At 41.1% G+C, this 1,125,621-nt stretch overlaps 2 protein-coding genes across 15 annotated transcripts; both read left to right on the forward strand.

Moving 5' to 3' along the window:
- Positions 1-6,427: 6,427 nt before the first annotated feature.
- On the forward strand, positions 6,428-87,148 carry WAPL (WAPL cohesin release factor). Of its 2 annotated transcripts, XM_064145115.1 has the most exons (19): positions 6,428-6,733; positions 10,112-10,635; positions 29,587-30,636; positions 37,260-37,375; positions 53,873-53,968; positions 56,382-56,534; positions 56,777-56,913; positions 59,350-59,461; positions 66,402-66,629; positions 72,479-72,590; positions 75,086-75,183; positions 78,436-78,512; positions 79,703-79,878; positions 80,124-80,239; positions 80,942-81,103; positions 82,210-82,417; positions 83,593-83,681; positions 84,251-84,346; positions 84,716-87,148. In XM_064145115.1, the coding sequence occupies exons 2-19, from the start codon at positions 10,134-10,136 to the stop codon at positions 84,779-84,781; spliced, it is 3,594 nt and encodes a 1,197-aa protein (XP_064001185.1). In that variant the 5' UTR covers positions 6,428-6,733; positions 10,112-10,133; the 3' UTR covers positions 84,782-87,148. The 2 variants fall into 2 exon arrangements, with proteins under 2 accessions (XP_064001185.1, XP_064001184.1); XM_064145114.1 differs by lacking the exon at positions 56,382-56,534 and having other exon boundaries at positions 6,649-6,733.
- Positions 87,149-173,181: 86,033 nt separating this feature from the next.
- On the forward strand, positions 173,182-945,953 carry GRID1 (glutamate ionotropic receptor delta type subunit 1). 13 transcript variants are annotated; one of them, XM_064145119.1, is made up of 24 exons: positions 173,189-173,601; positions 175,761-175,916; positions 440,481-440,765; positions 552,192-552,397; positions 696,809-696,862; positions 712,615-712,788; positions 727,484-727,645; positions 728,971-729,090; positions 773,165-773,266; positions 774,804-775,001; positions 776,633-776,677; positions 776,979-777,303; positions 777,552-777,690; positions 802,267-802,462; positions 811,953-812,119; positions 813,419-813,659; positions 813,926-814,012; positions 833,651-839,006; positions 839,277-839,530; positions 876,589-876,663; positions 877,780-877,871; positions 883,845-883,936; positions 940,981-941,088; positions 944,941-945,953. In XM_064145119.1, the coding sequence occupies exons 1-18, from the start codon at positions 173,523-173,525 to the stop codon at positions 834,077-834,079; spliced, it is 3,165 nt and encodes a 1,054-aa protein (XP_064001189.1). In that variant the 5' UTR covers positions 173,189-173,522; the 3' UTR covers positions 834,080-839,006; positions 839,277-839,530; positions 876,589-876,663; positions 877,780-877,871; positions 883,845-883,936; positions 940,981-941,088; positions 944,941-945,953. The 13 variants fall into 13 exon arrangements, with proteins under 13 accessions (XP_064001198.1, XP_064001189.1, XP_064001188.1 ...); XM_064145118.1 differs by lacking the exon at positions 876,589-876,663; XM_064145116.1 differs by lacking the exons at positions 876,589-876,663; positions 877,780-877,871.
- The last annotated feature ends 179,668 nt before the right edge of the window (positions 945,954-1,125,621 follow it).

Consider the following 1,125,621-nt stretch of genomic DNA (forward strand, 5'->3'; position numbering starts at 1 on the left):
TGTTCTGTTGCTGCTACACGTGGCTAGATCCAGTAATGAGTCATTTGTTTCATGTGTCTAAGGAGACAGTCAAAATACAGGCTTCTAGCTTTTTGTTATCTCGTTCAAACACATTTCTGCAGTACCCTGCTACCACTCCTTAACAAGCTCTCTACTGCATGCTGAAGGATGCCTCTTGGCCCATTTCATGAAACATGGTCACAATGCACACAGGCAGCCTTGAAAAATGAAGGCAGGACTGCAGAACTGGCACAATATATGGTCCTGGATATACTGGGGTCTTGTGCAACAGACAGAAGACATTGCAGCTTTCTTTCATGGTGCTGCACTGCAATTTGAATAAAGATGAAAGCAATTTTTTCAGAGCTGTATTCTGGCATGAAACTCATGAAGGCACTAACTGATATTTTGTTGACTCCTACTTTCCCATGAAGAAATCTTAATTTAGTAATTTTTTGTAACTTTCATTTTATTTGTTAGAGAGTACATTAATTTTGCCATGACATTTAGAAGCATGCCCATGCAGTCCTCCTTAGTCTCACAAGTTTTAATCCTCTGGATTTTCTTTTCCAGTTGTGGTTTATGTTGCTGTTGTTAGTATCATTGCACACAACCCTCAAAGGCCACACATACTGGTCTTGGTGCAGCAGCTTAGTAGTTTGACCTGATATTGCTATGGTTTAATGTTTTGTTAATTGTTGTAGAAGTGCTTAGTTACTGGCCAATTTCTACTCTTTCTAAAAGGTAGAAAAATTTACTTGGGAAATACAAAGGTGAAAACAAATCTTGTAAATAAGAACTCAAAAGGGAGCTCAGGGATTGTAACATCTGCCGATATGAACCACACATAAACCTAATAATCAGAAATAAGGAGACAAAGGAACATAATCTGTGATGGTCATAGATATGCCCTTTTTAACTGGCAAAAGAAGCAAACTGAGATAATAAGTAACAGAAATGGCTGCTACCCTTTTGCTGGAGGAGGAATTTCTATTCCAATGATAGTTCCCCTGCAGTCGACTCTTTGTAAGAACAATTTAAAACACTGGTTGCTTGTTGTGTTTCAACGTATTTCTTTTCCTGACAAGCACTATGTTGGTGCATTTCAGTAGCTTTCCTTAAGGGCTGCTGCCATGAACACAGACAAACTCAACAATAATGTGAAACAATAAATTCTTAGAAGAATTAAACAGAATAACCTTCAGGGAGAGGATAAGCTTCCACAAGGCTGCAACAGATCTCAGGCATCTGAGATAGTCAGTCCCCTTTTATTCCATAACAAAACTATGGAAACTATACCTGACCAAAGAACCTTGCTGCTTGTGAAGTTAGACTGCATCCTTACTGCAAATGATGTGGGTTTTTTTTTCTCCATATTGTAAAATCTTCATAGGAAACAGCACAGGTGGTTACCTTCTCAGTAGAGCTTGCTGAAGTAAACTGTATGACAGAATAAAGTTCTGACCTTCACAGTTTATAACACATGAAAGTTACTACGTGCTTTTCCCACTGGTATTTCACCACAGGTTTTTCCAGTAGACTTGCAGGCTGATCATCTAGAGAAAAAAAACTGCACAGAATAACCATGGAGAATTTAGCCGTAGGTGAGTGACTACTGTTGGTTCATCAAGTAAAACTTGTCTTTCCAGAGACTTTTACATTGCAGATGATGCTGCCTCTCACATGATTGCAACAGATGGGAGTGCAGGCACGGAGAAGGTGGAGTAGTGCAAGATTTTCTGCTAGCTGCCTGTGTTTTGTTCGTTAGTGCCATGATCCAGGGAACTCCTTTATTTTTTATACCAGAGAGCTGTCCTTTCGCTGCACTCCTATAAGCATTCCTTTGTTCTGTCCTGTAGTGCCTTTTATTAACCTTTGAGTTGTTAAATTTAATGCCTTAATTAGACCACCTTGTATGAGGAACAGCTATAATACAATGCAAATACTGAAAAATACAGTTCAAAACTGTGTTATAATCTCCTATTTGAATGCCTTTCAGTCTTTCTTCTCAGGATCCAGTGTCAGAAATAAGCAGAATGCTATTCTTTGGAAATACCTCACTAAGAAAAGCCATATTCATGACAGAAATCATACTTCCTTGTATGCTGTGTTGCATATCTCCCCTCCCACCCCTTTACATTCTGCTTTATGATCTGCTCTGATCCAGTGCTGAAGCTCTTATTGCAACCCAGCCATTCTCACCCACTCCTGTGCTGCCACTGGTGGTGTTAATGAACCTCCTCCAGCACACATTAATAGTGATACTAATCTATAAATTACTATTTTCAGAACTCTTTCAGAGAGGTTGACTAAAGCATGGTAATTAGTTACTTAATGTGTCTCTTCACCCTTGCTTCATCTTTGCTATGCAAATAGCAAGGAGGAAATTCTAGCCCAAGTGAAGTAAAATGACAAAGCCCTGAGTGCGCTCACACATGTGACACTTGAAGGAACAGGATGAGACTGACATTTTGCAAAGAAAAAGTGAAACATGCTGAAATGGTTAGCATTTTAAGTGGCACTAACTGGGACATGAAAGCACTGCAGAACATCCTTCTGCCCCTATTCCATCCCACCTGGACAAGAGGCAAGGAAGGAAATACTTATTATAGGAAGCTGTAGAGAACTTGGGAGGCAAATAGCAACTAGTCTGGGACATAGGAAAACAAGGAAGAGGCAAAGGAGAAGACAATGAGTAGACTGAAAGGTTGCTGGCTTTCATGGTTCTGAGGTGAGCAATCTGGACATGAGGAGTAGTAGGGAAAACCTTTCTGTGAGATCTGTTTGCTGCCTCAGTAGTGCTTTGCAGGGCACAGGGCAACACGTTATTTGGCTTATGCTCCTTCTGTGGGAGCAAGAGTGGAGCAAGGATATTAAATCCTGTACTTGGTATGAAGTATACCTACTGCTATGGTCCTTTTAGAGTCTGTTTGTAGCCTCAAACATATATGATTTAATTTTCCCCTGTCTTGGTACTTGCATATTTGAGGTAAGCCAGATGAAAATGGAAATAGCGATGTCTAACATGTTAATTTCCAAGCTGATTAAGTTACAAGGTGTGAAATCTTTGACAGTATCTACACTAAATGTGGAAAAATTGGCCCATCTCTACTGTTTTTGAACGTAACAATGTTTGTTTTCCATCATCATCTAAATGAAAGGTTTTATTAGGCCTACAGGATTCCACTGATACCTAAGATTGGATAGGCAGCATGTAAAATAGTTTGATTTACCTTCTGTTAGTCATGTGAAATTCCATCATAACCATGAATCTGCAGTGTTTTGGATTGCTCTGTATGGAGATCCTACAAAGACTGAAAGTACTGTTTGAAATACAAAGCTAAGCAAGGGGGTATAAGGTGTCTGATAGCTTTCTGATGACATCCAGTTACTATCACCATACTGCTCTGTATGACTGTTTAAGTGATTTATGTAGATCAGGCTTTACGTTAGAAACATGTTCAATTTAATTTTAAATCTTAACTTTATATCCAAATAGAGGCTATTTCACAGTGATTTCTTGGTATCACTTCCTTGCTCTTGCCATATTTTTTACTTCTGGTTCTCTGAGCAGCCTTATTTTTTTATGTTGTAAAGAACTCTACAGAGCCTTGAAGTACTAGAGCTCTTGCAGTAGCTTTTTCCTCTTTGTATTTAGTCACCAAATAAGCCCTTTAGACTTGCACAATGGTATGCAAAACTCAAACTGGTTTAGCTATCCATTTTACTCACGAAGTTTAAACAGGCCAATTAGTAGCTCTGATATGAGAATCATAGAATGTCGGGGGCTAGAAGGGACCTTGAAAGATCATCTAGTCCTTGGCAGAGCAGGATCACCTACACCAGAACACACAGGAATGTTTCCAGGCGGGTTCTGAATATCTCCAGAGAAGGAGACTCCACAACCCCTCAGGGCAGCCTGTTCCAGTGTTCTGTCAAAATTCCTCCTCGTGTTTAAGTGAAACTTCCTATGCTTCAGCTTCCACCTATTGCCCCTTGTCCTGTCATTGGCTATCACCGAGAAGAGCCTGGGGCCAGCCTCCTGGCACTCACCCTTTACATTTTTATATACATTGGTGAAGTCATTCCTCAGTCGCCTCCTCTCCAAGCTAAAGAGCCCCAGCTCACTCAGTCTCTCCTTGTAAGAGAGATGTTGCATTCCCTTAATCACCTTTGTGGCTCCGTGCTGGACTCTCTCAAGCAGTTCTATGTCCCTGTTGAACTGGGGGGCCCAGAACTGGACACAGTCCTCCAGATGCGGCTTCACCAGGGCAGAGTATAGGGGCAGGAGAACCTCTCTCAACCTATTAGCCACAACCCTTCTAATCCACTCCAGAATGGCACTGGCCCTCCTGGCCACAAGTACACATTGCTGGCTCTTGGTCAATCTCCCATGAACTAGGACCCCCAAATCCTTTCCCCTTCTCTGCCTTTGAACAGGTCAGTCCCAACCCATACTGATACCTGAGGCTGTTCTTTCACAGGTGCAAGACTCTACACCTCCCCTTGTTGAATTTCATTAAATTTCCTCCTGCCTAGTCTTCCAGCCTTTCCAAGAAAAGCCATGAGATAATTATATTCAAATAATGTATTTTTAAATTCATAACCTTAGAGTGTTTCCAGTCACTCTTCAGCAACTAAGCCAGGTGGTTAGACATAGATAAATTTGTAAGCTTTCTCTGAAATGCTGCACTAACCTCAACTGTATTGCAAATTGTAGATTCATAGAATGGCTTGACTCAGAAAGGACCTCAAAAATCATACAGTTCCAAACTCCCTCCCACTAAACAAGGTTGCTCAAAGTCTTATCCAGCCTGGTCTTAAAACATCTCCAGGGATACAGTGTCCACAACTTCTCTGGGCAAAAAAACCTGTACATCTCATCACTAGGCCCAGTCTATTTTATCTTTGCTTTCTCTAGAACCACCCACGTGGCTTTAAGGGAGCACGTTCAGACTCTGATTGTTCTTCAGAAGTAATACCTGAAAGCTACCAACAGATTAACAAGTAAAGGCCAAAAACTGATTTGCTTACAGGATCACTAAACAAAACCATAATCTTGCAGCTCTTTCTTGAAAGCTAATAATTTTGTATTGGGTAAAGGTAAAATTAAGAAAAAAAATAATGTTTCTTACTTGAGATGACTCCAACCTCTTCTGTGCAATGAAATCAGCCTTTACCATACTTTTAAAACTTCATTTTACATTTGGAACCTGTATATTAAAACCTTTCCTCAAATGACAGATGGCTAGTATGACCACATTATGAAACCATTTTAGTTTCCAAAGTTGTAAAGCATTTTTGTCTGGTTTTATCCTTGAGCTCCTTACTTCTCTGAAAAAGGACTAAATTAGTTGTGTTCTTAGTTTTCTATTCCACAAGCACTTTACATACTACTGCTTAAAGAGCGTTAAGTAGTGGATCTGACGTTTGTTAGATGCATGTATGTGTTTGCTGTATGACACAATCAAGGAGTTATTTTTTCACTCTATGCAGAGCGTATCATTAATTAAAGCCTCAAAGGTGTGCATAGATACGTATGTGGGTGGAAGTAACTGGTTTGTATACGTTAGTGCTTGTGGAAATAGGAGCCACTATTTCAGAGTCTGCACCGTGTTCATTTCACAGGACTTCTCCACAGAGCATGATTCCCTCCCAGAGCAGATATAAAGGCTGGGGAGCACTCAACTACTGTGAGTACCAACAAACTGCTGCCACAAGCACAAGCAGCTTGTTTCCCTTGGTTGAAGCTGCTCGCTGCAGCTTGGCAGAACTAACTTTAACGGATGCATCGTGGGGCTGGTTCAGTGCCTGCCGCCTTCCCAAACGCCTGAGCGCAGGTTTTGATTACAGCTCAGACCTTCCCGGCAGCTTCTTGCCGCCGGGCCTTGTCGGAGCTCCGCCGAGCGGCCCTGCATTGCCGGGTCAGGGCTTCCCCGAGGGACCTAGGGGCTTTCGCGACCAGCTTCTCGAGTAGCGGCCTGGTCGGCCCGCAGTGCCGAGCGCAAGCGGGTCGGGCCGGAGCGAGCAGAGCTGTTTGCAGCGGGCCCCGCCGGGCGGCCTCAGCACAGCAGTGCGGCCGCACATCTGCTCCCGGGGCCGCGGGCCGAGAGGAGTGGGTCCCGCCTCAGGCTGGCTACGGGCAGCTGAGCCAGCGCAGACCCGACGCGACACGAACCCGGTGTCCAGCTCCCTCAGGCTGCACCAGCACCATCGCGGGGCCCCGTGACGGGAAGGCGGCCGCCGCTCGCCCCCCCGGCAGCTCTGCTGGAGCTGCGCTGCGAACTACACTTCCCAGCCGGCGGCGCGCGGCGCGAGCTGGCGTCAGCGGGCCGGGCGCATGCGCGGCGGGGCCACGGTCGGTTGAGTAAGGCGGAGCGCGATTGGCTGCGGGCGGCGGCCGGGCGTGGGACGCGCAGTGACGGAAGGAGCGGGGCAAATGGCGGAGAGATGGTCCCGGGCCCCGTCCCGAGAGCGGCGATAATCCCGGTGCGGAGGAAGCGGCGCCGGAGGAGGCGGCGCCGGGGTCCCTAACGCCCGCGCCACCCCGGGAGGGTGCCACTGCCGCCGGGAGAGGGGCGGAGGAGTCCCGTCGGCGAGCGCCTTTCGCAGGCGGCAGATCGGCGGCCAGGAACCGCGGCGAGAGCCACATCCGCGGCGCCACCCGGAACGCGCCGGGCCTGCGCCTGGCACCCGTCGCCCGGCCGCTCCTGCCGCCACGACCGACGCCGAGGTAGGTGTCGGGCGTAGGAGACAGCCAGGCACAGCCACCTGGCGCCCGAGGCCTGTGCGGGCCGCGGAGCAGGCCCCAGCACCCGAAATTCAGGAGCTGCTGACCGCTGCCCCCGGCGCTGTCCTGCTTCCGGGGCGGAGGCCGGCCGGCCGCGCTTGGGGGGACAGTTGCAGCCGCCCCTGGCCCGCCGGGAAGTTTTCGAGGCGGGAGTCGCGGGACTTTGCTCGGGGGTGAAGTACGGGCTGGGGGCAGGAGGGCGGGGTGTGTGCGTGGTGCGCGGCCTTCCATGCCGGTGGTTGCAGACGGGCTCTGTCGTTCGCCCCGGCCCGCGGGCTGACCCGCGGCCCGCGGACTTGTGTAATGGGGGTTTGGTTTTCCTGCGGGGCGGGTGGGGGGGGAGGGGGCTGGTAAGGAAGGGAAATGACATCAGAAGTGGCCAGGCGTGCATGGTGGGGTGACCCGGTTCCGCTAGCACCCCCTCCCCCATCTCGAGGGGAGGGAGGAAAAAAGAAACTGTCACCGTGGGATTTCATCAGCTCCTTCTGCCTCCGTGCATTTAACCTATTTTCCTTTCCTTTGATTATGTAAGAGGAGCAGTGTAGAGAGGAGCAACGAGGAAAGCTATTTCTTGGGCTTTCTGGGGAATTATCGGGGGTTTTATGTCTAACTGGTCTGTCGAGTTAGCTCTGGGAAGTGAGGGAGAATTACATTTTGGTTTTTTCCCTGTATTTGCATTTCTTACGTTGCCACAAATACTGCAACTCTGTGCAGGAGAGGGAGGCAGGGAGTGGAAAGAGAATGAAATTGACCACGTTTTTTATTTTACACAGAGAAAAGCGAGGGAGGATTTTAAGTAAAAAGCTGAAATCTTGCTCTGTGGATGTTTTAATGTAAGGAGGGTACCTATTTATTTTCCTGGTTTTTATTCGAAGATAGGAGGTTTTAGTGTAGTCTATCTGTATTTTCATGAAACTCATCTTTCAACCTGCTTGCATCATACTGATTGAGTTTTGACATTTTGGTTCAAATCTTGCAAGGCATTCTTGATTTTTAAGCTGACAAGTGAAAAAAGTGTAGGTTGGAGAGCTTTAAGTTCTGAAAATGAGGTCTTGTTGACTATTCTTTAAAACTACAAGCCACAAATCATAATTTAAATCCACTGTTATTTTTGCAGACGCTGGAATTGTAGTGTTGGAAATAATTCCCTGAGTCAGGGTTTAGGGGAGCAAAATGTGCTGGTGGTGAGTGATGTGACTTTGTTTTTTTTTTTCTATAAAAGTTACTTAGAAATTGAGATCTTTGTATTTCACTTCAGTGACATATTTAGGGTTTCACTTCAGCTCTAAAAACTGGCCTTTATGGTCCGAAATATTTTGGTTATGGTTACAAGTGTTTTCAGGAACCAGAAAAAGATAAAACTAGTGGCTTGGATTTGTTTTGCTCTTTGTTTTAATATGTGGGCAAGTTTTAGTTTTGCTTTGGGAGGGAAAATAGGAAATTTGAGCTACTTAAGAAAAAAAAAACAAAAGCCAGGCAGATATCTGTTTGGACCAGCACAGAGTAGGCTGATCACACTTTGGAGAAAAAAGAGGGTGGAGATGGGGATAAAGCATATCATTTACTAAGCAGAAGCAGTCTGTAGAATGGCGTTTCATGACAGAATTCTGGTCAGCAGATAAGCATATTCCTTTACCATCCATCTGCTAATTTGCTGGACAGAGGAGTGTTTCCCAAAGTGGTTGTTCCTGTATCTCTTTTATATTGCAACACCATCTGTCTGGTAAACTTAGGAAGTTCAAATTTGATACTTTGAATTCACTTAAAGTTTGCTCAAACATGGATGACCCAATGAGTTGCTCAATTCATATCATAAGTGAAGGCTGAGCTAGGCTGATAAACAGAGACTATTGGTGAGGCAGTCTCACTAAAGAGAAAGGATAGAATGACTTTTCTGGCAACCAGTCTAGCAGTTTTAGCAGAAGCTAGTCAGTATTTCAGGTTGAGAAGCTGAATGTCCAGATGAAAACTAAAACGTGGAAGACAGGCCGTATGCCACATATACAGGGGCATAATAATAAAGCATTTGTCTTGAATAAACAGATTATGTGATAAGTTTATTAGCAGTGGTTTAAAGTGCTGTTTTTCATGTACTTCACTATTTATGAATGCAGCTGACACTTTGAAAGTTGGATTTCTTTGATTCTGTAGCTTAAATAAATGTCCTTCTTGTTTAATAGACCTGTCTCCAGTATGAAAAGTAATGTCAGAGAGAAAATCAGACAATTAGATTCAGTCTGTCTAAAAAGAATTCACTTTCCGCTTCATGGTTGGACTAAACAAAAAAAACCCAAACAAGCAAAAAAAAACAACCATCAAACAAAAAACCCACCAAAAAAAAGAAGGAAGAAATGCTACTTGACAAAACAGATAATATGGTTTTATTTTTATGTTGGTATTTGTCAGTTCAAGTATTTGTTTTGAGAAAAAGAAATGAAGTAGTCTGTCTTGTTGAGTTAAAAGTGGGAACAGAACATACATAATGTGTTCCCATTTAATCTGTTTGTATTTAGAATATATTCTACTGAGAAAGCAAATTGTGAATGGGCTACAGTTGTAACACTCACTAAACAGTCATGGTTTATGCTGCTCTGCATAAGGTGTCTTCCAGATTCTTAGAAATGGATTGAGAAGTGTCTGTCTCTCTGTTCCTGTTCCTTGGTCAATCATATTTACTTGTGAGGAATTGCTGTGTTCCAGTGTTGACCATGACCGTGCATATGGCATAAACCACATTGTATTGCCAAATAATAGAGTTGCTAAGTGAGTCTGTGTGTGAGAAGAGCATAGGGTGAAGTTGTCGTCATCGTTTGCAATTAATTAGTATTTAACATTCTATAGCAACTTGAAATAGTCAGGCAGGTTTTTTTATTTAACTACAGTGAATCTTTTTAAAAGCTACTCTGTCTTGCTGGACTCTAGCAGAGAACTGTATGTTCCAGTGTGGTGAAAACAGTGTTTAGCTTTCTGCTGATGCTTCATGAAAGCAGAGCCCTCTGTACTTGAAAATGCAAAATTAGGTCAGAGCAATGCCAAAAATAATATGTTCATAGCAGATTTTTCTTAGGGATCCATTGTGCCATTGCATTACAAATGTGCATGTAACTTAATTTTGAGTTAAGCTGGTAGATATGTTACTTGTTGCAGAAACTTTTGCCATAATGACATTCACATGTAAATGAGTTAGACTCTAGAAATAAGAGGATGATATATCTTTTACATGGGTAATGTACATGTCTAGTGCTTGTAGACCCTTTAAAGGATGAAAATGCAGTAGTTTGTAACAAAATATAAGTGAACTTGTGTATCTTTCTATTTCAGAGAATATGAAACAGGAGCCAAAATGACATCCCGATTTGGAAAGACCTATAGCCGCAAAGGGGGAAATGGCAGTTCCAAGTTTGATGAAGTATTTTCCAACAAACGGACCACCCTTAGTACAAAATGGGGAGAAACCACCTTCATGGCCAAATTAGGACAGAAGAGGCCCAGTGTCAAACCAGATATTTCCGAAGTTCCTAAAAAACCAAGGGTTGAAGATGAGGTAACAGAGGATCCATTTGGTTTTGACAGTGACGAAGAATCTCTTCCTGTGTCTTCAAAGAATGTGTCGCAGCCTAAAAGCTCCTCTCAGCTGGAACCTGGTGAAGTTGCTCAGTCTGAAGACTTCACTCCTCTACTTGAAGCTAACAGCAGAATTAATCATCCAGACAGTGGAGAAAACATTGCATCCGGCAAGGGCATATCTTTTGACAGTACTGTTCCTCTCTTAAAAGAAAAGAGCACAAGCAAAAATGCGGAAGATGGAGAATTCAAAGGCAGCAGTGCTAAACCTGTAACTACAGGTATGTTTACTCAGTTGTCCAGACAGTTCTATTATCCTCTGACTTTTACTCATCTGGTTTTAGACTTTGTGTTTTCAGATGTTAGTTAAATATTCTGATAAAACGGTGGGGCAATTAATTCTTGATTGTGAAGGATAGGAGCATTACATCTCCAGTGTTCTGAGATCTGTGCCACTCTAATCGTTACGGCTGCAGATTGGGATACAGTGCTTTAGATTGAGAATAACATGTTAGCCCACCTTGAATAGAATGGAATAATAATCTTCCTTTTATAACAGTTGTTCTGAGCTCATTGTGCTTGTGGTTTTGTTTTTTTTTTAATATGTAGTATTTTGAAGAATACCGAGTTGTTAATAGAGTGCTTTATTCTTATGTGGCTGGCTTTCATTTAGTGCATGTAACAGTTACTACTGTGCAGGTACAGATGTAGCTTACAACCTGCTTTATCAAATTGTTTAGATGTGAAAAGTAGTTTTCTGAACTTCAGTTGCACAAAAGTATATAGTTTTAGAAAATATCTTCAGACCTGTGAAATAGAATCCTGCTGTACTTCTTGTAGAGGCTGTTTTCTGGCTCTGAAGTGTTGTAAGATAGAATTTGTGAATTCCCTCTCAAAAGTATGAAGCTGTGGAGCTGAACGTCACTGCAATTTTGTACCTGTCATTTGTAGGCAAGATCAGAAGTTATTACATCTCATTAGAAGTTTTCAGATAATAGGCTGATTAAACCAGAGCTTCTAAAATTGGGTGGAATATTACATTAGATAAACCTTGATGAAGATGATACCTACTTACTTGCTCTGGGTTATGATAATCAACTTTAATAAGAAGAATTTATGCAATTTGAAATTCTCTGGTATGGTTAACCAGCGGATTAGAAATGTAACTGGACTTGCTCAGTTGTAATGTAGTGGAGAAGAAGATACGGACTAGTGTAATATATGTGTAGCTCAGTTACTTGCAAGATAATTTTATTAGTGATATATAGAAAAAATATGTTGAACTGTACGTTGAGCTTCCTTGGTTTTAATGAGAGATTAGCAGAGCAGGTTTTACAGTGAAATGATTTTCATGTAGAAGAGCTTCTTTAGGATAGAGTTATTCAAGTTACAAAAGAAAGTGGTAGAGCTGTGGGGAGAAAATGTGATAGAGCCAGCAACAAACCAAGGGGACACAGGTTCAAGTTGTGCTGGGGGAGACATAGGCTGGATGTTAGGAGGAAGTTGTTGGCAGAGAGAGTGATTGGCATTGGAATGTGCTGCCCAGGGAGATGGTGGAGTTGCTGTCTGTGGAGGTGTTCAAGAAAAGCCTGGATGAGGCACCTAGTGCCCTGATCTAGTTGGTTGAACAGGGCTGGGTGCTAGGTTGGACTGGATGATCTTGGAGGTGTCCTCCAACCTGTAGGATTCTATGATTCTATGAACTCTGAAAATCCGTGGTCCATGAAAGGCCAAGAGGAACAGACTTCTGAAGTTTCAGTGCTGCTTCATGATTCTAGTATTATGGAAATATAATATAGAATACTTATCACAGAAAATTTTTATTTGGTACTTATTTAAATTCTAGAACTTGCTTGTTAGACATTACTCTATATACCATATACACAGCTTTGAATGGAAGGAAGCTTATGAATCTTGGTGGGGAAGTCCATTGGTGGCTGTTGAGTGTGGAGGTGATCTGGATGCAGAGTGCCAGGTTATTTTAACAGTTTTCTGGGGGAATTCTGTTCTTCCATACTTTTCCTGAAGTTTTTGTTACTGACTGCAATTCATTCAGTAGTAGTGAAGGACAAGGTGGATCTTGATCTGATGGTGGTGTTCTTTCAGAATCTAGTACATTGTGTTTACACATAGTTGTAGATGAAAACATGGTTTGTAGTGTTCTTCACATATTGAATTCAAGTGAGAATGAATCTTTGCAACGTATCCTAGGAGAGCCTTTAAATAAGGGTAGGGAAACCAAGACTAGTTTTTGTTGATAGTGTTTATTTTAGAGGGTTAATGTAAGTGAAACTTGGATGGTTTAAGCAGCTATTAAGTTTGTGTGTAAACCTGTCCAAAGTAAATAAAAATTGTCTCAGTGTGTGTCAGAACATTGAGCAACTGTAGATGGTGGTGTAGTTAGCCCTTGGAAATGTAAGTGCTTCAAAGGCTTCTTTGTTATATTGACTACTAAGTAAAGTTTGATGGTATGAGGCTGTCTTTCAGAACTGGAGAGGTTTAATTTTATTGATTTGGGTGGGAGGGTGTGGGGAAAGAGGGAATTTGTGGAAGCAAAACTAAGTAACAGTAAAAAGATGTTTTCTTATTGTGTGGTCTCCCAGGGTACTCCCTCCTAGGAATCATTTAGCCCTTCCTGGTGACTCTTGAACTCCACTGGGTTCAGCATGGTTTGTTGAAAGGATTATAGATCCCTGAGAGAGCAAACTCTAGTACTCCTGAAGAGGAAAGAAGAGGGAGGGGGAAAAAAAGAAGGAAAAAAAAAAAAAAAAGGGGGCAAGCAGATGGAACAATATTCCCAGTGTGAGAGACACTGCAATGTGAGCTCAGCCTTAGCCCACATACAGCAGTGAATTCCTGGGTACAGGAAATGAGGCAATGTGGGTACTGGTGTTCCTGAAAGTGCTGGGTAACTTTTTTCAAGTACAATTTGCTAGTTCTTGTCCTGCTGCTGACTAGGCAGTGCGTAAATTATGGTCTCAAATCTTCACAGAATGTTAGGGATAGAAAGGGATCTCGAAAGATCATCTAGTCCAACGTTCCTGCCAGAGCTGGATCACCTAAAGTAGTTCACAGGAACCCATCCAGACAGGTTTTGAATATCTCCAGAGAAGGAGGTGTTTGTGATAGCACGTGCCATCATTTTATTTTAGCAAAAGTGCAACAACGTAGTAGTTAATCAGCTTTTCATGAGGGAGTGTTCAGTAGGAAAAGGGGAACCCTGCCGAGCAGTTCTTACTTGGATTTCTGAAACTCCTTGGTGAGTATTTTGGTGTTGTTTTTGAACTAAACTAAGGCATAAACTCAAATAGTGTTTCATACAGAATTCACCTGCACACAAGCTGTAATACAAAAACACCAGTGGCCTTGCAGAGCAAATTGTGAGGTGATAGTTTAAAAAAAGCCAACAACTTTGTTCTTTGAATATTTATGTTAGCTTGCATGTTGAGGGAAACACTACTGTTTTTAGATGGAAAGGAAAAGTCAAAGCTTGATTAAATTTTAAAAGATAGTATGACATTTCTTAATCATATTGGTGTATGAATACATTTCACATTGTATAACTACTTCCCTGTTCTGGGTATTTCAGGAGATTTCTGGGGTTTTTTGAGAAATACTACTTGTGTGCAGATCTACATTTTGATTCTGAATGTTGTGGTCACCTGCTGTCACTTTCGTGCCACGATGCCGAGCTCTGTGGCATGAGCCTTCGGAAGGTGTAGTCCTGGATACTCATCATCTGTTCACCACAAAAGGCACCCGAGTCAAAAAATGTCTTGAGTGGTTGGATGATGTCTCTCATCTTTATACACTTTGCATTCCTGTTTCTGGACTATGAAATAATATTACCGATGTATGTTAATTCTAAGTTAAAATACTGGTTATTTAGTGATGCTTTAGTAATATTTAGATGCATTTAGAAACATTTTTATTTGGTATAGACTAAATCTGATTATTTAAGAGTTTACTTTTTGAAACTATGTTTTACTTGCTGTGGAGAAATAGAAAACAGAATGGCTTAAAATGTCTTTTCAGAATGCACAGCAGTGTAGGAAGAGTACTCCTTTCGGCTGTGTTGTGATGCTAAGTACAGGTTTTGTGGTTATTGTCTTGGTAGCACTGTTTGAGGCTTCTCAAGATTAAAAGAACAGATTATCACATGCAAAATATTGTTAATACTTACATTGCTCCCCCCAGACATTTACAGTAATCATGAAAATTGCTATTCTGCATCTTGTCATTTGTTGCAATGTGCTGGTGACATTTGAACAAGTCATTGCTCTTGATGCTGTATGGCCACGTTTGCCTGTTGTCTGCTGTTTAGTTCTTCTGTGTTTCTAGGTAGTTCTTTATGTCTTCATTTTTCTCTAGGGGCTTATGCACATATTGGTAGCAATTCAATAGGGCAAGTCGAGTCCTCCTTAATTACTCGTCTTTGCATAATGCAGGAGGATAGGGATATGACTGTGCTTAACTACTTTATGCAGAATCTAGTTCTGTTTAGATGCTTGAAAAACATATTGCATGAATAAAGAAACTTGAGAAAATGGTTGCCCTGGAGAGAAGATGGTTTGAATCATCAGCTCTGTTCCACGCAAACTATCCTGCTAGTGCTTCAGTCAATGTGTCTGCTAAGTCTCTGCTTCCTGATTATGTGTGTGGCGAAGTCCTATCTTTAGGGTTCAGTTGCAACTGCCCAGTTGCAAGTTTGTAATATAATTACATTTGACAAGAAGATCTGTCAGGGTATTCCTTTCAGATTGTTTTAGAGCTTCTATTTTGTGCTTAAGAGTGACTTGGACACTTAAAATAATAGTTGGGTCTGACTAATCTTACCTTTCTTCCTCTGCAGAGTTGTTGAATATGATTTATTTACTTCTTGAGGAAGAATTGCAGTTTAGTCATTTTTCTGTCCAAAAACGGAGCAAAAAATTGGGGGAAACTGAATGAGAAACATTTTAGGAGATGGCTGACAGCAACTATGATTAAAAAGAACAGCAGCTGTGCACTGGCTGGCTCAAAGCATTAAGAAACTGATAGCAGAGAAAGGAAAAGGTCTGCCAAAAAATAGGTATGCCTGTAGAATTGAAGTGTTTTGAGGCTTGTGTAGATGACAGTATTTATGCTGTGTATATAGATAGCTGGGATTTTTGCACAACTCCTCTCTTCAGTTATTTTTGCTACAGTTACCCCTTTTAAGATATCTCTTCTTGCCTTACATGTAGAATGTTCTTGTTTTGTCAGTAGCCTAAGTTCAGACTAGTGGGAAAATGGTTCGTTTTTCCCCTCTTTGTACTGTGTTGCTTTGAAGATTTGGTGGTGTGGTTTTTTATATTTTCTTGGATGTTTTTAAGAAATCTGAAACCACAGAAATTCTATTTAAATTTCAGTGCTTCTATTGGTTTGTTAAAATAATGATGCAGGAAAAATACCTCCATATTTAGGAAGGAATCATCTGCTTTCTGCAACATGTTTTCTCCGATCAGCAAATGAAACTTCCTTTTTCACTGCTCTTTAACTCCTCTTTCTCAAACATCAGTGAGATTCTCAATAGCTTCTTTTTAGTCCATACTTTAAAAATAATTCTTTATGGACTTACACAGTTAACAGTTTTTAAAGGGTCAAATTTGTGTCTGTCTCTGGGTTTCTTTCAGTATTTAAAAAGTTGAAACAACTTCTCAGTCAAAATGGTTGGCCAGCGCTTCTCACAAGTAATAACAGGAGGAAACGTCTGCAAGTTGTTCCAGGGGAGGTTTAGGTTGGATAATTTTGTTAGAAAATCTCTTCACCAAAAAGGCAGTCAAGCATTGGAATGGGCTACCAGGGGAAGTGGTTGAGTCTCTATCCCTTGGAGGTATTTAAAACATGTTTAGATGTGGTGCTTGAGGAACAGCTGTAGTGGTGGCTTTGGCAGCACTGGGTTAATGGTTGGACTTGATGACCTTAAAGATGTTTTCCAACCTAAATGTTACTGTGATTCTAAGAAAAAAATGGTTAACAAGCTTACCTTTTAAGCAGACCAAAGCATTCAATAAAGCAGAAAACAGCTGGTTAGGAATCCATTTTATATTCAGACTGCTGAGATCTTAATAACTGTGTGGAAAATGTTTCCAAGTTCAGAGTTAGCCCTTATTTTCTAAGAAACTGCTACTGTATTCAGTAAAGGGTTTCAACATATTTATGAGTAATGTCTGAATTCAGACAGACTTAGCCTAAGGATACATTTGTTTTGACAGTTGTTGGTGCTGCTATGTTCTAATATGCCTTAATATTTTTTTCATAAGGACTCAGAGTACAAAAAAATACGGAAATAAGCTTTTTTTTGGCATGTGCCAACTCCTTGTGTTGCCCATGACACTTTGTCTTGTTTCCCTTGCAAGGGAGGAATAGTTAGCTTCCTGGTCCAGCTTATTCCTGTTGCTCTGAGAGAAAGATGCCCTTCTGAGCTATCAGGAAAAACATCTATGTAATTGGACTTTCAGGCAGAGGTAGACACGATACTGCCAGAGGTAGACACGATACTGCTAATTCAGGTGCTGACAACTCTGTTACAGAGTGTAGCAGCTCTTCTGACTTACTGTTGGATTTGATGTTGCACAATTTCTCATCTCTTCATGACCATTTTATGTTTAGGTTCCTGACCGGTAGTCATGCTTGTACTATCACAGAGTTCTTCAAAGCTGAATTCTTTGCTGAAAGACAACAAATGAGTTTTCTATCTGTAAGAGAGGTTTTAGGGTTGTTCCTAGAACTGCAATTGTCCTTTATTTGAGCAGGGTATGGATTTTGCATGCAAATCAGGTGTGGGCATTGATAACATGCAGCATGCTATATTGGGTTTCTATGTGATGTCAGTGTCTGTAGAGTCACATTATAATTTATATCGTAGGAATGTGAATGGATACAGATGCGAGGCAATATTTAAAAAAAGAAAAAAGTCACATTTGTTTTGCAAATCTATATTCACCACAAGAAAACAGGCTTTAAATGAGGTTTTAAGAATGTTGTAGTAGAGTTCTAAGCAACATTAGAAAGAAAAGTTACAGAAGGGTGATGGTCATTCCAGCTGTGAAATACAAACCGTAAGACTGGTAGATGCAGCATGGACAAAAATACTTAGCTGGGAAAACAAAAAGGGTTGACAGGCAAAGGAAATTATAGGGCTTTAATTTTATAAAAATGGAGAGGCTGGATATAGCTGATGGCAAGCAACCTAGGTTAATTTGTAGCTGTATTTTAATTGTAGGAATAAATGCTATTAGTAATTAAGCAATGTCCTAATTTTGAGAATTGGTGGGTTGTCCCCAAATGCTTGCTGGGAAAGCAGTTGTGCTGAACGTGACACTCTGTATGATTAGGCCAGGTATGAAGCTGGCATTGAGATTTGCAGCTACTTAAGATAGAGTGAAGGGTTGGTGTTTAGGCAGAATGTCTAATGGCTGCTAGCTGAAGAAATAGAACAAGAGAGGATAAGCTTCTAGATCTTTACTTCAAAACCAGTGACTTCCTATACCTTTGAAAACTGGGCAAGTGATGAACTCTGGATATTTTCTGCAGAAGATGGAGGGTGGTCATGTCAGCCTGCATACCTATGGAAAGCCTGCATTTGCACTGAAATCCAGGGATTTAAAAACAAGCTGTACACTCACTGACAGGATGTATCATTTTTGCACCAGTGTAAGAGAACTTTTGTGAATGCCTGCTGATAGCATGTTTTCCGAGTGGAAAAATGTCTACGAGGAATTACCTTTTAGAGCTTGCACAGGGGCTCCAGCAGAGAAGCAGAATTATGGTGGTTAGAGTTCAGCCTTTCACAGAGTGGAGCCACAGCATGGTGAGGTGTTGTGTGAGCAGCAGCAGCATGGCAGTTGCTGTACTAAAAATGTGGAAATAGGTTTGTTAGAACGAACATAATGGTTTATTAGAGAAGCTGAACACTGTGTTACCAAACTGAAAGACTGCATTCAGATGATTTGAGAGAGGGAAGTGGTTTCTTTCTCACAAGCTAATGTTTAGAAGAATAGCTACTCTTAACTAAAATGATTTCATGTGATCCTGTGAACATGTTTTGTACATCACCTTAAATAATAAATTCAAATTTTCATATAAATTACCTTATAATTGTGATGTTTAGCATGCTGGAAAGTAAAGAAGATACAAAACTGTTCTTAATGAAAATAGCTCCATGATGGCAGTAAATTAAATCTCATCACTTTAAGGTGTTCTGTGGAACTCTTCTGCAAAAAATGACAACACTTAAAACATCTACAGAGAGACAAAGTATCTATCCAACCTCATGAAAACTTACTAGAAACTCATTTGGATTACAAGAGAGTAAATAACCAAAATTATGTAAGAATTCATAATCATACCGATAAATGTGGTGATTCTATAATTTTAGCTATTTTTACTGATTGTCAACTATGACAGTGGTCTTGAGAACCTGATTTTCTGAGCCTCTTACACTTGTGTTTATACTTGCTAGTAAGCACTGATGTTCTGGATCTTTTGGGCATCAGTGGATAATGACAGATCTAAGTAAATTTTGCCCATTTCTTGGAATTTTGTGGTTTATATGATTCTGTTAAACTAGATGTTAGGAAGGAGTTCTTTACGGTGAGGGTGGTGAAACACTGAAACACGTTGCCCAAGGAGGTTGTGGATGCTCCCTCCCTGGAGGTGTTCAAGACTAGGTTGGATGAGGCTTTGAGCAACCTGTTCTAGTGGGAGGAGTCTCTGCCTGTGGCCAGAGGTTTGAACTAGATGATCTTTGAGATCACTTCCAACCTAAACCATTCTATGATTCTATATCCATAAGCTTTTTTTCTCTCTTTCCCAGGAGAAAGTGAGTCAAAGGAGTTCAGTCTGTAGCTTATCAACCAAAACACTTCATTTCCACTGCAGAATAGAAGAGAGAAGCTGTAAATGAAATGAATTTTCTTACTTGGACAAATGCACGGCTTCTCTGCAGTTGCTGGCTTTCTGTCCGAGCCAGCAAAGACACTCTGTGTATGTCTATTTGGGCTGTCATTCCAGAAGTGAGGAATGTGATACAAGCACCTAGTGAGGATTTTTTTTCTTTAGCTTGATCAGTGTCATGTTATAAAATGATGTAGCCTTATCCTTGGCAACATTGGTAATGGTGTAATAGAGCTATAGTATACGATTCTGAGTATTTGGGAACACCAGGCAAAATTGCAGCTCATAATAAGCTTAATGAACTGTTTTCTGCAGCCTGTGCCAGTGGTCTGTTCATGAGCTGTAGCCTGCTGTTGTGCATGCTCTCACTAACTGGAGGGCTCTGAAGTTCATGGATACATTCTTGAATTTGATTTTGTTTGTTTTTTTTCCTTTTAATTTTAAGTATCTTACTGGCTTCTTCCTTTAGTGTTTTGTTTTCTTGCTTTTCCATTTGTCTTAATAATCAGGTGTCTGTTTCAAGAGAAACAAAAGCAAGTATAAAACTGGCCACTTGCATGCCCTTAAGGATTTTATTGCTTCTGACTATCTTTAGTATTATCTATACATTTGCAATGAACTCCATGACTTTGTATGGCTAATATTATATGCAGTGTAGTGTCAGTTTGTGGATTAGATTCCTATGTATAAAAATTCAGTTATGCTCGTTTTGGTAATGAAATGCATCGTTCTACAGCTAGTTACGCACCAATGAAGGAGCATACAGTCTTAGACTACAGAAGCTATAGAAAGCAGTATGTCTTTTTGTAGCTTGGAGATTAGCATTTGCCAAGAACTGCTAGAAATGAGAGAAAACTAACATGGAGCACAAATTGGTAGGGCTAACGTTTAATACTGGCAGTTTTCCCATGAGTAAATAGAACAAGTAAGTTCTTTTGTGTGTGTGTTAACATTTTGACATCTTAGCATGTTTTCCTACCATACAAAGGCTAATATTTACTATCCTTTTGTTCTCTTCAGTTTCTTAAAATCATTTGTGCTTTTTGAGCAAACTTTGGGTGATGAGGGGTTTCAAAGATACAATGCTGCTTCAAATGTGAAGTACAGTGGAGTGAAAAACTGCACTGAATTGATTGTTCTGTTCTCTGATTTCCCTCCGCTTGCTGGTAAGGAAAATGTGATTCTAACTTAATCCCTAATCCATTTGAAAAAAACAACAGCAAGCTGGCTAGTCAGCACATGTTGCCATGTGTGGTCTGCAGCATGTGTTGTCTCCTGCCCAGTCAAACAGGTTGGTGCTGAGGGGGCTGCAGAGTGTGCTGGTTGAATTGAGAGGATGGGCTTTGTTCAGAGCTGCAAAGCTGTTCAGGAGAAAAATTTACATTAAAAGATGTCATTCTTACAGTCTGGGAGACTGGTTTATATTCCAAGTAACCTGAAAGTATCAGCTCTATCACTGTTTTTTTAATAAAACCATATAGTGTTTGACTTTAGATGATGAGTATCAGACTTTTAATGATGATTTGATAGTTCTGGAGCTGAAAATTGTGTTTTCAGACTTAGTCAGGCAACCCTGGTCTTGTAGGTTAAGTGGAAAAGAAATTAAAATAGAGACTAAGATGGAGGATACATTTCTTGGTTGTTGGTTTAGGTCATGCTTTGGATTTTTTTTTGGCAGGAAGAGCATTTGGTTTCCTAAAGCAGTTTTTCCTTTCGCCTTGTTTTGCATTCAGTCTTGGTATATGTGGTAGCCTAAGGATCAGAGTATAGAAGTGTTAACTCTTGCAGCTTTGATAGTTGGTGGAGAAGGTGTTACCTTCTCTTGAAACCTTCAGTGTTTCCTCTTCAGGTAAGAAGGCTCTTTCAAACTTGTAATCTCCTATAAGAAGTGATAAGAATAGGGTTTTTTTATGGCTTCTCTTTTGTACATTAACCTGTTCCCTGCTTTTTAGGCCTTATCTGGAGTAGGTTTTGACCAAGTTTGAGTTTATCAGTAAATACCCTTATGCTGAATCTTGAATAGGAATGGAGGTGGTTCTTGTAATGTGTACCCAAATGCTGAAAGTGTAATGCTAGGTGATCAATCAAGCATATCAGTATAGGTTCATTACAGTAAATATTTTAGTATGTCATCAGTGATGATGTGAGAAAATACCAGTTCTTAAAATAGCAGCTGTCTTAAACTTTCTGAGGGAGCTCTGAAGCTGTCCAGGCAAAAAGTTTAGCTCTAAACAGAGAGACTCTGGAAAGTTGTGGTAAAAAATTCTGGGAAAACATTTCAGGCTCCTGTCATGACTTCTGCTACCTCTTAAGGTCCTGCACCACCTCTAACATTTACTTTTCTACCCAGATACTTTAAGGTAGTTTCTTGTGTTCTCTACCTCCTTTTAAAATCACTTGTAAGACAACTTTGCATTAATCATGTTTGACGTACTAGGTATCTTTTCCTGGCTACTGTGCTCTGCTGCCCTGTTTCAGCTATAGGTAAATCACCTGGCTTTCATCTGTTCCTTTTTAGTCTCTTTATGATTATTTCTGAATCTTGGGATCATATTTTTTTTTTTTTTTCTTAGACATTTGCCTAGTACTTACAGATTGTGTCTGTGAGTTGCCGTGACCAGGAGTGGGAATGAAGAATATTAATGTGTTTAGGGAAAGGCAACGGTCAAGTTTAGAGTTACTCATATTTTTTTCTTTTTTTAAAACCTCTTTGCTTTTGTCTTTGTTTGTCTATCACTTAGTACATAATGTAGAGTGACTGGAGTAATTTAGCCAGTTGTGGAGATAAATTGCCATATAGTCTCTTTATTAGTTCTTCTAGCAATTTCCTTTTTTTGTATTTCATGAGCAATCCAGAAGTGATTTTTTTTTTTTTTAATTAAATGAATAAAGATTGCATAGTCTCCTTTTTGTTTGCTATCTGCTCCAGAAATCAAGTTGAATTAGTAGCAGAGGTCATACTCAGTTGACTCATTTTGCTCTGGAAAAAACTACTGACCTTGACTTTCTTCTTTAAGATAATCTGTAACTAAAGGTTTAAGATAAGCATATTGCAAGTTGTCTATCTTCAACTAGTAAGCTTACCTTGTTTTCTTTGCAACATTGTTTAAAACACTTTATGGGTGGCATGCAATTGAAAAAAAAAAACAAACCCAAACAACACAACAAACCCGAAAACCCCAGTAACACAAAACCAAAACCTCCCAAACAAAATCCAAAAGACAACCAAACCCCACAAAAATTTAAAAAAAAAAAACCCAACAGTCTTTTTGCTCTGTCAATTTTTTAAGGCTTTGCAATTTTTTCATCATGTCAACGAGCTTGGAATTAAATGTAGCAATAATATATAACTATATGATCCACCAGAGAGGTGCCTTTGTTGTTGTCCAGGTGTTAACATAATATTCCTAAGAAGCATAACAATCTTCTGTAGTAGTCACTGGTTTTCTGCTTAAATGTCTGGAAATTAACTATCAGAGTATAAGGGAAACAAACTAAATTACCAGGTTTAACTTAGGTGTAAACTGATAAAGAAATGCACCCATATGGGCTGGAGCACCTCTGCTATGAGAACAGGCTGAGGGAGCTGGGGTTGTTCAGCCTAGAGAAGACTCTGGCGAGACCTTAGAGCTGCCTTCCAATACCTGAAGGGATCATACAGGAAGGCTAGAGGAGGGACCTTTTCATAAGGGTATCTATCAATAGGAGAAGGGTTGAGGGAGAGTATGTTTCAGTTGGATTCTAGGAAGAAGCTCTTCAGTATGAGAGTGGTGAGACTGGATTAGGTTGCCTGGGGAGGTTGTGGGTATTTCCTTCCTGGAGACGTTCAAGGCCAGGTTGGATGAAGCCTTGAGGAGCTGAGTCTGATTAAGAGGCATCCCTGCCCACAGCAGGTTGCTTGGAGTAGATCATCTCTAAGGTCCCTTCCAATCTAAGCCATTCTGTGACTTTTTTTATCATCAAAATATCTTGGTAGTTGAAAATTAGTATATTTTCTCATATTTTTCTCTGTCTTTTATATCTGTAAATAAAAATGTTCATTATGGCTTCCTGCAGTCATGCTCTTCTGCTGTGGTAGTTTCTACAGATAACTTTGACTTTAGAAATGACAGTAGTGCTCAGAATTGCTGATATTGTGCACCTTTGGGCAATCAGCAGACAATTTGCTCTAATTTCTGGAACAGAACCTTCAGTGTGACAGCTATCGACCCACCAATTTGATGAAAACAGTAGTTTGACAAAACTTTCTTTGAGGAGGTATCCTCTAAACATAGCTACCGAGTTTTTCACCAGTGCATTATGATGATCCAATTTTAAAGCCAGACTTTATACCTGGTGCACAGTTTACTGGTTAGATTTTCCATCAGCCATGCTTATTATTGGAGATGGAAAACCTCCCTACTGCAGTTACTACAACTTAGTGAAGTGGTTTAAAAATGTTGGCATCTGACAAGTACTAAATGAAAGGAGGGGGTTAGCTGCCACTTATTTACTGTTTCAAGAGGAATTTAGTATCCTGTATTAAGTTACTGTCTGAAAGTGAAAAATCGTGTGTAATATTTTGTTGACACTTGTGGAGCCTTTTCAGAGACAATTCAAAATTCTAAGTTGCTTGTACACATACTTCAAGTGATGCATGTTTATAACTGCAGTTCTTCTGGGATACAGAAAGAACTGTTGATAGTGAGTGGCTTTTAAGATAAGTTCTTTAATGATGCTTGTTTTGCTGAACTTTCAAGTTGCTTGGCATAGAGTGGATTTGTTATTTATTAGTTAGCTGAGCTGACTGAAGAAAGTGATTCTACTCACACTTAGAGATGAAGAGAAGCAAGGGATTCAAGGCTTGAAGAATTAGATGTATGGTGTTACTGCCTTAACCCAGTCTGAACAGACTTACCTAATATGCAGGTGCGCTAATGCTTTGAAGTACCTGTGTGGTTTGGTAGTTCTTTTAGAGGTGGTGGAGATTGACGTAGAGGAATTACTAGCTATCTTGGTTTCCTCAGTTTTGTTTTTTAGAACTGTTGAGAGCAAGTGTGACAAGAGCAGGCAGGTTGGCTAAGTGTGAAATTGGAGATGAGGAGCCTCTTTTGGAAGAAAAAAAAACGTAACCACCTCAATGCAGCAAGTACAGAAAAATTGAAATGGAGAAAATAGATATGAAGGATTGTTCTTGTCATGATGCATTTCTCAGCTGATGCTTCAGTTTGTCCAAACAAGGCTGCTGCAATAAGATAGCAAGATTGTTACCTTAATAGGTCACAGATTACTTTGTCGCTTGCATAGAGTCCTACAAATATTAGGCTAATTTTAGCACATTCTAAAATCTAGAAGAATTTATTGGATAGTTTTTCAGTGTATGTAGCAGTATCATGAAAATCAACTGAACCTCAATCTGCTTGGGTTTGTTATTGCTTGGTGAAATAGCTTCTGTATGTTAGAAAAGAACTTTTTAAAGGAATAGAGCACTGTAGTTAATATAATTACAGAATCACAGAAATTTAGAGGTTGGAAGAGACCTCCAGAGATGAAGTGTCATAAGGGTCATCTTTCTTACAAAGATGTCATTAATGATGGCTTTAGCTTTTGGTTACTGACAGAGGGGCTTGCTGGGAAGTAAAGTGATTTTTAACTACCAAACACTGTATCAGAACTGCTGAATGGACAGAGGAATTCAGGGTTTATGTTTTAGGTAAGGTGATCTTTAGTGACAGACATAAGTATGCACTCCCTGAATGTCTCTGGGTTTTGTACCTTAAAATCTGGACTTGGACAAGAATATATGAAAATATATGTTACGCAGTAGGCATGATTTTTGTGGTGGGCTAGTAGCAGAGTTTAAAACAAACACCAAACAAAAAATCCCAAAACAAAACCCCTAAGCCAAACCCTTTTCATAACAGTTTCTTTGGAGACAGATTCCTTCATAATTTCAATTTTTTTGTTTCTTTTTTTTTTCCCCCCTTTTTGTACATGCTACTGCTGTGCATCACCAAAATGTATTTTTTGGCCTCTTCAGTCTGTTCTCCAGGCTCAATGTGTTGATCATCTTTACTTCAGGATACAGTATGTAAACTTGTATGGCAGACCTCAGCTGGGCTTTCAGAAGTCTTAGATACAGTTTGTGATCTTACTTGTTCTGCCTCCCTGAGGAATTTCAGCTAGAATTAAACACCTTTCCTGCAACACTTTCCATGGTAGTGATTCCTCTTACTAGAATGTTTCTGCTTACACCTTAAAAGTTCATATATGTGCAAGGATAGCATTTGGATGATGCTGTTTTAATTTGAAAATTGTAGAATGGTTTAGGTGGGAAAAGACCTCCAGAAGTCAAAGGGATCTGGGTCAGCAGTTGGCAGGGTTCATTGGTAGGACTTTAAACTAGATTTGAAGGGGGAAAGGGTTAAAAATCTCATGCCTGTCTGTGACACACAGTGGGGCAGCAGGGCTGGGGCAGAGGGATGGAGTAAGGACTCTCAACTTGTTACACTGAGGCAAGCCAGGGACAACACATCAAGACACCCCAAGGAAATCACGGGGGATTTGCCTGAGATGGACAGCCCAGCTGTAGTGCTCCTAAGTAAGTGCATGCAGCTTGGGTGTTGAATGAAGGGGCACTTTGCTGCTGGAAAGCCATGATGTAGTGGCTATTACTGAAACTTGATGGTATGATTCCCATTACTGGAATGTAGGGATAGATGGATACAAGCTCTTTAGGAAGGACAGGCGGGGAAGAAGGTGTTACCTTCTACATCAGTGACCATCTGGAATGGGTGGAGCTCCATGTGGTGAAGGATGATAAGCTGGTGGAGAACATATAGGTTAATACTAAAGAGAAGACAGGGAAAGGTGATGTTGCAGTAGGGGTTTTGTTATAGACCACCTGATCAGAAGAATGGAGCTGATGAGAGGTCCTACGTAAGCAGCTAGAAGTGACTTTGCGTTCACAGCCTGTGGTGCTCATGGGAGATTTCAGTCACTCTGACATCTGCTAGAGGGACAACACAATAAGGCACCAGCAATCCGGGAAGTTCCTGGAATGCGTAGATGATGACTTCCTCTTCCATACAGTGAAGGAACCAACAAGAAAAGGTGCTATGCTGCACCTTGTTTTCAGTAAGAAGGAAGGGCTGGTGTCCAGTATGGGAGTAAGGAACAGCTTTTTTTCCAGGCTGAACAATCCCAGCAACCTCAGCCTGTCCTCATAGCAGACATTCCATCCCCCATGATCACCGTGATCCTTCTCTGGACCCAGTCCATCAGATCCACGTCCTTCCTGTGTTGTGGGTTCAGAGCTGGTTGCAGTACTCAAGGTGAGGTCTTAACCAGAGCAGAGTAAGTGGCAGAATTGCCTCTATCTGCTGCCCAAAAGCCCTGGACTGTAGCACTGCCACTCACTTTACCCATCAAGAAGGTTGAAACCTCTTAGTGCTATTAAACTTCTCTGCCATTTAGGTAAGTGGTATTTGATGAAGTTTAATGCAGTGAGGACTAGTGCTAAAGGATGCTAAACACCTTCCTTTTTCTGATGAGTTTATTAAGCATTTCTGCTTAATAAACTTGGACCTCAGGAGTTGCCTTCTGCCAGTGGAACCTCTGCTTCAATATTCTGTACCCATACCTTGTGACAATCTCTTCTAGCATCTTTTTTTTCTACTTGTCCCTGTCTGGGTTGCTCCTGTGTTTCCAGTTTTGTCTCATCATGTGCTACTCTTGTGTGCATTAGAGTCTTCTACATTCTGGACTTCATATCTTAACTTGCCCTGCCCCGTGCAGCAAGTGTTAATTGTAATGGTAGCTACCTCAGTTCATGTGTTTGGTTTCGCTGTCTGGGAAAATTCAAAGAAATTTCTGCTCTTTTTTTTTCCAGGAAATAGCACATTTGTGTTTCTGGGTATCTTCGTGTATGAGATGCAGCAACAGAGTAAGGCAGGTGCAGATGAAATCTTCATGAAACTGCTACCAAATCTACTGAGGAGTGTTGATATTTAGGTAGACCAAAGGGCATGGTTTCTTTATGAGTTTAGAAGACAGCAGGTGGAATATTTCATGCTGTTTTTTCTGGCATTATTATAATGTGTTTGCTGGTCAGCTGGAAACAAATCTTACAAAAACTGATATCTTACAGTGGAATTTATCTTTTTAACTGCATAAGACACAGGTTTGGCTATGGATTGGAGAAGTGTAAGAGTAACTTCTGGGAGCTGTTCTTCAGATCTGTAGAAGTTATTTGTGAAAAATATACATTTTGGGAATTATTTAACTTAAAATTGTAACAAGAATTGAGTTTTCTGTATTCTGGAAATCCAAAGATTTTAATTTGGAGCAGCAAGATAAAATAACAGTTGCTGAAGTTCTATGCCATTCTGTTCAGGATAGATTGATCAAAACTTAGGATAACATTCATAACAGAGACTGTAACGTTTTTAGTACAAATCTGTTACTGGATTACTTTTGCTGGGTTTAGTAGCTGTACCCTTACTGTGTGTCTTGGTCTAGAGGAGAGAGACTAAAAATGTCTCAGTCCAGAGGAGAGAGATTTTTCTTACATATTTTCATCTTGTGGAATTAAGGTACAAGCAAGACCAAATATAAAAAGTGAGACTATTTAATGAAAGGATAAAATGAATGAAACAAAGAAAGAGAAAGGGAGGGAGAATGAGAAGAGAGAAGAGCAGGAAAGGGATTATATTACTGTCCAGAGGTGGGGAAGAGAAGGAATTTCCAGAGTCCAAGTCCTTTTCAGTTTGTGTTACCCAGGGATGTTTCCAGCGAGTGATGTCTTCAGTGGAGTTTTTTGTGGGAGTTCTTTTAGTGAGTTGTTCTGTCAAGCAGGCATTGCTCAGGTCTTTTTCTACAGATTTTAGTCATAGTCTTAGGTATCTGTCCAGATGTAGCCTCCTGAGAAATCTTCCTGTGTTTGCAGGAGGGCAGTGCAGAGGAGGACGTCTGCCCCATCTTGTGCCATTTACCTGTCCATACACCAAATACACATCTGGGCAAATCTGTTGCATGGTCCAGAAGCCTTTTACACCATCCTCCTTTTCCAGGGTAGATGATGTGTAGACATCTTTGTTGCACATTCTGGGAGTCCTTGTGCCTTGCGGAGGTCTGGCGCCAGCAGCAGTGGGCTTTTGCCCCTCTGCCTCTCACTTCAGTACACATCCATGGGCATTCAGGAAAACCACCTGAGCAAAGATGATTTTTATCTTCATTGATTTACATGTACAAGGGAGACAAGATTTAGTCTCTCCCACTGTGTTAAGCAGTCAATTATGGGATACTTTTCAGCACATTTGCTTAACTTCGTCAGTAGGTTCTGTGGGCCATGCTGATTTAAATTTTGAGTAAAGAGGTCCAGAGGGGAACCTTCTAGAAGACCAAAAAGAGCAGCTGTAACCTACCCATGCATCTCCTTTCCTGGCTACAGGAGGCTATTACAATGTATATTACAGTATTAAAAATACATGCAGACCTAGCTAGTTCACTGATTTTATGCATGTTTTGAGACTTTCAAGGCCTGTCTGGGTGCATTCCTCTGTGACCTGAGCTAGATGGTATGGTCCTGCTCTGGCAAGGGGGGTGGACTCGGTCTCTTTGGGTCTCTTCCAACCCCTGATGTCCTGTGATCCTGTGATGTTTTGTATTTCTGATTTTATTACCTCTTCTTGCTCTGTGCAAAAGCAAAAATTACTTCAGATAATTTGAAGCAAATCAGACAATAAAATTTGAGTTATAAAATGTAAATTTGAACCAGTAAAAAAAATATAGCTGCAGTAGTCTTGATGTAAACAGGAGTTTTTGAGGGGTATGTTTACAGAAGAAAAAAAAATTGCCAGACTTACTACTTGCATACAGAAAGTATGTCTTGTCTTTTTTGTCTGTAGCTAGAAAATGCTTTATAATCATTCATATCTCTAATTATTCCCTTAAGGTTGCTGGTGTGTGAAACATTCATGTGATTGAAAATTTTTCAGACTTTCCTTTTTTACTGTAGATAAGTGGTTTTATCTGAGATTTACTATGCTTGTTTTGGTGATGCATGTGTTTTGCAAGTGCCACTTATTTCAAATTAGTTTATATTTTTGCTAGAAATAGAAGATTTTATTTTATCTAAAATGTTAAGCTAAAAGGCTGAAGAAGTGTAAATGAGGAGGATAAGCACTTCTCTAATGTGTTAGGGTTTTTTTGGTCATTTGGATATCGAATATTTGCTGTTGTCTTGTGACTCGTCAAAATTTTCTCCAAGAGTGGTTTTATTTTACTTTAATAATGCTGTTTAGTAATAAATCTGTTTCGTTTTTTTTTTCCAGATAAAATACAGAATTTGAATGATGGTAATGAGAAGAACAGTCATTTTGTTTATGAGAATGCTGAAGACAGTAACAAAACCAATGCTGAAACCACAGACACTTCTGGATACAGCATTGAAGCCAAGGACTTGTCTGATTCTTGGGACTCCCACATCGGAAAACCAGCAGACTCTCCATCAGAAATCTCTCAGATGAAGGGGCCATTAAGAACTCACTTGTATGAATGGGAGGATGAAAGTGAAGACACCAGAACTGGAGAATATATATTAGATTTTGACAATGAGCATCTCTCAGAGATGAAGAGCAAGGATGAGGAGTGTGAAAAAGAAGATACTGAAAATCCAAAGGAAGCCATTAGTGAAGAACTTGTGCAAACTATTCCTAGGCCCAGCAACTGTAGGACATATTGTAGATCCAACAAAGCAAAACCACAGGGGGCAACAAATTTCGACAAGCTAGTGGATGGCACTAGCCAGACTTTATCCAAAGCAAACAGTGAATCAAATAATGATGGTCTGAACCCAGCAAGAAAAGTTTCTTTAAGTAGTGGGACCAGTTTTAGAGGGACGGTTGGACGGACTAGAGACTACACTGTTCTACATCCATCTTGCTTGTCAGTTTGTAATGTTACCATACAGGATACCATGGAAAGAATCGATGAATTTACCACAGCAGCCCCCACAGACTTGGGAGAAGCTGGACGCTTAAGAAAAAAAGCAGACATTGCTACAACAAAAACTACAACCAGGTTTAGACCAAGCAATACCAAATCCAAAAAGGATGTCAAATTAGAGTTTTTTGGGTTTGATGATCAAGATGAGGGAGGGGGAGATGAAGGCGCCTCTAGAAGTTCTGGGAGTTCCAATTACAAAATCAAGTACTTTGGGTTTGATGACTTGAGTGAAAGTGAGGATGAAGATGAAGAGTGGCAGATAGCAGAAAGGAAAGCTAACAAAAAACGAAGTAGAACTACACCATCGTCTTCGCTACAGTCGACCTCTGACAGCAATGAAAACTGTGCCCAGGATAGCCAGCTCACTACTAATGCAGGTAAGCAGAACTCTTCTGTAATATGTGTTTAAAGGTCAACTAAATGGTAGTGTTTGTTCTTCTTTGTGGTATACCTACAAGTTTGTGCAATACTGATTTGGAAATCTGAAAGTTAAATTTGCATATTTCTGCTGTGGTCCTGACTGTGCTTCATAGCTGTCTTGAAGTATGCTTTATACATCATGATCTCATGCCAGAGGTAGAAGGGTTTTTTTTTGTTTGGAACAAAGGATTCTACCTTTTGGTGAAATGAGCATATACAATACCTATGCCTGGAAGGCAGATATCTTTCTGCTGAAGCTCCATATCAACCCAGGATTACAAAGGAGAGTGCAAAAGTTGAGGCAGCTCTTACATATATGAAATACCTTTGTAAATTTTTTTTCAGTTGGGCTTCTGGTTTGTTGGTTTGGTGGTTTGGTTTTTTTTTTTTTTTTTCATTTTTGACTGCGGTTGTGAACAGTTTGGACTTTTCTTAAGTTCTATCTTAGGCAAGGATGCATGGCTCAAGGGAGAGACTCTGGTGACCCATGAAGTGCCAGTCAAATGAGTGGCTTTGGGTTTGCCTCTGCATGTCAGTCTATTTCTGGTTTTGTTTTCATTTTTCAGATATGCCCATCTTCTGCATGGGTGGTACATTTGTGTGTACACAGACAAGGACAGGAGTAGAACTCTTCATTTGCTGAGCAAGTCTTGGTGTTTGAGTGCCTTTGAAAAATTAAGAGTTGCTTGGTGATCATTTTGGTCCTGTGTAATGACTTCGATTAAGTTTGAGGTGTTTTGGTGAAGAAGAAAAGGAATGACTTTTCTTGCTGAAAAAAGTCTAATGCTCAAGAATCTTGCATGTTGGAAATAAGTGTTTTGAAATGCTGCCACTCTTCTAGGGAACTTTTTTCATCCTCTGTTTTGGAGCATGAAACTTGGGAAGTTTTTATCCATTAACTGAAGCTGTTACATTTTTAAGATGTGTGTTGATCTTCTTGAGGGAAGGAAAGCACTGCAGAGAGATCAAATCAAGAGGTTAAATCAGTGGGCTGAGGTCAGTGGAATGAGGTTTAACTAGACTAAATGCTGTGTCCTACACTTTCGTCATCACAATCCCAAGCAACACTACAGGATTGGGGAAGAGTGACTGGAAAGCAGCCCAGCAGAAAAGTATCTGTGGATGCTGGTGGGTGGATGGCTGAGCATGAGCCATCAAATGTGCCCAGGTGGCCAAGAAGGCCAGTGGCTTCCTGCCCTGTATCAATACCATTGAGTCCAGCAGGAGTAGGGAAGTGATTATATGCCTGTACTCAGCCCTGGTGAAGCCACATCTTGAGTGCTGTGTTCAGTTCTGGGGACTACAGGAAAGGAAAGACATTGAGATCCTGGAAGGTGTCCAGAGAAGAGCCATGAGGCTGTTGAGGGATTTGGAGAGCATGTCACATGAGGAGTGGGAAAGGCAGCTCTGATTGTTTAGTCTCAAGAGAAGTCTGAGGGAACATCTTGGCTGCTCTCTACAACTACATGAAAGGATATTGTAGTGAGGCTGGTGTTGGTCTCCTCTCCCAAATAACTTGCAGTAGGACAAGAGGAAAAGGGCTTGATTTGTGCCAGGAGAAGTTTAGATTTGACAGAAGGAAAAATTCTTTACTAAGTGATGCGGCATTGGAACAGACTTTCCAATGAGGCGATGGAGTCACTGTCCCCAGAGGTGTTCCTTAAGTGTGTAGATGTGCTGCTTCAGGATACAGTTTAGTGATCATGGTAGTTGGGTTATGCTTGTACTTAAAGCTATATTTGGATCTTAAAGGTCTTTTACAACCTTAATGATTCTGTGATTTTGTCATGATGGGGAGAAGGAAGTACTTGAGTCTAGCCGTACAGTGTTGGAGAAACTGGTTTTTTTCATGCAAATTGCTGCTGATATAATCCAGAAATAAAATTTAATATGAAAAAGTGTTCTAGTTTATAATAATCCCTAAACCCAGAGTTGTCAGTAAGCCTTTTATTCAAAGGTGGATATAACTGCAAGGTTTTATTATAGATGCTAAAAGGGCCACATTGATACTGATCTTACATGAGAAGACAGTATTTTCAAACAACAATACCCTAACTCTTTGATTTGTTTTCACAAAACTTTATTATAGTGGAGTATTTGCATTCCACCTTGTTAGGAAATGAATTTAACTTACAGGGCCTGCTTATGAAATACTTCATTGAGTCCCTTTCTCTGATCAGTCTTTGTTAAGCCATTTAAGCTAAAGAAAAAAAGTTGCTTAGACAGTTAATGCAGCTGAGATGCTGACCCATCATATAATCCTTTCAGCTCCTGTCCTCTGGAATCTCAAAACATCTACAGTTTGTATGCAGCACTGCATTTAGCAAGGAGGCCATTATACCCTGAGGTATCACAGATTATTTATCTGAAGTATTTTCCTAAGAGATTTGCATATCACAGATAGATGTAAATTTGTATTTTGTTGGTTTCTTAATACACTTCTCAGATAAGCGTTAACCCTCCTACTGAGAGGTGCTTCCCCTTGATTTTGCATCCCCTTTGTGAAATTGATTCTTATTATGTGCTACTGTAGTCTGGTAACTTGAATTCTTTCCTCTGAAAATTGGAAAGGTAACATGAAGTTATTTCCCTAAGTTGCAGCACATTGTTTAGGGAGTCTGATGTCCTCAAATCTGTAGGATTCCCTGATATATTTCATGCTGTCTTCTCTCAGAGAACTCTGAGCATCATGATTACACAAACGAAACACATTAAGGACCTTAAATACAGTTATGCTGAGTCCAAGAATTTATCCACTACTTTGAGATTTCTGCCTGAGATTACATTAAAAATGTAATGTTGTTGTAAGGTGCTGAAAAAAAAATACTTCTGCACCCATGGAAAATAACCAGTTATGAATTCAAGCCTCAGAAGAATCTTTTGGAAGATCTTGCACGGTAAAACTTTTCTTGTAAGTTAGAAACAGTACTGGGAGGTACTCATGGTACCCGAGTTGTGTATGTGCTGTTCTTTCTTGTGCTGATGAATCAATCCACAGATAAAAATCCAGCATTCCATCTTCAGGTTGACAGATTGCCTCTCTGAATTCCAGTCCAGGAAACTGCAAAGACAGAACACTTAAGAAATAACTAGCGATAATACAACAAACATTAAACTACTAGAACTGGAAAGAGGTCCTTGTGGTCGATTGTACCGCTTGCCCACTAGACTTGAGAAGCTTCTTTCTGCTTAAATTAGAAGGCACTTGGATTCAGCTAGAGAGAGGCTCTAAGTATTTACTCACAAAATATTATCTCCAGATTCCTGGAGATAGTTTCCAGACAGTACCCAAACACTTGAACAGAGTTCTGTCAGCATCTTGTCAGCTGTTGAGTCTTCTAGATTTTCCCAGGCTCTAACAGGGTGCTGGGAGAGAGGCAGACAATCTCTGATTTGATCCTGGCTCTTCTTTGACTCCAGACTTGGCATGGTCTGCAAGTAGCAGGTACAGCATGGCAGGATGGAAGGACAGACAGCAGTGAAGCAGAAGCACAGTAAGGCAGAGCACATTGTGTTTGCCTGCTCATCTCTTTTTATTAATGTATCCTGAGACTAATGGCTCCTTGGCCACAGATGAGCCAATCAGAATGGCAGTTAGCCAAACTTAACCACATTAGGTGAAGTCAAGGCTTACTTTTACCCTTTCAGGGCAGAACACAAGTGTATAAACATGTGCAGGTGCCTTGTTTACAAGTTTGGAAGGCACATGGTGGTGCAGGCGTTTGTCACGGTTGCTTCTCCCAGCAGCAGAAGGAGGGAGAGCATAAAGCATGTCTGGACAAGACAGGGCATGTTTAGGCCTCTATTTGCCTTACACAACAGTCAATGACAATAAAATTACTGTAAAAAGGGATAGAAATTAAAGAAGAAAAAAATGAAGTGTTGACTGAAACTAAACATTACCATATTGCTATGTAGATTGACATAACAGGATACAGCAGTTGCCCTGAACGCTATTGCTAAAGAAAGGTACGAAATTCTGTCCTCTCTAATATACTCACTTTTGTTTGATTAATCTTCTTTCAGAAGCATTATAGCAACAGTAAACTGTAGTGTTCTTGATTTAAATTATAGTATCAGTTATTTTGTTATTGCAATGTAAGTATTACAGCTTAGCCTTTTGCTTTGTAAATCAATTCTGACAAACAACTTAAACTTCTCGTCATACATTAATTTTCATTTCAGTGACCAAAACGAGATTGCTGTACTCTTTTTTTTTGACAATAACATAGCTTTTGTGTCTTAGCATCTGGCATTCAGTTAATTTCTGGTAAGCAAACTTGGCTTTTTTTTTTTTTTTTTCCTTTTCATCTTCTTAAAAATTAGATCACCTTAGTTGGGTAAATACTGTAAGCCATTTAATAGCACATCAAAGTCTTCAGAGGCAGAGCCCTGTTTGGACTTAAGAATCTTTTGCAGAAATAGCCTTGGGGGCTAAACCAAAACTGAGTTGATTCCCCCCCAGGTAAATTTACTGTGGAGTTGCTTTCCAGTTGGTCTTTGAACATCTTTCCAATTTTAGTTGAGACATGCAAATTACCTCAAGGATGATAAATGCCTTTAAAATGGTTGGAAAGAGAAGAAGAGTACTGAATATGGCAGCATGTCAGAAAAAGGTCAATTTACTTATCTTTTCTGTGAGAAGGGGGTACGTATCCATACAAGAGAGATGGTGGAAAACAAGCTTCATTAGTGTCACTGCTTAGCAAACTACTTGTTTATTTTGCCTGGCTCAGGTAATATTAACACAAAGCTTCTCCCCCACACTATTTAGCTTAGATTTAAAAATCTGGTAAGAGTTTTTCAACAGAGTGCTTTTAGGATTCCTGGAAGTCCCCAGAGAGCATTGCTCAAATATGGATGTTCCAGACCATCTTACAAAACTTATCATAAAAGTGTTATAAGTAGAAGTTTAAACATTTTTGTCAAGAAGTTTCTTTGAATTTAAAATTGTTTAAATGAAATGAAGTAGTTCAGGATCATATAGTATGGGTGGAATTCAAATGTTGATATGAGTTACTTTTGGCTTTTAAGCTACAACAAGAGGATCCAATTCTGTTGGTTTGACTCCAGTTGAGAATTGCATTTGGGGTCTGGCTACTTCAGAACTAATTTTGGATCTGTAGGGATGCATATCAAAGCAATTTAATTTGATTCCTTTAATTGGCAAGCTCCAGCACAGGACTAAGTTGACTTTTATATAGATTTGGAAGTAGTTTTGCTTTTTTTAAGTTAATGAGAACTAGTCTGTAATATTTTTTCACCATTAAACTAACTTTATCAAAATATCTGTTGAAGTTAGTTATTTTCAGAGAGATTGGTTATGTTGTGTTCTTAAGCTTTATGCTGACATTGTAGAACTGAACTGAAAACTGGTTTTGGTAGGCATCTTGCAGTGGGCATCCTGCCTGTTTTGGTGCTGCCAAGCCTGTTGAGATGTACTGCAACATAAGAAATGTGAGAGCCTTGTTTTAATAATACTTCTTCAGACTAGTTAAATGTTGTGTTCTGCCAAGTGCTGTTAGAAATTTACTTGCCTGATTTGCTTTCAGTTGCCTCCTTACCTAGGTGCTTGGCTTACTCTGTTTACTGGATGTGAATGCACTTTGGGATTAGAGTAACTAATCCAACCTGCCTGTGGTTTTGAAGCGTACTTTTCAAATAGCAGCAGCTTCTCTGGAGTAGTTCAGTGTTCGAGAAAAGCCTGGATGAGGCACTTAGTGCCATGGTCTAGTTGACCGGATAGGGCTGGAAGATAAGTTGGACTGGATGATCTTGGAGGTCTCTTCCAACCTGGTTGATTCTATGATTCTAAACAGTGCTTCTCTGTCCCTGTCTTCATTTCTGTCTAAAGGTGTATGGTGACTTTTGACTCGTGCCAAGTAGAACAACATAAGCTGGTCTCCAGTGCTTGAAATAAGATAAAATAGGGGTTTGGGCTTATTTTGTTTTCCTAAAGAGCAACAAGAACTTAACAAGATCAGTGAATTGCAGATTTAAGGACGAAAACTGAGTACATTGAAAGACAGTTTCTGAAGCTCCTTCTAACTGGCTTCTTTCTGAGTTCATTACCATGTTTATATCTTTTTACATCCTGTTTATCAGAATAAGCAACTATAAACAGTCTGCCCTCATGAGAAGTGAAGAAGGATCAATTCTTGATTTCTGTAATTGTAGTGGGCAATATTTTTCTGTAATTGTAGTGGGAAGTATTTTTCTCAATCTGTTAACCTCATGGTTTTGAAGAACCCCATATACCATTCTTCTGAGCTCAGAACTGTAACAGTAAGCTGTAAGTAAGCACATAGAAAAAGTAATGTAGGATTCACAGGGGTATAAAGTGGGCAAAAGGTGCTATCATGATTGACAGTGTACCTTGTACCTTCTTTATATTGTGACAGTCCAGTCAGTAAGCCTAAACCCCACCTAGGACTGCAATTTTGAAGTCTTCTGGTTAATGTTAGTTGTTTATTCTGTAATTTCAGAATCTATACATGTGAAAATGTTAGATGCAAGAAATGCTCTAGCAGTTCAGCAGCTTTCAATATAGCTGTTCCATGTTTATATTTACCTTTTACAGATCTGGAATTTTCAGAGGATGCATCTGTTGTGCCTGAAGGCAATAAGAAATCCACAAATAAACAAGGTGATAAAACTAAGGAAAACACCAGGAAGATTTTTAGTGGGCCAAAACGGGTGAGTAATACTGAGACCAAGACAAAGTTCTGATTTTAATTAACTCTTCAGTACTAATATTGTTTTCTGTAGTGAGTAATAGGACTTTTGTTCGAATCTGTATCTGCACTTGAGATAATTTGTTGGCTTCTAAGATTGTTTAGAAAAGCAAAACTTTAAAGTGCAGAACTTTTTTATTGATTATTGGGAGTTTCCCTTTTCAGATGTGGATGTGGTATTTCACAGTGGGAACACACAGCACAGATGGATTCTCTTCTAGATGATTGCTAAAGCAAAGCACCATTAAGTGCTGTGTGTAGTGTTTTGGGGTGGTGGGGTTGCTGTTTGGTGGTTAGGGGTTTATTTCCCAAGTAATATCTCTTACATTACAAGACTGAACCTTTGTGTAAGCTTCAAAGGTTGGCATTGGTATACCAATGCCCTTTAAAAAGGACAAGTGCCTTTATATCATGTGGAAAAGTAAGGTTTTGTTGTAGTTAAAAGTAACCCCTGTCCCACCTCCATATACCCAAATGATTGATTTAGCATTCAGTATGGATTTGCCCTTTTATGCTGTGAATGGAGCTTATTAATTTTGTTGGTGTTAGATATGGTTTATCTTACTTGTCATTAAAGCTACTCAGTATTTTGTGGCTTTGATTTATGTGTGTGCAGGAGAATTTGTGTTTAGCTACTAGGTGAAAGTTTACAACCACGAGATCCATGTAATCTTCATTATATGGAGTTTTTATGGCTTGATTGCTCAGGATACCCATCTCTAATGCTTAAGGAGTTTTTGCATAACATGTTCCTGTTGTCTTGTGAAGAGAGTAGCTGCCTCTCCCAGACAACCAGCAACAGAACAAGGGGACAGAGTCTCAAGTTGTGCCGGGGGAAGTATAGGCTGGATGATAGGAGGAAGTTCTTCACAGAGAGAGTGATTGGCATTGGAATGGGCTGCCCAGGGAGGTGGTGGAGTCACCGTCCCTGGAGGTGTTCCAGAAAAGCCTGGCTGAGGCACTTAGTGCCATGGTCTAGTTGAGTGGGTAGGGCTGGGTGCTAGGTTGGACTGGATGATCTTGGAGGTCTCTTCCAACCTGGTTGATTCTACGATTCTATGTTACATGATAGTTTCACTCAAAATTTTATTAAGGTTTTTTTTTCTGTCTACTGGAACCAGGAGATTTATGAGATCTTCAGCTGTATTGATCTTTAATCATTTGCTCTTCAAAAATGTGGATTGTAGTTGGAATAGGGAAGGCAAATTTGTTTCATTTCTCAAAACATGGAAGGAATATTTTTGTTTGGGAGGACAAGTGCCATTTGAAAAGAGGCTCCTTGTTGAGTTGTGACTTTGTGGACAGAATGGGTAGTTCTTGTCTCCAGAGTTTGAAGACAAGCTACTGGTAAATGTGCTTATTAATAGAATTATTAGATTAATAGAGTGGCTTATGTTGGAAGGGACCTTGAAGATCATCTAGTTCCAGGCCCCCTGCCACAGGCAGGGACATCTTCTGCTAGATCAGGCTGCTCAAGGCCTCATCCATCCTGGCTTTGAACTTCTCCAGGGCATGAACATTCAGGAACTCCCAGGGCAGCCTGTTCCAGTATTCCACCATGTTCATGGTAGAGAATTTGTTTCTAACATCCAGTCTAAATATACTCTTCTGTAATGTCAAACCATTTCACTGTAAGCCCTTTAAAAAAGTCCCCCTCTGGCTTTCTAGTAGGCCACTTCAAGTACTGAAAAGCCCCTGTAAGGTCCCCCCAGAGTCTTCATTGCTCCAAGCTGAACAGCCCCAACTCTCTCAGCCTGTCCCCATAAGGGAGGTTCTCCAGACCACTGGCCTTCTTTGTGTCCCTCCTCTGCACCTGTTTCAGCAGTTCTGTGTCCTCCTTATGGTGAGGGCACCTGAACTGGATGCTGTGCGCCAAGTGGGGTCTCATGAGAGCAGAGCAGAGGAGGAACATCATCTCCCGTGTCCTGCTGATCTCACTTGTTGCAGCTCAGTCCAGAAGGCAGCTGTGTGCTGCAAGTGCACGTTGCTGGCTCATGTTGAGTTTATTATCAACTGATATCCCCAGATCCTCTTCAAGAGTGCTCTCAAGCCACTCCGTGCCAAGCCTATATTTGTGTTTTCAGAACTTAGATAGCATTTCTTGAAGGTGAGAGTTTCCTCAGCTTCTGCTGATAATACTGTTTGAGAAATCATCTTCCTGTCAGTGAATATGTTACAAGAGGATGAGAATCAGAAGTACAGGAATGTAAATTGAACTGTACTTTTTTCGCTGTTCCTTTTTTAGCAGCATCAAACAGCTGTGGGTGTTGTAACTATTAATTTTTTTAAACATTTAAATATTTCTGTGTTTAAAACTCTATTCTGTAATGGCATTTTGTGTGTTTCTTGTTTATACTTGAAATACAAGAAAACTGCTCTAATTGATTTTGAATGTATATCATGAAAGTACTTGGGGAAAAAACTTTACAGCACTATTATTCTGAATGAGAGAAAACAGCTTTAACTCTGGAAAATTCTCATTTGGGAATAAACTTAATGCATTTGGGGAAAGGTGAGAGCTAAACAGCCTTTTTGACCCTGTAGTGAGATAATGGACCTAAAAGGAAAAATTGCTTTGATTACAATTCAGAGTTTAAACTTTAATGTTCTCTAATCATACAGCTGTTACATGGAGCTACTTAAAAAACTTGTAAAACTTGTTCTGATGGTAATTAGAGACACTTTAATTATCTACTTTAACTGTAGATATAGACTCTAAATCTTAGTTGTATCCTAAAGGAATTTCCATTGTGGGAATTAAAAAAATGGAACTAAAACCTAACCATAGTGACATAATCTAAAAGAAAAATGTTGAGTTTTTTAAAATCAAAATCTCTGGAGTTCTTCACTATTTTATCACTTCTGGTTTTGTTTGTTTGGGTTTTTTTTTCCCCTTGTAGTAGCAAATCTGTTAATTATTGTCTGCTGGGTGGTGTTAGAGGTATGGCACTTTGCATTGCTGTGGTCTAAAAGGGTAACAGCTCTCTTACTCAGGAAGCAACAGGTGGTATTGTTAAGCTTCAGTAGGTCGAGGAAGCTGAAGTTATTTCCAGTTTGTAGTCAGCAGGGCTCTTGCCTATTTTTATGGTTTTTGAAACCTGACCATTGTACTGTAATGTTGAAGTCCAGCTCTTGAAATTTTGAGCGTGTGTGTAATAAATATTACAGACATTACTGACTTACTGAATGACAGTGTTTCTGAAAACTGCCTTTCACCTAAAGAGTCTTACTGAAATCACATAATAGTGAACATGAAAGTTGCTGCAGCTTGTACATTATGATAGGTATGTAAAGTCTCAGCCAGAACTCTGCTTTTAAGTGAATTAAATCTCTTTATCCCAACCATGAGTTAAAGGGGAATATTATGTTCCATAGCAACATCATTATGTGCTTGTGGTGCATAAATATTGGCATTACTTGACTTGCAAATGATGGGTGTGATGCATACATGAGTAACATCTGCAAAAGTTTGTCTGCAGCTGTTTAATTCAACTGGTTCAGTAACTCCTGCTCTGGCATGTAGATTTGGGAACTCTGTCGGGCTGAGTTATGTCTACCTGCTGGTCCTTTCTGAGTTAGCTCCCTTTCTAAGGATGAAAATAATTCTCAATTATCAGGCAAAAAAACAGCAAGGTATGCAGGAATATTTTTGTTGCTATGGTCCAAATCTGTACAGACTTGAAAGTAGGGACCATTAAAATTCTTTCCTGAAATTTCTTTCTCTTGCCCCTCACACTACAGCTTTGGGGTAGAGTTCAGTGAATAAGGAGAATCATTATTTGAAGGAATGCTCTGGAACAGTTCCCAGTGGTCTTATGTTAACTGTGTATGTCTCTAAATAGGAACCTGGGAGGAACACCCAACAACTTAGGAATGTAAAATGGTGGGTCTGTCCCCCAGTGTAAACTTTTGATTGGTCAGTTGTAGAAGTTATTAACTGCCTGATGTTTTATGCCAGAGCTATACTGTCAGTTCAATTTCTGTTGTCCACCATGTGATTAAGGACCACCAGATCCTCTGAACTGAAAATTTTCCAGGATGTCACTTGCCTCTTAAACTCAAAATGTGTGATACAGACTGATCCTGGTTCTCTCTGCTGATCCACAGGAAACCAACCTAGACAAGATGATTACTCTTTACTGTGGCCAATTTGAATTTGTGTATTTCACTTAACTGCTCACTTTTGCAATGAGGCATGAATGTTTATAAACGAATTTTAACTGGCTTAAAATGTCGTTTTTGTATTCTCTTGTCTTAGGTCTAACATTCTAGACATGCTTGTTGAGGTCTTAGCTCTAGCAAGCCTGATGTGCTACTCTGTATACATTTCCCCAGAGAGAAAGAGTATTAGATTGATGTGCCTTTTTCCCCCCCTCTTGTACTGCACACATTTGGTGGTACAGAACAAGGTACAGAGAAGACCTCCTTGCCACTAACTTAATGATCATAGTATTTCCTTTGGGCCAGCCACAGAGTTTCCTGTGCAAAGCAGTTTCCATGTTTTCGCAGTAGCATTGCTTGAAAGCTTTTCCACTAGTGTGGAATGCATTTGTCAGGAAAAGCTGAAATCTTCTTGAGTTGTACTTTTTGTTAATTTCTTTTAATGTACCAAACCCTAACCTACATAACCTAGCATACTGCAAGGACTGGATTTGCCTGAGAAAGACAAAAACCACAACTGACAAAAGTATTTGATGAAGCTGCCTTTGCTGCTCTTTTGCTCTACCTGCTCACTCCTGTTTCCCTTGCTCTTTCAGTTTCCCAAATTTCTACCTTGAACTAAAATGAGGAACAGATCCATTGTTTTATTAAAAACAAAACCCACTAAATGGAAACATTTAAGGTAAATCTCAGTCTGATTCACTGGGAGACAGTAAACAGTTGTATCCACTCAGTTGAGGAAACTGAAGAAGGAGATTAAGTTGTCTTAACCTGGTTAAGTCAACATTGCAACCGAGAAATACACACTAAACACAGGCGGTGTTAGCAGGATTACATACATTACTTTGATCAAGTGACATTAATAGAGGTAGTCCTGACAGTAGTATTGAATATGTGAATGAAATCACTGCTGAATTCAGACATGACAGAGTGCTTCTGAACTCCAAGAGAAACTTGATCCAGTGGTAACCCTGCAATTACTTACTGCTTTTCAAGTTTTGCAAGTAACTGCTGTCATGTGCTCAACAAGATACATAAATGCATGCAGTATTACAAAGTGTGGGGGTTTTTGACAGATCAATGGGATTGATTTGTTAAATTACTGCTGTGTGAAGAGCAATAATTTCTGTTATCAAGTGCTTGCTGACCCAGGGGAAAAAAAAGTGTGGTGTGGTTTGGTTTGTTCTTTTCTGTATGACTTCAGTTTTATCTGTAACTAGTCAGCAGTTAACTATTTAGTTGCATCTTTCTTGTGCTGCAGGTAGATTTTTTTCATGGATAGGTTGTTATCATTAAGTTGCCACATTCCTATTACAAATTTTAAGCATGGTAAGAAACTGTCAGTTCTTGATAATAAAGCTTACATGTGATCATGTTATTCCTAATAGGATTTGCTGTAACACAAGTTTAAGGGTATAACCTATGAGATCTTTTACAGGTCACTGAGCTTTTTGATTTAGTGCTGCATGTTCACTGGAAGAAGCTATAAATACCAGCTTGACACAAATGCTGTGTCTAAGTTTACGTGAAGTCCAAGATGAAGTACTTGTACCTGATACTTGAAAATGTTTTGAAATTGAAGAAGTGGGAAACTGTGCATGGCTCCTGGTTTGACTCAGTAATCTTAGGACTAATATGACAATGACGTGTGCGTGGGAGGGGAAAGAAATGCATCTGTGCCGTGGTCTGTAGTTTTCCACTTAGCTTGTATTGTACTTCACAGTAGATGTTTATCAAAGACATCCTGCAAGTAACATTTATTTTTGCTTGCCTGCAAATTATTCTGCTTTTCTTCAAATACATAATTTCTTTTTTGAGATTTAATGTATGCACAGATTATCTCAGGTGCATGTCCTTCGGTTAATTATTTTTCCATAGCATATTTTAAGTAAATAATCCTGGAAAGGCAGCAGTGAGAAGCATAACATTGAAGTTTTGCTGTATCAGTCATGGTCCTTTTCATATATTTAATGGTAGAATCGGAGTAGGCTGGTCAGAACTAACTTCAGAAAGAACTCCTTGTCTTTATCTTGCATAACTTGTAGGAAGAGAGCTCAATGTACTAAATGGAAGAACAGTTACTTCAAAGCATATCACAGGATATTAGGGGTTGGAAGGGACCCAAGGAGATGGAGTCCAACCCCCCTGCCAGAGCAGGACCACACAATCTAGCACAGATCACAGAGGAACACATCCAGACAGTCCTTGAAAGTCTCCAGGGAAGGAGACTCCACAAGCTCTCTGGGAAGCCTGTTCCAGTGCTCTGTGACCCTTACAGTGAAGAAGTTCCTCCTCATGTGGAGATGGAACCTCTTGTGCTGCAACTTGCATCCATTGCCTCTTGTCCTGTCCCAGGGAGCAAGTGAGCAGAGCCTGTCCCCACCTTCCAGACCAGCCCTCGGATGTTTATAAACATTTATTAAATCCCCTCTCAGTCTTCTGTTCTCCAGACTAAAAAGTCCCAGGTCTCTTAGTCTCTCCTCATAAGGCATGCCTTCCAGTCCCCAAATCATCCTTGTAGCTCTCTACTGGACCCTTTCCAGCAGATCCCTGTCCCTCTTAAACTAGGGAGCCCAAATCTGAATGCAGTATTTCTTCGGTGATACTGAATCGCTGATGCTATGGACAAGCTGCCATATACACTGAGCTACCATTCGCAGCCTAATTTAAGATGTCAAAATTGTGTGGTTTTTTAATAGCAAAAATGGTTAGTAGACATTTGCTATTTTGACACTGGTGAGGACTTGAGCTGAATTTTGACAATCAAAATATTCTGTCCAGTCTCCAGCTTGGATGAGTTTAGCACTAAGCCAGCAGTCTGTTTCATCAGCAGTTTGGCAGACAATGGTGGTCAGATCTGACAACCTGTGATAGCATGTTGCTGCTCCTGCTGTACATTACTTTCATTTACTGGTTGGATTGGTGCTTCTAATAGATGATCTGCCCAGTCCTGAACTGAAGTGGTGTTTTGTGGGTTTTTTTTGTCCAAAAATTGGAACAATGCACATGAGAGGAGTTGTTCCAAGTGCTAACCAATTATAAACAATGTATGTATTTTATATTGCCAGAATACAATTCCGGTAGAAAATATGTTAAAATGTAAGGAAAAAAAAATCTATTTTTTAATGGTTGATTTGTTGAAAACTGTTTGTTAAAAGATTATGATTGTTTCACTTAACTTTTGCAAAAATAGATTATTTGGTAAACATATTTATTTAATACTGCCTTCCTAGTGCTTACCACTTAGAGAGGGCATCTTCTGTCTCTTGGTAGTGTAAGTAGATCAAAACCAATTCTTTAAGTTAGTAAACAGGATACTGGTCAGAATAGGCAGAATTTTAGATTAGTCACCTAATTTGAAGAGTGAATTAGCCACTGTAATTTTACTGAATTGAGTTGGGGTATAACACCTTGAAGCCCTTTTTGGAGCAAAAGCAAACGCCAAGAGTTGGTTTGTTAACTTCAAGATAATTGTTTATTGCTGATTAAAATGATTTTATTCTCCTTACTATTAAGCCATGATGAAGAAGGATGTGTTCTGGTAGATACCAAGCTAAGATCTTTCTGCCTAGCAAAATGGCTTCCTCCTCTGTCCTCTGTATGCAGCTGCACGTTCAAAGTGTGGTAGCAATATGATTGGAAGTTGTGATGGTTTGGGAGTTACCCGCCCGCCACACTTAAGAAAATCACCCAGACTAGACTCAGATGGCTGGAAATTAAGGACTGAAGCTGTATTAACAGCTTAGCACCATAAACAGGCATATATACACAAATATATACAGTTAAAATATAGAAATTAAAACTAACACAGAAACACATTATCCCTCCCAGAAATAGAGTCCCCAGGAGGACTGCTGACCCAAAACACCCTTCCCCCTCCCTCTTTCCCTCCCTTCAGAAATAACCAGATCAACCCACATGTATCTCACGTGATAAATCGAGATCTGAGGAGAGATGTCAGAAAAAGAAGGCCAAGAGGTTAGAGGAAAAAGGGGTTAGGTGGATTAGAGAGTTAAAGCCAGAGACCAGACTGTCAGAAAGAAGGCACAGCCTGAAGTGAGGAGCTGAGTAGTGTGTGTGTGAAGTGCCCGTCTTAGCTATCTTTTGACTCGTAGCATTTCTCAGCAGAAGAATGAGTGATATAGGGCACATGTTGTTCTCTTTCTTTCTTTCTTTTCATGGCTAAGGATTTAATTTCTTTCAGTAAAATATTTCACTTAGTCTCAAACCAGCATGGAAGTGCATTGCTTTTCTTGTGCAGTGTCAGGAAAGATGTTACCAGTTGAGACACAGCATTGCTCTGAGAAAGGCAGGAATGCAAAACACCCCATGAAGGTAGCAGGCTAGGGCCTCGTGGAGGCACGTGGAACAAATGAAAAATAATGGAATTTTTTCTCCCTTATGCTTACTTAGTGCTTTTCAGGAAGCAGAGAAGCGAAGTTGGATGTAAAAATGTTTAGTGTCACAGTGGAAAATTTGTGGTTTATACTTCCAGCTCCTACTGCTATTAACTCCTAGGCAAGACACAAAGATGAATTAAAAACATTCTTGAAAGCAGATTCTTTCTTCCATCTTTGTATTTTCCCCCTCCTCATTACCTTTGCGTAGTTCCCAGTAATGAACTCAGTGTTTGAGTAGTCAGGCAACAGAAGGTAATTGCAGGACAAATGTTATGCTGCACAAGACTTCAGTCCTGTTGAAAGTTTTAAAATGGGAAGAAAACCAACAATGAACTGAAACAGATGAAAATATACCAGCTGCATTTGCCAGTGAATTTATGCAGATGAATATGCAAATGCTTCATTAACAGCACTCAAGTTCTTTGTGAACATGGTTGGTTCACTCAGCTCTGTCTGTGACTTTATGGACTTTTAGATAATAGTGCAAGGAAGCATGAGCACACCTTGAGAGTGTGTGGTGGTTTGGGTGTAACCCTCCCCCCACACACACTTTGGAAGTCACCCAGACTAGATTCAGCTGGCTCTGGAAATTTGAATGAAGCTTATAGTTACAGTTTAGCACAATATACAAACAGATATTTACAGTATATACAGTTATATACAGAAATATACAAGGTAAAAGGTAATACAGAAACACAGCAGCCCTCCCAGAAACCTGAGTCCCCAGGAGGGGCTCCCAACTGCCCTTCCACCTTCTCCCACTCCCCTGCCTTACCCCAGACATTGCTTTGTGCCCCAAGGAAGAATGGAGGGTCAGCCAGGGGAGTTAGGAAGCAAGTGGATTAATCAGAGAGATGGCAGCTGAGATTAGCGAGAGAAATGCCCAGAGCTCAGGCAGTGCCCCAAGTGTGAATACCTTACCTGTGTTTATAGTCTTGTTCTTCTACATCTCAGCAAGCCTATGAGTGAAGTAGACATCACCATTTGTTTCTCTTTCACAGCCTGTGATCTAATCCTGCTCACTAACACATTCTAGCTAGCTTCAAATTAGCACAGGATGAAACAATCAATGTTGAGGGCCCAGTATCCCCATGATAGACATAGATGTTTACTTTGAATTAGTTTTTTTCTGATCTGCATTAGGGAATCCCCATTATAATGGTTGGCATGATTTCCCATTGGAATGGGCTGCCCAGGGAGGTGGTGGAGGCACCGTCCCTGGGGGTCTTCAAGAAAAGCCTGGATGAGGCACTTAGTGCCATGGTCTGGTTGATTGGTTAGGGCTGGATGCTAGGTTGGACTGGATGATCTTGGAGGTCTCTTCCAACCTGGTTGATTCTATGATTCTATGATAAAGCATCTTCAGGTTTGGTTTCATCAAAGAGAAATCAGGTGTATATTTCCAGAGGCTCAGTGATGCACAACTGAGGACATCTGAGAGATTTATTTGAAAAATATTTAAGTGATCCACATGGACACAGACACACACATGTAATCCAGCCATGTGATCTCTGGAATTTCATTGCTGTTGCAGTTTGGTAACTTTTTCCTGTCAGGATATTAGTATACTTTGAGTAAATTAGGATTCATGTGGAGGGGAGGGAGCGTGTGATGGGATGTATATATGTCTGACTTCAGCAACAAAGAGGACAGGAACTTTGTCTTAATTTTTACAAAGATGTGTTTGTGCATGTACAGTTACTTGCAAGCAGATGCAGTGTTTTCTGTTCTCTTGATTGAAGCGATGTTTCCAGTTTTATGTCAGTATGTCTAAACTGTGGTACCCTATCTCTTGACATAGGTTTGGGACCAAATTAGTAACCATAACTCTACGGCTTCTACTCTGAGCTTTCCAGTTTTGAGTTCACTCAGTGTAGGCAGCATGCAGAACACCATTAACTATTTCTGTTAAAGAATCAATGTTTATCAAAGTGTCCTTCAAGTTAAGGTTTCATATTTCACCATTTCATCATTATGTGCTGCCCTGTAGACCTCTTTTCAAGCTCAAGCAAGGAAAACCATCTTGTACTTCTTCGGAAGTCTGATGCAAGAAAAACTTAAGTGATACTTTCCCCCCTGCTTGTGGTGTCATGTAGTCTCAGTACTGGCAGCTTTGTCTGACTAACAACTTGTAATTGTTTTAGTGAGGTGCATGCATAGTATTTTTTAATGTACTGTATTAAATGGTACAGCAGCACCCAGAGGTGATTTTTTGAAGCTAACCTGCTGCTGTAATCCAAATAATGGATATTTGGTTAAACACTAAATAAATTACTTGGTCCTGGTTTGCTTAGGTCTTTTTAGTCGGTTTTGGAAACTACTGTTTTGTCTGGAGTCCAGATTAACTTGTTGTTGTTAGGTATATATGGCTTAGCCTGTGCTGAGTTGCTACTCCATCTTGCTGTCTTGAAGTGTAATTTCTTTTTCTCTCCAAAAGGAACAGTCCATTATGAGTAGTTCTGTGCTGCATATAACATACTTGTTAGCTTTTTCCTGTTCAAAAGGAGACATGCAGGAGAGAGTAGTACTCTGCGTGCTGAGTAGTAAATAATTGTGTATTTTGGTTTATTGAGTTGTTTTGGAACTTGTAGTTTTAGTGGGTATCTGGCATACAACTATTCTGAGAGCCCCTTGGATATAAATAATGCATTTATCAGTCTAGGTGTTAAAAATACTTTTTTTATTTTCTTTTGCCACTGTCTTTTACCTTGGAAAGCATTCTTGCCTGCAAACAGCCGCTGTCTGTCTTGTTTCGCTGGTGATTTCAGTGTGACTCCTGTCCCTGGCTCTTACGTCTCCCAATGCCAGGCAGTGCTGCACTGATATATGCAGAGTGCCAACTGCTGTGGAAGGCTAATTAGACCTATTAGATGTCCTGGCTTGCCCCACCCTTCTGCTGATGGGGGAAGTGAGGGTGAGAGGAAAACAGAGACTTGGGCCTTTATGACTCTCAAAGCGATAAACAGGTACCTACAAGTGTTTAGGTAGTTGTTAGTATCTTGCCCACATAAGGGTGAGTAAGCCCTGGCTTCACTTGGCATGGTCAGTTTTGCAAATACTGTTCTGATTGACGAATCTGTGGCCAAAAGAGCCATTACACTCGGGCAAATAATAGAAATTGAGTGACACTGCAAGCAGTTGTGCTGCTTCTGCCTCATGGAGCTGCCTCAGTGTGTGGTGCTCTGCTCTACGTTCTGCTCTGCCTCACTGCTCTCTACTTGGAGGTGTTCTGCTCTGCTGCATGCTTCAGACCAGTGTAGCTTTGATGTTTTGGGCCTGAACTACCTGGAGACTTAAGTGCCTCAAGTTTACCAGGAGAAGGCCTCATGATGTGGTGAGAAGTGCCACTGACGTCGTGCTCTCTGCACATCTGCAAGAGATCCTGCCTGTACCTCTGTAAACCGCCATACAAGAGGAACGAGGGTCAGGTCAGGGATAATCTACCTCTTTCCCAGCACCCTGCTAGAGCTTGGGAAGATCTAAGCCCCTCAACAGCTATCAAGATTCCAAGCAGTTCCAGCACTGCCACAAAAGAGGACTGTCTTGAAATTCCTACTCCACTGCCATGAGTAGCACAGACATTCTCTGGGCTGCCTTTTATTTGTAAGTGGGGCAAAGCCATTTTGTGGCTGAACTTTTCCGATTCTCCTAAATTAATGAATTGGCCATGAGCATCCTTGTGAAGATCTTCCTAACCGAATTAGAACCCAAATTTAACTAGTTTGTATATAGTTTGTGGGTGGTGCTTTTTGGAAATAAAATAACTACATATTTTATAATTCCTGCCTTGTTAATTGCCTCAGCTAAGTCACCAGTGCACAAAAAATTCAGCTTTGAGGCTTTCCAAGTGGGAGGCTAAATATAACCCATAGTTTGTGCAATTTAGAGATGATCTTACAAATCTGACATCCCTGTGCATTGTGTAAAATCCCTAACATTAGTTCTGGTTTGGCATCACCACCACCCCAGGACCCCAGAACCACATGCAGAATCTCCCAGTACAGTATGTTTTATGGCTTCACTTGAATATTTACACTTTTCCAGACCTCTCTCTGTGTGTAAGCAACTGTCAGTTCTATACATACCCAAAAAGGAAACTTCTGCTATTCAGCAGAAGCTCTTACAGCTGATTAATATTGCCCAAGTTATTTGCCTGAAGAACATAGAATTGAGAGGAGCGATGTACTTGCGCTTGTATCTTGAGAGGAAGAATTCTTACAGAAAAGTCTGCATTGTTTGAATAATGGCAAGGTGGTTTTGTCTTTAAGAGAAAGTCAGTTTCTTCAATTACTGCTGCTTAAATATCAGCGTTGTTTCTTCGGGGAAGCTTGTCAGCACAAATATTTGAGTTACCTTAAAAAAAAAAACAATCCACACCAAAACAAACCAACCAAACCCCTCTGCTTTCGTAATCAAGCCCTTTTGAAAAGCCTTTGTTCACTGGCATTCGCTTGATCTTTGATACCTTTCCTGGCTTCAGTTCTGTCACACAGCAATCTAGATGGTGCTTTCTTATTGATCTGTATTGGCACAGTTGCTTTGCAGTTCCTTGGGAAATATATCTTTGTTTTGTGCTATGAAGGATGCTTTAAGATGTGGTTCTAATGGAAGGATGTATTTGCTTTGCCCCGAGAGACTCAGTCTCTGCAGAATGTGTTAGAACTGATTAAAACATATTTCTTTGGAAAACAGTGTTGGACTTTTGTTGGTGTATTTGGTGGTTGAGATTGATGTAGTCAGAATACTGCACCAGACAGCAGGGATGCTGGGAACCAGTGTTTGCCATCTAATGAAGTAGCGCTGGGAAGGCATAGAATCACCAGTGAGATGATTTTGACCTGAAAGTGCCAAGTGTTACGAGGGGTAGTGGTTAAAACTTAGCTTTCGTAGGTATTTGAGCTTTTAGCTAATGATCATTTGCAGTCACAGTTTAGGCACTGTTACAAGAGCTATTAATGAAGATGCCCTCATTTCTGAGAAAACATCTGTTGGTGGCATTGCTGATATTCTTACATAAAATGTGGCTTTCTTCTATATTGTGTTGGTTAATGCCTAAGCAAGCTGTAAAATGCTGTGCCACAAAACATTTTGGGATGCCCTAGCTTTTAGTAAGAGATTAAGGAAAATCAGGGAAGAAAACCCCACTTTTGACATAAACTGAGAAAGATGCCATCTTGACTCAAGAAGCCTCTGAGCCCTGAGTGTTTAGAAGGAATTGTCTTAATCTCTTTGCCCTGTTGAACCCTTGCCTACACATCAGCTGTTGCTCTCTGCTGGAGAAAATGCACTTAGGCTGTGTGGAACTTTTTGATTATGCTGGCACAGCTGTTTGGACACTTTGTTCTTGTTCCATATCGAAGCACTGAACTTGATCTCTGTCATCTGTGCTTCCTTACTGTGTGAGTGTGTGTGCCCCAGAGGCAATATATTTTGAAAATGCAAGACTGCAGTGTCATGGTCAGCAAGAGCCAGTTCCAGAGTAAGATAAATTTGAATGGCAGCATTGCTTTGCTCCCCCTGTGCTGGTTTGTCATGGAGTACAAGGCCTGAAGAAGAATGAATATGCAGACGGGACAGGGGCTTTAGCTGCCAGAGCAGCTGGTATGGTATTGCTCTTCTCATGAACTTCATAAAAACGGGAGTTCTGCGTTAAGGTAACAAAACAGCATCAGTTTAGGATCCTGATGTGTGAGTTCTATTTCTGTGCAGCATCTTCCTTCTAGGTGAGCTGAGCCCAACAGTCCTGTTGCTGTGACCTGAAAATCTTATGTGCAGCATGTAGCTCCCAGACAGGAAATAGAGGAATATTAATATATTAGTATCCTTTAAGCAGAGGTAGACAAGAGTATAAGTGAGATTTGGGACTATGAGTAGAGAATATCCTATGTTCTAATACAGAATATCCTACATTAGTAGGACTTGATGCAGCTGAATCCAGTACACCACTGTCAGAACTGGAGTTAAGCATCCTTGCAAGGTTAAGAAAAAACATGCATCAGCTGAAACCGATACTAAATATATGCTATACTTTAATGCTGGTTGCTTGAGAGAGTGCATTATCTCCTTGAATTATCCCATATGGCATCTTGAAACTTAAACCCTCACTTACCAGTCTTAAGTGTGCACTGAAATAATTGGTGGAACACTTGCGAGTAAATCAATATAAAGTGAGTAAATGGAAGATATTCAGTGGTTAATTTCCATTACAGATATCTATAAAACATTCTCTCTTTCATGATTAAAAAGCATGTCTTTATTACTAAATTGCCCTTCATTCATCTCAAACCCTGGGTCATATTCTGGGTAGGATTTTGCTCCAACTAAATGTATAGGAGAAAAGAATTAACTCCTTTGTCAGCAGTTACTTTTCTCAAATAAGAATCTAGAGAACACCAACTTTTTAATTTTGGACAGAGATGTCCTCCATGACTTTAGCATCATGGAATGAAAAGTGATTTCTCAGTTTAATTTTTTGAGCTTGGTGAGGTTGTCAGGAAATTGGGCAAGTTAGTGCTTCTATTAACTTGGCAAAGTTAAAAATTGAAGTGATAACAAACTTCATTTGGTGTTCCTGCGTGTGGCCGTGGTAGCAGTGTGTGGCTGCTGAAGTAGTTTGTATATCCATCACCTGAAAATGTGTCATTTAAAAAGAACTTCCTTGGAAAATAGGTGAAACTTTTAAAAATGACCACTGTGTACTTGTTAAGTGTTACATGAGCAGTGCTTAAAGAAAGTTCAATCCAGCTAAGTTCCTTATGACCACATCAAAGCTCACTGTAGGAGGGAAAGAGGCTTTTTTCTCTTGTCTGGAAACTGAAGTGATTTAGTGCTTGACAAGTCTTTTGGGCTCTGAAAACTCATAGCTGAGATTTTCGTTCTAATAATATTCTTTGAAGGTTTTTTAGTCAGGGCTTTCTTTTCTTAAAAAGAATGAAAGGGTGCAGCAGAGTTTTAAAAGCAGTACAGAAATTCTTGACTGACAAATCTACTTTTTGGCTTTTGACATGGCACAAGTATCCATAGCTGGTACTGCTAGTTTTGCTTCATGTAGCCCTTCTGTGGGCTGTACTTTAGCCAGTATGTGCTTTAGACAGTTGCTAGGTTGTATTTTGACAGAAACATGTTTTTAATGCCAGTTTAAAAATTATTATTATTTTAAACTTTAGTTCTTCTGCATTTAAATGTCATGTAAACATGTAAGGAGGTGTGTTATACAGTTAATGCATGGCATGTTTGGAAATAGTGACAATTGTAATGGTGTATGAATCTGAAATATTACATTGTAATTAGATTGGTAAACTCAGGTGCTAGAAATAAAATTCTGTCTTTTCCTCTGAGAATGATAGTGTATTTCCCAGATATTTAATGACAGTAAACTTTGCACTTTAATTTGCCTTGGCACTTTTTTGAGTAGCAAGGGGGGAAAAAAAGGCTTCTTAATTTATTAATATGGATTATGGCATTTCATTGGAGTATTACTTATTCTTCCAAGCTTCAAAGTCATATCGGTTCTACATTTTGATTTGAAACTAGACATTTTTTTCTTGACATGACGTTTGCTAACTTTTTTTTCCTCCATAGCTGTCTATTTTTAGGAAAGTTACAGAACTTTTGTCTTAAAAAAAAAAATTGAAGTGGAAAGTCAAAAAAATGTTTAAATAGGTACATATTATGCCTACCACTGTTTGGGTCTCTTTGTCTTCAAGATCATCATCAGATGCTTCAAAGCCTTTCAGGTTTTCTGATACATAAAGTATTGAGAACTCATGTTGCTGGAATACAGAAGGGGGGAAAATGAAGCTTATTTTACTTGTTCAACTGCTTTATTGCTGCAGTAATTTTTGAAGTCTATAGAGGTGAATTTGCTTAAAAGAATAACTTTTCTTCTTATATTTTAGTCTCCCACAAAAGCTGTATATAACGCTAGACACTGGAACCAGCCAGAATCAGAGGCTTTGCCAGCACCACCGGTTTTGAAAACTGCCAGTGTCCCAGTAAGTAGATGGTTTTCTCTCAAGCACAGTAAATCTCCTTTTAAGAGTCACTGATGCTACTTCTGAAACACAAGCTCTTGATATCTGGTAGTGTCACAGTAATTCAGAATGAAGGCCACTTTGTGATGTGAACTATTGGATAGCTAATAGGAGAAAAATCATCAGCGGAAATACTCTGAAACAGTATTTTCTGTGTCATTTCAATATGCAAATAAAATATATTCCTTAATCTTTTGAACAGTAGACTGCTGTTTCATCTGTGAGAACTAGAATTAACTTGTCTTTTCCCACAGAAATCAGCAAGTTGCAGGTCAAAAAAGAAAAACTTTAAAATAAAGATGTAATTTATTTTTCCTTTTTAATAAAGTATTGTGAATTGCTGACTTAAGTCCTTAGACACCATGAGAAAACCCAAAACTTTCTATGTGTAGCTAGAAATGCTAAGATGAATGTATCAGATGTAAGCACACCTACAGACTTAAGGTAATTGTTTTTAACTCTTTTGAGACACTGAGAATCCAGGGACTTGGGCTTTTATGTGCATACTCTTCAGGCTAAGAGAACATCTGGATTGCTCATAATCAGACAGGCCATTTTGACTTGTCAGACTTCCACTTTGTAATTGGAACCATGAAAATAATAATTGTGGAATGTGGTAGAGGTTTGGCTGAACAAACCAGTTAAAGGAATTTGCTTGTATCTACTTCTCATGATGTGCACCTGAAGTTACTTCAATCACTTTTTTAGACTTGAATTTACATGTCTGATTAAGATCTGAAAGCTACAGGATAAATGAGTTCAGTGGTAACCCCTGTGCAGATGATTCTGCCTCTTTAATTTCTGTAGGAATTTGCTACCTGAAGATCTGCATAAATTTGTCCTAGATTTATAGTGAGAAACCCATAGTATGCAAACTGCTTATGCCAAGTACTCTTTCTTAGTGGCCTCTCTGCTTTGAAGGGGAAGCCACTAACTGAGACTTGGATGAGATGCTTCAGTGGATCTCCTGTGTTCACAGACTGATAAGATCAGAGTCTTCCAGTACGTGCTCTAAACCAGTTTTCCAGTGTTGTTTATTAGCATTTATCCACTGGAGTCTAAGCAAGGAAGTACTGAAATGCTGCACAGTGATAAAGGCAGCATATAAAGAATACTTTGTTAATACAGCAGATTCTTTTGACTTATGCTTTAATTTTGACTGTGAATGTACAATACACAGGAGGGCTTTCTTTCAAAATATCTCCTGGAGTGAGTAGCACAATGCATCCTCTAGGCCTGCATATTAATTCTATGGTGTTTTTTTCAGTCATACTTGTGAAAAAAATTCTCATGTTATTTAGAGACTGAGGATGATTTAAATGTCCACTGGCACTTGTACACCTATAATTTGTCATTTGAAAGTCTCTTTCCTGCATGCCTTGTTTTCTATAGTTGGTCTTCACATCTGAATTAGTGCCAGGGAAATAATCTGAAGAAAAACTGATGCTGAAGCTTACAGTAGCCTCAGACTAGTACAGAGCAGTAGGTTGAGGAGAAACCTTTAATACTTCCTAAGATGACTGGAAACTTGTCAGTAGTTATTTTAGACTTAACATGAAGTTCACTGCTACCTGCTCTAAGTTCAGAGTAGGTTTTGCTGTATTTTCATGGTATAATATGCTGTTCCTAAAATAGCAGCAACAAAACTGTGAACAAAGCCAGTGTATGGAGAATACCATGAAATGACAACAGCATGCACCGTTCCTCTGATTTATCTATGTGGCAATTTTTTTATGGTGCTGCAAAATGTATGCTGGTAGTCTTCTATCTACAGCAAAGTACAGTTTGGATTATCAAGTTAGTGGGGTTGTTTTTTCAATAGCTACACCCTGAGTACATTGCTGCAGTACCCTCCAGTAATTAGAACTGAGAAGAGTAGGCAGTTCAGGCTACCGAGATCGTCACTGCTCAGTGCTGTGCTCGTATCCAGGCCAGCATACTTAATGATGGTTCAGTACAGCAACCAACCTCAGTCATTTCTGGAAGCTCCAATGTAAGAGGGTAAGATACTTTTAAGTTTCAAGAAATAATTGTTTCTGAACACTGAACATAGTTGGTTTACTTTCACTAAACCTTAATGAGCAAATGTAAAGGACTTGTTTCTTCTTTTATTAGTTTCAGAATTCAACTGGAGCTTCCCTGAGTACTTACAACTGTTTTTTGTATTTGAAAAAGCATGCAATTTCTGACTTCTTTTTTTTAAGAGTAGGTACATTATCACACAGCTTAGGTACATCGTGGTAGTGTAAGGCAAGGACTAAATAGTCCCAAAATGTGAGTTTGACATTTGCACATCTGTACTGTTTCCTGATGTATTTAGTGTATGTTTACGTGCTGAAAACATCTGCCCATTTTAGCACTTTCTTATTAATAGGTAAGGCTATCTTCAAAGGAGGCAATTCATAAAGATGATGGAGTTTTTAAGGCTCCTGCACCACCTCCCAAAGTGATAAAAACTGTGACAATACCTACTCAGCCCTATCAAGAGATAGTAACTGCATTGAAATGTAGGAAAGAAGACAAAGAAGTAAGTATTCTTAACGAATTTTTAAGATAAAGAATTATTGGTAATCCTAAGTACTGGAGGAACAGTGTCAAAATGAAATTTGGCTTTCTTGTTAAAGATAATATTTGTGTCTAAGTAGTTGAATGGCCTTCATTAACTTCTTAATGTTTCCATGTACTCAAAATTGAATAGATTTTAAACTGTACTTGTTGTAATCAATGCCAAGAGCAACTTACCTAGGTCCAAATATTTGTCTCTTCCAGTTATACACTGTTGTTCAGCATGTAAAGCACTTCAATGATGTAGTGGAATTTGGTGAAAATCAAGAGTTCACAGATGATATTGAGTACTTGCTAAGTGGATTGAAGAGCAATCAGCCCCTAAACACACGTTGCCTTAGGTAAGATATCTTAACATAAATCACTGATTTATATTTAAAAGAGATACTGAATTAAATATTCATCAAGGAAGTGACCCTGCTTTAAAGTATTACCTGTCACTTCTGCTATAAAGAATAAAACCTGAAAATAATCATCAGGATGTTATATTGTGAGTAATCAAAAGCAATATGACTAGGAAGATGAAACAGAAACTTGTGCAGTAAGAGACATCTTCAACACACTTGTTTTCCTTGTTGCTATAAGTCATTTTTTTTGGCAATAACTTTTCTTTGTTTAGTGCAAGCTTATGTGCAGCATCTGGTCTCTTTTTTAATGCAACATTCAGTTCTAGATTGGCTACCTGTTCTTCATCTTCTGTCGACAAATGACATAGCTGGTATCCACTGGAAGTATTGTGGCCTGAATATTAATTGGAAGCTTCCCTAAATTTCCTTGAAATGCTCACTGCACTCATAATATTCAAATTAAATACTGTTCTTAAATGGTATTAAAAATAGGAGTCTTTCCTTGAGAAAGTTTGACTTAATGTCAGTGTCCATTCCCTGGACTTAAAAGTAATTAGAATTATGTTCTGTAACTGTAATAATCCCTTTATTTTTTTCTTACAGATATTTTTGATACTTGTAAATTTTCCTCTCTGTTTAACAAAGCTACAGTGTTAGAGAAGGAAAAACTTAATTCAACAGGGATATATGATGAAGGAACTTTACTTGAGATTAAATTGTGAAGGAGAAGAAAACCTCTATCATTTTAAAAGAACTAAGTTGAAATTCTTCTTCATGTTCCTCAAAAGCTATCACTAAACATTGTCACTGAACACGAGAACTCTGTTATCCAGCTTTTGAGTGCATTATGATAAGAATAAATGAATAACATAATGCTAGGTAAGAGTGTTTTTTGTATTGAGTGCAGTTAATTTGCTCATACAGCAAGCTTCCTAAGATCTTAAACTGGCTTTTACTTTCCAAATTTATATCATGACATGTAACTTGTATAAACACCATAAAATTTTTTTCTTTCAGTTAAGAAATAAAAAGAAAAATATTTTTCGAAAGGAAATCAATGTGTAAGGATAGAAATAGACCTAAAAGAATCAGAAACTGGTAGGTAAGCTCTAAAGAGTGCTGTTGTGGTCAGAAACAGAAAGACACTTCTTTAAACGCCATACTGTGTGAATCTTGTATGTTGAGATTCCCCAGTAGTCATGGAAGACTTGATTTCAGAATCATTCTCACATTACTGCACATTTAAAAGCAATCCATTTTTAACAGTGTGATATGTTTCACTGTGCTAGAAATGGCAGACAGTTTGCTAATAAAACTAAGGAAAGACTTAAGTTTAAAATGGAGCTGTTGTGCTGATCAGCAATAAGACAAGTACAGTAGTCAGATTCTTCCTGGCATCTGTTGTATTTCCAGCAATCTAAGTGTAGCAATAAACATGAAAAATTGTGGGGTTTTGTCTGTAAAATTAGTCAGGCACAAGAGGGACTAATTAGTGAGTGTAATGGTTTGGATGTTACCTGCCCCTCCCCACCTTTAGAAATCACCCAGACTAGACTCAGCCGTCTCTAGAAATTGAATGAAGCTTATTATTTACAGCTCAGCTCAATATACAAGCAGATATTTACAATATATACAGTTATATACTGAAATATACGAGGTAAAAGGTAATACAGAAACACAACTCCCCTCCCAGAAACCTAAGTCCCCAGGAGGGGCTTCCAACCTCCCTTCCACCTTCCCCCTACCCCTCTCAACCTCACCCCAGGCCCAAGGAAGAATGGAGGTTTGGCTAGGGGGTTAGGAAGCAAAGTGGATTAGTCAAAGAAATGGCAGAGAGGGGTGAGGTTAGAGATGCAGCTCAGCCAGTTCCCCAGCAGGAGTGGTTATCTATGGTTTTATTTCTTGCTATTTCATAGCAAGCCTGTGATTGAGGTAGACATCACCATTGTTTTCCTTTCACAGCCTGTAATCTAGTTCTTCCCACCAAAATATTCTAGCTAGCTTCAAACTAGCACAGTCAATTAGATGACAGTGATGGAAGCTCACATTGATAATGCCTTGATCCTTAATAAGCTCTCTCATATCTCTAAATCAGAACTTCCTGCTTAATCCATGAATATTTTAGTTTCAATTTAACTATTTGAAATTATTTCAACTTCTCTTTGAAAGAAGCAAGGTCAGGGTACCTGTTTTATCCAGTCTTAAAATAAAGCAGACCTATGACGGTGCTGATAAGCCACTGTTGAATAAAATGCTGCTCTGTTCATCAATTACAAACTTGCCTTGCAGAAATTTTAGAATAAGCATCCCACCAGAGTTTGTCAGGGGCTGAGGTTTAGATGGCTACTCATGTTTTGTAGGTTTGTTTACTTGCCATTTTCGTAAGTGCTTTCATTTTAGTTGTTCTAATCTGGAATGAATTTTCTCCAGTGTAATCAGCTTGGCCACAAAGTGTGCCATGCCCAGCTTCCGAATGCATCTGAGAGCACATGGGATGGTAGCCATGGTTTTCAAAACACTGGATGATTCCCAGCACCACCAGGTATGGACACAGTGGATATTACATTAAAGTTTGATGACTCCTGTATACTTCAGATTAATTCTATGTACACACAGGTGAAGGTCAAGCATCTAGCATAGTGTGAATCTAAGATCAGTGACTCCATTTAAGAAGTCTGCATGCAAATGAAAAATAAGAGCACCTTTGTTCCAATGATGAATTTCTCTTCCACTCTTTATGTATTTCGAGATTTGGAAATTCTTTTTAAAAGTCATTTGACCTTTTGATATAAGAAAAAAAGACTGTACTTTGGGTTGCTATTTTATATATATTTTTAACCTTTTAAAAACCTTAATCGTATCTATAATTTCTTTCAAAGAAAATGCACTTAAAAATAACCCTTTATGATAAAGATGGCTCCAAGTGCTCATCTCCAGACTTCACGGGATCACAGGATATTAGGGGTTGGAAGGGACCCAAGGAGATCATCGAGTCCAAACCCTCTGCAGAGCAAAACCACAAAATCCAGCACAGATCACAGAGGAACGCATCCAAACAGGCCGTGGATGTCTCCATGGAAGGAAACTCCACAACCTCTCTGAGGAGCCAGTGCTTTGTGGCCCTTACAGTAAAGAAGTTCCCCCTTGTGTTGAGGCGGAACCTCTTTTGCTGCAACTTACACCCATTGCTCCTTGTCCTATCCCAGGGAGCAAGTGAGCAGAGCCTGTCCCCCTGACTCCTGGCCAGCCCTCAGATACTTATGAACATTTAGTAAATCCCCTCTCAGTCTTCTCTTCTCCAGACTAAACAGCCCCACGTCCCTCAGCCTCTCCTCATAAGCCATGCCCTCTGGTCCCCTAATCATCCTTGCTGGACCCTCTCCAGCAGATCCTTTTACCTCTTAAACTGGGGAGCCCAAAACTGATCACAGTGTTCAAGATGAGGTCTCACCAGGACAAAGTAGAGAGGAAGGAGAACCTCCCTTGATGTGCTGGACACACTCTTCCTAATACACCCCAAGGTCTCATTGGCCTTTTTGGCCACCAGGGCACTTTGCTGTTAACTTGTTATCCACCAGGACTCCCAGGTCCCTCTCCACAGAGCTGCTCTCTAGCAGATCACCTTCCAGCCTGTACTGGTGCAGTTCCTTCCCAGATGCAGGACTCTGCACTTGTCCTTGTTGAACCTCATTTGATTCCCCTGTGCCCAGCTCTCAGTCTGTCCAGGTCTCGCTGGATGGCCACACAGCCTTCAGCTGTATCAGCCAAGCCTCCCAGTTTGGTGTCATCAGCAGACTTGCTGAGCAGACACTCTGTGCCCTCGCACCTTTTCTGCAGCTGTTGTGGGGCATTTTTCAGGTCCTCTGCTTGTCTCTTTAAGCAGTGCTGTGATAGCAGTTCTAGGATGCCTCAAGTGTGTGCAGTATTCTATAATAAATCTAGGAAGGGTAAATTTTAAGTGTTTGTTGTAACACTGCCTGAGAGCTACAAACTGAAACTATTTGGGTTTTCCTTCTTAGTAACTTTCAAGTTCAAGTCAACTGTAACAGGAAACACTTCTTGTGGGTGATACTGGTTTTTGAGTCGTTGTTAAAAAAGGTGAACATGGGAAATGGTATTAGATATCCTGAATCTAATTAGATGTACTGCCACAGTATTTCCAAAAGAATGACATAAACTGCAGACAAAAACTTTGCACCCACAGAAACAGACATTTAAGGGATTATATTTGACATCTTACTGATTAATATCTAATCTTAAGATATTAGAGATCTAATATAAGCTAATCACCAGGAACAGTGCGGCTAGCAGGACAAGGGAGGTTATTCTGCCCCTGTACTCAGCACTGGTCAGGACACACCTTGAGTGCTGTGTCCAGTTCCGGGCTCCTCAATTCAAGAGAGATGTTGAGATACTGGAACATATCCAGAGGAGGGCAACAAAGCTGGTGAGGGGCCTGGTGCACAGCCCTGTGAGGAGAGGCTGAGGGAGCTCAGGGTGTGCAGCCTGTAGAAGAGGAGGCTCAGGGCTGACCTCATTGCTGTCCACAACTACCTGAAGGGAGGCTGTAGCCAGGTGGGGGTTAGTCTCCCAGATAACCAGCAATAGAACAAGGGGACACAGTCTCAAGTAGTGGCAGGGGAGGTCTAGGCTGGATGTTAGGAGGAAGTTCTCCACAGAGAGAATGATTGGCATTGGAATGGGCTGCCCAGGGAGGCGGTGGAGTCGCCGTCCCTGGAGGTGTTCAAGCAAAGCCTCGATGGGGCACTTAGTGCCATGGTCTATTTGACTGGATAGGGCTGGGTGCTAGGTTGGACTGGATGATCTTGGAGGTCTCTTCCAACCTGGTTGATTCTATGGCTGTATGAATGGGGAAAATAGCCATAGAGCTTCAAGTAACTAATTTAGAACAACAGCTTCTTTTGCATTCCTCAAAAACGATCTGTGGCTGTTTGTAAAACATAGTAAACAGGTTCAGTGCATTTGGTATTTTATGAGCCATCAAAATAATGCCCAGTGATACAAGAAATGAAATAAGTATAGTTGTGTTAGGTAGGACAGTTGCCACCACACTGAGCTGCAGGAGATATGCAGGGAGCAGCTACAGTTCCATGAAGACTGCCAAGTTTGCTTGGTCTTTTACCAGTTCCTGTTATGCTTTTTGAAAGAACTTGCATATACAGTTCAGAAGGAAATTGCATGATATGATTTGTCTGTAGTGACAAAAAACGTTGATTATATTCACAACTTCCAATATATTTGATGAAAAACTTTGTTTTGTTAGGAGAGAAAAAAATATGTTAGTCAATGTTTTAACATATAGTTGCAGGGCATTCTCACTATGAGTAGCATAGTATTTTAACTACTGAATTATCAAACTACTACTAATAAATGCTAAAATGATGTTCTAAGTACTGACAGTGTGTGTTTCAGTGATGACCTGCTCTGTATAACCTTGCTGTGTTTATATACAACCTTTTCATCCACTCATCACTTCACAAAATTTGTTTGTTCAAAATCAATAGAAATATCTCCACTAAATTTCAGTGCTGAGTAGCACAACAGAAAGAAATCACAATAGGCTTTACTTATAGCTCAAATATGTTATAAGATTAATGAGGACTGAGGAGGGAACCCCGCAGTTGTTTCATCAATACTTTCTTTCAAGTATTTTGGAGATAGGAAATCTGCTACGAGGATGCTCAGAGGGCTGGAGCACCTCTCCGGTAAGGACAGGCTGAAAGAGTTGGGGCTGTTCAGTCTGACGAAGAGGAGGCTCCCAGGTGACCTTCTTGCAGCCTTCCAGTATCTGCAGGGAGCCTACAAAAAAGCTGGGGAAGGACTTTTTGCGCTCTCGGGGGGAATGGAGCACAGCTGGAGGTGGGGAGGTTCAGCCTGGCCATGAGGAGGAAGTTGTTGAGCACGAAAGTGGTGAGAGCCTGGAATGGGCTGCCCAGGGAGGTGGTTGAGGCCCCATGGCTGGAGGTGTTTAAGGCCAGGCTGGATGAGACTCTGGCCAGGCTGCTCTAGGGTAGGGTGTCCCTGCCCATGGCAGGGGAGTTGAAACTAGATGATCCTTGTGGTTCCTTCCAACCCTGACTGATTCTATGATTCTGTATTGCTGATTGAAATTAATATGAGCAGGTACTGCGTTCATTGTACTGGTACAGTGGAATAGACTGAGAAAGTAGGGGACTTCTGCATTTCTGTAGGAGAGCAGTTCCTGAGGGATTTTTTTTCTTAGTGTAACTAGCAAGGAAAGCAAAGTGACTGATTATTTTACTGAGATATGCCTGAAAATATTTACAGGAAAGTTAGTTGTTTTGCCTTTTTTTTTTTCCTCATAGGTTTATCTTTAAGCTACAGTTTCTGGTTTTGATTGACTTTGTCTCTTCAGCTGTGCTCTGAAAGTTTTGGAGTATTACTGATTTTTGTACTGCAAATACAGGTTTATTTTAGCTGTTAGCAGTTAAGCACAGAAATGTCTTCAACATGTGAATAATTTTCTTTAAAAGCATTAAATGTGTTGCTGAACCCTAGAAAATAACCATCTGTTCCCACAAGCTGCCATATAAATAGAACAAGCAAGGGAAGAGAAGGATGAAAGTGGGTGTAAATGGTCTGCTGTTTCTGGAGTATACTTCAGCTAGGATGTCTTCCTGAATTCTGTGAAGTCTGTATAAGTATGGAGTGCAGCTCCATAGTTAGATACAGCATCAAATTTCTGTCTAGAGTAAATTCTACTTATTTATTTTTATCTCCACATCTGTTTGGAAGCAAAATGTGTTTTAAGCATCTTATGGAACAGAACAAGGGAAATAAAAAAATGACAACAAAACCATCCAAAAAGAAAAGCTGCAGTCTCTAACAGTAGGATTTTCAGGTGTCAGTTTGGTTCTTTGATGAATCATTCGGTGGTTGGTCCTTTTCTTGTTTTGCTTGTATTTTATTTCTTAGGATGTTGACTGGAAATGAGTTGTACTTAGTAAGATGTCAGCCTGGAATTCTATGTATGATAGGGCATGAGATAGCTTTCAGACACAGTAGTTTTTTAACGTTCATAGAAAATCAGAGCAAAGTGTAGAGCTGTTATATTCAAGATGAAACCAACTTGCCTACAGGGAGTAAGAAAAATGAGTTTTAGAAAATTCATGTCACTGGCATGTAGCTGAAGCACGTTCGTTCCACTTTATCAGCATCATTCACTTTTGAGCTCCTTGTTTATGTAACACGTTTTCCTGTTGCACTTCAGCATTTAGAGGCTTACTGGCCTGATTACCTACTGCATGTATGCTGGTTTTGCTTTCATGGCAGTCGTCCTCCTGCTTGAAAACTGCTGTATAATGTCTTAATCCCCTGTTTGGCTCTCCTGCTCAGATTCAAGTACCTTAAAACTTGGGTGGAATGTCTAAAGTTCATGTGAGAGAAGAGCCGCTACTCTCTGCGTAATAGGAAGTCAGTTGGATTGCAAAGAAGGAAGCCTGAGACAGGCAAAGTCTTGCTACAGAAGCTTACAAAATGAGTATGATTGCCCTCATCAGAATACAGAGTATCTGTGAAGCATTTCTAAGCAGTGATCTAAGAACACTGACATTTTCAAAAGACTAAATATTGACAACCTAGATTATGAATTTAGCAGCTTCCCTCTGTTAACTGCTGCCTACTTTCTAGAAGACAGAACCTCCTTTGGGAGCTTAAGCATTATTTTAACCAGGAAGCTCACTTAGATAATGCTGGTCACTAGAAATTAGTTCTTCATAGATGTTACTTTATTGGGTTCCATACTGGCTTTGGTTTCTCTGGAATGCATTTGGTTCTGTGTCCTGTTTTAGTAACTGCTGTTCTGAAGAAAGAAAAGTCTTTTTTTTCCAGAAACCTGAAATTTCAATTGCAAGTAAATCCAGAGTAAAGAGTTTCTGTAGTTAAAATGATAAAATTGCAAGGCTTATTGGAGAAAGCTAATAGAAATTAAGGGGAAACAATGTATGGCCTGCCTACACAGACAGGGCAAATAAAAGCCACCCTGTGTTTCAAGGTTGTAGTTGTGAAAGGAAATGTAGATTTGGAAACCCTTCCTTCTGTATTCTAAATGCATCTTCAGTAGTCAGATTAAAGGCTTTATTCACCTGAGGGTTTCCTAAAGTCAGACAGGAAGGAGTTTTAATATAGCTTTTGATAGACTTGTCAGCTGCCTAATCCTGTTTTGGAAATGCTGATACTGCTTAGCATGACCAGATATGATGAGTACTTGCTTCTAAAATAAACAGAAGCAGCTAATGATTACTTTGGTAGTTGACTAAAATCTAAACAAGGTGTCAGTCTGCTATGACACACTGTGCTCTTTCCTGTTGAGCTGTGCAGTATTCACATCCCAGCATTAGTTTATATCTATTTTAAAATGAAGAAATTATCATAGGTGTGTGCAGCATGGTGACCCTTGAGAGTTGAGCTTGGTAAGACACACATACCCCAATCCCCCATCCCCCAGCTGTTTTTACACACCCAGATATTGTGAAAGGTTTCTGAAAGTCTTGTGTCTAGCACAGCTCAATTTCACATGGTCATTTCTCCTCTTGACCATAACTTGGAGCTCACCTAGAAAGATGAGTGACTTGGTGCAAGTGCTGTCCTTAGCCCTAGGGATAGACAGCTTTGCTTTGATCTCTTCACTATCATGTGTCCCCTCCTGACAGTCACACTTTTCCTTTGCTTTTCTGTATTCTCATGAAGATGGAATTGAATCCCTTCATGGAGAGGGATTAAGTATTCTTTAGCCAGTAAGAGGTCCCTGTATGCCAGTTCTGTGTAGCATAGGGATGGTTAAGGTAATGACATTTATTGTGAAAAGCTAATGGGAATGAGGCAGGAAGGAAGCTGGTTTGTACTCTAGCTACTTCCAAAAACCAGAATTCCTCTGGAAATTACGTGTGTTTCTGCTGGAAAGGTTTGGGTAAGCTATTGAGTGACAGACCTGCTTGGCAGAATCAGAATATATGTCAGCAGACACTCCTGGGTTTTTTCCTTCACATGCAGACCCTGTCCCCATGATCTCTCTATTTTCTGATGCTGCCACCAGCTTATACCATCAAACTAGAACATTCACCTGCCTTGCCGTGTGCCCCTTGCTTTTTTTTACATTGCTCCCCTGCCATCTGTCTTTTCTGTGATAACTGTGTTACTGATTCTTAGTCTGTCTGCTTCACTGAGTCTTTCAAAAGTAGAAAACTCTGCTTTTCTGCAAGCGTTTTGTAAACGTGTTGTGTCTTGTGTCTCAGTTATATTGATTAGGAGAATGCATGAGTAACTTGCTAGAAGGTATCTATGTACAGCTCTAAGTATTCATGCAGGTGCTAGCACTTATTGGGACTTCTCAGGCTGCTGCTTTTTTTAATTTTCAGCTTGTTTACTAAAAATTGTGAAAGATGTGCCTAATGTGAAGACAAAAAACTAACTGCTTTATTTCTTTCCTCTCCAAACCCAAGAATTTGTCCCTTTGTACAGCAGCTCTCATGTACATTCTGAGTAGAGATCGTTTGAACATGGATTTAGACAGAGCTAGTCTAGACCTGATGATACGGCTGTTAGAATTGGAACAAGATGCTTCTTCTGCCAAGCTGCTGAATGAAAAAGACATGAATAAAATCAAGGAGAAAATTCGTCGACTGTGTGAAACTGTTCACAACAAACATCTTGATCTCGAAAACATCACGGTGGGTATCATGTATTTGTTTGAAAGCCTTGAAAACAGTGAAATGCTTAACAAAATGGAACTTGTGGGCATCATCCTTAATTTCACATCTCCCAGCTAAGGAGCTGTGGCACTTTGCCTACCTTCTGTGTATATATGACTATGCTGCAAGTATTTTCTTCTTTAAATTCAAAGTTTCCTTTCTAAAAGGCTTGTGGTGGGATAAAGCTTTGATGTTCTTTAGCCGTCCAATACGCTGTTCTTTCCTGCTAAGGGAAGCTTATTAAAGGTAGCAATTAAAAATAAGGACCATTTTAAACAGCCATGTGTTCAAAGATCACATTTAGATTATTTGACTCTCTTTCTTTGCCTAAATGTTATATATACATTTGCAAACAATGTGGTATCCTCTTAGGTCAGCTCTGATGTGAGGGCAAGAATGGTGTTAAAAATTGAAAACGTGATGTAGGTTTTTCCACTGAGAATAAAAATCTGTTCTACAGAAACTGATTTCTCCCTGATTTCACCCCAAGTGTGGTGACAGATCTGTTGGTTTCCATAAGCATGGATGAACTTTTTTCTTTCCTTTCTCAAACATACTTGATTTTTCAGCTGCAAGAAATGGAATTGTTTTTATTTAAAAATAAATATGGCCATGGTTTGATGCTAGCATTAAGCTAGCTTGAAAAATAAAGGGTAAACCGCAAGTCTTTTTTAAAGAGAGTATCCAAAGAATTGATGACAGGTTGAGTAGATGAGTGGTTGTAGATGGTAAAAATTGGTAATGTGCTTTTGCCATATTGAGATATAACAGATGTTAGCATGAGCTGAATTATTTTAACTTCTTGGAATACATTCCCTTAATGTTTTAAAGAGTTGTATTAGGCTTTTGCCATTTTTCATGTAATGCTTACACTCAAAAGGAGAACTTCTGATTTTGTTTATGAAGTGAGCTTTTTAGAGCTCTATCTCCACAGTATTGCAGTTCCTGCCAGTAATCTGCAGTTACAATTGTATTCCATCTTAGGCTAGATTAAAAGATTATATGCCTTGTTGATCTAATGTTTTCTTTTGTATTTTTTGTGACTTATTTTGTCTGTTTAGGACCAGTTTGGTTTGGAGTTTTTCCCCAGTTCTGGCTCTTGAACAGGTAGCTGAACTGGTGTGAAAAGTCAGTATTATGTAGCAGTAGAGAGATGAATTTTGAGGGATGAAGATAATACTGATGATATAATTATTTATCTTAGTAATCAGTTTGTGGTGATAGAATTATTTCAGAGTTTATTTCTGTTTTGTTTCCTACAAACTTTTCAACTGTGCAGGTAGGAGATGCATATTAGTTTTGTGGCCTTCAAAATCTGCAAAAGAGGAATCAATTTGAGACTATTTTCTCCACTTTAGTTTAATTTCTGAATTCACCTGTCACAATCTGAAGATACCAACCCCATATGAAATTTGTTCTCTAGGTGTAATTGGCTGGTATAATCAGTGTCTTGTTTCAGTGCTGTCTTGGTACTGAATACAGCTCATGTAACTAACTGTCACTGCCAGGATATCTTTTGCATGATAAAATGTAAGACAACTTCCTTTATTAAGCACAGAACAGCTGGTACAGGTTCCTCATTGCTGAAGCATCCAGCTGCACATACCATTGTCTCTTATTTCAGTCCTTCTCGTATTCATAATCTGACTTAGCCTGATTTTTTTTTTTAATGAATTGTAGTTCTGTTCCTGTGTTTTCTTAAGCATGAGTCTTAAAAGGAGAGGCTATATCAAGAAAGGACTCTGTCTTGAAAGTTGGCCATGGTTAAAGAGTAATATCACAGACCATCAGTTGCAGCTGTAGTTTTTGTTGGTGATTAGTTTTTTTTCTGGAGTATCTTTATTTCTGAAAATTATATTGTAATGTGTTGCAAATGTGTTGTAGTACCACACAGATGGAAACTAGTTCCCTCCCAGATGCACCATCTAGAAATAGATTATATTATGTTTAAGAGAATATATGCAAGCCAAATGAGATGATTAGATTCTCTTCCAGTTTATGGTAGTAGCAATTGTAAGTTGTGACAATAATACATTTCGTATGTAGAAGATAAAGTTGGTTTTACACAGATCTCTGTCACGAGATGTAATGAGGAATCTCTGTTTTGTACCATATGACAGGCAGAAAACGCTAACAAAAATACAAATCTTGTGAGGGTAAAGAAAAAAGATCTGTGTTTTTTCAGACACTTAGAAGGATTGCAGCCAGTATTTTCATAGCTCCTGTTTGTGCCTTAACCCGTGACACCATTGTTTTTGGATCTTGCACTGATCAGATGAAGATGGTGAATACTGCCTGTCTCTTTCCACAAATAATGTTGTTTGTATGGCTGGCTGTAAGCTAGATCAGGCTAATTTTTGAGTACTGAAACAGGCATTCAGAGAGTTCTATTTCCTACACTGCTACAAACGTCAAAAGAGTACATCCAGAGACTGAAAAGGAGTCCTCTATGTTTAATTAGTTCAGGATTTTATGCTGGCTTAGAAGATAAAACCTGAAGAATTTAGCCTTCATATTAGGAAATGGCACTTGCCTGTAAGGGAGTGTAGCCCTCTGCACTGATGCTTACACTTAGCTCCTCCCTGTTGCATCGTAAAGAAAACATTCAGAAGTGACTTCTCTTTTTTAGCTGATGAAGGAGAGTGTTCTGTTTTGTGCTCTCAGCGTAACACTGAAAGGTTAAGGGAGCTGTGTCTTGAACTTTTGAAGTTGAAATTCCCTACTAATTGACATAAAAATGGGATAGAATGGATTTATTAAACAAAACAAAAAGCGGATTGATGCCTGTGCTGGTAGTGATGGGGAATTATGGATGTGATTAATATTGTTTAGTATTTTTAATAATAATTAGTTCTTTGCACTGTCATGAAAAACATTACATAGATGGAAACAACAGGAACTAGAACACTTAAGAAATAACTAGCAATAATGCAACAAACTTTAAACCATTAGAGCTGGAAGAGAAGTTCTTGCAGTCAGTTGTACCGCTTGCCTGCTAGAGGGACTTGAGAAGCCTCTTTCTGCTTAAGGCAGAAGGCTCAGATTCAATTAGAGAAGTTACAGAGTTTTGGTAAAGAGGCTTTTGAGTATTTACTCACAAAACTGTATCTCCAGATTTCTAGGCTAACTACAGTTTCAGACAGTACCCAATCACTTGCAGGGAGTTCCATTGGTGTCTTGATAGTCACTAAAACTCCTGATCTTTCCAGGCTCTTAACAAGGGTCCTGGGAGAGAAACAGATCTCTGACCTGATCCTGGTTCCCCTTGGATGATCTGTGTCCCTTCCAGGACTCTGTGTCAGAGGATGACTTGCAGGCAGAATGTCTTGCCGATGCGCAGATGGGCACAGTGTCACGCTCGTTAGGCAAGCCTACTGCATGAAGGCTTAATGTCTGTTCCCTGGCAAACGGAGACAAGGCAGTTTCCAGGTAGACAAACCCAAAGCATCAGGGTTTGTTATGCAGCATGCAGAATGTCACAGAGCATGGCAGGATGCAACAGCAGTGCGGCAATGATGCAGAGCACTGCCAGGAGCACATTAAAGCAGAGGCACGTTGTCTTCACCTGCTCATCTCTTTTTATCAGTGTGTCCTGAGTCTCATGGTTCTTTGGCCACAAATCAGCCAATCAGAATGGCACTTGGCCAAGCTCAACCATATTAGGTAAAGTCAGGGCTTACTTTTACCCTTTAGGTCAGAACACAAACAAGTGTATAAACATGTGCGGGTACCCTGTAAAATAGTTCAGAAGGAGAGAAGTGGGCTAGAAGGCACCAGGGCCTTTTGTGTTCCTTTCCTGTGATTGCTTCCCCCATCAGCAGAAGGAGGGAGAGTAGAAAATATGTCTGGGCAAGCCAGGACATGTTTAGGCCTATTTTGGCCTTCCACAATGATGCCCAGTAGTATAAATACTAAAACACTCCAAGAGACTATAACTTAAAGTCTTAAGACACTTTGCGAGACAGTTCAGCACTGTATTTTAAGTACTGTATGGCCTTGGAGCTTTCATGGTGAAGGCATTTAAGAAGTTAACTATATCTTCTGCAGCCATTAAGATCTCTAAGAAGAGTTTTTAATCAGCTTCCATTAATCTACTTTAGATTATGCATTATTTCAGATGTCCATGTTAGCAATATTTTCAGCCTCAGTCTACAAAAACTAAAGGAGTATCTGAAGAGGATGGGAAAGCTTCAGAGAGATCCAGGGAACTGTCAAACTGCTGTCTTCAGGTTCTCTCCACTCAAAAAGCATTTTTGTTTAGTTGGATTCAGAGGGAAAGTTCTTCATTCATTGTTTGAAATATCCTCATCTCCTTTAGCACCGTGCTTTTAACATACAGTTTTTAAGAGTGTGAGGTTTTGAGTCTTCTATCTCCTAGTCATGAGATGAGAATACTGTAACCAAGTATGGTTAGTTTCCCTCCTGCAGGAAGACTTGATGAAGGGCTGTTGGCATTTAAAGGTAGTTAGCAATTTACTCAGTTGCAGGAATAACTGCAGCTTTGCCATCATGTTTGGGAATTGAGATGCTGCTGAGTCTAGGTGTGACTTATTGTAGCCTTGCTGCTCTGTGATCTTGTCCCCCATGCTTTCATGACCGAAGGACACTTCCACTTACATTGTAAGAGCTGTGTTACTGTATGCCTCTCGGTGACAGTGTGTTTCTGAGCTTGCTCCAAAGAAATGGAAATTGCTAACTTTGTGTGAAAATTCTTCTTCCTGAAGACTAAATTTCAGCTTTCTTTTCCTTCTTGGAAATAGGTATTTGGAAAACAAGGAGAGCAGCTGAAGTTGTTGAGAGGGACTCATACAATTTATAACTTGACTTGCCAAATGAGTGGGGTGTTTACCAAAGCCTGGTGAATACTGATATTCCCAGGAATGCTGAAGTTTAAACTGATATCCTGGAACATGCTGCTGCACAGCTCAAAATAAGCACACAGCCATCCTTGAAGAGTGCTAGGGAGGAAAAGTAACTTGAGAGTGGTTCAATTCACTTAGCTTTAATGAGATTCTAGGGCTTTTTCTTTTGACCTTTTCATCAATATATTCATGTACCATACATGAAATTATTCATCTTACAGTAGTCCAGATTTACCTGTGTGTTTTCCAGGTGTTAAAGAAGTCAGTTTTGTGCTGGTGTAAATTTATATAAAAGCTTTCTTATTAACATTCACCTCTCATTAGAGGCTGTTGGGAAAAACAAGGCATGGTCTTGACATTATATATTTTGGTTAAAAATACTGCAGGGGTTTAACTAAGATAACCACCTGAAATCCTTACAGCTTCCTTTTGCAGGATGTAAAGTTAACCCTTGTTGTTGTTGAATGTATACATGTATTCTTCTTGAAAAAAAATAATATGAATAATATGGTAAGATTTTCTACAGTGATCAATTGCCACCTTAAAATTAAAAACACACTAACTATGTTAGATTCAAACATAGTCTACAATGAGCAGAGCAAATGTATCTTAAGACAAGGAAGCAGTGTTCACTGTGACTTTTTTTTTCTCCTGGGTGTTTGACTTGTCCATTTCCTCCTCCTACTTGTTTCTTTTGATAACAGGAGAAACAAAATAAATTAGGTTTACTGTTCTATTAATAAAATAAAGAAGAAGTTGAAAATGCAAAGTACCTTTTTATCAGTACCAAGGCATTTTTTAAGATACACATATTTTTCAATCTCTTCTTGCTCCCCCTGGTGGCTCCTCTATTCAGAACCTCTAGGTTTGTTTTATGGTTTTCCATCATGCATATTCATGTGATTTGATATATTTCCTACAGTTGCATATGATGATTTCTCTAATTATGGAACCTAACTCTTTCAGACTGGACATTTGGCAATGGAGACATTACTGTCTCTCACCTCAAAACGAGCTGGGGACTGGTTCAAAGAAGAACTGCGACTTCTAGGTGGTCTTGATCATATTGTAGATAAAGGTATACTGGATGTGCTGCTTTGGCAGTGTGAAAAATTAGTAAATGTTTAAAAATGTTTGCTTTATTGATGTTTATTGTGGTTAAAAATAGAAACATGTATTTTTCTCAGCAATGTTGAAGTACCCAATTTGATATCATAGAATGGTTTGGGTTGGAAAGGACCTCCAAAGAGCATATAGTACAATGCCCCTACAATGAGCAGGGATGTCCTCCACTAGATCAGGTAGCTCAGAGCCTTGTCAAGCCTGACCTTGTGTGTCTCCAGGGATGGGGCCTCAAGTACATGTTCAGTGGGGCAACATGTTCAGTGTTCTGCCACCTTCATCATAAACAACTTGTTCCCAATATCCAGCCTAAACCTACTCTAATTTCAATCTATTGCCCCTTGTCCTGTCATTTCAGGACTTTGTAAGCAGTCTCTCTCCAGCCATCTTGTAGGTCCCTTTCAGATATTAGAAGGCTGCTACTAGGTCTCCCTGAAGCCTTCTCTTCTTCAGGCTGAACAACACCAGCTCCCTTGGCCTGTGCTCATGGGAGAGGTGCTCCAGCCCCCTGACCATTGGATGTGGAACTGAAAACAGTTTTCAGGTTAAACAGAATGTGTATAACTTTGCCTATGATGTGCAGGATTAAAAATAGCTTAAGTGTAGACAGAATACAAGCTACTGTGCTACATATCTCTGTACAGGATACAAGTACAGCACATTTATTCTAGAGTCAAATGTATTTTTGCAGTCTTCCAGAATTATTTTCAGGACTAATACTTTTAAGACGAATATTCCAGAGGAAGTCAGACCCCAAGGAGAAATGATTGGAGTTTTGTTTACTTTTTTGTTTGTTTGACACTGTCTGCCACAAGCAGCTCCTGGCAAAGCTGGCAACTTGTGGCTTGGACAGATTCACTCTGATATGAGTCAAGAACTGCCTCGAGAGCCGGGCCCAGAGAGTGGTGCTAAATGCTGCCACGTCCAGTTGGCAACTGTCACTAGTGCTGTGCCCCAAGGATCAGTGCAGGGCCCAGTCCTGTTCAATATCTTTACTGATGATCTGGATGAGGGGATTGAGTCCAGCATCAGTAAGTTTGCAGATGACACCAAGCTAGGAGCAGGTGTGGATCTGTTGGAGGGTAGGAGAGCCCTGCAGAGAGACTTAGGCTGGACGGGTGGGCAGAGGCCAATGGGATGAGATTTAACAAGGCCAAGCTCAGGGTTCTACACTTAGGCCACAACAACCCCAAGCAGTGCTACAGGCTGGGGACAGGGTGGCTGGAGAGCAGCCAGGAAGAAAGGGACCTAAGAGTACTGGTAGATAGTAGCTGAAGATGAGGCAGCAGTGTGCCCAGGTGGCCAAGACAGCCAATGGCATCCTGGCCTGGATCAGGAACAGTGTGGCCAGTAGGACAAGGGAGACTATTTTTCCCCTGTACTCAACACTGGTCAGGACACACCTTGAGTGCTGTGTCCAGTTCTGGGCTCCTCAATTCAAGAGAGATGTTGAGATACTGGAATGTGTCTAGAGAGAGGGGTGATAAAGCTGGTGAGGGGCCTGGAGCACAGCCCTGTGAGGAGAGGCTGGGGGTGTGCAGCCTGTAGAAGAGGAGGCTCAGGAGTGACCTCATTGGTGTCCACAGCTCCCTGAAGGAAGGTTGTAGCCAGGTGGGGGTTGGTCTCTTCTCCCAGGCAAGCAGCAACAGAACAAGGGGACCCAGTCTCAAGTTGTGCTGGGGGAGGTCTAGGCTGGATGTTAGGAGGAAGTTGTTGGCAGAGAGAGTGATTGGCATTGGAATGGGCTGCCCAGGGAGGTGGTGGAGTCACTGTCCCAGGAGGTGTTCAGGAAAAGCCTGGATGAGGCACTTAGTGCCATGGTCTATTTGACTGGCTAGGGCTGGGTGCTAGGTTGGACTGGATGATCCTGGAGGTCTCTTCCAACCTGGTTGATTCTATGATGATACTTTTTGGGTCAGCATCTCACAGATAGGAAAAGGGACATTTCTAAAATTACTTTTTCAGCTCAAGAATTCCTGGCTTTAACTTAAGCAGGGAGGTGGATAAAAGTATTCAACTTGCACACAGTTTTGTATTTCAAAGTGTGGGGACAGTGCACGCTGTACTATTTTTTCACTTCTAAAAAACAATGCAATAAAGAACAAAGTCTTGTGCCGTACAGTCTGCTGTTAGCAGGAAATAAAATACATAATTAGTGGCAACAAATGTATAAAGCCAAAATTGTAAGGGCATTGTTGGTTTTTTTTTGGGTTGGTTGGTTTGGGGGGGGAGGGTTAAGTTTTTTTTTTTGGTTGGTTTTTCTTTGAAATTTACCTAGAGAGTGGAAAAAATTGGAATACTGCTTATGGATTTGTGATTATTTCTTAGTATTGAGAGTTTAGTGAAGTGTTAACCAAGGTTGATAGTGACTCTTTGAGTAGCTAGTTTGTTTGTACACTTGGCATTTGAAGACCTCTTACTGGGAAATACAACTTCTTTTTTGTTGTTTAGTTAAAGAATGTGTGGATCACCTAAGCAGTGATGAAAATGAAGAGAAATTGGTTGCTTCGTTATGGGGTGCAGAAAGATGTTTACGGGTCCTAGAAAGCGTGAGTATGAGGAGATGCATTTCTGAAACCTGCTTTTGTCTCAACCACACATCTTCAGTGTCAGATTGTGTCATTATGCAGTTAGATGATAACACTGCTTGTGTTTTAATAGAAAATTGTAACTTTCTGGTGTTTTATCAGTGTTCCTGGGGAGTTGGGATTTTTGTAATTCCTGTGTATCCATTCTCTATACTGTCTTGGGTTCAAATGCAGGTTCCCAGAGACTCTAATAAATGTAATAGACCCAATGACAATTTATAGAATTTATAGAGTGCCCTCCCCTCTTTCCCCCTCCCTTCCCAGAGATAGGGAACTAGATGTAGAGAGGGAGAGGTGAGCACACCCAAATAAATCAATCTCACTCGATTTGGAAGTTAAAAAGGAAAAGTTTAACAATAACTTAGAAAAGGTATTGGAGGTAGGGGAGTTTACAAAGGATAAGGAAGGGAAAACAGCAAAATACAAAAAAGGGATGGATACAACTCGAGCAATGTGATGGTGTCTCTGCCTCATGGCTGCCACGTGGTGTGCTGATATGCAGTATGAGTGTGTGTGGTCAAGAGGGAGCGCAGGAAAAAAGAGGATGAGGAGCAGGAAGTGCTCCTCTTTTATACCACAGGAAGTGGGGGGAGTGGGCTAACCATCACCTGGAGTGTGGCCCACCCCTGGGGAGGGGCCAAGACCCCTAGGGTCAGGTTCAGGGTTACTCCCCCAGGAGTGTTAACCCTATACATATACATAGAGCATTGCAAGTTTATTTTTGGTAAAAACAACTGAATGTAACATGATGCTTTTTTCTTAAGCTGCTACAAAAAGCTGCTGTTATGGATGTTGGTTTTGAGGTGTAAGTTTGACTCTCTAGTGCATTTCTGGTGATGAACCAGAGAAAATAAAAGTAGCATTTACTTAGAAGTAATAAATTGATGTCTATTTTAAGACTTGCTGCTTTCAAACATTAGCTGGCTAAGCACTTGTGATGGTTTGGGTGTTCCCTGCCCCCCACACTTTGGAAGTCACCCAGATTAGACTCAGCTGGCTCTGGAAATACAAATGAAGCTTTTATTTACAGCTAGCACAATATACAAGCAGATATTTACAGCATATACAGTTATATACAGAAATATACAAGATAAAAGGTAATAGAGAAACACAACTCCCCTCCCAGAAACCTGAGTCCCCAGGAGGGGCTCTCAACCACCCCTTCACCTTCCCCCTACCCCTCTCAACCTTACTCCAGTCCCAAGGAAGAATAGAGGTTCAGCCAGGGGGTTAGGATTAGTCCAAAATGGAGGGTGAGGTTAGAGAGTAAGATGCAGCTCAGCTAGCAGCCCAGCAGCAGCCCAAATGAGAGAGATTATCTATGTTTGTATTTCTTGTTCCTATACTTCTCAGCAAGCCTATGAGTGAAGTAGACATCACCACTGTTTTCCTTTCACAGGCTGTAATCTAGTTCTCCTCACCAAAACATTCTAGCTAGGCTCAAACTAGCACAGCACTGAAAGAGAGAAGTGCCCTGTAAGTCAAGCTAGGCAAATATATTGAGATGGTAAATATTTTTTTAATGAAAATAGTACAGGACTGTGAACAGAATTAAAAGTTTCTCCTAGTTTTGTAACTGACAGGAGCCAAAACAAGCCACTGCCTTGTTTTGCTGAGTTCCGTATTTGTTGCCAGTGTTACTCTTTTTGTATTGTGGTACAGTAAGCAAGCAGAAGAGTGCTGCTGTTTTTGAGCAGTGCATCTCCATGCCTCAGGAAGTGACAGTGGAGTTTACAGGATCATAGGATATTAGGGTTTGGAAGGGACCCAAGGAGATCACTGAGTCCAACCCCGCTGCCAGAGCAGGACCGCACAGTCTAGCACCAAGTTCAGAATACATGAATGTCAATGAACACTTTAAACCCAAGGCAGAGGGCAGATAGCTACAGTGGCAACTTGTTTTCGTCATGCAAGTAGGACAGAGTCAAAGAGAGTGTGAAAAAAGTGGTTTGGGTGTTACCCACCCCCCACACACTTAAGAAAATCACCCAGACTAGGTTCAGTGGCTGGAAATTGAATTGAAGCTTTGTGCTTACAGCTTAGCACAGTATACAAGCAGATATTTACAATATATATACAGCTATAGACAGAAATATACAAGTTGGAAGAGTAATACAGAAACACAACAGCCCTTCCAGAGCCCATGGAGGGGCTCTCAACCACCCCTTCCAGCTTCTTCCCACCCCTCTACCTTACCCCAGACTCAAGTTCAGGGTGAGTCTGGAGGGTCAGCCTGGGGGTTTAGGAAGCAGATGTATTAGTCAGACAGCAAGTTAGGTTAGAGAGAGAAGTTCATGCAGCCCCAGAGCCCAGAGAGAGACTCTGTTATGTATATTTAATGTTCTTGGTTTTATACATCTCAGCAAGCCTATGAGTGAAGTAGACATCACCATTGTTTCCTTTTCACAGCCTGTAATCTAATTCTTCTCACCAAAATATCGCAGCTAGGCTCAAACTAGCACAAAAAGGAAGTTAAAAACGGAGAAAGATGTACAATAACTGATTCAGGGCTGCAGACTTAAAAATTAATGGTACCTATCTCTTTACCTGCCTTCTGAATAGTAAGAAAAAATTCAGATGCAATTCCTGCTGTTGTAACAGCAGAAGAACCTTGTTTAGTGGTAGAATATTCAAATTTGAACATAAGGGTGGTTTGGGATGTAGTAAGATCCTTAGGAACATGGAAGAAATTAACAAGAATCAAATCATGCAAATTTGAGTGAATTTTTTTTCTGTTTCTGAAAATTGATTTTGAATTTCAGTCAAGGGAATTAAGGGAAAACTTGATTCCCCCCTTTCCCTTGCCCCATGATTAGTTGCATAATAAGCTCTTAGAAGTGGAGGTGAGGACAAGTCCTGAAAACAACAGTATGTGTGTCATTGTATCCTGGGTTAAATTTACACACTTGCATACACATACACATCTGGGACATCATAATGAATATAGGGTTCTGCTGTGCAGAACATTTTGCCACATGGTTTCTGTACTTATTGTACTAGGGAAGGTGGTTTTATCTTCAATACCAAAATTTTATGTGATTGATTACAAGTTGAAAACCTGAAGAAAATACTGGCCAATGATAAGTCGAAGTTTACACTGCATAATAACCAAGGAAAGTGGAACGGAATAAAGTAGGGTGGTAGTGGAAGGGAATGTTTCTCTTTCACGGGAAAAAAAGTCCCACTTTTAATACTGTTTTCTCCTCTTTTTAGGTAACTGTGCATAATCCAGAAAATCAGAGCTATCTGATAGCATACAAAGACTCACAACTCATAGTCTCCTCAGCTAAGTAAGTTGTAACAAGAAGATGTTTTTGAAGGGTGCTGCACATGACAGAGCAAAAAAAACCTGAATAATTGTGACATCAGAAGATTCTAGAGGGAAATATCCCACAATTTCCACTGTTGCTTTTCATTAAAGTAATGCTGAAGTTAATTGAGATGACAGTATGAGTAATTACCTGAGCACTACCAATATGCAGTGTTTTGAGTTGTTGGTTCTGTAAAGGCTGAAAACTGAATTCAGCTTCTTCTGTACCAAGGAAATATGAACACAGAAGAGGGCAGCTGGGAAGCTACCTTTATTATGATTTTATTAAGCTTTACTGTTCACTAAAATGGAGCATAATGGAATTGACAGTGTAAGTAAAATTAAACTAGTGAAATTTTATTCTTAGATGTTCTCTCTGGCAAAGATGCTCATACAGATACCTCTATGACATTTATCAATATGGGTGAGGTTTCGCTTGACTGACAGAGGTTGCATCCTTCTTCTGCTGCTCTTGATGAGAGATTAAATAAAGCTGAAAATGTAACTGCAGGCCTCATTGGAAACATAACATCCAACCCCAAAATACAACACACACATGCCACTCACTCCCATTTACTATGCTATTTTCAAGAACATATATATATATATATATTTGTATATATTTACATTGAAATCAGTGTTGTCAGTTTAACATCAAACTGATGTCAGACAGTAAAATCATGCCTGTGGTAAAGTAGTATGAGGTTAAGATTTTACTGCTAGGAAGTCACATGTACTTTATTTTTTGCAGGATGGAAATATTTCTGAGGATAGAACAAGGGAACATTTAGATAACACTTTCAGAGTAATATTGTGTCTTGATGATGGGAGGATATGAGAGCCGGAGTTTGTAGAGAGAGGGGGAGATATCTTTTGTAAGACATTGTGATGAGGTTGGAAGGAAAAATTAACTTTGCTTTTGAAATCTCAAGCTGATAAGGCTCTAAGCCACAAAGCTTTTTGAATTTTTCTTTTCACAATTTCAGTTGAGCTTATAAAAGTTTTTATGTGTGATGAGTTTATTATCTCTCTCTCTCCAAACTGAGCATCTGGGTATCAACAAAACACTGCATAAGCCCTGTTTGAGTGGTTTTCCTGGTAAAAAGAACATTAAGGTGGAATGTCCTCTATGTGGTGGAGGTAATTCTGTTCTGTATCTTCATCCTGCAGAGCACTGCAGCATTGTGAGGAATTAATCCAGCGATATAATCGTGCCGAAGACAGTATCTGTTTACCGGACAATAAGCCTCTGCATCACCAGAATGTAACTAACCATGTGGGTAAAGCAGTGGAAGACTGTATGAGGGCCATCATTGGTGTCTTGCTCAACCTGACAAACGATAATGGTAAAACAAAACCCAAAAAAGCATCACATAAAGCATTCATGTAAACTGTTTTCTTGTATCAAAGTGCAGTGCAATAGAGCAGTTATGTATGGTAGATGCTTGCTTCACAGTAACTGGCAATTACTGTAAAGCCATTTGCTTTGGCTGAGAGTCTTGTTTGTCTTTAGGGCCAAAAAGTTCTTGTCAGTTTGCTTATGAGAAGGAATATTTTCCAAACTGAGTCTCTACACTCCTTTTGTTTACAGAATGGGGTAGTACAAAAACAGGTGAACAAGATGGTCTGATAGGCACAGCCATGAATTGTGTGCTTCAGGTTCCGAAGTTCCTACCTCAAGAACAGAGATTTGATATTCGGGTGCTGGTAAGCTGTTGCAGCTGTTATATTAACAGATCATGAACTGCCTTATTCTCATGCATCTGACTACACTGGTTCCAATTAAGGAGCAGCCTCTGCAGTTTTTATTCACCTCATATATACTTAATGATGTACTTAAGACTTCTGTAAGAATTTTATGCTTTTGACTTCTAACCGTTTTCCTGGGGTTTAGTGGGGAAAAAGTCACTGCTAGATGAACAAAGAGATTTACCTAAATTCATCTGTGAATTATCTAATTTTCAAATGTCTTCCACTTTAGAAGTACAGGGCATGTTACTGTTTGAGATACTTTGTCAGATTCACCTCAGCTTACGTGAAATGGGTCAGTGTAGCTTTCACAGCATCAGTGAAACTGTCTCTGAGAAGAGTCTTAAGAATATATGAAGATTTGGCACCTGAATGGTTAATCTATAAATGCAGTCTCATCTTTAAAAATGCCTTTTAAGTTAAGAATTGCAAAAGCAGATTCCTGCATACAAGTTGTAGTGTGACAGGGACTTCCTTTTTGCCTCATGTTGCTTTAAATCCTGATCTTTCTATCATACTGTTTCCTAAAGGTGTGTTAGTAAGTTCTGTATCCTTAAATAAGATAAAGCCTAAAGACATTATTTATCTGGATAAATGTGTTTTGGCAATTTATCCCTTCTTTAATGTGTGCAATCCTCTTTGACTCTCCAATTCTTGCAGGGATTGGGTCTGTTGATCAATCTAGTAGAATACAGTGCTCGGAATAGGCACTGTCTTGTCAATATGGAAACATCATGTTCCTTTGACTCATTCTGTACGGGAGAAGGAGACGATAGCTTAAAGATAACTGGACAGATTGATGCTGTTCAGGCCTTAGTGCAGGTAAGAAATGCAGTTTTCCTCTAATAGTCAATATTTCTCATTACCAGACTGTTAGGGGGGAAGGGACAACTCACCAAGGAAGATTTGTAAGCATTTGTTTCTGTTTAGTATTTTGAGTGATACATCAGAATGGGGAAAGAGGAGTACTGCCCACAATTCTGAGATTACAAACAGCTTTCCATGTAAAAGACACTGTTGTCATTATCACAGACATCCAAAGGCTGCTGTCATGCTTAATAAAGCTTTCTTATTCCTATACAGTTCATTTCTAGTTTTTGTCTTCCTAATTGGCTTAATTCTAGTTTCATTTTAAACTAGCTGTAGAAATCACAAGCTACTCTTTTCTTACATGCTTTGCTGCCATAGGTTTTAGGGTTTTAAAGTACTGTCTTTTGGAGAGTTTGAAACTTTCTTTTAAGAAAGTATAAGAAAGCATAATGGTTTATAAGAATATACAGATGTAATAATTATGGATGTGAAACAGCAGTCTTAAATGTTATAGATTAACTTGCTTTAAAAAAAAGACAACAGTTTTGGTGAATTAGTTCTATTATGAAAACTAAAAAGAACTGGAAGAAAACTGCAGCCTTTTTATTTAAGTGGAGATGATTTTATGAATGCTTTTAGCAATTCAATTCTTCCATTTAATTGGATGAAAGACTATAGCAGACTAAGAAGAATTTCAGCAATAAAAAATATTAAATATTGTAATGTGTACAGCTTAGCAAGGCACTATTTAAAACTGGTGATTGCCTGGCTTGGGAAATAATTCACAGAAGTGCACAATATGAGACTGTTGATTCAGGCACACCCTTGATAAGGTGCTTTCAGTTACCCTATCAAATCTTGGGAATGCGTATCTCAAGGGAAAAGCTAAGATATCAAAGAGGGGACAGCTAGCATGAAAAGAAAAGGAGGACTGGTAGAGAACAAAAACTGCCTGGAAAATACAACAACTTTTAGTCTTTAAGCTGTCTCAAAGAAAATTACTGAAACACTGAAGAGGAGCCTGCACACTGGCTCAGCACTAGGGAGGGAAAGGTATTAATTCAATGTGTTTAGGGTTTAATTTATAATAGAAGCTCTCCTGAAATTTCCCCCATTAGCTGTTTCTTGAGCGCGAGCGAGCAGCACAGCTGGCTGAGAGCCAGACAGACGAATTGATTAAAGAAGCTCCTACTGCTCAGCATGATAAGAGTGGGGAATGGCAAGAGACAAGTGGGGAGATACAGTGGGTCTCCACAGAAAAAACAGATAGTACTGAAGAGAAAGATAAGAAGGAAGAAGATGATGAAGAACTCGATCTTAATAAAGGTATGTTGTCTGGCTGTGATGAGCTCAGAAAAGGCAAAGAACTCTATGATTGCATAGATTCCCACCTTGTCCACTGCTTCCTATAGACATGCGGTCTCTTGGCCTGAGATTTTCCTCAGTGTATCCCCCAAGAGAAACTGGTACAGATGTTTTCAAGCAGTTCAGAGCTGAAGCACGAGTAGTGGAAGAAGTGATGGTACTTCTTATTTCCTTAATAGTACCTTCTGTCAGTTCCTTTTCAAAAACAAAACCAAAGGCCCAAACCAAGCCTTTTTAGAGACATGTAAGAAATATTCTGGAAGAAATGGCTTTTAGACCTTAATCTTGTTCTTCTGAAATAGTCCTGAAAGTGACCTGCTTTCATTTTTTTGTTTGTTTGTTTCTTTTGGGCTTGGAGGTTTGTGTGTGTTTGTTCTTGTTTCATGCTACTTCTGAGGGTGTTAACTCCCTTCATTGTTTACATGTATACTGCTTCAGTTCTCATCTTTGTATCTGAGTTCTTTCCACTCCATCAGTGATGTCCCGGGTACCTGTATAATGCCTTGATGTGCTGTACTACTGGTAGTTTCTTGCAGGTATTTGCTTCTCTCTAAGGTGACTTACATAGTTTGCCTCTGGAAAATGTGTCATGTTTGAAATATCAGTCTTCTAATCGTAGGTGCAGTGTACTACTTCTAATAATGTTTTCTATTAGGCATGTGTGGAGAACTACTTTCTCCAACCTTGCTTTATATACTGCCTTCTTTTTGTAGCTTCCTCAGCTGGTGTCTTTAGCTATTTGTGGTTTGCTCAAAAATGCTGAGTCATCAGCAAAAAGTGCCATATCCATTATCCTTAACACAACAAACTTCTTTTAGCGGAAGCATTACTGGCTTAAGGTATTGCATGAAACACATTTGTGATTCGATGTGTTAAGCATACAGTTTGCACATGAAAATGACAATAAAATTTCAGTATAATGAGTTGAAAGCGAACGAGCACTGTTCTGTTCGGGAATGTGCTGTTAAGTACAAAGTTTGTCTGGGTTTTGTTTGCCTCTGAAGTCTCAGTCCAAAGGCTCATTTTGTTTTGACAAGAAAGAATTCTGAAAAGCAATAATGAAAGATTGTATTCGAAGCAGTAAAAGATAGCAGCTGCGTAGAGAATATAATACCCTCTGTTGTCTCTCTTTACAGCTCTTCAGCATGCTGGGAAGCACATGGAAGACTGCATTGTGGCCTCATACACAGCATTGCTTCTAGGCTGTCTCTGCCAAGAGAGTCCAGTAAGGGAATCAGTCAATAGCTTTCTCTTAAGTCCAATACCTTTTTTAGTGCAGTAATAATGTGAAGTATTGAAGTGGGTTTGTTACATTAGGACTCAGTGTGAGCTGGTACGCTGATGAAGCTGCACCACTGTATATAGCTTTGTGAACAGTTGCCAGTTCTAGAATTTGGAGTGATATTGGCAATCAGTTGAATTCTCAACCTTTAAAATTATAAAGGGAGATTCTCTGCATGTCAGGAGAGTAATCTGGTGAGATATTTAAAAGTTCCTGATCCTGTAGGTCCTGGGGAGGTCTGAGGGTGAGGAGGACCTTTATTAAAACAAAAAGTGAACAGAATCACAACAGCTTCAACAGATTTTTAGCAGCTGTTGTTTCCTAAAAGCATAAACATATTAAACACAGGAGTATTGCTCAAGAGAGATTTAAATCATAGAGATGACAGCAAAAGTCATCTTTATAATGCTAGGAATATATTTGTTTTACTGCATTTCACTTCTAGACTAACACATTTTTTTAATCAGAAATGTATTTTCCAAATTAAAATAGATTTTTGTTTTATTTCTTAGATCAATGTGACTACTGTGAGGGAGTACTTGCCTGAAGGGGACTTCTCAATAATGACTGAAATGCTCAAAAAATTTCTCAGTTTTATGAATCTTACTGTAAGTAATATGTATTTTAAATTGCTGCATGTGGACATTTGTGTAGGTGTGCTTTCCATTAACAGTCTCTACTTTTTTTTAGAAGGATTTAATGGTTTTCAGTTTGTTTCTTCAGATGAGCACAAGGTGATTTTGGTTTTAATCACTGAACACTTTAATTATTTGGTAGTAAATGGAATGAAGCTACTTTGATTCCATTTGATTATAACTGGGCAGGAAATACATTTTTAATCCTCCCAACCTAGCTGCTTTTACTGATGTGTAATTCTAAATACTACTACTGTTCTGAATTAATCTAGCTCTCAAATATTTTAAAGAGGTGTGTTGCAAATGCTTGTTTGTTACTTTTGTTTTCTATTAATTTTCCAGTGTGCTGTTGGAACAACAGGCCAGAAATCTATCTCTAGGGTGATTGAATACTTGGAACACTGCTAGATACTTTACTTCCGCTGCAGGCACTCTAATGCTGGAGCTACCCTTAGACAAAAGAAGAAGTCATGAAAGAAGTCCTTGAAGGATATACCAAGAGCATTCATCTGTGTCATTCGTGTTCAGATTTTTAAGGCTACCTGGTCCCTTAACCATGCACTCAGCATTTTCTAAAGACAGTTACTACATCAATCTGCAACTATCAAAAATGAGGGGGAAAAGGTTCTGAGGAAAGAAAATAAATAAACCATGCTGTTTATGATGCAGTGCAGTATTTAAATATTTTTGGCAGGGTTTACCCTCTCTATCTTTTTTTCTTGCTTTGTTCGTGACAAGTTTCAAGGGGAAAACTTGCTGCTGATAGTGCAACTGCTGTTTACTGTTGAGCCACTGTTTCATGCCAGCCAGGTGCAAAGGCAGCTTAGCTACTGAGGTATCAAACAAATGTTCTAATAAAGAAGTTCTGGACAGCAGCACTGCTCCTATTTGAGTTTAATTTGCTCTTGCTTTTTTATTACTAGATTACTCCAAAATCTTAAGATATAAATTTCTAAATACTTTTGTGATCTTAACTACTGTCTATATTTAAAATTTGTTGGAATCCAAAGAGGCAAGGATTGGATAGTTTATTTTTTATACTGTTTTGATTGAAATTAGGTTGTTGAGCTGTTTCTCAGTTCTAAAACTACCACGGCCCATGCACTGTAAACTGATAGACCATAACACTTTGTAGTTCCAAGAAGCATTCATTACCTATAAACATACAAAGCCATTTGAGGGTATGTTATCCACAAAAGAAATCCTAACTGTTAAAAGTTGTGCCCTGTTTTAAAAAAAGAGAGAGGGAAAACAAAAAAACCAAACAACTTAATCCCAGGGTAGTTTACACATTTAAGAAGCAAAAACTTTGAAATGCTGTTAGAATTTGTTTGGAGGAAGCACTCGAGATGTATTTTATAATGCTCAGTACAAAGAATTTGGATGTTTTAGGGGGAAGAATTTTCAAGAAGCTAAAACACCAATGGGGATTAATGTTTCCAGCTGACATAATCTTTCTATTTCATTCTTCTGTAGTATGACAAAGTTTAAATGCATACAACGCAAAGCCTTAAATTGCTGATATAGCTAAGATTTTGTTCAGTCTGAGGTCTAGTTCACAGCAAAGCATTGTGTTTGAAGACTCAAATGGAACAAAGAATCCCAGAAAATACATGAATTTTTTTTTTTCTTGCACTCATTATTCAGACCAACAGAATTGGTAATTATTTTTATTGAGATGGTCTTGAATATTTGCAGACTGTTCTGAGTTCTGCTTCATTGACCTTTTTTTAATACCTGTAAAGGTAGTGACATCATGAATTTGTAAAACTTGAAGCCATAAAAATATTAGTTCTGTGTATAATGAGGAGGAAATAACAGGAAATCTAACCTGCTTTTAGATCTTGTGTTATCTCCGTGTATAAAGTTAAGAACTTGTGCTTTTGTATCAGTGCCAGCTGTAAATTTTTACATACAGTGGCTGCCTTCTATGTCTTCCTATTTTTGATAATGCAGATTGTTGGGAATTCTGTAAGGAAGTAACTGATTAGCAGCAAAAATCCTGTGTTGGTCATACTTTTTTGCGTTTTCTCTCATCACCTTCTAAAACTTAGGGTATCAGTGTAACTTAGAAAAGTTTTTGAGGTTGTATTCCCCTTAGCTAAATAATCAATATTGGGAGAGAAAGACAAGCTGTATGAAATGATGGACAGCAGGAGGAAACTACCGAATATTTTACTACCCATCTAGTTTTCTGATTTTAAGGATTTTTTGCTTCTCCTAGAATTTCAAATCGATTATTCTGTAGTTTTCTGCGGAGAGAGATGGCGAGAGAAACTAAAAGAGAGATGCGATGACGGGGGAAAGCAGGGACAACTACCTTTCTTTGTTACACTGGTAACTGGTTGGGAATTGATTTACCTCAGTGTTTAACAGTTTTTTAAATGTAATTAATTGTCAAGCACTGACAGATGCAGATTCTTTTTTTTTTGAGGGTGGGGGGAGAAATCACCCTATGAACTGCAGTGCATTTTTGTGTGTTAGACCCTCAAATAACTCTGCATTAAAGGGTACTTGAGGCCAACTTGCAAATTAAAGTTTTAAAGTAACTTTTTTCCATTGTAAATATTTGTGTAAATACTCTCAATTGGAAATTAGAACAGTAGAGTACTTTTCTGAATCCAATCCTATTTTTATTTTATACAGTATTTCTCAGCTGTGATCTTTGGAGCAAAAGCCAACGGCAGGAAAAATAGTTTGTACCAGTTTCATGAAGTATGTCTTTGGGTTTTTGTAAATAATTTTAACTCAAATAAAATTGCTACTTTCAATACATATCTTGTCTTTTAACATGCAATAAAACACTCCTCTGAGTGATTGCAGAATGAAGGCAGTGTCAGGTAAATTGTTAAAAGGGAGAGAAGGAAAAATGAGAAAAATTAGTAGAGGAGCATCCTGAAGGTAGTGCTCAGTTTTTCACTGGTGAGCTGGGACAACAAAATGTAGTGCCTGGACCTGGGGCTGTGGTCAGTCGCACCAGCTAAGCCTTGGACTTTTGTGGAGATGATGTTCTCAGTCTTGTGATGCATTTTGGAGTTCACGTAACTTGCTCTTGATCTTTCATCTGAAGGGGGGTGTAACAACTCTGAACTGAAGTTAGAATAACAAAAACATGGGAAAGCATAGGGGGAAATAAGGCAAATCTTATTATGGTGATACTTTTCACGTCGGGGGGTGATGCTAATGGTTTCCTTTGGTGAAAAATGAGCAAATTACCACAAGCATTGCTGTGTTTCTCTGTTAATCTGAACAATGCTTTAATGTCAGGATGGATTTTTTTCCTCCTTACTTGATACAACTAGGTACAGATCCAATATGCAATAATTCTTGAGCTGTAAAGTGAGTTCAATATCATGTGTCATCTTGGTGCCACTTGAACAAGCATCAGCATAATGTAACTTCAGTTCTGTGCTGTAAAGGGATGTTGCTGGAGGTTGAAATATGGAGCAGTATGTTATTAGTATGTGGCCCAGTAGGAAGCAAATACAGTGTTATGTAAGCAAATGTTTCTGAACCAAAAGGAACCCCATCTAGTAAAAGTATTTCCTCTTGGGTATTTTGTCAGTAGATACGTAGTGGAAACATTGTGTAAAGGCTCTGAGATGTCCTGTAAATCTGAAAATGCTGATGTCAATTGTGAAGCTTCTCTGGAAGATCTGGGAGTTGTAGCCCTTCACATAAATTATTCTCCCTTCAGACGCTTTTGAAAGATACAATTTGCATAAAAACAGTGATTCAATGTGATATGGCTCCTATTTATCAGAAGCTAAATGTGAAAGCAAGTAGCATTGCTGGGGATGATTTCTCAAGCTGGCCTCCTGGAGATTTCTTGTGCTGTCAGCAGATTGAGTCTCTCACAGCAGATGATTTGATACGGGTCACAAAAGTATAAAAGCTTCATTCTTTCCCCTGAGCCAAGCGTGCAGCCAGAATAGTGCAGTTCTGCTAGAGAACTGAAAAATCACTGCATTGCCACTTCTGGGTGGAGAAGAAGATAGTGGGAATTCTCAGAACAATTTTAGGGTGTTTTTATAAGTTTTTCTGTAACAATGTTCTAACCAAAGTTCTTGGGTTTAGCCATGTTTTCAGGCTCAGGTACTTTCTTGAACTGATAAAGAGGTTTTTGATGTCAGATGCACTGGCAGATATTCTGTCTTCTCTCACTTTTCCTTTCTGGACATCAGTAATTCTTCCCTTGAATAAGCAGAAGTGAAAGCATACTTGGTTTGCTGGGCCTGTTATTACCAGGCAAACCTAGGTGGCTTACAGTAAAGTTTTGCTGTGCATTTTTTCTCATTAATGTGGTAGTTACATTTAAAGGGCAAGGAAAACAAGTGCTCAAAACAGAGAGAGGCTGCTGTTGTTCTGCATCAAGCCCTTCGTTGTAGGATGGCTTGTTAATTGAGTGAAGATAATGAGATGGGAATTTGCCCCAAATGCTGCTAACCGAACTGTTTTCAAAACCAGACCAATGTAATTCTCGATCCTGCTTCTTTTCTTCCTTTGTGTGGTATGTTCTTTTGTCTTAGGGTGAAGGATTATTTTAGTTTCCCAGAACAGAAGACGTTCATACATATTCTTTTTTACCTGCCCTATATAAAGTTCCCCTATCTAACAGACTTTAATTTCTTAAGATGTTTGCAACATCAGTAGGTGCAGATAGTCTTACCGTAAATTAAAGTGAAACCATTATGAATAATGCAGGTGCTTGAAGTCCTTATCCAAGAGTAGATTGATTTACTAATGCCACAAGGATCTTTATTCCAACTGTGAAAATTGAACTTCATTTACAGCTGCAGGTTAAGCCTTGTGTTGCCATGCTCTCTCTGTGACAACAAGCACTCTGTGCTGATGCAAAGAGTAAGAAGCCCTGGAAAAAGCAGTCCTCATTGGAAAGATAGGGAACTACACTGGAGTCCTCATGTCTTCCAAATTGTCTCCCAACCCTCAGCATTTGGTACTGCCTGGTGAACTTCCACAGCATCAGCTTAAAGGAGTAAAGGCCAGTCTTAAGGTGTGTGAAAAGCTAGATTGATAAATAGTAGTTGTTCAGACAGTAGTACCTATGGCGTAGACTCAACATTCTAATCTGTCTTAGATGGCCCAAAGATATTTAGAGGAAGGTTCATTGTTGGGTAAATGTTATTGGGAAAAAAATAGTGAACTTTGCAGAGTGAAATTAGGTGTTGTGCAAATGAGGACTCTTCAGAGTAAAGGAAAGAGTAACAGGAATATTACCCCACTTGTAAAGCTGACCTTGTGACTGTGTCTTGGAACAGCAGTTCAGTGTTGGTCGTTTGAGTGAGCAGCAGTAGTTTGTTGCTCTTTTCCCTGAACTCTCTAGCTGTGTCACTTTACCCTCTTAAGAGGATTAAAAGCATAATAAGGAATAAAGACATTGAAAAGAGGATCTTCAAAGGTGCCCCAAAGACTTTATGTTTAATTGTGGAAATGAGTATTTACCACCTGGACTCAAACTAGACTTCTGCAGCATGTTCTTAACTCGCATTGTTTTCTCTTCCAAATTCACTCAGCCAAAACCTGAGAAAAGCTGCAAGGGCCACAACTGGAAGAAAAATTTAAAACCCTGCAAATGCTACAGATAATTTTACTTTTTTTTTTTTTTCTATCCAGAAAAGAACAATTATTTAACTGGCCCATTTGATGGGACAAGGACTTGTGAATGTGGCTGTGACAGTATGTCCTGGTGACAACTGCTGCTCTTTGGTTTTCTTCTGCAGTAGTGTTCTACTTAGTGGAAAGCAAACTCTTATCAAAACAGTGTGGATATGTCTCTGTATGGGCACACACATGCATGTATCTGCACACATAGGGTTGGATTTTTCTGTTGTTACCAGCACCTAATGCATGAAAATCAAGATGAAAGGCATTACTGCACAAGTTTGAATGAGAAAAGAGAATAAGGAGTTGCTTTTGCATCAGATGAGATCGTTCAGAAGCTATGCACGCACCTTAGTGCCTCTGAGAATGATGCCAAAGTTGTGGACCTTCTGGCTTTTCTTATGGATGTGCTGTTTGCCTCTTAAGCATTTCTGGGGCAAAAAGATTTAAAATACCCAGTCTGTGTTGTTTTCTGGTCTGCTGTTTGAATGGAATTTAAGTGCAGCCATATGCAAAACTTGCAGTACAATCATCTTGCTTTACAGAAAGAGTCCGGCATAGAGCCACAAAGATGATGAAGTGAGTGGAACATCTCCTTTATTAGGAGGGAGCTGGGTCTCTTTAGCTTGGAGAAAAGGAGACTCCAGGGGGGACCTCATTCATGTTTATAAATACATGAAGGGTGAGTGTCAGGAGGATAGTGCCAGGCTCTGCTTAGTGGTGTCCAATGGCAGAAGAAGGGGCAGTGGGTGCAAGCTGGAGTGTGGGACGTTCCACAAGAACCTAAGGGAAAACTTCACTGTGAGGATGACAGAGCACTGGAATAGGCTGCCTGGAGAGGTTGTGGAGTCTCCTTCCCTGTAGATGTTTGAAACCTTCCTGTTCCCATGTGACCTGCTGTAGGTGCTCTAGTATCTGGCAGGGAGCTTAGATTAGATGGTCTTTCAAGGTCCCTTCCAACCCCCTAACATTCTGCCATTCTGTGATAACAGCTATTCTCTGAGGCATGAGTCTAGGTTCAAAAGGTTGATATTGAAGTTACTGAGCCTCAAAAAGTAGTTTAGTAATGTTTTATATAAACTGCTATGTAACATCTGGTGTCATTTTGCTGGCTCATATTATGAACTTTTGCCTTCATTCAGCAAGAAACTTTCAAGGCACAGGTAGCTTATTCGAATGAAAAATGCCAACATGTTTGTCTAGGTTCAAGTGCTATAATGAAATTATACTTTAGCAGCAGAAATGGAGCACTGTAAATTAAAGTGATGCAATTATTGTTTGTACTCGTCTTTGCCCTCACTATTTTTAAAACCTGGCAATAAATTTTTAAGAAGAAAAATGTAATCTTCCTAATGGAAAAATCTGATTGGAATTTGTGTGCTGAGTACCTTTATATGTAATGTGGTGTTTTAAAATGGAGTTTTCATCTTGAAAACCCACTTTTTAATTTGTGATACCTAAGATTACAATGAGAGTCTTAATGAGGATTTTGCAAGAACACATTTGTAGCTGTTTTGTTCCAGGTAACTGTAAAAATTCCTCCTTCCTTATTTGGTGTAGGTTGTAGAAGTATCATTTTCCATTTGAGGCAAAACCAAGCATCATGTAGGACTTCAAATGTCATTCTGTAGAACATCAGCTAAAATTTCTGGGACAAAACAGTACTCTAGAGTGATGGGAAGATCATGGAATAGATCCTCTTGGAAGCTATACTGAAATATGAGGAAAGGGAGGTGTTTTGAGACAGCCAGCATGGGTTCACCACAGGCAAGTCTTGCCTGACCAACCCAGAGGCTTTCTACGGTGGTGTAACCACATCAGTGGACAAAGGGAAAACAAGAGATGTCATCTGTCTGGACTTTTGTAAAGCCTTGGATGCAGTCCCCCCTCAACATCCTTCTCTCTAAGCTGGATACAGATTTGATGAGCAGACTGTCCATTGGATAAGGAAGTGGTTGGATGATCACATCCAAAAGGTAGTGGCCAATGGCTTGATGTCCAGATGGGGACAGGTGACAAGTGGTGTCCCTCAACAGTCTGTACTGGGACCAGTGCCTTTCAGTATCTTCATCAATATTGGCAGCAAGATTGAGAGCATCCTCAGCAAGTTTGCAGATGATACCAAGCTGAGTGGTGTGGGTTCTGAGTCTGAAGGCTGGGATGCCATCCAGAGGGACCTGGACAGGCTGATGAGAATCTAATGAGGTTAAATAAGGCACAGTGTCCTGCACCTAGATCAGAGCAATCCTCTGTATCAGTACAGGCTCAGAGATGATGAAATGGAGAGCAGCCCTGCAGAAAAGGACTTGGGGCTGCTGGTGGATGACAAGCTGGCTGTGACCCAACAATGTGTGCTTGCAGCCCAGAAGGCAAATCGCATCCTAGGCTGCATCGAAAGAAACATAGGCAGTAGACAGAGAGGATTCTGCCACTCTGCTCTGGTGAGACCTCAACTGAAGTACTGCTGTGCTGAGGATTTCAGAGCTGGATGCAAGGACATGGACCTGATGGAGCAGGTCTGGAGGAGGACTACAAAAATGATCTCGGAGGTGGAACACCTTTCCTTTGAGGACAGACTGAGGGAGGTGGGGTTGTTCAGCCTGGAGAAGAACCCAAGGAAATCTAATAGTAGCCTTCCAGTACCTGAAGGGGGCCTCCAAGGCTGCAGAGGGGTTATTTCCAAAGGCCTATAGGGATTCTATTCTCTTCTCCTAGCAGGGGCTGAAATGTCATCCTGATGGACTGAAAAGACCTAAAAAATGGCTACTGTTTCAGGATGCTAAGATTGTGCCCTGAAGTCTAAGGTCCAGGATACTTCATGGCATTTGGTTCATGGCCCTTCTTTCATGGAATCATAGAATGGTATGTGTTGGAAAATCAGTTAGTCTAAGCTCCTTGCCAGAGACTTGAGCACCTCGAGTGGCTCACACATATAAATATCCAGGAAGGTTTCGAGCATCTGCAGGGAAGGAGACTCTACAGTCTGCACCCTTCAAGTGCTCTGTCACTTACAGGGAAGAAGATGTTCCTTCTGTTCACGTGGAACCTCCTATGCTCCAGCTTGCACCCACTGCTCCTCCTTTTGTCACTGGACGTCGCTGAGAAGAGCCTGGTGCCGTCCTCCTGCCACTTGCCCTCACGTAGTTAAAAACTGAAGGAGGTCAGCCTGCAGTCTCCCCCAGGCTCCAAGCCCCAGCTCCCTCACCTTGCCTCAGAGAGGGGAAGTTCCAGTCCATCATCTTGGTGGATTCTTTCAACGAGTTCCCTCAACTCCAGGGGCCCTGAACTCCTGCCTCACGACCTGGTTATCCTGTAGCAGTCCCGGTCAGCAGGGGTGGGGCTCAGGCCAGGATTCAATTAAGTGACTTGGCACGAAGGAGAGACGAGGCCGAGCAGCTGATGAAATGTGTCTGTTCGATTGGGCTTGAGCAGAGTGACATGGGAAGCAAAAGGAGAGGGAAAGGCAGAGAGGAAGGGAGAGAGGGCGAGGACGCTGCGGGGCAGGGGGCAGCGGTGCCCTGTGGCGGAACGGCGGCGAGGGCCGGAGGAGCAGCGCGCGCAGGTGGCCGTGCGGGCGGCGCGGAGCGGAGCGGCGGCCGGAGCGGGGAGTGCTCGGCACAGAGCAGTGAGGAGCGGTGTAGCGGGGAGCGCTCGGCCCAGAGCAGTGAGGAGCGGTGTAGCGGGGAGTGCTCGGCGCAGGGCAATGAGGAGCGGTGTAGCGGGGAGTGCTCGGCACAGAGCAATGAGGAGCGGCGCAGAGCACACAGAAGGGCGCAGTGCCCTCGGCGCGTCGCTAGCACGCGGTCGTCCGCACCTTGCCGTTCCCCGTGACCGCCCGCGCTGCCTCTGGCGCGGCGCAGGGTGCGGTGCGCACAGCGGCCCCTGGGTGGCGCTGTCGCGGTGCGCCCAGGAGGCGGACGCGCGCGCTCCCGCCCTCACAGACAGGACGGCCGCTAGGGCGGGCGGCAGGCCGCGACGCAGCCCGCTGGAGGCAGCAGGGCCAGCTCCGTGCCGCACGGTGCCAGCTGCACCGAAATACTGAGCAGACGTGAAGTTAGCCCGGAATTGTCACACCATAGCAAGGACCAGCAGCAAATGGTTTGCAGAGTAGCACGTAGTAGTGGTAGAAAACAGGAGGTGGTTTCCTCAGAGGTGAACTTGCCAGCTGTGCCGCCCAGTTGTAAGAGTGGCCACTGGAGTACAACTCCAGTTGTTTGAGGCGCCGTGAAAAGTGTGAAACTCATCATCTCGTACTGTCAGTGCTTCAGAGTAAGCATCACTATAAGGACCAAACTGCAAAGGAACAAAAGGAAGATTACAGCTCTTCTGCTCTTTGTACCCATAAGCAGAAAACCAGGAGGCCCAGCTCTGAATACAGCTTACCAAACCAAGCTCCTCAGGGTCCTGAGCGTCATGCTGACAAGTATCCCTCTTGCAGGCTTCACGGTGACTCCTTTATCCTTGTGGAAAAACAGTAAGTAATTGTTTGAGTCCTGTGGTGACACTGCCTCCTCTGATCTGCCCTGCAGCCAGCAGCAGCCCGGTGAAGTTCTCTTGCTGAGTTTCTGTGGCTCTCTGAAGCACCTGATGGGTTGTTGAAATGTATCTGAAGTTGCTCTGCCCCATGGCAGTGGGGGTAGATCTGCCCTGCTATGCACATATAAGCAAAGGAGGTAAGTGTGTAGGTGCACCTGTCTCCAGAGTCCCTTGTTTCTGAAAGGAGTTTTGCATGAGGGAAGCAGCACAGAGAGCAGATGAATCCATTGCTACTCAGAAGCTGTCGTACTGGTTTGTGTTGTCCTAGCCATACTGGCTAGGAGATGCTCATGTTGTTTCATAACAGGTCCTGTGCTCTGCTTAGACTGCAGAAGTGTTCAAAAGAGATCCCCTCAGCATATATTGTTGATAATAATATGAGATCTGGAGTGGAGTATGAGGCTTTATGAAAGACCACTTCTAACCTGCATAACGTTAGATGGATTATGAAAAATGAGAATAGTCACCACACCTGCCACAGGTCACAGATGACTTAAGAAAGAGATGTGTGAATGTCATAGGATGTCTTTAGTTAGCTTCCTTGTAGCACTTATAAACACAAGATTAGTATTAGCAAAGAAATCTCCACTAGTGTTCTGGTAGACAATGCTTTAGTCTCTGTTTTGTCACTGAAGAGAGAGAACATATTGATTAAAATTAAGAGTTCTTGGAAACTTGGTGGAGGAAAAATTACCAAGGAAGTTCAACACATGAACTGTATAGGTATGAAAAGAGCTGATTATCAACGACTTGGGCCCAACTAGTGTGGCCCAAGAGAGTCTTAAAGCAACTTGACAAATGGCTATGGTTTCTAACGTCACAATGGCAAGTAGAGGAAAGATTGTGACCACAAGTTCCAAAAAAAAGCTTCAGAAATAGTCCTACTAACCACAGGGTAGCAAGTTTAGCTTTATTCCAGAAGAAATTTCTAGAATTTGTAGACTGTGATAGAACACAGGCAGCTGATGAGGTACTTGGGTAAATGCTGGAAGGAACCAGCTGCTGTAGTATTAGGAGGAACCGTAAGTAATGATTACTCTTAAAACTCCAAAGAAGCTTAAAAATAAGCTGATAGGTGTGACACAGAAAATATAACCATGCAAGCGTTGGTTGAAAGGAACTTAGATCATGTCGCCCAGCCTTCTGCTCAAAGTGAGGTGGGTGACCAAGCTATTTCAGGTCAGTCCTTGTCTAGCCTAAAGTCTTGAAACTCTCTAAAAATGGAGATTTCACAGCCTCTGTAAGTAAACCACACCAATCCTGTACTAATGTCTTGGTGGGAAAAAATGTGTCAAACCCATTTTTTTACAAAACAGAAATTTCACTAAAGCCTCCTAGAGACCCTAAGCTATGCACAGAGAGAAAGGTCCTCTATAGGACTGATAACCTTCAGTCCAAGGGCTTAAAAGAGCTGAGCAGAACTAACAATCTCATCTGGGCAGGAAAGGAGGACACTGCAGAGTTACCAAGAGATGGGGGCTGAGTGCTGCACTGTTGCATGGGATCATGCTTGACTTGACAAGGGGCGAGTGGTGGGTGGGAAGGGTGACAGACTGCAGGTATTTTGACAGTTTGTATTTCTTTATTCATGATAGTCAAATACAAAACTGAATGCCAAGAGGTGTAGAACAGTACTGAATTTGGCATAATGAAAAATCAATGAAACTCAACACTGGTAAATGTAAAGTAATGCACATGAAGAAAAATAACTCTGTACTTAAACAAAGTTAGACTCCAAATAAACTGTTGCCACTAGAAAGGAAATCAAAACAAATAAACCCCCCAAACAAACAAACACCATAAAAAGCCTAAACAAAAACCCAAGTCTGACTTGAATTTCGGCAAAGGGCAGAAAGACAACTGTAACATTAGGTGCTATTAACAAAACAAAAAGAAAACAGGAACTATCTTCGTATCACAGGATGCATCCATGCTGCTGCCCTGTTTAGAATGTGGCACGGATTTTAGGAGATGGCTAGGCAGAGGCAGATATAAAACCCATCCTCTTTAACTTCTGCTTTACACTGACTGAATAACCATGAATATGCAGTATCTGGAAGAGGTCAAATAGCCCAGAATTATCCAGCTTGAAGAAGAAATAATGAGGTATATGACTAGGGAAAAAAAAAAAGACAAACACTCAAATATGCTGTGGAAAATGTAAATAAGAAATAACTGTTTCTCCCAGATTGCTCCTTCATTCTTGTAGGAGAGAACCCAGTGTATTAGCAGGTAATAGAATTCAAAATAAGCAAGAGTATATTGTACCACAGCAGGGATTTGAGCATGTATTTTAGCATTGCCCTGCAATACTGGGAACTGTTATTCTGACCATTTTGCTACTAAGCATTAGCCCTTGCATACCAGGCAGCTAAAATTTCAGCAATGCTCCCCCACTCCTTACTGTGCTGTTCATTTATGCCAGCACATATGCTCCTCAGGGCATACATGGAGCAGGAACAGCTTTACTTGGACCCTAATTCCTCTGTTACCCAGCAGTGCCCCAGACACTGCTATGCTTCAGGATTAGCTGGGCTTAAAAAGTCATGTCCCTGGCTGCCAATCCTACAGTGGCAGACTGGCCAGCCCCTGGCTCCCTTGTTGGACAGGGAGAGGGTTTCCACTCCCATCACCAAGCACTTTCCTTCCTATTGCAAGCATTTCCTAGGATCTGCTTGCATCGTAGCAAAATTCTGGGGAGGCCTTAGAGCAGCATTTCAGTGTCCAAGGGGACCTACAGGAAGGCTGGGGTAAAACTGTTTAGAAGGGCTTGTAATAATAGGACATGGGGCAATGGTCTTTGAAACTGGAGCAGAGTAGATTAGGTTGGACATACAGAGTTTCTTCAAAACGAGGGTAGTGAAATACTAGGAGAGGTTGCTCAGAGACGTGTTGAAGCCCCATTCCTGGAGACAGTCAAACTTGATGTGACCTTCAAAAACCTACTCTAGTCAGAGATGCTCCTGCTCACTGTAGCAGGACTGGATGACTTTTGAGAGTCCCTATCAGTGCATTCTGCAATTCTATGGCTCTATTTCTGCTTATTCCCTGCTTTCAGTATGTATTTCCCAGAGCTGGCTGTGTAGCCATTCATCTCTTTTCTTCTAGCTCTGTTTTCCCTTCATCTCCTTTTCTCCCAGCCTCTAGCTGCCTAACAACCCCTGTACAAATAATCTGTATTCTTTTCAAAAGCAGTTCCTTCTGCTATACTCAGACTGCATTTCCAAAAGCGCTAAGAAAATGCCACAGACAGGACACAGCAGCAGGGTCACATTTTGACCCTAGGTTGAGTTCCATCTTCTGATAGCTGGAGATGGCTTCATTTCAGTTGTCATACTTATCCCTTTGAGCTGTTCAGGTCACATGAAACCAGGCCGTCGAGAAACCTCCTTAGCTAGCCTTTCTGCTGCTCACTGCTTGGCACATCATACACACCTTTCAGGACAGCTCAGCTCTTCCTCTAATGCTGAATTCTGTGTGGCTTCCTCAGAATGACAGGGAGGGAGCTATGAAATGGATGCCCAGCCACTGAGATCAGTAAGAGAACAGCCAGAGCCGTGGGCACACTTTCATGCACCCTACAAAATGCTGGCCTCCAGGCATTTTGTATGTTGAGAACAGCAGTTCATATGCCCAGAAAGTGGCAACCCTGAGTTCAACCCCCTGCACATTGCTTGTTAGGAGACATTTAGAATGGGTGAGGGCTTTAACATAGGGAAGTCAACTTTTAAACAGGACTCCCTACACTTAATTGCATATGGAAGTGACTTGGGTTCAGAGAGCAGCCTGCAGAAATGTATACTGCTCTGGTTTTAGTCCAGCTCTGTGTTAATTATTAAGGAGCAGTATTTTTAGTCAGCATTTGCAATGGATTCCACATGTCTGAAACCTTGTTCGCATCAAAGTTCATCACAATGTCAAGTATTTAATTAATTTTAATCTTTATTTTAACGGTATTACTGCAATTAATAGATATTTTTGTAGAAACCTCTTTGATTCCTTTTCTGCATCCTCCTGTTGTGGAGAGAAGGAATTAATGTGGCCAAGTCAGGAATTATAAAAATAGAATTATTTTATTTTCCTGAAAACCCCTCCCCCAAACTATATACAGAACTAGTTTAGGTTTACTTACAGGCTCAATTTGATTGGGAAAAATCTTCACAGGATGCTGTGGGCAAATGTAGAGAGTTAGGAAGTTAGAAAATGGAAAAAGCTAAGCTGCAAACACAGCTTTACCCCACTAAAAAGTAGGCTGAGCAGAGAATTAAGGGAACAGCAGGCTTTACTCACAGAGGTGAGAGAGTAAATTTGAGATGATCTCTTGCTGAATTTCTCTGCAGCTTGGCTGCCTTGTGATGCTGCAAGCAATATCCAGTCGTGGATCCAAATGGCCACAGATCAAGGCAGGTGGAAAAGCCGCAAAACTCAGAAGTGTCTCACTCACTTCCATATGGAATGATTGTGGAATGATGCTGCCTCAGCAGCAGCAGGGGAGAGCTAAACTATTAGCATCTTCTCAGCTGTGATAGCAACCAGGAAGTTGGCTGTGGCATGATATGAGAATATCTGGGTTTGGGTGCCACCAGCAGCTCTTTCAAAGGGACGCCAGGACTTGCCAAGCTTGCAACTTTGCACAGAATGGTGCAAAAGTGGGGAGAACCATCCAAAAGCAAGGACGGTCTAAAATGGGAACTCTGTCAAGTCAGGAACTCTTTCAAAGCAGGGAACTCTTTCAAGGCAAGAACATCGCACCTTTTGCCTTGCTCTATTTATGCCTTTCTAGACAAAGTGTCCATTTGCCATTTTGTACTGGGCACAAAAGAACCCAGCCAACCACCATCCCGATTCATAGAATCATAGGATCAACCAGTCCAGTCCAACCTGTCACCCAGCCCTTCCAATCAACTAGACTATGGCACTAAGTGCCTCATCCAGTCTTTTCTTGAACACCTCCAGGGACAGCAACTCCACCACCTCCCTGGGCAGCCTATTCCAATAGCAAATCACTCTCTCGATTCTCAGAGTGGGCTTTCACACGGGTCAGTACATGTGTGGAGAAAGGCACCCTTTGCTGTTCCCCTTTCAAACCCACAGGGAGGATGGAGGCAGTTTTCACACCTTCTCCTCCTCATTGAAACCCTTGGAGATGGAGGAGGGGGAGAAAGAAGGAATTTGGAATGCTCTACACCACCTCCCCAGTGGGAAGGCCAAACAATTGTGTGTTTTAGCCTGTGATGTTTTCTGACATCACAAAGTGGCAAGTTTGCCCAGGCTTTAAATATAAATGCATAAAAAGCAAGACGTGAGAATTGGTTTTACATGGAGGGTGGTGACACTGGAACAGGTTGCCCAAAGAGGTTGTGATTGCCCCCTCCCTGCCAAGTTGGATGAGGCCTTAAGAAACCTGGTCTAGGAAGGTATCCCTGCCTAAGGCAACAAGGTTGAAACTAGGTAATCTTTAAGGTCCCTTCAGATGCATATAAATATCTTAAATCCAAAAATAATTGCTATTCTGTCAATAATAAGTGTCTACTTTTTGAAGTAAGCAATTTGTTTTAAAAGTAAAGTGCCACATAGAAGTCTTCCCACTAAATAAAAAAAATCCTTAAAACAGTTGGCAGCTCTTAGTATAATTTGCTTAAATGAGCAGACTAATTTATACTGAATACGTTACCATGACAACTTTTAAATCTCTTGAAAGTATCTTCTTATTACTTTGATTTTTTTCCCCTGCATTTTCTGCAAGAAAAGTGATCTGTAGTCTAGAACCTCCTCCACACACAAGAATCTTCATTCTGCTTCTCTAACTCTGAAAGTGCATTGAGTACAACTGACAATGTAAAGTAGGCTTAAAGCATGTTACCCTCAAAATCTTATTTATGAAGATGAAACAAATCATATCTAAAAAAAAAATATTGGTAGTATAACTGAACTCTTAAGGATAACCTAAGAATAATTATTACTCCAGATCTAATTATTACAGAAAAAGGAAAAACTTCTATACAAAAAGATTTGCAGCAACAACCACCACCACCATTAACACTGTTACACTCACATTTCTTAGCTTCTTCCCCCTTTCCCAGTTTTGTGTTCACTCAGGCACTGTTTCTTGGGGTCCCCAGACTGGTGGCTTCAGCCCAGTGGTAGGGGTGCTCATGTAATCTTTGGCTGGGAACAACACAATGTTGATGGCTGCATCTTTCTCACTACAGGATCCAGTTAGGGTCCTTTTCATGTTTGCCAACAGACTTTTGCATAGAGCTGTTTCATCACTGGATTGCAATTCCACATGATACCCAAATTTACCATATATGATGTATCTTGCTATGCTAGAAACTTATCTCTTTTATCTGTAAAAGGGTGGTTTTGTTTAGGTCCATATTTCTTTTTAATGGAAAACAGTTGTTGATTTGCTTATAGCTGTGGGGTCTCCAGCAGCAAGTATGTGCCTCCTCTTTTGTCATCTTATGTCTGTACTTTTCCCGGCTACACCCTGTGTCTCCATTTCTCAGGGCCTCTGCTGTCATCCCAGGTCTGTAGTTCCCTCAATACATCACTACATCGTTTTTAAGTATCATGTTCTGCACAGAACAACTACTTGTTATTCTTGTCTGTACTCAAATACAGTGGTATTGTACGAGCATAAGCAGAAGTAAAAACAAATCATCAGCTAGTGGTCAGAATGATGTAAATAATGTTACAATAAAATGCTCTCAGGCCAAGTTAAAAAATAACTTGCAGACAGGTCAGCAAATGTTCAGCTGGAACAAGCCTGGCATGACTCAGTGCTGAGGCCTTGCAAACTCAGTAGAAAACACGTGGCCTGTTACTAGCAGTGGCAGTATCTGATATGGGGCTACAGATTACATGCATGCAACCATTATCAGAAAGCAGCAAGCAATGCAGCAAGCAATGTTGCTGCCTTACATTCCAGCTGCAATTACAGCAGTGCCTGCCCTGCCGACAACAATATGGCTGTACAGGTGCAGAGCAGCAACATCTGGGATCTTAATTACTGCTCATACAACAAAAGAACCCAGCCTGGCATTATGTTCTTGCTCTAAGTTGGCTGGGCAGATGACTGAAAGGAAAAATAGCTTACTGGTGAGATCAGCTTGTTCAATCCAGGGAAGTCAGATGAGCAACTTGTTATCAAAATAGAAGGCAAAATGAGGCAATTCCTTCGCCTGTCAAATAACTGGGTAAATCTTCTCAGAGCCTTTGCTCCACGTGCTGTGTTAGATTTGGTTGTCTCTGTCCCATGAGAGTAAAGGATTCCTGGCAGAGGAAATACTGCTGTCACGAGTACCAAGTGCCAAGTTTTGAAAAATTAAAACTATGTGGAAAACACACTTTGGTTTTATGAAAAGGTTGTTGAAACAGCCCAAGTTTCAGACAGCTTTTAAATAATGCTTTGCATATTTGCAGTGACAGTGGCTGGGTTTTAACTGGAAGCACAGCGAGGCCAGGTATCTCTCAGTAGCTGCAGATGAGCTTTCTCTCTAAACGGGGAAGGGAAAGCAGTAGCCTCTGGTGTGCATCTAGCCAGGAGGGTTTAAGGTGGGAGATGATTGGTTGTGCTCGGCCAGAGGCCTCTCAAGTGACTTCAACCCAGGTACCTTTTGAAGTCCATCACCTTGGGACACTCCACAAAGTTCATCTAAGTTAATGAAAGGCAGACTGCATCGATTAAAACTTCACTGAACCTGCAGAATGGATGCTAAGCCAATGCTTTAATTCACAAATGGGATTCAGTAAAGCATTTACCAGCTCTCCCTGACCCAAATCCCCCCCAGGCTCACTGCATTTGCACACGAGTTGGAGCTTAAACGTCTGTGCAAGCCTGCTTCTGGGCCAGGCTGGCAAATGAGGACGCCTGTGTTTCCTTGTGGCAGGGACGGGGCCTGCTCCTGCGGCGAAGGGTGTTCCGGCGGCAGCCTGCCTTCCATCGCTGGCAGCCGGACAGCCTGCCGGACAGCCTGCCGGACAGCCGCCCACCGCGGCAGGCGCTGACCTAAAGCTCCGCACAGCCGCGAGGTCAGCGGCTTCTCGCCTTGCAGCAGCGAGGCGGAGCCCAGTGGCGAAGCTGCGGCCGGCAGCCGGGGCCCCGCCCGGCACCACGTCCCTCGGCGCGGTGGCCATCTGCCCGCTCTGCTGGGGCTGTGCCCTGCCCTGATTTTCATGGCGTGTGTGCAAGGCTGGTGGTGGGCTACCCAAAACCCCAGTTAGTAAATAGCTTTGACTAGCGATCAGCATGCTTATACCATTAAAAATCTTTGCATAAAGCAGAAAATGGTCTAATTAACGCTACAGGAACTAAGCAAGTGATGGCTGGATTAATAAACAGATGAACATACTTCTTGAGAAGAAAATAGAAGTGGCTGTTGAAGTGCATATCAAGCGAAGATGTGGCTTCAATACTTTGTGTTGAGCAGCATTTTGTCAAAATACTGCTGTGTTGAACGTTTACGACTGTAGTGGAACAGATTAATGGAAAGGGAGTACTCTTGTGACTGTACTCCTTACCTTACTCACTTTTGGAAGATTAGGAGGTTTTTGACTTCTTAAGGAATTTCACTGACAAATCACTTTCGAATTTCTATGGTTAGATAACTTGGATGGAACGCATACCTTGGTTTGTGGGCTTTTTTTCCTGATTCTGTGCTTTATACAGGGAGTTAAAAGGGTTGTAAGCAGTTCCTTGCTAAAAACCAATCACATAGTTTCTATTTTAAAACTCAAGTTTTAATGATTTCATTCTGCAGTCAAGAACATTGACTTTGCTCTAGCTATACATAGTTTTTTTACCCTCTGTCCAAGACATTTTTAACTCCATTGTTCAGTTTTAAAAACAAACTGAATTGGAGAAGAAACATCCTTCCAATTCAGTCTTTTCTTAAGAGCAACTTCAATTTCCATCTCCATTGAGGTTCAGAGAAAAGTAGTAGTTGGACCATGATTACTTAATATCAGATATGCTGCTCGTATCTTACCAAGCAGCATGTCTTGGTAAGATATGCTGCTCATATCTTACCAAGAAATGCAAATTATTCTGTTCTTGCAATATCAGTGTTGGGGAGGGGAGTGTGGTGTTTCTCCATTTAAAATGGATGTTCAGTCTCATAATTTTGGAAAAAATACCTTAATGTCTTCATTGCCTTCACAGTACAAAATATTCAAGAATAACTAGACTTCTTTAAGGCCCATGAGGTAAACATTAGCTCAGTAGTGATAGTTAAAAGCAGAGATTGGGGCAGGGTTTGGTGGTGTTGGTTTTGTTTGAGTTTTCTGTTTGTTTTTCCTGCTGGTTCATTTTTCTTATTCTTTATGCTTCACAGTAAAAAAAAAAAAGTTTGTCATTAACTTCTTATGTGTACTTATAAATATGGGAAGGTCACATTTGCATTTCAATTGAGCCAAGTTCATAAAGTTTGTATTTCATTGTTGTGATCATGGGCACATCCCAGTTGCTGTGAATTTCAAATAGACCCTACCCGGTGGCAGACCTTCCATTGCTCAGTGATGTTAGTAGGAGTTTATCTTCTAGTGAAAATTACAAAAGTGAAAATTAACAAAAGTGAAAATAAGAGGAGATTGTGCTCTTGTGGATCCATGTGTGCCAATTTTACTGTTTCAAATTGTTCATCATTGGTCCCTGGTTGTACTTTCTTGCCTTCACAGGTTGTTACTATTGACAGCCAGCTGAGCTGTCCCTGTACAACTCTAGTTCTGCTTCAGACAAAAATATCAGTTTCACTGTGACCTTAACAAGGAAACGGCTGATTTAATCAATCCTGCCTATCATAGATAAGATGCTGGAGCTGCACTCTATTCCCTGCTTTTAGCTAACATAATTATGCTGGCAAAATGTTGTTGTTGTTGTTGTGTAAACCAAGGTGCAGTTTATTTGCAACATTAGTGCTGTAATGGTTGGTCTAACACCTTCTAATTGCAATTTGTGTATCGGAATTCTTTAAGCTGAAGAGAATTGGTAAGGTAAGCAGATTTGCTCCTGATCTTATAGCTCCACCTTCTACCCAGCTTCAGAGCTGTCTCAGAGACTTTATTCATGGTAGAGGAACATATGAGAGGATAATGGTTGCTAGTCTGGATGGATGTGTATGTTGGTGGGAGGAGAGTGGTGGCAGTGGAGTCTGTGGTTGGCAGCCCTGACACTATGTGAACCTCTGTGATAGAAGTAGTGTGGTTTCTTACCTACTTTCTTATGTAGCTGTAATGATCCACCCCAAAACTAAAAAGTTCTCTAGAGTAAATTGTATTATTGACTGTGTTCTGAGATCTGTACTTCATCACTTCCTGAAAATTTGATGCAGTACAATATACAAGGCAAATATTTTATTATGCTTTTTATGGTCATCAGAGAGATTCCTTGGGACTGGTAAGGAAGGAAATAGGGAAATACTGCCCAAACAAGCTTTACCATTTTTTTTGTGATGTGTTGTTTAGCATCTTTGGCAGTGATATGCCCCGTGGGATTGAGGTACTCTCAGCAAGTTTGTGGATGACACCAAGCTCTGTGGGTCTGACTGACACATTGGAGATAAGGGATGCCATCCAGAAGGACTTGGACAGCCTTGAGAAGTGGCCCTATGCCAGCCTCATGAAGTTCAACAAGGCCAAGTGCAAGGTCCTGCACATGGCCAGGGCATTCCCAAGCACAGATATGGGCTGGGTGAGGAGTGGCTTGAGAGTGGTCTTGAGGAGAAGGATTTGGATATGTCATTTGATGAAAACTCGGCATGAGTCAGGAATGTGTGCTTGCAGCCCAGAAGGCAACTGTGTGCTGGGCTGCATCAAAAGAAGTGTGACTAGCAGGACAAGGGAGGTGATTCTCCCCCTCTACTGTGCTCTTGTGAGACCTCAGCTGAGTTCTGCATTCAGTTCTGATGCCCTTAGCGTAAGAAGGATATCGAATTGCTGGAATGGTGCCAGAGGATGGCCACGAAGATGACCAGAGGGCTGGAGAACCTTTCCTATGGGGACAGGCTGTGGGAGTTGGGGTTGTTTAACCTGGAGAAGAGAAGGCTTCAGAGCGATCTTAGAGCAGCCTTCCAGTAGCTGAAAGAGGCCTACAAGAAAGCTGGTGAGGGACTTTTTACAAGGCCTTGTAGTGATAGGATGAGAGGGAATGGACTGAGGCTTGAGGAGGGCAGATTTAAACTAGATACTAGGAAGAAACTCTTTACAGCAAGGGTGGTGAGATATTGGAACAGGTTGCTGTGGTAGTTTGAAGGGTTTCAGGTTCCCTTAAAACTACAGAGACCAAGACCTGTCCCAGGGTACAGACCTGGTTTTCCCAAGATATTGTAGCATTGTTATTCTATTCCGCTTTTGGGTATTGCAGTTTATAAACCAGTGCCTGGCTGATGTCAGTCCCTTCCCTCCCTGCCTTTCCTACTCTCAGGCCTGCTGAGGGTGGAAAGGGTGGAAGATTCTAGATGGTTTTAGTCTAATAGACCTAGCTTAGCTTGTGGATGTATTCATTCTGCCTGATTGCTTTCAAAGGGAGTATGAGTCATGTCTTCCAGTCCTGGGTAGCTCGTGGCCTCAAACTGGCACAATTGCCCAGGGAGTTTGTGAGTGCACCCTCCCTGGAATGTTGAAATCCAGGTTGGATGAGGCCTTGAGCAGCCTGGTCTAGTGGAAGGTGTCCCTAGCCATGGTAGGGCGGTTGGAAATAGATGATCTTTAAGGTCCCTTCCAACCCAAACCATTCTATGATTCTATGTAACGCACAGCAGAAAGAGGCACCAGACATTTTTCTGTCATAGCCATGGATTCCAAAACCTGAAAGACTCAGCAGGAAAATGGAGCCAATAAAGGACAGTACTATCTAACCGCTGTGGTGAGCTCTTGAGCCTATCAGTGCTCTGTCTTTGTAACTGAAATGTTACTATGCACAGGTGTTGTTTAGGAGAGATGTAACTCAAATAATTTTTCACTTTGTTGACCCAGACTCATGTTCCTTCTGACAATGATGATGTTCTTCCTTGATGGAAAAGTTCTTCAGAGAAAAGTTACTGAGAAGTATCTGCCAGCACACATCTCATTTAGCATAAATACAGTGTGGCTTCAAGTTCACAGAGCAGTAGTAACAGCACGTGCATATGTTGTTAAGGGTTGGACAGCTCCTTGCTAGCTTCGTTTGCTTCTCATCTTCACTTTACAGACCTGCTCTTGGAGAACTTAGGCAGATGTTCTGTAATTAGGTCTACTGGAACAAGGATAAAAGTGGTGCAGATGTATTTATTTGTATCTCTCTCTCTCCTACCTTTCACATTTTGTCTCCCAATTGCCAGGTCCACAGCATAAAAATAAAGTGCTTTTATTTTCTAGGCAAAACATGATATAGAAATGATACTAAATGAACAGGCACATTGGTAATCTGTTTATTTGGAGCAGACATTGCAAGACTAATTTGAAAAAGAAGTGTGGGGCAGAACTGGCTGGCAGGGAGCCCCATAACGTCCTGTACCATGACCCTTTCTGTCTTCTTTGGAAGAAAAGATGGTAGCTCACATTCAGAGCCTTTAAGTTAATCCTATTAGACACTCCTCTTAAAAAAATCCCAGAGGCCTACATAGAGCTTTCCACTTTGATTAATCTGATGCAAATCTATTGTAAAGAAACACCCTCCCTTTTGTGTCTCACATTTCCACATGCTCTTAAATAGAAACAAGCTAAAAACTCTTGGAAGTTTCAACTGCTTTAGAAATCTAGGAAGAGGCCACACTTAATGAAGAGACTGTCTAAGGAATGAAGAGTTATAAGAGTTCAAAAAGGAACTGTCACTGCCCCAGTGAGTTTCAGATTTTCAGAAGGACAAACTGTCCACTCCCGGGATGAGGGCAAGGTCTTTTTCCATAATGGCAACATTCCAGCTACTGTTTGTCCAGGCCTGTCCTCTTCTTCCTCAGATCTATCCTAAGGCATCTGGATATTCATGGGGATCTTTTCTCACGCACATATGCATTATTACCACCCTTCAGGATGGGCATGCCTTGCAGTGATTTAGCTTTCTTTTCTGCATTAAAACAGAAAACCAAAGTGAAAAATCTTGGTGCTGCTCAATGGACTGGGAAGGAATGGAGTTTTTCATAATGAATTTCCTGGTATTAATGGTTTTAGCTTGAGGAAATTATGTGCATGCTATTGCACTGCTCAATTTTTTTCTAATGCTGCATGAACCCATTAATTGCACTGACCTGAATTGTCTCAAAGACAGAGATTCTGCAAATGCCATGTGTGCTAGTTTGAAGCCAGCTAGAATGTTTTGGTGAGAAGAACTAGATTACAGGCTGTGAAAGGAAAACAGTGGTGATGTCTGCTTCACTCACTGTCTCTCTGAGATGTATGGGAACAAGAAATGAAAACATTAGATAACACTCTCGCCATTTTTCTCTCACTCTGGCTTAGGCTGCTGACTGAGCTGCATCTCTCTAACACACCCTCCACTCACCTTTGCTTCTTAACCTCTTGGCCGAACCTCTGTTCTTCCTTGGGACTGGGGGCAAGGTTGAGAGGGACAGGGGGCAGGTGAAGGGGTGGCTGAAAGCCCCTCCTGGGGACTCAGGTTTCTGGGAGGGAAGTTGTGTTTCTGTATTACCTTTTACCTTGTATATTTCTGTCTATAACTGTATATACTGTAAATATCTGCTTATATTGTGCTAGCTGTAAGTAAATAGCTTCATTCATATTCCCAGAGCCGGCTGAGTCATCTGGGTGATTTCTAAAAGTGGAAGGTGGGGCGGAGAACTCCCAAACCATCACACTGTGGAAGATGGTGGTTGAATAAAAGAGGAATACCTCAGTGGGTGCTATCTCAGAGGACAATACTGACAGATTTCAAGTTGTCTGTGTTCCCTGTGCAGGCAGCACAGGCCTGGTTCTGCACTGGCTGTCCCCCTCTGTGGAGTAATTACCAAAAAAGGATGGAGCTGCTGCTGCTGCTAGGAATGAGGATAGTGGTGGTGGTCCCAAGCCCATTGAAAATGACATATTGTTAATTTCACTGTTTTTGTTGTTTCTAAGAGGGCAATAACCCATTCTGAGCTGCTTGATTTGAGAACTGAGAGTACCTTTAAATCAACTGTGCTATTCACCATATGTTTTCACAGTCTAACTCTCCAGCACTCTCCTTTGGAAATTGTATTTTGTGGCTTTTGTTGTTTGTTTGTTTTGGTGTTTGGATTTTTGCTTCTTCCCTTCGCGGCAATTGATTGTTTTGTCTGTTGCCTAAGGCTCTTGTGTAAATAAATCTTCAGCTTTTCAATTTTTTAAAAAATATAAAAAATCCATGAGGGAAACAAGCTCCTTTGAAACATACTCTTAAGTCAGAGAAACCCCTACAACAGGAGAAAATACTAAAGGAAAATAATTAGATTAAAATAGGAATCGTTGCTTCAGTATTACTGTGCTGAATATTAGCAGTGGGAATTGCAGAACCTCTGTGTAATTTGAAAATTAGTGCTTGTTTTTATTTTAAAGACAGAATTATGGCAGTGTCAAAGACAAACTCCACATTTGCATCAAAGTGAGAAGCAATTACTTCCGCTGAAGGAAAAGGATCACAAACCCTGTTATATCTGGGAGGTTTACTGGAAGCAGAAAAATGGAGATTCTCTTACTCTGCGTGTTCAGCAGACGTGATAAGAAGTGGGTGTGTCTGCTGTATTTCAATCCATCCTCATTAGCTTTGCTCCCATTACAGTCCCAGAAACGGAGGGCATGGAAGGAGGTGGTGTTTGTGTTTTCTATTGTTCTCTACAGAGTCTCAGAAGTAAAACACCAGCTTAAAAATATGTTGCATTAAACATTAACAGCAATTTGCATGCTGTAAGGAAGAAAGCTAAAAGATGTTAACAAACATTTACCTCTGAACTATACACTATTGCCTTTCTAGGCTAAGCTGGAAAATTGCATATGTAAGTAACTTACTGCTTAAACCACTTTTTAAATAACCACTTTTTAAATAACCACAATACTCCACAGTGCTGCTACCTTCTGTTATCACTTGTTGTGTTGCAAACCCAGTGGTAGTCTGTGTTGTGATTCTGGAACGGCCTCAGATTGCTTCTCTCTCCTGGCCTGGTGATAGAGGTCTCATTTTTCCAACATTGGCAACATCGAATTTACACTTTTTTTTTTTTTTTTTTTTTTTTGGGTGGGGGTGGTGTCTGTGTAATCAGCATATTCCTGTCTGTCCAATGGTACTTTTTGGTATGAATTTGATTCTAGTCAAATTCATACTAAGACTCTAGTAATTCACGTTTAGAAGTTTGGTCAGGCTGGAAATCTGCAGAATAGACTTGAGTTACATGAAAACAAACATTGCAGCCCTGAAGAGAACAGGAGTCCCTTGAAATCGAGAGGAGGTTTTTTGTATTCACTCTCATGGATCCTGAGTCTGTTGTTTGCCCTCTTTGGACAAGAGATGTAAGGCAGCTATGTGCACATTCACATTTGTGTAATGTTCGGTATGTCTCTGCTGGGCAGTTACAAAGATGGGACATGACTCAGCTCTGCATCATCATTCTTATAGGCTGGATCTTCTTATTATTATAAAGTAGGAATTCTGCTTTATATTAGGGAAAACTCTTTAACTGTACCCAGCTTTGAATGAGTTTTGAATTATCTGAACACTGGAGTTTATACATGTTTCAGCAAAGACTGGCTAGAGCTTAACAGCAAAGGTTTCTACACACATCAAGTCTTAGTTTATGTGCCTCATAAGAAAGTAACAATAAATTCACACTCTCTAGTAGTGTCCTGTGTAGTCAAGGCCTCAATCTGCAGTAAATCATGTTGCTTATGAAAAGAGAGATCAGAAAATAAAAGTGTGTTAGAAAGATAAAAATGAGAAGCTCTAAGTGGTATGATGAAATGTATGTCTGTTGGCACAGGATATTTTATTGCTGGATATTGCTGTAGCACCAGAAGACTGTTGAAAACCAAGAATGAACTCAGAACTGTTTCTTAGTTATATGTTCTTTTATCTTTTGGATTTGAATAGTATCTGTCAGTTTTCAAAAGGGAAATTACTTGGTTGGTGGTTTTCTGAAGGCATCATTTTCCTTTCTCACACAGATGAATAATTACATTTGTATGTGCTTATTTTTTAAATCTTTCCCAGCAACTTTGTAGTAACTTTTTGTGTTTTGACAAAAGTTGCTCTTGGCATAGGGGCAAAATAACTATCTATCATGTTGTGTCATTAAGAGAACAGGCGAGTAAAAAGTGTCAGTCTTAGACCTGGCAGTTATGTAGATAAGTTGCTGATGACTTTGTCTCAGGATATGTGCAGGTGCAGTATCTCTTTCAAGAAAGATCTGTTGTTGCATAGATGAGGGACAGGTAAAATGTGGACCAGTCTATTGCTATTTATTCCCTGGCCAGTTTCAATCCTTAGGCCATTCTATGTTGGCTTCCTTATACCTGTTACTGCCAGATATTGATCATAGGATTCCTTTTTCCATTGCAGCTCTCCTTACACTGTGAAAAAGATAATTTTACTACTTTAATGCCTTCAGAATATCCAAGTTTAGAACTTATGAGTGTGTAATTCAGGATGACTTCAGAAGAGCGATTCAATTTGCAATTGTATTTTGGAAGACACTGTATGTCTTCTTGTAGCGCAATAAGTAAATCTGTGACACAAGTCTTCATTTCCATGTCATGACTGTATTGAAAGTGATGTTGGAGACACCATTTAAATGACAGAGAAATTCGAACCAGAGATATCAGCTATGATGTCAGGCTCCTAGCATTACTTTGAGTATACTGTGATAAATTAACCTCTGGGGTGAAATCCTGAATCAACCCCAATATTATCCTTTTTTTTTGTTTGTTTTGTTTCTTTTTCCCTTTTTTTTCATTTTCCTTTTTTTTTTTTTTTTCAAATACTCCTAATAATGAAGCTGTCTATAGCTGCTAAAACATTATTCCTGTGGAATAAATGACTCTGCAAATTCTGTTACATTTTGTTCCTTTTATTGACAGAAAAGTTACTGAACCTAGCAGATAGTGAGAGCCACTCTTCTGCTCTTATTTGTAATCAAGAAGATAATAAGGTACCTTTAAACTCTTTCCTTACTGCTCTTACAAAATGAAAGTGAATCAATAGAGAATTCTCTAGCAAGTCAAGCTTGTTTTGTAGTCATAATAATTCACTCCAATTGCTTGTCTATTGTGCTTTTAAGAATTCTGTTTCAAAAAACGTCTCTCCACGTGAATATGTTTTAAAGGAGATATAATAAAGCATTTTGCAGCATAAAATGGGTTTCTTTGGCATGTGGGTGACAGCTGAGTGCTGTAATGAAACATTCAATAATCACACACAAAAGGGGAAACCCTGGTGGTCCCTTTGAAATCAGTTACAAAGTTTGGGTCATTTGCAGATGAGTGGCTGGCTAAATGGCTGGCTAATAATGGGAGACCTCTGTCTCTTGTAGGAGACTGTGGGCATGTAATGGGCCTTTTCCCACTTGAATTGTTCTTAGCAATCAGGCTTCTTTAAGCTTGCTTTCTTTCATATCAGTATCTGTTGTGTTACCCTGTGTCTTACAATTGACCTATTCTCTCTTTGATCATGGGTAGTTGTCCAGGGGCAGGGTATGTGTGTCAGTGTTCCATTGCAGTCTCCTACTTGTTGGGTTGTTTTGCTGATAATTCCCTTAGATTCATTGTGTCATAAATAACAGGCACAAACTGGCGTTCATGCAAGTTAAGGCTTTAATAAAGTTGCAGGAATCAAGCAATGTACAGGCCTGGGGGCGAGGAGAGATTCTGCTCTACCCCAACGCACACCCTTTGCCTTCAGCTTTCTCTTTTTATACCCTATTCTATTACATATTTACTAAGTTCTAAGAAAAGGTTGGGTTTTCTTTATCAGTTCTTAGGAATGTGAGATGTCTCTTCCACACAGGCCTCCTTTTATCCGGTGGTCCCTCTGGTAATGTTTGATGAAGTAAGGGGTCTTGCTTAAGTGTCTTCCTCATGAACTTCAAAGTCCTGGTTCTTCTATTTGCTTATACAGGAAAGGTGGCACCAGGAGGAATGCATTTCCATTTAAATATGCAAAAGACTATCTCTTCCACATGCCTCCCTCCTTCGCCAATCTAATTACTCTTATCTTATTGAGATGGTGGTGCAAGCAGGAATGCAGTTCCATTCAAACCCCCCTTCCTCCTTGTCTGTGACCTCTTGCCACGAATTGATCGGATCAAACATATGATTCTATATATTTATCACAATTGTTACTCATTTCCATAGGTTAATTATAAATTAGGAGATCAGAAACAGAGCTGAATGTCAAATATTTGCTGGTATTTAGGAGGAAAAGGGAAAAAGAAAAAAAAAAAAGAGATGAGTGTAAGATAGAAACTGTAACCCTAAAGTAAGAACTTTATTTTTTAAAAGCTTACCAACACAAGTTGCCATTTCATTTTGAGGTTGACAGATTAATTTGCTTCCCGCACTACTCAGAGATGCTGAACTAGTTCTGTTTAGCCTACAAAAAATTTAGACTTTAAGAGAAAGTTACTAGTCTTATCATCCAGTTATGCACTCCAAAGAGTAGGTGGTGATGTAGGTATTTCAGTGTGTATTCATGGTGATTCATTTCGTAATTATAGCCTCTTTAAGCCAAAGTAATGGAATATTTTTTACCTTTTGTCATTGTTGCTTCTTTCACCTGCTTTACACACAATTGTAACTGACATAAGACATAATTCTTGAATTAAAAAAAGGGTAAAACCTTTCTCTTGAAAACAAACTTGTTTTAAGTTTCTGTTTTGTTATACTGCCTAAAATACTATGGGGAAGGAGTCACTGGGGGTTGTCTGCAATAGCTGAATACCTTACGGAGTCATGATTTTCTAGGGTTGAATGACTGTTACTTCAGTGGGTATATTTCTGTAATGCATTTTTTGTTTTAAACCTACTGAATTGAATTAATACTTTGGAATGTTCATTCATTTTCTAATATGTGACTTTCAAACATCCACAAATGTACAGATTGTGCTAGAGGATGTGAGTTTGTTGCAGCAAAACACAGCTATGTCTCAAGGAGAAAAATGTTCATTCCTAGTCATGCTCCTGGATGTGCTGGTCTATGTTCAGTGAGTGTAGGCTTAACTCTGTCAATCGATTTAATTTTAAACTTGAAACACAAAGGAACAAAAGGCTGCTTCATGTTCCACTCTGGGGATGCTGTGTGAATGATCCCATTTGAGGTCTTACAGGTTTTCAACCTCACCACACCTGGTCGGTGTTTAGCCTTGTGCACTGATGCCGCAGTCATATTTGGTGAGCACTGGAAGGCAAGTAGAAGGGTTTGGCCATTTCTGATCTTTTACGATTCACCTCACCTGCTTTCCTCTGTATTACTGTTGTGAAATGCTCAGGAATCTGTTGTCTTCAGTTAGGGTAAATCTTATCCAAAATGCTGCCCCACTGTGTATCAGGGAATAAATTCAGGGTGGTTAATACTTTGCTCCAAACAGTTCACAGTTTCCTGTCATTTATGAGTGGAGATTTAAAACTGTCCAATAAAACACTTCTCCCTCTCACTCTTGGCTTTTGCTGATCCTTCAGAGTCAGTTTTCTGAATTTTAACTCACCTGCCTGTGAGCTGGAGCTGCATGAGATGCATAAACATTCTGTTGTCAGTGCTTATGTTTACAGATAGGAATTTAATGCATATTCTTCAGGCTTCCTTATAATGTGCTGATCAGCAAATATGCTTGCCTGCAAGCCAGTTCAGTAAAACAATTGTGGAATAAGACCACAATAGAACAGAAAAAAAAATGGGCTTATTGTAAGAGTGGAGTTTTGAAAAGCATCTAGAGAATTTTGGAAAACAAATCTCATTGTGAGAGTCAAAGAGGTTTATATGGTTCAATTCTTCATCAATTTTGGAAAAAAAAAAAACAACCCAAACTTCTGAATGAATAAATATAGGAAACCTGTACCACAATGTATTGGCTCTGAAAGGAAGAAAGCAAATTCAGGAAATACCCAGATTTCACATGACAGCAGGCAAAGTAACCTGAAAAATTACAGGTGATAGAATTAAAAACAGACTCTTGAGTCCTTTTTTAATTTTTAAGATTAGATAAATTTGTTGGGTTTTGTTTGTTTTCTTTAAAGAAACCTAACCGAAGGCTAAAGGCTGGATTGAACTTAACTGTAACTCACTTCAGAGGTTCAAATTTCACACTTGGTGTTTAAGGGAAGTAGATTTGGGGGTGGCTGGAGTATATACAAGGTCTTCTATTGGCTTGATGAGGACTAATGGGTTTAAACTGGAAGAGGGGAGATTTAAACTAGATGTTAGGAAGAAGTTCTTTACAGTGAGGGTGATGAAACACTGAAATAGGTTGCCCAGGGACACTGTGGATGCTGCCTTCTTGGAGGTGTTCAAGCCTAGGCTGGATGAGGCCTTGAGTGACCTGTTCTAGTGGGAGGTGTCCCTGCCTATGGTGTGGGATTGGAACTAGATTATCCTTGAGGTCCCTTCCAACCTAAAGCATTCTATGATAAATCTCTGTTATACTGCAGTTGTAGTTTTCTTCACTGCTGCCTTTCATTGGAGTAGAGATGATCTCTGAAGCCCCTTCTAACCTAGACCATTCTATGACTCTATGATTTAAAGACTAACACCGTTATATCCAGCACAATCCTGTCTTCCTGACACCCCCCTTTGAGTATTTATAAGCACTGATGAGGTCCCCTCTCAGTCTGCTCTTTTCCAGACAAAAAAAGACCCAATTCTCTCAGTCTTCACTCACAAGAGAGATGTTCCAGTCCCTTCATCATCTTTGTAGGTATAATTTAATTCTATCAGTGTAGCTGTGGATATCCCTCCTTTTTAAATTGTTACCAGAGTGCTGGTAGTTCTTCCCAGTTCAGATGTGTAAACTGGTGGAAGTACATTGTACACATTCTTGGATTTTTTTTAAAACAGAGCAGCCATTTATTTTGTTTGTATTCAAAGAAATGTCTTAAGGAAAAATGAGATTTCAATATCTTTCTGTGCTTTCTGAACCTGTACAATGCAATTGCTTCATATGTTCAAATTTTGTCTTAAGTTTAAGGGGTTTAATTTATTTTAAAATAAAGAGCAAGATTGCTGATGGTTAAGGATGAAAGAGAAAGAAAAAACAGCAAGATGAGAAATTAAGAGAAATGCCTGTGTAGAGAATTCTGGAGAAAGGAAATATTTGGACTTACTTTTTAACTTCTGCGCAGATATTGCCCTCATATCTGGCTCTTCTGATCAGGCACCCTACAATCAATGTAAGTGAAACACTTTATTTTCACAGTAGTACTTCTCAATGTATTCTCATTCATGCAGCAGGGAAAAAACTCTGTCAGCTATGCTAAGAGAAAAGATGCAAGGAGTTAATTATATAAAATTAAAAGGGAAGATGGTCTTAATTACCATCAGATGACAGAGTCAGACGGAATTAAAGGCAAAGGTACATGCCTGTGTACATCAGACCTTTGACTTTCTAATCCTGCCCATTTGCTGCAGTCAGGATCACAGAGATTATTTTTGTGAGCTATTGCTCAGCAAAAGCAAAACAGATCAACCATAGTTTGTGGAATTAGATCAGCCCTGTCCTGAGGCATCAAACACGAAATACAAAGCTTCTGGCAAAAACAGAAATATAACCAACTTGTCCTCCTTATATCTAAGTGAGGAAAGTGCATCTGGTGTAGCTGTAAAATAAGAAGTGACTTGTTTTAAAGGGAAGAAAAGCATCAATTTGTCATTCTGGAGCTATGTTTTGTGCAGGACAAAATTGCTGCAGGGATCACAGCAGTCAGGGATAGAGAAAGACTGTAATTGAACCCATTCTCCTGCACTCATAGTCATAATCCCCTGATGCAGATACATGGTTTATTAAGGTTGCAGTGCACTAGCTGTGGGAATCAGACCTCTAATATCATCCCTGATGCCCTGGAGGAATAATGCTTCTTCCCTTTAGAAGTATGTTTTAGAAGTGGATGGATGGAGGGATGGTTATGCACTGATGCTATATACTGGGAAAAGTGAGCACAGAGCAGTAAGAAAGACCATATGATATAAGTCTTGAATGTTCATGTTGTCAGAAAGCATTAAATGCTTTTCAGATAGTTATTTGCTTAAAAAAAACCACTGAGATAAGTTAACTTGAGACACATGCAAATTCTCCCAAGATATCTTGAATTTCAGTTCCTTTCCAAGTACACTTCAGCATAAAGGGGAAAACTCTGTTGTATGCCACAGAAAGACTGAAGGACAAATGGAGAAGATAAACATTTCTGGTGCTATTTAAATCTCCATCAAGTAGTTAAATAGGAGACTGAAAGAATAGTTCTAGCAGCCCAAATTGAATGCAGGGTGGAGACTTACGGAGCTGGGTAGCTTTATTATATGTATTATAGAACACAATTCAGTACAGACTTCTGCCAAGTTTTCTGTCCTCCTCTCTTCTCCGTGGGATGTGGCTTGTGGTCTACAGCTTAGATGCTAACAGCAGAATTGGAAACACAGCCACGTCATTCAGACGTGTGCCGTGTCTGGCCCAGAATTTCCTCCTCCCCCTTTTCCAGTCTTCTGCAGCTGCTGTGGCTGCCTCATCTGTACTAGTAGTCACAATGATAGGAACACATAAAGTGAGGGGTTTAAGCTAGTATGTTCTTATATTGCAGTGCATGTTGAGGGGCTAAGCCCTGAAATCTGGGGATAACAGTTGCATGAATATCTGACTAGCATTACAGGAGCAAGCTTGTGATACATGCTTCTTTTTGAACTGAGCTGATGCTTTTCATCACAAGAGATTCAGTTAATTACAATAAAACCCTTGAATTGCCTGCCATATCCTCAGGGCTGCTTCACCTTTTTCTCCTGTTGTGGGAGAAGATGTCTTCACAAAGGCATATGTAATGCAGCTGAGAAGAATATTTTTATTTACTACTTGTTGTTTTACAAGCCTGGTGTAGCATAGGACAGTACAAAAAGAGAAGCCCAGAGATCAGGACTATTTGGTTTCCTAGGCTTTTGGTTAAGGTGTCTGAAAGTTGTAACTCCCTCTGGGTTTCAGTTTTACTTACTACCAAGGTCCATAATTCAAGAAAGAAAACCCTGACCCTCAGAAAGGAGCTCCTGGTGAGGACGTTACATTGGCCATTCAAAAATCAAGATGCTTAATCACTAATGATATTTTGAAATCCCAGTCTTTGCTTTAAAGCCTGCTGCTAATTGCTCATCCATTCATGTACACACAGCGTTGGAAATTTTGGATCACTTTAAAGCTTTGAAGTTCACCTACTGAAAAGTTAGTTACAGTAATTTTCCCCCTTCCTAAAATAAATGTGGGAGGAAATATCAAATTAATCATAGATACAAAGGCTGCCTGTAGTGAGGTAGCTCATTAAGCTTTTTTCCAAGCTCTGTATTTCTTTCAGAATTTTAATCTCTGCAGTAGTTTCTAGTTTTGTTTTTGTTTTTAGTTGGAGTGTGTGTATTCTGCAACAATGAAATGCTTTGCTGGGTCATTTATCATTCTTTGCCCTGGAGAAAGTCTATACAATTATCTTTGTGCTTGTGTTACACTCTAAAGTTTTATAATCCAGGTGTCTGCAGGCTTCTGAAACTTGTGCAGTGTAAGATGCACATTAGAGAAAATACATCATTGCTTCTGAAAGCTCATCCTTAGAAGTTGCATAGCTATATTCCCTTAGACACAGTAAACACCTTATTTTCCCTTTGCTGTTCTCTGGCTTATAGCACCACCTACAAGTTACTTTCAAATTGCAGATGCAGGCCGATAATCTTTGCATGTTAGTGTACTCGCTTCCATAGAATCATAGAATGGTTTGGGATGGAAAGGACCTCCAAAAGTCAGCTAGTCCAACTCCCCTGCAGTAAGTAGGGACATCATCCATTAGATCAGGTTGCCCAGAGCCTTGTTGAGCTTGAGCTTGAATATCTCCAATATCTCAGCTGTCCCCCAGAGCAACATGTTGCATTGTTCCACCAACCTCACGATAAAGAACTTCCTAATATCCAGCATAAATCTACTCTTTAGTTTCAAACCATTGCCCCTCATCCTATTATTACAGGCCTTTATGAACATAATGTAACTGCATCTGCCCACTCTTCCACACCTTGGTGAGGGTAGCAATGACTTCAGCCATAGCAATTTACTTCTAAGGATATTGTGGCTCAATGATTTTGTTTATGTCTCAGGAATTACTGAACTTCATCCCATTCTGAAGGTCAGTACAAATGAGGGAGTCTTTGTTGACATTAGGGGTGGTCCAAATGCCAAAATGTGATAAACTAGTGTAAAAAGCTTGATCTTCCACTGGATGGAAGACTAAGTCCAAAGACAGTCACCATAGGCAACCACATGCAATCTTATTGTTCTTTATTGTTCTTCAGGTGGAGCTTCGTGCTAAACCATTGGGGTATTTTTTAGTAAAAGTGAAAGGCATGCACCAATATGAAAGCACTCTACAGCTGTCAGAACAATCATGCACCACTGTTGCCACTGCAGTTTGAAACCTGAGCTCATAGCGCTCTTGCTGTTAAGTAAAAGAGGGAGAAGATTATTTGATTCTATTTGAGGAAAATATTGTTAAACTAAATGCCTTCTCCCTGGAGGCAGGGGGGGGAGGTTCAATGCCAGATTGGATGAGGCCTTGAGCAGCTGAGTCTAGTTGAGAGGCATCCCTGCCTGTGGCAGGGAGGTTGGAGTAAATGACCTCTAGGGTCCCTTCCAGCCTAGGTTGTTCTATGTTTTTATGATAACCTTTCAATGCAACAGAAATGATTAATTTCCTAAGTGTGTTACTCTAAGCAATGGGTAGCTTATCAAATGACTTTTCTGCCTGGGTGCCTACTTCATCATATGACATGAACTTTGTGACAGAGTTACTGAATCCTGATGGTAAAATTTGAAAAGTTTATTGTGGCGCTGCAAGTCTGCAGACACTTTTATTTTATTTCTCCTTCCCTCATTTCATGTTTTTTTAATTGCCAGATGAGGACTTTTGAATGAGGACATGATTAGTATTTGAGAATTCATAGGCTCTTGCTGCTTCTTCCTTGAGTCAAATTATAATCAGCTTGTGAAATCAGAGATGGGTATTGTAGAGGTGATTATGTCATAAAAATGTGGTTTCAGGTATGGAGACTAAGCAATAGGAGCATAACAAACAGAAAGTAATTACATACATTTCATATTATCTACCATATTAATACAATGAGAAAATAACACCTTGTCTCAGTAAAGAGGCAGATTGTTTCTAGACAGAGAATAACTCAAAAGTTTTGATTATCATGTCAGGTGCTCTTTTGGATTCTGTTAATCTGACAACCAAATTAACAACTGGCAGACAAAAACAGTATTTGTTTGTGATGGTTTGGGTATTACCTGCCCCCCCCACCTTAAGTAAAATCACCCAGACTAGACTCAGCCAAGCTGGAAATTGGAATGAAGCTTTATATTTACAGCTTAGCACAATATACAAGCATAATATACAATACATTACAATATATACAGCTATGACAGAAATATACAAGTTAAAAAGTAATGCAGAAACACAACAGTCCTCCCAGAAACCAGAGTCCTCAGGAGGGGCTCTCAACCACCCTTCCACCTTCCTCCCACCCCTCTACCTTACCCCAGACTTTGCCTTACATTCAAGGTGATTTTGGAGGATCAGCCAGGGAGATTAGGAAGCAGGTGGATTAGTCACACAGATGGCAGATTAGAGAGAGAGAAGTGCACCCCAAAGCCAGAGAACAAACTATGTTGTCTGTATTTAATGTTCTTGTTTCTATACATCTCAGCAAGCCTCTAAGTGCAGTAAACATCACCATTGTCTCCTTTTCACATCTTATAATCTAATTCTTCTCACCAAAATATCCCAGCTAGGCTCAAACTAGCACATTGTTTTAGCAGTGTTTATTGGGGATTTTATTGTCTTTTTATTATATGTTACATGTAGGAGAGAGATAGATTTTTGCAACATAGTAAGAGTTGACAACTCTAATACAATAATTTTAACAATATATGTTACTCGATAACAGTACTTTAGATGTCTGTGGGAACAGCTGTAGTAATTATTTAGTTCTTTCTTTTAGCAGGATACCTTGGTGTCATGTAGAAAAGAAGGAGGACCAAATGATAGCAGAGGACCAAATGATAGCAGAATACCAGATGTGGAAGCTTTAATTACAAGGAAATTAAACCAAGGTTTTAATTTGCGAGTTTAAGATGATGGCAAAGATTTCTGCAGAGCCTCTGCTGGGTCAGTCACTTCAGGAGAAAGTCTCATGCTGTCCCTGCACAGAAGACAGTTTCCTTGAACAGAATGTGGGTTTCTGCCAAGATCCTTTCTTTCTTTTCTTCTTATTGCTTTAAAGAAGGCCAGCAGAAGTAGCGCTCTGAAGCATCAGCATCTTGTTCAATTTGCAAATATACTACATTACCATTTTTAAGAATGAATGTGACTATCACAGTCATCAAACTAGTTACAACTTACTGTTTCCATCTTGAACAGTATTAATTTCCAGTTACCAGGGGGTAAATTATGGAAATGCTAATGAGAAACATTTGCTTGCATTCTTCTCCAGCTGCTCTTTAAATGAGGGCTCAGTGCTGCAGTTACTTTCCCACCTGATCCCATTATATTGCTAGCATTGATCTACTCATATTGCTTAAACTGAATTACTGCTTGTGCACCTCGCACAGACATTGTGTCACACTGAAGTTCCTGAGTTCCTTAGCCTGAATTTGGGTACAAAGACCTGATCATAGCACCTGGGATCCTTTTAATTTTCCAATTAACCTGGATCGTAACTCAGCCACTTAGCACACTAGTCCTCTTGAGAAACGAGATGTGCTCTGCTTTGTGTCTCCATTTTCCCTCTTTAAAATGAGAGGACAAAGGTGGCAGACAGGAATACCATCCTCTGAATCCTCCCTCCTTTATTCTCTGGGAAGAGTTGAGCTTGGAAGGAAGGTGGACTTCTGAATCTTGTAATTGACCTCATCTCTCTGCCAATCCACTGGCCCTTACACTACTTCCTATGATTCTTCTGATAAATCCTTCCATCCTTCAGCTGGCTTTCTGTCTGCTTTTTGACAGAAACTCTACCAAATATTCCTTTTTAAAAAAAAATTTTAAAGTGTTAACCTCGTGAAGTTTTAACCCATTGGGAACTGCACCTTTACCACCTAATACAATAGTTGGGATCACACCATTGATCCTAATTCAGCAGTCCCCTTAAGTCTATTATGAGGAGCAGCTCGTAACTTTGGTGTTGAGTCCTTCACAGAATGTCATGTTCATCTGCTGTCAATGTAGTGATCCCACCTGCAGTACAAGATTATATTGCTTTTATTTTTACCATTTCTTCTCTTCAGATACAATCATTAAAAACTAGATTGTCTTCTCTGCTTAACCACAGAAATAGTAATCTCATAAACTTCTTGATGTTAAGATTTGTTGTCCTGCTAGAACAGATAAAATTTCTTGGGTATTATGAGCAAGGAAAGTTGTACCATAACTTTGTTTTATTCCTTAATAAGTACACAGGGAAATAGAATGATCTCAGATGGGCTGAGCCCTCTCCAAGCTTATTAAACTACTGTGTTTGAATGGCAAAATTAAAAAATAAAAGTTCATTCTTGCTCTCCAACTTAATCCAGGCATTTGAAAAACTAGAGGGGTTAAAAAAAATATTCAATATCTTCATGTTCTATTTTAGGAAACAGTATTTCTTGTTTATGCAAGCCATGTAAAAGATGTGAATAAAGTATCCATTTCAGAATCACACAGAATCACAGAAAACATACAGTTAGAAGAGACCTCAAAGGTCATCCAGTCCAACCTTGGACCCAGCACTGAAGAGTCAATGCTAAACCATGTCCCTAAGTGCTGTATATATCTTTTACTTCCCTAAAATTATAGGCTTTTCCAGTTATTTTTGTCACCCTTTTTCTCTATAGTCACAGTTGCTATAATTTCTGAACATTGCTTGATAGTCGTACCTTTGTTTAACAGATTGTGTTACCCCTTTGATGGTGATTTCCCATTAAGCTGACTTCACAGAAAAAAAGATAAATAAGGTACAGATAAAAAAATCCTGGTTACAAATATGCTATAACAAAAAACAAACAGCAACAACAAAAAAACAGCCAAATAAAAACACCCAAAGTACCCCCCACATCTCTAATGTTTTGGATTGCTTGCTTTCCTGCAGAGAGCAATGTGGCTTGAAAAATAATGCAGACTTCACTATTTCCACTCTGCAGACCGTGTGTGGGATGCAGGCAAAATCTGAGAATCACTGAACATATTCATAGCTCTCTGTGCATGCAAAATGTGCAATGAAATTGGTGATCATCATGCCATCAGGTTCTGTTCCGTGGCCATGGCTGACTCAAATGAATAGTAAATGCTAGCTTTGCAGCTGACTTCTCAATCACCAAAATACTGCTGTCCTTGCATCTAGCTGTTCTCACATCATACAGGCTCCTTTCTCCCAGAACTCAATTTCACTGTCACTGAACCAGTGATAAAACCCGAGCACTGACAGCATGAACAATTGGCATTCTTAAAGGTAAACATGAAGCCTTATCACTTGGTGGCTGTTGCTGCAGATTGCAGCAGGTGAGTGCTGGGTAGTGACACTTCAAGATGAGAGATTGCCACAAAGGGAGAAAGAAAAGTCTCTGTACTGATAATGAAACTACTTAATAGTTCTGACTTATATATAACTTTGAGCAAGTTACCCTCCAGTCAAATGGTCACAATTAAATACATTTCCAAACTGTCCAAACAATAAAGATCTAACAGCATTTTTCATTTTCACCTTGGCTATTTTTTCATAATGGTGTAAATGCTGTGAATATTTTCAATAATGTATTGGGAGAGGATTCTGAATGATAGTGTAATAAGGGGTTGTGAAACAGCTGAACTCTTCCAGCTGTTTCCTTTGCTTAGCAGGCCACAGGTGCTAAAACTTGAGCACCTGAGTGCAAGGTACCTTGCTTTATAATGAGGCTGACCTATCCTCTGGCCCTTGATTTTTGTTCATAATTTCTCTAGCCTTAGAGAATATATAATACCAGTCATCAGATCTGAGTGATACTGCTAGTGCTAGCTATGCTATTAGGGGTTGGGATTTTTTTGGTTTGCCAGTGTACCATGTTTCAGTCTGCACAGGCACTTTGTGCTCTCCATAGAGCTAATTATCTCAAGTGCAAATTCACTCCTGGTGCAATTCTGTTTCTGCTTTCACATTTGGGCAGTAGGACTCCTTATCTCTCTCCACCACAAAATCTGTGCTCAGGTGCTGCTTAATCCTCTTCCTGCTTACATTTCAGAGACATTTGCATCTCTGAGCTGTGAACTCATTAGAACATGTGAATTGCATTAGAACTTAAAACAGGATTCACTGCTTCTGCTACCTGAGCTCTGCTGGGGCTTTCCCTCTATCCAGTTCACTTGAGATGTTCAGAGCTGTGGTATGAGTCAAAATGAAGGTGAGGAGCATGGACATTCCCTTATTTTGGTAGGTGAGTGGTGTTTTAGCCAACTGAGATGACAGAGTCATTCCCACTCTGGCCTACTGAATGTTTGAGGACTTTATGGCATGGAACAGCTTTTATAGTCTATGCTTAGTATTTAACTTGTGAGGCAGAAGTTAAAAAACGTAGGTGGAAGTACAAAGCAACACAAAGAACTAAATAACCCCTCCCTAATACACTGGGAGATCATAGTATAATTGGATGACTAGGTCCCCTCAGATTCTTACTTGGTAGAGTCTTAAATATTTTGCCTGGTGACAGAGGAAGAGGATCACAGCTGCCTTCTGACAGGTATGCCACTCCCTATGAGACCTGCAGTGGGTAAATCTGTCAAAGAGGGTGATTCAGACTTCCACTGTGTTTTCTGAGAATCTCTCTATCATGAAGACCTTTTATCTCTGAGCCCAGCAAGGGTCACGTGGATAAATGATTTGACAGATGCTGCATATCCCGATCTTAGTAAAAAAACATTTCTGTGAAATGTGAAAAAGGCAGAGGGAAGGGAGAGTGCTAATTGCATTTACATTCATCACATCAGGAGCCTGAGATGCTGATAAGGTGTTGATAGCCAAAATAAGCTGCAATCCCATGTGCACCTCGTTTCTACTTACTGCCTTGCTTCCTAAAGCATTTGTACAATGGGTCCATGGATCAAGGTTTCTTTCTTGACCTGCTGCTTGTTTGTGTGAAAAAGGTAAGAGCTTAAAGCTGCTTCCTCCAGTTGAGGAAATTTCTGCAAAGTTCCATGATTCATGGCTATTTCTGGAGAAGACAGCACTTGCATGTATACTGAATTATGCCATAAACATATGATGATTAGTCCAATTAATTCTTTGAACTTAAGGAAGTCAGTTTCAAACTTTTGAAAATCCTCAAGGGATGTTTTCTTTTTGCACTTCATGTAGAACTTGGTTTGTTTTCATACAGCTACAGAGCTCACATGAAGTTTTCTGCAAGGCAGGTTCCAATCAAAGTAAGGTTAACAAACTTTGATATTAGCTTGGGGTTTTCTTGGTTCTGTTTTTAGTATAACTACACAGTCTAGTTTTGGTAGTGATGAGATTGTATTTTATAGACTATAGGCAAACAGACTTCTTCTGATAGTTCAGGGCCATAAGATGTCACCACTAGTCCAGTAAGGATGTTGCAAGTCCTCTTGTGGATCAAGGCTCCTCCCCAGGACTGAGCACTTTGTTTTCTTGGAGGTATTTACTCTTTCCTATCTGATCTTGCCTCATGTGAGTCTGAGAGTGGCCTCAGGTCTATAGCCCCTACTTGGTTTACTTAGTATTTGATTTTATAGTCAGGGTAACTTGCAAATTAATTAAATTCATAAGTATTTTAAAATTATGGTCATCCTCTTTTATTGCATTTGTAATATGAGTAATTTGCTTACTATTGTCATATTGCACACCTTGATTTTATGGCTTGTTTTATTGCCTGTGGATATGAACTAAATGCTAAAGTTATGTTACATGCACATGTAGAGGTGATTTCTGGGTGCCGCCTGCACACAAATATAGCTGGACCCCACAGCAGTAGTAACAAGCCTAATAGGAATCTGATACATTTCATATTCCTATCTGGCTAAATCTTGTTTTAAACTGATGTCCTTTAGTATGCAATTTACACAATCCAAGACCTCCTGCTTGCTAGCATCCTTCTAGGAAGGTGGTTTTATGGTTCTTTCCACTTTTCTTTGAGAGGCTTGTTGCTCCAGGTCTGAGTCTCTTGCTTGAGTGTCTAAGATTGCTGGTAAAGCTAAAATGACAAACCTATGCAAAGATGAGAGCATGTTTTCCAAACGGGCTGTTAAGGTAGACAGGTAAATTTAATCATGCAGAACCTATAAAACAAAATTCTGTACCAGCTAGTTACTTTTGTAAATAGCATTTAGTGTCAGAGACACTCCCACTTTTCTTGCCCAGGCCTCATGATCAGAACTGTATCTGTTCCCTGGCTATCACATCAGCCAGTTCAGGAGGGGTTTTGGGTTGTTTGGCCTATATTTTTGCCCCACTGTTGAGGCTGATATTGATCTGTGTACTGTAAGGCAGGAGAAATTTGGGCTGAGGGCATGGAATTTGATTTTTTTTTTTCTGTTAATCAAACCCGAGACCATGTAGCTGCCAGTTCCAACACTGACCACAAGGGCTGCCATCAACAGTCACAATCAACTTTGTATTGTTGTTGTGGGCATCACAAAACAAACCAAAAACCCAAAACAAAAAAAGCCCAACCAAACCAAAACCCACAGCCCAAGTAATGGAGCTAATTTATCAGATGGTAATGGCTTATGTTGGAGCACTGACTGTGTTAATTCTGCCTGTGATTCTTTTTGTAACAGCTGTTTGTTACTCTTGTAGTTTTAATTGTAGTTCGCTCTGTAATCAGTCCCCTTCTTCTGCACAAGTGCAGGCTGGGTGCAGAGTGGGTTAAGAGTAGCTCTGGAGAAAGACTTGGGTGTAATGTTTGATGTGCTGGCAGTGCACTCATGCAATCCAGAAGGCAAGTTGTAACTTAGGTTGCATCAAGAAAAGTGTGGCCAGAAGGTCAAGAGAGGTGATTCTTCCCCTTTACTCTGCTTTTGTGAGACCTTACCTCAAATACTGCATCCAGTTCTGGTGTCCCCATCATAAGAAGAACACAGAGTCCAGAGGAGGACCACAAAGATGATCCAAGGGCTGGAATACCTCTACTATGAGGATAGACTGAGGGAGCTGGGATTGTTCAGCTTAGAGAAGACTCTTGAGGAACCTTACAACTGCCTTCCAATACCCAAAGGGAACCTACAGAAAGGTCGGAGAGAGACTTTTCATAAAGGTGTCTAACAATAGCACAAGGGGGAATTGTTTTAAGCTGAGGGAGAATAGATTTAGATTCAGCTTTAGGAAAAAGTTCTTCAGTGCAAGAATGGTGAGACTCTGGAATAGGCTGCCCAGAGTAGTTGTGGATGTCTCCTCCTTAGGGGTGTTCAAGGCCAGATTGGATGAAGTCTTGAGCAGCCACGTCTAGTTGAGAGGTGTCTCTGCCCATGACTGGGGGGTGGGAGGTTGGAGTAAATAATCTCTAAGGTCTCTTCCAACCTAAGCCATTCTGTGATTCTGATCCCCCAGCTTCTGCTTCTCCTTGTCCCCCAGAGTCATAATAGTTTATCGATTAGCTGTTGAGATGGTCGTTACTAGTTCAAGAAGGTTGTTGCAGTTATGCTAGTTAGATGTTGTTAATAGTTGAGAACAATTGTATTAGTTGTTATGATTATCTTAGTTAGCCATCGGTAATAGTTTCAAATGATTGTTGTGTTTGTCCAGTTCTCGTTAACCTCTTGTTAAAAACCTTCCACTCTATCTCTTTGTTGTTAGTGTCGCCATCGTGGGGAAAGATGATGAACGATGTTTGACATCAGAGGCAGGGGAGTGTATGATTCTGAGGCCAGGCAGCTGGTGAAGATCAGTCTAGTCTGGGGATCACAGTCCTTACCAGGAATCGTTGGTGCTATCTGATCTTGTTACCCCAGGATCCATTGAGTTTCAAACGTGTTGTCCCATCTGGATGCCAAAATTGTTACTGAATACATCAAAGACACTCACTAAGGCTGATACTGCTGTTAGAAAGCCACGTTCCTTTTAATTTGGCATTGGGCACACAGGGGGATTGTTCCACTCAAGTGTGTGTTGAATAAGCATTGTACAGAGAATATATGCCAACATTCTATGTGTATTCACTACTTTTCCAAGAACTAAGTAATACATTCATACATTTTCCTGGATCTCGTTCATATATGTAACTGACACCTTCCTCACGTTCCTTAGTTTGCTTGGCAGGATTCTCATACCTCGTCAGCCCCAAGGCCAGCCTCGACTAACTTACTTCTCCATATCTTCCTGTCCTTATGCTTTTGGTAGCACAGGCTCCCTCTGGGGCTCCTCTTACTTTCTTTCTCTACGTACGTGATTACACAAGTTTCTTTCCTCTTTTCAAGCTCAGCAGTCCTTATCTATTCAGCCTAGCAAGCATCCTTAGTTACCTATTTCTTTCAGAATTCTTTGTGCTTTTCTACACAGTATCACCAAGGGCAGTAGTACCATTAGCACATCCTGTATTCTAGACTTGTTTTGCCATTGCTTGGGATGTCTGCTGCCAGGATGTGCTCCAAGTGGGATCTGTTAGAGCAGTTGCTGTGTTTGAGCCACTAATGAAAGATACCCAAGGACTTCAGTCTTCCTTTGAAACATCTCAGTATTTTCTTTATTATGAGTGGCTCCTGCTGCTGCTAATTGACATGGACTAAGCCTCGTTGTTGTCAAGCAGAGACAGCAGTGTGAAGAAGCCTTGCTGCAAGAATTACTAGGTAATCCACTTCTGTGGGTTGCTGCTGTTTGAGGGGAAAGGGAGTTGCCTGTTTCCCTAAGAAAAGAAATAGCATGCTAAGCTTGAAATTGCAGAGCTTTATTTAGTGTTCACCTTTAACCTATGTCACCCTCTGGCATAGAGGGCCCTGTTTTCTCCTTTGAAAAATGTTTTACCTCACAAAGAATGTCCAACATTGACCCAAACTTCAAGTGGATTTCAATTATAGTCTTGTCCTATTCTCCTAGATTGAGTACAATTAAAAGTTGGGATGGCTGCCCAGGGTTGAAAATCTAAAGGTCAGTTTCTTAAACTGTTCTGGGAAAAGTCTGTAATGGTTCCTTGTCTTCAAATAGGACCCAGTACTTGTAGGAACTCATGGCTGCCTCAGTTTATGAAAATACTTGTTTGCATTGATAAAGATATTTTTTTTAGGTGGTAGCTGGCCAACTAATATCTGGGACATCTGTTCTCTCATTCTCTTTTTTATGTCTTCTGTATTAAAAAAAACATTATGTTATACCAATGCGACATCAGCTTTTTGCTGCATGAATTACAAGGTGCCGTAGAATGAATGCATTGTCCTGTTCTGCCCTTTTGAATGTTCTTTATGGTAGTCTTCAGATTTGTGATTAAGTTATATTAACTAATTTTTTTTGCTTGTTTAAAAGAACTATGCTTTCATCTACAGACCGTGGCAGCAGAAAAGACAATGAAAATAATGGTCTTTTGCTCATGATCATCTCTCTTTCATGGTGTATTTGTGTGCAAGCTTAATAATGCTTTAACCTACTTTTTTGCATTCACTACAAAATAAGGTTCATAGAGGCTCATGACAACAACGTCTGCTTTGCATCACAGAGGAAAGGGAAAACACACCTTGAAATTACTGCTTTAGACAATCAAATGGTAGATTCTCTGGAGTTATACAGTCAAACCCTTTTCAGTTCAGCAAATGGCACAATCCAGAGGTCCATTATCAGACACCCTATTTCTAAAGGATTGCTTGGAGTACAGTAATGAACTTCAGGAAGCCAAATCTGTAGATTATCAGTTGTAATGAAGGAGTATAGCTTTATTTTTGAGTCCTTGAGTTGGATCTGCAGGACTACACCTCTAGGTGTTCAGATGCAGTAGTCAACGTTTTTGTTCAGTTCTAGGCTCTCCAGTTCAAGAGAGATGAGTCTGGTGGAGGTCTATGAAGGTGGTGAGAGGACTGAGGCATCTGTCTTATGAGAAAAGGCTAAGAGACCTGGGGCTTTTTAGCCTGTAGGAGAGAAGACTGAGAAGGGATATCATCAATGCTTATTTATATACCTTTAGATATTTAAATCTAAGGAGCAAGTGTCAAGAGGATGGGAGCAGACTCTTTCCTGTTGACTCTTTTCAAGGGCCAACAGGCACAAACTGTAACACAGGAAGTCTCATTTGAAAAGGAGGAAAAATCATTTTTTCTTTGAGGGTGACAGAGCACTGGAACAGACTGTCCAGAGAGGCTGTGGAGTCTCCTTCTTTAGAGATAACTAAAAACCTGCCTGGACATGATTTTGGGAAACCTGCTTTAGATAAGCATGCTTTGCCAGGAAGTTGGAGTAGATAATCACTAGAGGTCCCTTCTAATTCCTACCATTCTGTGATTCTACTTAAGTAGTGTATGGTTTTGTCACAGACAAGTTTTGTCAGAGTGTTAGACACTTGGGCTTTTCAAAAACTTTTGCCAACAGAAAGCAATTCATTTTGAGCCTCATTTGGCTCATTGTTGAATTTATATCCTAGGTGAATAATAACATACGCAAACCTCTGAGACTAATAAAATGTCTCCTATGAGTATAATTATTCTCCTTCAGTCTCTGTGCATATCATTAGGATATAATTAGCAGCTGCTCTTCAGGTGGACAGCGATATCCATATAACTTTTTTACCTTTACTCCTGAATGGAGATGATGATTGCAATGAAACCCCTTTCTGAACAGCACACAGGCATGGGAAACATGCTGCTGAGTTAAGTCTTCACATGAGACCCAAATATGCCATGAATGTCTAAGTCGTTCTGTTGATTTCATGATTCTTCTTGCCAAAGTCCTACTAAAGAAGTGCATCTCTGTAGTACAACATTTAGAACATCTTAGTAAAATATAGTTCTATAGTAGTTGGTGGCTCCTTCCTTGCTCCCATCATTAAAAAGAGCTGATGCTTAGAAAAAAGTAATTTTATACTGAATATTAATGAACATGAAATAGAGAGCTGTTTGCCAGGCACTAAACTTAAAATGGTTGAGAGACAGCCAGAAGGCTATTCTGAGTGCTTGTACAGACCTAGTTTCTCAGGAGGTTAATTTAATTAATGCTTAAAAATGCATCTTTCTAATAAGGTTGAGATAATTGCTAATCAGGCTTTACAATATACAGCAGTGAAAAAGTTAGATAGATATTCTTTCCTTTCTCCTTCTTTTTACTTGCAGGAGGCAAGAAATCTTCCTTATTTCAAAAGCTGCTAAAAACAGCAAGCCAGGATTTTTACCTGTGCACTCTGGGAAGTACATGTGAATTGTTAAATTTTCATCCTCTTAAAGGTTGATTGAGAGTAATTTTCTCAGCTTCTGAGCATAGGCTGAAAGAGAAAACAGATTGGGCAGATGTTATACAGTATTGTGTAGATATTTTCAATTCCGAGGCCCAAAGCACTGATGAAAATGGCTTGAAGAGATGTACTGTCCTGAAACAAGTGTTGTACACAGGCCAAATGCCATCCCAATTAAGATGACTATTGTAGTCACAGAGTTACCTGGATTTGAGGTTTTCCTTGGACTGAGAATATGAATCAGTCTTGATTATTTGTGTGATTTTCTGTTTCAGTTATGAGGGATTGGGGTATGGTACAAGATCTGAAGAAAGAACAGTGGCATTTTTACCTGTAATATGAAGATTAACTATTTAATCTCCTGGCTCTGGAGAAGAGTCTGATGGAATAACTAGTAGTGCCACAAAAGCTGTCATTGTTATGAGAGGACCCATAGGCATTTTTGGCTGTTATACTTGAAGTCCACTGTTACAATTTCCCACCTTTCAGCTGGAACAATTATTGTTTTGCTGGATCTCAATTTTAACTGAGACATGAAGTTCCTGGTTTTGGTTGTTTGGTTTGTGTTTTTTCTTAATGAAAACCAGAAGATTTTATCCTTATGAATTACAATCAGGAAAATGGTTTTGGTTGTTTAAATAAAATGGAATTTTCTCTATGATTTCTGTCCAAGTTTGGAAGTTTTTGCTTTGAGAGTTGTTTTTCCTCTTTTTTTTTATCTTTCTTTTGTTTGATTTTTTTTTTACTCTCCTTCCTCTACAATCTTTAATATTTCCTGCACTTAATTACAATTTATCTCCTTGCTGAGATTATGAGCAACACTGATTGTGAAACTGACTAGAAAGCATGTGAGTATGGTGTTAGTGAGAATGTTTCTCTGCCCTTCTGCTGAGAACAGAAACTTCTAGGGATTGGAGATCACAGTAGTGCTTCTGTCTTTGGCTTAGGTTGGTGTTCATCACTGTACCACCATTTTCTTAGGGAAGTGAGCCCTGTGTTACTGAAGTGCTGACTATGGGTAGTGAGAAATGTTCAAGTAAGGCTAACTATCCAGTGTGCAGATGGAAACCAGATTTCAAAGTCTTCTCTGCTAGGCTGGTATTTCCTCTTTCTTCTTTCATTTAAGATGTCTTCTGGGATGTTTCTGTACAAGAAATAAAATGCACCTCTGAGAACTGAGGTGTATAAGTGGGCCCATGATGACTGACTAGTCATCATGGTGCATATTGCCAGATAATAGACAAGCAATGGTGTGCTAGGTAGCATAGAACAGTTCTACTTCTCCTGACTACTTCTAAACCATCTTCTTCAGCTTCATTTTCCGCTTTCGATTTTACAGAGAATGAGAGTGATCAGGATTTCCCTTGTTTGTATTAATTTGGGGGTTTTGGAGAGGTGTTATTTTGCATTTTGGGGGTGTTTTGGGATTTTTTTTTTAATTTATCTGTTGGCTTTCCTCACTGTGATGGTTTGGGTATTACCTGCCTCTCCCACACTTAAGTAAAATCACCCAGACTAGACTCAGCTGATCTGGAAATTGAATGAAGCTTTACATGTACAGCTTAGCACAGTATGCAAGCAGATATTTACAATATGTACAGCTATAGACAGAAATATACAAGTTAAAAAGTAATACAGAAACACAACAGCCCTCCTAGAAACCTGAGGCCCCAGGAGGGGCTCTCAACCACCCTTCCACCTTCTTCCCACCCCTCTACCTTACCCCAGACTTTGCCTTACATTCAAGGTGATTTTGGAGGATCAGCCAGGGAGATTAGGAAGCAGGTGGATTAGTCACACAGGTGGCAGGTTAGAGAGAGAGAAGTGCACCCCAAAGCCAGAGAACAAACTATGTTGTCTATGTTCTTGTTTTTAACACATCTCAGCAAGCCTGTAAATGAAGTAGACATCACCATTGTTTCCTTTTCACAGCCTATAACTGAATTATTCTCACCAAAATATCCCAGCTAGGCTCAAACTAGTACACCCCTCTTCTCGCCCCTCCCCATCCCCCAAGTATCCTTCTGCATCTATACCTTGAATAACAGTGAAAATTAAGTCAAAACAGCCACTTGATCTGCTCATATGAACAGAAGTATTTGAAATAATTTCCTGTGTATACATAAGACTTGTACTCCACTTAAATTTCTTTTTGCCCCAAACAAGGATAAAGTTAAAATTTGAAATGAATCTTTTTGCTTTTGCTAAATGGCAATTCAGCTTTTGCAGTAACTGTCTAGTTAGGTAAGACCTTAGGAAATGATGCCATTTTCACTAATGGATTGTTTGTTTTGAATAATTCTGCAAGGCACTCCAGCATCATTGGGTGGAAATGCTATGCGTGATGGTACATTTTTGTGTGAAATACTTGACATTTTAAAATTTGCTTGGAAAGGTAAATGGATTAAAATGTTAATTTGTTACAATGAGTTTCCATGATGAAAAATTCAAAAGGTCTCCTGCTCACATTTTCAGGTCAGGAGAGAGCTTGACTTTTATCAGTCAAAATAAATGAGATTTCTACATAACATTTGAGTGATGTGTCTTTAGAGGGAACTTTCTTGGAATGGAATTTCAGTCTGTCCTTGCCTAATTTCTCTATTGAGGTGGACAGGAGATAAGGAATTAGGTGCACTGAGTTGTTTGAAGGATTAGAAAATGAGTATAGTTCCCCAGTAGAGATCACTTTGGACCAGCAGATGGATCATCACTACTCAGCAGCTGTTCAGGAGTCTTTTGGTGATTCCTAACCTTCTTTGCAATCATCCTCCTCTTGCTAGAACTAACACAGAATCACAGAATGTATCGGCTTGGAAGAGACCTCAAAGGTCATCCAGTCCAACCTTCAACCCAGCATTGAAGAGTCAACACTAAACTGTGTCCCTGAGTGCCAAGTCCACAGGGTACTTGAACACCTCCATCACTGCCTTGGGCAGACCATTCCAATATTTGATAAACATTTCAGTGAAGAAATATTTCCTGATCTCCGACCTAAACCTCTTCTGGCACAGCTTGTAACTAATTGCTCTAGTCACAGGATCCCAGGATATTAGGGATTGGAAGGGACCTCCACAGATCATTGAGTCCAACCCCCTGCCAGAGGAAGACCATAAAATCTAGCTCAGGTCACACAGGAATGCATCCAGACAGGTCTTGAAAGTCCCCAGTGAAGGAGTCCTGTCACTCGTCATCAAGGAGAAGAAGCTGGCTCCCTCCTCGCTCCAGCCTTTGTTCAGTAGAGAGCTGCACTGAACATCAGATTGAGATTGAGACTCCATTTTAAAATGAGTTAGGCTGGTACTTTGCCCTCTTTGTTCCTGTTGGAAAGCTACCATAGGTTTCTGTAATGACCTTCTCCATTCCAGTCTGCTCTGAGCTGACTTTCCAGCTCCAGACCTAGAAGCATCATTTGCCTACAGGGCAGACCTGGGATCGATACACAACAGTTTTCTATGGTATGTTTGAGTAGAGAAGTCCAGCAGCAGCAGATGTTGTGGTCACTGAAATACATCAGATGGACTTTTGACCTTGTGTGCATAAAAATAGTTTGTACGTGGTTCCAGTACCTGAGGTCTTTTCTGCTTTAGGAAAGTGAGGGGGGAAATGCATTCTTGCTTGTTTTTAAAAGTGATGCCTCTGTAATAGGTATGAGCAAGTAATTAGTTTTTAAGTGTTTGACCTCTGTTTAAATGTAAAACTGGAATCTAGACAGGTCTCAAAAAAACAAACCCAACAAAGAAAATCTTTAAGAAACCAGGGACCATTTAAAAAATCATTTGATGAATCTTAAATTTTATCTTTCTGCTTTGGCAGCTGTTGTGTCAATGGTCATTCCAATTCTGTTTAAAAGAAATTTGATTGTAAAGAATAGTTGTAAGATAGCTTCATGTTTCCCAGGGACTGGGCATCATGCATGTAATTTTTCAGATTAATGACCAGACTTGGATGGAGTGTGTAATTCTCAGAACAAAAATGTGGTGTTAGAAAGCTCTGTGTTTAGACAGCTTGCAGCAACAGGAGATTAAATTGCTGGATTGGCCTATTGTATAGCTAGATTGATGAGAAAACTATGCTGCAGTATTCATTGTTTATCAAATGCCACTTGACCACTAGAAAAAAACAAATATTTATTGGATGCAAGATTAAAAAAAACCTCAAACATACTGCAGCAATGTATGACCAGTTTCAGTAAAGATCTCTGTATCTCTGTGGGGGCAAAAAGTTAAGATGTGCTGAAAGAGTAATGAGAGGCACTGTGCAGTGTAACCACGGAAACACCAGACACTGCTGCCTTCTTAGAAAAGAGCTTTTTGTTTGTGATCTCTTATCAAGAGGCATTGTAGGAATAACCTGCATGTGTTTATAAAAACAAATGCTTTCTCCAATTGCCTTCTTTCTGCTCTCTACTCCTTTCTAAAATAAACAACCTCAAACCTCGATGTATGTCCTTTTATTGTCACTCTTCAGATACAGCTTTCTCTGGGATGGGTTAGACCTATACAGTTTATACCCATTTATCCAAAAGCGGGAATGGGAGTTTATCCACTGCTGTCTACAGCTACCTGAAGGGAGGTTGTAGCCAGGTGGGGGTTGGTCTCTTCTCCCAGACAACCAGCAATAGAACAAGAGGACACAGTCTCAAGTTGTGCCGGGGTAGGTATAGGCTGGATGGTAGGAGAAAGTTCTTCACAGAGAGAGTGATTGGCATTGGAATGGGCTGCCCAGGGAGGTGGTGGAGGCACCGTACCTTGAGATCTTCAAGAAAAGACTGGATGAGGCACTTGGTGCCATGGTCTAGTTGACTGGATAGGTCTGGGTGATAGGTTGGACTGGATGACCTTGGAGGTCTCTTCCAACCTGGTTGATTCTATGATAGATTATCTGGCTTTGTTATCATACATGTTATCTTGCTTAGAGTGAGAACCGGAAAGGTAGATGTCACCATAGGACAACTGTTTTTTTGCTAAATGGTTAACATTGTGACAAGTACCTTGTGGACATACTTGCTAAACTGTATTTTCTCCTAGTCTGTAGAACTGAATTTAGGAAATGTTGAATTCTCAGGATTTCTGTGTGCACTAAGAATAGATTTGGGATCCCATTTCCTCTGTAGTTGTACACCATAAATACAACCCAGGTATTACCTGCTCATTGGCAGGGGCTCCTCTGTGTCTTTGTTTTCTGGTTTTGGTTTCTTTTGGGTTTTTTGTTTTATTTTAAAAATCATGCTTATTTAAATAGTGTGTTAGTAGAAATGAGTCTCATATTAGCTGTAGGTTAATGTAATGTGAAAGACACACTTGGCAAACATTCTCCAGGCAGTCTGCCTGTGAACGGTTATGATCTGTGAAATGTTATCTTGGCTACTTTGCATCATTCCTGGGTGAGTCAGTTAGGACTCTCTTCTTTTATTTGGTTATTATTTTTGGAGGGTAATTCTTAATACATTTGTATTGATGAGGCAATGGACAGTAGATAATTTAACACCTCCTATCTATAACACCTGCGTGTCATCAAATGGCCTTCTCCTAGTGGAATTTGTACTTAATTCATGTTTCAAAGGTGTAAAATTGAAATCTTGTTTAGTTTGCTATGCTGTGCACAGAGTTGTGGTATGTGCCTCCTTTCCCACCATCTCTTTAGTCTGGTTTTAAACTAATGCTGCTTCTTTTATTCTAAAATGGAGAAAAGCTAAAACTCAGAGGGGTTTAGCAATTGTTTCATCCCATCAAGGTCTTTCACCTCTCTAAAACAGAAAAAGGTGGGGGTATGGGGAAGAAAACTTAAGTAAAAAATAACTCTGGTTCCACCTTACAGTGAATATTTTGTAGGCTTCTTGTCTTAGTGTCTTTATTGGGTTCTCTGATTTTTTTGAGGATGAAGTGTCTACATAGGTGTGAGGCAAAACTGAGATCTAAAGCTGTAATTGACAGAGGTAAGGTCTGTGCATTTGTGTCTGCACAGTTCCCATTGGAATGTCTGACTTAAGGTCCTTTGCATATTACTTCAGCCCTGTTACAACTTCCAGTTCTGGATTCATTCAAAGAGTATAAAATGGGAGAGAAAAACTAGATTTTAAGAGATACTCGTATATCTCTTAGACCTCTCATCTGAAGTAAGGGAATGCAGCTTTTGTGACTGATTTTTTTGTTTTGTATTTAGTACTTAGCCTGTAGGAAAAAAAGCATAAGCTACATCCATTCTGCTGCAGAAGTCCTGTGTTATAACCTGTCATTTCAGCAGTGGTTGCTCTAATGTTAATCAATAGGAGTAAGCAATACTCTATTACATTATTTCAAAATGACAGAACTGCCTTTTGAGTAAGAAAGGTATCAGCATCATCTGTTAGACAATAGATTATTGTCTTCTCACAGTAAAATTCTGCCTAGAAATGTTCGCTCCACCTGGCTGATTATTTTCTGATGTTTGGCCCACATGGTTAACAACCTACTGTTGATTTCAACTTTTTGCTTAATAGGTTAAGAGTACTCCACATTAAAATGAATTTTAACTCTTCAGAGACAGGAAAAATGTTTAGGGAGGGAGAGGGATAACAGCTATCCTTCCCCTCACTAGGAGACTGTGTTTATTTACAATACTTATCAGCTTTTCAAAGCTGTGTAGATGGAATACTATAAGAGCAAACCTCCCCTCTTCTGCTGGAGAGAGGAAACTCTCTTTATGCTCCTTTAAGCATTTAGAGTAAATCCAGCATTTACAATCTTACTCTAGGTTTCCATCCATCTGTCCAGTCTGTGACTGGGCTGAGCTGAAGAAAGGGAAGGCACTGTGTGGTCCCACTTCAAGGGACATGTTTTAGACGCAAGTGGCAGAGTATGCAAAATAAAAACTTGGATGTAGCAGAAAGACTTGGGAAAGGCAGAGAAAGGATGCCTCTTTGGATCAGGCTTTGTACTTGGAAAGTACCGGAGAGAGTGGGAGTTTACAAAAGAGCATGCTCAGTGAGAGGATTAATAGCTGCCTAATGAGGAGCAGTCATGAGGTGTTTCACACAGAAGCTGTAGATAAACTTGGAGACTGGGGAGAGCAGCTCCTTTGTCAGGAGAAAGTCTACAGCATCACAGAAGCAGGAGGACAGAGCATCTGAGGAGGTTGGACTGAGCTGTGGATCCAGGTCATGCATCATTGACATGTCTAGTGGAAAAGAAGTGTTGAAAAGATGGCACAGACCTCTGTCTCACACAGATTATGCAGCCAGCCCAGGAATACACCAGAAAAAAAGAATTTTGCCTGGTGGAGTACCCCATCCTTTTGAGCTGTGCTGCTTTGGTAACATGCCCATAGCAGGAAGCTAGTGTTAGTTCTGTCCAGATGAAGGCTGTTCCATAAACAGAAAGGACATAGCTTTAGGGCCATGTCACCTCTGCAGTGCACTAAAACACACTTCTAAAAGGTGAAACCAAACCAACTCCCAAGCAAGCAGGTTCTGTAAAATAGAGCTCCAGCTCTGCTTTACCTTTACAGACCCAAATACAGTTTATGGCTGGTTAAATAGGGGCTTTCTAGTACCATCTGTTGAATCTTGCAATTTCTCTTCCCTCTTGCTCTAGCATCTGTGAGTCTCAATAGCAGAGTTGTTGCTTGGAAACTCAATTGTCTTTTTGCATTTGCTGGTAGAAAGGAGTGCTCACTTTCAGTAACTTGATAATCACGACTTCTGCATAGATCTGAAAGTCCTTAGCAAAGGCAATTTTTTAAGTGACAGGATAAATGCTGCAGATATACAAGAAGTGTTGAACAGTGTTTTCAGCAGGGGTGGAGTTGTTCCAAAGTGAACATTTGTTGGTATCATAACTGAGGCATAAAATAAGTTGCATGGAAACGAACCTATTGTGTATGTGTCAGTCTGTACTAATGTGCTTTTTTTTCCCCCTATGGAGTAGAAAACCACCTATAAGTATTCAGTTTGCCATCATCTGACTGTGGGTAAATTTGAATTTGTTTGTTTTTTCTTGAATTAAACCTTAGTTCTGTGGTGTGCCCTGACAACTTATTTTGTGTCCTCTGGAGAAGTCAAGCTTCTAATATCTATCAACTTGTTGTAGAGATTCAGTCACAACATGTTTCTCTGGTATTAGAAGACAACAAAACAGTGTATGGAATCTTTTAGGAATTAAGTTTGAAAGAAAACAGCAAGTGTGCTTTGTGACTCATTGTATCTAATCTCTTGATTCACATGGCTTAAACAGACACTTCCTCTATTCCATGAGACTTTTATTCCTAAATAAAAAGCTTGATGTCAGAAGGTTCACTCTGTGACAGATTCACAAATAGTACATTTGATTTTGACAGCTGCTTTTGCTCTCCATGTTCATTTACATAGGTGTGTGCCACGTCGAGTGTTTGTTTTAAAGGACTCCTATGGCACAAGAAGGATTTTGAGTTCAGGAGAGTCATAATACCATGAAGGCTGACATGCACCACCTCTTTCTAATTTTCAAATTTATCAATCTGACTTTATCTCTTATATTTTGGGGAGCAGGTAAGGAGGAGAGATTCTGAATTCCTTCATAACACTGTCAGTCAAATGGATATTCTGTCTTCTTTTTGAATCTATTCTTTCTCCAAGGTCCTTTTTGCTTTATTTCCCCTTGCCTTTCAGGAGCTTATTTGAGGAAAGTATTTTGGACAGATATTCACAGCTTGACAAGAAGATTTTTGTGAGGATTTTTGGTTTGACAGAATGCTTCTTAGCTTGGTTTCTTTGGGAGGGTTTGGTTTGAAAGGAGGGAGAAGGAAACAATGAAGATTACTTTGTATTCTGGATTGTTTGATTTTTTTTCCTCCTCCATGTTGCCTGTAGTTACATGATTTTAACAAACCTTGCAGAATCAATACTTACTGAATACTACTATGGTTTGGAAAACTACAGAGAAGATAGGTAGATGGAGAACATGACATGACTGTTCGTAGTGTGGTTTAAGAGAAAAATAAGAGACCTGTAGTTATGCTCAGGATATTAGCATCTTGAAGGTGTCTCTACCAACACAAAGCTTAAAGAGGGCTTCTGTTTTTACTGCTATGTAATTTTAAATATCAGAGCCTATGTTGTGTGCTCATAAATCATAGCAGAATTATCATTCACTCAGTTTCCAGGAGATATCTAGGACTTAATACTGAGCTAGATGCCAGAGTAGGCTGTATGAAGTGTTACATCAATACTTCAAATTGGCACATGTAATAACAGCTTTGAAACTGATGCACGTGTGAGCGTGATTGATAATTGCATTGAGAGCCTCTTAAGAGAAGGTTGGGGATTCATTTTGTTTAAAATGGAAGGAAAATAGTATCTGTACAACACTATTTACTGCATTTTAAGGTAAGTGTTAAAAACGAAGGCTTCGATGAACATTTAAGTGCTTTATGCTGTTCATTATCCTCAAGAGTAGCATTAAAACCAGCAGTCTAGGTTACAGAGCCTGTGGGGTGTGTTTTCTCTTAGGATGAAGCCTTTGTGTTTGGCTAGTGCCTGGATTCTTCTTTTTTTTTTTTTTTTAATGTCCATAGGTGGGGGGATCTTAATTAGCAGTTATTAAGTTGGACTTAAGATATATCTATTCAACATGACCTGAACATAGGAATTCATAGATTTGTGGTGTGTACTTCATGTAAGGGATGGATACACACCAGCAAGCATCACCACTTCTTCAGTATTTCCACATCTCACCTCTTGTAAAGTTCAGTGCTTTTGACTTCATTCTGTGGACCCATACAGGTGTCTGAAAGTATGAGATGGTACCAAGATACCTTTTATTCCAGTGTAATCAAAATCCTAGACTGCAATCCTGAGAAAGTGATTTGGCAGTGAACTGGGATTGTGAAGAGTAAAAGGAGAACTGTGTGCTGCTTGGATTACTTTGTCATCATGGGCTACTCTTCCCACAGAATACAATCACTGAAACACACTTACAGCTCTGCAGGTAGGGACAGCCTCTAGTTGAGGTCTAGGTTGTTGTGTTCCATTTGCAGCTTGAGTGTTTTCAGCCAAGAGGAGAACAACCTCTTTTCTTTTTTTTTTTTTTTTCACTATTTGGGAATCTTCAGCATTAGGCCCTTAGGCTCTTTCACTGTTGTTTTTAGGTTATTTAATGTCAGGTAGTAGGTAGAACAACATTTGTTCCTGAAGAAAGCTCTTCTTGGACTTTGCTCTCAAAACTGACTTACTACAAAAGATCTTTTTTAAAGGACATGTTCCCAGGAACTTTTCTCTGTGGAAGTTATTGTTCTAATTTCCCACTGATGACTTGAAATTAATTTTTATGATTTAGTGTTGTGTTTGTTGTCTATAGGTCTTTTGTTCTTAAAAAAAAATCACTGAAGTAGTAGGCTGAGTATTTGCCTTGGTGTAACATAAAAATGAAGATAATTACCATTTCCTGAAGCAGTTATTGCTGGAGGTATTAATTCAAGGTGTGATAGGAATCATAGAATGGCTTAGGTTGGAAGGAACCTTAGAGACCATCCATCCCCACCATGGGCAGGGACATCTCTCAACTAGACTTGGCTCTTCAAGGCCTCATCCAACCCGGCCTTGAACACCCCCAAGGAGTAGGCATCTGCAACCACTCTGGGCAGCCTATTGCAGAGTCTCACCATCCTTGCACTGAAGAACTTCTTCCTAAGATCCAGTCTAAACCTATTCTCCCTCAACTTCAAACCATTCCCCCTTATGCTATTGCTATACCCTTATAAAAAGTCCCTCTCCAGCCTTCCTGTAGAATTGCTTCAGATACTGGAAGGCTCTAAGGTCTCCTTAGAGTCTTACTTTGAGCTGAACAACTCCGGCTCCCTCAGCCTATCCTTATAGCCTTAGATCATCGTTGTGGCACTCCTCTGGACTTAGTCCAATAGCAATGTGTCCTTAGAATGGAGACACCAGTACTGGACGCAGTATTTAACTGCACCTGTTGTTTGGATGTACTTAGAAGTCTCACTTTATGCCTGAGTATGCAGCTGTGTTGAAATCAGTCTACAAGAGGTTAACTGGAAAGAAGAGAGCTGTTGTTGGCAGGAAACAGAGGCTGTGAAGAGGTGAGTGAGCAGAGGTTTAAAGCAAAACCATGACTTGCTGAGAAGTGCAAGCAGCAAACTGTGAAGTACTGTAATTAAATGCTAGTAGTGAGCAAGTAGAGAGAGGTTGCATGTAACAAAAGAGGGAATTCTGTAGGGTTTAAAAACAAATCTTAGGAAATAAATCAGTTTTTTTCTCTTTGTTCCCTTTTCTAATTGTAATAATTATTACAATTTCTAATTGTAATAATTGTCAGAGAGCTTCTAGCAGCTTCCTAAATCTAAAGCAGCCCCAGACTTCTGTTGACATAAGATGGGAATGAGAGTGCCACTGGCCAAGGTAGAAAGGTCATGCTTGGAAACCTGGCTGAGACAGTGTAAGCACCAGTATAATTCTGTGCCAGTATTTTTGGTGATACAAAACAGAGTTTCTTGCAAACATGACATTTTTCAAGATCTGTAAATAATTCCTACTGAGGCAAACAGATGCCAGACTTGAAATGTTGTGGTGTTCTGGGTTAACAAAACATTTCGTATTCTGGGTGGGGACGACTGCATTTCTTGCCCTTCCCCTCCTAAATTTTTATACTGCATATACCTATCTAGGGATTGTGCAGTGAAATACTCACCCTTTCATGTAAAGCCTTGAGAGATCCTGTGACACTTTATGTAGAAGTAATGCAACCACAGTAAGGGAGTGGGAGATTTGCTAAATGAATTGGTTTATCACAGTATCACAGTATCACCAAGGTTGGAAGAGACCTCACAGATCATCAAGTCCAACCCTTTACCACAGTGCCCAAGGCTAGACCATGGCACCAAGTGCCACATCCAACCTTGCCTTGAACTGCCCCAGGGACGACGACTCCACCACCTCCCCAGGCAGCCCATTCCAGTGCCCAATGACTCTCTCAGTGAAGAACTTTCTCCTCACCTCGAGGCGAAATTTCCCCTGGCGCAGCCTGAGGCTGTGTCCTCTCGTTCTGGAGCTGGCCACCTGAGAGAAGAGAGCAACCTCCTCCTGGCCACAACCACCCTTCAGGTAGTTGTAGACAGCAATAAGGTCACCCCTGAGCCTCCTCTTCTCCAGGCTAAACAACCCCAGCTCCCTAAGCCTCTCCTCGTAGGGCTTGTGCTCGAGGCCTCTCACCAGCCTCGTCGCCCTTCTCTGGACACGCTCAAGCATCTCAGTGTCCTTCCTAAACTGGGGGGCCCAGAACTGAACGCAGTACTCGAGGTGTGGTCTGACCAGTGCAGAGTACAGGGGCAGAATGACCTCCCTGCTCCTGCTGACCACACCATTCCTGATGCAGGCCAGGATGCCACTGGCTCTCTTGGCCACCTGGGCACACTGCTGGCTCATGTTCTGTGATATACTTCTAAAACTTCTTTTACAAACTTCTTGGTATCAGAGAACAGTCATCTTCTTCTTTTAATGCTGCTGGTAGGATCTGGGGTAAAAACTCTTTCTGTTTTCTGGAATAGAATCTGTGGCTGCTAGCATGATATAAGTATTTTAAAGACAGACTATAGAGACACACATGCTACACTCATGATATTTTACTCTTCCTTCTTTCTGGCTTTATCTTGACACCTTTTGAAGGTGAAGTTCTCTGCCAGCAAGATTGTTTTAACTTTCAAGGAAATCATACAATATGAGAACTGTATTAAAGCATACCTTGTTCTACCCAATCAGAAACAACAGCATTCTACCCATAATCAACTAAGTGTGGAAATGAATTGCCCATATAAAATTCATATGAATGTTTCTTTAGGATATACTTTTCTTCATTTTTCAAATAGCAGCAATGAATATATAAGAAGGGATCTGCTGGAAGAGGTTCTACGTTTTCCATTTCTCTGCTGAAGCATTTCTCCCGTTTGCAAAGGTGGTGGAAATCTTTAGATGTTTGGGTTGCTTTCCTGTAGTGGCATCATGTACATTAACCATGGAATATTCAAAGAATTTCCATGATCCTGGATCCAAATGTCACTTTCATGTCACTCCCAGTTTTTTGAGGTTTTCTTTCTAGGGAGTAGAAAGAAAATTGGTTGCTTTGGAAAAAGTTATTTTCCAAGTACCCTAATTGGACAGAGATAAAGGCCTTCCATGCCTTTGCCAATTTCTAAGATAATATTTTTCAGGCACGCCAGCATCCACAAGACTTAGCTAAGAAAACTGTAGTTCATGTAGATCTCAGCTTTGTATTTCTTCCAGTGAAGATAATGATTAGGCTGCTTGTGGTCAGAATTGAATATGTAAAGGCTTATCCCGTATCTCAAGAAGTGGTTTCTCTTCTGTGTAGTAACCACCAAATATATATATCCTATAAAGGAACACCATAAGAAGAAGAAAGCCACAAAACTAACCATGTAGTTCTGTTAACCTGGTGGAAAGAGTTTGCTGTTTCTTAGGTCCACAACACAGCTCGGGCTCCATCACGTTCCTTGGCTTCACCCTGTAGCTAGGGCTGCCTAAGTAAATTTTTCTGTATGTTTGAGGCAAAACCCATGTATTTTTGAAGTCTAAAATACACAAGGCTTCCCACAAATTCAGTATAGGAGTAGGATTGCTCCTGTGTGGCATGAGGAATTATTTCTCAGGAAATTTGGTAGAAGTACTAAGACTCCTTCTTGTAGCATGATCATGATCCAAAATTAAATCCAAAATAGAGAGGGAGTTTAACAAGACAGTATGTCTCCAAAAAGTGGATGTAGTTTCTAGAGTAAAATGAGCATTTTTCACAGTACCACCTGATGACACTCATAGAAGTATGTCCTTATTAAATTGTAATTGATGAATGTGCCTGTTTTGTATAAGTGGAATAGCTATTAGTTGTATCAATTTGTCTGTAGTTTTCTTGCTCATGTGTGACTGGTCATTGTTTATTTGAAATTCTTTTTAGTTTGAGACTTCCCACAAAGCCACTTGCTACTGTGAGCATTTCCAGCAATTAAAATTAGTTGTTAGCTAAAGATATTTAACTCAAGGTAATTGCAAAATGTTTGAGGAGGAAGAGATTGTATTGGCTTTCAGAAAAGGCAGAGATGAGCAGTTATCTCTGAAATGAGCTACTATGTGCTAACTGGTAATTCATTTGCACTAGAGGTTAAATTTTGTTTTGTCCTGGCCATTTGTCTCGTTCTCATCCTCAATCCCTTCCCCTGGACTCCTGTAGAATTGCTCTAGCTGCTAGTTTTTGTTATAATAACCTATTAACAACAAAGTGGAAGCTGACTTGTTTAGTGCAAGCTCCAATATTAGATGGCTGTCAAATGTTTCTGATATAGATAGGATTACAATAAAATGTTTGAGGCTTATGAAAATAAGAAAGAAAATACATTGGGCAAAGTATTTATTTTTTTTATTGTGTTGTCACTTTATGAGCTTTGAGCTAACATCAGATGCAGACTGAAACTGGACCATTAATAGCAAGTGGAGCCTGGCATGATGTCTGGTTATTTAGAAGATCATTTTACTACAGGGGCCCATAATCACAAAGAAAGCTGAGGTTTCTTGGGAGTATTCGAAGGACAGCAGTGAATGAAGAGTGTTTGGATTTTTTCTGCTTTTTCTAGTATGTTTTTTTTCTTTTGCTCTGAATAAGTATGAAAATGACATGCACATCCTGCTTTGGCAGGTATGATTAAGCCCCAAAGAAGTCCCACCAGTGATACCCACAAGGAGGGGCAGTGTGAGTGTAGATAAACCAAGGCAGAAGCAGGTCACTAACATTTTATTTATTCTTAATGAAGCAAGTGGAGTACAGGGCAGCTGCATAAGAACTGCAAAATCTGCAGTTATGTTGCAGCAACTTCCCAGGAGACTAATTGAAAGAGGCAAAACTTAGAACTGCAGTGATTTAGGAGGCTGTAGTTCCCTGTACTTATTCAGTGGAGGTGACCATAATAAAGGTGTTACGAACAACAAAATGATCTTGCAGCTGCTTTAAAAATGTCTTTGAACTCTGGTGATTGAAGCAGGATAATCAGGGGAAGCAGCCTCTGAGACCTAATATTCACTTAACATAGTTCTCTGATAGCTGGTTTTAGAGGATAGTGTGTGAGTGATAAAAGACCTCCCCCTATTACAATGGTAGGGCTGCTTTTGGTTTGTAGGACTGATTTAGTATTATACTGGAAGAAGAGAAGTTTGAAGGAAGTTATGCAAGTGGCTCTGGCTTTACTTGTGCTTAATTGAGATATGTTTAGAAAAACGAGTGCTAATAGTGCAATGTACAGGTTGTGTGGCATGGCTGTTACCAGGGAGATTTTTTTTTCCCTTCTTGCAGACATGGGTATCAGCATAGACCTTTATTTATTTATTTAATCATTAGAGAAAGAGCCTCTTGCAAATGGCAATTGAGAGGATCTTACCATCAGCAAATAATGATCAGCTCAAATTTGTACTGCAAACTGCAGGGAGTAACTGTACATGAGTAATTTCATGGTCAGTGTGTTGCTTAATTTCTCTTTCCTTCTTGTTCTTGCTCTTTTACCATGGAAAGGAGTAAATATGTCCTGCCTGTGCCCTTAACCTGTGGAAGCCCTTCTGAGAGTCCTGTAAATGGAAAAAACCTAATTAGATTTGCAACAGCACCTAAAATTCTGGGGAGAATTACCTTTGGCTAGACCTTTGACTACTTACTCATAGGTGTTTGGGTTTTTTTTAACTCCTAGTTTGTGTTGCAATACTGCATTCTAATTCATTTCTTAAACTGTGTATGCTGAGTGGTGGGATGTTATAGCTGGTACACTGCTTGTGTGTGCTGAGTGATGGAGTATTATAGCTGGTACACTGCTTTGGCAGACATTTAGTAAGTGTTCCTTGCTTACAATAGAAACAAGAGTGGACATGCAAAGCAATAGCATAGATGAACAGGTTTTCTTCAGGGATGTCTACAAGTGTGTGGGGATTTCTTCTTTTTTGCTTCCTACAGAAAGATGCAAACTGCTTTCCTTACCCTGGACAGCATGCAGGGTAATATCCTGAAAACTGAGTCTAAATGTAAAATTTGTGTAATCTCTTGCAGTTTATTTTGGCACAAAGTTGATGATGCTAGGTAGAAAGAAACTTCAGAACTCAACTAGTACAGTGCAGCTTTACCACAATGGCATTACTATCCTCTGGTAGCCTTCCATCTATATACAGCAGGCACTGGCGGAGCATTAGTCCTTGGCTTTTCTGAAAGTGAAACAATGACTTCTGCAAACATGGGATGGCACTATTGCACTGTAGCTCCTCAGCCTTCCATCCAAAATGTCTCTATTTATAAAAAAAAAGGCTTGGTATTTACCAGGAAGGGAGTAGATGAACCAAACACATTACTGATTTCTTTTTTTCTTGAAACAGTTCTGCATAAAATATAAAATTTAGTTTACCAGGAATTTTATATGTTCATAAAAAAAGCCAAAACCCAGAATGATGTGCTAGTATGCATGTAAATTGGATGTTAGCAGTAGGCATAGTTTAAAGCACTGGCATTTATTTTAAATTTAAAATGAAACACCTGTGTGAATGCTGAGAAATCATTAATAATACAATAAACTCTCAGCACCATGGCAGTAATCATTCCAGCAAGAATTCATCCAGGGATTGCTTAAAGAAGCTCCTTTTTGTTTCTTTTATTCTGGAAAACGGAAACTTCCTTGCTCTGAAGCCTTAATATGTTGTTGTCTTCTGCAGTTTATTCATAGGGCAAGAGGCCAGCCCTTTAGGATGCCCAGTCCACGTAAGTGGGTACATGTGGGGTGGATGTGGAAGCAGCATTCAATTTGCTTGTTTTGGCACATTGTGGTCATAGAAACATGGCAGAGCAGGTTTTGGTTTGTTTTGTCTAAAGAATGACCTTTTGCTGTATAAGGCAGTATAGAGCTTGATCAGCACCTTCAGTTTTAGCAGCTAGTTGAGTGTAGTCAGAGCCCTTATTAGAGCACTGACATCAGCACATGGCAGTGAGGTATCTTAACTCTGATGCAGTCTTTCAATGATTTTCAGATGGAGTCCCATCTGGGATGTTATGCTAACAACTTCTTGGGGTTGGTCTCTTCTCCCAGGTAACTACCAACAGAACAAGGGGCCACGGTCTCAAGTTGTGCAGAGGAGGTCTAGGCTGGATGTTAGGAGGAAGTTCTTCACAGAGAGAGTGATTTGCCATCGGAATGGGCTGCCCAGGGAGGTGGTGGAATTGCTGTGCCTGGAGGTGCTCAAGAAAAGCCTGGATGAGACACTTAGTGCCATGGTCTAGTTAATTGCACAGGTCTAGTTGATTAGATAGGCCTAGGTGATAGATTGGACTAGATGATCTTGGAGGTCTCTTCCAACCTGGTTGATTCTATGTGAGGAAAATATAGGTAATGATGAAAAAGTCTGCATTCAAACTACAGATGGTAGGAAAATCTGATTATGCTGTTGATGAAATGTTGTGGAAGAAATTAACTCACTGATTCAGTTCAGCTGCCTCTGGCTGTCTTCCACCAGTCCACTGTGACTCTCTTAATTTTACCTGAAAAGTTGCTGCCCCATTTTCACCTGCATCTTTATTTCAGCAAGTTGTAGATGCTAGTCTTGAGCCAAACAATACAAGTTGGGTGAAATAAAGCTGACATGAGTCAATACACAGAACACACTGAGGTTGGTATTTCCTGACAGGTCACTTGTCACTGATCAGCCACTTCAAACTGGTGGTGTAAAACTTCTAGTGCAGATAAAAAAGCTTATGACTATGAGCAGAGACAGCTGAAGTGTGTCCCAGGTTGAGACTATAAGGTTAAAAAATCTGGAGATTAGAAGATTGTTATTCAACCCCATAATTTTGCTATCTCTTTATAAACTCACAACAAGGTCAGCTCATTCTCCTTTCGTCCTCCTCCTGCTCTGTGTCTGGCAGAAGCCACTTTACTGGGAAGAAGATGTAAGCAGTCGGCCTGTTTTGGGGACTCCAGAGGCTTGTTTAGGCCTCTTGGACAGCAGAGGCATTGGGCAGGGGAGGATTGGAGCACTGGGGAGTATTAGATTTAGTTTTTGGGTAGGGGAAAAATTCAAGGGGGGTTGTGAGGGATGTGGGAATTGCTTTGTAATGTCTATCTCTGTATTTCTCTCTAAATATAATTCTGTATTTTTCCCTCCAATTTCATTTGAGAGCTTAATTTCTGCTGGCTGTCTTTAAAAACCACAACAAAGTGCAAAGAATGAAACTGCTCAAAATATAGTCAAACTACACAAAAGTCTTTACCAAGTCTTTACCTCTCTCGGTTTGACCCCCACATTTTCCCCTCCCCTGCAGATGTAGCACTGAGTCAACTGAAAAAATGTATGTGATGATTTAATGTTTTTCGTGGAAGGGTGAGGCAGGAAAAGACATAGCAAGTTTTGGTCAGACTTTTAATTTGTCTCTGTACTTTAAAAGTTTCAACACAACATACTTAGTTTCAAAAATAAACACAAAATGTCCACCATACTTAGTTGAAGGCACCTCTCTCTATCTCCATCCATCCTGCCAGCTGTGGGAAGAACTGAGAGTCAACAGCTTTACTGGAGCTTGATTTCTCACTTGAAGGGCAAGTCCCTTGAAGATCTGCCTGGCTGAGGTGTGTAGGTGGCTCAACTCTGGGGCCTTCCTACACTGAGGAAGTCAGTTTAATTTTTGGCCAAGATAAATTAGAGAACCTGTATGCTTCTGTGACAATATTGAAGGCAGCCAATCAAGCTAATAATAGCAGCACTATTACAAAGTGTCTGATTTCCATCCATCACTAGTAAGAGATAATTGTCTAAGAAGTCCTTTTGACTTACTCTTAACTCCATACCTAGATTACAAGGGTCAAGTGAAAGGAAGCCCTGTATATGCTAAGAGCATTCTCACTGTCTGCCTTAGAAACAGTTGAAATGTTGGTTTCTTAGTTTGTGATGCTCTAGCTAAAAAAGTGTTAGTTTTTAAATGTTTTAATTTATTTTCCTCTGTCAATCCTTGCATTTTAGGGAGCCAGCAACCAGCTGAAACAGTCTAAGAGCTAGCAGAGTAGCCAGGAAGCTGTCTCAGAAAATTCTTTGTCTACCTACAGGGACATACATGTGGTAGCCTGGAAATAGCTTGAATAGCAATACACTAGAAAAATGTCCCAGCTTTATTTCATTGATGGGTTTGCATAGTAAAGGTAGTATTTTTTCAGCTGCTGATTTGGATAGAGTTCTTTTCATTCTGCATATTGTTTTGCTTTGGTTTTTCAACTTAGAAGAATGTTCCTCAAAAAATAAGTTGGAGCAAAGGAAATTTGTCACCTTTATCTTCATCTGATTGTGCTATGTGTGCTTGTCTGTGTAGCTAGGTGGTAACTCCTTCTTGGAAGTTAGGAATGGAAAATATGAACCTTTAAAGATAGATGCACTAATGGAAAGTTATATAACTTGAAGTAAATGGTTGTTCACCAGTGATGATGATTTAACTTGAAATAGCTACAGATAGACTGAAAAAAAAAAAGGTGTGTATATATATATGAATTATATATATATTTAGTCTAGTTACAGCTAGACTGAAAAAAATCATATATATAAAAATTATATATATATATAGAAAACCTCACAACACTACAGTAATATAAGAATAAAATGGAAGGATTTAGAGGATGAGGTAATTTTCTATATTTGTAAAGCCAAGCACTTTTTGGTTATTATTGACATGATTAAAGATATCTGTATCATTATTCCCATTTCAGAAAGGGGAAATCATAGATTCATAGAATCAACAACATTGGAAGAGACCTCCAAGATCACCCAGTCCAACCTATCACCCACCCCTGTCCAATCAACTAGACCATGGTACTAAGTGCCTCATCCAGTCTTTTTTTGAACACCTCCGGGGATGGCAACTCCACCACCTCCCTGGGCAGCCCATTCCAATGCCAATCACTCTCTCTGTGAAGAACTTCCTCCTAACATCCAGCCTAGATCTCCCCCAGCACAACTTGAGCCTGTGTCCCCTAGTTCTGTTGCTGGTTTCCTAAGAGAAGAGCCCATGACTTGTTTAAGTTTATTCACTGCATTCCTGTCAAGACCAGGCCTCCTAATAATAATATTAGAACATAACAGTAGCTCAGGGAGTTAAAGAAGAGCTAAACTTTCTTGCTTATCTTAACCGGGAAATACAAACTGACCATCCATATTAGAAAGCATTCAGTGGAATCTTATGCAAAACTCCAAGTGTTCTGCATTAAGAGCAAATCAAGGTACATATGCTTTCTTTTTGTGACAGCAGTGAAATGTTCCTGCAACAGCCTATTTGAACCTCAGATGTCTTCAGTGAAATTCTGTCTGTCATTCATGGTAAAGAGTGTCCGTGTAAAATTGATAGAGGATATGTGGCATTTAAGAATTTAGTGCTGCTGAAACTGGGCTGTGAGTCAAAGTCTTGATGACCCTCCACGCACTAAAATGAGGCTGATGATGCACTGTTTGCTTTAAGGCTATTGAACTGTGTAGTTGTAATAAGGTTTTGAAAGGCAGTTAGGAAATATTCTGATAGTTTGTCTGCCACAGCTAAAGATGAATCTGAACTCTGGAGGCAAACGCTGATAGATTTCAGTTGTTCACTATCTGCACTTGGTTCTGAATTGTTACAGCTTAGACACAGATGTCATTATATACTTGGTTCTGAATTGTTACAGCTTAGACATATATGTCATTATATACAGGCATGTATCTAATTACACGGAATATTCCATTACAAAACATTGTGGTTTGGATTTCAAGATTTAAACTTTTTCAAAGCTCTGATTGGATTAGGATTTTGGACCTAAACCTCATAAAGGTGCTGTTGGATGGCTAGCTCTGACTTGCTTGCTCCTTTGCAGATGAGTATGCACACCAACAAGATTAGGTTGTGGGTTTATGGATAAGTATTTAGAATTTTCCCTTTCCCACATCGGTGTTCTTGTGTTGCCTCATGCATTTAAATTACAGTCCTGAAATGTTATTTTTTTTCCCTCTGGAGGTAAATTACTTTAAATTCCATAACTTTTCTAATCAGGATAACAAACACAATGTTCGGTTTTTAAGCTCTAGGTCTGTGACTGTGTTACCTTATTGCTGTCTACAACTACCTGAGAGGTGGTTGTAGCCAGGAGGAGGTTGCTCTCTTCTCCCAGGTGGCCAGCACCAGAACAAGAGGACACAGCCTCAAGCTATGTCAGGGGAATTTAGGTTTGAGGTGAGGAGAAAGTTCTTCACTGAGAGAGTCACTGGACACTGGAATGGGCTGCCTGGGGAGGTGGTGGAATCGCTGTCCCTGGGGCTGTTCAAGGCAGGATTGGACATGGCACTTGGTGCCATGGTCTAGCATTGAGCTCTGTGGTAAAGGGTTGGACTTGATGATCTATGAGGTCTCTTCCAACCTTGGTGATACTGTGTTATCTACCTTTTCATGGTTTCTCTAGGGTGTTAGAGATCCATTGCTGGAAAATGGCTGAAGGATAGGGGACATGAGTCCCTAGAAGCTTTGTACAATCAAGTCTTTGACGTGAGGTCTGAGTGTACTGAAATGCAGTAGCCTGCAGTGGTCTATGTGATGAAGCTCAAAGGCATTTGTGCTTGAGCCTTCTGATAAGCAACTTCCATGGGACTGTGTCCAGATAGAAAGGGAAGTTAGCTTCAGCAGGAGACCACAAGTAGGTGGACCATGCAAATTCCAACCTTTAGATGCTCCAATTGCTAAATAGCAGTACTGAAAGGCATTCTGGGTTCACACTAACATGTTCGCTTGTGCTCTGAGTATAAAAGCCTGATGCTCACAATAAACTTTGGACTGGCTTGTAGCTAACTCATATTGAGTCATCTCTCGACTTTCCCAAATCCTGCATCCACAGTCCTTTAGTAGAAAATGGATATTTCCCTAGGGAATGCAAGACTTCCCTGTTGAAGTCAATTCTAGCTTTCTGCCTGGTAAGAAGTCTAGGACATGGGCTGGGTGAAGTCAGAATTCTGAGAGGAATAAAAAATTATATTCATTGAATAACAGAGTTTAAACTGTACTTGCTAAGGAGTTTTCAAAAAAGGCAGATGAAAATCTATTGGCACAGAGGGTGTAAGGAACAGAGATGGTTTTAGATATGCTTTATGAGTATGAATAGTTGTTTGAGAAAATAGTATGCTTTTACTACTAGGAAACAATTTGTCAGTTGCCCACCTCTTCTTTTTTTTTTTTTTTTCCCTTCTTTTCTAATTGGGAAAGCTTTTGCATTGTATTCCACAGATTTGTTTGAGATCTGTGTAATAAACTGGAGTGGGAATTTAGAAATTTTCTGATGTGCTTTGTGAACTCAGAATCATAGAATCAACCACTATGGAAGAGACCTCCAAGATCATCCAGTCCAACCTAGCACCCAGCCCTAGCCAGTCAATTAGACCATGGCATGAAGTGCCTCATCCAGTCTTTTCTTGAACACCTCCAGGGACAGTGACTCCACCACCTCCCTGGGCAGCCCATTCGAATGGCAAATCACTCTCTCTGTGAGGAACTTCCTCCTAACATCCAGCCTATACTTCCCCGGCATAACTTGAGACTGTGTCCCCTTGTCCTGTTGCTGGTTGTCTGGGAGAAGTTTCACAGTAGAGCCTAGTGTGGCCAAACACTGATGGACCATAAGCCCACTACTGCATCTAGATCCAAGCACCATCTAAGATTCTGTTTCCTAGGATCTGTTTCACCACACCACTGTTAAGGAGATTGTGCTTCATAACCTGTTAAAGAATTTGTGTTGGTGCCTGAACTACCTAACAACATAAGATATTTTACTTGTAAATGAGAGATCTATGTCAAGAAACTGGTTGAGTGATCTCATTTCCTTCTCCTTTTTGATGACTTGGTATGTCACATTGTCTGAAGGTATGAACAGAAACAAATGTTTTCCTATGCAACTGTGATTTCAACTTGTGAAAATGTGAGTGATGGCCAAATTAGTACTGGTTTTCAGGAACACTGTTACAACTTGCAAGTGAATAAGGGCTTTCTTTAAGCTGCTTTTGAAAATAAGATGCATTTTTCACTTCTTACTATTGGAAGTGCTTTAATTATGTTTTTGTTCACCTCACAGTGTTTGTTCCACAGTTAATACTGCTTACAATAAAACAAGAGGAGAATTTGACTTGTGTATCAAAGAGTGTTGAGTTATAGAGGCCCATAATGAAACTGTCTTTGGGGATGATTAAAGATGCCAGGCAACAGTGGCTGTCAGCACTTCTTGGACTGCTAGATCCTGCATCTTTTCTGTTTAGAGCAACTCATCAAAGGGAAAATTTAAAGCAAAGTCACGTTTTTCAAACTGAGAGGTCTAAGGGATGTCAGGTTCCAAAGTGTAACGTGCAGGGGCTGAGAGAAAAGCATGTGTGGGAAGGAAGTGTGTTAACCAGATGGCTCTGCTTTACTGTTTTTGGGAGCCCTTGAAAAGAGTGAGGGAGAGATCAAGGCAGCAAGTTTCTGCCATAGCAGAGCTTCAGCCAAAGGGAGCTTTGTGTGCCCTCCTCCTCACTGTTGAACTCAACAGGCTCAAGGTATACCCTGTAAATAAACTCCCTTGTAGTTTCCTTTTTATCTTTCTAAGCATGCTACTGTTGAGTTGGACACTCTGTACAGTACTAATGGAGGTCCTCTTTTTTTCTGGAAGTGTGCAAGTCCCTGTTTGATTTTCCATTCAAATTAATTGAAAAAAAAATATATATCCAGTTTTCATAACTGTTTGACTGCAGGACACCTGTTCCTTAGAAGTTGCAATTTTAGGCTCATTGATGTTTGTGTGCCCTTGATGACCATTAGAACTATTTAATTAAAATGACCCAAAATACCTCTAGAGACCTGTCTGTCCAAGCTGAGTATGGATAGTAGATTCCTCTAGGGCTCGTTTTAGGAACTCTGTGTCCTTTTAAAAATAAAGAATATGGGGACTCTAGGCTACTGCAAAAGTACAAAGCGAAATAGAGGAATGGAAAAATGTTGCATAACCTGTAACATTGCTTTAACATACCCCTAGTTATTACTGAAATACTCTGTATGAGAGCAGCCTTTAACAAAGAAGAGGAGAGGGGAAAAAAAAGAAAGATATTATTAGTAAGCATAAGCTGAATCATAACATTCTCCAAAGAGGTGAAAACAACATCTACTTGTGTTTTCACTTAAGGCAGATTTCAACATGAGTGTGCATTGATTATTTGTTTGCTGCATCTAGAGCTAATAACCATTCATTTAAATGAGTTTGAACAAACTTTAAAGAGCACCTTTTAAGTAAATTACAGGCAATATTTTTAAATTTTCATTTTAGAATTTTATGCCATCTGAATGCATTTTGTTTCCTCATCTCGGCTCTTCTTGGTATTATTCACTGTTCATTAGCTTGTTACTGCATCCCATTTCACAAACTGAGGTCGCTGTGACTTGTCTCAATTTGGTTTACTAAATTGCTCTGATCTCCTGCTGAATTTGTCTTCCTTTAGCTTAAGAGTTTCTGAGGTTTGTAAGAATACCTCAGTGACAGTGGATTGCCTAGACAAACAATATGGCTTCCTTCATAAGGCATCTGTAGGACACAAATAGGAATGTCTCTGTATCCATTTAAAAAATCCATTTCCACTTAGTCTTGATCTTCTGGCCAAATTCCAGTGTTTCCTGTAAACTCTGAGAGAAAGGAGAACACCAGTTTGCTTTTTAGGTATATCACTCAAATGATCGCTATTGGAAGTTGTTTGGGTGCCCTTTCATGAAACAGTTATTTTATTCATTTATATATTTCTTGTTGATGACCTTTCTTTGACTGAGTCCAGGCTATAAGCAGCAGATGCTGCTCTTTGTGCATCAAAACTGAAAATGCAAACTTACTGTCAGAAATGTTCAGATTCCCTCAAATATTTCTGTCAACCTCTCAACAGTGAGAGATGTATTAAGCTTAACGCAGCAACCTCATTTTTGACAGAAAGGCAGTGATTTCTACCATTTATCTAATATCCAAGAGGGAAGTGAATCCTGTATTCAGTGATGGAAGGCATTATAATCCTTTTGGTTCAAACATGAGGCTGCTTTGTTGTAGTGCTGTAAAGAAATAGCAAAAGACGACAGCTCCTGTCCTGGGCAGCTGACACCTCCAGTTATCTGACAGACTCTGATAGGGGAATAAAATGAAGAACTGTAGCAAGGCAGGGGTGGAAGACTGAGGCAACTGCAGAGACTGCAGTCAAGGTGAAAGCAATTGAAAGAGGTAACAGAAATTGTATGTTGATATCCCAAAGAAACTGACAAAGTATAAATTGTCCCTGACAGTGCTTAGCTATTTCTTCCTGTGTTTCCTTACCCTGTGAGCTGCTTGGTGTTTTATGTTTCTTGTTGGAATCTATTGGGTTCTAGTTAGACTTCTAGCCAGTGATAGAATTCTCTCCAACTTTAGGCTAATATGAATACACAGTGACTCATTAAAAAAAAATCAATCACAGTTTCATTAAATGCATTGAAACCAGCTGCTTATGCTCAAAGGGAAACTAAGCTCTGGCTATTGGGACATGTGATGACTTAATTAGATATAAAGTCAGTGACAGTCAAACTTAGTACAGCAGATACACTCCAATATTAAGCTTCATTATGACTGCTCTATGTTCATAGTTAATATGTATGAAAAATGCATGCTTTAGCTACTGACAAATTTAATGCAGCTATATCCAATTTTATCTTTTTGGGCTTTAAGGTAGTTTATTTAATGCCTGTGGGTTTATCTTTTGCAGAAAAAGAGTAGTTGTCATTTTGCCCATAATAGTGTTAAACCTCTGTGAACTTCTCTCATGGGTCACCTTCTCTTGTGGAGATCAAAGAAGAAAATCACTTATTTCACATTTGTGGATCATTGCAATATATAATTTTGTGTCTGTTATGCTATTTGAATGACTGATCAAAATCAATTACCTGAAAGTTGTAGGTTGCTTTTTTAATAGATTAGAATAAGAAAAGAGGCGATACACTGTTCATGATGCATATCCAACCTGCTTCTTGATATTTAATTGCTCAAGTTCTCATAACTATTGGCTCTAGTGTTACAACATGTAACACTCTCAATGCTGCTGAATTCTTGGAGTCAGAAATCCTATACGTTTTAAAAGAAACCAACAGATGGCATTTTTTAAACTCCGTGTTTCATTGTCCTATAAATAGAGCTTATCAAATGCATAATAAGCACCTGGCAAGCATAATATTCCTTTTCTTTCACTACTTTATTAATCTTAAGCAAGCAGCTAATTCCTTTTTTGCCTCTTGCTGGTAATTCTGTTTGTAATATACATGGTATCAATTACCATAAAGCTATGTTCATCTGTAAGCTAACATTTCAAGTTAGACACTGGGAGCACAAGTGTCACCCTCTTTTTTTTCTCCCCTTTTCTTTGTCTTCTACTAATCATATCCCTCTAATGTGCATATACTGGCATAATGATTATATTGTGGTTTACAATAAGGATGGATTTCAAATGGTTGGAAATCAGATTTTCTTTTTGTAGAAGGAAGAGTGCTAACTGGCAATTAACTTTAACATAAGTCTTTGTTGAAAAGAGGTGAAAGAAATTGCAGTAATAATAATACCAGGTAGACAGAGATTTCTTATGGATGGTGTAACCAGCTGTGCAGAAGAAATGTCAAAAGATGGTTATGTGAGCATTTGGAATGTAGAAAAATCAATCTAAAAAGGTATTACATAAACCACATACATTTTGTTACGATGTTGCCATAAGACTATTATCCTGTATCCTGTCGTCATGAGATGCTTTCTGTTGCAAAATTACTGTACCCTCTCTCATGTAACTTGTTTGTTATTTATTGTCTTTTATAGAAATAAAGCAATGTGCTCCTTTTAGTCATGTAAGAAGTAATGAACTAAACCACCTTGTTAAAAAAACAAAAGGTCAGAAAATCAAAAGTGTGCTTTGGAATGGAGAAGGTATAAACCAGAAAAGAATCCTTATTATTTGGTACAACTCCTTTCTTTGTACATTCAAAGTCCTGTCAGCTTACTTGTTAATGCTTCATCCATGTAAAAGTTTTGGTTTGCTACAGCAGTTCCTGGTGATTCCTTGTCAAGGATCCATCTCTCTCTAGATAAGGGCTCATCTGAGGTTTCTTCAGTTCTCAAGAAGAAAGGTGGTTTCTACTAGCAGTTATTTTGGTTTGCTGTATTCTGGGATTGATTTTTAGACATAGAGAGTGGTATTTGTGTTGGATGTTGAGGTATTTTTATTTGAGAAAATATTTTTTTCCTAAGGAAAATTTATTGCAAACATACAAAGGGAAGCTTTGTTCTTCTGTGCATTGTTTTGCAGCTTTTGTCAGCAAGGAGGAGTACAACCCGTAGCCAGTAGTTTCATTAATAGCTATTTGTCTATTAGTAAAAATGCATAAAGAATTATTACAGAACTGGGATTTGGAACTGTGTCCATGAATGGCTACTTGTGGGTGGGACTTGAGCTTCCACTATGGTTTTTGTGGTGCAGCCACTCTGCTGCAATAGGTTGGCCGTTTGATCTGCATTGGCTTGTTTGGATCCTTCCTTGGAGCCAGAGGTTATGCTCACCAGCATAAGTATATGAACTACATACAAGCTAGTGCTGGATGTGGTGGAGGTCTGTGTTCATTCAACCATGATCATTGTAGGAGTAAAAAGAATCCAAAGCCTGGGCTTGAAGATATGCCTGAGGTGAGCTCACAGACACAGTATCTGTGCAGTCACAGGATCACAGGATATAAGGAGTTAGAACGGACCCAAAGAGATCATTGAGTCCAAACCCCTCACCAGCGCAGGACCACACAATCTAGCACAGATCACAGACGAATACATCCAGACAGCCCTTGAAAGTCTCCATAGAAGGAGACTCCACAACCTCTCTGGGGAGCCTATTCCAGTGCTCTGTGATCCTTAAAGAAGCTCCCCCTTGTGTTGAGGTGGAACCTCTTCGAGCACTTTCTTGCGCTTGTCTATGAAGGTGACCATTCCATCCTAAACAAGGGATTGGTTTTTGAAGCAATGAGGAGATATAGAAGACTGGATTCTGTTCTAACATAGACATCATTATCAAAGTACTAAAGGCAGACACACTTCTTTCAAGAATATTCTTGAAAAACTTTTCAATGGTGGGGAAATGAAAAGAAAAGGAGAGGTAAAAATCTGAGTGACTGCTAAGAAGTTAGTCTGGGGAAATGTCATGCATTTAAAACTAGCCAAGATTTTCTGTCTGCTGTGTGAGATAGACACCATGAAATAAGGCGCTAAAAGGGTGAGCTGGTAATTTTTATCTCTTTGAGTTTTTTAATATTTTACTTTTTACAAAATCAGGCAGGAAAATGGAAAGATCTGGAGTGATTGCAGTGTATTTGGGCACTTTCCTACATCTTCAAGAATTTGAGATATTAAAACCAAAACTAAAACCACCACCCAAAACCTAAATTCCATTACAGTGGAGATGTAGGTTGAGAAGAGGCCACAATGAATAATCCTACTGAGAAAAGACTACACTGTAAATTTATAAATCACTCTTGCAATGTTCTGTTGTGTACAAAACCATGTTGCATTAGTGGGTGTATAGACAGACCACCTTAAAAATTAGTAAGAGCAAATGTAAGTGCTTCAGTGAATTTAGTAGATTGTTCAAGGCCAAGCAGTAAAGCTGAAGAGCTACCATTAAAACTCATCTTTTGTTATTGTAAAAGAAGAATTAACACTGTGTGGTTATATATAACAACAGTGAAGCGTAATTGGGAAGTGACACTACTGTGAAGTCCAGCCTCATTGTCAAAAGACATGGGAATACCACCCCAGTGTCAGGAAACTTCTCTTGGCTTCAATTTGAAGTCAGACCTTCTACTGGCTCTTTTGCTTTGCTTCCTCACCTGTATTTTATTGTCTCCTGCTACCTTAAGCTGTTGCCTGTGCTCCTCACCAGCATGGTATATGAATTACATACAAGTTAGTGCTGGCTGTGGCCTTGTGTTGAAAGGGAGCTGGCTCTTCCTTTAAATCCTCTCTGTACAGCATTAATCCAGAGCAATTAATTCTTTTGCCTGTGAGGTAGAAAGCTTGTTCTTCTCATGAGCTGATTTGGTTATCTATTGCTCTATTAATTTAGTGATCTGATCCTTTGAACCTATTGATTTAATTGTAACTGCTCACTCAGTTTTGTTCACTGCATTATCCCATCTTTAATTGCTTTAGTAAAACTGTATAGTGACTCAGCTTAATACAACTCTGGTTGTTCAAATATTGGGGGCTTGCTTGTGTTTTGTGGTTGTTTGTTGGTTGGTTTTGCCATTGGTTGTTGCTGTTGGTTTTTCTGCCTTGAAATGAAATCCATAAATACACAGAACAGATTTATTTAACTACATTGCATTAAGATAAGCTCGAGGTTACAGAAACCAACAGATGAGAAATTTGCTTGCTCTTGGTATTGTTTCCTCACCTGTGTTCGAGCGTCACTTTTAGCCACTGACAGTATCCTGCATCTGTTTCCCCTCTATAAGCAATATGAAGTTTTGTTGTGTGTTAATGGGAAATCATTTGAACCAGTGTGTTGCAACAGTCATGAACAGAAGGGTGTCTTCATGTTGTGCACAGAATAGCACAAGATTCACTCCTAACTGAAAGTAGTGAGAACTTCCACTCTGGCATTTTAGAAGTCTAAATACATTAAATCGTTCATTGTGGTTTTTAAACACATCTTCAGAGCTAGGCCACAATGATTAAAGCACAATCAAATGCAGCCACTGGAGGAATTGAGACAAGAGGCCACTGCCGCAGGCACAAATCCACAGCTTCTCTCACTTCCAGCCTACCTGATGAAGGAACCACTCACATAGCTTAACCTCTGTAGAGAGCAGAGCAGCTTTCACTTACTTTCTCTTTAATGCTGTTGGGCAAATTTTTAGGGTTGTTCTCCACGGAGAAGTAGTTGGCCCTGTGGTTAGCCTACACATCAGTGTATTTATCCAGATAATGGAAGTTCCTGATCTTATGATTTTTCTAGTTATGAAAACATAACTAGTAAAAATTCGGTAAATGTAATATGAGTCTGTGACTTTGAAGTACTTAATAGATTTTATTTCTGCTCATGTGGTTTTGTAGTCAGGCATTGATGTGGGTAGAAAAAAAAGAAAAAGAAATGTTGTCACTAATAGAGGGCTTCAGCTTCTGGGGCTACAAATGCAGCTGATGTAAACAATACTGAGCACAGATTATTGCACAAAATCCATGCATCCATATTCACTTGCACTTTGTTCAAAGAAGACACACATTTTTGATACTAAACATATATCAAGTATTGCCAACAATTTTCTCAACTAGGCATCTTGGGCACACTGGAGTAAAAAGAAAAACTCTTGCAGGAAAAGATGTCTGTCTATTAAAACAGGTGCTGCACCATATATACTTGTCTTGTTTCAGGAAAACAATTACTAGATTTATTTTCTTAAATGGATGTGAGGATATAACTGTGGATTGATCAAATGTACCAAAAGCATGATTTTGCAGGAGTATGTACCAGACCGTAACAGCATTTCTCTTCAATGTGAAATTAAAAGGAGGTAGAAATTCACTCAAAGGTGTCCCCAGTGTATTTATTGAGAGGCTTCTTTTCTGTGTACCATGCAAAGGTGGTCAATAGCTGGTTTGCAGTGAATGCAACTTCTGAGCTTTTAAAACAAATTCAAGTAAATGGCAACAGTGTAGTAGGATGAGTTCTGGTGATGGAAGCAATACTGTCCAGGAGCTTTTCTCAGTGTAATAGTACTGAGAGGACTGCATTCCTCTGTCTGGGATAAGGCTCTGAACCTGTGGAGAAGTGACAATTTAACTGGAGTGTTCCTAGGTCAATCTGTTTTTATTCTCTTATCGTATGGAAATTTTAGGTTCTCCCCATGCTGAGGGGAGGGCAGGTAATTTTGTTGTGTGGACTGTTCATAAATCAAACGTACAAAGTTTTCAGGAGGACAATGGCACTTGCTGCTAGTCCTCTTGAGCCACTTCCCTGTAAGGCACGTTAATTCAGTCAATGTAGATGAAGGTGGCAGAGCAAATGTGGATTTGATTTATTTCTTAGGACTGATTTGCCCTTAATGAAGGGGAAAGTCATGAAGGTAGGTTGGAAAGAGAGGCTTGGTGACAGTAGCGTTTAGGAGTGGTAAATGCTGCTTTATCACCTGTCTCTCCTAAATGCATTTTATTTGGTGAATTAGAGGAACTATATGGAGTGATGAAACAGTGGATGTATCTTCAGTTAGTGTTCCTACTGGATTTCTGACCATAAATCTGTCCCTTGAGAGGGGATCTGTCTAACTTTCTAAGCCTGAGTCAGGTGATGCAGTCAAATCTCTCTGAACAAACCACTTGAAGAAAGTAAAATATAATTTATCCAAATGACTAATAAGAATTTAGAGATAATTCTCCAAACAAGTCTTAGAAACTGAATTTTGCTTTATTGTGATGGGTGGCATACAGGTTATAATGTACTTCAGGCTTTTATATTCCTAATGATTGTAAATCCTGAGATTGAAACAAGGAATTTGTGGTAAAGATGAAGACTGACTGTTGGGTTTTCTCTACCTACTGTGTGAAGAAAAGAGTGTTTATCTATTTGGGTAATGCACTTTGTGGATCTGCAGCTAGACCAGTCCAGGTGAAGGTGCTTAATGGCCTTCCTGGCAGGAAGAAGCCCGAAGTGGGGAAGTGTGATCCTTGTGTCTAGTTTCAAGGAATACACTTTGTAAACCAGTATTAAGCTGGTAAAGCAGTAAGATTTTTACTGACTTGGAAAACATTGAGGATATGAAAACAAAAACACAATTTGCATAAAAATCTTGGAGAGGTGATAAAAAGATTTTTTTTGAATGGAATAAGCAGCACTCCATTGAAGCTGGTCAAATTATGATATGGTTGTGATAAATCTGGGGGACTAGTTGGGGGTGTGAAGTCTCTGAAATTACTTTATACCCTCAAGTATGTAACTTAACGTGCAGGTGCAAGGATATGCTTTGGGTTTGAGGTGGACTTGTGTTTGGTTTTTCCCCTTTCCTATTTCCTGTGTATACTTTAAGGTAAAGTGTTCTTCCAAGAGTGGTTTGGTTTGCTTATTTGCTTGTACACTCTTGCATGACTCAGAACAATATGCAAACAATGTGCTTGTGTTTCCAGGGAGCAAAAATCCCTACCTAAGTATGCTCTGAAAGGTCAAATTCAATTTAATAAATTTGTGTCTCGGGAAAACAGACATCTTTCTTAGCTGAGAAGGGTAGGATGGGAGTAGGGGAGAGGGAGGATTTTTGCTTAAAAAAAAAAACCCTAAAGCATGTTAAAGTTGTGTAAATGTGAAGTGCTAAAAGCTCATATTACTGAAACCTTGCTAGTGTAAATCTTCAATACGTGCTGAAGTCAGTGGTGTTACTTGTAATTCTATTATGTAGTCTCTGTAAAGAAAGGAGAGCTGCTGGGAAATGCAATTCAAATTTGGTCTTAAAGTACTTATCTAAGAGCTGTATCCTGCCAGCATTTCTAAAGCAGGAGTTGTAATCAATGCCATTGCTTAAAAATCAATGTTGCTTGGTATAGTCATATGTGATAATACATCACTGCAGCAAACAAAGCTATTTGAGCTGCAGACCTGCTTTTAGCTGGCTAGTATATAGCTGTAGCATAATCTGCTGCTCTGTAATGCAGCACAGTTTGGATTGGAAGCATGACAGAGTATATTTAATGATATTCTGAAGTTATTGGAGACTGTGGGAGCTTTAAAATCGTTGATCACTGAAGTTTCACAAGGATGCTCTGACAGGGACTGTGCCTCATGGAGTACTGGATGCTTAAAGTGGTGCCCATATTTTCTTCTCCTGGCCCTTTGCATAAACCAGAAAAAATATTTGGGCCTCTTTATATAATCTTTGTCTCAGAATTCATGAGTCAGATGTGTAAAGTAATAAATTTGTTTCTAATAGTAATCAATAAAAAGAGGTCATTATTTCTAGTGCTTTCAGGTGTCATGTAGCAGGAACTGAAAGGTTTTGGAGCTCCTAAACTAATTGGTACTTTTTTTGTGGCTTACAAATCTATACTGTGGCAAAAACACCTGAATGCTACAAACCCATGTGGTCCTGCATTGCCTGTTCCTCTGGCCACGTTATAAGGACTGTTGAAAAGATATCTATGCTGTACACTGACCTTTCCAGCTGAGGCTGTGTAAATGGCAATGGATAGGTGGTGAAGGGATGATCATCACGAAGTTGTAACTTAAACTATTGTGAACTGGGTGTGTTCATAGGCAGGAATACTCATGCAAATAACTGCTTTTCAGCAAACAGTATAAAATAGCCCACAAAAAATCATCCTGACATGAATAAGCTTCTTGACACAGGGGAACCCGAGCTAGAAAGCTACTACTCTGTTCATAAGCACAAACATCCTCTTCTGCCTAGAACTGAGAAGGAAGCAATCTGCCTTTTCTTTTCTCTCCCTCTTTCTCACCAGGCCATATGGAAATATTTCAAGGTGGTGTTTGTTTTTTTTTTTTTCTCCCTTTCTCAAAGGAGGTGTATGTTCTTCCCATGCTCCTTCCCCAACACCTAGTCATCAGGACTCTCCTTTCTCAGGTGGGAGACCTATTTCAGATGCATGAACAATTCAGCAGAATTGAAGTGACTTGGTTGTAACTAAGAGTTGATTATAATCAGCTTATAGTTTTGGATGGACCTGTTTGTAGAGCTTTTCCTATCCATCTCAGTAATTATTAGACATCTGAAGACCTTACACTTAGGTCAGCAATGGAGCTTGCATATGTAACATTTGCATCCAGACTCAACTATGTAGAATGGACTGGTCCCAAGGACCACACAAAACATTTTCTGCTTAAAATAATTTCAAATATGAAAAAAAAACTTTCTCTAGTCTCTGTATGGTTTACAAACTTGGAATCACTTAAAATTTCATGTTTGACTATCCAAAAATGAACCTACCAGGTTTTTCCTACACCTCCTAGAGAAGTAGGACAGTTGACTGAGTGCAGTAACTGAGGAAAGGAACTTGATGTTCTTGTTCACCCTTAAATTGAGAACTGAATACAATGTTCATGCAACAGTCCACTCAATTAGTCATGAAATGAATCGTTGACTATGGTGGGAATGGAGCCCAGGAATCATGGCCCCTGTGCTCCAGTGGCTGGATTTCACTGCCTTTAAAAAAATGATCCCCTTTTCTGAGTAGTAAATTTAAGAAATACCATGAGATATTATTATAGTGGTGAGCTTGATGATTTTTTTTCCCCTTCCAAGAGACAAAATTGCAATAAGCAAACACTTTGCTAACACACATTCTGAAGTCAGGCATACCGTGAGTGTCAAGCAGACTTCTCTCTTATAAAGTCTTCACTTCATCTCTTCCTCTAAACATGACTATGAATTATGAACTCCATGACTGGCAACCTTTCTTAAAGAGAACATGGATTCCTGGGAGGATATATTTTCTCCTGCTCTGTGTGTGTGACTGCCATTAATGCTAATGGAGTCCCTGAAAAGGCAAATATGCCCTTGTTTGTACAAATGGCTGCAAAGTAGACATTTCAAAAACATGCTGTAAAAAGGCCTGAAACTCCAAGACACAGCACTGCAAGTCAAAAGAGAGACCTTATCAGCTGAAAGAAGTGACCCATTATGAGACAGTCATTAAATATAATATTTTAAAAAACAGATTGGTGATAGAGATCAGGTTTTCTTAAAGGTGAATTTACTTTTCACTTAAAGTAATTTCCGTTGTGAGGCTTTTAAAGGACTCTGCTCACACAAACTGTATCAGTATTTAGAGATGGCAAAGGACTGAGTTAATGCAATTGAAAAGGTCCTTATTCTTTCCCTGGGGTACAGCAAAGGGCAGTGCTCAAGTGCCTGGCTTGTAGCAAAATCCTTCTGCTTACATCACTTCTCTTTGGAGTTTGCAGTGAAATAGGAACAAACACAAGATCCGTTGCTGTGTCTTGGCTAGAGGGAAGAACTTTTGAAGTGACTTTTCTGGCATCTGCTTCACCATGCAGCAGCATCTACTTCACTGGTTTTGTTACTGAGTTTTGGGTAAAGTGAGGAGTAGCAAGAATATGACTTTCCTGGAGTCTTCAGCCATCTGAAGCAAACTGCAGGATAACTTCTGGTTAATTACTTTTTCCTCTGACTGTCATACCTACCCTGCAGTTTCAATCAGTTCTAACAAAGCAGCAGTATTATCTTACAGTCAAGTGGTGATAAGTTTTATGGTAGTGGGAGTACTTGGAAATGTATTCACAACGAAGTATCTATACAATATAGATGTCATTCTTGGCCTAGTATTACCTGAGAAAGTGTGAAATCAATCAGCATGTGTGTGTGGTGGCTACACAAGTAATGGCAGCTGGAGTCTGTTATTTTTAATCTTTTCCTTTTTTGGATTTGCTTGTCTCTTGGTATTGCCATGATGGCAGAGGACAGCTGTCCTGGCAAAGTCTCATCTGTAGTAGGCATCTCATTGAACAGCTCATGAGACTGAACAGTGTGTACAATGTGGATCAATCAATAAGAGGCATGCAAGATGTTTTTAGTAACTTGTAACTAGTTGGACAAGGGATGCAGTATCACTTCCCGGGGAGCAGGAGTTCCCCTGCAGAGGATTTAATCTGTTTGGTGGGGAATCTTGTAAATTTCTTTTCCCTCTCAAATGAGTTCCAGGGGAGTTAGTCTGGGATTATCTTGAGATGGCTACTAATAAATTATTAATTAACAATCAATTTTACTTAGAGAGCTCACTTTTCTTTTTTTTTTAAAATTTCTTCCTGCTCAAGAGAACAAATGACAGAGTTTAGCCTTCTTCAATCAGTGTCCAGATGATACAGAGACAAAGAGCTTGCTTATCAGTGAAGGAGAAAAGGTTTTTTTTTCCTATAACTGAGTTACACTTGCATCCCAAATAGTAATGATTCACTGGCCACCTGTATGTTAGAGCTCTCAATAAGATGCATATTGGTAGTATTAAAATGCTGTGAGTAAACAGACTACTTTTGAATTTCTTTTTTATCAAAGTGTTTATTAAATACAGATGCCAAAGCTGATGCAGTTTGCCTTGGACTACATTAAGAGTGCATTTGTACAACTAAAAAGCATAGGAGGACAGAAAAGCCTATATAGGCCCTCACCTATTGTAAAGTAAAACATCCATTAAAGAAAAACAGGGCATAAAAAAGCACAGTGGGAAGACGAGGGTAGGGAAGTAAATATGAATCTTATCAAGATGCAACAGATATTTAACTGATGGAATTAAGCAAACATAAGTATGAATTAAATTAAGTCTAAGCTGTGTGTACTCTGCTGAATGAAATCACGTAAAAATCTGAGTAATAGTGCTTTGCCTTCTTTATGACATCTTAAGGGGCATATCACTCCAAATAAAGTGTTGACTGTAGCAAAGTTTCTGATTGTTAGTAGGCATGCAACAAATTAATCAAGAATGTCAACTGTCCTGCAAAGAACTCTATAATTTAGCAGTTGTTCTTGCAGAATGACTCTAGTCCATTTATTCCTGGAAAATTATCATGCTGTACTATCACCTATAAAAAGAAAAGAAGTTTCAATAAGCCAAAGGAAGCTTTGTAAAGGTACTTAAACCTTGGGCTGTCACCAAAGAAGAATGACAATATAATGATGTTCTAAGCATAAACACTCCCAGAGTTAGGAATGTGTAGTAGGTTTGAGGTTTGGCATTACTATTTCCAGTTACTGTTTCCGAAGAGAATCACAGAATCACCATGATTGGAAAAGACCTTTAAGATCTCAATTCCAACCATTATCTAACTCTACTATCTAACTGCTCCACTATTACATCATATCTTGAGCACCATAGCTACAAGGCTTTTGAATACTTCCAGGCATGGTGATTCAACCACTTAACCTGGATAGCCTGTTCCAGTCTTTGGTATTCCTTTCAGTATAGAAGTTTCCCCTAATGTCTAACCTAAACCTTCCCTGGAATAACTTGACATCATTTTTGTTGTCCCATCAGTAGTGACCTAAGAGAAGAGACCAACACTTAGGTCTTGTGCTGGTTTGAAGCTAGCTAGAATGTTTTGGTGAGAAGGACTAGATTACAGGCTGTGAAAGGGAAACAATGGTGATGTCTGCTTCACTCATAGGCTTGCTGAGATGTATAGGAACAAGAAATAAAACCATAGATAACCATTCTTACTTGGGCTGCTGCTGGGGAACTGGCTGAGCTGCATCTTACTCTCTAACTTCACCCTCCATTTTGGACTAATCCACTTTGGTTCCTAACCCCCTGGCCGAACCTCCATTCTTCCTTGGGACTGGGGTAAGGTTGAGAGGGGTAGGGGGAAGGTAAAGGGGTGGTTGGGAGTCCCTCCTGGAGACTCAGGTTTCTGGGAGGGGAGTTGTGTTTCTGTATTACCTTTTACCTTGTATGTTTCTGTATATACTGTAAATATCTGCTTGTATATTGTGCTAGCTGTAAATACAAGCTTCATTCATATTTCCAGAGCCAGCTGAGTCTAGTCTGGGTGATTTCTAAAGTGTAGGGGGGCAGGGAACACCCAAACCATCACACCTCTATACAGCCTCCTTTCAGATAGTTGTAGAGTGATAAGGTTTCTTCTCAGCCTCCTCTTCTTCAGTCTAAACAATCCCAGCTCCCTCAGATGCTCCTCATGAGACATATTCTCCAGACCCTTCATCAGCTTGGTTGCCCTTCTCTGGACCTACACCTTGATGTCTCCTATTACAGTGCCCAAAACTGAATACAGTACTCCAGATAATGGCCTTACCAGTGCTGACTACAAGAAACACAGCTGTTAAATTTCTCATGCAATGAAATGAGGCACTTTTTTTTTAAAATATGTCTATGTTAAACTGTAGATGTCTTTGCTGTTGGGAGAGGGGGGAGGGTTATTAATGTGTTGTGTATTAGAAATTTTGTTTGTTTATGGAATTGGAAGAATGCAAACAAACTGAGCAGCTAGCAACTGGAGATATTTGCTGCATTTTCCTACTTGTCTAACTAACAGAGAACAGTTCATTTCACTTCCAAAGGGAATAGTCATCATTGCCACATGTATCTTGTGGGCCGACTCTTACCTTAGCTAGATGCAAATGGATGGACCATTACGGATTTGTGCTGTTAGGGGAACTAGAGAATTGCCACCCTTCCCCCTGCCCTGTCCTGCTAGAAATAAAGACTCTTGAGAAAATCTTAGAGTTAGCTTTGGTGAAGATTATTTTCCCTGTCTATGCTACCCAGACTGAGTCTTTTTTAATCTTCTTTCCCTTCCCAAACAAGAACCATAATTTACTTCCAATGCTTCTCACACAGTTAGTGTTGCCCTAATCTTTATGTAGGGATGCCTTAGCTCAGCTGTAGCAAATGGGTGGAAGTTAGGAGAGACAGGAGAAATGCTGAATCTTAAAGTATTCCATTTATTTTCAGCATAGGTTATGATATCATAAAAGTCTCAATGTTTTGGGCTTGCAGAGCTCCTGCTAATGAAGCAGCTTTGTAAATGCTCAGTAAACATGAGAGGCTTTCCAGACACAGGCATATCCTGCAGCCATATTTCTAGAGTTGTCTTTCAAAATGTACCTCGTTCTTCTTGGGGCAGTACAGTGGGACAGAGTCCTCAGCACAAGGCACTAAGTGTGTCACTGCACAAGCCTTTAACTTCACCCTTCTAGGATACTTTGTTTCTAATTGCAATGCAGTATTTGGAGCCTTACTGAAGCCATTCTCTTGTGATAGCAAAACCCATTCCACACAGATTTCATACTACATTTGTTCTGACAGCAGAAACAAGTACAGCAATATCTCATGATAGGTTAGCTTAAAGTCACCACAGTAGTTTGTAAAGGTAATAGGGCTGTTAGAGATGTACATAGAATTGCATCTTTCCTAGGGGAGTGGAACTTTGAACAGTAGCTGCCACCTGCAAGGTTTGGTATTTACCTTGCATATGTCTAATGAGATGTCATTCTTCTATTGATGCTATAAATCCAGTGGTACCTTGTATAATAGTCTGTTAGGGGTTGTCCCCTACACAGAGATAACAGTATATCATGGTGACTTACAGTGTTCTTAATACATAAAATGTTTGCAAATGGATTAGCATTTTAGTGACTAAACATGCACCCACCACAAAATGTCAGCCTGCTTCTGATTGTAAACAGTGAATGGCAGAACTGAAATGAGCTCTCATTTGTATTTGACTTAGAAATGAAACATCAATAGCTTCTTTGGAAGGAGGAAAATATTAGGGGAAGCAGTTAAGTATTATGAAAAACATATTCAAACTCAAAATTTGGGAAAAAAAAAAAGGCAGAATGAGAAGAGAAAGAAGAAAATAGGAAAAGTAATGAGGTAATGTAGCCTGACTTAAATCAAGATGAAAAACAGACACAAGTTTAGATGTTGCACCTCTCCATTTTGTAGCTGATGCTGAAGTTGCAGTTCTCCTCTTTGATATGGTGGATCTATTTAGGTGTTGTACCTTGCATGTTACAAAGCAGGTTTTAATGGCATTTGAGATTTCTTCTAGGCATTTTTCTGGTTTGTCATTGTCCTCTGGCTGTGAACTAATAGCCTTTTGCAGGGTGGGGTGTGTGTGTGTCTGTTTCAATTGGCCTGTTACAGTATTGTGAGCTCTTGTGTCCTTGCTCCCCCACTCCACCCTGACCAGGACAGGACTCTTTTCTATGTGCAGAGTATTTGCTCATGGATTTCACAGGGAATTTTGTAATTTCTCCAATTCACAGGGATTAGATATTTAATATTCTGCATTACTCTTTCACTGTTTATTAAAATAGCTGTCAGAGGCATCCTAGCTGAGGTCAAGACCTCACTGTACAAACTGGAGCAAGAGGCAAGCCTGCTTCTGAGTGCTTGGAGCGTAACTGACCAGCATTCACATGTCTGCATGGATTGTGGGGTTAATAGCTGCATATTTCTACAGGTTTCACACCCGGATGTCACAGCACTTTGGAGAGGCAAGTAAATTTAACCTCCTTTCCTCTGTGGGAGTGCGATTTGTTTTGTGGCAGCACATCCCCCTTCTCTGATTCTCACACATGTTCTTGTTACTGACATATATATGACTATGGTCAATATAGGTGCTTAACTTTTTAAAGAGCCTGTGTAAGTCACTAAGTGCATATTGATTTGAAGTAAATGTAAATTAGAATTAATTTTGACTTGCTAACGTAGTCAAATAAGGAACATTTCTATTGATCTTTGTCCCAGAAGCCAATTATGTGGATTAAGTGTTTTTATTACATGAAATACAGAGTGTAGTATACATTCATTCTGCATTGATCAGTGTGAAATTGTGTATTTGAGACAAGAGCTGTAAGTAAGAGTAGTTAATGAGTGATTTATCTTTAAAAAGTATATCTTCTTCTATTTACTCCCCTGCTTTTCCCTGCTTGAAAGCTATGCTTGTAACTAGCACTGAATAGGAGGCTGCTGAAGCATGGGGATCAACAGGGATTCTTGTTCATATAATTTCCATGTCAGTTTCCTTCCCTTTCATTCTGTTCCATCTATTCTGTGTTCCCTCCTCCTTCTGCCTCTCCAGCCCCTCTAGAGGTTGTCTATAATTCCTGTGCCTTGGCATCAAGAAATTTTGGCCATACTGTTCTCCACATGAACAAATATTTTCTGGATTAAACAAATACATAGCACTGCTTGCTTGCCTGAGAGATTGCTTCAAATGACCTGGAGAATTCAGTAGGCCATGTACAGGTGATAGGGTAAAAAGCGAGCTGAATTTGCATGACCGTGCTGGTGTAAGGATGGGGGAAAGGGAATGTTCGCACCTCTGTGGCCCGACTCCCGCGCTTATGCGGGCGGGGGCCTGCTCCTTCCCCTGCTGAGTCTCCGAGCTCCAGTCTTGCCTCCCCGGGAGCAGGATGCGGCCACACCGCCTTCTTACTCGACTTGCGATTGCAAGACGGCAACCTCCAGGAATCGCTTCTACCTCCTGTTGTCCGTCCGCTGACATTATCTGTATGTATCGCTGTAGCGCTCCGTGCCTCAGCCCCACAGCGCCTTCATAATCTTGGTAACATCCTGCTCCCAACTCATTTTCTTGGCAGTAGTTTTAATTACGTTTGGAGTTCCTGAATGAATTTGTTTTCTCTGGATCCTTGGCATATTGAGACGCTTGTCACGTTTGGGTGCCTGCAATCACTGATGCGTTTGTTTTAGGGAATGAATTAGTCTTCTGAGTCCGAGCATGTCCAATTTATGAATTAGATTTCATTGAAAGCTAGAACAAAACAAAACAAAACCCGATTCTGCTGTACTACTTTTCTCGCCCCTCTTCTCTCTCACCCTCCCCCCCCCCCCCCCCCCCCCCCCCCCGCCCTCAAGGCGGGGGTGAAAAAAATCTCACATTTCTCTTTTGCTCTCCAAACGCGGATCATGTCCCGGGGCCGGGGGGGTGGAATCGCGAAGGGGCAGCCTTCCGCTCCCACCTGAGGGCCGTGCCCCCGCGCCGCTCCTGGTCGCGGAGCTGGGTGAGCAGCAGCGGGCGCAGCCTCACGCCCTTACCTCCGGGGGCGTCCCGCCAAGCCGAGCCAGGCCGGACCGGACCGGGTGGGGGCTGCGAGAGGCCACGCAATGCAGGGCGCCGGTCGCCCTTCGGACGGGAACTGCGGTCCCACGGAAGAGCCTGCTCCCGTCCACGGCTTCGCTTCGCCCCCTGGTCCGCTCCCTGCGTTCGGAGCATCGATCCCTGGCCGCTTTTCCCCGGGCGACATACGTACATTGTGTGTCTATCTATATAACGGAGATATATGTACATCCTGGGTGTATCAAATCTATGTAATTGCAATTAATTTCCCCGTTCTCGCACAGCACTCCGGCTTCCTGGCGGAGCCGCAAACTCCCCTCCACGCCGGGCCACCGCCGCCCGCGCCCCGCCGCCGCGCCGTGCCCCGGCGGCACCGAGCGCCGAGGCTCCGCAGTCACGTGGCGCGGGGGGCGGGCGGCGGCGGCGGGGGGGGGCCGCTCCGCAGTTCGCGGTCTGCCGGCGCCCCGGCACACACCGAGCGCTGGAGGCTCCGCCGCGCCGCCTGCCAACCCGGGATCTACCTCCGTGTGTTTTTAGCTCCGGCTTCTTTTTCTTTTTTAAATTTTTTTTCCTTTCCTCTGCCCGCTGTCTATTTTCCTCAATTTTGGAAAATTCTTGGGGTGCTGGGGGATTTTGGGATTTTTTTCTAAGGGAGGGGGGTGTTTGGGCATCTCCCCCGCGCCTGCTGCCTTGCTCCACCTGCCCTTGCTCCTTTTTTCTTCTTTTCCCGTGTCTGTCTCTCCACCAAACCCGGGCTGATGTGCTGTGTGAGAGGCTGGAAATGGAAGTGTTGATGCTCTGGCTTTTCCCCTGGATATTTCAGTGCGTTTCGGTGCGGGCGGACTCCATCATCCACATTGGTAAGAGAGGGAGCGGGGAGGTTGGGAAGGGACGCGGTAGATAAATGAAGAGAGCGTCTCGTTTAACCGCGGTGATGACACAGGCAGCGGGTGAAGCCAACTCCGCGGAGAGACAGGAGGAGGGAAGAGAAAGGCAGCTGAATCCTCCCCGGTTCTAAAGTTAGGGGCGAAATGCCGGTTGTGCGCCGGGCCGGGCTGCGGGGCCGGGAGTGGGCGCGGGGCAGATGATCGGCCGGGGCCGCAGCTGCGGTCTCCCATGTGGCTGGGGAGCCTGTGCTCGGACTTGTTTGCGTGGAAAGGCTTTCTTCCCCACCGATGCCCCCCCCCCTCCCCCCCCCCCCCCCCCCTTCCTCGCCATCGACAACAAACAACTGCCCCCAACACCCGGGCAGGAGAGAAGCATAATCCAAACGTACTCGTAGGGAAAAGTTTCGGGGCGATAATCCCCTGGTTTCCATGTCTGTCGTAGCAGGTGTCAGCCGAACCGGAATGCGGGAGGGAAACTTGGCTGGGAAAGGGTTAGAGAATCGAGATTTGCAGCGGCTCTGTGTGTGGCTATGCGCGCAACTGTTGTGGTTTGAATAAGATCTCATTAAAACCCCTGGGCAGCAAGAAGGCTGGGTCAGCTGCGGGAGGAAGGGAGGGATGAATAGGAGGCAAAGGAAAGGCTGATGTGAACTTTTATGGCTTCTGGGAGCAAGGCATGTTGGTGTCCGCGGGAAGCCTGGCAAGCAAAAGCGAGGCTCTGCAGTCACCTTTTGGCTGGTGTTGAAAGGTACCAGCAGGAAGGGAAATGAGGATGTTTAGGGGCGGAGAGGGGGGAGAGAATCACTTGTGGAGGAGGAGACGGGAGTACGGCCGGGAAATCAAAACCCCTAATTCCCACCAGCCTTTTGGGGAGAATAAGAGGGATGGGGGGAAAAAAAAAAAAAAAAAAAAGGAGCGAGCTGAGACGGCAGCGATCGTGGCGAGAGAACACTCCACGGAAGCGGGAGGGAAGTCCCGTGTGGACCCGGGGCGGGTAAGGGGAGAGGTGGACTGGCCACGTAACAAGTTTCCCGGCAGGAACGGGTCCAGGTCCGGTTGAAGAAGCTCGGCAGCCCAGGGGCGCAGCCAAGGCAGACAGCAATGCGGAGCCATTAAGGAGACAGGGTCAGCCCTGACCGCAGCTGGGACTCCAGTCCGGGGGCGCTCCCAGGTCAGGGCAGACCTCGGCATCACTTGGGCCAGGCAGCAGGGCTGCCGGGCTGTCTGCGGGAAGCGCCTTGGCTGCGGGGAGATTATGGGGTGAGGTAGCCTCATCGGCTCATCCTGTCGGCCCCGCTTCTTCTGCGGGTGGATGGTGTCACTTCGGTTTCTCCTCGAACGGGCTTTATCCCGAGTAGTGTTTGCGAACAAACTCCTCGCAGAAAATGTGGTCCAGTAGCAGGAGAGGAGGGCTGCTGCATGCAGAGTTGTGATTTCACACGGGCAGTGCGCGGAGGCTCCAGCCACAGGCACGCACAGGGTGAATCAGCAGGACTTTTCCAGGCTGGGCGATAATGGTTTTTCGCTTGTTTTGTTGCCAGCGCTGAAGATCTCCCACCGCTGCGTAGAGCAGGGCAGTAAGCCTGGCGTGGGCACACACACGCTCGGTAGAGACGGGATCTTATGTAACTCACATCGCCAGATGTTTTCACGTTAACTGCATAAACAGGACAGTGAAATTAAAGCTCCCAGGTTATTGGGCACAAATCCGAGCTTCATGTTCGTGTGTGCGTGTGAGGCTTAATAACCACTGCCCGACAGGCAGCATTCTAGGGAGCGACGAGGCAGTGAGCAAAAAGTTGGTCCAATTCCCAAGCTTGCTCCCTTTGCTGTCACTGATGGAGCGGGCCCCTCACCGCAGCGTTGTTCTGGCTCAGGGCTCCGTAAGAGCCTGTGGAGCCGACGTGGCCGGAGGAAGTTTGTGCTTCCCCGTGTCCGGGACGAGGCCGCCCAGGTGTGGGTCCGGGCCCCACTGGTGACCGCGGAGCTGCCCCACCTAGCACCGTGCAAGCCGGGTCGAGCTCTGCACGGCCTGAGGAGGAGGCAGATTCCTGGGACAGTGACCGAGCGGGCCTAGTCGGTGAGAAGGGGAGCTGACCCCTCTTCACCTCCTGCTGCTTTCCTTCTCTCAGGTGCCATTTTCGAAGGCAATGCTGCCAAGGACGACGAAGTGTTCAAGCAGGCGGTGTCGGATCTGAACCTCAATGACGATATCCTCCAGAGCGAGAAAATCACTTATTCCATCAAGCTTATAGAGGCCAACAACCCCTTCCATGCGGTGCAGGAAGGTGAGCGCCCCGGGACGGAACCCACGGCGCGGGCGGGCTGGGCGCCGGGCCGGGGTTGAAAGGATCGCCCCGGCCCGGCCTGTTGGCGAGCGGGCGGTTTCCGTGCCGGTGACGGCTTGGACCTGTCCTGGCGCTCGGCTAGAAACTTTTCTTCGGTCGGGGGTTGGCGCTGTCTTACAAGGAAAAGGGGAGGGACGGCGCGGTGCGATGGCTGCGGCGCCGTGCCCATCCCCGCCGTGCCAATCCATGCCAGGGGCGGCAGCCGCGGGAGAGGAGAGCCGGCAGGGTCAGGGGACTCCGGGCCGCTCTTGAATTCTCGAAGCCCCCTCTCTGTGCCGCTGCGAGTGCAAGGCTGAGCCCCGGGCGCCACCGCCGTCCTCACCCCTCCCACGCGGGGATATGGTGGGGCACGGCAGGGCAAACGAGGGTTGTCCAGCCTGGAGGAGAGGGTTCGTGTGGCGCCGAGGGGCCGAAAGGGAGGACTTCACGCTTGCGGAAAGAGCTGCAGAGGGTAGCGGGTCATCTCTCCCCATGCATCTGCCACCGCACCCCCACGGGGAAGCAGAGCTGGAGTAGCCGGCGATGACTGTGAGCTCCTTCCCGGGTGGCCGGGGACAGGGTGAGATTGTCCAGTCACCAGCTGAAAACATTCCCAGAATTATACAAGGTCTGAGAAGTAGCTACATAGGTAAATAATTTCAGTTAGATTTTTGCAAAGGGAAACACTGAAATTAATCAGCTTGCCTTTACAAATGGACTTTAAAAAGATATTATTTATGATTTAATGAAGCCAAGGTTAATTAGGGCCTAGATTATTTCAGAAGCTGTATTTTCCACTGGTAATTATTCTGGAAACAGAGAGCTATTTATATTCCCAGACTAGAATATTTAAAAAAATGATTCATCACCAGCCTTACTCTTATTTTTACAGAGCAGAGTGAAGCTTCCCCTGTATGAGAATTTGCATTAATCCATATGCATTTATGTCTGAGTTGTGTACATGCAAATTGTGGCTATAAGATTGCACCAAACATTCGTTTTCATGAACTCAGAACAATCTCTTCTATCTTTTCCTCAGAATATGTGCTAATGTCATGCACCTTTAGGAGAAACAGCAGTATATACCTTTTCAAGGGCCTGGTACCATTAACAATAGGACTCCTCCTACTGCTCTGAAAGCTTAGCAAAGTGGTGTGAAAAAAATCTTTATAAAAATAGGAAGAAGGAGACTTTAAAACAAAACTTCACCCACATAATCAGATACCAGTGGAAAATGAAAGTCTCTAAATAATGGTGGGTTGATTTATTGGCAAAGCTTAACTCTGAACAATTGTATCTTCTTACATTTGCAAAAGCTCAGTGTCCTATATTGGAGCTTATTCATATTCGTGGAAGTGACAGTAGTTGGCTGGCTGAACAATTGCTTCCAACAATGTCTCTTCTCAGAAGTAAAACTTTATGAAAATATTCTGAATGCCCTGGGATCTGAGCTGACAGTCTTGTGGACAGAGTTCCTTTCCTCAGTCTTGCTGAAAGCAGAAAAGCATGAGCAACTAGATATTTCTCCTTGATCTTGCAGATTGTTATTTTAAATGGATTTATTTGCTAACCTTGAAGATTAGCATTGCATTTCTGAAGACTACTAAGAAAATGGAATATCTCTGTTGAAAGTCTTTGCTGAAACCACAGCAAAGACTGGTCAGATGTTGAACTTACTGATACAGTATCTCTGTGCTACCTGAATATATATCTGTGAAGATGTTTCTTCCTGCCTCTTCCAAGGCACTCTTTCAGGGCTCATGCAGTTAAAATTGCTCTTTGATGAACTGATCTCATGCTGGAATTAAGGAAGTGGCTGGTAAATGTTCATAATGACAAAGAGAACTTTGTCATTGCTTCATTAAGGTACATGAGTGTGCCTACTTTTGGGAGGACTATAAAATAATCCTATTTGAGAGTTGAATCTTGCCAGAGTAAGAGAGCTAAAAGGAAAGTATCAGGCTTTGCTCAGTTTCCTGGCTTGCTTTGTTGATCCAGGTCAGATCTGAATTTTTGTTGTTGTTGTTGTTTGTTTGTTTGGTTTGAGTTTTTTTAAGGTTAATTTCCTACTTTAGAAGTTGTTACACAACACTAACAGGATGATCCACAGGATGTACAAGTTGCTGGGCTGTTCTTGCTGAACAGCTTCTCTCTGCCCAGTGTTGCTTAGTGTCGTTCTGACTACTCAGAAACTCACTCTATCTCAGCGTATGGATGCCCTGCTCGTTTTTGGTAGAATATTGCCTATAGTAGTCAGAATAACCTGAAGCAAATTTGCTGTCCAGATTCCTTGCAGAATCTTGCCGCTGCTACATAAAATGCCCTGACATGCACATTATTCTTCTGCAGTGTCTTTCTAAGCAGTGCCATGGAAATCAATGTTGCAAGCATTCGTTTCACAGCCATGGAACTTTTTGTGGTAAAAACCTACCTGGAGGACAAATAGACCATTTTGATACTACTGCCAGAATAGTTCACACAGTCAAACCAATCAGAAATACCATTTTGATTTTAAGTATTTTTTGTACAGTCTTGTGAGATGACATTATAAATTATTTCTTCAGTCCTTTTAAAAGTGCTGCAAGCAAGGACCTTCATTTCAATGATACTGTCCTGGTAAAACTATAGAAAGTTATCCCTCTGTGTAGTAAGGTCTATTAGACTTTGGAAGAAGATGTTAATTACCAGTGGAGATAGTTTGTAACATGCTTTGGCTTAACATTATTGTGCAATAGGAGAAGTTTTGCATGGGTAAGAAAATAGAGAACAGCAACTGTAGGCTTTTGTCAGAAGGAGCAGTACTGAAGGCCAAATGGAAGATACCTTGCCTGTTTTCAGTACTTGAAGGTGCAGGGAAGTGTCATAAGATTTTGAAAAGAAAGCTTTATGCACTTTACTTTAGAGAGAATGACATTATTGTAATAGTTCCTAATGACTGAAGTGGATAAGTAAAATTCAGAGATCATGATGAAGATGCTTGTGGACACTCATATTAATAGTTGGGTTTTGTGCCAGAGAACATCAATTAACAAAACGTGTAAATTGTGTTTTATTTTTCTTTTTAGTATCTGTTGCCAAAACAGGATCATGTTGTGCTGATAAGTAAAGAGATTGTTTTGGCCCCGTGAAGCTCATATTCTATAACAGAGTGTGGCAAGTGGGTAGAAGGAACTCCAGTGGCAAGGGATATAACAGTAAAGAATAAACAGACCCTGGTGTATGCATAAAATAGGACTTTGTTATCTGTGTTTGCAAGCAGCCGTCACATTTTGACTAACATAAATTTTGTAGCAGTTACTTGAGGGAAACATTGTTTTTTTCACTAACTGTCATGGGACAATATATATATATATATATATACACACACACACAAATATATATACGTATATGGTGTGTATTTATGCTACTACCATGGTCACCTTTTTGTGATTCAGAGATCCAAATGAGCTCAAAAGTATGAGAAACATTTTAAAATTTCAGTTCAAATTATTTTATTTTTTAACCTGACAGTGGTGTTAAAAAAGGACTGTGTATAAGACACAGGAATGAAAAAAAATCATGTGGTCTTGAAAACATGGTGACATGTTTAAACTAAACCCCAAACAACACAACACAGGTTGTGTATACTCTCTCCCTGGAGGTGTTCAAGGCTAGATTGGACGAGGCCTTGAGCAACCTGTTCTAGTGGGAGGTGTCCCTACTTATGGTGGGGGTTTGGAATTAGATGATCTTTGAGGTCCTTTCCAACCTAAACCATGTAAGGTTTTAAAATGCTGATTAGGAGGGGGAATAGTCAGCTGTAAGTTAACACTGGGGTGCAGGAAAGCTAATACTTAACTTTGTGGTGCTCTTTGGAGAAGTGACCCAGAGAAGACACTCAAACTGTGGAACTTTAAAACCCTATTTCTCAACAGGTGACACTTTCACATCTATGAAGCTGAAGCTTGCTGTTCTCTCTGCATAACATTTTCAAGTGTATTGTTTCTAATTTGAGCAGCCTTGTATGTGTGCTTGTTGATGTTAAAATGCTGTCAGCTTCAGAAACCAGAACAAATTTGGAAAACCAGGATGTGATTTGAGAGCAATAATGCTGTTCCATAAATGGGTTTATTGTTGGTCCTATGTATGCTGCTGTGATTTCAGGGCAACTCAGGGCTTCTGGTTTCTTGGATGTCTATGTTGTATACCATTGAATGAATTTGATGTCTTATAGTCTGTAGGAATTGGTAAGGGTGTGCCCCTGGCATGGGATAGGAGAAACAGAATAGATTATTTCAGTTGCGTGTGACCTGCATTGGTCATCTAGTCCAATTGCCCGACCAATTCAGAGCTGTCTGCATGCTTCTAAAATGCTGACAGGCTTGGAGCATCGACCACCTTTCTAGGAAGCCTGTTCCAGTGTTTGACCACCCTCTTGGTAAATAAATGCTTCCTGATGTCCAGTTTAAACCTCCCTTAGTGCAGCTTTTGTAGAATGGTTTGTATTGAGAGGGATGTTAGAGATCTAATTCCAATCCCCTACCATAGGCAAGGACACTTTCTACTAGATAAGTTTGCTAAAAACCCCATCCAACCTGTCCTTGAAGGGATGGAGCATCCACAACCTCTCTGGGCAGTCTATTCCAGTGCCTCATGAGCCACCTTCATGGTGAAGCACTTCCTCTAAATCACCTGCCCTAGAAGCAAAGGTCATTATGTTTAGAGTTAGGATATTTTAACATCAGAGTGGAGGAGTAGAGAGAAAGGAAAATGACATATGGAAATAAAAATAAGGTGAAAGTTCATAAAACATTACACCTGTAAATTATTTGATTTCTAAAAAACCAAAACACTCCCCACCCAAACCAACCAACCAACCAAAACCCCCAAGCAACAAAACAATCAAACCACCCTGCCACAAAAGCCCTGGACAAAGCTTTACTGATTTGACTGCTAGAAATCAGAGGCTGTAGCTAGAGTTTTGTGATGGTTTGGGTGTTATCCACCCCCCAACTCTTGTGAAAGTCACTCAGACTAGACTCATCTGAATCTGGACATTGAATGAAGCTTTATATTTACAGCTTAGCACAATATGCAAGCAGATATTTACAATATATACAGAAATATACAAGTTGAAAAAATAGTACTGAAACACAACAGCCCTCCCAGAAACCAGAGTCCCCAGGAGGGGCTGTCAACCACCCTTCCACCTTCTTCCCATCCCTCTATCTTACCTCAGATTTTGCCTTATGCTCAAGGTAGTTTGAAGGGTCAGCCAGGGATGTCAGGAAGCAGATGGATTAGTCAGGCAGGTTAGAGAGACAAGTGCAACCCAAAAAGCCCAGAGAGAAACTCACTTATCTATATTTATGTTCTTACACATCTCAGCAAGCCTATGAGTGAAGTAGACATCACCATTGTTTCCTTTTCATAGCCTATAATCTAATTCTCCTTACCTAGCTGGCTTCAAAACTAGCACAAGGTTTAACATAAAAATAACAAAATCTTCTAGCATTGCAAAAGATTGGTTAGTATCAGTATACTGTGGATTGTCTTCTCTCAAACTTTTCTTCTGAGTTTTTCATTGTCACATTTGGAAGTTTTTGACAGGTGAACTATGAGCTCTCCAGAAAGAGCGCAGTCAGACACATTTTTTCTCTTAGGTTTAATCTGAGCTTTCAACACTTTTTAAAAAGCAGCCAGATTCCCTCCCATGGTCAGAGAGACCTCACGGTGCAGCTGCACATTTTTACTACTAGTTTGCTGCAGTTAAAAGTGGTTGCTCAGTGGGGTGAATGCATTTAACAGTTCTACTTCCTTGTGCCCTTTGAGACTAGACCACAACTTGTTAAGGACTGCTACAGTGAAGACATCTGTGACACTGTCATGTCATTGCACTTGTGTTTTTATGCTCTATACTTCCATGGCTCAGTGTATTTTAAATGGGAGAATTTTTGCAGAGCTATAGAAAACAGCAAATTAAAATGTTGGGCTCTTCCTGTTCTTGTGGTTGTGTTATGCTCAGAGCAAGGACATGCAGATATCTTCACCAGGAGAAAAGGAGTCAATAGCACACAAAGTCTGTTTGGTGCTGAGGATAAAGGGAAGCTGCAGAGTGTGGGCAAACACCTTTATTTTATTGTTTCATTCTGGTTGCAATTTGTACTATTCAGGCTCTGGTCACAGTTTAAATGCAAGGGCAAAATATTTCTTACTTTTGGGAGGCCATTCCCCTCAAACAAATCTCTACTATAGTCTGGCTTTTTTTCTTTCTCACAGGATGCACTGAAGTTAGTTTCTTTGATTTTGCAGTGGCTCTCATTATTTCAGGCTGGGGTTGATCTTTCTGGGGAGCAGCTCCAGCCAGTGCTGGACACTGGGGTGAAGCAGGCAGTGAGGAGTCACGGAAAGGAGGAGAAGGTGCTACTGTGAGCTCACAGCTTAGCATCTTGAGATGATAAGGACTTTGTTTTGTGGGAACATAACAGTGTGGATGAGATCTGTTCAGAGCATGTAGTCCTGCCCCAGTTCAGTGGAGGCTGGTGATAGAGTGGTATCATGCCCAGGAATCCGTTGTTGTTTTTAAACTTTGCAGTTATGTTTTTAACTTTGTTTGAAAGATTTTCATATTTTTAACTCACTCTACCTTCTTAACAGGTTAATTTCTTCTGTCTCAATATGCTGACTGGTTAATATCTTTATTTCCCTCTTTTAAAAGTTTCATACACAAGATCAGGTGCAGGTTAGGCTACAATTCTTTTGAGGCACCTTATGGTCTTTCCCACTGATTCTGCTGCTGATGCCGCTCATTCCTCAAGGAGCTGCAGTGGGGTTTCTTGTTCTAGGATTTCATTACAGAAAATCTGCTACATCATTAGCTAGCATGCTAGAAATTACCCCCAAAGAAGTAGCAGAAATAAGCAGCAACCAGCAACAGAACAAGGGGACACAGTCTCAAGTTGTGCCAGTGGAGGGGAGGTATAGGCTGGACGTTGAGAGGAAGTTCTTCACACAGAGAGTGATTTGCCATTGGAATGGGCTGCCCAGGCAGGTGGTGGAGTCACCGTCCCTGGAGGTGTTCGAGAAAAGACTGGATGAGGCATTTAGTGCCATGGTGTAGTTGATTGGACAGGGCTGGGTGATAGGTTGGACTGGATGGTCTTGGAGGTCTCTTCCAACCTGGTTGATTCTATGATTCTATGATCCTAAGGATGTGAATGGGTTTCACAGTTAAAGGTTTTCTTTCTGTCTCTCTTTCTTTATTTTTTTCTTTCTTGAAGAAAATAATTTTCTGAGTGCATTGTTTCTGTGTGACAGCTTTTGTTTCAGTCATTATTGTGGAGGAGGATCTGTAGATGTGAATTGAGTACACAAAACCACCTCAGCCTCATCTAGTTAAAACAATGGCTAAAGAAAATCCTATATTGTATATATGCATATATAGATGTACACACATGTCTGTGTACCCCATACAAATAATTTAATTGCTAGGCTTACTGTAATGTGTTCAGCAGGCAATATGTCATGATCTTTTCAGTGTTCAGAGTCTCCCAGCTACAGATGATTAGAGGATTGACTATCTAAGTATTACATTTTAAATTACATCTTTATACTCACAGAATGAGATGAATTTAATATTTTGATGTGATTTATCATGTTATAGTTGAGCCATACAGTGAAAGGAGTTGAAGCTACACAATCTTTCAACAGAGGGGATATCATCATATTTATTAAAGCTGTTCATGGCATATTTACTGGAAGGAAAACAAAACAAAGCCTCAAAGCCTAGTTATACAACTATTATAGTCCCTGACCGTAATAGTACAGCACACTAAGACTGTGACTGAAATAGTTACTTTGGATTTCAGTTTTATGTCATTTTAGAGGAACTATATTCAAACTCTTCTTAATCTTTTACATAAAAATCAATTTTTTTTAATAGTTTTATTAATAATAAATTCCCTCTTAGGGGGATTCCTGCTGTGTCTTTATCTTTGTAATCTTATGCTTAGAGGTATTTTTTTCAATTTATCCCTCAGGAAAAAAAAAAGAATGACTTAGAATGTATTGTTGGAATCATACTTCTTTCTGAGTCTTATAATTCTATGAAATTGAACTTTTTTTTTTTTTTCTTAAGCAGCTGTCTGTATCTGAAAGTGTCCTGCTGGGATAAAAATGGCCCAGACAGCTATTGCTTTTCTGGCAAGATTTTTTTTTCTCTGTACTTTACAGATATTTCAGTTGATGATTTTGAAAAATGGCTTATGTGGTCAGTTTTGTATTTTGACAAACTTAAGTAGATTGCCTTACACAAAAAAGTCTTAGCTCCAAAGTAGAAATGTAGGTGTCATTCCAAGGATCCTTTCCATAGGACTTTCCACTGAGGAAAAGGATCAGCTAATGCTAATCCTCATGTAGCTCTTTGGTTATTAGGATTCTTGCACAGGAGAAAAATGAAGTCAGATTGTTAAGCAACATGCAGCGTTTTGAGAACCTCTTTTTTTTATATAATATGCAGATCTTTAATAATTTCAAAGGCAGATAATAATGATATGCTAATATGCCAAGATTTCTTTAATTTACATAACTTTAAGGCAATAAATATCTGAAATGAGGAGTATGTTGAAAGAGTTTCTGTCTTTCCTAATAGCTTGCATTTAGTCATAATTTGGAGACCTGATTGCTGTGCTTGATACTGTGTTCAAGTTTGGGGATTTGGAGTGCTTTTAACAGCCTGGAATGTTTGTCTTCAGAAAGAGGCTGTCTATATTAAGTCTATACTGGCCCCACTTTTGTGAAGTTCCATTCCTTCGACCCTGCTGTGGCATCTTAGTGACTGTCTTCTTTTTTTTTTGGTTTTTATTTTCTTCCTTTTGCCTGTTATATCTTATATTCAGATATGCAGTAAGAATTAATGTTGGAATGCACTAACAGCCAGTGCTTAAAGGTAAAAAGAACCAAAAAGCATTAATTTCAAGTGATGTTTGGCTTCATTAAAACACACAGCAGGGTTTCTACTGCTTGACCTTAATGAGAACCATTCCCTTAGCAACCTTTCATTGAGGGAGTAAAAGGATAGTAAGAAAAGAGTTCCCCCCCCCTATTTTCAGTAGAATAATATCTAAGAAATTACTTTCTCTCTTAAAAAATAAACCAAGCTCAAACAAAAAACAAAACAAAACAACAAAACAACAAAAAAAAACCAACCACAAAACCTTCCAGTGGATCCAAGGTCTCATTATATATCCTGTTTCTCATTCTAGTCATTTAATCCTTTGCTTTTTAATTTACTTATCTGAGTCTTTGAGATTTCAGCTAGTAGCACTGCTGATGGAATGCTCTAAGTATCCTCACAATCTGGTTTGTTTAGAAAGTAAATAAAAGGATTTTCCATAGAAGTGAATGTTTATGAAGTTAATGAGAACTGTCTGTCAGCAGGTAAATGATTCTACTTATAGCATTAGTTGACATTTAGGAAATACCAGTTATTTGCTGCTTGTTAATACTTGCAGTGGTGAAAATGTGCAGTGATCTAGATCAACATTTCCGTAGCCCTTTGTTTTCTTAACCTTTCTGCTTCTGGATACAAGTAAAACTGGATGGTAGGAGATGTTGGTTTAGGGCAGATAGAGCCTCTCACTGTCTTTTCTGTGTGTTTGCAAACCCTCAATTTGATTTTACATGTGTTTAAAAAAATGCTTCAGAGTTCCAAGGAGAAATTTGGTATAAAGTCAGCATTGTCTTCTGTGGAATACTAGCTGCATTTTAATCTAAAGGGCTGAAGCTTTGACCATTTTCTATCCTACTTGGGAATTTTTTTTCTGGTGCAAGAACAGTTACCTGAGAGGCTCAGAGAAAAGGAACTTAGGATGTGATTCCTGCAAGGGTCAAAACACAGAGGGCTAGGATGTTGAAGTGCACAAAGAATGAAAGGTAACAACCCAATTATCTGCTTGAAGTTTATTTTTACTGAAACTTTATTTTCCCTTTCTTTCAGCTTACTTTTGTCCTGAAGTACTTTAGCTATTGTGGAAGTAAAAGCGGTTTTGATGTAGGTAGAACTTAGTGACCCAAAGAGAAACAGAAAAAGCTTGTGATTCCACTGGTCTGAGTGAGATGCTTGTACAGTATGGGTCTGGATTTTTAAAGAAGTTGGAGAAGGGCAGGGGTGCCACAGTAAGTAATCAGTCTACAAATAATCAGCCCATGACAGACATATCCTTTCCTGAGAGAAGAAAAAGGCATTTCCACACTGCTCACAGGACAAGATGGGAAAAGATACTGTCTAGCAGAGGATGAGGTTGACTGAAGCTCTGCTTGTAGAAAGTCGCTTGTTCAGGACAACTTGAAATAAGAGTGCCTGTATCTGAATTAAAGCACTGTACAGTCTACATGAAAAAATAATTTTATATTTCAGCACTATCAAGCTTATGCTTTTTTTCTTTAAAACAACCCAACAATTTGTAAGGGAGCTGATGAACTGTGTGTGGTAACTCTTAGCCAAGGTCTTGCAATAAGGCTTCTAGACAGACAGTGTCCTCAGCCATGAGTTCTAACAGTGCCTCGGCTTGCAGTGGAGTCTTGCTTTGCCTCTGGATGGGTACTCACAAAGCCAGCTGCACAGGCAAGCAGCAGTGCTGTTGTCAAGTGTGATTAGGGACAACCTTCTTAAAGCAGGTGGCTGGAGTAATCTTTTGCTCTCTTCTCTGCCTGTGGCAGCAGCACTGGTGTGGCAAGACTGGTTAACAAATGGGTTTTTAAAGGCTTAATGCCTTGTCATGTGTTGGGAGCAGTTTATGTTTTTGTGATCTTGGTGTGTCCTTTTTGCTTTTACATCGTTGCTTAAAAATAAAACATGTCAGCTAAAACTCAGAGTCATATGAGCAATACAGTCACTAGGTATGTCTGCTCATTTTGGAATCAAATTTGTGATCCTAGTCGTCAAAAGATATTTTGCTGTGTTTCATTACATATTTTGTGTGTGTGTGTGTGTGGCTTTTTTCTTCTTCTTTTTTTCTTCTTCTTTCCCTCCCACTAACCTAGTATTTATCTCAGGAAGGACTTTCTTCTGTTACTCATGTGGTTTGTTCTTACTGTCTTATTGCCGAGTTAGGGACTGTACAGTTGTAGCTGATATCTTTATGCCAAGGGTTCTTTGCCAGAACTCCAGTTTTTCAAAGGCATCCAGCTTGGGAGACACCTACCTTCCTGCCTGTGGTTTTCTTTTTCAGAGCCTCCTCCTCACTTCCAGCCATGCCTCATTTAATATGGATGGCAAATGCATCATATTCCTTATTAGTGAAGTTTGTAAATATGAACTATTTCTTTGATTTTTTTTCCTTTTTTTACCTGCCTTCTTTTGTTTGGTAGCATAGTGCTTTTCCTCTACTTTCCTCTTCCCTGCCACTGCTCAATGCAATAGGTTTTATGAGCATGCTTTTTGTGATTTGCTGGATTATTCTTATTTCCACTGCATTTTAATCATCATGATGACAGCATCTGTTGGCAGCAGGACACAGATGTTATCTCAGAGTATATTCTAAGGTTTGTAAATGGTTACTCTATCTACATGAGAAAACAAAGGTTTTATCTTTTCTATTTACATTAAAAGAAGTGGAGCTGCATAATGGAAATGAAATGTGTGTCTCTGGGAGACTCATCACCTTTCAACGATTTCCAGGGGTAGCCTTTAAGTTTCACACTGCTTCTTCTGTGTTACCTGCTGCAGTGATGCTGGAGTTTGTATTGTGGAATTAAGTCTCATCCTGCTTTCAGCGATATGGCAGGTATTCTTCTTCTCTTAAAAAAAAATGTTTTATTGGAGATTTTAACCTTTAAAGCTGTGTATCTCTGACATTATAAGGGAACGGAGAACACATACGAACAAGAAGCCAGAGGTGCTCCTTGAGAGCATCACAGTAGCTTTAAGGAATGGCAAAATACCAGGAATGTCAAAAAGAAATAGTGGTCAGTTATATTTGCTGTAGAGCATTCTAGCAATACTGACAGTTAAATGCATTCAGACTGAAATGATACTTTGGTAAAAAAAAGCTTCATAAAAATGTCCATTTTCATACTTTCAATGCCTTTTATTTTCTTATGGTAATTATCTTCAAAGAGAAGATGCAGAAAAGCACCTGTTGGGTATGAAAGAGGTAACATTTGCTGATCAAAGATGGGAGTTCATGTCTTGCACTCACAGTGGCAATGAGGCTCTAAACTGGATGGTGGCAATCCTGCTGACTGGTCTTTTATTGTTGGTATCCTGTAGAGAGAATGTAAACTTATCTCATGCCCTAGAGAAGTTATGGGTGGTTGTGTGAAGTCAGTGGAAGTGGCATTTCCCCTAAAAGATGCTGTAAAAGGAAGGGTTGGAGCAGGATATTATTGTGTTATGGGTAAGATCCCAATCTCTGTCTGCCTCAGATCCCCAGGACTTTTGCAGAAGCTTCTGTTTGCCAGAATTAACATTTCTGGTGCCCCAATAAAAACTTGCAGTGACAGGGGTTCAGAAAGTTAAAATAACTGATAGGTTTAATTAATTAAAACACCAGACACAACAAATTCAGGATAGCTGGTGATAAATGCACTAACTGCAAGTGATTGATCTTGAGTTAATAAATCCTGTGTAATATCCAACAAAGTTGGAGACACAAATCTTTGCAACGGCTCTAATGTATAATAAAAAGGGTCATGCTAGAAAAAGTGAAGTTGAACTATGATTGTGCAATTCTTAACAAGAAAGCTTCCTTGTGTTTGGGTGGGGGAAAAGGAACACAGCCTGTTGACTGTCCTTGTCTCTGTGTTCCTCTCATAGCGTTTTTATATCCTAACTCCAGCTGTCTCTGCATTCTGGGTGACATTTACCATGGTATAAGTGGTGAGTTGGGCAACATAATCATGCATGTTTAGCATGTAATTCATTTGACTCATTATCATACAGAGGGGTGTCAGCTTTAATATTAAAATGAATTAGGCAAAGGTCTTGTTTGGGCACTATAGCTTTCAAAATATGTGTGTTTTCATTTGGTTAGCCTTGATCCATTAATTTCAGCCAAAAGAGGGCCATCTTATCTTCAGATAGCTTCTTTCTTCAGCTGCTTGGCAGGCCAGCTTTATGGATCTTCATTCCCAGAGGCACTATAAACTTCTCTTGGTTGTAAGCATCTTGACTTTTCCTCCCTAGTGCACTGAATGAACTTGTATTCCTATCCCCTGGTAAGCTGGGCAGTTAATCCATGGATGTGTGTGATGCTTTGTTTCTGAAATCTATTTTCTCTGAAAAAAAGTAAACAAATAAGATATTAGGTGGGGTAATTAATAGGGAAATAAATTGGTTTGGATCATTTGTACTTTAAAATATATGCTTTTGGGCTTATCAGGGAGAAAAGCTTGGTGTTGTGATTGTGGCAGACTTATAATATATAAAATTTGTTGGGTTTTTTTTGTTTGTTTGTTGTTTTTATTTTTCTCCCCTCAGAAACAGCACTGCTGGTTGCCCAAGGGTGTAGTTTACCTCTGTACAAAACCTGTGCATGAAGTGTAAGTTAACTGTAAAATTCGTACACAGTAAGATGCAGTGCATGAGACCAGAGAGCTACTACTGTACAAGGCCCTAGAGAAAATTCTGTATCATACATACACATTTCACTCTACCTGGTTAAATTCAAGTTAAATTCAGTCACAAGATGATCAAGGGCAGGAAAACATGTGAGCCTGGATCACTCAGTTCACTTCCTAGGACAATTCAGTGAACCGGCATGGGAAGATTGTTCCCTCTGAGGCTGAAGAAGAAATAGAAGTTTCTTTGAATGTCGAACAGCAGTGACAGCTGGAAAAGCTCTGTTGGCTCCAGTGCCCCTGGAAAGTGCCTTAAGGCAAAATGAAGGCTTGTGTCAATTTGCCGTTTAAATCTGTTCCAAACTTTGTTGATGAGGTGTATTTGGCTTAGGAAATACAAATAAAGATATCAATTTAGAGACTTTTGTGTTTCAAAAATATATCTCCATCTCTTCAGGATTTCTTTGAATTATGATTTGCTAACAGCTTGTCAGAGTATTAGACTATCTTGGAAACAGTCATAGATCCTGAGTCTTTTCAAAGATGTACTTTGAAGCTGAGAATTTCAAGTAGGATGTTCAAGAGTTAGCATGCTACTGAAATGTTAATAAATAGCCTGAGAATTGATAGAAAAAAATCACAGAATCAACCAGGTTTGAAGAGACCTCCAAGATCATCCAGTCCAACCTATTGCCCAGCCCTGGCCAGTCAACTAGACCATAGCACTAAGTGCCTCATCCAGTCTTTTCTTGAACGCCTCCAGGGATGGTGGCTCCACCACCTCTCTGGGCAGCCCATTCAAATCATTCTCTTTGTGAAGAACTTCCTCCTAATATCCAGCCTAGACCTCCCCCAGCAAAACTTCAAACTGTGTCCCCTTGTTCAATTGCTGGTTGCCTGGCAGAAGAGACCAACCCCCACCTGGCTACAGCCTCCCTTCAAGTAGTTGTAGGCAACAATGAGGTCTGCCCTGAGCCTCCTCTTCTCCAGGCTGCACACCCCCAGCTCGCTCAGCCTCTCCTCACAGGGCTGTGCTCCAGGCCCCTCACCAGCTTTGTTGCCCTTCTCTGGGCATGTTCCAGTATCTCAACACCTCTCTCGAATTGAGAAGCCCAGAACTGGACACAGTACTCAAGGTGTGGACCAGTGTTGAGTACAAGAGAAAAATAACTTCCCTTGTCCTACTGGCCATACCATTTCCAATCCAGGCCAGGATGCCATTGGCTCTCTTGGCCACCTGGGCACACTGCTGGCTCACGTTCAGCTCCTATCTACCAGTATCCCCAGGTCCCTTTCTTCCTGGCTGCTCTCCAGCCACTCTGTCCCCCAACTTATGAAACCATTGTAAAATGGAAAACAGTAGAGGAAACTGGTCTAAACCTAAAATAAACCTGCAGGAAGGAAAAGGAAGTTACTCTTGAAATATATGTGAACTTTTCAATTATTTTTTGACAAATGTTTCTGGTGATGTTATTTTGATGCTGAAAAGAACACTGTCAAATAAACTTCAAATTAGTTTAATTTTTGTTTTGCCAGAAGGTTTTCTAACAGATATGACAAAATCATTATCTTCATTAAATCAGAGAGACCGATAAATGTGGATGTACTTTGGTCTTGGTCTCATCAATCTAATTAAAAAAAAGCCCTTTGAGTTTCTTAATGAGAGGTTGTTAGTATGAAGTGTGTCTGTGTCCTTTCCAAAAGATTACCAGTTACATTTTCTTCTTGGGTATCTGTATTTGCAAATAATGGCTCACATGGGAAAAGCCTTGGCCATCAATGTAATAGAGTGTGCACAGTCCTTTAAAAAATTGTGCCTGCAATGCATTCATCTGGAATAATATTGAGATTTAAGATGAAGATGGGGAATATTTGCTGACAGGACTGCCCTCTAGGCATTCTTTTTCTTTTCTAAATGCTGATAAAATGGCTTGAAATGTCCTAAAGTATATTGAAGGTTGTCTCAAGATTGGCTTAAAAAGGATTATTCCATTCTCTCCATAATTATATTATCTTTCATTTGATCAGATTCTGTAGGAAACTTATTTTATCTCTTTTTCTATTGAAAAATATGAAAAGAAGAAGTAAACTTGTTGAGAGTATTAGTTATCTTGATACAGAGAAAGGTCAATTGATTTTCTGGATCCTGATCCTAGATTAAGTTTTAAATTGTGGAAGTTTGACTCTAACTCTGGTTGCTGGTGAATAAGAATTAACCAAGTGAAGAGAAATTGGAGTCTTAGTGCAGTTTCTCATGTGCTTGCCAAGCTCTGATCTGTATAGTATGTTAAATAGGTGAAAACTTTGTGACTTCTGTATGCCCTTGGGACTGAAGTTCCTCTTCCCAGTGATCCTTTAATATTACCACATATTTCATGTCTCCTGACCTGTCTGTAGGGTCCAGGAAGGGATCTTCCTCTTAAAAATATAGCTTAAGGTGTACTGTATTTTTTTGCTTGATTCCCTATTTCCTTCCCTCCCTTCTCTTTGCTGTCATCATTTGATCACCCAGAGTACCTGGTAGACAGAAAGAAGCAATGAGTGGTTTGGAATATAAGGCTGGTACACATGATGATTAATTTTGTCATTGCTACACTGCATTTGCCTGAACTATGAATGGGTTAAGCTAGGTGTAGACTTGTGAAGGATATTTTTTCCCTTGTGATGTAAGTTGGAACCTGCTGCTTATTTAATTTTTACTCTCTGTACAGTATGGGTTGTGATCCATTTCTCAGGATTTTCTGAACATTGAGATGGTTGTAAGTCAGTTATTGTCAAACTATTTAAATTTATATACTTCTAGAAAAGTTGCTGAATCACACAGAATCACAGAATCAACCAGGTTGGAAGAGACCTCCAAGATCATCCAGTCCAACCTAGCACCCAGCCTTATCCAGTCAATTAGACCATGGCACTAAGTGCCTCATCTAGGCTTTTCTTGAACACCTCCAGGGACAGTGACTCCACTTCCTCCCTGGGCAGCCCATTCCAATGCCAATCACTCCCTCTGGGAAGAACTTCCTCCTAACATCCAGCCTATACTTCCCCTGGTACAACTTGAGACTGTCCCCTTGTTCTATTGCTGGTTGTCTGGGAGAAGAGACCAACCCCCACCTGGCTACAGTCTCCCTTCAGGTAGTTGTAGACAGCAATGAGGTCACCCCTGAGCCTCCTCTTCTCCAGGCTAAACACCCTTAGCTCCCCCAGCCTATCCTCTTAGGATTTGTGTTCCAGGCCTTTCACCAGCCTTGTCGCCCTTCTCTGGACACGTTCCAGCACCTCAACATCTCTCTTGAATTGGGGAGCCCAGAATTGGACACAGTACTCAAGGTGTGGCCTGATCAGTGTTGAGTACAGGGCTGATAATTTGAATCTACTGACAACAGACTTAAATTTATGTTTGTTGCTACCTGGATTGATCTATGAAACACAGGTTGAAACCTGTGGTAGAAGCTCTAGGAAGTAATCATTGACAGTTACAGGACTGAGATGCTTGTGACCCTCTGATTTAATTTTCCTGTGAGTGCAGGGACTTGGAGTCAGTGACCCAGCTGATCCCTCCCAGATGTAGAGCATAAGTATTGAGTCACAGAATCATTTAGATTGAAAAAAGATTCTTTAAGACCAAGTCCAACCACAAAGTGATAGTATGTTTGCTGTCATTAACCTTATGATTATGTTCATTTTCCTTAAAATGATCTGTTAAATCTTTATTTGAAGTACTGAGGGTTTGTCTTATCATTAGCCAACTACAAAGACTAGAAAAACTGACTGAATGACAAGCCATCATCTAATTGCTGACAAGCAGATGAACAACCTCCTTGAATTTTCTAGTCACAGTAATTTTCTGTAGGGAAATACTATGTGAAGATTGAAGAATCCTAGGTCTTTGGAGGTATAAGCATCAGAGATATAAAATGAACATGGGGATTCAGGGTGTCTTGACAGCTAGAAACTCAAATATTGTCCTGTTTGCCAAGCACGGCTGTGCCACTGTCATGATGCAGACTAGAAATCTTTAATAGCTGTACTTCAGGGCTTGTAAACTAGTGAGTGATTATTACATCTTCTGTTTATATGATTCATCAAAGCAGCCTGGGCTGACAAGGCCTGGAAAACTCTCAAGGGTTTTGCTGCTGCTAATGCAGTGTGCTACGAGCCCTCTTTTGTACAGCAATGTCACTGAGTGCTTCTAATATCCTGCTTTATATTGGCACTAACTCACAAACATAGGAATTGCATATTCCTACCCATTTGTCTCGCTTGAACTGATTGTGCAAATTCCTTGGAAGTTCTTCCTTCTGTATATTGCATGTGAACTTTTGAAGTCCCTTATGCTTGTTGCCAGTAATTACATACAGTAGCTATTGGAAGATTGTATAAAATCTCAGACTATATACTTAAAAAATAGAAAGGATTCTTTTGTGAGGATTTTGAAGAACTTAACTTTTTTTTTTTTTTCAGAAATACCAGTATATGTCTCCAAGAAATCACTGTATGTGGTAATGTTTTATTGCTCTAAGTTATTAAATATATTAAATGCTTCTGCAGCTTCCTGCAATTCATAGAGATGAAGAACCACAATCGGCTCGTTTCTACTCATAGAGATCTTAAAACATAGCCTCATAACCATCAACAACTTGTGGACTTTTGTCTGGCTTGACCTGCAGACTCATTACAGCTGAGGTTCTAGACCACATGTGATCCTTTGGCAACTCTGGTTTTAAACACTGCAAATCACAATGATATGTTACAAGCAGGTTGGTAATTTCTGCATATAAAAGCTTCACAGGCCCTAGGCATTTAGACTTGAGCTGTCACCAATACAGTGTAACTACTGTACAAAGCAACCCGATCCAGTACTAGGGATACCCATAGGTAATGGTACAAGCTTTATCTACCCTGCCATGTGTAGTAGGCTTGTCAGATACAGAAGAATCTGCTATAGGATGTATTTCTCTTCTTTCCTTTCAAGGAAGCTTAGCTCTTCAACTTCAGCAAGTGAGCATCTTGTACAACAAAGCAATTCAGTTGGTACATTGCTATTCTCATTGCAGTTCCTTGAAATCTTCTGCAGGTATTTCTCAAATATGATACTTGATACTTCCACAGGCAGATCTTGCAGAGGGAAGGAACTTCTCGCATGCCTGGGCTTAAAGGTGAAATTGGTCAAGGCACATGCAAAGCAGGCAGCTCTAGGGCAAGTGGCTGTAAGTGTAGCATCATCTTTAGATTAAGTGATGAACCTGACTGCTCTGTGAGGCTGGCCTAGGAGAAGCGTAGGGATTTGGAAAGGCAGCTCTTGCTGGCAAACTTTCCCAGCTGATATCAGGAATAACAGGATTGACTCACTGGGACTTCACTTGTGGTCTGCTCCTTCATACTTATTTCCTAGGGCAAACTTATCCTTGTGGCATCAAAATTCACACTCTGCCTAAACTGAGATGATGTGAGCTCTCTCTGCTTAGTAGTTCATGTGATACATTGTCTGCTTTGCCTGTGTTGGAACTGAATCTGTGCTTCTGAAAGATATAGCCAGTGCAAAAAATAATTAAAAAAAATAGAACTGCACCAGGAATAAAGTGAAAGGAATACTCAATGTTTTCAGAGTTACACCCCTTTAGCACAAACATAGGTGATGGTATGCCCAGCTGGCTAGATAAAGACTACCAGGACTGTGTCCCTGGAATGATTGCTTCCATTTGAATTGTGAGGCTCAGCAAACTTGAGAGATCTGTAAAGACTTGAAGTGGTTCATTTCTAAGAGAGAGAACTGCAGTCTGATATATGTTATTCAATACAGGGACAAAAATAAAGACTCTATAGGAGAAAGTTATTTGTTGAAAATTATTCAGTTGCCTCTAGAAGAAGTAGGCAATAAATCTGCTTGACTGTCTTCATTAAACTCAAAAGCATCTGTTATGACACTTGTTATGGTAACTGAAGTAGGTATTAAGCCTGACTGTAGAAGCTACAGAAAGAATAGCTTTAAAAATTCATTGTCTGTTTTACTGGTGATTGGCAAATGACTTCTAAAAACAGTCTGTGAAGTGTGTGGTCTGGAGTTCAGAGATCTTGAAGAGTTGACTCTCCTTTCAAGGAGAGTCTGTCTGCAGATTAGTATGGCATGTTTCTTCTAAATTCACAGCCAACTATTATGTAGAAGTGAGCAAAAGCTGGTCAAGTATGGACAAACTGAGAATGAAAACAGCATTCCCTACAAGGGTCTTCCAGCCATGCATATGGAGATTGGAGGTTTTTCCTTCTTATGATTATCCTTAAACTGTAATAAGAGAGATGGTCTACTTACTCCAAGATGCCACACTGCATTTACTAATTAACTATAACTTAAAAAAATGAATCTAGAAACAGATATGACACAATATATGGCAGAGCTTTAGCTGCTGTCACTGGATAGTACAAACTATATAGAAGATAACAGTCTTGAGCCTATAATCTTTTAATAGACAAAAGCAGCGCAGGATGTATTCTGTAGTGAATTAGAGATTCATCATGAGTTCTTAAGCACTCTCAGCAGCAAAATATGAGAATGGTCCTTTCAAAAGGCATGTTGGCATTTTAGTTTCTCTATCACTCTCCTAAGAATATGTCAATCAGAAATTGCAAAAAAAATTAAACTCTTATTTTTTTAAAAAAAATATAATTCCATTAGATTTGAATAAGCAGTTGGAAAAAAGTCTTTATTTTATTTTCTTCTGGAAAGCTGACTGGAATGCATTTTTTTCCTGGTACATAGTTCTTATTTAAATAAATATACCTGCCTGAGAATGTGCAATTTTTTTGTGGCAGTGATGTTTTGTGTTATCTTTACTCACTGTCTCAAATAAAATCCAAGGAAACCCTTGCTGTCCATGGAAAGGATTCTTTTTGTGGTTAGGAAATTTCTTTGTCTGAAAATTGATTAGCTAACCAAGCTTGGACAGTAGAGGTCCATAGACAGAAGCACAGCATTTTGTTACCCTCTGTCATTCCTTTTATTTCTTGTCTTGAAAATATTTGAGAGAAGCCCCTAATTATAATAATCTCTATGGAATATTTTTTAAGTATAGCTGGATGTTAGACAACAAAGCCTCCTCTTCTTTTAGAAGACTTAATAACAAGTGAAAAATATATTACTTTTGCCTAAAACCTTTAGTGGGTTTTGCCTTCCCTACAGGCTGTGGTTGCTGAGTCCCATGCTGGGTGAGGATATGTTCAGTGCTGTCCCACTGCTGCAGAACTGCCTTATACCTGGCTGGGGGCTCCTGAGGCTTGCCAGCAGGCAGTCTTCAGTCATCTCTGGTTTTGACTCCATGGACCACTCACAAAGAAACAAACACTGGCCTTTAGTGTCTAATGAAGGAGGAGGATATTTTGGCTTACTCACAACTGGTGATTGAGTCTCTTTCTTGGGAATTGTTACTGAAGTCTGTATATGTGGGCAAAAATTCCTTCTAACTTTAGCAAGTAATTGGACAGTAGTTTCTTCACCACTCTGGTATCTCTGCTGCAGGCCCAGCCTCTTCCAGGCTGGTCTTGTGCTCTAGATGACCCAGCCATCAGCTCCCAAGACACAAGCTCTCGGCAGCACTGCTGACCTGTAACCTTGTGTTTGAATTTGCACTGGAAGTTTTCAATCAGGTATTTCAATAACCACCTCAGTGTCCTTATTTCTCACAGGATATTGAACCTTCTATTTAGTATTTCCTGTCACAACGAAAGACTCTACACAGTCTTTAGCACTACTTGAATCCCATTAAAAATCGCTATGATGCCTAACAATGTGTGTCTTGTAACTTGCCATAAAGACAGTTCCTGATGATTTGGTGCAACATAAAGAAGGCATATTTCCCTTGCAAGTACATTTCTTCTCACCATTTCACCGCTCTGGTGCTTGGGTTTACCTTTTTAAGCTGGAGCTTTTTGATACTGAACATTTCTTGTTCAGAAATGACTAATTAGCTAGAGGCTCAGGATAAAATACAGAGGTGTCAAGTATGATAAGAGTATATAGAGAAGTTACTGTGTACCTGCACTGTGTGTTTGATTAGGGAACATTTTTTAAGCATGGGAAACAGAGAGACTGTCATTTCTACCTCTAATGGGGGGCCTTAGAAGTGGAGCTGCTAACTGCTATACAGATGGTGTTGTGGATTTCCGTTTTGAAACAGTCTTGAGAGGTAATCCCTCTTCCCCTGATGCCTGGCAACATGAAGGGCTCAAGAGTGTGTGTTTGACTTGCAGCCACTCAAAGCCTTCTTATCCAGGGGAAATCTTCCCAAGAGTCTTCATAAAGATACTTGAAAAGAACAGGAGATCACTGCTTGCGCAGGGCCATAAGATATAAAAAGGAAAAGCTTTGCAGAGTAGAGGATTTTTTCTTTCTGTTCATATACTCCCTAATGACAGAAATCCGTAACCACATCCCCTCCCAGACTATAGCTTGTCAGACAGCAAAGGAGGAGGACTTGGCTTACACAAAGTTTTTAGACTGATATAAACCTTTGTGTTTTGTATGATAGCTGTGTGTCACTGTGAAGGACTCTGAAATGGATTTTATCAAGAGGGATTTAGGTGAACACTTGAAAGGCAAGGTGATACAAGTACTGAGTCATTTCACATGTAGTCTTTGTTGTTTTAGCAATGTCAAAGTTTCTTAGAGGCAGACAGGTACGCAAAATGCATTGATTGCTCAGGATGCTTCTGAGTTTTAGGCTTATCAGGCAGACTTAAAAAATCTTGGTCTTTGTTCAAAGCAGGAAAAGAAGACAGTCTGGGAAAAAAGTCGCATAGACTCATAGAATCATAGAATCAACCAGGTTGGAAGAGACCTCCAAGATCATCCAGTCCAACCTATCACCCAGCCCTAGCCAGTCAACTAGACCATGGCACTAAGTGCCTCATCCAGTCTTTTCTTGAAGACCCCCAGGGACGGTGCCTCCACCACCTCCCTGGGCAGCCCATTCCAATGGGAAATCACTCTCTCTGTGAAGAACTTCTTCCTAACATCCAGCCTATACCTACCCTGGCACAACTTGAGACTGTGTCCCCTTGTTCTATTGCTGGTTGCCTGGGAGAAGAGGCCACCCCCCACCTGGCTACAATGCCCCTTCAGGTAGTTGTAGACAGTAATAAGATCACCCCTGAGCCTCCTCTTCTCCAGGCTAAACAGGCCCAGCTCCCTCAACCTCTCCTCATAGGATTTGTGTTCCAGGCCCCTCACCAGCTTCGTTGCCCTTCTCTGGACATGTTCCAGCACCTCAACATCTTTCTTGAATTGAGGGGCCCAGAACTGGACGCAGTACTCAAGGTGTGGCCTGACCAGTGCTAAGTACAGGGGAAGAATAACCTGCCTTGTCCTACTGGCCACACTGTTCCTGATGCAGGCCAGGATGCCATTGGCTCTCTTGGCCACCTGGGCACACTGCTGGCTCATCTTCAGCTTACTATCTATCAGTACCCCCAGGTCCCTTTCCTCCTGGCTGCTCTCCAGCCACTCAGTCCCCAGCCTATAGCGCTGCTTGGGGTTATTGTGGCTGAAGTGCAGAACCCTGCACTTGGCCTTGTTAAATCTCATCCCATTGGCCTCTGCCCACCCACCCATCCAGCCTGTCCAGGTCCCTCTGCAGGGCTCTCCTACCTTCCAACAGATCAACACGTGCTCCTAGCTTGGTGTCATCTGCAAACTTACTGATGCTGGACTCAATGCCCTCGTCCAGATCATCAATAAAGATATTGAACAGGACTGGGCCCAGCACTGATCCTTGGGGAACACCACTTGTGACTGGCTGCCAACTGGATGTGGCACCATTCACCACCACTCTCTGAGCTCTGCCATCCAGCCAGTTCTTGACCCAGCACAGAGTAACCAAATGAAATAGAAAACTAACAAGGTTTTGCTGAAGCTGCAACCACTTCTACTGCATAGTGGTACCTGTTTTGAGGAAGTTGAAGTTCTATGAAGAGCAATCAGTAAGACTTAATTAGTTGATTAATCACAAGGAATAGCAAGACTTCAGTACATGTGGATTTTTTTTACTTGAAATAAAACTCATCTTTCCTATTAACTATCCTTGCTCTTACCATTTTCCCCTCTTGCTTTTCTTTGTTTCTCTGTGATCAGCTACAATGTTTAGAAGGTCTTTCTTCATTAGACAATTTCTAGGACCCAAAGGAGGCAGGGTCTTGCACGGAAGGAATGTATGTGACACTGATAGAAGTCTGTTATTTTGTAAATCTTGAGAGTGACAGTATCCTATCATTTGATAAAACCACCCTAGGCAAGTCCATTAAGTCGTTCAGTTCTTTTCTGTCACCTTTCCCAGTCCTTCTGGTTGTCCCTTTGCTTTGCATTTTTGTGGAGAGAGATATGTAAAGGCATGGTTTAGCCCTTGGTATCAGTCTGTAGTTCTCTAAAGGAAAAGAAATGAAGAATGCACCATTTCTGTTTACCTCTTAGACTGATCTTCATTTGTTACGTATCTTTGATAGCTGCCAGAATGCATTTCCAGATGTTTATCTCCCTTCAGATCTCATTATATTCTGCAGCATTACTGCCCTAGGAACCAAATATGTGTGTGCAGACACACACACACATACACATGTGAAATTACAAACAAAATCTCTTCTATTTTCTCTCTTTTTGGAGTGTGTGGAAGACAGCAGTTTTGCAGAACACTTGCTTTCTATTCTATAAATCACTGCACCACAAGCAAGTTCCCTTTTTGAATGTATTGATGTCTCTTTGGCACCTCTTAGCCTTGTCATCACATGTTCCTGCATCATGATGTTCTTTCTTCAGTCTCATCTATTTCCTTCCCTACCAGTCCAGACTATTTTTTTTCCTTATCTGTCCCTTTCATTTTCCTTTGTCTGCCTTTGCTTTTGGACTTCCCTTCTATTTCTCTGTCAGTGCAGTGACAGTCATCAAATGTTTGTGGTGCAAGATGTCTGTTGTCTTAATACTTTTAGAAAGCTTATGTGAAAAGAAAAAGGAGGCAAGACTGCACATTGTTGAGAGGTGAGAGTCTGAAGTGCAAAGAGTCCTTGTACCAGAAGAAAACCCTTGTGCTCCTCACTCAGGAGAAATCTCAGGACTTCACCAGAATGGAAACTCTTCCCCCACACCTTTCTACCTTGCCCAAGTTCCTTTCAGACTCTATGTACATAAATGTTGCTGTGTGACAAGTCTAAGCATTAGCCATCTAAACGGTCTCAGGCTGTCCAGGTGTCAAAAGCATTGCATTTTCATCTGCAAGAATCATGCTTTCAGACTTTTTATATCCTGGAACATAGATTCTTTTCTCTTTCTATTTAGGTGGTATTTCCTATTTACAGTGAGAGAACTCATACATCTCATCTTTTAAGATTCTTTTTTTCCTCCTCTGTGCATCAGCACAGCTGGAGCTCTAAGAGATACTCTTAGAATGAGCACTGCTTTTTAAATTGTTTTCAGCAACAAACACTACTCCCACAAAATACTTCCATTATAATCTCTAGCTTGGCTCTTGCCTTCTACCAGCACCATGGATTGGCCTTTCATTTCTGCTATTCATCTTTAAACAGCATATGTTATTTGCAGATAAATGGAGAGACAAGCTCTGCAGAACTTTATGTTGTAATAAGCCATTCTGCGTGCCATTCAGCGTGAGGTGGTGAGTACTCTGGAATGTGTCCTTCTGTAGGAAAGTGGTGGTGTTTAAAATCAACTCTGTCTTGGAGAAGGAAGGTAGGGCAGTGTCCTCTTTCCCAAAAGAAGTTATTCTTGTTAACCAACTTTATGGGGTTTTATAAGTAAACATGGAATGTTTAGTTATTCTTATGGACTAAGATGACTTGAATCCAGTATGTTGTATCAGAAAGAATGATGACTGTTGGTTTTTCTCTGGGATATCCAGTGGTGAATATCAAACCATGATGTAGGGTCAAAATGTCAGTCTCCAGTTTACTTGCAAACCTGTCTCTCGAGCAAGATAGGGAGATATGGGATTTTGGTCTTCCTGAGATAAGTTCCTCTCTCATAGCACATGTGGGGTTTTCATACACTGTGGAAAGTACATTTAGGGCATGTGAAAGGAAACTTCTTTGAATGGGTAGGGAAAGAAGAAAAGCTTTAGTGCCAGTTTTTGTTTTCTCCATTTGTCTATGCATATTTTGATATATAGGATGAATTTCCTTAGTCAGGAGAGCAAAGTAAGTACAAAAGCTCCCTTCTTAACTGTCTTGATAGTTGCTTATTGGTGAATTAACTAATTCTGAGCAGTCACAGTAGCCTGTAGTTCAGCTTACCTAAGCTAAAGACTTCAGTTCTCCGTGTGAGACATGTTTCCAGCTTTATGTATCCCAGTAGCTTCAAGACAGCCAATTCAGAGTCTGTTAGTCAAAATGAATGCTTAAAGGAATTGTGCATCTGCAGACTAATGTTGTCAGTTTGACTGAGGCTCTGGAAGCCTGTGTTTACTGCCATTAAATAAGGGTGGTTTGCAAGGTCTGGAAAACAACAAGTCCAGGCCCATGTTGAGTTATGATATGTGAAATTTATTCTGTGGTTTCGTTTTCTGAGGATCTGTAATGTTTCTGCAGGGAACACTTTATAACATCCAGTAGATATAAAGGTCTGTGGGAAGTTGTCACTGAGGAAGATTTTGACAGCCCTACTTTGAGTCCCCTTTGTTTTCTGTCTGAGAAGGAAAAAAGTGTGTTATGGTATTTGATGAAGGCTGTGGTGGAGAGTCCTAAGGGTCACAAAATAGGCTTGAGCATGTCCTGTCTTGTCCAGACATCACAGTATCACCACGGTTGGAAGAGATCTAATAGATCATCAAGTCCAACCCTTTACCACAGAGCTCAAGGCTAGACCATGGCACCAAGTGCCACGTCCAATCCTGCCTTGAACAGCTCCAGGGACGGCGACTCCACCACCTCCCCAGGCAGCCCATTCCAGTGTCCAATGACTCTCTCAGTGAAGAACTTTCTCCTCACCTCCAGCCTAAATCTCCGCTGGTGCAGCCTGAGGCTGTGTCCTCTCGTTCTGGTGCTGGCCACCTGAGAGAAGAGGGCAACCTCCTCCTGGCCACAACCACCCCTCAGGTAGTTGTAGACAGCAATAAGGTCACCCCTGAGCCTCCTCTTCTGCAGGCTAACCAATCCCAGCTCCCTCAGCCTCTCCTCGTAGGGCTTGTGCTCAAGGCCTCTCACCTTGAGGTGAGAGGCATTTATCTGCCTGCCTGCACTGCAGCCGGAGGCGGGAAAACAGGACAGAGAAACCCAGGCAGCCTGGTCCGGTTTAATCCGGTTGCCTGAGAGGGGTTCCATGGGGCCCAGTCCCTGTGGCGTGCAAGGCGAATGCGCCCCCATGTTTGGAGGAGAACAGCCTGTGGGGTCTGCCATTTTTGGGTCTACTTGGGCGACTGCCAGAGGGGATTGGGTGATTGTGTGGCCGATGAGACCATTGGCCTCGGCCATTACCCTGTAAATGGGGGTGAAGAGGGCAATGAGGAGCTTGTGTGCTCCTTCCTTCCTCGCTCACCTGCCCCTCGCCTCAGCCATCGCCTCAGCTGCCTCAGGCCGCCTCAAGCCACCTCAGCTGCCTCAGGCCCCTCAGCCAGCAGCTGATTCCATCTTGCAGCCCACTTGGAATTTGCCTCAGGACTTCTGCTGAATACTTTCCTGTGAATGTTTTGGGCCACGGACATTAGGACTAGTGAGTATTCTTAGCTCTTTGTGCAAGTTGCTAAGGGAATTTAATTAACCTCAGAAGCGGTGAATGAAGCCTCCAGACTCTCTATCGAAGACACTTCTAAAACCTTTCAAAGTTCCATTGCACAGAGACATTCTGTAAAATAGTTCTGCTAACTGCATCCAAGAACTTGTGTAGAGAGTTGTAAATAAGTTTGGGGGAATTATCTTTGTGTATATTGATAATTATTTAATAACTTTTGAATCGGCCTCATTGCATTTCACCCCAAACTCAGATTTCAAGTAGCCCCCTTCATTACGAAGGCAGAGTCATTGGACACTGGAATGGGCTGCCCGGGGAGGTGGTGGAGTCGCCGTCCCTGGGACACTTTAAGGCAAGGTTGGATGTGGCACTTGGTGCCATGGTCTAGCCTTGAGCTCTGTGGTAAAGGGTTGGACTCGATGATCTGTGAGGTCTCTTCCAACCCTGATGATACTGTGATACTGTGATACTATGATGAAGGGGCATTGTAGCCAGGTGGGGGGTGGCCTCTTCTCCCAGGCAACCAGCAATAGAACAAGGGGACACAGTCTCAAGTTGTGCCAGGGTAGGTATAGGCTGGATATTAGGAAGAAGTTCTTCACAGAGAGAGTGATTTCCCATTGGAATGGGCTGCCCAGGGAGGTGGTGGAGGCACCGTCCCTGGGGGTCTTCAAGAAAAGCCTGGCTGAGGCACTTAGTGCCATGGTCTAGTTGACTGGCTAGGGCTGGGTGCTAGGTTGGACTGGATGATCTTGGAGGTCTCTTCCAACCTGGTTGATTCTATGATTCTATGAACATGATGAAAGTTTGTTTTAGAATATTTTTAATAAGCAGTGATCTCTACCCTTTTTTCTTTTCCCCAATTTAACTGAAATGTAAGGTTTCTGAATAATATATATAAAAAAAATCATGACACTGCATGTCAGAAGCAGTCAGAAGAATAATCAAACAGGCCTCTCCTTTAACCCATGCTGTATTACTTAATACCTCCTTTGAGTTTCCACCAAAGGTTCCAGACTACAAACTTGGGGTCAAAATAGAGTGAAAGCGTCTAAAGTAATGTCTTTTGGAAATATGTGCCTTAAGTAATTGTGCATTCGCTTGTTTTGGAGGTCATGCAAAAGATGCAATGTAGTGAACTTGTCACTTCAATCTGATAGCCTTCAGTGGTTAAAATTATAAACACAGAAATGTATTTTAAAAAAATCTATGTGCTGTCACAGTCTTTTAATGACATCCTGGTGTATTTTGAACTTGCCAAAGACTGGAGTTTGGGGAAAGGAAGGAGAATATAGACAAATTTAGGGTGAACTGTGAGAATTTTTTCCCAGAGAGAAATGGAATTTAAAAGGTATTGCAAGATTTCTTGCAGTGTCTTCACTTGAAGTATTTTAACTCACCACAGAGCTGTTGGAGTGAGTCCAGAGGAGGACCACAAAAATGGTCTAAGGGCTGGAACACCTCTGCAATGAGGATAGGCTGAGGGAGCTGGGACTGTTCAGTCTAGAGAAGAAAAGACTCCAGAGGAACCTTAGAGCTGCTTTCCAGTAACTGAAGAGATCCTACAAGACGGCTGGAAAGGGACTTTTCATAAGAGTGTCTAGCAATAGGAAAAGGGACAACGGTTTTAAGCTGAGAGAGGTTTAGACTGGATCGTGGGAAGAATTCTTTCATTACGAGGGTGGTGAGGTTTTGGAATAGGGTGTCCAGGGAGCTTGTGGATGCCTTCTTTGTGGTGGTGGATGTGGCCTTGAGATGAGCCTAGTTGAGAGGCAGGGAGGTTGGAGTAGATGATTTCTGAGGTCCTTTCCAACCTAAGTCATTCTATGATTCTATGACATCTTGCTTTTGGAATATGTAAAGATGTGGTTGGGAAGTTTCTATACTTTCTGCTAACTTTCTTTCATCTTCAGATATTGCCAAATACTCTGTTCCATATTTTTTCCTCTAAAATGTCCCTAAATGAAAAGGAAATATTTTTTTAAAGAAAACAGCAAATACAACTTGTGTTAACCATTAGGTTCTTAAGAATTAAAAAATCCTGCTTCAAAAAAGCATTATTTTTTTCCCAATGTTTTGGTCCTGTCGCAGATTTTTGTGCTTTGTTTTGTTAAACCTAGCTCCAGCTATAATTCTAAAAGCTGTAACTGGTAAATAATCGTGGGTAAATGAAATAGCATATTTCTGTACATGCAGGCAGCTTAGCATTCTAATATTCCCTTCAGGGATGGAATACATTGTGAGAAATCAAGTCTGCAAATTATCTGCCATAAAAATGCATTATTTCTGGCAAAGCTACAAATGGGATGCCTGTGTTGATGCATGCCCACAGTGTCATTATCCTTGTTCCTTAATAACTATTAATTAGTTTCACTGAAGTTCTGGTAGTCCAGATTAATTGCAATGGGAGGGCTAAGGGGAGGTAAACCACTCCTTTATTTCCCTGATGCTGAGAGCTGACTGCATGTAGTGATAAGAGGCTGCCTTTAGTCATTCTATAATTGTTGGAGTGATAGCTTCCTTGGATCTTTTTACTAATAGGTGAAACAACATCTATTAACAGTATACAAAATTAGGATTGGAGAGAAGAGTGCTTTCTTTTGACTTTGCAGCTTCCAGAACTGCACACAGATGGCATGCAGGTAGTGTTGTGAGGTATTTCCTTCATCCAACTACTTTTTCAAACAGTACCCTTTGTTGCAAACTTTGCCAACGAAATGAGGACAGAAAACCCACGGTGGTATTGGACAATGCCCTAATAAACACAAACCAGGAATTGCAACAGGACAAATGATAAGAATATCTTCATTTACTCTTTGCACAAGTTTATCTCACGTGAATTCTATGAGAGCCCCCATTAGACATCAGTCTGCTCAGGGACCACTGTTAAGGCACAGATTTGTATCTTTTGTGTTTAACAGTTTTAAGATCTAGAAACCTGTATGGTTGGTTTGTTCATTTATTTGTTTTAATATTTCTTCAATAACTGTATTATTTGGATCAGTTCTGCTGACTCAAAGACATACACTGGATGCATCAGCCATGGTTAGTGTGTTTTCTCAAAGTTTTTCTATTTTCAATTATTACTAAGCACTGTCTCCTTAGAGGAATCATCCATTCATCCATTTTAAAAGTTAAGACAGACTTTTTCTCCCCCTGAAGAGCAGTTCTTTTCCCCCCTTATCATTTCAGAGTATCTAGTTGTTTTTATCCATTTCTGAATAAGTATTTCTGGTTCTTTGTTCTCCAGATTTATTCAAGTGCTGTTAAAACTGGTACTGAAGGCTTACCTGTTGTTACACAGTCACTGGTGTCTCTGATGTAAATGTTGTGAGTGGTTTGAAGATATTATTACAGCATTTCAGCACTTGAGAAAGACTTGCCTATGACTCCTGTCTTGTCTACTGTATTTTCCAAATATGTTTTTCTGTTTTATATTGTAGATGAACTTTGGATAAAATACAGCTTAGGCTCTTCTACTTCCACTCCCTATGAACATCTCTTGTCCTTTCTCTGAACAAGCATCTGCATGCTCTTCATCAAAGACTCTATTGTTGATACACTGATATGCTTTAAATGAACACTTATTAATTACTGATTGTTTTTTTTAAATCTAGTTGGTTTTGGTGCAGCTGATATGCTGGACAGAATGTATGCCATCCAGAGGGACCTTGAGAGGCTGGAAAGGTGGGCCCATGCCAACCTCATGTAGTTCAACAAGGCTAAGGGTCCTGTACTGGGTTGGGGCAATCTCTATCACAGATACAGGCTGAGTAGTGACTGGCTTGAGAGGTGCCCTGAGGAAAAGGGTGTGGGGGTACCAGTGGATGAGAAGCTCAGTATGAGCCATCAGTGTACACTTGTAGCCCAGAGAGCCAATTGTATCCTGCGTTGCATCATAAGAAGTGTGGCCAGCAGGTCGAGAGAGATGATTCTTCACCTCTGCATCACTCATGTGAGACCCCACCTGGAGTACTGTGTCCGATTTTGGAGCCCCTATTACAAGAAATATATGGATTTGCTGAGGTGTGTCTAAAGAAGGGCAGGAGGATGATGAGAAGGCTGGAACTCTTCTTCTGTGAGGACAGGCTGAGAGAATTGGGGTTGTTCAGTTTGGAGAAGAGTAGCCTCTGAGGGGACCTTATTGTGGTCTTCCAGTATCTGAAGAGAGCCTACAAGAAAGCTGGTGAGAGACTTTTTAAGCTGAGTAGTGATATAATGAGGGAGAATGGATCCAAGGTAGAGGAGGGTAGATTTAGATTAAACATTAGGAAGAAATTCTTCACCATGAGGATGGTGAGACACTGGAGCAGGTTAACCAGGGAGGTGGCGGAAGCTCCATCCCTTGAAATTTTTGAGGCCAGGCTGGATGTGGCTCTGGGTAACCTGATCTAGTGGAAGGTGTCCTTGTCCATGGCAGGGGAGTTGGAATTAGATGATCCTTGAGGTCCCTTCCAACCCTGACAATTCTGTGATTCTCTGATAGAGTAGCATTAATTTGTCAAGACAACTGTTGCAGTTGTTACATTACTTCTCTTGAGAAAAGCAATTATATTTAGTAATTTTGCAATATTAAAGTACTTCTGTTAGATTTTATTCTAGCTTCCACATCACCATCAATGTGTTTGAAATGCATTGTAGTGTTTGATGGTTTATGTTGCTTATGAGGTTTTAGTGTTTGGGATTTTTAAAAGTAATTTTACTTTGGAGTGGATAGAGGAGAACTTGTTGACATGGTCGTCTTATAATGTATGCAGTAGTAAAGGAGCTGAGTTACAAATACAGCTCTAGAACTGGTACACTGATTTAGATAAAGACATTACCAGTTAATCTTAGACTACTTTAGAAAAGAAGAAAACACTGTTTCATTCAGGCTGCTTTCTAATTAGGAAGCAGGTTGGTTGGACTTACAGTGAGTTGCAGACTTCCAGCTATAGTAAAGTGCTCCGAAACTTTAAACCTGGTGATTTCTAATCAAGATTTTTATGCCACTTAGAATCCTTTCACTTGAAGAATTTTCAGAGCAAATAGTAACCTGAAAATTGCACCAAGTCTGTTTTTTGGTGGCCTTTGCTGGTTGCTTTTAGAAATTCTTGACGTTTTCTGTGATGTTTTGTTCTCTACAGATATTGTGTAGTGACTGATCTTTTCAGAGGCAACCTGCTGAGAAGTGGAAAACTGCCAACTCTTTTTTTATGTATTGACTGAGATCTTTGGAGGTGGTACAGAATGGCAGTGGAGGAGGGAAGAGAATGTGGAGTGTGTTTAATAAAATCAACTGCACTCATATTTGTTCAGAGTATGTCCTCCCTATACAAGAATCATAGAAGGGCGACGAGGCTGGTGAGAGGCCTTGAGCACAAGCCCTACGAGGTGAGGCTGAGGGAGCTGGGGTTGTTTAGCCTGGAGAAGAGGAGGCTCAGGGGTGACCTTATTGCGGTCTACAACTACCTGAGGGGTGGTTGTGGCCAGGAGGAGGTTGCTCTCTTCTCTCAGGTGGCCAGCACCAGAATGAGAGGACACAGCCTCAGGCTGCGCCAGGGGAAATTTAGGCTGGAGGTGAGGAGAAAATTCTTCACTGAGAGAGTCATTGGACACTGGAATGGGCTGCCTGGGGAGGTGGTGGATTGGTGATACTGTGATACTGTGATTGGTTTAGGCTAGAAGAGACCTCAAAGATCAGTTCCAACCCCCTGCCATAGGCAGAGACACCTCCCACTAGAACAGGTTGCTCAAGGCCTCATCCAAACCGACCTTAAACACCTCCAGGGAGGGAGCATCCACAACCTCCCTGAGCAACCTGTTCCAGTGTTTCACCACCCTCACTGTAAAGAACTTCCAAACATCTAGTTTAAATCTCCCCTCTTCCAGTTTAAACCCATTACTCCATGTCTTGTCATTACAAGACTTTGTAAATAATCCCTCCCTAGCCTTCCTGAAGGCCCCCTTCAGATACTGGAAGGCTACTACAAGCTCTCCTTGAAGTGTTTGTTTCTCCAGACTGAAGAGTTCCAACTCTCATAGCCTGTCCTCATAGCAGAGGTGTTCCAGCCCTCTGATCATCTTTGTGACCCTCCTCTGGACTTGCTCCAACAGTCTTTCTTGTGTTGGGGGCTCCCAAACTGCTCTGTACACAGAATTAAAGGATCCCAGTTGTCTGTGGCAGACTGATATGTTACTTAACAAAATCAGTGGGCTTGGGCTTATTCATTGTGTTTTGAGATACTGATACTACTGAGAGTTGAAGTAAATGTGAAGCCTTCTATATAGGTAGCTGGAAAATTATCATCTGTTGTTATTAGAAAGTTGATCATCCTCTGCAGCAGCACAGCAGCATTTGTAATGTTTCTGTATTTATTTTGGAGGATACTGAGCTTGTTTCATATTTGCATCTTTTACTTTTTCTTGTTATGTGTTCACTTTGTCTAATGCTTATGTTAAGTTAAATAAGCCAAAAATGAAAGCTCAGCATTTTCCATTATTTCTAAGGAAGAAATATCTCAGTGTCTTAATAGCAGATTCATGTAAGATTCAGAACTGCACCTTCCTGCGCTCCATTCTACTGCACCTTTTAACTCAGATAGGAGAAGACCTATTTTGTTCTTGATAGATTTATAATCCCAGATTTCCTTTCAGCACAGATTGCTTAATGGAATGAAATTATGCCTACATTAGATAATGTAGCAGATTTTTATAAAATTGAAGATGTATGGATGACCCATTCTAAATATATATCACTCAGAGCTTTTTAAGTCATCAATTAACTCTTGGGTTCAGTAATATAAAACGGATATTGCAGTGTAGTTTAGTGATTAATCCTTGAACTTTTCTCTGTTGTTATTAGATGAGATTTTTTTTGGGGGTAAAGTTGTAGTTCTAATTCGTGTTATAAAACCATTGTACATCTGTTGCTCAGAGTAGGCAGGACGTTGAAATTCCAAATAGATAATACTCTTCAGCCTTGTGATAAGCATTGAAGCTTGTATTTGTCATAAGGTGTAGATATTATGTGGTGTTAATATTTATGTATGAGATAATCACGCTATTGCAATTTTTATTTGAACACTGATAAACACTTGGAAACTGGAGGATGAACTGAACTTATTTGTGTCATACAAGAATGTTTTAGAGGGCAGCTTTCCACATGCAGAATTGTGGTTCTTCATTCATATCTGTGTTACGATGACACATTATGAGGACTAGGGAAAATCTCCATCCTTTATTGGATGCAGAGGGAAACTTAGCAAGTAAGGATGAGGAGAAGGCTGAAGTGCTCAGTGTCTACTTTGTGTTAGTCTTTAGCACTGGAACCAGCTGTTCCCTGGACACCCAGCCTCATGAACTAGGAGGCACAGAGGGGAACCAGAATGAGGTCACCACAGTAAATGAGGAGAGGTCAGTGATCTGCTATGCCACTTAGATGCATGCAAGTGTATGGGGCCAGATGGGCTACACCCAAGGATGCTGAAGGAACTTGCAGATGTGCTTGCCAAGCCACTCTCCATTATTTGTCTGAAGTCTTGGATAACTGGGGAAGTGCCAGCGGACTGGAGGGTAGCACATCTAACACCCATCTACAAGAATGGAAGAGCCGAGAAACTGTAGACTTGTCAGTTTGGGACAGCTCATTAGAAGAAGGATGTGGAGGTGCTGGAGCAAGTGCAGAGGAGAGAAACAAAGCTGGTGAAGGGCCTGGAGAATAAATCTTATGAAGAGCCATTGAGGGAGCTCTCAGAGGAGCTGAGGGTTGACATTATCACTGTCTACAGCTACCTGAAAGGACATTGTGGAGAGGCTGGTGCTGCTTTCTTCTTGTGGGTAATTAGTGATAGAACAAGAGGGAATGGCCTCAAGCTGCAACTGGGTAGCTTTAGACTGGATGTTAGGAAAAAGAAAATCATAGAAGAGGTGGTGGAGTCACCAACCCTGGATGTGTCTAAAGGCTGTTTGAATGTGGTACTTGGTGGTATGGTTTAGGGGTGAACCTTGTAGAGTAGGGTTGTTGTTTGGACTTGGTGATCACCATCCCTTGAGGTCTTCAAGAAAAGACTGGATGAGGCACTTGGCGCCATGGTCTAGTTGACTGGATAGGGATGGGTGATAGGTTGGACTGGATGATGTTGGAGGTCTCTCCCAACCTGGTTGATTCTATGATTCTATGATCCTGAGGGTCTTTTCCAACCTGAACGTTTCTGTGATTCTGTGATTATAGCATGCTACTGCGGAAGAGACCTACTGTTAGCTCCAATGGCATGTAATGTCTCTGGGATGTCATTTAGTCCTAGCTGTTCCCAATATGTAATTCTGTTGTAGTCATGATTGGTTGGAGAAAAGCTACTTGACGTACGATGGTCTTACTGGGCAGCAAATATATACAACCTATTGAGAGAACAGCTTGCAGCTTTATTCCTTCATGTAAGAAACAAACAAACCCAAACAAAATAAACCCCACAGAAATAATGAATGTCTGTTTGGGTTATGCTTCAGTGTGGTGCATGAAACTGCATTACTTTGTCACTTTGTGGCTGAGTCTCAGTGAGAGAACAAATGAAATTCAGTGTGTGTTGGCTTTTAACCATATTTTAAAATGAAATAAGAAATTGTAATTTTATTGGTTTGTTATACTTAATGTTGTAGGAAAACTTAGTCTTTGTGGTCTTACTAGTTCATTGATATGTGTTGTGTAGCTGACATTAACTTTATCTTGATGCATACCAGTGAAGTCTACAGAGGTCCTAATGAACATTTAACCTCTTTCTCAAAGCTATGTGTAGCCTAGTGCTTAAAACTCATGTTGAAGTAATATTTGGGTTGGTTTATTTTTTAGTTTTGGTGAGTTGGGTTTTTTGGGGTTTTTTTTGGTTGTTCTTTTTTTTTTTTTTTTAACTGATTGACATATACAGAATTTTTTATTCTAGGAAGTGAGTTTTTTATTTTATCTAGGATATTACTGGGAGATGCAATATGGGTTTGGTAGTGAAATTCACTGTTAACTTGTACTTAATTAAGAAGTGCTGTATCCTGCACATAGGTCTCAAGAAACCCTGTGATAGGACAAGGAGCAATGGGTGTCAAAGAGGTCCCACCTCAACACAAGGGGGAACTTCTTTACTGTAAGGGTCCCAGAGCACTGGAACAGGCTCCCCAGAGAGATTGTGAGGTCTCCTTCTCTGGAGACTTTCAAGGCCTGTCTGGATGTGTTCCTCTGTGATCTGTGTTAGATAGTATTGTCCTGCTCTGGCAGGGGGGTTGAACTTGATGATCTCCCTGGGTCCCTTCCAACCCCTAACATCCTGTGATCCTCTGACTGAAAGGTGCCTGGTTGACAGCGAGCTCAATGAGGCAGCAGTGTGCTTAGATGTCCAAGAAGACCAACAGCATCCTGACTTGTATCATTTTTGCAGTGTTCCCTCCACACTGGGGTCTTTGGTGTGGTGTTCAGACTTCAGATGTTCTTGTTGAAGGGAAGTGGTTTTCAAAGAAGAATTTGTCTTTTCTTCAAAACTGTATGAATGTAATTATTTTTAAAATGAGGAACTGTTCTGGTTTGAGTCAGAACAGAATTATTTCTGTTAAATGATTTTGCTTTTCATCTTTGTCTCTTCTAAGTAACTACACTTTATGAAATTAATGGCGTATTTTCACAGCTGGTGTCTGCTTCCAGCAGTGATAGTGCTTGATTTTTCTAGTTAGTACTGAGGATTGATGTGCAGACCACTGCTAAATCTTGTCTACTATGTTGAGGTTGCAGAGTAAAGGCTGCCACACCTGTGGGAAGAAGCAGACAGGACAGGTGACCTTAAATTGACCAACAAGGTGTTCCATTCCATATATATCATATTTGGCATAAAGCAGAGGGATCATGAGGGTCAGTTCTTCGGTGGTTGATATCTGAGGAGGTTTCTGTCTACTCTTCCTTTGATCCTGATCCATGACTTCCTCAATCTGATTTCCATCTGCTGCTGAGTTCAGTGTGGGACTTCTGCTGCAGCATCAGTGGTGACAGAGGCATAATTGTCACTGAGACGTTGGGTTTAAAGTTGTTTTTGTGTATATTTGCGGATGTTTCACTTTATTATTATTTTCATTAAAATAGTCTTATTTCTCCAGTTCATAAGGCTCTGTCATTCCCTTTCTTTTCCCTTTTGAGAAGGGAGAAGGGTTAATAGAGAGCATCTGGCAGTTGTTTGGAGGCTGGCCTAGCCCTAATCCTTGTCAGGAATAAAATCCTGGGATCCTTCCCATTGTTCAATACTTGTGTGAAGTGTTTTGTATCTTCCTTGAATTATTTGCACTGGTGAAAAAAACATGTCACAGTCAAAGGGATGCAGACATATAAGGAATGAGAGCTTTTGGCAATGTTCTGATTCTTGGAGGTCTGTGGTATCACCGTTTTTAGGTTTGTCTTAGGCCAAACTGTTTTCTCTGACACTGTTTAGATATGTCCAAATCACTTTTCAGAATGCAATATCTGGATAACATTTAACCTTTGTTCTTTTATACTATTTACTGGAGTAAGCATGCTGGAAGATCTCAGATGAATGCAAGGTAAAGCTTTATGACTATATCTCTGCTGTGATTACCTTTATAAAAGAGGAATTATAAGCTTCAGAGTTCTACTGAATTCTTGTGTTAACAACCACAGTATAGTGCAAAGCTTATTATACCTAAGGGAAAAGTAATACATATGGTACTGTAGTATGCCATTAACAGGAGGGTGGCAATTTTACTTGCACTGTTAGTTTCAGGTTAAGATCTTGTAGAGCAAAATATTTCATACACACTTGACTGTAATTAATCCCTTATATTTTTCCCCTGTAGTCATGTTATTTAACAAAGCTCCATTTGCAGTAGCTCAGTAACTCTACATGTACCTGTACATATTCAAAGACCACCTCAGTGATTCCCTTCCACTAGAGGCTGGTTATACCATAGTGCAACACCCAGGATTAGTTAGACACCGAGTTTCTTACTGCTGTGGCAAATTTTAAACACTAAGACAGTAGGAAATTGTGCATTCCCAGAGGCTGTTATGGCTTTTTGCTTTGAATTCTGTTCTTGTTATTCTTGTTCTGTTCTTCTTATTGCTGATTGCTTGATTTGTTCAGTATAAGGTGATCATGTATAGGACAGTAAATGCTGTTTTTTCAGGAGAAAGGAAAGAACTGGTAAAGCTAAATGAACTTGAACATTAGATATGTTGTAGTTGGCATAGTTTGTATGTTGTCTATAAATTATATGCACAACACTTAGTTGTAGCCTCAAGCTGTCCTGCACTGCTCTGGAGAAGAGGAGGCTCAGGGGTGACCTTATTGCTGTCTACAACTACCTGAGGGGTGGTTGTGGCCAGGAGGAGGTTGCTCTCTTCTCTCAGGTGGCCAGCGCCAGAACGAGAGGACACAGCCTCAAGCTACGCCAGGGAATATTTAGGCTGGAGGTGAGGAGAAAGTTCTTCACTGAGAGAGTCATTGGACACTGGAATGGGCTGCCCGGGGAGGTGGTGGAGTCGCCGTCCCTGGAGCTGTTCAAGGCAGGATTGGATGTGGCACTTGGTGCCATGGTCTAGCCTTGAGCTCTGTGGTAAAGGGTTGGACTTGATGACCTATGAGGTCTCTTCCAACCTTGGTGATACTGTGACATTGTGACATTGAGGAGGGTATGGCCCTTTGTCCTTTGGTATACTTGAGCCCTTCACCTCCACCTTGTACTGGTGATGGGCTACAGAAAGGTAGCCCTGCACAAGTGGTCTTGTTGACACTGGTGCCCAAAGGAGACATATGATTGGATATTTTGCTGAATTTCCTCCAGACTGTTGTTTTTTGGTGACACTGTAAAGCAACGTTTCTGTCACTCACTTGTCCTTAGCCAGGAGACTTGAAAATCTAGAATGGTCACTACTTTTACTGGGTAAGTAAAAGATACTGGATAAGCAAAAGAAGAATAAAGATTCATGACTCAGCACCTTGCAGATTATGATATTGGAAGTGAAATTGCTTGAGTAATCTTTTAACTGTGGATCAATTGCTGAGCTCAAATGCTGTTAACAAATGTGTTCTAAGTCTCAGTGCACTGAACATCAAAGTCATTTAAATTGAAAAGGGAAGCAAAGTAAAGTGAATTGGATAAGTAAGAAACAAGTTTTGATTTTTTTTCCCCCCACCTACATAGAAGAGTGAAATGCATGACCATATTATCATATTCAGTGGTAAGGTAGCTCCCAGAATGCTCCATTTGAATGCCATGTAGATTAGACATGTAAGTCACTCTCTTTAAGATTTGCATTTGCTATGAACTTGTGGACCCATATTTGCTGAATTAGGTAGTAGACACTAATTAATGGAACAGTAGACTGCAAGAACAAAACAAAAAAAAATCACAAAAATGCTTTGAGAAATTTCGTTCTAGATTGTTTTCCAGCATTGAACCGGAGAGTTTCCATTGTTTTCCATTTGAATTGGAAAGTCAAAATATTACTGCATGATTGGATTAACAATAAGTAAGGAAGGAGCAGGAAGATGAATTCAAATTATTTCTGTTTTTTTTTAATTTGTTTAATGTTTAAGAAACTGTATCTACCATGAAAACTAGTACCCTCTACGTTGTCTTTTGCTATTAATGTTAGTAATAGTTTGGAGCAAACTCTGGTCCGTTTTGAAACTAAAGTGGCCACCCCCACCCCCAATATTCCTAACCAGAGGTATCACTGAGGGAGCTAATAAAGTATTACACTGGAACCATATTTACTTTTTGGCTGTTCTGATTCTGGTCATCACATTCTAGACAAAACCTTGAACTATTTTGTGACTAGCCTGTCTAGACCAAGTAAGACACTAACCCTACCTTCTGCAACAGGAGTAGTAATATAAATACGTGTGGGGTATTCCAGGGCTTGTAATCTTTCTTCAGTCTAAAAGATTAAATCCTGTGTGGGGAATAGTGTACTTTGTTTAAAAAGCAATCACTACAGCCTTTGCCATCTACTTTAGTCAAAAGGAATAATTGATTCCTTTTCTCCTGGTGCAAATCTAGCTATTCAGAACGATACTTTTGGAATTTTCATAATACTAGTTCTTATGTGCTAAAGGATGCTAACTGCACCTCGGCTACCTAAGAAAGCTCACAGAAACTTGGATCATGAATTTATTTTCATTTCTCTTCCTCAGTCATTTTATAAAGCCATACCCTACCCAATAGAGCACTTATGAAGGCTACAGAAGGCATCTTCATCACAATGAGAGGCATGATCATGTCTTGAAATTCGGATTTTCAGTCCTCTCCATTCTAAATGGTGATTGCATCTCATGAACATTAAAGGCTTGTAAACACTATGTACTAAGTGTTTACACTCTCTTGTATGTGAAGAGCCTCTTATTTTCTTGCTTGTGCAGTATGTATCCATGAAAATACTTTTCTCTCTTTTAAAAACATTGCTGATGCCATGTGACCTCTGAATTAGAATGAACCTTTGAAAGTGTGTTAAAAAACTATCAGGGCAAACCAAACTTTTAAAGTAGATATTCTTTTTGTTTGCTATAAATGGCTGCATGGCTGTTGCTGTTGTAAGGAGGTAGTGATGTGAGATGGGAGTTCCCTGTTTGCTTATGATGTGTTTGTGTGCAGTGTATTTTCACTCTGTTTGTGTTTGTATTTCATTTTAAGAAATGTAATGGTCAGTTTTCTCAAGTTCTATGAAAAGACATGGAACTGTTGGAGTGAGCCCAGAGGAGGCCACGAAGATGCTCAGAGGGCTGCAGCAGCTCTGCTATGAGGACAGGCTATGAGAGTTGGGGCTCTGCAGCCTGGAGGAGAGAAGGCTTTGAGGAGACCTTGGGGTGGCCTTCCAGTATCTGAAGGGGGCTACAGGAAGGCTGGGGAGGGACTATTTACAAGGTCTTTTACTGACAGGACAAGAAGTAATGGGTTTAAACTGCCATAGGGGAGATTTAAACTAGATGTTAGGAAGAAGTTCTTCGCAGTGAGGGTGGTGAGACACTGGCACAGGTTGCCCAGGGAATCATAGAATCATAGAATCAACCAGGTTGGAAGAGACCTTCAAGATCATCCAGTCCCACCTAGCACCCAGCCCTAACCAGTCAACTAGACCATGGCACTAAGTGCCTCATCCAGGCTTTTCTTGAAGACCTCCAGGGATGGTTCCTCCACCACCTCCCTGGGCAGCCCAGAGAATTAAGGAAATGCTCTGCCAATAAATTGTAAAGATTGACAGTATGAAATTAAAATTAGAGTTAGTGTCTTGCAGGTTTTTACTGGAAAGGAGTGATGAATATGTTCTCTTTCTCTCTTGGTGGTTGCACAGAATCACAGAATGTTAGGGGTTGGAAGGAAACTGGAAAGATCATCTAGTTCAACCCCCCTGCCAGAGCATTATCACCTATAGTAGGTCACACAGGAATGCATCCAGGCAGGTTTTGAATTTCTCCAGACAAGGAGACTTCACAACCTCTCTGGGCAGCCTATTCCAATGTTCTGTCAACCCTCACAATGAAAACATTTTTCCTTATGTTCACGTGGAACCTCCTATGCTCCATCTTGCACCCATTGCCCCTTGTTCTGTCACTGGACGTCACTGAGAAGAGCCTGGCTCCATCCTCCCTACACTTGCTCTTCACATGTTTATAAGCATGAGTGAGGTCATCCTTCAGTCTCCTTTTCTCCAAGCTAAAGGGACCTAGCTCCTTCAGCCTTTCCTCATATGGGAGATGTTCCACTCCCTTCACCATCTTTGTGGCTTTGCACTGGACTTTTTGAAGCACATCCTTGAGGTCCTTCTTGATCTGAGGGGCCCAAAATTTGACACAATATTCCATATGTGGCTGCACCAGGGCAGAGTAGATGACAGCAAGAACCTCTCTTGACCTGCTAACCACACCCCTTCTAATACACCCCAGAGGTGCAGAAGAGTTTATAACAGAATCAAATTCCTGTTATGTTCAGATTAACATTTCTGCACAATTTCAGTTCCACAACTACTTTCTTTTCCCCCTACGCTATTTAACAAAATATTTATGTTTTCTTTATTTTTAATAAAGTTATAGTTAATGTGTAGTTGAATAAACAAACTTCTCCATCTGCTGACACTTTCATTTGCATATTATTTCTAATTATTCAGCAGACTTCCAATATACTCTGTATTTTTTCTAAAGAGCATCAGTTCTTAGTTTTCTTTTTGCAATTCCAGCACTAGCATCAGTGTCTGTAAAGCTCAACTATGAGTACCTTGAATTGTCTGTCATGAAAAAGATGATATCTTTAAAATTGGAAAATCAAAATGTGTTCACATGAATTACAGGCCTGGTGATGATTCTGGTGCTCCCTGGGTTTCTCAGAGCAAAGTGAGAAATGCTTCTACTGCATCCACTTACCTGATGCCGCAGTCTCTGTGTCTCTTTCTGTTGCCACAGTGGGAGGAATGTTTCAGGTAAAGCCTTGGCTAAGCAAACCTGTGTGAAGAGGTGAATGTTGTTGTGCAAGTGAGTTTCTCTTTGTGATGGTTTGGGTGTTCCCTGCTCCCCCCACTTTAGAAATCACCCAGACTAGACTCAGCCGGCTCTGGAAATTGAATGACGCTTGTTATTTACAGCTAGCACAATATACAAGCAGACACTTACAGTATATACATTTATATACAGAAATATACAAGGTAAAAGGTAATACAGAAACACAACTCCCCTCCCAGAAACCTGAGTCCCCAGGAGGGGCTCCCAACCGCCCCTTCACCTTCCCCCTGCCCCTCTCAACATTACCCCAGTTCCAAGGAAGAATGGAGGTTCGGCCAGGGGGTTAGGAAGCAAAGTGGATTAGTCGAAGAGGCTAGAGAGAGAGGTGCAGCTCAGAGTTCCCCAGCAGCAGAAGTACAACTCCCTTATCTATGTTTGGATTCTTATTTTTATATCTCTCAGCAAGCCTATGAGGGAAGTAGACATCACCATTGTTTTCCTTTCACAGCCTGTAATCTAGTTCTTCTCACCAAAACATTCTAGCTAGCTTCAAACTAACACACTCTTTTTGTTGTTTTCTGCAAAGTTATAGGAGATCACTTTACCCTCAAAAGTTCCCTAATGTGTATTGCCATGTTAGTAAAAATCCATAGATTTTACAACATAGTCAAAACTACTGACTTTGATGCAGTGTTTTGATCACTTTGAAAATGGTAAGCATTTCTTGCAAAGTAAAGGTTTCTTATCTTACTAGGTGAAGTTTTTTTTCCTAAATTTAGCTGGAAATCTAAAATGCCAGCTTCTGGATGCAATTTGACACAGCAGATTAGGAAGCTCCTAAATCCAGTTCATTTACAAACTTAAGTTGAAATGTTTTCATTCAGACTTGCAAGATTGTAACAGCAAAGTTTTCCATTTCTCATTAATGACATAAACCAGTACTTTGCATTATAAGATTTGCCACAATTTACTCAGATGTTGAAATTTTGGTCACAGTGCAAGAAATAAAGTATGCTGGAAGAATCTGAGTGGTGTGATATATTTGTGAAACATGTAAAAGGGTTTTGTACTCCTTTGGTTAACAGATGTGACAGGTGCAGGATGTTCTAATTGCTCAGAATTAGACTATTTGCTTTTCTCTTTTATCACAACCAGATGTAAAACCTTCATTGTAGGTTAAAGGAAAACTAGGAGTTAATTGGTATAACTGTAAAGGAAGTCCTCCAGACACTACGAAGTCTTAGGGAGGACTGTGCTAGTTTGAGCCTAGCTGGGATATTTTGGTGAGAAGAATTAGATTATAGGCTGTGAAAAGGAAACAATGGTGATGTCTACTTCACTCATAGGCTTGCTGAGATGTATAAGAACAAAAACACAGAGTTTGCTCTCTGGATTTGGGCTGCATGCACTTCCCTAACTTGCTGCCTAACTAATCCATCTGCTTCCTAACTCCTCTGGCCGATCCTCCAAACTCTAAGGCAAAGTAGAGGAGTGGGAAGAAGGTGGAAGGGTGGTTGGGACCCCCTCCTGTGGCTTCTGGTTTCTAAGCAGGGGTGTTGTGTTTCCGCATTACTTTTTAACGTGTGTATTTCTGTCTATAGCTGTATAGATTGTAAATATCTGCTTGTATATTGTGCTAGGTTGTAAATAGAGCTTCATTTCTCTAATTTCCAGATCAGCTGAGTTTAGTCTGGGTGATTTTCTCAAGTGTGGGGGAGTGGGTAACACCCAAACCATCACAGAGGACACAGGACATCGTAATTGTTCGTTCTGTTCTATTTTCTCTATCTCCCTATGTGTGGGAGTTCACAGCTGATTTCTTCTCTCTCTCTCCTGTCTTCTCTGAGCACATGATGCTATCCCTGGTTTGTGGGGGAGTTTGTGGCCTTGGTTGGCAAACTGCTTTTTGCTATGCCACTGGGCATTGAGGCCTGCTTGGCCTGGGCCTAGTGTGGGGGGTGCAGTTTGGCCTTGCTATAAACTACCTGATTTTGTTATTAATGAGCTGCCCACACCAGCATGCAACAAACCGTTTATTTACTGTTGTGAGATGATAGGCAAACAGCACTGGATGCGAGGGCAGTCTGTGCTCCACCAACTCGCATGCCCCCCAGCGCTTACACTTAACCTCTTATATGACTCAGTTATACAGAAACGATGAGTTCTATGAATATGCATTACAATTCTTGGAACTGTGTAAATCAGCTCTTGGAAGGGGTGCAGCATGGGTGCTCCTGCGTGGTGTGACTCTTAGGGTCTTCTTGTCTCTCTTTTGGTGGCCAACGGGATGAAGGCAGAAGTCTTACTCCCCTGTCCTTTAAGTGATAAAAAAGCTGGGGAGGGACTTTTTAGGACATGAGGTAGTAACAGGACTAGGGGGAATGGACCGAAGCTGGAGATGGGTAGGTTTAGACTGGACATGAGGAGGAAGTTGTTGAGCATGAGAGTGGTGAGAGCCTGGAATGGGTTGCCCAGGAGGTGGTTGAGGTCACATGGCTGGAGGTGTTTAAGGCCAGGCTGGCTGAGGCTGTGGGCAGCCTGATCTAGGGTAGGGTGTCCCTGCCCATGGCAGGGGGGTTGGAAGTGGATGATCCATGTGGTCTCTTCCAACCTTGACTGATTCTATGACCTGAAGAGGCATGCATGCTCCCGTTACTTCTCAGCATTCCCACGGTTAGCAAGAGAAATTGATTGGATGCAGCTGTCCTGCCATCTGCTCCCCCTTACGATACACTGTATCCATTTCAACACGAATCATGTCCTTCACTCTCACAGCCTAAAGAGGCCTACTGAGGCTGAGAGTGCAGGGAGAGGTTTTAGAAGGTTTTGGCTGGGTAGGCCCAGGTGGAGAACTGGGACTAATTTGTGTATATGTTCCTTTTCCCTGAATACCTTTTGTATTCTTGTGTACAGGAGAGAGGCCTTTCTGTAGGGCGATGAGGCTGGGGACAGGTCTGGCAAACATGACTTATGAAGAGCAGCTCAGAGAACTGGTTTGTTTAGTCTGGAGAAGAGGAGGCTGAGAGGGGACCTTATTGCCCTCTACAACTACCTAAAAGGAGGATGTAGTGAGGCTGGAGCTGGTCTCTTCTCCCCACTTACTCATGATAGGACAAGAGGAAGTGGCCTGAAGTTGTGTCAGAGGTGGTTTAGGCTGGATGTTCAGAGGAAGTTCTTTACTGAGTGGGTGATCAGGCACTGGAACAGGCTGCCCAGGGAGGTGATGGAGTCACCGTCTCCGGAGGTGTTTAAAAGGAGAGTGGATGTGGCACTTGGGGCTGTGGTCTAGTGATTAAGGATGCTGGGATGAAGTTTGGACTGGTTGATGCTGGTGGTCCTTTCCAACCATAGCGATTCATAGTGATTAGATGCTCTGCTGAGGGTTTGGGTTTAGTCAAGGACTTGTCAGTGTGAAACTGATTGGCCTCAATGATCTTGAAAATCTTTTCTAATCTAAGAAATTCTGTGATACATTTGTAAATGGCATTCATATTTTGACCTCTATTTCTGTGCAGATGTATTTATTTTACTTCTTTGGTGTAAAACACCTTTCTGTCCTTTTGCCCTGGGCAGCTTGTGGCTCTGAACTTGAACAGCCTCTAAAGGCATTCATGATTCCAGTGATAATAAAACAAGAAAATGTCTCTGATCATTTTTTACATATATGTGCAATCTATTGGCTTTGATTTAGTGAAACTGCAACATAGTCACATAGTATCTCTTTATTTGTGAACTGAATGCGTTGTGCAGTGTACCAGTTCTGGAAATAACCATTGCATGTATGCAAAACATGCTTCTTTTTTCTGACATGATATTACTGGAAAAGTTTCAAATGTTTATTCCTTTAATTCCACACCACCCCCCCCCCCCCCCCCCCCAACTTATTTTTTTGAAGGGGGAGGAATGATCTAAAAAGAAATAATTACAGGGTTTTTTTTAGCATTTTCAGATGTTGAGTCACTATTAGATGAATTTAAGTGACTGACACAGTTTTAATGTATGTTAAACTTCAAACAGGTTTTTTTGTTAGCACTTTGTTCAAAGCAGAGGAATATCTGGATTGCAAAAGAATTATCAAGCACTGTTACAAAAAGGGGGTGAGCTTGCCTGTGACAGTATTAGGTGCTGTAATGAGAAGCAGACAGTATTTTTTAAGAGGAAACATATTGAAAGTGTTGTTTTTTTATAGTCTAAATAACTCTCAGAAGCCATACACCATAACCCTGGCTTCCATTAAGTGAGATGTTCTGTTCATTCAAGACTACTTTCTTTCTGCTCTGGAGAGTCTGAAAACATTAAAAAAAAATCTGGTAGGATTTCTGATGTTTACTGACACTGGGGTGGAAGTACATCTAAGTGAACTCAAAGTTCTATACAACATCACATTGTTAGTGATCAAAACTATGTAAGATTAAGCCTGCAAAAGATTTGTTTTATGTAATAAAAAGGTGTCAAGCTGCTTAGCTGGAGCTAAGAGAATTAAATTAATTAAAGGCATTGAAATCAGGTCTCCAGTGAGTACAAGAATCCACCAATCAATATAGCATGTTAGAAAGTACTGGGGCAGGATCTGTTCAGAATGCTAATGGCATGCAACTGAAACAATTGCCAACTGGAGAGCTGCTTCATGCTTCCTCATGTGCCCAGTGCATTTCATGGCCACAGAGCCAAGAGGCTGAGCCTCTTTTGACTGCTACTAAATCGTGTGGAGGGAATAGCAAAATGGTAGCTATAATAATTAGGTTGTTAGTCCTGAGCTGATGTTTGCAGTAAGACTCTTTTCCAAGTGGGAAAGTGCTTTTGTTTAAACAAGACTTGGAGATTTTTTTCTGTATGGCCTCAGTAAATTTCCTTGAGCGGTCAACTCTTGCTGTCCACCCAAGGAACCAAAGCTTATACCAGATCTTCTATATTTTTGAATTTGATTTATAAAATCTTTCAGGAATAGTTTACTAAAAAAACCTTTCTTGACTACTTAGTCTAAGATTACCTGAAGCCTGATAGTCTGTGTGTGATGGGGAGGTATGTGTGACAGCTAAATTAGGCAGCCAGACATTTTCTGCTCTTTTCATGCAGTGCAGCAGAATCTGATTATTAAACTGATTATTCAAAATGCTGCTACTCCTGAGCAGCCCCTTGCAGTGACAATTGTGAAAGAAATACCCCAGTTTAGGAAATGAACCCTTGAAAGGGACATGGAATAGGCCAGGGGAATGATCTTTAGGAAGTTCTTGCCTGAAAAAGATCTGTCATAGCCACGAGCCTTGCATGAAGCCTGTCAGCCATAATCCAACTCTAAAATTGGAGAGAGCACTGTTTACAGTGAAAGTAAGAGACAACCAAGAGTTATGCAGGTTTTTTTATCCATATAGTGAAAGGGCACAGAGACTTCACTATTATTGGAAACCCTAATATACCAATTAACTGCTCAATTATAATGACTTTACTAAATTAACAAATAAGATAAAAATGGAAGTGAATATTCACCTGAACATTCTCACATAGGTTAGCAACAGAGGGATTTTTTATCTGACAGTTTAGCTTTGGAGTAACTGGCAAGTGGTTTGTTATTTTTGCCCGGTGTAGGTGGGAGAGGGAATGAGAGCATTTGTTCTTGGGTGATGACTGCTCTGGTTCCTAGAGAGCCTAAGGTTCACATTGCAGCATGCTGGTTCAATTGCTCTGAACAAATGTGAATTAAAGAATTATTGTCACTGTACTTTTATTGTTCTTGTAGCTAGAGGTGGATATAATAGTCTCTCTTAAATCAGTCAACTGCATAAAATTTACCTTGTTTTAAATTGCTGAGGTTCAGGGCCTGTTCAGACATGTAGGTACTTGCTCTCTAAATATTTCAGCATTTCTCAATGAGTACTTGCATGAGAAATGTTTTTTTTTAAGAACTTGCCAGGGACTTTCAGGGTGCAGTAAGAAAAATAATAGTGAAGAATTGCTAGAAATACTATTTAAATGCAGATCTGGAAAGCAGAAACTTGTGACATTTAATTCCAGTACTAAAACTAATCCTTCCTTAGCATTTACTTATCCTAGGATTCTCCTAATCTTATTACTACAAAATTATTTTCATTACTGACTGTCAGGCACCTATCTTCAGGCTTTAGCAGTTAATCTCCATGCCTCATTGGACCCATTGTACAGACAGAGGTGCTACCTTGCTACTACCATGAACATGCTGTGACTGTTATGGCTTGGATTCAGGCAAATCTCTAAAGTCTTTTTGACTTGAGCTATACCCATGCACACATTAACTGTATGCAATTTTTTGTCCAGGATAATGATTATGAGGAGAATGAAAGGGGCTCAATCCAACTCACTAGTGCCACTCATATCCTAGTTGTAATGTATCCTCACAATAATCAGCAAATGGTTACCCCACATTTATTCTTTTAAAACTATCTGTGAGGTTAAATGACCAATTGGTTCAAGAGACTGATTGTCTTTATCAGCCTGTTCCTTAGGAATGGAGTGTTGAGATAAATGCTGTTAATTAAATACAAATCCTTTTCTCAATTGTGCAGAAACAGCCTCGCTACTGGTCCCTCTCCTAATCTTGTTATAACACTCCCCTGATAGGTCTCATTAGATTGTCTTGTTAGCTGATACAGAGTCTATTTTGCAGCAGAACAGACAGAAGAGTTAATCTTAGTCAGTTGTAATGTGTTTCAACTGCTGAAGGGTTTTTACTTTTACTTTATTCACTTTTGCCTACTCTTATCATCTAGTTCCTTTTGTTCTGTTGCTCAAAACAATAGGCATGTGTGAAGTCAGTAATTTATTTACGTTGATTAGTTTTTATTTAATCTGTCAGGGTTTGTAGGATTTAATTACTTTTAAGTCATTAACTTAAACCGAACAATGTGAGGGGGGAGAGAAAAGCCCCAAGTGTCTTGTAGAGTGTGAACGGGATGTGTCATAAGCTAGTTCCTGTTTTGCTGCACTGAAGGGATTGCTTCAAACAGAGTTTTAATCAAAGATACTCTCTATTTTGCCAGGAGAATTTATGGAAATACTATATAATACTCTATAATTTCATGTGTGAGACCTTTCCAGTTTCTTCCTCTGTGACTTTCTCAGAAACTCAGCTACAGATCTGACTCTCAGTTACTTCAGAGATTAGAAGACCAAGACCTCTAGAAAAATGATTTTTGTCTATGGAGTAATTTCAGTATTGGGAGCTGTCCATGACTGTGCTGAGTGCCTGTCGTGGAGGGGTTTTCTCTGTTCCTCCTTGTCTTGGGTTCAAATGCAGGTTCCCAGAGACTCTTATAAATTTGGTAGACCCAATGACAATTTATAGGATTTATAGAGTTTATAGAGTGCCCTCCCCTCCTCCCCCTCCTTTCCCCAAAAGACAGGGAGAGAGATAAGAGGTAGGGACACCCCCAATAAATCAATCTCGACTCGATTTGGAAGTAAAAAAGGAAAAGTTTAACAATAACTTAGAAAAAAGGGATTGGAGGTAGGGGAGTTTACAAAGGATAAGGAAGGGAAAAACAGCAAAATACAAAACAGGGATGGATACAACCCGAGTGTGTGATGGTGTCTCTGCCTCGTGGCTGGTATGCAGTATCAGTGTGTGTGTGTATTCGTGAACGCAGGTAGGGAGAAAGAGGGCGAAAAGAGTGGAAGAGACAGGAGAACTCCTGTCTTTTATACCACAGGAAGTGGGGGGAGTGGGCTAACCATCACCTGGAGTGTGGCCCACCCCTGAGGAGGGGCCAAGACCCCTAGGGTCAGGTTCAGGGTCACTCCCCCAGGAGTGTTAACCCTATACATTCCACCCCTTGGTTAGACCACTTCCACCTTCCTAAGAACAGTCTTCTTCTCCAAAGATGGGAAACGTGTCCATGGGTTAAGAGTTCGTGAAGTCCTTCTTGGTCCCCGGCTGTATCCCAAGGCGATGTGTTCCTCTGGTCCGGTGCAGGTTGCTGAGATGTGAGCAGGGCAGGAACGGAAGAAAAGTCAGTGAATCAGGAACAGTTCTTGTTGGTACTCAGGAAAAGAGTCTTTTCCCTCTGCGAAGAAAACATCAGGAACAGTCTCTTCATGTCTGGCATCAGGGGAACAGGTGTAGATGAGATGGCTGTAGACATCCTCTGGAGGGAAATCAGGAACAGTCTCTCACTGCAGGGCATCAGTGACGAATCAGATGCAGGGTTCTGGTTGGACGCCGTGGTGTGATGTGATGCTGTAGGACTCTGGATAGCTGCTGCTGTGATGTAGGTTCTGTTGGACGCCGTGTAGTGGTGAGGGTATAACTACAAAAACAACTTGTAACCCCTTATGAAATATAATACAAGTATTGCACAACTATGATACAAGTATTGCACAACTATGATACAACTATTATACAACTATAATACAAGATAACCTGAAAGTATCTGGAACACATGGAATCAACTCTGAGATTTCAAAACCTTTTCAGCTAAAGAGAGATTTCTCTGAGGGACACACTCGATAACACCAGTTTCCATCATCACCCAGTATGTGTGACCAGGACCCTCTGCAGATACCACCCCTTTGATAGGTTTTCCCCCACCAGAGGCAGGAGCAACCCACACAGTCTTTCCCAGTAGATTCCTTTCACAGACTACAGGAACTCCATCTCCCTCAACTGTGGGCAGTAGGGCAGACTGAGCAGGACCAGCTCTGTTAACTGATCCCCTGCTGTTCACCAGCCAAGTGGCTTCTGCAAGGTGCTTCTCCCAGTTTCTGAGAGTTCCACCTCCCATAGCCTTCAGGGTGGTTTTCAGCAGGCCATTGTGTCGCTCAATCTTTCCTGCAGCCTGTGGGTAGTATGGGATGTGATAAACCCATTCTATCCCATGCTCTTTTGCCCAGTTGCTTACAAGGTGGTTCTTGAAATGGGTCCCATTGTCTGACTCTATTCTCTCTGGGGTACCGTGTCTCCACAGGATGTGGCTCTGCAGGCCCAGAATGGTGTTACGGGCAGTAGCATGAGGTACTGGGTAGGTTTCCAGCCACCCCGTGCTTCCCTCCACCATGGTTAACACATACTGCTTGCCACTACGAGACCGAGGCAGAGTGATGTAATCAATCTGCCAGGCCTCCCCATACCTGTACTTAGACCACCTTCCCCCGTACCACAAAGGCTTCATGCGCTTGGCTTGCTTTATGGTGGCACAGATGTCACATTCATGGATAACCTGAGTTATGGCCTCCATGGATATGTCCACGGACCTGTCTCGGGCCCATTGGTATGTGGCATCTCTTCCTTGGTGACCAGAAGAGTCATGTGCCCACCGAGCTAAGAACAGTTCACCTTTGTGCTTCCAGTCCAGGTCAATCTGGCAGATGTGGGCAGCCTGGTCAGCTTGGTGGTTATGCTGCTGCTCTTCAGTGGCTCTGCTCTTTGGGATGTGAGCACTGATGTGTCGGATTTTAACTGGCAGTTTGTCCAGGCGTGCAGAAATGTCTTGCCAGAGATCAGCAGCCCAAATAGGCTTCCCTTTTCTCTGCCAATCATTTCTCTTCCACTCCTTCAGCCACCCCCATAAGGCATTTGCTACCATCCACGAGTCGGTGTAGATGTATAGCATTGGCCACTGCTCTCGTTCTGCAATGTCCAGGGCCAGCTGGATGGCTTTCACCTCAGCATACTGGCTGGATTCGCCTTCTCCATCTCTTGCCTCTGCAACCCTGCGTGTGGGGTTCCAGACGGCAGCCTTCCATCTCCGCTTGCTGCCTACCAGGCGGCAGGATCCATCTGTGAAGAGAGCATATGCCTTTTCCTCCTCAGGAAGGTCACTGTATGGGGGGGCTTCCTCGGCACGGGTCACTGCCTTCTCTTCTGCTGGCTTTCCAAAGTCAGTGCCCTCTGGCCAGTTGGTGATGACCTCCACAATGCCTGGACGCTCGAGAGTCCCCATCCTAGCCCTCTGAGTTATCAGAGCCATCCACTTACTCCAAGTGGCATCTGTGGCATGGTGCGGAGTCGAACCCTTCCCTTTAAACATCCAAGTCAGGACCGGAAGCCTTGGAGCTAAAAGGAGTGGTGACTCCGTCCCAATCACCTCAGAGGCAGCTCTGACTCCCTCATAGGCAGCTAGGATTTCTTTCTCTGTGGGGGTATACTTGGTCTCTGAGCCTTTGTACGCCTTGCTCCAGAACCCGAGTGGGCGGCCTCTTGTCTCATCAGGAGCTTTCTGCCATAGGCTCCAGCTAGGACCATTCTCACCGGCTGCTGTGTAGAGAATGTTCTTAATCTCTGGGCCAGTTCGAACTGGTCCCAAGGCCATGGCATGGACCACCTCTCGTTTGATCTGGTCAAATGCCACTTGCTGCTCAGGTCCCCACTCAAAGTTATTTCTCTTTCTTGTAACGTCAAAGAGGGGTTTCACAATTTGACTGTACCCGGGAATGTGCATCTTCCAAAAGCCCACAAACCCCAGGAAGGATTGTGTCTCCTTCCGGTTAGTGGGTTCCACCATAGTGGCCACTTTATTCACCACATCCATAGGGATGTGGCGTCGGCCATCCTGCCATCGAACTCCCAGGAACTGGATCTCTCTGGCAGGCCCTTTCACTTTGCTTCTCTTAATGGCAAAACCAGCATCCAACAGGATATTAATGATCTTCTCACCCTTCTGGAAGACCTCCTCTGCTGTCTCACCCCATACAATGATGTCATCGATGTACTGTAGATGTTCCGGAGCTCCACCCTTCTCCAGTGCAGTCTGGATGATGCTGTGGCAGATTGTAGGGCTGTGCTTCCACCCTTGAGGCAGTCTGTTCCAGTGGTACTGGACTCCTCTCCAGGTGAAGGCAAACTGCGGCCTACATTCTTCTGCAATGGGGATGGAGAAGAAAGCATTAGCAATGTCAATTGTGGCATACCATTTGGCCTCCTTCGTTTCCAGTTCATACTGCAGCTCCAACATGTCAGGCACGGCTGCGCTGATTGGAGGAGTCACTTCGTTCAGGCCTTGGAAATCCACCGTGAGTCTCCACTCCCCTGTCTCCTTTCGCACTGGCCATATCGGGCTGTTGAAGGGCGAGTGGCTCTTGCTGATGACAAGCTGCTGCTCCAGGCGGCGAATCAGCTGCTGTATGGGTAGCAGGGAGTCTCTGTTGGTGCGGTATTGCCTGCGATGAACTACACGAGAAGCAATAGGTAACTTGACATCTTCCACCTTGTGGGTACCAACCACGGAAGGGTCATCTGACAAGCCAGGCATGATAGACAGCTGCTCTTTGTCTGCAGTCTCTACAGCTGCTATGCCAAATGCCCACTTGTTCCCCTTCGGATCTTTAAAGTACCCTTCCCGGAGAAAGTCAATCCCCAGGATGCAAGGTGCATCAGGGCCAGTTACTATGGAGTGCTTCTCCCACACATTCCCGGTGAGGCTTATCTCAGCCTGCAGCACAGTCAACTCCTGAGACCCCCCTGTGACTCCTGCAATTGTAACAGTATCTGTCCCCCTGTGGCTGGAGGGGATCAGAGTGCATTGGGCACCGGTGTCTACCAACGCTCTGTACTTCTCGGCTTCAGAAGTGCCAGGCCATTTCACAAACACGTCCCAATATACTCTGTTATCCCTGGCCTCCGCCTGGCTGGAGACAGGGCACCTCTAATTCTGAGCAGTGTGACTGCATGAGGCACATGGACCTGAGTTACTGGCTTCACCACCCCTTGAGCGAGAGCGCTGCCTGCGGGACACTGGGGCAACCCCTCTTCTGGAGGAGTTATTCCCTGTGTTTGTCCCCTGCAGTTCCCTTACCCTGGCCCATAGAGCTGAGGTGGGCTGGCCATGCCATCTATCCATGTTTTCCCCATGGTCACACAGTGTTCTCCAGAGTGACCCCCTGTGTGTACCCTGTCTGCTCTGGGCTGGTCTCCTGCGGGGAGGAGGAGGAGCACGGCGGCGTGTGTTCCTTACAGCTGAGACTTGCACCCATTCTGAAGGTGAAGAGCAGTCATCCTCTGCCTTCTGCATTTCAGAGAAAGAGGCTTTCAGCTCGTTCATTTCTTGGGTGAGGGTCTCTACAGTGGCAATTAAGGTTTTCCTCGACAAACTGTCTTCAAACTGTCTTAGGTCATTCACAAACTCCCTGATTGTGGGAAGGTTGTTGGGGTCTCTGCCCAGCAGCAGTGCTCCCAATGTGGGGGCATATGTGGAAGGGGCACACTGAGTCAGTTTCTTTAAGAGGGCTGGCTTCATGCGGACATCATCAGGGTCCGAGGGCCTCTGGTCGGCTCCATAAATTATCTCTTGAACCGCCATTTGCCTCAGGTATGAGATCCCCTGTTCCATATCTGTCCATCTAAGGGGATGGAAAATCATGTCATCCTTAGTCGGGTACCTGTACCTCACAGCTATCAGAAGCCTGGCCCAAAGTGAGTGGGTACCATCGAGCCTTCCCAGCTCCTTATCCACACCTCCATCCCTCGACAAGGATCCCAGCTGCTTCGCCTCCCTGTGATCTAGGTCCACTGTTTCTGCTCCTGCATCCCAGCATTTCAAAAGCCAGGCTAAAAGGGACTGTCCGTTTGCCCTTGCATACTCCTGCCTTATGTGCCTGATTTCCTTTCTGGGCGTGGAGCTGATAAGGATCACTCCATTATCAGGTCCATTTCCAGCTGGTTGCTGTTGCTGGGGGGTGCTGGTTCCCGAAGAGGTCCCTTGCCCTGGATCGGTATCTGCGGGAGGGTTTTGATTTGATCTTGCTGGCCGCGTCGTAATTGGCGCCAGGTGAAGGGGGCTGGGCTGAGGGGGCAGGGTCCGGGGGGCTGCCCTGGGCGGGACCGGAGGCGGAGTTCGGGGCGGAGCCGCGCTAGGGGCGGTCTGCCCGGTCTGCCCTGTCGCCCATCCCCCGCAGCTGCAGCTGGGGCAGTGAGGACTACCCCTCCCCCTAAGCACCCTAATGGCGGCGCCCACTCGATATTTCCACGTGTCCCAGTTCACCGCTATCTTATTAATTCCCAAACCCAAATTTACACACAGTGAAATAACAGCTATCCAGTACCATTTCTCCCCCAAAATATCTGGAGCTTCTGTGCTCCAATGCATATACTCAGATTGATTCCATGTTCCAGAAACATTTCTAAACACAGTGATATTACTAACAGAATTCAGGAAATAGGCATAGACTCGGGCAGGCAAATGCTTAGAATATTCCCAGAGCATATCAATGACAATCCAGAAGACATGGTAACTTATAAACTTTAACAGCCAGCCCCACAACAGCCATGCAAATGCGTTAATGATTAAGACTTTCAGAATATCCATTTTTTAACTTCCAAATCTTCTCTGAAAGAATTCTTTCTACCTAGCCCCACGTTGAGACGCCAAATAAATTGTCTTGGGTTCAAATGCAGGTTCCCAGAGACTCTTATAAATTTGGTAGACCCAATGACAATTTATAGGATTTATAGAGTTTATAGAGTGCCCTCCCCTCCTCCCCCTCCTTTCCCCAAAAGACAGGGAGAGAGATAAGAGGTAGGGACACCCCCAATAAATCAATCTCGACTCGATTTGGAAGTAAAAAAGGAAAAGTTTAACAATAACTTAGAAAAAAGGGATTGGAGGTAGGGGAGTTTACAAAGGATAAGGAAGGGAAAAACAGCAAAATACAAAACAGGGATGGATACAACCCGAGTGTGTGATGGTGTCTCTGCCTCGTGGCTGGTATGCAGTATCAGTGTGTGTGTGTATTCGTGAACGCAGGTAGGGAGAAAGAGGGCGAAAAGAGTGGAAGAGACAGGAGAACTCCTGTCTTTTATACCACAGGAAGTGGGGGGAGTGGGCTAACCATCACCTGGAGTGTGGCCCACCCCTGAGGAGGGGCCAAGACCCCTAGGGTCAGGTTCAGGGTCACTCCCCCAGGAGTGTTAACCCTATACACTCCTCTGTTAGGGGGAGGAGAGAAATTAATTTGAGGTGGTTTTGATTTTTTATAAAATTATTTATTAAAATTAATATTTACAGATTTATACCACCTCCAACCACTATGAAATCAAGTTCTTATGCAAAGTTATGAAAATAGCTATGGGATATACATTTACAGGGATTGATTATTAAATGGAAATATCAAATTATTAACAATTATTGATAGAGAGAAATATTTTCTTAGGCTTAATGCCTCTTAACAACTCTAGTGTTTGCCCAGCAAGGGATGAAACTGTGTGTGCTCTTTAGATAGAGACAACTTACATTACAAAGGAATTGAAGCTTGCTTATGTGTGCTGTTCTTAAGTATTAATCATTGATCACCCTCCCGGGAATCTGTCTCAGCATGTGCCCAGTACTGGGGTCTTGGTGAGCTGGAGTCTGTCCCAGCTTGCAAGGATGATAAAGGTTTTCCCAGTCTCTGGGGTAACAGTATTTCTGTAACCTTCTCTCCTGGGGTGAAGTGGGCTCTACCTTGGTGCTGCGGCTTCTGGATGCTGTGCGTGCCCAGGGATGATCAGCTGGCAGGAATTTCCCGATGCAGGAGAAGGATTTGTCCGTGCAGCTTCTGACACGGTCTCACAGCTAGCAGGCTGTGTTTGCAGGTTTGCAGACCATCTGGAAAGGGGTCTGCTGGCTCTGGGTCTTTCCAGAGTTACAGAATAGCTGGCAAGCAATATCTATGCTGGGCAAGCAGGGTCTATGCCGTGCTGCATGGAGACGAGCTCCGTAGATTAATCAAGATAGCTCTAGGCTTAGGCAGGGGGTTCTTGGCTCCTCATATATGTATGATGCAGGCATGAATGAGCTCTGCTTCTCAAAGGATTCGGAGATAGCTTGACTGCGCCTTGAGATCAATGCCTCTGTAATGCTTGCAAGTGAGTAAGGCCTGATCCTGTGTCTAGGCCATGCAAGCTGGGTCAGGGCAGCAGGATGCTGCTGTGGAGCAGAGCTGAGTCTAAATGCTCTAAGCTTCTGAATGGTTTGAACCTCTGGACAGTCTGAACAGTCTGACCACGTAGTGCTGCTATGAACCCCTCTTTATGGGCTCTGGGATGAGATTCGTGGCTCATTGGACGTCTAAAATGACCAATCAGTTTGGCAGTAAGCCAAACCTTGCCCCAATAGGCACTAGAGACATGCCTGGACCTCCCAATAGGGGATTACCTGGGCGTACCCCAGGCACACAGGGGCTGGGCGTGTGTGTGTTACACAATTTGTTTGCTGCCTTGTGGGTCCTGGCAGAAGAACATGTCTGGGCATGTAGAGGCATAGGTAAGCCTCAGTTTTGGGGCTGCTGCCCCTCCACCACAGTGCCCTGGATAGCTTGTGGAAGGTGAAGTTAAATAGAAGTAACGTGTTTTGCACAACAGTGTTATTAACAGAAGACTTATGAATTCGTAACCATAAAGAGCTCAAGATTAAGAGCAGTGGATGTACTTAACCTTGATTTCAGTAAAGCATTTGACCTGTCTATCACAGCATGATCATAGCTAAACTGAGGTGTGGTCTGGATGATTGAGTAGTGAAGTGGATTGGGAACTGGTTAAAAGAAAGAAGTCAGAGAGCTGTAGTCAAGTGGACAGAATTGGAGGCCTGTAACTAGTGGTGCCCCTCAGGGGTCAGTACTGGGACCAATGTGTTCATTAATGACCTGGGTGAAGGCATGGAGTGCACTGTCAGCAAGTTTGTTGAGGACACCAAGCTGGGTGGAATGGCTGACACAGCGGAGCGTTGTGCTGCCTTTCAGAGAGACTTAGACAGGCTGGAGAGTTGGGCAGGGAGAAATTTAATGAAGTTCAACAGGGGCAAGTGTAGAGTCATGCACCTAGGAAAGAACAATCCCATGTATTAGTATAGGCTGGGGACTGATCTGACAGAGAGCAGTGAAGGGGAGAAGGACTTCGGAGTCCTGGTGTATGGAAGGATGGACATGAGCTGGCAGTGTGCTCTTGTGGCCAGGAAGGCCAATGCCATTCTAGGGTGCATTAGAAGGGGTGTGGTTACTAGGTCGAGGGAGGTTCTCCTTCCCCTCTACTCTGCCCTGGTGAGGCATCATCTGGAGTACTGTGTCTAGTTCTGGGCCCCCCAGTTCAAGAAGTACAGGGAGCTGCTCGAGAGTCCAGCACACAGTCACAAAAATGATTAAGGAAGTTGAGCATCTTCCTTATGAGGAGATACTGAGGAGCTGGGACTTTTTAGCTTGGAGAGGAGGAGACTAAGGGGTGATCTCATCCATATTTATAAATGTGTAAGGGGTAAATGCCAGGAGGATGGAGCCAGCCTCCTCTCAGTGATGTCCAGTGACAGGACAAGGGGCAGTGGGTGGAAGTTGAGGCATAGGAGGTTCCATGTGAACCTGAAGAAGAATTTTTTCACTGTGAGGGTGACAGAGCACTGGAAGGGGCTGCCCAGGGAGGTTGTGGAGTCTTCCTCTCTGGAGATATTCAAGAACCATCTGGATGCATTCCAGTGTGATCTGCTCTAGGTGATTCTGCTCTGGCAGGGGGATTGGACCAGACGATCTTTTGAGGTCCCTTCCAGCCTCTGACATTCTATGATTCTATGATTAATTGCTCTGGCACCTATAAAACTCTTTAGGCTTGCTGCTGAACTGTTACTTATGTATCATATTTGTGTGTGATGTTTCTTTAAAGAGATGCAGCTGGCCACAGAGGCATTAAATTAATGGATGTGGCAAGGTGCAATATCAGAGAAAACTACTGGAAGAGCCACACTGTTGACTGAAGGCAGTTGTTCTGCTGGTTCTTACTTGGATCTGGCAGTCATCTTATTTGTTTTTCCTCGTGTTTCTCACTATACACTATGTGAACCTTCTTTGCACAGGCAAGGTTTTCCCTATACTTTATATTGTGATTTAAGTATGTAATTTTCTTTTGTTTCAGAATGAGCTCTATAGTAAAGGGAAAAACAAGCTTTCTGCTTTTCAAATAGTTTATATTTCATTATTGTGCTGGTTTGAGGCTAATTGGAATATTTTAATGAGAAAAAATAGATTATAGGCTGTGAAAAGAAAACAATTGTGATGTCTACTTCACTCAAAGGTTTGCTGAGATGTATAAAAACAAGGATGCAAACATAGATAAGACAGTTCTGTCTGTAGAAGTCTGTTGGTGTCTGTTTTTCTCCCTGGGCTTTTGCTACTTTGCTTGGATCTGCTTCTAACCCCCCTTGCTGATCCTCCCAACTCACCTTGCATGTAAGTCAGGCTCTGAGATAAGATAGAGGGGTGGAAAGAAGGTGGAAAGGTGGTTGGGAGCCTCTCCTGGGGACTCTGATTTCTGGGAGGGGTACTATGTTCTATATTACTTTTAACTTGTATATTTCTGTATATAGCTGTAAATATTTGTAATATATTGTAAATATCTGCTTGTGTATTGTGCTAAGGTGTGAATATAAATCTTCATTCCTTAACTTCCAGCCAGCTGAGTCTAGTCTGAGTGATTTCATAAGAATGTGTGTGGGTAACTCCCAAACTGTCACAATTATCCTTGTTACTTTGAGGGAAATGGTATACAGAAGAGTCTTATTAGAGATTAATTACAAGTTACACCTAGTAAATTGATTTTTTTTCTGTTTTTAGGCCACTTATTGTTGCAAATTCTGACCACTTTTTGTGAAGGGTATCTGATGTTCTGTCTGTTTATTGTCCCACTGAAGTCCCAAGAGTAGGGGTTTTAACTTCACAGAATAATTCCATCATCCTTTACATGGTAAGAACCTCACAATCTCCTGTTTCCAAAAAATCATGGTAGTGAAGGTATATTCCACTGCAAACTTTTTTCTCCCTGCTAGTCTCTGCTTTTCCTTTTTCCAATGTATCACTTTGCTTTTGAGCCTTAACCTGCACGAAAATTCTGAAGAGTCAGACTCTCGGGATTTTCCTTGTCCTCAGAACTCTTTTGATGAAATGAACATATCCTAAGAAACTGGTATGTCAAACGAAACTGATCTCCACAAAAGACAGATACCCATGTGCAGTGCAGCATCAGATGTACAACCCATCTGTTCTGGTTGTTATGGCTTCCAAATAGCCTTCGTTTTTCAAGTGTAATTTTACTCTCCTGTCTTTCATCCTCCGTGTTATATATGTGACAAATCCCCAGCTAGAACTATCTCTCTAAGGAAGAATATGGATGGAAAAAATGATGGTATTGTTTAGGGAACACTTCGTCTTCATATTTATTGTTCATTCTTGCATGGACACAGTTTTCTTGCATTTGGAACTCCTGCTGTAAGCTTTCTACTACAGCATTTGTAAATACACAAGTGATGCTGGCTCACTGCTCAAAGAGGGAGGAATGAGAGTATCCTTGGAGAACAGAGTTGGGAATCTTTGCCAAGTAGCTGTATGTTTTAAGGAGCAAAGAAGGCTTACTTGGCAGATGAAAAGTGGGTGGGCTGATTCAAGTGTGGGTGCTGGCATGAAAGAAGAAATAAAACTGAGAATAAGTACAGGAAACAAATGTGCAGGTAGGAGGCACAAGGGAACTGTTTACTCAGCAACCTAATAACCTTTTCAACTCCAGCATAACCAAATCACAGTGATCTTGGTGATTTTCTCTTAACTGGCCAACAGCCACAAGTTTACTGGACAAGTGTTTTTTTAACATTCAAAATGTGTATGGGTTTGATGAAACTTGTGGCCGTATCTCACCACACTGGAGCAGGTTGTGGCTTTTAGCATGAATTATTACGTATGATTTAGTTTGAATTAAGAGTATTCACACCAGTTTTTCATGGGTGTGACTAAGTGGTCAACTATTCTTAGCTCTGTTCACTCTGAGTTCAGACCAGGTCTAAATATCAGGTAGCATCTAGAACATGTGGTTAGGTTTTGGCCTTCTAACACTGTTATTTTTTTTTTTTTTCTATTTGATTTTTTTTTCTGGATAAAGCTTTTTTTTGTGTTTTGTTTTTGCTCAACCTTTGTGCATGGGTATAAGGAATGGTAAATTCTTCCTCAGGGCAAATAGATGGGCTCTTCTTAGTATATTCAGTTTTCAGAGACTGAAATTCAGCAATATATTGTTCAAAAAAGCACCTGAGGAGGTGTGCTTAAGCAATAAAGAGAGAGCTGCTAAAGATGCTTCTTGTGTGTGGCATAATAAGAACAAAATGCATGATAGACTACTTATTTTTTTGTCCTGTAAGATGAAGAGTCTAGGGGTCTTCAAAGATGTCAGGATATACTTAAACAACAGCCATTCCTTGTCCATGGTCTAGCCTTGAGCTCTGTGGTAAAGGGTTGGACTTGATGATCTGTGAGGTCTCTTCCAACCCTGATGATACTATGATACTATGATATGATAATGCAAGGGTGGTATGCACTTGTGGAATGAAAATGACCCCCATTTCCTTGCTGAGCAGAGCCCTGTGGATATTCTGGCTATGAGCATATGACAAATTATTCTATAGGAAATAACAAATGTTTTCCTCAAGCCCATACTGGGTTTTTAACATGCATCTGCTACTTTACCAACAGCTTCCCACATGCTGCCACGAAATTATAACTTGCACATTTTGGTCTTGAAAGCAAATGTTTCCTATAGGCCTTGACATCTACCTCAGAGTCCCCAAGGGTGGTTATAAAATATTTAGATAATTAATTTTTTTAATGGAATGCAACTTTTGTTTCTTTAAATGATACTGAATGTAGTAGTACCCAGATGTCTTGAACTCCTATGAATGGTAACAACAGAGAATTTGCAACAGCCAGAAAAGACTGTCACTTGCAGGAACAGAGTGAGCAGCCCCTGCTGCTGCTGAAACTGCTTACGTGAAGGCTGAACATCTGACCACCTGTGGTTTCTGAGAGCCTGAGAGTGTTCAGCATCTCTTGTAGGCACAGTCAAGATAAAATCCTTCATCTCACCTAGCAGAACTTCAGACATTAAATCAAATGGCACTTCTGCAGCTTGATAAGCCCCTGTAAAATGTGAGTAGCTATGCTTTTAAAAAACAGTTCTGTCAATGTTTAGAATCTGTAAGTTAGTAAAATGATAGAGCCATAAACTTAGGAACTGATAGGTACCCCATAATTTAAACAAGAGACGCTTGAAAATATATCCCCCTAATTATTTGCCTTATTAGTGCTGAGTTCTGCACCTCGGCCTGTCCTTATAAGTGAAAATATCATTAATTAAAAAAGAGATAAAAACTGTTTGTGCTTTCCAGTTGTAGCCAAAGAGATATAAAAATGCAACCCCAAATTTCTTTTGCAAATTATGATCACACTAGTAAAGTACTAAAAGATACAATAAAGAGATAGTGCCTTACAGTGATTTCTAGACTAGATGCTCATGCCTGAGCCTGACCCAACTATCTGAATACAGTGGAGAGACTCCCAATATCTAATCACCTGGGCTTTTTTGGTATGATATACCTTAGAAGTATTATTGCCAATTACAGGAGGAGAAGCTTTAAGTTCTCAGTGTCTTCTGTGAAGCCAGACAACTCCATTGACTTCCCTGATTATCCAGTAAAGCTAGGAGTCTGCCTGTACAATCTGCAGTGCAATAAAAGTGGTTGAAGTGTAATAGCAACAGGAGAAATGTGTTGGGTTTTCAACATATGAAATGCGAGGACTATTACTGCCTGATTAATAGAAGTGCTTCCACTTGGGGAAGGAGAAGGATTCTTATTCTAAGTGGTTTTAATCTAAGGACTGGTAGGTTGTCTGATCTGGTCCTATTGCAAATATTTTAAACAGTAAAATACAACCATATGGTAAATAACATGAAATTTCAGAGAGGCGTAGGAAGAGATATTTACATTAGTGGGCAGGAATTTTTACTTTGTTTATCAACTTGTGGCTTTGCTTTTTTAATTTTATTTATTACCCTGTGGATCTGTTTAGATTTTTGTGTGTGTCTGATTTTATTTTCTTTGTTGTTTTCCTGTACATTTGAATTTACATAATGAGTATAAATACATCTAATTGCATGTCATCTCCCCACTGAAACTTGTAATTACAGAATTATGATGCATAATGACATCCATGGTAAAGTTACTGGGGAAAATCATAGAATCATAGAATGGTTTAGGTTAGAAGGGGACCTCAAAGATCATCCTGTTCCAACCCCCTGCCATAGTCAGGGACACCTCCCACTAGAACAGGTCGCTCAAGGCCTCATCCAACTAGACCTTGAACACCTCCAGGGAGAGGGCATCCACAACCTCCCTGGACAACCTGTTTCAGTGTCTCACCACCCTCACTGTAAAAAACCCTTTCCAAACATCAAGTTTGAATCTCCCCTCTTCCAGTTTAAACCCATTACCCCTCATCCTGTCGTTACAAGACCTTGTAAATACTTCCTCCTCAGCCTTCCTGTAAGCTGCTTTCAGATACTGGAAGGCTATTGTAAGGTCTCCTCGAAGCCTTCTCTTCTCCAGGCTTAAGACCTCCAACTCTTGTAACCTGTCCTCATAGCAGAGGTGCTCCAGCCCTCTGATCATCTTTTTGGCCCTCCTCTGGACTTGCTCTAACAATTTGATGTCCTTCTTGTGTTGGGGGCTCCGGAACTGCACACAGTACTCCAGGTGGGGTCTGATGAGAGCAGAGTAAAGGGAGAGAATCCCCTTCCTTGCCCTGCTGGCCACACTTCTCTTGATACAGCCCAGGACATGGTTGCTGTCTGAGCTGCATGTGCACACTGTTGAGCTTTTCATCACCCTAGACCCCCAGGTCGTTTTCCTCAGGGCTGCTCTCAGCCATTCCCCACCCAGCCTGGAGTTGTGATTGGGATTGCGCCCACCCAGGTGCAGGATCTTATACTTTGCCTTGATGAATGTCATGAGGTTGGCCTGGGCCCACCTCTCCAGCCTGTCCCGGTCCCTCTGGATGGCATCCCTGCCCTCTAGCAAGTCAACTGTGCCACACAGCTTGGTGTCATCTGCACTCTGTCTATAGCACTGACAAAGATGTTAAACAGCACCGGTCCCATCACTGACCCCTGAGGGATGCCACTTGTCACTGGTCTCCAGGTGGACATTGTGCCATCAATCACAACTCTCTGTGTGCAACCATCCAGCCAATTCCTTATCTAATGAGGAAATGTCATAGCAAACTGATCAGTATTCACTCTATCTACCTATCTATCTATTTACTTATGTACTTATTTGCCTGGAAAAAATTGTTTAGTTTCTTTTTCAGATAGCATTTTACTTTCTCCAACTCAGAGGCTAAATTTGAGCATTTTTGCCAGGCTAATTGTTATGCATTATTTTGTCTAAGCATTTCATTTTTGATGTATACTTAGGTTAAACTAGAGAATTTCAAAGCTGTAAACTGTGTAGAAAATACATAAATAGATACAGAGTAAAGGAAAAGATCTTTTGTACCTTAAAAATCTTCTAGATCTTAAGGAAACACATTTCTTTAACCGTAGTAAATATTTAATCAACAAACACAAACTTCTCTTAAACCCCAGAAATTCCTGCCTTCGTCACCCATTTGGAAGGAAGCTGTAATCAAAGGCAAGACAGTTATTTTAGAAGTTGATTTTGATGTTGCGAATATGTCATTAATTTTATCACTGGGAATCCACTAAAGGATTAAAAAACAATCTAGTCCTCTTCTAAATGGAGTAGCAGCTAAATCTATAGACAGGTAGCAGCTGTGGTCCTTGACAGAGATGTTGAAACATACTTCTTTGTTTCTAGGCACTGTGTGGTCTTTATCTCAAGCAGGTGAAGAACAGAACTTAGTGTGATGGTTTAGGTGTTACCCACCTCTCCCCTCTCCCCCAACTTTGGAAATCACCCAGACTAGACTCAACCAGCTCTGGAAATTGAATGAAGCTTTATATTTACAACTTAGCACAATATACAAGCAGATATTTACAGTATATACAGTTATATACAGAAATATACAAGTTGAAAGGTGATACAGAAGCACAACAGCCCTTCCAGAAATCTGAGCCTCCAAGTGGGGCTCCCAACTGCCCTTCCACCTTCTCCCACTCCTCTCTACCTTACCCCAGACTTTGCCTTGTGCCCAAGGAAGAATGGAGGGTTGGCCAGGGGGTTAGGAACCAGATGGATTAATCAGGTTAGGTGAGAGAGAGAAATGCAGCGCAAAGCCCAGAGAGCGACTCCCTTGTCTATGTTTATACTCTTGTTCTTATAAATCTCAGCAAGCCTGTGAGTGAAGTAGACATCACCACTGTTTCTCTTTCATAGCCTGTAATCTAGTTCTTCTCACCAAAGCGTTCTAGCCAACTTCAAACTAGCACACTTAGTGACTCACTAAGTTACTTTGTGCTGAAGGCTGTATGTCTAGTTGCAATGAACATTGCTTTGTGGATTCATAGACTCTCAGGCATCCTGTGTGATTCTGAAGTACTTGTTTAACTGCGGAGGCCTTTGGGTGGGCCATCATACAAAACTTTTCACTTGTCCATTTGTGGCGAATCTAGAACATACATTGCTAGACCTCAAAGAAACTTAGTAAGGAACTAGATGGAAATTCTGGTTAGCAGTTTCCAGTTCTTCTTGGGCATGCTCTGAATACTTAATGGAAGATCTCTTAATACTTTTGGTGCCTCATGTTTATGTTGTTCTAGTTGATTTATGCTTGGTACGAATGAGAAGGGTAGAAAACATTCAGAGAAGGCTTTCCTGAGGTCTTGCGAACAAAGTGCAGTAGGCAAGAGTTGGGAAAATCCTGACTTTTGGCACATCAGGGTGAAAACCCCAAAAGGTTCTAACGGTCCTGTGTTGGGAGCTAATCCTTTTAGAAAGCAATGACAGTTACTTGCAGTCATCCAAAGGAAGCTGATCTGGCCCAATTCCACCTTCAAACAACTCCTCTTCTATTGCCTCCTGAGAGCCTCTTTTGCCTCATCAGTGTAAGGTCAACGTTTGACCTTGCAGCGAGTTATCTTGTGACAGATAATTTTGTTCACAGTGCATTCTTTCTGCGGCATGGCCTTGTCAATAGCCTCCTTTCTGAAAAAAAAAGCTTCCCGGGACTCATTTTGCAATCACCACACCATTTATAAATGGGCTTTTTCAGGCAGATGACAGCTGAGCTGAATTCCACCACAGTCAAACCACAGCGCTTCAAACATGAAAGAAACGTTCCTCGATAGGCTGGATTTCTGGACTTGTTTATTAAAACACAAGAATTAAATGTTGTACTCCTCTTCCCTTCAGAATTTCTTTTTGCCTTTCCCCCCTTCTCCAATTCCATCATTCACAGTAGCAGACTCTTTTACATAACTGCCAGCAACACACATTTTCCAACTGCACAAATGAAATGAAACCACTGAGCATAGCTGTACCAGAGGCATGATTAAATGTATTATAAACTACCAAGAGTAGGAGGAACATGCCATGAAGGCAGCATCTGTCACAATGTATGTGGGGGTAAGGAATCAGTCGACTTATTCTGTGTTAATGCTATGATAAATCAGTACTTACACATATGTATGTGTATAGCTGTTTAGTCTCAATTTCTTTGTAAATAGTTGGGAACAGCTAAATGCCTGTGAAGACATGTTAAGCTATTGCTCTGAAGGTAGCAAATTCTTGGCTCAGTGTAGCTTTCTTGCAAATGAATTCTGAAAGCTGTTTATGTTTGACTGAAATACCATAATGGAGAACAAATGAAAGACACATTTAATTACATCTGTGGAATTAAATAAAACACAGCGATAGAGCATATGCGTAAGGGTTGCAGCAGAGAGTTTTATTTTCTGAGAAATTAATTGGTTTATTTATTATTCATAAACTGAAATACACAAAATGATATTTGATGTGTCCAGGCTTTTTGTCTTGAGCATATTTGCATTTTCTCTGAAACACGATTTGTTGAAAGAGCTTTTGTCTGTTGGTGTTTTCAGGAGATGCTTTCTGAGCAGCCTGTGGATATTTAATAGTGGGTCTTAGTTCTCCACTTCTTAAGCTTTTTTAATAAATGAGTGCATGTGTCTGCTGCTTTGAAAAAAGTTACTTCATAAAGTGGGGCAAAATAATTGTGCAAGAAATGGAAAATTTGATCCTAGCTTGCTGTAACTGGTATGTGATCTAACTGAGTAGTACACAGGGTAGGTAGGGATCCACTACTGACCATGTGTGCAGTTAAAATGTCTGCTTTGGTGTGGCTCTGTTTGTGAGTATTGTGAACATATAGTGGACCCGATCCAGCCAGTCACATCACTGTCAGCTGAAATACAAACTGACAGACCAGTTTGCAAAGAGGTGACCACAGATTCAGGTGGGCCAAATGTCTTCCACTTGCTGAACAGATGGCTATTTATTGATAGGTTCATATATGTTTCATTTCACTTTCTCACTGCCTACCAAACCTTGACCCTACTGTTTTGTCTTATTCAAAGAGAGCATTTTTTCCCCCAACTGCTTTCCCATCTGCTTTGGTGATATAGCATTTCCATATCTCCACAGTCCCATCCTTTCCTATGTGGTTGTGAGGTACAACAAGATGTCCTATCACTTGTTACCCTCTGAGTTTCCACATAGATGAGATGGCTAGCTAAACATTCCATCTACTCTCTTGAGTTCCCACACTTTGGAGTATCTCTATGTTTGTCCATTGCAAGCATAGGATCTGGGATTGATTTCCTTAGTTCTGTCTCAAAGCATTGAGTGGGAGAGTGATAGGAAAGCTAAAGTAGCAAGACTAATTTATTGTTTATGGTGCTTTGTCTATGGAGTGACTTCTTCAGCAGCCCTGAGCCTGAAGAGTCAGAGCAGCTGAGTCTGCCCAGGTTCTCTCAGAAGCAAGTGGATGAGAGGTAGAGGAAGACATCCTTCTCCTAGGGGTGTTTAATATTTCCTCTTGCTAGCTATTACTTTCCATGCAGTACATTCTCCCCCAGAACTGACTATCTCTACTGTTTCAATGCAGATGACTTTTGTCTAGTCAGCCAGGTGTTAGGCAACAGGTAGAGCTACCTTGTTTATATATTCAGTGATGAGTACGTGGGCACTGGGCTATACAGTGGGTACATGTTACTTGAATCTAGGTCAGCTGTTAATTGAGAAACAATAAGTCAAACATGGTGAAGTTCTAGTCAGAAAAGAGCTAAATGTCATTCTGGGCAAAAAGCAGGCAGAAACACAAGCATCACTGCTTCTGTGAATGCATGGAAGGAAAGAAGCAAAGTCCCTGTGGAAGAAGAGAAAAAAGGTTGAGGTTGCACCCGGATGTGTTACTTTTCAAAGCTAGCTGCATGAAGAGATCAAGCTGTGGTTGAGAGTCACTGAGAGGCAAGCAGACCTGAAAAGAACTGAGAGATGTATCGAAGTAGAGGAAAAGCCTTAAGGCAATTGTAAAATACTGTGCTGTCATTCTCACTGATCCCTGATCTCTCTAAGATGATACAGTGTGGACCTTCTGCTTTCCTATTACATTTGCAGTGGGAACTGTGGTCTTGGAAAGTCACAAGGAAGGATCAGTGTTGACTGCAGGAATACAAATAACATTTTCTGCTTTTTTTTTTTTTTTTGTTCCAAAGCTGCATATCTGAGGAAGGAGGAAGCAGAGATGAAAAATACTGAGGCTGATTCCTACCTCCTGTCTTTTATTCCCCCCTTCCTGATCCACTGTATCCTAGCAGCCAGGCTGCAGGTGAAACAAGTAAAGGTATAGTTCCAGAGGGAGCAGTAAGATAAGGCCATTTAAATAGCAGGGATGTGTTCTGGGCTCGTAAAGTTTAGTTAGGTGGTAGAAACAGTATCAGTAGATAGGCTGTTAAGATTCAATGTTAGCCATCACTGACTGTAGCTGAACTGATCCATAATGCCTATTTTAGGACAACGTATCTCAGCCATAGCCTGAAAGTGCAAAAGCAAAGAATTATTTTGAATCAGTGTTACAATTTCCCTTATGAGTTCCCAAATAACATTAAAAAGTTCAGCCTTCTATACTTCTCATTATTCAAGCTGAAATTGCCATATTTTTTGACATATATTTAATTTTTTTTTTCCTGTGGGTGCTTGACATGATTTTTTCTCCTCAGCTAGCTACAAGAAATATTTGACATGTCAGGCTCATCATGGTGCTGATACAGTCTGGGAGAAAATCCAAAGTACACTGATGTTGATGGAGTTTTCAGTATGCTCACTGACAGCTAGAGCCCTGACAGATATATTTTCTTTGGCTGATTTTCAGAAATAGTTAATTAGTATAATTAATGCAATTTGATGTTACCTATGTTGCCTTCAAATGAAAGCTGATCTGAAATTTGACAGAAGTGAAGTACCATCAGTGAGTAACAGAAAGACCAGGAACCAGTAAAAACAGAATGTCCAGTACACAGTTCATGTGGCTGATCAAAAGGCAGACATGAAACTGAAAATGCAAGTTGAAATAGCAGAGATGGGCAGAAAAATCAGTGAGACTAGATGGAATTTTTTCACTCATCTCTGAATTTAAATTAGATACAAATGTATTTGGAATACATCTTGTTTCCTTAAAATTCTTGCAAAAAAAATGACAGTGGAAATGTTAGGTCTACAGCAAGGGAATGTTTTCTTATACCTATCCACTACATGACCTCAGTTGCCTATTTCATTTTTTATGTCAATTTTCTACAAAAAGGGTAGCTTACTCCTTTTTGGGTATTTTGTCAGAGAATAAGAGAATAATTATTTATATAGAAACAAATCAGTTCTTTTTTTAAAGTAAAAGTCACTAAGTACAGATGAGCCATTTTCAAAATCAGTTTTCTCTTATTCAAGGTTTCTTGTATTCTACACAATTGCTCTTTTTTTGTTGTGATGGCTCACAGTGTATTTAGGCTAACAAATCTTTCAAAGTGACAGGGTACACTTGGTGCTCTGAGGACATAAAATGGGTTCTGTCTATCAGGGTCTTCAGAGAATTATATATATGGTGGAAGCTGTGTCAGAATTTATCTTGACCAAAGCTAATATTAAAATCACTGTCAGTTTCCAGGCACCTCTACTACATTTGAAAGTGTTGCAATTGGTTAACATAGTCGTGTTTATTGATGTAGAACTTGATGGATTGTGTGAGTAAACTGAGGAAGAAAAATATTTAATATCTATTGTGCCAGATGTCTACATTACAGTGAACTATGAAAAAGTACCTGTGGGCAAGGTGTGTTATCTCTTCAAGTGTTGCTAGTCACTGCACTCTATATGAAATACAAATGTTCTTTTTTGCACTGTAATACTTGCAGTGAATTTCCCTGGAGGGAAAAATAAGTGTATAGCCATAAACCAGAAAAGAGTTCTGTATCAAGTTCTGTCTGGTAATGAAGACAGGAGTGGAGGTGAATAGCAAACTTTCCTGATCAGTGCATGTCCCACCATAAATTTGATACAGCCACAGTTGTCAGAGAAGTCACCTCATGCATCACTTTATTTAACCTGTGTGAGTGAGGGCCCTGAATTCACTTCCAGTACTGGCTTGTATACTGATGAAGGTAAGAATCAAAGAAAATAGGGAGAAACAAAGAAGGTAGAATGAGCACATGAGAATCTCATGTACATGCACAGGTATTGCTCTGGTAGTTCACACATCAGGGCAATTACTGGTGTAATACCTGGATTTACATTTCTTTGTGTGATTCTTGTATCAGCTGACTAAATCTGCTACATGCCTGCAAGGAAAAAAACTTATTTATTTTATCAGAGATACTATACTGTTTTGGAGAACTGCCTTTTTTTGGATATGCGTTAAAATGAAGTGAAAGATGCCAAAATTAGAATCCATATTCACAATGATTTCATTCTCAATGTCAGTTACTTCCATCAATCCTGTAGATTCAATCACAGAAGAAATGTGTTTTCAGTGGTACCTGAAGCCCATTTTAGACAATGTGTACAGGAGTAGGATATTGCTGTTTGATTTGAACACAGGAGATAACTAAAGGGGCATTAATGTAGTAAGAATGTGTTTTTACTGTGAAAAGTTTTCGCTGCATTCATCTGCACTGACTTTATAGAGGTGTCCATGTAGCATCTGTTGTGACTACTGGATGCTGGACTGTTACCATTTTCAACAAACAGGAGTCTCTGAAACTCTGTTCCTAACAGAGCTGGGAATGCCATGTGAATCTTCTGCATGTTTTAAAAACAGGGAATAGCCTTCATTATGATGAAGGGTGGAAAGCAGCTTATACCAATGAAGTACTCCAAAATCTGGTTGCAGTACAGGAGCACAGGTCCACATCTGAAAGATTTTGAGACAAAATAAACAACACAGATTTCTTCTACATTGACAGCAGCTTTGAACAAAATTGGCAGTGTTGCAGACACATGAACAGCAGCATTGCATGTTGTGGAAAGGATATGGGATATTTCTGATAATACTTTCTGTACTGAAGTTAAGTACTTGTGTAAGTGAAGGACATGAATTTAAGTACTGCATGAGCTGGTTTTGCTCTTTTTCCCTGGCACATCCCCAGCAGTCCAATCCGAGGTGCAGAAGCTGAATCTTTGTTCAAACAGAAACACAGGAAGGTTTATTCCCTTCTACCTTTATGGAGTTTTTTTCCTCCTTTCCCCCTCTCTTTCTTATTTGGAGAATGAGTAGGAGTCTCAGAAAGCTCACCAGAGATGATCCTAACCAAAGTTATGTGCAAGAGAGCCCTCTCTAGACATTTGTAATCCCACATAATTTCCTACAAGAAATCCTGTGCTCATGATAGTTTTCTTCAGTTTCAAGATGAGATTTGTTATTTTTTCTCATCTCTTTCTATCTTCTGTATTTGAAATATTACATGAGTTTATAGTTTTACAACTAATACCAGCTGGCAGAAGTAAGAGTGTAAGAGGAATAGGATTCCTAACTCCCAGATTGCTCTGTTTCCTCTGCAATATAGAACTGTTCTTGGCTTCGCATGTAAATTCCTGAGAGGCTCTTGTGGTCACGTTCCTGACCCTTCCTTTGCTAGGAGATAAACTGCATTTTTCATTGAAAAAAAAAAGAAATACAGAAGTGTTTATATATATATATTCAGAAATTTGGTTCTTTTAAAACTTTTAATATGGATTAGATTGCTGATTTGAGACCTTACTATCTACTTTTTAACAAGGGATTTTGTCATGTCAGAGAACGGAATTAGAACTTAAAATGTATTAATTTAAAACTAAAGATCATAGATTCATAGAATCAACCAGGTTGGAAGAGACCTTGGCTGTGAAGTCACTTAACCAAGTATTCTACAAGCTCATTTTTGTTTATTAAATTCACCAGAGCTTAATCATGCTAAACTGTGTGCAACTTCATAGTAAATAACTTACATGTAATTTTATAACTCTCCCTTGTCTGATATAAACACCACCAAAAACCATCTCATCGATGTAGAGTTGATAACATGTTCTTGGAAGATATTAGCATTTGTAAATTGAATGGAATCATAGAATCAACCACATTGGAAGAGACCTCCAAGATCATCCAGTCCAACCTATCACCCAGTCATATCCAATCAACTAGACCATGGCACTAAGTGCCTCATCCAGGCTTTTCTTGAACACTTCCAGGGATGGTGACTCCACCACCTCCCTGGGCAGCCCATTCCAATGCCAGTCACTCTCTCTGTGAAGAACTTCCGCCTAACATCCAGTCTATACATCCCCTAGCACAACTTGAGGCTGTCCCCCCTCATTCTGTTGCTGATTTCCTGGCAGAAACCACCTTTCAGGTAGTTGTAGACAGCAATGAAGTCCCTCCTGAGCCTCCTCTTCTCCAGGCTAAACACCCCCAGTTCCCTCAGCCTCTCCTCACAGGGCTGTGCTCCAGGCCTCACACCAGCTTCATCACCCTTCTCTGGGCACCTTCTAGTATCTCAACATGTCTCTTGAATTGAGGAGCCCAGAACTGGACACAGCACTCAAGGTGTGGCCTGACCAGTGTTGAGTACAGGGGAAGAATAACCTCCCTTGTCCTGCTGGCCACACTGTTCCTGATGCAGGCCAGGATGCCACTGGCTCTCTTGGCCATCTGGGCACACTGCTGTCCCTCTCTTTCATGGATGAAGTCTCCTCTGTTTTTGAGGGGAAGGTATGCCAACATGATCTGTCATGATGAGAGATACATTACAAAGGACTGTGTGCCTCTGGAGGAAGTTCTGTGGTTTTGCTGTTTTCTAAAGGCAAGTTCTCAAATGTTGAAATGTATATTGCCTTAGATTAGTGTGAAATTGATCTAATCGTAGAACAGGTCAGGGGAAAAAAATGAGCACAGAAATACATTATCAGGGAACTCAGCAGTCTTAATTGGTAAACAATCGAGCTGTAACTGTTTTATTTTGATTATATTCACTAACAGAGTAATTATTTTAATTGATATGTATGAACAGGTGCTTACACTGAAAGCAGTTTCAAACTGGGATGCGTTATACTTGAAAACTAGCCTGGTTGATTGTTCTCATTAGCCAAACAGATGGCTGGACTTTTGCTTGCCATTTTATGGAGAGAGAATTATAATCTGACAATATTTTACATAGTGTGAAGTATTTATAAATCAATAAAAGATGGGATTTATGCTCAGTATTCGTGTAGAGTAAATGCAACTCACATGCTGGGGAATGGCATCTCCATGATAAATATCAAGCTACTGTTATAATTAACTCTTTTGGAGAGTTTACTTTCAATTACACTGAGACTAGTGCATAGACTTGTTCAGGAGCATGTGGAAGGAGACCTTATGTTAAATGATGGATTTTAGCACCCTTCTCTGGACAGCATACATCTATCTGTTTAATTTCCATCTACTGCCTGATTTTTCAAACTTGAGGGCTTCTTAGGAGGAGCTTTTTTTTGCATCTCTGAATGTTAATTGGGCACACTCTAAATGTTGGCTTGCATATTTTAGTCTTGTTGAAAAGATGGTTGTGTGGGGATTCCAAAATTTGTATTATACATTTATTTTTAGATCTGAGAGTCCTCTTCCATTTTCCTCTGTATAGTGTAGGATAGCTCTTTGTAATCTGTGGAATAGCTGTGATGGCTGTATTGTGCTCCCTTGTCTGGATAGCAATGCGGTTTTGATAGTTTTTGCTCCAGTATAATTAGAACTTCCTCTCAATTTGTTACAATATTGGCCATGTGAAAATGCATGATCTTGAAGAATTTCATTTTATTTAAAAATGAGTGGGTTTGTACACCTTTTGCTCTAACATTGGAGAGAGGTATATGCTGTAAATTAGCAAAGACAAGTGCCTCTAATTTTGTGGTGCCAGAATAGATGTGTTTGTATTGTTTACCCGTGTTCACAGTATCACCAAGGTTGGAAGAGACCTCACAGATCATCGAGTCCAACCCTTTACCACAGAGCTCAAGGCTAGACCATGGCACCAAGTGCCACGTCCAATCCTGCCTTGAACAGCTCCAGGGATGGCGACTCCACCACCTCCCCGGGCAGCCCATTCCAGTGTCCAATGACTCTCTCAGTGAAGAACTTTCTCCTCACCTCAAGCCTAAATTTCCCCTGGCGCAGCCTGAGGCTGTGTCCTCTTGTTCTGGTGCTGGCCACCCGAGAGAAGAGAGCAACCTCCTCCTGGCTACAACCTCCCCTCAGGTAGTTGTAGACAGCAATAAAGTCTCCCCTGAGCCTCCTCTTCTCCAGGCTAAACAATCCCAGCTCCCTCCTCGTAGGGCTTGTGCTCAAGGCCTCTCCCCAGCCTCGTCGCCCTTCTCTGGACACACTCAAGCATCTCAATGTCCCTCTGAAACTGGAGTGCCCAGATCTGAACACAGTACTCAAGGTGTTCCCACGACTTAAAAGATACTGGGCTAATAAATATTCTTTGTGGTATACCTCTTCTAGTCTTGATTCTGGATCTTGATTCTTTTGCCAGTGATACTCTCTGAACTGTACAAAGTCTCCTGAGATGTCTGGCTTTCAACCAAACTAAATCAACACCTAAAATAATAGATCTCAGAAAACTGTATCTGAGATTCTTAACAGAGTTTATTTGGGACTTCTTATTTTTACAGTAGAAAAGGATTTTTGATGCAGCTGGTTTGGTGTTGGCCAAGCACCTGTTAAATCTTTTAGATATCATCCCCTGCTATGAAATTCTGTACCAGAATGAATCTTCTTTACTTGGCACTGTGATACTTTCCAGAATGTTGACTGCAATAGCTGAAAGAGGAACAGATGACCAGCTTGAGGGATCAGCAATAGATTTTCACACACTTAAGAGTTCTTAATGATTGCATTGCTTTAGTGTAGCGTTCCTACTAATAAACATCAAAGAAATGCAAATATGATACTGTAGCATGAATAGGAAACTTAGAAAAACTAATTCATATGACACAAAATATTCTAAAGTGCTAATAACAGTTGTTCTATTATGGTTTTCATTTTACATTCAAATGCCATAAAAGCTCTCATATTAAATTTCCAATTGTGACTTCAAACCTGGAAAAAAGATTTGGGGCACGTGGAAGGGCTTTTGCTTATGAATGGCACCAAAACAAAGCTGTAGTTCTCTGTCCTTTTTACATCTTTCTTCTTTTCATGCCTCCATAGCCACATGATGAGCCTTCTTATTTCAGCCTTTTTTTCAGCCTTGGGATCCAGGTGACCCTGCCAGCTACACAAAAAGCCGTGCTGGCACAAAGGCTTGGAGTGTCATGGACTAGGTGGAATGTTTGGGAGTAAAGTGGGTCTTCTCTTGGTAGCACTGATACCTCTTGCTGCCTTAAAGTGCTTTTGCTGCCTGGAAAATATTTGATCTCCTAATGTACCTAGAGACCTTTAAGCAACTCCTAATGTACTGCCTCAGCTGGGAACACCTTTTCTGCAGCACACACTACTTTGAGAGGAACTGCAGTGTGCTATCCCTGTTGCACCAGGTGTTGCTCTATTACCTAAGAAGCTGTGAATGTTAGATGGTATTGAGTTGAAGAAAAAATATTTTTAGCACGTCCTTGTTCTCCCTCCTGTATGGGTTAATGTTTCAAGTGTACAGGTTCCAGTGATTATCCATAGCTGTACTGGTAGAGCCTATATTTTGTCTGAGCATTTGAAGCTAAGATGCAGAATCTTTTGCTTCAGACAGACTGTAATGCTCAATGTGTCTATAATAAGTTGTCTACTTGTTGATCCTGTGGGGCCAAGTGATCAGACATTTCATGCTAGTCACTGAAGACATTTTTGGTGCTGAACAGCATTCTTCTTCTTTAGTTAGTGCCACGGGCTTCAGAATAGTAAATAACATCAACAGATTTTCTCATGTTTTATCCATATTGTTCTCCTGTCCAAAGACAAGGAAAAAGACAAAGCTAAAAAAGAGTTGTTTCAGTGAGAATATGATGAACAGCACACTTTTCTGAAAGTCAGTTACAAACCATTCTGTCAACAAACTAAAGTCACTTGGCCTTCCGAAGGGGTGGTCACCATGGTAACAAAATATACCAGATACTTCATTTCCCCCAAAACTTTATTTGTGTCATAAACGGAGCGGGAGCCCATCCTTCTTTCACTTGGGGAACAGAAGAAATATATTCATCAGTGCTTGTTATCCACAGAAAGATCTTCACAAACTTGCACATTGCTTGGAAATGTTTGCTAGGGCAGGTGTTCTTGCAGAATCTCTGTATTTGCAGAGAGACTCACTTGAGTGTGAGTTGAGACTCAGCTTGGGAAAGCATTGAAACAGTCCATAATGACTAATGAATTGCCAGGGGAGGTGAGAGAAGGAGAGAGGGAGAAGGGAATGTGTGGTACTACTCATATATGAGTGCTGGAAGATAAAAACAAACTTTCACCAAAGGTAGTTATCTTTATTTCCCATGGTGAATTTATCATATTTCAATGGCCCAGAGCTCATAAAAACACACCTGGCTCTCGAGTTGCAATTTGCCTATTGAATCCTCTTGTTGTGAGGCTGCTATTCTGGAATAGGCAAAGTCGTTCTACTCTTACTGTAGATGCAGTTAGGTTTTACTTTCTTTTCCTCTTTAGTTAGCTTTGTAAGCATCTCCACATATTTTGTCTGCAGCTCTGGTAAGCCGTCTGGAGCAGTCGTGTTTTTCTTTTTTTACCTTTATCAGCTCCACACAAACAGTAGTCCTTCACTTCGTATTTCAATTATCCTAGAGATATAAGGAGGCAGAATGAGTCAGTTCAAATTGAAAATGGATCTTGAGCAAAATTTCACATCCAAAAATATACCTGAGGAAAAACAAAAACAGGTTTGAGCATTGCTTTTGCTTGAAATACTTCAGCAAAATCTTTCACTGGAGTAAAGCACAAAACTGGAGTAAAAATTCTTAAAAGCTTCAATTTCCTCCTTTTCTTTCTTTTATTTTTTCCCTCCCTTCCTGTTCTTCTCTGTTTTTTTTTTTTTTTCCTTTTTTTTTTACTACTTTATGGAAAGACTTCTTTTCACAAAGCTATTTTGTACAGTTCACCTAGGGTAGAGTGTCCTGATCTAGGGTAGGGTGCCCCTGCCCATGGCAGGGGGGATTGGAACTACATGATCCTTGTGGTCCCTTCCAACTCTGATTGATTCTATGATTCTTTGCTTGGCCCCAAGCAAAAGCCAGAAGTAGTCCCAGATGAAGTTATTTATTTTATCATGCTATATCGATGTGTTTTGGGGAACCATTCTAATTCCTGAAGATTTTGATTGAGAGAATAACTTTTATAGAAGCACATCCAACTGACCTTTCCACTGACTTCACCTTCCACTAGCCTTTAGGGAGAAACTCTGTTGTTCAGGCTCAGAAATTTGTGTGGACAAATGTTTTAATTCCTAAATTCAACAATGGTTTTGAAAAACAGTGTTGCTGCAAAGTTAGCTTGGGAGGTGTGTGGTTTTTTCTTAAGTCCATCTGATGTGCAATATTTTGGACTGAAATCAATAGATACACTGCAAAAACAAACCTGAAGTCCTCTTCTGTAATGTAATCTTCATTATAGATCCTGGGTTTAGTTTTCAGAGTGAGATGCAGTGAGATTTTTTTTTTTTTGTTGTTGTTCTTTTTGGTTATTTTTCCTTTTTTGTTTTAATGTGATGAAACATGGATGTTGAGGTTTCTTGTTTGCAATCCTTAATTAGAATTTAGACTTTAAATTGAAAGTATGATATTTCTGGTTAAAAATAAAAGTAAGGGTGGATGTAGATACATCATCACCTATAAATTGGCTTCTGTTTTAAGAAGAGAAACAATGTTCTAGATTGGAGAAATTGTCATCAATCCTATGGATTGATGACAACCTGGTAACAGGTTGGACTTGATGATCTATGAGGTCTCTTCCAACCTTGGTGATACTGTGATACTGTGGTAAATGTTTGCATAGTAAACCTGATCACTTAAAAGGGAAGTTCAGATAATTCCATTTCAATATTCAGCTGAAACACATAATTAAATACTTTGGAATTTATTAGGAGAGAATATGTCCCAGCTCTTGTTTATCATTCCTATGCTTCGTCCATCCTAACAGCAAATTGCTGCTGTTAGTAAGTTGCTTATCTGAGATGCTGCTAAGGGTGTTTGGATGCTTTCAGCTGCGTCCTGTAGTCTGTTTTGCATGATCAACAAGTGGGCCTGGGTGGCAGTATTCAGTATTATAAAAAACTCCTCATTGCTGGCCCTATGGGTCACTGAGAATGATGACAATGTTCATATCCATCATCTTTAAATTTCAAGAGTGCTCTGAAATGATTCCTGCATGTCTGCAAGTATCCCAGTCTAGTGTCTAGCTGTTGGATTAATTTCACTTCTCTCTCTCTGTATCAATCCATGCACAGCATCCTCAGACTGATTCATTACTTGAGTAATCAAGTAAGGTTCCTGATGAATATTGTTGTTTTCTTCTTGTATTCTGGAATTGTGTTGCCATGATTGTTTTCATTTGAAAATGAGCTTTCATCTAATGAGATAATATTGTTTTAATACATGAGAAATTGCTGGTTTAATTTACTAAGATTCCAAATATTTGCTTTCATCTTCATACCATTCTAGTTAAATGTGGACTATATAAAATGTACTTGTAGAAAATGTACAGAGAAATTTGAATGTGTTATTTAAAGTCTAGGAAAATATTTTCCTGTCTCTGTCATTGCTAGAAGGTGATAGTATTTAGCATTTATGACAGTGAAACTGGAGTGTGGCACAATGTAGTGACATGCACACAACGCAAAGTACTATAGCAGAACTTGAAATGCTGTAGTGCAACTGTTATTATGTTACAGTTTGATAGAATCATAGAAGATCAGGGGCTGGAAGAGATCTTGAAAGATTGGTCCAGCCCTCCTGCCAGAGCAGGATCACTTAGAGCAGATCACACTGGAATGCATCCAGATGGTTCTTGAATGTCTCTAGGGAGATATCTTGAATACCTCCATAACCTCCCTGGGCAGCCCCTTCCAGTGCTCCATCACCCTCACAGTGAAAAAAATTCTCCTCAGGTTCACATGGAACCTCCTATGCCTCAACTTCCACCCACTGCCCCTTGTCCTGTCACCAGGAATCACCGAGGAGAGGCTGGCTCCATCTTCCTGGCAATCATCCCTTACACATTTATAAACATGAGTGTGATCACCCCTTGGTCTCCTCCTCTCCAAGCTAAAAAGTCCCAACTCCTTCAGTCTCTCCTCAAAAGGAAGATGCTCAACTTCCTTAATCATTTTTTGTGGCTCTGTGCAGGACTCTCTTAAGTAGCTCCCTGTCCTCCTTGAGCTGGTGGGCCCAGATTTAGACGCAATACTCCAGATGAGGCCTCACCAGGGCTCTTCCTTCCCCCTTCCTTCAAATGATAGATATGCATTAGGGTTTTTACTCAAGCTGGGAAAAGAATAGCTCCAATATCATGTCAGATGGTGATGTCTGGTCATGTATAATAAGTTTTTGAATGATGTAATTCCTGAAGGTTTGAAGTAATTGATGGAAACCTTAATTTCCATAAAAGAAATGTTTAATACCTGTAAAATTACTGGCCAAATAAACTGGTTAGTCTGTGGGTGTGAAAGAATAGCACATATGGTATCAATCACTTGATTATAGAGCTTCCAGTGGGGGATGCATATTACATGATTATAATATGTATCAGCAGGAAAATTTTATCTTTTTAAACACAGGTAACTTTAGCAACTGGGCAAGGGTGGTGTTGGATCTTTCCTGACTGGTTTAGGGACATAGCTTTAAGCAAAGATCAAAAAGAACATGAGCAAAATACCCGCTCTCAGGACAAGTGAATAAAGATCCAAAGCCATGATCTTATAGTGCAAGGAGAAAAGCTTTTAATTTTGATAATTTATAAAAGATGATGAAAGCAGACAGCGGGTGTGGTGGCTTTTAATTAATGATTTTGTAATGGTGCAGAGTACAAGATTTGTTAGACTTTAAATAAGGAGGTATTATGGAAAGTAAAAGATTAGTGGATACTCAGCAAAGTCTTGGACTTTATAAAGTTAGTTGCCTGACTGACAAAGATTTGCTTCTTAATTTATTGTTGATAAGAACAGTGCAAAAATTGAAGTTATTCAAAGAGCCTTCAATGTGATCGATGGAAATCGAGTGCTGAGGATGTTAGGTTGGTTAGGAACTGTTAGAGGGATAGAAATAAAGACGTTTTAAACTGTCAGACTTATAAACCTGTAAGATCTCCAGGGGGACAGTGTGAGGAAAACAGAAAGTAAGCTAGCCTCCATTCAAATGACATTAACAGTATAATGCAAAACTATCCACATGTGGAAGAAGGATAACAGGAAGATTAAAGACTAATTTGTCTAGCTTTTGGCGGTGGGGACACTGGCTTTACCTAGAAAATTAGTTTGTTTAACTAAGAACAACCATAAAAGGCTAACACTGATTTATAGAAGGGTACTTAGTAAATCAAGACTTGCATGTAGCAAGAGAAATTATGGATGACAAGAGATCCTTCTATTTACTACTTCTAATACTTTAGCAGCAAAAGGGAAAACTTTGGATCTCTTTATCAACAGAAGGGAGATTTCTCAGGAGAAATGTGTTAAGAAGGCCAGTGTTCTTAATGTCTTTTTAAAGACATAAAATATAAACAGGAGGATAGCAAAATTAATGCTAAGAATAAAAGGATGAGATATCTTTCAGTTTAGGAAAGAGTTTTGCATTTAGCACTTTTTCACATTCAGCCCAGTATTTAAAGATGAATGGCAGGCCTAAGTGATTCTCTGTGCTTGTGCACAAGGAAGACATTCCCATAGTAAATATGAATAATTTTAGACTCAATTATGCTTAAATCCAACTGAGGCTGTTAGTAACTGGTACATTATCTAGAGTTCATCCTCTAGAAGCTTCTGCCAGCTGATGCTGCGTTTCAGGCTATGCAAGCCTAGATCACAGGGGAAGTATAGGCTGGATAGGAAGTTCTTCACAGAGAGGGTGATTTGCCATTGGAATGGGCTGCCCAGGGAGGTGGTGGAGTCACCATCCCTGGAAGTCTTCAAGAGAAGACTGGTTGAGGCACTTAGTGCCATGGTCTAGTTGATTGGCTAGGGCTGGGTGCTACGTTGGACTGGATGATCTTGGAGGTCTCTTCCAAGCTGGTTGATTCTATGATTCTATATTGTATGGAATAAAACCTGCTGTCTTTCTTATATGTCATTTTCCATGGTAATTTCTATAAAATTCAGCAGTCAGAACTAAAACATTGCCAGCTTAATGCCTTGAAGATGTTTGTTTAGATGATTGTGCCAGACTAGTCAAACATAATTGCATCTTAAATTTTCTGTAGGACTTGTACTCCTTTCTATGCACAGTGAGATACTTTGAAGGTTGGTTGACAGCAGCAGTTGAACTTGGTTACTTCTACTTTAAGATACAGAAAAACAAAGTATGAGTAATTTAAGCACTAACTCTTAGCCAATGGTAACTTTTTAATAATGACAATTCATACAGTAGAGTTAGACATCATAAAATTAAACTGCATAAGTGTGTAGAACTGGGTATTTCATTTGGATTTTATAGTGATTACTTGCAAAATAAATAAGGAACATATATATTACAGGTACATTTTAACCATTGCATGGGAAGTAAATGGTTTATAGTTGATTGATGTGTTTCAATATTTATGTGTCATTAACATACTGCGATTAACATGCGATTACATCTTAAAAGTTAACAAATCTAATTAGTTACACTGTACTCCCTTTCTTCCCCTTCATCACTGCAGCTCTCCACTGTAACTGCTTAGCATTTGTTATTTATACAATAAATATTCAAGGGAGGTTCTCCTTCTCCTCTACTTTGCCCTGGTGAGACTTCATTTTGAATACTGTGATCACTTTTGGGCTCCCCAGTTTAAGAGGTACAGGGATCTGCTAGAGAGGGTACAGTGAGGGCTGCAAGGATGATTAGGGGACTGGAGGGCATGGCTTATGAGGAGAGGCTGAGGGCTCTGGAACTTTTTAGTCTGGAGCAGACTGAGAGGGGATTTAGTAAATGTTTATAAATACCTGAGGGCTGGTCAGGAAGGCAGGGACAGGCTCTGCTCACTTGTCCCTGTGATAGGACAAGGAGCAATGGGTGTAAGTTGCATCACAAGAGGTTCCACCTCAACACAAGGGGGAACTTCTTTACTGTAAGGGCCAGAGCACTGGAATAGGCTTCTCAGAGAGGTTGTGGAGTCTCCCTCTGTGGAGACTTTCAAGGCCTGTCTGGATGTGTTCCTCTGTGACTTGTGCTAGATTGTGTGGTGCTCCTCTGGCAGGGGGGTTGGACTCGATGATCTCCTTGGGTCTCTTCCAACCCCTAATATCCTGTGATCCTGTGAAATGTTGCTGGCCTTTTTCCTCATCTCTGTACTGTTTCCCTCCATGTGACCTTGCTTGTTATTCCTTGTACTGCAAAAAGCAGTTTTGCAAATGCCTGTTAAGTGTTATGGGCATGTGCAGACTGTTACTTGCTACATATTACTAAATGTATGCACTGCACATACAGTTTTATGTTGGACTTCCCAGGAAATTAGTGTTACTGACTTTGCAGTTTGGAGCAGGATTGCTAATTGGGATATATGCCCTTAGAGAGTGAGTAGTTGAAAGTACATTAGGGGATAATAAGGAGAAAGAAAGGTGGAGATGAGCCAGTAGGGCTGCATTTGTTTTATCAATAGAATCTCAGAGAATTTTTGCTCTCCAGGAGGTAAGAGCCTGCTGACAGAAGCAAACTGGCTTTATCTCATTTCAGTAAAAGGTAACATACCCTGTCCATACAGACTCAGGAGCTGAAGGAAGGCTGCGACCCCAAAGTGACTTTCTGGACTGGGTTTGTCAGGCTGAGGCACAGCTGTATGAGTGCTGTGACCCTGCTGAAGTGACAGGTACAGCAGGAGACATGCTTGTTGTGTCTTCTCTGACACCTCCAGGTCAGCATGGGAACTCAGCAAGCTCTGCTGTGCTTCTCCCTTCTGCTACCCACTCATACCCTGGAAGTGGCAGTGGTAGTTGATCAAGGCACCTTTGAGAGCAGTGATGGCAGTCGCAGTGGCCCTGAGGAGGAGGAGGCCATATGCTTTGCTGGTGGGAGGCTGTCCCTCCTGCCTGCAGGGTTCTGCCTGCCTTGCAGGGCTGTGAAAGTGCCTGGCTTACATTGTGATAATGTACATGAAAATATAGACCATCAGATAGTGTGGTGAGAGTCTATCCTCGTGCTGTGTGGCCACTTTACTCTGAGGACAGTGGCTTTTTTGTCAGACCCCAGGACAGAAAAAGATGTCGTTAGGAGGATGGGAAGACACTGATGACTGATGCCTGAACAAATTGCCTACTGCAGACGGCAATCTGGGAGCTGAGTAGAAGTGTATGAATGAAGCCTCCAGATACTGTAAAGAAGGAAACTATAGAGAATGAGGAGGAGATTAGGGAAGAGTGGGAGTTGTGGATAGTTGTTCCCAGGTGCCTGTGGCTGTTCTGGTTTTTGTCGTTGTTAAGGTGATGTTTCTAACCCAGTTTTGTTTTTTTTCCTTTTAGTTTAGTTTAGTTTAGTTTTTTTTCCTAATTGAAGGAATGGTGACATCACACTAACTAATATTTAAAAACTGATTAAACAAGACATGACCCTTTAGGGTGAAATGTAAACTTTGAGCTAGGGCTAAAGGAAAACCAAGTGTCTAATTTTCAGGTGTTATTTTACCAACAAGAAAGCTTTTATGTTCTTTTAAAACAGAGTACTCTGACATGGAAAACAACCTACACAAACAGGCTCCAAATAACTCAGCATAGGGTTGGCTTTGCTCTTGTTTCTGATATCTGTAATTGGCCAGTTTGTCTTATCCTAGGACATTTTTTCTGATTTATGGGAATGAATGTTCTCATTGTCTCTTACAATCAGAAACTTGTATATGCCAGTCTATTGCTGCCAACAGAATTAACGTGGTAAAGATGTGGAACTTAGTTTTCATTTCTTTGGAGAGAAAGGTAGAAGCTCAGCATGCTTTGTAGTATATTGCAAGTTTTACAGTAGCACAAAAACAGATGAACTGCAACCAGAACTGGCGTATGGCTTAATGAATAAAGTTGACTCAACTTACCTTCTATACAGAATCTTAGGTTATTCCTTTTAGTAGGCAACATTTGCAGAGGCAAAGGAATGACATTTGTTATGTAGAAGATGGAATAAATATGCCACAGAGGATTAAGACAGTCTTTGCCCAAGGTCATGAAATAATTTAGTCAAGCAAGTTGTGAGTAAATATGATATCTACTACTCATGTGTTGAAATGTGACAAACCCTTCCCTATTTTTTTACATTCCTTATTACTGGGCCTTTCTCCTGTCACTTCAAATACTTTTTATATCCTTATGCTTTTTTTCCCCCTTTAGGCTATTCCTCTTATGACAGTATTATGTCCACTTTATTCCATATACATTTAGACTGTGGTATCTAAATATCAAATACATAGATAAATAAAATTGGTCCAAAAAAAAAAACAAACCACAAAGAGAAAAACAATTCCCATACTTGTGAAATTCTTGGAGTATAATGAAGTTAATTAATTTTGAAAAGACAATAAATTATTAATCTTCTTTAAGAAAACAAAAATGTGTTCTCAGAACTTTTTGCTGACACAGTTTAAAGTGTAACTTAAAATATTAAAAACTGATCTTTCCATTTAGAAATTAGAAGCTGCTTCTCCACTAAAAAATCTTCCGATTTCAAGAGCTCAGCAGTCTCAGATGACAAACAAAAAAGCTGCAGTAGGTAAACTATTTTGCTTCTTCCTTCAAGCTGTGTTTCCCTGCTAATTTATAGCAATAGTGCCAAAGCATGGACAAGAGAAACCTGTCCTTCAGGAGGTTAGAGGGTTTTGAACCCTTGATATATAGCCAGTAGTGACAGGTTCCTGTAGTGGGCTGCTGCTCCTGCTGTACCACGTTCTTGAACAAATTATGATCTTTGACAGTCCAAGAGAAAGAATTTTCTCTTGTTATGTGCGCTGTTAGAAAGTGTTTTGTTCAATCAATTTCTCCTTTGTTATGCTGGCTGCACCGATGATCCAATTTTTGCTTTGCAACTTATTTCTACCTGCATTTTATTATTGTTGACTGGATATTTTTGAGAAGTCTGTTGAAGTCTCTGTATTTGTCCTTGTACTGGGGTAGTTTTCTGGGACAAGATCACTGCTTGCATATGACATACAATTTTTGCTCAGCAGCATCATCTGATGGCAGACACTGCGTTGACTTTTATGCTTCACTAAGACAGTACTTTCTATTTTTTTTTAAACTATTCTTTTTTGAAGTTAGATTTGCAATGTAGAAAATCAAAGTATTTGTTAACACAGAAGTTTGATAAGCAACTGTCTTCCTTTTCTGTAATGAAAAGTTGAAGATTTATTTTTCTAGTGTTAATACCGGATTTGTGCTATTTTATCCTGGGGTGGCTTAGGAACTTCTGTCCCCAGCCCTCCCCCCGCCCCCATTTGAAATATCAGACGGCTTGGAAGTAAGATAAAGCTGTATTTACAGCAAAGCAAAATCTTCTATAGGGAAGACAAACCCTATGAGGAGAGGCTGAGGGAGCTGGGGTTGTTTAGCCTAGAGAAGAGGAGGCTCAGGGGTGACCTCATTGCTGTCTACAACTACCTGAAAGGAGGTTGTAGCCAGGTGGGAGTTGGTCTCTTCTCCGAGACAACCAGCAACAGAACAAGGGGACACAGTCTCAGGTTGTGCTGGCGGAAGTATAGGCTGGATGTTAGGAGGAAGTTCTTCACAGAGAGAGTAATTTGTCATTGGAATGGGCTGCCCAGGGAGGTGGTGGAGTCACCATCCCTGGAGGTGTTCAAGAGAAGACTGGCTGAGGCACTTAGTGCCGTGGTCTAGTTGACTGGATAAGGCTGAGTGCTAGGTTGGACTGGATTATCTTGGAGGTCTCTTCCAACCGGCTGATTCTATGATTGATTCTACAAATATTTTACAAATATTTGCAATTATATACAAATTAGAAATAATACAGAAATCCAAACTCCCTTCCAGACAAAGAAACTGCCAGAAGGGTCTCAGAACCACTTTCTCTCCCTCTTCCTTCCCAGACAGACAAACAAAACAGCCAGCAGAGCTTGTGTTGCTTTCTGTTAGCCAAGGTTAGTGGAAGATATTAGAGTGAGGAGGAAGTGAATAGAAGCAGCCTCCCAGAACAAAGTGAGACAAATTGATTACATTTTGACCTTTTATCCCTTTCGGCAAACCAGTGACCGATATAGACTTCATCATCTCCAGCAAATGCCTGGAGAGCAGCCCTCAGGAAAAGGACCTGGGGACCTAGATTGATGAAAAGCTGGCAGTGTGCAGGTGCAACCCAGACAGCCAACTGTGTCCTGGGATGCATCAAGAGAAGTGTGGCCAGCAGGGCAAAGGAAGGGAATCTTCCTCTTTGCTCTCGTTAGATGCCACTTGGAGCACTGTGTGCAGTTCTGGAGCCCCCAGCACAAGAAGGACATCGAACTGTTGGAGTGAGTTCAGAGGGGGGCCAGCAAGATGATCAGAGGGCTGGAACACCTCTGCTATGAGGACAGGCTACAAGAGTTGGGGCTCTTAAGTCTGGAGAAGAGAAGGCTTTGAGGAGCCCTTATAGTAGCCTTCCTGTTTGAAGATGGCCTACAGGAAGGCTGGGGAAGAACTATTTACAAGGTCTTGTAATGACAGGAGGAGGGGTAATGGGTTAAAACTGGAAGAGGGGAGATTCAAACTAGATGTTGGGAAAGGATTCTCTACCAGATGTTAGGAAAGGGCTGGATGAGGCCTTGAGCGACCTGTTCTGGTGGGAGGTGTCCCTGCCTATGGCAGGGGTTTGGAACTAGTTGATCTTTGAGGTCCCTTTCAACCTAAACCATTCTATGATTTTTCTTTTCACAATCAATGATGTAATTTCTCTCATTAAAATATTCCAGTTAGCCTCAAACCAGCACATATACATGTGGGGGAAAAATGTTTCAAACTTGGCAATTTTTATTTAATGAATAAGGTACAAACCTGAGTAGAACAAGAGAGCTTAGTTCTCTCAAGAATAATCTCAAAATTTAAGTTCACATATTTCCATTTAAAGCAGTATATATGTTGAGTTTTCATAGTATCACAGAATGGCTTAGGTTGGAAGGGACCTTAGAGATACCTACTCCAACCTCCCCACCATGGGTAAGGATGCCTTTCAATTAGACTTGGCTGCTCAAGGCTTCATCCAACCTGGTCTTGAGCCAGGCATCCACAGCCTGTTCCAGAGTCTCAGCATCATTGTGCTGAAGAACTTCTTCCTAAGATCCAGTCTAAACCTACTCTACCTCAGCTTCAAACCATTTCCCCTTTGCTATTGCTAGACACACTTACAAAAAGTCCATGTCCAGCCTTTCTGTAGGTTCTCTTCAGGTTATTGGAGGTGGTTTTCAATTTGTACTGCATTTTTTCATGTCTTAAGTGTCTGTAACATCTTCCAAAAGCAATGATCCTTGTCACAACTCCAACACAGGGGAAAGTTTTGTTTTGTTCCTTATTTTTTTGTTGTTTTAATTTGATTTTTAATTGTTTCTACTTTCAGAAGCAGATGGTTTTGGGAAAGTATGCCAGTTGGGCCAGTGTCTTCACTTTCTTTATGATTTTCTGCAATTTATTCTGGGATGTATAATTCCAAATCAATGCAACAATTTGCTCTAGAAAAAAAAGTAACTACAATGCTTCCAGTGCAAGTAAACTCAAGGATGAGTTGCAGAAGGTGTGGTGTGTGTTCCTAAAGAGGTCAAAGGACTGCTGGTACACTGAGGAGCCCTCTGCTTTCCTTTGGAGATTTAGGAGCTAAAAATAAATTAATAGGAAGGAAGGGATGTTGCTGGAAGTCAGCGATTAGTAGTCAGTCCTTTAAGAAACTGCAACCTGATGGCTACATGGGTCTAATTTTCCCTTTTCTGCACACACAAAACTCCATTTCCATTAATGAGAATTACATGCCAAAGTGTCAAGGGAAGAACAAACCCTGTCTGTAAACCACTGGAATGAGCCTCCTTATTTCTATGCAGAAGTGAAGAGGGTAAGACAAACTGTGCTTTATTTGGGATAGTTTTACTGAACTAAAATTCATTCTTGGCAGTACTTAATTTTGTAGCAAAATGTCACAAGCTCTTATACATGTTTAGCCTTGTCCTTGCCATCCAATTCAGAGCCAAATGTCAGGGAACAAACTGTCTCCCAGATCTTGGAAAAGGAGGGCACTTTTCTTTCCAAGGCTTTCTTCTTCATAATTCTTCAGTGAGGGCAGTGACCACATACTGCAGCTATTACCTACTAGCTCATCCTGTGTGGGCAGTAAGCTGTAGGCCACATCTGTGCTGAAGTACCAAACATACTCATCAATTCTGTTGTACCATTAGAATAGCTGTGTGACAGTGACAAAAACATACAGTTAGTGCTGTACACCCATGCAATCAAAAGAGACCAAATACTCAGAGCCTTTCCCAGCCTAATGTCTCCACTGTGTGGAGAATTCTAGTGGTCTTATGGTGACAAAACACCTTTGAGCTTGTAACTGGGAGGAGGAATTCAGCCACGTTATGATGTTGCTTGTTGTACTGGTTTCTTGTGATACCAAACAGCTACTAAGTAACTACCAAGCAAAGAGAAGAGTCTGTTTAACACCACCCCTCATAAGGTGTTTCTGTTTCATTTGTTAGTTTTTAAGTAGATGAGAAGGTAAAAGATAATGGAGGAAAAATATTTTGGTTGTATTTGCTGATAGATCCAAATGATTAGCAGCCTAATGATGTCAATCTCTTATTTACAGTTCCTGTGGGTAGGAATAGAGTGTGGGAGGTGAGCTTATAGAAACAGAAATCAGCAAAAGTGCCTGTTTGCTGCTTTATTGATTAGAGGTAAGATTTAAAAGTACTGCTATGTTGCAGCTGAGTAAGGGGCATTTTAGTGTGCTGCTTTTGGTGAAGTTAAGGAATGTATGTATGCTCTAAAAAGTAATTTAATAACTATAATATATTCAGAGATTGGGTGGCAGCATATTTTATGGTTCTTCTTTTACTATGTTTTCAGAGAGAATTACTTATTCCATCTGCAGTTAAGCTTCCTAGTAGTTAGAAGCTCTCAAAGCTGTATATGTGTTTGCAGCCCAAAATACCAGAAGGCATAGTAGAGTCTTGAATAAATGTGTCTACAACTACTAATCTGAGAATTGTTTGTGTTGAAGCTACAATCTTTTTTCCTTTTATTCCCTTGTGCACCTGAAATCTTGCTTGGCAGTAATAGTCTCTAAAGAGAATAGCTACATTTTTCTATAAAATACCTGAAGAGCCAGATCACACCAAAGATAGTGCACCTCTTTCCCCATTCTCAGCTCTTTTTCTTTGGCTTAAATTACAGGGATTAGTTTAACATTGTACTTAAAATCATATTTGTACAGCAAACGGGAGTCTTGTAAACAAAAAGCCTGTGAAAAGCACTTCTTCCAGTTCTCTTTCTCCATGCCTTTCCTGCCACATCAAGTAGATTTAAGCTTTGAACTATGATGTCAGAAGAACGTTGTAACAGAGACATTTTACTCCATAATGTACTGCTTATCTTTGCAGTTAACATGACAACTCTCCATGGCATGACATGACATGAAAATTCTTGTGTTGGTGGTTTGCTTTTTGATGTACTGTACATTTACATAACTTAGAAAATAATGATGTGGGGATAACAGTTGCAGAGACTTACAGGACTGCAACTCTGAGATTCAGTCCTGAGGAATGGTTACTAAAAGTTGGTTTTGGTATAATAGTGTCGTATGATATCTGCCACATCTGCTTAATCACTAAGTTCTTCCAAAAACTGAGGTGTTTAGTTTTCAATATGTGATAGTTTTCCATTTACTAAATCAGTAAATACTCAGGCAAACATAACAATTGATATGCTTTGGACAAAATGTTGGTTACCAGATTATAGTTTCTAGCTCCTGCTGCTGCCCATGAAGCACAGTAATTTGTCCAGTGAACCTGCACAGTGCACGTTCTGTTCTGGGACAGGAGACATATAGGGACATATCTTTCTCCCAGGCAACCAGCAATAGAACAAGGGGATACAGTCTCAAGTTGTGCCAGGGTAGGTATAGGCTGGATATTAGGAAGAAGTTCTTCACAGAGAGAGTGATTTCCCATTGGAATGGGCTGCCCAGGGAGGTAGTGGAGTCACCGTCACTGGGGGTCTTCAAGAAAAGACTGTATGAGGCACTTAGTGCCATGGTCTAGTTGATTGGATAGGGCAGGGTGATAGGTTGGACTGGATGATCTTGGAGGTCTCTTCCAACCTGGTTGATTCTATGATTCTATGATTTGTGCTGGAGGGGAATCTAATGATTACACACCACTACTTGGACTTGTGTTGTTACATGCGTTTAACTTTTCTCTGGAGGTGCTCTTTTCTGGGAAGTAAAGAAAGTAGAGACTACAGCTAATTTTTGGCGTTGAAAAATCTCATCACTGGCAATTGCTACTTACTTTAAGTGCAGTTTCCTCATTCACAAGGTTATTTCATCATCTCTCAGTATTTTCATTATAAGGATTGTGCTAGAGTACAATTATCTGAGTTTTGTTTTAATGATTATGATAGGCCTTCTCATTTCCTGTCCTAAATTTGCTGTAATTATATAGCTTATCTGCATTTAAGGATTGGATGAAAATCAGAGACTAGTGATGTGATTGCCAATCTTTACATGTCAGTGGTGTGACAGCATTTTAAAGTGCTGGTGCCCATGTATTCTCCATGGTTAAGCAGAGATGCCATTTAATTTTTGTGCTACAGAGGAAAATGTTACATTCAGATAAGAGCAGAGAATTTGTTCTATTCTCTGCTCTTATAATTTTCCCACTGACCTGAGAGACAGGAGTTTTGAAGGTCACAAGCCTGTTCTTATGTATTTTGCAACACGGATTTATATGTGGCTGGTTGTATTTCAGCCACTTTGGACTAAAAATCCACAGAGGAAAGAAAATAATAGAATAAAGTAATTGTTTTGTCAAAGGTGATAATCTTAATTCAATTTTAATCTATTTAGTGGCTAGCTTTTAGATTTTTAAAAGACTGTTAGAAATCAGATTATCAATAGTGTGTTATACAGTTCTTTTATTAATGCTGTCAGTTCACCATTTCATAGAATCATAGAATAAACCAGGTCAGAAGAGACCTCCAAGATGATCCAGTCCAGCTTATCACTCAGGCCTATCCAATCAACTAGACCATGGCACTAAGTGCCTCATCCAGGCTTTTCTTGAACTCTTCCAGGGACGTTGGTGCCTCCACCACCTCCCTGGGCAGCTCATTCCAATGCCAATCACTCTCTCCATGAACAGCTTCCTCCTAACATCCAGCCTAGACCTCCTCTGGCGCAACTTGAGACTGTGTCCCCTTGTTCTGTTGCTGTTTGCCTGGGAGAAGAGACTGACACCCACCTGGCTACAGCCGGCTGTAGTTATAGACAGCAATGAGGTCAGCCCTCAGCCTCCTCTTCTCCAGGCTGCACACCCCCAGCTCCCTCAGCCTCTCCTCACAAGGCTGTGCTCCAGGCCTCTCACTTGCTTTGTTGCCCTGCTCTGGACATGTTCCAGTGTCTCAACATCTCTCTTGAATTGAGGAGCCCAGAACTGGACACAGGACTCAAGGTGTGGCCTGGCCAGTGCTATGTACAGGGACAGAATAACCTCCCTTGTCCTACTGGCTACACTGTTCCTGATCCATGCCAGGATGCCATTAGCTCTCTTGGCCACCTGGGCACACTGCTGCCTCATGGTCAGCTACTATCTACCAGTACCCCCAGGTCCTTTTTTTCCTAGCACTCTGGCTGTTTCTCCATCTTTTTACTGACTAGTACTATTTTTCAGTGGAGATAAAAAAAGTTTGGAGAAATTGCAGTTCCATCCATTGCCTTGAAATAAGTTCTTTTTTGGCTGATAAGAAATTACATTTCTTTATTTGGTCTGATTAATATGTGGTTTGGTGGTGAGAATTTTGAAATGCTTTGTTGCTCTAGTTTTGATTTATTTATTCTGAAAGAAGAAACTATGCAGTCAGCCTTGAGACAATATAATAGAAGAGGAAATCTGTATTATGTTCATCCCAACCAAACTACTCTTAGAAGCATTCATCTGATTCTTTGTCACCCTTGAACCTCCTTGATGTGGGTCATACATGGAAAGTCACAGACAGAAAATCTTAATAGAGCAATATAAGCAAATGAGTTTACAGTGTGAGAGGAACTATCATAATGTCAAATTCTAAGCAAATTCCTTTATGTCAAGAATAATGAAGAACACAGCTCACAGTAGTTGAACTGTAATTAGCTTTCCTGACTACAGTTTTTTCCCTAAGCCTCCTTGGGCAAGACTCAGATTGCCAGGGTATCAGGGAATTTCACTTGTAATTCCTCTTTTAGGTGCATGAGTATTTTGATTCCAGGTATTTTTCTTATCACCATCTCTTCATCAAACAAACAAACAAAAGCAAGCAGAAAATACATCACTTTACACAGAGACTTTCAGGGGAAGTTCCAGTTCAACTTTGTTGTTTCTGAAGTTGAAGATTGTGGTAGAAGTTGAAGATTGTGGTAGAAGTTGAAGAAAGTTTTGTTTTGGAGAAAGATAGAAATATGATTCAATAGATATTTTGTCTGAACATAAATTTTCTGCTTTAAATTCAAATAAAAATGGGATTTCAGTCTTTAAAAATGGTTTGGAACATCCAGTACTTTTCAACTTACTACTCTATTTTGTAAAGGTACAATTCAGAGAACATATTTTGGTGAAAGAGATGGGCATGCTGTGCAGAGATATCTTAAGAGAACGGCAGTGCAGTGGTATATAGGTGCTTGAACAACATTTAGCATCCTTTCTTCTGAGTGTCTTTTCCAGTAATTGGTTTATCACCATGTCTGCAGCTCTCTGTGTTTATCAAATTCTCCTCATATTCCTTCTCAGTTTCAATGTCTCCCTCCCCCATTCTGTTCCAGCTCTGGGTGCTTTCCTGATATACTCTTTCCCTTTCTCAATGTGCTGCTATTCAAAACACAGAGCTGTATCTATTTCCACTAGTGTGGAAACAGCTCTCACTGTCCAGGACAATGCTGTCTGATGTGTCTGTGTAATTGCATTCAGTGTAGCATCTTCCATCCAATGATATTCCCTACACCTGAAAAATATGATAAGTGAATGTTCAACCTTAGGTCCTTGTGCAGGAATCAGAAATGTTAAGATATATTCACTGGTTCTATGACTACCCATAAAAGATTTCTGTTCATTTGGATATAATTAATGTACTTTTGACCTATTAGGGCATCAAGAACTGCAGAGCTAATTACTGAGGATATTATTTTTGTCTGTATACAGGTGCACTCATTTACACATCACTGACTTAATTTAATAACACACTGTGAGTCTGTACACACTGCCAATTTGACAGTTGTTTGTTCTTTCATTTATTCTTTGTGAGAATCCTTTTTTTTTTTCTTTAGTCTCTGAAGAGTTTGTAAGAGTTCTCAATTTAAGAGAGATGTTGACATACTGGAATGTGTCCAGAGAAGGGCATCCAAACTGGTAAAAGGCCTGGAACACAGCCCTGTGAGGAGAGGCTGAGGGAGCTGAGGGTGTGCAGCCTGGAGAAGAGGAGGCTCAGGGGTGACCTCATTGCTGTCTACAACTACCTGAAGGGAGGCTGTAGTTGATTGGATAGGGCTGGGTGCTAGGTTGGACTGAATGATCTTGGAGGTCTCTTCCAACCCTGTTGATCCTATGATAAATAATTTTATTCTCTTCTGAAAAGAAAGTGGTTTATTTCTTTTTAAAGTTGATGATTAGTTTTCTACAAAATACTAACAGTTATTTAGTAAAAAGAAAAAACAAACCAATTTCAATATTTGGACAAGAAGAAGAGAAAAAGAAGTACATTTTTCTCAGGACCAGTGCTTTATAGAGAAAATATTTGCTTTTAAGTGTGCTTGAATAGGTATTGGTAGGTGTGTTAACATTTCTTGAAATTATCTATATAGTTACTCCTCTGTCTTTTAAAGGAAATAATTGTCTCCTATTTTTGTGAGGGAAGCCATTAATTGTGCTAATGAGAAAACAACATTTGTATTACATATCTAGGCAAGTCACCTAGAACCTGATCTTGAGGCAAAGTATTCCCAGCCGTTCATCCCCAGTCCTAGCATAGTTCCCCAGGCCAGGCTTAGTCTGAACAAATGCTGACAAACTATATAAAATAAGGATGTCTGCAATGAATCCTGTTGGGTGTGCCACAGGGCTCAAAGACCTGGAGGTTGTGTTTTATTCCTGTCCTGAAGAGATCAACCCTTACTCACTGTAAAAAAAGAAAAATTACTTCTTCCATGCACATAAGATTGACATTACAAAGTTTAAAACAGTTAAAATAGACAAAAATATATTTGGTATTCTTCATGTATGCATTGATACTGTTGGTAGCTTTCTTAGAAGTAAGTTCTGGCTGGTATGAGGATTAATACAATGCTCTTAACATCTGAACTAAACACAGTTCAGTTAGGCCATTAATTTGCACAGTAAGATAAGGTGCATCTCCTTCCAATGAAATTACATTGAGCTGAATTTCTACTTGTCTTTCTCAGCAGAGGATTTTATTGCCTATTCTCTTCACAGAGAGCACAAGCTCTGTTATGCCACAATCTTCACTGTCTTAAGTTTCAAAGCTTACATACTGTAAGAAGTGTCAGCCAGTGCAATGACACATTAATGTGAGGGAACAGTCCTTGACATTATCAGGGAAGAAAATCTGGGGTGTAGAGAGAAGAAAATCTTCACAAAGACCTTTCTTACATTAACAAAAACCCTGAACTTGTTCAAATAATATAACAATACTTTGCAAGAATCAAAGCACCATTTCCCCCTCCCTCCCCCACCATATTGAAAGGTATTTAAAGTGCAAATCAGGATAATAATAGATTCAGTTTCGTAGTTCAAATCTACTATCCTTAAAATGTCTTCCTGATAGAAAGTCCTTCAATTTCTTCAGAACATATCTGTGTTACCTACTGAAAACAGGTAGGGCCCATTCAATTAAGGCACAAATCCTGCCTCTTGTACAGAGCCAGGGTATCTGAGAGGTACTAATGTAACTACAATGAGCCTGGCAGGAGGCTGACACTGAAAGAATTCTGCCTTGCTCTGGATTGAAAAATATTACAGCTCTTCTCTCAATATTACCTTTGGATTCACAGCTTCAATTTCTTCGACAGCACCAATACTCATCCTTATAACCATCACGGATGAGTTACCTACCATCCTTAGGCTCTCTTAGCACAGCTATTTTTCTCAAGTTTCTCTTTTCCACTACTCAAGTTGGGAATTATTTGTTTTCCTATTTCAGAGATTTTTTTCCCAACTGTCTTCTCCTCCCCTCCTCCCCCATTTATTTCATGTTTCTGTGTTTTGTTTTCTTTAAAAAAATATTTTCCCACCCCCCTCTCCTGTTTATTGCCATTCACCAATGAACATTCTTAACATTTCTTTTCATCCAGTCTTATATTGGATGCTAAATGACAGGACCTAACCCAAGTTCTTATATTATCCCACATTCTTTTTTCCTTACAACTACTTCATTTTAAAATGTATTTTAAACTGTTTTTCATCAGTATTTCTTATGACTTTTGAATAGAAATGGCAAATCACACAATCTCTAAGATATCTATGTAAATGAGTAACTAAGACTACATTCTGGTCACAACAACCCCAAGCAGTGCTATAGGCTGGGTACAGAGTGGCTGGAGAGCAGCCAGGAAGAAAGGGACCTGAGGGTACTGGTAGATAGTAGCTGAAGATGAGCCAGCAGTGTGCCCAGGTGGCCAAGAGAGCCAATGGCATCCTGGCCTGGATCAGGAACAATGTGGCCAATAGGACAAGGGAGGTTATTCTGTCCCTGTACTCAATGCTGGTCAGGCCACACCTTGAGTGCTGTGTCCAGTTCTGGGCTCCTCAATTCAAGAGAGATGTTGAGATACTGGAACATGTCCAGAGCAGGACAGCAAAGCTGGTGAGAGGCCTGGAGCACAGCCCTGTGAGGAGAGGCTGAGGGAACCAGGAGTGTTTAGCCTGGAGAAGAGGAGGCTGAGGGCTGACCTCATTGCTGTCTATAACTACAGCTGGCTGTAGCCAGGTGGGGTTGGTCTCTTCTCCCAGGCAAGCAGCAACAGAACGAGGGGACACAGTCTCAAGTTGTGCCAGGGGAGGTCTAGGCTGGATGTTAGGAGGAAGTTCTTCCCAGAGAGAATGATTGGCATTGGAATGGGTTGCCCAGGGAGGTGGTGGTGTTGCTGTCCCTGGAGGAGTTCAAGAAAAGCCTGAATGAGGCACTTAGTGCCATGGTCTAGATGACTGGATAGGGCTGGGTGATAGGTTGGACAGAATGATCTTGGAGGTCTTTTCCTACCCGATTGATTCTATGATTCTATTCAATTTATAAGCGCTGATATTTTCCAAGAACATGTTATCAACTCTACATTGATAAGATGTTTTTTGGTGTTGTTTATATTTGACAAGGGAAAGTTATAAAATTATATGTAAGTTATTTGCTGTGAAGGTTCACACAGTTTAGCATGATTAAGCTCTGATGAAGTTAAGAAATGAAAAATGAGTTTGTAGAATACTTGGTTAAGTGACTTCATAGCCGAGGATTATTATAATTCAACATTCATGGTAAAAGAAAATAGCATCTGTGAAACTTTTGCTTTCTTACTCATTTACATTTTAAATTTGCATGCAGTGCTGTGTCATCTTTATTTTTTTCCCTTCCAAGAGTGACTTTGCAGTGTTGAAATAAGCAGGAATTTAAGCTGTGAAAACAGGTAGGACTATAATGGGCCCATCTGCTGTCTACCTAATGTTTTGACATAGTTTGTTTTGGTTTAGTCTTCATGTTGCTGTTAGGAGTCCAAAACCTCTTTGTCTACTTTGGTAATTTTTTTAGTATTGTCCAGGAGGCTATTAGGTTGAACTGTGAATTTTGTACTGAGGCATGCTTCTGTAATTCCAGATGAGGAAACAAATAAGATTGATTTGGTTAAGTACTCCTACTCTTTGAGATGTTTCAATTTTCCATCATCCTGCATTCTCATAGTAAATAGGAAGAATTTCTTCAAGGGTATGGAGAATTCTCAGATGACTGAGAATGATTTAAAAATGTTTAAGCATTGTGGAAAAAATCACTGTATGTAGTCTCAGAGCTTATTTCATGTTAGCATCTGAAAATATACATGACATTTGAAGGCAAAAACTAGCAATGGGAAATAAAGACCCCCAAAAAACGAGTGTGAGAATTTTGCTTAGTGGAATAATCTTCTAGTGGTGCTAACAGCCCCATTGCTTGTTTTAAAATTGGAGAGACCACAACTCTTAAGTTTGTTATAAGAACTGGCTGACATTGGCTTTGCAATACATTACCCATTCTGGAGCGTGTTTTTAGCCTCCTGCAATATTTAATGTCTTTTTATATAAGGATGTGGCTCATATAGAATGATAAGCACTTAATAAGTCTAATCTAATAAATGCGTCTGTGGTGGTCGGTGGTCAGATTTGATGCTTTATAGTTCTATTCTGTTAGACAGAGGGCAAAGTACTAATAAAAAATTTGGAGGTGAAATAAGTGATGTGTAGATCTTAAAAAATGAATCTCTTCTAAATTACTCATTAATTGAGTGTCTGCTTACTTTTGGAATATCTTGACTAAAGTAACAAATAAAAATCTGATGCTGAACACTGGGGAATGTAGGGTTATATTTTTGCCAGTATCTCTCATCTACTATTAAGGGTTTTAGAGCAGAGTCCATCAGTTCTTATTGATCAAAAGATTATTCCAGAAAAGCAAAATGAAAATTACTTTCATATGAATAATAAGTGAAAGCTCAAGAATTGTATCTTGGTAGACTTGCACTGCCCTATCACAAATATTTCCCTTCACTCTGAAATTTTTTGATAACTCTAAGGCAAATCTCTTCTGATGCTACCTGGAGTCCTCAGATTTCCTTTACCATTTTCAGGATGGCTTAGACATCCCTCTCTGTGTTAAATAAATGGTAGTTAAGTTCCCATGCTTTTCCTGATTTCTTCTGCTTGGTGGATTGATGCCAGGTGTCTATACTGATTACTTGAACTTTGTAGCAATCTGCAATATATTTGAGCATTCAGGAGCATTTGTATGTTTTTGTGGCCTTGTCTGGATATCTGGGTTCATGCTTAAGTAGGTCTGTTCTTTGTCAAGGAAGATTTCCTAAGTGTGGTATTAGGAGATTTAGTATGAGCAGGATGCTTTGTGGTCTCAGGTGCCACAGGCATAGGCCATTGCTATTCTCGCTCAGATGCATTTGTGTTTGAGGTCACTAGGAGCAACAATGGTATATTTTGGACTGCACTGCTGTAAGGAAGCATATTAATTATGTGCTTCTCCTCACTCTCTCCATGTCATGAGACTTGAAATAGACAGTTTGTCATCCAGTTTGTGCTACAGATTTTACCTAGGCATCTAGCCAGAGTTTTACAGTAAAGGAATAAATGCAATTGGTGCATTGCAGTTCAAGAACTTTGAAGAGTTTAAAGCTAAACTGTTTTCTCTAGTAATAGTTCTGTTGCATTTTGTGTAAGAACGTTTGTTCAGAAGTTAGCTGCATAAGTAGCTTTTTAAAATGACATTATTTCTAAACATTGTGTTGCTGACTTCAGTATTTGAAAGTAAAGGTCTGTCTACCAAGACCTGTGCTTTGCTGATGGTCATCCTTTCAAGTTACAATGGAACATTATTTTTTTCCTTTATGTAGCAGTTTTAGAGCTCTGTTTTGATTCTAAATTATAAACATGAAAGAGGAACATTCTGGACATTTTTAAATAGAAAGTAGATGAGCAGGACATTGTCTGTAAAAGGAAAAATAATGAAGTTCATATCATTCATTGGTTTGCTAATTGGTATAAAAAGCCAGTACATAAACAATTTCTCACTCTTTGTTCCATTTACATTCTGCCTTCCACCTTCTCCATTGCTCCTCTGTGCAAGACTGAATACTGACCTTGGCTGAACTGATAACACACGAGCCTTGCTGGTTTTCTATCTAGGGGGAAAAAAAAGGTGGTGTTGGCCCCTTCTGGGCTTTCTTTGTCCAATGGGGAGGATTGGATTTCTAAATTGTAAATAATTGTATATAAGTGTAAACAATACACATAAATATATTTTGTATGTATGCTTGCAAATGTACCTTGCTGTAAAATATAGCTTTATCTTACTTCCAAGCTGTCTAAGATGGTCTGGTAAATTTTATTTGGAAGGGTAAATTTCTCCAACCCACCACATTTTATTCAGTGGTAGGGTTGGAGTGGTAGGAATTCAGTACTGTAGGAAAGTAACTGAGTTGGTTTAGTCGAAGCTTGCTTTCTATAATGCGTCAGTGTCTGAATTCCCACCAATGGCCACTTGAGCCACTTGGCAGTTACTGAAAGAGCACTGGGGCTGTAAGTGCTTGTTCAGTGGTTTCTGAAAATCTCCAGGGTTGTGGTTAGATTTCTCCCCTGGTGTGCTTCTTATAACACACCTTCATAATGAGGCATCCCTAAAGGAAAGGTTATGACCCTGTAACCACTGGGCAGTCTGATAACTGCTTACTTTTCTTCAGAAATCCATCACTGAATTTGTTGCTTGGGTACCAGCAACACTGGCTAGATTCAGTTGCTGTATGCACAACTTTCAGGTGTTATTCTGTGCCAGCTTCCCCTCAAAATTCTTTGTCTCAGGCTTGCCTGCAATCCTGTCAGCTATTCTCCGTGAGACCAAGCATTCATCAGAAACTATGAATGGCCTCACATCAGGAAATGGTGTTGTGAAGTGCTGTCCCTTTATTCAAGCATTTCACAATGTGAATTTGTTCTCCAGTGAGTGAAAAGTTCTCTGCATCTCACTGCACCGACTGAGATAGTCAGTCAGTGTAGTTGTGCAGTGAAGTTCTAGTAGTCTGCTTTTCAGAAGAGATGTAGTTTCTTGAAAGCCTCACCTCTGGCTAGTCTCCTATTCTCTTTTGGAGCATTTAAAACAAATTAGAAATAACTTCAAATGGGTAAATGGTAATAATGAGTCACTTTAATGCAATAGTCTCTGCTGTCAGAAAATTACCAGAGTGGTTTAGATCTTTGCATAGGCAGGGTGCTTTCACTGTCAGTCATGAATTTGTGTCCAAAGGCAAGCTCTGTGAACTTCTACAGAAAGATTTCATAGGCATTTCATGCCTACCACAACTCATTTAAATTATCTTGTTTTAAAGAAATAGTTTAGCTTGCAATAAATGCCATGCTGTGTGTGCATACTAATGTTTTATAATTTAATTCTTACAATGTAGTACAGAATACAGATAAGACACAATGGAATGAGGGCATGAGGAGCACAATTTTTGTTCTAAAATAACATCTTCTTTTCTGTTCTCCGCTTTTCCTTATTCCCTTCTTCCGAAAACAAAACAAAACCCCAACTGCCAGTGGAGCACCTGGGTAAAATGACTCTTGGTTCACCAATATGGTTAGATGGTCATTCTCCAGTTTATTTCCATGTTACAAAGACTTCTATGCTTTCTTGCAAGAGGCGTGCACAACTAACTTTGTTTAGGATTGGCACATGTGAATAGCTCTGGTTGGTCCAGGGTTACAAGCATGGCATGGATAGGGTGATATGCAATAACATCCTACGGGGTCAGCCCCTAGGCTGGCTAACCCAGCCCCCTTGGGCTGGCTAACTCTGCCCACATGCAGCTGGCACTCCACCCCCTGCAGCTGCATGTGGGGGGTGCTACCCAGCGCCTGGCATCTTAGGTCCCAAGATGGACTCAAGGACACTTCCCAGCACGCGTTGCTCATGTTTATCATTTCATGTCCTGTTAGCAAAAATCTCTCCACACCAAACAACCAAACCAAACCAAAAGAACAACCAACCAAACAACCCCCTCCCCCCAGCCAAACTCAAGAGAAAACCAAACAAAACCAACAAAAGAAAAAAAGAAACCAGCATTTTTATTCCTTTATTTGCAAGAGGAGAAATGATTCAAGCTACATGGAATAGAAAAAGATTCTTTACAAAGTCTGGAAGAGATACTGGCCTGTGTTATTATTACCTTATTGTTGTACTATGAATAATACTAGTGTGATATTGCCAAAGCCACATACTAGTATGCAGCTAGGCTATTAGCATGCAGTAAACTGTGGAGCTGACCAGGTTCTCTGGTGTGTTTGCTTTATTGAAGAGGCATTTCATTACGTGGTGCATTTTTATTTTATTTATTTAAAAGAAATCCTAACCACTAATTATTATAAGCTGTTTAATATATACCATGTGTTTTACACAGGCTGTGACTCTCTTCTGGCTTCTGTGAGTTCTGTGTTAATGTAATGCTATTTCTAACTCCAGTTGACACGCAGTTCTATAAATGGAGATAATTTGTTTTGCCTATTGAGACACTAAGCTGTCTGAGCTAAGACCATCTCCTACTATAAACAGTACTTAAAATGAGGTGACTGTAACCTCAGCAAGTGTTTCTGGCTAGTGTTGCATACTAATGCATGTAATATACATCAGCTGCCAAAAATGAAGGATTTTCTCTTGCTTTAACATCCCTTGCTGTCTAGTTTTCTCTCCTCTGTCTTGGTATATTCCCAAGACATTTTTTATTTCACCTCCTTTCTTCACACAGTTTTGAAAGTTCAGACCTAATATATTCAGTAGTAAAAAGTCCAAGGCACCAGGGTTGCATAGGCAATCAAATATTCATGCTCATTTCAAATATTTATTTGTATAGAATGAATTAGAAGCCAGGAATGTGACCTTTTCCTCCCCGTGAATGTGGGCAGCTATCTGACATAGCAACACTTCGTATGTCTTAAAAGTGCAATTACATTGATCTAACACTTAATTGTCTGTTATTAATTTCTTTCTCAGTGACCATGCTAGTAGAAGCCTCTGAGATTATCAAACAAGGCTTTCATATTTCAGGGTTTGTCTTATGTGTAAGGACTTTGATAATTTGAGTTTTAGGTGAGCTTTTTTTTTTTTTTTTTTTTGACAATGAAGTATGAGTTTTAAAATGCAAGAATTATGTTTTTCTATTTCCATGTTATTTTCATCTCAGATCTTGTCAAAAGATACCTTTTCATGTTCAAATCTGTAGTGGTAACAGCTGTTGTTGCATACTTGATTTATGAAGTCAGAGATTGATAATTTAGGGTTACTTTTAGGGTTGTAAGAGGATATCACAAATCATAAAATCATAGAACCACAGAGTGGTTTAGGTTGGAAGAGACCTCAGAGATTGTATACTCCAACCTCTTTGCCAAGGGCAAGGATGCCTCTCAACTAGACTTAGCTGCTCAAGGCCTCATCCAACCTGTCCCTGAACACCCACAGGGAGGAGGCATCCATAACCTCCCTGGGCAGTCTGTTCCAGGGTCTTACCGCCCTTGTATTGAAAATGTCATCCTAAGATCTGGTCTAACTCTACTCTTCCTCAGCTTAAAACCATCCCCCCTTGTCCTATTGCTAGACATCCTTACGAAAAGTCCCTCTCCAGCCTTCCTGTAGGTACCTGCAGGTATTGGAAGGCAGCATTAAGGTCTTCTCAGAGTCTTCTTTTCTCTAGGCTGAACAATCCCAGCTCCCTCAGCCTATTCTCATAGCAGAGGTGTTCCAGCCCTTGGATCATCTTTGTGGCCTTGCTCTGGACTTGTGCCAACAGCTCTATGTCATTCTTCTGACGAGGGCACGAGAACTGAACATAGTATTCAAGATGGGGTCCCACAAGAGCAGAGTAAATGGGAAGAATTACCTGCTGGCCACACTCCTCTTGGTGCAGCAACTTGGGCAGTTGTGTAGTAGAGTTTGAACATGTATTATTTATCCTACTTCACAGAATAAGAGGAGAATTTTCTTTTTGAACCTGTAAAGTAACTATTGTCTGTTGGAGCTATTTAGGTCTGTGTCATCCTCAGGGACTTACATTGAAGACTAATTCATGTGGGAAAAGAAAAGAAGGATGCTGTGGTTGAAATCTAGCATGGTCAGAGGTATTTAATAAGTCTACGTTTCTTTGTACACAAGCTTTCCATGGAATGTTTGTATGACATCATAGTCCATACATGACTTGCAAACAGCTTGTTCTGAATGTGGTCAATTGAAGTAGGTGGAAAGACACTGTAGTTCAAGCTATTTTTTCCAAAGAGCCTCCATAAATTAAACATATATGTGGACAAACTCATAATAAGCTTGTTAGTGTACAGAAAAAAAGCAAACACTCCCATTCTCACCACAATCCCCCCCTGAATTTTCCTAGTTACTCAAAGAGTTTGTGCCTGTGGTGGTTTTGAGACCCAGGTGCCTTTCAGGAGACCACAAAGTACTCCAAAAAGAGCAGTTTTCAGTACTTCTAAGTTCAATGAAATGTGGTTGTAAAAGTTAGCTAAATTCTTGGATTGCTTATTTCTGAAGTTTGTTATGCTCAGCTCTCTCCTGTATATATGTTCCTCTTCCATATAAGAAAAGTGGAAATTTGAATTGGGTTCTCCTGGAACCTATGGCTGTGCACAAAACATCTCTTCCTTGGGTTACAGTATGGACCTTCATTTGTTTTCAAATTGTTGTTTTTTGTTTCATCAAGTGCTTAATTTTAATGGGACCTTATTGAGTATTCTGTAAAGTACAGAATTCTGAGAGAATGTAGAATGCATTCATTGATCTTTCAGGGTTTTTTCTAGACCTATTAAATGTAAACAACCATAAACAGTAACTGTTTTAACAATGTATTTGTTATTTAGATGCCAAGTCTAAAAGAGCTATGTTCATCCAATTAGTTGGGATATTTGAAGTTTTTAGCAGGACAAAATTGGAGCTATACATGTATTGAGCTCTGTTCTCTCTTCATTTTAAAATCAGTTTTCTCTGCAAAACTGAAGTAGAGACACACAAAGGGCAGAAAGTGGAATATACAGGCAGTATTTCCTTCCATCTTCCCCTTGTCTATTGATTTTGGGGAGAAATTTATAAGCTGTGAAGTTTTTGTATGTTCTGAAATTTTGCAGAGGTGCATTAGATATGCCAGCAGCCTGGCGTGCCAAGTGAGATAAGTGGAGACTGCTGACCATTCTTCCACTGAAAGTTGTGGTGGCATTGCTATTTTCTTGTAAAAGGTTCTGATTGTTTTCATTTAGCTTTTGCTTAGTGAAAAGTTTCCAGACTTGGTTAGTTCTCTCTTCTCATCTCTTCATCTGCCTGGTTTGTTTGCTGAGTACCAGTGTATTAGGCAAGTGTATTTTCAAAGCAGCTTTTCACAATTGACTTGCGCTTTTGTTTTTCGTTTGAATACCCCTTAGTACTGCTGAAACTTCAGGGTTATGTCAAGGCTTGTTCAGCAGCACAGCAGTGTTGGTGAACAAACCTTGGGGCAGCCCTGCCAAACATGATTTGTGCTGCTGTAGAGTCTCTGTGTTTACAAAGCATTATTATTTTGACAATGTCTTAGAGGATATGTTTTTGCTGTAAAGATGATGACCAGGTAGCCCCAATTTACCTCCAGATGGTCATATAGATCTAGCCCTTCGTATTAACTTCTTTATTGACAACATTGTCCTATGCATCTTCGGATAAAGGATAAATGTTGGTATGACAGAAGCAAAGTCTAACTTGTCAAAGGGACTATTTGTAGAGCAATATGCAACTCAGAGTCAGGTCATCAGAATGTTTTTGAAAAGATTTGAAATATTTGGAATATATTCATCATTATATCAAATCTGTGTCTCAGAAAGAATTTGCCTTGTGAGTGTCGTTAGTATATTCACTTTCTTTGAACACAAATAAAAATCTTTGGATAGTTTTCTCTCCAGGCATCTATGAAAAAAAATATCGTGTAGCTGGACAGGAAAAACATTCTTCATCATGTGGATTTTTTACCTATTTATTTGAATTTGGGTTTTTGATTGTGTGTATGTGTGTGGTTTGTTTTGCTTTAAACTGTATTTTATTGCTTCATAACAATACTATGGCTTTTCTCCCTTCAAGCGTGTCATTGGTAGCTTATGAAATGAAGCATTGTTTACACACTAAAAAAATGCAAATTTATGCAGAGTCACACTGCTTTAAAACCCAAGACTAACAGTAGCTTTTCCTGAGTAAAGAGAATTCCCCATTCCTTCCGGATTGCTCAGGAATGCTGCTTCTCCGTGTACATGGCAAAGAAAATCGGACTGGCTAACTGAATGGCAAAATCTTAGCAACAGAAGTAATTTTGACATTGCAGTGAAGATCTCCTTCCTGCATGTGATTTATTTACCATTTCACAGGTAGTTACTCCTCTTTTGGCTCTCATCCCATTCTGTGAACGTTGTTTTTTAAAAACCAAGTAAATGAAAGAAGAGATGAATGTTACACCTTCACAAAAGATGGACTTTCATGTGGTTGATGAATATTTATTCTCCCAATCAGGACAGGTGTGTGCCCTGTGTAAATGCTGTTTTCCTGGAAAAATAGGTAAGATTTTAGCACAACTGCAGTGGTAGTGCTGTTCTTCAATTTGGGCTTCAAACACCAGCCTCTTCCCCAGAGGCAAAGTGATCAGCGGTGCATGCCCAGAGAGAGCCCTGCTTTCGGACAGAGAGTACCTGCTGTCTGAACACAGCAGTGGATCTGTTGTCATTTTGCATACTTTTATACCTAAAGTAATAGCTGACCTACTTTTTGGCTTTGATTTAAATCTATTCCTTTTCCCAAGAACTCTTTAATTTATCAGCACTTGTTATAAATTCATCTAGCAAATTACTGTAATCCCGACTCTTTCTTTTTCTTTGGCTTGCATTGCATTGTATTGTACTGAGTCTGGTATAGAATCATAGAATCAACCAGGCTGGAAGAGACCTCCAAGCTCATCCAGTCCAACCTATCCCCCAGCCCTATTCAGTCAACTAGACCATGGCACTAAGTACCTCATCCAGCCTTTTGGTGCTGAAATCTGAGCTTTATTTCAGATATATTTCTTACTTTCCTTGCTCCTGCAAACAGGCAGAACTAAAATTAATAGAACGCGTCAGAAAACAGTACAGCTTTCAGAAAGAATAAATCTATTTAAAATTTATAGTGGTGATGCCTCATGCACATCCTTATTTTTGTCTACAATATGCTAAGATTATAACATAATTTTAGAGAAAATGTAAAGGTCTGCAGGAAAGTGCACATTCCAGTTTCAAGATGGTACTTGAAACAATTGAAACTTGAAACAAAATTTGAAACAAAAAGGAAACAATCCTATATTTGTTTCTTTCTCAATTATTTTTTTGACAGACAGGCCCACCTCTGAACATACTGGGCCTCAGTGATGAGACACGGACTTGGGAAATTGGATTTGGACGAGAAGATGTGTCTGATTTGTGTATGTGTGTGTGTGTGCATGTGTCCCAAGAAGGTGGAAGAGGATGTTGAGCTTCCTATGACTCAGAAAAAGTGCTGTAATCATTACATTGTGTTGGAGAAAAGGCATTTCTGTTTCTAGATGTCTCATAAATTTTCCAAACCACCAAAATATTTTTAAGCTGAAGGTACTGGATAAGTTGTCTGATTTTCTTTTCCCACCATGCTGCCCCCCACTCAAACTTACTCTAAAAAAACCCATGAAGACTGGCAAAATAATTCTTCCAACCTCTTTAATTTAATGCATGCCTATCACAGACATGTGCATATGTACATATAAAATTATGAGGATTATAAATTCTGGTGAGCAATTTGTAGCCACTAAATTGCAAAAGTATTAATTACTTCCTAATATTTCTGGGTTTGAATAGGGAAGACTCTGTCATTGCTCTATTTGTTACTAAATTTTATGGGCAAAATGTACAAACAACATGGTAGAAATGCTGTTCTGGCATAGAAAGAAAACACAGTCCCTCTTTGTATATCTACTTGATTCAAATACCAGATCTGAGGATCTTAAACTTGAGTTTTATGCAATATCACCGTAATTTTATTTTCCTCCATGATAATGTGCCTAAAAATTTGTTAGTTGTACTGGTAGCAGAAGCTTTGTTACACTCAGTCTGTGCTTCTCTGGAGACTTTTAATACCCACCTGGATGCATTCCTGTGCAGCCTGCCCTAGGTGATCGTGCTCTTGCAGAGGGTTTCGGCTCAATAATCCCTGAGGTCCCTTCCAATCTCTAACATTTTGTGGTTCTGTGATTCTGTGTTTCTGTGCTTATTTATTGTTGAAAAAAATATTGTATGATGATAGTAATAAGAAAAGAAATAGATGTAGGACTGACAAATTAGACTGGTTTTTGTTTCTACTCTTAGTTAAAGAATGGAGGGTTAACATGATGATAGTAATGAGAAAAGAAATAGATATAGTTCTGACAAATTAGATTGGTTTGTGTTTCTACTCTTAGTTAAAGAATGGAGGGTTAATATGATGATAGTAATGAGAAAAGAAATAGCTATAGGACTGACAAATTAGACTGGTTTGTGTTTCTACTCCTAGCTAAAGAACAGAGTTTACACTCCTAGTTTGCCAGGAGTGCAGTGCAGTGTGAGGAGTGATGTGCTTTCTTTTATGCATGGCTCCTTTAGACTAAGCACTGTGCCTTCCTATCAGCTGCATTGCAGTGATCTTGTCTAGCACCAGAGAATAAACTGTGTGAGGCTTAAATATCACATCTGTAGAAGTGGAAGAGACTACTGAAACGTTGCAAATTGCAGACACAGCGAAAAGACTTTGATTTATAGGCTTGTTCTTTCGACAGAGACATGAATGCTTCATTTGACTGAGTTCTATTTCAGATTTTGTGAATTGTGGGGCAGATGGGTGGCTTAAGAGGTGAGGCATTGAAGTTTTTAATCTCCAGGTCTCCATTTCACATTCAGCATGAATCAGTGATTGTGAAGCCTTGCTACCAGTTTGCTGTTTGGCCAGCAGTTTTGTGGTTTTATCCATGTTACTGACTTGTATGTAATAATTACTGCACTGATTAGCAATTTGAGCAATGACAAAAGCCAGTGTAAATACACAATCTACTTTTTCAAGCATGAAGATACCTTTCTATGTTAATAGCAGTGCAAATTTTGCGCTGCAGAAAGCTTGTGCTTCTGCACTCTTCTGAGGACACAGGCTGGAGCCCTCTATCAGTTTTTTTTTTTTTTTGTGATAAATAGTGACATTCTGACTGTGAAATTAGATGTATTTATGTTAAAGTTGTTGGTTTCTAACTTACTAAATTTGTCTTGACCCACTGTATTGCTCAAAGGGTGACATATCTGTATTCACATTCTTATAGCTGAAAAATATATGAAATGACTTACAGCAAAGCCTACATGAAAAACCTGTTTCATGATGAGAATGGGCTAACTCTGAATGCTCTCCTTCTGAAGTGACCATGTTTGGTTTTCTGTGTAGAAAAGATGAAAAGAAAGAGGTTTCAGAGAGTGAGATGCTTTCTTGCTAAAGATGTCACTTCAGAAGTTTCAGTCATGGTAATGTGAGGTGTGGAGACTCAGCAAGTCCAGGCTGTACCAGATGGAATGCTTTGCTAATTGGTTAATTTTGCTTTAGTGCCTGGCCACCACTTGGCACCGTGGCACAGAGAATTTTACATAGATCCAGCAGGGAAGCTTCAGCTTTTTGTTATTCTGAAGTAAGTAGAGAGCTTTGATGAAGCAAACCTTTTCAGTGAGATTTTCTTAAATTTAGCATGTTCTAAGATCCACCTCTTTAACCCTGCATACATACCACCTTTTTGAAGTTGAAATTAAAACTGAGCCTTTGCTTTTCTTTTGGGAGGATCTAGTAGTCTTAAATCATGGCTAGTGATTCTGAAAGTGTAAAATTGCATTTCAGTAAATGTACTAATAATAGGTTTTATTTATGGCCTGTCATAACTACAGACTAATGGATCTGTGGACAGGATGAGTGCACTCGGTTCTACTAATTCAATAAAGCAAGTACATTTCTGGATACTGGGACAAATTTATTCTTGGAATTACTCCATACACTTAAATGCACCGTACTGGTTTAACACAGTCTGCTCTCAGAAGCAAGTTCTCCACACAAAGACTGGGAGGAAAAGCAACACAAAACCCCCTGTGTTGAGATAAGGAGCATAATGGAAATGTACAATTACCTTAGCCTGTTTGTAGAACAGCATAGCAAAAGCAGAAGCAGCAGTGGAAGCCAGCGTCAAAACACCTCAAGCCTGCAGCCAGCTCAGTGGAAATGACCAACACTTCAAAAACAGAAACCAGAAGCAGCAACTGTGTTGTGGGTTGGATTTGGACCCCAGCAAATTGGAATTTACCAAATAAACTCAGAAGCAAAAATGAGGTTATATTTACAAAGGTAGACTAAATATAAGAAGTTTAAAAGGCAATGAACACATACAGGGTATATTTACATAAATTTACAATTTGGCAACAATATAAAGACCCCCTTGTACAATAATTCAGCTTTCCCCCCTACTCCAGGCAGTCTAGAAGCATTGCTAGCAGCCTCCCCCCTGCCTTTTCCTTTCGTGGTACCTTACAGACACAATATGTGAGCCAGCAGGAGGTCAGAAAGAAGAATAGGGAGCCATGCATGCGAGCAGAGCTGCAGAGAGAAAAGAAGCAAAGGACAAACTCAAGTCTGTACCACCAAATATTAAACTATCCAGCAAATGAATGAGATTATATAAACTCATCAGTTATTATTCTAGTTGATTTTAGTCTATTATTAGTCTAGTTGATTGGACAGGGCTGGGTGATAGGTTGGACTGGATGAACTTGGAGGTCTTCCAATCTGGTTGATTTTATGATTCTATGTCTTATCTCTAACTTTACCTTTTACTCAAGTCTCTGGAAAGCTTCTATTCTTGTTTGCAATTAGAAACTAGGCTAAAGTGTTAGTTCTAAACCACAACAAACCACAATGGGAAGCCTCTCGTGTTATAATCTGAACTTCAAGCCCCATGGTACTTTTGTTCAGCCAGCACCTTAATTTTGAAACTGGTATAAGGTCACCATGATATTGAATTCTCATCAGCAGATTCCAAGCTCTGCAAGTTCTACAGTGGGTACTAGTGAGAAAGAAGAGAGCATTCACTTTCTGCAGATGCAAACTTGCAGGACATGATTTAAAAGAAGGAGAGTTACTTAACTAGTTCTTTCCATAACTTGGCCATTCCTTCTGAGCTTTGGGAATTTATGTTTTTATTATTTAAAATGAAGATAGAGACTTCCCAAAGGTTTTCTTATGAATGCCTTTGGGGTGGGGATGAAAAATTGTACAGGGAAGATTTCCTGTGTGAGTAGTGTGCTTCTCAGCTACTCGGCATGCTGATGACAGGCTCATAATCCTGTCTGTTGTATTATGCTTGCCGTATTGCTAGAAAATAAAAATCACTAGAGACTTGAAAATGGAAGTGTGTAGGAGCAGAGGCCAGGTTATCTTTGTCCATAATGTGGAGCTTGCACTTTGGATTGGATGAATCCTTCTATTTCAGTGCCATTTCCCACACTTCATTCAACAATTATAGAATTTGTGTTGAGAGGGACATTTAAAGGTCGTCTATTCCAATCTTCCTGCAATGAGCAGGAACACCTTCAACTAGACTAGGTTGCTGAGGGCCCCATCTAGCCTGACCTGGAATGTTTTCAGGGATGAGGCATCTACCACCTCGCTAAGCAACCTCTTTCTGTGTTTCACTGCACTCATTGTAAAAAAATATTTTCCTTGTATCTAGTCTCAATCTCCTCTCATACAGGAGATTTAAAACTGTCTATAGTTTTAAAGATATATATATATGTATATAAATGTATGTGTTTTTATATATAAACCATACATATACAACTATAATTTAAACTGTATTTCCAAGACAGCACTTCTTGTTATGTTGAAACAGGCTCTGCTAAAAGTCTGTCTTCATTTTTCTTATACGCCCATTTTAAGTACTGAAGATCTGCAGTAAGGTCTCCTCCAGGCTGAACAACCCCAACTCTTTCAACATTTTTCATAGGGGACTTGCTCCAGCCCTCTAATAATTTTTGAGGCCCTCTCCAACAGATCTATGTCATTCCTGTGCTGAGGACTCCAGAGCTAGACACCTCACTGCAGATGAGTTGTCACCAGGGTAGAGCAGAGAGGTAGAATCACCTCCCCAGTGAGGAGAGGCTAAGGGAGCTGGGGGTGTTTAGCCTGGAGAAGAGGAGGCTCAGGGGTGATCTCATTACTGTCTACAACTACCTGAAGGGAGGTTGTAGCCAGGTGGGGTTGGTCTCTTCTGGCAGGCAAGCAGCAACAGAACGAGGGGACAGAGTCTCAAGTTGTGCTGGGGGAAGTATAGGCTGGATGTTAGGAGGAAGTTCATGACAGGGTGAGTGATTGGCATTGGAATGGGCTGTCCAGGGAGGTGGTGGAGTCTCCATCCCTGGAGGTGTTCAAGAAAAGACCAGATGAGGCATTTGGTGCTATGGTCTAGTTGACTGGACAGGGCTGGGTGCTAATTTGGACTGGATGATCTTGGAGGTCTCTTCCAACTTGGTTTATTCTATGATTCTATACTGGCCATCCTTCTTTTTCTGCAGCCAGGGATGTGGTTGGCATTCTGGGCTGTGAGCACATATTGCTGTCTAATTTCCAACTTGTCAAACACCAGTATCCCATAATAATTTTGTCATCTATATTTTAGTGATGACGGAAGAGATATTGCAGATCTGTCATTTCAGTGAGATTTCTGAGAAGAGCTAAAATAGGCTTAAAAAAAATGTCTGAGGAAATCTTTAGCATGCCCAAGTATGTGGTATGTATAGAATAATTTAAAAGGAATAGCATCAAACATCAAATATTGGCACACATTTTGTAGACAAGCACTCATTACAGTTCACATTAGGTGGTTTTTTTTCCCCTCTCGGGCATGTCAATTGCAACACTAGTAGATGATTCCACCTACAGTGTATTTACATTATCTAAAGGCATTTCCATTCTCAGTTTCTTGCAAATATTTTCCTGTTTTTGTGATAGTGGGAGTAAGCAAAGAACCTCTACTCTGCGGTGAAGTCAGTTTCAAGATTTAAATAGCAAATTAAATCAGAAGTGAGGCACTTTAAGGCAAGCTTTCAACAAGAATTACTTTCTGCAGGAAGATGCATCTGTGTTTGTGTAGGCATGTAAAGGCACACATTTATAGCTCATTTATATTAGGAAGCATAAAAAATTCCACCCATAAATCAAGTATTAAGAGTGAGCTTTGGCTTATGTGCCCAGAAATTTCGAAGTGCTCCATATCATCATATTAGCCTAATCAAACATTATCTCTGCATATCATCACCTCATCACTGTCTGACAGCCTTATTCATTCTTTGACATCTGTGAATCCTCTTTGGGATTCTTCTTGCCAAAGTAGGCAGTCGTGGCAGTAACTTTGTGGAGACCATAGAGCTAACTGGAAATAGGTCATCAAGTAATTATTAGGATAAGATTCCTGATGCTTTTGCCTAACACAAGCCAAGTTCTAAACTTTGTGGAGACCATAGAACTAACTGGAAATAGGTCATCAAGTATTTATTAGCATAAGATTCCTGACGCTTTTGCCTAACACAAGGCAAGTTCTAATCAGCTCTCTTGAAAGTAAACAAAGTTAATTTTCCCATCTCAGTCTGACAATTTATGTTTTTTTAAGGGACAGTTGTAGTTATGTTATCTAGAAACATGCTATTTTTAATTAGTGATGTTTTGTCAGGAGGTGAAATAGAATGGCATCTTGTTTTCTCTCTGTGACACTAGTGCATTGTGGTTCCATTTAAGTGAATTTAGAGAAGTCTTCTCAGTCTAGAGAAGAGATAACTGCAGCAGAATCTGATCTAAATCTACAAAATGACTGACATGGAGAGGGATTGAGGGATTGAGGGATCAGGTGCTCTAATGAAAGTGCTAGGGCTTACCAGGTGAAACTACTAGGTGGCAAGTTTGAAATACATGGAAGACAATGGCTGCTCTTGCTACAGATTGAGGGAGAGGGAAAATTTTTGCATTGGAACAGGGAAGTCTGTAAAAAATGATGAAAGAGGAATGCACTGAGAGTAATTAAATGCATCAAACTATATCCAGGTCACTAGCCTGGAAACTGTTGGCTTCCTGAGTCATGAGTTAGGCTGAAGTAAGGAAAAAGTTAACTCTGTTCTTTTCCTCTTCTGTAGGAATTCTTTCATATGACCCCTGATTTTGGAGAAGGTGCAGGTAGTGTAGAGAATGAGGGTATGGATAGCAGAAAACATATCCTTTCTACCTGGAAGAATGATCAGCCTTTTCATGGCCAAACTGGTGATGAAAATAACAGATTTTTTTGACCATTTGATTTGGAGAATATGTACGTATTTTAGCTAGTCTTTTTTTTTAATACTTAGGAGATAACAGTGAAATCAAAAGAAATAAGTTGATTATCTGTAACTTATCAGAAAACAGAGGGTATAAAACATGCTTTTGCCAATCAGTAATTAAAGGCTTTGGTGCCTATTCCTTCTTTATCTATTTCGGTTGGAAAAAGCAATACTGGATTGAATTAGCTGAAAAGTGCTACAAAGTGAATGATGCTCTAAACTGTTGAGGCCACACTATTGTCAGACTGGAGGAGGATTTTGGTTTAGTAGTGTTGATGAGATGGTGGACATTTGAGTGTTTCAGAAGAGAGCTTTAGAATAAATTGAGTGCTCAGAAATGAATTAGGATGAGTATTTGGTTAATCCTTTGGAATTATAATCAGATATCTCAATAGCTGAAATGCATAACAGTGCTCGGGAAAATGTAGTAGAGACTGTGTGGTTCTGCCTAGTTTCAGGTTATATCTTGATTTTAAGTATTGTTTCAATGCGAAGGAAAGAAAAAAATACAAACAAATTATTTATACTCATATTTCTTCCAATCCTAGTAAATAGAGCTGAGATTCTAGTTCAGCACTTAGCCTCTCTGAATGATATCTGGACTGTGGTGGGTTTATACCACTTAGAGTTTGGGATATACCCCCCCCAAAGGTAAATTACCACACTACTCAGAATTTTGGAAGTAAAATGAAATTTTTACTTACAAAGTTGGCTACACATAAAAGGTAATGAACATATACAAATACATCTGTGCATGTACAATTAGATGATAGCCCAGCTAATCCCCTTGGACAAAACGTCCAGGGGGCTCCCCTGTACAAACTCCAGCTCCCAGTCAGCATTCTTACCAGCTTAAACAATTCTTGAAGCAGTCAAGGAAAGAGGGACAGACAGAGGGAAGAAATAGACAAGCAAGGGAGAGCAAGCAGGAGAGAAAGACCACGCCAAACCTCAGATTATATAGAAAAACAACAACTCAATAATATGAGATAAATTTCTCTCTTATGTTCTGTTCAGCCTCCTTTTGGGATCTACTTCCAAATCCTCTCAAAAAAATTATTTACAATTTCGAGTTAAGACACAAGTCTTTGAAACTGTAACACCTGACAAAGCCTGCAGTATGTAGAGCTGATTCTACTTAGGTGACTACCTAATTTGCAGAAATGTGTTACTCAGAAAACCACAGACTCATAGGAGTTGGAAGGGACCTCTGGAGATCATCTAGTCCAACCTATTCATTTTTCAGCTTGTCCTTCCTTTTGTAACTTGAGTAGCCTTAAAAGACATCTAGAGGTCTTTTCCATGATCAATAAAGAACGAGGAATGACTCTACTGCAAGAAGTTAGATTTCTGGTGCAGAAAGTAACCAAACACCACAAGGTGCTGCCCAGAGCCTGACAAAGTAGTACAAAACAAACATGCCCTGAATAGGACCCTGTCAAAGTGCTTGTGAAAGAATTCAAATACCAGAGGGAAGGAAGCTTTAGAGTAGCTGTTTATCACACATGCTTCTCCTTGCTCCTATTTAGAGATGCTTGCAGCTATGTTCTGTTCAAGCCTTACAAGATGCATGAAGAGAAGCAGATTGCTTAAAGGCTGGTAACATAATGCTTTTTTTAGCACTGAGAGCATGGTATTAGCTCCCTTTTAATGCTGTGCATGTCAGTACCTTGGCCCAGCTAATACTGCCAACATGTTTTTCCCTGGGAAGCTTTAAGCAATGTGAAAAAGCACTTTGGGAAAGCTTGTAAAATTCAGTCAATTTCTCACAATGTTTTGTGGTTTTATCACCTTAGTCAGTGGAGACAGAGTGCCACATATCAAACCAAAAAGTAACAAGCTGGTACAACCTGGCTTTTACATGTTCTAAATAGTCCCAAACATGCAAACACCTTGTTTAAGGTCTGCCTAGAATTAACTGTGGAAGGAAATTGATCAAAGACTGCATGGCAGATGGGCCACATATCTTGACAGTGCAAAACCTCCAGGAGGTTGTTCTTGTTTTAACTTGGTTTGGATAGCTAAGATTCATCTTTCTAACTTATTTTAAAGGGAAGTAAAACAAATTAAGTAAAACAAAACAGGGATGGACTCCTTTAAATGCATACGCAAGGTGACATAATGTAGCACTAAGCAAATTACTCGTGACAGCTTTTAGAAGTAAAATAGATAACATGAAAATTTGGTAAATTGGTGGCTTTTGGACTAATATTGCTTGGTAGACAGGCTCCTGTAGCTAAGAAGGATGTGGAATATGGAATTGCTCATTATAAGGGTTTCTAGGATTTTTGAAGTTGTTTTGTTTAAACTGAATGGGGTTTCTGTGTATTTACGTTTCCTCTCAGTAATACTAATTTTAACATAATATATGACTTACAGAAAGAAAACCTCACAACACATTAAGTGTTATCAGGTAAGGTATGTTTAATCAGTGCTGGGTGACAAGGGTAGGTCATCTTCCAAAGCCCTTGCACACCTTCACCTTGTTCAGGTGAAATGTTTATACTACAAAATCATACATATTCAGAACAGGGGTAGGGTTATTACAATTAGTTCCTGGAACTCATTTCCATACTGTCCCACCTCTTTACACATGCTCATTGCCACCTGGTGGTCACCTTCTGGGGTCTTTGGGAGGAAGGCCAACGTCTTCCTCAGTCTGACCTCTCTATCTTTCATCCACCTGGCATCAGTTGTGGGTCACATCCTTGGCTGGAGTCTCCAATGTTCTCATCTTTGAATACAGTTTTCTTTTCCATAAGAATGTTTCAAGACCCTCTCAAGCTTAACCCACCTCCTTTGTGTTTATCTGATTGATGATGCTTTATATAAGTGCTCATACAGTTAATGACTTAACTAAGTTCCTACACTCTGTATCATATGTGGCATCAGGTGTTCACTGTTTGTTGTGCTCAAATTTTGCTGCCCTTGTGGAGCAGTTAGTCCCCTACAGCTATCTGCCTGCATTCTGACATCTGCTTGCTGTACTTGTCCTAGCAGATCTGAGTTTTCATTTCTGTCTTTCTTTATCTCTTTCTTTCTTTCTTTGCATACAAACAACTGTTCCAAGATATTCCACAGAAGTGGAATGTGCAGACCTGCCTTGGCCTTGGCACAATGCCATGACAGTTCTCACGTTCAGGCAGTGCTCTAGGTTGCTCTTGCTCTGCAGTTGGTATTCATAAGTTGGTATTAGAGCACTTGGTCTTCTCCACTGTTTTTTGTTTGTTTGGTTGGTTGTTTTGTTTTGTTTGTTTGTTGTTTCTTTTTTTTTTCCCAGTAAGAAAGGAACAGCTCTCTATTTTCACCATTCTTTAATTCTTTGCAGTTTCACTCAGAAACTGAAGTTCTATTTCAAGGTGTGCAATGTCTGCATACACAGTAAAGCAATGTACAGGGGTTCATGGCCACAGAGCAGTCTGTTCCTCACTCATCTGCTGTCTGAAGACATGTCACAGGAGCTGTATGAAACATGGTTGTCAATCAGTAACTGATTTACTGATCACTGTTTTTACAAGTGATAGTACATTACAGTTTTGTTGATAACATTAACTAGAAGTCAAAGTGACATCCATCACAGAAACAAGAAATCCCAAAGGTGGGGAAGGATGAAGCAACTAAAGAAATTTAAAATGCACAGCAGGAGTGGCAGGTCTGCTTCACTTCAAATATTGCTCATACTTTATTCTGAATTTATTGTCTGTGGAGTAGTTGTGGAGAGAAGAAAACAGAATGAAGTGATAATGGTTATCAGGGTTGGTTTGTTGTTTTTTTTTAATCTGAACATTGGTGGAATTTATAGCATAAAAATTAACAGTTGATAGGCACTATCCCTGTAATGTTATTGGTGAGATCTTGATGTAGAATAAGAATGACTTGAAATGTATCTGGAGTTGGAAAGGAGTATGTCAATGGCAAGAAAAAAAAGTGCAACTGAGTGTGATTTACTAAGGTAGATATTTGCTAGCATTATATTCCACATGCAGAACAACAATGTAAGAATACCAAATCTGAACACTTGCCACCTTTCAGCACATTTAAACTATAATGATTACTGTAGTTATTTAGCATAATGACTAAAATAGTTGCACAAAGTACTTTATTAATAGCAACATTTGTAATTAGATACTTGAACGTTTGTTATCTCAGACAGGAATATCCTGTAGAGCTAACCCATGTAGAATGAATTCTCCAATTAGTGAATTTACATATTGTGCTTGTTTCTATTAAAAGCAAAAAGAATTTTCTTTTTCCTGGCAATTTTCATGACTATTAATTTTGCTCTTAAGGAAACAGTTTATCTTATCTCTCCTTTGCCATGTTTAATTCCTAACTCAGTGACTGTATCCTCAGTGAAAAAATACCAGTTATTTTCCATCTGGGACTCTCCAAACATTGTTATTTCATGGAGATTATTTGGTGATGAAGATGTTATTGTAGCTCTTCTGTCCCTTCTCCTTCCTCCTTGCCAAAGAATAAAACCTCTGCAATATCTAGCATAAAAAAACTGGTTATAAAATATTCCTCAAAAGGAATTGTTTTAATTCTTTGCAAATTAAATATCATCAAGCCTCTCAGTAAGTTTTCTCTTTGTTTTAGCAATGTTAAATTAATGTCAATTAGCAAATTATAGATTATTTTACCTGATGCACAAGGAATAGTATGAAGAAGACTATTCAAGTGCAGCAGTCTAGAGGCTGGTAAAGGTGTTCAACTGTAAAGAAAACTTTGTGTGAAATCTTGATTAAAGGTTGAACAAAATTCCTTTACCACCATTTTGAGTACCAAACACTGGAAGCAAATTCAGTATTTAGGTAACATAAAGATTCTCATGTCATCTGCTGAAGTAGCTTCTACCTTTACTGAAGGGTTGAAGTTTTCTTATGCAGATTCCTCTCAGTTTAAATCTCTGCCACTGTTTATGCAGAAGATATTGTCTTGAAAGATGAGTAACACATGGTCAGATACTAGTTCCTCTACTGATCTCAGGTTTCATGCTTCCCAAGGGCTGTTGTGATCATTGATATATTTAGTTTCAAAGGATCAATTCTAGCCTCCTTCCTTTTGAAACTTGTGACCATCTGAGATACTCTATAGATTTGGTTTATACTTGTACTCTCTACAAGGCTGATAGACTTTGTGATTTGCATTTGTGGGTGCTCAAGCTCTTCCTTACTTGCACAGGTTGAGGAGCCTGGGTGTTGACCAAAGAGTTCTGGGTGTCTGTGACCTGTGGGGAAATATCTCCATTTTAATAGCAAGGCTTGGTACAATAAAATGACCAATTTGAAAACTGTACACTGTCCTGCTGTGCAAGATCTTGTTGATCTAAATATATTTTACTACTTTGTTCAGGTGAGAGTGACTGCCAAGGACGAACATCTTTATTTCAGACTTTCCTTTCAAGCTCCAAAACAGATGAAGACAAATAGAGGAGTTGTGAACCTTAGTGTGTGCCTAACCCAGGCAACCAGCAATAGAACAAGGGGACACAGTCTCAAGTTGTGCCGGGGTTAGGTACAGGCTGGATGTTAGGAGGAAGTTCTTCACAGAGAGAATGATTGGCATTGGAATGGGCTGCCCAGGGAGGTGGTGGAGGCACTTACTGTCATGGTCTAGTTGACTGGATAGGGCTGGGTGCTAGGTTGGACTGGATGATCTTGGAGGTCTCTTCCAACCTGGTTGATTCTATGATTCTATGAAGAGTGAAGGGATGGGAGACAAGAAGTAACTGTGATTTTGTGATCTGATCTTTTGGGCTGGCTACTGGTAGTGGTCTACTTTTTAATAGGTTTAATAGAATAGTAGATTTTAGTAATAATGATAACAATACATCAGTGTCCTTTATGGCAGTTTGTATGTGTTATTAAGGGGAAATTAATTAATGTGAGATGGTAACTTCCAAAATTAATATTGTTGATTAATTTTGATATTCAGAACTCTCACCACCCCCAACCACTAATTTTAATAATAATCAGTTCTTTGCATGGTCATGGAAACATTATACAGATAATAACTGTATCAAGAAATAACTTGCAAAAATATATAAACATTAACTGAACTGGAAGAGAAGATTCTTAGGGCCAAATGCCACTCACAGTCAATGAACTGCTTGCCCACTAGATGGACTCAAGGAGCATCTTTCTGCTTGTGGCAGAAGGCTATGGTGAACTACAAGAGGCTTTTAAGTATTTGCTCCAAAATATTATCTCTCAACTTGTGGGGCTAGCTACAGCTTCAGACACTATGTAAATGCTTTTGAGGAATACTGTCTTGTCAGCTGATGAGACTTGGTTCTTCCCAGGCTTCTGGGGAAAGGAGGCAGACTATCTCTGACCTTGTCTCCTGGCTCCTCTGGACGATCTGTGTATCTCCAGGACTTCTTGTCTTGGCAGGAGACTCAGGTGTAGGCAGAACGTCTTGTGACGTGCAATCTTAGCACAATGTCACACTGGTTATGCAGGCTGATCGTGTGGAGGCATTTAGAGCCTGTTCCTGGCAGTTTCCAGGCAATTCAGCAGAGCTAGCTATAGCTTTAGCATAATGCTGCAGAAAGCAATGGCAGAATCACTGCCAGAAACAGAGAGTAATAGCAGCAGGCACCAGCAGGCACAAATGCAATGGCAGAGCACACGCTGTGTTTACCTGCATATCTCTTTTTATCAATATAGCTGAGGCTAATGGGCCTTTGGCCACAGAAGAGCCAATCCGAATGGCAGGTAGCCAAGCTTGACTATATTAGGTGAAGACACAGACTTGCTTTACCTAAATTTGGGAAAAGCATAGGCCTTACACAAGGCAGGCACAAGCTAAGTGTGTGTACCTTGTTTACCTCAGGATGTAAGCAAGTCTGGGCAGGCCAGAGTCCTTTGTCCTCTTTCCCACATTTGCTTCTCCCCAAAACAGTAGAAGGGAGAGCAGAAAAGTGTGCCTGGGTAAGCCAGGACATGTATGAGCCTCTTTCGGCCTATTGGGCCTACCACAGCAGTGTGCCTTTATTCAAGGGTGGTAATGTGCCAGGCCAAATTAACAGGACCCCATCTTGAATACTGTGTCCAGTTCTGGTGTCGCCATTAGAAGAAGGACACAGAGCTATTGGAGTGAGTTCAGAGAATGGTCACAAAGATGATCCAAAAACTGGAACACCTCTGCTATGAGGATAGGCTGAAGGAGTTGGGATTGTTCAGCTTGGAAGAAGAGAAGACACCGGGGAGACCTTAGGAATCCAATACCTGAAGGGATCCTACGGGAAGGCTGGAGAGGGACTTTTCATGAGGGTGTCTAGGGACAGGACAAGAGAGAATGGTTTTAAGCTGAGAGAGAGTAGGTTTAGACTGGATGTTAGGAAGAAGTTTCTCAGTACAAGGGTGGTGAGTCCTTCGAATGGGCTGCCCAGAATTGTGGATACCTCCTCTATGGGGATGTTTAAGACCAGATTGAGTGAGGCTTTGAGCAACCAAGTCTAGTTTTGAGACGTCTTTGCCCATGGTGGGGAAGTTGGAGTGGATGATCTCTAAGATGCCTTCCAACCTAACCCATTCTATGATTCCATGACTATTTTTCTGATGAAGAAGAAGAGGTGGCTTTGTACAGTAGTTCACGCTTTGCTGCAAAACAGGGAAACAGAAGCTGTTCAACTCCTGTCTGTCTTAAGGTTAAGCAAATGAAGTGTTTCTATACCTCTTAAAAACACAAATTAAAAAAATGCTTTTAGCAGAAAATCATGATATGTTGAAATGATGCCATCAGGAATAGACACCCATGCCCATAACAGAATTTATTGAGAAGGAAATTAGTTCTGATTTCAGACACATTGTAGCATATTAGCTGTTCAACCTTCCAAGGAACCCAGGGCTTGCTTGTTTGCTATTTTACTGGACATGAAATTTGATGTCAGGCTGTTTCTTGTTTTCTATTTAACTATCTGGCATTGAGCAGTTACACAAAGGCTTGGCAGCCCTTGAGCAGGCACTTGCTGGAGTAGGAGACCCTAGTGTTGTAAGTTGCTCAAAATAAAGCTAACATGTGCTGTGTCCAGTTCTGGGCTCCTCAATTCAAGAGAGATGTTGAGGTGCTGAAACGTGTCAGGAGAAGGGCAGCAAAGCTGGTGAGGGGCCTGGAACACAAACCCTATGAGGAGAAGCTGAGGGAGCTGGGGGTGTTTAGCCTGGAGAAGAGGAGGCTCAGGGGTAACGTCATTGCTGTCTACAACTACCTGAAGGGGCATTGTAGCCAGGTGGGGTTGGTCTCTTCTCCCAGGCAGCCAGCAACAGAAGAAGGGGTCACAGTCTCAAAATGTGCCAGGGCAAGTATAGGCTGGATGTTAGGAGGAAGTTCTTCCCAGAGAGAGTGATTGGCATTGGAATGGGCTGCCCAGGGAGGTGGTGGAGTCACCATCCCTGGAGGTGTTCAAGCAAAGCCTGGCTGAGGCACTTAGCACCATGGTGTAGTTGACTGGATAGGACTGGGTGCTAGATTGAACTGGATGATCTTGGAGGTCTCTTCCAACCTGGTTGATTCTATGATTCTAAGAGATGCTATGATTCTATGTAGGTAATAGTTGAATGCTGTTGTTACCAGGTTACTGACCAACCTCTGTGTGCCTCTTTCTGTATTGTCATTGATGAAGAATTTCACTCCAAAGAGCATGATTCCAAAAATATTTTGAATATAAGACATAGGTTTCTTATCTTATCTTATCTTGTTAGTGTGTGAAAAACTAAAGGTCTAAGGATGCTTCTTCATGACAATCTTGCATCTTTCTCATTTGGACCTTTCAATGACACACAAAAAGCAGTGTCATGGTAAGGGAAACAAGAAAAATATTTTTTGCCTGGCCTATCAGTGCTCTTATTTGTTAAGTCCAGGATGTGGTTGTTAGCTCAGAAGACTTTAAAGCCCTCTATTTCCCCCTTTTTATTTATTTTTTTTGGCTTCATCTTGACAGTCTATTTTAAAGGCTGCGTTTTGGAGACCCCACACAATAACCATAATGTAATGTTTCAGTAGGCATTTAAAAAGCAAAGTGTGAACTCTGAGAAATATTCTTTCAGCTTGCAGAATGAACAAAAACACCACTCATGTTTCAAACCCATTCCCTTTTATTTCCCATGCTTTTCCTCTGAGTTTTCTAATGTGCCTGAGTGTTGATCTAGAACATTATGGTTTTGTTGTGGAGTTTCCAAGAAAAGGCATTGTATTAAAAATTATTTCACGTTTCTAAGCAGTGTTGTTTTCTTTTAGAGTTCAGTTTCTCTCACAGCATGATTGCTTTTGAAACGTTGTAGCACAACGCAAATGTGGTGCAAGGTAAGAGGACTAATGCGACTCGATCTGATGTGTAATTAATGTAGTACTTCACATTGTAAATGCTTTTTATAAGAAGTAAAAATGCAAGTGCAGATTGGAAGGTAATTAACAAGTAAAATAACCTGAGGTGGATGCATTTTTAACTGTTTTTCTGGAGCAAACTATGGCCATTCAAGACTTAATAATGTATATTTCACATACTTGCTAATTATGCAGGTGGTGCTATGCATCAGGTTAATGGAGGAATTGATGGAAAAACAGGGGGGAAATAAATTCCTTTAATTTGGAAAAGACAACTGAATATTTTTTGAAGATAGCAAAATGAAAGAAGATTTATTGGAATTTATTGTTAATAGCTAAGCATCTCCAGCATGCTGAGATTTATTTGGATTGTCAGGCAAATAGCATTTATGGTTTTTCCCAATTCTTAGGATTTGGAACCTAATTTTGAAACCTATCTCGTTTGAAGTGAAAAAAAACAACCAATGAAACTTGAAATCAGAGTTTCATACAAAGGGAACAAAAAAAGGAAGCTGGGTTCAGAATACAGTGTCTTGTTACCTATATCACAGAACCTTAGAGGCTGGAAGGGACCTCCAGAGGTCATTGAGTCCAACCTCCCTGCCAAGGCAGGATCACCTAATGTGGCTTGCGCAGGAATGCATCTAGGTAGGTTTTGAAAGTCTCCAGAGAAGGAGGCTCCACAACCTCTCTGGGCAGCCTGTTCTAGTGCTCTGTCACCCTTACTATAAAGAAATTTCTCTTGATGTTGAGGTGAAATCTTCTGTGTTCTGTTTGTAGTGGTTGCTCCTTGGTTTATTGCTGCTGACCACCAAAAAGAGATTGGCCCCATCCCCTTGACACCCACCCTTCAGATAGTTGTATATATTGATGAACTCTCCTCTAGGCTAAATAGCCCCAGGTTTCTCAGTCTCTTTTTGTAGTGAGGTGTCCCCGAATCTTACTTGTGGCTCTCTATTGGACTCTTTCTAGCAGGTCTCTGTCCCTCCTGAACTGAGGAGCCCAAAATTTGACACAGTATTCTAAGTGTGGTCTCACTAGAGCAGAGTAGAGGGGGAGAATGACCTCCCTTGACCTGCTGGACACATTTTTCTTGATGCACCCCAGGATGCATTGGCTTTCTTGGCCACAAGGGCACTTTGCTGTTCCATGCAGAACTTGCTTGTTAATTAAGCTCAGTTTTCTGGTAAAAGGTATTATGTAACTTCTCAACAATAGCAAATTTGATATTTCACTTAAAAAAGGCCCAAACCTAAAAAAAAAATCCTCTGAATTTCAACTTCCCCAAATCTGAAGGTCAAAGCACTCCCAGGAGAAGAGCTCTAAGTGGTGAGGACATGTTGGGGAAAGGCGTTATGTACAGTTTCTGGAAATGACAAATCCCCTGATAAGAGTGAATATTCTTTCATTCTACCTCCTATTCGTTATCCATGTAAAACATGGATGGGATTTGGAAAGGCCTCTGGAATGGAAAATGCCTGTGATCTTTCTCAGGCTCTGCAGGCTTTTCCTAGGGAAAGCTGACCAGGTCCTTGCAGCATTACTGATCTAATGAACACTGTGTCTGTGGGACTTCTGTGGGAAGTAAAGAATCTGGACTGGGCACTGTACTAATACAGTACACTTCACTTCAGGATTGAGAGATGGTTTTATCCTAAATCTTGACATGCAAATATTCCTCTCAGTCATTGTCTAGAAACCCTATGAGGAGAGGCTGAGGGATCTGGGGCTGTTTAGCATGGAGAAGAGGAGGCTCAGGGGTGACCTCATTGCTGTCTACAACTACCTGAAGGGAGTCTGTAGCCAGGTGGGGGTTGGTCTCTTCTCCCAGGCAACCAGCAACAGAAGAAGGGGACACAGTCTCAAATTGTGCCAGGGGAAGTATAGGCTGGATGTTAGGAGGAAGTTCTTCCCAGAGAGAGTGATTTGCCATTGGAACGGGCTGTCCAGGGAGGTGGTGGAGTCACCATCCCTGGAGGTGTTCAAGCAAAGCCTGGCTGAGGCATTTAGTGCCATGGTCTAGTAGATTGGCTAGGGCTGAGTGCTAGTTTGGATTGGATGATCTTGGAGGTCTCTTCCAACCTGGTTGATTCTATGATTCCATAAAAAAGACATTAATTCTCTTGAATTACTTAAAGAGTGCGTTTCTTCAAACACTGGTGAACATGAGTATCACATGGAGATTTGAATAGCTGACATAGATTATGTCACATTGCAGATCAAATGCTGTGTTTAGAAGCAGAATACCTTCCATGTCAAGGTAACAGCTATACCACTAGCAGCCTAAAATTACACTTAAATAAGACTTGTCTTCTAATAGCATGAGGAGACTTCTTTTAATTGCTCAAGAGAATTCACAGTAAAGGTTGTCTTCTCCATTTTAAAATCAAGCTGTTTCAGAAGAAGCATCCCAAGTGTGCAAGGACATTGGGTAATCCTTACAACTGCAGAAACTTTAGAAAATGTGAAAAATGAATTGCACCTATCATGCTAACATAGTAAAACAGGGGCTGTGATGGAAAGCTGGCTATGGCTGTCTCTAAGACTATGCCCAGCTGATTACTATTTAGCAGTTACTCATACAGATGTACCCCCAAATGCTATCTCTGGATAGCAGTACGATAGCCAGTGTAGGATTATGTCTCTGTAAGTTCATCAAGAGACAAGATGGTTGAGAAGAAAATGCTGGTTTGTCTCTGCATTTATTTGTTTATGTGTCCCTAAACACATGCTGGGAAGCAAAGATTCTTCTCTCTTTCCCAAGAACTTGTGTATTGTTTCTCTTTCACAGTAGAACACCTATGGACATTTGCAAACAAATTTCTCGTCTGCTACAGGGCTAAGGTCAGCAAAGATCCAAGTTCAGCTGAAATTATTAAGGCTTAGGGATACAACTAAGTGAACTGTTCCCCTGAGTGTTTTGTGCTTTGATCTTTTTCAGTGTCTGTATTCCACATGACTGGTTTATGTGTTGCACTCCCTGATATCTTCTGTTTCTTCCTCTGAGTGTACCTGTGTCACTGTAAGGGTCCTGGTGCAATGCCCTTACTCATATTTCCATACTGCATGGGAGAATGGGGATCAAAATGTGGTGGACTCTTCTTACAGGTGCCAAAGTGTGTTATTTCACTCTGCAGTTGGCTGAACACACAAGTGTTTGAAGAAGCCAGGAGTGCATGGCTATGTAATAATACTTGGCTGGGCAGCAACTATATAAATAGCAACATAAAAGAAGGATTTGTAGTCTGACGCCCTTAGAGACTATGTGGTCCTGCATCTCACTAAGGCTTCTCCTTGCCTTTAAGCCCTAGGAGATTTCCAGATGAAGAAATCCATATGATTGTAGTCTGCTTTTGTCCTGTGAATAAATTAACAATCAAATTATGTCCTTCTTCTGGCATCTTCTATGCATGAACATGCAGGGTGGGATTTTGTGTGTGTGTATGTAGCCAGAAGTAAAATAGCTCTGAAGTGAGAGAGATGTTATTTTGGTGAAACATCTCTCTTTCTGTATTAGAATTCATACTGAATAGCAAACCTTAGCAAATCAGTTAACTGCCTTTAACTCCATATTCTCATAGTTAGCGAAGGATGCAGTATCTGATTTTTGCTTTATGCCATTCATTCCTCCAGTCGCTCGTGCAGAATTTAAATGCACCTCGTTCTGTTCTCAGTTATTTTCTAGAATATTTTAATTTAATTCCCACCCATTCTCCCCTGTGGCCTCCAAAGGAAAAAAAAAAGGGAAAAAAAAGGTGGGGCAGACAAATTGGAAAGCAGGAAAACAGTTTGTGTCAGCTCTTCTGATTGTGTCAGGTGTACCGCAGAAAAAAATAATCTACTTCATTATCTTCTTCTTCAAGTGGAATACTAATCAATATCAAGGACTGGAAGAACAGCTTTTGACAAATAAAGGAAGCTACTGACAGTTCACCTTTAAAGTGATCATTTTTTAGTAGAAACTCATGGTTAACTACTGTTTCCAATGTCTTTTAAGTGATTAAGACTTTAGAAGCACCATGTTCCTATTTATGCCCTTGAAAAGGAGACATCACTGAGCTCTCTTTTCACCTTCTTATATTTCCCCTCAAAACCCCTAAACTGTAAAATATGTTTTCAGGACCAGACAGAGCAAGAAAAGTTTTTCTCATATAGTTGTTCATTTAGAGAGCAAACATGAGAAGTTCTCTTATTTTAACAGCTTTTTTTTTTTTGTTATGCTGTATTTTCTTTTCTGGACCGAGTTTGTAGTCATTTGTATATGGTATATAGAGAATGCAGAAGTATTAAAACAAGTTATATAGGATAGATTAGGCAACTGAAAAATAAATGGCAGTGCATATGTTATCAGGAATATTTATGTGGGGTTTTATAATCCTATGTAAGACATTTACAGTGGCCTCAAATCAGTAGGAATCTCCACCTCCAGAAAAAGCAACATATACCACTTTGCTCTTTTTTGACATGTTCTAAGCTAAATGTGAATTCAAATGCTCTCTTTCCCATTTATCTCATGTTTTCTTTATCAAGGATCCTTGTCTGAATCAGGGGATTTAGACAAGTGACAATGCACCTTCTTAGGCACATTCTAATTGAAAATTTGGCCTTGTGTTTTTAGTACTCAGGAGCACAGATTTTTGACAACTCACTTTCCCCTTTAGGGCACATTACTGAGAAGCAATGTTTTCAGAGAACTTAGTGCCCAGTGTCTGATGCTGTAACACCTGAAGTTAGATAATTAGCTTCTAGGCTTTTATTTTCTGAAAACCTACTTTCTTTATCTAGTTCTGGGAAAGAAGACTTGAATCCAGTTTTGAAAATGCCAATCACACTGTTTCTGTAACCTGGTGCCATGCAGCACTGAAATGAAACACCTGTGGCACCTAGGATAGTATTTTTTGTGTGATAGACAGTAGCCGTCTATAAATAATTCCTCTAGTCAATAAATAAAGGAAAAACTATTCAAAACCCCACTTAATATTAGACATCACTTTCATTTTCATAATTAAAGCATGTGCCTTTTTGGGTGAAGGTTTGCATTCCACCTGTGCTGGCACAACTAGGATAGCTGTCAAGAGGTGGTTGTAATGTTTGGTCACTTTGTCCTTGTATGGATTAATTGCTGGGTTGCAGAAAATCTATGTGATCCAGGACAACCTTAGCAAGGTAAAAAAGATACATGAGCTCTTGCTGAGTTTGTGTGGGTGTCTGTGCCTACTTTTCTCTTAGGAGTGGGCAAGCAGCTGTTGTTGCCCCAGCTCAAGACCCTTCATTAGGGACTCTCTGGGAACACACAGCCTTGTCTCCAGACCCTGTGTGCCCTCAATAGTGCCACTGGGATTGAGGTGAAGCTGCTGCTTCCTGTTTGTGGATTGGAGTTAAGACAGAGCCCCATGTTTCATTTGTGATGATGTCAGCTGGTTCAGGAAAGTGTGAAATACTGATTTTAGTCTAATTACTTATTTTTGGAGAGAGGAAGAGAGTTAGGAGAAAGAGAAGAGGTTGAAGCTCTTTTCCTGTTTTATTTTTTCAGTTACACTTCACACTGATTTGTGTTTTTCACTAGAAAATGGATTATCAAAAAGCAGCCAGCAGAGTGTCAATGTAGTCCATTTAACACATATATAATAGAAAGGTATATAAAATCCATATTTTAATCCAGTGTTTATTGCTGTAGATATGATGATGATGATAATTATGTTGTAAGTTACTTTACATAATGTCCATGTTTATGGACTGAGATCTCATTCTGTCCATTCTTTAAAATTTCCTTAAGACTTATATCCTTCTGCATTCTGTCTAGTACAAGTTGAAGCCATGAAGGTAAAAGTCTTCAATCTCTTCCTGAACTCTTGAAGATCTCTCTATATAAGATCATTATTCAAAAAAACAAATGTTTCTTTCTTAGGAAATATTCCTCCCAATATCTGCCCTAAAATAAAAGATGTCTACCTCCTCTTCTTGAAGTATACTTTGCCACAATAAGAAGGGTTTAGTTTTTCTACTTTAATACCAGCTGCACGTGGCTTAATCCTTACTAATGACTGCAGCTTGACTCTGTGCCACGAATCCACCTATGTCTGTTACCTAAAGAAGGAAAAAAAGAGAAAAGCCAAACAAACAAAAAGGAAGAATATTGGAAATCTAGCCAGAAAACCCCTCTTTGACTTCTTTGGCAGAGTGCCTGGAAAGGAAGAGAGAACACAGAATCAAAATAAATTACAAGATTCAGAAACGCATTAAATTTGCCCTAAGAAATTGCTTTCTCCTTGTGACTGGTGATAATCTGAAGCTTATTTTAAAGGAAATGGAAATAGAGATACAAGAACAAAAAACATGGGTAATAGGTCCAGTGGTTGCATTCTAAACTGGTAACAAATCAAAATGTTTTGGTTAAGTGAAGAGTTAATTTGAAAAGGAGTCAGGAGAATCATGGGCTAATTTGGTTTTGAAGGAATTTCTACAAGTCCTCTTGTCATTCCTTGGCCTCAGAGCTGGACAAATGGAGATAAGGTTGCTTTGAGTATTTCCAAAGTTGCAGATTCCACGACCCCTGTCTGTAGAAGATGAGGTGCACATTTCTCCACACAGATCAAGAGAAGAGGTTTGAACCATGGGTTGTGCACAGTCCTTGTAGGTTCTCACAGGTTTTTATGATGGGAGCACCCTTTGTTTTGATCTTGTTTCAGTTTATCCCCAGTTAATAAATAGTATATTCTGTCTCTATGATGACAGAGAAGTTTAAACTGCAGACGTTCTTTGTTTAAATCAATATTGTTTGGCCACTGTTCAAATGGTCTGCTGTAAGGATTAGGAGTCTCCCCAAAGACACTATGCAGGTTCAATATAAAGCAAGCACTAATAGGCTGTGTATATGAACTGACTCAGCCATGCAAATCTGATCAGGTTATTTGGCTGCTGTGCTCATCAACTTAGAAAAATAATTATAGCTAGCAGTTTGAAGCTTGCCTAGTACAAACATGCAGAGCTGTTACAGAGCTCTTCTAGCTGCAAAGATCTTTCCACTAGGTTAGACCACACTTTATACTTCACATTTTAGTTTTTTCTTCTTCCAAAAAGGTGACCATATCTATAGAACAGGAAAAATACTTCAGAAAGGGCAAAAACTGATGTAGTTTTCTCCATGACTCAGTGGGAAAAGATAGTATTAACAATAAAATATCATTTCTGGAGTATGCAGCACAAGGAAGATATCCTCATTTCCTGTAGGTGAAGATAATCTTTATCTATTGTGTAGATGTATAATCCCAGTGGTAAGGATTTGCTGGTGAAAGTAAAATAATCATCACAGAGCAATAACTGAAAGGATTGTCACTCCTTAGAGATTTTATACAATTATTAACCTTGGATTCATTTATAGTTACCAGAATCAACTTTCTGTTTTGCTTTGCTTGTCAGAAAATGCTTAAAGATAGAACATTTCTAAGAATGTGCCATAAAGACTTGATCAATGTAATATTAAAGCTTTCATCCCATTGGAACCTGGTGAAGTCTGAGAGTAACAGATTTGGAAAGGACATTCTTTGGTTCTTCTCTGCCATCCTTAGTATCTGAATCATTAGTTATTTATTGACTGTTTGTGGCCGTTTGAGCTGATCCTCTAGCTCAGACATAGGGGAGAGATGAACATTCCAGGGATAGGCCACATAAATGGCAACAATAGATAAATGAATATAATTTCATTGGAGCATCAAGAACTTAATGTCTAGAAGCACAGTTTGTTCTGCCCCTTCTCCCGCTGGCTTCTGCTGCTGCAGCTTCGCCTATCTTCCCCGGCTGCTGTTTTGGCTACTGCTGCTTCTGCTGCTTCGCCGCCGCTTGACCCCTTCCCCATCTCCCTTAAGGTTATTGTATTGTTTTTTTTTTTCCTTCCTTCCTTCTCTAGTTATTATTTCTCTTTACATTGTTGTACTTATATTATAAGAAAATACAATTTCATCTTTCCCTGACTTTCAAAAAAGGAGGGGGGTTTGTGTTGTGAATTTTCTTCCCCAGGGAGGGATCAGCCCAAACCCGGGACACTGATCAATCAGTTATACTCTATACATGTTTCACTGGCTGTGACTATCAGAGGTGTCCTTTAGGATTTGTTTTCCAGTATCTTCATTGGTGGTTTGATTGTCAGAGTAAGAAGACACAGTCTATCTTCCAGGAGTTCTCTGGATCAGCCTTCTATTAGAAGTTGGAGATGTATCACATAACAAATTCAATGACACAGTGGAAGAGACAGATGAGCAGAGTTCTTTTTGAGCAGGAAGGAACAGTGTAGACATACCTGTCAGTACTAGGAGAGAAAAGAATCTCCAGGGAGTAATTTCAGAGAAAGTCTTTGGAAAAGAAGGGCATCACATTAACCCCCTATAGTTCATGGGATGCAAAAAGAGCATAATCAGAGCATAACTCGGACATCGGAGAGGGCGAGTAAATGACAAGACCTTACTTCAAGAAAGTCACAGGCTGAGGGATTTCTGGTTGTTTATCAAAGAAATCACTTTGGTGCAACTATAAATTACAAGTTTTGTAGTTATTATGACAGTTGTTCTACCCCATAGTTTTTTTTTTTCCTCTAGTACATGCTGTAGTTTATGTTGTTTTGTTTTTTTTGTTGAGGGAGTTTGTTTTGTATTGAATGTTGCTGGCAATTCCTGCAGCTTGCAGCTTGTAACTAAGGGATATTAGCATATATCAGTGTAACCTACAAATAAGTAACTTGAGGGAAGAAAGGATTTAATTTTTTTATATGTGAAAAATAAATGAGAGATTATTTGCAAAGAGAGCTCCAACGTAAGTTTAATTGAATATATTTACATTTAGAATGAAAGAGACTAATAAATGTAAAGTTAAGATTTTAATGTGCAGTGGTAAGCTATTTTTTCAATGAGAATAATGTCCTCTAGAGATTTGTGGAAAAAGAAATTCTACAAGTATGTTTTGTACTATTTCTCTGGAATGACCACAATGAATCCCAAGTGTTTAGGATCTTTTGTTATAATTTGCCTCAGAAGAAACTTCTGAGGAAGAAAAGTGCTATCCTTAGAAGAAAAGTGCTATCTTTAAAGCGGTGAAACTGAATCACAAGGTGGTCTATGGCTTTCCTAAAGTGCAGGAAGATCTGTGATTTTAAAAGATGTCATGGTTTGGGTGTTCCCTTCCCCCCCCCCCCCCCCCCCCACACACACACTTTAGAAATCACCCAGACTAGACTCATCCGACTCTGGAAATATGAATTAAGCTTATATTTACAGCTAGCACAATATACAAGCAGATATTTACAGTATACACAGTTATAGACAGAAATATACAAGGTAAAAAGTAATACAGAAACACAACTCTCCTCCCAGAAACCTGAGTCCCCAGGAAGGGATCTCAACCACCCCTGCACCTTCCCCCTGCCCCTCTCAACCTTACCCCAGTCCCAAGGAAGAATAGAGGTTCGGCCAGAGGTTAGGAAGCAAAGTGAGCTTGTCCAAAATGGAGAGTTTGAGAGATGCAGCTCAGCCAGCAGCCCAAGCGAGAGTGGTGCCGAGAGTGGTTATCTAATGTTTTTATTTCCTGTTCCTATACTTCTCAGCAAGGCTGTGAGCGAAGAAGACATCACCATTGTTTTCTTTCCACAGCCTGTAACCTAGTTCTTCTCACCAAAACATTCTAGCCTGTTTCAAACTAGCACAGTGGTAGATTAGGAAGTGGCAACTCAGTTTTCCATGTCCCAGATTGGAATACTATTTCCCAAACACATCTGCGTTGAGATCGTAGTAGAATCCAGTAGAAGCTGGATATCTGTCTTAGACACTGTGTGGTGGAGAGTCCCAAAGATCACAAAATAGGCTTGAGCATAGAATCATAGAATCAACCAAGTTGGAAGAGACCTCCAAGATCATCCAGTCCAAACTAGCACCTAGCCCTACCCAGTCATCTAGACCATGACACCAAATGCCTCATCCAGACTTTTCTTGAAACACCTCGAGGGATGACGACTCCACCACCTCTATGGGCAGCCCATTCCAATGCCAATCACTCTCTCTGTGAAGAACTTCCTCCTGACATCCAGCCTATACTTCCCTTGGCACAACTTGAGACTGTGTCCCCTTGTTCTCTTGCTGGTTGCCTGGGAGAAGAGTCTTGTCCAGGCATGTTTACCCCCAACTGTGTGTTTGAACCTTATAAATACATTTTCTGGTGGGATTTTAAATTAATAAATATATTTCCATAGTTTATTAATTTTCACCTGGATATTCGTGTTAATATTGATTAATTAATTATTTTTCATTACAGCTAGCTAAAGTAAAGGCAGGTTTAGGGTCTGCCCACTACACTAAAGTGTGTTGTATAATTATACCTGATTGTATAAATGTATTGCATTCTGTGGAGTGAGATGGTGTGGTTTTGTAGTTTAAGTGCTACTGAGTGCGAGTCCAGGGACCTGATAGTCTCACCAGTCTCCCACTTTTGCCACAGTTACATGGATGTGGAATGTTAGTAAGGATACTCGTTTGCTGTGCTCTGCAGTTCTCCTCCTGCAGGCAAGTTTCCTTGCCTCTGGACAATGCCATGAGAACAAATCCTTGTCTGTCAAATGCCAAGACCCCAGGGGAGGACAATCACAAAATGCACATCTAAGTACTTAGACCATCAAGGATTTGTAGTCTGTAGCAGACCAGAATGCTTTAATATTAATATTGTACAACATCTACATCCTGTCAATGTCTAAAAATGCAGTTCTGGTAGGGAGTAGGGATGGATGGAAGTCTAATAGTTCCTTTATTTTGAAACAGTAATAGATTTGTTGTTACTGATCTGAAAGTAATCTCAGTTACTGAATTCTACCTGTTGCACGCCTGTATCTGATTTTTATAGGGCTCAGTATTATCAAATAAATGTGTTTTCCACCTTTCATGAAATCCTCATCATTATACTTTACTGCCTAAAATTCTTTGTTTCTTCTGCTGTCCTAAAAGGACTCACAAAAGATTTGCATGAGTGTAATGCCATGTTAGTGTAATATACTTTGAATGTGGCTTGGCCAGATAACTGCATGTGTGCATGAACACACATACGCACCAAGAGACAGGTATATCTAAGGAAGAGAGTTTTAATTTAGGACAGCTCTGCAGCCAGGTGTTAAGGTTATGTGACATTTAGTTTCTGTCTGACTTGGAATGACTTCTCCCTGCCTCAGTTAGCTCTAGGAAGCATGATTTGCAGACCACTTTGTTTTAAAACAAGAGTAAACAATCATTTAAAAAGGGTTAGAGAATGGACAGATTTTCTTCTCCTTAAGTGTTGTTATGAGTAATCTTTCTGCAGTCCAAAAAATTCCATAGAAGTGACAGACAAAACTGATCTGTGACTGGACAGCTATAGTGATTGATGACAACATAAGATATTTCTTATTTCTGTCATGTTTTAATCTAAAGCTGGCAAAAGGGTTGCTGAACAGCCTGCAAATTAAAGCACTGCATGTTTTACGAAGTCTAAACCATGTGAAAGTTTAGATAATGCATGATAATTACTTTGTAATACAAATATTTACTGTAACATCAATGGGTGAGGGGAATTCTTAAGGCCAGATTTTCAAAATGAAAAAATATTATTCTTAAATTAGAAAGGAGCCACTGGTATTCCATATGAAAAAAAAAAAAAAAAAAAAACAGACTTCCACAATTTCTAACAGCAGAGATTTAATGAAATAGGAACTAGCAGGAGAGTGAAACAGAAGACAGAAATTCTGTTGTTGTATGAGGAAATATTTACTTGCTCTCCCAGGAGACTGAGTTAGTTCATTCAGGAAGTTTTTCCGTGCTTCATCAACAGATCTGTGACACTCATTTCGCTACCAGTGCTGTGTTTTTCTAAACTCCACTGAGGAGCATGTTACATCTGAAACCTGATCAAATTACATGACTGTTTTTGTGCGTTATCCTGTGTGTAAGACATTCATTAAAAATAATAATGCAATGCAAATTAATCTAATAAGCTAGCCCATCCCAGAGCACAAAAATGATAGATCTCTGTCTTATATGCCTAGGGTGGCAGCATAAACACTCAGCTCAGACTTCTGTGCTAAGAGTTGTCATGAATTTCCAAGTAGTTGCATAATTAAGTAGAGTCAGCAGTAAAGTTTTGATTCTGATTCGTTTGCTTTATTTTTTTTCCTTAATCACTTAGGTCAGAGTCAAAACTGTGAGTAGGTGTGAGATGTTTTGCCCAAGAGGTTTTCTTTGAAAATGCCCTCTCTTTGCCTTTTCTCTGTTTCCTTTCTGACAAAGAGCACTAGGATGCTTCCTCAGAAATTCACCCTGCAGTGATTTGGGTTTTTCTTCCTCTCTGACTGGTATTGGGGAACTTTAAATATTGGATGCTTACTGACTGATGAAAGCGTAGTGTGCATTTCTACATCTCTTTTCTTGGTGTCAATGTTTGAAAGCAAGAAAGAACTCTATTAGTTTAATAGGTTTGAAAATGAAAAATGCCTGAAAACATATATCTGAATGGAAGTTGAAAGCCTTCTAATTACCCAGGCAAGAGCAGAAATTATGCTTCATGAATCATTCAGAACAAGTGTGCTTATAATCTGCTCCCTGATTATACTTTTCACTTGATATGCTGGAAACACCCTCTTTCCTCTGCTCATTTTGTTGGTGATGAGTCTCTTTCTGTTGCACCAGAGCTGACCTGCACCTTCCTTTGAATCTGAAAGATTCATCTTTATTGGTTTGATTCTTTAATTGTGGCAAATCTGCAGGTTTTTTTTAATGGAAAGGAAACATGTCGCCTTACATGTTAAAGTGATGCATGATTATGTCAGTATTGATTTTCAGTGAGCAAAAACTTTAATCTAATATAGTTACATGAAGAGAATTTGAATTTCTGCCACACTTAATTTGGTGGTGGCCTAATTACGCAGTTTAATACAGTCTAATGAAATCCAGGCTGAAATGCAGGACAGTAAAAGGTTTTTCTTTGTGATTTAACTGGCAGCAAACACTAGTCTTGAAAAAGACATCTCAATCTGTAGCAGATTCAGATTGTCTTTTCTGGAATTCAATTCCTGTTTCTCTGCGTGTCAGAATTTTGTTTATCATTTCTGGTTGTTCTGGGTTCCTAACACTCATCTTTGGTTCTGTGGCAGTTTTCCCTCCCCTCTGTGACTCACACCAATAACTTATTTTTCTCTCAGATTGGTAAACAACATAGTGATGTGTATTCTGAATCTGCTGTAGGACATTTCTGTTAGATCAGAAGCAGTGACTGAGCTTTCTTTAGCCAGCAACTGACCAGTTGCTAAGTCACTTTGCCAAATGTCTGTTTTATGGTGAACATTGATGAATCTGATACTATTTAAGGAACTCCTAAATAAAATTACTTCTCTGTATGCTTTAAAAGTAGATACAGGCACAACTGGAGGGGGGAAAAGTAAGTTTAGAGAGTAACCTTGAACATTTAAAAGAGTACATTCTATGATATAGAAGAAATTTATTTGTTACTCTATTGTGAGAAGATACCTAAAGTAATGAATTTATCCTTGGCATAGCTGTTGAATATGTAAATCAGTAATAAAATCATCTTGCTTTGCTTTATTACTCTATTTCATGTATTTATATAAAAAGTTAAGCAGAAATTCCTCACTTGTTTTGCACATGTGCATATTTTCTTGATTTGTGTTATGGAGTGCTGGTTTAGACTGCATATAAACATCCTTTCCTAATAAACCTGGACTGCTAATTACTGCGATATGATCTCCTCCTGCTCTTTCATTTCTCTTTCGTAAGTTACTGAAAAGTGATGAGTCTGAATCATCACTCATCACTAGGATAAACTTGTTATGGTATCATCTTATGTTTCGGTTGTGGTTTTGCTGATATGCCTTGTATGAAGGCTTTGATAACAACAGAAATTAAAACAAGGGAAATCACAGTGACTTCTAGAGACAGATGGTGTTAACTGATGTCATTTTTTCCCTTCACTTTCTTAAATAGGAAGACAATAATCCTTCCTTACCAGAACAGAATGTTTCTTGTCACTGATATTTAGAGAGGCTAGTATTAAAGGCATGTATATTTTAAGATTGTAAATAGGGTAATAGAATCATAGAATCAACCAGGTTGGAAGAGACCTCCAAGGTCATCCAGTCCAACCTAGCACCCAGCCCTATCCAGTCAACTAGACCATGGCACTAAGTGCCTCAGCCAGGCTTTTCTTGAATACCTCCAGGGACGGTGCCTCCACCACCTCCCTGGGCAGCCCATTCCAATGCCAATCACTCTCTCTGTGAAGAACTTCCTCCTAACATCCAGCCTATACCTACCCTGGCACAACTTGAGACTGTGTCCCCTTGTTCTATTGCTGATTGCCTGTAAGTGCACAACCTTAATGCATGAAAACTGGCATGACCAATCATGTAAGTAAGAATGTCCTTCCTATGCATTTGCAGTTTCAACTTGCTTTTATGTTTGCTTCTTTTTTAAAGTGATTTACTTATAGTTAGTGGGGGTTTGTGTAAAGGGTAACCTACTAGCAGGACCAACAAATGGAAACAGAAGGATTATTTTTCCATAATAAATTAGGGTTTATTTTTACACAAGAATCAGATGTGATGCCTGGATTCAGGACACAAGAACTAGTAGATGCAAATTAACTGAACTAAGGCAAAGCTGTGCTATGATCATGACTTTTTTTTTCTGATTGTTTTTTCTTTAGTAAACAAAGTAAGCATTTGCTAAAGGGGCAATGTAAATTTATACTTGGATATGTTTCTAAATCTGTGGCTAATTTCATTCCTCTCCTATACCATGTACTTAGAATCACAGAATCAAACAGGTTGGAAGAGACCTCGGAAGATTATCCAGCCTATACTTTCCCCGGCACACCTTGAGACTGTGTCCCCTTGTTCTGTTGCTGGTTGCCTGGGAGAAGAGGCCACCCCCCACCAGGCTACAGTCTCCCTTCAGGTAGTTGTAGACAGCAATGAGGTCACCCCTGAGCCTCCTCTTCTCCAGGCTAAACAACCCCAGCTCCCTCAGCCTCTCCTCATAGGGTTTGTGTTCCAGGCCCCTCACCAGCTTTGTTGCCCTTCTCTGGACACGTTCCAGCACCTCAACATCTCTCTTGAATTGAGGAGCCCAGAACTGGACACAGTACTCAAGGTGTGGCCTGACCAGTGTTGAGTACAGGGGAAGAATAATCTCCCTTGTCCTACTGGCCACTCTTTCCTTGCAAATGAGTGTTGTTGGAAAGGAAGTGTTATCTAATGTACATGATGTTGCATATACAGCAGTCTTTGCTCACATTTGTTACCTTTGGAAAAGCTTTTAGTTTAAAGGGGGGGGGGGGGGGGGGGGGGAAGGTATCTGATCTCATCCTTCAGTGAATGGGTTGAAAGCATTTAAGGAAAACTTTGGTACATCACACCATTTCTGAAGCCTTGTACTCTCTCTGAATTACTGTTCATTCCTCAAAGACATGCAGAACATTTCAGAGAGTTGTGTCATTTCCACTTCAAACATGTTTAACCTTCTGGCTAACTCAGCTGCTGTTTCCTTTGTTTTCATACCTCTACAATGACATCTGCACTGGACAGCAGAAAAGAAATAAAAAAGTGGCAAAAAAGTGAAAGTGGTTAAGCACACCTTTTGAGTAAGTGCAGCAAAGATCACCTAATAAACTACAAATCAGCTACAGAGCAGTGAAAGTGTCAAGGAGCATCTTTTGATGTCCTTTATATCCTTTTCTAAAGTATACATCTAAGGAATCCCAACAACAGCAAGCTGTTGTAGGGCATAAGAAGTAATCTGTTGCAGCGAGGTATGAAGAGGTAAATATAATAGTGGTCTGATGACTGCAGAAGTCTCCTCCACTAGATTTAGATTTTCAGAACTGCCTGTGACTTTTCTGGCTGCACATTGTACTTAATCTCATAAAGTGAATGTGTAATTAAAACAAACCAAACATTTCTTGACCCAGAGCTAGTGAATGCAGCTATTTTGCAGAAGTTAAAAAGCAGTGAGCAATTTTGTTTAGAACAGTTATTTGGATGGCCTACCACTTACTGATTTCTTTCCACCTTTCTGTTTGTTTGTCTCAAGGAGTTGTTTCATCTTGTCTTTCTTGCGTTTCACTGGCTGTTAAACCTTGCCAGGAGCTGACATTTATTTTCTATTTGGACAAGTCCTAGGACAAAAGGACCCAACCTTGTCAAATTTCTGGTTCCAAAGAGTAATGTTGATAATTAAAAATTACATGGGAGAATTGGATTGAGACTGGAGTTTTTGTGAAGCCTGATATTGAATATAAAGAGTCTTAAACATATACATGGGTATGAAAAGATAGAGAGTAATCAAGTTCAACTATATGGCTTTACTACTTTTAATGTCATGTCTCCCAAGGTGCTTTACAGCACAATAATCATGATTAACTTTGGATTTAATCAGTGAACTAGTGCAGTAATCTACAAAGTGGGACAGTGAGTTAGAAGAGCTTAATGTTGGTGTAGACCCTAGTGACCATGTTATAATTCATGAAGAGATGTCAGTGAAACCCATCAAGTCTGTGTGTGGCAGGGTACGTGGGTAATCCACTCCATATTTCGGAGAGACACTTGGAACAAAACTCCACAAACATTTCTTTGATAAGATAATAATCAAAGGATGGGAAGTCTGGGATGTGTGCTTTGTTTTAGGATGATACTGACAAATCATAAGAAGAATTTATGCCACATTTTCTTATTTACTTCAGTTTTGCTTTCATAAATGTTTCTAAGTGCAAATATCTCTCAAATGCAAACTCCGTAAATTGCAAGTGCCGGTTTCTTGGCAACCACATCAGGACTTTGCTATTTGCAGCTAGAAATGAGAGTGCATTTTCAAACAAACTGCAAATTTAGAGGTTATGATAGCGTTGATGGAATGGAGGTTTATGGCTTGTGTTTTAATTTTTTTTAAATCTTGCATTCTCAGTGCTCAGACACTTAAGTGCAATACACCATTAATGTGGCGACTACCAAAGTAATCTGAAATTACCTAGGTGGTGAAAAACTGGTGATTAGAAATCAATTTATGAAATACAAACTTTCTTTTAAAGGCTGTTTCATCACCAAGTGTATTAAATAAACCACTTGCACAGCGTGTTTCAGATGGGCAATGATAGGGACTCAGTCTCCATGTTACTGAGAGACTGTGACAATAGGAGCTGAGGAGACATTGTACATGCCTTGGGAGAAGGGGAAGAGGCTATTCAGATATGGAAGCCAAGAGCCTGAGTGGGGCAAAGGTTATTTCAGACTGTTATGACACAACAAATCTTGAGTGTAGTTTTCCTCCTTTTTCTACTTCCCTCCTTCACTTCACTGCCTCATATCTAGGGAAGGCATTTGTTATCTCTGTAGAGCATGGAGAAACATGGATTTCAGAGTAGGCAATATTCCAGTTGCTGGGGTCCAGATATCTGGTATGCAAGCAGTACAATTTCAAGTCTTAAATATATTTTTCTCTGTTGTTTTGTATGGTTTACATAAATTGGTATTAAAAAGTCATAGTGTGGATGGAGAATCCCTTTTAAGTCATTTATTACAGTGAGCAATTTGAATGATTTATATTTATTGTATTTCTTTCTGAGCAAAAGAAATCTATGGTTACAAAAATCAGTTCTGATTTTGTAAGATACTGTTCTGCTGTATTTCAGATGAAGAAAAGAAAGGTCAATGAAAGGAGAAAAATAAGATATTTTCATTCTTTTTTTAAATGGATATTGAGAGAATCTTTAGGTTGCAGGTTCTACATCTGTGTTTGATCATGACTAAACTGTGAGCTCATAAGCATACAGTTGGAGAGAGGTAGGGAGTTAGGGAGAGTTTTTAGATTATACAATGAGGGGTTTGTGCACTACTTTGGATTTGTGTTGTCTAGCATTAATAAAATAGCAAAATTGTCCTAACTGCATCCAAGCTTATTATAGAGCTTCTCATTTGGTGGCTTTGTCATCTAAATGCCCCAGCACATTTAACAAATGTAAATAAACAGACCTCTCCCATACCTTCAGTGAGCAGATAATTTTCCCATACATAAGGAGCTCACAATAGAAGTGCCTAAATTTGTTTCCTGGCTTATTGTGGAGTCACAGCTAGGAAACAGATTTCATTCTTCATTGCCCTGACCAACCTTTCTTCGACCTATCCACCTTTGCTCTCCCTTAGCCCTTTCTTTGGGATTAGGCCCCTTTGAAGCATGTCTATTGTTTTGATAACAGTGATTGGTTCTTTGTCTTTCCCCCCTTTTTTCCTAAAATATTAACACTTTTTTTCCCCTTCTTCCCTTCCTTTCTTTCATTTTTCCTTTTTTTCCTTGTGTAATCTTCAAGGGGTTTAGTAGTATTGGCTGGTTCAAAAATGTGGAACCTACTGAGATGGGGAACACAGGGACTTATCCACTCAAAGAAGAAATTCATACCTCTTTCATACCTGGCACTTCTAATGTCTCCATGGACTACTGGCAGATGCAGCCAATGCATCACATCTTTCTCAAGCTCACTCTGCATGAAGTCCACATTTACCCATATATTTACGAGTTATTAAATGAAATATTTATTCTTTTACTTGCTATTATTTTCACAGTCTCTTGACCCAATTCGTGAATGATGCATATGCTAAGTATGTTAGTTTGTGCACAGATAAAGACAGTATAGACTTCAGTTTAGAGTTAAGTAAAATATGAAGAACAGCATATCCAGATGAAGTATCTGTTATGCTAAAGCAAATGGTGTTACCTTTTAATACTTCCCCTGGGAAAAGACTCATGTTTTTGAGATGAAATCCAGAATCACAAATGAATTTTTTATGTTGCTTGCATGTAGCAAGATTCATTTTCTCCATTATCTAATGAAGCATGTTTATTGAATCTGACAAACCTGGGAAACTGAGCTTTCAGATGTGGAGGGCAAACAACTCCCTGCATTTGTTTGGCTTCATTGATTTATCAAGACTTTCATCTTGTGTGGACAATTTCAGGTTCACCTTCCATCCTTTCATGAAAAGTTCCTTTTTAAAATCTTTGAAAACTAGTTTAAAGGAAATAAATGTTTAGGAAAACTACCAGAAATACTTAATACCCATTTTATAATGATGACACAGAGTAAATGAGTTGTTATTGCCTTCTTGTTCACTATTTTGATTCAGTGAAGAAAGAGAATATAACTTCTTGAAGGAAAACAGTCTTGATCCTGTTTTTAGCAAGCCTTCTGCAGATTTTAGCAAGCCTTCTGCAGTTCTGCCTCTTAAAGATACAGAAGTCAGCTGTGTGGGCTAAAGAGAGGTTGGGTTTTTTTTGTCTGAGAAGATGGTTTTGCACCTGTGGCAGTTCTTCTGCTTGAACTGTGTGTCTGGCAGTGAAATGACTGATTGCTGCCATTACTGTGGGATAGAAGCCTGTTTTTTTCCTACTGATACTCTCCTTTATGAACACTCTGGAATATTGCAGCTCCTGGTAAGGAAAACTTGCTACCTTGAACACCCTGGTGTAGTGGAAGGTGTCCCTACCCATGGCAGCAGGGTTGGAGCTCGATGATCTTTAATGTCTCTTCCAATCCAAACCATTCTATGATTCTATGAAATCAATGAGGAGAGTTATCACTGATTTCAGCTGTAGCAGGATGAAACCCAGAGTTACACAGTGCTTTTCACAGATACCTTGAATTTACCACTGTTTTGGTACGTGGTTTCTGTTGGCTTTACATGTGTTCTGGGTAGGCAGGGCAGATATGAAGTGCATTTAGGAACCAGCAGTCTCTTGGTGAAGAGTAGAGTGGAGGGCAGGTGTGGGCTTGATGAGCAGCAGCAAAGAGAGGCACCTGTTGGGGGCTTTTGGAAGAGGATTTGTAACACCTGGGTGGAGGTGAAAAGCTGGCAGGAAAATGGAGGTGTTTCAGAGAACAGAGTGGTCGGCTGAAGGTCTGCCTTGGAACAACATCAACCAGGTAGGATTCCTGTGATTTAGCAGTCAAGGATATGGTTATTCTATCCAGGTAACAAATAAGCCTCACTTCCACCCCTGGAAAGGTGATAGAGCAGCTCATTCTGCAGGTCATTTCCAGGCATACAGAAGAAAATAAGGTTATCAGGAGCATAAAAGATGAGTTTGGAAAGAGGAAGTCATGCTTGACTAATGTGATAACCTTCTATGATGATGTGACTGAATGGGTGGATGCAAAAAGCAGTGGATGTTGTCTTCCTTGACTTTAGTAAGACTTTTGTCATTGTCTCCTCTAATGTCCTTGTGGAAAGGCTATTGCAGTACACTTCTCTTGCATTTTAACAGGCACTTCATTTTTATTTTTCCCTCTCTTGGATACCTTTTTCATACAAATTACAGGAGTTAGAAATGAAGCAAGGTGTACACTCGGGGGCCTTAATTTCTGACTGTTACCAAAGAGGTGTTTTTGCATTAACCTATTGCAAAGGCTGCTGAGTAACTGTTCTGTGGTGTAGTTTGCTCTTTTCTGATGGGACTGTTTCAGCTTTTGTGAATGCTAATGGCCCATTTTGAATTATAAGGATTTATTTCAGAGACTGCAAAAACTGTGAGACATTTTTCATCTGGGAAGGCGCTCAGTGTTCTTAAACTGCCAGTGTGTAAATGAACTCTAAATTGTGTTCTTTGAGCCCTGTGAAATGCTGTAGTGTGCACGTTTCCAGCTGTGAAGGATTACTGTTGATTCCACTAGCTCATCTAGAGAGAGGTTTTTATTTTAGCTCACACTTTGAATAACTGATTCGTGTCTTGATGGTGTACACACATTAATATAACCCACTGATTGCTTCCTACTGTTCATAGGCACTGCTTATATATTATTTTATCATCCATAAACTTCCATCACAGAAAGCTCTTATCTGGAGTGCTGTTAATAATGATAAAGATTAATTTGTTATTAACTGTCTTGGATGTGGTAGAATGGGTTACTTTACCTTTCAAAAACCCATCTTCCCTGAGGAGTGGAAGGAGCAATGTGTGCAATTGTCAGTAATGGCTACTCTAGTTGACTGCCACAAAGTTGTTGTTTTTTGCTATTAGACACACTTCTTGCCATTGAAATCCAGCACTAAGTAGCTCTGGGAGGGCAAATACAAAATAATGATATGAAGTAGTGAATTGTCTGCAGGCTGACCTTAAGAACTCCAGCCAAGCTTTCATCTCCTAATAAATTGAACTTCCACTTGAAAACCAGAACAGAAATTGAGGTAGCTCTTCTAGCCCAAAATAAGGAGAAACAGATCTGATTAGCTGAAAACTGGTCTTAAATCTGTGGTTTCTTCTTACTGCCTCAAGGATAAATGCGGAAAGGATGCATTTATTCAACTATTATAAAGTATGTTAAAGATTTCTGCTCTCACTCTTGAGTGCTGTGACTTGTGTCTTCACTGGCAGATATATGCAAAATTTTAGGGCTAAGCATCAGGTATTACTAAGGCATACCACAGTCCATCTAGGTCAATATGTGAGCAGTCAATTATTGGATATACTCCAGCACAAGAGGTTAAAGAGTCCAGAATTTGTCACAAGGCCTGATTAGATGCTTATTTTTTGTTGTTTGTTTTTTTTTTTTCCAACATGTTAGGTGTCAAATAAATTTAAATATGTTCTCAAAGTTAAAATTCAACATGAAATCATATTTTGATGTGAATTCATCAGGCTTTCTTCTGACTGCTAACAAGTCAGTCAAAAAATGGATTCAGTGATGAACTGTCTTATGAACTGACAGATGCATGAAAGAATGATTTATTTCAACCATGGAACTGTGAGTTCTCAAGATGTTCTTGGGACTACATTAGTTCTTGGAAAAACAAAAAAATAACCAACTAACAATATTTATGTAGAAATACATTCTGAAACATAGATATTATTTCATTTATAAGGTTTATATCGTACATATAAGACCTTGTTGGCTTTCTGTTGAAGATGTATCACTAACAGTCTTACTGCATTTATTTAGTAATATTTGTCCTAATGTGCTTACACCTTGCTTTAACCTTTTCTGAATTCCAGTTCAGATTGGTTGGTTACTTTTTTGTAGCAAACTTTAAAGCAGAAGTTTACACATGGAAGCTCATGTTTGCAAGGCAAAGATTGTTAGCAAGTTACCTCATAAGAAATTTAAGCTCTTGACTTAATAGCTTCTTGCAAGTTAATCTGGAAGTGATTTTATGCTTTAGAAAGTGAGAAATAATTCATGCAGTGAATATCCAGGCATAGTGTGTGTAGGGGTTGTAAAAGCAGCACCTGTGTTTTACCTGCCTTTGGACCATCAGGGACTAAGCCTCTCCTTTGTGTTTCTCAGTACAGGTGAGAGCTGTGAGGCTAATTTCATCAAAAAGATAGAAATCATAACTGGGACTTAAGTGTGTGCATGTGATCTTATATCACTAATTTTGAAACATGTTGATCCCTGCCCCAGCCACCACCTCTTGGTGTTAGGAAGCCATTTCAAACTGCACCAACCGGGCCTTTTCAGATTAAGCTGGAAGATGCTGTTTTTAGGAGAGCGCATGTAAAGCTGCTAAGGAGCAGTTACCCCACAGCACTGGGTCTATGCTAGTCCTAAGTAAAGCCCTGTAATCCTAGTATGTGAATTCTTGGTGATCAGAACTAGCTGGTTCACTGCTTACAGTTGATACCATCTCCTCACGTTGTTTTGAACTACTTACCAATATTGATAAAGCACGATAATGAATGTATTTTTTGTGCAGTTGAAAAGGACAGGGTCACTTGCGACTGAGGCTGAGGGCTGGAGAAGTGTAAAGTATCTATTGGTGTGGTCTGAAATAATTGGAGTAGTAGTGCTTCTTATTTGAGGTAACTGAAAATTGCACCCTTCTCACTGTTCACAAAGGCTGGGGGATGATTATGACAGCCCTGCTGCATCAGGCAGTAGTCAGTGAAACATGTTGTATGCTTTCCTGTTATATGGGAGAAGCATCTTTTAATTTCTCTTGATGAGACTTAGGCATCCCTCAACTCTTCCAGGCACATGGTAAATGTCAGCTTTGTAAGTGATTACAAGAAGGTTTATTTTGATTTCAGTACTTCCTATGGAGGAGTTCCACTTTGCATATGGTAGGTTTGCTACATCAAGAAAGTGAGAGAGAATGACTCAAGACCTCAATAACCAGTGCCTAGGTCCCAGACCAGTGTAGAATGGGGTAGCTTTAGCAATTTGTGTTACACACATCTTGCTCATAATAATGAAGATTAATCTAATGAGTACCAACTTCAGGACTGTGTTTATAAACAAATACGTAAAGAAAATGAAAATTTGAATTCCATGAGATTAAGCAAATGCAGATGGTGAGGCAAGGGCAGAGACAAACTCAATAATTAAGGCTGGGTAAATATATACTGCTTTCATCTTCCCTTCTAGTATCCTTATTTTACTGTTCATTGCATTTTACTGGTTCTTATTAATCTGCCTTGTGAGTGCCCTTTTTTTTCTGAGCTTGCTGTCTCATTGTGTCTGTGGAGGATAATGTATATGTGGGGTGTTATTGCCCTTTTTTTTTTTTGTTTTGGGAAGTGTTTTTTGTTTGGTTTAACCCCAGCACCTCCTCACTAAGCCTGTTTTCTCCTTAGATTATGGGGAAGTGTTTTTTGTTTGGTTTAACTCCAGCACCTCCTTACTAAGCCTATTTTCTCCTTAGATTATGGGGAAGTGGTTTTTGTTTGGTTTAACTCCAGCATCTCCTTACTAAGCCTAACTGTTTTCTCCTTAGGTTATGGTAGTGGCTTTAGTTTGTCTCGAGAAAGTGCTTTTGAGATGTATGTTCCAGTTGCTGCTATGCACTGTGTTTTAATTCATGTTGTTGGCTGGTTTGAACTCAGGACTGGATTTGTCTCACACAAGGTTAAACTTGAGGATGTGTTTCAACCAGTCAGCCCACAATTTGGTCTGAGGTAACACCCACAGCCTTATATGTACATAATGTGGTAAGTTCCATCTGAACATGAGGAGGAACTTCCTCAGTTTAAAGGTGATGGAACACTGGAACAGGCTGCCCAGAGAAGTAGAGGAGTCCCCATCTTTGGAGACTTTTAAAACCTGCCTGGGATGTGTTCCTGTGTGATTTTTCTTTAGGTGAACCTGTCTTGTCACAGAGTTTGAACTCTTCAGAGATCCTTTCCTATCCCTATCATTCTGATTTCTCCTTCCTTGCTGCAATCTATCCACAAAGATTAACTGTTTTATTTTTTGTGTGTTGTTTTGAGCTTGAGAGCATGCCAAACATCCTTATGGTTTAATGTATCTTGCATCCTTTCATTCTGGTGACTGGACTATACCTGTAGCAATGCTGAAAAGCTGTTTTCCCTAGGGAAAAATAAAGACTGGGAAAATCATATACATGCTATTTTTTTTCTTTTGTACAAGTTTTCACATCTTTAACATGAAAATAGTGAGGAGACTACTAGAGGAAAAGACTGTTGATCAGCATGTACAATTATGACATGCATTTTATTTTTACAGAACTCTTTATTTTGTGGTCTTGTAAGTTAGGATAGTACCAGTTATTATTGGAAGTAAAATATGTAGTAGTGATTCCTGGGCAAGGTAATTAAATTTCAGATCAATTCCATTCTCTAAAATGGTTTCTTTTTAGTATTTGTGAGATTGGTGTCTTCTCATGCAACCAGCAACAGAACAAGGGCACACAGTCTCAAGTTGTGACAAGAGAGGTAAAGAATTGGTATTAGGAGGAAGTTCTTCCCAGAGAGAGTGATTGGCATTGGAATGGGCTGCCCAGAGAGGTGGTGGAGTCACCATCCCTGGAGGTGTTCAAAAAAAGCCTGGATGAGGCACTTAGTGCCGTGGTCTAGTTGACTGGCTAGGGCTGGGTGCTAGGTTGGACTGGATGATCTTGGAGATTTCTTCCAACCTGGTTGATTCTATGATTTTTACTTGCATGAGACAACTGGATAAATGAAAGTGTTTTCAGTTTTATGATTTTTTCAGAGATGAAGCAATTCTGAACAGAAAAAAGGAGGAAGAGTACACTTCATTTTACCTTTTATATGTGAATGTGATCAGAGATATTTATGTTTAAATATAAAGGGATATTAATTTATATAAATGTGAAGGTTAGTACAATTTTAATGAGTACTTACAGCATATGCAGCACAGTATATATTTCTGTTTTATAATTACAATGTGCTCTATACTAATTACAAACCTGGCATATTGCATTTACTGTTTAATCTTGTTTTTTGAAGGAAATTTATTATATGTGTATTTCCTCTTCCCTTGTAGTTTCTAGTTGTACTTAATTTCAGCTGAAACTTGGCAGGAGGGCAAAATGTAAGAGGCTGGTTTGACAAGGTCCTATGGGCTTTCTTTGCTGGGAAGAAGCCCTTGAAATTCTAGGGAGATGGACGACTCTGTATGTTTCTTGGCCATAGCAGATGTTGTTTGCTGAAAAAAACCGTGTTTAAAACTCTGAACTCGTTTACTGTCTTGACACAAAGCCATGGAAAACAACACCTGACTAGTTCTGTGGCTTAAAGAACCACTTGTTATCCTTCCCCTTCCTGTCCTCCACAGAAGATGATCCCTGGGCCACGCACCCATCTCTCTCTCTCCCCTTCATCTGGGTAATATGATCACAGCCTTTTCCCCTTCCCTGCTCCTTCTTTTCTTCTCCATCGATCTTTCTCTTTCTCTCTCCCCCTTCTCCCCTCCCTCACTCTGTTCTGATCTTTCTCTCTCCCCCTTCTCTCCTCTCTCCCTCCGCTTTGCCCAACCTTATCCTTTAATAAACAGTTCCATGGTGATCTATGGTCTCGTTTGCACCTTAATTTCACAGCACGGAATCCATAAGAACTGGTCTTGCTCCTCTGGACAGAGATACTGTTCATCTCTGCTCCTCCGGACCTTGACACCTGTGAAGCTTCTGTAGAACAGCACACTTGCACTTGCTTTCAGAAAAGTAAATTAGAGGAGCTGTTTCCACTTAAAGCAGTAAGTGGACTTCCACATATGATTTTTACAGACATTATGTCTCTAAGCTTTTTGAGTGATTAAAAAAAAGTATTTTCAGAACAATTGAACTATGTTACTTGAAGCAATAAAGGCAAACGTGTTAAATCTTCCTCTTCAAAAGTCTTTTCTAGGATATTTCCAAGTCTTGCGTTGTTGAAATCAACTTCTTATTGTTATTCTGTATTTGAACTGTGTGATGTTGTCATGGAACCAGATGGAGTGTGGTAGTTGATATTGAATGATGTTAGTTAAACTATCAACAGGACAGCTCTGTTTTTTGGAAGGGAAATGTATCTGGAGAAATAGTCTGCATTTATAATATAGATGATATACTACTATTTTGTAGTGGTCAGGGTTGAAGAGAAGAAAATTTTTAATGTTCTGGAAGCCACCTAAGGAATAAGCAGTTGTGCGGTACTGATGGATTATTCAAGCCAGAGAAAGGCTAACCACCTCATAAAGCAGTAGGAGAGATACTGAGCTTCTTATCGCTTCATGGAACAATGTATGAGGCAGATTACAAATTTTTCAGAGTGCTAGAGAGACTTGGGTGCCAAACTGTTTGATAAAGTACTCCTGAGTTTAGCTGAGCCTTGAATGTAAAACATCCAGCTGTTGTATGCTGTGAACTGGTATGTTGTAAGTACCTGCAAGCTGTATTGAGAATCGGTGCTTTATGAAGAAAATATTAGGTCTGGGATTCAATGTTGTGAGGTGATTTGTAATGCTCTGGTTAACTTCTGCATTCATGGCAAGTGAATACTGAGAGGCATAATAGATCTCTGACAGTAATCATGGACAGAAGTCAGACAAAGACTAATATTTGCCATGTGCTCTGGTCTGACAGAGCTAAGGATTGTGTTGGTGTACAATCAGAATTGTGCATCTATGCTGTCCCTCAGCACGCTCCATGACAGATCCTGACTTTACAGAATTGAGCTTTTAGTCTACAATTCTGCAAACTGTTTTTTGTTCTTAGAGAGATGTGCTGGTATCTGACCTTGTATTTATTTATGGTGATGTTACTAGCTTTTGATAAGGCAGTGAATAACCTGTAATATGTGGTTGTCATTGCAATGGTTTGAATCGGGACAAAAGAAGTCAAACTGAACTAGCAGGCTAACTTGGCTATTTTCCCCATGCAGAAGTGAGGGAAAAGTAACTGCCCCCCACCAAAAAAAACCCAAACAAATAAAAAAAATAGACCAACAACCCCAAACCAATCAAACAAAAAAACCCTAAAAACACACACAAAAAAATCAAACAAAACTCCCTTGAGATTGAGAAAAAAAAAATGTTTACTTAACAAAATCAGATAAAAATAGCACAAAATACATAATTACCTCTGCCTATTTGCAGAAAAAGCAAGGCACAAAGCAGCAGCAAGCAGAAGCAAGTGAGCCAAAAAACTACCCCCCATCCATCCTTGTCTCCATGCTATCCCAGCAGAAAAGACCAACTTCCAAGAACTCAGAAGCAGCAATTGGAATAGAAAGCCTCCCATGTTGCAATTTGAACTGTAATGAATGTACAGGCTTATGTGCTTAAAGCTTATATCATTTAGTTTCACAAACAAAAGTAAGTTTGTGCACAATAGGATAGATGTTATTGCATTTGTCCAGGCGATGACCAGGCATGCAAATCTTAACCTTGTGTGAAGTCAAAAGGAACTTCACATTTGAGATGATTGTTGTTTAGCTATTCTTTTGAGGCTTTCTTGAGGAAAGGAGCCACAAGTAGAAAGAGGATGAAAACAGATGGGGAAATGAGCAAGTACTACTGAGGTTTTGCATACAATAATGCAGTTCTGAGCTTTGCTCAAAAAATGTTAGTCCTCTAGCTTGTCTGTCTTGATTCTGCTGGTCATATGAACTGAGGAGGGAAAAGCTACATCCTCTTTTTTTTGGAGCCAAAATGTATAGAAAGTGGCTTGAGGTGGCTTGGCTGTCTATGGATTCATGGAACCACAAAAGAAAAGACTCATTTGGGAAAAAATCTTTATTTTTTTAAATATAATTGTCACTGTTACCTATTCTGTATCTGCTGTTTACCATCTAGTTTATGTTTAAGTGGAGAGCAGTGATTGATTGTCTTGTAAATGTTTGAGCTTTGCTCATTATTCTTTTCAAGTTACTTATTGCATATCTGGGTATACAAGGACCTGTGTATGGTTGTTTCAGATATTTTTAGATTTGACTTTTGGGCTTTTGTTTTCCTTTAAAAACATATCTAAATTGCAAAGATTTTCTCCAGTAACTTGTGTTTATAGTAAGTGGCTGTTCTTCTAGCAATATGTTTGCTTGTATGAAAGTTGGTCCAGCTTCAATCTCTTGCAATTGTCTCAAAGCTCCATTTGCGTCAGTGGTATTGACCTGCATCTTTGGCATAAGGAATGCTTCAGAGAATTGTCTGTGACTTACTGAGAAATGTTTCTCAAGTTCTTTGTTTGAAAGATAAATATAAGCATAAAATACTATTTTTTTTCAGGTAATACATACAGAAATTGCTACTTCCCCTATTTAAAAGCAAACCACTGCTAGAGAGGTGAGGGGCCTGGAACACAAACCCTATGAGGAGAGGCTGAGGGAGCTGGGGCTGTTTAGCCTAGAGAAGAGGAGGCTCAGGGGTGACCTCATTGCTGTCTACAACTACCTGAAGGAAGGCTGTAGGCAGGTGGGGGTTGATCTCTTCTCCCAGACAACCAGCAACAGAACAAGAGGACACAGTCTCAAGTTGTGTTGGGGGAGGTCTAGGCTGGATGTTAGGAGGAAGTTGTTGGCAGAGAGAGTGATTGGCATTGGAATGGGCTGTCCAGGGAGGTGGTGGAGTCGCTGTCCCTGGAGGTGTTCAAGAAAAGCCTGACTGAGGCACTTGGTGCCATGGTATAGTTGACTTGCTAGGGCTGGGTGCTAGGTTGGACTGGATTATCTTGGAGGTCTCTTCCAACCTGGTTGATTCTATGATTCAATGTTTGACTACATCAGACAGGATTCTTCTTTATTGCCTTCCTCTTGGTTTGGTAGAAACTCCTGCTCTCACTTCAAACAACAGCATCAGATGTTGTCTTTGTAACTATTAGGCCCACTAGCTCCATTTAATTTTGCTTGTGAAGTTTACATGCTAATTTTTTTGCTTTATTTGTTTTTATTGCATTAATTTTGCCTTCTGAAAATAGGGCTTGATTAACTAAAGGGAAAATCACAGCTTATGAAATAAATATAGATTTAATCTCAGAGTTTTGTCCATAAGATGACTCAGTCCTTGGGGAATCCCTTCAGAAGAGATTAAGTCACTTGCTGGAGTCTTCAGCTTCTTTGTGGAGAGCTGAATATAACGGTGACAGATACAATGAGAGTACTTTTCTATAGGTTTGTGCTCAGAGCAGTTAAATGCAATCACCCATTTTTCCAAAATGCATCAGAGTAGCCTCCAGAGATTGAAGTTGGTATGATTTTGCTGTCAGAGGTTGAGATCATTTAGCAGCTCACAAGATCATGCATCAGATGATAGCAAACTTTGTGCCATGTTGACATGGACAAAATTCAAGTTAATGACTTATAATAAAAAACAAACAAACAAAAGTCAACCAAACAAAAAACATCCCCTTTTGAGTTGTTTTTTCTTTGTTAGAATTTGTACTGGTGAGGTTTTCTCTTTGAAGCTTGGCAGTCCTGCTGTTACTGTTTGTTTTTGCACTGCAGATGCAGCATCAATCTTCTCCTTGTGTGTGTGAAGCAGGAAAAGAGCAAGACGTGTAAGATTAGTGGCTGTGCTGTCCAGGACAACATCACTGTCTTCTTTTGGACAGGGAAACTAAAGCTCGAGATGACTGATTTGAGTTGCATATGATCTCTAGTCAAGGTTTTTATTAGCTTGAAGATATGTGCTTTTCAGAAGCCTTGTCTATGTAAATTTCTAGTGATTCTTGATTGTTAATCAGGTGAGATGATATGGTGAGAGAAAAAACTTCTATCTGAGAGGTGTTCATATGACAAATTGACAAAGATTGTCACTTTGGGAGGGTGGTGAGGGAAAATGAGTGAGTGTCAAAGAGGAAGGAGTCTGGTTGTGTGTGAAATCCTATGGTTCTCACCACTGGGTGCACTTACTGTGATGGTACACAACTGTTATTGTTGCCTAAGATAAAAAGGGTACTAAAGACAAAAGAACACTTCTGCCATTTTGTACTCTAAAAATACCCATAGGAAGTTCTTGTTTCCTCACAGTTTAGTAGGAATGAGCCTTAAAGTAATTTAGATAAGGGAGTTTCATAGATTCATAGAATTGTTTTGATTGGAAAAGAACTCGAAGATCATCAAGTCCAACCATTGACCCACCACCACGGCCATTAAACCGCATCCTGAAGTGCTATGTCTACATGTTCATTGAACACCTTCAGGCATGGTGATTCTACCACCTTCATGGGTAACCTATTGCAATGCCTGACCACTCTTTTCATAAAGATATTTTTGCTAAATATCCAATCTAAACCTGCCATGGCACAATTTCAGGCCATTTTCTCTCATTCTATCAGCTGGTACTAAAGAGAAGAGACAAACACCACCACACTACGTTCTCTTTTCAGGTAGCTGTTGAGAGTTGTAGAGGTCTTCCCTCAGCCTCCTCTTCTTCTGACTAAACAGTTCCCTCAGCTGTTCCTTGTGAGACTTGTTCTTTAGTTCCTTCACCATCTTTGTTGCCCTTCTCTGGGCATACTCCAGCAGCTCAGTGCCCATCTTGTAGTGAGGGGCGCAACACTGAACACGGTGTCCAAATTGCGGCATCACTGGTGCTGAGTAGGGCGACATGATAACTCCTGCTGGTTACACTACTATACAGGCTAGGATGCCATTTGCCTTCATGAACACTTGAACACACTGCTTACTCATGGCCAGGTGTCTGTCAATCAATACTCCGAGGTCCTTTTGAACTAGCAACTTTCAAGCCACTCTGCCCCAAGACTGTAGTGCTGCACAGGGTTGTTGTAACTCAAGTGTAGGACAAGGCACTTGGCTTTGTTAAACCTCATACAATGGGCCTTGGCCCATCAATCCAGCCTGTCCATATCTTTTTGTAGAGCCTTTCAGTTCACTTCTTTGAAGATTTTTGGAACTTGCCTGTCAGGAGACTGTAGGACTATGTGGAATTTGCATGTGTCTTAGACTTTCTTTTTTTTTCCAAGAAGGAGATGGTTTGTGTGCTAGAAGTTCTTGGATTTAACTCACAAATGCTCATTATCCCTATCAGGTCTCTTGTCCCTCTTCTTTGGCTGAATGTCTGAGGGATCACTCGCCCAGCTGTGAATAAACCTCTGCAGCACGTGTATTGAAGATGACACTGATTCCAACTGACTAGCTCAGAAATTCTTTCACTGTGTGTAGAGTTTTCTTCCACCTAGAACTGGGGATGCATGGAGGATTGTACTCTTGGCACATAGCTGTGACACAAGATGAGATTGTTGCTTTTCTTCTGTGCTTTTTTTTTTCTCCTTCTAGTTAGAGCGAATGTTGGATGTATATACATAGTCTCTATTGAATGGAGTCCTCTGACATCCTGAGAAAATGAAATGCAAGGCTGAAAATCTGAAGAGCTGTACAATTGAATGGTATCTTGATATTATGATCAGAAAAGAAGCAGATTTTGGAGTTTTACTCCTGTGGTTTAAACAAGAATATTCTCTCTTGGTTTTCTTTGCAAGCCTGTTCCTGAATAATAGTCTTCATCAGATTCCCACCCAAAAATCCTTTTGGCTTTTGATGATCTAATCTATTCCTGCAGTGAACCAGGCAGTAATGAATTATCTAGATTAAAAAGATTTTAAAATTCAGGGATCTGGTTGAATAAAACAGTGAGCTCCCCATTTCTAAATATATTGTTACCTTGCATAGAGAACATCTATTCAAAATAGGCTAAGAACAGTACTCTTATCACTGATACCTACTTGTAGTAGTTGCTGAAATGTGACCAAAAAAAACCTCTTCCTGCAATAACAGATTAATTTTTAAATTAGTTTTGCTTTTGGAAATACATTTATATTCTCACATCCATGCTGGTGATGGTTCAGGGCAGCAATATGCTTTATTGTCATCTCAGAGAGAACACTGAAGAATGCTGAGCTGATGAAAGTACCAGTACCTGTATCGGTTATTTTTTTCATTGATGTGACAAAGCTGCATGCCCAGTTGCAAGCACAGGGAGACAGGCAAGCCAAAAGGTTAATTACTTCTCATTTTGTTACTCTTATGTTTATTTCAAATGTTCGTTTCTTTCAGTGCCTAGATGTGGCCAATTAGTCACATGTACTTGTTTCTGCCAAAAGAATGGTTGTGGTGTGTCTTGCTGCTTCTCATAAAGGTGTGAAAAGTTCCTCACCGAGGAAGAATACCAAAATGAATAGAAAACCATTCTGCTTTCAGAAGCCTTTCTGAGGACCTGTTTAAAGCCAAAACCTGTAATGAACGTGGCATGAAAGTTTTTCCATTAGGAAGACTGAGGGTTTTGCTTGAAGAGAACCATGGCTTCTACCTTTCTTCAAAGCAGAGTAATTCAATCTGGCTGCATGGAACAGGCGATGGAGCTCTACATGCTACTGCATTATTTATTTTCATAGATCTTTAAACCCGGGATGTACTTATGAGAATTTCTCCTGTGGTGCCCCTGAATCTAAAGCAAACCACATGTTTGGGTTTCTTTTATGCTTATTGCCCTCTCCTATACGTTCTGTCATTTCCAAGTATTTTCTTTGGGAATCTATATGGTTGCACAAAATTGGCTAGCAGCAATACTTCAAGTCTTCTGCAGCCATTGTTAACTCATATTTAATATCTACTTCATGAAAACCAAAAGTAACTTGGTTAAAAGAAACACACAAAATATTTTCTTTTTAAAATTTCTCATCTACTTCCCAAAGAAATTTTGGGGAAATGGAAGTTTTATAAGGAACCGAGTGGTTCTAGTGTAGCCTCCCTGGGTTCCTAGACCTAGCCCTAAATCTGTCATTTTACATTGTGTGCTTTACTGGGAAGTGATGATTTCAGGTGAGGGAACGCTGAATTACTAACATGCAAGTACCCATCTTCTTTGAAGACACAGCCTTTCATTTTATCCATAGTTGAGAAACATACTGACTACTTGCCTCACAACATAGAGGATACTTTGTAGTTTATTCATGTTTGTGCTGGAGGAAGGATGTGGTGAGAGCACAACTATTTCACACAGGTGGTTTTCAGGAATTCTCAGATGAGCAGTGTGCTGATAGGTGAAGGACACTGGAAAGATTTTTGTGAAGTATGTATAGCCTAAATAGCTGTTTTTCATCAAGGTATGGCCTGGTTTGGGGGAAAAAACCCTATTCCCAAAGGCAGTTTTGCTAGGCTTTTGGAAAACATTTGTTCCTCTCCTGCTATGGTGCAGTATACCATTTAACAAGAAAGTTGGAAAAGAGGCTTACTCCATTCTTTTACAGCATTTAGTTGGATGTGTGTGTGTGTTACTGCATTCTGATAGTTGAATTTGTTAAAGCCTTCCACTAATAAATACCATTTATTGCACTTACAATATTATGGTAGTGAGAAGCATTTGGGGTAGTTTAGCAAGTAGAATACTAGACGTGTACTTGGATCTCTTCAGCTTTGTCTCTGCTTCTTTCACTATCCAGGGAATGTCCAGTCTGCTGCTCCATCACTCTCTTCCTCTTCAGAGCAGGATTCTTAATAGATGGAGTTGTTTAGCCTTGGGAACAGAAGACTTGGGGGGGAAGTGGAATCTTGCAACTTAGACAATGGTTATTATATTCAGTTTTAATTAAAAGGGAACTCATGCATATTGGAAGCACATTTTTGAAAGTGTAATGATTACAAAGTTGGTTTTTTTTTGAACACTTCAAAGTTTAATGTTTTGGCTTTTATGAGAAGTGATTCTAGTCAAGCTCTCTTGACCCATCACTGCTCTGTCTTGCCCACCATAAAGTAGGCTTTTAAATCTGAAAAAACAAGATGGATTTTTTTAAGTTCTCCTACTTTGAAATACTGCCAGCCTCTACTTGGTAATCCCAAAAGAATGAAGAAAAAAGAGGATAGACTGTGTCACATTTGTTCACATCATCTCAGCTTGTCTTTGGATCACAGGCTAGAGGCAACAATTGTATAACTGCTGAGGAAGAGGGACAATGCAAATCACCAAGATATTGGTCTCTTGAAGGTTTTAAATTGTGGAATCTGTGCACTCTGGAAGGAAAGTGTCATCATGGTGACTTCAAATTTTATTTTAATGGAGTCAGAAGGGAAATCCTTGAATACAGACATTGATGTGAAACTCTTCAACTGCAGCACTCTGTAAGTTGAAAGTATGCACTGAATTGAAGAAGCAATGCTGCTCCTTTTGGAAAACCTCTTATTATACCTCCTTTACTACATGAAACATGCCCCCAGCCCTGTGTGCTCTTACCTGCTCAGCTGCTGTACACCTCATATCCCAAGATGTGAGTCTGCATCCTCATCTAGAAAAACACAGCTTTGAAGGTAGGGAAAGTAAAAGAGGAGCTAGGTCTTGGACATTATGGGGTTTCAGGTACCTTCTGGCCATGATGATGTGCAGATGAGAAGCCATTTGATGCAATTTTAGAAGCTCTGTCCTCAAGATAAATCAGCTGTGGCCTTGTAATATAGCAGTGGAAAGGATGGACTGGGAGGTCAAGGAGCAAAGGTGCCCCACAAATCTCAGATTGTTTGTTGTCAGGGTCAGCCATGCTTGTTCCATTCATTCAGAAGCTTCCAGGTGTATAACGGAATTAGAAGCAGCAAAGCTGTGGAGACTTCTTGGGCAAAAGGGAAGGGATGCTTGTTGCATCTCTAATTATTTGCATCCATGCTACTGTGACCTTCCAGATGGCATGTTGCTCTGCTTTTTTTCCAGTGCAATGCACCCTCTGGGGAATTTTTCTGGGGGAGAAGAGAACATATTTGAATCTGCATTCCACTCTAGTACCTTGCAAATGACTTGTAAGCAAGACTCCCTTGTCTGGCAAAAAGCCTCTGTGAATTAGGAGCAACTTGGGTTAGGAGTCCACATGCCAAATTAACTTAGTTTTGTTCAGCAGCCCAAACAGATTTTATTTAGCAGGCAGTCTGTTCTGCATTTGGATGATCTGCTGACATCATGTGCTTCTTTCCTCTAAACCATCTAGGATGAAAACTGGGATTTTCTCGTGCACTGAACACATAGATACATTTACTCTTTTTAACCTACTAATGTAAGGTGGGCTCACCTAGTGTAAACCATCTCTTGACATGCATATGCATGATTGATTGTCATAAATACTTTGAGTCCAAGACATAGTCCATATCCCAGCACTCATATTTGCAAATCTCCAGACTCTTATTGCAAAATGTCTTGCATTATAGAATGAGTCTCCTGTTACTTAATTTGTTTTTTTCAGTAGTGATTTCCTTCTTTATTTGTTTCCACCACCTTTCTTTTTGCTTTATTTCTTTCTTTAGGCTTTCCAGATGCTTTTTGTGCTTGTTTCCTTGTATAAAGTGATAATCTGCTCTACGTGATATCATAACCTGTGATCTTAGAATTAGGGGATTTTGATTTTTTTTTTTTTTTAATGGAGAAGTACCAACTAGAACAAAATTTATAGTAATGAGTAGTTTGGTTTTCTGTCATATATTGAAATAAAATAGAAAAGTGTGGGGAAATGGTGGCAGCTTTTATCTGTAGGCATATTTCCGTTGGTAACTTTTTTGGTTTATGATTTGGAACCAGAGAGTTTCCTGAAGAATTTTTATCTAAAAGGAAATGCACACACCACATCTGCTCTATGCAGCCAAAACCATTAATCTATACGTATGTCTGGTTGCCATGACACTGTGCTAGAGTTAGGTCCCCAGCCATAAAACACTTAGAGAGGCAGTTAAGATTGGTATAGTTATGTTGTCTCTAACTTTCTCTGGTGTGCTCTCCTGCCTGCTTGGAACAGCAGCAGTGATGCTTGACTGAAAATTTGATAGAATAATTTACTTCATGTCAATGGAGCTTTTATTTTCCTTTATTACAGTTGGTTCCCTACTTAAAAAAAGCTCAGAGACCAATATGTTTGTTTCATAACAGTACGTGAGAAAGAGTTCACCTATTTCTGAGAGAGGATTTCCAACCCATGTAGTGCCTGGGCAATGGAATTACAAAATTGGAATTATTGTCTGACTATCAAAGGGATAAGTCCAATTTAAAATAGGGGATTTGTGCTTGTCCAGCTGTGCATCTACTTTAGGGCTACCAGTTACTCTGTCAAGTAGCAGGTGTCTTCATGATTTGAGAAAGATGCTTTCATAGTAGGAACTGCTCTCTAGCTGTTCTGTTCTTCCATCCATACAAACTTCTTACCATTTATATCTTTATTTCCACAATGAAGATAATGTCCATTTAAAACAAAGGAAAAAACCCATCACTTTTCAAGGTACATCTGTTGTGAAGGTCAAGTGTGAAGTTGCTTTGAATGATGCTGGAATAGACATGCAAGAATATAAGAGTTCTTACTTTTCCTCCCAATCCCCTGAGTTTTGACTGACGTACAATGGCCCTGAAGATCAGCCCAACCCCAGTAGTTTAGTACCCCCTCTTGAGTGGTTAAACTTATTAGAACAAAATCTAAAGCTCACATGTTGCTTGATTCATGTACACTATTATGCAGCCACTATAGGGGAGAGGTTGAGGTTCAGTTCTATTTTCACTTGGTATAAGATAAAAATTCCAGAGACCTTTCTTCTTTCCTATGCTGGGAAAGAGCAGAAAAAGTGTACTCTATGAGCAGCAGGTAAGATTGTGAAACTTCCTCATTACTATTGAGGTGGACATAGTCTCCCAGTGGGGTTGTATAATGAAATTCCTGTATATAGGGCGCAGCAGGCACAAAGATTCATTTTTTTCTTAAAGTATCTGCTGAGAATGATACATGGATGCAGGAAAGAAGACTAAATGCTGCTCTATCTTGCCTTCCAATGTTTTGTGCCAGAAGGCTGAACCTTTGAGAAAGAGGTAATGTTTCTGCAAATCAGCCTTTCAGCTACTGGGTCAGCTTGTTGTGCACTGAGGATGTAGCTTTATGTACTTGTCAGAACAGTATTTGTCCTGTAGTTCTGACCTCTGATAGGTAAGGGCTAAAAAAGTCCTTCTAGCTCAGGAAGCTGAAACAGTGATAGGTGTTGGTTTGTACATAGGAGTAGAGTAGAAGTGGACGGACAAATGCTTTGTACTTATTTCCAATATTTTGCTCTCCCTTTCTCTCTCTCCTGCCTTTTATTTATTTATTTTTCTCATACAGAAGCAGTTGAACTCTAGCCTTGTGCCAGTGGGTACTGGATAAAATGAAAAGCCTCAGATGTCTTTGCAAATGTATTAACTGATGCTTTGTTCTCTGTGTGACTTAAATTGGTGGCTGTGGGTTTGATCTGGCTAAGTGACTTAGTCTATTTTTAGTTTATACATTTTTGTCTGTGGGTTTTGTGATCAACTGCTGAACATTAAAGGAACTCTTACATCCAGCAATGTAATCCATGTACAGTTTTTCAAGTGTTAATTGAAACGGAGGATGAAGTATCTGCTACCAGATGGTGTTTTATTAGTTTTTTTATGCAATAAGCTATGGTAGAAGTGGAAGAAGTTGGAAGACTTCACCAGCCTCATTTGATCAACGGTGGTAAGATACATCATCATGCACTTCCAGGTGTGGTCAGCTATTTTCTTCAAACCTAGCTAGATGCAGCAGCAGTTCATATCCTCACTGGTGGAATGAGGAGCAATGAAGGTTTCTCAGTGGTTATAGCAATATAACTGTAAAAATGACTTTTTAAAACTACTTTTTTTTTTATTAAACCTTTGATTTTCTATGTGTAATGTTTGCACAAAATTGCGTGCCACTCTCTTGGGGATGAACATTTATGGGTTTGAGACGCTTTTTGAGGCCTTTTGTTGGAGTGAGTAGAACTTGCAGTTTGCATTTTATAGAGATCACAGAAACCAGACTTGCAGGTGTGTTTCCAGACTTCAGAAATAAGACAGCAGGTATGCTACAGTGTCTGCGCTCTATAGACTCTCTGCTCTGTCTGTGAAGCACCAAGGGCACCTGTGGTTTTGCATGCAAAACAAATTCAGCATAGAAAATGCTTTGTAAGTGGAATTATGTGTCTTTTTAATTTTCTTGTACTGAGGAAGAATAGAAGGTAGCTAACTAGGAAAGAAAAGTTGTTCCTAGTTTAATTTATATGCCATGCCAAGCAGGGTTCTCCACATGAACAAGCATTACTGCATAACTATGAGACAAAACACATGGAAACTTTGGAAGTATACAATGTGGTTCTTTTTTTGATCAAAGTACTAGAATTGTTTTTTGTTTTTTTAAATAAGCATGATTTTTTTTTTTTATCTTTCCCATAAAATGCTTCCATTTTGGTAAAATTTTGTGCATTGTCCATGGAAGAAATCTTCCTAAAACTTGCCTGCAATCCTGCAATTAATAATGCTTGTTCTTTTTTTTGGTCCTTTCTTTTTTTGGCTGTGGTGACTTGACATTTTTGCTTCCTTGTCTATACAGTGCTTAAGGAAAGGCCATAGTTCTTAATCAAGACTCTAAGTCTTATTTCAATATATGTAATTTGGTAATTATTAAAATGATTTCCTTCCTGCCTCATCTATTTGTTACTGTAATTCACACTTAACAATTTCAGAGGCTGAGAGCTCTTGGCAGAAAGTCAGTGTTTACATGTATTAATTTACTGGTTTATTGTTGGTGTTCTGTGAATCAGTGTAGTTAGTTCTGCCTCTTCTATCATGGATTTACAACCAAAATATAAAACCTAATACCTGGCTACAGACATCCCAGAAGTTGATGACATAATTCAGCATCAACTGTATTAATCAGTGTATCAACCATCTAACTTTAATCTGATTTAAAGAAAGCATCATGGGAGAGGCTGTTGCATTAGTAAGGCAAGTCTTTAGAAGTAGTTGTACTTTGTCTTTTCCTGTGCTTGTGTGGAAAGACTCTTGGCTTTCTGGAGCAGGCTGTTAAGTGCTGGGCCTGGCAACAGGTGTAAAGGTTTCCCAGTTTATCTCTTGGAAGATAGTATTTTCCACACAGTAAGGAGAAGAATAACTACTCTCTGTTTTAGCAAAGGGCTTAATGACACTTGCAGCCTTAGTTCTTGAAAGAATCTAAGTAAATGAAAGGCACAGTTCTGAACAACAGAAGCAGCTATTTGTTAAACTAATCACCAATTTGGGGGGGGTGAGGGTGGCGGGCAGCAGGTAGAAAGCAGAAATTACGAAGGCCATGGTTACACTGTAGGAATAGTTCAAATAAGAAAAGGAGGCTATGGCACAGTGAGTCATTTTGCCAAGTGTAGCAGTCTAACATCCAGTTTCCATAAGGTCATGTCATTTACAGAAGTGTATAGCTGCTGTGTGGAAATGATCTGCAAGAGGGCAATGTGATGACAAAGTTCTATGGATGAGTCAGTTCTTCAAACTATGAAACTTATGCATGTATTTGTTTATGATAATGGCAGCTTGGAAATGCTACCTGCCGCTATTAAAATTTGTCAGCTTTTCAGTTGTGTTCTCAAGTTAGCTAAAGGTTAGAGAGAGTAAACTAATATATGTCCCATTAATTAGCAGCACAAGAAAAATGACCAACATTTCTTTGAGATCTGAGGTGCAGATTTAGTCAAAACTCAGGAGAATATCCTCCCAGACATAGTATACCCCTAGGATTGCCTTACATATATGGCTTAAGGTTAGGCACTCAAACTATCATGACATCTGCTTGGGGGGGGATTGTTCTTGGAGAGTGGGTGATGACATAGTGTTGCCTATGCTGTAGAGTTTGTTTGTTTAAAAAATGCAAAATACAGCTCTTTGCTCTACTTTTTCAAAATAGGACTTCAAAACTCCATTTGGAGCATTTATATTCTAAAATTAATCTCTTTTTGGAAGGGAAAGAATAAGAGCAGTTTACTCACCATAGAGATCCAGTGTGTTGTTCTCCATCTGCTCTATACCCTGAGGTGCGTGGAGTTTAACTGGCTACTTCTGCAAAGCAGCAGGTTCCTGTTCCCATTGTATGTGTTGCCCTTGGATGCAGCAACAATCCAATTGTTCTGAGATGGAACATTCATCTCTCCCTTTCTCACTTATCCATCATGCCCTGGGACTGCTTCTTCCCCCATGAAAACTCCTTGCTCAAGTTAAAGAAATAAGGTGTACTCTTACTGTGGCAATATGTAAAGACACGAACATGCAGAAATGGGACCCAGTGTTGAAATGTAAGCCAATGCAGTATGGAGACTTGTTTGCTTTTTAAAAGCAAGACACAGAAAGGGGGGAAATCATAGAATCATAGAATTGTTTTGGCTGGAAAATACCTCTAAGATCAAGTATAATACAAGCAAAAGTATCATCATCAACTTGTGTTTTCTCCCTTTGTTCCCTGTTTAGCGACCGCTGCCTTAGCTAGTGGCAATTTTAAGATTAGCTCTGGGAAATGTGTTTGTCTGAAGAGGACCACGTGCATTTGTTTGCTGTGGAAAACAAAATTGCTTGCTGCTTTAGAGTTGTGTCTTGGTCAGAACATTATTGGATAGTTTGTAGGTATGAACTAAGAAGCTGGTTTCCATGAAATTTAATGCATGAGTCTAGTCTCTGAATTCTTATGTGCTAGAAGAGTTAATCTAAAACCCTATGAAGTAGATGTGAAGACCTTAATGGTTCCTCAAGATTTTGCATCATGTCGTTGAGCTGAAGAGCCTACATGCTTTTTTACTGACAGTCCTCCATGTGCCAGTGAGTGAGGACTTGGTTTCTGTCTTGATTTGACAATCTTTCCTTGCATTGCTTAGGAAACAAAGCTGATGATAAAAGCCACCTCACCAGGAAGACTTCAGGAAATGCTTTCTCTGGTTATGTCCATTTGTACACTAATCAGTGAGGTTTAATAATGCAAGAAAAACACAGTTTCATCCAGTTCTACTGTTGATGATAGATGCTGAAGAGTGCATTGAGAAAAGCCTGACAAAATTTGATGTGGTATAATTCTAATCTGGAAAGGTCTAAAATGCTTGTAGAGTGGTTTGTCTTGGATCGCTCTTGAACAGACCTGTTGCAAGCCCATCAGCATTTGTTAAACCCAAAAACTTTCAGAGGATTTAAAAAAAAAAATAGTTCTTTGATAGTTTGCTTTAATTGCCTTTCTGTAGTTCATTCTAATTTCAGGTTAATTGTGTTCAATTTTATGACAATGTGCTGTGTCTACCAAATGCAAATTCTCCAAAGTCTTCAAGCAGCATTTCATCTTAATGAAAATGACATTTGAAGGGAGAAATGTGGTTTAAAAACAGAGGTCAATTTTGGCAGCTAATGAGTTGTTGTAAATGAACAGAAATGTCTTGCTGAGGAACTTTTTGTTTTTAGGATAGGAAAACACTTTTTTTTTTTCTCAGCACTTGCTGTGACTTAAGGCAAGATCTTTTTCTTACAGCAGATTTTCAGCAAGTGTACTTTGGCAGTGCTTCATGAACGTGCCCCACTTCTGTTACACATAAAGAGTGCCCATTTTCCTTATAGCCAAGTATTTTCTTGGCCAGAGACATGAATATACAAGGGAGGAGGATGGAAGCAGCAGAGTAAGCAGAATGGAAGCTCATGTGAGTGCTCTGGGTAATCCAGGAGGACAATTATGTATGACTTTTAATGAAATGAAGATGTTGATGTAGCTAATTAGATTTTTCTGAAGCAAGATGAAAACTGATGCTCACCACACTAAGAAAGTGTAATGTGGAACTGTAGTTCACTGCTAGGCATTTTAGAAACCTGCAGTACTAAGTGAAAAAACATTGAAGACTTCTGCACATGTCAAGGAAAAATATTGCCAACTGAAAAGGCAGTGATTTCCACTTCATATGTGGAAATGACCACAGAATCACAGAATGTCAGGGGCTGGAAGGGACCTTGAAAAATCATCCAGTCCCCCGCCCTGCCACCCGAGCAGGATCACCTATACCAAGTCACCCAAGAACGCTGTGTGCTTTACTCTCCTAAAAGAGGGAAAAAAATATTCCCTTTTTTCTAGGTGGTCCTTCACCCTGTGCTGTTCATTTGACATTGGCCAGGAAGCAAATAAGATTTGAACACTGACTTAGCTGGGAGACAGGGACAGTTTTTTTTTTTCTGGATGTAGAGACAGTTGTTTATTGGTTACCTAAATGGAGGGGAGAAGTTTTTATCTAATTATCAACCTTCAAAGACTAACGCACCACAAAGTGTAATCACTTCACAGCTTGTGTCTATAGAATATTAAGCACATCTGAATGAATGCTAGTGAATGGATTATCAAATATAACCAATTAAAGTCTTGGGGCATATTTAAACAGTGTTTGTTTTAAATTTCAGAAACAAATACAAAATAAAAACCAATGAAAATGGATTTGTATGGTTAATCTGTTCTCTCAGATGGAACATAATTTCTTCTTTTGAAGGAGGTCTTATAGCAGAAGGAGCATATTCAGTCAATACCAATGATATTTAATAGGCAAACCTGTTCATGAAGAGATTGTCCTCTCCTCTGGGGGGGGAGTGGGGGGGTGGGGGTGAAAAATGTTTTGTGAGAACATTTAGTATTAATTTTTTTATGTTTTGGGTGTCTTTCTGCCTGAAACTGGGTGTGATGTAGGTGTTAACTAGCATCAGAATATGTTGTTTGTCTGTTTTTTTTTTCCGAACAGAGGTCCTCTGGCAAATGATTGAGCCAGGACGAGATTTTTCAAATGCTAAACGGGAATTAGGTGCCCATTTCTCACTGACTTTTAGCTGCAGTGAAACTGCCGTTTGTTCTTTTGTCAATGTCTCTTCTTGATCCAAAGTAAATGGCTTCTGCCTCAGTATCTTTGTCTCCTTCTGCGACGCAAGTGTAAGGAGGAATGTGTTGTAGGGAGGTTCAGGCTGTTCATGTAAAAGAGCATCATCTGTGTGCTGGCACTTAGCTGAACGTGGCAGCATGCTGAATGTCCATTGTAGACCTGCAGGGTGGGAGAATGTAAGACCAGAATTCGTCTTCTGCTGACTGTATTATGCCAGCAAAGTGAGTTGCTCGAATATGTAATAGACAGGTAGAGGCTGTGTTCAGTGGATTCAACTCAAGCTGCGTATCGAATGCCAAGGCATGGCTGCTCCAGCTGATAACCTAAGATGCTGTGCCCCTCCTGCTGTCTGCAAGCTACTTGACTTAGATCTGAGATAAGAAATACCAGTTTTGTTGCACTTCCAAAACTTAAAACAGCTCTTTGCTGCTTTGGACTGCAGGGTAGGGGCGGGGAACCAACAAATCCAAACCAGCAATCTTCCCCAAAAAATTCAGACCACAGAGATCTCTCGCACTTGGAGTTTGAATGGGGAATTGTCAGTGCAGTTACTTGCAATTAGACTCTTTTGTATTGAAGTTTCAAGTGTGTGAAAAGCCTTGTAAGTGCGTTTATTAAAAGACTCCAGTGTAATGCTAAGTAAATTCCCTAACTCAGGCATTCTACATGTTGCTAATTCTAACTAGTTTGTCATTATGTCTTAGTTGATTTTCAACTTACCTTTAGCGTTTGTCAGAAGTGTGACTGGAAGTTGAGCAGGGCTTTGTGATCGATAGTACTGAGGACCTGTGTCAGGGCTAATTTTACTGGGTCTGAAATGGATAGTCACTATTTTCTATGCACAGGATGGTGTATATAGAAAAGGTGCAGTGAGAATGCAATGTTTTTCTAGCATTCAGTGCTTAATGAAATTAACACTGTAGGAAAAACCTGGTAGGAAGTGAACGTTGGTTTGAAGTTAAAACTGAAAAACAAGAGCTAGGCGTAGACAATTTGTTGTTCAACCTGCTTACCGAGTTCCACTTTTTTTCAGTACCTTGGATGACATAGGAAGGATTATGGAGGGGAAGCAGGATCACATAATCAACAATTGTGTAACAATACAAACAAGGCTGAACCAGTTCTGGTTAGGCAATCTATGCTGTGTAACTTTTTATTGTAGGGGCGTGCAATTCTATTGCAAAGCAACTAGCAGTGGGTAGCTTACAAACACTGATTAAGCCATGTGGTGTTTTTATAAGTGAATATTGTTCAGTAGCTAAGAATCTACGTGTTGGCTTGTTGTGGTTTTTTTGTGTCTTTCTGTTTGGGTGGTTTTGATTTGTTGTTCTTTCGAGGGGTGTGTGTGTTTTATTTATTTGCTTAAAGAGCATTTAGTGACACAGGGCCTACAGAAAAGCTGGGGAGGGACTTTTTAGCATATCAGGTAGTGACAGGACTGGAGGAATGGAGTGAAACTGGAGATGGGTAGGTTCAGACTGGACGTGAGGAGGAAGCATGAGAGTGATGAGAGCCTGGAGTGGGTAGCCCAGGGAGGTGTTTAAGGTCAGCTTGGATGAGGGTGTGGGCAGCCTGCTTTAGGGTAGGATGTTCCTGGCCATGGCAGGGGGGGTTGGAACTAGATGATCCTTGTGGTCCCTTCCAACCCTGACTGATTCTGTGATTCTATGATTAAGAGAATGTGGTGCATGGGGAAATTCTCTCCATTTTTGACTCATAGCCATAACTTTAACACAATACTTCTAAATAGTAACTAAATATTCTTGGATTTTTAAAATATAAACATTGCCTCAAGTTTCTCTCTAATTCCTAGATAATATTTGAGTTGTACATAATACAACTATATAACCAATTTAATAAAATATATAGGAAGATACTTGAGTGCATACATTAAAATATGTGAGTTGTGCAATAATTTGTGTAGTTTTAAATTCTAGATATTTTAAAAGCATTTGTATAAGTTCAAAATACTTTGGTTTAAAATGGCAATTTCAACTTCTTGACATGACTGATGATATCAGTATGAGACATTTGTAGTTCTATAGGACTACCACAATAAGATAGATGAATTTATTCACTAACTGGCTGCTTCTGTCATGTGGGATTCTTACTTCTGCCAAGGACTGTGCTAGTTTGAAGCAAGATAGAATGTTTTGGTGAGAAGAACTAGATTACAGGCTGTGAAAGGAAAACACTTCACTCATAGACTTGCTGAGAGATACAAGAAGAAGAATCAAAACATAGATAAGGCACTTCTGCTGGGGAACTCTGAGCTGCATCTCTCTAACCTCACCCTCTCTTTCTCTGATTCATCCACTTTGCTTCCTAACCCCCTGGCCAAACCTCCATTCTTCCTTGGGACAGGGGTAAGGTTGAGAGGGGTGGGAGAAGGTGCAAGGGCAATGGGGAGTCCCTCCTGGGGACTCAGGTTTCTGGGAGGAGTGTTGTGTTTCTGTATTACCTTTTACTTTGTATATAACTGTGTATACTGTAAATATCTGCTTGTATATTGTGCTAAGCTGTCAATATAAGCTTCATTCAATTTCCAGAGCCGTCTGAGTGATTTCCAAAGTGAGGGGGAGCAAGGAACACCCAAGCCATCACAAGGACAATTAAAGACTATGAGAAGTATTTATGTGCTTTCAAAATAGCAACCAACCAAATACACCCAAACCAAACAAATCCCAACCAACAAAAAAAGAGTCACCCCAAATCCCACCACAAATCAAACAAAAAATCCCTCCCACAGCAAACCCAAGCAAATATTCCTCCCAGGCTCAACCACATAATGCTCTAGGTCTACACTGGGGTTTTAGAAATTTGAAAGTTCTGTGTAGACCTCTCTCCTTTACAAACATATTGGCTGACTTACTGTATAGTTGTAACACTGTTTTAAAAATATTATTATTAGCTGAATTTAGCAATTCTGAAAATAGAAGAAGAAATAATTTTGTATTAATGAGACGACAAAAATACTGGGTTAGGGTAGATTCCTCTCCTGGTAGAATAAACTCACCACAACATGGATTTATTTTTTTTGGAAAGTCAGGGGAAAATGAAACTGGATTTTCTTACAGGTTAAATATAGCAGTATAAGGGGAAATAAACTACTACAGAAACATAATGACCTTAACAAAGATGGGGAAGGGGTCAAGCAGCGGTGAAGCAGCAAAAGCAGTAGCAGCAGAAGCAGCAAGGGAGAGGTACAAGCTGTGCTTCTAGATATATAGCTCTTGATGTTCCAATGAAATGATATTAACTTATCCATTGTTGCCAATATATGGCCTATCCCTGGAATGTTCACCTCTCCCCTATGTCTGAGCTAGAAATCTGGCTCAAATGGCCACACTGAGTGATTTTAAATATCAGAGAGAGTATTTAGGGTTGAACAAAATATTTTGTGTTAGCCAAATAATAGTTTCATTATATTGATGTGTTAAATATGTCAGCAGATAAACTACACTGTAAATGTAGCCTTAAAATACGTAGCTAAAAGACAGTGTAAAGGGATAAAAATAAATGAAAAATGACAATGTTTGGCTAGGAGATATCAACAAAACTTTGTCTTAAAGATGTGTTGGCAATTTGATTTAATGGAAGCAAATATGTCAAAACCTTGCTCATTGTGTTATGAAGTCTTGGTGTTGATCATATGTTCTTTTGGTTTTCCCAGTTGAGGAAAGTTTGTACTGAAAGATGTCACTAGCTTCACCTTTGTAACCTCTTGAATCATAGCATCAAACAGGTTGGAAGAGACCTCCAAGATCATCCAGTCCAACCTAGCACCCAGCCCTGGCCAATCAACGAGACCATGGCACTAAGTGCCTCATCCAGTCTTTTCTTGAACACCTCCAGGGACGGTGACTCCACCACCTCTCTGGGCAGCTCATTCCAATGCCAATCACTCTCTCTGGGAAGAACTTCCTCCTAACATCCAGCCTAGACCTCTCCCTGGCGCAACTTGAGACTGTGTCCCCTTGTTCTGTTGCTGGTTGCCTGGGAGAAGAGACCAACCCCCACCTGGCTACAGCCTCCCTTCAGGTAGTTGTAGACAGCAATGAGGTCAGCCCTGAACCTCCTCTTCTGCAGGCTGCACACCCCCAGCTCTCTCAGCCTCTCTTCGCAGGGCTGTGCTCCAGGCCTCTCAAAAGCGTCATCACTTTTTTTCTGGACTCATTCCAGTACCTCAACATCTCTTGAATTGAGGAACCCAGAACTAGACACAGTAAGTGTCTCAAGATGTGGCCTGATCAGTGCTGAGTACAGGGGCAGAATAACCTCTCTTGTCCTAGTGGCCACCCTGTGAAATAATCATCTATTGTGGGAGAAACAAACAAACAAAAAAAGCTATTTGTAGACTCCCAAATTCTGGAGAATTTATTTTTGCCTTTGTTAAAATGGTCTCAGGGTTGATAGGCCCTCTGAAAGGCTGCTTGCCTGCCTTCACCATTTATCTGCTTGTATTTGATATTACTGTTGTGAAATGAATTCTGTTTTGAGATGGATTATACACTACTCCTCTCACTTGTTAGCCTTAGAGAGGCTGAGAGTGAGGTAGCAGAAGAATAAGCAGGTGAAGTCTGACCTGCAGCATGGGGAGGGCTCTGTGGGAAAGTGGCTCAGAACCAGCCATAAAATAGTCTGCTGTTTCCTCTGGTTTGGAATTGTCCCTTCACTCTCTCTTTATGAAAAGCAAAAGCTTCTGTAAAAGATACTCTGCACAAGTACTATGCCCAAGGAATAACTGGCTCATAAAGTATAGGCGTGTGTTTGGAGGCACCGAAGAACTGATGGAGTTTAAAGTGGCTGATACTGCCACTAGGAAAGCCATGATTTAGGGAAAAGGTAGAAATATACACCAGACCTGTAGTCTTGCTTGCATTGCACAAAAGATGCTTTCAAATCTTGTTTCAGGTGCCTTGTCTCAAGGCTTCATTTGGTATCTCATGTGCCGTAATGGCTGAATGTCAACTCCTTCAAAAGCGATGTAAATACTGTCAGAATAAAGCTCATTTTGCTAAGATCTGGGACAGGAAGATCCTGCTGTGCAAAACTCACATTAAGAAAGTTTATTGCTAGTGATGAGCAAGCTGAGCAAGAACTCACTTAACTCAGATTGAGGAATCCCTGCTCTGTTTTTATCTATAAAGTACTTGAAAGTTTTGTAGTTTCTAAAAGGCAATACCCCCTTGGTGTGGGCTTGGCTTTGGAAACAGAATATATTTCTCTGGGACTTGGAGATCACTTCTGTAGCATCAATGTAACCTGATGATTTTTGTTGTGATTTAATGCCATTTTTGCTCCACAGTTGTCTGTCACTCTCTCTAAGGACCTTCACCTCTCTAACAAACACAACAGACTTGTGAAGGGCTTTAAGTGTTAGGAAAGTTTATTGAGAAAAATACACAAGGACAAAAAACTGCTTTGAGGTTCTAATCCTTTGTAGATGATCTTCAGTTTCAAAGCTTAACTTCATCAGCATTTTGTAGGAGAAAAAAAGGAGTAAATTATCTTGGTTAGAGGAAACCATTTAGAACTGGGAGTAAATGGCTACTAAAGCTTAAGAACTGTTTGCAGTTCTTTGAGGCATTTGTAATTTGGGGCCCTGATCCTAAAACCACTTATGCCAGTGAGTAATATTTACTCTAAATTTGGAAAAGATAGACAAAGTTTACACAAGTAAAGGTTATTCAAGCCTGAATCCATACTGCTGGCGATGCTCTCTCAAAATTTTCCCTTTAAAACTGTCTGTGTGTTTTATTGGAACAAAAATTGGTGAAGCAGAAATCCTAAGTGGAAACTCAATCACTGTACTTTGGATTAATTTTCTCACTGTTACTTCCAGAAACAATTGGACCAGAGGACAGTGTGGTGAAACATCCCTGCATTTATCATTGCTATGACATTCTGGGACAGACCACAATAGTCTCTGAGTGCTCTAAAACTTGTCTTAGTTCTTCTCCTGGACTTCTGCTTCCAGTTCAGTCAGCTGAGCTTGGCACTGCTGATGAGTTATTTGCTTATGGCTAGCGGTTAGTATTCCAAGGTCCCTGCCCTAATCTGAGCCTTATAATATCATATCAACAGATAAATATTACTCCTGACCTATTTATTTTCAGAACCATTTGGGGAGCACTGTTGGTTGCGTGATGTACAAATCTAAGATTTAGAGGATTAGCAGAGAACATTAAATTTGTGGCTGGATCACATTCAGTCTAAGAATAAAGACTTTTTTTCTCTGGAAGTTGATACATCATTTAATTTTATTTAGAGCTATCATAGCCTTCCTGGCTTTCCTGGTTCATGATAGTTGTGGGTTTTGCTCAGTTTGGTTGGTTGTTGTGGTCTTTTGTTTTTTTTTTATGCTGGTTTCATTTATTTGTCTGTCATTTGGTGGGTTTTTTGTTGTTGTTTTTTATTATTTTTATTTAATTTGGATTCTTTGCAGAAGTCTGTAAACTCCTGATGAATTTAGTCAGCTTGACAATCACAAAGATACAAGATTTCATGAAAATTTAATTCCTACTAAAAGACAAAACCTTTTGTTCCTTATGTGGTGAGCGTTGTCAGATTCTGTGTCTCTGGAATCAAGAGATGCATGAGAATAGCTTCTTAATGTGGCACAGTTCCTTCCGCTATGCTTTCAGCAGGCCACTGGAGAAGTGGTATGTACCTGTTATGTTAATACAAGTAGCGGCTGGACGCCTAGTTATGCTGAGACTTTAACTCTGAGTCACTATTGAGCTTAATTATGTTGGCAAAGTAAACATTTCCCCAGCATAGATGGCATCTGTGCCTTTTAAAGCATGTAAGGTTTAATGCATAGTGGATAGCAAAGCTATCCAAGTAATGCCTGCCTTTCTAGGCCAGAGCTTTCCTTTTAAAGTGCACTTCTGCTGCAAGAGGTAATGGCTACAAAGGGTCTGCTGTGCTCTGTGCTAGGTTAGTGTCATGTTTTCATTTACATGCTGTAGCGTAACATGACATTCTATCTGCAAAGTGTGCTCTTCCCTCGGGAGATATCACTCTAATTTTACACATTGCAAAGCAGGATATAACAAAAGTAAATATGAGGAGAAAAGGTGGGAACTGGAGCTATTAGATTAGTAAATATTCTTAAGTTACTCAGTAAAAGTGGAACACGCAGAAAGAGAAGGCTATAAAAGGAGTTGTCGTCTTTGTTAGCTCTTGCTTAGTTGTCTACATGAAAGGGGATCTGGAGGAGAGGTTAATCAGAAGTGCAGAGCGGATGGGTATGTTGAGGGTATGCTGTACCTGAAGAATGCAAATGGGAACAAGAAGTGGATTTTTTTTTCTGCTGGAGAAATGAGTTCTTTGTGGAGCCAGATGTGTCAGATCTGAAGTCATTGAATACTAAATATTTGATTATGTTTAACTATGGATCCAGATGAAAGAGAGAAAATGTACTTAAATACATAGAGAAGCCAAGAAGGTTAAGGCTATAAACCAAACTTTATCTTGTGGGAAGAAAAGGGAATTAGAAGAGGGATTTACATTAGTGAAAGAATCAAGTTAAGGAAATGTGGCTCTTAGCAGCTCTATTTTATTTGGACCATGCCCTTCTCTTGAATGAGCAAAACGAGAAGGTTTTGCTAGGCAAATCTGTTTGATGAGGGCCTGGATTGGAGTTTTCACTGTCAGAGCTGACAGAAAAGGTCACTTCCTAGACACTGTGGTCTTTGTCCTTTTAGTTTTGCTCTTAGGGAAAGCTCTAAATAAGGTAGTACAAGATGAATATGTGGCCCATGAAGGGTTTACAGTGGAGAACAAACTGTATTAAATTGAAATATGCATAAAAACTAAATTAGACTAGCTTATAAAGTGAAGTTGAAGCCAATTATGGAAATTAAGCATGATGTAATAGTTAATGAAACCAGTGTAGCAAGCATAGTGAAGCTATGCTGATTGCCAAGAACATCTTGCTTTTACAGTACTTATGTAACCATCAGGAAAGGCCTTACAGTGTTTTAAATCATAATAAGCCTTTTTAATAACACTTCATTTCATTTTTTTCTTTTTTTCCCTGTGACATTTTGTGCTGCAGGTGGGGCAACAAATGTTTGTTTGTAATTTTCTCAAGCAGTATTCCAGGTCGTGTATGTAATGTGTATTGCCATTGTGAGCTTCTCTGACTTGCTGTGTGTACTTCATTAAGAAGAAAAATTCCAGCTCCTGAGGACACTTATTACCCTTACAGTTTGAATGGAAGATTGTTGTGGCTGTCTGCCTTGATTTGCTTCTGGTTTTAGCTGTCCAAATCTAATTTCATTAGAGGAAAGAAATACTCAACAAAAATACAAAGCAATGTAATATTGTGTGTGTTTTGTTCTCCAAACCTTTACATTAGAAAAAATAATGGGATAACATGAGCATTAGACAGGAGCTTGGCTTGTCACTTTTCAGAATTTCTCAGCCTTATTATCTCAATAGAATAAACTATTTCACTTTAAAAAGCATTGTCTGACTAATAATACACCCAATGGACAGAAGCCTCCATTTTAAAAGAGACTTGTTCTAGTATAGGCTGATACCAGAAGTTTGCCTGCTACAGAACACCTTTTATTCAGCATCAAGCATGGTTTAAATTTTAATGTAATTTATGGATATAGAGCAAAATCTAAACTAACATGTTGGACTGGAGTCTGGAAGATCATCTCTTTATGATCTTGGGTAATTTAGGTTACATATAACTCAGTTTTCTATGTACAAGATAGATGTTAAAACCCGAGAGGTTAGATGGTTTAAAAGGCATTTTGAATTGTCAAAGCCAACTCAGTGTAGAAATAGCAGCATTTGTCAACATTTTACATCAAGAGAACAATGGTAGAGTGGAACATGTACTTGAGTATGGAAAACTAAGGTGCTGAGCTTTGCTGTGCCTAAACCTTATTACTAGCATCAGAAGGGGACCTTGATATGGTTTTAAACCACAATTTGTGATAGAGCATGGGTGATTATTTTTCAGAATACCCAAAGCATTCATGTTTTTCCATATTTATCTTTTTAAAGCTTGTAACAATCATCCTCTGCTTGCTTTAGTCATCTGGAGATTGCTATTGTGGTTACCCCTTCTGCTTTCTTTCTGATTCCTTGATTTCAGAAAGTTAAAGGAGAACATATTCATTCTTTCTTGCATCATGTCATCTTCTGGCTTCTCCTCCCACATCCAGCTATCTGGATCTTCCTGTATGTTACTGAATTAGCCCAGTTTTGATGGCTGTTACTGGAGGGAAAACATCTTTGCAGCTCTAAACTACTGACTGAAGTAAGGGAATTTGTAAAGAGCAAAGAGAGTATATTTAAATAGTTCACCTATGATGATTGCTCGCTTTAACAAGGCACCACATACTCTACTGTTAGTCAGATGAGAGAATCTCTTTATATTATCTGTAAATCATAGACACAGTTAACCTTTACCTTGAGTGGTTTGAGTCAATGGTCCTCACTAAATTCCTGATAAATAGAGGTTGGATTAAGTGAGTAAATAAATGAACGTCTGGCTCATTCTAGTTTATTTGTGAAACAACATTTCTTAGTTTGGAAAGTGACCTGAAATGTTGAAAAATAATAGAAGGAAAACAGGGCCCTTGGAGTTGGCTGTCTTGATATCCATTCTCCTGGGTATCTCTACTTGCTCAATACTTCATGCTGTAGAGGAGAATGTTGTAGTATTTTGAATTGTTTAACAGGCTGTAATAAACTTGTGTTAATATTGTGCAATAAAGAGAAACTAGTACCAAGTACTTAAAAGTTAGCCTAAGTTATACACATGGTAGCTGGATGCACCAACTAACTAGTATTTTTATTATTCCAAGACAATTATAGAGGAATAGAATCAAACCTTGGTTTCAGATTACTCACGTTTAAGTGAAACACTGTAGGTACAAAACCAAAGTCAGAAAATTGCTGTATGAGACTATGCTCCAAAGAACTCCAAGCTTTTAAAACTGAAGTCTTACTGAATGAAAGCTTTCCTGTTGTTTTTGGGATGATACTGGTAGGTTTTTGATAATGGAACTGCTGTTTATGATCTCTGACTAACTTTCATTTGTTTAATGTTAAAAAAAAATAATTAGGTAGTTTTTTTCCCCCTCCTCTTTCTGCTTAGGAGTTGCCAAAGCATGTTTGAATTATTTCTGAGCTGGAGAGCACTGACTCTAATAGACCTGAAGTATTGGAAACAATGCAACAGCTCATTGCATTGTATGTGTATTTTTTCCTTGTCATCTCTTCTGCCTCACAAATCAAAAATCTCAAAGGATAAAATAAGGAAAAGCATAAAATCAAAGGAGAATAAACAGGAACAGGAAAGGAAGAAGAATATGGATTCATTCTTTTATTTCATAAAAATTGATTATAAATGAGACATAAACAGGTTTGTAAAACACTTTTGTTCCTATATGGACCAAACACAATAGCGTTTTGTATCTGCACAGAAGCACCTCATACAAAGAACTTGAGGTTACTCATTTCTGTGTTACAATAAATGTAATTACTGCAGAGTATCTTTCGCAGATTTCATTGTAACTTCAGGTAGCTAACAATATTTACTTTTATTTCTTTCAAACTGTCTAGGAGAAAATGCTCATGTTGAACTGAACACAAGTAATACCATTTTCCATCCTAGTTAAGTACTTGGCTATAAGGCTTAATCTCTGCAGAGCCTGGCGTTTGTCTGTAAGAATATTACAAATATTATTGCTACTGGTTTCAGGAAGGAAGGAGAAGTACTGTGCGTGTCCAGGGAAGTTTCTCTTTCATTTCTACTGTTTGCTACATACTGCTGCCAATTTAGTGTGAAATGACTGCAGAGATAATTTATACTATTCTCCAATATCTTACATTAAACTGGAGACCCCTTAGAGATGCTAACATTATCTCTGTGAATACAAACAATGTAAATATAGGCTTATGATGCTGGGTTATGTTAGACCATGTAATTATCTTAACAAACAAAAAGAAACCAAGTAAAAGATGGTTATTTTTCTTTTGTCTGTGGGAAGTAACTTCCTAATTATTGTATGGGAGGAAGGAGACTGTTTTCTTTGTTTAGGATAGGGTTTTGATGAAAAATGGTGAATTCAGTGAAGCACAATTCCAGCTAAACAAACTTAAATTGTAGGATAGGTGGCATTTAAAGGATATATGTGTCACAGAGGGGTGTTCTGCCACTACGCCGGATTTAGTGGAGGGGAGAAGTCAATTGGGGTGAGATAATTTTATATAAAATTATATATTGTTCACCTAGAGAAGAGGAGGCTCAGGGGTGACCTCACTGCTGTCTACAACTAACTGAAGGGACATTGTAGTCAGGTGGGGGGTGGCCTCTTCTCCCAGGCAACCACCAATAGAACAAGGGGACACAGTCTCAAGTTGTGCCTGGGGAAGTATGGGCCAGATGTTAGGAGGAAGTTCTTCCCAGAGAGGGTGAGTTGCCATTGGAATGGGCTGCCCAGGGAGGTGGTGGAGTCACCGTCCCTGGAGGTGTTCAAGAAAAGACTGGATGAGGCACTTAAAGCCATGGTCTAGTTGACTGGCTAGGGCTGGGTGCTAGGTTGGACTGGATGATCTTGGAGGTCTCTTCCAACCTGGTTGATTCTATATTTATTAAACTCAAAATTCTGGACTCTCACCACCCCAACCACTGTATATTAATGTTAATATTTGTTACACAGTTCTGAAAACAATCTAAGGTTAAGTTTGTGCAGGAACTTACTAATCAACTAGCAAACATTCAAACTATGAACAGAGAGAGGAGTTTTCCCCTGTGGCTTAATGCCGCTTGGGGTCTGTACACTATTTGCCCAGCCGAGAGGGCTGAAACTGATTCTGCTCTACATCAGAGGCAACATATATTTACAGAGGTGTTAAAGCTTTTACTCACAACTCTTATTAATCAATAATCACCCTCCGGGGCTATTTCACATCCTGTACCTAGTGTCCAATCTTCAGGGGATCTCTGTTGTGGACTTTGAGGCTGGAATCCTCCTGGCTTGAGGGGAAAGGATAAATCTTCCCAGTTTCTGGGGAAATGGTCTTTAACCTGATTCTCCTGGCAAGGATGCAGTCTCTGCCTTGGTGCTGCTGGCTCCTTCTGGATGCTGTGTCCAGGGACTTCCTAGTCAGGATCTCAGGTATAGGTGGAGAATATCATGCTGTCTCTGGCATGGTTCTTCATGCGGCTAGCAGGCCGTGGGTGCAGACAATCCAGAGTCTGCTTCCTGGTTATCTCAGCGGCAGCGGCACACTTACCAGGCAATGGTAGGCAGCGGGCATGCAAGATCTGCGTGGCTGCTGGGAGTCTGTGCTCCGTAGGTAAAGGCAATACAGGATCTGGTCCTGATAACACAGTAGCGTGCAGATATGCACAGCTGGCTGGAGACTATAGGCTCCTTATATATATATTTATATAGGCAGGCTTACATGAGCTCTGCAAGAAAGATACGCAGGCAGGTGAGCTGTGAATGAGGCTCTGAGTGTGAGCAATGGCGTCCGAGCCTGGGTCTGAGTGGCTGAGCTATGCAGGGTCTGTGCCTGAGGGTCTGAGCTGAGCACTTTGTTTACCTGTGCACCCCTATTTATTGAATGTGGGCCGAGATTAATGGCTCCTTTGGCCACTACAATGACCAATCAGGTTGGCAGTCAGCCAGACCTTACCACAATAGGCAGAAGCTCTTGCCTGGACTTTGCCAAATATGGGGATCACATGGGCTTACCCCAGGGAGACACGAGCTGGGTGTGTGTGGCTTACACAACCTGTTTACAACCAGAGGTCCTGGCAAAAAAACATGTCCAGGTAGGCAAGGCATAAATAAGCCTCCTTTCGGGCCTACAGGCCCTCCACAACAATATGTATATGAGAGGATTGTGTTCTGAACCCATGGTGGGCTTAGTAGCAGACAGTAGATATCTGAGATTAATATTGAATATGAAGATTACCCTGGAAAAATTGTATGATTCTACCTATTTACTCATAAGAAATAGTTTGCTCTTATAAGAATGTACTCTACTATTTTTTTACTATGCTGAAGTCAAGGCACTAACTTTGAATTTGTCTCTAGTCACAGGCTGTCATCAGACAGGCTCTGCTCACTTGCTCCTTGGGATAGGACAAGGAGCAATGGGTGTAAGTTGCAGCAAAAGAGGTTCTGCCTCAACACAAGGGGGAACTTCTTTACTGTGAGGGTCACAGAGCACTGGAACAGGCTCCCCAGGGAGGTTGTGGAGTCTCCTTCTCTGGAGACTTTCAAGGCCTGTCTGGATGTGGTTCTCTGTCCTGTGTTAGATAGCATTGTCCTGCTCTGGCAGGGAGATTGGACTCGATGATCTCTTTGGGTCCCTTCCAACCCCTGACATGCTGTGATCCTGTGATCAGGTCAGATTTTCTAGTTTATAAAACTGAAGGATGAGATGGAATCCAGAGGCACTTGGACAGACTGGAGAGGTGGGCTGAGGAGTATCTCATGAGGTTCAGTATAGCAAAATGCCAAGTCTGTCAGCACTAAAAAACACTGCTAATACATAGAGAGTTTTTTGGGATACCAAAAGTCTACATGTCCTGTCATTTTGTCTGTTCAGAAGAACCAGCTAACATAGGGACCCCCTTTCTTATGCATGAAATGCACCTCCAAGTGTTTGTGTGGTTTGCATGTGCATATATGAGTGCAGATCAATTAAACCCCAAACCAAACAACCTTTTATATGTAGCTATATGTCAATATACATTTGTAAGTGAGACACCAGATCAAATACTGTGTCCAGTTCTGGTGTCCACATCGTAAGATGAACACAGAGTTGTTGGAGTGTGTCCAGAGGAAGGCCACACAGGTGATCCAAGGGCTGCAACACTTCTGCTATGAGGATAGGCTGAGGGAGCTGAGCTCATTCATCCTAGAGAAGAGAAGACTCCAGGAGGGGAACACCTTAAGGGCTGCCTTCCAGTGCCTGGAAGGATCCTACAGGAAGACTGGAGAGGGACTTTCCATAAGTGTCTAGCAAAAGAACAAGGAGGGTGTTTTGAAGCTGACGTACAGTAGGTTTAGACTGGATCTTAGGAAGGAATTCTTCAGTATGAGGGTAGTGAGACTCTAGGATATGCTGTCCTGGGAGGTTGTGGATGCCTCCTCTGTGGGGGTTTCCAAGGCTGGATTGGATGAGGCCTTGAGGAGCTGAGTCTAGCTGAGAGGCATCCATGCCTATGACAGGGAGGCTAGAGTAGATGATCTCTAAGGTTCCTTCTAGCCTAAGCCATTTTATGATATATTTAATATTCATGCATTCAATTAAAAGAAAATGTATTCTAGTGGATTTATCCATTTTGACTATCTTGAATGGACTTACTGGTCTTGATTTTCAGTGAGTTGGCTAACAGAGTTTCTCTGATAAATTAAACAGCTTACTTGCAAACCTTAATTGTATTGGGTTACTAGTTGACATTTGGTTCCACTACCATCTTCATCTGTGGCAGGATTTATTCCTGTTAGTTGCTTGCTGATTTTATTCTGTTTGTCATTTGACTGGATTTTAGACTTCGTGTGTGAAATTAATGAGCCTAACTGGGCCAGTATGGAACATAGTCTGAACAATTTGGAATGGATAGACTAACAATGGCAATGAATTGCATGGCCAGACTATGGCCAGATTTCCTAGCTGTGTGCCAAACTGTATTGTGGAATGCATTCACAGGAGCTTGTAAAGCTGGAAGACAGGAATGTTCCAGGGGAATTTAAGGAGCTGAACATGATAGTGGCTTTTCCAGACATTCAAGATGGAGTTACTCATGAATGTTGCTTTGTAGTTCCCTTTTGGTTTGCTTTGAAAGTTGGCTAACAGGAAAGCAGCTATGCCAGAGAATTTCTGATGCGGATTCTGTGGTTTGCTCTGGCATAAATAGAGGCTCGTTCGTGACCATCTTTTGCATTGCATGGTGAAAAGAAAAACCAACAAGGAAACTACATGGCTGAAGCATTCAGCAGGCAGGGGCTACTTACATTTCCCATACAGGCCTTTTGGCATCAAAAGGCATAGAACCAAGCTGACAGATTGTTAATTCCTTTTCTTACGTGTAGCACCTATTATGAAAATAGACAAGGAAGCAGGGAAGTTTGGGCTTATTCCAGGCAGGATCCCTGTTCCCTCCATTTGGTAGAGGGGTAGTGATTCCTCTTCTGGCACTCAAGGATTATTGTTTACTCAGGTTTGCTTAGCGAGTGCACAGTTTAAAAACTGATTTGACAGGAAAATGATCTTGCCTGCATGTGGGCATATGCACATGAAAATGTATGTCTTCTGTATATGTGCTTGGCGTGGACTAGAAACTGTGTGTTCCTTTTGACAGCACAACAGTTGGGTATGATAGAAACATGGCATCTTGCCCCATGCTCAACCATTCTCCAGCACAATTTAGCATGTGTCCACTCTGCCAGCTTGTTTGCTGGGTTGAGCAATGAAGTGGATGTGGCCAACGCAGTGGCTGGGAGAGGGACTTGAGAGCTCAAAAAGAATGAAGTTACTCTTCAGGGCTGGTAAATTCTTATTTCTTCCAGTAGGTGCTTTGTGTTTGGGAGACTGAAAGCCCACTGAGGGCAAATAAAAGGAAGACCAAGGCGAATGGATAACTGTGTCTTGCCATGGCTTGCTCAGCTCTGTGTGTGCGTTCATTTTGCATGCTAGCAATAGTGACCTGTCTACACATAGCACCTATGTAGTTAGATGAAGCAGCTGTACAAGATGTGGTTTTGTTGCTTGCAATGTAGGTGGCCTAGAAGACACTTTGAAATGCAGAACAATGAACTAAAAAATATGGATGTTAATTGTATGCTTAGACAGCTCTTCCACTGAAGTTTATGAGGACGTTGCCCTTACGTGCTGGTGAAGATCTGTCTTCAGGCTTTATTGAGCACTTGAACTATTCAAGTCTTTTGTATTGTTTTAATGACAGTTCTTGTCAATGAAACATAACATGAAGAGGGAGATAAGCTGAATTTGTCTTGTATTCACATAGTTAATCTTATGATTGCATCCTTTGTGTTTATTACTTCACGACAAATCCCACAAGAGCAGACAGAGATCAAATTTTCAAGTGCAGTATTGAGGTGTAGAGCAGGGATAGAAGTGAGTACAAAATAGGAATTGTAGTTGAGACAAGTCTTTTTAAGGCCTGCAAAAAGTCTAATATTATGAACAGTCCCACTGTCCTGTGTAACAGGTTGTAAAATCTTTGAGTGTCACCTGTGCTGCCATTTTAAACCTAACTAATCATGTTGTAGTCATCCTGCTGTATTATATGAGTTGTAGACTGAGTGAAAGAAGGTGAATTATTACAATATTTTATGACAGCTGCTTCAATGACTTTAAATGAATCAGGTGAGCACTTCTACTTGCCTTTTCCTCAATTCACATTACTTTTTACCAAAACCCAAACAAACAGAAAGCAAAAACCAACTGTTGAAGAATGCAGAGGGTAAATTGACAGTTGAAGTGACAATCGTACAAAAACCTTTTTCTACATCCTTGGGCCAGTGAGAACTGGCACTGTGCCCTTAATTTTGCCTTAGAGTGTGGTAACCAGGTAGAGTAAAAGTAGTGGAGGTTTTATCAGCAACAGGGAAGAAAAGAATATAGTCTTTAACTTTTCAGGGTCCTCCTGTTTCCAGGGATGAACACACCACCTTTTGCAATTTGTATTCTGCTTCAACAAATCTGGACCAGATTTGCTCATTCTTGTATCAGCTGTTTTTCTTCCCATTTTAACTTTGCTGCCAGATGCGCATTTCCTGCCTGCTGTGTGCTTTCCATACTTCTCTTTTCCTGATTTCTTTCTATATCTTTGCCTTTCTGTCTTACTGACACTAAGTAGCAGTCTTCTGGAAGTTATATTGACAAAGATCCCTAAAACTAATCTCTGTTGATTGTGCAGCCAACAGGCAATGGCAAAGCCAGGGCTGTTCTCAAGCCTTGGTGTCAGCATTGTTTGGCAGTGCTGTGACAGCCATGAACTGTTGGGTGGAATAATTTTCTTTCCAGTTTTTCAGAAATTAAACATATTTGTGAGCAACCCAAAAAAGTCCAGATTTGATTTTTCTTGTATTGGTTGGATTTTTCTTTTGAGGGGAAGTGATTCATTGTTTTCTTTTGTTGTGTCTTTTAATAAAGTTGAGTCAGCAGAACTTTCTTAAGACTGATCAGAGCAATTATGGGTTTAACGTCTGGAAAAGAACCTTTCAAGTGACAAAGAACCCTTGAAATAATGTTTGTCTCCACCAAACAAGAGAATAAGGCTTGGAAAGAGTCATCATGGCAGAATCCTTTTAGATTTCTGAGATGGCTGAAAGACTGTTTCATAGAAAGGGCTTATTTCTGTGTTGTAGGGACAGCAAATGACAGCCAGGGATTAGGAAATGCTTTTTGAGAGCTATTAGAGATATTTAAGTAAGAAAAATAGTTGAGAAAATGCTGGTGTAAACTGAGTGTAGTTTTAGAAGGGATGCCAGCATTTATTTTTGCAGCTCATAACATGTCTAGTGTTGAGAATTCATTTGAAATGTGAAGTATGATATAGGTCAAATAAACTGGTCATAGTGTATCTGAAAAAAAAGTATGGCTTATCCCAAAATGTGAAATGGTAAAAGAAAAATTACATCTTGGTATCAGATTAGCTCATTTATTTCTCTGATTGGACTATTGGGCACTGTCTTGGAGGCAGTTTGGTCCAGCTGAGTAAAACTGGCTTCCAAATCATAGCCGTTTCCTGAGTTGGCTGCTCAATAATGCTCCCACCAAGCTGTGCTCCCTGTTATTGCTGGCCCTTCTCCTGGGAGCTGCTCTTCCTGTACTTAATTAGATGAAGAAAAAAGATGAGCTATTCCTCTCTTTCTCCCATCAGCCTCATGTCTGGAGGGTCTTGATTTCAGTGCTCGATAGCACTTCTCACTGATCTGGTTGTTAATCTGAGAGCTCACTTCTGTGAAAAGATCTGCTTTGTCTTCTTAACTTATGGAGTAAATTCCATCTAAAATCACTCATGTGTTAGTATCAAACCCAGCATGACTGTGGTCTGGGGGAAAGAGAAGTGAGATGTTCCCAATGTCATCTTCATTTTGGATATCTTCTGTTCCTACTCTGAGTTACATAAATAGAAAAAGATAACATCTCTAATGGTGAAGTAAGTCCTGGCACCATTGCTTATCCACTCACCATCAGGAGCCGGAAATGGTTCAGTTGTGATACCAAGCAACACCAAGCTTGTCTGGAAGAGCCAGTTCTAAAATGAGCAAAGCTGGGTCAGATGAGTTCCTGGCTTCTCTGATGTGCAAAGGGCAATAATTAGTATCATCTCAGCAGGCCTGCATTTGATAAACTTCAGTAAACCACCTCTGATGATACTTGTTGGTAACGTTTGCACCAGTTGTCAAGGTTCAAAGACGGAGTTTGTAAAAAAGGTTGATGTTAAATGGATCTGCTGATTTGCTGCCTTCCACCTCGTACAGCTGGAGATTAGAAGAGAAAGCAGAACTGTACACTTGCTGTGGTCACTGTTTTTCTTTAAGATGAGGCCTTTGCTTTATCTGCTTCAAGTGCTGGCTTTGCAATTGGACTTAAATACTATTGACTCCAATAGATTTCAGGGAGAGAAGGGATGGCTAAAGCCAAGTTGAAGGGAAGTAATGTACGTATGACATTTTTCCTGCTACTGTGAGTGACCTCATGTATTTCAAGAGCTATGAGCCACCTTCTTCCCTACATGGACCATACCATGGCAGCCCCAAGGTTGCATTCTTTCTACCCACTCCTGTCTTTCCTCCTACTATTCTATCTTCACCACTATCTCTGTGTAGTTCTGCCTTTTTAACATTTGTAATGGATAAACACAGCCTGGTCTCAGCAGATTCAGCTCAACCCATGACAATGTTGTAACAGAATAATCTCAAATGGAAAGGATATTAACATGCATACACTCAAGCAATTAGTAACAGCAGATAACTACTCGTCTTTGCTTGCAAAAATACATATTAAGAATTGTTTTCCTCTTAAAGGAGGATACATTGGATAGCTTATTGCAAACAGTGAAAACAGGACCATGTGGTTTTATAATAGGCTCTTGAATTTAGCGAAACACCGGGGGACAGTGGGAGGAGATCAACCTCATTTGTTACACTATTTGAAACTTCTAACTGTTCCCAGGTGGTTACAATCTGTCCTCTAAAAGGCTGTTGCAAGATTGAAACAAAGTTCTGTCATTCTGGTGTCAGAAAGGTCAGATGCTAGAATTCAGAAAAATAATTCACCTCAGATGCCAAATGCAGATGATCTGAAAATAGCCATATGTCAGTGTGTTATGGTGATGTGCACATGCTTGAGCTAGTGTGTTGATTTTGATGCCAAATGTCTCTCTCAATGAGATGAGTAGAAGCAGAGTGTCAATGCAGCGAAGTATAATCCATTCTAATATTAGAATGTGGGGCTGGATCCTGCAAGCCAGCCTGCCCTGACATCATGGCAGTTGAGACAGCAGCAGAGTGTGCTCAGGACATCCATGCTGCACACAAACAGCATTCATTGCTTCTATATTTCCCTTTTTCTAGGAAATATGAGTAAAGAACAACTAATCCCCTCACAAAATCTAGTAGGCATGGAAAATGTGGTCCAGTGGAAGAGGAAAAGTACTGTGAAGTGTCTTTATTTGTCTTAGTTAATGCAGTTCTAATGTGAGGGACAACACTGTAGTCATCCTGTCGAGAAACTGAGTTTGCAATTGACAGAAGTAATACCATAAAAAAGAAACAGACTCAATTCCTCCCCTTTTCGTCCCCAAGCTTTAACTTATGGCAATGAATGTAAAGGTCAAAGACTTCTGACAGTGATATTATATATGGAATTGGCATTGGCTAAGAGTTGGGAGATAATTGGGTAGGTAGGTGAGAAGTGTTACTTCTCACACTCTAGCTTGCTTTATTACTAGGAAGGGAGTTTTTCAGAATCATAAATGGGAGTTAGATATCTGTATCCTACCCCAGTTCCTTAGGAATGCCCTGTTCCAGAGCCTTGACTTGGAAATGGCAAACTGGGTGAGCTGGATAGGAAATTCACTGTTCAGAGAGGATTGCTGCCACCTGTGGGCCAACTGGAAATCATCTCTCATGGTGTTACCTATGTCCTCTAAACTACCGGTTGCAAGGTGATTCCTAATTCCTCTTTTCTTTAGAGATTTGGAGCACTCATCTAGTCCAAAACTCACCTACATTCCAGACCAATGTACTGATCTTGAACTAACCTTTAAAACGACATTGTGCCTGTGTTGCAGTAAGTATTTGTAGTAAAATTTACAGCATGCAATTGTAAGGGAAGAATGTGAGTGCTCGTTTTAGCTGATACTAAAATTCACTATCTCTTGCCTTTATTTCATTTGATGTTAACTTCCAGTAAACACATCACTGTTGATTAATTCAGTAGTGCATTTGCTTAATACTTGCATGCTAAAGCATAAGAAAAGTCATGGAGAATCTTCTTCTTAGCAACTCCTTTTGCTTAGCACTTTCCACTTGTCGGCTCTCTCCAGTTGAATGGTTTTGGTATTTTGGTATGGGGTTTTCTTTTTTAAGTATTAGAGAAAGGGAGTTCTGTAGCTCATTACAAGAGGGCAGTTCTGAATATAATTGAAAAATAAAAGTATGTTGCCAAAAAAAGGTTGTTGCTGTGTGTCTCACTATGGTACTTATAGGAAACCATCACCATGGTAACTAAGTCTCTGCTAGATAATTACCAATAGATTTCCCCTCCCCCCTCCCGTCCTCTCTTTTCCTAACTTGTACAAGTCTAGACTTAACTATTGCTTTAAATATAAGAATTGTGTGTAAATAATTTGCACAAGCCAAAGAATTCACTGTATATGATGTTAAGTGTTGCAGAAGTGGCTTCTGAATTCTAGGTGTCTGGCTGTTGTCACAATTGAAAGAGTACAGCAGAGTAGTTTTAACAAAGGCAGTTTGAGTGTTGCAGTAAGATGTAGTTACCATGGAAAGCCGGACAGCAGGAACAAAAAAAACCCAAACAACCTCACAATATTTTCTGCAAAGCCAAGGCAGTTTCTTGAAAGACATTAGGTTTCTCTTCAATAATCAGCTACTTTAAATAGTGGAGCAGAATTCTCTGCTTTGGCTGTTCCTCCCACTCCATCATCAGCACTTGGGCAGAGTTTTGCTCAGCGGCAGATCAGTGGTGCTGCATTTCATCGCTGTATTTTTGTTTCTTTTGCTGACTGTATAGTGCAAAAAACAAGTGACTGAACTTGGCTCAGAGGATTTACTGTCCTGTAGGCTAGAATGTGTGTGAGCAAAGAAGTCAGATTTAGGCCAGTGTGTTTCATTATCTTAATTCATTTTTTTCAGATGCTGTGCTCTTTCAAAGAGAGCTGTTGTTCACCTTAAACAGGCCATGAACTATTTAGGACCAGGCTTCTGAAGCTAGCAAATTTATTCTTATTCTTGTGAAATTCTGGCATGAGTAGGATTAGAGACCATTACTGTAGAGCTTGTGGTTTTGTGTTTTTATTAATGCTACTGTGCTATTGGAGCTAGTCCACAGCATGTTAAATACGAATCTGTTGGAGGTACAGGTGTGATGCCTCCAATGATTCTAGCTGTGCTATGTGGTCTGGAGCAGAGTGTGGGTTACCCTAGGAACAGTAACAGTGGCAAGACCAATAGCAGGGGGGACTCCATCATGTGCTATTTCAAAATTAAAAGTAACACAGGTAACCTTGGAGCTCTATTACAGACACTTTTCAATGCTCTGGCAGTCTGGGCGATTTCTCACTGGCCCCCCACCCCGAATACACCACTCTAACTCAGTCAGCTGGAAGCTAAGGAAGTATGTCACAATTTGCAAGCATATATATACAAAATGCATATAACTGAAAATATTTGTGTACAAGTTAAAGGTAATGCAGAAATATGAAACCCCTCTTGAACAGCAGAACAACCCAGGAGGGCTTTCAACCGATGCCCCACCTGCCTTATCTCAGAATCCCCCTTACGTGCAGGGTAAGATGCAAAAGGTCAGCAAGAGATTAGAAGGGGAAAGAGTAGATCGGGTTACACAGATCCAGGCAGAGGAGTTAATGCAGCTGTGAACAGAGACTCACTGATACCCTTTTGTTTTTATTTCTTGGTTTTATGTCCCTCAGCAAAGCCAATGCATAGAGACATCGATATTATTTTCTTTTCACAGTCAATGAGCTAATTTCTTTAATTAAAATATTCCAGTTAGCCTCAAACCAGCACTAATTATATAAAAGCCAATTATTGCAGTAAAACATATATTTAAAGCAGGATTTTTCTGAATATACCTCTTTATTATGTTTATGTCATTGTTTAAACATATGTATGAAATGAGTTAGAAGAAGGAAAAGTCACTTCAGAGCCGTGTACAGTCATACAGTTAAAAAATTGAACCAATTCAGTGAGATGGATTTAATTAAACCCATTGTTTTCCGAGGAATCAAATTTGCAATTGTCAGCAGTAGCACTCCTTTGAAACATATAAACTTAAATATGCTCCTGAACTGCATGTGGAACATCTTTGCAAATGAGAAAATAGATCCACTGACTGTCTTAGGAGTTTTGTTACATTTTGGTTCAGCAGAGTGTAAAAAGGTACATAGAATCATAGAATCAACCAGGTTGGAAGAGACTTCCAAGATCATCCAGTCCAACCTAGCACCCAGCCCTAGCCAGTCAACTAGACCATGGCACTAAGTGCCTCATCCAGGCTTTTCTTGAACACCTCCAGGGAAGGCGACTCCACCACCTCCCTGGGCAGCCCATTCCAATGGCAAATCACTCTCTCTACATATGTTCATTAGCTCAACCCACATAACTTATAGCTGTGGTAAGTACTCAGTTATCTAACAATGATGTTCTTAAAGGCATTATGTCCAAATTTCAAATATTGTTAGTAGTATAATAAGTGAAAAGAGCTTTTTCACTTCTGCAAATCATTAATTTTAGGAAATGCTCTTGAAAAAGTCTCCTTGCATCCTAGCTAAGGACATTCATATTAAGTCTAAAGTGCAGTTTTTAATTCTGATGGAGATGAATATTTGTGATCCAAGTTAGACTAAACCATGTCAATTTTGTCTTGGTTAGTACAACAGTCAAGTATCCAAGTGAATTTTAAACTACAGAAAGCACAATTTCTTGTTCACAATATCCCATTTAATTAATATTGGAAAAGCCCTGAGTACAATGTCTCAGTCATTACAGTTCTTAACGGACAATTACTCTTCTCCTCACTCATATTCTCTTATATATAGCATGTTGCTCTTCAGGCTACTTCCATGCTCTTAAATAGCCACAGCATCCCATTCAAAGTAAGTGTGTGGATTTTCAATTGTCACTTAGGAGTTTGACTTTTTGTGTCAGTGTCTCCCATTACTTATTTTGGATTGCATATCCTAGTTTTTTTCCGTTTACATCAGTCATTGACTCCTTAAAAACATGAATGGGTTTAGCTTTTTATATTTGTTATTGATCCAGTTTGATTTAGATTATATGATTATTACAATAAAACCATTTTCTATTGCATGCTGAGAAAATGCTGGACTGTATTTTAAAGAATTAGATCTTGCCCAACAATGGTTCTGAATGTTAGTTCTTGCTAAATAGCAGTAAGTAGTTTGAAAGATTTTTTCCAGTTTCATCTTAAATATTTTAATACATGTGCTTGGTCTTTGGATGTATGTAATAGCATTTAGATATGTGTGAACTTGCATTAAAAAATTGGCTATAATCCTGTCTATCATAGTTTTATGACTTGGATAGTTTTGTTTGTCTATCATAGTTTTATTGAAACCATCACAGTTTCAGAGGTCAACATCATTTCCATTTATCTTCCACCAAAAGAGAGAAAATACATGCAGAGTCTAGACTTCCTTCATCTTATTCTCTGACCTCTGTACAGTGTGAAACATTAGAGATAGATAAGCATTAACTAGATCTGGTTTGTTTCAAAAAGCAGATTTATGTCATGTATATTAATTGGCAGTATGTGTTGGGGAGCTCTACTGATTAGGAGAACCTGATCTATCTGGATTTTGAAAATAAACTATGTGACAATCAGTGCAAGTGATCAGGTGTTCAAGAAAAGCCTGGATGAGGCACTTAATGCCATGGTCTAGTTGACTGGATAGGGCTGGGTGCTAGGTTGGATTGGATGATCTTGGAGGTCTCTTCCAACCTGGTTGATTCTATGATTCTATTGAGAAGTGTGCTTTTAATAAAAAATATTTAGTGCTTATATTGCATAGTATCTAACAAGAGATGCCTAAGAAATTATTGGGGATGAAGGCAGCAACATAGTACAGAATTTTCTCTGAAGAATCTATAGAATTGAATCAATTTATGATTTCTTTTTCATAATTGGAGGCACTTTATCCTGAACTCGATAATTTCCTTGGCAACTGCTGAATTCTGTGAAAAAGTTGTTCTACTCTAATGGTCCTGAGTATTCTGGGCTCCTCAATTCAAGAGAGATGTTGAGATACTGGACCGTGTCCAAAGAAGGGTGATGAAGCTGGTGAGGGGCCTGGAGCACAGCCCTGTGAGGAGAGGCTGAGGGAACTGGGGTTGGTTAGCCTGGAGAAGAGAAGGCTCAGGGGCAACCTCATTGCTGTCTACAACTACCTGAAGGGAGGCTGTAGCCAGGTGGGAGTTGGTCTCTTTTCTCCCAGGCAATCAGCAAGAGAAAAAGGGGACAGTCTGAAGTTGTGACAGGGAAGGTATATGCTGGATGTTAGGATGAAGTTCTTCATGGAGAGAGTCATTTGCCATTGGAATGGGCTGCTCAGGGAGGTGGGAGAGTTGTTGTCCATGGAGGTGTTTGAGAAAAGACTGGCTGAGACACTTAGTGTCATGGTGTAATTGACTGGCTAGGACTGGGTGCTAGGTTGGACTGAATGATCTTGGAGGTTCTCTTCCAACCTGGTTGATTCTATGATTCTGTCTTTGTTGTTACTGACCCTTCTTGGTTTTTTTCCCTAATTATGAAGATCTTCACACATTAAAACCTGAAGTGGTTTTGTGATTGAACATTGAGTGCCATTGGAAACTTTTTATTTTTCAGATTGTTTAACAGTCCTTCATTGTGACAGTCTTTATTATTATAACAAATCAATCAACATTTAAAGAAAAATGGAGCCTTTGTGAGTTTATAGTCAATTTTAAAGTTTCCTCATATTCATATGAAAATAATAGAGTTCATTATCTATTACATTTTATTGCTTACTGCCTGACAAAAATATGTGTCTCTCTATCAGGGTGATCTATGTGCCCATTCTCTAGCAGCTCTTCACTGCAAAACCACTAAAATATGTCTTGGTTTAAATCGCAGGACAGGTAAATGTCATGACAAAACACAGCATGCTACATTTGTTGCTGACTGGAGCTGATCCCAAATCAAAGTTTCTGACTTCCTTGATATGCTTATTAAAACCATAAAATTCAGTCATTTACCTGAATCTCTTGTTCTGAGTGTTCAGTTATTCCTCCTCCTCTTTCTTGATCTCTGTGAACGCTCTATATATGGGACGAGCTTTCCTGTGTCTGTATTATTGTTAGTTTCAAGAGCTACAGGAAAAACATCATGTTTCCTCTTGTTGAAATAGATAACATGAAAAAGATTCATAAACTAGTGTCATGGGTATTTCCAAGGGCATAACAGTGCTAATGTAACAAAGAACAAATAATAAAATCCACCACAGAGGGATTTCAAGTCTATAAAACAAACAACTTGTATGAATATGATAATAGACCGATTGGGTACAAGAGTGATTTGCATTGGTACAGCTACAGGTCTTTTTTGGAAAATGCAGCTGAATATTGATTTGAATATTTTCATGATCTGAAAACATCACTGTCAACTTCTTTCTTTACATAAATTCTTAGACAGGAATTGCAAGAAAGCTGTGCTCATACAGATAGGTTAGAAATAAAGACTGTAAGAAAGACTGTTGAGATGAATATAAACCTCTGAAGAGTGAAAAGTAAATTACTGTTTTTCACTTCAAACAGTGAAAATTTTAGTAGGAGATCTCAAACTTGGCATAGGCATCTGCTAAAAGATAGGCCTTTCATTAAAAACTGTATTGAGGCTTGTACAATTTTTACTTCAGTAAAAGGCAGTTGGATGCCAAGCGTGAATGCTTCAAACTGTTAGCTTTTACTGTGCTTATTGCCTGAACTGGATGAAGAAGCAGCCTGCAGGGTGCTGGCAGTTCAGAGCTTTGGAATGGCTTCATGTGTGCTGGGGTGAACGACGTTGATCCTTGGCCCGTTCCTCAGCCATGATCTCCCTTTCCAGTAAGTGGCCATGCATGTAGGTAGGTAGCTTTTTGGTAGAGTGAAATGTCCTTGCTGCTGCAGCAAGGGTTACTGGTTATTTGGACCCCTGGTTTCCTGTGGGTTGGAGGCCAGAAGCATTGGTTGCCGCAGTCAGTGATGAAACACCAGGAGAGAAAGCTTCAAAAGTCTTGCATGAGTCTGTGTGTTTATTCTTATGCTTATATACAGGTTTTAAAGAAAGAGTGTCATTTTTGCCATAGAGATTTAAGCTGCTGTACATGAGAGCAGATTATAGCCTCCTTTCTGTTAGTGTGCCTGTGGCTAGATGAGATGATGTGCCCACCAAGTGTATCCGTAGAGCTGAGGCCTCTTTCTGCATGTGCAGTCACTTAATAAAGGCATGTGAAGAATGTGTACCTACAATTTGTAAAATGAGATTTCAACCTGTTTAAAGCAGGCACAAGATAATTAAACTTGTTTTTCAGGGACTAATTCAACCCATAATACAACAAACCAAACAAAAACAATTAAAAAAAAATAATAAGAATAATCTTCCAAAGGGAAAAAAAAAAACAGGACAATAAAAGCTTTGAAGTCAGCCTGAATCATGGTTGTTATAACACAAATAATTAAAGAAAACAATTATTAAGTTTTAATTCATTTTGCAGCTTGAAAACAAGCCTGTATCCTGAAGATAGGGGCTGCAAATTTTGGTTGCACTACTGCAGAGTCTTAAGCTACTTATTTGCTCTGTGTTTTACCACTTTTAATCAGTGAAATACTTTGACAGTATGCTTTTCTCTGAAGCACACTGTCTTACATTTATTGTGCTTGTCTACAGAAGTCTCACCACTGACTTGACCTTGTTTTGTTTTTTTAGATATAGCTGCTTTTCAATCTACTAATTCAGGCTAACTCAGTTCTTTCTTCCCAAGAATTAGAATGCTTTCATTGCAAAACTCAATTACTTCAACAAAAACATTTCTGTAATTCAGAACAACTCAACAATAGAGTTAGCACCTCATTCACAGCCAGAGAATTTAAATGCTGACTTGAGGAATTAAATATTGAATTTAAATGCAGTCTTACAGGATTATGTAAGCGAATGATGAATTTAATAGAATCATAGCTCTTGTCTTAAATCTGACAGAGTGTAGATACTGATCATAAGATTTGGTTGGTGTGATATACCTGTACAAACCCACACAGGACAAACACAGCCAGCAAAAAAGCACCTTTGAGGAACTAGATCAGCTGTATAATGCCCAATTATGAGCAAAATCAGATGCAGAAACTCACTGAGAAGGTCAAGTACTACACCATTACAGGAATAAATCATTGCAAATTACCTGGAAGTAACTTTTATGAGTGTTGTGCATGTGCCTTATTTGATTGATCTTTTCTGTGTGGATTCGTGGATCTTCTGGGCTAGGGGGGAAAAAAAGTCTAAAAACATACCTTTAAGTACTTCATTGATTTTTGTACTGCAGTGTCACTTTACTGACACAAGTGTATTTTTACAGTTCTTTAGCCTCTGATACTAAAACTGTATTTGATGTTCAAGGTTTTACAGGTCTTCTAGGAAAAAAACAGCATGGTGAACTTAAATCTCAGAATTTAGGAGACAGTGTTTTACAGAATTGGTAGTGACTAATACCGTACTTGTGGGATTGCAGGCAGAGGTTAGTCTACCTAACCCAATCTAAGCATGGGACAAATCTGCTGGTCATGTCATGGTGGTGGTTTCTTTGCATGAGGTGTTTGATATGGAATCTGTCTGCTGGTTGCAACTGCTGATATGTAGTGGCCCGTGAATTTAAAACCTTTTTGCCTTGTTGAGAGTCATAGTTGGCTGCAGAACAGTGATCAAATCCCTGAGCAGTCAAGGAATACAAGCTGCTAGTAAAGAAAGATGATGTTACCATCTGTGGCTGTGCAAGCCTAATGGAGTGACTAAAGAGAGCTTGGAAGTAGAGAACCTGGTTGGTGAATATAAAGTAAACCTGGGCAAGACTCCCCTAGGGCAGTCTTGCAGTGGGGCATAGGATAAGAATGATAAGTGGGGGAAAACCTCTCCCGTTTTTAAGAAAACTGGCTGAGGAATTGTGCCTTTATAAACCTTATTGTCAGCTTGGATATTTAGAGGGCTGAGGAAAATTTGATTTAGCTTCATTAAAAGTTCATAGCAGCAAGGAAAAAAACCTGAAACTGCTTGTTTTCCAAGCTATCAGAGAGAAAAATATCTGATGATTGCCTCCTGCAGTGTAATCATCCAATGAGGCCAGTGCAGAAAGAGTGAATGCCATAAATGTACCACTTGTTTTTGTGAGAATTATGTGTATTGAGATTCTTGTTTGGTGAATCAGCTGTTTAGCTCCAGCTCTAACACAGCAAATGACACAAGATAGTGTCTATCACGGATACTTCAGTTGTACCTTACCGCTGACAGTGGGTGAATTTGGTAATGTTCCCAGTCCTTACTCAGGTATGACAAAATGTCAGCTCCCACACAGTAAGTTTATTTCTCTCTAGGTGTAAGCAGCAAAGGTGCCAGTGTTAGTGTGTGCCGGGAAGTGCGGTAAAATGAGCTACCCCATCATTAAGGATGAGGAAGCTATAATGTACCGGCCTGGCTTACATGGCACTTGTTGCCATGCTCAGCATTTTCTCTTTCCAGTTTACAGGTGCTAACCTGGTAAGCACTACATGAGAGAGTGGTGGGATTGGTTTTGTATTATTTTTAGGTTCCCAAAGTGTACTAAAGATCTCCTCAAAATGAGTATCTGAGAAGTAGCAGTGTACTGGTCATAGCAAATTCCAGCAACTGCTAGATGGTTTGCAGTAACTAAAGCTATGTGCAGTGGTATGACTTTTAAAGAGGCTGTGTTGGTCAGTACGTGATGATTAATTCCCTCTACACATTTTGAAAAGAATCTTAGGGTCCATAATTGTTCTTTAAAAGCCACTAGAGATCAGCAAAAGAGACCTTGTTTTAAGTACTTACCTGGAAGCCAGCATTTCTGTCAGCACAGCAGAAGCTGTGCAACTTCTCCATGCTGTGTAGTGCACCAGCAGGAGTACTTTAAGTGGCTTTTTTTTTTTAACATAAGGATTTCCACATATGATTTCCTTCTAGTTTAGCCACACTGCTGATACCTCTGAGCTGATGTTGTTGATGAAGTGCTTAATATATACTGTATCTGCACTGATGGTGCTGCTGGATTCCTAATCCTGAAGAAGGGTGGGTAAAAGGGAACTGTCTTGAAAGATGCAATTTCTTTGACAAACTTCTTTGTAGTATTTTTGGAATATCAGTACTCACAGACTTCACTTACAGTTCATTCTGTCAGTTCAGTGGTGAGAATATGATACTGAAAGGAAGTTCACTCTGCATTAGCAACAGTAAAACTGCACAGATCCTTAAGTAAGAGAAATGCTGGGGTAGCTTGTAGTTTTAAACCCAGTTGGCTTTGTACAGAGAAATGACAGTGTAGTGTGGGGTGTTACACACTGTTGCTTTTGCATAAAGAAAACTGAAGACAGAGGTTGTTGTGTGTGTTCATAATATAAAGAGTTGGATACACTCAGACCAGATTGTGGTTTTGGAGAATGCTGTATCTGATGGGGGTGTGTCTGATGTGTGTGTGTGTGTGCACACCTGTGTGCGTATGCTTGTTAAGTTTTTGCTGAGGACTTTTTGAGAAGGCTGTGGAGGAGGTATGTGTTTTTATATTAAAACCACTTTGCTAGGAATGTGGCATGGCCCTGGTAATGGCTGAGTTATTCCTGAAAGCGAAGGCTGAAAACAGTTGGGCAGAGTGCTTCTGAATGGCATGGCATTAAGGAACTACCAATTCACCAGCTGTAGGTGATCTTCACTGGAGTTCCTGCTGGTCACTGATTTCATGTACCAGAGCATAACAAAGCTTAACACTTCCCAAGTAATTTCATTGCTTTTTGCTGCTTAGCACTGAATAGTTGCTGTAGGCCCTTGGTGCTATTTTTGATTGATGTTCCATATCAAGGGAGGGCATCGAGTCAGTCATCAGCAAGTTTGCAGATGACACCAAGCTGGGGGCAGATGTGGCTGGGTAGGAGGGCAGAAGGGCTCTGCAGCGGGACCTTGACCGCCTGGACAGATGGGCAGAGTCCAATGGGATGGGGTTCAATAGCTCCAAGTGCAGGGTGCTGCACTTTGGCCACAACAACCCCATGCAGAGATACAGGCTGGGGTCGGAGTGGCTGGAGAGCAGCCAGACAGAGAGGGATCTGGGGGTGCTGATTGATACCCACCTGAACATGAGCCAGCAGTGTGCCCAGGTGGCCAAGAGAGCCAGTGGCATCCTGGCCTGCATCAGGAATGGTGTGGTCAGCAGGAGCAGGGAGGTCATTCTGCCTCTGTACTCTGCACTGGTTTGACCACACCTTGAGTACTGTGTTCAGTTCTGGGCCCCCCAGTTTAGGAAGGACATTGAGATGCTTGAGCGTGTCCACAGAAGGGCAACGAGGCTGGTGAGAGGCCTTGAGCACAGCCCTACGAGGAGAGGCTTAGGGAGCTGGGATTGTTTAGCCTGGAGAAGAGGAGGCTCGGGGGTGACCTTATTGCTGTCTACAACTACCTGAGGGGTGGTTGTGGCCAGGAGGAGGTTGCTCTCTTCTCTCAGGTGGCCAGCACCAGAACAAGAGAACACAGCCTCAAGCTACGTCAGGGGAGATTTAGGCTTGAGGTGAGGAGAAAGTTCTTCACTGAGAGAGTCATTGGACACTGGAATGGGCTGCCCGGGGAGGTGGTGGAGTCGCCATCCCTGGAGCTGTTCAAGGCAAGATTGGACGTGGCACTTGGTGCCATGGTCTAGCCTTGAGCTCTGTGGTAAAGGGTTGGACTTGATGATCTGTGAGGTCTCTTCCAACCTTGGTGATACTGTGATCTTTTAGGAAGAAGTTCTTCACAGTAAGAGTGGTGAAACACTGGAACAGGTTGCCCAGGGAGGCTGTGGCTGCTCCCTTTCCTGGAGGTGTTTAAGGCCAGGCTGGATGAGGCCTTGAGCTACCTGTTTTAGTGGGAGGTGTCCCTGCTGATGTCAGAGGGTTGGATCTAGATGATTTTTGAGATCTAGATGATGATCTTCCAAGCTAAACCTTTCTGTGATTCTGTGATCTGAGGGCTGGAGAACCTCTGCTGTGGGAGCAGACTGAGAGAGGTGAGGCTGTTCAGCCCGGAGAGGAGAAGTCTCTGAGGAGGCCTTTTTGTGACCTTCCAGTATCTGAAGGGGACCTGCAAGAAAGCTGGGGAGAGACTTTTTGGGGTGTCAGGTAGTGATAGTACTAGGAGGAATGGAGCAAAAGTAGAAGTAGGTAGACTCAGATTGGATGTTAGGAAGGAAGAACTTCACCGTGATGGTGATAAGACACTGGAGCAGGTTGCCCAGGGAGGTTGTGGATGCTTCCTTCCTGGAGGTGTTCAAGGCCTGGTTGGATGAGGCCTTGAGTGACCTGCTCTAGTGGGAGATGTCCCTGCCTATGACAGGGGGATTTGAATTAGATGATCTTTGAGGGCCCTTCCAACCTAAACCATTCTATGATTCTACCTTGGTTTGGCACTATTAATGGTGACCACTATCTTCTTTGGCCACCCAACATGAAACAGTTTCACTGTTAACTGTTCCTAAAGGTTAAATAAGCAGGTTTTGAAGCAAATGGCTTGAGATTCAGTTATTACTGATTAGCAGGTTGCTTTGATAGTTGTGTGTGTATAAGCATGTTACTCAGAGTAGGTAATTTGCAGCTTAAAGAGACCCTGAAGCCGTGGGTCAGTGTTAATATTGAAAATGATTTTTTCTTAGACAGCAGAAAGTGTCAGGCTGTGATTTTAGGTGTAAATACTGGAAGGAAGATGCACTGGAAGGTGATTTTTGTGCAGGTTTATGTTCTGAAAGTGTGTGTTAGAATTCTGGGGGTCTGGTCTATTTAGGACCTGTGCTTTTCATCTGGATCAACGTATTCTGAGAAAGAGTGCCTAAGTGCTTTTTCATTTTACAAGAAAAAACCTTTAATGAAAATCCTCTTAGTAACAGCTATATAGCAAATAACAGCTGTTCACATTCACTGTTAAACTCTGTCTATGAAAGAGAACTTTCAATCCAGTGTTACTAACAACAGAGCTCCTTTACTTCAGTAAGAAAACAAAGCTTCCAACCTACTGATGCTCTTTGCTTCTGGCTCAGTGGGTACCTGTTATCTCAGTGGTGTCTGAAATATATGGTAAAGATAGCCTACTTCACTGTGAGCCACTCAGTTTGGGAGCTCCACTTGAGTGCTTTACTCTGCTTTCATGAGGCAGAACTCCAAGAATAAAGGACACCTCACTAGGGCACACTTGGCAGCTTGTAGTGGACTTGAGAGAGTCACTTAAAATACAGTCTAAACAGGAAACATTTCTGTCAATTGAGAAGTAGCCTTAATTGTCAACAGGATGTAGGGGACTGTGGTCTTTGTAGTAACCACAGGCGATGTCATATGCCATACCAGTGTGTTAACTTCATTTGGAAGAGGAATTAGAAAGTGAATTTGCAGGTAGTTTTCAGATGTTTTTCAGATTCTTTTGTTTTCAGATGAAAAATAAACCACCAAATTTCTGGCTTTTGAGAGAAGATGTGATAAAAGAGTGGGAGAGGTACATAATTGAGCTGGGTTTAAGCCTAGCGGTGGAGGCCAAACTATGAACTGACAATGACTATGAGTGACTTGCAAAGAGTAATTTCCACATGTTCAAATCATAGAATCATAGAATCAACCAGGTTGGAAGAGACCAGCAAGATCATCTAGTCCAAATGCACTTCTTAATGTGATATGAAGAAATCCACTTTCCTTTTACTTGTTGCTTTCATGCTGTTAGGCTAGTTGCTTTGTCATTGCTAATACATTTTTAGCAGCTAGAGATTTAAGTTTTCAGTTGAGGGAAAAGCAAATGGAGGATTTGTAAGGACATGCACCAACATAGGTTGTTGTGACTTTTAAGGCAAATTTTAGACTGTTACCCTTCTGCTTTTGCAAAAGGCAGAGCCCAGTTCCTTGCTTCATTTAACCTTACAGTGTATTTTCTAAAGAATTACTAAAAGCAAATGGTGAGATCTTACTCTAATGTAGTTACAGTGTGTCTGTGGATAGGATCTCTGAGACAAGTCCTTGAGGATGGCTTCTGAAACTAGGAGGATGGTTTTTACTTTCAAGATGAAGTAATATGAGCTTTCTGGAGCAAGGGGAGCTGTGCTGCAGTGTTCTGAACTTACATAGTTCCGAAAGCATATCAGTAAGATAATTTTTAAGGCAATCTTAGTAGAGGAGACAAGAAATTGAAGAGCAAATACAGCTGGTAGAAGGAGGGAATGAGATAGAGACTAATGCTGGCAACTTCTTCACTGCTGCTCTTTCAGTAGCAATAGTTATTTATGCTCAGCATCTCCTTGTGCTGGAAAATGGCAGTTGTTTGCTTCTATGTGTGGTGGCTATGACAGAGGTTTTCAACTGGCAGGGAAATACCTTTCTCCACTTTGAAGCTGAATATGGATGCTGCATAGGCTAGCCAAGGGAATAAGGGGCCTTCTCTCAAGCTTGCATTTCTTTTGCCTGGAACAGTGTGAAGGCTCTCCACACTGTTGCATACCACTAATTTACCAAGAGTGGTCTTGTAAAAACCTTTTTTGAAGTCTAATGAGTTAGTGTTGTACAGTGGGGGGATACAGGTAATAAAAGGTCATGTCCCTGGACCTTGGCTGTGCTTTTATCAAAAGATGCTTTAAAAGTTGTCATGAATCTGTCAGGCACCACGATGAGATGCAGAGTAAAGCAGAATCCCTTTGATTTCTTCACGGGTAATGTTATCTGTATGCATGCCTGTCTTGTTTTTCTGTTCTTAGCCTTGGGCTTTATACAGCTATTGATTTCTCTCCCTCCCCAGCCCCTACCACCCCTGTTTTTTTTCCTTTCTTCTCTGGTTGTTACAAGCTTAATGCTTATTCAGGTAAAAATATTTGTTGTTTTCCTAAAACAGCCTGACAGTTCATTGAGAGCATGATGGGTTCCTATGTGTTAATAATGGCTGCTTTAATGCCAGCAAACAGAATTCTTTACAAACAGCAGGTTCGATATTCACATCTAGTTCCCTGGTCCATTACAATAGTTCCTTTTCTTCTTCACTGCAGCTAACATTAGCATTCAAAAGCTGAAAGCATGCTGGTGGAAAGCTACCTAAATATTTATGGACTGTGGCTAGGGTCAGAGTAAGAAGGGCAGCCAATGAAATTAAAGATTTACACCATAAACCGAACTGGCTTATCAATCACTCTTTGCCAAGTTGCTTCTGCTGTTTAAAGAAGAGGTTTTTCTAAGAAGTTTTCTTATTTTTTTAAAGAGGAAAAAAAATTGTCATGAAATTTTGATCTGTCGTTTCGCTGCAATGTCTGCATTGTTTCTTCCAACAAGTTGAGTGGGTGGAGATGTTGCACAACAGACAAAGCTGGCTGCTACATAGCTTGATTTTGTAAGAACAGTACTCAATGTCTTTTATCTGAGTGTATCAAAGTCTTTACCAAAGTTTAGGGTCATAAATAACATTGCATGAGGAAAGTGATGTGAAGGGAGAAACTGAGATATAGGAATCTCAGTATCAAATCTGTATAAAACAAAGCCACATGACTTATCATGAATTATTGTTTTTTAGTTTTTTCTCAAGTTGTGCTAGTTTGAAGCAGGGTAGAATGTTTTGGTGAGAAGAACTAGATCATAGGCTGTGAAAGGAAAACAGTGATGATGTCTACTCCCCTCAGAGTCTCTCTGAAGAAGAAAGGAAAACATTAGATAACACTCTTGTCATTTTGTCTCATTCTCTGGCTGGACTTCTGAGTGAGCTGCAGCTCCCTAACCTCACCTTCCACTCACCTTTGCTTCTTAACCTCTTGGCTGAACCTCTATTCTTCTTTAGGACTGAGGTAAGTTTGAGAGGGGTAGGGGGAAGGTGAGGGGTGGTTGAGAGCCCCTCCTGGGGACTCGGGTTTCTGGGAGGGGAGTTGTGTTTCTGTGTTATCTTTTACCTTGTATATTTCTGTATATAAATGTATATACTGTAAATATCTGCTGCTGTAAATAAATAGCTTCATTTATATTCCCAGAGCCAGCTGAGACTAGTCTGGGTGACTTCTAAAGTGTGTGTGGGGGGGGAACATCCAAACCATCACACAAGGTATTTGCAGAGAATTTTATTTCAGTAGTATATTGACAAACATTTTCAAACAAACTTGTGTGAAAAGTGTATGGATGTATTCAGAATATCCTTTGATTTAGCTCGGAAAATTAAAAGGTAGATCTGAACCTGTAAGGACAAGTGCACAATGTTCCAATTCAATATTGAAATAGCAGTTCTTTACTCCTAGTAGTACACATGTGTACCAAAGTTATGTCAGTACATACAGTCATGTTATTTGGAGTAAGGATTTGCATTTTGCAAATCAATCTGATCTCTTTTGATGACTCACTAGAGCAGAGAGAGTTGTCTTAATAATCATCCAAAAGGGATTTTTGGATGCCTGTGGAGAAGATACATGCTCATTTCTACTAGTGGAGTGCCTAAGTGTCAGTATTTGCAAATACTTTGCTGGCAATGTGTAGTTCTCTTGCTCTCCAGGGAAATAAGACTTAAAGAAGGCAGGAAAAAAAAAAGGACAAACCTAAGAAAGGCAAAGATTGATTTTCGTTGTTATTATGTAAGGCCAAAATATTCACAGAGAGGATCTGAAATTTATTGTCTGTAGATGAAGTTGCTGCTGTTATATTCTGTCCCATAGTCTTCCCACCCCTTGCCCTGAGGAACAAAGTATCTGCAATTTACCTGAAATACACAGCAACTTTAGATTTAACATTGCTCAAAAATCCCATCAGTGATGAGGGTTTTAATTCAACCCCAGCAGAGGTGAGGGCTTCAATTCATAAAGTAGCACTGTGTATTTTTCAGTGTTAATTGCCCTGTGATTTAAACTGTAATATTTTGCTCAGCATCACAGCAGATCAGAGCCTGACTTTATCAGTTACAGTACATTAACTGGGCAGCAAAACAAATAAATTAGTATATGTAGAGATCTAATATTTGCTGACTCTTAGTTTGAAAATAATTTTGACCAGAAGAATAGTTCTACTGACTAGTCATTAAAGAAAACTGACATATAGGCCCTCCAGTCTCCTCCTTCTGGCTCAGTAACATTGGTCTGATGTTACGTAAGCTGTATGGCTGGTGTGGAAATTCCAAGAACTTCAGTAGCTTCAGAGCATCCCCCTGCTATTTAGCATTCACAGTCATGCCTGTCTGATAATAGAGTCTTTCTTCTGTATTTTCCTTAAACTGTATAATCTTTCCCTCAGCGAGGAGGAAGGCTCATACAGCCACAGATGCCTGAGTGAAATATCCATCTTCCTGCCTTGTGAAGAGATTCTGAAAAGTCCCTATCATTTCAGATTTTTGGGTGAAGATATTTACCACTGTGGATCATTAATAATAAATGTTCTTGGCTTTTCTATTAAAGATGGAGTTTGTAATATGTGGTTTCTCAACTTTTGAACTTTGTGTAGTATCTGATTGGAAATATCTTTTTCTCCTACCCGAGAAGAAGGACATGTAACATTTCACTGCTGTTTATTTTGGTTTAGAGGAATTAGTTTAATTTTCCAAGTGAAATAGACACTTCCTCCAGAGGTTATTTTCCCCTCACTCTCCATTTACCAGCTACAGTACTACACGTCTCTTTTAGTCAGGGAGATGCTGACAGCTTCAGTGAAATGTTTCAGTGCAAAGACCAAGTTACACAGCAGCTTTAACTAGGTCTGAAGAATGACTTCAGGGAGCCATATGCTCAATTACCTTGTGGCACTGCCCACCTTGAGTGATGTAAATGCATGTTGCAGAAAGATGTGGTTTTATGCATTCAGGTGCTTCATGCAGGACCATGAACACAGAATCTTGGTTTAAAAAGGAATTAGGTGAAAAAAAAGTAATTGCTGGTGATGACAGTGGAGTTAGGTATGTTGTAACTTCACAGCAGCAGTGTTTAGAAAGATGCATGTGCCTGTGGAATGGATTTTCATGCTTCATTTTTTAATACAAAGAGTAAATGCACCCCAGGATACAGTGCTTCAGATATTTTAAAATGCCTATATAACTTCTGTTTGCAATTTTCTGCAGTGCAGGCTGTAGTATGAGTTGGACCTTTCATATTTCTCTCTCTCTCTCATTTTTTTTTTTTTTTTTTTTGGTATGAAAATCTCCTGAGAATTTCTCTTGAGGACTTTTCTTACTGTTATTCCGTGGCCTCAGGTCTCAGGACTCGCTTAAGTTGAAGTGGACTTTTCAACAGTGGGTTCCTGGCACTACAGATAGTGTATTATATACATAAACTCTGATATTTGACATAGCTGTCGTGAGGTACTTTCCTAAGATGTACATAAATCTTGCCTACATGGAACTGTATCTATATGTAATGTTTTTTTAGGCAGACTTGGACAAATTCTAGCTATTTTCATGTATGATAAGCTAAATACAATTTTGGTTCCATTCCCATCCACAGGTTTCATTTATTGTGAAAACATATTTGACTTGTCTGAGCTGGTAGATTTGAGGGGGAGAGAAAATGAAGATCTATTGAATATCTTGATATGACATTTGGAAGTACACAATCTTTCTCTGCCAGCATGACTTTTGCTTCCATATTGTGTCTGTATTTTTGTTCACTTCTTGATAGCGAGGTAGTCAGCCATCAAACATCGTGGTTTTCCATCCAGTTGTGGTTCTAACATGGTGATGTCTAGTAAGTGCAGTTTTTAAACATTAGATGAACAAAGGGTTGTCTGTTGTTTGTGCTATATAGGATAGCTCTATTAGTTTCCCAAGGCTGATGGAGCTTTCTCTTGGAGAACTGCAGTGTGGACAAGAGTAAAATCAATTAAATGTGTGCAAGACATCCAGCTAAACAAGCCATCGTGTTTGTTAGCAAATGCAGCCTAACAGTCTGGAATACAACAGAAGAGAGGGATGGCTTCCTGTCTACCAACAGGGAGCCTTGCTGTAGGCAGTGTCTCCAGTAACTCTTCAGGAGTTGCCTCTCAGAATGGCATTTGGGAAGCTCAGCCCCATGAGGGGCTCAGTTGCCCTGGTCTCTGTGCTGCATTACTACTGTGGTTGATTTCCATCCTGGCTTACTGAAAGGGAAGCAGCTAGAGCCCTCATCTCCTGGGGATGTGATTTGCATTTTGTGTTTAATTAAAGCATGACAGTTTATGCTAAAGGAAGGTAAAATGTGAATTGGAATGCTCTTTGCCAAATATTGGGATTTTATAGAGACTTGGAAACTCATTAGTGAAGAACTTTATTTTGCCTATTTTGCAGGGCCCATTGAATTTGACCTCGTTTTCTTTTGGGTTTGACCCCCACTGTGTTGTTTTTTCAGCCTAACATAATGCTGATGGAAATAACCTGCTCAGTGACAAAGCTATCTGAGAAACAGGGCAAAAAGTTCCTCTGCTAAGGAGCTGCTCTAGGGAACAGTTAGGAAGATGGATAACATCTTCTACAGTAGGTTATAAGTTTGTTTGATCACATCAATCAAACTTTAACCACCTTATAAGATGTTAGGTGACCTGTAAGAAATCTGGTGGGTATTGTATACTGCTTGTTTTGGGTTTTTAGTTGTTTGGCTTTTTTTGCAGGACACCTATGCTAACCTCGTGACCCTGACAACTTGATTCGTACTCTCAGAAAAGAAGTCAAGTGTTAAGTAGGAGCAATCATATGAATAACTGTGCATAAATACTTTGTACAGTGAGTACAAAGTACTTATTTACAATACACAGATATCACCTCCTTTTATGAATTGAGACACAAACTTATCACTTTCATATCAGCTGTTAACAAATGAATGAGGGCTTTAAGCTTGAGAAGGGCAGATTTATACTGGATATTAGGAAGAAATTCTTTACAGTGAGGGGTAGTGAGACAGTGAAACAGGTTGCCTGGGGAAGTTGTGGATGCACCCTGGAGATGTTTAAGGCCAGGTTGAATGTAGCCTTGAGCAACCTGGTTTAGTGAAAGGCGTCCCTGCCCATGGCTTGGAGGTTGAAACTAGATGAGCTTTAAGGTCCCTTCCCAACCCAAACCATTCTGTGAATCTATGAATTCACTCAAAGGATCTTTCAGCTTTCATTAAGCATTTTTAGAAATGTTTAAATTGTCATGACACCTAACATTTAAATGATTTAAGCTTTTATACAGAGGTTCACCAGGAGTCTGATAGAATTTACTGTTCTCTTAATTATGAGGTGTGGTCACCATGATGAGTTTCCTGATTGTGGTTTAAGAAATTGATAGCCACAACACACTGTACTGCAGAGCTTCTCTTTGGAGACAAGCACAGTTGGTCCATTAACCCTGTCCATGAGTTATTAATATGTAGATTCAGATTTGTTAGAATTATTCAAAAGCCTATTTTTTTAATCAAAAAATGAGCTGTAAAACATGGCAGTAAGTGACACTTTCATGTGTATGAATTTAAAAGTCTTTTATATTGTCAGATAACTTGCACAAAGTCAGAGGAGATGGCTATAGAATTTGCTCATTGAGGATCAGATACTGTGAAGCTATTAGTGAAGTGTTTGTGTGATGGGCTTCTCTTGTGATCACTCACAGGCACCCAAAACATCAGTTGGTTTGCAAGGATTTGATTTTTTGCAAATAAGCCTGGGTTGTGTGTGTAGGTGTGTTAATACTGCTCTCTACTGCCTACCTAACGATGCTAAAGGGTTATTGCCTTGCAATAAGAGGGTGGGAACAAATACCCACTCTGCAGACTGTTTAGATTGGAGTAATTTATTTTAGAGCACATGCAATTGTAGGCAAGACATGAAATGCTGGAAGTTAGAGTAGCCTGGATCTGTTAAGGTTTCAGATAATTAGCAATGGATTCCGCTAAGAGATTGATCCTTAAGTCATTGAACCATGGAAGTATGAGTCAGTCTTTAGTATGTTGTGTGATTTTGCTTTGCTTTCTAAGTATTTACAGTTTCTAGTTTTCAGTCTTTTTCTATTTCATGTTAAATTGTACCTCTTTGATGATGCTTGTTTTGTTGCACAAGGGATAAGGTCCCCCTAAAGATGTCCCTCGAAGTGGTGTTTTCCTGGAGTGCTGAGAGAGGTTAAATTGAACATGAGCACAGAACAAAGGGGAAACCCACACAGAAAGGAAGCCTGATAATGTTTGTTTGTTCTCTTCCACTTTTCCCATAGCTATTAATATGGAAGAATTGTGTAGTAAATGATGCACTTGGAATGTTTTCAGTTGTGACATGTCTCCCTGGTATTTCAGTAACACATGCATTCAGATCTAAGTGTCAGCTGTGGTAGTCATCTTCTAGAAGAGGACAGCGATTTTGCACTTGGAGTGGTTACAACTCTGGGCTTCATTAATTTTCTTCTACATATGTAAATTCTACTTGGAAACTGTGATTTCAGAAGACCATGGGAAATTACCAATACAGCAAAGGGCTAGTTTCTTCTTTGTTATTACTCCTTGTAGTGAGGGCCTATCCTTTTCTTGACCTTTTAATTCATAGATAGTTTTCTCCTAAGCCACCGCAGAGCACAGACAAAGCCCGTGATTTGGTTCTTCTGGCTATGCTGCTGCCTGGCAGTTTCCCTTCATCAGTGAGAGCAGTTGTTGGGAGTTCTCTAAACTGAAGCAGGGCCTGCAAAACCCCTGATTCACAGAGAGGAGCCACAGTAGCATTTAGCAGATACTTCAGCATAAAACTGAGCTATGCCTTCATGGAGACATTTACGCCTAAATGCAGATGCTTTGTGCTAAGTTGGATTTTGAATTGTTTATTTTTTGATTTAAGGTATGAAATGGGGAGAGTTATGGTTTTACCTCTCCCAAGTAGTAAATATTCATGCATTTAGGTTAGTTTCATATTGCACCAAGGTAATTTCCTTTGCAATTAATAATGCTGCTACAGCTGATTACTTTTGTTCCTACAGTAGAATTGTCATGCAGCGAATCTCATACCCGACTGTGATTTTCTGTTGATGTTGAAATATTGTAATGTAATGGCCTATGATGCTTCTTCATGGATGTCCAGAAATAAATAAATCAAAGGAAACAGTCTGTTAAAATGCAGTTTCAGCATAATTACGAACACTTTATGTGAATTACTCTTTGTGCTATTTCTTGTAATCAAAGGATATGAAAGACGAGGATTTTAATCGGTTTCTGTGGGAGAGGCTTATTAAAAAAAGATCTTCAGGGATTAAAGAAGCAGAGCAGAAGAGATTAGGGCTGTGTTAGTGAAGCAGCTTTTAAAAAATGTCTTCATATTTTTATCAGCCATATAGTGTAATCTATGGGCACATAATGCCTGACTAACAGCATCCAGGGAATATCCTTTGAGTGCTGTTATACCTATAAGAGCTTTTTTTTTTGTGTGTGTTGCATCTGGCTACATCACATATTACTATGTTATATCACAGTCTATTACACAACCTAAAACCCCAACAATGAGCAAGGGGGTGGGGGATTGAGCGGAAGTATATGTAATCTAACAAAAGTATGACTGAAAACTCAGCAGCTCAAGTATTTTTTTGTGTGTATGTACAAATGGTTGAAAACTAGGCAGGTTTAGCAGCCTTTGCAGCTGCAGTGCTAGAAATTCTCAATGACGGAGCAGAATTGCAAATGAGATAGTGAGAAAATTGTTGTATGGGCTTTTTATAGACAATAGTCATAGCATGTATTCAACCAAATTAGAATATAGAAAATAAGATTAGATGCAGATTATAGTTAGTATTTTTTCCAAAATTACATTTTGAAATCATGGGCTCTGTACTATAAGATTTGTTGTTGTTTTTTTTTTTTTTCTGGCTGCTTGCTTGCTTGTTTGGTTTTCCTCTATCCTGTCCCTGGAGGTGTTCAAGAAAAGCCTGGCTGAGGCACTTAGTGCCATGGTCTAGTTGACTGGCTAGGGCTGGGTGCTAGGTTGGACTGGATGATCTTGGAGGTCTCTTCCAACCTGGTTGATTCTATGATTCTAGATATGGTGGAATTGCTTTAACAATGTCAGTTGTTCTAAATTGCCTTTTTAAACATTGAAGTCTTGTATTTCTGGTTCATAATTGATGATCTGGGTGCCTTTATACAGTTCAGTATGTGTCAAATAATTCTCACTAAAATAATTCTGGAGTCTGATCCTGTAGATGTGAACTGCCAGCATAGGTATTCTGTATCTTTGTTGAATAAGCATTACTGCTGGTGTAATCAGAGATTTGATCTGGGCAAGGAAAGATGGATATTCCAAAGACTGATGTATGTGGTTATAGGACATATGCTTGATACTTATTGTGCCATTTAGGTGACTGTAGTTCAGTGTTGATTAATACTAAACAGACAGCACTTTATATTAATTGCTGTATTAAAAAGTGGTGCCTCTGTACCTTCAAGTTTGCAAGAGATGTTTGATTCTATTAATAGGGCCTAAAACCATCTACCAACGTGCTCCAGAGACTGTGTGGCTTGAGGTCCAGAACAATCTAATTAAAATACCATGAGACAGAGAGGCTCAGAAAAAAATTCTTAGGCATCTTTGCCTGGAAATCCACATGGCTGTTTTTGTTGTTATGAGTGGATAGATAGAGTTTGGGTATTGTCTCTGTGGTCTCACATGCTTCAGTTTGAGGAAAACCAGAAAGCTTCCATGAGTCATGAAGGAACTTAGGTTACCTGATAGCTTGTTGTGATTCCGATTTCATAGAATCATAGAATCAACCAGGTTGGAAGAGACCTCCAGGATCATCCAGTCCAACCTAGCACCCAGCCCTATCCAGTCATCTAGACCATGGCACTAAGTGCCTCATCCAGGCTTTTCTTGAAGACCTCCAGGGACAGTGCCTCCACCACCTCCCTGGGCAGCCCGTTCCAATGGGAATTCTAGCTCAAAGGTTAGTTTTTACCCAAACTACAGATTTTCCTGTTTAAAGGAACATTATTGAAGTATGTGGAGAGAGTGCCTGCATGCCTGAGAGTGTTTGGGGAACTCATAGGAAGTCTTTACCTGACTTTTTTGGTTATTTGGAGTACTTCATTCTGATGGATCTCTGTCTCAAAAATATGGTGGAGATGGTCTTAAATGAATAAAATATCTGAAGAAAACTTAAAATGCAGGAAGGATACTGAGGTGCTGGAGTGTGTCCAGAGAAAGCCTTGTGAAGGGCCTGGAGTACATGACCTATGAAGAGCATCTGAGAAAGCTGTGATTGTTCAGTCTGGGGAAGAGGAAACCTTATCACTGACTACCTGAAGGGAGGTTGGAGTGATGAGGCAGTCGGGCTCTTCTGCTTGATTACAAGTGACAGAACGAGAGGTATGGATACAAGCTGCATGAGGGGAGGTTCAGGCTGGATATTAAGAAATGCTTCTTCACTGAAAAGGTTAGCAAACATTGGAATGGTCTGCTCAGGTCAGTGGTGGAATCCTCATTGCTGGGAGAGTTCAAGCACCTTATGGATATGGTGCTCAGTGACATGGTTTAGTACTGACCTTTCAGTGCTGAACTGAGGATCAGTGTGGTTGATCTGTAAGGTCTCTTCCAGATACATTCTGTGATTTACACTGAGGCTTTCCTGAAAAATGTTTATTTTGCTGTAGCCAGGAAGTTGTATAGAATTCAATTCTGCAATGAAGTGATAACATTAAGAGTTTCTTTTCACGTAAATGCACATCAAGAAGTATTTATTTTGTCTTCAGATGTGATGAAAGTTGTGGTCACAAACTTCCAGTGTACCTTATCTTTCAAATCAGCAGCCAGGAAATAGGAGATGCAGGTGGGAAGTTGTGAATTAAGACTTCTTGCTATGGAATAGACATAAATACCATGCACACTAAATGGGGAAGGTTAAATTGTAAGCATAGAAACAAAAAATGGTGCATGTGCAGAGCTCTGTGAGGTTAGGTGGTTAGGACGTGACAAAGCCAAATTGGACCAAGGTGCAGGATGCTTCTCTTCAGTGTGTGATGATGGTGTAATCTTCTGCCAGGCAGCCAGCAACAGAACAAGGGGACACAGTGTCAAGTTGTGCCGGGGGAGGTGTAGTTTGGATGTTAGGAGGAAGTTGTTGCCAGAGAGAGTGATTGGCATTGGAATGGGCTGCCCAGGGAGGTGGTGGAGTCACTGTCCCTGGAGGTGTTGAAGAAAAGCCTAGATGAGGCACTTAGTGCCATGATCTAGCTGATTGGACAGGGCTGGGTGCTAGATTGGACTGGGTCATCTTGGAGATTCTCTTCCAACCTGGTTGATTCTGTGATTCTATGGTAATGTTATGGGTGGATTGGAATACTCAAGTACTGGGTAGTACCTTGAAGTTTTCACAAACTGTACAGTGCCTTTCTGCCTGTGAGTCAGTGTTAGAAGATAAATGCAGCATTAATAAAAATCAATTCTGGAAATGTTTGTGTTTTTGATGAAAAGAATGTTTTCACTTCTGTTCAGATAATTCTTTTGGTTAATGTTATTGCTTTGTTTATTTTCATTACAGCATGTAGGTTCTTAGAAACTAATTTAGCTAATATTTCATGTTTGAGGTTTTGATTTACTATTTTACACTACCATTGTGTAATGCCATGAAAGGAATATGATTTAGCTGCCTGAGAGTTTCAGTCTTTTATTCTGATACAGAAAAAAAATGATCTGAAATGTCAAGACTTCCTATAGAATGAAAAATGTGTTTTCAGTCTTATTATTTGCTTATAATTGCAAAACAGAGGAGAATCTTTCAACATGATTTGGAGGAGGAACAGAATTCCAGTGGACAACAATCTGACTGGAGTTTCTCAAAGGTGTAATTTGAACTCTTATTGATGTCTTGGGTAATGGATAATTGTTTATGCTGTATTTCTGTGAGAAAAAGCAAAGTTTAGGATTGCTCCACGTGGATGTGGAACAGAATAACTTTGTGTGTGTGTCTAAGAAACAAATGAGTATCTGGCCAACCTGGACAGGAAAGGGAGTAAATATTAAAAAAAAATGGATTGAAAAATGGTTGAACTACAGGTTGCAGAGGCAAGGCAGAAAAGAATGTTGGGGAAGAGGAACAGAATGAAATGGGAAAGGAAGATGAGTGGGAAAGTTTTGGTGGGAAGATTTGCCCAGTGTGTGGTGGAAGGAGCCAGTGCTTGTTTTTTAACTTCTTTTTATGGTAGGGTGTCTGGCAGGACACCACATGCATCAAATCCCTTCAATTATTTCCCTCTTCAGCCAGATAGGTAGGAAAAATATAAGGAAAGACTTGTGGGTTGAGGTAAGGACAGGAACAGACCACAATTAACATAATGGGCACTCAACTTGAGGAAAAAATAGTTTAATTTATTACCAAACCAACCAGAGTAGGATAATGAGAAATAAAACCAAGTCTTAAATCTCACTTTCTCCCCACCCCTCCTTTCTTTGTAGACTTAACTTTACTCCCATTTTCTCTACCTAAGTAGGACAAGGGGGATGGGGAATGAAGGTTGTGGCTAGTTCATCACATATTTGTCTCTGCTGTTAATTCCTTCTCAGAGGGAAGGCTCCTCGCACTCTGCCTCCACTGTGGGGTTTCTCTCACAGGAGACAGTTCCCCACAGACATCTCTAATGTAAACCCTTCCGATGGGCTAAAGCTCTTCACTGAATGCTCCTGCATGCATCTGTTCCATGAGGTGTAGTCTTCTAGGAGCAGACTGCTTCAGCATATGTTCCCCATGGGACCACAAGTTCTGGCAGCAAACCTGCTCCAGTGCAGGGTTCTCTCTCTAGAAGTCCGCAGGATCTGCACCAGTACAGGTTTCCCATGAGGTAGCAGCCTCTGTTAGGCAGCCACCTGCTGCTCCAATATGAGGCCCTCCATGACCTCATTCATAATGGTGGATATCTGCTCCACCATTAACCTCCTCGGGCTGCAGGGGCACAGCCTGTCTCATCATGCTCTTCATCACAGTCTGCAGAGAAGTCTCTACTCCAGTGCCTGAACTACCTCCTTCCCTCCTTTTTTGCTGACATTGATTTCTGCAGAGTTGTTTCATATTCTTACTCCTCTCTCTGTTGGACATTGCTCCTGTGTAATGTGTGATAGCTTTCTGAACCATTATCACAGAGACATTAGCACTGATGGGTTAGCCTTGGCCAGTAGGGAGTTCATCTTGGAGCTGTCTGTCATTGCCTCCTTTGGACACAGAGGAAACTTCTAGGACTTTTTCACAGAAGCCATCACTGCAGCCCCCCCCACCAACTGAAATATTACCATGCAAACCCAGTGTGCCTTACCAAAGAATCATAGAATTGTTTTGGTTGGAAAATACCTTTAAGATCATTGACTTCAGCCGTTATCTAACTCTACCAAGTCTGGTGCTAAACCACATCTCTTAGCACTACATCTCTGTGCCTTGTAAACACCTCCAGGGATGAGATTTCAACCAACTCCCTTGGGAGCCTATTGCAGTGTTTGTGCAGGGTGCTGCACTTTGGCCACAACAACCCCATGCAGAGATACAGGCTGGGGTCAGAGTGGCTGGAGAGCAGCCAGACAGAGAGGGATCTGGGGGTGCTGATTGATACCCGCCTGAACATGAGCCAGCAGTGTGCCCAGGTGGCCAAGAGAGCCAGTGGCATCCTGGCCTGCCTCAGGAATGGTGTGGTCAGCAGGAGCAGGGAGGTCATTCTGCCTCTGTACTCTGCACTGGTTAGACCACACCTTGAGTACTGTGTTCAGTTCTGGGCCCCCCAGTTTAGGAGGGACATTGAGATGCTTGAGCATGTCCAGAGAAGGGCGACGAGGCTGGGGAGAGGCCTTGAGCACAGCCCTACGAGGAGAGGCTGAGGGAGCTGGGATTGTTTAGCCTGGAGAAGAGGAGGCTCAGGGGTGACCTTATTGCTGTCTACAACTACCTGAGGGGTGGTTGTGGCCAGGGGGAGGTTGCTCTCTTCTCTCAGGTGGCCAGCACCAGAACGAGAGGACACAGCCTCAGTCTGCACCAGGGGAAATCTAGGCTGGAGGTGAGGAGAAAGTTCTTCCCTGAGAGAGTCATTGGACACTGGAATGGGCTGCCCGGGGAGGTGGTGGAGTCGCCGTCCCTGGTGCTGTTCAAGGCAGGATTGGACGTGGCACTTGGTGCCATGGTCTAGCCTTGAGCTCTGTGGTAAAGGGTTGGACTTGATGATCTATGAGGTCTCTTCCAACCTTGATGATACTGTGTGATACTGTGAGAACCCTTTCAGTGATTTTTTTTTTTTTTTATATCCAACTAAGACCATCCTTGGTGCAAATTCAGGCTGACAGCAGCATGGTATTGAATACCAGCACCAGATTCAACTCAACCTGCGACGTCCCTCATCCTGTCACATGTTACTAGGGAGAAGAGACCAACACTTTCCTTGCTCCAACCACCTTTCAGGTAGTTACAGAGAGCGAAAGAGTCTCCCTTTACCCTCCTTTTCTACCAGGTACATTGTGTCAGTCTCTTCTGTGTATGCACAGACCTCAGCAAGACTTAACATGTGGACAAATCTCTCCATTAGCTGTAAACAGCCCTCTGCAAATGGAAGTACCCACATGCTCTCCCATGTAACTGAGCAGTGCCTTCCACTGAAGGGGGAGGACAGAAATGGCAATGCTGAGTTGTTGGGAGGGTGTTGGAAGCATGAGAGTCTGTGCCAGGTGTGGGAAGCTGCCCATGGCATGGGCAGGGTACTGTGAGGCTGCTCCTGTGTTGGAAAGGCCCAAGAGATGCTCTGCTGTGGGAAGCTGGATGTGATAATTGGGAAATCTGAACAAGGTCTGTACTGTTACAGTCAGTATGAAAGCTAGCATTAAGACACAAGTGATTATGTCATTTCTGTTTCTGGAATACAATATATTGCCAGCTTCATAATTTCTTACTGTTTATTGTCTCGTTAATTTTTGTCTCAAGGCTGTGTAGTATTTTATTACCTGCTTTTGCCAATACTTGTTATAAACACCTACTGAAGCTTCATATTAATGTAGTCTTGCTGTTGGCATTCCAGACTAGACTTATGAATTCAGATTTGCCATAAAATGCAGTTTGTGAGATAATTATATTAGAGACAACTGCACTCTGCAAAATGCTGCAGAAGCTGAAGTGTAATTAATTATAAAGTGACCTCTTAAAGAGAGTAGATTTATTTCTTTAGCATGAATTAATTTTTCTGATAGAGATTTTGGATTGCCATCAAAACAGAATTGATTCTGTCAGTGTCTGTGTCCCTGTTACCACATCTGGCAATATTTACCAACTTTGAAGTGATAGGAACACTTTCATAGGAGAAAGACCTGCCTGGAGGGCAGAACAACCCTTAATTTCCTTTCTGAGTGTCATAGTAATGCTGACATTGATGTGTCTACTACAATTTATCACAAACAGTAATGAGACCAAGAGGTCCATTGTGGTGGTTTGGGTATTCCCTGCTTCCCCCCTCCCCCCCCCACTTTGTAAATCACCCAGATGAGACTCAGCCAGCACTGGAAATTGAATGAAGCTTTTATTTACAGCTCAACAGACTATACAAGCAGATATTTGCAGTATATACAGTTTTACACAGAAATATACAAGGTAAAAGGTAATGCAGAAACACAACTCCACTCCCAGAAACCTGAGTCACTGAGGGGCCTCCCAGCCACCTTTTCACCTTCTCCCACTCCTCTCTACCCTACACCAGATGTTGCCTTGTGCCCAAGGAAGAATGGAGGTTCAGCCAGGTAGGAAGCAGGTGGGTTAATCAGGTTAGGTTAGAGAGAGAAATGCAGCTCAAAGCCCAGACAGAGAGTGACTACCTTATCTGTGTTTGCAGTCTTGCTCTTATACCTCTCAGCAAGCCTATGAGTGAAGTAGACATCATTCATGTTTCCCTTTCACAGCCTGGAATGTAGTTCTTCTCAGCAAAATGTTCTAGCTAGCTTCAAACTAGCACATCCATTCACACAAGTGGCCACGTGCCAGTGAGGAGGTGTCAGCTGGTTCAGTCCTATTTGTGCCAAACTTTAAGACTGACATGATGGTGGTTTATGTTTCCTTACTACTGTGTTGCTGGGGACCATGGGATTCATAGGTTCATAGAATGATTTGGGTTGGAAGGGGTCTTAAAGATCATCTTGTTCCAAGCCCCTGCCGTGGGTGGGATCACCTTTCACTAGACCAGGTTTCTCAAGGTCCCATCCAACCTGGTCTTGAGCATTTCCAGGGATGGGACATCCACAACCTCCCAAGGCAACTTGTTCCAGTGTCTCACTACCCTCACTGTAAAGAACGTCTTCCTAACATCCAGTCCAAATCTACCCTCGGCCTGTCACTACAGAGCCTTCATAGAATCATAGAATCAATCAGGTTGGAAGAGACCTCCAAGATCACCCAGTTCAACTGATCACCCATCCCTATCCAATCAACTAGACCATGGCACTAAGTGCCTCATCCAGTCTTGTCCCTCCCAAACTCTTCTATAGCCCCCTTCAGGTACTGTTCTAAGTTCTCCCTGGAGTCTTATCTTCTCCATCATTGCATTGTGGCTTTGACTGTCTGTGTTGTATCTGTGCATCCATGGGTAAGCCTTGCTTTTGTTTGGTTTGGTTTTTAAAAATACAGTTGCTGTACCTAAGCTAGCTGGACAATGGGTATCAATTCTTTTCTAGCTGCTTATGGCTCCATTTCAGCTATACTCAGGTTGTCCTCTCTTGAGTACTGAACTGTTCAAAAGTGCTTGGCAATAGCCAGCTGAGGTGGATTACCCTGTGCAGAGGCTGACAATAGTTTTATTGATGAGATTGACACTCTGATGTGAGGCTAAAACAGATCTCTTTCTGATTCGTGGGTGCAGCCAGAAGAGAAGATAATTGGGGAGTGGAGGGAAGAGGGGAAACATCTCACTGGGACTAAACCTCTTTTGAAATGCATAAAACAACTGCAGGGGATTTAACAGGCATTTCTTTTTCCAAAGCAACAGGTGAGCTTCACAACAAGATGGTGGAGGAATGGTTTTAACTAAAGAGTAGGAGCAGGTTTTGAAACTGTATTTTTAGTGGGTTTAGGTTAATGCAGCTATAAGTTAATGAGCAAAACCTGTTACAAAAATCTGGAAAGAAAGACATAAGAATTAAAAGTAACAGCTGGTGGGAAAAAAATGAATGTAGCGATACATCCTCAAGAAGAACCTGGGGTTGTGGTTCAAATAAACACCTTTATAGTGCTGGGTTTGTAGAAAACCCAGAATTAATGATTGATAATGTGTTAGAATTCAACCATCCAGAAGCAGCTGCCCAGTCTAGAATGAAGGATGAGCAGCATGCTGATCCCAGGGACAGAATAGAGGAAATGTAAACACCTGAAATACACTTGAAGCAGAAAGGTATTTAGAGCTCAAAGTCAGGTCAGATGTCAGCCTGGCATTTAGAGAAAGAACAGAAATTGCGAGTAACGTGAATTTGCAAGGACCAATAAATGTGTTCAAATGACAGGGTGGTGATCTTGAAAGTACTTCTTTTACAAGAAAAGGATTAAAGGATGTAATAGAAAGAGTAGGATATTTATGAAGTAAATGGGGCTTCTGCTGACTTCAGGGTAAATTTTAGTGCAGTACCAGGAAAAACAATATTATTTAAATAAAAAAGCACGGTGGTGAAAATGAGGTAGAAATAAAGACAGCACCTAGGTAAGAAATGGGAATAGTGATGTCATTTTGGTTGTACTGGAGGAGAAATATTCTTTACTGGAAGAGCAAAGAATCCATCCACTCATTAGACCACTCATAATTGGCTTGAATTCAATCCCCATTAACTTAATTTAACAGTATGGCAGAAAACAAGTATGGTGGGAAATAACAAGATGCATCCTAAGATGAATGAATTTAGAACTGATCATAGAGCTACAGTAATTAAACATCAGTGGTCACCCTCTGTTGACTTGTTCAGTGGCAGAAATAAAAATGAGAACATTTCTCACAGGGTGGAAACTAATGATAGAGACTCTGAACAATATAGACCTAAGGAAGCAGAGAAGAAAGGTAGAAACCACTTCAGTATTTAGAGTCTCAAGTACAGCTACAACTTAAGAAAGTGATTTGCATTTTTTACCCCAGTTTAGAAACAAGGTTTGGAAACTGTCAAATTGTCACAAACATAACTGTGTGGCCAAGTGTTAAGTATTGGGCAGCAATGTGAGGTTACACTATGTGGAACATTGCTTAAAACAAAATGAAACAAGCCACCAGTTGAAAGAGTTCCAAAACTTTTCATCTGTCTGGGTCCACCTTATACTATAGCTCCTCTCATTTCTTTTGTCATCTGTGGGGGAATTGTTTCTTAGGACATTTTTGGCTGTGCTTGTGATGATAACATGTGGCATTGCAGATAAGGCATGTTTGTAGGAAATATATATCACAGTATTATCAGGGTTGGAAAAGACCTCACAGATCATCAAGTCCAACCCTTTACCACAGAGCTCAAGGCTGTAGACCATGGCACCAAGTGCCACGTCCAATCCTGCCTTGAACAGCACCAGGGACGGCGACTCCACCACCTCCCCGGGCAGCCCATTCCAGTGTCCAATGACTCTCTCAGTGAAGAACTTTCTCCTCACCTCAAGCCTAAATTTCCCCTGGCCAGCCTGAGGCTGTGTCCTCTCGTTCTGGTGCTGGCCACCTGAGAGAAGAGAGCAACCTCCTCTTGGCCACAACCACCCTTCAGGTAGTTGTAGACAGCAATAAGGTCACCCCTGAGCCTCCTCTTCTCCAGGCTAAACAATCCCAGCTCCCTCAGCCTCTCCTCATAGGGCTTGTGCTCGAGGTCTCTCCCCAGCCTTGTCGCCCTTCTCTGGACACGCTCAAGCATACACTGAAAGAAAACAAATCCATCCTCTGAGGCTGGCACAGAGGTGCCCTAGTTCCCTTTTTGTGGTTTGGTCAGCACATGCTTCTGCTTTTTACCATCTATCAGCACTGCATGTATTTTGTTTGCTCTTTCTTTTCATGTTTACATCACTGTTTCAATTCCCATGTACTCAATTAGATGTTGTTGTGTGGTCTTTCTACACCTGGGGAATTGTTTTTACATTAGCAGAGTGAAGTGAATTTCAAAGTTATTTCTGTGGGTAGCACCTTTTTGTTAGCTTCATCACTCTTGATGCCATCTGCATAATACAAACATTGTACTGTGAAGTGATGTTAGGGAGTGAAACAGGAAAGCTAAGTGTTAAATTTAGAAGTGATGCTGTTGGTATAACTCCTGTGCTGACATCAAAGCTGAGCTGACAAAGAAAAAATATTCAAGTGACATTGTTTTCAGCATAATGCAGAGATACAGAGCTCCAAGAAAGGACTGGGGGAACAGTGCTGCTGACTTGATAGCTACCCAGATAGCCCTATTATAGCAGGGAACTGCCATCCCAGAGGGGAACAGCTTGCAGTCTTTTTACCAAGATTTTGCACCAATGAAATCAAGAATTAGGGTTGTGTGGATCAGTTTTTTTCCCCCCTCTTTCTCCTGCAAAATGTCAGTAATAATAGAATAGAATCAAGCAGGTTGGAAGAGACCTCCAAGCTCATCCAGTCCAACCTAGCACCCAGCCCTATCCAGTCAACTAGACCATGGCACTAAGTGTCTCAGCCAGGCCTTTCTATAACATCTCCAGGGATGGCAACTCCACCACCTCCCTGGGCAGCCCATTCCAATGCCAATCACTCTCTCTGTCAAGAACTTCCTCCTAACATCCAGCCTAGACCTTCCTCGTCACAACTTCAGACTGTGTCCCCTTGTTCTATTGCTGGTTGCCTGGGAGAAGAGGCCACCCCCACCTGGCTACAACCTCCCTTCAGGTAGTTGTAGAGAGCAATGAGGTCTGCCCTGAGCCTCCTCTTCTCCAGGCTAAACAATCCCAGCTCCCTCAGCCTCTCCTCATAGGGTTTGTGTGAGGCCCCTCACCAGCTTTGTTGCCCTTCTCCGGACACGTTCCAGCACCTCAACATCTCTCTTGAATTGAGGGGCCCAGAACTGGACACGGTACCAAAATGTCTTCATGTTGTAGTAGTAAGGGGCTGGGAAGCTGTCTGGAGTAAGATGATTCCAGGAATAAGGACTGGGTAGCAGAGGGCTTTTAAGGACATTGGTAGGTAAAACAAGAGTATTTACGGAGCACTGAACTAAATTATACCTGACTTTGTACAAATCTATCCTTCAGTTTCTGTACACATAAAATAAATGTCTAAACAGAGACTACCTCTGTTTACTGACTGGTCTGATTTTGGCAGGATGCCTTTATTTCTGTGCTAATCATGTTTGCTACAACTTGTGTATTTTGCTTGAACAAGAGACATAAACTAAATTCTTAACTAGTTTCCTGTACTTCATTTCCTAGTGATTTGAGGATTAAAGGAGGCATCTTTAAAACAAAAAAAATTAAAAAGGTTTTGTTTTTGGCAGTGGAGAGCTGAAGCCTTGAAAAATAATAGTTGTTTTGAATTTACATGTGATAGGTATTGTCACTGTGATTTCAACTGCATTCCTGTCCCCGAATTGCAATAGTAATCCTGCTGAATGCAGCCAGTGCATCATTAGTAAGTGAATTTTCTTAATCACCAGCAGTATGTTGTTCTCCTAGTTTTGCCTCTCTGTTCAATCCTAATATCAATGCCAAGTATACAGAATACACTTTGTTGGTTTATTTCTTGATCTTTAGTGCTTCAGCAACTTAAAGATGTTGGCTGTGAGTGTTTTTAAAGCTTAAGTAATGAAATTACATTCCTGCAACACTGGAGTGTTCCTAGTTGGACAACTGATTTTTGTGTGTTTCTTTTGAAGTGGCCAGTCAAAGCTCCTTTCAGGTGTCAAGAAGAAGGTACCTTGAGCTGCACCCAGGCATGCCAGCAGCACAGAGGGTAAAGTGTGTGGTGCCGGTGCTGCCAGAGAAATTACTAGCAGTGATGTCAAATTTAGGCTGTCGCTGTAAGGGCTAAGGAAGCCTGATAGCATCATTTGGAGCCCACCACCTGTGTTCAAGAGGACTAGTATCTGATTGCACAAATGCTTGCCCTGAGTGTGTAGTGTGCTGTAATCAGCATGAGAAGTTGCAGCAGAGTGGTGCTGTGCAGTCTGTCTGTCCCAGCCATGCAGCCCAGTGAAAAGTGATTCATCTCTTTCTGTGTCAGTATGGTAGTGACTCTTCAGAGAGGGCAAATGACTCCTGCCTACCCATGTGGCAGGAGAAATTGTCATTGAGGTAATCACAGCAGTAAATGCAAAAGAATGTAGCTGATGTGTGTTTGTTCATTAAAAGGCACATTTGTTGTGGAAAATTGTCAGGATGCAGAGCCAAGTGGATACTGAAGCTGATTGCACAGCCCTGTGATTTGGTTTTTTGATCCATGTACAATTGTGCAGATTGCCTCAGAGCAGCTTCATCACCCTAGGTTAACTTGTGTATATGCTGAGTGGTAATGGGAGGCCAGTTATGTGGGAGATGAGATTTAAATGAGTCCAGCATGTGTTCACACAGTGAATTTTGCTACACCTCTGGGACCACAAAACTTTCTTCTCAGCTTTGCTTGTACAGAGGTTCTACATTTTGCAAGTTCAGTGTGCTGAGTGTGTTTTGGCTAGAAAATGTGAAAGTTAAAAGTATGTCCTGTAGGGCATATAATACTTGATTACCTTACTGTTAGAAGTAGAAATCTGGTGAATGAAGCGAATGCAGTAAATGTAATGTGTCTGGATTCCAGTTAAATCATTTGATACTCTGTTTCATGTGAATTTTGCTTGAAACATTGATTCAAATTGACTGTGATGGAGACGCTGCCATATGGTCTAAGAGTTGGCAGGACAACTGTAAACAAAGAATAATGCTTAGTGGAGAAGGCTGGAGCTTTGGGAAAAGCCTAAGCAAGGGATAATGCTATATGTGTTGTAATGTTTAATATCTTAGTTAATAGCACGGATAATGAAGAATATAAACTAAATTCTGTGGAGGTACTGAACCATGATAGCTTCAATACAGAGGAAAACAGTTAAATGACAGGAAAGAGCATTGAGAGTTATTAGAAATGTGGGTGAAGAATAGGAAGAGAAGATGATTGTTGAAAGGCATAATCTGAATCATGGCTGAAGGGGAGAATAATGCATAACAGAAAATTCTGAACAAGCTTACAGTGAAACTCAGGAAATAGACATTTTAAAATTCCTCCTCCTGCATTTTTTAATTAAGTGAAATGAATTGAAATTTGAAAAGTCTTTTCTTTAAGTCTTCTCTCTGTTAAGCACAAAGACAATAAATTCTCTTAAAAAAAACAAATGAACAACCAACACCCCCACCAAAACAGAACTCCAACCAGAAAAAAAAATCCAAACCCACAAACAAAAACCTGAAGAAAAGAAACAAAAATATAACTCAAACTAAAATCTAAAAATCAAACCAGACCACAAACAACAACAAAACCCCAAAGAAGCAGCAGCAAACTCCCAAGTCCCACTAAACCCCAAAAGATAGATAATCCCACTCTCAGCACCCCAGTAGAAGACTAAACCAACTTTTTTTTTCTTCTCAGCTGACCAGTTGGTATAGAAATATACTCATTGCACATACTGAATTGGGAAATGCATAAAGTGATGGATGACTGAAAGCCCAAGTACATGTTCTTGTGGCTAGTTCCGGTTAGGAACTGGCTGGAGGGCCGGACCCAGAGAGTGGTGGTGAATGGTGCCACATCCAGCTGGCGACCAGTCACTAGTGGTGTCCCTCAGGGATCAGTGCTGGGCCCCATTCTCTTTAACATCTTCATAGATGATCTGGATGAGGGCATGGAGTCAGTCATCAGCAAGTTTGCAGATGACACCAAGCTGGGGGCAGATGTGATTGAGTTGGAAGGCAGAAGGGCTCTGCAGCGGACCTTGACCGCCTGGACAGATGGGCAGAGTCCAATGGGATGGGGTTCAATAGCTCCAAGTGCAGGGTGCTGCACTTTGGCTACAACAACCCCATGCAGAGATACAGGCTGGGGTTGGAGTGGCTGGAGAGTGGCCAAACAGAGAGGGATCTGGGGGTGCTGATTGATACCCACCTGAACATGAGCCAGCAGTGTGCCCAGGTGGCCAAGAGAGCCAGTGGCATCCTGGCCTGCATCGGGAATGGTGTGGTCAGCAGGAGCAGAGAGGTCATTCTGCCCCTGTACTCTGCACTGGTTAGACCACACCTTGAGTACTGTGTTCAGTTCTGGGCCCCCCAGTTTAAAAGGGACGTTGAGATGCTTGAGCGTGTCCAGAGGAGGGCAACGAGGCTGGTGAGAGGCCTCGAGCACAGCCCTATGAGGAGAGGCTGAGGGAGCTGGGATTGTTTAGCCTGGAGAAGAGGAGGCTCAGGGGTGACCTTATTGCTGTCTACAACTACCTGAAGGGTGGTTGTGGCCAGGAGGAGGTTGCTCTCTTCTCTCAGGTGGCCAGCACCAGAACGAGAGGACACAGCCTCAGGCTGCGCCAGGGGAGATTTAGGCTGGAGGTGAGGAGAAAGTTCTTCACTGAGAGAGTCATTGGGCACTGGAATGGGCTGCCCGGGGAGGTGGTGGAGTCGCCATCCCTGGAGCTGTTCAAGGCAGGATTGGACGTGGCACTTGGTGCCATGGTCTAGCCTTGAGAATTGTGGTAAAGGGTTGGACTTGATGATCTGTGAGGTCTCTTCCAACCCTGATGATACTGTGATACTGTGAAATGAGCCTTTTATCTAGGCTGTGAATCCTTGCTGAATGTTTGGCTTTTGCTGAATTCGTGGCCATTTTCACTGCAAGCCACATGCCATTCAGGTAGTCACATTCTTAAACCAACCATACTCCAAACCCTAAAACCCCAAAACCTTTAAAGAAAGCTTAAAACAAAGTCAATCCTAACCTCCTTAATGCTACGGTGTAACTGATTCTAGGGTAAAAATATCCAACTCCATCATGATTTTATTTTCTTGAAGAATATGAGAAGCATCTTGGCATTTTTCTTGAGCAAATAGAAAAGGAAGGTTTTTTTACAATCACCCTTTTAAAATTTGCTGTTATTAATGACCTCAGTAGCTGCTGATGAGAAAGGCTGCACTTGCATGTTATGCATTTCAGTACTACAACTTTTATGAGTGAACAGGAAAGTGCTCCCATTCCTAACTCTATTCCCATTTGAGAGCAAGTTGGCTGAAATACAATGCCTAGGACAGATGTAGGAGAGGCAAAGTCTTCAAAGGGTTTGTCTAAGATCTTTTAAGAGTTTTATCACCCAGCAGACCACCCTTTGGAAGACTCCTCCCCATGAAAGGATGGCTTCAAAGACTAAAATGCTATTTGAAAACTTATTTTTCAAACTCCCTATATTAGACTGTCACTGTGAAGCCTATAAGTGGAAAAAAATAAATATGGAAAGTGTTAATAAAACCAAACAAAAACATCCAAAACACCTCACCAATAAACAGAACTCCTCAACACTCCCAAAGGAAGAGAGAAATGGATTCAACATCCTGGTCTCATTATTAATATGTGTTTTAATGTTCCCATTGAATAAAGAGGACTTTCAGTGCAAGGACAGCAAGTCATCCACGGGACAGCAATGTGCCCTTGTGGCTAAGAGGGCTAACAGCATCCTGGAATTCATTAAAAAAAGTGTGTCCACCAAGTCTAAGGAGGTTTTTCGCCTCCTCTACCTTGCCTTGGTGAGATCACACCTGGAATACTGTGTCCAGTTTTGGGTTCCCCAATTCAAGAGAGACAGAGATTTACCAGAAAGAGTCCAATGGAGAGCTATGAGGATGATTGTGGGATTCAAACATCTCTCCTGTGAAGAAAGACTGAGAGAATGAGTCTGTTCATTCTGGAGAAGTGAAAACCGAGAGGGGATCCGATCAATGTCTGTAAATATATGAGGGTTGGGTGTCAAGGGGAAGGTGCCAGCCTCTGTTCAATGGTTCTGATAGGACAAGGAACAATGGATGCAGGCTACAACACAGGAGGTTCCACCTCAACACAAGGAGATACTTCTTTACAGTGAGGGAGCACTGGAGCAGGCTGTCCAGAGAGGCTGTGGAGTCACCTCTAAAGACTTTCAAAACCTGCCTGGATACATTCCTATGTGGCCTGCCCTAGGTGATCCTGCCAGGGGGGTGGACTCAATCCCTAGAGGTCCCTTCCAACCCTTAACATTCTGTAATTTTGCCACACCACTATGTTACTGTGAATAGTCTTAGAGTATGTCTTAGTTCTATAGGCTTTGTAAAGGATCTGGACAATGACTGTCTTCAGTAGAGGTCTCTAAGGCTGATTTTACATCTGCTTCTTTCTTCTATGAAATTAAAAAAAGTTTTTTCCTAGTTCAGAAAGGAAGTTTGACAGTTTTCTTTAATGACTTTGGGACAATGTTTTCAGTGATGAAGACTCCATAGTCTTGTAGGGAAAAAAAAAAAACCTTTATAAAATGAAAACTTGAAATGAGGAAAAACTGAGGCTGGAATAAAAGAGATTTCCAGAAATAGTATGAGTGATAAAAAGTTGTGTCAGTGAAGACTGCCGTGTGGTGAATTGTAGAAGCTCTAGGATTTGAAAACATTTCATAGCAATATGAAGCACCAGCTCCAAGTAGGTTGATATGATATTCCTCTGACCTTAAAAAACATCAGAAATTGTATATAGTTAGTGAAATGAAGACATCTGTTTTTTAAAGGGAGATGTATCATTACTATTGTTTTTATGTTATTATAGTATCTATTTGATTTTACTGAGTGATCAGTGCCATTGCATGTTGATGTAATGGTAAATTTCATGTTGCTTATTTAGGGGATATATAAATGTGACTGAGTTGAAGGTTCCTATTATGAGGCCTGGAAAGGAATGTCATGAGCATCATCTTGTACTGCCATCAAAATCTAGCTAACCATCTCCTTTGACCATCTATATATGATAGCCAGAGATTCATGCCCCCTAATTCAAGTATATTTTTTTGGTCATGTATTTGATATTGCAAAGACTGAGGACAATGGTATGTGTGCTTTCCTGGGGCAGAGGTGAGAATCTGCTCAAACATTTGCTATTATCACAGCTAAAAGTTGCATCTTGTGTTGGAAAGGTAAAGGGAGGAATGCCTAGAGACTCTGGAGACTGCAGGAAGCAAAGATGTGTGATTTGTACCACCTCTGCACAGAGAAATGGCCCTGACTTGCCACTGAGTTGCACGTGGTGGTTCATGGTAATTGCATCTGTCTAGAGAATTCCTCTGGGGACATTTATAAGCTGCAATGACCTGGGAATTTCTCCGGAGGCTGCCCTTAAACCTGTCACTTCCAGACTTTGTGTGGAAAAATCTTATTTTAAAAATGTGCAGATGACCTCCTGCCTGAATATCAGCAGCTTTTTATGGTGGCTGTAATTGCACTTCTAAAGCTCCGAGTTTCTGAAGGGGAAATGTTGCTCTAAATTTTGATTTGCACAGGTATGCATTTATGGATTTTGCTGTGTTGGCTTTGATAACTAGGTGATTTCTGCTCCGCTATAGGCAGCGGAGTGTTGCAGCTGAAATGCCTCAGAGTCAAGCAGCAATGATTCCATGACATTTTGTGCATCCTCAGTTTTCCTTTCCTTTTTTTCCCCCTTATCTTTTGTGTGTGGGTTTTTTGGTTATGTTGACCATAGAATCAATCAGGTTGGAAGAGAACTCCAAGATCATTCAGTCCAACCTAGCACCCAGCCCTATCTAATCAACGAGACCATGGCACTAAGTGCCTCAGCCAGGCTTTTCTTGAAGACCTCCAGGGACAGGCAACTCCATCACCTCCCTGGGCAGCCCATTCCAATGCCAATCACTCTCTCTGTCAAGAACTTCCTCCTAGCATCCCGCCTATACTTTCCCTGGCACAATTTGAGACTGTGTCCCCTTGTTCTGTTGCTGGTTGCCTGGGAGAAGAGGCCACCCCCCACCTGGCTACAGTCTCCCTTCAGGTAGTTGTAGACAGCAATGAGCTCAACCCCGAGCCTCCTCTTCTCTAGGCTAAACACCCCCAGCTCCCTCAGCCTCTCCTCATAGGGTTTGTGTTCCAGGCCCCTTACTAGCTTTGTTGCCCTTCTCTGGACATGTTCCAGCACCTCAACATCTCTCTTGAATTGAGGGGCCCAGAACTGGACACAGTACTCAAGGTGTGGCCTGACCAGTGCTGAGTACAGGGGAAGAATAACCTCCCTTGTCCTACTGGCCACACTGTTCCTCATCCAGGCCAGGATGCCATTGGCTCTCTTGGCCACCTGGGCACATTGTTGGCTCATCTTCAGCTACTCTCTACCAGTAACCTCAGGTCCCTTTCCTCCTGGCTGCTTTCCAGCCACTCAGTCCCCAGCCTTTAGTGCTGCTTGGGGCTGTTGTGGCCAAAGTGCAGAACCCTGCACTTGGCCTTGTTAAATCTCATCCCATTGGCCTCTCCCCACATATCCAGCCTGTCCAGGTCCCTCTGCAGGGCTCTCCTGCCTTCCAACAGATGTTGTTGTTTTTTAAAATACACTGGTGCGCCCAGGAGCAAAAGGATAATTCATTTTTGGAGTGTGAAAGAAATAAAACTACCAACCATTGAAAGCCCTTTCCCCTCCCCAGCTTTATCCTAAATATTTATTGTGGATGCAGGACATTAATGTGGCTGAGTTAGGAATTATAAAAATGGAATTATTTTGTTTTCCTGGAATCCCACCCCCAAACTATATTAAAAAAATAGTTTAGTTTATTTACAGGTTCAGTTTGATCAGGAATTTCTTTAAAAAAAAAAAAAAAAGTATTATAGACAAATTTAGATATTTAGGAAGCCAGGAAATGGAAAAGTCTAAACTATAAACACAGCTTTACCCCACTATCAGTCAGGCTGAGCAGAAGATCAAGGGAACAGTAGGTCTTACTTACGGAGGTGAGATAGGCTTTTGGCAGTGATCCCTTACTGGATTCCTCTGTGGAAGCAGCCTTCTGATGCTGCAGGCAGTATCCAATAGTGTATGTCCATGCAGCAGAATCCCAAGGCAAGCGGCAGAGCCACCAAACTCAGAAATATCTCGAGCACTTCTTGCACGAGTGGGATGATTGTGGAATGATGTTGCTTTCACAACAGCAGGGCAAGCCAAAACTGCTAGCATCTCCCATTCTGAGAGGCAGCCAAGAAGTCGGCTGCTGACATGGTCCGAGAGTGGCCTGTCCAGATGTCACCGTAAGCTCTCTCAAAGGACCCCAGGGCTTGCCAAGCCTTCAGGTTTGCACAGAACGGTGCAAAAGTGGGGAGAACTGTCCAAAAGCAGGGACAGGGTAAAACCGGGAGCTGTACAAAAAGATAGGAGCTGTCCAGTCACAGCAGGAACCTGTCCTGTTGGGGACTTTGTAAAGATGGGGAACTCTCAAGGCAGGGGAACATATTCACCTTCTCCCTTGCTCTATTTCTGCTTTTCCAGACAAAATGTCCATTTACCATTTACACTGGGCTCGAAAATGCAGCCAATTACCAGCTTGATTCTAGTGTGGGCTTCCACACAGGTCAGCCCACATGTAGAAAGGTGCCTTTTGCTGTTTCCCCTTCAAGTCTGCAGGGCAGGGTGGGGGGGAAAGCAGTTTTCCCTCCTCCTTCCATTCAAACCTGGGGGGGGGGAAGGGGAAAATAAAGGAATTTGGGGTACCCCGGACAATATTTTGAAAATATTACCATTACCAAAAATGTGTGTATGTGATTTAGAACTGCTTTTAAATATTGTTCATGATGCATAATCATAAAAGCCTATTTAAAATATTTTTCATGCGAGATTTATTCCAAATATTACAGATATTTGGATGCTCCAATGAGAGTTTTTTTCCAAGCAAAATTAGTTTAATCTGGTTTTCTTGTCGTCTTTTCTTTCTTTTTTAAATTTTAATTTAATTTTAATTTATTCTTTACTCCTCCTTCATGGAAAGCTGCTTAAGAGTGCATTCGCCTTACAAATGTTGCTGTCACTTCCATATCATTTCCCTGAACCATAACAAACTTACACCACTAATTTTTAGTCAGCTGTCCACAGACCCTTAGGGGGGCCCTGTGTGACTGGTGAGCCTTTTAGAAATGCACTGTTTGTGAAATTTCCAGTATCCCATCCCTCCACTGGAAAACCTTCTTGCAGTGTTGGAAAAACATTAGTTAAGATTAACATGATCAAGACTTAAAAATGAATAAACCTTCTAAATGTTGCTGACACTTATTGCTTTAAGTGTATGAACACACACATGCAAGTAGTTTAATATGACACTGTGTTAGTTTTATGGGAAGAGGCATCACGCAGCTGTGTATGACTGCAATTTACTGCATAGCACCTAGAGCCTATGTTGACTCCTGTGCCCTTTGAGCATCACTTAAAAAGTCTTCATCCCTCCCTCGATAGGAGCTGTCTCTGTCTAGCTTCTGATCCTTCAGGTAGTGCTCTTTCATATGGTGTTGCAATGGAGTTAGAAAACCTGGCGAGCTTTTCAGCCTGTAGTTGAAAAGATGTCTCTGGAAAGTGAAGCTCCTGCAAGACAAAGGCTTTTTACTCTCTGCTTACCATCTTTTCCTTTTTGAAATAGCACTGAAGTAATCACAGGCATAGTATCAGTTGTTTGTACTGTAAGTTGGGCTGACCCAACAGCACATGAGTTGAAGCAGGCACTCTTGAGGTGCCATTTTGATAAGTAAAATCATAGAATTATTAAGGTTGGAAAAGACCTTTAAGATCATTGAGTCCAACTGTAACTCAAGTATCTTGACTATTAAATTATATCATGAAGCACCACATCTACAGCTTCTTGAACGTTTCTAGAGATGGTGACTCCACCACCTCCTTGGGCAGCCAGTTCCAACACCTCTCTCAGTAAAGAAGTTTTCCCTGATGTCCAATCTAAACCTTCACTAAAATCAATCATACATACAGATCACGTTGCTCAGAGAATTTGGCTTTCCTGAGCTTTCACTGTGGAACAGTTCAGGTTTCTGAAACAAATGAAGATGCATTTCAGAAAACATTTTAAACTCCTTGAAACAAGGGCAATACATGATTAAGGATAAAAGGTTGGCTGGAGATAAAGAAATATTTGCCAGGCTTCTAGCTGTGTTTAAGTGTGAATTTTAGTGTTGCTTAGAAAAGCATAGAAGATGCACAAAACAGAAGTAGGGAAGTGTAATAAATTAATGTTGCAGAAAAAAAAACCTTGAAACTTTATGTTCTTCAATCTAAAACACCTTTCCCATTATCCATTTACAGCACAAGGTAGGCTTCTTATAGCATCTACTTTGAGGATTAAATGAATGTTTTAATTAGGGAACATATAAAGACCATTTAGTAGGAATGCTTCAACTGATGAGCAGAAATTGAAGACAAGAAGATTACATATAGCTTATTCTTTACATCCTGCTAGGATTGTGCATCTTTCTGATGTTAAGAACAAGTTCTAGTTGTTTGCTGCTGCGATGTAGTCTTTCACTTGCAACATCATGAAGTGTCCCACCATTCCTTTCTCTCCTTCAAATGAACTATGCATAATGAAGGATTTATGCTGAAGCTATAGATTGTAAAATAGATTCAGGAAATATTTTTTGGAAGGTGGTAAGGACTAAGATAAGCTTTCTTGGTTTCCTTTGCCTTACAAAGTGACTATTACCTTTGCCAGTGTGTAGTTCTCCTTGAGCACTCAGGTTCATTAGTTGCTGGTTGTGGTTTTGCCACTGTTTTCCACTGCTTACCCCAGCATTGCTGAGAGTGTTTCTGGAGCAAGTCTCGAGGAGAGCTAATATAAAGAGAAATCACTCTCCATTTGTGCAAATAATTTGCAGTGGCAAGTTTGTAAAATTGAATAAAGTAGCAAAGCAGGATGATAGACGCCAGGAGATGGAATCACCAACTGGAAAACGAAAAAGTTATTGCAGCAGATGAGCAGGTCAGCACAAAAGAACTTGTGATATAGCAGTGCTCAATTGGGTGCAAATGAAAAAACACCCAGACAATCAGAAAATACAAAGAGAAAACTTGGCAGGGAAATAACTTCTGGAGCCTTATAATGTGCTGTTTGAGTTCACTGAGATGGGTAAGGATGTTTACCATATTTTCTGAAAAAAACCAGGAATTTAAATGCAGCACAGAAAGGTTTTCTTTCTTTTTTTTTAAGGAATTCAGGTCATGTTGGTTTGCATTTAATAGCAATGGAAAGAATTTCATCATCCTGCATTTCTACAGAACATGTTTTATCCTAATAAATATGTTCATAAGTGCTCTCACTGGTGTATCTATCAAGGGTTTGTAAATAGAATTGTTCATCCCTGTAGTCCTGTGCACTGTCGTTATCTTCCTGGGTTTAGATGGGTGTGCTAAAGATACACATGAAGATAGTGAAAAACAGTTTTTCAGCCTTCAGGATGCAGAAGCCTTCAGTCAGATGTGAGCACAGCTACATGTTGATATGCAGTGTGCTGGCCAGGAGGTCTATAGGAGAGCCTTCACCTAGCTTTTTTTAATGCTCTGAAAGGGCCTGTAGCTCAAAATGTCATGCGACCCACAGTGACCTCCAGTGATCTCAGCGTGCTCTGGATCAGGCCATAAATGAGCCTGGCAGTGCCTACGCCATGTAGAATCAATGCTAGCTGACACAGCAACTTATTTACTACTTTGAGCTGAGGTGCTGTTGCTGTCTGAGCAGTTTGAGAGCAGTGACAAACTCCTGGCTGTGTGAACGGCTACCTGCGACTTGAGTTGTATGGTGGGAAAAGCATTGATGGTGACCTGCTTGTAAACTGGTGGGGAGATAGCTGTGTTTGATGTATTTTGTATGCTGGCCAGGTGCTAAATGTGCAACTGTGTTTCTTCCTGTTAATATTGACTGCCAAAACCAGGGGTGGAGTTTCCTCTGTGGCCTTCTATCATCGTTATCTGATGAATGGACATAGGAATGGGAAGATGCATGCAGTTTGGTTGTTATATTGATCTGGTGTGACAGATTGCTTGTTTGTTTTTTTCTTGGGCATTTCATTTTCTTAGTGTCGTGAGGTTGTCAAGAAATATTTCCTTCTGCAATATGCTTTGTGTGTGTTTCCACACAAAATATATAAGCTTTCCTGTATGCAGGAGTAAATGCTAAAACTGTTGTGGCCACTCAGCAAAGAGATCTTGCATCTATTGTGTGTATGTTTTGAAAAACACTAGTTGAGTGCTTGGTGGCAGTAAGAAGAGACAAATAAATCTTAGAGACTCTTAGCAAGGGAATGAGGAACAAAATAACCACATTTTTCAAGTGTGCTTCTGCATCTCCCGTTCTGTGTGCAAATCTGATGATCCTGCCTTGCAAAGGTCACGGTAAAGCTGATAAAATCTAGAAGGACAAGAAGAACGGTTAAAGGTGTGCATCTGCCTGCAAGGAAGGAGAAACACGAAAGATTGGGGTTGCAGCATGAAAATAAATGGTGGTAATAATATAAAAGTAGTATATAAAAGTACAGGTGCTACAGAATGAGGAGTAGGGAATAAGAATTATCTGCGGTTTGTGACATGAGAACTAAAGGGTGTCCAAGAAAAAAAAAGAGATCATTTGAAATGAATGAAAGGAAGTACTTTTTCCATGGAGAAAACAATTAAATTGCAGAGCTCATTACTACACAGTATTAAGAAAGTCAAATTATGAAGGACTTAAAATTTTATCAAAAATAGCTCTTTTGTAAGAGACTTTAATAGTGGATTGGAAGTCAGCTCTAACTCAAGGTAATTCTGTTAAGCTGCTGGGACCACTGTCAGTATACAGCCAGAAGGGTCACATACTACATGCTCTGCATCGCAGAGCCTTTCTGTCAGTATCAGCTTCTGAATGTTGTTTATATACAAGGTGCAGGGGAAGGGAAAAGGAAAATCAATTTGGGCTAGGTGGCTCTTTATTCCCTTTCAGTATAGTAATTTCTGTGTTCACTGAATGTGGCTCTTCTGTGGTGCGAGGCTTTTAGTCTTCAGTTGTCATAATTGGTGTTATTTTAATTTTGTACTTTAAAATGTAGTGTAAAAGTGATCCCACTTAGACATCATTTTCTCAGCTTTGCTGTTTCAGGTTTCCTATAGGATTGTTGACTTATTTTTTGTACCTTTGCTCAGAAACAGTTGCTTTTCTGGTCAATATGTATCCTGCCATTACTTTGAAAACTGTCACCACCAAAAAAAAGGAAACAACACTGGATTGTTTAAATTTCCTACTTAGTGATACCAACAGAGCAATGTAAGAGGCATATGTACTGCAAATGGCATGCTAGATCTGCTTCCCTACTTCTGCATTACAGGCAGATATTTTAAATGTCATATCTAAGGGTAGGTGTTTTTAGGTGTCGCTACTGTCGCTACTGTCTCAGGAAAGCATCTCAGGACAGTGATTTTTCCTGCTTTAACCAAAACTGAATGCAATCAATTGAATGTCAATATTTGCTTTAGGCTTAAGAAAAAATTGGGAAGTTGAGCAGAGGATGAATTTTATTATACAACTGAATGAGCTGAGCCTAAATGCTTTTCTGAACCATCATATAAATTTATAGAATATGTATTTTTATTTCAGTTCTTCTGTAATAATAATTTTAAAAAATTATATTCAAGTATTTAACATCATCTGAAGTGATCCAAATTGTTAAGCTATAAAGGAATGGGTGCTTTCTTTAAACTTTTTTTTTTGTTTGTTGTCGTTCCTTCTGGCCTTCTGTTTTAAAGTCTGGGACTTGACCATTTTGCTGAAGCCATGTTTTCAATTGTGACCAAGTATTTCAGTTATGGGATGCTGAGGGATGAAAGCAGGCAGCAAGGATTTGTATTTTTTTTTTCTTCCTTTCCTTTTAAAAATACATTTTCATCCACCATTTACCTGTGTAGAAATACAAGGTAAAATAAGATTTGAAGTGTGACAACTCTTTCCTACCTCAAACACCATCATTTTCCTAAATGATTGCAGCTACTTTTGAATTTCAGATTTAGCATTCTCCATTTTTGGAGTAGGGATTTCTATTGACCACAAGAAGCTAAAGCAACCAGCAATAGTGGTAATAAAAGGCTGTATTTACTGAAGAATATAGTGTCCAACTGTATTCTCTAAATTTGTCTTAAAATACACATGTGTCCTAAGCAAGGACTACCAAGCCTGTTGGCCCCATAGCTACTTGCTGTGTGTGCATTAAAGGACTAACTGATATTTCCTCCATGTCAAAAATGGGATTAGCAGGGTTCTTTGCAGTTAGTTCAATTTTTTTGTCTGTGTCTGTTCGACAGTGCCCCTTCTTGTGGATGTTCTAGCTTGATTGTGGCTGAGTGCACAGCCCACAAATAGCCAGCAAATCACTAAAGGTTACAAAAGAGCATTATGCAAGTCAGTTGATTTTAAAATGTACATGTACACATACATACATGTATATATATATATATATATATATATATATGTAATCTCTGTTAACTTAAAACCCCAGTTTTATTCCAATACTATGTCGTATTCCAGCTGTGACTGGTAACCTGTCTTAACTGCTGTAAAGTGAATTAGGTCTGAATTTCTGTTCTGTTCTCTCAACATTTCTGACATGGAGAGGGCATTATGACAGCCTAGCAAAGATAATGCAAACAGAAGAGTGTTTTGCCAGGAGCGATTGAATACTTGTGTGCAAGATACAGTTGGTAGATCAAACAAAGTAAAATCAGTAATGCAAACTCTGAGTTTCTCCTCTTCAGAGGCAGGAATTCTTGATGCTGTGGCAAGCCACTATTTCCATTAGTTACATGTTGCATTATCTAGTAGTGTACATAAGTCTAGTGTTTTCCATTGATGGTTATGGAGGCAGTACAATGAAAACTCTGACCTTGATTCTGCTCTTTGGTTCAGAAGAACTTTGAGGTTTTTCTCTTACTCTTCTCAAAGTTCTTTCTTAGAAGTGTGGATTGAGTAGTTAATGTTCTTCAGTAATATATTGGGGTAAAAAAAAAAAGTAAAGCATGTGATGTTTGTATCTTCTCGTGTTTAAATCAACTACAACAAATATTCTGAATAGAAAATTTGGTGCTGTTGTGATCCAAGTAAAATACAAAATGTCTTCTAAGACCTGGAAAAAAGCAGCACTGGAAAAGTTTGTGATGGTATGATATATCATTCACCATGTTAAAAAGACTGCATGTCCTGAAATTGCCTTTTCATTTAAAGTGCCTTACAAGGGTAAAAGAAGGATTCCGTTCCTCACAGTATGCAGTACATGGTAATTTCTTGCATCTTACCCATGAGGAGCCCTCATTTCCAGTTTGAGGTGAAGAATCCTATAGGTGACATGCTTAAAGAGAGATTTGTTCTGGAGGGAATATCATCCTCTTCCATCTCAGCTGAAAAATGGGATGAAAACCTTGTTGAAGTTAAGGAGAGAATTGTGAAATATTTCCAAGTCCATGCCTTCAGCCCATGAATTCCAGAGCAAGGGTAACAGCAAACTAGATCCACTTCAATACTGTATCATTCCTCTTTTGGTGGTATTTCCCCGTGGAATTATGCAGGCTTCTAGGGTGGATTCTAGGTCTCTGAGTCTTGTATTCCATCATGCTTTGCAAGGTTTGTTGGAGGGAATCAGTGCAGTACGACTACGGCACTGACTGCGTCAGAAATATGTGAGACTTAGCCGTAACATTAGACCTTCTGTCCTACTTTGTGTTTGAGAGATATGTGCCACTTAGGAGCTTGTATTCACTGCTCAGTGTAATGTATCACAGAAAACCCCAAGTGACTTCAGAATGACCTAGCTCACATAGCAGAAGCTGGTGCAGCAGTAAGCTGCATGTAAAAGCCCTTTAACAGGCATTGGTTCTGCTTTCCACGTAGTTCCGGAAATGACAGGATTAGGCATTACTAAATCTTTAAAACAGCAGAAGCAGCTTTATAAGCAGCTCTTCTAGTCTTTGGAGTTTATTTGTCACCTTTTCAAGGAACTGGAATGAGATGCTCTGCTGCAATGCCACAAATGCTGTTTCGTTACAATACATCTGCTGTGATGCCTTTCAGATCTTATGAGAGAGCTTTGCAGCTTTTGCTGAAGCCGCAACATGATTTCCCAAAGCAATACCCAATTAAACACAAGGTTGTAAAACAATGTGAACTTCACCAAAGGGAGAAGCATCAGCTCTAGGGTATAAATATCTTTTTCAGAATGCTCAAACAATCCTATTAGAGGTCAATGGGTTACTGTGTGGAAAACTCGGTCTGACAAATGTTCTAAGAAGCAGCTAATAGCAAATCTAAGCTGTTCTGCAGAAAGGGACAATGGAGGTCAGAAGCCATCAAACCTGGAGAGCTGTTTATGAAAGTGTGTGAAATGTGATTGATCAGCACCATAAAAACCTAATGCTAAGTTTCCCACAAGTTCTATACTATAAATAGAGTTTAATATTCTCATCTCTACTCTCTAACTGGCAGGAACTCTTCTGTATGGGTGACGTACTTCAGACTAGAGAAGGCAGTCATTTTAGTGACTCCTGACCAGAGTAGGGTATCATGATGGTGAGTGAAACTTAGTTCTGAGACTTGCTCAGTTGTGTTAATGAAAACAAACAAACTAACCAATTAATGGAACAGCTATATTGCAGTTTATGAGGGAAAAGAAGAAAGGATCTAAGCCTCACTGAAATCAGTATGAGCATGTTATAAATGCCATGTTTTTCCTCTTTCCTCTCTGGTGACTGTGCTTTGTGAAGATATGTGGCATAGCCTTAAATGTTTAGAAGGCAGCAAAAGTTCAATAAAGATAATAGAATCATAGAATCAGTCAGGGTTGGAAGGGATCATCTAGTTCCAACCTCCATGCCATGGACAGGGACACCCTACCTGGCCATTAGCCTGGCCAGAGCCTTATCCAGCCTGGCCTTACCTCCAGGGACAGGGGCTCAGCCACCTCCCTGGGCAACCCATTCCAGGCTCTCACCACTCTCATGTTGAACAACTTCCTCCTCACAGCCAGTCTGAACCTACCCACCTCCAGATTTGCTCCATTCCCCCAGTCCTGTCATTCCCTGATAACCTAAAAAGTCCCTCCCCAGCTTTTTTGTAAGCCCCCTTCAGATCCTGGAAGGCCCCAATATGGTCACCTCGGAGCCACAACTTTTTAAGTCTGTCCTCATAGAAGAGGTGCTCCAGCCCTCTGCTCATCCCAGTGGCCTTTCTCTGGACACACTCCAGCATCTCCACATCCCTCATGTAATGGGGTCCAGAGCTGGATGCAGTGCTCCAGTTGGGGTCTCGCCAGGGCAGAATAGAGGAGGAGAATCACCTCCCTTATCCTGCTGGCCACACTTTTCCTGATGCAGCCCAGGCTCTGGTTGGCCCTCTGGGCTGCAAGGGCACACTGCTGGCTCCTGTTGAGCTTCTCATCCACCAGCAAGATGTGCAAAGTGTCAGAGTAAATAAAAATTAAAAAAAAATCATAAGGAGGGGTAATGGTGATGGAAAGAGAGAGCAGGTGGTATTTTGTTAAGTCCATAGGAAGCAGAATTAAGGCTTAAAACCCACAAGGCCTTTCTGAACTCGTGAAGTTAACATAGTGAATGTTTAGGATATTAGTAGGATGCTATCTTTTTGAAATTTTAAAGGACTAAAGTCTATACAGATAATTAGAAAGCATGCAGCTATATTTAATAGGATTAAGAAATACTGAAGAATTCAAACCTTCATGCTTCAGCACAGTGACTATGGCAGTATTCTCTTTTGGGAGCTCAGTTTCACTTGTGTCTGCAGAAGATGTTACAAGCTTTAGTGAGTCTTGTAGTATTGATGACATTATGGAAAAGATACTTGTCTGCACAGACATAGGTAGCTTATATAGATGAAATATTTACCTTTAGTGAAGATGTTGCTTACATGAGGAGTGCAAAACAGACCTGACAGAGGAACAGTTTTGCTATCTTCATAAAACAAAAGTTTTGCTTCAAAAGAAACCTCATCTGCAACCAATGAAACAGTGACAGCTGCTAAAATGTATAATACCAGATTTTGTGGTGGAAGATTACAGATACTGAACCGCAGGGGAAATACAAGGACAGATATTTGCATTAAAAAGAGTTTATAGGAGTTCAGATTTGTGGTAATTTTCTTTTTATAATGTCTTGCACTGTTTTGCTTTCAGTAGCCAAAAAACCACAATACTACATGTGATTCTGCTGTACAGGGCCTGAAATGTTATGACAAGTATGGATTTCTCTTCATGCTGTATCAGCCACTCAAGCAGAATGCAATTGCATGCTTCATGTAAGTACTCCAAGAAAACACGAAGACAATAAATAAACAGAAATGACTACACAAGGGAAATTAGACATTGCTGCCATTCACTTGTCTGGATCTCTGTGTGCAGAGATCAGAAGTAAAGTATTGCAGCTAAATCAAATTGACCCTGTAGGTAACAGAAGTTTATCCTGTCTTGATTTGTGTAAGGGTCTTAAGGCACTGTGTTTATCGTGGCACTTAACTGCACTCTAAACAAACGTTGGTGTTCTTGGTGAAGTAGAAAGCCTGTGGTTTCTGAGCGACAGAGACTGGGAATTGTGTTTGACAGATTCAGTCACCAGTTTAGCTGGCACTTAGCCAAGGTGTAGAAGGGAGCCAGGCAGTCCTTTGTGCTGGAGGCTTTGTGTAACTTACCCTTGAGATCTCGGACTCTTTAAAGAAGAACTGAAGCAAGAGGTTGCTAGATGAGGCTCCCCCCCAACGGGCCAATCAGTTGCCAAATTTTTTTAGCTTTTGGACCCCTGAGAAAAGTGACTGTCCTGTGGGCTGAGGTTGGCACATTGGCTGGTTAAAGTGTCAGATGTGGGACGGGATACTTAACTGCAGCTGAGACCCCCAGGATCTCTGGACTGCTCCATGGTGATGTCAAGCATGGGACAGTAATCAGAGGGCTCAACTTGAGGCCTGCCATAGTCATGAAGTGGGAAGGGAGAGATGTGAAAACATGCTGGTGATAGGAGAGGGGTCGTAGTTGTTCTGGCCTAGTGAGCTCACCTATCAACTTGGCAAGGATCTTGAGCCCCTGTGATGGCCTCTGGCTGAGATGCTAAGAACCTGCATAGTGGAGAGACAGTCAATCTGAACATAAGCCTGCAGGGAGTATGAAGTTCTCTGTGAGAAGTGCACCCATTTTTGGGTTTACAGCATAGCTTAGTCTACTGTATAGGCATGTTAAAAAATGATCTGCAAGGAATTTGCCTCTTACTGCATCAGCAGATGCTATATGCATATGTTAGGTAGAGAAACACTGTACCTGCACTTGTGAATTGGTGTTGTCCCAAATACACCCCTGAGAATTCTTGTGAGTGAGTATGAGTGAGGTGTTTAGCAATGCTGGTTTGCTCTAGAAAGACAGAAAGTGTGTTGTGGATGTATCCATACACAGTCATCAATGCAAATCAACATTGTGGTTGCACAAACTCTTCTCCTTGAGGCATTCAGATAGAATGTGAGCTACTGAACTGATGTTGCTTTTTTAAAATCTGTGCTGCTTAGTGAGCTATGAGCGTGGACAGGTACTAAAGGATTTCAGCTGTAGGGTAACTGGAATTGGATGAGAGTGCACTTCCTGCTGGTGAGGTATGCTTCAACTGAGTTCTGCTGATTTTCGGTTCTAGAATCAAATTAAAATCACAGAATGGTAGGGGTTGGAAAGGATCTCAGGAAATCTAGTCTAACCCTCCCTGCCAGAGCAGGATCACCTATACCAGATCACACAGGAATGCATCCAGGAGAGTTTTGAGTATCTCCAGAGAAGGAGAGTCCACAACCTCCCTGGGCAGCTTTTTCCAGTGTTCTGTTACCCTCACTGTGAAAAAAATTCCTCCTTGTGTTTACATGGAATTTCCTATGTCTCAGCTTCCACCCATTGCCCCTTGTTCTGTCATCAGGCAACCCCAAGCAGAGCCTGGCTCCATCCTCTTGGCCACTCACTCTTTACATATTTATAAACATTAATAATGAGGTCACCTCTCAGTCTGCTCTTCTCCAAGCTAAAGAGCCCCAGCTCCTTCAGTCTCTCCTCAAAATGGTTGTATTACATTTGTGTTTCCCTTTTGCAGCTGTTTAGGTTGTAAAATGAACAATAAAAAAGATGCTCCCTGAAATCAAATGTCAAGGCTAGATTTAAAATAAAAGTGGTTTAATATTTGTGGTTTAGGTGGGATTTGGTTGTTTGTGAGGGTTTTTTTTGGGGAGTGGGTTGTTCATGTTAAAAGATTCCTATGTTCTTCATATGAAACTTCCTGTGGTTGATCTTTTTGCTTTATAGAATTTTTTATTTCAATGACCTCACCAAGGGTCAGTGAGCAAGCAATTTGTCATTTCCAAGTAATTCTTCCTTTTGAATCATATTTGCTTTCTAGTATATTAGCACATTTGTGGGGCACACAGACACCATTTATCTGCTTATCTCATATGGGGCTCTGTGTGCACCCCAGGTGCCTGTTGTCACTAGAGTTTGTCTGTGTTGACTCCATCTAGCTGGTGCCATCCAGCTGGTTGGAGTCTGAGCATCCTGTTTCTTCTTTCAAATCTTGTCAAAAATGATGTGTTCAGACAACGCAAAATTTGTCTTCTAACTGATGCCAAACAGACAAAGTTAGTTGAGATTGTTGTCTTGCTTTGTGTCATCTATTTCTGTATGTTCTAAAATCAGTCTTTAAATTCAGTGTTACCTATGGGAATAGCTCCTCAGTTGTCTATCTGAAGTATTATTCTAACATTATGCTAATGAGTCTCCTTCATTCCTAGTGAATGTTTTCAGGGATGCAAGTTACTTGTGACTTTTCGCTACCATAAGTGGCTTTGTTGGTCAGTTTGAAATCTTCATACTTATTGAACACAAAGTATTGGTTTTTTTTTTTCCTGGGAGCTTAATTTAGCTATTACCAACTCCCTGCTGTGCTGCCAACCTAAACATAAATGACCAAAAATGTTGAAAAATGGTTTTGCCTTGAGTACGATCTAGTTGTCACTTTCAAGTGGGAGCTAATGAATGTGTAGAGTCCACTGTATTAGAACTCTCCAAGTTCTTTTCCCTGATTTGCGCAGTCTTCCTGTTTTCATACAATCAACCAGGTTGGAAGAGACCTCCAAGATCATCCAGTCCAACCCATCCCCCAGCCCTATCCAGTCAACTAGACCACGGCACTAAGTGCCCCATCGAGTCTTCTCTTGAAGACCTTCAGGGACAGTGCCTCCACCACCTCCCTGGGCAGCCCATTTCAATCACAAATCACTCTCTCTGACAACAGCTTCCCCCTAACATCCAGCCTATACCTACCCTGGCACAACTTGAGACTGTGTCTCCTTGTTCTATTGGTGGTTGCCTGGGAGAAGAGGCCACCCCCCACCTGGCTACAATCTCCCTTCAGGTAGTTGTAGACAGCAATGAGGTCTGAGTCTCCTCTAGGCTAAACGCCCCCAGCTCCCTCAGCCTCTCCTCATAGGGTTTGTGTTCCAGGCCCCTCACCAGTTTTGTTGCCCTTCTCTGGACACGTTCCAGCACCCCAACATCTCTCTTGAATTGAGGAGCCCAGAACTGAACACAGTCTTTCTGGCAGTTCAGCCACTATATATGATCATGGCTCACAAACCCTGTTTTTTCCAGTTTTGGTGTTCAAAGAAGCTTTATTCCTAAGAATGTTGTGGTCACACAACCTCAAAAGTCACAGTCAATCAGTCATTCAAGTGTATAGTTAATTGAAAAAAAAAATCAAAACATGTCATAGGCACTCTTCCCATTTAGAACCCTTTAAACAAGTGGACCACAATACAGTCTCCTGCATGCAGAGAAGTCCAAGGAGGTTGGGAAAATCTTAGTTGAGAAAAGAATATTTTGGATTGGATTACATTACATTGCACAGAAATATCTCTTAATTGTCTCCCTCTCTGGAGATATTCAAAACCTGCCTGGATGTGTTCTGCCATGATCTGGTATAGGTGATCCTGCTCTGGCAGAGGAGTTGGACTTTGATAATCTTTTGAGGTCTCTTCCATAGAATTGTAGAACCAACCAGGTTGGAAGAGACCTCCAAGTCAGCCAGTCCAATCTATCACTCAGCCCTAGCCAATGAACTAGACCGTGGCACTAAGTGCCTCATCCAGGCTTTGCTTGCACACTTCCAGGGACAGTGACTCTGCCACCTCCCTGGGCAGCCCATTCCAATGGCAAATCACTCTCTCTGTGAAAAACTTCCTCCTAACATCCAACCTAGACCTCCCCTGGCACAACTTGAGACTGTGTCCAGCCCCTAACATTCTGTGATTCTGTGAAACTGGGAGTTACTTGGAAGCAAAGAGAGGAAAAAAATTGTTTTCTTAGTTGCCCTGGTTCCTTGTCATGAGATATGTTTAAATGCACTCGAAAATCACTCTCCTGCTGTCAGGATCTGGTAATGCAACTGACTTTTAACATCTTACTCTGCTTTACTGTAACTATGAGGACAAGAGGAAAAAGAAGCAACATGTCCTTACAGTGATTGTTGGCCTTGGTCTCCAGATAGTCTGTGCTGTATCTGGTGTGTGGCAGCCACACATGGGAAGATAGTTGTGGAGAAGGAGCATCATCTATGTCTCCATTACACCTAGATATGATCTGTAAAGCATACAAGAAGGAGCTAAATTTCTGCACGTATTTAGGCTGGTGCTTCCTTAAGAAGTGTTGTGGTCAAGAATGTGTTATGCCATGGGCTTGTACACCTAAGGAACTCTGGTATCAGTTGTTTAAAAAAACCCAGTCATGTAGAATTGAGAAATACTTGTAATTTTGAATAGGGGTGTGTGTGTGTATAAATATAATCTGTATATATAGATAATGTATATAAAATGATATAGATACATTTGGAAAAGGCCCTTGAGATTATCAGGTCCAAACATTTACCCTACTCGACCAAGTTCACCACTAAACAAACTTTAAACACATCTAGGGATGGTGACTCAACCATCTCCCTGGGCAGCCTGTTCCAATGCTTGACCACGCTTTCAATTAGTTTTTTTTCCCCCCTAATGTCTAGTCAAAACCTGCCCTTGTGCAGCTTGAGGGCATTTCCTCTTGTTCTGTCACTAATGATCTGTGAGAAGAGATCAGCACTTACCTCTCTATATTGTCCTTTCACAGAATCACAGTATCATCAGGGTTGGAAGAGACCTCACAGATCATCAAGTCCAACCCTTTACCACAGAGCTCAAGGCTAGACCATGGCACCAAGTGCCACGTCCAATCTTGCCTTGAACTGCCCCAGGGACGGTGACTCCACCAGCTCCCCGGGCAGCCCATTCCAGTGTCCAATGACTCTCTCAGTGAAGAACTTTCTCCTCACCTCCAGCCTAAATCTCCCCTGGTGCAGCCTGAGGCTGTGTCCTCTCGTTCTGGCGCTGGCCACCTGAGAGAAGAGAGCAACCTCCTCCTGGCCACAACCACCCCTCAGGTAGTTGTAGACAGCAATAAGGTCACCCCTGAGCCTCCTCCTCTCCAGGCTAACCAATCCCAGCTCCCTCAGCCTCTCCTCGTAGGGCTGTGCTCAAGGCCTCTCACCAGCCTTGTCGCCCTTCTCTGGACACGCTCAAGCATCTCAATGTCCCTCCTAAACTGGGGGGCCCAGAACTGAACACAGGACTCAAGGTGTGGTCTAACCAGTGCAGAGTACAGGGGCAGAATGACCTCCTTGCTCCTGCTGACCACACCATTCCTGATGCAGGCCAGGATGCCACTGGCTCTCTTGGCCACCTGGGCACACTGCTGGCTCATGTTCAGGTGGGTATCAATCAGCACCCCCAGATCCCTCTCTGTCTGGCTGCTCTCCAGCCACTCCGACCCTAGCCTGTGTCTCTGTATGGGGTTGTTGTAGCCAAAGTGCAGCACCCTGCACTTCGAGCTATTGAACCCCATCCCATTGTACTCTGCCCATCTGTCCAGGCGGTCAAGGTCCCGCTGCAGAGCCCTTCTGCCTTCCAACCCAGTCACATCTGCCCCCAGCTTGGTGTCATCTGCAAACTTGCTGATGACTGACTCTTTGCCCTCATCCAGATCATCTATGAAGATGTTAAAGAGGATGGGGCCTCAGGTGATGTCTCCCCCTAGTTCTCAGTCTAAACAGTCCCAGTTCCTTCAGCCACTCTTCATCAGACTCATTTTCTAGGTCCTTCGCTACATTAGTTGCTGCTTTTTCACCTACTCCAGCCCCTCAATATCTTCCTTGTGTTGAGGTGCCCAAAACTGAACACAGTACTTGAGATGTGGCCTCGTGAATTCCAAGTGCAGGGGTACAATCTCTTTCCTACTCCTGGTCACATGTTGCTGATAAAGGCCAGGATGCTATGACTTTCTTTGCCACCTGTGCTCTGCTGGCTCATATTCAGCCACTTCTTGGTTAGAATCCCCAGGTCTCTTTCTGCTGCACAACTTTCCAGCCACACTTTCCCAAGCCTGTAATGTTGCATGGGGTTATTGTGGCCCAAGTGCAAGACTCAGCACTTGGTCTTGCATTATCAAAATCTTCTCTATTTGTTTCCCAGTCTCCATTTTCCTCTTCACCTTCTGGTGTTCTCTCCTAAGTAATTTTGATATCTTCCTTTCCTCTGTGTCTTTTCTGTGAAGAGTCTTTCTGTTTCTCCTGCTCCTGTCCTGCCCATGCATGCCAGGACCACTGGGTAACCTCTCTTACCACTGCTCTGTGCCCTTCTTGGCAACCCTTATGCTGCCCATGGGATTTCATACTATTAGATGTACAAGGTCATTGTCTGCCAGGCAGATGGTCTCAGGCTGTAGAAATGGACTATATAAAAATATTCTTTTCATGTCAAGATGGAGAATCTCTCTGTCAAAAAGCCCCCTGAGAAATGAACTGTTGTATTTTGCAGGAGGTAGTTTCAGCCTGATGAGGGAGTAAATTCCATTTGATTTCAAAGATGCTGCTTATTCAGATGAATCAGGTCCAAAATGCAAATTGTTCACAGGACACATAATAAATACTGTAGAAAAAGCTCAAGATCTCCATCCAGCTCTCTTTAGGGGATGTGAGAAGGCTGAATATGTGATTTCTAAAGTATGGTTTAGCACAACTATGTACTTGAACTGCTGAAGAACCTGTCTCTCTATCAAGATTTTAAGAATTTTCCAAGCTAAGACACTATGTAGACCTTGAAAAAACTCAGTTGCCCTTGTCCACCTTGAAAATGAAATTTGAGAGAAGGTAAGTGGGTCCTGACAAAGGTTGAAAGGGACAGCAATAGGAGAAGGCATTTAGACAGGCTGGTAATGTGCTGCCCCAACTTTGTGATTCACAGCAAGAAGAATCTGAAACTACCATTTTTGGTGCCACAGAGAAAAAGAATTTTCTGAGTGCATAAACCAATGTAAACATACCTGATACAAGAAAAAAGAAAAGGGAAAAACAAAGCATAGCTCTTTCCTGCAGATGAGTGAGTTCTGTAGTGATGAATGATTTACCTCATGGGGAAAATGCATCTGCTGTGCTATTAAGTTCATATGAAAAATGTTGTGTGATGTGTGAATCATTTTATTTTGAACCTTCTTTCAGACCTGGCTTATTTATGATGTGTGATTTCTTTCCAAAATTGTGAACTCTGTAGAAAGACACACAGCAGCTGCAAGTTCCACTTTTAAAGTGGATATTCTACTTTCTTTTTTTCTGTGATTTTTGGTAGACTTGGTGGTTGGTTTTTTGGGGTGTTTTTTTTTTTTTGGTGTCTGTGATAATACAAAAGTGGCAATGGAAGGATCTAGAAACCACCTGTGATTGTGGAAGACTCATGAAGAAAGGGTTGGTTGTTCTTTATGAAAAATAATCCCAAAGACCAAACTCAAATTAAGGCAGGAAGTCAGGTCCTTAGTGGAGATTTCAGTCAGCTGAGAACCAAAGGTTTCTTCATAAAGTTGACTGTGTTAGAAAATGGTTAGAAAAGATTATATATATAAAAAAAATCCTTCACCTCTTGTTTTATGGAAGGAGAAATAAAAGCTACAGACAGGAAAGGGCTCTGTAGTCCAGGTAAGAAACAGAGGGAAGGAACAGACTGGAGACATGACATTGATCTCGAAGACACATCCAGATGGGGCTGATGTTTTCAGGAGACTGGAAATAAGATGTTAGTGTGTTTACACTAACAAAAGCTATAGTATGCATTGTGACTGTTACACATCCTTGAATGAAACAATTGAGTACTGTGTCCAGTTCTGTGAGTACTGTGTCCAGTTCTGGGCCCCTCAATTCAAGAAAGATGTTGAGGTGCTGGAACATGTCCAGAGAAGGGCAACGAAGCTGGTGAGGGGCCTGGAACACAAATCCTATGAGGAGAGGTTGAGGGAACTGGGCCTGTTTAGCCTGGAGAAGAGGAGGCTCAGGGGTGATCTTATTACTGTCTACAACTACCTGAAGGGGCATTGTAGCCAGGTGGGGGGTGGCCTCTTCTCCCAGGTAACCAGCAATAGAACAAGGGGACACAGTCTCAAGTTGTGCCAGGGTAGGTATAGGCTGGATGTTAGGAAGAAGTTTTTCACAGAGAGAGTGATTTCCCATTGGAATGGGCTGCCCAGGGAGGTGGTGGAGGCACCGTCCCTGGGGGTCTTCAAGAAAAGACTGGATGAGGCACTCAGTGCCATGGTCTAGTTGACTGGCTAGGGCTGGGTGATAGGTTGGACTGGATGATCTTGGAGGTCTCTTCCAACTTGGTTGATTCTATGATTCTATGATTCTATGAATTACAGCCTAGTGTAGTGCTCCTGAAGTGGGATCTTTGGAAAAGGATTATTTTAAGTAAATTGGGAGAGCTAATTGTAAGCACCAAGTCTGCAGAACCATCCTACAATGGTTGAGCTCTTGAGAAAAAATACCTTCATGATGTGTCTAGTGATCCAATGTCAGAAGGCAGTGCCTCACTTGGGAGAGATTTGGGTAACTTACAAAGCCCACAATACCACTTGTGTAGGTTAATAGAAATCAGCCAAGGGGGAATTACCATCAGGCCTGGGTACTGACTCGCCCTTGACCTCCCACCTGACAGCCAAGTTACTTTATGAAACAATTCAGTCATTATGAGAAAACAATAAGAAGTATAAAGAATGTATCAAATCATCTGATGTATGTAGTGCATGTTCTGGATGGGACTGTGGGTTTATAAAGATGATAGGAAATAGGAGGGAAAAAAAAATCAGCATGTGTATCATAATTGTAGAGTGACAACTTCAAACCCCTTAGCCCCAGAGGGAATAGAACATAGTTATTGTCAGTGTGTCCCAGCTGTAAAGCTGACACTGCACCGGTGCCCTGTTATAACTGGATTTTTAGTAGTTCTAGAATTTCAGTGCTGCTTTCACAGCAAAATTCCCTAATGGCAAGGAGGTTGTAGCTGCTGTGGCTTTCTAACACGAGGCTTCTGAATTTTTTTACTTGCCTTATCATTTGAGCATGAAATGTAGTGGAAGCCTTCAGGGAGAACCTTATTACCTATGAATAAATCAACAAAAATCCTCATTTATAGGGGGTGCTTCTGATTAGAAATTCCTATGTTAGAGATGTAATTTATTATTTTGTAACTGGTAAAAAGAGGATTGGCATTTGAAATCAGGAGCATTCTCTGACCTACTATTTATTCTTCTGTATTTGCCATGCATCTTTTCCTTTTCTTAAACTGATGCCTCCAAGTGCTCAGGTTGGAATTTGGCACTTGCTGCTTTGATGTTAGCTCTGTCCTGTCATTTTAAGCTTATTTCTTCCATCTGTGTTTAACTCTGCACAAGCAATGATTACTGATGTTACAGTGCCTTGTAGAAAGAGTTTCAGGAAGATGCAGTATTGCAATTCCTTACTGAATGTTGCAGGTCCTGTCAAGTATGATAACATCTTAGTAACTTTTTGTTTCTCAGGATTAGTTCCTCTGACCATAGTGCACCAGTAGCTCTCTTGGTCTTCTGTAGGATTGATTCAAATCTGGCAGTAGAAGAACAGGGTCAAAATAATTTGGGTTGTAGTCTGTGACTAGGAAAGTTACTTGGAGGTCCTGTATAGTTTTCTGAACACAAAAATAACAGCATTAAGTTTTACTAACAAAATTGCTTAAATAACACCAAGAAATGTATTTATATATGGATAATGTCATGGGCCTTAAGTTATCCTCTTATCCACTTTGGCCATGTGGAAGAGTGTATCAGTGTGTGGCTCTTATATGCTCTCTACAACTACCTGAAGGGAGGCTGTAGCCAGGTGGGGGTTGATCTCTTCTCCCAGGCAACCAGCAAGAGAACAAGGGGACGCAGTCTCAAGTTGTGCTGGGGGAGGTCTAGGCTGGATGTTAGGAGGAAGTTCTTCACAGAGTGAGTGATTGGCATTGGAATGGGCTGTCCAGGGAGGTGGTGGAGTCACTATCCCTGGAGGTGTTGAAGAAAAGCCTGGCTGAGGCACTTAGTGCCATGGTCTAGTTGGCTGGGTAGGGCTGGGTTCTATGATTCTATTCTATGAATAAAGGCGTGTAATAGAAGGAGAAGGGAGACCTTCAGAAAGTCTGTGTTGCTATTTGATAGGAATGTGAAAAGAAAATAATACCCAGCAAAGAGAGAGGAAGGCTTGAACTGTTTAAACAAACAAACAAAACCAACCAAACTAAACACCAATCCACTTAGAATAATAGAATCAACCAGGTTGGAAGAAACCTCCAAGATCAGCCACTCCAATCTACCACCCAGCCCTAGCCAATGAACTAGACCATGGCACTAAGTGCCTCAGCCAGGCTTTTCTTCAACACCTCCAGGGATGGTGACTCCACCACCTCCCTGGGCAGCCCTCATTTATGCGTCAAAAGAAGAGGTCTGATATTATTCTACCCAGCTTCTTGGTAGGCGGTGCATAAATGCTGAAACTTTTTAAAAGTCTGTCTTAAGGGTCAGAGTGGGAACTGTTAAGTGTTAAACATGTTCTAACAGCTGCCAAACTTCATGTATTCAGGCAAGAGCTTGAGAAATTTTGCAGGACTTGATGTTTTTTCCTGATTTGATTAATGCAGAGCTATAAAAGAAAGAGAAGTTCAGACACTCGAATAATTTAGAATGGCTTTATTCGGTGTTTGGAAAGTTGAAGTTTATGCATGGTGTCTGCAGCAGTGGCTAACAGGAAAGCAGGAGAATGCACATTTGCAAACTGGGTTTTATGTACTGATGGTGAGTGAGGACAGGAGCTTTTTCTTAGTATTGAGCACAAATGATTTTTGTCATTCATTATGTTTCATCGATGAAGAAGGAAGAAAGTGTTCTTTTAAAAGTTGATTCTAGAAAATGAAATAACAGGTTTAGGCTGTTGCTAGGCTTGGGAGATTTGCATAATCCTTGAATGCAATTGTAAGCATGTGATACATTGCAGAGATCTTTCAATAGATCAACCCCTAAAACTTGTCAATAGCATGGGCTATAAATATGTACTGAGTCACAGCTAGCTTCATAAACACTGCAAGTCTTTCAGCAGTTGGTGTAAATAAATAAATGTTGTTTGGAGAAGTTGGCTCCTTTACTATGGGCACACTTCCCTGACTAACTGAATTCGATTTCTAGTGTTTCATCTGCCTTGCATGATATGGCTGTCCTCTTTGCTGGTAAAAGTAACAGCTATGGGATGGGAAAAGTCATAGTCAGGAGGATAAGTGTAAGTTTTAGGGCTGTGTATTTTTTTTTAAGTGGTCGTTGGAATACAGAAATTGCTGTCTATGGCAACAGTAACTTTAATGAATTTACTGTGAGTTTTGTAACATTTAGTTCCTCATAAAGCAAGTAGCCTTGATAGTATTCTGTATATCCCAGAGGCACCCTTCTAAGTCTACTGCTTGAAGTTTAGATCAGACGATGTGAAATGCTGCTTTGGAGTGATGCTTGCAGGTGTTTGCTGGCATCTCACTGATGCACAATGGCAGATTGGTTATGGAGAAGAGATCATGTTTTGGTTTGCTTCAAATTTCTAAGCGAGTAGGAGTGTGCAGAGAGTGGCATGTGCTCCTGATGTGCTGGAGAAACAACAGAAGACAGAGTTCTTTTGCAGTTAGTTCAGAAGCAATGTCATGATGCTTAGACTGATATTCAGCTCTCCTGCTTTCAGTATAAGGCATGACACAAGGGAGAGCCACTGGAGGGGAGAGCCCTTCTCCCAGACTGAAGTTTCCTTGGCACTATTTGTGCATATGTATCATTGCTCCTGATTAGACAGGCAAGCAGGGCTAAAGTACTCCTTGCTTGTTGACGCTGCTCAGAATGCAATGCATTTCTTAGTACTAAAGTACTAGGAGGTTTTATCAGCTTGTCTAGAGCTGCAACGTTTGGCTGTTTTATGTAAAAGGCAGGAAAGTGTTTTCCTTTTGTGCATGCTGGAACTGAGCCTGAGCCTTGCTGACATTAAAATAATACTCAGCATGTACATGGAAAACAGTCCCAAAGGAGGTGGCAAAGTCAAGCATCCCTGCAGAAAGCTAATGAAGGTGTGAAAAACACTTCCATGTAATGATTTGTAATGAAAGGCAGGTGGAAGAAGCAGAGGATGAGAAAGTGCCGTTTATTCCCCATTGAAGGGTAAAAGAAAAAAAAAGAGTTATTGAAGAACTTGTTAAGACAGAAATCAGATATGCAGTATTTAGAAAATCAGTTATTTATGTTCCTTGAATAGTTTAGATGGTTTGCAATTAATTCTCCCTCAGAACTAGTGGGGAGGGGGAAGAAGAAGGAAAGAAAAAAAGTCAAAGCTGATTCAGCTCCATGTAATGCCTTACAGAAGTATTGATGCCATTCTGATTAATGTGTAGCTGTGTAAACCCATACTCTATTCAAAATTATGATAGATGCTTATTCACATTTTTAAACATCATGCCAATCTATGATTCTGAGAGAAAACCATTACTAATGGAACTAAGTGTGGTTGAGAGAGCAGCAGTATAGTTATTCTGGAGAATTCCTGTACTGGCAAGGTGCTATTTAGCTGCTTTAAGGACTTTTTCATTCTTAGTTCAGGAAAAAAAATAGAAAATGGGTAAGTTCCATGATGTTCCACATCCTTAACCAATCACATTGTTGTCTAAAGTGTTTGAAATTATTACTTTAAAACGCATCAGTCTTTCCTGGTTCTGTCTTGCAAAGCCAATAGCAAAACTCAGCCTTAAAGCACATGGTTCGCTATTACGCCGTTTCTGCTCTTTTCTCCTTCTTTGGAGGAGCTAGAGAGCAGTATCAGATCTCTCTTTTATAAAAGAAGGCCATCTCTGATCTGTCACTAGTGCTTTAAATTAAGGCACTTTTATCAGTGGAGTGTGCCTTGTACCAATTTCATGGTGATAGCTTTTCCACACAAAATGTAGCGTGTTCAATGAAGATTAACCCAAAAAGCTTACTTGGAAAATAACTGGTGCGTTTGTTGACCACTTGATGGCATCACTCGGTTGTGGAGAGCTTCACTGCTTTGCCAGTAGAGCCGTTTTACTTGTGTGCTTGGTATGAGAGGGTGTTATGTTTTGGTTTAGATTGTTAAAGACTCGAGAGAGCTACTAATATGCTCCCATGAAAGAAGTAAAAGCCACAGAGCTACTTTTGATAACTCCTCCTTTACTATTTTGAAATAATTTCTTTACCTGCATAGACACCAACAGACAAGTGGTCAAGATTGTTTCTTGTCCTGCTCCTGGTTAGATTTTTAAGGATCATAGAATCGTAGAATCAGTCAGTGTTGGAAGCGACTGCAAGGATCATCTAGTTCCAACCCTCCTGCCAAGGGTGGGGACACCCTACCCTAGATCAGGCTGGGCAGAGCCTCATCCAGCCTGGCTGATTTAAGTGGGTTGGTATAAACACAAAGAATGTTGTCATTCACTGAAATGTCTTCTTAGTGAGCTTTGCTCTCAGGGAAATGACTCCAATTGTTGCAGTCAATACACATTCTAGGGAAAGGATTTATGCAATTTTGTGTGTTAACTACAGCTGCTATAAAATAAAAGCCCTTTGTAGCCTTCATACCAAAACTAGGTGTGATGGTTTGGGTGTTCCCCACCCCCCCACACTTTAGAAATCACCCAGACTAGACTCAGCCAGCTCTGGAAATATGAATGAAGCTTATATTTACAGCTAGCACAATATACAAGCAGATATTTACAGTATATACAGTTATATACAGAAATATACAAGGTAAAAGGTAATACAGAAACACAACTCCCCTCCCAGAAACCTGAGTCCCCAGGAGGGGCTCTCTGTAGCCCTTCCACCTTCTCCCACTTCTCTCAACCTTACCCCAGTCCCAAGGAGGAATGGAGGTTTGGTCAGGGGGTTAGGAAGCAAAGTGGATTAGTCCAAAAAGGAGGGTGAGGTTAGAGGGTAAGATGCAGCTCAGCCAGCAGCCCCAGTCAGAGTGGTTATCTAATGTTTTTATTTCTTGTTCCTATACATCTCAGCAAGCCTGTGAGTAAAGTAGACACCACCACTGTTTTCTTTCCACAACCTGTAATCTAGTTCTTCTCACCAAAACATTCTATCCTGCTTCAAACTAGCACACTGGGTGATCTGTTTATGTGCAAGCCAACAAGGACAGCTCACTGAAAATGCTGAACCCCAGAGGGGATGGGAGAAACAAGACACTATGTATTATTTAGATGTAAAGTACAATTCTGATAATGTCAGGGGAGCTTTGAGAATTTATAGATGCTGAGAAGTAGCCCACAAGAAACCAGGTAGTAAAGCATATAGTTGAAAGCAACTTGAAGATCTAAATCCTGCTTCTTCTACACAGACAGTGCCAATGAACAGTAATGAAGTGCTCCAAACAATGACAAAGAGGAAATAGATGGATCTAGTTTCTGACCCGAGAAGAGGTAAATGTGGAGAAGCAGAACAAGGAAGGAAATATCACCAGTATGTCTCTGTTTTGTGAGAAATGGCCAGCATATGTCTGGAGGGGAAAAAAAAATATTTTTTGGGGGGGGAGGGGAGGGGGAAGGAAAGGCCAAAAAGAAGCCCAAGAATTGTGGGTAAGATCTTTAAGATTTTTGATTTTTTTTTTTGTGGTGAATATGTCAAAATCTTTTTTCCCTTAGCTTTTGAGGTACTTTTAGAATGTCTTTTGTGAGATATATTCTGATATACAGGTACATGTACACTTAAATTTGCACATTAGTATGTGTTCTACTAATGTATGTATTCTACCTGTGTTCTAATGTATGTGTTCTACATACTCTATGCTGGAGTGGTGCAGAGAAGGGTGACGAGGCTCAGGAGAGGTCTGGCAAACATGACCTGTGAGGAGCAGCTGAGGGAACTGGGGTTGTTTAGTCTGGAGAAGAGGAGGCTGAGAAGGGACCTTATTGCCCTCTACAGCTACCTAAAAGGAGGTTGCAGTGAGGCTGGAGCTGGTCTCTTCTCCTGATTTACTAATGATAGGACAAGAGGAAATGGCCTCAAGTTGTGTCAGAGGAGGTTTAGATTGGCTGTTGGGAGGAAGTTCTTTACTGAGTGGATGGTCAGGCACTGGAACAGGCTGCCCAGGGAGGTGGTGGAGTCACCATCCCTGGATGTGTTTAAAAGGAGAGTGGATGTGGCACTTGAAGCTATGGTCTAGTGATGAAGGATGCTGGGATGAAGGTTGGACTTGGTGATCCTGGTGGTCCTTTCCAACCATAGCGATTCATAGTGATGAGATGTGCTGAGGGATTTGGTTTAGTTAAGGACTTGTCAGTGTGAAACTAAAAATTGGACTTGATGATCTTGAAGGTCTTTTCCAATCTAAAAAATTCTGTGATTCTGTGAAATTCTGTGATTCATATTGGTTTTCTTCTGTGTATGTATTTGTTTTCTGGCACCTTTTCACCATGACAGACACCCTACTGAAATGATAATTGGAATCCTACAAACCACAAGTGATTATGGATATCTAATTCTTGGATCTCAAAGTGTTTTGAGCTGACCTGCTGAGAATTTCACCTAGACTGGAGACTGAAATGTCCAGTTAAAGGACTTAACCTATCATAAATTGTACAGGTTTTTTTAAAAGAAAAAAATACTCTGCTGTGCTAGTTTGAAGCTAGCTAGAATATTTTGGTGAGATAAATTAGATGACAGGCTGTGAAAAGGAAACAATGGTAATGTCTACTTCACTCATGGGCTTGCTGAGATGCCTAGCAACAAGAACACAAACATAGATAACAGGGTGTCTCTCTGGGCTTTGGGTTGCACTTATCTCTTTCTAACTTGCTGCCTGACCAATCCTTCTGCTTCCTAACCCCCCTGGCTGATGCTCCAAACTCGCTTTGAACATAAGGCAAAGTCTGGAGTAAGGTAGAAGGGCGGGAAGAAGGTGGAAGGGTGGTTGGGAGCCCCTCCTGGGGACTCATGTTTCTGGGAGGGCTGCTGTGTTTCTGTATTACTGTTTAACTTGTCTATTTCTGTCTACAGCTGTATATTTTGTAAATATCTGCTTGTATATTGTGCTAAGCTGTAAGTTTAAAGCTTCATTCAATTTCCAGATCGACTGAGTCTAGTTTGGGTGATTTTCTTAAGGGGGGGGGGGGGGGAGGGTAACACCCAAACCATCACATCTGCTTATCAACCTGCTTACCTTATTTCAGTTGATAAGGGAAGCTACCTAAGATTTCCTTAGTTTTTGTTTTTAAAAAAACAAAAAGAAGATGAAGGATGGAGGAAAGAGTTCAGATACAAGCTGTGTGTTAATGAGTGAGTTTCTTCAATCTGTTATCCAATATAATGGGTTTGGCAGTTCTTAGGATGCTAAGTACCAAAACCAAATCCCATAGAGAGCTCATAGTGGTAGGTGTTACTGTGTCTATGTCTGGTGTACTGTGCCCAGATCTGGTGTGCCCATTATAAGAAGGACATAAAGCTGCTGGAGCAAATCCAGTGGAGGGCCACAGAGATGATCCAAGGGCTGGAACACCTCTGCTATGAGAAGAGGCTGAGGGAGCTGATGGTGTTCGGCCTACAGCAGAGAAGATCTTGCAGGGCCTTGCGGCTGCTTTCCAGTGCCTGCAGGGATCCTACAGGAAGGCTGGAGAGGGATTTTCATAGGGCGTCTAGTGAAAGGACAAGGGGAATGATTTGGAGCTGGGAATAGGTTTAGATTTGATGTTAGGACAAAGCTCTTCAGTATGAGGGTGGTGAGACTCTGGAGTAGGCTGCCCGAGCAGGCTGTGGATGCCTCCTCCGTGGGGGGTTTCAAGGCCGGGTTGGATGAGGCCCTGAGCAGCTGAGTGTAGTTGAGAGATGTCCCTGCTTACGGCTTGGAGGTTAGAGTAGAGGCTCTCTAAGGTCCCTTCCAACCTAAGACGTGATTCCATTGCTGGCAGCTCCTGTTCCTTCATGTTTGTACTACAACCTAAGACATGATTCCCTTGCTGGCAGCTCCTGTTCCTTCATGTTTGTACTACAACCTAGGACATGATTCCCTTGCTGGCAGCTCCTGTTCCTCCATGTTTGTGCTAAAAGGTAAGATTTGGGCCTGCCCCATGCCAGCAGTGAGCTTCTCTAGTTTTGACAGAGTAAGTGGTAGTCAGGGGCTTTTTGGCAGTGTCTAATCCAAACATTGATGCTAATGGTTCTCCTACAGGTAGGTTTATTGTGCTAGTTTGAAGCTAGCTAGAGTGTCTTGGTGAGAAGAACTAGATCACAGGCTGTGAAAGGAAAACAGTGGTGATGTCTACTCCCCTCATAGGCTTGCTGAGAGGTATAAGAACAAAAACAAAACATAGATAAGGGAGTCTTCTCCTCTGCTGCTGGGGAACTGCCTGAGCTGCATTTCTAACCTCGCCCTCTGTTTCTTTTCTAAGCCACTTTGCTTCCTAACCCCCTGGCCAAACCTCCATTCCTCCTTGGGACTGGGGTAAGGTTGAGAGGGGCAGGGGGAAGGTGCAGGGGTGGTTGAGAGCCCCTCCTGGGGACTCAGGTTTCTGGGAGGGGAGTTGTGTTGCTGTATTACCTTTTACCTTGTATATTTCTGTGTATAACTGTATATATTTTAAATATCTGCTTGTATATTGTGCCAGCTGTGAATATAAGCTGCATTCATATTTCCAGAGCCAGCTGAGACTAGTCTGGGTGATTTCTAAAGTGTGGGGGGGCAGGGAACACCCAAACCATCACAGTTTATACATTTTTTTCTTTTAGCTTTGACATTGTAAGTCTGTGAATTTTAGGGGACTCAGCTCCCAGCTTTTATTTCTGTTTAAATGAAAGGGAGGAAATACTTACTGTTCTCAAATGTTATATCCAAAACCAAGTACGTATCTAAATTGGAGTAGAGTGTTCCAGTTGATTTGATTTTTACATCAAGGCACTGTGGACCAATTGCAAATTTCCTTTCTTATTTTGAGATCCAGTTTGTTTTGATTGAAGTTCTGTGTAATGGAGTAAGAAGTACCCACCTTCACTTCATCTAAGGTGATATGGCAATAAATGTGCTACATAAAAGATTTTTTGCCTCCTACATTTGTTATCTTTTCTCTGTATTAAGTTACTCTGTGACAGATCTTGTGTAGATTTTTGATGGTAAAAGTAATAGATTCAGAGCTATTTGAAGAAACAGAGTGTAAATACAGAACATAAAAATAAGCAAAAGCTTACAGAAGTGGAACAGGGAGAAGTGTATTTGGTGAGTATCCAAAGCAAGGACAACTGTATAGCACAGCATTATGTGCCAATGATGCAAATTCATTATGAATTGCCTTTTTCAGTTTAGAAAAGAAGCTGAGGAGTAAGCAAACTTCATGAAATGTAAAGTAAGGGAAAAGACATTCCTTGGGAAAGCCCATTTAGTGAAGTAGCAGGCTGCATGAGTGCTTAGATGACTAATTTTGATGTTATCCTTATTCAACCACAGTAGGAGTGAATCCTTATATAGAACAGTATTTTTAATAGAAGCATTTTCAGTGACACTAAAAAAAATCATTCTGTAATTTTGTCTGCCTGATGGATTGGTTTTCTGCAAAGGCATTTATATTTTAAAGGCCCTTTGAGACCTAGAGGGGATTAAAATGCAGATAGTGAGTAGTATTTTATTGTCTTTCTGTGTGACTTATTTGTCTGGGACTTTGTGCCCCAGCTTCACAAAATTGTCTCAGGTACTACAGCTAAAAGGTTTGTCTTTTGTTTGGATACATGTGAATGTGCAATTCACTGCTTTTGCATTATTTTGATTTTACCTGATAGAATTGGATTATTCTTTGGATTTTGAAATATTGTTTGGTCAGCTGCAGTCTTTTTTTTTTTTTTTTCCTTGATTGTCATCCTTTCTACCTTATCTTAGTGCTCAGGACAAACTTCCCAGAAGGACTTTTTCCATTTATTTTTAGGGTACCGCTATGGATGTGTTTCTCATGGACCATACATCTTGAAAGTAGATAGAGTTTATCAGCTTTCTGAACTGATATCTTTATCTCCTATTTGCTATTCTAGTGTTTCTCCCAAAACTTTTGTGTGTATCAGCTTATATATATACATATATAAGCCAACAAACCAGATTTCTGATGAATTTTTGTACATGTGAATGATACAGTAACGGTGTTTTTATTTGTATATATCACGTGATCACAGGATTATAGGACGTAATGGGTTGGAAGGGACCCAAAGAAATCACTGAGTCCAACCTCCCTGCCAGAGCAGGACAATACAATCTAGCTCAGGTCACAGAGGAATGCATCCAGAAGGGCCTTGAAAGTCTCCAGGGAAGGAGACCCTACAATGTCTCTGGGGAGCCTGTTCCAGTGCTCTGTGACACTTATGGTAAAGAAGTTCCCCACTGTGTTCAGGTGGAACCTCCTGTGCTGCAGCTTATATCCATTGCTCCTTGTCCTATCACAGGGGATAAGTGAGAAGAGATTGTTCTATTAAGTAGCTTATTCTATTAAATCCCCTCTCAGTCTTTTCTACTGACTAAAAAGCCCCAGGTCCCTCAGCCTCTCCTCTTAAGGCATGCCTTCCAGTCCCCTAATCTTCCTCATAGCCCTCTGTTGGACTCTCTTGAGCAAATCTGTCTTTCTTAAACTGGGGAGCCCAAAACTGAATGCAGTACTCAAGACAGGATCTCACCAGGGCAGAGTAGAGGCAGAGGAGAACCTCTCTTGATCTGTTGGACACACTCTTCTTAATGCACCCCAAGATCCCATTGGCCTTCTTGGCCACAAGGACACCTTGCTGTCCCATGGACAACTTGTTATCCACCAGGACATTTTGCATCTACTTTGCTCAGTCATTTGGTAGATTTACTAGTGTGAGTTAAGACAAATTATAGGCCTTGATTAATCTAAGAGAATGTAAGAGTTTAGGTTCCTGTTGGTTTTTTTAAATTATTTTTGTAACTTTTTTAACCAGAATTTGCTTTGTTCTCTGGAATTTCATGTTTTAATGATAAAATGATTTTTTTTTTCTCTACCAGTTTTCAAAGATAACATGAAAAAAATAGTTTCCTGCCAGATCTACTGAGACATTAGTTCTAAGGCAAACGTGAAGTCCCTCATGTCATCTCAGCAGGATAGTAGCTTTGAAGCCTAATCACGAACATTTAAGTGCCAATTTTGTTCATAATTTCATTGCAGAATACTATACCAGAAATATGCAGTGAAGTTCCATTTCCATACCTGAAGCTCCTTATATTCATATGAAAACCTTTCCAAGCAAGAAAGCAGTGACCTGTCAATTTTCAAACAGCCATACTTTTAAATGCAAGTGATTTGTAATTAGGACAATTCTTTATTTGCAGTACAGTAAAAAGAGATCCTAAGGGCAAGTCAAACTGAAAAAGAAGAAAGAAATTCAAGTAAAAATCAAAATATATTTGGAGAGGATTTATCAAATATGATCAAATGGTGTCTAAAGTGGATAGGACCACTTACAGTGATACACAGGAGGGAGAGGCAGAAAGGCACTGAAGTTGGAAGAGGCTGTGTGGACGCTAGTAGGTGGATATTGTTAGATCTGAAATTAGTGGCAGCTGGTCCATTGATAATTGTGGAAACTAAGGGTCAAGTTTGTACCCTTTTCTGAAAAACAGGAAACCTCTGAAAGGGAGACTGAAAGATGGTGATGTTGTCATGTTGCCAGGATCAAGATAACAGTTTTTCTTGGAGTATTTTGCTTCCCTGCAGTTTGGAGAGACAGGAATTTAATTACAGAGATCTGAGCTAAAGCTCTTAATGCAAATATCCCTATGAGGATGGTATCAAATCAGGACTTTACCATCTGCACCTGCCTTCAGAAATAGGGTGGAATACAGGAGGCAATGATTGTAGCAAAGCAGATTTGTTGCATCATCTTGTGTGCAAACAGGAATCCCATTGATTAAAAAGGTCGTATAGATGGAGGTGCAGCCTGAAAAAGAGTAGCTGGTCTTCTGGCTTAAAGTGTGGTCTTAATGGAATAGGACCAGATTCAGAGATGTGAGTCACAGAATGAGAGAAAAGTTTAGTATGTATTGCTCTGATGTAAGAGTCAAGTTAGACAAATGGATGTTGAAGGATGCTTGAAGTTTATTAACCTATGTTACTTCTGCCAACGTCTTGACAGGGGTGACGTGGAGAAGCTAAATGGGAAAAAACAAGGCAATAGATTGAGGAGAGATCAGGCAGTGTTTTGTGAAACTCTGTAAGGAAATAACAGTTCAAGATGTAAAATGTCAAACAAGTGTGGAAAGGGAAGTTTCTGAAAACAGCCTTTAAAGCATAAGTTAGGAGAAATAAGTCACTGAAATCCCAAAAAAAGGATAAATCAATAACTTAGGAAATTTTAATGACTTCTAGGAGATTCAAGTATAAGCTTGAGAGATGTTCTGTTGATGGTGGCCGAAATTAATGAACAACCACCATGACATCATGTAATCTGCTCAAATACATGAATGCAGCTTTCTTCTTTAGGTTTGACGATACTCATATTTTCATCACATTAACGTGTACATTTCTTACTGTATTGCTTGTAGGTTTTCAGAATCTTAAGATGAAGACTGGTGGTGATAAAGATTTTTGGTACAGTAAGCTAGTAGCTATTGCTATTCATATAGCAATGAAGTCTGGAAGCAGGATGGCTAGAACATGACAAATACTCAAAAAACAAAATTTCTTTAGGTTAATGTAAATACATCTATAAGATGAATATGAAAGCATCTTATTTATAGCAACATAGAATTGTTAAAATTGCAATTGTAGTAGTTAAAGTTCACTAAAGATCTAAAGGCATTTCTATTCCCATTTGCCTTATGTTAATAGGTTGATCTGAACCAAGACACTTTGAATCTCTGTATTTCAGCTTTCAGAAAATCAAGATGGGGGTTATGAAATTCATGTGCCATACTGAATTAGTGAACTATACAGTCACATGGTTAGGGATGCTTGATTGTTGCTGAAAATCCATAGCTAGTATGAAGCAAACCAGAAAATAGTAGACATATTTTCCCAAAGTTTTGCATTGACAAAAAAGGGCATGTGAGGAGAAATCATAAAAGTATTGGCACAAGCCAACCTCATGAGGTTCAACAAGACCAAGTGCAGTGTCCTGCATCTGGATCGGGACATTCCCAAGCACATATACAGGCTGGGCAGTGACTGGCTGGAGAGCATCCTTGAGGAGAGGGACCTGGGGATGCTGGTGGATGAGAGGCTCAACCTGAGCCAGCAGTGTGCTCTTGCAGCTTGGAGGGCCAACTGGATCCTGGGCTGCATCAGGAGAAGTGTAGCCAGCATGCTTAGGGAGGTGATTCTCCCCCTCTACTCTGCCCTGGTGAGACCCCATCTGGAGCACTATATCCAGTTCTGGAGCCCCATTACAAGAAGGATGTGGATGTGCTGGAGTGTGTCCAGAGAAGGGCCACTGGGTTGATCAGAGGGCTGGAGCAGCTCTCCTATGAGCACAGACTGAAAGAGTTGGGGCTGTTCAGTCTGGAGAAGAGGAGGCTCCAAGGTGACCTTCTTGTGGCCATTCAATATCTGAAGGGGGCCTCCAAAAAAACTGGGGAGGGACTTTCTAGGATATCAAGGAGTGACAGGACTAGGGGGAATGGAGCAAAGCTGGAGGTGGGTAGGTTCAGGCTGGATGTGAGGAGGAAGCTGTTCAGCATGAGAGTGGTGAGAAGCTGGAATGGGTTGCCCAGGGAGGTGGTTGAGGCCCCATGCTGCCTGGAGGTGTTTAAGGCCAGGCTGGATGAGGCTCTGGCCAGGCTGATCTAGGGTAGGGTGTCCCTGCCCATGGCAGGGGGCTTGGAACTAGATGATCCTTGTGGTCCCTTCCAACCCTGACTGATTCTATGATTCTATTGCCACCAGAGTTTACTTCTGGGGTTGTATAATCCTTGAATATTCTCTTGCAAAGGGTTTTCAAGATGTCTGAAGAGTTAATGAGTTTTTCAATGAAAAAACTCATTAACAAAACTAATGTTAAAAACCCTACTGCTATGTGGTTTTCCCCCATTGTGTCACTCAGATGTAAATGTGCTAACAGCTTATTCTCAGCCTTCAGTGTCATAAGTGCATAGAGGTTGAACCTCTTGGAATCCATTGTATTTTTATACAGTGAAAGACTTCTGTTAGGAATACGACGCATTCTGTAATTTGGCTAAGGAAAGCAATTCAGAAAATATGAAACCTTTTTTCTTTAGTCATTCTAGTTTGTTATTGCCTGCTGTACTATCTCAGGCAAGTGGAGATAGCATTTACTGTGTAGCATATGCTTTCAGGCAGAACACAATCAACTGGTAAAATATCAGCATGTAGAAGTGTATTGACTAATTCTTCGTTTTAATTCACTGATAGAAGCTACAAAACACTGGGAAAATGCCTCAACCACAGCAGTCTTTGCTGAGCTATTTCATCTGTATTTGGTGGGCTGTGCTGAGAGATAAGGGGACCCATTTTCTGTGGTCTGTTATATCTCTGGTCTTTTTGATGCTAATATTGAGCAGCTTTTGATTAGTATGAAACAGTGAATGAAGTTACCTCTTGTTATACAACGTGATCAGCTCTATATTTCACAAATAAGTCTCTCTCTGAATGCAGCTTCCCATCAGAAAGGGCTTTGTTTTTTCTGTCTTATCTGCTCTGTAAGTAAATTGTTCCTTCTGCAAACCCATGTGGCTTGCTTCCTTTGCCCTCAGTGACAGAAAAGCTCACTGGTTGGTGATCTCTGCAGGGGTTTATAGCTCAGCTCTGCTGTTCTCTCCCTCTGTTCCCACTTCTCTGTTCTCTCCCCTACTGTGACTAAATAAATTACCTGTATGACATGTTCGGTTTTCTTTGGTAAGAAGCCTGGGAAATCAAATCTGTTCCCAAACCTGGGTCTCCCATTTGGGAACTGTAATGCCTTCCTGCTGTTAAATCAGGTCATCTCTCAGGAAAAACAAAGAACAATTCCACACAGCTATAATCAACACAGAGTAAATTTAGATAATGAAGCTGACATATGTTTATTGAAAAGGAATATTATTGTATTAAGGAAATAATTGTAAAAGCACTTCATCTTTCTCTGTTGCATTTCAGGGTGTGTGTTGAATGTTCTGTGCAGAGACAAGACCAAATATTTTCTTTCTGTTTTGCCTTATAAAAGTGAAGTATATTTATTTTCTGTTTGGTCTAAGAAGACACTTTGTGACATCATTCATTGGTTGCATCAGAAAAAGTTTTCTTTGTTTAATTACTGTGGATTTACGTAATTAATTTATCATTGACTGTTTATTTCTATTAATTATTTGTGACTGAGTTTTTGGCCTACTTAGAAATGTTTAGAGGAGGAAAAATAAATCCTTTCAATATGCTGTGTTCATTTTTTTTACCATTCCACTCAGTGCAGGTACCCTGAAGATTAGAGGCAGCAGGTCAGTGAAAGGCAGGGCCAGTAGGTCTCTCTTGTGTACGCCTGGCAGTCCCACAGTGTGTGTCCTTTGTGGGCAGGCTGTACTGTCACATGTGAGGCTGTCACCTTCGGCAGGGGAGGAGGGAAGCACTAGCAAGGGCAGCCTCCCTTTGCCAGCTGGAAGCTGAATTGCCTGCTTAGCTGCTCATCTTGGAGGGGTTCTGAATGACACCCCGGAGGCAGTTTGTTTATCCGCCGTTAGCAAGCTCCTGTAGATTGCAACAGGACTGTGGAGCATCTCCAGTCACTTCCTGCTTGGTTTTCTTATGCTGGGCCTCTGTCCTGGTGAAGCCAAGTGTCTGGTTTCATTCAAGCAGGTTGTGCTTGTGCTGGTGGTTGTCTGGGGACTGAAACAGCTGGTGAAACCCTAGGCCAGCCCCTAGCCCTCTTCAGAGGGAGACAGAGAAGTGGAAAGTGCTAAATCCCCTTCAGGAACCCTCAGGGCCAGTGTGACACTGACCTAGAAGCCCTTGGTGATGAGTTCCCAGGAGTCAACTGTGCTGCTGATCATTCAAGAGGTTTAGTAAAGATGAGTGTGAATAGCTACTGCATAGCCTTACCACCCCCACTGACTAAGCAGCTGCTGAATTATAGCTGGGGACATTGTCTGGAAACATTTTCCAATCCCAGCTAAGTATCAAGTTGTATTCCTGGGAAGAGCAAGCTGTGTGAGAGGCTGCAATCTGTCTTGAGCAGCATAGCAAGTCTGCCCAGGGCCATGCCCAAGGCTGCCCAACCTGCATGGTCTATGTGTCAAACTCATCTAACACTTCATTCTCAAGAGCAGATGGGCTCGAATGTGTTTGCTGTGTTTCTAAATGGTATGTGCTTTTCCAGAGCTTTTTAAAGATAGCTACAGTGTTATTAATAATTGTTTAGTCATCCATGAATTGCCTTTGTTCTAACAAGTGCCTTTGTTGTTTGTTGCTCAGAGATATGTAGTGAACGAGTTTTTTTCATCAGTTTAAAAATCCTTCAAAACTCTGCTGTATAAGACAAATCCTTGAAACCAAAATTGCTCTTTATTGTCTGAAGTCTCATTCAATGTGCATAACAAATATTAAGAGATGAAAGCAGTCAAGTGGGTTTTAGAAGACAGGAGTTCAGTTCCTGCTTCCACTGAGGGTGACCTGACACAAGGGCTGTAATCTCCATCTGCATTAGCTTCTGTCTGAAGAAATGACAGTAGTAATGTTATCTGTCCTCAGCTTTGCCTTATCAGTACAGATTGCAGATATTGTCTCCTGCTGTATAGGTACAAGACCTAACTCTGAAAGGCTTCAGCGGATGCTCTAATAGAATTCATTTCAGCCCTGTGTTAACGGCAAGGCTGAAGCCTGTCTTGTTCCCTTATTAACATCTAGGCTGGACAAGGGGATTGTTGAGCTTGTTCTAACCCTACTTTATTTCTCATCTTCTCCAGCCTGTGACCTGATGACCCTGGGGATCTTAGCCTTAGTGACGTCCACTGGTTGTGCCTCGGCCAATGCTCTGCAGTCCCTGACGGATGCCATGCACATCCCACACCTTTTTGTACAGCGCAACACAGGGGGCTCCCCACGCACAGCCTGCCACCTAAACCCCAGCTTAGAGGAGGAGGAGTACACTCTGGCTGCCCGGCCACCCGTCCGCCTCAACGATGTTATGCTGAAACTGGTCACGGAGCTGCGGTGGCAGAAATTCATAGTATTTTATGACAGCGATTATGGTAAGTGAAGGATTTCAGACACTACTGCGCTCAGTCCTTTTTAACTGGGAGAGGAACAGACAGTAGGAGGGGTGGAAGAGAACTTGCTGGTTTCTTCATTGAGAAAGGGGACAGTGTTTTCAGTGGATGCAGGGCTTCGGTTTGGAAAGGTGGCTGTGAAAATTAGTTCTCAGACAAGCCACAAAGTTGCTTAGCAACACCTACTAAGGCAGCCAAAGTTGGAGTCATCTCACACTTTCTCAGTAAAATATTAATGAAGTGTTGATGTTGATTGGCAGAGGTCACATAGCTGTGCAAGGAAGTTCAACCTGGCCTCTTCCCGGTCCCAGAAAACAATTTCTATCAAAGCTAAGTACTGTTCTCTTTAAAAATTAATTCTCACAATAAGTGTTATACTTTATTTTTGTCACATGCTCACTCACTCTGTTCTCCATTTGAACTGAATTTTACAGTAAGATACTTCCTGGCATAAAACCAAAAGGTAGAGTTAACATTTTCACAACATCTGATGCATTTCCTTCAGCAAAACTTTTACTTTGGGCTAAAACTTGACAAAAAGGAGACTCCGCACAGGCAAATTTAGTACTTCACAGGTGTGAAGAATTACTGAAGAAACAAAATCTCTCATTGTGCCAAGCTTGTAGAGTGAAAAGAAGATGTGTAAATTTTCTTCTTGCTCTTCTCCCTCTCCCCATTCAACTGATATGAAGTGTTCCAGACCTTTAACTTGCAGTATTTTCAGCATTCTCATCTTAGGATAGAAGAACTTTAATAGGTATAGGATTTGTAATGGGAAAAATAAATTCCCTATGGTATGTTTAAAACTCTGCAAACAATTCTGGGTTTAAAATGTGAAAGCTTTTGCTGTCATAACTTCCTATGAACAGAGTACAGGGAAAGGAAATTAAGGTTAAATTGCTGCTGAAAAAGAAATCTTATGTATATCTATGCATGCAGTTTCTATTTTATACGTAGTCTGCCACAACTGTGAAATAGATTTTTATTTGCATTCTCCCTATATAATGACAGATTTTCAGTGTTTTGATTATTGTCTACTCCTGCTTTTTTAAAACATTAGAAGAACAACCCCAGAAAGGCTTTGCAAAGGCTCCTAAGTTCAGAAGATTTCTGAAAAGTCTTGGGTGCAACTTTCTGTTCTTAGTTGTTAGAGATGTTACTACTTATTTCTTGAACAGGAAGATTAAGGATGATGAAAGTGAATTAAGTGGGAAATCAACTGTAATGTCCTTTAAAGTATGTAGAAATACTTTAAATACAAGAAGGCTTCCATGATACTTTTAGTCTGTAGATTTTAAGCCCTAGTAGCTCATGAAATAAACTTCAATGCCATTGCTATCTTATCGAACACGTTCCCAGTGTTTGCTTTGAGAGCAAAAATCTCAGGATATGTGGTAGGTGTTTTGGTGCCCTTCTGAAAGAGAAAGTTGGCATGTAGCAGAGGCTTGGGCTTAAAAAGTTAATCTATTTCTAGCAGTTACTTTCAAGAACTAAAAATAAGTCTTCAAATAATGTCTTGGAAGCATCCTTTTATAGTTACTACTGTTACCTGCTAATTTGTAGCTTTAACCTTTCAAAACTGATTGAATTGAGGATCTTTCATCCCCTAGGAGTTCTAGCCCTGTTAGCACCCCAGATGCAAACTGCTGTAACCCTGGTAGTAATCCTAATTACCAAACTATATCACTTATTCCAGTAGTACACCTGTGTTTCTTTGCCATTTTCTGCAAAGGCTTGACATCTCAGTATTAAGTCTTTAATTCATATACTCTGTATAATCAGTTATGATCAAATTTATCTTTTCTATTTATGACAGACTGATCTTCAGTCTGTACTGGTAAGACAGACACTAAAAGAGGGAGGGAAATTTCTACAGGCATTCTGCAACTTCCAGTGACAAGCACATTGCGTACTGCAGCTGCTCATGCACTGTTTCCTCTCCTCTTCCTCTGGAATGTGACAACCATCTTGCATTGCATCCACAAGAAGAGCTGCCATGCAAAAAGCTATCTGAACTTTGCCAGCTCTGGGCAAACATCAGTAAATAGGGGGTAAATAACCTAGTTTCTATACTAAACCCAACTAAAACCAAGCCTGGCTCCCAGAGCAAGCCCATTGCCTCCATTAATTAACTTCAGCAGGGCTGTGTTTATGCATCTCCAGCAACAGTACCCTGCTCAGTGTGCAGTAATTGACTGCTGGGGATGAAGAGATAAGGTCACTTGAAGAACATGTTTATGATTACGGAGAGTTTCCAGCTCTGAGCTTTTGTGGTTAAGTGTAATAAAGGGTCCTCCTCCTCTAGCTGCTCTTTGGAAGTTCTACTATTCCCTCAAGTAACATTTTCATCCATCTGCTGATCTCTACAAACCAGACAATCCCTTGGTGTCCTCCTTGTGGAAACCCTCAGGTTTCCTAAAGGCAAAAGAAACATTGTGCAGTGTAAAGAAGTCCCATGTTTATAGTAATGCTGTGCTATACAGAAGCTGGAAATTGTTTACCTCGTGAATTACTTGTCCCTAATCAGACATACATTTTGGATTATACTTTCTGCACTGGCTAAATTAAGGACAATTAACAGACTTGGCAATTAGAATTTCAGAGTTGTCATGGAACAGCTCGACAGGCTCCTTAATATTGTTGCTCTTATGATAAAATATGTTTTACACTGAAGCTACAGATATGAGTCTGTATATACAACTTCAGTGAAAGAATATGGGCTTTCCAGTGAAATGCCATACTACAAGAAATGTAACAAGAAAAGGAGAGATTGCACTGGAAACATGAAGAACATTTAAAGAAAAAAAGATTCCTAAACAGAAATGGTAGAAGCAGGGTAACAAATGTGAAACTAGCTTTCAGATTTTGTCATTTGTGGTGGGGAGATGGAAAATAGCAAGAAATAGCTTGGTTCTAAGGGAGTGGACTTTCAAAGACCTCAGACTTGAGCATTTGAACTCTTCTTGATGATGCACTGTTCTTCTGTTGAACAGTCCCCATGGGTGAAAGAACAACGGATATATATCCATACAAGATAAGGATTGATACAGACACTGCATCCTCAGGACTCAGCCCTTGTTTTTCCACTTTTTAAATAAGTTTGGTTTATGCATAGTTTCAGAAGATGCACATAAATTTAGTCTTCATTGATCACAGTGGGAGCTTTATGCTCATGAGACTGCTGCCTGCTAAGAAAATGATGTCTAGGCACTATATCAGTTCATGTTAAGTCTTAGCTAAGATCTCCTCTCTTGCTGATGTGTTGTTGAGCTGTTGGAGGTCAAGACCAGAATGATGACATTGTCTCTGCTATTCTTTGCCATGTCATCTTGAGAAGGCTCTAGCTCCCTGTATAATGTGAAATGGAAAGAAAAACCTTCCTGCTAGTGTGAGTGAGCTGCTGCTCAAAGTTTCTTTAGAAATTCTTTAGGCAGCAGAGTTAAGTGGCCAGTTCCAGGAAGAGATCAAGGCCTGTAACTAGTGGAGTCCCTCAGAGGTCAGTACTGGGACCAGTATTATTCAATGTATTCATTAATGACTTGGATGATGGCATGGAGTGCACTGTCAGCAAGTTTGTTGAGGACACCAAGCTGGGTGGAGTGACTGACACACCGGAGAGTTGTGCTGCCTTTCAGACTTAGGCTGGAGAGTTGGGCAGGGAGAAATTTAATGAAGTTCAACAGAAGCAAGAGTAGACTCATGCATCTGGGAAGGAAAAGTCCCAAGTATCAGTAAGTTTGGGGACTGACCTACTGGAGAGCAGTGAAGTAGAGAGGGATTTGGGAGTCCTGGTGGATGGAAAGATGGACATGAGCTGGCAGTGTGCTCTTGTGGCCAAGAAAGCCAATGCCATTCTAGGGTGCATTAGAAGGGCTGTAGTTAATAGGTTGAAGGAGGTTCTCCTTCCCCTCTACTTTGCCCTGGTGAGGCATCATCTGGAGTACTGTGTCTAGCTCTGGGCCCCCCAGTTCAAGAAGGACAGGGAGCTGCTTGAGAGTCCAGCACACAGTCACAAAAGTGATTAAGGAAGTCAAGCATCTTTTTCATGAGGAGAGACTGAGGGAGCTGGGACTTTTTAGCTTGGAGAGGAGGAGACTAAGGGGTGATCTCATTCATGTTTATAAATGTGTAAGGGGTGAGTACTAGGAGGATTGAGCCAGCCTCTTCTCGGTGGTGCCCCGTGAAAGGACAAGGGGCAGTGGGTGGAAGTTGAGGCATAGGAGGTTCCATGTGACCCTGAGGAAGAATTTTGTCACTGTGAGGGTGACAGAGCACTGGAAGGGGCTGCCCAGGATGGTTGTGGAGTCTCCCTCTCTGGAGATATTCAAGAACTGTCTGGATGCTTTCCAGTGTGATCTGCTCTAGGTGATTCTACTCTGGCAGGAGGATTGGACCAGACGATCTTTTAAGGTCCCTTCTGGCCCCTGACATTCTATGATTCTGTGACCAGCATCATTTTAAAATGTCCTCATGAAAACCTCATGCTAAATCATGGCATTTTACATTAATTTCATTAATTTTCTGGGGAAGAATGAATTAACCTTGTTTGTCAATGACTGTCAGGTTGTGTTCTATGAAAGTATGTCTACCTACCAGTGAAAAAAACTGAAGGAGAAATCAGATCTGTTTTGTCATTCTAAAAATATTCATCTGGGCTGATATGTTTTGAGTTCCTCTTTCCTCTCCAGGAACCTCTGTTGTGCCTCTTGTACATGGTGTCTGTGTGTAAAGGTGTGCTGGAAAGTCAAACCTTTTATTTCTGGCATTTTCTGGATGCTGGAACACTACTAATCAAGTTAACTACAAAAAACCCCAACCAAACAAAAAAACAAAACAAAAAACCCAAACACCAAAAACCAACCAAGCAAAGAAACCAAACCCCAAACAAAAACAAATAAACGAACAAAACAGAACCCTCACAAGCAAACAAACAAATTCAAACCCCTAAAATCAAACAAACAAGCAAAAAACCCAAAACACTTGTCGTGTGGCAAGCTGCATTAAAAAAAAAAAACCTTACCCAAGTCTAAAGTGATTATGGGTTAAAAGCAGTGGGGTGATGCCCACAGTAGGATGAGGCTTCTAGGGTGGGCAAACAGATGTATGCTGAGAGGATTTGAGATGGGTTTTGAAAGTTGAGTGTGAAAATAAAAGTTGTGAGAAATACCAAATAATTTCTGCAGATACACAATAAGTATATTTTCACTTAGTTGATTTTACTGTTGAAAAACACTTTGTCTCTGAAGTTATATCAAGTCTTTTTGCTTTCCTAGCTGTAGAAAAAAAATGTAAGACAAAATATTTACTTTTTGATTTTGTCATTGCCAAAAATGGTAGTAGGGCCTGTGAAAGGAAGCTGTAATACTCTGAATTCTTGATGTCAACGAATGAATGTTGTCAAGTTCAGAGAAGTGTCATATAAGACTTGTAGAGAAGAAACTTTTGAAGAATTTTGGTCATATAAAATCTGTCTGATAGAATTTTTGTTTCTACAGGCTTTAAAACAAACCCCGACAAACCACAATTTACTGATGGATAAATTCTTTTCAGTTCAAAACATTTATTTTAAGATGAGATATTTATTTCTTGAATTGCAATAATTGATGCAACAATAATTTAGAATGATTCCTGATGAACCTTGCTATCTAGAAAGAACCTATTTTTTTAAGGTGATGAATTTCATGGGAAGTTTTGCTTCATAGCAGTAATGTGGCAGTTTCATTTCTGAGTCCTACCAGTCAAGGATCTCACCCTTGACTGAAAGTTACATAAATTATGTTATCGATAGTTTCACAGCTAGCTATAGATTCTGGAATGGTTTCTCCTTTCTAGAGGTCTCTTTGTGTAGATCACTACTCTTGCAATTATTTCACTTCTGAAACAATAAAATCACAAGAATTGAGAAATACATGTTTGTACACAATCCACGTGTAACACTGCAAATCAGTTGTGGTGTGAAACATTGGCTATCAGAATGAAAGCAGAGTAGAACACTTAAACATAATACAAATTGAGAGAGATGTTGAGGTACTGGAATGTGTCCAAAGAAGGACGACAAAGCTGGTGAGAAGCCTAGAACACAGCCCTGTGAGGAGAGGCTGAGGGAGCTGGGGTTGTTTAGCCTGGAGAAGAGGAGGCTCAGGGCAGACCTCATTGCTGTCTACAACTACCTGAAGGGAGGCTATAGCCAGGTGAGGGTTGGTCTCTTCTCCCAGGCAACCAGCAACAGAACAATGGGACACAGACTCAAGTTGTGCCAGGGGAGGTCTAGGCTGGATGTTAGGAGGAAGTTCTTCCCAGAGAGAGTGATTGGCATTGGAATGGGCTGCCTATGGAGGTGGTGGAGTCACTGTCCCTGGAGGTGTTCAAGCAAAGCCTGGCTGAGACACTTGTTGCCATGGTCTGGTTGGCCAGGGCTGGGTGATAAGTTGGGCTGGTTGAGCTTGGAGATCTCTTCCAACCTGTTTGATTCGATGATTCTATGATACTTTCAGCTTACCTGCTTAACTTGGTCTGGAAGAGGTCTTTTATTCTCGTAAGTACAACAGGAGTTATCTTCTGCTTTCTGCATTGTTATTTCTGTTCTCAACCACACCACTGTGGCTGCCATACTTCTCTACAGGTTTTTTGAGTGAGCATGCCTTGTTTAATCAAAATACAGGGAATCTTGAAACTTGAAGTGTTGAACCAACTCCACAAACGTTGATATGTGCCTGTTTTGTCACTTGGTTGGAGCATACCAGCTGGAACTGGTGCAGAGAAGCAACAGGATTTTCCTGTTTGAATAGTAAAATGTGTAGGATTTAAGCAGTTTGCCACAGAAAAACATAAGTCTTTATGGTCATAAATCTGTGCAACAATGATTTAGGGAGGGAATCCTTGGATATCTCTGTCACAGCTGCTGTAGAGGATGATAAAGGGAGGAAGAGACTGGGCCTAAGCACCTTTTCATCCAACAAGAAAAATTTATCCTACACAAGTTCTGCACCAGCTAGTTATTTATGCATACCCAGGGATACTGGATGTCTAGGCTCCAGACAAGTATAATGTCTTCAATTTCTACCTGCAAAAAATGAAGACTTCTCTGTGAAAATGCTATCTCTGATAGTATAGATTTGTCACTGCTGCTGTGAAGAATGCCAGCAAAGAAAGAATTTGTCCAAGTTTTTCAAGTCCCAGAAGGAGTTTATGATGCTGTGGGGTAGAGGGGACAAAAAAAAAAGAAGACCTTTTGGCTTCTACATTGAATTTGATCTGGAAGCTATTGAAGAAATGGCATTGTGTGCTCCCATATTTATCCTTGAATCACTACTCTGACTGTAGCAGCACTTAAAGTAATTGGCCAACTTAAATTAGGCATGGATTTTTGTCATTTTTGATAGTTGTTTTTAGTAATGCATCACAGTGTATAACGCTAAATGTAATTAAAGAAAGTCAACTTCATTTCAAATTATTACTTATAAATTAATTTTAGTACTTGGACTTTTAATGTATCTGAGTAAGTGTGCTAATTTAAGACTTATCCCTCTCTAACCTCCCCATAATTCCTAGCAGGGCATGGGAGCAGTGGACAGAAGTTGTTTCCCATAAAAGCTATTCATTAAATACTGCCAGCGCAATGAGTGCCTGATACCATATAAAAGTGATGTTAAAGTTGTGGTACAGCTTTTGTTCTGAATGAATGCTAACATACCTGGCACTTTAATGGTAGCAGAAACCAATCAGAGACCTTTGGAAAAACATCTTGGGCAGTTTTAGGCAACTTGTCTCTCTTGTAAATTTGAGGGAGGCTACGGACATAAGGTTGACCTCTTACATAGTTTGAAAAACGTCTTGCAGAGAGAGGATGCAATTTCTTTTGAAAACCTCAAAATTCTGTGGAATATCATAGAGTCAACCAGGTTGAAAGAGCCCTCGAAGGTCATCCAGTTCAACCTGTCACCCAGCCCTATCCAGTGGCACTAAGTATCTCATCCAGTCGTTTTTCGAACACCTCCAGGGACGGTGACTCCACCACCTCCCTGGGCAGCCCATTCCAATGCCAATCACTCTCCCTGGAAAGAACTTCCTCCTAACATCCAGCTTAGACCTTCCCTGGCACAACTTGAGTCTGTGTCCCCTTGTTTTATTGGTGGTTACCAGGGAGAAGAGACCAACCCCCACCTGGCTGCAGCCTCCCTTCAGGTAGTTGTAGACAGCAATGAGGTCACCCCTGAGCCTCCTCTTCTCCAGGCTAAACAGCCCCAGATCCCTCAGCCTCTCCTCATAGGGTTTGCGTTCCAGGTCCCTCACCAGCTTTGTTGCTCTTCTCTGGACACGTTTCAGTATCTCAACATCTCTCTTGAATTGGTGAACCCAGAACTGGACACAGTACTCAAGGTGTGGCTTGACCAGTGTTGAGTACAGGGGCAGAATAACCTCCCTTGTCCTACTGGCCACACTGTTCTTGATCCAGGCCAGGATGCCATTAGCTCTCTTGGCCACCTGGGCACACTGCTGCCTCATCTTCAGCTACTATCTACCAGTACTCTTAGGTCCTTTTCTTCCTGGCTGCTCTCCAGCCACTCTGTCCCCAGCCTGTAGTGCTGCTTGGGGTTGTTGTGGCCAAAGTTTAGAACCCTGCACTTGGCCAGGGTGTCATCTGCAAACTCACTGATGATGAACTCAATCTCCTTGTCCAGATCATCAATAAAGATATTGAACAGGATTGGGCTTGCACTCTTTATTCAAGACAGATATTTCAAAGGAATTCAGGAGTATGTATTTGGAGGCTTCTCATGGAAAAGTAAACTAAAAACTCTATTAGAGCAGTTTTTTCACCAGGTTTTCTGGTTAGTCATTTGGTCAAAAGTGATTATTAATCTATTCCTGCAAGCACTCACTGTGCATTTTTTACTGTTTCTCTTTCAACTCATTTTAACATTTTGGTGAGATGTCTCCATGATCAGTTTTACAGAAACTAGTGGCCAATGTTACTATTTTTTTCCCTTTTTGTAGTCTGAAACAGAGATGTTTCATAATGCAGCACACACTGTTGAAAGAAGTGCAAAGTTCACCAGCCTGGAACTAGAGGGTGCAAATGAATTCATTTTGACCAGAGAGGTCTTTGAAAATTGTGGATGTCATCTGAAGAAGGTCCTAAGTTCTTGGACTTTCTTTCTCTGAGTGATGGCATTTTGAATCTTGACTTTTCAAGCCATGGCATAAGACTAACCTGTTTGTCCTGGTATGTGAAAATGATAAAATGAAATGCAAGGATGACTTGATGTCATTGAACAGAGAATCTGAGGAAGTAATTCTAGAAGGGGATTCTGTCTCTTTCGTTCACATTTGTTAGAGAGTGAATGTTTTCACATTGATTTAGAAACTGTAGGATAAGTGCATAACTGGAAATTGACAAGCAGAACTGAACAGTTTGTCCTGGAGACTGAACGTAGGACTGCAGGCCCTAACAGCACCCTTCTGAGAAAATGTATAGAAGTATCTCAAAACGCAATGAACTTTGGTGAATAGGTTCTCAGTTCTCTATTGTCTCTCATGAAAATGGTAGAGAGAGAATATTCATATGTATGTGTCTATTTGCACATGCATTTATGTGTGGATTTCAAGGAAAATGCTAAAGAAATGTGTCTATATTTCCATATGCATTTCTGTATATGCTTATGTGTAAATGTACACAAATGTTCATATGCAGACTCAAGGGAGCATATCCCCTCTGCTCCTCTCTTGCCTTTTCCCAGTCTCACTTAGCAGTCTTTCTGTGTGTGATGTTTTGGGTGTTACCTGCCCTGCCCCTAACTTTGGAAATCACCCAGACTAGATTCAGCCAGCTCTGGAAATTGAATGAAGCTTGTTATTTACAGCTTAGCACAATATACAAGCAGATTTTTACAGTATATACAGTTACAGACAGAAATATTCAAGGTAAAAGGTAATACAGAAACATAACATCTGTTCCAGAAACCTGAGTCCCCAGAAGGGGCTTCCAACTACCCCTTCACCTTCTCCCTAACCCTCTCAACCTTACCCGAGTCCCAAGGAAGAATGGAGGTTCAGCCAGGGGGTACGGAAGCAAAGTGGATTAGTCAAAGAAACAGCAGAGATGCAGCTCAGCCAGTTCCCCAGCAGAAATGCCCCATCTATGTTTTGATTTTTGTTTTTATACATCTTAGCAAGCCTATGAGCAAGGTAGACATCACCATTGTTTCCCTTTCACAGCCTGTAATGTAGTTCTTTTCACCAAAACATTCTAGCTAGGCTCAAACTAGCATACTGTGTCATGCCTGGATGGAAACGAGCTTTGCTTTGTTTTACTTACTTAAGAGTTGACATGGCTTCCATCACCACTTTACATCTTCTGTACAGAAGACAGAAATTCCATTCCTTTTCCTTTTCATAGTGTGTTTTATGTTTGTTTTGTTTTGGCTTTGTTTGGGTTTTTTTTGGTGGCTTTTCTAGCCTTCTTCAGCATCCTTTCCATAGACTAACTTTTTGCCCATGACTGTTCCTTTTCTCTGATTGGTGATAAATAGTGAATGAATGTACTCTGAAAAATTGTTTCTGTTTCTCTTGTTAAGCATGGTGACTGAGTATATTAGGGAAGAGATAACATTATTAGTCCTTTTTGTTTGTTTGTTTTTTCATAGCAGGGATTAATCGAGGTCTCTTCCAACCCTGAAGATACTGTGATACTGTGTGATACTGTGACCACAATGAATGCAAAACTCCTGAAATCATTTTAGAGTACGAGTGCGGTAGGGAATGTAATTTTTATAGAGCCCTGAGTGTCCAAATGCTTTTCTACATATTGTGTGGTTACCAATTGATATGTGCTAGTACCACTCCTGCACAATATTCAACATGCTTGTGGTATATTCACATGTTTGTAAATTGGTGGACTACTGTATTCGTGTATATATATACAATGTAGCAAAATTATTAGACAGAACCAGCCTTTTGTTCCACATATGGAAACTGGAAAAGTCTGATCCATGTGATCCAAGATGACATTTAAATGTAAGGTCGCTTATTTTTAAATTCTTCTTCTTCTTCTTTCCTTTTTTAATTATTATTTTCTGAAAAGACAAGTTAAGACTGTAAATAGACTGTACTGTAGTGATCTTTCTGGAATATAAAATAAGTATCATTCATACTGTGAATTGAAACAAATGCCAGGGCCATTCTAGCCCTCATTGAAATGCAAGCTGTCTTGTAACAGCAAGCAGAAAAGGCAGATGCTTTTCCTTAGCTAAAATAGAAGGAGCAATGATCAAAAAGTGTAAGCAAACCTTGTTTGATTTTCAGGTGGAGGTGAATGAAAACAGAAAGAAATTGTAGTAAATGAAGAAATGTGAATTGTTGTCAGTGAAATGTTCTTGGGATTCATGCTAAACGAGCTCATTCTCTTCTGGAATTAGCTGGATGAGGCACTTAGTGCTATGGTCTGGTTAATTGGACAGGGCTGGGTGATAGGTTGGACTGGATGAGCTTGGAAGTCTCTTCCAACCTGTTTGATTCTGTGATTCTAAGTTGTATAGAGTTAACACTCCAGGGGGAGAAACCCTGAACCTGACCCTAAGTGGTCTAGACCACTCCCCAGGGGTGGGTCTGAACACCACCAGGTGATGGTTAGCCCACTCCCCCCTTCCTGTCCCATAAAAGCAGGGGGACTTCCTGTTCCTCCCTCTCTCTGCAACTCTCTGCATCGCTCTCTGCATCCGCATCACTCCGCTCCCTGCATACTACCATACCGTGTGGCGATCACCCACGAGGGGGACAAAGCCACCATCACAAACTCAGGTTGTATTTATACATTTTGTATTTTTGTTATTTTCCCTTCCCTGTACCTTTTGTAAACTTCCCTACCTCAGATACCTTTTTAAGTTATTGTTAAACCTTTTTTTTAACTTCCCAGTCGAGTGAGATTGATTTATTTGGGTGTGCTACCTTTCCTCTCTCTCTACTTCTAATTCCTTTTTTTGGGAAAGGAGGGGGAAGAGGGGAGGGCACTCTACAAATTGTTATTGGTTCTATCAAATATATCTGAGTCTCTGGGAATTTAAATTAGAACTGAGACATAAGTGAAACTATAGAGACTTCCTCAACCATACAGATGTGAAGGTACTCAGAGTTCTCTGGACTCAGAGCAGAACCCCAATTTGTGTGCTTAGTACTGGAGCCACCCACGTTTTTACAGTACCTTTATGACTTTACATTCAACTGTCCATTTAGTGAGGTTCTTTTATCAAGCACCTGAACATTTTAGAATTTCATGTGTCAGCCTACAAGGTCTAAAGTAGCTGTGCTTATACCCTTGTATAAAAATTACAGACGTGGGAAGTGCTGGACCACTGAGATATTTGTGTGGCTATAGACTTGTGTGATTATAAAGAAGTGTACTAGTTTGAAGCTAGCTAGAATGTTTTGGTGAGAAGAACTAGATTACAGACTGTGAAAAGGAAACAATGGTGGTGTCTACTTCACTCATAGGCTTGCTGAGAGGTATAAGAGCAAAAATCAAAACATAGATAAGGGAGTTCGCTCTCTGTCCAGGCTCTGGGCTTCATCTCTCTCATCTCACCTTCCCTCTCTCTGATTAATCCACCTTCTCCTTCTTCCTAACCCACCTGGCTGACCCTCCATTCTTCCTTGGGCACAAGGCAATGTCTGGGGTAAGGTAGAGAGGAGTGGGAGAAGGTGGAAGTGTAGTTGGAGGCCCTCCTGGGGACTCAGGTTTCTGGAAGGGCTATTGTGTTTCTGTATCACCTTTCAGCTTGTATATTTCTATATATAACTGTATATACTGTAAAAATCTGCTTGTATATTGTGCTAAGCTGTCAATATAAGCTTCATTCAATGTCTAGAGCCATCTGAGTCTAGCCTGGGTGATTTCTGAAGTGGTGGGGGTACGGGGGGTGGGTGGCTAATACCCAAATGATCATAACAAGTAATCTTTGATTTAGATAAGCTTCTGAACCTGGTCAATGTCTAGCTACCTGTTAACAGCTATACAAGGTTCCCAGACAAAGGCATGTAAAAGTGGCAGAGTTTTTCTCTTCCTTGAATTGTGCTATGCAGGCCTTTTGCATCTGCTGCATTTACTTTGAAGTATTTTAAGAGTTGCCGCAATAATTTTAGAAGCAAACACATTATTAGACTGAAGAATTAAAAAGTGGAAGAAAAACAGGCTTTATGGTTTGGATTATTCAGAGTGAGAGCCCATTAGAAATGTAATCTGGATGTCTGAGTTCCACCGGAGAGTGGTTTAGTATTCGTCATGTCATTATAGCATTTGTTTAAATGGAAATAATGCATTATTTTTTGTCCACAAATTGAATAAATAGGCTTAGTCTCGTTACTGGGAAGCATTGAGTCCTATGAACTGGATATTTGGTTTTCTTATCTCTTGCTTTAGTAATCAAGAACTAAATAGCGTGTTTATAACAAAAACATATGGGAGAATCCTGGGAAGGTTTCAAGAAAGAGAGAGATGATTGAGGATATCCCTCAGTAATTTAATTGATGATTCCTTGTGACGTGAGAGCTCTGAAAGGAAACGCAGCTACTCTAACACTATTTGGCGCAGTAGTTACTTCATCAGTTTGGAAGGGCTTATGGGGTCAGGAACTATTTGACAGTCCCCACTTCCCAGAAGTCCATCTCATCTATCAGTAAAAATTGAATCTTTGGCTGGATAAACCTTTGGCTGTTGCACAGCAGAAGAGGAAGGGAACCTGGGATAGTAATTCAGCTCTGGTATACTAATGACTGCCTTGAATTTAATTTCCAAGGTGATCATTATTTCTTCTGGTCTGCCTCTGGCCACCATTTGCTTATATCATTTGCACAATGTCTTTCTGGCAAGGCACCCATGCAGACTGAGGAAAATAAAGAATCTGTGCCATGGAAGAATGGTCATTATATTTATGCCAAAAGACCAAGAAATATTCAGTCCTTGAAATACAAAGACCCCTTCCTTGCATAATAGACCAAAACCCAGAGATCTCATTCATCCTAATGCAACTCCTCAGCACCTTTGAAATAATTTTGCTTTGGCCCACTGATACTAATATTTGACAGTGCCATTAATAGGAATTAAGATGTATCTTGTCTCGCAGAAGTCATTTTATAGCATGAAGGGAACTTTATTAAGAAAGGAATAATCCACTAACTAGAATCAACACTTCTCGGTGATCACCTTCATCTTTCAAATGTCAGAATCTTTACAGGAAGGAACTATCTTTCTTCCATTTATTTTTGTCAGTATGAATATGAGCCCCCCCTGCTATGCAAGAATAATTAAAGGTCAAATTCTGGTATTCTATTCATAAGTCATCACTGCCTGAGCACCAACACCTAACTGGATGCCCCACCGGGCACTTGTGGTGTAATAGAAAACCTGTTGGCTGAAGCAGCAGCAGTGTGCTTTAATTTTGAGTACAGATCTTCCCTGCCGTTCTGCATTAAGGATGCTGTGTTATTCTTACCTCATATGGAAGTATATATGAGCTCATCAAATTTTACTCAAAAAACATTAGTTTGGGCTGCAGGTATTTGATTCCAAATGACAGTTCTGGTGCCCAAAGTGCTCTCTCCCTTTAGCAAGTAATGTGTAGCAATATATTCTTTTAGCTGTACAAACTAGTGTCTGTGGGAGTGTTTGTGGTGGTTTATATCTTTTATTCTCTCCTATCTTCTGCAGCCACATAAGTCTGGAGAAGCTTTAATTAAGTGAAACAATAGAACCAATATATTATGGTATTAAAACAGGAACAACAAGGGCAGGCTTGCAATGGGAAGGGTGGGAGGCAAAAATGAGGAATACTTTAAATGTTGGATTAGTGGCCAGTTAGTGGGTGTTGCAGAGGGGGATTCTCAGTACCTATGCCTACTTGGTGGAGGGGAGAAATTAATTGGGGCAATGTAAATTTTATATAAAAATATAGATTTATTAAATTCAATATTCTGAACTCTCACCACCCCCAACCACTGTATATTAATATTAAAGTTTGGTACATGGTTATGAAAACAATCTAGGATAAAATATGTACAGAAATTTGTTAATTAACTAGCAAACATTCAAACTATAAACAGAGAGAGGAGTTTTCCCTGCAGCTTAATGCCACTTGGGGTCTTATGCTATTTGCCCAGCAGAGTGGGCTGAAAGCGATTCTGCTCTATGTCAGAGGTAACAGATATTTACAGAGATATTAAAGCTTTTACTCACAATTCTTATCAATTATTAATCATTCTCTGGGGCTGTGTCACAGCCTGTGTCTAATGTCCAATTCTCTAGGGTCTCTGCCTGTGGCCTCTGAGGCTGGAATCCTCCTGGCTTGAGGGGAAAGGATAAATCTTCCCAGTTTCTGGGGAAATAGGTTTTCTCTAACCTTTTTCTCCTGGTGAAGAGGTGATCTCTGCCTTTGGTGCTGCTGGCTCCTTCTGGATGCTGTGTCCAGGAATCCTCGGCTGGCAGGATTTCAGGAGCAGGCCAGGTGTGTGTGCAGACAATTCAAGGTCTGCTTCCTGCTTATCTCAGCAGCAATGGCTTTTACCAGGCAATGGTAGGCAGCAGGCATGCAAAGTGTGCACAGCTGCTGGGAGTCTGAGCTCCGTAGGTAAAGGCAATAATGCAGGATCTGGTCCTGATAGCACAAGAGCATGCAAATATGCACAGCTGGCTTAGGAGACTATAGGTTCCATATATATATATATATGTATGCAGGCTTAAATGAGCTGTGCAAGAAAGATACGCAGGCAGGTGAGCTGCGATTGGGTCAAAGCATGAGGGTCAGAGCCTCTGAGCATCGGAGCTGTGCAGTGGCATCTGAGTGTGGGAGTCTGAACAGCTGAGCACTGCAAGTGAGGGTCAGAGTGGCTGAGCTATGCAGGGTCTGTGCCTGAGGGTCTGAGCTGAGCATGTTGTTTACCTGTGCACCGCTATGTTATTGAATATTGGCCAAGATTAATGGTCCCTTTGGCCACTAGAATGACCAATCAGGTTGGCAAGCCAGCCAAACCTTACCATAATTGGCAGAAGATCTTGCCTGGACTTTCCCAAATATGGGGATCACATGGGCTTACCCCAAGGAGACACGAGCTGGGTGTGTGTCTCTTGCACAACCTGTTTACAACCAGGGGTCCTGGCAGAAAAACATGTCCAGGCAAGGCATTGGAGTAAATAAGACTCTTTTCTGGCCTACAGGCCCTCCACGACAGTGGGGTTGACTGAATACTGGTGATAGATCTATTTCAGTTTTGTTTCTTTCAACTTAAACCATTGGGAGGGAGCAAGATTCTAAGTCAAGTTACCAGAAATGATTGGAACCTCAGAGACAAGTGCGTTTGGCAAGTGTAGCCACCCTCTCAGTAACCACAAGCTGGCTGCAGGGAGATATTACATTTGATGTGATGACAATAATGTCACTAAGGGTTGGAACTGTTTTTTTTGAGGAGTCTCAGACGGTCCTTATCTTGTTTGAATTGCTGTAATTTAGCCAGTTCACTTTAAATCTGGCTTAGTAACCTTTACTGTGCAACAGTTACAGACAGAAAATCAGTTAATTAGCAACATTAAGAACTCTTGAATGCTTTTTGTTGTTGTTCTGTCAGAAATCAGCAAGACATCTAGAACCTCTTCAGACAGCCACATCAGAAAATCGTTTGATGATGTATAACACAATCTGATTGAAAAAATATTGCTGTTAGACTTCAGTGGAAAGGGAGAAAACTAGTAAGCTGGCAAGGAGATTTGCTTGCTTCCCTTTATGGCCTTAGCTTGTGTAGTGAAGGTGATAAAGGGCTTAATTTCATGTGCTCAGCAACTTCATTGCAGTATATATATTAAAAAAAGGTGTAAAATTTAACTAAAAACTTAATTTTAGGAAGAGGAGAAGAAATTTCTTGTAAACAGGTATACACATGTTTCAAAATCTGCATCAAATTGATGTAAATAATAAAGATGAGAACTTTCTTTCCACTTTTTCCCCCCTCTAATTATGCAAGAACTGATGTAGCAATCTAACTTGAAATGAGTGAAATGTCTTCTTGAAGGCTAGATATTAATGAATAATCACAGGAGAAAAAATTATGGCATAGCTAAAATATTCAGACTAACTCCTAAATTTGAATTCTTCTGCAGAAAGGTCTTCCTGATGTGAGGAAAAACCTGCATGAGGCACTTCTAAGCAACAGGCCAGGAGATCCATGAAACAGTATTGTTTCCTCTCCTGTAAAATGCATGCATGTGCCAACTGCTCTATCTGTAGGTTGGAGAGAGGGACCATAAAGGTCAAATACAACCTCAAATTGAAATAGATGTGACTGTTTACAGAATGAACTGTCTACATGGATACAAGGACTGAATGGTTCGGTTTGTGTTGCATTTTACTTGACTCCTGGAAAAAATATGGCATTCCTGATTACACACTCTAAGTGTGAGATGATCTCAGTCTGCTTGTGTTCTGAGTAGTGCTGATCTTGTTGACTGATTTTAAGTCAACCCAATATGACAGGAGTCTCAATGCTTTCCTATAGACAAGCAATACAAGAGAGTGCTCCACATGGTGGGTGTGCAAAGGGTTCACTGTGAACATAATTGCAAGCAATCGGACAGGAAGATATCAACCCAGCAGCAGGTCCTTTGTTGGGTTAGACATCAGGAAGTCCCAAAATGAAAGGGTCTTATAGAAGATTCACGGGTACTAAAAGGTTTATTAAGACATTGCTGAACACAAGGTAATCCAAACATCAGGCATAAAGTTATAGGACTCATCACTGCCATTGCTCAGGAAAGGATTTGTTTCTCATGTTCCAGTTTTTAATCCTTTTTGCATGTTAGTTCATAGAATCATAGAATCAAACAGGTTGGAACAGACCTCCAAGGTCAGCCAGTCCAACCTAGCACCCAGCCCTATCCAATCAACTAGACCATGGCACTAAGTGCCTCAGCCAGGCTTTGCTTCAACACCTCCAAGGATGGTGCCTCCACCACCTCCCTGGGCAGCCCATTCCAACGTCAATCACTCTCTCTGTGAAGAACTTCCTCCTAACATTCAGCCTAGACCTCCCCCAGCACAACTTGAGATTGTGCTCTTGTTTTGTTGGTGATTGCCTGGAAGAACAGACCAACCTCCACCTGGCTACAGCCTCCCTTCAGGTAGTTGTAGACAGCAGTGAGGTCCCCCCTGAGCCTCCTCTTCTCCAAGCAAACACAGTGTTATGAAGGGGACTAGTTGGGGTAAAATGCAATGAGACTAATTTTAAAAGTTATTAAATAATTCATTAATATACACAAAGTAATTCCCCCAAACTTATTTACAACTCTCCACGCAAGTTCTTGGCTGCAGTCAGCAGAACTATTTCACAGAATGTCTCTGTGCAATGGAACTTTGAAAGGCTCCAGAACATGTCTCTGACAGAGAGTCTGGAGGCTTCATTCCCTGCTTGTGAGGCCGATTAAAACCCTTTAGCAACTTGCACAAAGAGCTAAGAATACTCACTAGTCCTAATGTCCGTGGCCCAAAACACAGGCAGGAAAATGTTCAGCAGAAGTCCTGTGGTGAATTCCAGGTGGGCTGCAAGATGGAATCAGCTGCTGGCTGAGGGGCCTGAGGCAGCTGAGGTGGCTTGAGGTGGCCTGAGGCAGCTGAGGCGATGGCTGAGGCGAGGGGCAGGTGAGCGAGGAAGGAGGAGCACACAAGCTCCTTACTGCCCTCTTCACCCCCATTTACAGGGTAATGGCCGAGGCCAATGGTCTCATCAGCCACACAATCACCCAATCCCCTCTGGCAGTCGCCCAAGTAGACCCAAAAATGGCAGACCCCACAGGCTGTTCTCCTCCAAACATGGGGGCGCATTCGCCTTGCACGCGACAGGGACTGGGCCCCCTGGAACCCCTCTCAGGCAACCGGATTAAACCGGACCAGGCTGCCTGGGTTTCTCTGTCCTGTTTTCCCGCCTCCGGCTGCAGTGCAGGCATGCAGGTAAGTAAGACAGGACTTGCTTAAGCCCATTTTAGGCAGGTAAATAAGACAGGACTTGCTTAAGCCCATTTTAGGCAGGTAAATAAGACAGGACTTGCTTAAGCCCATTTTAGGCAGGTAAGTAAGACAGGACTTGCTTAAGCCCATTTTAGGCAGGTAAGTAAGACAGGACTTGCTTAAGCCCATTTTAGGCAGGTAAATAAGACAGGACTTGCTTAAGCCCATTTTAGGCAGGTAAATAAGACAGGACTTGCTTAAGCCCATTTTAGGCAGGTAAATAAGACAGGACATGCTTAAGCCCATTTTAGGCAGGTAAGTAAGACAGGACATGCTTAAGCCCATTTTGTGTCCTTTAGGACTATTCACCACACAACCCCAGCTCCTTCAGCCTCCCCTCATAGGGTTTGTGTTCCAGGCCTCTCACCAGCTTTGTTGCCTTTCTCTAGAGACCTTCCAGTATCTCAACATCTCTTTTGAATTGGGGAGCAACACTGAGCAGTGCTGAGTACAGGGTTAGAATAACCTCCCTTGTCCTACTGGCCACACTCTTCCTGATGCAGGCCAGGATGCCATTGGCTCTCTTAGCCACCTGGGCACACTGCTGGCTCACGTTCAGCCTACTATTTTCCAGTATCCTTAGGTCCCTTTTTTCCTGGCTGCTCTCCAGCCACTCTGTTCACAGTCTGTAGCACTGCTTGGGGTTATTGTGGCCCAAGTGCAGAACTCTGCTCTTGGCCTTGTTAAATCTCATCCCATTGACCTCTGCCCACCCATCCGGCCAGTCAAGGTCCCTCTGCAGGGCTCTCCTACCTTCCAACAGATCCACACTTGCTCCTAGCTTGGTGTCATCTGCAGACTTACTGATGCTGGACTCAATCTGCTCATGGAGATCATCAATAAAGATACTGAGCAGGACTGAGCTCAGAACTAATCCTTGGGGGACATCACTTGTGACTGGTTGCCAATTGGATGTGGCTGCATTCACCAGCACTCTCAGTGAATGTCAGGAAGACTAATTTTTGTATTATGTAGTGGTTTAGAATGGGGCGAAGCATCTCCAAAAGACTTCTAAACCCCTCAGTCTACAATACTCACTGTACTGTTGTAGCATCTGTCAAAACAAAAAAATTGAATTTAGTCAGTGTAAATGCAAGATCTGCCTTTCTCTTGGTCACTTGCAAAAATCCCTCTGAAGGTGGCATTTGCCTTAGCCTGGGAGTTTGTGAAATGTATTCTTCTGTGCACCGCAGCCATTAATCACTTTATAGGACCTGGGGCTGTGCAGAAGAGTGGAGGCGATCTTAATGTTTACAAATATCTCAAGTGTGAGTGTCAAGAAAAACGGTCCAGTCTGTTTTCATTGGTGCCCTGTGATATGACAAGAGGCAACAGATACAAAGTGGAACACAGGGAGTTCCATCTCAACATGAGGAAAACCCTTTTCACTGTGAGGGTGACTTGGAACAGGCTTCCCACAGAGGTTGTGGAATCTCCTTCTCTGGAGAATTTTGCTTAAATCTGTTCCTGTGGGGCCTGGCCTAGGTGATCCTTCTCTTATCAAATTGTGCTTTATGATCCCCAGAAGTGTCCTCCAGCCTCTACCACTCTATGATTCTATAGTAAAATGAGATAAATTTGAGACCCTTCTGGTGCACAAGGGCTGGCAGTGCCATCTAAGGGAAAGGAAAATCCTTACAAAACTAATAAATCACCTAGGGCAGGGATAGTGTTTGAGAAGCTCTGACCCTTTGTGGGAGAAGAGTGCATTTTCATTGCAGGCTTTTAATATTAATGTAGGAGGAAAGATTTCCCTTGCTATCCAGCAAAACAATAGCTAATTAGACCTTTGTTTCTTAATAGTGATGAAAGTTGAAGTGTTAGAACATAAGGAGAGCCATCTAGGGACTTGGAATGGTTGTTTAGAAAACAAAAAGCCTTCTTGAGTTGTCTTTCATTTGTGGTCACTGTTGTCTTTAAGAACTGCTCCAGCAGAATCTATAAGGGGCATTCTTGTTTTGTCACACATTGATTAGAAAATCAGAATGTAAGACTACCTATCAGTTCTGTAGGTAGATGTGCGTGATTTGGGGTGTGTTTAGGTCAATACATTCCTAAATGCTTTTATTTACCCACCTAACTGGGAAAAAAACAAACAATACAAAACACAGTGTCTTTTGATTGAGATACTACTATGAGGAACTGGTATTGATTTTTCTCTTTAGCAAAACAAGCTACCAAAAATCAGCGACTATTTTTTTTCCCTTAATAATTGTTTAAAGACTGGAAATTAGCAAGCAAAAGGAGACCTATGGGAAAATATGCAAATCACTTTGTTTTCCCATATGTTGTGGGTGGGAGGATGGCTGGGTTTTTTTTAGAGTTAATTCTTTGCACTAAGGAGATGTTTTGTTAGAGGAAAATAGCCTCTTTTATTTTAATGAAAAGGGAAGACTCTGATGATGATAATGACCTGAAACATTTAAAAACATTTAATGATTCTTACTGTTATTGTGGTAATCACATGATGTGATGGTTTGGGAGTTACCTGCCCACCCACCCCCCTATATTCACCAGACTAGACTCAGCCAGCTGAAAGTTAAGGAAGCTGTATATACAGCTTAGCACAGTTTACAAGCATATATATGTATATACACACACACACACACTATACACAGATATTTGCAGGTATATACAGGTTAAAAGTAATACAGAAACACAGAATCCCTCCTGAAAGAGTCAGATTACCAGGAGGCTCCTGACCCAAACTTTCTCCCCTTTCCCACCTCTTTCCTTCCCCTCAGGAATAACCAGATCAATTCCTGTATATCTCATGTGATAAATCTGGAGACATCTGAGGTGAGATGTCAAAAAGATGACAAGGAGGTTAGAGGAAAAAAGGTTAGATCTGATTAAAGAGTTAAGGCAGATGCAACCACTCAGACCAACAGAGAAGGAGAAGTAAGAACTAACTGGTGTGTGAGAAGTGAGTGTCTTGTCTATGTTTTGACTAGTAGTGTTCCTCAGCAGAAGAATGAGTGATATATGTCACTTCTGTTTTTCTTTCTTCTCACAGCTAAGGATTTAATTTCTCTCAGTAAAATCTTCCAGTTAGCCTCAAACCAGCCCACATGGCAATATGTGATGTTAATTCCTAGTTTATTTATTTGCAACATGGAAACACATCCACAAGCAAACTTTTCAGTTGAAAATTCTGTGTAGAATGTAGCCATGTTGTTAGACACCAGAATCTCCCTACATAGAATCACAGAATTTCTTAGATTGGAAAGGACCTTAAAGATCACTGAGTCCAATAATTAGTTTCACACTGACAAGTCCTAGACCAAACTAAATCCCTCAGCACAATATCTAATCACTATGGTTGGATAAGACCACCAGGAAAACATCCTGTTTTATTGTGGAGTGTCTTTTACAGAACATGATTTGTTTGTATGAAATGTCTGGTGTTAAAGCAAAATGAAGCCAGAATGTCCTTAAACTTAAAAGACCACAGAAGCTGGTGAGTTGCTTCATCTCTATGCTTTGAACTTTATTTCATTTCCAAAAAGAAGTGTTTGGGGGTTCAGTGCAGGGAGATGACCCAAGTTTCATTGGCTGTTAATGTTGTCCCGGGTTAGGGCAGATCCCTCCCCTGGGGAGAAATAAACTTGCCACAACACAGATTTTTTTTTTTTGACAGTCAGGGAAAGATGAAATTGTATTTCTTATAGTATAAGTATAGCAGTGTAAAGAGAGATAACAACTAGAGAAGGAAGAAAAAAAAATACAATAACCTTAAGGGAGATGGGGGAGGGGTCAAGTGGTGGCGAAGCAGCAGAAGCAGCAGCAGCCGAAACAGCAGCCGGGGAAGATAGGCGCAGCTGAATCAGCAGAAGCCAGCAGAAGAAGGGGGAGAACAAGCTGTGCTTCTAGACATTAAGCTCTTGATGCTCCAGTGAAATTATATTAATTTATCTATTGTTGCCATTATATGGCCTATCCCTGGAGTGTTCATCTTTCCCCTATGTCTGAGCTAGAAAATCAGCTCAAACGGCCACAAATGTCATCAAAGTGCTTGGTCCAGTTCTGCCCTTTGCATATCTTAGCAAAACTTAATTTTCTGGAATCTGAGGGAATCTTCTGTCTTTCAGTTCAATGTCTCAGGAGACTACAGATCCTCAGGGAAAAGAATTTATACTCTCACCAACCGTGTTTGCATGTACATGTGCTCATCAGTCATGTTAATCCTGATCCTAATTAGTCATTCATTAAAGTGCCTTGTTATCGATCATAGTATTCTTTGCTTGGCCTTCATCAACCAGGTCTGCATCCATAACCTTCTGGTTATCACGTGGGTTGCAGAAGCCTGAAATCTAATACCAAATTTCACATCTCTCTGGCTTTCCTACAGCTTTTCTGTCATACTGAAATCATCAGAATGTTCAGATCTCAGGTAGTGTGTGTATGTTGAGATCAGTTTGGTTTTTGAAAGCAGTACTTATCACAAAGGTGGTGATTTATCACAAAGGATGGCTGTGGTGGATTAAGTCCAGGCTGGTTATTAAAGCAGTAGGAGCAGAATTTAAACTAAATCAAGTTGTTCATACAGTTCAAAGAAACATCTTGTGAATTCTTGCATTTAGAGAAAAGGTAGTATGACCCTACTCTATTCATTTTTAAATAGAAGCTCTGATTGTTACTTCATAATAGCAGTTGTATTTGTTAGCATTCCTGTTGGAGAAAGCTCTTGCTACTCTTTTTGGCACTTTGACCCAAAGCGCTTAATAAGGCAAGGGATTATTGAACCAACATTTGGTTTTCTTCCCTAAGCAGAAGCTTCAGGAGAGGCCTCACTGGCAGTTTTGTTCTCTTTATTTTAAGAGTGAGGAAGTTAGACCAGTATTTATTAAGTTTGAAGTGGCTTCTGTGTTCATTTGTGGTTCATCTGACAGCCATGCACTTTGCAGTTAGTGTGTCTATTTAAGGTGCAGTCTTTTTCTCTGTACTTGCTTCACCCTGCAGTGGAGAAATGGAGCTGTGCCTATTACCAGTAATTGGTAAGAAGCCATAACTACTGTTACACTGTACAGTGAGGCTTATATCTCACTTTACTTGCTGAGGCTGAATGTCAGAGCCTTCAAAATGATCTGCCGTTCTCCCTTTGCGATCAAACATTGCTTCAGAGGCTTCACTGGAGTGTAAACATTGTGGACTGTGTTACAGTTCCGTCCTCCTTTTGCTTGTGAGCTTTCCTTCCTGACATGAAAAGCTATCGAGTCATTTGGGGAACATTAATCAGGGGGCTAATCAGGCACCAGTTGATTTCCTTTCCCTGAAATCGCCACAATTAGGGGCAAACCTCTTTGATAGTGACTGTTTGTACTGTGACACAGCATCTAGCAGGGCAGAGCCAGCTCTTTGAGAGAGTGTCATTTGTTCTGGATGCCTATCCTTGCGGCAAGCCACATGTTGCTGAGACTAAGTGGTAATGTTTGAGGATCCTTTAAGGCATAGGAAAAAAAGGGATAAACCCATATACACACAACACCTGTGAACTTAAGTGCTTAAGACTACTTCAAAGGGTGCATTTTTGTGTTTGTATTCATGTCCTCATCTTGTATAAGTGTGTGGTACCTATAGATGTATATTCCTACATATACAGAGCAATACACATACAGTTGTGTGTGCACCTGTGTAAACAAAGACCAAAGGCAGTTTTTGCTTATGGTGATGGATGGTTGTTACCTGGAGTCTGTAATTAGTAATTAAGCTTTGAATACAGAGGTAGCACAGAGAAAGCTTGTAGGAGTAGGAGTTTGGTATCACTTAGGCACATTAAAACAGATGAATTTTCTGGGGGAAAAATGCAATTTTATTTCTTTTGTATGCAAATCAACACAGCTTTCTATGTTCTCAAAGAAGTCAGTGTTATGAACTTGGAAGGTAGGGACTGAATGTGTGGCATTCTGGCATTATAGGAACATATGTTCATCAAAACTGTGTACGATGACTTGTGAGGCATTTAGTGCCGTGGTCTAGATGACTGGATAGGGCTGTGTGCTAGAGTGGACTGGATGATGTTGGAGGTCTCTTCCCACCTGGTTGATTCTATTCTATAAGTAGTCTTTCTGTGCATGCAGGACAAATATTAGTGATGTACATCTTTGTGAGCGCACGTGGAACAACACCCAACATGAAAATCCCTGGAGATGCAGTGCTACATTTTGCTAGATCTATAAGGCTTTTCAGATTATAAGTTTGGCTCCAGCTAGCCTGTGGGAGTGCAGAATGCAGAAGAGTTGTGGGGTGCAGGTGCAGGAGAGCTGTGGGAAGGGAGTGAAGAGAAATGACAGCAGGCAGATTCTTACAATAACAGACCTTGGTTCTCACAAGCAGCTGGCCAGCTTATCTCAGAAGGGGTAGATGATGGACCTTCGCTAACGAGAATAACAGAGCGTGTACATATGCAGATGTGGTGGGTTGCCCCTGACTAATTATGCTAATGTGTAGGAGTGTGCTCTACTGGCTGAGTGTATATATTTGGGCTGTTACATCAATAAAATTGCCTTCTGTGTAATTCACTTTGAGTTGTCTGGAGCCCCTCGTGGCTAGCGCACCACCACGTTGGTCTGTGGGCTTGTTTACCGCCATCCCGCAGCAAGCAGAGATAGCAGGCAGCATGGCCTGCAACACTAGCCCTGGTAGCTTACTTTGCCATTTCGCTTTTCTGATGAAATTTGTTGTGTTTGGGCTGTTCTGGACAGTTAATTATTTTGGCAAGGTCAGGCTACATAGGTAATGTGAGGATTTGTGAACATGAAATGTATAACAAGCCTAGAGGAGTGCTATGAACTGACCTGCCTCCTAGGATTTTCTTCTATCCTTGCTATTTCCTTTCTTTCTCTGGTATTTCAAATGGAACATCTGTGAACTTCGTCATACAACACAATGTATGGCAAGCACTCAGTTATCAGGAGCTTCCCAAGGTACGATAGCCACAATAATGCTGTCTTCACCATACAGCAGATGTAAGGGATTTCTTATGTCAGGCAATACTCAGTTATTAATGCATGATATAAGATGGGTCCTGCAAGGAAGTCCATGTTGCCTTAGTTAGCATTCATACTTAGACTTCACTGAGAGCTTCTGAGAATTTAATCTGATAGAGGGGGTATTTGAAATTATCTCCATCTTTATTATAATTAAAGTCAGACCAGCTGATAAATATTGGAAATGATTGGCTGTAAATCCTGATGATAGTCAAGGTAAAATGTGTTGTAATCTACATGATACTGGAAATAATATTAACTGGATGACTTATGTCAAGGTCAAATTAAACTTTTCAGAGATTAACATGTGTCCTATGTTAAATTGAAAGATAAAAGTTAACTGTGGTGGTGAGATATCTGAAAGTTGTAAGGTGGTTAAATATTTTAGTGTATAATTTGAAGGACTTTTAACCTCAATGTCCTTATGTTGAATGAATGCTTGGGAGACTATGAAGGAATATTGTGTTGCTGTGCTGGTCTTCCCTTTTAAACAGCTTTGTTTACTGTTGGGAAATAAAAAAAAATAGATAATGCCCCTCACAATTTTGTTTTTGTAATGTCATGATTAAGGCAATCGACAAGAGGTATACAGGCCAGCAGAGACATGTCATACTTCAGAATCATAGAATCAGTCAGGGTTGGAAGGCACCACAGGAATCCTTTAGTTCCAATCCCCCTGCCATGGGCAGCGACACTCTACCCTAGAATGAAAATGGCTAAGCTAGTTCCAGCTCTCCAAGACATTTTGATAGTTGACAACTTGTTTCTGCTACCCAATGTGCATTAAAAAGGACAATAATTACAGAATCTCAGTCCTATGATGCTGTATTAATTTTGAGTTCCTACTGTATCTTTCATTGTACTCAGACACTTTGAAGGCAAGCACTATGACTGAAAATAATTCTGCTTCAGATAAAGCCCTTTTTTTTCTAATGCCCTTGTATGCTGATGATTGAAGTTTAATATGTTTACACAGAGATGTTTCCTGCACAGAAGTGATTATGTTTTCTTTCCAGAGCAGACCTGTTTAGACAGTAAATGTTTAATTAATCTTCCTGTTTTATTCGTGCGATTGAAGGTATTTTAATGGGAGGCATCTATTAGTGAAAAGGGGAAAGAGGGACAGCAGGGTTGGTTGGTTGGGTGCTTTTTAAAAGCTTATTTTGTTATAAAGAGAGTATCAGGATAAGAATTGTTTCATAATGTTCTGAAGGATGATTTGTTTATTAGAGTGTTGAACAACATTGTTCCTGGACAGTGGGCAATGTCCCTGTCTCTTGGAGTGCAAGGGCACTGCCGACAGTGCTCTGCTTCATACTGCCATGCTGGAGAAAGGCTTGGGCATCAGGTGGGGCTTGGTGTTCTGCAGTATCAGTGGACTCCAGGAGAAGTGCTGGCAAAACCAAATGATAGAGACTTCTCTCTCTTACCTGTAGTGTTGGGATGAGAGGGAATGGATTAAAGCTTGAGGAGGGCAGTTTTAGACTGACTATTAGGAATAAATTCTTTACAGTGAGAGTGGTGAGACACTGGAACAGATTGCCCAGGGAGGTCATGAATGCCCCCATCCTGGTGGAATTGAAGGCTAGACTGGATTAATCCTTTTGCAGCCTGGTCTTGTGGAAAGTGTCCCTATCCATGGTAGGGTGGTTGGAACTAGATGATCTTTAAGGTCCCTTCCAATCCAAACCATTCTGTGACTATGAATCTATGAAAAATTACTCTAGGTCATGGTAAAAAAGGTATTTTTTCTACATGTCTTTTCTTGTCTGTCACAGGTCATTATGGATTGCATGAATTGCATACAAGCTGACCACACAGACATACACAGTTTGTTTCCAGTTTCACAGTAGTAGCCATGAGGAAGGCCTGAGATTTTGGTGTTTTCATGGGAGCATTCACTGCATCCACTAATGGTTTCTTGGAAGTAAAGGGTAATGAAAAAGCAGCCTCAATGTATTTCAGAATAATTGAGATCTTAGTTATTTCTATGTTGCAAAATGCTCTAAAACCTGAGTATTTTTCTTTTATGAAAGTGACAAATAGTTTTTGGTAGAAATTCCTGTTCATCAGAAATACAGAGACACTACAATCTTTAGACATTACCAAGGAACTGAAATTCTAGAAATCATCATAGAATCAACCAGGTTGGAAGAGACCTCCAAGATCCTCCAGTCCAACCTAGCACCCAGCCCTAGCCAATCAATTAGACCATGGCACTAAGTGCCTCAGCCAGGCTTTGCTTCAACACCTCCAGGGATGGTGCCTCCACCACCTCCCTGGGCAGCCCATTCCAATGCCATTCACTCTCTCTGTCAAGAACTTCTTCCTAACATCCAGCCTATACTTTATAGTGACAACAAAGACCTGCTGCTAATAAACACCTTGGTCAATTAAGTCTGTTTGCTTTATTGAGGAAAAAAAAAAATCAACCCAAACCTTTAGTACCTCATTTGTGAGTTCAAAATATCAAACTTTTAATTTTATTTTCATTTGGGACATTTTAAATTAATTTTGTCAGTTAATATAATAAAGTAATGCTTCTTTTATTAATTCAATATGTATTTGTTTTGTCTTTAGAAATAAATGTTATTCCTCTTGCGTACATGCCTTTCTGGAAAACATTTAGGAGAAAAGGGCTAAATTAATTTTAAATGCAGATGCTGATTAGGATGTTGATCTTCCCAGAAGAACAGTAATGACCAGTGATGTTTTGAAAGCAGGCTTCTCATTTCATCTCCAAATCTCTTCTGTATTTTTAAATACTTGAGATAAATTGAAAAGTAAATAGAAAATGTGTATTTTTATCTCTGGAATTAATTTCCCCCCTGTTTTTCTGCGCATTGACAGGCAGGCATTTTTTATTTCATTGCTGCGCAGCACCAGGCAGTATTTGATCTCTGTATTCAAGAGACAGTGCAAACTTTACCAACATTTGACATCCTTTTCCTTGCTAGTTTCCTTTTTGTATTGAAGAGCCCCTTTAGTACATCAAACTCTACAACCTTATTATGTTCTGCAAATTCTGTAGCACTAATAAAATGGGAATAATCAACACTGTTGATAAGATTTCAGGGGTCTTAGTTCAGCTAGACTACAAGATCAAGTGCTTATTGCTGACTTACTCCATTTTTTAAAGTATAAATTGCTCTTCAAATTGTTATACAGAAGCATAGCATGAAGCATTAATGAAAGCTGACATTAGACCTAAGTAGTCTTCCCTTTCTACAGATTTGTCAATGCATTTCTGCCCAGTTTGTAGTATTTGCCACTTAAAAATAATAAATCATGCAAAAGTGTTTTCTTTGCCTGATTTCAAGTCTTATCTTCAGTTTGGATATTCAAATTTAAGTTGTCTGAATAAGTAATTGACTAGAAAGGGTGATTTTTAAATCCTTTGTGCTTTCCAATTTTTAAAAAGCATTTAAAAATTAGTTTTGTTCAAAAATACTCTCTATTTTTCCATCCTTTAATAAACCCAAGCCTTTTAATTCTTCTTTTTAATACTGGAACATGTCCAGAGAAAGGCGACAAAGCTGGTGAGAGGCCTGGAGCACAACCCTATGAGGGGAGCCTGAGGGAGCTGGGGGTGTTTAGCCTGGAGAAGAGGAGGCTCAGGGGTGACCTCATTGCTGCCTACAACTACCTGAAGGAAGGCTGTAGCCAGGTGGGGGTTGGTCTCTTCTCCCAGGCAATCACCAAGAAAACAAGGGGACACAATCTCAAGTTGTGCTGGGGGAGGTCTAGGCTGGATGTTAGGAGGAAGTTTTTGACAGAGAGAGTGATTGGCGTTGGAATGGGCTGCCCATGGAGGTGGTGGAGTCCCCGGAGGTATTCAAGAAAAGACTGGATGAGGCCCTTGGATTCCATGGTCTAGTTGGCTGGATAGGGCTGGGTGCTAGGTTGGACTGGCTGATCTTGGAGGTCTCTTCCAACCTGGCTGATTCTGTGATCTTATTGAAGTTTGGTAGCTGCATAAATGTTTTCTAACAGCATATTTGATGTATGTTTATGTATACATGTATGTGAAAGTATTCTGGAGAGGTTAAATCAGTGGACTGAGGTTAACAGAATCAGGTTTAACAAGACCAAGTGCTGGGTCCTGCACTTTGGTCACAACAACCCCAAGCAATGCTATAGGCTTGGGGCACAGTGACTGGAGAGAAGCCTAGTGTTAAAAGATCTAAGGGTGCTGGTGGACAGATGGCTGAATGTGATTCAGTGCTGTGCACAGGTAGCAAAGAAGGCCAAAGGCATTGTGGCCTGTATCAAAACCATTATTCCATCAAGAGTAGGCAAGTGATTGTGCCATTGTACCTGGCCCTGGTGAGGCCACAGCCTGAGTACTGTGCTCACTTCTGGGTGCCACAGGGTAGGAAGGACATTGAAGTTCTGAAGGGTATCCAGGAAGAGCAATGAGGCTGATGAGGTGTTTTGAGGGCATCATATGAGGAGTAGATGAGGAAGTTGGGGTTGTTTAGCCTGGAGAAGGCGAAGAGGAGATCTTGTTGCTCTCTACAACAACCTGAAAGAAGGTTGCAGTGAGGCTGGTGTTGGTCTCTTCTCCCAAGTAACCAGTTATAGGATGAGAGGAAATGAGTATAAGTTGTGCCAGGGGAGGTTTAGATTGGACATAAGGAAAAATTTCTTTACTTGAGAGAGTGGTGAGGCATTAGAACAGGCTGAGCAGGGATGTGGTGGAGTTGCCATCTGTGCTGGTTGGAGGCTAATTGGAATATTTTAATGAGAGAAATTAGATCATTGGTTGTGAAAAAAAAATGATGAAGTCCATATCATTCACTGGTTTGCTGAGGGAGTTAAAAAGTTGAAATGTCAACAATTTCTCCCACTCTCATCTGTGATGCTGCTCCTATTCTCTTCCTCTTCACTCTGCTCTACTATCTTTCCACTAACCTTGGCTAACAGAAAACAATGTAAGCTTTGTTGACTTTTGGGTTTGTATTCCTGTCTGGGAAGCAGAGGGAGGAAGAGAGGAGTAGCTTTGAGGCCTTCTGGCCAGTTTCCTTTGTCCAGGAGAGAGCTTGGATTTCCATGTTATTTCTAATTTGTATATAATTGTAAGTACTTGTAAATATTGTGTATGTATGCTTGTATTTTGCTATGCTGTAAATATAGCTTCATCTTACTTCCAAGCTGTCTTAGCTAGTCTGGTAAATTCCAGTAGTTCCTAACCCACATCACCATCCCTGGAGATGTTTGAGAAGGTGTAGCTGTGGCATTTCAGTACATGATTTAGTGGTCACGGAAGTTGGGATATGTTTGGACTTGATCTTAAAAGACTTATGTTTGGACTTGACCTTTTTCCAGCATTAATGATGTTATGGTTGTGTGACTGTGTGATTCATAAGTGACATTATTTGACATGTATATTAAACTCCTTCTTGTGGTTTCATATTTATCAGGAACTATAGGTCTAGCCACACTATTAGGAAAGGCTTGGATGGGACCTTCTTTGTCTGTCATGGTTATATTTGTATGGTCTGTGGAAACCAATCATTGCAGTGCTAAGAGCATCTTAAAAAGTATTCTGAAATGTTAAGAGACATTTATTTGTCCTTATCCTCAATGCAGAACCCAAGGTTTTGGATTTAGTCTTTCAATGCATGTGCTTATGCTTACAACACAGCAGATAGTCGAGGCTTATAGTCATCTGCCTATCAGTCTTTGTTGTTGACCTGTTGTCAGTGGGGTTGGTCAGCAATGGATTGTTCAGCAGTGGATTCCTTGACAGGTCTTATATTATTAAATAAACCTAATGTATTGCCAGATAAACAAAGAAAGAAGACCTAATGTTTTCCCTCTAAAGGGTAATTTCTAAAAGGTCAGTATGTTACTCCGTTTGTTTTTGAAACCAATGTGTGTTTCTGTGTATCATCTGCCACATCATTTTGGATCAGATTTGCAGGATTGTTTTTCACTATGTCAAGTTACAACATGTTCTATTTGAAGCTGACAGTATGTGGTGTTATGGGACTTAACACGACCTGACATAACAGCAATTCAAATTCAGTTAGAGGTAGCCAGCTGTAGTCTCGATGGGGCAATTCAGCAGGGCAATGAGCTCTCAAAGTATTCTGTAAGGTGGGCTGGGAAACATATGCTCTTGTTTCTAGTTGTGTCCTCTACCAAGATATGAAACTATAGTTCTGCTGGTGTCAGGTACCTTTTGGATTTGAAAATGGTTTGAACCTGTCTCCACTTGCCTCAGCAAAAGGTATCAGATGTAGACAGCAAAGACTCAGTATATTAAACTGAAGCAATGCCTAATCTTTTGCTATGTTTAGCCCAATACTAAAACAACATAAACCCCAACAAAATATAGAAAACAGAAAAAAATATTAGAACAAGTATGGCAGTGTTGAAAGGGTGGGTCACAGAGTTGCCTGTTGATGTTGCTTGTGCTGTACAATATTATTATTGCATTATCCATAGAATCAGTCAGGGTTGGAAGGGACCACAAGGATAATCTAGTTCCAATCTCCCTGCCCTAGATCAGGCTGGCCAGAGCCCCAAGGCTGTGTACTTTAAAGTCTGTAGTTCCTTACGCTTGTTTAGAACTTAATTCTATGCTAAATTGTTAGTTAGCAGAAGGGAATATTTGATGAAAAGCCCCTTGCTACCCTGTTAGACATTACTAAGCCTTTAGCCAAAGCTGGAGGTGTTTGTTAGTTCTTCGAGCACTGAATTTAGTCCCACAGTATGTAAAGGAAACAACTGTTTGCCTAAGTGACTTAAATTTATAGAATAAGAAAGAATTAGTCAATATATGTATCCATGGTTATGTGTATGTAATATGAAAAAAAAAAGTCTTGACATTGAGTGCAGTAGTTTGGAGTAGTCATCAGCAGAGAACTAAAACTTATTTAATTCTGCTTTCATACATGTTAGACTAAATTAATTCTTGTGATGGTTTGGGTGTTACACCCCCCCCCCCCCCCCCCCACACACACACACTTAAGAAATCATGCAGACTAGACTCAGCTGAGCTGGGAATTAGAATGGAGCTTTATATATACAGCTTAGCGCAATATACCAGCAGGTATTTACAATATATATACAGCTATAGACAGAAATGTACAAGTTAAAAAGGTAATACAGAAGCACAACAGCCCTCCCACAAACCAGAGTCCCCAGGAGAGGCTCTCAACCACCCTTCCGCCTCCCTTCCACCCCTCTACCTTATGCCAGACTTTGCCTCACATTCAAGGTGAGTTTGGAGAATCGGTCAGGGGAGTTAGAAAGCAAAGCTATTAGTTACACAGGCAGCAGGTTAGAGAGAGAAGGGAGGGAGCCAGAGAGCAAACTGTGTTATCTATGTTTATGTTCTTGGTTTTGTCCATCTCAGCAAGCCTATGAGTGAAGCAGACATCACCATTGTTTCCTTTTCACAGCCTGTAATCTAATTCTCACCAAAACATTCCAGCTAGCTTCAAACTAGCACAATTCTAAACAGCAGCAAAAGTGCCAGCATAGAAAGTAACTCTTATTTTTTCCAGAGCTCTCATTGCTCATTTTTTAAGCTTTCTGAAACTTGGTAGGTTGAGGAAAATGGCTTATGTTGCAGGGAACTTCATGCATCAAAACAGTCAAGGATTTACAGATGTTGTGTCACTAGAATCAGCGAGGAAGCATCATCATCTACTTTCTGGGACTGTGAGGGTAAGATAATGCTATAATACAACAGTAGTCCAGTCTGGAAACACATATTCTTGTATGTGTGGAATGTGTGCACCCATAATCACTTACAAATATTTGAAAGACAAAAGAGTGGGAGAGCTCAAAGAATCAAGTGTTAGGGGAAAGGTGTTCGTGATTCAAGCATGCACCACCAGTGCAGAGACTAAAGCTCAGGAAAGAACTCTGTCATATTTCTTTCTTGTTCTTTTATGCCTCTTTGCACTCTCTGCTGACCTGGAAGAAGAGAAGGTTGCTGACTTTTTTTTGGATCTCTCTGTGAGGAACTCTAAGAGCAGAAAAAAAGAAAACAGTGTGCCCTGCTTGTAAGTCTGTATCAGTGATATAGCTCTTCACTTGGGTTTGCTTGGCTGTTCAGTTCTCATCCAACATTTTCTGTGTGCTTCTTCATACTGGGCATGTTGAATGTGCAGAAACTCTCACTGGTCTTTTTGACTGTGGAACAGCACAGGAACACTTATCAGAAGGAAAAAAAGTTGACCCAGAGCACTCTTTGTCTAATTGGTTTGAAGAATGTAGAAAGTGTGAATCAGAATGCTGGGGTTTGTTTTTGGACAAGGCAGGGATGACGGCTCATTTTAGCATAACAGATGTTTGGCTGGAGAAGACTTGAAGTGCTGTAATGTTTTCTAGTTCTACTTTTCAGAACAACTATGACTGAAATATAGGTTTAACTATATCCTCTCCAGCAAACCTGGGCATGCTTTAAACCCTGTGTAGGTTTGGTTGTGAAAACCTCAAAGCCTGACTTTCTACATCACCCGTGTTTTGTCTTTTCCTTTTAACTGTCACTTTAAGAAGATTATTGACAACTCTTGTTGCACACTTTTGCCCACCAGAGCTCAGATCTGTATCTTCAGCTTCAAAGGTTAAGTGCCAGATTTTACAGTTGGGATAACTTGGATGGAATACTAATCGATAGATACAGAAGCTCTGTGAAGGGCTTGTTATAGTCCACTTGAGGGCTTCTAATTGTGAATAGCTTTTCCATGAATAGATAATTACCAGAGAGACATTTTCTAGTTTGTTGCACTTTCCACCTCCTAGTGATAGTACAGACAATTTCAAAGCTATGTTCTTTATGGCACATGTCATGGAAATATGGTCACTGAATTGGGCTTCTGAGTGAGATATCTGCAACCTGGAGTGAATTGTAATCTAATAGCTGTGAAAGCTCTTGGTCTTTAAAGGAGTCCTTCCAGGCAAAGGTCTCACAACTGTTCATATGCCTGGATTAACATGGTCATTAATTAACCTCTGTGTGAGCCTTGACCAAACAGAAAAGCAGTAGTGTAACTTGGAACATTGTGTTTCCTCCCCCATTGTGTTCATTTCTCCTTGTAACTATTCCTCCTCTTTCTTTTCCAAAATGTTTTTAGATGAATCTTGTGCTAACTGCCTATTTTGGTTCATAAGCTGTGTGAATCTGTGTAATATCTAAATAGCCATCACAACTACTGTTTTATTTGTCCACTCTCTTCATGCAGTGGAAATACCTTTCTATATTCAGCCAGATGAATGTGGCAGTTCAATTTTTGTGAGGGTGGAAACATGTAGTGCTGACCTGCATGGCTTTTACCTTAAATCATAAAGTCAGTTTCCCAATCTCATTAGCCATGGTAAACTTATTGTCTTTTTGATCTTTCTCTCCATTCATAAAATATTTACTTCTCCAGCTATGGAGTATTTTTTCTTTAGAACAAAACCAATCAAACAAAATGAAACAAAACCCACAAACAAACAGAAAAAGCCCTCAAACTCGACTCTAATATGAATCCTTTCTGACAATCCCTATGATTCTCTCTACAGAAAGCTCTTACATATTTAAAGAATGGAAGACTCACTGTTCTAGTAATTCCCAGTATAATTATTGGTAATGCTTGAAGCCACTGGTGTTCTAATCAAGACACATTAAGGAAGTCAAATCATGAAGAGGTTGGACAAATGTGAATTAACTTTCACTGTGTTGTCACATTATGAAGATTAATTGTAACACATTTGCTAAAAGCTACGGAGAATCCTAAATATAAGTAGGATCAACATACATGCCCACACCCCTTCCACCAAATGTTTCCATGACTTCGGTAAAACTCTCTGGGATTGTTAACCACTTTGAGAAGCAGTTGTTTGAAAAGTGACTGGTGGACATCACAGATACATACTGAAATGTCCTTGAGAAGATAAGCATCTCTCATTCAGAATTCCCACTGAATGAATAATTGTTTTACAATATAGAATGGGTGGGGTTTAGGTGTATCTGACGAAGAGCTAAAGCAATAATTTCAGGCAGGATGCTTTCAAATTGAATGCAAGTTCAGATGTACTGCAGAACATTAATACATGTCTAACTTCCCTGCTGCCTCTCTTGGGTAATGGGGTGGAAATTAGGAGAAATCAGTCTGAAAAGTCAATTGCTAAAGATGTGATTTATTGAAGACTTTGTTTCAACTCTGGTTTTGTTGTCATGGGGGTTTGTTGTTATGGCTTGACTTTTTGTACTTGTTTGTTTGTATGATGGAGATGTGTAAACTTGTGATAGCCCTTCCCCTTCCCCTTCCCCTTCCCCTTCCCCTTCCCCTTCCCCTTCCCCTTCCCCTTCCCCTTCCCCTTTTAAACGTGGGTGATTATTTAGTTGCAGATAAATGCCTTAGATATGAATGCATTTGAGGAACCATTTATTAGAGAAAGGTGTACAAGATACTGTGCAGGTAGTAGATCAATACCTAATTAGATTGCTTCAAACTTAAACATGTCTTGCATAGATAAACTCACTTGAGTGCTTCCTGTTGCTATTATGTTTCTGCCCATAGCAAGACAAGCACAGTGCTTTGATCCAGGTGGAAAGGGGCAGGATCAATGAAGCAGGACAGGACATAAAAAAGCATCTGAATCAACTCATACCAAAGGTGGTGGGGAACATTATCCTGGAAATGGATAAAAAAGTTCATGTGCTATGACTTTTTGAGGAAAACAAGCTCTTACACAGTTTTACACCTCAGGAGTATTGGAGCAAATATTTGTGGCCTTTACAATATTCTGTTGGTTTTAATTATAGTTGCGAATAGAATGTTGGTAATGTAATAGTGTTCTGCATCTCTGATGTCCCACTACAGGGGATATTTCATGGGAAGCAGCAGTGCTGGAGCTGTGGGCAATGTAGACCTCCACTAATACTGAATGTAAAGTGTTCCATAAAAAAAGGAAGGAGAGATTTTTCCCAGACAATCACAACAGGTGTCTGTACTATGGCTTGTTTTTTTCTCACAAATTCTTTTCTGAGCACAAAATCAAGGCTGTTTTCTCCTGGTGAGAGAAAGTACAGCTAGCTAACAAACTAATTCTACTTTGCCACTATCAGAAAACAAAACTCCTACTGACTCAAACAAACAAAACCCACAAAAAAAAACCCCACAACAAAACAAAACCCAACCAAAACTCTGAACAAACAAAACCTAACAAAACAAACAAAAAAAATGGGGAGTCCAAAACTGGAGACTGTACTCCAGATGAGGACTCAACAGGGCAGAGTAGAGGAGAAGAACCTCCCTTGACCTGCTTACCTTTCAGAAGCTTATATCACAAAGATTTAAACACTGTTTCCCACTATCATTAATAATATTGAGGTACTTCATGCAAATCATTTTAAATTTTTTAATCTTAGCTTGACTTGGAATAAATAGTTTGGATAATGATAGTCTACTGTTTACAACACATGGAATCCAAATCATAGAATTAATCAGGTTGGAAGAGACCTCCAAGATCATCCAGTCCAACCTAGCACCCAGCCCTATCCAGTCAACTAGACTATGGCACTAAGTGCCTCAGACAGGCTTTGCTTCAACACCTCCAGGGACAGTGACTCCACCACCTCCCTGGGCAGCCCATTCCAGTGACAATCACTCCCTCTGGGAAGAACTTCCTCCTAACATCCAGCCTATACTTCCCCCGGTACAACTTGAGACTGTGTCCCTTTGTTCTATTGCTGGTTGTCTGGGAGAAGAGACCAACCCCCACTTGGCTACAGCCTCCCTTCAGGTAGTTGTAGACAGCAATGAGGTCTCTCTGATATCTTTTAACCCATATACAAGAAGACTTCCATTGTCTGAGAAAGAGATAAAGTAATGCTATGTATGTTTAAAGTGATCACATTAAGATATCCTTATTCTCATTAAAAATTATTAGTTTAATAATTCCTAGTCTTCAATTGAGAACAGAACTACTGTCTCAAAATCCCATAAAGCATTCCAACAAGAAAATCTGGAACTCTGTAAAATCTGGGGAAGAAAGAAAAAATACTCCTTTGCTATTATTTAAATATAAAGATCAAATTGAAGAAGTCATATTGGATAGCAAATTAAACAGCACAGCAGAGGTGTTATGCAAAGAAAGAAAGGTCTTGTCAATAAAGGACTGTGCAGCAAATAAGTCTTCTCTTTCTTTTTTGGTGCATAGATCAGGAAGTCCAAAGAAACATGGTAGAGAAGTTTGCAAATCTATCCTTAGATCAAGCTTTCATGGCAAATGGGATTGACCTTTAAGAATACATTATATTTAAGTTATTAAAAACAAATAAGAAGCAAAAGAAAAAATGTTTCTAACATAAAATGAAGCAGTAATTCCATCTTACCAGACATGACCTATTTCTTCAGTGTTTGTGGGGTTGAGCTTAGAAATTAACTTTGAATCTAGTGTGCTGTTTCAGCAGTTAAAAAATCTGCTGCTTTTTTGGAGACATGGATAGTAAATGTCTATTGTTTAAGATGGTCAATTTAAGGTGGTCAAAAAGAATAAGTAATCATAGAATCATAGAATCAACCAGATTGGAAGAGACCTCCAAGATCATCCAGTCCAACCTAGCACCCAGCCCTATCCAATCAACTAGACCATGGCACTAAGTGCCTCATCCAGTCCTTTCTTGAAGACCCCCAGGGACAGTGCCTCCACCACCTCCCTGGGCAGCCCATTCCAATGGGAAATTATCTTCCTTTTTCACATGATTTACCTTACTGTCTTAATATATACAACTGCTATTATGTGTGTTTAATTTCTGTGCTTTTTGTGCTTAGCTGTGTTTTACATTTTCACAAATTATGTGGTGGAGTTGGTGGAGAAGAGAGTCTCTTTGACTTCATATAGACAGTTATGGATATTTTTTTCCCCTATGATTTTTATAAAGCCATGTGTTAGTCTAATGCCCAAAAATGATGGGATGGTAGTCAGGATGCAAAATTAACAGAAAGCTCCAGGTTAAGTGAAGCAGGAAACAATGTCTGGGGTTGTTAATGCCTGCTTTATAAAATTGGCAGTCACAGATTCAGAGCCAAAAGACAGTAGTTTGCACTGTGTCTCACAAGATGGATTGTCACAAATAGAAAAGTAGATCTGAGTGTCGTTGATGTAACAGTGATACAATTACAGTGTGTGATGGTTTGGGTGTTCCCCCCCTCCCCCCCACTTTAGAAATCACCCAGACTAGACTCCGCCAGCTCAGGAAATATGAATGAAGCTTTTATTTACAGCTAGCACAATATACAAGCAGACATTTACAGTATATACAGTTATAGACAGAAATATACAAGGTAAAAAGGTAATAGAGAAATACAGCAGCCCTCCCAGAAACCTGAGTCCCCAGGAGGGGCTCTCAGCCACCCCTGCACCTTCCCCCTACCCCTCTCAACCTTAGCCCAGTCCCAAAGAAGAATAGAGGTTCAGCCAGGGGGTTAGGAAGCAAAGTGGATTAGTCCCAAAAAATGGAGGGTGAGGTTAGAGAGTAAGATGTAGCTCAGCCAGCAACTCAAGCAAGAGTGGTGCTGAGTGTGTTATCTATATTTTGACTTATGTTTTTATACATCTCAGTATGCCTATGAGGGAAGTAGACATCACCATTGTTTTCTTTCCACAGCCTGTAATCTAGTTCTTCTCACCAAAACATTCTAGCTAGCTTCAAACTAGCCCAAAAATGATGGCAAGGTAGTCAGGGTGCAAAATTAACAGAAAGCTCCAGGTTAAGTGAATCAGGAAGCAATGTCTGGGGTTGCCAATGCCTGCTTTGTAAAATTGAGAGTCACAGATTCAGAGCCAAAAGACAGTAGTTTGCACTGTGTCTCACAAGATGGATTGTCACAAATAGAAAAGTAGATCTGAGTGTCATTGACGTAACAGTGATACAATTACAGTGATAAATTACAGACATGCAAAATCACTCAGAAGTGCCAAGGGGTTTTAGTTATCTATTTTTTTATGCCTGTAATTTTTTTAGCCAGTGTAATTACTAACATTAGATTACAGAATAATGCTATTTGAAGGATATTGTACATGCTTGCACAATGTTTTAACAATTCAAATCCAACGTTTATGAAAGGCAGGAACTAATGGTAGAACTTGAAGTTTGGTGGTTTTTTTTTTTTTTTCCATTAAGTTAGCACCAGCCTGTCTCATATTTTTGGCTTAGAATTCTTTGAGAATCAATGAGCAGAATCCATTTGTTACACAGAAATAGGGCAGATGAAACCCACCCTGTTTCTTTTGACTTCTAACATAAATTAGAATTAGCAACAATTTCTTTGGGGATGACCACTCTCTTGAGCTACTAAAGCAGGCTCATCTGCAGCAGTGCTTTCAAGCAGAGACTGAATCAGCCCCAGTGTCATTCAACTTGCTGTAGTAGCAGGGTTTTTTGTTCTACAGATGTTGAGGAAACTAAATCATCTGCTGTTATCTTATGTTTTGTTTACTTGAATATGAGTGGATAACATTGAACAGAGGTGGTGGCCAGCCAGGAAACAGAAATATTTATTTATGTAAGTAAAAAATAAATATAACCTGGAATGGGCTGCCCAGGGAGGTGGTTGAGGCCCCGTCCCTGGAGGCCAGGCTGATCTAGGGTAGGGTGTCCCTGCCCATGGCAGGGGTGTTGGAACTAAGGGATCCTTGTGGTCCTTTCCAACCCTGACTGATTTGATATATACTTATATATATATGCAGGTGAACCTGCATTTTCTGTGTATAGCTGTCTCCAGGAATTGACACATGTTGACTAGACACTCCTTTATCTCTCTGCTCTTAGCTGTCATGAAGATGTTTTCCCCCACCATCTTCAACAACTTCTCCCTCCTTCATGACTTCTGTTTTGAAAAGATATTTTAGCACAAACCTTGTTAGGTGGCATGCACAAGTGCATATAAGATCCTTTCATGGATTCATTTGAAGAACTGGGGCTGAAAATATTTGCAGACCTCCTCTCTGTTTTCTTCCTCCACTGCAATTAAGCTCACAATTATTTCTTTTTCTCATAAAGAAAGAAATTGGAATTATGTTTTGTGAGGCTGTGTTGATAACACATAAAAATGTCAAAAAACATATGTCTGGTCAGGAAGTAAAAGTAATTTAATAAAGCAATGGTTTGGTTTTTTATATTGGGTGCTCTGCTGGCCTCTTGGTGACCTTTCTCTGCCTTTGTACATTAGGTTTTCCTGCTTTACTTTTCTGCCTAAAGTTTGGGACTTGATTTTTTCATGGCGTGTTCTGGTGACTGTTGAGCTTGGTGTCAGTGTTTGGGAAATAAAAATCTTTTATATTCAGTTAACCTGCATTTCTTGTTTGGCACCTCCATTCTTTTGAAATGGTTTGTTTAAAATGAAAATTAACATATAAAGTGAAAAAAAGGTCAAGTATTTGAACAGCCGGAGAAAAAGAGAATAAAAGGGTGGAAAAGTTGGAGAGGAAATGTCTTTCTTGTCTTCTTGATCTGAAAGATTTAAAATTTCACAGTATGGGTGTTTTGCCTGTGTGGAAATAATCATGTTAGTTTCTTTGTATGCACATGATTTAGATACCTGGGCTTCAGAGACAGTAGCAGCTTGAAAACCAAGTCATTTGGCAGCTATATTGTGATTGACTATGTCAGTCTTTTATGCCACTAAGACTGAAGTCTTGTTCAGAATGCACAATTCATTTATGTATATAGAACTGCTGATCTGGGTCATTTATTAAATAAAGGAAAACAAAGGCAGACAAAAAGAAATCAACCTCCCCTCCAATTCTTCTTCTCAAATACTATTCTGAAACTAGTATTTTTCTGTCTGTCAGGGAAGAGGTTGAATAAATATATTTGAGATTTCTTCAGGCTGAACTGTCATCATCAGATGGTATAGATGAAGTAGAAGTTTGCTTTCTAATGTATCATATTTTTTCTCAGATGTTTATATCTTCCTTAGATGAGTTTTTAGAGGGAGTATTATGCATGATGAGGCAAAAGGAGAAGCTAGATCAATCTGAACAAAGTTGGTCAAGTGATGTTCTTTCTAAATATACATGGAAAGATTTTTAGAGTGACTCAGGGCTTGACCTCCCCTTAGTTCTTGCTATCTATTATGTGTAGAGGATGGGCTTTTAAATATAATACTGCTTATTTCTTGGCCAGTGAATTGTGCTCTGAAGAAAGACTCTTCCTTTTTTCCCCTCCTCTTTTTATTTTTTTTCTTTTTATTTTCTTGCTTCTTTTTTTCCTTGCTTCCTTTTTTCCTTCCCCCCCTTTTTTTCTTTTTTTCTCCTTTTTTTAATTTTTCCTTTTTTTCCTTTCCCCCCTTTTTCTTCCTTTTCCTTTCCCCCCTTTTTCTTCCTTTTCCTTTTCCCCCTTTTTCTTCCTTTTCCTTTTCCCCCTTTTTCTTCCTTTTCCTTTTCCCCCTTTTTCTTCCTTTTCCTTTCCTCCTTTTTTCTTCCTTTGCCTTTCCTCCCTTTTTCTTCCTTTTCCTTTCCCCCCTTTTTCTTCCTTTTCCTTTCCCCCCCTTTTCTTCCTCTTCCTCTTCCCCCTTTTTCTTCCCTTTCCACTTCCCCCCCTTTTCTTCCTTTTCCTTTCCCCCCTTTTTCTTCCTTTTCCTTTCCCCCCTTTTTCTTCCTTTTCCTTTCCCCCCTTTTTCTTCCTTTTCCTCTTCCCCCTCTTTTCTTCCTCTTCCTCTTCCCCCTTTTTCTTCCTTTTCCTTTTCCCCCTCTTTTCTTCCTCTTCCTCTTCCCCCTTTTTCTTCCTTTTCCTTTTCCCCCTCTTTTCTTCATCTTCCTCTTCCCCCTTTTTCTTCATCTTCCTCTTCCCCCCTCTTCCCCCCTCTTCCCCCCTCTTCCCCCCTCTTCCCCCCTCTTCCCCCCTCTTCCCCCCTCTTCCCCCCTCTTCCCCCCTCTTCCCCCCTCTTCCCCCCTCTTCCCCCCTCTTCCCCCCTCTTCCCCCCTCTTCCCCCCTCTTCCCCCCTCTTCCCCCCTCTTCCCCCCTCTTCCCCCCTCTTCCCCCCTCTTCCCCCCTCTTCCCCCCTCTTCCCCCCTCTTCCCCCCTCTTCCCCCCTCTTCCCCCCTCTTCCCCCCTCTTCCCCCCCTCTTCCCCCCCTCTCCCCCCCTCTCCCCCCCTCTCCCCCCCTCTCCCCCCCCCTCCCCCCCTCTCCCCCCCCTCTCCCCCCCTCTCCCCCCCTCTTTTTTTTTCCCCATTTTTTCTTTTTTTTTGTTTTTCTTCTATTTTGTTGGTTGTTAGTGGGGTTCTTTTGTTTGCTTAGTTTTGTCATCTGCCCCGGATATGTAAGAGCAAAAGCAGCACACCTAAGGACTGAGACTAAAACCTTAAAATGAAATAACTACTTTAGTACTCACACTGGTTGGACTTTTAATCATTTTGTCATTATTCATTATTTATGAGTCTGCTTTGCTCCATTTCTTGCAGTTCCTTTATGTATATTTACGTAACATCTTTTTGTCTGTCTTCAAGGGAATGATTTTTCTCTGATAGTATGAGGAAAATCATAGGTACTGATTGATTTCTAGCAGGATTAGGAAAGTGAACATGTACTTAGTGCTGGTGAGGCCACAGCTTGAGTGCTGTGTTCAGTTCTGGGTGCCACAGTATAACAAAGACATTGATATCCTGGAGAGTATCCAGAGAAGAGCGCTGAGACTGGTGAGTGGTTTGGAGGGCTTGTTGTACAAGGAGCTGATGAGGCAACTGGGGTTTTTCAGTCTGGAGAAGATCTCATTGCTCTCTACAACTACCTGAAAGTAGGTTGCAGTGAGGCTGGTGTTGGTGTCTTCACCTAAGCAACCAGTGACAGGATGAGACAAAATGGACTTAAGTTGTGCCAAGGGAGGTTTAGACTGGACATAAGGAAAAAGCTTCTTTACCTGAGAGAGTAGTGAGGCATTAGAACAGGCTGCACAGGCATGTGGCGGAGTTGCCATCCCTGGAGGTGTTCAAGAAACTGTAGATGTGGCACTTCAGGATATAGTTTAGTGATCACGGTAGTTGGGTTATAGTTTAACTCAAATCTCTTAAGGTCTTTTCCAGCCTTAATAATTCTGTGATCCTATGATTTAAAGGAGTATGTTAACAGTGAAAAGAGGAGCCAAAAGAGTAGGATGCTCAGCTGCAACTATGAACTCTATGGGGAGTGCTTTAAAAGCAATATATTGGCATTGAATCAGCATCAGATTTGTTTGTAATTAGAGTAAAATTATGCAAATGAAATCTATGATTTCATTCAGGTTGGTCAACACAGCAGAAAGCAGATGTAGCCTAAACAGTGCTCTAAGCTTTAATCTTCTTCTTCAAGGCCAAAATGAGTATTAGGTAAAATCTGGCATGGTGATTGTCTTACCTGCTCAGCTGCTGACTGATCTGGCAGGTTTCTGTTTTAAACTCGTGTTGTGGTTACAATAATGAGATATTCATGTGTGGAGCAACAGAATTTACTGTTTAGTTAAGTGTAGAAATCCAAGAAGATATGGTTTAATGTTGTTTCTAACTTCCTCACTTTGTATTTCAGTCTACTTCCACTCCCACTCTCAGTCGTGGCAAAGTCTGGCTTCCAACTTCACAGAATTATCAGGGTTGGAAGGGACCTCGAGGATCATCTCATTCCAACACCCCTGCCATGAGCAAGGACACCTTCCACTAGATCAGATTGTCCAGAGCCACATCCAGCCTGTCCTTAAAAACATCCAGGAATGGGGCCTCCACCACCTCCCCCTTGGCAACCTGTTCCAGTGTCTCTCCACCCTCATGGTGGAGAACTTGTTAACATCTAACTTGCCTAGTTAGTATTATTTGGAACTGCCTGAAAGTTTCAGGCATTTCCAAGTGTTTTAAACTGCAGAGGTTTCAGGCAGCTATTGAGACTTGGATGATAGCAGAAGTCATAAAGCGGTTTAGTTTGGAAGGGACCTTGAAGGTTGTTTAGTTCCGAATCCCTGGCACTTGCAGCGAACCTTCCACTAGATGAGGTTGCTCAAGGCCTCAACTTTTCACTCAGTCTTTTCAAGGGTGCACCATGCTTCTTACTAAAACAACACAACCATTAAAACCTCTGATTCTGCTTTCCCTATAATGTTTTGGGCCCACATTGCTCATCTGACTGTAGAATACTTTAAAACAATCATCCATCTTCCAAGTGCTCAGTTTCTAAATTCCAGTTGTAGCTGATGATGTAGTCTTGAAGAAATTCAGCTGTTTTCTCAGCACTTCTTACCTACATGATGAGAGTGAGCTTAAAAGGCTCCTGTGCAGAACATGAATATGGTTATTCAAGGGACCTTGGATTTCCTAATGAGGCAGGTTATAAACATGTGTTTCATGCTAGATATCATCCAAAAATGTATTGAGCTTTTTCTTGTGTGCTACTCGTATCATTATGATAAATTGTTTAGAAGATTATTGCATTTCACTGTGATGGTTTGGGTGTTCCCCCCCCCCCCCCCCCCCCCCCCCACTTTAGAAATCACCCAGACTAATCTCAGCTGGCTCTGGGAATTTAAATGAAGCTATTTATTTACAGCTAGCACAATATACAAGCAGATATTTACAGTATATGCAGTTATATACAGAAATATACAAGGCAAAAGATAATACAGAAACACAACTCCCCTCCCAGAAACCTGAGTCCCCAGGAGGGGCTCTCAACCACCCCTCACCTTCCCCCTGCCTCTCTCAACCTTAACCCACTCCTAAAGAAGAATAGAGGTTCAGCCAAGAGGTTATGAAGCAAAGGTGGGTTAGTCCAAATGGAAGGTGAGGTTAGGGAGATGCAGTTCAGTCAGAAGCCCAAGGCAGAGTGAGACAAAATGGCAAGAGTGTTATCTAATATTTTCATTTCTTCCTCAGCAAGACTCTGAGGGGAGTAGACATCACCAATGTTTTCCTTTCACAGCCTATGATCTAGTTCCTCTCATCAAAACATTCTAGCTAGCTTCAAACTAGCACATTCACATAGATGCTACTTATCTCACCATCATTTGTGCCATACTAGCAGAATGCTTTTGTGACAAAATGCCTTTACACTGGGTTTTTGCATTGCTGGATGTGAGTGTTAAAATGTTGCTTTGTTGCTTAGTGCCTATATTTCAATATGCTTGTGTTGGGCTGAGGAGCTCAGAATCCAAACAGCAACAGTAATGTGGGTAACAACACACCTGTGACTGTCCAGGGAGTTCTGTGTATTGAAGTGGACTCAAATGGTGCAGTTGTCTATTTAAAGTGTAAGAATATTATTGTGTACTAATTTCTTCATTCTAAAGCTTTGGCGTTTTTCTTATGTCCGAATATCTGGTGGTTGTGTGTTTAAATGTGCAGTTCTTCAAATCCCAGTTGCACATTTAGTGTTTGTATATTCCTGGCAGTATATATTTTTTTCTAGATTTGTTTTGTCTCCTTACTTTAATAAAAGAAACACCATGCAAGGAATCTCAGTGTCAAAAAGAGAACAAAATTAACACTATGGCTCCTACAATAGCTGCAGTGTAACTTCACAAGGGATATAGATTCAGGCATAACTTTAAATTCACAGAAAGTGGAAAACACAAAATGTTGTGGGGCAGCAGAATATCAGTAGTAATTATTTTATAGTTATTCTGTGTACTTGAAATCTCTGCCACTGAGTTCTGTCTTTGTATCTTAAATACTTTTTTTTTCTGCCATGAAAACTATAATCTGTGTGCAATGGAATTTCAAACAAGATAGCTGTGTAATTGTGAATGTGGACTGGAAAAATACGCTGTCATAGGAGCTCCTGCTGATTTTGAGAACACAGAAGATCTGAATCTTTTTTCAGGGAACTTGAGTTTGGATTTGTTGGTGCTCTCTACAGAGTGGTGCAAGCCTGGAATGGGCTGCCCAGGGAGGTGGTTGAGGCCCCATCCCTGGAGGTGTTTAAGGCCAGGCTTTGGCTCCCATATAAATTCCATCCCCAGAACCTTTGCTTCTTAAGGCTCCTGCCCAAAAAGCTGCTGGTTATATTCTGATGTTTGGCTATTTTAATATCTGAATAAAATATTCAGAGCTTGAACTTCTTCCATGGCTATTTGCTGTCTGATAAAGTGGCATAGGCACCTCTCCTATGAGGACAGACTGAGGGAGTTGGGGCTGTTCAGTCTGGAGAAGAGGAGGCTTCGAGGTGACCTTCTTGTGGCCTTCCAGGATCTGAAGGGGGCCTCCAAAAAAGATGACTAAGGATTTTTTAGGATATCAGGGAGTGACAGGAATAGAGGAATGGAGCGAAGCTGGAGGTGGGTAGGTTCAGACTGGATGTGAGGAGGAAGTTGTTGAGCATGAGAGTGGTGAGAGTCTGGAATGGGTTGCCCAGGGAGGTGGTTGAGGCCCCATCCCTGGAGGTGTTTAAGGCCAGGCTGGATGAGTCTCTGGATGAGCCTTGATCTAGTGTAGGGTGTCCCTGCCCATGGCAGGGGGATTGGAACTAGATGATCCTTGTGGTCCCTTCCAACCCTGACTGATTCTATGATTCTATGAACATTTCTGTGAAGGCAATGGTGAAAACTGTGTTTTCATTGAATCATTTTGGCCTTCATCTACGTTGATATAAATCTAGGAGCACTGCACAAGGAGAAATAGGTTACTGTATGGCAGGAACTTGCATCTAAAATGAAATGAAAGTGACATTGGCAGGAACACTACTGTAAAATTCATCACAACGTGACAGGCTTCAAAACTGAGTTTGGAAATGCTTTACAAAAACCACTAATGGTGGTTCTTCTAATGCATACAAAAGCAAACGACTTGTGCAAAGGTCACAGAAGAACAATTCTGGTTCTTGGGTTTATTGCCAGAATTATTGCTGAAAATCCAGAATTGTCTTCATTGTGGTCTTTAAGTTTCTGTGCTATTGTAAATCATCTGTTCACATGCTCTTGTCTTGTGTAAAGTGCTCTTCCTTTCATGGTGCTTTTATGATGACATAAATTCTTTTATGAAACTCATGAGAAGTCCTTTTCTATGTTGCACAAACTATACTGTGAGATGATCATGTGCACAAAGGTTTATTAATAGGGACTGTAGCTGATGTCATGGCTTGATTTTAATGTTGAAGATTTCTTTGGGGGAAAAATAAGAATGAAAGAAATGTGATAGGGAAGGGTGTTGGATGGCTGACTTAGCATCTGTAAACATTCAGGGATCTTCCCAAAAAGGTGCACTAGAAGTGACCAAATTATAAGATGTATAAGAGATATATGTAAATACTGCATGGAAAAAAAGAAAATCTGATGAGATGGATCTCCTGTCCTTTCTTTTGTGTCCTTTAACCTTTTTATTTCTCTTCCTGTCTGCTCTCTTTCTGTTACTGATTTGTTTGGGTGCTGTTGTGGTTTTATTTTGGTTTAGTTTTATTTTGTTTTGCTGTACTAGTTTCACTTTTCTCTTTTCCTGAGTGAGGTCAAACTTAGAAGCTGCCAAGGCATTGCAGCAGAAGTGACAGTTGTGTGCACTAGTGCTGCATTGTATGGTTTGGTCTGGCTAGCCTGCAGCTGACGTCTTATGAGATGCTTCTTTTTCCCGGTAGTGCTACATCCACTGATATCGTCCCCTTACAACAATCCAAAGCATTACACCTGGAAAGAGGATCCTTAAGACTTCTGGTGGTTGTCTGTGTGTGTTCTTTTGAGAAAATGCTGCAGCTTTGCTGCTTGAGAATGAATATACAACAGAAGATACCAATTTTCAAGATTGTCAGAGATAACAAAGTGGCTTTGTTCACAAAACATACATTGCCCCCCACCCCAAGGTATCCTGATGTAGACATCTGTGAAATGTATACCGCTATGCCACTGTTGTATTAAGAGTTTTCCTGTGAGAGCCTTCCACTCTGTAGCATTAATGTTCCTAGTATTTGGCAATTGGTATTTTTAGGTCCTGATGCCTCCTGCAAATTATTTAGTTTTAACTTCAAAACTCTTCCTTAACTTGCTGAGAGGAGTAGTAGTGAAGAAACTGTAAAGTTTCAGTCTGCACGCTGGAAAATATGGGCAGATTTGAAAATGTGTGGGCTAAAATGTGAGCACTTCTGTGAAATATGATTGTCATGTAGACACCTGATAACTCTCAGTGCTGATCTCCTAGGCTGCTGATGCACTGATTTAGCAAAGATCAAGGTAAGTGTTGTGCTCATAAGTTATGTTGCTGTGCACTGAGCTGCATGGAATGATGGAACTATGCTCTTGGAAGGAGAAATGGCTATTACTTTTTTCCTAAATATCTCATCATTTTTGCCTGTACAAAGTAAAGATTAAGTCGATTGGTGGGATATTGAGCATTCTACTGCCATGTGTGTACACTGTTTTTTAGAAGGTGTTTGCTTCGGTTATCAAAAGGAGCTAATAAGAACTCGAACATTGCTTTTCACTTGTAACTTTAAACACAGATCATACACTTATGCATCGTGCCAGGACTTTCTTGATACTTGTGTAATTAATTAGTTGAAAGTCATCTCATGCCTCAGGGCAGTAGAAAAGCTAAACAAACGTTGGTTTAGAAGCAAATGCAATAGAAGTGTTGAAGTTATCCGGAGTGGGTGAGTTTTTTTCTTCCTTCTGTTTTAAAATCCCCTCATTTGTCAGTTGATACTTTCAGTGAACACCCTGAAGCACCTAGTTCACACCTTTCTGTTAAGAGTCAGAGAAACACAGTGGTTTTTTATTTTTTTTAAACCTATGTTAATAACTAGCATGAACAGAATGTGTAAAAGTTTTCTTTCAAGAGTATTTTGCTGCTGAGCCAACATAGCCAGATGTAACTTCTTGAATTCTTCTCAGGAACAAAGACTGTGAGTTGAAGTATTTCCATCCTTTTTAATATGCATTTGCATGTAATTGAAGCATCAAAAGAAGAAATGAAACACTAGCCTTTGCTGTTGTAGTGGTTTGAGTGTTACCCGCCCCCCACACACTTTGGAAATCACCCAGGCTAGGCTCAGCTTCATTTGAATGAAGGTTATATTTCCAGCTAGCACAATATACAAGCAGATATTTACAGTATATACAGTTATATACAGAAATATACAAGGTAAAAGGTAATACCGAAACACAACAACCCTCCCAGAAACCTGAGTCCCCAGGAGGGGCTCCCAACAGCCCTTCCACCCTCTCCCACCCCTCTCAACCTTACCCCAGTCCCAAGGAAGAATGGAGGTTTGGCCAGGGGGTTAGGAAGGAAAGTGGATTAATCAGAGAGATAGCAGAGAGGCTAGAGAGAGAAATACAGCCCAGAGCTCCTAAGCAGAAGTGCCTTATCTATGTTTGGATTCTTGTTCTTATACCTCTCAGGAAGCCTATGAGTGAAGTAGACATCACCACTGTTTCTCTTTCACAGCCTGTGATGTAATCCTTCTCACCAAAACATATTAGCTAGCTTCAAACTGTCACAGCTGTGTTTTGACTCAGCACACAACTTTTGTGTGAAGCAACAGGGAAGGCATCACTGCCCAAAGATTCCAAGAATCAAACTGAAGTTTGAGGTCCTTTTCAAAACATAGAAACTGAGGTAGGTCTTGTGCTGAGCATAACTGCCCAGCCTATTGCACTAATTGTGTTAGTCCCTTTTTGTTGTCTGCTAGTGGACAGAGTCACAGAAAAGATGCCAGCTGCACCTTCCCTAGAATAGCATCACTATTTCTGGAATGGCCAGCACAAATTTAACTGGTGATTGGCCCTGAGCCCAGAGCTTACACAATGTGTTACAATTACCAACTTCCTGAAGTTTTCTCTGATCCTCATGTTTTCTTACTTTCAGAAGGTGAAATTCTGAGAAAGTAATGGAGAACTGAACAGCTCAAGAAGCTGAACATAGAATTAACCAGGTTGGAAGAGACCTCCAAGATCATCCAGTCCAACCTATCCCCCAGCCCTATCCATTCAACTAGACCATGGCACTAAGTGCCTCATCCAGTCTTTTCTTGAACACCTCCAGGGACAGTGACTCCACATGGAGGGAACATGTCAGTTCTTTAAAACAACAACAGACAAACACACACACTCCCATTAACTTGGGTAAATGATCACCTCAAGCAACACTGGGAACAGGCAGCGAAGGGGAAGATAGTGAGTGATGTTACATCTCAGAGGCCAAGCATTTTAGAGCTAAATGACAATTAGGAAATTTGAGCTGATTTAATTCTTATAAATAAAAGGTTCTCCATCCATTTAAAGAGAAGACAGTGAGAAATGTGAATAGAAAAAGAGATGATCTATCTGGGCTTGCAAAGCTCAGTCAATACATTTCTGCTTGGATTTTAGTAAGATTGATGAATATTGATCACTCTGACAAAACTAGAGTTCTGTTCAAAGGGAAGGTAAGGCGTTGGACAGCAGCAGAGTAAAGCTGAAATGCAGTCTGAAGAGTGTGGTACAACTCTACAGCAGAGAGCTGTAAATATCTCAGCTGGAGTTTGTAGTGACCTGGCTTATAGTAACACAAATATGTTTGTAACATTGTGCACACATAGTGGTATTGCTGCATGATTGATGAGTAACAACCCTAACAGTGTATTTAAGAGCTGTGCTTTAGAGGTTCATGTAGTGGAAGAGCAGAAGAGACAGAGAAATAGTGAACTAGAGAACAATAGCCTTTGTAGGTCTGCCTTGAATAGGGAGACAAGTTTAGAGAAGAAGGAGGAGAGTTTCTGTTTATTTCTTAATAGGTAAAGATATGTGCATGAAAAAGAAAATGTGATAAACCCAGGTGACATTTCTAAAGGCAATGAATGCTACAACTACTGTGGTGTCATTTCCACTAATTATTTAGGAAAAAATAAATTCAGTTTTTCTTATATATCTTGGTTTCAGCAAAACTTTTTTATCCAATGACCTGTGGAAAATAATTGGTTTTGGTAAAGGCTGATAAAAAAAATGCCAGCAATAGCTAAAGAGGCTGGGGTAACCTGTTGTGCTGAAAGTGGTACAGATAGGCCAGAGCAACAGTATGAGCTAAGGATTCATTTTGGATCCAATCTTGTTTTCATTACTGGCTTTGTTCTGAGGAGCAGCACAATGTGCTTTTGTAAATGCATAATTCCATGGGTAGCAGGAATCTGAACAGGCTTTAAACGCTTTAGACCTCCTGTTTAATGGGGCAGTCTTTACACTTTTCCTGGTGTTCACATATTCTGCTGCTGTGACAACTCGCAACTTGAGTTGCCAGTGTGCCGTCATTGAACTAAGCCCCTTGAGCTCACTTTAGGATTCCCACTACTTCTGCTTCAAAAAAACCGAGTTTGAGGCACCTAACCAGCCCCTCAAAGAGGCAGCTTGCCTCCTTTCAGGGACTTCTGAGTGTCCTCCCTCTCTGAGTCACTTGGAATTTGATCTTTGCTACTGTTCTCTATGGAAGAGCTGAATGAGAGTGAGGAGGACCAATGGAGAACCAACATATCTGACAAAAATATATGGGAGCATCCTAATGACCTTTTCTTCAGCACCTGTTTAGTTGTCTAGAAATAGGCTTTTCCCTCGTTCCCTGTGTGAGGATGTGTGTTACAGAGTAAGGAAGTACTTAAGTATATTTTGAAAACAGTACTGTTAATACTTAATCTTCTCTAAAGGAATATTGAACAGCTGGTATGCTTATAACAATGGAAAGACAAAAATAACCTGGGCTTTACTAACAAAAAAGAATAAGAATAAGGCAACAAAGAAACAAAAACAACCAAAAAAGCTGATTTACTTTTTCTTGAGGGATTATAGCTAACGTACAAGCTTTACTCTTCCACACAGGAGGATTGTTGCAGGTACTGCTTGCACAAAACCTGACAGTGGTTATTAGTGTAAAAGAGTTGTTATGAAGAGGAAATTAATTAATGCAAGGTAATATTTCCCAAAATTAATATTGTTTATTAATTTTGATAATCAGAACTCTTGCCACCCCCAACCACTAGTTTTAATAATAATAATTGGTTCTTGCACAGTCATGTAAATATTCTACAAATAATAACTAGATCTAGTAATAATCAACAAAATATATAAACATTAATTGAACTGGAAGAGATGATTCCTGTGGTCAAATGCTGCTTGCGGTCAGTACACCACTTGCACACAAGATGGACTCAGGGAGCTCTTTTCTGCTTATGGCAGAAGGCAGTGGAGAATTACAAAGAGACATTTAAGCATTTACTCACAAAATATTGTTACCTGACTTGTGGGTTTAGTCCTGTTCAACATCTTTATTGATGATCTGGAAGAGAGGATTGAGTCCTGCATCAGTAAGTTTGCAGATGACACCAAGCTAGGAGCAGGTGTGGATCTGTTGGAGGGTAGGAGAGCCTTGCAGAGGGACCTGGCCAGGCTGGATGGGTGGGCAGAGGCCAATGGGATGAGATTTAACAAGGCCAAATGCATGGTTCTGCGCTTTGGCCACAACAAACCCAGGTAGCACTACAGGCTGGGGACAGAGTGGCTGGAGAGCAGCCAGGCAGAAAGGGACCTGGAGGTGCTGGTAGATAGTAGCTGAACATGAGCCAGCAGTGTGCCCAGGTGGCTAAGAGAGCCAATGGCATCCTGGCCTGGATGAGGAACAGTGTGGCCAGTAGGACAAGGGAGGTTATTCTTCCCCTGTACTCAGCACTGGTCAGGCCACACCTTGAGTACTGTGTCCAGTTCTGGGCTCCTCAATTCAAGAGAGATGTTGAGGTACTGGAACGTGTCCAGAGAAGGGCGACAAAGCTGGTGAGAGGGCTGGATCAAAGCCCTGTGTGGAGAGGCTGAGGAAGCTGGGGGTGTTTAGCCTGGAGAAGAGAAGGCTCAGGGATGGTCTCATTACTGTCTACAACTACCTGAAGGGAGGTTGCAGCCAGGTGGGGGTTGGTCTCTTCTCCCAGACAACCAGCAATAGAACAAGGGGACACAATATCAAGTTGTGCTGGGGGAGGTCTAGGCTGGATGTTAGGAGGAAGTTCTTCCCAGAGATAGTGATTGGCATTGGAATGGGCTGCCTAGGGAGGTGGTGGAGTCACCATCCCTGGAGGTGTTCAAGAAAAGCCTGGGTGAGACTTAGTGCCATGGTCTAGTTGACTGGCTAGGGCTGGGGAATAGGTTGGACTGGATGATCTTTGAGGTCTTTTCCAGCCTGGTTGATTCTATGATACAGCTTCAGGCAGAATTCAAATGCTTTCAGGGAACTCTGTCAGTGTCTTGTTGGCTGCTGAAACTTGGTTCTTCCCAGACTTCTGGGGAAAGGAGGCAGACAATCTCTGACCTTGTCTCCTGGCTCCTCTGGATGATTTGTTTATCTCCAGGACTTCTCGTCTTGGCAGAAGTCTTTCAGGTGCAGGCAGGATGTCTTGCAATGTGCAGTCTCAGCACAATGTCACGTTGGCTATGCAGGCTGATCACATGGAGGCATTTAGAATTTGTCATGACAGTGGAATTTGCAGGCAAACAACGAGGCAGTAAGCAATAGCAGCAGGCACGACTAGAATGGCAGAGTATGTCAGACCATGTTGTTTACCTGTGTATCCCCTTCTATCAATGTGGGCTGAGATTAATTGCCTTTTGGACACAGAGTAACCAATCAGAATGGCAGTTAGCCAAGCCTGATCATATTAGGTAAAGCCACAGGCTTGCTTTACCAAAATTTGGGAAAAGCATAGGCCTTGCACAAGGCAGGCAGAAGCTAAGCATGTGCACCTTGTTTACCACTGGATCATGATAAGTCTAGGCAGGCCACAGACCTTAGATTTAGTGGCTCCAGGCTCTTTTGTCTTCTTACCTGCGGTTGCTTCTCCCCATTACAGAAGGAGGGAGAGCAGAAAAAACAAGCCTGTGCAAGTCAGGACATGTATAAGTCTGTTTTGGACCTATCAGGCTTACCACAACAAGTGTTCATAAAAGATGTAGATTGATGACATCTTTCTCTCAGGAAGTTCATAATCAAAACTGTAATCCCAACCTACAGGATTTTTCCTTCTCTATACTGCTGATAAGCTTCAATCTTGCAGATCTTATCATGGGAGATTTGAATGACTGCTCTGCACTTTGTAAGTACAGGGAGCCAGGCATTATTATAATAAAATTTCATACATTTGAAAAAGTGACTATTTGGGATGAAGTGTTGAGGATTCAGTAAAATTCAGGTTGTTATCATCAGAGGGATTGTTTTTATTTTTTTTAAAGCCCCCTGTCTTGTCAGAATGTATTGTCAAGTTCTGTCAATTCATCAGAAGTATTGTGCTGTTTGGTTTCTTCTTTTCCCAGCTGAGCTCCAGGAGTTACCACAGAATGTGGTTATTGTGACTCTTATGTGCTTATTTCTTTATTTCAGTGTCTCCTGTCTATGATTTGAGGGAGAGGGGGAAAAAAAATGCTGGGAAATCTAACTGTGATATAAAGAAAAGTTAAAATTAATTTGGCATATCTTTTCTAGTGTCTGCATTTTTAAAGCAAAGAGGTGGTCACCCTGCCCTGAAACGTTGCATTCAGCTAGTATCTTGAATTGCACTTCTCAGGCTCCCCCTCAGTAGTAGAAGAAGGGAACAGATACTGACTTTTCTCCTCAGCTGTCTGCATTAGAAACCAATAAGGACTCCAATTATTGGTTTTGGAATCTTTATTTTCCTTTTTCTTTTGAGAAATTCTGTAAAATGTGTTTTGTTGGTAGTCATATGAAAAAATGCATGCATAGATGTGTGGGGAAGATGATGAGCAGATGGCAGGGTTCACAGAGTCTTAGACCACAGTTAGGTCTAGTGGTAGTAGTTCCTGCTTTCTAGATGAGTATAACTCCCCTGGCATTTCCTTGCAATCAGTTGTTTATGGATCAAAGCAGCCCAGACTGTAGATAGGAACCTATAGGGAATGCTTTGTGATGCACCTTGCTTCTACGTGGGTATTCACACCTTGGCTAGCCAAGCACAAGCTACAGTCCAGACTCCTTTTGCCAGCTATCAAAATAACTTAAAGCTGAGCCAACGTCTGTCAAGGGCAAGGGGCAACAAAACTCCATGATCACTCTGTGCCGTTGCAGATTCCTCCAAGAAGGAGAGCTGCACTGGCAACTGCTGCTTGGCAAGGCTGATACGTCTTTAGTTTGTAATAATCAGAGGAAACACACGTGGTTAACCCATCCCTCCCTGCTGATTTCTTAAGGAGAGATTGAGCAGGGATTACTCACCATTACATCAAAGTGGTTTTATCTGTTCTATGGTTGCTCAGTTATTAACGCTAATTTTACAGTTCTGTTTATAATCTGCACAACTGATGTCATTGGCACTGAAACTGAGTCACCCAAATACGATAAGTGGAATAGACTTAGCAATACCTGAAGTGATTCAGGCAGCAGTCGGTTCTGAGGAATGAATATGAGATGATTGTGTGTAGACAGTGTTGAAGGGGGAAACTTGGGGTCAATTGTCACAACAGTCTGGACTGTGGTTGCCTCAATGGGCATCCTTAAAGCAGATCTTAGAAACTTGAAACAAATGATGAATCTGTTTTCTCTGGGACTTCCCCCCCCCACCCCCTCCCTCAGATTTTACAATGAAGAAGTTCTAGCAACTGTGTTAGGGAATGAAGATCATACAGGCAGTGACAGTTCAGATGTGAATTTGTACAGAAAAAAGGTGTTGCAATAGGATTGAAGTCTACAAAGCACAACATTTTTAAGGAAAGCTACAGACAGTGTTTTTATTTCCTCTCTATAAAGAGCAAAATAATCTGCTGTAAGATGCCCTTTTATGTTGAAGGTATGGGATGTTCATGGCAAAGATAGCGTGCTGTAGTTTTTAGTATTTTTGTACATCACCTTACTCAAGATGCTGTTTTTTTAAATTCTCTTCATTTGGTTATGATTCTGTTTTCCTATATGGGAGACTAAAGAATTAGTCTCTGTGGAATAGATGTAATGCAGCAAGAGGTGATTTTTAGCTTTAAGGTACTTGGGTGGTAAAAGCTGAGCTGAGCACCCTGTCAAGTATAAGCATGAGCAGTTTGTGGGAACAAGCCATAATCTCCACCTGTGTTTTTAGTTCACATTTTGCAAACCAGGTGTCCTGGCCTGGATCAGGAACAGTGTGGCCAGTAGGACAAGGGAGGTTATTCTGCCCCTGCACTCAGCACTGGTCAGGCCACACCTTGAGTGCTGTGTCCAGTTCTGGGCTCCTCAATTCAAGAGAGATGTTGAGATACTGCAACGTGTCCAGAGAAGGATGATGAAGCTGGTGAGAGGCCTGGAACACAAACCCTGTGAGGAGAGGCTGTGTTCCAGCTGGGAGTGTGAAGCCTGGAGAAGAGGAGGCTCAGGGGGGACATCATTGCTCTCTACAACTACCTGAAGGGAGGCTGTACCAGGTGGGGATTGGTCTCTTCTCCCAGGCAACCAGCAAGAGATTAGGGAAACACAGTCTCAAGTTGTGCCGGAGGAGGTACAGTCTGGATGTTAGGAGGAAGTTCTTGCCAGAGAGAGTGATTGGCATTGGAATGGGCTGCCCAGGGAGGTGGTGGAGTCACCATCCCTGGAGGGGTTCAAGAAAAGCCTGGATGAGGCATTTAGTACTATGGTCTAGTTGACTGGCTGGGACTGGGAGCTAGGTTGGCCTGGATGATCTTGGAGGTCTCTTCCAACCTGGTTGATTCTATGACTCTAATATCCCAAGAAGCACATATAAGCCACTATGACAGAGAAAGAAATTTATGCCACCTATAGCACTAGATTAGGTAGGCTTGTGATGAAAAGACAATATTTATGCCTGTACTGGAGCAGTCTCAAGCAGGCTTTTCAAGTGATATCAGGGTTGTGAATGCCCAGAGGCAGATGACAACCTGCTGCAATCATTTGATTTCTTGGTTGCCTGGGCTCTGAGGGTCTGCATGCATTTCATAAAGTAATAGTAAATCTGCAGAACTCATTAAGAAAGAGAAAAGAATTCTCCTTGTGTACCAATGAAATTAAATCTAGAAAAGTGCACTTTAAAAGTGATAATAGATTTTAAGAGTCCCATAATCTGGTAGGAGGCACAGAGCATGACACTATTGCACAGCAAGACCACTGACATTCTTGTTGCATGTTCAGATAATTTCTGTGCTTCCTGTAATTGGATTTCCTTCATGCTTCATTTCCTTTAAAGAAATATATTTTTGGAAGTGAACACTAATTACTGCTCTGAAATTTCATGAAGGAGACTTTCCTGATCATAGTGGACTGTGGACTGCTTTCCCCAGATGTGTTCTTTCTTATTTATTGAATGTTGTTCTTCTGATATGCTTCACAGCACCCATAGGTTTCCTTTAAAAAGCCAACCAATACAAAGGAGGTCAGCAGGTATGCTTTTATTGGAAGCTTGTTTGGTTTGTTTTGGTTTTGTGGTTTGGTGGTGTTGCGAAGGGGAAATTAATTAATGTGAAATTATATTTTTTACAAAATTAATATTGTTTATTAATTTTGTTATCCAGAATTCTCACCACCCCTGACCACTAATTTTAATAATATTTCAGTTCTTACACAGTCATGGAAATATTCTATGGATAATATCTAGATCTAGTAATAACCAGCAAAATATATAAACATTAATTAAACTGGAAGAGAAGGATTCCCATGGTCAAATGCTGCTTGGGGTCAATGTACCGCTTGCCCACTAGATGGACTCAAGGAGCTCTTTCTGCTTATGGTGGAAGGCAATGGAGAATTACAAAGAGGCATTTGAGCATTTACTCACAAATTGTTATTATTACCCAGCTCACAGAGGCTAGCCACAGTTCAGACAGTGTCCAGATGCTTTCAGGGAACTCTGTCTTGTTGGATGTTGAGACTTAATTCTTCCTAGGCTTCTGGGGAAAAGAGGCAGATAATCTCTGACCTTGTCTCCTGGCTGCTTTGGATGATCTGTATATGTCCAGGACTTCTAAGCAGGACTTTCAGGTGTAGAGACAGAGTGTCATGCGATGTACAGTCTCAGCAGGATGCCATGCTGACCACACAGGCCGGTTGTGTGCAAGCATCCAGAGTCTGCTCCTGGCAACTCATGACAGTGGAGTTTACTGGCAAACAATAAGGCAGTAGGCAACTGCAGCAGGCAATGGCAGAGCACAGCAGGGAGAGCATGGCAGAAAAGCACAGGGGAGCATGTTGTCACCTGCATATCTCCTTTTGTCAGTGCGGGACGGGATTAATTTCCCTTTGGCCACAGAATAGCCAATCAGGATTGCAGTTAGCCAAACCTTACCATATTAGGCAAAACCATAAGCTCGTTTTTACCCAAAATTGGGAAAAGCACAGGCCTTGCACTAGGCAGGCACAAGCTAAGTGTGTGTACCTTGTTTGCCACAGGACCGTGGGCAGGACAGAGTGCTTAGGCTTGATGGCTCCAGGTTCCTTTGTGATCTTTTGTGTCCTTTTCCCACACTTTCCTCTCTGGTGGAGCAGAAAAACATGCTTAGGCAGGGCAGGACATGTATAAGCCTATCAGGCCTACCACAACAGGTGGGGTGGTGGGAGGGTTTTTTTTTGTTTGTTTGTTTTTTTTTTATTGTCTGGCTAAAACCTCTAGCTAGCCATTTTCTGTACATTGTGTATTCTTCCTGTTTGGTTAATTAAGTATGTCTTGATTGAAAAAGCAGCTGCTCCAACTGAACGCCCTGTACAACCTCTCTGTCTTCTCCAGGAGGGACTGACATCATTCAGAAAGCTCTAGTTAGACTCATAACAGAGCCTATAATGAAGCAGACAAATAAGGCTCCAGCCTCAACTTGCAGTGGCTTTTTGAATATTTTTAAAGACTAAATAGAAATCTCTTGAGAGGGTGAAGTCAACGTGGCATAATAGTTGCTGTATCAGAAATATACAGCTGAAAACTCCCTAGCTTTGCACTGTTTTTCCAGGCACAAAATGTTCCCTTCCTGCTCATAAATGGCAGTGTACATGTCTTCACAGAACTGGGCATCTTGGGCCCATGACAACTTATTGCTGTTTTGGGATGCAAACCCAAAGCTTTCTGAAAGGAACGGCCTTGCCAGTGCCTGGCCCACAATGCCAGCCAGTGCTGTGATTTCGGGCACTGCAGTGTCCCACATTATTCAAAGGATGGGGTCAAACCTGTGTCTGGGGGCTTCTGGCTAATGTCCTGCCCTGGAAATGGGGAAACTGAAGGGGTTTTGTGCTTGTAACCACTCATCCCCTCTCTTAAATCAGAGCTGTGCCTCCTAAGCGGTTAAAATTGCTGTTTGTGCTTTGTCTCTTTGGATGGATGTATCCTGCCTACTTTTCAGTGCTTTGGAACAGCTTTAGCAGAAAGGATACAGAGGGGTTGACCTAAAGCAACAAAAAATAAGCTTTTCAGATGTGCAAGCAGACTGAGAAGGCTGCTGGTCGCTTGCTCTCCTGCTGAGATGTGTAGGTGTCTCAGTGACTGTCCAGTGAAGCAGACAAATTCATTATTGCTGTAAAGCATTGGTCAGTGCCCTTTTCAGAAACAATGCAAAAAATAAGGCTCATGCTCAACAATCTAATTATTCTGATACCTGTTGAGGACAAGAGGAAGTTTCCAGGTAAATACAATGGACAGTTTTTGGCACTTAGCAGTGTACACCAAGTCTATGTTGATTGGCAGTCAAGGGAGGAGTGTGCAGCTTCATCAGCGTTGCACGCTAATGAGGTGGTTTGTAGGAATGGGACTGGGGAGGTATTACACTGAGACACATACAAAATACATTAGAGCTTTTAGATTGGCTGACTGGTGGTGATGTGAACTTCAGTTTCTTCCAGGCATTGTCTCTGTAGAAACAAGATAATTGTGTGCAGCCTCTGCCAGAGCACTGCAGAGCCCCCGAAGGTCAAAAGTGTCATGGCTGAGCTGCTGCTGGTACCCTTCTTCACAACTGTGTCCTGGATGGAAATGTAGTTTGCTGCATGCAGTTAGCTGCTCACCAAAGAGAGGGCACCATTTATTATCTTGACCATTTGTTATTTCTATGGTAACTAGAAGCTTGTATCGTTCTCAGAATACTTCTCCAGCATAAACTTTGTGGCCTTTTGAATACCATCTGAATCAAACTAAGAGGAAGAAAATGGTCTGTTGAAAAATCTAGTTAGCTTCTTATTAGACTGTGATATATCATGTCAGAATCAGTGAAAGATTTTCTCCAGTCTGTTCTTAGATTGCTGGTTTCAATTGTTTTATCTGACATTGATATTTATATTGCAAAGGTCAGCAAAAGTAGAAATCAATGTATTATAAAGGGCAAAAATCAGTGGTAAAAAACCCCACTGAATTGGATACCATGCTTTAAGGAGCAGGCATTGCTGTTAGTGCTGAGAAGTTTCTACCAATTTTTAAGTGTAGAGTTCTTAGAAATTTCTGTAGTGAAGCACATAGACCAAATATCCAGTTAGAATGACTCTGAAGACAAGTGGATGGAGCAGGGTTGTGAATGTTAAACCTGGCAAGATGTGCTGCCATTACTAGTAACATTTTAGTCTGCATGATTTGATTTGTGATAATCTGTTTGTATATATTCAGAATGTATACACTTCAATCACAAATTGGGAAGAATTCATTAAGAACATGGATTTTTTTCTTTATGTACTTACTTTTTAATGTTAAAATGTGGTGGCAGTAATTAAACTGTGTTGTTGACATTGTCAAGGTTTAGAGCTGAACTGGCCACTAAATGAGTGGCAGACACTACCTATTAATTCTTCTCCCTTCTCCAAAAGGAAGGGAAAGGGCATGCAAATGAGAGAGAGGAAGACTTATGAGTTGGAAAACTAAAACAACTTCAATGAAAATAATAATAATAAAACAAAATATATACCAATATATCCAAACCCAGTGTTAAACCCAACCTCCCTTGTGGCAGTTATGTCATTGTTACCATTGATGCTGTGGGCAAGTTTCAGACTGGACCCAGCAGCAGATGGGAACTGGAGTCAGGGACTCTATTCAGGCACCCACAGAATGGAATGAAAAGCAGAATGGACACAGGCTGGCCACTGAAGAAGAGAGTTGACACTCATGGTCCCTCAACTTTATGCTGAAGATGACATATGAAATGGAGTCCCTTGTTCAGTTTAGGGTCAGCTGTCCTGTCTGCTTTTCCCTGCAGGTGTGATCTTTTACTTACTGCATCTCCAACATATAACACAAGATTTAGCAGTGACTTTGGTCTCCATAGGAGCAAGTATAAGCAAGAACCTTCCTGCATCCCAGTCTTTGGTACCAACTGTAAACATCAAGCATCATCACCTCTAGAAGCAGACACCATCTGCAAAAAACCATGTCATTAACTTCAGAAAGAGCTGTCACTTAGGGACTTAACTGAAAAGTAAAATCATGGAACAGAATTAGTTCTATTCTAACTGAAAAAGAACCCCAGGACAGGCAGCATGCCTTCTACATCCATTAATAGATTTGGTTAAAATCTGCTGGGCTATTTGCATAGTGACTAATATCTTCCAAATCCCAGGTTAGAGAAACCAGTATTTGACATTAGAGGAAGCTAATCTTTTGTTGCAGAAATAACCTTATATGAAAAAATGAAATGTCTTGATGCTTTTGCCTGCAATTGCCCTGCTGCTGTCCCCTGAAGGTCTGTTGTAAAACACTGACACCACTGTGAATTGAGCATCTTTCTTCTACCCCATATTTGATTAAAATTTGTCACAATTTTTCATGAAAGTCACCCCAAGAGAACTGGAATCCTGGGATGCTGGGATTTATGAGGTCAGAACTAGAGTATATTTGCAATATTAGAATCATTGAATAATTTAGGCAGAAAAAGACCTCTAAGACCATTGAGTTCAGCCACGAGAAGGACCTCTTTTCAATATGCTGCCTTTCAGACAGTTCTGCCACTGCCACACAGGACAACTCTGGGTTTAGCTTGTCACCAATTCATCTTGTATTAGCCATAGATTTTTGAGCTAACATGTGACTTGTCTTGTGGAATAAATATTGAGAATTAAGTATTTCCTGTTATGAAAACAACTTCCAAAAGACAAAGTTTGGCTGATTAGAAAAATGATCCAGCTAAAAATAGTAAATTATGAATAATTCCAAATTCTCAGCGTATTTGAATTATGCTAAAACTATTTGCTCAGACTATCAAAAAAGGAGAAGTGTTTGGGTTTTTGTACCTGTGATCTGTCAGGATTATACCACCGGGCTCAGGGCTAGACATTGCTATTATTTTTATATATTTACTGCAACCCTTTTGTGCAGATACACAGACAAAAATGTGACAGTTCCTTTCCTGTCAGAATGCTACAGAAGGAAGTAAACAGAACAACAGTTGTTCTTTTCAAGTCAGATATGAATTATTAAGAAAACAGTCATCAGTATGTGCAGAAGAGAAGTGACTCTTCTGGGGAGAAAAACCCAAATGAATTTTTTAATTCCAAGACACCATTTTCACTAAAAAAAAAAAGGCCAAGGACTGCAGGTAGTGATAGATTACATTCTGAATGTTCATTCTCTGGCATTTTGCATACTCAGAAAAGTTAGATTTTTTTTTGTTCCTGTCTTTTAGCATGGTCATTTTCCAGTCTACAAGATGTCCCTTTCATCTCCTTCACTGAACAAGATGCTGTTTTTTCCATGCTGTGGATTAAGTTGAATATCGCTGCTGTTATCCAAACCCACCCTGCCTCATGCCATCTTAAAAATGAAACTCTTGGGTGGAGCAAAATACTGTAGAGCTTCAAGTTCAGATTATAACGTGAGAGGTTCCCTGTTCTGGTTGCTACTTTTGGGTTCTGGGTTTTTTGGGTGTTGATTCTCCGGCTGAGAGTACAATGGGACAGGGAGGGGTGGAGAAGTAGCTCCTGGGTTGGGCTTTTAGCTCTCTTGCCACTCAGAATTTCTGTTGTGCTTTTTCTGCAAGTAGGCTAAGATAACTGCGCATAATATTATTATGATCTCATTTATTCAGTGAACTCTTCTCAACTTCTTATCTGAATCCAGAGTTTTTTGTATGTTACTTTCCCCTGACTTTAGTGTTATGGGGAAAAGGCTGGTTAACCCAATCAGGTTTGCTCTAACCTGTTACATTCCATTAGGGAGAAACAGACCTTAGGGTCTATGCTATGTGAGAAAATGGGATGAAAGATAGGTGGAAACTGCATGATATGTGATACTTATCCTACTTGGTCTTGTTTTCCACCTTCTTTTTTTCTTCACCCTCCAGTACAGTTTCTACTGTTAAAGAGCAGTGAATTAAAATGACAACTTTGCTGTACTTCCCTGTGTCATGGGAGAAATATCTTACATTTTTCAGTCAAAGGAGATTCTGAAAGTTTGAACACTTGAAAAATTTGATCTTCCCCTGTGAGGGAAGAAGTGAAGAACGGGATCTTTGTAAGCCACACATTTTACTTACAGTTAGTTCTTTTTGAGAACAAAAATTATGTAATTTTCTGTTTTCCCTATAATTTATTTTCTGGGCATGCTTCAAAAATATTCTATTATTCTGAGCATAATTGAAGAGCACTAATTATACCTTACTTTCCATTATTAATTGACAGTATCTTTTCTCCATCACGTTCTTAATACTGATTTCCATCTAGCCTTTAATTAGAGAGCACTTCAAGTTCATGATTAATACCACTGTTTAATCAAACTGAGATGTGCAGAACAGAGTTCTGCCATTTGTGACTCTGTGAGCTGAGGTTCTGTTGAACTCAGTGTTATTAATTTGTTGTGACATTTGACCATAATGTGTCTCGATCTGGAGGTGTGATCTGTAAGTGATAATTTGGTGATGTTTTGGGTGTTTTTTTCTTTTTCAGGGTGTGTCCCCTGTAATTGATTTTTTTTTTTTTAATTGAGTCACTAATAGTATCTCTATCTGCCTTTGTGCAAGTGGTTGTAGCTCCTAATGAGTGATTTTTGGCATGAAAGCACATTAGAAGTGTTCACAATTGCAAAACATAATTACTGGTCCAATTTTTCTCAGTTTTTGGTTTAGCCTTTTGTTATGAAAGAAATTATTTATTTTTTTCCCCCCTTCATTTCCCTGTCTCAGAACTAGAATCTAATGTTTTGGATCTGAATACTGAGGGAAGATTTGCTTTGTGTGTGATCAGAAGTTGCAACAAGCCGATAATCACTGGGTCACTAAAGACAAGATCCGGGGGAAGCAGGGCTTGCAGGTATGCTCATGAGCAGTAGGGAAAGATGGCATCCCAAATAAAGGAGGAGTTTGGTTCTACTAGGTTCAGAATTCTGGGGTGCACTGGACACACATCACAGAATTCTGAACACATATAAACTGAAAGCGTGGGTGGGTGAGTTGGAGCAGCACCAGTCTTACCACCGTGGTGGTGCGGTTCCCGGTGGGGACACCTATCTTCTGAGACAGCAACCAACCCACACTGCTATCTACACATCTCGGGAACTCTGCTGGCCACGGGGATAGGGTGAGTTGAGTCTGCCCTTTGATCAATAGAGCTACTTGGGATTGTTTCTCTTGTCTTATTCAGCACTATAGTTTCTCTCTATGGCTATAGCAGGTGAGACATAGGTATTGTGTATATACCTTTCTCATGATAGTTTTAGTGTTTAAGCTATAATAAAGTATTTAAACTGTACCCAGAGAGGGGTACCCATGTATGAGAGCGTTCCCTGGTCCCGAAGAACGCACTGGAACATGCTGTCTTCTACATGTTGTTGAAACTTTGTGAAATACTGGGTAAAATGTTGCACTTTGCATAGTGGTCCCATTTCTACTTACATCATAGCATGGGAACAAATCACAACAACTTCTCCCATATGAGAAACCATTTTTATTCTATTAAAAAAACACTCATGTGTGCTGTTCCTCTCTGGAGGGTTCACAGTTAGGATACCTATACAGACTTTATATTTCTACTCATTTGAATTAGAAATATCCTCATGATAGTTATGAAGCTTATCAGTACTTTGTTTTAATAAGAAATTTGAGTACAAATTTCCAAATACATTAGAGGTTTACAGTAGCTTTATTTGATTATTTACCAGTCTCCAAAATGTTCATACCCAGTAAAGAGAAAAGATTCACTGGTGTGGTTGTACCAAAGGCATCTTCTAAGCTTGGATGAGTGTTTGTGGGAAATATGTTATGTATAAAAAATTTAGCCTCAGAGAAATCCATTTGTTTTTTGACAATTCTTAGTTATCATGTTCATGTATCACCTTTGGAAAAGAGGGGAGGTGTCCCAGGAGAAGTTCAAGGAGGTTGCTAGGTCTTGTAGAGGAAAAATTAGAGAGGCAAAAGCCCACTTGGAGCTCAGGCTGGCCACGGCTGCCAAGGAAAATAAAAAGTGTTTCTTTAAATATATGAATGGCAAGAGAAGGGCCAAGGACAACCTCCAGTCCTTGTTAGATAGAGAGGGGAATAGAGTGACAAAGGATGAGGAAAAGGCAGAGGTGCTTAACACCTTCTTTGCCTCAATCTTCACTAGTGGGACAGGTTGTCTCCAGGACAGCTGGACTCCTGAAGCGGTGGATGGAGTCAGGGACCAGTACAGTCCCCCTCTAATCCATGAGGAAGCAGTAAGGGATCTGCTAAGTCACTTGGATCCTCACAAGTCCATGGGACCGGATGGGATCCACCCTAGGGTGCTGAGAGAGCTGGCAGCTGAGCTGGCCAAGCCACTCTCCATCATTTATCAGCAGTCCTGGCTCACTGGAGAGGTCCCTGAAGACTGGAAGCTGGCCAATGTGATTCCCATACACAAGAAGGGTCGTAAGGAGGAGCCAGAAAACTACAGACCTGTGAGCCTGACCTCAGTGCCAGGCAAGGTCATGGAACAGGTCATCTTGGGTGCCATCACAAAGCACCTACAGGATAGCCAAGGGATCAGGCCCAGCCAGCATGGGTTTAGGAAGGGCAGGTCCTGCCTCACCAACCTGATCTCCTTTTATGATCAGGTTACCCGCCTGGTGAATGTGGGGAAGGCTGTGGATGTAGTCTACTTGGACTTCAGCAAAGCCTTTGACACTGTCTGCCACAAGAAGCTCCTAGCCAAGCTGGCAGCTCATGGTTTGGACAGATTCACTCTGTGCTGGATCAAGAACTGGCTGGATGGCAGAGCTCAGAGAGTGGTGGTGAATGGTGCCACATCCAGTTGGCAGCCAGTCACAAGTGGTGTTCCCCAGGGATCAGTGATGGGCCCAGTCCTGTTCAATATCTTTATTGATGATCTGGACGAGGGCATTGAGTCCAGCATCAGTAAGTTTGCAGATGACACCAAGCTAGGAGCAGGTGTTGATCTGTTGGAAGGTAGGAGAGCCCTGCAGAGGGACCTGGACAGGCTGGATGGGTGGGCAGAGGCCAATGGGATGAGATTTAACAAGGCCAAGTGCAGGGTTCTGCACTTCGGCCACAATAACCCCAAGCAGCGCTATAGGCTGGGGACTGAGTGGCTGGAGAGCGGCCAGGAGGAAAGGGACCTGGGGGTACTGATAGATAGTAAGCTGAAGATGAGCCAGCAGTGTGCCCAGGGTGGCCAGGAGAGCCAATGGCATCCTGGCCTGCATCAGGAACAGTGTGGCCAGTAGGACAAGGGAGGTTATTCTTCCCCTGTACTCAGCACTGGTCAGGCCACACCTTGAGTACTGTGTCCAGTTCTGGGCCCCTCAATTCAAGAAAGATGTTGAGGTGCTGGAACATGTCCAGAGAAGGGCAACAAAGCTGGTGAGGGGCCTGGAACACAAATCCTATGAGGAGAGGTTGAGGGAACTGGGCCTGTTTAGCCTGGAGAAGAGGAGGCTCAGGGGTGACCTTATTACTGTCTACAACTACCTGAAGGGACATTGTAGCCAGGTGGGGGTTGGCCTCTTCTCCCAGGTAACCAGCAATAGAACAAGGGGACACAGTCTCAAGTTGTGCCAGGGTAGGTATAGGCTGGATGTTAGGAAGAAGTTTTTCACAGAGAGAGTGATTGGCATTGGAATGGGCTGCCCAGGGAGGTGGTGGAGGCACCGTCCCTGGGGGTCTTCAAGAAAAGACTGGATGAGGCACTCAGTGCCATGGTCTAGTTGACTGGCTAGGGCTGGGTGATAGGTTGGACTCGATGATCTTGGAGGTCTCTTCCAACCTGGTTGATTCTATGATTCTATGATTCTATGATTCTGTACATTGAGGTTATTTTCCCTGACTGTAGAAGATGCCAAGGATACCACAAGTGCCTGGTATTGCTATTTTAACACTATCTGGCTATGGGCAAAGTAAGCAAAGTGAACTCTTTTTTTGCATACGTGTAAATCCATTTAACATTAGCAGGTAGCACAAGTACTTTGGCAGAAAGGAATAATATATGATTTTTCATGACCTATGAAAACATGTAGGTAGTGATTGTGCCTAAAAATGGCTGGTGCCTGGCATATCTATAATAAGCTATCTCCATTATCTTCCATTAGACTACTGTATAATAATAGGCAGGGGTCACTTGCAGGCCCCATGCTGTATCTCAAATGTCATGACACATCTATTTGAAAATGTCTGAAGTGCTGCTAACATGTCTTGACAAACAAAAGCTTCAGTTAAAGATGGGTAACAGATGGAGATATTTAATTAGATTTTTGTGTGTGCAGACATTCATTTAAAGTCTACAGAAAATACTAAGATACACACATTAAGAGGCCCAAGTAATGAACCTATCTGATTCTTGAATGAGATATAAATGCATTATTTCTTTGTTTTTTTGAGGTGCTTTGGGTTTTTGCACAACATTTAAATGGATGTCTTAAGTATCTTCAGAACACGAGTTAAATTCTGGACCCTGACCAAGTACAAGTTTTTGGTCTTTACACCTCATAAAATTGATGGTTATGCTTCAAAGAAGATACAAGCCATGAGTTTTTCTGTGCCTCTTCTGGTTACAGCTGTACAAGTACAAGCTAGCTACTCTGAGGCAGTATGAAAGAAGAAAGGTGTTGTGAGAAGGGATAACCCTGACATGCGCAACAGAGCTTGATCTAATAGGAAAGGCTAATGGTCATAGTCATAAGTGAGTTATGTGTACAGTTACTGATAGTTTTGTTTTCACTTCAAACACTGATGACAGTGTTCACTGTAGGCTCCAGGACCTGCATCAAACCTGTGGTAAATATATTATTGCATGTTTGGAGAGCAAAGAACATGGAGTGTATTGTATTCATTTCAGGCAGCATAATCTCTTAGTATCCTCTCTCCATGAAAGTTTTCATAGCTATCTATGCTATACATTCTTGTTAGGAAGGGGAAAGGGTGGAGTCTGTATAGGTCTGCCCAGTGCATTGGGGCACGTAGAGCAATTTGAAGCCCTAAGTGAGAGCAAGTTATGCCAGTTGTCAAAGTAACTGCCACTGTGGAAATGTAATTTCCCTGATCTGCAGGCTATAAGAGGGTTCTTTAAAATGACAAGAGAAAAACATCAAATGTTTCCAGCTAGAAAATGTTAAATAACAAGTGGTTTATTATAGCCATTCAACTCAGAAAATGGCAAAGATGTTAGACACTACATTAGCTTCTTTCTTTTTTTTTTTTTTTTTTGCAGGGAAATGCTATATCCTTGCACTGATCTGTTCTCTTTTCAGAATCCCTAGTGCACAGAGCTGCTGCATTGTTCACTGTATTGTTCAGTCTCAGGGAAAGAAATACAGAGCAAACACCCTTTCAAGTCCTACTTGGAAATAATGTGTTTGGAAATAACAATTTAAACTGTAGAAAAGAATACAAAAGCAGACATTGCCTTTAAAAACTTTTTCAGCTTAATGATACTGCTACAAAGCCAGTCATTTTGTAGATCATTTTTGCACTGTAATTCATTTAAATCAAAGTGTCTTGCTACTAGAAACAAAAGAATCAATCTTGACCATGAAATATGTACTCATTGGTGACATTTGGAATAAGTCTGAACATGTATCTTGTAAAAATCTGAAGGGTAACAAAAGCCAGGCAAAATATTTAGCCTCAGGAAAAAAAAAAAGTTTTGTGGAAAGATCTTTACAATATAGCCCCATAAACTTTTATTTTTATTCAGAATTCTCAGTGCAAACAAGCTTGTAAGGTATTAAACAAAGAAAGGACAGCACAGCCAACTACTGCTTTTCTGAGAACCACAAAAGGAGGAGAAATTGCAGAGGCAAAAAATATGCTGCTAGAAACACATTAAAAACAAAACTGTTGGGTTTTTTTTTTGTCCATAGATTAAGTGAAAATTAGAATCATAGAATCAGTCAGGGTTGGAAGGGACCACAAGGATTAACCAATTCCAAACCCTACCCTAGATCAGTCTGGCCACAGCCTCATCCAGTCTGGCGCTAAACACCTTCAGGGACAGGGCCTCAACCACCTCCCTGGGCAACCTGTTCCAGCCTCTAACCAGTCTCATGCTGAACAACTTCCTCCTCACAGCCAGTCTGAACCTACCCATATCCAGCTTCACTCTATTCCTCCTAGTCCTGTCACTCCCTGATATCCTGAAAAGTCACTCCCCAGCTTTTTTGTAGACCTCCTTCAGATCCTGGAGGGCCACAAGAAGGTCACCTCCTCTTTTCCAGACTGAACAGTCCCAACTCTTTCAGTCTGTCCTCATAGGAGAGCTGCCTTAGCCCTCTGGTCATCCTTGTGGCTCTTCTCTGAACACACTCTAGCACCTCCACAAAATTAGAGTGATATATATTCTATTTTGGCTTAATTTAGAAATGTGAGTATAGTCAGTATTCCTTCATCTACCCTTTCATAATGAAGGTAGGCTATAGTAGGGGTTTTTGTTGCTGTCATTTCATTTGGGGTAACATCACCTATAAAATGAGCATTAAAGAATTGCACTGTGTGCTGGTTTGAAGCTAGATGAGGGAAGTAGACATCACCATTGTTTTCCTTTCACAGACTGTAATCTAGTCCTTCTCACCAAAACACTCTAGCTAGTTTCAAACTAGCACACACTGAAAATTGACATGTTCTTGCTTAAGTGGCAAGATAGAAAATATTTTACTCTTTGAAAGATTTACATTCTCTTTTGAAAAGAGCCATTAAAAGCAGAGGCTTTTGGAGGTGTTGCTTTACTGCATGTGTTAGAGGAAAGATTATTGCTATGCTGACCACAGTAAAACATGCTGGTGCCACAGTATCATTGACACTTTTTGCAGTGCAACTCAGTCTTCACTCAAAACTCTTTTCACTCCACATTTTAAACTTCAGTTTTCTGAGTAGATCATGGGGACTTGGCTGACTTAGTGAAAAGCTGTAAGCCAAAACTCATTCAATGTTTTCCAGAGCTCTAAGGTGTCATCACATGGCAGTTTCCAGAGAAAGGGAGTGTTAGGTTAATCTGTGCTTCTTCCCTGCCTTTGAGGCTGAATGGATCAGAGAAGATATAAATTACTCTTATAGGACTCCCATGGGTGCTTCCAAAGTTAGATATCACATAGAAAAGTATTGCACTGCTTTCTCCTGTGCCATGTTCATTAGTGAAAAACATTTTAAGAAATCTTACTGAATCCAGTAAACTAGACATCCAGTTTTGCTCGCTTTAAAGAATGGAGCAACAGATATTCCTTGGGTGCTTGTGTATGACTGCAACTGGTGTGACGACTCCTCGCTACAATGGAAGTTCCATCTCAATACATCACTACCACCCATTTATTTCAGAACAGAGCAGGTGTTTGCTGACAGTTCTAAACAAGGAAGAAGCTGTGCTGTTGAACAGGGCTAGTTTGTTAATTTTTTGTTTAGTTTTATGTGAGTGTTTTTATTATCACTCCAGAGATCTTCACAGCATCAGTCCTGTCACTGTCTCAGTCCTTGCGCTTTCCTCGGTGGTGTGAATTCTGAATTGTTTGGCTCTGGTTATGACATCTGTTTTTTTTGCCTGTGAGGCATACCTAGGGTTTGATTCAAGTAACAAATAATGGTAATAACTATGATTAAAAGCAGTTATTATGAAATCACAAAACCGATGAATGTAGCACAAGGTTCCGTTTAGCCTTTGCATGCACATGTACCTAAGTACATTTGTGCAAACTCAGACAATCTAATTGATGTATCCTTAGTTGGATGTGGAGAGGAGCACATTGATTTGAGTAAAGAAAAAACATCATTTATGACCAGTAATTTTTAAGCTCTACAAACACCTGTTTATCAAAACTTGGCTTGTGTGCTGTTTACATGTGCTAAATATTTGTAAGTTGCTTTTCTAAATACTACAACATGGAATTAGACTATGTAGAAATCTCATTTGATGTGTAATTTGTGCAGCTGTCAAGAATCACAGAATCAACCAGGTTGGAAGAGACCTCCAAGATCAGCCAGTCCAAGCTAGCACCCAGCCCTAGCCAGTCAACTAGACCATGGAACCAAGGGCCTCATCCAGTCTTTTCTTGAACACCTCCAGGGACAGCAACTCTGCCACCTCCCTGGACAGCCCATTCCAGTGCAAATCACTCTCTCTGTCAAGAATTTTCTCCTAACATCCAGCCTGTACCTCCCTGGCACAACTTGAAAATGCATCCCTTTGTACTATTGCTTGTTGCCTGGGAGAAGAGACTGACTCCCACCTGGCTACACCACCTCCCTTCAGGTAGTTGTAGACAGCAATGAGGTCACCCTTGAGCCTCCTCTTCTCCAGGCTGCACACCCCCAGCTCCCTCAGCCTCTCCTCACAGGCTGTGTTCCAGGCCTCTCACCAGCTTCGTCACCCTTCTCTGGACATGTTCCAGTATCTCAACATCTCTCTTGAATCGAGGTGCACTAGCAGCACCAGACCTCTTATTCTGTATTGACAAACTGTTTGTCCTTATGTGGCTGTGCTTAACAGTAATTGTCAAAGTATATGACATAGGTTTCATTATACGTAAGTGACTTTTGCTTTTAGTGGAAACAGTTGTACTGGAAGTTAACCTGTAACTAAGTACATGCTTCATCTTTATGTGTATGTGTGTATATATATACACAGAGAGATGAATAATGAACTCTCATCCCTGTGGGTCAAACATGAGACATGAAGAACTGCACAATAGCAGCTGATGTTGGAGCATTTTGTGCTATGTTAATTCTGGGAGTAAGTGGAAACTAATCTTAAAATGCTGTTATCTTGGTTTTTCCTAGCTCAGGCTGAGGACAACTGACTGAAGTAATGACTTCTAAAAAAGTCACTTGTAGCTCAGTAGTTTCCTCTGATCTTGGACTGCAGTTAGCACAATTCAGCAGTTGTACTTTGACACAGTGGGTTAACGTGAAATTTAGGATCAAGACCAAGGCTGAATGTGTTGCAGCATTGCACTGGGTTGAAATGTGAAAGAAAATAGCTGTTCTAACCCTTTACCTATTCCCTGTGTGGAGTTAGAGATGTCACTTAGCTAAAACAATGACAGTGTCAAATTACAGGATTGCAGCTACAGAGGAGGGAATCATCAGCAGCAGTAGATTGCAACTTGCTTATTAAACCAGATAAAATTGTTATGTAAATGTCCTTTGCAGTATTAATAATTTAAGAACCCAACTGTGGTTAAATACTTGGGGAGTGTTAGAACCTTTAAATATGATTTTAAACTAAAGAGTTTGTTATTTATGTTTCCCTTGAACTGCCAGTAGTGTCGAATATGTGTATGCTGATTTGTATCCCAACCTGCCACATGAGAGAGATGTTTTGATAAAATCAGTGAGGCTTTGGTCCTTGGAACTGGAGGAGAACACTGTGTAATGGAATTGATGGGTTTTGTCTTCCAAGGGGAGACCTTTGGATACTTCACACTGCAGCCCTTCAGACTAGACAGTCACATTCCATTTCCTGTTAAACACACACCTGCCTGGTCTCCATGTTGGAGACCTCTGCTGATAACAGAGACTCCCATTTTGTGCAGGCTGAAAAGTGGTTTTCAGTTTTTGTTTTAGTCCAAGTGCCCACTGAAAAACTGCTGCACTGTGTGCTCAAGGAAGTGAGTGACTTGTGTAAACTTATAGATAAGATACTTTGCATACAGTTGTTTTCAGACCCCTTTATACAACACGTACCTGTAATTTTGTCAAAACACAGTAGCTTTTTTCCTGATTGAAGTGTATTCTGCAGGGGCCACCTCTTAACTTCAAAAAAGAGTCGCATAAAAAGAGATCAGGGCAGAGCTTACAAAACTGTGTATTCATTTGTAGCTGTCAAAAGCTACATGTTTGCCTCCTCCTCCTGTTTGAAGCCAGTGTTGTTCTCACATCTTGTGCTGTCCAAAATGTAATGCTGTCAAACAATTGCAAATTTGATCTACTATCTATGCAGATGAAAAGAAATATCAATGGGCTACCTACTAAACCTGCAAAATTAACCATGGCTTAGCTTTGTGGAAGTTTGGAACTAGACAAGGGGTTTCATGTCTGTTTTTCATATGATCTCTTATGCTGATCCTGCTAACACAACTGGTTTCTTTCCTTGAGAAGCAAGTTCAGCTTTAGACCAATAGCACCTGTTCTAGTTCTGTTTCAGTTTGCATTTCAATGAACTGTGGGAGAGATGTGGGTTGGGATGTGAGTGACAGTGGAAATGTAACTGGAGTGATTGGGGAAGAGGGGCAGAGTTCAAGGCAAATACAGGGCTGACTAAAGACAGGCAGAGACTGTGCTGGTAGGGGCTGGAGATAGCTTCCTAAACTGGAGTCTGCAGGGTAAAATGGTGTTTGCCTTCAGTTCAGTTGTTATCCAGAGATTTCTGTGCTGTCACTGCTGAAGAACACCTTGACCTTTCTTTATGTAGCACTCCCCCCTGCCTCAGGATAGGAAGAGATGAGCACTTATGAAACAACTGAAAAATTCCAGGTATATGTTTTTGGTGCTCTGATGTATCTGTCTGCTGCCTCTCTCCAAGAGATGCTCTTCAGGATTCTCTATCCACATTTTCGTCTGTCTTACCTTGTTCAGAGGTTGACCCTGAAGCCTCTTACCTAAGCTGAAGTGAAAGAGACTTCTCCACCTCACTCTTTCCCAGTCTGAGAAGATCCACCAAAAGATATGGATGGCAATCCTCAATGTGTGCCGGGGGAAGTATAGGCTGGATGTTAAGAGGAAGTTCTTCACGGAGAGAGTGATTGGCATTGGAATGGGCTGCCCAGGGAGGTGGTGGAGCACTTAGTGCCATGGTCTAGTTGATTGGGTAGGCCTGGGTGATAGGTTGGACTGGATGATCTTGAAGGTCTTTTCCAACCTGACTGCTTCTATGATAGGTTCCTTCAAGAGTTGAGGGAACTAGAAAATACAATTCCCTCCTCCCCCCTCCCCCCCCAGTTTCACAGCATATTTTTCTAGTTTATTTCTGCTGTTCTCCATGCTGCAGGTCCCATTGCATGTTACTGAGGTGAGCACCTACCCACAGGCTTAATTTTTATATAATTGTGGTGAATAGGCCTAAAGGACACAAAATGGGCTTAAGCAAGTCCTGTCTTATTTACCTGCCTAAAATGGGCTTAAGCAAGTCCTGTCTTATTTACCTGCCTAAAATGGGCTTAAGCAAGTCCTGTCTTATTTACCTGCCTAAAATGGGCTTAAGCAAGTCCTGTCTTACTTACCTGCCTAAAATGGGCTTAAGCAAGTCCTGTCTTATTTACCTGCCTAAAATGGGCTTAAGCAAGTCCTGTCTTATTTACCTGCCTAAAATGGGCTTAAGCAAGTCCTGTCTTACTTACCTGCCTGCCTGCACTGCAGCCAGAGGCGGGAAAACAGGACAGAGAAACCCAGGCAGCCTGGTCCGGTTTAATCCGGTTGCCTGAGAGGGGTTCCATGGGGCCCAGTCCCTGTCGCGTGCAAGGCGAATGCGCCCCCATGTTTGGAGGAGAACAGCCTGTGGGGTCTGCCATTTTTGGGTCTACTTGGGCGACTGCCAGAGGGGATTGGGTGATTGTGTGGCCGATGAGACCATTGGCCTCGGCCATTACCCTGTAAATGGGGGTGAAGAGGGCAATGAGGAGCTTGTGTGCTCCTCCTTCCTCGCTCACCTGCCCCTCGCCTCAGCCATCGCCTCAGCTGCCTCAGGCCGCCTCAAGCCACCTCAGCTGCCTCAGGCCCCTCAGCCAGCAGCTGATTCCATCTTGCAGCCCACCTGGAATTCACCACAGGACTTGTGCTGAACATTTTCCTGCCTGTGTTTTGGGCCACGGACATTAGGACTAGTGAGTATTCTTAGCTCTTTGTGCAAGTTGCTAAAGGGTTTTAATCGGCCTCACAAGCAGGGAATGAAGCCTCCAGACTCTCTGTCAGAGACATGTTCTGGAACCTTTCAAAATTGCATTGCACAGAGACATTCTGTGAAATAGTTCTGCTGACTGCAGCCAAGAACTTGTGTGGAGAGTTGTAAATAAGTTTGGGGGAATTATTAAATAATTTATTAATATACACAAAATAACTTTCAATTCAGCCTCATTGTATTTTACCCCAAACTCAGATTTCAACTAGTCCCCTTCATAGCAACAATGCATGAAAACAGATAGTTATGCTTAAGCAAGCTAGGAAACTGGAAAGATTGTTTTGTGTCTGGAGCCTAGCTCCTCAAATCAAATACATTTTCAAAGGCAAATACTATGCAGATACTTTATTTTTTTTTTAATTAAAAAAAAAAAAGTTTTGTAGCCCCTCCCTTACCTAGAGTGGATCCTCAGTTTCAAGGCTGCATTTAGAATCATAGAATCAGTCAGAGTTGGAAGGGACCACAAGGATCATCTAGTTCCAACCTCCCACCATGGGCAGGGACACCCTACCCTAGATCAAGGCTGGTCAGAGCCTCAGCCAGCCTGGCCTTAAACACCTCCAGCCATGGGGCCTCAAGCACCTCCCTGAGCAACCCATTCCAGCCTCTCACCACTCTCATGCTCAACAACTTCCTCCTCACATCCAATCTGAACCTACCCATCTCCAGCTTTGCTCCATTTCCCCCTATTCCTCTCCCTCCCTGATATCCTGAAAAGTCCCTCCCCAGCTTTTTTGGAGGCCCCTTTCAGATCCTGGAAGGCCACAAGAGGGTCGCCTGGGAGCCTCCTCTTCTTCAGGCTGAACAGCCCCAACTCCCTCAGTCTGTCCTCCTAGCAGAGCTGCTCCAGCCCTCTGATCATGCTCATGGCCCTTCTCTGGACACACTCCAGCACCTCCACATCCCTCTTGTAATGGGGGCTCCAGAAATGGAAGCATTACTCCAGGTGGGGTCTCAGCAGAGCAGAGTAGAGGAGGAGAATCTCCTTCCTCACCCTGCTGGCCACACCCAAGTCCCTTTCTTCAGGGCTGCTCTCCAGCCACTCACTACCCAGCCTGTATTTGTGCTTGGGATCGCCTTGACCCAGATGCAGGACCTTGCACTTGGCCTCATTGAACCTTATAAGGTTGGCTTTTCCTGACCTATCCAGCCTGTCTAGGTCCCTCTGGCTGGCATCCCTTCCCTCCAGCCTGTCTGCTGCACCACACAGCTTGGCGTTGTCAGCAAACTTGCTGAGGCTGCACTCAGTGCCTCTGTCCATGTCACTGACAAAGATGTTGAACAAGACTAGTCCCAAGACTGGTCCCTGAGGGACTCTGATTGTCACTTGCCTTCACTTGGACATGGACCCGTTGACAGCCACTCTTTGGGTGTGGCTATCAAGCCAATTCTTTATCCATCTCATGCTCCACCCATCAAACCCATGTTTCACCAGCTTGGAGACCAGGATGTGTTGTGGGACAGTGTCAAAGGCCTTGCTCAGCTCCAGGTAAATGATATCGGTTTCTTGCCCCTCATCTGTGAGTGTTGTGACCTGTTCATAGAAGGCCACGAGGTTTGTCAGGCAGGATTTGCCCTTGGTGAAGCTATGCTGATGGTACCAAATCACCTCTTCACTATTCTCCCGTCTCAGTAGTGCCCCCAGGAGGATCTGCTCCATGATCTTATTGGGCACAGAGGTGAGACTGACTGGCCTGTAGTTCCCTGGCTCCTCCTTCCTACCCTTTTTGCAAATGGGAGTTCTTTATTTCCCCTTTTCCAGTCAGTGTGGACATCACCAGTCTGCCATGACTTATGGAAAAAAAATCTGTGTTTGTTCCCTGTCATTGCATTTAGGAAAGAATGATTTGGAAGCAAGTGTTGTGCAGAGTTTAGAAGCAGAGGACAGACTGACCTTTCTCTGTGTCTGAGAGCTATCCTTGTTCCAATGTGCTGTTAGAGCAGTAATTGAATGGATCTCACAGTGAATAATAGGAAATGAATCATGCTTGTTTAATTTTTTTTTCAACTCTGCACCAGCCTAAAAAGAAATTAATCTGGCAGAAGTTGCATGTATTGCCTTTTTTCCTTTCTCCTGGGCTTCTGCCTTTCCTGATTACCAGACAAGGTGTAAAAATAATAAAGATCAAGGAATGCTTCCGTGCTCTGTCTCTGTGCTGCACATCAGAGGCATGGCAGTCCCACACAGGGAAGCAGAGCGCATCTAGTCAGGACCTTGTGCAGGCAATCATGCGTGTAGGTGTGCAGGGACAGGTGACTACATAACACTAATCCCCTGTTCTTGAATTGATATCATCTATTCCAGAGACACTGCAAAGTAATTTGATACCATAGGTAGTACAAAACAGGTATTTTTCTATTAGGTCTGGCCTGGTTTTAAAGAAAGAGCCAGGGAGAAAGAAAAGATTGATTTAGTCTCTGTGTGTCTGCCATATGCTGAGGGAGCATTAGTCTGCACCTGCAAGGTGGTAGAGTTTGAAGGATGTGGATCCTGGTGGAATAATGGGGATACAAGGACAGCAATTGTAAAACAATTACTTTAGGAAATCTGTGCTGTATGTTGCACTGAAGGGTTAATATAATTTGATCTGTGTTACTGTAGTTTATGGAATCCTTTAGGGTGGTCATGCATTCCTTTATGACCATTTACTTCAGAGTGAGTATTTCTAGAGTTATTAAGAAGTGATTACATGCTTAAGAGTTGTTTTGTGGCCATCAGTAAAAGCTGATGCAGTCAGGTGTGTGACGTTAATCCCAAATTTTCAGACCTCTGCCTGTGTTTTGAAACGTGTAAGCTTCATTAAGATGAATAGAAGAAGCAGAGCTAAGTGTTTGCAGTTTTATGAAAATCTGCAGTTTTATGAAGACTAACATTTATGGCTAACCTTTTAGCCAGCAAAAGGAGTTTGCACCATGAATGCTGGACCAGCATACTTGAAATAAGCAATGTGGAAAGGAATCATCAAACATTGCTTGTGCCGAATACCGAGGTGACAAGAACGGCAGCAGTACTGCAGCTGAAGTCATTAGCTAGTTGCAGAGTTCCTAGACTGTGTGAAGATTTTTGATATCTACTTAAAGCTTTTAAGGAGAAGTACTTTTAAAAACCCCAGCTGTTGAGGGGGCTTATTAAAAAGGCTCTCATTAATGGTGAAGTCTGAATATTAACCCATACTTTTGTTCTTAAATAATTCAATGTATAAATAAAACAAGAAGCCAAGTGTATCAGTAGCAAACCTTCCCGGACTAGGATTGCCAGTAGATGGTATTTGATTCTGCAAGAAGGGAGCTTGTTACTTGGTGAGGATGGACTGTGGCTGCCTGCAGAGCAGCTCAATGTTAGTTATATCTACATCGATTATACTGCTGTTAGGCAAAAGATTTCCTTCCAGTGGTTTGTTGACATAGGGCCATTTTCAGGAACAATCCACTAGAAATTACGTGCTGAGCATGTTTCTGTTCCATCTGAAATGGGAAAGACATTGAAAGAACCATGCTATCTGACTGAGCAGAGTTTAAAAGTCTTGAGGTGGATTTTTTTCCTTAGCAGAGAGATATCTTTGTAACAATGTGCAGTGTATTTTTAAAAATGAGGACTTTATTTTTCATATTGTTGTGTTTTTTTGTTTTTTTTTTTTTGAAGTAGATATAAGTGATTTTTGGAAATATAGGATCTCTCAAAATCACTTCATTTGGTAGTTTTATGCCATCAAGCACAATGATGGGCTGAGTGAGAAATGGCTTGAGAGCAGTCGTGAGGAGAAACACTTGGGGATGTCAGTTGACAAAAAACTCAACATGACTGGCAATGTGCACTTACAGCCCAGAAGGCAACTCTGTACTGGACTACCTCAACAAAAGTGTGACCAGCAGGATGAGGGAGATGATTCTGCACCTCTGCTTTGCTCTTGTGAGATCCCACTTGAATTACTGTGTCCAGTTCTGGTGCCTCCAGCATATAAGGGAGGTCAAACTGCTAGAATGGGTCCAGAGGAGAGTCGCTAAGATGATCGGAGAGCTGGAGCACCTCCCCTATGGGGACAGACTGTGAGAATTGGGGCTGTTCAGCTTGGAGAAAAGAAAGCTGTGCCTAGAGAAGGTCTACAAGAAAGCTGAGGGACTTTTACAAGGGCTTGTAGCAATAGGGTGGGAGGGAATGGATTGAAGTTTGAAGAGAGCAGATGTAGATTGGATATTGGGAAGAAATTCCTTACAGTGAGGGTGGTGAGACACTGGAACAGGTCACCCAGGAAGGTTGTGGATGCCAGATGCCCCCTCCCTAGAGATGTTCAAGGCCTCAAGCAACCCAGTCTAGTTGGTGGGAGGATTGAAACTGCCTATGGTGGGAGGCTTGAAACTAGATGATTTTTAATGTCCCTTTCAACCCAAAACATTTTACGAGTCTATGAATCTTTGATAAGCTAAGCTTTGTGGCTTCACACAAACTTCACTCAGTCTTAGGACTGGATGTATTCTGGAGCACATCATTATTGATTTCACACCTTGCTGAGTGCACCATTCTAAGAATGGCAATAGTGAAGGAGGTCCAAGACTGTTCGAGTATCTGTCACCAAAATTGGGAATTAAGCTCCTTAATGCATTAAATAGTGACATTTCTTTATTGCAGTGCCCAGGGTGCATGGGGATTGATCCACAAAGGATGTCTACCAGTGAAGGTTTCCTGTGGTTATTTATACATGAGTTTTGCTTATCTAATCCAATAATTCCTTCTATTTATTACGTATTCATGAGGAATGATTCAGCAAAATACTGGTGTGCTTGTGAGAGTCACCTGGGCTCACAGGTTCCCCTCACTCATTATTCTTCTGTGGTCCCAAGGAAACTTCAATGTTTTCCAACTGATGTTTTTGACTGGCTTTCTCTACAAGACAATAATGTTCCCGAAACAACCATAGCTGCTTCCTTGTCTGTCATTGGTGTACATGTCTGGAGTGCACAAATGTTATTTGAGCTGATTATCTCTCCGGGTGGCATTTCATATTTCTAGATAAGGATGTTCCTTAAACAATCTGAAACAAGAACAAAGAAACAACATAGTTCTCTACTGTTTCAGTCAAAAAAACAAACCAAAAAACCACCAAAGTTTTGTACTTTGAAATTCTCATTCTAAGGTACAATTTGCCCCCTTCTGAGAATTCTTCACAAAATAATAGGCCTTGGAAGGGACCTCTGGACATCATCTAGGCCAACCCTCCTTGCCAAAGTGGGTTCACTGAGAGCAGGTTCCACAGGAACATGTGCCAGGTGGCTTTTGAAAGTCACCAGAGAGGGAGACTAGACTCAGCCGGCTCTGGAAATATGAATGAAGCTTATTATTTGCAGCTAGCACAATATACAAGCAGATATTTACAGTATATACAGTTATATACAGAAATATCCAAGGTAAAAGGTAATACAGAAACACAACTCCCCTCCCAGAAAACCTGAGTCCCCAGGAGGGGCTCTCAACCACCCCTTCACCTTCCCTCTACCCCTCTTAGCCTTACTCTAGTCCCAAAGAAGAATGGAGTTTCAGCCAGAGGTCTAGGAAGCAAAGTGGGTTAGCCCAAATTGGAGGGTGAGGTTAGAGAGATGCACCTCAGCCAGCAGCCCCAGTGAGAGTGATTATCTAATGTTTTTATTTCTTGTTCCTATACTTCTCAGCAAGACTGTGAGTCTTGTTTTCTGTTTACAGCCTGTAATCTAGTTCTTCTCACCAAAACATTCTAGCCTGCTTCAAACTAGCACAACATGTGTTACTTTAGATAATAAATTTTCTTACAGTCATACTCTAATCAAAATGACAAATGCAGTATTTCCTGGGCAGCCTTTTCCAAGATGACAGGAGGTCCCAGATGAAGTTATTGGTATGTTGAATTCCCCAAATTCCTATTAATATTAATTCTTATTTTGTGAGTAATTTGAGGGAGTCTTGAAATGGCATTTAACCTTCTCATTATGTTTAACTGTGCTTTTTGAGTGTGCTCAAATGTCTCATTTTGCATGAGAAAAGGAAGAAGTTAGATGACCTTTACACAGAGACTTTGCAATTCCTTTCTACCTTAAATATAGTAGCACTTCTCACTGATATTTGTACTTGGAATTTGAAGAAAGAGAATGTAGAATAACTACACTGGCACCACAATTATAGTTTATGAAGGAGAACAGCATGCTGAAATTGGAGTTTTAGAACTCCATTAAGGACTTTGACACCTTACTTTGCCTAGTGAGCTACTGCCAAATAAATACTCAATTGAATCTCTTTTATTCTAGGTGATGAGATTTGAAATGAAATAATCATATCTCACTCCTAAATGAAATTTAGTGCTGCTTCAGGAGGAAAGGATTAATTTTAAATGCTTTCCTCGATACTAATTTCCTTTAAACTGGAAATTGCTATAATCAAAATGAAAACTCTTGGTAGTGAATTTAAGTGTTCGTCTTCTGTTTCTCACTGTAATAGACATCCACAGTTTACTGGAGAAAAGCCATTCTAATTCCTTACAGGAAATGAAAGCAATTTCTGTCTTAAACTTTCAACCTGTATGGTGAATGAAGGCTAGACTAACTGCTTTGCTCTGAAATGGCGCTTCATCATTTGTTTCATGTAAGGACAAGACTTCAGATAGATTGCATGAACTGTATGAGCAGACTGAAGAATTATCTGATCATCCCATTTAGATTTAGCTTTTGAAAACATAAGTATAAAAATCATCCATCCTGGTAAAGACTTTCAGGAGGAATTTGACTAAAGCCTCTTGTATTTGGCAGCTATCTAATAAGAAGTAAAAGGCTGGTGATTTCATACAGCAATTGACTGTCAGAATGCTTATCATATCAAGACATAAAAGGTTGGGGATTTCATACAGCAACTGACTGTCAGAATGGTTATGGTATCAAGACGTGGTAAGCTATACAAACACTGGTAAAGAAGTCCTCAGCACTGGTCAGGCCACACCTTGAGTACTGTGTCCAATTCTGGGCCCCTCAATTCAAGAGAGATGTTGAGGTGCTGGAACATGTCCAGAGAAGGGCAACAAGGCTGGTGAAAGGCCTGGAGCACAAACCCTATGAGGAGAGGCTGAGGGAGCTGGGGTTGTTTAGCCTGGAGAAGAGGAGGCTCAGGGGTGACATCATTGCTGTCTACAACTACCTGAAGGGAGGTTGTAGCCAGGTGGGGGTTGGTCTCTTCTTCCAGGCAACCAGCAACAGAACAAAGTGACACAGTCTCAAGTTGTGCTGGGGGAAGTGTAGGCTGGATGTTAGGAGGAAGTTGTTGGCAGAGAGAGTGATTGGCATTGGAATGGGCTGCCCAGGGAGGTGGTGGAGTCACCATCCCTGGAGATGTTCAAGAAAAGAGTGAATGAGGCAGTTGGTGCCATGGTCTGGTTGACCGGCTAGGGCTGGGTGCTAGGTTGGCCTGGATGATCTTGGAGGTCTCTTCCAACCTGGTTGATTCTATGAATGGTTTAGCAAATTATCTAACGTGATGTTACACACTTTTGAATTTTCTGGTCATCTATCCTAAACTTTTCTTTTGGGATGGGCTTTTCTTAGGCTAAAGCTTCATTATAGACCTGATATGGATCATTTTTTTAACTGAATTCTTGTTTATAATTAAGAGTACCCTGCAGTGGATATTCTTTAGAACTGAAAAACAGGCAAAAATTTTTGGTTCCCATATAAATTCCATCCCCAGAACCTTTGCTTTTTAAGGCTCCTGCCCAAAAAGTTGCTGGTTATGTTCTGATATTTGGTCATTTTAATATCTGAATAAAATATTCAGAGCTTGAACTTCTTCCATGGCTATTTGCTGTCTGATAAAGTGGCATAGGCACCTCTCCTATGAGGACAGACTGAGGGAGTTGGGGCTGTTCAGTCTGGAGAAGAGGAGGCTCCCAGGCGACCCTCTTGTGGCCTTCCAGGATCTGAAGGGGGCCTCCAAAAAAGATGGCTAAGGACTTTGTAGGATATCAGAGAGTGACAGGAATAGGAGGAATGGAGCAAAGCTGGAGATGGGTAGGTTCAGACTGGTGGTGAGGAGGAAGTTTTTGAGTATGAGAGTGGTGAGAGCTTGGAATGAGTTGCCCAGGGAGGTGGTTGAGGCCCCATGGCTGGAGGTGTTTAAGGCCAGGCTGGATGGGGCTGTGGCCAGCCTGCTCTAGTGTGGGGTGTCCCTGCCCATTGCGGAGGGGTTGGAACTAGATGATCCTTGTGGTCCCTTCCAACCCTGACTGATTCTATGACCTCTTTTGATTAAGTTTTAGATTTCCAAAGTGTAAATAATCTCTCCCATGCATCTTAGGCAATATAGGTTTGCTTTAGCTGAATCTCTGTGCCGCTTTTCTGTATTTTTTGGCTCATTTGCTTTAATTAGTTATTGTATAAGGCTTTATTAGTCCTGTGCATTCACTCTCTCCTTTTTGTTTGCTACTTACTAATGTATAATCTGACATGTATCTACTGGACATGACGGTACCATTCCCACCATTTGCTCTGACTGTAACCATTGAATCCTGTTTGATTTATTGTAAGTCTGGTCAGTGACTGGGAATGATGGATCATAATGTCCATGATATTTCAGAAGTAAAGTTCAAATTATATTTTAAAAGAATTTTCTCCTCCTTTGAAGCAACGCATTTGTAATGTTACCATAGAGTCTATGGCAGCAAATGATTACAGTGATTGATTTTTCTAGGATCCTATTAGGTTAGCTTTATTTTGCAAGTATAGCTTTTTAATTAGTGTATTTTTTTTTTTTTAATTATCAGCAGGAATTGATTTTAGGGAAGGATCAGTACTAATAGTTTTAATAAGTCACGTACTACAGATATTAAATTCCTTCACGCTGGCAGTAAACAATGAAACAGAATAGATTTTTGTTACAGAGTGCAAAAGGTTTTAATCTATCCAGTCCCTGGATAGTAAAGATTTTGATATTGTTTGATTTTAACTTAATAACTGAAATCTAGATGGTATCTGGTTTTAAAATTGATATGATTTGGCTATTTTGATGCTCTCCTAGTGCTGTGGGATTGAAAACTCATCTTTTGGTAAAATTCTAGGACTGTTGTAAGCAGACCAGGGAATGAGACAGCAACAAACATTGCCAGAAGGAAAATGAAGCAGACAAGTTGTGCAGCTATGAGTGTGTGTCTGGGATGGCGTTTGCTTTCTTTGTAGTAATCCATACAGTGCAGTATAGCAGCTTACAGAAACACTTGGTGGTGTTGCACATTAGATCTGAAATAAGAAATTCTCTGTAAGGGAAAAATACTTTTTTGTTTTTCTCCCACTCAATTTTCAAACACCTCTGAGTATGGTAAAGAACATTACCCTAGCCCAAGAAAAGCATAATTACAGCTGAAATGTTTTGTAAAATGAATGTTCCTACAACAGGAGAAACATGTCAAACTTTTACATGCACTATGTGGAGATACAATTGGTAGACAGGGCAAAGACAAAACTCTTTCTGTGTATGCCTTTTCCTTTTTGTGGTTGCCTTCTGTTATAGGAAACTGTAGCAAAGTCCTCAAATGTATTGAAATTTTCTTGCTCTTTTGTGCCTCCTCTCTTCTGAATCCCAAAAAGAGAGACAGTCAATGTATGACCCCACTGAGAGCTGCTTATAGAGATTTGGAGTCCTCATTTCAATATCTAAAAGCAAATACCCTTGTAGCATCTCTTTTACATCTTTAATGGTATTGAATATGTTGGTTATTCGCGGCTGGACTTATAAGCATCATCTCAAGCCTTCATCCAGTAACTTGGCGAAATAAAACCAAAATGTTGTAGGTCACGACTGCTAATGACCCTTCCTTACATTAAGAGCCAAACGAGTTTGTGTAAACTTCCCCCACATACACACCCCCCATTACATGCTTCTATGTGTGAATCTTCTTGATAAGTGCTGCTTCTTCTTAGGTCTTGCCCACTAAGCAGCAGCTGCTAGTGCAGCTGTTGACACATACTAATGCCCCTTCTGGTCTGGGGATGGGAAGAGATCAGAAGAGACAAGCAAACGTGCCAGAGCTACCCATTGCTTGTATTAAGTAGGACTCAGTTGTTTGGATCTTAATAAGGACAAAACACAGGGAGTTTCTGAGATTTTAGATGTGATTCTTAATGATCTCATTAAAGAGAGCATTGCTTCTGCTAATGTAGAAGCCAGATAATTCACCACCTTCAAAGTATTTTATTCTTGCAATATCTAGGTGAAAAAATGCTTCTTCTCTCTTTTCTTCTCTTCCCCTTTCTCTCTTCCCCTTTCTCTCTTCCCCTTTCTCTCTTCCCTTATTTATGCTATCTGTTTGGATTTCTAAATCCTCTGAAAAGGAGTCCTCTCTCATGAAGTGCTAGCAGGACCTGTCAGTGGCTGGAGGACATGCAAGTTAGGCCTCTGTATGTCCCAATTCACAACTAAATAAATGCAGGATCATAGGACAGCAAAAACATTGGCAAGATACTTATTTGAAGCACCTTGAATATTAGGATTTTTTTCTTGGAGAAGACTGTATGTTATTGAAAAGATTATTTTTTACTTCCAGTTTGGAATTGCATACCTAAAATTGTAGCTACAGGTAACATTTAGTATCATTTAGGCATTTTTTAAAATGTCAAAATAGAGTCTGTATGTCTTCCTTCTTGTTTTCTGGCTCATGTCCTTCAAGGCTTATGGGCTATTGTTTGTTTTTAATGAATACAGTAATCACATACCCACTTACATTTGTAATAAAGATAGGGAATTTAACATTCTAATGCTACAGTTATTAAAATGGATTGAAATTAATCACTGGCAATGGTATAAATCACAGTTTATTACAGGTTATATTATTGCAGTGCCAGGAGTGCTGTGACTGCTGGCCAAAATAATAAACTCCCTACCTGTACCCTAGCTGTATGTGCTGAACACATCACATTCTGTGTTCTTACAGTTTAAATGAATTCCAGTAGCCCAGTGCTTCCAAAGCTTCTACCTAGAATTATTTGACTCTTTCACCATAGCCACTTGGTAAAGTCTATCACTGGACCTTAAATATTTATATGCATGATAATACAGTTCCTTAGATGAGTACTAAAAATGTGTGTTGGATTTAATAAGCACTATCATGATCAAAATCCACTAGTATCAAAAGACTCCTTGCCAGTGCTTTTTTAATAGTATTGCATTTCCAAAACAGTTGCATAATGTTTGCTGGAATGACCACCTGCAGAGAAGGGTATGTCAGCCTGATGTGCACAGACTGATGAACACAGTTGGCTGCAGAATAGTCAAGACCGAGGCAGCAGGAAAAAAAACAAACAAAAAACCTTACTTCTATTCAAATGAATTGGTTTTGCCCATTTCTGCCTCTGAAAATGATAGACCAAACTGTCTTTCCTCATCTTAGTCTTTGTCAGGCAAATGGAGGGAAAAGGAAGGGAAATACTGCAATCAGAACCTGCACATACTGAGCCTCAGAGTCCACATGAGAGGTAAGAGGTCACAGGATCACAGGATGTTAGGGGTTGGAAGGGACCCAAGGAGATCATCGAGTCCAACCCCTCTGCTGGAGCAGGACAATACTATCTAACACAGATCACAGAGGAACACATCCAGACAGGTCTTGGAAGTCTCTATAGAAGGAGACCTCACAACCTCTCTAGGGAGCCTATTTCAGTGCTCTGGGACCCTTACAGTAAAGAAGTTCCCCCTTGTGTTGAGGCAGAACCTCTTTTGCTGCAACTTACACCCATTGCTCCTTGTCCTATCACAGGGAGCAAGTGAGAAGAGTGAGAGGTTATGAAGAGAGAGAGGTTATGCCTTTCAAATGTGATGGGGGAATTTGGAGGTGTGCTGCGTAATGTCACCCTCCTAAATCGACAATGGTATGTGAAAAGAAAATATAACATTAAAAATAAAAACTAAAACCAACTTAAAAAAAACCCAACAAACTCCACAACTCCCCTTGGAAATTAATTCCTTCTTGTACAGAATAATTCTGGTCCAATTATGAGTTGAATCCTTTTCATAAGTTTGATGGTGCTGAAGTGGCACAGCAGGAGCTGTTAAGGAGATGAACATTCAGTTGTGGGGTTACAGCCAGATCTACTCTACAAGGCAGTGATTCTCTGACACTGAGGAGGCCTTTTTGAAGCAGAACACCTGAGTTCCCCTCTTTCCCCTCTCGTTTAGATCTCTTGCCCTCTTCTCCACCACACTATCTCCTTCTGCAGCAAATCTGGAGGGTATAGAGAAAAATAATGCTCATGTGGAGCTTACAGGAACTGCAGAGACGTCTTTGGAGGCACAGGAAAGAATCCTGGCATTGCTGTTAAATTGTTGCAGTGTCTCCTGTAGCAAGGGAACTTTTTGGGTCAAGTGATCTGCAAGTGTTAGAATACACAATTTAGGAAGGGTTTTTGGGGCTCTCCAGCTCCCTACTTGGTTTAGTCCTTTATAGGGCTGTTGCCGCCTTGTCTGACTTTCCCTGCTGTTTTACTATATCCTTAAAGGCACCACACTGCTTTAGAGACATTTTAATGTGAAGGGCAGATTCCTTTTGGGGGAGAAGGAGAGAAGGGCATAGACTATAGTGGTTACATTGGGGGAATGACTCAGTGGTGAGTATAGGGTGATAGTGAGAGTGCTGTGGCGTAGAGGTGAGTAGATGGGGACAGTCAAGTGCAGAGAATTGCATCAAAGAAAGACATGACATTAAAATTTGGTAACTGTTACTACAAAGAATGATAAATTCTAATGTTATTAAGTTTCCATTAGTTACATGGAGGTATCAAAAGCAAAAGTACAAAGTTATCATTTTCACTGTAGTGTAATCCATAAAAATTGTATTGGGTGAATTTAATGAACCTACAGAATTTGGTAATTTAAATTTTCAGTCTAACATAACTTTCAGCTATATTTAATAGAAGTAAGACAGAAATTGGGCAACTTTTAAAAGAACTTGTCTGTTTTGTTTGTAACAGTAATACAATTATATGAAGTCTATTAATTTGAGAACTAATAATGGACATTCAAATTAGTAGAAGCACAGGCTACAACAGAAATAGGCACTAGATGTCTGTTAAGTCCAAGGTTTCAGGCATCTTATGTTGGTTTGGGAGTTAACCCACCCTCCACACTTAAGAAAATCACCCAGACTAGACTCAGATGGCTGGAAATTAACTAATGAAGCTATATTTACAGCTTGGTACAATATACAGGCATACATATACAAATATATACAGTTATATACAAATCAAAAGTAACACAGTGTAATGGTTTGGGTATTACCTCCCCACATACGCTTTGGAAAATCACTCAGACTAGACTCGGTAGCTCTGGAAATTGATTGTGAAGCTTTATATTTACAGCTTAGCACAATATAAAAGCAGCTATTTACAATCTATACAGCTGCAGACAGAAATATACAAGTTAAAAAGTAATACAAAAGCACAACAGCCCTCCCAGAAACCTGAGTCCTCAAGAGGGGCTCTCAATCACCCTTCCACCTTCCTCCCACCCCTCTACCTTACCCAAGACCTTGCCTGATATTCAAAGTAGTCTGGAGGGTTGGCCAGTGGGGTTAGGAAGTAGATGGATTAGTCACACAGACATCAGGTTAGGTTAGAGAGAGAAGTGCAGCCTGCAAAAGCCCAGAGAGTGACTGTTATCTCTATGTATGTTCTTATACCTCTCAGCACGCCTATGAGTGAAGTAGACATCACCATTGTTTCCTTTTCATAGCCTGTAATCTAGTTCTTCTCACCAAAACATTCTAGCTAGCTTCAAACTAGCACACACAGAAACACATTACCCCTCCTAGAAACAAAGTCCCCAGGAGGGCTCCCGACTCAAAACTTCTTCCCCCTCTGTCTTTCCCTGCCTTCAGAAATAACCAGATCAACCCACGTGTATCTCACATGATAAATCTGGAGATCTGAGGTGAGATGTCAGAAAAAAAAAAAAGACCACAAAGAGTTTAGAGGAAAATGGGGTTAGGTGAATTAGAAAGTTAAAGGCAGAGTCAGCAAGAGAATAGATTGCCAGAAAGAAGGCACAGTCTGAAGCGAAGAGCTGAGCAGTGTGTGTGTTGAGTGCCCGTCTTAGCTATTTTTTGACTCGTTGCATTTCTCAGCAGAAGAATGAGTGATATAGGGCACATGTTGTTTTCCTTCTTTCTTTTCACAGCTAAGGATTTAATTTCCCTCAGTAAAATATTTCACTGAGTCTCAAACCGGCACACATCTGTACGCATTGACCTTTGGAAAGCCTTCAAGAAGGAGAAAGTAGTGATATCTGTCTAAAGACAGAAGGATGTCAACCTTATTTTTAAAATCTGTATAGTATAACTTGTTCTTTGAAGTTTCCAGTCCTATTATTTGTGTAGAAAACAGTCACAAACAGCTGCTTATATCTTTAAAGGCTGTGTCTGCAGCTTGGTTTGTCTTTCCACTACAATATCACGTTAAATTGTAAACACAATTATAAGTAGATAAAAAGAAAGCTGCTTTTGTTTATATTTTAAAACATATTTATATGTGTGTGTGTGTGTGTGTATAATCCTGTTCAGTTGGCTGAAGGGAATTCTAAATCAAAGTGACTATTTATTGCAATGGGAATAAGGGATAGGTTCAGTTACAAAAAAATAAAAAGAAGGAAGAAGAGAAACTGAGATATGAAACATCAAAGATAATGTCAGGTAAACATAAAAAAACTCCAGTCATTTGCAGTAGTAAAATTAGAAACAAGGACAAGTTTCTGAACAGTTGCTCTGTAAACTTTTCATTGTAATATGTGTAAAATGTAAATGATGTCAGTTGTTTTTTGGTATGATTTATGTAGTACTGATAGATAGTAGATTGAACATGAGCCAGCAGTGTGCCCAGGTGGGCAGGAGAGTCAGTGGCATCCTGGCCTGGATCAGGAGCAGTGTGGCCAGTAGGACAAGGGAGGTTATTCTTCTGTACTCAACACTGGTCAGGCCACACCTTGAGTCCCGTGTCCAGTTCTGGGCTCCTCAATTCAAGAGAGATGTTGAGATACTGAAATGTGTCCAGAGAATGGTGACAAAGTTGGTGAGGGGCCTGGACACAAGGCCTATGAGGAGAGGCTGAGGAAGCTGGGGGTGTTTAGCCTGGAGAAGAGGAGGCTCAGGGGTGACCTCGTTGCTGTCTACAACTTCTTGAAGGGAGGCTGTATCCAGGTGGGGGTTGGTCTCTTCTGCCTGGCAACCAGCAACAGTTTCAATTTGTGCCAGGGCAGGTCTAGACTGGATTTTAGCAGGAAGTTGTTGCCAGAGAGAGTGATGGCATTGGAATGGGCTGCCTCCCATTGGAATGGGAGGTGATGGAGTCGCCATCCCTGGAAGTGTTCAAGAAAAGCCTGGCTGAGGCACTTAGTGCATTGGTCTAGTTGGCTGGATAGGGCTGAGTGATAGGTTGGACTGGATGATCTTGGAGGTCTCTTCCAACCTGGTTGATTCTAAACCATGTAATACAGTTTTTGTGGGATCTTGTCTGAATACCAACATAGATATTTTGTAAAAACTGTTTTTGACCTGAGGTTTTCAGGATATGGGAGTTTTTCTACTGCTTAATTAGAACTTTGTATTATTTTATATATTAGAAAAGGTAGATTTCCAAGTGAGGGAGGGGTTAAGGCAATAAATATATGTGCTAGTTTGAGCCTAGCTGGGATATTTTGGTGAAAAGAATTAGATTATAGGCTGTGAAAAGGAAACAGTAGTGGTGTCTACTTCACTCCTGGGCTTGCTGAGCTGTATAAGAACAAGAACATAACTGTAAATAAGAGAGTCACTTTCTGCCTCTTTGGGCTGCATGAACTCTTGTCTCTAACCTGCCTGACTAATCCACCTGCTTCCTAACCCTCCCTGACTGACAAGGCAAAGTCTGGGGTAAGGTGAAGGGATGGGGGAAAGGTGGAAGGGTGGTTGAGAGCCCCTCCTGGGGACCCAGGTTTCTGGGAGGGCTGTTGTGTTTCTGTATTACCTTTTTAACTTGTATATTTCTGCATATATTGTAAATAGCTGCTTGTATATTGTGCTAAGCTGTAAATATAAAGCTTCATTCAATTTCCAGATCAACTGAGCCTAGACTGGGTGATATTCTTAAGTGTGGGGGGTAGGTAACACCTAAACCATCACAATATATAAGGCAATAGAATGGAATAATAGAATCATAGAATCAACCAGGTTGGAAGAGATCTCCAAGGTCATCCAGTCCAACCTAGCACCCAGCCCTAGCCAGTCAACTAGACCATGGCACTAAGTGCTTCATTCAGTCTTTTCTTGAACATTATAATAAACATTAATATTCACAGTATCACAGTATCACAGTATCACCAAGGTTGGAAGAGACCTCACAGATCATCAAGTCCAACCCTTTACCACAGTGCCCAAGGCTAGACCATGGCACCAAGTGCCACATCCAACCTTGCCTTGAACTGCCCCAGGGACGACGACTCCACCACCTCCCCAGGCAGCCCATTCCAGTGTCCAATGACTCTCTCAGTGAAGAACTTTCTCCTCACCTCGAGCCGAAATTTCCCCTGGCGCAGCCTGAGGCTGTGTCCTCTTGTTCTGGAGCTGGCCACCTGAGAGAAGAGAGCAACCTCCTCCTGGCCACAACCACCCCTCAGGTAGTTGTAGACAGCAATAAGGTCACCCCTGAGCCTCCTCTTCTCCAGGCTAAACAACCCCAGCTCCCTAAGCCTCTCCTCGTAGGGCTTGTGCTCAAGGCCTCTCACCAGCCTCGTCGCCCTTCTCTGGACACGCTCAAGCATCTCAGTGTCCTTCCTAAACTGGGGGGCCCAGAACAGAGTGTGAGATTTTTTGTCAGTAGATTATAACCCAGATCTCTAATAGCCACTCAAGGAATAGGAGCTGGAAGTCAAAATAACACGGAGTAATGTCAGTCACTCTCTCTGGCAACAACTTCCTCATAACATCCAGCCTAGACCTCCCCTGGCACAACTTGAAACTGTGTCCCCTTGTTCTGTCGCTGGTAGCCTGGGAGAAGAGACCAACCCCACCTGGCTACAATAAATAGTAATTTTTCTTTCTTTGGTATAGGTCCTTGATCCTTTCTGGAGTCATTGTATTGTTTAATCATACAGACTGTGATACAGAGGCAACTGATTGTTCTGATGTCTGTGGTTAAGCTGTGTGAAGCCCTCAAACAGATGAAACCTTCTGTGTGCTTCCCCATAGTCAAGCAGTCACCTCCTCACCATGATGCAGCACTGCTGAGAACGTAGTTGGGTTTATTTTCAGCTTTATGCTTCTGCTTTGCTACTTTTGCAAATATTTTTTCCAAAACTTCACAAATTCTCATTGAATTCAAAGAATCAAAAATTGATGGTCTTAAAGTTTGACTAATTATGTAACAGAAGCCACAGAATATCATGTTTTTATTTTCAAATTAAGCTCAGGAGCTCTTGCAGCTTTTGCATATCTTCTAGAAAACTCTCAAGGGGAGCTGTAAACATTTAATCTGAACTACTGCATCCACAGGGAAACTGTTCTGATAAATCTAGTTGTTTTCACTAGTTCAAGAAATGCATTTCCTTTGTTTTCTGATCATTTTGGTTTAGATTCTAGCCAGCAGACCTCCTGCTGCTGCTTTTCTGCTTGCTGAAAGAGTTGTTTATCAGAAGGTTTAACCTTGTTTAAATTTTCATTAGGCTTGACCTTTTCTATAGACAAAGTAGATTGAAGTGCTTCATTCTCTCACTGTAAAGCACACATTCTAGATTCAGTAATTTCTGTAGGTCTGTCCTTGCCTTTTAAAATTTCCTTTGAAGAGTGGACACTGGGTCTGCACAACAGTACTGAAATAGCTGTTTTCCTTATGCCACTGGCTGAAGCAATGCCACATCTCTGAGCCTGCTTCATATTTCCTGCATACACATCCACTGAAGAAATTAATTCCTTGGGAGTGAAGAAACCTTCTTCTCCACTAGAGTTAGTATAAATTGTTCAAGATTGGCCAAAATAGAATCATAGAATCACAGAATTAACCAGGTTGGAAGAGACTTCCAAGATCATCCAGTCCAACCTAGCACCCAGCCCTAGCCAGTCAACTAGACCATGACACTAAGTGCCTCAGCCAGGCTTTGCTTGAACACCTCCAGGGACAGCGACTCCACCACCTCCCATTCCAATGCCAATCACTCTCTCTGTGAGCAACTTCCTCCTAACATCCAGCCTAGACCTCCCCCTGCACAACTTGAGACTGTGTCCCCTTGTTCTGTTGCTGGTTGCCAGGCAGAAGAGACCAACCTCCACCTGGCTACAGCCTCCCTTCAGGTGGTTGTAGACAGCAATGAGGTCAGCCCTAAGCCTTCTTTTCTTCAGGCTACACACCCCCAGCTCCCTCAGCCTCTCCTCACAGGGTTTGTGTTCCAGGCCCCTCACCAGCTTTGTTGCCCTTCTCTGGACACGTTCCAGCATCTCAACATCTCTCTTGAATTGAGGAGCCCAGAAGTGGACACAGGACTCAAGGTGTGGCCTGACCAGTGTTGAGTACAGGGGCAGAATAACCTCCTTTGTCCTACTGGCCACACTGTTCCTGAGCCAGGCCAGGATGCCATTGGCTCTCCTGTCCACTGCTGGCTCATGTTCAACTGCTATCCACCGGTACCCCCAGGTCCCTTTCTTTCTGGCTGCTTTCCATCTACCAGTCCCCAGCCTGTAACCACCAAAATGTCTTTCAATTTGAAGTTTTCAAATATGATTTAGAAATAATTCTTTGCCTCTAATTAATTTATTTATTTTTAAATGGTGATTTACTGGAAGTACCCTCCATAGCAATTGGGGGGGTTGTTGTGTGGGTTTTTTTGGATTGGTTTGGTTTTCCCCAGTTGGTCTTTTTGAAGACTAGGAAACAGGATATGCAAGCTTAAAAAAGCAGAGTCATTCACAGCAGATGGGAGTTGTGTTCTGCTCAGTTCTTTAGGACCATATCCCTCAGACACAGGCATAGGGAGAGGGGACCTCTGGCCTTGTGCATCTGAGAGACAAGAGGAAGAGAAGCAGGTGACATATTCATGAAAGTAGAGGAAAGGCAGCACAGAAGGCAGCATTTTCTGAAGGTGTAATTTAATAGGTTAGGAATAAAATCATCCACACTGGATGTTTGAGCAGGATTAACTGCACATTGCAATCTTGCACCATGTCACTGATGGTTCATCTCTGAGTAAGAGTTCAAAACACCTTTGTTTACCTCTGAGAGAAGAAATCAAACTGTTTGGATGCAGAACAGTTATTATCACAGAGGGGCTATGTCCCTCATGTAATGACCATTATTCTATGTTGGGGTTTTTTTAATTTTTTTTTTCCAGTCTGATGTTTTTCTTGTTCATTGTTTGTAATTTTTTTTTCCCTTCCTTTTCTTCAGAACCAGGTCAAAAAATGTAAATGATGTAACAGGTTTAAAGATGCACTTCAGATTGTTTTGGCTTTTTACTTTCTATTCTTTAGTAGTTGCTAAAAGAATTTGCCTCAGTATTCCCAATGGCACTCTTCAATGTCCAGTTCTTTCATTTTCATAGTCAGCTTTGCTATCGCTCTTCACATCTCTTTAGCCCATGGGACTATGCACTTCACTAAATCCACTACAAATTTCAAATGATTCATTCTCTTCTCTTCTAAGCAGGTTTCTTACTCACTGTCCCTTCAAATTGTCATCAGTATACTGCAAAGTTCAAGAAGCCTTTATCTTGGTATGTGTATAAGATGTTGAGGTGCTGGAGTGTGTCCAGAGAAGGGCCACAAAGCTGGTGAAGGGCCTGGAACACAGACCCTATGAGGAGAGGCTGAGGGAGCTGGGGGTGTTTAGCCTGGACAAGAGGAGGCTCAGGGGTGATCTTATTACTGTCTACAACTACCTGAAGGGACATTGTAGCCAGGTGGGGGGTGGCCTCTTCTCCCAGGCAACCACCAATAGAGCAAGGGGACACAGTCTCAAGTTGTGCTGGGGTAGGTCTAGGCTGGATGTTAGGAGGAAGCTCTTCTCAGAGAGAGTGATTTCCCATTGGAATGGGCTGCCCAGGGAGGTGGTGGAGGCACCGTCCATGGTCTAGTTGACTGGATAGGGCTGGGTGCTAGGTTGGACTGGATGACCTTGGAGGTCTCTTCCAACCTGGTTGATTCTATGATTCTATGATTCTCAATTAACTGGTGTGTAGTCATTCTACTATTCCTCCTTTGGCATCTGCACTTAAATTGTACCATGGTTGTTCAAGGTAAATAGTTTTATTGCTCTTTAGCAATTGGTATAGCAATAGAGTCCTATTAACTCTACCACTTGTAATACAGAGATTTAAACAGATATTCATGTATTTGGGAGGACTTCTCCTAGGTAGGGCTGGGAAAGACACACAGGTAATCCTCTTAACGTTGTGGAGTCAGTAAATAGTTCACTTCATATGGAAGTCAGTGTGCTCTATGAGATGAGAAACTAGGTCCAGTCTTTAAAAGTCAGTTTAAGTTGTACATTTTAATTGATTAAATATAAATCAGAAAATTTAAGATTATATGAATTCATCTGATTCCACTGTACTTGCATGAAATAAAGATGGGGGAGTTACTGCATTAAAGAGGAATACAAATACAAGAGCAGAAAGAATAGGAATTTTTTCTTTTCTAACTTGGAAGGCTTGGTAATAAGAGATGAAAGCAAGCATAAATCTGGATACTATTATAATCAGAAGCTGATATTTTTAGTAGTAGATTATGCAAAAATAATGAGAAAAAAAGTAGATCCTGCTATATAAGGAACCAGAACAAGAGGACACAGCCTCAAGCTATGCCAGGGGAAATTTAGGCTTGAGGTGAGGAGAAAGTTCTTCACTGAGAGAGTCATTGGACACTGGAATGGGCTGCCCGGGGAGGTGGTGGAGTCACCGTCCCTGGGGCTGTTCAAGGCAAGATTGGACATGGCACTTGGTGCCATGGTCTAGCCTTGAGTTCTGTGGTAAAGGGTTGGACTTGCTGATCTGTGAGGTCTCTTCCAACCTCGGTGATGTTGTGAATATAATCAATGACCTCCTAATTCAGAAGAGGCTAACTTCTGGTTCTCTCATTTGCTGATGTTAAAGCACCTTTTGCTGGTCATTCATTCCACTCTTCTGAGCAAGAGATTTGTGTTCATACAAACATTGAATGCTTGCTTCCAGGGGGAAAACATTTTTTTTTTTTCATGCAAACTGTAGGTAGTGTAATAGAGCCTCAGAGAAGGCTGGGATGTGAGGTTTCAAATATTGTCACTGGAGACACACAGCAGTGGTTCTGGGGACTTGTCAAAAGAAATGAAGTGTGAAACTCTATCTGCAACCTCCTGCCAGAAGGTTTTGAAATAAGGGTGTTTCCAGCAGTTTACATGGTTGTCTCATTCCCTGAAATTTACAGCTGTATTGTCTGCACTGCTGGAGAAGTCAATGTAGTTATGTGTCAGGAGATGCATCTAAATAGAGAGTAAGGCTGAGAAGGATGAAGGCGCGGGTGAAATCTGTTAATATACTCAGTGACCAAGAGCAACCTCACGACAGGGATAGCAATGATTATATGAGTGAATGAAGAGATTTGAAGACATGCATGAACTGGAATGAACCTCATTTTTGCTAAAATAATGAAGTCTAAGCTGAATAAAATCACTCAGTGTTATTTTGACTTCCAGCTCCTATTCCTTGAGTGGCCATTAGAGATCTGGGTCATAATCTACTGACAAAAAGTCTCTCACTCTGTACCCCTCCAATATTAATGTTTATTATAATGTTCAAGAAAGGACTGGATGAGGCACTTAGTGCCGTGGTCTAGTTGACTGGACAGGGCTGGTTGCTAGGTTAGACTGGATGATCTTAGAGGTCTCTTCCAACCTGGTTGATCCTATGATAATATATATAATTATATTATAATATATGAAGCATATCTATTTTAGAGGCAGAAGTGCCTGAACATTTTATGTAACATAAAAGCATTCTGATTATCATAATGGTTAAACTCAAACATGAAGACAACTAAAAGAGGCATTAGCTGTACTTGTTGCATGAATGAGCTGGTAGAATGAGGCAAGTTAGTCTTTATCTGACCACTTAAAGATTAATGACAGTATATGGAAGTTAATTTTAAAGGTATAAAGATGCAGAGCTTGATGTGTTGTGTCTCCGGAATAAAAACCTGGGACTGATTCTACCTGGGCTGAGGAGCAGAATAAAATATGAAGTCAAAAGCAAAACTTCTTTATGTTAACCTGAAACCTTGTAGTTGGTTCATCTAGAGGTCAGATACACTTTCCATGCTTCCATACTAAAGCATCACATGGTTAAGTTGTTCTTATAAACTTAGCAAAATTAGTTATTTTTTTCAGGTACTGGAATATATGAAAGTAAAGTGAATTTAGTAGTTATATTTTAAATCTGTTACATTTTCCTTCCACTGCATTGTAGTGATATAATCTTTTCTTAGGAGAAGGTTCTGTTTCCCTCTCTCCACCAGTTCTATAAGAATAGAAAAAGGAGAAGTCAGCAATTACATTAATATCTTCTCTTTACATGAGTGATAGATTTTTAGGTGCTTGGCAGTGACATATTATCCTATCCTTTCTGGCACAACATCTTGTCCTCTTCTAGGCTATTGCTTTACTTAAAGTAGCTGAAAGTAGCACAGTGTCTGTCTCTGAACTAAATGAAGGTCTGCCAGCACCCACCAAAGCTACCTGTACCTGCGTGTCGCTGTTCACCGAGAGGTGCTCTTCACATCCTTTTCTAATGATAGTGTTTTTTTTTTTTTTTTTTGTGGTGACATTTAGAATTACTTAATTCCTTTCCAGTAAGTTATAAGGCATTAAGTAAGGAATTAGAGAGAGAAAAAATATAGACCTCTTTATTCAAACGTTAACTGTAGGGTATATTGGACTTTGTAAATGGCTGTAATCCATTCTTAAAAGCTAGTCAGATTTTGAGAGAGTTGTACTGAAGCTTTGTCTCTGAGTCCCACAATCCAATTTCATTTTAAGTTTACCAAGGTATAATAGCTCTCTTGTTTAATTTATTCATGAATATATGTAAGTAACCACAATAGCCCCAATTTTATACACGTGCAAAGAAATCCTCTTTGTGTTACTGAAGTAAACTGAGAACCCTGAATCATTCTCTTTTGAATGCAAAGTTTGTTTCACTTGTCCAAACACTCTGAATGTGGATTTCAAAAGAACTTTTCTAGTTAGTTATGACAAGCTTTTTTTTCTGGAGATTTGCTCTGCTACCAAACTAGAGATGGTTTTGATTAGTAAACAAAGGACTTACTGTACTCAACTGCTTTGATTCAAATAAAGACATTTGAATTACATTTGTCCAGGGTGCAGCAAGGGAGCCAGAAAAGTGTATGTAATGTTATGCTCCCATGTTCCCATTAGCTATTCCTATAGCTGAGTTTTTAATGAGACACTATTTTCTTAGGAGTTTAAATATTTCTCTTTGCCCTTACTCTGTAGAGATATAGTAAAGAAAAGAAGATCTATTCTTACACATGGTTGTTAGTTTGGAGAGCTTCAATGAAACCTTTGCTTTTATGTCTAGACACATATGAAACAAGTCATCAGCATGCTCGTCAAGAGCAAGTTGGCTGTGCCTGCACAAAGGCCACATATTTGGTCATGAATATAATCTGTTAAAATATCTGGCTGTAGATTGGACAGAAAGATTGAAGAGAAGGATTGCTTAGAAAAGTGGGATGCTTTTTGCTTGATTATTTTTTAAGTGCTATTTTAAGAAAGGAGGGATTCACGTCTGGAGAAGTAGAAGTGTGTGCTACGTACTGGAAGCATTTATCTCAATTGTCATTATAGAATAGGAGAATCACAGAATGCTAAGTGTTAGAAGAGACCTCCAGATACCATGAAGTCAAATCCCTCTGGAAAGCAGGACCACTTAGAGCAAGTCACATAGGAGTGCATCCAGGTGTGTTTTGAAGACCTCTAGAGAAGGAGACTCCACAGGTGTAGCCTGTTCCAGGAGTGTGACACCCACACAGTAAAATGTTTTTTCTAACACTGAGATGGAATTTCCTGTGATTGCATTTGCATCCACTGCCCCTTGTCCTATCACTGGATGTCACTGTGATGTTTTGGGTGTTACCTGCCCCCCCCCCCACTTTAGAAATCATCCAGACTAGACTCAGCTGGCTCTGGAAATTGAATGAAGCTTATTATTTACAGCTTAGCACAATATACAAGCAGATATTTACAGTATACACAGTTATATACAGAAATATCTAAGGTAAAAGGTAATACAGAAACACAACTCGCCTCCCAGAAACCTGAGTCCCCAGGAGAAACTCTCAACCACACCTTCACCTTCCCCCTACCCCTCTCAACCTTACCCCAGTCCCAAGGAAGAATGGAGGTTCAGACAGAGGTTTAGGAAGCAAAGTGGATTAGTCAAAGAGGCTAGAGAGAGATACAGCTCATCCAGTTCCCCAGCAGAAGTGGGAGAGGTTATATATGTTTTTATTTCTTGTTATACATCTCAGCTGGCCTATGGGGGAGGTAGACATATCATTGTTTTCCTTCCACAGCCTGTAGTCTAGTTTGTCAGATTCTTAGCTGGAGTGTGGTACCACTGCTCAAAATGGCTTCAGTTTGGCATCCTTCTTTTATGCCTGCTGAAGAAAGGAGGTTGTAGCCAGGTGGGGGTTGGTGTCTTCTCACAGGCAACCAGCTACAGAACAAGAGGACACAGTCTCAAGTTGTGCCAGGGGAGGTCTAGGCTGGATGTTAGGAGGAAGTTGTTCACAGAGAGAGTGATTGGCATTGGAATGGGCTGCCCAGGGAGGTGGTGGTGTCGCCGTCCCTGGAGGTGTTCAAGCAAAGGCTGGATGAGGCACTTAGTGCCATGGTCTAGTTGACTGGACAGGGCTGGGTGCTACATTAGACTGGATGATCTTGGAGGTCTCTTCCAACCTGGTTGATTCTATGATTCTATGAAAACATTCTAGCTAGCTTCAAACTAGCACAGTCACTGAAAAGAGACTGGTTCCATCCTCCTGACAGCTACCCTTCAGATGTTTAAAGACATTGATAAGGTTCCCTCTCAGCCTTCTCTTCTCCAGACAGAATAGCCCCAGGTCTCCTAATCTTTCTCTACAGTGTGTAGTAACCATGTGAACACTTGTTTGTTGAGAGATTCTGTGTGCAGGAGAAGGCAAGGCATTGATTTTCCTCACACAAAGGTAAATACACATGTGAGTCTTTGTAGGACTAAGGCCTAAAACATTTAATTTCCCAGTCTGCTAAAACATGTTACTTTTTTTTTATGATGTGAGTAGTGGAGAATCTTTTGGCACTAATCTCCATGAGTGTACCACCTCAGTGTTATTAGTTGTCTTTCCAGTACTCATTACCTGTGACGTTCCAAAACATGAAGGTAACAGACAAATGCCTAAGGAGGTTTTAACTAGTGACAAAGTATGAAGCAGAATCATGGTTTTATTGTCTCTTCTGTTGGGTTTGGTTTTATTTGCCATTGTGCTAGAAGTAGATGTCATATGTAAATGAATAGCTGGTAATAGATTATTTTCTCTTAATTTTTTCTTGGCATATTCCTACAAGGGGACTGACTGACAGTCATTATATGTGACACAAGCTGGGTTTTTTTATCTCAATTCCTTCCTGCTCCTACCAAGAGATTTGTTATCTCAGCAAAGATCCTTCCCATCTTGCCTTTAACAGAAAACACTGGAGGATAGAGGAATCTATAACTGATTCTGCATCCTTCTTCATTTTTGTGCAGAATTTTATGGACTGTGTTGCAAAAATGGGCTTAAAAAATAGGAAATTAAAGCTACATGTTTTGTATAACTATTCATATTCAGTGTCTATATGAAAAGCAACTAGTCAACAATGAAATTAAACTGTTGATACTGTCGTTCTCATTACATTCTGATTGCATCATTAAATAAAATAATGGTTAACCAGGGGCTACCTTTCTTCCTAAGTTCTGAACTAAAAATAGGACTTAATTGTTCTTAGCTTTGCATACAGTGACCAAGGATTGACTGCGTAGTTCAAGATGGACTTGCCAGGGCAGGTGAGCTCTGTGCAGTTCAGTGCTACGCACAGTATCCACATGAGATGGCATCCATATGGTGCATGTGCTGTGGTCACACAAAACCTGACTGGTAATTGCAGCCCAGTGCTAACTCGGTCAGAGTGCACTGTAAATGGTGTTAAGACTCAAGACGAGGTAGGGGTTCTGTGCCCTGTTCCACTTTGTACTGAATGCTCTGAAAAGTGAGCAATGGAGTGAAACTGTGGCATCTGCTATAATGACATCTGGATTTCTCAGTGGAGAAGATAGAATATAGTGTAAAAACATCAATAAGGACTTGATTGTCCAAAATCTCAGAGTAGTTGAGAAATAGTAACCTTAAAGAGAATTTCTGTTTCCTCAGTGAAGATCCCCTAAATGGTGCTAACAACATAGGAGATGACAGCTGTGACAGTCTCTCTGCTACTTGTGTGCCTGAATTTTACTTGAACCTACACAACTACTGCAGTGAGAAAGTTTCTTCAGTAGAGAGCTGAATCATTATTTACAAGCATGTAGTTAACAAGGTATAACAGCATCTGTCTCCTGCAAGGCTATTTGTAGCATATACCTATACTGTACCACTCTTTAGAAAGTACATTGAGATCCGCAGTTGAAAGCTGTTGCAGAAATGCAAGCAGTAATTATTGTTAGCATATATAAAAGAACAAGACCTTCCTTTTAGTAGCCTTTCATCCAGGAGGAATTTAATCTTTGTCTGTAGTAATTTTACTGTAGTGTGTCTTAAGATCAGAATGTGCAGTAGTTAAAGTAATTTTCATCAAGAGGGTGACTTACTTTGCAATCCTTTAAAACTAAAGTGATGTGCTTCTGCCTTTGATGGATGCTTAGCATACACAGAATGAATTCTTGTATGACTTCTGGTTTTCTCTGAATGAGAAAAGATACCTTTTGCCTCTCTCAATGCCATTCTCTTTGCACATTTGGTTTATTTCATTAGACACTTATTTGTGTTTTCTTCTCCCTAGTTTAGGGTTACCAATCTTATTTTTGAAGAATGTATTTCACATGTCAAAGTATGCTAACCAGACTTACAGTAACAGCTTCTTAATAGTAAGGACAGCACACAGGCTTCCATTCCCACATCCTAAAATTACCCTATTCATTCAGATGGCCATGTAAAATAGTATGGCTTTGGGAAGGTACGTCTCAACCCTTCAGAAGAAAGATATTTTTTCTTTATGTACTAGATGTATGTTTAGAATTGTGATGGCAAACATTAAGCTTAATAATTTAATGCAATAATTAAAAACTATTTAGGTGAAAAAATATTTAGACTTAGGATATATGTCAACAAAAGCATAGTTTCTGTCAACATATCTATTTTTGTCTCCTAAGAAGGTACAGCATTAGCACTGCATAGTGTCTTTAAAAGTGTTTCAATATATTATAAGTAGTTGAGCGATAGGAGAAGTTTTTACAGCTCATTTGAGCAACTTACCATTGGGCAGATAGTTGGAAATTATTGCACTTGAAAGAATTAAATGGGTGATTTGAATGGAAATGCTAGTTCTTCAGTGAATCCCTTTTTACATCAATTGTAGCATATGTCCACACTTTTTCCAACATGAATTTCCTGGCATAGTTCCCCTTGTGCTTTCAAATGCTGACTGTGAGAATCCAGGAAGGGAGACCTACAACTGACCTTTCACTCCACATGTGAAAGGGCTGTTGTAGCCTTTAAAAAGCTTTTGTGCTTCTGGGCCTCCTAAGAAACTCTTCAGAGTGGATCAACTGTTTCAGTTATGGAGCATCAGCTGTGCAGTGTAGGTTTTAGTATTTTTAATAGTGATGTCTGCATTTTAAGTCAAATCTGAAAACATCTGTTTGCACATGCAGCACATCTGGCTTTCTGGTATGTTCTGTCCCTCTCCCATCTATTCAAGAGTGAAAAACACCAATGTCTATAATTTGTCTGTATACAAAGTCCTTTTCATGTTTAACCTGATAACAAAATCAATGAAGGCAGCAGAACTGGCCATTAAAATATTTGTGGCCATTATGCATGCTTCAGACTTTGATATCACACAGCATTCTGAGTAGTCTTTTGCATTTGGTTTATCCTGATGCTTGTATCAAAACAGACATGGTAAAGTTTTCAGTTTCCCCAGACATATGGACAAATGTCCACCTGTCATCTAGATTTAAATGGCAAATCAAAATTATCTGTATTTTTCAAAGATTGCATTTAAAATAGCCCTCTTTATTCTTTCCTGAAATCTGATTTCTTGCTTTTCTCTTACCTCTGTGAGAAAGGGCTGCACAGCTTCAAGGTCTGAATGGCATTATGTAGTGCCTGGCCACTCAGGCAGTGCAGGTTACTGCTGCATTGCTTTGTATATGATAGCTGTCATTACAACTATCCAGAAGGGAAAGATGTAAAAATGAAAAAGGGGATAATCCACTGGGATCCTGAAAATTCCCAGGTTAACATGCTGAAGGTGAACTGATCTGGATGCTGATTATTTACATCACCTTAAAGGGAAACTGTGCTGTTCTAAGGAGGGAAATTTGAGGGTTACATGGCAGAAATACACTTGTGTAGTGCATATAAATGCATAGAAAACATAGTTGCCTGCACTGCAAAATATGAACTGTTGGGAGGATGTTAAAAGGGTGTATCACTCCACAATTCTCATGTTTAACACTATCAGCAACAGGTTATGAAGCTCAGCAGAACTTCTGTTCATAGAATCACAGAATCAATCAGGATGGAAGAGACCTCCCAGATCATCCAGTCCAACCTAGCACCCAGCCCTGGCCAAACAACTAGACCATGGCACTAAGTGCCTCATCCAGTCTTTTCTTCAACACCTCCAGGGACGGCGACCCCACCACCTCCCTGGGCAGCCCATTCCAATGCCAATCACACTCTCTGGGAAGAACTTCCTCCTAACATCCAGCCTAGACCTCCCTGGACACAATTTGACACTGTGTCCCCTTGTTCTGTTGCTGGTTGCCTGGGAGAAGAGACCAACTCCCACCTGGCTGTAGCCTTCCTTCAGGTAGATGTAGACAGCAATGAGATCACCCCTGAGCCTTCTCTTCTTCAGGCTAAACAACCCCAGCTCCCTCAGCCTATCCTCATAGGTCTGTGTTCCAGGCCGTTAGAATTGGTCTAAGTACATTAATGTTGGAATGTAAATGTTTATTGTATCCCAATGCAAATGGGAAATTCTATTAGTAAGGTATATTTCCTACCTGAAGGGAGGTTGTAGCCAGCTGGGGGTCTAAGCTGGATGTTAGGAGGAAGTTCTTGACAGAGAGAGTGATCGCCATTGGAATGGGCTGCCCAGGGAGGTGGCGGAGTCACCGTCCCTGGAGGTGTTGAAGAAAAGACTGGATGAGGCACTTAGTGCCATGGTCTAGTTGTTTGGCCTGGGCTGGGTGCTAGGTTGGACTGGATGATCGTGGATGTCTCTTCCAACCTGGTTGATTCTCTGATTATTCTTTCTGCTCTAACCACTCTATTTGAACAGTTAAAATCATGTAGTGAGTATTTTAGGTTGAAAATTGTAGTGCTTGCTCAAAGTTTTTATCAGATGATTTAATCAATTATGCTTCCATTTTCAAAGCAAAAATACTAATCTTCCCTCTATTGTTTGAGGAAGAAAATTTTGTTATTTATTAACTGGAGAATAGAAGTTATTTCTGAAGTATGTCCACTTTCAGTATTCTAAAATGCTGGAGTATGTTCAAGTCCTTCAAGTAGCTTATTATCTCTGGCGAGGCCCAAAGCTGATATTCAAAACCATTCACTCAGAAAGCTTACATTGCAGCAGGAGTCTAATCATCACTAAGTACATCTCTGTTTCTTACAGCAGTCTTATTATCCCTTATTTCTTATGCAAACAATTCAGCGTTGGATAATGAGGGACAACAGCCATTGTAGAGTAATATGAATGAAAGTTGTGAAACAGGTGGTTTATGAAAACTGTTTTGGAGTGCCTGTAGCTACCTTGCAAGGCAGTGAATCTTAGTTGCTTGAAATTAAATAGTGAGTGGCAAGTATTCTGTCCCATTTGCAGTCAGGAGGGACAAACATACAATAAAGCAGGGTATCTTTGTATTAGTGGTAAGAAATAGTCATTTGATTTCTTCTCTTGGAGCTTGATTGTAAGGAAAAGTGCCTTGGTAGTATTCCTAAAATGCTGGGAAATATATTTTTGATAAGTATATAAATACTAAATAATGAAACTATCCAGGTCTCCTTGACACTTTACTCACAGCATTAAATATATCTCCAAAGTAATCCTCAAGTAAAACTAACCCTGGGGAGAGAGAGGAAAAAAAAAAAAGTGGCAAGTGTAGAGCCTGCAATCAGCAAATGGGAAATTTTAAAAGCTCAGCACTTCCTACCCAGTCTCATTGCTTTTCACACTTACTTTTCTCCCTTACAAATGTACAAGTGAAAGGATTGGTGTAGGTTATTTGAAAATAGAGCTTGGTGATAAGACTTCAGTCCTCCTAGAATGTACTTGGTGATAGGTAAGAATGAAAGGGTGTGAAATTATTTCTTGGTGCTTCTTTAGCTTTGCCTTCAGCTCCAGCTTGATATTTAAATCTGCTTCCAGCTGCTTTCTACCCAAAGTAAAATGTTTTTTGGCCATGTGCTGCTTCTATTTCTATCAAGTGGGGTTGGGAACTGGTGTTACAAAGACAGTGTAATGTTCTCTACCTTTTGGTAATTCCTTTCTACAATGAACCATCCTTAAAGGCCATCTGGGTCCAACCATGCAGCTGTCTCACAGAATAATAATTGCTTGAAGTCGCTTGTGTCAAGGCTGAGAATCAAATCCTATAAATTTATGGCAGATGAATGCTGTGATAATGTCTGCATACCTTTTTTTTTAATATGTAGGCAATATTATAGATAATATAACAAATAATAATGATTTTGTAGATGACAATAGGCTTTACATGTAGGTACCACATCTAGTACTGTTATTTTATGTTTGTTTTCTAGTCAGCCAATGCAGTAGCCAACCTAACCTCCAGCTGGAAATGATACATTCCATTATTTCTTATAGTACAATAAAGCCCTTTATTTATGGCAAACATTAGGTTCTGTAGTCCAGGTGACAGAATTCCTATCTTAGCAGTGCATCAGGTCTTTCCTTCTCTCCATGTAATAGTTATCCCTGAAATGGTCTCGTTCTTCTCTTGTCAGACCTGAACATATGGTATATCTGTCAGCGTTAGGGAGAGGGCTCTCAGTCACAGTGATTATCTCTTCAGCCAGGTGTAACAGAAGACACCAAGTTCTGATGAAGTTTCCTTTTCTTATGAAGCTCTCATGACTTCCAGTTCCAACCTGCTAATTCCACATGGTTGCATTTGACACTAGAATGTTGTAAACATATCCAATTATTATATGGTTTTTACAGGTTACTTATACAAGAAAGGCTGACCTAAGTGCATTATGTATAGTGTCTTTTTCCTTCTAGAATGTAGATGCTGCCTTGTCTTCAAGAAATCAGTGTTCTCTACAGAGTAGCTTAAAAGTATTGTTTCTGAAATTCTGCATCTTAACATGCACAACTCAGGTGTGATTGTTACAGCTGAATGAAGATTACACCCTGAGCAAAAGAAATGTTTGGAAAGCTGAAGGCAGAGCTTCATACATTCATAGAATGCTTTGGGTTGCAAGGAACCTTAAAGATCATCTAATTCCAACTTCCCTGCCATGGCAGGGGCACCTTCCACTAGACCAGGTCATTCTAGGGTTCCTCCAACCTGGCCTTGAACACCTCCAGGGAGGGTACATTCACAACTTCCCTGTGCAATCTGTTCCAGTGTCTTACCACCCTTACTGTAAAGAATTTCTTTCTAGTATCTAGTCTAAATCTGTGCTCCTCGAGCTTAAAGCTGTTCTGTCTTGTCCAGTGACTGTATCTTGTATAGTTAGAGCAGACTAGTCTTTTGAATGTCAGATGTTCTAGACAAGTGTTTTGAATTTGGATTGCTTAATAGTTCCTATAGAGTATGAAATAAATGGGCACAAGGAATTACTTTAGCTGTTCTGTAATAATCTCTGTAGTTCTGTAATAATCTCTGTAATGTCAGAATCTGAACTTTTTATTTTAAAAGTCAATATTAAGACTATAAGAGACAGACAATTTTTTAACAGACATGCATTTTAATGACAAAATAATTTATAGAATCCTTTATTGAATTCTATGTGAATTTTCTAAGACTCATTTTAGTGGTAAAGAAAATGAAGGCTTAACTGTCCTAGTTTATGAGAAGTAGAAAGAAACTCTTAACTGTTTCCATGAGTATTTCTGTTTGAACTTTTACATTGCATAGATTTGTGATCTGCTAAATGGAGGGAAAAAATGAGGGCATCAAACTCTCTTTTTTTAATGTGATATGTCAGGTAATATAAAGCTGAGCCTAGTTCTTTATCATAATTAAAGAGATGCTCCTACATACCATTTGTATATTTATGTACTGATACACTTTAAAAAACGATTGCATTCTTTGTAATGATTGTGATTAATTACTTGTGGGAAAGAAAAAAAATTATCCCATTATGTAGACACCTAAAATTGTTAGTCATCTCTGAAAACACTGCTCTTCAGTTCCTGATCCTGTCTCCGAATTCCCAATAAGCCTTCTCCTCCTCTCCAGTGTCACTTAGGAAGAGGCATGTCAGCATTCAGGAAGATAGAGTCATAGAATCATAGAATTATAGAATCATAGAATCAACCAGGTTGGAAGAGACCTCCAAGATCATCCAGTCCAACCTAGCACCCAGCCCTATCCAGTCAACTAGACCATGGCACTAAGTGCCTCATCCAGGCTTTTCTTGAACACCTCCAGGGACGGTGCCTCCACCACCTCCCCGGGCAGCCCATTCCAATGGGAAATCACTGTCTCTGTGTCATGCAGTTCTTTCTAATTGCCAACACTGAATAAATTCACATTCACTTACATCTGTGAAAAACTGACAGATTGTGCTTATATATTTGAGCTTGGACAGTCTCCTTCATCTCAAGTTTGTTGTTGGTGGTGGTTTTTGACCTTTGTTTGTTTGTTTGTTTGGGTTTTTGCTTGTTTGTTTGGATTTTTTTCTCCTGAAGCTGGGCAATGTCCAACTGTTTTCTGTTTTTCAAACTGTTTTCCCTGTGGGGATGGGGGAGGGGTGTGTGTGGAATTTGTAAGGGAATACAAAATGCTCCAAATAGCCTTACCAAGTGCATCAAGTATTTTGCACTGGCCTACAACAATATTTCTAACTGGTAGTTCAGCAGGTCAGCTGAAAACATAAGGCAAAAAGCCCCGGAGCTATATCAGCACGGTTAATCTTTTGTAAACAGCTTTCCTTTGTGCAGTGATAACTCTAGAAGCCTGCACAAAAAGACAAGTCATTACTAAACCCTAAAAAGGAGAATTTTCTCACTGCTTGGCAAGCACTGCAGTAGTTTTGAAGTACTAAACATTAAAAGGAAAAAAAAAAAAAGGTGTTTCATGTATGATGGATCCCTGAAGTGAGTATAGGTATAGTAATGAGCGCTAGGTTACTGGATATAAATTAGCAAAATCCAAACTCAGCGTAACAGCTTTAATAAAATGCTTTAACCTGTAAACAGCAGTTGTTTGTCACTGTCATTATTTCAGCACATATGCAATATTTTGCAGTTATACAAGTCTTCTGGTGTTTGCCAGGAGTACCTGCTTAACAGTAAAGCCTTTCCTGTCCTCAGTAACTCCAGTTTTCAGACAGTAAGCAAGTCTAGCGGTTACTTGGCAGGATGATAAAACTGCTGCAGGCTTGCCTAAGTCACCAACGAAGCTCTTTTCAGTGTATCTTTCCTGACAGAGGGCACTACTCAACAAAAGGCAAGATAAAAAGTCAGTGAAGGGTCCACTGCGGTTGGCACATTCCTAGCTTTATTTCTATTCTGAAGTTTCTCTGTAGTTGGGCTGTTTTAAGCTGAATTAATCAGGTTAAGAAGCATTTCCATGTTCGGAGAGAGGTACAAAACAACTCTTTCTTTGCTTCCTTTTGGACCTGATGTTTGCCAGTTACTTTGTTAATCAGCATTGCGCTTGCACCTGAGCTAAATTCTTTAACTGGTGTATGCTTGTGAGCTGATACTTCTGTCGTGTTTCATCCAACTTTTTTTTTAGGGGGAGAAAAAAGAAATGCACATGTATCTTCTGTGGCCAAATAACACCAAGATGGGTATTGCTCTCTGAACCCACTCACTGAAGCAGCATAAAATATCCTAATTATTTGGGGGGGGGGTATACTTTTTTATGCAAAAGCAGGCATGATCTAATGTGGAGATGGGCAAAGGTTTAGGGGTAACTGATTGCTTATTTGGTGATTAATCAGTTCCCTGATTTCTGCATTTGAATTGTGATATTGTTGGGTTAGAAGTGTCGTTTTGGTTGTGAGGTGTCAAGCCCTGTAGCCTCAACCTTCTAGAGAGGAATGCACAGCCACCCAAATACGTGCCCTGGCTCTGCTTAAGAGTCCTTCACAGACCTCTGGAGAAAGGTAGTTGATAGATTTTTCCCTGTTGGCACTGGCTATGAAGGGAGATGTGGAAGTTAACTGTGTAGAATACTCTTCTGACAGAACCACAAAACAAAAGTAATATGTGGTTTTCTGCCTAATTAGTGATGCTTGCCTAATTGGGAAAGGTTGATGTAGTGGGTTTCCCCTCCCTTCTCCTCCTCCCTTCTCCTCCTCCCTTCTCCTCCTCCCTTCTCCTCCTCCCTTCTCCTCCTCCCTTCTCCTCCTCCCTTCTCCTCCTCCCTTCTCCTCCTCCCTTCTCCTCCTCCCTTCTCCTCCTCCCTTCTCCTCCTCCCTTCTCCTCCTCCCTTCTCCTCCTCCCTTCTCCTCCTCCCTTCTCCTCCTCCCTTCTCCTCCTCCCTTCTCCTCCTCCCTTCTCCTCCTCCCTTCTCCTCCTCCCTTCTCCTCCTCCCTTCTCCTCCTCCCTTCTCCTCCTCCCTTCTCCTCCTCCCTTCTCCTCCTCCCTTCTCCTCCTCCCTTCTCCTCCTCCCTTCTCCTCCTCCCTTCTCCTCCTCCCTTCTCCTCCTCCCTTCTCCTCCTCCCTTCTCCTCCTCCCTTCTCCTCCTCCCTTCTCCTCCTCCCTTCATTATTTTTTTCATCCTGTGTTACAGATATTCGTGGTCTACAGGGATTTCTCGATCAGGCCTCAAGACTGGGACTTGATGTATCATTACAAAAAGTGGACAGGAACATCAGCAGAGTCTTTGCCAACCTTTTCACTACCATGAAAACAGAAGAGCTGAACCGCTACCGGGACACGTTGCGAAGGGCTATTTTACTTCTAAGTCCACGAGGAGCCCAGACTTTTATTAATGAGGTCAGTGCACAGTTGTTTTTATCATCAATGTTTCAGGAATATATGTGGTGACTTATGTGCTATGATGCCATGTTCTCTGTAGTGGTAGATTTTGACAATGCTGGTAAGTAAATGTCAAATAAGGTTGTTAGTTTCTAGTGCCAGAGAATTGAAATATTGGGTACTCCATGTAATGCATATGTTGTGGGTAATGCAAACGGGAGAGCACAGGCCAGATGGGCACTTTCAATATAACATATAGCTCTGTAGGGCAATTTTTTTCCCCTAGTTACCTTCTGTACCAGTATATTTCACCTGGATTTCAACCACTGTTGACAAGTGAGCAGAAAATCTACTATAGTCTATTAGAAATCAAACAACATGCCTGTTTTAGTGTGGAAATCTCAAAATTAATGTGAAGAGGGCATGTTATTGATGTTTGAAAGCTGAATCACAGAGTTTTTTATTGAGTATGAAGTAGGAATTATATGTTTGTCTTTTTTTCTTAATGGTTTCCTGAAATCAAACAGGCTAATTAGGACAGGGAGGTAACTGTTGGGAAAACTTGTAATTAATGCTGTCCTGGGGGTTAATTTTTGGCATTAATTAGAATCATAGAATCAAGTAGGTTGGAAGAGACCTTTAAGATCATCAAGTCTGACATAGCACCCAGCCCTATCCATCAACTAGACCATGGCATTGAATGCCTCATCCAGGCTTTTCTTGAATACCTCCAGGGATGGACACTCTCTCTGTCAAGAACTTCCTCCTAACATCCAGCCTAGACCTCCCTCAGCACAACTTGAGACTGTGTCCCTTTGTTCTATTGCTGGTTGCCTGGGAGAAGAGACCAACCTCCACCTGGCTATAGCCTCCCTTCAGGTAGCTGTAGACAGCAATGAGGTCACCCCTGAGCCTCCTCTTCTTCAGGCTAAACAACCCCAGCTCCCTCAGCCTCTCCTCATTGGGCTTGTGTTCCATTTATCTAGCTTTTAAAAATATTAAATAATGACTAATTTTACAATGCTTTATATGTCAGAGTTGATAAGGAGAGTTGGATCTTCAATTTGTTCAAGAAATTTATTTGCAAAGTCCCCTGGGCAGCAGTCCTTAAGAGCAAATGGGTCCAGGATGGTTGGACCTACTTTAAACAGGAGCTCTTGAAGTCACAGGAGCTGGCAGTTCCCATGTGCCGGAAGATGAGCCGGTGGGGAAGGCGACCAGCCTGGATGAGCAAACAGGTCCTGAAGGAATTGGGGGAAAAAAAGAGGGTGTATCACCTCTGGAAGGAGGGGAAGGCTTCTCCTGACGTGTTTAAGGAGATAGCCAGATTATGCAGGAGAAAAATTAGAGAGGCTAAGGTCCAGCTAGAACTTAGGCTGGCCACCTCTGTGAGGATAATAAAAAGCATTTTTATAAATTTATCAATGCTAAAAAGAAGGGCAAGAAGAGCCTCCACTCCTTACTGGGCCAGGCGGGGAACATTATAACTGATGACGAGGAAAAGGCTGAGGTCCTGAATGCCTTCTTCGCCTCAATTTTCAACAGTAAGGAGGGAGGAGTTCAGGGCAAGTGGCCTCTTGAACTGGGGGATGGGGTTGGGGAGCAGTGTGTTCCCCTGGAAATTCATGAAGAATTAGTTCAGGACCTGCTGAGCCATCTGGACACCCACAAGTCCATGGGACCAGATGGGATCCATCCCAGGGTGCTGAGAGAGCTGGCAGCTGAGCTGGCCAAGCCACTCTCCATCATTTTCCAGCAGTCCTGGCTCACCGGAGAGGTCCCAGGAGACTGGAAAATGGCCAACGTGGTCCCCATCCACAAGAAGGGTCGGATGGAGGAACCTGGGAACTACAGACCCGTCAGCCTGACCTCAGTGCCAGGGAAACTGATGGAGCAGGTTATCTTGGGGGCAATAACTGCGCACCTTAGGGAGGTCTAAAGGCTCAGGTCCAGCTAACATGGATTTAGGAAGGGCAGATCCTGCCTCTCCAACCTGATCTCCTTCTATGATCAGGTGAGCTGCTTGGTGGATGTGGGGAGGCCTGTGGATGTGGTCTATCTGGACTTCAACGAGGCCTTTGACACTGTCCCCCACAGCAAACTGCTGGCTAAGCTGTCAGCCCGTGGCTTGGATGGCAACACTCTGTGCTGGGTTAGGAACTGGCTGGAGGGCCGGACCCAGAGAGTGGTGGTGAATGGTGCCACATCCAGCTGGTGGCTGTCACTAGTGGTGTCCCTCAGGGATCAGTGCTGGGCCCCATCCTCTTTAACATCTTCATTGATGGTCTGGATGAGGGCATGGAGTCAGTCATCAGCAAGTTTGCAGATGACACTAAGCTGAGGGCAGATGTGGCTGGGTTGGAGGGCAGAAGGGCTCTGCAGTGGGACCTTGACCACCTGGACAGATGGGCAGAGTCCAATGGGATGGCATTCAATAGCTCCAAGTGCAGGGTGCTGCACTTTGGCCACAACAACCCCATGAAGAGATACAAGCTGGGGTCGGAGTGGCTGGAGAGCAGCCAAACAGAGAGGGATCTGGGGGTGCTGATCGATACCCACCTGAACATGAGCCAGCAGTGTGCCCAGGTGGCCAGGAGAGCCAGTGGCATCCTGGCCTGCATCAGGAATGGTGTGGTCAGCAGGAGCAGGGAGGTCATTCTGCCCCTGTACTCTGCACTGGTTAGACCTCACTTTGAGTACTGTGTTCAGTTCTGGGCCCCTCAGTTTAAGAAGGACATTGAGATGCTTGAGCGTGTCCAGAGAAGGGCAACAAGGCTGGTGAGAGGCCTTGAGCACAGCCCTACGAGGAGAGGCTGAGGGAGCTGGGATTGTTTAGCCTGGAGAAGAGGAGGCTCAGGGGAGACCTTGTTGATGTCTACGACTACCTGAAGGGTGGTTGTAGCCAGGGGGAGGTTGCTCTCTTCTCTCAGGTGTCCAACACCAAAAGGACACAGCCTCAAGCTACATCAGGGGAAATTTAGGCTCGAGGTGAGCAGAAAGTTCTTCACTGAGAGAGTCATTGGACACTGGAATGGGCTGCCCAGGGAGGTGGTGGAATCGCCGTCCCTGGAGCTGTTCAAGACAGGATTGGACGTGGCACCTGGTGCCATGGTCTAGCCTTGAGCTCTGTGGTAACAGTTTGGACTTGATGATCTATGAGGTCTCTTCCAACCTTGATGATACTGTGATACTGTGATCTTCAGTATAAGTACATGTTTTCATTAGGTGAGGGTTTTGCAATAAAGTAGGGTGTTATTCTTTTTGCAAACCAGGGATAAGTCTGAACCAAGAAACTAAAATGTGGATGAGACCTCTTTCCAGTGCTCAGTTTTCCTGCGCCAGTGCCTGCTAATAAAAAGAAGAACAAACAAACCCCAAACCCCTCAAAACTTAAATTAGCTAATTAAGTTTTTGATGGTATTGTCAGAAGTAAATTCTCTATACTTACATTCACCATTAATTTTTAAATTAATAGGGTAAATTTTATCATGTATAAATGAGGCAAATGGGTAGCTTGGGAAGGACTAAGCACAGGGAAAAATTCTGCTCACGTTTGTGCATACAGAGGAGTATTCTGCAGAGAATAAGACAGAACCTGCCCTCAAACTGCAGTGAACACAGTCAGTGGTTTCGTTTGCTTCATAAAAGCCCTACAGCAAAAATCCCCATTGCTTAGTTTTCCGGTGAGTCCTAACAAAGTATCCATAGCACATAATAAAAAGAAATCAACCTATGTATTTTATTCAGGCCCACGCTGATTACAAAGTCTGAACTCAGCCCAGAAGGCATATTGTATCCTAGGCTGTGTCAAAAGAAGTGTGACCAGCAGGATAAGGGAGGTGATTCTGCCCTTTTACTCTGCTCTTTTGAGACTCTACCTTGAATACTGCATCCATTTTTGATGTCCTCATCAGGAGGAGGACACAGAGCTGTTAGAGCAAGACCAGGTCCCTTCCAACCTAAGCCATTCTATGAACTCACCCTTCAGTGCACAAGGCTTCAGAAATGTTCATTAAGAGTTCTGTGTGTGCTCTGTCAGGACCCTGACAATCTCTTGAGGATAGTGGCTAATGTATTAAGCTGTTTTACTACTTACTTCACCTTAAAGTAGTGTGTATTATAGGCATTAAGGATAATGATCTTGATATGTTTCCAAATTCCTGCAGGAGTTTAACTGTGGCCAGAAATGAAAAGTAATTTATTTGGCAATCTTCCCATATTGGATCTTGATTGATTCAGAAGAGCTTTATAAAAGAAAATTTAAATCTTAGAAAGGAAGTCTCAAAAGGCTTGAGGTGTGAGGTGAAGGAATAGAATCATAGAATCAACCAGGTTGGAAGAGACCTCCAAACTCATCCAGTCCAACCTAGCACCCAGCCCTATCCAACCAACTAGACCATGGCACTAAGTGCCTCATCCAGGCTTATCTTGAACACCTCCAGGGATGGTGCCTCCACCACCTCCCTGGGCAGCCCATTCCAATGCCAATCACTCTCTCTGCCAACAACTTCCTCCTAACATCCAGCCTATACTTCCCCCAGCACAACTTGAGACTGTCCCCCCTTGTTCTGTAGTTGGTTGCCTGGGAAAAGAGACCAACCCTCACCTGGCTGCAACCTCCCTTCAGGTAGTTGTAGACAGCAATGAGGTCACCCCTGAGCCTCCTCTTCTCCAGGCTAAACAACCCCAGCTCCCTCAGCCTATCCTCATAGGGTTTGTGTTCCAGGCCTCTAATCAGCTTTGTCGCCCTTCTTTGGACACATTCCAGCACCTCAGCATCTCTCTTGAATTGAGGAGCCCAGAACTGGACACAGTACTCAATAGGGAAGAATCCATCACTAGCAGAGGCTCTGCTCATCTTTCATGGACTTGGATTATGTTATTGATAGGATAGTAATGATATAAATTATGTCGATATCTCAGTCACTAAGTACAACTAATTAACCACAACACAGTTCCAGACAGTTTAGAATAAGAATTTTTTACTTTTACCTTTGAGGGTCCCTTCCAACCCAATGCAATCTCTGAATTTGCTTGAAATGTGCATTCTTACATAATTGACATGATTACATCATTCACATTGTGCAGCATTAGGTGCCGTAATTGTACATGTTTCCACAGTAAATATTTCATTCTATAGGTACTACACTGTATGTCGTATACTGACCAGTATTGTTACCCAGTTGAGCTCTACATCTTGGAAGCTGTTTGAGATTTTGAAAGAATTTGGCTTTTTCAGATCCACTACAGGGGAAAAAAAAAAGCCTAGGTCTCTGAAAAAAAATAAAATAGTAACCTGAGGAGAAAATTAAAATTAAAAGCAAAAAATGATCTTCATAATTTCTGTTTTAACTAAAGTTACAAATAAGAATTTTAGAATAAAAAGAAAAAAATCAAGGGATTTAAAATATTATTTCCATAAATATATAGAAATGGATTTTTTTTGTGTGAAAAATATATTCCTTACTTTGATCTTCAGGTTTTCAGGGGAAAAAAATGTCTGAAAAATTCTGACTAGATCTTATTAATGTCTGGTTGTTAATAGCACTGCCAAATACAGGTGTTGCACACAAACTCTCTTGTGGAATGCATAACTAAACAAATAGACTTTCTTGAGTCCTGATTACAAATAATTTAAGCAAACTTTTCTTTACACAAATCATAGACATCAACTGTCACAAGCTAGCATAAGATTTATTTTGCTTGATTTGGTATTGCAAGTACTACTTTTTTCTTATGGATTCTGATTTCAGCTTCACTTACCACTTAGGTGAACCAGAGAGATCTTATCTGACTTTGGTTGGATACACAGAGTTAGGGGACTTGAACATCTCATCCATCAAAAGCTTTCTAAATCCTAGAACAACTCAATTGTGGGATAATTTCTTTAGGCTTTGTTTAGGCATCATTTTCACTTTCCTGGATTAACAACCTCAATGCCTGTTTCTGTCACATGTCCAAGTTACTGCAGCAGAAGTTACTTGCATTTTGGAAGTTTTCTAGGTTTACTATTGTTATAAAATTGTTTTGACTGTAGGAAGAGGGCAGTTGTGTGGTGTTCAACAAGGACAAGTGCCAGCTGCTGCACTTAGTACACATTAGGCTTGGGGAAGACTGTCTGGAAAGCTGATCGGTGGGAAAGAATCTGGGTGTGCTGATTGACAAAAGGCTGAACATGATCTGGAAGTGTGCTCAGGTGACCAAGAAGGCCAACAGCATCCTGGCCAGTGACAGTCTAGCCAGCAGGTGCTCTCAAGTTGTGCCAGGGGAGGATAGGCTGGATGTTAGGAGGAAGTTCTTCACAGAGACAGTGATTTGCCATTGGAATGGGCTGCCCAGAGAGGTAGTGGAGTCACTGCCCCTGGAAGTGTTCAAGAAAAGACTGGATGAGGCACTTAAGTGTCATGGTCTAGTTGATTGGACAGGGCTGGATGCTAGGTTGGACTGTCTTGGAGGTCTCTTCCAATCTGGTTGATTCAATGATTCTAAGAGTGAGATAGATAAATAAATAAAAATGTATAAGTATAAACATGGAAGCAGCCTTTACTCAGAAAACAGAAGGAAAATGCTTTTATAAAATGTTAGCTATGCTAGGTGCTGCAGAAAAAGGTCACTCTGGGATTAAAGCAAAGCTAATCTAAAGGAAGTATGTCCCTCCTTAATAATGTTGAGAAAAATCTCACCTTCTTCACCTGCACAAGTCTCTGATGTGTTCAGTTTATATGCAAAACCAGACTCAGTTGTAACAGGTATCCATGTAACAGAAAAAAAATATACTTTGAAGTCTATGTGATCTCCTTACAAGGCAATATACAGAAAGAGAAGAAAATATACTAATTCAGAGAGGGGAAGAGGATGGACTTTCAGCTATTCTGTTGGTCTCTTTGGCCCACACATAGGATCTGAGATTGCTCCTAACAGCCACATTTCACCTACCACCTGCATTTACCAATGGATGTATTCTTTTGGGTGCCAGTAGAGGTATATTTGTATTGAATGCTTTTATCATTATGGGCTCTATTTAGTGGCATGAATACATGTAAAATGGTTCAAAGAGAGGTGACAAAAATTATAAAAGGATAGGAGAGCATGACCTATGAAGACAGGTCTCAGGAACATGCTATATACAGCCTGCCTAAGGGAATGTAACTGGCAAATACTTGAGAAGAAACAGGAGAGGAGGAGGAGGAGGAATTATTTAAGGTGATCATGGGTGGTCTAACAGGAACTAATGACCTAAAGCTAAAGGCATGCTTTCTAACAGCAAGGTCAGTCAGATAATGTGAGCACTTGGCAAGGAAGGTCAGTTGAAGTATTGTCCTTCAGGATGTCCAAGAGTTCACCAGATAAAACACTTTGGTAACTTAATCTAGTAGTTTTTTGTGAAGTGGTTTGAAAGGTGTTCTAGATGACCCAGGACTTCTGAAGACACACCAGGAAACACTTGTTGGGTGATGCATTTAAACTTTGTACATGCTGTATGCAGTGCAGAGGAAGAGGAAAAAAAGATTCAGCAGTTCAGTTTTTCTCAGGTGTCCTATTGAAGATGTGCAGTAAGTCAGCTGTGGAGGTTTTGGGTGTTTTCTTCCCAGAACGCATATGGCTGGAGATATGTATTTTAATGAATTTTGTCTTTAAAAGTGTAGGTAATCTCAACTGCTTCACAGACTCCACCCATCCTACTCTTGAGTATTATTACCTTTGCTTTTGCAAACCAGTAAAATGGAGGCTGTAGCACAGTTGTGCGTGGGTATTAATTTGATAAGAGAAGGAATTATTTGCTTTATAAACCTTTAACTAAGTGTTACTTGGGGTTTGGCAGCCTCACTGAAATGCTAAATGTTTCTGTTTAGGTGCACTTCTGAAAATGGTGTGATTACTTGTGAGTCTGTCTTGCCTGTAAGCTCATAAGCCTACTGCATTAAGGTTGCTAGTATATATGCACATCACTGCAGCATACCAGCTGAAAGCAGAACTCTCTGCATCCTTAGTACAGTAAACAAGCAGGAAAAAAATGAGAGAGCAGATTAATTGCATTAAAAATTAATGCTAAAACCCCTGCATCATTGCAGCAGTTGTCTGAATAGCTGCAATTCCAGTTTGAGCTGGAGCTCTAAATTTCCAGAGCAATGCTAAGTTTGTTAAGCAGTGGTAATTTATCCCTGCCCTGTTTGTGTAGTCACCTCTGTGTCCTCACTGGAAAGTAAAGATTGTTCTCTGTTTCTCTTTTACCCTAGTTCATGTCAAATATTTTGTCTGCTTCTCTAAAGTAATAGAGATGTTCTATTTTTGGTTTAAGCTTTTATGATCATGTCACATTGACTTTTGGCCTTCCTTCATTCCTGGTCATTGAGGATGCTCATTGGCACTTGTATGTATGTGAACCATGCTCCAGACTTCTGTTTTTCCCTTCTGCAGTTGGTAACATACTATTACTTGGCTGGAGCTGTGGGAATTATGTGTGGCATTTGAACAGTTTACACCCACAAACAGTTGTAAAAGATGTTTTTGTCGTAGAATCAGATTGGAAGAGACCTCCAAGATTATCCAGTCCAACCTAGCACCCAGCCCTGGCCAAACAACTAGACCATGGCACTAAGTGCCTGAGCCACGCTTTTCTTTAACTTCCCAGGGATCGTGACTCCACCACCTCCCTGGGCAGCCCATTCCAATGCCAATCACTCTCTCTCTGACAACAACTTTCTTCTAACATCCAGCCGGGACCTCCCCTGGCACAACTTGAGACTCTGTCCCTTTGTTCTGTTGCTGGTTGCCTGGGAGAGGAGACCAACTTCTACCTGGCTACAGCCTCCCTTCAGGTAGTTGTAGACAGCAATGAGGTCACCCCTGAGCCTCCTCTTCTCCAGGCTAAACAACCCCCAGCTCCCTCAGCCTCTCCTCATAGGGTTTGTGCTCCAGTCCTCTCACCAGCTTTGTTGCCCTTCTCTGGACATGTTCCAGTACCTCAACATCTCTCTTTAATTGAAGAGCTCAGAACTGGACACAGTACTCAAGGTGTGTCCTGACCAGTGCTGAGTACAGGGGAAGAATAACCTCCCTCATCTTGCTAGCCACAGTGTTCCTGATGCAGGCCAGGATGCCACTGGCTCTCTTGGCCACCTGGGCACACTGCTGGCTCATTAAGTAGAGACCTCTGTTTTTCAGAATTTAACAGTAAATAGCTGAATACTATTTAGTGAGAAAACTTTAATATTAATTTTCTGGCATTTGATGTTGACATGAATCTCTCTTTTATGTTGCAAATGTTCAACATATTAGTATATAACTGTTTTATATGCACTATACAAACATTTTGAAATATTAGTGAATAGCTTTGGTAAAAACACAATTAATATGTACCTCTTCTGCTTTTAGAAGGCAATTTCTTTGTTTAAAGAGCTTGTGGTGATTTGTGAGTGCTCATAATGGAACTGTAGAAATAATATATGCTTCTTTCAATAGTTCAAGTTAAATTATACCCGCCTTATTTTTCCTAAATATTCCTCTGGTTTTCTGTTTCTTCCTCTAAGCTAAAATCTTGTCTGCTATTGTTGACATTTGCAATACAGTGAGACTCTTTGTGCTTAAAGAGATAATAATTATAACCAAGCAAACCTCATTAAGCTGCTGAAACCAAAATGAAAACAAAGCCTCCCATTTTGGGATAAATTGACTTAGAAGTCGGTTTCTTTCCAGTGGGCCAGGAAATAAAAATCAGAACACAAACTCTCCCACAGTTTGTTTCACTATGATTAATCCAAGCTATAGGATTACTGTGAGATTTACCATTGGAATGGGCTGCCCAGGGAGGTGGTAGAGTCACCATCCCTGGAGGTGTTCAAAAGAAGATTGGATGAGGTGCTTAGTGCCATGGTCTAGTTGACTGGATAGGTGATAGGGTGGACTGGATGATTGTGGAGGTCTCTTCCAACCTGGTTGGTTCTATGATATGTTTGGAACAATTATTTACCTATTTTGACACAGATTTGTAGGCATTGTAGAGTTAAAAAAATGCTGAGTAAATAACTTCAGGAGCTGTTTTACTTCTGCAGGCATATATAAGTGACATAGTGACTTTTTCTAACCTCAGTAGTAATGTTGGATTAGATTATGTACCTTAGGCTAGCAGTTTTACTAAAGTCTCTCAATGTTAGTAATATGTCTGGTTTGAAGGAACTCCTATTTTCAGCTCAGATTTTGAATCTGATGACTAGGCACATATGCATAGGGGTTCATTTATTTTTAAATGTCATTAAATCTGTATGTACAGGAACTGGGCATTCCTCTTGCTCCAAATACTTAATCCTCTGTACCTTTGGGTCCTTGCTTCACTGCAGGTGTTCTGTTGTTAAAATGTGACTCAATTCCTAGCAGTTTCAGTGTTGTCCACAAGTAAGTGTGGCAGGTCAGAAGGAAACTGTGCCAAACATCTGGCTGACAAATTGTTGAAGTATAAAATTTAATTTCCTTTTTCTGGGGGGTTATTTTTCATTTATTAAATTTCCTCTTTTTAATTTTCTTTGTTAGTTGTTTTTTTTAATCTTTCCTCAACCTCACTGTTAAACACGGAAGCTGAACACCACAGTGAAAGGTAAGAGGATTCACAGGGAGGACCCTGAAAAAGCTGGCATGTCTGTACAGCAGAAGGCAATGGCACTGACATTCATATCCTGGAAGGAGACACTGGCATTTCTGTACCACTGTGCTAAGGTTCTCCTTACAGGATAGCTCCATGTTAACACAGTCAGTTCCAAAAGCAGCCCTCTGCACAGATTTAACCTGGAAAGATTCTAGCTGTTAGGGAAGGATGTGCATATATGGAGTGCATATATGTAAATATATGTGTGTGTATGTATTTAGTTAGTTGTTTTTAAGGAGTTGGTGCTATTAATGACTTGGAAACACTTTGGTTTGTGTTGTACTGGACCACACACAGTTCATCTTCTTTGGAGCTGCTTTTCATAGCATCCAGTGTTGCCTTTTGAAAGAGCTGAGATAGGATAGCTCTAGTGAGTGCTAGAACTCCAAAGCTTCTAAATTCTACCCCCACCTCCATCTAGTCCTTTATGCCTGTTTTTATAAAATTATTTTGCTTCAGATTGTTCATATATTTATAATATATATATGTATATACACACATTCACAGGCAGGTAACCTCATCAGCTCTTTTTATGATCAGATTACCCACCTTGTGAACGTGGGGAAGGCTGTGCGTATAGTCTGGTTGGACTTCAGCAAAGTCTTTGACAGCATCTGCCACAAGCAGCTCCTGTCAGCTTGTGGCTTGAACAGATTCACACTAATGTGGGTCAAGAACTTCCTGGCAGGCTAACAGAGTGGTGGTGGATGGTGCCACATCCAGTTGGCAACTGTCACTAGTGGTGTGCCCCAAGGATCAGTGCTGGGCCCAGTCCTGTTCAATATTTTTATTGTTGATCTGGATGAGGGGATTGAGTCCAGCATCAGTAAGTTTGCAGATGACACCAAGCTAGGTGCAGATGTGGGTCTGCTGGAGGGTAGGAGAACCCTGCAGAGAGACCTTGACAGGCTGGATGGGTGGGCAGAGGCCAATGGGATGAGATTTAACAAGGCCAAGTGCAGGGTTCTGCACTTTGGCCACAACAACCACAAGCAGTGCTACAGGCTGGGGACAGAGTGGCTGGAGAGCATCCAGGCAGGAAGGGACCTGGAGGTACTGGTAGATAGTAGGCTGAAGATGAGCCAGCAGTGTGCCCAGGTGGCCAAGAGAGCCAGTGGCATCCTGGCCTGGATCAGGAAGTGTGGCCAGTAGGACAATGGAGGTTATTCTTCCCCTGTACTCAACATTGGTCAGACCACATCTTGAGTGCTGTGTCCAGTTCTGGGCTCCTTAATTCAAGGGAGATATTGAGATACTGGAAGGTCTCCAGAGAGGTGTGACAAAGCTGGTGAGGGACCTGGAACACAGCCCTGTAAGGAGAGGCTGAGGGAGCTGGGGGTGTGCAGCCTGGAGACGAGGAGGTGACCTCAGGGGTGACCTCATTGCTGTCTACATCTACCTGAAGGGAGGCTGTAGCCAGGTGGGGGTTGGTCTCTTCTCCCAGGCAACCAGCAACAGAACAAGGGGACACATTGTCAAATTGTGTCCAGGAAGGTCTAGGCTGGATGTTAGGAGTAAGTTCTTCCCAGAGAGTGTGATTGGCATTGGAATGGGCTGCCCAGGGAGGTGGTGGAGTCACCGTCCCTGGAGGTGTTGAAGAAAAGCCTGGATGAGGCACTTAGTGCCATGGTCTAGTTGTTTGGCCAGGGCTGGGTGCTAGGTTGGACTGGATGATCTTGGAGGTCTCTTCCAACCTGGTTGATTCTATGATTCTATTCTATATATAGATACACATGTGTACGTATTTGTAATGTAGTGGAAAGTTAAAAGAAATAGTCTGACATATCTATGGTTGTTATAATACCAGAGTACATGTGAAATGTTTCTCTAAAATACTGAATATCTTCAGATAACTTTATCACTGCTAGCAAGGATAATTTTCTGCACTTTAGATGTAATTTAGCAGGAAGCAGAAATTACTGATTAATTATGGATGATTAATTATATAATGTGTTCCTGCATTTGCATTTCATCATTATACCACTGTTTCCCTTTTGTAAGACACTAGCAGAAACAGTACAAGATACATAGGAAAATGTGTTTGCCCTGTAAAAATCAGGAGAAAGCAATGGCCCTACAAAAGCTATTTGCCACCTTCCAATTTTACTTTTTCATGTAACATCAGTTAATTGTTCAGCTTACTGTGCTAAGGCTGCTGGACTTTGAACACTCTAAAATACATACTGCAAATATTATATATTAGATTGGTGAACCTTCAACATCATAGGGTGGGCATGGGTGAACCATCAAAACCCTAGAGTGAGCTTTTTCCATGGATGAATCTGCAAGCATTTCTCAGCACAAGGATTGGCTTGGAGTAAAGGGCTCTCACAGTCAGCCAATCATCTTTCCCCTAATCTGTGCCTTTAGATCTGGTGTTCTGGATTAAGAAAATCACCAAGTCATTTCATTAGTTGCTTCAGGGGTTCTGGAAAGCAGCCATTTATCCTTAGAAGGGATGAGTAATAATAATACTTTGCACCTGCTTTGCATGTTTTCACTGGAGTTTTGTAATCACTTTTAGTAGGTGAAATACAATTATATAGACCTATGACTTGTTTTTAATTTCGAAATAATCTGGAAAATTATTCAAACCTTCACTAATTGCTTACAGCATACAGTATAGTGCTGGCTGTGTGTGAGATAAAAGCTTGGGCGAGATATACCTCAGTTTGAGAAGACTAATCTGTAGCAAGTGTCCTGGAACTGACACCCTGTTTGTCTTAAGGTTACTTACATGTGGGGCAGGCAGCACACAGTGTAGGTGTGAGGGTTGATGTTCAAGCAATACTATCCAGTATGTAGGAGATAACACTGAGTGATATGCCCTTTTCTTCATAATTGTGCTAGGTTGAAGCAGGCTAAAATGTTTTGGTGAGAAGAACTAGATTACAGGCTGTGGAAAGAAAACAATGGTGATGTCTACTTCACTTACAGGCTTGCTGAGATGTATAGGAACAAATTAAAACACAGATAACCACTCTCACTGGGGCTGCTGGCTGAGCTGCATCTTACTCTCTAACCTCACCCTCCATTTTGGACTAATCCACTTTGCTTCCTAACCCCCTGGCTGAACCTCTATTCTTCCTTGGGACTGGGGTAAGGTTGAGAGGGGTAGGGGGAAGGTGAAGGGGTAGTAGAGAGCCCCTCCTGGGGACTCAGATTTCTGGGAGGGCAGTTGTGTTTCTGTATTATCTTGTCTATTTCTGTATATAACTGTATATATACTGTAAATATCTGCTTGTATATCATGCTAGTTGTAAATATAAGCTTCATTCATATGAAATCGGTTGAGTCTAGTCTGGGTGATTTCTAAAGTGTGGTGGAGCAGGGAACACCCAAACCATCACAACAGTTCAAAGTGCAGAGCTCTTAAAAAAATAGAGGCTCATGGGAACTCTCTGGAAATGTGAGGGAAGAAATATTTGGAACCTTGTTCATCAAGGACAAGCAGTTAGATTTGATCAAATTAAGCTTATAACTTCAGACAGTGTGGTAACTGTGCAATAAGACTGTCTTTTTCCTCAGGCAAAGAGTGTTCTGTGTCAAACGAATACAGCAGTCTATCATCAGCATAAAGCACGAAGTGTCACTTCCTTCATTTACCTTTGTACATTGTTTGGGTGGCAAACACCTTAAAAACTGGCTGAAGTTGGAGTTGTTTTGGAAAGGAATTATAGACCTATGCTGGTAATTATTTTTCTTGCTCCTACTGTTAGTGCTGCTGGAGTCGCTATAAGCAGTTTGTTTATTGTACCTGAGTGCTTTATCTTGAGTTGGGGTGTAATTTTACTCAGTGCTGTACAAACTTGTGTTCCAAAGTGATATTTATAATGTGCAAGACATGACAGGTAGACATGTCTAGGGTGCGAAAGCATTGATGCTGGGCTGCATCAGGAGAAGTGTGATCAAGGAAGATGATTCTCCCCCTCTATTCCACTCTGGTGAGACCCCACCTGGAGCACTATATCCAGTTCTGGAGCCCCCATTACAAGAATGATGTGGACATGCTGGAGTGTGTCCAGAGAAGGGCCACTGGGTTGATCAGAGGGCTGGAGCAGCTCTCCTATGAGCACAGACTGAAAGAGTTGAGGCTGTTCAGTCAGGAGAAGAGGAGGCTCCCAGGTGACCTTCTTGTAGCCTTTCCGTATCTGAAGGAGACCTACAAAAAAACTGGGGAGTGACTTTTCAGGATATCAGGGAGTGGCAGGACTAGGGGGAATGAAGCGAAGCTGGAGATGGGTAGGTTCAGCTGGATGTGAGGAGGAAGTTGTTGAGCATGAGAGTGGTGAGAGCCTGGAATGGGTTGCCCAGGGAGGTGGTTGAGGCCCTGTCCCTGGAGGTGTTTAAGGCCAGCATGGATGAGGCTGTGGCCAGCCTGCTCTAGGGTAGGGTGTCCCTGGTCATAGCAGGGGGATTGGAACTAGATGATCCTTGTGGTCCCTTCCAACCCTGACTGATTCTATGATTCTGTGTTCAATGACAGAATTAGCATCTTCATTACAGGATCTTTGGAAAAAAAAAAAAAAAGAAAGAAAAACAAAAGATTTAAATATATTTGTGGATTTTTAAAAGATTATAAATAGGTGTAGGTGAAGATAATTCACACCAAGGTCAGAATATTGATGATGAATTAGAGGTAACCTGGAAGAATGGAATAAAAAATACATGGTGTTGGAAGTTAAACTAGTTAGCATATCTTTGATGTGACAGGTAGCAAAGGAGCTATCGAAGCAGTGTGAAGAGATGAATGAAAAGATCAAAGCAAGGAGTTAAAGATTGTCTTTGCATCAGAAGTTTCAGTGAGATAGGAGAGGAGCTTCCAGTTCTTTAGGTCACAAAGATGAACATTGTAGTAATCAATATGTAATGTTATCAGAGCTGAGAAAGGAGTTTCAGTATTACAGATGGGTAAAAAGAGCTGTTTATTACAAAGGTTATGTTTAATGAATCTACAAGACTTTGCTTTTATGCTGGATGAGAGGCTTCAAAAGAATTAAGAGTCAAAGATGACACTTACATTGTAGTCCAAAGTGGCAGATCTGATGTTTTGGCTGTCCGTTTTGACTGGGAAAAAGGATTTCATTTTTTTTTGAAGAGAGAGAGAGTTGAGAAATCTCATTATCCATATAAAGCTCACAGAATATCTGGAAAGCAGACTAACAACTTAGACTGAACAGAATGTGAAAAACTGTCACAGAGAAGTAGATCAAGACTCATCAGCATGTGCATGGCAGTGGATTTTTCACTAGTTTGCTGCTGGATTCAGCATAGAGAGAGGAGATTAGAGAGTGAATGTGTGTGGGGCACCAGTTCACAATTTAAGGAGTGGCATAGCAGGAAACTCAGGAGGGAAGTGCTGGGAAGAGGAGTTTTGTCAACAAGAAATGCCATCATCTGTATTAAAAAATGTCTGGCAGAGTAAAAATTTTAGAGTTTTACTAAGAAAAAGTGAGTCAGTAGGAACAATTTCAGTTAAGTGCAAAAGATATAAACTAGAATGAAGAGAAATTTAACCAAGATCAGAAGAGAAGGTCTAAGGCAGTGTGTGTGAATCATGTGTTAAAGGGTCTTCAGGTAGAAGGGAGAGGAAGGAAGAATAGAGTGAATATGTATAGAGCCTGGACTCAACACTGGTCAGGCCACACTTTGAGTCCTGTGTCTGCTTCTGGGATCCTCAATTCAAGAGAGATGTTGAGGTGCTGGAACATCAGGAACACAAACCCTATGAGGAGAGGCTGAGGGAGCTGGGGTTGTTTAGCCTGGAGAAGAGGAGGTGACCCTGGGGTGACCTCATTGCTGTCTACAACTACCTGAAGGGAGGCTGTAGCCAGGTGGGGGTTGGTCTCTTCTCCCAGGCAACCAACTACAGAACAAGGGGGGACAGTCTCAAGTTGTGCTGGAGGAAGTATAGGCTGGATGTTAGGAGGAAGTTGTTGGCAGAGAGAGTGATTGGCATTGGAATGGGCTACCCAGGGAGGTGGTGGAATCGCCTGTCCCTGGAGGTGTTGAAGAAAAGCCTGGCTGAGGCACTTAGTGCTGTGATCTGGTTGACTGGATAGGGCTGAGTGATAGGTTGGACTGGATGATCTTGGAGATCTCTTCCAACCTGGTTGATTCTATGATTCTTTGCAGTTCCTATCGGATATGTAGTTTGCTTGGTTTACTCTCCTTCAGCCATCAGAAAACTGCATATGGCCAGGCAGTAGAGATTTTATTCTCTGTTCATGTTGCTGGTTGTTTGTTTTAATGAAGCAAACAGCAGAATTTCTTCCAATTCACCTTACTGAAAAAGTGGATGGTTTTCTAGGTTTTTGGATCATTGCCTTTGCAATGTTAAGTGCTAAAGGAATAAAAGTAGTTCTGAAAGCATCATCTGTGGGAAAGAACATAAGCTCTGTGTCATAAGGACAATTTCTCACTGTGGTTTTTTTTTTTTTTTTGTGATGTCTTTTCATTGGAAAAGTGTTCATGCTGCAGGTTTCATCAATGGAAATATAATCAGGTTTCCCTACACAGATTTTCTGTGTTTGCTGTTGGTTTTTGTTCAGGGTTTTGTTAAGAGATAACTTCATAGCTGTTTTTTTCAAGTATCGCTTTCCAAGGGTGATCTCTTTCTGTTGATGAGGGTACCTGATGATTATCCCTACAGCCCATAAAATGTGGAGATAAAGGATTATTAGTCCCTTTTTTCCAGCTTGGGCATAAGGGTACAGAGAAAATAGGCAATTTACTTCAGCACACCTGAAAAGGGGACTGAACTTCTAAATGTCAAACCAAGAACCTACCCAAAAGGTTATCCTTTCATTTGATACTGCCAGCTATGTCTGTGCCACCATTGACCCCTAGATGTTTCATTTGACAAAACTGATATTCCTGTCACTCCAGTGATCCTTTTGTCAGACATGCAGCCTTTAACCCATACACACTGTGTCACACATTAAAACTCTTATATAAAGTGCATGTTGGCTTTAGTTTCAAATAAATAATGCAACTCACATGTACAGTCCTGCAGAGCATTTAAAGAGATGCTCAGGTAGCTTCAAAAATCTGGGTTTTTGTTTTTTGTTTGTTTTTTTTTGTTTGTTTTTTGTTTATTGCATTGAACTCTTTCATTGTAATGGAGTTATAGTTTCCTATAGACCATGCTCTTTGAATGAAATCAATTTGTTTGGTGCTGACCCATCCATTCAACTTGAAGCAATCAGATTTAAAAGCTTTAAGCTTTATTAATGTGTGTGCAAATAGCAATTGGATTCCAAGGACACTCTTTAGGAAAGAACCTTGAGTGATTTTCTTGATATATTTTATTATATTCTGCCTCCAACTTTCCAAAGGGGAAAAAAAAAAGTTACAATTATTTTTAGATAATACTGAAAAGGAAAAAAAGAAAACAAAAAATCCCCAAACACCCAAGCCTTGACTGTTTTTAATGAAAGCATATTGACTTGAAAATATTACAAGCTCCTCAACATACTTTCCCATAAAATTGTTGATGAGTATAGAGAATATTTTGAGATATCTCCAAGTACATAAAGAACCAAACCTCATAACACCATAGTGTTCCTTTTCTAAACTACCAACATTCAAGATATTTTAAGAATCTATGTCAGTTCTTAATGCATCTTGATTTAAAGTCAGAACAATCTAGCAAATACAGTGCTTCAGCCTGGACACAGTTATGAATGTTTAATAAGTGTATGAGGTTCAAGTCAGACTCATCCCTGCTAGCACTCGTGACCAAAAGGCACCCTAACACTGGACGTGCTGCTGTGCAAGTAGCATAGAATCATATCAGTGTTGAGTACGAGGGAAGTGTAACCTCCCTTGTCCTACTGGCCACACTGTTCCTAATACAGGCCAGGATGCCAGTGGCTCTCTTGGCCACCTGGGCACACTGCTGCCTCATCTTCAGCCTACTATCTACCAGTACCTCCAGGTCCCTTTCTGCCTGGCTGCTCTCCAGCTACTCTGTCCCCAGCCTGTAGTGCTGCTTGTGGTTGTTGTGGCCAAAGCATAGAACCCTGCACTTGGCCTTGTTAAATCTCATCCCACTGGCCTCTGCCCACCCATCCAGCCTGTCAAGGTCCCTCTGCAGGGCTCTCCAACATATCAACACCTGCTCCTAGCTAGGTGTCATCTGCAAACTTACTGAACTCAATCCCCTCATCCAGATCAATAATAAATATATTGAACAGGACTGGGCCCAGCACTGATCCTTGGGGCACACCACTAGTGACAGTTGCCAACTGGATGTGGCACCATTCACCACCACTCTCTGGGCATAGCCCTCCAGCCAGTTCTTGACCCATACCAAGCCACGAGCTGCCAGCTTTGCCAACAGCTTGTTGTTGCAGAAAGTGTCAAAGGCCTTGCTGAAGTCCAGGTAGACTACATCCGCAGCCTTCTCCACATTCACCATACAAAACATATTTACGTGTACTTATAATTATATACAATTTAGAAATAATACAGAAATCCAACCCTCCCCCCAAGACAAAATAAAGCCCAGAAGGGGCCAGCATCACCACCTTCTCTCCCCCAGGTAGAAAACCAGCAAGGCTTCATGTGTTATCAACAAAAGCTTACTACACAGTGTGCAGGACTCTGGCAAAGGAACAGCAAAAGAGCCCAGAGCCCAAGAGAGCTTTTTATACCAATTAGCAAACCAATGAATGCTATAGACTTTATCATTATTATTCTTTTACATCCAATGCTCTAATTTATTTTATGGTTAGAGTGACAGAGCACTGGAACAAGCTGTCCAAAGAGGTTGTGGAGTCTCCTTCTCTGGAGATTTTCAAAACCCTCCTGGATGCATTTCTGTGTAGTCTGTTCTGGGTGAGCCTGCTTTGGCAGGGGAGGTTGGACTCAATGATATCTGAAGGTCTCTTCCAACCCCTAACATTCTGTGATGAAAAAAATAGTTAATTATTTAATAAATTTAATTATGGAAAAAAATATTTAAAGGCAAATATGTCTGAGTAAAATATATGCTTATGCAATATAGAATATAGAAAAATATGTATGCATTTTATGTGCTCTATATACACAGAGACACAACTTGCATACTCAGGTCAGATAGGCAGGAAAGAATTTACATGTCCCTAAATATAGAAGGACAGGGCAAAAGTTTGTGTTTTGTGCAGCTGGAAAAGGAAAATAAAGATACTGGGGCAGAAATGAACTAAGAAGTACAAGTTCCTCAGTTGTTCTGTTTCAGCTCATTGAGAACATTCTCATTTCTGATGTACTTCATTTGTAAGTAGTGTCAACATCTTTCAGAGTAAACTAAGTGGGGAAGATTATTTTTGAAAGCCTATTGGAGTGAGTTTTTTTTCATGCAGGGGACTTGCAACACTGATCAAATGGAACGGAGACAGTATAGAAAATCCACTTCCCTCAGGCTCATTGGCGTTGAATTTTCTGTGGTTGATAAAGAAACAAAGAGTAAAATGTGAAAAGGTCAAAGCCTGATCACAAGAGTGAGCAGGAGAAAGCTGTTTCATAGCTGACATCCTCTCGAAGTGCAGAGGGCACTTAGGGAATGTGTGGAGTGCTTTAGTGCAAGTGATACTGAGGCCTCAGTCCCAAAACACTCCATAATCTAATGGTAATCTGTGATTTCTAAATTAAACTGGTGGAATGTTGGAATCCCAGATGAAAAGGGAAACAAATCTGAACAAAATGGCTGAGTGGGAGCATCAGAGTGTCAACAAATTTGTGAATAACCTGAGCCTGGAGTGTCAGTTTTGCCATTTTGAGGCTCATCCTCCTGATGTGTGCAGAAGAGAGACCCTGTAAGCTACTTGTGTTTAGTGGTTAATGAGAATATGAAAGGGAGCCTTAAGGGAGTCTTAAGCTCTGTAGTCAAGAACATGTTTATATCAACCTGGCAATACTGGACAGCTGACAATGCTGCTGATGGCTGCCTTTATATGTCAAGAGAGTAGCAGTCACACTAATGTTCCCACAACATGGTGTACATAATCTTTATCTCTGTCCTGGTTTTACTACTTTGAGAAATGAAATTCAACTTTTCTAGGCAGAGAATTTGTCATACTCTTGTTCTCCTTGTTTCACTCCCCTTTCAAAAGCTTCTCTTTGTGATAAATTTAACTCACTACTTCTGCAGGCACTTAATGAGATATGCTTGCACTATCACAATTACTAATCTAAAATTAGAACTAAGAGTACATATAATTGTTTACAGGGAAGTAATGACTCAGTTAAATGATTGTGATACCGAGGTGCTTTGCTTATCTATAAAGCTGAAGACTTTTTTTTTTTCAACTTGATCAAAATTTGTGAAAAACAGCAAAAAACAACCAAAGAAGCAATTCTCCCTAAACTACTGAAACTTTCTTGTGGACTGCTGTAATTAAAAGTGAATATTTTTGTCTCATCTGTTTTACCACATCACTGAAGCTCTAGATGCTGTCAGTGCCTGTGAGTGAAGAGTTAAGTCACAAGGTTAGTGGCCTGCTCTAGAGGATAAAGGCAATCCCCAATTTCCTGCTCAGCTCATTGATATTGATTTTCAAATTAATCTGCTTGCTTGTTTATTGGAATCTCCATTGCTTCAGCAAAAAGTTCCAGCCAAAACACAGCAGCTTTCTAATGGCTCTGGATTTCATTGTTTATCACTGTCACTTGCTTTGGGAAGAACCTGGAAAACTAGCAGTAGGCACTTGTGTTAACAAAAAAATCCCAACTGACCAGACAAACAAAAAGAGTTGGAAAACTACTTTGATACTGAAGTTTTAAAAACAAGTAGATGTTGCTTAAAGAATAAGAGTGCAGCAATATTTCATCTGTGTTTTTATAAAGGCAAGGTAGTGTGGGAAATCATTGCCTATATCTCACTGCTTTCCATAATGCTTGTTATTTACTTGTTAATATAAGGAGTTATACTAGATCAAGATTAGAGAGATGGAGACTCTAATTTCAATAGATATAACTATAAGGCTATTTCAGGGATAACTCCTTGCTCTCACAACAAAAATGTGAGGATGTAATCCAGTAACACTAAGAAGATACCAGACAGCAAAGTAACAAGACAAGCTAAGTGGATGGATAATTTAGATGACTTGGGCAAGTCAGATGTTTATTGGGAGTTACATCAGTGTCTTGGTTTTGAAATATACATATAACAAGTATTTGAGAGTACTTTGAAAATGTTTTGTTTATTAATGAACACATTGGTTTGTTATCAAGAACAACCAATTTTCATACAGTGCGTTAATGTTAGGAGGGCAATGAATGATTCTGAAGCACTGCCCTTCTCCTGGACCTACCTATTTGGTGTGCATTTTTTTTCTCATTTTTGCACTATTTCCCTTGGTCCTGTGCAAGAATGAGGAGAGGGGAATAGATTTTGTCTCTTTAAATGCTGGACAAACTAGCATCAGCTCTATGTGAGATGGGAAAGAGAGATAATGAAATAGTAGGGTGCAGATTTGTCTTGTCCTCGTTCCAGTAGTGACATTTCCATTCATCAGCTGAGTCTTCTAAAGAATGTCAAAATGTTGTTCAAGAAAAACCCATGCAAACTCCCTCTAGCTCTTTGTTGCTTTTGACAAGAGTACATGAAGTCCTTGTATGTGTGAGAGAACTCTATCAAAATGTGCATTTCCTGCTGCTGTTTATTGGCAGGATACCTTAGAGTCTATTCATCCAGAATTCTGGCAGCAAAAGTAGCCAGAGATTTGGTGCCAGTCCCCTCATTTGAGCTTGACCTGGCTTCCCTCTTAGTGCTCCATGCATACGCTGCCTCTGTAAAACTCTGCTGTTCCAACACTAGAAATATTTTTGGTGAGAATCCTGGCTTTAACTGAGTTTGTAGGAGAGCTCATGAACATCTGCAATTCTGTGCTTAACCTTTTTGGAAAGGGAGGCTGTAGCCACGTGAGAGTTGGTCTCTTCTCCCAGGCAGCCAGAAACAGAACAAGGGGACACAGTCTCAAGTTGTGCCCAGGGAGGTCTAGGCTGGATGTTAGGAGGAAGTTCTTGACAGGGAGAGTGATTTGCCATTTGAATGGGCTGCCCAGGGAGGTGGTGGAGTCACCATCCCTGGAGGTGTTCAGTAAAAGCCTGGCTGAGGCACTTAGTGCCGTGGCCTAGTTGGTTAGACGGGGCTGGGTGCTAGGTTGGACTGGATGAGTTTGGAGGTCTCTTCCAACCTGGTTGATTCTATGATTCTACGTTTTCTTGTCCTCCCTGGTGGTAAGGTCCTAGAATGGGTGATGTTACAGACGAGTTTTTATTTTCAAATAGATGAAGTTTGCAGATTATTTATAGAATAGTCTCTTGCACTTTCTTGACAGCAAGCAATGACTAGCTCCTGAGAAATATTTACTGTTTCCACTTTGGAATCAATCTTGAAAGCAACATATGTGAGTATACAACAGAGTAACACAAAATATCATTGTTTCACAGTAACTAAGAGGAAAAACCAATTGCAGTTTCTCTATGAAAATCTCAAGTCTTTCTCTTATGTTTGAGTCGTGTCATAATGGCATAAACTCAAACATCTGTTGAAATCAAGAAATTCAAATGAGGATATTTTTCCACTTTTGGTGCAAAGTAACTTAATCTCTTGGTTTGAAACTATGAGAAACATTAGAGTACTCATTTAAAACCAAAAAGAAAATTGCCTGGTTTTCCTTCTTGAAATAAACATCATGAGAGGCTTTCAAAACTTGTGATAAAATCCATACTTTCCTTTTGCATTGTATCCCATCCCAGATTCTATGGCAGACTCTATGGATGTTCAGAAAAGCAGGCTCTACCACAAGCTGCAGACTCCTCGTGTTAAGTGCCCCATTTACTCTGGGCAAGATGCAGATTTGCTATGGATTTCTCAGTGTATCTATGGAAAGTGGAAATTGCCACTTTTCTGCATGGTCTTTATTAGGCTTTTAAAGTGCTCTCCATTGCTCTTTTTCATGAGTGTTATCACTGTTACTTAATGGCAAAACAAGGTCTCTACAGACTGGAGTACAGGAGACAGTGTCTTCCTTCTCAAAAAGTCTTTAGTCAAAGGAGATTCTTAGAAGTCTATGTGAAAAACCTTCCAGTTGTGTATTTATTGAATTTCTCTTCAAAACAAGAGAGTAAGGAAGGAGTTGTTTTTCCTGCTATTTTCCAGATGCTTTTCCCAATCATTTGAGAGTAAGTAGTGGGGAAAAGCTGAATGTACATCAAAGATAAAATGAGACCTCATGGGATGGCAGCAGAAGAGAAAATATAAAGTAAAGATGATAATTGAGTGTGCTGCTGAGTGTGCTTGGTAGTGCCTAAAGAGTAAGATGAAAGCAGACAGAGGAGCATTAAGGAAGACTGCAAGGTCACAGGATTTTGTTAGAATTAGGAAAAGTGTTTATTGGGATCAAGAAACACTGCAGATTGATAAAGCTAATATGGAGGACACCTGAAGGATTAAGTGGGAGGCTAACTGCTTAAACAAGGAGGAATTTCACCCTTGAGACCTTAGAGCTCGATAGAAAGTCCTAAAATGTTGAAAGTGGAACTTTAGTGATACTTATTTTACACAGAAGTAAAATAAGTGTACATATAAAGGACTATTTGGCAAGATGCATTAAAAATATGTGTATTATAGAAGGAGAGGGTTCAGCAAACGTTTTGCGTTTTCTTAGCCTCTGTTTGCCCTAGTCTCTGTTTGTGTCTCTATGTTTGAATGTTTCTTGCACTATTGTTCTGCTCTTTTTGATATTTAGGTACCTATATATTAACCTAAACCATTTAGAAGGGATACTTTGGATGAAAAAGGAAAGCTCAGTTTGGAGAGCATGCAGGGGCTTGTATTTGCTGTCTGACATTTTTTTGCCTTGCCTTGCAAGAATACAGTTTCATTTTCATTTAAATATTTATGAACAAATAATGAATTTTAAATGGAATTTAGTGAGAAAGGTTTGAGTTAGCTGCTAATTCTACCAGTAAATAGTAAATGCCTTTTAAGGTTACTAAATGAATTATGATATGAGCTATTAAAAATACTACTGATAGAAATCAAGCTCATTTGCATATGTTGCTAAGGCTGCAAGTGAGTTTCCTCAGATTCATAACCGAGTTCTATATATGTGTATATGGAACTGAACATCTATTTTTGTATATTGGCTCTAGTTAAACAGTATGAGTGTAGGTATATAACTGAAGTGAGGTTGTAGCCAGGTGGGGTTGGTCTCTTCTCCCAGGTAACCAGCAACAGAACAAGGGGACACAGTCTCAAGTTGTGCCAGGGGAGGTACAGGCTGGATGTTAGGAGGAAATTGTTGCCAGAGATTTGCCATTGGAATGGGCTGCCCAGGGAGGTGGTGGAGTTGCCATCCCTGGAGGTGCTGAAGAAATGCCTGGCTGAAGCACTTAGTGCCATGGTCTGGTTGACTGGCTAGGGCTGGGTGCTAGGTTGAACTGGATAACTTGTAGGTCTCTTCCAACCTGGCTGATTGAATCTATGATTCTCTATAGTATGAATACTATGATTCTATATAGTATGAATTTGTAAGCACAGATCATAATGGTCTGTAATATTTATATTTTTTTAACACATAGCTACAACTGTACTCATAAATTTGTTACCAGACATGTAACTACACTGCATTTAGGTAGTTTATCAGTGTGGTTAGAAAGTTGTATTAACAGTATTTAAGATTTTTTAGTTCAATTTAAGGGGGAAAAAAAGCCTCTCTGTGTTTTGGGTTAAATGTCTTCTGTCAGTAGATAAGCCACATCTATGGACATCTTCAGTGCATGTCATCTTGCATGTCAAATGGAAAAAGAACAAACCCACTTCAATATTTGCCAGAGTCTAGGATTGCAAGGGATAGGATACAAGAGGAGAGTATTGACTAAGAAAGACAATGCTTTTATTGCATGGTTTGCCTGGGTACATGTCTGTTCTTATGTGGTGGTTCTACATATCCTCAGTCTTCAATGAGGGACCTCAATGTTTGTGTGTGTGTCATTTTTTGGTGTTTGTTTGGTTGGTTTGGTTGGTTATCTAACCTGAAAACTTCCCAAACTTGTCTCTCCCTGCTTGCACTTTCTTTGAGTTTTCTATGTCACCACATACTTTAAAGAAAATCTTTCACTTTAGAGTTTTGATAAAGAAATCAATAACTGCTTTCAGTAAAATGTTCTATCCAGTAAAACATATGGAGTTTGGTAATGGCACCATTTAATTTTGATTCCCTCTAAAATTTGGATCCTGCTCTACCTTGTTTAGTAACAGTTTTGCCCTCTCTGAAGTGATGCCAGCGGCCATCCTCGTTTCCTAGACTGTGCAGTTCTCAATAGTTCTTGTTTTGGAATAACACATTACCAGAGTCTAACAGAGATTTCTCTGGTTTGTTTTTTTATGGCATCCCGGAATTGGTTGGATGATCCTTGCTTATAGGATCAAGAATGTTTTTAGCTATGTAAATGCTAATTTTGAGATAAATAGACAGTTGAAAGGTTTTAGGACCTCTATTTAATGGCATGTCTCTCATAGCAAATTGAGAACAAGCATTAAAGTTGATATTAATTTATCATTGCCTTAAGTCATACTTAGGATCAGAGCATATGTTCTGCAATTAGATGTCAAAAAAAGCCACACAGTCAACATATAGTTGTCATATCTGTATTGAGTCACCTACAGCATGTGTGTGGAGATTGCTAGATGTATTTGACAGTTTTTATTTTACTACTTTACTGTAGTGTTTTATTACAAAGTGGTTTTTCTTAATGAGAAAGTTGGCAGATTACACTAAACTAAACTGATTTTACTGTTTTGCTTTACTATTTTATCATGAAATGTTTCTTTCTTAATGAGCATATTGATAGCTAGATCGTACTAACCTAACTAATCTCTGATTTAACCTTATGGCTTGTTATTTCAGCTTCTTCCATGACTCATTAGTTGTCCTTCCTGTCCACAGTAGCTTGGCTAGGTCTCAAGAGAAGCAGATCAATAAAAATATACTTAGATGCACAGTCATGTGTGGATACAGATGTCTCGTGTATGTGCAGTTTCGAACATTAGTATCTGTCTTCTCTATAACTTGTTTGGTTTATAGCAGTGCTACTGTTATTTCACATTCTTTCCATGAAGACACACAATGTGGCCCAGGAAAGCTGGTCAATGTTCAAAAAGGCCCAGGAGGCCCAAAACAATCCCCCACCCAACCAGTTCCTTGAAGGAAGCGAGGCATGGTGGAAACTCGGTCAAAGGTTACTTGTAAAACTGTTGGCACCCAAACAGAGCCCACCTGTAGGCATGCAAGCATTCAGGCAACTGACTGCGGTGACTGTTGGAGCCTGGCACTCGAAGATGAGTGTGGCAGAGACAACGCCTGCATTAGGTATGAACAGATCAGTGGTCTGCTTAACCTAGTGGCTGAACTGAAGGACAGAGTGGAAAGATTAAGGGCTGCAAGGGAATGTGAAAGGGAGTTGAATTTACGGCACCAGGCTCTGCAGTCCCCCTTGGCAGAGGGAGGTAGCCCAAGAAACAAGGGAGAGTGGGCATAGGTGCCTGTCAGAAGGGGCAAGTGAAAACCCTTCCTGCCCCCCTCACCTTCTCCTTTGCCTTTGCACAACAGATATAGGGCACTAGAGGTTGAGGGAGAGGTGGGTTTGGAGGCAGAAGCATCACCGTCTGGGTGCTTGACTCAAGTCAGAACTTGTAGCCAAAAGAAAAAAAGGAGGGTAATTGCTATTGTTAAATGTTATCCTTCTGAAAGGAACAGAGAGCCCCATATGCTGGCCTGACCCCTCCCACAGGGAAGTCTGCTGCCTCCTTGGGGCCTGGGTCGAGGATGTTACCAGAAAGCTGCCTACTGTAGTGCATCCCTCTGATTACTATCCCTTGTTGGTTATACAGGCGGGAAATAATGAGGTTGCTACCAGAGGTCTAAAAGCAATCAAAAAGGACTTCAAGGCACTGAGAAAAGCAGTTGAAGGATCAGGGGCACAGGTAATCTTTTCATCAATACGCTTAGTCAGATGTTGGAATGGTGAGAAGAATAGGAAATCATGCCTGATTAACAAGTGGCTCAGAGGCTGGTGTCACCAACAAAAGTTTGAATTCTTTGATCTTAGGGAACTTTATTTGGCTCCAAGTCTGCTAGCGACAGATGGGCTACAACTGACTCACAGGGGGAGAAAGATCCTGGCACGTGAGCTGGGGTAAAAGCAGCAGCCCAGCGTAGTGTATGTACACCAATGCACGCAGTATGGGTAACAAACAGGAGGTGCCGGAAGCCTTGGTACATGAGGAAAACTACGATGTTGTCACCATCAGAGAAATGTGGTGGGATGACTCACACAATTGGAGTGCTGTAATCAACAGACTCTTCAGGAGAAACAGGCAAGGGAGAAATGGTGGAGGAGTGTCCTTATATATTAGGGATGCTCTGGATGTCATGGAAGTAGAGATTAAGGATGATCACGTTGAGTCCTTATGAGTAAGAATTAGGGGGAAGGACAACAAGGCTGTCATCCTGTTTGGAGTCTGTTATAGACCACCCACCCAGGAAGAAGAGGTTGATTTATTATTCTTGAAGCAACTGGAGGCTGTCTCAAAATCACCTGCCCTTGTTCTTGTGGGTGACTTTAACATGCCAGGCATCGGCTGGGACTTTAACACTGTAGAGAAGAGGCAGTCTAGAAGGTTCCTAGAGCGTATGGAGGACAACTTCTTATCTCAGTTGTTATGTAACCAGGGGTGCAGCTCTGCTTGACCTGCTGTTCACAAACAGAGAGGGGCTAGTGTGAGATGTGGTGTCGGAGGCTGCCTGGGGTGCAGTGGCCATGAAATTAGAGCTTTCAATACATGGTGAAATCAGGAGGGGCAGCAACAAAACCTCCGCACCAGACTTCGGAAGGACAGACTTTGGCTTATTTAAGGAACTAACTCAGAAAATTCCTTGGGAAACAGCCCTTAAAAACAAAGGGGTCCAGGAAGGTTGGACCTACTTCTAGAAAGAACTCTTGTAGGTGCAAGAATGGGCTGTCCCAATGTGCTGGAAGATGAGCTGATGAGGGAGGCAGCTACGCTGGATGGGCAAGGAGCTTCTAAAGGAATTAAAGGAAAAAAAAAAAGAGGGTGTATCATCTTTGGAAAAAAGGGGAGGTATCCCAGGAAGAGTTCAAAGATGTTGCTAGGTCTTGTAGGAGAAAAAAAAATAGAGAGATCCTGCACCTGTATCAGTGCAATCCCAAGCACAAATCCAGGCTGGGTGGTGAATGGCTGGAGAGCAGCCCTGAGGAAAAGGACCTGGGGGTCTGGGTTGATGAAAAGCTCAACATGAGCCAGCAGTGTGCTCATGCAGCCCAGACAGCAACCAGCCAACATGGCCAGCAGGGCAAGGGAGGGGATTCTCCTCCTTTACTCTGCTCTCATCAGACCCCACCTGGAGTATTGTGTACAGGTCTGGAGCCTCCAACACAAGAACGACATTGAACTGTTTGAGCGAGTCCAGAGGAGGGCCAAAAGATGATCAGAGGGCTGGAGCACCTTTGCTATGAGAACAGACTATGAGAACAGAGCTGGGACTCTTCAGCCTAGAGAAGAGAAGGCTTTGAGGAGACCTTATAGTGGCCTTCCAGTATCTGAAAGAGGCCTACAGGAAAACTGGGGAGGCACTACTTACAAGGTCTTGTAATGACAGGATGAGGGGTAATGGGTTTAAACTGGAAGAGGGGAGATTCAAACTAGATGTTAGGAAGAAGTTCTTTACAGTGAGGGTGGTGAGACACTGGCACAGGTTGCCCAGGGAGGTTGTGGATGTTCCCTCCCCTGGAGGTGTTCAAGGACAGTTTGGATGAGACCTTGAGCAACCTGTTCTAGTGGGAGGTGTCTCTGCCTATGGCGGGGGGTTGAAACTGGATGATCTTTGAGGTACCCACCAACCTAAACCATTCTATGGTTCTAATTCAGATGTTTTATCTGTTTGCCAATCAATACCACAGACTTTGAACTGATTTTGCTGTTGCTGTGGAGAAATGGACTGTTGATTTAAGTCAAGAGGATTCTCTGGTTTACAACCAGCATCCCTGCTGGAGCTGTCGGCTAGCAAAGAGTATGTTTTGTAATGCAAAGAGATGTGATTATAGTGGAAGATAATTTAGGTGAAATGGGACCTTGTATTAATAAACCAGAAGATGATAGTTCAGTTACTTTAGTTTACCTTGTGGTGGTGGATTATTTTTCAGTGCTTTCCAGCACAAGCCTTTGTCATACATCAGTTAGCAGATTGGTTAGAGCTTGCTCCGTGGCATTTAAAATCAATTTGTTTGTTTGTCAGAGATAAATGCCATTGGAATGAAACTTAAATCTTAGAGGAGGGGAAATTCGGCCATAAGGCAACACTGGGATCTTGTATATCAAGGTAACAAAGACTTTCTTCTTGTCATGTGTAGAAAAGGAAAAATGGTTATAGGAGTGTGTATGGAGGATCTCCTAGCACTTATCCTGGAGTGGCATATGTTCTTAAGTAATGCTACTGATTTCTGTGATAAACAAAGCTTTTCCTCTTCTGGTACCAATGCATCCAGGAATTTAGATTCTAAAAATGTATGTCCAGAAAGGACTTGGGAATTCCCAGTGTCATGTTATTCTTTCAGTCTGACTGCAGGCTCGGGGGAGTGCTATATCATCTCTTACGCTTGGTTCACATACTGAAAGCTTAGATTTCATCACAACAGTAGAGCTAATTTTTTTTACTTCAACTGTAACACAGAGATGGATGCTCTTTGGCCTCTAGACCCTGGACACTGAAAAACTGAGGAGTTTCCACCTCTGTCAGGCCATAGAAAATTCTGATCCTCCATAATCTCAGATCTGTATTTTCACGTCTACATTAACTTAGGTCTAAGATTCTGCAACTTCCACTGTGTCAGACTACATTTGTTTCCCAGGACTCAGTTTTCATTCCTACGAAATGAGGTCAAACCGAGGCCATGAAAGTCCTCCTCTTAACTCTTTATTTCTCATCATTACTCTTAGGCTTCCTTGCTGTTGGCCTAAGTTCCCTCAGAAAGCAAATTCTTATCATCAGTGTGGCAGGGGCAGTGTCCCTTCTGTAACAGTGATCAAACAAGGTAACTGTTTCTTAGCAGTGTGCTTTTTTAGGCAAACACTTGCCAGACTGCTGCAAATAAGTTGGTATTGACCAAACGTAATTACCTCCTGAGAGATGTCTGGTATGGTGGCTGCCTGTATATCTGAAATCATCCTCACATTTCCTGCAGGGCATGCAACAATTGATAAGACTAAAGAAATTAATCATTGTGATCTCACTCATCCCTTCCTGATGGCCTCAGGTGTCCTGGGATGGGTGAACTGACACATTTGGTTCTGAAGCTCTGGCAGTGTGGCAGTGACCTGGCCATGCCAAATGAAAGCTCTGGAGTAGGTAAACCCACATGTTGAAACAGCTGATATTCTGAGAGAGAACCCATAACAGAAGGTTTGCAATTGTTTACAAAATACTAATTATAACTAATTTTCTTAATCCTGCATATATTTTATGCCCATTTTAGTGTCAGTTATTTTTAAAGGTTGATGAATTCTTGGTCTCTGTAATAAATTTTTAATTTACTTATGTCGTTTGAGAAAAATGTTCCTTTACTGTGCTATGAGGCAAAAGTGTCACAACTCAAAGGCTGATATCTGTAGGTCATCTGTTGCTCAGTGTATTTTTATTACATCTCCTTTTAACCATCGTTTTGCTAAATATATTTAATCATTTAAATTCTTCTTGCTACTAATTTTCTTTGGCTTTTAAGAATTCTTATAACTTTGAAGTCTTCAAGTTGTTTTACCTAATACAGAAGTACTGGCCTGGATCAGGAACAGTGTGGCCAGCAGGACAAGGGAGGTTATTCTTCCCCTGTACTCAGCACTGCTCAGGACACACCTTGAGTACTGTGTCCAGTTCTAGGCCCCTCAATTCAAGAGAGATGTTGAGGTGCTGGAACGTGTCCAGAGAAGGGCAACAAAGCTGGCGAAGGGCCTGGAGCGCAAACCCTATGAGGAGAGGCTGAGGGAGCTGGGGTTGTTTAGCCTGGAGAAGAGGAGGTGACCTCAGGGGTGACCTCATTGCTGTCTACAACTACCTGAAGGGAGGTTATAGCCAGGTGGGGGTTGGTCTCTTCTCCCAGGCAACCAACTACAGAACAAGGGGGGACAGTCTCAAGTTGTGCTGGAGGAAGTATAGGCTGGATGTTAGGAGGAAGTTGTTGGCAGAGAGAGTGATTGGCATTGGAATGGGCTGCCCAGGGAGGTAGTGGAGTCACCATCCCTGGAGATATTCAAGAAAAGCCTGGCTGAGTCACTTAGTGCCATGGTCTAGTTGATTGGAGAGGGCTGGGTGCTAGACTGGACTGGCTGATCTTGGAGGTCTCTTCCAACCTGGTTGATTCTATGATTCTACTGTGACTGTCTATCTGTGCTGTCCTGCAAACTGACACCATTGTCAAGCTCTAAAAATCCACTTATTTCTTCTTTTAAATATACCAAGAAATTGAATAAAGGAAGCATAAAGAATCTTGCATAAAGCATCTTATTTAATCCTTAAGGTGGTGAAGCAAAGTGGTTAACAGTACAAAAGAATCACTGGATGCAAATTATCTGATGGAAAATAGTGTAGTACAGAAATTACCTTAGCTCAACTTAAGCTGTTGTCTGATTTGGACTGGGAACAGAATCTGTTAACCAATCAAAGGCAAATTCAAGCTTTTATTAAACACCGTGACTTTGTTTTAAAAGAGGTCTGTAAAGATTAATGGATTCATTCAGATGTACTATTTGTCTTTGTGGCTTCTATCAATGAATAAATGTCCTCTATTTGACTGGCTGACACATATTTAATTTGGTGTAATATATGATACATGGAAAATGCCTTTCAGTTTGGAACATTCGTGACTTATAGTTACCATCATTCAAGTCCCTCCTGTAACAATGCAGGTTTTTCTCTCTACTCATCAAGTTTACTAATAATGATTAAATATTTTCTTAGTTGCATTGTCTTTGACAGCACTTGGTCAACTTGTGGTATGGAACAGTTCCTTCCTGTCCATCATTGATCTTTCTTTCCAGTTACACCTAAGGAGGAGCAAGGTTATTCAGCACATTTGAATGAGTTATTGACAAATAGACATCAGTTAACCTAATAAAATATATGTTTTAAAAGTGGTAATCGAGGCAATGATATTTCATAATTATGAGGAGATTGATATTAAGTTGGAAGTCAGATACTCACAGTTAAGAAAAATAATGTATTACATTGTTAATATATAATACAGTGCCAGTATGTGGGTTTCAAATAACTTAAAGATGCACTTCATTTGTAGTTGTGTGCTAGTTTGAGCCCAGCTAGAATGTTTTGGTGAGAAGAACTAGATTATAGGCTGTGGAAGGAAAACAAGGCTGATGTCTACCTCACTGATTGGCTTGCTGAGATGTATAAGAATAAGAATCAAAACATAGATAAGGCACAACTTCTCCTGCTGGGGAGCTCTGAGCTGCATCTCTCTCTAGCCTCTTTGACTAATCCTCTTTGCTTCCTAAGCCCCTGGCCAAACCTCCATTCTTCCTTGGGACTGGGGTAAGGTTGAGAGGGGTAGGGGAAGGTGAAGGAGTGGATGGGAGGCCCTCCTGGGGACTCAGGTTTCTGGGAGGGCTGCTGTGTTTCTGTATTACCTTTTACTTTGTATATTTCTGTATATAACTGTATATTCTGTAAATATCTGTTTGTATATTGTGCTAGCTGTAAATATAAGCTTCACTCAATTTCCAGATCCAGCTGAGTCTAGTCTGGATGATTTCCAAAGTGTGTGTGGGGTGGGTAACAGCCAAACCATCACAAGTTGAAAACTTTGTGGTGAATTGTTCATCTTTTTGCTTAGAAGTCTCACCTTTTGTTGCTTTTGGTTTTGTGTTTTTCTTCGGATGTGTGTGGGGTTTCTTTGTTGCTTTTGTGCTTGGTTTTGGGGTTTTTTTTTTGTGAGAAGAGGAAAAAATGCTACTGTTCCTTAAATATAAGGTTTAGAAAACAAAATCACACATAAGCAAAACTTCAAAATGTTGAATATGACACATGCAACTGGTCTAGAGGTTTCCTTCAGTACTCCATGCCCCTAGTGTTTCCTGGTTTAGATGATAAGCACATGACTAGACTGAGCTGTCTTGGTTTAATTTCCTTGCTTGCTGCCCAACCTCGGACCTTGGCAAGCCATTACTATGATGCATGCTTTAGTTTCCAATAATGATATTGATCTCCTCCATGAAACATATTGAAGATCAAATATATTCTTATGAACAAGCATAAGCAGGCAGTTGGTCTTTGCACCTCTATTTAAACAAAGACCATACCTATTCATCCTCTTACGAGAAGAGTTTTCTGCCTGGTCACTGATACAGAAATTAGTGCTTTCTGTTCCAGGTTGTCACAGAAGATGTTAACTTCAGGAAATTAGTTTTTCTTGAAACTATTTTTCCTGTTCTCACCTGTCAAATAGAGATAATCACCTTCTTTTTTATAGTAGATCTCAACCTATAAGGAAAAAATGTTATACAAGACATACCATCTATGTGTGCTATGGTTTGGATTTTGTGCTCTAAATGGCTTGAGTATATCAGTATCTGGGGAGGTTTCATTAAGTGTTTCAGATGTAAAGGAGTAATTGGATACAAATATTCCTTCTTAACATTTGAATGAACTTCTGTCATGCACCACTTTTCCCTTATGTTTGGTGTTTTTTTTGTTTGTGTTTTTTTTTTTTTTTTTTGCCACTTCATAATGCTAAGTTTCAAAATCTTCCAATCTTCCTTCCAATCCATCATTAATACTTCTGGTTCAGTAGTTTCAGCCTGAGAAGTGTGGCTTTCTGGTTAATGATTTTTGTCCAGTTTCATGTCCTGGAAACTTATATTATTTTCATAAATATGCTTTCTGGCAGAGTTGAATAATAAATATGAAAAGTTTCAGAATTATGTATCTTAAGTAATAATCTGCCTAATGCATTTGGATATGATCTCTCATATTTTCATATTTTCTTGCAGATATTTGGACCCTATTTTTGTGTGTGATTGAAGATGATATTATGTGTTATATTATTAAATGTAGCATTTTCTTATTAAATATACATAACACACATATAACACATTCAACAATGTTTATTTCTCCATATATCTGTTGTGGAGGCAGGGAATTAATGTGGCTGAGTCAGGAATATATCTAAAAATAGAATTATTTTATTTTCCTGAAACCCCCCCCCCCCCCCCCCCCCAAAACTATATACAGAAATTAATTTAGTTTTAATTAGCAGATTCAGTTTGATTGAGAAGATCTTACAAGGATACCATAGATAAATTTGACTATTTCAGAAGTCAGGAGTTGGAAAAGGCTAAGCTACTAAACATAGCATTCCCCACTATTAATCAGGCTGAGACAAAAGTTTACTCACAGGTGAGTCAGGCTGTCTGAGATATAAGGCAGTCCAGATGCTTGTCCCCTTGCTCTCTTTCAAAAGACATCCAAGGCTCGTTAGGCCTATCAAGCTGCATAAAGTGGGTGCTTACAATGGGAAGCCATCCAAAGCAGGGACGGTCCTGTCCCTCAGGAGCTTGTCCTTTGGAGTGCCAGGGGACTCTTTCTGCAGGAACTATCCAGGCAGGAGAGAACCCCAAGGCGGGAAGAGCCCAAATATTTATGCTCTTCCCAGACAAAGAGTTGAGTTACCACTGCCTAGGCGTGAAGACCACAGCCAATCCCCAGCCTGATTCCAGCGCGGGCATCTGCACAGGGCACCCCTCGTGCCAGGAGGGCCCTTTGCTTCCCCCCTTCACACCTGCAGGGCAGGGTAGGGAAACAGGTTTTTCATGTCTTTCCTCTCCCATTTAAGCCATGGAGGGAGAGGAATTTTGGGGTATACCAGACTCCAGGACAACAACCACTTAATTCTATATTAAAAACATATATTTAAAAGAGTTGTAACAGTGCGAATTCTAGAATCTTTTGGTGGAAACAGGTAAAGATTAGCAAGCACACCTGTATATCACTACTACTGTAGATGTACATTCATGGTAATCATTCAGCAATCTTTGTTCTTTCTACTTACCTTGACTAATTTAACAGAGAGAGCGCCTGTGTCATAGTAGTCATGTTGGTGCATTCCATGAGTTTATGTATTTGTCAGATGAGCACATCTTGATAGTAGCTGTAGAAACATTCTCTTTGCCTCAAGCAGATCTTCAAGCTTCAATTCAGAAATTCACTCTATCCTTTTCCTAGGAATTAACCAGATCATCTTAAATTAGTAAAGTAGACTATAGCTGCCATCCCTGGAGATGTTCACAGAAAGTGTGGCTGAGGCACTTAGTGCCATGGTCTAGTTGACTAGATAGGGCTGCATGCTAAGTTAGACTGGATGATCTTGGAGGTCTCTTCCAACCTGGTCGATACTATGATTCTATATGATTATGTCTTTCTTTTCTATCATTGTTACCCGGTTCCTTGATCTCATGTGTATTTCTATCATGCAAGGCTTCATACAGATCAATCTGTTTTCAGAGTATTTGTCTCTTTGGTAGCTAAGTGTCAGGCTAGTCCCTGCATTAACTGCTGACTTTCATGTTTCACCTGTATTTCTGACTTTGATTATATAGTATTTCATATGATATGTAGATATTTCAGCTATTTTTTTCATATTAATGGAATCATACCAGCTTTAATGCTTGTTCCTTGCAATATGACTGCTGTAATATCTTTAGAAATGTGTTACTTGTTCATATTCTAGAACAAAGTGCAAGTCCTGAGTTAATACAGCCTGCTCTTGCAAGCCCCTGCATCTCCCCACACAGATGGGATGGAAAGTAACACAAAAACCCCCTCGGGGTTGAGATAAAGAGTTTTACTGAAAATATTTTAGTGCAAATGATAGAATGCTCAATTACCTTAGCCTATTTGCCAAAAAGCACAGAAAAATACAGCATCCTCCAATCCACAGCCCATGCAGTGGAAAAGAACAATAACCAAACCCAGAAACTGCAAACAGGAAACCTCTCATGTTACAATCTGAAATCCAAGCACCATGATAGTTAACTCTAGCCAGCACTTTCATTTCAAAGCTGATGGACAGCATTGTATTGAATCTCAGCAGCAGGTTCAGCTCAACCACTAACAGCTGTCATTTATGTGGATCTTTATTTCAAACTTTGCATGGACATGAAAGTAGAAGTTTATTAAGGTGCAATGTTCTGAATTTACTTCACACACAATGCAATGTCTCCAACTTTAAATTATTCTTATTTTGGTTTTCTTTTATCAGCTGTCCTTCCTGTACATAGTTTGTCACAGCAGAGTATGCTCAGGTAGAAGAAGTGGGAATGGAGAAAAGCTGGAGGTGGGTAGGTTCAGGCTGAATGTGAGGAGGAAGTTGTTGAGCATGAGTGTGGTGAGAGCCTGCAATGGGTTGCTGTCGTGGAGGGATTCATCTGAGTTTTGGGGGACTGAAATATGAGGCCGAATTCTTTAAGGATTTAAATAATTTAATATTATATGCACAAGGAATCCCTCCTCCCCAAACTTATTTACAGCTACCCCACACAAGTTCTTTGTATGTGGTTCCGAGATTATATTACAGAATGTCTATGTACAGCAAATTGGGAATTTAGCAAAGGTTTGAAAGGATTTAGGAAGAGAGTCTGTGACATGAAAGTGCCACTGGTAAGCTGTTGAGAGTTTATGCTTGAATCGAGTTTGCTCAGTTACTCACTGGCTGGAGTCAGTTTTGATGGCCCCAAATAGCGTGGGTTTGAATAGCTTAGCTCAGGGGTTATTGGGGTGCGCTGTCTGGAGCTTCCACGGGCACGGCCAAGCTGGGAATGGCAGCTGGAGCAGCAGCTGGCCGGGAGCGCCTCAGTCAGTGTCCCTGGGCTGGTGCTGTGGGCTGGAGTCATGCAGCGGCAGTGGTCCCCAAAAGTGGCTGGAACCGGCTAGGAGCAGCAGATGAGTGGTAAAGGGTGGCAAGGAGCGAGAGGCAAGATGCGAGGTAGAGAGGTAGGCAGCAGGGACACTGTATTGGCCCTTTTATGAGTTTTGACCCTGCGATTGATGGTCCTTGGCCACAATTCTGTCCAATGAGGGCTTGGCAACAGGCCAAAACATACCAAATAAAGTGAAGTCCGAGGGTCTGGTACCCCCAAATATGGAGAGAGCTCAGGTGGGTTCCCCACCCTAGGCACCTGAGCTTATGTAACGTGTTTACTTCAACCTTCGAGGAGCAACCCAGACTGGAAGGCACCAAGGCTATTGTGTCCCATTATCCCCCTTAACTTGTTTACCCCAAGTTTAGGCAGGGCAACACCCTCTGGGGGGACAACATGTCTGGGCATGAATAGATTTGTAAACATAGTTATTTGAGGCCTGTGCAACCCTCCACCACAGTTGCCCAGGGAGGTGGTTGAGGCCCCATGCATGGAGGTGTTTAAGGCCAGGATGACTGAGGCTGTGGCCAGCCTGATCTAGGGTAGGGTGTCCCTGCCTATGGCAGGGGGATTGGAACTAGATGATCCTCGTGGTCCCTTCCAACCTGGACTGATTCTATGATTCTAAGAGTGATGCTTTAGCCACTAAAGTGACCTTTCCTTTGAAGAGGGAAAATGGCTCATCATGATGAGACAGAATAACAAAATTAGTATGAAGTACTTGTAAATGAAAAAGAAAACAATCTGTGGAGTCGAAAGGAAAAGCTTACTAGAAGTTAGAAGAAAAGCTGCATATGGAAATAAATGGGGTAAAATGAATGACTGAGCTTAAAAATATCATTTTTCAGGAAAATAATGGTGGTAATAGCTTACATCCTGCTGGGCCAAACCAAAATTTCCCAGCATCATCAGCACTCTGATGGTGACAGGAGGAGACATTAGTCAGGGACAGTAGGAAAACTTGGCTACCTTGTCCTGTCTATCATCTCACCTGCATCCACATTTGTTGGATTAGGAGTATAAAAGTGAATGGGCAGAGATTTCTGTGACTCTTTTTAATATTTAATGGTTTGAACCTATTGGAAAAAAATTGCCTCTGTAGGCTCCTGTGGAAACTAATTCCAGTTCATGACCCAAGATGAAAAGTTTCTATGGGCAAGAAAGGGCATGTTGGAACATATAAGTGTATGATCTTACCTGTTTGATCCTGTTATGAAGAAAGCTACAACTTTTAAAAGTGTATGTCTAACTCAAGATGATGAAAGGTAGAGAGACTGATGGGTAGAGAAAGGATTTGGCATTTGAAATCTTGGTCCCTGTAAGAAGATTTTGAAATGTGATCTTAGATGAATGAAGATGCAAATTATCATCCCTAAGGTAATTAACAAAACTCTCTGAGAAAATAGTGTCCCTCCACCCCTCAAACTGTGCTTGGCCATTGATTATGTGATCAGTCTGAGAACAGCTCTTCTATTGATTTATAGGAAGAATTGACTTAGATTTTATTCATCCTTGTATGCTGCTTTAAAACACATTTTTTAGGGAGGAGTTCACAGCATGCACCTCCTGTTGTGCAGCAAAAGTAAATCTTATTGTACAGCTCAGCCTTCTGCCATGGGTAAACCATAGGACATTTCCTACTTTAATCCTTAATTTGTCTTTACTAACCTTTTCATGGAGCTCTTTTTATGTTGTTTAATTATTTATTTTTTTTACTTGTTGGCACTTCTGAGGCATGAAATTTTTGTAAAATAGGATGATGCATGTCAGCTAATTAGCCTAGCAGTACCCTTATGTAGAGAAAAGGAGAGAACAAAGAGGGTGTAGCTGGAGACTCCTTTCCTTTGCTATTAAGAGGCTTTGGGGAAAACAGATGTTCGTCTGAAGAACTGCTAAGAAAAAGACAAATGTTTTGAATTCAGCTTTAAAGTGGGAGAAATACTTGGCCAAATTAAAATAAAGGATAAATTTATCATCTGAAACAAAGGCAATATTTTCATTATATGCAAGTGCATTTCCCAACACTAGTAAGGCATTTAGATAATTTGTTCTTATTGTCATGTCTTCTTACAGCCGATGCCTAGAATTAAGAAATGTGGGCTTTTTGGTTTTGTTGGGTTTTTTTTTAATCAGTTTCCTTATAAATCTGTGTTCTCTCCAGCAAACTCTTGAAATAAGAACAATGAATAAGAGCAACAGTGGTTGATAAGCTACTCACTTTTTGCACATAAACATATTTCAGGACTGGGACCTTACTGCTCTTATCTGTATTTTAGCTCTAACTCAATGCTTAACTCACTGATTTGTAAAGTACCTACCTTAAGTAGGAATGACTGTAGTGAAAAGAAGAAAAGACAGTGGCCATCTGTCTATCTTCTCTCTGAAGAATGAAGAAAATATTTGGTCTATGGGGCTATTTCTATGTGCTGTGCTCTAGTACAGGTGAGGTATGGAGGTCTGATTAAGTGGCATAGTAATTAAATGAAGTTTAGTTCTTGCTTCTAGTCCACCTGTAATTTTTGTGTAAAATTCTTCCAAAAATACTAAGTGGACCAGAACCAGTGCAGACCATTCAGAGCCCTTCCTCATTCGAAATGTACAGGCTTATTCATCATTTTCCCTTTTGCACAATAAATGCAGTTTAAAAGGAACTCAAGCACTGGAATTAATTAGTTTTGTGTAAGGATGCAGTAACAGGTTTCTCCATCAGTGAGGGATGTTGCTTGGGACTTTATCCACAGCAGCAATGAAACAAAAAGGCACATTATTTTTCAGGCCATAAACCTCCTTATTGCTGTTTCTACATTTCAGCTGCAGGCTCTTCACCAAACAGTGTAAAAAGGATTGTTTGGGCTTGTTTTTTTTTAGCCCTAAGTGTCATGAAAAATGAACCAAGGCTCATTTTGGTGGGTGTGATGGATTTTGCAAAATTAATAATCTGTATTAATTTTGCTATCCAGGTGATGATTGTTAATAACTATGAAGACTGTTTATTAACTTTAAAACTCAACAGAAAACTTATTCACAGGTTCAAAAATGCACAGGTTGGAAATTTATACACGCAGGGCACAGACAAAACTAGATCACTTCTCTCTTAAAGTGCAAATGCAAGTATTATACTGGAAGAGGCTTTTAAGTATTTACTCACAAAGTATAAATCAGACAGTAACCAAACGCCTTCGGGGAACTCTGTCATCTTGGCTGCTGAGACTTGATTCTTCCCAGACTTCTGGGGAAAGGAGGCAGACAGTCTCTAACCTTGTCTTCTGGCTCCTCTGGATGATCTGTGTATCTCCAGGACTTCTTGTCTTGGCAGGAGACTCTCAGGTGCAGGCAGGATGTCTTGCAATGTGCAGTCTCAGCACAATGTCATGCTAGCTGAGCAGGCTGATTGCATGCAGGCATTTAGAGCCTGTCCCTGGTAAGCTCTCCAGGCAAATTCAGGATGCAAAATGAGGCAGCAGCAGCCCCCCTGCTACCTGCTCATCCCTTTTATCAATATCTAGCCCAAGACTAATTGGGCATTGGACATAGATTAGCCAATCAAAATGGCACTTAGCCAGGCCTCATCGTATTAGGTGAAGCCAGGGCTTTCGCCCTCCTCTCCCATGGTTGCCTCCCCCAGCACAGAAGTAGAGGGAGCAGGGGAACATGCCTGAGCAAGCAAACATGGATAAGTCTGTGTTTGCCCTATCAGGCCTATCACCACAGTGGGGTATAAATGAACTGTTTGAAGTGCAGTTAGTTGTCCAGTTGTAAGCACTGGGTTCAGCTGGGCCTGGAAAAAGCTCAGCCAAATGTTAGGTCGGGGCTGTGTACAGCAGAATATCATGTAGGTGTATGAAAGTGTTTATATATGTATTTAAAGTGATAATGATGATGGGAGAATGGATGATGTCAGCAGCCTCACAATGAACACGTTCTAGTTTTCCAAATACAGATTTATTTTTTTTCCCTTCAGTGGTGTGTTTCTGCTCCAGAATGGAAGTTTTAGATAGTCTGGAAGGACATGAGAAAAAAATACTGTTCTAAAAGCCACAGGAACTCATAGGTGGACACAGGCCTGTGTCTCAAACTGTCATTATTAGCTTTATTCCTTCTATGCCAGGAAATTTAGAGAAGATTGCAGTGAGTTGCCCAAGGCCATTTGCTTGATTAGTGGCAGAGTCAAAGAATCAGCTCTCAGCTGTTTCATCACAGTCCAATGCAGTAACTGCTAGATTGCCTTGCCTTGTCAAAGAAACACTTACTAATTATATTAGAGCTCTTGACAGACTTCAAGGATTTGATAACAATGATTTGTTGACTCCTTCCTAGAAGGGGTTACCATGGCTTTCAGTGAGTTTGTTTCTTTTCCTGACAGGTCATGAAAGCTGCTAGACAGATACTATTCTGTGAGCACCAATGTGTGTTCTTTTAAGTCCTGTTGATACTGACAACAGACTAATCATCTCTGTTTCTGTTATAACTACCCTCTGAAAAACTACTCTGTTCTCAGGAGACTCTTGTCAGTGGTATTTTACATTTTCCTGCTGGAAAGTAAACAAAGTGTACAGACAAGGTTGAAAGATACAGAAATCCACAGTACATTAAATAACTCAGTCATTTCAAATCATGCAAGGCTGAGATCTATGCACTGGAGTAAAAACGTTGGTTGTTAAATACTGTCTTTTCCTGCAGACTCTGCAGAGGCATCATAACTTTTACTGTATTTAACTGTGACACTGTCCTACTGTGCACTATATGTATGGGTGTTTTTGTTGCAGACTCACTTGTGTGTTAGTTTTTGGCTTTGCAAGGTCTAAAGTTTCATGGAGTTTGCTCAAAGACTGAAATAAATAGATAGGGAAAATAGTAAACATAGTTCGGGTTTGCAATGAAAAATTGCTACAGGGATTCACCTGAATGATCTTTACTCCTGTGAAATGTAATGTGTGGGTCCTTGCTTTTAATATCAATAATTTGTTTGATGCATGCTGAGCTTTTGAGAGACTGCCTTTGATATTCAGTGGTAGCTGTGTCTAGTGTGACCCTTGATTTTTCTTCATGGGCAGAGAAAATGTTGGTTGTGAAAATGTGGACAAAATCCCATTTAAGTTCATATGTTTCTATTGAGTTTTATTGTCCTTCTGCATGTGGTTGGTTGTGTTAAGAGAACAGCCGCCCAAGAAAGCTGGCTGTATTTGCATTTCTTTCTTTCTTTTGTGAATTCTTGACTCTTTCAGCTTGCTTTGGTCTCCTTTTTACACTTAGCTACCCAGCAGCAGCTTTTTGAGGCTTCATCAATTGATATCAATAAACTTTAAGGTTTTGAGGACATCAAAGATTTTAAGAATCAATTTTGTATTATTGAAGTAAACTTGCATTTTGTGTTGACCTCAGGAGATGTATATTCCTACCTGAAGACAGCAAAATTTGCAACATGGCATGAAGCCTTGAATGAGGAAAGGGAAAGTAGTTTTCATCTATATGCCATGCTATTAGATTAATATTTTTAAATGAAGCTATAAATTAGACATTTATTAGTATTAAGGTTTCCTGGGTAACAAATTTGTGTCGAAGCATGTTGAACAATGCTGACACTGTTGCCGTATGTTGTACAAACATAGTATTACCAATAGTTGCAATTTCAGCTTTGCAATGAGGTAGCCACAGGCAGCAAAGGCTCTCCCTCCTCTCTCTTCAGCATGCATTCCATTTCAGTATGTCCTTGTAAAGATTATTTTCTTGTGACAAAAAGCAAAATACAAAGCCCCAAAGCTCAGTGTCAGTGGCAATCCTTTTAATTCCAAAGTGTACATCATTTAAGTGAATGCACATGTAAATGGTTCCCATTCTTTCAGACAGTACTGAGGGAAATAAAACTAGCTACATGAGAGACATCTAGAGAAGCTGACTGGGGGGGGGGGAACAAACAAACAAACATGCCCCACAGCCCTTCCCCTCCTCAAAAAAAACTAACAGTAGACAAATGAAACAAAACAAAACCACCAAAAATAAATCCTGACTATTACTTTATGGATTTGTAGCAGAACAGCAGAAAGCAGCCAGTAGAAAACTGTGCATTTGTTCACTTTTAGATTGAAAGGTTGACAACCCTATGCCACAGCATTCACAAGCTGTATTTTGGAGTGTTGAAAATGGAAAATAAACTTCATAACTTCAGACTTGGACATCTTTAGGAGATCAGACAGTACCTGGTTGAGCTTATCAGGAGCAAGACGTTGGACAAACAGCTGTTGAGTTCACTTAAAAGTTCTTTGCACTTTCTTTGTCTTGGTGGTTTGTTTGTGTTTACTGTTGTTCACAAGTTTTTACGTGTGGTGTCCTTTACTGCAAAGGTTGGGCTACAGCAGAGTTTAGCTAAACATATTTATTTAATACAACTACCTTTATTTACAACCACCTGAAGAGAGGTTATAGCCAGGTGGGGGTTGGTCTCTTCTCCCAGGCAGCCAGCAACTGAACAAGGCGGGACAGTCTCAAATTGTGCCAGGGGAAGTCTAGGTTGGATGTTAGGAAGAAGTTCTTCACAGAGAGAGTGATTTCCCATTGGAATGGGCTGCCCAGGGAGGTGGTGGAGTCACCGTCCCCAGGGAGGTGGTGGAGTCACCGTCCCTGGAGGTGTTCCAGAAAAGCCTGGATGAGGCACTTAGTGCCATGGTCTAGTTGACTGGATAGGGCTGGGTGCTAAGTTGGACTGGATGATCTTGGAGGTCTCTTTCAACCTGGTTGATTCTATGATAATGGCAAATTTATTATCTTCAGGCTTGAAATGCTATATTATTTTAAATACACATTAAAAGAATGTGCATTTAAAGGATGGACATTATAGATTATTTTCTTCCTTCTAGGTGGAATTGAGACTGTGGTGACATAGTAAAATTGTTTTGATGCCACCGATGCATCAGTCACCATCACTAACAGTGATGTGGAAACTGACTTGTGCAGAGTGTATTTTACTAAGGAACTAGTCTGAATCCCACCCTACAGACTGCAAATTTGGATGTTTATATGAAGGAGACTTAACAGGGAGAAATCAGGTACTGTTAGGTAGCTGTATTTGACATGGGACTGAGAAGAGACCTGCTGCACTGACCTGTCTGGTATATCATGTGAAAATTTTCCATGTGGCTTTTCCTACAAACATTAAGACTTCAGACAGACATGTTGGCAAAGTTCCAGTGAGGAACCCTTCGGCCCTAGCACTATTCCTTCTGGTGTTAGTTTGTGTTTGTTTTTATCTTCAGTAATTGTTCAGATGGTAGAAATTCTTCTGTAACACCAAAACTCCAGAGAATATTAATTTCTCTGTCACAGGATTGAGTTGTTAAAGTGTTATTTGTAAATACTTGTGTCCAGAGAGGAGGTTGTCACAGAGCCCTTCAGTGCTGCAGCAGTCAGTTACACCTAGGCTGGCCCATAAGTTCATGAATAAGGCTAGAGCAAGGTACGCACCTGAGCCACAATACTGTGTGGCTTGACATAGCTGAGGCACTCAAAAGCGCAATATGGGCTACACGTCCTCAAAGAAGGATTTCATATCCAAGACAAAGTTTTTGCTTCTATATCCTCAACTTTTTTACGTGACACTTGAAAAACTTTGGTGCTGAGGTCCATGCAGTCCTATCGACAAGCAAGCTCAGGGAGGAGATATCCAGTGAGGTGTGGGAGGGGATGTGGAACAAACAGCATGTGCTTTAGGGAATAATTAACATCTCCAAGTCAATGCTTTTTGTCCTAGATGGTCTTGAATTGTTTCCATCTTCTCTTGTGAGATACAGGAACGTACAAGTTCTTGATAGAGTAGCAGATTGCATGTGGTTTAAACAGATGCCATTTTTGTCCTGGGAAAATAGCAGTGGAAATATGTGAATAGTGGCTGGAAGCAATTTCCAATACACTCTGAACAATGAACTGAAACAAACCTCCCCTGCAAAACAAATAGAAAATGAAAAGAGCATGCATTAAAAAACTCAGTAAAAATTTAGAGGAAAATGAAGCCAGCCACATGTAAAATACCATCCCAAGAGACAGAGAAGTGGTTCATTGCAACTGTCTGAGCCAAGTTCAGGGGACAGATGTAAAGTGAGCCTAGGACACGAGCATAGGATTTGAAAACCTGAAGGATTTAAAGACACCCTTGTTACTTTTCCTTGTTTGAGTCAGTTAGTTTAGACATCTTTATTCAGGTGCAGAGAATATCTGCAGTGAGGATATATTTGGATGCCCTCCAGTGTACACACAACTAGATCTGTAAGTGAATTATATCTATGTCCAATAAATATCTTGATATACTTTTTAAAGTTTTCTGTTCTCAGTCTGGGAACAAGGAGCAGAATTAGAGGTCTTAACAGAGGACTGATTTTTAATGAGAAAAAGACAAAAAATAGTACCTGCATTGAAAAGACAATGAATGCTTCTAGAGCAGCACACTTACACAGGCTGGGGATGCCCTCAGGTGGAGGTAAATACAGAGCTAAGTAACTGTTGGCTCTATTTGAAAGTTAGTCTTTTTGATAAACATTTTCCTATTGCTTTTTCTGAACAGCTTATACCATGTTTATTATCATTATAGTGGGGTGAAAATATTACTCATATTAAGTTACATAGCTCATTTTTCTTGTACTGGGCTGTATTTGAGTAGGTGAAAATGCTTGTGTTTACATTTATATCTTGTTCAACATCTTTGTCGGTGACATAGGCAGAGGCATTGAGTACACTCTCAGCAAGTTTGCTGACAACACCAAGCTATGTGGTGCAGCAGACAGGCTGGAGGGAAGGGATGCCAGCCAGAGAGACCTAGACAGGATGGAGAGGTGGGCACAAGCCAACCTCATGAGCTTCAACAAGACCAGGTCCTGCATCTTGGTCAAGGTAATGCCAAGCACAAATATAGGCTGGGCAGTGACTGGCTAGAGAGCAGCCCTGAGAAAAGGGCCTTGTGGGTGCTGGTGGATGAGAAGCTCAACATGAGCCAGCAGTGTGCACTTGCAGCCTGGAGGGCCAACCAGAGCCTGGGCTGCATCAGGAGAAGTGTGGACAGCAGGTTGAGGGAGGTGATTCTCCCCCTTTACTCCGCTCTGGTGAGACCCCACCTGGAGTACTGCATACAGTTCTGGAGCTCCTATTACAAGAGGGATGTGGGGATGTTGGAGTGTGTCCAGAGAAAGGCCACGAGGATGCTCAGAGGGCTGGAGCACCTCTCCTATGAGGACAGACTGAGGGAGTTGGGGCTGTTGAGTCTGGAGAAGAGAAGGCTCCCAGGTGACCTTCTTGTGGCCTTCCAGCATCTGAAGGGGGCCTACAAAAAAGCTGGGGAGACACTTTTTAGGCTGTCAGGGAGTGACAGGACTAGGGGGAATGAAGCAAAGCTGGAGGTGGGCAGGTTCAGACTGGACGTGAGGAGCAAGTTCTTCACTGTGAGAGTGGTGAAAGCCTGGAGTGGTTTGCCCAGGAAGGTGGTTGAGGCCCCATGGCTGGAGGTGTTTAAGGCCAGTCTGGATGAGGCTCTGGCCAGCCTGATCTAGGGTAGGGTGTCCCTGCCCATGGCAAGGGGATTGGAAGTAGATGATCCTTGTGGTTCCTTCCAACCCTGACTGATTCTATGATTATATGATCTGAAGCTTATCCAGGATGAAACCTTAGTGCAAAACAAAAACATTCCTAACATGAGACTTGTTTATCCTTATTAACTGGAAAGAAACTTGTGTATAATGTGAACTCAGATGCTTGCTACTATTACAAATCACTCCAGAAGAAAAAAATACAGGCATAATTATCTAAGGAAATAATGAAGCTAGAAGTTTGGGTAATTTATCAGGTAAATGAATCTCAACATGGACTGTATGAACGTGGAATGACAGCATATTTGTCAGAAAGCTGCTACCTATTGAGGAGGACGACTGCTCCATTGCTCTGTTTCACTTTGCTTCTGTGCCTGGCTTTCTCTCATGCTCCTTCTCATCCAAAACAGGTATCTTGAAGTAGACAGTAAAACTCTGACCATTCAATGGCAGGTGTAAAATACTCAGGAGCTTGGCAAAATAAATACTGCTGAAGAGCAAAACTCAAAGCCTAACAGCCTTGCAAATGCTCTGCTTCTAACTGCTGAAGAGGATGATGTGGCCAAAGTATAATAGTTTAATCTTCTTCTTGATGAAGTATGCTCATTAGCAGGTGTCTCAAAAGAAAATGCTGAATCTCACCTAAATACAGTTGGTTGCAGCTTTATTTCTGGTTCAACATGGAGTTGAACAGATGAGAGACAACTTCTTGTTCTGTAGCCTGAAACAGACAGAGTCAGTTCAGGTTGAATAAAAACACATTTTCTTGCTTTTTTTGAAAGAAAAAGGTCAATCCAAATAAATAGATGTGGTTTGCCCAAAAGAAATTGTGTTCAGCTAAGGTAATTACACCTTTCTATTTAACATTTTAAACAATAGCATCTCCATGGTTTTTTTTTAATGCTAACCAATCAAAAGGAAGTGACACTGTGTGATGATAATACATGTGATTTGTTGGTCTAGAAATATAATCTTGTCAACCTGGTTTAGCCAGATTTGATGTGCAGGTAGAAACTTCAGAGCTGTTGCTTTCCAACATGTCTTCTGGAAGGGAGGCAGGGGGGATCAGGGGCATTAGCGGTGTTGCTAGAAGTGAGCCTTCACTTTCAAAGTTAAAGCCAGAACAAGTATATAGCTTAAATTAGAAAGAATTAACTTGCAGGAAAAATGAACAAATCATTCTAGTGATGAGCCTAGGGAAACATAATGCACTTCCTCTTAATAGAACACTGAATGAGATGAATCAAAACCTTCATTTTGGATGAATCAAATTATATTGGCTTAAAAATGTAAATTGTTCGTTTATAACAACCTCCTGGTTTCCAGAAATTCAGTCTCTGGGAAATAACATCATCATGTCAGTTAAGCTGCTCAGAAACAGACTTAAATCTGAGTTTGAGTGAGTTCTTGTTATTTACCTTTCATGTAAGTTATAATGTAAATATTAAAAGGTTAATTTGATATGCTCATGTCAGCACATGCATGCTCACACACGTGCAACCTGTGTTCTTCAGTGTCCCTAAACACTGGTTTCAATGAATGCTGTGAAAGGGTATCTATAAGAGCATGCTAGGGTTTTTTTTCATGCTGTTATGCTGTGCCTTCTTAGGATATATTTTCATGCTATTCTTTGTCAATCAGTTTCTTTCCAACAGAGCAAAGGTTGCCCGTGTTGAACTCCTAATTGTGTGCACTGCTGTTGCTCTGCTTGTAAACAGCCATCGCACTTTCCTCTCATTTCCCTAATAGTGGAATAAATGTGTGTGTACATGCCTTTGCAAGCAGAAAGATGTGGGTTGGAAATAAAAGAGGCTGGGATGAGTGCTTAGAACTGGGGTTCCAAATATTTTGTAATTAAAAAGGATATATACACCATTTCTCAATTTCCCAACACCTCACTGGGGCAAGTCTTAGGAAGGCATTAATTTAGTGGAGCAGGAATGGTGTGTAGAGAGAGACATACAGCACTGTTTCTTGTGGAGATTGACAAGAATGAGAAGATTTTTGCAGAACAGAAGATTGTAAGTCTGGGTAAGTGTATAATGGGATACTTTGTTTTACATGATACCCATTACTGGAAATAATGTTTCCAGTTTTTGACTTCCACAAATATATTTGTTAAGATCAAATGGCAGGGTTAAACAAATACTAGAATAAAATTATGTGTGCAGTTGTATTAGTGGGTGTTTATTACCTGTTAAATAGAATCAACCAGGTTGGAAGAGACCTCCAAGATCAGTCAGTCCAATCTAGCACCCAGCCCTATCCAGTCAACTAGACCATGGCACTAAGTGCCTCAGCCAGGCTTTTTTTTTTAACACTTCCAGGAACGGCAACTCCACCACCTCCCTGGGCAGCCTATTCCAATGCCAATCACTCTCTTCTAAATAACTTATGATACAAGTCATACTGTGTGTAACTTCTTTCAGTAGCCTGTAGACAGGCATCAGTGGGAAAAATGAAAAGTAGTGAAAGAATCTCATATCATTAATGGAACTAATAAGCTAACTATTTAAGATCATTCCTTAACAAAGAACAAAACAAAGTAATGAAAACCAAAACAAGCACAAACAAACAAGCCAACAAAACCAGAAAACAAAATCAGGGGAGAATCAGAACTGGGAAAAGAGAACAATTTTCAGACTGGTATTGTTAATTAGTGGGACTTGGAAGTCTAGTAGAATAAGGATAGGAAGGAGAACACACTAAAAAAAAAGAGAGAGAGAGAGAGAAACTGTTGCAAAAGAAAAAAAATTGGGATGAATGCACCTGGGGATTGAAATATTTTGAAACTTAAAAGGGTTTATTTTCTTTTGAGGTTACTCTAAACTGTTTCCAGTGCATTATAAAATGACATTGCTAATTGTTTCTCCCACAATGCATGACAGTCAAATAGACTTTTAAATATGCTTTCCAATTACTGCCACAACCCCCTTTTTATTCTATCAGTACAAACAGTTTTTATTGCAGCTTGTTGCTAGCAAATAATGTATACTGCATTACATACTTACTGTGTTCTACCATTGGGAGACCTTAGGTCACTTAGTGAAATAATATTTCATATAAGCTGACAGCCTGCCTTCAGATAACTTGGTGACTTTTGAAGTCTTAGTCCTGCAGTGGCTCTAGGATGTACTGGTGAAGACAACATAGCAGTGATCACTTGAGGATAAGGAGGAAAGTATCAGCATACCTTTATGTACTCTCTTTCTTTTCTCCCCTCATGTGAAGGCAGGAGTATTTCAGGCACAGTGTAGGTTTGACTGTAGGCCATTTCAGCTGCTGCCCTTGAGTTAGCTTTCTCTGAAATAGAGTTTTCTCATTATAAATGTTATGGGAAATTGCTGGCCTGGAATTCCTAGGGAAGCATCGTGCTGTGTGATGGGTCAGTGCTATAGGGAGCAATGAGGGAACGGAGACCCAAAGGAGCAAGCGCAGCCAAAAGATGTGATCTGTGTTTCAGATCTTTCTTAATATAACATTGTGACAATGTGATGAAGATGCAAAAATGAAACAAATAAGTTAATGACAATGTGGTAAAATAATTAAGCCTCATTTAATTGTACATCCCCAGGAGGAGACCATGAAGCTACCGGTCAACTGTGACATCGAATCTGCTCTGTTAAAAAATAAAGACATCTAATATTTACTTTGTCCTCTGCTGAATTCAGAGCAGCCCCAAAAATTGGTGTTCAGGAAGGATATTGATTAGATTTTGATTTAGCTTTCGTTTTACTCTTATGATGAGGAAGGGCAGGAGCAGCTGTCAGTTCAGATTTCCTATCTGATTTTATCACCAGTTCATTGCACAGGCATCTGACACTTAGTGCAAGGTATTCTTTTACAGTTTTTATGATATATTGCAAGAAATGTCTCAAGTACAGGATTAAATGAGGTAGAGCACATTTGAGTGAGCACTTGGAGTATAAGTGAAGCTCGTGAATTGCTGTATAAAAGCAACTGAAGTCTCTCCTGTGGTTGCCAAAAACAGTGAGTGAAAATAGACCATCCTGAGGCTAATATTGCATGTGAAAACAGAAAATATGGAATGCTCTACATCATGTATCCCATGATATAGGATGCTCTAAATATCTCTAAAATCATCTGAAACCGGTTCCTTCCTCTCATCTTTCATTTTACATTAACAAATGCTATTTTTATCTGATATGAGTATAATGCAATGGAATAATGTGCAAGATGCCATGCAAGGGATAGCTGTTGTTGCCTAGTACATGCTAACATCTGTTTATCCCATATGGAAAGCTTTAGAGCAGTCTATATAGAAACAGTTCTGCTAACTGAACATATTTTGTTTCTCCTGATTAATTATTTAATTAAAAATAACTTCTGTTGGTATAGTAGCTCCTTCTTTCTCAAGAGCTTCTTCACTTGCTGTCATTAATATTTGTCTATATTTTATTTTAATTTGTGAGCTGTTCTTTTCCTACAGAAGTTTACCTCTAATGTGCTAGAGAATGGGACCTTTAGATGATCAGGCGGTGGAAATAATTGAGCTTCTGATCATGAATGGCTAATTGTGGGAATGCAGAATGCAGAAGAGTTGTGGAGTGCAGGTGCAGGAGAGCCATGGGAAAGAATGTGAAGTGACAACAGGCAGATCCTTGTAATAACAGACCTTGGTTCTCACAAGCAGCTGGCCACCTTATCTCAGAAGGGGTAGATAATGGACCTTCGCTAGAGAGAATAACAAGGCATGTACTTATGCAGATGTGGTGGGTTGTCCCTGATTGATTATGCTAATGTGTAGGTGTGTGCTCTACTGGCTGAGTGTATAAATTTGGGCTGTTATGATCAATAAACTGGCTTCAGCATAATTCATATTGAATTGTTTCTGAAGACGCTCATGATGAGTTGAGACCATACTGGTCTATAGACTTGTTTACCATGGCCTGCCGGCAAGCAGTGATAGCAGGCAGCGTGGCCTGCAACAGCTAATGGCATGAGGCCATTCCAAGAGCTGGTTTGGAGGCAGGTTGTGCAGGCAATGCAAGAGCTGTTGTGGAAACTAAGATTTTACTTTGCATCACCTGTCACAGCACCACGCTTGGATGTAATGGTGATAAGGTTATTATAAAACTTGGTGCTGCTAGACCTTGCTTATGAAAAAATTCACCCCTAACAAGGTCTTACACTTAAAATAGTGGATTAATAGAAGGATAGTAGCATGGAGAGGATTTTGTTCCAAGCCTGATCATGTTTGGTGTAAGACATTTGTCAACATAAAGTCTATGTTGACAAAAAAGCCTAAAAACTCTGCTGGAAAAAAACAGAAGAGAAGTCTCCAGCAGGTGCCTGGTGTTGCTCTGTTTGGGCACAAAACACTTAGATTTGTTGCATCTCAAACCATCTGCCTGGCATGTTCATGTGCCTGCTTCAAGCTGCAGTTGAGGGCCCTGCAGCCAACAACAGCAACTACTTATTGTGTGGGTGCAGAGTTGCATAAGGCCAAGGCTCCTTGCAGGCTGGGTTGACTGTGGCCAGGGTGCTTCAGGTGTTGTGGGGACATGCAGGCTCTGCCACGTGTGAGAACCCTGCTCTTGCTGTCACTGCTGTGCTGTTGGCTAATATTTATGGACAGGTATTGTGATGGTTTGGGCATTACCTGCCCCCCAACACTTTGGAAATCACCCAGACTACACTCAGCCAGCTCTGGAAATATGAATGAAGCTTATATTTACAGCTAGCACAATATACAAACAGATATTTACAGTATATACAGTTACAGACAGAAATATACAAGGTAAAAGTTAATACAGAAACACAACTCCCCTCCCAGAAACCTGAGTCCTCAGGAGGGGCTCCCAACCACCCTTCCACTTTTTCCTATCCCTCTCAACCTTACCCCAGTCCCAAGGAAGAATGGAGGTTTGGCCAGGGGGCTAGGAAGCAAAGTGGATTAATTGGAGAATTGGCAGAGAGGCCAGAAAGAAAAAAAATGCCGCTCAGGCAATGCCCCAAGAAGAAGAAGTTCCTTATCTATGTTTGGATTCTTGTTCTTATACCTCTCAGCAAGCCTATGAGTGAATAGACATCACCCTTGTTTTCCTTTCACAGCCTGTAATCTAATCTTTCTCACCAGAACATTCCAGCTAGCTTCAAACTAGCAAACTAGCACAGGTATATTTCTCCTTCGTTCAGTCCCACATTTTGTATCTGCACATTAAGACATGATGCTCCTTAACCCAGCTGTAGTAATTTTCCACACATTCATCCAGCTGAATGTTCATCTTTATCATTTATCTTTTGTAAAGTCCTTTTCTGTATATTTTCATGCAGGAGCAAACTTTGTAACAAGAAATTCTGTGAGTTCATTGAATGCCTTATCCTTTCACTTAAAAAATGATAGCCAACTTGTGCTAGTTTGAAGCTAGCTAGAATATTTTGGTGAGAAGAATTAGATTATAGGCTGTGAAAAGGAGACAATGATGGTGTCTACTTCACTCATAGGCTTGCTGAGATGTATAAGAACAAGAACGTAAATATAGATTACAGAGTTGCTCTCTGTCTGGGCTTTGGGGTTGAACTTCTCTCTCTAACCTAACCTGCCATCTATGTGACTAATCCATCTCCTTCCTACCCCCCCTGTCTGACCCTCCAAACTACCTTAAACATAAGGCAAGATGTAGGGTAAGGTTGAGGGGTGGGAGGAAGGTGGAAGGGTGGTTGGGAGCCCCTCCTGGGGACTTAGGTTTCTGGGAGGGCTGTTGTGTTCCTGTATCACTTTTTAAACTTGTATACTTCTGTATATACTGTAAATATCTGCTTGTACATTGTGCTAAGCTGTAAATATAAGCTTCATTCAATTTCCAGAGCCACTGAGTCTAGTCTGGGTGATTTTCCAAAGTGTGGAGAGGCAGGTAACACCCAAACCATCACACAAATATATTTTGCTTTGGAAAGGAAATTTTTGTTAACCTTTGGCAATTTTTTGTCAGCCTTTGTTCTCACTTATAGCATGAAGCTTCTACTTACATACAAAGGATGCTCTTGTAATCTCTAAACATTTTGCATAAGCATTAGAAAATGCTGACCTTGAAGTGGTGACTACCATATTTGTGAATGGAAAAAAGATGGCTCAAAAAACCCACCCCACTGACACTCCATAACATGCAAACACTGATCTTTTAAGCTTTGCTAATGAAAGAGAAAGCAAAAGATTGCATGGTTCAAAAAAATGTACCCAGAACATAATATAGAAAATGTAAAATATTCTGGGTCAAAGTGAGTCATTTTATAATGAAGAGTCAATTGAAACTCTTTTACAGTGTGTTGTTTATATTTCAATTAAGTTGCTCCTTGATAGAATATTCTTTTTTGTAAGAATAATTTAAGATATAACCAAGCATATCTCAAACCTTTAGCTGAGTAATTATGTACATTTTTATTTTATCTCCAGGGATGTTTTAGGACTGCTCTTTGGCAAATATTTTTTTTTTTTTCCAATTTGAATGCCTGAAAACATCACGATGTCAATGACAAAGCAATAGAAAATGAAGGAAAACAAGAAATGTCAGCTCTTTTTCAAAAGGTCATTCTGCCCCTGTACTCTGCACTGGTTAGACCACACCTTGAGTACTGCATTCAGTTCTGGGCCCCCCAGTTTAGGAGGGACGTTGAGATGCTTGAGCATGTCCAGAGAAGGGCAATGAGGCTGGTGAGAGGCCTCGAGCACAGCCCTACGAGGAGAGGCTGAGGGAGCTGGAGGTGTTTAGCCTGGAGAAGAGGAGGCTCAGGGGAGACCTTATTGCTGTCTACAACTACCTGAAGGGTGGTTGTGGCCAGGAGGAGGTTGCTCTCTTCTCTCAGGTGGCCAGCACCAGAACGAGAGGACACAGCCTCAGGCTGCACCAGGGGAAATTTAGGCTCGAGGTGAGGAGAAAGTTCTTCACTGAGAGAGTCATTGGACACTGGAATGGGCTGCCCGGGGAGGTGGTGGAGTCACCGTCCCTGGGGCTGTTCAAGGCAAGGTTGGACGTGGCACTTGGTGCCATGGTCTAGCCTTGAGAATTGTGGTAAAGGGTTGGACTTGATGATCTATGAGGTCTCTTCCAACCTTGATGATACTGTGATACTGTGAAAAGACTAGGTGTGCTAGTTTGAGCCTAAGTGGCATGTTTTGGTGAGAGGAATTAGATTACAGGATGTGAAAAGGAAACAGTGGTGATGCCTACTTCACTCATAGGCTTGCCGGGATGTGTAAGAACAAGAACACAAACATACATAATGCAGTTTGCTCTCTGCCTCTGGGCTGCACTTCTCTCTCTCTAACCTGCCATCTGCGTGGCTAATCCTTCTGCTTCCTAACCACCCTGCCCAACTCTCCAAACTCACCATGAACATGAGGCAAAGTCTGGGGTAAGGTAGAGGGGTTGGAAGAAGGTGGGAGGGTGGTTGGGAGCCCCTCCTGGGGACTCTGGTTTCTGGGAGGACTGTTGTGTTTCTGTGTTGCTTTTTAACTTGTATATTTCTGCCTATAGCTGCATATATATATAGTAAATATCTGCTTGTATATTGAGCTAAGCTGTAAATATAAAGCTTCATTCTTTTAATTTCCAGAGGCTGAGTCTAGTCTGGGTGATTTTTTTTTTTCTTCAGTGTTGGGAGGTGGGTAACACACCAAAATAGGAAGATACTGCAAAGAATGAATAGAAGAGCTTTGTTTTTGTGTGACCTGTGTAGAGGAGTGAACTTGAGGACATTTTTAGTAGAGGTGCACACTAGAAGGTGCCAGTATTTAGCGTCTTTACTATCATTTTGATGCTTTCACTCTTAGGCAATAATCATGGGGTCCTAAAAAGTTTCCTACTCAGTGTGTGATTAAACTTTGAAATGTCTGTCCAGAGTTTGCTATGTTGTTCTTGCAGTATGTTTACATTTTGGAGTTCAGTGGAGTATTTCGGGTTGTGTTTGTTAGATATTTTTGTCATGACTTGTTCAAGGCCTTTCCCTATCTTAGAGTAATAGACTTGGCTTGAATTTCAGTGTGCTAGTTTGAAGCTAGCTAGAATGTTTTGGTGAGAAGAACTAGATCATAGGCTGTGAAAAGAAAACAATGATGATGTCTGCTTCCCTCATAGGCTTGCTGACATGTATAAAAACATAAGTCAAAACATAGATAACTCACTTGGCATCACTCTTGCTTGGGCTGCTGGCTGAGCTACATCTCTCTAACCTCACCCTCCATTTTGGACTAACCCACTTTGCCTCCTAACCCCCTGGCCAAACCTCCGTTTTTCCTTAGGACTGGGGTAAGGTTGAGAGGGATGGGAGAAAGTGGAAGGGTGGTTGGGAGCCCCTCCTGGGGACTGAGGTTTCTGGGAGGGGAGTTGTGTTTCTGTGTTACCTTTTTACCTTGTATGTAACTGTATGTACTGTAAATATCTGCTTGTATATTGTGCTAGCTGTAAATATAAGCTTCATTCATATTTCCAGAGCCAGATGTATCTAGTTTGGGTGATTTCTAAAGTGTGGGGGGGTGGGGAACACCCAAACAATCACATTGAATTTTATTAGCTTGCATATTTATAATATTTCCCTTGCATATTTATAGTATTTCTTCTAACTTACTCCACATTGATTTTAGTGAAATGTGTGTCCTCTGGCTTTTATTGCCTAGCATTAAGAAAAACAGGGGGTAAAATGTGTTTGTCTCAGTCTTAGGAGTATGGAGGTTATAGCACAAGATTTTGACTTTGTTTACTGCCCTTCTCTGCATTTACTCTTTCTTTTCCTATTCTTTTTGCTTATAATTTAATCTGTGAGCTTGCTCACCTAGTCTGACACCTTACCTCGGAACCTCTGTCTTTAACTTCTCCCTTTGAAGGTTGCACTGATCAATTCTGACATATCAGAGAATGTTCTTAGCACTTCTGGCCAGAAATATTTTGCTATGGTGAAATATCAGAATCTCAGCCTAGAGAAAACTTGCAACTTACCTCATAGCAGTTGTAAAACACATTCACATTTGTCTTTAGAGCAAAGTCTTTTTTTTTTTTTGTGGCAGCAAGTCATGTCCTTCACCTTAACAGCAGTTCTGCTTTAGTTCATGCCATAGATAGAAGACAGAAGAACAAAAGCTCTTGTGTGCATCTACCTTTGGGGAATTTGACTGGTACTGATCTGACCTGGGGGACAGTGTCCATCATGATCAGGATAGACCCTGCTTACTGCGTAATGTGTGGGAGTGACTGAAGTGTGGAAGGGAGTGCACAGAGCCCCTGGAGAAAAGAAGTGATCATTATCATGGGTGAGGTTTGGGAAGGAGGGAAGGGGTGGCACAAAGAAGATGGGCATACTTACAGAAAGCTTCTGAGGGGTAGCTAGGCAACCTTAGGTGATGGAGGAAGGGAAGACTCAAGCTCACATAGGAACTGGAATTGAGAGGAAAGGGACAACACAAGCCCTGCTGAAGTATATTTAAAGAAACTTGCATTTTGAAGGAAGGTTGACTGATAGTGATGGCAAGTGACAGGTCAGTGCAGGACCTGTGATTGCAAGGATCAGGAAAAAGAAAAATAGTAATTACAGATTCTGGACACTATAGGATGTTGGAGGTCACACCTTTCAGAAAAGGGGCAAGTAGATGCTACAAGAACCAGTAGAATGGGATGTGTGACACATGACAGATCTGGTCTGTGACACAGATTGTGGCCTCTTTTGTTCTTTTTTTGTGTTTTCCCTGCCTTTGCCTTGCTTCACTCCTCTCCATCTTTCCCAATATATTTTTGTCCTGCAAGACTCACCATGCACACTTGACTGCTGGTGGGTTGTTGGCCTCTGCTGCCTTTAGAGGAACCCTTGCTCTTGTACCACTTTGTAAATCATGTGCACCCATCACAGGACAGCACAGCAGAGAGTGGCCCAGAAGCCCAGTGCTAAATGATCTCTCTGACACAGCTTCCGGTGAGTGAGGTAGCTCAATTTTTTTCTCCTTTCCATTTGGCTTCAGTCATTTGCTGTCTAATTACTGAGCACCTCATGTAGGGAACTGTGGAACTGCCCTTTTCAGTCAGCTTGTAATTCAGTTGATGAATCACGATATCCTTTTCCTGATGTATTTATGAGCTAGCTATGTTGTTCCTGAGATAGCTAAAGCTATAAAATAACTTGAACTTCAAAGCTGATGTGAAATTTTAACTTCTCAGTTATTTTCTTGTGTTTTCTGCAAAGATAAGGAACATCTGTGATTCATCTTCCTTCTACTTTGTCATGATAGTATTGTATATGTACCTGTTTGTCTTCTGTTTTGAGGCAAATCTGAGCTTTAAAATGTGCTATTGTGCTAGTTTGAAGCTAGCTAGAATGTTTTGGTGAGAAGGACTAGATTACAGGCTGTGAAAGAAAAACAATGGTGATGTCTACTTCACTCATAGGCTTGCTGAGATGTTTAGGAACAAGAAATAAAACCATAGATAACCACTCTTGCTTCTGCTGGGCTGCTGGCTGAGCTGCATCTTGCTCTCTAACCTCACCCTCCATTTTGGACTAACCCACTTTGCTTCCTAACCTCCTGGTCGAAACTCCATTCTTCCTTGGGACTGGGGTACAGTTGAGAGGGGTAGGGAGAAGGTGAAGGGGCAGTAGAGAGCCCCTCCTGGGGACTCAGGTTTCTGGGAGGGGAGTTGTGTTTCTGTATTACTTTTTACCTTGTATATATCTGTGTATACTGTAAATATCTGCTTGTATATTGTGCCAGCTGTAAATACAAGCTTAATTCATATTTCCAGAGCTGGCTGAGTCTAGTCTGGGTGATTTCTAAAGGGTTGGGGGTGTGGGTAATGCCCAAACCATCGCAGCTATGTACGTGAAGATCTAAGAAGGTAGAATATACGAGGAAGCAGTATAGCAAAGCAGCACCTGTCAGCATTTAGCATGCAGGTGAAAGTGTCAACTTTCAGTGTTAGATACCATGCAATGCAAGATCCACAAACTCAGCAGTGTAAGTGCTAAACTCCTAAGTGTCAATTATCCTACTTGGTTTCAGAACAACGCTAATTTTAGTCAGGATATTGCCTAAAAATGTGTCTTCTCCTCACTGTGGGTGCTATATATAAACATTTTTCTCCTCTGTATCAAACCTTGAGGTTGTTCATTCACAATTCCTCTTCTTGATCTCAGTGCCTGTCACTAATGAACGTCACGGGCAATTGAAAAGCTCTGTCCATTTAGAAGTCTCTTTCACCTAATTACAAGGACAAATAATATAGTGCTTTAAAAATCCATCTCTTTTATTCAACCCAGTAGTCAAAAAGTTAGAGCTTTCTCGTTGAAGAACATTCAGACTGTATTTAAACCAACATTTATGCTGTTTGCAGTCACCTAATGCTAATGACCTTCAGCTTCTAATGGGAGCAGACTCATTTTTTTTTCTGCAAATCTTGCTTCCCTCTATAACTGTTGTAAAAATACTTCTAATCTGCTTCTTGCTTTTGCCCTGTTAGAAGATAAAGTACAATTTTGTGCTGTACTGACTAGAGCAATATGTATTATAAAAGCATCATTCACTATCGTCAGCCTTTTACTTAGAACACAGATTTTCACTTACGTGGAAGCAAAGACTCGAGAGTTTGCTGGTGAGTTGTGGAGCATCACATAGATATTCCTGACTTTCAGAAGATCTCACAAAATAGGCATCTTTGGAGTGAGGGGGAGGGAGAAATCCTCTGAAACCAGAAGACTACTTCAATTACCCTAGGTATCATAGGTATCATAGAATCAACCAGGTTGGAAGAGACTCCAAGCTCATCCAGTCCAATCTAGCACCCAGCCCTAGCCAGGCAACTAGACCATGGCACTAAGTGCCTCAGCCAGGCTTTTCTTGAACACTTCCAGGGACAGTGACTTCACCACCTCCCTGGGCAGCCCATTCCAATGCCAATCACTCTCTCTGCCAACAACTTCCTCCTAACATCCAGCCTATACTTCCCCCAGCACAACTTGAGACTGTGTCCCCTTGTTCTATTGCTGGTTGCCTGGGAGGAGAGACCAACCCCCACCTGGCTACAGCTTCCCTTCAGGTAGTTGTAGACTGAGATTACCCTTGAGCCTTCTCTTCTCCAGGCTAAACAACCCCAGCTCCCTCAGCCTCTTCTCACAGGGCTGTGTTCCAGGCCCCTCACCAGCTTTCTATAACCCAAAACCACACAGAACTGGAAAAAAAAAACAACCAGATTACTTGCATTTGAATCCACAAAGCTTGACAAAAATAATGCAAACAATTACTTGGATTTGAACCCACAGCATTTTACTTACAAAAAAATATTTTGTTGTCTGTGAAGAACATATATACTGACAAAAATGAGGACTATTTTACAAGTATGCATGTAATCTTGCTTTGAACTTTAAACAGAACACACTTGCAAAACAGCAGTGCTGCTGATAAAATCTTTCACTTACTGTAAACCACAAGGAACCTAAGCATTTTTAATTGTCACCATATGAATACATAAAACCTTTCTCTTCAAGACTAAGCTTTTGTGTCACTTCCAAATCCTACCCTTGAAAAAATGCTGAGAAAGGTATAGTAAATAACTTGAAGTCCAAGATGCTCCCCTGATTTATTAACTTATGATTATTGTTTTCCTTCTAACAACAGATATCCCCATCATTTGTATTCCCTCCTTCAGTCCCAGTGTTAGCCTGCGATTAAATTGATTGTGCTCTTCTTTCTTGAGCTTTGACAACCAAAAAATTCTCTCCCTGGTGAATTCAACAGTGCAAGGTTGGGTGCTTCGTTATTTAATATCTAGCAATTGATCAAAAGGGTTGGGTTTGTTTGTTTGTTTTTATTTTTAAGAACATAAAATAACTTTAAAATATGTTTAAGTGAATGTACTCAGAAATTAAATGCATGCCATTATTGTATTAATGGTGTTTGCTGTGCATTGGGCTCCACAGGAGAAAAATGAGAGGCAGTTGCATACCGTACCACATCAGATGATGCTCTCTAACTTTTTGTCACAGCATCCATCCCTTTTTCCCATAGGCATCTGTGATTCCCACCTACATAGTGTTTTCCCTTTTGGAGAGCAGGCACAGCATTCTGTTCTGGTACAGAATACACGTGGCACTGCTGAGTTTTTGGGTTAAGTGCCAGGAGCTGCACATACTTAGTGCTCTAAGCACTGAGGTGATTTTCATTAGCTGCCTTAAGAATTTCTACATGGCATCTTTCTCTGTGTAAGGCTATCCTCTAAGCACCATGCCTAGTAGTGATTCTTTTCACTTCTTGATTTTAATGGGAGTCTCTTCCTTCTCCTGTTGACTACAGGGCTTTCTCTGACAGGTGTTCAGACACTTTTGGTATATATGCATGTGCTCTAGTCCACACTGCAACCACTGATGTTACCATGTCATGGAGGGGGACTCTGCCACCTATGCCAATTGTGGTGGAGGGGAGAAATTAATTAATGTGAGAGGATATTTATAAAAATATATATATTTATTCATTTCCAATATTTCAACTCTCACCACCCTCAACCAGTGAACTTTAATATTAATATTTGTTCTACACAGTTATGAAGACATGGGAATATATATATCAAACATTAACTATTATAACAACTAGCAGACATTCAAACTATTAACAGAGAGAGTTTTCCCTGTGCCTTAATGCCGCTTGGGGTCATATACTACTTGCCCAGCAAGGGTGGGCTGAAAGCTGTTTTCTGCTTTATGGCAGAGGTCATAGAAATTACCGAGGCATTCGAGTATTTACTCACAATTCAGATTAATCAATAATCACCCTCCAGAGCTAAGTCACAGCCTGTACGAACGTCCAATTCTCCAGGGTCTCTGCCTGTGGACTTAGAGGCTGGAATCCTCTGGCGTCAGGGGAAATGGCAGCCTCTGACCTTGTGCTGCTGATTTGTTCTGGATGCTCTCTCCAGGGGTACGTAGGCAGGATCTCAGGTGCAGAGGCAGGATTCCATGCAGTCTGAGCACAGGTCTAATGCTGACTACTCAGGCCAATCGAATGCAGACAAGTGGGTCTGCTCCTGGCAACTTGTGGCAGTGGCACACAGCAGGTAATCATAGAAAGGCAGGCATAGGTGAGCTCTGCAAGGAAGTACGCAGGCAGGCCAGCAAGCAATGTGGGGAAGGCTGCACGTGAGCCTGTGCACCCCTATTTATTAAATGTGGGCCACTCGAATGACCAATCAAGTTGGCAGTCAGCCAAACCTTACCATACTAGGCAAAAGCCACAGGCCGGGACTCCACATATGGGAATCACGTGGGACTAGCACTAGGCAGGCACAAGCTGGGCGTGTGGGGACTTACACAGTCAGGCAACTGACTTCATGGCCCCAGTCTGTTGTGCCCCTTTGTGCTATTTTACCCCTGGTGCAGGCAGAGAGACATGTCCAGGCAGAGCAGGCATAAATAAGCCTATTTTCAGGCCTACAGGCCCTCCACAACATACCGCAGACTGGGGACTGTCTGTTACAGGATGCAACGAAAGGGTTTGTGTTAGTTGTAAACTGTAAGTCTTGTAAGCATGCTTCTTGTAGCTTACAATGATAATTCAAGATTCAAGACTCTCAACCTAATTCAAGAATGTCTCTAGGACAAGGAGTCCAAATATGTCCCCACTGGCATTAAGGTCTGAGAGCACAAATTAGTTGGACTTTTCTATGAGCAGAGAGGTGTGGTAACAGTAGCTATTTGCCCTTTAGGTTTCTGGACATAAAAGGAGGAGACAACACATTACCAGCCCTTTTAGAGCATTTCCAGGCTGCTGGTGATTTCAAAAGGTTGATGTGACTGGCAAAAGTGAGCGGCAAACTACACTGGGAATGCAGGTCAGCTTGGTCAGTTGCTAGAAGTTAACTGCTGTAATAGTTACTACTTGTACTGCAGTTTGCAAGCTGGTGAAAAGGTACTTTGAAGGAAACTGAATTGCATCCAAGGGAAGCAATATGGAGAGCTTCACAGCCCTCTTGGTCTTTCAGTTTTTTGTTTTCTTCCTTCTTGTACTTCTAATGATGTTTCGTTAGGGCAGAATTGAAGGTAGTGGGGTTTTTTTTTTGTCTCAGGCTCTGCTATGGTCCTGATGGAGTTTGTTGATGCTCATAAAATATCTGAGGGCAGCTGTTTGTCAGTTGCATGCTCTCATAGCAACACTTGAAGAGCAGAGGAAATAGCAAAGTGTGGATCATGGTTCACCTGAGGACATGAAAATGGCTGTGCTAGAGTACACAGGTGTTAGTCCTTGAACATATAAACACAAGTTTTGGGTTGTATGAAGAGATTTGTGAGCTTGGAGAGCTCATAATAATCATACCTGATGGTTTCAATGGTTCACTCCCTGAATCTTACATGGTGTAGTGAAAGAAATGTAATGTTCTAGCATTAGACTTAGAGAATACTGTGAGTGCTGCTGGATATGACCTGCTGGCTGTCCATTTGATTTTTTACTGACAGAGGTTAGGAGGAAGTTCTTCCCAGAGAGAGAGTGATTTGCCATTGGAATGGGCTGCCCAGGGAGGTGGTGCAGTCACTGTCCCTGGAGGTGTTCCAGAAAAGCCTGGATGAGGCACTTAGTGCCATGGTCTAGATGACTGGCTAGGGCTAGGAGCTAGGTTGGACTGGATGATCTCGGAGGTCTCTTCCAACCTGGCTGATTCTATGATTCTATACACATAAAAAATTCTTTATAAAATATTCTGAAAACTATAATGAAAATAAATAGAACAGTTTGAAGTCATAAAATGTATTTTATTTCCTATTTCCAAAGTGTATACTGTGACTCACTCCATTTACTGCCTAATATTATATTGTCTACTAATTTATTGTTGGGTTTTTTGTTTGTTTGGGGTTTGTTTTTTTTTAAGATGTGTGGTATCTGATCCTGTGTGCTAGTTTGAGCCTAGCTAGAATGTTTTTGGTGAGAAGAATTAAATTATAGATGTGAAAAGGAAGCAATGGTGATGTCTACTCCACTCATAGGCTTGCTGAGATGTATAAGAACAGAACATAGAGATAGCAGAGACTCTCTCTGTCTCTGAGGCTTCATGAACTTCTTTCTAACCATCTGTGTGACTAATCCTTCTGCTTCCTAACTTCCCCCCCAGCCAACCCTCCAAACTCACCTTGAGCATAAGGCAAAGTCTGGGATAAGGCAGAGGGGTGGGGAGAAGGCGGAAGAGTGATTGTGAGCCCCTCCTGGGGACTCAGGTTTCTGGGAGGGCTGTTGTGTTTCTGTATTACTTTTTTAACTTGTACATTTCTGTCTGTAGCTGCATATATTGTAAGTATCTGCTTGTATATTGTGCTAAGCTGTAAGTAGAAAGCTTTATTCAAATTTCCAGTGGCTGAACGTAGTCTGGGTGATTTTCTTAAGCACAGGGAGGGGGTGGTTAACACCCAAACCATCACATCCTACTTATCTTCTTTTAGGGCTAAGAGAGGATAATAAAGTTGTAATGCAAAACAACAGAAATGCTTAATTCTTCACAACCACCATTTTTCGTGTTTCGCAATGAATATAGTAGATTAATGCAATAAATTAAGTGAGCCCAAATGGTTGTAATTCTTCACTTTTCATTTAATCATAACAACTGTAATATTCTTAGCTTATTTAAGACTTCCCATTAAAATGGAGATTTTCCCCACTAAGGCATACTAAACTGTTCAGAAAAGAACCTCTAATAATACTCCTTAAGTGATCAATTAATAGTGTTCACACTCTAAGCCTTTTAAAATCAGTCATTCCTCACAGTGCTTCTGGGACACGTGTGGGTAAATATATTAAGTATATGTAATTATTACAAGATACCTTTAATTGGAGCTGAATGCATGGGGAAAAAAAAGTTTAATTTTCTATTTTGTTTTATTTCTTTCCTTGTAATTTTTAAAAGCCAAAGTTTAAAACCATTCTTTGGGTCCAAAAATAGAAAAAAAATATTCAAGACAACATTTCCTGAAGTCCCAATTATGTTTTTCAAATGGGATTTTAAGCTAACTTTTTTCCTTCTCCTGTTTTCCCATGATTACAATTGGTGTGAAATAGCAAATTACCAGTCCCCCAAACAAGAGACAATAATGCTGATTCAGGTGGGCATGCTAGTATAGAAGCATGTTAAGATAGTCTATTTATAGACCTACATATTCACCTGGTTGTATTTTCTGTCTTCTTTTTTTTTTTAATGATGTGTTGTATAAATGTAGGAAGAGAGGCTGAGGGAGCTGGGGTTGTTTAGCCTGGAGAAGAGGAGGCTCAGGGGTGACCTCATTGCTGTCTACAACTACCTGAAGGGAGGCTGTAGCCAGGTGGGGGTTGGGCTCTTCTCCCAGACAACCAGTAATAGAACAAGGGGACACATTGTCAAATTGTGTCCAGGGGAGGTCTAGGCTGGATGTTAGGAGGAAGTTTTTCACAGAGTGATTGACATTGGAATGGGCTGCCCAGGGAGGTGGTGGAGTCACTGTCCCTGGAGGTGTTGAAGAAAAGCCAGGCTGAGGCACTTAGTGCCATGGTCTAGTTGACTGGCTAGGGCTGGGTGCTAGGTTGGACTGGATGATCTTGGAGGTCTCTTCCAACTTGGTTGATTCTATGATTCTAAGATTTTATGATTTGCCTGAATAATGTCCAAATTATTTTCGTCTGTTAAAGCCCTCATGTGAGCAAACAGCCAAGCAAAGGAAAAGAGAGGCTCATTCACATTAGGATTTCCTGCTGTAACACATGAAATGTTGCATGGAATACTTAACATTTGATCTAGCTTATATCAAACTGTCAGCACAAACTCTCTTGGCCAATGCAGACAAGATGCTGAGGACCACTTGCTAGGCAAATTATGATGTCTTGACTTTGATTTCTTTCAGAAGACTCATTAATACCTAATCAATCTAATCCATGTATATTTCTCTATGTGTTTTCACAATTGATTTGGAATCTGTAGACATAGTTGTACACATACCAAATATTTTCCTGATTGTCATCTTTCTACCTATAGATTTCCTCCTTTTCTTTAAGCTGGATGACTGCTTAAGCAAATCTTTGTCAGAACATTGACAGAAGATTATAATTGCCTCTATGTGATTCATGGCACAAGGAATGTCTGGCTTCTTGCTTTGTATTGCTCTTGGGGGATGTGTGGTTTTATGTTTTCATGTTTTGTTTTGTTTTGTTTTTCTCAAGAGCAGGAGATAAGTGTAGTTAGTGAGGTAACAAGACATTAGAGGAACCTGTAGACCTGTCCACGATCCTGGCTGGGACTCAAAAGAACCCCTTCCTTCGCGGTCCCTTTGGCTCCTTGCAGCAGAAGGCCCTGTTCTACTCCAGAATACATAGAAATGGGAACAAGCCCTTTTCTTGTCTTTTTTAATCACTGGTTGCAAGAAACATCTCATTTAAATAAAAAATAAATATATGAAATTGTTAAAAAATCAGTCCTGAAGAAAAGAATCTTTAAGGAGTGAGAGTTGTAGTTTATCTTTGAGAGGGGGCAGGCAGCAGGTACAGTTGCTTTCCACAGTGTCAATATAGCTGTGATAAATCTGAAGTCAGATTACTTTTTCCCTTTGCCCATTCTAATGTGTGTATTTACACATATTGCTGTCCAGGTGACTTTTAGCTGGAAGCAGACTTTCTGTAGAGGAAGGAAATTTTAGGCCTTTCAAAAATTTGTTTTATAGAAGATTTTTTGATAAAGTTAAGTGTAGAGATGGAATGGGGTTTAAATAGAAAATACAAGGAACTAGAGCACTTGGAGTGGAATATTCCAGTCTACCTCTTCTGTCACTTAAATGATTGATCTCTAAGAGTCTGCAGACAATGGATATTAAATCAGGTGATGCACCTCACTTTGCTTCTGTTGGCTGCGTCCCTTTAGTATGGAGAACTATTCTTCCCCAATGGTAGGTTCAGCAGAAAGCTGAAGTGATAAATTGTCAGTTGTATTGAATTATCTTTGCACTGAGAAGAGGCTGTGTGTGATGGTTTGGGTGTTCCCCGTGCCCCCCTACACTTTGCAAATCACCAGACTAGACTCAAATGGCTCTGGAAATTGAATGAAGCTTGTTATTTACAGCTTAGCTCAATATACAAGCAGATATTTACAGTATATACAGTTATATACAGAAATATACAAGGTAAAAGGTAATACAGAAACACAACAGCCTTCCCAGAAACCTGAGTCCCCAGGAGGGGCTCCCAACAACCCTTCCACCTTCTCCCACCCCTCTCTACCTTACCCCAGACATTGACTTGTGCCCAAGGAAGAATGGAGGTTTGGCCAGGGAGGTTAGGAAGCAGGTGGATTAATCAAAGAGATGCCAGGTTAGGTTAGAGAGAGAAATGCAGCCCACAGCCCAGACACAGAGCATCTGCCTTATCTATATTTACGCTCTAGATCTTATACCTCTCAGCAAGCCTATGAGTGAAGCAGACATCACCATTGTTTCTCTTTCACAGCCTGTAATCTATTTTTTCTCACCAAAACACTTTAGCTAGCTTCAAACTAGCACACTGTGTTTTATCATTGTGGAATAATACTGGGAGGGAAGTAATAAGGAAATGAAAAGCAAAAAGTGATAGGAGATTTGTTTTATTAGTGTTATCTTTGGTACTATAAAATGGTATTGAGAGTTCTTTCTTTCATACTACCTTTACAAATACTAAATTCCCTTCTAAATAGTGTGAGTGTTCCCTCACTGAGCCTTTGTATGCTGAGTTTCTGCTCAAGAGTACAGTTTTATGATTGTTAGAAGTCCTCAATAAAAAAGTTTCTGCAAGAGCTGCTGTCAGAGATTAAACTCGAGCATCATGAATAAAGTTGCAAAGGAAAGTATGTTGAACAGAAAATCAGTGCTATGAAGCTTGCATTGTGTTTAATAGTTCTCCCAATGTTTCTATGGAAATCATAAAATCAAGCAGATTGGAAGAGACCTCCAAGATCATCCAGTCCAACCTAGCACCAAGCCTTATCCAATCAACTAGACCATGGCACTAAGTGCCTCATCCAGGCTTTTCTTCAACACCTCCAGGGACGGTGACTGCACCACCTCCCTGGGCAGCCCATTCCAATGCCAATCACTCTCTCTGGGAAGAACTTCCTCCTAACATCCAGCCTAGACCTCCCCCGGCATAACTTGAGACTGTGTCCCCTTCTTCTGTTGCTGCTTGCCTGGCAGAAGAGACCAACTCCCACCTGGCTACAGCCTCCCTTCAGGTAGTTGTAGACAGCAATGAGATCAACCCTGAGCCTCCTCTTCTCCAGGCTAAACAACCCCAGCTCCCTCAGCCTCTCCTCATAGGGTTTGTGTTCCAGGCCTCTCACCAACTTTGTCACCCTTCTCTGGACAGGTTCCAGTATCTCAACATCTCTCTTTAATTGAGGAGCCCAGAACTGGACACTATTATAATAATTACATAAAGCCCAGTGCCTCATTTAAAACAAACAAACAAAAATCATGATTTGCTTGACAGCTGGAAGACAAAGGTGGGTTGATGCTAATTATATTCCTCCTAGCACCCATAATCCATATCGCTGATAAGATTTAGCATCAGCTGCATCCTGCTTAGGATGCAATTCACATTCCTCTGCCACATTCTGCAGCCATTGCATTAGCTGCAGAGGCAGGAGTTGACTACAAACAGTATCAGAATGGAGTAGTCCAGTGATTGACCTGGGAGATGACAGCTGTTTGCTGAAATTATTCAAAGGAAAAAATTGCTCCCCCACCAAGCATCTCCTCTCAATACACATATTTGGCTGGTTTCTACCCCCTTCTGTAGGAAATCACCACTGATGGTTCATAGCGGAGTTTGTGAGGATATGTTACATCATCTATATTTCTGTTGCACTCTTTGGAATGAAGGGTGAGTAAATCTGGTCCTTATGGTCCAAAAGTGTAACAAGTAATGATTTGCTATACAGGCATGACATAAAAGGGTGCTCTGTTCAGATTCATTTGCATAAAAGTAGTTGACAATTGCTAAGTCTTTCATGATTAAGGCAGACTCACTTGTGTTGCAGTTATTAATGCTGTGTCTGATTTGCTGAGTTCCACTTTATTGATTTTATTTTGATTAGAGTAAGACTGACTGCCACCTTGGAAAACAAAGTTGTCCTTGAATGAGACTATTTAAGTATTACATTACTCTAAACTGTCATTAAGCCTCATGCTTTAATTAAACTTAAGTGTCACCGATAAGTATTAGAGGTCCTAAAACAGAAGAAGCAAAAACCAGGTGAATGTGAGAGCTTTGTCCCTCTAATGAAAAAAAGTCTAAATTGCTGTTGAAGAAAGAAGTGAGGGTTTTGAGAGATCAGCTGCATTAAAATATTACTCTTTTTCCCTATGCATTGTGTTAAGGAAACACTCTGGAGGGAAAATTTTATGAATGCATACCATACTCTGTGAAAGCTAATGAACTTCGGGCAAAATGAGGAAGTCAGTCTGATAAGCTCCTGTTCTACATCCGTAGGGTCTAGATTCTCTTTCTATTACTTACCTGATAGGCTCCTGTTCTAGATTCATAAGGCCTAGATTCTCTTTCTATTACCTGCTGCATGATTTTAGACAGATAACCTCTGTTCTTATGTTTTCTCTCCTGCCCATTTTACTGCTGCCTTAGTTTCTTTTTAAAGAGAACCTTTGCCAGGTTTAAATTTATGTGTTGTTTTCTTCCTTGTTGTTTGTACAGTACTCTGTTGTTTGTTTTCTGCGACATCTCAAATTCACTTCTCTAATGGTTTTGGCATGTCCCACATACCTCTGTCAATCACCACATTGCTGCTTCTTACTCATCAGTGAAGATTCCCTTCTCTTCACTCTGTCATTCTGCTGTCGTCCAATATTCAGCTCATGTGCAGAAAGAGCTAAAAATATTTCCTTTTTGTGTGTGGAACTTTTTATCTGTAGATCTGGAGCTGCTTAGCAGTTCACATTTCTGTTTCCCAGTGTCATTACAGCAGCACTGAGAACACAGACTGACTTCCCAGGTCACATAGCTAAGTTAAGAGCAGCATAAAATGCTGGAAGCAGTCATATAGCTTGTCCTGCTGGCAAAAAACTCTTTGCAGAGGCAGGTACTCGATGATTTACACAGCTCATGTTCCCTAGGATGAACAGGGCTATCTATTAACAATGCATGTACTTCTGTCTTTGCACGTATATCACCATTTAAGAGCATTTAGCTAGTATTTTCTGTCTGACACATCTGTGCCTATTTAGGAGACTATTCTACAACAAAATAGCTGTGGTTGAGTCAGCAGTTTCTTAATGTGATGTACTAATAATGAATGTAAGGGATTTTGGCAAAAAGAATTTGCTTAGTGTATGCTGTTTTATGATGAGGGGTGGCACCTGGGCTTTCAGGTGAAGTGCTTGGAGGATTTAGATAATAAAATAGTAGCTTTTGTGCAATTTTGTCTCCTTAAAAGTGACACATATGTGTTAGAAATGCAATAGAGATCTTAAACAACTACAAATTTGCTTTGGTCCAGTGAAGCCTGGAAAAAATAAGGAGATTCTATTTCTTGCCCTTTTTAACTTACCATTGCTTACTCAGGTGAGCAGACTCAAACACTGCACTTTCAGTGGTTTAATTTACCAACATTGCTATTTGTATAAAATGTAGCAATATAATGAGACAGCCATAATCAGAATTTGCTAAGGTTTATTAACACCTCATCAGAGCTCTGGAAGGCTCAGCACATTTTCACTCTTTTTTAGCATCATCTCATTTTGAGAAATTTGAAAACTGCCTAAGCCAAGGTGCTCTCCACGACTCATGGAGCAGGAAGAAGCAGACAGGAAGAAAAGGACCTATGGGTAGTGGTAGATAGTAGGCTGGAGATGAGCCAGCAGTGTGCCCAGGTGGCCAAGAGAGCCAGTGGCATCCTGGCCTGGATCAGGAACAGTGTGGCCAGTAGGACAAGAGAGGTTATTCTGCCCCTGTACTCAACACTGGTCAGGCCACACCTTGAGTACTGTGTCCAGTTCTGGGCTCCTCAATTCAAGAGAGACGTTGAGGTACTGGAAGGTTTCCAGAGAAGGGTGACAAATCTGGTGAAGGTTCTAGAACACATCCCTGTGAGGAGAGGCTGAGGGATCTGGGGGTGTTTAGCCTGGAGAAGAGGAGACTCAGGGCAGAACTCATTGCTGTCTACAACTACCTGAAGGGAGGCTGTAGCCAGGTGGGAGTTGGTCTCTTCTGCCAGGCAAGCAGCAACAGAAGAAGGGGACACAGTCTCAAGTTGTGTCAGGGGAGGTCTAGGCTGGATGTTAAGAGGAAGTTCTTGCCAGAGAGAGTGATTGGCATTGGAATGGGCTGCCCAGGGAGGTGGTGGAATCACCATCCCTGGAGGTGTTGAAGAAAAGCCTGGATGAGGCACTTAGTGCCATGGTCTAGTTGTTTGGCTAGGGCTGGGTGCTAGGTTGGACTGGATGATCTTGGAGGTCTCTTGCAACCTTGTTGATTCTATGAGTTTGGAAATTTAGTAGAGATGGAACAGTTTCCCCTTGTGGAAAATGATGTGTTTCTTTGTGATATCTGGAGGACACTAGTGCTTTGTTGAGTAGCACTTGATGAACTCTCATCAGATCTGATGTGCGACTTCAGCACTGTGTCAGAGGGAAGATACAACCTTGAGTTTGCCACCAAATACTCTGAAATTTATGTCCATTCTGTTATCCTCTGTAGTATAATGAAACTGTTATTCCATTCTCTCTTCTCCTTTCATCTGAAGTAAAACTGAATTGTCTACAGCTGCCTGAAGGGAGGTTGTAACCAGGTGGGGTTGGTCTCTTCTCCCAGGCAACTAGCAACAGAACAAGGGGACACAGTCTCAAGTTGTACCGGGGGAGGTATAGGCTGGATGTTAGGAGGAAGTTCTTGCCAGAGAGAGTGATTTCCCATTGGAATGGGCTGCCCAGGGAGGTGGTGGAGTCACCGTCCCTGGAGGTGTTCCAGAAAAGCCTGGCTGAGGCACTTAGTGCCATGGTCTAGTTGTTTGGCCAGGGCTGGGTGCTAGGTTGGGCTGGATGATGTTGGAGGTCTCTTCCAACCTGGTTGATTCTAAGATTTTAAGATTCTATGCTTTGAAGGTTGGAAGTAGCTGAATGCATTTTCTGCAAACTTTCAAAATAAATTTTACCTGTAAGCAACCTAAATAATGAAAAAAAAAAGATATACAGCAAAAATTCTTTCTGGGGACTACAATGAGTTTTCAGATGTAGGCTTTTCTGATGAAAGTTACTTTCCAGCAATTTGTCTAATGCTATGATGATTTTTGAGGATATCAGTAAAATTAGAAGGCTTTGGCTCTGCCTTTTGGCTTCTGTTTAACATAGTTGCTTAACCCTTTGATCTTTAAAATACCCTTTTGCTTATTGCTGCTGTTAAATGCTTATGTCTTACAAAAAAAAAGAATAGATTATTTAGTTTTTTATTACCAAATTCAGGTGTCCATCATTTAGCAGCTTTCAGAAAATGTAAAAAGGATGTCATTCTGTGAAGATAGCGAAGATAAATACAGGCATGGGTAGATGCTTTGGTGTTCTCAGCTTTGAGTGCTCTCCTCTCTGCCTTCTCCCACACTGAGGCTGAATGTTTTACAAGGCATGCTTCTGTGCTTGGTCCATTTCTGCATGGTCTTTAAAGATACCAGGCTAGTGGTCAAATGTAGTGCTGCCTTTCACAAATCACAAGCTACCCAACCTTCTGTTTTGTAACTCTAAGAGGTGACATTATGATTATGTAAGCTATTAATTCTGTAAAGTTATGGTGACAATGGCTGAATCAGCACTTACCAAGTTAATAGTTAATGGGACTGTCTGCATAAAACACTAGTGGTTATTAAAAAGTAAACTGTTTTGTATGTGAAATAATTCTGCACTAATATAGAAGACATGCCTTTTCCTTGCTACACTGGGAGCTTACACTGAGCTTGCAGGACTATTTGTATTCACTTACATGTACTGCAGGCTGTGGAATTTGAAATGTAATTTAGATTTTTTTGACCCGAGACTTAGCACAGTCTTTGTGTTTGGTAGACAGAAGAAAGGCAATAGGAACTTTTGAAGAGTGAGAGCTAGCAGACTATAAAATAAAAAGTGAAGTTTGCTAGGCTGAAATAAATTATGGCTGCAACATCTATGCTATGAGGACAAGCTGAGGGAGCTGGGATTGTTCAGCCTAGAGAACAGAAGACTCTGGGTTATCTTATAGCTGCCTTCAAATACCTGAAGGAAGGCTGGAGAGAGACTTTTGATGAGGGTGTCTAGCAGCAGAACAAGGGAGAAGAGTTGAAAGCTGAGGGAGAGTAGATTTAGACTGGATCTTAGAAAGTTCTTCAATATGAGGGTGGTAAGACTGTCTTGGTTCTAATTTAAATTTCCAGAGACTCAAATAGAATCAGACTCATAGAATCAACCAGGTTGGAAGAGACCTCCAAGATCATCCAGTCCAGCCTATCAAATAATTTTGATAGAACCAAATAACAATTTATAGTGTCCTCCCCTCTTCCCCTTTCTTTCCCAAAAGAAAGGAATTAGATGTAGAGAGAGGAAAATAAACAAATCTCACTCGATTTGGAAGTTAAAAGGAAAAGTTTAACAATAAATTGAAAAGGTATCTGAGGTAGGGAAGTTACAAAGGTATAGGTAAGGGAAGACAAATACAAAATGAGTAGATACAACCCGATTTTGACGGGAATGGCTTTGTCCACCTCATGGGTGATGGCCACGTGGCAAAACAAAAGAGAACCAGGAACAGGATGGTGATGCTGGCAAGCAGGGAGGCAGGGAGTGCAGAGACAGCCAAACAGCAAGTCCTCCTGCTTTTATGGATCTTTAGACAGGAAGAGAGAGTGAGCTACCCATCATCTGGGAGTGTTCAGACCCACACCTGGGGAGGGGGCAAGACCACTCAGGGTCAGGTTCAAAATCACCTGGAGGGTTAAACCTGTACATAAGACCCTGGAATAGGCTGCCCAGGGAGGTTGTGGATGCCTTCTCCCTTGGGGTGTTCAAAGCCAGGTTGGATAAGGCCTTGAGCAGGCATGTTTAGTTGAAAAGCATCCCTGCCCATGGCATGGAGCTTGGAGTAGATGATCTTTAGGGTCCCTGCCAATCTAAGCCGTTCTATGACACCAGCAGGACTGGAAAAGCATATTCACTGCAAAGGGAGAATTAAGAAACCTCTACTCATTCTTTTCTATTTTCTTAATTTTAAGTTTTGAGCATTTGAAAATTTAGAGGGTAGGTTGGAGTTGGTTAAAAAACATTTTGAATGACAATTTTTAATAAATGCCAGTGAGTCCATTTATAAATTGTAATTTGCATTATAAAAATGGAAGTATTGGAAAGCTGATGAGACTAAGAAGAGATTTTAGAAATGTAATGTAACTCAAGAGTCTTAATTAATGTCCAGACTGTATGCACTGCCCTTGTAGCAGCAAGTGTTTTTAAATTCATTCTTCAAAAGAAGCAATTCTATACTATTCTATTCTGTTCTATTTTTCAGGGCTGTTGCAATAATGTAACAAAGGGCCAAAATCATTAACCATCATAATGCTGCATTAGTGATTTCAAGCTTGTGTTTTTATGGTGCATGTTCAGCTCATTGAATATGAACCACTACACATATTTCTGTATGCTTGTATAGTAACATATCTGCATGTTGATTTAGAGTTGCTACCATTAGTGTGTCCAGATACCATGATGGCAGAGCTCTTGACATTTCAAGGTATTTATCTGCACCCAGAAAGTTCTTTGTTTGATAAATCAATTTTGCATGTTACCTCTCCAACAGAAAATGTTCCTGTGTATTTCACAGATAAGTTGTGATTGAGACTAAGTAGCTTCAGTCAATCACTTGTTCTGAAACTGAAAGTTTTGGAATCCAAGTCATAGAATCATAGAATCAACCAGGTTGGAAGAGATCTCCAAGACCATCCAGTCCAACCTAGCACCCAGCCCTGTCTAATCAACTAGACCATGGCACTAAGTGCCTCATCCAGGCTTTGCTTGAACACCTCCAGGGACAGCGACTCCACCTCCTCCCTGGGCAGCCCATTCCAATGCCAATCACTCTCTCTGTGAGCAACTTCCTCCTAACATCCAGCCTAGACCTTCCCTGGCACAACTGGAGACTGTGTCCTGGTTGCCTAAGTTAATGTGACTAAGTTAATGTGACTGTGGTTAACAAAAGTGGCTGAGAGCATTACTCATAGTTCTAATATTCAGTGTAAGTGTAGGAACATTTGTTGCTAATTTGTTTTCAGGCAAATACTGGTGTGTGTTTTTTCTTCCCAGAAACAGAAAATGAACTTCCAAACACCCAAAAAGAATCTTTTATGAAGACAACAGAGTTTAAAATAACTTGTTTGTAATTATTCATATATTCAAATTATATGTAAAAATACCCAAATAACAAAAAAAGCAGCCTGTTGGATTTTTAATCTAAGCACATGGGAAAATGCAGTTTGAATGCTGTGCAGATTCTCTCCTTGCAGTGTGAATATGAAACTCTGAAATGCAGTTGCAGTGCATTTTTACCCTTATGGCTTTCTCTGATGTCTTTTCTTTCTTCACATCTGCTGCTCAACTTTCAATATTGATTAAATGGAAACACTTCTTTGCTGTGATAAAATTATTCAGTGAGTCCTGCTAAAGTGAAGTAAAAATAATTAAATAAGCTAAACCAGGTTTTTAATGAAAGCTATTAAATTAATGATCAAACAGATGATGGCATGGTGAACACCATATTGATCAGTGCAAGAGTAAGGAGCAGAACTTGCAAGATTGCAATCCAGGATTTCAATTGTATTCCTAAATAAGGGTGAATATACCATGCAACTCCTTAAAGAAATACAGAGAATGTATTATTTCTTTGTGTGCATATGTATTTTTTTGTTTGCTTGTTTTATTTTGTTTTCCTCATGGCTAGCTAGTGAATATAAGCAGATAATAATCATAGAATCAACCAGGTTGGAAGAGACCTCCAAGATCATCCAGTCCAACCTAGCACCCAGCCCTACCCAGTCAACTAGACCATGGCACTAAGTGCCTCATCCAGGCTTTGCTTCAACACCTCCAGGAATGGTGACTCCACCACCTCTTTGGGCAGCCCATTCCAATGCCAATCACTCTCTCTGGGAAGAACTTCCTCCTAACATCCAGCCTATACTTCCCCTGGCATAACTTGAAACTGTGTCCCCTTGTTCTGTTGCTGGTTGCCTGGGAGAAGGGACTAACCCCCAGCTGGCTACAGCCTCCCTTCAGGTAGTTGTAGACAGCAATGAGTTCTGCCCTGAGCCTCCTCTTCTCCAGGCTAAACAACCCCAGCTCCCTCAGCCTCTCCTCATAGGGTTTGTGTTCCAGGTCTCTCACCAACTTTGTCACCCTTCTCTGGACACGTTCCAGTACCTCAACATATCTCTTGAATTGAGGAGCCCAGAACTCTCTGGTTGAGGAAGCATTCTCTCTCTTTTAAAAAGGGAACTGAAGTGGAAGTTAAATAATTTTCCTCATTTTATATGGATAGTTGTACTGACAGATTTAAGTCAATTCATTACTGTCTTTAAATGTAAATAATGGGATTTGTCCCTCCAAGGCTAAATTTAGATGCATTTTTCTCACTTTATATGTTTGAACTGTATCTGTGCTGGTGATTTATCTTTGATAGTGCAGTTTATTGTATTATCCTTTTTCTCACTTAGCTTTGTTCTATTGGCTCATGATTTTTGAATATTGAAGGTTGTTTTGTGTCAGGATGTGTTTAAATGTAAGCACATGTAGAGCTGTGTTGAGGGCAGAGAGCTATTCCCATAGGATGAAAGCAAGCAAGAGAGAAATTAAACTGTATGGCAAAAAAAATCATGGCAAAGACATATTAGGTTGCAGAAAGTAATTTTAGGGAAATATTAGAAACCCGTTCACTTGAGACTTTCATAACTAGAATTGACAAAACACTGGAAAATAGTCTGTAGAGTGAAAGTTGTGCGGCACAGAGAGCTAAATGAAACAGGATAATGGAGCTTTTCAATCCTGAAATTCAATGATTTTGGAATAGTGAGACAAATCACACATCTGTGGTATATATTTCAGTCTTCCATGTATTATCCTCACCTATCTAAATATTGACCTATTTAGGCACCAAACATCTAACTTGCTTTTCTTGTTTTCCCTTGATAGTTAGCTTGGAATAAATGGTTTGGATAATGATAGTCTACTATTTACAACACATAGAATCAAAATCATAGAATTAATCAGGTTGGAAGAGACCTCCAAGATCATCCAGTCCAACCTAGCACCCAGCCCTATCCAACCAACTAGACCATGGCACTAAGTGCCTCAGCCAGTCTTGTCTTGAATACCTCCAGGGACGGTGACTCCACCACCTCCCTGGGCAGCCCATTCCAATGCCAATCACTCTCTCTGGCAAGAACTTCCTCCTAACATCCAGCCTAGACCTCCCCTGACACAACTTGAGACTGTGTCCCCTTGTTCTGTTGCTGGTTGCCTGGCAGAAGAGACCAACTCCCACCTGGCTGCAACCTCCCTTCAGGTAGTTGTAGATAGCAATGAGGTCCCCCCTGAGCCTCCTCTTCTCCAGGCTAAACAACCCAAGCTCCCTCAGCTTGTTCTCACGGGGCTGTGTTCCAGGCCTCTCACCAGCTTCATCACTTTTCTCTGGAGACATTCCAGTATCTCAAAATCTCTCTTGAATTGAGGAGCCAAGGACTCAAGGTGTGGCCTGATCAGTGTTGAGTACAAGAAATGTTAAAGAAAGATTTGTGAAGCAGAGTATCCAGGTATTGACAGACTTTGGGATTTTATTGTTCTTTTGTTGTTTCTATTTTTACTTTTTACAGTACTTCTAAACTGCCTATTACAGTTCTTTGTCTTGAAATCTCATTTTATGTCTACATATGAAAACTTGTTCAGTAGCTGGAATGTCTCAGCCTTAATGAGTTGCAGAGCCTTGCAGCCATATTTCTCTTAGAAGTTCAAGTTACACCACTAGATGGTTGACACTCCTTAACATGGTTTTGTCAACAGAACTATCTATAGTTCTGTAGCTATTTCATCTATAGAAAAACATAGCAGGATCATGGCCATTGATAAAACAAAAGAAAACCTTACTGCTGTGACTTAGTTGTTCAGATTATTCCTGTGGTGTTTGAGTTTGGTACTTTGGAGGGATTTGTCCTGTTTTGTTTTGCTTTAGTTTTTATTTGTTTGGTTACTGTTGTTGTTTGGTTGGGTTGTGGGTTTTTTCCTTTTTGTTTTCTGGGAGTATGGTTGTGAGCAGCAGGAGTAAGGAGATGATCATGCCCCTGTGCTCAGCACTTGTGAGACCACACCTCGAGTACTGTGTCCAGTTTTGGTCACCACAGTACAGAAGGGACATTGAGGTGCTGGAGCAGATGCAGAGAAGGGCAGTGACGCTGGGGAGAGGTCTGGCGAACATGATCTATGAGGAGTGGCTGAGGGAACTGGGGTTGTTTAGTCTGGAGGAGGCTTAGAGGGGACCTTATTACCCTCTGCAGCTACCTAAAAGGAGGTTGTAGTGAGGCTGGAGCTGGTCTCTTCTCCCAAATTTCTAATGACAGGACAAGAGGAAATGGCCTCAAATTGCATCAGGGGAGGTTTAGGTTGGATGTTGGGAGGAAGTTCTTTACTGAACAGGTGGTCAGGCACTGGAACAGGCTGCCCAGGGAGATGGTAGTGTCTTCATCGCTGGAGGTGTTTAAAAGGAGAGCAGATGTGGCACTTGAGGCTGTAGTCTAGTGATTAAGAATGTTGGGATGAAGGTTGGACTGCATGATTCTGGTGGTCCTTTCCAACCATAGCAGTTCATAGTGATTAGATGCTGTGCTGAGGGATTTGGTTTAGTCAAGGACTTGTCAATGTGAAACTAATGATTGAACTCGATGATTGTGAAGGTTTTTTCCAATCTAAGAAATTCTGTGATTATGTTGTTGTTGTTTGGGTTTTTCTGGGTGATTGGTTCATTCCATTTTGTTTGGGGTGAGTTTTTTGCTTATTTGTGTGTTTTTTTAAAGGAAAAAAGTGGGATTTTCCAGAAATGCACAATTTCATTACTCTTAAGAGCTACTGCAGCAGTGATCCAAACTCATTGCTATTTGCATGAATTTGATGAGTTTGCTGCAAAATGTACACAAAGGTTTTAGGAAACAGTTCTAGAAGTTGTGAAGGCTAAGGCTTGAAGCTAAATTGTAAGATATAAATGCTGTTAAGGCACTTAAAGCAAATTTGGCATGCACTATAAATGTTAGTCTGTAAAAGCCTTTAAAATAAGTATCCTGAAAAAAGCTCTGTTCAGTTGTGCTTTAGTTTTTAAGGCTGCTTTAACAAAAGCCTAAGTTAGAGCATGTGTGGATGTGAGGATCACAGGAAATTAGAGGTTGGAAAGGACCCAAAGAGATCATCGAGTCCAACCCCCCTGCCACAGCAGGACTGGTCTAACACAGATCACAGTGGAACACATCCAGACAGGCCTTGAAAGTCTCCAGAGAAAGAAACTCCACTCCACGACCTCTCTGGGGAAGCCTGTTCCAGTGCTCTGGGACCCTTACATTAAAGAAGTTCCCCCTTGTGTTGAGGCAGAATATCTTTTGCTGCAACTTACACCCATTGCTCCTTATCCTATCACAGGAAGCAAGTAAGCAGAGCCTGTCCCCACCTCCTGGCCAGCCCTCAGATATTTATAAACATTTATCAAATCCCCTCTAAGTTTTCTTTTCTCCAGACTAAAAAGCCCAGTGTCCCTCAGCCCCTTCCCATAAGCCATGCTCTCCAGTCCCCTCATCATCCTTGTAGCCCTCCACTGGACCCTCTCCAGCAGATCCCTGTCCCTATTAAACTGGGGAGCCCAAAACTGAACACAGTATTCAAGATGAGGTCTCAGCAGGGCAGAGTAGAGGGGGGGGAGAACCTCCCTTGATCTGCTGGACACACTCTTCCTAATACACCCCAGGATCTCATTGGCCTTCTTGGCCACAAGGGCACATTGCTGTCCCATGGTTAACTTGGTATCCACCAGGACCCCCAGGTCCCTCTCCACAGGACTGCTTTCCAGCAGATCACCTCCCAGCCTGTACTGGCGCCATTTATTATTCCTCCCCAGATGCAGGACTCTGCACTTGTCCTTGTTGAACTTCATCTGGTTCCTTTGTGCCCAGCTCTTCAGTCTGTCCAGGTCTCGCTGGATGGCCTCACAGCCTTCAGCTGTATCAGCCAAGCCTCCCAGCTTGGTGTTGTCAGCAAACTTGCTGAGCAGACACTCTGTGCCCTCATCAATATAATTGATAAAGATGTTGAACAGGACTGGTCCCAGCACTGATCCTTGGGACACACCACTAGTCACAGCTCTGCAGCTGGACCTGGCACCATTGATCACCACCCTCTGAACTCTGTCTTGCAACCAGTTCCTAAATCACCTCACTGTCCGCTCTTCCATCCCACACTTCCTCAGCTTGCTCACTAAAATGTTATGGGAGACAGTGTCAAAGGCCTTGCTAAGGTCAAGGGACTACATTCACTGGTTCCCCTGAATCTACCCATTCAGTTATGACATCATAAAATGCTGTCAGGTTAGTTAAGCATGATTTCCTCTTGGTAAATCCATGCTGACTACTCCTGATAACCTTCTTCTCTTCCAAGTGCCTTGAGATGCTCTCCAACAGAAGCCACTCTATCATTCTTCCAGGGATGGAGGTGAGGCTGCCTGGTCTATAGTTTTCTGGAACCTCTTTCTTGCCCTTTGTGAAGACTGGAGTGACAGTGGCTCTCCTCCAGTCCTCAGGCATCTCTCCTGTATGCCAAGATTTGGCAAAGATGATGGGGAGTGGTAGAGCAATAATATCAGCCAGTTCTCTCAGCAGCCTTGGGTGCACCCTTGATACTTTAGTACAAAAACCCTGGAATTTTGCCTTAAGTTAAAAATTGCAAGAAATAGGACTCGTTTGACTATTTGCTCTTCTTATATTTTCTTTTGATCCCTACAGACTTTTCTTGTGCAGAACTTTCATTTGCTGCTTAGAATTTTATCTACTTGAGATATGGGGTCAAGTTCTGATACTGTAAATCCAGAAATAATAGTGCAAGTGCAAGCCATGGTTATTCTGCTGGTACTGGGATAACTTAGTTAATTTGGCACCTGGAGTGCTTCTCAGGTTAAAATCAATGGGATTCTACCTGGTGGAATCAGAGGGACTGTGGCTAAATTCCCAGTGTTACTATGTAGCCTATTTTCCTTCATTTTGGGAAAGCAAATTATTTTCAGAATCAGACAGTTTTTATTTGGTGGATTAGAACTAAATCAAGGCTAAAGTCTGGATTTACATTCCTGCCTAGTGTTAGGAATCTCCTAATTTCCTATGACAGAGTTCAGTTAAAAGTTTTCAATGAGCCTTAATAATGAACATTTTCAACATTGGAAGGGAAAAAAAAACTCTTGGTAACTGAACTGTTATTTGCTGTTTCCTGACACTATTGTGTACATACTTCATATAAATCAATATGAGCTGTTGCTATTTCTGTATCATAGATTCATCATAGGATCAACCAGGTTGGAAGAGACCTCCAAGATCATCCAGGCCAACTTAGCACCCAGCCCTATCCAGTCAATTAGACCATGGCACTAAGTGCCTCAGACAGGCTTTTCTGGAACATCTCCAGGGATGGTGTCTCCACCACCTCCCTGGGCAACCCATTCCAATGGCAAATCACTCTCTCTGGGAAGAACTTCTTCCTAATATCCAGCCTATACCTCCCCCAGCACAACTTGAGACTGTCCCCCCTTGTTCTGTTGCTGGTTGCCTGGGAGAAGAGACCAACCCCACCTGGCTACAGCCTCCCTTCAGGTAGTTGTAGACAGCAATGAGGTCACCCCTGAGCCTCCTTTTCTCCAGGCTAAACAACCCCAGCTCCCTCAGAGAGGGATTTTTTTGTGCTTAAAACTTTCTTTAATGTTCTGCAGTAATTTTCATTCTTTGTCTGGTTCAGAAAACCAGTGATTCTGGGATAACAACCACCACAAAATCCTGAATTGTGTTGTAACCATGTCTGTATTGTTTACATTAGGAGTGCTTGTCATAGAAAAGCAAACCATTCTAGTTACTGATCCTCAAATGGCACTGCAAAATAATGAGTTCTTCAACTAGTGACTAATTGTAAGAAGTAATTTGTTACATGCATTCAGGTAGAAGACAATGTATATATATATATATGTATATACTCACTATTTAATTTCCTGAATGCACATCTGAATGTATTGCATCTTAGGAACATCAGAGTTAGTGGGAAATGGCTTGCAGAAAGGACTTCACTGCTGTTGTCGGAACAGTGGTTTATGTGCAAGTGTGCATCTGTGCACATACAAGCAGCAATTTCATGTTGATCTTTTCACTGTCTGAGCCTCTAAATCTTACAGTTATGTACAGTTCTGATTTAAAAGTTAGCCTGTAAGTTATGTGTGTTTCATATGTTGCCCTTGTTTAAATCATTCCCAGGACACTCTCCTGTAAATCTTTCTTCCACAGAAGGTTTTGAACTTGTTGGATTTTTCTGCTGCTATAATGCACAGTTGCCCTGTAGTTAAGGTTGATTTGACCTGTTGGAAGACAGCAAAGGGAAGAAGGATCTGGGGGTCCTAATGGGTGGGAGGTTGACCATGAGCCAGCAGTGTGCTCTGGTGGCCAGGAGGGCCAATGCCATCCTAGGGTGTATTGGAAGGGATGTGGCTAGTAGGTCAAGAGACGTACTCCTCCCTCTCTACTCTGCCCTGGTGAGGCCATATCTGGAGCACTGTGTCCAGTTCTGGGCCCCCCAGTTCAAGAAGGACGTAGAACTGCTCAACAGAGTCCAGCACAGAGCCACAAAGATGATTAAGGGAATGGAACATCTCTCTTATGAGGAGACACTGAGGGAGCTGGGGCTCTTTAGCTTGGAGAAGAGGAGACTGAGGGGTGACCTCATTAATGTTTATAAATATATAAAGGGTAAGTGCCAAGAGCATGGAGCCAGGCTCTGCTGGGTGATGGTCAATGACAGGACAAGGGGCAATGAGTGTAAGCTGAGGCACAGGAAGTTTCCTGTAAACATGAGGAGGAAGTTTTTCACTGTAAGGGTGACAGAACACTGGAACAGGCTGCCATGGGGGGTTGTGCAGTCTCCTTCTCTGGAGATATTCAAGACCCACCTGGATGTGTTCCTGTGTGATCTGGTATAGGAGATCCTGCTCTGGTGGGGGAGTTGGACTGGATGAGTTTGCAAAGTCCCTTCCAGCCCCTGACATTCTATGACTTTGTGTGGCTCTACCAAGGTAGTGAGACACAGAGATCTGGATTCCTATATAGTTAATTGCCTCCACTATTTGTATTAAAGCACATCGATGAATAATACAATTGAGATTAAACTGTCAGAGACTGAAAAGTTTGAGAGTTATTTAGTGTTATGTAATCTCAGTCAGACATCAAGTACCTTTTAAGAATGAGCACCCTGTAGGTAAAAATGATTACTTCTAGATTTGAATGGCAGAACTAATACTACACTGGCAGCATTTTGCATCTGTTCACAACTTTTGAAAGCAGCAGTTTGAAATGTGCCATCTGTAATCACCAACTGCTTAAAGAGGATAACAAACTGTTTGCTATAAGCTGTTAACTTGGATCAAGACATTTAAAAGATCTTGTGAGCCAAGCTATGTGACATTTCTTCATGTAATTTTCTACTCCTTTTGACCAGGAGCGAGCCATAGGTACTGCATCACCAGTTCCACATCTCAAATCTCTTCTTTTCTAGATTTTAAGTATAGTAGCATATGTCCCTGCCCATGGCAGGGGGGTTGGAAATAGATGATCCTTGTGGTCCCTTCCAACCCCGACTGATTCTATGATGTTTTTTTTCTTTGCTTTGAATGATCTGAGATCCTACTGGATCAATTGACACTCATTCTCCCATTTTTTGTCACCTCCTCCTATGTTTCTTGCTGGGATACTCATGCTCCTGATGGAGTTGCTCAGCACAGTTGTGTGCTCTCTGCCTATTTGACCTCTGGTTTGATTGCTGGGTAGCAACTCTGTCTTTGAACATCTTCTGCTTGTGGTGGTGTTAAATTGCTGTCTTAGCTGTATAGTTGGAAGCAGGTCAAAACAATTTCTCCATCACAGAAAATAAGAGTAATAAAGTGAAAACAAACATGGTCCATAGCTATAGGTTTCTCTAGAGGCTTAAATTTCCTTCTGTAATCAAGGAAGGTCTTCTGAGTTTTCTGGTGACGTGAACGTGAGTTTTACTACACATCAGACCTCCGTAGCTGAAGCTACATTTAGGTCTCCAAGTCATCTTTGTGATTTTAGCACTATATTTTTTCCATAGTAAACAAATGTATTGTCATTTTTTTTCCACTTGTGTACATTTTAATGAAAGGACAGTCTGTGATTTAGAGTTTAAAAATTAAGAAACTATTAAGTGGTTGCTGCAGTTACAGCAGTTCTGGGAAATGATCATTTTGACCTAATAAAGGCAGGATACCTTTTTAATTCTCTGACCATATATTAGACTTTATCTTAAAAAAAAATCATTTGTATGCAAATATTTTGGAATGTGAAGCATACATGGCCTGTCTTTGGCAAAATATAGTATCACAGAATCATAGAATCAGTCAGGGTTGGAAGAGACCACAAGGGTCATCTAGTTCCAAACTCCTGCCATGGACAGGGACACCCTACCCTGGATCAGGCTGGCCACAGTCTCATCCAGACTGCCCTTAAACACCTCCAGCCATGGGGCCTCAACCACCTCCCTGGGCAACCCATTCAGCCTCTCACCACTCCAATGCTGAACAGCTTCCTCCTCACCTCCAGTTTCAATCTCCCCACCTCCAGCTTTGCTCCATTCCCCCTAGTCCTGGCACTCCCTGACAGCCTAAAAAGTCCCTCCCCAGCTTTTTGGAGGCCCTCTTCAGATACTGGAAGGCCACAAGAAGGTCACCTGGAAGCCTCCTCTTCTCCAGACTGAGCAGCCCCAACTCTTTCAGTCCGTTCTCGTAGGAGAGGTGCCCCAGCCCTCTGAGCATCCTCTGTGGATGGGTTTCTTTCTCACAGAGGGCATGATTTGATAAACTTGAGCAACCTGTGCTGCGAAGAGTGCCCTTGAGCCCATCTCGGAGGCAGGAACTAAGGCGATGAAACAAACCCCCACGTCCAGCTGCAAGGGAGCAGGGTCTGCTGGCCGCAGGAGGCTGACCTTACAGCTGTTTTCTTTAAGCCTTAACCTATCTGTGCCTTTCACAAGTACCAATCCTACTTAGGCTAGCTGCATATGCCTCTTCTAAGTATGGCATAAAAGTTGCTGTATTGCTGCAATGGAGGGAGCACGACTTTAACCACATTGGTGTCTGGGTCCTGACTCTGGCTGTGATTTTCACCGACAATCTGTGCCACCCTTCTCTGGGTATATGTGAATCTCATGGCTAGCGGGGTTGGTTTGTTTATAACTTTAATTGCTACAAGAATTCATAGTAAGTTGAGAAAGAAATAGAACAAAAAAAGTGGATCAATGTGTCATAGGCAAGCTAAAAAAAAGGAATTTATTAGAAAAGTCTTTAAGGAGATCACTATTTGCATAACTTCTATTATAAATCTGCAAAAGTAAACCTGCATGGAAGTGAATTTTCATAGAAAACACTATGCTAAGTGTTTTCTACGAAAAGTCACTTCCATACAGGTTTGCTTCCATTTGGAGATTTATATCACAGAACTATGAGGACTTAAAACCAAGTTCCCAAAACATATTTTTGCTAGGAGGTCCTGTTTACAGGTACTTCCCTGATGCATGGTTGTACAGTGTAGGTAAGGGTGGTACACTTTCCTCTGGATTAATGACAATCATATAAAACACATCAGTATATGGGAGGTGGTGGAGGCACTGTCCCTGGAGGTGTTCAGGAAAAGCCTGGATGAGGCACTTAGTGCCATGGTCTAGTTGATTAGCCAGGGCTGGGTGCTAGGTTGGACTGGATGATCTTGGAGACCTCTTCCAACCTGGTTGATTCTATGATTCTTTATCTAAATAAAACTGCCTCAGTTGATCTTCTAGTGCAGCATAGTAATGTCTGTAGCATTGTCAAGGTCCAGAGAACAGAGACTAACAATATCTCTGTCCAGAGGAGCAAGATCTGTTCTTATGGATTTCTGTGTTGTGAAATTAAGGTGCAAACGAGACCATGTATCACCACGAAACTATTTATTAAAGGATAAGTTTAGACAAAACAGAGGGGGAGAGAGAGAAGGTGGGGAGAGAGATAAAGAGAATGACGAAGAAGAAAAGAAGCAGGGAAGGAAAAGAGCTGGGACCGTATTACCCTCAGCCACAGATTGGGGGGGGAGAGAGACGGGTGTGTGGCCCAGGGATGATCTGTGGAGTTTGTCAGGGGTTCTTCTGGTGGCAGTGCAGCTCTGGTAGTCTGGTGGAGGTCCACACGTGGTAGTGTGTTGGAGGTGCACTTGGTGGTCTGGTGGAGGTCTACACTTCTGGCAGGCATTGCTCCTGCCTTTTATACAGTTTTTTAGCTCAGTGTCCAGGTGCAGCTCCCCAGGGGATCTTCCTGTGTATCCTCATGCATTCGCAGGGGTCCGGCGCTGCCGGGGGGAGGGCCTCCACCCTCTCCCTGGCTGTACCTGCCCATACCCTGAATACACACAAGCCTTTTCTCTTTGTGGTAGTGGACATAAGATGTAGGCATCCTGGGCAGTCCAGCCAGGCTGAGGTCTGGGAACTTCCCAGGCATTGTCCATTGATGTGCATCCCTAAGCTTTCAGCCAAACGCCTAGTCTGAGTCCTGGAGGTTAACAAAGGCAATTTTTATCTTTGTTCATTAGGGAGAGACCATGCAATCTTTGCCTTTGTTGATGAACATGTGAGAGGATTTAGACTCTCACAAGCATGCAGTCAGGGTATGCATGGTAGTAAAAATGGACACCTGGACATGAGCAAAAGCAACAAGTTATACTATACAAAAATCAGGGAACTTTTAAAGATAATTGTGAAAGCAACTCCAGAGTAATGACATGAGGCTTTTTAATGACTAGGAGCAGCCTGGAAAAACAGTGCTGAAAGCCAATAAATTTCCCAGACTTGTCACTGAGTCTGAGCAGCATACTGCAATGTCTCTTCCTTTTGTAAACCATTGGTTTTTTTCCAGGATAGGATTTTTGGGTTCTTTTGGCTTAGTGGTTTTTTTTTTTTTTTTGTTGGTTTTTTTTTTGTTGTTGTTTTGTTTAATTTTTTAATGTGTTGGGGAATGTGATGGTTTGGGTGCTATCTGCCTCCCCCGCCCCCGACTTTGGAAATCACCCAGACTAGACTCAGCCAGCTCTGGAAATTGAATGAAGCTTATTATTTATAGCTTAGCACAATATACAAGCAGATATTTACAATCTATACAGCTATAGACAGAAATATACAAGTCAAAAAGTATTACAGAAACACAACAGCCCTCCCAGAAACATGAGTCCCCAGGAGGGGCTCCCAACCACCCTTCCACCTCCTTTCCACCCCTCTACCTAATCTCAGAATTTGCCTTACATTCAAGTTAAGTTAGGAGAATCGGCCAGGGAGTTTAGGGTGCAGAAGGATTAGACAGCAGGTTAGGGAGAAAAATGCAGGTAGCCAGAGACAGAAAGCAAATCTGTTATCTATGTTTGTGTTCTTGTTTTTATACATATCAGCAAGCCTATGAGTGAAGTAGACATCAACACTGTTTCCTTTTCACAGCCTACAATCTAATTATTCTCACTAAAATATCCCAGATAGCTTCAAACTAGCACAGGAGTATTAATAACAAGAAAAGACCTAGAGGAAATCAACATTGTTGCAAATGTTGATCATGATTCTGCTAGTTTGAAGCTAGCTAGAATGTTTTGGTGAGAAGAACTAGATTATAGGCTATAAAAGGGAAACAATGTTGATGTCTACTTCACTCATAGGCTTGCTGAGAGGTATAAGAACAAGAATGTAAATATAGGTAAGACATTCAGTCACTGCCTAGGCTTTGAGCTGCATTTCTCTCTCTCTAACCTAACCTGATTAATCCACCTGCTTCCTAACCCGCCTGGCCAAGCCTTTGTTCTTCCTTGGGCACAAGGCAACATCTGGGGTAAGGTAGAGAGGGGTGGGAGAAGGTGCAAGGGCAGTTGGGAGTCCCTCCTGGGGACTCAGGTTTCTGGGAGGGCTGCTGTGTTTCTGTATTACCTTTTACCTTGTATGTTTCTGTATATAACTGTATCTACTGTAAATATCTGCTTGTATATTGTGCTAAGCTGTCAATATAAGCTTCATTCAATTTCCAGAGCAGGCTGAGTCTACTCTGGGTGATTTCCAAAGTATGTGTGTGGGGGGGGGGGGGGGGGGGCAGGTAACACCCAAATCATCACATTGATCTAGGGTAGGGTGTCCCTGCCCATGGCAGGGGGGTTGGAACTAAATGATCCTTGTGGTTCCTTCCAACCCTGACTGATTCTATGATTCTAAATATCTAGTGATGGTTTGCAGAGTCTGCTGAGGGAACATGCATCAGATGAGAAAGTGTATATTAAAAATCTGCCATGTTCCACCTGGCTATTTTTAACACACTGCTGAAAATGTGACTGATTCTCCTATCTGCTCACACTTCTCTTTGAGCTATAAGTGTCATAATACTGTCACATGTACCACATTTTTTAATAGCCTGTCTCTTTTTCACCCTATGTCTCCTCTTATTACTCTATTATGATGATCATCAATATATGAAATTGGTCTCAAAATAGAACTACCCAGTCCTATTAACTTTGCTGACTACAAGTGCTATCTAAAGCTTTTCACTTTCATGTTGTCATTTTGAATTTGATTCCATATCATAGTTGGGTGTGGGGTTAATTTTAGTTTTGGTCATTTGAGGTTGGTTGTTTCCTTGTTTTCTAGTTCTGACTAGTTCTGTTACTTTCTGGTGAAAAATATTGACAAGCACAGAAATAAACTTGATTAGATTTGACTTTGCCTTTTTTTTTTATTATGGAAAATATATTCCTATTTTCTAAACTAACCCAGAGATGTAATCTGGGGTGATGTTTTGGTTTGTGGGGCAGGATTCTTTTGGTAAATCATATATGCAACAGACTTTTGGACAAGTAACAGCTGTTTTTATAAATGAAAGTTAGGTGGCTTCTGTTTATTATTATTTGTTGTGGAAAACAGAAAATATTTGCTTAAGTTATGAATAGTAAGTTCAAGTGTCCATTAGATAGATGTGGTGGTTTGGGTGTTACCTGCCCCCCCACACTTTGGAAATCACCCAGACTAGACTCAGCTGGCTCTGGAAATTTGAATGAAGCTTATATTGACAGCTTAGCAGAATGTACAAGCAGATATTTACAGTATATACAGTTATATACAGAAATACACAAGGTAAAAGGTAATACAGAAACACAACAGCCCTCTCAGAAACCTGAGTCCCCAGGAGGGACACCCAATTGCCCTTCCACCTTCTCCCACTCTTTTCTACCTTACCCCAGTCCCAAGGAAGAATGGAGGTTAGGCCAGGGGGTTAGGAAGCAAAGTGGGTTAATCAGAGAAATGGCAGAGAGGCTAGAGAGAGGGAAAAAAATGCAGCTTCGAGCTCTCCAGCAGAAGTGACTCTGTATCTATGTTTGGATTCTTGTTCTTATACGTCTCAGGAAGCCTATGAGTGAAGTAGACATCACCATTGTTTCTCTTTCACAGCCTGTAATCTAGTTCTTCTCACCAAAACATTCTAGCTAGCTTCAAACTAGCACAGTAGCTTCCTGTATTTAGACAAAACCACCTCTAATAGCTTTATTTATCATCATATGTGGACCAACAGTATCTGTTTTTTCAATTCCCCCCTCAATATGTTGTTGTTTTTTGCACAGCTGGTTTCATATTTCTTTGTTTGGTGGGATTTGTGATTCTTTTTTTTCTAATAAATGGTATCCAGAGAAGAACTAGTTCTCTTTTCACTATACTAATTAGCTGCTATTGATTAGTACAGCCTGCTGAAAATAGATAATGTGTCAAAATCTGAGCAAGTCCCATTTATCTCTATAAATACTGCTGTTTCTTTAATTTCCATCAAGATTCACATTCACTTGAAAAACACTATTATCTGGCTCAAGCTATGATACTCTATATCTGCAAAGACTTTTAAAGCAGATGATAGAAAGTTATTAATGCCACTGGAATGGTCTTTTCTGTTGTCTTTGACAAGATTAAGTTTAGTTACAGAATATTTTGAAAATACTGGGGAAAAAACCTCATTATAGCAAGATACTGAAGTCGATTGTGACCTGATCCTGTTCTGAAAATACAAAAGTGCTGCTCAGTGGAATGAAGAGTCATGATAGCAGAGATGCCAATTCCAAGACAAAGACCATTTCTGGATACAGTAATATTAAATGCAGTGATTTTATAGAGTTGTGTGTCTGTGGTATAGCTATTGGAATTTGAAATACTGAAAAACAAGTCATGGACAGGAGAGAGTTCAGGAAGTGCTGAGTTAGAGATAAGGATAGAGGGTTGGGTTGACCTTAGAGACTGGTGTGGCAAATGTAAAGAAGTGTAAGCCTGGAGTCTGTGGTTTTTGCCTATCTCTGCTGACTTAGAATTGCCAGACACAATATAGATGTTGTTGAGAGAATATGAGGAATGTCTATGCCAGGGTTGCCCAGGGAGGTGGTGGAGTTGCCATCCCTGGAAGTGTTCAAGAAAAGACTGGATGAGGCACTTAGTGCCATGGTCTAGTTGGTTGGATAGGGCTGGGTGATAGGTTGGACTGGATGATCTTGGAGGTCTCTTCCAACCTGGTTGATTCTATGATCAATCTTGGTGTAGAACATGTTTTTACTAACAGAGAGGTTACAATGCCCCTTCAGGTAGTTGTAGACAGTAATAAGATCACCCCTGAGCCTCTTCTTCTCCAGGCTAAACGACCCCAGCTCCCTCAGCCTCTCCTCATAGGGTTTATGTTCCAGGCCCCTCACCAGCTTTGTTGCCCTTCTCTGGACACGTTCCAGCACCTCAACATCTCTCTTGAATTGAGGGGCCCAGAACTGGACACAGTACTCAAGGTGTGTCCTGACCAGTGCTGAGTACAGGGGAAGAATAACCTCCCTTGTCCTACTGGCCACACTGTTCCCGATGCAGGCCAGGATGCCACTGGCTCTCTTAGCCACCTGGGCACACTGCTGGCTCATCTTCAGCCTACTATCTATCAGTACCCCTAGGTCCCTTTCCTCCTGACTGCTCTCCAGCCACTCAGTCCACAGCCTATAGCGCTGCTTGGGGTTGTTGTGGCCAAAAGTGCAGAACCCTGCACTTGGCCTTGTTAAATCTCATCCAATTGGCCTCTGCCCACCCATCCAGCCTGTCCAGGTCCCTCTGCAGGGCTCTCCTACCTTCCAACAGATCAACACCTGCTCCTAGCTTTGTGTCATCTGCAAACTTACTGATGCAGGACTCAATCCCCTCGTCCAGGTCATCAATAAAGATATTGAACAGGACTGGGCCCAGCACTGATCCTTAGGGCACACCACTAGTGGTAGCTGCCAACTGGATGTGGCACCATTCACCACCACTCTCTGAGCTCTGCCATCCAGCCAGTTCTTGATCCAGCACAGAGTGAATCTGTCCAAACCATGAGCTGCCAGCTTGGCTAGGAGCTTCTTGTGGCAAACAGTGTCAAAGGCTTTGCTGAAGTCCAAGTAGACTACATCCACAGCCTCCCCCACATTCACCAGGCAAGTAACCTGATCATAAAAGGAGATCAGGTTGGTGAGGCAAGATCAGGTTGGTGAGGCAATATTGTTAAATAAACATAATCTATGAAATGACAGAGAGCATGAGAATTATTTTGTCAGGACTTTCTTTTTTTAATCCTTTCAAAGAAAAATACATTCACCAGCTGAAGTAAGCAGGGACTTTTGTTAATTTAATGTGTATGAGGAACTCAGAAATATTTATTAATTTTAGAAAGTCTGACTAGAAGCCAATCATATTTTCTCAGACAATGTTCCTTGGCTCTGAATTAGATATTAAGCATTTTTACTTCCTTTTAAATCAAATTCAGTTAGACAATGATGGTTAAAAGCAATCAAGATTAAAGTAGCCATCCAGTGGAATTAATATGGTTGTCTTCTTTCACAATCATGTTACCCACCTGGTGAATGTGGGGCAGGCTGTGGATGTAGTCTAGCTGGACTTCAGCAAAGCCTTTGACACCATCTGCCACAACAAGATGCTGACAAAGCTGGCAGCTCATTGCATGGACAGATTCACTCTGGTATGGGTCAAGAACTGGCTGGAGGGCCAGGCCCAGAGAGTGGTGGTGAATGGTGCCACATCCAATTGGCAGCTGTCACTAGCAGTGTGCCCTAAGTATCAGTTCTGGGCCTAGTCCTGTTCAGTATTTTTTTGATGATCTGGAGCAGGGGATTGAGTCCAGCATCAGTAAGTTTGAGATGACACCAAGCTAGGAGCAGGTGTTGATCTATTGGAGCGTAGGAAAGCCTTTCAGAGGGACCCTGACCGGCTGGATGGGTGGGCAGAGGCCAATGGGATGAGATTTAAACAAGACCATGTGCAGAGTTTTATACTTTGGCCGCAACAACCCCAAACAGTGTTACAGGCTGGGGACAGAGTGGCTGGAAAGGAGCCAGGCAGAAAAGGGACCTGGGGGTACTGGCAGATAGTAGGCTGAAGATGAGCCAGCAGTGTGCTCAGGAGAGCCTGCATCAGGAACAGTGTGGCCAGTAGGACAAGGGAGGTTATTTGCTCCTCTACTCAGCACTGGTCAGGCCACACATTGAGTGCTGTGTCCAGTTCTGGGCTCCTCAATTCAGGAGAGACATTGAGATACTGGAATGTCTCTAGAGAAGGGTAAGGAAACTGGTGAGGGGCCTGGAACACAAACCCTATGAGGAGAGGCTGAGGGAGCTGGGGGTGTTTAGCCTGGAGAAGAGGAGGTGACCTGATTGCTGTCTACAGCTACCTGAAAGGAGGTTGTAGCCAGGTGGGGTTGGTCTCTTCTCCCAGGCAACCAACAACAGAACAAGGGGACACAGTCTCAAGTTGTGCTGGGGTAGGCATAGGCTGTGTTCTTCCCAGAGAGAGTGATTGGCATTGGAATGGGCTGCCCAGGGAGGTGGTGGAGTCACCGTCCCTGGAGGTATTCAAGACAAGACTGGCTGAGGCACTTAGTGCCATGGTCTAGTTGGTTGGATAGGGCTGGGTGCTAGGTTGGACTGGATGATCTTGGAGGTCTCTTCCAACCTGGTTGATTCTATGATCAATCTTGGTGTAGAACATGTTTTTACTAACAGAGAGGTTTGTATGGGTGAAAGCTCAGGGTCTGGTGATGAAGAGACAGGATTTGAGAGAAATGGGCCTGATATATGACAGTGGAGTTATTTCTGTGGCATTAATATAAATATGTTTCTATTTTGAATTGTTTTTTCACATTTCTCTGAAGATGCTGCCATCAACACCATCTCTTTATTGCTCATCTGTTGAATAAAATTCTGTAATTTAACAGCTCTGTACTAGGCAACTTTTATTAGGGATGGTTAAGTGACATTCAACTTTTGAGGAAGAGACTGTTTTATCCTTTTTCTTTACAAATCCCATTGTTTGATGTCAGTGTTAACTTTTCCTTGTGCATGTTGTTTTCTTGTACTTCTTTATTCTTGGCTGTAGGAGATTGAATGCATAAATAAAAATCCACTGTTCCTCTGCTGCTCTCCTGCCATTTAAATCCCTATTTATCTCACTTTAAGATGCCAAAGAGGAAATTTAATGTTGAGTATTGGTTCAATAAATGCCAGGGAGGCCAGGCAGTTTATATTCTCTTTTGCAATAAATATTTAGTTCTGATGAAGAAAGTGTCAGAATGCTGGGAGGCCTCTGGTCTAGTGGCCTCTGCTTCTTTAAAGCTGAAAATCTGCACTGATATTGGTGACTGTGTGCACAAAGCCTAATCTTCAGAACTGACTGATAGACTGTCAGAGATTCAAATGCTTTTCTGATAAAAGTAAGCATTTCTTGCTTAGGAAGTTGAACTTGGTCCTGACAAATGTCAGTGCAATTTTCTGCTCATCTGTAAGTTTTGTGTAGATTTAAATTTTCCATGAATGTAGTCTTGTTGCCTGTATCATTTTGTGTGTGCTTTGTTTGCATCACAATAAAAGATAATTACATCTGTTATGCTTCAGGTTAGGAAATGGTATGAGAACTGTTGAGCTAAACTTGCTTGTTTGTAGTCCAGCATGCATGTTAGTTAGGAATAGGCAGAAGTCCAGGCTTAGATTATAACATTACACAAGATGGAAAAATGATAGAGCAGCTCCTTCTGGAGGGCATCTCAAGGCACTTGGAAGAGAAGTAGGTTATCAGGAGTAGTCAGCATGGATTTACCAAGGGGAAGTCATACTTGACTAGCCTGATGGCATTCGAGGATGGCGTGACTGAACAGGTAGATTTAGGGACACCAGTGGGTGTAGTCTACTTTGACCTTAGCCAGGCCTTTGACACTGTCTCCCATGATATTTTGGTGAGCAAGCTCGGGAGGTGTGGGATGGAAGAGCAGGTCGTGAAGTGGATTAGGAACTGGTTACAAGATAGAGTTCAAAGAGTGGTGATCAATGGTGCTAGGTCCAGCTGCAGAGCTGTAACCAGTGGAGTCCTCCAGGGATTAGTTTTGGGTCCAGTCCTGTTCAACATCTTCATCGATGACATTGATGAGGGGACAGAGTCTGCTCAGCAAGTTTGCTGACAACACCAAGATGGGAGGCTTGGCTGATACAGCTGAAGGCTGTGGGACCATCCAGTGAGAGCTGAACAGACTGAAGAGCTGAGCACGGCCAAATGAGGTTCAAAAAGGACAACTGCAGAGTCCTGCACCTGGCAAGGAATAATAAACTCCACCAGTACAGGCTGGGAGGTGATCTGCTGGAAAGCAGTTCTGTGGGGAGGGACCTGGGGGTCCTGGTGGATAACAACTTAACTATGGGACAGCAATATGCCCTTGCGGCCAAGAAGGCCAATGGGATCCTGGGGTGTATTAGGAAGAGTGTGTCCAGCAGATCAAGGGAGGTTCTCCTCCCCCTCTACTGTGCCCTGCTGAGACCTCATCTTGAATACTGTGTTCAGTTTTGGGCTCCCCAGTTTAATAGGGACAGGGATCTGCTGGAGAGGGTCCAGTGGAGGGCTATGAGGATGATGAGGGGACTGGAGGGCATGGCTTATGAGGAGAGGCTGAGGGACATTGGGCTTTTTAGTCTGGAGAAGAGAAGACGTAGAGATTTGGTAAATGTTTATAAACACCTGAGGGCTGGCCAGGAGTGGGGGGACATGCTCTGCTCACTTGCTGCCTGGGATAGGACAAGAAGCAATGGGTGTAAGTTGCAGCACAAGAGGTTTCACCTCAACACAAGGGGTACTGTAAGGGTCCCAGAGCACTGGAATAGACTCCCCAGAGAGGTTGTGGAGTGTACTTCTCTGCATACTTTCAAGGCCTGTCTGTCTGCATGTGTTCTCCATGATCTGTGCTGGATTGTGTGGTGCTCCTCTGGCAGGGGGATTGGAGTCGATGATCTCCTTGGATCCCTTCCAACCCCTAATATCCTGTGATATCTAAGCGTTGTTACTATGACAAGTGAGTTAAGCTGACAAGTTAAGAACTTCCTATGCAATTTATTTATTTTATACACACATCTTTTGCTGTGTACAGTGAAGAAATTAAGGCACAAATGGAAAAGAAGGAATATTTTATATAACAAAATGTTCATCAGTTACAGGTACTGATGTTAAATCTCTTGAGTATGAGGTAATTGCCATATGTATCAAGATGTTCTTTCCCTTTTGCATTCATCATGAGACTTCAGAGTGACTAAGACTAATTTCCAAAGGACTTTCACTAAGGTGATGAGGTGGTGCCATTAAGAGACATAAAGACAGCCAAACAAAACTAGGTTGAGGTTTAAAACTAATCCTATATGGCTACAGACCTTCTGTGGTACACTGGACAAGTCTAAGATGCATAATTGTTTGCAAAGTCTTACAGCATTAAATATATAATATATTTTAACAAAATAAGTTCTGTGATAGTTGGAAAAATGTAATGGTAACACATTTACAATACTTTTAGAACCAACTCTGAACTGGCATCCATAATAATTGTAAAATATGTAATACATAGTAATATATACATATGCATTGTATGAGCATTTTGTGTTCATAATTTCCTGTATTTAGATATCTTATAGTGATTGCTTTTTCTGCACCTATGCCAGAGATATCAATGAGCTTTTCAAAATACATACAATTAAAAAGTATTCTTAGTCTTCAAATCTAATAATTCTTATCTTCACATGTTGCCATTACTGATGCTTTCAAGAACCATTTCTCTCTGAGCTTTTCTTATGACCTTTCTGCTTGTGTTTAAAAGCCGGAGAAAATCCCCTCAAAATTTAAGCCTGCAGTTTGAATAAATAGAATTAGAAATACACTTCAGAGATACTTTTATCTGTAAGAATAGAGAATTCTTTATGCTAAAGCTTCTCTGTTTTAAGGTGTGTTTCAGCTACTTGTTAATCAAACTACAACTGACTTAGCCAAGGAAGAATTTTAGTCCTTTTGTCCTTGATAAAATGCACAAGTGTAAGCAGATGGCTAACAATGTCTAAAACCATTGACAAAAAGGCACTTTCAGCCTAGAAGAAGCAAAGAAGGAGCAAGCAAAGAATTTGCAAAACCTGTCTAACCTTCTCCCAGGCACTTGAGAATGGGTGATTTCCCAGACCATCAGTTTATGTTTCTGATTTTGGCAAATACCTAAGCATTGGAGAGCTGAGAACTGGTGTGCGTAGGGCTGATATATCTCAATCTCCTTGTGCCTGTGTTTAAAAAGGCCAATAAAAAGTACTGAGACCAAGTGAATCATAGAATCATAGAATGTCAGGGGCTGGAACAGCCCTTGAAAGATCAGCTGGTCCAGCCCCTCTGCCAGAGCAGGATCACCTAGAGCAGATCACACTGGAATGCATGCAGACAGTTCTTGAATACCTCCAGAGAGGGAGACTCCACAACCTCCCTGGGCAGCCTGTTCCAGTGCTCTGTCACCCTCACAGTAAAAAAAATTTCTCTCCAGGTTCACATTGAACCTCCTATGCCTCAACTTTCACCCACTGCCCCTTGTCCTGTCACTGGGCATATGTTGCTAGATAGGTAACTGTCAGTGGGAAGAAATCTAATGTACTGTGTCACAAGCTGAAACATGTAGTCACTAGAGCAGAAGATGTTAGGCTAGGAATTATGGACGACACTATCTTGTGTAAGACTTGGTGAGCAACTGCCCGGTGTTGCTCAGCACTGGTGACACCTCAGCTAGGGCACTGCAATAACCCACTGCCTGGGCATGACCCTGAGGAGAGCAGAAAGAGTGGGCTCGTCTGGAGCTCACCACCCTTGAAGGAAAAATTGACTAAGCAGGATATATCAGCCTTCACACAGAAAGTCTGGAGAGGGACAAGGGCTATGGTGTACAGCATTTACGCATGTTGAATTCCTCTTGCAGGGAAAAAGGAGAGGAATTATGTGATTGTGCATTGACACAAAGCCAGGTGTGGCCATAATGCTGGCTGGGTTGTTGGGCTGGGTTAAGTGGTGTCTTATGGTGAGCACCTGGCAGATTTACACAGACAAAGAACAGTTTTCTGGAGCTGGATTTAGGTGAGGTAGGAACCATCCTGAACAGAGGAAGTGTTTTGAAGGACAGGGAAATATTAAGTCTGTGAAGTGTGGCTGCTGAGCATCCTAGGCCACTTCATGGTCAGTGTCAGGACTGTGCCTGCAGACTAACGTCTATCTTCTGTCTCTGCAGTGATCTGTATTCACTGAGTGTTCTTGAATCCAGCCTCAAGCTTTCAGGCAGCAAGACTGGTATCTTAAATGCAACAGTCCTGTTAAGTAACTATCATGCAAGCATGTCATTCAGGCTGTCAAGAATACAGAGACCAAGCATGATCATTTTTCCTCCACTTCCTCTTTCCCAGTTAAAAAGCTTACTACATCTTTTTGATAATTTAATCATTGAAAATTGTGGCCATGAGTTTTGACAGTATGCAAATCAGGGATGCCATCTGTTGATCAGTGCTGCAAACTCTCCAAGCCCAGCACAGTGGTAAGCTAGGCATGATTGCTTTATTTCCTTTACACGTATGAGCAATGACTGAGGGAATCTGATTCAGGAACTTGGAATGTGACATCCTCTCTTCACCCTCATAATGAGTTTTTTTTCAGGGGGCATATTACTGACACCCACTGCAGGACAACCAGGTGATCAGGCACATGGTTTTATGAAAGGTGGGTCCTTCTTGGTGAACCTGATTTCCTTCTATGACAAAGTAAGCCACTTAATCGATAAGGGAAAGGCTATGGATGTTTTTGAAGTCTTTGAAGCTATCTCCTGCAGCACCATCCTAGAGAAGCTGGTTGCTCATGGCTTGGATTGGAATATGCTTTGTTGACTAAAAAATTGGGATGATGGCTGGGCCCAAAGTGGTGAATGGAGTTAAATCTGTTCTGTTGCTTATAACAAGGGGTGTTCCACGGGGCCCAGTATTGCAGCCAGTTCTCTTTGATATCTTTATGATTGGTCTGGATGAGTGCATTGATTGCACCCTCAGAAAGTTTGGGCATGTTGACCTGCTTGCAGGTTGGAAGGTTCTGCAGAGGCATCTGGACAGGCTGGATCAATGGGCTGAGGTAATTGCGTGAATTTTAATAAGACTGAGTTCTGGTTGCTGCACTTGGGTCATAACAACCCCATGCAGCTCGATGGACTTGTGGAAGAGTAGCTAGAAAGTTGCCCTGGAAAAGTACCTGGGGGTGTTGGTCAACATCCATCTGAATCAACAGTGTGCTCGGGTGACTGAGACGTCCAACAGCATCATGGCCAGCAGGAATAGTATGGCCAGCAGGAGTAAGAAATTCATCACACCCCTGTACTAGGCACTGGTGAAGCTGCACCTTGAATATAGGATTCATTTTTGGAAAGCCTCTCTACAAGAATGACATTGAGGTGTGTCCAGAGAAGGTGAAGAGCTTAGATAAGTCTAATGAATGGTGGCTGAGGAAACTGGAATTGTTTAGCCTGGAGAAAAGGAGACTGAGGGGAGACCTTCTCACTCTCTGCAATTACCTAAAAGGAGGTTGTTGTGATTTGGGGGTTTGTCTCTTCACCCAAGTAACAAGCAAGAGGAGAAGAGGAAATGGCACCAACTTGTGCCAGGGGAGTTTTAGATCAGATATTGAAAACATTTCTTCACTGAAAGGGTCACCAAGCACTTCCTGGGGAAGCATTTGAGTCACCATCCTCGGATGTATTTGAAAGACAAGGTGCTGAAGGATATGTGGTGGACTTGGCAGTGTTAGGTTTATGGTTGAACTTGATCTTAAGGGTCTTTTCCAACCTAAACAATTCTATGATTCCATGATCTTACCATAGCCTGAAGGAAAGCATGCATGTGAAATTGCTGTCTGCTCTTTACTTTACTCCTGTAATCAATTCAGCTGAAGGTTCTTCCTCTGAGTGTTCAGACAGGGCTCTGCTTAGATCATGCTAGGCTGTTTCCCCCTGGCCCAGCACACAGGTATCCTTGCAAAGCTGGTGGGCACCTTAATTAGAAATTTAACATCAGCTATTTGGAGTTGGAGCAGTGCCATATCTAGCCCTCCGTGTGAAAGCAGCCTGGAATAGATGCCTGAGAGCAGAGGCAGTAGGCACATGAAAAGGTGTTCTCTGAGCACCTGGTATTTTGCAGTTTCAATACTGCTAGAGCCAAGAATTTCACGAGAGTTGGAGGTAACCTTTGTGAATGTGTCTCCTTTCTTGAAAGCAGCTCTGCTTTTGATTTCTACTTTTCCTTTGGAGGTCAGTTATATATTTTAATATGCTTTGTGTGGAGAAGTGTTGCTTTCTTTTCTTTTTCTCTTTCCTTAAAAACTACAGTCTGATATCAGTTTGCTCTGTCTAGGTCTTGGATTGAGAATAATCATTTCCTATTCATCTTTTCCAGGCTATTTAGAATTTTAGAGCTGCTATTCTACATCCCCTCACTCGTATCTTTTTTTCCAGCTGAAAAGCTGTAGCCTATTTAGTCTCTTCTCAGGTGAATGAGTCATTTGACTGACATGCCCAACTTGTTTTAACTTTCTTCACTGAAAAGCCATTGTGCTAGAGCCATTTCAGATCATTAAGGAAAGAAATCACAAAGTTACCTAAAATATTGTGCTATACAACCAAAAATGTTTCCAAATGGTATAAGATCCTGAAGTGCTGCTTTTCCCTTGCATCACCTCCTATAAAAGCCCAAAGAAAGACCTTCGTATAGTAATTCAAAAGGAAGTCTTACATACAGTAATTCACTGTGAGAATGTCTCATCCATGGGGGCTGTTCCCTCTAAGACTGATTCGTATAGCTTGTATTGACACTAAGCAGAACTTGTTGCTGCAGGTTGATGCAGAATAGAACACCCAAATTTAATAGTAAGTTGGTTATGGCTAATGTAAAAGTGTAATTTTTGTTTTTCTGATTTTGGTGTTTAAAAAAGAAGTGCTTGTTTGTTTGTTTGTTTTTTTCCCTTGTATGAATAATCATGTTTTTACAGTTGTATTGTGGAGGGGAAATGAATTGATTAGTACTGTGTATTAATTTTCCTATTCAGAGCTCTCACCACCTCTGACCATTAACTTTAATAATATTTTGGTTCTTACATGGTCATGGAAACATTCTAGGGTAGTATCTAGATTTAGTAATAACCAGCAAAATATATAAACATTAATTAACTGGAAGAGAAGGTTCCATGATCAAGTGCAGCTTACGGCCAATACGCCACTTGCCCAGTAGCTGGGCTCAAGCTCTTTCTGCTCTATGGCAGAAGGCAGTAGAGAATCACAAAGAGGCATTTAAGCATTTACTGACAAATTATTATCACCCTTGTGGGCACTAGCCGCAGTCCAGACAGTGCCCAAATGCTTTCAGGGGGCTCTGTCTTGTTGGACGTTGAGACTTGAATCTTCCCAGCTTCTGGAGAAAGGATGCAGACAATCTCTGACCTTTTCTCCTGGCTTCTTCTGAATGATCTGTACATATGTCCAGGAATTCTAGACAGGACCTTCAGGTGCCGGAAGGCAGATGTTGTGCAGTCTCAGCACCATGTCACGCTGGCTGCACAGGCAGATCATGTGCAGGCATCCAGAGTCTGCTCCTGGTAACTCACAGCAGTGGAGTTCACCAGGCAAGCAACAAGGCAGTGTGCAAGAGCAGCAGGGCTGGGAACAGCAGAGAGAGCAGGCAAAGAGCAGGGAAGCAAAAGCAGGTTGTTCACCTGTGTATCTCCTTTTATCAATGTGGACTGAGATTAATTGCCCTTTGGACACAGAGTAGCCAATCAGGATGGCAGTTAGCCAAACCTTACCATATTAGGCAAAGCCACAGGCTCACTTTTCCCTAATTTGGGAAGAGCACAGGCCTTGCACTAGGCAGGCACAAGCTAAGTGTGTGTACCTTACACCACAGGACCCTGGGCAGGCCAGCCTCAGTGGCTCCAGGTTCTTTTGTGTCTGTTTCCCACGTTTGCCTCTCTGGTGGAGCAGAAAAGCATGCCTAGGCAAGGCAGGACATGTATCAGCCTATTTTGGGCCTGGCAGGCCTACCACAATAAGCTTGTGTTTACTTTTAAGTACATTTATATATATTAGTGCCCAATGGAGCTACTTTGATTTAACTCTTAACTTTAAAATAAATAAATGAATACATCTTATTTTAACACTTGGACTCATCACCACCATTAGTTTCAAACTAGTCCAAACAGTCATTTGTTTGAGCTTGTAGGGCCAATGGGGAGTCCACACTGTATTGGCTATACTGGGGAGAATTTTTGTCTAATTGAAAGGTAGTAACCCCTTTGCTTCACTTTTCTTCATTGTCTTCCTGTATTAAAGTGAAGAAAAGAAAATCCGTCTGTACTGTTTGTCCTGAGATAAACAGCAACAAGGTTTTATCTTCCCTTCCTGTTGCAATGCACTTACTAGACCTGCCTCAAAGTTCCTGCTACACTCTGTTAGAGCTAATCATCACTGCAGAAGTTGGTTCCTTGTGTCTACAGCAGAGTTTCTTTTGAAGCTTTCAGAGCTACAGAACTGCTGTGTACTCTACTACACATTTTTTGTTTAGTGTGTGTCTACTTTCATGACCTCCTTGACATTTTGTTTCTCTTGTGCATACATGAGGCTGGCGAGATACCTTGTTAAATAGTTCTTTGACTGGGCTGAGAGCTGAGCAGAAGGAATGCTGTTTATTAACTACCACTTTTTGGTTCTTTAGAAGCTGGATATTCATGGTACTCCACATTTACAAACACTGACAGAGGACCTAAAGTACAGATTCTGCTGCTGAAACATGGAGGATTTATTCTGTGAGGACTGACTAGTCCTTTGTTATGGTTTTTCAGTTAAAATAAATGCAATTCTGTTACAGTGTAAAGTATGTCCAACTCTAATGTAATTTAAATTGCTCATTTAAAAAATGCCAAATTGAGATGGGTTTCTGATTAATATTTTCTGTGTTCTGGTCATACATATTTCTTGTTAAATAGGATCTCCATGGAGAATGACTGGCTTTCAGGTTCTTTAGAAGCTCAATTTCTACTAGTATTAAATGTGTATGGTTCATAATGGCTTATAAAGATGCCAGAGCTCTTTCATCCAAAGGAGCAGTTCTATTTGAAAAACATACTAAATGCTACCTATAAGCTTATATAACTTAAGAGAATTTTTTCTTCCTCCTATTTTGATAAATTTGCTTTACTGGTAGTTAGATTGTGTGAAAATTTGGACAAGGGAGTTTATCAGATTCATTAATTTTTAAAGAATTAAGTTTTTGAACAGAAGTCACTTAGAAAACAACAGATGCAAATAATAAAGCAGCAGAGATTTTAGTAGTGGGGATTTTTACTGTAGAATGGGATAATGAATGTCTGTAAGACATGTCCACACTATCAGACAAATGTTATAGCTATCTTGCCCTGAACATTGATACCAGAAAAAATAATTCCCTTTCAGCATACACTAAATAAGCAGTAAATTCATGAAAGTGGGTTTCAGGTAATGTAGAAGTTCAATTCAGTGTGCTCTTTGTTTAGCTATTTTTCTAGATCTCCTTGGTTTGTGTTTCTTGGAGGAATGCTGGTATTTTCCTTTGACTAAAACTGTTGTAAGTCATAGAATCAGTCAGGGTTGGAAGGGAGCACAAGGATCATCTAGTTCCAACCTCTCTGCCATGGGCAGGGACACCCAACCCTGGATCAGGCAGGGTGTCCTTGCCTATGGCATAAATCCATTATTCTACCATTGTTCCACTGTTAACCCTCTGCCGTAACTTACTTTACCCTAAAAAGTTTGATTGCTTTTCCAAAGGTAATTTTATTCTGCCTCTTATAGATCGTATTTTACTTTTTATCAATTGACCTATTCCTAATTTGTACCATGAATGGTGCAGCAACATATTTCTGCTACTGCAGTGACAGTTGATTGGTTAGTATTGAAGTCTGCATAAGACAAAATAGTCCAACAGACTTTGTGAAGCATTTATACAGTATATTCAGCTAAGCACAATACCCACCTCTTGAAGGTATTCTTTTTGATGATGTAGAGGTAAGACATGGCCTGCTACTATTACAGTACTAAAAGTGAAAATAGGCTTCAGTTCAGTTCTTTCAGTGTGATATTATTCTCCAGACAGCAGTGTTTCTGTTAATGCAGGATATACTTTTTGCTAATAAAACTGGAGAGAATCATAATAATATGTCAATGTGGTACAGGGTTTGGGGTTTGAAAAAAAAAAGCTGAATGGAAAGGATTTGCAGTTTGGGGTTTTGTTTGTTTGGTTTTGGAGTTTTGTGTTTTGTATTTTTTTTAACTTGATTTTCAATTGAAGCAGTTTGTTTTAAAGCAAATCAATATCCCTGAATTCCTTGCAATCCAGCACAACATAAGAGAAAAAACGAAACAGAACATAAACATGCCTAACGTGATTCATTTTCTTTGTCAGATACAAGAGCACAATACAAGGTAAACTAACAGTAGTTCATATAATGGCATTTATTTCTTCGCAGTGTGACTTTTAAACATTGCCATTCTTCTAAATTTGGCAGAGATCAAAAAATCAAGTTTACTTTTTTGTGAATATTTTTGCATCAGACTGTGGGAATTTACAGCTTGTTTATTCTCTTGGTCCCCTCAATTCCTTGCTCTGTTTTATATCAGAGCTGTTCGGGTTGTATAGTATTCCAGGCAGACACCATTGTCTTTGCATGCCACATACAATACATTTCCTGTATTTTTTCTTATTCTTGCTGCATTTACCAGGAAAATTACCATGAAACGGGATTTTATTTTATAAGAATTTACTCACTTGTGGTACTAAATCATAGATTAATAGAATCATAGAATCAACCAGGTTGGAAGAGACCTCCAAGATCATCCAGTCCAACCTAGCACCCAGCCTTGTCCAGTCAACTAGACCATGGCACTAAGTGCCTCATCCAGGCTTTTCTTCAACACCTCCAGGGATGGTGACTCCACCACCTCCTTGAGCAGCCCATTCCAATGCCAATCTCTATGCCAACAGCTTCCTCCTAACATCCAGCCTGTACTTCCCCAACACAACTTGAGACTGTGTCCCCTTGTTCTGTTGCTGCTTGCCTGGAAGAAGAGACCAACCCCCACCTGGCTACAGCCTCCCTTCAGGGAGTTGTAGACAGCAATGAGGTCCCCCCTGAGCCTCCTCTTCTCCAGGCTAAACAATCCCAGCTCCCTCAGCCTCTCCTCATAGGGTTTGTGTTCCAGGCCCCTCACCAGCTTCGTCGCCCTTCTCTGGACACGTTCCAGCACCTCAACATCTCTCTTGAATTGAGGAGCCCAGAAGTGGACACAGTAATCAAGGTGTGGCCTGACCAGTGCTGAGTATGGGGGAAGAATAACTTCCCTTGTCCTACTGGCCATACTGTTCCTGATCCAGGCCAGGATGCCATTGGTTCTCTTGGCCACCTGGGCACATTGCAGGCTCATCTTCAGCCTACTATCCACCAGTACTCCTAGGTCCCTTTCTTCCTGGCTGCTCTCCAGCCACTGTCCCCATTATAGTCCTCCATTATAGTGATAGCATAAATGAACATTATCAAGAGGATAAGCAGAAGCAAGTGATGAAATCTTAGGATAAAAGCACTCTATTTAAAATGAGCCTGAATATATGCCAAACAGATTTTAAAATTCTCTGTGCAGGTGAATATTGTACCCTTTCCATCTAAAAAAGCTTTCAGTTTTCTTCAGAGGTCTTCAGAATAGGATGGTTTTGTTGTCTTTTATTAACACACTTTAGGAGGAAACCAGAAGTTCAGAAAATAGTTATTGCAATATTAGAAAGAAGCCATTAATTCTTATCTTTATTTGTTCAGCATATAATTTCCACAGAAAATTATTTTATTAAAATTGAGATGAGCTGCAAGAGAGTGCATTTCTATCTCACTTTAGTTTTAGTTTGCAAGCCATCATGCTATTGTGATCATAGAATTAGAAAAAAAAATAGACACTCACTGCCTAATTGATGTGAAAATGTGTGAACTGTTTGTGTCCCTTTGTGGTTTTCATCTTTGTCTTTTAGCACTGTCCATAAAGAACTCTTAATTCTGCCTATCATATTTATTCTTCTAGACCAGACTGTGAGGATGTTAAGTTCTTCACAGAGAGAGTGATTTGCCATTGGAATGGGCTGCCCAGGGAGGTGGTGAAGTCACCGTCCCTGGAGGTGTTCAGTAAAGCCTGGCTGAGGCACTTAGTGCCATGGTCTAGTTGACTGGCTAGGGCTGTGTGCTAGGTTGGACTGGATGATCTTGGAGGTCTTTTCCAACCTGGTTGATTCTATTCTATTCTATTCTGTTCTGTCAGTACAAGACTGACAGTGTTGGCTGATTGCAGAATGGCTATGGAGTCAGTGGATAAAAACAGTTTATATGGAATCTCAGAATGGTCTTACCTACATTTTTAGAAAACTCACTGTTGTCGGAACTGAAGAAAAAAATGATGGTTCACAGAATCACATAACGTTAGGAGTTGGAAAGGACCTGCAGAGATCACCGAGTCTGAGCCCACTGCCAAAGCAGGGTCATTTAGGGCAGGCCACACAGGAATGCATCTTTTGAAAGTCTCCAGAGAAGGAGACTCCACAACCTCTCTGGGCAGCCTGTTGTAGTGCTTCATCACCCTCACTGTAAAGTGATGCCTCCTTATGTTGAGGTGGAACCTCTTGTGTTCTAGCTTCTACCCATTATTTCTTGTCTTTTGCTGCCAAGTTGTGCTGGAGAAGGTCTAGGCTGGATGTTAGGAGGAAGTTCTTGACAGAGAGTAATTTGCCACTGGAATGGGCTGCCCAGGGAGGTGGTGGAGTTGCTGTCCCTGGAGGTTTTCAAGAAAAGACTGGATGAGGCACTTAGTGCCATGGTCTAGTTGATTGGCTAGGGCTGGGGGATAGGTTGGACTGGATGATGTTGGAGGCCTCTTCCAACCTGGTTAATTCTACTACCACCACAGGTTAGCACCTGCTCAGCTTTTGGTTATAGGTCAAAGGCTTTCAAGTGACTCAAATGATGATAGAGTATGTTCTTGTTCACTGAAAAAACTTTCAGCTTGTTAGAAATCAACAGTGAGAATATTTTACTGACCTAGTGCATTGCTGTCAAGTATTATTTTTATTTATTACAGTTAGCTTTGTATTCTGATTTGCCCTTCATCATTTTTACCTTTGTAAATCTTCCTTTTGAGGGTTGAAAAGCATTTGGAAGTTTTAATGGGAAGGTATAAAAAGTAGAGATAAATAAATGGTGAGAGTATAGATTTTACTTTCATGTGCTGGCTATCTTATAATTAAGCTTGGCTGCTACAACTAATTAGAGTGTTCCAATTAAGATCATTGTTCCAATCTGCTGGCATCTACTGTGTTGGTTGTTGAAGGCTGTCAGCTGCCTTGCTGTGAACTAACTTCATACTGCTCAAAGTGACAGAGAAGTTGTCCTGGAGTGCTGTTTCACAAAATCAACAGCACAGGGAAAAGTATTCCTTATACCTTTAAAACAGAAGGTTTTGCACAGTGGAAGAGACTTAGAAAGAAACAGCATATCATGCATTATTGATGTTCTGTATTACCTGCTAGAAGTATCTGTCTATTAAAATAGTTCTGTACACACCCCTTGCCACAGGGTTCCTCACAAGTTTTTATGTCCTGAACTTCAATGCCTGACAGAGATTCCTGCCTCTTCAATGAGGCAGCAGGGGTGGAGACAGCAAAGAAGCAATAAAAATCACATAGAGCACATCTGTAGTTTATTAATTTGAGCTGCCTTTGCAGTCCCAGACCAACATTTCTTACCAGCACAAAGAGGCTTGTGGTCACTAAAGACAGGATGTTTGCAGGGCTGCCATATGCTGGAGGGTTCTTCCTGCACTGAAGTGCTGAGCATCTTCAGAACTGAGCACATTTGTAAAATCATTAATATGTTCAGAGGCTCTTATGGTCCTACTTATGTTCCATCTGAGAAGCAGTAGAGAGAAAAATTGCTGTTTCTATTTTTAGAGTACTTTCAGTGAGTTTGGACTAAAAAGGTCACCTATGTATTCCTCTGGTGCCCTGTGCCACAGAATAGGTCTCTAGGCACTAGCATGAAAACAAATAGTATTTCCTAATTATAACAGAAACTGAGGGTTGCTGGATGTGGAGTATAAGTCTCCAAAGTAGAGTAGATGCTATTTTGCTTTGCAAAAGCACTTAGAAACTTGTATAAGATTGGGCTCCTCCCTAGACTAGACAATTTGCAGAATCTGAGTGAATGACCATCCTATTTCACTTTAATAAACTCAAGGAGAAAAAATAATCAGAGCAGTCTATGCCCTCTGCAGAATATAGGTCTATTACATTTACATTTATTGAGGGCATATTTGCAATCTTATTGCAGCCATTTTCTTTCCTGAATGTGTTTTAATAGCATTAGAGTGTTTTTTCTCTGGTAGCTGTGATGCTATTTGGTGCAGCTGACATGTTTGTCCACGTTTCAGATGCTGTGCTAGCAGCTCTTTTCTTGCATGTAGCTGCAGTATTAGCAGATACTGTTTAAAGAATGATTTCTATTCTAGCAGGAACTAACCTCTTATAGAATCAAAGAATGGTCTGGGTTGGAAAGGACCTTAAGTATTGTCTAATTCCAATTCCACTGCTGTGTGCAGTGTCCTGACTTGTGAGGTCTTTAGTGGTATCGGAGGGGTGAAGTGAGGCAGACTGACACCCAAATAGCTGGAATAATTGTAGATTTGTTGATTATACATTTGTGCAGCTCACACTGATTATACAGTTTCCCTTAAGGAACATGAGATGATTGCTTATTGTGCACCAGGAGTGTAATACTACCACAAAGATTAAGAAATGAGGAAAAAAAAGTTGAAATATTTTCAGATAGGAAGGTAACTTAATCAAGTCTCTAAGATATGTGTAGAATCAAGGGAGATAATTAAAGTCATCAGGATGTTAGGAATACAGATTCACAGATTGCATTGAGTTGGAAGGGACCTTTAAATGTCATTGTGTTCAACCCTCCTGGAGTAAGCAGGGACATCTCCAACTAGATCAGACTGCCCAGGGCCACATTGAGTCTGAGCTTGAATAGCTCCATGTCTCTGGGCAGCCTATTCCAGCATTTCACCATTCTCCATTCTCACTGTAAAGAGCTTCCTCCTTATGTTCAACCTAAACCTGTTCTGCTCCATTTTCAAACCACTGCTCTTCATCCTACTGCTACAAGCCCTTCTAAACAGTCTCTTCCCAGCCTTCCTGTAAGTCCCTTTAAGATACTGAAATGTAGCTATTCTGTCTTCCTGGAGACTTCTTGTGTCCAGGCTGAACAGCCCAAATTCTTTCAGTCTGTGTTCATAAGAGAGATGCTCTAGCCATCTGATCATCTTGGTGGCCTCCTCTAGACATTTGCCAGCAGGTCTATGTTTCTCATGTGTTGGGGCCCTAGAGCTGGACACAGTACTCTGGGTGAGATGCCACCAGAGTAGAGTGACAGAATTACCTCTCTCAGCCCACTGGCTGTGCTTCTTTCAATGTAGCCCAGGATGTGACAGTCCCAACAAAAGCTTTTTTTCCAGTGTGTATAGCTTTGTCTTTAGTTTTTTGATATTCCAGGATCCCTCTTATAAGGAAATTCATTTATTTGGCTGTACATATTTGAGAAATATCTAGCTTATACGTCCATATGCTCCTATGCTTGGAACATGTAATTTGTAAAGATTATGTATATACAGAAGATATATAACTACATATTATAGAAAATGTGGTTTATAGTAAAAAAAAACCCAAAAACTGTCATTTTCTGATCTGGAAGTTAGGCAGAACTAAAAGCTAACTACAAATTCAAGTCTATTATGGAGTTTGATATGTGTGATACACAGTAAAAAAAAACCTCCTAAACACACCTTAAAAAATTACTTGATAAATAATGCCAAACCTCTTGAGTAATTTTATATTTACCGCAATAAAATAGTAAAGTATTAAGATGTATCACTCAACTACAGGAAGGATAATTTAGGATAAATGCAACTTTTTGAACTTTTGGTGGAAATACGGGCAATAAGATTTTAGTGGTGGTTATACACCAATAGAAATCTTTGTCTGCAAGAATTTGGTAATGATCTGGACAACCAATAGAGAGCTTCCAGCAGGAAACTCAGCGATTTTGAATTCCTAGCATAGTAAATTTTTGCCTTAAGTGAAAGGCAAAAATTCTGCTGGTATCCTGGATGACCTACATAGGACACATTATCCTTTTAGAATATACCTAATATTTATAGACATAGAGGAGTATCCTCAAGACCTGATAGAGGGGAAAGAGTCTTATTGCCTCTTTTGTTATATGTTTATGTTTTTCTTCTACTTGTTTTCTCTTACTTTGGAGAGCTGTTGTCTTGGCCACCATATTTTTGAGCAAAGAACTCTGGAATACACACACAGAACATCCTAAATGCTACTGCTCACTGTTTCTATGTGATGTGGGTGCTTTTTGTCCACATAAATATGAAACATAGCTCTATCTGTTCTGAGTGTAGTAAAGCCTGGTCAAAAGAGGAAAAACTCAAGTGTTGTGAGTGTTTGTTTTCTCTCTTGTAGGAATGATGTTAGGAATCATGACCTGAAGGAAAAGACACATTCAAAGTAAATCTTTCTTTAAAAATATATATTTACAAGTCATAGCTTCAGCCACAGTCATGAAGCGTTGTGTTTTTGCTCCACATTTCAGATGCCATAAAATTGTAACATATTAATTTTAATACTATATATGTTAATAGAAACCACAGAATCCTTCTCTCTGTCGCTGGTGAACAAGGAGTTTTGTTTATAGCTAGAAAGACTGTAGTATTTTGTCTTTAGAAGGTCTACAATTTAAAAGATTTGGGTTTGTTTATTACATTTTTAAGGCAATATAGTAACTCTAGGGGACAAAAATGTTTCACACTAGTTTAAAGCCTCATTTGAAGAAAAAAAAAGAGAGCTATGGTAATTTTGGTAATGTAGGTGTTCTTTAAGTCCTCAGGTAATAAACATGGTGCTATTACAGAATCACAGAATGTTAGGAGTTGGAAGGGACTGCAAAAGATCATCCAGTCCAAACCCCCTGGTAGAGCAGGGCCACCTGGAGTAGGTAACACAGGGATGTATCCAGGCAAACTTGGAATGCCTCCAGTGAAGAAGACTCCACAACCTCTGTGAGCAGCTTATGGTATAGTACTCAGTCACCTTCAAAGCGAGAAAGTTTTGCCTTAAGTTTGCACAGAACCTCCTATGCTCCAGCTTGCACCCATTGTCCCTTGTCCTGTCATTGCACAACACTGAGAAGAGCCTGGCCCCATCTTCCTGATGCTTGCCCTTCACATACTTCAAACGTGGATGAAGTCACCTCTGAGTCCCCTCTCCTCCAAGCTAAAGAGACCCAGCTCCCTCAGCCTTCCCTCATGTGATGGTTTGGGCATTAACCCACCCCCCCACACTTTGAATTTGCCCCAGCTAACTCAGAAGGGCTCTAGGAATATAAATGAAGCTATTTATTTTACAGCAGCACAATATACAAGTAGCTATTTACAATATATACAGTTACATACAAAGAAAAAGTAATACAGAAGCACAACTCCCCACCCAGAAACCTGAGTCCCCAGGAGGGGTTCTCAACCACCCCAACACCTCCCCTTGCCCTCTCAACCTTACTCCAAATCCTGAGAAGGGAATAAAGGTGCAGCCAAGAGGTTAAGAAGGAAGGTTAGTGGCAGTGAGTTTAAGGAGATGTGGCTTGGTCTGAAGACAAAGGCAGAGTGAGAGACAAAATGGAGAATGTTATCTAATGTTTTACTTCTTCCCAGACTTCTCAGCGGGACTGTGAGAGAAGAGACACAACCATGTTTACCTTTCATAGCCAATTATCTAGTTCTTTTCACCAAAACATTCTAGCTTACTTCGAACTAGCACACCTCAAAAGCAAGATATGCCACTCCCTTAATCATCTTTGTGGCTACTATTGAGTAATAAAATTTGATCCCTGGTATTAAAGCATGAGCTAGTGGAATATCATAGAATCATAGAATCATAGAATCAACCAGGTTGGAAGAGACCTCCAAGATCATCCAGTCCAACCTATCACCCAGCCCTATACAGTCAACTAGACCATGGCACTAAGTGCCTCATCCAGTCTTTTCTTGAAGACCCCCAGGGACGGTGCCTCCACCACCTCCCTGGGCAGCATATGAGGCAAAACAGGCAAAAAGCAAATATTTGCTTGTTATTAGTAGTTATTTTAATTTTTAAAAATGAAACCCAGCAGGTGAGAACATCTTACACGTAGTTTACAAATTGTGCATTATATTATACATTCATTAAGGAGTTGTATAGGAGTAAAGATCTGTAGCAGTAATAAAGAGAAAGTTCTGGTAAGCTTTTCTCCAAAAGAATCATTGACTTTTACCACAGAGCCAATAGCAGTGAAACTTATTCTTTCCTTTCTGCAAGATCATTTGTGATATATTCTCACAGCTTCTAGTCAGAAATACAGATCTCCCCAAAAAGTATTTTTTTTATCTTGCAATTTATTTTTCCTACTTGAAGAAGAGGACTGAATTTTGGCTTAGTTCTTTGGAGACAACAGAAAGATCTTTTTCATAAGGAAAATTAATGATATTTTTTACCAAAGTGAATGACTGGAATGCCAATGCAAAAAAAAACCAAGGATGCAGGAGTGAGATCCTGATCTAGTTCAAGGTTTTTATGGAGGATTTACCCATCCCTCTTTAGCCTTGCCATCTAGTTTTTATGTCTTCATTAACACATTTGTAGTTTTCAGTCTTTGGAGTTGCTGTGGTTATGCAGTTTGTGTTAAGTTCTAAAGTTCTGCTATAGAAGATTTCTAACAATTATCACCCACTCCAGAGTTTCAAGCATGGAATGTATATGTAAAACTCAATGCAAAGTGTTTTCCTAAAGCACTTCTTGCTGTATCTACAGAAACTGTATTGAGCCTTGAAATACTCAGCTTGCTGTAGTGTCAAATCTGAGTCACTAAGCTTTCTGAATCCCTCCTAGGGAAGCTGTGCTTTGGCAAAGCGATGCTCTGTACTTCTATCAGAGGTTCTCAGCTGTGGAAACCCAACAAACAACCACTTGTTCTTCTCAGGCTAAACGATTGTGCCAAAAATCCATTAAGTTCACTGACAGAATTTCAACAGAAACCTCTTGGGTGTCGCCAAAAGCTGTTCCAATTCACTACAATGAACATATATTAAATATATTTCTTGCAATACCTCTCTCTTTTCCTAGTGCAGTTAGTACTCCAATATTATAATATGGTTAAGCTCAGCACAAACAGAGATGAGGAAAGGAATGGAGGGAGTTTATTTCACTTTCCAAAGTTTGATTGTAAGCTGCTTGGTGGACTTTTATATAAAGTGTTTTTAATTTATGAACTAGCTGTAGCTAAGCCAAAGACACAACTGTGTACTGAAGCTCCACCTCCAGCCATTGTTTAGTTTTTAAATTTTTTGACATATTGCATGAAAAAAAAAATTGTAAGCCATGATCAATGGTGCTCACCTACTCAAAGTTGTAGCACACAGGTTACGAAATCCTCAAATACTTCTTTTCTTATTGGTAGAAAGAGATCCTGTAAGCAAGCTGTTAATGGTGAGAGAGATTGCACTGCCATATAGGATCTTTCATCCAATTTTGCAAGATGAGCTTTGCTTTTGAGGCTTCCATGGTGTTGTATTACAAGGTAGACTTCAAATGTTAATAACACCATTATCTATGTATGTGATTCACTTTGTTGTGTAATGGGATAAAAAAAATAACACTCTCATCCAAACACACCTTTGAAGCATTTATTTTGAAGTTCTTCTCCTTGGCAAAGATGATCAAGGAAAGAAAAACTTCATAAAGGTTATAATGTGGAAGGGAAAGGCATGTTGATCTTGAGTGACAAACAAGAAACAAAGTTTCACAGTTTCCTTTATACTACTCATGCTGCCCCTTTTAGTGGAATTTTAGTGTTAGAAACTTTGTATTTTTTAAACAACACTAATATCTTTGTTCCTTAATTGTGATTAATATATTTTTGCCTTACTTACAATAATATTCTTCTTTTCCTCTAAACTGTTGCAATTGTTTTATGGCTGTGTATTGTTTAAAATCTGCAAGTATAGGACCTTTGAATTATTTAGTATTAGAATCATAGACTTATTCCAGTTGTACAAGGCCTTAATATCAGGTCGAACTGTCTGGCCTGTCTGACCTTAATATCAAGTCTAACCTCACCCTGGCCATTAAACAAAGTCATGGAGTGGCATGTCCATACATTTCTTGTGCATTTTTAAGAGATGGTGACTCCACCACCTTCCTGGGCAGCCTGTTCCAATAACAGTACTCTTTTAGTAGAGAGTATTTCTCTAATGTCCATTCTAAACCTCCCCTGGCACCCTGTTTTATTAATTAGACAACTTGAGAGTGATTTGCATTGGAATGGGCTGCCCAGGGAGGTGGTGGAGTCACTGTCCCTGGAGGTGTTCAACAAAAGCCTGGATGGAGCACTTAATGCCATGGTCTAGTTGATTGGACAGGGCTGGGTGATAGTTTGGACTGGATGATCTTGGAGGTCTCTTCCAACCTGGCTGATTCTATGATTCTTTTAAATTCAAGTTAGTATCTAATAAGCCATTAATGTTTGAAAATGTTTATAATTCATGTTTCCAGATTGTATGGTTTTTGTGGTTTTTTTTTTTCATTTTCTGCTCTGCTAAAACATCCATACATAAAATCAGGAATTTCAATCAACGTGCAAATTCTAGTGCAGTCATAGTACCTCAGTGTATAATTAGCTGAAAATGAACAGACACACGTTTTCAGAAAGAAGACTGGGTTATAACTAACTCCTGATTAATTGAGAACCTTGCTGGATCACAGATAGAGCTAACAGGTTTGGTGTGGTTCAAGCAGGCAGGAATAAATTTCTTCAGTACATTTTATGGTGTAGACAGGCAGAAGAAATTAATTGCACTGAGATTTCCATTGCGTGACTCATACCACAGTCAGACTTTTTTTTTTTGTTAGTGTGATTCACACCCATGAAAACATTGTGTAAGGAAAAGGTATGCACTCTGAAATCACAAAATGGACAGCTTTTTCATATTTGTGTTGGTTAGTTTTATTGTATCTTCATATCCTGGGTTGGGCTGGCACAGGATGTGTTTCATGCCAGAGGAGTTAAAATAAAAACACTTGCGCAGAATTTGAGGTTAAATAGATACACTATTTGCAGAAGTTAACTAAAGTACAAAAGGTATAAGGCATAAAAGATACATACACACTCAGAAATCAGCCTTGGCCCAGCTCTTTGTGGATGTAGCAGTCTAGTGCCTGGGTACAGTTATGCAGAGCAAACATTGCATTGGATCCCTCTTCTCTCAAGACATTCAGGTTTAAGTACAGTTGCACTCTTACTCTTCTAGATATATTGAATAGTTTTGTCAACAGTGGCTGGGCATCTGCTGTTAAAAGTGAAAACAAAAAATGTATAGGCTGGGTGTTCGGAGGAAGTTCTTCTCCGAGAGAGTGATTGCCATTGGAATGGGCTGCCCAGGGAGGTGGTGGAGTCACTGTCCCTGGAGGTGTTCAAGCAAACTTAGTACCATGGTTTAGTTGACTGGCTAGGGCTGGGTGCTAGGTTGGGCTGGATGATCTTGGAGGTCTCTTCCAACCTGGTTGATTCTATGATTCTTCAGCTGGGCCCTAGCTAGGTCTCATCCAGGGCTCAACCAGCCAAACCTCTCTCCTGCACACCTCACTGTCCCCCTGCCAAGATAGATTAGGCCTGAGCTATGTAGCAGGACATAGCTTGCCAGCCAGGCCTCACTCCCATATAGAAGTGCACATTCAGAGCAGAGAGAAGAGAGAGCTAACTGGACAATCTGCTCCTTATCTTGGGAGATACAAGGGAAAGGAATAGAATGACAAATTAAAATATCCTGTGCACCCCTCTGAAGACTCTTTTCTACTCTCTGGAGGATTTTATCTCTGTGGTAGGACAGTTGGTCCTAAGGCTATGATGCTTCACTTCAACAATCAGCTCTCTCAGTGTCTGAAGGTTTTTCAACTGTGTATTTCAGAAGTACACAAGTATCTGTTCTAAACAATCTTCATATTTTATTGCTATTTTTAAGAGATCATTTGGCCCCTTCATTATAAGTCTCTCTAGGAAGTCTCTGGCTTTTGCTTCTGTTAACACTACTCCCTTCATATTTACTGGGTCTGTAACCTAGGGTCTGGGATGCAGAGTGAGAGGTCCTGCCATTAACAGTGGAAGAAAGGAAATGATCCATAATGTAAAGACTTTTGGAGAACTATGCTATATTGCTTCTACTGCTATCAGAATAGCTGCAGGGGGTATTGTCAGCTCCTCTTTCGAAGAGCAACACATTCCCTCCAAGTCCTCTATCACCCCTCTGTGCACACATTGACTAAGAAAGGTAGATTTGACCTAAGAAAATCAGGCTTTGGCATCACTGTCACTTTGCTGCTGTGGACAGCCTGTTTTCCACACCAGTTCTGGCTGAGGAGCTGAACTCCCTGCGCTGCTCCTCCAGTTAGTTGTTGGACTGGTCATGGCTTGCTTACTTACCAATCTTGGTTGGAGCATTTTAGAGCTACAGTAAAGGAGGACTGGACAAACAAGACAAAATCAATAGTAGTGTGGCCTTCTCTAAAATTTTCATCTAGGTTTCTTCTCTAATCAAAGAGAGATACCTTCAAAGGCTGATTCATTGGACCTATTTTGAACAGGATAAATTATTTCAGAGCTGTATATCTATTTCTATTGAATTTGCCTTATAGTGAGCTGCTTGGATTAAGCATCTGATTTTACATACCTAAAGTTATCTGATGTAAGTCTCTTAGAAATACACAAGGAGGAAAGACTTTTGTGTCCCTCATGCTGGAAGAATTGTTATTGAAAACAAAATGTTGCTTGTTACCACATTTAGCTTTATTACCTAAATTGGAAGTCATTAAGTGATGCTGACTGCAGTACAAATCTCTGTAAGGGTCTGTGACTTAGCCACCTAATGGAACGAGATATTCAGCTTGACAGTAATGATAATATCATGAAAATTGCTTATAAAAAACCAAAGTATTGGAATCATACCATCTTAAATGCCAAAAAAGACTGCATGAAATGCACTCACTGTGAGAAAACATGCTTGACTTTACAAGAAGGTTAATACTGTGAGTTACTAGTGATAATTTCCTGACTAGTCTTTTGACAAATTCCTGAATGCTGTTTGAGGGAAAGGGTACTCTCTTCTGTGAACTGAAAAACTGGCCAGTTAAGACAAAAAAACCCAAACATTTACACTGTCATTCAGACTAAATGTAATTTGTTTTTTAAGGCAAATGTTTATGGTCAGAAATTGGCAGTTTGAGATAATTATTTTTAGGGCCTTTAGGGTGGAGTGGTCAACAAGTTAACAAAATAATAATGTTTTTTTGGTTTGGGTTTTTGAGACAAAAGAATCTTAAATCCCCCAAACCACTGCATTAGTAGATCTGTTATTCTTTGCATGTCCTGTGCTGATTATCTCTGACCGTGGAAACATGCACCATGCTCCCTGGTTTTGCCTGTGACCTTGGCTGTACTGTTAACTGCTCTGAACTTCCATAACTCACTGCAGAAGTGTAGAATGATTTCAGGATGCCCACAAATCTCTATATTTCTATCGAGAAAGTGGTGCTCTCCATTAAGGAACAATACAGGAGTTTGGAAGCTGTGTCACCCAAGAGCATAACTTCTGTCCTGTCTCAGTGACTTGTACTTGTTTTCCAAGATACTCTACCATCAACAGTAGAGTTTAGTATTCCTCATACTATGACATTAATGAAAGGAGAACTCTAGCAGCACTGTGCAATAACTCTAGAAGGTTATTCAGTTTTGGACATTGCCTTTTACTTCCTCAGCATTGACTGGACAGAGTGGAACAACTGGGAGAGATAGTATTAGAAACAGTGTAAATGAACATTTTGCCTTTTGAATTCAATGAATTTGATCCATCTGTATTTACAAGCTGACCTGATCCCAACTACCAGAGCACTAAGATATGGTGCTGGAGGTCCACAGAAAATGGTAGATGAAGATTACAGATGATTCTGTAATAGAGATGATCCAGAGGTCCCATCTAGTCCTGTCAAGGATCCTTCATACCCAAAAACTACTTGGCTTTTCTTTGTATGTGACTTACAAATGTGTTAAAATGTAGCCATTTGTCTTCAGAAACTAACTTTATACAATTTCAGCCAGCCAAGATCTCATCATTATCAGCTGTATGATAAATGCTTAGTATTGGTCTAGATCAAATTTGATCCTGAGTTAAATGTAAGGAAGTCTCCATACAGAAATTTTATCATGCTACTTTACTGAGCCTATTTTCATAAGCAGTATGAAGTCACATTTTGTCAAAATATTGAAGACATAAAGTATATTCATATCATTTATTTGTTCTTCCCTTTTCTATCCAAATGAACATGGTATTCTGTGAGACGTTCATTTCTCAGAAGAATTTTCTGACAAAACTCCTGCCACAGAATTTCCTTGTTAATGATACACGGAAAGATTTGAAGAGCAAGGACCCACACTTTTATATTAAAATCTTCACATTATACAACAAAGAACCACTTTACAATTTAGTAAATTAATAAATGCTCACCTTCTATTGTTTATAGGATAATAGTGATAGTTTCAATTTTCTCATGTCACACTCAAGGGTTTTTTTTTCCCCTCTCCCCCTCTTTTCTTTGATAATGTGAATGCCATGCTGTTATATCCTTTAGAACTTAGCATCTTCTTATCTCTCTAAATGAGATAAGAGTCTTTGCTTCGGAAACAGCTTTTTATTTTAAGGTTTGGTTTTGTTTCTATTTCCCTACACCTTAAAAAGAGAAAGAAGAAGAAAGTCTTCTCCTGCCACACCAATTAACAGACAGTAATAGAACTCTGAAATGTTAAACAGAGCATTTTATAGACAACACTGGTAAATAGAAACACCAGAGTGTTGCTGTTCATTCCTGCAACAAATACAGACTTCCAAATCTTTCCCTACAGCACATGTGTGTTTGGCTGGTAATTTGTTATAGTGATATAATGGAGTAAAAGCCAGAATTAGGAACAATGAAATAACAGAGGAAACAAAGAATCTTTAGAAAACACTGGAAAAAGAAGTCACTTATTAATATTAGAATATAATTTAGGATGTATTTTTCTCTCTTGAAGGCACAATGTTCAGTCTAAATTCTGTGTTGCTCTCTACTAAAGCTTTCAGAAAGTAAGAAAATATGTGCAGAAGCACATGAACATGTATGTAAATAGATAATATCTCTATTAATTTTAGAGTTCTGAGCAATCAAGCACCAAGTTTTTCATGGTCTTGCAATGGCAGTAATGTATCAGTATCAGAGTGGTAAGCATACAGGTGGTAAATACTAAAACTTTTGCAAAGCATAAACATACATAGACCTATCCAAACAGTGCTAAGCCACAGACCTCATCATCTACGTGCTTACTCAAAGAGCCATATAATATTTGTGCACTTCCAGATGATGCATGCAAACAAAAAGTCTTATCAGCATTGTTTGTTGTTTGTTTTTCCCCCCTCTCCCTCAGATTTTTTTCCAAACTTAAGCTGCTAATGATCCTAATGACTTCTGCCTTTATGTACTGTATCCAAACTTCCTATTCATCCTGTCACTTTTAGGTATTGGACATTACCATTCTGTACATATTAGTTGTGGGGTACACAATTTTTCTTTTAAGAACGTTGGCAAATACTGGAGGGAATGTGGGGTTTGGATCAGCTCTGGAGTCAGTCAAGTGTGAATTGGCCGTGGATATATGCTGCCAAGTCTGCAGGGGAATACAATTGTTTTATTTTCATTTCCTGCCATGAGTAAATTCTCTCTTTCCTATTGGCAGAGAACAGCTTGTTCAGATTATATTTTAGTATGTATCAGTCCACATCCAGAAGATTTTTTATGTGTTCTTGATTTTTTATATGAAACCTTCATTTTATGTAATCCTTATGAGCAACCTTTTCATGAGAATGATATTCTAACAGTGGAATGGAGTACACACATTTCAAATGTGTTAGACTTCCAAAAGACCTTCCATTACTCATGCCATCTTTCATCCATCAGAAAAACCTTTTCCACATATGTAGTTATTAAAGTAGCTACTATTGGAACACACAGAGTAGAAAGCATCCAAATCCCACTGACAAAAATATTCCAAATTAATTTCTTAATACAAACTTTGTAGCTGAGGAAGCTCACAAGAAGGGTTCATTCTGAAAGTCTGTTCCATAATTTCACTTTATACCAAAATGAAGTATAGCAGTTGGGCACATGTTGAGTAGAATTTTGGAAGGGGGGAAGAAAAAGGTTTGGGAAAAAATACTTTCAGCCCTTAATGGGATTTTCCACCTTTCATTACTGATTGTTGAATATGTGATGGCTTTGAGTTAGTTGCTTTGTTAAAAGTGATATGTTTTATGACATATAATGGATTTGACCAGTATGTCTTTAGGGATATGCTTTAGGTGCAGGATGAAAGTTGTAATTCAAGAAATGTAGAGAAACTACCTCTTTCAGTTCAAAGCTAGTAGTTCACAGAGCTAGAGTGAAAGATGGAGTTGTCTTTCTGTTCATTACTCTGAGCCTCTGGTGATTCATCCTTCATGAGAACAAGTTAGAGAAATTTAATTTTACATCAGTTAAGTTTAGACCAAGTCCACCAGCATTTTCATGCTTTTAAACCTTAGTTTGTGTCAAGATGGTCTTGACTGGTTCAGGTAGTATTTACACACAGCCTCTGGATGTTCAAGGTTGTGAGGTTTAGAGGAAGAATTTATCTATGCTTGTCACATAAAAGTTCATATGCCTTGCCAGTCTGTCATGGGTATAATGACAGAAGTGTCTGAATGGATTTGAAGGGTGATGAGATGTTGCTTTTACCTTTACAAAATATGTGTGTCATACATTTGTATGCAAATGGGAAAATTCTGCTGTGTGACAAAAGGAGAAAATTGTATTGGTGCTTTCTGTTTCAAAGAGGCATTTCATGATTTATCACATTTACTCTACTGTATTGTTTTGGCTAATACTCTGCCTACTTAAAAAGGTATAAAGTCCTTTCAAATTTCTTCACAACGCTTGTGGTCAGCCTTGCATGAAAAGGCCATTTGTTCTCCAATATTAAAGCTTGTGCTTTCATGTAGTTCTGAGAATTTTCTATTACTGTAAATTAATTTCACTTCATTAAGTGGCTGGGTCACAGGCAAAGGAATAATAGCAGCCAGAGACACAGGAGATCACGAGTTTGAATAATTGTAAATTGGCACCCGCTCGCTTTCTCTCTAATATTGGGAAGAAGCTTCTGGCTGTCAAAGCCATTTCATTAATCAAAAAAGCCTGTGAATGTGAACTTTAAAGTTAGACAAGATAAAATTATTATCTACATGAACAATATTTTACAGTGTGGAACAATGAATTCTAGTCCTTATGGGAGACAGTGACACAATGGCAGAGATGCAGTTTTCAATGTTACATTGCTGTTATTTCAGGTCACTTGTGATTATCCAAAGTCATCCACTCAGCAGTAGAACATTATGCATATAGGGCTCAGTTGTGAAGAGATGACTTCAGAGCATGGAGAGTTTATTGTTTAGATATTCATTTGTCCTTTCATGTAAATTATTTCTTCTGCCAAGATGTTCATTAAAGCTGTTGCAATAATTTTCTCCCAGAGGAAAAAAAAGTGATAAGGTCTAATGAAAATGTTTTAATGAAAACAGATAACTAGTGTTCATTTCATATTCTTCCTTCTAAGCCTTGCCCAATGCTTGTTTGAAATGACTGAAGAGAGTCTTACTAATTTCAGTATATTTCTGATCAAAGCACTGATGTCTCAAGAAAGCTGAAGGGAGTCATCTATCCATAATCCTCTTGCCCTTACACAGAATGAAGCAAATGAAGTAGCATAAAAGGCCCTGAAATCTATCTCCAGTGAAGACGTTTCTTCAGAGGGCTGTAAAACTACTCTTTGATGAGTGAACTGGAAACTACATGTTCAGAGAGTCTGCATATAGGATATTGCAGCTGCTGGGAGCTGCAAACAAATTAGCCAGGAGGGAAGAGGTGTTTAAATTGTGGTGGACAGTGCTGTAGCATTTTCTCTGAAGCCTTATCACAAAGCATAACAGTGGTGTGGAGGTGCATTCCTGCTGCTTGCTTCTTAATTATCCCCTCTGTCACCTCTTTTTAAAATAAGGGTGAAAATTTTAGTTACAAATCTTTCATGCATGAAAGACTGAGCCTGCCTCCTCAGCTTGGAGGTGTGTGTGGCACAAAAAAATTCAGTCACAGACTTAGTTGTGAAGGAGAGCGAAGGCATATTTCTGTGCTGGGTCTTCTGAGAGCATTTTGGTGGTAGCAACATGTTGTCAGCTCTGTTAGAGGGTGCTGGTGGGTAAAAGCTGTCAGGACTTGCCTTGCACTGAAAGCACTCATGGTATCAACTATGCCTTTGATGCATTCAGATGGAAGAAGTGGTAATGCCTCCTTCTGAATTTCTCCTTGTACCCTGTTTGTCATTTGTTTACTCAATGAGAAAAGCTTGTTGTAAAGATTGATCACTAATTTATTAGCACGTCTATATTACCCATATCATTTATGATTTAAATCACGTAACTAAGGGTGGCAAAATTAGAGAAATGATAATGCTGCAAGTATTTACATACATAAATTCAAAAGGGAGATCTCTATGGGCCAGATTACTCATGCATTGTAAATCCTGTTTATTTAAGCAGAATGGTACTGAAAGTTTACACACATTGTTTAAGTTGCTGTCACTTACTTAAAACTTTAAAAGAACTTTGATTTTTGCATTAGATAGATGTTTCTGACATCTGTTTTTCCAAGGTTTCTCATTTTCTGTGGTAGTAGTTCAAACAGTGATAAGAACAAGATGTCTTATTTCACTTATTGCCACAATTATTCATCTGAGACAGCCTTTGAGCTTTCCCTGGCAATAGGATGGAGAAGTAGAGCTTGGAATTGTGTATATTGGTTTCCCAGGCTGCACAGACATGCAATGAAAGAGCAAGACTTAAAAAGCAATCAGTATATTGAACAATTAATCATCGGATATTAAAGTAAAAAGAAAGCTCAAGGTTGGTTGTGAAGTTTTCAGTAGTCACAGAGAAAAGTGCAGGCCCTTGTGAAGCTTGGGAAAGCTCTATAATATCCTACTTGGGTTTAAATTATCTCAATACAACTGTGTTTTGTTGTTGTTTCTCTTAAGCCATCATGAATTGTAGTAGTGGAATTTCAAATGAGAACAGTGTAAGGATTCCAGAACACCAATGTTTGGTTGGTTTTCTGTTGTTATTGTTTTGGGAGTTTGAGCAAGAAGAAATTTTAAGATGAATTTATGGCACTTGGTTTCAACGGTAGCTGTACCCTGTGTTAGAGGGTACTTGGAAGAATATGTATGCACCCTTGCATAGCTGTTAGGCAAGTAAGACTATGTATCTGTAGTTATGCTAAATGAAAATCAAGAATTACAGTGGCAAGAGAAAATGTCTTCCTCATTTTATAATTAGATGGACAGATGGAAATTTTTTTCTTGGCTTTTGTTAGTTTCTCACAGCATAATTTCAGGTGATGAAAGGTCACATCCCTGAGGAATAGAGAGTGAGAGAAAGTGAATCCTGTTATTTGCTCCATCCTAAGTATAGATGCAAGGCTCTGTCCAGTTCTGGGCCCCTCAATTCAAGAGAGATGTTGAGATACTGGAACATGTCCAGAGAAGGGCAACAAAGCTGGTGAAAGGCCTGGAACACAAACCCTATGAGGAGAGGCTGAGGGAGCTGGGGTTGGTTAGCCTGGAGAAGAGGAGGCTCAGGGGTAACCTCATTGCTGTCTACAACTACTTGAAGAGAGGCTGTAGCCAGGTGGGGGTTGGTCTCTTCTTCCAGGCAACCAGCAACAGAACAAGGGGACATAGTCTCAAGTTGTGCCAGGGGAGGTCTAGGCTGGATGTTAGGAGGAAGTTCTTCACAGAGAGAGTGATTTACAATTAGAATGGGCTGCCCAAGGAGGTGGTGGAGTCACCATCCCCGGAGGTGTTGAAGAAAAGTCTGTCTGAGGCACTTAGTGCCACAGTGTAGTTGACTGGACAGGGCTGGGTGATAGGTTGCACTGGCTGAGCTTGGAGGTCTCTTCCAACCTGGTTGATTCTATGATTCTATGAAGGTTCAATAATGAGGAGAAAAGGTGTTGGAGTAATGAAAACCAGCTTAAAAAAATTTTAAAAGCCTTGGGTTAGAATTGAAAGTATTTTTACTATATCTTATTGACTCTAGTATACTGTTAAAAATTAATATTGAGTATTATGAATGTTACATTTGTTTATGAATATCAAATATTATTTATTAATAGTTAAAAAATCAGGAAAATCCCATAAGATTTGTTTAGATTGTCAGTCAACAGTAAGTAGTTGCACCAAGGGTATTTATAAACATGGAATTAAACAGTTTAAACAATCAGAACTTGGAAAATAGGAATGTGAAAACAGGAAAATTCTAACTGCGCTTGTAGAGCCTTATCATTAACTCTAGCATATGTACTCATGACACGTTGATCCTTGAGTAGGTTTCCTGTACAAAGCTGCTTCCAAAAACTGCAATTATGATCCCAAGGGTAAAAATACAAAATATATTCCAGGCAGAGAGAAAAAGAGGAGACCTAATGCCACTATTGCCATTAAACTATGGCACGTGACACTGAGGTAGAAAAGAAACAAACTCTATGTTTTTTCTAGGCTTTTACACATTATATGCTTGTATTGGAAATTAGTAATAGTTATGACTTAGGAATATTAATTTCTGTATGCATGTTATTTTTATTAATATCAAGAAATCAGAATTCCCTGAGATTCTTTGGATTTTCAGTCATCAGGAAGTAGTTGCACAGAGTTACACAGTTTAAGCTTGGAAAATAGAATCATAGGATCATAGAATCAACCAGGTTGGAAGAGACCTCCAAGATCATCCAGCCCAACTTAGCACCCAGCCCTAGCCAGTCAATTAGACCATGGCACTAAGTGCCTCATCCAGGCTTTTCTGGAACATCTCCAGGGATGGTGCCTCCACCACCTCCCTGGGCAGTCCATTCCAATGGCAAATCACTCTCTCTGTGAAGAACTTCCTCCTAACATCCAGTCTAGACCTACCGTGGCACCACTTGAGACTGTGTCCCTTTGTTCTGTTGCTGGCTGCTAGTAACACAAAACCAGGAAAAAAAATCCAGCTATGCTTATGGAGTCTTGGCATTCACTCCAGCATATGTACTCATGACACTTTGATCCCTGAGTAAGTCTCCTGTATCAAAGACACTTTCAAACTCGTGGTAATGATCTCAGGATAAAATACAAAATTTTCCAGGCAGAGGTAGGAGATGCTGCTGAGCTGGCAGGTGTGAGCTGCGTACAGGTGGCTGCCGTCAGCAAGCTGCAAACAATGAGAGGCAGGAAGGCTGAGTGCAGAGGGTGGCTGAGTGCAATGGGCGGCTGAGTGCAGAGGGTGGCTGAGTGCAGAGGGTGGCTGAGTGCAGAGGGTGGCTGAGTGCAGAGGGCGGCTGAGTGCAAAGGGCGGCTGAGTGCAGAGGGCGGCTGAGTGCAAAGGGTGGCTGAGGGCAAAGGGTGGCTGATTGCAGAGAGGCATCGTCTCTGAATCATCCCCCTTTAAATAGCTCCTTTTGAAAATCAAGCTGGCCAATAGACACTAGCACCATTGTTCTGGCCAATGAATTCAAAGCTTTGTGCCTCATTTGACCACCCAAGGCATGCTGAGGGCAGCACAAAACACCTGACAGGCGGTGCTAAGCCCCCTAGCCCTCAAGGCTTTGCTGGGGCCACACCCTTATTGTTTGCTCATCTGACTCCACTCCCAGACCCACAAGACAGGAGGAAGAGGGCAAGGGTTACAAGTGGCCTTTCAGGATTTATGCCCTACCAGGACAATACTGGTTGCCAGGTAAGTGCATAATTTGACTAATAAATCCTATTTAGGTATAGGCAAATGTGAAATTCAATAGCCAACACATATGCCAATAATTTTTACTTGTTAGCACTTGTACAGTGCTGTTGTTCTAGATGATACATGTTCTACATGTTTGCCTACCTGTGGCAGTTTTAGATTTACAACATTTTATGCACGTGAATATGTGTTTATCTATCTAAATGCAAAGTGAGTTATTCCTGTACATCAAACTTGAAAAAAGTTGCTTGTATTTTTCCAATAATTTTATGACAAATCTAGGAACAATTTTTTTTTGAGTCCTAATTCACTATAGTGAGAAGAAAAATGTGTCTACAATACCCCTTACACTTGGAGCTGGATAGTTTGGGCATTGTTTCTGGCCTGATTTTCTTTCCTCCATTTTTCTTTTTCTGTTTGTTTCGTGTGCCTGTCCCTAGACATCTGTATGAGTGTATGCATGTGTGGGAATATATCCACACAAATGTGCACATAAACACATATATATCTACAGGGCAGAGTGATTCTGGGTAGTGTCTGGACAATTCTGGTTATAAGACTGTCATGTATTGGGTGTTCTCCTCCCCCCCCACTTTAGAAATTACCCAGACTAGTCTCAGCTGGCTCTGGAAATATGAATGAAGCTTATTATTTACAGCTGGCACAATATACAAGCAGATATTTACAGTATATACAGTTATAGACAGAAATAAACAAGGTAAAAGGTAATACAGAAACACAACTCCCCTCCCAGAAACCTCAGTCCCCAGGAGGGGCTCTCAACCACCCCTGCACCTTCCCCCTGCCCCTTCTTAACCTTACCCCAGTCGTAAAGAAGAATAGAGGTTCAGCCAAGAGGTTAAGAAGCAAAGGTGAGTGGAAGGCGAGGTTAGGGAGATGCATGCAGCTCAGCCAGCAGCCCAAGCTAGAGTGAGAGAAAATGGTGAGAGTGTTATCTAACGTTTTCATTTCTCCTTCCCAAACTCCTCAGCGAGACTTTTGAGGGAAGTGGACATCACCACTGTTTTCCTTTCACAACCTGTGATCTAGTTCTTCTCACCAAAGCATTCTGGCTAGCTTCAAACTAGCACAAAGCCTCAGATTAATTAAGAACAAATACTACTGTCACCTTCTGGCATTCAACTGAAAACAATCAAACCACAGTCTTAGGAGTAGCTGCAGGCAGAACACAATAGGATGTAATTTGCAAGCATGAACTTGCAGTGATATACTTGTAAGTTAAAGTTTTGGTTTCTGTTTGAATGCTGTATTAGAGGAACCCATAAAAGGCACAGATAGCCGAGAATACACATTTTTGAACTATTCTTCAGGTGGAGATACCAAACGGGACATGGGTAAGAATGAGCTTCTAGTGAGGGCCTCTGGTACAGTGGCAGAGTATTTACAAGTATATGTTGACTTTTCCATCTTCTGGAATAGAAAGAGCAGGTTCAGCACATCTTTGGCTGCGTTGAGCCCTTCTGATGCTACTGAAGGCAGGAAAGATTGCGGATTTTTAAAGCAAGGATTACTGTTGATGCCCCTGAACAAGGATGAGTGACTTGAGCTTCCTGTTCTGAAGTGTGTTGTGATGTTTATCACGTATTTGATCACTCTGATTTCATTTCCAGTTGTAACTAAGGTCTAATAATACTATATAGATATATAAAAAATATTTTTTTCCATTCTCCATTCTATTGAAAATTCTTTTTTATATATCGGCTAGGCTTCACCAGTTTGGGACTGGTGTCAGCCTAATTTGAACACCACAAATAGAAGACCAGAACTCTACAACACCTACTTCTATCAAGAAAGCAGAGTCTAAGATATCTTCACTTATGTTTGGTGTGCATGTCTTTGTAATACATAGTCTAAGCAAGACCTTGTTAACTGAGTTACTTTACTAAATCATATGGACTACCTGTTTTTTTAATATAAACTTTTAAATCTATCAATTTTGGAGGATTTGAGGTGCAAGACTCCAAAGAGTGACATCTTGTCCCCTTTGGCTTAAATAGAACTAATATTCATCCCATATTACATTAATAATTCTTGGGTCTTATGGTTTCCATGGAAAACCATCTTCTTTTTTTTTTAGCGGAATTCTTTGGAGTTGAGTTAATCAGTCTTCATTTTTCAGTCCCAAAATCAGAATATAGCAATTCAGCTACCTAAATAGACTTTGAAAAATTATTTCCCTTTTAGCACACTCTGACAGCCAAGCTTTAGTAAATAATAAAGAATATGGTAGACAATCCCTATCACAGTGGTAAAGGATTACTTTTTCTGTATTTATTGCTTTAAAAAAATAGAACACCTACATCTAAAACGAATTTGACTTTGAAAAACAAATGGCATTGAAGCTGACAAGCTGCTTGGCAAGTTTCAGGAGATGCAATTTGGAATGTCTGAGATATTAAGTCTTGAATGTCTGAGTTCCTAATAGAAACAGGGATACAATCTTAACTCTTAACAGCTCTACTGTAGTCTGTAGTATAAAATACATAATTTTATGTCTTTCTCATAAAACCCAGGATGCTACTGCTGAATTTCTGTACAGTCTCAAGGGTATAAAATGAAAAATGAACTCATGGCTTACTTACTCCTCTCTCCTGAAAGCAGAGGACACCATAATACATAAATATGTCTTCCATAATCACTTCCATAAACTGGTCATGCACTCTCTTGAAATTCAACAGTATGTATTTTGGCTTGCTGCTACCATTGTGACAATAATTCAAAATCTCACTATAATGCTTAGAATCTTGATATTCTTAACCAGAATGTACCTGTGAACCTGCTTGTATCCAGATGTCTTTGTGCTACCGTGGCCCTGTGATTTCAACACTTGGGATGTACTTTTTATCCTCTTGAGGTACTGAGAGTACTACTTGAGATACATCAAGCACATTGTCTCATGGTTCTGCTACTAAACTATCTGAACATAGATTCTTCTCACAACCTGCTAGTGATCTAGTGATTACAAGAGCCTCTTCCGGTTGGTATTCATTAGTCTACTGAAAACATTTCAGCTAAAATATATTCTGGTTTCCAAATTACTAGATCACAGACAATAAACTTCTAAGAGCCCATGGTGGTTTTCAAACTGATGACATTTCAAATAATAACATTTTTTAAATCTGTGTTCTCTGATTGCATGACCTTATTTTCATAGTAGTTAATTTCACCATATTGTTCTTGGGTTTCAGAAGTCGTTGTCTTTATAAATGCTTTCTAAACACCTCTCTATTTATCATACTACCTAGTTTTCTATCATAGTTAATTCCCTTAGTTTATTTGCCAGGATCATTGCTGATAATATTTAATAACCAGCTAAAGCTCTCAAGTTCAGAAGTAGCTGCTGAGGAAAAAGGAGAACTGAAAAACTCCAAAACTAAGGATGGCAGTGAAAACTTGCATTTGTTTAAGATCCTCTATTATGAAGCTAGGAACCTCATCTGTACTTGGCTTCATGCAACTCATGATTGCCTCGTTCAAAGAGATCACTTTATAATTTATTTTTTCACCCCTGGCATTAAGATTATAAAATTTATTCAAAGCACACTACCCCTTCAGAGCTTTTTTTATAGATTAATGTTTTTCTTCTATATCCAACTTTGACTGTAGGGCCACTATTTCAGGAATTCTTTCTTTCCTTTATTATGCTTCCCCAACATTAGACAAATCCAGCCTGTTTTATAGTGATATCCCTGTTTATTTCTTTGCTGTCTGTTATCATGCTATTAGTGTAATTTCATTTCTGAATATAATGCCATCATTTTGTGTTCTTCATACTGCTGTTTTTACATCTTGCACTGCTCTGTTTGGACGTGGCTGTTAGAATATCCTCATTACCATATCATTATAGTCTCACAAATTAAAAGTAGTTTTAGAGGCTATGAGCACTGTATGCTCTTTAATATTTAATTTTCTTCCAATAATTTCCAATTTTGTCCCTCAAGGCCAGCACTGAAAGTCTGAACTGAAAGAATCACCTAAGAAAAATACCTTTTAATACCTTCAGTGGTTGTGTGTACTGTTTCTTTTAACAAAAGTCTTTTTTCTGTATGTTCTGCTTTGTTAGCTGCATCCCGCTTTAATGTGCACTGTGCATCTATCTCACCTATGTATAAATGTTACTCTATCCAGCAATAACTTTACAATGATACATGGCCTAAGGGAAGAAATATTTTTTTTTTTCTTTCTTAATTCTTTTTTGCCTCAAGGCTATGTTTCTTGCCCTAGCTTGGTGACCTTTTCCTTCTGTGCTCTCTGATGTCAGGTCAGCCAATTTGTCCCTCATGCAATGTAACGGTTCCTAGGATAGGGTGAGTTTCCAGTCCTGAACCTTACTTTTCCTTCATCTGGTTTGTGGTTACTTCCTACCTCTTCTGTCTCTTTTACCCTCTCCTTCATTTATGTTCTTTAATCTTCTGTATGTTGTTCTAATCATCTATAGGTCTCAGACCTTGGATTTTATCTTCCTCTGTGCTCATGGGGCTAATCTCTTCTCTTTTTTTTTTTTTTGCTTGTTTGCTTTATGCAGCATGTCTCTTTCTCTATGCTGCTATCTTGCTCCATTTCTTTTTCTTGCTATATTCAATCACTCCTTTGTCTTGTCTTTGTGCTCTTATGCTCCTGGTCTTCATTTGCAGGTATTTTCAATCATGTCGTGACAAAAGAATATTTTACCTTTTCTGTGTGTTCTCTTCAAAACATTTCTGAATCTCTTCCATGTCTCCACATGCACCTCTAATCCTTTGTTCATTTCTTTGATGCTATCTCTCAGGTGTTATGTTCCCGTCAAGTAACCACTTAAGGATATGTCTTCATTTTTTTTTTCAGCTAGTAATGTTTATTGAAATGGGCTTTTCAGTCTCCTGTAAAAACAGATTTCAAAAGACTGTCCATTCTAATGGCTGGGTTTTTTTCCCCTCCTCTATTTATCATTGCATTTCATGATGTTTCACAGACTTCTCATTTTGACATCTTCTGCTTATTGACTCTCCAAGACACTGTCTTTTGAAAATTTTCCCTGGATACTTATTTTTCCCCCAAGATTTGCAATTAAACTGCTCATCAACCATAGCTGAAGATACCTACAATATGCACTCAGATACATGGTGTTTGTCTTACTCAGTAGTTCACTGTGCCTAAGGAGATTATGCAAACTGGTAAGTTTGGTCATACCACAGACCTTATGAACAAAGTTATCATCAGCTAATAGACTTGGTTCTTATTTCCACCTTCTATAGATTTTCACTCAGTGAGGACAAATTTCAAACCAAATTCCCTGTTCTGCGCTGTTTGTGGTATTGTTACACAAAGTGTTGGCTTTGCTTTATCTTCAGAAGAAGAAATTAACCTTTGTTGGATTCTGCCATACATTTTGCTGAAATCTGAATGCGTTTTGAAGACATGTACATTGAAACAGTTTTTGTTTTCTAATCTTATTTTGTCATAAACACAATTGTTAAATTAAAAATTGTGTTCATCCCATAATATTTGGGGATTGTTGTGTTGTTTTCCCCCTTCAGCTGAGACTTAAAATATAGACTCATGGTTCTCCATAAAAATAATTCTGCATAAATAACAGTCTGCATAAATGATATACCATATAGTTTAGGTTTTGGGTTGTTGTTTTATTTTTGTCAGTGAGGTGGAAGCTGCTTTGTTTAGACATGTTTACCTAGTGAATCCTTTCAAACATCCATGGATGGAAGGATAAAAAACAGTGCTAAGGGTGATGGAATAAAAGAATGTTAGGGGTTGGAAGGGACCTTGACAGATCATCTAGTTCAATACCCCTGCTAGAGTAGGATCACCTAGAGCAGGTAACACAGGGCTGTATCCAGGCAGGTTTTGAATGTCTCCAGTGAAGGAGACTCCACAACCTTCCTGAGCAGCCTGTGCTCCAGTGCACTTTCACCCTCAGAGTGAAAAAGTTTTGCCTTATGGCAAAACTTTTGGTTTGCATGGAACCTCCTATGCTGCAGCTTGCACCAGTTTCCCCTTGTCCTGTTATTGGACATCACTGAGAAGAGCCTGGCCCCATCTTCCTGGCACTCACTCTTCACACATTTATAAACATTAATGCGGTCACATCTCAGTCTTCTCTGCTACAATCTTAAGAGACCCAGCTCCCTCAGCATTTCCTCATAAGGCACATGTTCCACTCCCTTTCAAAGAGTTCCTTGAGATCCCGCTTGAACTGAGGAGCCCAAAACTAGATGCAGTATTCCAGATGTGGCCTCAGCAGGGCAGAGTAGAGTGGGACAAAAAAGACTCAGTTTTTAAAATGAAAACTCTATTGTCCCTTTTTTTTTATTAGTCTGTAATGGTACGTGAATTCACATAGATGGGAATTCTAGCAGAAATCTCTGATTTGTCTAAATTCTACCACAGGAAAAAATGAAGAGAAAGTTACAGTAGTTTCAATGCTAAAAAATATTTGTTTTTCAGAGCAAAATGAATAATCTGTAATGAATGCTAGTTTCCTTGGAGTCAGAAAATGGGTTGTTTCTCCAGATAACGTAGGTTCATTCTCAAAAATCCATTTGTCTATAACTTCACAAACACTCTGTGAGCCCGTGTTTGATGAAGCGGAAACTGCTTCAAAGAAATTAAATACTTACTTTTAAATTAACGACTTTGCCATACTCTTCTGTATAACTGCATGCAAGCATTCAGGAAAAGTAAACATGTTTTCCAGTCAGATCTGCTCATGCCCCATTACTGTAATGTATATTTTTAGTATTATTTTTGCTGCCAAAGCTATAGCTGCTAAAGACTGGCAGTAATGAAATAACCACAGGGGCTCTAGTCCATGTCTGCAAGCTTTGAGAAAGTACAGGTGCAAAACATCATGGGTTTTAACCCAAATGGTAAATATTTGAACACCTGCTTGGAAGAAAAATCTGTGAACAGAAAGTCAACTTGTTTGTGCCTGCATCCCGTTGGGGTGTGCTGTGTAGTACACTATGCTAGGTGACTGCTGCCTTTGCTTAGCTTTGTTTAGCCTGTAAGGCTTTGCATAAAGTCATTAAGATTGTGGGCATAAAAAGGGAGACATACCCTTCTATTGCCACCATTACTGCTCCCAAGGGGTTTCTTTCCTCCTAAAGCAGCCTGAAAGTTATCACTTGGCAAGTACACAGAAGCCAAGTATCCTCATGGGGTGTAAAGTAAAGCAAATATTCTCTCATTTTGGCAAAGATGATCAGGGAGAGCCTAACGGTTTGATATGAGTAAAGTGATCTTTAAGGTGGTGTCTAGTGCTCATACAGCCTGTGGCACTGTTTGTGCATGTAAAATGCACTATGACTGACAAGAAGATTCTCAGATCTGTAAGGATTTTGCTTTATTTATATACTTATTTTGCAATTTAAAATAAGCATGCTGCAGGCAGAAAAGGACTGATTTGATAGTGATTATGTTTGAGGCCTGAAAGCAATTGTTTTTGAGGCTGAGGTAAAACTAGTGTCATCTTCTTTCTATTAAAACCAGACAGGATTTTAAAGGACTTTAAGAGATGGCATGAGTGTGAGCACATTAAAAGATGGATAATGGGCAGGGTAAACTTTGATGTAGGTATACCTTTCCAAGTTCATGACACTTAAAAATCCATAGCCTATGTAAAACAGCAGCGTTGTTGTGTGGTAGGTAGCTTTGTGCCAGAGGCAATGAATCAATATTAAAACTGTAAATTCATGAAAATCAAAGTGGCTCCTTCACCCAATAGCTGATTCTCTTAGTTCAGAGTTTATGATATGTAATTCTGGGAGCTCTCATGCTGTCAACCTGGATAGGCTGGGGAGCTGGGCAGGGTGAAATTTAATGGAATACAACAAGGACAAGTGTAGAGTCTTCCTTATGAGAAAGAACAACCCCATGGACCAGTATAGGCTGGGGACTGACCTGTTGGAGATCAGCACAGAGGAAAAGAACCTGGGAATCCTGGTGGACAACAGCATGACCATGAGCTAGCAATGTGCCCTTGTGGGGCCAATGTGTCCTGGGGTGTATTAGAAGGACTGTGGGTAGTCAGTTCAGAGAGGTTCTTCTCCCTTATTTACTCCAACCTTGTGAGGCCACATTTGGAATGTTGCGTCCAGTTCTGGGCTCCTCAGTTCAAGAATGACATCAGGGAACTCTCTGAAAGTGTCCAGTACAGAGCTGCAAAGATGCTGAAGTGAGTGGAACATGTCCCTTGTGGGACAGCTGAGGGAGCTGGGTCTCTACAGCTTGGAGGAGACGAGGGGTGACCTCATTCATTTTCATAAATACATCAGGGGTGAGTGTCAAGAGGATGGAGCCAGGCTCTTATCAGTGATGTCCAATGGCAGGACAAGGAGAAACAAGTGCAAGGTGGAGCACAGGAGGGTCCATGTGAGCATAAGGCAAAACTTTTTCACTGTGAGGGCGGCAGAACACTGGCAGTAGGTGTAGCACTTCAGGACATGGTTTAGTGGTCATGGTAGTGTGTTATGGTTGGACTTGATGATCTTAAAGGTCTTTTGCAGGCTGAATGAATATATAATTCCATTAAAATTGTCTCTAAAAATCTGAGATGTTGTATCATAAAATCAAAGAATCAACCAGGTTGGAAGAGACCTTCAAGCTCAGCCAGTCCAACCTAGCACCCAGCCCTGACCAATCAATTACACCATGGCACTAAGTGCCTCAGCCAGTCCTTTCTTGAGCACCTCCAGGGACAGTGCCTCCACCACCTCCCTGGGCAGCCCATTCCAATGCCAATCACTCTCTCTGCCAACAACTTCCTCCTAACATCCAGCCTAGACCCCCTGTCAGCACAATTTGAGACTGTGTCCCCTTGTTCTGTTGCTGGTTGCCTGGGAAAAGAGACCAACCTCCACTTGGCTACAGCCTCCCTTCAGGTAGTTGTAGACAGCAATGAGGTCCCCCCCGAGCCTTCTCTTCTCCAGGCTAACCAACCCCAGCTCCCTCAGGCTCTCTTCATAGAGTTTGTGTTCCAGGCCCCTCACCAGCTTCTTCGCCCTTCTCTGGAGACCTTCCAGTATTTCAACATCTCTCTTGAATTGAGGGGCCCAGATCTGGACACAGTACTCAAGGTGTGGCCCGACCAGTGCTAAGTACAGGGGAAGAATAATCTCCCTTGTCCTACTGGCCACACTGTTCCTGATCCAGGCCAGGATGCCATTGGCTCTCTTGGTCACCTGGGCACACTGCTGCCTCATCTTCAGCCTCCTATCTATCAGTAGCCCCATGTCCCTCTCTGCCTGGCTGCTCTCCAGCCACTCTGTCCCCAGCCTGTAGTGCTACTTGGGGTTGTTGTGGCCAAAGTGTAGAACCCTGCACTTGGCCTTGTTAAATCTCATCCCATTGGCCTCTGCCCACCCATCCAGCCTGTCAAGGTCCCACTGCAGAGCTCTCCTACCTTCCAGCAGATCCACACCTGCTTCTAGCTAGATGTCATCTGCAAACTTACTGATGCTGGACTCAATCCAGCAGTAATAGAATATAGATGTACAAGCCTGTTATCTTCAAAAAGAAATTTGGTCTAAGTGAGGAAAAAATATTCTTTCCAAAGATGTCATTGTATCTTCAAAGTCATTTCAGCATGTGGCTTTGGTAAAATGTTAAGTGCAGGGTTTGTTAGACTTTATGTTCTCTAGTTAACATTAGATTTATGTCTTTACAGAGATGTTGCTTTCTGACAGCTGGGCAATTATTTGGTGTTAACCACTGTGCCACATAGTTAAATGGTCAACAGTTACCATGTTTATAAATAGCATGTGACATTTGAGCTTTGAAAAGGAAATTCTTACTGAATGCTTTTGGAAGAGTTCCATTTACAGTACTTCACTTTCATATGTCACGCCATGCGTTAAACAGAAAAGCAACAGAAACTGACTATAATAAGCATTACCTATAAAATGGAATAAGATTAAATAGAAATTGCAAGGCATTACACTGAAATAATTGAGGCTAAAAAATAGGCAGTGTCACATATATCACAGCAATTACTCAAGAACATTACAGCCACCTAGACAGGAGAATTTCCAGTGTGTAGGTCCTCTTCTCCCATTTTTCCTTCTAATTTTCTTCATCTTCAATAATTCTTTTGATTCACTTTAAACATTTGTGTAGGTTTTCTTCAGTATATACATCTGGTCTCCTCAATTCAAGAGAAATGTTGAGATACTGAAGTGTGTCCAGAGAAGGGTGACAAAGCTGGTGAGAGGCCTGGAACATAAGCACTATGAGGAGAGGCTGAGGGAGCCGGGGATTAGCGTGGAGAAGAGGAGGTGAGCTCAGGGGTGATCTCATTGCTGTCTACAGCTACCTGATGGGAGGCTGTTGCCAGCTGGGGGTCAGTCTCTTCTTCCAGGCAACCAGCAATAGAACAAGGGGACACAGTCTCCAGTTGTGCTGGGAGAGCTATAGTCTGGATTTTAGGAGGAAGTTCTTCACAGAGAGAGTGATTTGCCATTGGAATGGGCTGCCCAGGGAGGTGGTGGATTTGCTGTCCCTGGTGGTGTTCAAAAGAAGACTCGATGAGGCACTTAGTGCCATGGTCTGGTTGATTGGCTAGGGCTGGGTGATAGATTGGACTGGATGATCTTGGAAGTTTCTTCCAACCTGGATGATTCTATGATATATATTTCTGATCTTCTGTGACCTAAGTAACTGGCAACAGTAGTGCAGTACAAGGTTTTGAATTTGCTAATGGTATGTTTCCTTTTGGGTTATTATTAAAACATATTGTGCAAAGTGTCGTATGCACCTTCTGATTAGCATTTGTCCACTGTAGAGGTGTGTTCTAAAAGGTTTGGGTCATATTTACTCCTGGTTCTGGGAAAATATCTTATTAGCAACTGAAAATAGAACTCAGTTGTGAAGGGTGTTTGGGACTTAGCTCTTTTTTTCCCCCTCTTGGAGAAGCATCCCCATTGAGTGAGGTTTTTAGTAATATGCTTATAAAGAGTAGACCAAGGATGAAATAATATGCACAGTGAATTATCAAGTAATGTGGATGTGCAATGCACAGTATGCTTTTGGTCCATTAATCACTCTTATGCATCTAATATGTACCCAGATTCAGAATTGATCACTTCTGTTGTGAGTGTAGGGAAATTAACTGTATCATTGATGTGAAGTAGTAATCACTGAATGATAGGGACTCAGTGAGCCTGCTAAGTGGGGTTTTTTTAAGTGCATACATGCACATTTCTAGGAACATGTTCAGTAAAAGGAAGAGTAGAGAAATTCTGGCAAAATCACTTATTAAAGTACAAGCTGTTCATGGGCAAGGAAGTTCCATAAGAAAGGGACAGGTTCTGTGAATTTTCAGATCTGCAGAAGTACATCATAAAACCTCTTTACATTCCCATTCTACCATTTAAAGAAATAAGAACTTACAAATAATTTAGAAATTTTAAGTAACATATATTAAATAAGAAAAATAAACTTGCAGTCCTGATTTAGTTTACTGTAACTAAGCTTTTCCTCTGCTTGCAATACCTGAAGGGATCCTACAGGAATGTTTTGAAGCTGAGGGAAGATAGGTTTAGACTGGACCTTAGGAAGGCATTCTTCAGTACAAAGGTGGTGAGACTCTGGAATTGACTGTCCATGGAGGTTGTGGATGCCTCCTTCCTGGCGGTATTCAAGGGCAGGTTGGATAAGGCCTTGAGCAGCTGAGTCTAGATGAGAGACATCCCTACCCCAGTGGGGAGATGATTTCTAAGGTCTCTTTCAACCTAGGCCATTCACTGGGATGTTGTATCATGGCTTGGACATTTTTAGTTCAATTCCTGTATTAATTGTATCATTATTAATTAAGTTTTAGAGGGAAAAAAAGCCATTTTAAAGTATTCTTTAGTACAGTATAGGTATTGTAAGGGGTTTTAAATTTTTTTAATAGTTTATTTTAATGCTAGTAATGCTTATTTTATTTATTTAATTTTAATCTATTAAGCATTATCTTCTCTGGAGATGCTGGGCTGAGAGACATTTGTTTTAATAAGTCCATGGAAAGAAAAGTTCCAGAGAAATGCAAGAATCTCAGTAACTACTACAGAGAATTTTTATCATATGAGTTTCTGTTACCCATCTGTTCTACCAGAACTGACTTTTTCATGTCTGCTGTCTTAACTTATTTGCATTAAAGACATGGACAAACATTCTCAAATAAACAAGTGCACTTTGATACTATCTCAATTAATTAGATATATAACACTGGAACATTGTTTGGTATCTCCTTTTTGGGATCTAAACTAGTTGCCTTATTCCTCAGGTGTAATGGAAGTCAGAAGCTGGAGCTGTTTGGCTTAGGGTTACAAAATGCTATAAAAATGGCAGCAACTTCCCCACTTCCTCCCCCTCCATTGCCTTTTTGTTCTAATAGCTGGTTCTGAATATTTATGTTTTGTTGGGAGCAGAACAGATAGCAGCTGAATAATTTTGTAGTATTAAATCTGACCTTGAGTATTTATTAGCCTGCCCCCAGCAACTGTCTTGGTCTCTAAAAAGAGGTTGAGTTTCTTGCAGGCTTTTAACTAAGAAGCTCACTAGTTGCTCTGTGCTTGATTTTCTGCTGCATGAGTCCTGGGAGCTGGCTGTTGGCAGTCTGTCTGGCTGGCAGGGGTCTGCAGTGGGGTTGCAAGATGTATGACAGCTGCATAGGAGGAGCTTTGTAACAAGGTCTGGTTGCCTGGGCTGTGGTCTCAAGATGGTCAGGTGTATCTGCCAGTGTCTCCACAGAATGCTCATCATGGTGCAGGTGTATCTGCTCTCTACTGCCAGCCATAATTAGTCATTGGTTGGCAGCAGCTTTGGGTTTGTGCTCTTTCAGGATCTCTTAAGAAACTCCTTCCAAATTATTTTGTAACTGAACTCGGTAGTTTAGCCACACACCCTCATTGCCATGCTCCACACCCTCCCCTCCCCCCTCTTTTTTTTTAAATAATTTCCTTCTGGAAAGTTATGATGCTCTTTATCGTCACCTTTATTAAGGTGAAGCATATGCTTTACTACTTCGATATCCTTCCTAGACAAACAATCTAGTGGTTCTTTTTTATCATAGATTTCAGAGTGGCAGCTCCTGTTTCCAAAAGTGTAGACACAATAGGACCATCTGTGTTTGCCATCTGCAAGACATTTCCTTCTAGGGGTCCCAGGGTTTGTTATGGGGTTTCCAGACATTTCTACTGCCCCTGGGAGCACAGTAAGGAAACAGATTTGTAACTGTAACACAGATGCGTGTAAGCCTAAACTCTTCTGCACATCATGCTGTTACTGGAACATGATCTACCCATATCTGTAAGAACACCCACCAGCACCTAAGTTATGTCCAGCCAGTCATTTCTACATTCCTTCCTACATAGCCTGATTTTTCCTGTTCATACCAAAGTGCTAACCCTGAAAAGCAGCCAGCTTTTATGTGGAAAAGACCTCCCTCTTATTTGCCAGCTATTACACACTTGGAAATGTTTCTAGCTGAGAGTTTTGGGAAGGTCAAGAAAGAATTGTTTGTATTAGGGTTTTTTTAAATTAATTATCTGCAGAATTGCTTTATTTTTGACCTTTACAATATCTATTGTTTACTTTATTAATTTGTTTTGATTCTGCCAATTACCATTAGATAAAATAATGAATGAGTTACTTATTTGTAGAGTCAGTGTAAATACTGGTTCTCAGCTGTATTCTAGTGAAATAGTGTTGTCGTGGGTTATTGGCAATAAATCATTTTGTTACACATTTAAAAGTAAACAGTGTCATAAACATGAAAATATTTTAAACCATTTTTCATGAAGCATCTTATTCTTTTCTTTGTCATTGTTGGGATGAGATGCTGGAAATCTTAATGCTTGTATTTTGATTTTCAATATCTCCTTAACTCATTTCTATTACAAATGTTTTCTACTAAGAGATTATAAACAGTTTTCCATCTTCAGTGTTTCACTTCCCCCTCTCCCCAGACTGGCTTATATCATTTATGTGCTGTCATTAACAGTGGTCTACTGAGTTAATGAATATTCTCTTAATCTTGTCCTGCAATTTAGAGAGGAACAGGGGCATGCACTCTCAAAACATCCTCGTTTTTCTCAAGTTGCTATTTGCTTCTGCAAAGACAAAATACAGAGAGAGATTGATGTTCTTCAGTTTCCAGTGTACTGTTTATCTCTGAAGAGGATTTCCTGTTTGATAGAAATGTTGTGTGGCATTACTCACAAGCATCCACTAGGTTTTATGTACATACAGAGTATATAAAGAACTAATATTAATAGTTTTTTGAGAAGTAAACTCGTAATATATTTTAGCATGTGGTGACTTATGGAAAGAAACCTCACAACACACAGTGTTATCAGGTAGAGCATATTTGAATCAGTGCTGAGTGGCAAGGGGAGGTCATCCTCCAAAGCCCTTGCACACCTTCACCTTGTTCAGATAAAATACTTATGCTACAAAACCATACATATTCAGTAGAGGGGTAGAGTTAGTACAATTAGTTCTGGGAATAGGTGGAGTTATTATAATCAGTTCCTGGCACTCATTTCCATAATACCCTGCCTTCTCACTCATGCTCAGTGCCAGCTGGTGGTCGTCTTTTGGAGTCATCATGAAGAAAGCTCCATGCCTTCCTTGCTCTGACCTCTCTACCTGTCATCCACCTGGCCTCAGTTGTGAGCCACGTTCTTGGTTAGGGTCTCCGATGTTTTCATCTTTGAATACTGTATTCTTCTGCATGATAATGTTTCAAGATCTTCTCAAGCTTAACCCACTTCCTTCGTGTTTATCTGATTGATGATGCTTTATATAAATACTCATACAGTTAATGATTTAGCTAGGTTTCTGCACTCTGTTTTCTATCTCTTCTCATATCAATGACTTCTGTCCAATAAATGGCAAGAGTTTTCCTCAGCCATGGTGATCACACACGTTCCTAGGGTACTTTCTTCAATAGAGGGTGCATTTATGATTATAATAGATCCTTCAGGATGGTTCATAGATTTTATTTATATTTTTGAATGTATGAAGGCAAAAGCTCTTATACAAAGCATGAAGAGCATGAATAATTAACAACTGCTTGAAAGTGAATGACCATCATGTCCCACGTGCTGACACTTTGCCCTCTTTATACAGAAACAAAATCCCAAACTGCTTAAGTTACAAATGTGTCATTTTTTTCTTATTCTTAATCCATTTTTTAATGATAACACAGGTCTCCAGTGCCTTGCTCTTAACAGTTCTTAACTTACCATTTGCCCCCATCAATTCACCTCTGATACGCCAGTACTATCAGAAGATTGAAACCTCCAAGATGTATCTTTCAGTCTTTAAAATTCTTTATGATAGCAAGTCTGTAAATATGGTGCAAAATCTGTTTCCTCTCAGCATGATTGGGTTTTGAATAGTGCTTCATGCTGTAGACATATGTAAATATGTAGATATTTAAACTTGCTTACTTACTGTGATGCAGATTTCAGGCTTTTAGACTGCAGAGCTGTTGGCTTTGGTAGGAGGTGCTGAATGGTCTAGCATGCTGAGGACTCTTAGTTTAGGCACCTCATGTTAAAAGCTTTGGCCCAGACATGTGAACCTAGAAGAATGAGTTGCAATGATTCATTTTGAATTCCCTGAATGTCATGGCTGCCCAGACTTAGCATTTATTCATACAAATTGCTCACTCTTGCAGATAAATCACAAAATGTAGCCAGTGCAATAACTCTGCACCTGAGCATTATTTAGTTCTGCTTTGCTAATGTTGGCAGCACTTTCCTTTTTCTCTCTGTGTTACAGCACCTGGCTATTTTGGCTTTGTCTGAAAATTTTAGAGGGGTGAAGAGGGAGAAAATCTACAAGTTTCTGCCCTCATTTTCATTACTGCTATCTTTCTGAATAGCTGCAATTCCTCAGTTAGTGGTCAGATTAATTTTCCTGCCAGCTTGAAAGTAATGCAAGGGATAAAATTACCAAGGGAAACAATTTTTCACTGCATGCTTAGGAGACAATTACCTTGTCGGAAGTGTTGTTACTATTGGTTCTCATCTGCTATGACACCAGCAATAGTTAATTTTCCATAATGCTCTTTATGTCACTGGTTATGATATTGTGCCATCTCTCCGCTGAGTTTTCTCTTTCTCTCTTAATCACTTTTTTGTGGTTATTCATTTGGGCTTTTTTGTCTCTCTAAAAGAAGTACTTCACTTTGTGGACAAGCTAAATAGATTGAGGAATGTGTTTTGCCTACAGTTTTCTCTTAGCTTTGTGTAGGTTGCACAAATAAGTTTTAAAACACACTTAGGCAAGCAATTTAAAGGGGTTTTTTTGTTTGTTTGTTTTGTGCATTCTTTTTTAGTTAAACACTGCATAAACTAGGAGTACTGTAAAAGTGGTGTTGACTACATAGTGAATTTTTGGTAGAGGTTTTTTTGGTTAGTTGATCAGTTGTGTGTGATTTTATTTTTTGTTTGTTTCTCTTGTATTTTAGTGGCTAGGAACAGGTATCAGTACTTGCTTTACCTATATTAAGAATGGGTATCATCTTCATCATCTTTGACTGTGGCCTTATATGTTGCAGGTGTTTATTCTAACTCAGTCATCTGTAGTCAGTATCATGGGAGAAAGTAATTCGTCACATCTGACACTAAATGCCTGCGAGGTTTATTATGCAATGTGTTTTGGAGAGGAAAGTGATTGGTGCTGCTCCCATCCAGTCCAGTGCTGCAGTCTACAGAGACTCTCCCTATGGATGCAATTGTATTTGAGGCCACACAGGATGAACAGAATGAAGAAATTATTCAGATTAAAAAATGAATAATTGGAAGTATTTTGTTCATCTGTATTTTTTTTTTTTTTATCCAGATTTATTTTATTCATAACACCATAGATAACACAGTCATAAGAGTATCTGCTCAATAAATAGGGTCATATTAGCACAGAAGAATGAGGTAGTAGAAAACTTTGAGGTGCTGGAATGTGTCCAGAGAAGGGCAACAAAGCTGGTGAAAGGCTGGGAACACAAACCCTGTCAGGAGAGGCTGAGGGAGCTGGGGGTGTTTAGCCTGGAGAAGAGGAGGCTCAGGCGTGACCTCGTTGCTGTCTACAACTACCTGAAGGGAGGCTGTAGCCAGGTGGGGGTTGGCCTCTTCTCCCAGACAACCACCAATAGAACAAGGGGGGGACAGTCTCAAGTTGTGCTGGGGGAAGTATAGGCTGGATGTTAGAAGGAAGTTGTTGCCAGAGAGAGTGATTGGCATTGGAATGGGCTGCCCAGGGAGGTGGTGGAGGCACCGTCCCTTCAAGAAAAGCCTGGATGAGGCACTTAGTGCCATGGTCTAGTTGACTGGCTAGGGCTGGGTGCTAGGTTGGACTGGATCATCTTGGAGGTCTCTTCCAACCTCATTGATTCTGTGATTCTCAGCCAGGGACTTTCAAAACTTGACATACATATGTGTGCTGGGCCTGTCCTCGTTTATTAGGTGCGATGAATCCACAATAACTGCTTATTTTATTTTAAGGCAGGACATTAGGAATATAATTATTTCTAATATCATAACATATACCTCTTAATGCTTGATACTACTTAGTTAGACTATAAAGTGTCTTGAAGTGTTCCAACCAAAGAGGACAGCTAGAAACATCTAAGTATATTGCCAAATCCTTACTCTGTGGTCCACAATGGGTCCACAATGATAGCAGGGCTGTTTGTGCTAGCAAACTTCCCCAGTTTCAGTATCTTGGTGAGCCATGAGGGTTATATGTTCATGGATCAATATGCTGATGAGATGGACCGTCTCTTTCTAAAATGTAGTGATTGCCCAAGTCAACACCAGGAAGCCAGAAAAAGTGTCCATGCAAATCTTGACTTTCTCCTGGGTCCTATGTAAATATGAAGAGAGGATGATTCACATGAAATTTACCTGCATGTCTCAGAGTGGTGTTTTTCATTAAATAGATTAGCTAACAGTTGAACTGAGTTCTAATGAGACAGAGGCAGTGCTTTTGTGAGACATGTTGAAATGAAACCCAGCCTTCTAGGATGTGTTAGATATAGTACACAAAAGTTGAATGTCAAGAACTGCCTGTTCGGTGTGCAGATGTTCATCATGGGATCTGTTATCGTGTTGATGTACTACCCTGCTCTCATATGCTGTTGTGGTGCATCTAGTGGCTGTCTTCACGGTATAGTGTACTTTGGTGTAGATATAGCCAGAAAAAAAGGTGAAAGCCACCAATAAGATATTATCCCATAAACCAACAGTAGAAGTGAAAAGAACTATGCTGAAACAATGCCAGCAGCGATGATAGTAATTAAGATGAGATTTCTAGTATTTTAAAAATGTAAGCTCTTCCAAGGATGTTTCACATGTTTTATTTATTTTTATTTTTATATTTCTTTTTATTTTTGTAGGCTGTGGAAACCAACCTTGCGTCAAAGGATAGTCACTGGGTCTATGTAAATGAGGTAAGAAAGTCAAAAGAGACAACATAGCTTGATACATTCACCCATCACTGCCTTTTGTTTCATGTGTTTTGACACACTAAACTGAGCATACACTTAGAATTTTTACTTCTCAAGTGGTACAAGATGCAAACTCTATGGTGTCATTGCCTGTAAGCCTCAGTTTCATTGGCACAGGTTGAATACCAAAGGGTCAAAATAAACCTCCCAATATACCTTACTGAAGCAGGAAGATTTTATGTTGACCTTACCTCACTAGCTATTTAGGAAGCAGAGAATACGGCAAAAGAAATCTCACATAGATGCATCTGTATCTGCCAGAATCTTACCTTTGCTACTAGGAAAGCCTGCACTCAGGTATCAGGGCAGGAAAGATCAGTGGCACTGGCTGCAGGCTTTTTTGAACATGCATTTACACAACACCTGGGTTGCAGAATTTTGCTGTGTTTTGGCCAATGTCCAGGACAGCACAGATTTTAAATGTGGTATTTCCTCTGTTCAGCAAATCCAATCTTGCTACTATGATTACTTATTACATATTAGTACCCTGATAGCCTATTTGGAATCAGTGCAGAATCATATTTAAAAAGCAATGGAAAGCTTGAAGTGTTGTACCCTATATAATACTTTATAAATCACTGATTGTTCTGGCTAAATAGCAGTTTTTTTATACATTTCTGGGTTTAATAATGTTTCATTAAAAGATAGTAAAAATATCTAAGAATAGAAATGTGGTCATTGTTTTATTTTTATATTATAAATGCATAGCTTTTATCTTAAACAGTTCCTTTGTTAATTTCTCATTCCTTTCTTTGTACCTTTCTAATAATTTCAGATAGGCCACTTGGCAATAGCAACTATAAATTGTTTGTGTGATATTAGAAAGGCTCTGTAATTAAATGTAGGTTAACAAAAGCAAGTGAAATTTCTGCTTATAAAGGCTTTAAAAATTCTTTCTATTCCTTGTTACATTTAAGTACCTCTTGATTTTGTCAGTTGCAGTAATGACTCACTACAAAATATGAGCAAGATGCCCGAAGAGTCAGTGTTTATATTCACATAAAGATAATATAGTGTATATTTCCCTGAACATTTATAGAGAAGGAGTATTTGTGAATTTGTTATTGCTGCTGTTCAGATATTAAAACCCTTTTTGTGAAGCCTGAATCTGTAACATCACAAATAAAACCCTTCAGCACTCATACACGAATTTGTGCATACACACACACATGCAGACACTTCACAAAGAGTGTCAGTTTCCGTTTCATTTGGGGGGCTTTTATTTTTGTTCATTTATGGCTATAGCCTGGGTAGAAAGCCTATGATAAAAAATGTAAACCTAAAGTACAACTTTTTTTTTTCATGAAAATCATAGGTGTACATAATGGTAAATACCTCAACATGCAATTAAATTCAAATAAACAATTACAGAAGGAAACAAAACTTTAAAGAACACTTTAAATACAAAAAAGAGTAGGAAATGTCTTCATTATCCCTTTTTAAATGGAAAAGTGTTGAACTTTGTGCTTTAAGAGATTGTGAAAAGATATGTTAAGCATCCAGATGGATGGAGGTGTTCAGAAAAAGACTGGCTGAGGCACTTAGTGCCATGGTCTACTTAACTGGACAGGGCTGGGTGATAGTTTGGACTGGAAGATCTTGGAGGTCTCTTCCAACACATGGTTGATTCTATGTAGAAAGATGGAGGTTGCTTAGGGCTATTTAATAAAGTGCATATCCCTGTGCTAGCAACAGAACAGACTGATCATGCTTTCCATGTATGTGTTCCCCCTTGGTAGCAGTGAGAACTGCATGGTAGTGAATGGAAAAATGTATTATTCCTTTACTGGCTTTTGATTGGTGCTGTGATTCGCAGAATGGGATTAACTTCTGATTCCCAACAGTTACGTCATCTCTTCTGGATGTAATTGCACACAGAATCACACACAACATCAGGGGTTGAATGGGACTTCAGAAGATCATTTAGTCCAACTGCCCTGCCAGAGCAGGATCACCTTGAGTAGGTCACGGGGGTGGGGGGCAAGTATTTTCGTGCCACCTCCTTCTCCTCCACTGATGGGGGGAGGGAGGGGGAAGGGAGTTTGGAGGCCCCCACCACAGCTAAGTATTTCTACTTTTCTCATTTCAGACATTTTATGTTTCAGAATTGCACACCTGTCAAAAGCAGTGATTTGAGGGGGGGGAAAAAAGGCATTTCTTATCACTCTCCCCCTTTAAATTTATATTTCATCATCTTCACTTTTATTCATCTATAAATACTAAATCATTCTTGCATGCATTTTGGTAGTGATTCTACTTCAATGTCATAGCTTTTCAGAAGCAAGAATATTTGTGATTTCTATATAAATCCTTGCAAAAGTAGTCAACTCTACAGAATAATGACTAGCCCATGCTTAGCTTTGTCTCCAGAATAGTCCAAAACATTTTATTACCATTGGGAGAAGCCAATGAACAGCAACTTTGACCCTAAAGAAGATCCATTAGAAAAATTGTGGTGTTCTTCTTGCACCTTTGCTGTTTATGCCTTTAGGGACTCGTGAAGTGCCCTACCAGCCTTGGCAGATGTATGCTATTTCTTCTTGTGGCATGTCTGCCAGCGTTGTAGATGCTCTCATTTTTGGGGTGTATATTTCTTGCCTTTTTTTCCCCCTGATTATTTTGGTGGTTTGGTTTGTTGGCTTGCTTATTTTATGTTTTTTCCCTCTTATATTTCTTCCTCTTTGTTACCTGACATCAAGCATCTCTGTTGGTTTCTCCTGATATTTTTCATTCTCCCCTTCTCTCTTTCTGCCTGTTCAGTGGCAATGCTGTGCATTGCCTGGGGCATATGTCTGTGGGATAGGCACATGAGAAGTGCTTGAACATGAATTTGTATGTGATTGTACTGTGAGCAATGACCTAGGAGTCTCTGGCTGCTTTTTCTTTAGGAGCAGCAGTAGGTCTGTGGGTATAAATAGCACTAGAAATCACATGTCCCTTTCTGTGGTATATTTTGTGAGTTTGAAATTTTCACTATTCCAAGCAGAGAGAAAAGAGATAGGAATTGTTCAGGAAGATTGGGTTGTGGATTTAAAAAATCAAATTAAACACAGTGTTTTATTTCCTGGTATTAATCTGTTTAATTCTAATCACAGATTTCTAAGCATCCATTATTTTTTACATGTGAATTAGTAACATGCACAAAGAAATAAATTAACTCCTCATGGAAATGGAGGGGGTACTGAATTTGATTGATAGCTCAGATGAGTTGTTTTGCTGCTTTCACTTCCTTTAGCTTCTTTTGCAGCAAAATTTCATTACTATTCATAAGTTTAACTCAAAGTCTTGTGACCTGCTATGGCAAGGCACAAGGCTACTGGTGGATTTAGGAGATAATATTTTTGGAGGACAACTGAGGATAAAGAGATGATTGTGTAGGATAGCATGTCCAAACCATACACGCTTGCTCTGAAGCTAAGGAATGGTGATGGTCAAACTTGTTGAATAGCTCTGTGGAAATACACAGAAGACAAACACCAAGGAAGACCTTTTTTTTTTTTTTTTTTGGAAATGTGTTTCTGACAGAAATTCCCCAAAGACCAGAAACTGAGATAATGGAGGACTGTAATTGCCCTGGCAGTTGAAAAGGTAATGCTGGGACACAAAAAAGGCTTCACGGTTTCCTGTGACTAACAATGTTATCTCTACACATTTAAAAAGTTAAGGCACATGGTCAGTTCAGATTTTGTTATGGATAAGGAAGAGCAGGGTAAGGAAGTCAGAAGGTAATTGGTGCGAAAGTGATTGTGAGGTGGTAGCCTGAACTGTTTGAATAAGATGAAGCAGGGAGAAAAGGAGAGTGGAGAATAATGAGCATAAATAAAAAGAATGTCCAGTTTCACAAGTTTCAGAAACTAGCAGTGCTTTTGGAAAGATAGTGTAAGGAGTGAAGGATAGCAAAAGAGCTGTGAAGTCCTGTGCAGATGAAGGCATGGTAAGGCATTGTTATGGTTCCAATGGATTATCTTTACAGATCTTGAAATCATAGAGGAATTCTTAAGAAAAAGATGGGGGGTGGGGGAGGGGAAGCTAAGGAGGAGTATAAAAGTGTAACAGAATAATCATAAAATGTGAGTGAAGTGCAAAGTGGCACAAGTGGCAGGAGCAGCTTGAAATCAAACCCAATATGAATCAATATTATTGTGGTCTTGCGAAACAAGCAAATTTACTCTTCAGCTATGTTACTAGAAACAAACTCTGTAAGATGAGAGAGGCAATTACTTTGCTCTGTTTGACATCAACGTGGCTTTTTTGGAACAATTTTGTGAGTTTTAGGCAAGACACTTAAAAACAAAGCAAGAGAATGGAGTATGGTTTTGGAAATCCAAAGACCACCTGGTCTGATGGAAAATCAGTAATATATGACTCATAAGGAAAGGTTGAAACAAATAGGTTTGTCTCCTATGAAACTCAGAAGATGGAGTCAGTAGAATATGATCATGTTCACTTGGAAAGAGAAAGGAAATGCAGTTTAAGCTGCTGCAGTAGAAATTGGGTTGAGTATTTGGAAATGGTTTGAAATCTAACTATGATAATGAGTAGGAATAATTTCTTTGGTTACTCACATTCTTTGCTCATTACAGCATATGGATGATACTCCTTTCCCTTTTCCTTCTTATATATATAGTAGATGTAATCTGATATTGTTGTAGCAGGAGTGAAATATTCTGTGTAAATCAACTGAAAACTCTTCCACTGAGGTGTGAGGGAGTTTAGTCTTTGTGCTCAACCATTACAGTCTGTTTTCATACCTGTTCTGCTGTTGTTTTTGCTCTTAATTTTTTAGCATCTTACTCAGATTATGCAAGTCTGCTAAATATTTTCAGATCTCAGTTGGGAAAGACAAGTAGAAACTTTATTATAAATACCACTGAGTGTCTTCTGATCTGCACCTTCTGTTCTAGATCTTTCCACATATGCTTTTTCAATATGGGTATGACAGTGACAGTTTATACAAATAGTGACTACATATGCCTCTGACCAAATCATTTGTTCAATATTTTTCCTGACAAACATGAACTTTAGGGGAACTATGACTCATATTTGATTTCCAATCAACATGGAACTCCATCTTTCTCTGCCCACAACCGAGGAAGCTAGAGCAATTGCATTTGTTTAGATACTGTCAGCCAAATCCATCCTTGGGCTAGGCTTGTGATTTGACTTAGGGGTGAACCTAGCATGGCATTTCTTGATATCAACCATTTGAACTAAAGGAATATATTGTAATTGTATGTAGTTTTGATAGAAAGATGGCTAATAATGAATTGCTGACACTTCAAATAGATTTCATTAAAGGTGTATAAAACAACCAAAAATGAAAGGTTAGAGCTGCTACTTAACTATGGTTTTAATTTGTTGCTTTTCAATTAAATTAATTCTCAAGTCAGATGCAAAGGAGTATTTGTTATTAGCAGATGATAGCTTTTGTTTAATAACCCTGATCTTCTAGTCTTAGAATTATCACATTCTGTATTATATGGAATGACAAATGCTGAAATTCAAACAATGTTAACTTTTAAATCCTCAAACTGAACTTTGGGAATAGTGGGGAGAGCTAGTAAAATTTTTGTTTCATTGGTCCCTTACTGCCTGGAATGATCAGATACTCTGTAGGAAAGGAATGTAGTATGTTGGGAGTACATAGCTCCTCATAGGTCAAGTACCTCTATGTGGGTATTTTCATGGCAGGGTTCTTAAAAGTATTTATATCTAATAAAGCAAAACTTATTTATTTTGCAAGATAAACAGTCATGCATTCTTCCATTAAGTTTTCTTGTGAACTACTGCAGTTACCAGAATTAGGCTTTGTAAAGTAAGGAAAGGAATCATCCTCTTGAGTATCCACTCAGAGATGCACAATTCAACACATAATATAATGCCACATAGAACAGCTTATTTCCTTATCACTAAGAAAAGCTTGTGCCGTTAGTTGTCCTATTTTATAACCAAATAAAAAAAAACAACAAAACAACCTATGCTGCAACACCACAGGGTAGACAGCATAAAGGGAAGCTGTATTTGTAATGACTCTTGCATGAAGAAGGATGCCTTGTTGTTGATAGAATGTAGTAAGCCAGCCGATCTCCTTGTACTAACCAGAGTTTAATAACTAGAGCTTTTTAAAAAATCAATAGCTTTATTTTGCTTCATATATGCAGTGTTAATCAGTTTGTTATTGGTGAAGATCTAATTTCAATAATGAATTCCCAATAAATGCATGAAGACATAGAAAATAAAGTGTTTGTTAGTTAGGAGGCAGTTGTGAAATTCCTGCAAGCTTCAGTTGAAAAATAAAACTAAGCTCTAAAATACATAAAATGATGGATTTGGATGTTTTCTCTTTTCAATCCACAGCAAAGATCCTGATCTGGAAAAGTGGGGTGCAGTAAACACACAGAAACTACTATAGCAAAAGCAGCTATAGTGTATTTGATTAAATTCTGACCACCTGTGATGATACAACTGTGTCCAGTTCTGGGCCGCTCAATTCAAGAGAGATGTTAGGGTGCTGGTATGTGTCCAGAGAAGGGTGGCAAAGCTGGTGAAAGGCCTGGAACACAAACCCTATGAGGAGAGGCTGAGGGAGCTGGGGGTGTTTAGCCTGGAGAAGAGGAGGCTCAGGGGTGACCTCATTGCTGTCTACAACTACCTGAAGGGAGGCTGTAGCCAGGTGAGGGTTGGTCCCTTCTCACAGGCAACCAGCAACAAAACAAGGGGACACAGTCTCAAGTTGTGCTGGGGGAGGTCTAGGCTGGATGTTAGGAGGAAGTTCTTGCCAGAGAGAGAGTGATTTCCCTTTGCAATGGGCTGCCCGGGGAGGTGGTGGAGTTGCTGTCCCTGGAGGTGTTCAAAAGAAGCCTGGCTGAGGCATTTAGTGCCATGGTCTAGTTGATTGGCCAGGTCTGGGTGCTAGGTTGGACTGGCTGATCTTGGTGGTCTCTTCCAAACTGGTTAATTCTATGATATGTGTGAGAAGCTCTTAAAGAGTAAGGAGAAGGGAGAAGTGAAGCAGGAAGGGTCTTGCCATTTCTGTAGAAGGAATGGATAGTGATTTGAAAATTGGTAAAAATGCACAATTAATCAGGACCAAGAAGCCTTAGACAGAAAGTAGAGTGCTAAGGGAATTTGGGAACTCTGAGCTGTGTTGAGGTGATATTATCCCCATGACTTGAATGCAAGTCAAATATTTAAGACAGCAGTTGACCTTATTCTTCCTTTTTGGGCAGATGACACTTTCCAAATGATGCTGGCAGTGGTGCCAGCAGATGAATTTCTAGATCTTTAGCAAATAATAAAACTTTCTTCTGAGTGAACATAGATAATCAGTCAGAAGAAAGAGCAGAAAAAAATTATTGATGCTTTGTTTTTCAGTTCCCCTTTCAGAGTGTTCAGTCAAAACATGTTTCTGCTAATTGCTTTTTGGACACTAGCTCAGTTGTCTTTTTTTCCTACCGTTCTCATAGTTCTCTCTTTACCCTTGTTTCATTGTCTGCAGGAGGTGATTTGTTACAGGAAGGATGAGAAAGTGTCCCATTATCTCTATCCTGCTGTGACGTGATTCTTAGTTTCCATGTCTATCCTGAAGCTCCATTGCTTCTGCTAATAGTTGTTTTCTTTCCCTTCACCTTGTCAGATGTGCCCAGTATACCCATAGTTATGCATTCTCTTGATTTAATAATCAAATTGCTTCTTAGCTATCATCAGGGCATTTCTTTCTTGTTTTGCTCTATATAATATTTTTCAAAGGTTGAGGGAAATGAGCAGAAAGTAGATTAGTAATCACCAGATAAAATCTATCTCAGCAACCAGCTTTTCCCCCAAGGGTAGAGAATGCAGGAAGGTGTAGATAATGCATGATGAACAGTGTTTTCCTAGTACAGGACTTGTAAAATAATCTTGAGGAAACATGAATTTGAAAGAAAGATCTTTTATGAATGCAGTGTTTGTTCTTCATTTTTGTTTAAACACACTTTTTCTGTAAACCTCCTCCCCCTGCCCCCAGAAATACTTAATTTTAGAATCATAGAATCAACCAGGTTGGAAGAGACCTCCAAAATCATCCAGTCCAACCTAGCACCTAGCTTTATCCAATCAACTAGACCATGGAACTGAGTGCCTTTACCAAGCTTTTCTTCAACACCTCCAGGGACAGTGACTCCACCACCTCCGGGGGCAGCCCATTCCAATGGCAATCACTCTCTCTGGGAAGAACTTCCTCCTAACATCCAGCCTAGACTTCCCCTGGCACAACTTGAGACTGTGTCCTCTTGTTCTATTGCTGGTTGCCTGGGAGAAGAGACCACCCCCCACCTGGCTACAGCCTCCCTTCAGGTAGTTGTAGACAGCAATGAGGTCAGCCCTGAGCCTCCTCTTCTGCAGACTGCACGCCCCCAGCTCCCTCAGCCTCTCCTCACAGGGTTTGTGTTCCAGGCCCCTCACCAGCTTTGTCACCCTTCTCTGGAGCATGTTCCAGTACCTCAACATCTCTCTTGAACTGAGGAGCCCAGAACTGGACCGAGTCTTGCATCTATACTTAGGATGAAGCAAATAACAGCATTCACTTTCACTCTTTTGTCCTACTTGCCACACTGTTCCTGATCCAGGCCAGGATGCCACTGGCTCCCTTGGCCATTTGAGCACACTGCTGGCTCATGTTCAACTTCCCATCTACCTGTACCCCCAGGTCCCTTTCTTCCTGGCTGCTCTCCAGCCACTCTGTCCCCAGCGTGTAGCACTGCTTGGGGTTGTTATATGTGCTTTGTGTGGTGAGCATTACACCCGTGAGCATGTGCAAAGTTTTGTTGGTTTCACTTTCACTTGAGTAAAGACTGACTGGGTAGACTGGAATTCAGATCAATCTTTCTCTACATGTAGAATTTCTAAAAGGATTGTTTTGTTGGCATTTTTAAACAAGAATTTTGTAGAATTTTTCTTTTTTATTACTTTTCCCTGTGCACATTTTTTTTTCCCCTTGGGAAAAAAAAACAGACTTTGTGATGATATCTTACAATGATATCTTACAAATGCAATTAGAGGAAGGGTTCTAAAATGTTTTCAAATGATACAAAAATGCTAAAAATAAAAAAGGAAGGAAAAATAAATGAATAGAAATACAAAGAAATGACTGCAAGGAATATGCTGTGGAAAAATTCTTGAGATTTAACTCATTTCAATGCAAAATTTAACAATGCACAATGACCATTTACTCCAGTTTTATTTCAGGAACTCTCTATTTACCACTTGCCAAAAAGGAAAATAAACCCCAACAAATCTTACTGCTTTTCTTTGCACTGCTTTTTGACAGTGCATGATTCTATTTTATTTATTTTCACAAAATAGCATAATTTTCTTAGCTATGCTTGAAGGGGATGCATATACCTGGAACTATACTGCACCTGTCACTGCATCCTGCTCAAAGAAGTTCACAGGGTTCAGAATTGATGTGTTTCTAATGCTGCTAAATTGCACAGAACAGCCTTAGTCAGCTAGAAGCAAGGTTAGTTGAGTTGTTTAATGAGTTGTTTTTTAAGTGAAGTCCACATTAAAATCAATGGTGACTATTTTGTTTTGTATAGCTTTTGATAATTTTTTTTTTGTTTGATTGGGTTTTTTTTGTTTGTTTGTTATTTTTGGGGGTGGTGGTGTTGTTTGGGGTTTTGTTTTTTGTTTTGTTTTTTGAGGTAACTCCTTCACTTTGAACAGTGCTTAATTAAATCAGAAGATCTTTTATGGTATAGGCACTCAATCTGTGAAAGAATTATGGCTATCCTGTGCTTTGTCCTTCTAACCACAATTAGAGATAATTCAATACAAATATAAATACAATTCCTGTAGAGATTTTTAGGAGCACCAGGCAAAGGGAAGAGAAGTGAGCTAGTGTTAGATATGTGGGAGGACAATGAGAATGGGAGTTGGGCAGGTCATCATGCAGAGTTGTATTAGAATATTTTCTGTGCTGAAGTCTACACTGCCCTGTTGAGGCCACATCTGAGTCCAGTTTTCGGTTTCTCAGTTAAGAAGAGACAGGAATCTTCTGGAGAGAATACAGCAGAGAGCTACAAGGATGATTGCAGGACTCAAACATGTCTCCTGTGAAGAAAGTCTGAGAGACTTGGGGATGTTTAGTCTGGAGAAGAGGAGGCGGAAGGGGGATTTTATCAACATCATAAATATCCGAGGGGTGCATGCCAAGATGAAGGTATCAGCCTCTTTTCGATTATTCCCAGTGATAGGACAAGGAACAATGGGTGCAAGTTAGGATACAGGAGATTCCACCTCATACAAGGAGGCACTTTTTTTGGTGAGGGTGACAGAGTACTGAAAAAGGCTGCCCAGAGAGGTTGTGCAGTCTCCTTCTCTGGAGACTTTCAATACCTGCCTGGATACATTCCTCTGTGGTCTGCTCTAAGTGATCCTACTTTGGCAGGGGGAATTGGGCTGGATGATCTCTGAAGATACCTTCCAGTCTCTAACATTTTGTGATTCTATGATTGTGCCCTTGCCTTAAAGAATTAACCTTTATGTATATACCTGTGTACATGTCTTCATACAGGATGCAGAGAATATCAAGGTTGAATAAATCTAAGCACAGGCTAAGTTGTCATGATCATTTAAGAAAGGATATTTTCTGGATTTTGAAATGAACAAATGTCCCTTTACAGATGTACATACCAGACTGAGAGGAATTAGAATAACCCAGTAAACAGTATCAGTCCTAGTGCAAAAAGTCCACATAAATCTGTAGCTTGTCTCTATGAGCATCCTTGTCCTTGATGCCATCCGGTTTAATCCTCCAGCTTTCTCAGAGATGTTCTTTCTGGAAATCTCCTTTGGTTCTTTAAATTATTAATGTCATTAAAATTTATAATTTTCTGTCATTACCTCTAGGAAAATAGAGATTGTAATGTGAAACATAATTGTCTCATTTTGCAATTTATGTTATGATACTTGAACAAAACGAGAGCAGATTGAAATGTTCCCCTGAGCAATATGGCTAGGTAATGCAAACTAACCAAAGCTCTTTGTGTGCAGATGAATAGAGACGTGAATTCCCCAAATGACCAATATATATGTGCAAATAAATAGATAAATGAACACCACGAATTATTTCAGTGTTGAGTTACGAGGTGAGAAGTAGTAGGAGCCTGAGTGAGCACTGAGTCTAACACTTAATGTGTGCCTGCCAAAGTATTTAAGTGCTCCCTGAAGTATTTGGAATGGCCAAACTCATTTCCTTAGTAAGGAAAAATGCACTTAGATAAGAGAACATCTTTCATCCCTGGAGAAAGTGTTTTCCCTCCATCCTTGTCATGGTTTGAGGCATTCCAGGTTATCCCAGATCTCCCCAAAAAACTACCAAGACCAAGGTCCCTCACAGGGCATGAACTGGTCAGCCCCAGTTACCGTAATTAGTTTTTCAATCCCATAATCCTTCAAACACTTTAAGCAGCAAGGTGAGTTTGCTTGCTTGACTCCCTTTTGCTTTTCACTCTCTGGAGGGATCCTCATCTGGTAACTGTATAGGAGTACCCTGTGGGCCACGGCCTTCAAGGCCATGGGCTGCTGTGAAGCCAGCCTGCTTGGGGCCTATTTGGGAGACACTGGGGGATGGGAGAAAATGAGCACTGGGGTTTTGGTGTTTTTCTTTAGTTTGCTTAAGGGGAAGATTTTGGGGTATCCTGTATCTCATTTAGGTGTTAAGCATTCATGTATGACATAGCTTTTCCTACACTTCTTTAAATTCAAGCTTTCTGTATTCTTCTCCAGCTCAGCAAGAGTGTTTTTCTTTAGAAAAAGAGTAAAGATACTCTCAGTCTGTCAAGCTCTTAAACAAAAAGGCTATGCCAATCCTATTTCAAGAAATGCAATATTTACAAGCCTGAGTGAAAATGTTATTAAAGGTGTCAAAGAGTTAGACTCTTCAGCCTTTCTTAAAACACATTCTTGAAATGAGCAGAAGACAGCATACATCTGGGCTCCTCAATTCAAGAGAGATGTTGAGATACTGGAATGTGTCCAGAGAAGGATGACAAAGCTGGTGAAAGGCGTGGAGCACAGCCCTGTGAGGAGAGGCTGAGGGAGCTGGGGGTGTTTAGCCTGGAGAAGAGGAGGTTCAGGGGTGACCTCGTTGCTGTCTACATCTACCTTGAGAGAGGCTGTAGCCAGGTGGGGTTGGTCTCTTCTGCCAGGCAAGCAGCAACAGAAGAAAGGGACACAGTCTCAAGTTGTGCCGGGGGAGGTATAGGCTGGACGTGAGGAGGAAGTTCTTCCCAGAGAGAGTGATTGGCATTGGAATGGGCTGCCCAGGGAGGTGGTGGAGCCACTGTCCCTGGAAGTGCTCAAGAAAGGACTGGCTGAGGCACTTAGTGCCATGGTCTCTTTGATTGGACAGGGCTGGGTGCTAGTTTGTACTGGATGATCTTAGAGGTCTCTTCCAACCTGTTTGATTTTGTGATGCAGTGGCAACATCATGGATCATGAAAGCCAAAAAGTGATAAGGAATTTTTTATGCTGGCCAAACTAGCTGAAAAGCTTTGCTTAGGATGCAGCATTCATGCATGGTGTGAATGGTACTCACTATGTGTTGTCCTGTGCTGTGTAATGATCCAAGAGCAAGACTGGAAATTTAAGCTACATTTCTTTAAAAGACAAACAACCACAAACTCTCAGAACAAATTAAACTTATGCGTAGTTGTCAGTTTTCAGTTTCATATCTTGTGCAAGAAAGAAAAGGGGTTACTTTTAAACAAATAGCTAGATGAATAGACTTTAATTGTAAGGTTGATGTGGTTTTTTTTCCTCCTGTGACTCCAAGGCATAGAACTAATTTTTTTTTTTTTTTTAATATATGCTGTAATCCTGATGGCTGTAAAATGAAGAGCCAAATTCAGATATCCTTGGGTTTGCTTTTTGGCTTCTGTTTGTTTGGGTGAGGTCTTTTCTTTTTTTTTTTTTGGAGGGGGTTGTTTGTTGTTTTTTTTTTTCCCTATATTTATCACAGTCAGAACACAGGAGACCTTTCTGCATGTGACATTTAAAGTTTCACTTGGTGCTATGCCAGGGCCATGAGCATTGTGGAAATGCATCTGCAGGGCCTGCCTGAGCCAGGCAAGAGAATGGGGTGCTGTTCTCTGGCCAGGGAAGCCTCAGTCAAGCTGCTTTGTTGTGCAGTTGTGGTGACTTGCTCACCCCTGCAGGTGAGACACCTGGCCATGCTTTCATGCTCCTGGATGTACTGGAGGTGCCTTGTGCTGCTGTACCACCCTATAAACTGGCATGGAAGGGCCCATGGTTACCTTTAGGTTTTGGAGCGCCAGCTCAGAAATGTACAACCTTTTGTTCCCAGTTATTCCAACAATCTTTTATTTAATATGCTTTTAGTTTTCTAAAAAAAAAAAGTCTGATTTCTAAAAGAAATAAATCATGTTTCAGTAGCTGAAAAAATACAGGAGCTTTTTTCCTCTTGGTCCTGTGTACTGAACTGAGGCATTGAAGGATTTATAGAACTGTCAAATTTATCTACTGTCATATGTTCCAGCAGAAACAGGTGGCACCTTCAGAGCCAGGTTTAGTCTTTAGTCCAACTTAGAATCTGAATTTCTCTCCAGAGGCTCCCATTCTTTGGCTGTACAGTAACTATGCTTTTTTGTTCAGGACTCGTTTGGTGCCCATAGCTACGTTGGAAGGACTCATGTTAATGTGTGTGAAACAGTAGATCTCCACTATCTTCCTTCATGGAAGAAGCAATTCTGGTCTGCTACACAGAGGTTTACATGTCTTGGGTCAAGCACTTTAACACAAGTTATGAGACATCTTTGAAAGGCAGTGCATCATTTTGGGGAGTCCATGGTGTGAGTTGAACTGAAAGCCAGGATGATTTATGACCTTTTATTAGTTTTTTTCCCTGTTTCTATTCACTCAGCCTGAGCTTGTCTGGGAAGGGATGCAGCCTAAGGCGTTATGAGTTAAGGCTACCCCATAAGATTATCCCTCCCTCAGACCACAGTTTAGACACACTGTGTGACTTGGACAACCCTCAGACACTCAGAAGAGGAATCCAAGGTTGCAGTCTGGTGGGACATCTAGAGCTTGTATATCTCCTAGGGCATCTCTGCAAGGCTACAAGTGCTCTCCAGCATTTTCTCTTAAGCCTGAAATCTTTGGCCTCTGTAAGAGTGTATTTATTTTCTGATATTCTGTTTTCACGCTACACCAGTTGGTCTGTTGTTAATGCAATGAATTTCACTTTCTGCAAAGTAAAAAATTCATGTTGCTAAAAAATGATGAGAAATCAGCAAAGAATAACTAAATTGAGCCAAAGCTACAGTACTAGTCAACTGCAACAAGTAATTATAGTAACCCCATGGTCATTTCACTCACAGCTTGGCAGAGCAAATGGCAAGAAAACAAATTATGTTTTTTTTTCTTGACTGCTTGCTTCTGCTGATGAGGCACTACAAGGTGTGGGCCCTGTTGACCAAATAAGTACAGCAAGCCACAGGAATTATTTGCAGCCCCCTAACCTGAAAGGAGCTGAGAGCATCCCTGTGCAGGCTGAACAACGGGTTGCAGCCAGTGTGTGGTGTAGATGGGCAGTGTCATTTGCAAATGCTGCTGGTAGCCATCATAAGGAGCAAAGATGTTAAGCTGCTCCCCAGAGTGTAGGCACATACAGCAATGAACACAGTCATCTGTGCCACTACTTAACTGCCTGTCCTTCCTCACAGTGATCTCCTGGTTAGAAATAACCATCGCATGCTGTATTGCTGTTATGATTTCAGGGTCAGTCAAGCCTGTGGTTTTCAAGCTGTTTATCCTGGGAATAAAAACAAACAAACCAGAAAAACCCACAAAACCAGGAGTGTTTGATTCTGTGGCTTTTAAAAATACAAAGCACATAAGGTGTGTATTTGAGTTGACTTCAGTTGCACTAGAAAGGTAGCAGATGAAGGCTGTGTCCAGGATGTGTTAGGAGGCTGGAACAAGAGAAGGTCAGCAGAGGAGCTTTAGGCAGTGAAAAGCCTTAGAAAGAAGAGCAGTTTGTCCTTGAGATGCCCTTATATCTAATCCCAGGTTATTCTGTGTGCAGAAACTTGCTTTCCTAAATGTTTTGTTTCCTTCCATGAATTTTCTCCTATTTTTTGTTACCTAAATACAGATAACCTAAAAAAAAAAATCCTTGAAACATTATCAGGATTAGTCAGCAGAAATTATCTACTCTTCTTAAGGGATGAGTATTTTCTTGTGACATTATTCTTAGGTGTCAGGGCCCTATCTCCCAAAGATGGCTACATTATCCATTTGTTATTCTGTTCTGGGGATATAGTGAAATTCTATTAAACTAAAATTCTTTCTGTGTAAATTTGGATTGAAATCTCTTGTTTTGTGCTTAGAAAACTATGGAGATCATCTTGGTGCTTTTCTGTGAGAAACCATCTCTGCAGTACCTTAGTATTAGCAAGATAGATGATACTGTGTTAAGCTGTTTTATTTTCTTTTGGATGATGTGTAAAACAAATGCCATTGTTGCCTTGAATACAAAAGAAGAACAATTGGCATAGGCTGATCCTATGCATCTGTAACTTTTTTCATAACGTTTTGGTTTTGTTTTGTTTAAATATCCAGTAGTGAGAGGAATCTGTAACATGTTTGGGCAAATACATGTCTTTAAAAGACTGTGTCTGCATTCACAGGAAATCACTGATAATGAAATATTAGAGCTGGTGCACAGTGCTCTGGGGAGGATGACAGTTATCCGGCAAATCTTCCCTCTCTCAAGAGACAACAATCAGAGATGCATGAGGAACAATCACCGAATATCATCGCTGCTTTGTGATCCGCAAGAAGGCTATCTTCAGATGCTGCAGGTCAGTAGCTGTGCTTAGTAGAAAAGTCCATGTTAGGAATTTGATATGAGATAGATTTCTGTGACACTATTACCTTAGAGGAGGAATAAAATAAGTACAGATACATCTGAGCACTTAATGTCTGATCAGCTTTTCTTGATGTATTTATCTTACTTCCCAGGAATGAGTCCTTTAGATTGGATGTTATGTCTGTGCACCAGCAGGTGGTTGCACTAACCAAGAGATGATTTTGCATGCTTCATTCTAGTAAGAACCTTCTATTTGAAAACAAAATGTGCTAACATAGTCTTGTGGTGTTACTGCTTGTTTGGTATGTTTGTGCTTATTAGACATCTGTTGTGAAAGAGTTAATTTGTGAGGATAACAGAGCTCTGATAGGTATTGGGCTGTGAAGCATTTCGCACTTAGTTAAATGGACTGAATCCAGCTGATGTTTTCAATCTGTCCTGTTCCAATATTCTCAGGAGTCTCTAGCAGCTGATGATTGTCTGAGCATATGAAATACTCACTGCTAGTTCACGTTCCAGATTTTGGTAACAGATTTGGCTCTGGTACAAGCAACATCTCAAGAATACTTGGCAATTTATCCCAGATATAGCATTTTTTCTTGCAGTAACTTAAATATAATTTTAAGTGCTATTTCCAAGGATAATGCAATAATTTAGAAACACAGGTCTTGGACTTTCAGTGGGATTCCATGTGTTTCTGGTTTGCTTTAGGCAGAGTTAAGAATCTCATTTGTAACTGTTGAAGCAATTGGATAAAACTGAAGACTTTACTGAAGATGAGAGTATAAGCTTGATTAAAACCTTTTGATTGCGCATTTACTCCTAACATGAATTGAGTGAAGCTACGGTGGATGAGCCTGTGAGGTGGCAAGTGTGGGTATTGTGTGTTAAGAGTGAGTCTAGAAAGGGTTTGGCTAGGCTGTGAGGAGGCGGCTGTTGGCAATCTGGGAGGGAGATTCTCAGGCAGAGAAGTAGGTCAAGATTTTCCAAGAAATATGGATGAGGGTATTTCTATTACTTATTTGTTCCCTGCTAAAAAGTTGCAAGTGCAGAGACTGAAATCCTCTGAAGGAGAGCTGTTGGTCTATTCCTCCTTGAAGAGCAGGAAAGTTTGGGATATGCTGATCACTGTAGTTGCATGTAGTTGCACTGTAGTTAAGAGCACTGTAGTTAAGAGCACTGGCTTAGTCTGCCTGTACAGGGGCAAACCTTTGCTAATTTAGGACATTTTTGTATCTTTGTTAGTAACTCTGAGGTATGCTGTAACAGGAACAAAGGCCTCTCATTTCAGAGGATCAGAGCATTTTTCACTGTGTTATACAAGATAGCTGTTCTGCGCTGACAAATCACTCACTGGGGAACAGTTTTATACTACAGCAGGATTGCTTGTCTATGATGGTTTACACACAGTCTTAGTTCAGAGACTCATGTGAAGGGGTCTCTGAGCAAGTTTCTATTTTATCACTGGTTTACTAACAATAACAGCCTCCTGCCCTATTACTAAATTTTACTAACAGGGACTTTTTAGGAAGGGAGATATAAAGTAATGGGGAGGTATGAATTAAATACCTGGTACTGAGGCTGGTGCTTCACATGGGGCTGGTTTTGTATGACACCAGGATCAGTCGTAGTACATGGGAAAGGTTTATCTAGCAGGGAAAAAATATTCTAGGACAAGAACTTGCAGGGTTCATTCACAGAACTTTAACCTAGAATTGAAGGGGAATGGAGTTGCTGGGTCTGCACCAACTGGAATCTTGTATCTAGTGGAATCCCTCAGGGGTCAGTACAGGGATCAGTACCATTCAATATATTCATCAACAACATGGATGAGGGAACAGAGTGCACTTTGAGCAAGTTTCATGATGACACAAAACTGGATGGAGTGGCTGATAGACAGAAAGGTCATGCTGCCATTCAGTGAGACTTAGGCTGGAGAGCTGGGCAGAGAGAAATAGAATGAAATTCAGCAAGTGCAAGTGTAGAGCCTTGCACCCGGTAAAGAACAACTCCATGGATCAATGTAGGCTGGGGACTGACCTGGTGAAGAGCAGTGAAGGGGAAAAGGGTGCGGGGGCCATAGTGAATGCAAGGTTGACCATGAGCCAGAAATGTTCTCTCGTGGCCAAGGTGGCCAGTGCCATTCTGTGGTGTATTAGGTCTGTGGTTAGTAGGTCAAGAGAGGTTCTCCTCCCCCTCTACTCTGCACTGCTGAGACTGCATCTTGAAAGTTATGTCCAGTTCTGGGCCCCAGTTTAAGAAGAACTGCAGGGAATTACTTGAAAGAGGTTAGTGCAGAGCCACAAAAATTATTAAGGAAGTGGAATATCTTCCTTACGAGGAGAGACTGTGGGAGTTGGGTCTCTTTAGTTTGGAGAGGAGGAGACTAAGGGGTAACTTCATTAGCATTTATAAATATGTACAGGATGAGTCCCAAGAGCATGGAGTCAGACTCTTCTTGATGATGCCCGATGACAGGACAAGGGATGATAGGTGAAAGTTGAGGAATAGGAAGTTCCATGTAAAATAAGGAGGTTGTTTTGATTGTTGTGGGGTTTTTTTTTGTGTGTGTTTGATTTGGGTTTTTTTTGTTGTTGTTTGTTTGTTTGTTTATTTTTTTTCCACAATGAGGGTGACAGAACACTAAAACAGGCTGCCCAGGGGGGTTGTGGAGTCTCCCTCTCTGGAGATACTCAAAACTCACCTGGGCATGTTCCTGTGTAATTTGCTCTAAGTGATCCTGTGCTACCAGGGAGGTTGGACTAGATGATCTTTCAAAGTCCCTTCCAGCCCCAAGCATTCTGTGATTCTGTAATATAAAGTTCTCATTTTAGAACTCATGTCCAGCCATGCTAGAATGAACTATCATGAAAGGTGAAGAGCACAATATGAGAGCTCTCAAATTATCTACCCTCAGTGTATTTTGTGTTATATGCAACCTATAGAGACTTAAATATAAGATGTTTTTACATGTGAAGCCTTCATAGCTACATCTTTTTCATAGGCTCTGCCAAAACATCTGATGCAACACCTTGTGAGCATACATGTGATATTAGTTTCCAGGCATGTTATTAATGGCCCTTCAATTCAGATACTTCCAATCTCCTGTTTCCTTTTCCCTGATGGAAAAAAAGTATACTTCGACCTTTTGCTATAGAGAAGTATATTACTGAATTGCCCTTATTGCCAAAGGCTGCAGTAGCTCCTAGAACCATGTCAGTGACTGCCTTCTAGCACCAAGTTCTTGTGCTGCTTTGAAGCAATTTGATTAACACTAAAGTCTGGAAATACCTGTGTCTCATTCTCCCTTGAGAATTCTCATGTTAACAATAATTTGTTGTCAAAGTAACTTACCATCAATTATTTGGTTAATTATGTATTTAATGACTCTGAAGAAGAGTAACTTCTGTCAGCCTTTATCCATAAGGCTTTACTGGGGGGATTTTAGCATTTTTAGCAAGCCAGTAAACAACCAAACAAAACATTTACATCATGGATTGTTAACTTTTTTTTTTTTTCCTGGCTAAATTAATGAAAATCTTTTGGAATTATTTTCTTCTCAATGTCTTTAGTACCATATCCTGGAAAGTTGTTTTTCAGTGGGTGATCATCTCAGTTTGGCATTCTGACAAGGCTGATAAAGATCAGGCTGTTCTGCAAGCTCATCCGAAAACTCATCTGTTCTGAATGCTTTGTGGAAATTCAATCTTCCTCCATCAACCAACTTATCAAAATTTTTCTCATGCTCTTATTTCTTGCACATATAATATACACAGCTGGGTTTATGCTTCAGCTGGAGAAAAAGCCTTGTAGTTTCCTGCCTCAGTCATTTCACTTGACATCAGAGGACTACATTTACCTCTTTTGTATTCTTTGTATATGATTTTGTGTCCATCTTGCTTATCTTTTTGCAAGTGGAGAAAAGAAGGTTTAGAACTTATAATCCGTTGGTGATAAGTTTCCTGTGTTTTGGGCCATCTTTGTGTTTTTGTGTTGTCAGATTTGACATGTTTGGAAAAAGAATACTGAGGCACTTCAGGAGAGGCTGAGGGAGCTGGGGGTGTTTAGCCTGGAGAAGAGGAGGCTCAAGGGGTGACCTCACTGCTGTCTACAGCTACCTGCAGGGAGGCTGTAGCCAGGTGGGGGTCAGTCTCTTGTGCCAGACAAGCAGCAACAGAACAAGGGGACACAGTCTCAAGTTGTGCCAGAGGAGGTCTAGGCTGGATGTTAGGAGGAAGTTGCTGGCAGAGAGAGTGATTGGCATTGGAATGGGCTGCCCAGGGAGGTGGTGGAGTTGCTGTCTCTGGAGATGTTGAAGAAAAGCCTGGATGAGGCACTTAGTGCCATGGTCTAGTTGACTGGACAGGGCTGGGTGCTAGGTTGTACTGGATGATCTTGGAAGTCTCTTCCAACCTGCTTGGTTCTGTGATTTATAGGTAAATCTGGTTAGTCCTAGATAGATCTAGTATCATTCCCTGCTTGACATGTGGAAGGTGTTTAATGGAATTATTGCTATTAAACTGTTTAGACTATTTCAGACATAGTCTTACAGGATCAGTTTGAAGAAATGTCCATGCATAGTTTGCTTCTTTCCAAAATCTTCCCCTTTAAATTTTAGTTTTGAAGTCATCTACATACCTGATTTTTCTCAATTTCAAACCTGAGGTAAAGATCTTTTTTTTTCTTTCATCAGGTTGTTCACAATGTGTTAAACTCAAAAACCAGCTTCTTCTTGTTTGTTTTCTCCTTCTGTTTATGTATTTTTAAGATTTCTCTTTAGAAACGCAGTTGCCATTACAGGTTGTTTATTCCCATACTTACCATTTCTAGAATTGATAAAATCAACTTGAGAGTCTAGTTGTACTAAAACATGGCACAGGGACGTGAATCTGAAATCATTAGGCATGGTCCAAAAGATATACTAAGAATAAAAGTGGAAAGACAAGCAAACAAACAGAAAATTAATGAAGTTATTCTTCTCAGGATTCAGAGTCCAACCTTTCTACCTAAGAGCTATTCCAGGAATTTCTTTGATGTATTTCACAGTATCACAGTATCATCAGGGTTGGAAGAGACCTCACAGATCATCAAGTCCAACCCTTTACCACAGAGCTCAAGGCTAGACCATGGCACCAAGTGCCATGTCCAATCTTGCCTTGAACAGCTCCAGGGACGGCGACTCCACCACCTCCCTGGGCAGCCCATTCCAGTGTCCAATGACTCTCTCAGTGAAGAACTTTCTCCTCACCTCCAGCCTAGATTTCCCCTGGTGCAGCCTGAGGCTGTGCCCTCTTGTTCTGGTGCTGGTCACTTGAGAGAAGAGAGCAACCTCCTCCTGGCCACAACCTCCCTTCAGGTAGTTGTAGACAGCAATAAGGTCACCCCTGAGCCTCCTCTTCTCCAGGCTAAACAACCCCAGCTCCCTCAGCCTCTCCTCGTAGGGCTGTGCTCAAGGCCTCTCACCAGCCTCGTCGCCCTTCTCTGGGCACGCTCAAGCATCTCAATGTCCCTCCTAAACTGGGGGGCCCAGAACTGAACACAGTACTCAAGGTGTGGCCTAACCAGTGCAGAGTACAGGGGCAGAATGACCTCCCTGCTCCTGCTGGCCACACCATTCTTGATGCAGGCCAGGATGCCACTGGCTCTCCTGGCCACCTGGGCACACTGCTGGCTCATGTTCAGGCGGGTATCAATCAGCATCCCCAGATCCCTCTCTGTTTGGCTGCTCTCCAGCCACTCTGACCCCAGCCTGTATCTCTGCATGGGGTTGTTGTGGCCAAAGTGCAGCACCCTGCACTTGGAGCTATTGAATGCCATCCCATTGGACTCTGCCCATCTGTGCAGGCGGTCAAGGTCCCGCTGCAGAGCCCTTCTGCCCTCCAACTCAATCACATCTGCCCCCAGCTTAGTGTCATCTGCAAACTTGCTGATGACTGACTCGATGCCCTCATCCTGATAATCAATGAAGATGTTAAAGAGGATGGGGCCCAGCACAGATCCCTGAGGGACACCACTAGTGACAGCCGCCAACTGGATGTGGCACCATTCACCACCACTCTCTGGGCTCGTCCCTCCAGCCAGTTCCTAACCCAGCACAGAGTGTTGCCATCCAAGCCGCGGGCTGACAGCTTAGCCAGCAGTTTGCTGTGGGGGACAGTGTCAAAGGCCTTGCTGAAGTCCAGATAGACCACATCCACAGGCCTCCCCACATCCACCAAGCGGGTCACCTGATCATAGAAGGCGATCAGGTTAGAAAGGCAGGATCTGCCCTTCCTAAACCCATGCTGGCTGGACCTGAGCCCTTGGACATCCCTAAGGTGCGCAGTTATTGCCCCCAAGATAACCTGTTACATCAGTTTCCCTGGCACTGAGGTCAGGCTGACGGGTCTGTAGTTCCCAGGTTCCTCCATCCGACCCTTCTTGTGGATTGGGACCACGTTGGCCATTTTCCAGTCTCCTGGGACCTCTCCGGTGAGCCAGGACTGCTGGAAAATGATGGAGAGTGGCTTGGCCAGCTCAGCTGCCAGCTCTCTCAGCACCCTAGGATGGATCCCATCTGGTCCCATGGACTTGTGGGTGTCCAAGTGGCTCAGCAGGTCCTGAACCAATTCTTCATGAATTTCCAGGGGAACACACTGCTCCCCGACCCCATCCCCCAGTTCAAGAGGCCACTTGCCTCCTCCTCCCTCCTTACTGTTAAAAACTGAGGCGAAGGCGGCATTCAGAACCTCAGCCTTTTCTTCATCATCATTTACAGTGTTCCCCTCCTGGTCCAGCAAGGAGTGGAGGCTCTTCTTGCCCTTCCTTTTAGCATTGATAAATTTATAAAAGTGCTTTTTGTTATCTTTCATGGAAGTGGCCAGCCTAAGTTCTAGCTGGGCCTTAGCCTCTCTAATTTTTCTCCTGCATAGTCTGGCTACCTCCTTAAACACGTCAGGAGAAGCCTTCCTCTCCTTCCAAAGGCGATACACCCTCTTTTTTTCCCCCAATTCCTTCAGGACCTGTTTGCTCATCCAGGCTGGTTGCCTTCCCCGCTGGCTCATCTTCCGGCACATGGGAACTGCCAGCTCCTGTGCCTTCAGGAGCTCCTGTTTAAAGTAGGTCCAACCATCCTGGACCTCTTTGTTCTCAAGGACTGCTGCCCAGGGGACTTTGGAAATAAGTTTCTTAAGCAAATTGAAGTTTGCCCTCCGAAAGTCCAAGGTGTAGGTTTTATTGTAGTGCTTCCCTACCTCCCTTCATATTGAAAACTCCACTAACTCGTGATCACTACACCCCAGGCAGCCTCCCACTGCCACATCTCCTACCAGCCCTTCTCTGTTGGAGAGCAGCAGGTCAAGCTGAGCTTGACCCCTAGTGGGCTCACTTAACAGCTGGGTCATGAAGCTGTCCTCCATGCACTCTAGAAATCTCCTGGACTGCCTCCTCTCTGCTGAATTAAGTTCCCAGCAGATATCTGGCAGGTTAAAGTCTCCCACAAGGTATTTGAAGGTGTTGAGAAGAGTGTGAGGATATTCACTGAAACAGCTGCTCTTCTTCTGTGTAAAAACTCTTAGAAGGCTTGGCCATCCAATATTTTTATAGACATCACTTACCAGTTGCTCCTACAAAGCTGTGTTTTTATTTATGACCTGTCTTCAGGAACAACTGCAATTTAACCGCTGTAATTGGAATTGTTTGTTTTGGAGATGTGTTTGATTGCCTAAACTTAAGGGCCTGATCCTGCAGTTTTGTCCAACTAAATACACTTACCCTGATTTGATCTATTTACACTGCTGTCCTTTCACAGCTGTTAAGTACTCCTGGGGACAGTAAATATTGATTAAACCCCATTAAAGTGTTCACATCCTCCCATAAAGGATCGATGAGTCACACTTTTCCTTTCATTTGAATGCTACATTTGCATGTGTCTTTAGCAAAGTTCAATTTAGACTTTTGGCCAGATGTTCAGTCATGGTGAAACTCAGAAATTTCTGAGTATAACACAAATGAAAAGTACGCTTGAACTGACTATACTGCCCATTTCACACCAAAATGTCTCCCTGAAGCCCAATGGCATGTGTTTTCTACAAGATGTGTTAGCAGAATTGATTAAAAACCCCACACAACTGTGGATGTCTTCTGACCATTTGGAATTTTGTGAGTACTCTGAAGACTAGAACCCCAAGTATATATTGGAGTAAGCTTTCCCTCTCTGCTCAGACTACCTCTTTTCACTGCTTGTGGTGGTTTGGCTGTTACCCACCCCCCACCCCACCCCCCCCCCCCCCCCAAACTTTAGAAAGAACCCCAGCTAACTCAGCCGGACTCTGGGAATATAAATGAAGCTATTTATTTACAGCTAGCACAATATACAAGCAGCTATTTACAATATATACAGTTATATACAGAAATATACAAAGTAAAAGTAATACAGAAGCACAACTCCCCTCCCAGAAACCTGAGTCCCCAGGAGGGGCTCTCAACCACCCCTGCACCTTCCCCCTGCCCCTCTCAACCTTACCCCAGTCCTTAAGGAAGAAAAGAGGTTCAGCCAAGAGGTTAAGAAGCAAGGTTAGTGGCAGTGAGGTTAGGGAGATGTAGCTCAGTCTGAAGCCAGAAGCAGAGAGTGAAGACAAAATGGCGAAAGTGTTATCTAATGTTTTCCCTTCTTGTTCCCATACATCTCAGCGAGACTGTGAGGGAAGTTGACATCACAATTGTTTTCCTTTTCACAGCTAAATTATCTACTTTTTCTCACCAAAACATTCTAGCCTGCTTCAAACTAGCACACTGCTGGAGTTCTCTATTTGCAGAATTACTTAATTGAATTTTTGTTCAGTCCTCTATCAAGGAGAGGACAGCAGTGGCTTGGATAAAGGGTCACTACTCCAATTTTTCATTTTTTGTTGTGTCAGAAACCTAATTTGTATTCATGTTTGTTTATAAATAAGATGGGTAAAGTCACTGTTCTGCAATCCCTACACCACCTCTTGTGCTCCTTCCTGACTTTTAGTTGTGTTCTGTTTTCTCTATTAAACATCTCCTGCTAGACTTGCCTTGGACAGCAAGCATGAGATGTTCCAAATTCTTGAGATGTTTAGTGAGTGAAGTTGATGCCTGTAGCTAACAAGCTTAAGTACTACAGGGTAATCCAGGCCTTGTAGTATAGTTAACATGTTGTTAAAAAATATACTGAGGAAGGAAAACCCTCAAGCTGGGCAGGCTTAGCATGGATGTTAAGAAGTTCTTCACAGGCCATTGAAATAGGCTGCCCAAGGAGGTGGTGGAAACACTGTACTTGGAGCTGTTTAAAAGGGGACTGGATGAGGCACTTAGTGCCATGGTTTAGTTAATTAGAAGTTGTTGGGTGATAGGTTGGACTGGATGAGATACTTAGTGCCATGGTCTAGTTGATTGGCCAGGGCTGGGTGCTAGGTTGGACTGGATGATCTTGGAGGTCTCTTCCAAGCTGGCTGATTCTATGATACTATGAAGGTCTTTTCCAACCTGGTTAATTCTGTGATAATTATGATAAATACTCATAGTAAATAGCTGAAGGGTGAAAATACATACTGTAGGCATGGAAAAGTGGTGTGAAATATGAACTTCAGTAAAGGGGAAAAAAAATATGTGATGGGCTAGTGTGGTGGTTTGGGTGTTCCCTGCCCCCCCACACTTTTGGAAACCACCCGGACTAGACTCAGCTGACTCTGGAAATATGAATGAAGCTTATATTTACAGCTAGAACAATATACAAGCAGATATTTACAGTATATACAGTTATAGACAGAAATCCCCTCCCAGAAACTTGAGTCCCCATGAGGGGCTCTCAACCACCCCTTCACCTTCCCCCTGCCCCTCTCAACCTTACCCCAGCCCCAAGGAAGAATGGAGGTTTGGCCAGGGGGGTTAGGAAGCAAAGTGGATTAGAAAAGAAAATAGAGGGTGAGATTAGAGAGTGAGATCCATCTCGGAGCTTGCCAGCAGCAGAGGAGAAGACTCCCTTACCTATGTTTTGCTTTTCATAGAATCATAGAATCAGCCAGGTTGGAAGAGACCTCCAAGATCATCCAGTCCAACCTAGCACCCAGCCCTATCCAGTCAACTAGACCATGGCACTAAGTGCCTCATCCAGTCTTTTTTTTAGTCTTATACATCTCAGCAAGGCTATGAGCGAAGTAGATGGATTAGATTACAGGCTTTTCACAGCCTGTAATCTAGTCCATCTCACCAAAACAGTCTAGCTAGCTTTAAACTAGCATAGCTAGGAACCTTCCCTCCCCACCATTTGAAATTACACAAACTAACTCAGGTGGTTTGGAAGTAAGATGAAGCTGTATTTGTAGCACGGCAAAATTTACATGCATATATACACAATATATACAAATATTTACAATTATATACAATTTAGAAATAATACAGAAATCCAGATTCCCTCCCAGGCAAAGCAAACTGCCCAGAAGGGCTCAGAGTTACTCCCTCTCTGTTTCTTTCCCCATCCCATCTCAGATGGACTCAGATAAACAAAGGACAGTTTACGCATTAATTGCTGAGATTAGAGGTAAAGTATCAAAGCAGATCTGGGCTAGAAAATGAAGTAATTAAATCTAGCCACACAGGCCAGACAGAGAAACAAACAGGGCAAAGTCCCAGGACAAAGTGAGAGAACATAGTTTATGTTTTAACTTTTTATCCCTCTCAGCAAACCAATGAATGATATAGACTGTTGGATGTAGTAATATTAAATGCAGTTATTCCATAGAACTGTCTGACTGTGACAGTGGAACATAAGCCATGGACAGGAAAGAGTGCATGAGTTCAGAAGTGCTGATAGAGGGTTGGAATGACCTTAGAGAATGGTGTAACAAATGTAAACAAATGTAAGGCTGGAGTCTGTGGTTTTCACCTATCTCTGCTGACAGAACTGCTCAGACACAATATATGTGCTGTTGAGAGAATATGAAGAATGTCTATGCTGATTAGGGTGTAATCCTAATGTAGTCCTAATCCAAGTGTATGTAACCAATTGGAGTCTAACATGATTTGTAACTTTTTTATGTAGCCTTCTGATAGAAAGTATATAAGCCCATGCTTGGGTGTGATAAACTGGAACTCTGGAACTTGCTTATGTTAAGCCTTTCTCCCCATCTCTTGTTACCCCTTTACCAATGGTAAACAGCCTGTGGCAATAGACGTCATCGTTATTTTCTTTTCACAACCAATGATCTAATATACCATTAAAATATTCCAATTGGCCTCAAACCAGCACGAAGTAATAAGGGAAGAACATTTGCTTATCAATAAGAAGAAAAGATTGTGAGAGTGGAGTATTCCAAAGAAAACTTTGGAAGCCTCATTTTTTTGAGGTAGATTAAACTAGAATGGGACAAGCACTAAATAATTCACTAGTTAGATTCCTTACTGCCATAAGACTTGAATAAATGTACAACTGAGGCCTGCTTTTCTCTGGTTTTAAGGAAAAATTTATTCAGGCTTTCATTTTTCTCCATGACAATAAAGCTGACATTTGAGTCGTTAATGAATATTTGGGTTTTTTACTCTGTGGAGTTTTTTGTTTGTTTTGTTTTGTTGTTTGTTTGGGGTTTTTTTTCTTCGTGAATGCCAGACTGCTGGCTGTGATTTTGTTCTCCATGAGCAGTGAAGCATGTATTTAAAACACAGGCACTCAGGCAAAGTCTCGCAACGGCCTCTGCAAACTAAATTAAGAAAATGAAATAGGTCAATTTTTTAGTCTTTTCACTCTAACAATATCCTTGTAAGTGTACTTACACCATAAGTAAACCACCGCTCTTCACTGCTCCTAGTAAGACGTCCTGTCATTAGAAACACAAGTGCATAACTGCATGTGGCAGTACTTGAACTTTGAAAGTTGAAACACAGTTTTAGGGCATGCTGGTGTGTGCATACGCAAGCACAATGATCTCACTCCCCAGGCAGCAGGCACTTCTGCTGCTGGCAGCCTGTACTTGGGCTGAGTTCCTTTTCCATCTGCTTCATCCAGAGTGTTGTGGCCACTTGCAGGATGATTTTGGCAGCAGCAGGGTACAGAAGCCCAGCTTGGGAATGAGGTTTTGAAGCACTGGCATGTGGGTGTCAGCTTGTCTTCCCAGCTGGTCTCTTTGGTGGTCCTGTCTGGCTAAAGTTCTGGCTTAATTCACGAGTCATAAGTTGGGGTCAGTCCTTGTGGCTTGCTGGCCTTCACAGAATAACACTCGTCTATGATTACTGCCTGTGAAAAAGCTAAAAGCTGTCTTTGTGTATAACTTTAAAAATTAAATAATTCTGGAAAATCTCATTAAATCCACATTAAAAAAAACATAACATTTCATTTAATAACATGATATGGAGACACTTCCATTGTCATTGAAAATTTATGTAAGTCTATACTAGTGTGTGGTGGATCAGATTAGACCTGGGTTCCTAATTCTGTTTTCTAGCATAAAGCTAGTTTCCTTTTGACATTAGGCAAAGGCAATGTTTATACTACCATGGATATTCAGGACCTGGGCTTTGCTCTGCACACTGAAGGATCAAAATAGGTTATTCTCTAGGTCACCAGGATGTTTTTGGTTGCTCTTGATTGCTTTTTGAACTTCAAAGAAGTGGCTCTTGACGTACAAGACTACAAAACCAATATCATCATGTGAACATCCTGCCTCCTCTTGTTTTAAATTAATAAACTGTTTGGATTTTGATCATTGTGCATTAAAAAAAAATGCTTTTAAACATGCTTTATAATTTATAAAGGGTTTTGCCCTTGCAGGATGAACTTCTCTCTTTTGTGTTAATCTATGACTTAGCAAGCAGAGAGGAAAAAATATTTTAAAAGAGATAATAGGTTTTCTTAATATTACAAATCCAGCCTCAGTGAGAGAGATTTTTCTGCTGTGTTTTGTTTTTTCTCGCTCGCATATTTTCTCTTCTGAAAAACAGTGCTTTGGGTTACAGCATAAGGTACTTCGAGTTGGATCTTCAAGAGCGGTTCTCTCAGGCTTCCAGTCTATTATACATCCAGAATCATGGCAGCTCCTCTATGAGCACAGAAAGTAGAGAGAAAAGTAAACCAGTGTTGCTCTGCTAGCAAATAAATCAAACTGTTTCTGGTAATAAGGCTGTAGTTTTCCAGAGCTAAAAACCACCCAGAGAGTGGTGGTGTATGGTGCCACGTCCAGTTGGCAGCCAATCACTAGTGGTGTTCCCCAAGGATCAGTGCTGGGCCTGGTCCTGTTTGACATCTTTATTGATGATCTGGATGAGGGGATTGAGTCAGTAAGTTTGCAGATGACGCCAAGCTAGGAGCAGGTGTGGATCTGTTGGAGGGTAGGAGAGCTCTGCAGAGGGACCTTGACAGGCTGAATGGGTGGGAAAAGGACCCATCCCTGGAGGTGTTGAAGAAAAGACTGGCTGAGGCACTTAGTGGCGTGGTGTAGTTCATTGGACAGGGCTGTGCGATAGGTTGGACTGGATGATCTTGGAGGTCTCTTACAACCTGTTTGATTCTATGATTCTGTTAAAAAAACAGTGCCACCCAAGAATATGCAAAGCATTTCTAAGCTGTGGTGATTCTAAAGAAGCAAACAACGAGTTGTAAGTTAAAAGTGAGGATGTAAAGTCATAATTGGTAGGTAGCAGAGGATGGCATGTAAGATACTGCATTTTCTCTATGCATGTAAAAATCTACTAAGCAAGTGGGCTTTGAGGTGTGTGGTTTAAGGTGCTTTATTTTGTGGCTTTGGGATTTTTTTTATCAAGAGGGAAGTCAACACCCCTGAATCTCTGCATATATTTTTAGAAGAGTACATGTAAACTTTGGAAATAGAATCGTAGAATCAACCAGGTTGGAAGAGATCTCTGAGATCCTCCAGTCCAACCTATTACCCAGCCCTGTTTGATCAACTAGATGGAGAACATCTAATTGTTCTTTTAAAACCATTTATTTCAACCAACTTCCACAGGTAAAGTTTTACTTTGTGGGTGCCACTGCATGTCAAAGAGCAGATCATGTGTTTTGCTGCCTGTATCTTGGTATGAAAAATTAAATACATAGTTGAGAATTACTAGTGTGTTGTTCTCACTCGAGCCTTTGTCAAATATTGTTCTCTTTTTCTCTCATATAAATTAAATACTAAGGATGCTAAAATCAATAACTGTAGAGAAAGTAGAATAGTAACCTGTCTCCAGTGTCTTTGATGGAGAGAGACAATCAGATCAAAACAATACTGTCACTTCTCCTTCCTCTGTTCTAAACTGTTGCATTAGTATTATATTTTGCTGTGCCAGAAATTACCAAGGAGGTTGCTCAAATGAACAAAAAGAACAGAAACTTAGTTTTTCTCCTTGCTCAAAGGATTGACAAAGTAGCAATCCTTGCCTTTCTTAGCAGTACTTTACAGCTTGACTTTATATCTGAACTGTGATTTGTTATGCCAATACAGCACTGCATTGCAGGGTGCAATGCAAATGTGCCACTGTCTTGGACAGAAGGGCCCAGATGCCCAGGAAAGAAGGTGGGAATGAGCTCTGGTATTTGAATTCAAGTGCCTTGGCTGTTGATTAAGGCAAACATACACAGCTTTTAGTTTCCACTTGTACCTTCTTGCAGTTTGTTTTGTTTGGTGGTTTTACAGTGTGTTCCAGAGGAAGCTCAAATAAACCAAGAGGCTCATTGTTATTATTGTTTGCAGGTTTCCAACCTGTACCTGTATGACAGTGTGCTCATGCTGGCCAATGCTTTCCACAGAAAACTGGAGGACAGGAAATGGCACAGCATGGCAAGTTTGAACTGCATGAGGAAATCCACCAAACCCTGGAATGGAGGACGATCCATGCTAGAGACTATTAAGAAGGTGAGAGCAGAAAAACCACTGTGCTGTAAGCAGCTGAAAGGCTTAGTTTATTTCTTCTTGGGATTAACTTTTGAAGACGATTTTGACCTCTATTCAACTTTGATTTATTGCAACTGATTTACAGCTACCAGGAGTGATCTACAGCTATTAAACAAACAAGTGATTTATTACAAATGAATTGCACACGCTGCAGTAGTGTTCCAGTGGTGTGCACTCTGCTTCTGTTGTTCTCATAGCTACTTACTGTGGAGGTAGTGTGATTAGGAATAGTCATAGAAGTTGAAGGGTGTATGCATCATAATAATTTCCCATAGAGAAGAACTTAAGGAAGTCAGCTGTTCAACCAGTGATGAGCATTGACTTATGTTCCTAGAGCTCAACTAGCTTTATAAGTTCATTGAACATTGTCAGTTACTTACTTGTGTACTCTAGCCTAGAGTAAAAGGAATATGATTTAGTCAAGTTGTCACTAACTTTTACCCTGTCTTTTCACACATTGAATTATTCAAATAAGGACAGTATGGTGGCTTTGCAGATGCATGCTAAATTCTTGTGTGAAAGATTTGATCACATATACCAGTGGGAAAAACCACTTGTAATTTACTGTGCTAACTTCACCAATTATTTGGGGGGAAAAAAACCCATCCATTCTCCCATATATATTGCTAACATGTTTTTTTTTTGTAGTAAGATGATCATATGTTTTGTTGCAGTCTGACCAATCCTACAGATGACACTACCCTCAGTTGCTAAATTAAAACTTCTGTTTCAAGCTTCTTTGCTGCAAAAATAAAATCATATTCTGTGATACTTTCACCAAGAAAGTTTCTTTGTGCCCCTCTTGGGAGCACAACAGGCACATTTTTACATTTGGACCTGGAGTTCATGCTTTGGTATTTAACCCCAGAACTAAACCTGCTGCCCTCAGTTACACCAATGGGGCTGCTGTCTCAAGGTCCGCTAAGGTCTTTCTCCTTTGTCTTTGCCAATGCTGAGGGCTTGGTGGCTTTTATTCCCCCGCAATATATGGTGAATATATTAGTGGTAATTTTCTCCAAAGAAATCCCAAAGCAAAACAAAACAAGAAGTCTTTTATCTGGCACTGTGTCTGAGCTAGGAAACATCGAATCAGTCAGGGTTGGAAGGGACCACAAGGATCATCTAGTTCCAACTGCCCTGCCATGGGCAGGGACACAACATGTGATTGCAACATTTGAATTCACTGTGACCATTTCCAAATCAATTTTGGCATCCCTCTAGTGAAGAAGGGTGTTTCTAAAAGCAAATTTGTGCTGTTCTAAAATTTCCAACACTTCCTTCCTTAGGGCCATATAACTGGGCTTACTGGTGTCATGGAGTTCAGAGAAGATGGCGCCAACCCCTATGTTCAATTTGAAATACTTGGCACCAGCTACAGCGAAACATTTGGCAAAGATGTGCGGAGGGTAAAGATATGCTGCCTTTTTCTGTCTTTTGTTTTCCTATGAATTATATACATTTCTATTTCACAGGGGAAAATGTAATTCATAGAGAATGAATTAGTGCTATGCTGCAGAAGAAATATGCCATAAGAAAATACTTTTGCTAGTATCTTGCACACTCAAACCTGGAAAAGCTAATTTTAAATTGCTAGATGGGAGTGCTTCAAGTTGTTTCAACGTGTCTAGTAATGAAGCAGTGCCATAATATTGTGAATGTAGTAGTGAAGACTGCTCAATTCTGCTCATCTATTTTATTGTTAATTAAGATATAATTGATATTATTGGCATTGTCTTGATAAGGAGGCCAACTAAGAATATAAAATACCTAAATACATGAAGATGCTTCAAAGTATAACTACTGCAAAAAAATTGAGACAGGTAAAAATACTCCAGAGAAGATAATTTCTAAAGTGGTTGATGGTGTATTGTGTAAAGTCAAGGATGACCTATCAGTGGTAGCTAGTGGAACAAGGACTGATGGGTATTAGAAAGCAGTTAGACTGTTTCCATGGGGCTACTGACATGGCTTAGGAAGAAGGCTACCTTACACATTCATGCAGAGTGGATGCTCCAAAAATACCTGAAACTCTCAAGGTACAGTAAGATTCTGAATGGAAACCAAACTCCTAATGTTCCTCAGGTGGTCAGCTAGTTGAACTGTATGGAGAATGTGTCCTATATTAACGAGAGATGAACAGAGGATTACATGAAGAATTCAAATTTCTGTTCTCTATTTTTGTTTTGCCTTAGGTTTCTATCTTTTGTTTTTGTTCACCTGAATTACATGACTCTAAATGGAAAAAACAAGCAAAAAGTTTGTGCTTATATTATCAACTTAAATAGCTAATATTGAGATTCTTTCAGAGTCTTAATTTGGCACAAGGATTCCAGACATGAAGCCAAAAGCTTTTGCAGTGTCTACTAGAAATTCAGTAGAAGGAAGAGAAGTATTTGAAATGCATAAATGTCCAGGAGATATAATTGAAACACCTCTTTTGCCAAAAAATGCCTCTGGGGACTTCAGCTTGGCTAGGCACCCTCCTGTATTGTAATGACCAGAAGAGGTTATTTCTCAGTCCATTCTAATTTCTAGAAGGCTTGTACTGCAAATGAGGAATTCTAAGTTCCAAGCTCTACCTGAATGATGAAAAGTCATCTTCAGTGTGGAAATAGCATTGCTTATTTAATAAAACAGTTGCTTAGGAGATCTAGGAAGCAATTCTACAAACAGAATGATGGCCCTCATTTCATGCACAGGTATGCAAACCAGAAACATCCAGTGCCATGTGGGGTGCTGTGGACCATTCTACTGTATTTATAGCTGCTATAATAGAAAAGCAAGAGTGTCCTGTCAGTCCTGAGCAGATAGATGCCATGAGGTGTGTGAGTCTGATTCCATTTTGTTACAGAATTCCCAGGTGACTTTAAGTAAGTCACATAATTGCTTTATGCTTCAATTTACCTTTCAGTAAAATTGGCATGATTACCACTCAGAACAGATTTGAGGCCATAAAGGGAAATTATGATGTGTGAGTATACATTAGTACTTTTTTCCCACTGTATGTTTCAAATATCGTAACACACATACAAAGGCTCTCACTTCAGTATGTGTAGCTTACTGACCAAATTGAGATGTAATCCAAATGTGTGAAGTGGAGGTAGATAAAATATCCTCAAAAGAGACCACAAGGCAAATAAATAGGCAAAATGACTAAAATGGGAAAATGACTAAAATGGCTGAACTGATATTCCACTGATGGCTTTTGATCCCTGATGTGCTACTTTGGGATTAGGTGGTTATTATGGGAAGACTTAACTCTTCTGATGTTAAATGCAGAACATTATACAGTTTCCAAACGAAAGGGAGTAAAATTCTAAATGGGTGGCTTTTCAAAGCTACTGGCTGCAGAATACTACTCTGAGCTAAGATGAAGTTCTGAAATTGATCCTTTTAGCTGAATATATAGAGGGAGTAAAAAGTCAGCAGTATGCTAGAGAAGTATATAGAAGAACTCAAACCAGATGATATTTCTTAGAACAACATTACCACAGAACTATTGGTATTCAATTATTTAGACAGTCTGACTTTTTATCGTTGCAGCAAATGCATGTTACAACTCAGAAGTACCTTTAAAAGCCCAGAAAGTCATGCTTATCCCATTTATATTGCTTAAGTGAGAGATCAATTCCCATTTATTGCCAGTTGTTTCTACATCAGACTTTTCTCAGATTTAGCTGTGGAGGAACACATATTTGATGAAAAACAGAGGTTTCTTTCAGAATTATTTTATTTTTCCTGTACCTATTTGTCCTTGCCCTGACCCTACAAAAACCTTTGCACGTCCGTGACAGAGGAGAGCAAAAGAGTGTAACACCGAATCTCGAGCTTTGAAGGGAATCCAGCCAAAAGCCAGTGGACTTTTAATACTCAGCATCCCCTAAAAAGTTTCTCAGGGATCATTTCCACCAGAAAAACTTCTAGGAGAATGATCAACATAATACAAATCTGGCAGTAATTTCCGGGGCCTTTCTGAAGAGGCATCTTGACTCTTGCCAGTTGCCCTGAGATCTGATCTTTCTGCAAACAATTGTTCCTTCCCCTAGCTGTAATCCAGTTATGAATACAAGTAATTGTGTATATTGGCTTCCTTCTTATACCTCCCCCTCTACTGCACAAGTCTAACACCGTACTTTTTTGGTCAAGTTTGACAGTGGCTTTTGCATATTTTGTGTGTTTTCTTCTTCCTTTGTTTGGGTGTACCTCAGTGAAAAGGAAACTTCAGAAAATGCTCTCATTTCTTGGACTATGAGGAGAGGCACTGTGAGGAGAGGCTGAGGGAGCTGGGGTTGTTTAGCCTGGAGGAGGCTCAGGGGTGACCTCATTGCTGTCTACAACTACCTGAAGGGAGGCTGTAGCCAGGTGGGGTTGGTCTCTTCTTTCAGGCAACCAGCAACAGAACAAGGAGACGTAGTCTCAAGTTGTGCTGGGAGACATTTAGGCTTTATGTTAGGAGGAAGTTGTTGGCAGAGAGAGTGATTGGCATTGGAATGGGCTGCCCAGGGAGTTGGTGGAGTTGCCGTCCCTGGAGGTGTTGAAGCAAAGCCTGGGTGAGGCACTTAGTGCCATGGTCTAGTTGATTGGACAGGACTGGGTGCTAGGTTGGACTGGATGATCTTGGAGGTCTCTTCCAACCTGGTTGATTCTGTGATAAAAGAACAGAGTAAGTGCCTCAAGTTAGGCCACCTTGTTTTACAAAAGGTTCAGGTGATTGCCTTCTGTTCACTGTATGCACATGGAGGTTGAGGAAGCTTGGCTTGTGGTGCTGAACAAGGCATTAGTGTTGTTACTTATCAGAGCATTTGAAAGTTGAAGGACAAGATTGTCAGAGAAAGTAAAAAGGCTTAAATGCTTAGCACTTGACAATTGCCAGGATGGTTTGTGTTCCTAAAGTCTGTAAACTGCTTTGAAAATAGCTACCTGAGTATCAGTATGTATTTATTTATTTTTTTTAAGGAAAAGATCTGGATACAAAGAGAATTGTAAAAAGTATGAAAGATAACAGAATCAACTTGATTTTTATAAGAAACCCCAGAAACTTTTATACCTGCTGCCACTCTAACATTTAAATTTGAGTGAAAGAAATAATTTAACAGAATGTGTAACTGGGATAAAGTGGCATAAAGTGTTCAGGTGAAGTATATGGAGCACAAAGAATGAAACTGGTAGCCTGCCATGTTCAAAACGTTTTGAAACTTTTGGGATTTGCATCTGTGGAAATAAAATTTCCTTTCTTCTCATTTCACCCTTTATGTCCACCTCCCATGCTAGATGTACATTCATCAAATTCAGCACCAGTCTTAATGACTGTAATTACTGGGTATTCCTCTGAATTTATTTATCAATATGTTGCTTCTTTTTCTCTTTTAAATTCTTATTTATTAGTCCTTTGTGAATTTATGTTGTTACCTGTATGGATGCTTAAAACCTCTCTTCTACATTTATGTTTTTGTGTCTTCCCCTTGAAGCTTCCTGAGCATTCCGTTCATTCCCAGCACTGGAAGTAGTTAGGGTGATTGTTACATTCTTTTGCTTCTTTGGTTCACTGTAGCTGCGTTTGAGGGCACTTGGCTGCTTTGTAGGAAGTTCTGAAGTCTGATAGAAAAAAAAACACTCTAACAAAACCATTTAGCTGTTCACATTAAGAAGCTGAATGAGTCATAGTACTGAAAAAAAATGTTTCTAACTGTATGAGACCATCCTTTGAGAGCTTGTTGGGAATCGTCAGTGGAGAACTGTGTCCCACTTCCAGAGTAAAAGGAAAGGAGGTCAAGACTACATTAACTCCCCTATTATTGAGCATCTATATGATTAGTTCTCCTTAATGGATACCTTGCTGTAACTTCCAGAGCACCTGACCTGGTTCTTAGAATCATAGAATCAACCAGGTTGGAAGAGACCTCCAAGATCACCCTAGCACCCAGCCCTATCCAGTCAACTAGACCATGGCACTAAGTGCTTCATCCAGGCTTTTCTTGAGCACCTCCAGGGATGGTGACTCCACCACCTCCCTGGGCAGCCCATTCCAATGGCAAATCACTCTCTCTGTGAACAACTTCCTCCTAACATCCACGTGTCATGTTTCTGCAGTTGTTTGGGTTCCACACAAAGTCACACAGCTGTCACAACAAAACTAAGCGAGTCAAACCCCAAGTATATTCCTAGCAGCTTATCAACTCATAGTGATCTGTAAACCCAAATGGTCTTGTTTGACCATGTGTACAGAAAATAGCATAGCAACTTCCTGCTCTTGCAGGGATGTGATTAGCCTTAGATAATGTCTGTTTATCTTCATCCTTGGCAGGAAGACCTTCTGTAAGCGTGAGATGATGTTGTTATTTGGTTTATTTTATGACAGGGATCATATTTTTTTATGAAGTGATCAGCAATTCTTTCCCAAGCTGGCTGTAATGAAGGCAGAATCAATGGTTTACACACATGCTGTATTTCACAAGAAACATTCTGTTCAAAATTATAATGTTTACCATTGGTTATTCATATCTGTCAGTTGGTATGTTTTAATTCTTTTAAATTAGATTTTCTTGACATATCATCTGCTTCAGAAACACACTTGTTTCCTCCTGCACTTCTCAGGCAGATTGCAGAAGTCACTAAGTAGTTTTGTGATATGTTTCACAGTTATCAAAAACACATTTTTGAAGTCTGATGCAGTATTTTAATTGGGAGTATTGCTTTTAGACAGAGTCTCATCCTTATCATGATGAGCCATCCTATGCTTTTTACTCATTGCAAAAAGGAACTGTATTTTCAGGGGTCTGCAGTATTAAGTGCTTTCGTCTGCAAGTATATTGCAAGATCGCATCATAAAAGATCATAGAATCATAAAATGATTTGGATTGAAAGGGTCATCTAAAGGTTATCTAGTCAAACCCCGTTGCAGTGAACAGAGACATCCTTCACAAGATCAGGTTGTTCAGAGCCCTGTTGAGCCTGACCTTGAACATCTTCAGGGATGGAACCTCATCTACCTTCCTCGGCAACCTGTTCCAGTGCTCCACCATGCTTATGGTAAAGAACTTCCTCCTAGCATCCAACCTAAAATCTACTCTTTTCTAATTTGAAACCATTGCCCCTCATTGTATCACTTCAGGCCTTTGTAAGCAAACTCTTTCCTTCTTGTAGGCCCTTTTCAGGGACTGGAAGTCTGTTATTAGGTTTTTCCAGTACATTCTCATCCCCAGCTCCCTCAGTCTGTCCTGTCAAGGTCCTTATAGCAGAGGTGTTCCATCCCTCTGATCATTTTTGTGACCCTCTTCTGGACCTGTTCCATCAAGCCCATGTCGTTCTTGTGTTGAGGGCTCCAAAGCTGGGTGCTGTGCTCCAGGTGAGGTCTTACCAGAGCAGAGTGAAGTGGCAGAATCACCTCTCTAGATCTGTGTGCTTCTTTTGATGCAGCTAGGAAGCAAGCCCATACGTGACGAGAGTTATCTTAGGTGCTTACTACTGTATTTGAACCAGTTTTTCTCATATGGAAAAACACATAAGTAAATTGCCAGAGTTTGGCTGTAAACAAGATGCCTAACTCTTCTTTCAGCACTTCATAAAGGGATGCTCAAGTATAGTAATTTGGTTTAATCTGTGTTTCTAAGATAGCTTTCAGCTGAAATGTAGGACTGAAGTCTTGACTTCTTATAATCACTAAAGATCCCATGTTACCTTGCAAAGGGAAGGGCTAATAGTCCTCTCATACTGGGTGAAATACAGTTTACACTGGGTTTAACTTTCTGCTTATATTGATTGAGTGTCATGGTACAACAACTTATAAAAGGTGGATTGTGGTCATGGGTTGTGGTTAGAGTCAATGATCTTGAAGGTATTTTCCAGCCTTAATGATTCTGTGATTGACCCTGTTGATCCTTTTCATTGAAGTGAAGAAAAAGACTCATTTTTTAGTTCTATTTTTCTGTAGATGATGGATGGAGGGGTAAAGGTAACTGTATTCATCGTAAATTCTGTATGTTGAAATATTTGTGGTGAAAAATGCAGCTGAATGTATAGGAAATGGCTAGGATAACTCTTTGAACCACAGAAGAGTACTAGATAAGAAAGATGATGGACCTGAGAATTTTTATCTGAAATGAGATGGGGTCCTTGTTTGCCCTAGTTCTGCAATTTTGGGGATTTTTGTGGTTTTGTTTGTTTGTTTTGTTTAGTTTGTTGGGTTTGGGTTTTGGGATTTTCTTTGTGTGTTGTTTTTATAATTGACATGTTTTATGTTCCATATGCTTTCGTTGTAAAATTATAGCTGAATTGTGACACTTACTAACTGAAAGTAGGAAAACATGGAGTCATTGTCCCTGGAGGTGTTCAAGAAAAGACTGGATGAGGCACTTAGTGCTGTGGTCTAGTTGACTGGCTAGGCCTGGGTGCTAGGTTGGACTGGATGGGATTGGAGGTCTCTTCCAACCTAGTTGATTCTATGATTATGATTCTATGTTTAGAAATGCAGGTTTTGTTGCAAACATGGGGGGGATACATAGCTCCTGTAGAGTTTATTTTACTTTATGTTTTTGAAAAACCATTGCCATTGGGACCCATGCTTTTGAATAAACTGTTACTTATGTTTGCAAACACCAAATGCTGTGTATATTTGCAAATTATACCAGTGTCAACCCTGAGTAAAAGGGATGTCTTGCAAATTTCAGTTGGAATTCCTCCAAGCTCAAGATCATGCTGGTCTTCTCCTTTAGAAGATTGTTCATCTGTTTATATGACATTTTCAAAGCACAGAGCTGGAGGCTAGGTTTTAAAAAGCAGCCCTATCTGAGTTATAAGTGGTTTGAGGATACCTACAGCACTTAAGACACTGCTGAAGTTTCCACAGCCCGCATGTACCACTGTCTGTATGATTAGAAATTCCATTTAATTCATGTCACATACTATATCATACTTACCAGATTATTTTTTAACATGTATGCTGCATTGCATTAAATTGGGATGTTAGGAGTGTTAGAATGAGTCTTCTAAAAACAGTCACATGTTTAATTATGGAGTTTTCATCAAAGCTCTTATAATTTATTGATGGATCCTGGGAGAGTATTCAGAATGGGATGAAGAGAAAGCCCATTTCTGTAGCTCAGCTCATGAGAAATTCCATGCTCAATTGTGCACACTATGAAGAGAAATATATTTCCATGGGGAAACAGGCCAAGATTTTCTGATCTTAACACCAAAGAAAATAGAAAATGTTTGAAAAGAAAGCTTCACAGCTTCTTTTTTACCTTTTTGGAAATCCAAAGACAGAGATTATTTGCTATTCTTTTCTGCACAGAATCAATCTTGAATAAAGGCAATAAGCCTTCTGCTCCAGAAAAGAAGGAGGGATAGTCTGTCTGTCTTGGTTTTATTTCCTTCCCCATGAAATAACTTTGAATCATGGAGGTTATTTGAAAATCACGCCAACACCAGAAGAATTTTCTGTTGAGTGTTAGACAAGCTTTTCAGCAACAATATTGATGATAATGCCAAAATACAAGCTCTGTGTTTTTAATAACAAAACAAATAGATGTCTTCTTGGCTTTGATAAGTACATAAACTAAAATGTTCTAACATCTCTTCATTTTTTAGCATGGATTCAGTGTTAAGAAGAGTTCCTAGAACTGTGTGTTGAGGGAGAACAGGAACAGTTTCCTTTCTGTAGTGTTTGAAATATACTGGATTTTTTTTTCATGTAGTAAACCAGCTCCAGTCTACTAACATCTACTTCACTCATGACAGTATCTCTCTATGGAAAGGTAAGCTGCAAAGTCCTGCAGAGTTTATTGGTGAGGTCTGAAGAACTTGCAGGTATTGGGCTTTGTTGGAAAGCAAACGTAATGAAGAGTGACAAAATAAAAATAGTAACTCAGGGACTCTGTATTATAGTGGAGGAGTTAAGGAGTAATATGCTGCTGCTAATTAGCAGCCAGATACAGGCTTTCTTTTAGGAAAAGAAACAGCATAAAAATTGTTAAATCTGACATCAATTATTTCCAAGTCTGTTTCCTTGAATATGACACCTGTGGAGAGGAAAAAAGGACTACTTGTTCATAGCTGTAAATCCCCCTCAGTTAGCATACCACCAAAAGGTCCCTTCCCTAGTGCTTTACTCAGAACATCACTTGTACTTCTTTCTGCTATGTCTGAAGCTTCTGTGTCCTCTTACTCTTGGTCCCACTGTTTCTCCCAACATCACAAAACTTAAGGAAAACAAGTGAGGAGGCAAATCCTTTCTCCTACATGTGTGTTTTCTGGTGTAATGTCTCTGTGGTGAAAGTGGGGATGACTTTTTTGTGTGAAGTAGTTGACTGACAGACTGGTAGTTTAAGTGGTTGCCTAACACACTGGTGATTTTACTGGCCTGTTAAGTGAATCATTTGTTTCAGTAGGCTGACCTTTATATCTCCCTGCATTGTCTCACATTCTTGTTTTTTTTCCATTGATTGCAATTGGTTACAATGCTGTGAGAGAAGTGGGTATGTTTTAAGAGAGTTCTGAAGGTACCATCTAGGAATGGTACATGGTTGATATCAGTTCTTGGGTATTTGCTTTGTTTGTAAGTAAAGAATGTTATCTAAATATACAGAAGGTTGTCAAAGTTCAAAACCTGGTGTTACTTTCCAAATACAGTGCTTAGGCAGAGAGGTGACTAAAGGTACTGAAACACTTGGGGCTTGTGATGGTTTGGGTGTTCCCCGCCCCCCACACTTTAGAAATCACCCAGACTAGACTCATCCGGCTCTGAAAATATGAATGAAGCTTGTATTTACATCTTAGCACAATATACAAGTAGATATTCACAGTATATACAGTTATATACAGAAATGTAAAAGGTAATATAGAAACCCAACTCCCCTCCCAGAAACCTGAGTCCCCGAGAGGGGCTCTCAACCACCCCTTCACCTTTCCCCTACCCTTCTCAACCTTACCCTAGTCCCAAGGAAGAATGGAGGTTCAACCAGAGGTTAAGAAACAAAGTGGATTATCCCAAAATGGAGGGTGAGGTTAGAGAGATGCAGCTCAGCCAGCAGCCCCAGCGAGAGTAATGCTGAGTGATTATGTAATGTTTTCATTTCTTGTTCCTATACATCTACATCTCAGCAAGGCTGTGAGCGAAGAAGACATCACCATTGTTTTCTTTTTACAGCCTGTAATCTAGTTCTCCTCACCAAAACATTTTAGCCTACTTCAAACTACCTGAAAAGTAGTCTTGGACAAGCACAGGAATTGGCAATTGCTTACACAGAGGAAAAAACCTAATATGCAGTAACTAGGAACAAGGGTAATATTTAATGGTATTAGAACATTTTACTATGAGTAGTTCTAGTCCATAATTTTCTTAAAGCTTTATGTGCAATTTATTCTGCCATATAATGTGCTAGTTTGAAGATAGCTGGAATATTTTGATGAGAAGAATTAAATGTGAAAAGAAACGGTGTTGATGTCTACTTCACTCATAGGATTGCTGAGATGTATAAAACCAAGAACATAAACACAGAAAACAGGGTTATGCTCTGGCTGCCTGCACTTTTCTCCCTAACCTGCTGTCTATCTAATCCTTCTGCTTTTAAAACCTCCTGGCTGATTTTCCAAACTCACCTTGAGCGTAAGGCAAAGTCTGGGATAAGGTAGAGGGATAGAAAGGAGGCGGAAGGGTGATTGGGAGCCCCTCCTGAGGACACTGGTTTCTGGGAGGGCTGCTGTGTTTCTGCATTAGTTTTTAACTTGTATATAGCTGAATAGATTAATAAAACAGTAAGTCATAAGTTGTTAGAGATTTTATGAAGTTGCTGTCTGAGCTGTATCAAATCTAAACTGAGCTCTCCCATTCTCTCTACTTTCATTCAAGATGCCATTCAATATCAATCTACAAGGCCACTGTAGCCATTTTAGTCATTTGCATGACTAGTACCTTGAGGCTCTGCTTTTGTTACCACAGAGACTTGCCCAGGTTGTTAACTATATTAGTATTGTGTCATACATAAACCATGTGGTTGCGCGTGCAGAAACCTTCTATTTTAGTTTTGCCATCTTGACAGAAAAATGCTATGGAAATGTAAGTTTTGAGAACATTTGGCTTTGAGATATCTCCAGGGTATTTGCTAAGCTAGAGATGAGTAGTTGGCTCCAGGTGTAAAATATGTTTTTCAGGCCAGATGTAACAGAAATTGCTTCTCATGTTTCAAACTTGAGGGAGCAGTTCACTTCTGGGGTTGAATCTGAAATTTTGTCTGGGTTTGGCTATTTGAGGTTTTTTGTTTTGTTTATTTGTTTTTCCCCTCTCTCCTAAGTGGTAGTACAAGGTCATCTCAGTATAAATTTAAAAGAAAAATAAGTGTTGTTTCTCCATGTTTTTATTAGGGCAAGTGAGGGTAAAAGAAAGCACAAAATATTTACTTCACGTACTTCATGAGCATGAGGGAAGTGCACTGAGATTTTGTTGTTATTTTTTCATTAACTCTGATTGGTTTCTGAGTGTTCAAAGGAGGACTTTTCCTTGATAGACTCACTGAAAAGACATTAAGCATCTTTAAAGCTTTAAAAAAAAAAAAAAATATATATATATATACATATATATATATATATATATTTTTTTTTTTTTTTCCCATTTGAACACAAACAGGAACACAGTAATCAGTGAAGCAGAAAACACAGGTTTGCTGCCTGAGCTGGCTTAAAATGAAAGAGTGAATTTGAATCTAGGGTACAGCCCACGGAGTTTGCTACTCTAGTATTGCTCTCATTATGGGACTCATTACAGTGGCTCTCTTAATTAGAACAAAATGTCAAATCCTCTCAATCAATCAAAGTGAATCTCTTACGTCAGGGGCTTGTTTTCCATGTTTGCTTATCTTCCTGTCATGCATCCCCTCAATTTCATTGCTAGCTAGGTGGTCCTGCACCCTACTGTCAAAGATGGTAATTTTCTTCCACAGAAGCCACTATCTCCCCTAGTTCTGCAGGCAATTCAGTGTGGCCTTACATGCTGTCTGGCTCTGAAAGATTGGTACCTTCCTCTGTGCTACCTGACAACAGCTTTTTTGTAGAACACAGCTTAGATTCATACAGTTAACTGAGAGATTAAATAGATGCCATCCATTCCCCAAATCAATATGAGGGAGTAGAATTCTAGTCAGTATTGGTTTCCTCTCTGTTTCTGTTTTGAATCTTGATGGAGGGTTTGGGCAAAGAGAGATAAATCGTTCCAAGATCTGTGACTAAGTTATTTCAACTGTGGTTCGACATAATAAAGTAAGAAAAAATATGTAAAGGGATGTCTAGTATTAAATCTTAGGAGAACAAATGGGGAAGTTTTCCTACTTACTTTCATTATTTCTGTAATGCATCTCTGTATATTTTGCCTATGGGTGGTATTACAAGAATGTTGTGCTTCTACTATGCCAGCCATGACTTACTATCATGATAACACTTTATTATCCAAGATGAGTCCTGTTTAATCTTTTTAATTATCTGTATACCGTGATCTTTCTCTATTTCTTCCATTCCCAAGATGCAGTCAAAACCAGTCATTTTTTGTATCCAGTAAAGATTTTGTAAGGAAACTAATTCAGATTACTTAGTAAAAAATGTTAAGGCATTTTAAGTAGTTTTGACTTTATAATAATAAAGAAATTGCATTAATTTTTGGGCATAATTTATTATGATTTTTCACATTCACAAGAAAAAACTTAGTGCAGCCCTAGTGCTTTGTTTTAGCAAGCACACTTCAAGCAAATCAATGTCCTTTGTGCTTCAAGATGGTGTTTTACTGAAGCAGCCGTGAAGGCAGGGACATACACTCAACATCCCAGTACATCATACAGTTTTGCCACTGTTGACTTGGTGTGATCACTCAGGTGAATTTGTTGAGTAAAATATGGTTCAATATTGGACAATTTGATGAGGATATGAGAATAATGATTATCTGACAGCTAAGTCATCTGTGAAAGGTCAGAGCCACCATCACAAAAACCTTCATGTCTGCCACAGAGGGACTCTGCTTTGGAAAATAAATAACCTTCATCTTAAGGGAAGCTTTCTAGTTGGAAAAGATCAATATTGGTGGAAAGAATAAGGCTGGACATTCCTCTGTCTCTCTCATATAGGGAGTACATTAACTTGAAGTCTGCTGATAAAGGCACAACATTAATTGCACGCTTGTGATGTTTAATTGCTTTCTGTCTCATTCAAGAAACAATGTATTTCCTGCAAATTTTGTTTATTATATATTTTCTTTGCAGCACAGGTCAGACATAAAATGTCATAATCATTCATTGCATTTATAGGTTGAGCTATAGATGCCTTAATAATATTTTATTCAAATAAAACCAGGAAACAAATTTCCTTGCTTAAAAGGGCATCAGGTGCCCTTACTGTTCACATCCTCTGGCTTCCACTGAGGAGAGCAAGTACAGCCTGTTTCTTGACCATTTACAGCTCTTCAGAGAGGACCTTCACCTGCTCACTTCTGTTTCCTGCCAGTTTATCCTTCTCTGGTCTTACAGATTTTGAGCAAGGTATGCTTTAAGAATCTCAACTGGTTTTGCTGGTGTCTCTGTGTGGGAGGATTTATGGTAGGTGTTTTGACTATTGATACTGGATTTTGAAGATGACTTGCTCTGTTTTCTCACCCTTTATGAAGCAAAGAAAAAGCATCAACAGGATCTCCTGGAATGACAAGAAGAATTAGATCTGTTCAGCCCCATTCCCTCCTGTGTCTCCCAACACAGCCTGCCTGTATTAATATACTCATTGTTGCATGATAGTTAGTCAAGCTACAGCAAAGAGAAGTATTCTTTCCCGTGGCTGAATTAACTTTCTAGATGTAGGTGGTGTAAATTAGGTACCTACTGTCTCTCTGGTTTTAATTATTTCAGAAATCTTGTCTGTTTTGAATTTCTATTTACTACAAGCACTAACAAGACTTGAGAGCTCAGGAACAGACCACCAGCAAGGCTCTGCAGAGTCAGACTTTCCAATTGAAGTGATGTATTGTAATTCTGATTTTGCCATACTCTCACTTCTCTAGTTTTGGCTTGCTTCAGTAGGTATTGTATGGTCTAGTTCAGAAAGTTGGTATATGGATTATTGTTGCACCAGATCAGTGAGTAAGGGAAGTGACTGTTTTCTGACACACCTTAAACCCAAAGCCATTTGTGTACAGCCCACTGTCTCTGCTTCAAATCCTATGGTGTTTGCTGTACTTCAGGATAGAAACTGGGCTTGATGTTAGCTTGATCTGTCTTAGTGGCAGAGTTCCTTTGGTTTCTCAAAATGCTGGATGATAAATTAAATGGAACATGGACCCAGGAAGCAGAGCAGTACTCTGTGGGAGAGTACACCTGGTGCTCTGTGAGATGTATACAAAGAGCACAGGCAGTTCATTTGAGTAATCCCAGAAACCTGGAGATGATATGATGAATGAGAGAAGCACCTCCAGCCAGCCTGTAACTTAAGCAAGCTGACAAAACATGTTAAATTAAGTGCTGGTTTGACTGACAGCATCTCTACTGAAATCCACCTGAGAACTAGTTCTATTGCCTTCCTGATGAATATTTATTCTGAAGTGTGCCTGTTTTGAGTGTCTTGGACTTCTTATGTCTCAGTATGCTCAGCTGCAAATCTAAATGTACTCCTTTTGTTTGTTGCTGGAAATCATACACATCAAAATGCTGAGTCTTTAAATTGTGGAAAGATTATAGAATATGCAAGCTCATATGCATGCATGCAGGTATCTATTGATTTTGCTGGATCTTAATTTCCTCAGTGGCATATTAAAATCTATTGTTCTTGTCAGTTACTTAAAAAACAAAACAAAGAATCCCACAGTTTTTCTAAGGGCATTTTGAGAGCTTTACATGGACACATTTAGAGATGTAAAAAGCACATCAAAAAGATTTAATTTGGTGTGCTGAGTAATGCCACCAAAAATGTGGGTGTTGTGAAACAAAATAAGCCCATTGGAAACACAGGGATGTGGGAATAGCTGAAAGAATTTGAGTTATAATCATCAATAAGCCTGACAAGATGACGCCAGTACTTCCTTCAGCTGATTGCAAGCTAGAAATACAGTTATGGTTTACAGACTGTGCATTAGGACTTAATATTGCTGTGAGGAATAGTCTCCCCTAATTTTCTCTATGTATTATTGTGAAGATAATCATGCAATCTCTTTTTTAATGCTGTGGGACAGCCCCCACTGCCTGGTCTGAGCTCAGGCAGTGCTCAGCCTTTGCCCTTCCTCTAAACAGGGATCTGGTTTGGCACTCATCAAGGTAACACTAACAAGGTAACCTGAGTGACTCCTGGTCTGGTCACCACACAGGGAAAGCAGCCTTGTAACTGCTCAAAGGTTGGACAGGCACGTTGAGAAATACTATAATGTTGGTGACATCTGGGATACTTCAATTCCCTCTAGTATGAGAAATTGGAAGTTGCTCTTTCACTTGCCATCTGGTAAGCATTTGATAGCTGTTTTTGGGCAATGCTGAATAATTGGTAATGAGTTTTCTGGTAACAGTTCAGAAAGTGCTATAGAGGGCAAATATGAAGAAAATGCAAGCTAGTTTAGAGCATGAAGAAATATTTCTTATTTAAATCATGTCATTTATTTTGTTATCCAAAATGGTAGAAGTATGTTGGTTTGTATTTTTAACCCCTGGGTGTGTTCAGGGTTGGCTGGATGAGGCCTTGAGCAGCTGAGTCTAGTTGCAAGGCATCCCTACTCACGGTGGGGAGGTTTGAGTAGAAGATCTCCTTTCCAACCTAGGTCATTCCATGATTCTAACAGTTGCATTCTAGGTTAACTTATTTCTCGGTTTTTCAGAAAGTTAATACTTTTGCTGTCAGTGTCACCATTTTGATTTTCTGCTTCATGCATTAATTATGTGTGCAGATTCCTCTGAGATATGGTGGTATTCTTTCTGCACTTTCTCTTTCCTGTCATTACCTGCTTCCTTTACACATATATTGGTCATAAGCTTTTGCTTAACTTACTCCCATCTACTACACTGCAGATTAGCCCTTTTGTGCCTAATTAGTTTCTCCCTGAAGTTTATTTTCACCTTTGTTGTTTTGCTGTGTTGGAAGCAGATTCTTAGCTTTGTTACTTAGCATGTGACGTGAATTGACTTCTACTGAGATAAATATAAGCTGCCAGTATCCACCCCCCTGAAAACTACCTTTACTTTTTTTTCCCCCTTCTCCAACTGTTGTGTACTTTGAAATAATTTACCTGGCATGTCTTAAGCTATCGACATTATGAAAGAGTTGTTACATTTCACCACAGAAATGACTGAATACATGTGCAAAAAGATGAAGGGCTCTTTAGGATGAAAATCACTATACCACAATGATTATTCTGAACGACGAAATTCTAAACTGCATGTGGTTCTTTATTACTTCTGAATAAGAAGAAATAAAACCTATTGAAGTATTCAAATGTTATAAACTTTATATATAGTTGTTTTGTTATTTGTTGGGTTTGTCTTTTTTTTTTTGGCTTATTTTATTTTTAGGGTTTGGGGTTGTTTGGGTTTTGTCTGTTTGTTTTTAAATGAAAGAGCAGACATCTATGACATCTACCTCAATTAGGTTTTAAACAGTCCTTCAGCTTCAGAACTTTGTAACACTGTGCCCTGAGGAACCTATTTTTGTTATAATTGTATTCCAGAGGAAATAATCTTGAACAGAAACACTTTTCTATGGTAATAGCTTAGTAGAAGTTATACTGAATTGAGGGTTATTTAAAAGCTTTTTGTCTTTATGAGGTAGAATGGTCCAACATCTTTGGAACAAGATACTAACTTTGGGCTAAATTGAGAAACGTAATAAGGGAGAAATATTTCTCAGGAAATTTGGTAGGTTGAGGATGAAAAGACTGAAATGATTAATAAATGTTTTTCTTCCTTTGCACAAGAATAGCTGCTGTTCGTGCCATTGGAAGTTTTGTGGTTAAAATTGAAGGATCTGTGTTCTCTCTTTGCTATTCTCCTGTTGTGTGCTACTCTGACAGTGAAAGGCCACTGAATGGCATCAGTTTCAGATTTAGGAAATGCAAAGGGTCTTATTAATGTCTAAAGTAGTTTGGTGATTGTCATCAACACCATAGACATAATAACTATTCTTCTAGAATTTATGTTGGAGTCCAGAAGAGTGACACTTCCAAATTTGGGAAGATAAGATAATGTGAGTTATGTGGTTAGTTACTACTATATGTGACTACTCTGGGCTTGAGTATTGTCAGTGAACTTGTAGTCTTCTCTCTGATCTTGACAAGAGTCAAGGCAGTGGAAAGTATGTTCTATGTCATTAAGCTATTTTTGAGGGATGGAATTTATATCTTTCTTCTATTTTACTGTTTCTATACTTTATAGTTCCTCTTGGGACAAGAAACTAGGGTAAAACCATACAGAAATTAAGGGGGGTTTACATATTTTTCACCAAATACTTCAAAAACCTGGCAGAATATTCTCATCATCTTTATGAACTATTTTTTTAAGTGATTTGGATCATCATGTTAGTGTTTAATATGTTTAGTACCCTGTTTGATATTAGAAGTGTCTCCTTTGGGGTTTTCCTGTATTTCTGACTTAGGGTAAATCCCACAAACCGAGAATATAAACCCCAGAGCTCTTCTGGATTTTTCTTGCTCTGTTTGGCAGTTTTTGGGTGTATGTGTGTCTGTTTTTCTTCCACATTTAGAAAGGAATGAAGTGTATGAGTCCTCTCTTTGTATAATCAACATGAGTCTAACTAACAATTTAATATTTTTAAGTAGACATAGAAAATATCTGTGAGTTAATTTTCAGGCTTAAGTTAAATGTCTAATAATCTGCTGTCATTTCAATAGAAGTTACAGGCCTAATTGTTTATCTTCAGTCCTTGTAGTACAGGAACCCGAAATAGGGTGGTTATAGTGATCTCTTCTGTCCTTAATATCAAGTCTAATAGCTCCAAAATCAGGTAGTGGAAGTGGCTTTCACACTTGGTCTCTGTCATGGACAAAACTCAATGTTTTGGTTTCAGTTACACCTGATTTACCTTGCTTGAGGTTCTTATTTTGCATCTGAGTGTCAGGTTCAAACCTGTCAATACAGAGGAATATCCAAATACATTTATTTATCTGATATTGTTCACATTCTGTGTTTTGAAATTAGGTATTCTTTGTGTGAGACTGAAAGAGTACTTGGCTCAAAAATATGCTTGGAGCTTGGTTTCAGTACAAGTGCTGTTTGCATTTTGTTTTTAATTCAAACTGTGGGAATCTTATTCATTTCACATGTTTTCCTTTCCTTTGTGACAGAACAGTCTGAAATAAAGTTGTCACAGTGCCTAATATCTGTACGTAAATAGTGAAAACAAAATGTGATTTTGCCAAGACTTCTTATTCCTCAGACTTGATATATGCTTTTAATCCCATGGTTTAGAATATTTATGTAATACTGATATATAAAAAGTGAAAAGCTGATGCATGACCTTGGGAGTGTTTTATATCCTCTTTCAAAATTTTCCATTGTTTTGTATATTTTGAACTACAGCCATTTTTCTGTGTGCTATATCTGCCCTGAATAACTTGCTGTCTAAGAATATTTACAGGGGTAGATCACCACATGCCTGGTGTGTTATGAAGGGGAGATGAATTGATGTGAGATGATATTTTTTTCCAAAATTAATATTGTTTATTAATTTTGATATTCAGAACTCTTGCCACTCCTAACCACGAATTTTAATAATAATAATCGGTTTTTTGCACTGTCATGGAAACATTTTACAGCTAATAACTAGGTCTAGTAATAACCACTGGCGGTCAATGTACTGCTTGTCCACTAGATGGACTCAAGGAGTTCTTTTCTGCTTATGGAGAATGGAGAATTACAAAGAGTCTTTTAAGTATTTACTCACAAAATCATTATTACCCAACTTGTGGGGCTAGCCATAGTCCCAGGCAGTACCCAGATTCTTTCAGGGACCTCTGTCTTGTTGGCCACTGAGGCTTTCTTCTTCCCAGGCTTGTGGAGAAAGGAGGCAGAGAATCTCTGACCTTTTCTCCTGGCTCCTCTGGATGATCTGTGTATCTCCAGGATGACTCGTCTTGGCAGGAGACTTTCAGATGTAGGCAGGATATCTTGTAATGTGCAGTCTCAGCATGATGCCACGCTGGCTATGCAGGTGGATCGCGTGGAGACATTTAGAGTCTGTCCCTTGGTAAACTCACAACAGTGGAGTTTCCAGGCAAGCAATAGGGCAGTAAGCAATAGCAGCAGGCATGAATAGAACAACACAGCATGGCAGAGCACACTGCGTTTACCTGCATATCTCTTTTCATCATTGTGGGCCAAGATTAATTGTCCTTTGGCCACAGAAGAGCCAATCAGAGTGGCAGTTAGCCAAGCCTGACCATATTAGTTGAAGCTATAGGCTTGCTTTACCCAAATGTGGGAAAAGCATAGGCCTTGCACAAGGCAGGCACAAGCTAAGTGTATGTACTTTGTTTACAACAGGAGGAAAACATACCTGTACATGTACAAGCCTATTTCTGTCCCACCAGGCTTACCATGACCTGGTGATATGTGATTTATATATAACTGTTCAAAAAGTAAACTTAGTTGCCTACAGGAGCACAATAGGATGCATATTTAAATATGGAGTAAATAACCTGATAACTTGTGGAATAGTGAGAGAGGAGTATGGAGAAAGATACAGAAGTGACTGTAAAGGGGAGAATAGAGCTGGGAATAACTTGAAATTAGAAAACAAAGGATGAGTGGTAAATATTTGTATTTTCATATAAAAATGTGGCCATTGTTTGTAACCATGATAGATAATTGAAGCAGTGGCTAAAAAAATGATGAACCTGAAGGAAGAAAAAAGAAAAAGGTGCCAGCCATAGCTGTAGTAATTAGTGGAATAGCATTGTGATAGACAGATCTAAAATTAATGTTTCTCTCATTTATTTAGGTTGTAATAGAATGTTTGTCATGAATCTGTTATAAGAGATTAGAAGACATTGTTGATTGTCCTTCTACAAAAAGAACCTGATAGCAACAATTGCCTGCAAGGGAAAGTTAAACTCCTTTAAACCAGAAGATTAACCTTGTCATATTTCTGGTGGGAGAGTGGATAACCCTGTCAGATGTTTTTGAAGTTCTTTCTGTGTTCAATGTATTTTAAATAATAGAGAGAAGATCATTGTGAAATGGAAAGGAAGGAAGATTACTATCTTGTTCTTATACTCCTGCGAGCTTACAGTATATCTTGAACAATATATAGATCTTAGTAAATCACAGAATAAATATTACATTAAACATCACATTTGTAAAAATTCTTTTTCCTTTAATTTATAAACCATTGGAAAACCTCTAGTTCTTTGAAGTTAGACAGTTTTATTTTGTACTACAGTACAAAGTGTAGTTTTCCTATAACGGGAATGATGTGTAGGCCACTTCATTACATTAGAACAGTTTAAGTCTTCTACTGTACTTTAGAGGAGGTGTAAAAAGATTAGTTTGCCTTTCACTTGTATTAGTGGTAAGTTAAGAATGACCACATTAAGTCAATACAATGTGTCAAAAAGAACAAAGCTGTAAATAAGGCAATTAATCTCTAAGATATATCTTTCACAGATGTCCCTTTACGATAATTGATACCTGCCTGAACATGAGCCAACAGCGTGCCCAGGTGGCCACGAGAGCCAGTGGCATCCTGGCCTGCATCAGGAATGGTGTGGTCAGCAGGAGCAGGGAGGTCATTCTGCCCCTGTACTCTGCACTGGTTAGACCACACCTTGAGTACTGTGTTCAGTTCTGGGCCCCCCAGTTTAGGAGGGACATTGAGATGCATGAGTGTGTCCAGAGAAGGGCGACGAGGCTGGGGAGAGGCCTTGAGCACAGCCCTACGAGGAGAGGCTGAGAGAGCTGGGATTGTTTAGCCTGGAGAAGAGGAGGCTCAGGGGTGACCTTATTGCTGTCTACAACTACCTGAGGGGTGGTTGTGGCCAGGAGGAGGTTGCTCTCTTCTCTCAGGTGGCCAGCGCCAGAACGAGAGGACACAGCCTCAGGCTGCGCCAGGGGAAATTTAGGCTGGAGGTGAGGAGAAAGTTCTTCACTGAGAGAGTCATTGAACACTGGAATGGGCTGCCTGGGGAGGTGGTGGAGTCGCCGTCCCTGGGGCTGTTCAAGGCAAGATTGGACGTGGCACTTGGTGCCATGGTCTAGCCTTGAGAATTGTGGTAAAGGGTTGGACTTGAAGATCTGTGAGGTCTCTTCCAACCCTGATGATACTGTGATAATTTGGTGATACTGTCTATGTCATGGATGTCCACAGTATTTTAGCATAGAAAGCAATAATTGAAGAGAAAATGCACTGTAGTGTATGTTCAGAAATGTTCCTATTAACATGAAGAGAAAATCATTAGGAGCATCTAGCAAAGGTATCACTGGTTAGAGTCACCTGGAACTTCAGTGGCCATAGCTTTGTAAGTGCAGTCAAGTAAACGAATCTTGGTCAAATTTTGCCAATGAAGGGTCTTGCTTTTTCCAATAGGATTATAGCATCTATATGCTCAGCAGTCTGTGCAGTAACAGTTCACATATCCATTTCTAACCTAGCTTTAAATTAGTTAAGTTAGGTATTGCTAGCTTTAGTTCCACAGCATCATGAAATTCATATATAGAATGTAAAATCCTTTTGTTTATGCTATAAACTTTCTAAGTATAGTAATGTGAAATCATGAACAACAATGCAAATTGTTATAAATGAGACTACTATATTAACTGCTTCTATTAAAGCAATTTTATGTTACTTTTGGCATTGTGCTATTAAATGGAGACTAAGTTTTAGAATCATAGAATCAATCAGGTCAGAAGAGACCTCCAAGATCATACAGTCCAGCCTAGCACCCAGCCCTTTCCAGTCAACTAGACCATGGCACTAAGTGCCTCATCCAGGTTTTTCTTGAATACCTCCAGGGACGCTGACTCCATCACTTCCCTGGGCAGCCCATTCCAATGGCAAATCACTCTCTGGCAAGAACTTCCTCCTAACATCCAGCCTATTACCCACCCTGGCTCAACTTGACATTGTGTCCCCTTGTTCTCTTGTTAGTTGCCTGGGAGAAGAGACCAAGCCCCACCTGGCTACAGTCCCCTGTCAGGTAGCTGTAGACAGTAAAGAGATGACCCCGAGCCTTCTCTTCTCCAGGCTAAACAACCCCAGCTCCCTCAGCCTCTTCTAATAGGGCTGTCTTAACCACATTGTTTCCTCTAAAAAAAAACTTGTAATTGTTTCTTAACAAGTGATTTCATATACCTGGATCCATCTTGTCTTGAAGTGTTCACTGATGTAAAGAAATCAGACTCTGTTGCTGTCCTTGTAAATCTCCTGCCATGCTTGAGCAGAGCATCTAAGTGCTGCATACATCTGCTAGATAGGTTACATATGTGTGATTCTAATCTGAAACCAAGAATAAACAGGAATTACATTGACATAAAATACACTGGTTAGCTGCCTGGCTCCTTGTCTCAGGAGTTAATTGTATACCAAGCAAGAATCCAAGTACGTCTGAAAACCTATTTTCTACCCCTTGCTGAAATGAGAGACTGTATCTGTTGATTCTCTGCCATTCTTGAATGTGGATCTCAGGATAAACATTTTTACCTGATGTATCCAGGTGTAAAAGTTGATTAATGGGTGATTTTGTGACCTGTCTTGGAAGGGACATTTTTGAAGCATTTCTGTTTCCTTGAACTTTATTCCACCGTTTTCATACAATAAAGTGAACCTCAAGAGGGTTCACCTAGAGGTGAGGGCAACTGCAGAGATGATACACCTGTACAGCTAAGTAATCACTACCATGTCATGGAGTGGTGGGATTCATCTGTTTTACACCATCTGTGGTAAATTCAAGGCTGCAGGTGCTTTGGATACTAGGAGGTTCTGGTCTGGCATCATTTTAGGCCTCTTGTGTTCACATTTTGCCTTAATTATGATCACAGTTAGATGGCATTGAAAATCCAGTGGCATACCAAATTCAAAGTGTGGCTTGGTGGTTGCTTTGGCTTTTGGATTCTGACTATGCAAACCAAGATTTATTTTGTGTTGTTTCTTCGTGTTGGATTTCTCTGGGTGTCAGAGGAATTATCTAGACAGCTCACAAGACTAATAATACTATTTATTTCTTGTGATGCTTTAAATCTCAATGAAGGGGAGGTTCTAGTGCAGTGAGGCCTTTAGCCTAAGACTAATCCATAACTCAGAATGGCTATTGGCATGTTTAAACTCTTTGAACTAAGACTGAACTTTGCTCATTGCTAATATGTAAAGTCCTTGTTGGCTCCGGTGTCCTCATGCTTGTGTCCAGGGCAGGCTGGCAATTCATAAATGCTAGCCTGTAGTAGAAAACTGCACTGCATGTGATGACTGTCTCAATGTATAATGTTGTAATTATCTTCCAAGCTTCATTTATCACACATTGGCATCTCTTGAAATGAAAATATAATACTATTTGTGTATGAACATGAGAGAATTTACCACACTTGTTTATTGTATCATGGATTAAATTATACCAGTGCTAATTTTATAGTTAGTAAGACTTGTTTAAAACTGCCCAACGTCTCCAAATCCTAAGAAATTAAGGAAAGGCAGAAAATGAACAGAAGTAGCATAATCATAACACATCTGTTGTTTTTCTTTGTATATTTATTTTGCAGTAATATACTGAGATTGTATAATGTAAATCATAATTGCAGATCTTAATGCTTGACATTTTGTCATTTGAAATTCTGCTTACTCTGCTACAGGAAAAATGTTTATATTAAAATAATCTTTACCAAGTAACTGGAGTTTAGTCACATTATGGTATCTGCAGAATGGCCTGAGGAAGGAGACTTGAAGGGGTCTTTATTAGACAGGTCATCAGAGATGCAACCATGATATCAAAGGATGTCTTAGAAGGGGAAATTGTTCCTCTCTTTCTAAAGGTTGCTCTTTGGCTAACTTGCTGATCAGCCTATCATGTGCCTTACCAGTAAGTGACACCTCTGGTGACTGCAATCAAGGAGAATAAACTGCACATCCCTGCTTGCCTTCCATCTTTCCTACACTGTGGCATTCTTTCTACTCAGTCCTTAGTGCCTCTCCTTTTCTCTCCCTCTGTGCATCTTCCTCCCACCTTTTGTCCTACTTGCTCGTGCTTTTTCCTGGACATTCCCTTCTCCTCTTCTCAGTCCTCTGTGTGCTAGGTCTTTGAGATTTAAACTGTGTCCATATAAATATGCATATTCTCTCTTTTATGTCCATCATCTACGTGGTATCATCAGGTATATCAAGTCCATCAGACTTCCCATCACCTTTCTGTTTTGGAGGTTTTATTTTAAAAGCTGTGTTCTTTTCCATTGTCACATCTGTAGTAAACCACTATCAAGACTCTCAGTAAGAACAGGAATTGGTTTTTTATTCTTTTTTATTATCTTTTTTAATATATTTAGTTTATTCCTCACCTAGGAAGTTTATCTTATAGCTAGCTCAGTTTTCCTGATGAAGAGTATTTGATACCCTCTTCTGGGAAGTGACCAAAGTCCACAGATCTGTACTGTTTTAGAAGAATGCATCTAAGGTGTTGTCTTACAGATGAAAATACAGTTGAAAATTTACAAAGCAATTGGTTTTAATATGAAGTATATTCAAAACTATTATTTTAATAAGAGACTTTAAAATTGTTCATTGAAAACTGACAGAGAAAGTGCAAGAGGATGACACATAGTGTGCAACTGAGATCTAAGCAAATGAGAAGATGGCTTTTTGTACCAGCTGGAGTTTTACATTTTTTCTTCTTCATATTTAGTCTTTTATATTAGAGCTTTTTCTAATGTATGGGTTGCTGTGGCCAGATCTTTATTGAGGTGAAAGCTGATGAAACAGATAGTATTACTGCTTACATTCAGCAAGAAATCATACCCCACAGATTTGGAAACTAATCTAGCTACTATTAAGCAGTTCTGTTTCCTCCTGTGATTTTGCTCATTTTCCATTCTTCATTACCATACAAGTTACCTTAGAGTAGAGGGTAAGGTGAACTCGGAACAAAAATCTGGTTTAGCAGGGCATTACTTAAAACTTTATTGCTCTCTCAGCAAATGTACTTGATACTTGGTTTTCCAGCAGGTATTTCCCCTTATGGCTTTATGCACAAAGGACAGGAAAATATTTTTTTTATTAACTTGATTGTTTTAAGCAAAAAAGCTTTTCAACTTGGCCCAGGCATGAGTGTATTTGGCTTTAACATGGTCAGTCTCTTTAGCTCTGAAGACTACGGATTTCCTCTTTCAAATTAGGGATATGATAGCCTTATAATCACATGCCTCCAATATTCCAAGCTTTTAATTTGACTCTCTGGCAACATTGCAGTTAATGTTCACAAACTGATTTATAAACCAGCTAACTTTATACATGATGCATGAGCAGAATGACTGCCAGTGCTTGGCACCAAATCTATAGTCTTCTGGTTTATTTTGCTAAATTATTTTGGACAATAAAAAAGAATTTATATACTTTCTGAACAAGTTCATGTTCTGCCTACTAGATGGCAGACATGAAATAAGGAGGTTTTCTCAACATTTTGCCCAAATGACTTCTCATCCAGTTTCCATATCACATAATATAGAGTGCTGATATCCAAAAGGTGAAGTTTCCCTAAATTCTCACCTCTAGAAGCTCAGTGGCCAGCATCTTAAGTTGCACAGATGAAGCTTGCTGACATGAAAATGTATTGAGCTTTGATGGTAAGAGAACCTTGTTAATCTTGTAGACTGAATGAAAGCTTTCCAACGCAGTAAGTAAAAATATCATGCCAATAAAAATAAACTAGTAGTAATAGCTTGTTTGCAGTTTTTCATTAGAATGATCTTCTGGTGGATAAATTTGCATGGAAAATATTTATTTTGGTAAAAAAAACCCTTGAACTGAAATTTATAATTTTTTAACTGGCCTGAAGAGTTTGTTTTTGATGGGATAATAAACACCCCCCTCACTACTGAACTGATTTAATATCTTTTGGTTTGTATTGTAGGTCAGGTTCTCTTATATATTTCTTGTGTGTGGAGATACTGAAGGACTGGAGAGTATTATAGGAATTTATTAATTGGGATATATAATATGCTTTAGCAACTGTCTGGCAGGAAGAAATTGAGAACTAGGATTGCTAGAACTAGGAGAGTGTATTGTAGTACTGGAATGGATGAGATCTGCAAAGAGTTTTTCCAAGGATTCCACTTTGTCAAAGTATTTTACTTGAATTCAAAAAGTCTAAATAAAATGTTTTGTCACTGTTCAACTGAGATTTCACTCTGTGGAAAAGCTCAGCTCTGCATCTCCTTTCTGGAGGAAATCAAGCTGACTGGTTTCTCCTATGATAACAGTTTTAGTCCTTTCATAACTCTCATTGCCATGCCTCTTTCAAATATATAGATGAGGTGATGTTTCAGACAAAAGGAATTCTTGGGCTGCTTCTGGAAAGGCAAACATTCTCCTAGACAAAGGATGATACTTTGGAATGGGTTCTGAAAGACTCTCTAGTATGCATGTTTTGGGATGAAAGTAGAAGGAGGAGGAGTCCAAGTGGATTTTGTTAGATTCCTGCTGTGTTTCTTTCACATTTGAGTAGTCCTATGCAGCATAGGTAGATTGTTACACCAGGGGTGTCCTAATTCAGGAGCATTTTACTAGTGAATTGCTGTAACAAAGGAAGGGTATATTAAAGTGTGCATTTGGGACTTTGCTTAATATAAATTACATTCTTTGAAACCTCATTTAGAACCAGGAACTAAAATGATGTTGGAAGGCTCAGAGGATTAATTCTTCCTGAACAATAGACTGTCACTGATCACTCTGTAAAGTAATTATGCCAAATTTAATTATAATGCAAGCACATTGTATGATAGTCATAGTGTGCCCAAAAGAGAGTTTGAAAAGGTGCCTCACAAGCATATGGACTAGCTCTGGGAGCACAGTGGCAAATTACACATGTTGTAATTGAGTACAACTTAATATCAAGCTTTCTTAATTAAAGGTTTAGGATTGTGTGGAGTGGATTCTGGCTGGCACACTTTACTTTTCAATATCATCATGATGATAGAACAGAAGAACTCTTACCTGTCCATTTTCTAGATTTTTGCCAAAAGCCTTTAATTTTTCCAGTAGCATTAATGTTTTTCCATCAGTTCCAGTATCACTATAATGATAGACCCAAGAGTAACCAAATAGTTGCAGGGATGGAAAAATGACTATTCCTCCTTCTGGTGCACTATGTTGTTGACCTTGCAATGTAGGTTCTCACTTCTCCATTTCAGTCTCCTCAGATTTCTATCCATCTCATGTGTTTTGAATAATGGAAATACCATTGACCCTTTTGCTATAAAATCAAGCAGTTCACAGTTACTATCCCCTTGGCAGGCTGGAGCCTAAGCTGAGGGAGACACCAGGGGCACAGCCTTAGCAGTCTAAATTTAGAACAGTATTAAGGTGCTTGACCAGAACTTTTTCTTGCAGAACACAGAAAGTTCTGTAAGTCATGCATAAATGAGTGAAATGATTGCCAGTGCTCAGGCAAACACTTCCACAGCTGGAATGACATGGTGTAGTAAGCCTGAGCTGAAGTTTCCCTTAAGGCAGGGCAAGTATCCTGGAGACAGTGAACAAGATCTAGAGTACGAATGTTAGAAGTAATGAAGCAGGAACAGTGACAGTAAGAGGTAGATGCATTTGATGTGTCCCTCAACATAAGATGTTTGCTATAAAGTAAGCAAAATGGTTAGGACTACAAGTCAGAAACAGCAAAATAAATGCAGATCTACTGATTTTCTTAGGTTTGTATTTGCAACAGGCTTCAATTTGGCTTTACTTCTCAATGGGAAAAGTTAAAATCAGAAAATACATGAAGAACAAGAAACTCAGTTTAACCTTATGTGCTTTTTTCCCCTCCTCCCCTTCTTCGACCTTATTTCTTTCACATGCAGCCACTTTGTTGCATAGGAAATATGGCCAAAATATATGCTTGGTATTAATCTTTCCATGTCTAGGCTGGAGGCTAGTATCACCCTGAACTTCAGGTGCTTCCATGCAGCATAGCTGCTAGTTATGCAGAAGCTGGTGCCAGCACACGCTCTGCACCTTGCTTCTATTCCTCCCTGTCCCAGAATGCTTCCCTTAAAAAATGTTGTTCAGTAGAACTAGTCAAACTATTTAAACAACAGCAACAAAACAAACAAACAAAAAACAAACCAACAACAACAACAACAAAAAAAGGTAGGAAAAGGAGTTTCCTGTGTTTTCCAGGTGATTTCTTTTATGTTTTCAGAGAAAATACAGGAGAAAGATGTTTAGGGGGAAAAAAAAAAACCAACAACCAAAACCTACTCTAAGTCAAAACCCTATGTGCATTTTGATTATTTTGCTGAACAATGTGATATAAATATCCATGGACCATATTAATAACCAGCCTTCTACAATCATTTGTGCAATCGTAGAAATGTTTCTCAGATGCTAAGCCCTATCTGCCACTCAAGGAAAGAGTGTCAGTTTGTTTCACTGAAGAACATGGAGTGTGAAATCTTGCTGCAATGTCAGCAGTTTTCCAAGCATCCACTAGGTGATATTTAAGGTGCCTGTGAAGAAATCTGTGTTGATGTGGTGGGCTGTCATGAGGCTAGAAATGACACGCCAGTGGCTGCTATTGTTTTATGTGCTTGCTGATCTTATGAGAATCCTTAAGCAAGTGTTTATGATACGTTCATATGCTGCCCATTGCACAAATAAGCCTTAGTGCCCTGTAATATTACCAGTCTGATGCAGACTGAAGTCTTGAGGAAGGTCACTGACATCACATTTATTCATACTAAAAGCAAATTCCTGCTTCTTAAGAGGTAAATACGTTTTCCTCTGCCTGAAACAGTACCACTTCAAGAACAGTAGCCTTGGTGTAAGTAGATTTAAGTGTCCCAGAACAAGTAACTTGGTTAAAAACCTATGAAAACAATTTAAGATTATTGGGGAAATGATTTTTTTTTAAAAGTTTTAGTAAGTTTGGGTTTGTTTTTTATTTTTTAATATTGTAGCTCTCTGTAGTGACCATGACATTAAGTGTAGAAAGGCAGATTAAACGTAGCCACATTCTTATAAGGGATGATTGTACAGGCTTCTTTATGCATACATATATATGTCTACAAATATCATGTATATGGTTATATATTTACATATATAGTGGGTTTTGGTGGTTGTTTTTTTAATGCCAGCTGCCCTAAAGGAGAGATGAAGGAAAGCCATTTTTATGACAGCCCTAAGTGAATAAAGTGAGGGATATATTTTTTAAATGACAGCATTTTAGCTAGTTACTGAACTTAGATTATTAAGTTTATATTACTTAGCAGGGTGAAGGCAAAATCCTTCACTGGAGATGTCTCTAATCAGGACCTGCCTTTCAAAGGAACATCTGAAGAGTTACCTCTTATCACTCGTGGAATGCAGGGCCTGTGACTTGAGTAATCAATCAATCAGGTTAGCCAGGCTTTTCAACATGTTTTGGATGAGCAACAGTCAAATCTTTTCCCCTTCATGGACTCTAAAAGTAAGTGAATTCTTTACTTATGCCAGACTAACAGCCCTCAGTGTAGGAGCCCTCTTTTTGCTTCAAGGCAATCAACAGATGTGGCTTTTACGGTCTGAGCAGCCAGTTCTGGAAGGACATCAGCTTTCAGTGCTTCTTCTCCATCCTTGACTGCATCAGTTCTGTATGCTCATCTGAGCACAGGTTGTCAACTAACTGTGACCTTGGAAGTGCTACCTACCAACATTTTAGTAGCATCACTCTGGCTGATATGATATTTGTCACCTCTTCATTCATCTGTCCCTGTAGTTGCTATTGCTTGAAATTTGTCGTGGAGCTAGTTAATCATCTTTTAGTGCAGGCCCTCATAATTCAGTAATGGGCAAGTTTTTACTCAATTATCATGAGCTACTAAGCTGATAGATAGCCAGCAGATTATAGAGCCTTTCAACCATTAGTGTTTGTGCTAAGCCTGCAACAAAGCATCTGGGAATATTGTACCATGGAGATGTGAACAAGAACCCATAATTATTAACACACTGTTAATTTTGATTCATTTAATTAATTTTGTGAGCAACGTCTGTAGCCTTCGGACATTCTAAGAGCTGCAAGACAGTTCTGTGAATTACAAGAAAAATTAATGTTGGCTGAAACTTTTGTAGAGCCCTGATGTGCTTTATGCAGGCAGAAGGGCTACAGAAACACTGAAAGTTCATCAACTGCTGCGAATTCCTCTTAGCTTTATGAAGAGTTGCAAGCTGCCAAATACCAACAAACAGTTCATTTTACTCTGAGCCTCAAGAAGGGAGGGAGATTATTGCTAGCTCATAGCTTTCTATTTCATGATGCTACTTCTGACTTTTGCAAGAAAAGAGTTTTAAGAAGAATTCCCAACTAATACAATGGAAGTTGTCTTAATTTTTTTCTACTGAATGGAAGTTTTCTTCTTCCAAGAAACATTAAATAAGTCTACATCTTACTGTGCATATAGTAGGTAAGCATTTATTTACCATTTTCTAAGTGTATCTAAATATATTCCATTTTTGTCAGCAAGTGATGTTTGCTTTCTACTTTCCTTGTTCAGCTGTGGCTGCATTTTAACACTGAAATGCAATGGGTTATTTTAATGCTGAAATGCAGATTTTAAAGGCAGCTCTTCTAGGAGAACTTTAAAATAAAGGTTTAATGCTCTATAAGGAAGCTTTCTTTCCAAAACCAATTTTTCATTTTTTCACGGGCTGATTTCTGGCCAATCTGTTTTGATTTTGGTGTTTGATTGTTTGGTTTGTGTGTGAATAATACAGAGGATGAAAAAAGAGTGATTTGAGATATCAGTTGCTTCTATATGAGCAGACTATAGAGATCATAATTCTTTAACTCAGAAGGCAGAGAAAGGAGAAGAGTGTGGCTAGGTGCTTTTGAAACAAAGAGATGAAATGGCAACAATTACTCATTTTTTCTCATAACAGAAACCTAGAGGATACTTAATAAAATGAAGAGGTTAACCACCTTACAACTAATAAAAGAAAGTACTTTTTCAGAGACTGTATGCTTATATTTTGGAAATGATAGCCACAGAATGTGTGGAAGAGAGAGTTTTAAATGGACTCAGAAGACCTTAGGAAAATGAATGCTTGATGGATCCACTGAGGAAATTTACTTTATATTGCTTTAAGGAGATATTTCTCACACTTAGAATTTCATGAGAGGGAATACTGAGCTTTTTCTTTAAATATATAAATGGCTGGATAACAATTACCATAGCAACAGAAAGAATATCAGGTTAAAGCAGTAAGGAAGGGATTTAACGAATGTAATGTGTGTAGTTTTTTTCCTCCTTGAATATGTTTGTGGTAATTCTTTGACATATTTTTGCATCTATATTGCCCATTTTTGACCATTTTGTTACACACAAATATTCTGCTCTTTATTTTTTCGAAGTCTACTTGCCTCACAGTGACCAAAAGTTATTTACACTGTAATAATAAATCTTGTAATGTTTTAGACTAGGGGTGATTGGCAAATGAGATCTGACTGGTGGGTCAGAGCTGCTGCCTTTATGCCAGGCAGGCTCTCTGAGTTGTCTGTGGCATCCATGAGTTTGTCTTCTCTTCTCCCAGTGAGACATTTGGACCCAGTCGTATCTTGTATTCTGATTTGTTTGAGTTTGACTTTTATCAATTCATAGAATCAGTCAGGGTTGGAAGGGACTACAAGCACCACCCCCTCTGCCGTGGACAGGGACACTGTACCTAGATCAGGCTGGCCAGAGCCTCATCCAGCCTGGTCTTAAACACCTCCGGGGATGGGGCCTCGACCACCTCCCTGGGCAACCCATTCCAGGTCTTTGGGAACATCATAGCATCAGGTGCAATGTTAAATGAGCTTTGTAGTAATTACATAGACTTACTAAATTATCAAAACATTCAAAAAATGATGTAGGGCTCTCATAAAGCTTCTTGGAGATTGGCATTGATCTTTAAAGCTGTAGTAAAGAATCTGAAGGTGAGCCCCTAAGCACTGGACAAGGTACAAGCTGTCTTTTTTTAACCTGCCTTCATTTTTTATCTTTGACTAGTTTGCTGAAATGACCACATCCTTTCTGGTGATGGAGTTTTGCTGGTACATATTGGGTTGTAGGGTTGAGGAAAAGTATTTATTACTGTAATCTTTCTTACATACTCTATGTGCACTGCCTGGCACTGTGTAAAATTGCTCAGAAGTCCTGAACTTTCAGGGTTGCTTTGTTTTTTTTAAAAGCTAAAATTTCTCCCCAGGGTTGAAGTGGGGAAAAACATGGGAGGACAAAGCCTTCATAACAAATGTTTGTCAACAGTAACATCAAAGAGCATTTCCCTTGCCTAACATGGTTTCTTTATGAAGAGCAATCAAAGATTAGCTAGCTGTATTGTTACATTCCTTGTACATACTTGGCAACTGGAATATAGTTTAGGCTGGATGTTAGGAGGAAGTTCTTCACAGAGTGATTTGCAATTGGAATGGGCTGCCCAGGGAGGTGGTGGAGTCACCATCTCTAGAGGTGTTGAAGAAAAGAGTGGATGAGGCACTTAGTGCCATGGTCTAGATGACTGAATAGGGCTGGGTGCTAGGTTGAACTGGTTGATCTTGGAGGTCTCTTCCAGCCTGGTTGATTCTATGGTTCTATGATATAATATTTGTATATTCTCTGCTAATTGACTTTGTGAGCAAGTTGATTTTATTTGCCTTTACAAAACCTGGTCTATGTACGTAACAAAGCCAGAGGGATAAATGTATTTCTGGCAGCTATCTCAATATAGCTCATTTTTAATTTAAATCCATTAAATGTATATTATTGCACAGAAGAAAATTTGCAGTTTCCTTGATACTATCTAGAGTTCTTCTGTTTCTTGGAAAGAAATACCACCAAATTATGGGTTTTTTACTTGTTGTTTGTTGTAGAGAAGAGAAACAGGTGCAGATTGTTGAAGCCAGTTTGTGTCACATTCCACAGGAAGCAGGGATAAGGATGAAGTCATGTTGTAAAGATCAAAATAAGGGAAAATTCATTTAAAACTAAATTATAATCAAATTTAAAACTATCTTTATCCCAGGAATTTTCAGTATTCAATAGATATAGGCCTAGATTTCAGTGCTAATAGCTAGAACTGGTCAAAATTCACTTAAAACCTTCCTGCCTAAACTTGGTATTTAGGATTGTTATCTATGGCACCAGAGAATATTAACTTCTTCTAACAGCAATTCTGAGAAAGTATTGGTTTTTTTAAGTGTTCATTTTAAAGCATCAATATTTAATCTAAGACCTTGACCCCTATTTGTTAAGGCTTTTAATTTCTTTTATAAATTGCATCTATAAATCCACGTGTTTTGAATTAAAATATGTATTAGTGTTCTTTTGCCCTTAACGTTATAGCAAGGCTGCCACCGAAATGCAGTGATGTAAACAGATGATAGCAGTGTGAGGAAAATGAAATGAAATAACAAATGTACACAGACTTCTTGGGAAATGAAGGAAAACACTGACTCTCAAAGCTTTGCAAATATAACATTTGGTTACAATATTATGTTTTAAATAACCTACAAAATGTTATCTTGAAAATTGTGGGGCTTTTCAAAAAGTTTAAGAGCAGCATTTTTAGTACAGAGTTGAGAACTAGCTCAACCAGTGATAGCAAAGAGTGAGATGAACTTCCCTTTTATTCTGTGATGACTCACAATCAGAAAGTGGATTTGTGATGGCTGAGCTTCTGAAGGTCTGCTGCTGAAATCATTTCACATGACCCCAGAATAGGCCAGGCTATGAAAAGTTTACGTCTGCAGGTACACACAGAGGCTTCTTGAAGGCATGGTGAGAAGTCAAAAAGCTCAGATGATATCCAAGAAATCCAGTAATGAACTGTAGAAAAGAGCAGATGTTTCAGCACAGCCAGTCATAGTGTGCAGATTAATTTCTAAATGTAGAGCTCTTGTGTACAATGATTGGAAAAGATACCAAGTTCTGACAGTTGTCTAGATGCAAAATTTCTCCTTTCTCCTCTTTTCTGCTGAAACTGTCAGAACACCATTACAGAGAGGTATTTGGTTAGTTCACTGCACACAGCAGGGCAAGAACCTTTAAACAACAGAAATTTGTATTTGTTGTCAGATACAGCATTTCAGTGATTTTTTTTTTGTTCACAAAACAGTCTGCCAAGTTCACTACTGCATAGATAACAAGGGTAGTTCTGCTGTCAAAAGCTAGTAATTTCCCACCAGAAAGCATTTGGAAGCTTCAAAAAGAGTCGGCTCTCTGTGTGAAGTGGATTTGTTTCCATTTTACTCAGACATAATTAGTAATGGCAGGGGGAATGGGTTCAGTGGCTGCTCCTGCACTACCTGGCATTCAGTACTTAACAGCAACATTCAATGTATCCTTGGAGTCCCGCACCCATCATCTCTCACTCGGTAGCAGATTTGTTTGCTTTTAAAATGCCAGAAGAAAGCTGAGGAGCTTGTTTGTCTTCAAAATAGGTGAACCAGTGGCAAGGAGCTGCTGGGTTTTTGAGCCAGTCACTTGTGAGATCTGTTGCTAACTTTGTATTTGGTCTAACTTTTATGATTACTTATGAATTTTAGTTTTATGCTTAGAGGCCTGGTTGTTCATATGAACTGGTAATTGACAACATACTTAGGAAGTGCCTGGTTCAGCAGTATCCTGGGTACAGTATAGTGGTGATTTGCCATTGGAATGGGCTGCCCAGGGAGGTGGTGGAGTTGCTGTCCCTGGAGGTGTTCAAAAAAAGCCTGACTGAGGCACCTAGTGCCATGGTCTAGTTGATTGGACAGGGCTGGGTGCTAGGTTGGACTGGATGATCTTGGAGGTCTCTTCCAACCTGGTTGATTCTATGATTCTATGACTTTCACAGTTAGTTTATTCAACCCTTAGAGGAATTGTGGGGCTGCAGATACATCTTTTACTACGCCAATGCTGCCATCTAATTCAACAACAGTATTGCTATGTTGTAGCATGTTGTTCATATCTTCAAGCCTTAGGAAGTGGCAAAATTGTAGATGGACAGAGGTGGAGGTTATCTGCCTAATGAAAAGCCTATAAGATCCCATAAGAAAATAGCTCAGCTTTATTCTTTTGCCACATTTTGGTTTTGTGTTAGGGAAGCTAAATTAAAAAATTTGGGCAGAGAGTAAAGTGTCTGCACTTTTAAGAGAAGCTACAAGAGAACAATGCTCTTATTAATATTGTTTTCATCGCCCTTACGATTGCTTCATTTAACACTACGTCTTTGCCAGTGCCTGTGTTGCTGTACTAATAACATCAGCATGCTGCAGTGACTGCCTCTTCAAAAGCAGCATTAATTGAAGCAATTTATTCTACCAGAGCTGAGTATGGCCTATTTATACTTCTGTGTAATGAATATTAACAGGTTACATTTATCTTATCATGTCTTGTCAACTCCTTTTTCTGCTTCATGCAGATCTTCTGCCTTGTTCACACTTTGCTCAGGCTCAGCACAGTAGAACATTGGTGTCTCCATGTGTTTTGTAAGAGATCAGACATGCTGACCAGCTATTCCAATTCAGAAAGAGGAACACACCTGTACTGTTGTCATTGCTCCTTCCTTGACTTGCTAACAAAATAAAGTTTCATTCTAATATGAATTCAATGTGAAACAAAGTATATGGTACTCATCCATTTCCAAGAGAGATGAGAAGTCTTACTCTGTCAATAAAAGCTGTAGGATTGTAGAAAACAATCCATATTTGGAAAAAAAAAAACCAAGTCGTGCTACAGGCTGGGGACAGAGTGGCTGGAGAGCAGCCAGGCAGAAAGGGGATACTGGTAGATAGTAGCTGAACATGAGCCAGAAGTGTGCCCAGGTGGCCAAGAGAGCCAATGGCATCCTGGCATGGATCAGGAACAGTGTGGCCAGTAGGGCAAGGGAGGTCATTCTGCCCCTGTACTCAACACTGATCAGGCCACACCTTGCATCCTGTGTCCAGTTCTGGGCTTCTCAATTCAAGAGAGATGTTGAGCTACTGGAAGGTCTCCAGAGAAGGGCAACAAAGTTGGTGAGTTCTGGAACACAGCCCTGTGAAGAGAGGCTGAGGGAGCTGGGGGTGTTTAGCCTGGAGAAGAGGAGGCTCAGGGGTGACCTCATTGCTGCCTACAACTACTTGAAGGGAGACTGTAGCCAGGTGGGGGTTGGTTTCTTCTGCCAGGCAACCAGCAAGAGAACAAGGGGACCCAGTCTGAAATTGTGCTGGAGGACGTCTAGGCTGGATGTTAGGAGGAAGTTCTTCCCAGAGAGAGTGATTTGCCATTGGAATGGGCTGCCCAGGGAGGTGGTGGAGCCGCCGTCTCCGGAGGTGTTGAAGAAAAGCCTGGCTGAGGCACTTAGCGCCATGGTCTAGTAAGGGTTCTAGTTGATAGGAGAGGGCTGGGTGATAAGTTGGACTGGATGATGTTGGAGGTCTCTTCCAACCTGGTTGATTCTATGAATACTACTACTTCAGTTCTTTAAAGCTTCTCAGAGTACTGCAGAAAGATCCTGTCTACACAAATGCATGTGCAAGAATGTCTTACCTTCCTTAATGTTAGTAGTAATGTGTTGAGTCTTAATTTCTATGGTAGAGCACTACTGTGTGTGAAATAGCTTGCTTTTAACAGGATGGCCATTGCATTTAACTGAACTAATCTCTGGCTAATGGAAAACATAAAGGAAATCACTTCTTCTCACATCAAAATATTTGATAATCTCTGTAGTGAAGAACCTTAAATATTTTAGGTAAAGATACTGCTGAGTTCTGCTACATAGGGTCAAAATATTTCATTGCAGTGGATGTCAGAATTTGTAGAGCAAGAGCTGAACAAATGCACAGGCTTCTAGAGAATGAGCAATACTAATGCTGAAATACCTCTACCAAAGCCTCTGTAGTCGTCTGTTCTCCTAAAGTACCCCTTCCCCATCCCCTTACTCCCAGATCTGGATTAGATGTTAATAGTTATTTTCCCTCTAGTTTTTCCTTATGCATTATGTAGAAATTACTGTAAATTATATGAGGAGAAAGACTCTATCTGAGACTTTAATTACTCTCTGGATGATATTTGGTTTAATATAGTAATGGATCTTACATGACAAAAACATGTTTCTGATACTAATTTTCATTTTGTTTCAGTGTAATATTTCATTGAGTTTGAGCTCTTTGAATCATTTTTAATTTTTTATTGCAGTTTGTATAAATTTTCTGCTTGTAACTATGCAGCTTCTTGCTGAAATATATTTTGTTGGTACAATTAGAGGTTTATCTTCTTAAATAAGAATTCACAGGAGCTATGGATGTGATAGTGACCCAATTGATTCTACTCTTTTTTCTCTTAATTTTCAGCCAGTTCCCTTACATGGTTTGAAGGGCATTATGCTACTTGAAGGGCAGTCTTCATGTGCATCTTAATTCTTGACACTTGCTGTTTATCTTGGTGGCTTCTCACAAGAGCAGCGATGTATGTTTGTTTCCCTAGATGTGCCCATTCAGTTCATTGTTCCTTCCTACTCAAATCCCTTATTCTGTGTTCTTGAACTTTCTTAACTTTCTAGTCTAGATCTATGCTCAATTAACTTTATATAAATGCAACTCTCAGGATTCAATGGTATTATGTAGATTTGCTGAGTTAAAACACAATTAGTGGTGATAGCCTGGGACCTTTGGTTGCTCCTGTGAGCTTTCTACATAGTTTCTCCCTGACTGAGTTCTAGTAATGGCTTCACTTCAGCAGTAGGGAATGGATTTTTCTGCTGGAGATTAAAGTATCTGTAGTTTTCACTAAATAACACCTGTGACTCGTGTGAATAACATGCCTCCATAACTAGTCTTGGAGATGGTGACTAAGCTATTCACCTGAGATGTGGCAAACTGATGATGTCATGGGCTAAATCTTGCCTTCTGGGACCTGAATTAAGTTGTTCCACATATAAGAAACCTATCATAACCACTTTTGGCTGGGATCCAGCATTATGTGTGATACTGGTTCAGATCTGACGTCTCTGGTAAATTCAAGAACCATCAAGCTGTTCTTTGTTCTTACATAATCATAGAATCATGAAGGAAAAGACCAATGTATCACTACCAAGTCCATTGCTAAATCATGGTCCTGGGCACCACATCTATATATTTTTTAAATACCTCCAGGGATGATGGTTCAACCACTTCCTTGGGCAGGTTGTTCCAGTGTTTGACAACCCTTTCAGTAAAGATTTTTTTCCTTATGTCAAACCTAAACCTTTCTTGGCACAACCTGAGGTTATTTCCTCTCCTCTTATCACCTCCTACTTGGGAGGAGATTGATACCTACTTGCTACGACGTCCTTTCAGATAGTTGTAAGAGAACAATAAGGTACCCACTCAACCTCCTTTTTCCCAGGCCAAGAAATCCCAGTTCTCTCAGCTGCTCCTCACAGGACTTGTTCTCCAGACCTTTCCCAGCTTTGTCGTGCTTCTCTGAGCATGATCTAGCACCATAGTGTTCTTTTTGTAATGGGTGGCCCAAAACTGAACACAATATTCAAGATGCAGTCTCACCAATGCAGAGTACAGTGGGACGGTCACCTCTTTGGTCCTGCTTGTCACATTATTCCTGATACTGACCAGGATGCTGTTGGTCTTCTTGGCCACCTGGGCACACTGCTGCTCATGTTCAGTTTGCTGTTGACAAACACTCCAAGGTCCTTTTCTGCTGAGCAGCTTTCCAGCCACTCTGCTCCAAGTCTGTAGTGTTGCATGGGGCTGTTGTGACCCATGTTCAGGATCTGGAACTTGGCCTTGTTAAACCTCATGCAATTGGCCTCTGCCCATCATACTCCCTTCATATATACACTTCCTCATAATGTGGATGTGCCAAACCTTTCATGTGAAAAATTCTTTTGTTTAGAAATACTCAGAGAAGCTCTATTGCTTATTTCAAAGTTGAATTGAAAATGAGTAAAAGTTTCTAGAAATGGTTTCTGTTTCATGTGAGAGGATGTCTGTGGATTATTAGAAGGCAGCAGCAATAGCTCTGTTGTCTTATATTTAATTTTTGTTTCTAATTTCCCCATTTCTGAGTCATCTTTATCTTACATATTCACACTTGCATCTTTTATTTCTCTTGTAAAAACTGACTCCTCCACCCCTAGCAATAGATATCCTATTCTTCCTTAATTCTCTTCCAGTTTGACCAAATCTTCTTCAGACAAATGTTAAAGACAGTATTAAGACAGTGTATTCTTCTCAAGTGTGTTGTGATTGCTCTCTGTTCTGCCTAGACTGTGATACATGTGGAGTCTGTAACCACATTGGAACTTTGGTGGTCATACTGTGTTGCAAGGTCATCATCCATTTGCAGCTGGCTTTCACCCTGCACAAATTTTTAACATTAATTTCTCTGTTTCTTCAACTCAGTCTCATTTTTCTTTTTCATGAATGTGTTCACTCCTAGTTATGCAAGATGCATGCTATTATTTCATGGCTGGCGTCTTACCACCCCCATTTATTGTTCTTATTGTTCTATTCTGATATATTTACAGCACTTCCCATTTTTTGCATCTCAGATGTTTTAATTTTGCTATTTTCCTGTTCTAAATCATTACAAAAGCTACGAAGTAAATAAGATCTTAATGTTGACTTGCTTTAAGCTACCTCAAAACTTTTCTCACATCATTCTTCACTATTGCTTAGAAGTTGTTCTATGAATGATGTGATATTGTCCTTATTCAGGAAATTAATTCAAATTGTCCTAGGTAAGGTTCTGCAAGACCTTGTATGAAACAAAGCTGAAATTCAGATTCAGGTATATTGCCCTCATCATTTCAGTTACCTATTAATTATGCAGTACTACTGAAAAAGCAGCCTAGTTTGTCCAGAATGACTCATTCATTATAAGGTATTGCTGCCTAATGTTCATCTTCCTGTGACTTTTCAGAGATGTTTTATTATCATTTATATACCATCATAAATTTTCTAAACACTGAAGCTAGAATAAGTTACTTTATTCTCCCTGAAGATAATCATGTTCTTAAAGGCCCATTAAAGCATCAACAGTGACATTAGAGTGCTTCACTGCCGTGCACAGGAAATCAGAAATTTGACATCTAATATATTGACAGAAATCAGGAAACTCAAAATTACACTGACATCATCTTGTCTTTGAGGGTCCTGGTAGATATCAGTATGTTACTGTATATATTAATTAGTGACAGACAAAATAACAGCAACACAAGAATATGTAAACATAATAGTCAAAGCGAAAGCCATTTATTGCTTTATACCTGCAGTCTTTTTATATCATAGAATCAGCCAGGTTGGAAGAGGATTCCAAGATCATCCAGTCTAACCTAGAACACAGCCCTGGCCAATAAACTAGACCATGGCGCTAAGTGCCTCATCCAGGCTTTTCTTGAACACCTCCAGGGACGGCAATTCCACCACCTCCCTGGGCAGCCATCCTATAAGTTGTGGTAACTCTACAAGTAATGGAATACAGTGATTGGATAAAACATTGTTTTTAATATTCTTATTGGATACCAGTTTACTATGTTTCTGACCTCAATATTACTGTGTCAAGGGTATACAAGGATGTGCTCCAGAGATACATCATTTATCACATTTAGCAGACTCCCTTCTTTGATTCCCACATCAGTTCTTCTGCTAGTTTGAATCTAGCTGGAATATTTTGGTTAGAAGAATTAGATTATAGGATGTGAAAAGGAAACAATGGTGATGTCTACTTCACTCCCAGGCTTGCTGAGATGGATTAAAAACAAGAACATAAACATAGGTAACAGAGTTGCTCTCTGGGTGCATGCACTTGTCTCCCTAACCTGCTGTCTAACTAATCCAGCTGCTTTCTAACCCCCCCTGGCCAATTCTCTAAACTCGCCTTGAATGTAAGGTAAAGTCTGGGATAAGGTAGAGGGGTGGAAAGGAGGTGGAAGGGTGGTTGAGAGCCCCTCCTGAGCACTCTGGTTTCTGGGAGGGCTGTTGTGTTTCCGTATTACTTTTTTAACTTGTGTATTTCTGTATTTAGCTGGATATATATTGTAAATACCTGCTTGTATATTGTGCTAAGCTGTAAATACAAAGCTTCATTCTAATTTCCAACTCTAGTCTGGGTGATTTCATAAGAATGGGGAGGGGGGGCAACACCCAAACCATCACAGTACTGTTCAGAACAAAGTCCTGTACAGCAGGTTCAAGAGGCATACTTTAGATTACATGCTTGATCATTTGATGTTCCTAGGTGATCTAACTATGCAATTGCTTTGCTTGTGTGTTGAGCATGTGTGTTTGGAGATACACATTGCTTGTGGAAGTTGAAATCAATGCTCTCTCCAAGCTTTTCCTTGATTAAAACATAGCAAATGTCAATAAAGATAAGAATCATGTCTTGCATCAGAACTTTCCACCAAATTACCATTTTGTCTGAATTTCACATTAATTTCCTTTGATTTGTCTTTATTGGATGATTTAGCTCCTGGTGGATGGAACTATAGGATTCCCAGCAGTATGACCATTTCAGAAAAAGAACCTAGGAAGAAGGTTTAAGTTGAAAAGCTCTAATAAAGTAGCTGTTTTTAAAAATTGAATTCTGATAACTGAGTAACATGAGAATAAGATAAATAAATTCAAAACAAACTAAGCCAAGAAAAAAAAAAAAAAAACCAAAAAACCCACACATCTGTTAAATATATGTTCCAAAGATGACTGATTTCAGAAATACATCCTGAAAGTGCTGATTTTGCAAGTGGTTTTTGTCATAATCTGATCTAAAAGCCTCTTATCTTCTGTCAGATGATGGCTGTGCTATAAACTTTTGCCTTCAGAGTTCTGGTAAGAACATAGTACATATTTCTACAAAGAATGAAACTCTAGCAGCCTTATCAAATAAAAGCAGTACCCATTGTGTTTAGCAGTGCTGGAAATTAGTTTCTCAGGCAGTGATCTTGCCAGGTCAGCTGTCACAAATTGATAGACGTATCTGTAAATACATCAATCTTAAAAACACAATTCTGTCTGCAAGAAGTGGAAGCTACATTGGCACACTTCTGAACAAATTAAATGTTCTGAAGCACAAGGATGCACAGGAAAAATTCTTTCTGGAAGTGGTTTTCCATATGTTCCATTGATCAGAGTTTGTTTCTCCATAGAGAACGTTATGGAGTTCTGTGTTGAAGTGAAATATGGTCCTTCTCCTTGCACTTACACCTAATGCACAAAAGAGAAACCTTTGTCTTTCTCCATTTGAATACAAAAAAACCAAATGTATGATTTTGCACTAACTTGTCTCTAGTTCCCATTTGGAGTTCTTAGAGTCAATGCAGAATGTGATATATAGGATATTTGTTTAAGGCCTTGGTATGAAATCAGTTTTTGAAAGGAAAAAGAGTGAAAGGAGTTGAGATGTGTGACAATGTAATAAATTACTGTGTTACATTTCCCATTTTAAAAGAAATATCTAATCAGCATCTGTAGATTGTGCAAACCATTTTTGCCAATGCCTTCCATATATCTTTATAATATGCTTACTTCATAGGACAGCTGAAGAAGACTTAGTGAACTTTTTTACAGAGGCACAATATATACTGCACACACCTATACTGGTCTTTGAAGTCTGTCGAACTGCACTGATTTATGTCAGATGACAAATTTGTCAGTTTTGTTTGGCAGCAAAAGCTAAGAAACATCTGGACATATTTCCTTAGCAAGCATCTACTTTCAAATTGAAAAGATCCCATGGCTACAGTTATCAACCTGTATTGCTGCAGATCCATTTGTGTGCAGAAGCTCTCCTGTCACTCTAAGCTGGCATCACAGGGAGAGTTTTCAATCTGAGATGGTTTTGCTTTCAGGATTGTCGTTAGAAAGCTGACTGTTATTCAGTCATTCCCCTTCTCTGTCCTCCAGGTCATTTGGATTAAAGCAGATGTGGCTTAATTGTTTGCTCTCTTGTGTCTCAGCTTTGAAAATTTAGTGACTGTAGAATAATTTTACTATCTAGGGAGAGTTAAAGTGGCTGAGCATTCACTGACTGTGCCATTCTTTTCTAGTTCTCTGTTTATGAATTTGGTGCCATGAAACAAATATAAAACTCTACAGATCTCTCTCATCACATTTTATTTGTTGGTTTGCTTTTGAGGCTTTAGGATAAAACTGAAGTCATAGAAATAAATCATGTAGGACAACTAGCCATAGGCATTTTCAGTGAAATAAGTTCTTTCCAAGAAGGTTTTGACTTGTTACATGAAAATTAGCTTCTAGCAGGAAGAAGCCACATTTCAGAGATCTTGGACTATGTTTAATTTCTACAGGGCATGCCGTCAGCTAACAACACTGCTCCCATGTGTGGGAGCATAGTATTGGTGTTTAAGAGGAAAGCTGGAAAGAAAGGGGAAAAAAAGGGGGGAAAAAAAAGAAGGAAGAAGTTTCTACTTGATGATATTTGTGACACTACTGAACAAAATGACACTGTGGAGTCTATTTGAAGGCAAAAGGAATGTTTGACTGCTGCTGCTGAAGAGCATATTTAGTTTGAATAATCCAAAGGTCATTTAGGATTGACTTTTTTATTGAACCTTTTCTATTATGTTTTACTACCGTTCTCTTCAGAAAATGCCACAAAATTGATTTTTAAAGCAATACATTTAATTGAAAAATAAAGTATTTAGATGTAATGTCCAGGGAGATATCCTGAAAACACATATCCAGGTACATCTAGCAGATGCATGGCAGACTGTTAGGTGTGATATCTGATCGTCAAGAGCCTGGGAACTTGAGAGTCTCATTGTTTTATTGATGAAGTAGAAGTAAGGCAAGAACAAAGAAAATTGGACTTTAGATACTATCTGGAGATAGTCCTAGAAACAAGAGGAAACAGTTTGACATCATAGAATCTGTGTCAAGAATGCATGACTATCAGTGAATAAGAAAGATGTGCAGTAGGAATAAAGGTCAGTCTTTGATAAACAGTAGGGAATAATTTGAGAAGTGAGGGAGGATCTAAGAAGAGAGGGAAATATGGAGTGGTGAGATCACAGATAATCCTGAGAACTCTCAGACAATATAAACTTATTGCAGAGAAATGTCGAATCAGAGTGATATAAGTGAAAGAATATGACAAATGCTACAAATAATAGAGCAGTTGCGTTACAGGCATCAATGAAAATACATTCCAGCACAATACTTGTCTATGTCTGTCCTCTGAATCTCACTAATTCTAATTCTGTGTTAAAAAAGTCACAAATCTCATCCTGTCTATATCAGTTCTGGATTTGGTCAAGCTGCAGTTAAATCTTTATGCAAATGTCAAAATATTTCTGCTTAACAGTCTTTCAGATTTACTGTACCTTCTGTTCTAGTTGGCAACGTGGGACTCTGAGAAAGGACTGAATGGTAGCCTACAAGAACGACGTCTGGGCAATGACTTACAAGGATTGACACTCAAAGTGGTGACTGTCTTGGTATGATCCTATTTGAGTTCAGGAGACAAAATGCTCAAAATAAAGAAGGTTCTGACTATTTTGGGCACTTCCTGCAGTATTTTTCCCTATCATTTTCAGTTCTGTATTTTCAGATGATCAGTTACATAAGCAAAGAAGATAGATCATGACCTTTTATTATTTTATGTGAAGCTGTGCACTGTCAGAGATACTGAGCATTTGCTTGTTTGCTTATGCTGGTTTTCTGCATTGCAATTTCTACTGGGCATGCAACCAGCACAGGGCTTGAGAGCACAGGGGTGCATTCCAGATACTGTGCTTTAGCTCAAATATCCAATTTCCAGCATTTCATGGATTTTAAGATTGGATGAGCCAATTATGATAATCTACTCTTGGCTTTTGTAAACCACAGGCTGTAAAATTTAATCAAATGTTTCCTCCATCAAATTCTTAAATGCCCATTGAGATAAACTGTACCTTTTTTAAGTGCATGGTTTTTCCAAAAAATCATTACACTTTTGGGACTACTGTGTCTTAGTATCCAGAGTAGGAGCAGAGATCCTGTTAGCTAACTGCTAAATTGGAGGCAAATGTGGCTTGCATGCATTCTTGTGTAAAATATGGTGGTTTGCAGAGTGTAGTTAGGTTTTTGTTTGTTTGTTTGATTGATTTTCCCCTCTCTCCCCCTTTTTTTTTTTTTGAGGGGGGAGGTTATTCCTCTTTTTCTGAATCATGGTGCAGTTAGGAAGTGCTGCATAAGGCACTCCCCAGTGACAGGCAAGGTTATACTGCAGCTTATGTGGAAAGTAGCAGATCTCTTCAATAAGAATGTCAGTTCTAGATTGTAAAGATGGTGAACTGCAGTGATTGTGCCACTGGTAGCCCTGGTGTTCTTCACAAGAACAGGACTTCCATGCCTGAGAGAAAGCATAACATGGAATGCTACATTTACTTCATCTCTAACCATCCTTTGGTTTAAAATACTCCAAAAACCAATCTCCATAAATGCTGTTCTTTGAATTGGCTTTAAATTTTAAATGTTCACAAAATTCTGCACTTTTAGCTCTTGTTTCAGTATGTCCCCTGGATAAAAGATGAAACATTGGCTGTAAAAGATGGCTTTCTAACCCTAATGATCTGAGATAGATGGACAGTAATAATTTTTCTATCCAGGGCTTATGCTCAATTCAGTATCTATATTCTAGACAGCTAGTTAAGGCACTAAGGTAGGTGTCTGAGCCCTCTTTGTAGTCAGTGAGAAGAGATAAGTACTTCACAGAGCATCAGGAAACTACCATAAGGGATTGAACTGTCTTCTGAGTCTCTTTGTTTCCTCAAGAACTGTGGAAAACCTAAGATTGTGGATAGAATTCAGGCACTGAGGCAGTGGTATCTGGTTGGGGTGCCTCATGATATACTCCATGGCCCCAGAAGGTCATGAGTGTCTCAGTATCTGTGCCATGCTGTCCAGAATTAACTCAGGAAACATACTTTTGCTATGAGAAGTAAGCTAAGAAAAATGTTTCAAATATCATTTAAGATATTGTTTTGTTATTAGGAAGAACCTTTTGTGATGGTGGCAGAGAACATACTTGGGCAACCAAAACGATATAAAGGATTTTCCATTGATGTCCTGGACGCACTTGCCAAGAATCTGGGCTTCAAATATGAGATATATCAAGCTCCCGATGGCAAATATGGACAGCAGCTTCAAAACAGCTCCTGGAATGGCATGATTGGAGAACTAATTAACAAGGTACATGGAGAGGAAAGAAAACAAAAAAGGCCCAAGTAAAAAAACACAAACAGAACTAACTATTATTTGAAGAAGAGTGTCAGAGATTTATAAGGGAATTGTTTGCTTTCTCTTCTTCATTCATTCCAATCCAATCCAATTTAAGAGAATGAATTAGGATGAAAGTGCCAGTGCAGAATGCTTCTTACTTATGGGTGGTTTGATCATGGTATAAACTATGCAACTCAGGAACCTGTATACATGATAGGAACTAAAGATGCTCTTGTTTTATTTACTCCTAACTGTTCTGAACATGAATTAAGCCAGTGTAAATTTATGTGTTTAGAGAGTTGTAAAGAGGAGAGGACATGTATATGTGACATGTATGTGAGAATGACCATAGAAAATAGAGAAAAAAGATTGTATTCTTTTTCTGAAATTAGTTCCTACGATTTTAATTGTTGTTGTTATGTTTTTGCTACTTGTTTCTAGGTGTGTTTTTATTTAGGTCATTTCCTGATAATATGTTAGACAATGATCCACTTTGACTTCAAAACTGCAAAAGTGTCCCTAGTAATATGCATAAGGAAGTGTTGTAAGGGCCCAGAACTTGAGCTAATCTCAAGATATTCATTCACTTAAAATGGAGAGGACCAAATTTCTTTTTTTTTAATTACAGTCTTGCAAATTAGGACTAAGTTAATTGAACTCCATTGAAGTAAATGGGGAAAGTTCATAGCTTCCAGAGAATGAAATTAAAGTGTATTTTGTTCATGTTCTCACTATCTGACATGGGACAAATGTTAATCAAGAAGGAGAATCAAAGGAATTAATATTCCATATTGCTGCCCTTTGCAGAAAAGGTTACTCCTCTGCAGTGGAGTTATTACTGGAAGTTAAAGCTTTCTCATTATCTAGTAAGTAGGTGGCTCAGTATCTGCTAAGTAGATGTTTAGGAAGAAATAGGCACAATTAAAGTAATAGCAAATGTGTGTATGATAATGAGATATTTTTGGTTGGTGCTAGGATATGAAGAAATTTTTACTTACTTTGCATCAACAGATGCTGAATTTTATTGGTTTGAAAAATGCAGTAAGAAGTTATTTGGAAATTGCTTTTTCTGAAGCAACAAAGTGTCTACGATGCTATTTTATAATGGTATTTCTGCTACTAGCTTTTCCAGTGACTCTAAAGGATTTCAAAGCCAACCTCCCTCACCTAGCATCTATTTTACTTTTCCAATAAAAAGTAGAGATAGGAAACAAAAAGTACTATTTTTTTTAATTATAAGAACTGCTTTTATTAAGATGGAAAAATACCAGAAATCTAATTGCAGTCCTTCAAAAGCTTTAATAATTTTATTTATTAACTCCTGTTTTATCTTTCATTGAGTTGACACGCTCTGTAAGAGACCTCTGTGTGTAAAACCTACTTGCTTTATATGTTAAGGCCAAAGCAGTTTCAGGAGCCATTGCTTTTTTCATTGTAAAACCCAAACAAAATCTTCCCTCCCCACGCCAGTTGTCATATGAATATGTCATGAATATGGGAAGTTGGCAACTCTGCAGGGAGAACAACAAACATTAGCTTTTTGCACCTTGCTATCAAATACAGAAGCTAAGTAAATGGTGTTTCTTTCTTCTTGCTTGCAGTGTACCAGGTTAATATGGTTTGGAGTTTTAAGCATCCTACAGAAAGTAAGTGAGGGATAAAGGTTAAATAAGTTCAATTCATTCCAGAGAGAAGCCAGGGTGACAATTTTTATTCTAGAGTGCACTGAGAGATTGTTTGGCTACTCTGCTTTAGACTAGTGCAATTAACTAGTTTTCAAGTAATAAAAGTGACTTTGGTTTTTTTTAGGCAATTTATTTAAACTTGTCTAAATATGTTCAGATACAGAAATAAATACATGGAGTCACTTGGTTCTTAAAAACTTTCTGCTTAAGGAGAAATCCTTGGTGAAAGGAAGAGATCTGATCTGTTGCATTTGTCTTGCAGAGAGCCGACCTAGCTGTCTCGGCCATCACTATAACACCAGAACGAGAGAGTGTTGTGGACTTCAGCAAGCGGTACATGGACTATTCTGTGGGAATCTTAATCAAAAAGCCTGAAGAGAAAATCAACATCTTCTCTCTCTTTGCTCCTTTTGACTTTGCGGTGTGGGCTTGCATTGCCACGGCCATCCCTATAGTTGGCGTCTTGATATTCGTCTTGAACAGGATCCAGGCAGTCAGGGCACAGAGCGCTTCCCAGCCAAGCCCTTCCACTTCCTCCACCCTCCACAGTGCCATCTGGGTGGTGTATGGGGCCTTTGTTCAGCAAGGTACTTACTCTTTTATGCACGCTACTAATGGATTTCCTTAAATGGTCTGTCTTGAATAAAGCAGGTTAGTCTTGGCCAGAAGCATCTAAAGATGCTCCTGTGGGGAGGCTGTATGTTTTATTAGCCCAGCAGATGAAAACTGGGAAAAGGTAGGTAAGTTTGGGAGGGATGATGTTGTGCTTTTCCATCCCTTACAAAATTCAGAGATTATAGCACTTCTCCAACTCATTTTCTCTGTTGATTTGTAGGAGGTGAATCTACTGCTAATTCTGTGGCTATGCGCATTGTAATGGGGAGCTGGTGGCTCTTCACCCTTATTGTGTGCTCTTCCTACACAGCGAATTTAGCGGCATTTCTCACAGTATCAAGGATGGATAATCCCATAAGGTAAGAGCCTCTTCTTAACGTGAAGCTGCAAACCTGGATTTCACAGAAAGGTATTACCCATTTGAGCACTCATTCTTGCAAGAAATAGATAACTCTTTGAAAAAAATACTCTGTGTGTTTGCAGTGGTTGCCCTTCGCCTTCTTCCCCTTCTTCTTCCCCTTCTTCTTCTTCTTCCCCTTCTTCTTCTTCTTCCCCTTCTTCTTCTTCTTCTTTCTTCCCCTTCTTCTTCCCCTTCTTCCCCTTCTTCTTCCCCTTCTTCTTCCCCTTCTTCTTCCCCTTCTTCTTCCCCTTCTTCTTCCCCTTCTTCTTCCCCTTCTTCTTCCCCTTCTTCTTTCCCTTCTTCTTCCCCTTCTTCTTCCCCTTCTTCTTCCCCTTCTTCTTCCCCTTCTTCTTCCCCTTCTTCTTCCCCTTCTTCTTCCCCTTCTTCTTCCCCTTCTTCTTCCCCTTCTTCTTCCCCTTCTTCTTCCCCTTCTTCTTCCCCTTCTTCTTCCCCTTCTTCTTCCCCTTCTTCTTCCCCTTCTTCTTCCCCTTCTTCTTCCCCTTCTTCTTCCCCTTCTTCTTCCCCTTCTTCTTCCCCTTCTTCTTCCCCTTCTTCTTCCCCTTCCTCTTCCCCTTCCCCTTCCCCTTCCCCTTCCCCTTCCCCTTCTTCCTTCCCCTTCTTCCTTCCCCTTCTTCTTCTTCCTTCCCCTTCTTCTTCCTCCTTCCCCTTCTTCTTCTTCCTTCCCCTTCTTCTTCCTCCTTCCCCTTCTTCTTCCTCCTTCCCCTTCTTCTTCCTCCTTCCCCTTCTTCTTCCTCCTTCCCCTTCTTCTTCCTCCTTCCCCTTCTTCTTCCTCCTTCCCCTTCCCTTTCCCCTTCTTCTTCTTCCTTCCCCTTCCCTCCAGCAACCCCCAGGCAGTTTTGGCAGGTGTGTGGTGGGGACAATGACATTTTAAGTGCATATTTTTTTCCAGACAAGACATCTTTCATGTTACATATGTATTTTGCTTAACTAGAGCACTTGCTGTTTCAGCTATCTTTATTTCTTTGTGGAACATCAGAGAGAACTGCTACCTCTAGAGAACTATAGATTATTAGTGCCATGGTCTAGTTGATTGGTTAGGGCTGGGTGCTAGGTTGGACTGGATGATCTTGGAGGTCTCTTCCAACCTGGTTGATTCTATGTGGATTCTATGTGGATTTCACTTTTTCCTTATATGTGTAGTTATACGTTCTTGATCTTTTGATATATGCTGTTATTTATACTTTTATTTTCATGTAAGGTAAAATGGATGATCTTTTAAAATATAAATGGCTGGATTCAATGGCATAATTTCCAGAGAAAAGCTTCTTCTCAAGGAGGAGAAGATAATTGAACCTGACTCCAGGATAATAGATGTAATATAGCAATTCTTTTATTAAATTTATATACAATTCTCTGCAGTTGTGTTGGCAATATTGTGATGATAAATCATGGCTTCTGTAACAAACCAATATATCTTGTACCTTTGACTTCTTTCCCCTGCTGTTTGCCTACTAATCCATACCCAATGAGACTATTTCAACACATCAGGCCTCTAAGCAGCTCCAGAAACCTGCTGATTGGTTGGTGGCAATTTGTGTATATATGTGTGTAATTTATTTTCTTACAGAAAAACTATAGACTGAAGAATGGTTTTTTTTTCCTTTTCCTCTAAAAACGTAGATAAAATTTCCACCTTCATGCTGGAATGGAGTACTAGGAGAGGCATTGATCTTCCACAGTCAGTATATGATAGTTTGGGTGTTACCTACCCCCCAACTCTTATGAAATCACCCAGACTAGACTCAGCTGAGCTGGGAATTAGAATGAAGCTTTATATTTACAGCTTAGCACAATATACAAGCAGGTATTTACAGTATATACAGGTATGGACAGAAATGTGCAAGTTAAAAAGGTAATACAGAAACACAACAGCCCTCCCAGAAACCAGAGTGCCCAGGAGGGGCTCCCAACCAGCCTTCCACCTCCTTTCCATCCCTCTACCTTATTCCAGACTTTGCCTTACATTCAAGGTGAGTTTGGAGAATTGACATGGGAGGTTAGAAAGCAGACGGATTAGTTACACAGACAGCAGGTTAGGGAGACAAGTGCACGCACCCAGAGAGCAAACTGTGTTATCTATGTTTATGTTCTTCTTGTTATACATCTCAGCAAGCCTATGCGTGAAGTAGACATCACCATTGCTTCCTTCTCACAGCATACTATGTAATTCCTCTCACTAAAATATCCCAGCTAGGCTCAAACTAGCACACATCACTGACAAGATTGGAGACTGATACCTCATGTTCGACCTGATGGCACTAGGGTGGAAAGGTGGCCAGAAGACAGGCAGTGACATGCAGGCTCTCCTCCTAGAAAATGTTGAGCCAAGGAATTTAGATGTTAGAAAGTGACATATTTTCTCTGCTGGTGTCATTTAGGGTTGTAATGGGAAAAATGCATCTGTAATATTTGTGCTTGGCTCCTGAAACAGAGGCATTGACACTGAGGCTGGCACTTAGAAAATCTGGTTTTTGCCTTCTGTGTGCTATCTTCACAGAAAGACACAAATAAGTGCATTTCTCATTAACATAAACTTAATACTATTTCAAATCTTTAACCTGCCATTGTGTACCTGCAGGTAATGTAACACTTTGTATGGATATAGCATCACATTAATAATAAAACAAGGCCAAAACAGTAACAGACTTCAGTTTTCAATTAATTTTCTGTTCATTTGGCCAAAAAAAGTACTTTAACAGTAATAGAAATAAGAATTGCAGTCAATTTCTGAAAATAACAAAGTAAATAATATAAAACTATCACAGAGTATGTGTGAGACCTGTCTCAACTACCTGAAGGGAGATTGTAGCCAGGTGGGGGTTGGTCCCTTCTCCCAGGCAACCAGCAATAGAACAAGGGGACACAGTCTCAAGTTGTGCCAAGGGAATTAAAGGCTGGATTGTAGGAGGAAGTTGTTGGCAGAGAGAGTGATTGCCATTGGAATGGGCTGCCCAGGGAGGTGGTGGAGTCACTGTCCCTGGAGGTGTTCAAGAAAAGACTGGATGAGGCACTTAGTGCCACGGTCTAGGTGATTGGATAGGGCTGGGTGCTAGGTTGGACTGGATGATGTTGGAGGTCTCTTCCAATCTGGTTGATTCTATGATTCTATGATTTTGTCTGTAATGGAAATAATGTTAATCTCAATGAATAAATAACTCTTGAAACGTGAAAAAGAAATAACTATCATGACAATTAAATGCCTTTCTGTAGATAATGGTTGCTGCCATTTTTAAGGTTCTCAACCATGTATCCCCTTGTACAAGATGAGAATATAGAATAAAGAAGGCACTTTACTGTGACCTGCAAGCACCAGCAGATAATTCAGGTGCTAAATCATAAAGATCTAAAGTAACTGAAATTGCCATAGGGTTCACTGTCTGTGCTCCAGTATAGGCTGGATGTTGGGAGGAAATTCTTGACAGAGAGAGCGATATGTCATTGGAATGGGCTGCCCAGGGACGTGGTGGAGTCACTGTCCCTGGAGGTGTTCAAGAAAAGACTGGATGAGGCACTTAGTGCCATGGTCTAGGTGATTGGATAGGGCTGGGTGCTAGATTGGGCTGGATGATCTTGGAGGTCTCTTCCAACCTGGTTGATTCTGTGATTCTGTGACTACAAGGGCAGGGATAACTACTGGGTGTATTCCTGAGGTAATCTGAAATGGTAGCTGTCAGGAAGCTCTTATTATGATGGCTGGTTGGCATAACTGAGGCATTTAAGGAAGTTGCTTGTGTTGGCTTCTCTATGGCTATTTCACAAAGTTTGCAGAACTGACTTAAGAGAGGTCTGGACTAACCTTTCTCATTGAAAACTAGTGCCTTAGGAGACAGGGCAAAACTAGCTTCTCTGGAAACTCTTGAGCCTTCATCCATTTCTAAGCTATAATGAGGATACTTTCATGTCCCCACTCTTTAAGAGAAATTAAAATCTTATGTCAGGTTTAGAACAAACAATTTTCGTGAACGTGCCGTGGCCTGGTGTCTCAGCTCCCAGTACTGCTTAGCTTCAGTGCTGTGTGATGTGGCTTTTTACCTTTCTAAATCTGCCTCTTGGCTTCCCTGCATTATATCTTTCATGGACCCAGGAAGGAATACTTATGCGAAATCCATTTATCCCCACCCCAAAAATGCTCAATGAATTATAGCTGCAAATGTGCACACCAGCTGAGAACTACCAAATCCGTCTGTGAATACTTCTGCTGTTAAGAAACCAACCCCACATCCTCCCAGTAAATGTGTGCTGCTATCTCTGCCTCTGTAGAGAAGTCCTCTGGTGTTCAATACTGCTGCTGCTACATTGCCAGCAGGAGAGAAAATAGTATTGTGGTGCTGCAGTAGCTGCAGCATAGCTAAGATTTTCCTTATAAGACTGACTTTCTTCCCAAGACCACCCCAAAATGCCTAACAAAAGTTATTCCAGCATCAAATTTAGCATGTATGGTCTGTGACTAGCAGAATAGGAGCATGCTTGATTGAATAACTAGATGTCAGTCAACTCAGTGATCATTACCTCCACAATTTCACTTCAAAACAAGGGTGTCATAGGAATCATAAATGGTATTTGTTAGAGGGGGCTTAGTGAGACATTCACTGAAGCAAATTTATATTGTTGGAAGGCAGATTTTTATAATTAGCACATCAGAAGAAAGCTTGCTGCTGAGGGAATTTTTTTTTTACGAAACCTGATATTGGCAAATCTCACAAGGCTTTTCCACTCTGCCTGAGTTTTGGGGACTGCCTGTGGCTCACAGAAAGGTGAAATACCCAGAGCAGGAGGAAGCTTTGATATGCTGCCTATGTTTCTGTATTTCCTGTCAGAGATTTTTTAAATCCCAAATGGGTTCCCAAATGCTATGCTTTCCAGGTGCCCAGTTCATACATAAGAAATGTCTTAGTCCTTCTTGGATTTTCCCAAGCCCTCAAGGGCTTCATCACAAGTCTGATAATGGGGAGAGGCACTGCCTTTCTGAGCTGGCACAGCTGTGCATGCTGCTTTGCTCCTCACCTCCTGTGTGCCCATCACTCATCCTAGTGTGACAGGGTGATAGGGAGAATCAGAACATGCAGTTTGAGACCCACATCAAAATCTTTTGCCCTTCAAGAAACTCAAGACAGCAGAAAATAGGGTGAACCTTTCTTGGTTGTTGCTAGTGCTTAGTACATCTGCACCCCTTTGCTCATTTAACGCTGCTTCTCTGAAGCCTCTGTTCAGGTTACCTCTTCTGCTCATCTCCTCTCTGCTCCAAACTTACAACCAGGAACAAAGGCAATGTAGTAGAGATTCCTAGGTGGGGCAGTGAAGTACCAAGCAGATTTCCTAACTTTCTGTGAGCAGAGAAGCGTGACCTTCTCTGGTTCCAAAAGAGAGGGCGTTTTTTGGAGATGTGCTGGTGGCAACCACATTGAAGCTCAGGCTAGGAAGCTGTGATACAGGTTCTGACTTTGTAAATGATCAGTTCTTCCTTTTTGTTTTTAACTAGACATCTAGGTATATGTCTATCACCCCCAGATTGGTTTAAACCCAAACTATTTGCATTTATTGTTTCAATATCTGCCTTCAGACATTGTGAAGGGTGAGTGCCAGGAGGCTGGAGCCAGGCTCTTCTCTGTGATGCCCAACGGCAGGACAAGGGGCAGTAGGTGGTAGCTGAGGCATAGGAACTTTCATTTAAACATGAGAAGGAATTTTTTCACTGTGAGGGTGACAGAACACTGGAACAGGCTGCCCAGGTGAGTTGTGGAGTCTCCCTGGAGATATTCAAAACCTGCCTGGACACTTTCCTTTGTGATCTGGTATAGGTGTTCCTGCTCTGGCAGGGGGGCTGGACTAGATGATCTTTTGAGGTTCCTTCCTGCTCCTGACATTCTATGATTCTATGATTCTTCAGCCTGGAAAAGAGAAGGCTTCAAAGAGACCTTGTAGTAGCCTTCCAGTGTCCTACAGGGCCTACAGGAGAGCTGGGGAAGGACTATTTACAAGGTCTTGTATTGACAAGTTGAGAAGTAATTGGTTTAAACTGTCAGAAGGGAGATTTAAACTAGATGTTAGGAAAGGGTTCTTTACAGTGTGGGTGGTGAGACACTGGCACAGGTTGCCCAGGGAGGTTGTGGATGCTCCCTGCCTGGAGGTGTTCAAGGCCAGGTTGGATGAGGCCTTGAGTGACCTGTTCTAGTGGGCGATGTCCCTGCCTATGGTGAGGGGTTGGAACTAGAGGATCTTTGAGGTCCCTTCCAACCTAAACCATTCTATGATTCTGTGATTCAGTGGTGCATACTGTTAAGGAGTCTTCTAATGGGTCAGTTTGTCAAGTAAGGGCTAAATTATTACACATGAATTTGTTCTTTTGTCTTATTAGGTTTTAAAACAGCCTCTTGTCTTATTTTGTCTTATTAAGTTTTGAAACAGCCCTTGGATCTTCTGTCTGACCTTCCATTTGTAATTATGAGTTTAATTAGCAATGACTCAACTTCTGGCTTCATTTCTTGTTAACGAACCAACTACATGCAGTGCAGTAGTTGCACAGAGATTCTGAAACTCAGGTTTAGGAGGAGTTGTCTAACAAGAGAATCACACAGGAAAAATAGGCCTTAAAAATGTAGGCTATTTGCACATTGAAGGGAGTTTAAGATTGCATCACATTGATCTTTACCACGTGCATGTGCTATGGACGTGGTGCATCTCTATATATGCGTTCCTGAACTGTGTACGAATGCGTGTTGTATCTGCTTTTAAGTTCACAGCTGTTGTTTGATGACTTGAGATTAGATTATTTGCATTTTAATCCCAACGTTTCATGAGTTTTGGTGGCAGACAACGATTTACTACAGCTTAATTGAGCACTTGGAAGACACATGTGCAAATCCTGTTTCTATGCTAAACTTTGCTCTTGTCAAGCATCCTCCTCTCTGACTCAGTACCCCTTCTGTATAAGAAGAGAGTAACATCATTTCATATCATACATGGCATGTTGTCAGTTTAGCTGCTTTAAAGATGATGGCCAGAGATGACTGTATTATAATAGCTCTGCAGGTATCAAAAAAGATAGGTTTTCTGACTTGCATACAAACAGGAACCAATACCTAAATATTTTAAAAGCAAAGGAGGAAAGTAGTTTGAAGGTGTCAGCTGGAGGGATATGAACAAAGGTTTCATCTATTGCAGTTAAGTGAATTTGCTAGGGTTGGTAGCAAGACCCTCACAGGAATCCCTCTGTGTTTGCAATGATTTTGCCTTGACTGAAAGCAGCCTTTCTATTGTTAAGACCACACAGGGCTTTCTAAATATTGCATTGGGTTTTCTTTTGTTATGTTTAATTTGTATTATGTTTTGCAGTATCTGTGCAGCACCTCAGGCACGTTGGCACGAGGCATGTATGAATGAGCATGATAAAAAATAATTACCATGATTATTATTTAAGGCCTTTGAGCAAAAGCTTCAATCATTAAATAACTAGATTAAATTCATCCATAAAAATGAAGGCTAGAAATGAGTGTAAGAAAGATGCAAATGAAGGAGAAAGGGCAAATACTCTAAGCTTTTTTTGTTTTTCTTTCCAGAACTTTCTCTGTTTAGGCCACATGGAAGAAATCTCATGGGGAATGAATGTTCTGCAGCTTCTGTGGCAGGACTGCAGTGCTCAAGGGCAGAGCTAGCCAGTCACTTGCCTTCAGGCATTGTTCAGGACAAGATACTGTGTTACTGCCAGTGCTAGAACCCCCATTATCTTTTCATTTCACTTTCTTTGATGGTGTTGCTTAGTAGCTGCTTCTGGCAAACCTGGAGTTTCACAAAGTCTGAAGCCTTTTAAAAAGCTTTCTGAATGTGAACATATGCCATTCAGCCATGGCTTAAAATGGATCCTAATTACTCCTGTAATTGAGCAAGCAGCCTGGCATAGAAATCCAAGTATCTCCCAAGAACGTTTTTCTGGGAAACATGAGAATGCAGAGTTGAAAAATCAAGCCTGCATTCCATCTCTCCAATTGCCATTCTAAAAGTGTTGCTTATAATGGAGATCAATGGAGAACCAAGAATTCTGGGTTCCCCTCCCTCTTTAACTCTACATTTATGACCCTTATATTATAGCATCACTTCATTTACTCTTGTTACTGGGAAGTTCTGTGACTTCAGTGGGTTGAGACATTAACGTTTGGATGCACACACAGTTTAGAGAAGAAAATGATTTGGCTACGACATTAACAAAATCTACCATCTGTGCAGGTAATAAAATGATTTAATGATTTATCTTTTTTTCCCTTTTTCTTTGCTTTGGAAGGGTGAAAATTTAGCAGGAGCTGCAGTTCTCATGACAGCCCATTGAAATGCACAAGACTTGATTAAAATTTCAGATGTGATATGCAGTCTTCTCACCTTAGGATGAGTCACCTTTTAACTCATCTTCTCACGTTAATATAGGTTATTCACTGGCTGCCCATAGAGTAGCTGTATGCTTCCTGCATCCATTGACTCTCATGATACTGACACTGCAGTGTCTTTGCAGTAAGTGGTTTCCTTTGATTACATGGATAGTACCTATGGTTTATTTTGTTGGGATTTATTTTTTTACTCCTGAGGGATAAACAGTACAAAATGGAGTAAAAGAAGGTTTTTGTCCAATAAGATATTTATATTTCTATTGTTTTTCTTGAAAGAAGCTGATTTAATGTCTTCTGTGAACTGATAATAAAATCTAATAGAATAGGACATTAAAAAGGCAAAAATAATGATTACCATAGTAATTCAAGTAAAGATGACATTAAAGCTTCGAACAGCTCCTAACTGTATAGTCTACTTCAGCTGTTCATTTTTTAAGGACCAAAAACAGGAGTAAGAAGAAAATCTTCCTGGTGAATTTTGTTCTGGTAACAGATTGTGGCTGTGGAGAAACCATCAAAGCAGGCTGGGCAGCGTGTTTGAGTATTTGAGTTTCACTTTGGCACAAGCATTATTTTTTTTTCTTCCCACTGGGCTGCTATTAATTTGACCTACAGTGCAAAATTATCTAACTGCTTTTATCATGCCAATGTACAACCTTATGCATTTGCCTATTGGCTGCATGTCTTGTTCTTTTGGGCAGACAGATGCTGTTGCATGCCCTTGTAGTGTGTATCTTTGTCATGAAAGTATTTAAACAAAGAACCCAAAGTGGAAAGACATGTAAAACCTGAAAATATATAAATATCTTCATGACACTTGCTACAGAAACAGGTGCCTGGGAAAAAAAAGCAAACCAAAACCAACCAACCAACCAACCAAACAAACAAAAAATAAAACCAAAACCCACCCCCCTAAAAAAGAAAGAGAAAACCAAGACAAAACCAACCAAACAAAACCAAACTACCACAAACCTAAACAAAACCAAACCAGTCTGTAAAGTTACTTGTATTTTATGTCATTTATCTGTGCTGGCCAGAGTCATTCATGAAGCAACAGGTCTGTTTTCTTAATTGCTGTTATCTCAGACAGAGGGTACCTGAGCTTTCAACTCTGCCAATCTGTTGTGCATTTTGGGAAATAGCTTTGTTTGCTTCTCAATTTGCACAATTCCTCACCAACACATCCATGTGAGCAGTGATTCTGTCATTCTTATACCACGGTTGTTTGGTACCAGAATTTCTCACCCACCTGACAGCAGAAGTAATTTTCCCAGCTCCTGTTCGTTACCATATATTCAATGTCAGCAAGCTGACTATAAGGAACATGCACCGCATTGTTTAGCTCTTTATATTATTCCGGAGGGAGGGAGAAAAGAGGAAAGAAAGAAAGTTTCCAGCATGAGTAGAGGAAAAATCTTGCCCAGCCATGCTCCCAGAGCAATGGTGTGGGTGATGATGGATGATCTTGGAGTTCTCTTTGGACTGGATGATCTTGGAGGTCTCTTCCAACCTGGCTCATTCTGTGATGACCAGTGCCACCATGCCATGACCAGCCCTGTGCTTTAACTTAGATGATCTGTCTTTCACCTCTCAAGGTTTGATTTAATAGCCTACAAGAAAAGATAAGTAATGATTGTACCTCCTATAACCAAGGTCATTTCATACAACAAGTTCAAAAGGTGAAGCAAATTTCAGCAGCCTTTCTTTCAGACTCTAAATACTGAGTACACCTACGCTGTCGATTGCAAGGGTAAGAGTTCCATTTTTGATGATCTCAGTGCCAAGACATTTGTTTCATGTTGTGCTGGTGAAATGAGACATGAGTTGAGAAATCAGACTTTGTAGGGGATAGCTGAGTTTATAGCCATGTGTCTTTTTGCCAGTTCTGAGGTGGGCGCAGGAACTTCAGTGGAGGGATGTCACAAACAGCTTTGTCCAGTAACACCTTGAATCATGTAAGCTAGATTTACTAGTGTTATGAGGACAATTTATTTATGATTCTCTGATTTTTTCCCTCCTTGCATTTGTGCAAATCCAAAGCATTTGTAGTATTTATGCATACTTAGTCAAATGGATGTACTACTCTGTTATAATCACTCAGAAAATAAACTTTCAGTATTCTGCTGGGCGATATAAAAGCTTCTTATAATATCTGCTTATATTTCCTTACATTGGGATAGTTTGCATCTGTGCCTTTAATACTGCCCCCTTAAGGAACTGACAGCACTTCTGTACTCTTTTGTCCTTTAAATCAACTTCCCAAGTGGCTTTCTTCTCTGGTTCTTGAAGTTTGTCGGGGTCTGGCCTTTTGGAATTAATTGGCTTTCATATTGTTACCTTTGCGGTTAGTTTTGTTCCTCAGGATAGTGAGCTCCACCTTCTCCCAAACACTTTCAGTCTTGTTACTATTATCTTTGATTTATTAATTCAAATCTAAAATAGCCATTTCCTTCACAAATGCCTCAATGATAGATCATTGTTTCTCACACCCTGAAGTATTAACACCTTAAATGATACACAGGATGGTATTTTCTCTTCTGAAATGCATTCTCTTTTGATACATTCTAAAATGTTTACAGACCATCTTGCCATAAGGCAGAAAAGAAGATAAAAGAAGATAAATTTAAGAAAAGAGGGGGAAAAATTACAAGAAAAAAAAAAGGACAGAGCACATTTTCAATAGATGCAGGTTATGGGTGCTTAGGCAATAAAGGAGCTGGAGATTCTTATTTTCCTTGAACACTCAGATGCTCCTGTTTGTTACCATGATTGCTTTTCTAGTAGTTCTTAGTTCTTGTGTTGCTAAGGCTTTTCTAGAAGGAAAGAAAACTATTCTGGAAATAGTACTGTGTTTCTAAGGACAGGATTGCACATGTTCTTTCCAGTTCCTGGGTTGATCTGCCTTTCTGAGCAATGCCCTCTTCTGCTTGTGTGCCCCCATGTGATATTGTACAGAAGTGTTTCCAGACTCATCTGGATATGATGGAGAGAAAAGCAACTCTGAAACAGCTGCCAGAATTCCATTAAAAGAAATGTAATCACATGCACTAAAGTTGTTTCACTTCTAAACCATTACAACCAGCCTAAGAGAATAAGCCTCTGATTTAATTTAATTGATTTATGAATAGTCATACCTCTCTAAAAAAGAATAGAAAACCATCAGGATGTTAACTATTATGCTTCTTTCATATGACAGTAATGCAATTTCCAAGCTCATATTTCAAGGTATGCTTGAAATTAGGCTATCCAATAAACTACTTAATCTAAACAGAAGGAACAGCTAGTTGGTTTTGATGCAGTACCATCAGTTTCTCTAGTATGAGGCTTCATGTTCAGGTGAGACTTGTGACAGAGAGGCAAAAGGGCAGGGTCTCATTTTTTGTTTCCCTGATTGTATGTTGTGATGAGGTGGGAAGTACCCCATATACCAAGTGCTTGCAGTCTAGGTCTTTGAGAAACAGGCAAGTGGGCCTCCAGACCTTAAAATATACACATGTAATGCATGCACTTTAGACATCAGTAGTAACTGATGAATGCTATATGTGCTGTCAGTATTAATGAAGAGCCTATATTTTGATTTCCCAGGAGTACCCAGCACATGTTCTAGCAATCAAGATGCCTCTTCAGAGCCCTTCAGTTTTCTTCTCTTTTTTTTCTGTCAACATCGATAGCTTCTGTTTTACTCCCTGTGGTAAGGGAAGAGTGTGAAGCTGTTTACCAGCATCACTTTGTACCTTTGACAGATCTGAGCTGTGTGAATTCTTCAAGTCCCTCCACACGGGCTATGGAACTGCTGACACTGGTGCAGGCTTTCCACATAGAGATCTTTGTTCTTGAAGCCTGCGACAGCTCCTAATAAATCAAAACTTAATAAAGAGTTGTGTAGGACCATAACACACACTGGGATTTCATGAACTTTAATGTGTAATAAATACTCACAGTATAATGTACCCAGCTAACAACCATGATATAAAGCATGTACTCATCCTGAGTAAGGACTTCATAAGCCAGTACCAAGGTGCCAGGATTATCCGTTCCCCATTCTCTTTAATTAAAAATCTACTCTTCATCACCTGAGTGTAAAACAGACCAGCAGTGGTATCAGTACTTTTAACACCAGTTGAGAAGGCAGACAGCAATTTCCCTCAATCTTAATCATTAATCTTCATTAGGATTTTCAGCCTCCAAATGTGAGCGGTAGATGACAGCAGCATAGCAAGCAATTTAAAGTGTATCCTCATAAATAATGGAGGTGGTTTGCAATTTTCATTATAGGTAAAAATGTGTGTCAGTCACCAGATGTGTTTGATTCAGACAATATGATTTTCATGCCAACTTTATGATATGTTTGATTTAGGTGAAGTGACTAAAACCTGCTGTTGGGACTGAGTTGCTGTTGAACACCAGCTGCAGTTTTAATTTTAATTAATAATTTAAGGAGTAGAATACCTTGCTTTAATTAACATATTAACACTTCAGGCTACTCAGAGGAGGGTCACAATGGCAAAATGCTTTAAATATAAAGCAAGAAAATATTCAAAGGCAGTCCACATTTTGTACTTTTGTCCCCTAAAAATGATACAAGCTCTTTAGATCATAGAATCATAGAATGGCTTAGATTGGTAAGGACCTTAGTGATCATCTACTCCAACCTCCATGTCATGGGCAGGGACACCTCTCAACTAGACTTGTACCTTTGTACTAAAGAACTTCTTCCAAAGATCCAGTCAAACCTACTCTCCATCAGCTTTAAAACATTCCCTCTTGTCCTATTGCACCCTTATGAAAAGTCCCTCTTCAGCCTTCCTATAGGATCCCTTCAGGTGTTGGAAGGCAGCTATGAGGTCCCTCCAGAGTCTGCTCTTCTCTAGGTTGAACAATCCCGGCTCTCTCAGTCTGTCTTTGTAGTAGATGTGTTCCAGCCCTTGTATCATCTTTGTGGTCCTTCTCTGGGCTCACTCCAACAGCTCTGTGTCCTTGTGATGGGGACACTAGAACTGGATGCAGTATTTGAGCTGGAGTCTCATGAGAGCAGAGTAAAGGGGCAGAATCACCTCTCTTGCCCTGCTGGCCACACTCCTCCTGATGCAGCCTAGGATACAATTTACTTTCTGGGCTGCATAAGGTGTTTTTGCCATTTCTTCTTTGCATTTTAAGTTCCTCCTCACTGTTGAATGGAACATGTGTAGGTAAAAGACCCTGTCTAACCTAGTTTGTCAGGTGTTGTTGGTTTGTTATCTTTTTTGTTTAGCAGGATGGATCATTTTGGATTTGCATGATGAGCAACAACTGCTCGTAGCTTCTCTGAATCCCTCTCCAGGCATTTAACTGAGACTGTGGTCATCTCACAGGTGTGCTCTTGTGCCAAAAACTTTCCTTGATCAGTTCTGAAAATTTTCCCAGTCTTGTAGCAGCTTAAATGTGCATCTGAACATACAGATTAAAGCTGCAGCTTTTAAAAACATGAACGTGTGTATTGAAAAGAACAAACCCCTAATGTGATTGCTGTCAATGTTCTGTCAGTCTGCTACTTTCCATTGTTAAACTGAAAAAATGGTGGCCAAAATGGGTATTATCTCAAGGATATTCATTGCATAGAATCATACAACTGTTTTTCTTGGAAAAGACCTCTAAGATCATAGAGTCCAACCATCAAACTAACACCACAATGGCCATTAAACCATGTCCCAAAGTGCCATGTCCACATGTTTCTTGAACATCTCCAAGGATGGTAACTCTACCACCCAATTAAGCAGCCTGTCCCAATGCCTGACCTCTCTTTCTGAAACATTTTTTGTCCTAATGTCCAATCTAAACCTCCCCTGGCACAATTTCTTCTCCTCTTATCACCTGATACTTGAAAGAAAAGACTGACTCCCACCTCACTACAACTTCCTTTCAGGTAGTTGTAGAGAGCAATGAGGTTTCCCCTCAGTCTCCTCTTCTCCAGACTTAATAATTCCAGTTCCTTTAGCCATTCCTCATAAGAATTGTTCTTATAACTTTGTTATCTGTTCTCTGGGCATGCTCCAGCAACAAAACATCCTTCTTGAACTGAGGAACCCAAAACTGTTTTGTTAGAAATACAGAAAAAATGTGTGGTGGAGAGGGGTCATGTAAATTACCTTTACAAATATAAATGAAAGCATCTCTTCTGACTTAAGTGCCTCAATTAGACATCAGATAAACTCATATGTGATCATATATGCCCAGCCATGAGACAAACTTCAGACATGACAAGCTAGAGGGCACCAGTGGATCCAGTTTTAAGACGTAAATCCTCCATTGCTACCACTGTTAATGGAGTCATTTGTTGTGTTGGTGTTTCTTTTTAGACACGTTTTCAGTCATTCCACCAATTCATAGCTGCAATCCAATTTTTGGTCTGTTTTCATAACTGTAAGGACCTTTCATACTGTAAGGACCCTCATGGTTTCTTTAACATATGATAATAATGCAGAAAACATAGGACATGCAGAAAGAAAATATTTATTGTAGATAAACAACCTGGAAAAAGAAAGAGGAAAGGAGAGAGGAGAAGAAAGAGGAAAGGAAATGAAAGAGGAGAGGAGAAAGGAAAGAGGAGAGGAGAGAGGAAAGGAAAAAGGGGAAGGAAAGGAAAGGGAGAAGGGAAGGAAAGGAAAAGGGAAGGGAAGAAAAGAGGAAAGGAAAGAAAATGGTTAATGGAATCTTCAGCAATCAAAGTGACTTATGCTTTTATTGCCTGGAGGAGGTTTGGAAAAGAGGAGGGTTGGGAGTATAGTTAGAAACATCAGACTGGCAATCAAGAGATGTTTCGCTTTTTTTCTAGCTGTTTAACAGATTTCTTTATGTGCAGTGCTGGAGCAGAGCCAGTGGCAGCTCTAGGCGAAATGAACTTCTACGATCCAGTGACAAGCCACGTCACACTTGCACAGATCACTGCAGATGATTGGAGTTGCTAAGGTGGTCCTAAGGGCATCGTTTAGAAATAGCAATGGATAGGAATAACCAGAGGTCTAATTTTGTTTACAGAACAACCTGTTTTCCTGTTGATGATGAGAATCCAGTTTGAGTTTTGGATCCAAATTTGAGTCTCACAGCCAGAAGAACTTTTAAGTAGTTCTCTCTTTTATTTTTTGATGGGCATGTTTCCTAAGTGAACCACAAGACAATACTGAGTAATTCTATGAGCAATGGGACATGGCCTTATTGTATGGATTTTTGTCCTACATTCCCAACTTTTTGCCTGCTGCAAAAGTGCTCCAGATTGTCCAGAGATCAGTAAAGCAAAAAAGATTTCAGGTGACAGTAATGCAGCTTATTTCTGCTGCATCTTAGACTCTTAGAAAGTACACAACGATTACATATGTTTTGCCAATGCAATGTGTGTAGCTAGCAATTAACTACTATTAAAACCATAAACATGACAATGTATCATCTATTAATAGCTCAACTGTCTGTGTTTCAGTGGGTATAAACATGCTGCTTGTTTCCTGTCTTTAGGAGCTAAATCATGTTGTAACTCTGCAGGAATTGAGTTCCTGTGAAACCCCATCTGCAGTGAAATAATTTCTGTACAGGGAGTTTAGAAGACATTCTAGTTTAAGTTTTTTTTGTCCTTCCCTTTGCATGTAGAAACTGAAGCTAGTGGAATTTGTTTCACAGAACTGAAATCATTGTGCAGGCTGTACAAGTTCTTTCCTCCTAGTACTTTTTGTACATATTATTTGACTATTTTCTTTTGCCATTTTCTTACTGTTTATACTTTTGCCTCCTATCCTAGGAACACTCAAGCATGTCCTTTAGTGTTTCCTCGATCTTAGCAGTACTGGTCTACCCGTTAGCTGTGCTGCTTACCCTAACAGAGGAACTTATTTAGGGCATCAGGAGAGAGACAGTCCTGATCTTACTCTGGAAGCAACAGTACCGTTGCCATCATATGTGGCACAGGGGGCATGTAGCAAACCCTCTCCTCCTGTGGCAGAAGAAAAGCTGGCTTTATCTTCCTTCTCTCAGTGAATCCACAACTGAATATTACATTTTGGTTGTGCCTAATACAGGACAGCGAGTCCCAGTCCAGACAAGGGCTCACAGATGTCACCATCCTGGCAGCAGTTGACCATTATTGTCATGAAAACAGCTGTTACAGTGCTCTTACCTGCTGAGGAGTTTGATCACTGTTTGTTTTAAATATAGTTAAAGTATGTAGTTGGCATGGCAACGTGTTCTGTGGCATATGCCAATTGATCAGGTTTTCCACTGGAGGAAAGTCCCTACTTCTCTGAAATCACATGTAACAGCTGTTCCTGCTCCACTGCTGATGGCAAGCACATATAGAGCCCTAACTGCACTGTTTGTCTCCTTCAGTGAGTTGGAAATGTTTAGTCCTGGCGTGAAGAGCTGCAAATGCTTTGATTCAGTGTAGTTTAACCTGTCAGTGTTTATGGCTTCCCCTGTAGAAACTCCCATGAGGTCTTTTCTGTTAAGGATTTTGTTTAAAGCGAATGGTATTTTCCACAGACAGCCAATGAAATGAGTTCTACATGAACTATAGGATGGTATATTTGCCAGTGAAAGACTTGATCCTGCAAAGTATAATAAGCATGCAAGAGCTGCTTCTAGTTTCAGCTGGACTGACTCCATCCGTAAAGTTAAGATTTTGCTTAGTGTATTTGCACATCACTGCTCTGCACATCACTGCATTGAGACAGAATTAAGAGCATTAAAGTGACTTCATTTGCAGTGCACTGGAACAATGAGGGATTTGATCATGTCACTGTAGAGAAGCTGGCAATTCAAGGATTGATTTAAGAGCTCAGCTTTATTATCCTTAATTTCAATGTAAGTCAAAGTGATGCACAAATTAAAACCAAGATCTATTTTTTTTCTGAAGTCTAAGATTACTAGATGTGAAGATAAACTTGTTTTCATTTTAATGCCTTCTGTTCTAAGGCTACTGACATTCCAACAGTACTTTGAACAATTTTATTGATGTCACTAACAATTATATTGAAATTGGCAAGTCTTTCACTTCGTGTATCTTATATCCAGCTTAGTACACAGTAGTGCCATTCCTGGAAGGGAATAGGATAAATGTTAGAAATCTATATGTGCTGGTTTGAAGCTAGCTAGAATGTTTTGGTGAGAAGGACTAGATTACAGGCTGTGAAAGGAAAACAATGGTGATGTCTGCTTCACTCATTGGCTTGCTGAGAGGTATAAGAGTAAGAATCAAAACATAGATAACACTTTTCTCCTGCTGGCGAGCTTTGAGCTGCATCTCTCTCCCCTAACCACACCCTCCATTTTCTTTGACTAATCCACTTTGCATCCTAACCCCCCTGGCCGAAACTCCATTCTTCCTTGAGACTGGGGTAAGGGTGAGAGGAGTAGGGGGAAGGTGAAGAAGGGGCAGTTGAGGGCCCCTCCTGGGGATTCAGGTTTCTGGGAGGGGAGTTGTGTTTCTGTATTACCTTTTACCTTGTATATTTCTGTATATAAGTGTATATACTGTAAATATCTGCTTGTATATTGTGCTAAGCTGTAAATAACAAGCTTCATTCAATTTCCGGAGCTGGCTGAGTCTAGTCTGGGTGATTGCCAAAGTGTGGGGGGGTGAGGAACACCCTAACCATCACACTATAGAAATATGTTGTAGTACTTTTGTTGTTGTTTGGTTGATTTTTTAAAATTTGCTTTGGTTTTGGGTTTTTTTCCCTTTTTTTTTTTTAATTTGATTAATTTGTGTTGGTTGTTTTTTGTTGTTTGTTTGGAGTTTTTTTGGTGTTTCAGGGCTTGCTTGTTTGTTTTAAATAGATATCTACTTTTTAGGTTGCAGGTGATAAAGATAGGTCAAATGTAATGTCTTATTCAGCAAATACTTTGCTCTTTCCAATAAAATTGAATGCTTATTAAGTATTGGTTACACTAATGTTTAGGGGCAGTAACTGATGTTCTGTCTTCCATTTTTAAGTGGAATTGTGCTTTTGTAACTTGGGTACAGAAAGGAAGTGCAACTTTTCTCTAGTTTCTGAGTCAATGAAACTATCATCCCCTAGTGGCAATTTATATCCATAACAGAAGAATTTTTAATTCTTTTTTTCTTTTTCTGGTCTTGAAGATGTTAAACTCATTAGTTTGGGTAGACTACACTAGAAAATATTTTTACTTGGAAGTTTGAACTCCATTTCCAATATCTTAAGACATGTTCTACTTTACATAAAACTGGTTATCTGGTTGATGTTCTGTGAATACCAAACTAAGGCTCAAATCCTTTGCCTTGCTGCTTCAGAAATGGATATAAGAAGCAAGTAGGATTCAGGTTAGGACTCAGATTCTGCAGAGTGTTTTGCTCATGAGGAAATTATCCCTAGCATCACAATACTGCCCACATTCTTGATTCAGCTTTGCAGGTTGTTTTCTCATTGGAGGAGTACTAATGAGAAGCTGACCCTGCAAAGCTTGCTTGGCTTCCAAGTCCATCTCTCAGTGGGTGGACTGATATGGTACCAACAATAAACACAATTTTCTTATTTGTTCCAATGGTCTTGGCAAATACGTCCTTGGAGGGTGCAGTTCTGAGCAATTCTGTATCTCAGAATGATTTTCTGCAGTTCACAGTAAGCAGAATTCCCTTCCACTGGTGATAATTTTATCAGCTAGAGCTTTTTTCAGATAGGATTTTATATTCTAGGTTTCAGCTTGTAGGTATTTCCTGGGCTTATACCTGTGGTACAGGGTTGTCAAATTGATTCAGCTATTTTTATTTTTACTTAAAAGATTAGTGGGCTTTCTTTTTTCCCAATTCCTAAAACATGTATTTCCCCCTTATATGTTCTGCTGAGAAAACAGCTAGTGAGAAACTTAACTTGTATTTAATTTCATAGAAGACATGAATTGGTAGCCATGCATTTCTTAGGGGAAATGGCCTCAAGTTGCACCAGGGGAGGTTTAGATCAGATATCAGGAAAAAATTGTTTCCTGTAAGAGTGGTCATTGGACCAGGGTGCTCAGAGTAGTGGTGGAGTCATCATCCCTGGAGGTATTCAAAAACATGTATAGATGTGGCACATCAGGACATGGAATCATAGAGTCAACCAGGTTGGAAGAGACCTCCAAGATCATCCAGTCCAACCCAGTACCCAGCCCTGTCCAATCAACTAAATCATGGCACTAAGTGCCTCATCCAGGCTGTGCTTGAACACCTCCAGGGATGGCAACTCCAGCACCTCCCTTTGCAGCCCATTCCAATGCCAATCACTCTCTCTGGCAAGAACTTCCTCCTAATTTCCAGCCTAGACCTCCCCCAGCACAACTTGAGACTGTGTCCCCTTGTTCTTTTGCTGGTTGCCTGGGAGAAGGGACCAACCCTCACCTGGCTACAGCCTCCCTTCAGTGGACATGATTCAGTGGTCATGGTAGGGTTGCATTGATGGTTGCACTTGATGGGTTGGACTTGATGATTTTATAAGTCTTTTCCAACTTTAATGATTCCATGATTCTATGATGTAGGCAGAGCAGTTTAAAAAGTCTTGTCGTCTCTGAGACGCTTCATCATGCTGGCAGCCATCACTAAAAAAAATATGCTGCATTAAGCAAAAATCTCAGGGTACTGGTTTCCTTGGGTAAAAGAAGAGCATAACTTTGTCTGCCAATGTATGGGGTTAACACTCCAGGGGGAGTAATCTTGAACCTGACCCTAGGTGGTTATTTCTCCAAAACTCTTGGATTTATAGCAGGTCCAGAGTAAAATAAACCTATCCTGGCAGTATATTTTATATCTTTAGTTTATGCACTTTCAGAAAGTGTTACTTAGCCAATATTGTTATTGTCCAGCGAAGTATGACAAAGCTGGTGAGGTGCCTGGAGCACAGCCCTATGAGGAGAGGCTGAGGGAGCTGGAGGTGTGCAGCCTGGAGGAGGCTCAGCAGTGTCCTCCTTGCTGTCTACAGCTGCTTGAAGGGAGGCTGTAGCCAGGTGGGGGTTGATCTCCCCTCCCAAGCAAGCAGCAACAGAACAAGGAAACACAGCCTCAAGTTGTGCTGGGGGAGGTATAGGCTGGATGTTAGGAGGAAGTTCTTGGCAGAGAGAGTGATTGGCATTGGAATGGGCTGCTCAGGGAGGTAGTGGAGTGGCCATCCATGGAAGTGTTCAAGCAAAGCCTGGCTGAGGCACTTAGTGCCATGGTCTAGTTGACTGGCTAGGGCTGGGTGCTAGGTTGGACTGGATGATCTTGGAGGTCTCTTCCAACATGGTTGATTCTATGATTTTGGCAACTATTTTTAGTGGTCCAGTTACAAATGCTAGTACAGTTATTGCCTGACTCTTTATCCTGCATTATGTGGGTTATGTCAATATGTTTCTAAAAAATAAAACAAGCAGAGACTTCAGTTTTAAATTGACTCTACATGAAGTAATCTCAACTCCACTGAAAATTATGTATCAATTGTTGCATTTATGTAGCAGGCATAACTAAATGCATTAAATATTTTGGCTAGTAGTAGGGTTTTAAAAGAAAGCATTTTTGTTTAGATTAGCCGCAGAATCTTTCACTTAAATCGATTAGTTTACATGTACTTGTCTATATTAGCAATCACTGAGTGGATGTATTTATCTATAAATTGAAGTTCAGCTTGTACAACTGTAACTGAGGAACACTGGCTGTTTCTGTTTTACTAGCTTTAGCTTTAATCACACTAACAGAGAGCCCTTAATGGATTGTGAGATCAAATAGCTGAGGAGGTAAGGTTAATGGGGCATCTTGTTATGCTACACATTTTCATTGCAAATAATTTTATATGTTAGATGCATGAAATCTTTGCCATAGGAAAGTGAGACAAGAATTTCAGTGGTTAAAGAAAGTGGGTGCAGCTAATGTCTGGTTACAAAAAGAAGGATTAAGAATGATGAGAACAGCTGCCTTTAAAGAATGACACAATTGCAAGGTACAACCAGTAGGCAAAATGTAGCAGTGAATGATTTTGTCTAGCAATGGCAGGTCAGAGGGAGTTAAAAGAACAATGTTTAAAAACTGCACATGTGATTATCTTTATTCACCTGCTAAAAGCCTGGTGGTAGCAATCTCCATTCAGTATCTTTTATGTATGTGACCATATCTGCCGTACCCAGATATTTGACCACTTCTCTGTCCATAGAGAGGCTGAGCATTGCAACACCTTTCAGTGCAGAAATACAGAACAGACATTTTTTAATATAAAATTAGAAATGTGGTCTAGGCCACTCCCTGTCAGAGTAATTTCTGAGATGAGTTTTTGATTAAGCAGTCCATTTAGTAAAGCCATAAAATGACCTTCTTACTTGAACACTCACCATCTTTCTAAATTTATGCTACAGGGACTCCTCGTACAGTTGGCTATCTACTGTACCAGTCACTGAATTCTTTGGTAACCATATTCCTTCTCACAGGATGTTTCCAAAAGTGGTGCAGCATGGAGAATCTCCTGTGTCAGTGGCTGTTCTTGTGATGCATCGAAAGGGGCACTGCAAGAAAAGTACACACAGTCATTAGGGGCCATAACGCTATGTGGTATCTCTCCCAAGGAAATTCTGCTGGCTAAAGAGGCAGCAGTTGCTTTACTCACCACACCCAGGCAACCAGGTGCTTGCTTTCCTGCCACCAGTACTGCTTATCTGCTTATTGCAAAGCACTTGATTTAAACAGTGCATTTGCTCCCTGTGCCCTTGGAGAGCAACATGTACCATGCTTTTTTACAGTACTGATTGTCAATAAAATGTAATTTAGCTAAAGTACCAATTGCCAATAAAGTGCAATTTAGCTAAAACAAAAAGCATATTTTTAACAAAAAGCTTCCACAGCAGCAGAAGCAGTAGAAATGACCCAGAAAATACTGACATTAATGAAACTGCAGGTTTAATTACTTTGGGTTTAATTACTAGCTTCTTGTGTTTAAACTTCCAAATGGAATGGCAGCAAGAGCAGTAGGCATTTGTAGTTATCACCTAAGAGCTGTGTTAAAGAACATTAGTTAAATGTGTTTCTACTACTGTGCTTATACGCTCCTAAACACACTAAATCCTGGTGTAAAGAAGCTTCTCTTGGGATTTTTCCAAAGGTGGTGCATCATGGAGAATCTCCTGTGTCAGTGGCTGTTCTTGTGATGTATCACAAGGAGCACTGCCACAGAAGTCTTCCTGTGTGTATAGAGTGCCATTCTTTGTCATTTGTACACAGAAACGTGTCTTTTAACAGCCCAGTGATCCATTTCCAGTATATAAACAACTCCATGAGATATGGTGAATGTTATTTGAAAAAATAAAGTTGGAACCAAATGTAGCATGTAATCCTCTAGATCAAGATTGGAGGGAAAATGATTCTCTTCAATTAAATGTACAGGAAGCATTTAGGGCAGAAAAATTTTGGGGATTCTTACAGAGAGGAAAAAAAACAAACATGGATTTTCTTGGTTTTAATTAGAATTTTGAATTTCTAGCAATCCTCGGGGTGTTAATTTTGTATTTTATCGAAGTGCCATATACAGCACTAGAGAAATAGTGAGAGGTATGGAGTTTGATGTCACTCCCAGAGTTAGTCCAAATCCACAAGTGTGTAATGTAGAGAAAACCCATCCACACAGTCATGTTTCAAGCTGCTTAACAGCTTAAAATGATAAAAAGTCCTTAACACAATTTAAGAACTTAAACCACTTAAACTGTGTGAAGCAGCTTGTGAGTTTTAAGAGTTTTGGCAGGCATGAGAGAGACATCACTGCTGAGCTGCAGCCCTTGGGCCAGAGCATGCAGGCTTACCACATGGTGTGCCCTGGTAAAGGGGCCCCCTTGGAGCCAATCTTGGAAGGCCTGATGTGACACGATGGTGAAGATGGAAAGGTTTTCTATATATTTGTACATAGTGTTGTGTATGTGCCTGGAGTGCTTTGCTTTAAAACTGTTGCAGGGAATCTTACAGGGATGTGAGATTTAAGCAGTGGCACCCACCAGTGAAACAGGATAGAAAAATGTTGTCCATGACAGGTTTTTAGCTGTGGCAAACAGCTTCAGCTCATGGGCCAAGGGAAGGCTTCTCAGGATCATTGTGAAGAAATCTGCTGTGAGATCTGCAAGGCCAATTGTTTCGCTGTTGTGGCATCAGGAGCTGGAGGCAAGTGGGAGGTGATGTGTGGGCCTTTCAGATATTCTGAGGAGAATTATTGTTTCCTTTTCCTGAAAGGTTCTGAAAAAGAAATGGGTAGGGGTGGAGGAGGCATGGAGAATTTGGTTTAATTTGAATGGTCTCAGACAGCTTTAGTCAGTTGGTCCTATCAGAATTGTGTCTTTGTTATTATGTGGAGTTACATATTTAGAAACTATAAAATGAACCACTATTTATGACCAATTTGATCCCTGCTGCCACATATGGTGGTCACTGGTTGAAAGGTAAAATGTTCTTATGTCAGTGATGCCACCTTCAGTGTTTAGAAACTTGGCATGGTTTTCATCGATGTGGGCAGTGATTTGCACCTTTCTGTGCAGGAAATGCTGTAAAACAGGAGTGAATTACATTTTGTACAATTTGAAAATAAATGGCACATTCACAGCCCCTCATGTTGAGGCCCATTTACACTTCCAGAGTGGTGTGATGAGTAAATGAAAGTCCAGCCTGTGTGTGAATGAAAAATGCCTGTTTTACCAGAGGCTGTGAAAAGAGAGACTTGGTGGTAATTGGAAGCAAGACTTTTATTTGCTTGTTTAAAACAGTTGTATTGATTTGGAGACACTGGGAGCATTGGTATAGCTGCAAACTAATTCCACTGACTTCTGCAAGGTATTTCTGGATGTGCTGGAAGTTTACATTTATCACCGGAGTTTTTCTTGTGTTTGAGTAAGTCTTTATTGAATGACATCCGTGGGCAAACTTGGCATCATAATATATGACATAAATATTATCTGTCCAAAAATATTCTTTACTGGAGTGAAAAAGAGCTTAACTATAGTTAAATTCATGTGATATCAATACAATCAATTTATTCCTTGATTTTGTTTTATGATGAGGAATAAGGTCCTGCAAATGTTACTTGGTGAAGGTGATTCCTGATATACATAGAAAGGATTCATTTAATGAATGAAATCTTGATAATGTACTTTGCAATACTAATATCTCAGTATCACTTGAATTTCAGAACATTTCAGGATCTGTCCAAACAAATGGATATATCTTATGGTACAGTCAGGGATTCAGCAGTGTATGAATACTTCAAAGCGAAAGGGACCAATCCGTTGGAGCAGGATAACACATTTGCTGAACTGTGGAGGACTATCAGTAAGAACAATGGAGCAGATAATTGTGTATCGAACCCTTCTGAAGGTATCAGGAAGGTAAGACTGGATCACAAGTGTTTTAATTTAATTTTTGTTCTTTATCCATGTTGTTTGCATGTAGTTAAGTCACAGGGAAGCAGCTATATAGTCACATGAAAAAAGTAAAATCCATATCTGAAATTCCTTTTTATTAACTCAGTGGCAGGTAAGAGTTGTTATTTAGGGGTTGTGGTTTTGAATTGAAGTATCTTAGCTCTCCCTAAGTCTTCAGTATATAAATCCTTTGGATTTGGCCATAAAGTTTCTCAGTTTATTTACCATTTTGAACATTCTTTACATTATTCAGGTACTGACTTTTGTCCTTTGCTTTTGTGATTGAGTTTTTTTTTGAGTTTGTGAATTGAGCTTATTGGAAACGTGTAAGAATCAGGAGATTGGCTGAACATAAACTCATTTGTCTTAGAAAATAAATTTAAGGCAAGATTTTCTTTTGTTTATTCCAAACTCTTTCATATATGACTGTGCTTTCACCTAACTTTTCTTTTCCTCAGGTACAAATACACTTTTTTTTTTTTTTGGTGAAACTGACCATTGATGTGGGATTCACAGACTGATGTATAAACAGCTTGAGATCCTACACCCTTCTGCCAAATCCTGTGTTAGACAGCCCTGGTTCAGATCATGCAAATATAAATGTCCACACTTTCTGATTCTTAAGTTTGCTTTTCTTCTCTGCTTTCCATCTTGTGGCACAGCAAAACCAAATAGCAAATAACATGAAAATGTGTCTGGGAGTACGCTATGGCTGAGCAGCTAAATGTGCTGCTCCTTTAGTGAAAAAAAACCTAAATAACTTTCTGTTTGTCAAATGATTTTTTTTTCTTAAAACAAGTTAACAGCTATTATAGCAACTGTTTGATCAGAGTCACTCTGCTGTCAGTGGATGATAGAATCATAGAATCAACCAGGTTGGCAGAGACCTCCAAGATCATCCAGTCCAACCTAGCACACAGCCCTAGCCAGTCAACTAGACCATGGCACTAAGTGCCTCATCCAGTCTTTTCTTGAACACCTCCAGGGACAGTGACTCCACCACCTCCCTGGGCAGCCCATTCCAATGGCAAATCACTCTCTCTAGCAAGAGCTTCCTCCTAACATCCAGCCTAGACCTCCCCTGGCACAACAGAATCACTGATTCTGAATAGATATATCACTAAGCCTTTACGTTTTCAAGTGGGAAATAATGCAATCATTGAGTTCTGAATTTCTTAGCTGTTTGAAACCTTCTCTGAAGAGTTACATAGAAAACATCCAAAATTTACTGTTTTTTACAGTGCTATGAGCAGGATGAACACAATAAGACAGGTCATCCCATTTTCCAAATCAATGTCCTTTACCATAACATGCCCAAATGTTTGCATGACTTTTGGACAAAATCCTTAAACAAACACCCTTTGTAATTTCAGCACAGAAATATTTAATCAATAGATTTGGTTCACACTGCTTTTTCCTCAGTCTCCCAACTGAACCTCTTACAGCATTTTGCCCTCATCTCAAACAGCCTTTCTGCCTTGGTACAAGATAGAGCTCTGGCAATAGCAAAGTCTGTGGTGTATTGATTTTATATTTTTTTTAATTTGCTCAGCACTTAAGAAAATGTTGCCCCTGTTTTGGGGCAATCTTTAAATGTGTTGGTACACATTTAAAGAAGGTAGGAATAAAGACGTTAAGTACCTTTCTATATCCTTCCATCATTAAAAGCATTAATACAACATTTTACCTTAGAAAAATGTATTTTACTTTGTTTTCCCTTTTTTTTACCCATTCCTTAGACATGAGATTGCAAATACTCTTAATAAGCAATGATTTACTGCATGATTTACCTAAGCCAGAAAAGTAACTGCATATTGGCAGGCTGTTTAGAACAGCAGTTATATTGCCTGCATGAAGCCAGCAGCTCTATCCTATTACTGTAATAGTAACTATTCCTATCTAGTTTGATTTCTGTAATGCAGGGTGATTTTTGTATAACTTGATCAGCTTGTTCAGGTAACACAAACAATAACCAATTAACTTCAGTTCCCAAAGTTGACCAAGGCACACCTCTACACAGATTTGGCTTAATGTTTAATAGCATTGTCAACTAAATTTATGTTTGCAGTTCTAATATCACTCTTCCTAGCTCACTGAGTTCTCTGAATAAACAGAGAAGATTTCCATGTCAAGTATTACATCTAGAAAGTCTGTTTTTTCTAAAGGGGAATTGATGGCAGTCAAGGAAATGGGACTTTCCATCCATAAACGCATACTTCTGAATGAAAGAGACGTAAATGTCCCCTAGAAATGTATCCTACAGGAAAGGGGAAATGAAAACCTCTCTACTATAGAAAGATCTGGAAGATATTTTTCTGAATAATGACTTGTCCAACACAATGCAAAAAACATCACTAGTACCCTTTCTCCCCTCCTTCCCCTTTCTGTTTTCTTTAGACAACATCACGGTTCAGTTGCAATTACAAACAGATCAATATTGCTTCAATGCAAATCAGGGGAGTACTGCAGGTCTTTCAGATGTTTTTCTCTATTCTACTCTATTCACCTCACCTGGAGATTTTTCTACTCCTTCTAGCTGCCTGAAAACAAAAGGACAGCAAAAGAAGAAAGTCCTGAAAAGTTTTGTGGCATTTCGTTGCCATGGCAGAGATGACTTTTCAGACATAACACAGTCCTTGTGGCCACAGTGACCATCTCCCACTGTTGGTGCACAGCTTTTGCAACACTGGAAGAGTCAGCTAGAGAGTGTTAATGCACTGCAAAGTCATGCCAGTGGCAGAAGAATGTTAATGTTTCAGAGATGGGGTGCTTTTGTCCTACATCCAAAGCAGTTTAAAGTGTTCATTGCAGATTGAAAAAGACTCCTGTTCATCCTCCTATTCCTACCCCACCTCAAATAATGTGTCCAGTTCTGGTGTCCTCATCATAACAAAGGCACAGAGCTGTTAGAGTGAGTCTGGAGGAGGGCCACAAAGATGGTCCAAGGGCTGGAACACCTCTGCTATGAGAACAGGCTGCAGGAGCTGGGGTTATTCAGCCTAGAGAAGAGAAGTCTCTGTGGAGACCTTAGACTTGCCTTCCAATAGCTGAAGGGATCCTACATGAAGGCTGGAGGGGGACTTCTCATAAGGGTGTCTAGCAATAGATCAAGGTTTAGACTAAGTCTCAGGAAGAAGCTCTTCAGTATGAGTATGGTTGGACTCTGGAATAGGCTGCCCAGGGAGGTTGTAGATGCCTTCTTAGTGGGGGTGTTTAAGACTAGGTTGAGTGAGGCCTTGAGCAGCCGAGTCTTGTTGAGGAGTCCCCATCCATGGCATGGAAGTTGGAGTAGATGATCTATAAGGTCCCTTTCCAGCTAAGCCATTCTATGATTCACTGATTCAAAAATACCTCTGGAGAGCATAAGAGGTTACCAAACAAATTACCAGTACAGTACAAAATGTGAATGTATTATTGATATAGGCAATGTTTCATTACCTCCCTTTTTTTGCTTCCTTCATAAAGTTATCTACCTTAATGAACACTAAACATTAAAACGGAGTGTTTGTTGTAAGTCACCTCTGTTTTTATTTTGAGAGTAAAATTAATGAAAAAACTCAATGAGTAGGTTATAGATGTTATTATTAGTAGGTTTAGATGTTATTATTTCCAACAATTTATGAATTTTATATTGTAAATTGTAGTTGCTCATTCATATTTTTCCATGGGTCCTTGTAAATATCTTTATTTCTTGACCCCTCAGTCTCTGGAGTAAAACTAAATGGTTGATTAAAGTTTGGATGTATTACATCCTTAATTATATTAATTATATTATTATTGCAACCTTAACTATGATAATTTTAAAATAATTTGGACAGGATTGAAAAACACATTTTATTTTTACTAGAACTATGATGCTTCTCTTCAAGCACTGTTTGTAGATAAATGTTACTGAAGAATGTTTTTGGGCTACTCCATTCATGCCAATGTAAAGGTTATTTCTTGATATTTCTGTGGTAGCAGCCCTGTAATGGGATCAGCTGCAGTGACACTCTGTTCCGACAGTAAATTGATGATGAATGTTGCATTGTTCTGGCACTTTTGTCTTTAGCATGGTAGCTTTTTCATATCGATGATTAATCTGAAATTAGTCATATTCAAGTTATTAGTATTTCTTTCCATGCTTTCTTTGAAAAAAAAAAAAAAACACAAAGCCCCCCCATTATTTTACCATCATTAAGCCAGGATTCTTTGAACAATATTCTTTCATCTCCCAATGTGTTCAAAAGTGACATTATGAGGTTGCTTACTGTTTTTCTGAAGTATTGCTATTCTTGTTCTTATTTCTTGGAAGAGAGGTTTCTGTCCTTTTAATTTTTCATGATTGTGAAAAAGAAATATTGTGTGTGTGTATATATATATATATATATATATGCATGTGTGTGCATATATATGTAAAAATATTTTTTTCTGGTCTTACATGAGTTACCTTAGAATCATAGAATCAATCAGGTTGAAAGAGACCTCCAAGATCATCCAGTGTAACCTATCACCCAGCCCTAGCCAATCAGCTAGACCAGGCACTAAATGCCTCATCCAGTTTTGAACATCTCCAGGGACGGTGACTCCACTACCTCCCTGGGCAGCCCATTCCAATCAAATCACTCTCTCTGGCAACAACTTCCTCCTAACATCCAGACTAGACCTCCCCCAGCACAATTTGAGACTGTGTCCCCTTGTTCTGTTGCTGGTTGCCTGGCAGAAGAGACCAACCCTGACCTGGCTACAGCCTCCCTTCAGGTAGTTGTAGATAGCAATGAGGTCACCCCTGAGCCTCCTATTCTTCAGTCTAAACCTGTTCATCCAAAGATAAATCTGATGTCTTAGGTATCAACCATCAGAGTTGCTCTACCTAATTAATGCTGTTTTGGTTGAATTTCTGTTAAAGAGGTTTTTGAAAGTTTAACCAAGATATTTTTGCTTTGATCTGCAATATACTTGCATGCTGTGAGTTACAATAAGGCTAGAGCAAAAGAGGAAGATATGAAAGTAAATTAAAAGTCAAAAGTATAAATTTGAGCTAATTATTTCTGTGTTGAATTTAATTCTTTATTCAAGCTATCTTACCTATTCTTATTTGCTACAGTACCTCTTACCATCTCTGTGTATTACCTTTGCAATGATGTCTGATCACTAGAAGATTTTTATTGGTTTCGGACATAGAAACACAATGCAGGCTTTAGATGGCTGTGCTGTGACTGCAAGAGCATGAGGATATGGATCTTTGTTGGATTGTGATCAAGGCAGCATGGGTAGTTACACCTGTGTCATATGCAACTAGGGAGGGAGTATTGCTGTGTTTCCTGCTTGTACATCCTACAGGTCAGTGCCAGGCGTTTACTGCATAGTTTTCTTACCTCCACTACCCCTCTGGCCTGGAAGCTAAGGAGTGTACACACGTGCATTATTTCATGGGACAAAAATAGAAAGCCTACACTAGACCTGAAAAGTTTTGGGTTGATTTTTGGTTAAAAACAAGAATCAGTTTGATTTAATTTGTCTTTTACTGCTTTTCTAATGAAGGTATAAATGTATCTTATTTGTGAAGGGTGCTGAATGTAGACAGCAGCTAAACATTTGGTCATAAGGAAACTTTCCATGAAATGAACATGGCACAGGATAGAACGATCCATGTAATAAAAAGTATAGAACTAATATGAAGAATCATAGAATCAACCAGGTTGGAAGAGACTTCCAACATCATCCAGTTTAACCTATCACCCAACCCTAGCCAGTCAACTAGACCATAGCACTAAGTGTCTCAGCCAAGCTTTTCTTGAATACCTCCAGGGACAGTGACTCCACCACCTCCCTGGGCAGCCCATTCCAATGCCAATCACTCTCTCTGTGAAGAACTTCTCCCTAATGTCCAGCCTAGACCTCCCTTGGCACAACTTGAGACTGTGTCCCCTTGTTCTCCTGCTGCTTGCCTGGGAGAAGAGGCCAACCCCCACCTGGCTACAGTTTCCCTTTAGGTAGTTGTAGACAGCAATGAGGTCCCTCCTGAGCCTCCTCTTCTCCAGGCTAAACAACCCCAGCTCCCTCAGCCTCTCCTCACAGGGCTGTGTTCCAGGCCCCTCACCAGCTTTGTCACCCTTCTCTGGACATGTTCCAGTATCTCAACATCTCTCTTGGATTGAGGGGCCCAGAACTGGACACAGGATTCAAGGTGTGGCCTGACCAGTGTTGAGTACAGGGGCAGAATAACCTCCGTTGTCCTACTGGTCACACTGTAGCCTGGGTAGACTTAGTTTGCTGACCACTTACCTTTTAAAAACATTACTTAGGACAGCAACATTGCCAATGCAAGTAAATAGACCTTTTTACAGCTCTTCTGTCCAAAATAGAAAGACAATGTAAAAAGCTCTTCTATATAGAATAACATACAGAAAACTGAGGTTTGAACAGTATAATCAGTAATCTTATTGTTTTGTAGAAGTTGCCTTATAATTGAAATTTAATGTTTGAGGTAGATTGTTCTTCAAGTACTACTAAGTATAAGATGAGGAATGTATGACAAGATGCCAGTGTTTTTTTTATTTTCTCTCTCTTTTTTTTCTAAAATGTAAATTTGATAAGACAATTTACAGATGAAAAAGCATAGGAAAAAAACAACTACGAAAAGCATATTTTAGGCTTCTAAGAATCATAGAATAATGGAATTGTTTGGGTTGAAAGGAATCACCAAATGTCATCCAGTCCAACCCCCTTGCAGTCATCAGGGACAACCTGCACTAGGTCAAGTTGCTCAAAGCCTTGTCCAGCCTGACCTTGAGTTGTCTCCAGAGATGGAGCCTCAGTTGCCTCCCTGGGTAATCTGTTCCAGTATTCTGCTACCCTCATCATAATGAAGTTGTTCCTAACGTTCAATCTAAATCTGCTCCTCTCCAATTTCAAACTATTGCACTTCATCTTAGCACTACAGGCCTTTATAAACAGTCCCTCTGCAGCCTTCTTGTAGGCCCCCATCAGGTCCTGAAAGGCCACTATTAGATGTGTCCAGTACCTTCTCCAAGCTGAACAGCTCCAGATCCCCCGGTCTGTCCTCATAGGAGAGGTGTTCCAGCCCCCAGATGATTTTTGTGGCCCTCCTCTGGACCCATTCTATCAGATCCTTATCCTTCCAGTCTTAAGGGCTGTAGAGTTGGATGCAGTACTCCAAGATGTTAGGAAGTAGGCACCTGGCTGAATGTAGGCTAGATGCCTTGAGGAGTCCTTTCTTTGCCATCTTTAACTTTTTACTCATCCTTACATTGACAGGTTATGCAACCTGTTTTGGCTGTTACATGTAGTAACGAATGATTTGTTTGTTCTTCACCCCTTTATGCCAACCCTTGCCAGTTTAGATAGATAGCTAGGTAATAGTATTACAATGCAGACTTCTCTCTGGTTTCATACAATGACATTGAAGTGAGAGATATTTTTTATGAACATACTAGATTAAACAGGTTGTGTCAGCTAAGTATGAGTTTAACAGTAGAGTCCTGTCGCTCCTGTAAGGCCTATACTATAGTTTATCTTTTAATGATGTTTTGTGCTAGTACAGCAATAGTTGTCTGAGGCTATATGCATTAATTATTGCTACTCTGAACTGTCAAAAGAGATGGCAAAGGAGAAGGTGGGGAGAATTCACAATGGTAGCATGCCCTCAACAAGAAAATATTTTATAAGTGGTCAGTACAGGTTGATGTAAATCTTACCAAGGAGGAAAGATACAGTATTTTTAGTCTGGTTTAACTCAGAAGCAAATGAATTTGGAGATCTTTGCTTGCCTTGATGCAAATAAAAGGGAAGGGGGAGGGAATGTGAGGGATTGTGGCAAGTAGCTTACAGAAAATCCAAAGAGATGGCAAAGGAGAAGGTGGGGAGAATTCACAATGGTAGCATGCCCTTAACAAAAAAATATTTTTAAAGCGATCAGTACAGGTTGATGTAAATCTTACCAAAGAGGAAAGATACAGCAATTTTAGTCTGGTTTAACTCAGAAGCAAATGAATTTGGAGATCTTTGCTTGCCTTGATGCAAATAAAAGGGAAAGGGGAGGGAATGTGGGGGATTGTGGCAAGTAGCTTACAGAAAATCCAGACAACATAGTTTTAATCTTTGTTTCCCTGGAATCTATCCACTAAAGGATAACTCACACATGTGATTTAATGTTGTATTTAAACAACTGTCAGAGCCATCAGAAAGCTGTGGTTTATATCAAAGCATGGTAAAGAAAAAAATGCCTAATTGCTCAACTGAGGATCCAATATAATAAAATAGCAAAAGGACACTTACAGGCTTAAAAGTGGATTCAAAACTGAGCTTACACAAATATGGAAAACATGCAGAAGGATGAACTAATCCCATGTGTGGGCTGCAGCCACTTGCTACGGCATGTAGTGATTCTGTTCCCATGAAGAAATATACTCAGGACTTCAGTTTCCTGCTTTGTTTAGGTCTGACCTAAAGATCTGAAATTGCTCAAAAATTAAATAAGAAGTCTTGGAAGTATACATTTGTGTCTACTCATTTATTTGCATTAGACATTTCAGTTTATCTGTTCCATTGTGCTCTATATGCTCACTAGAGACTTAAAAAAACATACTACTTAAATATATTGGGAGTCCTATGATTACTTTAATAATAAAAAAAACCCAACAAACATTTTCTTTATTGAATCCCTGTCCAGAGGTGTTTCTTACATCTTATGTTAAATAAGGTGATTTATATTCATCATATGCACTGCATTCAGGCATTGGTTTGAATACCATTTAAGGCTGATATTTAAAGACATCTGCAAGGGTGCATTCTAAAACAAATAATATTTGCCCCCAAAACTGAGATAATAGGAGATGTTGGCGACTCCTCTTTCCAGTGGGGGCAAAACCCACAAGCCAACAAAAAAGAAAACCCAAACAAAAGAAGGAACTCTTTAAACTCAGAGCATGGCTTTTGTTACAGGGCTATCAGAACTCTCAGAAGGGACCTTATTTACGTGTTTTTATGAGGAAAGTTGCAAAATTACCGTTTTGGTGAGTGTGATGACTAGGAAGCACTACTTACTGCTTATACAGTGCCCCTCTAGTTCCACAAATGTATGGAACAAGTCATATTCCATGCTTCCTACAAAACATACATCAAAGTTCATCAGCTAAGGCAATAGCTTTAATTTATAATTAATAATCTGCTTTGTAAGCCTTTGACTGTACTTACAGTTGGCTATGTTATCTTTGTATTCCTATTAAAAATGGAAGACCTTTTAGTAAGGTTCAAAACAGATGACATACTGCTAGGAGAGAAGACTTTTGTGAATGTACTGAGATGTTGGAAGTCTACATATAAACTGTAACCTAATGAAATATCACCATGTAGCAGTGACAAGCCCAGCATTTGTTTGTTTGCTTGGGTTTTGTCCTACCTAGAAATGTAGTATAGTTGAGATTGTGCTATGTTTGTGTTGTATTTACAGGCAAAGAAAGGAAATTATGCTTTCCTGTGGGATGTGACGGTGGTGGAATATGCTGCGCTGACAGATGATGAATGTTCTGTGACAGTCATTGGGAATAGCATCAGCAGTAAAGGATATGGCATAGCACTCCAACATGGAAGCCCCTACAGAGATCTTTTCTCCCAGAGGTAAACTGAAACAAAGCTCATTTTATAGGATTCCGTTCACAACTAAAAACCACATTAATTTTGGCAAGTGTTGAGCAAAGGACAGTGAATAAATGACAGCAGAGTGGTTAGGAGTTCAGGTTTCAACAAAGCTGCAAATTCTACTCCCTGTACAAGTGCTTAGGGAGGAGGGGACTGGTGGTGTTACATGACCTCTCAGCTCCAGGCAGCACTACCTTTGGCAGAAAAAGAACTGGTGATCTCAGAGCTTTGTATGAGCAACACAGAAAATTGAAGAGAGATCTTTGATTCATGTCTAAGAAGCTATGTGTAACTTCCTACAGTATTCAAGTAACAGAGCCCAGGTTAATCCTTTAGGGTGGAGAAACAGGTCAAAGACTCATGGTGGTACAGGGAAATATTCTATTGCATGGGATTGCCAAAATGATGAGACTACAAGACTGCATTTAGTGATCTCTGAGCTATCAGGTAGGAATGTCTTTTTTCATATGAATGTGTGCACTGAAATGAAGACATGCAGTTGTGCAGATGTGTGTGGCCTTAGCAGAAGGTGAGTGGGTGCTTTGCTCCAGGCAGGGAGCTGAAGCAAGATTTCCTCCTCTCTCCCCTTCCCTATGAAAAGGAGTAAAACTCCAGCTGCCTAAAAAGAGACAATGCTGCCTCAAGAAAAAGATTGTTAGTAAACAGTTATCAAACCAAATCCAAAATGAATCATTCATGGAGGAAAGGGACACTTCACAAGAAACAAAACAATGATTAATTAGCAGCTGTTAACACAGTAATTCAAGCATGAAGTAACAGCAGTGAAGTAAAATCTTTTTGAATAAACTACATTTGCTGAAGTAAATGAGATGGTTGCTGCTTAAACAGATTTGTATTAAGTGGCACACAAATAGTAACATATTTAGTCTTGCATGATTTTGAAATTATTGTGGGAGAACAACAGTGGAGTGGGTTGAGAATTCTGCTAGTGGGACCAGCTGTTGCAGCTGAATGTGGCAAGACCAGCCATGACTAACTGGAATATGATGATTTCCCTTGGAAATGCTCTTTGCATTGCAGTGTAATTTTTGACAGCCTCTTCTTTTTCAAAAGTTACTCAATGGAGTTTACCTGCTACTGTGAGTAGGAAGAAATCCTTGTATAATGGAGTTTCAGATGAAGGATACTACATTGTGGTGGTGGGATAGAGTTTTGAATTGAGGAATGGTAGATTTTACAGTAATGTGACATACAGAAAAGACAAAAAAGAAAAAAATATCATTAAAAAATAATACTTGTCTTTTGAAATTTGTACAGGATCCTAGAGTTGCAAGAAAGTGGAGATTTGGATGTTCTTAAACAGAAATGGTGGCCACGGATGGGACGTTGTGACCTGAATAGCCATACCAATGCACAGACAGATGGGAAGGCACTCAAGCTTCACAGTTTTGCAGGCGTTTTCTGCATTTTAGCAATAGGCCTTCTTCTTGCTTGCTTGGTGGCAGCATTGGAGTTGTGGTGGAACAGCAACCGTTGTCATCAAGAGACACCGAAAGAGGTCCATAACTTTTATTCTTATCACAATTAAAAGTAGAAAACACAAATGAAAGAGAGAGCAAGTGGAAGTTGTGGGATTTTAGGTGCTCTCGTACAATAAATTTGATTAATTTTGATTCACCATACTAAGCTTTGCATATAACTTTTTGGGTGGTTGTTTTTAAACGAATAAAAAAAAGCCCAAAATAAAATGTGTCTTTTGTGCACATAGAAGGTGCCAAACTGACAGCTCTGGAGACTAAAGCCCTCTATTTATTTATAGAGCAGATACAGCATGGGCAGCAGCAGTGCAAACTTCCCCACATTGCCCCACCAATGTGCCTCAACCCTGACCTGGAGAGACCACCTTTAGGGGTAAGAGAGTAGTTCAGAAACATGCCCTCAGTCTCTCTGCTGTGAGTGACGAGGAGGCCAGTCAGAGGCACCACTTGTGCCATCTGTGCTAATGTTTTTTCTGATCTGAGACCCCATCCATCAGTTGTGACAACCATGTTCATCCTGCGCAGGCAGTGCAGCTGCCAGCCAGTTGGTGGCTGTTTTCTTTCATGGCCGATCCAGTCTGAGTTTGAAGAGGTACATGAGCAATTTAAAGTAAACCATCTAGTTATTGACTGAATAAGCCATATTGCCATGACACTGTTTAAATGCTTCCTTTATTTTGAAATCAGTTTTATTTCTCAAAGTAGGAGCTTCTGAGTAAACTGACCTTCACATGACATATTTTAGTTAAGAAGATACATGTGAAAATGTATTGGTTTTGAAGTTCTCATGAACAGCAGTGAGTAATAGTTAGAAATGCTATGATAGAATAATCAGTCCATACTGAGATCTGTCTTGCATGAAGCCTGTATTTGTTTACATAGATTAAATGTTTAACAAACTAACCTCTTGTAATTTTGGAGACACTAAGGTATTTGTAGGTGCTTTCAACTTGGAACAGATGTTTGTTACAAGCAAATAATAGCACTGAGCTGCACTACAGATGGAAAACAGTATATAGCCCATCAATTCCAATCTATGTTTCTCAAGTTGCCAGGAGTACTACGCTAATTGACAGACCTATCACCTGTAAGCAGTTCTGGCAAATGGGACCTGAAGAGATGTGCTGTAGTCTGTAATGTCGTGAAATATTTATCAGTAAGATTGAGTTCTTCTCAGTTCTTGCTTTTGAAATCATCCATCAAGTGCTTGGTGATAAACATCTGTACCATGTTTGTGGGACAAAGCTGCAAAGTCACTTGCCTGTTGCTCCACAATGTACAATAGCAAAATGGAAATTCTAGTAAAAGGAAGCATGTCTCCACTTTGCACAATGCAGCACTCCAAAAGCAGGCACAGGGAAAGCATGAGCACATATTCTTTCCTATAAATAAGCTTTTGTTTGAGCAGATGTGCACATGTGATTGCTTTTTGGTTAAATACTGTAGCGTTTTGCCCTGCTGCCTTATAGAAGTCACTTCTACTGTAACCCCAAAATCCCTCACCCATGCTTGCATTGCCAAGGTGTGGTGGGTTAGGAACTTTTCCCACCCACACGATTGAAATTTACCAGACTAACTCAGATGGCTTGAAAGTAAGATGAAGCTATATTTACAGCAAAGCAAAATTTACAAGAGCATGTATGTATAATGAGTTTACAACTATTTACAGTTATATACAAATTAGAAATAATACAAAAATCCAAACTCCCTCTCAGACAAGGAAAGCTGCCGAGACAGGGCTCAAAGCTACCCTCTCTTTCTCCCTCTACTTTCCCAGACAGACAGACGAAACAACGAGCAAAGCTTACGTTGTTATGTGTTAGCCAAGATTAGTGGAGGGATATTAGAGCAGAGTGAGGAGGAAGCTAATAGATCCAGCATCCCAGACCAGAGTGGGACAAATTGCTGATGCTTTGGCTTTTTATCCCTCTCAGCAAAACAACAAATGATGTAGACTTCATCATTTCTTTTTACAACCAATGATCTAATTTCTCTCATTAAAATATTTCATTTCTCCTCAAACCAGCACACAAGGCCTAAACCCTAGCAGTAGATGGTTCACTGGCCTCTGTGAAAGCCTGACAAAGTAAGGGACAGGGATGCTGTCTGAAATGTCCTCATTCTGCATGTGTACAAGAACTCATCTTGACATACTCTGCAGTATGTTCCCATCTCTATGCTCAGGGACTCACCCTTGTGCATCTTCGTAGCAATGAGAATCTGCCACAAAGGCAGTTTCGCGTAGGTGAGGTGAAATAATTTGCTCTTGTATTGCTCAATTTTAAATACTCAGTTTCCACCTTTTAAGAAGGATCTGTGTTCCAGAGTTTAAATATTTTCTTTTTGCCTATCCCTTTTTATTTTTATTTTTGTTACAGATCCCTACCTACCCTGTCCCATCTTTCCTCCCCTTCCTATCCATTTCCTTCTCACCCCCCTTCCCTCCAGTGAATTCTCGATTAGGGTTGCTCTATACATCCTCTTTTGCAGTTTCCATGGCAAACAATGTAGTACTTCTAAGCTTCCATTTTAAAAGGCATACTAAAGCTACCTATACAGTAAAGACGTGCTTGTAAAGATAACCTGCATGGCTGAGTCTGCCCTTAGAGCTTAGGCATGTTATGCTGAGGCACAGTGCACAGGCACATGCACAGGCTCAGAAAAAGGTCAGTGATGTGGGTGCTGCCAAGAGAGAAGGTACAGAGTCGGTGTGAGCCCTGGCACAAGCAGGTGTTAAGGCTGAACGAGAAAGTGCATGTTCCAGGGGAAAAGGCATAAGGATGAGGGCTCACAGGCTGAGCTGTTCAGGAGGATAGGGTGTGTAAGGCAGGTGGGACAGGGCATAACCATGGGTCCCTGAAAAGGACAGCTGGATGCAAGGAAAGGTAGGTGGCTAGAAGCACGTTTGGATCAGGCCAGAGCAACTGGAGAGAAAGGCAACTGCCACTCAGCGCCATGGTTGGACTGAGTCTCCAGGGATCCTGGCCTGGGCCGTGAGCTTCCAGTCTCTGAAGGGGCCTACAAAACAGCTGGGAAGGCACTTTTTAGGATATTAGGTAGTGACAGGACTAGGGGGAATGGAGCAAAGCTGGAGGTGGGGAGATTCAGGCTGGACGTGAGGAGGAAGTTGTTCAGCATGAGAGTGGTGAGAGCCTGGAATGGGTTGCCCAGGGTTGAGGCCTCATCCCTGGAGGTGTTTAAGGCCAGGCTGGATGAGGCTGTGGGCAGCCTGCTCTAGGGTAGGGTGTCCCTGCCCATGGCAGGGGGGTTTGGAACTGGCTGATCCTTGTGGCCCCTTCCAACCCTGACTGATTCTATGATTCTGTGGCACATATGTTGTAGTTACCACCTGAACTCTTTCCACATGGATCCCATGCTGATCGGGTCGTGTCACATGTTAACCCTATCCTCAGCTTCCAAGTGTGCCCTCAGCACCAACTCGCCCCCAGAGGCAGCTGCCCAGACCCCGGGCTCCAGATGGAGGTCTCAGCCCTGGCTCCTCCTTCTGGGCTGAGCGGTGGGCAGGCAGGCAGGCAGGCCTGCGGGCTGGGCCTGGCAGCTGGGCCCTGTGTGAGGCAGGGGCAGATAGGAGAGCAGCCGGGCAGCAGCTAACGGCTGCCGGACCCGTGGGGTGGCACACTGAGACCTTCTGTCACACAGGCCACGACATCCACTCAGATGAATTAGCCACAGAATGTAGCTGATGTTCCTTGGGAAATTAACATTCAGGTGTACTTCCTTTGTGTACTGCTAATGAGGAGGAGGGATTGAAACGCAGTTGCTAATGGCTGCTGTAATTAAGGTCGGACACTGCATTTCAGCAGAGATGGTGTGGGTTGTTTGAAGACTTTCAATATATTTAGGAGAACCAAGTTTCAAAACTACGGAAGGAGCAGGATCAGGGATTCAGGGAGCTCCTGGGGACACATTTGAGTCAGGAGCAGTGGATGAACACTGCTTAAGGAACCAAAAGCAGAAAGAGAATTTGATCGCCAGGGTAAGTGTGTTGAGGATATTTCTGTCACTGTGTATTGTCTGGCATTTCTACAGCAATAGCCACAGTAGCAGCTACAGCTGCACAGCATATACAGAACTGTTTTATGTCTCTGTCTGATAGCCAGAGAATCATAGAATCAACCAGCCAGGTTGGGAAGAGACCTCCAAGATCATCCAGTCCAACCTACCACCCAGCCCTAGCCAGTCAACTAGACTATGGCACCAAGTGCCTCATCCAGGCTTTGCTTGAACACCTCCAGGGATGGCAACTCCACCACCTCCCTGGGCAGCCCATTCCAATGCCAATCACTCTCTCTATGAAGAACTTCCTCCTAACCTCTTGCCTGTTCCTCCCCCGGCACAACTTGAGACTCTGTCCCCTTGTTCTGGCATTAGTCAAGTATTTAGGTCAGTAACAGTTGCAAAATTAAGACATGCTGCAGATTTTCTTCTACTTTTGGAGAGACTTTGCCAAAACAAGTGTTGTGGCATCAGTGAAAAATCATGGCAGCTGGCCAGATTTCTAGCCATTTTCTTGGGTGAAGTGCAGAGCTCACGCTCAGCTTCTTGCAGCCTGAAATTACACTTTGGTGTTGCCTTGTGCATAAGTCACTTCATGAAGTGAAGGACAAGGAATCGTTATTTGGCTACTGTTTCTCTTGCCCTGCTAGGACCTTTATAAATCCATTATAGAAAATCAGAGTGGATCCAGGATTGAATGAGGAGTTGTCATAATTTGCGGAGCCTTTTTGTAACATTATCTCTTTGTCTTGACCCATTTGGTAGGTTGTATCATGCCAACAACTGCCAATTTAATAAAACAAAGAGGGGTTGGGAAGATGCACAACTGCTCTGGCTGCAATTGCAGCTTGCTGAAGAGAGAGAGAAAGGATTTTTTTTTTTTTAGAGACCTCCCCATTTTGTATGTTGTCTATGCAGTCTGTAGCTGGAAGAATGTGCACAGCTTTTATTAACATTGGAAAATGTTTTCAGCTGACACTAAGGTGTTGATGTTTACCAGCTTGTTGTCTTTTTCTCTTCCATTTGGCTTTTATGCAGGTTAGCTTGAGCAAATACACTAATATTTTCAGGGACTCAAGATATCTGTGTGGTATAAATCACAAGCAATTAAATAAGTGTGAAAAATGTAGTGTTAAGTGCCAGGGTTTGAGCAGAATTGAGCAGTCTGAAAAACAAGGAGAAGAGGCAGGGTAGTGCTAAGGTCGCTCTGATAAGAAGCACAGCTGCAGGGAAGAGGCCTTGGGAAGCCTAGCAGAGAACTTGAGAAAGTTAGCTGCTATCTGTAGCTGAGCTGTGCGAGGGGGCCTTGAAGGAGGACAGGCTGGAAACAACTGAATGTTGCTGTTAGTGGAGCCTATCAAAATCACAGTATGCACATGTACCAAATCCACTATACAAGTACCACTCTTAGCTTCAATAAATGGATTGACCTTCTATGTATCATATTGGTATAATCTCGTGTCTTTCCGGTCTCCTGCACGGCCTTTGAGGAACCCAGCAGTTAAGTGTATAACTGAGAGGAACAACAAGCTTGTCTTATGAAACCTGATAGCACTACTTGGACTTTGACATTAATCTGATGTACAGTTGTAGAGACTTTTATAGGAAGAGTTATGTCAGATGGAGACATTTTCCAAATAGAATATTTGTTTAATTGTTCATTTACAAAGAATCTCTTCCCCAGTCAATTTAAAAAATAGTACTAGTTCTAGCCATCAAGCCAGTTCATTAAGATAAACCTTCAGAAAAGATGGCCTTTATTTTCCCCAGACAAGAGCTGCCATTGGTTCACGATTATATCATGCAAGGAACAGTGAAATTTCTTGCCAGTAGAGAGAAGGTTGGGATGTTTTTCCTTTTTAGGATGTTGGTATATTTTTTTATTGTATTTGAAGCAGTTTGGAAAAAAACATTTCTAGTGAGTTCTACTGTAAAAATCTTAATGTTAGCCCTTTTAAGTCTTCATTTAATCCTTACTAAAGATTAGTCCCAACATCAGGAAATAGCTGCAACAACATGCCACATTAATGCTGTTAGGACTCAAGTTTGTGTTCTCTTAAAGCCAGAAAAACAGCTAATAGTGTTCAAATAGCCTGATTATTTTCTTAAATCAGACATGCTGAAATTTGGTCATTTTCATCATTCTCTTCTAATTGTTGTTTATGCCCATCTGTCCTGTACCCACAGTGAAATTCAGGCAACTCTGTCTCTGTGTGTGAAAGTCTTGAATTACATAGCTGCTACTCATCCTACAATCCTTATACCTAATCCTTGGACTTTGAGCTTCAGAACTTTGGGGAACTGTGAAATAAGAAGTGAATATTTATTCTGGAATGCCTGTCCAGTCACTCAGTGTCCCTTTCGAATAAGTGAGCAATGAAGTAAAGTTATTGAAACTTGACTCTGTAGAGATTACTGTTCCTCTTGAAGATAATTGCTTCTGAGATTTCTTCAGAACTATTAAGAGAGCACTCCTAATTCATCTCTACCCCAAAACAACGAAAATTTAGAATAACAGATAAAACATCACATTTTGCATGGAAATAAAATTGAATTCTCTTTTTCACGGTGCATGTAACGTATTCCCTAAGAAGAAATTAGTGGGCAGCCCCACATCAAAGAAAATGAGTCACTTAGACAAGATGATTTTCTGCTGGGAGCTGATAATTGTTGCATCTTCCGTAAAATGTCCTCTAGATGCTTTTTATTGTTAATACAACTCTCGAAAGACACTTTTGGAGTTGTCTGTTATATTTTTTTAACTCAGCTAATATATATTATAAACCAGAAATGTGTTTTGCTCAAACTGGCTGTGCTACTCCTAGCAATGTGAGTGTTTCAGAAACTGCACCCAGTGTGTTTGCAGTTTTGTAGTGCATGAAGGTTTTGGTTAAGGAAGAGCATAAATTTCCACTCTCTGACTTGCTACTAGTCTGTGCCTCATAACTTGTGTCAAATCTATAATTCATTAACAATCACAGTCTTCACAGCTTGGTTTGTGATTTCTTAACTTTCTCACGCTTCTGCAAAATCACTTTAGTCTACACTTTTCACTTTTCTGTTCTCACATTTTGTTTTTAAGTGATGAAAAAGGGGCAGCAGTTCAGATACTGTCCAGAGTGGGAACAGAGCTGTGTGCTAGTAACAGCATCTTCTCATCCCTGTTTCCTGCTACTCCCAGTTTAATAAGGTTTTAAATGTCACTGAACTTCAAAAAAGCTTAGACTCTGCAGTACTTTTTAGGTCTACAGAATAGTGGGAGATAGCAAAATTACTCTAAAAGTTATTGCAAATATATTGGCAGTATGCAGGATGGAAGAAAAGAAAACTGTATCTCTGTCCAGGGCAGCCTTGTTTGATCTGCCTTAAGTTCCCCTGTTTCTGTCTTCAGTGATATGCAAATTCTAGCCTACCTCAAAAATCTGTATTTCCTGCTTTAGCAGTCATGAAAGTTACTCACTAGGATTCTCCTCTGATATTAGAAGACTGTGGAATTCAGTGTACCTTAGAAGTAGAAATATGAGCTAGCAGATACAAGCCCAAGGATCAAAATTTGTCACTGCTAAGAATTGTGGTTTGCACTGCATTCATCTCACTTTAGTTCTCCATCCAGACATTGTTTGATGGTAATCCAGGCTTCTGTACCTTCAGCATGATGTCAGCAGTGTTGTTTTTGATTATTAAAGAATCTTATGCTTCCACCATTATTTTCACTTTCCTTGTCTTTTTCTTTGTCGCTTCATTTACCTTGTCTCCTTTGTGGTGTTATCTTTTTATCTGGCAATTTGATTTCTCCTGGGATGGTTCCTTTTGAAAGTGAAAGGAAACACAAGATCATCAAACTGATATTTTATTTTTCTTTCATTGCATGTCCTCTATATTTTATCTTGTTTTTATTTTAAGTTATTTTTCTGTATTTTTATAACATGTTTGAAATCTCTGTACACTTTTTTTTGCTCAGTTGCATATAAATGATCATTTGTTTGTATCCTGTTGTATTGTATTCTACTTTTCTAAGAATAAAGATTTTGGGGAAAATAAATCATGCAAACACTGGCAAAAAAAATGCATTTTGATGCCATCCAGAAAGTCAGTTTCAAGATAGCTTTAGATATAATAAGCTGAAAAACTTCATAGAACTAGCATTTTTAAATCAGCAAAGTGGTGTTAGGAATCAGTCACCCCAGAATGCAAAGTTTAATGTCGTTTGATGATGAATATAAGCTGGAAGAATCAGTTACAGAAGAGAAAAAAAAAGAGGGAGAGAGATAAAATGTGTAAATTGCCTTGTACAGGAACTTATCATAGCTGGAAAAACAGCATAACTAACTCAGTGTTGGCTTCTTCCATGACTGAAGAAATGGGATTTTTCTCTCTAGAGGTTCTTAGCAGTGAAGCAGATATTCTGTTACCTGGTCAGAGGCAGCATGCTCATCTGGAATCTCGTGAAATCAGCCAACTCTTGCTATTGTTTGGCATAGATTTAGGTCAGGGCTATAATGGATTTAAAAGTGACATGTCATCCCTGTGATTAATGACACTGGGCCCAGGCTTCTTCTACCAAAAGCAGTGTTGAAGCATTCAAGTTTGGTTCCAACATATTTCTCTGGCTGTGAGGAAGGGATTGTTGTATTTAATTTAATTTTTCTTGCAGTCATATTACAAAAACCTGCTAATGGGATTCTGAGGGATTTACTCAGCACAAATCTTAAGAGGAAGGGGCAAAACTGAATAGAAAAAAAAAGCTTAAAATGAATGTCACCATGCAAAGAAGTCAGAAAGACTTCTGTTTAAAGTTCCAGTTTGGTAATGAATTTAAGTACTTGCTTAAGTTGCATTACATCCTCTGTCCCAGAGAACTTCTGTGGTTACTCATGTGATTATGCATTTTACTGTGTTAGATTGTTCGCATGATGTTTACAGAGCTAATGTCAGTGTATTTTATCCCAGCCTGCAGTGATATTTTAAAGTTAACTTTTTGGGAGGATAGTTAAATGTTAAGTAATAACTAAATCAGTAAAAGTTTAGAACAAAACAAAAAAAAAAAACCAACTGTAAAATGTGACTCCTCAGTATTTTTTTTGTACATTTTGGTGGTTTGTAAGTTACCTTAGGCTTGATCCAACTAAGCATTTAGACATGCATGTGAAGTTAGAGCTTGATCCTGAATCTCACCCAAATCACCATTCATTTCAGTGGTGCAGGATCAAACATGAGCTGCATTGAAACCAACGTGTATAAAGCACAAAATAGAAGTTATCCATGCACTGAAGTAATTTACTGTATATTGAGCTTACCATGCAATAATAGTAACAAACAATTTATAAATCTATTTATGCTTTGGATCTAGATGATGTTATAATACCTGTAATAGTTGTTAATATTAGCAAAATTATATGGATGGATGGATAGATGGATTTGGGGTGGGGGAGGGTGTTTGTTTGGGTTTGGTTTTGATTTTTTTTTAACCAAACAGCAAAATGATGTCTTGGTTATAATTTTACATAAGTTCAGAATAATATTTATATCTATATCTATCTCTATATTTATCTCTCTGTATCTATCTTTGTATGCATATATAAACCTATTCAAACTTATCTTAACAAGAACTGTTTCTTCAGGTGTATTCAGTATCCAAGAGTTCTGTTTTGGGAAGCTGCTGACCAGGTTTATATTACACTGAGCAATTTTATTATTCAGCTGGACATGGTTTTTCTGAAATAGGAGTTTCCAAAATATAGCCTTGAATGAAGGTGCACAAATATTTTTATTTTTTTAAATTAAAGTATTTTAGTAGCCAGAAGTAAAGGTTTTCTAAGGCTTTCACATAGCTGGAGTGGAGAGGCTGTGCAAGGCAAGTGTTGCTGGGAGGTTGTAGAAGCAACTTGTGCCTCCGGTACCAACTCTCTTTCTCCTGGCATAGTAGTAAAATGTGGGAACTTTGGGGGTTTGGATTTAACCTGTCTGTAATGGTGAAGAAAGATGATGATAGAGTAATCTATTATACCTGATGCTTCAGTAGAGTAAATCAGACTGTTAAAGGGTCGCATTGCTTTGCTTTGGGCTCAGTAGAGTGAAAAATTACATCCCTTATGGATTAGATAACAATTTAGGATTTAACAGCTGTGCAAAGCAATGTAAAGAATCCATGAAGTTTTAGGGAGCTTTGGTACACAACCTTTGTGAATTTAATCTTTACTTCATAAAAAGAATGGTCTATCACCTCACAGGGTCATTTTAGATGTGGTTCAGTTCTGAAAACATCACCCTTTTCAGGGCCATCCTCTGCTTGCAGCAGCTACAGTTTGCTGTTTTGAATGATCTGGCCAATCTGGTCTAGTGGAAGATGTTCCTGTCCATGGCAGGATGGTTGGAAGTAGATGATCTTTAAGGTCTTTTTCAACCCAAATCATTCTGTGATTCTGTAAACCAGGAGTATAAGAAGTAATAGGTATATATTTGCTAAAAAGGCTGATATTATTCACCTCACTCTCTTGATGCTTTTTTCTCTTTCCACATCTTTTTTTCCCTTTCTATTTGGAGATGGCCACTGGTGTGAGGTTGGGCCTCAGAAGCATGGTGAGAATTGATAATAAACATATGGATAAGTGGTTTGCTGTTGGAAATGCTTGCATAGATGAATCCTTGATAGTTTTCATGTCATTTTTACCTCTCCCTGGAAATCCCCTTGAACCTAACCTTTGTGTTGTTGGAAATGCCTGTAAATACAATATATGCAGTGTGTGCACAATAGAAGTTTCTCCATGTGCAAGTTATCCTTTCTCCTGAAAGAGCTCCTAAGCAGAGGCATTGGCATGCTCATCAACAACCAGCGCTCACTCAGTATTGCATTTTGCTGCTTGCATTGAATTTTGTCTCTTTGCATTCTCTTACTGTCTTGTTCATTGTCTAACCTCATGAAAACTGCAGAGACGTCTCTATAATGTCAACCAGTCGTTTTCTTTGTAGTTGGGTTCCAGCTTCTAATGCTCGTAAGCCAAGGTTGGTAAGGACTTAAATGGTTGAATATGTCAGCATGAAGCTGAATGTCCCCTTTTGTCTTGAGTAACAAATGAGGATGCTTTCACAATTTCTTACCTGAGGTCTGAGTCTGCTGTTGGTTTTGAGGGCTAGCTAGTGTTTCTCTATTATTTCACAATCCAATGGAGCCAATCACTGCAAGAGACTGTGAGTCTGTCTGTTGTCACCTAATGTGCCATGCTTGTCCCACTGGTGCTGTTTCTTGCATATCTACTTGAAGAGAAAAAATGAGGACAGGTGTTTAGCTGGTTTAAATTGGTGTGCTTCACCAGCTTCAATGACCTGGTGGGGAGCTTGATGTTCCATATATTTCTGGACAATGCTCACAGGCACAAACCATAGTACAGTTACAGCTATCTTAATAATTAGTTTCCTGGCTAGGTGTGCTTTCAGATTAGATAAATCCAATCTGGGTAAGGCAGACAGCATGAATGTTGGAAGATACAAACTGCTTCATGAAGCTTCTTGCTACTTGTAGAAATTCTGTAGCAAGTCACTATTCCTTGATTGCTCTCTAGGTTGTTGGTAGTAGTTTCTTACATTCATCAGTTACAGATATTTTGGGGCACTGAGTAGGTAGGAATAAACTTTGTTTGAAGCAATTATCTATCACATTAACGTGAGTGTTGCAGTATTCTATTTCTCACTTTTTTTCCAGGTTTATTTAGAAGGGCAAACTATATTACTGTCTCTTCATAAAGGAATTTCTGCTCTCTGATGAAGGAGAGCATCTCCTAGTGAATAAGGTGGTCTCTTGTACATAATTTTTAATGAAGTTTTGTTTCTTTGAAAATTGTTACATGTTGAATGAAATTAATGTGCTGCAAAACTCTTTTATCCTTTCAATTGGATAACAGTCTTCAACTGGACCTCAACTGATACCAGAACACATTCTTCTAGCAGCTGTTTCATGATAATAGCTTAGTTAGCTCTTAATTTAAAATACATTGCATAGTTTCCACTTATAAGAGCAGAAGCTTGATTGCAGAGCTAGTATTTTTTCAAGTAGACTCTTGAGGTGCATCAGTACTTAATTCTAATAAGATACTGTTATGGTCAACCCGGCACCTAGAAGAGTACACTCAGAAACTACTCAGCAAATTTTATGTAACATTAAGTGCTATTTGACTAGGTCAGTTGCCTGTGTTAAATTAATGACAGCAAACATACATCATCTCTGCATCTGTTTACATGTCTCTCTGCATTTCACTGCATTGTCAACTGCGGAATCTCTAGAATAATAATTGCGGCAAACGGAGATGTATTAAAAAGGGGTTATTTGTATTGATGTAACACCGTACTGTACTGTCATTCTCTTGCAGCACGTCTATTACACACATCATCACTCCTTTCTTCTCCTAAGAAAGCCAGATATGTCTGGTTTTGCCACTATGTCAGAGTCTTCTGGAATAAATTAAAATTACAGGTTTATATATGCGGTAGCTGTAGCTGTAAGTAACGATAAATGCTCCTTAAACAAATGTACGTATGCAGAGCTGCTGTTTCCTCATTTCTCCTTAACAAGCTAAATGGTTCAGTCCATGATGTCTGAAACTCCACAAACAGAAGCTGTTAGCTGGTTGGAGCTGTGGGGTTTGATGCTGAGCTGAGAAGAGACTACCTTATGGGTACCTGAGCATGGAAATGACAGTGGTTTAGTTTTATTTCTCTACGTTGTTTTTCAGTTATGCAGTATGTCTGTGCATGGAAATGCCTCAGAGACTTCCTTTTCTGCCTATCTGGGTACATGTGTGCCTTCCATCCTCTGTGCCTCATCACTGCTTATATTTGCATGTTGTTACATATGTGTATAGGTTATATGATTGGTAGAGAGACTGGCATGTAATTTAATCACAGTCAGAAAATTAAATATCTGTCTGAGTGTGGGGCTTGATTCAAATTTTGAACCCCTGTCCTAATCACAAAATTGCCTTATTTAAAAAAAAAAAAAAAAAAAAAAAAAGTTCTTTAATAGAGTGAAGATGAAACATTAACTTTTAGGTCTCTCACCAAAAGATAATGCTTCATTCATATCTTCACCCAAGACAGAAACAAGCAAACAAACCATAAATGTGGCATGATTGATGATTAAGATTGTATTACATTAAAAGCATTGTTTTCTACCTATATCCTAAGGCTTCTTAAGAACTGTATTAGAAGGTTTCTAATACTTGGCACAGTTACCAGCATCTGACCAGGAGGTATTGACACATCCAAGATAGTCACTCATTGTAGGTGCCTGTCTGCCCATATTGGCTAAGTTTCTGTATTTTTAGTGCTCAGTATTTTGAGTCAGAGACAGTAGTCTTGTCCTTCTCCTGTAGTCTGCTGTGGTTTTGTTTGCATGTGTGGGATACAGATGTAACTTAATCAAAGTTCTGGCATAGCTTTAGCATCACATATCTGCAGATATGCAGCTTTGCTTTTAGGGCATTTCTATCCCTTTTTGGCCTTGCTGAAACTGCTTCATCATCTTGTAACATTTTTATCTCTTCGATTGGCTTATATAGAAGCCAAATTTTTGACTGTGATTTTTTATGAGATCAGAGAAATCACAAGTAAGAACAAGAGACCACGTTACTGTCTTTAATATTTTTTTGTCCTGAAAGAACTTTACTTTGAAAAATCCCAACTGTTGCAAGCCTGACAGCTGAACAGTTTTATCTTTGGATTAACTGTGTTTAGAGTGATGTTGGCAATTGCTTGAAAACAGTTCTCAGTAGCTCCTTTCCAACATGAAGATATCTCTCAATAATACTAACTCCAAACCTCCCAAGTAGTTTCACGTTCTTTCAGTCTGACTACCCATGTGCTTTTATTGTAGCCAATTGTCAAGCATCACAAAAATTAAGTTGGGGAAAAGAAAATAATTTATTACTTTGCAAATAATTATTCTGCATTTGTATCTTGCCATAATTTCTCTTCATGTAAGGCCACGTTTGCTTAGCCCTGGAAGGGATTTGCAGATTGTTGCAGGTGTGATTGTGCAGGTTTAGTAGTTCCCAGATAATTCTCATAAGCATCCTTCAAATCCACATCAACGGTTGCCATGGTGTGTTTCTGCTGTCAGTCACAGGCCATTGAACCTGCCACTCATGATAAAGTCCTTGGGACATATCAGAAACATGCCTTTCGTTCATCCTTTCAGAACTCAGGCTCATTGGAGAAGAATGACATTTAAATTGGTATTTATGAATAAGATAATTTCCTGACTAGAAGCAGTGTTTGGTTAGCTGTTTTCCTTAAACTTGAGGAGGGTAAGCCAGTGTTTATAATTAATTTTCCTTACACATTCTCTTATTTGTTTCTTTTTCCTTTCACTGACTAAGTTTTTCAAGGGATCTATTTAGAGTACAACATTAACATTGAAAATAGAATTATGAAGGTAGCAAAGAATCATAGAATCATAGAATCAACCAGGTTGGAAGAGACCTCCAAGATCATCCAGCCCAACCTAGCACCCTGCCCTATCCAATCAACTAGACCATGGCACTAAGTGCCTCATTCAGTCTTTTCTTGAAGACCCCCAGGGACGGTGCTTCCACCACCTCCCTGGGCAGCCCATTCCAATGGGAAATCACTCTCTCTGTGAAGAACTTCCTCCTAATATCCAGCCTATACCTACCCTGGTACAACTTGAGACTGTGTCCCCTTGTTCTATTGCTGGTTACCTGGGAGAAGAGGCCACCCCCCACCTGGCTACAACGCCCCTTCAGGTAGTTGTAGACAGTAAAGAGATCACCCCTGAGCCTCCTCTTCTCCAGGCTAAACAGGCCCAGCTCCCTCAACCTCTCCTCATAGGATTTGTGCTCCAGGCCCCTCACCAGCTTTGTTGCCCTTCTCTGGACATGTTCCAGCACCTCAACATCCTTCTTGAATTGAGGGGCCCAGAAGGAAAAATATTTGATCTCCTTCCGGCAACACAAATACATACATTAGTCCAATGTAACTATGTATGAAAAGCAAAGTGAAATTGGCATGAAACCTCTGAGATGTGATATTTATAATATTAACCAAGATTTGCATATTAAATACAAAATAGAAAAGGAAGGAACCTTGAACAGTGTGTCTGTCACAGACACTGGAGTATTAAGATTGGTGCTCATTCATTCAGCTCTTAAAGATGTTTAACAAGAGCTAAGTGAAGCCTGATCCAGAAACCATAGTGAAGAGAAGCAGTAAGGTTTCCCACACTGGGCTGTCCTTTGGGTAAGAAAAGTCTCAGTGCTAGAAAACTGGCATGCCAGCTTCTGCTATGACTTCTGGTTTTGTCATCCAGCTGCCAGGTCTGTTGCCTCTGCCATTCTCTAGCTTCAAGACTCTATTAATTTCTAATAATTTATCAATATGAATTCATTAATTTTGTCATAGAGACGTGCAAAATAGAGAACAGTCACAGCACCAGAACGCTTGAAAATCGGTACAGTGCTACAACGACATCTTGCAATTAAAGTGGCAACGCCTCAGGAAATGAGGAGAAGTGCAACTTAATGAAGTGCTTAAAAATTGTAACAGCTACCTGATACTTGCTGAGAATTGTAGAACAAAAGTGAAGGAGAATACTGTGTTCAGTTTTGGTATCCCCAGTTTAAGACAGACAGGGATCTGCTGGAGAGAGTCCAGTGGAGGGCTATGAGGATGATTAGGGGACTGCAGGGTATGACTTAGGAGGAGAGGCTGAGGGACCTGGGGCTTTTTAGTCTGGAGAAGAGAAGACTGAGAGGGGATTTGATAAATGTTTATAAATACCTGAGGGCTGGCTGGGACAGGGGGGACAGGCTCTGCTCACTTGCTCCCTGGGACAGGACAAGGAGCAGTGGATGTAAGTTGCAGCAAAAGAGGTTCTGCCTCAACACAAGGGGGAACTTCTTTACTGTAAGGATCCCAGAGCACTGGAACAAGCTCCCAAGAGAGATTATGGGGTCCTCCTTCTATAGAGACTTTAAGGCCTGTCTGGATGCGTTCCTCAGTGATTTCTGTTAAATAGTATTGTCCTGCTCTGTCAGGGCAGTTGGACTCAATCTCCTTCAGTCCCTTCCAACAGGATCACATCTTGTGATTCTGTGAGAGCACTGAGCCAACAAAGGGAGCAAAATATAACTTGAACACTGAGCCAACAAAGGGAGCAAAATATAACTTTAAAGAGTAGGGTTTTTTCCTGACTTTATTACTGTTTAACTCCATTTCCATTCACCTTGATACTTTTCATTAATAAATACTTTGTTACTGAGTTTTCCAGGAGCACGATGAAAGAAAATAAATAAGAGTTTACAGAATTCACAAATTCTGAAGGCTTGACTTGTCAAATAGAGGTATCCTAAAGCCTTAAATAAGCCTTAAATTCTGGAAGTCTAGGGATTTAAGGCAGTTTTGCAGCATATAATGAGAAAGGAATTTTTCCAAGGGTTTATGATTTTCATCTCTTTTTTAATATATAAAGCATTTGAAAAATCATTCATTCAACATTAAGATAGCTTCATACAAAGCTTGACATTTAGTTATTTAGCTACTCTTCATCTAATAAGACAAAGAAAAGGGAAGAACCTTTAAAAATATGATGTTATTATTCCTCAGAGACAGAGTTGTTTTCCTTAACCTTTACAAATATTTTAACAACAAAAAGAAGGAATAATGTGAACTTCTGGGCTCTGGAAGCCTTCATAAAGCTTTCTGTGACCTTAAGAAGTTCAGAAAGTTGTCCTAAGTGCTGAAAAAAGAATTAGAAGTAGGCAAAGGAAATTCACACCCCTGCCTCTTAAAAAAAATCTCAAGTGATTACTTCTCTACTTACTCTTGCCCTCTTCTGTTGTAGGTAAAATGTGATGCCTGTGTGCAGGAAATGATAATGCAAATTTTGGCACAATGAAACATAATCAGATCCACCATTTCCTGACTAATACTGGCCCAGCCTGGGCTGTGCATAGTGAAACAGAAAATAAAAACTAAGAAGAGGGCAGTCCTGTTAGGCCAGTGGAAGGAGACACCATGATTTGTAACAACCACTTTGGAGTGAACCAGGAGATGTCTGTTGAGAGCATCCCATCTGTGGCTCCTCATGTTTACCTCTTAAAAGATCTAAGAGCCATATATTAATTCGTCTTTTGATTTTTATGACATTTTGTGCACAGATACTCCAAATAAATGGCACACTTCATTCACAAATATATTTTTCCTCTGCAGATAGGTGATGACTGCATGTTTGAGATATTGAAACTCAACCTTTCTCTCTGGCTCAGCTAGTTATCCCAGTTGTGCTCTATCCGTTCCCATAGCAATGCAGGGCTGAGCGCACTGAGGATGTGCTTGCAATCAAAAAATGCAAATACAAATACAATGTTGATGTATATTTTAACTTGAAACGAGCTGAAGAAGGCATTCAGTAATTGACAAAAGCTCAAAATAAAAATTGGAAACGAGGCATGAACACTTCTCCAAAGTCTTATTTAGGAAAATTTGTCCTGGTATTTACTCAGTTCTAACTTGGGTTTTCTACTTTTTTCTTCTTTTGTAGTAGGGGCTTAGCAAGAATGTAGGTCTCAGATAACTAATCTAAATCAAAGTAATCAGCGTCTCTGGGAAAGGAAACAGTACAGGGTATCTAAAGAAGCATTACATAACAGACTTCTGGGAGTTAGCTTCCTTAGACAGATGTCATCATACGTGATGGTAGCTGAAGTTTGTGGGTAGGCAGAACTCTCCGGCAAGCTTTCACTGATGGGCAGGTGAGGAAAACACTGCTGGATGTGTGTGTGAAGGAAAGTCTGTAGAGGTTCAGCCCTTATTCCCAGCAGGGGATATGTATGAACATCTCCCCTTTGACCACAGTCACACAATTTTACTTCAAAATATCAAAATAAATAAAATTATCAATTAAGTCTATGTAATTTCTGGCCGTTGTACCACAAGTCCTTAATTTACCTGGCTACAGACTATCCTTAATTTACCTGGGTACAGACTTTATGACAGAGTCTCTGCGGTCTCATCAGCTCAGTGGATTGTCTGTTTCTTGAGTTAAGAGCCAGTGAGCTCAGGTATGGCTGTTGGCAAGAAGGACTTAATGCAGCTAAAGGAGTTACCTGATGTATTGTGTGGATCCTTTCTGCCACAGAAGTTTTAGTTTTTATTTAATGTCCATTGATTTTTGTCTAAGTCAAAATGATTTGTTTAGAAGACTTGAGTGAAAAAACAATGTTTTTTTTTAAACAAGCAGTTTGTTTGGTGAGGAAGATGATACTCCCTGGGTTTCTGGGAGCTTGATTGAGGTTTTAGTGAATTTCTGGTGTAAATGAAATAGGAATTAATTTTCTACTGATTACCAAAGGAGGGACAACTTGCAGCTCATCCCTGTAATCACTGAAAAATTGTACTACAGCTGAAATCAGTATGGGTTTAGCCTAAGCTAGGCACACTGGTTTGGGTCCATCATCATGTAACACTGATTCATTTCCAAATCCATGTAGGGATCATAGCAGTGGATACCACTAGAAGAGTAGTGCAATTCTGTGTTCCACCTCAAAACCAGTTCAAAAAATCACAAGGAGTGCTTGGTAATAGAACCTGATACTTCTCATTTCACAGAACCTGGCTTCTGGTATGAATCAGAGCATCTGTAAGACTGCTGAGTTTGAGTTTAACCAACACTTAAACACATGTTGGTCTGCAGGCAATCAAGTATTACTGCAACACAAAAGTTTTCAGGCTGGACTCTTGCTGGTTGCTGAATATAATGACAGAATTCTGCCAGGTCAGGGAATTTCTTCAGGTCCTGAGTTATTGAGTTTTCACAAATATTTGGCTGTTAGTCTGCTGTATCTTACATTTGCATTAAGAAACTACAGCTGCAGATCATAGCTGTGCTATATGAAATGTAGATAAATGATACGACGTAATATAACAGCTTTTTATTCGTCATACAATGCTACCTATTAAAATTCAGTCATACGGCATCCCAGGTGATTAACTCTACCCTGACAGGTTTGCTGCTTTCCAATTTGAGCATCCTGAATGCTGCACCAAGATGATAAACAGCCCATTGCAGGTCTCTGCTGCTTCAGGTTTTAAGGACAACTTCTTTTGGTGTATTTCCTCATGGAAGCTAAAACCTGTTCAGTAAATGGTCCCAGGAGCCCTTTGAAAACACTGCTCTGGGAGCCTTAAGTGTCACATTTTCGGAAGACAGTGATGTATTAGCATTATTTGCCCAAGCTCTGGTCACAGACAGTCTTTTACCTGATAACTCGTCAAGATGATAAACAGCGTATAGTTGGTCACACAACTGTTCAAAACACAAATGAGTGGTCCCCTCCTCAGGGGTCCCAGAGGAGGCCTTTCTTAGTGATGTTCCAATAGGTCTACAGGCTGTGCCACATAGGTGGCCCAGAGTTTCCTTCTGGAAAAGGAAGACTACACCACCACCCAGCCAGCTGATTTTGTCACACGGAGCAACTACCCTGGAGTCAGCTAGGCTGTGCTCTGATATGTTCCTTAGAAAATGCTGGTATGTTCCTTAGAAAATGCACTCAACTAGATGAGATAGTGGTGCACTGTCTTGCAGTTACAAGGCTGTGAGCTACTCACTGGAATTTGGAGCCCCAGCTTATTTGTTTGCCTGCCATGTGATTTGTTCTGGGCATGTGCAAGGTGAGCTAAGAGTTTGTGGAATGTGCTGCTCCCTTGTGCCAGCTCCTGTTAGATGAACCAGTCACCGTTTTACCTCCAATGAGGATAGGATTGACAACTTCAGGGGATTTTACGTGCTGAAATTGAGCTGATATTTTCTTCAGCATGTTTTTCAACTGGAGATGTTGGGCAGAACTCAAGGTTTTGCATAGGCACAGATGAAATCAAAGTGATGTAGTGAGCGAACAGCCACTCCTGTCACAGGGGAAGTGGAGGGGGGAAGATATGATTTGAGATGTTTTTAGACTGATTGTTCTGATTTCTTCCTCACTAGGACAAAGAAGTGAACCTGGAGCAGGTCCACAGACGCATGAACAGTTTAATTGATGAGGATATAGCCCACAAGCAAATCTCTCCAGCATCCATTGAAATCTCAGCCTTGGAGATTGGTGGCATGCAGCCAGCTCAGACCCTGGAGCCGGTACGCGAATACCAGAACACACAACTTTCTGTCACCACATTTTTACCAGAACAGACAACTCATGGTGCCAGCAGGACACTCACAGCTGCCTCTGGCAGCAACCTGCCACTGCCCCTGAGCAGCTCAGCCACCATGCCCTCCATACAGTGTAAACACAGGTCACCAAATGGAGGACTATTTCGTCAGAGTCCTGTGAAAACCCCGATCCCAATGTCTTTTCAGTCTGTGCCGGGGGGAGTCATTCCAGAAGCAATGGAGCCATCGCATGGAACATCCATATGATGAAAACAAACAGTAAAACAACCAGCAGAGCTTTTTAATACAAAATTTAAAAGGAAAAAAAAACAGAACAGACTCTTACATTTTTCTTGTATATAACTGTAAATAATGAAAGAATGAAGTGGGGTTAAAAGTGTATTTTGAATATTCCCAATTTTCAAAGTCAGTAAAAAAAAAAACAAACAAAACAACAAAAACAAAAAAAAAAAGAGAAAATGTATGAAAGACTTTGTAAATTTTGTTCTATATGAATAAAAAGGCAAACTACTTGTGATCGTTCTCAAGTGCCAAAGAAGACCAGTTACTGGGACTGAGGGACATACTTTTTTTCCCCCCCGCCATGTATTTCAACACTTACTTCCTTGCTGGTGTGGTTGTTTATGCTTTGGTTGGTTTTGCTTTGTTTGTTTGTTTGTTTTAAGAGCAAAACAGTTACCTGTTTCTTGCTAGAAAAGTTCACCATGTTCAGATCTCTCCTTTCCCCAGGACCCTTACTTTATAGTCAAGATGGCAGTTCACTCAGAGAATTTAACAGCCCCTACTAGCATTGCAGTAACAAATGTTTTAAATGTGAATTATAACTAAAATCCAACAAAAAAATATATAGAAAAGGAAAAGAAAAAAGTTTTTTTTTCCCCCTCTTCTAACAAGGATTTAAAATTCCACACAGTTTCTAAGTTTAAGCACGGGATTATTGAGTTGTGTTTCTACATGTCTGCTGCACTGTGTTGGTCTTTTTGTTTAGGCTTTCTGTGTTTTGTTACATATATATATAATAGATATCTATTATATATATGACATATATATTGCACATATAAATGCTTTGAGACACAACAGGGTTTAGCTTAAAGAGGAAGCTTTTAAGAAAAACTGATCAGCATTTTGTGTTTTTGTGTCTGTTGTGCATGACTGAAAATGGGAGGGGGAACCAACGTCTGAGAGGAGTGAGAAAAGGAAGAGCTTTAACAGGCAGGAGATAATGACATTGCAGTGTCTGTGCCCTCTGGTGCCATTTCTTTCTTTAAGATTTCAAGGAATTTGCTGCATAATGGATTGTCTGTTGAAGTCATATCCCTGAATGACAAGGCTAAGCTCACGACTATAAGCACAGCTCTGCTTTTTTCCCCTTTGATTTTGTAAAGAGAAACATTTTAATGGTCACATCTGTAATCTTAGCAGAAATAGTTGTGAAATGCTTTTTTCCCCTTTTTTTTTTCCTGCCTGTGGAACACAATCAGGAGACAATGACAGAGAAACACATACAGCGAAGTTAATGTCTTGTTCTGCAAATATTACCAGTGCAATTTCCTATGACAGGGAAAAGGAAAAAAAAGGGAGGAGCAAAATAAAACTAAACCACATTGTTTCCTCCCCAAATAGCATGCCCAGGATAACTGATCCCTGCCTGCCCCACCTGCTGTTGCTAATGGACCATCACTACCTTTCAGAACTGTGATAATTTAGTGTCTTCTCAAACGTATCCCTCTACCTAGGCTATAATTTCCTTTTGTATCTGGATTTCTTCACTTTATTAGAACACTGCTACTTGGAAACGCTGTAGATCTCGGTGCAGCAAAATCACTGCCTACACGAAGGCGAGAAATGATGTTTGAACAGAGGTGAAAATGCATTCGCAGCCCAGGAAAGTCAGCAGGCAATCCGAGTCGGGTTTTTGGATAAATAAACATTCCATTGACAGCATCTAATTTGATTTGCATAATTATGCAGCAGGTATGTTTCTGGGATTCAGAAATCTCTGAATTTTTATAGTTCTGTTTTAAGCTGTAGGGAAGAGAAGTCAAACTGTGATACAGACCCAGCCTAATGGAAGAGCATACTCAGCATCCTGCTTTTTTAAATGAGGAAAATTGATGGTGTGCTTGCAGGAGGAGTACTCTTGCAGGGATTAATTTGTCTCTGTAGTCAAGCTGCTTCCTTGTGAAGACAGCATGATTTTGCAGCTTGGCACAAATGGCACTATTTGCTTCAAACTAATTAAAAATGAATAATGCTCCAGTCAGCTGACTAGATTTATCCTATTTAGAGACCAGCCCCCCACAAGTTTGGCAGTTTTTTCTTTCTTCTTTTGGCATACTTATTTCTTATCATTACCTTAACAAATCTATGGTCATAGGGAAAAAAAAACCACAACAAACATTTCTTACTCTGATTTTTTCCCACCTTAGAGTAAGACACTAATTAATTATTGCAGAAATAGCTGTGCAAAAAGACTCTGCACATCTAGGTATCTCTAAAGACACTTAGAACAAAGTGTGTAACTCTTTGCTTTGGAAATATCCCTGATTTTTTTATTACCAGTTCGAGACTTTTGTAGCAACAGAGGAACATGATCCAGAAGTGGAAGAAGATGCTTATGTAGCTACAAGGGTACAATCTGCAAGCTAAAGCCTGGCTACCGTGAGTACTCCCTCCTCAGTGGTATCAGAGCAAGGAGGGCATCGCCCTTTGTGCTGAGCGTCCTCCAGAGTGCAGTGGAGTGGGCAGCTCACTTGGCCACCTTGGCTGCAGAGGGCTGCCCAGCCACAGCCTCCTTTCTGGATAGTCAAACGCCACGGTAAGATGCTGGCTCTGCACCAATATTGTAGCAAACAAGCTCAGGGGAGGTTGTCTGAGTTGCTCCCTGCTGTTTCCCCACAAAGCATGCTATTTATTTGCTGCAGCAAACCTCAGAGCAGGGGATTGCAAACATCCTTTACTGAGCCATCATTGCTTTCATAAAGAATATTAGGTCTTTTTTTTTCATGTTACAGTCTAAATCACTCTACTGAATAAACTGCACTGCATTTGTGGACTAAATCGCAAATACAGTTTATTTTGGGGATTAACTTTGAAATTCTCCACAGTCATTGTTCTTCTCCTGGTTTAGTCTTGCCACATGCTGGGATGTTTGGAAGTGTGGTTTAACTTAAACTCTTTTGGACCTCACTGATTCTTATGCATAGTCTGTGACTCACCTGTTTGAATACTCTGTAGGACTACATCTGAAATGCCTGGAATCTTGCAAAAGCCACACACTCCTTTTTCAGACAAATATTTAAGCATGTGTGCAAGCCCTATAGAAAGCAGCTGCTTTATGCACAGGTGGAAGTACTTTGCTGATTAATGATGGAGTTAAAATGCACCTCTCAATTTAAATACATGGCTAATTTTAAGCAGGTGGGCAGGCTCATCAAACTCAGCTGTCTAAAGGTAACCATCTTGAGTGCTTTGCTGCACCAGGGTCTATACGGTAAAAGTAGGAACCTACAATGGATCTGTCACTGTCTAGCAATTATTTGTTTATATTAAAATCAGCAATTCATAGCTTGAGCTTGTTAATCATGACAGGAAGCCGTTAAAGATTTCATGTGATGGTGGCTTGGGTTTAGATTATTTAAATGCATCACCAGGTTCTCTTCTAGCATAATCAAGCTTTCTTTCCCCATAACTTTCAGTTTTCAAAGTAAATGCAGAGTGTATGATTTCCATATCCTGTCTCCTGTTGTATATTTATATCTTCATTTTGACAGTTCAAAGCATTCACTTTCTATATAATATGTATACACCAGACACTTATGCATATATATATACTCATACATGCACAGTTACCCACAGAAGAAGTGAGAAATATAATTTCCATGTGATGTGAATGAGCATAAGCTCCAAACTGTCAAAGAGCTGTGCTTGTTTACACCACCTGCAGATTTGACCCTTCACTTTTAATACATGGAAAGTAAAAGTAGGAAAAAACCTACATAAGTTCCTGAAAACTTTGAAGACCAGATTGTGCCCTTGATTTTCAAAAGGAAACTGTCCCGAGTGTGCATAAAAAAAGGGAATAAGGTATCATCTCAAATATTCCAGCTCCTCCAGAAGTTTCAACTGCAAAGGTGGCTGTACATGATATGGAATTCGAGTGCCTATACTTTCCTTTTATTGTGCTCTTCTGCTGATGAACTTTCGCGGGTGGCACAGCACTTGTCGTGTGTCTTGTTCTCTTGACCCATTAGTTTTAGAAATGACTTTATTTTCATTCAAAAATGTGACTCCGTTTCTTCTATTTGCTTGAAACCCATGGGCAATATGCTTACAGTCTGAAGAATGCATTGCTCTTATTTCTTAGTATGTCATATTTTCCTAATGCAATGGAAAAAAAAACCAAATGTGCGTTTAATTTCAGAGCTGAAACTTGATAGAACATTTTTATGCTAAGTTACAACTACATGTGTGCAATATTTGTCTTGCATAGTGAAATTCCCAGTATCTGCCTTGCTTTGATAATCATTTCTGCACTGTGGATGAAGTCTCAGCAAAGCAACTCACTTTCTCTTAATCTGCTGATAAAATAAAACACTTAAACCTGGGTTCTCACCTGTGTAAATCAGCATCCCTCCAGGGTGAAAGGGTGGAGCATACTGAGTAGGAGAAGATTTGGATCTTAATGTTAGACTTGAGAGCACTGCTTCCCAGAAAATTATATCCAGCAGTAGCTCTGAAAAGAAAAATATTTTGAGAGTCTCAAAAATGAACCTGAAAGAGGAACAGTATGAGCACTTAACATGGATGCGAGTTAAAGCTATATTCTCAAACAACTTAGAGAATAAATTTCTTCTTAAAGTCCCTTTCCTCTAAGACAGGTTAAAAGCTGTTGGCGTGGTGGCAAGTGGAGCATTCCTTTCAGAGGAAATCACATTACTGGAGCAGCACAGCAACCACAGTGCTTAGATCTTTTGATTTGATTTGGTTTTGATTTACTGCCTTGAACTTCTATTGTGAGCAGCTAAAGAATGACATAGATCTAAACAGATTTAGGGCACTCTGTGTGAAAATTTCCCCCCCAAAATCCACATCCTTTGGCAACTCTGGGGAGGGAAAAAAAAAAAGGAAGAAGAAAGTTAGAAGAAAACTCTGAAGAGAAACAAAAGTCAAGGTAAAAATGAACATGTGGTGAAGGAGGAGGGCGGAAGGGGTGGTTACATTTCATGTGCCTAGTTACTTGTATGAGAAGCCTAGATTCCATCATAGAAGCAGTGGACTTGGTTAATTATTCTTTTTCTTAATTGTAGGAAACAAATAAAACCAGCATTTATTCTACCAGACACAGTTATAGTATTGAAGGTTTGGAACTGTTTGGTGATGCCAGGTGGTTTTGGTTTTTTTGATGGTTGGGTTTTTTTTTTTTTCCTTGATTCTCACTCAGCTGGGGAAAATGAGCTCCAATTGGTGAGATGCACTTAGGCCAGGTGTGAGCTGTTTGCTGAGTAACGCTCCCAGGTTTGCAGCTGAGGGGCATCAGCCTCACTCGGCTGCTCATGAACCTTTGACCTGCCTGTGTAAGAGGCACGTCTGAGCAGCGTCAGCCACGTTTCTGGACTCCTGGGGAAAAGCTGCTGCTTTGGTGGTGTGTGTGCCGACGGGAAGCGACACAGAGGCTGGACTTCTCCAAGCTTTCAGGTAGCTAATAACAGAAGCAAATGTTGTGTGATGCTTTAGTCTCTGAGTTCTGTTTTCTCATGATGTTACTGTTAGGATTATTGGAGGAGCTTTTTAATGGCTTTTTTTTAACTGCACACATGGCAGCGTACTACTAAAATTGCTTTCTTTCCTCTCCTACCCACTCGCCCCTCTTTAAACTGACATCAGATAAATTGCTTAGAGGTGAATGCTGATAGTAATTTCATGACATGTTGTAATGGAGCACCGTCAGAAGAAAGTTATGATGTTGTTTATTTTTTCCTTCTTCTTCTTGTAAGTCTCATTGGAAGTTGTCTCATCTCTCAGTAACTGTTCAGTTCTTTTGTTACAGTTATAAAGCTCTGTAATTTTGAAGCTATCAAGGTTTCTGTCTGTTTTGGTTCCCATATAACATAAGGAGGGGGGTGGGGTAGGGGATCAAGGTGGAAATATATCCTCATAGTTGTAGGCAAACACAGACATGAAAAGGAAAGCAACCACAAGAACAAAACCCCACCAAACAAAAAGCAAGCAACCAGACAAACCCCCAACACCAAACACAAACCCCCACTTTAACAATGTTTACATGTTTTGCCAAAGCTTGAACTGAGCGTCTCGCTGGGACAGAAACTGAGTTCTGGGTTATGTGTTACCTATGACTGTATTATGTGAATCCTCTGCCATGTTTGTAGGTGGGCAACCACAAATCTTAACCCAGCATGCTCCCAAGTTTGATTTTATTTTCAAGGTAACAGTGCTGGGCTTTCTTCTTATTAATTGTTTTGTCATTAGCTGAACCTCTATGTGACAGGGTATGAAACCAGAGCTTTTAAGCCAACCTTAATTATCAGACTGCTTTTAAATTCTAATTACATAAAAAAGTCATGTACCCATCAAGGGAAATATCTTTGATTGTTTTCTGTATTTTGAGATTCTGTATTTATTTTTTTTTCTAAATTTCTGTCCTTCTTACTAAATCTATTTGTTCTCTGATGGAATTATTCTTTAAGTGGTTAAGTACAGGACAGAGGAGCCCAACACTTCAGGTAAGAACTGCAGCTTAAAGAACATACAAGCATGACAATGAATTATGAGGAAAAGAGATCTCAGATTGTTTTTTCCCCCCTAAACATCAGCAGAACACCCCCCCCCCCCCCCCCCTCGCCATAGCTTCTATTTAATCTGCTTGATTTATATCGGATCAGTCACATCCAATTAGTTTTCAGAAGCAAAATGTCCTAGCCCACCAAATTGCATGCTTGCAAGTAAAGTTAGCACCACCTGATGCTAAACAGGGAAACTTGGGTCAGATCAATCCTAGTATATGGAGAAAACAAGCAGTGAGCATACTGACTGTGAAAGGCTTAAGTCTGGTGTTTGATTCTGCTCGTGTTCTGTGTGTAGATTAGCTTGCTCATCTCCTCTGGGCTATCAGGAGTTGTACAGTGTTTACCCAGCTCTTTGACAGGGAGAATGTTCTTTCACAACACACGAATGGTTTCCTCCTGCACATTTGCATTCCTGGCTTTGTCTTGTCATTATGTCAGAATGTCAAAGAGAGAAACATATGCTTTCAACTGGAGTTTCTGCAAACCATTTGGATCAATAAGGGCTGTCTGTCTGCATGTTTGTAACTTCTACCATGGAGGAATGTGAAGCTCTGTCAGTTCAGGGACTTAGTAAACCGTGTTTTACTGCAAACTGTAGATTGTTTACAGCAGAGACAGGAAAAAAATCATTGCTCTGGGCACTGCAGAGGTCTCCTGTAAAGCAAGTCTAGCTTTTTGGAGAGTAGAGTGTTTCATCTTTTTCATGGAGCAAACACATACCATCCCGACAGGCTGCAAAATTAATTCACAGGTGTGTCACTCTGAACTCCTTACAGCTCAGTGCAGCTGCTGGTCATCCCTGGACTACTGGGAAGGCTGCAATTGATTATTCTGAGACAGCACCCAAAAAAACCCAGCAGGGTGTCAGGAGGAGGAACCACCTGTTTGTGGACAGCAAGGAGGGTTTAGTGTGTGGTGGGCAGGAGTGCCTGGACACAGTCCATGGGTGCAATGAGGGTAAGGGCTCCCCTGTGCTCTCCCCAGTGGGATTTGGAGGATAAGGTACACTTCTAAGGGCTGAAATATCATAACCAAAAGATGGAGGTGGAATGAAGTGATAAGAGAGAGGTCTCAAAAATGTGGAGAGACTGTATTGGAGCATGAGGCAGGTTAACAGCTGTCATGGCCCTTGAACAAAGCTCATGAAGTGATATAAGTTGCCATGAGAAACTGCCACGTGGCAAAAGAAGAACTTTACAATGTCGGCTTGGATCTTAAGCAGTTGGGCAAGTCTCAGACTTTCAGTTATAGAGCCACAGTGTTAAATGCCATGGCAAGTATACAACACACCTTTCCTTTAAGAATTGAGCAGTAGAGAGTGAAAGCACACCAAAAAAATGAAGTGTTAAATTAGACCATCAACATAATTATTCTTTACCATTTAATTCCTTTACCTGTGTGCCTTGTTAAAGGGAGATCTTTCTCTGCCCTTTGAGGAGGAATAGTGGAAGACAGCAGCAGTCTTCAGGGAGGGAGTGTGTCAAGGTCCGGAGGAGCAGAGATGAACAGTATCTCTGTCCAGGGGAGCAAGACCAGTTCTTATGGATCCCGTGTTGTGAAATTAAGGTGCAAACGAGACCATGTATCACCATGAAACTGTTTATTAAAGGATAAGGTTGGGCAAAACGGAGGGAGAGAGGGGAGAAGGGGGAGAGAGAAAGATTAAGAGAACGATGGAGAGGAGAAGAGAAGAGAAGAGGGAGCAGGGAAGGAAAAAAAGCTGTGATCATATTACCCTCAGCAGCAGATGAAGGGGAGAGAGAGAGACGGGTGCGTGGCCCAGGGATGATCTTCTGTGGAGTTTGTCCGAGTTTCTCCAGGTGGTGTGCAGTTCTGGTGGTCTGGTGATGGTCTGCCCTCGGTGGTCCGGTGGAGATGTCACTGGTGGTCCGATGGAGGTGCCACTCTTGGTCTGGTGGAGATGCCACTGGTGGTCCGGTGGGAATGGTGGTCCGCTGGGAATGCCACCCTTTGGCAGGCATTTCTCCTGCCTTTTTATACAGTTTTCTGCTCAGTGTCCAGCTGCAGCCCCCCCAGGGCATCTTCCTGTGCATTCTCACGCATTCGCAGGGGTCCGGCGTCGCCGGGGGGAGGGCCTCCACCCTCTCTCGGCTACACCTGTCCACACCCTGCATACACAGCCCTTGGGGGCAGCTGAGATAAGATGGAGGCTTCCTGGGCAGTCCAGCCAGCGTGAGGTCTAGGAGTTTCAAAGGTATTGTCTGTTGATTTGCATCTCTGAGCTTTTGGGCCAAGCACCGAGTCTGAGTCCCAGAAGTAACAAGATGAAGGAGAGATGATGCAATCTTTGTTGATTAAGGAGGGACGATGCAATCTTTACCTTTGTTGATTAACAAGAGAGGATCAGACTCTCACAGAGTGTCACAGAGGGGAGAAATTAATTGATGCAAGAGAGTATTTTATAAATCTATATATTTACTAACTTCAATAATTTCAACTCTCACCACCCCCAACCACTGAACTTTAATATTTGTTCTACATGGGACACAGTCTCAAGTTGTGCCAGGGTAGGTATAGGCTGGATATTAGGAAGAAGTTCTTCCCAGAGAGAGTGATTTGCCATTGGAATGGGCTGCCCAGGGAGGTGGTGGAGGCACCGTCCCTGGGGGTCTTCAAGAAAAGCCTGGCTGAGGCACTTAGTGCCATGGTCTAGTTGACTGGCTAGGGCTGGGTGATAGGTTGGACTGGATGATCTTGGAGGTCTCTTCCAACCTGGTTGATTCTATGATTCTATGAAGACATTATGGGAATATATCAAACATTAACTATTATAACAGCTAGCAGATATGCAAACTATTAACAGAGAGAGTTTTCCTCACGGCTTAATGCTGCTTGGGGTCATATACTACTTGCCCAGCAAGGGTGGGCTGAAAGCTGTTTTCTGCTTTATGGCAGAGGTCATAGAAATTGCAGAGGCATTAAAGTATTTACTCACAATTCAGATTAATCAATAATCACCCTCCGGGGCTGTGTCACAGCCTGTGCCTAGTGTCCAATTCTCCAGGGTCTCTGCCTGTGGACGTTGAGGCTGGAATCCTCTGGCGTCAGGGGAAATGGCAGTCTCTGGCCCTATGCTGCTGGATTCTTCTGGCTGCTCTCTCCAGGGGTAAGCAGGCAGGATCTCGGGTGCAGAGGCAGGTGCTGTGCTGCCTCAGCAGGAGGTGGCGCTGGCTGCTGAGGCCGATGGAATGCAGACAAGTGGGCCTGCTGCTGGCGGCTTGTGGCAGTGGCACCCAGCAGGCAATCCTAGAGAGGCAGGCATCGGTGAGCTCTGCAGGTATGTGTGCAGGCAGGCCAGCCAGCAGTGTGGGTAGGCAAACACGCGAGCCTGTGCACCCCTATGTGTTAAATGGGCTGAGAATCAGTAGCCCATTAGCCACTGGAGTGACCAGGCAGGCTGGCAGCCAGCCAAACCTTCCCATACTGGGCAAAAGCCACAGGCCTGGACTCCACATGTGGCAATCGCTTGGGCCTGGCACTGGGCAGGCACGAGCTGGGCGTGTGGGGGCTTACACAGACAGGTGCCCTGGGCAGGCCACTTCATGGCACCAGGTCTGTTGTGCCCCTTTGTGCTCGTTCGGTATGTTTACCCCTGGTGTGAGCAGAGAGACATGTCCGGGCAGGGCAAGGCATAAATAAGCCTATTTCGGGCCTACAGGGCCTCCATGACAGGGAGAGAGGGGAACTGGGGAAACTGTTGTGCAGCTTCTGTTTGCAACAGACAGAGCAGAGCTTCGGCTGGGCTAACACATGACGAGCCTGAGGAGAGGTGCCTGTGAGGAAGGAGAAAAACTTGTTTAGCAGTGCACTGATGCTGGCTTTCCAATTCACTGAGTGAAGCAAGGGGCAAAGCAGGGTAGCAGGAGACAGAAATTGCACAGCTCTTGATACGAGGCTTTGGGGTTTGGCTTTACCTAGAGGTTAGGAATGAAAAATAACTCTGCAACATGCAGGATGTGTTGGGGTCCTCTGGCACCTGGAGTGCTGCTGGCAGTGGGTTTACTTCAGTGCTTGTGACTTTGTCTTTCTACTTGACCTGAAAATGTTATAAGCAAGCATTAAGATAAGAAGGAAGATGTCATAACCCTTTCAATAACGCCTAAGTGAAAATTCTGTCTTTTTCCTCATCAAAAAAAGTGCTAATTTTCTCAAAGACAAAAAGCTTCTGGATATGTGAGATTTGATGAGCAGACAAGGAGGTATTAAAAGAGAAAAGAAAAAAAGAAGTCCTGCTCTGGCATTTCCGATGCTTGTGGAGGGTGGAGGGGTTTTGTTTGTGTATTTGTTTCTGTGGGTTCTGGAGTTTTCTGGGTTTTGTTAATACTGTTCCAAATTTTCTGGAGTTAAATGCACATTGAAACTGAAGGTCTAATTCATATCGTTGGGAAACACATAGGATTCAGTGTAGTGCATTTAATGTTTTGTTGAATGTGTCCAGAGAAGCATGACAAAGCTGGAGAGGTGCCAGGAGCACAGCCCTGTGCAGAGAGGCTGAGGGAGCTGGGGGTGTGCAGCCTGGAGGAGGCTCAGCAGCGTCCTCATTGCTGCCTACAACTACCTGAAGGTTGGCTGTAGCCAGCTGGGGTTGGTCTCTTCTGCCAGGCAACCAGCAACAGAACAAGGGGACACAGTCTCAAGTTGTGCCAGGGGAAGTCTAAGCTGGATGTTAAGAGGAAGTTGTTGTCAGAGAGAGTGATTGCCATTGGAATGGGCTGCTCAGGGAGGTGGTAGAGTTGCCATCCCTGGAGGTGTGTCAAGGTCTGGTGGAGCAGAGATGAACAGTATCTCTGTCCAGAGGAGCAAGACCAGTTCTTATGGATTTCCAAGTTGTGAAATTAAGGTGCAAATGAGACCATAGATCACCACGAAACTATTTATTAAAGGATAAGGTTGGGCAAAACAGAGGGAGAGAGGGGAGAAGGGGGAGAGAGATAAAGAGAACAATGGAGAAGAGAAGAAGGAGCAGGGAAGGAAAAAAAGCTGTGATCATATTACCCTCAGTTGCAGATGGAGGGGAGAGAGAGAGCGACGGGTGTGTGGCCCAGGGATGATCTTCTGTGGAGTTTGTCAGAGTTTCTTCGGGTGGTGTGCAGCTCTGGTGGTGGTCCAGTGGGAGTGCCACTGGTGGTCCGGTGGGAGTGCCACCCTTTGGCAGGCATTCCTCCTGCCTTTTATACAGTTTTCTGCTCAGTGTCCGGCTGCAGCTCCCCAGGAAACCTTCCTGTGTACTCCCATGCATTCGCAGGGGTCCAGCGCCCCTTCCCTGGCTGCACCTGTCCATACCCTGAATACACATAAACCTTTTCCCTTGGGGGTAGCTGAGATAAGATGTAGGCATCCTGGGCATTCCAGCCGGGCTGAGGTCCAGGAGTTTCAAAGGTGTTATCTGTTGATTTGCATCCCTGAGCTTTAGGCCAAGCCCCGAGTCTGAGTCCCAGAAGTTAACAATGGCACTCTTTATCTTTGTTGATTAAGGAGAGACGATTCAATCTTTATCTTTGATGAATGAGAGAGAGGATTTAGACTCTCACAAGGTGTTAAATAGACTCTCACAAGGTGTTAAATAACCCGGCTGAGACACTTAGTGCCATGGTCTAATTGATTGGCCTTGGCTGGTTGATAGGTTGGACTGGATGATCTTGGAGGTAGCTTCCAACCTGGTCAATTTGATGGAGCTTTTTTAAAATTAGCTGGTCTGTATTGCACAAATACCATCAAAAGTCAACATGATTGCTTGGTGAGTTGCAAATTAAACGTTTTCATAGTTAGAGAAACATTAAAATTTCATTTTGCTTTTACTTCTAAAAGTATTAATTAATTTGAAATAATTAGCATGAAATTACCTGGCTTTAGTTCTGATGTGTTTATTAAGTCATTATTGAAAGGTTGAATGATGACACATGTTGATTGTTTAGATGTCATTTGTCTTGAGTTTCTTCTAGCACTAGAAAGAAGTAGTTCAAGTCTTATGGCAGCAAAAAAAAAAATGACAATAATAAAACAGTACTACTATTGAGTCTAAACCATTTAAAGTCTCCCAACTATTACATTTCACTAGGACTTATAAGCTTAAATCCACAGCACCCCTTTGGCAGACCCTGATCAAAGTAGAAATCAGCTCATCATTTTGTGACTGTTGTGTCAGATGTGTGGATTGAGATTTCAAAGCGGTTTCACTGTCTTGGATGATTAATTCAAACATGTACCCTAATCTTTGTGGATGGTTGTTGATTGTATTTTTTACTTTGATCAGTTTTGAAACTTGCATTATTTCAAATGTGCTTCCATCTTAACTGAAAAAAATCAGACAACAAGATTTGCGTTCTTCTTTCTGGACAGAAGAGTACTGACCTGTATCAGGAACTGTGTGGCCAGCAGGACAAGGGAGGTTATTCTGCCCCTGTACTCAACACTAGTCAGGCCACACCTTGAGTACTGTGTCCAGTTCTGAGCTCCTCAATTCAAGAGAGATGTTGAGGTGCTAGAATGTGTAGAGAGAAGGGCAACAATGACGGTGAGAGGCCTGGAACACAAAGCCCATGAGGAGAGGCTGAGGGAGCTGGGCCTGTTTAGCCTGGAGAAGAGGAGGCTCAGGGCTGACCTCATTCTGACTACAATTACCTGAAGGTTGGCTGTAGACAGGTGGGGGTTGGTCTCTTCTGACAGACAACCAGCAACAGAACAAGGAGACACAGTCTCAAGTTGTGCTGGGGAGGTCTAGGCTGGATGCTAGGAGGAAGTTGTTGGCAGAGAGTGATTTGATTGGAATGGGCTGCCCAGGGAGGTGGTGGAGTCACTGTCACTGGAGGGGTTTAAAAAATATCCTGGCTGAGGCACTTAGTGCCATGGTCTAGTTGACTGGAGAGGGCTGTGTGTTAGGTTAAACTGGATAATCTTGGAGGTCTCTTCCAACCTGATTGATTCTATAACAAGGTGACTTTAACCCCTGCCAAGACAGGCAAAGCACCTGCCACTTCTTTCTGTCTCTGTGTAGTGTGACATTTCTGATCATCTGCTGGGATCCTCTCCTTTGTGGTCTTACAGATAACACCAAAAAGGGGTGTGAATTTACAGGATTCTGATAATGTAAAATCTTTCAGATTCATCAGATCCTCAAATCCTTGAGCTTTATTTTATTGACTTTCCGTTAGTCACTCTGAATATCCCACCTTTGTGGATCATACAGACTTTAAGTCCCATGAAAAACAATGCAGTTCAGCACTGTAAATAGATGCTTCTTCAGTTGTAATGTTTGCAGAGAGAAAGTGCATTTCAAGGACTACGAATGCAGAGGCCATTAAATAAACTGCAAGTAAATGCTATGCTGCTTATATTCTATTAATGCTAACATCATTTGTATTTTCCAGTCTTCTTTGGTTAATTTAGTTCAGTAATTCATGCAGCATTATGCTATTGTGTGTATAGATATATATTTTAAAAGATTATATTTCTTGGCATGTGAACACAAAGGCACTGTTATCACTTGCACTAGGAGTAGGGAGATTTATTTTTATCTGTATTTGCTGTATTGCAGCTCTCCTATGAGAACTGCAATAACTTAAAGCACAACAAATTATCTTCTGCTAGCGAATCAATCTAGCTGAAAAACTGAGAGCATTTTTTGAGGAACTGGGCATAAAATAGGGTCTCTCTGCTTGCCTGGAAACCTTGAAGTTAAAATGTTTTGTTACTCTCTTTAGATTGTTGGGTTTGTGGGTTTGGGTGTGGGAGTTTGTGCGTTTTTTGCTGTTATGTGGTTTTTTTGGGGTGTTTTTTGTTTGGATTTTCTTTAAATCTTTAAAGATTGTTGGAAATAATTTTTCTGGTCTGGAATGGGAAGAAACAAAATATGCAATCTTTCTCTGGCTGTCCCTTGTATGTTTGCCTTTGAGGTAGCTGTGATGTAGGTTTGCAGGGGGAGGAATATTAGTGTGGCTTGATGTTTTTTCTTATTGCTTGTTTGTAGGATGTGTGAGTTTCTTGTTCAGGTGAAGAGGAATGTCCCAAAGACAATGTTCCCAAGGTCTCTGCCTTAACACCAGGGAATTATTTGTTGTCTAGCAGAATCTTGTATTTCTAGCTGTCATCTTTGTGGCTAAATCATTATCAACTCAAACTTCCCAGAGAACAAAAACCACTGGTCTATTGCCGTGGCTGGCATAAACAAGGGTCTTTTTCTATGAAATGTGGTCAGTCACACAATGCCTAATTATCTTTGAATCAACCAGGTTGGAAGAGACCTCCAAACTCATCCAGTCCAACCTAGCACCCAGCCCTATCCAGTCAACTAGTCCATGGCACTAAGTGCCTCAGCCAGGCTTCTCTTGAACATCACCAGGGACGGTGACTCTAATCACCTCCCTAGGCAGCCCATTCCAATGCCAATCACTCTCTCTGGCAAGAACTTCCTCCTAACATCCAGCCTAGACCTCCCCCAGCTTAATTTGAGACTGTGTCCCCTTGTTCTGTTGCTGGTTGCCTGGCGGAAGAGACCAACCCCACCTGGCTACAGCCTCCGTTCAGGTAGTTGTAGCCAGCAGTGATGTCACCCCTGAGCCTCCTCTTCTCTAGGCTAAACACCCCTAGCTCCTTCAGCCTCTCCTCCCAGGGCCTCTCACCAGCTTTGTCACCCTTCTCTGGACACATTCCAGTATCTCAACATCTCTCTCAAATTGAGGAGCTCAGAACTGGACACAGTACTCAAGGTGTGGCCTGACCAGTGCCGAGTACAGGGGAAGAATAACCTCCCTCATCCTACTGGCCACACTGCTCCTGATACAGGCCAGGATGCCATTGGCTCTCTTGGCCACCTGTGCACACTGCTGCCTCAGGTTCACCTACTATTTACCAGTAGCCCCAGGTCCCTCTCTGCCTGGCTGCTCTCCATCCACTCAGTCCCCAGACTGTAGAGCTGCTTGGGGTTGTTGTGGCCAAAGTGCAGAACCCTGCACTTGGCCTTGTTAAATCTCATCCCATTGGCCTCTGCCCACCCATCCAGCCTGTCGAGGTCCCTCTGCTGCGCTCTCCTACCTTCCAACAGATCCACACCTGCTTCTAGCCTTGTGTCATCTGCAAACTTACTGATGCTGGACTCATTCCCCTTGTCCAGATCATCAATAAAGATATTGAACAGGTCTGGGCCCAGCACTGATCCCTGGGGAACACCACCAGTGGTAGCTGCCAACTGGATGTGGCACAATTCACCTCCGCTCTCTGGGCCCAGCCCTCCAGCCAACTCTTGACCCATATTGTCATTATGACCCATTAAGTCACCTTGAGGCATGACCCCTCTGCACCATGACAGGCACAATTAGCAGTGTTCTCAGGGTTCCAAGGCAGAATTTAAACCAAACTAAAAAACCCCTCCCCAGAACAAACAACCAACCCTCCCCCCAAATGTTTATAGCTAGGAGAAAAGCAGTGACAAAGAGATGCATTCAACTCATCCTAATGCAGCTGTGTATTGTGTTCCTAACATAGGAGGCATGACTCCTTACTGAGGCTGCAGGTGAATGACTTCTTTGTGAGCCAGGTTTGCTAAAGCTGAAGGTCTGTTTTGGTGCCCCAGGAAGACAAGATTTTCAGCTTCTTTTTTTTCATTCTTCCAAAGTGCTTCAACAGTCTTAACCACAGGTATCCAGGGGAACATATCAGTGCTTTATAATTGCTCCTTACTCCTCTTTTTGGGACTTACCTTCATGAAAACTCTATTCCTTCATGAAGGAGTGGTCCATTCTCTATTTGATGTGGCTCCCATAAATGATATTTCCTCTGCTGGGCTCACCTCTTTTTTTGTGGAGGAACTTGGTAATAGCTATCTTCTTGCTGGCTGACATAACGCTTGTGCAGTTGAGGGGGATGAAAAATGAGAGGCTTGGGGGAAATCAGCAGAGAATGAAAAGTAAAATCCAGGGCTGGATGAATTGGTAAGCTAAGTAAGTTGTCAGTCTTCAAGACAGAGCAATTGCTACTTTTTTTTTTTTTTTGGTGAGTGTTTTTTTCTTTCCCTGTTGTAAGTTTTCTTCCCAGCCATCTATACTTTGCACTGCACCACTGGCAAACTTGCTCCAGGGCTGGAAACGTGGGAGTGTATGAGCAGAGGCTTAGCTCTAGCTGAAACTTGGCCTGACTGGCTTGTGTTTAGGGGCTGTTGCCCACTTGCCTCCCCACCCAGCGGGAAGAAATGCTTATGGTCTGATTTCTACTCCTCCTCCATGTTTCTTGTTCCTCACAGCCTCTCTCATTTAGACATGATGTACTTGCCTTTTACTCTGCAGGCACCACAGAGTACAGTTGTGTTTGGGCATCCAAAAATGGTTCTGCCTATGGATGTGTTCCAGCGAGTTCTTTGGGAACCAGGGAACACTCTTACACATGACTACCCCACTCTGGCTACAGTGTCAATACTTTATTATAGCTTAAACACTAAAACCATAATGAGAAAGGTATACTGGAAACCACAATACCTATGGCTTGCATGTGACAGCCACAGGGAGAAACTCCAGTGCTGAATAAGATATGACAAACAATTCCAGGTAGTTCTATTGTTTGAAGGGCAGGCTGTGCTCACCCTATCCCACTGGCCAGAGGAGCTCCTGAGATGTGTAAATAGCAGAGCTGGTCATCTGTCATCTCAGAAGGCAGGCATCCCCATGGGGCACTGCACCATCATAGTTTAAGATTGGTGCTGCTCCAACTTGCCTACCTATGCTCTGGGTTTATATGTGTTCAGGAGTCTGTGATGTGTGTCCAGTACATGCCAGAAGGCTGAACCACAGAGAACCAAGCTCTCTCCGTATTTGACAATTTGTTACATAATGACTTTCCCCACTGCCCATGCACATTGTTGACTTTGGTGGTTGTGTGACCCCCCTCCCCACCCCAGACAGGGGAGCCTTTATCATTCTTCAGCTCCCTCTTCAGCTGGTTGCCCTCTGTGGAGCCTTTCAAGGTCAGCGCTGGCTCCACATCCTGTTTAGCCAACACTGCATTCTGGCCTCTGACTACAGGGATGGTACTTGGGGTCTCTGTTTACCACTTGAGAGCTTAAAGGCCCTGTGCTTCTCAGGTCTTATCTTCTGGTAACCTGGCAACGATTTGGCCTGTTGTCTACTTCTCATCAAACACATACCAACTGTTTCCTCTTACAGGATGCTTCAGAATGCTCTGTGACAGAGGATGGGCAATTGGGTCTTGTCACCTTCTGAGATGACAGAGATGGTTTGAACCTTCATCTACCATCCATAATCTGACTTCTCTGATCTTGGCATATCATTCTATTTGCTTTTAGATTTTATTGCCGGCAATTCTAAGACATGAATGAGGCACTTAGTGGCATGGTCTAGTTGACTGGATAGGGCTGGGGGATAGGTTGAACTGGATGATCTTGGAGGTCTCTTCCAACCTGGTTGGTTCTATGATTCTGTCACAGATCAGGAACAGCTCTGTGTTAACAAGCGTACATGCAGAGTAACTCAGTCCTGTGTGCACATGTGGATTTGTGTTGTTCTGAGCAGCACCATTTGCCAGTGTGAAATGCCTAACTTTCAGCCGTGTGACCTTTTTTAATTATCTGGTTTTTTTACATGTAAATTGGTTCTGTGGCAGCCAAATACTACCTTAATTAGAAAACAAAATGCACAGCCTGGTACCTAATGTTTCCATTAGCTTGTTCAAATAGTCTGCAGACTTGGAGTTGGGCCAGGCTGTTTATTCAGAGCGTGTTTTTAATTGGATTATCGCTACGTAATAATTGATATATCACTGATCCATTATGAAAACATAGATGTGTTTGAAAGTGTTCTGACACATCCCAGCGGAGTTTAACTGAAGCATTTACTCCTATACAGCAGTACAGGCCTGTCAACTTGCCACGATAAACAACAAAACTCAAGTGGTTTGCTCCTATATTTAATAAATAAATGCTCTCCTTGTCAAAAATAAATCCTTCCTTTTTTTCCCCCTCATAATTGGAATGTATTTTTTAAACGTTTTTTAAATGTATAAAGAAAGCTATTGTTTTCTTCTAAATATTTATAAAGAATGTCCTCATCTTTTTTTTTTTTTTTTTTTGAGACATAAAACTGAAGGAAGGACTTTTTGTAGTCAGATAACTAACACTTTTTTGGGTTGATTTGTTTCTTTGAAAACTGACCAGCTGTTTCCACTTCTGGTCATTGTCAGTCAGTTGTGGGGAGATGTTACTGAAAGAAGAATCCAATTCTAATTAGAGGGAAGGTCTCTTGTTGTCGCTTAACAACCGAGTTGCACTAAGAAGTGCTTTTGAGGAATGGATTCAAGTGACTTTATTTTAAATATACCTTTATTATGTCAACTGGGTCATCCTATGTGACCCTTTCAAAAGTAAAATGGATGTAAGCAGAGTGATTTAACCTTCAGGAAAAGCGCAGTGGTTAGTGTGAGATGTTTCCTCTGCCTCTTCTATCCATCATCACCTGAAGGCACAAACATTCTTGTGTAAACGCATGGGCTGTACCTGGTAATTTAGCAGGAGGAGACTAGAAAAAGAGCAAGACCTGAGGGATGATGTCCTGTTCAGCTATGGTGCCCCTGGCAGTTCTCTCAGCGGGGCTGCCACCTCCGAGACCCTTTAGATGCCTGCAGAGCTGAGCAGCTGAGAGCCTACAAAGGGTCTGAGATGCTGGCTCTGCTCCTGCCTTTGCAAGGTCGAGTCCTGTGGGATCTGCATCAGCTCATCTTCATCTCTGTCATGATGGGTGTTTCTGGACATGTCTCTCTCAACATGTTCAGCTCAGTAATACACAGTTCATATGTTTGAAGTTTATGCAGAAATCTGCTGGTGAAGGATAAAAAATAACGAAAATCTTGGGCAGGCTTTTGCCTGTTCAGCCATACAGTACTGAGAGCTCATTGCTTTACTCTCAACCTTTATCTGGCTGTAGATAACTCCCACCCTGTAAAGCTTCTGCCAGTGTTCATTTGCCATCCTTTGAACCAGCCGTGCTAGTGGATGCCTTGGAGGTCTCTGATTCCACGGACTTGCTGTCTCAGATCTGAGCCAGCCTTTGTGAGAGATGGCTTCTTTCTCAAATCCTTGTTCCCTCTGTTTTTTTCCTGGAAGGATATAATCATGTCTTGTCACTCAGAGCTGCTCTGTATTTTGAAGAGAGCGATGACATTTCACCACACTTCTCTTCCTGAGTGATGTGCTGATTATTTTTTTTTTTACCAGGAAGGTTCATGAGAAAGCCAATACAGTTTTAAACCATCACTGTTTTCCGGTAGCTGTTATTTGCCCAGCTGGAATAAAATAGATTTCTGGTGTCAGTGTCCTTTAGAAGCAACTGTATAAAAACATCCACCTAGTTAAAGCTCTTACAGTAGATTTTGGTAGCTTTTTTTCCCAAAGAAATGAGATGAATCTATGATAAGGACTGGATTTGAGGGAGCAGCAGCTTTGTATGCTCTCCCTAGTGCATTGTTGAAAGTCCAATGTAAAATCTCAAAGTCTGGGTTGTGCATCCTTGAGATGAAGTTCAGCCTGTGCAGCTGGGGAGAAAATGGATTTGTTTTGTGTGGCCTCAACTATTATGTTGATGTTTATCTGTATGTCTTAAAAAAAGGGGATGGGGAAAAAAGACAGGAACTTGCTCTTTGGCTGCTAGATGTGGGTCATGAAAGGGCAATAACACTTCATAGAATCAGAATGGTTTATGTTGGAAGATACCTCAAGGATCATCCAGTTCCAACCCCCCACCGTAGGCAGGGACAGAACTAGAACAGGTCGCTCAAGGCCTCATCTAGCCTGACCTTGAACAACTTCAGGGAGAGAGCAGCCACAACCTCCCTGGGCAACCTGTGCCAGTGTCTCACCACCCTTACTGCAAAGAACTTCTTCCTAACATCTAGTTTAAATCTCCCTTCTGCCAGTTTAAACCCATTACCCCTCATCCTGCCATTACAAGCCCTTGTAAATAGACCCTCCCCAGCCTTCCTCTAGGCCCCCTTCAGATACTGGAAGGACTCTACAGCCTTCTCTTCTCCAGGCTGAAGATCCCTAACTCCTGTAGCCCATCCTCATAGCAGAAGTGCTCCAGCCCTCTGGTCATCTCTGTAAGTTTCCAGCTGGGATCTGAACCACACTTCAATTTGCATTGCTGAGTCCAGGGTGACCTAAGGTACTCATGCAAAGGAGGTGGCATGCAGCCCATCTGACACTTGCTAGTCATCTTCTGGAAGGCATTTTTGTCAGGTGTCGTGGAAAATTTCACAAGGCTAGAAAGTGGCGGTGTTGTCCTTCTAGGCTGCTTCTATTAGAAGCTTCTACCCCTTCCCCCTTTGCATACCTTGCAATCTTTACAGCTATTTACATCAACTATGTCCAGATCCTTTCTCAGTTTCCTTTGTTGATTTAAAATCTTAAAAGATTTGTGACTTTAGGGCAAACCCTTTGTTTCCAGTTTTAGTCGAATATGCTAAGTTCATTCCAGAACACCAGAAATTACTGTACTGCCTCTCTTGCCAAAGTCACCAGATTGCTCAAGTTTGAGGCATGTCTAAAATACCCACCCTGCTGTAAAGGTCAATTATGGAAGAGCTGGAGCTGGGGGTCATTTCCTACTTGGATAAAATACCAAAATCCTGATGCCATTGCTTGTTAACTCCCTGTCCTGGCCAGGATAAACTCATTGCCTTACTTGCCCCTTGGTTTGACTCAGGTTTCCTTTGGATAGAAATAGTTCCTAGTTGTTGCTTTTTCTATCCCAGCACAGCCCTTTCAAAATCTGAGGTGGTCTGTCTGTACACTGAGCCCCACTGGGAACAAGCTGCTTGGTTGTGTTGTAGAACAGGTGACCTTTTCCCTGCCTGAGATTACAGGTCAACCACTGTCAGTGCGCTTCTTTCAATTGCAATAATCCTTATGGATGTCACAACTGGAGTATGGCATAGGTGACCCTTCTGGTTGCTGCTAAATCACCATGGAAGCTGACTGTAATATTTTAAATAAATTCAGAGTGATCTTGCTGAGCATATTTCTGTTAGCTGTGAAATCTGGGCTTTGCTACCATTAGCAGCCACAATCAGAGCACTTCCACAGGGTGGGAACTGTAAGGAAGTATTGGCATCCCTAGCATATAAATAGCCAGTAAAGTGTTATGTTATTGTGATTCTTAAGCATGGCAAATAAAACAATTTCTGTGTAGATGGAGCAGAAATGCCCTGGAGGATTTTTACAAATAGAGGTTTTGGCTCTTAGCTCAGAAGGTAAATGAATGAAAACATACCTGAGGCAGCATTGTTCACGTGTGGATTGGATTTGCTTATTTTACCTGTAGCAGTGCCAATGTTCAGTTTGAATTCTAGGTCGCTTAAGAGTAGGTAAAGGAGCAGCAGCAAAAAAATTAATTCATCTTGAGATTTCTAGAAGGAATTGTGGTTTTGCAAGAAACTTGTTTCCTGGATAAGTGAGCAATTAGTGTCTAATACTGTATCCATATTTCCAGATTCCAGGATTCTTATAAGGTTGCATGAGCAGTTTATCTTGGTGTGGTTTGTTCTTTATTTATTTGTTAATTCTAATGCAGAAGAAGAGGTATAGTTGGTAATTATAGCAAGTAAGGCCACCAGCACTGCTTTTAAAATGTAGGGTAGAAGACAGGATGGAGAGAAATTTACCAACTCTCTGCCTTTACCAGTCACATATTTCCTCCTAAAGAAAAAAATACTCCTAACAACATTTCTAGAAGCCCCTGTATCTTCTTCAGCCAGGATTTACAGTCCCTGGTAGATTCTCAGCATCAGTGTGCTGTTGCTTAAATGAATCTTAAAGGGCTCATTTCCTTAGTTATATTCCCATTTTATTTAATTACACTTTCTGAAGAGAAGCCATTCTACTTTATGTTCAACGCTGCAGTCTGCATGGGAAGCGAGAGGTAGGTAGAGTGGATAAAACTCCATTGGAATTAAGCTTTTGTTTGACAGTACTGAAGCTGTTATAGTACCACTGTGATACCTGGAGGACACATCTCTCCAAGATGGTTTTCTTTTGATTCTTTGAAGACTTCCAGCAAAGCATTTTATTAAAAAAAAAATAGTTATTATTATTTTTTTATTTTAGCAAGTAATGATGCTTTTTTATTTTATTTCTATGTTTTTTTTTATGGTTGTTTAAGCCTGGATAAGAGAAGGCTCAGGGGTGACATCATTGCTGTCTACAACTACCTGAAGGGAGGCTGTAGCCAGGTGGGGGTTGGTCTCTTCTCCCAAGCAACCAGCAACAGAACAAGGGGAGAGTCTCAAGTTGTGCTGGGGGAGACATAGGCTGGATGTTAGGAGGGAGCTCTTGCCAGAGAGAGTGATTGGCATTGGAATGGGCTGCCCAGGGAGGTGGTGGAGTCGCTGTCCCTGAGGTGTTCAAGAAAAGCCTGGCTGAGGCACCTAGTGCCATGGTCTAGTTGATTGGACAGGGCTGGGTGCTAGGTTAGACAGGATGATGCTGGAGGTCTCTTCCAACCTGCTTGATTCTATTTTATCATTTGCTGCAAAATTTCCTCTGATTCTTACTTCTTTGTCTAAAAAGTTCAAGATGACTTCAGTCTAGCTGAAATAAATCTTTCTCTGAATTGAGAATGTGAATTGAGTGTTTGCTCCAAGAGAGGCTGTTTTTAACCTTTTGTTTCAAGAAAGCAAGCTGATTAAAGGGAAGACAATGGATCTTTGAGATGCTTCAGCTTCACATCCTTTAGATACAGATCCCTCTGTCTGAATGGGGATTCAGTGTGAGAGGAATGGTGCAGGAAACAAGTTTTTCTTGCTGTTTCTGAAATGCCTCTTACAAGTGTTCTGTGTCACTTTCTCTAGGGTGGTAATGTAGCTCTTTGTTCAACTTGGGAGTATTGTTTCTTTCCCCTTTTAAAGTGTCTCAGCTTATATACAAAATCAGCCTTAGTGCAGTAAACCTATAGCACTTTGATCTTTTGAGCCAGTTCAAAGGACTGCTGTATATATCATCACTGTGTTACTGCTGTTATCTGTAGAAGTGGTAGAAAACTAGAAACAAAAAAAACCATGAAAATGGTTGCATCGTGCAGCAGTCAATCTCAAAAACAAAGGAAATGACAAAAACATGGTCTTTCCCAGTTTGATAGCTTTTCTATAGCCTCCCCACCACTGCATACTCTTGTTTAATCTCAGCCCTAACAGATATTGATCAACAAAATTACTTTTCAAGGTCACAGCTCTGGACAGAGCCTTGCACCAGAGATAAGCAGCACCTGCTTTGCAGGCTGAGTGATGCCTAAGATAGTCTGAGAGATCTGTTCCTCCAGCAGCTAAAGAGGCAGTGACCCTCCTTGACAATGCTGGAGGTCCCTGAGGGTTGTTTGGGTCACCAAAATGCTTTCTGAGAGGAATGCAGCCTTGTGGCTCTGTTAGTTTGAGCTGCATGGAGTAAACAGGGCTTTATCTGGATTTAAAGGGAACATATTGTCCTTTTTTGTGATTTTTTTTTTTTTTGCCTGTGTTTATTTTTAATGTGAGATTCTGAAGACGTATTTTGGTGGTGTGTGGTGTTTTTTGGTTGGTGGTGGGTTTTGGTGGGTGTGGTTTTTTTTAACTGTATTTGATCTTTTACAGTAAAAATATATTCCAATATTTCTAAAGTTTGACAAGTTTAGTGAAGAATCTTTGAATGGAATGGTGCCTATGCAAAGTTTGTCTAAGGGTAAGCTGATTGAATTTGGTCACTACTGGAAGAGCTGCCATCTAATTACAATAGAAGAGTGAATCTAATTTCTATTGAATACAAAGTACTGGGAAAATTGTTTGTTCTTGTATTGAGTTACTCAATGTGTAGTGTCTTTTGTAAACTGCCTAATTTTGCAGCAAGGAATCAACTGCTCAATAAATAGCAGGAAGATCCTTCAGTGGTTGCAACAGTTTCTGCAAAACAATGGCAAAAGATGAAGCGTGTACCAAGCTCAACCTTTCTCTGAAACCATCCTATTCTATTTTTGGGTTGGATTTAGGCTTAGTATGTAAGTAGTGTGTAAATCCAGAACCCATCTGGACAGTAATGTGTTTCCTAGGATAAGCTGGTGCATCTTGTTGTTGATAAGTCTGAAGGCTAGGATGCCATCCTGTGAGCAGGCTGGAGAGGTGGGCTGAGGAGAATCTCATGAGGTTCAATAAGACAAAGTGTAAGGTCCTGCACCTATGTTGGGGCAATCATGATATCAATTCAGGCTGGGGGATGAAAAAATTGAGGGCAGCTCTGCAGAAAAAGACTTGGGGATGCTGGTAGATGAGAAGCTGGACATGAGCTGACAGTCCAGCTCTGGGAAGACTTACTAGCAGCCTTTCAGTTCCTGAAGAAGGCCTACAAGAAGGCTGGAGAGAGACTGTTTGCAAAAGCCTGTAGTGATAGAATGATGGACAATGGTTTGAAATGAAAGTAGATTTAGATTGGATGTTAGGAACATGTTCTTTACCATGACAGTGGTGGGATTCAAGCCCAGGTTGCCCAGGGAGCTAGCTGAGGTCTCATCCTTGGAAATCCTCAAGGTCAGGCTCAATATGGCTCTGAGCAACCTGCTCTAGTGGAGAATCACAGGATGTTAGGGATTGGAAGTGACCTCTGAAGATCAACTCCAACTCTACTGCCAGAGCAGGACCATAATCTAGTGCAAGTCACACAGGAAGGCATCCAGATGGGTCTTGAAAGTCTCTGAAAAAGGAGACTCCACAACTCCTCTGAGGATGTCCCTGTTCACTGCAGAGGTGTAGAACTAGATGATAGAGGTCACTTCCAACCCAAACTACTCTGTGATTCTGTCTTCAATGATACTGTAACTTGTGTTTATCTACACTGGATGTTGGTGCCTACAACAGAGAATGGAGTTCTTGGGATGTCCCTAGCATCTCCATGGCAGATAATTTTCCTTCCGTCTGCCTGCCCTATGAACATCAGGGTTAGAGCTGGCAGGCTTGAGTAAATTTTATAAACACACTTATGTGTGACAGAAAATCATCTCATGCATAATCAATTTATTTCTCTGGTGCAAAGAAATAATAGGCTGCAACTGGTTACAATTTTCTAATGATCTCCGTGCTTTGAAGGAGTCATCAGCTTTGTTCCGTATAATTGCGTTCTTTAAATGTGGCTATTTCTGGTAGATTATAGCTTGTGACTACAAATACATTTGAACAGCCAGTTGACAAAGTCCATTGGTTCTCCTTTTAGCCTTACTCAAGCAGCTTCCTTGGAGAGTGATGTCTGAGGTGCACTTCAATCCCATAAAAAATATCCACTTGTCTTGCCTCAATTCCTTTATTTCTTGAGTGATATATCAATATAACTGCAGAAATTTCATTTTCCACTGTTGTGAAATACTCCTTAGAAAAATTAGCAAAGAACTAAATGCAAAATACTCAGCATCTTTTCAATATGCACTGAATATTTCATACAGCATCTAAAATAAAATGCTTATGTTGGGAAAGAAAAAGACAAGACAGAACTCTTGTGCTAGTATAGAGTTGTAGGAGGTCTTTGCGCTCTCTGGATCATTTGAAAGTCAATGCTGATTCTTTTTTCAGTGAATCAGTTAACTTTTGAACCCAAAGAGCCAGAGTTGCCGTTTTTAACCTTTAGTTCTGATGTCGTAATATAGGTTAGTTATTTTTTCCAGTTTATAATAAGACTTGAGTGGCAATTCAGTCCTCATGCTAACTTAAACTTCAGCTCAGTGACTGACAGCTACAGACAGAAACACTGACTCTGCGGTAGCGGTTAGGGTCTCAAGGCCAAACAGAAGTGAGAAGGCACCACTTTTGTTTCAAGATGCCCAAGCCTGAGACATGTAGAAGTCATAGAATCAACCAGGTTGGAAGAGACTTCCACGATCAGCCAGTCCAACCTAGCACCCAGCCCTACCCAGTCAACTAGACCATGGCACTAAGTGCCTCATCCAGTCTTTTCCTGAAGACCTCCAGGGACGGTGCCTCCACCACCTCCCTGGGCAGCCCATTCCAATGCCAATCACTCTCTCTGTGAAGAACTTCCTCCTAACATCCAGCCTATACCTACCCCTAGCACAACTTGAGACTGTGTCCCCTTGTTCTATTGCTGGCTGCCTGGGAGAAGAAGCCAACCCCCACCTGGCTGCAATGTCCCTTCAGGTAGTTGTAGACAGCAATGAGGTCATCCCTGAGTCTCGTCTTCTCCAGACTAAACACCCCCAACTCCCTCAACCTCTCCTCATGGGGTTTGTGTTCCAGGCCCCTCACTGTCATTGTTGCCCTTCTCTCTACACATTCCAGCACCTCAACATCTCTCTTGAATTGAGGAGCTCAGAACTGGACGCAGCACTCAAGGTGTGGCCTGACCAGTGTTGAGTACAGGGGAAGAATAACCTCCCTTGTCCTACTGGCCACACTGTTCCTGATCCAGGACAGGATGCCATTGGCTCTGTTGGCCACCTGGGCACATTGCTGGCTCATCATCAACCTGCTATCTATCAGTACCCCCAGCTTCCTTTCTTCCTGGCTGTTCTCCAGCCACTCAGTCCCCAGCCTGTAGCACTGCTTGGGGTTGTTATGGCCAAAATGCAGAGCCCTGCTCTTGGCCCTGTTAAATGTCATCCCGTTGGCCTCTGCCCACCCATCCAGGTTGTCCAGGGCTCTCATACCTTCCAACAGATCCACACCTGCTCCCAGCTTGGTGTCATCTGCAAACTTACTGATGCTATACTCAATCCCCTCATCCAGATCATCAATAAAGATATTGAACATGACTGGGCCCAGCACTGATCCTTGGGGAACACCACCAGTGGTAGCTGCCAACTGGATGTGGCACCATTCACCACCAGTCTCTGGACTCTGCCATCCAGCACAGATCTTACAAGCGCTGCACTGCCTACAAGCGCTGATCTTGTTTTGCTGAAAAAGAGCCACACCCTTCAAACTTTCCCAAAATCTTAATGGCCACCCATCTCCTCTCTGCCTCTCCAATACTTTCCTCATTTGTGTTTTCACACTGAATCCTTTTGGTGTAGTCTCACCTGTGTGTTGGAAAGCATGCTGGGTGGATGCCTGTGTTTGGCAAACGTGGGGCTGTCTCGTACTGAGCTCGTGGTGAACCTCTCCCACGAAGGTAACCATTGCAGTTTGTCTTCTTAGCTGTGCGTCTGGCTATGTGTACATGCACACAGGGTATTTAGAACGTGGCTGTTCTGCATGAGACAAAGCTCCATCATGGAGAAGAAATCTTTTATTTCTCAAAAAAAAGATAACACAAATCACATACGTAAGTGCTGGTCTGGGGGATGCTTCCTGCCTGGGGTGATGCTAACTACCAGTTACATTTCTTGATCCAGTGGTGCTGGATAAATGTGAGCTCCAAAAGGTGCTTAGGCACTGGAATAGGCTGTCCAGGGAGGTGGTTGAATGGCCATCTCTGGACACGTTTAAGAGTCATATAAATCTGGTGCTTGAGGACTTGAAGTGGGTGAAGTGGCTGGACTTGATGGTTTCAGAGTTCCTTTCTGTACTGGATGATTCTGTGTTCACATCTGCATCCCTCTTCTACAGCAATCAGTTGATACATGTTGTTTGAAACTGTCTTGCTACAGGACAGTGAAATTGATTGTCTATCACCTCTCATAGGGTAAAGATCCTCTCTTCTTCCCACTGCAAAGTAGAGAAGATGGCAAATTAAATCCCTTTTAACTTATTTTCAAATACTGTGGGGTGTTGACTCCCTGAGAGCAAGCATCTCTCCATGGATTCTGTCTCATTCTCTGATTAGAGATGACCTTGGCTCATAACCAGGAGACCTGTGCCTACTTGGAAGGAAAGCTAACTTTCTGCAACCCTAAAGTAGTGCTCCCCTGTAAATCATCCCTATTTTTTGTGCAGAACTAGTATGTCTGAAAGTCAAGTTACTTGAGAATCCAGAGGAAACAATACTCACATCCCCAGAAAGAGAAACTCAAGGGCTGTGCCTAAGGAACTTTGAAATGCTAGGTTCTTTTAGGGAAACAAAAAGATAAAGAATGTGCTTCTCTAAGGCTGTGGTCCATAATGCAGCGTGCATGATCTTAGCACTTATAAAGCACAAATTCTGTCTCTTGAAGCTGCAAGTCTTAACTTCGTTTCTTCCTGTCAATTTGCTGCTGACACATACAAACATAGCTTGGTTTTTATGTGACTATGCTAATAGGTTGTATGAAAGAACATACTGCTTGCAGCGTGTACGGTCAGTTTAGGACCTTGTACAGTGAAACACCATTAGCAGATGGCAGAGGAATGTTATGAACTGCATGAAGTCCAGATGTAGCAGCTAAGCAATTGCCTTGTATGCTTCTTGCCCTTTGGAGGAAAAACTCCTGTAGAGAGGAGAACAAGAGCCCAAGTTTGAGTCAGAGCTGATTGACTGCCCCATCTGCCTTCTACTTTTCTTTTACTCTGTTGCAGACAACTTTATGTTACCTCTCCTAGATCCTCATGATATGTTCCTCCAAATCCAAGTGCTGTTCTGAGGAGCACCGTGTGGTGCTGCTAGAGCTGTGCAGCCCTGTGGTGACAATGGGCAGATGGCTGTAGTGGTCAGAGAAGTTCCCTGTCCATCCACCTCTCCCTGTATAGTGGCATCTATGCTTGTGCAAGAGAACTTGTATTAATGGTTCCAATTTTCTGAAATTTGACCTGTTTTTCTGGAAGTTACAGCTAGGAAAAGCCAGTTAAATGATTTTTGTATCTGCCCCTTGACGCCCTACTACTCTAATGCTCTGTGCACTGAAGTGCCTGGGCTTGTGTTTCATGTTTGATCACAGGAACATAGATGCTTTTGAGATTATGCCCTTAGTCCATTGTTGGGCTCTCTAGGTCCTGTCCATCTGTCCAGCCTGCTGTCACAGGTGCTGCTATGGTAATTTTTGGGAGGTAGATGTGAGTCTGAGGTGAAGAAATTAAATTCTTGCAGGTCAAACCCAAAGGTCCTTGAGAGAGATTCCAAAACTGTCCATCTGATATGTTTGAAGTATGGCAGAGGATCAGAGAATGAGATAAAATAATAGTAGAGTTTCTTATGTCATTCCAGCCCAGCCATTGTTGCATGACTCTGTTCTGACAGTGCTCCTCAGTGAGCTGTGCCCCTGTCCCTGCCATCCCCTTTATTCCTGGGCAGGCAGCTGGCTTTTAAGCCAGCAGATGTTTAAGTCTCTTTTACTTGTTCAGCTTCCAGTACTTGTGTGTGAATTAGCCTCTTCAGTGACAGCTTCATATCCCTTCCAGGATAGCTTGCCCACTCACCTTCTTGCTTGCAGTCTTCAACAACTTGGAGGATGGTGGCAGGTATAAGGAGGGACTCCAAGAAGTTAGAGCAAATGTGACAGTGAGAGAAGCACTGAGAAAAAAGGTTAGGGGTGGGGGGAAGGAAAATGGAAGGGAAAAGGGGAACATTCATGCAGAAGGAAGGTTGTACCCCGTGGCCTAGGCTTGGAGATGGCCCCACCACCTGCAGGATGTGCAGGCAGCAGAGAGAAGAAAGGCATCACCTTAGCCCTGCTGTGAAGCCAACTAACTTACTGCTATAACACTGGTAGAAACTTCCATTATTCAGCCTTTTTTTTTGTCAGAAAGAAGAGGTTTGAACAACTAAAGTAAAACTAAATGCAGATGTGACAGAGGGAACAGTTGCCTGCAGCAGCTGGGAGGAGGGGGAGGTAAAAGAAGGTGTCTAAAGTGGTTTGTATCCTCCAGAGCCTCATTGTTACTCTGTCTCTCTTTTGTCCATCCTCTATTTTTCCTCCTTTGATATTTCCATTGGGCATTAGTCCATTTGTTGAAAGTAGGTTGTCCAGTCAGGAACAAGTCCTTAACATTAGACTTTATGTGACCAGTTGCATGGCTGGTGTGCTGGACAACACCTCCTAGAGGGACTAGGAGAATTTCTGAAAACCCCATGAATATGAGGTCATCTAACAGTTCTGAATGTGGTGCTGTGTCAGGAGGTTAGTGTATATTCACAAAGGTATTCTTTTTGAGCTGCTCACAGCAGTGCCATGGTCTAGATGACTGGATAGGGTTGGGTGCTAGGTTGGACTGGATGATCTTGGAGGTCTCTTCCAACCTGGTTGATTCTATGATCACAGAGTGGCAGGGGTTGGAAGAGGCTTCTGGATATCACCTAGTCTGATCTCCCTGATAACACAGGTTCAACTAGATCAGGGTGCACAGGAACCTATCCAAGTAGGTTTTGAAAGTGTGCACAGAATAAAACTCCACAACTTCCCCATGTAGGCTATTCTAGTGCTCTGCTCAAAGCAGAATCAGAATGTTATTTGGCAGTAGTTTTGCAGTAATGAAGTATGGCAGAGGTTTGATGATCTGAAAGAGTTTTAAAGCTTGCCACAGTTTTACAAACTTTACAGAAAAAACAAAACAGAACAAACAAGGGGGAAAAAAAAGAGCAAACAAGAGAAAAAAAAAAAAACCCAACCTGGAACTTCTTATAGGTTCCCTGAGGAAAAAAAATGTATGTGAACAAGCAGCACCTTGGAAAATCTACTGCAAACCTGTCCCAGCTGAGAGCCATGAGCTACCCAGGAGTGGAGGACAGAAATAACACTCATTTTGAAGAGTAAGAATGAAGATAGTACACAGTGATCGGAAGTTGAAAAGCAGATTCTATTTACAGGTGCAAGATGCAATCGGGTAGAGTGAACACATCCACAGGCTAGGCCAAGTCTATCAGACTAAAACCACCTGGACTTCTCCACCCTTTCCACTCTCAGCAGGCCTGAGAGTAGGCTGCAACTGCCCTCCCCAGCTTAGGCCTACAAGGTCTTAGCAGGCTGCATGGCACAGCTGAATGTTCCCTGCCAGCTAGAAGCCATCTCTCCCACACAAACCGTGAGATAAGCAGAGATGTGTTCTCTTCCTGGAGGAAAGAAGTGAGGAAAGGAAAGGCAGGGAGGGACAGACAGTGACAGCAGCCAGGCACTGCCTCATAAGCTGTAATACTGGAAAGCAGAATAGACCAACAATATTAAGGAGAAGCTGAGGGAGCTGGGGGTGTTTAGTCCGGAGAAGAGGAGGCTCATGGGGGGACCTCACTGCTGTCTACAACTACCTGAAGGGAGGCTGTAGCCAGGTGGGGGTTGGTTTCTTCTCCCAGGCAACCAGCAACAGAACAAGGGGACACAGTCTCAAGTTGTGGTGGGGGAGGCTGGATGTTAGGAGGAAGTTCTTCATGGAGAGAGTGATTGGCATTGGAATGGGCTGCCCAGGGAGGTGGTGGAGTCACTGTCCCTGGAGGTGTTCAAGAAAAGCCTGGATGAGGCACTTAGTGCCATGGTCTGGGTGACTGGAAAGGGCTGGGTGCTAGGTTGGACTGGATGATCTTGGAGGTCTCTTCCGACCTGGTTGATTCTATGATTCTAAAATATCCTGGGATGGAACTTTGTCCCTACATTTTCTTAAGGGAATCTTGTGATATAGGAAAAGGGAAAGAGAACATAAAGTGTAGGAACCTAGTTAAATCATTAACTGTGTGAGCACTGATGTAAAGCATCATCCATCAGATAAACACAAAGGAGGTGGGTTAAGCTTGAGAGGGTTTTGAAACACTCTTATGGAGAAGAGTAATACTGTATTCAAAGATGAGAACATTGGAGGCTCCAGCCAAGAATGTGACCCACAACTGATGCCAGGTGGACAAAAGGTAGAGAGGTCAGGCTGATGATGATGTTGTCCTTCCTCCCAAAACCCCAACAGGTGACCACCAGGTGGCACTGAGCATGTGTGAAGAGGTGAGATATTATGGAAATGAGTTCCAGGAACTGATTGCAATAACTCCACCTATTCCCAGAACTAATTGTAATTAATAGTGACAGGACTAGGGCGAATGGAGCAAAGACGGAGGTGGGTAGGTTCACACTGGACATGAGGAGGAAGTTGTTTAGCCATGAGAGTAGTGAGAGTTTGGAATGGGTTGCCCAGGGAGGTGGTTGAGGCCCCATCCCTGGAGGTGTTTAAGGCCAGGCTGGATGAGGCTGTGGGCAGCCTGATTTAGGGTAGGGTGTCCCTGCCTGTGGCAGAGGGGTTGAAACTTCCAACCCTGACTGATTCTATGATTCCAACCCTACTCCTGTTCTGAATATGTATGATTTTGTAGCATAAATATTTTACCTGAACAAGGTGAAGGTATGCAAGGGCTTTGGAGGAGAACCTCCCCTTGTCACCCAGTGCTGATTAAACATATCTTTCCTGATAAGACTCTGCATGTTGTGAGGTCTCATTTTCCCTAAGTCACTTGCCCCTCTCCCCCCCAACTACTGCTAAACTTCACAGAGAATCCACAGAAGCCTTTTCTCTTAAAATACCTTTGAAGATTGATAGGTGGTTATCAGATTTGACACCACTTCTACTTCCTATAAAGGTAAAGAAAAAGAATTAAGCTAGTCAGAAAAAATATGAATTTATTAGCAGGGAGAAAAATTTCTCGGTACACTGAACCAAAAAGGTACATTTGCCAGAAGTACATTTCACAAATGAAGTCATCTACTTCCATGGAAGTTGTAGTTTTACAATGCTAAAGCCTTGGTGAAATGCTTGTATTCATCCCTGGTGCAGGAAAGGAAGATCAGAGACACTTCTAGTCTATGTTAATCACTGCCATTTCTTGATACTGTTAAATGCTGACCATAAATACTGCATACTGCTTCTAATTATTCATGTCTCACATCAGCTTCAAAATTAGTGAAACTGTTCTCATATATAATTGAGGAAGAACTTCTATAGCATCCTGGGAAGGTACCTCACAGAGCCACTGCCTTTTCTAGCAATGCATGAAGTAGATAGCAACCCTTGACAGACAGGAGCACCTCAAGATAGATTACCAAGTATTTACAAAACAGATCAAGCAGAACAAGAATTTGGTTTAAGAAATGTTTATATTAATGCTTCACTAGGCAGACCTTGCTACTGTAGAATATTATGGGCCTGCTCTGGCAGGGGAGGTTGGACTCAGTGATCTCTTAGGGTCCCTTCCAGCCCCTGACTTCCTGTGATTAATAAATGAGGCATTATTTATTAAAGGGTAGGTGGGTGTGGATGATTGTCTATATCCTGTAGAAGAGTGTTTATTTTATGTCCTTCTGTAGAAGACAGCTCCCTGTAGCTTTCAAAACAGAGGATTCTTTCTAAATGACTACAGTCGCCTGCTACAGCGGTACCCAAAGTCCCCCCCAAACACTACGTGAGATGATTAATTAGGTTATATGTTACTGTCTAATAAATTGGAACAAAAGCAATCGCATTCTCCAGATTGAAGGAAAAGGGAGACATCCTCCTGCCCCTACACCTCCCCCATACCCCTCCCTGTTTCCACCTCCCCTCATGCTTTTTAGTTGAACACTAATTTGCAGCATTGGTAGCTTTGTCTGCTGTTTTATCTTCACTCTAAGAGATGGTCCAGTAGTTTGAGACACAAAGCAGTTAATTGCCAAGCAGTGATATAGGGCTTTCCATCTCGGTGTTTGGCAGATAGCTCTAACTAGATGCAGAAGATTTCTGTGGATATCCCCAGTGACCAGGCCTCCAGTGTTTTAGAGGGCTAGCAAGGATATCTCGGAGAGTTCAAGGCTTCACTTGAAAAAGATTCACAGGCTGAAAGCGGTTTGGCTGCGTCACTGAGCTGGGCCCAACAGTGGCTGACCTTGAGATGCTATTCACAGATGCACACCGTGTCCAATGTTTTCCTTTTGGCAAGGAGGAGGAAGAAGCAGATATCAAAATCTTTTTTTCTGTGCATCTTTGACTTTCACAGTGAGTCCATTTGCTCATCAAGTGTATGTGATTTATAGATACCATGGATTTGTGGTGTGCTGCTCCTGCTCTCTAAGAGTGATTGCCTGTGACATTGACAGCAGCATAGAAGGCTTGAGTAATCCTAGTAATCCCTAGGACTTGTTTATGCTGTACATATTTATCTGCTGTAAGTGTATGTTTGATAGGTCAGGAGGCCAACAGAAGTGAATTTGTGTCTAGCCTTGTAATGCCATAGCTGCTGTCAAATTAGTTCTGGGGAGCAGAGGTCTCTGCAACTTTAAACACTACTGGAAGCGATGCTTGTTCAAACCTGCTAACATTTCAATAGCCTACTCTGTGCAAGCAACTGTTCCTTAGTCAAAATGGGCTGGATAATTTGTGATTACATGTTGGCAGTAAATCTTAGGAGGTGATGTACGTCCTGGAATGGTGACCTGGTGTTATGTCCAGCTTCAGCTCAGCCTATGTCCCTGGCTGACAGCAGATTGTTATCTAAGTTTTTTCAGGCCATCTATATACCTACGACAGATTTGTAGCAAACTTGTGCTTGATGGAGCCGAGAAGGGTTTTATTGAAGACACTGAGTTCTTGTTAGCCACAATAAAGGTGCTGTTGCTCATAATCCCCTTATCATTAGATGAATTACTAATGTGTTATTCACCAGGAAGCAGCACGTGCCTGCTGCTGCAAACAGCACAGAGCTAGCTGGTGGCATCTGGAAGCCTCTGCAGGAGGCAGATAAATGGCAGACATTTAGAGCTGAGCTTGTCTTGGAAACAAACTTCCACTGAACCAAAAGAAATATGCAGACTTTACAACATTTGTTTGTTTGATTTCTCTGGAGTGAAAACTAGGTATGTAAATGTTCAGAGGCCTGGGGGAGGTCTCTAGAAACAGCACAGGAATTTAGAGTATCCCAGGAATAAGAATGCTGTGTTACTGGCAGGTGGCTTTTTGCCAAACAGGTTTGGGTTTTAGCTATGTTTCCACTCAACTACATGCTCTGGGGGTTCTTTTCAATGAGGTAGGCACCACTCTTCATGTAGAAACGCTGTCCTGAGAGGTACTTTCTGTCCCTCTTTTTTCAACAATCTTGTTTGAACAAAAAAAGAATAGCAACTTTGTTTCTTTAATGGAAACTTTCTGACCTCCTGTGTTTAAGAGGATGTGCTACCGTGAAGGCTTGGATATCACAGACATAAAGCTCCTGCTATAACTTCTCAACAGAGATCCTAAATCCTTTAGCACTTGAGAGACGAATCAAAGCATGGCAAAAGTGAGCCCAAGGCTTTAGCTGCTGTGTGATGTGATGTTTCAGAGGCACCTCGCTTTCGTAGAGCCATGTGTAAGCTCTGAGGGCTGGAATTAAAGACTTGTTTTAAAGCCCAATAACTTCAATGGGTCTCCAATTAGCCCTTATGGTGTGCTTGTCTCTTGATGGAGAGCTGGCAAAAGGGTCATAAATAAAATAAGCTCAGGCTTAGGGAGCTGCTTTGGATTTAGTCCATGTGTGGGTGAGTGCTTTCACACTTCCAGCATGATTTCTCCTCTCTAATAGGATATCCAAAATCTGTGTGTCCCCTTTATGGAAAGGCAATGGGGGAAGATCTTTTGTGGACAAGTTGTAAGTCAAGCCCCATAGCTAATCTGTTCAGTGAGCTGAAGATCCTTTTATTTGTTATCTTTAGCCCCATGGGAGAGGAGAGTTTATTTACAAGTTGCAGTGAAATTATAGCTGGAGAAATAAGGTGGCTAAAAAGACTGCACATGGATTGTTCATCAAGTTTGGAGGAGGCAGGAAGTTTGTAACATAACCAGCTGCTCTCTGTGTAGTGGTGTTAGTTGTTAAGAGATTGAGCACATTTTGGTAGGTTGGTGCAAAAATGTGATGAGCATCTGAAATCTTCTGGGGGGGCTGGAGCTGTGCAGAACCTCCTGGCTTCGGCTGCAGTAGGTGCTTAGTTGATGGGCATGATCAGCAGCTGTCTGACTCTGCTGCTGTGTTACTCACTTGAGAGGTGCAGCAATGCAACTTAAGTTGCCAAGCTCACTGATTTCCCTCTTCTCTCACAAGAGGCATAGCAGAGGTATAATTTGCATGCACACTGAATTGCTATCTGGAAAAGAAAGCACCTGCTAAAAAAGAAGCATCAGAAATCTATATGCTTACTTAGGCTTGGTTAACTCTTTGGCAGTTTTCAGCAATAACAAAAAGATGGTGTGTTGAGGCTGGGAAGTGACTGAATCATAGAATCAATCAGGTTGGAAGAGACCTCCAACATCATCCAGTCCAACCTAGCACCCAGCCCTATCCAGTCAACTAGACCATGGCACTAAGTGCCTCATCCAGGCTTTGCTTGAACACCTCCAGAGACAGTGCCTCCACCACCTCCCTGGGCAGCCCATTCCAATGCCAATCACTCTCTCCATGAAGAACTTCCTCCTAACATCCAGACTATATTTCCCCTAGCACAACTTGAGACTGTGTCCCCTTGTTCTATTGATGGTTGCCTGGCAGAAGCGGCCACCCCCCACCTGGCTGCAATCTCTCTTCAGGTAGTTGTAGACAGCAATGAGGTCACCCCTGAGCCTCCCCTTCTCCAGGCTAAACACCATCTGCTCCCTCAGCCTCTCCTCATAGGGCTGTTTCAAGCCTTTCATCAGCTTTGTTGCCCTTCTCTGGACACGTTCCAGCACCTCAACATCCCTCTTGAATTGAGGAGCCCGGAACTGGACACAGTACTCAAGTACATCCTCTTTACCTGGTATGAAAAAAAAATTTAAAAAATCCTGCTGCTTTGGTAACTGATTCAGGTGAGGAAACAGTCAACATGGCACTAATTTGCCACTGGAGCAGACATGTCAGAAATGATTGTGCAAATGCACTGACGATAGCAATTATATTGATAACCTTCTATTCCCAGAAGCAGAGAAATCAATGTTGCACTGACAGTACTTTGACAAATTTCTATGAAAATCAGAAAGGAATCAATATTCATTGTGTGATAGGACTTCCATGTTGTGGATTGTTGTCTTCCCCCCCTCTCCTCCCCCCTGTTACTTAGCACCAGCATGATTGAAAACACTGTAAACGAGAGAAGAGAAATGTTATAAGACAAGTGTCATTAGATATGTAGAGTGGCTGCCTACCTAACTCAGCTTTTTTCATACTTAGCTGTGTGTAGTATTTTTAATAGCTTTGACATTTAGGAAGAGTGCTTTCCATGAGTCCCTTGTTCTGTGGTGAGCAGTGAGGAATGGAGTTACATTACTGATAGTGAGTTGTATACTTTTCTCTCTTATTTTCTCTGGCAGCTCTGCATCAGAGCATTAGGAGCAATTTACCTTTTGTCCTGCCCTTTAACTATATGACTTCATTGCTCTCTTAAAGCGACACACTTCTACAACTTCACTTCCCTGTCTGGTTCTTTACCTGGCACACAGTTGTGAGTAATAATTTTACATGTCCATGAATTCAAAGCTTTGATGCTCCACAAACTTGTCTTACCATCACATTTTCATTAGCCCTACAAAAACTTACACTAGCTCATGATCTTCTTGAACAGTGATTTCTAGTCATTCTTTGTGCCACTAGTCATACACTTTGAACTGTATTTAATTTTGGTTTTCATGCTGTAGTGGCTTTTAATTCTAACACATACAGAAAGGGAGTATTTGAAGCTCAAGAGAGCCTCACATTTTGAAACATATGTGAATTTGTGATTGGGAAGCTGAAATAAAAGCAAAAGTTTCTGAATGCACTGAATTTGTATTTCCTCCTCCTTCAGATTCTCGGGTTACTCCTTTGAGATGTTTATTTTTTAAACTCACCTTGGAGTTGAGAGAATCACAGAAGTGTTTTGACACACGTGATCTGAAATAGGTAATGCAAACCATACAATCACAGAATACACTGGGTTGGAAGGGACCTCAGTGGGTCATCTAGTCCAACTCTTGCTGCAGTAAGCAGATCAGATTGCTTAGTGCCACATCAAACCTGACCTTCAATGTCCCCAGAGATGGGGCCTCCACCACCAGCTTGGCAACCTGTTCTCATGTTCCATTGCCTTCGTAGTAAAGAGCTTCCTAATGTTCTGTCTGAACCTAGTGTTTTGTAATTAAAAACCATTGCTTCTTTCCAGTGTTACTTGGCTTTGTAAGTAGTCCCTCCCCCGATTTCTTGTAGACCACCTTCAAATAATGGAATAATTCTGACTGTCCCATCTACACTCTGTGGCTGCCTTGTTACATGCTCTGCTGAGAGTGAAGTGTAAGATCTGGGTGTGTGGGGGAAGTAAAACCAGCATGAAGCCATCTGAATCCTACCAGATTAGAAAGGACTGCAAAAAGATATGAAGGAAATGGTTACAAGTCCATGAGCTGAAACCAAATTTCATACCATTAATTGAGAATCTGTACCTTCCAGCAGTATGTGCAGAAAAACCCAGAGTCTTTGGAATGTATTAGATTTGGAGCATTAAGTTTTACTAGACATTGCTAAATTAAATGTTTAATACAATCTCAGTAAAAATAGAAAGAAAACTTTGCTCCTCGAAGCTGAATCTCCTAGGAAATGTACATGAACCAAATGTCTGGGCAGAGCACTGACCATGTATTGCAGATTTGTGTGACAGAGACTGGTAATGTGAGTCTGAGCTGCTAGAGAGCCAAACCTGCAAAGGTTCAGAAAGGACTGATTTATTCTTGCTCTGAAAAATAACCAGGCCAAAGTCACACACTGTGCAGAATGGTACATTCCTGCAAAAACAAGCAAAAGGACAAGCAGAGAGCTTTTATTTTTTCATGTTAAGTAAAATAAATGCATGTAATCATAAAATCCTACAAGGGTATTTGAGGAAGCTCAAGTGCTTGATGCTGCTTGCCCCTTTCTCACTGCGTGCTGCAAGATGGTACTTAAAAAGGCAGTGAAAGGCCCAGACTGAGCTCTTCCAGGCACATCTTAGAGACTGCAAAGCCAAGGATCAGGAAGCATTCTTGGGCTGGGCCTGGAGAGGGGAATGAGGACAGAACAAAAGTGTTCTGGTGTCCTGGGTGTATTTGTGGTTTGCAGGGTGACTATAACAGATACAGCAGTTTGACATATAGTGCCAAGATTGTGTTTTCTAGGAGCAAGGTGATCATCCTGATATCCAATATCTGCTTACCCACTCTAATTCTTTCTCCTTTGCTGTTCCAACAGTTGAAAGTTTTAAATAAACATGGGGAAGTGATATCATATTGCTGTAGATACAGTGCCAAGAGAAGTGGATAGCAAATCTCCCTTTGTTCTGCAGTAAATGGATTTATACAAGACATGTACTTGCAATAATTAGAATACAGCAACAGCCTTTGCAAGTCTTAATTAAGCATCAACAGATTAGCAATTCAAAGAAACCTAATGCCAGCACCTAACAAGCTGCCGGAGTCAGAGGAAACTAATCCTGAATTAGTCATAAGTGAAATGCACAGTGCTTGCATAGAGGAGGGGAAGTGACTCCTTTAAAACAAACAACAAAACTGGGGGGAGGTGGAAAAAAAACAAGAAGCCCAAAAGAGAGACACACACACCCCCAAATTCAGACGCAATTATTCCATTGGAAACAGGATGAAATGAATCTAGTTTGCTGTGCAAAAGCTTGTACAGCAGAATTCCTCTTCTGATTCACAGACTGGCCTGGATCTGAACAGTTTGAATAGAACTCTTCCCACTGACAAAATTAATCCTATGTTGCAAAGAGAATTATTGAAATGAGTAGATTTATTTTTTTTTCCTGGACTCTTCCCTAATTTCAAACCGTTGTTCCTCATCCTATTGTGATAGGTGTTTGTAAACAGTCTCTCTTCAGCCTTCTTGTAGGCCCCTTTCAGGTACTCAAAGACTACTATTAGGTCTCCTCAGATTCTTTTTTTCAGGCTGAACAACCCCAGCTCCCTCAGCCTGTCCTCACAGGAGATGTGCTTCATCTCCCTGTGGTTCTCTTCTGGCCCCTCTCCAGCAATCTGGGCCACTCAATTCAAGAAGGATGTTGAGGTGCTGGAACATGTCCAGAGAAGGGCAACAAACCTGGTGAGGGGCCTGGAGCACAAACCCCATGAGGAGAGGTTGAGGGAGCTGGGCCTGTTTAGCCTGGAGAAGAGGAGGCTCATGGGGGGACCTCATTGCTGTCTACAACTACCTGAAGGGAGGCTGTAGCCAGGTGGGGTTGGTCTCTTCTGCCAGGCAACCAGCAATAGAACAAGGGGACACAGTCTCAAGTTGTGCCAGGGTAGGTATAGGCTGGATATTAGGAGGAAGTTCTTCCCAGAGAGAGTGATTTCCCATTGGAATGGGCTGCCCAGGGAGGTGGTGAAGGCACAGTCCCTGGGGGTCTTCAAGAAAAGTCTGGCTGAGGCACTTAGTGCCATGGTCTAGTTGATTGGATAGGGCTGGGTGCTAGGTTGGACTGGATGATCTTGGAGGTCTCTTCCAACCTGGTTGATTCTATGATCTGTGTCCTTCTTGTGTTGAGGGTACCAGAGTTCGAAAGTGCACACTGTTAACTTGTGTCCAACACCTTATCCACCAGAACTCCCAACTCCTTTTCCACAGGGCTGCTTGCTATCACTCAATCTTGTCTGGATATTATTGCTTCTCTCTTTTATTCTTCTCTCCTTTTTTTTTAAAACCAGGATTGTTTGTGAAGTAGACATTATATATGGCAGCAACAATTCCTGAAACAGGCGGCTATTGTAGTATGTGAACAACCTCCTTTATTCTATGCCCACCTCCGTATGAAGACTTAACACTAATATTGAAACAAACACTTCATTTTACTACCAAGAGATCCTTTTTTTTTGTTTTACTCTTCTGTTTCCTAAATAAAGGTGGTAAAATTCATTGATGCTTATGCTCATCAACTTGTTAAATGAGTTTGATCATTAAATATGCTTTCATTTTTGAGGACAGATTTTTTTGCATTATAGCCTTTAGATCTGTTATACTTTCTCAGAACTTTCAGAACAGGGATAAGTAATGAAAACACACACTTTTTTTCTTTATTCTTTATATTTGTCTCTTGGGTTTTGTTTAGTTGTGGCTTTTTTTTTTTTCTGTTTGCTTGTGTGTTTGATGTAGGTTTTGTTGTTTGTATTTTTTAAACTTGGTTTATGTCTTACGCTCATGTGCAGAAGCTCTGAAATTCTTGTTTGAGGAATAAAAGTTTATTGAATATTGAGACATTGCTTGAGTTGGCATCCTGGCCTGCATCAGGAACAGTGTGGCCAGTAGGACAAGGGAGGTTATTCTTCCCCTGTACTCAGCACTGGTCAGGCCACACCTTGAGTACTGTGTCCAGTTCTGGGCCCCTCAATTCAAGAAAGATGTTGAGGTGCTGGAGGATGTCCAGAGAAGGGCAACAAAGCTGGTGAGGGGCCTGGAGCACAAATCCTATGAGGAGAGTTTGAGGGAGCTGGGCCTGCTTAGCCTGGAGAAGAGGAGGCTCAGGGGTGATCTTATTACTGTCTACAACTACCTGAAGGGGCATTGTAGCCAGGTGGGGGGTGGTCTCTTCTCCCAGGCAACCAGCAATAGAATAAGGGAACACAGTGTCAAGTTGTGCCAGGGTAGGTCTAGGCTGGATATTAGGAAGAAGTTCTTCCCAGAGAGAGTGATTGGCATTGGAATGGGCTGCCCAGGGAGGTGGTAGAGGCACCGTCCCTGGGGGTCTTCAAGAAAAGCCTGGATGAGGCACTTAGTGCCATGGTCTAGTTGATTGGATAGGGCTGGGTGCTAGGTTGGACTAGATGATCTTGGAGGTCTCTTTCAACCTGGTTGATTCTATGATTCCTTTAGTTTGAGGCTGAGGCTAAGGTATCCATTCTCTTTCTTTCGCTATTCAGTCAAAAATGATGTTTGGCTTTAGCTAAGTTTCCATCACAGAGATTTTTTTGTTTCATGTTGACAGCTTTGTCCGGTTGCTGATGCACTATTTTAGCACTTCACAGACAGCACTTGTGCTTTAGTAAACAAAAAGAAAGGAAGGGAAAATTCAGTACTTGAAGTCTAATCCAATCCTCTGCAGATTTGAATCTGAGTAGCAAATGTATACTGAAATTTCTCTGAATTTTTTTTTGTGTTAGACCTTGGTCCCCTCTTAAATGAAGAACGCTCTTCTAATTTTTCTACAGCATCTCCATTTATCTTTAGGAGCAGAGGTATGAAAGCCATTTGATAAACCCTTGTCTGCCTCTTGATAGTGACCATTTCTGTCCTTGTGACGTATGGGTAGAGTAGCATCACTCTTTGAGGAAGCACTACATGTGGCCTCAAGCATTAATGCTGAGGCAGACATAGAGTAATTCTTCACACTTCATGCAGTTTCATGTAGCCTCATGATGAAATCTTTCTGCTCATGCTTGAACTAAAAGTTCTTAAATATGTCTTGTTTCTGTTTCAAGAAATGGTCATTTACTTTCCTTTTGAAATGGCTTTTGGAAAAGTCAGCCATGTGCCTCGCTGCTTATAAAAAAAGAATAAATACCTCTGGGCTTTGGCAAATCCTTAGATAAGTGACTTCAGGGACAATTTTCTCTAATGGCCTTTAGTCACTTGGCTCATGCTAATTTTGGAGGGGAAAAGAACAAAGGCAACGTATATAGAAGAGAGACTTTCTAATGGTTTTCACAAGAGTAAGATACCTCATAGTAAATCTAGAGAAGGGGACTTTGGTCACCCTTTCACTTGTCTTCACCTGACTCTTCTTAAAAGGACTTCTTGGAAGTTTGGCAGCTGGTGGTGAATTAAATGCAAATGGGCACTAACTGGATTGCTTCCTGTCAGTGTCAAGTTGCCAGATGTCCACCAGAGTTTATTACCAATTCTGTACCTTTTTTTAAGCCTGGATGTTGAGACAAATCAGATCAAGCTTACCATGGGTGCCTCACCTGTACCTGAGAGCAGAACTTAGTGTTGCCCTTCTCTGTCCCCATCCTGTCCTAGAAGGTCTTTGAGCCTTGCGCTTGCCCTTTGGACAAGGAAAACACACTTATGTTTCAGATGTCTGTATCTTGGTTATTTCTGCTTTTCTTGAATTGATTATTCCACACTTTTACTTTCTCTTGTAACTCCTGTTTGTGAGGGAAGAACAAAAACCAAATGCTTGCTGTTTTAACTGATGCATTGATCATAAGGAGGGCAGTGACAAATGGCTTAATTTACTGGGAAAGCTTTGATACTTTGCATTTGCTGGGGGTGTCAGAGGTTTTGTCAAGAAAAAAAATTGAATTTCAAAGATGTTTGTGGCACTGGTGGTCAGCATTTTTTTTTTTCAGTGAGCAAGACACTGATTCGAAGTGGTCTTTCTCCAGCACAGAGAGATGAGACTCCAGTCAGGGTGCTCCAGAGGTCCTTCAGCTCTGATCTTGTAAGATAATTGGTGATAAAGGATTCAGAATTTTTCCTTTGTGTTCAGACTTCCATTTCTTTCTCTAAAGGATACTTTTTACTGGACAGAAACCTAAACCAGGCAGAAGTATTGGGGTTTGAAGGGCGGTTTCTGAATGTCTATGCAGAGACTGGAAACATCTTTACGTTCTGAAGCAGCATTCTAGGGGGTAACAGCTCCTTCAGAGGTCAGTGACAGTCAGTGCTTTCAATGTCTTAGTGTCATTAGACCTAGTCCAAAATCCCCCTGTGCAATAAGACTATGTCTGTGCATACAGATTCAGTGGGATATCATTTTCCTAGGGAGATTATTTTGATTGATGAGAGGCTGACAGAGTCCTCTCTAGCCTCTTGCCAGATTGCTTTGCTGTGGGAAAGCACAAAATAACAGAGAGAACTCCACAGAGGCATCAGCTCCAAGACTTCCCAGTTAGCTGTCTGTCTGGGTCCCCTCATTTTGTCACAAGGTCAAGGGGGAGACAAAAGCTCAGAAACTCTGAAAAAAAAAATCTCTGGAGCCTTGGGGTCCTGGATCATGGTTGTTTCCAACCATTTCCAGACTGGAATAATGCAAAATGCTGAAACTTTCAAACTCTCTGGGAATTATCATTCTCTGCACAGCTCCCAGATATATTTAGAAAAATAATTTCAGGCTCTTCTGGTTTCAGATTTTTCCTCCTCTTTAAAAGGCCCCAGAGCTGAATTAACTTCTAGGCTCTTCAGCATGAATTCAGCCCCTACTACAGCTATAATCACCAGATTGAGCACCGTGTGAAATGAACCGCTGGTCTCACATGGGTCTTCTTCTCATAACAATAGCCATTGTCTCCATGTAGATGTTTTTTTTCGGCTGGAGTCCCACTGGACAGCTAAGGATAGCAAATAAGTCTGGAAGCTGAAGCATCCTTTCCTTATCCTTACAGGATAAGGCTGGGTAGGAACTGAATGTCTTCAGGATATCAAGACCTGCTCTCTAGGTAAATGCTTTCAGGTTTGAGAATTGTTAAAGGAGAGCTTAGAACAGCCCTTGATTTGAATGGACTCTTTGCAGAGCTGCAGGTGTAACGTAAATGGAGTGGACAATGGTGCCGAGCAGTGCTGAAAGCATAAGGAGGCTTGCAAGTTCTCATGCTGCAGTCTGTGAGAAAAGCGTTTCTTCCTCCTTTGCTTTCTCCCATCTCTGACACGAGGTTGCCAGTGTTATATCTGATAATGATATTGTAAAGGAAAACTTGCTCCATCCTAGAATGATATGGGAGAATTCTAAAGCAAATGATAAATTCTGACTCCAGATATTATATCTAGGAAACTGATTGTTTTAATAAAGGACAAAATCTTATTTCCCTGATGAAGTTACCCATGGTAGGATGAGTTGCATTAGAAATAAGAGCTGTATTCTATTTCTGCTTTCCAGTAACATGTCATACATGTGAAGAATGTTTTCTTGGAAGTTTGGAGGGAAAACACTGACATGATGGCTTTAAATGGGATTAGAAAATATATGGGTTCTGTCAGCATTGAACTGTGGTGCCCTGATCAGGCTCTGAGTTAGCTGCATGCCTTTACTGGTTACACAGGAAATTTAGGTATCACAGTATTATTAGGATTGGAAGAGACCTCACAGATCATCAAGTCCAACCCTTTACCACAGAGCTCAAGGCTAGACCATGGCACCAAGTGCCACGTCCAATCTTGCCTTGAACAGCCCCAGGGACGGCGACTCCACCACCTCCCCAGGTACCGAGTTTGAAACTACAGGCACAGAACATTACCTCTGACACAGCAAAGACACACTCACCTACACTATAGCACAATGGGTATGATATATGATGGGATGATTTTGGTCATTATCTTTTCTATTAAGGTACAGCTGCCATAGAGTGGTGCAAAATGGATTTGCAGTAATTTCCTATTAAAGATAGCTCATGTGCTATCTCTTTTGTACCCCAGCCATCCTTAGTTGTGGATGGGCAGAAGCAAAGATCCAACAATCTCTGAGGAAGGGGATCATAAGACATTGATTTTGTAAACCTGCTCAGGTCCCCTCTCTTCTTTCTTCTCCTTTTCTCTTCAGCCTTGAAAATTATGGAGGAGGCTGAGGAGACAAGGAAAATGTTTTTACAGTGTTTTGAATAAGTCTTATTACTGAAGCTAATAAAAGTGAAGATGACTATAAAAGTTTTTGGACTGATGGTGTAAGGGTGTGAAGTAAGGAAAAAGACAAAAACATGGTAGCAGCTACTTGATCTGCATAGAAATACCTCAAATCTAAATAAAATTACAGCAATGGCAATACTATTTCTTCAGATGTTCTGAAAAATGTACAGAAAATCAGATAAATTGGGAGTTAAAGCTAGAATAGAAGAGATCCTCAAAGAAGGTCAAGCCTTTTATTAAGTCAAGAAACACTCCATGCTCAAAAGACATGCTCTTAAAAGAACTCACTGAAAACCAGGGCATACCATCCAAAATAAACACTAAAGCACTACTGGCTATAATACTAATTGAAACAGTGTCTTTCAAAGAAAGCAAAAAGCTAGGGAAGCCAAAGTTCTGCTCAAATAAAGAGAGGGAGAAGCCAATTTATAGAGAAGTATAGAGCAAAATAAGGAAGATTTACATTTGTTAGACTTCACACAGAGCACATTGGTAATTGGCACAGAGCAATGTGGTGAGATGGCAGAGCTCTGGGTTTGCTCCTAGTGAGATGACATGCCAGCATCAACTGGCACATGGATGGGCAGCCATGCCAGCACAAAGCAGAGTCCCTCTGCATGGACTGCATGCAGCACAGACATGGTTCAATACCTTGTGACTACTCTAAAGGATAAATAGGAATATTCCTGAGAGAATGAGAACTGGGGAGTTTCATCCCAAGGTAGATAGAATTTGCTGATTGCAAGTAACGTGGAGAGCCCACTGACTGACCTAGGAAACAGGGTGTGTTGGATATGACCCAGTACTTGTCACATTGGTACTACCTCAGTCAGAGTTGCTACTCATTCAGGATCTGTGCAAACAAATATTTGTCTGGAGAGCCCTTCCTTCTTCACTGCTTTAAACAGGGCAAATGGCTCCAGCTGTTGCTGTGCTGGAAGGAACTTTTTTGTGCCTTTATCTGTTTTTAAAAAGCAAGGCATCATGTTGGCAGGTATTATCAATAGTCAAGATTTTCAACCTCTTAGGCTATGTCTTGTGGAGAATATTACTCATGTCTTTGGCTAATAGATAAGGGCTTCTCAGACATCATAATGCTGGGGGGCACTTGGAGCAGAGGAGCGAAATGTTTCCTCATTATTGTGCATATGGCAAGGCACAGAGAGTGTGGCCTGTGCAGGTGTAATTTGAGAGATATTTCTTTCTTGCTTGAACTGGCTGTTATTTCCTGATTGCTTTTAATTTTCGTAAGGGTTTGAAGCTAGTTGTGGGCTGTATCTCCTTCTTTTTGACAAGAAGCCCCAGGCTATGTTATTCCTTGTGATACATATTTTGCTCACCAAGGCCGTGCTTTGATCACCATCTTTGCTCAAGTTATGCCATGCTGCCTCATAGAAGTGACAGGGTGGGCTAGGGCATGGGGGACTGCTTTTAACCCACCATGTCTGGGCCTCTGCAGGGCCTGTATGAGGGGGAAAGAAATTAAAAAACACAGGGACAGAAGACACATGATGCAGAGCTGGGTGGTCTACCTTTTCCTGCAGATTGTTGCAAGGAGGAGGAAAAAAGCAGCAAGCACATTGATTTCAGAGGTGGCAGCAGGACTTAATTGGGATCCAAAGTGCACTGCACTGTGTCTGATTCAGAAAGTTATCAAACAATTAAAACCAAGTAATGAACCTGCCTAAAGCAGGTGAGAGCAGAGCTGGTCAACTTTTGGGTTTTTCTTTCTATTTCTCTCTTTTATAGTCTACCTCACTTTAAGTTGTGTATATGTGAGAGGTTAGTTATTTTAGCTTTTGGTTTTTTGCAAAGCTCAACAGAAGCTTTCAGGTTTTAAGCCAACTCAGGGTTATGATAAATACACAGATTGCTCAAAGCAGTCACTCTTTCCAGATGCTCACAAAGTTGATTTGAAACTAATGGTAATGTTACGTGTAGCTATGACCATGCTCAATAGTGCCTGACTGCTAGCAGTGTGGAGTAAGCTGGGAATGAGAATTGAAAGGAAAAACATGCTAAGTAGAAATACAAAGATGGACAATGTGTAAAGAAATCAATCTTTCACACTTTTGCAACTCCTTCCAAATAGGGAAGGAATGTCAATGATTTTCTCAGTTATTGTGAAAAGCACAAAAAATAGAAGCTGCTGCAATGAGGCAAGTATTTGAAAGAAATCGTGGGGTAATTCAGAGTGATGGGAATAGGCAGGCTTCACGTTGCTCATTTCAGCTCTATAGGTGATCTGTAGCTAGAATACATTGGAAAAGACACTGCTGTACTACTTGCTCATCTTGCAAGTCCCTGACTTGGTCCTCAACTGAGTCCAGGTTCATTTCTTTCTTATGATTGCATAATCTCAGTGTGACCAATTTTAGCAAGTTTAATGTTGTGATGAGAGAACATTTGCCACTACAGAGATCAGGTACACTACATGTTCAGTGAATTTCAAGGACTTCAGTAAAAATGATTGTACAAAGGTTAGAAATGAAGGAGGTTTTGGACTTTGCTAAATTATAGATACTTTTTCCCCCTGGATTTCAGTTTTATAAGTTAGTACAATATGGAATCCACATAGTCAAGAATTTCTAAGAAATGACTTGGCACAAAAGTACTCTCTTAAAAGGAATAATACAACCTTGTATGAATCACTGGCAGAGCCTCAGTTCAGTGGGTAGTCACAGACATTAGCACATAAGCTGCAATCAGAAGATGGCAAATGATCCGGTGATGGCTGCAAGTGCATCTTAGAATATGCATATTAAATAGACAGTTTTCTGAGATGCCTGGCTTAGGTCCTTTACACTATGGAAAGCTGAAAGGAATATGAGTGCTTAGCAGCCCAGATCACCTTTGCAAATCTCTGCTTTTGTTAAAATACAGCAGGAGGGTAAGCAATCAGAATAAGTCATCTCATTCATAGCTTGTTGATCACACAGCAAAAATATTTGCTGAGAATTGTATGATTTAGTCTGGCAAGAGAATAAGAATTACCCCAAAGAAATGCAGCAAGAAAAAAGAAAATAAACTTGCCATAGCTTGCTTCCTTTTACATTTCTGTTTGAAACACACACAAATTAAGAAGAACTGAAATTTCTGTAGTTGCATTTGTCTTTAATCCAAATCCTGAAATTCTGGATTAGGTTATGTAAATTGGGAGATAAAAAGCCTGTTCAGGTTCCTTAGTTTGTTCAGAGAATGAAGGAAAGGAGGACATGAGAACAGTCGAAAGCATTTTGTCCCTGTAACACTGCTTTTGGCTTCTCTAGGTTCATAAGCATATAGATAACTCTCTGCAAAGGCTGCAAAAAGTAGCATTCTATTTTTTTAAATATAAATTACTTGTCAGCTTAGAAATAAATTATCCAAAATCCTGCTTTGGGCAACTTTTCAACGTGAAAGACATTCACAAAGTTTTTACTTTCTCAGAAGAATTGTACCCAAACTATTCAGACACTACTTGAAGCTTAGAAATAAATAAATAATTGAAAGCATTTGTGATGGAAATTAGTTTATTTTTTAACTTTGCTCCAGGAAGGGCAGTCTGGAAGCACAGCAATCTTATACCAACATTCTTGGCAATAGAAATCAGGTTCTTAAGTCCAGAACTATTACTGAAGTAACACAGCATGAACGGTTCTTTTAAGACTCCTATGATTTTTTGGAAGTGTTTAACTTCATTCATATAAGACTTGACTGCCTTTATGTCAAACAAGTGTGTGGGGAAAGGGCTGCTCTAAACAGAAGAGAGAGAAGAAAGCCTGTTGCAACTAATGAGAGCTCTCTGCCCTTACAGGAGTCTCTTGTCATGTGCTTCTAAAGACTCTAAGAGGAGAGCTACTGTGATCTACTTTTAAAGCAACCATGGACCTTGTAGCAGGGATAAAGGTACCATTAATTGTCTTTTAAATAGACACATGTCTTTTTGTAACCTTTTGCATACAAACATTGGCTTTATCAGGTACAGAAATGCAATGCTGCTCTTAAGCTCTTGCACAAGGCTGTGTACAGTGACAGACTCCAGTAATCCTAGTGTTGGGCTAATTTCTGCTAAAATGAAGGCCATTTGATCTGCATGTACACACTGAAGCTAAATTAGGTCCACTGTGTTTTTCTTCATCCATTCTGGGTGAAATCCAGAGTTAATAGTGCTTTATTCTTCCTCTGTCTCTCTCTCTTTTTCTTTTTTTAAAACCATGTCTCAGTATCAAACTTCTGGAAGACAGCTGTTAGTTTGGAAACAACCACATTCACGTAGCTGCAGAAGATGCACAGGTTACCAGTGTATGCCCTGGAGTAATAAATGAGATAATTTAGAAGGGCAACCACAGAAAGAAGTTGTAGGGAAGAACTTGTCTCTGCAATGTGTTTCCAATGCTCTCTGCAGGCTTGGGAGGGCTTTACCTGGCAGCCATTCTCTTCCTCTCTTGTTTAATTAAATGCTAGCATCACTGGAGAGGGTGTGTGGGTTGTTTCTGTGATGAACAGGCACCTAATGCACGGGAAAGAGGTCATGCTGAGACTGTGTGATCTGGGGAGAGGAAGTGCTGATGGTGAGAGTTTCTGGCAGATGATCCCTTGCCCAGGTTTGGCCTTTCTGCTCTCAGTGCTAGTGTTGTGGCTGTGTTATTATGGCATCACTTAGAAATTAAAGATTAATTTTGACAAGATTAGCAGAAATATTTGACAAGAAGCAGCCTCTTGAAGGACATGATTCTAAATAAGAAAAACTAGCTAAGAGTAGTAAAGGATATGGAGGGACAAAGCCTTATGCTTACAAAAGGTCTCACAGCAGGGTCAATGGCAGAGGTGGCAATTAGAGTTGGTCAGAAAAGTCAATCTCTCTCCCAGCAAATGTTCTCCTTGAAGGCAAAATGTGAAATTACAAGAGCTTTCAAAGAGCTTGCTAGAAGCTAAACAGCCTGATTTCTTGCCTCTTTAGTTCTCTGTGGTCTCTTGGCTGTTAAAGAGGTCTCCAAACCTTGACAGGGAACAAAACATTCCAGACTATTGTTTCAAATTGTACTGAATAGCATATGTCAGGAACACTTGGGGAATTGCTATTTACCAGGCAAATATCTTCAGAGATGTCAAGAGTAGACACTGAATACTCGGTGTATTGCTGGCTGGGTAAATGTGTGGTTTGTTATAGATGAGGAAGTATTTTCTGTCATTTTACTGGGAACCGACTGGTTGTATAAGGTGAGTGAGATACATTTTCTAGAGGGCTCTGTTGAAGATCATGAGTTAACACTACCCAGAAACTTAAGAAATAAACTAACAACACAGTAATATCAGAGCCAAGGAATTCTCTGCTTGACATCCGTTAACCGAAGAGTTAGAAGGAGGAAAGCACTAAAGAATGGCAGAGGAAAGAAGCATAATAATATCTGGAAAATGTACCTTCATATTAGGCAAACACACTTGATCTGCCTGAACTACTGTCTAGCACTTTTGGCAGGGGACTCTTCCCATAGCTGTGGGTGCCTCAGGAGAGAATCCCACTGCTGTACAGGCTACTCTTCTATTCACTATTTCCAGCATTCCTGTTACCTTACCCCAGCTGAATGGAGTCTGAAGGAAATCAGTAGATGTGAAGAAAGGCTTGTGTGTGAGTTCTGGCCTTAAGTCTTCCCTTTTGTCAGCCTTCCTCCAGCCACCCACAGCTGCTTCATCACAGCAGGCCTTGTACAACTGCCCACCCCACTTGTAGCTGATTCCCAGGAGCCAACACATTTTGCCAGTGTATGGCTGCCAATTCCTGATGTGCAGCTCATGGTAGAACCTCCTGCAACAACACAACCTGATTGCAGTTTAGAAATCATCTGAAGTCCCCACTACAAGCATAAGGTGCTTCTGGATGGAGTTTGTAATTTATTCTCAGTTTCCCAAAGCTGCTGCAACAAAGGCATTGCCTTCTATGCAGAGACTCTGTCCTTCAGAATTTTTGGAGACATTGCTCTCTGCTCTGTTACCTAAAAGCATTAACTATGACTTTCCCAGGTTGCCCACAGGTAACACCTGCCTCTGCTGAACAATTATTTAACTTTATATTTTGTTCAGGCATAGAGAAATATAATCCCAAAAAAAAAAAAAAAGTGCAATACTTCTATCAAAGGCATATTTCACCTTTTTCTTGTCTGCTTTTATCTTTGTCTTCTGGGAAGGTTATTAAAAATCAATAGTTGCACTTAAATTTAAGCTTTTAGAAGTGTCCACTTTGGTTGATACAGTGGGAACAGATATCTCTGCTAAGCAAGTCAGTGAAAATTTACTTCAGGGAGATGTTCGAAGCACATCTTTCAAGCATTATATTGCATCTTATGCTAGACTAGAAAATTGTTTTGAAATGAAACTGTATTTTGAGTGACAAAAAAGATTGTGATTTGAGGGTGTGGCCATTGAAGCTAGATTTCTAGCTCAGACACAAAAGTATTCAGAGCAGAAAAACTTAGAAGGTCTGAGGGGAGAGGTGAGCCTTCTGGGGGGATGTGAACATTCTAGGGATAGGCCATATAATGGCAACAATGGATAAGTTAATATAATTTCATTGGAGCATCAAGAGTTTTATGTCTAGAAGAACAGCTTGTACCTTTCCCTTGCTGTTTCAGCTGCACCCACTGCTATCTTTCTGTGCTGCTGTTTTGGAGGCTGCTGCTTTTGCTGCTTCACCCTTTCCCCATCTTCATAAAAGGTTGTTATTTGTCTAGTAGTTTATTTCTCCAGTAGTTTATTTCTCCTTATACTGCTATATTTAAACTACAAGAAATAGTTTCATTTCCCCCTGACTTTCCAAAGAAAATCCGTGTTTTCGTGAGCTTATTCTCCCAGGGGAGGGATCCACCCTAACCCAGGACAGGGGGATAGGTGGAGAGGGGTCTGTGGTGTGTGTGGTGGCTTGAGTTTCTTTTTTGCTTGTCTTTTCTCTCGAACATACTTTGCAAAGTCTGTCCACTCTGGCAACTCCATAAAACTATAGGATCAGTTTTCAAGGAATTTGTAATGGTTTCCAGTGGGGAACAGAGCTTGCTTGCCAAGTTTGGTTTCTGGAAGACCAAGCAGTGACTTACCTCTGCAGTGAGGAAGACTCTCTAGAAATTTTTATTTTCCTTATGGTGCTCATTCTTGTTCCTCAAAGTGTTTCATGGACAGCTGTTCTTGGCCATCTGTTGCACAGTCTGGGGTGCTGCTTGTGCTCATTAAGAATAAGATATGGTTAGTTAGGATTGGGTGGTTTGAGTGCTGAGCTGAGCTCATGAGAACTGGAACTTAAGTGCATGGCTGGTGTTTGAGAGCTGGGGGCGAAAGATCAATAGATAAAGTTTTGGATGCATCAGTCCTGTGTCTGATTTCCATAATCTATTAAAAATAATGTGCCTTGTCTGGAATAACTCAACTTTTCTAAACTTGAGACAAAGGCTTGATTTAGCTGAGCTTTCTACCACATGTACGTATATATGCACTGCCTATGGTAGCATGACTAGAGTGGTGCTAAGTCTAGATTTCTAGGCAGAGATTTTGTTGTGGAGGGGATTTCTCTATTCCTCCTCTGTTAGGGGGAGGTGAGAAATTAATTTGAGGTGGTTTTGATTTTTTATAAAATTATTTATTAAAATTAATATTTCCAAATTTGTACCACCCCCAACCACTATGAAATCCAGGTTCATACTGCAAGGTTATGAAAACAGCTTGGGATATATTTAAAGGGATGATTATTAAATGGAAATATCAGATTATTAACAACTATAGACAGAGAGAAATTCCCTTAGGCTTAATGCCTCTTAACCCTAGTGTCTGCCCAGCAAGGGCTGAAACTGTGTGTGCTCTAAAGGTAGGGGTAACTTACATTACAAAGGAATTAAAGCTTACTTAGGTGTGTTGTTCTCAGGTATTAATTGTTGATCACCCTCCCGGGAATCTGTCACAGCGGATGCCCAATATTTGGAATCTTGATGAAGCTGGAGATCTGTCCTGGCTTGCACGGAATTGATAAGGGTTCCCAGTCTCTGGGTTAATAGAATTTCTCTAACCTTCTCTCCTGGGGCGATCTCTGCCTTGGTGCTGCAGCTTCTGGATGCTGTGCGTGTCCAGGGATGATCAGCTGGCAGGGTTTCCCCGATGCAGGAGAAGGATCTGTCCGTGCAGCTTCTAACACCGTCTCACAGCTAGCAGGCTGCGTTTGCAGGTTTGCAGACAGTCTGAGGGTCTGCTGGCTCTGGGTCTTTCCAGACTTCCAGAACAGCTGATAAGCAGTGTATGCTGGGCAAGCAGGGTCTATGCCATGCTGCAGGGAGATGAGCTCCATAGATAAATCAAGATAGCTCTAGGCTTAAGCAGGGGGCTTTCGGCTCCCCATATATGTATGAAGTGCAGGTGCATGTGCTCTGCTTCTCAAAGGGTTTGCAGACAGCTTAACTGCACCTTGGGATCAATGCAGGAGGTCTGAGCCTCTGTAACGCTTGCAAGTAAGTAAGGCCTGATCCTGTGTCTAGGCTGTGCAAGCAGGTCAGGGCAGCAGGGTGCTGCTGTGGATCAGAGCTGAGTCTGCATGCTGAGTCTGAAGAGTTTGAACCTCTGATCACGTGGTGCTGCCTTGCACCCCTCTTTATAGGCTCTGGGCCGAGATTCGTGGCTCGTTGGACATCTAAAATGACCAATCAAGTTGGCAGTAAGCCAAACCTTGCCCCAATAGGCAGTAGAGACATGCCTGGACCCTCCCAATAGGGGATTACCTGGGCAGACCCCAGGGGCACATGGGCTGTGTGTGTGTGTGTTACACAATTTGTTTGCTGCCTCGTGGGTCCTAGCAGAAGAACATGTCCAGGCATGTAGAGGCATGGAAAAGCCTCAGTTTTGGGGCTGCTGCCCCTCCACCACAGATTTGCATTCAGTTTGGAGGAATAAATAAACTGCCCCAGGTTTAACAGCACTGGCAGGCAGAGACTGATTGCTTGTCTCAAGAAATATCAAGCAGAACTGCTGCCTACCATGACTGTCTGAGCCAGTCCCAGGGGCTGGAAAAATGTTTCTGTGCTCTAAACCTGCTACCCCAGGTAGGGAATATTGTTTTCAGGACTTGCCCCACCTTCAGCCTCCTTTCAGGTTGATTTCATAGAATGGTTTAGGTTGGAAGGGACCTCAAAGATCATCTAGTTTAAACTGTTCACTTGAGTTGCTTAAACTTTGGCAAAGGTTTTGAGGTTCCACCTCAAAAGGGGGAGCTTCTTTACTGTAAGGGTCACAGAGCACTGGAACAGGCTCCCCAGAGAGGTTGTGGAGTCTCCCTCTTTGGAGACTTTCAAGGTCGGTGTGGATGTGCTCCTCTGCGATCTGTGCTACATTGTGTGGGCCTGCTCTGGTAGGGGGGTTGGAGTTGATGATCTCCCTGGATCCCTTCCAACCCCTAATATCCTGTGATCTCTGAAGGACTGTTTGTCTTAAAATGCTGTTATTGCTGAGGACTGACCACAAAATGGCTCAGATTAATCTGGCTGAGTTCTTCTCAGCGTATTTCCTTAATGGCAGGGAGGTGGTTTTCCTTTCTCATTAGAACTTATTTTTTGTTACTTAAGTTTTTGTAGCTCAGTAGCTTGCTCTGACAAGCAAATCAGTGGCTGCCCCTGTTCATAGACAGGCAGGACTTTGTGAGCTTTTAGAAAAGTTTATGGAAGTGTTAGAGCTGTAAATAATTATTTTTAAATCAATGAGTCAGGCAGAATAATTGGCATAAATACAGTCAATGTTTACAGCCACATTTATATGCAGAAGTTATCTGGGGCCACTGTGGTATAAATAACAATGGCATAACTAAAATGATAACATTCTCTCTGTATTCCTCAATTTACTGTCTGTCTTGATGACAGTGCTTCAGATCAGGGCCAGCAAAGCCATAAGGGAAAAACAGACAACAACGTTAGGAAATGGAAATGCAGTGCAAATGTCTAGGGTGAAGAACTTTGAGCTCCAGATTTAATGTCTTGATTACTGCCTGAAGTTTGTTAGGTATGGCTGGGCATTTCTCAACTACACTGCAGACAGGACAACTCTTTGCTCTCCTTTCATATCTTAACTGGGACACAACTGGCAGCAGGGAGTAGATGGGGCTGCAGTACAAAGTCAGTGAAGAAGAAAATTGCATATTCTTTCATTTTCTCACCCTGTGCACCCCTATTTAAATAACATAGGTTCAGCTTTTTTAACCTGAATGTGTCATATGGCCAGGACAGTTACTGCACCATTTGAGTTATAATGGAAAGGTGTGAGATTTAAGCCCCTGCTCCAAGCATGCTCAGGGACTTTATTAGTCACTTACAGTAAGATCCTGAGTTAATATATGAGCTGTGTTTTATTGTGACTATTGAAGAGGCTATTAAAATTAGAGACGAAAAGCCCTATTCAGCTTGGCTATGATCTCTTTAAATTACCTCTGCAGGTAATTTAGGGTCTCAGATCTAGGGGTAAATGGAAGCCGGTCTGAACTTGGGTAGCCTTTAGCACAGCTTCATGGCTGCTCCAGGTTCTGCCTGGTGCAAACAGCTCTGCCCCACTGCTGCCAGTAACCACTGGAGCACAGTGGGGCCTGGGCTCTGCTCAGTGCTGGTTCAAGTCTCGTTTCTCCCTACCCTCAGAGAGTGGTTGCTTTCCTCCTTCTCCTGTGTTATTTAAGGAACTGGAATCATGACCCAGGTAGCATGTACCAGCAGGGTTTTGGAGCTAATGCCTAATATTTATGATGTCCAGATATTCTTTAAGCTGCATTGTGTTCCTGCAGGCCTTGCATTTCCAGGTTTATTTTGTGGCATGCTTTTGTTTTGGTTTTATTTATTTACTGGGTTGGTAGTATGCACTTGAAAAGCAAACAAACAGCACACAACCTTTTCTGTTTGTTTCCCTACTGTTCATCCTTTCCCACTAACAACTGTTGCACCTCCTGCTTTAACTTCTGGTAAAACCCTGCAGCCCTGACACGAATCACATTGCTTTCATTTCCCCTGTTTAGATACAAGTGTCTAAAGTGTGGATGAGAGCTTGCTGCCAACAGATGCTTGAAGGAAGCTCCTTCCCAGGTGTTTCTAGCCTTTGCAGTCCCACACCATCAGAGTTCTGATCTGCTCTCTTGTTAAACAGATCGCTACTGTTTCACTTCCTAAAAATATAATTTATGAGGCAGGCAGCAACTTGCTTGTGAGGTGGAGTGTGGCCACTTAACTGACAGGTGATGAAGATCAAGAGGGAAAGCACGAGGTGAAAGATGACAGATTGGAAGAAAACACCCAGAATTAGGGATCCAGTTTTCATAAGAGTCTGGGGGAATAGCCATTATGAAAACAATGGAAATTACTTCATGTGCTTGTAGTTTGGAGGCTGTGTCTCCCTGTCGTGTCAATCCTGAACTACTTCCTATTGCTAATGTGAAAGTTAGATGTTGACTTTAAGTGATAGCTAAGATTCATCAAAACCTAGAAGTGATTGATCAGCAGGGCTCAGACCATGCCAATATGCCGCAGATTATAGCCAGATTAGCTCACAGCAGACTAGATGCTACTGTACCTGCTGGCTACTGCTTTGAACTGAACATTTTCTGCTCTGTACCAAAGGAAGATGTTATCAGCTGTCTCTTTAGCCAGCAGCACAGTTTTTGTGGGGCTTAATTACCTTGGCTGCCTGGCCAGGCTGTCCGACTGTCAACCTGGGCAGAGGGGAGTGCTTTACCAGGTCTTTTATTTATTTAGCTGTTGGATACATCGTGCTCTTCTTTTATTACTTGTCACATCTTGCCCCTTCTCGCTTTAAGAGGAGCCCCTTCCACAGCAGGACTCTGGGCTGTCTGGCAGGAAGATGGAGGTTTCACTCCTTACAGTAGTCAGGAGAACAGTAGGAGAGTGGTGCATGTTTGGTATTTCTTTCTTTACCCCTACTGACGGCATATATTATATCTTGAAAATCAGTGGCTAAGACCACAAGAGCCCAGTTAAGCATCTCAGTGATTTGAAAGGTAATAAGACAAAACACAAGTACTGATTGCTTAAATAAATTGTGCCTGTAAACTTCCAGAGAAAGAAGTGCTCTGGGGACACAGAATTAACGACCGGCAGGGAGTGCCAATGCCTACAGCTCTTTGATTTGTTGGTATTTTGACAACAGTGGCAAATCTCAGAAATCAACGCAGGCAAACAAAGGACATTTCAGTATTTCAACCAATTTCTAAATAAAAAAAGAGTAAAATCCCCAGGAAATATTTTTCTTTATCTGTCAGGTACATCAAAATGTAACCCAAACTGCAGAGCTAGCACCAGCAGAGAAGCCATGTCGTTGACTGGAGTGCTATTCTCACCAGAAAGAAAATTGTGGGGAAATTAACTGCTGGCATGCACTGTGCAGAGTCACTGACCTGAGAGTCTGAATTGAAAGTGTCACCAAGTTAAAAAGGTGTTTTAGGACTAGTTTTACTTGTAAGTGACTGTGTGTGGCGGAAACCGGTGGAGAAGTTGGCAGTCAGCATTAGGCTCTGGGTTAGATTCATCTCTTCCATTCTGCATATGTCTGAAGGTGAGTTGAAAGCTGTTGAGAGGTTCTGTTGCCGTGGGAAAGATCACTTCCAGAGCCCAAACTGCTTACTTCAAGCTAGTCTGCTTCGGGCACTGATTAAGTTCTTTTCTTCAGCAAGAAATAGAGAATAATAGAATCAACCAGGTTGGAAGAGACCTCCAAGATCATCCAGTCCAATCTATCACCCAGCCCTGTCCAATCAACTAGACCATGGCACTAAATGCCTCATCCAGTCTTTTGTAGAGAACCCATTCAGATGTAGAAATCTAAATTTAGACAAAGGAATGGCACCTGATATGCCTGCAGCTCCCCTGAGCATAGTGCAAATTACCAGCTCCTAGGTGTTTGAGTCTTTGATGTTTCACGGAGAAAAAAATACCTGCAAGAATTTAACCCTGGACAAATCCTTTTTATTAAGAAACATCCTCAATATCACAATTTTGATAACTAAAATTGAACTGCTCTATTTTTTTTTAATTAAAAAAATAAAATGTGTCCACACTCATCCTCTTTAACCTCCTTCTGACATTGTCCTGTAGTTATTGGCTAACTATCTACAGGGATAAATAGCTTCCTTATTAACACTCCTGATTCAGCTTCTTGAGGTTTACATAGAATCATAGAATGTTAGGGGTTGGAAGAGGCCTCTGGAGATCAAGTCTAGGGACCGACCTGCTGGAGAGCAGTCAAGGGGAGTCTTGGAGTGTTGTAGTGGATGGAAGGACGGCTATGAGCCAGCAGTGTGCTCTTGTGGCCAGGAGGGCCAGTGCCATTCTGGGGTGTATTAGAAAAGGTGTGGTTAGTGGGTCAAGGCCTCATCTGGAGTATTGTGTCCAATTCTGGGCCCTCCAGCTCAAGATGGACAGGGAGATGCTTGAGAGAGTCCAGTACAGAGCCACAAAAAATGATTAAGGAAGTTGAACATCTTCCTTATGAGGAGAGACTGAGGGAGCTGGGGCTCTTTAGCCTGGAGAGGAGATGACTGAGGGGTGACCTCATTGATGTTTATAAACATGTAAGGGGTGAGTGCCAGGAGGCCTCTTCTTGGTGATGCCCAGTGACAGGACAAGGGCAGTGGGTAGAAGTTGAGGCATGTGAACCTGAGGAGGAATTTTTTCACTGTGAAGGTGATGGAGCACTGGAGCCAGCTGCCCAGGGAGGTTGTGGAGTCTCCCTCTCTGGAGATATTCAAGAATCATCTGAATGCATTCCAGTGTGATCTGCTCTAGGTGATCCTGCTCTGGCAGGGGGGCTGGGCCAGATGATCTTTTGAGCTCCTTTCCACCCCCTCACATTCTGTGATTCTAAGTCCAAGACCCTGACAAAGCAGGATCAACTAGAGCAGATCACAGAGGAACACATCCAGATAGGTCTTGAATATCTCTAGAGAGGGAGACTCCACAACCTCCCTGGGTAGCCTGTTCTGGTGCTCTGTCACCCTTGAAGCTTTTCCTCACGCTGAGGCAGAACTTTGTCTTCCCCTTGTCCTATCATAGGATACCATTGAAAAGAGACTAGCACCTTTTTTTTTAAGGTGTTTCTCAAAGAAGGTGTTTTTGAATGTTTTGGTTTGTTGTGGGGCTTAATTTTTTAAGTATCTTCAGATACTTCAGTTTAACCAGAATATATCCTTTTCCTTCTGGCTTCTACCCTCTCCTTTAGCCGACTGTAACAATTCAGAATACATCATATCTGATCCTAGATTAATGAGAAACTTACTATGGATTCCTATCTATGTGATCATCTAAAATTCTACCTAAAATAATTTCATCTTTCGGAAAGGGGAAGCTACAATTTTCAAGTGAGGCAATGTTCTCTTCAGGCTTTGGGGGGTCGTGAATTCTGAGGAAGTAGAAGGTACAGGAGTAAGTTTGAGAGATGTTATAAACTTCCTATACTTCTGAGTGCAGTAGAGTATGGCTTATTTTAATTAAAGTCGAGTTTGCTGTTGGAAGAATAGAAGAAATGGCCCCCATAAAATTTTTTTTAAGCCTCTGTAAAAAGGGTCTTACACAGAGTTTTTTCCCTTCCTGCAAAGTAAGATGCATATGTAGAATACATGGCAATCTCACATAAAAAGGCTTTTATTGGTACTTCTTGTAATGATTTCTCATAACTAATTCATGAGTTCACTGCTCCTGAGTAATTTGGCCATCCATGATACAGGACAATAAATCTTTTATCTCATACCTTACTGTCATGTTTTCTATGCTTTGAGTGGGTAGATATGCAAAGACACACAAGAAACATGCAAATCCTTTACGAGAATAAATAAAATAGAATACAAGTTCAGACATGATAAAAGATCATAGAATCAACAAGGTTGGAAGAGACCTCCATGATCATCCAGTCCAACCTAGCACCCAGCCCTGTCCAATCAACTAGACCATGGCACTAAGTGCCTCATCCAGTCTTTTCTTCAACATCTCCAGGAACAGCAACTCCACCACCTGCCTGGGCAGCCCATTCCAATGCCAATCACTCTCTCTGTCAAGAACTTCCCCCTAACGTCCAGCCTAGACCTCACCTGGCACAACTTGACACTGTGTTCCCTTGTTATCTTGTTGCTTGCCTGGGAGGAGAGACCAACCCCCACCTGGATACAGCCTCCCTTCAGGTAGTAGACAGCAATGAGGTCAACCCTGAGCCTCCTCTTCTCCAGGCTAAACACCCCCAACTCCCTCAGCCTCTCCTCATAGGGCTGTCTTTCAGGCCCCTCACCAGCTTTGCCACCCTTCTATGGACCTGTTCCAGCACCTCAATATCTCTCTTGAATTGAGGGGCCCAGAACTGGACACAGTACTCAATGTGTGGCCTGACCAGTGCTGAGTACAGGGGCAGAATAACCTCCCTTGTCCTACTGGCCACCCTGTTCTTTATACAGGCCAGGATGCCATTGACTCTCTTGGCCACCTGGGCACACTGCTGGCTCATCATGAGTTATTAGAAAAAGAGCTAATAAAAACAACCAAGACTAAAGCAAATATGTTCTGGTTTTGTCCTGTGGAAATTGATATGGGTTTTTAAAGTGTCTACAGTTATGTGCACTTGTGGGTCAGAAGCTGGCTCTTGTGGCATTTGCTGCTTGTTCTTCCAGACTATTCTTCTTTCTCTTTCATGCTTAAGTCTTTGTGCCTTTTTCTATTTAAAAAAATATTTACTTTTTGATTTCAGAGTGGCTGTGGGTGAGTTGTTCTTGTATAACTAGAGCTGCATTACACTAGACTTTTTGTATAGCCTCCCAAGGTGTTTAGGAGGGCACACTTTTCATGCAGTTGATGCATAGATCAGATGTAAATCTAAAAATCAAGTTGTCTACGCACAGAAAACAATCTCTTATAAATCTAGTTTGAGACAACTCCCTGTTTTTATTTCTGTAGTACGGTATCTCATGACTAAGTGCCCCCAGGGCCCCACTGCTTCCACAAAAGAGGGCTCCCACCTCTGCAAGGCAGGCTTATGTTTCTTATGCTGCTAAAGAAATATAATGAACTCCAGACTAAGATACCAGTTTATAAACAGGAGACTTTTTAGATGTTTGAACTCAGAGATAATATACTGATCGCCACTTACTTAATTTCTTCACCACTTTAAATCCATGGCCTTAAATTTATCATCTTGCAGTCTCTTTTTCTGCCAGGCTACTTATGCTCTATATGTCTTTTCCTTGCAGTGTGGGAAGAGCTGTGCTCATAAACTCTCTTAATATTTTTTTAAACAAATAGAAAACAAAACAAAGGGGAAAAAAAAAAAGCATCAAATACCCCTGCTCCCCCCAGACTCTCCCCTCTAACTAGAAGCAACCATATACTGTCCATATTCTCCTAACCAGAGCAGGGTGGATCTCTCTTTTGCCTGCCTGCCTCTACGCATTCGCTAGGCAGAGGCTGTTCCTTCTGTGGGAGCGCAACCATGTGCCTGGTGCAGTTGTAGAATCATAGAATCAACCAGGTTGGAAGAGATCTCCAAGATCACCCAGTCCAACCTAGCACCCAGCCCTGTCCAAACAAGTGGACTATGGCACTAAGTGCCTTATCCACTCTACTTTAGCAGCTTTGCCAAGAGCTGGCCCTTTCCATAAAAGCAGCATGTCCAGTTCTGGGCTCCTCAATTCAAGAAAGATATTGTGATACTGGAACATTCCCATAGAAGGGTGATGAAGCTGGTGAGGGGGCTGGAGCACAGCCCTGTGAGGAGAGGCTGAGGGAGCTCAGGGTGTGCAGCTTGGAGAAGAGATGGCTCAGGGCTGACCTCATTGCTGTCTACAACTACCTGAAGGGAGGCTGTAGCCAGGTGGGGGTTGGTCTCTTCTCCCAGGCAAGCAGCAAGAGAACAAGGGGACAGAGTCTCAAGTTGTGCTGCAGGAGGTCTGGGCTGGATGTTAGGAGGAAGTTCTTCACAGAGAGAGTGATTGGCATTGGAATGGGCTGCCCAGGGAGGTGGTGGTGTCGCCATCCCTGGAGGTGTTCAAGAAAAGCCTGGATGAGGCACTTAGTGCCGTGGTCTAGTTGATTGGCTAGGGCTGGGTGCTAGGTTGGACTGGATAATCATGGAGGTCTCTTCCAACCTGTTTGATTCTGTGATCTCTGGCTGTCTGAATTATTACACAAATACACGTATCTACTGCTTCTACTCCCCCTTTTATTTTTTCCTTCACACAGATCTGTCATTAACCTTTGTCATTTACAGTGGTTCTGGCAGAAACCGTGTGTACCATGTCCCAGTCTTACCGCATTCTGAAACATGAGATAAAATAGTGTGTCAGACAGTTTGTGTATATATATACACCACCACAGTCTGTTAAAACACAGTGGGGCTTTTTTGTTTAAGCGCACAGCAGACAGAGATTATCTTACTTTACTCTTTTTCTGAGGAAAAAAAGGCAGCAAAATCCTAATGCTGTTGCTGAACTGGAGAGGAATACAGAAAACTTGTGTTTAAAAATGGCCAGGAAAACATAGGGCATGCACGAATCCTTGACACCTACTATAGACACAGGACACACAAGAATTCCTCCAAAGCCTTTCCCCCGAGCAAACTTACACCACTAAAGCCCCATTGCTCATTTTGACCCATCCCCATTGTCTCCCAGTTAGACCCCAAGCAGGCTGGATTTGCTGTGGCACATGGCTTGAAGTCCGTGGCCTGCAGGGTCCTCCTATGTAGTTACCAGGCAAGGATCCCTCCAGAGAGCTGAAAGGAACATGGAGAAAAGAGGATGCATTGAGCTGGCTGCTTACTTTTAAAGTGTTTTTGGAGGATTTATGGGATTGAATAACAAAATGATGATACCCAGGGATGACCAGTTCATCCCCTGGGCTGGATCTTGGGTTTTGCAGGGGTTTTTTTTAGGGGAATCTGGGATAACCTGGAACTCCTCAAACCATGGCATTAGATATTTGTGTTAACTATTCTTATGCAGGATTTTAAACATGGACTGTTTAATTTATGTTGTTTTCTGCCAGTTCAGCTAAGGAAATGTGTGTATCCCTCATGTCTGTCTGTAGTTACAGCTAGTGCCACTGCACTTAACAAGGTAGGAGGTCCCATCCGTCGTATTTTTCAATGCTTCCATGTGAATGCTGCAGTACTTAGACTTTTACACCCCACTGCTAGCAGGGAAGTTGATTGTCAGTCCAGCAACTGTACAAGTGTCATTTGCAGGTTAAAATTACTATAAATTCATCATGTCTTTCTGGAAGATAGGAAGAGTGGATAAAAATTCCTAAATCACATAAACAGTGACAGCTCTCTGCAAGAAAAGTTATTAATTTCCACTTTCTTGCTTTTCTTTCTCTACCTGTTCCTAAGGTCAGTAATGAGGGGACTACTATACATCAGCTAAGTGTCTGTACTATACATCAGCAAAGTGTCTGTCCTGTTTATTTGTTGTGTATGTACAAATACAGATATTCACATGCTATATACATGCATTCACATTTTAAATATATGTGTGTATATATATATTTAGGTTTGGTTATTTTGTCTCTCTGGGAATGAAAGATGGGGAATGTGTTCATGGTGTGCTGGGCACAGATCATACACAGGTTTACCCAGAAGCAAACTTTGTCTTTTGTTTCCCGTTGCTTTCCTTATTGGTAACAAAGCACTTCTCTAAATAATACTAAGATTAGATCTACAGGGAAAAGATACCTTGCCTAATGGCTTCTCTAGGTGACAAAGCCCAACATATAAATGAATTGTAATTGTTCTTCTCCACCAAACTCTTGCTAGACTACTTTAAATTGTGCAGGTGTCCATGATTCTCTATAGTAAAACTCTTACATTATTTACAAATTTGCATGAGATTGGTTGCAAATCTTACCAAAAGTTGTCCCTTTTAGAAAGGGTGAGGAGGACAAACTCATCAATCTGTCCCTATTTGGCATCAAACTCTCATTCCTGCAGTTAGCTATGAAATAGAGGTAATTCTTGTACATCTACTGTTGTACAGAGTGTGTATGACTGTAGTCAAGCCATTGTTCTCTTTATAGTTGCATAAACACTTTCTGATCTTGGTATGTTGTTAACAGCCTTGGGGGGAGGGGTGGGGTGGAAATGGAGCTACACAATCCTCATTTTCAGCCACTGTTCCTCCTTGGTGCCATGGGATCACAGACCACTGCATCTTCAACCAACCTCTGTGTCTGCTGTTTTGAGCTCTCTCATGATTTTGTGCTTCTGACACTCACACAAGCCATGACAGAGCTCTATAGAACCTCCTCTGTTGGAGGCAATCTGAACTGTTGCTTTTTCACACATCTGTAAACTCTCTTATGATTCAAGTCTGTGTCTTGGGTGGTAAGTTGGACTTGATGATCTCAAAGGTCTTTTCCAACCTGGTTAATTCTGTGATTCTGAAAATTTGCACCAAGCCCTTCTCAAATTTGTCAGTGGAAGATGGGGTTTTGTGTTTGATTGTAGTGACTATTACCTAATTTTGGTATAAAGTAGCATGTTTATTAGGGCATTCAGCAAGTAGTTCCTCTGCTGATATATGTAAAAGGTAGGATGTTTCTGCATCCACAAACACTAAATGTTTGGTGAAATTCAGTATTATCAAATTGTTTTACCAAGAATAGTCCCATTTGACAAGGAATGCCTAGTCCTTTCTGAAAATGAGATCTAGCTCACAGCCTCAGATGTTGCTGAATAAGGAGTACTTGTTTTAAAACACAACTCCATGAAAATGATGCACTGAGACATATTAAGATATGGAGGGAAATCCCTGGATAATTTAAATTGTCACTCTCTCATTTCCTAAATGTATTTCAGTGGTTTAAAGAGACTAGTTTTCCACTTTTTGATACAAATCATGTTACATTTATGATCAATCACATTTGTGAAGAGTGTCTTCCTCTTTTGGAGACATGATTGCCTGTAGTTTGCACACTGTGAATAATGGATGTAGTGGTAATAAAGTTTATTATCAACAACTCACAGAATTGAAACTTCCCTTCCAGAAAACACTGTAAGTTTCTGCATATTCTTCAGCTGTTCCACATGTTTCTCAGCTGATGTGTAAATAATAAGAGTGACACAAAACCTTCTGTAAGCACTTTTAGCTAGAAATATTTTTTTTGTTTTCAGCTCTAAATCCATACCTGACACATCCCAGTTGCAAACACAAAAGTATTTTATTTCTGAATTACCACTGCTTCCTCTGGGAAGGTGATTTAGTTGTCTTATGTTTGTCTGTGCTGTTCTCAGGTTCTAGCTACAGTGATGCATCATGATTTTTCTCTTCTGATAGAACTTAGTGCAGTGTGGTACTTGGTGTATAAATATGACTTAATGGCAGAAAAAGAAGGGAAGGGGAGAGAAGACACATTCATTTTCCATGAAGTATGGATGTGTTTTATTTTCAGATCGAGAGATTTTGCCACATTCTTTTGATAAGAAAGAGATCTTTACCTGACCTCAGTGCCAGGGAAACTGATGGAGCAGGTTATCTTGGAGGTGATAAGAGCGCACCCGAGGGATGGCAAAGGGCTCAGGTCCAGCCAGCATGGGTTTAGGAAGGGCAGATCCTGCCTTTCTAACCTGATCTCCTTCTATGATCAGGTGACCCGCTTGGTGGATGTGGGGAGGCCTGTGGATGTGGTCTATCTGGACTTCAGCAAGGCCTTTGACACTGTCCCCCACAGCAAACTGCTAGCTAAGCTGTCAGCCCATGGCTTGGATGGCAACACTCTGTGCTGGGTTAGGAACTGGCTGGAGGGCCGGACCCAGAGAGTGGTGGTGAATGGTGCCACATCCAGCTGGTGGCCAGTCACTAGTGGTGTCCCTCAGGGATCTGTGCTGGGCCCCATCCTCTTTAACATCTTCATTGATGATCTGGATGAGGGCATGGAGTCAGTCATCAGCAAGTTTGCAGATGACACCAAGCTGGGGGCAGATGTGGCTGGGTTGGAGGGCAGAAGGGCTCTGCAGCAGGACCTTGACCGCCTGGACAGATGGGCAGAGTCCAATGGGATGGCATTCAATAGCTCCAAGTGCAGGGTGCTGCACTTTGGCCACAACAACCCCATGCAGAGATACAGGCTGGGGTCGGAGTGGCTGGAGAGCAGCCAGAGAGGGATCTGGGGGTGCTGATTGATACCCACCTGAACATGAGCCAGCAGTGTGCCCAGGTGGCCAAGAGAGCCAGTGGCATCCTGGCCTGCATCAGGAATGGTGTGGTCAGCAGGAGCAGAGAGGTCATTCTGCCCCTGTACTCTGCACTGGTTAGACCATACCTTGAGTACTGTGCTCAGTTCTGGGCCCCCCAGTTTAGGAAAGACATTGAGATGCTTGAGCGTGTCCAGAGAAGGGTGATAAGGCTGGTGAGAGGCCTTGAGCACAGCCCTACGAGGAGAGGCTGAGGGAGCTGGGATTGTTTAGCCTGGAGAAGAGGAGGCTCAGGGGTGACCTTATTGCTGTCTACAACTACCTGAAGGGTGGTTGTGGCCAGGGGGAGGTTGCTCTTTTCTCTCAGGTGGCCAGCGCCAGAACAAGAGGACACAGCCTCAGGCTGCACCAGGGGAGATTTAGGCTGGAGGTGAGGAGAAAGTTCTTCACTGAGAGAGTCATTGGACACTGGAATGGGCTGCCCGGGGAGGTGGTGGATTCGCCGTCCCTGGGGCAGTTCAAGGCAAGGTTGGATGTGGCACTTGGTGCCATGGTCTAGCCTTGAGCTCTGTGGTAAAGGGTTGGACTTGATGATCTGTGAGGTCTCTTCCAACCTTGGTGATACTGTGATACCAAAGCCAGTAACATTTTCTCATTTAAATAAATAATTCATGTAAGTAAATAAACATCCAAACAAATAACTACTTCATCTCTGTTTAAAACTCAATATTGAACAGTGTTGACCTATCGCAATGAGCAAGAATATTGGGCTGTAAAACAACTGTCAGTATGCAGAGCACATCTTTTGGCTGTAATACATATGTATGAGGAAATTAGCCTGTGAGAGATATATAGTGAAGAAATCTTGATTGCTTTCTGCTGTCATTTATATATTCAAATTAGATAGAATTATAAAATGTAGTATATGCAGAAAACAAAGGGGATATTTAGGACTTACCAAGATGTTACTATAACACACTTATTCCTAATAATTACTTTGTTGGAATTCAGATTCACTAAGTTCACACAAGTATGAAAAAGATGAGAAACAAGACATCATAGTTTTTATTGTTGTTTTACACTTTTGACACAAAGAAGATACCATCTCTTACATGTAATTGGCTTGCATAGAAATGTACCAGCAGGCTGAAAAAAAATTGTTTCACTGTCAACCTGTGCCATTGGCTTTGTGTTGAGAGAAGTCGTTCAGTGGTGACTGTATTTCATAGAATGGTTTAAGTTGGAAGAGACCTCAAAGATCATCTAATTCTAACTCCTTGCCCATAGGTAGGGACACCTCCCACTAGAACAGGTCTCTCAAGGCCTCATCCAACCTAGCCTTGAACTCCTCCAGGGAGCGAAGATACACATCCTCCCTGGGCAACCTGTGCCAGTGTTTCACCACCTTCACTGTAATTAACTTCTTCCCAATACCTAGTTTAAATCTTCCCTCTTCCAGTTCAAACCCATACTACCTTGCCATTGCAAGACCTTGTGAATAGTGCCTCCCCAGCCTTCCTGTAGGGCCCCTTAATGGAAAGAAAACTTATGAGTGCAGCAGATGTTAGCTGAATCTGAAATGGGCCCTGTGTCTCCAGGCTGAGAGTCCTGTGAAAAACCAGTTGTGAAAAAACAGAGGTGAATGAGGAGGGCATCTGCTTTGCCAGATTCTGGAAGGAAATTCTTTATTGTCCCCACTTATTATAGAACAGTAGCTACAATGATGTGTTCATATTTTTACAGTCTATATTTGATATTGCTGCTTGCTTAACTCTTTCTTACGCTGCACTTTCTCCTCTCACTGACATGAATTCAGGAGAGTTTTTTTGGGACTCTTTAATCATAATTAAGTGAATTGATTTATATGTAGCACTTGTAATCATATTGAAGCAGATGTGAGAAGGTCTCAGAAAGGACTTTTAAAGTGCCAATTAATTGTAGGATATAGATGCTGGGTGATGACTTATGCATTGCTGAATAAATCAGACTGCAACACTATAAAATCAATTTTGTTTCATGTTGTTCATAAAACAATTAATATAAACAGTCTGAATTGAGAACTGTAAAATCGATTTTGGATCACGTTGTTTCATAAAGCAATTAATATGAACAATTTGACTTCAAACACCTGCTGTCATAGAAGCTGCTGGATCATCTGCCTTAGAAACACCAAGAAGTTTCTGGCTATTTAAACTGAACTGTCAGGTGAGGTGGCACAAGAGACGGTGGTTTAGATATTAACATTTTTATAGGTTAATGAAAGCATGTAGCAAAAATAATGGTCATGATTAAAGTTGAGCTTTGTTACCTTTGCTCTGCCCTCCCCTAATGAATTTGGGATGGACCCTTCTGTGCTGGGTGATATCTTTGCTGCGCTGCAGGCATTCACATGACTCCCATATCTCAGCAAGTCATGCCTAAAAGTCTCTACCTTGGGCTTCATAGATTGAAGCCCTTCTGGAGACTTATCTTATAATTTCTCATTTCTGTACAACCTAGACACTGTTCAAATAATTTATTCAGGCTGTGTTAGCAGGTGTAATATTTGAGTAAAGAAAGTATCGTTGCTTTAAGAGAGTTAAATGGACAGAAATCAGGGAAAGGAATTCAGAAGAATTTGTGGGTGCAGAATAAAAATGCTCACAGAAGGCTAAGGCAGTTGTAAACACAAAGAATGAAACATTTAATCTCAGATCTTGTTTTGCCTTTCTGAGCCATAGCATTGACCCATTAAAGACACTTTCAGTAGGAGGGTAACATGTAGGATACACATCTAACAGTCTGTAAATGGAAAATTCATGGAGGCAGAAGGCTGAGTGAAACTTTTTGCAAGGAATTTTTCAGCAAAACATGCAAATTTGACAACAGTAAAATATTTTGCTAATATATGTTGACTTCAGCAATTTCTATTTTCCGTTTCTGGAATATTTAACTCTAGCTTCAGTTTTAAAGTTTGTGAATCATAGAAAGGCTTAGGTTAGAAGACACCTTGGAGATCATCTATTCTGACTTCCCTGCCATGAGCAGGAATGCCTCTCAACTAGACTCAGCTGCTAAAAGCCTCAGCCAACCTGGCTTGAAATAAAAGAATGAGAGATTTCACATGACAAGATATTTTGGGTTTTTTTTACAGCTTAAATTTGACACACACATAAAACAACTCAACATTTTATCACTTTGCTGATAAATATCATGGAAAATGCTGAAAGGAGAACAGTACCACGACGGATCTTGTACAGTGCTTGTTTATACCAGGTCACAAAAATCTCCTTGAGAGTAAAAATTATGGGTATGTGGATCTATCTCCTAATTGTGGTACTTAAGGGCTGCAGATGTCACCACTGGTTCTGCTGAGCAGCAGAGGAGCAGGAATGGCACAGGATGGCAGGAGCGGTTAGAAAGTGTTTTGGCTGCTGACTTTGCCTAGGGCAATTCTGTTAATGTTGGTTTTCTAAGCATTTCACATGGTGTCAGTAAGTCTGAGCTTCATGCCTTGCAGCTGATCAGGGTACCCCAAAGACTCCATCTTTCTAACAGCTTCTTCATTCTTTTATTTCCCTGGAGATTTAAAAAAAAAAAAAAAGGCAATAAAGCAGATCTGCCACTGAAAGAGTGGGACATACTCTAAAGGCTTTTTAAGCATGATGACAGATGTGGCAATGCGTTCTCACAACCCATGGAAACTCCTTGGATACTGCCATGGGCTTTCCAAGGCTGCTTTTGGTAGTTCTAGATGAGGAAAAGCAGAGACACTCAGCTGGAAAGCTGGAGAAAAGGAGAAATTAAAAAAAAAAAAAAGCTTCCCAAAGTGGAGGGTGTTCTGTCAGGCAAGGCTGGAACAACTGGTGGGTCAGTACCAGTCTTGCCAAAGGACTTGGCCTTCAAAGAAGAATTGCAGTGAAACATATCTGCTTAACTTTGAAAACACCTGTGCCCAAGTGTGAGAGTAGGCAGAGTGGGCTGTTACAGATGTGCTTCCAGGAGGGAAATCAGGAGAGCTGACAGTTATAGCTGTTGGTGCCAGTGATTGGGTGTTAGCTGCAAATCTTCCTTCAGGGATGTGGCATAGGTCACCACCTGTTAGTGAGGGATACCACATGGACTCCACATGACTCAATGTGAATCCCACTAGAGACCTTTATTGTTCATTCTGACTCCATTTATATAGTCTTGAGCGTAGTAGCTCCAAGTGCTGGTGCTGCACTTTGGCCACAACAACCCCATGCAGAGATACAGGCTGGGGTCAGAGTGGCTGGAGAGCAGCCACACAGAGAGGGATCTGGGGGTGCTGATTGATACCCACCTGAACATGAGCCAGCAGTGTGCCCAGGTGGCCAAGAGAGCCAGTGGCATCCTGGCCTGCATCAGGAATGGTGTGGTCAGCAGGAGCAGGGAGGTCATTCTGCCCCTGTACTCTGCACTGGTTAGACCACACCTTGAGTCCTGTGTTCAGTTCTGGGCCCCCAGTTTAGGAGGGACATTGAGATGCTTGAGCGTGTCCAGAGAAGGGCGACGAGGCTGGGGAGAGGCCTTGAGCACAGCCCTACGAGGAGAGGCTGAGGGAGCTGGGGTTGTTTAGCCTGGAGAAGAGGAGGCTCAGGGGTGACCTTATTGCTGTCTACAACTACCTGAGGGGTGGTTGTGGCCAGGAGGAGGTTGCTCTCTTCTCTCAGGTGGCCAGCACCAGAACGAGAGGACACAGCCTCAGGCTGTGCCAGGGGAGATTTAGGCTGGAGGTGAGGAGAAAGTTCTTCACTGAGAGAGTCATTGGACACTGGAATGGGCTGCCCGGGGAGGTGGTGGAGTCGCCGTCCCTGGAGCTGTTCAAGGCAGGATTGGACGTGGCACTTGGTGCCATGGTCTAGGCTTGAGAATTGTGGTAAAGGTTGGACTTGATGATCTATGAGGTCTCTTCCAACCTTGTTGATACTGTGATAGAGCACACACCTACACATTAGCATAATCTAGGTGAGAATGACCCAGACTTTTACATACATCATGCCTGTTTTTTTTCATTAACCGTGTGTCCACTATCTCTCCTCTCCTGTGGAAGGCATCCTGAAGCGGTGGGAACCCAGGCCAAATGGTCACAGAATGGCCATTATTATTCCTTGTCACGTTGCATTCCCACAGTTGGGGGGTTCACCATAGGGTCCCAAAGAGATGGTGAGCTCTATTCTGCATAAACCCTGTTACTGCAGAAAGGTCTGCAGAGAAAGCTTTATTTTCTGGTGATGCAGGTCAGGGAGTTGGCCTATGGTTTGGATGTTACCTGCCCCACCACACTTAAGAAAATCACCCAGACTAGACTCAGCTGATCTGGAAATTGAAGAAGGAAGCTGTATTTACAGCTTAGCACAATATACAAGCAGGTATCTACAGCTATGGACAGAAATATATAAGTTAAAAAGTAATATAGAAACACATCAGTCCTCCCAGAAGCTAGAGTCCCCAGGAGGGGCTCTCAACCATCCTTCCACTTTCTTACCACCCCTCTACCTTACCCCAGACTTTGCCTTATGCTCAAGGTGAGTTTGGAGGGTTGGCCAGGGGGCTTAGGAAGCAGAAGGATTAGTCACACAGACGGCAGGTTAGAGAGAGAGAAATGTGCAGCCCCAAAGCCAGAGAGCAATTCTGTTATCTATGTTTGTGTTCATGTTCTTACACATCTTAGCAAGCCTATGAGTGAAGTAGACATCACCACTGTTTCCTTTTCACAGCCTACAATCTAATTCTTCTCACCAAAATGTCCCAGCTAGGCTCAAACTAGCACACCTATCATTACCACAGGCAATGCAGATTTGCTGCCTTTTGAGGGAAACACATGTATATCTACTTACATTAACCAATCCACATCTGATTTGGGAATTCATAGCATGATCTCTCATTGACAGCTGTTCTGGGCATATTTATAGTGCAAATTTCTCAGTTAAATATAAATTAATTATCATTTATATTGCAGTATTATTCTTGGATCCCCCAAAGCTGCTGGTTCTGCATAAATTTATACAGTAAAAAATGCTTCATTCTCAAAGAGGTTACTATTATTACTCTTAAATCTGTAAGATTAAGAATGTCTATAGGGACTTTATCATCTCTGTGTTTTACCTCATCTTGTGGATGACATACAAGGATGATCAGAGGACTGGAGCACCTCTCCTAGGAGGACAGACTGAAAGAGTTGGGGCTGTTGAGTCTGGAGAACAGGAGGCTCCCAGGTGACCTTATTGTGGCCTTTCAGTATCTGAAGGGGGCCTACAAAAAGCTGGGGAGGGAATTTTTTTGGCTACCAGGGAGTGATAGGACTCAGGGGAATTGAGAAAAGCTGAAGGTGGGGGGATTGAGACCGAATGTGAAGAGGAAGTTGTTCAGCATGACAGAGGTGAGAGCCTGGAATGGGTTGCCCAGGAGGGTGGTTAAGGCCCCATCCCTGGAGGTGTTTAAGACCAGGCTGGATGAGGCTCTGGCCAGTCTGATATACAGTAGGGTGTCCCTGCCCACGGCAGGGGGTTTGGAACTGGATGATCCTTGCGGTGCCTTCCAACCCTGACTGATTCTGTGAAATAGAAAACCTGAAATAAATTATTTTTTCCCCCATGAATCTCATAGAATTTTGTTGGAGACTGGGAATTTGGCCAAAAATGTCACAGATTTCAGACTATGTCCGTAAGCAATCAGTTTACCAACAATCTACATAGGTATTTGTGTTGAATGTATATAAATAAGTTTAAACAAAAATAAAGCCATGCAGTGCCTGATTCTGGAGTAAATAGATTACAGTAGTTTAATCTGGAAATGTAGAATCTAAAAAAAGTGCTTTCTCTACCATTTTACAGTTATTAAAATTCAAGCCAAAAGTTCAGGTTAGATTTCCTGGGTGGAGATTAGAGTTAATGAATATGTGCTACCTGAAGCTAAACCCTGAGCCTTGCAGAAATAGATTACATCCCTAAATATAGCAGACTCTTTCAAACTCACTATGTATGTGAAAGCATTTGCAATGATATCAGCTGCTGATGTTAAAACCTTTATTTTCAGATGCTATTGTCATTTTTAGTAACTATTACTGAATGCATTTGGGATCATTTTTTTTTTTGTTGGGCTGGCTTTGGGATAGTCTGGTGTCCTGATGAGGGACTGCAGTTCTGCAGGTCTTTGTCCTGAGATATATTACCCCATGCAATAGGTGAGAGGACTTCCAATCTGGTCTGCACTGCAGGGCTCTGCTCTTTTGAGTGAGGTTCGGACCATGCATCCCTGAGACTTGATGGGAAGCACTTTGTTTCCCTGCACCTCTTGGGTCGTGATTGGTTCTAGAAAGCTGCACAAGGCAGAAATGGGAAGCTCAACTTATCTGAGGATCTTTAAAGTTAAACCTTTCTTTTTTCTACCTACTTTCCTTAGCCACAGGAAATCTTACAGTCCTAAGTTTCAATCTAGCCTGAATAACATCTGTAAAGAAGAATGGAGACAGCCTGTGTTAAACTTTGGATCTCAATCTGTGGGTTTTAAGCCGCAGTCATTGTCATGTTTATAACTGTGGTAATTAAACTTTACCTATCTATTTTAACAGATCTCAGGAAAAGATGAATTGAAGTCAGCATGAGTAATATATGTTAGGCATGACTCAAGTGGAGATGTGCTTCTGTGGCAGGAGGACAGAACATTTGTAACTTAAAAAAAATTTTCTTGAAACAGTATCAGTTATGGCCTCAAGTTGCATTAGGGGAGATTTAGGTTGGGTGTTGGGAGGAAGTCTTTAACTGAGGCTCTGGAATAGGCTGCCCAGGGAGGTGGTGGAGTCACCATTTCTGGAGATGTTTAAAGAAAGAGTGGCTGTGGTGCTTGAGGCTATGGTCTAGTGATGAAGGATGCTGGGATGAAGGTTGGACTGGATGATCCTGGTGGTCCTTTCCAGTTATAGCAATTCATAGTGATTAGATGATGTGGGTTTTGAGATGTTGGTTGTGATTTGGTTTAGGTAAGGACTTGTCAGTGTGAAACTAAGGATTGGACTCAATGATCTTGAAGGCCTTTTCCAATATAAGAAATTCTGTGATTCTGTGGACTACTTTTTTTGTTGGAAGAGCAAGGCTGATCGCTGAAACCTGGATTAGATCTGTAATGAATATCTGCTTGAAAAGAAGCCTGGCATGCCACAAAATAAGTGATGCAGTATGGCCCTCTGTTGTAGTTTCTTGCACACTGGCAAGACAACCTAAAATTATGCAACCTGTTTTACTTGTACATAGCAGTTATCTTTTTACTTTGGGGTTTTCCTTGAGCAACATATGAAAGAAATTACTTCTGTTGATGGAAACCTCAATAGTAATAGTGAAGTTAAGGTCTGCAGAGAAATAAATTATGCTAATCAATTTTCAAGTTGTTCTCAAGTCCCTGATAGCAGATGGAAAATAGCTGAGGTAAGGTATCTTGCAGACCTGCCAAAAAGAAATACTTGTTTTGGTTGATCTTCCAAACTTAGCTTTAAATCTGGAGGGTTTTAACATGATCAGAGCAGTGAGTCTCCTTCTTTAAAAAATGTTTAATAAGAAAACAGGGAGCCATCAGGAAGGCAAAAGGCAGTGTCAAAAGTTGCACTTACTGATGATCTGGATGAGGGCATTGAGTCAGTCATCAGCAAGTTTGCAGATGACACTAAGCTGGGGGCAGATGTGATTGAGTTGGAGGGCAGAAGGGCTCTGCAGCAGGACCTTGACTGCCTGGACAGATGGGCAGAGTCCAATGGGATGGCATGCAATAGCTCCAAGTGCAGGGTGCTGCACTTTGGCCACAGCAACCCCATGCAGAGATACAGGCTGGGGTCGGAGTGGCTGGAGAGCAGCCAAACAGAGAGGGATCTGGGGGTGCTGATTGATACCTGCCTGAACATGAGCCAGCAGTGTGCCCAGGTGGCCAAGAGAGCCAGTGGCATCCTGGCCTGCATCAGGAATGGTGTGGTCAGCAGGAGCAGGGAGGTCATTCTGCCCCTGTACTCTGCACTGGTTAGACCACACCTTGAGTACTGTGTTCAGTTCTGGGCCCCCCAGTTTAGGAGGGACATTGAGATGCTTGAGCGTGTCCAGAGAAGGGCAACGAGGCTGGTGAGAGGCCTTGAGCACAGCCCTACGAGGAGAGGCTGAGGGAGCTGGGATTATTTAGCCTGGAGAAGAGGAGGCTCAGGGGTGACCTTATTGCTGTCTACAACTACCTGTGGGGTGGTTGTGGCCAGGGGGAGGTTGCTCTCTTCTCTCAGGTGGCCAGCACCAGAACGAGAGGACACAGCCTCAGGCTGCGCCAGGGGAGATTTCGGCTGGAGGTGAGGAGAAAGTTCTTCACTGAGAGAGTCATTGGACACTGGAATGGGCTGCCCGGGGAGGTGGTGGCATCGCCGTCCCTGGGGCTGTTCAAGGCAGGATTGGACGTGGCACTTGGTGCCATGGTCTAACCTTGGGCTCTGTGGTAAAGGGTTGGACTTGATGATCTGTGAGGTCTCTTCCAACCCTGATGATACTATGATACTGTGTGAAACCCCAATATATGAAGCACTCATAGTCCACCTGACTCTACCCTACCGGTGTCAATGAACTCATGGCTCGAGTGTCTTTCCGAGCACTGGGATTCAAATATAGCTCTGTACATTTGTTGGACTGTAGCTAACCACCAGCTGCTTAACTGGAGGGTTCTTGCCCTGCTTTCCCCTCCTTTAGAAAAATCTGCCATCCCCAGTGTTAGTGACAGGGATAGGGCTAATTTTAGAAGCTTGATGAACCATGGTTTTCTTTGCATTTGCTCATAGGGCTTGTAAATTGCTAACAATCTGCAGCAGAAATTAATTATTGCTAATTATCCCCTTTCAGCTGCAGCTCCAATCTTCTCTTAACACAGTGTGTGGATACAGGTTAAATGAAGTCCAAATCTCCTTCCTTTTTCTGTCCTTGAAATAAACAGCATGTACTGTTCAGTGTTGGCATCCAGACTGGCTCACAGAGGAGCACACAGTGTGGGGATGCTGTTACAGGCAGAAAAGATGTCAGTACCCTTTCTTTTGTCACAGGTTCACACTTACCTCTGGGGCTTAGTGTAGGACAAGGTGTGCTAGTCTGAGCCTAAATGGGATATTGTAGTGAGAGGAATTAGATTATAGGCTGTGAAAAGGAAACAATGGTGATGTCTACTTCACTCATAGGCTTGCTGAGGTGTATAAAAACAAGAACACAAACATAGATAGCACAATTGATCTCCAGCTTTGCCTCCTCTCTTCTCTCCCTAACTTGCTGTCTGTGTGACTAATCCATCTGCTTCCTAAGCCCCTGGCTGACTCTCCAAATTCACCTTGAACATACAGCTAAGCCTGGGATAAGGTAGAGGGGTGGAAGGGTGGTTGAGAGCCCCTCCTGGGCACTCTGGCTTCTGGGAGGGCTGCTGTGTTTCTGTATTACTTTTTAACTTGTATATTTCTGTCCATAGCTGTAGATACTCTAGATACCTGCTTGTATACTGTGCTAAGCTGTTAATATAGCTTCATTCTTCAGTTTCCAGATCAGCTGAGTCTAGTCTGGGTGATTTTCTTAAGTGCCAGGGGGGAGAGTGGCTAACACGCAAACCATTACACAAGGTGAGGCTTATATTTCTTCCAACTATATCAAGGGAGATTCTATTTCTGAGGAGGATAGTACATCTGACTTCATGTAACTGAAGGTCACAGTAGTACTCCATGTATGCTGTGCAACATGGTGGTCTTTTCTATGCAGTCTGCATGCAAATATTTATGCTGTTCTCAGAAAATATGACCTGCAGAATCTAAAAGATGGAAATTGGTTATATAAAGTTGACTCCAGGACAACTAATGTTGAACTAGCAATGCAAACTAAACAAAATGTTATCCAGTCCATGGTTACCCTGCCTAACATGGACACATGACTTTGATCAACATGGGCTGTGCTGAAACTCTATATTCCCTGCATCTCTTGGGGAGTCTGAAGAAAGACAGGGAAGTCGAAAACGCCTACCAGCAAACCACAATGTTTTCAAGGGACAAAGAGAAGTCGAAGTATGAGGGTTTTTCCTTAGCACCCATCACAAAGTTACCATCACCCAGCATTGTAGTGAACTGTCCTTAATAATGCTAGCATATGTGTTCTGGCAGGATGATGCTTTCCCATGTCTAGCCTTGGAAACTTGTTGGATCTAAAGGCTCTTAGGAAAAAGCAAGCACCTCAATTTCACATATGTAACTGCTTGAATATTGATATATGCAGTTGCATGCAGTGGCAGAGCCCTCTTGGCAGTGAACCTGACACTTTCTGAGGCAGGCCAGCACAACGTGATTGCTTCATCCAAAGCATCTCTAAGCTGTTCTCCTTTCATTTAATGTCCCAGTCCTTAAAGGACTTCTGGAGTTTGCAAAGGTGTTTTGAGTATCATCTCTCTCTTAACCAGAGCTCTGTTTTCACCTAAAATAAGGTAATAATCTTTGAGATGGGAAGAGTTCAGGTACTTTTCTTAGTCTGTGAAAGAAGCAATATTCAATGAATACTGCTTCAGAGGAAACCCAAAGCCACAAAAAGCCCTGTTCTTAAGTGCTGTCCGTTTGAGAGAAAGTCACTCTAGTGAAAGTAGCCTCCTGTTGACTTTATACCATCATCTGAAAATGTGATTCTGCTTCTTTCACCTGACAAGTCCTCACACAACTCATTTGATGTCAGTCATTTACTGGTGGGACTTGTGATAATCTTGTCTTCTGTTGTGTTTGAAGCTGCAGGTTAAAAATTGCCTCTTCAGCATATCTCATCCTTTAGACACAAACTACACAACAAGACCATTTCTTGCAAAGCATGGCCTTACAATCTGAATAGTGATGATAAGAGCTCTTAATTCTCACATGCTTATTAATGACACAAATCTTCTCTAAAGAGATGGTTTGGTTTTATGAAGTGAGCTCACCTTCACCTCCCTGTGCATCTCTATTATAAAACATAATAGAGCAGCATCATATCTTGTAGTCTTCAGTATCATATCTTGTAGTGAGGAAGGTAGAAGTAGCATTCTCTTCACCAGTGTGCTCTTGGGGAAAGCAGGAGGCTTTCCACTGCCCTGTATCAGAGGGGGTATTACTGATTAGACTGGTGGCAATCAAACATATGTTGGGGCAACATCTCTGCTCCCTCCAGCACCTACTGCTCCTCCATAAGAAACCTGAATGATGGCCCTCTTATTGAAGCATGCTAAAGACAGTTGCTGTAGGTAACTTTGTACCTTGAGAGCTCATCTGCAGACTTTATTACAGCAATTACTAAGGATCATTTGACTGTAAATGCTGGCGCTCTCTTGCTATGAATCAATCAGTCATTAACCTTAGCAATATTGACATGTTCTCACTATGCATTTCAAGCAGATTAATAAACAAGAGAAGAGTTAAGAGCCCATTCTGCATGCTGTGATGTATTCCTCTGTTACTGGATCTGGATAAACACAGTGGCACTTCATTGTACTGGAGAGATTTATGAAGGGACTACAATGTGGAAGAGGAGAGGAAATGAGAGACTCATGCTGAGATGTGCTGATAAAGGAGCAAAGCCAGACAGAAATGGGAGCAACGTGCAGACACATGTGCATCTGAAAAGCAGGCATATGACAATGTGACCATTTGAGCTGACTTTCTAGCTCAGACATAGGGGAGAGGTGAACATTCCAGGGACAGGCAGTATAATGGCAACAATGGATAAGTTAATATAATTTCATTGGAGCATCAAGGGTTTTATGTCTAGAAGCACAGCTTGTTCTTCCCTTTGCTGGCTTCTGCTGCTTGAGCTGCGCCTGCCTGCTATCTTCCCCTGATGCTGTTTTGGCTGCTGCTGCTTTTGCTGCTTTGCTGCTGCTTGACCCTTTCTCCATCTTCCTTAAGGTTACTGTATTTTTTTTCTCTAGTAGTTTATTTCTCTTTATGCTGTTACACTTACACTTTAAGAAGTACAATTTCATCTTTCCCTGACTTTCAAAAAAAACCCCTGTGTTTTAGTGAGTTTATTTTGCCAGGGGAGGGATCCACCCTAACCTGGGACAGGCAATAAGCTGATGTGTCATAGGCAGGAATGGCTTTCCTTTTCTTCTGCTGTGTCACTGTGATTCTTGATGACTTTGAATCATTCTAAGAATAACCAACATCAGTGTGCTTAAGGAAAAGGAGGGAAAGGAACTAAGATAAACAAAAAGCAAATTCTTACAAGTAGCTTTTCTGAGGTGTCTTTTTAAGTGACCAATCTTGCCAAAAGTGCGCTTGTAACTTGCCAGAAACACACACACACACAAAAACTTGAGCTTTTTTTCCTCTTTTAAAGTCCTCCTGGTCATCAGTCCCCAAACAGTAGTGGCCAATGTGTTGGCCACGTGGTTCTTAGACATTTGCTGGAACAATGCTCCTGTGAACTGTCCAAGTTGAAGAAATATGATGTAATGTGCAAAGCTGCCATTGCTGAAGGTTTCTGCTTGCAACAAGGAAGGCTTGGGGATTTCTGCTTCAGGGCAGCCCAGCTGGCAGGCGCAGTGAGGATCATGTGCAGTCTCTGGGAGCAGGAGCAGAATTGGCCATTGCAGATTAGTGCCTCTTGCCAGCTGACTCTCACAGCAACGCTGGCATCTCATCAGGCAGAGAAGTGCTGTAGTGGCAGCCAGAAGTTTAAGAGGGCTGTGAGCAGCCTGCTTTTCATTACCTTACAACTCCTGTGTAAATAAAGAAGCAGAAGTGACAAATACAGCAGCTGACCCTGAGGTCCTCCACTCTGGGTTCTGCATCTGGTTGTAGGAGCAGCCAAGCTTTCTAGCTTCAGCCATCAGAGAACAGGCACCAGCTTTGTAAGTATTTCAAACAGGAGGTCTGGAAAACAACATTCTTCCTAGCAAACATAAAGCACTTCATTGAGCCTCCTGCCTAAGTGGTAGGACCTGAGTCCACGAGTCACCAACCTTTGTGAGTAAACTGCCTCCACAGAGTAACCACAGAGATAGGTGCCCAGATGGTATATAGAAAACCTGCCTGTTTCACTGCTCATGCACCAGGCATCCTGCAGCTTGACAAGTCACCAGAGGGCTCGACAGCTTCATTTTTCATAATGCCTAACATATGTAAAACTTCAGCTATGACACAATTAATTCAAGCCATTAGTGAGTGCTGGATCAGGGCCTTTGCAGAGAAAAAGGGCCTATATTCTGTGGTTTAGAAATGAACCAAGGGTAACAAGGAGATAATATAGCTTTGGATGTATTGCCTCAGACTACATTAAGCAGGTCTGTTGTTGGGTGAGGCACTCTAGTCCTCTGCATATGCTTTTTGAAGACTCTCGGTAGCCCACATAGGAGTTAACAAATTGCAGGCACAAACTCTTTGGAAAATTACAGTGAGGGAGTTATATATAACCAGACTATCTAAGGCTTGTTATTTTGTCACCTTTATTCATCTTTTTAAGCATAGTTCATATTCAACTCTTTAAGCATAGTTCTCCAGGTCTCAGAGAAGACCTCCTTAATGACCTCTTGTTAGCTTCTCCTTCATGAATATGGATATCCTTGTGCAAAATTTTACACATTCAGCTTCACAAAACCATGCCCTTTAAAATCAGCAACTGTGCTCTGGAAGCTTTAAACAATTTTCATGTATACTAAGAAGTTTCAGTTCACTCTTAAAGGTCCTGGGCAATACTTTCTTACTTTCTGAATGAATATAGTTTTTCTAATATGTCTTCCTGAGTTTTAGACTTTTTAGACAGTTCTATTTTACTGTCTCAGGCTCTTATAAAAGCATTTCTTAAATATATTTCTAGAATAAAGCATACATTAGATGTATTTATAGAATATCTATTACAGCAGAGCATTCAAATAAAAATCATTTACACTTATTTCTTCTACTTCAAATTTAATTAAAAATCATAATTTTACAGTATCACAGTATCAACAAGGTTGGAAAAGACCTCATAGATCATCAAGTCCAACCCTTTACCACAATTCTCAAGGCTAGACCATGGCACCAAGTGCCACGTCCAATCCTGCCTTGAACAGCCCCAGGGACGGCGACTCCACCACCTCCCCGGGCAGCCCATTCCAGTGTCCAATGACTCTCTCAGTGAAGAACTTTCTCCTCACCTCCAGCCTAAATTTCCCCTGGCACAGCTTGAGGCTGTGTCCTCTCGTTCTGGTGCTGGCCACCTGAGAGAAGAGAGCAACCTCCCCCTGGCCACAACCACCCTTCAGGTAGTTGTAGACAGCAATGAGGTCACCCCTGAGCCTCCTCTTCTCCAGGCTAAACACCCCCAGCTCCCTCAGCCTCTCACAGGGTTTGTGTTTCAGGCCTCTCACCAGCTTTGTCTCCCTTCTCTGGACACGTTCCAGCACCTCAACATCTCTCTTGAATTTAGGAGCCCAGAACTAGCTATACAGCTTGATTTGGAGGAAAAAAAAAAATCTCTCTGTGAGTATTTCAATGCTTAATCCATCTGTACTGATTAGTTATGTCTGGTCAGAGTCATTGGACACTGGAATGGGCTGCCTGGGGAGGTGGTGGAGTCACCGTCTCTGGAGATGTTCAAGGCAAGATTGGACGTGGCACTTGGTGCCATGATCTAGCCTTGAGCTCTGTGGTAAAGGGTTGGACTTGAGGATGTGTGAGGTCTCTTCCAACCCTGATAATACTGTGATACTGTTCTTCAGCTGCAACTAGACAAGTGCACAGATTATCATGATAGGAATCATTACATTTGCAACATTTATTTTTTTACCAATTCATTTCCCATGAGTATTTCTTTATAAAGGTGAATTACTAAAAGGCAAGATTGTAGAATATGGTGGCCATTTTTAGGTGTCTCCCTGGAACACTTTTAGAAGTTATTTGCATTTGATTTTAAAGAGGGTGAAAGGAGCTAGTTGTCTAACTAGGATCCCACAGGTGTGACACCTCCAAGTCTTTGCAATAGGTGATCGAGTTGGGGGGAAGGCAAATTTGTCCTGCCTCATGCTATCCCATCTAATTTCCCAGTATGAAGAATGTCCTGCTCTAGAAAGTATCCCCAAAATGCACGTGGGAGGCCCGAGGTGTCACCGGGCTAGGGTCTGCAGCACGCCCCAGGCTATGGATCTTGACACTGTACATGCTGCGGAGCAGCAGATCCAGAGAAGCAACCACTCTCTTGTCACTCCTAAAGAGACAATACTCTAACAGGTCAGACCTTGGTGCAGTGTGGCTAATGGGGGACTTCACAGGGGCATTTTAGAAGTGCTTTCCTGGTGTGAACTAAAACCCTTGTGCTGCTGTAGTTTTGTACCAAATGTTTATGCTTCTATAAGTGAAGACTGTTTAATGAGTGGTTTCCTGCTGACTTCCTCATGGAAGGCAGTGCTGAGAGTGAGTGTTCCTATTCCATCAGTGTTTTCTGCCTGAACTCTCTTCAATTTAGAGACTTTTCCTGTATGTTTTTGGGGATGTATTTTCTCCTATAAGTGTGGTGGGGTTTTTTGGCAAATGGCCAAGCTCTTAGCCTGTGCAAACTAATCTCAAACAAGTTTTCACATGAATAAAAAGACACAGGAATCATAGAAATGGTCTCCTAGTTACTGCAGTTCACAAGGATCAAGCCCATCTCAGATGCTGTCTCTGGTTTCTTGTATTGCACTGCGTGTGTTGAGGATTAGTGCTTCTCTCAACCCACTCTGGTTGCCCAGGTTGTCAGGTATGCACAGTAATAGGAATTGTTTAGATAGAGCATCTGGTGCAACTGGGACCCAACATCACAAGGTATTATTAGACACCGTAGTTATGCTCAAAATGACAGAAGCAAAGTATCAGACTGGAGAATAAGTAGACATAGAATCATTGTGCTTGCAGCCTTGCCAGCAAAGTGAAATTCTAGCTCTTGTTTTATTTGCAGTGCTGATAACACCTTTCTTCTGTCCTAAAAAAACCCCAAACTAAACAAAAAGATGAGAATTTCCTAAGTGTCATTGAGGTTTTCCCAATAACTAAAGGAAAGGGATAAGAAGTGAGTACACACAGTGGTGAAAGCATCACCTGTTCATACATCCTGAAGAGCAGCATCAGGAAACCAAGTTCTTGAATGAATGTTACAGAAGTGGGATAAGCCTTTCAAAGATCTTTTAGACAGTTAAATGTCTTATCCTGCTGTGGATTTAACCTGAAGCAAAGTACTTGTGGGTTTATAAAAAGATCTTGCTCTGTCCAGGGAGGCAGAGAGACAGCACCCAGTGGGAGCTCTCCTCATGGTGGCCCAGGCATGTGCTCTGCAGAAACCAAACGGAGCACAGTGGGAGAGTTCCTCTGGGTGAAGAAAGTCCTGGCTGACGAGAGATAGGCACAAGGATATCAAGACACTGATTAGACTATTCTCGCTCTGCCTTTCATGGAGAACAGCAAAAGGAAAAAATAATTTAAACCCCTGAAGAACTGGAGAAAGCAAATTGAATTAGAGTATAAAAAGAACGATCTCTGGTAGAAGTGTGAAGTGTTGATCTTACGTATTTTTTGCACATTGTAGAGATCCTTAAAGGCTGTCAGCATTTTAATTAAATATGACAGCTTGACAAAAGGAGCAGCTAGGTGTGAAATGCATATACTGCTGGAGGGAGGCTTTCTGCACAACAGTGACCTGAAATCAGGAAGTCGCTGACTGTGACCTTCACTGTGCTTCGCAGAGCAGCCAGAGCTGCAGGCGGGGTTGTCAACTGTGCAGTCCCCAAAACTGACACACCACATTCATTACTGCGTGACTTGGGCATGGAGAAAGCACTGCCATTGCTGCTTGCTGCTACTCATGCTTCCCACGAGTGAGTAGAGAAAGGAGCTGACCCTTCCCCTTGGTACAAAAGCTTGGTTTCCTGTTGGTACAGTGGACCTCACCTGAAAACCTGCTGAGAAACTGCATTTTAAAAACCTTCTGTCTGTTGAAGGAAAAAAAAAAGAAAAGAAATCTTAGTTGTAGGATTCTGACACTTAATCTTATTATTATGAGACCAGCTGTGACTGTAGCCTGTAACTCAGTTCTCTCTAGCATTACATGGCTTTTCCATTAAATGCTCCCTCTGCTGTAAGGCTTCCTAGCTCAGTAACACTTTACTTCATTCTGGGCATCTCTATTGTTGATTAATTTACTATTTGATGTAATAAACCCCATCACAAGGAATTTATTTAGTACAGTGTACATATATTATGTCTTTTGATTATATTCCCTTAACTAGGCCTGTTGTGGGATTTGTCTACTGTAAGGACACAGTACCCTCTGACCTAATGATGCATCACATTCTGATCTGCACTCTGTCACTGGCAGCTGACTGTGAGATAATTGAAATCCACTCCAGAAGTGGAACTGAAAATGCTTAAAAATTTTCAATCCCACTTGAGATTTTGGAAGGTTTTGATATTTCAGAATTTTCAAGATGAGGAATAATCAAGTTTTTCTTGAGGGTTAGGATTCTGCATTGAAAGCAGTCCTGCACAGAAGGACTTGGAAGTACTAGTGGATGGAAAGCTGGACATGAGACAGCAATGTGTGTTTAGATCCCAGGAAGCCAACCATATCCTGGGCTGCCAGAAAAGTATCATGACCAGAAGGCTGAGGGAGTTGATTCTGCTCCTATACTCTGGTGAGACCCCACCTATAGTAGTATGTCTAGCTCTGGAGTCCTCAACCCAGCAAAAGACATGGAACTGTTTGAGTGGGTCCAAAGGAGGCCCCCAAAGCAGGTCAGTGTTGCAGCACTTATGTAAAAAATTGCTTAGACATATGGAGTTGTTCAGCCTGGAGAAATCTTCAGGGAGACCTTACTATAGCCTTTCAGTACTTAAAAGTGCTTCATAGGAAAGGCAGGGACAGACTTTTTAGCAGAGCCAGTTTTTACAGGACAAAGGATAATGGTTTTAGATTAAGAGAGGATAGATTCAGACTAGATATACAAAAGCTACTTTTTACAATGAGAGTGGTGAAACAGGTTGCTCAGAGAGCTGGTAGATGGCCCATGCCTGGAAACATTCATGCTCAGATTGGACAGAGCTCTGAACAACGTAGTCTAATCAAAGACATCCCTGTTCACTACAGGGTGGTTGGTCTAGATAACCTGTACAGGTCTCTTCCACCCCAAACTACTCTGATACTGTAATTTTTGTGTGACTCTTGGGAAGCTGCAAAAATCCTAGCTGGGCATCTCTTGGCAGAGCTAAGCATACTTTGCCTCATGAAAGTCTCATAAGGTCCTGGACTCAGATCGTAAGATCCACTGATACCATTTTCATGAGGGCGACAGATGATGTTAGCTCTTCTTCCATAATGTATTACAATATAGGAACGTTTTCTTCCATGCAATTTAAGAAGTAAAACTGGTTTTGGATTCAGCAAATATGTAGCTCACTCTGGAGTGGTAGGTTGTACAATAACCTGTAGCCCATCTTGGTCATTACAGTGGAAGTTACTTTAGGTAGGAAGATGTATTTGGAAGAGACTCTATGTTCATTATCATCCTGAAAAGGACTCGGAGGGGAATTCCATACAAGAAAACTTAGCAGTTGTGCTTCTGTGAATGTTTTATTTCCATGGTGCAGAAACAAAATCTCTTGTGCCTTGAAGTAGTTGAAGAGTTCAACTAATTTCTCACAACCACATAATAATTTACCATTCATTATTGTCCCAGTAGATTTCTAACACTCGTACTGCCATAATTTCTCCCACTCATATCCTGAAGCATAAATAGTCACTGGTGTATAAAGACTTGAAACAAACATCCTTTTGGAAAGAGTGTATTAAACAGTTTGTATCAGCAACATTACTCAGTGATGCTTGTTAGGAAGCAGTGAGTGCATTGTTTATTTCCCAGCATCAGCATGCAAACAATGTGATTAATGACAAAATCAGATGTTCTCATTCTGTTTGTACACTAATAATCATACCTGGAGCAAGACTTGTTACTAAAACTCAAAAAAAAAGGTGTACAATGGAGACAAGTCCAGCTGTGATTTTGGTGCTATGGAGATGTGATGGGTTGGGAAATGCAGTGGGAGCTTTGCCAAGGGATCCCACAGTCAGTTGTGTTAGACGTGGAGCCCCCCTGGGACATCTGGGTCACTGCTGCCAGCAGAATTACTTATTCAGTGCTGAAAGACTCCGTGTCTGGCCCATGTATCCCTGTAGCTGTTTCAGAAACTTGTATAGAGAAGTAGATAGCACTATGTAACCCAGCATGGGGCAATGATGACACCAAGCTAGGAGCAGGTGTGGAGCTTTTGGAGGGTAGGAGAGCCCTGCAGAGCCACCTAGACAGGCTGAGTGGGTGGGCAGAGACCAGTGTGATGAGATTTAAAAAGCCTAAGTTCTGTGCTTTGGCCGCAACAACAAGAAGCAGTGTTGCAGGCTGGGGATAGAGTGGCTGGGGAGCAGGCAGGCAGAAAGGGACCTGGGGATACTGGTAGATGGCTGGCTAAACTTTAGCCAGCAGTGTGCCCAGGTGGCCAAGAGAGCCAATGGCATCCTGGTCTGCATCAGGAACAGTGTGGCCAGTAGGACAAAGGAGGTTATTCTTCCCCTGTACTCAACTGTGGTCAGGCCACACCTTGAGTACTGTGTCCTGTTCTGGGCTCCTCAATTCGAGAGAGATGTTGAGATACTTGAACATGCCCAGAGAAGGGCACCAAAGCTGGTGAGGGGACTGGAGTACAGCCCTGTGAGGAGAGGCTGAGGGAGCTGGGGGTGTTTAGTCTGGAGAAGAGGAGGCTCAGGGGTGACCTTACTGCTGTCTACAACTACCTGAAGGGTCATTGTAGCCAGGTGGAGTCAGTTTCTTCTCCCAGGCAACCAGCAATAGAACAAGCGGACACAGTCTCAGGTTGTGCCAGGGGAGGTCTAGGATGGATATTAGGAGGAAGTTCTTCATGGAGAGAGTGATTGGCACTGGAATGGTCTGCCCAGGGAGGTGGTGGAGTCACTGTGCCTGGAGGTGTTCAAGAAAAGCCTGGCTGCGGCACTTAATGCCATGGTCTAGTTGATTGGACAGGGCTGGGTGATAGGTTGGAGTGGATGATCTTGGAGATCTCTTCCAACCTGCTTGATTCTATGAAATGGAAGTATTTGTTCAGCAAGATGGTACATGTATTGCAGTAGGGCTTGACAGCCTAGCTGGTCATTTTCCACCCTCTTGCTGGTGAAAGAATACTTTTAGGGGGAAAAAAAACCCAAACAACAAGCAAACCAACCAACCAACATCCCCCACTCCCCTCTTAGTGTGGCTCATCTCATCCATCTACTTGCACAGTGGTCTGTTTAAAGCCAGGAATCTTTCATAGTACATAGAGTTTTGATGTATGCTATGTGCTAAAGCAGTTGTGTACCCAGTGATGGTAAGGTACGTAAAACAAATGCTAATTCTCTCATCCTGAGTACAAGGGCATATTTTGATTTATGATCACAGCCTGTCACTAACTGCACATGAACTTCAAAAGCAATAAATTCAGGTTTTAGATTGTCCTCTTCCTCCCTTTTATTTTACTCTTCCGCATGCTTTATGTGTGAGCTTAAACATACTTAACAATGTTACTTGGGATGATTTCCTCTCAGCGACTCTATGGGTAATGATCTTCTCTATACATAGACCTAATCCAGTTTCTCTTGTTTAGAGAACAGAGCTCAGTAGTTATGAAGGTCATGAAGATTTTTGGCTTTGGTCATTTTTATGTGTCTGGCTGCATTGGTCTGGTGTACAAAGGAGGAAATAGCTGTTGTCATAGACAGCTGGTGGAAACCATCTGCTGTGGCAGGATTCAGGTGAGAGCTCAATACCTGAGTTTTATCTCATCCTTTTGGGTGCAGAGGAGTGTGCCTATGAGCCCAACAGTTTCTATGCACCTGGTTACCTGCTATGTTTCTCAACTTACAGCCTGATCTAATTCTCCTGGAAGAACTAGGTTACACTTTGGATCCCTTCTTTCAGCGCTGGGGGTTTGCTCAGACTGAAACTTGGCACATAACTTTGAATTTGTAAAGGTCATTTCTGTTCATATCTGCAGTTAAAACACTGTTGAGCCTTTTAGAAAAGCAGCAGTATTTATAATAACAGAGCAACATTATTGGAGCAATAATATTAGAAAACAAATTCCATCCACTTCATTCGAAATCAAGGCACATGAAAAGCCTAGCATGTACATGTAGCCATCTATCCATACTATCCTTCTGGTTCCTGCTGTCTTGTTAGATAATGTTAAGTGCTGCAAAGGAACTCAGTGCAACGTTTAGGAAAGCAGGAGACTTATATTTCTTTTGATGTATTTAAAAGCTACCACGGAGGCGTTTGTTGAGTGGTGACTCTGATCCTGAACAAAACAGATAAAAAGAAAGGGGAAGGTGTAATGCTTATCAGAGTCTTTATTCCAGAAAGTTTTACAGTAACCCATCCTTCTCACCTTCTAAATGTCTCTCATATAGGTTTTCATTGAAGTGGAAAGACTACAGAGTCTATTTCGAGTTGAACCTTAGCAGTAAGTTAGGCTAGAAAGAAAAGCTGGTCACCTTTTTCAGTTTAGATGGACATTTCAAAGCAATGGCTGAGACTGAATTTGCATCAATTTCAAATTGTTCCATGCTGCTCAAGATGGTAACACTTTATTTCTAAATGTAGTTTCTGTCAATTAAAAAAATAGGTTTCCTTTTTATTAAGAGTTAAAAATCCTATAGGAATGTACTGAATTCATGAGAGATTTGAGGAAGAAATATTTTGTTTGGGGTTTGTTAGTTTGTTTTGGTGGTTGTTTTTATGATTTCCCCATTTCATTTCAGTGAGCCTAACCTCTTCAGTTGACCAATTAATTCTGGGATTTTTGATACTTACAGCATACCTTCATAGGAGTCGATGGTCTTGGAGGTCTCTTCCAACCTGATTGATTTTATGGTTTTCCATGGCTTCCTGAGCCACAGTTTACCTTCCCAAACCACCCTACCTTCCATTGCTGTGAAATTAAATCATTAAAGATGATAAAGAATCAAAGTAAATCCCTTCATTAACAGTGCCATCTGGCTTCACCAAATTCTTTTGGTATGAGGAGCAAGATAGTTACAGCTCACTGTCTCCAAGCCCTGAGGAAAGATACTGGGAAGGAAAATCACGTCTTGCATCTCCACACATGCCCTGTTTTGAGCCTTCACCTTGTGGGTCTACAAGGAGGACAGACAGATATGTAAAAAACGGTGGGCAGGTAGTTAGAAGCAGCCCAAGGGCAATAATTTCTGTGTTCTGCACAGCACGTCCTCAGCAAGCACAGCAGCAACTTTTTACTTGTTGCTGCTGCTCTGGGTCCTGGGAAGACAGCCAGAAAAATATCATCTTGTAGCAATTTGCAAACCCCTAGTAGAGTGCTACCTAGATAAAAACTGTTGGCTGCAATTTTGATCTTTCATGAAGCCTCTGCATGTATTAGTATGAGCAAGATACTTTCAGGAGGCTGAGCAGAGTCAGACTGATTTTCAAGGCCAAGGAGGGAATAACAACAGGTCTGTATGCTCTTAATGGGTTGACCTAACTCTATGTGGCTGGGATTTTAGATCTTTCTTGGCAAGGTTGGAAGTGGTGTAGCCCTGTGAAGTATCAGTCAGAGATTGTGCAGAAACTCGCAGGGGAAAGATGGGTCTCAGAGCCCACCTCTAGTCTTGCTCCTTGAACTCTAAGGAATATATCTGTCTCAAAGCATACTTCTCTTGATCTTGACTGCAAGCCTTCAGCACTCTTTTTAGGGAAATTACAGCTAGAGAGAGATTATATTTTGTCCCTAAAGTGATAAACTTACATGAAAGGTGAAATCACTTTCAGGAATACCAGAGAGGAACTCGGAGACCTGACCCATCTCCTTTCTGAAAGAGGCCTTCCAGTATTTGCAGGGGGCCCACCAAAAAGCTGGGGAGGGACTTTTTAGGCTCTCAGGGAGTGACAGGACTAGGGGGAATGGAGCGAAGCTGGAGGTGGGTAGGTTCAGACTGGACGTGAGGAGGAGGTTGTTCAGCATGAGAGTGGTGAGAGCCTGGAATGGGTTGCCCAGGGAGGTGGTTGAGGCCCCATCCCTGGAGGTGTTTAAGGTCAGGCTGGATGAGGCTGTAGCCAGGCTGATCTGGGGTAGGGTGTCCCTGCCCATGGCAGAGGGTTTGGAACTAGATGATTCTTGTGATCCCTTCCAATCCTGACTGATTCTGTGATTCTATGATTCTTCCCATCTGCAGGTTTCTGTAAGATCAGGGATCTGGGTGGTTCTGCACTTTTACAGTTCTGATTTCAATTTACCTAAAGCCATCTAATTCATATTGAACCAGAAGAATATATTGATAGAAACATTTTCTGAAGTTAACTTGTGGTGGCTGACTTTATATTTTTTTTAATGGTTTTTAATTAACAGATGTTTGGCAGTGGAGCTTTTACTGCACACATTTGCCTGAATAGAGCCCTCTCAACTCCTGAAACAAAACTAGACAGTTTACAACACTAATTATATTTAGAAGAAGAAAACTTCATCTGCTGAACAGAAACATTTCTTCCCCCAGCATTGGAGTTTAGTCCTGCTCTGCATGCCTTACATCCTTCACATTTGCACTTCAACCCACCCAAGCTGTGCTCCTGAAAGTGCTTTCCCCAAGTAGCAGAGCCTGCTGTTATTTGCTCCAAGTGAGTCTGACTGCAGTGTCCTCTCTATGCACAGAAGTAGGTTGCAAGATTTATCTGTGTGGCTTCTCTAGGTTCCCATTGTTCTTCCCACATACAGCAAAATAATTACAGCCTAGCTCAAAAATTGAACATAACTGCAGCTTTTGTCCTGAGCTCTTCCTGACTGTTTTCTTCCTAGTTAGTTGTGTTTGAAACAGAGTTTTCCCTTAAACACTTAAAAAATCTCCCCACCTCCTACTCTCATCTTTAATATTTTTGGTTTTGTTAAACTCAGAAGATTATTTAGAAAAAAAAAATTCTCCACAAAATTATTTTCTTTCCTCAGAAACACTTCCAGATATGAAAGAAAAAAAACCCAAACAACAAACACAACCAACCCTCAGGTGTCTGAAATTTCAGATCTGATTTTGGTGCCTTAAGAGCTCTCTCAAGAGTCAGGACAATATCTATCCCTGAAGTAGCAATTAAACAGGGAAACTTTAAGTGGAATTAAGCTTAGTTCCCTGGGAAAGTCTGACTCTTCTCTGACTGATTCCCTATATTGTCAGACAAGTCGCTTAGCAATCCCCACTACTCTGGATTGCTTTTGGAACTGGTTGTATGGCTTTTTGCTACATTCATCACAGTGTTGTTCATACAGCATTCACTAGGAGTTTACATCTCTCTAGGAAATACTCCTCCCCTGCTGTCATGAATCTCATCATTGCAGTGGATAAGGGGTTTTGTTTTTTTACTATGCCCTGTACAAAGCAGTATGCAAGATCCTCTCCAAAAGAGTTCCTTCCCAGAAGATTATCTCAAAACACTTCTGTTCCTTTACCTCTGTCCCCTTTTAAAGAGGAAAATAGGCATGAATTACTCACTCATAGGAAGCCTGGGATGATCTTGAGGCTCAGGACAGTCTGTGTAAACAAAATCGACAAGTTTCTAAAGGAGATTTGAATGATCTTGGAGGTCTCTTCCAACCTGGTTGATTCTCTGAAATGAGGGACAGATGTAAGTTGGTAATTTGAGTGACACAAAATAAAGCACAAAGCCTATTTTTTGTGCATTGTACTTTGGTGACTTACCTAAATACATCAAATGTTGTGCAAGCTGGAGCACAAAAGGTTCCACATGAGTGCAAGGAAAATTTTTTTTCAAGGTGAGGGTGACAGAGTACTGGAGCAGGCTGCCCAGAGAGGTTGTGGAGTCCTCTTCACTGGAGGCATCCCAAACCCTCCTGGATTCATTCCTGTATGATCTGCTCTAGGTCATCCTGCTCTGGTGGGAGGGTTGGACTAAATGGTCTTTTGAGGTCCCTTCCAGCCCTTAACATTCTGTGATCATGCATAGGCAAGCTGGGGCTGTTTGGAACGTGATGCAGCTCTCAGTGTCTGCACTGCTATAGTGCTTTGTGCATGGATTCAGACAGCTCCCTTTTATTTCAGCCACTATCCAGGAGATGACATATATTTGCAGCACTGATTTCCACCTGCACCCCCTAGACTTCAGAGTAAATTTCAAAGCCTTCCAGTTATTTCTAGTCCATCATTCCTCCTCACCTCCTAATGTATTTCCTCTTTAGGCTTAGTCTAAAATACTGAGGACAGAGTTTTGTGAAGAACATGGCAGTTCTGAGCTTTGTTTTGTTCCTTTTCATAGCTGCACTTCTTTTAAAGTGTATATGCATTAAACAGGAATGTCATGTTCAGGCAGACTTCAAGGAGAGACAAAGCTTTAATGCAGTACACTTAGGCTTGCTTTCAGTTGAGTGGGTTAAATAAAAAGTAATTAGCATTTATGTCTGACTACAGCTCCAAATCCAGAGCAAACCTTTCAGGGTTCTCAGAATTGTTTGGTAAGAGCTGAGAGGCAGCCTATGTTTTCTGGTTCTCTGAACATCTCAATTTCCTGAACGAGAAACATTTAAAAAGCATGACTCTCCTTACATGAATTCTGATCTGTCCAAAAATCAGCAGCCTGAGATTCAACTCCTGGGCAGTTTATGTTGCAATCCGTATCCATACGCAGAGCTCTCTGCTCTCCAGAGAAGAGTAGGCTGAGTGAGCTGACAGCTATACAGAGTTTTAGATGTGGGTTTTTTTTGTTTTTTTCCTGAAGGAAGACTTTGAAATGAATTTGGGATTCCTGCACTGTAAAGTATGATGCCACACATTCAGACTTAAAAGCTTTCTTAAAAATCATATGGAATAAACTTAGAAACTCCAGGAGGGGAAAAAAAGCAACCTGAGTGGAAGTACCTTTTACATCTTTAATTGCATCCCCTGCAAGGATCTATTCCTATAATTGAGGGCATATGATAATTAGCATAAAGAAGCAAACTACAAGTGAAAAGTCAATGGAGTTGTGATAAAAAAGAATATAAGTTTTGTTTATACTTGGTTGGAAAGTCCTTTTTTGAAGTGCTTATTGTAGAATTATAAAAAAATAATCCACAGAGGGAAGCAGTTTTTGCTAGGGAAGTAGTGTCTTAAAAGCTGTTTTCTACTTTATAGTGCATTGCTTGTCTTTTGTCATGGCAAAAATGTTCAGTGTGTTTTAGGGTCCATGCATATTTGTCCCTCCTTCTACTCGGGAAATGTCAATAATCCACAGAACTAGATGAAAATTTTGGCAGTGCTGTTCTTAGCAGGGATTACATACTTCAAAATTCATCATTTTTGGTACCTCGTTGTAGAGACAAACAAGTCTCTGAAACCCTGCAAGCAACCTGAGGCAGGTTTTTACAGTCACCGATGCCAAAATTCATATAAAGCTCCCCCCCACTTCCTCGGCTTTTGACCACTAATTATAATTGAAGCCAGTCTTTTCCTTTTTTTTCCCCAAACAGATGGGAAAAATCAAAATGTTAAGTAGTTTCACTTGCACCACAGGGCTCTTTCAAATGCTTTAAACTTCTGGATGGCAGCCAGATTTTCAGTTGGTTTTTTTTCCCTTGTGTTTAGTCCCTACAGCTCTAAAGGCATGAGAAAGGAGTTAAGTGCAACTCCCTTTAGCATGCTTTTCTTGCTTTCTTTGCTGCTCAGTTAACAAACTTGCCTCAAAGTAGGTTATGTTTCTGATGCACAGCAGGCTCCAAAGCCAAACCTCAATTTTAATCTTTCTTCCTTTCTTTAGCTGTCAGCACTCATTCATTCAGGAACTTATTCTACTTTTCTGTTCCCTTACAACAGACATTTTAAACTTAAAGCCTCAAAGACCTAGTCACTATTTTTAGAAGACAGAGGGGTTACTTTAAAGATAATCAACCATTTAGGTTTCCTGCAGTGACAATTGTGATTTATCTTATTGCTAAATATGGCTTTACTTGTGACAATTTGCATGGGGAGTCATCCGAGGGAAACAGGAGGCAGTGGGACTTACATCAGAAGACAGGTGTATTTTTGGGTAGTTCTTGTTTAGCATCTCCCCCTCACCCTTACACTTGTCTAAACTTTTCAGGCTCTGATGACTTTGGACCTGGGCTCTGAATCGAGAGCCATAGATCTGCTGTCATGGGGATGTGGGCAGGCATGTAGCTCTCTGTGTCAAAGAAAGAGGATGAAGCATGGAGAAGACAGTCAGTGTGGTTATGCACGTCATAGCGTTTTCTTCTTTCTTTGGAAGTCACAGGTGTTTATTGTCCCCTTTCTTTTCCCTTTGTAAAAGTGGCTTGGGCAGGTTCCCTGCTACCATGATGGCAAAGGGTATCTTTCTATAAAGTTGTGTATAGTTTCTGGCCTCTTCTGTTACTTGTGAGACCCATATGCGTCCTAGGCAAGTGTTTGTGGTACCCATAGGTGTCCTAAGCAAGAAGGGACTTTTTAGGCTACCAGGTAGTGACAGGACTAGGGGAAATGGAGCAAAGTTGGAGATGGATAGGTACAGACTGGGTGTGAGGAGGTAATTCTTCAGCATGAGAGTGGTGAGAGCCTGGAATGGGTTGCCCAGGGAGGTGGTTGAGGCCTCATCCCTGGAGATGTTTAGGGCCAGGCTGGATGAGGCTGTGGCCAGGCTGATCTGGGGTAGGGTGTCCCTGCCCATGGCAGAGGGTTTGGAACTAGATGATCCTTGTGATCCCTTCCAATCCTGACTGATTCTGTGATTCTATGATTCTTCCTATCTGCAGGTTTCTGTAAGATCAGGGATCTGGGTGGTTCTGCACTTTTACAGTTCTAATTTCAATTTACCTAAAGCCATCTAATTAATATTGAACCAGAAGAATATATTGATAGAAACATTTTCTGAAGTTAACTTGTGATGGCTGACTTTATTTTTTTTTTAAATGGTTTTTAATTAACAGATGTTTGGCAGTGGAGCTGTTACTGCACACATTTGCCTGAATAGAGCCCTCTCAACTGTGGCAGGGGGATTGGAACTGGATGATCCTTGTGGTCCCTTCTAACCCTGACTGATTCTATGATTCTTCAGGAAGTACATAGTGAAATTGATAGCTGGCTTTTTAGAGTAGGTGACTGTGTCTCAAACTAGAAGGTGGACTAACCTAATTTATCAAAAAACAGTGCAAAGTGCTCACTGCAGGATGTCAGGAGCTAGAAACTGAGAACTATTAATGCAAGTATGTGGCCTGGAAGATACGTTAGATGAACTCCTGATGGACTATTTTAAGGGAGGTTTTATTGCTTATGTTATTTGCCTGACATTGATGCTACGTTCTTCTCTCTCTGTGTTGCTGTAGTGGAGAATCACAGGAAGTTTCTTCATCCTCAGCTAAGAGACGACTTGGTGCTTAGCCTTTTAATATGAAATATGTTACAACTGTAACTTTATGCATACAAAACCCTCCTAGTAGAATCCATCTGGTGCAGAACCTTTAAGCTTCTGCAAGAGACAAGGAGCAAACTCTGCTGAGCACAATTGTCTGCTGCCATTCCCCTAAAACGCCCTTCACATGCATTGCTCTGCTTACCATCCTCAGGGATCTACATGTGGGAATCTCCCCCAGAACTTCTGCACTTTTACATCTGATCTCAGGTGGATTCCAAGTCACACAAAGAGAAAGGAAAATGGAAAGCTACTGAGTAGAGGATCTCAAAAGCAAACTGCATGTCAACTATAAAAGGCTCGATCCTCATTGCACTGATAACATTTCTTACAGTGCAAAGGAGGAACTGATGTGTGAATTAGAGCAATTTATGCACATCTGAAGTGCATTTGAAGTTATGACTGTGTAATTAGATGGGCATCTCTACAGAATGTACATGTCAGCAGACTAAATGAAAGAGATGAGGAAACTGATGTATTTTATGTCACCCTCTTTCTTTTTATGAAAACCACCACATAATCCAGCTGTCTTTCTCTAGATTTTCTTTCTCTATGAGGCTCTTACTACAGCAGCATCCTATTAAAAGGGCCTTTTTGTTGCTATTTTGAGATGTTTGTGTGCACTAAGATGATGCCGTTCTATAAATAGAATGCTTTTTACTTAGGTTTTAAAATAGTTTTCTGCTTTTAATCAAATAGTTTTTAAATAGTTTCTTGCTTTCAGAAGAGCAAAATACAGCTGCTACTGGCATCTGATTAATGCTTTCTGTTTCGTGATAACTGTAATTAAATTCAGTTAATTCTCTACTGCAATATTTATAGAAAACAAGGATCAGAAGCTGCAGTTCAACATTTATGGTGGAGAGTAGAAAAGTGTATGAAATAACTATTAAAAGTTGTAGAGCAGGGGCTTGGGGTGGCCCACGGGGAGTCCAGGGCTTTCTCCTTGCATTGTACTGGGTAATGTGGAGCCAGTAAATGCCTGTCCTCCCTCAGAATGAAGTCTTCTAGCTCCTAATTTTTTTTTCCTTTTTGCTGTGAAGTATGTGTCAGTGGAGAAAAAAAATATTTGGGCTGTGTTACAGAAAGGATAACTTCGAACTCTGTCTCAGACTTCACTGCTCTGGAGATACCTCACTGACTGGGCAGCCACCAAGGGGACTTATGGTCACCTTTGTCTGCCTTCAGTTTAAGATTTAAGGGAAGAACAGAGAAATAACATCTCCCTGGAGACTTCTCTTTGGTAAAAGCTTCTGAAGTAGACTCTGACAAATGGATGTGGTGGCAGTTATTGGGTATGTTAGTGGTTGCAAAAGTGTCACTGTTCTAGGTTCATCACATGAACATGAAACAATGCCAAGAATGTCCAAGCTGCTGGCTTGGGTTTTTGAGTTTTGGTGGTTGTGTTTTTGTTCGTTTTGTCCTATGTGGCTATGTCTTTCCAAACTGATCAGAGGAATTCCTCAACCAGTTTTCCAAACCAGGACCTCTGGTCCTCTGCTCTTCAGTAAGTAACTGTTAAGTTAAAATCAAGTTTTCACGGTACATATCCCCAGAATGGTGGTGTGATCTGCACAATGGCAGGCATCCATAACTAGCAATGTCTGGGAGAGGCTGACTGCAGGGAGATGAAGAAAAATGCTTTTAGGGGAATGGAGAAAAGTGTTTGTACACCACAACTAACCCTCCTTGGGTTTGCTAACACTTCTTGGAATGAGCACCAAATACATGTAGCAACACAGCATGTCTTGAGCATGAAGACAGTCTGTTGCTCAGAGAACAAACACTGCAATACACTATTGGGACAGGAAAATGGAACATTAACCTTGCAAATGCCCGTGGGGTAAATTAAATGACCTGACCTCATCAGCTGCTGTGCTTAAAAGATGATATGTTTCCCAAGCTTAGACTTCCAGGGTGTGCTTTGTGAGCAAGCCTTTGAGCTGGTCTTACCCAAAATACGAGTTTTGTCTGTTGTACAAATGATGGATGCATGCCAGAGTTTGAAATATGCCTCAAATTGGAAGTCCTGCCCTATGCCAGAGTGTGCCCATTAGTACACAGAGAGCACATCATTCTGGTTACATACTGAGTATCTTGTTAGGCAGCAGGAGAGATATGCCAAGGTATGGGGTGCTTGAGTGTTTCCACAAGAGGTGACAGATGCTTCCTGGTCTGAAATGGCTGCTCAGGTAATGATCTTCCAGCTACCAATCCTTTCTCAGTGGTTTGGTAATTCAACTGTAACTGTAAATGTCCACTCTTGTGCTTATGTTTCAGCTTTGCAGTAGATTCGTGCATACCAGTTACCCCAGTATAATGTGGGGGATAAAGTGAATCTATTAAAAAACATTTCACTAGGCTATTTCCTCATCCAGATAAAATCATCCCTTTGAAGGTGAAAACCAACAAAAAAACCCACCCAAACCAACCAACCAAAAAAACCCCAATACCATTACCAAATATTTTTGGTAAGTCTGACAAGTTTAGAACAGAATATTTCAATTTTTAGTTTCAGCAGTAGATGCTTTTTTCTTCCAGTGCCCTACTTTCTCAAACTTTCTTATAATGTTATTGTGTGCAGCTAGGAGAGAAAAGCTTGCTTGTCTTCCCCAAGTTTATTTAGAGCCTTTCATTGACTAATGCCTTTTGTCACAAATGACAGTGAAAGACCTGTTTGGTAATAGAGATCAATGGAGATGAAGGTGACATTTCAGAGCAGCCTTTTAAAACTAATGCATTGCTATTTATCTGAGCATAACACCTAGGAACAGTGTCTCACAATCTAAGAGCATCATGACCCTGTAACTGCCTTCCCTGCTCTCCTCTTCCTAAAATGCACATTTCCATTTTCTGTCACTCTTCTCTCACTCAGCACTTTTCAAATTTCTACTTGCCTGTTCTAGAAAAGTCTTTGTCAATCTCTGGCCTTATGAATTAGTTATCAACAAACTTCACACATGCTCAGCACGGTATAGTGGCTGCTAGGTGAAGCGGGGCTTTATCAGCAACAATCAGTGACTTGCTTCTCCTGGGTAACTGCACCCTTTGATTTTGCATCACCTTTAGTGATGGGGAGGTCCAAGGGCATGAGGGATGTCGCTTCCTTTTACTGCCCACAGAGAAAAGTGTGCACTTGGCACCAAGCAAATTAAAGAAGTGTGATTTCATGCTCTAGCTCCCTACAAATTCAAATGGACTAAAAGATACTTGTGAAAAGTGCTAAAGTGATAGACAGTGAAGAACTTCAGGCCTCTTTTTGCATGGGGAAGAAGTACAGCAGAAGCCAGTTGCCATCCTATATTATATACTGAGTGAATCATCTTTGAGCACGCTATATAGTTCAATTCCTAAACACATTTAGGATTTAATCCATGTCTTTGCTAAGAAATCCAAGAAGGGTGGCATCTTTCAGCTCTGCAGTGGTCTGAGACCATCATATACTCAAATAAGATTCAAAGCAGCTGCCAAATTAAAGCGCTGCCAGTGCTGACTGGATTTGAGTAAATGTTTACTACATTGCAACCAATCACCCCAGACTCTCCATACATAAGCTTACCATCTGTGTTTGGAAGTTACTGGCTTTTGTCATCTGCTTGACCTCCACTGCACTTAGTTTTAGAATAAGGAGGTCACCTCAGGTAGTGCATGATGTAATTACTTCTAAAGCACAATCTCAGTAACTCTGTATATAAATTTAATGAAAACATATTGATAATCTACCGTGCAGTCTACCTGATTGTCTCTCACTTTGTCATGGCAGTGCATTTAGTACAGATCAAGCCAAGGAAAAACAGATTAGTTTCCCAGAATTCTCCCAGTTAATGGATAAAAATCTACCTCTGCCTAGGCTAGCTCCAGCAGTTGCTCAGAAATACTATCTCAAGCTCTTATGCCTTTAATAAACTATAATGTATTTCAATAGAAAACAAATTCTCCGTTTCTCCTCTTCTGGCATTTGGTGCAGCTGAGAGCCATGGTACTGGTTTCAAGCAGAGCATGCTGAGCTAATTATATTTCTTCTAAACATCGTTGATTTCCTGATTGCTAATGTGGTATTTGAGAGTCAGTGATTCTTAAATGTCAGCTTAAGAATCCATCTTTACCAGTCTGAATCCCCTAAATGCGAGTCTTATTTTACCAATATTCCCAGTAAAGAATTACTCTCTCTGCTGCTTGTCTGGCAAGTGAGACAAATAACAATTTCCAAAGGCTGTATTTTTTTTTTTCTGCAGCACATTTAATTGGTGGGAGCACAGAGACATAGAAACATTTTCATTAGTGCTTCATTATTAATCAGTAAAAGACGGATGCAGCACTTGAGGGAACCACAGAATGCTGAATTCCCTAAACAATTTACTGTAGCTTCTGCCAAAGAAGCAGCTCTTTGAGAAGATGGACAGCCCTATTAGTGTGAATCTTGCAACACCACAATGACAGTGAACTCCCCTTTTAATGTGCTCTTTATGGAAAGGGTAAAAAAAACCCATAATTGGGTAACCCCAAACTGTTTGGTAAACAAATGCAAATGTTGGGTTGTTCTTAATTTGGCTGAGGTACTGAGGGCACAGTATTGATACAATGTTTTGAGTCACAAATATATATAATCAGCAAGCTTACAATTCTTTATTCTTGGTGTAACATTTTAGCTGTTATTTCTTTTTAACATGTTACGTTGTTCCAAAGTGATAACAAGTAAGTGTGGGTTTCCGTTTAGCTGCAGCTAACTCTGTGCGTCCTGCAGTGAGTGCCTATCGTCGTGAGTCCCACATGCACAGAAGACAGCTTCACTGAGTCTGTTCAGAAAAAGAGTGGCTCTTGTCCCTAAACTTTCTGTAAGTGTGCAAGGGCTCAAGCAACAACAGCAGGGACTGTGAGGTGTGAAGGCATATTTGTATGGGAAAAGGCAACAAAATGAAAATGGGTCCCTGGCTGCTGGCAAGAGAGTACAGTAAAAAACTGTGGAAAGAAATCCAGATATGTAAATCTGTTTCCAGTCCTTTCTGTAAATCTGTCTGGGGGCCTGTAAGGATTGTTTGTGGGAATACTGTAGGAACTCAGTCACTCTTGTAAGCCAAGTTCTTGATTTTTAGCAACTTTTCAGAAAATACCTTATGTACAGAAATCTTTTCTCACCATGGGGAAAGAGCCTCTGTACTACTACCAGCAGTAACGCAGAGGTATAGGTACCATAGCATCTTTTCTTACTGCCTTATTGCATTGGCATCTCTAGGCAATAACAGACTGATGGGATGGGATGGATGGAGCTGTCATAAAACAGTAAACCCTGGGGTTGTTAGTTCTAGTGTTTGCCAAATCCCCCTGTTCTGCCTGTCAGCTTACCAGCTAGTGGTATAGCACTGCGATCTGGAATACAGTCATGATCTACTGGTGCCAGATAGGCTGAGATCTTCCTCTTTAGCTGGAGGCTATGGCCTGAGTTAGAGTTCTCCTAACATCATGAGTGATAGTGATGGCCAAGGCAGCTCTCCAGCATCTAGTATGTGTTACTGGATTACGAAGACAAAAGAATCTACTCCTCAATCTCAGTTAATCTCCATGCAGCTTCCAGCAAGTGTTAGCTTGTCTCCTGATTTACTTGATGCTGCGTCTACTCCTCCTCCTCCATTTCTCTGTCTGGGTGCTATCTGACTTGCTGTATTACTTCTCAACTGATTCTTGTAAGCCTTTTGGTTTCCTTGGGAGCATTTATTCATTCATTCATTCATGTCAAGATATGACATGGGGGAAATATCCCATTATCCTATTGCTCAATGAATCATAGAATCATAGATGTGTTAAAATGTGCATGCTAAACAGAATTTTAATAGCCTAGCTCCCTAAGCTTTAATTTGGTAGCAGAAGAACTTCAAGCATTTTTATCATTATAAAAAAAAAAAAACAAAACAAAAAAAAAACCACAAAGCTTGAAGCAGATCCCATTGTAGGGCAAGAACTTTTTGAAAGTGCTGTTATTTTACTTTGGCAGCAAAGGAAATGTTTGATAAAAAGCTTATGATGACAAAGAATATGCAGAGTTTCAAGCTATAATGTCTTGTGAGTTCAGTTTCAGCCTTCCCCTCTAATTCCATCTTCACCTTTCTGCCTGGTCATCAGTTCTTTCCTTTCACTCTACTTCCTCTGCTATATTTTATTCTCTTCCACTGACTGAAGATGAATCAAGCCTCTGTGTTGTCATTTTTATGCTTCAGCAGGTTTATAGGCTTCTTAGCAAAATCCCAACCTGCAGATGTCGTCTTCTCCCAGTCTTGCATGCCAATAAGTCCAGGTCTCTTGGCCTGTGCTGACATTATTAAATGTGTACCACTCAAAAGAACAGTGCAGAGGTTGATGTGCAGCTAGTGGCTGACCATGCTGTACACATTTTAGGCTATTTTTGCTTTAGACATATTTTTTTTTTCTGGTCCTGTGGTGACCAGCTGGAGCACATCTTTCAGTCTTCAGCTGTAAGGAGCCCAGTTTGGATGCCTTGGGATCACTCACTGATAGAAATCAAAACGTAGGGATTTTCAGAGGTTAAAGAGCAGTCTGAACTAAAAGAAGTCTAACACAGGTGTTCAACTCTTTTCTAGTTTTGCATTCCAGTCTATTCCTTTGTCTGGTCAAGGTTTGTTTTGTGGGTTGGTTGGTTTGTTTATTTTGCTTTATTATGGGTGTTGAATTTGGTTGGTTTTGTTTTGTTTTCCTATCTCCTAGATTCTGTTTCTTTGTGCTTAACGAGTGTATCTCTTCCTGACATGAACTTTCCTGGCTTACCCTTCCCACTTTTTGATTCTTGAATTCCAGTTGGAAGACCAGGAGGTGTTCTTCCAACATGGCATTTACCAGGAACTTTCCATAGACCAAATCCACGACAACATATAGATAATGTCACAGTATCATCAGGGTTGGAAGAGACCTCACAGAATGTCTTTCTATTAGAAGTCTAGGTGTAGGGCTGCATTTATATTCCTTCCTCAAAATCATGAAGGATACAAAATCTCTCCATAAAGTAGCTATGTGATGGTTTGGGTTTTTCCTGCCCCCCCACCCCACTTTGGAAATCACCCAGACTAGATTCAGCTATTCAGCTGCTCTGGAAATTTTGAATGAAGCTTATATTTACAGCTTAGCAGAATATACAAGCAGATATTTACAATCTGTACAGCTATAGACAGAAATATACAAGTTAAAAAGTAATACAAAAACACAGCACTCCTCCCAGAAACCAGAGTCCCCAGGAGGGGCTCCCAACCACCCTTCCACCTGCTCCCCACCCCTCTCTACCTTACCCCAGTCCCAAGGAAGAATGGAGGTTTGGCCAGGGGGTTAGGAAGGAAAGTGGATTAGTCAAAGAAATGGCAGAGAGGCTAGAGAGGAAAAAAATGCCACTCAAGCAATGCTCCAAGAAGGAGGACTCCCCCCATATCTATGTTTGGATTCTTGTTCTTATACATTTCAGCGAGCCTATGAGGAAGACATCATCACTGCTTGTCTTTCACAGCCTGTGATCTAGTTCTTCTCATCAAAACATTCTAGCTAGCTTCAAACTAGCACAAGTTATTAAGACAATAGTTGTGTCTATTTATCCTAAATAAAGAACATTTCTTGAGCACTAGCAGTTCAGCCATAGTATGAGCCCTGAATGTATAAATCTATGGCAACCACTAGCAGAAATCCTTAAATTTAGCTATCACTCTTCTATGTTTTTGTGATACTGCACCTTAGGAACTCTCCACATGACAGAGATCTAGAGCTGCAGGTGATCATATTTTTATCAATGTATATGCAATGATATAAATATGTGTCATTTTTTTCTATCAAGCCAACACACAGAAGCCTTCTCTGTTATAAATCTGTCAAAAGCCCTCGAGAGGCTTTGGCTCACAAGGCTCTCAGTCTAAGCTGCTCACAGTAACAGCTTCTTCATGAAAATAAGTGGAATTACTACCTCAACTGTGTGCAAAGAAGATTATTAGAGTAGTTTCATACATTGGTAATTGATGCTGGTATCTGTGCCTTTACCTAACAACTCCCCTTTCTTGTTTTCTTTTCTCTTTCTCGCTGGTTTTCCCCCCTAAAGGAATACATAAAAATTTCCAAGGCTATAAATGCAGGAATCTTTGGGGTTTTTTTTCTTCTCTCAGTTTGAAATAAATGCATGATGAAATGTTGCTTCTACTAGTGTTTACCCACGAGAGTAAACTCCCCCATGAGGACATTCTTCCAGTCAGGATCCAAACAGATCTTTCACAAGTATAAATTCTCAAGCATTCTAAGATACTTGGGTCTGGGTTCTTGGTTTAAACAGATCTTTTATACCTTGTCAAGCTGGGCCTTGAAACTATCTAATGTAGGAGAATCCACCAGCTCCCCTGGGAGTTTATTCCAATGTTTAATAATTCACATGGTGATTTTTTTTCATTTCTGACATCAAATCCAAGTCTCTCCAGTAGAAACTTGTACCCATCACCTCCTGTCTTTACCATGCAAGTCTTTATAAAATGGGAGTCACTCCAGTGCTATTTGTTTGTTCAAAAAGCTCTGCTGTTTCTAGCTCCATGTAGCTCCATTATAAATGTTGTCCCTTAGCAAATTCCAGGACAAAAAACAAATCAGTTGTGCACTCCAGTGAAGTTTTCATTGAAAACTATTAATAGGAATATGTGAAATGAGTGTGAAAAGATGCAGTGGCCCAAGCTGCTCATGCCCTTTGTATCCCTGTTGATTCCAGGCTGTCTACCTGATCATTTACTCAGGCAGCTGTTTTCCTCTGCTTGTTCATACGATGCAAAATCAAACAGGATTTGGGTCTAAAGCACTTTCATTAGTGCTAAATTGGATTATTTAAATTGTTAACCTAACATACTTAATTTGGCATTTGTGTTTTCCTAAGAGGATGGAATTTGGTTTAATTTGTTTCATTTCATCCTGTACCCAGCTGTCTGTAATTTTACTATTAATTTCTATACTTTTATGGTGACTTAGATAAATATTACTAAATGATGGAGATTTTAAAAGAAAGCCAAACAGGTAATACCATTAACCCTCAGCCAGTCAGAAATAATCCTATTAACTTTCAGCCAAATTGGCACATGACCAATGCTTAGGCAAACTCACAAAGATTAACTGTTTCACTGCAGATATATATAATAACATGTTACCCCAGAGCTGCCAGTGAATAGTGATGTCAATATATGTCTGAGTGATGATGAGTGATGTCAGTGATGTCTGAAGCACACCTCGAGGACACTGATGGTCTTTGATACTAGCAGCCACCTGCATAAATATGCTATTATCTTTTCACTCCTTGGTTCTGGCTACAGGAATGGCTTCTCCAAAGACCTCAGAGGTTGGTTGCATATTAATTAAATTCTTTTCTCTTGTTTTATTAGCCTCAATGGACAAATATTTTTCTAGGTATAAGATGGATGTTAGGAGGGAGTTCTTCACAGAGAGAGTGATTTCCCATTGGAATGGGCTGCCCAGGGAGGTGGTGGAGGCACCGTCCCTTGAGGTCTTCAAGAAAAGACTGGATGAGGCACTCGGTGCCATGGTCTGGTTGACTGGCTAGGGCTGGGTGCTAGGTTGGACTGGATGATCTTGGAGGTCTCTTCCAACCTGGTTGATTCTATGATTTCTTTACTGAAAAATGCAAGACTTAGCTTGATCAAGCTATACCTGCTCAAGAGTGTAGAGGCCTGGACCACAACCCCTGTGAGGAGAGGCTGAGGGAGCTGGGGTTGTTTACTCTGGAGAAGAGGAGGCTCAGGGGTGGCCTCATTGTTATCTACAACTACCTGAAGGGAGGTTGGAGCTAGGTGAGGGTTGGTCTCTTCTGCCAGGCAACCAGCAACAGAACAATGGGACACAGACTCAAGCTGTGCCGGGTGGGGGGGATGGTCTAGGCTGGAAGTTGGGAGAAAGTGGTCACTCTCACAGAGAGAGTGATTTGCCATTGGAATGGGCTGCCCAAGGAGGTGGTGGAGTCACTGTTCCTGGAGGTGTTGAAGAAAAGCCTTTCTGAGGCACTTAGTGCCATGGTCTAGTTGATTGGCTAGGTCTGGGTGCTAGGTTGCACTGGATGATCTTGGAGGTCTTTTCCAATCTGGATGATTCTAATGATTCTGTAATTCTATGATTAGAAGGCTAAATCAGTACAAAGTACTTTCATGTGGAGATTTCTATTAATAGCTTTACATTTTTATTGAAGTGAGATACCTCTTAAATATTGATGAGCTGAAGAACTGAAAGAGAAATTGGTTAGTTGGAAATGTCCTCATTGTAGGGATTTCCTAAGGCCTTGTTTCATTCTCTAGCTGAGTTCTGGCTGATTAACCCTGGACCATGGGAGCTGCACTGTGTGATGGATGGATCCAGCTGGTGCCTGTCAGAGTCTCTGAATTATTTGGTCCCCTACAAATCTGGTGAGTTTTGTTTCTTTCTGGTTCTCTTACAGCTTAATGTTTCTTAGTATAAATGGGAGGAATCACAGCTGATACCCATAATGGAGTAATTGTCACTCCAAACCCCCAAACCCCTGGATGATAGCTCAATGCATCAAGTGACCTTCAGCTTTGCATGAAAAATGTGAAACAATTAGCCTGATGAGAGAGGTATCTGAAAAATGTTCCAAGTGCTCCAAACTTCCAACCTGAATTACTAGTGCCTTTTTCTGCCAGGAACCCACACCTAGGTAGTTGACAATTTTTGTCCATGGAGGGCTGCCAGATCTAAGTCTAGCCTTCAGTATGGCATTCTCACATCCTTGCTTACCTCTCACAGCAAACTCTTGTCTCCTCCCCAGCCCAGAGCTTAGTCCAGCAGAAGCTGCACATATGAAGGTGGGGAGAGGCTGAGATTTCAGTCGGGGAGCTGTTCCTGCTCTTTTCAGCTTATTTTCACTCTGTTCTTAACAACAGACAGTCCAGCCTTGAGCTTTATCAGGGCTGTCTTCATTTCCACCATCTCCAAAGAAATACAGGAGGGGAAAAAATACCTGGCAAAATAAATATACTGGGGAAGGGAACAAGAGAATTCCCAGCAAGAAAATAAAGAGATGCAATGGAGGAAGGGTAATAAAAGCCTGAGAGAGGATTAAAAACAGACACACACAATTAAAAAAAAAAAAAAACACCAAAACAAAGAAAAAGGGAGGGGGAGGAGGTGGAATTAAACCAGAGAAAAGGAGAAATGGACACACATAGTGAGACAGGGTATGAGACACTCAAGAATTTTTTTTATTGCACTACTAAGGAAATTTAACAGAGAGAGGAAGAAAAAAAAAAAAGAAAGTGGGAAACACAGAGTAAGGACTCTCTAGTTAATTATGACATGGATTATCAAAGCCCAGATGGTTTCTTTAAATCTTTTCTGGCAATAATAACATTTTTGTTTTGTCTGTATTTTACCTTGTGTGATTTTTCTTCTGTTACCATAGAATCATAGAATCAATCAGGTTGGAAGATATGTCCAAGATCATCCAGTCCAACCTAGCACCCAGCCCTGCCCAATCAGCTAGACCATGGCACTAAGTGCCTCAGCCAGGCTTCTCTTGAATACCTCCAGGGATGGTGACTCCACCACTTCCCTGGACGGTCCATTCCAGTGGCAGATCACTCTCTCTGTAAGAGTGATCACTTCCTCCTAATATCCAGCATAGACGTCCCCCAACACAGCTTGAGACTGTGTTTCCTTGTTCTGTTGTTGGTTGTCTGGCAGAAGAGACCAACCCCTACCTGGCTACCACCTCCCTTCAGGTAGTTGTAGACAGCAATGAGATGAAGAAAATGCTAGGTTTTCATTATAAATGCAATTTTTTTTTTCTCCCTCTGATTTCTGTTAAATATGCCCAAATGCAGCTGCCTGTATTAGTGGAGAAACTGCAGCAGTAAAGCAGCAAAATTTGCTTGAGAGTTGTGCACGCAGAATGAACACACAAGGCCTTTAAAATATCTCACTTGAATGGGAGGTACAAGGAATAAAGCATAGTTTCAATGGATTTAAGCAGACAAGGAGAGCAGTGTACTTTCCAGGTATACTACCATCCATCTCAAGTTCACCAATCAGCCTGTTAAATCCTTTCTTTCAGTACACAGGGCTAAATGCACAAAACACTGCAACCCCCCTTTTGTTTTCCCAGCTTATAAATCACATGCAGTACCTCTGCATTATATAGCTTCCATCATGGCCTCAATCATGCTATTGAAGCCGAGCCTCGGTGTAATCATTATCCAGCATCCGTCTTATCTCTCGCTGTGCTGGAAAAAACCCACACGCTGAAATTCAGGAATGATTTTATCCATCAAGAGATGAGCAGCTCCAAGAAATGTCACTGTTCACAGCCATTCTTCTTGCATTTAACCTACACAGTTCTTCTTTCTTCTGGGGGGCATAAAACACTTGTTTTCCTTAGAGCAGGTGTGAGTCAAAAATAAATCTAAATGTGCTTGGCTGGTTCAGTTGAGAAAGCTTTGGCACTCAGGGTAGGCTACTCATACTGATTGAGATCACCTTTTGTAGTGGTTTGGGTGTTACTCACCCCCCCTCACTGTGGAAATCACCCAGACTGGACTCACCCAGCTCTGGAAATTTGGAAGAAGCTTATATTTACAGCTTAGCTCAATAGACAAGCAGATATTTACAGTATATGCATTTATACACAGAAATATACAAGGTAAAAGGTAATACAAGAACACAACACCCCTCCCAGAAACCTGAGTCCTCAACAGGGGCTCCCAACTCTCCTTTCACCTTACCCCAGGCCCAAGGAAGAATGGAGGTTCAGCCAGGGGGTTAGGAAGCAAAGTGGATTAATCAGAGAGGCGGCAGAGAGGCTGGAGAGAAATGCTGCTCAGGCAATGCCCCAGGAAGTGCCTTACCTGTGTTTGGATTCTTGTTCTTATACCTCTCAGCAAGCCTATGAGTGAAGTAGACATCATCACTGTTTTCCTTTTCACAGCCTGTAATCTAGTTCTTCTCACCAAAACATTCTAGCTAGCTTCAAACTAGCACACCTTTATCTCCATCCTCTGGTGATTAATTGTGGAGATGTCATAACCCCACAGCTGAGCCCACACCTTCACCTGGTGGGCCAGTATGCCTGTCTGATGAGACAGAGAGAGCTCTTCTGGGCTGCTCAGCAATGGCACAGCCCACTGACAGCATCTCCAGCCCTTTTCTAGAGATCTTCTCTCAGCCTGTATCAATTCAGTCAGCTGGCCATATGGGAATCCATGTTCTGATCTGACAAAGGGGTCCAGTGTTGTCTGTTTTTCTGTGACTTTATTTTCTTGTTGCCCCAATTCCCATAGGTTTGCTTTCCCTCTCTAACTGTGTGTGGTGGCCCTAAACTGAATTTCCATTTTTCGTTCCTCTTTACAGGCCATGCCATCTTTCCAGAAATCACTGTTTGTTTATGGGGATGTATTTCCACTTGGGTGACCTATATTTTTCTCTCTCTGAATTCATATATTTATGGCACATGGCAAATAAAAGGGAGCCCTTGCCAAAAATTACAAGCTATATAAACATTGCCAAATAAGGAACTGATGGACTGCCAAAACTAAGACATAGAAGGCCAGTGGTATCCTGGGGTGCATTAAGAAGAATGTGGCAGCTCAAAGGGTGTTCTCCTCTCCCTCTGCTCTAGTGGAGTCACCTCTGAAGTACTAGGTCAAATTCTGGGCTCTCCAGTTCAAGAGGGATAAGGAACTACTCGAGGGCTTATGAAGATGATAAAGAGACTGCATTGTCTGTCTTATAAAGCAAGGCTGAGAGCCCTGGGGGCTGTTTAACCTGGAGAAGACTGAGAGATGATCTTATCAATGCTTACAAATACCTAAAGGGTAGAGGTCAAGGGGATGGGCCAGACTCTTTTCAGTGCTGCCCAGTAATACAACACGGGACAATGGGAACAAACCAAAACTGAGGAAGTTGCTCATTACTTTGAGGGTAACAGCGTACTGGAACTGGCTGCCCAGCGAGATTGTGGAATCTCTTCTTTGTAACTGGACAGTATTCTGTGCAAGTTGCTCTAGAAAAATCTTCTTTAGAAGGAGTGTTAGACTAGAGGAGCTCAGGATGTCTGTTCTCACCCCTGCCACTCTGTGATTCAGTGATTTGTTCAGAACATGCAAAGACAATGGAGAGAAGACACAAAGAGGTTCTTAAAACACCAAGTTGTCAAATGGCAAATGGGTAACATAGCATTGTCTCTCACCGAGCTAGGACTGAGCTCATGTGTTACCTGCTTTGTGTACTGTTTGTTTTGCTTTCAGGGTCCCTTCCTGACTTCAGGATTCCCACGGCACCAAGCCCCAAGCAAACCTTCAGGCATGTGGCTTAATCTAAAGAGACAAGATGGGGAAGAATTACTGTTACACTCGAGATGGAAATATGAGGCAAGGGTAAGTAAATCTGTGGTTTAAAGCATCATTTGGCTCTTAGTTTTACCTGAGGTGATATATGAAGCCTAGGACAGAGAAGGGAGATGAACCTTAACCTTTCATTCAAGTGCATTTAACCATAAAACTGTCATTTGTCATAGCATGCATGATGAATGCACAAATACAACTGCTTTCTACATTGCTCCTCATGGAAGATTTTACAGTCATGACACTGTACAGGGATCAACTGGCTTGATTTAGTTCCCTACATCTGTTGTATAGCCTCCTCAACACCGTGAGGAACCAGCCCTCAAGGCTGACATGCCTCTTCTGAGACACTGTAAAAATGCACATATTTGCCTTTCGAAAGCTTTGCGGCGGGAGCATGCCAGGGCCAGTGAGATAGAGAAATATTTTGAAACCACTTTCTGAAAGTCTTTCACTGCACTATTCAAAAGCTCTCTGAAGAAGTTAGACAATCTACGATGACTGCAATCAAGAAACTAAATTAAAGCCTATGCAATATTAAAAAATCAAGACACCAAATCAAAACAGTTGCCTAAGGAAGGATTTCTGCCTCTGAGCTTTGTGTGTTTCAGACTGGATACAACTCAAGCCAAATGTCTCAAAATAGCTCAAGCCTCAGTAGACTTTACTGAATAACTATTATCATAATATTCCTGTAACTTACCTCTTTCTGGCCTTTAGCCCAATACTAATGTGACATTCTGAGCTTCCTGAAGTCAGTGAAAAACTTCCACTAAGTTCAGTGGGCCAATAGCTGGGCCCTTGATGGATGCCCTCGCTTGTTTCACATGTCTTGGAAGGTGCTTTACAGTGGGCTCCTTCCAGGAGCTTGAATGTGCCATCTTGTATTTACCCCATAAACACAGAGTTAACCAAAACATCTGGTGATGGTTGCCCTTAAGTCTGGAGTGATGTGGCATTTGCATTGCACTACAAATAAGGGTGCAAATTCACTTACTTTTTATCCCCTCCCCCCCATAGATAGGAACTAGGACCACTGAATTAAATTGTTAAGACTTTCCAAGAAACTATAATTAAAGGAGCAAACATCCAGGATACTCTTCACTTGAGACTGGGCATTTTGGATTGAGTTGATTTAGTTCATTTATTTCTAGTGACCTATTTTGTGCATGGTTAATTGCACTTTCTTCCAGATGCTACAGTTTAGCACCTTACAATACCTCATATTACAGTTTTGTTTATGTTATTGTATTGTAACTCCCAAAAAGGCAAATTATTCAAAGCTTCCATTCACTGCAGCCTTGGGCTGAAAGCAAAGATTTGTAGTCTGTCCTCACTTTTAAAAAACATAAGGCATCAGCCTTCATGTAGCTCAAACACATTTCCTTACATGCTGACATAACAAGTCCAATGCTGCAGAATGAACTTGATACGAATTTCTATTCAGTGCACTCAGCATATTGAGCATTATTTAATTCTCTGATGCTGTGTGATTGAACACATTGATCATGGAAGCAGAGTACTTGTTCAGCTTTGCATAGCCCTACATTGCTTTCTTTTATTCTCTCTTGTTTGTTTTTTTTTTTTTTTTTTTTTTTTTTTTTTTTGTATTATTTTGCTAGAATTCAGTGCCTTGGGACTAGGCTTGCCCTGCCTTCCAAATAGCTCCACAAACATTTCACCCTCTGCAGCATCCCCCTCCCTCTGTACATACGTACTTACACACACACACACATACGTATGGATAGACAAGCAGATAACCTGATAGTTTTAACCATCTGAGGTTTCTAGTAGAGGCTATCCCCAAGGGACTTCTGTGGTCATAGCATGAGGGCTCTTGTGCTGTTGCTTATTCTGAGGTCTCAGTTACTGTGACTTGGTAACACAATAGCTTTGTTCTGGGGTGCCCTAAATTCCTTTCTCCTCCCTCCGCTTCATGGATTTGAATGGGAGAAGGCGGCATGAAAACTGCTCCCTCCACCCCTGCCCTGCAGGCTCGAAGCGGGGCAGCAAAGGGTGCCCTTCTGCATGTGGGCTGACCTGTGTGGAAGCCTGCGCTGGACTCGGGCTGGTGGTTGGCTGAGTTTTTGCACCCAATATAAATGATAAATGGACACTTTGTCTAGAAAAGCATAAATAGAGAAAGAGTTCCCACCTTGAGAGTTCTCATCTTGAGAGTCCCCTGCCACTGCAAAGGACAAGTTCCTGTTGTGATTGGACCATCCTCATTTTTAGATGGCTCCTACTTTTTGTAGCACTCTTGGTTTTGTCCCATCCCTGGTTTTGGACAGTTCTCCCCACCTTTGCACCCTTCTGTGCAAACCTGCAGGCTTGGCAAGCCCTGGGGTCTTTTGAGTGAGAGATGGGGTCATCTGGACCACCTCCTCTCAGACCCTATCGGTAGCCAACTTCCTGGCTGCCTCCTGGACTGGAGGCAATTTTGGCTCTCCCCTGACACTGTGAGGACAGCATCGTTCCACCACCATCCCACTCAGGAAGAAGTGCTCGAGACATTTCCGAGTTTGGTGGCTCTGTGACTCGCCTCGAGCTTCTGCAGCGTGGATCTCTATTACTGGATATTGCCTTCAATGTCAGAAGGCTGCTCCTGCAGAGGAATCCAGCAAGGGATCATTACCAAATGCCTGAGTAAGACATGCTATTCTCTTAATCTTCTGCTCAGCCTGATTGATAGTGGGGTAAAGCTGTGTTTATAGCTTAGTCTTTTCCATTTCCTAACTTCCTAAATATCTAATTTTTATCCATAATATCCTTTTGGAAGAAATTCCCTAGCAAACTCAATCTGTTAATAAACTAAACTAATTTTTGTATGTAGTTTGGGGGCAGGGTTCCAGGAAAATAAAATAATTCTATTTTTTATAATTCCTGACTTGGCCAAAATTAATTCCCTGCCTCTACTTACTTGCTACTCTTGATACCACTAAGTTTTTCCTTGTGAAATACTTGGGCTAGAAATCTGAGATACGGTGTCTAGACAATTAAAAAAGAAACTTAAAAGAGTTAGGAAAACTCAATGATTTTATGTAATTGAAATAGAAGCTAATATAGTGGATAATAAGGGAAATAAAGTTTTCTATTCAAGTACTGTAATGGGAATTAATAATAATTATGAATTATGACTATTAATTATGGTATGAATATTATTTTTTATTATTAATATCCAAAAATTGGGAAAATTCCCTGAGATTCTTCAGATTTTCAGTCGGCAAGAAGCAATTGCACAGAATTAAACAGTTTGAGCAATCAGAACATGGAAAATAACAGTGCAAACCCAGGAAAATTCTAGCTCAGCCCATGGAGTCTCAGCATTCACTCCAGCATATGTACTCATGCCTCCTTTGGTCCCTAAGTAAGTCTCCTGTAGGAAAGACACTTTCAAACTCATGATGATCCCGAGGTAAAATACGAAATACTTCAGAGGCAGAGGGAAGAGATGCTGCTAAGCCACTAGTGTGAGCTGCAACATGTGGCCGACGGTTAACGAGCCACAGACGAGAAGAGATAGGGTGGCTTCCTGCAGACAAAGGCTGAATGCAGGCAGGGTACAAAAAGGCACATGTAGAAAGGCTGGGTTTCTAAATCATCCCCCGTTACACACTTGATTTTGAAATCAAACTGGCCAGTAGGCACTAGCACCATTGTTCTGGCCAGTGAATTCAAAGTTTCCTGCTTCCTTTGACTACACGGGCATGGTGAGGACAGCACAAGACACCTGACATGAGGTCCTAAGCCCCCTAGTCCTCAAGGCTTTGCTGGGATGAAACCCTTACTGTTTGCTCATACACTCATTCCTGGACCCCACAGCAGAAGGAAGAGAGCAAAGGTTAAACCTGCCAGGACAAGCACAAAGCTTGCTATACCTGTGCACAGTAGCATTATATTTAGCAGTTTCAGCTGGCCTAGAGCAATATGGCAAATGGGCAGTTTACAGGGTTTCAGTATCTGTGTCTCTTTCAGGTGCTCAGATCAGAAAGTTGCTTTATATTACAGAGAATAAAGTTTCTGCTTTCTCTGTCCCATCTTCTACAGATTAAAGGAAATATAACTTTTCCAACCATCATTATCTGCTCAAAAGCAGAGATGGTAAAATCCATGCATATCTGTTCAGTAACTCTCAAGGAATTTTGCAAAGGAAGCAGATGACCCACAGCAACAATGGAAAATACTTTACAAAATTGGTACCTGGGAGTCACGTGGTTAAACTATCAGTAAAAATGACCCAATCTTCTTAACATGAAATTAATTCTCTGATGAAGTATAGAAAAGACATTTTAGGCTGTTTTACTGGCTGCTTGTGATCTCTAGGGTCTGTGTATTCAGTTTTGATTTATGAGGGAAAACAGAGGAATCACATCAATTTTAAATGACATATATCAGCTCCATAGGCTGGTAGGAATGCTGATGGACAGACAGCTGAGCATCAGCCAGCAGTGTGTTCAAGTGACCAAGAGGGCAAACAGCATCCTGGCTTGTATCAAAACTACTGTGTCCAGAAGGAGCAAAGAAGTGATTGTGTCCCTCTTCTTGGGCCTGGTGAGGCCACACTTGGAGCACTGTGTTCAATTCTGGGCACCACAGGAAAGGAAAGACATTGAAGTCCTGGAGGGTGTCCAGAGAAGAACAACGAGGCCGGCGAAGGATTTGGAGGGCACGGCATATGAGGAGCAGCTAAGAGAGATGGGGTGGTTTAGTTTGGGAGAGAGAACTTATCGTTCTCTACAACTGAGAAAGGAGGTTTTAGTGAGACTGGTGTTGGTCTTTTCTTCCAAGTAACTAATGAGTGTTAGGATGAGAGGAAATGGGTTTAAGTTTTTCCAAGAGAGGTTTAGATTGGACATTGGGAAAGGCTTCTTTACTGAGAGAGTGATGAGGCATTGGAATTGGCTGCCGAGGCAGGCGGTGGCATCACCATCTTTGGAGGTGTTCAAGAAGATGTAGATGTGGCACTTCAGGATATTGTTTAGTGGACACTGCAGTTGAGTTACTGTTAGAGTCAATGACTTAAAAGTCCTTTCCAGCCTTAGTGATTCTATGATTCTACTGCTGCTTAAGAAGGATAAAAATAGAGATGGAAAGACAATAGAAATCAACACTACTAATTAGATTAGCTAATATCAACTTATACAACTGATAATTTTAGTCTAGGAAATGTGGGTGTAGTATCAGGAATCTATCAGCAGTACACAGTGCTGGTCTTTGGAGATAAAGTTAGGTGCAGCTTCTTTACTGAAAATTTTGGGAAAAGAATACAATTGAGAATTATGATGAAATATTTTATTTCTTCTAGAGTTTCTTTAATATCTGCTTATTACTAAACCTCTCTCAATTCAAGGTTTATAGTTTCCATTTTTAACTCAAATTGTATGTCAGTCTAAATATCATTCTGTAGGGACTGCGAATACAAATATTTGATGAATCAGAAGAACAGAGTTCTTTTTGTAGACATAACTGTAAATGTGGCATTACTGTTTGTCCAAACCCGTTTTTCTTATAGCAATGTTGTGTGTCATTTTTCTCATTAAAAAAAAACATCCTGATGGTTAAAAATATTACTCTTCCAATTAAGAGGTCAGGAAGCTGAGAGAGCAAGAATGAAGAGCTCCTGAAGGTGCTAAAAATACAGCATTCCCTTGGGGTATTTTAAGACAAATAGCTGCTTTTGAACCTTCTTATTAAAAGTTCCTGCATAACTCCAAACTAAATGTTATTTGAAAGTGTAAAAATAATTTCTATTTATAAAAGGGATTGTTTTGACTTTCTGTCATTCCGTATCAAAGGAATGCCAGCTGCATAACATGAGTGCAAATCCAGAGTGGAGAAATATATTCGATTTATAGAACTGTCTTTTCTAGAGAATATTGCCCTTTGTCTAACTTCTATTGGGGTTTTTTTTGTTGTTGTTGTTTTGTGAGAACTGTGGTATGGAAACTGTGTTTTAAAGACTCCTTTTACTAGTGAGAAATGATATCATGGATTTCCATCTTTATAAAAAGAAAAGCATTAAAATCATCAAGGTTTAAAATGATATCTTTGAAGGAGTCTAAAATTACACTTATCTTTGAATCTTTAATAACAGTGTCAGTGTTCTCTCTTTTTACTTTTAATGTATGTGAGACCCAAATACACAGGCTATTATTTCAGTCTCTCTAAAATAAAGATATGATAGTTTTCACATATGTCTTAAGGTAAATTTATTATGGAAAGTAACCTTTGCACTGTTCTTTATATTCATCTGAGACTGAAATTATTATAATTGAATTACTACAGAGAGATATTTTTTGTTAACCTGAAAAGTGGCTAAACAACAGAGTGTTAAACGATGTTCAAACAGAATAAATTTCTCTTTATCCTGTTTAGACAGTTATGCTTCTGGATGGAATCTTGGAACAGGTAGGTGTAATTTACTGCCCAAGAATTGTGGATTTTCATTTTATAATTCTGGGTGTGGTAAAAAAGTTAATGTATTTAATCAGCGGAATGAGCTAAGTGTCAAAGTTTCAGGGTTAATGAAACATATTCAGATTATAAAAGCCCTTAATATTATCTGATAAAAAATATTTTATGTAATAAACCAGAGCAATTCATATTTCCACAGTTAGAGCAAAGGACTCTTACAGTCTTTTCACAAGCAGTTGTGTTTAGTACTGACACAGTGCTGGTCATTGCCTTGCAAAGATCTTGTCTTTGTGGGGTGTCTCGCACTTCAGCTTTCATTGTGAATGGCCCTAATTCCACAAACCCTGTGGTTCCTTGAGGATTCTGCTTTTCCACAAAATCCAGCATGCACTTTCCTCTGTGTGCTAGTATTGGCTACAGAAACAGAGCAATAGGTGCAGCTGCCTCAGAGCTTCTCATTCACACAAACAGCCCCTTCCAGCTTCCTCAGACTGATATGGAAGTTAGCTAAAAAAGATCAAAATCCTATAGATCCATTTCAGGACCTGAATCAAATCCAATTTACTCTTCTATTGATCTATATTGAGTATAGTTATCTTTAAAGGTCAGGTCCCTATTTTGGATATAAAAACTTCATCCTTCATAGTTTTTCCATCTTTGCTGCTTCTTCTCTATTGCCATTTATCTTTATTAGTTTGTATGGCATTATGTCCACAACAGTGCACAAGGCAGGAACACATCCAGTCTGTGGTGAGGGAGGGAATGTGACCACACAGGGGCATAAATTAAGAAATTTACACAATAATTTGTTCACTTTTGTCATTGCTCACCTCCAAGGTAGTATTTTGGAAGACATTGTTTTAAATCTCCATTCTAGCCTTTAGAAATGTAGTGTTTAATAAGTTGCTAACTCTTGGGTTTGTACAAAACAATAACCAAGATCCATTATATGCTCAGTGCAGTGCTTTTTTTTTGTGGGTTTGTTTGGCTTTATTGTTTACCCTGGTTTATAAATGTAAACTATATCAGGTAGCGAAATGTTCACCCGAATGAGAAGAATTATGCTGCACAAACTGTTAGAACTCTACAAGTAGCATCTTTGTTTGCTCTGCCCTTTTGCCATTGGTGTTATGGTATGCCTTAAGAGTTGACAACTAGAATTTCTTACTGTCATGAGACCTTCATAAAACAATAGATAAACAGTTGCATTGCATTTGAAGTTTCCTAAAGTGACAGGATACTATTACTTTGGCACATATTGTTTAGTTCTCATTCAACTGTCTGTTTTCTTTTTCTCAACTGAAAGTAAAATGCAGCCTTCAAAATATGAAAAAAAGACTTCATAAGACACCATGAATGTGTAAAGACAAGAGAGAGAAAAGACTCATCATTTTGCAAAGCGTGGGAAACTAAGCACAGATAGATTTTCTTCAATAGAGTAATGTGAACAGATAAATTAACTTGAGACTATGTAAGAAATTAATCATTCCCCATTAAATCTTTGTGCAGACTATTTTGATTCTATGATTCTACCAGGTTGGAAGAGACCTCCAAGATCATCCAGTCCAAGCTATCACCCAGGCCTATCCAATCAACTCAACCATGGCACTAAGTGCCCCATCCAGTCTCTTTTTTAACACTTCCAGGGACGGCAACTCCACCACGTCCCTGAGCAGCCCATTCCAATAGCATAGTGTCCATAGCAACCAGCATACAGAGGAAGGCATGGATGCACATTTGGTGTATAGGGGCAGAGAATGAGAAGAGAATTTGGAGAATTATGTCTAGATTGTAGGAATACTTAGCTACCAGCTCAGTATAACTGGAAGACTTTAAATGTAGCACTTGTAAAACATGGGGGTGTCGTTGAAGGCCAAAATAGGCCTAAAACATATCCTGGCTTGTTCAGACATGTTTTCTGCACTCCCTCTCTTCTTCTGTTGGGAGACGCACTTGTGGGAAAGGATGACAAAGGCCTGGTGTCTTCCAGTCTCCTCTCCTTCCTAACTTGTAAACAGGGTACCTGCACATTTTTACACATTTGATTTTGTTCTGCCCTAAAAGGGTAAAAGCCCTGATTTTACCTAATATGGCCAAACTGCCATTCTGATTGGCTAATCTGTGGCCAAGGAGACATAGTCTCCAGATGCTTCTTTTAAGGGATGAGCAGGCAAATGCAACATGCTCTGCCTTATTGTGCTCTCTCTCTCTCTATGCTTCTGCCATTGCTAGTGCCTCATTGCTCTCTGCCATTGCATCCTGCTGTGCTCTGCAACATTCTGTTGCTACATAACTGCAAGTACTGATGCTTTGGGTTTGTCTACCTGTAATCTTGCTGCATCTCAAGTTTACCAGCGAATAGGCATCAAGTGCCGTCATTCAATAGGTGCACTTAGCGTAGCATTGTGCCCTTCTGCACATCTGCAAGCTGCCCTGCCTGCACCTCTGCAAACCTCTGTGCCAAGGAGTCAAGAGGAACCAGGATCATATCAGAGATTGTCTGCCTCTCTCCCAGCACCCTGTTAGAACCTAGGAGGATTCAGAAGCCTTAACAGTTGACAAGACAGTGACAGAGCTCCCTGCAATGTTTGGGTACTGTCTGGAAACTGTAGTTAGCCCCAGGAGTATGGAGCTAATGTTTTGTGAGTAAATACTCAAAAGCCTCCTAGCAAAACTCTGTAAAACTTTGTAATTGAATCCAAATGCCTTCTGCCTTAAGCAGAAAGGAGCTTCTTGAGTCCCTCTAGTGGGCGAGTGGTATAATTGCCTGCAAGGACCTCTCTCACAGTTCTAATAGTCTAATGTTTGTGGTATTTTGCTAGTTGTTTCCTAAGTGTTCTAGATTCTGCCTTTTCCTCTGTGTAATGCTTTTCATGACTGTGCCAATAATCCAATTAAAAATAGGTAATGAAGTGAAATTAAAAATATTCATATAAAAATAACAAACTATATTAATTTTTAAATAATCCCACCAATACTACCACTACAGTAGGAAAACACCAGCTGCTGTAGGAAATGAGGACCAGAAGTGTCAATCCAAGAGGTCTGCAGACTTACTTTTATGCATCTCTATACTGTTCCTATCCTAGTGCTGCCCCGTACCAAAGGCTGGAGCTCAGACAGCTCAGGCTGATGAGGAGGTCATAGTAAAGCCCTTGAAAGAACAAAGAAGTTAGGAGATTAATTAGCGGTTCTTGGATGAAGACTGACTTCTGTGTCCAGTATTGGAGTACTGCAAAAAGCCTGTTAGAATGTCTTGATTTTTAATAATTTGTCTTTTTTTTTTTTTTTTTTAATCACTCAGGAGATTTTTGTTTGTTTGTTTGTTTTTAATCCACATTTTCCCTATTGCTTTGGGATCTCGCATTCACTGTGAGCATGGTCAGCAGCAGAACTGGAAGTATTCTGTATTGCCTATTTAATCCAGACTATACATTGAACACGGAATGGGCTGCCCAGGGAAGTGGTGGAGTCACTGTCCATGGAGGCATTCAAGAAAAGCCTGGCTGAGGCACTTAGTGGTATGGCCATGGTCTAGTTGATTGGACAGGGCTGGGTGCTAGGTTGGACTGACTGATCTTGGATGTCTCTTCCAACCTGGTTGATTCTATGATTCTAAGACTGCACTCCGTAACATTGTGACCAAGAAATACAGTTTTAGCAGAAATGTATTTGTGATGATTTCAAACAGAAATACAGGATAGTCAAACAGAATTGAAACGGATTTATGTTATTCAGATATCAGATGCCTAATTTTGTGCTATTAATAGATCAAACTTTCAAGCATTCAGATGAAACAGCAGTGCTAATTGATAGCTGCATGCTGAAAGAATAAGAATTTATTCCAGCTCTTCAACAAAAGTCACTATCTTTGTCAGAAACAAGAAGCTTTATTTTTTAAGGGCAGAATTATGAAGGAAAATGGTTCCTGTGCAGCACAGAAGGAAGAGTCTTGTGAAGGGATGATGGTAAAATGGGCCAAAGGTTCAAACAATGTCAGGCATAGATCAGGCTGGTTCTTGGGAATGAAGACTAAGGCAGGAACAGGAGATGAGGTTATAGCATCAAATAGTTAACTACTAGGGTAAGCAAATGGGATTGATGCCAGGGCTAAGAGGGAAGAGTTACACCCAACACTTGGACTAAAGCTGCATCGCTACTTTACTACAGTGCATGGTGCCAGATCTCAAGCTGGTGCACAAAGCCGCTGGCACAGAGCAGCCATGTTGTTTACATCTGTGCTCACTTGTTACACTTGGAGCTTCTAATCAACAACCAAAAGCCCCAAAAGACAAATAGTATCACTCTAATGAACATCAGCTAGCACATTCCCTGAACAACTGCAGCTCTTTGTTGCAGCTGAGAAGATAGAAGAATGGATTTCAAGAGCCTTTCTTGGACATAGTCACACATTCTTCTCCTGGGGTAGTGATAAGTTAAGAGAAATTCATCAGATTATATTTACATACTGAAAGGTGAATATTAACTGAGAGTAAAATATTAAAGACACAGAAAGTTTTGTCCTAATTGTGCAACTCAGATTTTTCCATTATCCATCTCAGTACATTGGCTAACTAAATCACAGATGAAAAAACATGCAGCAGTCAGAATTAATTATGCCCTGTGTTCACTGAGGCAACATTTGCCATAAATGCTGCAGTGCTGTAAAAGTATTGTTTGTCATTTTGGGGAAATTAAGTCTCAAGAACAGAAGCTCAAAGCTCATCTTGTTTTGGTATCTGCCTGCTGGAGGAGATCAACAAATAAGAAGGAAAAAAAACCCAACCTTTTAATCTAGGAAACTGAAAGAGCCTAAGTGCCCACAGACTAGGGACATTTGCTGTTGAGCCAAGTTGAGCTGCAGTTAGGCTCTAGTTGAGTTACTCATACAAATACCAAGTGACCCCCATTACTGCCCAAAATCAATTCTTGCACTGCTTCTTCCCCTTCACTGTCAGGGTAAAGGGGTGATTAGTATCTAACTGAACTGCCTTACTTCACAGTAAGTGATGCTCTCAACCTTCACTAGAAGACCTTTATTTGCTGCTGCATGCTGTAAATTATTTATATTATTATTATTGCTATTATTACCTTGCAGCCTTCATGTACCATACTGTTGATGGTGCTCTATTAGTCCAATGACTGATATATAGTTTACTAAAAGTTGATTAAAATACCACATTACTGAGATTTCATTTTATCTTTGCCTATGGATGACTTAATGTAGGAAGAAATCAGGTTACAGAAAGCTCTGAATATGTATTTTCTAAGGGAAACAAAAAAAGAGGTGTTTTTTTTTTCTCGCCTCCTCTCACTGCTTCTCAGTCATTGAAAGAGATAGAAATGATGAAAATGACACATGAGCTGCCACGAAGGCTAAAATAAGACAGCTTTTAGTTTATATTTGGAAAGGGACATTAGCTTCCTATGTGGTTATTTTTCTTATCTTTAAATAAGGTGGCATTTAAAGCAGACATTTACCAACCCAAAAAACAAACCAAACAAATGTACTGAATTTATTGCTGGGGAGATGGATAATGGGAAAAGAAGGGAAAAAAATGTGGACGAGAGGGAGGAAAGTGGGGGCAGTGACAGGAAAATGCATTTGTGGGGGTTAGCTTTAGTAGTTTAAGACAGTGAAGTAGTTAGCCAAATTTCTTCACATTTACACCCAGAAATGAAGAGCAGCCTTTCTTTCAAAAGAAATTACTTATGAGCCATTCTTGAAGCTAGTATTAGGTAGGCAGGCCCAAGGACACTGATGGTAGAAGACTATATATGGGAGCATTAATTCTGGCCAGACCACATGAGTAACCTTCCAGTTCAGCAGAAGTAAAGGTCCTGAGGTTAAAAAAAGATGATAAATGAATAGTAAGGGATTGGGTTTTTTTTTAGGCTACTTCTATGAAGTTAGTCCTGCACCTTACAAAGAGTTTTGGCATTGTTCTCAATAACAAACTGCAGCAATAAAAAAAGCATAAGGCCCACAAAGTTCAGGCTTTGAAGTTCACTAGGCTTAGCCACACAAGAGCAAATTCCAGGAAGAGGAGGTAATCAAAATGCAGGCAAGCAATTAGATCTGCATATTAAGTATACACAGTGCTGGGTTGCATATTAAGCTAGTGCAGTAACCTTGTGCTTCCGGAGCTGTTTGGTGAGGTTACTGCACCTTACTCACCTCCCGAGAGGCAAACTGCTTTCCTTCAGCTATACTCATCGATATGCTGCTGTAAATGTACTTTGTGCTGCTTGAGCACAACTAGAATGTGTCTTGTTGACTACAGGCAGCAGCAAGATCTATCTGGACTAGGGAAAGATCAACCCAGTGTTGTGGGCAGCAGTGGGGCAGTGCTGTGGGAGCCCTGTTTGTGGGAGGTGTGTGTGTAATGGAGTGCAGGGAGGTTTGTGGGGCAGCTGCCCACACTCTGCTCAACTCATGGCTGTGCTCTGAGTCTCTCACTTTCCAAATCATTAAATTCACTTCAGAAAAAGAAAGAAAAGCAGCCTAGGGATTTTTTTTTTAATTGCTATTATTGCAGTGGGATTTTACTGCAGTAAAAGAAGCCTATTTTAATTTTGGAAGCCAATGCTACTGGAACAAACTACATTCTATCTGTAATTATTATTGTTGTTATGATATTTTTTTCCTTCTCTCTTTAAAACTGAGGATTGGGACCTTCAAAAAACTCATATGGCTTCATTGTGCTCTCCCTAAATTCTCTTGTTCCTCACTGGCAGTGATCATACACCTGGGAAAAGGTCTGGTCATCCATCCAGGCATCTTGCTGACAGTGGTTGGCATGAAATCCATTAATTTTAAGGTTAGAATTACCTTACTTGTGGAATTTTAGCATAGAGACGCTACCCTGTCCCTATCTCCTGTCCCTAATTGTCTGTCTGCGCATACCTAGTTAAAGCCAGGTGCAGATTAACCCATACACACCTTTGCTTACCCAGAATCCTAAATGGTTCTGTTAGTTAGGTCCCAAGGAAAAAAAGAGAGGGGGAAAAAAAGCTGTTTGACCATCTCATTTTGAGAATGTCTGAGTGTCAAGTGGATCCAAAGATCAGCCAGGATCTCCCAGCTCATTGGTCAGAGAGGGTGATTTGCCTTTGGAATGGGCTGCCCAGGGAGGTGGTGGAGTCACTGTCCCTGGAGGTGTTCAAGAAAAGCCTGGCTGAGGCACTTAATGCCATGGTCTAGTTGACTGGCTAGGGCTGGGTGCTAGGTTGGACTGGATGAACTTGGAGGTCTCTTCCAACCTGGTTGATTCTATGATTTAATTGCTTTCTAAAGTCCATTGGCCAGCTCTGCATGGAGCATAACTGGACATTTCCAAAGGAGACTTATTCTCACCCCAGAAGAAATATCATTGGCTTTTAGTGAGAAATACAACCACAGCACAAGTCTGAGATCATTCAATAGTTTATGTGACGTGCTACATGCAAACTAAAATAAATGTCACTCTCTCTTCCTGTCCAAGTCCTTAATTTCTCTGTGTGCCTCTAATCTTTCCATTTGTAAAGACTGCCTAAAGATGAGGTACTTGTTCATTCAAAGCTTTTTTTTTTTTTAAGGAGCTTGATATTGTGGGAGAGAAAGTAAAGTAATAAGAAAAGGGTGGGAAGAATGATCTCCTCTTAGGCAGGCAGCTTACTATTTCAAAAACCAGGAAAAATCATTTTGGATGAGCATCAAACATGCAACACAGCCAAAATGGTCGATTTTTTTCCCCTTTTCTCCTCTTTAAAATAGCACATTTGACAAAGTTGTCCCTTTAAATCTACTCTTAACTTTCTCACTTCACCAAGTTCGAATTTGCTGTATTTCTCAGCCCTGTGTAGTTATGTGGGTGTCAGAAAAAGGCAGGTGATGCCATTTTTCATTCCCTAAAACGAGGTTTAATTGACAACATCATTCCACACTCCTCCTCTCACCCTTCTTCCACCTCTTCAGTTTAAACCTTTTTCTCCCAGGTCTTTTGGGTCAACACACTTCAAAAATGTGTTACCTCTGTCATCTAAAGAAATGGAAGCTTCAGGACTCTTTTTTCATTGCTACACCCTGGTTTATAGGAACAGAAAAAAATAGGTCAAATATAGTTTTACTTTAATATAATCTTATCCAGCAATAAACTCTTTGGCACCAAAATTAGGAGATGGAACAGTAAAACCCGTAAAGCCTAACAATTCACAGCATCATAGAATCAGTCAGGGTTGGAAGGGACCACAAGGGTCATCTAGTTCCAACCCCCTTGCCATGGCCAGGGACACCCTACCCTAGATCAGGCTGGCCGCAGCCTCGTCCAGCCTGGCCTTAAACACCTCCAGGGACGGGGCCTCAGCCACCCAGTGCAAATACTGTGTGATTCATCCATTATTATCACATTATTTTTTACTTCTAACTTTGAAAATAATTAGAGATGAAACTCACTGTAAGGGCAGCTGATCAGATTCAGTTGTAATGATGAGGAAAAGGAATAATTACAACTCTAAGTTGTATCAAGAAACAGCTGGGACTATTCTGCCTTTTTCTTAAATATTAATTAGACTTCTGCAATTTTGTTTACAGCACATGTCAAAATACAGTGCCATATGGTTGTAGATAAGTGGGTGCTAATGAAGGCACATATGAGACCGTTGTGTCTCTGGATACTGCTTTCCCAGTCACTCCAGGAGCACACAAAGTTGAGGCTTTAGCCTAGAGACAAGTGAGTTTGTTGTAGACTTTTCCTAGTATCAACCCAGGTGTTTGGGTGACCATCTGGCACATGAATAAATTAATGAATATTAAGACTATTCTAAGCCTGTTTCTTTCAGTATATCATCAGGTTGCTTTGTGATACTCAGAGGTTTTGGATCGCAGGGCATCGTTGCAAGATGATGGTGCAGATCTAGCTCCTCATCAACATGTCAAAGCATGGCAATGAAACAGGGTTCCCACCAGGAGCTGCCCCTGTAAAGCACTCTGTCCCCATCCCTCCTTTCAGTTCAGGAGCAGCTGGGCTGTGACAGCCAGCACTGGCCTTTGCTTTTGTTTTATTTCCCAGTTTTTGTTGGGCTTATCAGCTGATCCCCAAACCTTAATCAGGCACAGTCTTTTTTTGTTTTTAAACTATTCCTCAGAGCCTTCCAGGTGCAGTGCCCAGGTATCACACGTGTGCATCTGAGATATTGCACAGAAAATCTCTCTGGTCTTTGCTGTTACCATAACTAGAATGCACTGCTTGGTAGTGCAGACCCAGCTGGAATATTTATTAGGTATATTACACACATGCAAAAACACACACAAAATTTCACCATTTTCAAAGATGTAAGAGTCTAAAATGGAGATAAATCAATATCCAATGGAATAGATATTGATTCCTCATCTTTGGAATGAATACTTTCTCCTCAGCAATGAGCTATGGAGAGGAAACCACTGCTCACCTCAAACAAACAATAAATCTTAATCTTTCTAAAACGTATTTCTGAAAGGAGCCAAGGGGAATGACTGTCCAGCACCTCTGCAATCAAACTGATAGTGCATTCCTCTTTTACTGTTAGGTCTACTGCTTGGGCTATATTTGTAATGTTGAATTGTTTAAATATGGAGCTATGTTTTTATTTTAATAGCAAGGCTATTTTCATACTCTTCCATTTCTTCTACTTATTCAGGAGAATTCCACATTTCTTTCACTGAATGTCTAACTTCAGTTTATTGTAGCACCTAACTTATGTCATTCTTGTCAAGGCTGACATTGAGTGTAAAACCGTGAGGCTCCATGAGGCTGGACCAGAGGTCCATATGGTCTGGTACACTTGCATACTGCAAAGTACAGAACAAACATATGCGTACTCATTTGTAATAGTCTCCCCTCCTCTGGGCATTTTCAGGTCAGAAGATTGCCTGAGTCAGTTTGTGCATGCAGAAACACTCAAAAGATCTCCCTTCTGTTAGCTCTGTCTCATCGCTGACCCTTGCAAACTTCTTGAGACTGCTGAGAGCAGACTGAATCCATTTAAGAATCTAACTTGCTAATAAGTGCAAACCAAAGTTTAAAAAGACCCAAACAAATGAACAAACAAGGACAATGGGCAGTATATTTAGAATGTTAAGTTAGGTTGATCTCATTAAACACAGCAAAAAAATAACAGATGAATGCAGAATGATTTGTCTCTGTGCTTACCTCACCTCTTGTGGGGTACCTTTCTGGCTCAGTTGAAGTGAGAAGACTGCTTTCAGGTATAGCTACACACCCATGGCTTCAGTTAGTGAAAGCCATCAGAGCTTGGGCAGCACAGAGAGCCTCTCTGATGGTGTGCTGAAAGAAGGCACCAAGATCTGCAGAAATGCAATGGCAGCAACCTTGCAGGAGACACTGGGACAAGTAATTCTTCAGTGCTGGTGTTTTGTGACCCTGCAAAGCAGTGGTGCAATATATCAACAGATCAGCTGCATAGACATTAAAATAACAATCACACCTCCGTGTTTTTTTTTCAGCCCCAGACTTGGGCCCCTATTCTAAGTTTAAGCTAACAACATTTGTTACTAATATTTTACAGCCCTTTGAAAATGTATTTATTTTGCACCTTTTGTATTTGCCTCCTATGAACAGTTATGCAGCTGGCTTTTACTGTGCAAAATCTGCATGGGAAGATGTTTTAGATTGCTCTCTGGGCTGCTTACACTGGCTGACACACATTTCCCACCAGTGAGCAGAAATGGCACCTTTGGAGATCATCTGCTGGGAGCTGTCTCAGGGAGTGATGCCTTCCTCTCAATAAAGCAGGAATAAATCTGTGCCTAGTAATCCACAGTAATTTTTGCCTGCTGTTAGTTAGTCTTTGTTATCCTGGAAATGTACTTCCTAGAAGGCAATTACGGAATGACCTCTGCATGCAAGAGCTTACTTTTTAATCCAAGATAATTATCAATCCATACACCCATAGAGCAAGAGGACATCTCTCTTCTTCCATACACATCATCTTTTTGTGTCTCTGTGTGTGTATATATATGTAGAGATACATATGATTTGTCTATTTTATAAATAGCTAAGGATAATGAATATTGTTCTCTGTTCAGATTTATGCTTCTTTTAAAGATATTTTTAGAAATACACCTAAAAATCTCTCTCTATATGTAAAATATATATATAAAATTAATTTATAATGACATCAAGATTACATAATTATATCTTATCTATCTAGGGATTTCTCCTCCCTCTCTACTCTACCCTTGTGAGGCTATACCTGGAATTCTGCATCCAGTTTTGGCCTTTCCAGTTCAAAAGAGACAAGGGTCTACCAGACACACTCTAACAGAGAGCTATGAGGATGATTGTGGGACTTCAACATCTCTTCTGTGAAGAAAGTCTGAGAGACCTGGGGCTATTTAGTCTGGAGAAGAGAAGGTTGGGAGGGGATCTTACCAATGTCTATAAATATCTGAGTGATGAGTGTCTAGATGAAGGTGGTTCCCAGTGAGAGGACAAACAACAGGTCCGAGCTGGAACATAGAAGCTTCCACCTCAGCACAAGGAGACACTTCTTTATGGTGAGGGTAACAGAACTTTGTTTTGTTTTGATTTCATTAAAAGATAACTCCTTGAGCATAAGTGTGTCATGAATTACTTTGTGTAACAGCTATGGTAAACAGGTACTGTCATTTCGTGTTCTCTCCCCAAGTAAGTTTTTGTACGATACCTCCAGTTTTATCTCCATTCTCTTAAGACCTATTTCTGCCATTCATATTTGTGAGGTGCATCCAGAAGAACATACTGTTCAAGATGATTGGTCAGGCATTGGAATAGGCTGCCCAGTGAGGTGGTGCTGTTGCCATCCCTGGAGGTATTCAAAAATACATGCAGGTGAAAGTTTGGACTCGATGGAGGTATTTTCCAACTGAAACAGATGTATGATTCTATTAAAAACAACATTTTGCTACTTTTTCTATTAATCCATATCTGGTTTTCAGCTGTGTTAATGTTTTGGTTGCCATCTAACTGCTCTTGCACATTGGGCAAAGTTGTTACTGGCTGTAAGTCCCCTACCTTGGTGACTCAAAACAAGAGACCACTGTAACTGTTTCCTGACTGGCATTGCTTAGCATGAAGCTCTGAATATTGAATTAGCCAATACACTGAGGCTGATATTTTTCCTCTTTTTTTTGGTGTTCATTTCAGTCTGCTTAAATGGTGACTGATTCAAAATAGAATTTTTTAATTATTTTTTTTTAGTATGCATGTTCCACATTTTAGTGAGGTTTACTGTCTTCTAACTTGATCAAGTAACAATATCTTTTAATAAAAGACTTTTGCTTTTATCTTTCACTGAATTCCCCATCAGGATTTCCATATAAGAACTGCTCTTTGGTGCTACAGGAGCGACATATTCCTCTATAACAAGGAAGTGATGACACTGCTACAGCATCTGATGCAGGAGAGAAAGACTCTGCGTGTCTCTGGCACCAAGGCATGGAGAGGTTTCTGTCAGAAGCTCCCAGGTAGAGGCCAAGAGAGATGACAGTGATGAATTTCCTCTTAATGGCACACAGGAGGCCAAGTAAGCAAAAACAATTGCTCCAGAGCTGTATTTGATAACTAGAACAGACAAATGAAAGAAATACTTCTTAGTGAAGTTAATGTTGCAACAACTGTCACGTACCACATTGCTTCAAGAAATGGACCTTAAGGTTCCCCCTCTGAAATGCATGCTACAACACACCTCTTCTGCTCAGCAGTGCCAGGAACAGGCTTTATCCATGCTCATAAATCGATGGACAGACGTAGTGTTTTCATCAAGGAAAACTGCTCAAATGGTTAACTTGTCCACTTTAGTCTCACAACATCACACTTTGACTATGTGATCTGAAGGGCTCTCCCTCTGTCTTCTAGGGGATGCAAAGAAGTTCTTCACCATAAGAGTGGTGAGACACTGGAACAGGTTGCCCAAATAGATGGTGGAAGCCCCATCCCTGGAAGTTTCTAAGAGCAGGCTGGACAGTATCACAGTATCATCAGGGTTGGAAGAGACCTCACAGATCATCAAGTCCAACCCTTCACCACAGAGCTCAAGGCTAGACCATGGCACCAAGTGCCACATCCAATCTTGCCTTGAACAGCCCCAGGGACGGCGACTCCACCACCTCCCCGGGCAGCCCATTCCAGTGTCCAATGACTCTCTCAGTGAAGAACTTTCTCCTCACCTCCAGCCTAAATCTCCCCTGGCGCAGCCTGAGGCTGTGTCCTCTCATTCTGGTGCTGGCCACCTGACAGAAGAAAGCAACCTCCTCCTGGCCACAACCACCCCTCAGGTAGTTGTAGACAGCAATAAGGTCACCCCTGAGCCTCCTCTTCTCCAGGCTAAACAATCCCAGCTCCCTCAGCCTCTCCTCATAGGGCTTGTGCTTGAGGTCTCTCACCAGCCTTGTCGCCCTTCTCTGGACACGCTCAAGCATCTCGATGTGCCTCTTAAACTGGGGGGCCCAGAACTGAACACAGGGCTCTGGTTTGTTGTTGTTGTTAAATCTGTGCTCTTTTTTGTGTGCTGTCCTTTGTTTTTCTTTTTGCAGAGTGCACATTAGTGTCGATTGAAATACGAATGGACACCAACATAAGCATCATCTCCAGGGCTATTCAGTGAAACTATCTAAGGATGATTGTCTTGAAATTAGCTTGACTCGTATCTGAAAATTGCCAGTGATTAGCTGATTATTGTTTGAATTGAACTCATATTGCTACAAAAAGCTACCAAAAAGCCATCCTGAGAATTATTCTAGTGAATGATGCCTCACATACCTCAGTTGCTGCCAGCACTTGCATTAGGAATGAAGGTCTATTACCACATCACATTGACAGAAGTCATTTTAAAATATATACTCTGCCTGAGGAGAGTCTATCTCCTGGGGAAAATTCTGTCTTTTTACTTTTTAACCTATTCACTAGATGAAGAAAAAAAAATTGAGACATCATAAGCAATAGAACAGATTAAAATATTCCCTCTATGAAAAAAAATTGTTTCCCCACTGTAAATAGAGTTACTACATTTAGAGAGTGGTCCAATCCTTGTGTCTCACTAGAAATCATCCCTTCTATACTGACAGTATGTGACATTTAAGACCATTTTAAATAAATTGAAGGCCCAGTGCTAAAAATGCTGAGAGATGTTAGGTCTATTAAAACCAAAACAAAATAAAGTGCTATTTTGTCATAAGGTTGTGTGATCATTTTTGGTTTAAGTCCTGCAGATTTAAGGACTTTGATACAAGAAATGGAAGAACCCTGTCAATTTCCCTGTCCAAATCTTCAAAGACATGCATTTGTCATGTGTCTATTTCTTAGAGTCAAAATAAGTAGAGTTGAGCTTAATGAAAATAATAAGCAGGTCCCTCACTTCAAAACTGGTCACTTGTGAGCAACGTCTCTGCTCTCAAGTCTCTAATGTTTAATTTTTTAATGTTCTGTTCTTTTTTCACCCCAGGGAATGTCTCTTATCATCTTCAGACTTACCTTTGTGACTTACCAAACATATTGCACAAGGATATGCTCAACTAGCATCTGCAAGTCAAGAGTCAATTCAGAGAAACATGGGCAGCAGGATACCATCAGCACATTTCTTAGAGGTATTTGGTTTAGAATATACACAACTGGTGCTTGTATCTTTTGTGTCACTTGTTTATCTTCCCACAACAAAACTATATTGTTACTTGGTATCTTGGGTGATGGGAGAAGATGCTAATGAGAGTCCTGTGCTGGAACTACTCATCCAAGATGCAAAGTGTGATGTGTGGATCAGGGAAATGAGAAAGACACTGTTAGGCAAGCTAGTGGCAAAATTCATTATGCAACAAAGAGATGAACATTAATTGCCAGGACCAGTTGACAGGCTTGGTACAACTCAGTTGAGAAAGGACCCTAGAAGGCTCCCCTGCTCCAAACCCAACTCTATGCCAGCCAGCAAGTTGTTCAGTGGTTGTTACCTATTGCAGGTGACATGATTACTGCTTATGGGTGGTGTTTTTCTCCTTGCTCTTTGTCTCATAAAAAGAGCATAGAGAAACTAAAAGTGGCACTAGGGGTGATCAGGTGTTTTGAGGCACTCCAAATCCCTTCTTCTCCCCCCTCTCCATTTCCAGAGGTTTGAATGGGGGAAGAAGAAGGTGTAAAAAACTGCTTTCCCCCCACCCCCTCTTTGCAGGCTTGAAGGGAGAACAGCAAAAGGTGCCTTTCCACACATGTACTGACTTGTAGGAAAGCCTGTGCTGGAATCAGCTGGTGATTAGCTGGATTCTTCATGTGCAGTATATATGGCAAGTGTATACATTGTCCAGGAAAAATCATAAATAGGGTGAGGAAAAACGTGTGAGGATTCCTGCCTTTACAGAGTTCCTGCTTTGCCCTGTTCCCATTTTGGAGAGTTTCCACTTTTGGACCGTTCCCACTTTGGCAGCATCCTGTGCAGTGCTGCTCTTGCACAGTTTGCGCTACTTGCCCAAGTCTGCAAGCTCAGCGAGTCCTTAGGTCTATTTGAAAGAGCTGCCAGTGGTACCTGCACCCAGCTTCTCTTGGGCCACACTGTGTCCTGACTTCCTGCTCTCTACTTGAGCTGGGCAGCACACCAGCAGTTTGGCTTTCCCCTGTGCTGCTGAGGTAGTGCTGCTCCACAAATCTTTTGCCTCATGGAATCTGTGTCTGAAGACACTCAGACTTTTGCTGTGTGGATCCACAATTGGATATAACTTGCAGTTTTGGAGGCTGCCTGGCTGAGAAATTCACCAGAAATAACAACCCAATGAAATGGCAAAAATGTATCTCTTTTGTTCAGCTCTGCCCCCTTTCGGGATGTACTCTCGAACTCTCTTGAAAATGTTATTTGCAGTTGAGTGCCCTCTTCTTAAAACTGTAACAATAGATCATAGAATCAGCCAGGTTGGAAGAGACCTCCAAGATCATTCATTCCAACCTATCACCAGGCCCTATCCATAATTTGCCCTTGACTCACCCATGGGGTGGGAAGAACTATATCTCTAGATGCAAGTTAATACCCTATTTTGTGAGTGTTTATGTGAACGGAGCTCACATGAGTGGGTGCAGGAGAACAATCTCAGCTTTCAGAGGCTTTAGCTGGCTCCAGAAACTCAGCTTCCCAGCCACAACACTGCAAACAAGTCTCCATGAAAGTGTCTTGCTCATGCAATACTGAGGTGCTGAACTGGACCTCACAGTGGTGGTAACAGAAGTAAGAAAGTGAAGAGCTGAGTTTCCTCCCAAATAGTAGCATTCAACTTCTGTTCTGTCAGTACCAATCCTGATACATTACCAACTAAGCCAGGATGGCAGCCAGTTAGCAAGCATAAATGTTTAATTTAGGAACAATAGCAGGTCATTTAAATAATTAAATTCAAAGAAGCACTCAAATGACTCACAACACCATAATGGTTTCATTTTGTTTGACACCAGTGTTTACACTAATAACCACAGGTGCTCAAGTCATTTCTCCCCACACCTCTGCACACACAATACACCCAGGCCAAAGAGCTGTGTGCTGTTGTATCCTTTTGTGCTAGTTTGAAGCTAGCTAGAATGTTTTGGTGAGAAGAACTAGATTGCAGGCTGTGAAAGGAAAACAATGGTGATGTCTACTTCCCTCATAGGCTTACTGAGATGTATAAGAATAAGAAATAAAAACATAGATAAGCACTTCTGTTGCTGGTGAGCTCTGAGCTGCATCTTTCTCACCTCACCCTCTGTTTTTCTTTCTTAATCCACTTTGCTTCCTAACACCCTGGCTGAACCTCCATTCTTCCTTGGGACTGGGGTAAGGTTTAGAGGGGTAGGGGGAAGGTGAAGGGGTGGTTGGGAGTCCCTCCTGGGGAGTCAGTTTTCTGGGAGGGCTGCTGTGTTTCTGTATTACCTTTTACCTTGTATATTTCTATATATAACTGTATATACTGTAAATATCTGCTTGTATATTCTGCTAAGATGTAAATAATAAGCTTCATTCAACTTCCAGAGCCAGCTGAGTCTAGTCTAGGTGATTTCCAAAGTGTGTGTGGGGGGCAGAGAACACTCAAACCATCACACCTTTGCTTTGGATAGAGTGCAAGAGAAAAGAAACAGAAATAGAATAAATAAAAGCAGCCTACTGCTATTGTTGTTCTTGAGAGATCATCCCTTTCCTTGGCCCTGGAATGTCTCATCTGGCTGGAGAAATGGATGTGACAGTTATTGCTACAAGTCACCATCACCCAGTGTGTAACAGCTTCTTGGTAAATGGTGTCAAAGCTTCTAGGAAACATGATGAGGATCAAGGAGGCAGCTCTCAAAAAAAAAAAAAAGAAAATAAAAAGGGAGGTTATTTTTAATCCACAAGCAAAAATAATTAGTAACCAAGATGTTTACTGAGTTTTAGACTTAAATGGATTTGATACAAACACTGTTGTTGTCAGATTAAAAAAAAGCTATTGTAGAGGTATGGGCTAATTATATGTGCTAACTATTTCAATGGATCTAACTACTATTTCTTCAATAACTACTTGGTCCAAGGTAATTAGTGTTTAGGAGTATGTTCCCTTAGCTATGAAGCAAAACACAGGCACACCAGACTACACTGGCGTTTCAGTAGTTCGTACGTCTGACACGAGGCTTGGACATGGAGCTAAAATGTGAGCCACTTGCAGGTCAGAAGACAACCTTTTATTCACTCATTTGAAATGTTAGTTTTTAGATTAAATTTCAGCATGAAACAGCTGTGGACTGCAAGTGTCCTACCAGGAACTAATGACAAGCTAAGCTAAAAGCAAATGAAACAGCAAAGAGGAGTCCTAAAATGCCAGTAGTGAAGCAGCCTGCAGCATAATAAGATGCCAGTCAGTTCACATCGCCTACAACTGCTAGCTCATTTATACACAAAGAGTAGTTTAGCCACTGCCATTGTGTCCTGCTGACTTTCCCAGACATTGCTGGAAAGACAACAGTCTGAGCAATCCCTGGTCTATTGGGTCACTGACCTACTGGGTGCCATCTTTGCTATGCATGGGAGGCATCTGGGCATTCTGCTGTTACAGAAGAGGTTGCTGTCTCATTGACCACCTTCACTTCTCTGCAATATTTGCCACTCAGTACATTCTTCAGGAGTGGCCCTTTAACTGCTATAAATGGATGATGAGTTAGTAGGAGATGTCACACTCTGACATACAGTGGGTAAGAACCAATCATGAGACCTGTTTGGGTGTTCATAGTGCAGAGACAGTAAAATTCAGCAAGACCAGGAGGCAGGTTTTACCCTTGTTAGACGTAAAAAAAGTCCACCAGTGAGGCAAAGACGTAACCTCTGGGGATAAGTTGTCTAATACATAAAAAGAGATAATGAACTTTCAATAAAATCCTGCATTAAATAGAACATGCTTATGTAAACTGAAATCTATATGCTAAATATATTAATTTTCAATAGTCAAAACAGTGTTGTTTGCAATCCTACTCCTGCTTACCTCATTTGCATCTGTTTGATTAGGAAAATAGTCTTCCAGCATCTCTGCTGCTTTTTGCATGTCTCATCTTCATATCATGATGCCTGAATTCATAGGCAGCCTCTCTGGGGCTCCACATTCCTCTTAGATGTCTATCAAGGCACGGCAGCTGTAATGTCTACTGGGGGCTGGCAGGCAAACTTGCCAACTCAGTGCACCTCCTGGTATGATGACTCCTCTCAAAGCCCTTGTGCTCCCTTTGCCCATACAGTACAATCTCATTTTCTGCTCCTGGACAGATGCAGCCTGTAAGTCAATGGGACACTGAAGGAGACTGCTTATTTCCCTGCTGCTTGTAAATACTGTACCTTGAGCAGCAGCCCTGTCCCCAGACACTTGGCAAAACCACTTTTAAGATTATTTCTGGTCTCTTCTCACTAGAAGGAAAAAAAAAAAAAAGCTTTATTCTATCAACCTATTAGCAACTGCATTTTTTACTTTATGTTCAATTATGTTCCCAGAGAAAGAACAAGTTATGAAAGTGCTTTTTGAACTAACATCGAGTGTATTTCTTGATGAATTTCAACCTGGTAAACTACTTGGAAGCTTTTGAATCCTGAAGTCTATTAAGCCTTTCAATACAATGATGCTGTAATGTACTGTACTTTTTTTTTCCCTCCAAGGATGGCAAATAGAACAATACCTTCTACTGGCTGAAGCTTGTCAGTGTTTGGGTGCTTGTGTTTTCAGTCCTATTTCCATGGAATCTCAAACCCCCAGTTAAATAATAATGGACCATTACTGTGACAGATCCTACCCAAGCAGCCCCCATCAGCCACAAGAGTCTATTCTGCCATTGAAAGGGTGATCTGTAAATGCAGTCTGGAGGCTTTGGTTTTCAACACAGCTCACTAAATCTGCAGTCCGCATCTAAGCAACTAATAGAAAACTGTCGCCTCCTTAAACTAAACTGAGGAAATGGACCCATTTTCTGGGACCCCTCAGGCAAGGACACTTACCCTGCACAACAGTCCTTCATGTAGGTCACAGAATCACAGGATGTTAGGAGTTGGAAGGGATCCCTGGACACCTTTGAGTCCAACCCTCCTGCCAGAGCAGGACCACATAATCTAGCGCAGGTCACACAGGAACACATCCAGATGGGTCTTGAAAGTTTCCAGAGAAGGAGACTCCACAACTTCTTTGGGGAGCCTGTTCCAGTGCTTTGTGAACTTTACAGTAAAGAGATTCTTCTTCATGTTGAGGTGGAACTTCCTGCTGTGCTGTAGTTTACATCCATTGTCCCTTGTCCTATTGCAGAACACAAAGGAGAAGAGGCTGTCCCTTCCTTCTTGACACCCATCCCTCAGATATTTGTATACATTTATTAGATTCCCTCTCAGTCTCCTCCTTTCCAGACTAAACAGCCCCAGGTCTCTCAGCCTTTCCTCATAAGGCACATGCTCCAGTCCCTTAATCATCCTTGTAGCCCTCTGTTGGACTCACTGGAGAGCCCAGAACTGGATGCAGTATTCTGGATGGAGTCTCACCAAGGCAGAGGGGCAGGTCAGCCTCCTTTGATCTGCTGGATGCGGCTCACATCTTTCAGAAACCAGTCACACCTCTGTCTTGTTGTGGATCCTGAACAAGAAATACTTGTTAAAGTTACAGTATTTTTTTGCTATCAGCCTTAAGTATGGATGTTTAAGTCCTAGTTTGGCTGGGCTATGTGACCTTATAGTAAGACTAGATGACTATCAGAACATTATGAGCAATTTCCTGCAATAGACAGAGAAATTAACCTTTGCCAGTTTTCAGTTACAATTGTAAACACAACTTTAACTCCAACATAGAGGGCAAACAGGCAAGGGACTAAAACCTCAGCTCTAACAACTTCTCCCTAAACTGTAATGGAGAATGCTCTTAACGAGGTCTTTGCAGATCCTCAGAAGAGAGTACCTACAAAATCAACTATATCCTAACTTTGACTTCTCCATCATGAAAAAAAGAATGCCCCAAAACACCATTTCTAAGACACCCTGCAGAGCCTGTGACTCTCCTAGAAGATGCTGCAAAAGCTAAAGAGGAATTACAAAGTGGGCAAAGGTGTCTAACTAATTGCAACATATTGCTGGAACTTATTTTCTAAACCTGTGTAAGAACACAGAATTAAAACTGCATTGACACAAACCCTTCTTAGTAGTAGCATTAACCTTATCTCAGAAGGGACAGATAACAGACACCTCGTTAATGAGGAAAACAAGGCACAGTTTATGCTGATGGAGTGGGTTGTCCTTGACTAATTATGCTTATGTGTAGGCACGTGCCTTAGGCCCTGAGTGATATATTGAGAGCCAAAATGATCAATAAAGATCTCTGGCATAATTCACATTCAATCTTCTGGAGTCCATGTGGTATTTGATCACATTGATCCGTGGGGCCTTGACCATGTTCCCGCTGCAACAGCATTATCCACTGACTTGTAGAGTTCTCTTATGTTTTCCATGGACTGTGTAAATGAGGGCAGTTCTGCACTTCAGAGGAACCAAAATGAAGACAAAGTTCAGTCATAACCTTTTCTTTCAGATTTGGCTACTTTCAGGATTGAATGCCACAGATTCATCTCCTCAGATAGCATTCCCATTTTCCCCAACTGGATGGCTGGACTAACAAATTTTGTGCAATAATGGTTAGCTAAAGAACACTTCAAGCATGTCACTAAAAATGCTGCTGGGGTTTTAAGCAACTTAGAAACCGAGAGGGTGACCTCATTGCTGTCTACAACTACCTGAAGGGGCATTGTAGGCAGGTGGGGGGTGGCCTCTTCTCCCAGGCAACCAGCAATAGAACAAGGGGACACAGTCTCAAGTTGTGGCATGGTAGGTATAGGCTGGATATTAGGAAGAAGTTCTTCACAGAGAGAGTGATTTCTCATTGGAATGGGCTGCCCAGGGAGGTGGTGGAGGCACCGTCCCTGGGGGTCTTCAAGAAAAGACTGGATGAGGCACTTAGTGCCATGGTCTAGTTGATTGGTTAGGGCTGGGTGATAGGTTGGCCTGGATGATCTTGGAGGTCTCTTCCAACCTGGCTGATTCTATGATTCTATGATTCCTATGCATAGGAAGGCAAACCAGAAGTTTGTTGTTCAGTAAATTAAAACTCTCTTCTGAACAGGTTAAATTCTTACATTTGAAATGCATTGTCTGCCCTGTGGCTCAAAACTCCAGTGGCCGTCAGTGGAAAAAAAGCATCATGCAGGGAGGGTTATAGGCCACTCAAGGAGTTCTCTCAGCAGACTAGTATGCAAAGGAAATAATGAGTTACATAAATATGGGTACACCTCAAACAACAAAAATAAAAGGTCATAACAAAATGAAATGATTCAATGATAATCCACATTTGAATGATGGCCTGAAAGCAGTTGCTTTATGGTCAACATTAATGTCATCTAATAGCATTTTAACTTTTATTCTACTTGCATACTCTAGCAGTTAAGTAAAGAAGGAAGAAAACCAAGGTGTGTATAAAATTGCTGGGATTTGTAAACAATCACAACTTTTTCTTCTGGGAGTTCTGCGGCTCCTTTACCATGAAATAGAAAGGACACGCATCTATCTGTAGACCCTAAGTAGAATCAGAACATTAAATCAGTAGAAGACCCCTTCTCTGAGTTGGCTGAGTTGTGATACCCTGGAAAATCTAGACAGATGGGTGTTGTTATTTATTTCTTTTTCTTAGAGATGTGCAGAATGCCATGATGTCATTTTTGCCACACTTAGAATCATAGAATCAGCCAGGTTAGTAGAGACCTCCAAGATCATCCAGTCCAACCTAGCACACAGCCCTAGCCAGTCAACTAGACCATGGCATCAAGTGCCTCATCCAGTCTTCTCTTGAACACCTCCAGGGATGGTGACTCCACCACCTCCCTGAGCAGCCCATTCCAATGCCAATCACTTACCCTGTAAAGAACTTCCTCCTAACATCCAGCCTATACTTCCTCCAGCACAACTTGAGACTGCTCTAAAGTGTCCTAAATCAACAAGACAGTTGTGGGAAAATTAAGCAAATGACCAAACAAAAACCTCCAAAAATACTTCAAGTCATATGCTAAGCCAGGAAAAAAACTACTGTAAGCTTTGAAAATTATTTCAGTTTACACCAATAAAACGTGAAGATTCCAAATAATCAAAGGCATTAAGGGAAGCTTTAGAGGAGGTCACCATAACCATTTTTGATCACCAAAGAGAAAATAAAGATGGAGGAGTATTATTGTAAGGTGTACTAGGAAAGAGGAGAAAGCACAAATAGAGACAAAATTTATTTGCATAAGCATTCTACTCATCAGTCTTTTAAATGATGCCCTCAAGTGCCTCCGGAGCTTTACGGAAATTCTTAATCAGTTGTAAAGCAATACTAAATATAAAAGGTGGGACATCCTTGAAGAGATCACAGGATCAAACAGGAGATCATGGAGTCCAACTCCCCTGCCAGAGCAGGACAGTACTATCTAACACAGATCACAGAGGAACACCTCCAGACAGGCCTTGAAAGGCTCCAGAGAAGGAGACCCCACAACCTCTCTGGGGGAGTCTGTTCAGTGCTCTGGGACCTTGCAGTAAAGAAGTTCCCCCTTGTGTTGAGGCAGAACCTCTTTTGCTGCAACTTGCACTCATTGCTCCTTGTCCTATCCCAGGGAGCAAGTGAGCAGAGCCTGTCCCCCCACTCCTGGCCAACCCTCAGATATTTATAAACATTTATCAAATCCCCTGTAAGTCATCTCTTCTCCAGACTAAAAAGTCCCAAGTCTCTCAGCCTCTCCTCATAAGTCATGCCCTCCAGTCCCCTAATCATCCTTGTAGCCCTCTGCTGGACTCTCTAGCAGATCCCTGTCCCATTTAAACTGGGGATCCCAAAACTCAAATGGAAAAACCCAAAGCTGAGATGCAGCTCTCAAACAGTAGTCATTTTTTAAATCTGTTTACTATTTACTTAATTTCTTTAAAATTCAACTATTTTTTGAAACTCAAGGCAACAAAGAGCCAGAACAAATAAACTCAAGAGAGCTGCCTACTTATCATGTAAGAAGCAGAGATCAATAGAATGGGTTAGACAGTAAAGACTCAGAATGACTATTTTATTAAATGAGGAAGAAAAGCTTTCCTGATTGCCTGCCCAGGATTTAGGTCATTGCATTACCAGATTTTTCGTTCCATCAAAAGTTGTATTTAACGCTACATGCAGTGTGGGTGTTGGGAAAGAAAGAAGTGGCAGATAAAAGTAGCATCTCAGAATGTTATGGAACTAGATAGAAAACTGGCATAAAAGGCTATTCACCTGTAACAGTACATTTTATTATTTATATTTACTACTACTTTTTTGCTGCCCTATTTATGGTGTTGAAGCTCTGCTCTCTTGCATACTAGGGTTTCTCCTGGTTTCAGTAGCAACTGAAGAGATCCAGGTAAATGCAGTCTAACATTTGCTAGAATCTAAATCACAGCTCCAGTTGAGTTGAAGTTGTGAGCATAACCACAACAAACAGAGTTTGCTTGTACACTCAAATTTTGCCTGAACACTTGTTCGTGGGGTCTATGCATATTATGCTTGAGCCCAAGACAAAATGTAATTGCTCAATTAAAATAATAATCACAGTCAGGAATATAATCGTGTCTTAACCTAAGCCTGTGTATAATGAACACCACAGTATCACAGTATCAACAAGGTTGGAAGAGACCTCACAGATCATCAAGTCCAACCCTTTACCACAGAGCTCAAGGTTAGACCATGGCACCAAGTGCCACATCCAATCCTGCCTTGAACAGCTCCAGGGACAGCAACTCCACCACCTCCCCGGGCAGCCCATTCCAGTGTCCAATGACTCTCTCAGTGAAGAACTTTCTCCTCACCTCCAGCCTAAATTTCCCCTGGTGCAGCCTGAGCCTGTGTCCTCTCGTTCTGGTGCTGGCCACCTGAGAGAAGAGAGCAACCTCCTCCTGGCCACAACCACCCCTCAGGTAGTTGTAGACAGCAATAAGGTCACCCCTGAGCCTCCTCTTCTCCAGGCTAAACAATCCCAGCTCCCTCAGCCTCTCCTCATAGGGCTTGTGCTTGAGGCCTCTCACCAGCCTCGTTGCCTTTCTCTGGACACATTCAAACTTCTCAATGTTCTTCTTAAATTGAGGGGCCCAGAACTGAACACAGTACTCAAGGTATGGTCTAACCAGTGCAGAGTACAGGGGCAGAATGACCTCCCTGCTCTATTTCATCATACTGAAATAGATAAAGATAAATCCAGCCTTTGATGCAACACCAGTTTGCAGTAGTGTAAGTGATAGATATATGTTGACTATAACAGGCATAATTTCAAATGCACTCTATATGGAAACTGTTAGAAAGCTGAATGACAGGAGGAGCACTTCTCAGAGACCTTCAAATTACTTCCTGGCAAGAAAACCAGACCAGATTGAAGATTCAGCAGATCCTCTAATATCTCATGTATGACATCACAACTTACTGTCTCGGTTCTAGTTTAAATTTCCAAGATACTCAAATGTGGTAAGTAGAACCAATAACAACTATAGGATGCCTTTCCCTCTCCCCACCTTTTTCCAAAGAAGAGGAATTAGATGTAGAGAGAAAAAGGTAAAAGACACCCAAATAAATAATCTCACTTTGATATGGAAGTTAAAAGAGAAAACTTGAACAAATTTTAACAAATAAAGGCATTTGAGATAGGGGAGTTACAAAAAAGGTGTAGGGAGGGAAAACTAGGTACAAAATACATACATACATATATATATATATATATATACACACACAACCAGATTGATGGCAATGGGTTTTCCACCTCATGCGCTGATGGCCACATGGTAAAACAAAGAGGAGCAGGAAACAGGAAGGTGGTGCTGTCAGGCAGGGAGGCAGGGCAGGAAGTTCCCCTGTTTTTATAGGGGGCTAGACAGGAACTGGGAGTGGGCTAACCACTACACATGGAGTAAAGGTTGGACCCAGCCTCCAGGGAGGAGTCAGAAGGACCTGGGTTCAGGGTCAAGACCACTCCCCCAGGAGGCTTAACCTGTTACATAGATCTTCTATTATTAAAACCATTTTCAGTTTAAGGCTATTTTGCCTTAAAATAACATTTTAAAGGTACTGATCACACTTCTTTAAAGATAAATGTAAAAGTGAATATTTTGTTCTAGATATTTTATATATTTGTAGTGGATAACCCCATTATGAGTCATGCAGAATTAATAATCAATATTAATTTTGATATCCAGGTGAAATTTGTTAATAATTATGAATATTGTTTATGAATATTAAATCTCACCAGAAAAATTATTTACAATGTTTGAAGCACATGGTTTGAATATTTATGACACACAGGGAACAGGCAACCTAGAACACTTAAGAAGTAACTAGCAGATACAAACATTAAACTCAGAACTGGTAAAAGGTTCTTAGTTTTGATTATACTGCTTGCCCACTAGGGGACTTGGAAGGCTCCTTTCTGCTGCTAAGGCAGAAGGCACAATAGAATCTGGTTACAGAATTTCTTACAAAGAGGCTTCTAATATTTTCTCACAAATTAGTATCAGACAGTACCCAATCACTTGAAGAGAGTTCTGTTGGTGTCTCAAAAGTCATTGCAAGCAAAGCAGAGCATAATGCAGCAGGGCAGAGCAGGCAAAACCAGTGCAGGCATGTGGCAAAAACCTATTTATTGTTTGCCCAAATGTAATAGCCCCTTAGGCCACAGAGATTCACCAATCAGAACAGCACTTTGCCAAACCTGACCTATTGGGTGAAGCAAGGAGCTTGTTTTCCCTTATTTGGGAAGGACAGATCTGAACAAGTCTCAGACCCCCAAAGTGGGGGTCTCCAAGCCTTTCGCCTTCTCCCTGCACTCTGCTTCCCCTCCCGCTCCAGCAGAGGGAAGGGGACCATGAGATCGTGCCTGGGCAAGCCAGGATCATTCTGGCCTTCCATGACAATCCCTCAACTGTACAAATTTTGCAGTTATACTTGAAAAACATTCTGGTGTAAACCAAACACCACAAACTTTTGATACAAAATCACTTTGTTAATGTTTAGGCTTAACTCAATCTGAGCAACAAAAAGGTCTTATTATCATATACTAAAGCCATGATGTGAGGACTTTATGCATGAATCTCACATCAGCTGTTAGTTATGAGTTTTATCAATACAGACATGAAATTCTCTTAGTTACACTTTAGACAAGTGGCATGTGAATGTCAACAAGTGTTCCATCCTCCCCTCTTTCCCCAACAGGTATTAGTGGTCAGCTTGTTGCAGCTTAAGAGTATATCACAAAATGCATTTTTTTTTAAAGGGATTGTGTAGAAAACTAAATAATTCTTTTAAAAAGACATTCTGTTCTCCTTGTTTTACCTGGTCCCTCCAGATCCACATAAGCTTTGCAAAGAGGAAGAGAGAATATAGTGACCTTTCTGGAGCCAGAGAATGTGCTAATTCTCAAGGAGCCTCCTCAACACAGGTGATCCCACCTACAGAACACACAAAGAGGAGATGTAAAGGGTTAACCTTCCTGAAGGAGTGGTCTTGACCCTGATCCCAGGTCCTTCTGACTCCTCCCCGGAGGCTGGGTCTGACCCTTACTCTATGTGTAATAGTTAACCCACTCCCAGTTCCTGTCTAGCCCCCTATAAAAACAGATGTGCTAGTTTGAAGCAAGCTGGAATGTTTTGGTAGAAGAACTAGATAACGGGCAGTGAAATGAAAAACAATTGTGTCTACTTCTCTCACAGTTATGCTGAGAACTCTGGGAAGAAGAAAGACTTTTTCTCCATTTTGTTCTCTCTCTTGCTTTTGCCTTAGACCTGGTCACATCTCATTAACCCTGCTCCTACTAACCTTGCTCCCTAACCTCTTGGCTGCACCTCTTTTCTTCCTGAGAACTGGGGTAAGGTTGAGAGGGCCGGGGGGAGGTGTTGGGGTGGTTTGAGAGCCCCTCCTGGGGACTCAGGTTTCTGGGAGGGGAGTTGTGCTTTTGTATTGTTTATCCTTTGTATATAACTGTATATAATTGTATATAACTGTATATATTGTAAATAGCTGCTTGTAAATTCTGCTAGCTGTAAATAAATTGCTTCATCTATATTCCCAGGGTCTGTCTGAGTTAGCTGGGGCAAATACAAAAGTGTGGGGGGGCGGGGTAACCCCCAAACCATCACAACAGAGGAACTTCCTATTTTGTTCTCTCTTGCCCTGCATCCCTGCCTGACAGCACCAACCTCCTGTTCCTGCTGCTCTTTGTTTTACCATCATTTCACAAGGTGGACAAAACCATTGCCATCAATCTAGTTGTGTAGGAAATTTAGTTGTGTGGGAAATTTAGGCTGGAGGTGAGGAGAAAGTTATTCACTGAGAGAGTCATTGGACACTGGAATAGTTCCCTGGGAAGGTGGTGGAGTCGCCATCCCTGGAGCTGTTCAAGGCAGGACTGGACGTGGCACTTGGTGCCATGGTCTAGCCTTGAGCTCTGTGGTAAAGGGTTGGACTTGATGATCTGTGAGGTCTCTCCCAACCTTGATGATACTGTGATACTGTGATATATATATATATATATATATTGTATTTTGTATCTTGTTTTCCCTTCCCTATACCTCTTTGGTTTCTCTTTTAACTTCCAAATCAAAGTGAGACTATTTAGTTGTCTGGTTGATTGGACAGGGCTGGGTGCTAGGTTGGACTAGATGATCTTGGAGGTCTCTTCCAACCTGGTTGATTCTATGATTGTATTTGGGTGTGATTTACCTTATCCTCTCTACATCTAATTCCTTTCTTTGCAAAAGAGGGGGGGGGGGGGGGGGGGAGGGAAAAGCAAAAGCATCCATTAATTGTTATTGGTTCTATTAACTATATTTGATTCTCTGGGAAATTTAAACTAGAACCGAGACAGGAGGAGAGGAGATTGTCACCATGGGGGCTACACTTAGAGCCAGTTGCAAGAACACAAATTTTTCTAACGTTGCTGGGAAGTCCCCTAGATGTGCTGGATAAACAATGGAAGAACAGGCCATTAAAAATCTTCACATGGTGGTCAGAGTAGGATTGTTTTTCAGGCAATTCACTTCATCTCAGCCATCAACTCAAATTGCAGAGTGGCTTTATTCCAATCTGTTCTATTATCTTACCCAAACCAGAGCTCTGAAGATCAGCAAACACTGGGAGAAGGACCCATCACAGTTCTAGCCTTCAATTTAGTTTGAATTTCTTTAGTGTGAAATGCTGATGACTATAAATTAAAAAAAAAAAAAATCATTAAAAAAGAATGCAGAACCTCCCAATTTATTCCAGATGTTAAAGTGTGACTAGTTGTTGTAATTTGATTAGTAGTCTTTAAAAAGGAAACATTTTAATAAAAGAGGCCAACTTGTTCTGAAAGGCTAACCAGTCATGTAATCTAGATCTCAGTCTAAATAGGATATAGATGGTCATGCATAATTAAAGTATTCAAAGGCACCTTTCTCAGTTCACTGCAAGCTTTTGGGATGCCTTGAACCATACTAAAGGAGCACTCAGTGAAGCAAATAGCTTAAGAAATCGACCATATTAGTATGGGCAGTGAATCCTATTTTATACTAAGAACTAATTTTAGTATAATCATCCCTATGTGATGACAATTTATAATATTAACAAAGTTTGATCCCTTCTACTTGAGAAAAAATTGTGTTCTATGTTAAATTCACAAGTTTAACTTGATTAGTTTCTTACAATTCTGCTTTTACTTCTCATAGCTTCTCCTCTACTAATGCCACTTGATAAAGCATAACAATTCATAGAATCATCGAATCAGTCAGGGTTAGGAAGGGACCACAAGGATCACCTAGTTCAAACCCCCCTGCCATGGGTAGGGACACCCTACCCTATATCAGGCTGGCCAGAGCCTCATCCAGCCTGGCCTTAAACACCTCCAGGAATGGGGCCTCAACCACCTCCCTGGGCAGCCCATTCCAGAGTCTCACCACTCTCACAGTGAAGAACTTCCTACTCACATCCAGTCTGAACCTACTCATCTCCAGCTTACTCCATTCCCCCTAGTCCTGTCACTCCCTGATATCCTGAAAAGTCCCTCCCCAGCTGTTTTGTAGGCCCCCTTCAGATACTGGAAGTCCGTAAGAAGGTCACCTGGGCTTCTCCAGAGTGAACAGCCCCAAATGGGAGCCAGATTCATGCATGCAGGTGGTGTTTCTCTTTAGGCCAATTTCCATAATGTGAAAGCACAGAAAATGTTACACTGGTCCTTCTTCAGGTCCAAAAACTCTTTTCAAGGTAGATCGAGGCTGATATCAGGCTCTGTCTCCAACCTCACACTATATAGTTGCCTGCCAACGTTGTGACTTGATGGTGAGCCTAATTATGACAGATACATTCCATTGAATCTTTAAGATACCCAATGCAAATTAAATACTGTAATAATATTGACTCTTTTTCCCAGTGGTCATTTTTGAGAATTCCACACTCAGCATACAGTGAACAGAGCAAAATATGTTACAGTGAAGGGTTTATATTAATAATTAAGGCCATTAATAAAAGAATAACTACAGTTGTATAACCAAGCTCTTTATGCTACTAAGATTTATAGTGAGAATTATTAATTCTAACAGCTATTCTATCTAGAGCAATGTCCATGAAATAGGATGACCTTTTATATATTACCTGTTGCATTTACAGCATCTATGACTTTCAGACTGATGAATTTCAGACTCAGGCCAATTTCATTACATGTTCTATTTATAACACACTTCCTTTATTCTGGGATGGTTGTTTTCTTGGCAGGAGGAAAATAAAGAACAAACTAAGACATAATGAGCACCAAAAAATTAAAACCCTGACATGTTTATGGCATTCAAACTTGATCAGATAACTACAGTGATTACCAAATACACAAAGATGCTGAGCTTTTGTATAGGGGAGATGAAGCACTAAACATGGCAACCCAATAGATTAACAGAGATGAATAGTGAATTATTTGTCATAACATGTTCATTTAGCACACAATGAGATAAAGCTTCTGTGATCAAAATTAAAGACATCACAGCAATATATTTAGGCTTTGCAGAGAACCAAACTCAAAAAAATACATTAGTTTAATACTATTGCAACCAGATAAAATGGACAAGCGAGCACCAAGAAACTTTGAAAACACTTCCTGGCTTTCAAAGAACATCCACTTGTGTGGGTATCAATGTCACATGGCAATCTTCATCAAAACAAGGCCAGCTTTTAGTTTGGATCATACAGAAATAGAATCAACCATGTCAGAAAAGACCTCCAAGATCATCCAGTCCAACCTAGCACCCAGCCCTGTCCAATCAACTAGACCATGGCACTAAGTGCCTCATCCAGGCTTTTCTTCAGCACTTCCAGGAATGGTGACTCCACCACCTCCCTGGGCAGCCCATTCCAATGGCAAATCACTCTCTCTGTCAAGAACTTCCTCCTAACATCCAGCCTAGACCTCCCCCAGCACAACTTATTAAGATCCTTTATAATCCCAAAGTTGACTTTTACTGATCGGCCTTTTAATATACTTCAAGTGAAAGAAGCATTGCTAGATGTCTCCATTAAGGAATTAATAGTGTTGAAATTTGCACCAACATCATTTAACCTTGTGACCAGCAGCCAGCTGAGATAAGTGGAGCATTTGTTATTTTTTGTAGATTGAGGATTTGATGGTTTCTGTAGGAGAAGATATTTCAGCCCAAATGCCTCTGCAGGTTAAGAAGCAGTCAGTTAAAATTTCTTTGCCTTCTTCACAACATTCTGTCAAATACTGAAAAATTAAGAACAAAACAAAGCAAAAAACTCACCAAACATCACCCCCAACAAACAATCAAAACCCCCAACAAACAACCTAACAAAATAAACCAAACAAGAATCCTCAAGAAAACAGAAAAGGCACATAATTTTAGAGACTCTGAGCAGAATACACACTGTGGCATTTATTTCCCTACACATGAAGGTTGAAATGGACATTGTGCCAGCTCTGACAAAGGGATGCTCCAGACCAACTTATGTCTATCAAACCCAATCCTCTTTAGTGGTTGTGCTATATGTTTGAAGTGATAAATTAGTAAGTTCATCCTGTCTGTATCAGAGAAATGTCAAAGCTTCAAATCTTTAACAGGAAAGAATGAAAACAAACCTGGACAGTGAAAGATGCTACTTATGTTAACTACTAATAACTGTAGGAAGAACATGTGTGTGCTAAAACCAAATAAACTGTAAAAAACAAAGAGGAAAAAAACACAAACATCTAAATTGTTAAAATTGAAGCAATGTAAAGAACAACATGAAAGTCATATACACGTGCCCAAGCAGCAGGTGTAGAACAACTCCCACACAGTGTTTCACACAATGTTCACCCATAGCTGAGCTTCACGTCAAGCCCTGCTGGAGGTACTGGGTAATACCCAAATGGCTCTGAACAGCCTGATCTAGCTGGGAATGCTCCTGCTTACTGCAGGGAAGTTAAATTAGATGACCTCTGGAGGTTCTGTTCTCTCCCAACACGGTGCATTCTATGGTTTGATAATTAGGGCCATAGCTTAGTGACCAGAGTGAAAGATTAGGGTCATGGCCAACTGACCTACAGAACAGGTTGAAAGCTTTGCAGTCAAGATCATTGATTTATGTCAGTGAAAGGAACATTCATTTTTCCTCAGGTGCTTGGTTATGGTTACAGTCCAATGTAGGCAACTAACAACATTAGTCAGAGAAGGAATCAGGGAAATTTTATATCCTTCTTATGATACTTGTTTCAAAAAACAAACAAACAAACAAAAAAACCCTCTTTATACTGATTAATGTCATCTTTTTTTTTTTTCCTCCAAACCATAGAATGATAGAATCAAGCAGGTTGGAAGAGACCTCCAAGATCATCCAGTCCAACCTAGCACCCAGCCCTGTCCAATCATCTAGACCATGGCACCAAGTGCCCCAGCCAGGCTTTTCTTCAACACCTCCAGGGGTGGCACCTCCACCACTTTCCTGGGCAGCCCATTCCAATGCCAATCACTCTCTCTGTGAAGAACTTCCTCCTAACATCCAGCCTAGACCTCCCCTGGCACAATAAGAGACTGTGTCCCCTTGTTCTCTTGCTGACTGCCTGGGAGAAGAGACCAACCCCACCTGGCTATAACCCCCTGTCAAGTGACATAGACTATGTAACAGGTAATTCTAACCTGGAAGATTAACAGTAATATTATTCTCAGGTACAACCTCCCGGTGTGGGTATAGTCTACTGTTTCACACAAACCTGTAATTAGCCTATTATGGCTTTATTTAAATAAATGGTTTCACATTCAAAAGATTCTGAATACCTAGTAGTAGCTCATGCTGGCTTTTGACTGACTTTTAGCTTTGCTAGGGCCTTCATTTCCACAATATTTCTAAGTAGAAAATGCTGATTTTTACCATCCACACTAGTGGTTATGAGTTTATGCACTCATGATAGCCTGCTTTGCTTTAAACCTTACCACTACTTCCTTAAGTATAAAGTTGTAGAGCTCCTTAGATTACTGATTACTTCTCTTAAAGAGCATCACAGCCTCATTCCTTGGAGATGAGTAGAGTCTGCATAATATGTATTTCACAACAACAGAGTAGCTCACACTCTGAATTACTAGTGCTATACTCAGATGAGTGTCAGCAGCAGCAGTGCAGGGCTTGCTGGTTATCTCACAAACCTGAATTCATTTGCAGCTGTCAGTCATGTTTGCCAGATTTGCCTAGATTCTGAAATTTATTGACAAGCTATAATAACTGACATTTAATTCGTTCTTGTAGAAGCAAACATGAAGCATGGACCCAAAATATGACATTTAGCTCTAATGCCTGTTGTGAATGGAGAAGAGATATCTTCTTCTGTTTAAAAGGGCTATTCTCAAATAGTCCAGTATCCTTTTAAAGTGGAATCTGATGATCTGAAATGTGCCTCTTCCTGAAATATTTATACCTATTTCTCAGTTTTCTTGAATGCAGTTGATTTTATTCCACCAGACAACTGCAAAAGAGCACATGCATCCCTTTCTGTACCTGTACCACCAGCTCATTCAAACCACAATTAGCAGGCAGTTTGGTGATGACAGGATTGAGAGTCTTGGCTGTGTGATGCTTGCTGCTGCTGTTGCGACACATGAATGGGATATTCGGTTTCTTGTGTGCCACTTTCTCTCTCTGCATGACTACCCTGATGCTCATACATTCACAGCGATGGGGAAGAAAGAGGCCAAAACAGTCCATCTTCCTCCATTCCTGCAGCAAGGTGTTTGAGGGCACAGAGCACATGTCCTAAGACAGCTTTGTGCCATGGTAGAATCTGTCATAATGTGGCCCTATTGATATCTCAGAGGGACCTCTGTTATTAGGTGGTGAGAGCAATGCTTTTAGCATACTACACAGCAACCACTTAAATTAACAGGAAAAAAAGACCCTAAACCAAAACCACAAACACACAAACAAAAAAAATCCCCATCCAAACAAAAAAATCCAACAGAAAAACAACACAAGTTGTAAATATTTTTCTTCCTCTTGATGCCAAATTCTCCACATAAGAGGAACAGCTTGATGAGCTGACCATTTTCTTGTGTGCAAACCTCAGGTCCTAGTTTGACTTCAGAAATATCAAGACCAGAAAGAAACAGTATGTGCTTTTGCTACTTTGAAATATATACTTCAGTGCAAAGGACACCAACAATCCATGTTAGAAGTCCACCCTTCTATAGACACCTACTATAAATCATCAAACTTGAATATTAGTCATAAATGGTTTTACCAGCCTGAAGGGTTTGGCATTGAGGTTTGGGTCAAACACAGACTCAGAAGCTCATGTGTTTGACTGAACTTGAACACGTGAGCAACATAACATCTCACAGAATCATAACATCATAGAATCAACCAGGTTTGAAGAGACCTCCAAGATCATCTAGTCCAATCTCTCACTCAACTCTGGCCAATAAACTAGACCATGTCACTAAGTGCCCCGTTCAGTCTTTTCTTGAACATCTCCAAGGATGTCAACTCCACCACCTCCCTGGGCAGCCCATTCCAATGCCAATCACTCTCTCTGGCAAGAACTTCCTCCTAGCATCCAGCCCAGACCTCCCCTGGCACAACTTGAGACTCTGTTCCCCCTTGTTCTGTTGCTGGTTGCCTGGGAGAAGAGACCAACACCCACCTGGCTACAGCCTCCCTTCAGGTAATTGTAGACAGCAATGAGGTCACCCTGGGCCTCCTCATCTCCAGGATAAACACCCCCAGCTCCCTCAGCCTCTCTCACAGGGCTGTGCTCCAGGCCCCTCACCAGCTTTGTCACCCTTTTCTGGACACATCCTGGTATCTCAACATCTCTCTTGAATGGAGGAGCCCAGAACTGGACACAGGACTCAAGGTATGGTCTGACCAGCACAGAGGAAGAATAACCTCCTTTGTCCTACTGGCCACATTGTTCCTGACACAGGCCAGGATGCCATTGGCTCTCTTGGCCACCTGGGCACACTGTTCAGCTACTGTCTACCAGTACCCTCATATCCCTTTCTTCCTGGCTCTTCTCCAGCCACTCTGTCCCCAGCCTGTAGTGCTGCTTGGGCCTGTTGTGGCCAAAGTGTAGAACCCTGTAATTTGCCTTGTTAAATCTCGTCCCATTGGCCTCTGTCCACCCACCCAACCTGTCCAGGTCCCTCTGCAGGGCTCTCCTACCCTCCAACAGATCCACACCTGCTCCTAGCTTGGTGTCATCTGCAAACTTACTGATGCTGGACTCAATCCTCTGGTCAAGATCATCAATAAAGATATTGAACAGGACTGGGCCCAGCACTGATCCTTGGGGAACACCACTAGTGACAGCTGCCAACTGGATGTGGCACCATTCACCACCACTCTCTGGGCCTGACCCTCCAGCCAGTTCTTGATCTATACCAGAGTGAATCTGTCCAAGCCATGAGCTGCCAGCTTTGCCAGGAGCTTGTTGTGGCAGACAGTGTCAAAGGCTTTGCTGAAGTCCAGGTAGACTACATCCACAGCCTTCCCCACATTCACCCGGCAGGTAACCTGATCATAAAAGGAAATCAGATTGGTGAGACAGGACCTGCCCTTCCTAAACCCATGCTGATCCCTTGGACATCCTGTCATGGCACTTTTGTCATGGCACTCCAGATGATCTGTTGCATGACTTTGCCTGGCACTGAGGTCAGGCTGACAGGGCTGTGAAAGCAAATGAAATATTGCACAGAAATTGAATGTCCTTCCTGGATTTTGGACATCTGTTTTTTATTGGAATCTCAGACTATACACACAAAACAAAGGGAAAGAGTCAGATTAGGCATCTAAAAAAAAAGTGATCTGAAATTAGAACTGGGAGGTGGAGAGAAGGCTGTTATCTGCCCTGCTCAATGCAACCCCTCCACCTTCCTGGGCAGGTTTTTGATGGCTTGCTGTTTCAGTTGCCCTGATTGTAAGGTCCAGCATGTAAAATCAGCCCTTTGTGTAGATCGATTTTAGGTGATTATTGTAAAGAGTCTCCACTTCAAACAAGAGGCTAAATCCTCTTTCCATTACATGAGAATGTTTTTCTTCAAGGGGTTTGATTGGCCTGGTGCTGCCACATTCACTCTATGGAGAAGGACTGGGGCAGTGATTGCAAAAATCACACCCAGCTCAGCTCCTTTAAATGTACTATTGTGTCAGAACACAAAGAGCAAAACTAGTCTCCAGTTGCCTTAAAACTTAAAAGTAATATTTTCTTTCTTGTAGCAGTGGACACGTTTTTTCAAAGCAACAACATCTGATGCTTTAAGTCCTTCGCTGGTCCCCTAATGATGACCAACCAGAACATTAAAGCATCCTTGGCTTCGCTTCAGGCCTTTTAACTACTCCAGCTGGTCACTAACTGGTCTGTAAAAAAGACCTCCTTGTGACACATTTGTACACAATATGGACCCTGCAGGTTCTCTATCCCCACGGCACTAGTTAGGCAAGTGCTCCCTTCATGTGTTGCCCTGCCTTTCAGGCAAGTGTATATATTGTTTTTCCTTCTCTTTCCCCAGCTTCTCCAACTTCTATTTTTAATATTCAGTTAACTTTGTAGAAAGTAATTATATTCTGCTCATTCTACACCAGCTGGTATTTACTTCATCCTCCATCAGGCATCAACAGAGCATGGGGCTGCAAGACAGAAATATTACTCTGGCAAGCATAAATATTTCATTTTTCACACCACAAATGCGTTGATGATTTATTAATTAGCCTAAAGGCCTGCTGCTTCTGCATAGCTGAGTAGCAAAACAACTCAACTACAACGACTGAGAAAGTCTATGGCTCACATCCCACTGGAAAGCTTTGACCAGCAGCATGTCTGAAGACAAAAAAACATTTCCAGTGGGCCAAGAGCAAAATTACCAAGATAAATCTTGGCCATTACAACCTTTGGAGTGGCTTTGGAGAAACGTCCTGTCAAATTTCAAGCCGCGGCAGCTCAGATGTCAGCCTCACGCCGGTTCTGCAGAGAGAACCTGTCTGGATGCTGTCAAACACATTCTCAGCAAAACTGATACTCTACAGCAGCCATAACACTCAAGGCAAGCCAATAAAAGCAGGAAACTGAGCAACAGCATATCGTTATTCCTTGGTGTTCATCGTTTCAGACCCAGACTGGCAACAATATTTGGCTTTTTTTTTTGTTTTAACACTAAAATATATTCTGAAACTCTCCATTAAAAATTCAAATGATCATTCTTATGTCTTAATATTACTCTTGTAGCCTGCTCTGAAAGTGTCTGATTAATTTTCTGTTTCAATGCAATAATTTTGAAGTTGTTTCCAGCAATCTCTTAATTTTAAAAGCAGAAAAAAAGGAAGATTGTGTGCTAGTTTGAAGCTAGCTAGAATGTTTTGGTGAGAAGATCACAGGCTGTGAAAGGAAAACAATGGTGATGTCCACTTCCCTCAGAGTCTAACTGAGGAGTTTGGGAAGGAGAAATGAAAACATTAGATAACACTCTCGCCATTTTCTCTCACTCTGGCTTGGGCTGCTGACTGAGCTGCATCTCTCTAACACACCCTCCACTCACCTTTGCTTCTTAACCTCTTGGCTGAACCTCTATTCTTCTTTAGGACTGGGGTAAGGTTGAGAGGGGTAGGGGGAAGGTGCAGGGGTGGTTGAGAGCCCCTGCTGGGGACTCAGGTTTCTGGGAGGGGAGTTGTTTCTGTATTACCTTTTACCTTGTGTATTTCTGTCTATAACTGTATATACTGTAAATATCACAGTATCAACAAGGTTGGAAGAGACCTCATAGATCATCAAGTCCAACCCTTTACCACAGAGCTCAAGGCTAGACCATGGCACCAAGTGCCACGTCCAATCTTGCCTTGAACAGCTCCAGGGACGGCAACTCCACCACCTCCCCGGGCAGCCCATTCCAGTGTCCAATGACTCTCTCAGTGAATAACTTTCTCCTCACCTCCAGCCTAAATTTCCCCTGGTGCAGCCTGAGCCTGTGTCCTCTCGTTCTGGTGCTGGCCACCTGAGAGAAGAGAGCAACCTCCTCCTGGCCACAACCACCCTTCAGGTAGTTGTAGACAGCAATAAGGTCACCCCTGAGCCTCCTCTTCTCCAGGCTAAACAACCCCAGCTCCCTCAGCCTCTCCTCGTAGGGCTGTGCTCAAGGCCTCTCACCAGCCTCGTCACCCTTCTCTGGACACGCTCAAGCATCTGCTTTTATATTGTGCTAGCTGTAAATATAAGCTTCATTCATATTTCCAGATCTCACTGAGACTAGTCTGGGTGGTTTCTAAAGTGTGGGGGGCAGGGAACACCCAAACCATCACAGATTGATACATCAGAACAATCTATACCATTTTTAAAGTGTGATGAAAGACCATTTCAGTTTTGGAAAACATGACAATTGCCTTATTTTGATTTTTTTCTTTTTTGCATTCAGTTTTAATGATGTTAATATACAAATCACATGATTATGTAATAATCACCATAATCAGCAACAGAACAAGGGAACACAGTCTCAAGTTGTGCTGGGGGAGGTCTACGCTGGATGTTAGGAGGAAGTTGTTTGCAGAGAGAGTGACTGGCATTGGAATGGGCTGCCCAGGGAGATGGTGGAGTCTCTGTCCCTGAAGATGTTCAAGAAAAGCCTGGCTGAGGCACTTGGTGCCATGGTCTAGTTGACTGGATAGGGCTGGGTGCTAGGTTGGACTGGATGACCTTAGAGGTCTTTTCCAACCTGGTTGATTCTATGATAATGATTCCTTCTCTTGAGGTATGGGTAAAATTTTGAACTGAAATGCTGGATTTGAGCAGGTAGCAATTCAAACCAGTGGTCACTTATAAGTGGCATCTTTAGGAGTCAGAACTGGGTCTGATATATCCCCACCATGGCCCAAAATCACTAGGAAAAAAGGCACCCTCTGCAAATTTGCAGTGACACCACATTGTGTGTGGCGTAGCAGGCAGTAAAGATGAGATGCAAGTAAGGATGAGACTATGATGAGACTCAAGAAGATCAGTAAAAGCAAATACAAGCCCTGCACCCTCATCCAGGGCAGATTTGCAAGAGGGTAGCCAGCAAGTTGAGGAAGAATTAATTCCCTCCACTAGGCACCGTCAAGGCCACATTTCATGTGCTGTGTCACAGACACTGTCCCTCACTTGGACAGAGGTGTTGCTACCCCATGGAGGAGACTGGAGCACAGAACATATAGGTGGGTCTGTGGTAGCTAGTCTTGCTCAGCCCTAAGACAAGAAGGAAAGAGAGTGATCTGCTATCTTCAGCCTCCTAGAGGGGAGTCCAAAGACAGATTCAGACCCTTCTCAGAGGTGGTCAGTGAAAGGATGAAGAATCATCAAATTATAGAATCAACCAGGTTGGAAGAGACCTCCAAGATCATCCAGTCCAACCTAGCATCCAGCCCTGTCCAATGAACTAGACCATGGCACTAAGTGCCTCATCCAGACTTTTCTTGAACACCTCCAGGGATGGTGACTCCACCACCTCCCCAGGGCAGCCCATTCTGAAGGCAAATCACTCTCTCTGGGAAGAACTTCCTCCTAACATCCAGCCTAGACCTGCCCCAGCACAACTTGAGACTGTGTCCACTTGTTCTGTTGCTGCTTGCCTGGCTGAAGAGACCAACCTCCACCTGGCTATTCATATATCACAGCAAGAGACCACAGAGCTGAGTACAAGGTGAGGAGAAAGAAATCCAAACAAAAGATCATGAAAAGATTAAGCACTGCAAGGGTTGTCCAAAGAGGCTGTGGACTTTCCGTCACTGGAGGTGTTCAGTGCTCTGGGTGAGCTGCTGAGTGAGCTAATTGCTCTTTGAAGCTAGCCCTGTTTTGAAGAGTAGGTTGGACTATTTAACCCTCCCAGTGGTCCCTTCTAACATAAATTTTTCAATGATTTCATGACTGAAAGAACTTAGAAGTAATTGCTATTTATACAAACTACTTAATAATAGATGTTATTTGATGTTTAGATCATACTGTTTTGACCCTATTACAAAAAAATATATCTTTCTTGTCCTGCAAGGAAAGTGCCTTTTGCACTTTGGAAAATGATCTGACATGACCAAAATGGCAGCAGTTCCAAATACATTAGAGAAACATTTTAGTGTAATGCTCTCTAAACATAGCCTTTTGTCCCATTTGGATTGAAAACACATTTTGAAGTATAAGAAGTCTCCACGGAGTGAAATCCTGCCTGTCAGTTGCACTGCATGCACACACATCACTTTGATTTTTGGTTAAAATACAGCCTGTGTTTTTTGCTATCTTACTCTCTTGCCTCTTATCAAGACTTTTTATCAGGATGTTTTGGAAAAAAAATGAGATTGGTGTCATTAGAATTTTCTCTTTAGTTCTGCCTTTTGCGTGTAACTGGAGTCCCCAGTTAGGACTTGGTAGGTGGTTTAAAAGCGTGCAGCAAAGAGCAATCACTGCCCAAGAGAGGTGGTGTAAGACACACTAGGTACATGGTCGAAAGTTTGGAAAGGGATTAGGAGAGGTACCAAAAACATCAGAGCTGGGAATTCAGTCTGTGCCTCTGGGTCTCAGTACAGTGCTATCTGGTAAAAAAACCTGGGGGAAAAAATATCATTAAAAAGTCTCTTGCTAACAACAGTCTGCCTGAGGTTAAAGATAGAACAAAGGCAGTGTTCTACCCAGGAGTTATTTTTAAGGTTAGTCCTGCTTGCTAGATAAGCATCACCAGCTGACAGGACAGGGAAAGTAAGGGAGACACTGCTGTCTGATTCATTCATGTGCTGGTGGCAGGAGACAGCTGGCAGCTAGGACAATGGGAAGAAACAGTGTTTTAACCTCTGTCAGGTATCAATGCCTACCACCAGTCTGGCCTCCCTGCTAGGGAGGGATAGCTATGACTGCTCACCAGATCTGGCAACAGAGCCTGGACTAACAGACCTGGGAAGCAGCTCCACACCAGCATTAGGCAGGTGGAAAAGGGCTGGACATTTAAACCTCCATAAACAGTGGTGACAGGATTCAGCCAACATTAAAAAAGAGAAATAAGCTTTTTCTAGAGGATTTCCTAAGTGGTTTATGCCTTGAGAGGCACCTACCACTGTCAGAAAATTTCAGGTTCCACCAAGACTTCTCTGAACGGTCAACATTTTCTCTAGAATGTTCATAACAGATTTAGCCAGTGCTGATCATTTTATTGCTAGTAATTCTAAGCACAGTTTCCATGAAAGAGTTGCCCCACTGATCATCTGGGGAGCTGCATTCTAATTTCATTGTAGTTTTGAGAAGATTATCTTTTAGACCATGTTATTTCTCACTTTTATACTTCATATCACAGTATCACCAAGGTTGGAAGAGACCTCATAGATCATCAAGTCCAACCCTTTACCACAGAGCTCAAGGCTAGACCATGGCACCAAGTGCCACATCCAATCCTGCCTTGAACAGCTCCAGGGACGGCGACTCCACCACCTCTCTGGGCAGCCCATTAGAGACTAAATTGAGACAAAAACAACCCAAACCCAAACAAACCCTTTCCAAACAAACAGACAAACAGCTTTGGCAAAGCTAAACATATTTGGCTTCAGTGTGGCATAAGAAGTAAGGTTCTTCTAGGAGAACTGATAATCATGGTTTGACATAGAAAGAATTGAGTTGGAGCTAGATGATCCTTGTGGTCCCTTCCAATCCTCACTGATTCTATGAGTTACCATTGACACTTGCTAGCAGCTCCTGTCAAATGCTACTTGAGATATTATTTAACTTTATTGCACATTAATAGTTTGTGTTATCAGCGTTTCCTGTGAACAAATGCAGCTTTACTAGGTTTGTATTACAATAAATGGACATGTTAGCATATCTGCAACTGAAAATCCTTTTGAGATGGACATCTGAGCATCAGCTTCTTAAACAGTGGCAGCACCACCTCCTTAAATTACACATGAAGACAGCGAAGGTTGAACTCCCAAGATAAAAGTTTTGGGTAGATTTTGCTTTTTGTTTGTTTGTTTAGTGGTTGTTTGTTTGTTTTTTTATCCAATCAATTTTGCTCTTATATAATCCTGGCAGGTCTGTGCATAATGAAAACAGAGAAGTTGTTATTGTAAGGAAAGGAGTGGTGAAAGTTTCCCTATGTTGGTTTGTTTTTCCTCTTTGATAAATTTCAGACTTTTCATTTCAAGTTGCTGCACAAAACTGTCTGAGATCTCACACGTTTAAGACAAAGTGTTTTCTGCCAGTTTTATGCTTATATGCCAGAAGGAAACTAGCATTAAGATGTAGATTTGTTTGTTTATTTTTAACTAAAAATGTCAATAAAATATGATCACTCATATCAGAGAAATCTGCCTCTCTGCTGCACACATGCAGTATTTCACATGATTCTTCTATGCAAACTGCTTGTCCTGTGATTCATTTCCAAATGGTAGCACAGTGATTATCTCATGAGCACCTTTGCAGTTGCTATCAACCCTGTGGTTGCCTTACTCCCTCAAAAAACCTTTGCTTAAGTCAGGAATTTGAAGTTATTAATTGCCCATGCCCTGACTTTCTGGGCTGCCTTGAGCATATGTCACTTACTACAATGTGTAATGCATTGTAGCTGTGAAATGGAGTACTGTAGCAACAAGGGCACATAGGAGAGGGCTATTAAAGCAGAGAAGTAGGTGTGACAGAAGGCCTGGGGTTTGTCAATAATTCATACTTTATGGCAAGAGGAAATTGATGAAAGACATTTTAAAAAGGGCTAAATCTATTTCTGTGATCGCGTAATTCATCCTTCATGAAGATGTAAACTAACACCTCTAATAAAAGGTAAAGGACATACAATGCAGCAGCTGATCACTTCAATTTCTATTTCCTTGATGTTCCACACAAATCAAAATGAAATACTGCCCTTGATGGCAAGAGACAATAAGTAGCTTCTCAGAGAAAGAAGGGAAAACAAAGCAATACGATGGGGATGAAATCGTTCAGTGCTCTTGGTCTAACTTTGACTTATTATTTCCATGATGCTCTTGTAATTCAGGCAAGTGCTTGGTCTCACAGAAGCCAGACTGAGTGACATGTACAACAGAGATGAAAAGTATCAGAAATGGATCATGGGCTGATGAAGCAGCTTTGAATTGTTTAACTGTATAATGACATCAGAAATCTTTCCCAACAATCAGGCTGTATATGAAGAAAGCCAAACCTGGACACCACATATGGGTTGTGTGTACATCTAGGTCTTAAATACCAACACAGATATTACTTCTCTGAAAAGCTTCATTTTTTATTGTAGCAGTTCTCTGCTTGTAGTATTTCACTAACACACTGGTAAAAGCTGTGTGAAGGAGCTCTTTACCCCAACTGCAACCTGATCTGTGAAAACACCTTTATAAAAACTTTAGGTTTGGTTGATATTTTTTTCTCTCTATCATTGGAAGAAGGTGGCTTAGTTTAAGAGCAAATAACAAAAAAAAAAAAAAAAAAAAAAGAGTGAAAGATTAAAAAAAAAAAGAAGAAAAAGGTGAAACCCATGAAAAATTAATAGAATCATAGAATCATAGAATCAACCAGGTTGGAAGAGACCTCCAAGATCATCCAGGCCAACCTATCACCCAGCCCTATCCAGTCAACTAGACCATGGCACTAAGTGCCTCAGCCAGTCTTTTCTTGAAGACCCCCAGGGACGGTGCCTCCACCACCTCCCTGGGCAGCCCATTCCAATGGGAAATCACTCTCTCTGTGAAGAACTTCTTCCTAATATCCAGCCTAGACCTACCCTGGCACAACTTGAGACTGTGTCCCCTTGTTCTATTGCTGGTTATAGGTAAGTTCCAGAATTGTGGTCACAAAAATGTGGTAAAAGCTCCTATTATGGATTCACAAATCTTCATTAGAAAGTTAAACAAAGTCGAGGCAAAGAAAAAAAAAAGAAGTGTGCTAGTTTGAAGCTAGAATGTTTTGGTGAGAAGAACTAGATTACAGGCTGTGAAAGGGAAACAATGGTGATGTCTACCTCACTCATAGGCTTGCTGAGAGGTATAAGAGTAAGAATCCAAACATAGATAAAGGAGTTGGGAGTTGCTCTCTGTCTGGGCTCTGGGCTGCATTTCTCTCTAACCTCACCTACCGTCTCTCTGACCAATCCACCTGCTTCCTAACCCCCCTGGCCAACCCTCCATTCTTCTTTGGGCACAAGGCAATGTCTGGGGTGAGGTAGAGGGGTGGGAGAAGGTGGAAGGGTGGTTGGGAGCCCCTCCTGGGGACTCAGGTTTCTGGGAGGGCTGTTGTGTTTCTGTAATACCTTTTACCTTGTATATTTCTGTCTATAGCTGTATGTACTGTAAATATCTGCTTGTATATTACGCTAAGCTGTAAATATAAAGCTTCATTCAACTTCCAGAGCTGGCTGAGTCTACTCTGGGTGATTTCTAAAGTGGAGAGGGGCAGATAACATCCAAACCACCACATCCTTTTATTTTGGTGCCCAAGCACTGAATGAAAAGGCTGTGACATTGCCAGTGATAGCCTTTTGGTTGTCAATGCACCACTAACTAAAACATACAAGACCTGCAACGTAAAACTAAGGTGAACAACTGCTGTAAATCAAGAGTTTTCCCTCAAATATATCTCTGTAGCTAGAAATCCCTTTTGCTTTGATATTTGTTCTGCTTTAGAGTCCTTAGTGCATCCTCTGAATTTTTCCAGTGTTAAACCTCAAAACTTCTAAAATAAGCCAGCATTTAAAAAAAAAAATCCACTGTTTTAACCTAGAATAAAATTCTTTGAGATCTGTATTATAACCTGCATGGTCAAATAGCTCAGATCTCTTTAATCTCCTATCTGACACTGGAGCAACTCAATTACAACCACATACTATGAGAAGGACCAAACCCACCCTAAAGGGACAAATTTCTAATTTTTTTTATCCTCAGTTTAGGTGAAATATCTGGCAAGACATTTATCCTCCAAAATTAATAGTCACAAAAGCTTCCAGAAAGCAGCTCTTGAAGCACTATATTAATTTAAGTTATTAAAGACTTCAAGCAAGTTGAGAAATAGTCAATTTAAGGTCTAACAGAGAAGGCCACATTTCTTTTGTAAAGAGCTGACCTGCTGTAGGCCAGAGAGGTGCAGAGAGGTGCTTCACACAGGTTCCCTGGAACTGTTTCTGAGAAAGCTTCTGGTACACAGAAGACTCAAGGATACAGGCAGATGCTGAATCCTTATGGCACTAATGAACCCATTTCGTTGCTATACATGTTGAAATAGGGAAAAAAACAGAGGTTTGATGTTGGAACCACATAATGATGCTATATCAATGCTTTTCTCTTATATCAAAATGAATGACTGAACATGCCCATATTTCCCAGATCTCAAAGGTCAGGAATTGCCTAGGAATGTTATAGAAAGAGGTAGACAGAGAAAGAAAGGTGGCAGTTCACAAAATTCTAATGATGCTCAATGTTATCTATTTTCTGCAGCTGAATGCTGCCAAATATTCAGTGATGGGAAACGGGGGAAGGCCCCAAGGAAAAGAGGCAAAGAAATCTTGTCAGTATTTGTGAAGCCTGTAAAGATCTCCACCTATAGTCAAGTCTAAAAATTAATTGGCCCAAGTCCAGAAGAAATTTCTCTAGTTGCACTTGCTTGGTAGCTCCCTTTGGGAGCAAGGGAGATTTGTTCTTCTGCAATTACACGTGGTTTGGGCCAGCATGAAGGTGAATGGCCAGCACAGCAGCCTGAGGCAGCATTAGGGCTGTGTAAGCACACTGAAGGATGCAGCTTTAACACAGAACACCTTTGGAAGGCTTGCTTTTAGTGTTTTGCGTCAAGCTACATTCAGATAAACGTTCCTTTCGCGTTTGCTGAGCCTGAACAGTGTTCACTTCTCTTGCCTTGATTCCATGTCCTATTTCCCTTTCCAGCAGTCACAAAGGCTATCTGTAAGTCTATCTGTAAATGATTTATTTAAAATCAGTCAAATGCGTTTTCGCAGAAGACTCCCAGCAGCTTTTTCACATCCTCTTATGCAATCTGAAAGGTATGGTAGCAAAATCCCCAAGTGGAAAAGATCTATATTGATAATACTAATTGATACTAATGGTGCTGCAGTAGCAAAGTTAACAAGTTCACGAGTAGGTAGCTCTCTGGGAAAGAGGGGCACGAGCCAGACTTACCAAGCTGCATATGGAAGTGTTGTGGTAGGCCTGATAGGCCTGAAACAGGATTATACTTGTCCTGGCTTGCCCAGGCTTGTTTTTCTGCTCTCCTTCTTTCTGTTATGGGGAGAAGCAACCACAGGAAAGAAGACAAAGGATCTTGGATCCACTAAGTCTAAGGACTCTGGCCTGCCCAGACTTGTCTCGGTCCTGTGGTAAATAAGGTACATACACTTAGCTTGTGCCTGCCTTGTGCAAGGCCTATGCTTTTCCCAAATTTGGGTAAAGCAAGTCTATGGCTTCACCTAATATGGGCAAGCATGGCTAACTGCCATTCTGATTGGCTGTTCTGTGTCCAAAGGCTCATTAATCTCAGCTCACATTGATAAAGGAGTAAGAGATAAAGGAGAGCAGGTAAACAACATGCTCTGATGTGTTCTGCCATGTTCTGCCATTCTACTTGTGCCTGCTTTTGCCTGCTGCCTTTACTTACTGCCTTATTGTTTGCCTGCAAACTCCGCTGTCTTGAGTGTACCAGGAACAGGCTCCAAGTGCTTCCATGCCATCAGCCTGCATAGCCAGCATGACATCATGCTAAGACTGCACATCACAATACATCCTGCCTACACCTGAAAGTCTCCTGCCAAGACGAGAAATCCTGGAGACACACAGATTGTCCAGAGAAGCCAGGAGACAAGGTCAGAAATTGTCTGCCTCTTTTCCCCAGAAGCCTGGGAAGAATCAAGTCCCTGAAAATGTTTGGGTACTGTCTGGGCTTGTGGCCAGCCCCCATGAGTCAGGAGATAATATTTGTGAGTAAATGCTTAAAGTCTCTTTCTAATTCACCATTGCCTTCTGCCATAAGCAGAAAAGAGTTCCTTGAGTCCATCTAGCAGATAAGCAGTATATTGGCCACAAGCAGTATTTGGCCACAAGAACCTTCACTTCCAGTTCAATTAAGGTTTATCTATTTTGCTGGTTGTTACTAGATCTAACTATTATCTGTAAAATGTTTCTATGGCCATGCAAGAACCAATTCTTATTATTAAAATTAGTGTTTGGGTGTGGTGAGAGTTTTGAATATCAAAATTAATAAACAATATTAATTTTGGAAAAAAATATCATCCTGCATTAATTAATTTCCCCTTCATAACAGGAAGTCATGCAGACTTCCAGAAGTAGTGTGCTATAATGCTCATATGTTGCTGAACATCTAGCTGCTGTCTCAGGTATCTTATTATTGTCTTGCTTTGCTCTTCCAATGGCAAATGCGCTTTTATTTTGCCTAACACAATGACCAAGAATTCCTACTGATGAGGATTTTGAGAAAGCATAAAGTGACAGGCACTCCTTAGAGGAAAAATCTGTTTCATTCTTAGGTTTTTATTGTTTTAGAAGTTGCAGAAAATTGTTGAAAGACTTTCCTTTAGAATCTAGAGAGCTTATTATGTTATGTTCTGACAGAATGAAAGTTTAGTGTACAATTGTCTCATCCTTTGTAGTTTCTGTTTCAAACTAAATATATTTTCTTCTATTTCTTCTTCTGTATGCACTTATCATATTTTTCCCCATAATATTTCACATTCAGTAAGACACTTAAGTTACTAACTATTCATTCTCTCCTTTTTATTTGTTATTCATGAACAAGCTTACATTTAGATTGCATAGTTTTACTTGTTTTGCTGAAACAAGTTGCAGTAAAAGTACACTTGCTATAATGCTTACATCCAAATATAAATAAGCATCAATAACCACCCATGAATTTCCCAAGCCCAATAAAATAAAATTCTGTGTTGTGTCACCTAGTAAGGTCTGCAGTGTGAAGCAGACTGAGACAGGTCTTGTGGTGGAGAGTCCCACAGGGTCACAAAATGGACTTGAGCATGTCCTGTCTTGTCCAGTGTGCTAGTTTGAAGCAAACTAGAATGTTTTGGTAAAAGAACTAGATAACGGGCAGTGAAATGAAAACAATTGTGTCTCCTTCTCTCACAGTCATGCTGAGAACTCTGGGAAGAAGAAGTAAACTTTCTCCATTTTGTCTTTCACTTCTGCCTTTGCCTTCAGACCTGGTCACATCTCATTAACCCTGCTCCCACTAACCTTGCTCCCTAACCTCTTGGCCGCACCTCTCTTCTTCCTGAGAACTGGGGTAAGGTTGAGAGGGCCGGGGGGAGGTGTTGGGGTGGTTTGAGAGCCCCTCCTGGGGACTCAGGTTTCTGGGAGGGGAATTGTGCTTCTGTATTGTTTATCCTTTGTATATTTCTGTATATAATTGTATATAACTGTATATATTGTAAATAGCTGTTTGTAAATTCTGCTAGCTGTAAATAAATTGCTTCATCTATATTCCCAGGGTCCGTCTGAGTTAGCTGGGGCAAATACAAAGTGTGGGGGGGCGGGTAAGAGCCCAAACCATCACATCCAGACACGTTTACCTGCCTGTCTGCATTGCAGCCAGAGGTGGGAAAACAGGACAAAAGAAACCCAGACAACCTGGTCTGGTTTAATCTGGTTGCATGAGAGGGGTTTCATAAGGCCCACACCCCTGTCGCATACAAGGGCCCCCATTTTTGGAGGAGAACAGCCTGTGGGTTCTTCCTTTTTGGGTGTATTTGGGTGACTGCCAAAGGTGATTGGGTGATTGTGTCTGAGGCCATTAGCCTCAGACATTGGCCTATAAAAGGGGGTAAACAGGTGAATAAGGAGCTTGCGTGCTCGTTCGTCCCTTGTTCACCTGCCGCCTCAGCCAGCAGCCAATGCCACATCGCAGCCCATGTGGAATTCACCACAGGACTTCTAGTGAATATTTTCCTGTGAATGTTTTGGGCCACAGACATTAAGACTGAGGACTACTGAGTATTCTGAATTCTTTATTCAAGTTGCTAAAGGAATTTAATTAACCTCACTGGTCAGGCCACACCTTGAGTACTGTGTCCAGTTCTGGGCCACTCAATTCAAGAAGGATGTTGAGGTGCTGGAACATGTCCAGAGAAGGGCACCAAAGCTGGTGAGGGGCCTGGAGCACAAATCCTATGAGGAGAGGTTGAGGGAGCTGGGCCTGTTTAGCCTGGAGAAGAGGAGGCTCAGGAGTGATCTTATTACTGTCTACAACTACCTGAAGGGGCATTGTAGCCAGGTGGGGGGTGGCCTCTTCTCCCAGGTAACCAGCAATAGAACAAGGGGACACAGTCTCAAGTTGTGCCAGGGTAGGTATAGGCTGGATATTAGGAGGAAGTTCTTCACAGAGAGACTGATTTCCCATTGGAATGGGCTGCCCAGGGAGGTGGTGAAGGCACTGTTCCTGGGGGTCTTCAAGCAAAGCCTGGCTGAGGCACTTAGTGCCATGGTCTAGTTGATTGGATAGGGCTGGGTGCTAGGTTGGACTGGATGATCTTGGAGGTCTCTTCCAACCTGGTTATTCTATGATTCTATAATTCTATGATTCTCACAAGCAGTGAATGAAGCCTCCAGACTCTCTGTCAGAGACATTTTCTGGAACCTTTCAAAATTGCATTGCACAGAGACATTCTGTGAAATAGTTCTGCTAACTGCATCCAAGAACTTGTGTGGAGAGTTGTAAATAAGTTTGGGAGAGTTATCTTTGTGTATATTAATAAATTATTGCATAACTTTTGAATCGGCCTCATTGAATTTCACCCCAAACTCAGATTTCAGCTAGCCCCTTCATAACAGATCTACAATGTGAAGCAGACTATGAATCTGTAATCTGAGTAGCAGGTTTAACAGAAAACAACCTGTTATGATCTCCTGTTCATCCTGTAGTACCACCCTGCTTTTAGAAAAGCTAAATATTCCTTATCAGTCTTCTCATTTCCTGCAAAGGCAAACGTCTCCAGTTGCACCATGAACATAACCCTTCCTTTTCACAAACAGTCAAGAGTTCTTAGAGAGAAAATACTGTAGTAAGGTGAGTTGCAGACAGTGTCTTAGACCTTTAACCACTGAATGACTCTGCAAACAAAACATCTCTTATCTAGCCAGAGGAATTACAAGAATGCCACCTAAAATCCAGGCTCTGGAAAATTAGAAGCTCAATCTTCTGGTTGTTTCCAGTTCTGGGTAAACGTTGATCTCAAACTTCATTTGTGGCAACCATTGAATATTAGTAAAGTGATAATTTGCAGGAGCAGCTATTAGTCAATAAGCCAAAACTCTGCCTGAACATCACTGTGTTATTCACTAAACTATTGAAACTGTTTCCCTGTTAATCATCCAAATGTTGCTCCTGTTCAAGTTACATCTTTCACAGAAGCACATTTTTTTTTCATACACATCTACTCCCCATCCCCCTGGAAAATTCCAAAGCAGAGAGTTTAAAAAACCCTAAACCTTAAAATTTTCACTGAATGTAATAGAGTCACAGATACTTCTTTTTTGGGGATTATTGTTACTCTGTTTTATCTCTCATTTTAATACCTCTGACAACACTAGTTTTGAAAAGGCCAACAGAATTGTGGTAACTTTCCTGAAGCTGAAAAGCTTTCTTCACCTGAGTTTCAATTTTGCTACCAAAATGGAAAAGGGTTAGAAAAACTGCAGAGTAGCAACAGAGGAGGAAAATGGGCAAGAAGATAAAAATAACCAATGAGGAGGAATAGACATCACTTACTGCACACCATGTCAAAATAGAAAATGTGCCTGTTTGTGCCTATGCTATTCTCAGGGTTTGCTGAGACAAAACCATAAAATCCCAAAGCACCACAAGACACAACTTGTTTCAAATATCAATCTGATAAAGACACACACACAAAAAAATGCCTGGGAGAAAACACCTAAAGAATAAACACAAAATTGTTTTAGTTCAAATGCCTCAAAATGGCAACCACCTCAATTACCTGAGTAGGATGGAGAGCATGAAAGAGAAGTGTTAATACCTCTTTAAAGCCAGGGTTGGTCTGTCATTTCCAGATGCCCCGGTAAAGGTCCCTGGCTTGTCCTCATTTCCAAGGGAAGAGCAAGAGATAAGCTTGGTTCTACCAGTCCAGAATTAATGTACAATATCCCTGTGTGCACTCCTTCAAGTGCCACCTGGCAAATAACCTAAGTACTGATCCTGCAGGACCTTTGCCTTGCAGAAGGGGGCTGTGAAAACATATTTGGCATACCTGAGACAAGTACACAGAAAGGAGCCATGCAGAGCTCTCACTGCTCTTGCAAGGTTGAACCAGCCCATGCTGGCCTTCGCACCAAGGTAGGGAAATGACCATGCCACAAGCAATGCTAAATAGCCCACAGGTAACGGTTTAAGAAGCAAGGGAGGAAAAAGAGAATCTCTTAGAGTGCCCAGAGAGAAAAAGCACAGAAAAAACTACTCAGCTTTATTTAAAGAAACAGCTCATTTTGAGGTTTAGCTTTTGCTGTTGTGCATGGAGCTACAAACAAGGTGAGTACAACAGAGCAGATGATCCAGAATTACCTGAACTCTCATCTGCATCCTGCATGGACTCTGAGCTCTTCTGCAGACTGGAGACACAGCTCATTGCCATTCATCCTCCAGCACTTAGAGATGAGCAAATCCTATTTTTGACACCCTTCAGGTCTCCCTATTCTCCATTTCCCCAGCCCTCATGGCTCTGAGAAGAACAATTTAGACCCACAAATTCAGAAAAGAGATGAACGTCTTCTAACAGCATCAGAAGGGTGATGAAAACCTGCATCCTTTTACTGCAGTCAGTCCAGCACAGGTCTATTTATCAAAGAGAAGACCCAGCTGTTTAAAGTAACAGCGTTAACAGCTTTGCTGTCTGCTCTGCTCCAACAGCACTGTGAATCCCTCTCAATGCTTCCCTTTGCAGAGCACTGGCTGCAAGATGCTTCTAGGGTAATGAGCTGTAGCTTGGGAATTTGGAAATACTATTCTACTCTGCAGAGGTGAAAAAAGAAAAAGAAAAGGACATATAAAGTCAGAGCAAAATAATAATAAGTTGACATATTTTACAAAAAAGCAGATTATAATTTTCAAATGTAAAAGCCATTTGCTGAGAGAAGAAATCAAATAGAAGCATACTGAAGAATCTTAGAATCAACCAGGTTGGAAGAGATCTCCAAGATCATCCAGTCCAACATAGCACCCAGCCCTACCCAGTCAACTAGACCATGGCACTAAGTGCCTCACCCAGGCTTCTCTTAAACACCTCCAGGCACAGCGACTCCACCACCTCCCTGGGCAGCCCATTCCAATGCAAATCACCCTCTCTGCCAACAACTTCCTACTAACATCCAGCCTGTACTTCCCCTGGCACAACATGAGACTCTGTCTCCTTGTTCTCTTGCTGGTTGTCTGGGAGAAGAGACCAACCCTCACCTGGCTACAGCCTCCCTTCAGGTAGTTGTAGACAGCAGTAAGGTCACCCCTGAGCCTCCTCTTCTCTAGGCTAAACAACCCCAGCTCCCTCAGCCTCTCCTCATAGGGTTTGTGTTCCAGGCCCTTCACCAGCCTTGTTGCCCTTCTCTGGACACGTTCCAGGACCTCAGCATCTCTCTTGAATTGAGGGGCCCAGAACTGGACACGATACTCAAGGTGTGGCCTGACCAGTGTTGAGTACAGGGGAAGAATAGTAATAGTATATTCCCTTATCTCTTCACAGGAGAAGTGTATTAGAGCCAGCTGAGCAATTTGTAATAAATAATGTAGCTGAAGAATTCTGGTTTTACTGTTTGTGTGAGTTGTCAAGGAATGCTGGGTTTCTCAGCCTTTTGTTCACTGTTCAGAAAACATTTACTGAACAATTCATGTGCATAATCAATTCTCAAACACAAAATATGCTTTCGATATGACTACGCACTTACAAAGTAGGAAAAGTACTTGGGTGCTGCAGATCTCTTTCACGGTATACACAAGTTGCTCAAAGCAAAGCTTGCATAGGACATTACCATAAGGTGTCCCCCAAGCGGTCACTTGGTGACTAAGGTGGCTGCTGAGGAGGGCAAACTAAGTAGTATAGCTTAAATTGAGCTTTATGCCAGTCAGGTCCTGTGCTGTCAGGCCCCAGGCTACTGCTCAGAAATGCAAGGAGACTTCTCATTGCTTTGCAGCTAAGCCCAACAAATAAAAGAAATCACCAAACCAACCAGGCAACTGGCTTCAACTCCACATACTCACAGATCTGCAGGGCTTTTCTCCAAGAATAAGATAAAGTACATCTTATAGCCACCAGTCTGCTGTTTCTCATTATTTACTCCCCTTTTCTGACATTCAGTGGGAAAATTCTAGTTACTTTTCTCCCTGTTATTGCATTTTAAGTCCAAGCACGTTACAGACACTTCCCAAGCTGAAACTTCTTCCCTCTTGTATTTACTTAATTTAGCCTCCAAATAACTTGCAGACCATACTACATTAGTGGTCAGACACTAATGCACTGAGCAATAGTCCCCATTGCTATGATCAAAGAAGATCAGATAAGGGTTAGGTGCAAGGATATCTGTTTTAAGGACACCAGGATGTGATTGCAGTGTAATAAGAAGATATGTATCCCAAATTGCCTGGATGTCCTACGTGGCCAATCCTGCCACCTTCTCCAAGAAACTGTGCTCTAGTCTCCATGACCAAACTTCTGTCAGTTTGTTCAGTCATTTGGACCAATTCTACAGTTTACCTAATCTCTATTTGTGCCATGACTTAGAAGAGATGAACTAGAATGGACAGTTAAAAAGTTAGGGAAGTAACTCCCCAATTTTCAGACTTTTTTCAGTCTGCTGTTAATTCTGAAGACAGAACAGACTCAGCCTGTAAAAGTAGTACATAAATCATTTTCTTTGGCTTTCATCACAGGGAATGGTTAGAGGTAAAGCAGGCCAGGCATCACCCTCTATCGGCAGATTTACCACTTGCTGGAATAGATAGGAGCACCACAAACTGATCCTGTTAGAATGAAAGTATTTTGTCTTTTAAAGAGACACAATGGGCTTCAGAGATATTTTTACCTTGATGAATAGCAGCACCAGTTTCTCGGAGCCCTAGTGGTGGGACAGGTCAAGAACATCAAATAAATGTATAATATTCCTCTTTTTGTTACTTATATTTTGGAATACAAACCCTTAACCCTGTTGCTGAACCCACCAAGAAAGAACTTGAAGGGTAGCCCAAAGGTACTGGAACAGTAAAGAACAGCTTCATTCTGTCCCCAGCCCATGTGTGCAACAAACTTTGAGGATGCATAATACACTGCTTTTGTGCTACATCAACTAGATTTGCTAGAGAAAAACCAAATTGGATGACTTAATTCACACAAGAAGATGTAGATGTCAACACCAAACTGTTTTAGTAAAGCAGTTCTAATGCATTCGATCCTCGATTTATTGCTGTTAGCCTTCATTTCTTCAGCAACTCAAAAGTAAGCAGAAATAATATTTAAAAAGAGGTATTCCACTCTCAAGATCTGGGCATTACCCTAGGTAATTATTGGGGTTTTTCCCCTTGTCTCATCTTTGGTTGTTCTGACCTTCTCTGTTCAGTCAGTGAAAGTTGTTATACAGCTGACAGGAAACTTGCCAGTTGAAAAGTATGCTGAGTGTCAATTGAAATGTGCTGAGTGTTATAGTTATGAAGCAGCTACTGGGCCACTTTACAGATGGACACATGAGCCTCTGACAGGCCCTTAGTTGCCTCGACCTTGAACTTTCTTTGCCTGCTCTTAGAGCATCTTGCCCCAAGGACCACTATTATTCAAGAAGCCTTTTGACATTAACTCTATCTTCTCTGGGTTGTGCTACCTTCTGTGAAATGGTAGCACCTTTCTTATCTAATAGAGTAAGAAAACACAGGTCATCATCATCAGCAGTAAGCTGTGGTGACCTTCCAAGGAAAACACAGAGACACAGAAAAGTTGGATAAGAATTTCATACAAGACTCTTAAAATTCACTCCAGCAACATTTAATACCTCAGAGTTCTTTGCTTTTGAAAATTTTCCTTAGGGATATAGTCTGTCAAGCAATTTGTAAGCTAGAACCAGCCCTACATGCCTTCTTCATATGTACCTTCCAGTCAAAGGTTTATGGTGGGCAAACAGATCAAAGCTGGACCTGAAATAGGATTGTCACCATTTGTTAGACTTTATTTTTCTATCTTCTCATTCCCACCTTCACATAGAAATGCCACCTATGCCCTGCTGGTTGAAATTAATACTCAATGTAAATTCCTTCCATCTTTATGACCAATCTGTAGGTTTTACTCAGCCAAGCCACTTTTGTATCTGAATCATAGAATAAACCAGGTTGGAAGAGACCTCCAAGAACATCCAGTCTAACCTAGCGCCCAGCCCTAACCAGTCATCTAGATCATGGCACTAAGTGCCTCATCCAGTCTTTTCTTGAATACCTCCAGGGATGGTGACTCCACCACCTCCCTGGGCAGCCCATTCCAATGCCAATCACTCTCTCTGGCAACAACTTCTTACTAACATCCAGCCTATACCTCCACTGGCACAACTTGAGACTGTGTCCCCTTGTTCAATTGCCGGTTGCCTGGCATAAGAGACCAACCTCACCTGGCTACAACCTCCCTTCAGGTAGTTGTAGGCAGCAATGAGGTCTGCCCTGAGCCTCCTCTTCTCTAGGCTAAACAACCCCAACTGATTAGATTTGTATGCACTTCCAGGAATTGCAGCCACATTTTCCAGTTTCCATTTGTCCAAATGTAGCTCAGCTTGAGCCACTTCCCTGTTATAACTTCTTAAAAGTTGATTTCCCGTGCCCTGAGGCTACAGTTTTGTCAAAGTTCACATTTCCAACCTAACTTTCTGAGGCTATAAAACATTAAAGGGACCGACAAGCCCAGCCTACATTTCTTTCAGCAGAACAACACACAGAAAAGTTACTGAGGTTGCTTTTAGGCATCTAGTTTATATTCTAAACTTGATTTGCCCCGAATGTTCCTTTGTAAGCCGTTTTTGTTTCAAGTTTAAAAATAGAACAGCGCCAAATTCTTCTGTTATCTAAGCATGTCAGAAATGAAAATTAGATTGTTTTTCACATTTCTTTTATCGTGCCAGCTCGACTCAATGCCACACATGAAAGCTCAATCTATGCTTTCTTCTAGCCAGAAGCATTTAATCTTCTTAATGGGTGACTCACCCGTTTTACTTAGTCTGGTCAGATAGGAAATCATCTGTGTAGCCAAAGAATTACAAGCATGTAACAACACTGCATGAAATTACCTCAAGTATTTCCATATGGATCTTGCCTTCTACAAAACTATCTTGCCTAATAAGCCCAGAGGATTCAGATAACATATTTACAGAAGCTCCTTTCACTGATGTTTTCACTCTTTTCCACTCCTCATTAAACAAGACATACCCAATTTAAAGTCACTAGTGAAAAGCTACAAGCAACTTTGATGGGTTTTGTGGCATGTAGGAGTGACAAAAACACCTCATCTATCACTTCCTGTAGGTCAATAAAATATAACCATCTGCTGCTTGTATAATGGGTGAAGGAAGGAATAAACACATCAAAACTAACCTAGACTTTTCAGGGTTGTCTTCATGATTTTTAAATGTAACCCTCCCACTTGCTTCATAGGAGAGCTTCTGACTTCACTCTGGGGTAGCTGGAGGCAGTCTTTGCACTAACAATCTTCTCTGCTTCCATTCTTACTACAGCCAGCTTGCCAGGCAATAAAAATACAAACTAACCAAAACACAGTTACATATTTCTTACAAGTCCCAGAACAGATCTGTAGTTTAACAACACAGGCAAAGAGGTAAAAAACTGAAGATCTGTTAAGGGCCAAGACTTGCAGTTGGGATGTTCACATCTGGGAGAAAATCTGAGAATAAGAAGTCAGGGTACTTCTGTGTTACACAGATCTGGATGGGAGGAGGATGGTGGGTTGTTACAACCAACAAGTAAGGGCTGAAGGCCCCTTATGTCAAGATGTAGGAAGCTGTCTGGCCTTGGCAGGGGCACATGTGACAGGGTACATGTTGTGAACAGGCAAGGAACATCGCAGCCTCCTATTTGGCTCTGGGAGCACTGAGATGCAGGAGGTTCAGCTGGATGCAGATAACACAGTAGCTAACACTCATTCCAGACATGCACTTCATCTAGTCAATCAGGAAACAGCCCAGCACCTTGCTGTCAAAACAATCACCTTTTTAGAACCTATCCTGGCCCATGGCAGGGAAAACTCCCACAAGTTGTTATATATATGATTATCCCTTACCTCTCCTGATGTCATAAGGCTCCATAAAGAACACACGGTCTACAGGGAAGGACGATGGGATTTTCCATGATGCTTTGTCACAGTGATGCATGTCCTTTAGCTGGTGCAAAAGTAGAAACATAGGAGAAATCAAACTCTTGCTGTTTTATCTTCGGCAGAGTAAGGGATGGGGTTTTAAAAATGAAGAGCTGCAACATAAAAGGATTTTACTTAGTTGTCCTAGCTCTCTCAGCAGGTAAAAGTACAATTAAGAAAACAATAATGTTGGAAAAGTCTTAACTTTAAATCAACCAAATCCATGCAATATCTTCAGTTTAACTTCTAAATACTGTTAATTACTACATATCTTCTGATGTCAATTTAAGCATAAAATGTAGGCTCTTTGAGGCATGATGGAGAAAGACTAAAACATGAGCATCAATATCTCTTTATTTCATAGAATCATAAAATCAACCAGGTTGGAAGAGACCTCCAACATCATCCAGGCCAACCTAGCACCCAGCCCTAGCCAGTCAATTAGACCATGGCACTAAGTGCCTCAGCCAGGCTTTTCTTGAACACCTCCAGGGACAGTGTCTCCACCACCTCCCTGGGAAGTCCATTCCAATGCCAATCACTCTCTCTGTGAACAACTTCCTCCTAACATCCAGCCTGTACTTTTCCCAGCACAACTTGAGACTGTGTTCCCTTGTTCTGTTGCTGGGTGCCTGGGAGAAGAGACCAACCCCCACCTGGCTACAGCCTCCCTTCAGGTAGTTGTAGGCAGCAATGAGGTCACCCCTGAGCCTCCTCTTCTCCAGGCTAAACAACCCCCAGATCCCTCAGCCTCTCCTCATAGGGTTTGTGTTCCAGGCCTCTCACCAGCTTTGTTGCCCTTCTCTGGACACGTTCCAGCACCTCAGCATCTCTCTTGAATTGAGGGGCCCAGAACTGGACACAGTACTCAAGGTGTGGCCTGACCAAACTTATCTCTCTTAATAGTAGTCAGGAATCAGAATTGTTATGTGGTACTTTCTCCAAGTCTTAGCTTTCTTCAACTTTCTCTCTTCAGCTGAAATTCAAGGGACAAAGAGCACTCACAGGTGAACCTCGTGTGGTTCAACTAAACCAAGTGCAAGGGTCCTGCACCTCAGCCTTAATAATACACATTACCAGTACAGTCTGGGGGAGAAGATGATAGAAAGCAGCTCTGCTAAAAAAGTATTTGGGAGTTCTGGTGAATGAGACGGTGGACAGTTGCCACCAGTGTGCACTTGCAGCCCAGAAGGCCAATGGCATTCTAACTGCATCAGAAGAAGTGTGGTCAGCAAGTTGAGAGAGGTGATTCTGCCACTTTGCTTTGGTAAGATCTCACCTGGTGTACTGTGTCCAGTTCTAGCACCCTTAATAACAAAAAGGACATGAACCTGATGGAGCAGGTCCACAGGGGAGGGCACAAAAATGATCAGGAGGCTGGAACACCTCTGCTACAAGGACAGGCTGAGGGAGCTGGGCTTTTTCAGCCCGGAGAAGAGAAGGATCCAGGGAGATCTAATATTAGCCTTTCAGTACCTGAAGGGGGGCTAGAAGAAGGTTGCAGATGAACTGTTTACAAAGGCCTGGAGTGATAGGACGAGAGGAGACAGTTTGAAATTAGAGAAGAGCAGATTTAGATTGGCTGTTAGGAAGAAGTTCTTTACCATGAGGATGCTGGAACACTGAAATAGGCTGCCCAGAGAGGTAGCTGAGGCCCCTGGACATATTTAAAGTCAGGCTCAACAATACTCCAGGTAGCCTGATCTAATGGAAAATGTCCATGTTCACTGCAAGGGGTTTGGACTAGGTGACCTTTGGAGGTCTCTTCCAACACAAACCATTCTATGATTTAATGGTTAATACAAAAAGACAAATAAAAATAATATAGCTTCTCCCATCAACAACTAGCAAATAACCAATCCAACTACACTGAGAAGAAAGGGGAATCTCTGCAAACACAGATATTTTAAGTCACGGGGGGGTTGGGTTTTCACTTTATTTCATCCCGTGTACAAGAAAGGCACAAGGAAGAAAGAACTTTCACATTAACATAAAAGCAGACCTGATCTATTAAGAATCAAAATGATGATACAAATCAAAAGCAATAGCAACCTGGTGTCACTGTATCACCTTTCTATAGTGAGCTGGCTACTCTCACAGAAACCGACACAAGCTTAGAGCATGCTCTGAACATGGCCGGGGACTATTTTCTGCATACCAAGGCAAAAATGCTCTTCTCTGCTCTGTTTTTTCTCCATCTCACCTTGATGTCAGAGTCTGTATTTAACCCATTTAATCTATCCAGCTAAGGCACACTGATCTTGTTTCTCATATTGACCCGCACATGACCACCAGCGTAAGGTGCTGCATGTGGGTCGGCACAATCCCAGGCACAAAGACAGGCTGGGTGGTGAAGGGCTGGAGAGCAGCCCTGGGGATCTGTGTTGATGAAAAGCTCAACATGAGCCAACACTGCGCAGGTGCAGCCCAGACAGCCATGTCCTGGACTGCATCAAGGGAAGCATGGCCAGCAGGGCAAGGGAGGGGATTCTCCTCCTTTGCTCTGCTCTCCTCAGACCCCACCTGGAGTACTGTGTGCAGTTCTGGAGCCCCCAACACAAGAAGGACATGGAACTGTTGGAGCGAGTCTAGAGGAGGGCCATGAAGATGAGCAGGGGGCTGGAGCACCTCTGCTATGAGGACAGGCTACAAGAGTTGAGGCTCTTCAGCCTGGAGAAGGCTTTGAGAAGACCTTATAGTGCCCTTCTAGTATCTGAAAGGGGCCTACAGGAAGGCTGAGGAGGGACTATTTACAAGGTCTTGTAATGACAGGAAGTGGGATAATGAGTTTAAACTGGAAGAGAGGAGATTCAAACTAGATGGAAAGTACCCTGAAGGGATATTAGTAGTCCTTGTCAGTTACTGAGATCCAGATTCTGTGCAGTGTTCCTGCTTTGCAAACTGTGGGGTTTTTTACCTGGGCAGTTGGCAGGCTTGTCCCTCTCAGGGACCTTCTTTCAGAAGAATCCAGGCAATCCCACCATTTTGACTGGTCTTAGTAGAGAACCAGTATTTAAACTGACAAAATATTAGCTGTCAAACACCCAGAGGAATCAATAACACTGTTGAGGGGGGTGTCTCATATCATGCTCCAGTAGTAACAAAAATTGATTCTTTTTTAATCAACTTGTAAAGTTTTTTTGGTTGGTTTTCTGTTTGTTTGTTTGTTCCTAGGAAAGACCTCTTTCTTTTCAGGACTTTTCAGGACTCCTACTGAATAAAACATGGGTGAAGGCTCCTTCTTCTCCCCAAAAGAAATTTCTTTCCAGACTAGGCAGCTGTTTACTGCTGCACTCCAGACAGAAGAATTAAGTGGCAGGATCCTAAAACAGCCACCCTCCTGAGCTCTGCACTGAAGCTGAGCTGCCATGCATTATTCTTGTGGATAAAGCCATCTTACTATTCTTCAGAGGTGTTGTCCACAAATAATTTCATGTTTTTTCCTAGAAGTATGTGGAAAGAGTGGTTCAAAGAAGACCAAAACATTTTAGCTAACTACCCACACTAAAATTAGAAGTTTAGTCTTTAGACAGGTTTTCAGAACATTTAGTAGTCTAATGGTTTGGGTGTTCCCCACCCCCCACACACTTTGGAAATCAGCCAGACTACACTCAGCTGGCTCTGGAAATATGAATGCAGCTTATATTTACAGCTAGCACAATGTGCAAGCAGATATTTACAGTATATACAGTTATATACAGAAATATACAAGGTAAAAGGTAACACAGAAACACAACTCCCCTCCCAGAAACCTGAGTCCCCAGAAGGGGCTCTCAACCACCCCTGCACCTTCCCCCTGCACCTTCCCCCTGCCCCTCTCAACCTCACCCCAGTCCCAAGGAAGAATGAAGGTTAGGAAGCAAAGTGGATTAATCAGAGAAACAGAGGGTGAGGTTAGAGAGAGAGAGATGCAGCTTGAAGCTCCCCAGCAGGAGTAGTGCCTTATCTATGTTTGGATTCTTGTTCTTATATGTCTCTGCAAGCCTATGAGCAAAGTAGACATCACCCTTGTTTCTCTTTCACAGCCTGTAATCTAGTTCTTCTCACCAAAATATTCGAGCTAGCTTCAAACTAGCACATATAATGGATATTATATGCTCACATAACAGAGATAGGTTCTATCAAATTGAGGGCAATGCATAACCCAGAGATTCTTGTTGCTGAAGTGAAATGTCAGCAAACTAGAGGGTTCACCAGCCAAGGTGATTATACGCCTCCTACCCCATCCACATTTTTCCTAATTAGGGATGATTTATGCATTTGCAGCTGAATCTAGACTCAGGCAGACCTGTGAGGCCCTGTTCTGAGGGCAGTTGCTGTGCTACCTGTCTCCCATTCCCTCACAGCTGTTGTCATGCTGGTGAACAGTGCAGTGAGAGCTTTAATATGCTGCCATGTTTGATACAAGGCTATAAGCATGTCTATTTCATGGCAGGGCAAGCAGTGCTATGCTTTATGCTCCTTTTGAGCTTAACCTGCCATCCTCCTCTTACACATATAGATATATAAGGCCTCCTGAAAATGAGACAGAAGCTCATAAAAATAGATCACTTGTAGATCTGCTTTAGCACTCTTGCAGAAATATGAAATTATACTCATGCCTTGCCTTGTGAATTCAAAAGAAATGCAGTTGATATTCCTTGGGAGGTACAAAGCCCTGGCATAACTGGATCACTTTAAAAATTAGTGTCTTTTTCATGTGCTTTTCCTTCTTTCCCCATAATTATTTTAACATGGCTCTGTTCAGAGTCTGGTGCTCTTGTAAAGCTGATGAGGTTGTGCTGAAAACAGCAAAATAAAAAGAACAGGAAAGAAAAATGAAGAAATCTCATATTACTTTATTTCCTCACCTGCAGTGCTATGTGTTGGCTAATCCATTGATATTTCACTTGTTCCTATTTAATGTGCAACCTCTACAGCTTAGATAACACCAGAAAATTTGGACATTTTCTGTCTAGCAGTTGGGGACAATCTAGTTACTTGATTATTCTTTCCTTTTTTTTAATTGATAATTAGATCTGGACTACTAATGAGTCACCACCCCAGGAAGTGTTTAGAACAAGACTGGATATGGTGCCTAGTGCCATAGTTTAGTTGATGGTGGTGGGTTATAGGCTGGACTTGCCATAGTTTAGTTGATGGTGGTGGGTAATAGGTTGGACTTGCCATAGTTTAGTTGATGGTGGTGGGTAATAGGTTGGACTTGCCATAGTTTAGTTGATGGTGGTGGATAATAGGTTGCATTTGCCATAGTTTAGTTGATGGTGGTGGATAACAGATTGGACTTGCCATAGTTTAGTTGGTGGTGGTGGGTAATAGGTTGGACTTGCCATAGTTTAGTTGATGGTGTTGGGTAATAGGTTGGACTTGCCATAGTTTAGTTGATGGTGGTGAGTAATAGGTTGGACTTGCCATAGTTTAGTTGATGGTGGTGGGTAATAGGTTGGACTTGCCATAGTTTAGTTGATGGTGGTGGGTAATAGGTTGGACTTGCCATAGTTTAGTTGATGGTGGTGGGTAATAGGTTGGACTTGCCATAGTTTAGTTGATGGTGGTGGGTAATAGGTTGGACTTGCCATAGTTTAGTTGATGGTGGTGGATAACAGGTTGGACTTGCCATAGTTTAGTTGATGGTGGTGGATAATAGGTTGCATTTGCCATAGTTTAGTTGATGGTGGTGGATAACAGGTTGGACTTGCCATAGTTTAGTTGATGGTGGTGGGTAATAGGTTGGACTTGCCATAGTTTAGTTGATGGTGGTGGATAACAGGTTGGACTTGCCATAGTTTAGTTGATGGCGGTGGGTAACAGGTTGGACTTGCCATAGTTTAGTTGATGGTGTTGGGTAATAGGTTGGACTTGCCATAGTTTAGTTGATGGTGGTGGATAACAGGTTGGACTTGCCATAGTTTAGTTGATGGTGGTGGGTAACAGGTTGGACTTGCCATAGTTTAGTTGATGGTGGTGGGTAATAGGTTGGACTTGCCATAGTTTAGTTGATGGTGTTGGGTAATAGGTTGGACTTGCCATAGTTTAGTTGATGGTGGTGAGTAATAGGTTGGACTTGCCATAGTTTAGTTGATGGTGGTGAGTAATAGGTTGGACTTGCCATAGTTTAGTTGATGGTGGTGAGTAATAGGTTGGACTTGCCATAGTTTAGTTGATGGTGGTGAGTAATAGGTTGGACTTGCCATAGTTTAGTTGATGGTGGTGGGTAATAGGTTGGACTTGCCATAGTTTAGTTGATGGTGGTGGGTAACAGGTTGGACTTGCCATAGTTTAGTTGATGGTGGTGGGTAACAGGTTGGACTTGCCATAGTTTAGTTGATGGTGGTGGGTAACAGGTTGGACTTGCCATAGTTTAGTTGATGGTGGTGGGTAATAGGTTGGACTTGCCATAGTTTAGTTGATGGTGTTGGGTAATAGGTTGGACTTGCCATAGTTTAGTTGATGGTGGTGAGTAATAGGTTGGACTTGCCATAGTTTAGTTGATGGTGGTGAGTAATAGGTTGGACTTGCCATAGTTTAGTTGATGGTGGTGGGTAATAGGTTGGACTTGCCATAGTTTAGTTGATGGTGGTGAGTAATAGGTTGGACTTGCCATAGTTTAGTTGATGGTGGTGGGTAATAGGTTGGACTTGCCATAGTTTAGTTGATGGTGGTGGGTAATAGGTTGGATTTGATGGTCTTTGAAGGTCTTTTCCAACCTGGTTAATTCTGTGATTCTGTGAAATTTATTCTGGTTGAGGGGGTTAATACATGATTCAGAATTTTTTTTTTAACTAGGGAGTGTGGCTTGCATATAAAGAGTGGAAAATGCCAGAGCATTAAAAACACAATGGGAACAAATTTAAAGCTGATAGTTTCCATAAAATATTTAAATACATTTCAAAACTACATTAACTGCTGGTGAAAGAGATATTTTGTTGTTGTTGTTGTTTTGTGACAGCAGAATCCTGAAATCCTTATTCAACCATGACTCTCACTGAAATGCAGGAAGAATTTGTCTGAGTCAAAACAGCGGGATTCAGACCCAGGGATTTTTCTGTAAGGCCCCACAGTCAAATTCATACTTGATTTAAATCAGACCAGCAGAACTCAAGTCAATAAAACACCACTGATTTATGTTAGCTCTTATTTATTGCTATAGCACCCATGCTTACTTCTGTGCCCCCATTGTAATCATTCACCATACTTTAGGTGCACATAGAAAAGCTGTCACGGAGCACCAGCTCACTGCTCTTTGTAAAACTGACTATCAGGTTTCCCTCTTTCACAAAACAAGAACATGGTCTTCCTGAGAGGGTGGAAATAAGCATTCCTACCACTCAGCCCCATGCTGCTCTATTGGGATGAAAGAGAAAAATCAAGACAGAAACACAGAGATGATTTCAGCTCCTGTGAGCATTACTGTTTCTGTTCCTTTGAGGTATGGCATGCAGAGTATTTTACAGTTGGCTCTATTATGGTTTAACTTCGGTTCTATTAAATAATGTGAAACCTCCCAGCGTTCTTTCTAGGCAGATTCTGTGACATTTCTTACTGAGTTGCTTAAACTTTTTACTTTTGTTGCTGTTTCACAGAGACACTCAAAACTTATTTACATCATCAATCTCTATCCATTATTTATGCAAAGCAACGAATTATTCACTGTCTGAAGACAGAATGAGCATCAAGCATGTGCTGTGTAAAAATGAGTGGTGTGCTGCAGGTCAGGGAGACAAGTACAAAGTGAATCCTCTGACTGCCCTTTGTCTCAGTTTTCAGAGAGGTTTGGTGTCTCCAGAGCAGATTCATTTTGGAAGAAGCTCAATTGACTGCTGCTCTATACCACAAGCCACACAGTCCAAGAAGCCCTACAGCCTCTGCATGGCTTTCAGTCCATGACTAACACTTTTTCCTTCCATAAAGCTTCAAAGCACAAATCCTAGAGGCATTTATACCCAAAGACAACATTATATCTCATCTGAAGTAAAACCTCTCAAGACATATATACATGTTTAAAAATGCATATATGACAATACTGCATGAATTACTTTGATCAACTGACCCACTCAAACTGAATTACTGGTAATGCAGACCTTTTAGGTTCCTACTCCAGAACCTCCAGTGAAACTCAGATTTAATTTATAATGGCCCAGCTAAGATCATAAATCAACAGCAAAAAAAAAAAAAAAAAAAAAAAAAAAAAAATCACTCCTGACCTACACTGCTTGTGGGAATTCCTAGCCAATTAGGCTGCTATCTTCTTTAATTTTGCCTTAGTGGTTTCTAACAATACCAAGATCAAAGTTTAACACATTGACCATTTATTCTTTGTCCTGGCTTCTGCTAATTTTCAAGGAACAAGAAATAGTAAAAATATAGTGCTGATTCCAATATTTGTTTTTGTTTGCTTTATTTTCCTTTAAGACACACTACCAATATGTCATTCAAAAAAAAAGACCTTTTCTTCTATCCTGCTGCTGCAGAAAGAACTCTTCTCAACTCTGCACCACACATTGTGTAATTTAATTTCTTGGGTATTTACTACTTTAAAAGATCACAATCCAAAAAGAAAACCTAGAACATTTCCAACCTGAAAATAGTCTTGTTTACCTGATAGAGTCATCTATCACATAGGCTGAAGTACAAAGCCTTTGGTCTAAGTTCATGAAGTACTGCTTGTCTTCTCAAAATTGCTTCTTGTTCTGTGCTACTCTGCTTTTACATGAGTAGATCACAATGAAAGACGGACAAATTGATTATAAATAAATGAGTCACTATGACAAGGATGATTACTCTGGGGACTAAGTGCTATAAACCAGGGGGAGGACAGTAGAAGCCTGAACTTAAAGAGATTCTTCCCCTTTTTAGTCCATCTAGTTGCAGCTGAATCAACTAGCCAAATCAACTGAACCACAGAATCATAGAATCAACCAGTTTGGAAAAGACCTCCAAGATCATTCAGTCCAACCTATCACCCAGCCCTGTCCAATCAACTAGACCATGGCACTAGATGCCTCATCCAGTCTTTTCTGGATAAAACACACCTAGAGGTGTGTTTCAGCGTGTGGGGCTTGACTGAAAGTCAGCATAAGGATGACATAATCCATCACTTTGTCCAACAGCAATTATCCACTGAAGTTTTGGATGTGGTAGAAATTCCACTGAAATGAACTTTTTTTCTTTGCCTTTATCATTGGTTTCAATTTGACTCAAACCAAAGCATTCATTACTGCCTTGAGATATTATTGAGCCAAGACGCTGTATAGAGATTTTAAAAGTGCCACGGGGATGATCATAGGGCTGCAGCATCTCTCCTATGAGGACAGACTGAAAGAGTTGGGGCTGTTCAGTCTAGCGAAGAGGAGGCTCAGAGGTGACCTTATTGTGACCTTTCACTATCTGAAGGGGACCGCCAAAGAAGCTGGAGAAGGACTTTTTAGGATAGCAGAGAGTGACAGGACTAGGGGCAATAGAGCAAAGTTGGAGGTGGATAGGTTCAGACTAGGTGTGAGGAGGAAGCTCTTCTCCACCAGGAATGGGCTGCCCAGGGAGGTGGTTGAGGCCCCATCCCTGGAGCTGTTTAAGGCCAGGCTGGATGAGGCTGTGGGCAGCCTAATCTAGGGTAAGGTGTCCCTGCCCATGGTGGGGAGGTGTTTGAACTAGATGATTTTTATGGTCCCTTCCAACCCTGACTGATTCTAAGTTAAGAAACTTAAAAGAATGTCACCTGAGCACAGCAGAGCTGGGTTGCTCTCTGTTCTTATTCAGATACATTTTTTTTTAATTTCACTTGAAGTTCACTTAATATTTGAGCCAAAGAATGCAATATATTGAGATAGGTTGATTCAAATTTCTTGATTTCATTGAATATCCTTATTTATAATACAGTAGAATACACATCTAAAGGTATGCTCTCTCAAACATATATATTAAATTGTTGGGTTTTAAAAACTATTCTGTAACCCTTGTAAATGTGAAAACTTCACAGCTGTTATAATCAACTTAGATGCAGACACTTCTGGCTGAAATTTTGTAACTTAGTACTTTTTCTCTTGAAACTGAAAGACATGCAATTGTAATTTAAAGATCATGGAATCATAGAATCAACCAGGTTGGAAGACACCTCCAAGATCATCCAGCCCAACCTAGCACCCAGCCCTAGCCAGTCAACTAGACCATGGCACTAAGTGCCTCAGCCAGGCTTTTCTTGAACACCTCCAGGGACAGGCGACTCCACCACCTCCCTGGGCAGCCCATTCCAATGCCAATCACTCTCTCTGGCAAAAACTTCCTCCTGACATCCAGCTTAGACCTGCCCCAGCACAACTTGAGACTCTGTCCCCTTGTTCTGTTGCTGCTTGCCTGGGAGAAGAGACCAAACCCCATCTGGATACAGCCTCTCTTCAGGTAGTTCTAGATAGTGATGAGGTCACTCCTGAGTCTCCTCTTCTCCAGGCTCAACACTCCCAGCTCTCTCAGCCTCTCCTCATAGGGTTTGTGTTCCAGGCCTTTAATCCAGCTTCATCACCCTTCTCTGGACATGTTCCAGCACCTCAACATCTCTCTTGAATTGAGTGCCCCAGAACTGGACACGGCACTCAAGATGTGGCCTGAGCAGTGTTGAGTACAGGGGAAGAATAACCTCCCTTGTCCTACTGGCCACACTGTACCTGATACAGATCATCAAATCTCTGAACTCCCTCTCTCAGTGACTTTGCCTGTTGTGAGACTGCTTCTATTAATGTTTTCCCTGGAAATAGTCTGAATAAACAACAACCAAAAAAAAAAAATCTTGACATGGAAGTTATATGGAGCCACTCATCCAACTGTTTTGGTAGGCTTCATATTTTCAATCACAATCAATCCATATTTACCAACCTGCATTTTCAAAGACACTTCATATGCATAGATTTCACTGAAGCAAACAGAACATGTTGCACATCATCTAAGAGACAGTGTCAAACAATTTTTTTCTGTGCAGGTTCCTATATTAATCTAGTAATCATTCCTCAAGGCTAGAAGCTCTGCTGCCATATGTTATCTGCAGGGAACAACACTGAAGCTGAGTTTGGTAGTCAGTATTTGATTTGTTCACAGGAGAAGCCTTCTTTGAAGCACATAAGCATATGTACACAATAGTCATGATGGAACTGCACAGAGCTGTTGTCTTTGCTGAATCACTCGCTACGATTTGACTCCCTGCACTTAAAAAGCCAGGTAGCTATCACTCATTTCTTTGCAGTTTGGGTTGCATTTTTATTCTTATGAAATGACTTCTGTATTCAACTTAGCTCTGTTAGATCTCTCTTGAATTCCTTAAAATACTTCTTAGAATTCATAAAGCAAATCAACATCTATGGCAAGGAAATGATTTAAAGACTCTTGTCCTTGCTACGTGTGGCAGAGAATACATTTGTCATTCTAACCAGACTGTGTAATCCTAAATACTTAATGTAGAAAGCCCTGAAAAGACATGTGGACAATGGCTGGCACTTGAACAGAGGGAATGAGAGGACTAATGTTATTGCAGAAAGGAGTCAGTCCACAGAAGAGACAGATGTGTCAAAGGCAGGCACCTATACATCAATGTATTTATGAGCATTTGTCTGCAGTGAGGAACATCAGCTGCAGAAAAAAGGACTGCTCCTGAAAAGCTACAACAGGTGGGCTGCCTGCACAGATCAAATTCACTGAAAACAGGGTGGAAGAAGTCAGTGGATGTCACTTCTCTGCAAAAATCCAGCTGAGGGAGTAGAGTGCTCCATCTGGCACAAAAGTAGTCAGACCTACAGAATAGGAAACTTGACTCTGTTCACTTGGGAGAATCTGAGACATACATCTAAAGCCTTTCATGAGAAAGATGAAATTTATTTTCTCATTTAATTTTCCCATTTGTTTTTCTGTCTTTCTTTTTCCCGTGGGTGTGATTTTCTTCATCATTACTGGCCACTCTGAAAGCAGTGAAATATCTAGAGCCTTTCAATGTCACCCCTAAGGGTCATGCCGTCTCACAAGGCAAAGGCTTTTTTTTGTCATGATATGTAACTTTATTTTATCATTTCCTTAGCTCTAATTGTGACATACATATTATTTATTTCATTAATTCTCTCTTGTTAAATTTTCTTGCATATGCTTGAAATGACCTAAACACTTCCCACCCTGATGATACTGTGATTTGTTATTTCTTTATTGCACTCTGCAGCAGAATAAGAATTGAAGAACATCATATCTTACAGAATCATAGAATCATGCAGGTTGGAAAAGACATCCAAGATCATCCAGTCCAGACTGTCACCCAAGCCTGTCCAATCAACCAGACCATCCAGTCTTTTTGTGAGATTGTGTCCTCTTGTTCTGTTGCTGCTGGCCTGGGAGAAGAGGCCAACCCCCACCTGGCTACAGCTTCCCTTCAGGTAGTTGTAGACAGCAATGAGGTCAGCCCTGAGACTCCTCTTCTCCAGGCTGCACACCCCCAGCTCCCTCAGCCTCTCCTCACAGGGCTGTGCTCCAGGTTTCTCACCAGCTTCATTGCCCTTCTCTGGACATGTTCCAGTATCTCAGCATCTCTCTTGAATTGAGGAGCCCAGAACTGGACACAGCACTCAAGGTGGGGCATGACCAGTGTTGAGTACAGGGGAAGAATAACCTCCCATGTCCTACTGGCCACACTGTTCCTGATCCAGGCCAGGATGCCATTGGCTATTCTGGCCACCTGGGCACACTGCTGGCTCACCTTCAGCTACTATCTATCAATACCTCCGGTCACTTTTTTCCTGGCTACTCTCCAGCCATTCTGTCCCCAACCTGCTTTACTAAGATATCTTCCTTTGCTTTTACTTCTCTACTTTGATGTGTGTTCTTTCTTTGTCACATGCAGTGCTTTCTAGCAGCAACATGTAACAACTGTGACTGATTTTGTGGATTCATAGGATGGTTTAGGTTGGAAGAGACCTTAAAGATCACCTAGTTCAACCCTCCTATGCCATGGGCAAGAATATCTTTCCTTTAAACTGTAGTATCAATCTTGTTTAGTTTTTCATCTGCCACTGCTGTTTAGTTTCTGTATCTTGACATTTTCTCCAGGAACTTGCTAAATGATTTTGAAACTACTTCTCAATGTATCTTTAATAAACAGTGCCTTATTATAATACTAAACTATTGAGATGCTAAATAAAAGCAATTCAGACTTATCCATAAATATTAAATAAATGATAATATTTCTGCCTTCCATATTGCTGGAGATTAATTATATTGTCATGAACATAGGAAGCACGTGCTTGGCTTCAACTGAAATAGTACTGCAAAGTATCTCATGTCTTCATAGAATCAACCAGGTTGGAAGAGACCTTCAAGATCATCCAGTCCAACCTAGCACCCAGTCCTAGCCAGTCAACTAGACCATGGCACTAAGTGCCTCAGCCAGGCTTTTCTTGAACACGTCCAGGGACGGTGCCTCCACCACCTCCCTGGGCAGCCCATTCCAATGGCAAATCACTCACTCTGTGAAGAACTTCCTCCTAACATCCAGCCTATACTTCCTCTGGCACAACTTGAGACTTGTCTTAAAGAAAACACAGGGAACATGGAGGCATAATCTCCAAAATTTGTGGTGACACTGAGAGCATGTTAAAGCTATATAATACCTTCTTATATTCAAAATACTATTATCAGCATGATATTAAAGGCAGTTTCCTAAGCATCTGTACTCATGTAATTTTATGCCTTTGGCTATTAGCAGGTGAGACTGGTAGATGAGCCATTTGGCTAAAGGAAGACACGAAAAATACCATCTCATCAAGGCCTATTGCTTCTGATTTTGTTCAGAAAGTGAAATCATAGAATCAGTCAGGGTTGGAAGGGAGCACAAGGATCATCTAGTTGCAACTCCCTGCTGTGAGCAGGGACACCCTACCAGAGCCTCATCCAGCCTGGTATTAAACACCTCCAGCCATGGGGCCTCAACCACCTCCCTGGGCAAACCATTCCAGGTTCTCACCACTCTGGCGGTGAAGAACTTCCTCCTCATGTCCAGTCTGAATCTCCCCACCTCCAGCTTAGCTCTATTCCCCCTAGTCCTGTCACTCTCTGATATCCTAAAAAGTCCCTTCCAAGCTTTTTTGTGGACCTCCTTCAGATAGTGAAAGGCCACAATAAGGTCACCTCTGAGCCTCCTGGAAGGTTTAACAGCATCCTTTTGCATTATGGACTGTTCTGTAAGTATGCCAATTTATTGCAGAAGATCACTATCAGAGAAAACCAGAAACAAAAATGATTAGCCAAGACAGTTAAGTGTCCAGTCAGTTCTGTGTTTCAGTGACAAACACAAAGGAGCATATGTGAATTTATCATTATTCTATTTCAGGCAGGACAAAGCAGCCAGAGTATGCAGCTTTACCAGCAAAAGGGATGTTAGCCTTAGAAACCACTCTGAAAACGAAAAACATATGAAAAACACACAAAAATTAGGAAGCAGTTGAGAGGCTGGTGGCAAAGGAAAGAAGTCACCCAACCTTCTCATTTGCAACTTCTGTGCCTAGTAAGAACAATTTTAGGGCAATTTGTACTGATGGATGAAGTGTGAGTGACCCCATAGCCATGACTTTCTTTTTTATAAAAGAAAAAAGAGAATGTCATAAGATTGAAATGGGAAGATTTATCTCATGATAAAATCTTAATCCTCTTTCTGAAGCATTTTGCTGCCATTTATTTGCATTTTGCGATATTTAATGCAGAGCAAGATACTGATTTCTTTTAATCCACAACTGAAATGGGGCAAGCAGAGGGGATGGGGCCAAAGAAAATAAATTACTGATGTAAGATAGGCTAACTGTGCTTTGCAAATGAATAATGCTAAGTATAATGCCTGGGTGCTGGTGACCCTTCATACACCGGGTTATAAAACTGCAGAGTTTGATTAAGGTTTTGGATTAGAGTAGCAGAGGAAGTGTTAGATTTTGCTGGCAGTAAGAATGGACTAAGGGAGCAGAATCTCTCAAGAATCTCTCTGAAGTTGAAAGAATCAGCCCCAGAAGAGATAATAAAATGGAGTATTAGCTGACCAAAGAAATACGACTGGTACTTTGCCTGGTGCTCAGTTTGATGGAAACCTAGGTAGGTGCATTTACCTGGGAGACAACTCTTATGCATGAAGTTAAGGCTTTAAAAACTGGAGTGAGGGAGCTAACTGCAGTTGGCAGGAGGATCTGATGCATTTACAAATGGATAGATCAATGTGCTTTCTTGTCTCTCTCCAATACCATATAAATCACAAGAGCAGATGGATCAATCAGTAGAAGACCTAAAAAATCAGTTTCTCATTGACTAGGATTTCCAGGCCTTTAGTTATAACTTTTGCCTTTGGTGTTATTCAATATGGTCTATTTCAAAATTAATTGTCGATGAAATTAAATCCTTTTGGGAGTTTCAGTTTGATTTCAAAGCAAAATGCTCATTTAAAACAAGCATTTGCACATCTGCTTTCCAGCAATTAGCTGAATCTAAACAGAGGGTGACGAAGATGGTGAAAGGCCTGGAACACAAACTCTATGAGGAGAGGCTGAGGGAGCTGGGGGTGTTTAGTCTGGAGAAGAGGAGGCTCAGGGCTGACCTTATTGCTGTCTACAACTACCTGAAGGGAGGCTGTAGACAGGTGGGAGTTGGTCTCTTCTCGCAGACAACCAGCAATAGAACAAGGGGACACAGTCTCAAGTTGTAGTGGGGAAAGTATAGGCTGGATGTTAGGAGGAAGTTGTTGGCAGAGAGAGTGATTGGCATTGGAATGGGCTGCCCAGGGAGGTGGTAGAGTCACCATCCCTGGAGGTGTTGAAGAAAAGCCTGGCTGAGGCACTTAGTGCCATGGTCTAGTTGATTGTCTAGGGCTGTGTGCTAAGTTGGACTGGATGACCTTGGAGGTCTCGTCCAACCTGATTGATTCTATGACAGACAAAATCAATATCCACAAACTGAGCTGAAACTTTCACAGTGTGTTCACAATGAAAGTGAGGGAGAAGTCCTCAGTGAAGACACTATTAAGAGAAAGAGTAAAAGACTGTGATTTCTGTCACAGTGATAAAGACAAGCCTGAAGACTTATACACATTGTTAATTACTGCATAGGGAACATCTGAAAAAGTTCAGTATTTTTCAGTGCTAACCTAGCTGTTTCACCTGAGGAGTACATGTCCTCTTCAGCTCTGCATTTTTTTTCAGTCCTTGCCTCTGAATTCAGATGGGACTAAATGAAAAAAAACCACAACTGAAACCAAAACCAACCCCCCACCAAAAAAAAACAAGGAAAAAAACCCGATCAACAACAACAAAGATTAAAAGGCCATGGAAACCATGTACCAATTATTATTGTTGTTACTATGTTTTAGCCAGCTGAATTATCTGAGGTAACCATATCTCAGAAAAGATTCAGTTAAAAGGGGAGTTATTCTCTCTTTTACTTGAATGATTTAATAAGCTACAGTATCTTTAACATGCAGCCATCTAGTAAGCCAGGTGAGGTGAGGGATGAGTGACTTCCATACTGTCCTGATGTTGCCCTGACACTAGTCATAGACCTCCAAGGTCATCCAGTCCAACCTAGCACCCGGCCCTATCCAATCAACTAGACCATGGCACTAAGTGCCTCAGCCAGGCTTTTCTGGAACACCTCCAGGGATGGAGACTCCACCACCTCCCTGGGCAGCCCATTCCAATGCCAATCACTCTCTCTGTGAACAACTTCCTCCTAACATCCAGCCTATACCTACCCTGGCACAACTTGAGACTGTGTCCCCTTGTTCAATTGCTGGTTGTCTGGGAGAAGAGACCAACCCCCACCTGGCTACAGACTCCCTTGAGATAATTGTAAACAGCAATGTGATCAACTCTGAGCCTTCCCTTCTCCAGGCTAAACACTCCCAGCTCCCTCAGCCTCTTCTCATAGGGTTTGTGTTCCAGACCTCTCACCTGCTTTGTTGCCCTTCTTTAGACACATTCCAGTATCTCAACATCGCTCTTGAATTGAGGAGCCATTTTCCATGTGCCTCATCAATTCGCAAATGCCCATCCTAACTTCTTGCACCAACCTACTACATGGCCCTGCTGTAACACAGGTGAAAAGGAACCTGCATGGAAAAACCCTTTTGGGCGAGAGGAGAAAAAGCATGACTGTATCTGTATGCTCACATAATCCCACATATCTTGTGGAGATCAATAAAAGACATGTTATAACTACTTAAAGTCAGGATGGCAATTACAAGAACGTCATTGAAGAGAGAAATTTTCTATCATCATCATTATTGCAATTCTTAAACTCAGCTTCAAACTCCACAGAAATCACACCTCATTTCAAGGAACGTCCATTTGAAGGCATTTGAATAATAATAATGCAAAATCCTCAATCCATCCAATCATTTACTCCTTTAATAACAGGATTTAGACCAACCGCTTATACAAAACCTCCAGGTTATACTTGTGCCTTTTTTAACACCAAGGAGAACAGAAGTCAGAGAGATTAAATAATTTGCTTAGGGAAACAAAACTAGCCCACTGCTGAGCTATGAAGAAACTCATTTTGCCTAGTGGCCACAAAACCATATGATTCTGTTAGCTTTATTCAAACAAACTAACTTAGACCACAGTGCTCCAACCATAAACAATTTTGTAAACACAGAAAATAGCATCAGTAGGAATATATGAGGAACAGTAGTCACAAAGGCTGCCAGCACCTGCCTCTGGGGCACATTTTCCTCCCTTTGTCAGGGAAAAAATAATGGGTGTTTCTGTGTCAAAATTCACAATTTTATCAAACCAGATGTGTTCTGGAGTTCTGTATACCCCAAAGTCTCTCTCCTTCTGTGGTTGGAATGGGAGAGGAAAGGTGCAAAAAAACTATTTCCCCTCCCCTGCCCTGCAGGCATGAAGGGAGGCGGGGAGCAAAGGGCCCTTCTGGCATGGGGGGTGCCCCATACAGATGCTTGCGCTGGAATCAGGCTGGGGATTGGCTGCAGTCTTCAAACCTAGAAAGTGGTAACTGAACTCTTTGCCTAGGAAAGGTATAAATATTGGGGTACTTCCCACCTTGGGGCCCCCACCTTAGAATTCTCCCCTGGCTGGATAGTTCCTACAGAAAGAGTTCCCTGGAGCTCCGAAGGACAAGCTCCTGAGGGACAGGACTGTCCCTGCTTTGGATGGCTTCCCACCATAAGCGCCATTTCTGCAAGCTAACGAGCCTCAGATGTCCTTTGAAAGGGAGAGAGCTGACACCCATCTGGACCGCCCTTTCTCTCAGACAGCCTAACTGACCTGTAACTTTGGCTCAGCCTGATTAATAGTGGGGAATGCTATGTTTAGTAGCTTAGCCTTTCCATCTCCTGACTTCTAAAATAGTCACATTTATCTATGGTATCCTTGAAAGCTCTTCTCAGGCAAACTGAATATGCTAATTAAAACTAAATTAATTTCTGTATGTAGTTTTGGGGGTGAGTTTCAGGAAAATAAACTATTTTTTTACATATTCCTGACTTGGCCACATTAATTCCCTGCCTCCACCACAATCTGGAAAGATAATATCAATTTCTTACACCTCTTTGTCTACAACATTATCTTATCTGGAGTATATTGCTATTTATAAAAGTTATTATATCAAGTAAGGCAATAAAAAGCTGTCTATGTAATGAAGAATCAGTCACTCAAGTGTAGATCCCAAACATAACACAGGTATGAAACCAGCTTTTGATCTGATTTGTCCACCAACATCTAGATAACTGTGTGTAGTCATAACATTCTATTGACATCTTTCCCTTGAATGATAAGAAAGAAAACAAACAATAAACAACAAACAAACCCCCCAAAAACCAAAACAACAACCCAGAAAAGCTGATTAGGTTGTTGATGGTTTGTTAATAGAAGTAACGCAAAGCAAAGAATTAACAAATCATACTGCAGACTGCTCTGTCTTTAGAATAGAATCAACCACATTGGAAGAGATCTCCAGTCCAACCTAGCACCCAGCCCTATGCAGTCAACTAGACCATGGCATTAAGTGCCTCATCCAGGCTTTTCTTCAACACCTCCAGGGACAGTGACTCCACCACCTCCCTGGGCAGCCCATTCCAATGCCAATCACTCTCTCTGTGAAGAACTTCCTCCTAACATCCAGCCTGTACTTCCCCTGGCACAACTTGAGACTGTGTCCCCTTGTTCTATTGCTGGTTGCCTGGGAGAAGAGACCAACCCCCACCTGGCTACACACTCCAAGTAGTTTGATATCTACAAGGGGCAAACACATTTTCAGACTAGGAGAAAAGGAAATGTCAGCTGTAACTAAACTTCTAATTTCATAACACAGAGGAAGCTGGAGCCTTTCACATAACTATGAAACCTAAACACAGGCACCTATAGACACATATTTTAATTTTCCAGAATTCTATGGGAGGGAAATGTTTCAGAGATTTCCTTTTCTTCTAGTCTGGCAATGAGCTTGCTCCATGTGGATATCCAAGACAGAGCAGTCTAGAATATGATTTGTTAATTCTTTGCTTTGCCTTATTTCTATTAACAAACCAACAACAACTTAATAAGCTTTTCTGGGTTTTGGGTTGCTCTTTGTTGTTGAGGTTTGTTTTGCTTTTTAAAATGTTTTGGCTTTGAACATACCATCTGATGGAAAAACAATAATTCTTCCAAGTTCTGAGAATCCCTCCCACAAATTCTTTTTTCCTTATTTTTCAAAGGAAGAAGTTAGATGGATCCTTCTCTGGCCTTCCTGCCACACAGCGAGTCCAATCTTTGTGAGCAGAGGCAGGGAAGAAGGAAAAGAAGACCACTGTGCCTTTCTCCACTCCTTGCTACTCTAGTTCTGAAAATGAGGATGATGCTCTCTGTTGATAAAACAACCTGTTCCTTCCTCTCCTTAGAGGGTAAAAAGATATGGGAGAAAAAAAGATACTAGTTCTGGTAGAGGAAGGTGCAAAGAAGTAAGCCCTAAACATCAACTCAGTGTAGAATTCAGATTAGGAACTTTAATCATAGGGACCACTGGATGAATCTGAAATAAAAGCATTCATGAGGAAATGAGGGGGCTCCAGATGACTCTGTCAACAGTCCTATTAATAATTGATGGGTTTCTCAGATATGGTACACAGAAACAAGAAGCTGCCTGCTGTTCATCTCCACACTGCTGAAAGCAAAGCATATTTACACAGACCATTTTTGGAACTTCAGAAGGAAAAAAAATGAGGTTTTGTTCTGAAAAATGAAATGTTTTGTTTCTAGATCAGCTGCTGATATCACTCTGTTCCTAGCAGCGAGGAAAAAATGGTTTAAAATATTGACAATATTTCTTATGTTCTGCCTGAGAAGTGCACACACTCCTTTCTCTGCCTTTATCCTTTAATACCATGGCTTTTGCTTTTCTTAATGATGTTTGCTTCCGTTTTTAAAAGCAGAAAAGATGAATATTTTCTCAGTTGAAGCAATATTTATCCAAATACTTCCCCTAGTTTAGTTCACATTTTAAAACTGTCTATTTACATTTATCTTCTTCCTTTCATAAGTCTCCATTTTGCATAACCTGCAGTACACAAGAGGCTGGTAAGGATTACAGGATAAAAAAGAGCTGCCTAATGTTACCTGTGGAGTGTATGGCAAAAGGGTACTTATTGGCTTTTTAAACTGTCTTTTACACTGATCATTTAAAAATTGTCTTCCAGTGGAATTAACCAGCTGTCTGAGACATATCTGATTTCATCCAGCCTTTTAAAGACCCTCACTTGCCTATGATATCTTTGTTCTGTAAAGGATACTGCAGCTATGATATTTGTTTTATTTCAGGGTAAATTCCATACAAAGGTAAAAGTATTTTAAAGCTGTGGAAAAGATGTCAAGCAATCAGAAAATACTGACATTGTGGCTTTGTACATATCCTCTTTGTTTAGTTTTTGTCCTTTATTATTTGTTATTGCAGCCTACAGATGCAATACCTAGGGAAGTAAAACAGTTTCTCTCATATATGAGATTTACTATTTCATAAAAATGTTATGTGTTCCCTTTAAGTCTACAGTAATCATAGAATAGTTTGTGTTGGAAAGGACCTCCACAGGCCACCTAGTCCAAACCCTCTGCAGTGAGCAGCAGCATCCTCCACACAATGGGGTTGCTCAGAGCCTTGTTGAGCCTGACCTTGAATATTTCCAAAGATGGGGCCTCAGCTACCTTCCTGAGCAACCTGGTCAGAATATTTTCCTCACATCCAACCTAAATCTACTCTTTTCTGACTTCAAGCCATTGCTCCTCATCCTATAACTACAGGCCTTCATAAACAGATCCTCTCCAGCCTTTTCTGTAGGCCACTTTCAGGTACTGCAAGGCTGCTAGTAGGTCTCCTCAGAGACTTCTCTTCTCCAGGATCAACAACTCCAGTTCCCTCAGCCTATTACAGCCCCCTGACCATTTTCATAGCCCTCCTATGCAGCCACTCCATCATCATGTCCATGTCCTTCTTGTGTTGAGGGATCATTGATATAGTTGTTCAGTTTGACAGTGCTTAATTGGCTTAGATTTCTTGGATGAGATCTTTATTCTGGTGAAGAGAGTGTTGCCCTTCAAGTGGAGTTGTTTACCTGCTGCTTGTAAAGCAAATATGCACATAGATTTATTCTGTGTTTGTAAATATGCGCATTTTAAGGCGGTGATTCACCCAAGCAAGCACTGAATCAAATAAATTTGTCATCTCAGTTTAATAAATCCTTCTCATTTAATAAATATTCTATTCCTCTACTGGTGTGTCAATTAGATGGTAATAACATTTTAATGAGCATAGTTTGCACAAAGTTAATCTATAGTTAGTCTATGGGCACTAAACCCACTAATTTTGCCAAACATGTATGGTTTAGATTGACAAAACATATACCTCCTCTTCCAAGGATTTTCTTATCTCCTTGTTCCTCACATATTTGTGTCTTTCAGCAATCACTCATTCATTCCTATCCTTGACCACAGAGGCAAAACTATGATCCCTTGAGTTTCCATAGAATCATAGAATCAGCCAGGTTGGAAGAGACCTCCGAGATCATCCAGTCCAACCTAGCACCCAGCCCTATCCAGTCAACTAGACCATGGCACTAAGTGCCTCAGCCAGGCTTTTCTTCAACACCTCCGTGGATGGAGACTCCACCACCTCCCTGGCCAGCCCATTCCAATGCCAATCACTCTCTCTGGCAACAACTTCCTCCTAACATCCAGCCTATACTCCCCCAGGCACAACTTGAGACTGTGTCCTCTTGTTCTGTTGCTGGTTGCCTGGGAGAAGAGAACGACTCCCACCTGGCTACAGCCTCCCTTCAGGTAGTTGTAGACAGCAATGAGTCGCTTCCCGGCTAAACAGCCCCAGCTCCCTCAGCCTCTCCTCACAGGTCTGTGCTCTAGGCCCCTCACTAGCTTTGTCTCCCTTCTCTGGACATGTTCCTGTACATAAACATTTCTCTTGAATGGAGGAGTCCAGAACTGGCTCCTTCTAACCAGAGTTGAGCACAGAGGAAGAATAACCTCCCTTGTCCTACTGGTCATACTGTTCTTGATCCAGGCCAGGATGCCATTGACTCTCGTGGCCAGCTGGGCACACTGCTGACTCATGTTCAGCTACTATCTACCAGTACCCCCAGGTCCATTTCTGCATGGCTGCTCTCCAGCCACTCTGTCCCCATCCTGTAGCACTGCCTGCAGTTTTTGTGGCCAAAGCGTAGAATCCTGCACTTGGCCTTGTTAAATCTCATCCCTTCTTAAATCTCATCCATCTAAGTATTTAATAATTTCACCACTGATCTTACCCATACATTTTCTTCTTAACTTTCTTTATGCAGCATATATTTCATCCTGTTTAGCAAAACAATACTTGTAGGGACAGGAGAGATGCCTCACAGAGAATGATAAGATTATTATGCAAAAAAAAAAGCAGAAACAAAATAAGCCTATTTATTTATTTATTTTTCACTGTCTCTCACTTTTTTTACAGGAGACTGAGCTCAAGAGGCTAAACAAGTGGCTCATCCTAGAACAATGGCCTTAATTTACTTCACAAATGAGATGCAGGAGCCCTGGAGGCAGAGAGAAAACATGAGATAGGCTGAGGGGAGGGTTCAGTGTAATTAGTTCTGCTTAATGTACTTTCAAATTTAGTGTGGGGTTCAACTCTTCCAGTTCACTTTAAAAAGGTAATGGGGTTCTTTTTAAGCTGCCAGAAAAGATTTGGCTCTGGCACTGAGGAGCCTCCAGTGCAAGTTTACTTGTGTCATTAGAAAAGCCATTTCCTTTTACGTATGGGGCTAATGAAAGTACAATTAATATGTAATTTTGTATAATTATAGATCTTGATGAGACAAATGAATGTGAATTTGGTATCAGCTACTGAGTTCATCATTCCTGGTATCATCCATTTCTCAATTATCTCTAATGGTTGTCTTCAAGAGATTTATATCTTGTCATTTCCCTGCTAACCCACGTAACATACCATAGCAGAATTGCACTGGTAATTTGTCCTAAGGAGATCAATTTTAGTGCTCCTCAGCAAGTTTCTGAAGGCTAGGCTTCTAAAACACTTCCAGACTGTCTTCAGATATTTCCACTGCAGACAAGAATTCCTTCCAGTTCATGATATGTTCAGTTTGCTTTCCACTTCTGGAAGAAGTGCTCTAATACTTGACATTGGTGAGGCCACACCTCAAATACTGTGTTCAGTTTTGGGCCCCTCATTACAAGAAGGACATTGAGATGCTGAAGCACATCCATACTGTGTGATAGCAATCAAGCTGGTGAAGGGTCTAGAGGACAAATATTTTGAGGAATGGCTGAGAAACTGGGTTTAGTCTGGAGGAGAGAAGGCTGAGGAGACATTTCATTGTTCTCTGCAACTATCTGAAACAAGGTTGTAGCATGTGTGAGGGGGTGGAATGGGGCATCAGTCTCTTCTCTCTAGTATCAGTTGAAATGGCCTGAAATTGTGTGAGCTTTAGTTTGGATATTAGGAAAAATTCCTTTACAAGAATCATAGAATCAGCCAGGTTGGAAGAGACCTCCAACATCATCCAGTCCAACCTAGCACCCAGCCCTGTCCAGTCAACTAGACCATGGCACTAAGTGCCTCAGCCAGGCTTTTCTTCAACACCTCCAGGGATGGTGACTCCACCACCTCCCTGGGCAGCCCATTCCAATGGCAATCACTCTCTCTGGGAAGAACTTCCTCCTAACATCCAGCCTATGCTTTCCCCGGCACAACTTGAGACTGTGTCCCCTTGTTCTGTTGCTGGTTTCCTGGGAGAAGAGACCAACCCCCACCTGGCTACAGTTTCCCTTCAAGTATTTGTAGACAGCAATGAGGTCAGCCCTGAGCCTCCTCTTCTCCAGACTAAACAACCCCAGCTCCCTCAGCCTCTCCTCACAGGGTTTGTGTTCCAGGCCCTTCATCAGCCTTGTCACCCTTCTCTGCACACGTTCCAGGACCTCAACATCTCTCTTGAATTGAGTGGCCCAGAACTGGACACAGTGGTCAGGCATTGGAATAGGCTGCCCAAGGAGGTGGTGGTATTCAAGAAATGTGTGGACATGGTAGTTCAGGATGTGGCTTAGTGGCCATAGTAGTATTAGATCGATTATCGGACTTGATGATCTTAGAGGTCTTTTCCAAGCCAAACAGTTCTATGGTTCTGTAATAACAGGCAGGCATTATAGCACTGATGTCTTCTCATATCAGATTTCCATCCCCTTCCTTTGAAATCCTGCTCAGGTAAGTATGTGGTGGAGGGGCAGCAGCCCCAAACAGAGGCTTCTCTATGCCTCTACATGCCTGGACATGTTTTTCTGCCAGGGATCTATGGCAGTAAACAGGTTGTGTAACACACACACACACACCCAGTCCGTGTATCCCTGGGGTCTGCCCAGGTAATCCCCTATTGGAAGGGTCCAGGCAAACATCTACTGCCTATTAAGGTAAGGTTTGGGCTTACTGCCAGCCTGATTGGTCACTTTAGATGTCCAAATGAGCCATGAATCTCGGCTCAGAGTCTATAAAGAGGGGTGCAAAGGAGCACCATGTGTTCAGAGTGTTCAGAGCGTTCAGAGGATCAAGCTCAGCTCTCTGATCCACATAGCAGCACAGACCTGCTTGCATGGCCTAGACACAGAGTCAGGCCCTTACTCTCTTGCAAATATTACCGAGGCTCAGCCCTCTTGCATTGACCTCAAGGCACAGTTAAGCTGTCTGTGAACCCTTTGAGAAGCAGAGCGCATGCACGCCTGCACTTGATACATATATGGGGAGCTGAGAGCCCCCTGCCTAAGCCTAGAGCAGCCGTACATACTGGCTTGCTATCCTGCATTTATCTATGGCACTCAAGTCTCCCTGCAGCCCGGCAGACCCTGCAGGCTGGCATATACTGCTTGCCAGCTCTCCTGTAGGCCTGGAAAATTCTAGGCTCAGCAGATCTTTCAGACTGTCTGCTAACCTACAAACACAGCCTGCTAGCTGTACAGACGACCGTATCAGAAGCTACATGGACAAATCCTCCTCCTGCACCTGGAAATCCTGCCAGCTGATCATCCCTGGACATGCATGGCATCCAGAAGCAGCAGCAGCACCACTTCACTCCAGGAGAGAAGGTCAGAGAAATCCTGTTTACCCCAGAGACTGGGCACACTTACAATTCTCCTGCATGCCGGGACAGATTCCAGCCTCACCAAGACCCCAATACTGGGCACACGCTGTGGCACAATCCCGGGAGGGTGATTAATGATTAATACTTAAGAGCAACACATTTAAGCAAGCTTTAATTCCTTTGTAATATAAATTACCTCTCTCTTAAGAGCAGACACAGTTTCAGCCCTTGCTGGGCAAACAGTATAGTTGTTAAGAGGCATTAAGCCTACGGGAAACTTTCTCTCTGTCTATAATTGTTGATAATTAGATATTTCCATTTAATAATCCAATCCCTGTAAATATATCCCAAGCTGTTTTCATAATCCTGCACAACGAACTTAATTAGATAGTGGTTGGGGGTGGTATAAATTTGTAAATATTAATTTTAATATATAATTTTATAAAAAATCAATACAGCCTCAAATTAATTTCTCACCTCCCCCTAACAGGGGAGGAATAAGAGAAACCCCTCCACCACAAAGTATTAGGTCTTACCATACAGCCTGTTATTTCTACATACACTCCTTTTTTGTATTTATTACAATTTCCTCCATGTCCAGCAGCATTTTCCAGTTCTCTGATTTCTTTTTTTCCTTTCATCTTATGGCCTCACAGACAGTTTAATGGCAAAGTGACCTCCATTTTGGTCTCTGGGCTGTATATCACAGGGGTCTGTGGTTCTCTTGTTGTTCCTTTTGATCATATTAATCTTTTCCTCACAGTCACACTGTTTTGTGGGTTTACCACAAATCTCTCATTAGGACAGAGAAAATCTGAATCATTCAGATACCAATAATAAAAAAAACCAACATTTCCAACTTTCCAATCTCTCTTTTACTCTTTTTGTGGTCATCCCCAGATATTCAGGGCAAGGATTCATTCCATTTTAAAGTATGAAAGAGGTAAGCTCACATACTACGGTAGGTTTTCTGTGCTCATTCATCTTGCTGACTTGAAAGCTTTCAGGATTAACTGAGAATATTTAAATATCTTTTTTTTCCCATACTAAGCTGATGGAGGGAACAGCCTTAGTAGAAACAAATCCTTTTCCATCAGAAAGAGAAGTATTCACAATGCAGCTCTGTTTATCATCCCACAAAGTAAGAAGTATTGCAGATGCTCTGTCTGCCACTTTCAAATATTCAGAACCAGTTCTGCTTTGTCATTACAACACCTACAATTATTTGCTGGACCAGGAAAATACTTCAGTGCTCTCATCATAAACACTTGAGTTAAGAGTATTGTTAATTTTACAGTGTTTGACACTCAGCAACCATACATTGCGAGGCACTGCAGGTATCAACCAGCATCCTATGTGATTAGGGAAATGCTTTTAGGGAGTCTTCTTTCATCTCAAAATTTAATAAATGCCATTTTATTCAATAAGCAATGTTTAGAGATAGGCAGTTTTGAAAAAATTGAAAAGATATTAAATAAATATAAAGTAGATTCCATCTTCCAGTGCAAGAAAAGATGCAGGTTTCTTTTCATCAGCGACTGATCAATTCTTATTGTATTGCAAATGTTAAGGTAATTTCATTCAGTTTTATGAGCAATAAGCTGCTCACTAAAAACTAGAGAAGGCTGGGTAAAAATGAGGAAACAGTACCTTTTCTGCAACAGAACTACTTGATAGGACTGGCTTTGCTCTGTTTTCCTTAGACAGACTGTGACTGATGCAAGAATAACCCCAGATCAAAAACCGCAGTATCACTCCATTCTTCCAGCACCTGCTAGGAAAGAACATTCCCTATTCCACTCAAGAACCATAGAATCAATCAGCTTGGAAGAGACGTCCAGGATCATCCAGTCCAACCTAGCACCCAGACCTATCCAGTCAACTAGACCATGGCACTAAGTGCCTCATCCAAGCTTTTCTTCAACACCTCCAGGGATGGAGAATCCACCACCTCCCTGGGCAGCCCATTCCAACGCCAATCACTCTCTCTGGCAAGAACTTCCTCCTAACATCCAGCCTAGACCTCCTCAGGCACAATTTGAGGCTCTGTCCTCTTGTTCTGTTGCTGGTTGCCTGGCAGAAGAGATCAAACCCCCACATGGCTAAAGCCTCCTTTCAGGTAGTTGTAGACAGCAATGAGGTCACCCCTGAGCCTCCTCTTCTCCAGGCTGAACACTCCCAGCTCCCTCAGCCTTTCCTCATAGAGCTGTGTTCCAGACCTCTCACCAGTTTTATTGCACTTCTCTGAAGACTTTCCAGTATCTCAACATCTCTCTTGAATTGAGGAGCTCAGAACTGGACACAGTACACAAAGTGTGGCCTGACCAGTGTTGAGTACACTCAACACTGTAGAAGACTGTAGTGCATGGATGTGTATGTGCAAAAGAAATCCTTGACTAAGGAGTGATGTTTCTCACTTTTATTTGCTAAAATGTAGTGCAGACAAGGGGTTTTCTGGGTAAAGCGGCAGCAATAATCTCTTTCTTCCCCACTACTACAAAGTTTTCCATCCATTTCCATAGTTGGAATTTCTTTGGGGTTTTCTGACCTTCCCACAGAGCTCATTCACATGGATTTCAGTAATTTTACATAGCTTTTCTTTTAGCTTTGTGTACTGTGCTCGTTATGTTACTGGCACACAGTAGCAGCCTGTGTTAGAACATGGTGTGAATTTTTGCTGGTTTCCATCTCTGCTGCAGCCTCTAGTATGAATAATTACTGTATTCCTTTCTTTCTCTCCCTTGCCCATTGTTCCAAGTTCTGGCAATGGAATAAACGCTCAGAATGCTAGGCTTGTCTTCACTTTACTGTTGTACTGCTCTGACTCTGTTTCCATAAACTGTTTATTCCATCTCTCTGCTGCACAGGGAAGATGGCCAGGACTAAAGGGAGGGATGGAGGGACAACAGAAAATAGCTCTGGGAAGAGGAAACTTTGTTAGATTATTTGGCCCTGTTTTGTGGGCAAGACTTCAATGCTTCAAGTGACCTTGGCTTTGCACATTCTTGCAACTCTGTATCTCAAGCTTTACACCTTGATCAGGTGAAGGCTGGAAAGACGAGCTGAGCTGCCCTTCATTTCTTTAGTTAAGGCTTTAGGGAGGAAGGAAAAAACAGCACTTGTTTGCATCAGCAGACTCAGTTAATAAATCCCATTTTGACATGCTATAGCCCTCTTTACCCTGGAACACACTCCTGTTATTTTCTCTTCCTTATTGACTTAGTGCCTGGGGTTTTCTCTTTTGGTATATTAATAGAAAGAAAAAATATTAAAACCCACAGTATTAAAATGATCGACTGCAAAACTCATATTTGGCATGAGACATGACATCACTGCTACCCTGAAACCAGCTTAAATCTGTCTTTCTCTTGAAACAACAGGCTCTGGAGAAAGCCCTCAAGCTCCATATTGCTTTTAACTTTTTAAATCCCCACTTGCTTTAGCACTGATCTGACAAACTGTTCTCCTAGTGCTGAACTCACATTTAGTGAATGATTGATTGACAGAAGTTCTCCCTTCTGAGATAGTGTGGCTGCTGCTAAGCCTGTGCTCCTTCAGCTGAAAAAGGACTGATGACTTTAGAGATACATTGCTTTCCAAAGAGCCTCTTTATTATCCTCCATCTCTTCTGACACTTCAGAAATAAAGTCACTTTTCCCCTCTGCCTTTTCCCTATTTCAAACTGCTGTTTTGTTGCCTTTTGGCTGCACCAAGTATTGTCGTTCAAAAGTAGTACCAACTTTATCAAAAGAAAGGTAGTTATTAATCTTCACCCTTTGGCATTAGTGTACCAGAACATGAAATTTCACCAAGTAGTGAAGATTAGAATGGGAATGAAGTTGGGCTGAAGATAAATCTTTTACACCTTAAACACTCAATGGAACCTTGGCAGTGGGGCAAAAGGAAGATGCTGGTTTAACCCAACCAGAGAGAAAGGCTGAACTTACAGTAACTGGATCAGGATTCATCTTTTTGTGGGCTTGGGCTAAAACTTCAACCTTCTTTCATCTCTTTTCCTCCACATTGTTATTGGTATAATTTATAACAATCCCAAAGACATTAGATAGGAAGGTCACCTATTAAATTGGGAAGATTTACTTCCTTTCTTCTGGAAACACTACTGATATGGATGCTTGAGATCACTGAATCCACAGATTTTTGCTTCAAGTCCATTTCCATGAAGAACATCCCCTCAGAAATCACAGATGCTGTATTCGTGCCAGAATGTTTAATAGATTTAGCAGTGATGCACATATGAAAGGACAGCACCTGAGTTTTCCTGAATTCAGTCTAAAGCAGACCCTTCTTTATGTACAAGAACATTTACCTCTGTGTACCTCCTCCCCAGGAAGCAAAGTATGCTAAAAGGAAGTTCTTTAGTGATGAGAATAATGACTTATGACTAGCACCTTTCATTTTAGAAGCCAGCAGCTACTATTTAAACAAATTTTAAATAAACATATTTGACACTCATCCGTACTCAAATTGTACTACCACAGAGCTCCTGTCACAGTTTATCCATTATTCACATTAGTAACAATAATATTTTTCGTCATCTTCAGCATAGCTTATATTGAAATAGTATGAAAAGTTTGGCAAATACTGTGGTGGAAGGTCCAAATTATACCTAGAGTACATATCCATCACATGCCCTAAACACCTGCCTGAATACCCACCTTGACTCTCCCTTCCACTCCCCATCCTTCTTCCCTGATGGAAGAAGCATGAGAGAGTAGACAAAAGCCTTGGCACCTCTCAGTCTACCACAGACACCACATTTGCCCTTGTTTTGCAGCTTGCTTTGTTTCTGGAAAACACAGGTCACAGATGCTAGGCATGTGCTACTCCTGTTTTAGGAGACACAAGTCAGAATTGGTTCTAGAGGTGGTTTTATCTCTGTCAAGAACTTCCTTCTAACATCCAGCTTAGACCTCCCCCAGCACATCTTGAGACTGTGTCCCCTTGTCTATTGCTGGTTGTCTGGCAAAAGAGACCAACTCTGACCTGGCTACAGCCTCCCTTCAGGTAGTTGTAGAGAGCAATGAGGTCACTTCGGAGCCTTCTCTTTTCCAGGCTAAACACCCTCAGCCTCTCCTCATAGGGTTTGTGTTCCAGGTCTCTTACCATCTTCATTGCCCTTCTCAGGACGCTCCAGCACCTCAACATCTCTCTTGAATTGAGGAGCCCAGAACTGGACACAGTACTCAAGGTGTGCCCTGACAAGTGTTGAGTACAGGGGCAGAATAACCTCTCTTGTCCTACTGGCCACACTGTTCCTGATCCAGGCCAGGATGCCATTGGCACTCTTTGCTATTGGTCAAAGATGCTCATCAAAATGCTTACAACCTAGCAAACTTGTTTGTTTGTGGCTGGTGCTTTTGTTTTGTTCACTACCCATTTGCCTTAGGTGCCTCTGTGTGCCATGGCACTTTGCATTGCGTGTAAGTGGGAACTTGCCTACAGCCAGCAGGCCTGACTTTGCCTGACCAAGCCAAGGGACTGAAAATGGATTGCCCTTAGGCTGGGGTACAGCTGCCCACTTGAGCTCAGCTGAGCTGGAGTATAGGTAGTGATGTAGCAACAGCCTAGCAATGAGTTGTGACACCAGGACCTGCTTGCCCGCATGGCAGCCCATTGCTCTGGCCCCAGTGCCAACTCCTTGCTATACACAGCAGCCAATCAGACTGCTCCCGCCCATGCCCCTGGATCCTGCTTTGCCCAGGTGGCTGACCACTTCCTGAGAGCCACGGCGGACTTGTCTTGTGTCCATGGGCCTTCTCTGAGGACATGCTCAATCTGAACTAAACAAGAAGCAAAGCCTCATGGCACCATCACCACATGGAAGGCCACCACGTGGCTGGGACTATATTTTTCCCCACTTATGCTTTCAGATCATAAATATTGAGACTCTTAACCAGTGAGTAATCTAACTCCCTTTACTCAAGTTTGTGAAAGTTTATGCTTCACCTTTAAGTGGCAGTTTGTGCTGCAAGACTCTCCAGTTATAAATCTTTTCTAAAGACCTTTCCTAAATCATTTAAATTTAGTCTGACTGCATAGATACATTCTGCAAAAATAGTTTGACCAACTGCATAATAGAATCTGCCTGTCTTAATTGTAGATAAGTTTGGGGAAATTATATATTTGTGCTAGTTTGAAGCTAGCTAGAATGTTTTGGTGAGAAGAACTAGATTACAGGCTGTGAAAAGGAAAATGGAATTATGTCTACCTCACTCACAGGCTTGCCGAGAGGTATAAGAACAAGAAACAAAACATAGATAAGGCACTTCTTCTTGGGGCACTGCTGAGCTGCACGTCTCTCTAGTCTCTGCCATCTCTCTGATTAATCCACTTTGCTTCCTGACCCCCGGCTGAACCTCCATTCTTCCTTGGGACTGGGGTAAGGTGGAGAGGGGTGGGAGAAGGTGGAAGGGTGGTTGGGAGCCCCTCCTGGGGACTCAGGTTTCTGGGAGGGGAGTTGTGTTTCTGTATTACCTTTTACCTTGTATATTTCTGTATATAACTGTATATACTGTAAATATCTGCTTGTATATTGTGCTCAGCTGTAAATACAAGCTTCATTCAAATTTCCAGAGCCAGCTGAGGCCACTCTGGGTGATTTCCAAAGTGCGGGGGAGGAGCAGGTAGTACCCAAACCATCACAATATTTAATAAACTATTTAAAAATTTTTATATCAGCCTCATTGCAATTCACTTTAACCCAGATTCAAACCCTCTCTTAACAAATATTAACCCTTATACACCTCTGTAAGCCTGCTAGATGTTATCATTGTCCCTGTGAAGGGTACAAATGCCAAAAAGATAAGTGATTTCTTCCAAAGTTTCTCTTTGAGATACCTGATACCTTCCAGCTTATTGTCCATTCTCTTAACCTGAAGAGACACTGTAGCCAGGTGGGGGTGGCCTCTTCTGCCAGGCAACCAGCAATAGAACAAGGGGACACAGTCTCAAGTTGTGCCTGGGGAAGTATAGGCTGGATGTTAGGAGGAAGTTCTTCCCAGAGAGAGTGATTGGCATTGGAATGGGCTGCCCAGGGAGGTGGTGGAGTCACCATCCCTGGAGGTCTTCAAGAAAAGCCTGGCTGAGGCACTTAGTGCCATGGTCTAGTTGACTGGATAGGGCTGGGTGCTAGGTTGGACTGGATGATCTTGGAGGTCTCTTCCAACCTGGTTGTTTCTATGATTCTATGATTTTATTGCATTGAGAGAAGCACCAAAAAACTCAAGGCAGAAAATAAACCCCACGTCTGTTTATGTGTGACAAAATAAAAGGAATGTGAGCTGGACTACAACCAAACCGGAGCTTAGCAAGTAAGAGAGGACTCATGCGCTGCTGACCCACAGCGATGCTGTTGTTTTCAGATGTCTTTATCAGGTAAGCACTGAGAAAGAACACAGTTTGTGTAGGCAGACTAATTAGTTTGTTAGCAAGGTTAATCATCGCATCAGTATGGTATCCTAGCCTCCTGCTGTCACCTACCCAAAAAAAAAAAGGCAAAATTCTTTTAGATGTGGAGTTTCTTTTACATTAGGATACAGCTTTTGCCTTTTACCTTATACTTCAGAAGTCAGATTTTGGAAACATATTTTAGATGGCTGAAGAAAAGAAAAGAATATACCATATTGATTTATGTATTTAGTACTGTTCATGGTATTTTCTGGAACCAAGAAGAGAGAGTAGAACTGCAAGAATATTTCAGAAAAATGGTTTATGCTGCCATGGATTTGACAGCTGAAAAACTCCCACCATTTTTCTTTCAATTTTTCCTTTGAAACAATGTGGCTGGATGGCTCCTTTTGCACTAACTTCAGCTGCAGTTTATTGTTCTCTCTTCAATTTCTGATTATATTTTTTGTTGCAACTTGTCAAACTGGGTCTTTTCTGCTTCTTTTCTCCCATTTAATGGAAATAGACAGTTCTTTTTTCCTTTTATTCTCCACCAGCTTTATCTCTCTGCAGTCTTTGCAGAATTACTTTGCCCCTTGACACCTCAAACAGACCTGTGACAGCCTGAATGAATTGCAAGCCCCTCCAGTGAAGACCATTGTAGAATCAGTCAGGGTTGGAAAGGACCACAAGGATCATCTAGTTCAAACTCCCCTACCATGGGCAAGGACATCCTACCCTAGACCAGGCTGGCCACAGCTTTGGCCAGCCTGGCCCGAGACTCATCTATCCTGGCCTTAAACACCTCCAGCCATGGGGCCTCAACCACCTCCCTGGGCAACCCATTCCAGCCTCTCACCACTCTCATGCTGAACAACTTCCTCCTTACATCCATTCTGAACCTACCCACCTCCAGCTTTGTTCCATTCCCCCTAATCCTGTCACTACCAGTAGGCCTCCTTCAGGTGCTGGAAGGCCACAAGAAGGTCACCTGGGAGCCTGCTCTTCTCCAGACTCAACAGCCCCAACTCCCTCAGTCTGTCCTCATAGCAGAGCTGCTCCAGCCCTCTGAGCATCCTCGTGGCCATTCTCTGGACACACTCCAGCACATCCACATCCCTCTTGTAATAGAAGCTCCAGAGCTGGATGCAGTACTCCAGATGAAGTCTCACCAGAGTGGAGTAGAGGGGGAGAATCACCTCCCTCAACCTGATGGCCACACTTCTCCTGATGCAGCCCAGGCTCTGGTTGGCTCTCTGAGCTGCAAGTGCACACTGCTGGCTCATGTTGAGCTTCTCATCCACCAGCGCCTCCAAGTCCCTCTCCTCAGGGCTGTTCTCCAGCCACTCACTGTCCAGCCTGGATTCAGATGCAGGACCTTGCACATGGTCACATTGAACCTCATGAGGTTGGCTTGTGCTCACTTCTCCAGCCTGTCAAGGTCTCTCTGGCTGGCATCCCTTCCCTCCAGCCTATCTGCTGCACCACACAGCTTGGTGTTATCAGCAAACTTGCTGAGGGTGCACTCAGTGCCACTGTCCATGGCACCAACAGAGATGTTGAACAAGACTGGTCCCAGGACTGATCAGTGTTACAAAGAAGGTAAGTTTTTATATTTTTTCTCCCCAAGAGAACAGCTGGATTTCTATTTCACCCATTTCAACATTGAGCTTTGAGGTCCTGCAATTCTTTACAATCTACTGAGGAATAAAAAAGCACACACCCCCACGAAATGTGATTAAAACATTCAATCATACTGAAGATTTTGATATAAATATTTGCAAAAGACCAAAGCTAGAATATTGTAAGAAAAGAGTATAGAACAGAAATGCCATAACTTTGAAACCATTTTTCAATAAAATAAAATTATGTTTGAAATTCATGTTGGAATACCAAAGTAGAGTGATAAATGGAGGATTCAATTCTGTTTCACTTGCAGGAAAGGGAAACAAATTCTTAGTGATGCATTTTATTAAAATGCTGATTTTGACTTTTTCCCTGTGACAGGGCAATCTATAAGAAAAAGTCACAAGGCAGTGAAACTGCATTTTAATATCTCTCTTCCTCTTCTTTCTTTTCTTTTCTCCTATCCCATAGGATTGGATGACTGCGAGTCAAGCACATACAAAATCATAGAATCATATGAAATAGAAGCATTTGAAATCTGCCCTGGGCTTCTGAGTTCATGCACAGAAGAACTTGGAAATGGAAATACAGCTTCATGTTACTTTTCTACAGGATGACATTGGGAAAAGTTCATAGAATAATCATAGAATCAACCACATTGGAAGAGACCTCCAAGATCATCCAGTCCAAGCTAGCACCCAGCCCCAGCCAGTCAAATAGATCATGGCACCAAATGCCTCATCCAGTCTTTTCTGGAACACCTCCAAAGACAATGACTCCTCCACATCCTAAATTTGGGCTTCTAACACTTGATATAAGTATTTTTAAAAGCCTTTATTGTTCAAATATTATTTTTGTATTAGGAAGCTCCTACACTGACACTAACATGTCTGTCTTGTGGAAAAGGTTTGTACAAAATGAACAGGCTTACTCTTGCATGTTTCCCCATTTACCTGTGTAACTATACACAGAAACCCCTCAGCAATCCAAAGAAGAGATTATCTGAGAGTACCAATGGTGTGACTCTGCGACTCTTCCAGAAAACTGACCTCAGTTATTTTTTGGTCATTCTGTAGGAAATCCAACTTGGCTTCAAATTACACTCATGCCACTTAGCATAGAATCATACAATCAACCAGGTTAGAAGAGACCTCCAACATCATCCAGTCCAACCTATCACCCAGCCCTGTCCAATCAGCTAGACTACGGCACTAAGTGCCTCATCCAGTCTTTTATTGACCACCTCCAAGGATGGCAACTCCACCACCTCCCTGGGCAGGCCATGCCTGTTTCTTCTTAGTGTCTCATGCTCTATATTGCAAGTCTAACATCTTGAAGAAGTGTTATTGAGTGGATTTTGAACAAAGCGAATGAAGAAACACCTCACACATTGTGTGTTCATCAGGTTATTTAAATGGAAAGAATTGATTTTTTCCAGTCAAGTGTTGCACCAAAAGCAGATCTAGGACAACAGCTGTTGCAGCCAGACAAATCAACCAAATACCAACCATGAAGGCTCTAGGCAGAAAGGAATGCATTGATATTGATAATGTTCAATTTTAACATTGCTGTACTAGCACCTCAGCACAGGAATGTAGTCTTTTTTTAGAAGTAAACAAAGCAAAATCTGTGACAGAGAAGCAACCTAGGATCCAACAGTCTTGCCTTAGCCAATAAGTTGGTGTGCAACCTTGGATAAATCACTTGTCGGATTACATCTTGGGAAATCAACTGGAAAACAAGTATAAAGCCTGGCCTGCCTGACAAGAGGCTTTGAACAAACTGAAATGTGCTCCTGTGATGTTCCTTATTGACATTCACTTCTTTAGATGGAGGATTATCTAATGGGTACATTAGGAGGAAAAGAGAAGAATAACTAAACATGACAGATGCAAAATGTACCTATGTTCATTTACTGCATAAAAGGTCAGAATTCTTACTCATTTAAAGTTAACAGCAGTATGCAGGATAAGACAGCAAAAGGTTGGTAACAAAGTTGATGTTTTTTCCTACCTACTTTAAAATATCTTTTAAAATTAAAAATATAAATAAAATAATATTTGAGCAAATGATAAAAGCTTTGATGTCAATCTGTTCCTCCATGCCAAATTTCAAATCACAGAATCAACCAGACTGAAAGAAACCTCAAGCTCACCCAGTCCAACCTAGCACCCAGCCCTAGCCAGTCAACTAGACCATGGCACCGAGTGCCTCATCCAATCTTGTCTTCAACACCTTCAGGGGCAGCGACTCCACCACCTCCCTGGGCAGCCCATTCCAATGCCAATCACTCTCTCTGTCAAGAACTTCATCCTAACATCCAGCCTAGACCTCCCCCAGCACAACTGGAGACTGTGTCCCCTTGCTCTATTGCTGCTTGCCTGGCAGAAGAGACCAACCCCCACCTAGCTACAGCCTCCCTTCAGGTAGTTGTAGACAGCAATGAGGTCACCCCTGAGCCTCCTCTTCTCCAGGCTAAACAACCTCAGCTCCCTCAGCCTCTCCTCATGGGACTCTGTTCTAGGCCCCTCACCAGCTTCATTGCCCTTCTCTGGACATATTTCACTACCTCAACATGTCTCTTGTATTGGTGAACCCAGAACTGGACACAGTACTCAAAGTATGGCCTGACCAGTGACAGTACAGGGCCAGAATAACCTCCCTTGTCCTATTTGCCACACTGTTCCTGATCCAGGCCAGGATGCCATTGGCTCTCTTGGCCACCTGGGCACACTGCTGCCTCATCTTCAGCTACTATCTACCAGTATCTCCAGGTCCTTTTCTTCCTAGCTGCTCTCCAGCCACTCTATCCCCAGACTGTAGAGCTGCTTGGGGTTGCTGTGGCCAAAGTGCAGAACCTTGCACTTGGCCTTGTTGAATCTCATCCCATTGGCCTCTGCTCACCCATTCAGCCTGTCGAGGTCCCTCTGCAGGGCTCTTCTACCCTCCAACAGATCCACACCTGCTCCTAGCTTAGTGTCATCTGCAAACTTACTGAGGCTGAACTCAATCCCCTTGTCCAGATCATTAATAAGAACAATGAACAAGGCCCATACTGTGTATGTGGATCAAAACATATCTCCCATAAACACAACTGGTGAATATGAACACTGGCAGATGAAGCCTTACCAAGTGTTTTACCCAGTGCTCACACATCACTGACTGTGCACTCAGTGATTCATCACTCTTCCTATGAATGAAATATTGTCTTTTGAAAAGAGATGGGAAGCTGGAAGAAGAGGAACGGGTAAAATTGATGCTATGTCTGACTAGCTTCTAAAAGATGTTTCAGGAAACTTGAAAGGGGAAAATGTACCTTTTATGTGGGAGAGTATTTTTAAGCATTAAAAAATACACAATACATGCTATGTTGTTGGTGACTCTTTAACATTTGTGCTTTACTTTGTTAAGCTCTGCTTCTTGGAGCAAGAGTATATATGCAACTTGGCAGTTGCTAAGGTAACAATCATTTAGGGGAAACTGCAAAGCAAAACAGACTTACAAAACCTACAGGAAATTGACATTAAATGGCAATGGCTTCTCTAGCTTTCAGATCTCCCTGGATGTTCATGAATATGCATATCTAACACAAACATTTCCATTTCACAGGACTTAACGTTTCCGTTTTGAAGGAAGTGTCACTTATATTTGTTCGATAAAGAAAAGTATAGATTAATAAAAGAAATATACTTTTGTCTAAGCCCATCACCATTTAGTGCTTTAACACTAGAAATATTCACACACAACCCTTGGCATGGTTTCTTCCTCCAAGAGACAACATTCCTCAGCAAAGCTTCAGGGACTGCTGTGGAAACTACTGTGTGCTTTTCTCGCCCTTGAGCCTGTGCGTGCTCTGAGGCATGGGAAGCACTAAAGCATGGCATCCCTCTCTTTCTCCCCTGGCTCTTTTCATCATACCCACACATGATAGTGTCATGATGAGCTTGGATTTTCTTCCTTCTGCAATCCCATGGGTTTCCCTAGCAGTGTGAGCCCCAGACAATTTGAATGTAACTGGATACTAACACCCATGATATTTGAGATAAGGTGCATGTATTCAGATTGCATCCCTCTCTGTCTTCCAAGCTTTAGTTTAATGAAATAAACACAGGCTTGTTAAAATAACGAAGATCTTCAGAGGTTGCTTTAGTTAGCAATAGGCTATATAAGGAAAATCCTTTTAGTTTAAGTAAAATTTAGAATTGAAAACTGAAGAAAGTCATACATGTCACTTTATTGTTTATGGGCTTATCATATTCTCTCTGGGAGCCATATGACTCATCTTGTAGATCTCATACCAAATCATAGAATCATAGTATCAGCCAGGTTGGAAGAGACCTCCAAGATCATCCAGTCCAACCTATCACCCATCCCTATCCAATCAACTAGACCATGGCACTAAGTGCCTCATCCAGTCTTTTCTTGAAGACCCCCAGGGACGGTGCCTCCACCACATCCCTGGGCAGCCCATTCCAATGGGAAATCACTCTCTCTGTGAAGAACTTCTTCCTAATATCCAGCTTATACCTACAAATCCTACCAGCCTGAAATGATGCTTCACTCTTCTCAGGAAATCATTCATTTATCTAGGAAATACTTTCTTTACATAAGGCATCTGCATAATTTTTTGGTGTGTGAGACATGCAATATTCTTAAATGATGATGATGAGGAGGACTTAGCTGACAGTTTTATTAAATCTATCAGTAAACTAGTAAATATTTCTTTAAAAAATTAGGGAAAGGGCTTCTCTTAAAGAGTTGCTAACACTTTTTAATAGGCAACAACTCATCACAGTCAAAGTATTTGGAGTGACTATTCATCACTGGCTACTTAAAAGCAGAAAACAAGGGTGGTCACAGCCACATAACAACTCTAAATCAGATAGAGCAGAGATGTTGTCAGTATACAAAAGAAAACAACCATACCCCTAAGTGCTGAATAAAACTCTCTACATCCTCTAAAATAACCATATACAAGGGCCTAGATTTCACTAACAAGAGTGACTAAGTGCTCTGTTTTGTGTCAATAATCAAATAAAACACAGCAATAAAAAGCAGAACTATTTCCCTAGCAAACGCCCACCCTCTAGAGCGCTAAGACAACTCAAAAAGCTGCCTCAAGATAAGCGCAATAAATTCCAGGCTTGGTGTTAACTGAGAGCTCTCAGCAGCCCTCAGACTTTAAATTGAAATCTAAGAATAATTTTCTTACCGGTGAAAGAGCATTTGCATTGATGTATATACTTGATTTTTTGGGAAAACAGAGGAAAAATGGAAGTCTTCAGGCAAAATCCTTTCCATAAGTAACACTGTACTTATAGTAATAAGGACTACATTACTACAGATTTTAATTGTCTTTCAACTTGTTTGTCTACCTGCACGGTAGTCAAAACACACAGAATCACAGAAGTTCATAGATTGGAAATGACCTTCAAGATCATTGAGTCCAATCATTAGTTTCACACTGACAAGTCCTTGACTAAACCAAATCCCCCAGCACAACATCTAATCACTGTGAATCACTATGGTTGAAAGGACCACCGACAGAAACCAACCAACCCCCACCAAACGACAACCACATTAAAACCCCAAACAAACCAAGCAACAAACAACCACTAATCCAAACAAACAAAAAAAGCCCCTAAATCAATGAAACCAAAGAACAAAACCAATCAACCAACACCACAATGAAACAGCAACAAAAAACAAGGCAACTTTCAGTATAGAAAGATGGTCAAGAACTAAATAAAGCTTCTCTGAATCCAACTTGTACCCAGAATATCCTCGGGGAATCAAATCGTGTCTAGTGCTGTTGATCTTGATTCCACGACTGCCTGTCTGTGACTCTCAAATAGTAGTTCCTAAAATGTTAGCCCCACTGGCAGACTCTGAGTAAGGCTCCTGAGGAGCAGAGCACCCAGTTCAGCTCTGTTCTCAGCAAAGAGCTGTGCCCTGTGGCACAAGCCCAGTGCATAGAAGATCACAGAGGGGAAGGAAAGCAGGCACCTACTCTGTTTGAAGAATGAGACAGCAAACCTCCACTTTCTTTAGTCCTCCCTCCCTCTGGCAATCAGAACAGCAGTGATGTGTTTTCTGGAGAGAGCAGCATTATCAGTCACAGGTACCAGGCACTCATCATGATGCCAACAAGAAGAGGTACTTTGGAGGTGCAACTGGGAAAGCTCCCTACTGCTCTTTTTGTTCATATTCATAGAATCATATAGAATCATTTGGTTTTACTTATCTTCACAGACTTGAAAAGCTTGGCTACTTGTGTTGGTGTGTGCAAATTAATCATTTGCCTCATGAAAACATGAGATCCATTGGTACAGGAAAAGCTTTCTTCATGAACTGGCATTTCCTCCATTGAGACTGATTTTTCTCTTTATTAACTAGAGTAACTCAGTGTCCTCTGCAAGGCTTGTCCTAATAAAGAAAGTCCAGGGTACTGCATGAAACACTTGATTTCACACCTCACAGTGGCGCTCTCTCTGGGAGTTTGCAGCTGCTCTTTCAGAAAGGCACCAGGCAAAAAAAAAACCAAACATGCATGGGGCAAAATATTCCACTCTGTGATATGCTGATGAGTTTTTAAATGGGCAGTAAATCTCAGAGGAGACAAAAGCTGCCACTCATTACTTCTGTTTTGCCTATAATGTCCTTCATTACATTTTAAAACCACACCTGTGTATGAAAAGAAAAATATGGGGACCATTCAAGTACTTTCTTACCACTAACAGAGTGGGGTGTGTGTGGGGGGGGGGGGGTGTGGAAATCTAGGGTGCAAGGCAGCTTCAGGATTTCAATGTATGAATTAACATGTGTGCAAAAGAAGAAAAAAAAACTAAAAGCAAGTGATGCTAAACAAAAATCATCTGACACCAAAATCTGCAAAATAGATCAGAGTTACAAGAGCAACAGATATTGCAGCAAGCCTGGGACACAAAGTCCTTATGAGACTTTCCTGTTTCAGTTCAGGACATGCCCCAGGTAGCTTTCCCACTCTCTTAATGATCGCTGTGTCACCATTATCAAGTCCAAGTGTCTCATTATAACATAGAACCAACCAGGTTGGAAGAGATCTCCAAGATCATCCAGTCCAACCTAGCACCCAGCCCTTTCCAGTCATCTAGACCACGGCACTAAGTGCCTCAGCCAGGCTTTTCTTGAAGACCCCCAGGGACGGCGCCTCCACCACCTCCCTGGGCAGCCCATTCCAATGCCAATCACTCTCTCTGGGAAGAACTTCCTCCTAACATCCAGCCTATACCTTCCCCAGCACAACTTGAGACTGTGTCCCCTTGTTCTATTGCTGGTTGCCTGGGAGAAGAGGCCACCCCCCACCTGGCTACAATGCCCCTTCAGGTAGTTGTATACAGCAATGAGGTCACCTCTGAGCCTCCTCTTTTCCAGGCTAAACAACTCCATCTCCCTCAGCCTCTCCTCATAGGATTTGTGCTCCAGGCCCTTCACCAGCTTTGTTGCCCTTCTCTGGACACGTTCCAGTACCTCAACATCTCTCTTGAATTGAGGGGCCCAGAACTGGACACAATACTCTAGGTGTGGCCTGACCAGTGCTGAGTACAGGGGAAGAATAACCTCCCTTGTCCTACTGGCCACACTGTTCCTGATGCAGGCCAGGATGCCATTGGCTCTCTTGGCCACCTGGGCACACTGCTGGCTCATCTTCAGCCTACTATCTATCAGTACCCCCAGGTCCCTTTCCTCCTGGCTGCTTTCCAGCCACTCAGTCCCCAGCCTGTAGCACTGCTCGGGGTTGTTGTGGCCAAAGTGCAGAACCCTTCACTTGGCCTTGTTAAGTCTCATCCCGTTGGCCTTGGAAAAGGCCAGTGAGTCCAAAACCATCTTTAGATGTGGATTTCAAAACCAAATCAATGTGTGTTAGTGAAGTATGTGCTAAAAAATCTCAGGCAGGTCCCTCCAAATTTGCCAGCCTCAGTTAATTTTTACAAACCTAAAGCTACTGTTTCAGAATATCTTGGACACAGCAATAAATAGCAGGAGTAATATTCTTATGGCAAGGTAGCAATTTTCACTGTAATCTAACCATGTGTCAAATTTCACTTTTAGGACTAACAGAGAACTGACAAGAGGAAAGAATCACACAGCACAACAGTAATCTATCATAATTTCCATAACTAGCAAAGCTTTTCCTAAGGTCTTGCAGTGATGTCTTACAAAAGACATCTCTACTAGATGCATTCTGATTTGCTTGGAATCTCTCTGTTGACTTAAATGGAATTTTTCTTCCATGAGACAAGCACAAACGGATACCCTTCTGAAGGAAAAGAAACATTCCTGTCTTAGCCAGGAACAATGCTTGCAGTGAATGCTTGCACATGTAGAGAGTTAGGGGAGGCAAATGGTTAGATGCACCATTTCCTCCTAAATGGTCCTCAAAGTTGTTCAGGATCCGTTCAGAAAACTGGTCTGGGCACCAACACTTGGTATCTTGTCCTCTATCTGAAGATGGGAAAATCGACCTGTACGCCACCTCTAGCACAAGCATCAGGTATGTAAGGATGCAGACTCTGTGATAAATCAGATGTGAAACCTCTGGCAAGCAAATCTGTCCCTCCTGAAGTTATTAAATTCACTAATGGGATCCTTTTTTTGTGAGGAAGGAGACAAGTATCCAGACCATTTATCACAACCAGATTATTAAATATTTTAGAAGTGACATTAAAGTGGACAATATTCAGCCTAATGCATATACTAGAACTGGCAGCCCAAAAGAGTATTAGCAGTCCAAATTGCCAAGCCCTGGATCTAGTGTGCTGGACTGGGAGTCTGGTGAAAATGAACAGCATTTGCCTGAGGCCTTGGTGCTGCAGTTTGACTATTCAACACTACAGTAAAAGCAGTCAAACAGAAAAATCAAACCAATATTCAGGAGAGCTCTGTGCAAAAGTTCAGATCCTTGACACAATCACTTTGTTGTGGTATCATCTGTATTTTTAAGCATAGCTTGACAGAAGAGGCTTTTTCTTTTTGTCTCAGCCTGGTGACAGTTAATTAAATAAACATTTCCCTGGATCTTGATACATATTTTATGTGATGAGCTTGTTCAAAGAAAAAAGTGGGTTTGAAATGTGGTGGGTAGATGCCTGTGCAGAGTGGAAACCTTTACATAAATAATCACATCATTTTATGAATCATCGCTTAGTGTTTTTCACCATCTCCTCACCTCTTTCTGATATTTGTTCTCTAGAAGTCCATTCTGTTTGCTTTGTTAAGTTGACATAGGAACAAATCAGTCTGGTGCTCTGAGCAGCTAAGCCCTGTGCATCTGTTTTTCTAAGAGGTAAGTTAAAAATGAAGAGAGGAAAAATTCCTTCTGAAGTGCATGGAGAAGATTTGCTCATTCCCCCCCTCCCCCCCCCCCCCCCCCCCCAGAAATTCAGTGAAACACTAAAGGGCCATTTACTAGAGTTTGATGTTAGATTTGGGAACAAAAAGGCTACTAATTTGAAGCACTGAATATCATACCATCACTTATGTGCCTAGACCTCAAAAGGGAAATCAAGCAAATCCTTAGCAATAAATACAAGACAACAAATTCACTACACCTGTGAGAATAGCCACTGACATAAACCATGGGGCTCTGGTGGGTAATTTAAAGGAGGCTAAAGGACAACCAGACTCTGTCTCATCTTTTCATGACCTGAACCCTAAAGAAGGGAATGAATGTGACAGTCTGTGTAGTAGGAACAATCAGGGGCATGCTCTTTGTAGTCTGTGTCCCACTGCTTATCTTCATGACATCTCCTACCTACCTGACTACCTTTAACTCTGTGGCTACTATGTAAAAAAGAAAGCAGGAAGGAAAGTGTTCTTTCAAGGACCAAGCCGATTGCAACGGTGTCACTTCTAGACTATAGTGCAGAGAAACATCAATTGTAACATTCTACAAGGCTGGTTGAGAGAACACAGCGTGGATATCCTCAGCAGGACAGCAGCTGGTGAGAGAGGATTACCCTTTCCAGGACACCAGCAGCGTTTTTTAGTCCTGGGCTGAAAATCTTGATTCCTATTCTTTCATTACAAATACTTTTCAACATGTATTAATTATCAACACCATGGCAATGGAAGGGGGAAATCTGTGCAACAAAAATGGCAAATTTAAATGATGAGGGAAATTATTATGTCAAAGATTTTATGCACAGGATAAGTCTCAACCAGTTCAGTAAAATTTAGGCCACCAAACTTCACACAGTGACTTCTGTAATGAGCCTAATAACTTAAACTAAAACACCTACTTTAGGGAAAGTCCAATGTTAGAGCTGAGAGAAAATTTACTGCATCATTTCTGCAATTACAATTTTCCTCATTACAAAAATGTGTTCCTCCTCATTATTTTAGTGCTGTTGTTGAAAGCTTAATTGTTCACACATTTATATGGGGGAAAAAAAAATAAACAGTTTGTTATGAAGTATGGAACTATGGTGTAATGTTCTGAAAAATTAGTACAATTTTAATGAGACTGCAGAAAATGTAAGTTATGTTTTAATTTTGTTCTGGCTAGGAACTTAGGCCATTTCAACCTAAGCAGAGAGGCTAAGCTGAATTCTCACACAAAACACTGTCTTCTAAGGAGGCAATGACCACATTTTCATTAAGACCTTTGAATCTTTCTGTTGAAATCCTTAGGCTGTAGAAAGATTCTAAACAACCTACTTTTAAACTAAGGTATTTAACCTTGAGGGGGCTTATTTGATATGAAACACATCTGCTTTTCATTTTTTTAAGTTGGTTTAAAACTATGCATTTGAAATCTGCCTTGGGCTTCTAAGTTCATGCACAAAAGAACTGGGAGATGGAAATACAGCTCCATGTTACTTTTATACAGGATGATGTTGTGAAAAGTTCATAGAACAATCATAGAATCAACCAGGTTGGAAGAGACCTCCAAGATCATCCAGTCCGACCTAGCACCCAGCCCTATCCAATCAACTAGACCATGGCACTAAGTGCCTCAACCAGGCTTTTCTTGAACACCTCCAGGGACGGTGCCTCCACCACCTCCCTGGGCAGCCCATTCCAATGCCAATCACTCTCTCTGGGAAGAACTTCCTCCTAACATCCAGCCTAGACCTCCCCCAGCACAACTTGAGACTGTGTCCCCTTGTTCTATTGCTGGTTGCCTGGGAGAAGAGACCAACCCCCACCTGCCTACAACCTTCCTTCAGGTAGTTGTAGGCAGCAATGAGGTCACCCCGAGCCTCCTCTTCTCCAAGCTAAACACCCCCAGCCTCTCCTCATAGGGTTTGAGTTCCAGGCCTTTCACCAGTTGCTAACACTCAGAACAGCCTCTCAATTTTCATGCTCAGTTTTCACATGAGCCTTTGTACACTGCTGATAGCTACCTGTCATGGACGGCCTGTAGGCCCAAAAAGAGGCTTATGTCCCTACATGCCTGGACATGTTTTTCTGCCAGGACCCCTGGTTGTAAACAGGTTGTGTAAGTCCCACACACCCAGCTCGTGTCTCCCTGGGGCAAATCCAAGTGATCCACCATATTTGGGAAAGTCCAGGCAAGAGCTTCCTGCCTATTATGGTAAGGTTTGGCTAACTGCCAACCTGATTGGTCACTCTGGTGGCCAAAGGAGCCATTAATATCAGCCCACAGTCAATAAAGAGGGATGCACAGGTGAACCATGTGCTCAGCTCAGCTCTCTGACCCTGCCTGCAAGGCAGCTCAGCTCTCTGACCCACCTGCAAGGATCAGACACAGCTCTGACCTTCACCTGAATTGCTCAGCCGCTCATACTCACATTCTCAGATGCCATTGCATAGCTCCGACACTCTCTGAGTCTCAGGCCTCATGCACTGGTCTCAATTGCAGCTTACCTGTCTGTGTACCTTAGATGCAGAGCTCATTTAAGCCTGCACATTTATATATAAGGAGCCTATAGCCTCCTAAACCAGCTGTGCACATTTGCAAGCTGTCTTGCTTTACCTACGGAGCTCAGACTCCCAGCAGCCAAGCACACTTTGCATGCTCACCGTTTATCATTGCCTGGTAAAAGCCATTGCCACTGAGAGAACCAGGAAGCAGACTTTGGATTGTCTGCACCCACATGCACATGGCCTGAACCTGTGTGGAGACCCATGCCAGAGACAGCACGGATATTCTTCTCCTGCTGCTGAAAGCCTGCCAAGCTGATTATCCCTGGACATGGCATCCAGAAGAAGACAGCAGCACCACAGGCAGAGATCGTCCATCGCCAGGAGAACAAAGGTTAGACAAAACCTAAGACTCCAGAGACTGGGAAGATTAATCATTTCCCCTCAAGCCAGGAAGATTCCAGCATCCAAGTCCACAGGCAGAGCCCCTGAAGTCTGGACACTAGGCACAGGCTGTGACACAGCCCCGGGAGGGTGATTAATAATTAATAGCAATATTTATAAGTAAAGTTTTAATACCTCTGTAATATAAGTTACCTCTGCCTTAGAGCACAAAGAGTTTCAGCCCCTCTGCTGGGCAAACAGCATAAGCTCCCAAGTGGCACTAAGCCAAAAGGGAAACTCCTCTCTCTATTTATGGTTTGAATGTTTTGCTAATTATATAACCAAATCCCTGTATATATTCTGTCCTAAATTGTTTTCATAACCTTGCACTGAATTAATTTTTAATACACAGTGGTTGGGGGTGGCAAAAGTTTATAAATATTAAATTTGATAAATTATATTTTTATATAAAATTTATATTGCCTCAAATAAATTTCTCACCTCCTCCAAATAGGCGTAGGTATAGAAATCCCCCTCTGCAACACTACCCAAAGGAAACTATTTTCCATAATGCCAAGAACGAAAATGGAACTGTACAACTGAAGCAAACCTAATTTGTTTCCACGACACAGGATTTAAAAGGGAAGGAAAAAGTGCTAAGCCAACATTTTGGTTCAGTGCTTCATTTCGCATAAACCTGCACCAGAGGAATGACAGCCTAGCATCATTGAAAGCTGAACAGATGCTCATTTTTTTGTGTTTCTCAGCACATATCTGTATTACCTAGTTTCCTACAAACTCCTCCTCTGTCCGCTTTCAATTGCACCACACATGAGATCTGCTTTGGCCTTCATGACTCTCACATACTACTGTAAAAACAAACAAACCAAAGCAAATTCTTTGCTTTCTTTTTCACACTGAAAGAGAAGAGGAGGTCCTCTTAGAAGGTGAAATCTCCTTTTGTCTGTGCTTCTAAAGGTATGTAAACACATACAGGCCAGTGCTCACAGGTTTTCTGGTCTTCACTATAAACTATGCCATCTCAGAGAAGAAACAGGCATACTCCCTTTGTATGTGTGATTTGCTAATCACATAATCCATCTAAGCAACAAAAAGGAAAGATGTAACATGTTCAAGTCATAGCTATGCTAGTCCCCAAGGGAAAAGTCTTTCTTCAATTATACTACCCACTTCCCAAGGCTGCTTTGTAGTTTCACTAAGGTTTCTTTGATTAATAAGTGTAAAGTATACTCTTCTAGTTTGCTCAGATCATTAGCAATTGCTGCTTTGTGGTCTACACTTCCAACTGAGATTTTCACAGGGACAATTAAACTTCAGCACCATTTCCTCTCTGTTCTAAGTTGCTGAAAGAACTATCTACTCAAGATTCACAGTATAAGGAAAATATCACAAACACCTGGGAGCTCTTACCAGAGCAGGCTTACAGATGTATATCTGTGTTCCTGGATTTTTTACAGTCTCTCATAGTCTTGGGAAGTGAAGTGAGACAGATATTTAAGAATAGCATAGGATGTGCCAATCCTGCAATTTGTGCTTCTAAAACAAGTGCCACGTGTGTAAGATTTATTCTGAATTCTTGCAGCTGACCTTTTGCACCTTTTCCTTACATGTCTCCCATAATACAAGATACTGATCAAGGTAAAGCAAGACTCATCATCTGCTTGGCTTTCATACCAAAAAGGACAAAGTGATGTGGGGGCACACAGCAGTCTTCCTGACTAAAATAAATTCTCACCAATATAAACCCAGAAATGTTTGTCTCCATTTAGAGATAATATTCATCATCTTCATTTGCCATAAAATAACCAAAATCAAGCAGTGATCTTAATCATAGAATCAACCAGGTTGGAAGAGACCTCCAAGATCACCCAGCCCAACCTAGCACCCAGCCCTATCCAGTCAACTAGACCATGGCACTAAGTGCCTCATCCAGGCTTTTCTTGAAGACCTCAAGGGACAGTGCCTCCACCACCTCCCTGGGCAGCCCATTCCAATGCCAATCACTCTCTCTGCCAACAACTTCCTCCTAACATCCAGCATAGATCTCCTCTGGCACAACTTGAGGCTGTGTCCCCTTGTTCTATTGCTGGGTGCCTGGGAGAAAAGGCCACCCCCCACCTGGCTACAATGTCCCTTCAGGTAGTTGTAGACAGCAATGAGGTCACCCCTGAGCCTCCTCTTCTCTAGGCCAAACAATCTTGCAATGACTTTGTCTCAGTCATCAGAAAACATGAATTTGCCATGTACAGTTTTTCTCCTTTCACTATTCTGAGACATGCAGGGATCCAGAGAATTTCTTGGATGGGAAAAGACCTTCAAGATCTCCGAGTCCAATCATTAGTTTCATACTGACGAGTCCTTGACTAAACCAAATCCCTCAGCACAACATCACTATGAATTGCTATGGTTGGAAAGGAACACCAGGATCATCCAGTCCAAAATTCCTTCCAGCATTTCCTTTTCTCCAAAAATGCTGAGTCAAAACCAGCCAAATCATACCTAAGATTATTTCTTCATAGACAGAGGTGAAAACTACATGCTTCAAAAGAAGAAATGTAGTGCATTAATATATTTGTCACATAAAATAAACAGCTTAACAATTTGGATTTTTCTGTTGTTATAGTGGAAACAGAGGCTGCATTTAAAGGTTCTACTTCACAATTCAAGGGGAAATATTTGGGCTATTTCTGTTGCATTTATCAAAATTCTGTATAGATGAAGCAGCCTTCCTAAGTTGAAGACAGAAGCTTACTTGAAGAACAATCTTTAGGTTCTGAAAATTTCCTTAAAGCACTTGACGTAAGTTAGACCTCAGCAAAGGTCAGCTCTTGCTTTAAGACTGTTGAGAAGGTTAATTTGACCAGATGAATTCAGACTTAACTCTGAAACTCAGTTGACATTTTTAGATGAAAAGTGAATGATGGTAGGAAGAAAAAAAATATTCAGTGTGAGTGGCTTCAGTTCAGTCACTGTCCTGGAGTGCTGTATACCCCTAAATTCCTCTCCCTCTGTGGTTCGAATGGGAGAGGAAAAGGCACAAAAAAAACTGTTTCTCCCCCCTGCCCTGCAGACATGAAGGGGGGGAGTTAGAGGCCCTTCCACCATGAGGGGTGCCTTGTGCAGTGCCCGCACTGGAATCGGGCTGTCTTTGGCTGTGGTCTTCACGCCTAGGCAGTGGTAACTCTGCTCTTTGTCTAGGAAGGGTATAAATATTGGGGGACTTCCCACCTTGGGGTTCCTGCCTTAGAGTTCTCCCCCACCTGGATAGATTCTGCAGAAGGAGCCCCCAGGCTCTGCTCCCAAGGACGGCTTCCCATCATTAGCACCCTTTATGCAGGCTCGATAGGCCTTAGCAACCCTCAGAGGGCCTCTGAAAGAGAGGGAGGGGACAAGCAGCTGGACTGCCCTTTCCTTTCAGCCAGCCTGGCTCACCTGTGAGTAACTGGCTCAGCTTTATTATTAATGGGGAACGCTACTATTTAACAGATCGGCCTTTTCCAACTTCTGATTTCCAAAATAGTCAAATTACCTGTGGTATCCTTGTAGATCTTCTCAACCTAACTGAATCTGCTAATTAAAACTAAATTCATTTCTATATATAGTTTTGGGGGTGGGTTTTTGGGAAAATAAAATAACTCTATTTTTATATAAATTCCTGACTTGGCCGCATTAATTCCCTGCCTCCACAACACTCACCAAGAAAATCAAGAAGAGAGTCAACACTAAAACTCCAGACTTCTCAGTTGTTATCTGTCAGAGACTGAGATAAACAATATGTCCCAACACCTCAGAAAAACACATGTTTTGAGCTAAGGTTCTGAGAAGTGCTAAGTGAGCATCCTGTTTGTACTCACCGTCCCAAAGATCCCTTCCTGCATGAGCTCAGACCCCCAAGAGCTCCTCAATACACAACAATTGGACAAGAAAACAGCCAAGAAGAGCAGAGTGAGCTTGTGCATGCTGACATGGGACCACCTGCCTGACTGCTCAGCTTGCATGGACTGAAAGACCACCACACCTGGAGCTAAGCTCCTGTCACCTAACACACATAAGAGGTGAAGGCTTCCTGTTGTGACAGGTGATGCTGATTCTGAGCCAACCACAGCATAGTAGCTCGAGCCAACCACAGCATAGTAGCTCATGATTTATCAACAGCACCCATCATTTTGGAGAAACTGGCCAGGCAAGGGGGGGGTCAGCTGTGGAAACCCCCTACCACACCCAACATGCCCAACACAATTGGACAGCTAAGCAAATCACTCCTGGAAAATGCTAAGTGATTCTCAGAACAACATGCATATTCACTGAGGCACTGTGCTAGCCTGAAGCAAGCTAGAATGTTTTGATGAGAAGAACTAGATTACAGGCTGTGAAAGGAGAACAATGGTGATGTCTACCTTCATTCTTAGGCTTACTGAGAGATACAAGAAGAGTTAAAACATTGATAATGCACTTCTGCTGGGGAACTGGCTGAGCTGCATTTCTCTAGCCTCTGCCATTTCTTTAATTAATCCACTTTGCTTCCTAACCCCCTGGCCGACCCTCCATTCTTCCTTGGGACTGGGGTATGGCGGAGAGGGGTGGGGGGAAGGTGAAGGGGTGTTTGGGAGCCCCTCCTGAGGTCTCAGGTTTCTGGGAGGGGAGTTGTGTTTCTGTATTACTTTTTACCTTGTCTATTTCTGCCTATAACTGTGTATACTGTAAATATCTGCTTGTATATTGTGCTAAGCTGTAAATAATAAGCTTCAGAGATGGCTGAGTCTAGTCTGGGTGATTTCCAAAGTGTGTGTGGGGCAGGTAACATCCAAACTATCACAGGCAGCCAGGTAAAGGAAGCTCCAACCTGCAGAGGGAGCACTCCTCACCCACTCTCTTCAAACGTACTTTTAGGATGCTGAATGACTCTGGGGTGACCTTTCTTCTCTCTGCCTGGGGGTATTTCCTTCTTTTCTTTCTTTTTCCTTGCCCATCTCTCTTTCTCTTTCCCTCTCCTCATCCCTCCCTATCCTCATGTGTGTGCAATAAAAGTAGCCTATGCGTTTAACACCATTTGTGCCTTAATTCTGTGCCCGAGAATCTGGACCTCCCATAGCTGGGACTCCTCCGGACTGCGACATTATCTCTGTATGGAATTTGGGTTCGGGAGCATCACAACTTCAAAGAAGTTTTGCTTTGTTTTGTTTTCACACTATAACAATATTAATTCATAGAATCATATCATAGATTCAACCAGATTAGAAGAGACCTCCAAGATCATCCAGTCCAACCTAGCACCCAGCCCTATCCAGTCCATTAGACCATGGCACCAAGTGCCTCATCCAGGCTTTTCTTGAACACTGCTATGCCCATAGTCTTGGCACCTCAGAATAAAATAATTACATAATAAACTAATTACATTAAGTATTAATAACAAAATTTTTGATGCTATGCTCCACATCCTGCAGTCAGGAGAAAGAGAGAAGCATGTCATAGGAAAGGGTGTCTTACCAGGATAAGGCAGGAGCCCAGCTAACTGCAGAATAAAGTTGCTGACCTCAAAGCACTGACAGTTACAAATGAAGGGCAGAGAAGCAAGGATCTGCTCTATAAGAGCTGCAATTAGAGTGAGAAATATAAATGTTGGAAATAATCTATATTTGGAGAAAACAGGAGGCATACATGTCTGTGTGTACACATGCACTCACATATACATAATAAATATAAATACAATTTTAATTACAAACATACTCACCCCCACACATACAGAGATGTAAAGGAACTCAATGGAAACTCCTGAGAAATGCTAACTGTTTAACAAGACTGATACAAATGGTTAAGTTGGTATTTTCACCTACAGTTCACAATCCACTTCTGCAGCACTGAGTAATTTTTAAGCAGGCACATTGCCATGCTAGCAGATGGGTAAGCATGCAGCCATGCCAGAGAACCAGCCTCTCCCTGAAGTTTGAGACTCCCTGGCCAGCTCCCCATCCCAAAATGCTTCAGCAGCATTCATTGTTTTGCTTCTGCAGCTTGCTCAGATGTGTCACTGCCTGAATTTGGAGCATGGACTAACTTTTAAACATCTCCAATCAGCAGAATAACAATCTCCATCCTGGGGAGTAAATCCACTAGGGCTTGGATATTCGGTGAGAGTAGGACAAGAGAATAAGCTACATGCAGTGGTATGTGCTACCTCACTAAATCACAGAATGCATCTGGTTGGAAGAGACCCCAAAATCATCCAGTCCAACCCTTGACACAGCACTGAAGGGTCAACACCAAACCATGGCCCTAAGGGCCGGGTCTACACACTGCTTGAACCAGTTCTATCAGGGATGGCAACTCCGCCACTGCCCTGGGCAGACTACTCCAATGTCTGATAAACTTTCCAGTGAAGAAGTATTTCCTAACATCCAGCCTAAATCTCCCATGGCATAGCCTGTAACCATTTCCTCTAGACCTGTCACTTGTCATCAAGAAGAAGAAGAGGCTGCTCCCAACCTGCCAGGAGGGCACATGCCTTCATTAGGAAGCAGCAAGGGGTTTGGAGTTAGAGAAAAAGAGCATGTCCAGAGAAGGGCCATGAGGATGATCAGAGGGCTGGAGAGGGCTATCTTTCCTAGGACAGACTGAAAGAGTTTGGGCTGTTCAGCTGGAGAAGAGGAAGCTCCAAGGTGACTTTCTTGTGGCTTTCCAGTACCTGAAGGAGGCCCACAAAAAAGATGGGGAGAGACTTTTTAGGCTATCAGGTACTAGGGAGAATGGAGCAAAGCTGGAGGTGGGGAGATTCAGACTGGATGTGAGGAGGAAGTTGTTCAGCATGAGAGTGGTGAAAGCCTGGAATTGGCTGCCCAGGGAGGTGGCTGAGGCCCCATGTCTGGAGGTGTTTAAGGCCAGGCTGGATGAGGCTGTGGGCAGCCTGCTCTAGGGTAGGGTGTCCCTGCCCATGTCAGGGGAGTTGGAACTAGATGACCCTTGTGGTGCCTTCCAACCCTGACTGATTCTATGAAAAAGACACAGCATGACAATGACACAACTGGTGCTTCTCCAGTCACCCTCAGGGCTTGGGCAAGGTGTTTCAAAGCCTTTGGAACATCATTCATGGCTCAGCAACCTCTGAAGCATTAGGGTGAGACAGAAGTTTGCTACCTCTGCCCTGATCAGGGCAGGACTGTACTCTACTAGCATGATCTCTATCAGTGTGTCTGTGATAGCAGACATCTATCCACGGGAAGCACCTGAAGATTTTCTTGGCATTTTCTACAGAGCAGCTGTAAGGCTTGTCACAACACACAATTTTCTCAGCACTGCCTTATTATGAGAGAGACAAAGTTTACATAAGTTCTGTACAATCATGTGAAAACATGACACAAAACATGTCTTTATTGTCATTATTGCTTAATTCTTTGCAAGTAGCCTAAAGCAGTAGCACTAAGCTACAAGTGCAAAAACTGAAACTCACAGAATCATAAAATCATAGAATCAGAGTTTGGAAGGGACCACAAGCATCATTCAGTTCCAATCCCCCTGCCATGGGCAGGGATACCTCACACTAGATTGGGCTGTCTAGAGCCTCATCCAGCCTGGCCTTAAACACCTCCAGGGATGGGGCTTTCACCATCTCCCTGGCAACCCATTCTAGGGTCTCACCACCCTCATACTGAAAATTCCAGAGGTCGTACAATTGCAAAAGGGTTTTTTATTCTTTGTGATCAAAGCGTAATAGGTAAAAAGAAGATCTTATAAGTCACTCCCACTGATTTCACTTTGATTTAGGGCATGGTTTTCCATTGGGTAAATCCTCATCTGCAAGGGAGGAAGAAAGCCACAAATAAGCTTTTTGAGCTGAAAACCAGTTGTGTTTCCTAAAGTGCTGATGAATACACCTTAATGAGAGTGAACAGGAGACATTCAGAACAGTGCCTGTACTCTACAAACACAGCAATTTAATTAGCATTGATTAAACACTGAATGTCCCCTGCAAAAATATGTCCATTTAGCACTTTTTTACTGTCAGAAATGCATATGCTGCAAAATACTTACACAAGTGTACATTCAAAAGTACATTACATATATATATACAGACACATGCCATTTTAGCCTGATATTACTGTGTTAATAAAATTAGAAACATGACTTATATCTGGATATGTCATAATTTACTCATAAGTGGGCTAGCTGGACAAGAGCAGCTAACAATTGCCCTTCAATCATGGCTGTAATTAGGCAGGAAGAAAAGTGAAATGGCTGGAAGTTCATGCTAGAAGACTGACATGCTGTCAGGCTGGATAAGTGATAAGATGTGGAAAATGTCAAGGATGTATTTAAAATTAGACTTCTCATGTAAGAGTCCCAGCAGATGAGAAGATGCAGAAGAGAGACAATGATCAATGTCCAAATGCTGGCCTTGTCAGGACAGCGAAGTCTCAGACTCAAGCACACAGATCTGTTTCATTTCTTCATCAGCACTTGGAAACAGTTGAGTTCTGTCTCCCTTCCTAGCTGTTTCCACAAAGAACTCAGATTCTTTATCAGGGTCACTTCTGGGTATGTCTTATTTGAAATGCATTCCTTCAGCTTTTCAGCTGTTTTATGTGACCCCACTTGTCACGGCTTTAACACAGTCAGTGAAACCACAGTCTCTAACTCTGGCTGAGGGTTTATCCCCCTTTTGTGTGTTTGTTTTTCAGTGGTTGGGTTTTTTTTTTTTAATTTGTATTTTTGCTATTTTCTGAAACCTTTCAGATGAATTTTTGCATATGCAAATGCCTCATTTCCTAAGCTAACATCTCCTGAAATGATATGTCATGCCAAAAAACACTTAATGGCTCACAGGACTGGCATGCCCCAGTTTAAGGAGGTCTTCAATAAGGAAGCGGATATTGCAGTCAATCCCTTCAACCCTCTGTGATCAAAGCATTTGAAAGTGAGTAGGTAGCTTTAATCAGTAGATGCTTGGCTTTAAATCAGAACAGCTATTCAGGCTTCCTTGTCCTTGTTTGTAATTTACCTACTTTTTCCCCCATATGTTTCTGACATCTACCAAGGGAAAAACTCTAAAACTTGATGGTGCATCTGAGTGGATTATTAATCAGTCTTTGAACTTATACCTTGAGATCTACACAGTCATAGGAGCTAGCTGCTAGAAAGCATTGATTCCATGCAGCTACCTATCACTCAATACACATTTCTCCTCTCCTCAGTTCCTGTTAGAACTTCTGCTGACATTTTGGGAGTAAATTATTTCCTTAAAATAATTCAGGTTTTATGTTTTAGAGCCATATTATCTATTGAAAACTATTTTTAACTCCCCTCCATGGAGGCTTTTGTTCAAAACTAGGATTTGCCACATTTCTTACAATGCTGGATGTCTATCCAGATGGATACAATCTGGATATCTCTCCAGATTAATTTCTGAAGCAGAAGCCACAGTTTTATGACAAAAGGCTAGTATCAGTAGATAGAACCAGGTTTGTCCTAAGCTGCAGAGAAACAGACAATACATTTTTTTACTCTTCCTTGCCAAGTTCATATTATGTTTCTGTAACAGTTACTGCACACATTTTCCACAGAGCTAAAGAGGAGGAAAGACAGCAATGTGCCTTTGGAGCCAAGGGACCCAATGGCATCCTGGGGGACATTAAGAAAAGTGTGTTCAGCAGGTCTAGGGAGCTTTTCTTCCCCCTCTACTCTGCTCCCCTGCTCAAGAGAGACAGGCATCTGATGGAGGGAGTCCAACAGAGAGCTACAAGGATGACCGTGCAACTTGAGCATCTCTTCTATGAAGAAAGCCTGAGAAACCTGGAGCTGTTTAGTCTGGAAAAGAGAAGGGTGAGGGAGGATCATATCAATGTCTATAAATATCTGAGGGATGGGTGTCAAGATGAAGGTGCCAGGCTCTTTGGTGGTGCCCACTGACAGGACAAGGAACAATAGGTACAAGCTAGAACGCAGGAGAATCCACCACAACACAAGGAAAGACTTCTATGTGGTGAGCCTGCTGGAGCCCTGGAACAGGCTGCCTAGAGATGTTGTGGAGTCTCCTCCTCTGGAGACTGACAAAACTTGCCTGGATGTGTTCCCATGTGGCCTGCCCCAGGTTATCCTGCTTTGGCAGGGAGGTTAGACTTAGTGACCTCTGCAGATGCCTTCCAAACCCTAATATTCTGTGATTCTGTGACCTCAGTGAGGTCCCAAAAACCAAGCAAAATTCAAGTATTTTACATCTGGAAATGTATATGCAGTGTTTGCACATGGAATTTCAAGAACCACAATCAATCTGTTTTAAAATTACACTACTTAAGTTTGTGATGGTTGTAATTGTTAAGACTAGACATCTTAGCACTGTTATCTGAACATAAGTAGTGACACTGGCAATACACAACACTGATTCCTCTCTGAATGCTGAGTAATTTGGAATCATATATAGGAAGGCTCTTTAACAGAAATAATAACTGGTTCAGAGAAGGTGCTATATAATGAAGAATACGATACTCCTAAGGATTTTGTTGCAATTCAGCTGAATCTTCAATGTTTTCAGGAGAGATAAAAACTCAGAATGCTTGTGTAATCTCAAAATATGCCATTTTAGACAGTATTAAAATCACCTGGAAACTAAATATCATAGAATCATCTAGGTTGGAAGAGACCTCCAAGATCATCCAGTGCAACCTAGCACCCAGCCCTATCCAATCAACTAGACCTCACTAAGTGCCTCAGCCAGGCTTTTCTTGAACACCTCCAGGGATGGTGATTCCACCACCTCCCTGGGTAGCCCATTCCAATGCCAATCACTCTATCTGGCAAGAACTTCCTCCTAACATCCAGCCTAGACCTCCCCTGACAACTTCAGACTGTGTCCCCTTGTTCTCTTGCTGGTTGCCTGGGAGAAGAGACCAACCCCCACCTGGCTACAGCCTTCCTTCAGGTAGTTGTAGACAGCGATAAAGTCACCTCAAGCCTCTTCTTCTCCAGGCTGCACACCCTCAGCTCCCTCAGCCTCTATGCATGGAAATAGCTGTTATTTGCAACAAAAACCCATGGTTTGTTATGATTTCAATATTCTGTAGTAACTTTCTTAACATAGCTTTCATTGTTTCATACTTCAGTGTTTCCTCATGTGTTTTTCATTTGGGACAAAACAGCTCATATCTTCTTCTTCCCCAGCTTATATAATTTGAAAAATATATTTATCAGTTGTAAAAAGCATTGTTTCATTCTGATACCGTAGAGAAAACAGGTGCACTGGTATGACATTCAGCAGCAGATAATTTGGTTGTTACTATTAGAATGCCTGGCTAACAGAGGGTTGTGTTTACTTTTAAGTGCCTTTTATTACTTAATTGATTTTCTAAAATTAGAGAGAAAAAAAAAATCCAGACCCAAAAACTAACCAAACCAAAATCCCAAACAAAAAACAACCACTAAGCAAGCAAAAATCCACCAATCCCCTCTAACTGGTAACATGGTAATAATATTACATGCAATTAATATTCTTCATCCCTAGCATAAAAATAGGAAATTAAAAACAAGAACCATACAGAAAATTATCTTCATGACAGATATTTGGGTGAAGCCTCTTTTTTTCAGAGCAGTAACTCAGCATTTGCTTACTATTAGCAGTGGGTAAAATCTCACTGCAGTTAGCATTAAATACTTGTTAGCTAGATGCTGTCTTGTATTAAAATTGGTTTAATGTGGTGCTGAACTGGTCCTTAAACCTCTGACCAACCATACATCACCCTATAAGCCTTCATGGAAGCAAACTGTGTACTACTATATCAAATAACCAATAAATCTATGCATGGAGCTCCTGCATGCTGGAAAGTGTGAAGAAGGGCAGCAGAGAACAGAGAGACTAGTACAGCATTAGAAAGATGAGAGCCATTTATGCCATAAACATGAAAGTTTCCAATGGAACCATTTTACCAAGAGAGGTCAGAGGACAGTTGCCCCAGAGCTTGGGATCTGATATAATGATCACAAGCAAGAAAAGTCTTGTTGCTACTGCCTAGGAAATACACCTTCTCTATATGCAGTTGAATATTCTATGATCTGTTTTTAGGTCTTTAGACAACAAGTTGAGAAAGTAAAGCTTTCCAGCTTATGCTCTTCATCTCTGGTCAGATAATTTTGGTTAGACCAAACTAAAAAGTCATTTTACTGCAATCTTTAACTCACATGATCCAAAAAATAATTTAAAAAAAAATCACATCATCTGAAGTACATATCACAGATGTACAAAAGCTGAATGAAATTTAGGTTCATCACAAGAAGTAATGATCTGAGTGATGTTTAACTGGACATCAAGCATTGTCCCCCAAGGATCAGTGCTGAGCTTAGTCTTGATCAGGATATTTATTGACAGACTCAATCCCCTTGTCCCAATCATCATCAGTAAGTTTGCAGGTAACACCAAGCTAGGAGCAGGTGTGGATCTTGTTGGAGGGTAGGAGAGCCCTACAGAGGAAGCTTGACAGGCTGGATGGGTAGGCAGGCAGAGGCCAATGGGATGAGATTTATCAAGGCCAAGTGCAGGGTTCTACATTTTGGCCACAACAACCCCAAGCAGCGCTACAGGCTGGGGACAGAGTGGCTGGAGAGCAGCCAGGCAGAAAAAGTTGTTCTGGAGGAGGTCTAGGCTGGATGTTAGGAGGAATTTCTTGACAGAGAGAGTGATTTGCCTTTGGAATGGGCTGCCCAGGGAATTGGAGTCACTGTCCCTGGAGATGTTCAAAAAGAGACTGGATGAGGCACTTAGTGCCATGATCTAGTTGACTGGCTAGGGCTGGGTACTAGGTTGGACTGGATGATATTGGAGATCTCTTCCAACCTGGTTGATTCTATGATTTGTATCTCACTGGCTAAACAGCCTTGCCCACAAAATAGGGCCAAATGATCTAACAAAGTTTGTTTGTTTGTTTGTCCAGGGCTATTTATTTTTGTGGCTACATTAAAATGTTGAGACTTTAACCTAAGGAGATAAATCAAAAGCCAATGAGCAGGTTTGACTTTTTGACATCGGTGCCTTTTTGCAGATCACTGAGTACTTTTTCCTTACTTCTTCATGCTTTCTTTATTAACAGTCTCCTTGGCTCCCCATGTCTGGTATGCTCACTGTGCTGCGAATTTTAAAGAAATCACAAGGTCCCATGCTTCAGTGACGAAATTATTGACACAACAAGGATGCCAGCCAAACTACTGAAGAGGACACTACTCAATGTCTGCTAAATCCTGATGAAAGGATGCAAGAAAAACACAGGTTGTGAACAGAGCTTTACTTGAATGCCTTGTAGAGACTAATCTCACTAGAAGATTACAGTAGCTGTTACTGTTGCTTTGTAATAACAATTCTTTTTGATGTAAGATTTAGGAATATTGTTTCTTCCCTCACTTGTTTGCAAATACTCAGGAATCATTTCCTTGGGCTGCATGTCAGCCCGTGAAACTCACTTGTCTTAGGTACTAAGCTAAGTAGCCACCTCCCTTGTGCAGCTGACTATATGAATATCTGTGACAAAGAGTAACACTAGGGGGTTTTTGGTGTTTTGGTTTGTTTTCTCATGAGGTCACTGAAGTGCTGGACTTTCATGCAGCTGAGGGTGGATATGCATTTCACAGAATTCACAGAATTACTTAGATTGGAAAAGACTTTTGAGATCATTGAGTCCAATCATCAATTGACTAAACCAAATCCCTCAGCACAACATCTAGTCACTATGAATCGCTGTGGTTGGAAAGGACCACCAGGATCATCCAGTCCAACCTTCATTCCAACATCCTTTATCACTAGACCATAGCCTCAAAAAGCCACATGAATGACTAACATTTGAAATTCACAAATATGACCAATCATAATAGTGAGTCTGCTTAGAGCAGAGCTGACCAGTGCACAGTGCCACCACGGAAAATAGACCACAATGCTTCAAAAAGTCCCTGAAAATCTTGCTGTTACAGTCAAAGACTGGAATTATACTCTGATCCTTCGACTGTCCATTCACTGGCCAGCACCCTTTTCTGGGCTCTCTATGGAAATTTATTACCCTTTTTGCTCTCTCTAAATGTTCCAGTCACCAAGAGAAGAGAACAGAACATAAGCTGCTATGTTGCTGATCAAAGCAAGCCAAAATACCTTAGATCAGAATTTGATCCATAAATGTACATAGGTAGAATATTGAGTGATGTCAGCACTTTAAAAAGAATGATAATTAGAGAGTGTTTGAACCTCCAGATGGCAATGATGTGTGTTTACTTATTCACCTTCAGCATGGCACTTCTGTCTAACAAGAAGAGAGATTTACAAGGCCCAGTACCCGTAAAGAGAAGTCAGGTTGTCAAGGTAAGGGAAAAAGAGAAGCAGAGCCCTTTTGAAAACAGTGTATCTAAAGAAGCTGTTCTAGTTTCAGCTTCTCACTGTATTTTATCAATATTACAGAAACAGCACTCATGGAGACATAAAGCCCTGAAATCATGCATCCATCTTTACAGCACGGTGCTGTCTGAGATTCACTCGGGCTTTTCCCAAGACATTGCATTAATCTCCAGTGTTCCCTGATTGATGTGCATCTCTGAAGTCCATCTCTTCTCAAACAGCTTCCCAGTAATTGTATCCTTCTAGATTTGCTACAGATCGCTCCACACCATCTGCTCCTGCTCAAACCCTTCATGGATCTGTTGCAGGAAGATGGAATTGTTGTGCATGTTAATCTTGCGTTATTGTCAACAACAAATCCATCATAAACACATCTGATAGAATTTTATTTAAAAAATATGTTCCTTGATTAATTTATCTATTTTGCATTTCACTAACTCAAGTCATCTTCTATTGTACTACAAACAGCTCTCAACTAGATCCAAGGCTGGACCAAATCTTAGCTCTTCATCTCACTGAGGTTTCCATGAGGTTAAATTATTTTGAACACACTTTGAATATAGTTTATTTAATAAATACTTACTGAAAAGCAAACAGCTTGGATGGAGTAGTGAAACTCAGAAAGCAATAACAGAGCTGTTAAAAACTATTTATCTAATAAGAAGTTATCCAAATGTCCCACTTAGAGCACAGAATCATAGAATCAACCAGATTGGAAGAGACCTCCAAGATCATCCAGTCCAACCTAGCACCCAGCCCTATCCAGTCAACTAGACCCTGGCACTAAGTGCCTCAGCCAGGCTTTTCTTGAACACCTCCACGGATGGTGCCTCCACCACCTCCCTGGGCAGCCCATTCCAATGCCAATCACTCTCTCTGCCAACAACTTCCTCCTAACATCCAGCCTAGACTTCCCCCAGCACAACTTGAGACTGTGTCCCCTTGTTCTATTACTGGTTGCCTGGCAGAAGAGACCAACCCCTACCTGACTACAGTCTCCCTTCAGGTAGTTGTAGATAGCAATGAGCTCTGCCCTGAGCCTCCTCTTCTCCAGGCTAAACAACCCCAGCTCCCTCAGCCTCTCCTCGTAGTGTTTGTTTTCCAGGCCTTTCACTAGCTTTGTAACCCTTCTCTGGACACCTTCCAGCACCTCAACATCTTTCTTGAATTGAGCAGCCCAGAACCAGACACAGTTCTGAACTACCTTGAGACACACTAGAGATTTATTCTGTTCTGAGAAACATAAATATTTTTCTACATGCTTGGACATGGAGAGAATATGAATGTGACCTGCATATTGATGTCTCTCAAGATGAAGTGTCTACTAGGAGTGAAATAAACAGACCTCACTTAAAATTTCTTAACATTTTCTTCCACTATGTGAAACCTACATCCTATTGTGGTGTTTAATTTTAATACAGGCAAAATCTCACATAGAACTGTTTATGTCTAGGTTATACATACTGGTCCACTGTTCCTTAGCTTATACCTTGGATTTCAGTAAAGCCCCAGTTTACAATGGTGCCTTAAGCCAAATGAGCAGTGTTTCCTGAGAGTGTGATAAAAGAAATATTTTCTTTTGTTCACAAAAATAAAAAAACAGGTTTTCATCCAGAAATAATTTCGTTTGGCTTGCCACCTTCCTACTCAGCTTTACTCCCTGTATTCCACAGACCCAGTCACGTGAAAAAAGAATAGATTCAGATGCACTGATTTTCCTTCTTCCAGAATTACAGGATTTTAGCAGTTGGGAGGGACCCAAGGAGATCATCGAGTCCAGCCCCCTTGTCAGAGCAGGACAATCACAGAGGAACACTTCCAGACAGGCCTTGAAAGTCTCCAGAGAAGGAGACCTCACAACCTCTCTGGGGAGCCTGTTCCAGTGCTCTGTGACCCTTACAGTAAAGAAGTTCCCCCTCGTGTTGAGGCAGAGCCTCTTTTGCTGCATCTTACACCCATTTCTGATGGCTGTCTGTTGTCAGACAGGTGTAGGAACCTCCTACAGAGCAAATGATTGAGTTTGCTGACTACAAGCTGCAGTTTTATTTTTATTTTATTTTCTTACAGGCCATGCCAGTTTAACCTGAAGATAAGCAGAAAAGTTAGTGAAATGTAAAACATGAAGTAATTAATTTGGCCTCTGATCAGGCACATAACATTTATCTGTATACCAGGTTTGTGAGACTGTATTCTGCTACCTCCTTGTGCCTTCCAGCCCCAGAAATCCTCCTGATGCTTAAAGGACCACTAATATAAGCAAAATATTCCCCTCCTTGAGGAAGAGGAGAACAACCTGTCCTTACAGGTGAAGAGGCTTACTGAGAGCATTGGGCTCTCATTCCACCTGCATAATTTTGAACGAGCTAGAAAGAAAATTACACATTCAACATGCATCTAATGGTGGGACATAGTGCCAGTAGCTTTTCCAAAAAGTGTTACTGCTCAAATAAAGCTGATCTATGAGCCTCACAGCTCAGAGTTTTACAATAGAGTCAGCACTTTCTGCTTTGTACCCTGGATTGAGCAGTCATAGATTTAAAACTGAAAGATTTAACCAGACAGCATAAGAAGGAGTACAAGACACATGATTTAGGTATCCAGAGCAGAGCTATATATCCCATTACAAATCACAGAAGTTAAAAGACAGAGACATTCAGGGTCACATCCCATGTAAGCTGTAGGTTTAGGTGGAGAAGGAAATAATGACTGCAATGAGTAGTTTTGGGCAAAGGGGCTGGGGGCCACAATAAAACCTAACCCACCCATTCCAAGAGCATCACGACAGTCACTGAGCTAGCAGGCAGCTGTGCTGCTTCCCTTGCCACACTCAGAGCACAATAATGCTCATGAAACACTGGCGTGAATTAACCACAGTGCCAAATGGATTGATCCAATCCTGTTGTTAATCAGATGTGACTTGAGATGGAGCAAATTAGTAGCATTGATGCTAAATGTTAGCCTAGAGGGTTTAAAGCAATAATTCTACATCCCAGTGGTGCTCAGAAAGCCAAGTTCAGAAAGAGATGCTAAACATAAAACGGCAATTTATTTTTGTCTTAGCAGAAATTAACCCAATTTGAAGTACCTATAGTGGTAGTCTCTGCCTAAAACTGACAGATTAGAGTGGATTGGAATCAGCCAAGAAAGTTCTTTGTAATTCATAACAGGGTAGACACAGGGATCTAGATTTAAAAATAAAAATCCATCTGAACTTTTTCTCTTGGAAAAGGAAATCATTCTGAGTACTGAATCAATTAGACTGGCAGCTTTTCACTGCCAGTTTGTGACACTTAATGTGAATATTCCAACTCAAAGCAGAAGTGAAAATGAGTTCAAGGGCTTCAATCACTATATAGTCTCCTCACTAGAGGTATGATCCACAGAAAGGGGACCCAGGACTGCAGTTCCGTTTGGTGCTTTATATCATCACTGAAGTGCCCAGGTGGACTCCTGCAAGAGCCAGGAGTGAGAGCTTCAAGCCAGGGTGATAGCAAATCTCAAAGGTACAGCCACAATACTATGGCCAGTGATAGGCTATTAAAAATTCCCCATTTGTTTATTTATAAATATATTCATATAAATCTGTGGGTTTGGTTGGTTGTTAGATATTTTTAGCTATCTTTCTGAAGATATTGGAGACTGCCCTCCTCCCACTCAGATCAATAGGGAAAGCTAACTTTTGCTTTTTTTATCAGCCTCTATTTATCTGCTTGAAAGCTGTCATAGGCCACAGTTTCTCTGTGTGACTTTCTCTGCCCTTTCTCTGCCACATTGCTCAGACACCCATCCCCGCCTCTTTCTGCTCCAGAAAGTCATTAGATGACAAGCACATGAAGTGCAGGTCACTGGCAGTTTCCTAGAGAAATACAAATCAAAACACACTCCTGTGCTTTAACAGCTGAATGCCTTTCTGCATCTAGCATCTGCAAATATGTGACAGCTGGGGACAAACTCCTGCCCATTGGAAGAATGCTGCTGTGATGATGCCCAGCCCAACAGCTCTGGGTAGAGGAGGACTTTTCTACATCTTCATGTAGAGACATAGCTTTGATGTCATGTTGACTTTGTCACAGTGCATTCCCGAGGTGGAGTTTGAAAGAAGGTTTGTAATGGTTTGGCTGTGTAGTAGCTGGCCTAGAAAGTGGATACAATCCTGTTACTCCTAGAGATGGATTATCACAAAGGCCTAGGAGTTTAGGCTCAAAAGCTGCAAGTATTTTCCCATGTTTATGGCAGACTATAATGGTGAGGAATGCTCTCATGTTTGTACCACATCTCCCTTTGGACAGAATGAAAAAACAAAAACAAACAAACCAAAAAAGCTTTTAGAAGGTATGCCTGGATCTCATTTAAATAAAGTGTGTGATTTACAAAGGACCATATTATGCAGAGGACATCTATGCAGAGAATGAATTTGATGTGATAAGCTCCTTTGAGAATCATAGAATCAACCAGTTTGGACGAGACCTCCAAGACCATCCAGACCAACCTAGCACCCAGTCTTAGCCAGTCAACTAGACCATAACACTAAGTTCCTCAGCCAGGCTTTTCCTAAACATCTTCAGGGACAGCAACACCACCACCTCCCTGGGCAGCCCATTCCAATGCCAATCACTCTCTCAGCGAAGAACTTCCTCCTAACATCCAGCCTAGACCTCCCCTGACACAACTTGAGACTGTGTCCCCTTGTTCTGTTGCTGGTTGCCTGGGAAAAGAGACCAACCCCCCACCTGGCTACAGCCTCCCTTCAGGTAGTTGTAGGCAGCAATGAGGTCCCCCCTGAGCCTCCTCTTCTCCAGGCTGCACAACCCCAGCTCCCTCAGCCTTTCCTCCAGACCCCTCACCAGGTTCATCACCCTTCTCTGGACACATTCCAGCGTCTCAACTTCTCTCTTGACTTGAGGAGCCCTGAACTGGACACAGTAGTTAAGGTGCAAACACAGGTCAATTCGCTCTCGTGATAGGGATCTATAAAATCAAGAGGGTAATGGAAATGTGGACAGAGGACAATTATTCATTATTCTCCTGATTCAAGGATTTAGGGGAATTAATTGAACAGATGAAAGATTTCAGGAAGTATAAGGAAAAAAATATTGAACATTCACATAAGATGTAATTAAAACTGTGAAGCTCATTACCACATGAAGGTGGAGATGTAAAAAGGCTGTGATTGCAAAAAGTAACTGCAAAACATCCTGTAGAAAAATCCATTGAGTTTTTCTCCATGCAGCTACTATACACATCTCAAGATTTAAGCTTCAATTCACAGCAGGCTCAGAAAACACACCTTGGAAATAATACTCTCAGATGTCAACTCCTTTCTATTGTAAGAGGTAAGGGATCTTACCTTGATACACTTTAATGATGGCCTATTGCAATAATCTTATGGCTTTATTAATAATTTTTCAGATAAAGAAAGCTGGAAAGATGAAACATAACCATGGATACTTATTAAAACAGAAGATATCGTGTCTGGGCTCCTCAATTCAAGAGAGATGTTGAGGTGATGGAAGGTGTCCAGAGAAGGGCAACAAAGCTGGTGAGGGGCCTAGAACACAAACCCTATGAGGAGAGGCTGAGGGAGCTGGGGTTGTTTAGCCTGGAGAAGAGGAGGCTCAGGGGTGACCTCATTGCTATCTACAACTACCTGAAGGGACACTGTAGCCAGGTGGGGGTTGGTCTCTTCTGCCAGGCAACCAGCAAGAGAACAAGGGGACACAGTTTCAAGTTGTGCTGGGGGAGGTCTAGGCTGGATGTTAGGAGGAAGTTGTTGTGAGAGAGAGTGATTGGCATTGGAATGGGCTGCCCAGGGAGGTGGTGGAGTCACTGCCCCTGAAGATGTTGAATCAAAGCCTGGCTGAGGCACTTAGTGCCATGGTCTAGTTGACTGAATAGGGCTGGGTGCTAGGTTGGACTGGACAATCTTGGAGGTCTTTTCCAACCTTGCTGATTCTATTGGTGTCTGTGTGGATAAAGATTGCACAGGAACATCTATCACTACTAAACACACGCATCTAGAAAGAGTCACAGCAATGTTCCGGTTATCAGCTTGGACATCTCCTATTTTCCCATCTGTAAATAAATAAAAGAACTGAGTCCACTTTACATTTTATAATTCTTCAAAGTGACCTGAAGATTGAAAATTCATAGGAACAGTCAGGGTTGGGACCACAAGGATCATCTAGTTCCAACACCCCCACCGTGGGTGAGGACATCCTACCCTAGACCAGGCTGGTCACAGCCTCATCCAGCCTGGCCCTAAACACCTCCAAGCATGGGGTCTCAACCACCTCCCTGGGCAACCCATTCCAGCCTCTCACCACTCATGTCCAGTCTAAACCTACCCACCTCCAGCTTTGTTCCATTCCCTAGTCCTGTCACTCCCTGATATCCTAAAATTCCCTCCCCAGCCTTTTTGTAGGCCCCCTTCAGATCCTGGGAGGTCACAAGAAGGTCACCTGGGAGCCTTCTCATCTCCAAACCGAACAGCCCCAACTCTCTTAGTTTGTCCTCATAGCAGAGCTGCTCCAGCTCTCTGAGCATCCTCGTGGCCCTTCAGTGGACATGCTCAAGCACTTCCATATGCCTCTTGTAATGAAGGCTCCAAAACTGGATGCAGCACTCCAGGTGGGGTCTCACCAGAGGACAGGGGGAGAATCACATCCCTCGACCTGCTGGCCACACTTAAGTGACTTGAATGGTAGAAAAAGAAGTTGAAAATGGCATATGAGATTAACTTGAGTGAGACAGAAGGGGTGTTGAAAAACTTAAATACCTGCTAAGAAGCCAATTCTACCAACGTTAAAGCTGCTACCTCTGTGCAAGTCATAGTAAAGTCTGCTAGTACTGGGAGACAACAAAGCTCATATGGATGCCAAGCAGAAATCTAATAGATGGTGATACTCTAATGCAGACACCTCGAGAGGCTGCAGTATTTGGAAAAGAAAATGACAAGCTTAATGTGATTTGATTGTACAACAAATTACACTAGGATGGAAAAGGTTGTGCCCTTTTCTAGTTGCTTTACCTCAACTTGTAATGTTCTCAGGTTGTCTTCCCTTGATGTACATCTTGACAAGGAACCTTAAACATTAGGAAATTTGAATAAGAACCAGTTTAACTCTAATACAACAGAAATTCTCACTTTCCAGTAACATCGTCCTTGCAAGGGGAAAAAAAATAGTGATAACTCAAAAATACAACAGTCACAGTATATTGCAACAGTCTCACTCTTCATAATACTTATTTTCCCTTTTGTCTATTTTTTACTCCCAATTTACACAAGTACACCTGAAGAGATAAATGTTCTTGGGATGGATAATTCACAAGACAAGGGATGCAAAGGGAGTGCTTATAATTGTGTTTGATATGATGTGCAGAGTGACTGCAGCGGCATGCACAAAAGCACAAGGATCTTTCTGCCACCTCTGTTAGACAGCAGTCTGTTGCTGTACTTAACTGGTTGTATCCAGTATCTCTTACTAAAACAAGCACCTAAATGTCCTTTGCTTTTTATTTTGATCAACAGATTTGCTGGGAAGTTCATGCTAAAAGATTCACAACAGCAATTTTAGCCGTCAGTGTGGTCTCCTACCAAACATCCAGTACACAAGTAAAATAAAAGAGGTGAGGGGGAATGGATTAGGACCTGAATTATTAATAAGCAATTAAATAAATAATAAAGCTGTATCAACCCAGAATCCAGTCATGGAAATTTAGCTGTCAGATGATGTGGAAGCTCTCCGTGTTGAGGCGATCTGATGAATGCAATCTCATGGGAAGCTGTCACAATGATGAAACAAACCCAGCCTGGGCTAATAGATTTATCTGCTTCTACCTGGCAGATTATAAGAAAATCTGGAGTCACCCTGCTGGTCAGCAGGTATCTGTGGAAAGCTCATCACACAGAAATTCATCATTACAATCAAAAGGAAACGTTTCTCTTTTTTTTGAGCTAGATACCCAGAGATATCATCAGTTGAAGAAAAGCAGAGAGGGAAGACTGCATGTTGGGGTAAAACTTGTAACAGATTGTCAAACCATCTGTAAAGTAGCTAAAGTAGATGATGTGCTGCTGTTGCCTGTTCATGAAGAATTCCCACAGGAGACCCCTTCCCATTTCCTGGGAGAGATAACAGTGCTGTAAATCTAGCACTGCATATTTTTGTCTGAACGTGGAGACATTTTGAGAAGCTGAAATAACCAGTACTTCCAAAAATCCCAGCTGATATGCTGGAGGAGTTAATCGACTTTCAGTTTGTTAAAGATAGGTGCTAACACAGCTCACTTGAAAAGCTACAAACAGTGTCATTAAGTAGGTGATTGCAATAAAAGACAAAGTGACAGCACATGTGGTATCTCTACTATGCGTGTGTGAAACTAAGCCCTCTTCTGGCAGTTGTGCTGGAACCTAGGGCCCTTCCTGAATGCAAATACAAATTTTGCTTTTATTATTTAGAAGCAGAGCAGTCAGTGCTGAAGGCACATCCATGCCATCCACAGATGAGGTCTCCCACATCTACCAAAGAAAGAAAACTTGGAAATTCTCCTCTGACTCCAAAAATGTGTACGAATCTAAGTAGTGGAGAAAACATCTGCAATGAGTGAGTTATTCCTATGCCACATCCACACCTAGCCCTCATGATCTCATTGCTGTCAAAACTACTTCCAGGGAGGCTGTAGCCAGGTGGGGGTTGGCCTCTTCTCTCAGGCAATCAGCAAGAGAACAAAGGGACACAGTCTCAGGTTGTACTGGGGAAGGTCTAGGCTGGATGTTAGGAGGAAGTTCTTTGCAGAGAGAGTGATTGGCATTGGAATGGGCTGCCCAGGGAGGTGGTGGAGTCGCCATGCCTGGAGGTGTTTAAGAGAAGCCTGGCTGAGGCACTTAGTGCCATGGTCTAGTTGACTGGATAGGGCTGGACTGGATGAGCTTGGAGGCCTCTTTCAACCTGGCTGATTCTATGATTCTCAGTAAAGTCTCTCCCAAGCCAAGTCCATGCCCAATCTTCAGTATTTGATTTTATGCAGTTCAAAGGACAGATCATATTTACATGAGATAGCTGTCAAAGTCACACTGCTCAAATCTTATTAAGCAGCTGCCAAAGCCATTACACTTTGCTTTATGTTATTTTTATTAATTCTGTGAATTCTTTCTGTCCTCCCCTCATCAATTTTGAATCATTCTTTGCATGACACTAGCAACCATCAGCCCCAAAGCAAGGGATAGCATAGCTGAAAATCAGCCAGTGTTTATTGTGATTTTTAATATAAAAAAAAAAAAGCTGGAAGCTGCTTAAATACTAATAAAAACAACACACCAAGCCCCAAACAGAGAAAAACAAAACAAAACAAACAAAAATAAAACACCACACCAAAAAAATCCCCAAATCAAACCACAAAAAAAATGCAAGAAACAAAACCAAAGCAAAATGAATGAAAAAAAAACCAACAAAAGCAAAGGAAAAAAAATAATCAAAGGTTGACTTGATAATCAGCATTTTCCAACAGATTCTGCATGTATGAAAGGGAAAAATCTGGCAGAAAGATCAATTCCACTAAAAAAGGATCAATGTTTTGGAAAAAAAATGTTAAAGTATAGAAAATCTTTGACCGTGACACTATCAGGAAAACAGCACCAGAAAAAGCAATTCTCCTTTCCAAGATATTTTAACGTAAGTATTTGTGCTAGTTTGAGCCTAGATGGGGTATTTTGGTGAGATGAATTTGATTATAGGCTGTGAAAAGGAAACAATGGTGATGTCTACTTCACTCATAGTCCTGTTGAGATGGATAAAAATAAGAACATAAACATACATAACAGAGTTGCTCTCTGGCTGCATGCACCTCTCTCCCTAACTTGCTGTCTGTGCAACTAATCCATCTGCTCCCTAACCTCCCTGGCTGATTCTCCAAACTCACCTCGAATGTAAGGTAGAGTCTGGGATAAGGTAGAGAGGTGGAAAGGTGGTTGGGAGCCCCTCCTGGGCACTCTGTTTTCTGGGAGGAGTGTTGTGTTTTTGTATTACCTTCTTAACTTGTATATTTTTGTATATACTGTAAATATCTGCTTGTATATTGTGCTAAACTGTAAATATATAAGCTTCATTCTGTTTTCCAGCTCGGCTGAATCTAGTCTGGGTGATTTCATAAGAGCGAGGGGGGCAGGTAACACTCAAACCATCACAAAAAGCAAAACACATAATGTGCAATGAAATAATGATATCCCTATTTTTCAAACCAGAGAGTTTAAACTGAAGTAATGCTGAAGTAAAATTGTTATGTACACATAACACCAAAGTAGCCTATAACAAAGCAAATTGTGTGAACTCTCTGTGACTCCCCCCCCCCTCCCCTTTTCTATAGTCTATTTACAGTCATGCTGTCTTGTCAAGAAATAAAATGTGCAAACAATAATCAAAGGCATTTGATTCAGGTATCAACAAAGGTCAAGAGCAGAATTTTCAGAAGCTGCAATGTAAACAGAACTGATATTTTAATGGGAAAAGAATGTGCAAGTAGTTTGGAAATTCCAATTTATCTTCAATGTCCACTGAATTTGTATTAATATTATAACACAGTGTTGCAATCTATAAACCTTTCAGGGGTAAAAGATGAGAGATTCTGTAACATTGGACCCCTGGAATTGTATGTACCAATGACACCTGACACATTGACATGTATCTGCTGCCCTCAGTGGAAAAAATCTGTTTAGAAAACAGAGGTAAAAATAAATTAGCACTGTGATATCAAGGAACAGCTCCACATTCAACTCTTGTTCTCTGTCGATAAGGGTCTGCAAAGACAGTGAGACGAGAGATACTTCCATGAGTACTTCAGACAAGCACTTAAGCTGAAGATCAACTTCACCTCAGATTTGCTTCTTAGTATGAAATGCCAGTGCCCTACTAGGTACGCAAACAAGAAATGGTTCTAGAGGCAATACCGTATTTCCTTCTGTCTCCTCTGAGTACATTCTTCCACGTGCTTTTCAGCACCTGCTGTACATCTTCACTTACCAAGTGGCTTGTGGTGAACAAAATACTTAATTAAACCTGACTGATCCCTTAGCTAGTGTCCTTCCAAACAAAAACCTACGATTTTACTGCTCATGTAGGATCTGAGTCAAAACTTCTTACTAAATTCAATGATTGTTGGATCAAGAGACTCTAAAAAGTAATAGGAATAATTAGGATCTCCTGGTTAACTTCCCTTTTTTTTTTCTTTTAAAATGATATTTCATACACTTTGCCATTTTATGTACAGACCTCTGGCTTTGGACCAAATGCTAGCTAATGTAAACCAGCTTCACACCACCCTGTATATTCAGTGGAGCTACGCAAGCTAGTAGCAAGCCTTAGAGTTATTTGTTTGTGCATCACACTACTAGCTCCTGTTATTGCTTGTGCTAGTTTGAAGCTAGCTAGAATGCTGTGGTGAGAAGAACCAGATTACAGGCTGTGAAAGGAAAACAAGGCTGATGTCTACTTCACCCATAGGCTTCCTGAGAGGTGCAAGAAGAATCATCAAAACATAGATAAGGCACTTGCTTCTGCTGGGGAACTGGCTGAGCTGCATCTCACTCTCTTGACTAATCCACTTTGCTTCCTAACCCCTGGCTTGAACCTCCATTCTTTCTTGGGACTGGGGTAAGGTTGAGAGGGGTAGGGGGAAGTTGAAGGGGCAGTTGGGAGCCCCGCCTGGGGACTCAGATTTCTGGGAGGGGAGTTGTGTTTCTGTATTACCTTTTACCTTGTATATTTCTCTACATAACTGTATACACTGTAAATATCTGCTTGTATATTGTGCTAAGCTGTAAATAATAAGCTTCAATTTCCAGAGCCAGATGAGTCTAGTCTGCTCGATTTCCAAAGTGTGGGGGGTGTGAGTAACACCCAAACCATCACATCTTCGGAAAGCTAAGGGAGTAGTAGGAAACAGGTGAAAATAAATTTGGGGATAATACAGTCTGTCTTGTATTTCACAGTAAAAGGACTTCTGGTTTTGAAATGTTGAATAATAAGTCTTAGTAAAGTATTCATCATTAGATACTTCAAAGGCTTTATGGTATACTGTTTAGAATCCTATGGGAAAATCTATTGCTGGCATATTGTTCCTCCTAATTACCATTAACGTTAATTAATAAGTTTATGTTAGCTCAATCTCATCATTACTCCATAATGTGTACTTAAAAAATTACGATAATGAATTCCAACTTCATCTGAATGTAATAAAATAAAGATTAATGTCCCCCAGGGCTAGGATGGAATAGGATTCAGGGTAATCCAAAATAGTCATAAATGAAAAGTTTTATATCCATCAATTATTGATGCTGACACAGTAAATGTAAGGTGTGATTCACAACGTGGTTATCAAGCAGGTCCCTACCCTCATATCATAAGTACCGTGGCTGTCATGACTTGGTCAGAATTGCTTTGCTGAGTATGAAATGCTGCGTTCTCATTTTCCCTTTGTGTCTCTATCACTCTTGAAATCTGTCAACTTCTGTATGGCATGAAAAAAGTAAACCTCCCACTTTGTTAAATAAAACATATTTTTCCACAAGCCTAGATAGGATGTGCAGCTATAACAACAGAACAGAAAATAAGTGTGATTCAGAGACATCCAATATCATCTTAGCATGCTTACAATTAAAAACTTCAGGGTCTATCTCAGACACAAGTGTCTGTCACAGATATTATTCACCCTGTCAGGACAGTATCCCAGAAAAAGTTCATATGCAATGAAATATGAATGAAGTCATGAAATAATCTCCATAGAATCAACCAGTTTGATGACCTCCAACGTCATCCAATCCAACCTAGCACCCAGCCCTATCCAATCAACTAGACCATGGCACTAAGTGCCTCATCCAGGCTTTTCTTCAACACCTCCAGGGACAGCAGCTCCACCACCTCCCTGGGCAGCCCATTCCAATGCTAATCACTCTCTCGGCGAAGAACTTCCTCCCAACGTCCAGACTAGACCTCCCCCAGCACAACTTGAGACTGTGTCCCCTTGTTCTGTTGCTGGTTGCCTGGGAGAAGAGACCAACTCCCACCTAGTTACAGCCTCCTTTCAGGTAGTTGGTGAAGAATCGAAAGGAAAATGTCAATGTAAGGCTACAGCAGATTCCATAAACAGAGAAATTTTAGGTAAGAGTAACAGAAGAGAGGAACAGAAATCCACACTTCATTGCAATATCACCTTTACAGATGCAGCTAGATCTTTAAAATGACAATGTACATGGATTCATCTGTTTCAAACATAGATAACAGAACTTCTCTGATTTAAAAAACACCAAAACCAACATATACCCTCAAAACTATGAAATGATTGTGGAAACAAAGTACAGGAAGACACAGTAACAAATCACCCTAATATTATCAGAGGAGATTTGACTGTTCCTCAGTCTCTCTATCACTTGTTTTCCCCAAGTACAAAATGAGAAAAATCTCTTTAAAAACAACTTTACTATAGCACAAAATATTTTATAGATGACATGAGGTTGTACCATGTAAAAGTGCAAGGCACAAAGTATTTACAAAGTGCACATAGGTTCAAGTGCCACAGTGCTGTTAAACAGTATCCTGTGTACCTTTGTTTCTTTGTAAACAAAAATTTCCTTCCCTCTCTCCATGTCTGTATGCACAAAATGAGGAGTTAGAGGGCACCATTAATAAATTCACAGATGACACAAAGTTAGGTGGAAGTGTGGATCTGCTTGAGGATAGGGAGGCTCTACACAGAGACTTGGATCAGAGCAGTGGGCTGTGGTCAATGGGATGTACTTCAACACAGCAAAGTGCTGAGCTCTGTGCTTGGGTCACAATAACTCCACACAAGTCTACAGGCTTAGGGAAGTGTGGCTGGAAGATTATGTGGCAGAAAGGGACACAGGAGTTCTAATCAACAAGCAGCTGCATATAAGCCACCAATGCACCCAGGCAGCAAAGAAAACCCATGGCATTCTGACTTGTATAAGCAACAATGTGACCAGCAGGAGTGACCAAACTCTATTTACTCTCATTTTTGCAGTGTTGTGTATTCGTAGTGAGCTGGAAAGCTTTTGAAGCAGGGCAGTTGTCACTTACTTGAGTTCTAGAGTACTGTATTTGCTAGCTAAATTAAAATGTAGAAGTTTCACATGTGAAAGTAATAGAAGAAAGTGGACTGCTACATTGTGCAATAATAAGGCCAACTCAGTGACAGTGGAAGGGACAAGTTCATGATAAAATCATAGTCTTCTGCCACAAGATTTATGATTTTTTGATACTGGAAAACTGCAGAGCATACAAGTTTCAGAGTTCTGGAGATTCTGTTTGGGATTTTTTGGGGGTGTTTTGTTTGTTTGGTTTTACAAAAAATACATATTAAAAAAATCAATTGTTTTGGCATAAATTGAATTCTGTTTATTTTCAAAAGTGAAAAGTCTTTTTTGTTTCCCTTTGCTCACAGAAAGGGCTCCTTCCTATCCATTGGCATAGGAGACACAGAGGAATAGAGAGCTTATTATGGCAAGAAGTGTTTATCTGTTGCAAAACACCTTTGCAGAATCCTGATTAGCTTGCCACAGGAGATGTGGTCAAGGCCCTCACAGTGTGATCAAAGGCAATACCACATGGACTCCAGACGATTCAATGTGAATTATGCCATACTGATCATTTCGGCTATCAATATATCCCTCAGGACCACAAGAGGAGGTTCAGGGGTGACCTCATTACTGTCTACAACTACCTGAAGGGAGGCTGTAGCCAGGTGGGAGTTGGTCTCTTCTCCCAGAGAACCAGCAACGGAACAAGGGGGGACAGTCTCATGTTGTGCTGGGGGAAGTCTAGGCTGGATGTTAGGAGGAAGTTGTTGTGAGAGAGAGTGATTGGCATTGGAATGGGCTGCCCAGGGAGGTGGTGGAGGCAACATCCCTGGAGGTGTTGAAGAAAAGCCTGGCTGAGGCACTTAGTGCCAGGGTCTAGTTGACTGGGTAGGGCTGGGTGCTAGGTTGGACTGGATGATCTTGGAGGTCTCTTCCAACCTGATTGATTCTATGATTCTATGACAAGGCACACGCCTACACATTAGCATAATTAGTCGAGGACAACTCACTCCATCAGCATAAACCACACCTTGATTTTCTCATTAATGAGGTGTCCATTATCTATTCTGTCTGAGATAAGTTACCCAACTGCTTGCAAAAACCAAGGTCACAATCCATCTGTTATTACTCTTCATTTTGCATTCCCACATTTATCTACAGTAATGACTTCAAAAACCAAACCGATACACATCTAAAAACTTCTGACTCCTTCTGAAAAGCGTAGCCATACAGTTTGCATCCCTGCCTTGGTTCCAAATAGGTTTCCAGAAACAAAAAAAGCTCTCAAGTCTCCTATCTGAGCAGCCTCACCACTCCCCATGCATATCCTATCCAAAACCATCATGCCAGTACACTACAGGAAGGGTTAGGAACACTCTGCGGTCACTGTATTCAGCCTGCAGCAATTTTGAAAGAGTCCTTGAGATCATGCAATAGATGCTCAAAACAGACAAAAGGCTGATCCCCGAGCACCCCCCCAAAACTCTCCTTCATGGAGATCTCTTTTCAGAAGAGAAGAGACAGAAGTAAACCAGGGCACGAGGGATTTTTGGTGTTTAAGTGTTTAAGCTTTTATCCTCTAAATCTGAGGAAAAAAACTACAAGGGAAAGGAAGAGCTTGAACTTATACAGTGCTTCCAACAATAAAAAATGTTAGAATGTGAGATGACGAGGTACAACAAGGCCAGTGATATTTAGGAATATTGCATCAAGGCTGTTACAGAAGCCAAAGAGAAAAACACAACAAAACAGAAAACAACTATAAGGGTTGCACTTTTGTGACCATGAAGGCAAATGGGATCCTGGGGTGTATTAGGAAGAGTGTGTCCAGCAGATCAAGGGAGGTTCTCCTCCCCCTCTACTCAGCCCTGGTGAGACCTATCTTGAATATTGTGTTCAGTTTTGGGCTCCACAGTTGAAGAGGAACAGGGATCTGCTGGAAAAGGTCAGCAGAGGGCTACAAGGATAATTAGGGGACTCGAGGGTATAGCTTATGAGGAGAGGCTGAGAGACTTGAGACTTTTTACTCTGGCAAAGAGAAGACTTAGAAGGGATTTAATAGATGTTTATAAATACCTGAGAGCTGGCCAAGAGAGGGGGGACAGGCTCTGCTCACTTGCTCCCTGTGATAGGACAAGGAGCAATGGGTGTAAGTTGCAGCAAGAGAGGTTCTGCCTCAACACAAGGGGGAACTTCTTTACTGTAAGGGTCACAGAGCACTGGAACAGGCTCCCCAGGGAGGTTGTGGGGTCTCCTTCCATGGAGACTTGGAAGGCCTATCTGGATGTGTTCCTCTGTGATCTGTGTTAGGTAGTATTGCCCTGCTCTGGCAGGGGGGTTGGACTCCATGATCTCCTTGGGTCCCTTCCAACCCCTAACATCCAGTGTGATCCTGCGAACTTCATCGCCAAACAGAATATTTACTTGCTTTTAAATAAGGGTACCTGTCTTTGGTCATCACTTTATGCAGCTGCATATCATACTATGCTTTCCCCATCAAACAGAGGTCTAGCCACATCATAGGTTTTGTCACAGCTCCCTTGGGTAAGGTCAGTCCCTGGCCCCAAATGATTGCCCACAAACAACTGCATTATATTTTTATCCCCAAGTAAAAGAATTTTGCTACAGTATGACATTTATCTTCTCAGTGGAATATATTTATATTAAAAACAAGTATATCTTTGTTGTTTCACTGAATATCTCACTCCAGCTGAGCTGAATACAATGCAAGTCAATAGCCAGTGCTAAAGAAAGATGAAAAATGGTCAGAAAAAAAAAATTCCAGAAGCAATATCTGCAGTATAACCTCCAGCCAAAGGGATTCCACTACATCATTCAAGTGGCATTGATTTGATCTAAGTGAGAACAAGTGTAAAGAATGCTCAACAGAAGGACAGAAGAAATTTCAGCAACAAAAAGTTGCAGCCACTCACTGCATCTTCCCGAGACACCCAGTAACAGACAGGACAAGTTTATCTCATGATCTTACCTGAGCTTTATTACTTGAGAATATGAATGACTAGAAGACAGAGTCCAGGAGCACTCCTGGATACCATCTACCCTCAGACAGCCTGCAGGATCAGACTAGACTTAATTTGAGCTGCAGTTTCATGAGATGCCCGTTTCGTGGGCATCAGGTCTTCAGCACAAATTGAGTAACACCATAAAGCTGCTCCTATTGGTCCACTCTACTTGCCAGTGTAGATGTGCTAGTTTGAAGCCAGATAGAACATTTTGGTGAGAAGAAAGGAAACAATGGTGATGTCTACTTCACTCATAGGCTTGCTGAGATGGATTAAAAACCAAGAATATAAATATAGCTAACAGAGTTGCTCTCTCTGGCTCTGGCTGCCTGCAATTCTCTCCCTAACTTGCTGCCTGTGTAACTAATCCTTCTGCTTCCTAACCCCCCTGGCCAATTCTCCAAACTTGCCTTGAATGCAAGGCAAAGTCTGGGGTAAGGCAGAGGGGTGGGAGGTGGAAGGGTGGTTGGGAGCCCCTCCTGGGGACTCAGGTTTCTGGGAGGAGTGTTGTGTTTCTGCATTACTTTTTAACTTGTCTATTTCTGTCTATAGCTGTATAGATTGTAAATACCTGCTTGTATATTGTATATAAAGCTCCATTCTAATTCCCAGTTCAGCTGAGTCTAGTCTGGGTGTTTTCGTAAGAGACGGGGGAGCGAGTAACACCCAAACCATCACAGTAGACATACCTGGAGAGACACAAAACTATCTGTGTACATCTGCCTCTCAAAGATCTCTGGGTTAAAAAACAAAATACTTGATTTATGGGTTAGAGAAAATAAGAAGTTGCTCTTAACAGAGTAACTGACAAGAGATTTTGCAAGAGAAAGGTCCAAAATTTCTGCTTCAATTTTGCTAACACTGGATGTTCTGGTGCTAGAAATTTAACTTGACCATGTAAGTTCCACTATCATGTGTTAATTTTATTTAGAAGTCAATGATTTAGTAACTTACTCAAAAAGTTTTACTTCCTATCTACAAGGCTTGATTCTTAATAACATAACTAGAAGAGAAGCTAAGCTACACTTCACTTGAATATTTTGGCTTGCGCTTTGGTGTGGTGGAAGATTTTAAACCATGCAGCTGCTGAGGTAGTAAGTAGTGGAAACAAAGGGGAAATGTCAGCAATTAATTAAAATGCACTATAAAAATGGAAACAGAAAAGGAAGGAAAGGCTTTCAAGAGGGAAGAGATCTTTAAAACACACAAAATATACTAGATGATAGAAGTCTGTAACAGAATACAGGTCCAAATTCTTAAAGTTCACCTTGGTCTGAAAGGAATGACTTTATATACATAAACATTTACTGCATCCAGTGCTGGAGCCCCTACTACAAGAGGGATGTGGAGAGGCTGGAGCATGTCCACTGAAGGGCCATGAGGATGCTCAGAGGGCTGGAGCAGCTCTCCTGTGAGGACAAACTGAAAGAGTTGGGGCTGTTCAGTCTGGAGAAGAGAAGGCTCCCAGGTGATCTTCTTGTGGCCTTCCAGAATCTGAAGGGGGCCTACAAAAAAGGCTGAGTAAGGACTTTTTAGGCTCTCAGGGAGTGACAGGACTAGGGGGAATGGAACAAAGCTAGAGGTGGGTAGGTTCAGGCTGGGCGTGAGGAGGAAGTTGTTGAGCATGAGAGTGGTGAGAGGCTGAAATGGGTTGCCCAGGAAGGTGGTTGAGACTCTGTCCCTGGAAATGTTTAAGACCAGGCTGGATGAGGCTGTGGCCAGCCTGATCTAGGGTAGAGTGTCCTGGCCCATGGCAGGGGGGTTGGAACTAGATGATCCTCGTGGTCCCTTCCAGCTCTGACTGATTCTAAGAGCTCAGTGCTTCTTAATGCAATATGCCCTGCGGGACACAGTGCATGTTTATTAGTTTTATACCAGCTTTATTTCTATAATTTAGAAGAAGTATTTAATCACTAGATGTTACTGGTTACAAATGAGAAATTCATGTGCTATCAAATCTAATAAAATAGTATATCTAGAGAAATTAAAAAAAAAAAACAAACAAACAAAACAACACAAAATAGAATTTGTGATGCCAAGAACAAAAAGAGAGCCCTTAGTAACTGAAATTATCTGAACTATTAAACGTTTTTGTTAACCTTGTAAATCACTTCAGGCCTTGTGGAACTACAGAAATAATAATTTATTCCCCCTCCAAAAAGAAAAGCTTTCAGCAGAGTGTGATAGATAACCTAGGGGGAAAAAAAGAAGAAGAAAATGAAATGCTGAGCAGAACTTTCACAGGGTACGAGTTAAATAGATCTCACTCATCACATCTTCACCAGGAGATAACTAAGAAAAGCACCAGCTTCATAGAACTTTCTGCTCTTATTTCAGATAACAGAACTTCTGTAGTAGGAAAGGAAGTATGTTGGTTACATTGCTAAAATATCTACAGATTTCATGTACAGTGAAGCCTAAGTGCACATAAGGTTACAGCTGTCGAGAGAAAATTCATCCTGACTTACTGATGTGCCCTAAGTTTCAGCCAACAATTTCTATGTGATTTTACAACAGAAAGTGAGTTGACAGGCAGCATTCATGTGGGTACATATCTTCCTGTGGAGGCTTTGTCCACACAGAAGTGAGAAGTACTGCTTGCTGCTCAGATGCCCAAGTCACATGCCAATGTTCACAGCCTACTCCTCATCCACATTCTGAATAACTGACAGATGACCATCAGTTACAAATGACTGACAAACAAGGAAAGGAGGAAGGCACACATCAGTATTTCAAAGCTCTACTTTCTCAGAGCAAATAACACACACTGACAGGCAGTCAGAGAGTGCTGATACCTTTCAGGCAATGCATGGGTAAGTGAATGGTTTGCCTAAGCTCGGGTACTCTTACAATAATTATGTAAGACAGCAATGAGGCAGCATTGCTGGTTTCTATTTATAAACACTGTAGCCTGGAGAAGTATTAACAGCCCTCTAGAATCAATGGAAAAACAGAAGTACTTCCACTTCACAGTTCAGAAGGACTGCTGAACACCTAGGCAAGATTAAACCACCTTCCTTGTTTTTTGTTTTTTTTTTTGTTGGGGGGTTGTTTTGTTGATGTTCTCTTTTGTTGTGTATCTGCTGGTTTTGTTTTGTTGTAGCTTTTGTGTGTGTGTGGTTGGGTTTTTGTTTTGTTATTTTTTCTAAGCAGAAAAAAAATCTTTTTACAACTCTCTGTGTTTCACTTAGCATTGTTTTCCCACAATAACAGAAAGGGTGGTTAAGACCACGAAGCTATTGCTTCAGAGTAAAGACTAGGACAATGCTGCTGCACAAACGAATGGCACAGAAAAAGCAAAACACATTAAGACACAAACACAGTCCCTTTTTAGCATAGTTCCTCAAGCAAGCATGTACAAATTAACTCTATTTTTAAAGCCTTCATTTGTTTCTCTGTGAAGGTGAATCTCAGAGTCCAAATCACTTGTCACAGGGATTCCCTCTCCAAACTGCGTTTCTCACTGTTCTAACACGACATAATAGTGCATTATTCCAGCTAGAGAGAAAGCAGGAGAGAAAGCAAACCTTGTGACTGTCGTGTATGTGTTGCTTTACACTAATAATCAAAGCAATTATTTGACCATTTCACAAAGCCATAGATCTGAGAGAGCTGATGGCAAAAGGTGGTTGGTTTGGCATTTTCCCAGTTGAGCTGCTGGAAGGGCTCTGGGGGCTGTGTGGTGTCTTCTCTTCTCACATGCTCCCTGTGACAGGACAAGGAGCAGTGGCCATAAGTTGCAGCAAGAGGTTCCACCTCAACACGAGGGGGAACTTCTTTATTGTAAGGGTCACAGAGCATTGGAATAGGCTCCCCAGGGAGGTCGTGGAGTCTCCTTCTCTGGAGACTTTCAAGGCCTGTCTGGATGTGTTTTTCTGTGATCTGTGTTAGATAAGATATTATTATCCTGCTCTGGCAGGGGGGTTGTACTCGATGATCTCCTTGGGTCCCTTCCAACCTCTAATATCCTGTGATTCTGTGTCCCTCATTGTCATTTAGTCCTTGGTAGTGCACAAAGCCTCCTAATTTCACAAACTATTCAAAACTCAGTCACTATTTCCAGGAATAGGGACAGATCAAAAGGGAAGCTGTTGTAAAACCTCTGATTCATACAAAAAAGAAACATGGAAGTCACAAAGGACAAGATGGTATTTGCTAAGTAACAAGTTTGGATTAAGCCAAAACACTTTAAAGCTTTGAATGGAGAAGTTAGACAATATTTTCACTATTGCTAAAAAGCATGGCATAAATTGAGAAGTAGTAGTTAAATCTTAAGGTGTGAATAGTGCTGTATTTTTGCAGGCCATGCATGCAAAACAAAAGATTTGCAGAAGTTCTTGTAGCTGTCCTGGAAGGCTAATAGACATATCCTTCTGCTGATGGGGGAAGCAAGTGTGGGAGGAAAACAAAGGCTTGGGCCATTATGTCCCCTCCCAAAGTGATAAACAGGTACCTGCACGTGTTTAGGTACTTGTTGGTGTCTTGCCCAAGTAAAGGTGAGCAATCCCTGGGTTCACCTAATATGGTCAGTTTTGCAAATGCCATTTTGATTGATGAATCTTTCTGGCCAAAAGACCCATTATACTAGGGCAAGTAACATAAATTGAGCTAAGCTGCAAGCAGTTGTGCTGCTTCTGCCTCCCTGCTCTTGGACAATGTGTTCTGCTCTGCCTCATGCTTCAGACTAGCTTAGCCCTGGTATTTTGGGCTTGAACTACCTGGAACTTAATTGCCTCAAGTTTCCCAGGAGAAGACATTTAAGTGCCTCACGACGTGGCAAGAAGTGCCACCAACATGGTGCTCTCTGCACATCTGCAAGAGATCCTGCCTGCACCTCTGCAAACTTCTGTGCCAAGAGGAACCAAGATCACATCAAAGATTGCCTGCCTCTTTCCCAGCACCCTGGGAAGGTCTAGAAGCCTCTCAATGGCCAAGCAGTTCCAACACTGCCACAAAGGAGCCAGAGACTATTCTAAAATTTCTACTCCACCACAGTGAGCAGCACAGACATTCCCTAGAGCTCCAGGTTGCCCATTTGTAAGTGGGGCAAAGCCATTTTGTGGCTAAACTTCTCCAATTTTCTGATTCTCCTAAATGAATGAATTGCCCATAAGCATCCTTGTGAAGATTTTCCTGACTGAGAGGCCAAATTTAACTAATTTGTACATAGGTGTGGGTGGGGCTTTCTGGAAATAAATTTAGCTGCATACTTTGCAATTCCTGCCTTGTTAATTTCTACAACTGAATCAGTAGTACAGGCAACGTCTCTGCCAAAGTATTTCATACACTTGCAGTTCTCTGTCTCATGTGCCCTCCATCCCCTCCCAGGAGTGTGCAGAAATAGTTCATTTTGAGGTTACCAATACTTGCTTTTAAACCTGTCTTTTCCAAAATCTTTCATATTTATGCCTTTCAGTGTAGATGAACTGCAGGAAAGAAGGATGACAGCCAACAAGCACCTACTGACACAAACCATGCAGTGCGCTGAATGGTACTGCTTCCAGAGCAACTATGAACATCCTAAGAGAAAAAATGGCCTGATGTTCAGGGCAGCAAATCAAAAGTTATTGTTTGCTGCTTCAGTAGGTGTTTTTCTGCAACAGCTACACTTTACTAAGAGTGTGCACAAGGGAGACGCAACAGCAGGTCAGACGAATGAGTGAAGCTGAAACAAAAGACATCCCTTAGACCATGGCTTATCAGAAACTCAGGATGCACAGAGGTGCAGCAGCCATAGCTCCAAGAAAGGCAAGATGTTTTTCATATGGTTGTTATGAAACTGTGAAGAAATGAAAACTGCCAAGTGTCCATGCTGATGGTGCTTTTTAAATGTGCAGGCAGCTCCAGGAACTGGAAGAGAGAAGAGTTTCTTTTGCTACATTTTAATTACTTTCATTTTAAAATGTAGCTCTCTGAGGAAAGTCAGAGGCTATTCCTGTGCTGCTGCCTTTAAGGGTACAAAGAATTCATCAAAATTCCTACCAGGAAGCAGGTGGATGTAAGCAGTACCACTGGGTAGACAGTGACAGGTGATGTTCTATGCCAGGCCAACAGGGCTAGAACAGGGATGTTGGCTGCACCGCAGAGTTGATGCAGCAGTTGAACAGATTTCCAGCATGAGAATCAGGAAAAGGTGCTTTGCTAAGCAAGTATCTTTAATTCACCTAGTCAGCTAAATGTTTTCCTGTCTTGTTAGTCATACTCCTAACACCACAGCAGAGGCAAGATGTCAAAGGCACCACACGTGGCTTCTGTGTAACTATATTACAGTGTCTGCAGCTATGAGTTTGAACACTGTAGGCAAAATTCCTGAGGGTGCTCAGGCTCTGGTGAGACAGTAGATATCCATGGTCTTCTCTTCTTAGTGGCAGGAGAATTCCCTGATCTTGAAACCTCACCACTGTTTGGGCAAAACTTCTCTTCCTTTCCTTTTATTTTCTTCAGCAGCAAGTATCCTTTTACAGATAAAGGGGTTATAGTGTTGAGATTAGACTGGGTCACACTGTCCTGGAAACCAACTATCAGTCTAAGATATAGCAAAATTTCCTCCTCCAGTGAGCTGAGTAGCTTTTGATCAAATGAAGCATACCCTACTGTTGTCTTCAGAGATGTTTATAGAATCAACCAGATTGGAAGAGACCTCCAAGATCATCCAGTCCAACCTATCACCCAGCCCTGGCCAATCAACTAGACCATGGCACTAACTGCCCCATTCAGTCTTTTGTTGAACACCTCCAGGGACGGTGACTCCACCACCTCCCTGGGCAGTCCATTCCAATGGCAAATCACTCTCTCTGGCAAGAACTTCCTCCTAACATCCAGCCTAGAGCTCCTGTTTATGTGAGAGGTATGTTAGCTTCTCCTTTATGTGCTCACTCCCACTCACTTCACTTGAAATTACTTGTAAGTTGAATTTTGTTTAGTTTACAGACTCTGAAGTTGAAATACTGCTTTTACAACTTAATGCACATTAGGCAGTTTAAAAGGCTCCTTCTATTCCTACCGAGGGTTCAAAATGTCAGGAAAGAATGAGTTGTCCTTGATCATCTGGGATTTCCATAGTTGCAAACTAAGTCCTGAAGACTGTTTCCACAATATGTAAAACTGAGCCTTTAACCCAACTTCTTTATTTCTCAGTTGTGTGCTGGCAGAGTGCTTGATGTCCTATGGGAAATACAGGGAAACAAATATCTAACTCTCCTCATAAGGTCTTGCAATCAGAGAGAGAATGGAGCTCGAATGCTAAACATATTGATCTAGACAAACTTTTCTAAGTGGATCTTCAGTTCTTACTTTTTTTTTATCCAAACCACCTAGCTTCCCTACTTACACGCTGGAAGAGTTTTTTTTCCTTCAGACTGTTCTCCTGTGACAGCAGGGTGGTTTTGTTTTTCTACATTTTTCTCTGCAGAGATCTCTATCTAAAAATGAAGCTTTCCTGTAACATCTGTCAAGACAAATTTCTCAAGAACTAGTAACTGAATAGTACCTGAGATGTTCTTAAGGTGTATTTTCTTATCAGAGGATGTTAGGGGTTGGAAAGGACCTAAGGAGATCAGAGTCCAACCCCCCTTGCCAGAGCAGGACAATGCTATCTAACACAGATCACAGAGGAACACATCCAGACAGGCCTTGAAAGTCTCCAGAGAAGGAGACTCCACAACCTCTCTGGCAAGCCTATTCCAGTGCTCTGCGACCCTTACATAAAGAAGTTCCCCCTTGTGTTGAGGTGGAACCTCTTTTGCTGCAATTTACACCCACAAAATTTACACCCATAAAGTTACACCCAGAAATTTACACCCATTCTTATGGGATTCCTCCTTTTACATGGCACAAACTGAAGCTTTCATATCCCTTTCCATACTAAAAAGTAGGATCTGCTTCAGTGCTGGATACAAAACACTTTCACTGCAGTCTCAAAGCCTGCTAAATAACAATGGACTTTTATTGTAGATAGCCCAATGTGATGTCTTGCAAAAGGCATTAAGTTTGGGAATGAGGAGGGCAGCTTAGGTTAACAACATCAAGGCAGAAATGCTATTTGCAGTGAAGAGCAACATTTCATTCTCCAGATCTCTGGCAACAGGAATAGAGGAATATTGAGCTTCAGACCATAAAGGAAGATTTGAAAATAGCTTAACAAGCAGCTTTGTAAAATGTCCAATGCTGTGGGGACTTAGCTAGCCTTTCATGGAGACAGATCTGAAAGCAGATCAGGAGTCTTGTAAGTAACCATGATCTGAACTACTTGTGTGAGTTGGAGAAAACGAGCCTGGACACCATAACCATGACAGAAATGGCAATTGACATAGTGTAAAGGGAATTTACAAGGAAGAGAGCCACAGGTAATACCCTAAAATACCTTTTTGATACTGTTGTACAGCACAAATGAAAGAGACTCTAAAACTGCCATTTAATTCTCAGAGTTTTGATGAATACTGTCTCTGTACATTGAATGACAACCATCCCAATTTGCTGAATTTGGACTGTGTTCACAAATCAGAGGCAAAAAGCTTCTGCAGCCCTTGTATAAATTATGACTGACTCATCACAATAGCAAAACTCACAGAACTCTGTGGTTAATTATTTATTTTTCTCTACTCTTCCACAAAAGTATGCACGGGCAGCAAAGGTTACAACAGTAGTTTTACAGAAATCTGAAAGCCTTTCCTAGTCATTTTATTATTTTAGTAGTTTGGGTTTTGTTTTTATAGTATTTTTTGGGGTTTTTTATTTGCTTTGTGGTATTTTTGTTGTTGTTTTGGTTTGTTTTGTTTTTTTTTTTCCCCCAAGTACCTAATCCTATAAACAAAACCACACCCCACTCCACAATATTTGTTATGGCTATGAGCTTGTTATCAGGGTGCTAGGATACTCTAAGAAACTTTAGTTTTTGCTAATTGCCTGAGACAATATTTATAAAGTCATCAAATGTCAGGGGCTGAAAAGGACCTTGAAAGATCATCTAGTCCAAACCCACAGCCAGAGCAGGATCACCTACACCAAGATCACACAGGACTGCATCCAGGTGGGTTTTGAATATCTAGAGAGGGAGACTCCACAACCTCCCTGGGCAGCCTGTTCCAGTGTTCTGTCACTCTCACAGTGAAAAAATTCCTCCTCATGTTTAAATGAAACTTCCTATGCCTCAGCTTCCACCCACTGCCCCTTGTCCTGTCATTGGGCATCACCGAGCAGAGCCTGGCTCCAGCCTCCTGGGCACTCACCCTTTACATATTTAATAACATTGATGGGGTCACCTCTCAGTCTCCGCTTCTCCAAGCTAAAGAGCCCCAGCTCCCTCACTTTCTCCTTGTAAGAGATGTTCCATTCCCTTAACCATCTTTGTGGCTCTGCGCTGGACACTCTCAAGCAGTTCCATGTCCCTTGTGAACTAAGGGGGGCAGAACTGAATACAGACTCCAGCTGCAGCCTCACCAGGGGAGGCATCTGGAAATGAATGCTGAATCCTCTTCACCTACTGAATCTCTATCTTCTCACTCTTATCCTTCTAAGTATCACAAACTGGCTCTCAGCAGGACTGGGGTATAGTGATGTACTGAAGGAGATTATGCTTCTGAATGTCACCAGTGCTTGAAATAGTTCAGTGCAGTGCCACAAAGGTGATGATAGAATCATGGAATCAACCAGGTTGGAAGAGACCTCTAAGATCATCCAGCCCAACTTAGCACACAGCCCTCTCCAATCAACTAGACCATGGCACTAAGTGCCTCAGCCAGGCATTTCTTCAACACCTCCAGGGACAGCGACTCCTTCACCTCCCTGGGCAGCCCATTCCAATGCCAATCACTCTCTCTGGCAAGAACTTCCTCCCAGCATCCAGCCTAGACCTACCCTGGCACAACATGAGACTGTGTCCCCTTGTTCTGTTGCTGCTTGCCTGGCAGAAGAGACCAACCCCCACCTGGCTACAGCCTCCCTTCAGGTAGTTGTAGACAGCAATGAGGTCAGCCCTGAGACTCCTCTTCTCCAGGCTAAACACCCACAGCTCCCTCAGCCTCCCCTCACAGGGCTGGGCTCCAGGCTTCTCACCAGCTTTGTCACCCTTCTCTGGAGACCTTCCAGTATCTCAACATCTCTCTTGAATTGAGGAGCCCAGAACGGGACACAGTACTCAAGGTGTGGCCTGAACAGTGCCGAGTACAGGGGCAGAATAACCTCCCTTGTCCACCTGGCCACACTGTTCCTGATCCAGGCCAGGATGCCTGCAGGTCCCTCTCTCCCTGGCTGCTCTCCAGCCACTCTTGTCTCCAGCCTGTAGTGCTGCATGGGGTTGTTGTAGCAAAAGTGCAGAACCCTGCACTTGGCCTTGTTAAATCTCATCCCATTAGCCTCTGCCTGCCTGCCCATCCAGCCTGTCTAGGTTTCTCTGCAGGGCTCTCCTACCCACCAACAAGATCCACACTGTACCTAGCTTGGTGTCATCTGCAACCTTACTGATGCTGGACTCAGTCCCCTGGTCCAGATCATCAATGAAGATATTGACCAGGATGAAGGGAGTGGAACATCTCCCTCATGAAGAAAGGCTCATGAAGCTGTGTTTCTTTAGCTTGGAGAAAAGGAGATCGAGAGGTGACCTTGTTCATGTTTATAAAGATGTGAAGGGAGAGTGCTGGGAGGACAGAGCCAGGCCCTTCTCAGTGGTGCCCAATGACAGGACAAGGGACAATGCATGCACGATAGAGCATAAGAGGTTCTGTCTAAATATAAGGAAGCACTTTTTTTTTTTTTTTTTTTCATTTTGAGGGTGACAGAGCACTGGAACAAGCTGGGCAAAGAGATTGTGAAGTTTCCTTCTCTCAGAAGGGCAAAGAGGTTGTGAAGTTTCCTTCTCTGGAGACATTCAAAACCTACCTGAATGCATTCCTGTGTGACCTACTCTTGGTGATCCTACTCTGACAGGAGGGTTGGAATAATCATTTAAGGTCTCTTCCAACCCCTAATGGTCTCAAATTCTGTGGAGCACAGAAACTGTGTCTTTAGCGTGGAGCTACATCTCATAAAGGCAGTAAAACAAGTTTTCATTACATTTTTCTTCTCAGATTTCACCACCCTTCCAGAGATGACTATTTTTGGGTTGAGAACAGGTTTCTTGTAAGGTATTGTTTAATCATCAAAACTCTAGATCATTTTAAAGAAATTCCATAGGTTTTGACATCACCTAATGTTTCCATCTATTTATTTATTTATCTGTACCTATCTATCTATCTATACCTAAAGTTTATCTGAAGTCAGAAAAGGTTGGGTTTGAATGTGATCTTCAGAAACTTGTCTGTTTTATTGCTTCCAAAGGGCTTGTCAGCTTTCTACTGAAATGTTGTACAGTAATTGCATAGTGCATATAAATGAGAAGGTAACCTTTTATTAGCACTAAATGATCAAGTTGATTGACACTAGGGATCCTCTTTATATAGTTTCATTGACAAAAGCATATGTTGGAAGGTGTCTCTATTTCCCCATAGCAAATTTCTATACCTAATAAAACAAGTCAGTAAGCTAACACAGTATTAAGCTGTCATGTTACTAATCATATGCAATATACCTTTAATTCCTCCTACCAGGCACATCAAAAATGTAATAACTCCTTATCTTAATTTTTAAAACTACTTACAATTCCTAATACAAAAAGACACAGTAATTATTTTTCCTATGGTTCTAAGGTTCTCTGAATTAAATATGTCACTTCCTTAAAGAAGCTTTCATGGTCTTTTAGGCAAATACATTTCATGAACTCCCATTACCTCTTTCACATAGATTGCACCATGAGCACAAGATCCATAGTAATCCCTTCCCCTTTCTCAAGGACATTTCATATTTACACTCTGTTTCTGACAGCCAAGCACAGCTCAGCCTGAGGCTTGCAGCATTTCATGCATAAAGGAAAGAAATTGTTATCATGTGATAGAGGAGTCCACAACAGACTGAATTTAAGGTATGCAATTTCATATCATTGTTAGGTGTTGATCCTAACCTCCCTAGAAGAGCTTTCAATGATATAATTTCTACCATTTCCTCCAGATAATAATTTCCAGAACATAAGTGTCCATCTCATTGCAGTCTACAGCTACCTGAAGAGAGGCTGTAGCCAGGTGGGATTGGTCACTTCTGCCAGGCAACCAGCAACAGAACAAGGGCACACAGTCTCAAGTTGTGCTGGGGGAGGTCTAGGCTGGATGTTAGGAGGAAATTGCTCAGAGAGAGTGATTGGCACTAGAATGGGCTGCCCAGAGAAGTGGTGAAACACCTCCAGGGACAGTGACTCAAGAAAAGACTGGATGGGGCATTTGGTGTCATGGTCTAGTTGACTGAATAGGGCTGGGTGCTAGGTTGGACCGGATGATCTTGGAGGTCACTTCCAACATGCTTGATTCTATGATTCCATGCATTTTCCCTCTGCAAACTGAAGTTCTCTACATATTTGTAATATTACGTCTCCCCTCCTTTACCCCTTCAGCCTTCTCTTACCCTTCCCTACTGTATTTTCTCTCTCATTTTTTTCTTATATCTCTTGGTTCTTGAATCCTGACCTTTTCTATTGGTGTCCCTAAATTTCCTGTATTGGCTATTTTCTCTATATCATGGATCATGTAACTTACATATGACTGAAAGGACTGAGTCCATCAAGAATATGTTTGTAAAGCATTCATTTGCATGTTTTACCAAGGATTTGGCCTCTAGAATATTGGTCTACAGTTGTTTGGGACATTGATAAAAGAAAGCAAGAAGCTATCCAACCTCTCACCAAGAACTAAATTAAGGAAAATATGTCTCTAAAGGTTGTGCCAAATTTCACAATTCTAATGATTCTTTGATGTTTCAAATTTCAGATGCCTGGGTGAGTCACACAGTCAGAGGGCCAGCAGAACTGAATACCTGCAGTGCCCAAGATCAAAATGAAACCAGAAAATTGAGCAGTAGCCTCTGAAGAAAACCTCACAGGCAAGTTCTGAATCCTTCAGTAGAACCTCCTTTACAGAAAGTTACACAGTAACTCAGTGTTCAACTACTCTCTTCACTAAACTACATTATATGTACACCATACATACATTATATGTATATTATACTAGAGAGGTAGTAAGAGTTGCACAAAGGAAAAAGATTTAAGCAAAAATGGCCAAAGCCTGGACTATTGTCCAGTAGTCACAGAACTTTCCACAGATTCACAGACTACATTGGATTGGAAGAAACCCTCAAAGGTCATCTTGCCTAATCCTTCTGAAGCAAGCAGGGACACTAATTAGATCAAGCTGCCCCGGGCCACATCAATCGTGATCTTAATAAAAACAAACAAACAAAAACCCCTCAACCAAATCTCAAAAATCCCAAATACAATCACCCAACAGAACAAAGAAATGAATTATACATAGATTTGCTTTTCAGCTAAAGAGATTATTCGCTCTTTCGCTCCAATAAAAAGATTACTTTCCCGTAGATACTAACTTGTAAGAATGTATAGGGTTAACACTCCTGGGGGAGTGACCCTGAACCTGACCCTAGGGGTCTTGGCCCCTCCTCAGGGGTGGGCCACACTCCAAGTGATGGTTAGCCCACTCCCCCCACTTCCTGCGGTATAAAAGAGGAGCACTTCCTGCTCCTCACTCTCTTTTCCCTCTTCCTGCGTTCATGATCACACACACACTGATACTTCATACCAGCACAACACGTGGCAGCCACGAGGCAGAGACACCATCACACTACTCAGGTTGTATCCATCCCTGTTTGTATTTTGCTGTTTTCCCTTCCTTATCCTTTGTAAACTCCCCTACCTCCAATCCCTTTTTCTAAGTTATTGTTAAACTTTTCCTTTTTTTAACTTCCAAATCGAGTGAGATTGATTTATTTGGGTGTCCCTAACTTTATTTCTCTCCCTGTCTTTTGGGGAAAAGGAGGGGGAAGAGGGGAGGGCACTCTATAAATTCTATAAATTGTCATTGGGTCTACCAAATTTATAAGAGTCTCTGGGAACTTGCATTTGAACCCAAGACAAAGAAAGAGATGGAACTTGATGAAGTTTTCCTTATTTTACTTATTTTTAAAAGAGAGGTAAAGCAATACGAGAGAAAATGTAGATATTTAAACAGGCATTGTTTTAGAAATTAAAAAAAAAAAAGAATAATTTATACTGTTTGGCAGAAAAACTAAACATAGTGCAAAAACAATGGGACACAGTCTCAAGTTGTGCCAGGAGAGAGTTAGGCTGGATGTTAGGAGGAAGTTCTTGAGAGAGAGAGAAAGTGATTGGCATTGGAATGGGCTGCCCAGGGAGGTGGTGGAGTGGCTATCACTGGAGGTGTTTAAGGAAAGCCTGGCTGCGGTACTTGGTGCCATGGTTTAGTTGATTGGACAGGGCTGCGTGCTAGGTTGGGCTGGATGATCTCAGAGGTCTCTTCCAACCTGGTTAACTCTGATTTTTTTTTAATTTTTTTTAATCCAAAACCCCCAAAACCCAACCCATAAAACCCCCAAATCCCCAAACCTCAAAACTAAACAAACAAAAAGCACACACACCAAAGACCTCAAGCCAAGAAATAAAAACACTGACACTACCAGTGTGTCTCTACACTCTCCGGAAATTAATTTCCAAAAAGCACCTTTTAATTTAATAAATTTAGTTTCCAGCATAAAACAAACCAACCAACACAAAAAGAAACCCCAAACAAACAAAAAACCCTTTTGATTAAGGAATAACTTTGCTTCCCACGACATCATTTTCCCCTCTATTGTTTTTTTAAAAGATATATTTTATTTAAAAGCAGCATTTAAGAATGCATAAAAATCCCAGAACCTCTTCCAAACCTCAGCAAAGATGAAGTTATGTGAAGTGCAATTGTGATTCATCTAATTGGGTTTTACAAAGAATGTAATAGTTTCATAAAATTACTGTAAAACCCATCAGATTTAATTTCTTTATGAAATGGGTGGGAGTTGCATAGGAACATTGTTATTGCATTAAAAGTGCTCTCTGGGATTTCTCTGCACTGCTTTCGAACAGAACACTGTCACATAGCCCAGTCAGTAAAAATATAGGTGTAACTGGCTAGCTGCAGAAATCATAGTATCATACCATAGTATCATCAGGGTTGGAAGAGACCTCACAGATCATTGAGTCCAACCCTTAACCACAGAGCTCAAGGCTAGACCATGGCACCAAGTGCCACGTCCAACCTTGCCTTAAAGTGCCCCAGGGACGGCGACTCCACCACCTCTCCGGGCAGCCCATTCCAGTGTCCAATGACTCTCTCAGTGAAGAACTTTCTCCTCACCTCTAGCCTAAATCTCCCCTGGTGCAGCCTAAGGCTGTGTCCTCTTGTTCTGGCAGGAAGCCTTCCCAAAGCTGAGTTTAGATTAAGGTTTTGATTCAGAAGAAAAACTCTCACCCTTCTTACTCGCCTCCTATTTAAATGCAGCACAATTCCAAGGGAGTGGTGGGAGGGAGGGAGTTACATTAACACCTAGGGCTCTCTACAGTTTTGTAAAGTGGATATGTGAAATCATGTACAGTCTAAATAAAAATAGTACAGTACATCCCAGAGTCCTTTCATTAGTTCTCATTTGCTATAGTTGTACATGTTTCCAAGTCCATAGAATCAACCAGGTTGGAAGAGACCTCCAAGATCATCCAGTCCAACCTAGCACGCAGCCCTAGCCAGTCAACTAGACCACAGCATTGAGTGCCTCATCCAGGCTTTTCTTGAACACCTCCAGGGATGGTGACTCCACCACCACCCTGGGCAGCCCATTCCAAGGGCAAATCACTCTCTCTGGGAAGAACTTCCTCCTAACATCCAGCCTAGACCTCCCTTCCTCTTTCTTAGCCATTGAAAGCCTCAAACATCCAGAGCTGAAAATGAAACTTGAGAGCATCCTGCCAGCTAAACACCGTAACTTGTCTGGATATGAGGAGCAAAATCCTCATTTTGCTTCTCCTGCCTGACCTAGTGATGTGCTGCTCCCTGAGCAACTCTTCAGTAAGCCATTTAGATTAAAACAGAACCAAAAAACAGCAAACCTGATAGTTGTTATTTCCAGGGGAAAAGGGGGAAGACTCTTTTTAGTTGAATCAGATCTTTTTTTTCACTTGATTATATCAGATAAAGTGCTTTTAACATCATGGCTTCATTTCCCCCTTTCTCCAAAAGCTGAGTTGTAGTTGTATGTTCCTCAGAATGACAGAACTGCTACTGTGACATATTTACATGAGGAGTCTAAACCTCAGAGAAATAGTTGAAATACAATAATGAAAAACCTCGTAGACAGATGTCCAGTAGCTAAAGGAGGAAAGAAAAAATCAGAAATAAAGGAATTGCTGTGAAATTGGGAGAGTGAGAAAACAGTGGTAGAACATTTGCTTATAATAGCTGACGGGATGATGTTTCTGCATTTCCCTTGCAAAAACATCAAGAGAGAAAAGGAGAAGTGGGGAAAAAGAAAATGCAAGGAAGGAAGAAGCAAGCCCTGATAAAGAAGGATAAAAAATTTTCTCAAGATTATTTGTTGATACTTTTCTGGGGAAGGAAATGGACATGGAGTTAGCCAAACTTTATAGAGGGTTTATTGTCTGCTGTTTACTCACTGTCATAGCAAAACAATGGTAGTCATGTGAGTGACAGAGATACAAGACAGATTTAAAGATCCTCTAATTTCTATCCATTTTCATTAATTTCCTAGTAAAGAATGAGTTGTTAATGGAAGCATTGCTGGAGAAAGATATAATTTTCCCTTTTCTCCGTAATGATCACTGTAAGAATCATCAGAATTTTAAAGAAAAGAAACCTCAATCTGCAATCACTCATAGAAGTAAAACCCAGTTCTAAAAGACCAGAAAGGACAAGTAACTAATGGCTGGACTCCAATCATAGGTCTGATTTTCCTACCATGATGGCAAATTACTCTGTTGTTTGCGACATCTCCCTTATGAGGAAAGGCTGAGTGAGCCAGATCTCTTTAGCTTCAGGAAGACTGAGAGATGACTTCATTTATGTCTATAAAAATGTGAAGGGCAAGTGTCTGGAGGATAGAACCAGGCACTTCTCAGTGGTGTCCAATGATAGTACAAGGGGCAATGGGTGCAAGCTGAAGCAGAGGAGGTTCTGTCTAAACATAAGGAAACACTTTTTCACTTTGAAGGGGACAGAACAGCAAGCTAGGAGCAGGTATCCATCTGTTGCCTAGACAGGCTGAATGGGTGGGCAGAGGGCAATGGGATGAGATTTAACAAGGCCAAGTGCAGGGTTCTCCACTTTGGCCACAACAACCCCAAACAGTGCTACAGGCTGGGGACAGAGTGGCTGGAGAGCAGCCAGGCAGTAAGGGACCTGGGGGTACTGGTAGATAGTAGGCTTAACATGAGCCAGCAGTGTCCACAGGGGGAGAGGAGAGCAGAGCCAGTGACATCCTGGCCTGCATCAGGAACAGTGTGGCCAACAGGACAAGGGAGGTTATTCCTCCCCTGTACTCAACACTGTTCAGGCCACACCTTGAGTGCTGTGTCCAGTTCTGGGCTCCTCAATTCAAGAAGCATGTTGAGGTGCTGGAACAGGTCCATAGAAGGGTGACAAAGCTGGTGAGAAGCCTGGAACACAAACCCTATGAGGAGAGGCTCAGGGAGCTGGAGTTGTTTAGCCTGGAGAAGAGGAGGCTCAGGGGTGACCTCATTGATGTCTAAAACTACCTGAAGGGAGACTGTAGCCAGGTGGGGATTGGTCTCTTCTGCCAGGCAAGCAGCAGGAGAACAAGGAGGCACAGTGTCAAGTTGTGCTGGGAGAGGAATAGGCTAGATGTTAGGAGGCAGTTCTTCAGAAAGAGAGCACTGGAACAAGCTGTCCAGAGAGGTTGTGAAGTCTCCTCTGGAGACATGCAAAACCTACCTGGATGTATTCCTGCATGGCCTGCTCTTAGTGATCCTATCCTGACAGGACAGGTTGGAATAGATGATCTTTCAAGGTCCCTTCCAACCCCTAACATTCTGTGATTTTGTGTTACTCCTCCTGTCCTGTGAAAGCCCAAGCTGATGCATTATTTCTCTCTCACACATAGCAAATGCATCATTCTCACTCATGCGCTAATGAATATGTTATAAGTTGTGACTAAATGTAATTATGTAAATGATAGTCATTTGTTTGCTATACAGATTAATGTTCTGCTTCATTGAGGTCCCAATATGGAGCAACAGAAGTTTGAGCTTTGCAGCTGTGTCTCTGTGTGGTGCTGCCTCTAAAAATTAAAATTAAGTTGAAATTTGTCTTTTACTTAGCCTGAAAAAAGAAAACCACTGCAGACCTCCACTGTACTACTTAATATGTTATCTATTACTTTTTACAGGTAGCTGAATCAATCACCTTTCCCAGTGGTCATAAACTCCTGGAGAATAGTTCCATACACCTCCAGCTCTATAATACAACACCAAAGCGTTAATTAGAATTCCAATAACGGTTTTGCTTTTGTAGTCATGCTTTATAAAGCTAATTTTCCTTTGTCAAACTCAGATCTGTCAAGAGGCATGAAAAGTAAGAAGATTTGGTTAAGAAAGATTTATGGGAAATGAGTTTCCCATATCCTGTGAACTTTTCTTTTTGCAATTCATAGATTTTCCCATTTTGCCTAAAGATTAATATGAAAGCTTCTAAGTGTAGGACAACTGTCTAATAAAGAAAACATCTTCTACAAAGTAAATACAGGGATGATCCCTAAATTTACACACACATAGTTCCTTTTAAGATAAATCACGCTAGAAATTCCCTGCATTGCTGACTATTCCCCTTCCCTTCCCCCCCCCAGAAATAGACCTGGAAAGGTTTGGAAATCCCAGATCAGATTTGTCTCATACCAGTATGGTACATAGGAGGTCACTTCAGTTATTGAAGCCAAGCATGGTGTTACATTGTGTATTCAGTACATGGGCGTGTACTTCTGATAGGCTTACATAGCAGAAATGGGTTGTCCACTCACAGAGGCAGACCTGACCGACTACCCCCTTAATCCCCCTTTGTGCCACAACATTTTGCTTGTTCCCAGGGCTAAGCAGCCTGCCCCCTCTTTGAGGCACTCTTGCCTGGCTCAGTTTACAGACAGCAGCTACTCTGCTGGGAATAGTTATATTAAATGTAGTGATTCTATAGAATTGTCTGAATATTATACACTGAAGCATAAGCCATGGACAGGCGAGAGTGCATGAGCTCAAAGTACTGAGTTAAGACAAAATAGAAGGTTGGAATGACCTTAGAGAATGGTGTAACAAATATAAACAAAAGTAAGGCTGGAGCCTGTGGTTTTCACTTATGTCTGCTGACTTAGATTGCTTAGACACAATGTATGTATTGTTGAGGGAATATGATGCATGGCTATGCTAATTAGTATGTAATTTCTAATGCAAGTACATGCAACCAATTGCAGTTTAATACAATTTGTAGCCTTCTGATGAAAACTATATAAACACATATTTGGAATGTAAGAAATGGATTGAATCTGCTTGCATCAGGCGTCTCCCTGTCTCTTGTGATGCCTGTGGCATCGTAGCCCATGGCACTACTCTGCTAGCGTCCCAAGGCCACTTTTCTGCAGCCTGCGCCTCCTTATCAGAATGACTCAAGTCTGTTCAGTTACTCAGCCCTGCTCAAACCCCATCAGACCCGTTCCCAAAAGTTAGTCATAGAATCAGAATCAGTCAGGGTTGGGAGGGATCACAAGGATCATCTAGTTCCAACCCCTCTGACCTGGGCAGGGACATTCTACCTTAGAATTTCAGAATCAACCATGTTGGAAGAGATTTCTAAGATCATCCAGTCCAACCTATCACCCAGACCTATCCAGTCAACCAGACCATGGCACTAAGTGCCTTATCCAGTCTTTTCTTGAAGACCTTCAGGGACAGCGACTCCTCCACTTCCCTGAGCAGCCCATTACAATGCCAATCACTCTCTCTGGCAAGAACTTCCTCCTAACATCCAGCCTATACCTACCCCAGCACAACTTGAGACTGTGTCCCCTTGTTCTCTTGCTGCTTGCCTGGCAGAAGAGACCAACCCCCATCTGGCTACAACCTCCCTTCAGGTAGTTATAGACAGCAATGAGGTCACCCCTGAGCCTCCTCTTCTCCAAGCTAAACACCCCCAGCTCCCTCAGCCTATCCTCATAGGGTTTGTGTTCCAGGCCCCTCACCAGCTTTGTTGCCCTTCTCTGGACACCTTCCAGCACCTCAACATCTCTCTTGAATTGAGGAGCTCATGCAAGCTAAACACAACTCCACATCACAGTAACGGTTTCAGTGCTTGTAATACAGTTATCCCAAAGTGTTTATATTCAATTTCCTAATTATGTCTTTTGAATTATACATGTTTCTACCTAATACAGAAGATGCAATTTAAGTAAGTCTAGGGAAAAAGGGTAAAAAAATCTGCCAGACTTAAAGGTATCTATAAAAGATAGCAGCTACTTTATAACAAGTGAGTTCAAAAGATAAGCAATTCTCTGCCAAAAAAAAAAAATCTTGCTGCTATCAGTTCTTAGACTTGGTGTATAATCCATGCAGCACAGCCATGGAGGCAGGAATCAACTGCCTGCACACTAACAATTTGTTATTAAAAATCCAGTATTCAGAAAAATGAGTTTTATCTCAGGCCTCTTGCATCTATCAACAGTGAAAAGATCTCCACTGTTCTGCATTTCAGATTCATGGTGTCATTCAAACCTCTTCTGACAGAATTTTAATCCTGAGCTACTTAATCAGGATTTTATTACTCACACATGTAAGAAAATTACTTATATTTTTCTACTACTGTTTAAACTTCATGTCATGGTTCTTCAACCATGGTTGAAGGAGGACTGGTTAACATTGGCATCTCAGGCCTCTGGCAGTGTCTGGGGAGTACTTGGTGATGCAGACTTTAATATAAAATGAGTTTGGATCCCCTCTTGAAGTCTCTTAGAATCAACTAAGTTGGAAGAGACCTCCAGTATCATCCAGTCCAACCTAGCACCCAGCCCTAGCCAGTCAACTAGACCCTGACATTAAGTGCCTCGTCCAGCCTTTTCTTGAACACCTCCAGGGCTGGTGACTCCACCACCAGGCTTAACATGAGCCAGCAGTGTCCACAGGGGGAGAGGACCTGGGCAGCCCATTCCAATGCCAATCACTCTCTCAGTGAAGAACTTCCTCCTAACATCCAGCCTACACTTCTCCCAGCACAACTTGAGACTGTGTCCCCTTGTTCTCTTGCTTATTGTCTTGCATCATTAACCTTCATCTTCAGCTCCTTGAGAGTAGTGCTAGCATAACCATCATTGCCTTGGTGGTGTTACACACTTATGCAGGAGCTTTGAGACAGCAACCCATGCATATGCCCAAACTGGACACTGATGTCTTATACTGATTTTCTCAGATGATCTATCTCTCATTCTAGAAACAAAAAATTCTGTCTACACAATTGAAAATAGAGAAACAATTTTTTATACAGTGAACAGTGTGCCTTGCTGACCCTCACTTAGCTATAAGTGATGTAGCAGTACTTTCATATCTCAGAAATAGCCTGCTTTTAAATTAATTAGGTAAAAGGAAGACCTTGACATGGAAAATGATGTTTCTGATAGTGTGTTGAGGTCACAGCTACTATCCTTTCAAGTCTTATCCCTTTGAATCAGTACATTCAGAATAAGAAGAACATTTTTAACACATCCCTGACTGATTCATGAGGATTAACATGCATCACTTCATTGCATACACACACAGTGAAAATTACGGGACAACAATTCATATAATTATAAAGAGTAGCACAGTAACCAGAAAACATTACTTATCCACATCTTATTCTGTGCGTGGAAGTAGAGGATTAATCAGAGTACAAAGTGAAAATCTGTCTTCCGTCACCTCAGATCCATTTCTCACAGTACTTGCATGTCACAGAGAAACAACTGTATAGCAAGACTGACAGTGACAGCAGATCTGACTCACTAGGTTGCACCAGGAGTGCAACCAACTCAAATATTCATAATGCAAGTATGGAAATCACTTGTTTCCCATCAGGGTTTTCCTTTGACTGAATGTAGATTCCATGATATGTCTTCCTGCAATGCACAGGTTTAAGCACGTTTCTGAAGGTGGGAATAGGAAGAGTGAATGCTACTATGAATTTCTGTACTTTTCCTAAAGGAAACATTTTTCTAAGCTACTGTTAAACATAAAAGGGTTCTGTTCACACTTTTAATTGCTGCAAACACCAATTCATATCTCAAATCTCTATTTTTGTGGAATTAAGCTATTTAAAACATTTAGTTATTAGAATTATTCTGTACAAACATTGATAAACATTAAAGAAAAAAGTACACTATTGTGTTGAATTCTATCTGCCACTTCTCATTTCATTACAAAGACAATGTGCATTACTTTGCTTCTACAAGAGTGAAAGAAAATAGTGACAGAATACAACCCAGAGCACTAAAAGTCCTTTTGTTAATAAATACATTTTTTTGGTCAGAAGATTACAGTCAAATCTCCATTTCAAAGCAGTTGCATTCTAAGGGTTGGTCTGAGGTCACTGGTTCCAGGTTATAAATTTGGGAAGGTGTAATAGATATTGTAGACAAGAGACCATCTGTAGCATGATCAGCTAGTGTTCGGACTACAAATTCAAATACATAAATTAACAACATCCTTTTAAAAAGAAAAGGAAAAAAACCCTCACACTTCAGTGGCAGCATGACAGAATGCTAAATATAAAGTGGCCATACACTAGAAACATTACACAAGCCAAGCTGTAAGATTGCGAGCCAGGCCTCTGCATGCTCTCTTGCCAATATATCTCAGCCCTTCTCTGGAAGCCAAATCATACCGATATTAATTTGGCTGTTAGCTGATTCCTCCCACCACCATCAAGCAATTTTTTGTCAATACTTGGGAGCTACAAGACCTGAGACCTATTCTCGAGATCAAAAGTCAATGATGCATCTAGAAGTGGCACCTAGGTATTTCCGGTGACCTGATATATAATTAACTGATTTTGTTTGAAGTCAGGTTTGGGATGCCAGTTCTCAGAAGCTCAGGAGTCAGTTTGGAGAATAAGGGCTTCCTTGCAGGAAAGGAAAAGTGCTGTTTTTAACTCTGCTGCATTGACACTAAGCTGCAAGTATAAATACATTTGTGATGATGATGGCTCATTTTAGTAACAGAGGTAAATCAACGTCAGTGCTGCAAAACAATGGTAGGCTGAGAAATGCCTTTAGGTCACACATAAAATGACGAGCCTGAATGGTCACTCACCAGAGGGCTGATAACCTTCCCTCAGAGTCTGTTAGCAATTTAGCTGTCCAAGCAAAATTGCTGCTTCCCTCTATAAAGTCTCCCAGTTCTCCTAATTCCCGTAAGGCTTGGCTTTGTCTCTTTAGCAAACTCACCATGCCAGCTGTAGAGAACTGTGCTCTAAATGACTCTGGCAAAAGGCAGCTGGAAATAGCTACTTTACTGTAGAGAGGTTCATGTTATGCATTACTGATCAGACTCTGAATGAAGCGGATCTCTGTTAGGCATTTTGGCTCTATGAATGGGAGTGTAGCAGAGGAAAGTGTTCCAAATGGAAACAAACTCAGAACAGTAATCAGCTATGCTAAAATTACAAGGGGAGGGGCAGGGGAGGACAAACCCTTCAACAGGAGCAGTGACTAGAGAAGGTTAAAGACCTTCAATAGGGTCTGAAGAGCAGACTTCGCAGCAACAAAAAGAAACATGAACATTACAGGATTTGACTTTTACATTACACTGGCATAGTTTGAGGACTAATGCCTCTGAAGATAAAGGAGACAAGGTTTTTTTCTTGTTGTTTCATGATTAAGTCTTTATGAAGAGACTGGTTTGTCAGCAAGTCACCTACAATGCTCAAAGTCAGGACCTGCAGAAATGGGAGTAGACTCTTTTGCAAATAACACCCCCAGCTAACAGACTTATGAATGAAAGAGAAGCTATGAGGGATGCTAAGGGGAAATGATGTTTGAAGGTACTTGTGACATCAGATCAGAGAGTTCTGTCATTGCTACCTCGCACATCAGAAAGATGGCACATGCAGGTGATGAGCTGAAAGTCAGAGGCAAATATTGCAAGAGGCAATTTTCTGTGCTTTTGAGTAATTACAGTGTTAAAACTGAGACAATAAATTATTTTCTAACAGGATAATGGAGAAATTGAAATAAACATGGGTATGAAATAAGTAAGGTATAATGAAAACAAAACAACTCCACCCTGTAACGCCCTTACTCAAAGTCAGGATTGCAGTACACTCCTATGCATGCCACAGGTTCCTTTCATTTCCATGCCCAAATCCCCTAGATGTTTACAGAACGAGTCTGGAAAAATATCATAGGCATTAACTTGAAAAGAAGACTTTCTGTGTTCAGAGATATTTTAGTAGGCAATGGTCTCTCTCTTCAAAGGCTGGATAAGTAAAAAGACAGTAAGAGTCTGATACATCACAGCAGGTTATCTCATTATGAACAAAAATGAAAGCAAGTGCAGAAAGATTCTAAGGCTACTGATTAAATGTTTCAACAGTTGGGTGGTTTCCCTCTCTGCCACCCCTCAGACCCTCTTCTTGCAGCCACTGTTAGTCACTTCCACTAACTTCTCAACAGATCTCTTTCTCTTCAAACCTTGTTTTTGACCTTGATCTGACCAAGCAAAAGGTAAGTAACACTCAGAAACTCACTCCCTTCAGGTAGCCTCAGAGAAGAGGACTCTGGTCTTTAAGAAGTTGCCTCCCTTGACACTCAGCTACTTCTTTCAACACTCCCTTCACTGCTGTTGCTTATGTGGAAAGCTACTGCTTTGCTTTGTTGGTTTTGTTTTTTTTTTTAAATTTCCATTGTGTAAATGAAAGCTTGCAAGAGGAGAAGCAGCAGATGATCTTTCAAATTAAATTTTCCCATGATACAGCTATTAAATTTTAATTTTATCTACCAATAAATATTCATAAGCCTATTAAATGAAGACCTAAGATCTGATACTCAATATTCTTGTTTACTCTTCACCCTCTACCTCTGAAAACCATATTTGCTCTCCTAGGCATCACAACTGGACTATATGGCATTTCCTAGAAGTATCAGACAAACATTGCTGTATGCAGACACTGAGTGAAATTTCTCCTTCTATATAAAATAAAGGGTTTTCTTACTCCTCCCAATAGTAGCATCTTTTCTATTCTGATTGTTATGGTCTCTTCATTATTATTATTTCAATTTACTTGCCTTTTTACCAAATTTGCCCTGCAAATTTACACTGATTTGAAATAACTGAAGAAACACTTTCCAGGAATTTACAAATGACTGGGAAAGACAACTAATGTACAAAGGCTTCCATCAATGAAGTGCAAAGGTTTCAGTTGTTCCCTGGGCCATGACATCTCCCTCCCATGGAAGCCAACATTGCTGTCTGTGAGTGAGGATTATCCTTCTGAAAAATAGCTAAGTGGGAACTCACAGGTTTCTTAAGTACAGTTAGTGAGCTGGTGCCAGACCACTGAACAAAGTAAGACCAATCTAAAGTGGAGACAGAAGAAACAAGGACCTGACGACATTAATTTGAAGTTATCACAGTGAGCCTAAGCATAGGACACCCGCTCTTGGCACACAGGCAGGTAGGAGATGTCATTACTAATGAAGCTGCATATTAATCTTATGTAGAAGTGTCAAAAGGTTTTAACTCTTTGGGCAAGACTGTGTAGGAAGTGTAGCTGATTGTGCCTGAGCACATGACCATTAGTTATATCTGAGGACCACATAGTGGCAATTGTAATTGCATAGTGACTTCTGTCTGCTTAGTGGGTGATTGTTAATAGTTTCTTGGAATCACAGCAGGGGCTCTCTTCTCTGGCTGCTTCAGCACCTCAGGACAGTATTTTCATCATCAGGTGTGGCTGCACGAATAGGAAAAATCATCAGGTGTCTGACATGCTACTTAAATAGATGCTGATGACACCAAGCTATGTGGCACAGTCAACTTGCTAGAGGGCAAGGATGCCATCCAGAAGGACCTGGACAGGCTGCAGAGGTGGGCCCAGGCCAACTTCATGAAATTCAAGGCCAAGTACAAGGTCCCGCACCTGAATAAACACAATCTCAAGCACAAATACAGGCTGGGTGGCTGGAAAGCAGCCCTGACAAAAAAGACCTGGGAGTCTGGGCTGACGAAAAGCCCAACATGAGTTAGCAGTGTGCACATGCAGCCCAGCCAATCATGTCCCAGGATGCATCAAGAGAAGCATGGCCAGCAGGGCGAGGGAGGGGATTCTCCCCATTTACTCTGCTCTCATCAGACACCACTTGGAGTACTGTGTGCAGTTCTGGAGCCCTCAACACCAGAAGGACATTGAACTGTTGGAGTGAGTCCAGAAGAGGGCCACATAGATGATCACAGGGCTGGAGCACCTCTGCTATGAGGACAGGCTATGAGAGTTGGGGCTCTTCAACCTGGAGAAGAGAAGGCTTTGAGGAGACCTTATAGTGGACTTCCAGTGTCTGGAGGGAGCCTACAGGAAGACTGGGGAAGGACTACTTACAAGGTCTTGTAATGACAAGATGAGGAGTAATGAGTTTAAATGGGAAGAGAGGAGATTCAAACCAGATGTTAGGAAGAAGTTCTTTGGAGTGAGGGTGGTGAGACACTGGCACAGGTTGCCCAAGAAGGTTGCAGCTGCTCCTGCCCTGGAGATGTTCAAGGCCAGATTGGATGAGGCCTTGAGCAACCTGTTCTAGTGGGAGGTGTCTCTGCCTATGGCAGGGGATTGCAACTGAATGATCTCTGATGTCCCTTCCAACCTAAACCATTCTATGATTCTACGCTTCCTCCCTAACTTCACATGAACTCATCTTGGTTACTAAACTCCAGCTTCTCAGCCTTGTTAGGAAGTGTCTTCTTAAAGATGGTGGCATAATGACATTATCACAAATTGGAACTTTACTATCTTTCTCTATTCAACTAACTTCCATTTTGGCATGATAGGTAATGGTGGTAATCAGAGGATATGCTTGTAGTTGTTATTGATACCAATATCGTGCTCAAGTTGTCAAGAAGCTTAGATAAAATTCTGACCACACAGGTGATGATCCAATGCTCTCTAAAAGCTAGGGAATGTTTTAGAACTTCAACTCCTACCATTCAGGACATGCATTACCAAGCCCTGGTTTTATTCTTCTTCTAGCCCATGGAAAGATGAAGTGGAAAGCCACTAAAACATTTCAAGGGTACACAGCCATAATGAAAGTGGCACTGCATCTGGTGAATATTAGTTGCCATAAACTCAGAGGAAATCTTGCCTCTGTTACTTCTTTCAGGGCAATGATATAAATATATAAACACATATCCATTTCTCTTGCTATTCATCATAGCATCTTTTCACAGAATTATTGTTGTATCTCCTTCTTGCATTCCTTTGGGTCTTCTGTGTTTTATGTTTTGTTCTTGTTTGTTTTGTTTCCATCTCTTTGAAATGGTTCAGGAACTGATCTGCTCCTGGAACTTCTTTTCAGGACAGTATTGCACCTTAGGCTTCACCTTTGTGGTATCAAGATCAAACAGAGGAATCTCAGGAAAAAAAAAAAAAAAAAAAAAAGCTGTTGCTATATTAAGAGCATTTTGGTGAGGATTGTGATACATTTTAACTGTACAACCACACAATACACTCACCCTGAAAACACTCTGACACATTTCTGACATCCAGTGATGAGAGTGCTGATGTCTGCACTCACGAGCCAGGTCTCACCAGAGTGTCTTCTTGAAAGAATAATTCTCCAGCTACTGCTTCTGAATCATTTATTTTTAGTGTATCTAACCAAGCCTTGAATAAATAATTGTTTTAAAACTTTTATAAAGAGCTTTCATTTGTTTGGATAAGTTCTTTCATTTCAGCAGCTTCATTTTTCACAGGGTTGGGTTGCATCTATTGCTCTTTTCTAGAACAGCTCTTCATTATCTTAAATATTCCTTCATTCTGTTATCTTCTCACTGGAACAGCACCAAGGTGTACCTGCACAGAGACTGAGTTCAAGAGAAGGGCAATGAAGCTGGTGAGGGGCTTGGAGCACAGCCCTGTGGGGAGAGGCTGGAGCATCTGGGAGCGTGCAGCCTGCAGAGGTGGTAGCTCAGGGCAGACCTCGTTGCTGCCAGCAGCTCCGTGAGGGGAGGCTGTGGTCAGGTGGGGGTTAGTCTCTTCTGCCAGGCAACCAGCAACAGAACGGGGGGACATGGCCTCAAGCTGTGCCAGGGGAGGTCTGGGCTGGATGATGGGATGAATTTGTTGGCAGAGAGAGTGATGGGCATTGGAATGGGCTGCCCAGGCAAGTGGTGGAGTCGCCATCCTGGGATGTGTTGAGGCAAAGCCTGGACAAGGCACTTGGTGCCATGGTCTGGTTGATTGGCTAGGGCTGGGTGCTGGGTTGGACTGAATGAGTTTGGAGCTCTGTTCCAACCTACCTGATTCTATGATTCTCTTAACTTAGGAATAAGAGTAGCTTTTGTACTTGGAATTTTGGTAATGGCTGACTACTCCAACTATACAGAGTCCCAGAAAAATCACATCGTCTATTCCCGTCCCTCACACACACATACCCCCCGCTGCCTTATTTGTGATGTACATGCCACATACAAACTAGCTGGTAACATTTTCTCTTGCGCTTATCAGGGCAGTTCCCTGACACATAGAGGAAACAGTTTCTTTATCACATCTCAAACAGATACTTGTGTTACAAGCTGAACTTTCGTATCTTTCATCTCCAGGACACAGTTTACTTTTGTCTTGACACCAACCCAGAACTTTATGGATGAGAAAACCATCACGCCTTCCTCTCCCCACACCCCCCCACACCCTCCCCACTCCAAATTTCCCTCTGCAGTCAAAACCAACTCCTTCTCCACAGATGCTTAAGCTAGTCTGAATAACCTGCTTTTCCTGTTCCCCTACAAGTGGTGGTTTGCACTGAAGTTTGACTGGTTACCAATCTGCAGCTTGCACCTGCCTGTGCTACAGGTCGTGTCTGCTGTGTGAAGATGACTAGGTCCTCCCTGGAAGCTTTGTGCAGGTCATGGTCAGACATAAATGCATCTATGTTATTTCTGGTCATACTTCATGTTTATCAGATATATCCAGACCAATTCTTATGAGAGTTTATTTATATCTATTCTGTTCTACTCCCTATTCTTCATCTATTCTGATGACATGTTCCTTATGTTAAATTAGCCATTAAGATCCCATCCCTCAGTGTACCAATCCCACCCATAAAATATATTCTTCATTGCTGTACACTTTCTGCCTCTCTCAGACATTCCCTGACTGTTTCCTCTGGAAATTTTATTTTCTATGAAACTGTTACTCTTCAGTAAAAATAAGCTGAAGGAATCAATATCCTACCTGGATTGCCTCTGTCTGTTGAAACGAAGCTATCACAAATTACATGTTCCACAGTGTAAGTTTTAGAAAGCAAGTAGATTTGAGACCCTAATCACCTGCTTCAGGATACTCTGTTATTGTCCTTCTTTGTAGTTCTCTTCAGTGCTTTGGGTTAAGAAACTCCATTTCTTAGTCGTGTTTATATGCATGTCCCACTCTACTTTTCCTTCTTACACCACACTGTTGATTTAGATACCTTCCTTCATCAGGGATCAACAGAAAAAGGGATGATCTAAGATGGCTTTTTATTACAACCTTTCTAAACAATTCTAGTCTCACCTGTACTGCTCACTGTATATCTAGTGAGTGACCAAGCTGTTAAGCCTTTATGTTTCTTCAAGAAGCAATACACCTGTATAGAGACTAACACACACCTGAACAATGTGCTATTGACTTTATGTCGTTGTGATGCTTTATGACATCACCTACAACAGCTACCCTTGAGCACCTTTTAATGTGAGCTTCTGAAGAGAAAGTAGCCCAGGGATGCGGAGATGATTTCTGTTTCACAGATGGTTTTTGCTAAATTACGGGTGAAGCATTCCTGCATTCAGAAAGAAGGAGAAGAAAAAGAAAGATAGGAAGCATACTTACACATGCAAATGAAAGAGAGGTGAATAGTGATTCTATTGTTGGTACAGGATGACTTCTGCAGGGATCACAGTAGGTGAATATTCCTATATATATGGATAACTCAGTGCCTGATGGATGCACAAGGTCGAAGAACACAATGTCAGGACAAAATATTAAGGGGTTGAAAAGAGAAAAGATTTGGACATGTCACTCAGAAAGAATTTGGATTTATGAGAAACAACCATGCAAAATATTAAAGTGAGCAGTATCTTAAAGTTGATGAGCACCTGCTGGGATGTTGCTACAACAAAAATAAATCATTTCCTCTAAAAAATATCCTCCATAAAATAACCCAAACATTTCATTGATGAAAATATCAAGGAACACTTGCTGATCTATTACTGTTTACCTTAAGCATCTGAACTACCAGTCTAGACTGCCTTATCAGGGATGTCTGCAAAGTGGAGATTCTGAACACTTCAGATGAAAGCTGAGGTTTTTTTTCATTGACTAACCAGAAAGTTTTCAAACTATGCTTTGCAAATACTCATCTTTAAATAACCTCATGACTGATACTATCAAAATACCAGTGGATTCCTCAGTGATGTCTCTAACAAACCGTTTCTTATCTCCCCTGTCAAGAGGGCACTCCTCTCTATGAAAGCCCAGTTACAGCTAGTTGCATAAAATTCTGACCAAGAGACTCAACTCAAAATGTTAAGTTGCAAAACAGAAATACTATCTGACATTAAGACTCTGAACTGTAATGTGAACAGGTTGATTTTGATGATGTTTGAGCTGGTGTGACTTCTGAAGGCAGGAAGAGGGAGCTCACTGAGGCACAGTCTTACCTTGTATCAGGTAACATTTTATTTTGTTCAGTATTTTTTGGGCTTTTACTGCATATCTGAACAACTAATAGCTAACAGAGGAAAACTGAAACTCACAGGGAGGATGGAAGAACTATGGGAGTTTCTTTATAGAAAGCAGCTGTCAGGAAGACCTGCCCTGGCCTTCAGAGTAGCTAACATAATCCTCAACCAAATAGTCAAGAAAATAGGAAATGTTCTGCAGTCAGACTTTGCAGAAAAGCATGACAGAAGCAGCAGTATGTGCTTGGGATGGGAAGCATTAACAACTGTTTGAACCCCAGCTCTGAACAGGCAGTTGAGATGTGCCTTTGTATGTATATATATATTTTATATATATATGTGTGTATATATATATATATATCTTTGTAGAGATACTTTATAGACCATCTCATTTTGGAGAGGAAGGAAAAACTGAAGTGGCAGAATTCTACCCTTTTAATCAACCCTTCTCTCCCAAGAGGGGTTTCTCCTCATAACCCAGATGTGCTAGGAGGTGAGTGTTACGGGTAGTCCTAGGAGCCATTTCAGAGAGGCAGCAGGGGATGGTGGTTATTACTCCTCAGAAAAAAAGAAGAGGGAGGGAGAGATCCAAAGTTTGTATTTCCAGATCCATCAGCTACCTAGTAGTGTTTTACGATCTGGCAATACCAGCTTCATAGCAACAAAGAGAGCTGACAGGCAAAATTCCTCCTAACAGTTGACTTGAAGCTTTTTTCAGTGAAATTACACTTTAGGCAAAGTGCAAGTTAGTATGAAATGCTAAGACACTTACAACATATCAGTATTGCTGGATGCAGCTTGGACCTGCTTATTTGCAGGGAAAAAAAAAAGGGGCATGGCTGCATTGGGCTTTGAGGTCTCCTGGTGCACAGTTGTCTCTTCTCCAGTGTCATCCTGCACCAGTCAGGCATATACTTCTACAACCCTCTTTGCAGGTGACGTGAAAGCATTTTGTGCTGTACAAGTGTTTTACATCAAGGTACTCTGTGTGTTGGCTGGATTTCCATTAGCCACATCCTCCCAAGAGCACAGCATCTCAGTCACATTACAGCTGAGCCTGCCATGAAAGACTTCCACTCAGTTAAGGGAGCTCAAGAAATGCTGATACAGCTCTTCAAATACTAAAGAGGTGTTGCCTAACCAGAAACAGAGAAGGGAGGATGTGAGCTGCTTGACCTAGCTCCCTATCTAAGCTTCAAGCATCCAGATGCATGAGAAACCATGCCATGTGTGCTATGCTAAGCACACACACACAAACTAGGATGAGGAAGGAGAAGGTATGTGAAGCATTTTCAGCTTTTACATCAAAATAAAGTTTAGCATCTTTAAAGCTGATTTAAAAAAAAAAAAAAGCAAACCCCAAAAAAGAGCCAAAAAACTCTAATAAAACCCACAAAGAAACAAACAAACAAAAAAATCCACAAAGAAAAAAGCCAAACCAAAACTGATTAATCTACAAAATTTCACTGTCATTGATGGCTATTTATGTGCTTACATATGCACATTTGCATGCTGATATCATCCGGCCTCATTACAGCACACAACCCTCTTAAAGCTTGTGCACTAAAGATTTTAGCAACCAACCCTTACATCAAAATGCACAAAACAAGCCATGTTTGCTTCTATTTTTACAGCAATCTTCCTTCTTTGAAATGTGAAATATTGAACTTAAAGTACTTAGTCTTATGAGGAGTAGCTGAAGGGGCAGAGATTTAGTCTGAAGGAAAGCAGGCTGAGGAGAACTTATTACTCTAGCTACTTAAAAGGAGATTGCAGAGAGCTAAGCATTGATCTCTTCTCACAAGTCACAACTGGTGGGACAAGAGGGAATAGCATCAAGTTATGCCAGAGGTGGTTTTGGTTAGACATTAGGAAAAGCTTCTCTACTGAAATAGTTACCAAAGGCTGGAACAGGTTGCCCAGGAAAGTGGTCCAATCACCCACCCTGGATACATTTAAAAGCTGTTTAGATATGGTGCTCAAGAATATGGTGTAGTAGAGACTCTGGTGGAATTAGATAATGGTTGGACTTGATGATCTTCAAGGTCATTTCCAGCCATAGTGATTCTGTGAACAACAGAGCATATTTAACCTTTATGAAAGTGACCATACTGGATGAAAAAAAAGAGCAGCAGTGTAGCCCAGGCAGTTAGCTAACATCATGTTTCTTGAATTGTACTTAAGGAAGGCCAGCTGCCAGTGCAGGAGAATATTATAGCTGAGAAAGTTAAATAGCTGTCTACAAGTGAAAGTTCTTTAATTACGTCATAACTGGTAATATGCAGCATGTTATTACTGCCATATGTAAGAATGCTACATTAAACATTAACCTGGCTGTGCAGATCATGTGAAGAATCATCTACAGGTTCTGAAAGAGGACATGGAAACCCCCACAGTTCATTGTCTTGTTTTTGTCAGAAATGAGTAAAAAAAACATAAAAAAAATCGAGGTGATGTAATCCACATGAATTACTGCATCACTAGCAGCCAGAAAAGCCAGGGGCAAAACCAAAGGGCATTTGTTTAATTAGGTCAAGACCCAGTGAAATATATACACATCTCTAAGCCAGAGAGGGAGCCTATGGACAGCTAACAAAGTAACTACACTGAAAAAGAGCATAAAACCAAACGTGGCGTGAGCTTTGGCTTTGACATGCAATTTCTCACATGCTCAGGCTTATCTGCGTTTTGCACAATCATTGCTTTGTCCCTTGATAATGAATTACCTAGTAGAAAGTTCTAGCTGATTAACACCTCATTTATCAGTCAGCCTTATGAAAACAAGTATCCCTGTAAACAAAGAAAAGAGCCAGCAGACGGATGGAAACAGGTATGAAATTCTGAATTTAGAAGCATCTAAAATCTTGAAGGGTCTACACTGTAGTTCAAAAACTCAGGTTAAGAGAAAAACAAAAACAGAAAACCAAAACACCCCAAAAAGCTATTTGCCAGCGGGCAAGGCAGAAACAGCAAATGTTATCAAGTTGTGAGTGACACATGGGTTTCAGAGATTATTTCCTATCTGCAGAGCAAGACATTCTCTTATTAGTATTGTCTTGAGATAAGATATTCACCTGTCAGATCATTACAGAAGTGAAGGAAAATACTTGCCAGTACCTGTTATTTGACATACTGTAAAGTAATTCCTGACCAGATGGAATTCCCTAGATGTAGTAAACCAGGATATAACTCAGCTAACCACCAAAGTCTGTAACAGACATGCTAAGGTGCAAAGAAACTCACTCGAGACAGTTCAAGTTGTGCAGAAGGACAAAGCCAAAAGAATATCATGATCAAGGAGAGAGCTCACAGGGCAGACACCTGTATTGATTTAGACACGTGACAGATAAATTATGCTTGACCTGCAACAAAATAATCATTAACTTCCAATTTCCTTTCTAGCCTAAGAACCACACTTTTACCTAAGAGAAATATTTCATCTAAATTGACTTCAAGAAGCTCCAATAATGAGATTCAAGAACTAATTGTAGAGATTTCAGAGTAAAAGGATGAGATTATAGGATAAGCAGTACAAATAAAGAACAACATGATCCAAGGTATTTGTCAAAACGTTAAGGTTTATATTTTCAGATATGTGTATCCTTTGAGTCCCTCCTGAGCCTAGAAACAGAAATGAAGTGCTGCTCCTGGCAGCCAGGACTCTGAGGACATCATTCATTTGGGTAATTCACACTAACCACAGAGACAGGTGAAACAGGCATGCTGAATTCTGATCATTTTGAAATTTGCAACTGTTTTGAATTACAGTGTAACTCAGTATACATCTAGTATCTGGTTTGCTAGCCTTGAGGAATAAACAGGATTCTAGTTGTTAAGTATCCCTGATCCAAATAATATCTCTTGATAAAATTTTGGATGCACAAAAGATGACTTTTTTTCCAATTATTTGCTCAGTTACTTCAGCTTTCTTAAGAAGGTGAATGTGTCTTTAAAGAGAAAGTGAATATACCGAGCCAGCTTCTGCTGCAGTAGCTATGACAACAGACTTTGAAACAAGAGTGGAAAAAGCTAGACCTGAATCTTAATTTCATTTAATTTTTTTTTTTCAGCCTACTCTTCACATTCAGTACTTTGCATTTCACTCAAACTCTACAGACATTTATTTAACACCAGATGTATACTATCGTATGCAACAGATTCTGCAGAGGTTATTTAACTTTGAAAAGGCTTAGAGAATTAGTGAGTATTGCCTAATGTCTGCAGATGAATGCCAGGCTGCTTTCTGGGTAATATGCTTTACAGAGATAATAGAATCAGTCAGGGTTGGAAGGGACCATAAGGATCATCTAATTCCAACCCCCATGCTATGGGCAGGGGCACTCTACCCTACATCAGGCTGCCCACAGCCTCAGCCAGCCTGGCCTTAAACACCTCCAGCCATGGGGCCTCAAACACCTCCCTGGGCAACCCATTCCAGGCTCTCACCACTCCAATGCTGAACAACTTCCTCCTCACATCCAGTCTGAACCTCCCCACCTCCAGCTTTGCTCCATTCCCCCTAGTCCTGTCATTCTCTGAGTGCCTAAAAAGTCCCTCCCCAGCTTTTCTGTAGGCCCCCTTCAGATACTGGAAGGCCACAATAAGGTCACCTGGGAGCCTCCTCTTCTCCAGACTGAACAGCCCCAACTCTTTCAGTCTGTCCTCCTAGGAGAGCTGCTCCAGCCCTCTGATCATGCTCATGGCCCTTCTCTGGACATATTCCAGCATGTCCACATCCCTCTTGTAATAGAGGCTCTGGAACTGGATGCTGGGCTCAGTGCTGATGGGCATGTGCCAGAAATCCAATTTCACAAAGGAATTATGACCTCTTAGCAACACATATCATCTGTTGGAGCTGATGCTTTTCAAAAAAGCCAAAAGACAGGAGAGGAGGTAGATTTAAAGGTCAGATTTTCAGTTGATTCAATAACTAGGCTAAAATGAGAAAGAAAAGAGCTCAAATCTCGCATCTCTTCTTTTTTTTCCTTTCAGTTCTTTCCATCTCCCTCCAGCAAATCTTTTCTAGATGATGCAATCATGGATATTATCAGTTTCACTGGACAGATGATCTGGCTCCCTGTTCATGTCTCCTTTTCTGCTTCTCAATACCATCTCTAGCAGAAGGAACAGAGAGCAATTCCCCCTACATCATGCATATCAATTTACAGATCAAAACAAACTCAGACCACTACCACCACCATCTCACTCTATAGATGTTTCATTTGCCCTCTCTACTTTTGAACAGGTCCAAGGATGCACAGGAAAACCAAACCACTTCACAGACACAACCATATAAAAGTGGAGTCATTTTACTCTCTTCAGAAGTGTGCTGGTTAAGCTGACTGACTCCATTAAAGGGGATGAGGCTACCACCCCAGTTCCTCACAGTGGCAGACTACAAGGTGAGTCATATATTCTACATCATATTAACATCATGCTCACTGCATGACAGAAAGGGGGGGGTTGATCAGAGATAATGAGACTCTATAGCTTATAAACTTTCCTGTTCTGAGTTTTTTGTGGTATGGACTTGTGATAGAAGGCTCTGTCAACCCAAGACAAGTGACTTACATATCATCTGTGCTCACAAAGCAACTTACTGAACTACAGCCACCCACAGCTGACCAAAGACATTGTCCAGCAACTCCCCATTGTCCTAATTCAATGCAGTGGACTGTAAGGCATCATTGAAGCACCACGAAGCACAAGGATCAAATACAGAAACAGAAGACCATTGTGATACTAATTACTTATTAATTCTATTAAGAACCAGTTGTTGAGTAACCAATCCTCCAAGAAAGTGAAAAAAAACCCAAGTAAGAATGCATAAACCAATTCCTTTTCCATGAAGAGTGATACATTTAATTTTTTTTCTTCCCTTTTAGCTCCCTTCACTTACTTAATCACACACCTGCTGCTGCAAATAAGTAGTCTAAACTTGCATTATCCTTTCTGGCCAGTGTACTGCTTTCTAAATTTAATTGTCTGATTGCAAAAACTCTGTACTATGACTATCTCATGTCTAAATAAGTAACTACAAAAAAATTCACAAGTAGAGGCTCAGACCTTGCTCATCAAGCCTCAGCACCCATTCAGGAGCATGGGCTGCTCCACATTCAAATACATGACTCTCATTCTCTTATCTGCTTTTCGATCTTGTTTTGTCTTTCTCTACTTAATCGCAGCCCTCTCTCACATTCTGTGGATTCTACCTGCATTTCTAATAGCCTCAGCCTAACTGACTTGTTGCAACACCCCCATTTACTATTTGAAAAGCATCTGACAAATTTGAGATACTCACAGATTTGATCTACAGCTGAAGGCCACGGTCCCAAGTCCTCAAGTCAGAAGAAGAGATGCAGGTTTTTCAGTTTGCAGTAAATAAAACAGATATTTGTAAAACCATTAAGAAAGAAGAGTCTTGAAGGAGCATAGGAAACAAAGCCTGAAACCCTGCCCCAGCTTGCACAAGCAGCACAGCCACCTCACGTGAAGGTTCTCTGGAAACTTCTCTTTAGAGAGTGCCTACTTCCTGCCACAGCTGTCACCATTTATCTTAATTGCCCACCCTGGGAGTGGCGAATTAGCATTAACTCTTCAGCACCTGGTTCAGGGAAGGTAGGGCAGCATGCAGAGCTTAGAGTAGTGCTTGCTTCTGAGAACTTGCCATTTCATTTGGAAACATTTCCAAACTATTACTCAGCCTCTGCTCTCCTTGTTTTCTCTTTTTCAGAATCAGAGAAAAGAGCCTTGTCATACATTTTGTTCTTTCCAAAAGAGTCTTGCCATACGGTTTGTTCTTTCCATATGTATTTCAAACAACATCTACTAAAAGCATCCTTGTTTCTGCATACGTATGATGAGCCTTGTGAAGTGGATGTGTGCTAGTTTGAAGCTAGCTAGATTGTTTTGGTGAGAAGGATTAGATCAGAGGCTGTGTGAGGGAAACAATGGTGATGTCTGCTTCACTCATAGCCTTGCTGAGATGTGTAAGAACAAGAGTACAAACATAGATAAGGCAGCTGGGCATTGCCTGGGCTCTGGGCTGCATTTCTTTCTAAGATCACCCTCCATCTCTCTGATTAATCCACCTGCTTCCTAATCCCCCTGGCTGATCCTCCATTCTTCCTTGGGGCACAAGGCAACTTCTGGGGTAAGGTTGAGGGGTGGGAGAAGGTGGAAGGGTGGTTAGAAGCCCCTCCTGGGGATTCAGGTTTCTGGAAGGGGAGCTGTGTTTCTGTATTACCTTTTACCTTGTATATTTCTGTATATAAATGTATATACTGCAAATATCTGCTTATATATTGTGCCAGCTGTAAATAATAAGCTCCATTAAATTTCCTGAGCCAGCTGAGTCTAGTCTGGGTGATTTCCAAAGTGTCTGTGAGTGGGGGGGGGGGGGCGGGAGCAGGAAACAACCAAACCACCACAGTATGAACAGCTAATTTCAAATTCTCCCTCTTTAAAGCAGATACAATTAAAAAACAAAACAAA

The sequence above is a fragment of the Pogoniulus pusillus genome, chromosome 6 (genome assembly GCF_015220805.1).
Source record: "Pogoniulus pusillus isolate bPogPus1 chromosome 6, bPogPus1.pri, whole genome shotgun sequence".
In the NCBI taxonomy this organism is placed as follows: domain Eukaryota; kingdom Metazoa; phylum Chordata; class Aves; order Piciformes; family Lybiidae; genus Pogoniulus; species Pogoniulus pusillus.

Coding starts and splice junctions, on each gene's coding strand:
- WAPL (XM_064145115.1), top strand. CDS start 10,134: ATGACATCCCGATTTGGAAAGACCTATAGCCGCAAAGGGGGAAATGGC. Junction 66,630..72,478: donor TTGATCTCGAAAACATCACG/GTGGGTATCATG, acceptor TAACTCTTTCAG/ACTGGACATTTGGCAATGGA. Junction 84,347..84,715: donor TCAGTTTTATGAATCTTACT/GTAAGTAATATG, acceptor TTAATTTTCCAG/TGTGCTGTTGGAACAACAGG.
- GRID1 (XM_064145119.1), top strand. CDS start 173,523: ATGGAAGTGTTGATGCTCTGGCTTTTCCCCTGGATATTTCAGTGCGTT. Junction 727,646..728,970: donor TGCTAGAGACTATTAAGAAG/GTGAGAGCAGAA, acceptor TTCCTTCCTTAG/GGCCATATAACTGGGCTTAC. Junction 814,013..833,650: donor TGGAGAGACCACCTTTAGGG/GTAAGAGAGTAG, acceptor CTTCCTCACTAG/GACAAAGAAGTGAACCTGGA.